The sequence below is a fragment of the Epinephelus fuscoguttatus genome, linkage group LG12, assembly GCF_011397635.1.
Source record: "Epinephelus fuscoguttatus linkage group LG12, E.fuscoguttatus.final_Chr_v1".
NCBI classification, from domain to species: domain Eukaryota; kingdom Metazoa; phylum Chordata; class Actinopteri; order Perciformes; family Serranidae; genus Epinephelus; species Epinephelus fuscoguttatus.
In genome coordinates, this window is record NC_064763.1 from 21,552,525 (window position 1) to 22,657,686 (window position 1,105,162).

The following is a 1,105,162-nucleotide window of genomic DNA, read 5'->3' on the forward strand; positions in this document are numbered from 1 at the left end:
TGGAGATATCAGCCGTAGAGATGTCTGCCTTCTCCCTAATATAATCGAACTAGGTGCCAGAAAATACATTTCAAAAGCTCACTGTCTGACACCAGCACATCGTGAGAATGGAAACAAAGGGCTCGGTGGGGGACGGAGTACCTGCCGCAGGGAACACACCGCCTGCGGCCATTCTGACTTTCAGCAGACATCACTACAAGCCAACTGGCTGTTAAAACAGGTGCTTTACGTTCTTAAACCAGCCACCGAAGATTTGACCAGTTGAGTTGCAGGTGACACCATCAGCCAGCTTGAGTCAAGCTCAGACTTCTAGTTCACACCGTTGCGACTTTTCTCTGCAACGTTCTGAAGCGGTTTCGTCTCGTCACCAATCATTGGTCTGAACTGGGCTTTACAAGCACAGGACACTTGTTGTGCACGCTTCCTTTTGATAAGGTTGGCAGGTAGAAAGAAAAACGTTCCTACATGAAATCAGAGGGTGAACGTGGACTACTGCATGCAATGTTATTGTAAGTTATTAATAACTTACAGTAATCGTAGCGCTGCTTTGTCACTTTTTGACCCACTCACTCACACCAATATCTCCAATACTGTATGGAACAGAGGAGAGATGGACATAACATGCCTCTCTGATTCAGCAGTGCGTGCTTTCTGTGGTGGTGACGTAACTTCCGGCCCAAATTCGAGGGGAAGAGAAAGAGGGGCTGAGCATTAACTGCATGGCATGAGCAGAAAGACAGACACAATCTAACCACAAAATTCATTTTATTATTCCAAGCAATTATGTATATGATGTCATGAATCACTTGAGAAAGGATCCAAATGCAGAGCTGTAGGCAGGTGGATTCTGAACAAAAGTCGAACTTAATGAAGCTGATAAAAAAAAAAACCATCCAAAACAGGCAGGTAACTCAAAGTCCAAAAGAAGGGAGAAACAAACCAGGGAAGCACGACGAACAGAAGGATGAATTCAGGGAAGAAATCCAAAACGGAAGACAAGAGACCAGGCAGGAAATGGAGCAGGGAATGACACCATGAACACAGTTATGAACAGAGATGAACTGACAAGGAGCAACAGGAAACACACAGGTTTATATACACAGAAAATGAATCACAAGAACAAGACGGCGCTGGAGTAGCTGGACACAGGCAAAAGGAGGGAAATGGGGATTGGTTTACAACAAGGGTGTGGAGGGGAACACTAGGGTGGAGCAAACAAGACTGATATAGAACAGGTGTGAAGGGACGACTCTAGGAACAGGGACGGACTAACGAGACTGAAGGAAGACAGGTGTGATAGAAAACAACACACAAAGAAAGGAACTAAAACCATGCATGACACAAAAGGTCAGAATCTACAAAATACAAAACAGGAAACAGATTAAACATGAATTAATAACATGAAACAATCTAGAACACAAACTGAAAACCCCAAAACAAAGTCCACAAGATCAGAGAATATAAACAACAACCCAGGATCATGACATTATACTGTGCTTGATGGTTTAATGGGGCTTATTGTAGTTGTGCTTCATCTTAATTTTAAATAGTTCATCATTATGATTATGATTGATGATTACTGTGCAAGGCCCAGTGCTGTCTATGGCTGATATCTCCAACACTCGGCAACTCACACTTGACCTTTATTTGTCCTGACGTGCAGTCAAGCTGATAACACTCAGCAGCCAGATACAGCTGTTAATTAATGGATATAAGCTTCAATGAGGCTTTTGATGCACACGCTGATTTGTCAAAACAGCAGCATGAGACATGACAGTAGCTTACTGCAACATCCGCTCAGGGGCAAAATAAAGAGGAAAAAACAGAATAGCAGTAAAAGAATCCAGTTTTATTTGGACTTTCTAAACTAAAGGTACATTTTCACAAAAAACTTGGACAATTTATGTCCTGAGAAAGAATAGCCCTTTTCTGGGGCAGTTGCTCAAAAAAGAGAACAATCCTTGGAAAACCAGAATGTGTGGCCATCCAAGGTGTTTATCACCTTCCTTTAGCATGTTAGCATGCAACATTTGCTAATTAGCACTGAACAGAAAGTATAGCACAGCCTGACAAAAACATTTCAGTCAGGAACACTTTAGTCAAAGAAATTAAATTATGAAATGAATTTTTTTCTATTTGCACTTTTATATTTTGTGGTATGGCTCTGTTCTGGGGCCTCTCTGCGTTTCTTACACAGCCTACACAGAAATGTTTATGCAATACATTCTCACTCCAACCTCATCACATATTGACGTTTGGTCATGGACTTTCCACGTCCACATATGACGTGCAAGGTACCCTCGGTGTGTTGGTTGTTGACGTTCTGGGACGCCATATCAAGTTCAGCCTGTTACATGCATTATCTTCTTTCAAAAGTGACTTCTGTTTTCACAGAAATGTAATGTTTACATCCAGTTTCTTTCAAAATAAACGCACTATGTCGGTGCAACACCCCAAATTGACTTTTTTTCCCCTTCAACAACAAATACACGCAGTTGGGTTTAGGAAAAAAGAACACGATTTGGCTATAGAATCTTATGGAACACGAACACCGCTCTTTTGGGTGAAAGTTGGTGTTTGTTGGACCTATCCACCACCCCTCCTGCCTGCCCCAGTCAGACATATCATGCTGTGTTAATGGATGCCTTTTTTTCATTGGTTTCTGAAGCCGCAAGTCACTGCGCAAGTGCCGGATTTCAATGACTCTGGAGTGAGACTGGGCTCAACTACGTGGAAAGCCTAAGGCAAAGAGAGCACACCTCTCTGCCCTTCCACGTGTGTACACGGAAAACCTTAAGGCAGGGAGAGCAGCAGCAAAGACCCCCTGGGAACAGAACAGAGCAGCATCAATGACAAACAGAAAGGATATTGATAAGGCAGACATAGCATGAAAAGGAGGAGCTGGGGTGGAGGCAGGTTGCAAAGCGGCTTGCAGAGGAAGCAGCAACAGTAGGCAGGCCAGAGCAGTTTAAATAGGGCGCCCTGAATGAGATTCACCAATTGGTTGCATAGAAAGGAATCATGTGACCTATGAGCTGACTCCCTTCCATCAATCAGCTGCTCCATCAGTTGATTGGCTGTTTGAGATCATCTGATGTAGCTGGGTTGTGAGCTGAACTTGACATTGTGTCATGTCTGAACTAACGCTATGCTCAGTTAGTTTCTTTGGTCATTAACAAATTTTAAAAAAAGTGATGATGCCACAGGATTCATCCTCTGGGGACCATGAATGTCTGGCCTGGTGTTTCTGCCCTTGAAACACTGTTGAGCAGCAGTTTGAGCCCAGTTCAGTACATCCCTCACCACAATGGCTACTTATTAGTGAAGGTTAAGAACAGAGGTGCATCCCACTGATCCATGGTTATTACATTGATAGTTTGTGTCCCTTCCTATATGGGACATAGTGGAGAAAACATGGTGTTGCTGGCTATGATCTGTGAACTCTCAGTTTTGCTGTAATGTCCAGCAGCTGTCTGAGAGTCAGCAAGCCATCTGTGACTGGTCTCACCCAGTGGCTCTGGTAGGCCCAGTTTAACTGTGCTTAAATTACATTTGAGTATTCAGTGTCAAAGCACAAACACCAAGCTGAAACTCCATTTATTTGTTTACTCACTGTACGTCCACCAGTCGACGCTCCCTCATGGGAAGTGTCGAGAGAAAAGGATGGTATAGTCAAAACCAGGGGGATACAGTTGTTTTTAGCACAGTTGATGACAATGATTTGAACAGTGTAATGGATGTGTTCAGTCACAGCGGCGGGAGATGAACCATTAAAGTGATGTGTCAGTACCACCTACCTCTGAGGTGTTTGATCAGAATGGCTTTGTAGACAATATCAGAGCGCAGCTCAGTCTCAAATGATTAAAAGTGAACACTCCACTGGATCTGTCGCGAAGAGAAAATAACTCTTGATATAAAGATGAGTAGTCACTGTGAATTTGTCATAACAATTTCTCTGACTCATGGCCTGGTAACAGTTTACCCACTGAGATTTTTCAAAGACAAAGCTGTTGAAAGACGGACCTACCTGAGTAGAAAAAGTGGGCCAGTGGCTGAAGAGTTGTTATAAATTAGCAAATTGCAGAAAGTGTTTCCCTCTTCTGGATACCCAGTAGGGTCAGTGTCAGTCATGAGAGATGCTGTTTTCTCTGTGACCAGATGTGAAAAGCTTAAAACGAGCACAACACAGTTTGCTCTTCATCTTACGAGGCTATTATGTTGCCGTACCAACATTTTCCAGCAGCCATTCCTTTCACTGTGAAGTTTAAATTGGCCTGGTTTGGTAGTTTTTTGCATAAATGAGACAATTTGATATTTAGTGTGTGAAAAGGTGTACGAGAAGGGGGTATTTATAATTGAGTGTATAATGAGGTGATGGGAGTTAGAATGTTACCAACAGCTGGGCTGCTGTGTTTATATCTATCAGAGGGACAACAGCAATGGAAATCAATGGTTGCTCTACATGCATTCACGGCACGACCAGAATGTTCTTTTCGGGAATTCGTCAATGCAAAGACAAAAGCAACAGAAGACACTCTCAAAGGCACAACACATTCATTGCATCCTGAGAGAACATAAGAAAGTGACAATAAAGCCATACCTACAAAACAACAGTTCACTAAATTTAGCGTAGTTAGTGTTTAATAATAAACTGAATAAAATGTCAACCAACAAGACTTCGGGTGCTTTTAGACCTACAGTTGTCTTGCTTTGGTCCAAAGCAGGGACTAATTTTAGCTCCTTTTACACTGCCAGATTTTCGGCGAATGTTGGGCCATTTTGCCGGCAAGCTGTGAGCGTTTAGACACACAGAGCCGGATTGGTGAGTTGATCCAAGGTGCCCGATTTTCCACTGCGTAAGGCTAAACATATTGTTGGAAGCTTTTTGGTTTAAAAAGAATGAGGTGCCCTTCCGCCACGGGAGGGGCTGTTGATGACTTGTGGGAGGAGCTGTTGATGACTTCGCACGTGCGACCCACTGGCAGTGGATAAACAGGAAACAGCTGATAGCAGGAATGAGCAGCTAGTAGCAAGAGGGAAACACAAACCTGACAGACACTGTAAAGATGAGCAACTGAGGAGACAAGGAATTGTGCGCCCTCCTTGCCCTCGCAAACGAAGAGGCCATTAAACGTCAAATGAAGGGGATGGTGAAGAACGGGCCAACTTATGAGAGAATCGCCGAAGGACTGACCAGCCGCGGCTTCCCTCAGAGTACGTCACTGTTTACGTCACACACTGAGCTATACGTTTCATTACTTGCTCACACCCCCTGAAAAAGGCGCATGCTGTATAAATAAAAGTAGGCAGGCAGCATTTCGCTGCACTCCCCGATTTTGTTTTTATACTGCCAGTGCTGAAAAAAGACTGATTGGGCTTTCCTGCAAATTTGCACAATTCCTATTTTAAAAAGGCTTAAGTTACAAAGCTACATAATTGCCTAGAGTTGGTTCGTGTTCTCACGGCAGCATTTACAAGTGGACCAGATAAAATGCCTTGCGCGAGAAAGCTGCTCTTGATTGGTCAGAATTTCCACGCGGAAAAAATCCAGAAAGTAAACAAAACGTTGAAGAAGAGTACACTTGCAAGATAAATGTGACACTTTCTAATGTCACAATGGAGGGACAACCACGCAGGCTGATTTTAGCGCTGCTCATCGTGGACTATATTGCTGTCATTGTTCATTTTAGTCAAACCATACAGTTTGAAAACGAGGCGCGGCTCCAACTAGAAAACAATGTTTTGATGCATTGGATGTGCTGAATGTGCATATTCAGGCAGTACATGAGGAGGTGCACACTAATAATCCTCCAGGACTGTAACATGCTCATGTTTAACCCAAACAATGTGTCATGTGACTGCAGTTGGTTCAGATCCAGTTCGGAACACGTTCTCACCACAAACAAACTGTACCAGAGTTCATTTGTAACCGGACTGTGACCTTCTTGAAGAGGTGAGAAAAAAACACACACACAAACAAAACAAAAACAGCTTTAACCAGTGACTGAAAATAAACATCTGTAAGAAGATGGTTCTGAAAGAAACTTAAATATTTTGAAGAGTCATTCATACGTGTTAAATTCCATCAGTGCAAATCCTACTGAATTAAAAGTAAGATTTCAGCTTCCACTGTTTCGTCCCACAGCTCATGTTTAATCACATGGCAATAAGACACCCGTTCTAAAAAAAAAAAAAATTGTTTTCCCCTTCAGTGTGATCATTCAGAGGCAGTCATTTGCAAAAACAAAGGAAATCTGATTAGACAAAAAATCATTCTCCCCTGGCACTCAAGTAAACGAGCCTCGTTTTGAGTCTGAAGGAAAACAGAACACACAGTTTGAAAACCCTTATCTGGCTAAAAACCGAAATTACAATCAGATGCCGGTTTGGCAAATGGAAGATGTGATGACAACACTGACGAGCTGAATGTTCCTAGAAATCTCAACAGAATATTAAGAAACCGATTCCAGCAGCGTGGTTTGTTTGTGGTCTCTATTTTTTTTCCAGACAAAGTTTGAGCAAAGACGGACACACAAAGACACACACACACACTACTACCATCTGCTAACTGCTGGTTCAATCCCTGTGAACATAACAGCAGGTGTTTTGTGCAGAACAACTGAGAGCTTCAAGTTGCACAAGGCCTGCCAGCATGCACACATAGGCTTTTTTTAACGGCATTAGTTTTATTAAGTAACTCCTGCAGAGTCTATTTACTATCTGAGCCCATCCAGAACAACTGCATCAGTAATATCCCCTCTGATCTAATTGTAAAACAGCTAGCCTAAATTGGTTTACAAAATGTAATTTTATTCTAGTCTGGAGCACTACCTCAGTAATTTGAGCCACATCACGGTGATTACAGCCTCTTCAGAATAAATAGCACACTTCATACAGATGTCAGGTTACCTACAGTAGATTTGTGCTGCAACAAATTTGTCTTTGGTAATACTTCAATCCACTTTCTCACACCTACACATAAACATTCAGTCTCCATTTCTCTCCTACATTAACTAATCAAAAAAAGAATGCAAGCGTCAGAGTAGAAAATCAAGAAAACAGTACAGCATCTCTGCATTTCTGAGAACCTTTGCCACATACTGACTCTGAGACCTTGAAACAGACAAGAAAAATAGGAGTGGGCTGGTGTAGTATTACTGCAAGTTCACTGTGCAGAAATAAAATGTCTGAAGGCAAGAAATCCTGGCTGATGAATGCTGGTTACAGGCTGAAATAAAAAAATACATACTTTAGGTCCCTTCCATCTGGGCAGCTATCACATTTAATCATCAAAGCTCGGATGAAGCAAAGACAGGTTCAAGAGCATATATACAGTGATTCCAATACACAGCATTGAAGTCCACTTCATTCCAAGGTCTCACCAGTGAGCTCCAGCTAACAAGCTCAGCCTCATCTCTTGGGGACAGGGATTATGTCTGGCTCCCGATCTGCAGTTGTCTATTTGTTTGCACATCCGAAGGCCGTTAGTGCACACTCAGTGTCAAGAGTAAAATGGCAGTGCAAGAAGTATCATTTCAGGCTTTGCATTGTCATGGCAGCTCTATCCTCCTGTGAAACAACACAGTCCAGCTCCATCAAATCAATTTCCTCCTGATGCAGAGAGAACTGAATCTGCCTCATCTTTGTATTTCTATCTCTCATATATCTGTGCAATCACCTACCTACTCAGATATGACTATGAGGCAAAGATGGTATTTTTGAGACCTTGGACAGATTTCCCTATTTATACTGCAGGGCTCTGAGTTCTTAGATTAGATTTTGTGAAGATGAAAGAGAAAGAAAAGGTCTTTACCTGATCTTTAGTAGGCTAACGATTTGCAAATATTACTTTGAGGTCCAGTATTGCTCTATTATGGCTGCTCAGAAAGACGAACTTAAAGGGATTGCTCAGATTTTTTGAAGTGGGGTTGAATGAGGTACTTATACATAGTCAGTGTATTACCTTCAGTAGATGGCAGCTAGCATGCACCCAGTTTGGAAAGGCAGGCAGGAGGACCACCACAGAAGCTAAACAATGTTCTGCTTTGGACAGGGGCAACAGCAGAACATATTTAGCCACCTAAAAAAGTCAGTCTCGGTTCAAGTGTACGTTATATTCCACATATTTTCATCGCTTTACCTTGCCTTGTCAGACAGCCCTTTCCAACACGGAGCTGAAGACATTACAACATCTCATCAAAGCCACGAGTCCTTTGACAAGGTTACAACCCAGCTTTTACGCTGGGTGCACAACCTATTTTTCCTGTTTTAACGGAGCATTCCCCCAACGTATTCCCCACCCCCAGAACAACGCCACGAGGTTCTGTCGTTGACGGACCTGGCCAGATGCATCATTTCAAGATGGACGAAAGCCTCATTCTTGCTGTGTCCGCTTATCCATTGCTATATGATGTGACTGCAGACGAGTTGAGTAGTGTACTATTGAAAGAGCTGATATATAGGCGTGAAATGGGCTATGGAAATGAGCGCAAAATTCGAAAATATAGATTAATTATCAACCGCATAGAAATCAACCTATGGTCAACAATCACTTTTAATAGTGGAAAAAAAAAGCTTATGCTTATTTTTCTTTTGCATAAATAAATGAGATATTGTTTGTTTACAACTGTGATTGCAATTTATTTCCTACTTCCAGCACCATAACGCTCCGTTTCTCCCATCTTGTCAACGCCTGAGTAGAAAAAATCTGATGCCTCCACGGTCCGATGGTCAACGGAACCGCTGCCGTGCTGCGTGCTAGTTCATTTTCACCTCCATTGGAATGAATGACTTCCGGTCAGCGTCAATCTGTCAGTGCGTTAGGTTGTCCCCCTAGGGTCAGGCTGCAACAATGACGGGAGACGAGTTGAGTATACAAATAGTTAAAAGCTTATTTGTTTACAAAATAACAATAAATAACCAAATAAACTTGAGAGTCAGTGTTACGCTGTTATGCTAAACCTAGCTCATAAAACTTCATCAACTAAGGCTAGCAAGCCGGTAACTTAGTGCCTCTTAGTGAGCCATGTGCCTGGACTTCCATGGGTGAGTGCAACCTTCCCTATATGGGGGAGTTATGTGTGGTTGACTCACCTCGAGGCCACTGCTCTTGCACCTCACAACCAGCTCCCTCCGGCCGGATGACTACGCAGGATACCCCTTGGGTGCCGTTCCGTCGCACCAGTCAGCCAACCAGCTCGCTCTTCCTCATAGTTGTCCAGTGAAACTGTATTTACATGGATAATTTGTGGTGGAGTGTCAAACGCGTTCTCAGTCTCTTTTGTCTTCAGAATGTCTTGCCTCCAGCCACTCCCTTGTGGCGTTCCCGCTCAGATCAATGGCCTCTTCAGCTTTTGCTCCAGGTGCGGCTGATAGCAGCTGATGAGTCATTACCACCAACCCCCAAGTGTGACTTCAGTGCTGGCCCCGCCTACTACTAGCTGCCTATACCACACCCAACATCCACACGACATTTCTCTGCTAGGTTATTTTACCTAGCAGAGAAAATGCTGGTCGACCACTGCCTTGATCCATAATTTGTTATTGTGTGACTTTGGTGAATCTGAACTAACCCTTTAAAACACCAAAGTCACACAATAACACACACTGACTAACCAATCAAGGCAGCAGTAGACCAGCAGCACCTGTGTTCTGTGAGGTAAAATTACTGTTTTTGCTGTGGGTGTGTGGCTTTGAAGAGAGCATAGATATATGGCTTGAGTTCCCCATTCAGAAAGGGCTGTCCGACTGGAAGGTAAAGCAATTAAAATATCCGAAATATAGTGTACACTTCAAGTGTTACTGATATTTTTAGGTGTCTAAATCATATTTTGTTGCCCCCGTCCACAGCAGTACATGGCTTAGCTTCCATGGTGGAACTCCTGCCTGCTTCTCAAACTGGAAGCACGCCGTCTGCAATCTACTGTTGGTAAAACACTGACCAAGTGCCTCATACAACCCCAATACAAAAAATCCAAACTATCCCTTTAATACTGAGTTTGGGATGATTTTGTTTCATACTCTGCAGGGAGCCACCAATTCAGTTTGTCTCTCTGCTTTTAGCAATTGTGTTTTCAGTGTAGCCAGCGCAGTCCCCTCAGGATCATCAGGGCTCAGACAAGGCGTTATTTCCAAAATCCATGCAGTCTTATATTACACTTATCCAAGATGATCACACTGCCAGCTTATCAACCCTTAACTGTTGAAATCTTGGAGAAACATTATTAAACCATCTGTGTAAGAAACCAAGAAAGCCCATCTGCTGTGAGACTCCTCAACAACTCCCATCGCCAACATCGCCACGATCTCTTCCTCTGCAATATCCCCCCTTTTGGCCTCATTTCCAATATCGTATTTCTCATATTGCATTCCCCTCGCCCTTTTCCGTGCTGCACAATGAGATTTACAGGAGACGGTCTTAAATCGTCCAGAAGTGAGGCAAGAAATAGGTCACTGCCCAACCCTCAGGTCACAGTTATTTGAGTTGTGACACGGCTGACCATGACAATAGGATACTCTTTTATCTCTGAGAGCACAAAGGGGGCTTGAGAGGGGGAGTGCACTGTCCAAGACCAGCAGAGACATATGCACTGCTGGCATAAAGCCTTCCGAGATGACCATCAGAGGGCTTTTTCTTTAGTCAAAGACAGCAATGAGCAAAGGTTGATCTGTCTTAACCATCTCTGTTGATGCAATCCCAGATTACATACTGTGCTCTCCGCACTGATCGTTGGCTGCAATGCAACTGATTTCTGATAGAAGTATCTTCATCTCCAAGGTGACGTTGCTCTTCGTAAACCTGTTCTCATTTTTTCCCTCAATAAATTGGTAAAACGATGATTACCCTTCAGGTTTCTGTGACTTAAAAGTAATAGCAGATTCAGCATTGCATTCCTCTAACACTGCGGGATCAAACAGGATCAAAATCAATACAACAGAGATATTGTCTCTTTTGTTCCATGCACTTTTCCTTTATCTCAAAAACTAGGTGCCAACATTACCCACAATTCAAGTGGACCGCCAACTGTTTAGTTAGAGATTCAGGTGTGTTGTGCTACTAGCAGCTAATATAGCCTTGAGCTGCTGGCTTCGAGCAGAGATGAGCAGCGGGCTTTAGAGGTCCGGTCAGCTCATTTCTCTCTAACTCCACACCCCCAGATATTTTTAATTTTCAAACCTGAAGTCTTAATCCCCGACTGACGCAACACACTCGCCAGAATAAATGTTGGCATTGTATGTTTCTGCAAACCACAGATGTAATTTCTAGTAATTTCTATTGCCTGACGCAGACTCAAGTGATGACACTTGCAGTTATTTATCAGACTTCATGCAGCTCCATGAAAAGCTTCAAAGGCTACAGCTTTTTTTTTTTTTTTTAACCTACGCAGTAGTGCTGCATAAGACCTGCTAACACACTTTAATGTGTAAAATCAGTGAAGTTCACCTTTAAAACCAGACCTACCTGGTCATACAGGAAGTAAGATATGTTGATTGTAAATGATTTCATGTTCCTTTTTTATTTAAGCCAATAGACGTGCTGTAGAATTAGTAAAGATGTGATCAAGGTGCTTGAAGATGTCTTTCCCTCTCGAGTGTTCATTCAGAGTCTGAGAGGTACTGTATGTATAAACTTTACATATTTCTATCACCCTTGAAATTAATTAACTTGTGTTGGACTGACTCACAGCTCCGGCATGCTGAGGAGGGGATAATCCAATCATCTTCTGTTGCTCTGCATGGGGAATTCAGCTGCTGCTACAAACTGTTCACAATGCCGTACAACAGCAGTTACATTGTTGATCCGTGGTGATACTTATTAAATCTCTTACAGACCTACCGCATTCCCATGGGCACAGACAGTAGAAAAATAGCAGCGCATTGCAGTTATATGGCACTCAAATGTGTGTCGGCAAAAAATTCAAGTTGTATTGGAGGAATGAAACAAAATAAAACAATGGCAGTTTCAACATTTCATACCTCAAGTTCACAGTTGGTGGTTCTCTTCAGTCCAACACCCGGTAATCCAAACACAACATGACTGTGGGTACACAAAAGCTGCCAATGGATTCTGAGTTTTTACTCAAGCAATGTTCACTGTGTATGAGAAAAGGAGTTAAATGTGAGGCGTTGTTTCTCTGTCTACAGCTTGTAATAATGTAATTGACAAATGTTTTCCTATTTGTAATGCAAAATAGAGGAGAATAAATTGGAAAAGTACCACTTTCACTGGATAGGTGAATCCATAATTTTAGATGCATTTCTCATTCCATTTTACATGAGAGACTGAAATAAGACACAGACAAACATGAGGTTTTGTATTTTGGTTTGTTTAAAGAGTAACTCAACATCCTATAAAACTCCTGTTTTTGCTGACCGGTGGTTTAGTGGTGCATTCAGTTCAAACTGGGAAGTCTGAATTTCCAAGTTCGCAGTCACAAATTTCAACTGGAATGCCCCCTGACGTTGGATTCCTGACTCAGGAAGTCAAAAGTAACCTCGTCAACCCAGACCTCAGAATCCAAAATGGCTGCTCAGAGCATCAACAGTGAAAGTTGTCATAATATACTGTTTATTAATACCCCTTTCTTATTGGTGTCTCATTAAATCAGCACACACAGTACTGTCCAACTTTTATCAGGTGTATGGCATACTGCATTGCTTTCAACTGCTATTGTTAAGTGTAGCTCTCTTTATACAGACGTCCCACAATGCTGCTGTGATGAAGAGCCTTCATTATCCTACCTTTGCTTTTTTATTAAGAACCAAACAAAGATGGCATAGATAGCATGCTGACATTTCGGAAGCCAAAGAGGTGGGATGTGTAACAGCGTTGGCGTCTAGTGTGCCATATAACATATGGCTGGAGCAGCGTTTTCTAAACAACAATGATGGTTTAACATTGCAATAAAAATGATTCACCGTCCCTGTTATATGGTGGCTGATCTCGTCCTCTACTCGGAGGGTAAGGAGCTCCTGGTGCAGACATTTTCAGTTGCTGTTCTTATCTTGAGTTCACTGCTAACTGCTATTTGCTGCTTTTTATGTTGTCACACTCGTCCTGTGGGCTAACGCTTTTTACACAGATGTTGATTCAGCGCTGTACTATACCTCCGCAGCCCACTGCCAACTGTTGCATTGCTTCACTTTGTCAGTGTCTCGGCCAAAAAGCTGCACATGTACACACCGCAAAGACTACAGCCAATGGCCAACTAGCATGTACGTCCTGTGCCTGCGTGAGAGGAAATAACTCTCCATACCAGCTTGTGGCCATAGTCTGTAATCATCATTAACGAAAGGAAACCAGAAGACCGAAAGGATGGATTCAAGATGCAAGTTAGCACATTAACAACACAACCAGATGCTGAAAGAACAAATGATAATTACCATGCACCAGCGAACAATTAAGAACCGTTTCTGCTAATGAGCTCAGTGGCTAAAAAAACATACCTAATATAACGCGTTTATTCGATCTCCCGCCATCTTGACTTAATTAATTTGTTTGCTTTTCTCACTTTCATTTCTTTTCTCGAACACTGGACTGAACTGCCAATAAGAGTAATTTTAATCACTGAAGGGCTCTGCTGCCTCTGACGCTGATTCAAAAATGCTAACACGAGCCGACAAGGACTCGCTAGTGCCAACGGTCAGATTTACCTTTTATACAGTACAGCAAGGCAGAAAAACAGCGCTGCATTCCTGCCTTGAACAGACTGTCTTAAAGGGGCCAATGGTTGACTGTGGCTAACCTAGCTACAGCAAATCTTAGTTTTGCGACTTGTTGCTTTAGAATGTGATTACCTTGGGTGTGAGGTCATTCCCAGCTCCAACTATTGACTTCCGGGGTAAATGGAACGCAGTATGACGTCTTAGATGGACTCCATGGTATGTCAGTATACTGTGATGTCATTGATGAGTGTGATTAAAGCTGAAACAGAGCACACCTCTGACTAAACCAAGTCACTCTTAAATGCTGGCATTGTTCAGTTTTTAACTGATTTGCACTCATCTGTATTGTAAATGAAACAACTTTGTTTTCTTTGACTGAAGTGGCTGTGTAGGTGGATGAAATTCAGAGGTAACATAAAAGGTATCAAGCTGATGCACAGGCACAGTCCTTCAGGTGAACTGAAATTTCAACCCAGTAGAGGCTGATTACCCAAGTTTTCATCTGTTTTGATGAAGCTGTTCATTTGGAGTTGGGCCTTGTTGCATGTAAAGGTGAAGTTGAGGGCGGCAGCCTGTTGACTCTTCTCAGCTCCATCTTATAATCTCAGCTGGTTCGAAGTGTCTGGCCGCAGGCTGTAGCTGGCACTGTTTTATCCCGGAGCTATTCTGAGCCCTCATCAAATAGAAACAATATGCAGGTCTAATTTCTGCACAAAAGCCTGCTTCTTGGGATAAAATTTTATCCCCTACCAATACCTCTGTGAGTTATAAAGATATTCCGTTTCCTCAGGCATGAGGCGAAATGACAGGTTGCAGTAATAACAAGATTATAAAACTTTTTATTGATCCCCTCTGAAGATGAATTTATAAAGCAAATTCCACACATATCTCAGGTTCACATAATTTTTTTACGCAAAGTTATGGCACCATTACTTTCTATAATTTCACCAGAAAAAATATTTATGTGGCTGTGGCCATGGTTTTATTTATACAAATGATGAGGAAGTACGTGTCTTGAATAGACCCACTGTAAAATAGCAATTACACTATATCAACATTCCCCAAAACAGAATTAGCTGGGCCGGTATGATGTTTAAGCCAGTGATTTTGGGTGCAAGATAAAATATACATTCCACTGACGTATTGTCTGACACCAGTGTAAAACTCCGACGGGCAGAACAGTCAAGGAAGCACAATTGGTTTCCCCTTTGGAAGCAACACAGTGGTAAACAACTGATGGACAATATTAAACCCAAGGGGAGAAGCTGAGTATGACAAACAGATTTATGCATGGGTGAACTCCACCGCGCCAGAGCCATCAATTCTCCAACTTACTCAGTGCCTGGAGATGTTTCTTTAGCCTCCGTCTCACGGTGCCTGTCATTACATTTATCCCTGTTCTCTGCTAAGTGCTAATACATTTACATTTTTAGTGCTGCTCAGTAATAAAAGAGGTGGAATGAGTGGAGGCCTTTTAGCACTGCTAAAACAAACATCAATGAACTCATCTCACTGAGGAGTCTCCCCACCTCCAAACTCCCCTGACAGTCAATCCACCCACCCACAGCTTGGCCACTGCTCCACAGTGCAGGTCAACAGTGTTGCGGTTTGAGTCTCCTCAGTTTCACTCACAGTTCTCGCCCTCATTTCGAGGTTCACTCACAAGAGTCTGCCTCACATTGCAGGCTCCACATTAGTAATTTGTCCAGGCTGGATTCTCTGTGAACGCCACTTTAAAATGTGGAGGAAACATTTTGTAACCAACTGAAGTCACAGGTTAAGCACACAGGCACAGAATGGGAAAAGAGGGGTTGAGGTTGGTCTCTACCGTCTCAGTGGGCTGACATGCTAGTCTTTGCGTGGGGTCTAATTTTCAGATTACATAATATAAACAGTCTCACTCAAGAACTCACTCTGCTGCATTTAAGAAAACATGAGCCTGTAGACAGCCGTCGGGATATTTTCTTCACTTGTCGTATTTTGTTCAGATGAAACAAATCCACTGTCTTCATCAAAGTTGGGTTTCATCAGTAATGACAAACATGAGGGCAAAAATTATAAAAAGCAACTTTAGCAGAGACAAAAACCATCACATAAGGGACAAAATAAATAAATAAAGAGAGCTGTGCAGGATTTGATTACTAAACAAACCACGGATAAAAATAGCAAAGCATTTTTCAAACACAGCCCAGTCGGTATCTAAGTATTATCTACACGCTTGTGCCACATCTCATCTGATGCAACACTACAATACTGATCTTAGGTGAATGATCTCGAGAGGTATAACCAAGGCCGACCAGCCCTGATAAGATCCTCACCCTGCCAACTACTGAATAAGGTAATAACAAGCCTACTTTAAGACAAGTGGTTATTGGGTCGTTTGAAATAGAACAATTCACAGCTTTACAAAGCCCTTTCCTTGGATAGCTGGTAGGGCACATCAATATAGTTGAGGCATTTGGAACAATGACTTGATAAGACTACATACTGTGTATGACCGGTGAGCAGGAAAAGAGTACCAAAAATGTCATTTCATCATTTCTTAATCCATTTTGAATTGACTGCTGTGGCTCCTGTGCGTGAAAGAGGAACTCTACCTGCACCTATGCAAAGTCTGACCTTTCCACAGTGTATACATTCTTTGCTTGCATGTCACACGGAAAGAGCAGAAAGAAAAAAACAACATACACAGGCCATTACTAAGATGGTGAAGAAACAGTCAGCTGTGCATTTACACCTGGGGCACTGGCTGCTGCTTCCTGCAGTCAACTGTTCCGACACAGTTTCAGTTCCAGTTAGTCACATACAGTTCTTTCAGTGCAGTGAACAGCAGGTATTTTGGAATGGGAGACCAGAAGAAGAAGGCACAGAGGGGTGCTTCAGAAGTGTCCATGCGAAGGGAAATTGTGCATCTATACAGTTTACCAATAACACTGTGAACAGGATCTGGTACAGTACATCATGTGTAACAGTAGTCTATATCTGGGATTCCTCCTTCTCTATAGCCACGGTTGGTGCCATGTCCTGCATTAGCGACATGGTTGTCACCTTTGTACAGGCCAGTGCCATTGGAGGGGAATATGGTATGAATGATGTAATCCTCTCGTAGTGGTTTGGGCTGCATTGGCTGGCAAGCCGCCATAGGCGTCATCTGGAACCCCGGACTGCGGATCTCCAAGATGGTATTGTCCTTCTTGGTGCCTGACTCAATGTAATCATCATAGTTTTTGTTTTTTCGGGAGCTGCTGCGTGTGTAATGGTCACGGGAGCACAAATGCCCAGTCCTATGTCCATACCAACAGAAGATGCCAAAAATAAGAGCCAAAGATACAATGGCGGTTGCCCCACCAATAATCCCTGCCAGGGGCAGCACTGTCATCTGATGGGAGTCTTCATCCTCCTCCTCCTCCAGAGGGGTGAGGTCAGATGTTTCAGCTTTTGCACACACCAGAGCTTCATCAGAGTCAGCATCTCCAGAAATTCCTCCTTTACTTTCTGAACTGGCAGGGAGGGGCACCATGCAGATGATGTAGCTGGAGCGTGGTTGGAGGGAGGTAAGCAGGTACTCTCGACGGTCACCCCGCACAAGAGTTTCTGTGATTGAGCCCATGGCGTTCCCAGTACCCAGTCGGAGCCAGCTCAGCCTGAAGGAGGAGCTGGGCTGGGCCACGCTCCAGGTAACACGGACGCTGTTGTGAGAGAGCGGCTTCACGTTGAGGGCCAGACTCTTCCCCACACCGCTGCTGCTAAGAGTGTAGTCTAAGCCAGAGTCAGGAAGCCCCAGGCCTGGTCGCTTTGAGCGGAGGGTGAAGAGAGAGCCCTGTGGAGGAGTGTGAGTGGTAGAGCTATCGACTCCACCCCCACCCACTCTGTCTCTGGTCCCTGCTGTCCTCACCACCTCACACTCCTCCATCTCACTGGTCAGGTCTATCAAGGCCATGTCTCGCACCCTGTCAGGTCCATGGCAGGTGAGACCTCTGACAGTGATGGAGTTACCACGGGCATGCAGCCAGTCATACAGCCAGCGCAGGTTGCAACCACAGTGCCAAGGATTGCCTCGCACCAGCAGTTGTCCCAGGCTGTCCAGGTCTTTGAACAGTCCCCTCGGCAGGGTGGTCAGGTTATTTCCTGACAGGTCCAGCCTCAGCAGCCTGCGCATGCCATCCAAGGAACCACGTGGCATATGAGTCAGGGCGTTTTCCTGCAGAGACAGGCGCTGCAGATGGGCACTGGGCAGGTTGACAGGAGGGGTCTGGAGGGAGTTACGGACTAGGGACAACTCGGTTAAGTTGGAAAGGCGGGAGAATGTGTCATCAGCAATGCGCTGGTTTGCCAAAAGGTTCCCATCCAGGACAAGACATCTAAGTGAGGCGAGGCCTCGAAAGGCATGGGTTGGGATAGTGGAGATTCGGTTGTCATCCAGACGGAGTTCTTCCAGAGAGGCAGGCAGTCCTGAGGGGATACTGGACAGGTGGTTGCGTGAAAGGAAAAGTAGGCGCAACCGTGGGTTGTCAGCAAAGGCCTGGTCCTCAATGCTGACAGTGGAAATAGAATTGTCATCCAAGTGGAGCTTCTCTAGCAAAGGCATCCGAGCCAGTGCACTACGAGGAATAGTGCGTATGTTGTTGTCCTGCAAATGCAGTTCACGGACAGATGGTGGCAAGTGCATGGGGAATTCATCCAGTTCATTATCATAGAGGTAGACCACACGGACGGCAAGCTGGCGCTCCAAGGAGGTGGGCAAACCCGGGTTGTTTATCTGGTTGTTCTGAAGGTAAAGGACGGACGCCGAAGGGGGCAGTGAGGGGATGGAGCTCAGGCCACGATCATTACAGTAGATAAAGTCCTCATCGCACCTGCACACAGACGGGCATATCATGTCCCTGTCTCCAATGTACCCTTGTATCGTAGCTGTAGCAAACTGAAGCATGCCAGCACGTAGTGTCAAGCAAAGAAACAGCAGGAAGAGCCGAGCCCGCAGCTTAGCCACGCCTACGGGTGCCATTATGGTGAACATAAGCACTGTTTCTCTTTTCCAGGTCTGTTGTTAATCCTCAAATTGCTGCAGTGAGCTGGAATCCTGTGACCTCCACCCTGAGAGAGAAAGAGAAATATAGTCAGCACTGATGCACAAATGAATTCATTAATGTTCACAGGTGACAAGACAACTGAAGCCCTTTCCCCACTAAACGAAAAAAAACAAACACCCATTAACATCTGGCTTTTGTATTTAATGGAAAAGGTTCACTCCCCGGGGACAATTGACTCTGCAGTTGTCACGAGTATTTACTGACTCCACCTCTGATCAGCTTTGATTGGCAGTGATGGGAATACGACACCTGGGTGGACACGCTATTTTTAGCCTCTTTGCTGGCATGATGCAGTGATGGGCTGCCACATAACGCTGTCAGTCTCCATCCAAGCAGTGCTCAAATATCATTCGAAATTAGTCAGCACTGGGTTTGAGAGAGCGACTAAAATAAGAGATATATAAAGAGAAGTAACCACTGTAACATTTTCACTGGCCCCCATGCTGCTTTCAACTGTTTATTAACCTGTTTTTCGGCCAATCCGTGATGATGACCATGACACATATGACCAAAAGGCATACTTGTCTACTGCAGAGCTCACTGGTCTACTGGCAATGGGAAAAGCAGCCCATCGCCTATTTTTATCAGGTCATCCCATGTTTAAAAAAAATCCCGTACATGCATTAATTTTGGTGGGAAAGGAGTATAAGGTGATTTCGGTTAAAATTTTTCTGTTCAGCTTTACACTATACTTTCCTTTTCTTGTGTCTAAACAATACTTCATTTATGATATCTAAACAAAGACAGCTTGCACTCAATGACAAGATTGTTTTTTTCCACAATTAATACTCATATCATCAAGGAGATGTGCACACATGGCTGGATCTGTGAAGATTCCTCTCAGCCTCTCACAACATTCTGCCATCGATTCAAAGCCAGAAAAACTGAAAGATAACCGCACAGCCAACCATCATTATGTTGAATTAGCAACAGTAATCCAAGATTACAGACGAGACCAGACTTACTTTGTCCTGCACTGAATGTTCGAAGCAGAGTGAATATTTAGTATTAGGAAAAGCAACTCTGGAATTGACAAATCCAATCCTACAGTTAGAATTAAGCCTCACACATAAATATGAAGTCTTGAGAATATTCTCCACGTCTGAATTATTTAAGAGATCTTGAAAGGCTCTATAATTCCATTAGGAGTTGCCAGCAGATGGCTGCATTAGCCACTCAGAGCCTAAGATACTTTTCATTATCAAGACAGAACAACATGTTTTAGCTCAGAGCCATCGTCTTCAAGAGCTAAACTCTCCTCAGGCAGTCAAGATGGCACTGGGCACTACAAAACTTCATTAAAACTTCTACACACATCTTAATTCAGCTGTGAAGAAACAAAACAGTGGAACAAAAATATCAAGGGAAAGGTTTAATCTGCAGCAGGATGCTGATGATGTGACAACTAATTAACTATTTGCGATCAGTACCATTGTGCTGTGGGAGTCTGCATGAGCTGTACTCAGGACTTGATTGGCACCACGAGTTGCTGTTGTTATTGATTAAGCGCGAGATGTCATAACAGTAAGTACATTATTGACTACAGAGATTTGGAAACTGGTAAATTGCAACAGAGTGACAACTTGAGCCCATCGCAGTCTTCAATAACCAGAGCCATTAGTCAAGCCGTTAAGGCCCACACAGCAGCAAACATAGTCAGGCTGTAGTATTGATTTCCTCACAAATCCGAGGTGATCTGCCAGAGCCAGTCGGCTCTCATGCATATTACAGGATTCCCAGGAGTGTAAGTCAGACAGCATGATAATTAACCAAATGAATGACAACTCTGCTGGGAGTTGACTTTGCTGAATATATATTTGCAAACATTAATCTGTGCGTATTCATTGCCAAAATATTGAAAATGATGAGAGCAAACTTTGTTGACACGGCACTCATTTTCAAGTGTAATGAATCACCGTTTGAAAAAATAAACAACGCCAAACCCTCCAACAGTTGTTCAGCCGTGGCTGGTCGGGAATCATTTAATGGAAAAGTAATTACTGTCTGTCCTTTGTCAGTTCAAATGTTGTGTAAATTCTTCTTGCAAATGGAGGGTTGCATTTATCCTTCACTGAGAATTGATGTGAGCAGGATTTTATGACCATCTTATTCACCATTATGTTAGATTTGATTTGGACTTCAGGGTTCAACTATCAAACCTATCTGGAGACTTTTAAGTTGGCAGTATGCTTCTTTAGCAGTACTTGTCAGATGGATAAACAGCTTTGGAAACCCCTTAAATTCACATCTCTCTGACACAGGAATTTGGGGGGGCTGTCCGAAAAATTTCTGTAACTTTCTAAAACTCAGGGTGCTTTAACACTTGCCCTGTTTGGTTCAGTTCAATCGAATTCAACTTCCTCTTGCCCCTTAGGTGCGGATCGTTTGGGCAGGTGTGAACACAGCAATCACACTCGGGTGCGCACCAAAACAACCTGATCGAGACCTTCTTGAAGAGGTGGTCCCCGCCAGATTACAAATGAACTCGGTGCGGTTCATTCCGAACCAACTACAGTAACATTACACAGTAGCCTCTTCTACACTGCCAGATTTTCTGCGAATGTTGGGCTGTTTTGCCGGCAAGCTGCAAGCGTTTATTGGATTGGTGAGTTGATCCGAGGTGCCCAATTTTCCACCTCGTAGGGTAGTCATATTGACGGAACCCTTTTTAGTTTAAACAGACCGAGGCGGCCTTCAGCAATGGGAAGGGCTGTTGAAGACTTGTGGGAGGAGCTGTTGATGACGCCACACGTGCGACCCACTGGTGGTGGACTAACAGGAAACAGCTGCAGGAATGAGCAGCTAGTAGCAAGAGGGAAACACAAACCTGACAGACACAGTAAAGATGAGCAACTGGGGAGACAAGGAATTGCACGCCCTCCTTGTCCTCGCAAACGAAGAGGCCATTAACCGTCAAATGACGGGAACGGTGAAGGACGGGAATCGCCGAAGGACTGGCCAGCCACGGCTTCCCTCCCACGTCACTGGTTACGCCACACGCTGAGCTACACGCTTTGTTACTTGCTCACGCCCCCCATTGCCCCTAAAAAGGCGCATTCTGTATAACAAAAGTAGGTAGGCAGCATTTTGCCGTACTCCCCGATTTTGCTTTTAAACTGCCAATGCTGAAAAAAGACTGACTGGGCTTTCCTGCAAATTTGCACAATTCCCATCTAAAAAGGGCTATTGTTTGGGTTAAACATGCATGTTACAGTCCTGGAGGGTTATTAATGTGCACCTCCTCCTGTACTGCCTTAATATGCATATTTAGCACATCCAGTGCATCAAGACATTGTTTTCTAGTTGAAGTCTCGCCTTGTTTTCAAACTGTGTGCACACTCAGTCTCAGATTCACACCCACTTTGCTGCTGATTGAAAAGCTATGTGAAGGTGAGAAAGGAGCCAGGGTTTGAACTTCTCTCTTTCTTTGTTCATTCTTGGCACAACTGTTTCTGTCCCTTTTGATGTAAACAACCAAGTCAGACACTATGAACGCCTTCCAGGAGTGACTATCTATGTTATCATATCTCCATCCCCTCTGTGACAGCCTGCTTTTCAATCACCCTTTAACACTTGTCTCCTCACAGGACAGTGCATAGAGCCAAGCCTGCCAATAGAATTCTCCTGCTATTTCACTATCTGCGTGTTACTGTTTCCAAATCTCCATCACTACATGAAACTAGTTTCAAATAGCTAGACCCATCTCCACTTCGCTTTATCACTATGCATGAAACAACTACAACCTCCAAATAAGCAACCTAAACACTAAACATCTTTTTAGTGTTTTATGTGGTGTTTACTTTTGTAGAGATTTAGGGCTCACCTTTCCACCTGCAAATGTTCCATCAAAACAAGTTCACACTGTTTTGCAAGGGCACACTCGCTGAATCCTGAACTTAGTTCCACCCAAGGCATTTTTTCCCCTAAGTGCAGGATTTTGAAGGGTTCAGCTTTGCCCCTAAGAACTCTGCTCAGCCTTGCAGCCAATGTTCTCTAGAGGCCACTCATGGTATTGCAGTGAAAACATCAGAGACTTTAGACTTCACCCGGAAGCTAGAAACTTTTTTTAGCATGTGCATCAGGTGAGTATCTCCACTGGAATGAAAAGGTGCCATCCTGGCATGCAGTAGCTAAGTAAATTTAAAAATCTGTGGTTAAATTCAGGGATGACAGTTTCTTTAATTTTGCTTTTGATCAGCCAACCAGGGGTTGCGTTAACCAGATATTCTTGGTCATTGACCGTTTTTTTACAACAATGACCGGAAAATCTGAAGGCCGTCGGTCATTTGACCGGTTGCAATTACCACCCCTGCCCACTTGGCGGCAGAGTGCACAGTCAATGGTTTAAGTGACTGCCGTTTTCACACTGCAGTGAAAAAGTCATTCATCTGCTTCGTGTAGCGTTGTTAACATGATGGCCTGGACACACCAGATGCATTAGTGCCGTGGATGTCCTGTACTTGTTTTTTCACTTCAACAGGTCATTTTAAACATGGGTAAGGCCATATTTTAATAGTTTTTTTATAACGTAATAAGTTAATTACAATTTGTCATTGCATGTCCATGTATTGAGTGTGTTGGATTAACACTGAATGAATAGGGCATATTGTTCTGACCATTTTATTCATGTAGTCATGTCTGTAGGCTCGGTGACACAAAATTAAAATTGTAATGAAGTTATCAGGGTATTGAAAAATGTGTTCGATTATGCACTGTTGTGTTATTTTAAATTATAAACATGGTATTCCATCAGTGCATGCTGTTGTTATTTTATTTTGAAAATTGGCCAGATTCTCTCGTCTTTTCTGTGTCCGACTTCCTGTTTGGTACGATCCGCTCTATCCAGCTTGACAGAAGCGCTCGCGGCTCGCATTTAGATCAGACGCCGAACTGAAGCGCTGCGGTGTGTGGATGTCTGTTCATCTTTTCGTTCATGTCCTTATTAATGCACACTTTATAACTTGCTTGTTGGATTTATTAAAAACGAACGAATGAAAACTAAATGTCTTTGAATATCTTTATTATCATTTAAAAACGAAAATTAAAATGACCGGTAAAAATAGATTATGACCAGCTTTTTACGACCCTATTGGTCAAAATGACCGGCGATGAAAAAGTCTAGCGCAACCTCTGCGGCCAACACACATCTAGGCTACAGATCCCTTTTAGTGTTGTTAAAATTAAGCAGCTTGGTCACTAACTAGCTCCCACTACCGGGTGGTGCACAGTGCAGTAAACTGAAGAGCAGCAGAATTTACCCATAGACCAACATGTAACTGGTCAAAAACATCTCAGCAGTCAACCAAATTAAGTTTAACATTGACATCCCCAGCTCAGCAAGCATGGAGACATATCTGGCTATACAAAACTACTTGTCTCCTAACGTGGTCGGACAACATGTTCTACAAATTAACATGAAAACTAAAAGTTCTTCTCTAGCACAACCCGTCCCCTGCGCCTTGTAGTCATGACCATGAGATACTATTGCTAAGAAGTGTGTGAAGCCAAAACCAATCTCTTAATAAGGCCACTAAAAATATAAAAAAAATCTCATCATAAAACTGACAAGCATGGGAAGTGACAAATTCAGAAAACAATATCTGTAATGCAAGATGGCATTATACATAAGGAAATGGATGTCTTAGATTGAGGCTGGATAAATGCAATTTATGTTTTGGCAGCAGCAGAATGTGTCGCTTGATTGAACATCATTGTGTGTACCCTGCTTTACTCAGTCCTGCACAACAACACAGAGCGAACAGCCATTTTTAAAGCAGTGTGACATTTAAAAAAAAAAAAAAAAAAAAAAAAAAATCACATTTATGCCAAACTTTCTTTTAGTTCAGTTGTTCTCATCAGTGTAGTAAAAAAAAATAACACATTTGTGATTATAATTGCTCTTATATTCCTACATTTATAACCCTGACAGGGCAGATTATTATAGAAATCTAGCTGTAAACTTCTATCAATCCTGCCAACAATCTGCTCTCCCAGATGTTGTATTATTAATATATTTCTTCATTAGAAAGCAGACTTGGGACTTCAGAATAATAGCTTTGACAGAAAATAAATGCACAATAGCTCCATTATGAACAATGTCACAGCACAGTTACAACAATTTCAAAACACCTCTTGCCTCTACCACTTAGCCCTCCATTTTGTGTGTTCACATCTACTGGTGGGGGGGCTCGGTTATTGTTGGGACAGAGAGGTGGGGTGAAGTGTTGAGGCTACATGGCGCTTTAAGCGGAGGTTTTTAAGAGGCACACTCCAGTCCAAGTGTTATGAGTCATCATCCTCAAGATGGCTGGACAAGTAAGAAACTGTTGCTATGGACTTTTTCTGAACAAACATAACAAGAAAGATTGCTAGCAGTGTGCTAATGTCTAAGTAGCCAACTAGCTAGCTAGCTAACGTTATATTGTTATTGCTGGTTTGTGCTTTACAGTTCCACATTTCGACATACTTCCATGTCACATCCCACCTCTTTGATGGTATGTGACACCTGAAATTTAACTTAAGGCTAGCAGTGCTACCACTCCTCTAATATCAGTGCAGACGGGTTGCTATGTGAGCCTACAGTGCCCCACCTGGTAATAAAGCAGTATTGTTTTTTATTTGCTGACTAATGATTGATAGGGTTACGCTTCAGTTGTGAACAAATTGTGAGCATACATGCTTTTCTATCTCCACAAGATGAATGACAAATGTCTTTATCACCATTATTGTCATAGTTCAGTCTGTTTATGTAAATGCCGTAGAGTGCTCCAGGGATAATGCTTAGGCTGACACGGAAGTTAGCAGGTTCCCTTGTCAAAAAGCCAATGGGATTTTTCAGTTTGGACTTGGGTTATGGCAGATAACAAGCTCTTGTGCAAAGACATGAGCTCCTATGATACTTGCACGTTTTGTTCAGCAAGATAATCTTTACAAATGGCCTAAATGCGATCACCATAAGTAAGAAACTGATGTTAGGCTACAAACAAAGTACACCACGGTCACATGACTTAACATCCCTGCTACAACGAGGCTGTAAAGCCATGTTCGGCGTGATAACGTTCTGTAGTCTCATTTAGCTACTTGTTGGCAAAGACACATAAAAGCTTCAAAATTCACACGTGTGGTATCTACTGACATATTTTGTGTCATAGAACAAAAACTGAAAGTCTCTTAAGCTTGTGTTAACAAGGCTTATGTCAGGCATCATACCAAAAACCACTGACTTCGAGACAAGGGAAACGGAAGTGCTAAAATGCTAATTCATTTCCAGGTTTTAGGACTCATTCCCAGAGCACCCTATTGACGACTACTAATGACATATCAGAGTCTTGAAAGGTTGTCCCATTTCAGTAAAATTGCACTGGAAAATGAGGAGTAGGGGTAAAGATAAGGAATGGTATTGGGCCCAAATAGTACTTTATATTTCTTGTTTGACTTATGTCTGTCACAATCAGTTCAAGCATCAGAGCTTTTGTGTCTATTTCTACTTTAGTCCTCTTGATTGAAGTGAAGTGGTGTCAGTGAACCTGAAGAGAATCATTTCTGAAATTTAAAAAGCTGGTACTGTTCGTAAACTTGCAGTTTGATATAAGCTGATTTTATGACTAAGAAAGCTGTACACCGTACTGTGCTGTGGATGTTCATGAGGTCTCGGTGTGTGAATGTGTGTGTGGCAGAAAAGTGCTAAAGAATGGATGACTTTTCAATCCCAGGAGCTTCAGCGGCGAGTCTCTCGAACACTGGAGTATTTGGGTCAGCCCTTTAAAAACAACATAGATGTGGTGTGAGATTGAAGTGGTGCAGAGCGCCGGAGGGATTAATAGAGCATATTGAGCTGTGATTCTCTGGATTAAGCAGGTGCTACAAAGGACGGCAGACAGTCATTTGAGGATGTTTTGCCCTATGGTTGCTCATTTTTCTTCCTCTATTAGAAAACGATGTAAAAGCACAAAGAGCACCTGAAGGCTCTTTGTGTTTGTGTGTATGTTTCTGCTTCGGACGTGCTGTGTGTTTGTCTATCCATGCACGATCAAATTGCAAACATTAACCCATATGGGGACAATCTATATGGTTGCAGTCTACATTTCAGTTATCTGTAGAGGGGAGTAAAGTGGGGATGTGGGGTAATGTGTTAGCCAGACAGTCAGCCGCCTCAGGCAGTGTACAGCACACACAACAACCCCCAATCTAATGCTGGAACCCAAGACTGGATCGATTTACATAAAAAAACAGGCAGGGAGAGAGAGTGACAGAAAGCGGCTTTGAGCAAGACCTTTGAATCCCATCTCCCCATTAAGACCCCCACAGAGGGGATAGGAGTGGGAAATCTGGAAAACCAGATTTTGGATGACCGAAGGGGCTGCTGATGCATCAGGAAATCCACTTTACTGATGGCAGGGAAAAGATAATAGTGGCCCACAGCTTATCTTACATGCCATGTCCATGGATCGTATTTTAGATTTACAGATTGGAAAAGATGACGCAAAATATAATGATTACGGTGATGACAGCAATAACTCGAGGGATCCAAGATAGAAAAAAAAATGAGATAGGCCAGAAAAGCATGGCCTATTCATTTTAGTACATTGGAGAGGTTGTTGTGTTTTATTTGTGTGTGCATTTCTTGTAATACTCTATCTAAGAGGCCATGTCTTTGCAATAATGTACTGTAATCGTCAAGCTATTAAAACACGGAGATTAAAAAATGGACTTTAATCCTTAAAAGAAACAAACAAGGCACAAATACAAACCGCAGCATTAAAAAAATATTTTCCACTTCACAGATTGCTTCTTTTACATATGCAAAATCGTGATCTTTGACTAAGCACGCTAATATTCCACTATCATTCTGAATATTTAGAATTTGATAGGTAAACAGCATATTCTGTTCGGATATTCTGAATCAGGTCTTTTTCCAAATGTAGCATTTTCCAATTAAAACGTGGAATATGCCAGTATTATTCAGATTTTAGGAGCATTCTTTAGACGTGTAAACAGCCATGGATGGATTACTGAACATGCCTACAAGGCACAGGCTCAGGGGCCCAAAGTGTCCAGCAGGCCCCCCTGGCATTCACCTGCAAAATATCACTCAAAGAAACACACACCAACAGGACTAGACTAAAAAGTACCACAAAAAGATGCAAAGGAACTGCAAAGATACTGTACACTAAACAACAAAGAAATGCAAAACAACAAAGAAAAACCTGATTTATTGTATTATTCCGACTAAAACCAGACTTTTATAATACATGTAAATACATTAGCCTGACTGAAATCATACTAAACTTAATTTCTCAAAGTCAGACTAACACACCCAGTTAATGCAATTGGGAGTCAAATTACTGCTGCATGTATACATACAATTGGACCTAGGTGCTCTGTGAATGCTCCACAGTTTCCTCCCCGGGCTTTGACCTGGAAGTTGAATAGCATTAAATGCGTAACAGAAGAAGAGGCCACAAACAACATGGCAAAATCTGCATCCAGAGCCATGCAATTTGGAAGACGAAATGTACAGAGAAAAACATAATTGTTTGGCTAAATAATTACAGCTGTTACTGATGTGGCACCACAGTGGTGCAGTGGTTAGCATTGTCACCTCACAGCAAGAGTGGGGGGTTTTGATCCCCCCATTCCTTTTGTGCGGAGTTTGCATGTTCTCTCCGTGTCTGCGTGGGTTTTCTCCGGGTACTCCGGCTTCCTCCCACAATCCAAAGACATACAGGTTAATTGGTGACTCCGTAGGTGTCCGTAGATGTGAATGTGAGTGTGAATGGTTGTCTGTCTCTATGGCCTTGTTCAGACTGCCAGCCAAAATCTGATTTTTAGCCAATCTAGATTGGAACCAGATGGCTCTTGTGAAGTCTGAACAGTCATAAATGACATGAAATCCGATTTTTGCAAACCAGATCAAAACCATCTTTGGGAGGTAGTTTCAAATTGCATTTGGACAGTTGTGTCTGAGTCTGAACAGCTCCTTATATGACATCACACAATACACGCTAGATGACATCTCCACTCCGATGTTGTAGCCACTTGCTAAAAACAGTGTGGACAGTCAGCCCTAAAAGTCGGATTTGAGAAGGAATCAGATTTGAATCAGGTCTGAACGCAGCCTATGTGTCAGCCCTATGATAGTCTGGCGACCTATCCAGGGTGTACCCAGCCTCTCGCCCGATGTCAGCTGGGATAGGCTCCAGCCCGCCCACGACCCCTAACAGGATAAGCGGTTATAGATGTAAATGAATGAATGTTACTAATTAACTGAGCATCATATACGTCCAATTACATACCTCACTAGGATAGCATGCTACACACACGCACACAAACTTGTTGTGTTTATTTGAATTATTAAAAGACCTCGATTTACTTTTGGTTTTACACCAGACATGAACAGCAGACTCCCGGGTGAAAGGCCGGTGTTTGTTTGACCGACCTTCACTCCTACCCGCACTAGGCAGACTTTTCCACTCTTTACACTGCTGTAATTAGCCGGAGTGTAAAAAATAGTGTATGATGCCAAAGGCCACTGACCACACATCGGTATTTGATGAGTTAGAGAATGAGACCAGGTTAACATTTCTGGTCGAAAGGAGAAATAAATCTACTTTAAAGGGAAATTTCGGTTTATTTCAACCTGTCTCCTATCGTCCTAAATTTGTTTCAAGTGACTAGTGACATAAAAATAATAGTTAGCATGTTAGCCGTTAGCCTAGATACAGCTGGGGCGCATAGTAGCGTCAGACCTGTTAAAACGTAAGTGAACGGGCATACTTCAAGTGCAAAGTTAATCCACTAAACAAGCTTTTTTCCACAAAGACCGCCTCATATTGTTAAGATAGATGTCAGAGAACATATTGAAAACGACATGTAAACGTGTTGTCTTACCTTACCGGTGTGGTGCCATGTTTGTTTACCATTTAGCTCTGCGGGTTGAAATAACCGAAATTTCCCTTTAAAGGATGTGAAAGACTTGGATATCAACAGGATTTTGGCTATGCACAAATATCACAACACTGTCCCTAAAAGAACGGGGTTGAAGGAATGAAAGAGGGAGGCTGTGTTCGTACGGTCCAACAAGGCCGACACTCATGAAAAACTTTGAAAAAAGGCTGCTCTGAAGTAAAGAAGCAAAAGACACATTTATGAGTCACACAGTTCTGCTTTTCCAGGTTTTGACATGATGAACGACATGTTCAGTCACACTACTCCCAGTCTGCATGCAAACAGGAATATTAGTGAAACACTCATTTGTATTAACCAAGTAAACAACTTAGTAGGAACGTTGCCTTTTTCTGAATAAGCCCAAAAAACACAATATTCTCTGCATATAAACGTCGTCATTGTCACTTTTATGTAAAATAAACAGACACCACTGTCATCATCCCAAATGATGTTCAAGTGTTTTGAATAAAGCCATCTGTATTCATCGCCTCACATATCACATTCAAACCAAATGAGTCCCTGCGTTTGTGGCTCATAATAAATTAGAATCATGAATTATTTGATGTGCCCAATGCATTAAAATCCTTTTTAAATCTCTTATCATCTCCTCCTCTTTGAAAACATGCCATGTGAATATGCTATAGAGGCAGATTGAATAACATGTTAAAGGCTGAATAAGTAATGGATTTCTTCGCCCCCGTACTAACTCAGTTTTTTTTCTTGGTTTATGCACCAATTTCCTGGCATGAAGGAGTGATTGGATTTGTACTCAGCAGTTTCTCATCTGAACTGCTGACACAAAGACCCAGAGTATGTGACACATATAAAGATTTGTGTTTCCGGATGAAATAAGTTGTCTTATTTTTGTCACATAGTCTATATTACCACTCGAGTGGGAAAGACCTGAATTTTCTGTGGTGTTAAAATGGATTAAGTATTAAAGAAAAAACTCCACCAAGAGATTAAATTCTTCAATTACATGTACAAACAAACCACAGATTAAATTCCGTTTCTAATAAATTATATGTTGCACATGTAAAATTGGATCTGGATCCAAGACTAAAACCAGGCCATTGCACATATTTAACTGTGCGATTACAAGAGACTCTTCATGTTTGCATCCAATATCCATAGAGATATGAAAGAATAACAATACAAATCAATATTGGCCTGACAAATTGACAGTTCATATTGTGTACTTTACTCAGTATTGCTTTGAAAATAATGCTGTAGCAGAGTAATAGAGATAGTGCTGCAGCAGTGGAGTGCTTCACATAATTCACAGCAGGGGATGAACCTTCATCTTGGGGGTTTTTGTTTGCTGGTGGGTGTGCGGCTCACAGGGCCTTGGCGTGACTTGATATATAGCGCTAAAGCACTTTAAAATGTTTTATCTTTACAGCGCTATAATATGTTCCGTCGTGGCACCAGTCTAATTCCCTGTCCTCTCCACTGCAGCTGCTGCTGAATTCTCTTGGCCTGATGTTTTTTCCTCCAGACAGCCAGATTACAGGTAAATCCTTTCAGCATTAACAAAAGGGCCGCAGCTCCTAGCAACAATATGCTCCCGTATTGTGTGCAAAGGTAGGGATAAATCTTACATGATGCTGACAGGGTTTTGGGTGGGGGGGTGGGGGGGGCGGGTATTGTTAAAATGTAATAACAGAATCAGTCACTGAACTAACCTTAGTAGTTTTATTACAAAATTGTTTTTCTTAATAATCGTCACAGGGTGGGCATGTGGCTGATATCTTCTATCAAGGTATATGTAATTTTACATCACAGTAACTGCATATATCATGATACTTAAATTAAGAAATTAAAATAGCCATACGACACTTCTTTTATTTTCTTCTTTTATTTGGAACCTCCATACAAACAAAAAAACTAACACAGTATAACTAAAATTATTTTAACAACAATCAAGTGTTACAGGTGTCTATATTTACCACTTTTCCACTTCTCTTCCTGAATGCCTGCCCAAATCACATTACTGTATGGATATATAAAGAGAACTGGATACAGCGTTGGAGGTGGAGCCCCGTATTTTCCTAAAATAGGTGCTCAGCGCCGCATGCAAACTAACTTCCAGTTTAGCTCTCCGCTAACTTGAATTGGGCTTAATTTATTTGACTGTGCAACTCTTATAGACTTTCAAAATGTTATCAGCCCGAATAAAACACTGTGATGCTCAGAAAAATGTAGCAACTGATTTACAGACGTCCCTTTCACAATAAACTCACAAGAAGAAGTTCTCTTGGGCTCCATGGCATTAAGTGATTGACCTGGAAGTTGTAATTCCACAGTCTGGCCACTAGGAAAATTGACTTGAAAGCCCGGCAGGCTTCCTGGGGGTCATAAGTTATCGTGTGAGGTAAACGGCGTAATTACATCCATCACATGATGCCATGTTGCCTGAAAAGATTTTTTTCCCATATACTTACATGGCTGTAAATCAGTGGATACAATTTTTTGAGTGTCACCACCTCATATCAATATCAGAATTTGATCCATTCAGTCAGATGGCATTTGGAAAGTCTATAAGAGTGGCATGATTTAACCATGTTATCCCCATCCAAATTAGCGGGCTAAGCAGCAGCAGTAGCTAGTTTGGCTGCTCTATGGGCCGTACAGTGCAGAAGCAGCACCAGTCATGCAGGCAATTTTATACACGGCAGTTTAAATTTTTTGGCTTCTTTTTTGACGACTTTCTGCACAGGGTCTCACCTTGATCGCTGTATCCAGTTCTTTTTATACATACATGGCCTGCCCCAAATAGCTCCTACGTTAGAGACGGTATTGACAAATCCCTATAGGTGGACGCATTTCTAACGACACAAGGTATGTATCACCCACACTTAGCTCTATGGATGGCAATGTTGATCGTCAGGTGGTTAGTCCACCACTTTGCACCAGACTTAATTATCTCAATAATTGCCAGGTCCAATATGTTAATCAGTGACCAAAAACTAATAGAATTCCAATTAGCCTCTGCTGTACTTTGTGTTTAATGCTAATTAGCAAATGTTAGCATGCTAACACACTGACTTAAGATGGTGTACATGGTAAACATGACATCAGCATGGTAATATAAAAAAATATCTAAAAAACACTATTTTTTTATTTCTTCCTTTGGTGCAACTTTTATTGACTAATTGTTTTATTCTATTCTAATTTCAGTATTTTAATTTTGTGTTTTACTGTGCAAAGTTACTATGTACTTTTAGATTTTACAAAATGCTTTATTTAAAAACAGAAGCTGAACTTCAACCTTCAAATTGCCTTTCTGATTATCAAACTACTATAATGTTCTCCAGATGTTATTTCCCTGCTTTTCTTTGCTAATTAGATTTTTTTTAAATGACCTACATGCTTTTTGAGTTCATCTATGAAGCAATTCAAAATAAAGGTTTTGATATTTAATGGGAGATTTGCTGCTCTGCCACACTGGTGGATGGTACAGTTCAATAGCACGAACTTGGCAGACCAGCTGGTAAATAAACTTTAGATGTGTCAGTCTGTGTCAGTGGTCATAACACAGTCTTTGATCAATGCCTCGCCAGCTCCTCGTATCATTTGCCCTGCTTTTAATGTTGCTGGTTTTTCCAGTAATGTTGGTGCTGCATAAAATAGAGGAAACAGTTTATTCTGGTGAAGAGTCTGGCTTCTCTGTTTTGAGAAAACGTACTTGATCATTATAAATGGGACTTATAAAGGCAAATTTATCTTCCGCCTTAAAGTCAAGGAGTCAGGCTGTGGTTGTCACGCTTCAGCTAGGAGTCTGATTGGATTTTTTTATTTGTGAGAAAAGGAGAGAGGGAGGTCTGTTAGCTTAATTGGTTAAATTTGAATTCAACCCTGACAAGTAGCAATATAAATACAAGGCTGTGGGAGGCCGTGGCAGCCGAGTCACATGACAAGGCTGTGCTCTCAGGGTGAAAATTAACCCACATCTGACCAAAAAAAAAAAAAAAAAGGGAAAAAGAAAAAGATAACATCAATGAAACCTTCTCTGTTTCTGCACCTTTACAGGGCTATCAGGTTATGCCTGCCAGCCATACTGGAGGCCCAAGAGCTACTGAAAATGCCTGCAAACCACCTCATCACTGCTAAAATGATATGACCGTGTATTTGAGTGTAAACTGATCACTTGATGCTGCTAACCGTCTCCGTCATGTAGCAGCTGCTAGTTGAAGCACCTTTTAAAGATCAAGCGCAAAACTCGTCTTTCATCTTTTTTTGTTTTTAACGTAATTTATTCATGTATTTTATATTCTTGAATTTCTGGCTGTCTTTTATTTATCAGTGTTCAATGAGAAGATGCAGTCGCCCTTTTACTTATTTATTCAAGAATAAAGTTAACAATCATTTTCCCCGACAGGAACTCAAATTGTGCTTTTTCACATCAGGTCTGTGTTTTTGTTTTCTGTGTCTGCATGAAAATGATGGACATGTTCACATTAAAAGGTAAGTTAACATTCTATGCACTTTTTCTATCAGAAAAGCCAGACAGTGTTATTTTGTTTGCATTTATGTCTTGACTTCGGTTTCTGGCAGGCGGCTGTCACAGAGTGGTTGTTGTAATCACAATGACCACTGAAGAAATTTGTTTTTTTGTTTGTTTTTTTCCCTAGGAAAATGAAAATGTAATTGTATATGGCATTTCATACAGAGGTTTTTATAGTAAAGCTTGATTTATTGTTTGTATATAGAGGTAGACTGATACATTGGCCCATATTAGCTTATTGCAGATATATCAGCACTGGTGTATATGTCGGCGAAAGGTAACAAGAAATGGCAGCGCAGAAATGCTAAAATAAGTTTGAGGTTACTTAGAAACTATGTCACCATTACAGGGACTGCTCATTGTTCTGATGGCCCACAATTCTAAAGCTTTACTAGCTCAAGGAATGTCCCATTGGACTGGAAGCTCATTTTTCCAAAAGTCTGTTATCCAAAAAACAATGCTCCTTGCTTTTAAGCCCTGTTATTCCAAAAATTTACTCTCCGTACACTTAGACACCCTGATCACCACAAAAAAATTTCGACTTGTATATCTCTGTAAATATGTTCCATTTTTCAACAACACTGTGGTGAATGTGTAGTTTGGTTTTGGAACAAAAAACGCTTCATTATGATTAGGAAAGGAACATATTTTAGCTTAGAACACCCACATTTGATGGCACAAAAGTCGCTGTAAAAGCAGGGATGGGTTGGTGAAAAACACCTGGGTTCAGTGGCTCAAACCCCGCTGGGAAACACTGTGAGGGACTGATTAACATACAGGATCGGAGGCTCAAATGCTACTGAGAAACACCATTGAGAAACGCCAAAAAAGGTTGGCAAAAACACCAAGGACTGGTGGTTCAAACACCGCTGGAAATGCAGTGATGGATCAGTAAAAACACCTGGGATCGGTGCTTCAAGCGTCGATAGAAATGCCCTAAGAGTCAGTAAAAACACTCGGGATCAGTGGTTCAAACGTCAGTTGGAACGCTGTTAAGGGTCAGCAAAAACACCCGGGAAAGGTGGTTCAAAGGTTGCTGGAAACAGCGCTAGAAGTGAGTAAAAACACCTAGGACTGGAGGTTGAAATGTCGCTGAGAAACTGCGCAAAGAGCCAGTAAAAACTCCTGGGATCAGTGGTTCAAACGTCAGTAAAAATGACACGAAGGGTCAGTAAAAACACCCAAGATTGGTGGTTCAAATGTCGCTGGAAATGCTGTGAAGGGTCAATAAAAATACCTGGGATCTGTGGTTCATATTTCGCTTGAAACATCATGAAGAGTTCAGAAAAATGCCCAGGATCTGTGGCTCAAATGTTGCTGGAATTACTGTGAAGGGTCAGTAAGATCTGTGGTTCAAACATCGCTGGAAATGCCACAAAGAGTGAGTAAAAACAAATCTACTGTTCAAACGTTGCTGGAAATGCTGCGAAGGGTCAGTTAAAAACACCCAGAACCAGTGGCTCAAACACTGCTAGAAATGCCGTGATTGGTCAGTAAAAACACCCAGGATCAGTGATTCAAACGTCACTGGAAATGCTGCAAAGGGTCAGTAAAAACGCCTAGGATCAGTGTCTCAAACACCGCTGGGAAACTGAAACCAACAGCAGGGAGTATGTATTTTCGGAGAAATGTAACTTCGAAGAAATGGGCGTTTTTTGGGAGGGATAACAGGCTCTTGGAGAAATGGAGTTTTAATTCAATGGGACTTTTTGCGGAGTAGCAGGGCTTCGGAATTTTGGGCCGTTGGACCAATGACATGGTGGCACCTTTACCTACTTTGTCATTGCTCAGAATGCACTGGCAAGCTGAACCGTAAATGTCCTGGGATCTCATTTATAAACCAGCATGCATGATCCATGCTAAAAGTGTACATGATAGCATTATAACAAAAAGGCAACACAAAAAAAAATCTGATTTATAAAACTGTGTGTATGCCTGCAAGTTCTTCTTACAAATCCCAAATCAACTTGGAGTTGTCCGCACGTGGCTCAGCCTCATATCCCGCCCTCTACATACCCATATTCAACCATAAATGGTCAATGCAAAGTATCTGATGACTGTAGATGCATACAAATGTGTCTGATGATAAATGGTTCTTTACAGTGAATCACGGCAACAACCGAGTGTCACTGCAGTATTTATATGTTTATAGCAATCAGCCTGATTGCTTCACACCTTGCCAAAATGATCGGGACAATCAGTGGTGTACCCGACCCTGAGATATCATTTGAAAATGTAAGTTTAATGGGTAAACACAATTTATTTATTTAAGTATTGTTACGGTGAACTCAGCCTGCATTTTGATGAGGACTCATAATGAGGATATGGAGTGTAATGACTGTGCGAGAGGCTAGAGCTGTCACTGGCTTTATTTCCAGACAATTTACACAATCCGCATGTGCAGGTGGTGAAGATGTACGTAAGGTGACTGGAGTATGCAGAGTGTGTGGCTGTGTCTCCAGTGACAGCACAGTTGTGGTCACTGCAGCCATTTTACACACAATAACTCGAGTCATATTTGGTGATATATGGACAGTACTGGAACTTATTACTGCACACTGTTGACGCTCTGTTCTTGGATTATTGAATGCTATTTGTGTGCATTTCAACAGCTGCGGTGTCCCACACATATGACCATGATTGTCAACAGCATGCAGTCAGGCCATCTCCTCTGCGCTCTGAGGGGAACGTGATGATGACACAGCACTGATGCTGGACAGAATTACATTTGATATTTGAGAGTTGGCTTGTATCTTTCACAATTTAAAGGTGCTTTTGGAATAGTTATGGCTCACTAGCAAAAAAACTCTGCTGGTTTGATTGTTTATGACGAAGAGGATCTATACATTACATGTCATCTGGCCTCAATTCACCATCTCACCATCTGCATTGCGAATTTGCCAACAACAAGCCCTACTGTCTGCTGCAGGACACATTTTGACCTTTGTAGAGGTTCAAAAACTGACATCCGTAGAAAAGTTTGGCCTCATTTTGATCCGGAGCATCTGCAGATTAATTCCACACCCAATATGTTAAAAAAATTTGACAAGACCGATGTATAAATCCACGTTTTTGTTATCTTTGATGACTGTAAGGGAGCCAGAAGGGACAACTGAGTGAGATTAATTCCACTACTGTCATGCATACGCAGTGGACACAAAGCCTGCCCTGCACTCCCTGCTCCCCACCAACATGCTCCCAGACAGACCTGGTGGAGATCCGCACTCTACTGTGTGCACTTTTCTAGTTATGTTAAGTTCATTTATTCATTCATCTTCCATAACCGCTAATCCTGTTAGGGGTCGCGGGGGAGCTGGAGTCTATCCCAGCTGACATTGGGCAAGAGGCAGGGTACACCCTGGACAGGTCACCAGACTATCACAGGGCTGACACACAGAGACAGACAACCATTCACACTCACATTCACACCTACGGACAATTTAGAGTCACCAGTTAACCTGCATGTCTTTGGACTGTGGGAGGAAGCCGGAGTACTCGGAGAAAACCCCACACTGCCACGGAGAGAACATGCAAACTCTGCACAGAAGGGCTCCCCCACCCTGGGTGCGAACTAGGAACCCTTGAGGCGACAATGCTGACCACTGTACCACCATGCCACCATGTGTTTATGTAAAAAAAATCATGTACTATTGGCCTATATATCATTATTAGATTTTTAAAACGTCTAAATACTGATCTTTGCCTGATATCACAAAGAACTGTCAACTCGCTAGACTGAAGGAACTAGGGATGCATGATAATGTACATCATCAGTATCAGCTGATATTGGCTTTAAAATGAATCAACCAACATGCTTTTTCTTATTTTGCACAATGAATGAATATAACATACATTGAAAAGTATTGCATTTCATGTCTGTATCCGCTGTTGGGCCGTCATGATAAGAGCATGCATGTGTAATATGATGTTAACTCTACGACAGGAGAGACTTTATGATCACTAAAAGTAGGTGGGGAAAAAAGGGGATATATCAATATCGGTATTGGTCATTGGAAAAATGAGTTGTCCTATATCGGTATATCGGATATCGGCAAAAAATCCAATATCGTGCATCCCTATAAGGAACTGTGACTAGCTGCCTGTGATTCCTCCTCTAAGTGTCTGATGCAGGTAAGTTAAAAAAAGGCTCAGTAATCTGTTGCTTTTCAGTGACACAGATGTAGCAAGACCATTTCCACTGCAAATTGTGTCAAGTACGATTTTGGCTTAACTTCTCAGTTATACTGTGCATATTCTTCCAGCCTAATATATTTTTGACTTTGTGACTATTCATGGAAACAATTCAATTCGACTTGTCCTTGGCCACAAGAACATTTCAATCCAAATTCACCAAAATAGAAAGTACAAGCAGATCATAGGCCAGTTTCCATCACATGTTGTGGTGCCGTGATCTCAGCCTGCTGCTCCCAATCTACTGTATTACTCACCTCCCTGCCGGCTACTTGGATCCTCACATTCTCATCTGCACCCTCCACATCACAATTTACACATCAAATCCCACACTGTACTTCCCAAAATCAAAACATGTTTGTGCACGTCTTCGTACACACTGCCTGGACAACTCAATTTCAGTCTGCATCGATTGAACAAAAGCAGTTCTGTTTTTTTTTTTATAGTTAGAAGAAACAGGTTTTTCTGCTCGCTCTCCCTGCCATAATTCCTCCCCTCCAGTGTACGCGGCTTGTAGGACGATGAGGCAGCAGACTGAGACCCAGTTTTCTTCTGCTTCATCATCACACCTTTCTTTACAATCACATCTTCCTTTCACTTTTGTCTGGTCTGTCACCTGTTCGTGTTGCATTCACAAATGTCTAAAAAACAAATCATCTGTATTGATTAAATTTAATGTTTCTGTCTTTCCATTTGCGATTTTGTTCTTTTTCTGCATATTCTGTTCCATAGCATTCAATCTGTAGCAGCGTCTCTCTCTTTACCTCCTCCTTATAACACTCTCTTCATGCAACATTTGCTTAATCCCATTTTAAACAGTTTAAACTTTATATTGTTCCAATAGAAATCTAAAGAAAATACACACTGTCTTTTGACTGATTGAAATAACAAATACCATCCTGTTCAAATCTCAGCCCAGTCACCAGAAAAAAAAAACATTCACATTGTAGCCTACGTATCAGCAAACCACAGATACATTACATTTGTATGTTTCAAATACCATACATGCATCATATCAACATTTATAACGTGATGTAGTGGGAACACCTAGGCAAGACATCAAGTCAAGCTGCAGACCACTGTATGAGACCAACAATCAACAAACCAATTGTTTTTTAGCAAGGCGTTACTGCATTTCCACAGGCGTTTAAGCCAACAGGATCGTGTCACAAAAAGTATGTGTTTTTGTTCTGAGCCATCGCTGTGTTTCCAGCGGATCTTCAGCCAACACATTTGGGTGTTTTTTAGTGCTATTAACAGGGATGGTGCCACAAAAAGCAAATTTTTTTATACCAAGTCATCACTGCACTTTCTACTAGGATAGTACCATGAAAAGCAGTTGTATTTTAGTGAGTCATCACTGCGTTTCCAGCGGCTTTGTAGCCAACAAACTTGGGTGTTTTTTGCATTTCCACCGAACATAGTGCCACACAAAGTGGCAGCTTTTTTTTTTTTTTACCAAGCTATCGCTGCATTTTCTGCAAAGATAGTGCCGAGAAAAAGTGGTTGTATTTTTTACCAAGCTATTACTGCCTTTTTTGCCATGATAGTGTCACAAAAAGTATGTGTTTTTGTTCTGAGCCATCACTGTGTTTCCAGCGGATCTTCAGCCAACACATTTGGGTGTTTTTTAGTGCTATTAACAGGGATGGTGCCACAAAAAGCAATTACTTTTTACCAAATCATCACTGCAGTTTCTGCCAGGATAGTGCCATGAAAAGTGGTTCTATTTTAGAGAGTCATCCCTGCGTTTCCAGCAGCTTTGTAGCCAACAGCTGTGGGTGTTTTTAACATTATCAACGGGGATAGTGCCACAAAAATGAGCATATTTTTTTTATCAAGCTATCACTGCATGTTCTGCAAAGATAGTGCCGCGAAAAGTGGTTGTTTTTCACAGACACATTGCTGTGTTTCCACTGAGGATAGTACCAAGCCATTGCTGCCTTTTTTGATAGTGTCACAAAAAGTACATGTTTTTGTTCTGAGACATCACTTTGTTTCCGGCACCTCTTTGGCCAGCAACTGTGGGTGTTTTATAGCATTATCGACAGGGATAGTGCCATAAAAAGCAGTTGTATTTAAATGAGTAATCTCTGCGTTTCAAGCGGCTTTGTAGCCTGCAAACGTGGGTGTTTTTTTGTGTTTCCACCGAGCATAGTGGCAGGTTTTTTTTACCAAGCTATCACTGCATGTTCTACAAAGATAGTGCCATAAAAAGTGGTTGTTTTTCATGAATCTATTGCTGTGTTTCATGCCGGGATAGCGCCACTAAAGCTGTTGTTTTTACTGAGCCATCCCTGCGATTTCTGCAGGGATAGTGCTATGAAAAGAGGCTGTGTTTTTATTGAGACATTGCTGTGTTTCCAGCAAAGATCATGCCACCCAAAGTTTTGCACCATACATGATCTCATCCCAACCACAACCAAGTGGTTTTTGTTCCTAAACCTAACATCACGTTAACCACAGTGTTGTTGAAACATAAAGAAATATACGGGCTACATAATAACATACAAATGTCATGTATCTGTGGTTTGCAGAAACGTACAATGCCAGCATTTATTCTGGTTGTAAAATCTACTTTTATCTAATGAAATCTTGTTTGAAATCCGCAGCAATGCAGCTTTGCAACAAATAATTATGGAGCTGTTGAATAAATGTACTTAAATTAAACATGAGGAAATGTTTCCTTGTGAGATGTACCTGTAGCTGTGGTTTTAAAGCACTAGTGCATTTATGCAGGCTTTTGTTTGTGTGTTCAGAGCTGCATACGTTTGTCTTTCACCATATGAGAAATCTCAGTGGATAAATAGATACAGGCCGCCTCCGGGGCTCAGAAAAGATCCTTGACTTTGAGTTCTTAGTGCGTGTGTGTGTGTGGGATTCTCCTGCATGAAACATCAGCTGTGGGAGTGTTCAGATCTCAAGCAAAAGTTGCTTTGAATCCCAGGACGTTTCACACAGTCGTCCAGAGCTCTTCACTCTCTCATGACTCCACATGATCTCACTTTCACCCCTGAAATCTGGTCAGACTGGCTTCAAAACACTGAACAGATAATATTTTTGCTGACTGAGAAGCTGTGGAAATTATTATTATTAAATGTAATGTCACCTTCCTCTCAGAATCTCAGCTTATATTTGGAAACCAGTACAAAATCTTGCCCTCTGGACAGAAATCTGTTGGCTTTGGAACCGAAAAACAAATTGAGGCAGTCATGGAGTTAGTATCTTTCATTAATGGGTGCTGGCTTTTAGTGCAACCTTTACTGATTGCTTACTTTGGCCTCCTGCCCAAAAGGAGAAAATGAGGGGGATAATCGAGCTTTATTGCCCACTGTTAACCGTTGATAAGTGTTAGTTTGTTTAATGGCTTCATTTATCTCTTATGTAATTACTGCCACCATTTGAGAAGGTGGTACAGTCAAGGTGCTCCGCAAGCTTGGTTTCTGTTTGCTACAGTTTTAAGGTCCTGTAACTTTCAGCTTTTCCAGATGAATGAGAGTCTTTTTTTATATAAAAATATACAGAGACAGTTTCAGTAACTGTATTGCATTTGGTGCATTTTATAAAAGTGATTCTGTTGTAGGCTAATTGAAATTTTGATCCCATTTCAAAGGTTAGATAGGGTTAAAATAGTCAAGTTCATTCATTTGAGAAGCAGCGCTAAGCTTCCGTTTCTCTGAAAAATAATTACTCGTCCGTCTTTGAAAAACTAAGATGATCTTGAAAAAACACTCAAAGTCTGAAGGTATTTACAGAATCCTAGAATCTCCTCTAATCATCTGAATGAAATTACATTTGCTGTACAAAATCCACGTGTCCTCGCTCCTCTTGTAAAACACAAGCAAAAATATTAACAAATTATTTTTTCCGAAAATCTAAAACATTGGAAAGAACTGTCAATATATTGGTAATTTTTTTTTTTGTTTAGGATTTGCTGTTTTGTAACCAAGCAACAGAGCCACAAACATGCTCTTATAGGACACAAAGTAGTGCGTTAAGCAGAGCAGTCGACACCAACCACAGAATGGAAAGTTTTCTTTTTTTTCTTGTTAATTGTTGTCAAAATTTGTACATTAATATAACCTGTACTTAAACTGAAGTGTGTTGTATTGCATGATCCTCAACCTGTAATTTATAATGTTCTTCTCCCTATTATTTTCATTTATTTATTTACCCTCCTCTCTCATTTATTAATTTAATTCTTTTTTATTCATTCTATCTTATTTATTCATTTATCTTGAAATTCATACTTTTGGGGTCGGGGATGGATTACATGTGTGTGTTAAATACTCTGTGGTTGTACCAAGATTTTGTTCTGGTGTTTTCTTTTGCTTGTTTGTGTATATGTGGATGTGTGTATGTCTTTGTTTATTGTTGTTGAAAATCAATAAAGTTACTGTTAGGAAAAAAAAAACAAGTTGGCAATTTCTGCTGGCCAGGTCTTCAAAGAAGGCACAGCCTCAGGTTTCCAAAGAGTTAAAATATTTATTTTGCAACAACCATGCCATTTTGTTTTGTCTTTAGTTGTAAGTGGGACAGAGTTAGGAGGTGGAGGGTTACGCCCAGATGGCAGCGCATGGATCTGGTGTTATACTGGTTATATACTTATATACTAGAAAAGCACTTATGCCCTGTGATAGTCTGGCAACCTGTCCAGGGTGTACCCTGCCTCTCACCCAGTGTCAGCTGGGATAGGCTCCAGCCTCCCCGGGACCCTCAAGAGGATAAGCGGTTATGAAAATGGATGGATGGATGGATCTTTGTTTGGATTGGAGGAAAAGAGGTACAACTTAGGAAAGCGTGCAGAGGACAGACTATTTTTCATCCAGTTGGACATAAGAGTCTTAGGAGACTTGCGAAATATCTTCAGAACACTGTTATGCCAGCCTTACACCAAATGACTTTGTCAAGAGATTCCACTGTCACAGACAAATTTCCAATGTCAGAATATATTCATGAGAGTTTTGCTAGAGTTGTGACTCGCTCCCATGAACCCAATCGCTTGGTTTAAGTGTTTGGTTTGTCTGTTCTGGGCTACTGTAGCAGAACATGGCACCCTCTATGGTAAAGGAACCGCTCCATATGTGGATATAAACGGCTCATTCCTATGTAACAAAAACACACGATTCTTATTTTCAGGTGATTATAAACTAATGAAAACATACCTGTGAACATTATAAACCATTCTGCCAGTAGACGCCCCTAAATCCAATCTTTTTCTCATCCTGGCATTCCGATAAAATCGAACATATTCAATATTATTGCACGTTTGTAGTCTTGGCTCATGCAAATGGCGAAGTTCAGTGGCTTGAACATTGTCAACAATCAATAGCTGTGCTCTCCCCGGCAGTAAGCTGGGTAGACAGTAAACACGGAGAGGACTCCAGGGGAGGCGCAATTAGTGAACAAGTCTCATTTCTCTTGTTCTGGGGAAAAGGAGGAGAAACTGGTGTAGTTGTGGTGAGAAGAAGAGTCTGTGTTTAATTTAGTCTTATCCACCAATCAGCTCTTATTTAAGTGAGAAATCTTAGTTTTTGAAACTATCTTTTGAAGCAATCAGGGCCCCGAAGCTCTGGAATGACCTGCCTGAGGATATCAGGCTGTCTGAGTCACTGGCTTCATTTAAGTCTCTCCTAAAATCGTACATCTATCAGAAAGCATATCCTGAGTTTATTTGAGCTGTCTGTCTATTTTATTGCTATCTTATTGATTTATTTCCCATTTATCATCTTGATTTTAGTTTTGGCCTTCCTTATTTTATCTTTTACTTTGGTGACATTTTATGACGTGTTATTTGTTATATTCTCCTTGTGTTTCAAATGTGTTTGGTTTTATTTTACACCACGTTGTAACTGTGTTTTGAAAGGTGCCATATAAATAAAGATTATTATTAGCATTATTATTATTATGTAAATAATTGCTAATATGTCATATTTCTTAAAGGGAGTTTGGCATGATATTTTCCACCAGCACAACATAATTTTTCATTGCAAAATCTTGTAGCGTGTGACTAAAAACTCACCTTGTTTTTAGATGTGAGAGTGTATCAGATTTTAGTCTTTTAAGTCTTTTCAAAGTATCTAGTGTATGGTAAACATCATGTGTCATAAATGGACTGTCTGGGTTTTTCAAAGGTCCACAGACATCCATTTTTCTGAGAAAAGGAACGCTGTAAGGCTATAAGCTTAAAATAGCATAAAGAGATAATACAAGTGAGCATCAGTTAGTCATACATTTAAATACAAAAGAAAATACTTTGCTATAGTTTGATCACATATGAAAAGGTTGAAACTGCTCAGATATCTTAAATGCACTGACAAAATCAAGAATAAGTGAAGCAATGCTTACTTTTTGAAGTGGGGCTGCCAGGGAAGGAGGTGCTGCAGCACCATTTGCACTATTCTTCCCAACACGACTCCTTCAAAGCCTGCAAACTGTTTCTTCTCTGGCTTTTGTCGACACGTAGTCCATAAACTCGTATGGGTGTGTTCTCTCTTTCTTCCAAAACAACTCTTCCTCCAGTGTTTTATGTTCAGCTTTGATGTTGGCTCTCTGTGGAGAAACAGAGTGACAGAGAAATCACAAGGGAACACAGCTGACCATCAACGCCAATCAATGTCAAGATGGTACACTTTCTGATGAAACTATAATGGCATTACAGATCTCTCTGCACGACTGTCATGTGTGTTTCTGCTGTTTGTCCGTTTCTGTCTTTATTACTTTTCTTAATCTACTCTTGGTTGGAGGATTAAATGATTTATTCTTCATTTACTAAACATTCATTACATTTATTTCAAATAAATCAGACGTGCATTTGCAATAATGGTGACTCAATTTAATCATAAACCCTCTAAAAAAAGAAAAGAAGTGACTGAATTTGCTGTTTAAGTGGTTTTAATGCCAATTATAAAAGTATAAAGTCAGCAAACTTTAAAAACCCATTTCTTTTCCTTTGATTTTTCCATCAAATTTAATGCTGTGCTCTTTTACGCTAAGCTGATGATTGCATCGCCTTGATAGTCATAAGGTTGTTAAATAAACTAAAAAGAGCATTAGAGTGTTAAAAGAATGATATAAATCTCACTAAAATATGTTGACGTGAAACATCCACCAAAGCAACCTCACAAAACTACAGTCTTCATCTCTCCTCGAGCTCCCTCACACCTCCGCTTTGAGGATTTTGTCACATACATGGAAAAGAAAATGGCTAATGACATCTGAGGCTCTCGACTACCAACCACCACCAACCATCTCTCTCGTTTTCCCAGACGAGGCCTTGAAACTCTGCCAGCAGCCCCCTCCGCCCTGATCTCACTGTCTTCCCTTCACATCGATGCTGATCGGGTCTCTTTCTCACAGCAAGCATCGACTGCTTTGTGACATGAGACAGCACGCCATCTTCCTTCGAGTCAGTTCAACTTACTCCTTTTGTCGTGAAACCAAATCTCATCTGATCAGACATCTAAAAGTGAAATTCTTGAACATGCTGCCATCAATGAGGTCTGTAAAAATCTTTTTGTCAGAACAAACAAACTTACAAGGACACCTGTAGGATCATTTCAACAAGGTATCTGCAAAAGGTATTCTTGTAGATCTGGTTTTCAAAGTCTGGGGCCCCCCTAACTCTGCATTACACAGTTACATGTGCACGCTTCATACTTATCATATCAGCATTACTAAAATGACATAGTACATGAGCTGACTTTGGAGGTTTAGGGGATGGTGGATGGGGTGTCACCTAGGTAAGACTGCAGCGGTCTGCGGACGACACCTGTTTAAGACCAACAAACAACAAAACTAACTGTTATTTCGTGGGTCATTGCTTTGTTTCCAGTGGCCTCTTAGGCACCAAACTTGGGTGCTTCAGAGTGACTCGTTCCTGTTTTTCTAGCAGAGATAGTGCCATGAAGAGTGGTTTTTGTGCCTAAACCTAACCACACATTAATCACAGCACTGTTGAAACATGAAGAATGTATCAGCTACATAACACAGTACAAATATCACGTATCTGTGGTTTGCAGAAATGTGTAATACCAACATTTTGGCATGCATCTCCACCGAATTTGGCACCACTAAAAGTATGCAGAATGAGCTATTACCCGTTCCTGTTTGCAGTGTTCCCATGGAGGAACAGACAATTATCAAGAAAACTGAAAAACATGATGAGTCTCAGGTAAGTTCTGAAGTTATAAGGAGCATCTTTTTACCTCGGATTTCTATGCAAATTATTTATGATGAGTGGAGATTAGGAATGTTTGCTTGGTTAACCGCTGAGAATAATTTTGACCAGCTATGCATGTCTGTTTATCGGATAATTCTGCTACTCTTCAGTTAATTGCACTGTGCACCACCCAGATCTGGTGGGAGACAGACAGCCAGTTAGTAGCATAAACATGCAGGAACATAGTGCCCACATGGTCTCCAATGGTCAGTCTTGGCCGCTCTGCACTGCACCCCAGCCGGGTCAGGTGGAAGCTAGGTAGCGGCGCCACAAATTCAGCAGACACCATCCTGCCCCATGTGTTGCTGTTGAAACATTGGTGGCCAGCCTCCAGCATCCCCCCAGGTAGCCCAGTGAGTAAGCAGCTCAGCTGCAACCCCCCTCCCCCCCTTCAGCATCACTTTAGTTCTGTTAGCACTGTTAGCCGTGTCAGCACCACTGGTGGTGCTAACACCAGTTAACAATGCTGAAGGGGTTTTGCAGCTCAAAATGAAGCTGCTTGCTTACTGGAGTGACCTGATGGTAGACCAGAGGGTGGCCACCATGTTTCCACAGCACAGTGACCATCTTAAGTGAGCAGAGCCACTAGCTAACTCAGCTCCAACCCGACCTGGGGAGTGCAGAGTGTAGAGCGGCCAGGGCTGATGTTAGCTAACCAGTGGAGACAGGAGGGTGGGCAGTGAGCGCTGTGTTTACGCAGCTAGCTGCTAGCTTTACATCACAAAACATTAAAATTTCACTACCTCTAACTGGGTAGCACTTTGAAATGCAGCGCTAAAGCTCTCTGAGTCAGTGGGGCACCGGACTGAAAGAAAAGGTCTCTTGTAGCCCTATTCACATCATTTTGGGGTTTAGGGAGGGTTTTTTCCTTAAAAATGAACCTGTGGGTTACTGGTTAGAGGGTGCCGAGCTATCAAAAACAATATTGACCGAAATTGATATCCCTAGTTAAGATAATGATATTTTCCATAAGTGAAAGTCACACTGAATCTAGAAATGTGTGTAGTGTGTGTTCAAATGTGACAGAGTTACAGCTCAGAGAACAAGTGCAATTTCTTATGCTAATTGCGACAGCCGTGCACTAACAGTTTTGAAGTTTAGTAATTGCCTCCTCTGACTGTTTGTCACAACCACTGCTGCTGCTTCAACTGTTGATTGTGTTGGTGATTGGACCAAACCAGTAGGCCAAAAATAACTAACTTCCCACTGTTTTTAGACACCTGCAGCTACACCTGTCCCTTTCACCTCAGTCAGCATCTTCTCCTCATGTCTCTCACGCTCCCCCCTGGGGAGACGTGCCTCACAGTTTGAAAACTCCCGATGTAGATAAATACTTTACAAGATGTGGATGAGAATCTGTACTTGGAGTCAGAAATGTAATCTTGCTACTAAACTGGAACTGAAACAACTGCAACGGCTGCCAGATATCTACGTGCTGGGCAGACAGTGCACCTCGCCTATGATTTAATTCCACATCAGTTATGCGGCTGGGTTGTGATTAAACAATCCTCTATGCCAGGTGTCAGTGCAGTATACTGAGTCCAATCAAAGTGGCACACAGGAGTAATACCAAGCAGCAACCTCCGTGGCTGAAAACTGAAACCTACGTGGAAGTGCCAAAAGCTGCAGTTCCTTAAATGGCCACTTGGGGCTGGCTCCAGAAGCGAGTCAATCCCCAGAGACCCCCCATGTTAAAATGCCCAACTTATAGCAGAAATAACCATGTTTGCAGCCTGGTACATAAAAACGTTTTGGTCTCTATCCTCCTGAGACCCAAGCTTTTGTTTGCACGCATTTTCAATTACTCGTAGCTATTTGGGATTAGTAGGATCTAATAAGTATTAAACACTAAGCATTGTCTTTGAACAGTAAGTAGTTTGGGGAAAACACAAGGGGACAATGGGTTTATTTTTCATAGTCATGAGTCCTAAACATGACTGTGCCAAAGCAAAATTGAAAATAATGCAACAAATCTAAGAGCCTCGAGACTTATTCAATTATATGAATTTTCCTTGCTTTATATTTCGAGCCAGGAATGTCCTTATTGTCAGGAGGAATAGTCTGTAACACCTAAATGGCCTGTGTGAAATGACACGATAATACAATAACAAAGGCCTGATGGCTTAAAAGGAGACGATAATAAAGTCTCAATGTCCTTAAACGAGTAAGGACATCTTAGCTTCTTACTTTTGCTAAAATTTGTCAAATTTGTATTCCATATGAAACTACAAACATTAGGTAAGTGTAAATAAACAACGTCTTAACCATAAAATTTGACTTGGCAGAGATGGCTGCCATCTCATTCCCACATGGATTAGTGTATTGTGCCTTTGCTACCACTAGATGACACACAAAAATGTCCACAAATAAGGACAACAGGTCTAAGTTAAGTAAAATTAAGTATAAGGTGTGGCAAACCCAAAATGTATTGTTGTAATATGTGGATGCAGGGTCGCAGAAGGCTATTAACTAATTTACCAGTTCATTGAAACTGTCGGGGGGTAGATTTTACATAGCTAACATGTTTACATTTAATTAAGGCTTAAAGTTATGTATAATTAAGGGCTTGGCCACTTTCAGTAACAGGGGGTGTCGCTACCACTGCAACAATGATGGTTAGGTAACATAACTGTGGCGTAACCCCAGATTCACAGTGTAGGGTATAGGCATAGCCGTAAGCTAGCTGTCAACTGTACCATTTTGGTCACCTACAAAAAGTCTTGCCTAGTGTTTGGTTGTACTTAAAGACTCTGTAAGGAATTGGATGTTCAGGTTTCTGTTAAGTACATTTAGTTTTAATGGTTTTAAGCCTGTTTTTACTAGCAAAATTAGCACTAGCATATCACAGTTAACCATAAACTGTAAATAAACCATGCTAATTAAGCTAGCAGCTGACATTAGGGTTAGCTCCACCCTCTAATCCAAATATGGTCACTTCTGGCTCCAATAAAGCAAAATGTTGGTGGCCAAAATGGATGTCACTAGTGTGGCTGCATTGCTTATTCTGTACAGCCTATGGATAATGGAACCTCATGGTTAGCATGGTACTTATGTTACACTTATATCAGAGAAAAGAGCAACTTAAAACACCTGTGACAGAAACAAACACATCTGAGAACAGCAGCAGTTTTATTATCACTATGGCCATAAGATGAGCCCCTCTAGTTTCCTGCTGCTAAGTAAACACAGCACCATATTGTAGGAAGAGACAGCAGACGAAGAGATTGTGGTATCAGACAAGGGTCTGCAACTTCCTCTCCAAGGAGGCCCACCAGGGCCAAACTCTCTTTTTTTGTGACACTAAACCCATTGGCTCTGTCACCACATCCCATAATTCCTCCTATCATTGCCATGACACTTAACTGACCTTTTGATTCCCAGCTCTGACACACAGGTTGGGTTGCATATCTCCAATTTTCAAGCTGAAATCTCCAATTGGATTCCTGCCAAACACCTCCCGATTGACCTTGACAAGCCTGAGCCGCTGTTCGCCTCTCAGGAATCCTGCCCTTAACAAGAGCCGTCAATCACAGTGACACCCACACAGTCGCTCCTTCCCAGACTGACGTTTAGTTTGATCTTAGACAACCAACTGCTACGGCTGCTATTGCAGATTTGCTGTGTGTAAAATCTGCTGACTCAGTTGCTTGTACAAACACTCTTTGTCTCCCATCTGGACTGCTGCAGCTCCGATCTGGCTGAGCAACCTGGAAATAACTGCAAGGAGACAGTTGTCAAACTGAACTTCAGAATGTACTCGGGCTTGTTCCTATTACTGTAACAGAAAGCGGTGATAAAGTGTATGCAGAGATAGTTTGAATTGTTGATGTACAGACTTTACGTCAACATATTTACACAACATTACCCAACTCCAACTTCGAAGTTTTGGATTAAAACTTCTCAAATGAGGAATCAAACAGCACATTTGCTAAAATGCAATTAAAGGGCATCTGTGTAAATTTGCGGGTATTTGCTGCCAGTTTATCCTCCATTTTGTTCTTTAACTGGATACTGGATAATTGGGGGGAAAAGACATAAAAGAATAGTTCAACATTTGGGAAATATGTTTATTTGCTTTCTCTCCAAGAGCTGCATGACAAGATTAATACTGGTCCCGTGTGTTAAAGAGCAACTCGCAGGCTGAATTTCTAACTAAATCTACATTTTGCATGCCATAGACTTTATAATTTGAAAACTTATGTATGATTTTATGTGTTTTACAAGATATAAGGGCAGAAATTCAGAGTAAATAGTGACACTTTTTTATCAGCAAAGGCCTTTTTTTTTCACACTGATGACGTAAAGATGAGCCTGCTACAGCGTAATGTACAACACTCTGTAGAATGAACCTTTTCCACCAAAATTAGCATGTGTGCAAGGGTTTTTAAACACGGGTAAACATGCTAAAAATAGGCTATTTCCATTGCCAGTAGACCAGAGCTTTGTACACCACCTGCAGCAGATAAGTCAGAAAACAGGTTAGTAAACAGTACAAAGCAGCGTATGGAGGCTGAAAAGCTTTGCAGTGGTTACTTCTTTTTATTTATCTCCTATGTGACTACTGCAGAGTTATTTGACCTTGGTGCTAACATCAATAGTAACCTTTCCTATTACATTAAAAGGTCAGATGTTAGTGGGTGTTAGCTGTTTTTTTGTACAGTGGAAAATGGGCTTAAGTGTCTTTTTTGACATATTTTACTTTGCATTTCACCATTTAACAACATGATGAATTATTGTGTTTGTGCAGGTTGCATCAAGCTCTATATATAAAGAGTCTGATAACCTTTCGTTAAGCTGCAGGAAAAGTCTATTCCCTAAAATAATGAATTGTCCTTTTTACATTTCTCTTCATAAACAGTTCAAACAAACAAGATATTATATTGTAAAAATTACATTTTTAGAGGTACTGGAAAATGTCAGCCCAGTCACCAAAAGAAAATGTCGGCAATGTATGTTTCTACAAACTAAGGTTGCATTACATTTGTATGTTTCATACATATCATATCAACATTTCTTAAGTAACATAGTGGGCTGTCCTTGTAAAAGAAGGTGGAAGGGATGGTGGATGGTGTGTGATACCTGCCAAACTGCAGAACACTGAGACCAACAAACAACAAAACCGGTTGTGTTGTATAGAGTCAATGCTGCATTTTCACCACGGATGGTGCCGCCAAGAACAGTTGTTTTTTACCGAAACATCCCTATTTCCTGCAGGGATAGTGCTCCAAAAATGGTTGTCATTTATACCAAGACATTGTTGCGTTACCGGCAGGAATAATGCCACAAAAAGTGGTTGTTGTTCACTAAGAAATTTCTGCATTTGCTGCCAGATACTGCCATGAAAAACAGTTGTCTTTTTTACCAAGACATTGCTGCATTTCTGGCAGGGATACGGGTATTTAAGCCAAAATGTAATCTCTTCCTAACCATAACCAAGTGGTTTTCATGCCTAACCTGACCACACATTAACCACAATACTGTTGAAATGTAAAAATAAAAAAAATCTAAGTTTCAACATATCTGCTACATAACAACATACAGATGTAACATATCTGTGGTTTGCAGACACGTTAAATGCTAACATTTATGTTTGCGATTGAGCTGCAGCTGTAGATCTAACTCATGACAGAGCCAAGCTAGCTCTTTCCCCTTGCTTCCAGTCTTTATGTTGAGCTAAACGCATCCTTGCTCGAGATCCGTAGGGTATACTGTGCAGGATTTTCCTCAGTGCAATGTATAGACTCTTATAAAAGTAATCCCTCTCAATCATCACTTATGACCAACCATAAGTGTGTCCCGAGTATTTATCTGCAGAGACTCTGCCCTCTGCCTTTATATTCATATTTTCTTCCTATTTTGTTGTGTTCAGGATGCTCCTGGCCACAGCACGCAGGTGAGGCTGGGACTTTGTAAAAAGGTAGCAACCGGAACAGCGCACATCCAAGAGGAAGCTACAAAATCGTGGACACAGTGCTGAAAAATACAAAAACAGCGAGCAGGAATGCTAAATGGACAAAGCTGGGGTTGGCTTCTACTTCTCACACATGAGAGTGGTATCAATATTATATACAATGTATTTACCAAAATGTTTAACTAATAAGCACAGATTTCGTGCTGAGAGTTGGAGGAGAAGATTGATACCTCCCCCAAACATCGAATCTCTATCAATCCTCTCAGCTTAGTTACAGACAGAAAGTATATAAAGTATATCCCCCAACTGATCTGTACATCATGCTTCGGGAACATCTGAATCATATAGTGATCAATTTTGTCTACAAAATATCAGGTGTCCTTGCTGAGCTGCAGCCTTTGTTACATTTCTCTGTTGCTATAGTGAACTCTTTAGTTACTGTTTCTATGCAGGTACAAAGAAAAGATTATAATGAAAAAAATGTGTGTGTGTGTGTGTATGTTTTCAGTTTATACCTCAGTGTGATTTAATAATGATAGACAGCAAAGGTGCAGAACCTGAAACTGAAATGACTTCACACACACACACACACACACACACACACACACACACACACACACACACACCCACACTCCTCTCACACACAGATACCCTGCGATGTGATCAGACTTTCAACGCAGCTGCACACAATGTCTATTCACAGACAGGGAGGTGGCGGAGGGCAGCGCAGACCGGGATGACAAAGATGACAGATGATTGAGACAAAGCCTCGCTATAAGTGAGACGATTTCACATGCACATTCAGATGGACCTTTCTTTATCATTGTCCCGCAGTTGTACTCGCTCTTTCCTATTCAGTGCTTTGCTGTTTCACTTCTTCCCTCCGAGGCCCATCTCAATGACAACTGAAAGAGCATTCTCTCTTCCCTCGTTAACTGAGGAGTGCATCAGTCCTAATAAGAAAGCTTTTACACGGTTAATTAAGAGACACTGTAATGCAGTAAGTAATGCTCAATTTACTCATCTCATTCTCCCTCTCGTCTTCTTTAATTTCATTCAGAATTAATCTGTCGGACTCTCTTTTTTTCCCCTATTATGTGGGATCTTCTACATCTACACTGCGTGCTCGTGTCCAATTTGCTCGTGCCGGCTCCATTTTGAGCCTCTCCAATAGTCTTGCTCTCTCTGATCATCTATTTCTTTAAATTCTCAGCCTTGATGTTGCAGGGCAGAGGAGAAGGGGAGGAGAAAAAAACAGACATGGGAAAATAAATGAGCTGGTTAGGGAAGATATTAAGATGGTAAAATGCTGGAAATAGGGGGCAGCATTCACCACAACACAAACATTGGCAGGGACTGAGCCGCAAGGACTTGCCAGTGAAACTAATGTAAACATGGAGGGAATATAGAGTGGAGAGAAAAAGAGGAGCCGTGAAAATAGGGAGCAGGATAGTGCTGAAGTAAAAGCGGATGAGTAAATAGAGCGACCACACTTCCAGGAAAAAGACGAAGAGGTGCGGATGTTGGGAGAAGGAAACAAACAGAGCGGACACCAGAGCGGGGGAGCGAGCTGAGGTTGCCGTTTTTAAAGGTCCACACGTTTGAACATTAATTAAAAGTTATCCACTGATGAATTGCCCTGTGATGAATTGTTTCCCTTACCATAAAAACTGTGTATGCAGCCCAGAGGGATAGAGGCAGGCCACTAAATCTGTCATCCATGTTTTTCATGCTCTCTGCTTTTGACAGTAATGAGCCAGGCCAGTATGATTGGCTGTTCAGCGGCTGATTAAAAGTAGTTTCCTCTAATACATGGATTTACTTTGACATTTCTTACGAAGGATACTAATGGCTTCATAACAGTGGTGAAAGCAATAATTATTTTCATTAGCAATTCATCTCTCGGTTGTTGTTTTGATTAATAAATGAGCCGTTTCATCTTTTAAATGTTACAGAATGGTGGAAAACGTCCATCAAAGAGCCCAAGGTGACACATTAAAGTGGCTATAGTCGATATTTTTATAATAACAATGACAACCAATGTACAAACAATGTGACGAAGTGAAAGTGTAGGCTCATGATGATGAATATACAAAGAATTATCGCCTGAATCTGCAGCTTCTCTCGGCTTTACGGAGCTTTATAGCTTGTTGTTTATTTGTCTGGCCCTCAAGTTTACTGTTTGGGTTCACTCTCACTGCTCTCATAGTGTTGGCATTTGCAAAAAAAAACACTATCTGTTCAGCACAAATCATTAGACAGACAAAGCAGAGGACTTCTTGGGGCTACCTGAACCCTAGGACCCGGGACCCCAGCCCAATCGCCTGAGAAAATGTTAGCATTGAACGTTTCTGCAAACCACAAATATGTCATACTGTCTTTGCACATTCTGTATTTATTACATCAATATTTTTTAACTGACATAGTATACAGGCTGACTTCATCAGAAGTTGGAGGAGGTGGTGTTTGGAAAGACACTAAGACGCCTGCAAAGGTGCAGACCACTGTCTGAGACTAATAACCAACAAAACCAGTTGTGCTTTAGCAGGTCATTGCTGTGTTTCCATCGACTTTTTCAGCATCATATCTAAGTGTTCTATAATGACCCATCACTGTTTTTCTACCAGCGATAGTGACATGCAAAAAAAAAAGCTGTTTTTTTCTGAGACATTGCTGTTTCCAACAGACATAGTGCTCCCAAAACCAGGAATTTAAAGCCAAAACAAGATCTTTTCCTCATTATAGCTAATGTTTTTTGCGTCTAACATAACCAACGTATCTTCTGCAATCCGTTTGGAACAAATCATGGTGAAGCAGCGTAAACCTGAAACAACCGCCCAGATGTTAGACAAGCCCTGACTCTGACCACTTGTAAGTCAAAGCTAAACATGTAACAACTGCCTACTGCACCCTGTAATGATTGCAAACTTATTTTCAAACTCAATTTTCAATCATCTTTGCACCTTTTGTCTGAACTCTTGCATTTAGTCATTTAGTAATACATTTTATCTTTTAGATCTTTTTTCCTCTGTACTCTTTTATTGCAAATTTGTATCCTTATTATGTTTGTCCCTATTATTATGTTTTATATTTTACTGCTTCGTAAAGCACTTTGCCCTCGTGTGCTAAACAAATAAAGCTGCCTTGCCTAAATCATAATCTTTAAATGTAATGTGTCCATGGTTTGCAGGAACGTACAATGCCCACACTTGTTGCCTCCACATGTTATTATGCTCATTCAGGTCGGTCTCATTCTATTACCACAGTTCCCAATTCTGTTTATCATCATATGTAATACCTGAGTGGATCTGAGAAGTCCAATGATCAACACTATTCACAAGAGAAACACATAAGTGCTGTGTGTGCCTGGTGTGATGATGAGCCTGATTTAGGATCTGGTTACAAGAGCAAAAGTAAGATGGAAAAAAAAAATTAAGCAGAAGTACCAGCATGTTGGTGGCGGAGCGAAGGAAAGATGGACGCTATAATATTTGTATTAATGTAAGTATTTCGGCTATTTGTTTGTTTTTTATCAACAACAACAAAATAAGTGACAATAGAATAAAAAAGATGAAATATTATTAAACATTATACACAGTGAGATGCATGAGATCAGTACGTTACATCCGACATGATAAGTGTTTTTAGCAGTGGAACAACATTTTTGTAAGTTTTAATAACTGGGCTTGTTGGGTCCATGAAATATACTTGAGACCCATCTCTGCACTCAGACATGCACTGGGTTGGGTCTGTAACATCCCAGGCAAAAACCGGTCAGCTATATATTCTTAGAAATTACCAGATCTCGAAACAATTTTCTCGGGTCCATTAGGGCTCAGGCTGGTCAGTTGGGACTCAGAAAACCTCTAAGACAAAGTGACCGGCTAGCTGATGAACATAGTGGAGCATTTAGCAGCTACAAAAACAGATGTTTCCTTCTGGAGTTGGTGGAGCCCAAAAACAGAGCTAAAAGACACAGATTATTGGACTTACATTCATCGGGTGGCCAGAAACATGACTTCAAATATTTACTAATTTTTCAACTTTGGCTTTTTTACTTGGTAAATTACTTAAAATGATTAACTGTCTATTAAAAATCATTTGAGACGAATCTTCTGTCAAGTGACTAGAGCTGCAGCAACTGGTTCATTAATCGCTAAGACAATTGACAGCAATTATTCTGATTACTGAATGATCATTTTAGTGTTTTTATTTAATATTTTATTTATTTAATTTGGGGGGGTTTTAAGTCAAAAATGGAAATCAGTTCCTGGTTACAGCTTCTCAAATTTCAACTTGTGATACTTATCTTAGGCATATCTTAGACACCAGTAAACTGAATGTCTTTGGGTTTTGGACTGTTGGTTGATAATACAAAATATTCGATCAAGGTGACACCTGTGACAAATTGTAACAGACATTTTCACTATTTTTATAGACAAGACAATTAATCAAGACAATAATTGGCACATTAATCACTAATAAAAATAATCTTTAGTTGCGACCTGGCAAACTGACTAATCAATTAATTGTCAATTCTTGGAGACACAGATCTCCTGAGAAGTCTTTTTTCCTCTAACATGCATTTTAAGTAAAGTCACAGAACACCTGATGTAAGCATAAATCAAAGTGTATCGACAGTGGTTCTGTACGTATCTCCCTCCTGTCGCACTTTACCATTCATGAATTCAATTATTCCTCGCTATAGGAAGACACTCAGAAATGCACGAGGCAGGACAAACATGCATGATGCAAACCCGCACAGGCAAGCCGCATTCAGGCTGTTACATGACGCGAATTGAGAGACAAATTGCAGAGTTGCAGAACGAAACGGTTCACGGCCTCGGCTGAGTCTGATAAATTCTGCCCGCTGAGCTCCACTAATCACTGCAGCCTGTCACAGACACGCCCCTCTTCCCCAGAGAGCCGACGATCACGCTCCTGATCTCAGGGCAGCCACTGGCCGAACCCATATAACACACACTTAACACACACACCCATGCAGCCCCCTTCCACACACTCAGACGTGTGCTCTCTATGCATGAATTCTCTGATTGTCACACGGACCACAATCAAAATACGGCTCGAGTTTCCTCTGCTTCTCTCTCTGCTAACAGAACAAAAAAAAATCCTTTTTTCTGCCCCCTGCGTGCTTTTCTGTGACTCTCATGAAGCCAGAAACTGCATAGAACAGCACAAAAATTTCCATATCTATCATTCTTAATTGTTTCTCTATTCCACCCCCATCTCACACATACACACAAACACACTCAGCGCGCTCGTTTGTAAGCTGTATCAGTGTAATTGATGCAATGACTGGAAATAAACAGGCAATTTAAGTGCTGGACACCTCACTGCTCCCCCTCTCTCCACTGCTTTCTCTCCCACCTCTAGGTTTCCTCTTTGTCCCCTCAAACACACACACACACACACACACACACACACATTGTGGACTATCTCGCAATCGAACTAGCTGGAATAAGGGACAAGGTCAACATGCTGGGGGGGGAATAAACGTGTGAGACGGAGAGGAAATTAGGCAGGATAAGAATAGAGAGGGACAGAGGGCATGCAGAAAACAAAGAGTAATCTCACAGATGACTCATGTCTGGATGGCCTGTTTAATGACAAATCCAAAGCCCCATGATAAAGAAAGACCGCCAGACCATGTTATCACTGACTAGTTTTCAACTGTTTCCTGTTTTTACTGCTTTGACCATGACGCTTGTTCACTCATGTCTTCCACAGTCCTGCAGGAAGTGCAGCCCAGTGAGTGCTTTCTTTCACCTTCCCAAAAAATGTTCCCTCTAAAAAGTCTTCCCTGCTTGCGTGATGGGTCGCCCTCACTCGACCACTCAGTCGAGCGGACAGTGTTCCGACCTCTCCTGCCTGCAGCGAGCTCGGACCAAAAAAGACAGAAATAGCCCAAGCTGATCCAACCGGCCATGTCAATCTGACCAGGCTGCAGCACGGAACAGACTCTCTTTTGACTGTGTAAAAGATCCCTTATGTTGCGCGCTGTGAGCATGCATGTGTGCCTCTATGTCCCAGCCTGTAACAGGACTAATTACTGTAAATGTCCACGTCAAAATGTGCACTTGCTTGTCTTATTCTGCACGTCCATGTGACTGCATTAAAGTGACCCCACTCTGTCCTGTTAGCATCAGTTGGGAACAGTCACGCTGCATGAATATTAATAGGTTGCAGCCGGTTGTGTATGCTACAGAGTTCATAATAAACAAGGTCTAATAATTTAATGCGTCTGCATGTTGACACATCCCATGGGCTGCCATACTGTCTCTGCATGAGGTAATAGGAAAAGAGAGTCAAGCATGAAATGATGGAGCAGGACTTGACAAATGGAGAGAGGCAGAAACCAAGAACACAGGAAAAAGAACAGGAGGTTTGGTTTCCTTTCACCTCCTCCATTCTTGATGGAAAAAGCCTCCAGAGTATCCTCAGATCACCCCAGGAACCCCGATCACCAAGAGCCTCGAAAAACAGTTTTATGGAGGCCCACCCATGCAGGCAAAATCTAAATTGAATTGAAAATAAACATGATATTTGGAAAATAAAACGTGGTCAGTGTACGTGCTCAATCTATACAGTCAACCAGGGTTTTATCTCAATCACTAAAACCTGTTGGCCTCCGTATAACCATCATTAGGTTTGTGGAGAAAAGAAAAAGCTCTGTGTGGACAGTGTCTCTCAGGACCTCTGACCATAGCACTGCTGCACAGCCATATTTTCAGGACTGATGACATTTGCTTTCCTGTTGAGGAAAATATAGTTGTCATCTTTCAAACAGCATGCCCTTGACTCAAGCAAGCAACTCAACCTTGACTTGTGTCCTGACATCACACTGACAGCATTTTACAGAACTAAATAAACATTCAATTCCTTCACAAGATTAATCGATTCAGCACAGCACGGCCATGTTCCCATTTTTAAAGTTACAATGATGTCAAATATGGGAAAACAGTTTGTACTGTGGGCTCCTCTGGACATGTCTTTTTTGGACTCTGGGTTTCTACAGCATATGGCAAGTTAGATTTAAGATTTTCAACATATTTTAAATACTACTCAGAATTAAAGTTCAAGAAAACCACAACTTTTTAAATTAACCACGACTGAAAAAGGTCAATTCTCCCCCCCCCCCCCCCAAAAAAAATAGATGTTACCAATTATTTTGAAATTTTTACAGTGCCATATTAGGTAAAAAAAACATAAAATACTACTTACCATGTCTTAGCATTTTTGAGACTTCTGAGAAATTGATTTACGACATTTTAATACCCCTTAAGGCCTTATAATATAAACGTAATTTTACTTCTAGGTGTTTCTGTTTTACCTGATTCACGTGTTCTACATTTTTAACTATTTTTATTCATCATTGCTGCTTTTTCTTTTTTACATATTCAATTGTGGTTTTATTGCTTTTATGTAAGTTTCTCTTTTATTTTTTTTCTGTGTCTACGTGCTTTTACTTTATATTGTTTTACTCGGCTACATTGTAAATAAGGTCTTTACCTCCAAATTAAAATAAAGTAAAAACTAATCGGCTTCCTGGGATTGTGGAGGTGTGTTTGTGGGTAGGGGCGGAGCCAGACATTATACAGACTCAGTAATAGTGTTTTGTTACTATCAACGGAAATGTTGAGATGACTGCAAAAAGCTAGCTGGTAGGCTGTCTCGCATTAACGCAGGTAGCGTAATGACTCGCCTTCTCTGAAGAGAGTGAACCCCTTGTGACGATCAAAGTAGTATGTAACAAAATAGCACAAAATATTCACTTTCCATCAATAGTGCTTGAATTCTACACCGTTTACAGAACAGTATCTCTAATCTGTGTGGATGCTCACATGATTATCGTTATAGTTCTTGGTGTGGACGGCCCTTTAGTCTTGTATTTGCTGCTTATATTTTACATGAATGACAAGTGAACAATGGTATGGTTTAAAAAATGTGAACTACTGTAGATTAATTTGAATCTGATTAATTTCTGAAACATGCAGTAACATTTTTTGGCCACTTGGGTGCCACGGAAACAAGCTGTGAACACAACACCGACATATTACCTTTTTGAGTTTCTTATTGACACATCCACCATTTTTGGAGCAACATTAGCTTTCTTTTTGGGGTCCAGTATTCGCTCTCCTTTTAGCTCTGTTTTTGTCTCCACCAACTGGGAAATATTTTAAATATTGCTAAGTGCTCCTCTATGTTCACCAGGTAGTCTCTAATTGTCTGCAGTTTGGTGATGGGCTGTAGTGTACAGAGGGTTTTAGAGCTTTCTCACTGAAAACATCTGCCTGATGCAGCTGAAAACGATGCTGTGAGTGGTGAGACTGAGCCGAACAGCTGTGTACTGAAAAACTCAAACACTGAGCCAAAAGAAGCCAAAAAGCTCCATCGAGTTGAGGAGAACTACAGACTCGGCTGTGAACCTCTGTGGATTCAGACATACAAGCATGTGATCCATTGTGAATGAAAAAATACAGATTATAGCTGCTTCAGGTCTGCATTTATTTTATCTGATTGCTGTGAGGCGACACAGCATGTCACAGTGCAGCAGAAAAGGTAACAGGGACATGACCCACATGCGGATGAAGGCAGGCTTATGTACTGAAAGAATATAGGCTTACTGGCAGGTACGGGTTACAGAAGCTCCACAGCAAAAAACACAGGGCACCAAAGCACTCTGCTTTCAAACACTCCGAGCCAGGTATTTCCTGAGGAGCATCTTGTGTTTTCAGCTGGGAAAGAACACTTTGGTGGACACTGACCCTGAAGGCAAGTCTCATGAATCTGCTAACTGACTTTTAGCCATGCTAGCAGCCTGGCTCTAAGGACAGCAACCTCGCGCTGTGCCAGCACTGGAGAAAGGTCCGGCTAAACTCAATATAATTCCACACTAGGGTGAAAAAACTCTCTGGGTTGTTCGTATTTCTTTAAACCAGTCACAATCATCCTGAGTGGTGCTAAGCCCAAAACGTAGCATCGGTGCTCTTGGAAAAAACTGTCTTAGTGGAACACTTGCACATGGGGAGGCAAGCCCTCGATTTTTAATGACTAACTCCCTGCTAACTATAATGCCACATAAAACATTAAAAGACATTTTGGTGTGTAGGTTGCTACCTCAGAGGTTGTTGCTGTTGTTTCATGCACATCACTAAAATTAGGTGCGGAGATAGGTCTGGCTATGTGAGACTAGTTTCATGTAGTGACAAGGCAACATCCTGTGAGCCAGACTACTTTGGTCCAGACTAAAATATCTCAAGAACTATTGGATAAATTGAGATGAAATTTGGTTTAGACATTCATGTCCCCTTCAGGAGATTGAGAATGATTCAAGGCATCCACCTGGCCTCCGAATACCCCAGATCCTAATCTGATTGGGCATCCGTGGGGCACATTGGAAACCCAGAGGTCCAGTGGGCCTCTGACATCTATGACTGTGGATGGACACAGATCCTTTGAGTCCTGTGGGTTGTGAGGTGGGGCACACATACGTCCTACAGATGTTTGACTGGATTGAAATCTAGGGAATTTGGAGGCCAGGTTGATGCCTTGATCTCTTCATCAAATCCCTTAGGCCATTCCTGAGCAGTTCTTTTGCAGCACCACTGCCATCAGGGAGTGCCGTCGCAATGAGGGGTTTACTTGGTCTGTAACAGTGTTTGGGTGAATGGTGCATGTCAAGGAGCATCCGCATGAATACTAGAACCCAAGGTTGAAATTCCACTGTGACAAGATAATCAATGTTATTCACTTCATCTGTCAGTGGATTTGATGTTTTGGCTGACCAGTGTGCTGATGAGCAATTTCTTCGTATGCTTCTATCAAAATCCACTCATGTTTTCGTCTTGTAAAGCAAACTAAACATGAAGCAGGCTTTCGTAGACTTATACCAACTAGTTCCAACCAATAATATCATGACATCCACCCATCAATCCATCTGCAACTTTTGGCCACAGAGCAAAGACAAAGTTGGCTTCCCGGCAAGAGCACAGTAAATCAGTGTCTTTATTTCCCCAAAATACCGTGGTTACTTGCAGTGGTGTAATGATAGTTGATGAGGTTGATAGGTAATTCATGAGTTGATAGGTGCCAAAAAAAGAGGTGGTTATACCCCATATATATACCTGAATATACCCTCCAGTATACCAGTGGTTACAGGCCTGCTGGCTAGAATTTATTCAGTTTGAGAAAAGTGGTGGGCGGCACGGTGGTGTGGTGGTTAGCACTGTCGCCTCACAGCAAGAGGGTTGCCAGTTCAATCCCGGGTGTGGGAGCCCTTCTGTGTGGAGTTTGCATGTTCTCCCCGTGTCAGCGTGGGTTCTCTCCGGGCACTCCGGCTTCTTCCCACAGTCCAAAGACATGCAGATTGGGGACTAGGTTAATTGGTAACTCTAAATTGTCCGTAGGTGTGAATGTGAGTGTGAATAGTTGTCTGTCTCTATGTGCGCCAGACTATCATCCCTGTGATCTGTCCAGGGTGTACCCTGCCTCTCGCCCGATATCAGCTGGGATAGGCTCCAGCCCCCCCCCCCCCGCGACCCTCAAGAGGATGAAGCGGTTAGAAGATGAATGAATGAATGAGAAAAGTGGTATCTGTGACAGCTCCAGATTATGCGCAAGACATTTTACAGTGGACTGCTTCAGCAGCAAACATTACATGGAGCATACAACGGGTTTTGTCTCCCTCTCCTTGAGGGATACAACCATCCTGTTGGACTACACCAAATCAAATTGTTGCACTGTATGGAAATTAATGGAAAAACCAATAGCTGCCTATAAAGTAGAAAACAAAACATTCAATTATGTTAAATTCACAGTGTACATCACATTATTTGTAGTTTTGAGTTTGGAAAGAGCAAAAACACTGATATGGTCCTACGGACTGGAAGATAGAAATTCTTGTCCTACCATACAGTTTGTATTGCTTTTTCTTGCTCCGATTCTGTTCCTTGTTTTGCTCTTAAACGTCCTTATATGTCCTTCCTATTGCACTAAAATCAACACCTCTCTCTCCGTCTCTCCCTGACGTACATGCTCATTCTCCCTTGAAAGACTTCACTTCTTGATGGCAGCATTATCACCGCAGCCCTCTGACAAACAAACCCCCACTCATACAACAAAGCACACTGACGCACACACACATACTGTACACACACACACACACACACACACACACACACACACACACACACTGCGTGGGCTCTCTGCAGTGCCTCTACCTCATTGACCACAGTATAATACTTCATTAGCTATATAGCAGATTTTACCGTTCTCAGTGAGATTAGCTTCCTTTGTCTCCTTTTAGCCTCTGAAAAGCTCGCTGCCATAAACCTTCTCTGCAGTCACAAAGCCAATAACCTCAAAGTCAAGAAATTTTATGTTTTCCTGGCATTTTTTTTTTTTACTTGCTATTCATTCCTTTATTCCCAGAGAGTGTGTGTGCTGGAAGACATCCATGGCAATATGACTGATTGTGACTGTGACACTGAAAACTGTGACACTGTAAAAATACAAATGAAGGACTCCCCGAGGGGTCAAACGCTCCCGTTTTATTAGTTAAAAAAATAAAAGGAACCAGATACTGGCATAAAAAATGGGTATGATGTAATTTTCTAAAAAGCTCATAAATCATAAAATGCACTGTAACGTGTTTATATATTTAACAACTCTCTACTGTAATATTAAACACCTACAGTATTAACAATCAAACTGCTTAAGGCGGTTCCATAAAGGGCAGCCATTTGTCTTTCTGCACAGAGGAAACTTAAAAAATTCAGGAGGCAGACCGGGGCCCACAAAACTCCATTTTAAACCTTCTGAGAAATTTTCAGCGCAATTGATCATCACACTTCATTTCACAAAGCACAAAGCCTGAAGCGCAGGGAGGAGGACTGCTCAGTGGCAGGAGGAGGGAAGGAAATCAGAAACAGTAAACCTGTCCATCTGGGCCCCGTCTGTGTGGGCTGCTGGTTATTGCACCCTGACAGGGCTTCCACACTGCGAGCGGCTGATGTGTCGCTGTAATCTGACCCAGTGTGGGCGGTGCAACAAGCTTCGATTGCTTCAATGTTCTGGTCTTGTGCAGCTACAAAGTTTAGAACAGACAAGTTATTAGTGTTTTTGCCACTCTCACCATATAGCAATTACCATAGCTGAACGCACGCGAGCACTAAACGGGAAGCATCAGTCTGAAACAATGAAGTGAAAATGTCACAGGAAAAGTAAAGCTGTGAGCAGAAATATTCACTTTATCATAAACAGGAGAGGGTTTTATGTTGAAGCGTACGGGTCCTACAGGCAAAGTTTTCAATGTGGCAATTTAAATAATGTGTGCCGTCTCTATACTTGTATTATAGTGTAGGCTATGTAGCATGTTAATTACTCAAGCAGCATGGCAATTATGAAAGTCAGACTTACAGACTTTATTACAGCAACTCCAATTACCACAATTGTACTTTACAAACTCTACAAACTAGTGATGCACACCAGAGATACACTACAAATTTACATTAATGCAGCACAATGTACTCTTATTATTTAGTTTTGTAATTTATACACTTCCTCAGTCTCATTTTCATCTAAGTAATTTTCTTCTTCTTCTTCTGTTCTAACTTTCCTTTTTCTCTACTACATTAATATTCATTTGGACTGTCTTTTTATTAAGAGTAAAAAAAGTAACGAATCTGCCTCAGCGGGACTGTGGAGGTTTGTCGGCAGGGGCGGAGCCAGACACTGAAAACATTCAGGACTCAGCCCAAAACTTCTGGGGGAGTTCTGGGAAGGTGCGTATCATTTTTTTTTCCATCCCACTTTAGATGAGACTGCAGCCATTTCCATATGACGAAAGCGTGCTGCCAGACATCAAGGCCCGATAACCGGCTGCCAGCCTACTGCTGCAAATGGTGCTCGCTGCAACACGCTCAGCACCCTGTGAAACGGTGCAGCTTGAGTTCATTGGTGGCTTTAAACACACCTTTTCTTGTTCTCTCTTGACTAAATGAGTAAAAAGCGTCTTTCGGACTTTCTTTTTATTAAGACTAAAAAACTAATCAGCTTCCTGGGATTGTGGAGGTGTGTTTGTGGGTAGGGGTGGAGCCAGACATTATAAAGGTTCAGGACTCAGCCTAAAGCTTCGATGGGAGGTCTGGGGAGCCCTGTCTCACTCCAAAGTCACTGAAACCTGGCGGTTGGGCAGTGGCTTGCGGCATCAGAAACCAACGAAAAAAGGCATCCTTTAACATCGGCATGATACGCATGATACGCAGGGCCCGGCGGCATCAGGTGGAGACACGGCAGGACAAGGATGAAAGTTAAAGCAGTGGAAGTCAGAGTGGGGCGGGCAGGATGGGTCAACCAACCACCAACTTTCATCCAAGAGACCGGTGTTCACATCCCGTAAGATTCTAAAGCCAAACCCTGTTGTTTTTTCCTAAACCTAACCAAGTACTTTTGTTGCCTAAACCCAACCATGTGTGCTCGTTGTTCAACTCAAACCATTGTGTTGCCCCGCCCAAAATATATCATCTAATAATTAAATCAATATCCTAAACATGCAGGCGACAAGTCGACTAATGGCCCTAAATGACGACTACTGGTTGACTAGGAAAATTCTTTGCCAGGGGCAGCCCTAGATTTTATGTTACCTAGTCTTTAAAAACCTTACAAATTCAGGGCTTTTGAGAATACATTCGGGGCCCTCAGCTCTGCCTCTGTTTGTGGGTGTCAGATTTAGTAATTGACCAAATAACTAATTAATACTTAAAGCAGATTCTGGTTTAAATTTTGCCAAATGCTGATTGGTGCCAAGACATATGTGACATCATCTTTTTCTAACTGGGTCACATCCACTTCAAACCAGTGAGAGGACCATGACGAGCACACAGAGAAAAAAACTGTCCTCACTTTTCCAGGAAATGTGTCATGTAGGATCCTTTCACTTATAGGAAAAAACTGATTGAGCCTTTAATATTTATATGGAGGACAGCCTGTTCTCTATGCATATGACAGCAAAGCTTTGAAACCTTGCCTTTATTTTAATAACGGACAGAGAGGCGACAACAATATTCAGATCAGTTTGGCTGTTGACCAGCTGCTTCCAGCTTTTCACTGTGGCAGATTCCTGGTAACATGTTGATCACGTTGCTCGAGGAGCGTCTGAACACGGCACAGTGATACACAAATGTTCCCTTTCCTTTTATACATTTTGACCTTATCCACTTTTACTTTGGACGGATTCCATTCAGGTCTCCTTGCAGAATAAGGGCAGCGCCCTGCTTGTGAGCCATTTCACAGAGCTTTCTGTCATGGTGGTCTGTGAATTATTCATTTAAACATGATTGACCGCGGGATTGAATTACGGGATTGATTGATCAGTGGGCTCGTAAAAAGGAATTCCAATGACCACTGAAACCTAAGTGTGACTTAAATGACTAAAGGGTGGAGCATGCTCAAGCAGTGCGGGCTGAAAATGCATCACAGTATCCCTCATTCTTTTTGCTTTCTCTGTTAACAAAAAAAAGTGGAGAATGGTGGGTGTTTGCTAGGGGGCTAAGGAAATAAAAGAAATAAGAAGAGATGAAGGAAAACTATGATGAAAATATGTACACTGTGAATGCCCCCAATGCACTGTATGAAAATACTAAATGAAAACACTTCATGAGCAGGCTAAACGTAAGGGCTGCACCTGGCAATTATTTTCATAACTGTTTCTTAATTACTTTCTTGTTTAAAAAGATGAATTTATTGAGCTATAAAGTATCATGAAATTAAGAAAAATGCACTTCCCAAAACCCCAAAATATTCAGTTTACTATCAAAGAAACCAGAAGATATTAACATGTGAGAGGCTGGACCCTGTTTATTTAGATATTCTTGCTTACAAAAATGGCAATATGTTTTCCATATTTTCAGTCATGTACATCATTTTAAAATGTCAGATGATATTACATGTGGCCGAGGTTTCAGATTATTGAGTTAATTGTATGTAAAAGTAAGCAAATACTGTTTCTAACGTGTTTTTCTACTTTTCTACACAATCATGTCAGATTGTTGGTTTCTTTATATGGTCATCTGCTTCAGGCACGCTACTGCAAGTGTTTACATTACATACACTGCTACATGTAGCTACATGTAGCTACGTGCTAACTTCAGGAAAACATGGCGTTGGTTGAAAAATGAAGCCAACGCAAAGCACCAAAAACTGCAGCCCCTTGACGCTGGTTCCAAAAGTGAATCATTCCCCATTGACTCCCATGTTAAAATGTCCACATTTGCAGCAGAAATAAACATGTTTACAGCCTGGTACAAAAAAAAACAACTGTTTTGGTCTCCATAGATAATTCCCCCATTCATGACAACTGTAAGTGGGGTACATTTTGGGGCAGAAAATTTCATGAGTTAATTGTAATGTTTGGTTACCTACAAAAAGTCTTGTTCAGTGTTTGGTTGTACTAAAAGACCCTCTAAGGAGCTGGATGTTCAGTTTTCCAGTAAGCACATTTTATTATAGTGGTTTTAAGCCTGGTTTTTTTTTGTTTTTTGTTTTTTGCTAGCGAAAATTAGCATTAGCATCATCACACTTAATCATAGCTGTAAATGCACAATGCTAACCAAGCTAGCAGCTAGCGTTAGGGTACTTTCCACCCTCCCATCCAAATAAAGTCACTTCTGGCTCCTTAAATCCAAGATGGCGACGGCCAAAATGCCAAACTCAAGGCTTCAAACGGGAGTCCACAAACCAACAAGTGATGTCACGGTGGCTACATCTATCATTTTATACATGGGACTAATAGCTAATGTTGCTAATTTCTCCCTGATTATGGAGCATAACGCTGCTGGAACTTGTCCAGTTGTGTTTAGAAGCTTTTTTTGGTGATTTTTCACGGTAAAGAGTGCCACCATATACTCCATTATGTTGCGTTCGCATCGGGCGCAAACTACAAGTGAATTACATGTCAATGTAAAGACGTAATTAGACACTGATTTTCAGCGTGCAGCACAATGGACGCAGCATGAATGATGCGAAATAAGAAAATTAAGCAACGAGAAGGAAGCGAGAAGCGAGATTTCTTGTCATACGCTTGTTTGCGAGAGTTGAAAAATCTGAACTTTAGCGTACTATTCACGCTGCATTAGCCAATAGGCATCAAGATTCTCTGGTGACATAGGACGCTGAGGACCTACCAGTGGAAGTTCATTCAGCGATTCAGCAACACAAGGGAAAAATTCACATTGCATTTGGTGTGAACGCAACATTACATGCATTCCCTGGCTGTGTAGAAAGGGCAGATACAGTAGACCCGGAAACACTGACCAATCAGAGCAGACTGGGCTATTTTGGGAACGGGTCTTGAAGAGACAGGTGCTTAAACAGAGTGTTTCTGACAAAGGTGTTCCAGCACAGACAGTATGAGAGAAAATTAAGTGTTTCTTGAACACTAAAGCATATAAACATATTCTAATAGAAACCCCAAATATAAGTGTGAACCTGAAAATGAGCATAATAGGCCCATAGAAATAGAATGAAAGTAGAAATGGCATTCCCATTTATATCATATTTATGTGACTTTATAAGGAAATAGGCCAAAACAGAGATATCAGACTAATAAGTGTGACACACTTTACGGCCCCACTGATGTGTTATCACTAAAAAAACCTAACACATTTTCTTTCGTACTGGTCAAATAACCACAGCAAGTAGTTTAATGTCCTTTCTATCCAATCTATTTCTACAATAGGCCCCCTTTAAACTTTTGATCTACAATCACAAAAAGATGCCAGTTAATTTCCTGACAATAGACTGATTAATTACTTGACTAATCGCTGCAGCTCTAATGAAGATGTCGAAGGTTATTTTTGTGCCAATACAGTAACAACCCTCTGCTCCTGTCCTGTGCCACATACCACCACCAATCTCCCTTTGCTTGCCATAAAGCAATTTTTTATCTGATTTCTAATGAAATGCAGAGACACACACACAGGCTTTGTGGTGGCTGCCCTGTTTGTTTTGGTAATCTAACAAATGTGTCAGCTGTTATTATAGTAATCGTAATAATCAGTGTTAGAACGCTGGATGTTAACACCTTTAACTGGTGCTAAGAGCAACACTCACACAGATATCAGGTTTCATAGAAATGTCTCATGTTTCCAGGATTATTGTTGCTGGTGTTTCTGTCTCAGACTCTGATTCTCCCTCTGTCTTTCTCCTCCATCAAAGCAAAACAACAAATCCCCGTATCCCTGATTTTTCATTACCGCCTGTCTTGCTTTATCCCTTAAGGTTCAGGTCTGAGCCTTGTGTTTTGTCCATTTCTTTTTTCTTTTTTGTGCATTTCTGCATTGCATGAAGTGCTGGACATGCCCTCCTTCTGCACTACAATAATCCCAGATTACACATAGATAGTGTGTGTGTGTGTGTGTGTGTGTGTGTGTGTGTGTATAAGCATACAGTTATTCGGCGCACATCTTGTTTTCTTTTATATATGCTTTATGTAATCTCGTGTCTTGTAATTCCCTCTTTGCAACCGCTGACCTCTGCACCCCCATAAATTGTTGTAAAATTCTGCAATCCTGCCTCCACTACACACTAATCAGATTGTGGATTTCAAGAGCTGCTGTTCAGTCGACATCAACCAAAGAAACTCACCCAAATGTCACCTCCCATTTAGACTGAAGGAATGAAAAAAAAAAAAGACTGGCAGATGTCTGTCACTGGGGAATTCTTGAAAATGAGAAAATAGTAGAAATTATAAAAGACTACTGCTCCTTTTCCTTGTCTGCTCCTCCTGTTTTCAACACCACTTATCAGTCAGAATGTCACATATTCAAGGCTGAGCTCGGTATCAGCTGCTGTCTGTAGTGTGAAGCTGAATTTTTTATATATATGAGTGTTTTCGCACAAGGGGAGCGGGACGGCACACGCTGTTTGTATAATAAAAGGTGCTGTTTGCATATTGCAGAGTCATTACAGGAGATGTCTTCCTTTTGCTGTGTGCTATGAAGCTCCTGAATTTAAAGGCAACGCACCGGCCTCTTTCTTTTCTTTTTAAGGAGAAAGAAAGCAGGGAGGAAAAAAGCCACATGAGCAACAAAGCGGAGCTTAATTATTGCTCCAGTCACAACAGAAAAGAATAGTCGTCTTGCGGAAGCAATGAACACAAACATCTTCATCATAATATGTTAACATATAGAGAATGGTTTTTCGGATGTTAATCTATCTTCCTCTTTATATTCATGTAAAAAAAAAATAATTTAAATTCAAAAAACAGGTCACATGTAATTGTTTTTTTATAATCAATTCCTCTCCTTGCTCTGCTGCTTTCGATGGGTGATTTTATGGCAGCTGCCTGCGTGGCCTCTGCCTCGACTCCGTCCCACTGGATTCATTTACAGGCCTTTTGTGAACGTACTGTTGCCGGTTTTAATGGCCACAAAGCTCTGTGGGCAGCAGGGAGTGTAATGTGTGCTGCATGTGTTTGAGCTCTCCAGACAAGAGCAGCAATAGGAGATCCAGAGCTACAGCATGCACGCATGAGTCAGTCACGTTCAAATGTGTATTTTCTCAAGTCAGTTGGCAAATATCTGCACTTGGGTTGGCATGCCCACTGTACCCTACTGGCTGCCAGCTGTCACTCAGGAAGACAGAAAAGATGGAGGATAGAGAACGAGAGCGAGGGAAGGGGGGGGGGATAAAGGGAGTGGTGATGATGTGAGGACATGAGCCCCGAGGCTTTCTTTCTCTCTTGTTTCTCATTTGTCTCTCTGATGATAACAAAAAACATGGCAGCCTGATAGAAGAGAGGTCGACATCAGAGAGAAAAGGGAGAAAACAATGCTGAGGGAAAAATGGGGAGGGAGAGGAGCGTGATATGGAAAGGAAATATGACTGACCATTTTTCATGTTTATGGCAAAATTACCACAAAATAGTGATTCTGAATGCATTAGTCCCAGTGGGTACCCTCGGGTTTATCATGACACTACCCATATACAACAATGTGGTATTCTATGCATACTTTCATTTTATGCATACATTTATGCATACTGTGCATACTATACTGTGTGTGAAATATGTGATGTGAAAGGCTTCGTCTTGATGCCACATTTGGCATCGCATTCCAGCAAAGAACAAAGGCTGCGTGCTGGTTTAGTAAATCATTCACATTGTTAGAAGCGTGCTGCCTGTCCCCATTACAATCCAACCTCGCGTTAACTACAATTACAAGTAAACAGAAGAAGGGATACTTCACCCCCCCAAATGACCATATTTAGCAGTTACTCATCCTGTGTTATATTGAACTCAAGAAGATTTTTCTTGTATGCCTCCAGTGAACTAAGAATCCAAAAACAGAGAAAATTCTGGATGAGTAGGAAAGTAGGATTCCACGTTTAACGACAGCAAACCTATATCAAAACTTTCATTCATTCATTATCTGTATCCACTCATCCTTTCCAGGTTTGCAGGGGGCCTGGAGCCTATCCCATTTCTGGTGAAAGGCGGGGTTAACCCTAGACAGCTTGCCAGACTATCACAGGGCTGACACAAACACACAACCAACCATTCATGCTCACACTCACACATATGGGTAATTTAGAGTATCCAGTTACCCCAATCTGCATGTGTTTGGACTGTGAGAGAAAGCCAGAGAAGAGAAAACCCCACACTGACACAGGGAGAACATGCAAACTCCACAAAGAATGGCTCGAGTCGACCAGCAGGTTTGACCCCGCAATCGTCTAGCTGTGAGGGAACAGCGCTAACGGCTGCACAACCATGCTGTTTTTATCAATGGAGTCTGGCTCTAGTGGCTAGCTTTAGTCTGCATTGTGTTCCTCTTCGTCTTTATTCACTTCCATAAATAACCACCTCTTAATGACGACAGGAGACTGCTTAAGGGCTCATTTATGCTCCCTTTACATACGAAAATGTATACGTCCGTTTCAAACGATGTTACCATCACTGCCCACATACTTCCATGTGCCCTTTACGTTGGCATGGATGTTAACCAATATATCCACCAGGAGGCAGCCCAGCATCAAAAGTTTATGACAACAACAAACTCAAAAACAAACATGGCGACTGTGGAGGAGATATTGATAATGTACCTCTTGCATAAAAGACAAAAACAGAGGCAGCGTTGTAGGAGGCGGTGGTCGGTGAGGCCGTTAAATACATTGTGACTGGAGGATGGAGAATTCTTTTCTCTAGTACTGCTGATGAAAGAAATTGAATTGTTATTTCTTCTTCGTGTCTCACTAGAGCTACGTATCGGGTAGTGACAGCAACACTGCCCCCACGGTTCCCGGTGGTACTGCTCCATTTGGCCCATATCCGTAAGTTTTATGGAAACGTGCAGAAATACGGACGAAATGAACGCAGAGCACGGACAGAAGGCTCCGTCCATATCCAGATCCGTATTTAACGTTGAGCATAAATGAGCCCTTACGCGCTGAGTCGGCTCGGTAGCGAAGCCAACGAACTAGTGGTAAAACAACCGTGTTGCTTCGCCGTTGGAAATATGTATGGTGCCAGCACAGACTAATATAAAGATTTGCAGAGGTCAAAATATACAGGAACAAAATAACCTCACATATTTAACAACCTTGCACTGAAAGACATTTATCTCTTCTATCTCTTCTATTCTAGCAAGTCATACCATCTAACAATAAAACAAACTTATCACTGATAAATGGCGCTTACACTGGCTTTCAAGAGCACATAGATGAGTTTCTCTTTGGGTTCAGTTCCCCTTCAGAAAGGACTGTCTGTTTCGGAAGAAACATATATATATATATATATATATATATACATGATGATGTTTTGATATAGTTGTTAAACGAGTGCTTTTATTTCAATTTTCAAAAATGTCTGCACATTTGGATTCTTTCATCACTGGAGGCAGAAAAACAAAGTAAGAAATTTCTCCCGTGTGCCAAGCATGTAGAAGAACTACAGTGGCTGATGCATAAAAACAAATGGCCCTATTTTGAGCCAGTTTTTGGTTTGTCCATTCTGGGCTACTGTAGAACAATATGGCAGACTCTATGAAAGAGGACCCTCTCCATATCTGCCCTGTCTGGTTCGGTTCAATCGAACTCAAGTTCATTTGCCCCCTAAGTGTGGTTCATGTGGGTAGTTGTGAACACTGCAGTCGCACTCTGGTGCACACCAAAACAACCAGACTGAGACCTTCTTGAAGAGGTGGTCTCAGTCTGATTACAAATGAACTCTGGTGCGGTTCGTTTGCAGTGAGAACGTGTTCCTCCTCGATCCCCCGACCTCGATCCGAACCAACTGCAGTCACATGACACATTGTTTGGATTAAACATGAGCATGTTACAGTCCTGGAGGATTATTAATGTGCACCTCCTCCTGTACTGCCTTAATATGCACATTCAGCACATCCAATGCATCAAAACATTGTTTTCTAGTTGGAGCCGCGCCTCGTTTTCAAACTGTATGGTTTGACTAAAACGAACAATGACAGCAATATAGTCCACGATGAGCAGCGCTAAAATCAACCTGCGTAGTTGTCCCTCCATTGTGTCATTAGAAAGTGTCACATTTATCTTGCAAGTGTACTCTTCTTCAATGTTTTGTTTACTTCCTGGAATTTTCCCGCATGGAAATTCTGACCAATCAAGAGCAGCTTTCTCACACAAGGCATTTGATCTGATTGGCTTGTAAATGCTGCCGTGAGAGCATGAACCAACTCTAGGCATTTATACAACTTAGTAACAAAATTATTCCCTGATTCAAACCAAAGTAAGACAACTCTAGGTCTGAAAGCAGCCCTATTTTCAGGTAATTATACACCAAAGAAATCATACTTATACATACATTCATATTATATTCCACTTCTGTATTATATCCCCCTAAATCTGACACACCAGACCTTTAATGGTCTGCTCTGAAGAATGAGTGAATGCCGCTGTTCAGCGAGCAGCTGGCACAGTGCTACAACAAAGTGTGGAGATAGGTCTGGCTATGCGAGACAATAGAGTGTCAGACTCTTGATCAGTGAGCTAAACCTGTAGCATAAACACAGCGAGGAAAAACAGCGTGTAGAGCCAGCATATTTTCTCATCTAACCGAATTAAATGTTCATTTTCACCAAACCAGAGTTGGCGATTGTCAGAAAAATAGACAGACGAACCAAGAGGGTTTGGGTGTGTTTTACAATGAATTAAAAATGAGCTAGTCTGAATTTGGTGAAAGCAAGAAACTTGAATTCAGAAGGTGTACGGTTGTATTTTTCTGTTTATTGCTGAAAATATGTGAAAGAATATTCCCTTTCTTGATATTTTGCAAGTATATTTTGTTTATTTATGAAACGAAAACAGCTAAGAGACCTTGTGGAACACATATTGCCCAACCCCACACTGCACCAAACAACACTGTAAAAAAAAACGTTGTCCTGAGTTCTCTCTTTGACTTTGGGACCATCAATCAACCTCCAGTCACAGCGCTGCACGGAGAGAATTTCAGCTTAGTTACTCTTAAAAAAAAGTGTCAGCAGCATGTGTGGGTTGAAAATACTCTATATCAGCACAAACTGTACACTGGATTTGACATAAAGTTACGTAATATTCTTTGCTCTGCTGCAGCAGATTAATAGATTTCTCCAAGCCTTTCATGTTGCACTACCAGCCATGACACATGCAGATACAACTTCCTCATATTCCACCTCATGGGAAACATTAACATTTAATACACTTGACCCATACAATGGCTTTACAACTGAGCAGCACTCTGCAGCTGCAGTAATTCAGATAATTTTTGAATTTGCATCTATATTTTGTCAACACATGTCAAGACACAGAAACTGAATGTGAATGCTCAGGCTTTTCATAAGAGACTGATTTCTGTGATTTACAGAGTACACGGGGGTTTAACAGATCACTAAATCACTAGAAGACACATTCTGCTGGATTTAAACGCTTTAGTGTCTGCAAATGTCAATACAACTGGGCCTCAGAGAGCTTCCGCCATGTCTCATTTAAAGCCACCATTAACTGCTGTTGTTTTGCATTTTAGATTTAAAATGTCCTCCCTTTCTAAATGTCTGTTTTTCAGTTGAATTATATGTGTGATTTTCCAAATCTCACATGCAAAAATAATAATCAGGCTGTGCACCTTTCTTTAGGCCTCAGACTCCAACAGTCTCTCCTGTGTTACAAAATGAGAGTTATTAGATTAACATGACACGAACAATATTTCACCAATCCACCCAGCATGCACTAGTGTAAATGAAAGAAATCTCCAAGGCTGCATGAGCCGGCACTGTCAAAAAATATTGCTGTTATACTCAGAAAAAGCCTGTTTTTACATTCGGTAGGTGTGTTCCGTGTTGTACTGTTATGACCTAAACATGATTTAAAGGAGCAGATTTAGGGGGATTTAGTGGCATCAATCGGTGAGGACTGCAGATTGCAACCAGCTGAAACTTCTCCTGGTTTGAATTCCTTCAGTGTTAGTTGTTCAGGGTTTTTTTACTGGGAGCTGAAATATCCAGAGAGGTCTCTTCCTCTCCAAAACAAACGAACGAGGGGATTTAAACCAGTAAAAACACTTAATAAAGCTGTTTCACTTTAGAAATCAGTGTTTTTCTGATGCTGTTCGGCTTGTTGGAGACAGGCCGCTAGCCCAGCACCTGCTAATGTGCCCCACCTGTTTTCTCTGGTAACTTAGGGTGCTTTCACACAATGTGCACCTCCTCCTGTACTGCCTTAATATGCACATTCAGCACATCCAATGCATCAAAACATTGTTTTCTAGTTGGAGCTGCACCTCGTTTTCAAACTGTATGGTTTGACTAAAATGAACAATGACAGCAATATAGTCCACGATGAGCAGCGCTAAAATCAACCTGCATAGTTGTCCCTCCATTGTGACATTAGAAAGTGTCACATTTATCTTGCAAGTGTACTCTTCTTCAACGTTTTGTTTACTTTCTGGATTTTTCCCGCATCAAAATTCTGACCAATCAAGAGCAGCTTTCTTGGGCAGTCAGAAACATGGCAGCGCAACAAGCAGCAATCCTCTGAGCTGAAAAATGAAGCCATCACGGAATGGCCAAAAACTGCAGTTCTTGAATGGCCACTTGAGGCTGGCTTCAGATGCCAGTTTTGGTCTCTATGGCTAATTTCAACATTCATGACAACTGTACAGGTATGAATTTTTATATAACTCACCCATTTACATTTTAATAAGGCTTAAAATTACACATAATTAAGGACGTGGCCGCTTTAAGTGACAGGCTCTCTACTGATAGTGTCCTCGGGTTCTCAGACAGATCCACCCTTCGCTCCTCCACAGCTCCTGCCTCTCACCCAAATATGGTCGCTTCTGGCTCCAAAACACCAAGATGGCGACAGCCAAAATGCCAAACTTGAGGTTTCAAAACAGGAGGCCACAAACCAATGGGTGATGTCACAGTGGCCATTTTTCTAAGGGGGCAACATGATGATCTCCATAGACAAGAACCTGCTTCCTATATAAATATAAATGGCTCGTTCTAACGAAACCCAATGATTTCTATTTTCCGGTGATTATATACTAAGGAATTATACTCAGAAAAAAAGAAACATTTTTTTGCATACAGTAGAAGTGTTCTATGTTGTATTGAAAAGGTTATGAGCTACATATTTTTAAAGCATGAGGGCTCAACTTTTTGTAAGTATGAATGCGTAGGATAGAGCAAATTAAGTTCACATGCCAGAAGAATATATTTCCGATGGGAGAACCGAATACCAACAAGCAGGCAGAAGGTCTGATTTACCGCGTCGAATATGATCAACGTTACATCTCCTGCATCAACATACCCAGAGCCTGCTCCTAAAATGAAGGACAAATGAAAATTGAGTGAAGATGTAGTTTGCTTCTTTTTTTTGTTTTTTTTTTTTATCGAAATAGCAATGTAATGTATGAAGGAGGAAAATAATATTGCCTGTGGTAGAGCAACACAGGCTCTTTTGAGACAGAAGAATTGTGATTTTATTCCAGCTCAGTACGCTCTCACAAGCCGCTTCAAGCTATTGATGTCTGTTCCCACAACTATTGTTATTGCACATTCAACTCACGGACTCTAGCATGCCACTTTTAAATATAAAGCCACATACTGGACAACGTCAATGTAGTGACAACCCCGCATCCTCATACAGCTTTCATCTGCACAGAGCTTTCATCTACAGATGAACCGGTCACTCTGCATGCACAGCCAAAGTATAGTTAAATTAGTTACTCACAGCATTAAACCGACTGTTCTGAAAAGACTGAGACATCAAGAGTTTTTTTTTTGTTCTGTAAAAAATGGCAGACATTCAAAATACTCAAAAAGACAAAATGAATGCAGGAAGCTGCGTTTCTTTAGCCTCAAACCACAGTAAATGGTTATATCAGCACCACAGCTGATGTAATCAGGGAAAGATATGCACTGCACACACAGCAAGACTGAAGCATAGCAGGGGAGAGAGAGCAGTTCCTGTCTGGTCTTTTTACTGATATCATGAAATTGTCAATCTTCCATCTTTGCACCTGCACTGGCTTAGATTCAGTATTAGAATGTGAGCTTGAACTTAACAAAGTCTTTTGCATATTTACCAAAGCCTGTGATCTCATAGATACGATCTATGAGAGAGTCTGTAGGGCTGTTAAAGTGACAGGAGGTACAACCAGATAAACTCAAATACCCTTTAACCACCTCATGACTGTCATTTAATACTATTTATTACTTTTTGCTATCTATTACAACCATTTATCATTTAATTTCTGCTATCTAATCATTAATTACTTCGAGGTCTGGTGTATGAGTACCTCTGGTGTAGGAGTACCTTTGGTGTATGAGTACCTCTGGTGTATAAGTAAGTTCCTTTGGTGTATGAGTACCTCTGGTGTGAGTACCTCTGGTGTATAAGTAAGTTCCTTTGATGTATGAGTACCTCTGGTGTATAAGTAAGTACCTCTGGTGTATGAGTACCTTTAGAGTATGAGTATCTCTGGTGTACGACTACCACTGGTGTATGAGTATCTCTGGTGTATGAGTATCTCTGGTGTACAACTACCACTGGTGTATGAGTATCTCTGGTGTATAAGTAAGTTCCTTTGGTGTATGAGTATCTCTGGTGTAGGAGTACCTTTAGTGTTTGAGTATCTCTGGTGTACAACTACCACTGGTGTATGAGTATCTCTGGTGTATAAGTAAGTTCCTTTGGTGTATGAGTATCTCTGGTGTACGACTACCACTGGTGTATGAGTATCTCTGGTGTAGGAGTACCTTTAGTGTTTGAGTATCTCTGGTGTACGACTACCACTGGTGTATGAGTATCTCTGGTGTATAAGTAAGTTCCTTTGGTGTATGAGTATCTCTGGTGTACGAGTATCTCTGGTGTATGAGTACCTGTGGTGTATGAGTACCTTTGGTGTATGAGTACCTCTGGTGTATGAGTACCTTTGGTGTATGAGTACCTCTGGTGTATGAGTACCTTTGGTGTATGAGTACCTGTGGTGTATGAGTATCTCTGGTGTGAGTATCTCTGGTGTATAAGTAAGTACCTCTGATGTATGAATACCTCTGATACATGGGTACCTCTGGTGTATGAGTACATCAGACATTTTGTCACACTGAATATTATATATAGTAATAGTAATAGTATATTCAGTATTTGTATATTGCTAAATAATGGTATCTCAAGTATCTCTGGTGTACGAGTACCTCTGGTGTATGAGTACCTCTGGTGTATGAGTACCTTTGGTGTACGAGTATCTCTGGTGTATGAGTACCTTTGGTGTATGAGTACCTTTGGTGTACGAGTATCTCTGGTGTATGAGTACCTCTGGTGTATGAGTACCTTTGGTGTACGAGTATCTCTGGTGTATGAGTACCTCTGGTGTATGAGTATCTCTGCTGTATGAATACCTCTGGTGTAGGAGTACCTTTGGTGTATGAGTACCACTGGTGTATAAGTAAGTTCCTTTGGTGTATGAGTACCTTTGGTGTACAAGTATCTCTGGTGTATGAGTACCTTTGGTGTATGAGTATCTCTGGTGTACGAGTACCTCTGGTGTATGAGTACCTTTGGTGTATGAGTATCTCTGGTGTACGAGTACCTCTGGTGTACGAGTACCTCTGGTGTACGAGTACCTCTGGTGTATGAGTATGTCATACATTTTGTTAGGTTAAAGGCTGCAATGCCTCCATGGAAGCTGAATGTTAGCTACGCTCCTCTAACGTCATCATCAATATCTACAAGAAGCTGAAGTATCAGCTGACCCTTCTGGCTTCAAACAACCTGACCAGTTCTGTAAAAAAGGTACAAAACAAGGTGCAAAACAGGTATAAACATGTGGCACTGACTCAATATTCAAAGATATGGTCTCTCCCTCGTTGTGTGGCTGGCTGAATTTATGAATTTGGAGCCATGTCATGTTTTGGGTGGGGGGGTTTACTATCTTGACAAGCTTTGGTATTTACTGCCTTCACAGTGACATCTTAATGAACTGAATCTCTGTTTATGAACATCCATTTCAGTCTGTTCAAATATAGATGGACTGTGTTTTTCTCTCAGTCGTGCGTGTAAAATATGTGACTATCGATTCAAAGGCTCAGATATAAAGTGTCTCTTTTCATGTCAAAACAGACTGTGTGAGTGTGACATTAGCACTAATGAACCCCATGCATTGTGTAATAGGTGTAATACGTGTGGTCATTATGGTCTATTTGAATGCTTTCAGTGCTTGACTTCATTACATTCTGATTCTTGGGAACGACATGTAAAATGACATGTTTGAATGTCCATTTCATGCATCAGAGCACCTGAAAAGACTTATTTTGTCTTAGGTGGCTGTTGAATTACATGCAAGGCTGCAGAAATAAAGCCAGTATAGAGAACGGGTGGCTTTCATTGCTGTGCATGATTGGGAGTATTTTTATTTTTTTACCAAAGCTGTTTTCTTGCGAATAGCCTTGCACAACAATGCAATGAAGACCACAAAAGTATTTAGACGTTTCTGGTGATTATTACTGATTCATTAGTATATCATATTTCCAGCTAATTTGCAATCAGCATTACAACAATCAACAGCAATTAGGGAACAATTGGAAATGTATTCATGTCCATTTGTATTTTATTTGCCTTGGAAGGATTTTGAGTGCATGTGCTGATATCGCCATTCCCGCTCTGCCAAATAAATAGCACTCGTAAAACTCAGGCGTCTGCTGCACAGGATGGCAGGAAGTTTACAATAAATGTCTGGATAAATCCACAAAAGACAGCGTTGCCAACTCTTCTCCAATGAAATACGCTAATGGCTGCTCAAAAAGTCACACAAAAGATGATGGTACAGCTTCATTTACATGTAAATTAAATTAATAGGTATTTATCATCAGAAAGAAAGAACATGAGAAAGGAAAAGATGGTGGTTGCGAGAGGAGAGTGAGCTGAGAATGGGCTATGGAGATGCTTCATTAGCTAGAGGTACAGACACACATCCTGTCACAAGCTGCTCCTTTCTTGTCTCCCGGCCAGCTGACTAACACCGATCCAATGAAGCTCAGTTTTGTCAGCAGTGGTTCAACGTGCTGTTTACCCTGCAAATGTACAACTAATTAATTTGTGGTCATGGCCAAAGATAGAAGCTGTCCAGCTCAGTGCAGGCCTGTGGCAAGGGTACCAACACCAAAGGCCCCACTGGTTCCAGAAAGCCCTCCCTTTCCTTTCTCCCTCTAATGCTTTCACTGGAGAAGACGATGACTGTGTTTCTGTTCCTGCTGCCGCAAATGGCAAGTGGCTCATGAGCGGCTTTCATTAAAACAACACAAACAGTTGGATGCAAAATGCAGTTAAAATATGACAAATTCCATAAAAGCTGGTGTGTGCCCACAGGCATTTTGCAGAAATAAGATCTCCAAAAATACAGTTTTCTTTTGCAGCATAAACAGTGTTAGGGCGTAACGTAACAATATTACTAACAAAATTTCAGTAATACTGTTTCCCCCAAAAACAAATATGTCGCTACAACTAGGAATACAACGATGTAACAGCCAAACATCAGTATCAGTCAACATTCGCGTTGTCGACTGCCATTGGCCTATCGGCAAATAAGATGGCATTCACCATTGGCGGTGGGCGATGTTTCTCTGTTGTGTCACATCAATTTTGCGCAGGCTAAAAAGTAACACACGAAACTAACAACGTCCTGTCATCTGGGATCGATAGAAAATGTGTCTGGGATCGACAGAAATCTTCCCCAGGATGCTGATAGTGCTACACTGTGATCAACAAGGAGGGTTAGTTAATGTTAGCTTATAGCCGTCAGCATTTAACTAGTGACAGTTTATGGAGGTTGCATTGGGTTACATTATGATGCATTCAAGATCTATTTAGTAAAAATGAGCATTGGGCGAAGTTCAATTATAATGTTGTCATGATGTGTTTGAATTGAATCTTGTGAAATTACAAAGTTTTTGGTAAGAAACTTGAATAAATACAGTTGAAGTAGAAATTTATTGTTTTCACAGCATTATGAAGTAGATATTTGAGAGGGAATTACAGTATGTATAGTAAAAATGTTTTTCGTGTGAAAGAAGGTTATATTAAAGGTTGTTTCATAAATGTATATGATTTAATTTGCGCTATTCAAAGGTAGTGTAATACAGGCTGAATGACTTTACCACAGTTATTTTTTTATAGTGGAGATTTCTTTGTATCAGTATCGGCTATCGGTCAAATTGTTATTTTAAACACTGGTACTGGTATCAGCCCAGAATTTCACAATCAATGCATCCCTTGTAATGATATTACAGTTACCCCAAAAACTTTACATTTGTTGTCACCCTCTACTGATTTGAAACCCCACAATCAGTCACATCCTGGATTGATTTTCGTAAATGCATGCACAGCACAGCAGCAAGTTGGTTTGGAAGATGGAAACGCTTACGCTCATTACTTTGATTTTGTCGGGGGAACGATGGCAAGAACATGTTGTTCCAGGTAGTGGCACTATGACACTTTCCACTGCGAAAAAACGTGACCTCAAACCTCCTGAAACTCAGACAATGACCAACAGCCTGAAGCTCATGGAATTACACCCCACCAAAGGTGAATCCTTCTTGGCCGTGTAGGATGGCTGTAGCCCCTCACTGGCTAAACAACCAAAACTGGATTTTAATCGAGGACAGCTGCAGGCTATCAGCGTCAAAGAATGAAGCTTGTGGGTGGATGAAATGTTGCCTGTAACCACGATTGACTCTACGTCTTTCAAACAAATCCTTGGGAAAATAATGATCATAGGCAACAGAAGATCCCCAAGTAAAAAAAACTCATTTGCAAGCTATCTAGCCTTAGCCGCACTTACTGAAGATTACCCTGACATTCAGACAGAGGCATCTGAGAGGTGTGACTTATGAGGAGAAAAGACGCAATGACCAATTGTGTGAGGTGTAACAGAAAAGTAATAGAACGATTAATGTAACCAATTAGTGTTGGCAAGGAGTAATAAGTATAGTGATATTACTCATCAGAATGTAAGGAGCAATGGGTAATAAATTAGATTTGTTTATAACGAGCCCAACACTGAGCATAAAACTTTTATTTTTCATACATAATTTCAGATTTCTCCAATTTTCCCTGCTACTGAAGAGCACTTATGTGTTCACTGTGCTCTACTTCAAGACAAACAGTCCCTTTTTATACCTATCATATGAATACATGCTCATAAATTTTCCATTTTGTTACTGAGCAGTGCTAATTAGCACTCATGCATCTCCGTAATCAGCGTTGTTTTACCACTATGGCATTGAAAATAACACTCTTGGAATGACTTACCTTGCAATTAAGCGTGTGAGTGAATAGCGAGTATAGGTGCTTTCCGTCAAAATCAGTCTGAACTTATTTCCATGAGTCTGCTTTAATTCTGTTCCTCAGTCCACCTCCAGTGTGTTCTGACAGGTTTCCACCTACTGCCCAGCACAGACACTGCAAACCATCAATTTTTCAGCTGTAATGGCAACAATGGGGAGCGGGAAGGCTGTCATTCCTGTAATGACTGTGCTGTCATGAATATAATGGCTATGCTGTTATGTTTTATAGACAGGAAGTTCACATATTCCCATTGTGAGCAAAAAGAAGTACTGTAGCTGGGGGCAGCTAGCTTGACTGGGCTGAAACTGCATCATTTCTACTCGATTTTGAATGGGTGTTTTGTGGCGAGGCTGTGATGGTGTGAAGATGGAAAGCGACACGAGACACAGCCAGCTGATCCTGCACCGCACTCTCGTCTGTTTTGAATGATTTCTGCATAACAGAGCCGTGTTGGTGTTCTGTGACGTACTGAGACTAATCTGTGAGAGATCAGGATAAAATGATGTGGACATCAAACGTCAATAACCCGAATAAGTCAAATGTCAGTAAGTAATGTTACCTTGCATTCACAGCCAATTGAAACGAGCACTAATGATTCCAGACTGGCTTATCACTGGCAGCAACAACAAGAGTCTCTGATCTGCTACAGGTTGCCAAGTAAGGCACACTTACAGCGAGGTGGTCATTATCGAAAGTAAGCCCCAAGGCGAAGCACAATAATGAATGGCTCCCTATACATTATCCTGCTTATTACATAGCTGCTTACCAAAGACATTAATCATCTGACACAACATACTGATTTTAAATGTTCTTTTTCTTTAATGCAATGAAGTACTCAACATGGCAGCTGTGTGCTGCTGCAGCCATACAAACGTTTACCATCTGTAGCCACACAGCAAAAGAACTGGAAATCAGCAACATTAACAAATCCAGCAGGACTGCCGTACAGTCGCTGACAGACAATAAAGGTATTGTGCTCTCCAAATTAACCATAACCCTGTGCTCTAATGTGGTCGCACAGTAACTACGAATAACTCAAAATCAACAAATAACACACTGAAAAGCCACACAAAGACCCTCACACTACAAATAGCTTGTACTGTAATGCACCTGCTCTGCAAACGAATGAATCTGAAAGCCACACTATTCAACAATCATGATAATGACCCATCATCTAATAGCACAGGAAGAGGCTGCATTGTGCTTGAGCTGGTCACCCAATTGCAAATCTCAATTGCTTGCACATTAATTGATGTATGATGAATCCATGTAAATCAATTCAGCAACACTCCGCAGCAGCAACACAGTTAGAGTGTAACTACAGAGATTTTTTTTTGGAGGGATTTTTTTTTTTTTAAAGGTGTGGGTAAGCCATAAAAGTGAGCGATGTAATCAGCGAGGCCATTCACCATGACTGCCATCATCATTACTGCCAGACGCAGGCCTCGGTGCCAGCGAGTCAGAGGGTAGTCCACCCAAGAATATCTCTTCCAACTTTTCACAAGATGAATTCCTTTGGAGATGCCATCTGTTTGTCTATCACCGGTGTGCCATGTGCACAGGTTAGATCAAGTTATTGCAGCAGGCATGTCTCAAGCCTCTGCAGCTCCTTATTTGTAAGTGTCCCTCATTTGTTTTGCCTCTGTGAAGTGCCCCTCTGGGGGCTTCTGCCAGAGGCTTCTCACGCCAAAACTACCTTCATCCTGATATTCAGCATATGGGATTATTTAATGAATTGCATTGGAAATGTTGTGGGAATATACAGTACTACATGTACTTGGATGGGTCCAACCCAATCACCAGAACTGTTGGAACTGTACATTTCTGCAAACTATGGATATATTACATTTGTACACACGTTACAATTCTTCACATTTCACCAATGCTGCAGTTAACATGTGGTTATATTTAGGACACAAATACCATTTGGTTATGGTTAGAAAAAGAGCGTGTTTTGGCTTAAAATAACCAGCTTTTTTTGGCTCTACCCCAGCAGGAAACACTGTAATGTCTTTGTAAAAAATGACCGCTCTTTGTGTCACTATCTCGGAAGGAAATGCAGCAAATGTCTTGGTAAAAAACAAACTTTTGTGGCACTCTCACGGCAGAAAACATGCCGATGTCTTGGTAAAAAGCAATCGCTTAAACACTGTGAGGTCTCTGTAGAAAATGACTACTTTTCATGGCACTATCCCGGCAGAAAACGCACCATGTCTCAGTGAAAAGCAGTCACTTTACGTGGCACTATCATGGCAGAATACACGGCAATGTCTTGGTAAAAAGCAACCGCTTTTTGTGGCACTATTACAGCAGGAAAGACAGCAACGTCTCAGTGAAAAATACCTGCTTTTCATGACACTATCCCGTCAGAAAACTAAACTACTTAATGGCACTATCCCAGTGGGAAATGCAGCAATGTCTTACTAAAAAACAACCACTTTACATGGCACTATCACGGCAGAATACACAGCGATGTCTAGGTAAAAAGCTACCACTTTCTGTGGCACTATTTGAGCAGGAAACGCAGCCATGTCTCGCTAAAAAACAACTACTTTTCTTGACACTATTTCCAGTGGCAACACAGTGACAGGTGACTAAAAACACCCAAATTTGCTCGTATACCATGCTGCTTTAGAAGCATACATATGAAATGTACAGATGTAATTTATGTGTGGCTCCCAGAAACGTTCAATGCCAACATCTTCCTTTGTTGATTGGGCTGGTTATTCAACATCATTTCCCAAAATTCTCTCATAATCAGACACTAATGTTTTAAATTTGGTTTCCTCAGAAGTCTTCAAAGAGCTATTGTTGATCCTGACAGAACATTTACATGAAAGAGGCTTAATTTTGCACAGATGACACACAGCAAGATGCTGCACAACTATTATAAATGTGACTTCTTCTCCATTTTTATTCTAAATCAGCCCCAACGAGTGCATGAAGCAAGCCGTGCACCTCCACACGAGCACTTCCCCTGACTGATCCACCTCCCAACCACAATATTTCCATTCTGCATGTTTAGATTTACAGCACGTTGTGTTGATTTCAGCTCGCGGTGTTATTACATCCGACTGTTTTACCAACTTAATGACAATTTAATGGGCATCCATGGTGGGAGGCACTGCTGCAGGAGTAATAGGCCTATATGCAGTCATTCTGTCCACAAGTCAGATAAGTCAATGGAAACCCAGCAGTGGGTGTGTGTGTGTGTGTGTGTGTGTGTGTGTGTGTGTGTGTGTGTGCATTCAGGTTATCCAGAACTCACCAACTTTACAATCATCCTTCAGCCCTGAACCAGAATAGAGGGCTACATATGATTTATATACAGTCACACTAATTCTCAAATGCATTATTTTGATTGCTCTAATTGTTGCAGGCTGAATTTAATGCACATTATAACTGCAAAGACATATCCCAGTTATAAACTTACATTTTGTGGCTTCATTATTTCCCCTCCTGCATGCCCATCACTGCCTAATCCCCGTAGCTTTTACACTGTGTCTTCTCCTTTGTTTGGATTTATATCCAGACCGGGCCTTCGAACCACGATCCTCATAAATGTGTCTGCCAGCTATTCACTGAAACACGTCTCCTCAATCAAGTGGTTTGGCATTTGCAAAGAGGCAAAGAGGCGGTTGTGCTGCTGCACAGACAGACCTGATTATGCCTTGAACCGAGCCTCAAACACAAGATAAATATGTGTCAAATACTTGTTGGGGGCTATAACGCGCAATAAAACACTGATGGGGTGTTTTCTTTATTTATTTATTTTTATTTATTTTTTGGCCGGATCGGATGATGAACAGCATATTGGCAGTCCGTGCACATCAATCAAGGCTCACCTACCGGATGGCGCTTCGGATGCCACGCTTTCCCTCTGTTTGATGCAAAGTCCCCTCGGATTTTGACCGCCCTTTTTTGCTCTTCTTTCCACGCACGGGTCCTCCGGTGTCCTCCAGAAAGCAGGTGTGACCACAATCTCGCCTTGTTGTATTCCCATATGTTGTCGCCAGCGCAATTATGAATGCTCCAGTTGATCAGTGACTGGATAGCCTTGTGTGATCATGTGTTGCCAGCTCCTTTCTCTCCTCCTCTTTCTCTCCCTCTCTGTAACTGCTCCCTCCGCCCGATTATCTCCCCGCTGCGGCACTGGCTACATGGTAATACGGAGGAATAAAACGTGCCTGAGTCGCTGGCGAACTTGTGCGCCTTATTATGGCAATTAGTCACCGGACCGGTCCGTGCTCGCTCATCCGTGCACCTTTGCAGAAAATGCGCTTGCTCTCAGCTGTATCCGCTATTTGCGCTGAAAAAAATTGCCCCGGAGAGGCTGTTTTGTTTTCTGAAAGAGAGAGGAGAAAGAGAGAAAAAACCTCTTCAATCTGCCGGCTGAGGCTGGAGAAGAGGAGCAGAGGAGAGAAAGACTGAGGCGTAAAGGATGGAGAGGATTAAAGGAGAGGGAGGAGGAGGCTGGAACACATTTGTGAAAGCCTTCCCTCTATATATGTCCTTTGAATAACAGTGAGACACGGTGCATATTTCCCATTCTGTCTCTCTTTCACTCAGCTGTTCCCTGTGCATTAACTGTACTGGGAACTTGACAACCATTGACAGTGCTGCATATCTATCTATCTATCTATCCATCCATCTATCTATCTATCTATCTATCTATCTATCCAAACATACTTGCATTGTTCTAGTCTACAATCAGTCCCTCTGAATGGATAATATTACCAGGAGTCTCTGTGCAGTTGCATTTTGTAAAAACAACACTTCCCCTCAGATTTTGCTCTGGCCAGCTCTCAGTCTCTCTCCCTCTTTGTCACACTGATGGATGCTTTTTGTTTTTAATTAGAGCTCCACTCTGATCCATGCAGCATGTTGGGCAGGTTATGATTCTGTCCAATCATGGCACCGTTACTCCGAGCCTTGACAGGCGAGCGTTTTCAAAGTGGTCCTCAAATTGGTTGGACATCTGCTCCGGTCCCCAGAGTGACGTGGACCACGGCTCTCCGTGGGAGGAACCGAGCAGAGTGTTCTGAATCCCACCGGTGTGGCTGAGCCCAGACCAGCTGCTTACTTTTCAGCTGTGCATCAAAAACCAATACGTGAAAGCTTTCCATGAATCAGCTGGTGTGATTAGGTGTGGCACAGCTTTAGACTCTCTTCCCCTTATCATATATCTTCACATGGAAAATGTGCTGTCTCCACGGTTTTGTTTTATGTCCCTCGATCATGTTAGATGAAAAGCCAGGCGTGATTTGTCTAAAAAAAGCGGAATTTTTAATACATGAAAGGCAAACCTGTAAGCAAAGATCAGTGGCTCCTGTAATTACAATGCAGAGCATCAGCGTACAACATTAATGATTCAGTAGGACCTTGAAAAATGAAAAATGCAGCTACCCAAATTTTCTTCTGCCATCGTGCACTCTTGTGCTCACGGTGCATTTGATGTAATTTTGTGTGCATCAGAAATGATGTCAGTGTTTCTCTGGGAAACAATTACTGTAATATCTGAGTGTTACAGAGGCGCAAAGTGATAACTTCAGCCCTCGGAACAGAGAGCAGAAGGGACTCCACGAGTGTGAGAGATGAAGCTCGACTGGAAGGCGAGGCAGTCTGTGACCTCAACTAAACCTGTTGGAAACAATAGGCCCCTGGGCACAGATATGCAAAGGGCCCCACCATCTCTCCTATGAACTCAACTCTCAACTCAAATTTATTTAGAAAGCACATTTAAAAACAACTCATGATGACCAAAGCGCTGTACAAAAGGAGCAAGAAGCAGGACACACAAACTTTGCGTTGGCTTTGTCTCTTTTTTGTTGTTGTGCGTCTCTTTGTAGTTTTGTGTCTTTTTCATCCCACGTCATCACATATCGCCGCTTTGTCAATTGACATTAACGCCTACTGTACATGTTACATGCTAGGTACCCTCTTGCATCTGCTGCTGACGTTCCCGGACGTCGCAACAAACGCCGGGACGTCAACAAAAGCACATGGCTAGGGTTAAAAAAAACAACAAAAAAACCCACCATGGTTTGGTTCTACAATCATACAGAGGGAAAACACCAGGCTCCTGGGTGAAAATCAAGTTTGTTGGACCCATCCACCACCCTCCTGCCCACCCTCGAGACTTTCCAGCATCTTATGTTGCGTCATTACCGTCAATGTTTCAAACTGATGCTGTCATGTGGCATATCCTACAACCGCCATTCAGCCAACAGGCACCATATCATAACACCTCGAAAGGTACCATCCGACCTCATTACAAAATGACACCTCCCGGCCCCAGCGGCGTATCCTATCACCAGAAAAGGCAGCTTTTGGCGCCAGTGACTGACACCAAAATCACTGACAAAGTAGAGGTATTTGACAACCTCAGAATGAGAACAGGCTGGTCATTTTGAGTCTCTTCCTCGTTGTTAAGTGTTAATTTGAGTGACATTTTGCAGGTGAAGGTCATGGGGGCCCCTGACACTTTGGGCGCCTGCGCCTGTGCCCAGTAGGCCATTCAGTAATCCATCCATGTTTGAAAGGTGCTGCTTTTCAGCCCTATGACAGGCCTTGTCTCTTCCCTTGACATGTGGTATGCACAGGGATGTGCAGCCTTACAATCCTAATCTGAATGATAGGAACTTTTTCATCAAGATGCCACTGTTTCATGAAAATGTTGTGACAGATGGTTTTTATTTATCGGTTGCTGGGTAAGCAGGCTTGTTTGTAGTTGTCACAGTAGCTTATCAAAGGTGCATGCCCGTGGCAAACTGTGTGACACCAGTGTGGAGCTGAATATGCACACTGCTTAGATGTGTGCCACTGGAAATACAAACCGTCAGAGGAGCCATGTGTCATTCTGTGCATGTAAGTCATTGACAGGCCCAGTCACTGCTGCAGCCATGCTGGCAGCTCCACACATTTCACTGGCTCTGCAGGCCGACTGACTTTTTACAGCTGCTATACAACCATATAGTAAGGTGAGCTCAGCTTTATGGACTCTGTCCTTCATTTATTTGCCTGCCTGGGCTGCATGTTGAAGTACTGAGTGGATCACTATGTCAGTTGTGTTGTACTGGCTAATGTCAACAGACCTGTTTGAGTGCATGGCTCGTCAGCAGTCGATGTGGGTGTACAGAAGCGTGCGCGCTTCCAAATGTGTTAATTAAATTTACCTGGTCCTCATAACACAGGCTAACTCTGTGGTCTGCTGTACGCTCAGCCTGATGACGCTGCTGTCCTCGTAGGCCGCGTGTATCTGGCTCTTGTTTATAGCCAGCGGTTAAGATCATGCTGTTGATAAAGTGGCTTTTAGTCCATCCAATGAGCTATTGTGCTGCTAAATGTGATCTGCCATTAACATGGCCATATTGTAATTAGACTGCAGATTGAGGGGGCTTGACTGCTGCACGATGTTCAACATAGTTGTTTTTCAGGAGAAAATACACCAGATCCAACGTGTCCCATAAATAAATCTTTAACAAAGACAGGCTGCAGTTAACTCCAGAGGATGATTGCAATAGTTTACAGTGATATTTTTAAGTAGTTTGTCTTTTTCTTTAAAGCAACAACAAAGAACTTTCATTTTGTGTTCATTTTGGCGGCCCCTGTGGACAAAAGCGGTAGTGTTTCAATGAGTTCTTGTGACATAGCCTAGTCACCTGAGGAAGATGTTCACACTTCACGTCGTACATTACTGCACACCAGGAATACTTTACATTTCCATGTTTCATCAACGTTTCTTAAGTCATGCAATATATCATCTGACTTTGTCATTGGGAGGTGAAGGTGATGGTGGATAGCGTGTCACCTAGATGCCTGCCAGACCACTGTTCAGGACATGTTCGAGACCAGCAAACAACAAAACTGTTTACGTGTGATTATTTTTATGTTTTTTTTGCTTTTATTTGGCGGGACAATTTAAGCGTGAAAGGTGTAGAGAGAGTGGATGACATGTAACAAAGTGCCGCGGGCTGAAATCAAATCTGTGGCCGCTGCAGCAAAGACATAGCCTTTGTACATCAGACGCCCACTCTACCCAGCGAGCTACAGGGCGCCTAAAAATCTTTGCGTTCTTAGTGGCACATCCTGGGGTTTCCCAAGGGCATTTGAGCCACTGAACCTGGGTGTCTTTCGCCGATGCATGGCGGTGTTTCCCAGCAGCATTTGAGCCACCAAATCTGAGTGATTTTAACCGACACATTGCACCATTTCCTTGCTGCATTTCAGCCACGGAACCTGGGTGTATTTCAGCAACCTGCACCAGCATTCCTGCCTTTCCGGAGGCTTTTATGCCACCAAATGTGGGTCTTTTCCAATAACCTAATCACACCTTCACCAAAGCAATGTTGAGAAATGCAAAATTTCAACATATCTGCTACAAAATAATGTACAAATGTAACGTATCCATGTTGTGCAGAAACGTACAATGCAAATATTTTTTTGCCAACTGTAAAGATCTAGGCCATGTGCTAAGAATGGACCAGGGCCGGATCACGAGAGTTGCCTTAAGATGGACACCACCAGACAAATAAAACCCAGAAGGCCCAAAACCACCTGGCACAGAACTGTGACACTGGAGTTGGAAAAGATGAACCTGTCATGGGGAGAGGTGCAACATGCAGCCAAGGATCAAATGCAATGGAAAGAGTTCATTGAAGCCTTATGTCCCGTAGGGGATGAAGGGGAGTAAGTAGAGATCTTTATCTGGTTAGCGCATGCATTTGTTTGAGAAGCGACTGAAAGAAAGATGCAACTTATTTTTAAAACTGTAGTTCTTTTTTAAACACAGCTGTTTGCAGCATGGCTAGTGATGAGGTGATGTATATGTTTGTGCCAACATCAGATGAATTACTATAATATGATGGTGGTGACACAGTAAACTTTGTTGTAGCCACCAACATAAATTCATATACTTATGTAAAACCGCGTCTAGCAATTTATTTTATAAATCATAACTACAAAATATAACATCAAAAATAACATTTTCTGAAGAAACATCTCCTGTTTTCTTTTAACTGCCACACTTTGCCTGGGAAACGTCTGATTTTGCGGGGTATCAGAGTCAGGGACAAACATTAAAGATAACTATATATAGACAGCCAGTCGTCTTGCTGCAGGACATGTTTGCTTCTGTAGGTCATATAGAGACATCAGCGTTAAACAGAGACTGTTTCATAACCTGTTAAATCCTCCATGTAGCTGCTTTAAGATGTGATGACTAACATGGTGATTGAGATCATGATGTTCAAAGTCACCTTTCCCCCCTAATCTGTAGGAGTGCCCACCCAGCGTCCAGGACTCAGCGAAAGGAGTGAATCTAATATCTGACCCCCGTTGTGACACTTTGTTCATCTTCACTCTCTCCCACTGCCACGGCTCTCCATCTATGCTGCATTTCTTTCCTTATCCTCCCTCTCCATGGCGTCTCAGTGGGAGTGGGAGTGTAATTACGCAGTCAGACGGTGTTTACAGACGCAAAAGCGCCTTAATTTATTCCAACAGTTAGCAGTAATTCCCCACTTTAATTTATAGCTCCTCCACCCAGTGGGAAAACGAGAGAAGCAGATAGTGAGATGGAGGGGGAGAGGGAAGGAGCATATGGACGTTATATTACAGAATACAGTTGACAACAACTTCTACAAGGCTTAGGCACACGTTAAAGCCAGCAGCATGGGTTTTTCTGCACATTAAGCTGTGTTTTTTTCCAATCTATGTTGGGTGTTTAGCTTAGTCTGTTTTGGAAGAAATGCAAACAAAAAAGATGTTCATGGCTGTGTTATCTGTAGCGAAAGAAGGTTTGCAGTGTTCAGTAATTATTATCATCCTAAGGAGCCTCAGCAGACAGCTGACAATGATATTTATGTCAGGTCAGGCTGTAAACCATGCAAAGCAGAGGAGTGAAGGGTAGTTTAGTTTGTCTTTACTGCCATTTAATCAACACTGTGACTGGGTAATAATTCACCGTCACCAACGTGTTACACTTCCCTTCTTGTAAAGCCTGTTTTCGGTGTGATTTACCGCAAACAGCCAGGGAGTCTTTTCAGGCCAAAAGTGCATTTACTCCTGTGTTTTAACTTGTAAGACGCTCTAAAGCTGTGAACACTGCCGAGAAAACTGCCATTGATTACATTCATAGTGCCGCCTCACAACAGCTACAATGGTTCTTATTGACTTTTTGGAAACCATGTGAGGCAAGGTACAAAACCTTAATGACCGCACCGAAAGACTTATGTCAAGATACCCAGAAAAACAGGCTGCTGAACTGTAGCAGCTGGCGCGGAAACACACCTCTCCATCCCCAGCATGAAAGTGTAGTATTGATGCAGCTGTTGATGGCAATTTGAAGCAGGAACAAGTCGGAATGGAAAAGAAAGCAAGGACCAAATCTTTTGGGCTGTCATTGAAATCTTAAAGCTATATTAAAGAAAGCAGCTGAGGCTTAGCCAACACGTACATAAGTATTTTAACGCTGAGTTATATGTTGACTGAAAACTCACTGTCAAGGGCATAAAATAGTGCTGGTTCTTACATGTGTTACATGTTTGCACATAAAGTTACTCTCTCACTATATTGTCAGGTGGAGAGTAATATAGCTACAGAAGTCAACAAGGGTCCAACTGGGTCTCGTCCAAAATGGGCGACGTTGGTCTGTGCCATGGGAGTGTTGGCTTATGTAGCAGTGACCTCACATGCGGCATTTCTTTTACTGCCTGGAAACACGAGGTCAGGCACTGGGTGCTACTCTTGTGACTTTTCTGTGCCAGCTTTCAAGAGCGCAGCAGCAGGTTGCATCCGGGGTGGCTAAACAATTAAAGTAACCACCAGGCATTGTTCATGTGTCAGCCTATTGTCCATGGGACAGATAAAAAGCTCTGGCAGCTCTGTTCTAAACTTCTCCATATTGATCACAGACTGATATTTACGGATGAAGGGAAAGATATCGGTCAGCTGTGATTGGTTTGTCCCTGTCAGATGACGTGTTGTGCTCTGATGCGTTCCAAAATTTAAACTGTGTTTATCTCAGAAAAAAAAGGGTGCTCCAGAACAGGTGCTCCTGCCGCGTGTCTACATTGAAAACAATGAATTTTACGGCGCAAAAAACGTGGTATGTGTACGGCCCCTTACACATTTTTGATGCCTCTGTTCCTCAATACAGTGGAAGAGTAAGGCTCCAATCACACAGAAAGCTTTTTAGCAGCTGGAGGCGGCTTTTTCTAATTGTTTTTAATGAGAATAAAGCTTTTTGCTTGCTGTTTTTTTCCTGCGCTCTAGGCACCTGGCATTTTTGTCGGAGTGCTCTGAACTCCTCAAGTTGAAAAAACTTAAACTCAGAGCGGAAAATGCCCCACGTCATCTTTTTCTTGGTCAACTTTTTTTCCCATTGTCCAATTGGATGATTTGACTGGTGGGCCTTCTGTGGTGGTCATGACAACAAGTTTACAGTTGGTAAACAATGTAGGAGAAACTGGTGGTAGCAGTTGCTGGATACCCAGAGTTACACGGTCTGACGATAGACGACAGGTTGTCAAACTGCCCCTGAGCATCCTGAAATATGCCTGGAAACGGCCATCATGGGTCTCACGTACCCACACAGATCTCCGTTTCCCTGTGTCCAACGACCTATTTGCTGACAGCCTCTCACCCTCAACCAGAGCTACAGCAGGTACCCCCTGCCTCAACATTTTAGGAGCTAGATACTAATTACTGTGAAATAAAGAAAATTAATAAACAAGCGGCAGATTGATTACACAGAAAGGTTAGAATAAGGAGCTTAGTCCGTGGTTGCCTGGCAACAATAAAAAGACGCAGCAAGCTTTTTTTTTTTTCCTTTTTTCCACAAGTGGCATTCAATTTTAAAAAATGCAGCGCAGCAAGCCTTACTGTACATTCATGTGTAATCAAAAGCACATGCCCCGTGCACTGCACTGTCAGTCCTTATTACTGCAGGTGATGGCAGGAAGCATCCGATTGATAGTAAATAAGTAGATGCACACAAGAGGGTTGAATTGCTTCAGGCTGAAATGTTACAAACACGTTGTTTGTTCAAATGAAGACTAAATTAAAAAAAGAAGCAATTCAGCCCTCTTGTGTGCGATGCATCTACTGATGTAAAAGTCCTGTTGGCCAGGCAGAGCCAACACTATTTCGACTAAGTCCACCATTGCAAGAGAGTCACCTCATGTGTGACGCCTCACCACGCAGATAACGGTGCACACTCTGACATCACAAGCCAGAAACTATGGATACATTACATTTGCACTTTTTTTTTTTGGCTTAAAAAATGGTTTTGGGGGTCACAATATCATGCCTTGGTAAAAGAAAACCATTTTTCATGGCACTATACCCGCTGGAAAAACAGTGACAGGTCGCTACAAAACAGCCATGTTTGGGGGCCTGAGTTGCTGCTGAAAACAGCCATGGGTTGCTACAAAACACCCATGCTTGGTGCCTAAAATGCCACAAGACAGCCCATTTGGCGCCTTGAAAGCTGCTGGAAAACAGTGACTGGTTACTACAAAACACCGAGGTTTAGTGATTAAAAGCCCCTGGAAACACAGCAACAACTCCTTAAAAAAATACCAGTTTTTTGGGGGAAAACATTGTGATTTCCAAAAACCTACAACATCAACATTTTCTTCTGGTGACTGGGCAGCGTCGACACAGAAAACTGAGTTTCTAAAACTCTACTCTGGATTGAGTTTTACAAAGGGTCTGTTTTCAGCTATGAAAACACAGTTTGCATGTGGATGAAAGGCCAAAAAAAACTCCTTTTAAAAATACCTGTGTACCTGTAGATTAGGTCTAAAGTACTAAATGCAGTGTGTCTTCCTGAACTGTATCCTCTCCTCCATTCACCCATTTGCCATAGTCATGCAGAAAACAAACACTAAAGGCATTTCCAAAGTGGAAAATCTTAATTAACATTTCCTCATTTAGCTCAAGTTCTCATACAGGAAATAAAAAAAAACATTAGTGCAATGCTAAAATAAGTTTAATTTCTAGGATAGCCAACATTAGAGCCAAGCATTAATAAGACCATTAGTAGGAGTGCAAGAGTCAAAGCCACAGGGGCCTGGCAATGAACGTAACAAATCTGTGTGGCCAGAATGATCATTTATAATAGAGAACACTAATTAAAGAAACAAAGAATTTTGAGTGCAAGACGGAGAACGATGTATTATGTTCAGAGGAGCAGAGAGTGGCTTCAGAGGCGAGAGGACTGTAGTGGAGAAGGGGACATGAGGATATTAGATACTGAGTAAAAAGAGAGACTGTGGTTGTTGTGTTGACTGGGAGCATGGCACTGACTCCACCAATGATGACCCATGAATACGTAGCTGAAGATGAGACGTTGGGTGTAGCCCCAGTTCTGTCGCCACGGGGAAAAGAGAGCCAACCGAGGAGCAGATGCACAAACACAAGCACATCAAAATGATCATGTGCACTGCAGTAAATAAGCTGCATCTGCCACTGGTCACACATGTCACAGTGAAAAGCACGCAAAATTGGCAAAGAGTTGGCTCATCTGGCAAGTCTCCTCAGTAATTACGGCAGACTAAATGATATCACTGGGTCACCCTGATGAGCCAGTGGTCAACACACACCATGACGCTGTGACCTGGTTTGAGTCTGGCCGAAACTTGAAGAATGTCATCCTCCTTTTAAAGAGACTAGGACACATTAGATGGGTGTGAGTGCAGACATGTTGCAGTTAAATACCTTGAATTTATTATTTGGAACTGAATGGAAATTATTGGTGTGTTCAGGGGGAGCTGAGTGTGATTTCACAAAAACAACATCTGTCCCAAATATCCTAAAATAACACAACAATGTTCTCTTGTTAAAGAGGCAAAGTATAAAGAATACAAGATATTACTCTCCACTTTAAAACTCAAACTTTAAAACTTAAAAGAGTTCTTTATTGCACTCCCATGTCATAGACTTTCACAGTTAAGTTAAAGCTGGGGTGTTATGGCATCATGGGCAAAAACCCCATAATAATCTTTGAGCAAGTGGACTGAAAGAAAACCAGACTCAAGCACCTCCTGTTGGCTGTTTTCAGGCTTTGGAAGATCTAGCTTGTGACAGGAGACTTTGACCAATCACAGGTCGCTTCAGAGAGAGGGCGTTCCTATTGGCTGTTCTATAAATGCAGATGCGCATTTGTAGAGCAGAGCAACGACTAAAAAAGAAAGACAGACTTATCGAAAAAGGTCTAGAGTCTAAAAAAGAGTCTGACAATAAACAAAATAAAACACATGTCAGTATCAGGGAAGTGTTTCAGAGATGGAGAGAAAATGTTGCTAATTGTTTAGCCTTCTGCTAACTGGAATCACAGCTGCAGCTTCAAGTTCATGTTTATGTAGCTAACGTTAGCTAAAGCCTTGAATCACAGTGTGTCGCCTCGCCAGGAGGAGAGCAGGCAGCAGCTCTAGAGACAGACCCCCAGTCAGCGGCTGCAACAACCCGAATCCAGCCAAGACCAAGGGACCAGGCAGCCCTGCCTCCCAGGTGGATCAGTAAACTTTCTGTTGCTGCCATTACACAAGTTAGACCTGGCACTGCTGCTGGCCACCAGCCCGCTGTGGCACCGGGCGCTGGGCAGTTTACACTTGCTCATTTCAACAGAGGAGCGGAGGGAGGAGTTGGAGGGATTGTGGGGTGGCTAGCTTGCTAATTCTTGTCTCATTTGTAGTCTGATAAACAGAGAGAGAGAGTGGGGCAAGAAGGGGCTAATGCTCTTCAGGAAAATCTACAATGAAATAAGATTAAATAAATCATGTATGGGAAACAGCGGATTACTGTATTAAGTGCTTACATATGCCCAGGCTTGTCTGGTGATATTATAACATCGTGATATTCGCGATATTTCGGCTTGTTGACATATTGACGTCATACTGTTACCCACAGCAACAACAAGCATGGCTGAAAGCAAAATTATTACAGACTCCATGTGTGGCTTCAAAAGGAGGAGCAGCTTCAGTAGTGTGGAATAAACTGCGGCGCCCTGAATGTTTTATGAACAGCCCCGGACTTCCCAGACTCTTTTAGCGAGTTACCGCTCAGAGGGAACTCATTCAGCGGCTCCTCTGGCAGCAGCACAGAGTCTCTCCCTCTCCTCTCTCGTTGTGTCGGCGGTGTTGTCAAGTGATTTTGTCATAAACCTTTGGTAATGTAAACCTATGTGATTCTCACGGCTCGACAAAAAACTCCATATATGTGACTGTGTGATAGTTGTGGTATCATAACAGCCTGTCACAGGTTACAGCGTGATGATTAGAGGAGAAATGGCAGAGCATAAAAGTCCAGGTGGAAAACAAATCAACAGAAGGAAATCACCCGTTGATTTATATATATATAGATCCCAGGATACATTTTTTTGTATTTGGGAGCTGTTTAAATGTGTAAGTTGTGGTTGATCTATTAATATTGTATACAGAATCTGAATCTCACTCTGAGTTACTGTTGTTCAAAGCTAAAGAAAAGAGAGATCATTTTAGTTTAGTTTTACTGACTATATTGAAGCAAACTGTAAAACTAGATCACTTACAATAGTAACATATTAATAATAATATTATGTTAATAACCTAAATTAATAATAAAATAAATTTTTGGATCATTTGTCATATCATCAAGAATATCGTTATCGGAAAAATACCCTCAAATATCGCATAATTATTTTAGGAAAATATCGCCCACCACTACTTTCTACCATAAAGAAATCATCAATAACAGCTTGTAAACACAACCATACGTATTCCAGCTGGAATATGATCCAAAATCAAAGAGAAATAAACAACATCACCAACCACCATCAAGACTACATGTCAAGCTGATGTCAGCTTGTAGCATAGAGTATTCAGAATGGTCTGAAACCTGAGGTTTTTGCTCACAGTGATTACTTTAACATACATTTACCTCATTATCTGAAACTTTGGCCATGTTTAATATGAACATCTGACACTGTAATATTATGTATATGACAGAAAATAAATCAATCAATCAATTTTATTTATAAAGCCCAATATCACAAATCACAATTTGCCTCACAGGGCTTTACAGCATACGACATCCCTCTGTCCTTAAGACCCTCACAGCGGATAAGGAAAAACTCCCCAAAAAAACCCTTTAACGGGGAAAAAAAAACGGTAGAAACCTCAGGAAGAGCAACTGAGGAGGGATCCCTCTTCCAGGACGGACAGACGTGCAATAGATGTCGTACAGAACAGATCAGCATAATAAATTAACAGTAATCCATATGACACAATGAGAGAGAGAGAGAGAGAGATGCAGGTAATGACAGTAGCTTACAACAACATTAATGAAAGTAATAATATTATAGTTATAGTTCTGGCTACTGCGGTACAATATGTTGAAAGTATGTATTAATACCTGGCAGTACACATGTGTGACAATAATCATATGTGTATAATAACAGAAGAAGTATGACTAATGACTAATGATGGCAGCAGCAGCAGCAGCAGGAGGCATCTGGCGGGACCACGGCAGCAGCACAACCACACACGTCACGCTGTCCAGGCACCGCTGTGATATGAGTTAATCTGAGAGACAGTGGAGCACAAAGGCTCCGGAGAAGAAGCCGAGTTAGTGACATCCAGAATGGCGGGTTAGCTAGATGCAGTAATAGGATCTGAGAGAGAGAGAGAGAGAGAGAGAGGGGCCCGGTGTATTATAGGGGTCCTCCGGCAGACTAGGCCTAAGTCAGCCTAACTAAGGGCTGGTGGTACAGGTGCCTGTTTGTGCCCTAACTATAAGCTTTATCAAAGAGGAAAGTCTTAAGTCTAGTCTTAAAGGTGGAGAGGGTGTCTGCCTCCCGGACCGTAACAGGAAGATGATTCCACAGGAGAGGAGCCTGATAGCTGAAGGCTCTGGCTCCTGATCTACTTTTTGAGACTTTAGGGACCACGAGTAACCCTGCGTTCTCAGAGCGCAGTGTTCTGGTGGGATAATAAGGCACTATGAGCTCTCTAAGATATGACGGAGCTTGACCATTTAGAGCTTTATAAGTTAACAGTAGGATTTTAAATTCAATTCTGGATTTTACAGGGAGCCAGTGCAGAGAAGCTAAAACAGGAGAGATATGATCGCGCTTTCTTAGTTCCTGTTAGTACACGTGCTGCTGCATTCTGAATTAGCTGGAGAGTTTTTAAGGACTTACTAGAGCTACCTGATAATAGAGAGTTACAGTAATCCAGCCTTGAGGTAACAAAAGCGTGGACCAATTTTTCTGCATCTTTCGGTCAGGATAGGCCTAATTTTCGCAATATTACGCAGATGAAAAAATGCAGTCCATGAGGTTTGCTTTAAATGAGAATTAAAAGACAAATCTTGATCAAATATTACTCCGAGGTTTCTTACGGTAGTGGCAGAGGCCAGAGCAATGCCATCTAGAGAAACTATGTCATCAGATAAAGAGTCTCTGAGTTGTTTGGGGCCAAGAACAATAACTTCAGTTTTGTCTGAATTTAACATCAGGAAATTGGTGCTCATCCAAGTTTTTATGTCTTTAAGGCAATTATGGAGTTTAGTTAATTGATTGCTTTCTTCTGGCTTCATTGATAAATACAACTGAGTATCATCCGCATAACAATGGAAATTTATAGAGTGATTTCTAATGATGTTACCTAAAGGAAGCATATATAGAGTAAACAGGATTGGTCCGAGCACAGAACTCATGGAACTCCAAAACAAACTTTAGTACGTAAGGATGGTTCATTGCGAACGTCAACAAATTGAAAATGATCAGATAAATAAGATTTAAACCAGCTTAGTGCAGAACCTTTTAAGCCAATTAAGTGATCCAGTCTCTGCAGTAGAATTTGATGGTCAATTGTGTCAAACGCCGCACTAAGATCTAATAAAACAAGTACAGAGACGAGTCCTTTGTCTGAAGCAATCAGAAGGTCATTTGTAATTTTAACTAGAGCTGTCTCAGTGCTATGATGCACTCTAAATCCTGACTGAAATTCCTCAAATAAATTATTATCCTGGAGAAAATCACACAGCTGGTCTGCGACTACTTTCTCAAGGATCTTTGACATAAAGGGAAGATTAGATATTGGTCTATAGTTGGCTAACACCTCTGGATCCAGGGTGGGCTTTTTTAGGAGAGGTTTAATTACAGCTACCTTAAAAGACTGTGGTACATAGCCTGTTAATAAGGATATATTGATCATATCTAATATATGAGTGTTAACTAAAGGAAAGACCTCCTTAAGTAGCCTAGTTGGGATGGGGTCTAAGAGACACGTTGATGATTTGGATGAAGAAATCACTGCAGTCAATTCTTGAAGAGAAATTGGGGAGAAGCAATCTAAATATATATTAGATTTTACAGCTGTGTTTGAGGTTAGATAGGTACTATCTGAGGGCAGGAGGTCATGAATTTTGCCTCTAATAGTTAGAATTTTGTCATTAAAAAAGCTCATAAAATCATTACTGCTAAGGGCTAAGGGAATACAAGGCTCAATAGAGCTTTGACTCTCAGTCAGCCTGGCTACAGTGCTGAAAAGAAACCTGGGGTTGTTCTTATTGTCTTCTATTAGAGCTGAGTAATAGTTTGCTCTGGCATTGGAGGCCCCTCTTATAAGTTTTGAGACTGTCTGTCCAGATTAAACGAGATTCTTCCAGTTTGGTTAATCGCCAACTCCTTTCAAATTTTCGCGATATTTGTTTTAACTTACGGGTTTGACAGTTATACCAAGGAGCGAACTTTCTTTGCTTTTTTAACTTCTTTTTAAGAGGAGCTACAGAGTCGAGCGTTGTTAGCGAGCCTACGGTGCTATCAACAAAATGATCAATTCGGGAGAGGTTAAAGTCGGTACGGGAAACCTCTGTTACTGAAGGACTTAGTATTGAATTTAACGACAGAGTAATCATTTCCTTAAATTTTGCGACAGCACTATCTGATAAACATCTAGTATAGTAACTGTTGCTGAGTGGTAATCGAGTAAAAAGAAATCAAAAGTAATCAGATAATGATCCGATAGCAAGGGATTCTGTGGAAAGACTTTTAGGTTATCAATTTCAATTCCATACGTCAGAACTAGATCGAGGGTATGGTTAAAACAATGAGTAGGTTCATGTACACCCTGACTGAAGCCAATGGAGTCTAATAATGAGATAAACGCGTAGCCAGGAGTCATTATCAACTCCGACATGAATGTTAAAATCGCCTACACAATAATAACTTTATCTGATTTAAGAACTAAACTGGATAAAAACTCTGAGAATTCAGATAAAAATTCAGAATACGGGCCAGGAGCACGGTACACTATAACAAATAAAAGTGGCTGCAGGTTTTCCAGGTCGGATGTAAAAGACTAAGAACGAGGCTTTCAAATGAATTATAATCTAGTTTAGGTTTAGGACTGATTAACAGACTAGAGTTAAAAATGGCTGCAACTCCCTCGGCCGCTGCCTCGAGGAATGTGGGTATTATTATGACTGGGAGGAGTGGACTCATTTAGACTGACATATTCATCTTGACACAGCCAGGTTTCAGTGAGACTGAGTAAATCAATATGATTATCTGATATTAATTCGTTTACTAACACTGCTTTAGACGATAGAGACCTGATATTCAACAGTCCGCATTTAATTCTCCTGTTTTGTCTTTCTGTCACAGAAGAGGTTTTAATTTTTATGAGGTTGTTATGCACAACTCCTCTTTGTTTAATTTTAGATTTGGATAATTTAGGCGGTCGGGGACAGACACCGCTTTGTATAAAACTATTAAAACTATGGCTGGGTAACTGAACTAGAAGCTCAGAGAGGCGTTTAGGACTGCGCCTCCGAGTCCTGGTCTCAACTCTGGGTTGTCAGGGATTTAAATTACTAATAAAGTTTGCCAGGTTCCTAGAAATGAGAGCAGCTCCATCCAAAGTGGGATGAATGCCGTCTCTCCTAATAAGACCAGGTTTTCCCCAGAAAGTTTGCCAATTATTAACAAAACCCACATCGTTTGCTGGACACCACCTGGACAGCCAGCGGTTAAATGATGACGTGCGGCTAAACATGTCATCACTGGTCAGATTTGGGAGGGGTCCAGAGAAAACTACGGAGTCCGACATCGTTTTTGCATATTCACACACCGAAGCAATATTAATTTTAGTGACCTCCGATTGGCGTAACTGGGTGTCATTGCCGCCGACGTGAATAACAATCTTACTGAATCTACGTTTAGCTTTAGCCAGCAGCTTTAAATTAGATTCAATGTCGCCCGCTCTGGCCCCAGGGATACATTTGACTATGGCCGCTGGTGTTGCTAACTTCACGTTCCTCAGAATAGAGCTGCCAATAACCAGAGTTTTATCCTCAGCTGGTGGTGAGCCGTGGGCTTCGGCTTGGAGCTGTGCTTCTGGCGGACCGTGACCCAACCTCCCGGCTGAACGGGAGTTACCGGAGGACAGTTAGCAGAGGCTAAGGCTATGCTATGTGGCTCCGCACCGGCTACAGGGGGCTGGCTAACTACCGCAGCTGCTGAATGGTTTTCCATGGTGCGGAGCCGCGCTTCTAATTCACTAAGCCTCGCCTCCAACGCAGCAAATAAGCTACACTTATTACAATTACCACTGTCGCTAAAGGAGGCAGAGGCATAACTGAACATTTGACACACCGGGCAAGAAAGAGCAGGAGAAGGAGAAGCCATGGCTAAGTTAATGTAGCTAACAAGGCTAAGAGCGTGCAAACAACAGCTAAGAGATTAGCGAGAAAGTCGTAGAAAGGAGGAGAGCTATAGGTGCTTAAACAGAACCAGTGTGGGTTATGACTTGAAGTAGACGTAAAAGCAGCGTTAAAGCAACTGAGGTGAGAAAGCAGGCAAGTGGAATTCACCAGAGCAGTACAGAGACGCTGTCACAGAAACACCGGAAATGACACAACTCGCTTACCGCAATACGTCAGCACGTCAGCAGGAGCATCAGGCGGGAAACAGAGCAGGGAAAAGCTTGATTGGTCACCTCTAAGTAGGATAACCAAAAGTGTTCAGACTGGTGTGCAAGTAAAAGATGATTCAGAAAATAGGTTTTTAGGGCCTTTGAAGTCTTTAAAACTTTCAGAGAAACTATATAAATCTACAGATACAAAGACAAAAACTTCTGCATGACATTTGACATTTTGCACAACAAGACTGAAACAGTGAATATGGCCATTTAAGATACTATTTGTCACGTAAATTAGAAATATAAATCTACTTGGACAAACACACTGCAGCCATTTCTTGTGGACTCTTGCATTCAAAAACTGATTTAGGAATAATGTGACTGAAGTGAGTTGCTTCTTGAGTGTAATATCTGAATTGAATGGGATCATTAGATATGACAGAAGCTCATAAATACCATAGAGATGGAGACAGATCAAGTTTTTGGAAGGTGCGTTTCTTGATATTTTTACACCCTTTTAGGTAAACCCACATATTGAATAAAGAGGTATAAATCATTGCAGTAAATTTCCGCAAAAAAAAACCCTCAAGCCCGAATACAAGTACCTCATAAAACACAATCACAGAATAATTTGTGGATAATAAATTTAGCGCACAGTGTGTGAAGCCTGCAACAGTTTCACAGCCACTTTTACTATAAATGGCTCAAAGCTTTCTTCATCTTAAACACATTTACATATTCCGAATTGCTACAGCGTTAAGATTAAAGAACTGAAGTTGAAATTTTCCTACCTGTCACATCACCCAATTTTAAACAAGCGAGATAAAACTGAGGGGGGAGAAGCGTTCAAAGGGCTGCTTATAAACGCGGGAAATTTCACAGTCATGTGGAAGTAAATGGGTTTTGTGAGAACCATAACAATGTCAGCTTTCCAACCATATCACCTTTCAATGGGGCCTCAAACTGTAACGTTCCCTCTCTGTCATTTCCATCGACATTTTAGCGTTCATTCTCCCGTCAAACCGTTCATCCATCAGCATTTTCTATACATTACAGACACATAAAATGCGAGATAAAGGGGTAAACTATGTCAATCAGCATTTAAACGGGAGGAGAAAGAAGTACGTTGCTGGAAAAACAGGTGATAAACAGGCATCAAGGTAAAGATTTAAACGTTTATTTTATACTTTAATATCCCTTTTTCCTATTCATGCCATCAACAAAGCATCTAACCGCACAGCAAAGGGTAGTGATCCATTACAGCATGATAACAGTCATTTTGACTAGATGAAACAAGTCAGGCCACTCAATTAAACTCAAGCAGCTGTCAAATTCAACTTAAATGACATGACCTGCTAACTAATAAATCCTAACTGCTCGGTGTATTTTGTTTGTCCTTGCGGGTAATTTAATCATATTTATAAAAGCAATGCTGGTCTCATTTATTACAACTGTCCTTGTTTCAACTCCACTAAATATTCCTGCGATCCTCAACGCCGGCAGGAAGAGGACTTACTGTCAGGCTGGACTCCTTCAGACTGCAGCAGGGGGTTTAGAAAGTCGAGCCTGTACAGAGTGACTTCCCCCCCCCATGGGACTCACCAAGGCACAACCAAATATTTACAGAGGCGCACATTCTTAAATCCACATCGCAGCCATCATTTGTACCCTGCAGAGGCAGATGTGAAGCATTCTTGGCACAGAGAGCAGGCTGGCACAGCAGGACGAGCGGGGCAGAGAGGAAGCGAAAGGGAAGGTGAGAGAAAGTCGGGGTTAAAGAGGGACAGCATCACCACATGTTGGAGGGTCAGCAGTGGTAATGAGACTGGAGATGTTTTGTGTTTTTCTTATTTTCAGTAAATCCCATGAAACGCCAAAACCATACAATGTATTGACAACAAGCGCTGTATATCTTGTTCCTCTGTGGCCCAGAGCTCCACTGATATTGGAAAAACTATTAAAAAACTAGAAAAGTGCACCCAGTAGAGTGCACATCTCCACCAGGCATTCCTGTAATTCCAGAAGATGTGGTGCAGCACATCCTAGAAGCATCCCAAAAATACATGCCTCATGTCGCATGGAGTAGATCTCCTGCTAACAGGTACTGTATGTGAATATAGATGCAATATAATTACGAGGATGAATGTACAGATGTAACCGGTGGACTCTAGTGATGCCTGCGTTGTGTTGATATAAAGAGGCCCAGACTGTAAATATCTTGGAGGCGATCTCCGTTTATTCCTGACAGCAAGTGGCAAAAACAAAATCCTCCGTCAAATACAACCATCCAAACTCGAGCCCCTCTCCAGTGGAGCACAACAGCAAAAGGGCAGCCATGTTACATTCATTTAAGTCCAATAAAACACAGTGAACATACCTGACAGGAAGTGGCAAAAACGAAATCTTCCGTCAAATACAACCATACAAACGCCAGCCCCTACAAAAAATTAAACATCACAAGATCATGTTAGCACAAAATTAACTTATAAACACAGCTTAACAGCGCTAAAACACAGAAATTACAATGACAGCAATGTCGCTTACCTCTCCCACAGAGCACAACAGCTAACCTGGAAATCCAGATGCCCCACCCCTAGCAAATTCAAATTTGCTCTGCACGGGAATCTGGCCCTGACGAGCAGAATCAGACCAATCAGATCAGTCTATCTGACAGAGGCGGGCTCTGGGCGGGCTTAACATGATGATGACAGCACGGTAGGAGTCTAAAAGTAAATAGCCAAGATGGCAGCTAGCGAAAGGACCGCGTCCATTCAATTTAGCTTTGGAAGAAATGCTAAGCCAACTACACTTAATCTTTTTCCTTGAGAGAGGAACAGAAGACTGCCCTAGAAGCCTTCATTTCCAGGAAGGACGTTTTTGCCATTTTGCCGACGGGATACAGCAAAAGCATAATATATCAGTTAGCCCCACTGTTCGGCAAACAAATGGGGCTTAGTGCAAAGAATACGTCACCTTGTTTTTTGCTCTGATTGGCCATCGTGTTATCCAATTGCGTGCGGCGGCATTTAATATGCCTCAGTTAGTGCCGCCCCTTGGGTAGGAAGGGTGTATCAGTGAGGGCCACACTCAAAATCTTTCCAGATTTGAGTCTGGATTTCCAGGCTACACACCAGCAAAAGGGGAGAGGTAAGGCGGGAGTCACCCCTTTATAGGTAGGGTACCCCCAGAGGTGAACGTAGGGGTACATGAACTGAGTATCAAATGCTCCACATATTGACTATGGAGACCTAAGCATGTCAAGTAATAACAACTGAAACAAATTTTGTGTAACTGACCCTGTTACACAGACCAAATCACCGTGACGTCACGCAAACAACAACAATCACTTCCGGGTAGCAAACTTACAGTTGATTACAATTATGGAGATATGTAAAACTGGCAAACCTGCTGATTTTCTGTTTTCATTTTCGGCTGTAACTGTAACGTTTTAAGATAAATAGTTAAACACAGTGGTCCAACCCATCTGTCGTTTCTGCTGTGCTTATTTTATGTGCTTTGTTGCTTTGTCGTCACCTTTGATAAAGCAAATCTAGCACAGAAGCTAAACGATGTACTGCTGTGGACGGGGCTGCAGCAAAACATATTTCAGCCACCTAAAAAAAACCCACTATCTATAGTGGTATATTTGCTCCACTCTACCTTACGGCTTCAATCCCCTGTCACAGCCTTTTCTGACAAGGGATTAGTGGTGAAAATATTCTAAATATAGAGTACACTTAAACTGATACAGATTTTATTTTGGTGGGTGTTTTTAGGTGGCTAACAACAAACTAACTGAGGCAGTGTCCGCTCACTGCCCTTTGATTTAATTTATGTTTGACACGCGCTAAAAACTACAGTGCCCAGCTGATTTAGAAGATTACTATGACCTTTCTTTTAAATAAAAGTATATATATTAGTGAGGCTTTCTTTTTAAAGCATAAGATCTTCAGTAGGAATGAATGAGTTTGAGGTGGAGAGCAGTACTGACTGAGGCATTGATGATTTGAGTCTTTTCATCGGATTTGTTTACAATAACAGAAATATAGAATATCCCCAGTCTTATCCCTTTAATAGACTCTGGAGGGTGAGTTATTCTCAGCGTAAAGCTCATCCCCCACAGCCGCTGAAGACTCGCCAAATTACTTATCAAAGATTCATTGTTGATGATTCCCAATTAATGATCTAATTTTCTACACCACTGAGCTGACGTACTCCGTCCTACAACATAAGGGACAGAAATACTGGAGGCAGGGAAGGGAGACAAGATCACCACAGATGCATATTGTTGGGGGCTGTGAGTGAGTGTTAGATCAGCAGTGTTGTAAATTCAGGCAGTCACACAATCGCACACAGAAGTCTCTTCACTGATGGCTATAAAATAAAACGGAATTATTAGTTTTAAAAAGGACGAGAGTGTTTATTTGGTCGTTTGCTCCCTGCAGGCGTGTTTGTTCGTTAAGTCACAATTACTGTTAGAGCTCTTTCCAGTTCTGAAATAAAAGCCAGTGTTTCCAGTTTCCATTAAGTGGGCTGCGGCACCCTGGGGTGCCTTAAGGACAGGCCAAGGGTGCTGCAAGATATCATTGTTCATTTATTGTGCATTCTTAATAACACTCCACAGTGGCACTTACATGAACTATGTTTTATGTTCTCAAACATATCAAAGCTAGAAAAAAAAACATAAATATAAAATCACCATACAACTGTTTAATACAGCTAATGCCATGACGACCCAAGGTTGCTGGTTTTCATGGTAACACAACACGCTTTCCAGCTCGTTTTCCAGTTCCTCAGGGAGCTCAGCAGTCAGAGGAAAAGTGACCGTCAGAGAAAGCGTTGGAAAAATATGACACAGTAAACAAAGCTCAAGAAATGCTGATACATCTCAGCCCTCAGCGCCGTCTGACAGGCTGAATCTGAGCTTGCAAACATAACAACAATCAGACCCAACAACACTCAAAACGAGACAAGGAGCAGGCTGTCAGTAGAGTCAGACCTGCAGGTCGTTCAATCTCCCCACAGCAACAGCAGGCAAGCTTCACTGGTTTAGGTTGTTTGTCCTTGTGGACCTTAAATATATTTTAGTTTGTAAAAAAATGAAAGAAATACATGTAACATATTGTGGAATTTCATTGTAGTCACCGTTTTATTTTAAGTTAAATATTCACCTGAAAATCTGCAGAGAATCTGTCGGCTTTTATTAAAGGAATACTATTAGATAATGTCATCATCGTATCATTTTACTTAATAATTTTAATATCACTTACCACACCTTGAATTCGTTAAAGAAACTTTGTTTTTCTTGTATGCCTTCATGGTGAACGAAGAATCCAAAAAAGGCAAACATTCTTCTTTAATTGAAGTAATCAGGGTCCTCATATAACAACAGCGAAACTATTTCACGAAAACTTTACAATATAAAACACCTCTGCCTGTGAGTAGCGAGCCCGGAGCATGCCTGGGCATGCACCAGTGTTTTAGCTCTGCTTAAGCAAAGTTCAAAAGCATACATTTGCCGAGGCATGGTACTCGTCCATCCATGAGATTGTTTGAACTGACGTGATTTTAAGGTTGTAAGGTTTTAATTCAATTGCATGTTTGGGTACTGACCATACAACTGGATGAATGAGACTTGGATTATTCTAGACAAGTTGTGCGAGAGTTCGAAAACAGGCGTTTTGATATAGTTTTGCTGTTGGTAAACGCAGTTAACTTCAATTAATTTGCCTTTTTTTTTTGCCATGGAGGCACATGAGAAAAAAAAAGTTTTCTTCATGAATTCAAGGTAACTCGCTGTGAGGCCGGTACAGTTAACTCTTAATTTAGCTCAGTCGTACTATTTATCTTGCGTGGGTTCCGACTTTTGAATTCACTCACTCCACCGAGTTCAAATTCACCGATTCGTCCATCATCGTGACATGAAACGGAGGTTTCTCAGTTACAATAGAACCAATGAGGAGTAATAACAACAATAGCGAGCCCTGTAGACAAGACGGACGCTGATATCGAGGCTGTTCTAAGTCGATATGTCTTCTCAATATTGCTTGACACCGATTGTTTTACCTTGCTCCGCTACACTCTTAAAACCCCGACAAAACAGGTATGTTGGCATGACTATGCATCAGTTTGGACTTAAAATGACATTAGATTCCAGTGGAAATGTTGGCCCTTAGTGACTGGTTAGGGAAAATCTCATTTCCCTCCCTCGATCGATTAGAGTAAGATGGCGTTGACAGTTCTGTCTGATATCGTAAGCCTGTTCATCAACTACAGTGTGCTGCACCTACTCTTTGGCCTTTGGACTTATATAATAATAAGCAGAGCACTATCCAGGGTGTTTGTACATGAATTCAGATCTGATATTTGGCCTGAGTGAAGCAGCCCCAGGCTTTGGTAAAGTGGTTAGCAATAACTGAACAGCAGATAATAAATGTGTATTTAATGAGTTAACCTGACAGAAATGAGAGGGTACATGCATAGCCGGCTCTTTGCTGTAATTTACCAGTGAAAGTGGTTCTTGGGTTGTCAGAGATTGAAACGTTAGGCACCTCTCAAACTGTGTTATTTAAGGGAACAGCTTCAGTGACAGCACTCACTCTCCCAGCAGGAGCCACTGTGGAGAGAAACTGAGGGCGGCAATCGATCCAGTGATCTGCTCTGCATGTGGGCAGTGAGTCACAAGTGCAATACAGTCCTTTATTTCCAACTAACCTACGTGAAATGGCTTTATGACAGAAGGAGGCTGAAAAGCTTCAGAGTTTGCGAGGAGGTCAGAGCTGCGTCCAGCTCCCTGGTGCAGTAAATGGCTTCATGCCAATCTGTGGGAACAGCTCTGGATGCTGCTGTCACTGATTTCTGTCACACCTTCCTCATCTGTCCGGCCCAGGGCAACATCTGCTGGAACCTCATCAGGATCATAAAAGGTCACAAGGGACAGATGTTCCCTCTTTTATACCTCAATGTTTACAGTAAATGACCTTTTGCTGAAATTGAGCTCAATGTTGGCTTTGCTAACTGGACTCTCTAAATTAAATTAAAGCACCCCTCTGCTCTAAAATGTGTTTTTCTTATGTTTATGTCCTCTGAAATGTCTAACCTTGAATATACTGACGTGTATCCGAGCAACTAGAGTGTTTTCACAACTGTCTACTGAGGGCGGCAATGTCTGTGCACTTTCCTAAAATCTGAGATTCAAATGAACACCTAGATCTGGTACAAAGGTGCATCTCGAATAAGTAAGCCAATAACTGTCTAATACAGGAAACATACAGTACAGGCCAAAAGTTTGGACACACCTTCTCATTCAATGCGTTTTCTTTATTTTCATGACTATTTACATTGTAGATTCTCACCGAAGGCATCAAAACTATGAATGAACACATGCAGAGTTATGTACTTAACAAAAAAAGGTCAAATAACTGAAAACATGTTTTATATTCTAGTTTCTTCAAAATAGCCACCCTTTGCTCTGATTACTGCTTTCCACACTCTTGGCATTCTCTCCATGAGCTTCAAGAGGTAGTCACCTGAAATGGTTTTCCAACAGTCTTGAAGGAGTTCCCAGAGGTGTTTAGCACTTGTTGGCCCCTTTGCCTTCACTCTGCGGTCCAGCTCACCCCAAACCATCTCGATTGGGTTCAGGTCCGGTGACTGTGGAGGCCAGGTCATCTGTCGCAGCACTCCATCACTCTCCTTCTTGGTCAAATAGCCCTTACACAGCCTGGAGGTGTGTTTGGGGTCATTGTCCTGTTGAAAAATAAATGATCGTCCAACTAAACGCAAACCGGATGGGATGGCATGTCGCTGCAGGATGCTGTGGTAGCCATGCTGGTTCAGTGTGCCTTCAATTTTGAATAAATCCCCAACAGTGTCACCAGCAAAACACCCCCACACCATCACACCTCCTCCTCCATGCTTCACAGTGGGAACCAGGCATGTGGAATCCATCCGCTCACCTTTTCTGCGTCTCACAAAGACACGGCGGTTGGAACCAAAGATCTCAAATTTGGACTCATCAGACCAAAGCACAGATTTCCACTGGTCTAATGTCCATTCCTTGTGTTTCTTGGCCCAAACAAATCTCTTCTGCTTGTTGCCTCTCCTTAGCAGTGGTTTCCTAGCAGCTATTTGACCATGAAGGCCTGATTCGCAGTCTCCTCTTAACAGTTGTTCTAGAGATGGGTCTGCTGCTAGAACTCTGTGTGGCATTCATCTGGTCTCTGATCTGAGCTGCTGTTAACTTGCGATTTCTGAGGCTGGTGACTCGGATGAACTTATCCTCAGAAGCAGAGGTGACTCTTGGTCTTCCTTTCCTGGTCGGTCCTCATGTGTGCCAGTTTAGTTGTAGCGCTTGATGGTTTTGCGACTCCACTTGGGGACACATTTAAAGTTTTTGCAATTTTCCGGACTGACTGACCTTCATTTCTTAAAGTAATGATGGCCACTCGTTTTTCTTTAGTTAGCTGATTGGTTCTTGCCATAATATGAATTTTAACAGTTGTCCAATAGGGCTGTCGGCTGTGTATTAACCTGACTTCTGCACAACACAACTGATGGTCCCAACCCCATTGATAGAGCAAGAAATTCCACTAATTAACCCTGATAAGGCACACCTGTGAAGTGGAAACCATTTCAGGTGACTACCTCTTGAAGCTCATGGAGAGAATGCCAAGAGTGTGCAAAGCAGTAATCAGAGCAAAGGGTGGCTATTTTGAAGAAACTAGAATATAAAACATGTTTTCAGTTATTTCACCTTTTTTTGTTAAGTACATAACTCCACATGTGTTCATTCATAGTTTTGATGCCTTCAGTGAGAATCTACAATGTAAATAGTCATGAAAATAAAGAAAACACATTGAATGAGAAGGTGTGTCCAAACTTTTGGCCTGTACTGTATATCGACGGGGGGAACAGACTTCAACACAACACCGTCAAAGAAACCTAAAACCGACTGTCTGAACAAAGAGCAGAGCTAGCATTAGCGCTGTGAAAGTTTTGATGGCAAATATGGTCGAGTGTTTCGTTTTTGGATGTGAACTGGACGCAAATGTGCAAATCATGATAGCATAGGAGTGACCCGCCCTTCCCTCCCTATGATTGGCTATTGCTCATTGCCTTCATTTGTTGGGTTGGTTAGGTTTAGGCAAGAGAAATGGGACTGGTTAGTGTTAGGGTAAGAATGTCAGGGTTAGCCAATCACAGACATAGTAAGGCAGGTCATTCCTTCGCAATACTAAGAAACACAAATTCGTGAACCAAGCCACCGCCTACAAGCTAACTACATAAACAAATAAAAGATGCCAACTACACCTCACATTCCGATACGTCTACTAGTCGCCATTTTTGGTGCACAACAGACTCAACAAGCTCAAACACGTACGGCTGAGTCTCTCCGATGTCTTGATGCTTCTACTCTTTGACTGGTCAACTGACAGTGTTGGGGAAACTACATCAAAACTGTAGTTTCCCAAACTACTAGCCACTTCACAATGAAGGAAGTTTAACTATATCCAAACTACATCATGAGAAATGTTCACACACCGAGTCTGGAGTCTCTTGTTACATGGAGCTACGACTGAACTGACAATGAGTAAAGTGTAGGTGTGTTTGATTTAGGGACCAGGGCAGGCCAATCTTCCCCCCGGCAGTTCGGAGGAATCAAGAAAATGCTGAACTTCTTAGGAAATTCATAGTATTTGATCACAGACATCTTGTTGCAAACCAGAGGGGATTTTAGTCCAATACCAGATGGTTGTTATTAAATGGCAACTGTGGCCAATGAGCTGAAAAACATTTAGCATGACTTGTGCTTTTTCTCCACCGAAATTAGCGTGTGTATGCAGGGTTTTTTTCAATGTAGGAAAACCCATTAAAAACTGGTGATAGACTGTTTTCCCATTGCATGTAAAGCTGTGTACATGGCTATGCAGTAGATGAGCATGCCTTTCTGGGTTTTTTGTTTTGTTGTGATTTGTTGTTTTCTGGTGTGTCATGTTCCACATCACAGACGGGCCAGAAAACTGATTAGTAAACAGCAGAAAGCAGCATGGAGGACAGTGAAAATGTTACGGTGGTTACTTCTTTTTAATACCTCGTACTTATTAAATCTGTCTTTCAAACTCGGTGCTGAATTTATTTTTTTTTTAAATATATTTCTGGGGGGGGAATGACATGCCGCAGGGGGCTGTGGGGGCTGTGGGATGGAGTTGTGCTGGCAGCGGCTGTAGCAACGACATAGCCTTTGTACATGGAGCGCCTGCTTTACCAAGAGAGCTAGTGGGCGCCCCAGGTGCTGAGTAGTTTGAGCACTGCTTGGACGGAGACAGACAATTAAGTTGGCCATTATTCCTACAGTGTTCAGAGATAAGGCCACTGTATCAATATGTTTAATATATTTAAAGAAAACACGTCATATATATATATATGTAACTTCCTAAAACTAAAAGCTGTGCGCTACAGTTTTTAGCAGACATCACTGAGACTCTTACCTGCTTAATGTGTTGGTGAATATTTTCAGCTGCAGATTAATACACATTTATTGTCCCAAAAATAGTTGAATATTTCCAGCAGGAGGACGAGTTATGTGTGTTTCACTCAAAATAATACACAGTGCCCGTGTTAATCGTAATGAACAAATTGCATTTCTAAATTAGTTTTTATTTTTCCAATCATGAACGCACTATTTTGTACAAAAGTGCTGGAGTGTGCAGGTAGATTGTTCTTTGCCAACTTTGCCAAGCGAAGAGGCCACTGAGCATACTGAATACTAAACACACATCTTCATCCTCAATTTGGGAAGTTCGGCCACACATGAGCAGCGTGTATCTGTTTGTACTATCTATGCAAGTGAGGAAACAATGCATGAAAATAACTGTGAGGTAACGCATGAGGAGGAACTAAATTAATAATGAAGATACCACAACACAGATTTCTTCTTTCAACGCGCATTATCACCGCCCCCTCTCCCAGCCACAGACATACACACACACATACACACACACACACACACACACACTACAACTCCAACTCCCCTTGCATCCCGCATATGAGGCCTCTCTGTGGTAATTATTATGCTTTGCTGTTTGTGCACAAGGGCAGGAATGCATTTCACGTGTCCTTCAGCAGCTTGTGCCAGTTTTGGCACATATGTGGCCCATGCATGTATTACTGCTGTGAGACTTGAATAATAGCTGCAGGCGCTCTGATAGCCGCTGCACAAATACCCATCAGCTAAGAGCGAATTAATGACTGTAAATAAGAGCAGTGCAGAGTTCACAATAGAGTTGATTGTATTTCCTCTGAAACGAGGGTCCTGTGTGCTGCATGTCGGCCTTGTGCGTGCCTGTAAATGCACTCATGCATTACAGGGGCTTGACCCAGATCACAGATAGATGTAATAATGCATGACAGGTTGTCCTTTTGAAAGCCCTCTGTCCTAAAAGGCAGACTGGCCATTCACAGCCTCCACGTCTGATACCCTCATGAATACGAACAGTCTGCTACAAATGCCTGAGATTCACAGTGTGTTTATCCAAATCAATAAAACACGTCCACACTACATGAGATTATCACACATATTAAGTAACATTTCCCTGCAGCTATGTGATGCTTTCCATGAGTGAAATATTTAAGACCTAAGACTTAAGACACCGTGTTTTTATGGCTGCGCTGTTGCATCAATTCAATATTTGGTATCGCTGGAAACTTAAGGATGCCTACTATAATTTAAAGTAAACTTATATACATTTGAACTAAGCTAATCTGCTCACCATGAGTTTTTACAGCAGAGTTCAAGAGGTCATGTGTGAAAATGTCTTCAATGAGCAGCACATTAATAAGTGAGATTTGTAAGGGTGGGGATCTCCAGAGGCCACACAATATTGTCACGATACTTAAAGCATGATACAATATCATTGGTATTTTAAACATATTGCGATATCTTGAGTAGGGCTGCCCTCCAGTAGTCGACCAAATGTTAGAAAGGTCATTAGTCAGCAAGATTTCACTGGACGCTTAGTCACGGGAAAAACAAACAAACAAAAAAAACACGTGAAACTCTATTAGGAGCCGCACCTTGTCAAAATAATTATGTATGACTGGACCATGTGGGAATTTAATTTGAAAGGACAGATACAGGAAGTGGCCACACTTAGCAATTAATTTCCAGAGCTGCTACCTGCGGTTATTCCACAGGCTAGTTAATAACATGTCGGGCAGGAAATCCAAAGTGTGGGATCATTTTGAGAAGGTGAAGGACGAACCCAAGGTGATATGTAAACTCATCTTCATTGGTCGACTACAAACATGACGTATCATCTGAAACATGGAAGTAGCTACATGCCCATTAGCCCACAGCGTCATTAACAGGCGGCTCGCTCAGTGTGTGACGTGCACTTGTAGATAAAATATAGGCCTATATTAATGAAGGTTCATTAGTACGGTTTTGTATTTCTCTGTAATGTAGCACAGTGTTAACAGTGTTACTGACACTATTCTTTCTCACACCTTGATTCTGGACATGTAAACAAAAAGTCCACCCCAGATCTTACTCCAGTTACAAGATGATCTAGAACTACTCAGATACCAGGATATCAGCTTAAGCACAGTTTCCTTTGCATCTGTGAGCGTATCCAGATTATATTTATTCATTATACATGGGGACGTGTGAGCATGACATTAAAGATGCATACGAACAGCTTATCCCAAAGACTTTAAAGGCGCTCCTCGCCAAACAAACAAAGACACTGTATTATTCAAACAACCGCATGTCGTGAAACTGAGTTATTCAGAGTTAATGAGGCTGAATTTATCCACTGAGTGGTGTCATCTGAAGGGCACATACATAGGAAGGGAAGTGACTGTTCATTCTGGCATTTTGGCCATCCTCATCTTGGTTTTTTGGAGTCAGAAGTGACCATATTTGGACAAGAGGGTGGAGCTGTGGAAGAGCGAGGGGTGGATCTGACCGGAGACCGCGGTCACCACCATGGTAGCAACTTGTCAATCACAGAGGAGCCATTCCCCAAAGCATACCTTGCTTTCTCATCTATTTTACTCTAAATGGAACCACAAGTAAACTGAAAATCATGTTGTACTGACAAAGACTTGAAACTAGGGATTGAGACAATAAACTCATTAGGAAAATGTTTACTGAGGTAATAAATCAAGTAGGAAGTAGGGTAATTTTCTCGCCCCTTGATGGCCATTATAAAGAATGCAGGTTTAAGGCACTTCTGCATTGGTTTCAGTTTTCAGACCAGCCAACATTTGTATGTGGGCCCATGTGGGTCATAAATGGACGTGAAAATGGGCCCTATGTGGGATTGTCCACAGGTTCCACATTGGCCCCATGCCAGTTGCACACATGAGTGGGTTCACCCAATTTTGGGCCCATACCAACTTGGTACCCAGGTAGCCCTAGCATAACCTATGTGGGGCCCACTTGATTAAACCCAACCATGTGGGCAACTGGAATGGGGCCATTATGGAACCCATGGACAATCCCATATAGGGTCCATTTTGTTCGCCAACATGGGCCCCACATACAAATGTTGGCTGGGTACTTGTTGGTAACCCAAAAGTCTGCCTGCTTTGATAATCCTTAGTTACAGGACTGTCACTTCTATCTCTTTTATCTATATCTTCTTCGATATCCAACATGTGAATGAAACCATTCAGTTGTGTAAAATACCACCAGATGCCACAGGCGTGTATTGTAGCCATACTTTCAAACAAATAATACAGATTTTTCCTGGATCTGGGTACAAAAAGGACTGAATGCAGGTATGGTTGACCAGATAAGTTTCTATACTACTTGTTACTGGGTTACCCTAAAACTTCAATTAAACGCCCAGTCCTTTTTACTAGCCCTGAGTGGCCACACATTTTGACAAATAGATGCCTGTCTCAATTAGACGCCTGGTCTGGTTGCTAGGCAACCAAGTTGTTTATATATACATATATATATATATATATATATATATATATACACATATATATATAAGTTCTTCGGATGTATAAAACCGGGTTGTTGGCTACCTCAGATCACGTGTCCATACAAGGTCCATCTACCATTTCGTCCGTGAGGATCGTCAGATCAAACAGGTTTTCCATTAAAATGAATACAAATTGTGAGCATTGTTTTAACAGGATGAAGTGGTGTTGTGTCTGTGTGCTAAGTGCCAAAACTTTCTCTGATGCATCGTTTTTCACAGCGAGCGCAAATGAGTGATCCATAAATGATATACTATCTGAAGCCTAATTTGTATACAAGTAATATTCTTACTGGTATAAATAAACAATCAGATTGTATTTCTCATCTTTGCTGAGCAACACTTTTGTGTGAGAGAAATTAAAGGCCTGTCCCAAATATAGGCCTGGTGATTTCAGTGATATAAGCAAATAATAGCCCAGGCTATTAATTGAAGTTTTACAGTATTTCCATTGATACCTTAAAGGTAGCAAGTACGACACTCAGCCCTAATTGCAATACTAAAGTGTATCTATATTTTTCTTACACAGGACGTACTTTGAGGTCCTCAGGCAGAGGTCTTTTGGGGGACAGGGCTTTTGCTGTCAGGCACCAAGGCTCCGGAAGAGTCTGCCGAGTCAGTGATCTCTTTTAAGTCCCTCCTTAAAACAGACTTCTATCTGAGAGCCTTTCCTGATTTTACTTGAGTTTTAAGTTTATCTAAAATGTCTTTTATTTCCCGTTTCTATACACTTAAGTGTTTTTTTAAGTTGTTGTTTTCATGTCTTGTCTGTTTTAATTGACATGTAAAGCACTTTGTAACTCTGTTTTGAAAAGCCCTTTATAAAGATTATAAGAATGCTGAAGCTCACCATGCTGCAACTTAGGAAAACACATGGAAATGAGGACAAAAGAAATTTGACAACACAGACTTTTAGGAAAACATACTGTAAAGTAATAAACCAGACATGAAACACGTTGTCAAGGAAGAAAACAAAGTTCTGCAGTGTGTTCAGGTTTCATGGCTGCAGGATAAAGTGTCCATGAGCTTTTGTGTCTGATCAACGCAATACATAAAACATTATGAGGAATCGATAAGATGAAGGCTACAGTATGCAGTATTATTTCGCTTTTCATGTAAACACACTCACTGAATTTATTCATGACAGTGTCTAATGTTCCAGCTGAATCCATGCGCTGGTTAGTATTCATCTCTCTCCATAATCTAGTCTGTTAACGTTTCTCGCTGTCTCCTCAAGCGTTTAACCTTGTCAGAGATAGGCTGGGATCCATTAAGATTTCCTGAAAGGGTTGAGCATTACGGGCTCATTTAGAATGACTTCCATTTTTAATAAACTCCTCACAGCCCTGCAGATCAGATACCGAGGAGGTGCACTTAACAATGCCGGAGAGAGAGATATGCCTCATAATTTATATTACACAAAAGCTTAGGAAATCATACCAGTGTACCCTCCATGATTTTTCTCCCCCTCTCATTTTGTTCCGCTCCTTCCTCCTCTTTGTGAGTGCTCTTTTGACGCCACATGCTCTCAGTTTGACATATTCAACATGTGTAAAAGCTGCCTCGTCATCTTTTCAGGTTTGCCCCGCTGAAGCTCTGCTGTGATTTTTTTTTATATGCTGCAATAATGTTTACCTTGTTTTAACAGACTTGGATTATTTGTTTGCAGACGGCATCACCGCTGCCAACTGAATCTATAACAGTCAGAGCAGGCTTGTTAAAGTGTTTGTTACTGTCTTGTGGATATTACCACCGGTGATTTTACATTTTTTACAGCACACTTTACACTGGTGTTTGTGTCAGTGCACAATCACAGGTAAAAATGGACGTGCGAGGAAAGGTAATGATCATATCTCTGCTGAAGCTGCAATGATGGGATGAGGATGAAGCGGACAGGGTTAACAGACAGTGAGAGGGGGTGATGGGTGCCAGAGGGTAGGGTGAGGTTAATGGAACCGGTGGAGTAAAAAGTGCAGGGAAGGCTGTTTAAATGGTATGTGAATTGAAAATGCCTTTTAGCTGCTGAATCAATACACAGTTTCTCTGTTCTGAGAACCTGTCGGTTAGCGAAGAGGTTGAAGAGAAACTCAAAGTAAAGACCTTTCTACCTACTACATGCCTACACTCATAACAGAAATTGTGTCGACATATTTATAAGGCAAGTTCACTCTTTTTTTATTCCTCAGCTCCGTTGCTATCCTCCCAGTCAATATAGCAAAGAATATGCAGCTGGAGAAATATATACGTACTTATCCTCTCCGTATCTCTTGGGTTGACCTGCATGATTAAGTGAACGCAGCTCCACGCGCACTGCATGAGTCAGTTTTCTGACATCTATTCACAGATGTTAGCTACTGCAAAATTAAAGTTGCTTGTGTAAATGCCACTGAGTCAGAGGAGGACAAAGCTAAGAGGGAGGAAGTAGACGTACACGACAAAGGATCATTCTTACTCGTCCTCCAACACGAGGTTCATAAAGCGCTCCCATAATAACGCACACACCCACATTCCACACAGAAAGGAAAGATGATTCACTCATTAACTGAAAAGTATGAATTTACATACTGCCATTAATTTACAAACTGTCACAGCCAGGTGAAAACCTCTCAACTGGTTGTTTTTAATTTCTAACCTCAATTAAAGGACGGTGTAAGCTATGAAAATGTGTTGGCCCTCAGGTTAATGAAGCCTCTTCAACGCAATGACATATACTCAAACAAAAAATGCACGGTCATCCAGTTCCTGACATTTTGGAGATCAACTGACAACAGTAATTTAGCCTGCATTGTGACACGTGCTTGTGCTTTTTTTGCTCAGGCATTTTAGCAACAACTTGTCAGAAAACATTTAAAGGTCCCGTCCTGAGCAGAGAATGAAATCACACTCCCTCGGTGTGTGTTGTAATCCAAGGTTTTAGTTTTTGTTGTGCTAGCTGGGCGGTCCAAGCGTGTATGTTAAGGCCCAGACACACCAAACCTACATCACATCTTGGCCAAAAACTTGCACTTGAACACACCACAAAGACTACAGCCAACTAGCACATCGATAACTCTCTCCATAGCAGCAGGCAGCAGTAGTCTGTAATTGTGATTCAAAAAGGGAAACCAGAAGACCGATAGGACGACCTCAAGATGCTAGTTAGCCAGTTAGCACATCAATAACACAACCCAGTGTTGAAAGATCAAAAGGACATGTACCGTGAGATAGAGAACAATGACTAAATTACAAACTGTTTGTGCTAAAGAAATGGCAAAAAATATACATAGCTAATATTACATGTTTCTTTCTATCCTCTTGACTTTAGTCGTTTGTCTGGTTTCGTCACTTCCGTTTCTCTGCTTATGCACTGAGCTGAACTGCCAATCAGTCATTTCTTTCACCAATGGGCCACCAATGCTGAACAGGCTGAAAAGTAGCCAACAAGGGCCGGGACATACCGCAAAAACTATGGCAACAGATGTTCACTGACAGCCCGACATTGGTCAAGGGCCAACCGTTGGTTTGGTGCATCAGTCCTCCTGACCCATGGTGTGAGGACGTGATCGTTGTGGGAGCATAGCACCCACCCTCCAGATCCACACCAAGTTAACACCTTTAGCTCTGTCTGCACTCCTGCTGATGTTCACACTGTAGGCAGTGCTAGCCACCACCATTTCAGCTCAGCCACCTCCATGTTTGCTTCAGATGAGAGCCGTGTGCAGACTCTGAATGTCATATATGGTCGGGGTGGGGATCACCAGATGCTCACCGATATGATATTATCATGATACAATATTATTGCAATATTAAATGTATTGCGATATACTAAGTATTGTGACTATTCATTCATTTTCTGTAACTGCTTATGCTGTTAGGGGTCGCGGGGGGGCTGGAGCCTATCCCAGCTGACATTGGGCGAGAGGAGGGGTACACTCTGGGCAGGTCGCCAGACTATCACAGGGCTGACACATAGAGACAGACAACCATTCACACTCACATTCACACCTACGGACAATTTAGAGTCACCAATTAACCTGCATGTCTCTGGACTGTGGGAGGAAGCCGGAGTACCCGGAGAAAACCCACGCTGACACAGAGAGAACATACAAACTCCAGGAACCCTCTTGCTGTTAGGCGACAGTGCTAACCACTGCACCACTGTATCACCATATTGTGATTAGCACATTTAAGGATGAGTTTGTGTTAATAGGGTTATTCCAGCAATTTGATAACGCACATTCACAAAGTTGGGGGATGTCTGTGAGAAAGAGAGAAAAAAGAAGGTCAATGTTGGTAGCATCCAAGGGTCTAGAGGTTGTTTCAAAATCGGGGGGAAGGGTTGATAAGAAAGGGAGAGTTTGGAAATTCTCCCCCAGAAACCTTTTGAGCATCAAACCCTTAATATCCTGCATTCTGGTGAATTTTCATGCAGTAATTTGTGCTTTTCCTGCATGAGTTAATGATGGGAACGTCGTTAATGCTGTCGACACAAAAGTCCTCAACTACTTTTATACTCTTATCCATCTTTTCTCCAGTATAACATCCTGTACAGTTTCCATCATATGACACAAGTATATTGATGCCCTTTGCGTCACGATGGAGTCCGTATACAACTCAAACACATTTGGTGACTACTGACCTCTTTGAAAGGGGAATCTCAGACCGCAACTGTGATCCACTCTGAAAACTCATCAATAAATGAATTCCTACAGCTTGATGGTGCTACTGGCAAATGTTTCCCTCTTTTGTGTGTGTGTGTGTGTGTGTGTGTGTGTGTGTGTGTGTGTGTGTGTGTGTGTGTGTGTGTGTACGCTGCTGACTGAAAGAAGTGCACTCAGTTCTTGGGTCACTTCCAAGCCATACGGACTGTAATTGATGATTTTGAGCAAGTGTTCCATCCAGATCCGTCTTTGTCATGCTCGATATATTACATTTATTCTGTGCAAATCATCTACCCGGGGATTGATTTGATTAATGACTCAATGACACATTATATTCATGTTATCCATCGCTTCCCCATTGCTCACTGTGGCGCTGGCGCTGGCGGTGCCAAGCACCCTACTGACCCCCGGTGGTGTGGAATTTATGGTGCAGCGCTCAGGACCACGGACAGCGTCAGAGTTCATGAAACTTATCAGTGAACTAATAGAGCAGCGAGGGTCCTTGACGGGCAACATGCATATATTATCACAAACCACATACTTTAATAGCCTGTTAAATATTTCATTAAGCTCTCTCATCAGTCAGTGGGCCATTTTTAGCATAAAGTTTACACTGGACAGATACAGAGCAGAACCGCAGGACTGTTGTCATCGTTTCAATAGAGCTGCAGGGTCTCACACAACGAGGAAATGCAACACAATACAAAATATTGTTTTCCACAAGTGGGAATGGATCGCATCCCAAAGGACGTTTATTTTTTGGTACACTGCAGAACAGCTTTTATGGCACTTTCATGGCCGTCTGCAGAACTGTTAATAAGCTTAAGATGACACTTTAATTCTACCTTCTGATTAATATTTAATTCCTCACAAATTTAAACCTAGTTTCAATTCACCATTCCAACAGGGCGGCCCCCCCCCCCCCCCCCCCAAACAGTTTGTTGGCTTTAACTCTTGTTGTGTATGAAAGTGTGAGTTTTATGAGTAAACATTCGCTTCCTCCTGCAGAGACAAAAGTCTTGCCCTTCAGAAAGTGCAGCTGTTTGTAAGCGATGCGGTGCCAATAACAGCGGCCTCTGCTGCAGCACACAGTCTGTAGAATATGTGAAGCGAAGAGTTTGATTAGCCCAGGGGCTCAGCTGGGAATTCATCCGCTGCCAGCGATCAATGAGCGGGCTGCAAAGCATGCCAATCAGTTTTATTGGTTTCTCCTTGCTTTTGTGTTATCACATGCATCATCACCGCCAATATAATATCACCTTTTGTGACTCTGTGGCCCCGTGGGCCTGTTGGTTCACACTCAACAACTGCTTCACGGACTGTACTGGAATCTGGTGTTCATGGTTCCCAGAGGATGAACCTTAATGAGTGGTGTTGCCCTGACTTTTCATCCCAGCTTAGTTGTCAGAGGAAAATGTTGGCATTGTAAGTTTCTGCAAACCACAGATATGTTACATTTGCACTTTTCATGTATAGAAAATCTTTTTTTTTTTTTTTTAAGTGAGGAAGTAAAGGACCTGACTTTGTCATCAGGAGGTGGAGAGGATGGCGGATGGTGTGTCATCTAAACCACGAGTAAGTGTCATGAGTTAGTTTACTGTCTCTGTCTAGTAGCTGTCTGTTAGTCACTCACTCTACAGCAGGAAACCGCACATCAAAATAAAAGCTCTGTGCCAGAAATTCACTGTATTTCAAAATGAGAAGTGTTTTTCAGAAACTTGACACATTTGCAAGTCACTTGCGGCCCATTCAGGATGGACCTGCGACCCACCTTTGGACCCCGACCCACTGGTTGGGAACCACTGACTAGACTGTGTTTCCAGCAGCTTTGTGTTAGTGCTTTGAAAATTGGTTGTTTTATTGCTAAGACATCACTTCCTCTGCTGTCAGGATAGTACCACAATGAGCGGACTCTGTCATCAGAAATTGGACGGGACGGTGGACGGTGTGTCATGAGCTGCCTGCCAAGCTGCAGAATACTGTTCGAGACCAACAAACAACACGAAACCAGTTGTTTTTTAAGTGACTCACCCCTTGTTTCCAGCGGCTTTTCAGCCCCCAGACATCGGTGTTTTTAGGGACCCCTGGCTCTTTATCCAACTGTTGTGGGTGTGTTTTAGAACACAAATGAAATGAACGCTGTTTGAGACCACCAAACAAAACAAAACTCATTGATTTTAGTGAGTCATAGCAGGGTTTTGAGCAGCTTTTTAGTCACCAAATGTGCATGTTTTTTTCGTGACCCATTGCTGTTTTTCCACCAAGGTACCACACGAAAAATGGTTGTTTTTTTACAGAGATGTTAGCTGCGATTTCTGCTGGGAGAGTGCCAAGAAAGGTGATTATTTTTTACCTAGATTTTGCTGCATTTCCTGCCTTGATAATGGCAACAGAAGCTGTTGTGTTTTTTACTGAGACATCACATTTCCTGTCGAGATAGTGGCAAGAACAGGGGTTGTTTTTTCCGAGATGTCACTGCGTTTCCAGTCAGGATTGTGCCATAAACAGGGTATTTTAAGCCAAAACATGATCTTTTCCTAACCATAACCAAGTAGTTATTGTGCCTAAACATAACCACACATTAACCACAATGCCTGCTACATATTAATGTGCAAATGTAACGTATACATGGTTTGCAGAGACATACAATGCCAACATGTTTTCTTGCAAATGGGCGGTTTATCCAGCACACATTTATGACCAAATACCAACTAACATGGTGAATAAACCTGCTCAAATTTAGCATGTTTGCATTATGGCTGTTGCTAGCATTTAGCTCAAAGCACCACTGTGCCTCAGAAAAAAAGACCTACACCCAACACAAAGGCCACAGAGGCGTTTCACTCGGCTGGGCATATTCTTCGCTCGGTGCTTCTCTTTAGAGCCGCAAACCCTTTACAATGTCTTTTACAGGCTCCTGGCTCGGTGGTACATGAGGAAAGGTGTAATTTAGTGAGAAGGTGTAATTTAGTGTCTTGTCCTGTGTAATGAAGGTCTTGTATCATTAGGTGGGCAACTGCGTCCTTTTCTGTCCTGCTCTGTGTCGGCTGTGTCCTGTTCTCCGTGTCCTGTGCTGTTAATTACCGTCCTGTCCTCCTGAACAACATTCATGTGACCTAATGGGGAAATGTAACCTGTCTAACCCTGTGCCACTGACCGTCATGCATGACATCATATGAGAAATAGAACAATCAAGTAATTCAATGTTAGACATTTTAAAAGTATCCTAAAATTGTTTTTTTCTGAGCACAGTGACATATTTATATCTTTCACTGAAGTAACTAAATGAGAGGGGAACACCGGACACGGGATGAGATGAAGGGACAGATAAAACAGGACACAAAGGACACAGCAGCCACCTAATGGTACAGTAAACTCATTACACACGATGGGATATTAGAGCTCCCTGCTGGTAATAAAGACACTAAGAAACACAACTGAAGGCTCTTTGGTTTAATACCACGCACGATGAAAAACAACTGTACAAAGTTGTGCCGTAGTTTAGTGCAGCATATGACAATCACATGCAGTGATCATCTGACGTTGTTAAGAAGCTGCAGGCTGTGTGGAAACAGAAATAACAGCAGCACAGAGGGATTGTTTGACTGAACAGAAATCTTTCCAGTTATAGATTTTAACAGTCACGACGCTCTGGAATTTCAAGGTCAAGTTGAAGAACAGAAATAAATAAGCAAGGAATACAGCTCGGAGGTGGGAGGAGTACTAGAAGATTGTACTCGAGTAAAAATACTTTAAAGAAATTTTGGTCAGGCACACACACATTACATGTCATAGTCTGTAGAGCAGATTTTACAGGGGACAATTATTATTACTACATTTTTATTCCTTTTTTTCTAATTAACAAGTTTGGCTATACACACTTTGGAGTGGATGTTTATGCTGTTATCCTTTTATGCTTATGTCTTGAATATGATGTGTACAACTGCTATATGCAGCTAAAAATGGAAAGGAAACCTATACATTGTGTTGTTGATGAAAACTAAATAAAGATTAAGCTTAAAAAAAGGACATTTCTTGTCTATGGAGCAGCTCCAGACTGGCCAATCATAGCATAGCATCAGGCCGGCTCAGACCAGGGTCCGACAACAACACAGCTGTGCTCCATTGACTCTAATGCAATCATTTCAGATTTCCTTCATTTTCAGGCTGGTTTTGTGGATTTGGAGCTAAATGTTGTGCCTGGGGCACGTCATGTATTAATGATACTCGTTACCTGGAGAGGTTGGAGAAAGATATACGTTTCTTCCATGTTCCAAAACCAAAATCAAACCCTGAAAAGTGTAGGGTTAGCTAGCTAGCTACTGAAGATATAGCCTACTGAATGTATACACATGCTGCTTTTGCTTTTTAATGATTATAACAGTGAAACAAAGAGCGACCCTGCTGTACAGGAACCAGTGAAGGGAAGCAGGGAAACTTTGCTGATATTCAACCAGCTCTGTGTCATCACATTGTGCACAGATGAACGTTGTTTGACTTTCCCCAGAGATCCCTGCCCGTCCTGCGGCAGAGGTCCAGGTGCTGGCAGCAGCATGGGGGCGAAACCAAACACCGTTCATCTGCACACACTGTGATGCCACACAGCTGGTTCAATATCAGCAAAGTTTCCCTTTATATTCATTGTCTTGTGTGGCGATCAGCAGTGATGTGGTGGTTCACTTCTACACTGTGATCTGTAGTCTATAGTTGGGCTTTAGCTTCTAACTATCTTTGTCTTTTTAACCTGTTGTTGCTGCTGAGTCAGTTTGACATCCTGGATATATCCTTCAAACACAGACTGTAGACCCCTCTGTCTGCTTCTCTCTGGAATCACTCTTTCATTTTTCCAAAAATATGATAATATTTCTTCAGGGAGTGCAGTTAGTTACAGTGTGGGCTCCATGTTTACTGTGACAGCTTGTCGGACCATCACAAAGGGGCGGGGCTTAGTGAAAGGTCAATTCTGTGGTTTCTGAATTTCAGAGAGGGTAGCTCATTTTCACAAAGATTGACTGAACTTTCCTGGACCATGGAAACAACATACTGGAATTCCTGATTTAAGAGGTGAAATACAGATACAATATGACCACAATATTACCAAAGAACCACAAAACGCATTGTTGTTGAGTTCAGTGAGTGTGTTGTTGTGCTCATCTGAGAGCTTGTGGGTCTCGTCCTCCTCAGTCGTCAGCACCTGCTTTAGGTTCAGCTCCTCAGTCCCATTTAGTGTCTCTGCCCCAGTATAACCAGTCCACGGTCCCTCTGTGCTCCCCATATTCAAAAGGCTCTGCAGTCATCCGGGACTGCACAGCAGAAAGGCCTCTCACACCTCACTGTGCGCAAAAGTTCCTCAGCAGGATCCAGCCTGAGCATTTTTAGCATTTAACCAGAGTCACACGACATCGTGGGTGTGTTTGATTTGAGTCACTGAGAGTAGGCTACCTGCCGGGTGGTGCACGAAATCACTCATTCATTCAGGTAACCTTTTTTTTGCAGGTGTGACCAGCTGATTGCTGACTGTCTCCTCTCTGCAGCTCTGCACACAAACCTGCAGCTCCTCTTGCTGCAGCTGCTGATTGATCACCTGTCACACAGTTTAGGGACTGTTCATTATTTATGAGGAGGAGGAGGGTGCTGCAAAAAGGAGGAGACATGTTAAATAATTTTTAAGCACCGGTGTTTCCTCTCTCAGCGACCGCTTACCAGCTCCAGATTGTAGTTGGGAACACCCTGGCTTGTAGACCCTTTTACTGTTAGAGAACAGTATGATGATTTTTGGCGGGTGGAGCTTAGCTAGAGGTAAAACTGTTCTCCAAAGACATGCGAGGAATTTCTGTTAGCTTGTTTTAGACAATGGACAAGGATGATACAAGCAATGCATTAAAAAAAATGAGTTAATTTGCATTATTTTTTCAGACCCAGAAACTAAAAAGAAAGAAAGAAAGAAATTATTGTTGGATTTTAAAATTTCTGACGCTCCTCGGACACATCATGTGCGACAAACACTTCTGTTTGGAAAAATAAACCTAATCTGAGCTTATAATAGTGATATTTCATCAAAATCACTTTATTCAACGTGTCTCATTTAAAATTTGGCCAGAATAAACTGTTTGCGCTAACTAACAGAACAAAATTGAACAATTCAACTACTAGGTTTTGTCCCCAACTTTAAAACATCAGAGGGGAAGTTTTAAAATTCTAAGAACTAATTCATGGTGGAGGGAGGGTCGTTTTCCATCAGTCACACAGGGAGGCTTAAGGAAAAATATCTGTAGCCTTAGGGAAGGTAAAATGTGAACACAAAAAAACAAAGTCACACCCCAGCCACCCCTCTCCTCTGATAAAGAACAGTTCCTTATCAGGACTTTTTCATGTGACTTTTGTTTTCACTCTGAAACAAAAAAAGAGTAAATACTTTGATACCAAAACCAAACCTTTATTTATTGATTACTTACAAAGCCCAGAGAGGCCTTGCTTCAAGTTAAATAACAGATCTTTTATTGCCTTATGTTCCTTCTCGCACCCCAAGATCCTCAGATGCATCTTTTCCAGTTGTCCTGAGGTCTAGATTTTGCACGTAATTTATGGAAATACTGTGAGTATTGTGTGCTTAGAGAATCACTGTGTGAGTGAGTGACGTGTACTGTTCTGCATTTTGTACATGTGGATTATTTTTTTCAATGTTTTATGGAACATAGAAAGCATATACATAATTACTCTACTCCAAAGTATATTGTAACTTTTTTATTTTTTTTTTGCTGCCCTGTCACATACCAATTACAAGCTACCCCAAAATACTTAAAATGAAAAGTAATTCTTCTAATTTATGGCTCACAATGAAAAAGTATGGGTATAATATGCATTTCCTGAATCCTTAGAGTCCTGTGAGTATTCCAGTTTCTGAGTTTTGTGTCCCTGATGTTCCTGGATGTCACAGTGCTCAAAGAAAAGAATATAATTTTGGCAAAAATTATGTAAAAATGTGTGTCATTGACTGTTTGAAGGGCTACGGTTACCTCAATATTTGTCAGAAAGTTGTTGGGCAGTCAGTTGGGCTTGAATGAAAACCAAGAAGGTCCCCTTTTAAATGACAAATAAATGAAAAATGTCCTGACCATGAGCCTAAACCAGGATATGCACCAGTGTCTAAAAAGCAAAATAGTTAAGGGGGTGGTTCACTACATGAGCTGGTTACTGTGACACAGCTGCCACTCAGGAATGTTTATCATACCAAAATATCATCTACAGACATGGACATTTTCATAAATTATTTATAAGTTTTGCCACCTTGAGTGGTACCAACAAATGAAACGCTGACTGAAAACTACTCGTGTTGCTTTAAAGAGAGCTTTTCCCTCTCTCCGTTATTAAATAGGTACGTTTTTTAAATGGCTTTTGTCGAATAAAGCGGTTATCAAACTTCCTGTATAATTTATTTTGTTTGCACTTACTGATAATGGATCTGTGTCGTTGCTGCTGACATCGCTCAACCTGAGCGCTCTCATTGCAAGCATTTACACAACAAATACAACACTCAAAAGACAAAACACACAACCGTCTATTTAAAAGTTTATTTTGCACCAACCAAAAAAATCTTGATGCAAAAGATAAATTCCCAGTTACAACATCAGTGACAGTGCATCTCAGTAAAATAGTAATGCTCAAAAAAAAAAAGAAAGAGAAAAGGAAAACATATCATTTACTACAACAAAATAATATCAACACCAATAAAAGCACAGTTCCTTAAGTAAAAATTTCAATGTTCAAACACGAACAACCAGTTACCTTTAAAACAGACAAAGGCGGCAAACAACAACGAGGAAATAATACAGTAACTTGCAATAATGCTTCATCTGGTACAGAAATTTCTGGTACAGCCAACCTCCCAGCACCATTCACCCTCTCACACAGCCACACACACATGCACACACACACACACACACACACACACACACACACACACACACACACACACACTCATGGCGCTGGTACACAAGCCGATTTAATCATCAATCCCATTACCACAGCATTAAAATCAATTACATGTAATAAATATCAGTGAAAGCACCTTTAAAGCTGAAATGTGTTTAATTGATCAACTGACTGTGCAACATGTAAAAAAAAAAGTCCAATAAAAATACATCAGGAGACTAAAATACCATTTAAACATTTTTCAAATTTTAAATCATTACATACATCTTTTTTGTTTTCTTTAAATCAAGGATGAGTATATACAGATCTCGCAGGATGGTCTCATCAGAAAAACCATTTTAAAGTCATAATTAAGTGTCTGTAACATTATTTCAAATTCAAAGCCCTACGATGTTTTAAAACCATCTGTAAAAAGACATTTTGGTGGCCCTTACAGCCCAGGTGACAACAAGCTGAGCATAATATCAAAGACTATATCAGATTGTGTTTGTGATAGCCGCATATGGCGCTGGTCTGAAAAGGCAAAAAAAAAGAGAGAAATACCCTTTAAAAATTCACAAGCTCAAGGCGATGTACACGCAAAATCACCAAAATGGATTTTGCTACGTGCAAACACTCGAGCTGCACTTGGTAGCATTGAAACATTCTGCGTGACATTAGTGAGATACCAAGATACCAAAATATAGAAAAAGTTCTTACAGTTCATCATCACGACAGATTAGCATGCTGGAAATCTTCAGAGCGGCACAATAACGCGAGTAATAATATCAACACCAGCAAGTATGACGAGAAAATCGCGCTTGATTTCATGACTGTTTCTGTGTCTTCATCTCTGCTACCGTTGGACACTTGGTTAGTACTGCGACCACTTCAAGTCAAACTATGATTGTTTGCCAAAAATACTTCATCATCAGAGCAATCGATGAAGACATGCGACCAGCGTTGTGTTCAAAGGGATATGTAGAGTTGGTAGTGTACTGTAGGTGCAACAGTCAGTGCCCTTCAGACTGACACAGTTAGAACTGCATCCAATAGAGAACTACAGCATCCTCTGCTCTCAAAGGTTTTACATATCCTAAGCATTTCCCTCTGCGCTCAGTCCTTCCAGCAATTTGCCTTTTTTTTAAATCATTTACATTCTCTGCAAAAAGTGCAACAGCAAAAAATTCTAAGTTCATACAAAACTACTATCTGACTACATGTGGCACCTGTGGCCAAAGTTTTGCAGATTTTTGCCAAAAATTACACATGGCAAAGTTCAAAATTAGGGAGCACCTAAAGTCCAAAAAGGTGATATTTTCTATCTTGTGCACACAAGTTATCTTGCGGGAACTAATTATTACCTGTTGCACCAGCTTGTTACCTTGTGGGAACAATGTGTTATTTTGTGCAGATAAGTTATCTTGTGAGAACAAATTATCTTGTGGGAATAAGTTCTTATCTTATGTAGGCAAATTATCTTGTGGGAACTTTCTTGTGGGAACAAACTGTTATCTCAAGGGAACAAGGTCTTATTTTGTGTAAACAAATTATCTTGTGAGAACAATCTTGTGGGAGTAAGTTCTTACCTTATGTAGGCAAATTATCTTGTGGGAAGAAATTCTTATCTCAAGGGAACAAGGTACTATCTTGTGGGAACAAATTATTGTCTTGAGGGAACAAGATATTATCTTGTGGGAGCAACTTCTTATCTTGTATAAACAAATTATCTTGTATGCTATCTTGTGGAAACAAATTATCTAGAGGGAACAAGCTATTATCTTGTGTGAACCAGTTATCTTGTGGGAACAAATTATTATCTTGTGGAAACAGATTAGAATTTTCTGAGAACCATCTTGTGGGAACAAATTATTATGTTGTGGGAACAAGTGATTATCTTGTGCATACAAGATAATCATTTGTTCCCAAAAGATAATAACTTATTTCTACAATAGTTTGAGCACACAAGATAATAGGCAAAGTTGTGGGAACAAGTTCTTACCTTATGGGAACCTTATCTTGTGGGAACAAATAATTATCTTGAAGGAACAAGTTATTATTTGCAAAAACAAGCTATTATCTTGTGGGAACAAGTTCTAATCTTGTGGGAACAAATTATCTTTTGGGAACTATCTTGTGGGAACAAGTTATTATCTTGTGAACACAAGATAAAAACAGACAAGTTGTGCTCATGAATAATGGCTTGTTCCCACAAGATAAAAAGTTGTGTGAACAAAATTAATAACTTGTTCCCACAAAATGATAAATTCTGTACACAAGATAATAAATTGTTCCCAAAAGATGGGAACACAAGGTAATGGGCTAACTTGGGTAAACAAGATAACTGACTTGTTTCCAGATGATAACAGGCTAATTTGTGCAAATAAAATAATAACATGTTCCCACAGGATAATAACTTGTAAACACAAGATAAAAAGTAATACCTTTCAGGACTTTAGGGGCTCCATACAAAATAACTATATGCAATCTACAAAGATACAAAGAACTGAGTCTGCAAATTCCTGGAAGGACTTTTCATTTGCTATGTGCAACTTTGAGTGTATTCACAACGGCTCAATTGATATATTCACTGCTTTGCTGTATATATGTATATGTATATGGCTTCTGCTCATTTATGGCTCCTTTTTCCCTTTATCCCTATATAGCCAGGCACTGTTTCTTACCCACAGTGAAAACAGGTAAATGTCTCATTTTTAACTTTTAGTGTGTGATGTCACCATGTTATGGTGAGTGAATACTGAGTAATAATATTTTTCTCAAGGCCACAGATTTCTGTACATCTTAAAGATGCCAAACTAGATTTCTATCATCTTCTATTCCATTAGCTCAAGGAAAATACAGTTTGGTTTGGGGAGAATGTGGCATGATGAACGAAGGTGCTTTGCTGTAAAAAGGTGGAATTCAATCGAAATTGAAAGCAAAATACTAACCTAAACCAGTTTTTTGGTTTGTCAGGTTGGTTTTTTTTGGAACGGAGTGACCCTATCACCACTGGAGGACATCTTGTCTCCAGTTTAAGCTCATACCTCTTCGTTTCGTTCTGTTCTCTCCCCGGCTGTTTAGGCTAGCTCTGCTTTGGGGTCACAGTTTGCTTTGGCTGTGTTTTAGATGCTGTTGCAGATGCAGAGGCAGAGGAGGATGTGGAAGAAGAGGAGGAGGAAGAAGATGAACTCCATCTGGTCTCTACACCTGTACTTGTCATCTTCAGCTTTCTGCGTTTTGCGAGGGGAGCATTATCGACACTCTTTAGAAAGAAGCCCTCTCTCTTACCACGGTTGAAAGCCTGGTGAGAGACAGATGGGACAATGAACAGTATGATCAAACACATCAAGTTCATGAACTAATCTATTTTGAGAACAAATTTTGTACACCATTACCTTGTAGGTGGCGTTGACATAGGTGCGGACAGTAGGCCCACTAGACTCCAGCACATCCGGAGTGCACAAAGGAGTGGTGGACATGGATGCTCCGCCCTGCAGCCAGCTGTTCTCTTTCAGATCAGAGAGTTTGAGACGCATCTCTGGGTCCACTGTCAGTAGGCCTTAAAACATAGAGGACATTGTCAAAGAGCGAAGAAACATGAGGTGCGTCGCAACACAAAAACCACAAGCAAAAAGCTTCATTCTCCCTAAAAACAATTACAAAAAGGTGCCTCCAGCTGCTAAAATGCTTTCTGTGTGATCAGGGTCTAACACGCGTCAAAATACATATCACATGACCATTTACATACACTGGGCATGCACGTGCCAGTGTAAAAAGGAAGCAGATTGTCTACTCTGCAGTTGGTTGGTTAGTTACAGAAAATATTAGAAATATTATAAATATAATATACATTTTGAATCTGAAGCCGACGAGGGTGGCACAAAATGGACCACAGTCACTAACACCACACACCCATTTTTTTTTTTTTTTTACCTGTCACCCACTTTGAAAGAGGAATGGCTGATTCATGAAGGTAAAATGAGGTGTTCTCTACACATTTCGTCCTCATTACACTAAATAAGGTGGCAGTTGTCTGAAAGGGAGGTCACCACAGAGCTGAAGGGTAAATGGCTATTGCTAATAACAACCTTCAGTATACTGCTCCAATCCGGTGTTTGGCTTAATATCAAACTGCATTGAATTTTATTTACACCTGCCTAACACTACTGTGTCCTATGTTGGTTATGTCATGTGCCCCTAATTCCTAAAGCCAGCTGCAAATATGTCACTTCAAACGTACTACATCAAATACCTTTAACGAGCTCTTTGGCATCCTCCGATACGCCCTTCCAGGCCTCCCCATCCAATGAGAAATCACCCTCCTTAATCTTTTGCATGATGTCAGCAGCATATGATGAGGTCATCCCCCGCTGCTCGCTCTGAAATGGCACCTGGCCTGACAGCATGGTGTACTGATGAAAACACACGCAGAGACTCATTAGTACTTCAGTTTGCCTTACCGACTGATGCGACCAAATCAGCGGTTTTAGATTAAATTACCAGGATGACCCCGAGACTCCAGAGGTCGCAGGCTTTGTCGTATCCTGCACTCTCAAAAAGTTCAGGTGCAGCATACTGCAGCGTGAAGCAGGGAGTCTGCAGGGGGGCGCTGCCTGCGGGGCACAGGCGGGCAAATCCAAAATCTATTACTTTGAGCACGGAGTCCTCCCCCTCGTTTGCGAAGAGCACATTCTGTAAGTGAAACAAATAAGATCAATCATTGTCCTCTCTTATTTTTCACAACTTTTTACACCCAGGGCTCCAAATTTTCTGACAACACAGGGTACTAAACACTAAATACTAGAACCACTGCTGAAAACTGCAAGTATGTGATCCTGAGCTCAATGAATGCATTGCCTGTGTGTATGACATTTTTGTGCCCATCGCAGCACATGTGGTGCAAAGGTAGGAGTAGAGGGCAAACAGATGGGAGTTTTATTTAAATGAGGCAAAATTAGTTGTTGATATTGTGGTGAAAATGAGATTAGATGCCGTAGGACAACAGCTATTTCCACAACACTCATCTGACCATGATTCATCATTTGATGATTCTGTCAACAAGCGCAAACTCAATGCTTTAGCAGAATGTGCAGGAATTATGGAATAATGTAGATAAACCATTTTAATTAAAAATGCTCCCACCAGTAAAAGCATTTAGATTGGCATCAAAAATAAAAGTTTATGCGATTACGACAGGCGTCTCTGCGCAGAACTGAAAGTTAATGGGTGATTCTTACCACTATCTGTCATTCACAGCTGCTTTATACTATATGAAAGCCCTCTCCTTCAGTTAATTAAATCCCACAGCCATCTGAAGACGGCAGGATATGTGTGTGATAAATCTGCAGCCTTCATTTTGATAAGTGTTGCACCGCAGTGGAGACATTATGCACTGTTGTCCACTGCGTTTACCTCGATTAAATCATGTGCGGTAATGCTGCAAAGTACCCACACTAACGTCCCCACACATCAAAGTGGTCACTTATGACTCCATATTCAGCCAGTGTGGACCAGATTTCCTGAGGGTACACAGGACACATGCAGCTCACAGTGGAATAATACTGAGACAATTAAAACTTCAGTCTATTCTCGTTCCCACTAATTCTCTCTCTCACCATATTACTTGGGCCAGTAATTCCACATGCCATGGCTTCCTTTCTAACATCTAACTTATCTGGAAAAAGTTTCATTTTTTTAATTACTGAAATGTATTTTTAATTTCAATAGAATGTCAAACGGTAGAATTATGGATGTAATGAGTTTGGACTGATGTTTTAATATGAGCAGAATTAAACATGCATGTGCACCAGAGTTATTATAGTTTTGTATTTTTAATTAGTTTTTATTTTTATTTCATTTGAATTTTTGTTTTTTAATTCAGTTTGGTTTTAGTTTTTCTATTATAATAGGTGGGATATTTTTCACAGGCAAGTTTTAACAGGACAGTCCACCCCAAAAGCAAAAATACATCATTTTCCTCTTACCTGTAGTGCTATTAATCAGTCTAGATTGTTTTGGTGGGAATTGCTGTGCTGGAAATAGCCACAGTAGAGATGTCTGCCTTCGCTCAAATATAATGGAACTAGATGGCACTCGGCTCATGGTGCTTCAAGTCTAGAAAAAATACATTTGAAAAACTCAATAGCAATGTCTCTTTCCAGAAATCATGACCCGGTTACTCAAGATAATCCACAGACCTTGTTGTCAGTAGTTTCATGTAGAAACTATTTTCTTTCTACCAAACTACACCCACAAACCATATCACCACGCAGAAGGAAGCATGCATCTCCTGCTAGCTCACCTAGCACCAACACCACCACAGCCATGCTGTCAGGAGCACGAGCCTCTCATCTATGAGTAGATGCACACTTCCTTCTGTGCGGTGGTACTGTTGGAGAGTGCAGTTCAAAGAAAGAAAATAGTTCCTACATGAAACCGCTCACACAAAGTTTTGTGGATTATCTTGAGTAACCAGGTCATGACTTCTGGAAACAGACATTGCTGTTGAGTTTTTCAAATGTATTTGTTGGCACTTTGAGCACCACAAGCCGAGTGCCATCCAGTTCCATTATACTGGAGAGAAGGCAGACATCTCTACGGCTGATATCTCCAACACTCGGCATCTCACACCAGAACAATCTAGCTTTAATAGAAAGCACTATAGGTAAGCAGGAAAACGTGTGGTTGTTATTTTGGGTCTTTTTTTTTTTTCAATGAGAGACTGTGTATATTATATGGCATTCACGTCTACCAAAAATGTTTTGTGCTGGTCAGGGGGTATTGGCTGAAAAACAATTTAAAACTGGAAAAAGATTAAGAACAGCTGTTCTGAGGAATGAATCAAACCATTAAAGCCCAGCTCACCTCTGGTTTGAGGTCTCTATGCACGACTCCCGCCTCGTGCATGAAGCTGACGGCTGACACCAGGCTCTGTAACAGCTGACTGGCCTCCGCCTCTCCAAAGAGTTTCTTCCTCTTGATTCTTTCCAGCAACTCGCCACCTCGCAGAAGCTCCATCACTAAATATGTGTGGTACTGAGAGAGAAAAGTTTATGAGATTCTTTTGTTGTCCCACAATGCTGAAGTTTCCATCCTTGAAAGAACATACAGCATCTTCATGATTTAATCTGTTAATGTTATGCAACTGTACATGTCACCCTATGTGGGTTTCCTCCACTGTACCTGATCAGTATAGACTTCATAGAGCTTGACGATATTTGGGTGACTCTCACATTGCCTCAAAGCAGCGATCTCCCTCTGGCTGTTTGCCTCCATTCTAACACAGTCAGCACAGTCAGTTAACAACAAGACTTATACAATCAGATGGTTCAGTGAGCACACAAACTCAAACCTCTTCCTATCACAGTGTAGCAGCATCTGAACTCACCTGCGGCTGACGATCTTGACAGCATACTCGTGGCCGGTCTGCTTGTGTCGGCACTTCCTGCACACCGAGAAACTACCCTCGCCGAGGGGCGGCCCGTGAAGATACAGCTCATAGTGCTGAAAAAACTGGGATTCCTGAACAAAGAAGGGATGATGGCATGAGTCACACTGAGCTGTTATTTAAGCGAGACGTGCTGAGTTTGTTTGTCTTTTCCTTATGCAATAGGACATAGCTTCCAGCAGTGTAAGAAGGATTTTGATGTGCACCGACCAAAATGAGATACAACCCGAAAGTCAATATTTATGCACTGAGAAAGGTCTGCTTCAGAGAACCATGTTTAGATTTATATAAAGATACATTTACACTCATATGAAACCCTGCTTGTCATCAACATCTATCCTTGCATACTGTAGGATTGAAACAGATGCTACAATAATCTAAATGCTATCAAACAGTCTCCCCATAGTTGTGATATTTCTTTAACATTACCTAGCCTTCGACAAAATGCGACAAAACATGCTGCGCAATAAGGTCAGACAACCTTGGTTAATTCTGCTCGACTAGGCTAAATGAACTAGTTTCTCTTCCTCTCTTCCTTCCTGTCTGCCCTTATTAACAAACACTGCTGAGTATTTTTAAATGCTGTTTTACTTTTACCTAGATTACTGCCTCTCTACCATAAAGCAACAACTAATACCCACTTGAAGCCAAAAATGGCTTTATGAGTCAAGCTGGTTCAAGAGCCGTACCTCTAACATTGCACTGCGCTGGACAGAGGCTGAAGCAGGACGCTCAGCACCAATCTGGGATTGCACAAAGTCTCCCATGACCGCGTTCTTGTTGAACAGGATGGAGGGAGCGATAAAGGAGTAACCCTGAAAGAACAGAGAGGTAATGTTAGGCGTAGTAGACTTTGAATAGTCTGCTATAAGAAGGAGAGAGAAAACAGAGTGCCTAAAACCACACACGCAGCTGACAGGCTTTTAACTACAGCTAGCCATCATTCTCACAGTACCCCTGTTCTTGCATCCCTCCACTGGCTTACACTGCATGACCTTGCCCCCAGTTACATTTCTGATCTCTTCGTTCCTTATTCTAATTCTCAACCACTCTGATCCTTTTTTGTCCATCCCCAACTCAAACTGCTTAACAAAGTTATGGCGCCTTTGCTGTTTTAGCCCCAACCCTCTTCAACTATCTTCCCCAGGTGATCTCATTTGCTGAATCTTTGGACTGTTTCAGCAGCTTCTGTAATTTAATTTTACTTTATTTGTTCATTTATGTTTTTGTGTTTGTGAAGCACTTTCTAACTATGTATTTTACTTACTTAATGGATTATTTTCAGATGGTGGCTAAAGGTAATTTATTTTGAAAATCCCAATTATGAGGGTCAAGGTTGAGAAAGTAAGGACCAACCTGGAACAGGCGGTCAGTGCTTGGCGGCGTGCTCGCCGGAGAGTAGACGGGATCCATCCCGGTGAACTCCTCAGCAAAGTTCCCCACGTCGAGTTCGCTCTTCAGCTCTGGCTTGAACGGACTTTGCACCTTCTTCTGTGCTAGGTCGGCCCAGTTCAGTCCCTGTTATGAAACAAAAAAGCAGAAGGGAAGAGTTATGGATGAATGCGAAGAGGTGACAGGCAGGGAAAGAGAGAATGTGAATAACTGGCAGTTGAGGTAGAAAGGACCTTGAAAAAGGGATGTGCTTTGATGTCTTCAGACCCACGCGGTCCAGAGCCCAGCCTCTTGTGGGGATCTTTCACCAACAGCTTCCTCAGCAGGTCCTGAGCAGTGGATCCAATCATAGAGGGGAACGGTGGATCACAGCGCAAAATACGTCTGACAGAAGACAGGTGGGGGAGATGGTAAGTGAAATAAAATAATTTTGTTAACATAGTACCCTCATAGAGCAGCTTTAAGAACTGCACTGTGTAAAGGATAACCACATGTATAATTACAATTTGTGTTGGATTGATTAATGAGAGAGGGTATAATGCCTGAGATAATTGTTACGACCTGAGAATAAGGAAGGCTGATCATTTGAATACATGTTCAAAGAAGATGGAGTCAACTGCACTCACTTTGACACCTCACTCTGGGAGTTCCTCTCCCCCTCCAAGGTAAACGGAGACGCTCCCGTCAGAAGCTCAAACATCAGGATCCCAAGGCTCCACCAATCTACAGACTGAAGAAGAAGACAGGTAAACAAAAAAACATTACATAAAAGAAAGAGCACAAAACAAAAGCAGATAAGAAACCCATTGTGTATTTATTCAGTGGAACCTGTGTTGTCTGTTATGATACTGGTTGCCTTCAATAACCAAAGATGTCAATCTTATCTTTGATCTAATGTATGAGTCTTAGCTCAGACCGTATTCAAAGTTGATGTTATTTATAGACTTTTACATGCCATGGGTAGGCACCACAGTTACCAAAGTCATTACGCTTACAGCATTAAAGTGTGTGGATGGGTTGCAGGTGGGTGAAATAATATGTAATTAATAAGGAAAATCTTAATGACATTCTTTAAAATGTGAACATAGCAGAGAGCAGAGCAGAGAGCAGAGCTGCTGTCCGACTGCACATAAAGATACATGCTGTGCACATTTATGCATGAGGAGCAGAGTAACTTCACTGACTGTTTCAGAAGCTAAAAGTTAAGTTCTGTTTCTTCCATCAAGTTTATAACTAGTTTTTAGTTTTGCTGCCATATTGGCTGCAGTGCATTACTGCTCTCACTGCATTACTCTCCCATTTTCCAAATCTCCTAACTTAGTCCTAGCTTAGGAGTGACTTAGAAAGGTTTTCATAGCAACTCTGAGCAAGAAAGGGATAGAAACTTTTACCTTAGTGAGGAGGTGTGGTTGACCCCGTTTTTAGGTAAGACACATTCTTTTAACAGACGTGATTGGTTGTCACAGACACGTCCTTTTGTGAGCCTACAAGGTGTGGACACCCAGTGGAGATGAAATGAACTGCTGACTATGAAAGTGTTGTCATTGTTAGTGTGATCACTCTGCTGATGGAAGGTTGAGACAGACCAAAGTCATCACTGCTGCACTTTTCCAGTTTTCCAAATATTTTAGTATTGTGATCATTTTATTTCTGGTGGTATAGTGTTAGGTGGGAAATATGTGTGTATCCCGAATGACATCAACCACACGTTATCCTCGCACGATCTAATCTGTCTTATTTCATTTGCTCACTGTCATCCAGCGTTTGGAGAATATTTCTCATACCTCTTTGTGTTTTGTCTTTAGTCTTTACTTCCACCATTTTCTCTTCTGCTTAAGAAACTCTTAAGCCTCTTCAAAGTCCTCCTTCACTCTTGAATTCAAGTTACGCCCCAAAACACACCTATGATTAATTAAGAGACCACATACAACCCCTTTGCCCTGCGGGCCTTTGTTTACGCCCAGATTATGCACCATTTAACTAGCAAAAGTGGTTGGACACGCCCTAAATGTACTTGCACACAACACTTCAGACCATGAGCTATAGATTATTTAAATAAGGCCCTAAGTCTTTGACTGCAATTTACCAGCTCCTCACCTGTCACCACTTAAAATCTTGAACATTACCAAAATATATGAGCACTGAACAACAGCGCTTACTGTCTCACCAAAATATATTTACCTTGCCATGCCCAGATTTCCCCCTGATGATTTCAGGTGCCATGTACTCAATGGTACCACAGAAAGAGTACGTCCTTTCCTTCTGTAAAGGGGAGACAGGGAAGATAAAGTATTATGATAAAAACAAATCCTATATGAACAAAAAGTTGTCATGATCTTCATCCATAGGTATGGATTTTTTGCATTGTGCTGACATACCTCTTCTTCCAGAAACTCCTTGCTGAGCCCAAAATCTGTCAATACCACATGGCCGTCACTGTCAAGAAGAATGTTTTCCAATTTGATGTCTCGGTAGACGATGCCAAGCTGAACAATACAAAACAAAAGTGAAAACTTTCTAGTTACATTCCTGGTAAGCGCAGGATTGTGTGAGCAGAGATGGTACGCAGTATCAATCTGACCCAACTCTATTCAGTAGTTCTTATCTTGTCAAAGCAAACAACTGTCCAAACAGCGACACAATCTAAAGTGCAACCCTTAACTGCAACATTACCTCAGGAAATGAGAATACTAATCACCAAGGGTGCTGTTGCATAGATGGTGTTATTTGATACTATTCAAAGGAACAAGGCATCACAGTCAACGTTATGTTGTTTGGGTGAAGAAGAAGAAGAAGAAGAAGAAGAAGAAGAAGAAGAGACTTTGTCTATGTGTATTTATCTGCTATTAAAGGGGCAGGTTAAAACACATCATATCACATCCAGATAAAAACACATTTACATAAAAACACAATACACAATAGAGGTGACATTAAAAGGAGCACCAGGTACTCGACACTGAGGACTGAATCGAGGTTAAATAAACAGATATAAAATGCTTTGTGCTGAGATAACAAGCTGGCTTCAAAGGGTGGCATTCTTCATTGATTAGGATGTTTTATGCCAACAGGGATAAACAGCTGTTTTGAGCCAATTTAGACAGTCTGAGTGAATGATGATTTTTACACAACCTGCAAGAATCTTCTATTTTGAAAGTTTTATAATGTCAAGAGATGCAGTGTGAATCTAGTTTGTCTTCTTTGTCAACTTCCATGCTGTGGTTTCTGCACATCAATTTAAAAAAAAAAACCATGCCTATCTTTCAATGCCAAAGTTGCTGACTTGGATTTAGAGCAACATTTACAACCACAGTCGTTTTTTAACATTAACCACTGTGTAACCACTTTAGTGAGCGTGAGATTTCAGGTCGTTAAGAGCCCAAAGGGGACTTCCTGCCCAGCACCAAATGACAGACAAAGTCAGCGAGTACCTGCTGAAGACAGTCAAACATTTTGCAGTTAAAGGTTCAATTATTTAAAGATATACTAAGCAGGATTTTCCTAAAAAAAAAAAAAAAAAAACAATGTATAGACTGACACACAACAAATCCCTCTCAACCACTTATAACTCAATGTAAGAGTATGATGCTGTATGTTTCTGCAGAGACTACGCTGTCTGTATTCAGAACGATTATGGGCATGCATCCCCACAACGCTCAGGTGATGCCGGGGTTTTACAAAAAGGAACCAGCAACCAGGTGCCACATCAAAAGCAGTAGGCTTCCAATAGACGCAACGCCAAAAACATGCAAATATAGTGAAGCGAAACACCAAACGAGAGTAAAGCCGGGGTTGGCTTTTACTTTCACTCTCACTGGCTGGTGTGTTTACAAACAGTAACTGACAATCCTGCACAGTGTACCTTTGACCAAGGAGTTGGTGGTGACCACTAAAAATAACACCTGTGTTTGTCAGGACTCCAACTGGGTGACAATGTTGCTCTGTGTCTGCTATATGTGTGTGTAACTATGCAACTGCTTTCCAACAAACCAGCCATAACAATATATAAGGTGATAGGTTGGTGCAGTGTCTCTGTAAGTTTGCATTGTCTTCCTTCTGCTCCCTGGTTTCCACAAATGGATAAATGTAGCTTTAAGTTACAGAGCTGGAAGAAGGGACACGCACCTTGTGCAGGTGCTCCAGAGCCAGGATGATTTCCCCGATATAAATCCGCACCGCCTCCTCAGGAAAGTGATCCCGCTGGTACAAATGAGTGAACATCTCCCCACCGCTCACGTAGTCTGTACTCACACACACAGGCAAATACACAGGGAGCTTGAATAGACATGGTACAAAAATTACACACAACACACATTATGCACAAAATACCAACAGACAAACGGTAACAGACAGAACATAAAGAGAACATCTATTCAGCACTGCGAGACTGAGAAAACAGAAAGTTCTCCATATGAGGCTGTATTGTGCCATCACTCACCCAGGATGAGATGTAGTTTGCTCTGCGTCTGAAAGGCGTAGTGGAGCGTGACCAGGAAAGGAGACTGGCGGATGTGCTCCAGCACCTGCCTCTCAGTGCGAGTGTGTTCTGTTGTCTTTGCCTTTTGAACAATGGCTGCTTTTTTTAACACCTGGGGTAGTCATCAAAATGAAGTTACTGTAAATAACCTTCCCATCAGCATATTAAGTCAACACCAGGAAAATCGAGACACCCTTGATAGAACAATGTGTCTATCAATACAGCAGCTAAGAAAGACATCATGCACATAATATTATCTGCCTGTGAGACAACTCTGCTTCAGACACATCAATATAATTTTCTCTGTGCAAGTACACAAATATATTTTGAATAAAAGCCAAATCAGTAAATCTTTTACATGAAAAAGACTGTACAAGATTTCCCGCCTTGAATTGTTTTCTTTTATCTAAATCAGAGACCCTGTTTACACTTGGTTTGAAAATGTGTCTTGGCTATCGGATCACAAGTGTACAGCACTAAATACAAGTTTAAACAACCACCGAAGTGTCTGGGACGCATCTGACTACTTATCTTTGGTAGTGTAAAGTACCAGACAGGATTAGTTTTACATAGGGATGTGGACTAATGTCAATTTACCACAGGATGTCTGTAATATAAATATCCGATTCACACGGGACAAGAAATCTCCGTAATTCTACCAGAGATGGGAGTGGTAACTCGGTTTGCTCCCTGGCGTCACCTCCCTGTCGGCATGTGCGTGCTACGTTGCTTCCTGTAAGCATCAGCTGAAGGATAATAATAATTAATGATTAGCCCAATATGAAATATTGCCCATGATCAGGATTGTGCGTACACAATGATTGGCAATATGGATTTATATTAGGCCTACCTAACACAACCAGAAGTCTGGTGGCTCTGAAAAGTGCTTTCTTCTCGACCTTATGATTGGTCTCCCACATAGGGCTATGTGATCATTAGAAGAATGTCCACTATCACGACTGCCGACAACACCGAACGCTTCTTCAAGCGCCTCCATCATCGAAAAAACATGGAAAGCTAGTTGTAAAGGCGGAAAAATGACTGTAAATAGGATGTGACTCCGGACCATTTTACAGAAGGTAAAAGCCGCCGTAATGTTTACTGATATTATCCATAATGATTACAGACATGGCACGTTCGGACGGGACTAAAATCCCTGGTAAAAATTACTTTACCCCACGTCTCCACATTAAACTAATCCCGTCCGAATAGTGCTTAAGAGCTAATGCGTCCTGATGTGTCCCTGCCAAGGACGTCACAGCAGAATACGTCATCAGTGCAGGACGTGGTGGTTGTTTTGGTGACATAACTTGCCTGTTTTACAATGATTTGGACAAAGACTTGCTTGACCATCTATTGTTGTGCCCCATGGAGGGGTATGTGTGGATTCTGCTGACAATAATATCTCCAGCTGCACTGACACAACTGCTAACACGACATGAAAGGCTGTAGACATAATAACAGCCCTTTGACCTTCGAGTGCAAGTGACATAGGCAGTGACGATATGCGAACAGAAGTGGTCAACTGGAGACGCATTATAGACGCAGGCGTGAATGGCTATGGGTTTCAGCTGTCCACTCATGTTCAGATCACCAAAATGCATTTCTTAAAAAAATGTAAACAGGGTCTACCCAACCTGTCTGTGATCACATTTAGTTTAATATCTTAGATGAATGGTCTCACCTTCATAGCGTACAGCTGGCCCACATCGTGACCGGTGTTCTTCCTGACCAAAAACACTTTTCCATAAGCTAGACAAAGACAAACAAACATTTCATCCAATCGTTCATGACTTGACTTTCTAGCACAAAAGTGAAAGTGAAGTGGAATATATGCAAACTGCACACCACAGCTTCTCAGATCTTTCATAGGTATTCATTGTGGATGAGATCTAATAACAGAGACATCGACAGCCTGTCTTCTAAACATTCAGATACTACTGCCTTGATCATTTGCAACTCCCAAATTCATGATATGAATGTAAAAAATGTTTTACCACAGCATTTAAGTCATCAGGGACATTTTCTCCTCACAGTCTACACATACCAATTACAAACACTTTGTTGCCTTTGAGTTATTTAACCATGGCAGGGAAATTAATCCTGTCTGATAATTGGAATATCTCATACTGACATCTTACTCAAGTTTTTCCATCAGGTTTGACTACAACTACAGTTATATTTCATATATTTCATGTTGACGTGGAAACTTACCTCCAGTGCCCAAGACTTTGAGCAACTCAAAGTTCTCCATGCCGACCCTCTCGGTGTGACCTGTGAGGTTAGCTAGTGGCAAAACAAAAATATCACAATCAAAACATGCAGTATATGCTTCAATTGAGAGCCCTGCAAACACAGACACTTTTGTTTTAAAAGACCAGGCAGACACATTTCACAATTTGCACTGGCATCTCTTATTCTGAAACAGCTGTGAAACTTTAAGAGGTGGCATAATTTAGTTGTGAGTCAATTTAACCGAATGGATTCAACGCGTGTTTGACTTTCTGCATTCTTCAGAAAGAGAAACACTTAACGGCACAGTTTAAAAAAAAAAAAAAAAATTAATACAAACGTGTACTTGATTGTTCCGATGACTCACTGTGTTACAGCTTAGAAGAATGTTGTCAGCTGCACTGCTCTCTATAGATTCAGAGGTTGTTGCACTTCAGTCACTGTCTACACCCCTATCAATTAAGTATGGTAATACATTGCTCCTTTGACAGCTGATGACAGCACTGATTGCGGTTTATCTGCAACACCAGAAGTTTTCAGCAACTGAGGAAGTACACTACAGCAGCAGTTCTCTGCCTTATGCCATTCAGTACAGGCTGTCTTTAAAGATTTACACCGTGCATTCTATTTAAGGGTACATATAATGTCCATAAACAAACTATAAGACAACAACAGGTGGGGTTTTTTTCGGTCTAGTGTTCAGACCAATTGAACCTAGTTCATTAAAAGGCAGTGCACCCATCCACAAGCTCCTCTGGTGTGACACACAGATGCTCAGGAAGCTTAGCACATGGGTGGGTAAGATCATGTGAAATGAATTACTTGGGTGTAAACTGAAGATAAAAAATCCATTATCTACATCAGTGTTTTTTTCTTTTCTTTCGTTGGTAGGTCATCTTTGCTGGTGCTTTACTGTAATTTGCTCCATACAATAAAGCGATTAAGTGTCCCACTCACGGCTTTCTCCTTTTACATGTTATCATCTCTCACACTGGCTGCCAATCAGGGCTTTTAATGTGTCACATATTTATAATTTCCACGAGTGAGTGGCGACAAATAAATAAATCACAGCTCGGCGGCACTGTTGTGCAGTGGTTAGCACTGCTGCCTCACAGCAAGAGGGTTCCTGGTTCCTTCTGTGCCGAGTTTGCATGTTCTCCCCGTGTCAGCGTGGGTTTTCTCTGGGTACTCCCACAATCCAAAGACGTGCATGTTAGGTGAATTGGTAACTCTGAATTGCCCGTAGGTGTGAATGTGAGTGTGAATGGTTGTCTAAAATCAAAATTTCATTCATAAGTTTTTGTAAAGGTCCAGTTGCATGTGCGGTGATCACAAATTCCCACGGAATACCTGGATTAGCATCACGGCACATCATTTGAGAACCACATACAATGGGTGACTAAAACACGCAACACAATACAGTAGTAAAAAAAAAAAAAAACCTAGCATGAAGTATTTGTATTGAGAATCCAATTTTGTGTGTGATTTGGATTAAATGGGGTTGTGTTGGTCTGCATCATATTTTTAATTGTTTCTAATTGTTTGTATTTATATGTGGAGAAGCAAACATAGACCATAACCTCCAGTCTCAGACATGACTACATGTGGTCATTTCTAACTCTGACAGAGCCTCAGCTATTAAACAATTATACATTTTAATAGATTGAGTGAACTGCAGTGTGCAGGGGGGTTTATATTCGTAGTTATAAACAGTATAATTGACTTACCATTGGTGATTTGATGCTTGACAGTGCAGGCCTTTTCATTTGTTTTGGTATCGGAGTCATCGCTACTATCTGATGCGTCCCCAGGCATAACTTAAAGAAAAGTAGACTCTAGCCTATACAGTCTGTTTACGGTGAACTACGTAGCCAAATGTGTTGGCAGATACAAGACGTTAAACTAAACTCTCAGCAATTACAAACATCTACTGAAGCCGCATGATGAGGAAAACAAGGATTACCGAAATGACCGGGCAGCTGTGTTTTCTACACAATACTGTTGCCTTAACGTTAATCCCCATGCATTTGACATCCTGGTGTTTAGCATTATTTATCTCATGTGATTGGGTGAATCAATAAGAAAACATAGACGCGTAGCTTTTCGGGTTACAGCTGTTCACTAGCTGCTGTTCGCCTAATTTCACTATTAGCTGGGAGAAAGATAATCAGCACTAACACTGCGTAATTGTGTGTTAGTTACAGTGAAGTTTAAACAGCTAACGTTAGCATTAGCCGCTCAACAGCAGTCATTATTGATCAGTTAGCGGACGTTACTTAGTAATAACGCTAGTTTTAAATGACTGATAAAAAAAAACGCGTTATTACTCAGTACACACACGAGATGCTAGATAGTTAGCATACCTGCTACAATAACAAGATGTTACCTGGCTAGCCGGAATGGTTGTAGTCAATCAAACTAGCAGCTAGCTAGTGAATTGTTGCTGCTGCCCGTCAAACTTTGAACGTTAGCTAGCGCTAATAGTTAGCTACGTTAACTGGCCTCTTCGCATGCCAGCTATCAAACCATGTTGGAAGGTGGGGTGTGGGTAGGTCCTTGTCTTCCTTTCCTCCGCTAGAGCTGCGTTAATAGTTCGCGCATTGTAAAAATATTCATGCCTTAGTTTGTGTTTTTGTCAGCGGGTAGCTAACTGCTAACACCAGGATGCTTTCGACACAACCTGGGCGACGGTCGGTCACGTGAACACTCGGTGTGGGCGGAGCGACGTTGACCTCAGGAGACCCTGGTCAGATTAGATATTGTTTTGATAACGGTAATAGGTGATTTATTTTTTCCCCACACATTTATAATGAATCAAAGATAAATGATGGACATTTTTTCAGCATATAAGACTAAATAATTTAACATGAATGTCCAAATGGCTTTAAACACTGGCTCATAAGAGTGTTTGGGGGCCCTCAGAATTTAGTTACTGTTAAAGACCTACAGTTGACATGTATGCAAATACTTAGGGACTGTTTGTTATTTATGAGGGTGCAAGGGTGGTGCAAAAAAAGGGGGAGGCATGTCAACTATTTTTTAAGCACTTGCAGGGACTTGTGTTGTTTATTTTGGCTCAGGGGAGGGGCATACAAATTTAAGTGGTTTTAGTTTGTAAATATTTACTGCAGTTGTTCTTTTGCATGTTTTCTCTCAAAATCCCGCCCCTAGGCACAGACTGGCCAATCATAACGTAGCATCAGGCCGGCTCAGACCAGGGTCCGACATCAACTCAGCTGTGCTCCGTTGACTCTAATGCAATCATTTCAGATTTCCTTCATTTTCAGGCTGGTTTTGTGGATTTGGAGCTGATTAGAACAGTGAAACAAAGACCGACCCTGCTGTACAGGAACCAGCAACCAGCTGTGTGTCATCGCATTGTGTGCAGATGGAAGTTATTTGACTTCCCCCAGAGATCCCTGCCGGCGGCAGAGGTCCAGATGCTGGCAGCAGCAGGGGGTGAAGCCAAACACAGTTCATCTGCACACACTGTGATGCCACACAGCTGGTTCAATATCAGCAAAGTTTCCCTTTATATTCATTGTCTTGTGTGGCGATCAGCAGTGATGTGGTGGTTCACTTCTACACTGTGATGTGTAGCCTATAGTTGGGCTTTAGCTTCTAACTATCTTTGTCTTTTTAACCTGTTGTTGCTGCTGAGTCAGTTTGACATCCTGGATATATCCTTCAAACACAGACTGTAGACCCCTCTGTCTGCTTCTCTCTGGAATCACTCTTTCATTTTTCCAAGTGTGGGCTAAATGCTTACTCTGACAGCTTGTCGGATCATCACAAAGGGACGTGGCTTAGCGAAAGATCAATTACACCATTTATCATCGCCACAAAAAAAATTTGCTTGAACAGCTTGTCTTGCACACTTACTATAACATAGCGTAAAATGTAGACATAAATAGTTGATTAATTAATGACAATAAAAAATATGCCATGGACTCAAGAGGCTCAAGGAAAATATCTGTAGATTCAGGAAGGTTACAGCTGACATGCATGCTAATGTTTATGGATTTTATCTCAGCCTTTAATACCTCCTCACATCCTGTTAAACAAGCTGAAACAGATGGAAGTGAATCATGCATTCCCCAAAGGAAGACAACACCCGGTGTAAGTGACTTTCTGTGGCATACAGGTACACGTCCTCCGTGAAGCTACATGAGCTCTCCCTGTCTATGCATACTAAATACAACTGATGGTAGAGACCAGTACACCAACAACAATGCCAATTCGAGAAAAGTTGGGACAGTGCTTAGCAATATTAAAAAGTAATCAAAAAAATAGAAGCAAGCTTGTATTATTTTTTGCACACTTTATTCTTTTTTGCATTGATCTCAGTCTGTGAACCTTTTTTTGTGGCTGTCCAGCCCAGTTGTATTGGTGTGTGGGTATCTCCTCTGCTGTCCTTTCTTGGTTACTCATAATACCAACGCACCCATGACAGACTTTTTTGTTGCCCTAAGAAGGCGCAGTTTCACAGCAGCCCTAAGACTTAATACTTGGAGGAGCCTTTGTTATCAATGCCAGCTTCTAGATGCTTTCTGTATGAAGAAATAAATGTCTGTGTTCAGATGGGATTTTTTTTGGCCCATTCTTCCCCCCTTTAAATCTGAAAGATCTGGGGGGCCCACTAATGGATCTTGAGAAAGAAATTTTGCTTTCACAACTTCAACAATTAAGGTCCTCGATTCCCAAACGCTTACTGAGTGCTACTTTTTTGAACGTGCTGCAGATATCAAAATCAGGATGAGTGTATATTTACACAAAACAATAACGTTTATCAGTTTGAACATTAAATTCATTAATTCATTCATTTTCCATAACCACTTATCCTGTTCGGGGTTGCAGGGAGGCTGGACACTGGCACTGGGTGAGAGGTAGGGTACACCCTGGACAGGTTACCAGACTATCACAGGGCTGACACATAGACACAGAACCATTCATGCTCACATTCACACCTACAGACAATTTAGAGTCACCAATTAACCTGCATGACCTTACCACATCTTTGATTGCTCCTAGTGGAACATAATTGTGAGGTCAGCTTTGAGATCTTATATACGTGTGAAATTTAGGATTATACGATATAAGATTGTGTGCAGAGAATATTTTACTCTATTTACTCTCTATTTACTTTTAGGTTATCCAAGATGGATGACGAACATCTAGATTTATGCTGGCATAATTGTGGCAACTGAGGTTCTGTTGGTGACCACAGCCCAGTTGTCATCGACAGGGAGAGAGTTGAGCAGGTACAAGTACCTCACTTTGATTCTCAGTTACAATGGGCTCATCAAGTGGAGTATGTCCAGCCAGCGTCTGCATTTTCTGCAAAGGCTCAGGGTCCAAGGAATAGATAAAAGCATTGTGTTATGGTTGTGCAGGGCAGCTATTGGATCTGTTATTCGTTATGGCATCACAGCATGGTTTGGTAACCTGTCCATAGATTTAACTGAATTTGAGAAATTAAAATACTGTACACAGATTTGCATCAAGTCCATCATGATATTGCAGTATAGTCACATGACTTATTTCTATTGTCCTGACATCTAGGCTAGGACAGGCAGGAATAGGGAATGACATGTATATGCTACTAATATCCAGTGTTTTCACTAATACACCTAATAAAAAGACATAAAAACATACATGTTATACAGTCATAATAAAAGACAAGATAAAACACTCAAATTCACAAACCAGACCAGAAACTGGAGACTGAAACTGTCATGGAAAGGATGTTTCACGACACCAGCTTACTCAACATCCATTTTTCATCCAAGTATTCAGAAAATGGGCAGGACAGTGGTTCCCAACTGGTGGGTCGTGTCCAAAAGTGGGTCATGGGTCCATTCTGAATGGGCTGCAAGTGACACACAAACATGCCAAGTTGGAAAAAAAAAAAAAAACACTTTATTTTCAAGTATAGTGAATTCCCATTTTTATTCTTAAGTGCCTTTCCCTGCTGTAAAGAGCATGGAGAGCTACCTCACAGAGACAGCAAACTAGCTTAACGACACAGCCAAACAAGTATGATGCTGAATGAAATAAACTGTGTGGACCTTTAACTAATGACTGAGGAGAAATCTGGACTCCGTGTCTGGATCAGTTGTGAACCACTGATTTAGGAATTTATTCCACAGGTATGAACTTTGCTTAGCTCCACCATCAAACTACTGAACATGTGCGTGATCTGTGCATTCCTGAATGATAACTGGAGTTTGATTGCACCTGTATACATATATATCCAGTGTGTATGGGGAGGCTGTGTGCTGATACGTCACCTGTGTTATATCAAATTTCCAGGACAAATTTCTCCCATGGGAGACGATAAAGGCTGATCTTATCAAACTGAATGTGCCTGTTTATATACACCTATCACAGTTTGTCTTACACTAGCAAAACATTTTATTTTTGTTATAGACCTTTATGCCACAAGCCATTCATTCAGTGTTCTGCCTTCTCCTGTGCTTAATGGAACTAGATGGCACTCAGCTTGTGGTTCTCAAAGTGCCAAAAAACACATTTGAAAAACTCAACAGCAACGTGTCTTTGCAGAATTTATGACATGGTTACTCTAGAAAATCCACAGATCTTGTTGTGAGCAGTTTCATGTAGGAACTATGTTCTTTCTAGAGCTACACCCACCAACTGTATCGCTGTGCAGAAGGAAGTGTGCATGTTACAGCACGAGATGTAGTTGTTTATAGGGTCCTCCTTGGCTGACCTGTACGGTTAGGTAGCTCAGTGGTGCTTTGGTGAGCTGGCAGTAGATGCATGCTTGCTTCTGCACAGTGATACAACTGGTTCGGTACAAAGGAAGTAGTTCCTACATTAAACTTCTCACAATAAGGTCTGTGGATTATTTTGAGTAACCATGTCATGATTTCTGGAAAGAGACATTGCTGTTGAGTTTTTCAAATGTCTTTTTTCGGCACTTTGAGCACCACAAGCCGAGTGCCATCTAGATAGTGGAGAGAGGGAAGACATCTCTACAGCCGATAGCTCCAACACTCAGCAACTAACACCAAAACAAGCTAGGTCAGGAGTGTCAGATCTGTTTTAGTTCACGGGCCACATGCAGTTCGATTCGGCTACAGGTGGGCTGGACCAGTAAAACCACTGCATTATGTCCTATGAATAACAAACACCTCCAAATTTTTCCTCTTTTTTGTTTAAAGAAGTCAGTTTTGAAAATGCTAATCCATTTACAAAACAGATGACAAACAGCCTGTGATGTCTTCAGAGGAATTAATGCAATTCCGACAATATCTCTCAATTGTTCCACATTCGACTAGTCACTGTCATTACATACAGAAAAGAACTGTATTTTGGTCGGGATGGAAAAGCCTCCGATGCAGCCTCTTAACTTGCTCCTGAAACCTGGCACCTCTCAGCCTTCACAAGTGCATCACTATTAGATGTGCAAGGTCATCCACTGGGCCGGATCTGGCCCCCGGGCCGTATGTTTGACACCCCTGATCCAGATTGAAGCACGGCACTACAGGTAAGAGGAAAATTTTTGATTTGGGGCTGAACTGTCCCTTTCTGAGTATAAACAATGACAAGCATAATGACTTACACAAGTGTTTGTATGAAGAATCTCTCATTGTACTTTTTATTGGTGTGTCCTCTGTTTTTAAAACCACACTACGACCTTATGATCGGTCTACTACTGCATTGGGTAACTGTCAACAATGTTGGTCTTATCAGACAAAAAAAAAAGCCGCCACTGAGCTTTAAAATACATTCAGATACTGTATATTTGACTGTACAACTGATTTCCATTGGTACATTACACTTCTTGGGACAGTTTCTTTCACATTGTGTGAACTCCACGTGGAGGCTTATGATTACAACGGGACTCTGAAAAATGCCCACGTCCATATCTGCTGTGTTGAGTTATAGAGAAATCCAGCTGTGGTAATGTGAAAACAAAAAGGTGTCACAGTTAATTTTTTTTTTTTTTATCATATGTGAGTCCCTCTTGGAAACCATAGCACAGAGGCACACAGGCTTCGGTACTCTTAAGACAAGACGACAAACATTAAAGATGCATTATGAAGTGTGATAGTTGTGACCCCCGTTACTCAACCAATAGTTAGTTTAGAAAGGTAAATCCACCCTTTTACTATCACTTTATTCCCATCATCTTGAGATATTCAAGCCACATTTTCAGGCTTGGAAAATGAATATTCGAGGCCATTCAAAAGTATCTACTTAGACTATCGGCACATCTTCCAAGTTTACTCTCGAGCGCCAAATCATGACACTGTGGGAAGACTGTCAGCTGCATATTTTCACATAGAAGTGCAATGCTGCCTCCAAACTTTTAATTTTTGACTAACATAATACACAAAAACACTGCTGCCTTATTTGCTGTATGAACTTGTTTAATAACTGATTAATTTTCCATCTTAAATCACTAATCATGGCAAAATAGCCCTACACTCTCAACAGCATCAAGTAGTATTCTTCCAGTCCCAGTTACAATTAGTCTGGATCCATCCCCTCGACACCAGAATCAAGGAAACCCTTGACACTTTCCTGAGTTCAGCTGTATAGTACATAAATAGGAGCATCCATCAAGGCTCAAAAACAGCAGAAAGGAAATTCAGCTTTCCACCTGAGGTGTGGTAGACGACCAAAAGAGAGGAAAACAAACTCCAGCTTTAAAGCACCATGTTAAGTAAAGCCTAAAAGAGGAAGAGAAGAGTTAAGAACAATGACCAATGTTGACAGTTTCAATTTGTGATCTACGTTACAATCTTTATTTTGAGTGTAGAAATTCTTAAACCATGAACCAATAGGAATATGTGATCGCTTCAGGGTGGATTTCCCCTTTAAACACTGCACGATGGTTCACTTAACTGTGCTGTTTATTTTTTGGATGTATGTGAGCATCTGTACACATGAATCCATTTATTTTTCTCCAGATGTTTTCGAGTGTCCTTAAGTTCTTCTGATGACATACAAGATGCTTTCTGAAATACAATGTAAAAGTTGTGAAACTGATTTTAAAAAAAACGTAACACACACAAAGTCTCAGGGAGACTAAGAACAATATAATTTTGAATTTTGAAGGCAAGAAAGGAGGATGTAATATTTTGGAGGGATTTGCACGTTGTTCCACTGATGTCTCGGAGTCTCTTGGTTCTCGTCAACGAATGGCTATCAGTCCGACATCGATGAGTTTCTGAATCTTCTGAGCGATGACTGGATTCTTTAAGTGGCTGAGGATCAAACGGGAAAAAAGAAAACATTAACTTCTTCATGCTGAGAGACAGAAAGTGAGACAATTAATTTGGTAAATGTACTCGCTTAAGTAGAAGCACAACTGGACAGAAAATGTGAAAAATGGACTCTATACTTTTTGTTTCGTTAGAGCTTATTATTTTTCAATTAGTTAATAATTTATTATTTTAATTCTGTTGTAACTGACATGTTAATGTCACAAAAATGGTTTAAGTGGTTTAACAAAAGATTTAAGTTAAAACAAAAGATTTAAGTGAAAAAATAAATAAACAAACTTACTCGCTGAGCGCCTGAGGGTCCTTCTGCATTTGCTCGAGGATCATGCGCATGGCTGGGTCACTCATTATCTGCTGCACCTCGGGATCAGCCATGGCCCTTTTCTTCACTTCCTCTGGACTGTCGTTCCTCATGGTCTGACTGATCATACAGCGCTGCATGCCCTCTGTGGCTTCCTGAATGTGGAGAAGGCAAATTATTAAAAAAAATAAAAACTGAAATGCTTTGAAATCCAGAATGTGAAAAATAAGGCAGCAAATATCAATATTTTTGAACTCTTTTAAATTACTCTGTTGAGTTGTGGGTTCCATTGCTTGATATTTACTTCCTTTTTGTTTTCTGACTCTGTGTATTTCTTTGTGTTTTATTTATGCTGCTGCCTGTCCTAACAGGGTCTCCCATGAAAGAGATTCTGAATCTCAAAGGGGCTCTCCTGGTTAAATAAAGGATAAATAGAAATTGAAAAACAAACAAATAAACAGGCCTTAACGAGGATTTGGATATGAGTGGTATCCTGTAATTCAAGATATTTCATTTCAAACATAGAATTTGGGCTCTGTGTCATGATGGCCTCGCTTGATACCCCTCATCAGCTCTTGGTTCTATTTTTGTTTTTAGATGCTTCTTATTGTTATAGATCAGAGGACTAATTTTGTTACAAAGTTGTATAATTGCCTAGAGTTGGTTCATGTTCTCATGGCAGCATTTACAAGCGGACCAGATAAAATGCCTTGCGCGAGAAAGCTGCTCTTGATTGGTCAGATTTTCCACATGGGAAAAATCCAGGGAGTAAACAAAACATTGAAGAAGAGTACACTTGCAAGATAAATGTGACACTTTCTAATGTCACAATGGAGGGACAACTACGCAGGTTGATTTTAGCGCTGCCTATATTGCTGTCATTGTTCATTTTAGTCAAACCATACAGTTTGAAAACGAGGCGCAGCTCCAACTAGAAAACAATGTTTTGATGCATTGGATGTGCTGAATGTGCATATTAAGGCAGTACAGGAGGAGGTGCACATTAATAATCCTCCAGGACTGTAACATGCTCATGTTTAACTTAAACAATGTGTCATGTGAGTGCAGTTGGTTCAGATCCAGGTCGGAACACATTCTCACCACAAATGAACCGCACCATAGTTCATTTGTAACCGGACCAAGACCACCTCTTCAAGGTCTTGGTCTGGTTGTTTTGGTGTGCACATGAGTGTGATTGCTGTGTTCACACCTGCCCATACAAACCGCACTTAGGGGGCAAGGAACTTGAGTTCGATTGAACCGAACCAAACAGGGCAGGTGTGAAAGCACCCTAACAAATATGGCTTTGATTTGTATGCCTCACAGCGCTCCATTTATTGCTCAAAAACTACAATACCCAAGAGGTGGAGCTTCTACCAGCAGGGTGTGCACAGGTGTGTTCCATACTGCCAATGTTTAGCATGATATTGTTTTTGTTTGTTTTTTGTTTTGTTTGTTTTTTTTTTAACCTACCTGTCCACTGTTGAATGATGTATGGTCTAATGAAGGTCTGTGAAGCAGGATTAAGTGTGCAGAAATCTCCTCTATCACTCTAAACTGTGTAGTGACCTATGAAATACCTTTGAGGAAGAGTCGAGCTCCAGAGCCTTCTGATATGCATCCATAGCTTTTGAATAGTCTTTCATGGCCTCCAAGGCAGCTCCTTTACGCGTGTAGCCTTTTACTGTGGACAGATGTATTTCCGATGTTTAATCAGATGGACTTAATCTACACCTTAACAGTTACAAGTGCAAAACACTCTTTCATTAAAGTTCTTGAAGCAAAATGTGAATTAAATGGTAATAAATACAAAGTTTCCCACTTACTGAAGGAGGGCTCAAGTGTGATGCACTCTTCACAATCCTGAGAAAAAACATTATTACAAGGTCATATTAACGAGCAAAAAAAATTGGAGGCAGGTTAGAATCTCTAACTAATTGACAAACATGATTGGTAAGGAATCACTGTACCTTCAGAGCAAGCTGAAACTCCAACAGCTTTGTGTAGCAGGCAGCTCTGTTACTGAAGAGTTTGGCATCATTGGGGTTTCTCTTGATGGCCTCAGAGTAGTGTTTCATGGCTAAGGGGTAGTCTCCTGTGATGCAGAGAAGACAAGTTTATCTTTAGACAAGTTCTTACAAGAATCAAATAACAACCAACAAGCACCACAACTATTACACACCTTTCTGGAAGGCGTCGTTGCCCTTGTTCTTCTCTTCCAGGGCTAAGTCAGGGTTGATGTAGGCTAGCTTCTCCTGCTCCTTCAATATTTTCTCTGCCTGCAGAGCCAATTACAGTTTCAAGTTATAAGTGAAAACCCCGCCTATGTTTTCATGTCGGTCTAGCACCACTTTTTTTTAAAAAATTTTTTTTCTTCGAAAAAGTCAACTGAAAACATATAAATTCTGGATTTACTGTCTGAGGAAGAATCATAAAGCTCCGCTCAGTGGGAAATCAGTATGCACCGCACCTGTTGACACTTCTTCAAGACATCAGGAGTACGATGCTCTGTCAAGCTCTTGTTGAAATACTGAATTGCTTCTTTGTATTTTTCCTGCTTGAAGTATGAGTTCCCGATCCTAGCCAAGGCCCTGTACAAAGAGAAGGAGGACACAGAAGAAGATAAACATGTTATTACGTCCAAATTCAGCCATCTGACATTCCTGTTCAAAAGCCAACGAGTGAGGACTGGGGAGTTCTTTAGTTAAGGAGAGGACAGTTCAGTAATACGAATTCAACAAAAAACAAACATCAAGAGCAACAGTCACACAGCAAACTTTGTGCTCTTCAACAAAATACTCCAGTAAACAGACACATAATTTGCGTCCTAATTCAACAGCACTGTCTCTTCTTTGGCCAGCTGTAGTGGCAAGTAATACAGCAACAGTGCCACCTAATGGTTGTTGTATAACAGTTTTTCTGGTCTCATACTGGTTAGCTGCATGTCGATGTCCCATCCAGACTACGAAGTAAATAAATAAATGAGTAAATATATTCCAGCAAGACCCACAAAATACCAGTCCTGCCCTCTAGGTTGAGGGGCAGTGTGGGTAGATTAAAAAAAAAAAAAAAGACAAATACTTTTCAGACTTCTTCCAGAACTCACTTTGCAATTTGTCTGTAGTCTTCCCGGTTCTCTCTGCCAACATCAATGGCCTTCTCACAGAGCTCTCGGCACTTGTCATAATCTCCCTTCTCAAAGTACACAGCTGTAGAAATAACAAAAAGGAGAACATGTTTTACTTTCAAAGTCCAACACAGCTTTTTTTTTTTTTAACAGATGTTTCGCCTGTTTGTATCGGATGCGAGTCTATTATCAGTAATTTAAAGCCCTGTTTCCACCGAGCAGTACGGTACAGTTCAGTACGCTTTTTTCGTTTCCACTGTGAAAAATTGTGGATGGTACCGATGGAACTGTTCCGTCCCCATTTTTGGTCTCCCTTGTGTTGGGGTACCTAGCACACAGATCTGGTACCAAAAGGTGGAGCTGTGAACACTGCAGGCAATAGCGAATCGTCATTCTTGCTAAGGGCCGAGTTGTGGCTGGTTTAAGGCTCATGTAACCACTGTTCATACTGTGGAGAGTTTTACATATATAAGTAGACTGTAACTATAAATTGAAATAATTTTTTGCTACCTCTTGCAGCAGCTGTAATAATAATTTAATTCACTGGGCTGGCTGCCAGCAACTTTTACAATGGAATTTTAACTCGTAATGTTACTCAATGCATGAGGTGACAACGTGACGATGAGAACTTTGACCGTTCCATTAATTTTTATTGTCTCTGTTGGATGACAGACAATTTTAGTAATGGGTAGATCTTTTATGTATATTAATTTCGACTGGGTTATGTGAACTGCATATATTCTAATCCTCACTTGGAGAAAAGAAAGTGTTGCAGACCACTGTTCCTGTGGGCAACGGCAACACTAAACCCATGAACTTGCCTGAGTAGGACTAAATGCACAAACCTGCTATTTTCAAATATCCCATGGAGAGAGACTCTCACTGCAGCCTGTTCTACTTTGTTCTGAAAATGTCAGTTTGCAGCCTTGTTCTGTGGACTATGAACGAGGTGCAGACTTCCCTCTGTGTCACCAGTAATGAGGAAACACAGTGAGTGCTGGACAGAGCAGTGAGTGACAACAACGCTGCCCACATTTAAGGGTACTGTTTGTGGTGGAAACACTAGGGTCTAGGTACCATGTCTGAAGGGTTACTTTTGGCTTCAAAGGTACCATACTGAAAGTGTTTTTCATTTTAAACCCGCTATTGACGCTACTACATTTGACAACCCATTTGCCGATCGCTTTCTGCAAAACCCCCTAAGCTTTAGATCTAAATGTGTTGCTGGCAATTACATTTTTTTCCTCCAAGCTGAGGACTTGTGATGGTCAGCCAAGTGGCAGAACACCAACCAATCACAAAGTCTGATTTAGGAGATTTTTTCCAGCCCAGAACTTCTCTCAGTGGACAGCCCAGATTAATTCTATACATGAGAACTTCTATATCATCTGTCTATGTGTCAATCTGCTCAAATGAGTGAGGCTGGCATTTGTTTTCCAGCATGTAAGAATATGTACCTGCTTGATTAGATAAATAAGTCATGTTGGTAGGGTCGTGTTTGATTGCTTCGTTATAATGTTTCAGCGCCGTGTCAAAGTCCTTATTTTTGTACGCAGCATTCCCGAGTTCCTTTTCCTTCAAGGCCTGAGAAAAGGAAAAAAATGAAATCAGAGGATTAAAAGTAGCTCAGAATAAGGCTTCATCAGAAAATGGCTTAAAACTCATTAAAAGTAAAAAGTATGATGAATGAGTCAATCATATTTGTTTTTTTTTTTACCTTCCTCTTGTTCTCTGGAAGGTCTTCCTCTTTGGGAGGTGGTGGCTGAGTCTCTTTGGGTTTGGGGGGAGGAGGTGGGGTGGGCTCCTCGTCTTCTTCCATCTCAGAGAGGTTCAGTCCCAGCAGCACAGAGAGGGTGGTCATCACTCTGGGGTCCTGCAGCTTCCTGCAAAACAATCAGGCAAAGAAATGCATCTCTAATACCACAAGATTCAGGGATACTGCATGTTTCCAGATTAACTTCCGTTTCATTACAGATCCAATAGTTAAGATTTTGGTCACTTTTCAGTATTACACATTCTAATGACTATGAATCATAGTATCAGGAGAATGCAGAATGACAGTGGGCCGAGAAATACTGTGTAATCTTTTACTGCAATTCTACCCAAAAAAATCATCTTTTTGTTTTTGGAGTCCTGCCTCAAGACATAATTCGTTTGCCTTAAATCAGAGAATGTTGGCACATAGGAGAAGTTTGTCTTCAGGGCCTTTCTCTATTCTAATCAATTTGTTTTAACCCAAACCACCATGTTTTTCCAGACTTTAACCAAGAAATCCCTTTCTGACAGAAAGCCCTGAAGGCAAACGTCTCCCTACAGCAGAATGTTGTTAAAACTGACACATTTTTGAAAGTGTACATACGTGCCAAGCTCTGATGGCTTGTTCCTGAGCTGCTCCAGCAGTTCTCTGTAGCTGGGATCTGACAGTAGCTCACGGGTCCGAGGGTCACTCTCCAGCTTCTGATACAAGTTGGGCATGGCAAAGGGGTTCATCATTGTTTTTTCTGTTGAAGCAAAAATTGGTGATTATTAATGTGATATAAACGGTCACACAGAAGCACTCAGGATACCAACTAGAGGTGAAACAGTGACTCCAGAAACTTGATTCACTTGATACTAAAAATGGCTAACAAAATTATTTGCACTGAAGCTTTGTTTAATCCTCAGAACTGCATACAGTGCACTATTTCTTCACACGGATAATTATTACTGTGACACAATGCACTTACACTGTGGACATGAGACTTGAGCGGGCACTTAAAATTATAAACCCATGCTCAAAACAGAAGATGCGATTTTAGAGTGCAGATTGCAAAATGATAGAAAAGAGAAAACATCAGCTGGGCACTATGCAAAAAATTCATATCTCAATATTTACAGGCTGACTGGTGATACACGATATATATGTCAGTATTTTCTATGAAATGGGCTGCGTGTTTTCAGCTGCAAATCAAAGCCACTTTTGAGATGTCACAAGCACTTTTATAAAAACAGACTGAAATGAAAATAACATGCAAAGACAGGGATTTTTTCCCTGTTTGAAAATATGCAGCTGCACAACATGTAAATGACACATGATATAAAATAAAAATCAGGGCTGTAGGTTAACCTTTTGCACGCAGCACTGGAGCTACAGAGGTTTAAAGGTTTGCAGCAAAGGCCACAAAACTATAACACAACTATTAAAGTATCAAGTCGGCCTAAATCCGTCTGATCTGAAATAATCATCAATATCTGTGACAGGAGTTACAAAGTCGTTAACCATCCGTTGGCCTTTCAAATGAATATAGTGCTGGAAAATGATTTAATTGTTTTTATTTATTTAGGCTATTAATCCTTTTTATGCACACAGCATCAATAGAGAAGCCAAGGGAGGGAAGGCGCGAGAGACACTATGTCCATGTTATATACATCTGGCGCTGTCTCCATGTCACACAAGACAACAACTACCAAGAAGAATGGCGACCTGCCATGATCCACCTCACACACACACTAGCAGCGCTGCGCTGTACTGCACATGTGCTACTGCAGTAATTTCATTCATCTCACAGACTGATTTAGCTTAACAGGTGCAACATTTAGCCCGATATCATGCTGTGGACTAATTAACAGACAGATTAAACAGAGTAGCAGCTCTGTGTCTCTTTGAGTGTAGATGGAGAACTTGTGAGCGAGTGAGTGGGGCAAAGCTCTGTGGAGAGTGTGAGAGTGGAGAAATGCACACTGATGTGTTATGTAATGCAACTTGACCCTACATCAACATAAGCGGTGTTGTCAAAATGTATATCTTGCATGAAATTATACTGATATATCGCACAGTCGTTTGTCACCCAGCCCTACATCAACGTTACCCTGCTCGTCTGGGACCCCCACCAGAGAGAGGATGAGTGGGGAGCCCCAAGCAGCACGTAGTTTCCCTTAAACAAATGTTATTTTCTGTGGCAAAACTTATTGTTGGCTAACTTGAAAACATTACCACAGAAAAAACAGAGCCACAGTCAATTTGTGAAAGCCTGAGCTTCACTCATGTTATTATCAAGAGTCACATATACCTACAGTACACTGCTCACAGCAATGCTTAAAATACCCCCAAAATCAAAACACCAGGTGGTGTAAGTAGCAACTGCAACCCAATCATTGTTTGCAATTTAAGTAATAAAAATGTTGATTTTTCTCAAAAAGGAGATCAATTAGTTGTTCATTCAAAACTTGTCTTGTATTCTTTGTATTTACTGCTGCTCTTTGATAAAGCAAAATTATTTCTTATCTGATAACCTGATTAACTGATGGATTATTCTGTAGAATACTCCGTCAATAAATAATCGAGAGCTGCATTCCTAATGCCAACACATCTTACACTGGTCTAGGATTAAATTTAGCAGAGCTTTCTCTCATCTGTAACCCCTACTACTTGTTTGTTGTCTGAATGAATCACAACACTCAAAACCAAGTGGATTGCCCACTCTCCTTTTGAAAACTTGAACACTCACAATGTGATTTTACTTCAGTGATCCTGTCGGCAGTATTCTCTCAATCTTCCACCCACGTAGGATGGAAAAGTGAGTCATTCGGTTTTTACATCATAATGCCACCTTTTCTGTAGGATAAAGTACATCACCACTTCAACAGTTTTTACCTGCAAGCCGAGCCTCGATGTTCTGTAAACCCTCCTTTAGCTGCTGATTACTTGGCTCTCGCCGGAGTCCCTCTTGGTAGGTTCCTTTGGCATCCTCCAATCGGCCAAGAAATTCCAATGCTGCAGCTTTGCGGGAGTAGCCCTGGTTGATTGAGAAAGTGAGAGAGTTTAGATTGTCTTTGCAATTTTAATCCCTGCACAATTTATAAACTGAAAAATGACAGAACATTCTCACCTTGCCCCAGTCAGGCTTTATCTTGATGGTCTGACAGGCATCCTGGAGAGCATTCTCATAGTTGCCTTTCTTGGCGTAGGCAGCTGAGCGGTTACTGAACAGGACATGGTTTGAAGGGTCAAGGGCCAAAGCTTCGGTGTAGCAACGTACAGCCTCATCAATGTTCCCTGCACTCAGTGCCTTGTTGCCCTGGTCTTTCAGCGCTGAAACCTACAGGTCAGGAGGATATAACCAAACAAAACATTATAGGACGAATTCACAATACTACAGCTCTCCTGCTCCACGTTCTCTATCACTCAATCCAACTACAGAGAAGACAGCTGTTGCAGCTGCTACTGGCAGAGCTGAAAAAAGAAACACTCAGCTGTTCATGTCAGACAGGTGCTACAGTGGTGCTGACAGATAATGTATTTTTCGTGAATGTACATTCAGGATCCTCCAGGTGCAAACTACTCTAAATATAAAGACGCATTCACACTGGTGCTATTTGGTCCACTTGAAACCCATGTCTGTTCCCACGGATAGTTTGGTTCGTTTGGAGTGGTGTGAATGCTTGTTCGAACTCTGGTGCGGACCAAATGACGAACTCTGGTCCGCTTGAAAACTGGAGGTCTCGGTTCACTTGCAAGTGAAAACTGGTGCGGTTTGCTTAAAGTGGGAAATGCAAACAGACTATCCGGCAAACCAAAGAGAGGAAGTGATGTAAAGCGCAGTGCATTTTGGGGAGAAAAAAACAAAGTCAATAGCGCGAACTGGGAGAAACAGAGGTTAAAAAAAAAAAAAAAGTTGAAAAATGTCTCGTGGGCAGACGTAGAATAGTGAGGAGATGCAAGCGCTTACCCCAAGACTGCATAACTTTGGTCGTGCTCCATTGTTTTTGTGGTGACCAAGCCGACCGAAGGGGATGGATTTCAGTTTTCAGTCATTGCCAATTGATGAGCCGGGTTTTCTCCTTCCTGGTCAGTGGTCGTTTTGGGCAATACCGCCCCCAAACGAGCAGCTCTTGTAACTGTGTGACATTGTCCAGGCGGTTTGGTCCGCTTTAAAAAGTGCAGTGTGAAAGTGAACCGAAGGTGTGAAATTTTTCGGCATTCCCCGCCCAATTGAACCGAGTCCCTGGACTATCCCAGTGTGAATGCGCCCACAGATTACCCAGGGATTAGCTTGTTTCCTCAGAGCAGGAAGGTTTAAATCCACCAAAGACGACCCCACTTTTTAAAATGTCAGTTTCAGAAAATAAGCACTGTCTCTGCTCAGACCATCACAGTAAATTAGTTGCTTAGGGTAATTTAAACTGAGAGACAGTCTGTCTAGAAACGTTCATTTATTGTTACTGCTGATGCGCTTAAACAGAAATAGACATATAGTTAAAAACAACAAAGCTGAACAGGCGACAATGCAATGGTGCATCAAAGGGTGCTGGAATTAATATGGAATTATTAATGTAACTGTTAAACAGGTTGCTTTACATATATGAGGTAGCTGGAACTGTCAGTATATACAGCATGCTTATTTTCATATTGACAGTGATAAAATATAAATATAATTTACAGGTACAGTGATGTACAGTGGTTGTTGGTGTTACAGGGTAATTGATTGATTGTCTCTTGGATGCGTGCATCTTATGGTCTGGCATTTGTCGCTCCCTTTTTATAAAACCCTGACAATACTAGTGCACATGAGGGCAGAGTCACCACACACTGAGAATGGGTCACAAATGATGATTGAGAGGGATTACTTAAGCATTAGTCAAAACATTGTGTTTTAGGAAGTTCCTGCATAGTATATCTTTAGGAGCTTTTCAGGGTGTTTTGGCTAACAGTGTTATGGAAGATCTCGGAGCGTTTTGGTTTCCTGTAGTCAAGGTGTCTACAGATATGAGACAGATGTGATGTTTTTAAGGCCTTTAGGATATTTTTTATCTGTATGTAATAGTCGTTTTTTGGGGAAAATGATCTTTTTCTTATTAAAGCATTGCTAGCAAGTATAAGAACAAGTAGTACGCTGTATATGGCGTCCCGTCCAGAGTAGGTATTATGTACGAATAAGGTTATTATAGTGAGTTGGGTTAATCTACATTCATGGAACAGGTAAGCTCAATTCAATTCTATTTTCTGTTTTTCCTCATAAAGCCCAATATCACAAATCACAATCTGACTGGGGGCTTTACATCATACGACATCCCTCTGTCATTAGACCCTCACAGCAGCTAAAGAAAAACTCTCCCAAAAAACCTTTAACAGGGAAAAAATTGTAAAAACCTCAGGAAGAGCAACTGAGGAGGGATCCCTCTTCCAGGACAGACAGACTTGCAATAGATGTCGTGTGTACAGAACAGATCAATGTAATACATTTACAGTGATCCATGACAAAATGATACCTAAGGAGAGACAGCAACAGAGAGAGATATGAAATATAGAAATATGTAATAATAGAATAATAATAGTATTATGGTAGCATATATGTTGTAAGTAAATATTATTTTATCCTCCTGAGACCCTGCATCCTCACATCAGGACATTTCATTTTGGGTTTCCTGCCCATTATACTTAATTCTGCTTAACTTAAACCCATTATCCTCGTTTGCGGACACTTTTCTGCTCAGTCCCGACACAAAAGTGGACAAGCTACAAAACCTGATCAAATTTTATGTCTGTAGTTTGATATGGCATACAAATGATCAATTATAGTAATAGTAACAAGCTAAAATGCTGCTAATTAGGAAGTACCCGTTTGAGGACACTGGGACGTTATTATTGTATTGTATTGTATTTCACACAGGCCAATTATGTGTGACAGACTGTCCCTACAGACAAAAAGGACATTTGTAGACCGAAGTATGAAGCTGGGAAAATTTACAGTTACAAACAACAAACAAATCACAAGACTTTTAGATATGTTGCACCTGAACAGTGACCTCTAACCCATGCAGTTACAACACATTAAATAGTTGGTGCATAGCTTGTAATTTGTTTCTTTGCACAACAATGTTTAGGTATTGGAATTAATCCGTTTTTACATCTGGAACCTCCCATCTACAACAGGCTTGAGACACGTCCTCCTTAAGGAATATGATCCTCGTTTGATTTGGCGGTGGGAACCTCTTGCGACCGCATGCCATTGCTGACGTCGACCCCAGCAGGATTCGAACCCCGGACCTTCCGCATGGAAGACGAGTGCTCTAAGCACTACAAATGTTTAGGTATTGGAATAAACAGTTTAATAACTTATTACTAGGGATAGACCGATGTGGATTTTTTTAGGGCCGATACCGATGCCGATTTTTTTCCATCACCCTTAGCCGATGACCGATTATGGACTGCCGATTTTCTTGAGCCGATATTTGGGGCCAATACTGCTTTTGCTCCCTCAATTTACATAAAAAAAAAAAATGACACAATGATAACAAATATTACAGGTCTCAAGTTTAAAATAAGAAACATTTATTGAACAGTAAAAAATACTAAAATAAGATGGAAAGTTGAGGTAGAACAGGTAGAATATTATTATTGTTATTATTATTGTACATTCAAATAAAAAAAGAGTTCAGTGCTCTTAAATCTTCCAGTGATGTCTTTATAAAATAAACAAATATTTAAGCTGAAGCATAAATAAAACAAAACTTATCACGTCCTACATTCCCATATAATTTGGAGAAATGGAAAATGCATACCAAACAACAGCTGGGGTCTCAGGAGAATATGATAGCATATGTATGTGACAATAATAGTCATATGTGTATAATAATAGTGGAAGTATGACTAGTAATAATAGCAGTGGTAGTGGGCATCAGTCAGGACCATGACATTAAGTTAAAGTATAAAGTAAAAAGACAGGATTAGGCACAGTGGTAGGTTGATTTGTACTTTGTACTTTATTTAATATAATGTTTGTTGCAATTTAGACCTCACGAATTAATTTAATAGTATTCAATGACTTTTAAGGCCTCACATTTATAAAAATTCAATTTAATTGGCTTTTTAAGGACTAGCAGACGTCCTGGTGATGTTTAGAGGTGTTACCAGACAAGTTATGATGCCTTATAAGCTCGTGCATGTACCTGTGATTACTTTTACACAGTGGTATTGTCTCAAGATGAAGGAATATACAATACTTTAAATGCCCGGTTGCAGAAGTGTGCAAGAGGACGGCAGTTGACGACAAAATGCGGCTGTAGCCATGACAGCGGCGCCGTGTGCATCTAGAATGATCTTCCGGTGTGAGTGCATGGTACTTAGGACAACGTTGAAGCCTTTCCAAAAATACTCCCGCAGCATGTGCTACTGACAGACTGCCGCAGTTCAGCTGTCGGTCTCCTGACACAACATTTTAACGCAGGGATTCACTTAGTGTCTTAATTGTGGCTTTCATTTGCCTGTCACCCCCCCAGTAATGATAGCGCTCACATTGTGTACCCATGTTAGCTGTGACACAGTGATTTGCTAACTTGCCGGTCATTTGCTAGCAGTTAGCAAACTGTTTTGTCATACTGAGGCATGGACAGGGGCTACAGAAACAGCCAAACCACACTGAGATACATTTAGTGATGAAGCAGTAGTGACAAATGTAAAGTCATAGCCGTTAGCTTAACTATTAGCTAACCTTGCCGTGTGCTATCATAAATTAGCCACAGCCGCACAATAAGTTTGCACTATTTTGATACAGTTTAGCTACGTAGTATAGCAGCGCTGTTAAAATATCTTGTGTTGGCTGTAACAATCTCAAGCCCAATCAGACAACATCAGCCAAACAGCTACAGCACATTACTACCGGATTGACGCTAAGCTAACAAGCTAGCTAGCTGTCTGATATTAGCAAATAGTAAAGTCCCAGTGTTAAGAGCGTGCTAACTTCGCTGACCTCCAGATTATCCTCGAAAAGAGACTCAAAATTAACTAACTCATCGGTAGTTTTAAATAGGTAGGTTTAATATTAATAATAATAATAATTATTTTAATGATGAAAATGGTTGCAGAACACTCACTTTCTCCATGGTGCAAGCATGAGGTTCCTTCCAGAAACTACTGCGGACTAGCGCCTCCCCCTGAATAACATGCAGGTTGCCAGTTTGGGTTGTCGGAAAGCCGTACTCAACGTTCAGGTTATCGTTTTACCCGGCCTGGAGGGACAATAAATAGCCCGGTGACTGAAACTTCCAGAACATGACGGAAAATATACATTACACAAGATTGTGTTACATGCTCTCCAAACTATACAGAGCTGACTATGAGACAGATGAGGTAGTTCAAGATCAAGATTCAGTATGCAGGGTATAGTCTACAAATACACAGTGATGGAATGTAACTAACTACATTTCAAATCGAATCAAATCAAATCACCTTTATTTATATGGCACTTTTCATACAACAGTAACACAAAGTGCCTCACAGAGGTTAAAAACAACAAAGATCCAAACAGAAAACAAAAAGAAAAGAGAAAACCCAACCCTCCCACCCAACAAAAAGCTATTTAGCTCATAAAATTGAGTTAGTAGCTAGGTAAGAATGCTCTAAAACAGAGACATAAAATGCATCAAAACTAAAACCTATAGGCTAACTAAAATAACAAAAGATAAAGGTTAAATGAGATAAGAACGTAAAAAGAGGAAGGGTAAGAATATAAAAAATAAATAAAAAATAGATAATAGATGGATAAATCGGTTATAAGAGGAATTTAAAATAGATCAGTTAAAAAGCCTGATTAAAAAGATGAGTCTTGAGCCTCTTTTTAAAAACATCAACAGTCTCTGCAGCTCTGAGGCTCTCCGGCAGGCTGTTCCACAATCGGGGGCCATAATAATTAAATGCCGCCTCCCCGTGTGTTTTAGTCCTAACTTGTGGTATGGTTAAAAGGCCGGTGCCGGAAGACCTCAGGGTCCGCGAGGGTTGATATGGTAAAAGCAGGTCAGATAAATAAGAAGGCCCAAGACCATTAAGACATTTAAAAACTAATAAAAGAACCTTAAAATCGATCCTGAAGCGCACGGGGAGCCAATGCAGCAATTTTAAAACTGGTGTACTGTGCTCCCGCCCTCTGGTCTTCGTCAGCACTCATGCAGCTGAATTTTGTAATAATTGTAGATTTGAGATTTGGGAAGACCAGAGAGCAGGGCATTACAATAATCTAACCTACAGGAGATAAAAGCATGCATCAGCACCTCCGTGCTGGCCCGAGAGAGAAACGGGCGGACTCTGGCTATATTCTTAAGGTGGTAGAAACCTGCCTTTGTTATGTTTTTAATATGTGGAATAAAACAGAGCTCAGAGTCAAAAATCACACCCAGATTTTTTTACAGATTGTGTTGGTTTAAAATCCTGTAGTTTTGGTAAAAGTTTCTCTCTCTGGCCTTCAGGACCAATGACTAAAACCTCTGTTTTGTCCTGGTTGAGCTGCAGGAAATTTGCTGCCATCCGTGACTTTATATCTAAAATGCAGTTAAAAAGGGCATCAATTGGCCCTGTGTCATCAGGAGACACGGCGATGTACAGTTGCATATCATCAGCATAACTATGAAAGCTGGTGCCGTGCCTCCTGATGACGTCCCCCAGAGGAAGCATGTAGAGATTAAAAAGAGTTGGACCTAAAATTGACCCCTGGGGGACCCCAAACTTTATCTCATGGGTTCCTGAGGAACATGTATCCATACTTACAAAGAAGTGTCGATCAGTAAGGTAAGAGATAAACCAGTTAAAAACAGTACCAGAGAGGCCGACCAGGTGCCTCAGTCTAATAAAATGTGATGGTCTACTGTATCGAAGGCGGCGGTTAGATCCAGTAGTACCAAGACTGTGAGTTTATGGTTATCTAAATTGCACCTGATGTCGTTTAAAATCTTTAAAAGGGCTGTCTCGGTATTGTGGTTCATCCTAAAACCAGACTGATACTTCTCTAAAGTGTTATTTGTATTTAAAAAATCATTTACTTGGTTAAAAACCAGTTTTTCTAAAATTTTGCTTAAAAATGGTAAGTTGGATACAGGTCGATAATTATTAAGAATGTTGGGGTCTAAATTGCTCTTCTTCAGAAGGGGCCTCACCACCGCCGTTTTCAAGGAGGCCGGGAAGACACCTGTCTGAAGAGAGCAATTCACCATGTACAGTAGCTGTTCCTCAAAGAATCCATAAAATGTTTTAAAAAATGGTGTGGGAATTGGGTCTAAAAGGCAGGTTGTGGGCTTTACTTGGGAGAAAACTCGACCAAGTGTCCTCGCATCAACCAGGGCAAAACTCTCCAGTGTTTCCTCAGGTAAAAGCAATGATCCAGGTGTGTCGACAGTTAAAATCTGTTGCGATAAGAGACTGGATCTGATGTTATTGATTTTACTTCTGAAGTAAATTATTATTTATTTGAGTACTGTATTTACAATTTGAGGTACTTGTAGTTTACTTTTGTATTTCCATTTTCTGCTGCTTTACAGTCCCCACTATCTCAGAGGGAACTATTGTACTTTTTACTCCACTACATTTATTTGATAACTTTAGTCATCAGCTACTTTACATATTCAAAAATACAAAACATAAATCAACAAATGAATGGGAATCAGAATCAGCTTTATTCGTCAAGTACGTATGTACATACAAGGGATTTGACTCCGGTGGACTTGCTTTCAATGTATCAGAATTGACATAAGTACTCAAAATTTAGTCAAGAGGTGGAATATACAGAAATATACAATATACAAAAAATATAATAAAAAATATATACAATATACAAGGATACAAGTGTTGTTTGTCCTGCCACTCTGTGACTGTTAGGAGTTCATGTTTTAGATTAAACCACCCAGCAGCATATAAACAATTTAAATGAGCTCCAGCTTTATCAGCTGTAGCTTTAAAATGATGAGCACATTAAATGCAATAATTATAATCCTTTAAAATAATAAACATTATCTTGATAGCACGATAAGTACTATTACATGTGGTGCTTTAAGTAGCCTGTATTTTAATTCTAAAACTCTACTTTTGTTATTTAAGTAAGATTTTGAATGCAGGACTTTAACTTGTAAAATTATATATATGTATATATATATATACTTTATTAATCCCAAAGGGGGAAATTCAGTCTTTTCACTCTGTTGTCATATTCATACACAGGCCCGAAATACACACACACACATGCACAAACAGGACCTTTTTACATGCATTAAATGGAGAGATGTCAGAGTGAAGGGGCTGCCCATGGACAGGCACGGTTAGGGGGCTTGGTGCCTTGCTCAAGGGCACATCGGCAGTGCCCAGAAGGTGAACTGGCACCTCTCCAGCTACTAGTCCACGCTCCATATTTTGGTCCAGGCAGGGACTTGAACCAGCGACCCTCCAGTTCCCAAGCCAAGTCCCTATGGACTGAGTTACTTTCACTTATTGTAGAATATCTGGGTGCTTTGTCCACTGCTGCAAGTAGAGCAATATCAAAAGAGCCAGGGGTGCAGTATCACGCGAAACAAAAAAATATAAAAGATACACTTACTGAGTGTCTTGATTTACTTAATGTTAGTCTAATTAGAAAATTGTTTCCCATATTGCTCAACATCCTTTAAGAAACCAATAAAATATATATTTTTTTATTGCTAAATTTACATTCATGGATAAAACATGTTGCCAACATCATTATCAAATCTGTTATGACAAATATTTGTCTTATTTTCTTTGGTTTTTGATGGAATCAAACACCATAACTTCCCATAATAATGTTAAGTATTTAAAGACATGATCAATGACAGATCTGCAAAGGTTCATATTTCTGTCTTTTTTTAATTCTGCATGTAGTAATTAGCAGGGTAATATGGCACAGGCCTATGGAAAAGAAACAGCATCTCTTTGAAACAGTACATGTGGCTCTCATTGTTGGAAATAAGAGGGCAAATATCAACAACTTAGCATCAAAACGATCATATTCAGGTAATCATTAAGTCTTTCATGCTTTATCTGAGAGTTGGTAGGGTGTAAACACAGATACTCTCTGAGTAAAACCATGTATGGGCTTTTATAGAAACGTATTTGGTTATATGATGTCATCATCATTAATAGATTATTTGCAATCATTATATAACATTGTATGATATTTCATTTTCATCATATGATGTACAGGTACAGGTGACCAGTGAGGATTACAACCAGTTGTCCCCTTTTTTTTCTTAAACAATATGTTTGTTCTTTATGGGTGTGTACATAGCCTACATATGTAACAAGAAACAAATGGTGCCTGGTCGACTAAAGCACACACCGTGGCACAAACAAACACAAAGAAACAACCTCTCAGACATAAAACCTTATTTTGTACATACATATGTCCTAAAAGTCTATTTGAATTTAAATTCTATCATTATCTTCACAAAAACTGCGCTCAAGTTATCCATACTGCAAGGATTCTATTACGGAATACTGATTCTTCCTCTTCAACATCATTTGACATACACAGTAAATTGTCCCTAAAGCCTTTCAAACATACCCTCTGTGCATTCCAGTACCCATACTACCATACTATATAGTATGCCAGAAAAAGATTTAGTATGTCCCAATACATGCTATGTCAAATGCAGTGTGCCAGAAATACCAGGATGTTCTACTATATCAGGTAGGAATATTAATTGTTTAATTTTAGTAAATAATAACAAATATAACCAACAGCAAAGGCCATAAGTACTAAAAAACAATGAAAGAGAAAGGCATAGCCTCTGAAAATTTGCTATTGTTAATATAATATGTTAGAATCTACAGTGTATGCAGTCATAACTTATGGCGCGCTCGATGAACAGCATTTTGTTTTATCTCCATGGTAACAGATATATCAGTAAGTGGGTCAAAGTTCAGGGCGTATTGTTATGAGGAAGTAGTATGTGCTGATTGGGTAAGGGTAGCTGCAGTACCTACTAAAAGTAAAAGGAAAAAGTATGCAATTCGTAATGCACCTCCTGTTTCCCTCTTCATATGTGCATTACTTTTTCTTAAAAAAAAAAAAGTTATTTGCATTTATCTAATCCAATTTGTCTGTTAGTCTTCTTCCAAAACATTGCAATCTGTTTTTTTGGAGTGCAGAAGACAAAGCTATCATTATTGGCTTTAGCATACTTAATGTCTTTTGGGTATAGCCCTAAAATAAAATAAATATCCAGGTTTGAACTGGGAATGCTTGTGCTGTGAGGGATCAATGCTAACCACTGCACCACCGTGCTGCCATGGACATATACAGTACTGGAAAATTAATAACTGGGTTTCATTTACTGAAGGTCGTAGGATTTGCGGTTCAGGGGACCAAATGTAGGTTTCTGTTACCCTGACTTCACCAGCGCCGACTCACAGTGTGCTACACATCTGTACAGTTTCTTTGTACAGTAATAGCATGGTCTACTTTTAAAAGACACTGCACAAACAAACCCCGTAAAGATGCCATATTTTTATTACATCAGAACATAAGTGGTGTTGCAGCAATCATGACTCAGTAACTGAATAATTTGTTTTGGACTCCAGAGCAGAAATGAAAGAGATTCAGAGGATTCAGGCAGCAGCTGTTTTGTTTCTCACCTGGAATAAAGTCTAATCACTTATACAAAATGTTTGGTGAAGCATAGCTTCTCAGAGGCAAACGGTTTAGTGGAGACCACCCTGAATAGACCATTCATACTGCTGTTGCCATGGATTCACCGACAGAGGAAACACAAGACAGAGACTCCATGTGTGTTAAGATCAAAGACTGGTCTACGGACTCTCGGAGAGGATGTCACACAGACGTGCTGAGGCTGAGATTTAGCCTCGGGCTCTGTGCAGAACGAAGGGCAGAGCTGGTAGGTGTGTTGCCTTTGCCCTTGTCTCTCCTTATTGACTCTCCAACAAGATGTCTCCATCTCTCTCTGTTTACTTTCATTCATCTCCTGAAACACCATGAGAAGTCAAGTGAGGGCTAAGTGTGAGCAGAGCATTGCAGCCATACCACAGCTGTAACAAATGAGAAGAACATGTGAATGTCTCCTTTACAGGGTTCCAGTTGTGTGATAAGGATTTAGGTGCAGATTGTGTTTTCCTGTGGCGAGAGGGATCCTATAAGGGATGAGAAAGAAAGGCTGACACTTGTGTCAAGAGCTGAAATTGGAAGTCTCAGACGCCCTACTGTCTGCCAGTGGTGTATGGTAGTTAGGATGGGTCCCAGTGCACGTTGTTATGATGGGCCCTAGTGCAAGATTCTGCATCTAAACTAGCTACGACTTGACATTGGACAACATCAACATATACAGTACCCAGCAACCATCAGCACAAATCTGTAAATGAAAAAAAATAAATAAATAAATAAAAGTACTCATACAATTAAATATTTTTTGTAGTTGATTTGGTTTTATAGTTTATGTAAAGCAAACACATAATTTCATTGTGGAATAGAGTGCTACTGACCCCACCTTTCTAAATCTAACCTGAGTTCTTCTTTGAACATGAGTGTATTTCAGAATGAGTTACAAGCGCCTATTCTCTGGCCAACATGCTGTTGGAGGGGCTGCTCTCTGTATGGCCACCCTCATCCCATGGGCCCCAGTGTAACTGCTTTGCCTGCACTCATGATATTTACATCCCTGTCTGCTCTCTATCTATCTCATTCTGCCTACTTCACTTGGTTATATAAGGTAATTCATATGGCTCTTTCATTATCATATATGGATGGTAAGGCTTCAAGTATTGTGATCTTGATAAAAATTTTCTATGTGCAAAGTGAAACTTAGCGTCCTCGGACAAATTACCGTATTTTCCTTAGATTTTCACGAACATTCTTCAAAGACACGCTGAATAATTTAACCTTATTATTGACAGTTCCGGTAAAACAACTAGTTGGCTGTGTGTGGTTAGTTATTTTTTGCTCCTTGCGAGCAAGAGAAGGAATGGTTAATCACTATTTACACATAACAGTCTAAAGAGTGACCAGTTAAGTTAAATAACGTTGATCTGAGACCTGGCCAGCCGACTGCTCAGTTAAAGTCTAACCTTACTGTAATGAAAGCAGCAACATTAAGGTCCTATATCAATAAAACTATTCTTATTTACTAAAGAATATGTTTTTGCATTATTAGGATGTTTATAACTTTGAGTGCTGGCCAAATACTTCCTGCTTACGTCAGGGGACCTCAACGTTTTTCAGGCCAAAGACCCCTTAGCTGAAACAGAGACGGAGCAGGGACCCCCTACTAAATATATAGTATAAAACTGCATTGCATATTAAACCTGGCAGATGACGGTTATCAGGCAGAAAGCCATACGAACCTTGGGCTGCAGTCTTGACCTCTATGGAAATAGATTTGTCTCAGTATTATTTGTGTGAACAGATCAACAACCGGTGTGTTAATGTGTAATCTGTAAATATGAAAAAACACCTTCCACAACTACAAGCACACAAAAAAAGCTGTTTGGCATTGGCAGAGAAGATTTGGCTAATTTTCCATGGGTGCAACCCACTCAGCTCAGCTCTGCTGCTCATCCCACAAATGCATGTTCCTTACAAATGTGGCACAATTTAAAAGGGAAATAAACAGGCTTTCCAACAGTATAAGATTTATTGCCAAGAAGCAATGTTACAACAAAGAAGTAATCTACCAAACACAAATTTCCTTATTTTTTGTGCTTAGTTTATATTAATTATTGAAAAGGGGGGGAAAATGATCAAACAATAAACTGAGACTTCCTTGGGGTCTAGGACCCCCTATTGAGGACCCAGTGATTACATTATATGCATATGATAATTGCTAACCTGATTTTTGGTCTTTCTCAGTCATCCCTAACAGAGTGGTATAAAGGTTGGGAGGGTGTGAAAACTAACATTGAAGTTATGTCATCAAATGATGGAGGTGATGCACACAATGAATATGCTTAATATGAGGCATCAGTAACATGTGCCTAAAATATTTTTCCATCACTCTAAAAAGGCACCACAGACAAAGGCTGTCATTTACCAAAAAAAAACCAACAACAAAAAAAACATTATTTCGACCAAAAGTATTTGAATGCAATCCGACTCTCGTTATGATCTCCGAGGTTGCTGTGGGGAACATGAAGGCAACATACGTCACCATTAACTTTTGGCGCCTGTCGCTTTCCAAGGTGCTGAACCGTTAGCTAAAGGACGTTTCGTTTTCCCCCAACAACAACAAAAAAACCCCAGAGTAAGTTATAAATTAATTTATAATGCTCATAAAAAAAATGCTGGACTAGTAAATGAAAAAATAGTTACAACTTTTAGCTATACATTATAGCTGTAATGGTTGCTAGATAGCCTGTAGCTAGCTTGATAAGCTGTCTAAAATGTAACACCAGCTTTTTAGCTAACGTTAGCCAACTACTTTAGCTTAATGTTACAGTTGTTGCTAAACTAGCAAAACACCAAAACATGAGCTGGTTTAACCTACCACTTTCCCCCATATTTTAGAACCATTTAGTTGACCAGCACTTACCAGAACATCACTGTTAAGGTATTTTCCTTTTTTGTCATTTCATTTGGTTTATGTCTTTCTGTAAGTTAGCTAATACCACCCGCTAATGTTACTTGGATGAGCTGATCGTAATGAAGAGACAGGAAACCCAGCCAGCCAGGCCAACAGCAGGTTTGTTTTCACTTCATGATACTCATACCTGCATATTTATTCAACTCATATTAATAGTTTGCCAGGTTCAGTGATCAGTGTATTGTGATTTAGATTAAAAAAATAAAATAAAATGGGGCTCTGCTTGCTCTACAGTGTATTTTTAGAATAGGATATATCTTTATTGTACACCAGGGATGGAAAATTGTTCATTGTTCAATTGTTGACTCACCAGACACAAGTGACAACAAAGTAAAAAGCAGACAGATAGTCAGTAAAATAAACATACAAGGTCATTACAAAACACTTAACACATTAAATCAGCTTTAAAACTTACCAGTCACTTTGTTGAGTTAAGGATATTGATGGCGCTTGGGATGAAGGACTTCTTAAATACATTTTTAGTTGCCATATAATATTTAAATATCCTAAAATAGTGGTTCTAGTTTGCTTTTTGTGGTGCGGTACTATACCCAAAGAAAGAATCTATAGTAGCTACTTATAGTATTATGTCGGTAACAGTGCTGGAGAGTAACTAAGTACATTTACCCATGCATTTTACTGAAGTTCAATTTTGAGGTACCTGTGCTTTAGTTGAGCGTTTCCATTTTGTGCCACTTTATATGAACACCACAGTACATCTTTTTGACTCCACTACATTTATTTGATAACTTTAGTTACGTTGCAGATTACTATTATTTATACAAAATATTATCACCTACAATAAACATGATGGACTATTGTAGGTGAAGCTACCTAGCACTAAATAAAGTAATTAAAATGAGCTCCACCCTCACAAGCTGCAACATTAAAGTGATGAACACATCGGCACTTATGAATTATATAATATATTTTATGCTGTAGTGGGCTTATTCTGCATAATGAATACTTTTTCTTATGATACTTTAAGTCTATTTTGACACTACTACTTTTATACTATACTATACTATATACTTTCTAGTAACAAAGTATTTAACAGTGTGGTATTACTACTTTTACTTACTAAGTAAAGTATCTGAGTACTTCTACCACCTCTGGTTGGTAAATTTGTAGTATTGTTAAAGAGAATTTTTTTGTATGGGCTAATCGACTGAGCATTTGAATATTTTCAGATATATTTCCTCTGCTGTCTCCCATCAGGCTGCCTGTCTGTGCCGCTCTTTAACCAGAAGAAAAGAAACAGAATTCCTTTGACATCTGCTCCCTCTGAGAATGAATTCTTCTCCCACAGTGAATACACGGCAAGCACCAGCTCAGCTGCATCTCTCAGCACATCAGGTGAAGCAGCCAGTTAGGCTCCTGAAGCTTCTACTGTAGTGCATTGTAGTCACTGGGTGGCAGCACACCCTAAGCAAAATATAAAGGCACTTTAAGTAGACAGTGATCTTAATTCTTCTATCTGACCCTCAACACTTTCACTCTTACAGGGCATCTAACTACATTTTTTAAAATGCTCAAAATATCCATCTCCTGCTAAATCACACAATTGAGACCTTTTAACATAAAACAGGACAACACTGTAAAATGTCATCCCATTGATTAAGAAACAAAGCTACAGAAAGTGGAGGCCGCCATAAGATTTTCCTACCTTTCTTCAGGTACCTATAGATGTTACCAGGCCTCTGGTCCTCCACAAAGCCACCAGTGGAACAGGCAGGGTATCTCACAGTCTACTCCGCCTCAGCAGTATGGCAGCAACAGACCTGCTCCTGGGCCTGCCCCTGCAATGAGAACCTATACATCTGTACCACATCCGTACAAAGCTGGAGGCACAAGGTACGTTTCATTGACTTTGTGACCATGAGTGTGACAGTCAGTGGTGTGACCCGTTTGTCACAGTACATTAAAAGTATACTGAGCAGGAATTGTCGGTTACTGTCTGTGAACAGTATCACCAGCGAAAGTGAAAGCCAACCCCTGACGACTTTTTGCCTCGCTGTATTTGTATTTTTCCGGCGCTGTGTCTTTGATTTTGTAGCTTCCTCTTGGATGCATGCTGCGTACGGTCTGGCACCTGGACACTACCTTTTTACAAAGTCCTAACTTCACCTGCATGCTGTGCCCAGGAAAGTTCCTAACAGCTAAAATTAAATTATAATAGAGGGGGATTACTTTGGCATGTATTATCGTGTGGTATAGAGAGAACTGGACCCAAAAGTGTTACTCAGACAGCTGTTCAGTTTAAAGTGGATTTATTTTCAATAAAGCAAGAAGGGGTGTCTTAGGTTGATCCAGGGCACTCGGGAGAAACAGGACAGGTAGGCTGAGCTGGGCCGGAAACAAGTTGGCAGACTGGAGTAGCTAGCAAACGGGTGACCAGTGAGTGTGGATCTGAGGCACAGAGAAACAAGGTTCAGGCAAAACAAATCAAAGAGAAAAGCTGACACATACATAGTATACCTTTAACAGCGAAAAATGCTGAAAAATCACAAATCACCCACAAGCCTTTTGTGTGTGTGTGTGTGTGTGTGTGTGTGTGTGCGTGTGTTTTGTTTTCGCATGTTTATGTACTCAAATAATGAACTGTAACATAATGAAAGTTTACCATCCAGACACAATTGGAAAGGATTACAGAAATATGGACATCACAATTTTGTGTCTTGCTGCAGCAGCGAGCAAACAAGTTGCCATGATTTTACTGTAACTTAATTTGCTCATGACCAAAGAGAGAGCACCTGGCTAGCACAGACAACGCATAAAAACATAGACCAAAGATAATAAAATGTTTAAATATCAAAGGTTTAAAAAGTCAGTGTGACATGTGACAGGTGTTTTAATTTTAGATCACAGCATGTGAAAATATATATATATATTTATTTTCAGCTCTAAGATGGGACAGCCCAGCAGCTCAGTGAGACAACAGGATTTCAGACCTGGTGTTAACTCCAGACAGAGCAACTATCAAGCCCAACACATCAGGGAGAGTGCACAAAACAAGGCAACACCACATACTGGATTCTCTCAGATGGGACAGCAGTCATCTTACAGGCCCCCCAATCCCACACAGTATTCCCAGCAGCCGAGACCTGCGCCCGCTCCTGTCTCACCACCCAGCAGGCCCTCTGCTCGTGCAACACAGCCACAAAGCAACTCCTGGAACTTTACTAACAGCTTTGGGCCGCAGAGATCCCCATTTCAAGGAAACAGGAGCACAAATCAATCTCAGACTGTGCGACAAACTCAGGTGGAAAAATAAGTGGAAAATATATAATAATGTACAAAGATTTCAAAATGTGCCATTAATGTTTCATGATATAGTTGTGATCACTGCATTATTTGTATTTGTGCTTAGCAGGGCACACTTCCAGAAAAGCCAGCCATGGAAAACTCACTAAGGATCCTGACCGCAGTTATTGATGGCATGAGACACTGGAGTCAGTTTAAGGACAAAGTCCCATACTTATTTGAGATATTTGGTCAGTGGATTAGAACTTGCTGTTGTCTCTGATGGTCACTGTATTTTTAAACACCATCAAAGTGACAGGCTGTGCTCTTCCCTCAGCTACTCTCGACTCTGCGGTCACTCTGGGTCGTCACGGAGCCAAGAACTTCCTCATGAGAGATGGGAGAGAGGTTGTTCAGTGCGTCTTCTATGAAAATGTGAGTTGCAATATAAGTAACCAGGCTACTTCAACAACCCCTTCAAACATACAAAATGTAATTTTCTGCCGCCAGGAGTCTCTCAATCAAACCAGTAACAAAAGATGGAACAATGCCATCATTGCAGTCAGTTTCTCCTGGTTAGATTTCCTTCAGTGTTCATTGTTCAGGAGGTTTTTACTGGGAGCTCAAGTATCTGCAGAGGTCTCTTCATCTCCAAAACAAACAGATGATGAGAACAGGTGATTTAAACTGGTACAAACACTGAATAAACAGTTTCACATTTTAAAAAATCAGTATTATTCCATTGCTGTCAGGCTTATCGCAGAGAGGCTGCTCGCCCAGCTCCAGCCAATGTGTGCTCACCTTTTTTCTCTGAACATTTACGATCCAGACGTTCAGGAGGTTTTTACTGGGAACTGAATTATCCACAGAGGTCTCTCCCTCTCTAAAACAAACAGATCCAGGGATTTAAACTGGTAAAAACACTGAATAAAGCAGTTTCATGTTAAAAACCAGTGTTCCTGTGATGCTGTTTGGCACAACAGGGGCTGGAGCCCAGTTGCCACTAAAGTTTGCTCAGCTTGTTTTTCTAATAACTTCAGATCCAGATGTCTGATAACTAAAATCATCCATTTGGTTAAAACATACAGTTAAAATGACCAAGATCTAAAACGTTTATCCTAAACATGTGGCTTCAAACTGGATAAATAGTCAATTCATGACAGCTTCTGGCAGACAACAACCTTGACGCATGCACAAAAGGGATATAACACCACTGACAGGCGATGGCGACCAAATGACACGGACCATGCCCTTGATTAAAATTACAGATTTCTCTGGTTTTGAATGTTGTTGGAAATGTTTGGGATAACGTAAGTACACAGCTTACTAAAATAGAGAACATATGTTTTGTTGTTTTTAAACGCTTTAATGAAGAAAAGTTTCATATTGTACCTGTAAAGTTTTCTGGTACCAGGAAACATAACTTGCCCCTGACACCCTGACAATCTGACTGGACTTAATCTTCATTTCTGCCTCTTGTCTCACAGGAGCAGGAGCTGCCCCGTCTCATCCGTGGTCAAGTTCACCGCTGTGTGGGAAACTATGACCGCAGCAGAGATGTCCTGATGTGTGTATCTGTCAGACCTGGCCTGCCGTCAGAGCTGAGGAACGCACAGGAGGCTGTCAAAGCCTGCGATGCAGAAATGAGGGCGCTGGTCAAATCACTCAGTGAAGTCTGACCATGAGGTATCTTCAGATGAATCAGACAAAAAGTATACCAGTATTTGATGTGGGTACATGGAAACCAAGCTTAGTGCTATATAGTGATAGATAACTCTTGTTATGGGTAGAAGTTTAAGTAGTTTTAATAAGTATGTTTAAGGTATAAGCTACTGGCAGTGTTGCCATTAGTTTGTTACGTGCAGTAGCACTGAAATTTAACAGTTAAATTCACATGCATGTTCTGGTGTAGCTGTGTTTGTATTTATTTGTGAAACACATATATAAAGAGTCATTTCATTTCATTTAACCAAAACTTTGAGGGAAAGTACAGCCTCTCTTTTTTGTATGTTCTGAAATATTTTTTTATTACAAAGAAAATTCACAGAACAGCAAACATTGTTTCGAGGTTAATTCAGGTAAAGCAAACACGATGAGGTAATATCTCAAAATATATCTTTGAAAAACGGGGCAGTTAATAATAACATGTGATATCAAGTACAGTTAGTTTATTTACAGTCAAACATCACAATGGAAAAAACAAGAATTCTACTCTACCAAAACACTTTCACCAGTGCTGAGACTTTACACACAATGGTTCAACAAATAGGGGAATAAGTCCAGTGCAGTCACGCCAGTCATTCCCACAGTCAAGCACAGTATGAGGTCCAATACAATACCAACGTTTTTCTCTCCTGACTTTCTTTCAAATATGGCAACATAATCACAGTAACTTTTTTAAAGGGATAGTTCAGATTTTTTGAAGTGCGGTTATATGAGGTACGTATCCATAGTCAGTGTCTTACCTTCAGTAGGTGGCGGTCTGCACGCTCCAATTTTGGAGAAGCAGACAGAAGTACCGCCTAGGGGTGTGCCATTTCATCTCTGTCACGATAATACTGGTATAACTTTTAATAGCATATGAAAAATTCAGATCGTAATACTCGCGATATTCTGACTTGTTGACATGTTGACGTCATACTGTTACCGGCAACAACAAGCATGGCTGAAAGCGAAATTATTAACAACTCTGCGATGGTTCCCCGGGCCATTTCGCTCACCCCTATTACCGCCATGGAAGCTAAGCAATGTACTGCTGTGGATGAGGGCAGCAGCAATGCCTATTTTAGCTGCCTTAAAAAATCAATATCAGCATGTACACTATATTTATAATATTTTCACTGCTTTGCTTTCAGACAGCACTTTCTGATGGGAAACTGCTAACTGTGATCTCTTCATCGTCACCAGACTTCACTGACAAATAAACAGTAATTTTACCTCGCAGAACACTGGAGTTGCTGCTCTACTGCTGCCTTGATCGGTTAGTTTCTTTGCGTTACTGTGTGACTTTGGCGAATCCAAACTAACCCTTTAAAGCACCAAAGTCACAATAACACAAGCTAACCGATTCAAGGAGGCAGTAGACCAGCAACTCCAGTGTTCTGCGAGGTAAAATCACTTTTTTCGTCAAAGGAGTCTGGTGGCTTTCAAGAGAGCGATATAACAACTTAAGTTCTCCATATTAAACAGCTGTCTGACAACATGGTAAAGCTTTGAAAATATTCTAAATAAAGCACGCACTTTAACTGATTCGGTTTTTTTTCGGTGGCCTTTTGGGTGAAAGAGAGAAACTTTGATAGCCTGTGTTGGGTTGTATTTTTCTGTTTGATCAGGAAAATATATGTAAAAATTGAGTTCTCAAAGTAGTGGCTGTGACATATACGGCCCAACTTACGTGTACGTAACAACCAACAACAATTCCCATTTTCTTTTGCACCAGTCAAACGTTCATGGCAGACAGTTCGATGTCTACTGTATGTCATACACTGACTATGGATAAGAACCTCATACAACCTCACTTCAGAAAATCCAGGCTATCCCTTTAACGTCAGGAAATGTCATTATGGGAACCCAAATTTGGGAAATATTTAAAAAAAAAAATCCAACCCATTATTCAACACTAATACGCACATAAACACCCACTAGAAAATGGAGTCTAGCTTGATGAAATTGGCAGTGTACAGGGAGAGTAAGTGGAGACATTTTGTCCTTGGAACATGACAGGAATGGTGCCAGCACTTAAAAAGGAGAAGTGGATTGACGCAAACACAGCAACACATTAGCTTACTTGAGGAGCTAATTATTTTAAGCCACGTCTTACACATAACGTGAATAATGTTTCAGCTCAGCACAGATAACCAAAGGCGAAGTTCAATTTATACAGCTCCCTCCTCTGCCATTCAATTTCTAAATCACGCAAGACACGGATGCCAGGAATTAATCTGTTAGCTGCATGTCACAACCTTTTAATATCGCAATTCAAGTGATTTACCTCTTCTAGATAATTGGCAAAAATGTCTCAGGGCATAATTGAACACAAGTACACCGCTTTCCTTTTTTTTCCCTTCTCGTCGTGTCTCTGCTGTTACCTCCAAGGATTAGAAGACATCATCTTTTTTTTAAATCCTCCAGAACATTTTCTCAAGTTAATGAGATCATACTGCATCAAGTACAGGAGAAAGACTTCTGAGAGGAAGAAATATAACAGGGGAAATAAAAACACATCACACAACAGGAGCCACAGTTTTTCAGCAGAAAAAAGATGATAACCTGATATTAAACACTTGTCTTGGTTATGTTAAAAGGCACAAGTTGGTCAGATCACATTTAAAATCTAGATCAATTGTTCTACCATTAACAAAGCCCATCTTATCATGCATTTTTTGACAAAATTCCCACATCTCCCTGCCTTTTGCAATCATTTTTTTTCCTGAATTAGAGTGTTTAGTAGTGTGTGTTGTAGACAGAAAACATTTGCCCATGTTTAACAAGCAGGTTACGTTACACAAACAATTCTGGGGGAAAAGGTTAACAAAAGGATGCAGTATTCCAACATTTTTGACAACTCTACTCTGAAACCACTACGTATTAGTACGATTCACTTCCTTGTTACTGTCCTCTCGGCAGGTCTGAAGCTGTGTAAGTCCTTTCTTCGTCACTAAATGCACTGTCTTTGAAAGCTCAAACATCTTCCTGACTCCCACTGGTTCACTGCCTGGTCACAAGGCTGGAAGGCAGATAAAGTTTGCAGAGCAACAATCCTTCAAAGCATCAAATTTCTCTTTTTAACGTGGTATTTTTCAGCTCTGTTAAATCCAGACCATATGTACAGTCGCTTCAGCACAGTACATCGTCAGTAGATGCAGCTCCTTCCATTAATATTCTCAGTCTTTGTCAGTTCAAAGTGACTCTCTCATTGAGTCAAAAGTTCTTCAAAACCTCTTCCTCAAAAATTTGATTGGACGAATCAAACTGCCGCATAATCTCATGCTTCCACTCTCTTTACAGGGCCAGTCTGTTTTGGAATGTTACGCACGTCGACTTGTTACCCATGAAAGAAAGAAAGGGATAAAGACACTTTTTTTTTTTTTTTTTTAATGCAAGTACTTGTTATGTTTGTGGTCATTTTCTTAAATCATGTGAGGCGAGGTCCTTGCATCTTCTGACTGCATCATCTCCAGAACTGACGTGAAGAAAACATAATAACTGCAGAAATTACTGTAACATAAAACATTCCATCTAAATTAACTGAGTTAGTTACACGACAGATGCAGGAAGACAGCGTTTGTTGTTGAGTCCCAAACAGCATCGCCTCTATAAACGGGATGCGGGTGTCTCTCCATGACATCTAGCCCAGGTTAGAGAGTGGTCAGGAGGGGAGAAGAAAAAAAACCCAAGACATCGTATCACTGCACTATAACAGCGTGGGTAGAGGGGTGGGGGACAGCTGCTCCTTCGGCGCATATTTGGCGAAAAAGGGCAAGAAGACGGTGAGCATGACTCCGACAATAGCCAGCATGTAACCCCAGCCAATCTGGCACTCGCCGGCATAGTAGATGTCAGAGTCCCCGCAGAAGGACCTGACCAGCGAGGAGTTCAGGCCGAAGGGGTAGACCAGCAGTCCGGCAGCCATGATGAACACTGCAGAGAAGAAAGAGGCAGAGTAGGTTAGACAGCGATCAGGATATTCATGTAGGTCGACTGTTGGAGGAAACATTAAACACAAAACATCAGCTGAAAAATGTGTTAATTCTGAAGTTTAGTCTTTCATAGATAAAATATTACTGTTTTATTAGGGGACATTTTGCAGAATTGGTGCCATTTGCATGTTGTTACTTTACGATTTTTTTCCAGCTCTGTATCTAATAACACATGTTGGTAACACTTTACTTGAAGGTATCTACATAAGAGTGACATGACACTGTCATAACTATGACATGACACGGTCAAGAACCTGTCATGAACATTACGCACATGTCATAAATGTTTATGACTGCTGTCATTAAGTGTCATTTGGTTTTTGTAATGACAAGTTGACATTGTTTGGGTTGTTTTGATTATGACAACTTGACATTAATCAAAGTGACATTACCACAAGTTGTCTTTGTCATGACAAGTTGACATTAATTTGTTTGGGATGTCCTTATAATGACAACTTGACTTAACCAGGTTGTCATAACAACTTGACATTAACAAGAAATGCACCTCTTTTTGTGTTTATGACAAGGTGACATAATGATTGATACAAAGATGATACATCTTCTGGTAATGTCATCCTGGTTAATATCAAGTTGTCATAATAAGGACATCCCAAACAAATTTAATGTCAACTTGTCATTACAAAGACAACTTGTGGTAATGTCACTTTAATTAATGTCAAGTTGTCATAATCAAGACAACCCAAACAATGTCAACTTGTCATAAAAAACCTGAATGATACTTAATGACAGCAGTCATAAACGTTTATGACATGTACATAATGTTTATGACAGTGTCATGTCACCCTTATGTAGATACCTTCAAGTAAAGTGTTACCACATGTTTAACTATTCAAAAAGTGTAATGGTCTTTTGGTCTGAGATGAACCAAATACTGGAAGGCATTTCCAACATAAAATACCTTTCAACCTGGACGCTTTAATGAATACGTATTTGGTGTTTTGATATCCGCCGGTAAGAAAACTATTACAAGGCATTAGAAGCCTAGCCTAGCATTAGAAAATACATGAAAAGTAGCCGCATCAATGTAGGTGCAGATTTTGGGGAGGGGTGACGCAGGGGAACCCCCCCCCCCAAATATTAAGAACATGCATGTGTCACCCCTAATTAAAACATGAAAGCAGCATAGGACTTTTATTTTGATGATATCCTTCATAAATTGACGCAAGAAAGGCACAAACAGGTTCAGAAAATTTCACCGAAGGCAGAAGTGTTGGACACTCAAAATTTCCTAAAGGGAAGACCCCCAAGCCACCTGTGTCAGAAATAATTTAGGTAACAGGACTGTACATTGAGATGAACATTCTCAGAATTTACTTTTGGCCTTCAGGAGACTCAATTGATGCAACTTCCTGTTGGTCATGTGATTTATGTAATGTCCTTAATTTTTAGGGGGGTGGGTTATCAAGGTAAAAAGAGTCAGCGTGCATTTCAAGTAAAATGAAACACCCATAAACTTCACAAACACATAAAGTAAGAAAAAATAAAACACAGGCAAAGTGCAGATAAATAAACATCCACACACCTCTAGTAGGCCTAAGTGATGATTACAGGGGATTATTTCTTTATGAGTCTGTACAAAGTTTTTATAAACACATTTTTATGCATATTTATATATGTTATGTCCTGGGGATGGATGAGGCACTGATATTCAGGGGAATGGCACAAAATCTACATAACTATTTTAAAGGGTTGGTTCACCCAAATAAAACATACATGTTCTTGATTTGTACACTGCCATATCAACCGACAGCCATTTGGTGGCAGTAGAGGTTTTGCCGAAAAGGCTCACAGTCTGACTGCCAGTTCATTGTGTAATTTAGACACTTCAGTGCAGCTGAAGTTCCTCCATTTGCTCCTAGACGTGATGATTTACTGCTTTGTGTTACATATATAATAATAAGTCATGACGAAGATAGTTTTATACGTCTAACTGTGGCCGAACAGAGCTTTTAATGTATTGAACAACAAAAGCGCTGATGACCTGTAATTGACAGAAACTTCAAATTGATCCAAGTTTGCACTCCTCATTTTAAAACTCTGTAAAAGGACGCCCCCCCCTCCTGCACTTCTGCTGCGATCAGCTTTCTCAGACACTGTCCTCATGCGACCAGAGAGTGGCTCACTTTTACAAATTGAGTCAAGTCTCCCAGCCTGTGCTGCCAAGCAGTTATTGACTGTGCTACAGGCTATCATTGCTGCTCTTAGTCATTCCGAGTGCCGGCTGGATTTCCATTACAATGCCAGGTGTCATAGTTGTTTTAGCTCTGGAGAGCTGGGGTTACTGGAGAAGCTTGAACTTGTGATAGTGAGCAGCTCTCTAAATAAAACACACAACAAACACATCTTTTATGATGCTCTATTGATTTCAGGAGATGTCTGTTTTCCTACTTTGAAGGGCAGCGGCTTCATGGTCAGTGGGAAACAGTGCTCATGTGAGAGCTCCACTGCACTAGCTGTATGAGTATCAAATCGATGGTTTGTGTGGGCAGAGAGGGATTGTGATGGTAGAAGAGGAATGAGGAGGTAGGAAGCTTTCACTGATGTTCTAGTTGCACACTGGGGGCTTTGGGATCGACTGTTAGGAGGAGAAAAGGGATGATAGAGGAGAGGCACAAAGAAAAGGTCTGAATGGTGGAAGGAGAGGTGTCTCTTGAGTCTGGTTTGTCTGGCCTGCCGTAGAATCTCTGTGTGGAGTTCACTGAGCCTCTCACCCTGTGCCCAGCCCTCCCAGCTCTCAGAGTGGCCCCATGTTTTATCTGCAGGGCCACGGCGCCTCAAAGCTCACTGCCTAATGACACTTTAATGACCTTCTTTATCAAACTATCGTTGGCTTTTGTGGAGGAAACACAAAGGCACAGGCGTGCGCTCGCAAGCCAAGGCCACTTCCCTGCTACTCTGAAACTTGCACACAAAACTGGGATCGGTAAACGATGAACAACACAGTGTAACCTCCAAATAATCAATACAGGAACAAAATCCAGGCTGCAGCAAGTGTCAGGTAGAAGCAGGGTGAGGGCTGGGTTTTATCAATCAGACCAGGAGTATGCACGTCGGGTGTCTGGATCAGATAAACTGCAGCTCAGGCTGACTGGAGCTCTGCGAGCCTTTAATGAGGAGAGAACCGTTGAAAAACTGTAAAAATCAACTTCATATCAGAGGATAACTCCAAACGGATCAATTTCTGATCTGAGAGGGATGAAACCAAACAAATGTGAATTTACACGTCTTAAAGGGGAACTCGATTTTACACATCAAAGTCTGTTTACAGGTCTTGGGGTGTACCACTGTTGTTTAAAGGCTTTCGTGGCTCCAGAGGGAGCTGTGTGTAGTCTGATAAACTGCCTCAAGTGATCTCACTTGAGTCAGCGTCGGATGGGGCTGGAGACAAGTTTGAAAATGGAGAAATCTGGGTGTGTGGAGTTAGAAAGAAGTAGAGTAGGAAAGAGTTAACCAGACCTCTGTAGCCTGTTGCTCATCTCCGCTGCAGGCTAAAGGCTCAAGGCTATATTCGTTGTTACTAGCGTAACACACCTGAGTCTCCAAATGAGCATGTGGCAGTCAAGGTTTTGACAAGGAACAAGAATGTGTGGAATAAAAACTGTCCTTCCATAATGTTATAGGAGAGAAATGCCAGACTGCATTACATACTGTACAGGATGCACAGAAAACAACAAGGTCTGTGTTATATTTTTCACAAACCTTCAAACCTTAGAGAAAATGTGAAACTGGATTCCACTGCAGGGTGGATAGAAATTAATTTCACCAGGGTCTTACATGGCCCGCTAATCTAATCCTGTGAGAAATGGGTTAGTGTGATGAAAGAGGATGACATGACACCAAGATGCCATGTGGGGAGACTGAAACCTGTAAGTGTTCATTACTTGTGCAGCCAGGAGAGCAGTGTGCATGTGGACTCCCACTTAGCATGGCAAACTAAATGCCTCTGTGTTGACATCCAGCGCAGTCGCCAAAATAAAATGTTGGTGTTACTGCAAACCTCGGATATATTACTTAAGAATCATATCAACATTTCTAATGTGATGTAGTTCAGATAACGTGTTGTATGTGAGCTAAGTTTCTCATCTGGAGGAGGAGGGGAGGGTGGACGTCGGGACATTTCCAGCCATGCTTGTTGCAACAAAACCAGGTATTTTTAACAACATGTCAGGACAATTCTAGCTGTGTTTGTTGTAACAAAACCAGGTATTTTTTAAACAACACATCAGGACTTTTTCAGCCATGTTTGTTTTTAGAACAACATGGGACATTTATAGTTGTATGTGTTGCAACAAAATATTTTTTTATTTTGTCGGGACATTTCCAGTTGTATTTGTTGCAATAAAACTGGGTATTTCTTAGCAAAACATCAGGACATTCCTAGCCGTGCTTGTTGCAACAAAACTGGGTATTTTTTAACAACACTTCGGGACATTTCTAGCTGTGTTTGTTGTAACAAAACCAGGTATTTTTAATGACAAGGCAGGGCATTTTCTGTTCTGTTTGTTGCAACAAAGACAGGTGATTTCTAACAACACCTCTGGACATTTCTAGCTGTGTTTGTTGCAACAAAGCTGGGTATTTTTAAATGACACATTGGGACAACAAAGCCTTTTTTTTGTTTTTAAGAAAACTACACAGGACATTTCCATCCATACTTTTTAATGACATGTCGCAACATTCCCAGCAATGTTTGTGGCAGCCAAACCGTGTAATCTAAGCCAAAACATGGTCTTTTCCTAGCACTAAGCAAGTGTTTTTTGTGGTTAAACCTAACCACACATTAACCATAGCACTGTCACGTCATATTATTGAAAACTGAAACATTAAGTTTCAACATGTATCCTATATATGAAATGTACTGTGTGTCGCCCAGGGCGCCATTTAGGCTAGAACTGCAACTGGTGGAAACAACTTTATAACTTTCACCCCCAGTTCAAATGGTTTGTTGGTTTGTTTATGCTGCCGTCGCTTCCCTTTTTCCTTTGCGCGTAGCAACTACCAACAGCACAGGACAGACTGCAGTGAGTTACTTTGGTTCCAACTTTGCCATTTCTGCAACTGGGGATAGTAACAGCAAAGAACAAGATATTCTTTAGTAATTGGGTGTAGCTACCGATAGCTACCAGGGAATACAAAAGTGCTATTCTCTTCCTGTTTTGGTTGCGCACGTCCTTTGTGTCATAAATGGAGCCTTCATTTTCCCTGGAGATTGTACTCGGTGAAAAGTAAAAGCGAAGCCAGTAGAGAGCCTATCTAAATGTTGATGGTGTTATGACATACTGCAATCTACATTGACTTTATAATGATAAGTTAAAGCAAAAAACTTGTCTATTTCCGCTATATATATGTCTTAATATTGTGTGGGAAAGTGTTGCTTTTTACAAAAGGAAATATAAGATTGAACTGCCTAATACCTTTTCTGCAGTCACTTACAGAGGTTTTAAAGAGCTGCAGCCACCAGGCAGTAAAAAGCTACAAGTACTTCCATCAATTACCCCCTAATAGACCCAAGTAGCCGACAGTTTACAAACCTTCCTACTCCCAATTAACGGCCGGCATTTGTAAGAACGCAAGACAGGAAGGAAAGTCCAGTCCCTTCTCCACTGAGAGGAATAAATGTTAAGATGAGTGTGTCGGCCCAGATCAGATGAGCGCCGCTGGGTACACGAGGCTATCATAATGGCTCAGAGATGATGAGACAGTGAATAATGGAGAGACCTGAAGTTAGCTGGGCACTAATGTGTCCCAGTTTCATTGCAAACTTTACACACTGTGCCAAAGATGGGGGGTTGGGTTTAAATTCACTCCCGGTTATTGTTTTTTTAATCTGTCTGAAGTAATATTTCAACCTAAAAAGAATTTAGGTTTGTCCTCATAAGCAGAAATGGCAGTTCTGTCCAACAGTATTACATTATTTTGAGTTTCTTAAATTACATTTTCATTTACAACGTTGTCATTCAGGAGAGTTATAGTCTGTTCATCTTGAAAAAATGTCCTTGGCTTACTTGTTTGTTTGAATGCACACTTCAGCAGCTTTGAAGTGTGCACAGGCTTCAGACTGAGGAAGTAAAATATGGATTTGGAAAGTCAAAACAGCCCGAAGCATCCAAGAGAACTACATTTCATTGTTCATCAGCTTCAGTCTGTTTTCGTAGGTAGCTGCAAGGCTGCGGAGGCCTTTGTGTACGTTAATGAATAGCGAGACATACCTTTCTGTGCCTGCCTCTCTGTTTTTGTGTAAAGGTTTTTTGTGTGCATGTTCACAGCAAGGGCAGCAGCGGAGAGACTCAAAAATTAAATAAAACAGAGGGGAAGAAAACATTGTGCTACCATACAAAGACTCAGCTTTAACAAACTAAATGAGCTAAATTAACCTTGAGTTTCTGTCTCTAAGTGGTGCAACCGAGAAACAGAGCTTCCAGAGACAGTAAAACGGGTTCACAGTGGTGAGAGTGAGAAAAAGAAGGAGAATGGGTTTGTGGGGTTAGAAAGGTGTGTGATAACCTGGCATCCAAGCGTGACACTGAATCAATTTCATCAGAGACCTCTTACACAGAACTCACTGGCTTAGATTATTACACAAACCTAGAAACACGTGTCATATTTCAATGTCAATGTGAGTTCAATTGTAGCAATCTGGTATCTACTCTTGTCAGAAAATGTCAGAAATCCAATATACTGCAGTCCCAGACATCCATACACCTTGTATCTAATGTATAATTCTTCAGTTTCTTACAAGATATTACTGAAAAAGAAATTCAATTCTTTGAGCTCCAAGGCTCCTTTCATTACGAAGCCAAAACCTCTGCTTTGGATCAGACTCTATTTCCACCATGTTCTGACTGTCATAACTCTGTTAGTGAAGAATTAAAGGAATACTTCAGCCCCAAAATGAAAATTTTTATATCAGTTACCCACCCTGCGTTACGCTGAATTCATGAAGAAAGCGTTTTCTCACACGCCTTCAGGGTGAACAAAGAATCCAAAATCGGAGAAAAAATGCCTGATGAATTAAAGTAAATGGGGTCCACGTTTAACAACAGCAAAACTCCATCAAAGCATCTGTTTACAAAGTCTCACACAAGTCTCATTCATCCAGCCATATGCTCATTACGGCCCTTTCTGATGGGGAACTCAACGGAAAGTGAAACCTATCCATGCTCTCTTCAAAGCCAGACTCCACTGACAAAACATGGGAGTTGCTGGTCTACCACTGACTTTGTTTGTTTGTGTTGTGACGCGCATTTGGTGTTTTAAAGGGTTAGTTCAGATTCACCAAAGTCAAACAATAATACAAACTAACTAACTGATAGAAGCAGTGGTAGACCAGCAGCAGCCAGTGGTCAGTAGTAACGCATTGAGCTAGGGCTGCCCCCTAATAGTCAACAACATATTAGTTGACTAGAAAGGTCATTAGAGGGCAAGATTTGCTACTTCTTGCTTCGTTACAACTAGTCTGCTCTAAATGTGGGGATTACGTGTAGGGAACAAAGAACACCAGAGGAGCACCTTTACTGTGGATGCCAAGTTGCCAGCAGCCTGGCAGAAGTCTGTTGACCACGAGTAAATGATGACAGAGCAACATCCAAAACAAGAGGCAGCTTTCAGTGACAATCCATAACCACATCTGGCCACACCTTTTATACAACAGCTACATGGTGAAACACTTCCTGTGCCTCCCAAAAAACACTGAGGTCTCTGCTTTTAGAAACTTAAAATTAGTTGCACATACTGCAGGTGAAAATGTAGTGAGTTCGCCGATGATTGGAAGTGAAATTATTACAGACTTTGAGTGTAGATTTTCAGTGCTTTTTCTGCTGCTGCTAGCAGCTCCTGTGTTCAGCGACATAAAATTACTGTTTTTGTCAATGGAGTCTGGCTTTGAATTGAGCATAAATACGTTTCACTTGTAGTTGAGTTTCCCATTGAAAAGGGTTGCCTGTTTGGGGTAATTATTAGTAGTATAGTACTGAGCATACGACTGGATAAATCAGGCTTGGATTATTCTGCATGAGTGGTTTGAGTTTTTGATAAACCCAGACCCCTACGACTTCAATTAATTATGAATTTTCTCAGTTTTTCTCTGTTTACCTGAGGCATGCGAGAAAAACAGTTTATTCCAGTTTCTTTCACAAATTCAATTGAATAGGGTTGATTAATTGATATACAAATGGTCATGTGGGGGATGACATATTCCTTTAAACTCAATAGGAAATAGGTGGCTCCCTTACTGTAGATGCAGCACTCTTTAATTTCTGTTTTTTCATGATGTCATCCGTCTGTTTGCTCCTCCTGGCAATCACCTGCATTAAATATTTTACGTGCACTGATTATTGTCACCCCAGCCCAGACAGAGAGACGCCTGTTGAGACGACTACCACACAATAAAGCCTAGTGTACTGAAGAGGAGTGACTCACTGTCTTAACAATATAGTATTGTTAAACCTTTCTCAGGATCAGAGGGGAGATTTACATCTGAACAGTAGCTTAGTTCACTAACAGTCTACTAACCAAATATCTTTGTGCACTCTTCTATAGAGAACAGTCACTTTAAAGTGTTTTATAATGAGAAGTCCGGAAGAGAAGGACTTACACTGAAAAATAAGACAGGACAGGTTATACAATTCAAGCCTTGCAGCCAGAAACAGAGCTAGAATATATTAGAACGGACTAATGCGCTGCTTATCTTCTCAGACCCTACAAGCCAGACAGACAGTCGAGTGGAGACCACCAGCTCTTCTGGGACAAGAGCAGTCAGACGTGTAAATACAAAGACATTAAAAGTAGCAGCACAGAACGACAGTGGACCTTTGGGTGTTATGTCCTCCGAGTCACCACCTCCCGCTGCTTATTCTCACTCTTGAAAGAAACTTCTCATCTGGCTGCTGTCCAAACAGGGACATTATCTGCTATTCACTTCAAAGACACATGAAAGAGCCCACACATTACACTGTGGCCTTACATTACCACAAACTTGTTTGATGTCACATTACCTTGCATAGCAAAGACATCAACACACAATCCAGGTTGGTGAAAAAAACACATTTCTCTCCTCTGCCAAGGATAATGGCTGCTTTCTTCCAGGTAAAGTTGGAGGCGAATGCAAAAAAACAACAAAATGCATCTAATAAATCTTGATTTGCCAACACAACGCTCATTTGTCTGTGTTGCCGGCCATGTTTGTCGTTGATGAAACACAGTGACAGGTAACATATGCTGGAGAGAGCTGAGAAATGTTGCTTAATTACAGATGCAGGCCCAGAGCGATACATCAGAACCACTGTTCTTCTTAGGGTGTTTTCCTCCACCATGTTCTTCATCATCTTGTCTCTCTTTTTTTCCCACAAGCAAGCATTTTCCATGAATAGAACAGGTGAGCTGATCTCTGTTTGGTCCCATGTAGACAATAATAACCCAGATGTGATCAGGCAAGCTGATGTAAATGAGGTGCTGATTTACAGTAACAGCCCGGGGCAGTAAACACAGAGTGTGACCCACATACACTCACTGTTATATTGTATAGACATGTGCAATCATGCGTAAGTGTTTCAATCATGAATGGATTACTGAACAGGCCTACCAGGCCTGGGCCCTGGCCCCCAAGGTGGCATTGGCCCCCATGGCCTTCACCTATAGAATTTTACCCGAATGAACATGTACCCATCAGGAAGAGGCTCAAAAGGACCTAAAAAGAGAAACAAAAGACCACAGAAAGATGCAAAGAGACACAAAATTAACTAAAAGTGACCCAAACAGCTACAAAAAGACATAAAACCACACAGAGATACAAAACGACTACAAAGAGACATAAAATTACCTCAGTAAGACACAAAATTACCTTGAAGAGAATTCAAAAACACACAAAATTACAAAGAGACACAAACCAACTACAAAGAGACACAAAGCAACATAAAGAAAAGAGTTACCTCAAAGAGACATAAATGTACCCCAGAAACACACAAAACAACCAGAAGGATTACTTGAAAAAGAGCCAAAATAACAAAGAAACACAAACCGAGAAACAAAGCATCAAAAAGACACACAATTACTTCAGAGACATAAAAGCACCTCAGAAAGACACAAAACAGCCACAAGGAGACACAACATGACCACAAAGAGACACAAAATTACCTCAAAAAGACACAAACCACAAAAAGACACAAAATGACTGGAGACAGAAAATTACCACAAAGAGACACAAAACTATCTCAAAAGACACAAAACCACAGAGACACAAAAGAACTACAAAGAGACACAAAGCAACCACAAAGCGACACAAAATGGCCACAAAGAGACATATAATGTTACCCTAGAAAGACACAGAACAACCATGAGACACAAAATGGCCACAAAGAGATACAAAGCAACCTAAAAGACAAAAAATTACCTCAAAGAGACACACGATAACCTCAAAAAGACACAAAACTACTACAAAGAGACACAAAAAACACAAAGAGGCACAGAAGAACTACAAAGAGACAAAAAGCAACCACAAGGATACACAAAACCACAAAAAGATGGAAAATGACTACAAGGAGATACAAAGCAACCACAAAGTCCTGTCCTATGTACCAGAGGTGGTGGGGGCCTTTGCATATCTGTGCCCAGGGGCCCGTTGTCTCATAATCCGCCCATGGTTTGAATATACAACAATTGAGGGTCAACAGCAGCTTCACAAGTAAATCCAAGAGATTAGGGTCTAAACTGCATAATTTAATCACTGTGTGTATGAGGTGGAAACACACACAGTGTGTGTGTGTGTGTGTGTGTGTCCAGTAATGAAAGCATAACAAAGGGCAGCACATAAAGGTAGTGTTTCTCTAGGAAATTGCCTTTTCACTGGCCGCACATGACGCAGAATTTCCATTTCCCCTTTCTATATACGGACGAATGAAGATGTGGATGGATAATTTTGTTTCTCTCTCACGCAGTGAACACACTTTTTCCTAGACCTCCAGACAGGCAGCAGGGAGAAGGAAGCAGAGGGAAGTCCAAAACACGGCTGTGACAGCGCATTAAGCAGCTACCACAGATAAAGATAGTGGCAGAGGAATGTGTGTGACGACCACACACAACAGCAAAAACCAGTCATCTTTAAAAGGAGATGAGTTGAAATAACATACAGCTATAGTATCCGGTGTTATGTATCTAAATGTGCATCGAGTTTGCTCCATAATTTCGACCCCTGTGCACGCTCAAGGTGAGGATTGGTAGCGTGCAAGATGAAAGTTTTGGAGTTGCTGGGAGTTGAACTGTGCCAGCAATGAATCTGCAGGTAGTCAGCTGGGACCTGGCGAAGCGTGGGCACAAACAGCAGGGACTCCATCCTAATGTGATGAGCTGTGCTCTAGTCTGCACACAGCCATGTTGATAATTAAGCTCAGTGCGCCTCTGGGAAATTATGCTAATGACGCTCCTCCGACTACCTCCATTTCTCGAAATGTTCAGCTTAAGGTGATCACGTACACAGCAGCAACTAAAACACAACTCCCTAATAAATGTTTCTGAAAAACGATTAAGGGGGAGAGGAAAAAGGCACAACGGGGAGGGAGAAGTTTTCAAAGATTCACTTTCGGTAGATAGACCTGTAATTGCTAATATGCTTGGGTGCTGGTCCAAGTGGAGAGAACATTTCCAAAAGGACCTCAGTTGTACTGACAGAACAAAAATTAAAAGCTTCAAGAAACACTGACGGAGTTAAAAGCAGGCACCTGCACAGATACACCCCAGGTGCTGCTCAACTACCTGTCCTTTGGCCTCTGATTAGATAAGTGCTCTTTTTGCAAGACTTTTTTAAAATTTCCTTTAATAATTTGACATTTTAGTTTTTTAATTTGGCCCATGGCATCAGTTCTCAATTAAAAATGTGTTGTATCTACAACATCTCCATTTGAGTCGAGCTTCTTCAACTTCCCTTTTCACAGCCACCAACTGACCCTTCGCTAAGTCCCGCCCCCAGACGCAGACAGGCCAATCATAACATAGCATTGGGCCGGCTCAGACCAGGGTCCAAATGTTGTGCCTGGGGCACGTCAAGAGTAACTAAACCCTAAAACCATTTTTTTCAGCTGTTAATCATTGTTTCTGGTTGTATAGTAGTGTTACTGACTGATCCTGCTCAAAATCTGGACAGTTTAGTGCAAACTGTTGAAAATCTACATTTTATTTTAAAAATGTGCTATGGAGTGCCCTCTACAGCTTGAAACCTGGTTAATACATTTGAATTTACATTACATTACACTGGAGGCGAATGACTCTTTTTCGGGGCAAATGACGTCACTAACCGTCCACTCTAAAGCCTGCCCTCCTCCCTTTACTCCTCCTCCCCTTACTATAAAACCATTCTGTCCGCAGTTATCAAACTGATAGCGAGTAGGATGGATCAGAGCAGAGAGAGTAGTAGAGCAGAGAGAATAGCTAGTAATTTGTCAAATTGTATTGTTAGCATAGTGTATTTTAGTGTAGGTTTACAGTTAGTAGTGTGTTTATAGTATTTAGGTTAGTTGGTCAAGGAGAGGCACCGAGGCTCAGGAGTATATGTGCAGGGCGGCGAGGGAGGGGTGTGGAGGGCTGCTGTGTGGTGAGAGAGAGCCGGGCCTTGGGGGTATATGTGTGGAGCCGCGAGGGAGGGACGGGTGGATGGATGGATGGATGCGGTGGGCTGCTGCATGGTTAGGGAGAGCCCAGGCTCCCAGAGAGGGAGAAATAGAACCAAGTAGGATAAAATAAGTCAAAGTGTGGAGAAGGGGACCAGCTGAGCTCCGGCCGCCTTCCCTTCTGGCTGTGTGACACAGTTAGAGGCGGTTTTCCAAGCCACCATCGGCACAATGAAAATAAGTCTAAGTGTGGAGGAGAGGGACCGGGTAAAGAAGCCGACCTCCGGGAAGCCCTCTCCCCGCAGCGAGGGACCGTTCTCCAAGGTACCAGTGCTGGGCTGGGTGAAAATAAGCCAAAGTGTGGAGGAGAGGGGCTGGGTAAAGAGGCCTGACCTCCGTGGAAGCCCTCTCTCCTCTCCCCGCAGCGAGGGACAATCTTCACTCCGCCCCCTTCCTCAGCCACTCGCCTGGTGGAATTGTGGAAGAGGCGCCTTTTTTCACTTGAGCACCTGCCTTGCAAAATGTTGTGCACAGCACTGGTTAAAAGTGAAAGTGACAGTTTCAGGTGCGTAAATGAGGAGATTTGACAATCACTCGCCTGTGACGAACAATAGCTGCTACTTCTCACTAAAATGATTAATAACACAAGTGGGGGGAAAATCAATTTGTTGGGTCCAGCTTGCTTTTCAGTGACAATCAAGAGGTGAGACAAACCGGGAGTATGTGCTCAGAAAGCTGGTTTGAAACCATGGGGGAATTGCTTGCCAGAGTCTGAGAGAAAAGTGAAGCTCAAACCATTTTCTGTGGAGATGGTCCACTGCTGTCAATGAAGGCAAAAACCTGGTGACCTTGAGCGCTGTACGAAAAGAGATAAAAGAGTGAGAGGGGAGAGAAAGAGAAAGCCGATGAGGAAATAAAATACAGGGAGTTGAGGGAGATTAGCAGGGAAATAAAATACCTTCTGCTATCTTTAGAGTGAGCGGGCCTGCCTGTGGACTGGTCAATCAGCGCTCAGTAATAGGTCTGTTTATCACTGACTCATTCAGACTGCTCTATAAGCTCAAAGAGAAGACTGCATAGGTGGTTAAAGCCACTGGTCCAGAGTGCATTTGAGCATGTAACTGTTTTCTTTAGTCTCAGAGACTCTTGACTTCTACAAGCTTTTTTTTCATCTTTTTGGAGATTAGATCAGATGATTAACTGCAGCTTTAATGATTCCCTGTGTGGCACTGCAGCTACAAAGATACAGATAAGAACACAACTGATACAGAGCACTGAAGATAAGACAATAAGCAGTTACAATATGAGAGCCTATTGTGAATACCCTCAATGGATTAAGAAATAAAGGCAGTGATGTAAAGGGATTACACATGAATTTAAAGGAATCATTTGACATTTTTGAAAAGCATTTTTATTATTATTATTATTCACTTATTCACTTTCTTGCCAAGAGTTTGATGAGAACATTGAGACATTGAGAGCACTCCCATATCTCTCAAGGGTGCTTTCACAGCTGCCCTGTTTGGTTCGGTTCAATCGAACTCAAGTTTGTTGCCCGCTAAGTGTGGTTCGTTTGGGCAGGTGTGAACACAGCAATCGCACTCTGGTGCACACCAAAACAACTGGATCGAGACCTTCCTGAAGAGGTGGTCTCAGTCCGGTTACAAATGAACTCTGGTGCGGTTCGTTTGTGGTGAGAACGTGTTCCGACCTCAATCCGAACCAACTGCAGTCACATGACACATTATTTGGGTTAAACATGAGCATGTTACAGTCCTGGAGGATTATTAATGTGCACCTCCTCCTGTACTGCCTTAATATGCACATTCAGCACATCCAATGCATCAAAACATTGTTTTCTAGTTGGAGCCGCGCCTCGTTTTCAAACTGTATGGTTTGACTAAAATGAACAATGACAGCAATATAGTCCACGATGAGCAGCGCTAAAATCAACCTGCGTAGTTGTCCCTCCATTGTGACATTAGAAAGTGTCACATTTATCTTGCAAGTGTACTCTTCTTCAATGTTTTGTTTACTTCCTGGATTTTTCCCACATGGAAATTCTGACCAATCAAGAGCAGCTTTCATGTGTAAGGCATTTTAACTGGTCCACTTGTAAATGCTGCTGTGAGAACATGAACCAACTCTAGGCAATTATGCAACTTAGTAACAAAATTAGTCCCTGACTCAGACCAAAGCAAGACAACTCTAGGTCTGAAAGCACCCTGAATATAGAGCTGGATGGTTAGCTTAGCATTTAAAAGATGTCAACTTGTTATTTTTGCACTTCTGTTTTTGCACTTTCACCTTTGGACAGAGGCAGGCTAGCTGTTTTCCAGTTAAGTCTTTATGCAACCTCCTCTCACAGAAATGTGTGAAATGACCAAGGCCTCTAAACAGCGCATTATGTAGCAGTGGCACCCAGTGCTGGCACCACAGAAACAATGCTTAAGAAAAGTCAATTAAGATCCTTTCTTATGGTGGACACACAAATTCCTTGGTTTAACAACATCACACAGTGGGCGGTGGTTAATCTTACAACTCCACAGGTAGTATAAAATGTGAGAGAGTCCAAGTACTGGTGATGGCCAGGTTAAGGTTTTTTAAAACCCAACTCACCTGCCAGTTATAAGAGCCAATCAGCCCTGCCTGATCCTCAAACATGCATTAATCAATTAACCAAACTCAAACCACAGACCTGCAAACTGGAGCTGATAGTTTGTAGTAATGACCATCGCTAATAACAACCACCTTGCTGTTGGCTATATTGGATGTAATTTGCAGTAAATATCAGAATATAAAATGTGTTCAGTTTAAAAAGTACAAACATGGGAACACAGCAAGTACTCATCTATCTTAAAAGTGGTCACGTCTAAAGTATGATCTCAAGTGTGCAGCTGGTATCCTACATGGATGATTTACATGAGAGCCCAACTGACAGGTACAGGACATTATGACAGGAGAGATTTAAAAATGTCAGACTTTGACAGATTTTCCTGGTCAAAAACCAGATGACAGAAACCCTGAGTGCAGCAGTGCTGACCATAAAGCTGCTTGATCCGTGAGAGATTAAGAGATTCAGAGAAAGGTAAAGAAGTGGTGGAAGGTGGACTATTGCACAATGGCTACGGTTACATGATAGCTTCTCATTCGGAATGAAATAAATCTGAATGAAATCATTCGGAATTAAAGTCTTTCCAGGTAGTTTACATGGGAAATATTCATTCGGAATGAGGGTTTACATGGGAGATCAGTTCAATTGCCTTTATTCAGGTCTGCGCAAGGTTTGGGTCAGGGAAGGTTTCTGATTGGATAGGGGGTGGGCAGATGTTACGTGTTTACGTTTACCGGAAGAAAACACTGTAGTCCTCGCTCCGGATAACAAGATGCTTGACGATGCCGTTCTTAGTGCATTTTTCGGGCGTGTTTTGCTTATATTCTTGAAGCAGCAGTACGACAACAACCTTGTTCTGCTAATGCTTCGTCTGTTGAGGAGGAGAAGGGAGGTAGAAGGTCGAAGAAGGGAGATAGAAGACCGTGCTGTGGCGAATGGAAACCGGTGAGTGCAACAAGTCCGACTGCTCTATCTCAGCCTGTTGCTATGCGCGCTATATATGTCATCGCGCCAGAAGGGCAAGGAAACGAGCATGCGCAGAAAGACCAGAATGAATTTAAAGAGGAATGAGTGTATACATGCGCACAAAATTCTTTCATTCGGAATGACAAACGGATTAAACCACCCCCTTTAATCGGATTTTCAACCGTTTTTCAATCAGAATGACCGTTTACATGACCACTTTTAATCGGAATGGCCTTTCATTCCAATTAAAAGTGGAATTAAACTGTGCATGTAAACGTACTGAATGTTTCTGTAAGTTAATTAATAGCTTACTCAGAATGCTGCTTTGTCGGTTTATGACCTGCCTGCCTTATTTAGCAAACTTACAAAAACCACCCAATACCGTGCAGGAACCACAGTTTGTAGGTTAACCCGCACATCGCTGCCATGTATGGAGAAGGTCTGGGAGATGAATGGATCAAACAAACACCAGACTTTTGCCCAGCAGACTGCTGTTTGTGTTCCGTGTGAAACGTAAAGTAAATGTTAACTTCTTTAAACTTAACGATCTTTTACGTAATTACTTCCTGTGACATGACAACATCCCATATGTAATAATAAATGTAGCTATTTTTTAACCGAAACCACAATCCTTTTTAGAACTTTTGATGTCCAAACCCACATAATTTATCACTTTATCTGCCACCACCATGTCATGTGATGTTAAACTGTCATTTCACGTATTTCTGTGAGATCATGTTGATTTATGCTAAGCTAACCCTGCCAGCAGCTGCCGTGAAAAGGTGTGAGAGTGATACTGATCAGCTCATCTAACTCCCCCCTCCAAAAAAAAAATGTTTATTTCCCAAACTGTAGAACTGTTAGAGGTGTTGGTTTATTCATCCAGATCACAACTAATCATATTTTCTCATGAGTAACAGAGACAAAGAGACACTGCTGAGATACTGCTGCTGAATTTTCAGTAACAGAAAGGTGTAAAAGGAAGGAAATGAACACAAAGCAAATTAAAGACACAATAATAGAGTCACAGACATACGAGTCGCACAGCATAGCACGCAGTTAGACACCATTTTCGCAGCTTCCAAACAAGGACCACTTTAGTGTCTGTGAGCTCCCAGCGCATGCTGAGCCATCTGAACTCATGCTTATGACTGTGAATCTCCATCCTGGGAGCACTGTAGCGATGACACATGAATCTCACACGCTGCATCCAATCTATCATCTTAATTACTTTCATTTCCATATCACCATCTATTTTTTTAATGTTGCAAATTAATTTACACCTCAGACAAATTGCTTGTCCTTGACTTCCTTATCCCTTATGAGGCAACCCACAGCGAACATGAGGTTGTGTCGATATACAACCTAACCAAACCTAATCTCTCCCTCAATCCATCCATCCCACCTTGCAGATTGAATTAGCACGGGAGACAAAGTACCTCACATGCATGGATGGGAAAATAAATAAAAATATTACAAGAGAGAAAACGGCAAATAGATTGAAGACATCAATCAACTATGAAAAGTTGCGCTCACCGTGACGATGGGGTGTTGTGTCAGGAAACAGCTAATAAGGAAACAATGGTTTATCTGATGGAACCTGAAGGTCTGTCCCTGTGCTGCATGTGGACGTCTGCTAAAGGTGATGTCAGTGTGTGTGTGTGTGTGTGTGTGTGTGTGTACAGCTGTGTCTGACATTAACCCTCTGATTGTGTTGACAGCCTATGGCCCTGAGGCTAAGCCCTTAAGCTAGACGTCTCCTGGGTTCAGTAGCTGCTGCAGGTCCAACAGGGAATGTCAGCTGTGAAAGTCAGAACAACCTGGTGACACTAGTAGGCGCACTGTATACCCAGCTGTGCTGTGGCATCACAGTTCACATCTGTGAGCCATAGAGTCAGTCAGGAGAACATGTCGCAATAAATATGAGACAAACCTTGATTTTATGTCTCATGCAAAGCAGCTGAAAGCTACTAAATGAGAAACTGTTTCAACTTTATTTGTCCCCACAAGGTTATTTTCATGAAAAGCACATTTCTAAATTGGTGCCTTAAATTGGTGCAAAACAATAACAAAGAAATACAAAACAACCACAAAAGAATGCAAAACAACAGAAAGATAAAATTAACCACAAGACACAAACCAACAATAAAACAATGAAAATAAATCACAAAAAGACACAAAACAACATAGACACAAGATAACCACAAAGAGATGAAAAACAACTGCAAAGAGATACACAACAACCAAAAAGAGGCACAGTACAATCACAACAAAACACAGAACACAGAAAACAACAACAAAGAGTTGTAAAATAACCACTATGAGATGCAAAATGACAGCAAAGAACCGCAAAACAACAACAAAGAGATGCTAAACAACAAAAGAAGATTTAAATAAAACAAAATGCAAAAAAACAAAACGAAGAGATGCAAAACAACAACAAAGAGACATAAAGGAACAAAGATTCACAAAACAATTCGAGATACAAAATGCAGCCATGTTTGTAATCAGGGACTATTTGGAGGTAGCAGCGATTTATTGATATTATTTCATTTTAGGATATTTAAAGTTGTTTATTTGTCATTAAATAAACAATATTGCTATGAATAATGTACAAATTATAATTGCCAAGAACCCAGGCTCTAAGTGTGGGTCTTTATTTCACTGCCCCCCCCAATTCAAAGGTCTCTAAACCCAGCCCTTATAAACACATGCATCAACATAGCACAGAAGATGTAGTGGCTCTCACTGAATAAATATACATTTTTATACATAAATGCAGTAACCACACCAGCTATATGATAAAATGCACTGTAGAACTCATAACCGCTCGCAGCACACCACAGGTATAATGAAAAGTGCAAAATGCATGAATTCATGAGGTGGGCTAAGAACAGGGTACTTATTTTCCAATTGACTGCCACACATTTTTCAAATTGCAGAATGTATTTTGAATGGGTTTCCGACGTCACGGGGTTACTGAGCTCACTCAGCACATGCACGACCCCATAAGTCAAGTGGGGAAATGTGAAAAGCTCCGTTATAGGAATCTACCTTTGTTTGTAGGTGAAATTAATTTTGCATCCACAGACAGGGTTGTTTATGAAGCAGTGGAGGAGAGAAAGTGGATCAGTATGAATGTGATGTGCACAAGGCTGCTGTAGACAAAAGAGGATCAGGAGCTCTGCACCTGGGCATGGTAACTATATATGAGCTCCCATTAATCAGTTTGTGTGTATGTGTGTTGCAAATGTGCCTCTTTGTCTTGCTTGCACTTAAAATAATAAATGAATGTCCCTGTGTATAAATCTTGATCTCTATCTGTGTGTGTGTGTGTGTGTGTGTGTGTGTGTGTGTGTGTGTGTGTGTGTTACTTTTGTGTGTATTTCACTGCTGGTAGTGTTTTATTGGGGAAGAGTGGGTAGACGGTACACTCACAAAAAAGATGGATATTCTGTTATCTGTTCCATATTTGTTGATACGCACTATTCAGGCAAAGAAACATTTGATTTGCTGAAAATAAGAAAATTTGAAAAATACGTTGATAACATTAAGGGACTTTTAGGAGGCTGAAAAAGGCTCTTTGCACATCTAAGCAGCAGAGTGATGGAAAAAACCCTTTTTGCTTTGCCTGTGAGAGTTCAAGTGGTATACTTGCAATGGAAATGACTTGTGGCTGTTTCTATAGTGAAACCCGATTTTGGCTCTGGAATCAACAATGTGCACTTTTCTGGGTCCAGACATTTGAATACGGCCACTTTACCAAGATCGAGTCAACTGATTTGCCTGGCATGGTGACATAAAACCAGTGTTAATTTCGCTGATGAAAACTATGATGAAATTTTTTTGTCAACACGCTTTTTTCCCATGACAAAAACAAGTGTTTTTTGTGCCTAAACCTAACCAGACCTTAACCACAGGGCATCATGATGATTTCGGAACGGACTTCGGAACAATGAGTTTAATATGGTCGGAACAATGGGCTGTCGAACCAATGGGCTGTCGAACCAATGGGCAGTTCCCGCTGTAGCCTGACGCCAGCCTCAGTGGAAACAAAGCTTTTATTTACTTCAGTTTCACAGATAAGAAACAATAAATTGTGAAGACAATAAAACCTCCACAAAATAGCATTTTAAGTCTTGTGTGTGATTTATCCTGGCTTCATATGAGCAGAGGAAATCAATTCTCATCACTAAGCTAATTTATACAATGTAAAATGCCATAGGCCTGTGCTAATAACGTTAGCATGTTGTATTTTTTTGGAAAATATGTTTAGTATAAGACAGTTGTTTGTCGGTGAACCTTGTGAGTTGTAAAGGAGCTAAATTTTGTAACGTTACCTTTGTTTATGATGCTGTTGTCCCTGGCTTTATACGAGTGGAGGAAAAGTCTGCTAGCTGCTAGGCTAATTTACACAAAGTAAAATACCATAGGCTTGTGCTAATAACATTAGCATGTTGTATTTGTTTAAAGTGTTTGTCTGTGAATACTGCGAGTTATAGTGTAGCCAATTTTTGTACTGAAACTGTCACTATTAAGCCATGTTTAATGTGTGTTTAATGTGTGTTTTGAATCTACTAAAGTTTACAGCACTTCACAGAAACCCCACCGCAGACCAGTGTTTTGGAGATGTAACTAGAGTGACACAGACACACCACTGCACAAGTATGAACGCTCACAACCTTGTAGGCCACGTGCATAGGCTACGGCGTAGACTCTGCATTGAGCTGACGCACAAGTATAAATCTCAACTATCCCTGACATTCAGACAGAGGCGCACATGACATCTGAATTCAAGGAGAAAGGACACAATTACAAAATTTTATGGGGTGTGACTGAAAAGTAATATAACTAGTAGTTTAACCACTATCTGTTGGCAAGGAGTTATAAGTTAAGTCATAATATTTCTTTTGAAAGGAGTAAAAAGTTAATAAATAACATAGTTTGAGTAACAAGCCCCCAAACATGCCTCATGTGGGGCAGTTTGATTTTTTTCAAAGCCAATATCATACAGTATCGGCTAGTTAAACACAGCAACAACCACAGTTTCCTCCACACATACTCCTTTGCTATTGGTTGAAGCTACGGCTTCACCGGTAAAAGTTCACCAAAGTTAAACTCCATATGATGCAAAGATGCAAATTTGCTTTGCCAACAGAAGCAAATGTTTTATTCACCCCTTTGCTCGCTATGAATGGAAGTGAACAGGAGGTGAATATTAATGATGTGTTAATTTCGCTCATGTGTGACCGTACTTGTGGACGTAATGTCAGAGAGAAGGAGGAAACGGAGTGTGACGAGCTGATATTCTGTTTAATATCAGGCAAAATGTGCACAGATATGCTGACTGAAATTTCAGGCATGGCAATTTGCAATTGCATTTTTTTTTTTTTTTTCTTTTTGAGAAAAGTGAGATATGGCAAATGCAGCGTGTCCTCATGGAGACAAAAGTGTGCAGAAATGTAGCGGAGGCAGTGTGGATGTTGCAGCCTCACGGCACCTCGGAGTCCTGCTATGGTACAAACCTAGAGGATCATTATCTGACAATGTATAGAATTCTTTATGAAGAGTGCGGGATGTAGCTGGGTTGTGTATATGTGTGGGTATGTGTGTTGGGTGGGAGGGGGGGGCAGCGACATAATGAATCCCCACAGGAGACACGGGGCCCTGCTGGGCTGCTGTAATGAAGCTCTGCCCTGCCATCGCTCCCTGACCCACTGGCATTAAGGAAAAATGGAAACCATTACCTTCAGCCTTCACCTCCACCTACCAAGTAGGGGACCTGGAACCGAGTTATGTGTGTGTGTGTGTGTGTGTGTTTGTGTGTGTGTGTGTGTGTGTGTGTTAGGAATGGAAACGGGAACAAGGGTGAGGTAGAGACGGGTCACAGCAGGGGATCCAGACCAGACAGGATTCCTATATGATGAATATTTCTGTCACAACATTGGCAGGCTGTAGTCTACAGCAGGTATGTGTGCCATGTAAAGTACATGCCCAAGACAAGAATGCACCCTACAACTCTCTAAATAGCTTACACCCAGACATACTTTATTTCAGACACACACACACGCACACACAGCCACGATCGACAGCCTCAGAAGACGGGGTTTTAAAGAAGATTGGATGTTCCCTCTCAGTCAGATTCCAGCAGAAGTCTCGAAAAGTGCCCAGAGATCTTAACAGCTTTGCCTGTATGTGTGTGTGTGTGTGCGTGTGTGTGTGTGTGTAGGCGCTCCCCAGCTAATCTCATCCTTGGTTGAATGCATCTTATTAGGACTAGAGTGTCTTTGTTTGTTGTGGATTTCTAACAAAGTAAGCAGACCATGCGTTTCAGATATATGTATGTGTCTGTGTGTGTATATGTGTGTGTGTCTCCACTAGAGTCCATTTTATCACACTTCTTGGTTGCCATTGTTCAGAAGTGTGGAAATCTGCGGCACCCCGAGGCGACGAGAACAAAAGGGAGGCTTTTTGTCTTAATTCCCTACAAATGATATTTCGCGGAGCTGCCTCGTGTCAGTTGTAGCAGCCCGCGTCGTCCTCTGCTGGTCTCTTAAATTGGAGTGCCCCCGGCTGGAGATCATTTGATCAGCAGATCTCTGGGATCAAGTTCATTACAAGAGATGGAGCACCACGGCAGAGTGCCACAGATGAACCCCTCAGATAATATGGGCTTCTTTTCTTTTGGCTCAGCTTTTCCTTTCTTTATCTTTTCATTAGTCTTTCCTTTCCTCCTCTCTTCCTTCTGTTAATGTTTTAAAGGTTGAATGAAGGAATTGGGGAATGACTTTTGGGTTAAAAGGTGACGAGCAATATCCACATTGCTAGTAATGTTATTTTGGACTATCACAGTTGCACCCAGCTCAAGATTTAAGGGGATTTACTTGCATCTAGCAGCGAGGATTGTAACCAGCTGCAACTTCATTCAGTGATCATTGTTGGGGAGGTTTTTACAGGGAGCAAGCAGTCTCTTCCTCTTTAAAACAAATGGACCTGGTGAATGAAACCGTTACAAATCAGTTTTTCTGTAACGCATCTCGGGCCCCTAGCCCAGCACCTGCTCACTGTGCTCACCTTTTTTCTGATCCAGACACTAAAACTCAACGTTAAATACGGATCCGGATACGGACGGAGATTTCTGTTCATGCTCTGCGTTCATTTCGTCCGTATTTCTGCACGTTTCCATAAAGCTTACGGATACAGGCCAAATGGAGCAGTACCACCGGGAACTGTGGGGACAGTGTTGCTGTTACTACCCGATATGTAGCTCTAGTGAGACACGAAGAAGAAATAACAATTCAATTTCTCTCATCGGCAGTACTAGAGAAAAGAATTCTCCATTCTCCGGCGATGTATTTAACGGCCTCACTGACCACCGCCTCCTACAACGCTGCCTCTGTTTTTGTCTTTTATGCAAGAGGTACATTATCAATATCTCCTCCACAGTTGCCATGTTTGTTTTTGAGTTTGTTGTTGTCATAAACTTTTGACTCTGGGCTGCCCCCTGGTGGATATATTGGTTAACATCCATGCCAACGTAAAGGGCGCATGGAAGTATGTGGGCAGTGATGGTAACATCGTTTGAAACGGACGTATACATTTTCGTACGTAAAGGGATCATAAATGAGCCCTAACAAGGTTTTTTTTTAAAGATATTTTTTGGGCATTTTTAGCCTTTAATGGATAGGACAGATAAGTGTGAAAGGGGGAGAGAGGGAGTGACATGCAGCAAAGGGCCACAGGCTGGAGTCGAACCCGAGTCGCTGCAGCAACAGCCTTGTACATGGGGCGCCTGTTCTAGCACTAAGCCATCGACGCCCCACTAAGAAGGTTTTTACCATGAACCAAACTATCCACAGGGGCTGGAGCCTATCCCAGCTGACACTGGGTGAGAGGTTGGGTACACCCTGGACAGGTCACCACACTATAGCAGTTCTGACACATAGAGACAGACAACCATTCACACTCACATTCACACCTATGGACAATTTAAAGTCACCAATTAACCTGCATGTCTTTGGACTGTGGGAGGAAGCCAGAGTACACATGAAGAACATGCCAACTCCACACAGAAGGGCTCCCCCGCCCCAAGGTTCAAACCCCCCACACCAACGATGCTAACTACTGTATAAAGCAGTTTGGCTTGAATGGCCCTGTCTAGAGCCAGTGTTTACTTTGTCCGGTCTGGGCCACTTGAGAAACATGTGGGTGCAACATGGCGGAGTCAATGGACAAGGCTTCCTATGTAGATATAAACAACTCATTCTAAAGTAATAAAAGCACAATGATTCTTATTTTCAGGTGATTAATCGCTACAGAAAACATACTATTACATTACATTTCTGCCAATATATCCCTCTAAATCCTACACACTGGACCTTAAACCCTAAACCACTATTAGCAATTAGCATCTAGTGATCTGGTCAGAGTAGTGGATTATAACAAGGTAGTGGATGTTTGTGCATTGGCAAGAAAGAGTCACCCGTTTTAAACTAACACAGCTCACACACAGCCTGCACATTGCAAGTAGCTGCCTGTATTAACTCATCTCGTTGTGAATCTTTGGTCTGAACTGGGCATAAATGGTAAACTGCAGGATTTTCATACATGGTTAGCTGCAGCTGCAGCATAGCATGCGTCCGTGGGGACTTGGCTTAGGAAATGGAGGGTGGCTGGTTCAATTTCCAGCACGAACCAGTCAATACAGAGTGTGGACTGGTAGCTGAAGAGGTGCCAGTTCACCTCCTGAGCTCTCCTGAGGTGGCCTGTGAGGAAGACGCCGAACTGCTAACTGCTCAGGGCACCTGGCAATGTGGCAACCCCAAACACATCTCTCTACAACAGCTGCATGTCTACTGGTAGGCAGACATGCCTCTTAGCTGTAGCCCTATTTATCAGGCTAGACACTTCCTTCTGTGTGGTGATACAGTTGGTGGGTGTTTATTGGTAGAAAGAAAATAGTTCCTTCATGAAACTGCTCACAGCAAGGTCTGTAGATTATCTTGAGTAACCAGGTCATGATTTCTGGAAAGAGACATCGCTGTTGAGTTTTTAATTTTTTTTTTTTTGTTGTTGTTGTTGTTGTTTTGAGCACCACAAGCTGAGTGCCATCTAGTTCCATAATATATCTCTATCATCTATTCTTTTCAAACTATTCGCTCTTGCATCTCCTCCATTTTTAATAAGCTTCTTCCTTCCTCCCCCTGCCAACCATCAGTGTGACACACAGGTGCACACATACACACACATCTTAATGACATCTCCTAAAGTGCTGCCCATGCTAATGGAGTAATAACGGACTTCAGCAGCTGCCCCTCAACCTCACCCTATGTCATCTCATTGGACTTCTGCTCAAAGCAAGAGGACTCGTCCCGCTCTTTAATCACTCACATCTTTTTCTTTAATCTGAGGAGCCAATCAGAAAGCTACCTTCAGCCTTTCCGTGCCGATAAATGGCCTCAATCTCTCCTTCAAATCGATCACATGCTTTCAGATCTGTAAATGAAGGCTTGGGTAACAAGAACGGCCAGAGAGGTAATCAAGACGACCACGGAGACACAAGGGAGGCGAGCGCTAATGTGGTGAAAGCATTTCCTTGGTTACAGCAGAGCAGTGGTGGTTGAACTCCTCACACACACACACACACACACACACACACACACACACACACACACACACACGGCCTATGTGTGGCTGCGTGACATTTGGCCCGTCTTGGGAACAGAGTCCTGGTGGCAACAGTGTGCCTGGCTCTCTTTTATTTAATGCTTCGTCCTCTCTCTGTCACACACACATGCAGGGTGTCAGCGGTCAGGGTCAGAGGGTGACCTCTGTGCGTTCAGGCGTGACTCTGGAGCTTAATCACACATACTTATTGTTTCGTCCTCTGAGCATCCATCATGGCAAAAGTGACAGCCTCAAAGACATGAGTGAAAATATTTAGCAACAATGGCAACTTAGGGAAAAGCTCATTCACAAGCAAAGATGAAAACAAATGATTGTGTATTATTATCACTTATATGCTGCATAGTTATTATGAAACACCTTTTACAGATTCTGTATCCTGATCTGCTGTTTTGCTGACAGCTTACTTATTCTTCTCAAGTGTTTCACAGAACTTAATGGCATCATGAATCATTTATTGAACTGTACGTCAACACACACAAACTCACACACACAATTGTGTTTGCGCCCAGTATAACTGCAAACACCACAGTTTTGTGATCGGTTGCACCCCTCTGCTTTGCCCCGCATGGTTTTAGAGCTCCATTTCAACACCACCTCCCCTACAAACACACACAGACATGTTGACTGTCCTTCAATAGCTGTGTAATCGTGACAACAAGGTGTCCTCAAAAAATTAAGAGTACAATCATAAAAAGAGGGTAATATGTTTTTAGTAGGTGTTAGAGATCTGCAAATTCCAGTGTGTGCATGGCTCAGTTTATCCTAACACTGTTCACAATGTGTTAAGGTGGAGGTCACAGGGTGTTACATCAAAGATCAAACACATCAGCCCAGCTGCAGAATATCATGTTTATCCCCCCACCTCTAACACTCAACATGTCATACCTAAATCCTACTCATCTTCCAAGTCTGGGTTTTGTTTCAATTGGACAAAACTGTCCTACACTTGGTCTGTATTTTTGTGGCTGAGTGCAGATGTCCACCGGTTGCTGCCTGTGTCCGCCACTCAACTGACGTGGCGAGGTGCTCGCACACTAGCGAGCAACTATTAAGTGTTATCATGAGAGAATGGCGAGGCAAGCAGGGCAGCGTAAATAGAGCTGTTATCTCCTGCTGAAGCTGGTACAGTATGTGTCTGTATGAGTGTACACACTCTGCACAAGGCCACTTGATTTTCTGCAAGCTGCATAGAGACACTCATGGGTACTCTCTCTGGTAGAAATTTCAAAATGTGGTCGTTAAGTATCATGTTCAAGTTATGATATAAATTATCTCAAAAATACATGTATCCAGGCAACCCAACTTCCAGAATAAATGTTGGCATTGTACATTTCTGCAATCCACAGATACATTGATACATTACATTTGTACATTATTATGTAGCAGATATGTTAAAACTTTACACTTCTTTATGTTTCAACAATGTTTTTCTTGGCACTATCCTGGCAAGAAAACCATCAAAGTCTCTGTGAAAAAGCAACTGTTTTTTTGTGGCACTATCTCAGCAGGAACAGCAGTGATGTAAACACAATCACTTTTTGTGGCATTATTCCAGCAGGAAGCAAAGCAATGACTTAATGAAACAATCCCTTTAATTCTAATTATTCCAGTTGGAAACACAGCAATGTTCTGTTAAAAACAACCGCTTTACGTAACACTATCCCAGCTGGAAACACAGTATGTCTCAATAAAACAACCCCTTTTTTTGGCACTAACCCCGCAGAAAATACAGGTATGTCTCAGTAAAAAAACAAACACCTTTCGTGACACTGTTCCGGCAGGAAACACAGCAACGTCTCAGTAAAACAACCCCTTTTTTTAATTAACCCAACTGGAAACGCAGCGATGTCCTGTTAAAAACAACAGCCTCTTATAACACTGTCCCTGTTGGAAATGCAGTGATGTCCTGACAAAAACCAACCGCTTTTCATGACATTTGCCTGACAAGAAACACAGCAAGGTCTCAATAAAAAACAACCCCTTTTTTGGCACTATCCATGCAGGAAATGCAGCAATGTCCTATTAAAAAGAACTGCTTTTCATAACACTATCCTGGCAAGAAACACATACATGTGTCAATAAATAACCCCATTTTTGGCACTAACCTGCACTAAATGCACGTATGTTTCTGTAGAAAAAAAGGTTTTTTTTTAGCACTATCCTGGCTACTCCAGCAAGAAATGCGGCAATGTATTAGTAAAGAACAGCTGCTTTTCATGGAAAAACTGCAACTGGTTGTTAAGAAACACCCATGTTTGATGACTAAAAATCTGCTGGACAAACAGCAACATATCACTTAAACACAACCAGTTGGGTTGTTTGTTGGTGTGTAACAGTGGTCTGCAGCTTTGCAGGTGTCTCGCTCAGGTGTCACAATCTTGTAATCTCAAGCAAGCAAACACATCTTTAACTCCACACAAACAATCTCTTGAACCTCTTGGCACTTAAAGCACAATGGATGAAAAAAATAGAACAGTCTAAGTTAGTCATCAGAAGCCTTTTAAACATTCTGCTTTATTTTGCAGATACACTGAACCAAAGAGAGGAGCAGAGCCACTTGGTTGTCATGTCGTCTGTGGGAGGATGACTAAGCAGAAGAAAAAGCCAGGTGCACAACTGACTGGTCTTGCTTTAATGACAAGGCGTAGTCCTTGTTATTAAGACTAAATCTGCACTTATGTCCTTTCTAGGTACAAACACTCCCTCATCCCTAAAGCATCTCATGAATGTCTGGAAAACCCCTCTAGTAGAGGATGGTTACAGTTTGCAAGGAAGATGCAGGTTTTGTATTATTACAGGCCCCCATGACCCTCTACTGACACACACACACACACACACACACACACACACACACACACACACACACACACACACAATGATCTCCCAATTCACATAAACACTGTGCTGGATTCCCTTGTGTCAAATTATCATGATAACTGGGGCGTTCATCAGGCAACACAAAGACTGGTTAACATCTTCAGTGGCTACTCTATTAACAGCTTTATCACTAAGCAACAGCAGAAAAACCTTGACGCCTCCCAATCTCTCTCTTACACACCCACCCACACACACACACACACACACACACACACACACTGTCCCTTTAAATGTAATGGTTCAGCGTCTAATTTGGAGGGTGTTTGACAGACAGCATTTTAATGACCCAGAGCCGGGGTGAGGACTTAAGCTGACAGAAGCATCTATAGGGCCTCTATCATGTCAGGGAGAAAGACTTTGAACAGTCAAATAAACATCCATGCAGAGTGAGATGGGGCTGTTGCTATTATCATACCATTAATCCAACTGCTATGAATAACCAGTGTGAATACAGTTATGGAAACCACACACGAGAGGACCTTGGAAATACATTTAAAAGACTTAAGTCTGGCACCATCTAAAATCTAAAGACAAAGGCAGTTTTAGTTACACACTCACATTTTGAAAAGACTGGGGATCTTGCAGGGTCACTATTTGCAAGACTACAACTAGAGTCCTGTTGAGATTACTTCCCATCCTGCTCCTAGTGGAAAATATCACGCCAAACTCCCTTTAAGGAAAATGGCATATTAACAATTCCTTGCATGTCTGCAAAAACACATAACTGTAGAAATACGAATAAAACGCGTCATATGTCAACAGTATTCTTGTTAACTGGACATCAATATAATCCATTAAGATGCACTGTATTTCGGGCTGTGGCTTTGGGGCGGTTGTTGCTCAGAGGTAGAATTAAGATTAAAATCAAGATTTCTCACTAAAATAAGGGCTGGTTGGTGAATCAGATACACGCCGAATTGAACACTGACTCTGGTTCATACCAAAACTCCACCAGTTTCTCCTCCTGTCTCACAGTCCAAGTGAACCTAGAGTGCTAGAGAGAGCGCACCTATTGGTTGTTGACAATGTTCACATCATTAAACTTCAGTATTTGCATGAGCCAAGACTAAAAACTTACAATACTATTAAACTTGTTTGATTTCACTAGTGTCAAGACGAGAAAAGACTGATTTAAGACAGTACCGACTGAGTTTTATAACCACCAAATGATCAAGATCATGGGAATCTCATGTTTTTATTCTGAAAATAGCAATTTGTCTGTGATGGTGATAACGCTTGAAAAGTCCAAGTGTAAAGGCCTTTGTGCACTAAGTCATTTTGTTGCACATCTGAAAAGAAGTACGACCTCAAATTGTATCCAAACTCCAAACTGTCCGTCATTTAAGTTTTTGGAACAGATTTGTTTTTTCCTATTTTTCTTTTCTTTTCTTTTTCACATTCACAAAAGCCTTTAGAGAGTTGTTTGACCGAGAAGCAGTGAAGAAAATGTGGCGGCAGAATGCATCTGCAACAGGTCACAGTAGTGGTGTAAGGTAGTTACAATGGGCCCCAGTGCACGCTACCGTGCACACGTCGTCTCGTCACATGATCAGAGACTTGACTTTGGGTAACATCACCTTACATATTACCCAGCAATCATCACTGCATATCTGTACATGACAAAAAATAATGAACACAGGCATATTTTCAGAGTGGCAATCATTCATAAGGGCCCATTCTCCACCCAACACATTGTCGGAGGGACCACTCTCTCTATGGGCCCCCCACCTCATGGACCCCAGTGCAACCGCACTGCCTGCGCTATTTATATTTACGCCCCTGGGTCACAGAGTATCATTTCATAACTCAGATAGCCTACTTTCAAAAGGTCAGATAGTAATATTCAGGTGGATGAGGATGACGAGGAGGAGGGTGTGGGCTGCATACTGACAGAGAGAAAAAGTGTGGAGACAGATAAGGAGGACAGCTAGGCCCCTTTCTGTAAACGCGTCTTGCCAAATGCAAGACACAAGGAGAGAGTCACGACAGCCTGATAGGTACCTCCAGTGGAGAGAAGCAAGGGAGCAAAAGTGTTCATCAATTTTGTCTTGTGTTGCAAATTTTCACAGTGATTAAAACAATAAAATGTATCAGACACAGTGCGCAAGGTTTCTCTTTTTTCAAATGACAGATTAAAAAAAACGCACAAAGAAAAAAAAAGGTCTCAGTGTGCAAACGCTTTACGGCTGGCCTTAGATGCTAAATATAAAAAATAAAAATACCCTACTGTGAGACACTGAAACCAAGTCAGGCCTTCTCCCCGTCCTCAGCATAATGCTGTGGCACTCTGGGAGTACTGAGTAGCATGTAATGAGAATAACCATGCAGCTTTAGTCATGAAATGCCTAATTAGCCATTAGCATGCACTAAAAAGCAGCTATGAGACCATCACTGTCTCTCCTCCACAATCCCCCACTGAGATGATACAATACAGCACAGACTCAGTGGATCCTCGCTGTGGGGAGAACACTCAGCCTATCAGATGTCTCCTTCCACAGTTCAGGTCCCAGCAATGAGACCACGATGAAATTCCTCTTTCACAGCGCTGGTCCAGAACGCCCACACAAACTGTGGCCTCCTGTTCCTCTCATTTTGTGGGTTAATTAGAGTGAAGCTGTCTGCTGTTTACAAGAATGCAGCCATATGTAGACCAGATTATGCTCATCATCACTTTGTGTTCAGAAGAATGGGCTTCAGCTGAACACACACACACACACACATATATACGTGCACAAAATCACGCACACACGCTTGTGCGCATGCTCTGTTTTAATGTGGATTATGTTCCCTGTCATTAACAATTTTCTTCTCTCTCTGTTTTGGGCTAATTAAGCCGCACAATTTGGAGCGCATCTTGGCTAATGAGAGGTGATGTGCTGAGACTGTGTGTGTGCAGAAAAGAATCTGTGTAATTAGAAAAGACAACACGAATCCACTATTGAGTCAAAATAATACTGTTACAGCAAAAGAGAAGATCTCTTTGTTTTCTTGCCACATCCACAGGAAGTCAGAGATTCAGGCTGAGCTGCAGGGAAACACCACAGGGCACCAACGACACATCAGCAACTTGAAGGGCATTTGGAGAGTACAGACCCAGTCCAGTCTTCAGTGATGTGTAAATCTGCAAAAGCAACCACTTTATATGGTAGGGCTACCCCAGAGGATAACTGCTACCAGTGTATGTAGAGTGCAGGGTTGAGCAGAATACTCATATTAAACCAGCGTCCGGTACAGATAATGTACTTCTTACAGATACGAGTTCTGTTCCCCAGCAATGCTTCCCAGCTCCTCCTGGACGACCCCAAGGTGTTCCCAGGCCAGATGAGATATGTAATCCCTCCAGAGTGTTCTGGGTCTGTCCCTGGGCCTCCTACCAGTGGGACGTGCCCGGGACACCTCCAGCAGGAGGGGCCCAGGAGGATCCTGATCAGATGCCTGAACCACCTCAACTGACCCCTTTCGACACAAAGGAGCAGCGGCTCTACTCTGAGCTCCCACCAGATGTCCGAGCTCCTTACCCTATCTCTAAGGCTGAGCCCAGCCACCCCATGGAGGAAACTCATTTCTGCCGCATGTATCTGTGATCTCATTCTTTTGGTCACTACCCAGAGCTCATGACCATAGGTGGGGGTTGGGACGTAGATGGACCAGTAAATCTAAAGCTTCGACTTCAGGCTCAGCTCCCTCTTCACCACAACGAACCGGTGCAGTGCCTGCACCACTGCAGAAAGTGCACCAAACCACCGGTCAATCTCACGCTCCATTCTACCCTCACTTGTGAACAATAGCCCGAGACACTTGAACTCCCTCGCTTGAGGGCTGTTTAAAAGGTTCAAACACAGAGGGAGCGCAGCAGAGGTAGTTACAGAGCTGGAGCAACATCTGTGTAGAAGTGTGAGCCAGTAGGATGGGAAGGGTGTGACGTTTTGATATGTCGTATGTGTGACCCACTGCCGGGGGTTTGAAAAGAAGCTAGCAGCAGTTAGCAGCTAACTCAAAGAAGAGGTACAGCAAGTGAAACGGTCCGCAAACTGGGGACGCAATGTTGTCCAGGAGCTCTTTACCCTCTGAGCAGAGGACAAAATCAATCGCCACATAATAGTGACAGTAAATGATTGTTATTACCATGTTATGCCTTTATTATTGTTTAGAAAGCACTACCAGATGTCACAGGCTAATGCTGTTGCCACATGCCACTTTTTTTTTTAGATTATTTTCAGGGCTTTTTAATACCTTTATTGGACAGGACAGATTAAGCGTTAAAAGGTGTAGAGAGAGGGGATGACATGCAGCAAAAGGCTGTAGGCTGGAATCAAACCTGCAGCCACTGTGGCAAGGACACTGCCTTTGAACATGGCACGCCAGCTCTACCCACTGAGCTACTGGGTGCCCCAACAGGCCACTTTTTAGGCAGGCATGCTGTCTAAAATAATATACTAGGGCGGCATTATGCCAGTGTTGTGTGGTTTTGTATAAAAAAGCAAAGCCGACGTAATAAAGGGTCCACATGGCGACAGTATTGTGGGATCTCTGTGTAAAAAGAGTTATAACCTCTGGAGGTAATAAGGATGATTGTGAAAGTGAATCTGAGCCATCTGGTTGAGGCACAGTCCATCTCTCTGCTCTCTGTTGCACCTTTCCGCCCTCCAACGGTTCAACTGGTGTGTGTAGGTTTACACTGCATACATTTACATTCATTAGCACTGACATTTGCGATTGTGGCGCATTGACGTGCAGTTTGGCTTGTACTGGGTGTGTGATTAGTTTATTGATGTCTGAGTTTGGAAACCACTGAGTGCGTGTTTAGTCGGTAATGACGGTGTAATTTCGCAGGAGCAGAACCAGACAGAGGTGCTGCAGGACCGATGCATCAGGGGTGAAAGACCCTGTCAGATTGAACTGGAAAGACAAACTGAATATGCAGAACTGCACTCAGAGATCCAGACAGCAGAGCATGATTAATGTGTGAACTAAATATCACCATAAAATCATCAGTAAAGCCGGTCACTGTGGATGACCGGCCAATAATTGTCTGGATGGATTCTCCTGTGTCCACCAAACCAACTGAGCTCAGTCATACCTGACAGTGTAGTATATACAGAGCAACGTTGAATTTTCCCTCATTTTCAAGATTCTCTTGAGTCAGTTGCTTTGAAGATATCATCATTACTCAACTTGACTGAAAGTCAGTGGAATGGACCCACAGGTCGGGAACAACAAACATGTTTCCTGCTGAGGTAAGGTGTGTTTACTACTTGTTTTACTCAGTGGCCAACAAGGGCAATTAGCTACAACAACCCAAATCATTTCCATCGGGAGAAATGTGCTGCAGCTGCAGAAACTATACTGACTCAAAAACACATATGAAAATTCAAAGACGGAAGCAAATATTCTGCAAATACAACAACAATGCAAAGTCAGAAATCCCTGAAAACAAATGTAAGAGAAAAACACTGCGTAGCCACATATCCAGTCAACACAATGAAAGTTCTCCAGGCCTTTAGGGGGAGCACTAAAGGGAACAGCTTGATTTTCAAGCTGAGGAAGAGAAATCAGATAAGAGAAAGTGTTTTTGAAGCAGGAAGAAAAGTGGAGCAAAGAGGCGACATAAAAAAGTACATAATCTTTCCAAAAGAGGGACAGATTTACATAGCATTAGCATGATGCTCGGCTTCCCTCTAGAAGCCTGGAGAACTTCCACTGTGTGAAGTGGATATGCAGTGGTTTTCTGTTGCATTTGTTTTACAGTTTATGTGTTTTTGACTTTGCATCTTTTCGGTATTTGCAGTGTGTTTGCTGGTAATGTATTTATATTGGGTTTCTGCAGCACGGTTTTCATTTGCATCATGTTTCGGTTAGCATGTGAAGCGGTCAGGATGAGAGTCAGCAATTCCAAGTCTGAGGCCATGGTTCTCTGCCGGAAGAAGGTGGATTGCCCACTCCAGGTTGGGAAAGAGTTACTGCCCCAAGTGAGGGAGGACAAGTATCTCGAGGTCTTGGTCACGAGTGAGGGTAGAAAGAGTGCGTGAGATGGATTGGTGGTTTGGTACGGCATCTGCAGTGATGTGGGCGCTGTGCTAGACTGTCGTGGTGAAAAGAGAGCTGAGCCAGAAGGCAAAGCTTTCAATTTACTGGTCGATCTACGTCCAAACACTCACATTTGGTCATGAGCTCTGGGTAATGACTGCAAGAATGAGGTCGCAGATACAAGCAGCCGAGTTTCCTCAGAAGGGTGGCTGGGCTCAGCCTTAAAGACGGGGTAAGGAGCTGGGACATCCGAAGCAAGCTCGGAGTAGAGCAGCTGCTCCTTCGCGTCGAAAGGGGTTAGTTACGGTGGTACAGGCATCTGATCAGGATGCCGCCTGGGTGCCTCCTGTTAGAGGTGTTTGGGGCATGTCCAACTGGTAGGAGGCCCCGGGGCAGACCCAGAACATGCTGGAAGGATTACATATTTTGTCTGGCCTGGGAATGCCCTGGGGTCCCCCTGAAGGAGCTTGCTAAGTGGTTGAAAATGGATAGATGGATCCATGTTTTGGATATGCCCAAAAAGTCAGAAGTTAGTACAAAGAGACGTTGGTATAAAGAGACAATACACCATCTGGTCTAGTTACATTGGTGTAACTGGTAGCTGGCAGGTTTTTTCAGAACACTGTAGAGTGGCACATTGCAAGTAGTTGCAAGTTTCAACTTGTTTCAGCCCAAATCTTTGGTCTGACCTGGGCTTTACATATCCATGGTTTGCGGAAACGTACAATTCCACCATTTATTCTGGCAATCGGGTTGCTATGACACATTACAGAGGGATTAAAGGACAAAGTATTATTATGCCAAATGCAAATTTTATATTGTGTACCAATACTGTGTACCAGGTTTACACAGAAAGTCTCTGAACACTCCCAATTCCCAAAGCCTCCCCGAGTCCAGTCCTACAAATGCCCCCAAAATGCACAACCATGAATCCTACATTACACTCCCTCACTAAGTAAATATGACCAGTGTGCCCAGTGCAAGCCAAAGCATGTCTGTGTGCTTCCATCAGCCACATCACTGCCCATGCACATCCCATGCCCAGCCTGTACCCACCCAATGTACCATCTGCTTTGGCAGTCAGCTGCACCAGACCAGGCCAGACCATTGCTCCAAAGTGGGGTGGGCACCGGTGATGGGAGGCTGCTCCAGATGCTCCTCAATCCAGCTGCAGCCTGTTGGCAATGTCACGGCATGCCCCTGGATTAATGAGCCCCCCCTCTGCTTGTTCCTTGGGCTGCTGTCCCACTATCTGTATGGTGCCTGCCAAGCCCATTATCCATGCACGGTTTAAGTCAAAATGCCACACGCTCACTAACTGATCGATGGGGTCTTAAACAGTGGGGAGCCATTTAAACAAGGAGTGGGGGTGTGTGTGACACTTTCCTTGCTGCCATCTCATCCTTCCCCACCGTCTGTATGGATTTAGGTGGCTGGCCTGTGGGCCAGGCTCCATCGATTACAAGCAGCCAACCAATCATGCTGACAGACAGCTCGGTTGAGAGTGCACCTTGGCTTTTTAATAGTGCTGTCCGCGGTGCCCATGTTGGAGCAGAAAGCTGAGAACAGATAGTAAAACACAGCAACAAACACGGACTGACACCCAGCAGGCAGCCACTGTAACCTTGTGTATCTGCATAATGAGACAGACAAAGACACAGACACAGACAACCTCAGGCAGTCGCGACACACACATACAAACACACACGCACACACACTAACAGACCAAAACAATGCTGTTTTTATTTAAGCCTAAGCTTTTTTGTGCTTTTCCCTTGTCCTGTGTGTGTCTCTGCTCGACTAGCAGGCTGAGTCACAGCTTAAAAAAATACTCAGAGAGGAAATGCAAATGACCTTGTCTCATCTCAAAGCAAACACTGGGAAATTAAATTAAGGCTCCCTGTGACTTGGGAAGTGCTGTTTCCTTAGTCTTGTTGGTTAGATGTGTGTTTTCAGTGTGTGTGTGTAGGTAGTCAGGTTGTGAAGAGAGGATGCTTTTCTTTAAATCTTGTTAAGCCCTCTCTCACTTGTGTAATGCTTTAAAGGTCCAGTGTGAAGGATTTCGGGGGGTGTATTGGCAGAGACGGAGTATAATATAACAAGTATGTTTTCTTTAGTGTATAATCACCTGAAAATAAGAATCATGTTTTCGTTATCTTATCTTAGGCGTTTATATCTTCACAGGGAGCGGGTCTTCATCCATGGAGAACACCACCATGTTTCTACATCTAAGATTTAAAGCTTTTACTCAGGACTTTTTCAAAATATCTGCCAATGGAATGGATGCAGAGTCTGAGTATCATTGTAAAATGAAAGGGGGAAAACAGTTTGAACTGGGAAATACTGCTCTGAATTGATTTTCTAATGAAACAATTAGCTTATAATGCATCCTATTGATTATGTACACAGAGTTTTCATCTCAGGAGGTTTTCAACATACTGTTTTCTGGAGATACTTTAGAAATTGAGGATATTTGGAGTGGTAACAACAAACACAATACTATATACAATGTGTTTTAAAGCATCACTTTATTCACTGAAATTAGTTAACAATTCATGAAAAATAAACTCATGTTTTTTGTTGAAAAAAGGTCTGTTAAGACCTTTTATAGTTTTTTCTATTAGGTGGTTCTGTCTGTTGGAATGGACAGAAAAACATAACACATAGTAAAGTATCTTTATAATTAAAAAAAAGGGTTCCCACACATTTTCATGGACAAAATTTCAAAACTTTTCGATGACTTTTTAAGGACCACTTTGCTGTACTTGACATTGCAAGACCTTCAATGCGACTATCGCACATCTCACTGTCAATGCAGCACTAAGCTCATGCATTTAGAGCTACGTTATGTCAACAGCTATGCAAGGTTTTCCCAGGAAGATTACTTTTACAGTTAACTTCATTGTACACATACAAAATTCCATGACTTTTCTATGCCTGGAAAACGAGATTGTGAAATTCCATGAAATCCTATGGGGTTTGGAACATAATTTGGTTCTGAATGGGCTATCAGACAAAAACGGGTGAGCACACATTAGCAGGTCCTGGGCTAGCGGGCCGTCTCCAACATGTCAAACAGCTTTGGAGAAACACTGTTCTGTAATGTGAAACTACTTTATTCAGTGTTTTTACCGGTTTTAATCACCTGATCTGTTTGTTTTGGAGAGGAAGAGACCGCTGCGTATGATTCAGCTCTCTGTAAAAACCTCTTGAGCAATGAACAATGGAGGAGTTCTAACCAGGAGAAGTTTCAGCTGGTTGCAATCTGCAGAAATCCCCCTAAATCTTAAACACTGTTCCCTTAAACTTGTGTGAGTAATAATCCCGTTTGGCTGAACCAAATCCAATTTCCAAAAACGTGTTGGAGTTTGTTTGTCTCTGCGGCCAGTTTTGTGTGATTATGAGACAGAGAGTTCAGTAACATGTCGCTTCTTCTTTGTTATCTGTCTTGTGTGTGTGGGTGCTGTCTGTGAATACAGCTCTTTGTCTGGCTTGCTCCATTGTCACACAGACACTAATAGGAATTCACAGCCGTTTAATAATTCACACTGAGGTAGGCGGCCACAGTAAACTGTCAACAACACAGGCTCCTACTGAAATCCCATTAACCGCCAATGAATTATTCCCATATTACATCTGTCCCAGGTTTTGTGTACACAGGCACACACACACTGAAAACACATATGCACATGTATCACTCTTCCTCACAATATTCCTAATGGCCCAACACTAAGCAGGATAAACCTGGAGGTCTAGCGGGGCTCTGAGGCACTTTCCATTATTAGAGCAGAGAAATGGAGACCCCACTGGCCTTTGGGACAGGGTGCTAAGCCCAGGGACATTATGATAATGGAAGTTCTATGGCGAGTAGATGTCATACACCCTGATGGGATACAATAACAGCAGCCTGGCTACAGGTTAGGCTCGCTCCCTCTAGATCTAAACATTTCTTCCACTCTTATCAGATTTAATGTCCTCCGCTGCATATTTGCTTCACATGGTTTTCCCACTGGTTTGTTATTGGAAGGGAGGCGACAGAGGGCAGGTAAGTGAGGATGGAGAAAAAAAGAGATCCGTGTCAGATTGTATTTGCGTTTCATATATTGGACTTTGCGTTGCACACAGGGAATTGTTGATTTAGGTTAAATGAAATGTTGAATAAATCAATAAAATTCAAATTTAATTTATTTGACTATGGAAATTGAACACCGTTATCATGCAATGTAATATTCATAAATCACTTTTCTTGTTAAAAATTTTCTCCTGGTGTCCTGTTGTCACTGTGAGGTTGCCAGGCAACCAGTGGAGACTGCAGGAAGTCGCTGCTCCCAGCCAAGAAAGAGTCCGACACATAAACCCTAGTGGGCCACAAATTGTTGTGATTAAACAATCAAGATACAACATGCTAATTAATGATAATGATTGCTGTTAATTACTGTTTTCAGTCTTTATGCTAAGCTAGGCTAACCACCTCCAGGCCCTGGCTTCATATTGAACAGACAGATATATCTTCATAAAACCCTCATCAAGAAGAAGAATAAGCGTGCACCAAAAAGATGCAAGGAAGAAAGTGTCACATTTATCTTGCAAGTGTACTCTTCTTCAATGTTTTGTTTACTTTCTGGATTTTTCCTGCATGGAAATTCTGACCAATCAAGAGCAGCTTTCTCACGCAGGCATTTTATCTGGTCTGCTTGTAAATGCTGCTGTGAGAACATGAACCAACTCTAGGCAGTTATACAACTTTGTTAGTCCCTGATTTAGACCAAAGTAAGACAACTCTCGGTTTGAAAGCACCCTTCGTCACCGTTGGACAAAGCCGGGCTAGCTGTTCCCACCATTCAGTCTTTATGCTAAGCTAAGCTAACCACCTCTATGCTCCAGCTTCATACTGAACAGACAGATATGAGTGTGGTATTGTCTCATCTAACCGTCATCAAGACGATTTTTATGTTAGAAAATCAACGAACACCACTGACCACTTGGTGAGTTTCATGGCTTTGAAAACCAACATTTAGGGTGGTTTTAGGACAGGTTCACACATGGCCATAGGCAGCAGTGTTAAGCCAGGCAGGGAAAAGCCAAATTCTCCGAAAAGGGGCAATCGTCACAATTTTGGTCTTAACCACTCTATTTCATCATAAACAACAAAAAAAAGGGGGCTCAAAGTGCAAAATACCGCACTTCTCCTTTAAATTTAAATTTCCAAATGATATCTTACTCATACTCAAATCAGTGGTTTAATGGGCTGCATGGACTGCACTTGTATAGTGCTTTTCTAGTCTTCCGATGACTCAAAGCGCTTTTACACTACATGTCACATTCACCCATTCACACACATTCTTGTACAAAAGTACAAATGCATGGTCAAATTATCTTAATACATATGACAGAGTAAGGGAAAGTGATGTATGAATGTGATATTAAACAAAGACATGCTGCTGGTCTGACTCTGTGACAGGAGAAATGAATAACTGGTAGACCTTTAGATGTTCATGCACTGTATGTAACAATATACAGTGTGTTTAGGTATGAAAAATCCCTAGTTCTCCGGTTGATGTTCTTCCAACTGGGTGCTACAGTAATAAGAAGTCAAACAGAAACATTCATTATCAGTTGTCCTGGGAGAAATTTGTCCATGTTAATTTAGACTAGAAAATTGCGTATCAGTTCCTGATATTAAAAAATAACTCCCACGATAGAAGATAAACAATAATGTCATATATTACTCTACATCCCCTGTGCTGTGTGGAATATTATTTCATTTCCCTCAGTGTTTCAACATGAAGTGCATCTACACACAGCACTTCAACAACCAGTAGGGAGTGGCTCTTTGTCTGTCTGCCTGCACTCGGCTCGCTGTGTTACACATGCACACACAGTCACACATGCACACACTGAAATGCTCCTCGAGCAGACAGGAGACAGTCCCTATTTGTCAGCGGCTGAGATTATACCTTTCATCAGCGGCAGCGCAAAGCTCATGTGAAAGCTATATGGATTTCTGTTATCTAACATGTAACAGTCCGGATGCCCCTGGTTACCCATGTGGAAAACTGGAAATGTTTGGGATCCCTTCAGTCCCCTTTTGATCTCTTTAAGGTAGATTAAGACACTGTGAAATCCCAAACTGGCAGTACAGAACACTTTGGCAAAAACCTTTTTTCATTTTCAGTAATTGCTAACAGTGAGCGAGCTATTAAGATGCTGCAGCTCAACGTCTGAAATTGAATGCTTTTTTATAACGTAAGCACCTGCTTCAGGAGCCAAGAAGTGTCACTTTAATACTGTCCATTTACTGTAACTAACTGCTTCAATTGAGATAATGGAGCTGAGGTGGAGGGGCAAGTAAACGGCTACCATCACAATCCATAGTCTCCCTGCGAAGACACCAAACTTGTTTTCCTAAGCTGATGCCAAACATTTTGAGTCAAACTGGCTTCTATTTTGTGTATGGTAACTCCTCAAAGACATTTACAAAGTTCCCTTAATAATTTTATATTATAGCCAGTGACGAAATCTTAAGGAGTAAGTTTGATATTTTTCAACCTGGACTTTATGAGTAATAGGAACTGCTCCAGTATTGAGTGATACCCATGCAGTTGGCAGCAGCGAAACAGGCTGCAATTTAACCACTCGAGGCATGTTCAAACTGTCAAATTACGTCCAATTAAAGTGCTTATTTTTGCCACTGACAGGCTCAGATTGTTATTATGAGTGTCGACAACAGTATGTAAAGGATCCATACAGAGGTAGACTTCTTTGTTAAAAAGTAAGATCCTTTTTGTTTAAGTGGAAACAGCCCAAAAATCACCATTGCATACTCCACTAGACCCCATCCTACTCCTATCTTTGGAGAGTGCTTTGTGTGTTTCCCACCATTCCTGCAGTCCACTTTGCTCCAATCCCCTTCTACCTTATCCCAATAACGGTTCAGGGGTCGGTAGAACAAACTATTCAGGGGTCTGAATAGTTTGTTCTCTTTGGTTTTTTTATCATTTCAATTCATTTATTTTTTCATTCATTCATTTTCCATAACCATTTATCCTGTTAAGGACTGCGGGGGAGCTGGAGCCTATCCCAGTCGACACTGGGTGAGAGACGGGGTACACCCTGAACAGGTCACCAGACTATCGTCAGGCTAACACATACAGACAGACAACCATTCACATTCACACCTACGGCCATTTTAGAGTCACCAGTTAACCTGCATGTCTTTGGACTGCGGGAGGAAGCCGGAGTACCTGGAGAAAACCCACACTGACACAGGGAGAACATGCAAACTCCACACAGAAGGGCTCCCCCACCCTGAGGTTCGAACCAGGAATCCTCTTGCTGTGAGGCGACAATGCTAACCACTGCACGAACGTGCCGCCTATTTTTTTTAAATTTTTAATGTTAAATAAATGCAGAAGTTTTACTTTCGAAATTCATTTAACATTGGCACCATTTCTAAAAAGAAGTGCAAATCCCTGTTGGCAAGTCATGATGTAGCCATAAAGCAAGAGATTGGTGCACAGTAGCGAATCTCCAGAGAAGTCGTGCAAGAATTCTGAACGTATGGTGCTTATAAAGTACCTAGCTAGCTAGCTGTCATTATCAGTTTTGTGCAGGTGACTAAAAATTTGTAATTTGTTACAGTTACTAGTTTAAATAAACAGATTATGTTTTTAGCCAAAGAGCTCCTAAGAAAAAAACGCTTGTATTGTTTGCTAGCGTATGGTAAATGTCATTAGTTGTTGTTAATGTGCTAACTGGCTAAATAGCATGTTGAATCCACCCTGTCCGTCCTCCTGTTTCCCTTTTCGAATGGCAAATACAGACTACCTGCTGGTATGGAGAGTTATTTCCTCTCATGCAGGGCCATTAGCTGTAGTCTTTGCGGTGTGTTCAAGTGCAACTTTTTGGTGAAGACACAGGCAATGTGAAGTGATGCAACAGACAGCCTTCTTCGCCACTAGTTATTGGATGTCAGTTTGGTGTATCTGGGCCTTTACTCTTTAATTTAGCTTGCAGAGTAACGCCGGATTTCCACTGGATGCGTGTCCGCTGCGGAACGGCAGCGCTGGTTATCCACTGCGTGCTCCGCCGTCCGTCAATACCCACCGGCTGCGTTTGCTGTGCAGTGCGGTGCAGCTCCGCCAGAAGACATCTGTGCACTGCCATGATTAATATCTCCTCATCCATGGTGTTCACGGGGTGAAATGACGTCTGAAAACCTCTGACCTGTTGATTTCAGGCCTGCCTCTGCCCATTATGTAGTTTTTAAGGTGTAGTGCAGGGAAACATGATTCGCCGTGAACACTGTATTTTATTTTGAAAATTAACCGAATGTTTTATTGTGTTTCTGTGCACGATTTCCTGCCCCGCACGATCTGCTCTGTGCTGAATTGCTGCGTTGTGCTCCGGCGTCCGGCAAAAATAGAAGTCCTGCGTATCTGTTGCGGAGGGCTCCGGAGTGCCGGAGCTGAGACGGAGCCGGAACGCAGCACAGCTGCAGCTGGTGGAAACACACACATTGACTAGAATGGAATCCTATTGGCGTCTCCGCTGCCGTGCCGGAGCGGAGACGCAACCAACACACATCTGGTGGAAATTGGCCTTTAGACTTGTTTGGAAAATGACATTACAGCCTCTGTCATAAGAAAGAATCCGGAGCCACATAATACATGCACGTGTAAAACATGCTTTACACATGCACACAAGCTCTAAAAGCAGCATTAGGGTTTAAAGTACTTGTCTGTCCTTAGAAAACGAATCCACTCTGGTTATATGATGCTTGAAATGTGGTTATCCTGCCAACCAAAGCTGCTGAGGTTGTAAAGAAGCCACAGTTAAACTAACACTGGACCTGCTGGGTTGCTGGAGGGTTTTGGTGACCCGGTCAGAGCGTAACCTTTCCCTCTCTGCTACAGTTCACAAATCTTCCTGCGCTCCGCCCGAGGCTGTTAGGCATTCGTCACCAACGCCAAAACCTCGCTTTAGAGCAAACATCTAAGGCGTGAGCTGCAGCCCTGTCAGCAAGCTCCACCCTCGGGTGGCTGCAGCACAACATTAGCAACCATCTTTATTAGTGCTATTAGGATGCGAGGCGTGTTTTTCATATCCAGTCTGTGTTAATGTGAGGTTAGATTGATGATGATGATGATGCTCGGCGTGGAGATCTTGCATCTGATTTGCTGAGGGTGACAATGAGGGCTTCATTTCCATAATGAATCCTCAGCGCCTCTTTGATGAGCTGTTGACAGAGGAGAAAACAACAAGTGTCTTGTCTTCCGCAGATAAATAATGGAAGAGTGGAAAATGAGCCGGTCCAGTAAATGACTCCATCAGCACTTGAGGTTTTCTTTTTTCTTTTCTCAGGTTTCTAGTTTAACAAATCTAACAGAAGTTTTAAGGCCACCGCTTACAGCCACAACTATCTAGCCTAAAGCTTTCTGTCAAAGAAGACAAAGCCTCGTCTTTCTTCCACACATATTCTTACACCGCCCTCCCCAGCTCTGAACCTTCTAGCTTTATTGCCAGAGAGCGACTCTGGCTAGATGAGATCCCCACACAGCTTAACATCTGGGCGCTTTGCCGCTGATGCCCTCATAAATAAAAGATAACTCCTGCCTACCGCGCACAGTCGCACTGGTATAAATCATGTATATGGATTTTCACTTGGCTTTCACTCTCTCTTTCTCTTACAGTCCCTCAACCCCCTTCCTTCATTCTGCTCCCTTTTTCATAATTCCTCCTCTCTTCCCTCTCCTCCTCTCTGGCTTTACAACCAGCATGAAGTCCGCCAGACAAAGGAAGATGGCAGGTAATTAGAAGCTTCATGATGGTGGGAAAGAGAAGCCACCTTGTCCTTGTCCTCCTCTAATTTAAAATCATTACAGCTCACTCTGTGGCCAGGATGCCCGAGGACTGCTATTTGCACTTCAGGTAGTTTGCTGTCTGAATATTTACTGAACTGTACTCCGGAAACAAAGTTTGAATATGAAAATAAATGTGGACAGATGGTGTGACATATGAATCCATCAGCCATAAGTGTATTCACCTTGGGGATTCATCGAAGTGGCAACAATGGCAGATCTAACACTCAATAACGAGTTTGATGGCAATAAAAAGGCAAATATAAGACTTTTAACAGGGCTGAATGGATTCTTATAAACATTTAATATATATGTTAACAGAGCAGCCTGTCATAAAAATATCTTTAAAGCAGTCTGACAGTCAAATGGTGTTACGGGTCCTTGAAAATTTAATTTCCAAATTCACTGCAACAGTCAAACAATCAAAAACAGTCCCCTTTAAGACACCAATCAGACAGAGTGGATTTTTTTTTTAATTGTTGCAAGGAAACTTAACCAAAGTTTTGCTGTGAAGTAAAATCACAGATTTGTAATTTAAAGGCCGCCTACAAAATGGACTGGCAGAGGGCACTTGCTCCAGGTCTGAATGAGGGTGAGAGGCTGATCCTAAATAGTATGTTGGATGCAAGGAAACAGAGACCTGTGTGCGTATACGAGACTCTCAGAAAGAGGAGGGGAGTTTCCACCAGCTAGTTTAGGAGCTTGACTTGGATAATGGTGTCGGTTCAAGGCTTATTTGAGGATGAGTTGGGAACAGGGACAATCTACTGTTAATCGTTGGGCTTAATTCTGCTTAGTAAAGTGTCAGAAAGTAGTTGAGACTACTATTTGTTTAGACATGTCTTACAGCTTGCTTAAGGTGACGTTGGAAGTGAGCTAACATTATCTTTTTTTTTTTTAAGATTATATTTATTGAGACGAGGATCATGACAATACGGGCATGGCAGATATACGTCTCGTCGGTGTTTAAGAGATAGTAGCATATTGAGCACATAAACCTACACGGAGGAGCTAATGTTAGCTTAACACAAACCATGTTAGCCACCACTTGTTGTCATTGCCACCACAGAGAGCCCACCTTTCAATTCACCTGACTGGACAAAGGGAAAAACACCGATGACATCAAGTGCTTTGTTTGCTACGAGTTGAAGTTTTTTCAACTCAAAGTGCTCTGGGTGTACCAGCAAAAATGCAAGGTGCATAGAGTAGAAAAATGCAAGGCACTAACAAATACACACACGTTGAGTTACTTTGTCATGTTAGCTGATATGTTACGTCACGTGAGTTGACGAACGTTGACTACGATCTTTTCCTAACCCTAACCAAGTACTTTTGTTGCCTAAACATAACTGCCGACCCCCTGCGTCAAGGTACAATGCCTCTGCCCAAGCGTCAAAGTATAATGCGAAGGGACGAGATCATGTTGCAATAGAGCACCCTGTCATAAAAATACCTTCAAAGCAGTCATTCATTCATTTTCCGTAACTGCTTATCCTGTTAGGGGTCACGGGAGGCTGGAGCCTATCCCAGGCGACATAGGGCAAGAGGCAGGGTACACCCTGGACAGGTCACCAGACCATCACAGGGCTGACACATAGAGACAGACAACCATTCACACTCACACCTACGCACAATTTAGTGTCACCAATGTGGGAGGAAGCCAGAAAAAAACCCATGCTGACAAGGGAAGAACATGCAAACTTCGCACAGAAGGGCTCCATCACCCTGGGTTCAAACCAGGAACCCTCTTGCTGTGAGGTGACAATGCTAACCACTGCACCACCATGCCGTCCCCTTCAAAGCAGTCTTACAGTCAAACGTTATAAGTCCATGAAAATTCTATGTCCACATTTATTGTAAGTGTACAGTCAGAAACAGTCCCTTTAAGGGTGCATTCCACCAATTTTACCCATGAAGGTCAGCCTACTCAGCATAATTGTGATGATGTTATCAGTTTATCATATTATGGCTTGAGAATTTTTTAAGTAAAGCCTTATTTTCATGGGACTGGTATTACCTGGGGAACTCTGGTGATTTGTAGAAATTATGGAGGTCATGTGTGATCTTAATCCCGTGTGAATCTGCCATGTTTGTAATTTGTCATGTTAAAGTTCCACTGCAAATTACCTACAATATTTCTCCAAACACAGAGGTCATGTGGTAATATTAGTCCTGTGAGAATCAGCATCTGTTCAACTTACAAGGTGCTAATATATCGCTGTTAACGACTTGATTCTAGTACTAAAGTATCCAAAAATGAGTTATACTGTGGCAATAATAATATGAGCATAACAACATCTAACAAATTTCTGGATCAACATATCAACAGTGCAAACAAAGCATAATAAAAAGTGGTTGACTTGTTTTAAAAAAAACAAAATGACTGCACTTAATACATTGTAATGCTTAATATTTTTGTATGACTGTATTTTCAGATTGTTCAATGAGCAATATAAACTGTAAAATGAGATCTCTACCATCTGAAAAATTAAACTCAGTGCTGAAGCTTCAAGTTATCTTGAACCATTTTTAAAAACCATTTCCATTCATTGTAAAAATGAGTTTTTAAAGTAGGATGTAATATTTCCAGGGTTTAGGGCTCAGAGTTTGAGAGCAACAGACATCGGGACATATTACATGTCCGTTTCAAAATGGATATGTTATATTCAATTACAAATATGAGCCGTTGTGAAAATGAGGTCTGAGTGATGTGGCCTTGCCAACAATAACACAGCTTTATTAATGTTCAGTGGGAGACTTTATTGATGCCTGAGGGTAAATTCTTTTTCCTTGCCACCCCAAAACTCCCACATCATATTATTGGAGGCATGGAGGCATTGTATGTCAGGTCATGGAGACATAACACAACACAGACAGACAGCAGAGTTCAGAAGAGATAAATAAGATGAACATATAGAGATAAATTGCAGGAGCGGAGGTGCAACGCAGATCATCATGGCTGATCAATAGGCGGGCTGGAGGATGGAGCCATGGGCAACGTTCTGTCTCACGTAAGAAGACGAGTGACTGTACGGCGACTATACAATCAAATGATTGGCGGATATATTTAATCCCCAAGGACAGGAAGTCCAAATCAGCTTCAAACAAAAAAAAACTAATTATGTCAAGTCTCCTTTGGCTGATGATAAAGGATAATTACTTTTTTATTCCCCTCGCTAAGGCCGAATACGTTCCCTCAGATGTGGCGACGTAACCTTTAACGAAGACCGCGTGATTGATGAGGTGCCTCATTTCCCCCTTCCAAATGATTACCAATCACTGTTTCCCCCTCCTTCAACACACACATATACATGCAAATAATCTATCCACCCTCGCAACCGACGACAAACAAGTGTGTGGGTGACACTTGAAAAAGAAAAGCGTCTCATTTCAGGACTTTCATTACTCATATCATCTGATACTTACATCTGCGGAGCACGGAGACAGAATACAATTACAGAGGAAAGAGAGAAAGGGCTCTGCTTTATCTGTCCCGGGAATGAGACGCATTCACATCCACAATGACCGTTTCTGACAACAGTGTCAGCCACAGACAATACTCTGCCATATCTATCTGTCTCCGGTGGAGAGATACTCGGACAGTGGGAGCCGGTGATAAATGAGACATCGCCCCTCATGTCTGATACATATTTCTCATTTCCAGAACAAACAATACAGACATCTGAAATGAATATCACCGGCTGAAGGAGCACAGGCAGCACAACTCACTTGGCAGGCAGAAGGATATGTATGACTTGTGCATATGGAAACACCTGTGCTTATTCCTTAAAGGTCATTGAGTCAAAAGTACTGATGCAATACTGGGTAAACTTTACCCAGTACCCATGGGTAGCAAACCCAGCTCAGTCGCTAGAGGAGAAAATTGGCATTGTAAGTTTCTGCAAACCACAAATGTGTTACATTTGTATGTTTCATATGTATCATGTCAACCTTTTTACAGTGTCGTGGTGTAGGAGCTGATACTGTCATTGAGAAATGGAGGGGATGGTGGATGCTGCAGACCACTTTTCAAGACCAACAAACAACAGAACCACTGGATGGAACTTCTTCTTGCGGCTGTATTTCCTTTAGGTTTCACCACAGCGAATCATCTGCCTCCATCTAACCCTATCCTCTGTATCCTCTTCTCTCACACCAACTGACTCCATGTCCTCTTTCACTACATCCATAAATCTCCTCTCTGGTCATCCTCTAGGCCTCTTGCCTGGCAGTTCCAACCTCAGCATCCTCCTACCGATACACTCACCATCCTTCCACTGAACATGTCCGAACCATCTCAGCCTGGCCTTTCTGACTTTATCTCCAAAACATCTACCATGAGCTGTCCCTTTGATGTACTCATTCCTGATCCAATCCATCCTCGTCACTCTCAAAGAGAACCTCAATATCTTCATCTCTGCTACCTCCAGCTCTGCCTCCTGTCTCTTCCTCAGTGCCGCTGTCTGCAAACCAAACAACATCGCTGGTCTCACCACCGTCTTGTAGACCTTTCCTTTTAATCTTGCTGGCACTCTTCTATCACACATCACACCTGACCCCTCTCTCCACCCGTTCCAAACTGCTTGCACACGTTTCTTTACCTTTTTCCACACTCACTGTTGCTCTGGATTGTTGACACTAAGTACTTAAAATCCTCCACCTTCTTTATTTCTACTCCCTGTAACCTCAACGTTCCACTTGGGTCCTTCTCATTCACACACATGTATTCTGTCTTGCTACGACTAACCTTCATTCCTCTCCTTTCCAGGGCATACCTCCACCTCTCTAGATTTTCCTCCACCTGCTCCCACTACAGATCACACAACCACCATGAACACTACCATTTAAACAAACAAACTAACTAACAAAAACAAGACAACATAAATAGATAAATGATAATGATCAAAAAATGATAGTAATCAAAGGAAAGAACCGTAAGGTCAAAGTGCAGCAAGTCACCAGGGGTAGTTCCTGTAGTGCTAGGCGGTATGATTGAACAACTGCATCACGGCACCTCTTGGAGTATCTAGTTTGGGCGTTTTACATTGAATTGCCCACTGAATGCATCACCTCTAGGGGCTCACAGCATGACAGTACACATAAAGATCACATCGTTATTTTATATGTATGTGCCTTGCACCAAAACACCAAAGCAAATTTGTTGTAAGAGAAAGAAAATACTTGGCAATAAACCAGATTCTGATTCTGAACTTGCAGCAGCACACACTCTGAGAGGCTATCTTCCTGACCCTCTTACACACAGAATCTTCATTTCGGCTTAAGGAAGCCTATTAACTCGTGCGTCTGGCTTGACAGTAAATGAAATGAGACAGCTTCCCCTCCTCATCCTAACAGCTTGTGTGAATTCCTCTGAGAGTACAGAGCAAGTGTACAGCACATGTCCATATCTGGTGCCTGCGCTTCAACCCTGACACTTGACAAATGTGGTGTTCCCCTCTTAACCTGGTTACCAGCAGGTTGTCCAATGACAGCAGCTATTCGCTGTTTAATGCCACCAAAATCCGATTATGTCTTTCAGGGGGTTGCATTCGCTGTCCGACAGAGATGGATGGAGATTATAAACTAAGGCAGTGGCCCAGTAGAACATTTTTTAAAAGGTTAGGAAAGACATAAAAATAGCAAGGCTCAGGGATAGCTGTGGTTAAATATCCCAGCACTCAAGGTCAGCAGAGTCAAGGTGAAAGAGATGATACAGGGAGCAGGGGAAGGTTATTGGTGCTTCATCCTGTAACAGCAGCAACCTGTCCAGGGGACACAGACTGTTATATGATGGATGTAAATCTTCCTTTTTTCAGTATTGTCAGGGTCATTGTAAGTTATGACCCCGAAGAAAAAGAAAGGCAAAGAGAAAAGGATGAAACGGAGATATAATTGATATAGAGCTCTGATTGGCCCCAAAAAATCAGGCCCGAACCAAGCCTGAACCACAGCAGCTGTTTAAGGCCCAAGCCCAGTAAAAAATCCAAAATTCTACAGTAATTTTTTTTAAAGATATCAAAACAGTTATCACAGGCTGACGTGTTTCCTGGCACAACTTCTCCTGTTATTTTAATGGTCTGTCCTCAGCTCTGTATCTCACTGACAGGTTCGGCAGAACGGGCTGAGCCCCTTGATGCGTCTCCATCTTCCAGTGCGCAAGACGGTCAGTGGCGGTGTGCAGATGATGATCACCGCGCTCCACTGCATGTTAAGCACATCTCTCCAACTGCTGAGGAGGAAGAAGCAAACACTGCCAACCAAGTCACCTCGCAACCTGTCTCTGTCTCTTTCTCTTGTTTTCCATCACTCTCTTTTGCCTGCTCTCTCTTCTCCAGTTTTCCACTGTATTGCTCTGTTGTTCCCTCTTTCTCTATCACAGTCTCTCCTCTGTCTCTCTCTTTCCCTCTTGATTCAGTCAAATGCAATTCCTGCCATTTACGCATGAAAACTGCCAATCTATCCTCACGGTTGTATGCCTCCGCGAACCAGTCACGTTCCACTTTACATCCGTGTCTGTCCAGTCTCATATGTAGCCATTACAGTTGACAATACTTTAACTGTGGATGTTGCTGCAAACAAGCTATGTATTCTAAAACATGGATGCCTCACACATTTTTAACCCAGCAGCACAGAAGATCTACACAGTCAGCCAAGTTTCAAGGTGGAAACACAAAATTAGTGTTACCAGTTCATTCATTTTCTGTAACTGCTTTTCCTCTTAGGGGTCGCGGGAGGGCTGGAGCCTATCCCAGCTGACACTGGGCCAAAGGTGGGGTACACCCTGGAAAGGTCGCCAGACTATCATAGGGCTGACACATAGAGACAGACAACCATTCACACTCACATTCACACCTATGGACAATTTAGAGTGACCAGTTAACCTGCATGTGTTTGGACTATAGGAGGAATCCGGAGTACCTGGGAACCCTCTTGCTGTGAGGCGACAATGCTAACCACTGCAATTATGACATTAAGTAATGGCCAAAAAAAGTTAAAATTATGATGTTAGACTGAGGTTGGCCTTTGACCCTTTGGATATAAAGTATCATCACTTCATCATTTTATTCTCTTAGACATTTGTGGGTGACCTTTGACTACCAAAATCTAATAAGTTCACCTAAGAGTCCAAGTGGACATTTGTGCCGCATTTGAAAAAAGTGCTTTAGGGCGTTCTTGAGATATACCGTTCATGAAAATGAGACAGGCATAAGGTCACAGTGACCTTTGACAACCAAAATCTAATCAGTTTCTTTTTAAGTCAAGTGGATGTTTGTGCCAAATTTGAAGACATTTCGTTAAGGTGTTCTTGAAATATCAACTTTACAAGACTGGGACGGACAACCACAAAACATAATGCTTTCAGCCATGGTTATCGCTGGTGTGGAGGCATAAAAATACCTGTAAATTTGCAAGAACCTGACCTGACTCAAACCCAGGGGAATATTGAGAAATTACAGCTCAGCCAGAAGCCTGCACGTTGGGTCAGGCCAAATCAGGCTCGGGCAAAGAATCAAAGCTCTAGACTGATAGCAAGAGGAATGTTTGTTTTTAAGGAGAAAGATACCATCCCATTTCTAGTAGTTGTATATAAGGAAGTAATTCGGTCCACGAAGAGTAAATGACAAGGCCATTGACCAAAGTCCCTTTTGGTAAGTCAGGCTCCAGGTGTTAAAGTAAGCTATGAGTAGTAAACACAAGATTCCTATCAGGGATCAATACAAGGTAATCAAAAGCTAACCGCCACCACGGCAGGGAACTGTTACCACAGAGGAGTTTTGAACAGTTTCATTCTTCTGCCAGTTGTTTAGTGTGAATCTTGCACCACCACACATTCAGCCAAGACAGTATCAGTTTCCAAAAAGCACCAGTGAACTCTTTCAACTGAATGTTTGCCAACACAGTGTACTCTCTGGGAAATCCAATAATCACATTCCTCCTCTCGTTTTGTCTTTCAGCCATTCTCAGTTTCTGGAAGGCTCCATTCAGAGTGCGGGGACCATTCTACCTTATCCTGAAAGGCTTCAAACCCGCGCCTCCATTCCTCAATGGCTGAGAACAGGCCGGCCCGGGCTTTCTCTGGGTAACACAATTAGCCATGGAGCGTCCGGGGCCCGGCCTCCCTCACATTCAGCCTCTGTTTGATGGCCAGCCAGCCCCATGATTTCATCCATGCACACTATCAGCCTATTGCCATGCAAAGCAGCAGCTTCTTCTGCAACCCCGCACCATCTCACATCGCAACCTAAAAGAGATCCCCCTCTTTAGCCCTGCTTTGTCCCACAGCTACTAATGCGTGTAATTTTTGTGCGAATGAGAAACGGAGACTGTGAGCAAACACACCTCTTTCAGCCGAAGCCATTATAGGATTTGGCCCATATGGTGGGAGGAAGATTTGTAATTGTGGCCCACTGGGAAAACAGTGGGAAAGACAAGGTTGAGGAGAGCAGCATGGGAGGGCTGAGGAGTTTGTGGCATTCAGTTTAAAATAGAAACCCAAAGAACAACAAGAATTCATTGTACACAACTCAAGAAAGAGCCGCTAGACTTTGTTTTTGTGAAAATGTGTCCCATAATACCCATAGTCCATTACTCCAAACTCCAGAGTGGAGTGGTAGGTTCCAACATTGTGCAATAAATGAGAAAGCTCAGAAAGGAATGCTTCAGTCTGCAACATCCTTCTGAATATACCGTGTGGAGTTTTAGGCAGGCCTGTCAGGATAACTACTTTGGTTAGGTATTTTGTCCCAGTAATAATTGCAAGAAATGATATTGTTGTCATTTTGAGACCATTTTATGCCACTGATGTAGTGATAATATAATACATAGCATAATGTAAGTACACCTTATCAAAGAGCAATGACCTTTTCATTTTCAAGAATCTTCATCAGAATATGAAGAAAAATTCAAATATTTTTAAAAAGTAACTAACATGTTAAAATATACAAGAAAGTATATTTGGAATTATAGTACCTTTATTGGAGCAGCTGAAAAGTACTCAGTTTAGCCGTTTTCTCATATGAAATCTGTATAATCAGGTCTGGACATTGTCCAGTGTCTCTTTCACACATGTAGCACACAACAGGAGATTGTCTGTGTCCAAAGCGTCTCATCTACTGGAAACACTCCGTTTGGTTAACATGCAGGGGGCAGGACATTACACGAATTACACCACGGTTCCGTAGCTGGTTTGTAATTTGGTCATAAACAACTGAGTCTCTTGCTGTTCCTTTAATCTGTCTGATGATTTCAGCTTTGGCCCTTAAGATTTCACGCAAGCCTCATGATAAAAACCCTAATTAACATGTGAATCCTGCGGACAATTACCTGCTCTATTCACACATGGGCTCATTGGAACTACTTACCAGAGAGCAGGCACGAGTAGCAGTCTGTTTAATGTCCAATTCAACTGATTCGGACATTTGCAGTTTTGAAATACAGCTAAATACAAAATGCAGGTAATGTTTTTAGGTTTGGAATGCATGTGTGAAAGGGGCTGCAAAATTTGGCCTACAAAAACAAAGGAATGCCTTTTGCCACTAATAAACCAGCATAGCAAAACTTTAGATGAGTAGGCACTGTTCATTAGTTTATGTGACATGAATATGACAACAGCGATAGTTGAATATTTCCATGGCAACGAGTAAAACCATCTTGAGGGCTGTTTTTCAGCCGCTTGCAGTCTCTGCCCTCACAGACTTTACGTGATGAGGGTAAAAACGTCACACTACGTACAACTGAAGTCCACAAGGGCTCAATCTGAAAGTCGACTCTCAGGGACGGATGGCCTGGATGCTTGGGGGTTTGCTGGTGGATTTATGGAGTAGAGGATGAAGTTGTTGGAGGGTAAAACTACAAACGATGGACTTATTGGCTCATTGCCAGGGGTTGGCAAGCTAACGACTATCAGCACTGTGCCTCTTCCACCCCAAAAGTGCAGTTGCAGGCCACTGGGAAGCTAAGCTACGTCATCTTTGAAGTGTTATTTTATTTCTCTTGCATAAGAAGGCAGCGATGAAGAGAAAAAAAAGGAGAATCACAGACCCGAAGTTTTAAAATGGTCGAGAAATCCCTGCTGTTTATTCTGGCATCATGTTGGCTAAAATGTTGGTGACATAACGGGCAATATCGAGGTTAGCAAGATGATCAACTTCATGTCATAAATCGTACGACAAGTTACGATAACGTAATCATTGTGGCAGGCTTAGTTTTAGGTTTAAATCTTCAAGCAGCTTCCACATTACAAAGTATTTCCAACTATCCTTTGTTCTCATAAAACTTCCACGCATGATTCAAGACGCTATTTCAGGAGTGGCATATAAAGCCAGCATGCCTTTAGTGAGGGGCCGAGACAGCTTTATATGATTAAAATTGACTGGCACATGGTGGAGGCCTCCACACACACCCATAACAGATATTGAAGACCCCCCTGAGAGGACGAGCAGCCAGAGGCCTCCCTCAATGAATGAGACAGGTTTGTAAAAAAAGCACGAGGCTGCCGCCACAATCAATTCCCTTCCATTCAGCCCAAGCATGCGTCTGTGTGTGTGTGTGTGTGTGTGTGTGTGCTCTGTCCTTGTACCCGGGTACCAGTCACCAATTCCAATTCCGTTAGCTCCTTAAAAACCACTCAAGCCCTGCTCGCCATACCTCCCACCCCCTCCTAGAGTGGCGTGGAAATAAATATTTATCACATCAGAGAAAAGAGAGGAAGGCGGACAGAGAGGCAGGCAGAGCAAAACAGCGACACAGAGAGAGAGGGAGAGAGCCAGAGACACTTGTGGTTACGATGACAACAGCTTCCCACTTGGCAGCGGACAGAAACTGATGGAAGTGGAGCAGACTAAAAAACAATTAGGAACAAGCAAAGAGTTGTGAGAGTGGGAGAGAATGAAAATAGCAGCTAAAGCCTCAAAATGAACCCAAGGTGGTGAGAACCCATCTGGTCGATATGCCACTCTGGTCAACTCCCCTCACTGAATTCTGGGAAAAGCAGAGTGTTTTTCAGTGTTTTGCTCCCTGAAAAATTTCACAATGTTGTGTGCAATTTCATAACTTACATTCCACTCACCTCCTCCTTCAAGTCTAAAAGAGAAATTCAAATAGTCCCTTCCAAGGAGGTTATCATAAGACTAACTGTGCTGTGTTTAACAGTGTCTTGTAAGGAGGGAGAGTGATATGAATATAGGAATAGTCTGCACACCACAGTAATACTCAGGGTTATTGTCAGTGCTGAGGGTTTATGGGTGAGAAATCCATTTAGGATTCAATCAGAGAGGATACAGACACACTTTCCTGGATGGAGCACCAGAATCAGACGTTAGACTGTCCTCTGTCCTATCAGGAGGAGCACACGTTGCATTGACTGGCCAACAATCATGACCTTTAACCCCAGAGAGGCTGAGGGTCATGTGGGTGTGGCCGGCTCATGGGAAGAGGGTGTCACAAACTAGAGTTGTGGGGTTTGAAAGAAGCATGCATTTAGGAGGCAGGTGGAGTCTAATGACAGATGGTATCGAGTTGCACTATGGGAAATGCATGACCCAGCACTTTTGGAGCTTTTGGAGCTGTAATGATGCTTTAGCGAAAGTTCAGTCAGGAAGACAACTGTTTTCATGCTCAGGCTGTAAGTTTTCTTCTTACTCCTTCTGCTCACTCACTATCTCTCGGTGTCATCGTCTGGGTAGGTCAATTGAGTCATCAGCTGATTCGCAATCAACCAATGGCACAGCGACACACCTTCTCTGTCAGCCATTATCTTAATGCTCCATATTTAAACATGGTTCTTTCTCTGCTATAGTTCTTCCTTGCTGCAGTCGTGTGCACCCTTGTCTTTCCCATCACCACCTAGTCCTTAGCGTTTCATCAGCCTCATACGCCTCAGCAGTCAGCAGCCTCAGAGTCATCAGCCACCACCAGTGTCTGGACTCCATGGAGGGATTCATCCTGATGCCGCTCAGATGTCCATTGATCACAAAATATCTCCCTCTGGTGTCCAATCTTAATCAGCACAAATCATCTGTTAATCTGTACACTCATATTCTGTATTAAATATTATCTTTACTTCATTCTTCTGTCTCTCCTGATTGAACTAGGTACTAGAAGTCAGGATATTTTGGCCTCTGTTACTTTAAATTAAAGTGTTCCTTTTGCAATCTGTCTCTCCTGATTCCGCTAACTTTATGGGCATGCAGTGTCAGACCTCTGGGTTACCACTCTAAAGGTCCAGTGTGTAAGATTTAGGGGTATAATGGCTTATAGCAGTGAAGTTTGCAGATTGCAACTGGCTGAAACTTTTCCAGGATCAAATTCCTTCGGTTTTCATTGTTCAGGAGGTTTTTAAGAGGTTGGGTTTTTTTTGTTTTGTTTTGTTTTTTCCAGGAAGTTTTCGCCAGCTAAGGTCCCTGTACCAACCAAGTATAGAGTGTGAAGTGGTAGTTAGAGAAGTGCCAGTTCGCCTCCTGGGCACTGTTGAGGTGGCTCTTAAGCAAAAACATTGAATTTCCTGTCAGGGATTACTAAAGTACTTCTTATTCTTCTGCTACTACTACTGCTACCACCACCAACATCGCCACCACCACTACTACTACTACTAACCAGAGTCAAATCATCTGCAGTGGTCTCTTCCTCTCCAAAACAAACACACCAGGCCATTTAAGACGTTAAAAACACTCAATAAAGCAGTTTCACGTTACAAATCTGTGCTTCTCTGATGCTGTTTGGCACACTGCAGACAGGCCGCTAGCCCAGCACCTGCCTGTATGTGATTACCTTTTTTCTCTGATAACTTAAGATCCAGACGTTCGGTAAGTTTTTTTAGCGGGAGACAAATTATGTGCAGAGGTCTCTTCCTCTCCAAAACAAACGGACCTTGTGATTTAAACTGGTAAAAACACAGAATAAAGCAGTTCACATAAAAAAAAATGGTGTTAATACGTCTAAAAAGACATATTAACTTTACCAAAACAAACCAAACCTAAAAATAAAACCTCAATAGCTTGTTGAATAGAATGAATAAATGTTATATCAGTAGCCCTGCAACTAGTCCATCTGAATAAATGGTTTATCTACAGTATAATAATACAATTAACAAAAACACTGTTAATACAATAATTAACGTCCATCCAGTTGAAACAATAATGGGAGGCAAGTTGGCAAGCTACAAGTGACAGCTGCCCAACTGTCAAGCTGGCCAGGCTTCTGTAGCATCTTGGTCCAAAAATTGCACCCTCTGGACTGGAGAGCTGGAGCGGGTGCCGCTCCAATCAGGATCCCCGGCTTGTCAGACAGGACGCAGGAAAGGGGGATGAGCCACGCCTCAGCAGGTGGACCCAATCAGGTGCAGAAGACCACACATCCCACTCAGCAAACACATATCACAAACTAGGGGATTAAGCCCATGGAGTGGGCGTCAGCTGTGGTCATAACAGTCGTCAACTCAAGACAAGCATGTTATCAGTTAAAGACACACCTTAAAGTGGGTAGCCGTGTTGTATTGAGATGCAAATGCAGAGTCAAAGTGAGTGTATGGAAAAGGGCTATAGCTGGTTAATCTATTAATCAAAGAGCTATAGGATAATCAATAAGTGATATAACCCTTAGTTGCAGCCCTGATTTATTTAACTCACACTCACTAATTCATGCAAACAGATACAAAGCCCTCATGCATCAACTCAACAATAAATGTCTGAAATCAGCATTTGGTTTGATGAATTTCTATCATTGTGTTTGCCTCTGCCTTCAGGCTCTAAATCCACTTTTATGTTAATAGACACTCTTCCTTCTCTGTCTTTAATAGGGGCTTTAATAATGCAAGAGTATTCCATACAATTCTGTTCAATTTAATTGTGCAAATCATGGCCTGGGGCTTTTCACACTTCTTCTCAGTCCACGTAGCCAACCTGGAAAGGGCTATGGCAGTTGCATCCATAATTCTGAGTTGGCCACAGATAAAACCATTATCTCCCACATTTGATCCACCTCAATCCTCTCTCAATATTATATTTCCTAATTAAGGAAGGTGTGGGGGAGTGCAGAGCCGTCCCTCGAGTCTTTTGCCTCACTTGATTTCTCCTCTTTGCCATCATTTTAGCTCCATCCTCTGCCTCGCTGCCTCTCTGTTTCATTCACATCAGTCTCACTTTCCTCTCTGCTTTGATTCTCTATTTGTCTGTTTCCTGTTCTTTATCACTCCGCCCAACAGCCATCCATCTTTTTTTGTCTCCGTCTGCATCTCTTCTCTTTCACTCCCACTTCCTCTCTGTCTGCCTCACTGTTTCTTTCAGGGGCAGCAGGCTCCAACAAAAAAGTAGAAGATGATTTTCCGAGAAGACGTAAATCCCAGAGAAAGCAGCAGCGGAGGAGGTGACACGGGCAGTGGGGAAGATAGAATGATTTGGTGAGAGGAAAAAGCAGAGCGAGAGAGAAAACCCTAAAGTTCAATTTGCAGTAATTCTGTTATCTGAGGCAGGCAGGGCCGGGTCACAGCTTCAGATACAATGGGTCCCCTTAGTCCTGTATTCCCCATGTCCAACACTCAACCTCAGTCTTATGGCTCACTGCTGTTTGTCTGTGTGTGTGTGTGTGTGTGTGTGTGTGTGTGTGTGTGTGTGTGTGTGTGTGTGTTGTATCTGTGTATGAGGATTCCCCTGGCCAGGGCATAAATTCTTCAGAGTTAAGATTCTGTCAACATAAAGGACGCAATGTCACAGAAGTGGCGGCCAATTGCAATGATGAGGCCGTATAGTTGGAGAAGGAGGAGCGCAGCAACTCTACCCAGCAATATTAGATTTTAAAACGAATGGTCATGGATGCATCAGAGGCAAAGATGTCCTGACTTTTATTTCTTTTAATGGGTCTAGCTCCAGAAATGCTGGTTCCTACAAGTCCCATAGTGCAACTCACGGGACGTGAACAAAGCTGTCTCGGGTGAAGGTCGATGTTTGTGGACCCATCCACCATCTCTCCCACCCGCCACCCGACTTTCGCTGCTGGACAGGGTGGAAATAAGTCCTGCAGAGTTACAGAGGACCTGGAGAATGTTTTAGGATAGTAATAACATTATATAAGATAATCATATTACAAAGATAATATAAGATAATAACGTTAAAGACAAAATTAAATTGCAAATTGGATGATGTCTCCCACCCCACCCCCCCACCCCCCCCTCACTGGACAGCTTTTTTCGTTGGTTTCTGACGCTGCAAGTCACTGCCCAAGCGCCAGATTTCGACGAGTGAGACCGGGCTCGCTTTGGGCTAAATGCTGACACATCTTAGTTTAGCATGTTAGCATGCTACAATTTGCTAACTAGCTATAAAAACAAAGTCCAGGACATGTAGAGCTGCAACCACCAGGACACATCCCAAACGGTGCCCACCACCAGTACAAGATAAACCCACTAACGCAACGGTTATTTGAACTCAACTACAACACAATGTTGTTGGCCTGCTGAATAACTATGCGGCCAAACAAAGCAATAATACACTTTACTAATTTACTACATATTCACTACATATGAAGATGTGATTCACCTCATAAGAAATGAGATGTAACCCTTGCCCTCACCCTAATATACTTTTTTAACCTAACACTTCCTAGCTAGCCAAATGCTAACTTAGCATTTTCTTCAGGGCCTTAGCTTCAGGACCAAGGAGCAAAAGGGACTGATCAAAGAGCTGCTCCTGCTGCACCTATACCTAGGCCTACTCACAAAGTCAGGCTGAGGCTAATGAGAATGTCATTGCAGGTATTTAGACATTTCACCTGATGGTATCACAAGAGGAAAAGTCACACGATCATGAATATGACAGGGTTTTATCCTTTTTGCCACCATAAATGTCCGACAAAAAAATATGTAACAATCTATCCAATAATTGTTGAGATATTTCAGTCTGGATCAAAGACTGTATCAAAAGATGGACACCATGAGAGCTCCTCAAAAAAGGGAAGCCAAAATATCTGGATCATCCCCTGGTGGCTGGTTGCAGCATAGGTCATAAACCCTGCCCTCTCCATGTTAGCAGACTGGACAGGGGCCAAACTAAAAAACAATGGTTTTTTTGGTCATTTTAGGTAGTTCTTATCACACTGCTGTGTGTTCAAGTGATCATTTTTCTGCTAAGTTTGGTTTAAATTAGTTATTCGATGGTATAAAAAGGAGGTCTGACATAATGATTGATGGCCGTGTGTGCCAATAGGTGTGCTAGCAATCAGTGGCACTGGTCTTGATTGGTCAGATGGGTGGGAACTCAATACTGAGGCTCCACTTCCCGATCGCTACTGTACAGATGCTGCTACAAATGACATCACCAACTCAAGATGGCAGTGCCTGCACCCAGAATATTTTGGCGTCATTTTCGCACAGTGGAATGAAGTAGAGACGTGTTGTCCATCTTTATTTACAGTCATTGGTCTTGACCAAAGTGGTGGACCATCTGACTGACTTTCCATCCACAGACCAAGGATAATCTCTTGGGATCTTCGAACCCATGTTGAGAAAACTCCTGATGACGGTCATTTTCTCAGATTTGACAAAGCTCCTCAAGTGCAACAGAAGATATCACGCAACAGTTTTTACAGGCGGAGTCATAATCTGCATGAATCATAAACTGTTAGTGATGTGTAAAATCGGCAGAGTGCCTCTTTAAAATCAGCACCACAGGACCTTTTGTCCTTACACAGCCATGAAAATGAATGAAAGCAATGGTGGAGAACAGATGCGAGTTCCATAATACACAGACGTGCACTGTCTATATTGTCTACAAGATACTCACAGACTGCAATAACAACAGCAATCCCTGGTGTAGCGGCTGAAAATGTGTGTTTTCACCGCTTCTGAATTGCACTCCTCCTGAAGACTATTTCAGCCTTCATTAAGCCAGGCAGCCAACACAAAGGTGTGACCTTCAATTACACCCCTCCACATTCAAATTAACTGTCTTTAGCAGGAGAGATAGAGGGTGTGACAGAGAGAGAGAGAGACACGCACAGAACAAATAGGTAATGAGATATGCAAAAGAACAAAATCGCACACAAATCAGTTTAATGTCTTAATACTTACCGCAGGCTTTAATGAGCCTGGGATAAAACCACTTATATATTAACCAGCAGGTCATAATTACAAGAGACGCTGTTAAGTAAACAAATTAATAATTAATGTGCATGCAGTACAAATGTGTTTATCTTTATTTTATTTATTTTTATGTGTGTATCTGAATATTAAGATACATTGCAGGGGTTTGCAGCAACTAGCTACCCACAAAACATCCACACTTTGTTTTTAAAGAGGTGGGGGAGGGGGTGTTGTGGGCTTAGGGGGTGCCTGGGGGTAAAGAACAGATATCGTCCATCGGGCTTGACTGGCCTGGGCAATGTGTCGGAAAAACAGCCCACTGTGGAGCAGGGATTATTGAAATCTTCTCAGGCAGGGCTGTTTTAAATGGGAAAGGGAGTAGTGGTGCTGATGCTGTGTGTGTGTTTGTGTGTGTGTGTGTGTCCCTGTGCACACAAGTCCCAGACAAGCATGAGCGCTGCTGTTGATGACATCTCCATGAATGAGTAAATCTGCTGCTTTGCCCTCCTCACACCACTGCTACTATAGTTTTACCAGGAAGTGGAGGGCGAACAGCTGCTGCACTTCTCTCTCAAACACGGACTTAGGCACACGCGTGCAGACACAAGCATCGGCGAGGGGGGTGGGGCTGGAAACGAGGGTGTGCAAGCTGTGACGGTGAACATTAACGGGGACAGCAGCTGTGGAATTAATGTGGCACATCTGGGAGGACGGAGCAGAGAGGAGACAGCAGCTCTGAGAGGGAGTGATGAGGAAGAGATAGAAGTAGACAGACAGAGAGGAGCAGGAGGAAGGGATGGAGGAGGTATGTTTGACTTGACTTTCAATAAGCCTCCCCCATTAGTCTTTCTGGGTGTCGTCTCTTGTATCCCAGTGTCTGTCTGAAGCAATAGATTTTTAAGGCCTCCTTGTCCTTGTCTCACTTGTTAAAACTTCATCATATTTGACTTTTATTCATCTAAGAAAAGTTAACTTTTGCCTCGCATTCATTTAGACACAATCCCATTATTACCTGGACACCTCTCTGACCTCTCATCTACATAGCACACTTGAGGCATTTAATTAATGCATTTACCCGCTGCAACCTACAATAAGAGGGCACTATAATAAGCTATAAATTTAATCGCACCACAAGAAGTGCAAAAGCCTTGACAATATTTCTATGACCATGGAGAGATCTTGCAGCAAGGTGCGATACAGCAAGAAACAGAGCAAGAGCAAAAATGTTCACAGAGCAATCAGACTGATAGGAGAGGGGGAATCTTTCCATGGAGAAAAGTTCTTCTTAAAAACAACCACTGGGTTGCCACTGTGGGGACTACAAATAAAGAAGGGAAGGTTTACATGGAATTAAAAAGGTGCAACAGATTCATAACCAATTCCTCCCCCTTCTCTACAAAAGCACAGCACCAAGGCAAAGCCTGCCTCTATCCCCTCTATTCAAGCCAGAGGGCAACCTTAAAAGTCTCCTCAGCCTCCCACCTCTTGTCTCCGCTGCTGCTCGTCTGTCCGTCTCTCGGGCTTTACACCTTCACTGAGGGCCCTCAAACGGAGGAGCGAGCAATCTCCGCCTGCCTGGAGTAGACATCTCTGCAGGATTTTACTGGAGTTTAAAGACACAGACAGGCCGCACTAGGTAGGAAAAACGAGAGAGCTACTTGGACGTCCGTGTATCTATGAGAGCCCACCACCATCCCTATCAGCCAGCTAAGACACAGGAATTGGAAGAGCTCCGTAATGAGCCTTCACAGCATTGGAGATCCACTTCACCTTTACACCAAGCAGCTCAGAATACTAGCGATAGGAGAGGGAGAAAGAGCCAGAGAGAGGGAGACAGGGGGAGTTTGTGGATTGTGGTGAGGAGAGAAAAACCATAAAATAAACTGCCGACACTCTCTGGATACCCTTCAAAACAAAACATATGGGCCGATGCCGTTCATCCGCACCATGATGAATGAAGGAGCCTCTTTATTGGATGCTCTCAAATGCTCAGTATTCACCTCAGCACCCTGTGCGCTCATTATGTTTTCACTCTGAGACTGAACTTGGTGGATCAGAAAAGCTCACACCAGACTGTGGCGTCTTCATAAACATACAGTGAGCGTGTGTTTTCACACAAAAACAAGTGCTTGAACCAGCATCTGCTTTATGGATGACTTCTTTTTTATGATTAGTTTTAAGGGCTTTTATTGGCTTTGTAATAGACAGCTAGACGGTGACAGGAAGGGGGAGAGAAAGAGAAAGCAGCATAGGGCTGTGGGTCTGACTCGAACCCAGACCGCTACCAAGGACTCAATGGGGCGCACATTCTACAAGGTGAGCTTGATATCACCCTTAAGGATGATTTCTACAGCCTTTGTCTGCAGTGCATCTTACTATTTTAGCACAAAGGAAGAACACAGCCACACTCTTAGAAACAAAGGTTCCAAAAGGGTTCATCCCGAATGGCCGAGGTTCTACCAAGAACCCTTTGCTTCTGAAGACGGATACAATTACGGATCCCCTTTTTCTTCAGAAAAGGGTTCTTTGTAAGACTAACACTGCCTTCAAATGGAACTTACAAGCTTGTGGTTATGACCTGGAAAACTGTGTACATGATGTGCTTTCAAGTGGTTATGTCGTAAGAACACCACTGCAAGGCTATGAAAACATGGACACTACTTTTGGAGTCTAGAGGGCACGGAGGCTAACAATTGACAGATAAAAAAGATGAGGCCGTTGGAAATATCAACATTTTCCTCAGACATAATATAAAATTACAAAGAAAAACTATACGACTAAAGTTACAATATATTATGTTACCGATCCCTGAAAAATAAACTTCCATTGCCTCGGCCAGTTCCAAAAAAGTCAGCAAACACATCACAACTTATGAACTCAGAGCTTTAAGAAAACTTTTTACATCATAAAAGGATTCTTTGTGAAACCTCTCATATCCCTTTCCCACCAGCATGGATCAGATTCCGTTTCAGTCCCCACACCTAACTTTGAACCAATCCGAGCATTTCGATCTAAAATAAACTGGTTAGGAATCTGAAAAGTAGGTTCCCATGTGGAACCAAAAAACAGCAGGTTTTCCTTGACCTGACAGACGAACCATGACAACATCAGTGGGCGTGTCGCATTCTTCAGGTTGGAAGCAGAAGATTTAAGACGTATTGCATGTCATAATCTTCTAAGTCTTTTTACTATACTTGTTTTTGGGATAAAAACAAATATCTGTCATAACAGAACAAGAGCTTGCTGGTGATCAACTCATCCTGCCACCTCTAGTTTTAACTTCCACTGTGCTCTGTGCAACACCCTCCATTGAAGACACATCCTTGATTACAGTGGTTTCACTCAAAACGCAGGCTGGTTTGCTAGATAGCACCAAGGTTCCAGGAATCCTGGAGGGAACTACTTCAACAACCAGAGCGAATCTGGAGGAAATGGGTAAGCACGGGAGTTCTAGGTGGAAACTTTCATAGGTGGTTCTAGGTATAGCCCTCAGAAACAGTTCTAGGTGGAACCGTTTTAAAAGGTTCTACCAGGAATCAAAAAGGGATCTTCTATAGGGACAAGCCAAAGAACCCTCTATGTTTCTAGTTGGCATCTTTATTTCTATGAGTGTATTTTTTTCATAATCTCAAGAGCAGCATAGCACTAGATAATTTAACACTAAGATGTGAAGAGGCTACCAATGTTCTCGCTGCGCAACATTAAGTTTGATCAAAGGGCTGACTTCCCGAAACCTCAGGGTATGTCTTTAATATGGAGAAGAGTGCAGAGGAAATGGAAGAGCTGAGTGTCCCCTCAGATTAAGACTTTGATTCTCTGACGCTTCCTCGTTTCCTATTAGAGAGAAATATTAACACTAACTATGAAGTAAGTTGTGACCCATCTGCAAGACACAATTAAAACTGAGATGTAGGCCAAAGAACTTTGCTAATATTCTCACAGTTTTTCTTTAATTGGCTGATTAATTGTCTGTCACACGTGACCTGACGAGGGGTTAGCATGAAGAGGAGGGGAGACATTAGCTGTAAAACAAGCTGCTTCGCACACAGCTGAGGACAGAAATGGACAATCTCTTTCTCTCTCCTCTCCGGCTCTCTTTTCCTCAGATATATTGTGCCATCAATCCCCCCCAGCGGAAGCCACACTAGGAAGATGAATAAATTAATCTAGAATAAATGGCCTCCTGCTTGACACATAATCACAGATTAGGCTGGGTCAGATGCGAGTGATGGATTGAGCCAAGATGGTGAGCTGTGTGGGTGGAGGGGGTGGAGGGCTGAGGAGGGAGGGAGGGAGTCACCCACATTAACCCCAGTGCAAGAAGCTCAGCCTTAGCCGGAGACAGAGTGAAGATGGGAAACGGAGCTATGAGGTGATTTAAGCAGATCTGCTGGCTCATCCCTGAGGTGTGATTTAAACCGTGGGAGGCGGCAGCTAATGATGTCACTAATGAGAGGTTCATTACCAGGTCAGCCCTTTGGACCCGGCCACATTAACTCTTCATTCAGCCACGGTGCTTGAAAGGCACCGATGAAGCTCTGATCTTACGCCATGCTGGTATATTTCTTAAACTCTTGACAAACATCATGCACTCAATCATCACCTTCCCAAATGACCGAAAGCATCCACAGCACCCAGCAGCGGCCCTGTCTGATTTTCTGCTGAGCAAAACACAATTAAGGTGAGCGGAGGGATTCGTCATGTTGATTTATCCCACACCTCTTCTAATGAAATTTCCGCACATTCCCTTTTGAGCAAGTGGCTGAAGGGGTGAAAAAGAAATGAGAAACTGAAGACGGGGCGACCCTCCGCACCCCGCGTTCCTCTATTTAGACAAATGAATCGCGCCACTGTCCCTTTCATTTTTCTCAATTAAGTGTTTGCCATTTGGAATGCTTCCCAGCTTCATGATCATTAAAACCTTTGCATGTCAGAGGAGGCTGAGGAGGAGGAGGAGAGGGGGCTGAGAGGCACGCTTAATTCAATTTCACAGCCGTCAGAGCTACCTGCCCTCATCGACAGACAGCTGGAGAATGCGAGGGAGGGACGGTTAGAAGAGAGAGATAAATAATGACAATAAACACACTATTTATCAGAGAGCTGCCAACATGAGAAATGCTTATCGACTTTACAAATCAGTGCTACTTTGTTTGACGATGAGTCTGGAAATCTTGTTTTTTTCTTAAGATGAGTGAAAGAAAATCAAAAGTTCAAAAACATTTTCAAAAATTAGATGTCTCTTGGAGTGATTTCAGAGAAATAACTTCACCTCAGACTCAACAAGTAGATATGGTGTAAAGGGACAATTCACCCAAAAATCAAAAACACATATTTTTCCTCTTGCTATTAATCAGTCCATATTGTTTTAGTGAGAGTTGCAGAGTGTTGGAGATATCAGCCATAGAGATGTCTGCCTTCTCTCCAATATAATGGAACTAGATGGCAAGATAAAGTTTGCAAATTCATTGTTACACAGGGTGAGTAACTGATATACAAATGATCACTTTGTTGGTGAAGTATTCCTTTAAGATTCTCTACAACACTGAAGGAGTTTTAGCTTAAAACAAATTGGATTTTCCAAAGAGAGAGAGAGAGAAACGTAAAAGAGCCGTGAGCCAAACACTCCTCCTCTTTGAATCAGAATGGAGTCTGCACAGTTTCTTTATCTTCCTCCTGATGCTGCATTGACCAGTGCATAAACCCTGAACTCGGCACACTACAGCAGTTAACGTGATATATTCATGTGTCGATAGCGGGAATGCAGGGGAGAAAATCAATGCTGATATAATACACTCACATTAACGTGGGACAGAACAGCAAGGCCACAGCATGCAGGCAGCAGGAGACAGACACAGAGTGGAGGTCAAACCCTTGAGAACACCTCAGTTCCTTTTCTGTTTGTTCCATACAGACCTTTAACATTTAACATCCTGTGCACTAAAGTATTTTACAAGGAAGGGGTGGGGAAAAAACCCTGCAGGTTAAATCATTATCATAGCAAACAGAAAGTAGCTCATGTAAGAATGAATATTTAAACTGTTTTGTTTAAATAGATAACTAACCTGAATAGGGTTTTTGTTTTTTCACAAATGGCTGCGAGTGAGACAGGCCACTGGAACGGTGGCTTGTAAATCCCTAAAGGTTTCATTTAGAGGGGAATGCTAATTCATATCGACCCTCCAGTCAAGTCTGGAAATAAGTGATGGTGGTCCGGTGCTGCTGCCTTCCCAATACCATCACAGTCACAGTCACAAGAGGGGGAGGAGAGGAGAGAAACACCTCTGGCTTAATCACATTCATGGTTCCTCCACCTCAGTGATTTGCAAACTTGGGTCTTGTGCACCCAGGGGTCCACAATTAGTAAGTAACAACAATTTGAATTCATTTTAAATTTAATTTAGTGTTCAGCAAGGGAAAGAGTCTACAGCCATCACAGCTTCTCTGTGTGGTTGTGCTAACAAACTGATGATTGCTAGATAATGTTTACACAGTAATAATGATTTAATAAACGATAATTGATTAAATAATGACAATGACTACAATTCATTCTGTGGGGGACATGAATGTGGGCACCATCCAGGCAAACCATCCAGCAGTTAGGGGATTATCAAAGTCATCTGGATCCATCATCTTGGGAACACGACTGTCTGTGCAACATTTTGCATCAGTCCTTCTAGATATTGTTGAGATATTTCACGGGATAAGGTAAACTGTTACCTGCTGGTGGCGCTAGACGAAATGTAACTGGATCACAAATGAATTAGGTTTCATCCTCTGGAAACCATGAATGTATGCACAAAATTTCATGACAATCCTTCTAAGACCTCTTGTAACATTTAACTGAAAAACAAAACAAAAATATCAATCTAACTGTGGCGCTAGAGGAAAAATCAAGGCATCGTCAAAGTCAGTAGGCTTTAAATCTGAAGCAGATTCCAGTAAGAGTAGAACTGCACGGGGCCGTTACACCTGGTGGCACAACCAGGTACTGAAGTGTCTAGCGGCTACATTGGAGAGCCTCCTCTGTTGGAAAGTTCGTCAATGAAGGCGCAAGGCAACCCATTGCCTGCACTTCAAAACCAGAGGCTGGGCAGCTGGAAGCAATTCAGGATGGGAAGTAACTGGCAGACATGGAACAGAGGTTCTGCTTCCCAACTGAGATCACCACAAGCAACCTCAGACTGGACCCCGTGCTTTGGTCCACCTCACTTTGCACCATCTACATTCCTAGAGGTTGCAGTGCCCTGGGATGATTCTGTGGGTGAGGCCTATGAAGCCAAGAGGCTTAAGTACACTGAACTGGTAGCCGACGCTTAACAACATAGCTGAAAATATATGGTTTGCCTACTGGAAGTTGGCTGCGGAGGCTACGTACGAGTCAACAAGTCTGTTTGAGGACGAGACACCAATGCCAGGCCCAACGTCAAACCATCAAAGCCCTCTCTATCACTGCCAAAAGGGCAAGCCAATAGTGCTGGATTAAGAGGAGAGACAACATTTGGGCTCCAAAATAACATCAAGAACGAGACAACACCAAGGGGGTGAGCCTATGACACCAAGCCCCAACACTGAATCCTCTGGAGGCTCATTAGTGAAATGCTCACTAATAGTTCCTACCACCTCTGACCATCCTCTGGGGATCATGAATGTCAACCCATAATTCCATAATATGCATCCAGTATCCAGCAACACATTTTATGTACTCCATCCCTTGGGGCAGTATCGCACTCCCAGCCCAGAAGAGGTAATCACCATTCCCCGGCAGAGAACCACAGCCTCAGACTTGGAGGTGCTGACTTCCAATCACTTCACACTCAACTGCAAACCACCCCAGTGCATGCTAGAGGTCACGATGAGAAGAAGCCAACAGAGCCACATTATTTGCAAAGAGCAGAAATGCAATTCTGAGTTCCCCAAACTGTACCCTCTCCTCCCTCAAGCTGCGCCTTGAAAGGGAGCTGAGCCAGAAGGCAAAGCTCTTAATTTACCTTCAACTTACATTCTGAGCTTTGGGTAGTGACCAAAAGAATGAGATGGTGGATACAAGCATGAGTTTCCTCTGTAGGGTGGCTGGGCTCAGCTTCAGAGAGACAGGGTGAGGAGCTTACACATCTGAAGGTAGCTCAGAGTAGGGGCGCTGCTCCTTTGCATCGATAGGGGTCAGTTGAGGTAGTTCGGGCATCTGATCAGGATGCCTCCTGAGTGCTTGCCGATAGAGGTTTTCCAGGCACGTTTAACTGGCAGGAAGCCGGAGGTAGATCCCAGAACATCCTGGAGGGATTATATATCTAATATGGCCTGGGAACACCTCAGAGCCCCCCAGGAGGAGCTGGGGGACTGGGTAAGCGAATGAAAATGGACTGATGGATATTTTTACGTTATCAGTATAAGTCCATGTAACCAAGGTACATCTACTGTATGACCATCAGTCTCCCAGCAGCCATCTTAAGACCAATCCTGGGTTGACTTGTGTTCATGAGGGGCCTGACAGAAGCAGTTGTGCTTGTGTTATCAACTCGCCTCCGATGGGACTAAAAGAGTTTCAGGAGGCGACAACATAATATGTGTGTGCTGCTCTTCTCGCTGTGACCAGCTCCGGTATCGAGCGCAGTCACCCTGCCGACGTGCACCCATTGATTTATACGTTCTCCTCCTCTCTTCTCTCCATCCCTCCACCCTCCCTGGATGACTATATGTCGGCACTGGGTTGTCCAGGACGTGGATCGACTCTTAATATATGTCACACACACACACACACTTACAAACACGCACACCCACACACACACTCAACAGTCTCCCCACCAGGTTTGATTAATTTGGCTCGTAACGCGTGCGAGCAGAGCTATCACCGGCATCCAGATGTTCCACAGCCCTTTTGTCTGCGCCCCCCACAACATACACACACACACACACACTCTCACACATACACCTGCTTTCATCCCCTCCCCTTGCCTCCAGTAGTCGAGGATGTGATGCAGCGTGTAGCGTGCTGTTGTTTTGATTATTTCTCAAGGAGCACGGCGAGGACGCCTGAATCCAATTTCCCAGCTCTCTTCCCCTCGGTGTGGCCCGATACAAACAGTAGGCCACAGTGAGCGCTGACAGGGATCCTAAGTCTGCTCTGCACCTCTGAACCTGCTCTTGTCACAAGGCTAACCTACCTCCTCTGATACAACCTCCCAGCTTTTGCCTCCTCCTAAACTGAGGGAGAGTCTCGACAGGGGAGCAAGGAAGAAACAGATTAAGAAATGGGGTTTAGGAGAAGGTGAGCAGGAGAAATACAGAGGACAGAGAGGGAGTGATAGATTGCAGTCATTGGGAATGCAGATCAAAGAGATGATAGCAACCTTATGGATGGAGGGTAGTGCTAAAGTTATGCAGCAGAAGATCCTTTTTGTTATTAAAACAGTTTTGTGATTTGACAACTTCCTCTTCACTTCCTGTTTACTTGGGAGATGTTTTTCTGAGTAGAACAGAAAATGCAACACAATCTCACTCCCAACATGTCACCTAACTAGTGTTGTCCAAATCTTCAGTTTTTTGATACATGTCAGTTCTGAATATTTGAAACAGTTTCAATACTCATTTTCTTCAGTACTGATACACTGGTGCCAGGTGCACTTTTTTGCTCTCTACGAGTCATTCTGCTGCTCAGTGCTACTGACCAAGAAAAGAAAAATTGTCGTTGTCATGTTATTGCCTTGTTCTATTTATCTTTAAACTAAAAATTTAATTATATGACCTCAATGACAATTTTCCCCCATGGTATCAAACATGGTATTGGATATCAATATTTTTCCAGGTATTGTACTGAAGTTAGAAATTCCAGTATTGTAACAACACTAATCAGTACATAACAGGCCTGTTTTTTCCTTCTGGGTCCACTTATTTCTGAGGAACTGTGACCCGACCTGGGACCAAAGTCAGACAGGTCCAAATTACGTTCAAATTTCTGGCTTTTTGTTAACTTTTATCCAGATTTAGAAAACTTGAACGGGTGGCTTGCAGCCTGTTTGCAAAGTCAAGGTAGGACTCTAATAAACACTAATACATGTAATGACACATGCAGGCATAATTCTGATATAGAAACACACACACACACACACACATGCAGAGACCAACAGATGCTCGTACACTCTCACACATTAACACACCCTCAGGGTATTTGTACTTCTGAAGCATATGCGTCCCTGTTTTTACCAGTTGGAGTTAATACGGCTCCGTATCTCAATAAGCAGCTTCAGTCTGTTCTCTGATGATCTGAGGAAAACACACATGATTAACATGCCATTCTGTGTGTGTGTGCGTGTATACATGTTGGTGTGTGTGGGAGTACTTTCCTTAAATACAGATAAACACCATGGCACAGACCCTCCCAGTCTCTCTGATTCAGCCCGACACAGAGGGAGACAGGGTTAATCAGTGGGATTGTGGGAAAGCAATGATATGAAGCCGATGTCTTGACAGTGACATTTTGCTGCTTTAAAAGCTTTATTGCTTTGTGTGCTATTTGCATACTGATGACGCTGTAGCTTCCAAAGACTCTGCAGTATTTAGATCCATGACAGCAATCATTAAACACGCACTTTGTTTATGTGTGGGCTGGTTTAGAGACGAACTTGAGAACATACATCACGACGAGGCGAGCGAAGGCAGGCGCACACATTTTCTCACATACGCAAACAAACACTAAAGCCAGGCATGGCGTGTGAAGAGCAGCTCTGCTAAACCGGAGCCATGCTACCATCTGTCCTCCAGTTGGTGTTGGTCGTGTTGTCAGAGCAGATCCCGGTCTTGGTAATCTAACGATTTTGAGTCAGTAGCATTGTGAAATAAAAGTGGATTTGAGACTTTGTTTGTGTGATGCTCAATTGAATCTCCAGAAGAAGAAAAATCTGACTGAAAGACCAAAACAGAACAGAGGCTTTCTGCTGTTTAAAGCTTTTGGATACCAACGCACAGTGCTCCATACTCAGTCAGCATGTACTGTATACTGCCTACTGAATTAACGAAAAAGTATGTCATTACAAGCAGACTGTTCACACAGAAGTGATATGTCTTCTCTGCATCACATGGCTGTATTGATCACAATGTTACCGGTCACAAGTACCACTGAATAAAAATTTGAAAAGTTGAATTCCACTCAACTCAATATCTTAACAGTATAATTTGAAGGCATTATTACATATTTTGGTGTTAAATATTTTTCCTACATTACATTATATATGTGAGCTCCTGTTTTTCACATTTGTAGATGCTCTGTTGCTGGTTGCTGCCAGAACCATGTGCATTGCAGTCCACCATTAGACAACCTGAGGAGACGCAATGCACTGTGGGACTGTTGAATATGTCCAGTAAGCTTACGTCACACACTCAGAAATTCTTGCAAATTTGGTATATATCAGGGCATTTCTCACGTACACAAAATCCACATCTGCACAGAGACTTGCAATACCACACCCGCACCACCACCTGCACATATGACCAACTAGCTCCACCCAACCATCAATCTAACCCGACCCAAGGTTGCAAGATCTGCAGCCTGACCAGAAACCGCAAACCCAATAAAAACCATATGCTGTTGGAATAATTCAGTTAGACAGCACATGCAAAGGGATAATTTTGGGACATTTCATACATGTCAAACTTTTTAAAACGAAGTTGATTAAGACAGTACAATTCAGCTGAATATTTTTAACTTATTCTCTTAACATTGAGCAGCACATCTCTACAGTTAACGTGCCTGTTAGAAACACATCTGTTTGAAGCGTCTCTCATATTCCAGGTGGTGCAGAAGCTCGAGCTGACTCACAGTCAGCAGCCACAGGGTTTAAAATGTTAAAAAACTAAATTAAATTATTATTATCTTCACCATATTATAATATATTTATCATTCAACATCTGCAGTTTGACCCACATGTTCTTTTTTTCTTTTTTTTTACAAAGAGTCACAGGAGTTACCAACAGAAGCAACAAGCTGTTACAGCACTGCACCAGAAAAGGGATTAAAATAAGTGTGTCCAGCTGGGTGTCATGGTTCTTTCTGATTAAGCTGGAGACGATAAATACTGTGACTACTGCAGAATCATTTGTCTCAGGAATAAATGCTGATTGTAACCTTTCCCACAAAAGAAAAAAGCCAGATGTTAGCGTTTTGTTTTGTTTTTTTTTTTACCAGTTTTGGGCATGGACAGTGTTTAGAGGAGCAGCATTTCAGATGCTTCCAGGTTCAGATAGAAAATAAAGTTGAACTGGAAGACCTCACAAGGCGCAATTTTTTAAAAAGGCATCCATCTGAGAAAATCTTAAATACGAAAAATTTAAGTTTGGGCATTAACTGTTGGTAAAATACTTCCAAAACCAGCAGCTCCTCCAATTTCTCATCTCTGTACCAGCGAAGGTGCTACGCTGTCAGCAGCTTCCACATGTGAAGGAGAGGGAATATTCTAGAGTATAGCTGCACTATGAAAAACAAAAAAGAAAAAAAAGTATCCTCACTATATTTTGGTTAAAAAAATGAAGGCAACTGTGACAATTTTGTTCTCCAACGACACAAAATGAAGCCTCCTTTCAAAAAAAATCTTTTTCTTTGTAAGTCTTTTTCCTCGTCTTGTTAGTGCAAACAAATCCGCCTGTGTTGTCTGTGTGTGTTTGTTCATCTGTGTGTGTGTGTGTGTGTGTGTGTGTGTGTGCGGTGAGATCTGTAATTGGTGCGTGGTAAATGGAATGTTCCTGAAGCCAAGTGTGGGCCATGCTGAGTTGAGGGGAAAATAGGGCCATCATTGCACAGATGATAACTGAACGTAGACAATAAACGTGTATGTGTGTGTGTGTGTGTGTGTGTGTGTGTGTGTGTGGCTTTATACCGACAGACCGTGTGTTTTTTGCTGGATGGATTGTGTGCAGCCAACGCTAGGGGCCAAACAAAGGAGAGTTGTTTATCCATCTTTGCTTTATAGACACTCTACTGCTGCACAATGAGCCCACAATGGAAACTCACATTCAAACACACACACACACACACACACACACACACACACACAGAGTTGTTACGTGGTTCATAGCCTTGGCACTATTTGACAAGGAGTGTGTGTGACTGGCTTTGATTGTACATGACAGACAGAATTGGCGTCACTTCGGTCATAGGACACATTTGTGTGTGTGTATGTGTGTATGCATGTGTGTACATGAACAGCGACAGGTTTTACATGAAGTCGATGTGACACGTAGCCATGGGTGAACGAATCATGTGTGTGTGAGGCTATAGAGAGCTGAGCACAGGTGACAGTGTTTACTTTTGTGTTCATACAAATGGAGGCGTAGATACGTACAGTACATTCTCAGATAGCAGTCTCAGCATTCATATCACTCTCCCCCCATTTTATAGGTTTATTTGGTCATGTGTCAGTAAGACCTGCGCCTAAAATCTTACTTGCCAATATTTGGGGTTTTCTGTTGATTCTGTTTGTTGTTAATTTAACCCAATCACCAGAATAACTGTCAGCACTGTACGTTTCCGCAAACCATGGACACGTTACATGTGCACATTGCTGTGTGGTGGATGTGTTGAAAATGTATGTTTAAACAAAACTGTGGTGACAGTGTGGTTATGTTTAGGCACCAAAACCACTTGGTTAGAATGGTTAGAAAAAGATCATGTTTTGACTTAAAATATCAAAGTCTTGTGTAAAAAAAAAAAAAAAAAAAAAAAAAAAAAAGCAACCTCTTTTTTTGTGCCACCATCCTGGCAGGAAACACAGTGATGTCTGGTTAAGAAACAACCACCTTTAATGCCAATATCTCAGCAGAAAATGCAGCAATGTCTCGGTAAAAAACAACCACTTTTAATGCCACTAACCTGGCAGAAAATGCAGCAATGTCCCAGGTAAAACATCTACCGCTTTTCATGGAACTATCCCAGCAAGAAACACAGTGGTGTCTGGGTAAGAAACAACTTTGTTTCCTGCCACTATCCCAGCAGGAAACAAAGCAATATCTCAGGTGAATATCACTTTTAATACCACTATCCTGGCAGAAAATGCAGCGATGTCTCGGTAAATGCAACCACTTTCATGGAACTATTCCAGCAGTAAAATCCGCCATGTCTCAATATCCATCTAGGCAAGACAGCTTGACAGTCATCTTGCCTAGATGCCACACCATATACCATCCACGCTACTTCCTGATGTCATAGTTAGCTTATATATTACCTCACTTTAGTAACATTGATGTGATACAGGCATATGTTACATATGTATGTTTCATATGTAACATATGCCTGGTTTTCAGAAACATACCTGTTGTCACACAAAATTCAGGATAATGTAGATTTCCAACACATTATTTATAACAGATTTTTAGGTTTACCACTCAGAGTTTTCTTCTTAACAAAAATGCCATTTCCATATTCTACCTAATTCCAGCAAGTTTATCAGTTCAGTTCATGTCGGTTGTCCGAGGACAAAATGTATACATGGTTGCCCTTTAGTTCTGGTCTGGTTTGTGCTCACACCATTTCATACAGTCTACGGTTCACACTGGCGTTTTACAAACAAACCACAAGGTGTCCACATGAAGTTATACAGACTGACAGGTACCTCATTTATTGGACAGTTTTCATCAGTGCTACATGGAGCCACGAGAGGAAATCAAATTCAGGTGACTGACAGCAGGTCATGCTGCACTTTCCTGCGCTGTATGTGTTCATTTATCCTGTATGGTGAGTTCACGGAGACATAAATGACTGTAAGCATTAACTGTATGGGCTGAAACTGGACTTCTTTTATGGTATCATTTGAGAATACAGTGTGTGTGTGTGTGTGTGTGTGTGTGTGTGTGTGTGTGTGTGTGTGTGTGTGTGTGTTTGTATGTCTCAGGTAAGACTGAGGACAACACACATACTCACACAAACTGATGAAATCTTCCCACCTCATTACCCCTTTTAGGATGAATTTGACACAAACCGCAACTACACACACAAACGCACACGCACACCTTCTCTCTCTCTGTAGAACCCACAAACCACACATCAGGTCCTATTATTTACACCAAACCACAAGCTGACGCTTAATGGAGGCCTCACAAGCAGAAAAGACACTCAGAGAAAAATCCCAGCTGACTGAGACCAATGTGCACGTTGTGCGTGCATGTGTGTGAGAAAACAAATAAAATGAGGCTGAGTGAAGCTCCAAAGTAGAATAAACAAGAATAAAGCTTTTTGATCAATAACTGCGGGCAGAGCTGGACACAGGGAGCGAGCTGACAGGCAGTGAGAGAGTGTAAGTTGATTATCAGTGAGCTCAGGGATTATCCCTCGCCATTCATCCTCTGCAGTGAACCCTCGTCACCTGGATAGAGAAATAACTGAGAGCAGAGAAGCAGGAGGAGAGAGCTGATCTGAATACACTCCTATCTAGGAATCAAATCTAGCAGGTGAAGCACCACCCCTAATTCTTTGTCTCTGTGTCCTCTCCTCCCTGTCTCAATTTCTTTGTTGCTTTTTATTTTGTTTCTACCCATCTATCCCTCCCTCCTCTGGCTGCTGTGGGCAGCACGGGAGGTTCAGATTTCAGATTGCTGGCATGACGGTGACATCAAGGCTGTGCCAAGCCGACTGTGCCTCGGATCATCAGAGAGAGAGAGGAAGGATACTGGCAGTGGCACACAGAACGGCCATGCACAAACACTAACACAAAAACAAACACGAATGCAAACAGAGGGACTAAGACTATTTGAACTGGCGGTGTGCGCGTGTGTGTGTCTGTGTTTGAGTGTGTGTGATGCATGGCTCGGCAAGGGAGTGTGTTTGCCAGTCATATCACAGGGAGCACAGCAGTCCCAAACCTGCCAGCGGTGCCTGACATCTTTATCCAGGCAGCCTGCCCGCCTCACCCAAAACCCACCGCTCGTCCAAGTCACCTTGATCAGGAGGAAGATCACATATCAGGGCTCCATCGCAGTGTGCATGGATACTGTACACACACACACACACACACACACACACACACACACACACACAGATCCAAAATAATCCCTGAGGATTCAAACTGTGACTCATCTATTTAAATCATTTAGAAAACTGAAACAAAAATCCTATTGAGAAATAACAGTTTACCAACAGTTGAATTTGTCTTCTGGCAGAAATGTAACTAAAATGCGAATTCATTATCCGCTAATCATGTAAGATAACAACCACGCAATCCTCAGATTTAAAGGGACAGTTTTACCCAAAAACAAATATACATATTTTTCCTCTTGTATGTAGTGCTTTTTATCAGTCTTGATTTTTTTGGTGTGAGTTGCCGAGTGTTGCAGATATCAGCTGCAGATATGTCTGCTTTCTTCCCACTATAATAGAACTAGATGGCACTCGGCCTTTGGTGCTCAAAGCGCCACAAAATCACATTTGAAAACGACAACAGCAATGTCTCTTTCCAGAAATCATGACCCGGTTACTCAAGATAATCCACAGACCTTGTTGTGAGCAGTTTCATGTAGGAACTATTACCTTGCTACCAAATTAAACCTGCCTACCATATCACTACACAGAAGGAAGTGTGCATCTACTAAAGTTGCCACCAGACACAGGAAGAGGCCATGCTCAGCAGTCAGTCAGGAGTCACGTTACAAACCAATCACGTGACAGATATCTTTCCCTTCTTCTGTAAACATTCAGTCTGATAAATACAGAAAAGTTAAAAAAACATCAGAAAAGTTGTACCTCGCCTCTCGCCCAATGTCAGCTGGGATAGGCTCCAGCCCACCTGCGACCCCCAACAGGATAAGTGGTTACAGAAAATAAATGAATGAATGAGCAAAGTCAGTAAGATTCATCCTCTGGAAACCATGAACATCCATGCATCCAGCCAATAGTTGAGATATTTCAGTCTAAATCAACACGGCTAAAACTCAGAGTTGGTCAGTGGCAGTGTTCTTCCATCTGGCTCTTGAAGCCGCACAGCAAAATGGACGCTGATCTACTTCACTGCTTTTTGATCTGCTATCTCTGGCAACCCAACTGAGCATAGGCACACAAATAACCAGAGAGGTGGCTGTGCAAGGCACTGATTAAAAAGCTGCAGGTGGGGACAGACGGGAGTATCATTATTATTTATCAGCTCCTTATGGCTTGTCTAACACACCTGGGTACACGTGCAACATAGCTGCCGGCATACACACACAGAGAGCACAGAAACAAAGAGCAAACACATTCCTACACACACACACACACACACACACACACAAGGGCCTGACACATACAGAGCTGCTGTCGTGTTAGGATTGTGATATGCAATTATGGGAGCAGAAGTCGACATTTAGAAATTCAAATCAGCAAAATCTTTCACTTAGAGTCACTTCACCAATCAGAGGCCAGTTGAGCGGATCATCCCTTCAAACAGCTAAAAACAAGTCAGGCCTATGGAGCAGTGAAGTTGGATTTCTTCTCTGGAGAAGATGTTAATTACACCGGATCCCTCTAATAGAGTCACGCTGCACCAATTAAAGACAACAGAGACAGAGCGTGGACGTACAGAGCTCATTACTCACGCAAACAACACAGTTCTCGCAGGACAAGGAGATTAATGGCACTCCTCTTATAGCACATACATTGTGTTTGTATGATGCAAACGCATGCAGGGGCGACAGGGAAAACACGGCGCTTGCACGAGGATAAGAAACTGTGCGACAAAAGTAAATACGCTCCACTGTAAGAGAGTTGGTATCATCAGTCAACGCGGGTGTGTAGAAGACAATAAAAAAGACGAGAATCACACTTATTTTCATCCTTGTTGCAGGGCAGGACACCAGACTCATTTTAATTTCAGAGAATTTCAAAGATTCCCGAGGGCAATGTGCAGGAGGAGGAGGAGGTTGGAGGGAAGATGAAGAGGCGATGGGGGGGTGGTGCAGTCAGAGGAGGCGGGAACAAAAGGAAGAGTTGAAAGGAAGAGCTAAAGAACAGAGGGTGAGAGGGGAATGTATTCTTGAGAAATATTGCACGCGTGTATCATTTTCTTGTTACATCTCTCTTTGAGGCACGAGTGTAAGGCATTGTGGTGATAATTGCATCCACGCTCTTGCTGTCAGGAGTGCTTCTGATCTCTTCTGATGCATGCTGGAGCATCTCCCTGCTGCCATTTCTCTTTCTCGCCTTGTCCTTCTGAAATAGCGGCCGACATGCGGTCATTGAGTGGAGGCCCGCTGTCGTGAAGGACGGGCAGAAATCAGGATCAGGTCCTCTGACAGAGAAAACATCCCTCTGCTTTTTGCTGAAGGCCTTTCAGTCGGCTGAGGCTGTTTGCTGCTCTCAGAGCTTCTGACAGGCTGTAATTCTGCTTCGAGACAGAAAAACCTGCACGGTGTTCAGCAGCAGGCGGAAATCTTTTCTCTTATTTTAGTATTTCTCTCAGGATTAGATGAATTCCTCGGTCATACAAAGTGCTGATTGTCCTTGTGACCTCTCATAGGGGTCGTTGACTTCCTCTGGCCTCTGCGTGCCCAGACTGTGTTAAACAGCCTGGCTATAAAAGGCAAAGCAGAGATGATGGAGGGATTAGGACCTCAGTGTCACTTCTGTTTCCCATTAAAAGTCTTATCTCCACCACAGAGGCCCCTGTGTTTCCACACTGACTGGTCATATATAATTCTTACATCAAATATGTAAATCTTTCAGAAACCATCAAGGCGCCACTTTTATTTTAGGCAATAGAGCTATATTTCATGACTACAGTGTCAATGCCCTAGTTTTAATCCATTTTATTTTGCATTATATCCTTTATTACTGTTTTATTCATGCGCTTTATTAATAAAACACCAACTTGCATGACTGTTTCTGCGTTTCAGGGATCACTGAAGATTGTGTTTTACAAAGCCGTCAAGATACAGAACTGCTGTGAACATGAGTGTTGTGTTTCATGGTTTTTTGTTTTTTTTTCAGTTTCAAAACTTTACCAATAAAGAAAATATGAATAAAATCTTAAAGGTATGAAAATGACATACAAAACATTACAACATACATTTGATTTGTGTACAACCCAACTGTCGCTAAAAATGGCCTTGCACGTTTCTATGGACCACGGATACGTTACATTTGTGCGAAGGCTGTCAAAAGAACATGTTAATTTACTAATTAATAATCCCAGAAAAACTAACGTATTAAAAAAAATCATGTTAATTAATTGAGTTCCGTGGTGCCCTTTGACCCGCTGTGTCGCTGAAGGCCACAGTGGCTTTGTCACATGATTGCGGCAGACGAGACAAAGCTGCCTGGCCCTGTGAATGCAACATTTACATTTAAAAAACACCCAGATGGAAGTGTTGATAGGAGCACTGTTCTCCACTTTCTCTGCAGCAAGGAATTTTTGTACCATGGAGTACTAAAAGCCTGAAATGTCACCTCAGTGCAAACCGTTTAGCAGTGAACCTGAAAGACCGAGCTAGCAGAGCCTCTGATGCTAACGCTAGCAGTCAGCCTCATCCAGCCACACTAGACGAGGTGTTCAAACATTCAAACAGCTGACATCTTTTGAGAAACTTAACTACAGATCCACCATCTTGTCCATATATGGTCGCTTCGGGCCACAAAAAAACAAGTTGGCGACGACCAAAATGCCAAACTCAAGGCAAACCAATGGGTGATGTCACGGTGGTTACCTCCATTATTTCTTCACAGTCGATGGTTATTATTGTTTTAATAGAGCTGGAGGACATATTAAGGGATCATCACAATTAGAAATACAATTACAGCCTGAGGGAGTAAGAATATCTGTACCAAACTGTATGAAAATCCATCCAATGGTAAAAAGTAATAGTAAACCACAAATGTCAGCCTCATGGTGGCGCTAGAGGAAAAGTCAGGTATCACCAAAGTCATTAAGAGCCATTGTCTGGGCAGCATGCATGCATGTACCAAATTTCATGGCAGTCCATCCCATAATAGCCAAGACATTTATTTCACTGTTCCTTTCCTATGGTGTGTTCGAGGTGGACACTGAGTCCATGCAGATGTGTGTTAGCTCTGCTTTGTGTGTGTGCGTGTACTCTCCCCTCTGTGTGTGAATGTGTGTTGACAGATTGAGGGTGCTGGGAGACTCTGGGGACCGATGACACCTCTGCTCCTGTTGCTGCTGCTGAACGTGAACGGCGCTCTCAGATACGACCCTCTCTGCCCCCGGCAACAAGAGCAAGGGGATGGCACTGTTTTTCAAAATGTTACACTCGCCCTCTTTTCTCTCTTTCAGTCTGGTTTAGTTTCCCTCGTTTGTCTCTCTCATTTGTCTCTTCACCAGAGACAACTTGTACCACAAAGACGTCTCCTGCCTGAGAAGCTTCGCTCCCCAGCATTAAATTGCTTCTGTGTGACAGAGAGAAAGACGAGCAATTTGCAGCCAGTTTCCACACCTCATATCTCATCACAAGAGGCACTAAAAAGGTATAAGACTTCATTTTTACCTGAATCAGCAATCATTCTGAACACTGAACACCAGTAACTCATCCTCTGATTTTGCATCCTGAAGCATCAGCAGATTAAGATTCACACAACCCTGCAAACTCAAAGGTTCAAATCCAGATCGTAAGTTTTGTTTTTACTCCATCTAACCAAGCAGAAACTCCACAGAAGAGATCTTTAAAGGCTCAGAAGATGAGCGCTGTTCTACTGCATTAGAGTGACGAGAAGAGAATGACAGCCTGCGTTTCTCAAACTCTGCCAAATATATATAGTCTCTCTCCGCACTTCCCCTCTCTCTGACATGCTTTGGTTAGAAGTTGAGAACCAGGGGAATTCCAGCCATGATGAAAGAGTGCAGCTAACTCCAGAGTAAACAGGGCTCGGCCGAACCGGGAGACCCGAGAGACAAGTGAAATCATTAATGCATCAAAGGCTGTCAAAAGAATACAGTCTGAGAGTCTGAAAGTGTAAACACAGCAGATGGCGGGCATCTCATCCTTGGACGGGCGATCCAGCCCCGCTGACACAGTATTAGCTCCTGCTGAGGTTGTTTGTATCGGCCTGTCAGCGAGAAGGGATAATGGGGAAAATAGCTGGACGGATTATGAGATTAGGCTGTGCAGTTTTGACAACAAGAACTGTGATGTCACCTCATCATGAGAAATATTAATCATTATCATTTGTATTATACTCTCAAAGTTCTGCTTTAGTACAACTTGGATCTTATTATTGTGGTTCATCATGTCTACCAATTTTGAGAACACTGTACTCACTAAAGTCCTCACTGAATCTGGGAACATGCCAACACTACTTCAAAGTATGGCGGGCTGAGGAACATGAATTACTAGCATGTGGGCAGGAACATATCTTCAGCAGGGGGAGATGCCCAGCATATGTGCACGCACAAACAAATGTTTAGGACATAAAATAATAGAAGACTGAGAGATGCATAATCTCATTTTCTGAGATGTAAAGGGACAGTTCACTGTAAGATCAAAAATACCTTTTACCTGTAGTGCTGTTTATCAGTTTAGACTGTTTTGGTGCAAGTTGCCAAGTGTTAGAGATATCAGCTGTAGAGATGTCTGCCTTCTCTCCAGTATAATCAAACAACAGCAATGTCTCTTTCCAGAAATCATGACCTGGTTACTCCGTATAGGAACTATTTTCTTTCTACCCAACCACACCTGCCAACAGTATTAGAAGGAACCGTGCATCCACTGCTAGCTCACCTAGCACCACTGAACTAACTTGCGTTATTCTTTTTTTTTTAATGCAGACCCTATAGTCCGTGTACTGTCATGAATATCTGTATGTGCTGTGTTGTCATCAACCCATCATAGGTAATGGAAATGTTGACATTAAGGTTTTAATTAACAAAACATTAGAATTAGGGTGTCATTTGCTCACAAAAGCCAGGTTTCCACCAAACACTTTCAGTATGGTACCTTTGGAACCAACAGTAACCCTTCAGACATGGTACCTAGACCCTAGTGTTTCCACTGCAAACAGTATCCTTAAATGTGGGCGGGGTTGTTGTCACTCACTGCTCCGTCCAGCACTCACTGTGTTTCCTCATTACCGGTGACACAGAGGGAAGTCTGCACCTCGTTTATCATCCACAGAACGAGGCTGCACGCCGACATTTTCTTAATTTGTGTAAGTCTGAAATGGTAACATCCAATCACAACACTACTCAGGTTAAATGGAACATATGGCTTCTGAATCATCTCAGAACAAAATAGCACAGGCTGCAGTGAGAGTCTCTCTCTCCGTGGGATATTCAAAATAGCGGGTTTGTGCATTTCGTCCTCCTAAGGCAAGCTCGGGGGTTTAACGTTGCTGGAGCCCACAGGAACTATGCTCCACAACGCTTTTTTTTTCCAAGTGAGGATTAAAATATATGCAGTTCACATAAACTGGCTGAAATGAATATTTAGCAACGCTTAAAAAGGTCTACTTATTACTGTGTTTGTCATGGAACGGTCATAGTTGTCACAGTGAAATTTAAGGTATGCTGATGTATTCACGTCGTCAACTCATACACTTTGTAACATTCAAGTTAACGGTCCACCTTAAAAGTCGCCCGCTGTGAGAGGCAGCAAAACATCCTTTCATTTTACAGTTACAGTTTACTAATAAAACTCTCCATGGTACAAACAGTGGTTACATGAGCATCAAAACCAGCCATAACTCTGAGCAGACCATTAAACAGACTGCAGTGTTCACAGCTCCACCTTTTAGTACCAGTTCTGTGTTCTAGGTACCCCAACAGAAGGGGGACTAAAAATGGGGACGGTACAGAACGGTTCCATTGGTACCATCCACAACTTTTCACAGTGGAAATAAAGCGTAGCGAACTGCACTGTACCGTACTGTACTGCTTGGTGGAAACAGGGCTTTACTGTATACTGACTCCAGTGCTCTGCCCAGGAGACGCATGAAACTGGCAGTTTTTCTGCATAAATGACAAGAGTTGCATGGAACTGGAGTGAAATCGAGAGAAAAAGAGAAAGAGGGGAGGAGCTGCAAGGCAACTTGGTTGGCAGTGTTTGCCTCTGTTTCCCCAGCAGTGGGAGAGATGTGTGTAACAGGCACACAGAGCAGTGATTATCAACTGCGCACCGCATCGCCATGGAACGCTATGCGCACTGGAAGACAGAGACACACCAAGGGGAACAGCCCGCTCTGCCAAACCTGTCATACACGAGATGCAGCTGACGACAGACGCTTGTAGTTACAGAAAGAAGAGAAGAAGAAGTGGTGCAAGGAAACATGTCAGCACTGAGCTTGTTATAAATGTTTTAATATTGAATGTATTTCTTTTCTTTTACAGTGGAAATTCAGGTTTGAAACAGATTCTGGCCAAAAAACTGCTGCTGTGGTTCAGGTGCGGGTCGCCTGTTAAGTATGTGTTTTTGATTTTGGGGTGAACTGTCCCTTTAATAATAATCAACATGTGATTGTTTTCCACATGAGGTTCAGACACTTTACATGTTCATCCCGACTCTGTCATTTGTCTGCCCTCAGAGCCACTGCTTTCACTGCACAAGAGCGTTATCTCTGAGTCTGAGCCATAATTGGGTTAGCGGCTGCTCGGAGCTCACATGAGGACACCGAGATTCACCGGCAGCACACAGACCAGTGTAAAATCAGGATAAATGCATCTGGGGCTGTACAGATGACTAGCATCCTCACTCTCACTATTAAACGTGTCCTTTTTTCATGGATATTTTGGTTGTTATTGGATTATTTAAAGTGAAGAAATATACTTTGTTTCTGTGTTATTACTTCCCTATGGCCTATTGTGTTTGTTGCTGTCTCACCAACCCTTGATCAGTTGCCCTCGAGGACAGATGTCCATGCATCTAGGAACCTATTAGCAGCTGTATGACACACACCAAGCAGCAGCATTTGTTTAATGCTCTGAGCAAAGCTGTTATATTAAAAATAAGAAAGTCCACATCGGGCAGGAGGGACAGGATGAGGATGGGTCACACAAACTCTGGACTTTCACCTGGGAGACCACTGTTTGTGTCCAGCGTGAACCCAAAAGTCCATCCATCTATTTTCAATCACTTATCTGAAGTTGGGTCGTGGGGGCAGCAGGCTGAGCAAAGTATCCCAGACGTCCCTCTCCCCAGCAAAGCCCTCCAGCTCCTTCTGGGGGATCTTGAGGCATTCCCAGGCCAGACAAGATACGTAATCCCTCTGACGTGTTCTGGGTCTGCCCCGGGGCCTCCTACCAGTTGGCCGTGCCAGGAATACCTCTATGGGCTCATTTATGCTCAACGTTAAATAGGGATCCAGATACGGACGGAGCCTTCTGTCTGTGCTCCGCGTTCATTTAGTCCGTATTTCTGGGCGTTTCCATAAAACTTACGGATACAGGCCAAATGGAGCAGTACCACCGGGAACCGTGGGGGCAGTGTCACTACCCGATACGTAGCTCTAGTGAGACACGAAGAAGAAATAACAATTCAATTTCTCTCATCGGCACTACTAGAGAAAAGAATTCTCCGTCCTCCAGTCGCGATGTATTTAACGGCCTCACCGACCACCGCCTCCTACAACACTGCCTCTGTTTTTGTCTTTTATGCAAGAGGTACATTATCAATATCTCCTCCACAGTCGCCATGTTTGTTTTTGAGTTTGTTGTTGTCATAAACTTCTGACACTGGGCTGCCTCCTGGTGGATTGGTTAACATCCATGCCAACGTAAAGGGCGCATGGAAGTATGCGGGCAATGACGGTAACATTGTTTGAAATGGACGTATACATTTTCGTACGTAAAGGGAGCATAAATGAGCCCTAACAGGAGGCGCCCAGATCCTGATCAGATGCCCGAACCATCTCAACTGACCCCTTTCAATGTGAAGGAACAGTGGCTCAACTCTGAGCTCGCTCTGGATATCCGAACTCCTTACCCTATCTTTAAGGCTGAGCCCAGCCACCCTTTAGAGGGAACTCATTTCAGCCACTTGTATCCACGATGTCATTCTTTCTGTCATTACCCATACATTATAACAACTTATACAACTTTCTAAAAGATTAGATTTATCCTTGCAGATTCAATCAGTATGGGTTGTCGTTGCAGCAGTTTGACCTCAGGATGTTGAGGAGAGTTTTATTAAGCACATAATATCCACAAACATGACTGAAGACAGACTGGCGGTGTGTTGTCATTTAGTAAACATCCCTCAAGTTTCCCAGTGACAACTGAGCCAGCGTCCGGTGCAAATCTAGATAATTAAACAGACAATAACGGGTGCGGTTGAGCATTGTGCCTGTCAGGGAGATCCCACTTTATTCAGGCTTCACTTCCTGCACGACAGCCTCATCTTGACCTCGCAGTCACATGGTGAAAGAAGTGAAATGAACAAGTGAGGCCGGTGGAGGAGACGGGGCCTTAATCTGTTTGGTCCCAGACTGGCTGCTCAGCCCATCCGTCTTCCTTTGCTGTCTGTCTGCTCCTGTGAGGTGCCCTCTTTAAACTGTAATCAGAGAGAGGCGAGAGAGGTGAGGGATGTGTTGGGACAGAGGATCCCTCTCCCTCTCTCCCATCGTCTCTGTCTTCAGTGTGTACGCTTCTTTGCTGTAACGGATTAGATCACAAGCTGACAGCATCCATCCCATCAGCAGATCAATCAGTGTGAGCAGCCAAACACACACAGGACATATCAGTTAGGAACTGTGTGTGTGTGTGTGTGTGTGTGTGTGTGTGTGTGTGTGTGTGTGTGTGTGTGTGTAAAGCGTGTGTTTTACATGGTTGCACAAACCTGATTAAGTTTAATAACAAGCTGCTATCATGGAAAGCAATGTGCATTTTCCTTATCGTACATGAACTAAAAATTTAGGAGGTCATCTGCAGGGGGGCGTGGACAAATTAATACAAACACCACAAAAAGTGTTACTGCCTCGTGGTTCTATACCACCACAAACCAATCACCCTGTGCTTATAGTTTACATCCATGTTTGTGAAAACGGGGATGCTTCACACACATCTTTCCCCCGACAGCACAGAAGATCTTTACAGTCAGCACAGTTTCAAGGTGGCCACCCAAGATGATGGGTAACATTGACATTTGATCCTTTTGATATAAACTGCACTAAATTTCTTAATTTTATCCTATCAAACATTTGTGTGAAATTCTGTCATAATTAGCACATGAATTCTTGCATTATGGCCAAAAACATGCTTTGTGAGGTCACAGTGACCTTGACCTTTGAGCACCAAATTCTAATCAGTTCATTCTTGAGCCCAAGTGGACGTTTGTGCCAAATTTCTGAGAATTCCCTAGAGGCCTTCTTGAGATATCGTGTTCACGAGAACGAGACAGACGCAAGGTCGCAGTCTTTACCTTTGACCACCAAAATGTTGATTCCAAGTGGACATTTGTGCCAAATTCCCTCAAGAATGGTACTGATGAACAGACGGACAACCCAAAAACATATTGCCTTCAGCCACGGCTATCACTGGCAAGGAGGCATAAAAAACTGCGAAAAACACCCATCACAAGTTCCCAGAGCCCAAGGTGACAGATCCACACACTGCTGTTTTTTATCCACCTGGAGCTACAACTAACCATTATTTTCATTATCAGCTGATCTGCTGATTATTTCATAATTAATCGATTAATTATCTAGTCTAGAAAATGTCAAACCAACAGTCCAAAACCCAGAGACTTGTCATTTCCCATCATAAACGACTAAAGAAGTCAGCAGATTTTCAAATTTAAGAAGCTGGAAACAGCAATTGTTTGACATTTTTTGCTAAAGAAATGACTAAAATGTTTAATCAATTGAGAAGATCCATCTTCTTTTGATTGACTATTGAATTACTGGTTGCATCTCAACCCTACTGCCAGAATAGTTGGCATTGTAGGTTTCTGCAAACTAAGGATACGCTACATTTGTACATTATTATGTCACAGATACGTTGAAACTTTATGTTTCAACATTGCTGTGGTTAATGTGTGGTTATGTGTAGGCACAAAAACCACTATGTTATGGTTAGAAGATCATGTTTTGGCTCAGAATACTCAGTTTTCAGGGCACAGTCCCAGCTGGAAACACAGCGATGTTTCTGTGAAAAACAACGGCTTTTTGTGCCACTATCACAGGTGGAAAATCAGCAACGGATCGCTACAAAACACCCACATTTGGTGGCTAATAAGCCACTGGAAACGCAGCAATGACTCACTCAAACACAACCAGCTTTGTTGTTTGTTGGTCTGGCGCAGTGGTTTGCAGCTTGGCAGGTGTCTCGCCAAGGTGTCACGCCATCCACCATCCCCTCCACCTCCAGATAACAAAGTCAGCTCATATACTATTTCCCATGTTCTTTAGAAAAGTTGATATGGTACATGTGAAACATACAAATGGAAAATATTTGTGGTTTGTAGAAATGTACAAAACTATAATGCCAAGCAGCTCTGGTCCAAACGACAGTCCAGTACCCAAACACGTTCAATTACAATAGTAAAAACTGAGAAAATCGCCCCATCTGAGAATCTAGAAATGGCAAATATTTGGTATCTTTCCTTGATAAATGACTTAATCATCCGAACTCAGCTAACTTACTCATCTACTACTGTTTCAGCACTACTTAAAAGTGCTAAACAAATGTAGCTGCCAGCAAGAAATTAAGGCTATTCTCCATCGACTTACGCATTTCGGATATTCTCAATATAGCAGACATTAGGTATGATCTGATCTAATCCACACTGCAGGCCACATGTCAGTTTCATAAAGGTAAAACATCTTCACACACACAGCGCTCCAGATCAATGGCATGGGACAAGTGGATCACTGACTGACAACACGAGGACAGATTTCATTACAAAAATGATCGATGAAATCAATAGATGTGTGTGTGTGTGTGTGTGTGTGTGTGTGTGTGTGTGTGTGTGTGGTCTATAATAATATGCAAGTCTGGTCCTGCTGTAGGGAGAAAGAACTGTCCACAACTGACTGCTTTTACGACACCTATGTGTGTGTGCGTATGTGTGTGTGCGTGTGGTCTCTCCCAGAATACTGATCTGAGCTCTGCCTTCATGGTGAGATGTGATAGCTGCTTACGAATAAGCTCGGAGGGCGATGCACAGATCATATCCTCCACAAAGCCAAAGATACACATCTTCAGGACTGACAACAAAGGTGTGTGTTCATGTATGTGTGCATGTGTGATATATAACCCAGACAGAGAGCCAACATTTCACGTGTATGTGTGTGAGCTCACCCATATGTCTACCTGCCTTTCTGTGTGAGCAAGAGGGCAGTGAAGGAGTGTGTGTTTGATTTAAGGAGGCACCGTGCCAACTGTATGTGGGGCCCGAGGGGGTCGAGACAGGAATGTGAATCCTCTCTCTCTACCTTTAGGTGTTCGTGTGTGTGTGTGTGTGTGTGTGTGTGTGTGTGTGTGTGTGTGTGTGTGTGTGTCACAGGGGGAAGCATGCACCTGTGGCAACCATCTCCCTGTCAAAGATGGAGTGGTATGTTAGGACCTGACTCATGGCTCAAAGGAGCAGCTCGTTGACACACACACACACACACACACACACACACACACACACACACACACACACACACACACACACACACACACACTCCCTATGTCACTTAGCTTCTGTAATCTCAATAAGTGCCAGCCATCTTTCATTGCCGTAATATATTGCAGTCTGAGCAGACAGACACTTTGACTAACACGAGTGCGACTTCAGTGCCCTGCCTGTAACGCTTTTCTTCATAAACCCTGAATGTCTTGTAATCATGTAAATTCTGCGATATATTGATCAATAACATTTCAAGTTCAGAAGGATTTGTGGGATCAAACAGTACAGATGCATGGATAAACATAAGTGGTGCATAAATAAAACATATATTGCGTCTGAGATCCATTATGTTGCTGCAAATACATCCAGTGTAGCAGCTGGAGCAGATGGATCAGGACTGAAACAGTTGTTGTACAGTGAGAGTATTGGCACAGCAACATCAGCAATAAACTAATTGCAATCAACTAATTGCCATTAAAACCTTTAAGTGGAAAATCATTTTTTAAGAGACCAAAGTGATTAATTTCTATCCCCAGAGAACTGACTTTGTGCTTGAGACAAAAGATTTCCTGTCAGTCCTGTCGTTGTCTTCTTGCTCTTAAAAAACAGATACACTCTATGCATAGTATAGTAGAGTACAGTATATGTTATGTGTGCTATAGAATGTGGAATATATAGCTTGCACATATATTTCCATACATCTTGCTTCAATTCAAAGATTTGCATATCCACCACTCACCCTGTTATGTTGAAAAAGTGAAGCAAACGTTTTCTTTGAGACCCTGTGTCCTCATATGACAACATCACATTTTGGGTTTACTAGACCTTATTTTCATTCTACTGGCAACTCAGACCTGTTGTCCTCCTTCGTGGACACTTTTTTGTGCCAGAGCACAATGCACTAATCCATGTAAAAACAAGATGGCAGCCATCTCTGTCAAGTCAGTCTGTAGTCGACACAAAAGTGGACAAGGTCCAAAACCTGATCATGTGTTATGGTTGAAACTTGTTTATTTATGATTAATAATGTTTGTAGTTTGATATGGCAACAAAATTGACCAATTTTAGCAATAGACACTATAGATTAGGAAGTACTCGTTTGAGGACATTGGGACTTAATATTAATCGCTAACTGTAGCATCACATGGCTAGCTGTTAATTCGATAATTTATCAGCCGACATATATTGTGCATCCCTAATAAATAACAACAACAAAATAAACATCAATACAAAAACATTTGTATTAGTGTCTGCCCAGAATTTTAAAATCACTAGATTCAGTACTTGTTTCCTGCAGTATTGATACACTGGTACCAGCTGCTACTCACCAAGAAAATAAAAGTTATCATTGTCATGTTATAGCCTTCTTATAATTATCTGCTAATGAAAATTTTCCATTTCATCCCCTCAGGGTTAAATCTTGTTTTTCCCCCCTTAGTTTGGATAAAGGTATCAAATATCAACATTTTCCAAGGTACTGAAGTTGGAAATTCCAGTAAAGTGCCAATAGTATCCTAAGCTCTGCGTTTCATATGTGTCCTCCCTAGTGTTAAAACAAAACCAACACCCTACATCCTTTCGTAGGTGAGGTATTACTTTAACTTTCTGACTGAAATCAAAATAAACTTGACCTGCGTTTGCTGCTGATCTGTCACTGATCACTCTGCACACCTCTTCAACACCGCTCTTCAAAATCCTCACTGACTCTCCCTGATACGTGCTCTCATCCAGCTGACTGTGAATGTACAGTCGGTCCCCAGCCACCCTGCTGTGGCTGCTGCTGCTGCTACTGATGTCCTTGTGAGAAAACATTCCCTCTACTGCTCTCTCTCTGCCTCTGCTGCAGGCACTTGAAAGCTCAAACATGTCCTGCATCACTGCTGTTCCTCGCTTTTCATTTGCGCAGACCAGCCACTGTACATACTGCCAAAACACTTCAAAACTTATTCTGGGTTCATTTTATCAGCTTTACACACAGAACTACTGGAATTTGCTGTATTTAAGTTGTGATTGATTATTTGAAGAGAAGACAAAAAACGTCATGCTGTCAAAGGGTCTATATTCCCCAAAATACATCTTTAACATGGAGAACAGGTTTTGACTTTGTTTTCTCATCACTTCACTGTAAAGGTGATCAAAGGGCAAACTCTGCTAAAACCATACGAGCTTCTTAACAACACTTACACAGCTGGAAACGTTAATGCTGTAAAACAGGCTGGTCTGTGAGCTGAAATCATCCTCTACAGGCACAGGAATTCACAATGGGTCGCTCACCTACCTACAATCCTCATATGCAGCATTTTTAATTCACTTAGCAGGGCTAACACATTCATTTACCCCATGCAAATGAGAAACTCATAAACACAAGAAAAGTAATAGCAATTGAGCTGCATTGCCTAATCAATCATGGTGTGTGTGTGACAGGCGCCGGTGCTCTCAACCCTTCATATTGCCTACAAAAAATTAATTCCCAACAACACAGATGGCACAAACAAAAACAACAACAACGCGGCACAAGCTCTCACTCATCACGGCGCACTCAAGAGAAGCCTCTGAGCAGAGGATCAATCAGCGCATGAGAGGGAAGAAGATAAAACGACATAAGAGAAATGAAACTGAAAGGGAAGCATGTATAAACACGCACACACATTCATCCAAGTGTGTGCATGTATGTGTGTGTGTGTGTGTGTGTTTGTGTGTGTGTGTGTGTGTGTGTGTGTTTACGGCTGAGGGCCCAGTGTGGAGGAATAAAGCAGCTGCAATCCAGCAGCCACAGACACAACAATGACTCATCCTGGCTGTTGTTCATATCAAACAGGCACTAGTGGGAATTCCTGGGAGACATACACACACATATGCACGCAAACACACACACACTCACACACACACATGGGTTGTGTTACTGTGACCATCAGTGAGCCAGTGTGGGAGCGTGACTGTAACCAGCGACCTTCCAGATGTACTTGGATTCAGTAAAAACGCCTCAAACATCCAGAACTCACACTTGAGTGTTAGCAAATGTGCTTCATGTTCCTCGTTGCAGAAACGGGAGTTAGCATGACACACACCAAACAATTATGTCCCCTTTTGCCATCAGACAATTAAGTGCAGACATGAGAGTGTTTCCACTTTGGTGGATCCAAGTAAACTTCAGATATTGTTTTGTAAAACTTATTTAAGGCACAAAGAAGGAAGAGCTTTCCACCAACATGTGTGAGTGGGCTGAAGGCAATTGTTTGGCAAAAACAGCACACCCAACCCTGTCTCCTAGTTCTTTTCATAACTGTGTTGCGGCTTTCAGATTATGAAACACTACTTTTATGCACCTGTAGGCTTCGCAAGGAGGTGGCTGGGGTGGATGACAGGGGTTCAAAGTATAGGACCTTGACACCAGAATCCCGGATTTGTCTCAAGGTAACGTAACGTAAATGCACTTTGGTTAATGCTAGGAAAGATTGGGATTTCGGTGAAATGTTAATAAAAAAAGGTTCTAAAGAAATAATGTTGTAGATAATCGAAGTGAACACTGTATAGCAAGATTGCCTGTTTTGACAAAAAACAACTGAAATACTATTTCAGTGAACATTTTGCTGATAAGTTCAGTATCAACATTTTTGCAACTTGCCAGCTACGTTAATTGGCTACATTTCCTTATTATGTAAATCACAAACATAATTTGCTTGACATTACATTTCCCTCAAAACATATTTGCTGTTTTAATCACTCATTAATTTATTAATTATCTGCAACAGCTTATCCTGGTGCAGGGTTGCGGAGAAGGTTGGAGCCTCTAGCAGCTGACAATGGGTAAGAGGCGGGGTACACCTTTGACAGATCGCCAGACTATCACTGGGCTGACATATACAGACAGACAGCCATTCATGCTACAGTCAATTTAGAGCCACCAATTAACCTTGTCATGTATCAACAAATTTTTTTTCACCGGCATCTAATCATTTATGAAGGACATAGTTGCACTCTCATTGTGTTTATCATGACACTACTGCTGCAGGAGTGTGAGCTCTGCACCTTAGACACTGAGAGTCCGCCTGCACCACGCACACACAGTGACCGGGCTAAGTGTTAGCATCACAAGGCTAACGCTACCTAACAGGTTTAACAACAGAGTCAAGCTGTTCCGGCATTGGTGCGAGTTTGTTGGGACTTTTAATTGGCTCAGCTTCAGATGTTAGCCGCTGCTGCTGTGTTAGCTTGTGCTAACCATAGGTCTCATATACAGGGGTTAAAGCAAGAAAAACATTTGTGCCTGAAATGTAGAGCACGGAAGATTTGTGTGCCTGAAATCTGAAATCTTTTCCGGAGCAGGGGGCTTGGTGTCGTGGTCACAAAATGAAGAAATAGAAATGTATGTATTGCAAAGGAACATGTTTATTATCAAAACGAACAAAAAGATTATAGCTTTAGTAGTTACTTTTCAGATTAAACTTTTATAGCTTAATAAGTTTATAAATAAAGATTAAACTTTCAGTGGTTACCAGACTTTTTGACTTATAGCTCCTACATCTCTTTTTTCTACCTCTCTTTTATTTTTAGAAGCTAAATCATTTAGGCTGATTGCAAAATTGTATCGCGCTTGATGTGAATTAAACAGGCAGTTACATCAAAATTTCGCCTCTGGGCAAGCATGTCATCATTGAAATGGATCATATAATGTGGTGGTGACTTTAAAACTTCAGCATAGAGGATTTTTATTGCAACTTTCGTTTCTGTCTGGTTTCTGTTACCTTACCTTCAAAATTACCACTGTCTTACCGGAGCCTCTCCTGCGCTGTCTGAGCTCTGTGTCTCAATGTGACATGATGTGAAGGCATGCACAGGCATCAGTGTTGATTGGCTATCACTTGTGCCGTGTAACCAATCAGAGGGGGCTGTAGGCTGTAAGCCCAGTGCAGTGGGGACTGCAGGCAGGGAGCGAGACGGCTGTATCAGAGCCAAAGGAGCAAGTTTTAAAATATATTTATTGGTTATCGATGAAAAAACATCTGATGCCGATTATGATAAACAGTAGGTTGTGTTTACTCGCACACTGTGCGCCTAAATCATTTTCCCGGTTGGCAATATATTTTTAGGGGCCAATGCGAGTGAAATGGTCGCACTGCAGAGCACTTCTGCCCGTGCCGGACAGAAACTTCGCCACGCCGGAAATCCGGCGCTATGCCGGAGAACTTTAACCCCTGCACATAGGTGTCAGTCTCTGCCTCTGGGTTACTATGTTGCTGAGAGGTGCTGTAGTTGTCTCCCAGGAACAACATCATGGCATTGCCTTGGCAGCACTGTATGACTCCAGTCCTGGCAGCAGCCGACTCTGCTGCTCTGCCCTGTATTATTGACATCCCTATATTTGCGATTTGAAAACTCCAGGATGGAGTTCTGAGCAGATCAGTGGACACTGAGCTCTTAGCATACCTAAAGCCAAAGAAAAATTTGCAAGATGGTCTTTAGAACCATTAAAGAAGTCAGGGTTTTGCTGACAACTGTGATGTGAGGGGAACCAAAAGCTTCATTCTCTGGTAGTGCGTACCTGGCATAAAGCCAAGGAGGAAGACATGCAGAGCAAACTAAAGTAAGTGGAGATTAAAAGTCTTATTGCAGAGAAACACCAGAACATCAATAGACAATGGATTTCCTTAATTTCCCGGTCTCAATGGTTTACAATCGTTGTACAAAGATATTACCGAATTACATATTGATGTTTTAAACTGCACCGACTTAAAGTCAAAAGGATTCCCATAAACAGCAGTTCCTGCAGTAAACTAAGAAAACAGCCCTTAAGTGCAGGTTCTGGCTTCCACCTCATCATCTCTGCTGTAAGTTGCGAAATGAAAAAAAGCAAAGAGGCCTTCAGAGGTGGAGAGCTCATGTAATATGCATAGCCACTGGTTCTTTTGAGTGTGTTTGTGTGTGAGTGTGTTTGCCGGGGCTTTCATGCCAGGATGACGGAGGAGCGGGAAAAGAAAGGGGACAAGAGAGGAATAAGAAACAGCAGAACATGTTTTTGGACCCTGCGACGGTTCTTCTCCGTCTGACAGAAGTGAAAGGACTGAGTCCGTCCACCAGAACAAATACGGAAGAGTAGAAAAAAATAAAATAAAGTGCTGCAATTCCCCCACCTCTGCTTTCAAACTGCCTCCGTTCATCTTCCTCCTCTCCTCTGTCAACATGTCATTTGTTGCTTGCTACCGTGACACAACTCGTAAGGCGTAACCGCATGCCAGGATAGTTTCAGTGTGTGTGTGTGTGTGTGTGTGTGTGTGTGTGTGTGTGTGTGTGTGTGAGTGCAGAAGCAGAGATAATCAAAGGGTTTCCAGCACATACAGAAGATAAGGAAACTAAATTAATATGTAATATCGGAGGAAGAATTTCTTAAACATACTGGTATTCTTGTCTCTTCACAATTGATGAGGAAGAAAATATCAAAGCACAGGCAGCCTTTGAAAAGGCAGCATTAAAGATAGATTACAAAAACTGTTGATCTCAGACGGCTGCCTCCACACAAAGTCTATAATAGAGCTCTCCAGTAAGTGAAAAGAAAAGAGATGAATTGGACAGGATGAAAGTTCAGTCTTAATTACAGTCCGACTATAATTGACTGCTGGACCAATTACTGTGAGATTTTTTTGGGGGGGAGGGGTGATGTATCAGTGAACGAACAGAGCCGAGCCCAGCCGTGCTCGTAATTACTGTAGACATCAGATTTGACCAATGAGCGCGCTTCAGCATACATAAATACACAAGCACACACAGGCTTTGATTCATAAGTAGACATTAGGCCTTGTTTATCCATTTGCAATGATGAGAAATGCTGTAATACAGCAGCAAAACGTATTAATGAATGAATCAAACATGTCGCATGTTTGTAAACGCTTTCCCAAGTTTGCAGATGAAGTGGCCGTGTAGTGTTTCTCCAGTAAATATTAATGATTTCTGTGTAAATCTGCTCCTGCTCTGTTTAATTAATGAGATTTGTCAAGCTGGAGTACAAACCCAAGGAAAATGTTCAGATTGCTGCCTGTACATGTGTGTGTGTGTGTGTGTGTGTGTGTGTGTGTGTGTGTGTGTGTGTGTGTGTGAGATGTGACCAATCACATTACTGTCAACATCGAGCGCAAAATGCAGCTGTGATTATAGAAAATGTGACACATGCATACACACACAAACACTCTGACACGACTGACAAGACGCGCATCTATGATTAATGCCTATTGTTGGCGCGCTGTGAGTCACAGGTGACGAGGTTACAATGTCAGCATCTAAAGTGGGTCACACTCTGTCAGCACACACAAACAAAGACAGACGTGCAGAGCCCAGTCACCAGAAGAAAATGTTGGCACTGTGTATTTCTGCAAACCACAAATACGCTACATTTGCACGTTTCACACGTATTATATCAAGCGTTTCTAAACTGATGTAGTATAGGAGCCGACTTTGTCACCAGGAGGTGGAAGGGATGGTGGATGGCGTGTCTTCTGGGTGAGACTCTGCCAAGCTGCAGACCAAGAAACAACAAAGCCAGTTGCGTTTTAGCAACTCATCGCTGTTTTTAGAGTTGTTCAAGTACCAGTACCTGGAACCCTCCAGTACTGCCTAAAGTGCTGGGTTAGGTAACGGCGAATATGCAAGACTATACACCGATCCAATGCCAGGTACTTTATTAATAAAAATTTAACCTGCCAAGGTCATAGATATTGTATACAACCAAGCAATGACTTCAGGGGTCAAAAAATGAAACCAACACAGAAGTGCCAACATCTGCAGGTCGTTGAACGGACTCTTGAGGCTGTCTCCAGAAGCCAATCAATCCCCACAGACCCCCATGTTAAAATGCCCAACTTTAAAAAGTAAACATGTTTACAGCCCAGCTTCTCAGTCAGATACACCCCTCGCCTCTCCTCAGCACCAGCCTATCGCCCAAATATGGTTACTTCTGGCCCCAAAAGGCCAAGATGCTGACGGCCAAAAAGACAAACTGGAAGCTTCAAAAAGAGGAGTCCACACACCAGGTTGTGACGTCAATTTATACTATTTTTAGAATACTTTCGCAGCCCTGTGCTCTAAAAATTTTAAGTAGCCTCGGCTTCCACGCTGTTGTAGCTTTCCAACTAGCGCTACGGTTCGTATCTCTTGAAACTTTGTAATCCAACACTAGCTGTCTTATGTGATTACTTATCCATTTATCCATGTTGAAAGGAGTTTCTGTTAGTTATGACCTAAATTACACTGAGAGCGAGATGTATCCCATGACGCAATGGGTCAAGTCTGTCGACAGATCAGAGCATGCGTTGCTGCGTGGGCAACAGCACTGATCCCAGAGGCCATGAGCAATAAAATAACATGAAATTCACTCCACCGTAGTGTCAGTAGATCTGCGCTGTTTAGAGAGCAACTTAAATAATAGACAGTAGAATATTGTGAGTATAAAAAATAATGTATAGGTCATCCTGTGCACTTGGATAGTAAGGTGCCCCCAGGACATAGGCTACTGAGCAATCCATGGATATCTGAACAATATCTGTTATGTAAAAGATGTAGGCTAATAGTTGCTTCATTTTTACACATTTGATTTGGCTTCTTGACATGGAAATGGGTTAATACGATTTAAGTTTTATTTATTTATTTCAACGCAACGGCATCAAAACAAAAGTGCTGGGATAGTGCCACAAAAACTGGATATTTTAAGCCAAGACATGATCTTTTCCCAACCATAACCCACCATTTTTTTGCCTACACCTAACCCCACCTTATGTCAAAGATTAAAGAAATGTAAAACATATCTGAGGCCAACATTTTTTCCATTGATTGAGTTGGACACACAGCACAGAGCAGCACTTTATGTGAGGGAGCTAAATCAACTTTTCAGTCTCATTTCTTTGGTAGATTGGTGAGATTCTGTGGTGAACGAGTTTTCCCTGCAAAAAATGTACTTTCGAGGCGTGTGAAAGGCCCGGAGCCCGCCGACTCATGATGAAACAGAATGAAATATCAGTGATCGACAGAAAACAAGCAAAAAGAGTTTCGGGGTTGTGATTGTGATAAAGACGTGCTTATAGGGAATACTCTCTGCCAGTTAAGAGAAAAGGATGAAAGCAAAAATTGGATGGAAGATGGAGGAGTGACAGGTCAGATAAAGGAGCATGGATTTACTCTGCGCTCGTGCTCCCTCAGACACACGGCATATTAAATGAGAGGGAAGCAGCCTGGAGGGCGGAGCAGACAGCTTCTGACCAGAAATGAAAGACTCCAAAAACATCGGCCGGCGAGGAATCCTTAAGCTATGGTGCCTGACCTGAAGTTGCTCCCATCACACAGAAATGTGGAAAACTGGACAGGAACGGCTACATTTTGTGCCTGGAGGCAGCTGGAAGGAGTTCAAAGATGGCAGAGATAATCAAACAATGCTTCAGTGATGTTTGCTCTCTAAGAAAAAGTTCTCTTGCTCAGTCTGAGACTTTCTGCAGGAGAGCACTTCGGAATACTAATGGTGACATGAATGATGGTCCAATCATCTCTCCTCACGCATGATGAAAAGAAAAACTCACTAAGTGTGGTCTAATTGTTGGAGGGACACATTTTGCTAATAGAGTCTGCCGCTCTAATCCAGCCTGATATGGAAAATGCATTCATCTGTATCAGAGAGGTGATTGACAGCTGGCACAGGTACCATATGGGCTCCGGCAGCAACAGCAGCACTGAAATAACACAGCAGGTGCTTTGATCAAAGCAACTTCCTATTTTCATCACCATACTTCGGAGGACATCTGCATAGCAGCTTTGCCCAAGGGAACGCTGACACAGCAGGCCGGGCTTCCTCAGCATCAGCACAATGGAACTGGATGTAAGAGTGTGTGTGAGGGAACGCACCGGAGTTACACACTGCCTTTCCTTTCCCAGGCAGCCAGGGTCGAGGTAAAAAAAAAAAAAAAAAAAATTAAAAAAAGAGAAACACCGAAGGACTCTCTGTGATGGAGATGCAGATAAGAAGGCCCAGTTTCAGAGGGCTGCACAGAGGGAAGCTTCAAAGGGAAATGTTCACCGGGCGCAGCCGGGGTTGGATGGAGTTTAGCTGTAAATTAGAAACCCTTTTCAGCTAAAAGTTGGTCCACTGAGCGAATGATAATATTCCTCCACAGAGTTGTTCCCATTCATTTCGCTGAGACAGCACAATTCGTTCATTCATTGCCAAGAGCAGCAGAAATGTCACGGTTTTGATTTAAATACCGTCCAGTGAATGAAACTGTGATATCTGCAGATATCAGAGGAATAATCTAGTTGTTATTGTACAACAAGAGGCTGGTCTCCCAAGTGCCCATGAGCAATTCCACCTGCCTCTCCGCACACTCAAAACTTAGCAAATACTGATCTAAATCAATGCATGCCAACATGGGAGTCGGAACTCCCAAAATAAATTTGAAGGGTCACATGATAATTAATGAGATGGTAAAAAGGGAGGGGGGGAATATTTAAGGGTTTGAAAATATCTCTTGACCTCTGCTAAGACTTAAAGCCCTCGCACGCCATGTCTGTATTTTTCGTATGCCTTTTCTCTTTTTACTCCGTCACCTGATTATTATGCACAGTAACCTTACTCACTCGGTCTGATGCATTTCACTGGTCTATGTGTTGCAAACATTTGCAATACAAGACAAAATGTAAAGACACATTTGCTCTCTTCACCACAGGAGGTACCTCCCTGACCACTGCCGCTTTCTGCCAGCGTCTTGCATTTGGCACCGGGGTTACCTTGGTTATGCAGTGATACCGCGCAACTATTAAATTTCTTTGTGCTGTAAGCAACCTCATTGCTCTTGTGAATTTCAGCATCTTGTCATGAAAGATTTCCAAAGGAATGTTGATTTCATATACTTCCACTTCTGTCCGTGCTGGCCCTCCGTCCACTCCTGCCCTTCTCCTCTCTCTTGTCAAGGATGTATGTCTCTTGCAGGTTACGCCACATTTCCTCCACTGCCTCTTGGTCAAATAACTCTCTAAAGGCTTTTGAGGGTTGTGAAAAAGGCAGAAATTCAAACATAGCTACATAAAACTGAAAGTGGTACATTCAGCTCATCTTACTAATGCTATACTGGCAAAGTTATACTCGAATGTTACGCCAGTATGCCCTCGATGTAGAGGCCAGCCAATGCATGTGTTTCAGTTATGTCCAAACCTCTCCATCTTTTGGAGAACTATTTCTAAAGTTTTAAGTGAGATGTCTGAAACCCAACTGAACCCCAACCCAGTCTGCACACTTTCTGGTCCAACTTTGAAGGATTCCCGTGTTATCTTACCAAATAAAGCCCACAAGGTTATAGCTTTCATTACTCTTCTGGCAAGAAGTTTGATCCTTCTGAATTGGAATCAATGCGCTCCCCCATCCTTTTCTCATTGGGTCAGAGATTTATGTCTTAAAGTTAGAAAAAATCAAATACACACTCAAAGTTTCCTCTCAAAACTTTATTAAGATATGGAGTCCTTTTTTGGACTTTTTTGATTCAGTACAGGAATCCCTTGATAAGGAATAAGGTGGCAGCTATAAATGTTGTGCGGCAGCAGAGATCAACCATCAATGGTTATCTGAATGTTGGGTGGGTAAGGTGGTAGGGCTGGAATCAGGGATTCTGGTTTCAAGTTGTCAATATATGATGAACAGTGTTTCTTAATAGTCACGGTAGGAATGGTTGAATTTATGTTAAATAAACATGTTTTGTATCTTTTTTGTGGGATAAAATCATTGAAAATCAATAAAACACATTTACACAAAAAAGGCAGAAATTCAAACCTAAAAACTAATAAAATACTAATAACTAATGAAATTTCCTTTTAAATGTGTGTCAATTCCAGACAAAAGTATAGAGTTAGTGTGTAAAGGCCTCAGGGGTCTACAGCCATGCCAGGGGCTCTGTGAGGCTGTACTGTGCTTGAGCTAAATGCTAACACATGCACAATCACAATGCCAAAATGCTGATGTCACGCAGGTATAATGTTAACTATGTTCACCATCTTATTCTACTCCAAGTATGCTTACATTTACACCCTTAGGGAGACATGAATGCACAATCTATGCACCAATTTTCATTGCAACCCATCCAATAGTTCAGTGTGAGCCAAAGACTCAAGACTGACATTGCCATCCTTAGAGCCACACTGCACTGCTAATAATTATTTACATTAAACGCTCTTTTCTTTTCTAACAGAAATACCTTCAATGAGTTTGCTTCACTTCAGAGGCTCCCAAGCAAAGAAAAAGCCTGTAAATGATTTCAAATACGAAAACCAGTGGCATCAATTGATGTTAGCTAAAAATATATGTTGACATCTACATCTATTCAAAGGTCAAATATATACCAGGCTTTGTACATCAACAAGGCAAACTAAAGTTAGCTATTACCTCAGGACTTCACCTCTATGAGGTGAAACCACAGAAATATGTCTTCAGTTAACATGTTTGCTTTCAGCTTGGGAAACGATTGATTTCTTTACTCGATGCATGATGTCTTGAGGTGAAGGACTTCAATAGGATCTTGATATTTTGGGAAATTTTTGATGCAGCTGCACATGAAATATTTCTTAAATTTAAGGGTCCCTTGTTATCACCCTTGAGACAAATTGAGTTTACGTGCTTGTCATTTTTTGAAAAACCGTCACCAAACAGTGACGACAAATTCAGCAGTCAAAGTAAAGCCAGATTTCACATGTGCAGCTGAGTGCCACTTCTCTCCTGTTATCTCTCCATGCAAGGATGAGAAACCACAGCAACACAAAAATATCCGACTGTACAGGTAAGAAAAAACCCTGTGGTTCATATTTCTTTCAAGAGCAGAAAAACACAGCTTCTGGCGTATCGCTTTCAACTCCTCAACCCAAGTAACTCCCAAAGAGCCACTTTCACACAAAAACATTTCTTTTTTGAACTGGAATCGACTCACTTGCAGTCACATCAACAACAAAAAGAGAAAACAACAGCCAATCATTGCAGCACATAACATCTCCTGCACATTTTTATGTAAGCACATCATGTACATTATCTCCATATGTTAATATGGCTATAACCCTGCAGGAAAACAGCTGAGATTAAGCTTGTGTGTACAGCGAGTGCTTGTACACTCAGCCGAGTGTGACATGTCTTCAGCCCTGAGCAGATAACTGCTCTGGGAGAATCTGCCTGAGCATTGTACCACGACGAAACCCCAACGTGGCGTTCAGGTGCTCCTGTCAGCGGAGGAATCTGAATAAAATGAAATAACCGAGGAGATGAGTGAGAGTGAAGGGTGAAGTCACTGTCACTGCGACTCAGAATAATAAAATGTTAACTTCATGTGTCATTAAGGAACATTAAACCAGTTATATCTGCATTTATTTCTTTACCCTGTAAAGTGAGTTACTCCGTATGTGTCCCTGTCCGTTCACTCTCCCCACACACACGTACCACACTGTGCCCGACCAAAGAGCCGTCCAATCCAATGGATCCTAACCACTAAGAAGAACAGGCTGATGAAATATGCATGACAGGAGGAGAAAAAGCTCCCCGCCTCAGCACACAGAAATGTTCAGCCTCCCTCTCTCTCTGAGCATAAAACATTGATGGTGGCAAAGCTCGCCGGCGCAGCAGCTCAGCCACTGGATGGAGTGCTGAGCTGAACCAGTGGAGGGTTAGCAAGTTCACATCTAATTCTGGACTTCACCCACAGGACCACAGGGCTGAGAAAGGAAAGAGCCAGGCAGCTTTACCTCGAAAAAAGGTTTTTCCTAGTTCAAACCAGTCCTCGGCTGTGTGTGTGTGTGTGTGTGTGTGTGTGTGTGTGTGTGCGAGTGTAAGTGCGCCGTCAGACATGACAGAATTGTAGATATGTAAGGTCATGTGCTTCTATACTTCTGAGAGAACGTACAATCACTCCTGGGCTGTGCCTCCTACGTTCTCGCTGTGTAATAGTAGCAGTGATGCAGCAGATGTTGGTGTAAATGAAAACAGCAGCATCGGTTTTGGAGGTGGGCTGTATGTGACCACAGTTACAGGGGAATGATTCAGCCTCTAGTTGATGCTGTCTCACACAATCCTTGTTTGAATTATGTGCATGTATTGTTAGAACAGGGTCTGCAGATGTGAGGGACGTCGACGAAAAAGTACTTGAAACCACCACATTTGGAGAAGGTGGCGTCACCTGCACCCTGAATTAAGGCTAAATTAGGGCTGTTGCAATGACCACAGTTTTGCAATACTGCACAGTTGACCACAGGAGATGGTAACCTGCTGCCACAACTGCTATGTTCATGTTTTTGTGTCACTTTTGCTCAGCTGTCCAATTACAGTGGAAGGAGGGCGAGACAAATACCACAAAGACCAACCGTCACATTGCTGGACATCAACAACGGAGGAGAAATTATGCTGAATTCAAGTGGAACTCATGAGCTCCATGGGCAGCCGTGAACATGAACTTGTGAACCTAATCTGTGCAGTTTTAAGAATTTTTAACCACTCAATTGAACTTTTTGTGGAAAAAAAGTGTTGCAGTTGTATCCTACCAAATATAATGTAGCACATGCTTATCTACTGTCTAATGCCACATAGTGCAACAGATTTAAGATGTGAAATTTGAACTCCTATGGTTAATCAAATGTAAAAAAAAAAATCTTCATTCCTTTTTATCTTTTTACAACAAGGTTTCCTACACGTTCAGTTTTTTTTTGGCAGCCTGCCTTGAATAAAACTTCTGCTGCCAAGTTTTGATTTTAAAGTTTTTGAACTGGACCATTAATTAGGAGCGCCGTTGGTACTGTTCAGTTATTCATTTACCCACACTCTCGCGGAGCAGAGCACACTCTGGTCACAGATGGAGCAGCAAAACACCAGGCACAGTGAAAGGGAAACTTAACCGTTCATTGTGCTGGGTCTAAGGTTTGCTTTCAATCAGAAACAGTTGCTCCTGTCATCCATCAGTTTTCCATCCAGTAAGTTGAAACTCAATGAACTGCCGAGGAGAAAATAAAGGACACATGTAGAGTTCTGCCTGCGCTGCATTTAGGGACATGCAAAAACCTTCAAATTTTGAGAGGGAGCACAGACTGATACACAAAAAACCCCCAAAACAACAAGTTAGCAACCCCCCCAGTCAGATTCAAACTCTGTTAGAAACACTGCCGATATACAGATGACAGAAGTGCAGATTTGTTTTGCATTTATATCTGAAAATTTCGCTTTCTTCAATCCTTCCAGCTTACAAATGCATATAAACTTACTATCCCCAAAAAATGAACAAACAACAAAAAAACAAAAGAAACCAAACACTCTACGCATCAAATAAACTCCGCCCCTCCCTTCCTATCTGATATTTCACTGGTTAACACTTTTAATTTACTGCAAATGAAACAAGATCCTCTCACAACACAGCTTCAAAGTGTCTTGATCATAACCTTTACTCTTTATATATCAAACATATGCCAAACCACGAAAGAAGTTATGATCAGTAAACTGTCCTCACTTTGTGCTTTGTATTTTTTGTCTTCATAATGATTTTCAGGCATCATAAGTGGGGTAACACATCATCTCTCTCTCACTCACACACACACACACACACACACACACATACACACATGCACACACACAAACTGACATCTCCTTTGCCTGTCAAAGACACTGTAGAAAACATGGGGATCAAAACAGGCGTCTATCTGCAAAGGGAAAGTTGACAATCGTCTCGTCAGCAGTTCATTTCTCCCAATCTGCTCAAAAACACACACCTTCAAACACAACGCTGATAATATGCACACCACAAAGAAAACCATTGTTCTTAATCTACTTGTTTCAGTTTATCAGCCCTCTTTGGTAACACTCACAAACACGCACACACTTGCAGTGCTGGGAAAACAAACAGTCTTCTGATCTGCCCTCCTCGGGGCTTTGTGGTTCTCTCTGTGAAACCTCCGTCTATCTAGACAAGAGTCGACCTGGAAACGGAACAAAGGCCCGGTTCCTTGCGTCGCATTGTTGTTTAGCAAAGTCTGTTGCTATGAAAGACACACACACAGCTCTATTCCACACAACGGGATTACACACAGAGATACGCACACACATCCACAAGAGGCTCTTGCTTTGCCACAGACTCCTTCTCATCCTCCCAAAGCAGCATTGATCTGATGCTGGAGTCAGACACAGAAGTATTAGAGCCTGGCTGTAAGCAATAAGCTCCACTTTAAACACACCATTAACCATGCCCTGTGAAAGTTCCAGTTCTGTCAGTAAACATTTAACCTGCTGAAATGAATTCAGCCTCTAATTACAGTTAGTTAAATGGCACATGCAGGGATTTAAATTAACTACTCAATATTCTAAAGGATAGAGGCTATGTGATTGCTGCTAAAGCTAAACAAATGAGAGAGGGGAAAAATAAGGTTTGTAGATCAGCAAACGTGAAGAACAGACTTCAGAGTTAGTCAACAGAAGTGCTTGAAGAGCGAAAGAAAAGGCAGAAAATGGCAGGAATGTAGAGAAAGAGACGAGGTTGAGACCTACGATGAAGCTGGACCATGTTTGGTCAAATTGAGGCCAAATTGTTACATCTGCAATTTTCTGTAGTGATCCTATTCGTGCGCTCCACCACCACTCTCCTTCCTGCAGCCTCCACTCCTCTGATGCCAACCTCCTGACACCACCACTCAGGACCAAGCACCAGAGCTGGGGCGACAGACTCTTCACCATAGCTGCCCCCTCCCTCTGGAACTCTCTCCCCAAACACATTCGAGACTGCACTGACCTCTCCCGATCCTGAAGTGTCTAAGTACCGTGAAAGGACTCTATAAATAAAATGTATTATAAATATTATTATTATTATTATCATCATCATTGTACCTATGGGCCCTGACACATCAAGCCGACAGTCAGCTGTTGGTTAACATCGGACCATTTCTCGCCCTAGTTTTTGCTGCGTGTCCCGTACGATTGGCACTTGGTTCCCCTTGTCGGTCCTCGTCAGCCCTTGATGGCTGTTTTTTGTCCGATTCAACATGCTGAATCAGTGGCGGAGCCCCTTGGTGAGTAAAATCAGTCCGATGGGTACTTCAGCTCAGTGCATTTGAAGAGAAACAGAAGTGAGGAAAGTAAACAACTGGAAAGTCAGGAGGGTACATGCCGTTGAGCTCTTTAGCAGAAGCTGTTCGTAATGGTTGGTGTTATATTCCGCTAGTGCACGATAAATATCTTTTGTTCTTTCAACATCTGGTTGTGTAGCTAATGTGATAACTTGATAACTAATGTCTTGAGTCCTTAATGTTCGTCTTCCGATTTTCCCTTTCTGAATGACGAATACAGACTACCGCCACCTGCTGGTATGGAGAGTTATTTCTTCTCAAGCAGGTGCAGAATGTATGCGCTAGTTTGCTGTTGGTTGTAGTCTTTGTGGTGTGTTCACTTGCAATTTTTTGGCCAAGGCACAGGCGACATGAGGCGATGCAACAGTCGGCTTCTGTTGCCACTAGTTCTTTGATGTTGGTTTGATGTGTCTGGGCCTTAAAGTACACTGAGGTAGCCTTTCACATGACCTGGTTAAGCTATGTTTGAGACTGAGAATACGACCAAAATACAGTACACTGAATATCTTTTTAAACAATTAGATTTTGCTGGCAAAATAGTGCTTACACAAATATAAATATATAAATATAAACTTGCTTTTTTTAATTTGCTTTTACCAGTATTTGTGGCAGCCATGTCTCAGATGAATTGTAATAAATTAATCTTATGTTCTACAGATGTCTGTTTGAACTTTTGTGTTTGATAAAGTGGTGAAAAAGAATTACACACACTGTCTTTTTTCTGGGGCTGATGAGTGAGCCATCTGGCTTCCTTTTCATCCCTTTTGAAAGTTGCACAAACCGGTTGGGCAATCGCAAGAAAATGGCAGCAGATAAAAACAAAGTTTATGTGCTGAAGAGCAAGCGAGCATTTAAGGCCCAGAAATATTTGACGCTTATGGTCAACTTAGAAGCAAAATATGTTTACTACAATTGAGTAACCTTGAATGGAACAGAGTGACTTGAACAAAGTGACAAGAACAGAGTGATTTAAAAACAAGCATTGTGTGACACTGTGGCAGGAATAAGTTGGCAAGAGAAGAAAATAAATAAAACTTTAACATTGAACCCTGGAAATTAAATAATAATAGGGTTTTTTTTTATGTCATCTCCTCTCACGCACTTTTACAAGACACTTTTATAAGACAGCCTATCCTGTTTTTATAAATTTTTCTCAATATTTTACTTCTATTTTAGAGTTATTTTACTTCTCCTAATTCTAAACTAACATAAACTAATATGTTCTAAAGATGTCTCAACTTTTGTATTCGATAAAGCGGGAAAAAGTTGATCAACTATGAAACAACAACAGGGGAAAAGAGACTTATAATAACCTCACTGGCTTTCCATGTTACATACGATCGATCGCGGAACATGCAGTTTTCTTTAGAGATTTCTTTTTTGCTGTGGTGCCAAAGACATTCCCAGCAGAAACACTGTGGAGCCTGTTCATTTTGAAGGCACAATGGCTGATGGGGAAACACCAACACTCTGCTGGCCAGTGGTGTAACTTAATCACTCGTTCAGCAACTCAGTGACACAGTGACAGACTTTTGCATTCATAAAGCTGGGGTGTCATTTCTAAACATTGTGTACGTACAAAACGAGGCCTGAAAGAGGTGCACGCCACTTCCCAAGCAAAAGTTGGGATTGATAAAAACAGAGTTGATGCTGACAAACATTTTGGAGACAGGAAACTGGTGACACAGATGGTGAGGTGGAAGCCTGGTTGTTGAATTTGTTGAATATTTTTTTGGCACACACCATTTTTGGCTTTTGTCCGTACGTACATTTTTAGTATGCATCCTACACATTGTTTTATAAATGAGACCCCTGCTCTCGCATTGCTGCTGTCCAGCCAAAAACACATCTAGTTTCAGTGCAACACGTCTAAGAAAATATGTTGCTGTAAGTAAAGCACACAGGAGCACATCCTCACGTATAACAACAGCAAAACATTTGTACCAACTGCCATTTAAATGGCCCGATGCACAAGGCAAGAGTGTGAAGGCCGGCACTGAGCAGTGACATGAGCCGTGCTGCATTATGGGATTTTAAAGCCCAAGCGCTGACAAGACGTCGCTTTGTTTACGAGACTACTTCTCTGTTTGAGTGAAAGTGGCAGCCTGATAAGTCACATGTAACCCTGAACCAATGACCTGTGTTAAGGAGGCATAATTGTCTTTTTACAGCAGGCTCTAAATCTATCCTCGCCTTCCCTTTCGCTGCTTTCACCCCTACGAGTGCTATGCAGACTCTGGTTGCCTAGCAGCAGCTGTCCTCGGGTTGCTTCTTTTGTTGTTGTTTTTTTGTTTGTTTTGTTTTGTTTTATTGATTGATCGGCAACAAAGTCAGATGCTTTTTTTGTACAACTCTAGTAATAGACAGCGCTATCAGTGCTTGTTGCAGAGTGGCTCTAATGGTAAAGGATGCAGGATGTCTTTCACTTGAAAGGCACAGGGAGCGTACAAGATACGGAAATTATGAATTTAACACAGACACAGGACTTTGCAAGTTCAAAAAATTGAATGTTTTTTAGCTATTTGCAAGAAGGATGCCCTCTTTCTTTGTATCTAGTGTGAGTATGTGTGTGCATCTGTACCGACCTGCAGCCATCTGCATGTATCCAGCCAAGGTGCAGATCCTCCTCTCACATCCTCCGCTGGGCAGGAAGATGGTGATGATGGCCAACAGGGAGCTGACAGCCAGCAGAGCACAGCCTCCCGAACACAGCACCGCACTGGTCTGAGGAACACAAACACGAAACAGTTCCATTTTAGCTCCATTTTATTGACAGAAAGTAGACCCAACACCACACTTGGAGATTTTCACAGCGGGGAGCAAACTCCTCTTCTGTGGAAAGTTGCTTGTTCCGTCACGTAACCACAAACAAACATGTTTACCTTCCTGTCAAACAGTTATGATTCATTGTATACATTTGAAAACACCTCCCAAAGCCAAAAAGTCCGTGTTTTGGTCAGGTCACGTTGTGCAATCTCACAGTCAATCCTCCAAACAGGTTAATGGCTCTCTCAGCTGGAAAACAGCACTACAGCCAAACAACAAGCCACTGTCCCTATTCATTACATCTTTGCTTAATCACACAGACATGATGTGAGCAAGAGGAGCAAAACACAGGCAGGAACCACTGCTACACACACAAAAACCTCGGCGTAGCCTGCAAGTCTGAAAAGTGAAGCCAATGCAGAAGTGTCTTAAACCTGCATTCTTTAAACGGCCAGCAGGGGGCGACTCCACTAGTTGCAAAAATAAGTAACATTGTATAAAAGTCTATGAGAAAATGACCCTACTTCTCACTTGATTTATTACCTCATTTTCCTAATGAGTTTATGGTCTCAGTTGCCACTTTCAAGTCTTCTTCAATACAGCCTGATGTTTTGTAAATTATGATCCATTTAGAGTAAAATATACCGTAAGGCAGAGTAAGCTTTGGAGCATGAAGTCCCTACCACTGCAACCTGTCAATCAGGGCAGAGACATAGCAATGTGTATTTATGCCACTGTGAACTTGCTTTTGTCTTAAGGCACAGACACACCAAACCCACATCAATGAACTAGTGGCGACAAAGGCCGACTGTTGCACTAGGCCCGTTTCCACTGAAGAAGTTCCTGGTACTATTTGAGGGGCAGGAACTACAACAGGAATGTCCTCTCGCTCGGCCCCCTCAACCGCCATGTCTCCACTGAGAGAGCAGAGTAGGAGGAAGATTCCTGTAAAGTTACTGGGCTCTTTATGTGACGTAATCGTTGCGCGACCATTATGACCGGGGTGTAGGGACGCCGTTAGCCGTTAGCGGTGTCTGTAATAACTCCGGTCACGGTCCGTGAAAAAAATATTTTTTCCAGCGAATGTCTTAGTTACAACATGATTGAGCTAACTGGAGTAGTTTCATGTCGTATCCGACAGCGGGAGGCTTTTAAGAGATGACGTCCTGATGTTAGCTTTGCTGCTGCTGTTAGCTGTCCCTGTCAGCTGATGCTTTCTAGACATCGTGATTTCCCAAAACTGAATAAATACCACACATAGCAACACAAAACTGCTTTGCTAGCTCAATCATGTTGTAACTAAGATATCCACTGGAACAAATATTTTTTTCACGGACCATTTATTGAGTTATTACAGACACCGCTAACAGCTAACGGGTAGCCCAGCTACTCTACGATAACCATGTTATTAATTACAAAACGTCACATCCCGCCTTGAGTATATCCAATCAGCACCAAGTAATCCCCAAGCCCCAGCCAGGAGTTTCTCGGGGCCGTTCTGAGTACCTACCCCGAGGCAGGGACTTGTTTAGCTCCTGTAAAAGTTCTGGAACTCTGTCCTTCGGGGGTGGTTCCAGCGGTGGAGACATGCACCAACGGCCCTGGCCCCGTAAAATTACCCCGAAGTTCCTGCGGTGGAAACGGGCCTATTGCCTCACATTGTCTGTGTCTTGGCCAAAAAGTTGCGCTTGAACACACCGCAAAGACTACAGCCAATGGCCAACTAACACATCAATCTGCACCTTCATGAGAGGAAATAACTCTCCATACCAGCAGGTGGCAGTAGTCTGTATTTGTCATTCAAAAAGGGAAACCAAAAGACCAACAGGATAGATATAAGACGCTAGTTAGCCAATTAGCATCAGATCCCAATTCAACATGCTGAATCAACCAAGAAACAGCAAACAAGGGCCAACTGGTGCCAAGAGTGCAGGGCACACCACAAAAAGTACAGCAACAGATGCTCACTGATGGCGCGATATTGACCTCTCAAGGCCTTTGCACACAGAGTCTGAAATTGCCGCACATCTAAAAATAAAAACGACTTCATGTTGTGTCATTGACGTTTGCACACTGAGTCCAAAACTTTCGTCTGTCATTAAAATTTTCAGAACAGGTTTGACTTACTACGTTTTCCGCATCCGTCAGAAGCTTTTAGAGACGAACAATCGGCACATCGGAATCAGTGTGCAGGGTTTCTGTGCTGTTTGAATAACGGATTTAAAAAACGCAGCTGAAAAAAACTCATAGCGCAAAGACCTTCAGTCAGACACACCCTCTCATTGAAATATGGTCACTTCTGGCTCCACATAACCCAAGATGGCAACGACCAAAATTCCAAACTTAAGACCTCAAAATGTTAGTCCACAAACCGATGGGTTACATCAGCTTCTTTTACAGTCTGTGATTCATTCACAACTTTTCTGATGAGCTAAATTCCTATAAGTAGCCATTGATTTTATCCTCCATTGGTGTAGAACTTGTTTGTACAATATCCTGTTAGTGTTTCACCAGCTTTTCACTCTGATCAATGTGCTAGCTGTCTTCCTTACAAAGAGACTCCTGTGCATTCCTGGACTAGTGGCAGCTAACTTTAAAGCCCTCCAGCATCTTAGCCCTGAGGGAGTGTGTGCATGTGTGAGTGCAGTGCTGCATTTCCCACAGCCTGTGTGTCTCTGTGGTGCTGTTTGATCTGCATAACCTCTTAAGCTGACTCTCCAGCTTCAATGAAGCTGCCACACACCATCCTTCTTGACACATTTTAAAACGTCTCTGTCTTGGACAAGTGCAACACGCTAACGCAGCTGGAAAACAGCACCACATTAATGATTAGCATGCAGACAGGGGCGAGAAACGTCTAACATGCAGGAGGGAATTACAGCCCTAAAACACGTGTCATTATGCATGTCCCTGATGTGACTGACGTGAATGGAGGAAGGATGAAAGCAGAGTGATTTCCATGCCTGACAGAAGATTTAATTAGCTTGTTCTGGGTGTTTGGCAGAAAGGCAGAGTGGGGAGCAGAGAAATACTGAAGTGTTATGATGTTGGTGGCAATGAGGATGATTGTTCTTTTGACCTTTATCTGTCAATGTGTTTTTGAACGTGTGTGTTCTTCTTCAAGAGCGCCCCACATGCACAAACAGTGCCTTTACACACAGTCACATCTGGGTTACAGATCAGGCGGAGGGCACCTTGACCGTAGCGATTAAGCAAAGGAAGAGCATGTGCAGAATAAGAACAAACTCCTTTGGTAAAGTGACTTCATTGCAAATCATTTTGGGAAAGATTAGAGGTTTAATTTGATTAAATTTATGATTCAAATATCATCATTATTCAGCACAGAGATCATTTCTCAGTCCTCTAGCAGCTACAGCGTGTAATGACAATTTTTGCCTTTGAGATGGTGCTATCACAAAGGAAGCTTCAATATCAGCTAGCAGACAGCAAAGCAGATATTCATGGTCCCCACGGGATAAATCCTGCTGATTTTGGTGATCAGATCAAAACTTTTATTATACTTTTTGACCAAAAACATGCAAAACTAATAACAAATCCTTCAGACTCAGCTGCACTTTGTGTTTTATACTAAATAGCAAATGTTGGCTAAACTGAGCATACGGTACAGTTCAGTTCAGTACACTTTTTGTGTAAAGTTGTGGATGGTACCAGTGGAACCGTTCCGTACCGTCCCCATTTTTGGTCACCCCTCTGTTGGGGTACCTAGCACACAGATCTGGTACTAAAAGTTGGAGCCAAAATCACTGCAGTCTATTGATTGGTCAGTAGAGGACAGTCACTCTGCTCAGGGCTGAGCTGTGTCTGGTTTTGGCTTTAACTATAAAATAAAGGATGTTTTGCTGCCTCTTGCCCCAGCCGGGGACGGAGAAAAAATTACTTCCCCCCACAATCCACTGGCCCGACTGCCGCCGACTTTTAAGATGGAACATTAACTTGCAGTGTTACTCAGTGCATGACATGAAGATGTGAATCCATCAGAACACCTTAAATATTCCATATGACAACTTTGACCATTACTTTAGGTTTTATATGACATACACTTTTAGTAATGAGTGGATCTTCAAGTGTTTATATATATTAATTTCGACCTGATATGTGAACTGTATATATTCTAATTCTCTGGAGCATTGTTCCTGTTCCAACATTAAACCCCTGAGCTTGCCTGAGAAGGACTAAATGCACAAACCTGCTATTCTTATATATCCCATGGAGAGAGACTCTCACTGCAGCCTGTTCTATTTCGTTCTGAAAATGACGGCGTGCAGCCTCGTTCTGTGGATGACAGACGAGGTGCAGACTCATAAAGGAGGAATACAGTGAGTGACAACAACCCCGCCCACATTTACGGGCACTGTTTGTGGTGGAAACGCTAGGGTCTAGGTACCATGTCTGAAGAGTTACTTTTGGTTCCAAAGGTACCATACCAAAAGTGTTTGGTGGAAACGGGGCTTTAGATGCTACATGATAAACTTTCATAGTGAGTACAGGAATTAAAATCTGCAAACTTGGGTTTCCCGTATCCATATTCCTTATAGACGGTTTGCACTCTATTTACCCAAATTTGTCATTCTGTTTGTAAGGCCCTCTGAAGTGTTTGATTCCGAGCTGTAGGAAACAAAATCCATTAGAGTTGAAATGAAGGGAAGGGAAGGAGAAAAAGAAGCAGCTCATGAAGTGAAAATGATAAATATACAGATAAAGTTGATGTTGATGAGAATTATCAAGTATCAGCACACAGAATAAAAGTATGACTGGTGCGGTGATATCAGTTTCTCCACCTAACGTGAAAAATGCGGTTTTCAGTCAGACCCACTGACACAGCTGAATGTGCATGAAAGTTCAGTCCCTGTTGATATTCCACAGTGGCGTACGGTAGTCAGTGCCAGATTTTGCGTCAAAACAGCTTTTTGGACTTTTTGGGCTTCAGAATTATGAGCTGTCTGAACAATGGCATTGCACACGAGTAGCTTAGCTCGCTAGCTAACTGGCGAATAGTAGCAACCACATTGGTTTGGAACAGTCAAGCACAATTAAATATCTCCGCCCATTAGAGCTGCAACAATTAATTGATTCATTGTTAAATATTTAATCAAACTACTCTGCTTCCATTCCAGCTTCTTAAATATGAATATTTTCTGTTTTTTTTTTCTTCCTCTGTGACAGTAAATGGAATATCCTTGGATTGTGGACAAAACAAGACAATTAAGGACGTCATCTTGTATTCTGGGAAACGCTAATCAATATTTTTCACCATTTGCAAACATTTTTTGGACCAAAACGAATCGATTAATTGAAAAAATAATCAGGAGATTAATCAACTGGAATGCGACCGCAGTTGCTTTACATCTGTGTTTGATGTAGTCTCTATGCCTGACTACCTGATGACCTGGCCAACTGGATCACAATCCGACCTCAGTACTGTGTTATTTACACCTGTGCTTTCATTTGATCAAGCACCATCTGATTGCAAAATGCATTTCAGTGCAAGGTGTAAAGGCGGTTTATTGTTAATACAGCCGCCTGCTTTCATATATCATAGCAGGGGACATAATAAGTAAAGGAGAAAGCAAGTTGCCGGTAAGAGCTCTTATCTCTGGTACTCCTGCCACAGCTACTTGTTTTTCTTCTTTTGAACCTGGCAACTACAAGAGGACAGAGGAGACACAGCGACACACTACAGAAAAGTCATTAACTTCAGTGGTCTTTGTTCTTCTCAGTCTCTTGCTGAAATGATATTCATGTATGCAGAGGAATGCCTCCTTCCTCTCAGCTGCTTGATCTTGGCGTGCCTTGTGGGCTCCCGGTGTGCAGCCTACCTCCCACCCTGCTGTTCATAATTCACTACGACACATTAAAGGTGCATCATGTCTCATATAGGGGAGTGGAGCTTTAGAAGAGGGGAGGGCAGGCATGTTCAGGTATATAAGGTTCACTCACAGAACAATAAAATATGCGTTATGATGTTGTAGTCAGCCGAATTAAGTCAGACAATGATGATTAGCATAAAAATGCATGAATGTTTGGGAGGAAAATGAAAACTGCATTGCTGTAAATGGTTGTAAATCAAAATATTTCCATATGTGAGCAGTAAATCCGGACGCTTTTTGTGTATTCTGTCCATTTTTTAGTCACTCAATTATCTGCAAGCACTAATAGATTTATACACGACATTTACTGTGTGCCATTTAAACACAGCCCGAGAGGCTAACAAAGACTATCAGAGTGCTAGACCGCTATTTTTACAGAAAACAACCAACATTTCAATTAATGGTGTCCCAATTAATCAACTCCCGACACTGCATCTGCTCTGATGAAACAAACCCATAATCATTACCACTTTTACTCACAGACAATACAGAAAAATTTTGCAAGCCTTTTTTATGACTGTGCTCGCGCTGCTCTGAGCACAAGTTAATTTAGTAGAAAATGAGCTGCTAACAGCACTGGTCCTCTCAATGATGCTTCCTAAATAGATTGTAATTGTGTGTTAATAACTGGTCGAGCCACTGCAACAGCTGGAGCCAGAGAGGAAAGACGAGGGCTGAAAGAGTGGAGAAATTGTGGAGGGAAGAAATTGAAGTTTTTGGCATGAGACAGAATGAGACGGGCAGACTTGTTTTAATCTTGTTTTGCTGCAGTCTGAAAACTTGATTTGGAAGATAATCATTCCCAGATATTGTGACAGGTCCAGTGTGTAAGATTTAAGGAGATTTAGTGGCGTTTAGCTGGGAGGATTGAAGACTGCAACCAGCTGAAACTTCTCCTGGTTAGAATTCCTTCAGTGTTCATTGATCAGGAGCTCTTAACTAGGAGTCAAATTAGCTGCAGAGTTCTCCCCCTCTCTGAAACTAACAGACCAGGTGGTTAAAAACACTAAATAAAGCAGTTTCACGTTACAAATCAGTGTTTCTTTTACGCAGTTCAGCATGCTGGACACGGGCAGCTAAGATTCAGACGTTCAAGAGGTGTTTTACCAGGAGCCAAACTGTCAACAGAGGTTTCTTCCTCTCCAAAACAAATGCACCCAGTGATTTAAACCTGTAAAAGCAATTTCAAGGGGGAAAAAAATCAATGTTTTTCCAAAGCTGCTCATAGCAGAGGGCCTTTCAGCTACGGTGGCTTACACGAAAACACAAATGGCCCTGTCTAGAGCCAGTGTTTGGTTTGTCCATTCTGAGTTGCTGTGGGAGCACGGCAGTGCAACAAGCCGATCTGTGTAGACAAGGACCCACTCCTTATGTAGATATAAACGGCTCATTCTAAAGCCCAGTTCAGACCAGTGATTGGAGACGAGACAAAACCATTTTAGAACTTTGCAGAGAAACGCTACAGCAGTGTGAACTGGCCGTTTGAGTTAAACTCAAGCCAGCTGATGGTGTTACCTGCAATTTGGCGGCTGATTTTAGAACAAAAAGCACATCAGCTCTTTCAATAACCAATCAGCTTGCAGTGAAGACAGCTGGTCAAGTCAAAATGACCGCAGACGGTGTGTTCACTTGATGCGGCAGGTGCTCCGTCCCCGCCAAGCCCTCTGTTTCCATTCTCATGGTGTGCCGGTGTCGGACGGTGGGTCGCTACTGCTGCTCACTGTATGTGAATTGGAGCTGCTTACTTATATTATTGTGGCGTATTTATTATGAATACAGTCTATGTGATGCTCGTTTTTCGCTGTTTCATCACTACTACAAATGCAGCTGTAGCCAGTATCTCACCATCACTATCCTCATTCATATTTTAAGAAGCTACAGATTATATTCAGCCACAAAATAAGCCTGAAAAGCTGGAAATCAGAACAGAGGTACAGAGAGTTGTTGCATAGAGATGATACACCATCTCATCTAGTTACACTGGTGTGAGCCGACAGGTTTATAGAACATTACAGAAGGGCACATTGCAAATAGTTGCCTGTTTCAACTTGTCTTGTCGTGAACCTTTGGTCTGAACTGGGCACACACAAAAAGAACAATTCTCATTTTCAGGCAATTATACCCTAGAGAAAACATACTTATTATATTATATCATATTCCATTCCTGCCAATATGTCCTCCTAAATCCTACACACTGGACCTTTAAGGTAAGCTGCCGCACAAAAACACAACTTTTACTTCGCGTCCACAATCAATGCAGACAATAGCTGCCGGATTTGACCCACGAGCACCCATTAATCCCACCATACTGGTGAGCAGCCTGGAGCATACAAGTGTTACAGTGCTGATAAAACTCAGGGATACAGGCACTGATACACATGTAAGACTACCTGGCTCCATCATAAAGATACTTTATTGGTTTCCCACAATAAATGAGCCACATCCCGAGCCTGTTGGAGACCAATAACTGTACTATACAAAAAAAACCTCCATCCAGCTGCTTTGAGTAATAAAGGGACAGTCTGAAGGGGACTCTTTGATTTCCAATTACATTAAGAAAGTCGTGGATTACACAGTACGGGCCAATGAAATTTCATTGTCTCCTCAATTGGGAGTTACAAGATGGAGATGGCAAGGCATGTCTCATTAAACGCACTTTGCCTTTCCAAGCCTGGGCTGAATGGCTAAATGTTCCAGAGCAGAGCTGTGGAAAATGGAGGGTTTCTGCTCTTCACAAGTGCCGAGGAGAGGACACAGTTAATGCTCAGAGTCAGCCCTTGACAGAAATAACCCCACCACTTTACAATCGAATGTCTCGCCTTTATGGAGGACAAGGGGTGAAGCGAGAGCACTGCAGATCCACCGATAAGCAGACGTGACGAGTTTGTCATATTGCTCGACAGCTCTTTCTGTGCGTGTGTGCTTTAGGCCTAGTCCACACCAACCCGCTCCCATTCCCAGAGCATCATAAAGCAGCTCGATCAGTGGGTGGCGTCTAATTCCAATGCACAAAGCACTTTCTAATGTCTATATGAGAAGCCTGAGTGGGGTTGGAGAGGGTGGTGGATGGGTCAAACAAACAGGGGACTTTCACCCAGGAGACCAGTGTTTGTCTCCTTTTTCGTTCCTGTATTTTTTAACAACGCTATGGAATTAATGTCTTTAATGTAAATCTAAAGTAGTTAGTTTATCTTTAAAAGACACTGCACATGTAACCGGTGGACATCAACACGCCTTCCATGAGTGTCCAAAACTGATGCTAGAGGATGACCTAGACGGTCACAGTTTGAAGCCTAGTGCCACTAGCCAAAATTTGACTAGTTGACAGTGAGAACATGTTGTCCACACATGCACAGGTATTTTTGAAAACAGGTTTTTTACGCCTATGTTCAAAGAAAAAAAAATCCCATCCACACAATCAATGTTTTAAAAATGTCCAGAGGAGAAGAAGAACACAATTAAATGTGCTGTCGGGAACATGCCAAACCAACAGGTGGCGTTATAACCCTAAGGCCATGGTGGCCAATTAGAAGCCTAGAGAAAAGCTATTAGCAATTGCTATGGCAAATTTCTGATGCCTCTGTTTCTGAATATAGTGGAAGAGTCACTGCAGATTTATGTGTTAACGTGAAAAGTTCTGTTAGCAAGGTTAAAAGGACTGTAACTTAAATGTATTTTTATTGTCGATTAATCTGTCAATTTTCTTGATTTATCGTTTAAATTAGATTAGATTAGATTGAATTAGATTGAACGTTAAAACAAACCACATGTGCACACGGCACTTGCTGCCCTCTTACATCATGCCAGAGTAAATCCAGCCAGTGGTTACTTCCCATGTGAGTGTGGCATAGGCCTTTATGTTAATATGCACAGGTATGCCATCCTCTGAGCTTGCCGCAACCCTCCCATCACCAATCAGCATTCAGCAGCGTTAGAGCCCAGCGGTCGCACTACAGCATCAGCCTAGATATGCTCTGCGTCTAGAAGCCCATTAGCACCGTAACACAGCCTTCCAGAACATCTCTGAGCCACCAGAGGTGATTCGGCTCCATCCACCTCCCACAAGGCATCAGCTGAGATTTGGCCTGTCCAGTCCACTTTCCTTAAACTGTTTCCTTCCCCTGTACTTTCTCTCTCTTTACCCGCCCTGCAACTTCATCATCTTTCAGAGAAATCCTGATAATCCTGCCAGAGCGCTAATACAAAAAAGCACCCTCCTCCACCTCTAAATTAATGTGCTGAATAATACATCCGTCTTCCCCATTGATCTTTGCTGGGCGGAGACTGGGAGCGGGAGTGCAGTTCGGATAAGTGCGTGTATGTGACGGTCCTCTGAATGGCTGACGAAGCTGTGTGTGTACAGAGTGAATACGAGATGGAGAGGAGATGAGGGAGAGAGGGGAGCGGAGATTAATCACCTGACAAGTGGATGGAGTGTCCATTTGTGCCTGGGGGACAGGCTGCAGATAGGATGTGACATTCAGGAGCACTTAGGAGGACATGGAAGCGCTTGCTGTTACCTCTCCAACACACACACACACACACACACACACAAAGGGACACACAAACATAGTCTCCCAGTGTTGGTGTATAAACACATGCATGTTCAGAGGGGAAATCCTATTACTGTAGAGCGTAGGGGTATAAATGACAAATTATAAAAATCCAAAAAAAGTATGAGTATGATGCCTGGATGTATTATGAGGCACAGAGAAAAACACTTGTTAGTTAATGTGTGACAGCTAGAGTAGTTTTAGATACTTGTAAGGTGGATTCATGTTATGGACAGCACAGATCACATGGGGTACTCAGATCCCAGTAATTGACCGAGTGATGGAAATGATGGCCAAAAAATCAGTTCCAGGTTGTAATAAGACTAAAGGATCTATTTTCATTAACCTAATGCAAATTGCAGTTAATTGTGTCCTGCCCTGTGTGCCAAGGACATGCACTTTTGGTAATTTCATGGCCAGGTTTGCCTGCACCTGTGGTGCACTTGGACATGAGGTGGGACCAGAAAAAAACACAATATCATATGTTACAGGAAGGCACTTTGAAACTGCAATAATTATAATCCAGTCCCAATACACCTCTCCACCATGGTAATAAAGCAGGTTCCTTTATTATTTGATGACTTGTTTGATCGGTTGATAGTGCGAAATCCTGACAATTGTAGGCCAAGCAAGAGACATCACCACAGCAGAAGACGCCACATTCACAATGTTCGTGCGCATCTGTTTAGGCATTCGCCAGCATGTTGATGATGTATCAGGGTCTTGAAGAGTTGTCCCATTCTATAGGGAAAGTATTTCACCACTGCTTCTTGCAACTCTGTTTCCAGGGGCAAGGTGACACTCAAAAACCAGGGGAAGGGATAAAAATATGAAATGGGATTGGGCCTAATTGTTGTTTGGGGCCTGCAGAGCTTCAAATATGAATACATACAAATATCCATCACTCTCTTTAATAAGAAAGTTTCTGGACATGCTAAAGATCATCAAGTGTTTTTTTCAGTGCATAAAAATGTGATTTTACTTGTCATCACACCATCTGCCATTTAAGACCCCTTCACTAAAAAACAAGTTTTTAACCTGTCTGTCTGCTAATTTTGCTCATGATATGTCCTGTAGCATTTAACAGTCAACGCTATGGCTGAGCATTTTAGCCTAGGAACTGCCGAGTACCAATGACTTAAAAACACGGATTCAGACAGAAAGAGTTTAGTACATCACAAACCTACTTGTGAATCAGCGGGTATCAGAAGAGAAGTCAGGTATGTATCAGTATTTTGTGGGCTAAGTTTCACCTTCACTTTAACTTTTCAGAGAAACAGACTATTACTTTGGGACTTCTGATATGAAGCCTCAAGTTTGGCCGTTGCCATCTTGTGTCTTTTGGGACCAGAAGTGACCATATTTGGATGAGTGGGTGGAGATAACACTAGCTGCTAGCTTGGTTAGCTGGTTGGGGCGTAGCCTGGACCTCTGTTGGGGGGTCCTCCCCTTGGTCTTTGTTTGATAAACAAGCTCTGTTTTGATGCTTTTTTTCTGCACCCTGGCACCTAATTTACATTTCAAGTACAAAAACAATTCCCACTGTGAATCATTTTCATCGTGAATTAGAAAAAGATCAGCGGGCCACCCAGCACTCTATGGTGGACCAGATTTGGCCTGTGGGCCGCCAGTTGGGTATCAGTGCCTTTGAGGGTCTGTTAATACAACCAAATGCTGAGTCAGAGCTTTTTTAAGTGATTAGATATTACACTAACTTCTATGAACTGAAAACACACTGAAATAGCGACAGCTTCACCTATACTCTATGAATCTGGGGTTATGCCATGGTTACGTTACCTAACCAGTGTCACAGTGGTAGTGACTTGTCAACGGATAGCACCCACCTGTCACTCAAAACAGCAATGCTCTTAATTATAGATAACTTTAAGCAATGCCAACAATGAGTGAATGGGAAATCAGCTACAGATATCAAAACTGTTTATTTGAGCTGAGCTGTAAACATGTTTTTGTTCTGTAAAGTTTGGTTTGAAAATGGGGATCTATGGGGATCAACTCATTATTGTGTCCACACTATGCAACACCATGGAAAGACTCTTAAAACTATGGTGGTCCTTGCCTCAGTGTCTTGTGTGGAGATTTTGGGAGAGGACTGGCAGAAACAGACAGTCCTGATGGAGTTATTAGCGAAGTGAGAAGTTTTAAGTGATCTTTAATTGTCATGGAAATGTACAAGATCATTTCTAAACTACTTTAAATGTGTCCTCCAACAAATGTGTCCTATTGATTGGCAGTAGAAATTGTTGTTAGTGATTCATTACAAGACAACTTTGATGTGCACATGTGCACAGGGGTGGTTATTAAGCAGCAGTCTGGCGCTTGTTACACAAAATTAAGCCAGTGGATCTGTCGTACGTAATTGTGGCTTGACAGTGTGCAACATCACTTTGGTTAGAGACTGCAGATGGAACAGATAGCTGCTGCCTTCAGATGGCTGTCACCAGAGTAAAGGCCGTCAGTGTAGGCGACTAACAGAATCATGCAATAATTGTTATTCTGTCTTGTTGGCATCACATGTCAGCTGGTTGAAAAATAATGAATAATTGAATGCAGAATGAAAGTGGAAAGAGACATAAATAAGGGGTTTATATAATTTTATATGAGTGTGCCTTCAGCGAATAAAGTGACCTGCTCTGGTTATTCTTTGAGATATAGTTCCAAGACACAATCTTATATCATTTTCTGCCTGAGGCCTGCCTCTGTAATTTGTTCTTCGGGGAACAGAGGAGAATCCATTCTCACAGAGAAAAGACATTTTGGAGTCTATACTGTGTATCCTGGTAGTGGTTCAATAGAAAGACACTCATCACACATACTTTGACTGTCTTCACAACGTTTCATCGGCCGTCTAACACCTGCAGTAACACATCTTTACTAATGTGTTGTCTCAATATTTGGAACAGAAAATCCCACTGATGATTTCAGCTCCATGTCCTCCGCCTTTTTATCAATTTCTCACTGCATTGTGGTGTCAAGCATGCACATGAAACCCATAAAAAAATTATGGCATGGTGTCGCTACTGTACATGATAACCACCCTCTGGTCTCCCCGCAGGTCACTCCAGTGAGAAAGCAGCTTCATTTTGAGCCACCAACCCCCTTTAGCATTAGAATAGAAACCTTTATTGTCATTGTATGCTTGATACAACGAAATTGGAGAAGCAACTCCGTATGGTGCAAAAACATATGCAACAGTCAAACCTCCATCCACTCTCATCGCTCATACAACATAAACACAGAAGGCTACCAAAGACAACATAAGCAGCAATCAATCCTCCATCCACTCCCCTCACTCATTCAAAATAAAACACGAAGGCTACCAGAAGACATTAAAAGCCACAGCAACACTGTTGGGTCAGGACAGCACTGCGAGCAGTAATCGCCAAATGGGCAGTTCCAGCTATCGTTGGCTCCTACTAGACCTGTGTCATACGCAGTGCAGTTAACTGAAGAGTAGAAAAATGAACCTATAGACTGACATGCACAACCAGTCAAAAACATTCCAGGCAGTTAAACATCGACATCCCTAGTTTCTATGTTTCTACTACAGCTTTGACTGTACGTTACCGGTAGCTCCTTCACTCAAAAGTCCAGTCACTAGAAGAAAATGTTGCCATTATACTTTTTTGCAAACCAGCAATACATTACATTTGGATGCTTCGGTGTAGTATATGAGCTGACTTTGTAATCGGAAGGTGGAGGGGATGGTGAATGGCCTGATACCTAGGTGAGACACCTGCTGAGCTGCAGACCACTGTTCAAGACCAACAAGCAACAAATCCTGTTGTGATTTAGCGAGTCATTGCTGCGTGTTTGGCAGTGACTCGTCACTGTTTATCCAGCAGGGATTGTGCCACCAAAAGCAGGCATTTTAAGCCAAAACACAATCTTTTCCTAACCATAACCAATAGGGGTGTAACGATATATTGATCCACATCGATACATCAATTCATTGATTAACGATCCGATTACATCGATGCAAAATGAAAACATCGATCCATATCGTCATCTTAAAGATACACATTTATTTTGAAATTCACATAGCACATCTGTGTCACCATTTCTGGGCAAGCACACCTCCGCTCAAACAACAACAACAAACAGAGCTCAGAAATAAAATGGTCAAATCATATTCTAGTTGTTTTTGTGAGTTGATGTAAATGATTGTGTTAGATGGGCATATGATATTGCGTCAGATCGATTCATATCGCAGGCTCCTGAATTGAATCGAATCAAAATCGTATCGTGACAGACTTTGTGATATCGGCAAACACCGTATCGCCATCCAAACAAATCGATATAACATTGTATCGTGATGAAGCTGGTGATTTACACCCCTAATAACCAAGTGGCTTTGTGTCTATACCTATCCACACATTGACCCCAGCGTTGTTGAAATGTTTACACATAATAACATGCAGATTTAACGTAGCCGTGCTTGCAAACCGCAGTTCATGTTTTCCAGAATCTCCTTATCTCTGCTGCAGCTTCACAAAACTTTAGGTCAGACAGGAAAACTCCAGCTGTGACTTTCTTAATTAGGTCCATAAGGTCAATTGCCAGCTCTAATGTCATTATGTAGAGGGAGATGTGAAGAATTTTTATCAAAGTAATGACACTAAAATGAATAATTTAAAAATGTAGTACCTAAATAATTTAAAGCCTGTGCTCTAAGGGACGGAGTTTTGCATTTCAGCACTTTTTTTTAAAAGCCCACTTTTTGTATTAATCTCATGATATGGGCTGATTTACTGGAGCTGTTCAGCCTTCATGTTACTTTAAGTCTACACATCCTGCTACCTGGAATAGTTTAAAAAGAAATGGTGATGTCTCCATGATACTTCCAACACAAGTTTCCATTCATTATGGGCCTTGAATTGTGATATTTATAATGTCTGGTACCAATACTCCTTTATAGTATCAGTGTAAATATCTCTAATCTGCCCAATAAGAGCCAAGAAACACAGTAACTCTAGAAAGAAGCCACACACAGGACGCTCCCTGCTGCAAAGCAATGCTTTAATGTGGTGTCTTTGGTGTCATGTTAAATGAAAACACAGTGGGAATCTCTTGTACAGTCAGAGTCACTTTCTCACACACACACACACACACACACACACACACACACACACACACAGGAATGTATACTGTACATTTACACTGCACTTTGTGAGGCTTGTGTTGTACGTCCACAGCAGGGATGTTTGATTTGGATCACAGTTCAGGACAGGAAGTTGGTTCAGAGTCACCCGCGGCTGCAGAAACCTCAACCTGTCATTTCTGTTCTTACTCCAACTTCTGTCTAGTGGACTTATTCACCAACCAACAGTACCAACAGTACCGCTCTACTCAACTCAACTCTTGTTTGGTTTTACACGAGCAAAGGTTGTCGATAGTACCTGGTACTTTTTTGGTACCACCTCGGTTGAGGTTCCAAGTGAACTGAGTCGATACTCAAAGGTGGAGTTAAAATACTGCAGACCACTGACTGGTCAGAGAGAGCTGCCACTAGTGAGACCCCAGTAGGGCTGGCATCATTGAAGAAATTACAACACTAATACCAAAACCAGAACCCTTTAAGTGATATCAATACCACTAGAGTACTTCACTTGATACCTTTTGTTTTCTACTTCAACATCACCACATGACAGACTGTATGGGGTGGAGCTGCTATGATAGTTGGCAAATCACACGTCGCATTTAATTAAAACACACTTGCAGTGACCGGCTGCAAGCAAAACTATACATATACACTTCAGTCAAGACCACCTTAGTCAAAGAAAACTTTATTTCCATTGCAATTTGATATTTGGTGATATGGCTCTGTTCTTGGACTTCTCTACCCCTCAACAAGCCTACGTGGAAAGCTGAAGGCAGAGAGAGCGAACCTCTCCGCACTCCCTGTGCCTGTGTGGAAAGCTTAAGGCGGAGAGAGCACTCCTCTTTGCCCTCCGTGCACATGCGAGGAAAGCCTGAGGCAGAGAGAACAAACCTCCCTGCCCTTCCATGTGCCTACATGGAAAGCCTAAGGCGGGGAGAGCAGCAGCAAGGACCCAGCCCCCCACATTTTTATATAACTCACCCATTAACATTTTATTAAGGCTTAAAGTTACGCATAATTAGGAGCGGGGCTCCTTGAGTGACCGGCTGGCTACAAGGCGTCGCTACAGTCTGTGATTCAGATCTACCCCTCGTTCCTCCACAGCGCTAACCTCTCGTTCAAATATGGTCACTTCTGGCTCCAAAGCAGTTCACAAACCAATGCACCATGGCACCTTTGCTGCATCCATTATTTTATACAGTCTGTGGTTAAAAAATATCCAGAGATGACAAATATGTTCTCTTCACCGACAATACAGAGGAATGTTTGTTGCCTATCGTCCGCAGAACAGGGTTGTGCCAACATTCTCATAACAAAAAAGAACAGGAGGGAGTGTTAGTAGTCTCTGTTTGGGCCTGTAGTTTGTGCGAGTCCTGAGTTCTTATCAAGCAAGAGTGACAGTTCTGTAGTGACCAATCAATGAACTGAGTGTATCTAGCACCACCTTTTAGTATCAGATCAGTGTTCTAGGTACCTCAGCAGAGGGTTAACGAAAAAACTGGATGGAATGGAGCAGTTCTGTTGGTACCATCCAAGTCTAATGACAATAGGAACACAAAAATAAACATCTTAATGTGTAAGAGACTGACCTGAACTGAACCAGACTGCTTGGCGGAAACAGGGCTTTAGTTTTTGAGCTCTCTTTGTTAGGAACAGTTCATGCCATTTAGGAGGATTCCTAGAGTTAAGATAAGATCCTTTGTATATACAGCCTCTGCTCTTGTACAGGGGCTCTGTGCCAAAAACTAGCTTAAAGAAATATATTATTTAAGAATATACTGCGCTCTCATGGTCCATATAGTCCTCATTAGAGTAGCCTTTCATCAAAGCAACTGACATGCAGAAACCCCAGGCCAGGTACTTTTATTCCAGACCAGAAGTACTGGTTAGTTTTGGGTGTTTGGGGAGACAATTAAACAAGCAGGTATACAGTATGGGAGTCAGCGGGGGCTCAACACCATTTCCACCAGCACTCCACTGTAGCTGGCCTAGTTCCAGTTTGTCCACAGCTGCACTGGCTGCCACCTGCTGCACCACCTGCAGACCAAAGGGACTTCACTTCTGGGCTCTGAGGTGATGAATGAACCCAAATTATTGTTGATCAATGAGCCGAAGCTGCACCATGACCTCATGTCATTATTATTTACTAACTGTGCATTGTTTCCTATATAGATGTTAATATTCCAGTTACATGTGAGTCTCAATGATGACTGCATACGTCAACTTAATCCGGACTTGATGTGCAGATTGTGTAAATATCTTTATAACTGAAGTCTGCTTTCAATCTGTTGCTATATCCATCTCCAGTAAGTCTTTATTTGTGATTTTGCAACACTGCAATTTCCCCATGAGATTCATTGAAGTTTCTACCTTTTTAGCTTTTAACTAGATGAACTGTGCAGCCAATCATAAGAACCCAGTGGTAGCAAGGACATGCTGAAATATTATATTATATCATATTATATTTTGTCATGAGTCCCTTATCAGTGATGTTCAAAGAAGAAAATTAAAGCCAAAATGTTTCCAAAACCAACAAACGTAAAAATGAGACCAGAAATTACACCAGAGAGAAATTACTAGAGCTTTTTGCACAGTAAAGCTGATATGTTCTATTGTGTTCGCCGTTTCAAAAAAAAAAAAAAAAAAAAACGTTTAGAAAAAGATTTATTTCTGTCTGTGAATAGAAGCTGTATGAATATAAACTGCCTCAGGTACCTGCCAGCCTGCCAAAAAAACTTCAGTGAGCCTGTGGTCCCAGAACTGCTGGAGAAAGACATAAACCGCAGCTCTAGTTTCACACCAGCTGCGGCGCAGGAAGAGGAAATAGATGCACGCTGGTATCATCCCAAAGGAGAATCATCTTTATGAAACCCTCAGGTAGAGCCGCGCAGACAATGACTCATATGTAAGAGACTGTTATGATGGAGGGCTATAGGACGCGGATAAAAGCTTCTATTTTAGGCGCATTGCTCTGAGAGAAATACCTTTCAAAATGAAACAGTGCAGCCCCGCAGTGCCATTGATTAATATCAAAAGAAACATTGTGAAAATTAAAAGAGTAACAAGTAAATTCCCTCCTTGATTCACTTATAATGATGAGGGCTCTTATGATGGGTTCACTTTATGGGGTTAATCAAGAACTGTATGACAAGTGATCAAGTGTCCATCTGGCAGTGCTGAGCACCACCTGCCCACACACACATACACACACACGCACAGTGCAGAGATCAGAGCAGCAGGTTTATACACAGCTCACATAGCTGCACCTTGCTGACCAAAGCCAAGCGCTTGCAGGGATTCTGTACATATGCGCTCCAGGGACATTGGAACTATTTTCCAGGAGGAGGTGGTGTAGATATGCTCCACCCTGGACAGGGCTGTCTCACACAGCAGTGCTGTTTATCCTGAGCTATTAATGAGCCTGACCCAAGGCTTTAATTTAAAATCATTTCAGATGTATACTGCTATTAAAGGGTAACGTCTGTATTTTTTTTAACCCTATTCTTGTGTTTAAGTGACTAATGGGAACAACAATTTTTTTAATTTGTTCAGTTTTGAACGAGGGCGCTGCAGCCAACAGCCGCAAAACAGGCTGCAATGTAACCGCCAGGGCAATCGTGCGCTTTACATCACTGAAAGTGCTTGTTTTGCTACTGACAGGCTCAGAATATCATTCGACATGTCACACATACAAAGACCCTACAAAGACAGACCTTTTTGTAAAAGAGTAAGATCCTTTTTGTTTAACTAGAAACAGCCCGGAAATCGATCTCACCAAACCCACCAGACTCCATTTAAATTACGCAGGATGAAAGCTGAAGTGTTTGGGGCACCATTATCTGCTCAGATTCAACCAAATGCTTCAAAACTCATTGGATGATGCTTCACAGTGCAGGTGGACAATGACCTGAAGCATACTGCAAAAGCAACCAAAGACATTTTTAAGGCAAAGAAGTGGAATGCTCTGCAATGGCCAAGTCATATCATCTGACCTGAATCCAATTGAGCATGCGTTTCTCTTGCTGAAGCCAAAACTGAAGGCAAAACACCCAAAACACAAGCAGGAAGTGCAGACGGCTGCAGTAAAGGGCTGGCAGAGCATGACCAGGGAAGAAACCCAGCATCTGATGATGCCTATGTGTCCAAAACTTCAGGCAGTCATTGACTGTAAAGGATTTGCAACCAAGTATTAAAACTGACTGTTTAATTGATGATTATGTTAGTTTGTCCAAATACTTATGAGCCCTTAAAGTTGGGGGACTGTGTGAAGAAATGGTTGTAATACTACATTTTTGAAAAAAGCCTTAAATGAAAGCTGAGAGTCTGCACTTTAAGCAGGTATTCATTGTTTCATTTAAAACCCATTGTGGTGGTGTACAGAGCCAAAATGATGACAACTGTATCATTGTCCAAATAATTATGGACCTGACTGTATGTGGTTAAACTAAGGGTTTATTTCAACCAGAGCTGGTGATTACTGAACAGTGGAAAGACGAACCAAGATGGTTTTTGAGACTTTTATTTTGTTTCTGTCGACTCTGAATGACATGCATTTTACAGTGATAAAATTACAGTTTATTTAAATAAACTCTGGTGGGTCTGACAATTGCCATTTCCAGGCTGTTTCTGATTAAACAAAAAGGGTCTCGCTCTCTGACAAAAAGGTCCGTCTCATTAGGGATCCTTTCCATAATATTGTCAGACACTTAAAATAACTTGAGCCTGTCAGTGACAAAAACAAGTATTTTTAGTGGATGTAAATGGATGGTGCCAAATGCCCCGAGTGGTTACACTGTAGCCAGTTTTACAGCTGCCAGCTGCAGTTTTCTCATTCAGTACCGTACAAATTTCAACAATTGTTGTTCCAAATGTGCAAATATTTGTTGCCTCCTTGAATGAGTGAGCACTTCTGAGTGAAGGCTGGCTATTCCACATAATCAAATATCCAAAAAATGAAATTGCGGGAAACATGACGCCAAACAAAGACAGATGAAAATAGAAAAATAAGTACCTGCAGTTAGAACATTGCACATTTATCCACTTTTCAGAACCATACTTTTACTTTTTATTTGAGTATCTTTTACTTCGCAAAATTTGCAATTTATACCTTTGTTACAAATAGTGTATTACCTTCTATGCATTTTTCCTGCATGACAACAATGAGCAGTCATGTGTGAATGTGGTTTATGTAACTAAAATCCAGTACTGCACAGACATGATGTCTCCTCTGCTACTACTCTATATGCCTCCAAACGACAGCATCACATCAGAGTCACAGTGTACCTGTGGGGTGTATGATGACTTTTTTTCCCTGCTTCTCTTGTCTTTATCTCTCTCTGCTCTCAATTAAATGGAAGTTGATGTCCTGGAGAAGAGGCGCAGGGATGAAGGGGGGCGTACAGGTTAAGGTGCAGGCATAGGTAAAAAAACTGCAAATAACTAGAAACTTCTTAATACCGCCTCTTCCCCCTCCTCTCTATCGCACTCTCGTTCATAATAGATCACAAAGGCGGATCAGATCAGATAGGGGGGATCAAATAGCGGGTTTGAAATGTATGGGATCCCTCACAGTCTGGTTTAATGATGACATCCTCAGAGCCGGGCCAGAGGTTTTTATTCAGCTCTTATAATAGGCTGCTGGTGGTGGGGGCTGATGGATAGTCAAAAGAGGAGAGGAACCCCAGGCAAAGTTTCTCCTTTCTCGTCTCTCTCAATAGATGCTGTAATTGAATTATAGCGCAACTGATACTTCTGAGTCCGTCCTCGCCTCCTCCCCCCTCTGTTCCTTCCCCCCCGGAGTCTCTTCAAAAGACACCAGCCGTGGAATTTGTCTTGTTTTGTCTCTTGGCTTTGAAAGCAGATGCTAATAAGAAATGGATGAAAAGCATTCTGTTAAAATTTGGAATGAAGTGAATAAATTCAGCGGAGAAAAAGACAGAGATAACTGTTAATCAGCATGTTTGCTCATTAGAACAAACGTATGTTTGGCATCCCAACAAACGGCAGAGCGTAACTGGTGCACAAAGAGGCCCAATCCAGAAATTATAGTTGATCTTTTTACATCAAAACACAGCGCTGCAGGAGAGAAAGAGAGAGCTGAGGGGGGAGGATGAGATGATGGGGGAGTGTGAGAGATATGTGGAGAAGATGTGGGGGAGAGGAAGGGAGGAGCACTTTGCCTTTTCAAAGTGAAAAAGAAATACTGTACTTTCTCACATTGGTATAAAAACACTACAGCCCACATACAGTGAGGATCCATCTGTAGACCTTGTCCTCCCAGCAGCTGAAGCTGACTTTGTCCTGTAGGTAAACAAAATGTATGCCTCTAATAAAAAGCATCACACCACGTACTCAAACTATAATAATTATGCATTTTATTCGTATGGCATTTAAAAGGTACTCAGAGGCACTTTACGTGGTAATAAAAACAATAAAATGAACTGCCACAGCTGAGGTGAAAAGTAAAATGTCTCACTTTGAAAGCACATGGAAACTGTCATTTACATTCTGAACTGTAAATCTAGTGTTTGTACAGAATTGGGACTTATATCAAAGTACTGCTTGTAACCCTGTTCATTATACACAGAGATATTTAGATAAGTTTTTAAGGGTGATGATTTTTTGACATGAATCTTTTTGAAGGGGCTCTTTGAAGCTGTCACATTACCAATCAGTGTTTTCCCAAAGCGGTTTGTTGCAGATGGGCTTCTAACGGTGGCCAACGCGAAAACACTAGAGCCAGTGTTGGTTTGTCCATTTTGGGCTACTGTAGAATCATGGCGGAGCAACACAAACAAGGACCCGCTCCCTATGTAGATATAAACAGCTCCATTTTTGCCAGTATATGCCCCCATATCCTTCACACTGGGCCTTGAATAGTATGAATGTGTAGGCGATAAAACTTTGCATTGAGCTAAAATTCTTAAATATAAGTATTTCACAGCATACAGGAGAATCGTTAGTTACAGCAGGCTTATGATTATCACTTCAAAGTCTCTTGTACCCTTCATCAATTGTGCACCCAACTTCACTCACAGTACCACACTCGCTTTGACTTCTCCGACTCTCTGCTCGTGCTGCCTTTTATTTCAAAGTAAGAGTTATTCAAGATAACTTCATCAAAGGTTTACAAATCAATTCTCTGACTGCGTTCAGAGAACCAAATTAGCCGGACGAGAATTACAGTTTTTCTGTATTGCTACTGTATAAGACACGCTTAATGAAACTGTGATCTTCATCATCACCTCCTTAGCACAGCAGAAGGCGTCTCTTGCAAATGTGTTCACATTTTTTCACTGGTTTCACACATTTTTCACACCCTTTTTTGAAAACAGTTTCCACAAATCTCATACAAAGACCCAAAACTCTATTAAATTAACTGTGTTTGGCAAAAGGAAAACATGTATTCACAGCTGATGGAAATTACTTGCATAATTATGGATCTCTAATGCACCTGTGTCAAACTCCTTTGCACAACCAGCAATCGGTACTTATCTATAAAAGATGCCACCTCTGTGTTGTTATTTGCACACATGGATCAAAGAGGCCAAAGGCACTTAAAAATGAATAATGAAAGTAATAAAACGAATACAGAAAATTGTTGGGTTTTTTTACAGTATTTTGCGTGCCATCTTTCAAAACTGTAATAAATCCCAGTGCAGCACAATTTCTTTTGTCTTGTAAAATCATCTTCTGAGAAAACAATACAACACATGCTGTGATGTGCTTGCTTGTCTTTTTTGGCACCTTCATTTATGTAAAGTATCAACAAACAGCACAGGCACATAGCCCAAATTACTGCCAGGTTGAACTGGTTCATACTGATATCTGTATTTGAAAGACTATATTAATTTGACCACAAGTTGTGTTGTTTGATGAGTTCAGGATTTTCCAACCTGAACCAAATTTCCCATGTTTTTGTCTCTAAGTGACTAATGGGAGCAACATTATTTCATATTGGTCCAGTATTGAGCCAAAGAGCTGCAACCAGCACCAGCGAGACAGGCTGCTATATAAACACCCCGGGCATTTTGTGTCATCGATTTACGTCACTAAGTGCTTGATTTTTGCCATTGATTGGCTCAGATTGTTTCTAAGTGTGTCTGACAGCATTATGGAAAGGATCCCTGCATAGATATACCTTTTTTTTTTTTTTTTTTTACAGAGGAAGATCCTTTTTGTTTAACCAGAAATAGCCCCAAAATCACTATCGCCAAACCCGCCAGACTCCATTTAAATAAACGGTAATTTTAGCATGTATAGAGTCAGCATATTTTCACATCTAACTGGCTGAATTAAAGGTTTATTTCAATCAAACCAGAGCTGGTGAGTGCTGGAACAGTGTAAAGACAAGAAAGATGGTTTTTGTGAGTTTATTTTGTTTCTGTCGACTTTCAATGAAGTGTGTTTTCCAAGGATAAAATTCCTCTTTATTTAAATGGAGTCTGGTGGGTTTGGCAACAGCGATATCAGAACTGTCTCTGGTTTAACAAAAAGTATCTTACTCTTTAACAAAAAGGTCTGTCTCTGTAGGGATCCCTTCAATAATGTTGTCAGACACTTTGAATAATAATCTGAGCCTGTCAGTGACAAAAACAAACACTATTAGTGGATGTAAATGGTGCAAACATGCCCTGAATGATTACACTGCAGCTAGTTTTGCCAATGCTAGCTGTAGCTGTCTCTCAAGACTGGACCAATTTCATATATAGAGTGTGCCAGTAATCCCGGATCTCCGTTAGCGCTTTTAGCACTTCCAGTTCTCTCGTCTAAAAGTCAATACGTTTTTTGAATGGGATTTTGGTAAAATGCCTCAAGTAAGGTCTGTGGTTAACAAAAGCTTAAGCGAGTTTCAGGTTTTGTTCTACGACATAAAACACGTCAGTAAATACCCTACTTGTGAATTTTGAAGCTTTTACGTGTCGTAAAAAAGGCGGTTGCTAACAAGTTGCTCAATACGACTACAAACCCTGTCAGGGACATTAAACGTCATCACCCCCGAACAGGCGAGAGTGCTGGCAGTCCGCCATTACAGCTTCTTATTTAGCTTAAACAGTCTGATTTCCCCATTATACAATGTTTTTAAAATAAAGCGGCTGAAATCAGTTGAAAGCTTAGTGGCGGTGACGTCAAGAGTCATGCGACCGTGGAGTAGTCATGTAGTCCGTTAAAAACTAACGTTAGCTTTTTACTTCTGGCGATCACATTTAAGCTTCAAATGCGGTATGAAAGGTGTTCATATGTGAAGATTATCTCACTGAACAAAACCTGTAAGTATCATAAACTTGTGTTAGCCACAGAGCTTATTTTCTGACATAATCCAAAACGCAATGCAAAAATCACATTCACTTTCTCTTCCGGGAACCAGCGCAATGCTAAAACTTCCGGGTTTTGACGTCAGCCCTGGCACACTATTGCTGTTCCCATTAGTCACTTAAACATTGGAAAATAGGGTCCAGGTTGAAAAATACTGAGCTTAACCTTTAACTTTCAGTTTAATGTAACTGTAATTACATTTGACTGTAAATGTAACTTATGCATGGGCAAATGTCTATGAGCAATTTAAGGGAAAAACTGTAAAAGCACGTTAGTCTGGATTAATTAGGACATATTTGAAAGGCGGGGCTGTCAGACATCCTGTATCTACACGGGTTTATCTATTGTATCATGGTAATGTTGGGATTAATAAACTGTATTATCACATGTGATTTAAAAGACACAAGCTTGAAGCGTCTTGAAATTAATTAGTCTGAAAGTGTGTGATTTAACCAGTGATTTGTAAAGAAGAGCATCTTCTAAAAGAGAGAGCTACTTTCAACAATCCAGTTGGAACCGGATGACTATTCCCAGATGACTTGTGAGTTTGCAGAAGAACGAGGTAATTGACTCGAGGTTTTTTTCCAGAATTCAGATGTAATATTAATAGCTCCTGCAGATTGGCTTTTGATTACAAGTACAAACCTCCTGCCACTTTAAAAATCTGTTTGTATGTGGCTATATTTCACCAGGTAGAGGAGTCGAATAGAGTCTACAGCCTCCTCCACCTGTAATGGAGAAGTTTAAAAGAGCGTGTGGGCTCCAGCGGAGGCCGTCCTTCAGCTCTCACACCCTCAAAAAACTCACACAGCCCAGCTTGCTCTTGCATTTATGCATGATCTGCACTACCGCTAGTCCCAAGTGCACATTTCATAATTCATGCATACTGTACTGTAGCGACTGGAAATGCTACTATATCTGCCTCCACCACTCTGCCTCACATCATCAGCAAGTCAGACTGCTCCATATTACTCTCACATTACGGTAAACTTCCTAACCCCCACAAATGAACATGTAGGGCAATATTTAGAAATGTTTTAAATAACCTGATTAATATATTTAGTTTGAGAGTCGAACCTCACCTCGGCTTTATCTCAGGATGAAGCAGAGTGCTCTTCTTGCTGTTGAATAAGTCAAGAATCTTCTTTTTCACACAAATCAAAATGAGTAGATCTCCTCAGGGCTAATAAATAAAGTGTGTTACCAGGTCTGGATCGCGGTTGCATCAGTCTCTAAAGTATCAGAAAGAGCATCTGTTGCATGTTAAGAAGCCCAGAGTCTGGCCTATGGAGGCTCGAGCTGAATGATGAATGAATGATGTAACTGGACAACAAGCACGCTGCTGAGCTGCTTCATCTAACATGATGACAGTTTATCATTACGCAGTAGGTCACTAATTAAGCTCAGTTTGGTGATACACTGTCTCGATGCCTTACTGGGCGAACACTGATAAATGACAAGAGAGTTTAGTTCATGTTCAGCCATTAATTGTGCTTGCCTTCATGAGAATTCAACTATATGTATCTGAGACTGTTTACACTTGGTTTTAAATGTGTTTGGGTGATCTGAACACAAGTGGACAGCTGAGACACATTGCTGTTCACAGCTGTCACCATCATGCGTCTCCACTACTGACCAAGGTGTGTTTAGGAGTGAGTTCAGCCCCAACAAAACGCAGCAAAATGTTTCTGTAAACAGAAACAGTGGTGCTTTAAATAGCCTGAGTGTTATGGAAGCGTTGCAACTATAACTTATTCTGGTAAAAAACTTGGAAATATATGACGAACATGTTTTCTATTGTCTTCACTTGTTGCACACACAAAGCTGCTGTGGACACGAATAAAGGACTTTAGTTTAAGACCACATGTTGTATATACACATCAATACTGACTGGGTAACCCATTTGACACCTAGATGGATGGCATGACACCTAGACAGGACACCTGCCACGCTGAATACCACTGTTCAAGACCAACAAACAACAAAAGCAGTTGGTTTTTTAGCAAACTGTGTGTGTTTCAGTGGCTTTTTAGCAGCCTTCTGCTGTATTTCCACTGGAGTAGTGCCACAAAAGCAGTTCACTCAGGTCACTCAGGTACACTTTAGTCAAAGAAAGCTTAATTTCCATTTGCAGTATTATATTTGGAGGTTTGGCTCTGTTCTGGGGCCTCTCTGCCTTTCCTTGGGCCTACACAGAAAGCTTCTTCCATGCACCTACATGGAAAGCCTGAGGCTGAGAGAGCACACCTCTCTGCCCTTCCATGCGCCTACATGGAAAGCCTGAGGCAGAGAGAGCAAACCTCCCTGCCTTTCCATGTGCCTACATGGAGAGCCTAAGGCAGGGAGAGCAGCAGCAAAGACCCCCCCGGAACAGAACAGAGCAGCATCAATGACAGACAAGATATTAATAAGTAACTGTGCGTTCACACTGGACGCGAATTCGCAAATTCGCGCGTCAAGATTACATACAAAGTCAATGCAAAGACACGATTAGACGCGAATTCGCGCCGGGCGGCACGATGGACGCGTTTAGTGCAACGCGATTGACGCGATAGACGCGATGGACGCGGCGCAATAGACGCGAAATTCGTGTCCAACGCCTCATCGCTCGAGTTGAAAATATTGAACTTTCGAGGCGAATTCGCGTGACTCTGTACCGCGAAAGCCAATCAGCATCGAGATTCTCCCGACGTCACTGGCGTGTGTCAACAACAATAAACTGCTACTCACCGGAGACAGATGGACAGGCGCTCCGCAGCTGAAATGAGCGGCTGTAATTGGTGTCCTGCCCGGAGATCCTGGCGCCAACCCTCGCCAACAGGTCCTCAAACTGGGCCCCAGTCAGCCTGAAGTACCGCTGAAAGCGGCTATCATCCAGACGGAGTTCCTGGAGGAGGTGGTGAAACTCGCCGAGCTGGATGCGCTTCTGCAGGATAGGGTGAACCCAAAAACGACGGCGTTTGGCCCTCCGACGCTTCTGGGACTTCCAGAGGAGGTAAACAACAAAGCAGCGATGGTGGTTATCTTGCCATGGTCGTCAGTGACGTCTTGGCGCCTCGACGTCCCGTTGTTGATGCCGAGATGAAGGAGAAACTTATCATTGCGGTGTGCGGCTACCAGGAGCTATATGATACTACATGTCTACTCTACAGAGACCGCAACAACAAGGAGCAGGCTTGGGTGAAAGTTGCCGAGGAGACTGGTCGACTTGGTAAGTTCTGTAAATATGTGTGTTTAATTAGTTTGCAGAATGGTCGTACTATGAACGTTAGCACTAGCTTAGCTCCGGTTAGCTTAGCTCCGTCATTCCCGCTACTCGCGCGAATGACGCGATGACGCAAATGAACAAAATGGTCAGGCGTCGAAACTCGGGCGTTACGGGCGGCGTGTTACTCGCGTCACGCGCGTGCAATTCGCTTCACTCGCGTCCGGTGTGAACGCACAGTAAGACACAACATGAAAAAGAGGAGCTGGGTAGAGGCGGGTTGCAAAGTGGTTTGCAGAGGAAGCAGCAACAGTAGGCAGGCCAGAGCAGTTTAAATAGGGCGCCCTGAATGAGATTTGCCAATTGGTTGCATAGAAAGGAATCGTGTGATCTATCAGCTGACTCCCCTCTATCAATCAGCTGCACCACCAGTTAATTAGGCTGTTTGAGGTCAGCTGATGTAGCTGTGAGCTGCCTGAACTAACATTATGCTCAATTTGTTTTTCACCAAAACATTGCTGCTTTTCCAGCGAAGATTGTGTCACCAAAAGCATTTTTTTAAATCCAAAACATGATCTTTTCCAAACTATAACCAAGTGGATTTTGTGCCTAATCCTAATACTAAACACATGCTAACCACAGCACTTTTGGACGGCAAAATTTCAATATATCCACTTCATAATAACATACAAATGTAACACATTTGTGGTTTGGAGACACATAAAATGGCCACATTTATTTTGACGACTGGGTTGCGTTACTGCCTGCATCATTTACACTAAAAAGGCCAAAGGGCCCTATGTACAGTTATTACGTCCACACTCCTGCCATTTATGTTAGTGGTTGTGTCGGTGCACCTGGCGATATCGCTGTCAGCAGAATCCAACAGGTCTCCTTCAACAGAGCAAAACAATGGACAGTTACGTAACACTTTGTCCAACTTGTTACAGAGCAAGTTATGAGCACTGGTCTGCTATCACCAAAAAACCACCACACTCTATACTGATAACATATTTCCCTGTTATCTGCTTGTTAGGGACACATTGGGATCATTTCAGCAAGAGGTCAGACCACAATGCCTTTTGGTGGTCGTTTACACTTACACACCAGGTGTAAACAGGGTCTTAAAGTATGATTCAATTCACAAAGTACCTTTGTTGTTTCTGTTTTAGAACATAAAGGAGTTTTACAGGAATAATGGCTAGCTATGTAGGAGCTGCTGGTTTTATTAAAGTCATCACTTACCAGGTCACTAATGGGACTAAAAACAAAATGCAGGAATCTTATTCCTCTGGCCTTGGAGTGGAGTTACATTTATAAGCACAAACAATTTTATAATGGAAAATGTAGTTTGTTACACTGATGTACAAATTGACTTGCATCCAAATCACTTTATTATGCGTCTGCTTTTACCCATGTCCTACTGGGTGCGCCTGTATTCATCTTTTTCTTTCATTCAGCTCTCTCTATGGAGCTGCCCATTAGGACGGCAGCAAACTCTTCACTGTTGCAGAGCAGGAAATTAACTTTTTATTGAGGAATATATTAGTGAGCAAGAAGGGGCGCTGGCATCGAACCAAACCAACAGCATTAGATGATGATGTTGTCCACTTATACAACAAAAAAGTGTGGAATATTATTCTGTGAGCATAACCATGAAAGTTTCTGTATGTAACTTTCAGAAAATCCTTGTTTTTAGTAGCAACTCTCTCTGAGGTCGATAAGTGAACTCCAGTTGGCACCCTCCATAGCCGCGAGCACCACAGTGACTAACAAGAGACTGACCCTGATTGCACGGCACTGTGTTGATAGAGTGCTGCAAAGTAAATTACAATCATATTTAGAGTAACGTTACTGTCTGCCATATTCGTATATTTCATTTGGATCATTATCGCTACGATACTAACTAGCTTACCGTTTGCAAATTACTTTATCAATTGACATTAAAGCAACCGACAACAGATCCATGCAGCTTAGCTTTACAGCTAGCTGGCTAACCTTAGCTTAGGTTACAGTAAGCTTGTTGGCCTGTAGCTGTAACTTAGTGGATCTGGCATTGGTTGATTCATAGCTGATAAAGTAGTTTACGAACCAGCGCCAGGAGTCTGGATGAATTAGCCAACATTATCCACTCAGTACAGTATTTTGCTATGTTTGCTAGCCAGCAATTCATCTGAATTAGAAAGCAAGTCAACGTTAGCTAAGATTAGCCAGCTAAAACAACAATATCACAAGGAGGAGGCCGGACAGCAGCTCCAGAGACGGACCTTTAGTCAGCAGCTGTAACAGCTTAAATTCATGCTTCCAACAGTATTTTAGCTATTTATATATTTTGTGCGGGGCAACACAATGGTTTGAGTTGAAGGTGTGAGAAAGAATAGTATCAGTAACATTGTTGACACTGTGCTACATTACAGAGAAATACAAAACCGTACTAATGAACCTTCATTAATATAGGCCTATATTTTATCTACAAGTGCACGTCACACACTGAGCGAGCCGCCTGTTAATGACGCTGTGGGCTAATGGGCATGTAGCTACCTCCATGTTTCAGATGATACGTCATGTTTGTAGTCAACCAATGAAGATGAGTTTACATATCACCTTGGGTTCGTCCTTCACCTTCTCAAAATGATCCCACACTTTGGATTTCCTGTCTGACATGTTATTAACTAGCCTGTGGAATAGCTGCAGGTACCAGCCCTGGAAATTAGGGGCCGTATACATGCCAACCAATGAAATCTTGCCAACTAATGATCTTTCTGGTCAATTAATGTTTGGTCGACTATTAGGGGCAGCTCTAGTCTCAGTTTTTAAGCTGCGTTCCAACCTGTTCATTCACTGGCAATTAAAAAAACCTATCAATACATGTAAAAAGTTACATACAGTACCTTTAATACATAACATTGACAAAGTGAGTTACAGTAAATGAAGGCTGCTCCTATCTGTGTAGTTTCAGTAAGAGAGGAAGAGAGTCTCTACTAGCAGACAGAGAGCTCCCCACAGAAAGATCAGAAAATCTGATCAGATGCTGCAATTCCCTTCTGACCCCAAAACTAAATGTCTGAGGGGAACACTGGCACACAGTGTCCCAACCAACGGCTAATTTTTTTAATGTCTGACATGTCTAAACTGTCTAAGAGTTATTTAAAAGCAGACATTCTGTGACATTTCCCTTTATATAAAGCTGAATAAGTCTACACACATGGGACTTGTGGATTTTCTGCTCTGAAGCTGAGCGACTCGCTGCGGGATTCACCGTAGAAGCTATGTTTGGGAGCTTGATGGGATCCCAGGAGCTTTATGTTTTGATGTTGCAGGATTTGTGAGAAGCGGGAAAGTGGAGCAGTAAAAACTATATCCAGACGCAGTGAAATATCACAAAAACACAGTTGATTCCATCAAACTAGTATCTTCTCCTCTCAGCAGCATCTTTTCCTGTACAGAATGTCGGCTTTAAGGTGTGAAGCCGGGGTAGATTTACCGTATTAAAGTGTTTCTCCTGTTACCCCGAGCTCTTTTACCTGCAACCCCTGTGCTTTGACTACTGATGGAGGCCAACTCGCACGGCTCCAGTGCATCGAGCCAAGTGAGCCATCATTTATGTTAAAAAATGGAGAAAGGCTCCCTGTTAAATCAATACATAAACTACCCGCAGGATCCACAGTGAAGGTAGTGGAAGTGACAGGCCGCTTAACAAATGGACAGCGGCCTCCAGGAGCCCGCTGACTCAGCCGTTCCCCGCTGGAGGAAACAGCGCTCGGTTATGCCGCCCCACGTCTCCCCCTCTCCTATCAGTCAGACAGCTCGCTGTGTCTACCTGGGAACTGCTGATCAGAGGCTCTTAAATATCACCAAAGCAAAGAGTATAATTCATAAGAGAGATAAACGCTCACACGTTTTGCTGCCGCTGGGAATCCAGCCAATATTTGAATAAACCTTTGCTGCTGGAGTATATCATATTTTTGACCATCGGTGGCTTTCAACACAGCAAGTGTTTTTGCTGCTGCCAGAGTGTCAGATATCAGATATAAAAAGGCAGCGGAAAATGATCACACACTGCAGGTACCGTCCATCCATCAAGGCTGATGAGATCATAAATCCTTCTCCCTCTCGGCCAGACTGATTTCCTCTCTACTTCTCCTAGATGGGTATAAAATGCAGATCAACATGGTCGCCTCAGTCTCCTCTTCCTCCTCCTCCTCCTCATCTCTCCCCAAGCCACCTGTTCTATCCATCATCCGGACAGCTGTTCCCGTGCACTTTCAATTCCTCTCCCGTGTGCTGCACTGACCTCTTGACCTGCTCCGCCTGTCGACACACTCCCCCAAAATCTTACAATCAGGAATTTGTGACAAAATCTGCAGACACGAGATTGGAGGGACACACCCTATTGTATCTCAAGACGGAGCAGACAGAGCCCCTAAAACACAGACATTAACATGTTTACCCAGAATTCTATTTTCTAAATCATGTGTAAAAACCTCTGAAGCATTTAGTAGAAGGCTGTAGCTCAGCTTGAACAGCAGCTCAGCCATTATTGAAGGGTTGGTGGGTCAGTCTCTGCCTTCACGTCAAAATGTCCTTGAGCAATACGACCCCCATAATGCTCCTGATATGCGTGTCTGTAGCTTCGAACAAATCATTGCACTGAGTTATTTCAAAACCACGAGACAACTGCTCTCAACTGAAACTCAAAAATATCCCCGTCAATAGCAACAATCAGACATGCATAACATGATCATGATTTTGCATGTTTCCCGTTACAATGTACAGTCAGGTCCATAATTATTTGGACAATGATACAGTTGTCGTCATTTTGGCTCTGTACACCACCACAGTGGGTTTTAAATGAAACAATGAATACCTGCTTAAAGTGCAGACTCTCAGCTTTCATTTAAGGCTTTTTTCAAAAATGTAGTATGAACCGTGTAGGAATGACAACCATTTCTTCACACAGTCCCCCAACTTTAAGGGCTCATAAGTATTTGGACAAACTAACATAATCATCAATTAAACAGTCAGTTTTAATACCTGGTTGCAAATCCTTTACAGTCAATGACTGCCTGAAGTGTTGGACACATAGGCATCATCAGATGCTGGGTTTCTTCCCTGGTGATGCTCTGCCAGCCCTTTACTGCAGCCGTCTGCACTTCCTGCTTGTGTTTTGGGTGTTTTGCCTTCAGTTTTGGCTTCAGCAAGAGAAACGCATGCTCAGTTGGATTCAGGTCAGATGATATGACTTGGCCATTGCAGAACATTCCACTTCTTTGCCTTAAAAATGTCTTTAGTTGCTTTTGCAATATGCTTCAGGTCAATGTCCATCTGCACTCTGAAGCATCGTACAATGAGTTTTGAAGCATTTAGTTGAATCTGAGCAGATAACGGTGCCCCAAACACTTCAGCTTTCATCCTGCTGCTCTTGTAAGCAAGACAAGACTTCACTAGAATAAATACAGAGGGTTTATCACAAGATGCAAACCATTGGTTAGCCTTAAAAATGGAAGGCCAGATTAGAGTTTGTCAAAAACCATCTAAAAAGCCTGTACAGTTGTGAAACAGCATACTATGGACAGATAAAACAAAGATCAACTACCAGAATGATGGGAAGAGAAGAGAAGGAAGAAGAGAAGGAACTGCTCATGATCCAAAGCACACCACCTTATCAGTGAAGCATGGTGGAGGTATGTTGTTATGTCATGGCCATGTATGGAGCTGGTTCTCTTGTATTTATTGATGATGTGACTGCTGACAAGAGCAGCAGGATGAAAGCTGAAGTGTTTGGGGCACCATTATCTGCTCAGATTCAACCAAATGCTTCAAAACTCATTGGACGATGCTTCACAGTGCAGATGGACATTGACCTGAAGCATACTGCAAAAGCAACCAAAGACATTTTTAAGGCAAAGAAGTGGAATGTTCTGCAATGGCCAAGTCATATCATCTGACCTGAATCCAATTGAGCATGCGTTTCTCTTGCTGAAGCCAAAACTGAGGGTAAAACACCCAAAACACAAGCAGGAAGTGCAGACGGCTGCAGTAAAGGACTGGCAGAGCATCACCAGGGAAGAAACCCAGCATCTGATGATGCCTATGTGTCCAACACTTCAGGCAGTCATTGACTGTAAAGGATTTGCAACCAAGTATTAAAACTGACTGTTTAATTGATGATTATGTTAGTTTGTCCAAATACTTATGAGCCCTTAAAGTTGGGGGACTGTGTGAAGAAATGGTTGTCATTCCTACACGGTTCATACTACATTTTTGGAAAAAAAGCCTTAAATGAAAGCTGAGAATCTGCACTTTAAACAGGTATTCATTGTTTCATTTAAAACCCATTGTGGTGGTGTACAGAGCCAAAATGATGACAACTGTATCATTGTCCAAATAATTATGGACCTGACTGTATAACTCATGTGTCTGTGCAGTAATGATGATGGAAACTCGCTCATACAAACTGTTCCAATACCAACTTTCAAGTCTCTTAAAGTCAACGGAATTGAATGAGCTACAAATCCAGTCTTTTTAATATCACTGCCAACCATTTTCTAAAGCCCTTTAAATTGATTTCCCACCTTCCAGACAGCTGTTGCTTTATGTTCTTCAAAACTGAATGAAAACCCACTTGCAGAGAGTTGAAACTTTTCTAAGACAGACAAGTAAAATACCTCTTAGGATGTTCAAGGACACTCTAACACACAGGATTCAAGAGTAAGACTACTCAAAGAACTGCAGTGTGGATTAGGTACTGTATGTCACAAGAACCAATACTGTGGTACCAAGTCAATGCCAAAATCCTGAAAATTTAACAGTACTTGTTTTTCTCCAGTCCCGTAGGTGCCAGGGATGCAGCTCTTTTAGACCTGACAGACCAGACCGGACAGCACATACGCCTACAAGTGTTCTGGTCTGCCGTTAAATTATAAAGGAAGAACAAGAATGCCAACCAGCATGGAAGAACAACAACACATGGAAGACGGTGACAAGTGCAGCTGCAACGACAGCTTTACACTCTGCTACAAATGGCAGCAGTGTGACGAGACGATAAACATCTATTCTACACTGAGCACAGCACATTTGGCGTTTTGTTTTGGTCACTAAGAGCTGAAAAATGTTAATTCTTTGATAAAATGCTCACTTTTTACCCAGCCATCCAATTACAGCAGGAGATGGGCAGAACAAACAGCCTACCACAGAGACCACCAGTCACTTCATAGATTGTACAAGTACTGAACCACAACAACAACAACTCAGGAGAAATATGTTAATATACTGTAGGATATGTATTAAGCAGGGATGAAACAATACAGGTATTTGTATTGAACTGTTCAGTACGAGGCTTTAATTGCGTGAAATATGATATTCTTTGTGCCACCATTACCAAACCAGAAATAGAAGATCCTGCAGTAACCTACAGATCTGATGTTTGGAGCTACTGTGTTTTCGGTGGGTGATGGCAAGAGAGTATTCTGCTGTATTTCCACTGGGGTAGTGCCACAAAAAGCAGTTCAGTCAGGAACACTTTAGTCAAATTAAACTTTATTTCCATTTTCAGTGTTATGTTTGGCGGTATGGCTCTGTTCTGGGGCCTCCCTGCCTTTCCTAGGACTACACTCAAAGCCTCTTCCATGTGCCTACTTGGAAAGCCTAAGTCGGCAAGAGCATGCCTCTCTGCCCTTCCATGTGCAAAGAAGGAAAGCCTGAGGCAGAGAGAGCAAACCTCTCTGCCCTTCCATGTGCATACATTGAAAGCCTAAGGCAGGGAGGGCAGCAAAGGACCCCCCCCCGGGAACAGAAACATGAAAAGGAGGAGCTGGGGTGGAGGCGGGTTGCAAAGTAGCTTGCAGAGGAAGCAGCAACAGTAGGCAGCCCAGAGCAGTTTAAATAGGGCGCCCTGAATGAGATTCACCAATTGGTTGCACAGAATGGAATCATGTGATCTATCACCTGACTCCCTGCTATCAATCAGCTGCTCCAACAGTTGATTAGGCTGTTTGAGATCAGCTGATGTAGCTGGGATGTGAGCTGAGCTTGACATCATGTCCTGCCTGAACTAACGCTATGTTCAATTTTCTGTAATAATAAATTTGAAATTAAACTAAACTTAAAATGTGTTTTAAAAAAGGGGTGTATGCTTATGCACATGTACATTTTTGTCATTTTTATCAGTCGCATTGATATCGACTATTACATTTGTGGTCTCATGAGATGCCTGATGTGGTTTTTATAAAAAGCCAACTCTAAACTCGGATGTCTAAGCATCCTTCAAGGCACTAGCATGTTGTTGAAACCAGCAGCTGCATTGCATGGTAGAAAATCAATGTGAAAACTCATGTGCTTTCAAAAAAGGTGAGCAGTTACACAACCATTTGTAGTTAATGGCATAACAAGCACAGAGCCACTAGTACAGTCCTTTAAGTGCCTTCTGTAGACAACCAGCAGAGTATTGACAAATTCCACACACTGCTTATATCAGAGGCCAACAACACAACACATAAATACCAGCCTGACATATCAGCAGGCCATCATACACGTCCAACAGTTATTGTCGTCAAATTGCACACTGGAGCTTTAGAACGGTCTTTAGTTCAAACAAGAGAAAATGCAAAGCAAAGTGTGGGCTTGTGAGGGAGTAAACACGAGAATCAGGACGCCATCCAAATGGCCCATTCATCCCCAAATCTATCATTGTAAAATGCTCCTCTGTATACACACTGCCTACCATTAATTTTGTCACCAGTCAGATGGGTGGCCTTGAAGTAAACATGCGCAGTATGATAATAAGTCAGCACACCACATTTCACGCAAGACTTCCTGTCAAAGGACCAAACATCTATCTCTCGTTCTAGTGGCGGTGCCTTCTCCTGCTCTGCACTGAACTTTCTGCAATGAGTCTATTTATGTACCTGGCATAGGTCGAGGTGAACAGACAACCAAATACAAAAACTAATTTATAATATTTCGAGCCAGCAGCCGAGGGTATGTTTGTCTCATAAAGCACCAGCGAAAAGGTGATGTGTTGCTCTGCTCTGAACCAGCCACCTGAAAAACAGCTCGACAGAAGAAGATGGTAGTAAAACGCAACTCTTGACCTCCCCCGTTCTCTCCTCTCACACATGCTGTGCACACATGAGAGGTAAGTGGTGCACGGACAACAAGAGGCTGGGGTAAAGGTCAGGGGAGAGCAGAGTGGGAAATGGACTGGAGCTGGTAGCCAAAACATTACAGCTTGAGTTCCTTTTATGATATCAGCTGAAAGGAAACGGTTTATTACGAAGTGTGAATATGGATGATGGCTGCTTTTTGCTGTGGATGGGGGCGGTCCGCTGGGTCTGAGTGGCTCGTTTTTGCATTGATGATCTGGGGTTTTTGGGAATGTAACAAAGGAAGGAGTTTTATTGAAATAACTCACTTCTTTCACTTCCCTTCTAATGTCCCTTGACGTGCCCTCCCTGAACCCCTAATTACTGCATCAGTGCTGACATGGACAGCCACTGTACATCACATCAACGTCTCTTTTGATCACACTCTGAAGGGTGAGAGACTTTTTTTTTTTGCATCACTCAGCCTCTTTTCATCTCACTGTGTAAAAGTGATACATGTGTGGGTACATCACATCACTCTGTTGTATCTAATCATACTCGTGTGTGTGTGTAGCGAGCGTGCCTCTGCGGAGAGCACTGTACATGACGCTCTAAACAGAATGAGGTCGGCTGCAGAAAGCAACCAGATGAGTCCGCCTTTTGTCTCTCGTGCAAACTGGGCAGTGGACTCCCCACGGGGGTGAGGCTGGAATACAACATGTGCATTAGACCTCATAACATCATTTATAACAGGCAGACACACTTCCACACAAATGGCTTTCACCACAGAGGTTCCCCATTAGCATTAGAGGAGAGAGGCTGTAAGAGGTAGAGAGGGGAGAGAGGAGCTTTACTGCTACAGTAAATCTAAGGAGCAACTCCAGCCCGCATCAAGGACAAAATGACGGCTTTCTGTTCAGTGGAGATTTCACAGCCTTCTGTTGGTCTGTTGAGCCGGTGTATTTGTCAGCAAGTGGCAAGGAATACATTGACTCCCTTGGGAATGTGTGTGTGTGTGTGTGTGTGTGTGTGTGTGTGTGTGTGTGTGTGTCATTGGACCTTGTGGCCCCTGCAGCCAGCTCAGAGCAAAGACCCTTCAGCTCTCTCTCATGTTGTTCAGAGAGATAAAGGCCAGACCTTGTCCATCATTCTGTTATTAGGCGGCACTCTGGTGAGTCTCTGCCTGAACTGGCTGTCCACCAAGTGCATACCATCATGTTCTGCTTGGGAGGGCACATGTCATAATATGTGGTCAAAGAGAAATATTCAACAACAGTGCATCCACTCTGTCCAGCATTTCCACAACAGCTTATATGAGCGCTGTCAAAACATTTAATAAAAGTGTCCAGGGCTGCAGCAAAGTTATTATTTTCTTTATCGATTGATCTGTCAGATCTCAATTAATCACTTGGACTATAAAATATTGAGTTCCCAAAGCAAGATGTAACACCACTCCAAATGTCTTGTTTTGTCCAACCAACAGCCCAAAACCCCAAAATATTTATTTTGCTCACTGAAGAATAATTAGGAATGCACTGATTTATCGGCTGAACAACGGTATCAGCCAGTATTCCCCTTACTGACTGTCATCAGCCTGTCAGCAAGTAAGATGATATTCACCGATTGCAGTGTTTTTCTGTTGTGTCCCAACAAGACAATACAAAATGTGTTTGAAGTGAACAGAGATCGTCCCTGGGATGCCGTCAGGGTGAAAGGACGCAGTAAAAACTCACTATTGAGCATATATTTTATACAAAAATGGGCAACATGACAGCTCCCCAAATGGGAGGCCAAAATATCTCAATCGCCCCCTGGTGGCTGGCTGCAGTATAGGTCATAAACTACACCATCAATGTTAGCGGACGGGACATAGGCCGAACTAAAAGCTCCAAGTGCATGTCAAATAAATTGTTCCCAAAGATGGTTTCTGTCACTTAAGGTAGTTCTTATCACGCAGATGTATGTTCAAGTGTTTGATTTTCCAATAAGTTTGGTTATAACTAGTAATTAGATGTTTAAAAAGGGGGAAATTGATAGCTGTGTGTGCCAATCAGTGTGCTGACTATCGGCGATGCTGGTCGGGAATGGTCGAACAGGCGTATGTGTGGAACATTGATACCTGCTGAGAATGCTACTGTGACTCTGGCTCCAAATGACATGACTGGCACAAGATGGAAGCAGCTATATCCTAAATATTTTGGCTTCATTGTATAAGTATATGCACAAGTACAGTTAGGGCAGGAGGAGACACGTTGTCCATCTCTACATACAGTCTATGGTATTGACACATCAGGGGATGCCTATTGTTTCCCTGATAATGCTACATTGCGAACAACAAGTCCGTGTTAACATCAGCAGGAGGCATGCTAGTTAATGTTAGCTGTTAGTTGTTAGCAGGAACTAGCTGCTAACAGAGGTTGAATTGAGTTACAATATGATGTGTTCAAGCTCTGTTCAGTAAAAATGACTACAGGGCAAAAGTTAGTTACAACGTTCTCATGATGTATTCAAATGTAATCTTGTAAAAAATTTTTTTTTTTTTTATATTCCCCTCTAGGGCCGTAACGGTACATGTATTTGTGTCGAACCGTTCGGTACGCGACTTTCAGTTCAGCACGACCCTGTACCAAATTATTGGGCGCAGGATATTATTTTATTTTATTTTGTTTTATTTTAATTCCGTTTTTGCAAGCCGAACCATTTAAAATATCTAGTTCCCCGACGGACATAATTGAGTGAAGGACCGAGTCCCGTAAATCTCCTCTTTCACTTTGTGCAGCACATTCTCGCATTTTGACAACATGGCAAGTGAGCCTAACGAACCTGAAGACCCACCCGCAAACCTTAAGTCCTCCGTTTGGGAACACTTTGGTTTCAGGGTAAAATATGAAGATGGAAATAAACAAGTGGACAAGACAAAAGCAGTGTGCCGACACTGCAGAACAGCGGTCGGGTATGTACTTGGAAACACCTCTAACATGCTAATGCATCTAAAGCGACACCACCCAAGTTTGAACGTTAACCGGCTTTAAAGCTGACCAGCTGCACTATACTTTTTATTTTAATTGAGTAAAACTGTTTAAGCAGAAATTTATATTTATATTTTTCATTCAAAAAATGTGTTAAAAAAACAGCAGGATTTTATTTTTCACTTTTATATTTCTATTTTCATTCAAACAATGTGAAAAAGCAGGATTTTATATGTATTTGTTTCATTCAAAAATTGTGTAAAAAGAGTTAACTGCTGTGGTGGTATGTTTTAATAAGGTTACCAATAAGTAAAAGATATTTAATAGAGGTACTACCAAACCAAGATTTTTGTGTACCGTTACACCCCTATTCCCGTCTCGTCGTTTTAAGCCTGTGGTGTTTGTATGAGCCAAAAGTCTATATCCAAGCTGACCATGATAGCACATGGTAGAAGCAGCCTTAAGGGATATTTGCCAGAAAGTCACGTGACGTATTTTGAAGAGCGACAAAGTCCAGATAGATTGAAAGTAGTGGTGGATGAATGGATAAAGCAAAGGGCTTTCACCCAGGAGACCGAAGCTGGAGTGCCATAGGGGTCAAAATTAGTTCATTATTTGGTCATGTTAACATCATATCTCAACATCGCTAGGACACTCAGGAAGAACACGCATGCTTATATATATATATATATATATATATATATATATATATATATATATACACATATAAGCATATATATATATAAGCATAATTACAGGGCTACGAAAACCAAACGAATTCTATTTTATAGCGATTATACACTTATATAAACATATTAATGGGTAGAATATTCAGATTCAGATTCAGATTTGACAATAAACCATGCCAAATATTACACACTGGCCCTTTAAAGAACTGTATGATGAGGAGGTGAGGAGCGTTCTACAAAGGTCCGCTAAGCTCAATGCAGTGTAACTCCACACAAATCAGATCTTTTTTGCACATTCAAACACACAGTCTTCATCCCCAACCAACGTCGGTTTGGGGATGATATTGAGGCACTTTATCAGATTTGATGCAACTCTCTCTGGAGCCACAAAAGCCTTTATACAACTGTTTTCACACACAAAGTAGAACTCCCCAAGACCTGTAAACACACTTTGATGTGTAGAATCAGTGGTGTTCCCCTTTAAGGGACTGCAAAAAAATTATCGGGGTGGTGAGGGGGGGGCTGAACCTTATGTTTTACTTTATAAAAAATACAAGGGTCTCCCCTGGGTTATTAATGTTTTCTTTGAACACTTCTCTTGGCTTGAAAAAAACACCCTTCCCACAACATATCAAAATAATGCATCAGTATCAAACTGGTACAGCATGTTCAGGGCTAGAGACACCACAGGTATATGCACGTTGGTGCACGTAAAATTTGACCTGTGCATGTAATTCTCAGTTCTACATACATCTATTTCTTACCCAGTGAAAAACAAATTTATCAGTGATAACGCTACAATGAAAAAAGAGGACAATGAGAACACACAGACAAGACAGAGGAACAGCAGCAACATGTAAAACCCAGTCAAGCCAGCCGCAGCTTGGATTTTGATGCACATCTTTTCATGCTATTACGGTACTGGTACTCAGAGCAGCCAAACAGGACAAAAAGGACTTACATTACAAAAATAATTACACATCATATATTTATTAATAAGTCTTTCTGTGAAGATGCCTGCCAAGCTGTAGACCACTGTTGGGAGACCAACAAACAACAAAACCGGTTGTGATTTAGTGAGACATCGCTGTGTTTCCAGCGGCTTTTTATGCACCAGACACAGGTGTTTTTCCTACAGCTTTCCAGCCCCTAAGCATGTGTTTTTAGCGACCTGTGGCTCTTTTCCAGCACTTTTTTAGCCCATAAACATGACTGTTTCTTTAACAAGCCATTGCTGCTTTTCCAGTGGGGACTGTGCCACCAAAACGTGTATTTCAAGACAAAAATGGTCTCCTCCTAAACATAACCAAGTGATTTTGGTGCCAAAACAAAAGCATACATCAACCACAGCATTGTTGAAATGTGAAGTTTCCATTCCTCCATTCCTTAGCATATTTATTACCCTGTATTTCTACTTTTAGCAATCTTTTATTACTACTGTTGTCTGTTGTTTTGTATGATTTCATTTGTGTTTTAATTGACATACATGATGGTTCTTTGTTTAATGTCTATGTTCACATTCGGCATCTCCATCAATTGATTTCCCGAGTCATAAATAAAGGTTTGAATGAATGAATAGTCATTCACTGTGAGCGGCTCCAGTTTCTGAAACTCTTCTGACTCTTTAAGATGTAATTTCACATCTTGTATTAAACTTCAGTAAAATCCATGACGCCAGACTTTGCACAAGTCGAGGAGAGCACAAAAATCTACCAAATTAATGTGACTTACAATAGTAACTTTTAAACACAAACACGTGCTGAATTTCTCCGTGTTGACTTGATGTATTTGGAACCTATTTCCATTTCCTATTTAGTTTATGTTGCTGATAAATTATTCTGCTGTGGTTCATTACCTGCACTTCACTGTACACAGTACAACATAAGCAGTGAATATGCTTCCACAGTAGACAACAGTTTTATTGCACTACTTGTATAATATTTCTCTTGATAAAGCTGTAACATGTACAATACAGATTACATCCTGACATTTACAGTTCTTTAAAATCATTTTGCTGTCTGCAACAATTTGAAATACATTACGTAAAATAACATTCTCACACATAACACTGAAAATAAAGCAGCAACATCCTTTTTCCTGTTTTTTCCCTGTGAAACTTCTCCAGATATTAATGAGGGAGAGCAAAGACAAGAGCTGAGCAGTAGCCAGACAAAAGAATCCTAAGTGAATTCCATTAAATGAGTTATCTATCTACTTAAAACTAGTTCTGGCTCACTGAGTGGTGAAATGACATTCGAAGCATCTAGCAGGGGTTTATGCACCAGTAAGTGTTCTTCATAGGTAGCTGGCAATTAGGCATGGTAAAACATCTCCAGTAACGTCTATAATTCATCTTCTTGGCATGTGGGGAAGACAACATGGGCCGATTGTTTTGTCTCATGTGTCAGAGGCTTTCAATGGAAGCCAATCACATCCCCTTTTTTATATTCCCACAGTCTTGTCATGCTGCCATTTTCTGCACAGACCGACAAAAGATGAGGACAAACTCAGACATTTTCCAATCAGTGTCGCTGGAGCTCGGCCACGACTCATTTAGGCTACAAGACGACCTTGACATTCAGTGGGCATGGACTGTGTGAGGAGGACGAACGCACGTGCCACCACAGAGCCAGGAATCACGTACAGTAAAGAGAAGCCCAGACACACACCACACACACACACACACACACACACACACACACACACACACACACACACAAACACTCGTGTCTGAGCTGTTGGCTGGTTACCACAGAGGCCGAGCTAATCCAGCTCCAGTGTTTAGTGCTGTGAAGCAGCTGGAAGCACATAAGCTGTTAACATGTTAAGGTGAAAATGTTTTCTGGCAGGCGACCTCCTCCTCCTCCTCCTCCTTCACACTTTACCTAGCAGCAGCTCACAGTACACCTCTTCCACTGACACGTTCAACCTGGCAGCCGCACACACACGCTTTCACACTTCCTCTGACTTCTACACACGCATGTATACGCTCCTGTGTGCATGTACACAAACAACGCTCACACACTACCACCACTCTACATCTGCTCTGATGGAAAAATCACACAACCGAGCAGAAACAAGCAGAAGTAATACAAGGAATAATTTATGTGGAAAACCACGATGCAGAAGAGTTTTCAATAGCTTTTCCTGTTGCAAGACGCTTAATGTGCGCTGCTGCGCTGCGCTGATCGACTGCAAAACACTTTTATGGATCATGGATTATGTCGAGTCACAGTAAAGACCATTTTCTAGCTTGCAAATTGCATTCATGTTAACACCCCAGTCATGATTACGACTGAATATATCTGAGAGTTGGAAGCAGACACGTCTCTTTGCTTCAACTTATCATGAAGAAGGCTAATGTTGATTGCACAGTGTAATGGCTATAGAATAATGACACCATCAGTGTTTAGACTGGTTCCTTACAAATCTCACTTTCACATTGAAATTCTGTCTGCAAGCAGGTAAGATCTCCCAGGGAAAATGAAGGCTCTTGTTAGGGCACAAAGAAAGTGCATAAACCAAAACAGGAAGAGGACAGCACCATTGTTTTCCCCTGTAGATACCAGTAGATATCTCCAGCTGGGATGCACCTATTGCAAAGTTCTGGGATGATACCAATGATTTCTGTTGTTGTTTATTTATCATGCAGTGCGCCTCCTCTTCCGAATATTACTAATATCAAAATGAAAACCAGTACCTTATAGCCTATGTCTTAGTAAGATGCACATTTTCTTAACAAAGATGAGCATCTCTGCCTTGTTGAAGTTCAGTCTATTTCTTTTCATCCAAACGCAAAGCTGAACAGCTGCTCACTAATAGCAAAGGTGAAAACAAACCACGTGTGCGCACGGCTCCTGTTGCAGAGTTGGTCCAGCCAGTGGCTTCTTCTTTTAGTCAGCAGCTGAGTATGCTAGCCACTGTTGTCCGAGTCCAACCGCACATACCCAACACAAAATTTAGCCTGTGAAAACTTGATCTGACACAACAGATAAACATCGTCAGCTGCCATCAGTGAATGCCAACTTAGTTGCTGATAGGCCAGTGGCAGTCAGCAAGACAGATATGGGCCTTATTTACCAATGTTTAGCTGATAAAGCAGTTTCTTCACAAACTTCATTTACCAAAGAGTATCAATTAGGCTTGGGCGCCATCATGGTACAACGGTATGGCCGGATATTTAGAAGTCCCAATGGTATAATTTTCAATACCGTCAAAAACACAGATGCTTATCTTTCTACTAAACTTACACTGAGATGCTGTATGTAGTGCACATCATGCACCACCAGAGGTCAGTCTCTACTTGTGGAACATGCGACAGCAACAGTAGAGAGAAATCAGGGGTGAAGAAAGGTTTATTTGAGCCCGGTCTCACTCCAAAGTCATCGAAATCCGGCACTTGGGTAGCGATTTGCCGTGTCAGACACTGACGAAAAAGGGCCGTCCTTCAACGACACGCGACCGGTCACCGTTCGGCGGCGTCAATGGGAAACACAGCGGAACAAGAACGAAAGTTAAGGCGGCTAAAGTCCAAGTGGGTGGGAGAGGTGTTGGATGGGTCCAACAAACACGGACTTTGACCCTGGAGAGCGGTGTTCGCGTCTCGTAAGAGTATAAGCCAAACCCTGTTCTTTTTTCCTAAACCTAACCACATGCTTTTGTTGCCTAAACCCAACAACATGAGTTAATTGTTGGAGGGGGAAAAAAAACTCAATTTGCGTTGTTGTACTGACGTAGTGCCTTTATTTTGAAAGAGACTTTATGTAAATGGTAAATTTCCTGTGAAAACATAAGTGTATTTTGAAAAAAGAAAATGCATGTAAAAACAGAACACAACGTCCCAGGATACCTTTCAGGTCGTATGTGGACATGAGAGATCCATGACCAAACGTCAATATGTGATGAGGTCAGAGTGAGAATGTGTTGTTTATTTTGACCAAACCAGAGTTGGTGATTGTTAGAACAGTGGACTAACTAACTAGACGTCTAACTAAGATGGTTTTGGTGAGTTTTATATTGTTTCGGTCACGTTTGAATGAAGTGTGTTTTCCTACGAGTCAACAAGGCAATTAAGTCTTAGTTCAGTTAAAGAGAGAATCTTGAATTAATTTGACGTATATGGCTGTATTTTAAATAGACCGCCCAAGCCTAATTTCAATGGTTTCAAAATTCTTCGCAATTAGTATCTCCAATTGAAACTGAAGTAACTGTGAAAAGTTGTCTGTTTCCGCTGTAATAATACAGGAGTGCCTGAAAAGTTCAACACCTCTAACCCGCCTGGTAGAGTGGGCATCCCATAAAGGTTGAGTCCTCTGCGGCGACATGGGTTCAATTCCAGTCTGTAGGCCTTGGCTGCGTGAAGGAAAAAACTGCCAAAAAAATACTCTTAAAAACAAAAAAAAAAGTTTTAAAAAATATGTATGCCAAACATTTTGTTCACCCCACGCCTCAAAAGTTAAACAAAATAAATGAATAAAGCAGTAACCAAGTATGTCAGATGACATACGTTCTCGCATGCTGCAAACCTGGGAATCTATCCCATCTCGACCATCCTTCCCACATGAAACTAACCACATAAGCCTGTGTTTGTTTGCCGCCGTCTTTTACATCTCATTTCAGGGGCTTGTCTGTGTGTGAGTGGCTAAATGGATGCAGCCACCCTGCCAGCCTGGCGATGGCCCACCACCACAGCACTGGGCTCCTGAGTGCCAGCAGCACTGGACAGCAGCGCGGTCCAAGCAAAAGCTTTTGACAACATGAAGCGACAACAGAAAAACCCACAGAAACTACAGCACAAGTAGGCCAGCCTCTCAGGGAGCCTCCTCCTCCTCCTCCTCCTCCTCCTCCCCTGTCCTGTCCTCCCCTTGGTTCACTTGCACAGCATCCGCAGGGCTCAGCTTGTCTTTTCAGAGTGAGCCAAGAGTACACTCTTCCACTCTGATGGAGACCGCAGAGCTCAATATACAGTGATAGGTGTCTTCTTCTACTAACACAAACACAGAGTGGGACTAATGGCTGCTGAGGCGTGTGTGTGTGTTTGTGTGTATGTGTGTGTACTGTAGCACAGACATCTCTAACATTGTTGCCTATGTGCTGTGGAGGTTTGTCTTTGCAAGTTGTTGACAAGTTGTTGAAAATGGAGGGCATCAGCAAAACGATGTGCACATCAGTGAGGAGTGGCGGAGTAATAAAGTGGCTCTGATGAAAACTTAATGGCCCCTTCACCTTTATTAATGGCTGTGGGAGCAGGATCGTGCGCTCGAGTTCACCGCTGTAATAACACATGTAGCTCGGCTCCATCAGTCTCACGCTCACTAACAAACTGGAGGAGAAGCTCATAACTGGACCCCCTAATTGACTCGCTGGCATCTGGCTAACCAGCAAAAAGACGACTGATTTTAGCCCCAAACACGGTTTCTCACACGGCTTATTCAGTAAATGACATGTCGTCGTTAATGTCTGAATATAAACAAGATGACACAGAGATCCCAATCTGTTCTGTGTTTGCTCACTGCTCTCTATCTGCCTCTGCAGTTTCAACACCTGTACTTCCCTCTGAAAAGAATCTCAGGCGCTGCATTCTTCCCCTCCTTGTAGATACTTGCGCTACAATCACACGAGCAGCCACTTATTAATATCTCCCTTTCAAATGCTAATTCCTCTTCATGCATAAATCATAACTCCAGAGGTGGCTGCCGGTAGAGTGGAGCAGTAGCAGGAGGGTGCAAGGCTGGGGAGGTCCAAACATCTTGCCTGTATGAAATTATACCACAACTTGCATGAACAGTGAGCATCCCAGTTACAAGTCTGCTAATAAGGCCAATTGTTTTTTGCTCTAACAAGCTAACAAACTCCCCCACAGCCTCAGCAATGTCTCCAAACTTCAGTCAAAGACCCCACAAACAGATCCGCAGTGGTCCACCAATGCGATCTCCCTCAAACAATCCAATTTGTGAAGGTGTTTGTCGCTGGATATAATTGCACAACTGTGCACACCACAGGTGGGGAGAGTGGTCCGAATCAGCCACTGGCACATTTCGCTAACCGGGTTCAATTTGACAAAGAGAGACGAAAATTGAAATTCCTGCTGGTGGGGAGCCCCGATCGGTGTGCAGCCTGCCAACCCAGAGCCACTCTCGCAGCTTTGATGTGTGTCTGGCGTGCTGTGCTGCAGATGCTGCTCTCTGTATGATACACAACCAGATCAATGAATCATTTCTTCTGACTGCATCATCGCCAAACGTGTTTTTCGTGAAAAGTTGACTCAGGAGGAGCATCAGAGCCACTGTAATCATTACATCTCGTGTGTGTGTGCAGCATGCCCGGAGTTTCATCAGGAGGTGCCATTGAACCCTGATGGCAGAGTCACTGCAGATGCCCCAAAAAATCTGAAGAATCAAATGAACCTCTGTGGATACATGCTGATAAAAGGGATCTTTACAAGTCATTTAAACTATCTTAAGTTTAAATTTAAAAGATAGATGACTTGTTATACATGCACAATCAATTAAATGTCTCAAATTATGTCATTTTCCTATGATCAGGTGTCATTTTCTTGATTCAGGGCAGTAATTAGACTTGCTATCCACTCTTTCCTGGATCCAATACCTTCCCACTTGGTGCCTCACATGCTCTCCTCCATCCACATGTGATGGATGGAAGTGATGGGTGTGTATGGTTACCCACCTGCCAGGAGCTGGAGGGGATCTCTGCGAATTTGCCCAGTCCCCCGAAGGTGTAGCATCGGTACATGTGATCCAGAGACTCCGAGCAGTGCCACAGCAAACCGAAGCTCACAGAGTCCTTGTTGGTGTGGTGGTGATGGTGATGGTGGTGATTGTTCCTCAGCTGGTCCTTAACAATCCAGGCAGGGGATATGAAGCTGAAACTGCAGACGGCGACCAGAGCGGAGGAGAGGAGCACCCAGAAGCAGCCCACACAGCTGAACATGGTGGCAGCGTGGGGCAGAAAGCCCGGAGACAGACCCAGATCGATCCCAAACCCGGCTTCTTCTTCTTTCTTCTCCCGGCCCAGGAGCGAATGCATTTGGAGCTCACACCTTCAAGAGCGAGACTTCCAACTTCAGCCCCTCGTGCAGCTCTACATCAGCAGATGAATCAGTGGACATCCGCAGCGGCAGCCACGCGTGTGTGTGTGTGTCCAGAACATCTGGTCTGGACAGACAAACCGCTGAGAACACGTCCAAAACACATCAGAAGGAGGAGTGATGGTGATGCTGCTACAATAAAGTCAAGTCATCCGCGCCTCCACTCAGCCTGGATAATGCCCGAACCTGGCACACACACACACGCGCGCGCGCGAAATGTTTGTCACACCCAAAACTGCACGCGCAGTTGTCATACCAGGTGCAGGTGCAGCAGGAGCAGTTTAATTCAGAGCCGCAAACACAGACATGTCCCGGACCCCCCCTGCCTCCTGTCCTCTGCTCCTCTCAGTGGACTCAACACGGACAGCAGCGCACTTTGCGTCTCAGGCGGAGTGCTCCTGGACAGCGTCAAGCTCGCGAGGGTTGAAACGATGAGTACTTCCGGGTGTGATTTTCAAAGTGAAATCCTGAGCGAAGCGGTGAAAACTGAATGTAAAATAACCGTTTTCAGTAGTATATAATCACCTGAAAATAATAATTGTGTTTCGTTAACTGAGAATGAGCCGTTTCTACCTACAAAAGGAGCAGGAGGGTCCTTTCCCACGAAGTCAGCCATTTTGTTTCTACAGTAGCTCAGAATGGACAATAAAACACTGGCTTTAGAAAGGGCCGTTTGCGTTTTCACTTTTTTAAAAAAATTAATAATAATTTTACTAGATATAACATAAATAAAAACATAAAGGTACAGTGGGGGCTACTAGTCACATCACAGGGTTTCTAGTAGGCTACTTATCAGACAAAGTTTGACATTCAGGCATTTTGTCCAGTTCTCAATAAAAATTTCCTTCTGGGCTCTCAAACTGAAAGTCAATCTCTCCATTACATAGCTCTCCATTACATAGATATTATGAACTAAGTCAATCCATTCATCAACACTAGGCATTTCTTTTTTCAGCCATTTCTTGGTCAAGGATTTCTTACATGCCACCAATAGTATTCTCATTTATCCTTTTTTCTCCATTCGAGTTCCTCCAGATTAATCAGGTACATCAGCTCAAAATTAAAGGTTATTTTGGTCAAGAAAACTATTTCAAGAATGCACTGAATTTTAGTCCATGAATGACGTTTTTCTGTAAGCCGACGCATAAGATGGCATCACACTGGTCCCCTCATCCAGAAGCCTACTGGATTTTCCCATTGGATTTTGGATTATTGTCAAAAATCACAAATGAACATGACTTTTGTGATTATAAAAGCCGAAATCACCACAAGTAAAAAAGCTAATGTTAGGCTATAATAAACTACACTACAGTCGTATGACCCAGTGTCACCACCACAACAAGACTGTAAAGCCGTGTTCGGCATGGTGTGGCGTGGTGACATTCTGCAGTTTCACTTAGCCACTTGTTAGCATCTACCTTTTTTAAGACACATAGAAGTTCATGAGTGGGGTTTTTACTGGCATATTTTATGTCACAGAATACAACGTGAAGTCTCTTGAGCTTGTGTTGACGATAGACCTTAGTTCAGGCATCTAACCAAAAATGCTAACTAATTTCCAGGGCACTTTATAGCCAGGTACCCAGGAAGTGCACCAGGCTTTGAAGCCAATTTCTGTGGTGGCCACACAGTGGTACTGCAGTTTCCGAGGCTTGTCTGTGATGTCATTGGGCCCCAAAAGACTTTGTCCCATGGACTTACATTGGGGAAGAGATGTCTATAAATCCAAGGATACATTTTTTTGAGTGTCACAACCCCTGAGAAATGCTTTTGTTTATTAGTACTTCTCCTTTATTTGTGTTTCGCTAAAACAGTCATACACACGGTCTTGTCTGACTTCTCTCTGTTGCTATGGTGTTTGTATGCAGCATTAGCTCAGCCTATTTGGAATCAGCTTGAGAACCTGTTCAAATCCCTGTATGGACCAAGCATGGAGCATGGACTTGTAGCTGGAGAGGTGCCAGTTCAACCTCCTGGGTACTGCCGAGGTGCTTCTGAGCAAGGCCCAGAACTCCCAGCTGCCTGGGGCACCTGTCCAAGGCACTTGGCCCGGACATCTCTCCATTTAATGCATGTGTAGATCCTATTTGTGTATGTGCGTACATGACAACAGAGTGAAAAAAACAATTTGCCCTCTGGGATTAATAAAGTACATCTTCTTCTTCTTCTTCTTCTTCTTCTTCTTCTTCTTCTTCTTCTTCTTCTTAATCCAGGTTGACCTGGTATTGCTAACAACATCTTGGTTTTTCCAATTTCTTGTAATGAAAAGTTCTTTTGCATCTCTTTGGGGTCATTTTGAGTCTCTTCCTTTTCAGTACGGTGATATCTTGCAAGTGAAAGCTGGGGGGGGGGCCCTGACACTATGGGCTCCTGGACTTGTGCCCGGTAGACAGTAATCCATTCATGACTAAATCCTACACAGTGGCCCTTTAAATAATTAAAACTAAAGGGACACTACACTAATTTTACACATAATGTCAGTTCACATGTTATGATGGGTACTACAGTTATATATTGTCTTCTATTCCTCTGGAGGAGCTTTATATTTATTTATTTATTTATTTATTTATTTTGACAAAATAATGATACAGTATAAAAACATTCAGGTTTCTTTAGTGCTACTTTTTACATTTACCCTACTGTACTTAAATAAAAAATTCAGGTACTTGTACTGAGTATTTTAATGTCAAACCATTTCCTGCTGCACTTAAGAGATTAATATTGTACTTTTTAATTGCACTACAATTATTTGATTCCTTTATTGTAACCTACAAATTAGGATTTTTGGACAAAAAAAAAAAACATGCCACTGAAATGATTATTAGATTGACTGGTTGACAGAAAATTAATTGGTTATTGGCTGGTAATTTTAAAGTCATTTTTCATGCAACATGTTGATAGGTTCAGTCTGGGAGATAATGTTCATTGGTAGAAAAGTGTTTCTAGTGGAGGCCTATGGCAGGAAATGTGTTGAGAGCCATTGTTGAAAAAAAAAATTATTCTGAAGGCTTAAACTCACACTTCCGGTGTTGTTCACCTCTCTCCTGTAACTTCACTAATGGGGCGCCTGGCTGCAGGTACTTGTCTAAATGCACCTTGCACTTTGTTAATGCAGTGTTACATGAATTGCTCCCATAAAGACACCCAGACACATCACTGTAATAAAAACACTATATGAAAACATTCATTAAATATTTTTTAATCTCAATTAATTATTATTCTCTGCAAAGCAAATACTTCTCAGCATCGACATGTACAGTCAAAGTGATTGTTGTTGTGTGCATTGTTGCAGTGATACAGGTCTGTGTCAGCCAGTGATTGTAACAGCGTCTCAGCCAATCAGAGCTCAGGACAGGGACCGTCCGTTTGTACTCAGGTGGGCGTTGCCTCTGCACGTGCAGGTAGCCTCAGTGTGGAAACCTCAATCAGCTGGAGGAGCAATGCGCTTTAAAACAGCATGTTGCTACACAGCCAATTAGTGTGTGGAATATTCATCATACTAATTAGCTTTAGCAGCAGGCTCATTTTATTTTAATATAAACACAGTTGTATCAAATTAAATTGTAATATTATTTTTATTATTCTTAATTATCTACTATCATTAATAGGCCCTGCTTCACACAGGGAGAGGTGACTACAGCAGTGAGACCTCTGACAATGAGAACACTTTAAATGCTGTATACAGTATTGAAGGTGACTTCTGTGCCCTTTGGGTTCAACTGTACATTACAATTTGTGGATGCTTCCAGGCTTTCTGGGTGTAAGAGAAGCCAGGGAAGCCTTACTGAAAAAGCAGACATACTTATTATGTCAGAAATAATGCTCTCTGTCATCAATGTTCCTTTTTGTTCAGTTTTACCCTGACACAGCAATACAGCCAACACTGCCCCCACCTGGTCAGAGGAGATAATACTAAGCTGTTTGCAGTAGGCTTGTCACTTTTCCCACATGATAACAATTTGCCTGTAAACATAAGACTGTGTGAAAGTAACCCCAGGCGGCACCTGCTACCATCACTAAAATATATCAAAGAAAAAATAAAAGAGAACAGACAAACATTTCATAATATATGTATTTAAATCAAACACAATTTAAATATATTATAGATTAAGTACACATACATGTCAGAAAACATTAGTGGTACATAGTACCAAGAGTCTTTTCTGGTTCTTTTCCACATCTTGGTAAGGCTCTAAAGAAATAAAAAAAAAGGGGGAGTTTAATTCACTGAGCACACTTTCCAGTTGAACAGTCCTGTCACCACTGACGTTTCAGCGATGCATAAAAAAAAAAAAAAAACAGCGATCACCATAAAAAAGGACTAACATTAATATATGGGGTAAACCAGAAATCTACATATATATATTTATATATATATAGAACATTTAGGACATGGAGTTTGGAGTTTTCCAACACAAATGGAGCACTTAAGTTCAATAAGGGAGTATTTCTTCTTCTACGCTCTGTAAAGGTGCCAGGAGGTTCGTATAGTAGGTCAGCCAGGATCCTCGGCTTTTCTTCTGTTTCATTGTCATTTCAGTTCCAAAACGCTCTACAGTACGTAAAACAGCAGACAACACTACTCCGGGCAGGCTGAGGGAAGCGTATGCAAAAAAAACTGTACAACGCTAATGCTCATCTGCTTAACGTGGCTGACCTTTGAGGAAGAGTTTAACCTAAAAACAAGGAATGGTTATAAAAGGTGTGGGGAGGCGTGTCATGAGGGAGTGCGGGTAATTCAGTCTTTGTAACATCCTCCATAGGTCCCACATAACACAGACGTTTTTCAGATATGGCTACAGCAACGCAGCGACGGCCCCAACTGACATGCTGCTTCTTCTTCGTGCCGGCTTTCTTCAAGTTGTACATTTCCATTTCATCGGGAGTGACATCCTCCAGTATGATGTAAGCACTTGGATGTGCTTTACCTTTGGCGACGACTACACGTGTACCTTTATAGTGTTATGATGGAGTTGGAAGATTGGAACAATGATGTATCTTCAACTTTTCCATTAGCCCATGCGTGGACAATCACAGCCCCACACACACACACACACACACACACACACACACACACACACACAGACACATGGGGAGGTGATAAAATGCCTTGTTCGTTCTCATTGTAGGGCGAACCCTGTGTACAATATGTCACTGGCTTGACCAGCGTCTGCAGGGAGTGACAGTCCTTTGGTTCCTCAGTGGGGTCATAACTGCAGACAGACAACAGAAAACACTTAGAGAAGAACTGCGGTCATTCAGCACATCACCGCACAGGAAGGAGACAACCGAGAGAGGCTCCGTACCTTGGTGGACTTGCCGGGGCTGTCGTGGTTTGACTGGTGGACGACGTCATTGACAATCATCTTGGCGATCTGCCATGCCATCTCCTCCTGGGCCTTGATGGCAAGAGTTAGAACAAGAACAAATAACTTCAACCACAGGCTTTTAAGGACATTCTCAGAAGCAGACACAAGGGGTTTTAAGTTGTTGTGAAACTGTCTCTTTTTAAAACTGATTCCTCTACATTGGTACGTCGCAATCCAAGAGTGGGTGACAGGTGAATGGATTGCAGGTGACTTAGAAATGTGTCAAGTTTGTAAAAAAAACGCACTTTATTTTGAAGTACAGTGACTTTCTGGCACAGAGCTTTTACTTTAAAGTGCCATTTCCTGCTGTAGAGTGAGTGACTAACCGATGCTACGCTATGATTGGCCAGTCTGGATTCAAGGGCGGGTCTTAGCGACAGGTCAACTGGCCCCTTCCTCCTAGACAGGTATGTAAATATGTCTATTTTATTTATCAATGATTGTGAGCATGATGCATGCATGAAGGATACGATACGATATGATACAATGTGATACGAAATGATGCAGTATGATACGATGCGATACGATAACGATACGATGTGATACGACACGATACGGTACGATACGATGGGCAGGCTTTTCTCGAACGTTACAAGACTTGGGCGCAGTGCCTAAGCCTTTTTTCACAGCGCCTGAGCCAAATGAAATGATGTTTTTTTCACATTCCTATTCCATTGTCTGTATATGATTAAGAATTAAAATGTCATTACTCTTTGAAATTGTGTAACTGCATTATTACACTATTGCATAATTATTATATTAGTGGAATAAAATGGTCTTAAAATGACAACAATACAGCTTATCGCCAAATATTTCTGGGGAAATATATCGTCCACCAAGTAGTGATCATGACAGGCTACTTGTAGTTGCTTTAATAAATCATACATCACGGGCCGACGTCACACAGAGAATGTTCATACATGCCACTGAGAGCCTTGCTATGTGCCCCAGATCACTGAATATTTTACCATCTTGTGGCCTCACCTCATCGGAGTTGCCCTGGACCCATTTCTTCATGGCTTGAGAAAACATGGAACCTAAGTGAGAGGAGAGGGAAGTCTGAGTGAGACGAAGACACTGCATTAAAGTAAAAAGCACATTCACTGCAGTATCTTAATCTGAACTCAAACTGCTGTGCACTGCGGGCTAATTAGATTTCCTCAAGGTGAGTTAATCCTGACACTTTAGGTTTGCACTGCTTTATTAGACTGCTTTATATTTGGATTATTCTGCAGCCTCATTGTGTGGCCCTCAAGGTTAAGCACTCTTCAACATAATATATAAACATTTTGCATGTTGTTGGATGTTAAGAGTAGTGGCTGTTTTGCTTTTCAAGGGGAATGTTCTTAAATATTTCAACAGGCTATGAGCTGTAAGGAGAATGGGAGCAGCCACTAGATGAGGTTTATATTCATGGGTGCAGAGTAGATGTTATTCATTGCAAGGGGGAGTGAGATAAACTATGACAGAGTGAGGGCAAAGACTCAAAGAATATAACGAGGCAAAGAGAGGCGAACAGGTAGAAGGGAGTGAGAATCATGCCTTTGGATTTCTTCACGTCCGGCTCCGGCTCTGCCTCCCTGATAAACTGGCCCATCTCGTTCACCTTCCCGAACGTCATCCTTCTGAGCGGACGGAGCAGAGGAGACGGATGAAGACAGCACACAGAGCAAATGGAACAAAACTGAGCCTCAGGCACACACATTCAAACACCACTGTGTGTTTGTATCCACTCAATAGCTGCAATTTCAATGTGTGTGGGGGAAAACTAATCTGACAGACTAGAGCTTTGTCTTTCAATAAGATCATTCTCTCGAGTTAAGTTTGTACAGGATTTTACAAAGCAGGCTCATAAAACACTTGAAGAGGGAGCCAATAAAAACAGTTAGAACCATTAAAGCCAAACAGCCGTGTGGGCAATCAAAGGAGCATAAAAGAAAAGAAACATAAAACACAGCACAGGAAATTCCCATAAGACAAATAATAGCAAATAATTAAAAAGGACATTTAAAGAAATGATTTTAAATACAGAATTAGCCAGATTAATTAATTATCTGATACACCTGACATGCATAACTCACCCAGCGTATGGCCGCTGGTACAAGGACTCAGGGTCCAGGCTGGCCACGTCCACCGTGATCGCCTCGTCAAAGTTTTTCAGGATCTTGATCACTGCCCTCTTGGCACCTTGCTGTAGTGTGAAGATGACATGATTTTCTTTTTAGAACAAAGCAACAATTGATTCCTTTTCCAGAAATCTTTGAATATATTCTAAAATATTTTACTGCTACTATTAATTAACTTAAAGGGTCATTCATCCCTAGTCAGAAATACATATTTTTACTCTTACTTATGATGCTGTTCATCAGTCTAGCTTGTTTTGGTGTGAGTTGTTGCGTGTTGGAGATAACAGCTGGAGATGTCTGCCTTCTCTCCAGTATAATTAAACTACATGGCACTCAGCTTGTGGTGCTCAAAGCGCCAAAAAAAAATACATTTGAAAAACTCAACGGCAATGTCTCTTCCCAGAAATCATGATCAGTTCGTCAAGATAATCCACAGACCTCGTTGTGAGCAGTTTCGTGTAGGAACTATTTTCTTTCCACTGAACAACACCCACCAACCATATTACCTCATAGAAGGAAGTGTGCATCTACTCATGGACGAGAGGCTCCTGCTCGTGACAGTGCAAGATAAAAAAATTAATGGCGTCCTCCTCAGCTGATTTGTAACATTAGCTAGCTTAAGCCTAGTTCCCATTACACAATTTTCACCCTGATTTTGCGTCGCGGAGACTATCGTAATCTTTTGAGTGTTCATACCTGCCGATGTGTGCTTCTGTCACTGGGAGTCTCGCCAACTGCGTTATGACCTGTGTGTGCACACTACAAGATTTCTTCACCGAGCCTCGCCGACAGAGCCCCAGATAACACGGTGACGTTACCTAACTTGGAGATGACACATCGTAAAGGCATAGATATTCTTCCCAGTGTTGAATCAGGCCTGGGTCCAAACACAACGCGCTCCCCGTGATCCTGTGGATGCCGCCATTGTTGTTGTTGCTTGCCGGCTTGTCAGTGTTGCCAGATCTTGGGAGAGAAACAAGCAACCAGGGCTATGGAAACAAGCCCAAAAGAAGCGATTATCATGCATTTAAATAACTTATGAGACGGATATATATAGGGAGAGGTGGTGTTTAGAGAGCAAGCTCAAATAAGCAACTCCACTTTAGAAACAAGCCCAAACATCGTGGCTAATAAGGAGACCTGGCAAGTGGCAACCCTGCGGATTGTCCTCTTCACATTTCTTCCGTCCTCCTGCATGCTGACGTGGGACGTATCCCACCTCTCCCTGGCTGATGGTCTTTGTCAGTCCACCCTTCTCCAGTTTTCTAGCATGCCAGATATCCAGTCCCAGTCACAGACAAGGGGGTGACTTGCTCGTAGGCCTGTTCACACATGAGGACTCGTCGTGGCAGGCTATCTGCCAACTCACCTCTGACCCAAGGTGGCTCTCAAGATCCTCTGCGACGTCAAAATCTCAGTGAAAATCGTGTAATATGAACTGGGCTTCAGTGATGCTCCTACATGAAACTGCTCAGAACAATGTCTGTGGATTATCTTGACTAACCAGGTCATGATTCTTGAAAGAGAGATTTCTGGGAAGAGACATTGCCGTTGAGTTTTTCAAATCTATTTTTTTTTTTGGTGCTTTGAGCACCACAAGCTGAGTGCCATGTAGTTTAATTATACCGGAGAGAAGGCAGACATCTCCACAGCTGTTATCTCCAACACGCAACAACTCACACCAAAACAAGCTAGACTGATAAACAGCTACAGGTAAGAGGAATAAATGTGTATTTGGGGTGAACTGTCCCTTTGATGTGTTAAACACTGAACAATCATTATGTAGACTCTGTAATAGGGAAGAAGACCAGTTGCATTTGTGGACGAATATCAAAAAATGGCAAAGGCCGCTCAACATTTAAACTAACACCTTTAAACATGAAGTTATGGCTTTTGGGATGACAACTGTCCCCAGATAATAAATACATTTATTCTGTTAGGAAATCAAGACCTAATCTAAATCTAAGTTTTATTTATTTTATTCTTTGTTTTATCTATTTAAAACTTTAAAAATGCTTTACCTGACATATGTATATTTCAGTTTCTAAAGGTATTGGTATTGTCAATCTTATTATTTTATTTTATGAAGAGATCTATGCGTTGTATGTACTGTTTTTTGCCGCAAGATTCAAGATCATGATTAACTTTATTGTCCCACAGAGTGAGAAACTGGTCTTGGGCCCTACACCCATACTGCAGCCACAGAAATACAAATTGTAACAGAGTACATAGCAAAATCAACATTATACCCAATGTAGCAATAACATAAGAACAAAAAGACAAATAAATAACATCATACGTTAAAAATAACTCTAACGAGGAGCTTAAAATCTCCAGTTGTTGAGTGTGTTCTGTGTATTATATCCCTGTATTAAATGAAATTCAGGAAACTTTTTTTTGTCTGTAAAGACGACTAAACAACAGGAATGACCGCAACCTTTTGGCATTAACAAAAATATCTTCCTTATTCATGTAATGAGGCGGAATAGGTCTAAATGTCAGCAGACAGAGGAACATCCCCACAGGGGAAGAAGATGCAGGTTAAAGTTGGGGGGTCACCTGAGTCTGAGAACCCTCGCTGGCATTTGAACTTGAACGGTCGTTGTCCGCCGGCCCGCCATGACCTGGAGCGCTGACATTCACAAACTCGTCTGCCCGCACCGAGTTGATGAGGTCACTCAGGTATTTGTAGTAAAGGTTGCTAGACAGGAAGCCTGGCATGTAGACCTGAACAAATGCAACACAACACTGACTCTGTTAGAGAGTAATGAGCTCCGTGATATATTTCTGGGCACAAGTCACAGAGGTTTGTTACTGACCTTTATGTGCTAACAACAGTGTTCAGCTTTCATTTCATTAACTTACGGCAGGTGCATTCGTCAGTGGCATAATAGGGCAATTTGTCAGTGACTTCCAACACAAAACCTTTCGGAGGATCCCATTAAATTCAAGAAAACAGTTCAAGCAGATGATAATAGAAAATATCTAATTAAATGTTTTAAAGGGCACTGTAAATTAACTAAAGGCTTTGTCTTACATAACAGAACATTCCCTATTTCCCTACACAGTAAAACAACACAAGAGAAGAGCTGTATTAAAATGCTGAGGCCTTGGTGTGTGGTTATTGGAGAATCAGACCTTCTCCATGGTGGTCCAGGCCTGTCTGAGCGGAGTGGTGAAACAGTCAGGGAGCGGCCCCCCCTCTCGGCAGATATTCGACTCTATCTCCATCCGCACAGAGTCGCCAAAGCCCAGAGGGTTGGTCGCCTGGAGTGAGAAATACCTGGCGAGAAAATAGAGCAATGAATGAATGAGTTCAGATGACGGCAAGATTTCAATCAATACCCAAAATGCAACACAATTCAGGGAAAATCTCAGAACTTCAAACAGAAAATGTTTTCTTTAAATAAGGGTGTGAGTGGTGCCGCCCCCTGGTAAGCAGGACTAGATGCAAATGCAATGCAACATTAGTGTACTGCAAAAGTCAGCAGCAAAACATAACCACCTAAAAAAATCAATCTCAATTTAAGTGTGCACTATATTTAGAATATTTTTACTGCTTGACCTTGCCATCAGACAGCCCTCTCTGACGGGGAGCTGTTATCTATGCTCTTTTCACAGCCACCAGACTCCACTGACAAAAACATTTTAGCCTAGAGAACATGGTGGTCCACCACTGCCTCAATCAATCTGTTTGTGTTATTGTGTGACTTTGGTGTTTTGGAGCACTGATTCCCTACCTGGGGGTCCCAACCCCCACTAGGTGTCAATAAAGCTTCACAAGGAGTTGCGAGGTGTTCTTGTTTTTAAGCTTTGAAAGAAGACTCTTTTTAAAAATATACAATAGGCATGTATCAGCATTTCACTAATTTCTGTGACAGAAATTGTCATTTTAAAAAACTCATTTAAGATATAATCTCATAGGATAAGGGAAAAGTTAAAACAACCAAAGAGTTAATAGAACAATGGCCAAGCGTCAGGGAGAAGAAAACACTGAATTTGTTAGAGAGGGGAAAAAAAAGCCTTTTAAGTATGTATAATTGTTAGAAATAAAAGAAAACAATAGACAATTGTCCAAAAAGTCCCTAAAAATATCTGAAAAAAACAAAATTCATCCAAATTGCTCGTTTTACACAAACTTCCTGCAGTTACCGCATTCACTGATTGGGTTAATTGTACAGCTTATCAGTTGTCGTGTACTATTATTGCTATACACTGAATGTAATATTAAAGGGCCAGTTCAGACTCAACAAAGTCACACATTAACACAAACAAACTCACCAATCAAGGCAGCTGTAGTCCAGCAACTTTCCTGTTGTGCAAGCTAAAATTACTGTTTCTGTCAAAGGAGTCTGGTGGTTTTAAATAGAGCATAGATGATGGCTTCAGGTCCGTGTCAGAAAGGGCTGTCTGACAGCAAGGCAAAGCGATGAAAATATTTTAAATATAGCCTAGACTCCGCCTTTCGCTCTCACATTCTGTGGCTGAGACCCGGATCCATGCCTTCATCACATCCTGGCTGGATTATTGCAATGGAGTCCCGTTCAGGGTCCCCAGTAAAGCCCTCGACAGGCTCCAGTATGTGCAAAGCTCAGTTGCCAGGGTGCTTACCCGCACTAAGCCTTGGCGGCACATCACCCCCACCCTCATTCACCTGCACTGGCTTCCGGTTAAGCTCCGCATAACCTACAAACTTCTTCTGCTTGCCTACAAATCGCTCCAAAACCTCGTACCTATCGGACCTTCTCCTCCACCAGCATACCCCATCTCGGAACCTGGGGTCCTCTCTGACTCAGGTCTCCTCTCCATCCCCAGCAGCAATAGGCGGACCTCTGGGGATAGAGCCTTCAGTGTGGCGGCCCCCACCCTCTGGAACACTCTCCCTACGGAGATTTGCCATGCTCCATCTCTGGACACTTTCAAGTCTGCGCTAAAAAGACACTTATTCACATAGGCCTTTGGCAGCTAGCCTGTTTATCTTGCTCTGTCTTGTTTTGTTTGTTTGTTTGTTTGTTTGTTTGTTGAGTGTCCTTGGGTCTCCTGGAAGGCGCTATATAAATAAAAGCTATTATTATCATTATTACTTAAACTGATATGAATTTTTTCAGGTGGCTAAAATACAGTATGTTTTGTCACTGCTCCCGCCCACGGCAGTACAGTGTTTAACTTCCATGGTTGTACTCTGGCCTGCTTCTCCACACTGGGTGCATGCCGACCACCATCTACTTTAGGGTAACACACTGACTATGGATAACTACCTCGTATAACCCCACTTCAAAAAAATCTGAATCCTGTGCCTTTAATGGATTAGCTTAAACACTGAAATTAATTACTAAGTACACAAAAGAACACTGGTAATGTTAGGAAACAGGGCCAGTGGAAATAGTAAGGAGCAACCTTTTCACAGAGGAAAAATAACACAAAACCTTATTACCTTAAGTAACTCAAAGAAAATGGTGTCTGATACACATAACGTCGTCTCACTTATTTATTCTGACACCACACAGAATTACAAGATTTTAACATAATGGCAACTTCCGAGTATCAAGTAAAACCCATTCTTTAAAAATAAATAACCAGAGCGCAACAGGACTGCAGAGAAGCTGAGGGAGGACCTACTTGTCATAGAGGATCATGGCATCATTTTGAGCCTCCTGCCCATCATACTGGCCCTTTTTAGCTGCGAGCTGGTTCTGGAAGTTGTCTGCCGCCAGCCAGAACTGCAGTACATTCATCGCCTCCTCCTTTTCCATGTACTGCAGGGAAGAAGTGTGTAACAATTCAAGCACAGGTCACTGTGGGTTTTTACAATACCCTTGTTTCAGGATTTACTGTATGTCCCGCATATTTGCTGACATAAAATATAAATGTTTATAACCTTTGACTTTGTGTTTTGGGGTTCTGGTGCGAATTGTCAGTTGCATCAAACCAATAGTTGGGGAGACTGCACAGGGAGCATCCAAAGGGCTTTTTCTGTGTAGTTATGTTTACTGTGTCCTCAGTTTATTGCTGCTGTGACAGTAGAAATTCCCTCTAGAATACGTCAGTAAACAAACTAACAGAAGGGGTTTTGTGGTCGTGGCAAAACAGGACAGGGGTATAATGAGGAGTAAAGAAGAGGCACAGTTTGCGAATGGAGGACATAAGCTGCCAAAATTAAAATAAATGACTCGATAAATATCACATCATCTATTTGATCTGATCATTCGTGTTTTGAGAGAGGGGCATGGAAAATGTATTAAGAGTTGTTTTAATTGTGACTTTGATGGCTGTGCATGAACATGAGTGGAACAAAAAAAACAAACAAACAATAATAATATGCCATTAAATGTATCTAAGAAGTTTTAAAAAATAAATATAGGCATTATTTAATTGATTATATTAACATAAATTGATATTTCTGTTTAAATTTGCTGCTTTATTAATTTACTTTTGTATTAATTCCCCTAGTTATTTATTTTTAAATTAATTTTTACATTTATTTATTTTTAAATCAATTTTTACATTTATTTATTTTTGTATTTAATTTTTAATATCTTAATATTATTTATTTATTAAAAATAAGTGGTTACAAAAAAAAGAATAATGAATTTTTAAAGGTATTTACTTACGTTATTTATTTATTTGTTATTTTTCCTTTGCATTTTTTATTTTTGCATTTATTTTTTATTTTTAAGTTTAATAATTTATTTTTAAATAAATGTATTTAATTGGTATTCATTTGTTATTTTTCCTTTGTCTTTATATTAATTTATGTATTTTTTTTATATACATAATCTCCATTTGTGTGTATGGTGTCAACTGTCAACTGCCAATTGGTTGATCGACATCAGAGGTCTCTGATCGACTACAAATGCCTCACCAGCGGTGTGGGAGTCATTGACAATGGAGTAAAATGTGTTTGTAATGAGACACCACAAATAAATTATGCTTTGGACACTCTGGCCCACTCACCTCAGAGAAGTAGAAGAGAGCTGACTCGCAGAATAAGATGTCAGCCAGGAACACGGAGCCACTCGTCAACACTTCGATCTGGTATTTACAGAAATGATGGCTCCGCAGGAATTCGCTAAAGTGCCTGGAAATGAAAGAGCGAGTGGGAGATGAATACAGGCGCTACTGTGGATGTCAAAGTGGTAAAATGAGAGAGGAATCGGCTGCACTTTAATCTTAATGTCAAAACATGGCAACGGGGGGAACATCGCTGTGTGAGTACTAACTCCTCCAGAAAATGAATAGAGTGAGACTCACTGTTGCTCCAAGATGGTGAAGACTACCGACTGTGCAATGACAAAGCAGTTTGGATCCACCATGCCATCCTCGCCACATATCTTGGCTGCACAGATAAAAGATAGAAATATTATTCCACATGGGTGACTTACAGTGCAGAGCACATAAAATATGGTGTCTTATTTTAAAAACATATCTTTATCTTACCAACTATATCGTTTCTGATCTGCTCTGTGATGGGGATGGGCCTCACAGCGTCTGGAGAGATGTACTTAGTGAAGATGGTGACTGCATCTTTCTCTATACCTGGAAAACACAGACACAAACAGCTGATCATCCAGTGATGCTACAACACACACAGCAGTGTTTCCCACAGGATTACAATTTATGTGTGATGGTAGCTGATGACAAAACTACCCTGTTTTATCATTCTGTGTCACCTCTATAAATTCTGGTTTTTGCGGGTCCGCGAACACAGTGCAGGCCCAAGTTCTGAATCAGTCATTCCAATCAGAGCTGATCAGTTCAGATCAATGGGTGAGAGGAGCAGCTGCTGCGAGTGAATGCAATCTTCTACACACGTATGGTTAAGTTTCACTTTTACTGCACCTGCTGTTCTGTCACGCCATCAGCACCCGCAGTACGCTCTGCACTCACATAGTGTGGAACAATGAATAACTGAAGAATATAAATATTTTTATAGCGCTCCTAATGAACAGTCCAGCTTAAAAAATAGAAAATTAATCCGTGGCAACAGATGTTGTTATTGTGGCAGGCTGCCACATATACATGAATGTGTAGGGAAACCCTGCATTGGAGTGATGTTTTGTGTAGCTATGACTGCCAATGGATGCACAGAGAGGGAATTTCATACTGAAAAAGACAATATGAACCTGATTTGTCGAACTTTAAACAAAAAAAGTGGACTCTGGATTTTGTCTCCCATCATTTACATTGAACTCCCCCAATGAAGGGACCTCTCTGAGGCCATTATGGACACCAGGAATAATTACAGCAACTGACAACCTCATTTAATGTACATATGGGCATGTCAGTACTGTTTTAAGATAAACTTGAAAAATATGAAGCTATCCTTTAAAGCTGCAAAAGACAGGTCTGAATCACAAAGTCGGGCTGCAGCAGAAAAACAGAGGCATCCTACACTGGTGAGAAATATATCGAATATTGAGGGAGAAATTATTATAATAATAATTGACAAGGTTCATTTACACAACAGGTTTTCATCCACTATTTTTATGAGGAATTTAAAAGTCTGGTGCATCAAGACAAAGAGTTGCTGGTGCTAATTCTCCACTCCGACGCCTTTGTAAAAAAATGAGGTTGCCACAAGATGGTGGTCAAGAGTGCCAGTCAAACCTCAAACGGTGGAAAGCAGCACAACAGAAATATGGAATTTATGTTTGTTTTATGTATTAATTTGAATAAGGTTTAAGTCTTCTTGTCACTCCACACAGGTCAGATGTGGACATCTCTTCAGTGGATGCCTGAGTGATGTTTAAGTCACATGCTTCATGTACATCACGATTAGTTGTGTTTCCATGTGCCAGCTCAATGAGGGGACACAGAATGGATTGAAGTTGCTGACAGCATCATGAATTGGACATCACTTGCAACTATTTCCCCATCCCAAGGTCTGATTCACAAAAGATACTGCGCTGATATTACAGATATTACAGCACAAACTCTGCCATAAAGTCTTACAACTAAAACAGTAGTTTTGTGTCTGATTGCAATTATCCATGTGGCAAAGTGTAAATGTTGCCTTTGTGCCAAGAACACAGGCAGAACATTGGCATGGAGTAGAAGAAAAGTTAAATCTTTAGACCTGAGCTACAGGTCCTCACCAAAGAAGTGCAGAAGCATTAATCAAAACTTCAGACAAGGAACTGAAACATGACAGAGAGAAGCTGTTTTTGGGTCAGTGCTGGGTGTGACATCCCTGACAACTGTGCTTCAGTTAACACCAACTCTCTGAAGATGCTAAAAATTTTACAGTAACTGCATGTGGCTATTAGCGCTGATCTCTGTAATTTGGATTTGGCAATTTGTATAGAAAGGGGTACACTATCTGTTTGGCAGCACAGAAAGAGTTTTGTGTCACCTTTTGAAGATTCTTTGAGACTTGCACGGTTTCTTTTTGTCTTATTTGTACAAAGCTAGTGGCTGCAAAAGCAGCACAATCTTTGAATTCACCTGAGTATGTAAAAAAAAAAAAACACAAAGAGAGAGGGTTGCTTCAAGGTGACTTACTTTTCATGAGCTTGTCAGAAAGGTCTCGCAGGGTGCTGTTCGACTGTCCCTTGTAGGGAGTCCCTGTCCTCGAGGGTGCCTGCCTGCTGGGTGTTTCTGCTCGAGGGGTGCCGGGTCTCAGGCCTGCATCTGTGCTGGATGAGTCCCGCTGCTCTGAGTGCACTGTCTGGCGCTCGCTGCTACTGTCCCGGGAGAGAGCATTGGGTGTGTGTTGGGCGAACTCCGGAAGCTCGGAGCCATCTGCGGAGGCTGGGACGGGCTCGGCCAAAGAGCTGTGTTTGACAGAGTTTAGGCTGTGCGCTCGGACCCGCGACCAGCTGGTGGAGCGGAAACTCTCGGCCTCCAACCAGAAGCGGACCAGGTGGTCGGCGCCCTGTAGTTCCATGAAATGCATGTAGTGGGGTATCGCCACATTGTCTCGGAGGACTTGCTCGACTGTCTTGGAAAGCCGAGAGCGGGTCTCTTGAGGCTGATAGTTCACACTGGAATGACCTGGAACATGGCAGAATACAGAGACTCAATCAAAGGGAAGCATCTGGATGCATTTACGTATCCAAGTCTCACTGAGCAAACACATTTTCTCTGATTTGTCTGACTCTTTCATGATTAAGCCACTATAATAAAGGCTTTGTAATGTTTCCTTTTCTCATTGTTATATTTTTGGAGCGCCTGTGTATCTTAGTTGGGATTTATGTTTGCAAAGCTGAGCCCATACAAGCTTTATGGAAAAATTTCTGCATTCATATGACAATAAGATTTATCTTGCCTTTAAGCGCACATTAAGTTTTCCACTTTAAAAACAAACTGAGCGGCACACTTTCTTATTATTTACAGGTTTCAACTTTTCATAACAGAAGGAAGACAAAATGTGCAGTATACTGAGGGGAGATGCAACATGAAGCAAAGCATAAAAAGTAGATTGTCTGTGTTCAACTCTCCTATTTCAACTGAAAATGTGGTCCAGACTGAAGGCCGACGTGAGCTGAATTTAAACTCCTGGATATCTGTTTTTGAAGTCTTGTGAATTCTGGCTCTCTGCCTGTCTGAAGGTGGCCTTAGACTATGCAATTTCACACACGATTTAACCCAGACAAACTTTTCAGAAATCACACGACAACAGCATCTGTGTCCATCCTGTCTTGTGGTCCAAGTGGTCAGCAGAAAAACTGTGGCACCCACAGCAACCTTTGATAGACTCCAAACTCCTGTAGGGAAGCCACATCATCTGACTTCACTGTGTCTCAAATAGAGACTGTCTGTTTGAATAACATCCACCATCGTGGGGGAATGAGAGCACAAACACACTCCCAGAAAACAAAATAAATAAGGGAGCGTGTTCATTGAATACAAACCCGACACTTGCTGCTAGATTATGAATCACAGCACATCAGCTGTAGTTAGACTGACGCGTGGGCTCGGGTTTGGTGGTGTTATGTTTGTACTTTGAAAAATGAAATAATGCTTCAAGAGGTGCCTCTTGAGATTCCTTAAGATCACACAGTCGAGCCCACGTTATCACTGAAAGCTGTTGGAATCACAACAATCGGTGCGGCGTCTGTGTCTGCGTCAGATCATCAAAAAGCACCTGCCTCATTTGAATATCTTTTGAGAGTCAGTCAATGGTTGTTACTATGGTGCCAAATCTGCTCTGTACTCCTTCAACAAGAGAGCGAGGAAATCATATGATCAACTCCTGATAACTCCTCCTACATCCACTATTGTTTTCTATTTTAGCTCTAAGTTGACCTGCAATGGCTGCCCACAGGCTGTCATCCACATTAACCCATCTTGCCTCCTTGAATGCTCCACCCCCACTTCCTTCCTTTCTCCTCCTTGTGTTACACCCACAGCCCAGGAGTCAATGGCACCCGGCGTGTTTTACTCTGATTTTGTTGTCCGGGCTGCAGCGCAGGTTCCTCCACCTCCGTCTGACTCACCCCAGCTATTCTCTGGCTAACTTGCTCGTACAGTTCCTGATACTGTTGTCGTTCATTATGTCAGCTACACTACCTGTCACCGCCTCGTACCATGGCATGTCGCGGGTCTAATTTTAGAGCACTTGTGATAAAAGGGAGGAGGTGTTTCTTTACCATGTGACCACAGGAGAAGGCCAGCGTTATGCTGACGGGCTCTGGAATGTCTGGGTGCTTGTCAGAGCCGACGCAGGCAGTGTTGTGAGTGCATCACACAGGAATAGTGAAGGAGTGTCTGACAGTGTGATGCAACAGTCCCATTCAAGCATATTATAACTGCAGCACAAGTTAAACATGAAGCAAACTTTGCAGTGTTTATGATTCCTTATATCATGTTAGTTTTGACTGTCTTCATATTAAAGATAGACAATGCAGGACTATCAGTTACTGTTTGTAACCAGGCTCACCAGAGAAAGTGAAAGTAAAAGCAGACCCCAGACTCTCCCATTTGGCGCGTCACCTCTCTACATTTGCATTTTTCTCTGCACTCTGTCTCTTGGATGCCTGCTGCTAATGGTATAGCACCTGGTGGCCACCTTTTTATAGTCCCAGCATCACCTAAGTGCTGTGGGGGTACATGCTCATGAAGGTCGTAAGCACAGAAAAGGTCTCTACATTCAGAGGGTGGAGTCTCTGCAGATAAATACTCCGCCACACACTTATAGTGGATCATAAGTGGTGTTTGAGAAGGATTACTTCAGTATGAGTCCATGCATCCTGCATTGTATATCTTTTATCAATTGTTTTTTAAAGTCTATATGTTGTGCTTTTATATTTGACCGACCCCGCAAACATTCTGCAATTAACATATAAACATTCTGTGCTCTGTCTTCTTCCCTTTTTCCTGTTGAAATATTTGTTTTCAGTGAATCTGACATGACTCAAGATTTCAGTGGATCATCAAAAATGAATCACCAACTATTCTGATGATTAATCACTGCAGTCACATTTCAAGCAAAACAAAAAAAAAACATTCTCTAGTTTCAGCATCTCTTGCTGCTTGATGTTGTCATGTATATTAGTTATACAAATATCTTTGGGTTTTGGAATTGAAAGACGTCAGCTTGGACTCACCCTGAGAATTGTATGGGGTTTTTTCACTATTTTCTTAAGTATTAAGTGAGAAAATAATTAGTAGATTAATCAATACAGATTTTTTTTTGCAATTTTCCTCCCTCCACTGATGTTTTTGTCTTTTTCTCTGTATTTTTTCATGCATCTCTTTGTTTTTATTGGATTTTTGACAACTGATTGGTTATTTTTTCTGCTCATTTTGTGTGCTTCTTGTTGTGATTTATTTTTGACATATTTTTCTATATAATGCTAACTTAGTTTTTTCTTTTGTATAAGCCCATGGCCTCTTGACTTCACTTTAAACATTTTTTATTTGTCATTATCTGGATTTTATGCAGTCTTAAGTGCGTGCAAATAAAATAAAATTACATAAAACCAACCAAATTCAATGAAACACAACTGTATCTATCACTCCCAGCTTGGTTGACAGCTAACAGACTAACATCAGACAGTAATATGTAAATGTGACCACTGAGGTGTAACAGACCTATATATTGAATTACAATCAGTTCAGAAACCAAAACGCTGATTTTACATCTTAACAATGGTGAAGTAGTAGCACATTACATTTACTCCAATGCATGTACTTAAAGACGTTTTATATTGTACATGTAATAGTAGCTGTTTTATATAACACCCTTTTTTGTAAGTACTTATAGGTCTACTTGAGTCAATATAATTATAAAGTAACAATACTTTTACTTGAGTCCTGTTTTTGTGTACCCACCACTGCATCTAAAACACTAACTCTTTCATTTTGTTTCAGCATATATCTCAGATGTATGTGTTCGAATGTGTGGTTAGTCTTGTGTTTTCATGAAAAGCAAAAACACAAGCCCATGAATGCAGGCTCTGTACCCAGATCTCCAAAGTGCGCAGCCTCCATGTGACTCGGCTGTTTCTTGAGGATCGCCGTGCGACCGCGGGCGAAGGAGTCCATGTTGGCAGAGATGGCGTTGATGGCCACATGGCTGGGCCCAGCAGCTTCCTGGATGGCATGGTGGTTCCTCAGTCCTAGTGATGGAGAGTGAGGGCTGGGTGGAGCTGCGAGCGGAGGATGGAGGACAAGTCAGTGTGACTTGTATGAAAAGGTCTTTTTAGTGAAGGTTTTTCAAAGAGCTCACAGTTAGTACACAGACGCCTCGGGGTGTGAGATGAGAGATATTTGAGAAGACAAACTGCTCAGTGTTTGTTTGCCTGAGAGATGTATGTGTTTCACTTAGTAGCTTGAGGTCAAAATGTCGGTCTTTGTGACAATATGGCCAGCAAAGATTACATATAGTAAACCAGCTACAGCACAGAGCCATTTAAATCACTTCGTTAAAGAGGCTTATCTCAGTTCTAAGAGAACACACATGTAACACCAGCCCTGTCTCCTAGAAATTTTGTCTGCAACTACATTCATAATAACATCATGGGTGCAACGTAATCACTGTCTGGATTATGATCAGAGACATTTCTTTGAGTTAATGACCCGTTACATTTATGTATATAAAAGGAAATGTGGCACCAGGTTCACATCCAGACTCCTGTCTTCGTGTGAGGCGACAAAAGCCCTTTGGTTAAAGGGATACTTACACGATTTTCAACCAACTCATTTGCCAATGAAAATCTGCCAGGTGATGCAAAACTATACACAACATCTGGCAGATTTTTGCTGGAGGGCTTGAACTACAGATTGTACTTCCTCATTTTTGTATGCCTGCCACCATGGACACAAAGACTGTAAAAGCAGATCAAAAGAAAACCTCTCTCTCTCAAACTCAGATCAAACTGTAAAACTAGACAATGCTGATCAACTATGAACTAAGCTTCTGTTACTGTTGCCTAAAATGTTTTCATAGACATATTTCAATGCACTATTTGGCTGCAATACGAGACTATGTGAACAGGAAGTGGGTGCCATACTGTTTCCTGTATTGTTTAAACGGTTGCTGAAAAGAACAGAGATCATGCAATAACTAACTCTAACCCACAATCGCAAGTATGCACAACAAAAATCGACCAGTTAAAGTCCACCTGTAGTAAAGTTAGGTACGATTTCCTCCTGTTAATCTCTTCTCTAGGGGGAGAGTTCAGTCCGCACAGACATCTCTCCTTGGCTCTACCTTCCCTATGCTCCTTCTTACTTTTCTTTCTACCTTTGCTGTGTCCTACTTCTCTGTCCATCTAACCCTCTGGCTCCCACTCGGACCCCCAGATGGCACTATTACCCCCACTCACAGTCTCAAGTATGTGTATCAGCGATTGGAGCATCTCGTCTCAAACTGAACTGAACTTTAAGGTTGGGGAAAGACTGTGATTTCAGTTTAACGCTAATGAAATAATGCATTCATACAAAAAAATAATTCTGTAGTCACTATGAGTGGATAGCGTACCATAAGTATGTATTTTTGTGTCTTGCCAGGTCGTTAAATAGGAACATTTCCTCATAATGTTAATGGAACATTTGCTCCGCATTATATTTCCCACAAAAAATGTATTCACTGTTTTCAATTAGATGCATTTAAATGTCATTTCTAGGAGACAGGGCTGACAGTACACCTGAAAGTGTCAACAAACGCATCACAAATAACAACACACCATTCCATTTAAAACAGGCATTATCAATTCAACACTTTCATAACCTCACAGAGTTGATGATGAACTCACCTCTATTGACTTTAGCATCCGTCACTCTCTCAGGTTCTTTGCTTTTGGCTGTGGGGAGAAAGACGAGACCAGGTTTGTAATTGGAGAAGCATTTGATTCACAATACAGGGCGAGACCTGCACACAGTTCGTACATGAGATTCACTGACAGGTGAGGTAAAGGGGTGGTGTGGCGTCACCGGAAAGACTGGAACTCACTGTCTAGTTATATAATGACATAATGAGGAAACTGATATACTAGAAAAGCAAACATGAATAGGTGCTGAGCTGCTTCCCTGCTGCTGCGGACAGATGAGGAGATAAATAGGGAAGCTGTTCTGATATGTGAAAGCTCTCTCAGTCCTGCTCAATATATAGTTATCAAGGACTGAGAGGGCTTTCATACTGTACGTCAGCATTCAGAGTGCTTCCTAAGATTAGTGACCTTGGTCTCTCAGTTTCAGTGGGTCCCAGCAGTTTAAAGTCGAGGAGGAGTTGATCGTCTGACAGCGTATACCTGAAGCCCTATAAAAGCTGCTGATTGTCACCGTAAATCACGCTGGTCATCTGATGCAAACCGTTTAATACTGCAAATATTTGATGCCACTCCAAAGCACTATGGCCAGCTGTCGAATAAAGAAATGAAATATGCTGCCTGCAGTGGATTGAGTGCACGGTGGCAGACATGGTGGCAGCCACTCATCAGAGTGACTCACCATTCATATCTTCAGATTAGGCACTTGCTGCAAAGGGCGGTCAGGATAAGTATCAATTTCAAGCACTGACATTACAAAATGGACTGGGACACTTGGGCGAAACGGTACGGAAGACGCTCTTTCAGCAAGACACTTTGGGACAGAGCTGTTTGTGAACATGTGTGTCAGCTAAAAGTGGGCTGGCACTGATGGGCATCTGTCACAGCAGAGAGCCGTGACTTTTAAAAAGTCTTAACTCCAGCAACCTACTGCTGAGCTGAACAGACACTGGGTCAAACTAACAGCAGATGTCTTTGTGTTAAAGGTCCAGTGTGTAGGATTTAGGAGAATATATTGGCAACAATGGAATATCATATAATAAGTATGTTTTCTTCAGTTTGTAATCACCTGAAAATAAGAATCACTGAATTTTCATTAGCGTAGAATGAGCCGTTTATAACTACACACAGAGCAGGTACTCAACCACAAAGATCCCCATGTTGTACAGCCATGTTTCTACAGTAGCCTAGAATGGACAAACCAAACACTGGCTCTAAACAAGGCCATTTGTTTTTGATTCAGCAACCCTAGCTTGGAGCTGCAACGTGCCAAATAAAGTCAGAGAAACACTGATTTGTAACGTGAAACTGCTTCATTCAGTGTTTTTACCGGTTTCAATCACCAGGTCCCTTTGTTTTGGAGAAAGGGAGACCTCTGTGGATAATTCTTCTCCCAGTAAAACCCTTCTGAGCAACCAACACTGAAGGAAATCTAACCAGGAGAAGTTTCAGCTGGCTGCAATCTGCAGTCTTCACCATTAGATGCTGCTAAATCTTCTTCAATCTTACACACTGGGCCTTTAAGTAAACATTCATAGGACCATAATGAGTTGCTGCATTAGATTCTGCAGTTTAAAAAAACACAAACAGTATGTCAGATGTATCATCAGCAAAATGGAAATACAGCATTGACGGGCATAGATTATAAACCAGCTCAAACAGAGAGCTTTATGCACCACTGACAAACATGAGCACAACCAGGACTCTCTTCAGACTGTCTCTAAAGGTGCTCTATTGTCAGCACAGTAGTCACAGTGAATGGATACACTTCTGCTCGAGCTATTGAAAATGCTACAAGGTCAGATGGCAAGACATGCTGAGTGGGACAAACTCACTGAAGGAATGAAGTCGATAAAACGTATAAAAGTCAACAATGATGCCTGAATGCACAAAGTACAACAACCTAACAAAAGATACTGATGAGAGCACTGTATTAAAATCAGTTTGATTAATATATTGTATCACGTGGCTAATTCATATCCAACATTAGTGCTACAATTTCTTTGTGAAACCTTTACAAAAAAAACTTCAGCCATGCCTAAACTGGAAGGAAACACACTTACTTCCTGTCAGCCCAGTGTGTCATCCTGGTTCAGAGCTTTCAAAGTGCACTCTCTGTAATATTTCCTCATTTTGGAGCCCTGCTGCTGTGTCAGCTGCTTTGAGCTCCACAGCCAATGAGGCAAATCACCATTCTCACTCTTTAGGATGAACAACTGCTGGTCAGTTAAGACACTGAAGCTACTGTGCTATGGATTTCACAACAAAAACACAAGCAGTCTTATAATAACTGCCTTACCACTCTGTCCTATCACCTTTGTGTAGTTTCTATCAAAGCAATGAGATAATTAAGAAAATGTTAAAGTTGCTAAAGTGATGTGGTCTAATACAACGATCAGGTAATAAAACCCACCTTGATGAACAACACTGTGGGGGCTGTAAGTTGTGGTGTTGTTCAACTGTTTTGCGCTAGAGGTGTTTCTGATAGTTGCCCTACCCTAGTTGACATAAATCGTGTGCACAAAATAAAAGATGCACCTGTCAGTATAATTACAGCTTTTAAAATGAAATTGAATCAATGTCTCTAAAACAGTTTCAACAATTGTTCCCTTCATGAAGGTGTAAGTTGTTATAGGGCTGATACATTAGACTGCATTAGTTTTAGCTAAGTGTGTAGAGTGTAACAGTGGGACAGCACAAATTACCCATTATGTGTTTTGCATCACGACCAGCCTGCATTTTAGGAGCTCAGGACAGATCACACACGGACATACAAGATACTATCTAGGTAACAATTTCCTATCTCTAAGACACAATATTTATGGCGTGCAAATACCATTCTTTTACCTGTTTATAACCAGCAGGTCCAATTCAATCAGCTACTTCTACTTAATGTTGGATGAAGCTGACCAGTCTTCACGCCAAGATCTTATTACATCAAAACTAGGGATGTACGATATTGGATTTTTTTGCTGATATCTGATAACCAATGTATGACAAAACATTTGTCCAGTAACCGATACCGACCTTCACATACTTTTTCCCCCAAACTAATTCTAGTGATCATCAAGTCACTTCTGTCGTGGAATTAACATCATATTACGCATGCATACTCTTATCGTGACGGCCACCTGCAGATGCAGATGTAAAATACAATACTTTTTAATGTATGTCATATTCATCGATTGTGCAAATTAAGAATAAGCAGCATGTTGGCCAATTCTGATGACGTGCCAATATTATCGTGCATCCGTAATCAAAACATCCTCTACTCCCATTATACATCGTAATTCTAGTTTTTAATGCATCCGTTTTTCAATGTGCATATCATCTGACACTGCCAATATAATTCTACAAGCCACATATACAGACAGAATATAGACATGTATATATGTTTACATACTGTACATAATCATCCAGATGATGAGAAAATCATCTTACAATATTTGACCAAATACTTCAATATTAATATTGTGACAATATTGGCTTTCAAATTATTCAGACAAAGAGATTTTTGATAAGGATAATCAGTAATGTGGATAAAGGCTAATATGTAAGTGGGAAAGTAACAGAAAATTCTGGTCCATCGCACAATAACCTATAAGTACCATCAGGTCTTTATAATTTCCATTTTTTGTTTGTATAGAATGACAAATACATTCTGTTGACGTTTATCCTTTAACAAAACAGCAATATCTTAAGAAAAATAAGTGCAATTTCAATGGTATGTCTCAGTTTTCCTTCAGTCAGTCAGTCTACTTCTCACTGTCATTACACGTGCATTTAATAACACATTCTCTGATACAGATTCTTTTGAACTGAAGGTGCCGATTGACAATATTTTGCACAATGTTCAGGGTGAACGAGCCTCTGAAGCAGAATTTTACCTGAAGTCGGCAAATAGTTTAACTTGCTCCTGAAACCTGGCACCTCTTAGTCTAGTCACCTAGTGGGCCGGATTGGATCCTTTGGCGGGCCAGTTCTGGCCCACAGGCTGTATGTTTGACACCCCTGATCTGAGACAATATCCATGATACAGATATTACATCGATATAGTGTTGATAGATTGCCCAGCCCTGGTAAATTGGTGTTTTATTTTATTCAACAATTGATCACTGGTGCTTTTTATATATCTATCTATTTAATAAATAAATAAATACACACCTGTTTTGTTTTGTTTTTTTATCACATATTAATACACATATTAGTCCTGTCTATTCTTTACCTTTATGTCAAGCTGTGTTACAGTATATTCAAAGTAATGCAAAAAAACATAATCAGATTCCATTTATGTGTACACATACTTGGCCGATAAAGGTGATTCTGATTCAGAAGAATGCAAACTAACGCTGCACACATTTTCTAAGACAATCACAGCTCTGATTCAGGCACAAAGGGCTATCATTAAACTTTACTTCTCATATTTCCTGCTGGTTAAAGCTGTATGACAATGTCCTGATGAAGCTAGCTTAGCTGCCCTAGCTCAGCTCGACACTTGTCTGAAGTGATGGCTGTCAGTGCTAATGGCGCTCGTTGGTAGTTTTAAACATTTAAAAGCACTGTATTATGAATATATAATCATAACTATGTGTGTAAGTGGTGTGTCGTAGTGCTAACAGGTCTCTGCGGTGGATTAATATGAGGCTAAGTAAGGCAGGGAGGATAGAGAGGCCACCGCTAAGCTAACCGTGTCACTGCAGTGGGCAGCGGCAGCAGGGAAAAACTCCTCCCCACAAACACCACGGTGTCCCCGGCTAATTTGCTCGCGGTCGCAGTCTCGACCACGATAGTTACATCTTATCGGGGGCCAACTCTCCCCTCAGCCCGGGCTCTGAGTGCGGCTAGCAGCCGTTGACGTTGCAGGAGCTTCCTCACCTTTTCTCTTGAAAAACGACATGACGGGTTTGACTCTCTGAAGGTTTCCTCAGCTCACTGACACCATCCCGTGAGTTGGCGGGTCCCTTCATTCAAATGCATCGGTCCCGCACACGCCCGAGGTGGAAACGGATGAGTATCGCAGCCCCGGTGAGCGCTGTCAAATTACAATTTTCCCCAAATCCAGACCCAGCACAGCGGCCATATTGTCAATAAACGTCCGACTTCCGGGCTGGTGCGGCAGCAGCATTGTGGGAAATGATGTGTTACCTGCTGTGGTCAGAAGAGGGCGATGTTTCACCACTAGAGAACTACAATATTTTATTCAACTGATTTTGTTATGTAATATGGTCTCTACTAAAATAAATATATTTAACGTACTTAAGTAATTATTAAATTGGCAATTACATTAATACATAATTAAAAACACTGTATTTTATTCAACACTTTCATTCAGCACTTTGCCATTTTAGTCACTTTATGCATCTTGATGTAGCAATTTTATGTTATTTTATCTTTTTATTTATTTACTATTATTTTATTTATTTTATTTATTTTATCTTATTGTATTTAATGTCTTTTTGTTTTGTCATGTCCTGCTGTGATATTTGAATTTCCCCTCTGGGGGATCAATAAAGTATATCTTATCTTATCTTAATTTACCAGACTCAGATTTGAAAAAAGACAAATTAAAACCATTTATTATTCACTTAATGAAACCAAACAGTACACTGATATGGTCAGGATCAGAATCCGGTTCATTGTAAAATATTTTTCACATATAAGAAATTTTATTTGGAGTACTGGTGCATGATACAAACATATTAAATTATATTTTTTAAAAAATAGATTAAAAAGAAAAAATAAAAGAAAACAAAATTCAGAAATAAAGCAAGTCACCTTTTATAAAAATCCAGAGACATAAATATAGAATACATGAAAATTACAATAAAATATTTCTTAAAAATCTATAAAAAATATATATATATATCACATGTATCATATATATATATCAATAGGCAGCACGGTGGTGTAGTGGTTAGCACTGTTGCCTCACAGCAAGAGGGTTCCTGGTTTAATCCCAGGAGGAGCCCTTCTGTGCAGAGTTTGCATATTCTCCCTTTGTCAGCGTGGGGACTCTGAACTGATTGGATTTTGGTAGTCAAAGGTCACCCACAAATGTCTAATAGAATAAAATGATGAAGTGATGGTATTTTATATCTAAAGGGTCAAAGGTCAACTTCAGTCTGACATCATAATTTTAACTTTTTTTTGCCATTACTCAGTGTCATAACTGCCGTTGTTAGCATTGTCGCCTCACAGCAAGAGGGTTCGAACCCGGGGTGGGGGAGCCCTTCTGTGTGGAGATTGCATGTTCTCCTGTGTCAGCGTGGGTTTTCTCCAGGTACTCCAGCTTCCTCCCACAGTCCAAAGACATGCAGGTTAATTGGTGACTCTACATTGCCTGTAGGTGTGAATGTGAGTGTGAATGGTTGTCTGTCTCTATGTGTCAGCCCTGTGATAGTCTGGTGACCTGTCCAGGGTGTACCCTGCCTCTCACCCAGTGTCAGCTGGGATAGGCTCCAGCATGAATAAGGACTAAGGCAGCAGAGTGAACCTGAAACTCATTTTGGGAGGAACAAAATACCAGATGGGGTTTGTAAATGAGCCTTTGTTATAGAGTAGATGTGGTCAAACTTAATTTGTCATGTCATGTCCAGTGTTGACAATCCGCATGTGGCCTCTCAAAACAGTGTGAAACACAGAAGCTGATTTTAGCTTTAAACCCAGTATAAAGGTGATACTTTACAGTCATGCAAATGTAGCCTCTGTTGTGACATCTAGTTTTTCACCTGATGGCTTTTCAAGTGTTTTCACCTCCAATCAGTTAGAAATACAACTGTGAGAGATATTAGAGATCAACTGAGCATACTTTGCGCACATCCCCATCGTCTTGAAAAGAGGCCTAATTAACCAAATAAGTGAAAACACCTGTGTGTGGTGTGCATAGGTGGTGTGTAGGGCCTTTAAAATGATTGTCCTTATTTTCACCCCGTGCAAACAGGGCACAGATATTACTGCAACTGCCTGCTTTCAACTGTCTTGCACAATTTTTTTATCATGATGGAGTTGGCAGGCAACTCTGTAGTTCAAGGTCCCAGATTAAGTATTCTTTTAGAGGTAGCGAGTTGCACATTACTACAGCATTCAGTGAACAACCAAGCAAGAGGATCCAGATTCAACACTGTTTATTACATACGAAATGTATAAGGCTTTTTTAGATTTGTGATAGAGGAAAGATTTACAGTTATGACGCATTTTCATTTAAAAATTCTAAGTTTCTGTGTATTTTAGAATACAAAAACCTCACATGAATCATACACTGCTTGAATCATCTAGATCATTAAGAGATGCTGTGCTGCAAATATCATTCGTTCATTTATGCGTCCTTCAATCTCGTCCGACTCCATGGGTGTCTTTGGGCCTGTCGATGCGGTAGACATACTCTGCAGGCACGAAGTAGCCCAGGTACTCCACAGTGTCCGGTGTGGTGTCTATGTAGTAGTGGCCACCCTCTCCGTGGTGGCTGAAGCAGTGGGTGTGCTCCACCCGCAGGTCCAAACCCTGGATACACAGCAAACACATGAATCATTACAAGGCAGCTGATTTTGCAAATGAGGAGCGTATCGAATATATTCTCACCTCAAAACTCTCTTAAAGGTCTAGTTTGTAGGATTTAGGGAGACATATTGGATATTGAAATCATCCACCTACTAAACCTCCCTCCTCAAATTGGTGTGCCAGAGAGTTTTCTTGACTATAGACATTTATCTCGTTGAGATGAGTGCGTTTGCTTGACTTACAGGGTCTCTGGATACCAGCACCGACTGGCAGATGAGCGGGGCTCTGACCTCGAAGTGCTTAAGCCAGTTGTTGACGTCATCGTTGGTGTTGAGCGGGCAGACTGAGAACTCTCTCGGCTATCGACGATCAGACACACAGAGATAAATCAATTCATGCAACTGTCAGAGATCACACCTTCTGTGTCATGTCCAATATTTACCATGATGTGGATTTTAGCCTTCCCTTTCTGGATGATGAAGGTGCCTCCCAGAGCCAGGCTTTTATCCGGGTAGTGACCTTCCAGAGTCGTCCTCATGGCGGTCACAAGACTGTCACCTCCCGTCCTCTTCTTGGCCCTCACCTCTATGACCTGCGGAGGTGCACAGGTGAAGAGGGCACCACAGCTCAGCTTGTGCAGTCACTACCCTTTTATTAAGGTTTACCCGTTTAAATGTTGGGAGCACACATGTGACGGGGCTGAAGGTCACACACAACAACTTCAGGGAGGTTACTCATTTATCTTTAAGTTCATATACAACCAGAGATGTTCATTATTTGCCAAAAGCAGAGGCAATAATGACATCACATTTTTGGAGGAACCTCAATGCAGTCATCTTCTCAAAGACAAAAAGCTGCAGATCTTGTTTGATCAGAGGAGACACATTACCTTTCCAGACTTGCCTTCACAAGCGTACAGATTGCCCAGCAGTCCAAAGTTGCAGTCAGAGAATTTGTCACTGTACTTTTCTTGCAGACACTGGCCATCGACTGGATTGATGGAGGAGAAGTAGCTGCTGTTGACTGCAGGCCTCCCCTCCGCTTCGGTCAGAACCAGAGGCATCAGCTGTGGACGAGAACATTTAGTCCATCAGCTTCTGCGTACTCCAACTCTTTACATTCTATTTCTCCATTATTTAACATAGCCTGCACTGAGAAACTTGTTTGCAGCTTTCAGTTAGATACAGGGGGTAAAAAATGATTAACCTCTGCGTTCATTCCAACAATTCTGGAGGGAGCAGCTCCTGCACCGAGGATGAAGGCTCCTGGCAGCTCCACCTCCTTTGATACAGTGTTCATGTTGTATTCCTGAGAGGAAGAGGAGGAGAGACAACAATATATTAATCCCTTTCGCTACGGGCCATTGATCATTATCTCAAAGCAATATTCTCATTAAGACTACCTTGTCCTTATGAACCAACGGAACCAGGTACGGCACACCACCAACATCAGTGATGCGAGGCTTTCCACACAAGCCTACAGCATGAGGTGACATGAAAAACAACATGACACATATCAGGTAGGCCTTCAACTACATGTAAAACCCTCAGTCTCAGTGGAATGCTGGTATCCTACCCAATGTTTAAGCAACGCTTGCAAACAAATTACCTGGTCTATCCCACTCTTAATGAACTTATCAGTAACCCTGGTCTATCATGCTTATTTGTAACCCCTCTTTGTGCGTCATTATGGCAATCCACCTGTTTTATGAGCTTCAAAATTAGGCTGTGTCCCATTCTACTTGGGACTGTGTCGAGCCACCTCAAAATTAGGATGTATTATTATAGATACTCCAGCAGTATAACCTCCTGAGACCCTGTGTCCTCATATGTGGGCATCACATTTTGGGTTTACGTGACCTTACACTTCATTCTACTTAACTCAGACCTGTTGTCCTTGTTCGTGGACACTTTTTTGTGCCATCTAGTGGTAGTAAGAGCACAATACACTAATCCAGGGAAAAACAAGATGGCAGCCATCTCTGCCAAGTCAGTCTGCAGCCGATCCCGACACAAAAGTGGACGAGGTCCAAAACCTGATCACATGTTATGGTTGAAACTTGTTTATTTATGATTAATAATGTTTGTAGTTTGACATGGCAACAGATTTGACCAAGGAAGTACTCTTTAGAGGACATTAGGACATTGTTAAGGTCTCGTTAGAGGACATTGGGACCTTATTATCATTGACAGTGTTTAGTTTTTGCATACTTATCTGGTCCTACTGATCCAAAATAGCAAGGAGAAATGAATAATGCATACCAAACAAAAGTTCAGGTCTAAGGAGGATATATAAAATACAAAAAAATAGCCCCACCTGCAGCTGCAACATCAGTGATGCTCACACATTAATGCATCAATAATTATAATCGAGTGATATATATAATTCTGAATTGACCCATTCTGGGAGGACAGCTTTTACTTTAGGCACTTTAAGCCTATGTTGATGCTTGTGCTTAAGTCATTTTTTTTTTACTGTGGTATTGCTACCTTTCCTTGGGGCAAAGTTCTGAGTACTTTTGTGCTGACTAGCTGGATTGCTGTTCTATAACTAGCTATCATAATTGACAACTTCACGATTCTAAAGCAATGCATTTTATAAAAAGTGGGTGAATATAAATTCTGCATGGACATATAGCCTAATCAAACACAGATATTTAATGCAACCTGCAAATAAATCTTCACTTTCAGATAGTCCTGGTAATTCTGAAGCAGCAGCCATGTGTTAAGATAAAGACAGACTGATGGACGTATTAGAAACATGCAGTTTTTGGTTTGGGAGTGTGAGGGTTAACAAAGTGTCAACCTGTGAATGAATGAACTAAATACACATGTATGTAGGGCATGCATGAGACATTTGAGTACTTGATCTGTTACCTTTGACAGGGAAGTAGAAAGGCTCCTCTGTGAGATCAGGGCACTCCACAACCCTCACCTGAACTTCAGCAAAGTTGTCTTCCAGTCCTGTTTGTAGCACTGCAACCAGGAAAAAGTATTTACTACGCTCTCTTTATCAACATGCCTGTGCAACTTTGTCTGCGCATCAAAGCTGAAGCCCTTACCACCACGGAGTTCCTCCAAGTCTGGAGCGTGCAGCTGAACCTTTTCGGTTTTGCTAATATCTGCCATTATGACTGTGCTTGAAGGCTGATACTGAATGTACCAGCTCACAGGAACAGTGGAGGAAAAATCGACTGTACAAACCACGGGACTGATCTACTGTAGAAGTTCAGCCAAAGAGTAAATACTTACAAGAGAGTTCCTGTCACAGATGATGTTTCCTCGCCCATGCAGCCAGTTTATCTGTGTGAAATAAATGCAATCATAGTCAGTTTAATTCAGTTCAGTCCATGTCACTTCAACTTTGTTTATCCTGATGGGAATTCTTATATCAGAGAGCGCTTCAAATTACAGCAACATTAAGCACAGTAACCACAATCTAACATTCAACAACTAGTAACAACGAAAACAACCACTGAGTTCAAGAGAAAGAGCGAAAACATGACTCAGGGATGCAACAATGACTTAAATACATAAAGTAGCGGGTGGCAGTATGCAACCTCAAAGGCAATGTTTGCATCCATCCATGCAGCCCCTGGGACATGCCCAGAATACCTCTAACAGGAGGCGCCCAGGAGGATCCTGATCAGATGCCCGAACCACCTCAAGTGACCCCTTTCGACATGAAGGAGCAGCGGCTCTACTCCGAGCTCCCTCCAGATGTCCGAGCTCCTTACCCTATCTGTAAGGCTGAGTCCAGCCACCCCACGGAGGAAACTCATTTCAGCCGCTTGTATCCGTGATGTCATTCTTTCGGTCACTCCCCAGAGCTCATGACCGTAGGTGAGGGTTGGGACATAGATGGACCAGTATATCGAAAGCTTTGCCTTCCAGCTCAGCTCTGCATCACTGCAGTGGCCGCACCAAAACACTGATCCATCTCATTCTCCATTCTACCCTCACACATGAACAAGACCCCAAGATGCAATTGCAATGTTAGCAATCTATAAAACAGACAGAAGATAAAGCGACTATGCATGACTGAAGCAGGAAGTACCATGGCACGTCTACTAAACTGATGCAGAAAGGGTACAAGGATGCAAAAACTTCACCAGATTGCAGGAAATGAAGTGTTCAGTAGAGCTCAAAATGTCTTGGCTTCGGACCCCCAGACCCCTGCCTGATACTGAAACAAAACCTTTGTCCTTGAGTAGAATTTGGATACTGTATTTTGTTCATGGGTAACATTGTAATAAATCAGTTTCAGGAAGTAAAGTAGGCATACTTATAAACCTAAAATAATTCAATTTTGGGTTGATATTTGAACTCTGGCATATGAAAATAATTTTTCCTATAGTAATATCACATAAAAAGACTGATATAAACAACTTGTGTTCATCTAATGAGCTATAGTTGTATTCATTTGTACAATGACATTATAACATCATCTCATGGACTTCATCAGCAAATGGAGTTTGAATCCAGTGGTGCTCATTAAATACATGTCACATTTACTTATTTATGTGGAGAAAAATTAATAAAAACAACTCAAAGCTATTGTGGGAGCCGACGCAGTCGAAAACGGAAGTACAAACAGTGAAGCCTCTTGTTTTTTTGAGTGCTTTCTTCCTCCTCTTTGGTGATTGGTCAGATGATTATACGTCACATCGATGACACTAAAACACTTCCTGGTCGACGCAGAACCACATGTGTAGTGTCTACTCTTTTTGTTTTTTACTTTGTTTTGGTGCAGGTACATGTTGTTATATGATATCAGTGAACTGTTTGGTTAATAATTAATATTGTGCGTCTAAAGCGGAACTTTAAAACTAAAACATTTTCGTCGGAAACATCAAACGGATCTAATTTCTCACTATTTCCTGCCAATGAAGACCTCCGCTACTTTGGCGGTGTCTTCAGCTAAACTACGCAATGACCGGAGTGCGTAACTCTCTTGCTTTCACTCAGTCTGATGCTTTAGCTGATGTAGTATCGGGCCAGTCATGCCACATTGTGCTGGAAACATCCCCTCCAGACTACGTGGAGAAAATATCGCGGTATCTTGAGTCTAACGAGGGACACAGCAGACAGAATGAAGTAACGTTATTTGAGGAAGCTGCTGATGCAGACAGGTAAGGATGCTCCTCACAGGTCACAACGATGATGATGATTATGATGGTCCATTCCTGTAATGCAGCAACACTTCTGTTCCCGTGAATCAATCTTAACTGAGTTTGTTTGTTTGTTTGTTTGTGTACATGTGCTCATATTATCATGTCCCCAGTGCGGAATAATCAACTTTTACAAGAACTACCCATATAAAACTACCATAAACAGTTAAACGTGTCACTATTCTTATATAATGCAAAACATGAAAAATCCACCTTTTCTTTTTTTTGAAGTTGTGAATGTTGCTGCGTATCAGGAACGACCCTGATGCAGCCCCTCCTATTACAGCAGCCTGAAAATGCTCCAGTTTGACTTCTGTTGTTGTGTCTCTGCAGCGATTCAGGAGACAGCCTGTTCATAACTCAGAAGGCAGTACCTGAGCCTGTGAGGTCAGGGAGACGACGAGGTCACCACAGCTTGAGGTCAAACCTCACATCTCCTGGAGATCATAAAGAAAGCGACGAGAACAACTCATCGTCCGCTTCCCCCGAAGAATCCAAAACAGGCAAAGAAAGGAGAAGAAAGAAATACACCCTGCCAAAATACAGGTTCCCTTTCTTCCCAGAGAAGTCCAGACGCAATCTGCTACCTGCCCAGAACGGAAGCCTTCATGTAAGGATAACTAATACTCAAATACACGATCTGTAAGAGCAGATTATGTTAATTGTTTGTGTGTTATGGTCTAACTGTGATTGGCGGGTTAGCCTATATAGCCTAGGAACCTTTGTGGCTCGTCAGGTGTTTCCAGCCGGAACAGGAAAAACAGTTTTTGACCACTGTACAGCAACACGTTATGCTCCGAGCTGATGTGTTGTGTGAGAATGTGTGATTTAAAGAATGAGATGTGAAATAAATGGACTTGTGTGCATCGTAACTGAAAAGCAAGTGGACTCTCATTCATCCGTCATGGTAAAGTAAAAGCGCATCAATGAGGTTTCCTGTTGAAATGCCTCAGTGGCTTGAAGCATTGGCTTAGCCTCTACACGATCATTTAACAAAGGCTTTGCAAACGTTATTTAGAGCTAAATACTTTTTTATTTTTACAGAATTATGTGATGGGAGGCTTCTTTAAATGTGTCAGAGAGCTGTGGCAGAGCTACCAAAGAGCAGAGGATCTGGAGTCATCTTTACCAACTGTTGACATCGATGGGGAGGACATATCTCCACTGTCAGAGTGAGTTTATGTCAAGGAATATTCATGCTTTACTTGAAGTTACATGTGTTCTTTTTAAATATTAGCCTTTGTCCACCAACACCCAGTAGCTGACTAATATCTCATGTTACCTTTTTAAGTATAATTTTAGGAAAAAGGTGTCCATATTCACATAATTAAATATTTTCCTTAAATAAAACAATAATTTAGCAATGTGTCAGTCTGGTTTTCGAGCTTATTGTACAAAGACGGCCCTAGTAACATAGTTGATTGGATTAAGATACATTTAGATGCCAGTGAAATTTTGGTTTTGATGCTACCTGACCTGATAAGTTGGTCCGGAGCAGCTGGAGCAGAGGTGTCTGTTGCTTATAATTTACAATAAAATAATTTATGGGGTTCCCCAAAGATCAGTTTTAGGGCCACTACTTTTTAAGATAAAATAAGATACACCTTTATTGATCCCACAATTGGAAAAATTCCACTGTCACAACAGTCAAGGGAAAAGAGTGAGATTAAAGATTTCAAAATTTAAAAACTTAAAAAACTAGGCATGCAAAAAAAGTACAAGAAATACAAGAAACAGCAATAAATAATAATAATAATAATAATAATAATAATAATAATAATAATGAGCAGTGGATAAAAAGTGAGCATATTTAGTGCAAAGTAAAAATTGTATGTGCAAAAAAAAAACATTGACACCAAAGGAAATTGTCTTGATTTCTTCTAAAAACATGGGAAGAAGGCAGTGAGCAACAAAAGATGAAATGACCCGAAAAAATTTGCAGGAGAGAAAATCAAAATGAAAAAAATTAGTAGAATAAAAAAGAAAGAAAGAAGGAAAGTTAAAACAAACTAACAGAGAAATGATTTGGAAAGAGTGCTTAAAAATTACAATAATTCCGTAACATTATTTTAAAATGTAATAATAATAATAATAATAATAATAATAATATAGTTTTTCCCTAGATTTTATTTCTTTGTTTTGTTTTTTTTTAATATTCTTAAATCTTTCTCTTTATTTGTTGGACATTTCTTATCAAGTTGCTCATTGCCTTTTTCCCCATGTTTTTAGAAGAAATCAAGCCAATTTAAGGTTTAGGTTTAAAAAGTAGTGGCCCTAAAATTGATCCTTGGGGAGCCCCATAAATTATTTTATTGAAAGAAATCACACCAACTTGTTCAGGGTTCAAAGGTTTGAATACTTGCAAGAGGCATCTGAAAGCAGCACAAGAAACGTGATGTTGTTCCACGTTTCAAAGGGTTAATCTATACATGTTAGCCCTTGGTGCTGTCATCAGGAGACAAAGTGTTTATACCTCTAAACGTAAACTTTAAATCTACCCGTTTAGCCTGTCTTTTCTTTGGAACACTTTATGGACATTATTTAAGTTATCATCATTTTTTCATTTATTTAAATATATTCATGTTTTAAGATGTTTAAATTCCGCTAACCAAGTAGTTCCCAAACCTTTTTTGCAGGGCCCACCTTATGTAGTTAAACAATATTTTCAAGCCCCCCAGCCCAGTCTTAAAATACAAAGATATAAAAATACTCACTTTTACTTATAGACCTGTAATCCTACACCTTCAGTGTGTGGCTTTTTACACTGAGCAGCACTGCAGGGTACTTCGTAGGAGACAGTTAAGGTATCAACAGGCTCCTCTTTGTGTTAGGGATGTGAAGTCTCCAAGTGCCATCTTAACTTTTTTGGCTTCGTACCATCAGTAGCTAATACTTTGAGTCAGATATGCTTCGTCTCATTGTCTTGTTCAGTAGGTGTGACGTTTGATGGAGATTCATCGTTTGCTTTACATTTACCTGGCAGTTCTTTTCACAAACTTTTATAACTCCAGGCTCCCCTTAGTGGGCCTGCCCCTCAGTTTGTTTGATTGATTGATTGATTGGTAATAAAACACACATGTTCTGTTACAGAGAGGACGAAGGTAAAGCAGAAGATGAAGACATCAAAGTGGTGGTAAGCAGGCTGTTCAGATCTTGCATTTTATGCTGCATTTCCACTGTATGTTAAAGCTCTCTGCATCTCAGCTCACTGTTTTGGTTTTCCATTGGCAAATGTTGTTGATTGTACTTGAAACCTGGTACATTTTTGGCACCATTGCAGTTGAAGTTCCAAGAGAGCTGAGCCGATACTAGAAGATGGAGTTGAGACACTGCAGACCACTGATTGGTCAGAGAGAATCGTGACTAGCCCAACATGGGACATCTTAGACTTACACAAACCAACCATTTATAAATAGCCAAGCTACCATCAATAGTGACCGCAATTTTGTTATTCATTCGACCCAGATTTTTTGAAAATGTAGCTCTACAAAACTACGCCGTACAATTGAGAGGTACAGACATGGTTGCTTATAAAAGGATTTAATGAATGTCCCGTTGAGGGCGGTTTCATTCACAGTTGTTATGGCAATCAACTGAGAACCCCACAGACACTGAGGGGATACTATCCACAGTGGAGAGAACTGAGTAAAGATAAGAGGACCTGATACTAAAAGTGGGTCAGGTCAAGCTGAACCATGCAGTGGCAATGTGGCATTATTGCAATTTTTGTTTTGGAACTTTGTTTTAATCTGTGTGTCATCTTACAGGAGAGGAAACGTTTCATGGCACTATCAAAAGCAAAGCAAATCTGGGGCAGCCAGTCAAATCAGCAGAGGAGGAGGAAAGCTGGTAATGCCGGAAAAGAAACCGTGCGAGGAGGACAAACTAAAACGTTAAGCAAAAAAACAGTGAAGGCGGCCTTATTGAAAGATGTACCAATACTTTCAGATACAGACTGCTCTGATAAAGGAGAGCCCACTCATAGAGGTTTGGTCCAGAAGGTGAGGATCAATGAACACACAACAACTGACAGAAGCTCTCTGGCCCAAAGTGAAATACTGAAGGCAAAGAAACGCCTCACGTTTCAGCGAAAAGCAACAGAGGAAGAGCTGTGCGACGACAGCGATGCTACAGTTTGTGAGCCATGTGAGCTTCCGAGAAGTCCAAGACCAACCACACAAAAGGGGGGAGAAGCATCCACACCTGTAGCAGAGCCTCAAACTGATGTTCTCCACACAGATGACACGTTTGCGACAGGACAGGCAGGGGACGGACCTGAAAGAGAACATCTTCCAAAGAAGAGGAAAAAGAAGAAGACAGACAAAGGAGATAATGAAGGTGTAGAAGAAGGAAAGGGCCAGAGTCCGGAAGAGCCGGAGGGTCTGCACGCTGCAACGTGTGTGAACTCGTCGCACAATGATAACACCCCGAGACAGGACGAGGGAGACACTCCCGATCCAAAACATAAGAAAAAGAAGAGAAAAAAGAATAAGCCTGCAGCAGAAAATGTCGAACAGGAAGAGGATGGAAACTTGGAATCTGATGTGAGAGCGGAGGAAGGCGGCAAGAAGAAGAGTAAAAGAAGTGGTGAGGACATTGAGCAGCTACAGTCCAGCACAGTCGCTGAACCTCTAAATGATGAGGTAAAGAAGAAGAAAAAGAAGAAAAGGAAAAAAGAAGAGGAGGCTGCAATTACAGAGGAACATGAAGAGGAGGAGGCGTTGAATAGGACTTCAAATCTGCAGCCCATATTGACAGAACAGTTGGAGGAACCTGGAAATTGTTTAGAAAGTGCTGCAGCTTCTTCCCAAGAAACATTCAGCCATGTCAAAAAGAAGAAGCACAAAAAGAAGCGGCAGTCGTCGTCTCATGATGCAACTCAGCATGGAGAAGAGGATGCAGATGTGAACTTTAGCATTGATAATTCTGTAACTTCGGCTAAAGGTTCGGGGATGTCACTGAAAGTGAAGAAAGCTATCTTTGAGAATATCTTTGACTCTCCTGAACAAAAAGAAAAGGTTGAGAATATAGGTGATACCCAGAAAACAGAGGAAGGCATTGAGGACCAAAATACTGAACTGGTGTCGAAAAAGAAAAAGAGTGAAATATGTAGTAGGGGTATCTCCGAAGACGGTGTGGCACAAAGCGATGATTCAGTGTCTGTGCAGGAAAAGGAAGAGAGGAGGACCTCATCCTTCCTTGTTGCTGATGCAAAGGAAAATGACGCTCAGACACATGGGGAGCAAAACTCTCCACCGCAGTCTCGTGTCTCGGGTACAGAAAAACCCGGTGTCAGCGCTGGTTGTTCGGAGGAACTTAATGGCATCGTGAAAAAGAAAAGGAAGAGGAAGGAGTCGGTAGCACAGGACAGCGTGGAAAAGCCGCATTTTGAGGAAGCAAACGAAAAATGTCAGAACTTTACACCCGAAACCACTGACACGGGGGTGAAAAGGAAAAAGAAACATGCAGGAAATGAAAGTGAGGCAGTGACAACTGTGAAAAGATATGAAAGTGCAGCTGATACAGGACTTTCTCCTCCTGATGAGGCTGTGGTGTTGAAGAGGAAGAAGAAGTTTAAAGATCATTTAATACAACAGGATCCACCAGCTGCCACTGACGATGCTGAACCAGTCACATCTTCGCTGAATAAGACAAAAGGCAAACATAGTCCGAGTGCTGAAATGTCTCTTGACAGCACTACGACTGAGAATCTGGCTTTAAATGATGTGACGCACAAGAAAAAGAAGAAGAAAAAGAAACCCACTGATGATGTTTTGCGTGAGGGGAAATTGTTGACCGAGCCCGCTGAGCTGGAGCCCAGAGAAAAGAAAAAGAAGGAGCGTAATAAGCCATCAGCTGTTCCCAGCAGCCCCGTGTCATCAGAGGCTTCTCTCTCTAAAGCTGAAATGTTGTCACCCGACAATAACACAAAAAATAAGCACAGAAAGGTCAAGCGGAGACTTTATGATCCAAGTGAGGACTTGTGCGCAGACTGTTGAGTATGAGTATGAATATGTATGAATTCACTGATTGGATGAGTTGTAGATTGGCAGACAGAGAGATCATTTTTTGGACAATCAATCATCTGAAAACACAATGATAATTATGACAGTGTTAAGGGGAAAACATTTTTTAATGGATTTTGTTTTGTATCAAAGCGTTTTTTTACCGACACAGTTTTCAACCTTTTTGGTGTTGAAATGCACTTTTTTTTAAAAAAAATAAAATAAAATAAAAGCTGAATATGAACATTACAATATTTGGAGGAAGAATTGATTATAATTAATATCTTTGTGATCACTTTTGAATATAAAGCCAAAATCTCAAGAACTTACTTGAATCTGGTTTTTATGTTTTTTATTTTTGTGTTTTTAATTGATCAATTTGAACACCCACCCACCACAATGGACATTCTCTATCTTGACAGCAGGAAGAAGTTTCATCTTTTATTTCACCCTGCTGCACCTTTAGTAGAAATAATAAACCTCTTTATATGATGAGTTGAAATAATTCATGGTTCAGTAAAAGTCTAAAAGTTTATGAGTGGTCGCACAGCTGTACAAATAAAGCCCTGAACCAGTGCTTGTTTCGTTAATGGTGTCACAGATTCAAATAATTTATGATCAGAACCTGAATCTGAAACTGTTTTATTGCAGAATAGGTTTGTAAATGAGCTGATATAGTCTGAGTGACTCGGTTTGTTTTAGCTGCAACAAAGTGCACTGTGGGTATTCATAGGGTTGAAATGGAAAGTTTTGATATTCAATCAGATACAGAAGAGATCAACTGGACTCAATATTGATCTTAGTGAAAATAATATTTATTCTCCTTTGGGAAAAAATACACGCCTAGTATCTTTAAGTTACACAAACTTAAAAGATATCTGGAAGAATTGCATGTGTATGGTGTTAGTACAAAAGTATAAAAGCATATTAAAAGTTATTAATTGATATCATGGTATGAAAATCATCCTATCAGTTAAATGGACTGCACAGCACTTCTATAGCGCCTTTCTAGTCTTCTGATCACTCAAAGCGCTCACCCATTCACACATGATCTCACACACCGATGGAACAGCCATCAGAAGCAACATTTAACATTTAGATTTAGATTTAAGATTAAACCTTTAGTTTTAACTTTTAACATTTAGATTCAACATTTAACATTAGGTTTAATATTTACCATTTAAATTTAACATTTAGTTTTAACATTTAACATTTAGATTTAATATTTAACTTTTGGATTGAACATTTAACATTTAGACTCAACATTTAACATTTAGATTTAAGATTAAACCTTCAGTTTTAACTTTTAACTGTTAGATTTAACATTTATACTCAACATTTAGATTTAAGATTAAATCTTTAGTTTTAACTTTTAACATTTAGATTCAACATTTCACATTAGTTTTAATATTTACCTTTAAAGTTAACATTTAGTTTTAACATTTAGATTTAATATTTAACTTTTGGATTGAACATTTAACATTTAGACTCAACATTTAACATTTAGATTTAAGATTAAACCTTTAGTTTTAACTTTTAACCATTAGATTCAACATTTCACCTTAGTTTTAATATTTACCTTTAAATTTAATATTTAGTTTTAACATTTAACATTCAGATTTAATATTTAACTTTTGGATTCAACATTTAGACTCAACATTTAACATTTAGATTCAAGATTAAAACTTTAGTTGTAACTTTTAACATTTAGATTCAACATTTCACATTAGTTTTAATATTTACCTTTAAATTTAACATTACGTTTTAACATTTAATATTTAGATCTAACATATAACGATTAGATTTAATAGTTAACATTTAAATCGTTTTTCTTCTTTCACATAAACATATTAACATATAAGCCTATAACATATATGCACAAGATGCAGCACAACATGCATATTCAAAATACAACAGCTAGAAATTTCTAACCTAATTTTTTCATTCTGCCCAAAATGTGTCTGTACCAGATTTTTAAGACTTTAGACCAATCAGACAAATATGGCATTTACTTGTCATAGACTACTAAATATATTTTGGAGGCACAGGTGGGTAAACAAGTCAAATGGTTTTATTTTGAAGGCCACGACCGGAAGTACTATATCTTGACGAGTCTAGCTTTAAAGACTACCTGTTAATGCCGCTTAAATCCCGAAACGTTGTTTTGATTACGCTTTATTTTGGAAGAACATCACCGGAAACGAATAGTTAATCTTTCCCGTGAGTTTCACAGTGATGTGTGAACAAAGGGAGGAACCTTGCTCACTGGAGTTTCGCCTGCAAGTGGAGATGTCGTGCTCAACTCAGCGCATTTTACGCACGGTGACTGATCACAACAAGCCAGCGGGCACGTTACGTAAGCGCGCAGCCACAGCAGGCATTTAAACACTGAGCCTGTGAAGCTCCAGCTGGAAACTTTTTACCTCTGTGAGTCCGGCGTGTCTTCATCCAGACTCTCCACACTTTTATCCGTATCCAGACATGTCGTCCTCTTCCTACAACAGCAGCGCGTGTTTTAAAGAGGCCAGGAGGGTGGCGATATTCGGAGGGACGCACGGGAACGAGATGTCAGGCATGACGCTGGTGAACCTGTGGGTGAAGAACAGCGCCGAGATCCAGAGGAAAGGGGTCGAGACCAAACCTTACATTACCAACCCGAGGGCTGTGGAGAAGTGCACCAGATATGTGGACACGGATCTGAACCGAGCCTTCACCCCGGAAAACCTCAGGTAGGTGAACACACACCTCGGAGCAGCGGCTGTCATGGTATGTTCAGAGTCGCTGCTGGGTCTGGATGTTGTTGTTGTTATTCCTGTCTGCTGACATACATGTTGAATGGAAACTTTTCATGGCACGGATCCACAAAACAGCTCCACAATCACAATGGACCCTGGTGTGATTTTACGCACTATGTTTTGCGCTCAATCTGATTATACAAACAAAGACATGACACGTGCGTATGTATAGTTGGTGGAAGTATGTTGGAAAATGTAATGACTATTATGCAACATTATTGATTGACACGTGCGCTCTGCCTGACAGATCAGGGACACATCACTATGCTCAGGATAATAAACACATGACAGTGACAAACAGTGCAGTGTAGCAAAGATTCACAGATTTCTCTTCATCCCTGCACAAAAACAGTCACCTTGACCCTTGCATCAAACTGTCATTGTCTCAGGTAGTGTGTATGTATATGTGTGTGTTTACCACCAGCCATGTCTCCCCCCACCACCTCCCAATAACAGCAGAGCAGCGTGTCCCCTCCTCCTGACTTGTCAGCCAGCAAGAAAAACGTGAGCGAAACGTGACCGAGCTGCAAATGAACTAAGACGACTTTTTTTTCTTTCATAAATGTCTTCCCCTCCTTGTGCATTACAGCGGAAGATATGGTGTTACGCAAACGCTGGCTCATATAGTCAGCGTGCATGGACCGTGCATGAACTGGACATGAAGCACACAGCAGCCTAATGTGGTTGGATAAGAGCATTGTATCCCAGTATTCATAAATAAGGAATCCCATTATAACATTCCCAAGGTTATTGTAGTGTGTGTGTGTGTGTGTGTGTGTGTGTGTGTGTGTGGTGCATACTGGAGTCTTATCACCATTATGTTTCTATATGGGGTTAATGATGGTCTTTTATTGTGATTAGTATGAGTGTCAATACTCAACTTTATTTACTAATATAACACATTTCCTGTGGCACAAACAGTCTAAAATTTAAAAAAATAAATTAAATTACATAAAACAGAACAAAATACAATTAACAGGAATATTTTTTTTGTATCTAATTTAGCTGTGGAGATATAGGGTGGGGTGGGAGTGTTTAAAAATGTCTAAAAAATGTCCTAAAAAATTCTGTTAACATTCATATAAAGTCAATCAATCAATTAGTTTTATTTATAAAGCCCAATATCACAAATCACAATTTGCCTCACAGGGCTTTACAGCATACGACATCCCTCTGTCCTTAGGACCCTCACAGCGGATAAGGAAAAGTCAAAATGGTGAACACAAACATCAGTTAAAAATAATTACAATGAAATTAAATAAACAACAGTATCTGTATAATCAATGTAGCCATGGAGATAGGTTGGGAGACCAGCGAAGTGTTTATAACATCAAAATGACCAGAAAAAAGTCTTATAACCTTCATGTTAAGTGAAAATGTTGGACACAAACAGAAAGTAAAAATAAATAAATAAATAAATAAATAAATAAATAAATAAATAGATAAAATTTGCGAGACTAAAATAATAACAATAAAACAAAATATGTTTTAATGAATTGAAAATTTAAAAAAATAAAAATAATAAATATAAGTCAGTAGAATAAAGTTAAATAACATAAACACCAGGGAGAAAAAAAAATTAAAAAGATTTCTCTATTTAAAAAAAAACAGATTGAAAAAATTACAACAGTAAAAAACAATGTTGGGTTATTCAATGTAAAATGTAAAATATATATATGTGTGTGTGTGTGTGTGTGTTTATATATATATATATATATATATATATATATATATATAAAGTGAAATGGTGAAATAACAAAGAGCAGGGATAAAACAATGTAAAAAAAAAAGATTAAAATTTAAAAACATTTCTCCATGATAAAATCAAAAAAAGTCATTGTTGTTTTATTCAATGTAAAATGTAAAAAATAAAAGAAAATGTTTTAAAAATCAGTTAATAAATGTCAATAGAATGTAAAAGTACAAAACATAAAAAACAAAGAACAAAATAGTAATTAAAACATTTCTCCACAAATTAAAAAGATGGGTCTGTAATTTATTGACAAACACAGCACATATGCTTAAAAGTATTATTAATACAGGATTTCCTATTATGTATACCTTTTTTACCTTTAGTTTCTTTATGATATTTTCAACTTCTGTTGTTGTGTTTACTTTTAAATTATTTGCTGCAGATTACTGAAATAATGTTAAAAGCTCAGATCATCCTGTCTGGGTTACTTTGCGTCATCCTGCAAGTTTTTGTAATGATATTCAAAGATCTTCTTACTGTTTGGCCTCTCTGAAGGCAACATATAAGAAGATTAACTGCTCGGAGGCTCTTTCTAAAAACAGCTCACAGCGTCATTTTCTTCAACTTAAATAGACTGACTGCTTTCCCTCATATTTACTGTCCTCTCAGCTGAGACCACTTTATCAGCTGCAGCTCACACTGTGCTTGTGTACTGACGTCGTGCCAGTCCAGACAATACCAGATATTTGCTGAAAGTGGGGTCTAAAGAGCAGATGTGAGGGAGGCGAGACAATAATGCACAGCAGAGGTGCTGCTCTACAGTAGTTTGGAGAATGTCCTAGACCAGTGGTTATTCTGAAATGCTTTAAAAGAGCTAAGAGAAAAAAAGGGAGGCGGTCACTCTGTGCTCAGAGCGTGTAGCGTGTCTGTCTGGTGGTGGGGGGGTGGGGGTGGGGGGGCAAGTCCAGCCTGGGGACAAAACAAATCTCTCAAGGATCTTTAAGAGCAGACATGCAAGGCTTGGAGACAGTGGATTAAATTTTGTCTTCACGCTCACAAAAAGGGGCCAAACTGTCCTGTTGAATCCAGCTTTTGTATTCCAGCGTAGACTTAATGGCTGCCATGACTTCCTACATTAACAGATTAAGTGGAATTATGGTCATTACCAAGACATCATTTGCAGTTATTAATGTCTTCCTGTTTGTGACGCACATGTGAAGACGTGCAGTACAGGAAATTCTTGTTTTTCTGGCCCAGTTAAAGTTACTGGGCTGACCTATTAATCACAGAGATTTTCCACTATGGCTAACAGTTTGGTGAAAGTGTTACAGGCCATGTAGGACAAGAAGATAACCTTGTGTGAATCATTAACACGTGTCATAGCTCATTGTTCCTTCAGCAGAATTGTCTGATAAGCTGTGAATGTGTTGACGTGTGTGTGTGTGTGTGTGTGTGTCCCGCAGTGCCCCAGGAGGAGACGACCTTCCCTACGAGGTGCAGAGAGCTCAGGAGATCAACAGGATATTTGGACCCAAAGGAAGCCCCGATGCCTACGATGTCATCTTTGACCTCCACAACACGACATCCAACATGGGCTGCACTCTGATCCTGGAGAGCTCCAAAGACCACTTCAACCTGCAGATGATGAACTACATCAAGGTGACTGCCTTTATTGATTGATTGATTTTTATTTGTGTCGTGCACACTTGCATGTGCCCAAACCCCCCGGATTTACAAGACACAATTATAATGACATTGCAGTATCAATCAAAAGGGCGTGTTATTTAACAACTCAGTCCAGAAACAGAATGCTCTGCCTTCTATCCCAGGCCTGGAAAAGAAATTCAGCCACAAAAAATGTTCCCTTACTGAAACAAAACTTAAATTTAGCTCTTCTTTATGAGATAAGAAGTTCGGAGGCCAAGTAAAGCACCCCAGACATCCCTCTCCCCAGCAACACTTGCCAGCTCCTCCTGGGGGACCCCAAGGCGTTCCCAGGCCAGATGAGATATGTAATCCCTCCAGCGTGTTCTGGGTCTGCCCCAGGGCCTCCTACAAGTGGGACGTGCCCGGAACACCTCTAACGGGAGGCACCCAGGAGGCATCCTGATCAGATGCCCGAACCACCTCAACTGACCCCTTTCGACATAAAGGAGCAGCAGCTCTACTCCGAGCTACCTCCGGATGTCTGAGCTCTCTTAGGCTGAGCCCAGCCACCCCACAGAGGAAACTCATTTCAGCCACTTGTATCCGCAATGACATTCTTTCAGTCACTACCCAGAGCTCATGACCACAGGTGAGGGTTGGGACATAGATGGACCAGTAAACCAAAGGCTGAGCCCGGCCAAGAATCCCAATATTTTCTCTAAACATGCGAAACATATTACTCCTAATCTCCTGAACATCACAAAGTAACCTGTTCTGAAAAATAAATGACAAATTGTTCAAATAAAATAATGATGCTAACTCCTTGAAGAGCCTTGAAGAGCACATTCGAATTTTTAAACTTTTCGGCACAAGCATGCTACTAGGTATTCAGGAGCGTTCAATCTGTGGACCTCCTTTCACAAAGTCTAAATCGGTGGTAAAATTCTACACCAGACCCCGGAGACATTGTCCCTAAGTATGTTTGCTTGTTTCCTTCAATCTTCCACATCCTCATGTGTGCTTAGAAGTCAGTGTTTTACTAAGAGGTCTCTTGGAGAGGTTCAGTTAACCTATGTAGGTAATCTATTAATCAGTTTACCTTTACACGTTAAACAAACTCATTTAAAGGATCAACCATCCAAATACACGCTGGTTTTCTTTGGTCGTTATCTGCCCTAATGTTTCAGAGAACACTCCTTCTTCTTTCGCTTTATACATAACTATAAAAGATTGAACAAATAGTGTTTCAACCACAGTAAATTAACAATATGCACGGCAGAATAATTACCATAAACAACAACAAATTCACAGCAGTTTTCAAGTTGCTTTATGGCAAAAAGAAACCAAAGGTTCTTGCAAGCAATGCACCCATCTTGGCCTTTGGTCACCATCAGTGGCAACCAATTTTTAACACATAGGAAACAGGGACAGCAAGCAGAAAAATGCGTACCACAAAATAAATCATTTTTTTAAAAATACTTGTTGCATTAGTGATATTTAAATGTTGCTGTTACAGTTAGAAAAGGAACCGGACAACACGACACAGGACAACTCTGCATGTGTGTGTTTATTCGCGTGTGCCCAGGCATCTGTTTTAGAGACAATGGCAGTTCAAATGAAGTTGTTTGACTGTGGGGTGAAAAGTTTGATTAACCCGTCAACATCTTTTAACAAATGTCCAAATTGATTCAACTGACAAAGAACTAGATGAACCTAAATACACAGTATTTGAACTGGGCCTGTTTGCGTCTCTGGTTCTTCCTCTGTAACAGAAAACAAAGGCACGCAGAGCAACAGCAGGGAGGAAAAGAGCAGCCAAAAGCAACATACTCTTTGTGACTGTAAGCAAAAGAGGTTATGAGAAATACTCTTTAACTTTAAGGAACAGAAGAAATCACAGACAGGGCAACTCAGTTCCTTCACTTACCCAGAAACTTGAGTCAAAACAAGTAAGAACAAACAATCTGTTATTATTTACACCATCAACAGCTTAAACTCAGGAGATCTTTTATTTTTCCAGTTGTTTAATGATGAAGGCCTACATTGTTAATCGAGAATCACAAGGCTGTTTGTGCTGAGCAAAGATTTTGTGCCTTTACTTTACCAAGACAGACTACCAACTTAAACATGCACGTGGTTATTGTTTATTGAGCACGTGAGCCACCACAGCAATGTCAAATAAAGCAGTTGATTGGTATATTTTGATACACTGGTCAAATCTGTTCAGTCCCCCATAAGGCATAGCTCTGGTGATTAGTTACCTTCGTACCCAACCACTTCCCAGTGTGATCCAGCCCAACACCTTTTAATGTGTGCTCGCCTTTTTTTTTTGTGATAACTCAGGATCCGTGTGACCTGTGGACTCTAGTGATGCCTGCGTTGTTTCGATATGAAGAGGCCCAAACTGTCGATATATTTGGAGGCAATCTCCATTTATTCCTGACAGCTAACAACAAGACGTGAAAACAAAATCCTCCGTCAAATACAACCATATAAACTCGAGCCCCTCTGCCACAGAGCATAACAGTGAAAGGGCGGCTCCCTCAGTAGATATAAACAGCTCATTCTAAGGGTACGAAAACACAATGATTGTTATTTTCAGGTTATTAAAAACTAAAGAAAATACACTTATTATATTACATTTCTGACAATATATCCCCCTAAATCCTACACACTGAAGCTTTAAGACAGTTGGCTGATGTGGAGTGTGAAACTGTGCCAAGGTGTGATTTTTATCTGCAGCTGAGATCTTGTCCTTGATGTCTTTGCGTTTCAGAAAGCCATGGCTCCAGCCAGCTGTCTCGTTCTGCTTAATGAACATCCTCTTTTGAAATATTCCACCTCCCGCTCTGTTGCCAAGCACCCTGTTGGTGAGTCCAGCCAAACTGTTGTAGGGACAATGGACAATATGTAAGATGTCCCCCAAATCAATCATCCACTCAGTCAGTAAAGAAAAGTTTTAAATTTGCAAATGTGTCCTCTGATTGTTTCATTTCAGGTCTGGAAGTTGGTCCTCAGCCTCAAGGTGTTTTGAGGAGCAACATCTTTGAAGCTATGAGGGAAATAATGAAACATGCGCTGGACTTCATCGAGCTGTTTAATGAAGGTAGGACAGGCTTACCGCTGCATTTTAAAATTTTAATCTGTAACACATCACATTTATATGATACGTAAAGGATTATGCCAAAGCAGCTGAGTTTGAAGCAGACATGATTCTTAAAGTTTGCAGGCGAGTATTTAAGTGTCTCTCCAGAATTTTGACCTTGGGACGACTAATATTATGATTCATAAGTGTTATGTAATTGAAAAATAAGTTGTTTACAGCAGGCTTCCTGTCTGTCAGCATCATCTTGATGAGCAACATTTTGTGACAAAATGCCCATGGGTGCCGGGTCTGATTCATCCAGATGTACCTACATCCAGATCTCTAAATTTATCTGCATCTGGCTCATCACGCCTCCTCTCTGCCCCTTCTCTTCGTGAAGGCACGGAGCAGTGTTTGCAGTGCTTTAGGTGCAAGGCAGCCTTATCCTTCCTCTTTTACGTAAACAAGCAGTCCGTGCCAAGTGCGAGTTGCAGTCTGTTGGTTTCCCCTGCCTAGCCTGCTGTTGAATGGCCCGCTTGTTTTCAGAGTCTGGCTGCCAATGATGTGGTAATCTTCTGTCGTGGGGCCACACTGGTGCTGATGAATGCTCGGGCACGGTGATGAATCGGTGTTCCTGCTCTTTGAAGCTGAAGAAACAGCATGAAGAAACAACTCATTTAGCTGTAAGAGATGGATATGGAAGCCTGAAGAGGCAAGAGATAGAGAAAAAAAAAAAGTTAGATCAAATTTTTTTTTATGTTTATGACTTAACAACAGGTGAAGAAAGATGTTTCCAGAATCATTTTTACTTTTTATCATTTGTGAAAACGAGTGAAAAAAAGTTTTGGCGAGTTCATTTTTTGTTATTGTTGTCAAGTGTTTGTTGTTGTAATACCAATTCTGGCCACAAGAGGCCGAAGTGCACCACTAGCTAATGTTTTAAGTTAGAGTTAAATATTCATGTTTCTTCCTAGTGAATTTCGAGCCAAAAGAAATACTTGACAGCAATGCTACATAACTTGCTAGCTCAAATTATGTAACATGAGTTCAGGGTTGGGGGTAACGTGTTACAAAAGTAACTTAGTGGTAATATTACTACAGTAGTATATTACTTTTACTTTTCAGCAGTAACAAAGTAATGAAACATGATTTCAGGTCATTATTACATTTATTATGTCATGTAAAGGGTAATTACCCTAAATTAAGCATTTTTTGTTTGAATTTTTAACATTCATCCACACCACACCACTTCTGTCATGTTATTACAGACTATATCACAAAGGGGTGCCAGTGATCGGCACATCGGGGTGATACTGTACTGTGCATTAGCATGTTCAGTGTGTTAACATTTATATACCTGTAATGTCGACAATGTATCTCCTTCTGCTTTTGCGTCTAAATGCTGCGTGAAAGCAGCGGGGATAAGGAGTCAGCCTCCAGTGAGTTTTTTGCTCATCCCTGTGATCAGCACACCTGCTTTCGAATGTGCGTTAGCATGTTGGGTGTTTTTCTATTCACATCCCCTAAAATGGCGAAGTGAGGCTGGCACAGCAGCCCCTTCTCATGCACAGGGCTCTCCCCAGACATCATCATTGACAACTTTCCTGTACCCTTCTCCGGCCATGTCAAGAGTCTTGGTGTCATTCTGGACAGCACTCTTTCATTCGAACCACACATAAATAACATTACCCGGACAGTTTTCTGCCACCTCCATAACATTTTCAGACTCCGCCCGTCATTGTCCCAGTCCAGCACTGAGGTCTTGGTCCATGCATTTGTTATATCCAGTATTGACTACTGTAATGCAGTTCTCTCTGGCCTTCCCACCAAACTCATTAACAGGCTTCAAATCATTCAAAACTCAGCTTCCTGGATCATTACACGCACCAAATGATCCAACCACATCACCCCCATTCTCATCCAACTACACTGGCTCCCTGTTCAATACTGAATTGACTACAAAAACCTTCTGCTCACTTTCAAAGCCCTCTACAGCGTAGCCCCCACCTATCTCTCTGATCTCCTCCAGGAGTACACCCCCTCCTGCTCCCTGCGCTCTTCCTCTGCTTGTCTCCTGACCATCCCCACCTCACGCCTTGGCACCATGGCTGCCAGGGCTTTCAGCTACACTGCCCCCGGGCTCTTGAGATCCCTGCCCCTACACATCAAACAGTCTGACAGCATAACATCCTTCAAATCCCATCTCAAAACCCACCTGTTCAAGCTGGCTCATGCACTTTAACACTGACTGTCCCCTCTGCCCTTTGCCCTCTGTTTTCACAAATGAAAAAAGGAACTTAGATTGTCCTGGCAAAACCTTTTTTTTATACCCATTCTTAAGACAAACACAGGAGAGGAAACAATTAAGATCAGACTTAGAAAATGGATCACCAGAATTTTTGTTTTTCTCACTTGCCTTTAGGGCTTCCATAGATTTAAATGTGACAGTTAAAAATGACTGTTTAGAATGACTTACATACTGTGAGGAGAATGTTGGGACATTTGTCCTCTTATGCGCTGTGCTGCCACTTGCATATCAATCCAGCTCAGTGGTCTTACGTTTGGTGGTAAAACAGTTCATTTGAGCATTTACTTACTTAATTTCCCATCTCTGCCAAAAACCACTGCACATCCTGTTTGGTTCCGGAGACTGAATAAGGCCACTCTGGCACTGTGTGTGGCACCTTCCAGCTTCTTGTTCAACAGACTTCACTAACAGACTGTATAAAAGAAGTTGACGTAGCCTCCGGTTCTGTAAAGGGAAGCCAATGCAGAAATGCCTTGCACCTGCATTTTTCCTAATGGCCAGCAGGGGGTGATGCCAGTGGTTGTAAAAAGAAGTGAGATTGTATACAAGTTTCACTTGATTTCTTACCTCAGGTAACATTTTACTGATGAGTTTTTGGCCTCAATAGCTAGTTTTAAGTCTTTATCAATACAGCATGATGTTCAGTTTGCAAATGATGTCCCATTTGGGTCAAATAGACCAGAAAGCAGGGTATGCTTTCAGGTGTGGCTACCTTTTGATTGACAAATCACTGCCGTGACCACCTGTCAATCATGATAGAGATGTAGCAATGAGTAACCTCCCCAGCTCCACCCTCTCGTCCAAATATGGTCACTTCTGGCTCCAAAAACTAGATGGCGACTGCCAAAATCCCAAACTCGATCCTGGATCGTTGAGTAAAAGTGGGAGTGTTTTGAATTACTTTTTCTTTTTACTTTTAGTATGTACTGCAGCTGTCCTTAAAATGTATGTACTGTTCCATGCAGTATGCACACAGTCGGGACATACTACTTCCTCATAACGTTACACCCTGAACTTTGACCCTCCTACTCATATATCCGTCACCATGGAGATAAAACAAAACGCTGTACACCAAGCTCACCAGAGACAGAGGTCAACCTGCAAAGCTCTGATGTTTTTATTTTGCAGTAAGTAATAACTGCATACATTGTAAATACTAACAATATTATATTCACAATAGTAAAATTACAGAGGCTACACATTTCTCTGTCGTTGTTATTTAATACTAGTGCCCTTTAGTTGTCGGTTATATTCATGATTATTTTGTTTACTTAAACAATAAATATTCCTATATTACTAAATCAAGTGCTCATCAGTCCCTTGAATGCTCTGTCATCCGTCATTGCAACTTCTGACAGCCGTCAATAAGCTGTCAATGAGCTGTCAAGCTGTTATCTGTTTGCGGCTCAGTCGATGTGACGCTGTGCAGAGGACTGTGGGTCAGAATGGCCAGAAAAGCATGCTGACTTGCATACTGCAAAATCCAACCAGGTGTAATAGGACATCCTGGTATTTCTGGCACGCTGCATTTAACATACTATGTATTGGGACATACTAAATCTTTCTCTGGCTTACTATATAGTATGGTAGTATGGGTATTGGAACGCACAGATTATGATTTCAGGTTGTCCATCAGGAATGCCTTGAGGGAATTTCTTCAACTCTGGCACAAATATTCACTTGGACTTAACAATAATGATCAGATTTTGGTGGACAAAGGTCACTGTGACCTCACGAAACATGTTTTTGTTAGAATTCAAATGGCAATTATGACAAAAAATTCACACACATGACTCAAAGCATGAAGTGATGACATTTTATATCCAAAAGGTCAGAGGTGAGCTTCACTGTGACATCATAATGCTCTGCAAAAACACTTGCCTGTCCATTATTCAACATCATATTTCAGGAACAGAGGGGGAGACAGTTGGTCAGACACTGAATTGGTGACACTCATTTTGAAACTGTGTTGATTGTATAGATCTTCTGTGCTGCTGGGTTGAAGATGTGTGTGAAGCCTCCACATTTTGCCAAAAAATACATTTCAGTCAGGAGCACTGTTATTAGAGAAAACTTTATTTCTATTTGCAGTATTTTATTTGGCGGTATGGCTCTGTTCTGGGGCCTCTCTGCCTTTCCTAGGCCTACGCAGAAAGCCTCTTCGTGGAAAGCCTAAGGCAGAGAGAGCACACCTCTCTGCCCTTCCATGCGCCTACATTGAAAGAGTAAGGCAGGGAAAGCAGCAGCAAAGACCTCCCTGGGAACAGAACAGAGCAGCATCAATGACAAACAGAAATGACATTGATAAGTAGCAGGAATTGTTATAGTTTTTTTTTTCCATCTCTTTTATTTCCTCTCCTGTTGTCAGAAAATAATTCTGTTTTTATACATAAAGTTGAATTTTCCATCAGTGACGAAATAGTAATAGAAGTAGTTTTAATGGAACGGAGGTTTTTCCAGGATGCTAACAATGTTGGGGATGCTGTTTTTTGTGTGTTGTTCAGGCATGGAGTTCCCTCCCTGTACAGTGGAAGTTTTCCGGGTCTCGGAGAGGGTTGACTACCCCAGAGACACCAATGGAAACATCATTGCCATGGTGCACCCCAATCTGCAGGTAAAAGTCTGAATGATGCCTGCCTTCACTACACACATATCTAACCTACTGAACCTGTAAATATGAATTAATATGAAAGAGGAAATGAGACATCTTTGGTTGATGTGGGAGTATATTATTTTAGTTTGGGTATCATACTCAAGTTTCTTTTCCTGTGGTTATTGCTTGTTGTTTCAGGACTGTGACTGGGAACCGCTGAACCCGGGTGACCCTATGTTCCAAACATTTGACGGGAAGACCATCCACTACCAAGGCTCAGGGACTGTGTATCCCACTTTTATTAATGAGGCCGCCTATTATGAAAAACAACAGGCATTTGTAACCACCCGGCGGGAAACCTTGGTAGCGAGCGCCATCAGAAAAGCATGAAAACGAGATGGTGGGGCTAACAGCAATCGTGTGTTAGCCACAGAAACAATCTGTGTATAGAATTTGCACTTTGTTCTGTTAGCTAATGACAGACTTTCCTCACATAATGACTAGATGCCATCTTTTACACACTGATTTTAGTTTTCTATGCATTTACTATCAGAGAATCTATTAACTATGCAAAGAATATTTGTGAAGGCTCTGCTCAGAGTCACTGTGAAAGTCTTTGATCTGAAGACTGGTAAATTGCTGTGGTAAGTATTTATGATACTGTTGTTATTTAAAAGATATATTTACATTAAATCAACTAAGTTTTAATAATATGAAAGGCCAAGCCTAACCATTGATGGCTTACGAATCATCACACAACACTCACTACTGCTCAGGACGGCCATTTTGGATCATAACCTCCAACTCTTGACCCAAAACTGTAGTTGTTTGTCTTCTTGAAATATATTTGTAACATCTTTGGGAGGGTGTTTGTGGCCTTTGATACTACCTACCTACCTGTAACTCCAGTGGTTGCATCTGTGGTGCTGTCCTATTGTTGCCTTAATAGATATTTCAGAAAAAAATTGCACAACAAATTTGGAGTGAAACTATATGTGATATTATTTTGATAAGAAATGGTATACGTTCTCAAAACAAATGGGATGCAGTTTGAAACATGTTTTATAATGATATATTTGTGTCTATTTTGATATACTTGTACTGTATCTTTGGTTTTAAGTGATGTATGAGATCGTTGAATCGTGGAAAGCATACGTACTGTCTAATATTTTCACGTCTTTGTTGTGTCTAAGTGTATCACTGTGGTCTTACAGTAATTCATTTTTCAGTTAGCAATATTTTTGGTAGCACCATTTATATGATTAGCAATGTTTACTGTCTTTTAAAGTCCTGTGGAAATTTTCCGATCAATAAATATAGTACTATGCCAGACTGTGGTTTTGTGCTGTTTGTAGCTGAACCCAAAGCCCAGTCACTAGAAGGAAAGGTTGTAGGGGAGACCGGGATTGGTTGTCACATGACTTTGTTGTCACAGTGCTTATTACAGCCACACTAGAGGGCGCTGTGACATTATGTTGATATCAAACATAATTATTCATGTTGCTGTTTTTTTTTTTATTAAAAGCTTGTAGGTAATTAGTCATTTAAAAATCAAACACTTATTAAAAAGTTGAAGGTTATAGCTTTGATTTGGGTCAACTTTTAGCTAGCAAGCTAAAGCCATGTGGTAGCTAGCTTAAAATGTTTGTGAAGAGGTCAGCTGGGTAAGGTTGTCACATGTTACAGTTCAGAAAGACAGTCAGCATAGCAAACATGTTATCAACCATATTTTCTCAGGTGTTTTCTGCTCTGAAACCCCATTGATAACCACAAGGACAAGTTGTCACGATGTGTCGTTGATGGGTAATAACCTCTTGTTACAATAAGTTGTAAAAATAAAAGGGATATGCATTTCAAGCCTGGACCTTAAGCTTTCATTTAATGTAGGAATGACTATTGAAAGATGTTTGATGATGAGAAATTCGCAAAAGAGTAAAAAGTGTGACAACCAACCCCGGTCTCCCCCACGTTTCTGCAAACCATGACAACGTTATATTTGCACATTTAATACATATCAGGGGATGGTGGACTGCGTAATACTGCAGACAACTGTTCCAGACCAACACACAGCAAAACCTGTTGTGATTTTGCTGTGAGCGGCTGTTTTTTATCCAGGTGTCTCTGTGTCTCCAGAGGGGATTGTGCCACCCAGACTGGATGTCTTCCTAACCATAACCAGGTGGTTTTTGGGCCTAAACCTAACCATGGATTGACCTCAGCATTGTTGAAACACAGAGTATGAACGTATCAGCAACAGAACATCGAATCCTAATGTAGAACCCTCAGTGGTTTGCAGAAATGAACAGTGCCAACACTTTTTCTGGCACTTGGGTTGGCACCCTTCATACTCTGTTGCTTTGACTTGTCATGTTTGTTTTGTAGCACCTTTGAGCCACAAGAGGGCAGCACACACCCACTGACTGCAGTCCTCTCCATGGTGCACTCTGCTGCAGCATAGATTTTATAGTTGCAGATTGTCAGAGCTAGATCTTTGGCTCAATACATTAAAGCCAGCATGAAGTCATTGAAGGTATGACTACTTAAACACTACTTATACACATGCACATTCATCATGAACTATGTAAGGGACATAAGAAAGTTGTTAGGGGTCTAGGGCACCATACTCCTAACAACTTAGCGCAAGCAGAAAAATGTGAACCCTCAGATATATCAGGGATCTTTCCAATGTTTTATTTCCAACACTTCTAGTTGCATGTATACCAGAAATTTTTTCTTAGCCATAAAGTTACTGGAGCCTTAAACATCAACATGAATCACCAGAAATAACGTTTGCCTCGTGCGTTTCTGCAAACCATGGATATATTACATTTGTTATTGTAGTGGATATGTTGAAACTCTACTTTTCAGCAACACTGTGGCCAACCTGTGGTTAGGTTTAGGGACAAAAATCACTTGGGTAGGATTAAAAAAAAGATTGTGTTACCAGTTAGGGTGAGTTCTTTGCAGAGGCCAGGGTTCAGTCCTGACTGATTCTGACCTGCAGCCCTTTACTGTATGTCATTGCCCCCTCTTTCCCACCTTTTCTGTCAATCTACAGCTGTTTAATCAAAAAAGGCAAACACACACACACACACACACACACACACACACACACACACACACACACACACACATAAAGCTTAAGAAAAACGCTTTTTGTGCCACCATCCTGGCAGGACACACAACGTCTCTGTGAAAGACAACCTTTCATCGTAGCACTATCTCGGCAGGAAATGCAGCAATGTCTTAATAAAAGACAACCATTTTTTATGGCACTATTGCAACAGGAAACACGTGATGTCCTGGTAAAAAACAGTCACTTCTTGTAGCACTATCCTCGCTGGGTCACTAAATAACACCCAGGTTTTGAAGCCACTGGAAACACAGCAGTGACTCACTATAAACCAACCCGTTTTGTTTGTTGGTCTTGAATAGTGGTCTGCAGCTTGCCAGACATCTTGCCATCTACCTCCTGATGACAAAATCAGCTTATATTAGAAACGTTGGTATGACCATATGAAACTTACAAATGTAACATATTCGTGGTTTGCAGAAATGTACAATGCAAACATTTTTGTCTGGCAACTGGGCTGCAACACAGCCAAGGAATAGTTGCCACATCACTGTAAGCTTATCAGCTGACCACCTAATAGTACACCTTATCTTATGCAACTTAGTAAATTACAACATATCTCAAATACTTTGTGCAAATATTGGAGGATTACAATCTTTCCATCTAATCAGAATTGACATTTTTAAAAATTTCTAAAGAGGCCACACACCATTAAACTAATGGAAGAGAGTTTCATTGTGTCAGAGCCACAATCACCTTTTGTTTTGAATCCGGAGCGGAGGACAGCCAGTAGGTCCTGTTCAGAAGACCTAAGGGACCTACTGCCGATATATGGATGGAGAAGGTCACTGATGTATTCAGGTGCTTGACCGTGGATGGATCCATACGTGAGAATAAGTATCATCAAAGTGAATCCTGAACCTGATGGGAAGCCAGTGTAAAGAAACTAGAATGGGTGTGATGTGGGTTGACCTGTTGGACTTGGTTAATACACATTTAGCAGAATACTGTGTGTTGTGTTGGGCAGAATTATATAAACACATTTTCATTATTACAACATTTTTCTTTTTAAATTCTCCTTAATGAGAATCCAAGACTAATCTGTAAAGATCTCCTGTACTTCCCTGTCCCTCTCCTCCCCACTACATGCCAGCTTCAACTCCACTTTCATCCACACCTATATTCAAACACACACACACCTGCTCATACACATCTTCATCCACCCCCTCATCCACTGCCCTCCACCCCTTCATCAACTGGCCGCAGTTATCCATGGGCCAGAACCATCCAGAAAGCTTATACAACTATTGGTTACCCAATAAAAATAGAAACAAATCAACAACAAAGCAAATAAACCAGCATAGGCTACCTAAAAGCCAACGAAAAATACATACACACCAGAAACACTATAAAAACCATCGCCCCGACTTTGGCGGACTCCAATAATTTCAGGATAGTTTGCCTCCAGAAGAGAAATGTTGACAGCGTGTTTACTTATTGTACAACACTTTTCAGGACAAGATCTGGTGTTGCTGAGTGGCAGTCTCTTCTGAGTACATTTTCTTAAACATGTAGGTTGAACATCATTGAACAAAACTGAACTGACACTGTGTCTCAAATCACATACTTCTGTTAGTGCACTTCCATGTAGTATACTATGTGCACTATGTACTTATTGGCGTAGTGCATGAATTTCAAAAGGGTAGTGTTGTCTCAAACCAAACACGGCCGTTGTGCACTCACCTGAAATGATGACCGCAAATTAGCTAGTTAGCAAACTAGCATTAGCATTCGCGTTATCGTTTGTGGTACCAAACCATTAAATCAAGTATAGTGGTGCTTAGTGCAAAAAACACGTATAACTTACATTTGTACAATGCAGCGACGTCACAGTTGCACATTCCTTAGCCGCCATTTCCAGTTTGAAAAGTGGTCCCTCGCTTTCCGCTACGTAGCCAAGATGGCGACCATTGAGGGCGAGAAGTGTCCATAGTTCCACTCAACTTCTTGACCGTTTTGAGTGCACCCTCCCGGTACTCATAGTGCACTGCATTTTTCCATACTTCTCAGTGTGAACGCACTCATGCACTCAAAATATTAAGTGTAAGTACAGAAGTACGGGATTTGAGACACAGCATGAGTCTTACACAAAGTCTGGTATTTGGGGTTTAATAAAGTGAAGCCACCTTGACGTTATAGTGGTGAATTTCTCTTGTTGTATTTTCTCCATTGTATATATTTGATGGACTATGTCTATCCAATCTTCAGTTGAGGGAGCCCGGGGCTTCAATTACCTACAAGTTATGGCCTTCTTACATGCAGCCAATAGAGCTGTCCTTGGAGTGTGTTGCTGCATTCTCACGTATTTCATGTCCAGATCAAAACAGTGAGTTTGTTGTCTGATGAATTAAAGGACGTTGGGAATGAGATGTAAAGAATGCTGTCTGCTAACTCCACTCTTTGTGAGTAGCGCTACCACCCTCCCCAGTCATGCCATTATCTCTGGACTGAGCTGAGACAGACACTTCTGTATTCCTGACTCTATAGAGCTCTAGATTAACCAGAAAAGTGCATTTCCTTTTATATCATGCCAGGCTTCTGATTATTAGTATTTCAGTTTCGTGACTACAGGCTGGTCATAGCCTTTTCCCATCTATTCATTACAGTAACCCAATCAGGGCTCTCAGGCCTGCAGCGAGTGCTGATCAATGATTCCTCCTGGCTACTGGAAGCTTTTAGCAGAATGATCTTTCAGTTCTGGGCAGGGATCCAAATGGGCACTCAAAAATACCAAGCGTCCATCTCTGCCTCCACCCTCCCCTATAGTTCTCTGTCCTTAGTGGTAACTTTCTTCCCTGTTGTATAGCATTACACCCGTGTTTTACTGGAAGTCTCATGCTTGGCTGCTAACCAAGCTTTTTTATCTGGATGCAGCTGCATGAATCCTGCAGAGATGAAGGTGACTGGGTTTTATGTTTCAACCTTTGAGTAATCGTCAATCATGAAAATCGCTATGATCAAAAGTTTTCAAGGTAAGACATTTTTCCATTGCTGTATTAAAAAATGTTTTATTATTGGATGTAAAGTATCTGTCTGTGTGCTACAAATCAAGAGGGCGGAAGAGGCGGAGAGAAGGTCATGTTTCTCACTAAAGATTATTCTGCAGTGATAAAATAGCATCAAAAACAAAGCGAGAGAATGAGGATGTGTTTATCTGCTGTGAGTTATGACTCGTGCCTGTATCTGATAAGCGTGTAAAAAGCACTGATGTGTGTGTGTGTGTGTGTGTGTGTGTGTGGGTTTGCGGTGTCAGTAAAGTGTTTCCTCTGAGGCCTGAGAGCGAGTAGCCTGTTAAACACGAGCACATTCAGAACTCTTCCCTTCCCTTGTGTCAAACCACCAGCTGGAGGCAAGGAGACCAGTCTCAGACAAGTTCTAGTCACAGTGCAGTCCTCTCACAGCACAGTCCTGTTTTGCAACAATGCAAGTTGGCAAATGAGTACTGGTATCTATGGGAAATGCCTGTCCATGCTGTTAAGACTTGAAGTCAAAGAGGACGCCTACAAATGGACCTGTGTAAACCCAAAACAGGAGGCTCTATAAGCCAGGCCTTCTTTGCAACCAAAGCATGTGTTGCAGCTTCCCTTGGATATCATGATAGTCATATCAAATCTGTCGTGATGGGACAAAAATTTGTCATGGTGCAACTTTGTCACTAGTGCAGCTTGACTAGAAAACAATGACCAATACATTCATAACATTTTATTTGCTCTGTACTTTGAAGGCCCATTGTGTAGGATTTAGGGAAATACATTAGCAGGAACGGAACATAAACTACAATCGCTGTGCTTTCATTACCTTAGAACGAGCCATTTAGTCCACCATGTTGTTTCCACAGTGGCCCAGAACAGACAAACCAACAGTGGCTCTACATTGGGCAATAGCATTTCTGCATCAGCCACCATTGTTCTCCTACAGCTTGGCTGCTGGGAAAAGTTTCAGTTGGTTGCAATCTGCAATCTCACCACTAGATGCCACTAAATCCTACACAACAAACCTTCAAATTGCATCTTTTAAAGGTCTGGTGTGTACAATTTAGGGAGGTTAAGGGTCTGTTTATACAGTTCCGTATATTTCTGAAAACAGGTTTTTATCTTTGCATTTGCACCTTACATTTACACGTAACCAGCGTTTTTCTTGACGGCTTCCAAAGTGAAAGTTTTTAAAAATATCCGTTTCTACGGAGACTTGTAAAACAGGATAGACAGAGATTTTTTTTGTTGTGCAACCCACTTTGCGCATGCCCATTAGATGCCCGGGAACCAGAACAACAATGGCAGATATATGCCGGGTTGTTTACGTTTTGTTAGCACTTTTGGGACTACTTACAAGCTTAAAATGAACTTAGCACTGCTGCATCAACATCACCACTACACTGGCGAACAAAGATGTCTGCTGTGCCCAATATTACTAAGTGCATAGCAGCTAACTGTGCTACATAAGGTTAAAATGTAGTTTATCATTGTTTTTATCACTAGCACCAAGAGGAAAACAAATCACTGTGCATGCGCAGAATGTTCTTCTATGGTGTATTGAAACTTACTGGCCTGGCATGCTAATTGCAGCAAAAAGCTGCTGTTTTTGTGTTTTTTTTGTGTTAACAGGGATATTGTTTTCACAACTGATCGTGTAAACCCGGAATGTTTTTAATACGGGATAAATAAAAATCCGTTTTTATTTGTATTGGTATCCGTGTAAACAAAGCCTTAGTGGTAAAGGTTGCAGACTGCAACCAGCTAAATGTTCTCGCTGTTAAAACTCCTTCAGTGTTCATTGATCAGTAAGTTTTTCCCAAGAGCTGACTTATCCGCAGAGGTCACTTCCTCTCCAGAACAAATGGACCTGGTGATTTGAAACAGTAAAAACAAATCATTGTTTTTTCAACACTGCTCATAGCAGACTGCTAACTACGGAGGCTGACACAAATAGGCAAATGGCAAATGGCAAATGGCTCAGTCAAGAATGTGTTTGGTTTATCCATTCTGGGCTACTGTAGAAATATGGTGGTGCAACAGAGCAGATTCTGTGGACGAGGACCCACAACTATTCTTATTTTCAGGTAAAGAAAACTGAAGACAACACACTTACATTGTATTAGATTCCACTTCTGCCAATATATATAAATCTTGCACACTGTACCTTTAAGATCTGGATTTACCTAAGTCAGGTATCAGTGGAGATACACACTATCCAATAAGTTCGGACTATTCACCTTTTCTTTTTGAGCCTATATATATAGGATTTAAATAACAACCCAGCATGTCATGTGTCTTGTAAAAATATAAATAAACACCACTTAACAAACAAACAAACAAACACTGAACCCAAATGTACAGTCTGGTGGTTGATTGATTGTGATTAGAGTGATGAACTCTCACCCATCAACTGCCACTTTAGTTGTACCTGTCGCATTCAAGTGCTGTCGGAATTGTCTAACTATTGCGCATGACAGGAAATACTCTGTGGTAATGTGGTATTATCTGCAAATATAAGATGGAAATGTTTGATGATTGATGATTTGTTGCTTTCCTCGGTCTTAACATTGCAGTTAATTTTTTTGCAACTCTTTTTTTCTACTCCAAATCACAATACATTTTTTCACTTACATCTTGGCATAATTTCACACTTGTCTTAGTTGCATTTAAACACAATCCATTTCTCCCAATATTTTGTAAATTTTTATTGCTCAAGTCCTAAAATAAAAGTCTTTCTATACAGTATATTTCGTTTATAATCCCCAGCCATGTTGGAGCAAATGCTGGAGGATCAACTTGCAACCATTTGTCAGTTATGGCTTTCACATTATAGTAAATTTAACATTTTTGGACTTGATTGGATAAAACAAGACATATGATTAAGTCATTTTAGGCTCTGGGATATTGTAACAGGCTTTTCACACTGTTTCATTTGTGTTCAATCAGTTATTAATTTTACTTTTTGCTGGTGACTTATTTATTGTATCTTGCTTGTGCTTCTTGTAATTGCACTATCCTCGTGGGACTAATATAAGATTATCTTGTCTTTCTAATGTTTTGTAATCAAACAATTGATTGACTAATAAAGAAAATAATATATAGATTAAAAGGTAATCCAAATACACCTGCTTTAAAATCTGGCATAAAGGTGTGCTCGATTTACAGACAACACACTTGTTCGAGCAGCACCTGAAGGCAGCACGTCTCAATACAGGAAGTCTCGAAACTTTTCAGCGTAGTGGCAGAAAACTTCTCCGCATCAGTGTGCACACGTAGACCTGCTGTTTGTTTGTGTGGGAGGTTGAAGATGGTCAGAAAGCGGTCAACTTAATATCGACAGACATTTTTTTCCCCCAGAAGCAGAGGAAGGTGGATATATGCGACAGACACGCCGCTAACTCTCGGTGAAGAAGACACAGCTCCAGCATTTTCTCTCTGACTGATACGAGACTGCGGCTGGCGAAAAGCCCGCTTTGAACATCGATAATGTGGGAACAGGAGGAATTTGAGAAACACTGGAGGAATGAATTTCCCGACGGAAAAGTCCCACAAATGGCGTTGAACTCCGTGGAGGACATCGAGTCGGAGCTGGAGGCGAGTAAAGCCAACCTGAAGAGGCTCCAGAAGGCTCTGGCGGAGGAGAAATTCAAGGTGATCTACCTGCAGACCACCATGGCTCGGCAGAAGAGAAGCGACCCGGAAAGGTTTGAAGGCAAAGATGAGAACTGTAACGCTGACACGTTTGGCTTCTCAAAGCCCGGGGATGTTCGGAAACCGCAGCGGCGGGACTGTGAGGTCGACGGGGCGAGGACCAAGGTGTCCGACCCTGGAGGCGTGAAGCTCCACGCGGCGGCAGGTAACACAGCAGGCGTCATGAGCTCCTTCGGGCGGGAGCGGGGCAGGTTCAGCGGCAAGACAGGTAAGCCCGTCCCCATCCCTGTTGTCCCGGTGCGGAAACCCAGCTTTCAGAGAGTGGACCCGGCCCCAGCTGTTGTCTCCCAGCCGAATGACAACGACATGGGCAGCGACCGAGAATACGAGGATGCGGAGCTGAATGAGAATTTCGTCAGGAATAACTTGTTGGCACCAAAGACCGGCGGCAGGGACAACCAGAGGACGTCCAGCGCCTACCGGGACAACCGGGACAACCGACGGCCTTTCCGCCACAGCAGGGACTTTGACTCCGGTGATGACGGCAGGCTGTCCCCGTCCTTCCCGCAGATTCACCGCAGAGCCTCCCGAGGCTCCAGGTGCAGCACCCCTGACAGGAGGAGTGATGGGTACCTGAGCTCCGACCATGACGACTCCTCATCTGCAGGTAATACTTTAAATGCAACCACTGTTCCTGTTAATGGCGATAAAACAAAAAATATAAACATTAATATTGCAACAGATTAAATAAAATGACATAAAATGACAGCAGAACTGTGCAATCAGTGACAGTGGTTCAAGTCTTGATTCATGATTCCTCGGGTGAGGATGTGGCTCAAGTAGAGCTAATTCATTTTAAGTGTGTGGCAAGAGGCCTGCCAGAAGGTAACTCAAGACCTCTTGAGTGTAGCAAAGGGCAAAACACAAGGGAAGTAAAACATCTCCACAGACAGCAGTAACAAATTAATTTAACACGGCACAAGACAAAATGATTTATCAACCAATGCAAGCTTTGCATTTGGCTTTCATCACCTCAGTCTGCATGGACTGACCAGCTGGTCAATATTTTAGCACATCCTAATTCACCGTCCTGCAATCCACCGCCACTTACAATCGATCGGCAATGTTATGTGATTTATTTATTTCTGACCAGCCAGCTCCTCCTTTTGGAGTGGACATTATGAAACAAAAGAGACCCTGCGTAAGTTTGGCTCAGGACCAGCCTCAAAGAAAACTAAATGCTCTCAGTGATCAGATATGGGATCTGACACCTCCTACCACAATCTGTTGCAGCATCACATGTTTCAGGTAGGGGCAAAACAGGAAAACATAAACAACCACAGTACTGATGAATAAATGATTTCCTGTGTAAACATTTGCGCTGGCATCACATTAGGTTTTAAATCATGTAGATTGGTGGATTACCTCAGATTGGGCCCAAGTTATTCTCTGTGTGCGCCTGACCCTTTGGGAGCATTTGTCTTTTGCTGCTACCAGCAGCTCTATAGCTTGCCCTGCTGGTTGGTAGGTTGATCGAAGAGTCGGTCCCAAAAATTTCCCCAAAGTTTGGCAGCCACAGTTTTTACCCTAGGAGGCTGATATTTGGCGTGCAGGTGGCAGTGGGAGTGGTCTATTGCCAAAAGGTTCAAAAGGGCCCTCACACACCAAACCAACCTTCAGCTGTCAGTCAATGTCAGGCGATGGCTAAGCATCTGTTACCCTAGTTTTAGCCGTTTGTCCTGCACCGCTGTCACTAGTCGGCCCTTGTTGGCTGTTTTTTTGGCTAATTCAGCATGTTGACGGTGAGAGAAATCACTCTCATTGGCAGTTCAGCTCAATGCACAAGAAGAGAAAGGAAGAGGAGAGAGGAAAGCAAACAAATGACGAAAGTCAAGAGGGAGTGAGATCGAAACAACTTGCTATATTAGGTGATAGGAATGCAGGATAATATCACCACGTCATCGGCTAATATTGGTTTTAAAATTAAATATCAGAATCGGCCAACATGCATTTTCTTATTTTGCACAATGAATGAATATTACACATATTGAAAAGTATTGTATTTCATGTCTCCATCTGCTGGTGGGCCATCACGATAATGAGTATAGTATGATGTTAATTCCACGACAGAAGAGACTTGATAATCACTAAAATTAGGAAGTGAAAAAAGTAGATATGTTGATTGATATCGGTATCGGTTATTGGTCAAATGAGTTGTTACATAGTCAAAGTCCCGGTAGCGTACATCTCTATTAGGTGCGATTAGTTTTTTTTTTAGCAATTGAGCTCCTCAGCCAAACTCTCCTCAGTGAGAGTTAGATGAGAAGATTAAAACTGCTCTCATGTTTGTGCTTTAAATATGAAGCTAGTGCTAACAGCCAGTTAGCTTAGCTTAGCACAAAGACTGGAAGCAGAGGGAAACAGCTAGCCTGGCTCTTGCTAATGGTAACAAAATCCACCTTCCAGCATCTTTAAAGCTGTTATCATGTTTAGTATTGCTTCCTCAGGTCTTGTCATGATTGTGAGATTGCCAGGCAACCAGCAAGACGCTAGGAAGTTACTGCCTCCGGCCAAGAAAAAGTCCAACACACCTTGTAACACCACATGTTTTGTTTCTTCACTTCAGTGTTTGTATGGATAAAACCAACAGGCAGATTTTGTTACCTTCAGATTCTCAACTAAATTCTTGGCTATTTTTAAGGTGTCAGCTCATTGGGAATACTCATATTGATATGAAACAAAAATTTAAAGCACTTGTTATTGATTGTCAGATGTAGAGTGTGGTGCACACATAAATCTATTTACCTCACAGCCCCGTGGAAGACGGCATCTATGAGTTAATAATGTAAAGGCTAATCCAGGAAACAGGATTCACACAAATGGCATTACTTTGAGACTTCTTAAGAAAGTGTGGCAATATTGATGGAAATTGTCAGTCATGAGTCAAGAGTCAGTGACGAAGTTGAACATAAGAATAGATTAAGGAAGGCTTTTGAAAGCAGACAAAACATTTTTGAAACATCCTTGTGCCTTGTTATGTTCTGCTGTTTAATGTTTAAGGATTACGGGTGGATTTGTACTAATTGTTGACTCAGGGTTTCATTTTTGTTGGTAGTGTAGATGACACCTAATGATAGCTAAAGGGATTTATTCAGTGTTAACTGGTCTGAAATTTGTCAAAGGATTTTGGGAAATGACTCTCTTTAGTATCTGAAGCAAGAATCCCAAAATATGAAGTATTAGCCAGAGCAGAGTGAGGTCTTCAGGTCCAGCATTTCCTCTCTGTAACAACTACACTCTTAGACATAAAGGTGCTAATTAGAACCATACAGGGTTCTTCAGCTTGTCCCCACTGGAGAACCTTTTTTGATTCCTGGTAGGAAGTTCAGAAAGGATCTACCTGGAACCCTTTTTTGAGCATTCTATCCAGATGTAGGGGTGGGGAAAAAATGATACAGCATAGTATCGTGTAGCATTGTGTAGCAATATTGTATCGATACATGGGAGCCAAGATTTATTCATCCATTCATTCATTTCCGTAACCACTTATCCTGTTGGGGTTGCGGGGGGCTGGAGTCTATCCCAGCTGACATTGGACGAGAGGTGGAGTACACCCTGGACAGGTCACCAGACTATCACCGGGGCTGACACACAGTGACAGACATCCATTCACACTCACATTCTTTAGGGACATAACTTACAGTTGAAAAAAAGGTAATGTAATATCTGTTATCGCAATATTCAGCATATGGTAAAACTTATAAAATCCCAATATTTATCGTGATAATATTGTATTGTGGGGCTTTAGGTGATTCCTACCCCTACCTAGAACCCAACATAAAGGGTTTTATGCCAGGTACACACTACACAATATCAGCCTGATTATAGCCCAACGCAGCGTCGTATGGTGTCGGCTTGGATCTTGAATGTCAACGACTCCTGTACGCAATAATCCATCGTTTCATTTTGTGTAGTGTGTCATAGTAGACGACAACTGATGCCACATCTGGGACGCCTCATGACTCCCGACAGAAAGTCTTGCATGTTTGATTTTCATACTACAATAACATTTCGGCTGGGACATGAACAGCCACAGTGACTGCAATAATAGTAATAGTAATAAAGATAGGACAAGAATAACCTGATGACATCACACACGTTAGGGATGAATGGTGTGGACCATTGTGTCGTCTGTCATGTCTGTCGGCCAAGTAACGTCACAATTTTATGACTCCACAATCGCCTAATCTGACAAAGTGACCATTGTAACAGACAGAAATGTTGTGTAGTGTGAATCTGGCATTACTTAAAACCATCTGTAAAATGTTCGAATCAGAATCCCCATGAGAGGTCGTTGTAATGGTTCAACCCAGAACCCTTTCTTGGGGTTCTGTACAGAACTTTTCCACCCTCTTAGGGTGCTAACCCACACAGGGGGCTCTATGGGGAACCTTTTTATGTTCCAAGGGTTTCTTCCAGAATCCACCAAGGGGGGCTGTAAAAACAGTAATTGACTACATTACCCATAGATCTCTTTCCTAATAGTCATGGTTTTAGTTTAACAGGTTAGCCTCGGGTCAGGTGCAGTTTGGTAGTCTTATGGTTCACTATCATGTTTTTAGGAGGTGAGGATTTTAATGAAATCTCCACGACTACAGCCTTAACTATTTCAATGATGCATCAGGGTTGGGAAGTGAAACTCCAAATCAGAACTAAAAAGCCCACAAAATGCTGAGTACCGGGTATCCATTAAAATCACTGTAAAGATATAAACTATAGCAGAACACAAATAAAATTAACTGATTATTCCAGATACATCTGCATTTAAAAATACCATTTGAAACATGGGTAAACATTTGAATACATGAGGGTGAGGATCTGTTAACACCCATGTTTTCAACAATCTCTGACAAATGCCTTCTTCCAGAAAGGGTTCTTTGGATGAAGAGGGTTCTTCATCTTACAACTCAGCCCTTCAGTAAGAGCTCTTTTTGAACCCTCATTTCTAAGAGTGTAGACACCAGTGGCGTGAATACTGATGCTTTTCTTCATGTCACATTGACTTGAGAAAGGCGCTCAGTCTCTGTTTGACTAGATGTTGAAATTATTTCATGCAAAAGTGGAATTTCATATATACGTCATATTTGTGGGGGCTGTCATTTAAGGAAGCACCTTCTGATTAAATGTTTTTTTTTTTATCAAGGAGACATGAATGTGTGGAAAACATCTCTAAAAGACAGCTGTTGGACATGACTCAGTGGGAGAGTGTCTTATGAGTTGCTCTCATATCGCGAATACAAAATTAGAGGCACTGAGAAAATCGAATGAAAACACATGTGTTGTTTTTTAATCATGACACTCTGTTTCTCTTCCAATGTAGTTAGGGGGACGTATTTTCCCATAAAGCTGTGGGTCAGTCAGGATAAGCATTTACCGTCAATCTCTTGATCCATTATGTCTTTGTTGTCCAGCAGGATAATGATGTTTAGCTTGGACAAATGCGCTAATCAGTGGAAAGACTTCATTGTGGCTATAAACAATGTAGGGTGTTAAGAGCTGTGGGAGGAACCTGGAACATTTTCGGGGCCTCTGCCGCTACACTGCTGTGTTACTCCCACACGCTCATAGCTACACATTGTCAGTGGGCTCATGCCAGGGGTCTTGCTCATGCTGATGCCTTTGTGTGATGTGTGTTTCTTTGGAATAGGTCATCCATCAGGTCATGTGTGTCTGAGTCCATATAGGCCGGGGCTCCCTGTGTGCATGATTCACCTCTGATTCACAGCACTGTGTTGCTGGTCAAAACCTGGAGTAATCAGCTGTTATTTTAAGGCTGTCAGCGTCTTTGTTGAATCTGATTATATTGTTGATTCAGAAATCTCACTGAGCAAGTTAGAATAGTTTTCACTGGTGTGGATGAAGTGGTCACCAGTTTCACGATGTAAACCAAGCTGGTTGTGGATGGTTTATGATGTGCCAGTTTCCTTTGGCATATCTGGCACTTAACTTTTTGGGGTCTTCTTTGTGAATTTACAAATGAATTTTCCATCCTCATGTCGAGCTGCAACATCAAATGGCCGCATAGATCACCACTGGTTAGAGATACAATATTACAACCTCCTCCACAGTCTTCTTGTTTGTTGTTGTGTGGAACTTTTGGCTCTGTCCTTTAGTGTTGGCTATGTCTGTGCTAACATAAAGGTCGCTTGAAAGTATGATGCCTTGTTTCCTCTTATGTATGCGTACAAACATGAGTCAACCAGAAGTCCATTCATTCCTATGGGAATGGTTTTCATATTTGATGTGCCTGTGAAACTCCTCCCCTCTGTCTGGAATTTACCTTGAGTACGTTAAAAATTTGAACTTTCATGTTAAAAATTTAACTTAGCTAGCAGGCTGCTAACTAGCTAACAGGCTATTTTCTTCTATTCAGTTGCATGTGTTGATTGTCAAGTGAGTTTGTATGATTTAAAAGAAGTTGGTTATCAAATTTTAATACAGTGTAAATCTGCGTAATGTTATTCTGCTGAAATATGGTTATATGTTATGTACAGTCAGATTGTCATTATGACTCATTCAGCCGTTCATACATCTTTATATTGAAATATTTCACAAAACATGCTACGTATCTGGGCAGCATGGTGGTGCAGTAGTTAGCATTGTTGCCTCACAGCAAGAGGGTTCCTGCTTTGAACACCGGGTCGGGGAGCCCTTCTGTGCAGAGTTTGCATGTTCTCCCCGTGTCAGCGTGCGTTCTCTCAAGGTACTCCGGCTTCCTCCCACAGTCCAAAGACATGACATGCTGGCTAGGTTAATTAGTGACTCTGAATTGGCCGTAGGTGTGAATGTGAGTGTGAATGGTTGTGTGTCTCCATGTATCAGTCCTGTGAGAGTCTGAGTGTTATGGAAGATGAATGAATTAATGCAATATTGGTCCTGTTTTTGTCCCTGTAATTTTCCAAGCACATATTCCAAACTACTGAATGTCAAAAAATGGACAAAATAAGCCTTTCCCCCATGGCTACAGGTAGTTTCTATCAGGTTTCTATCCATCTGTAAAGAATTACACTTCTTTTGTTGGACACTAGAGGCATCATCTGTATATTTACAGATCTACGGACACCAGTCACATATATAAGTGGAGCAAGGTGTATGGGCAGTGACGTTTACAGTGTTTGAAACTGACATATATTTCATACATAAAGGGAGTATAGATGAGCCTCAAGAGTGATCAATTGTGATATGAAATCTCGGTGCTGGTGTTTCTTTTGCATTAGTCCTGCCCAGTCCTGCCAGCAGTCAGCAGACAGCTATCAGCAGTTATGGACAGACTCAGCTATCCTGACTTTCTCAAGCATTTATATGGAAAAACATCTGTTTTTTGTTGAGTACAGACACAAGTGAAAAAGCTGTTTATTTTTAGCACACAGCAACTTTGATCTGCATAGAGACATATGGTTTTATTTCTGCATGCCTCTCTGTAAACTTTAATGACTCACTGTTTAATTTTGGGTGATAAAGTTTCAGTTGGCAAAGTATCTGATACTTTACGTAAAGTTCATGGGGTCAGTTAGTTTGGAGCTGACAACAACATGATGGCCCAGCTAACAGCATGGTTTCCTCTTTCTCTCACCTATAACACACTTCTCTGTCAGCTGGTTGCTCAGAAAATAGCCAAGTGAGAAAAGCCTTTGGCACAGAGTTCAACACAGTTCTCGAACTTTTGTATGACTGAAACATTCAAGACGTGATATTGTAATTATTTTCAAAACATGGGCAACATGTTGAGATGAGTCATTGCATAAATAGTAATACTAGTAAGAGATGTTCTGTGGTAACAAGTGTTTCTGTTCTGGACTGTGGACGTATCATTTTGGAATTAAAGTCTTTGGAGTGAAGGTCCTGTCAAAACATACAATTAGGCAACAACATGTTTAATGTTGGCTCTGCAGTGTTTATGCCACTGCAGTATTTGAGTCGTCCTGTTAGACCCACATGCACAGATTATTGGTTGTCTTGCATGGTGAGAAAATTATCAACATGACAGTGTCAACACTGAAAATGCCAAACGATTACATTCATGATTTTCCAGTTGCTTTCAAATTAGATCACCATATTCTTTTCACAGGAATTATTTCATAAGATTTAGGATTTTTTTCTCCCTCCCAAATTTGACAGGTTCTTACAGTTGCGCCTCTTTGGCATGATTCACTTAGTAAATAAAACTGTATCACCAGGAAGGCCTGGCAGCACATGCTGCGTCATCCTGCTAATAGGTTCAGTTTTCATCTCTTTGTGATCTGTAATGAGAAAAGAACATGATACTGATTTTTTTTTTTTTTGATTCTGCTGTTGTTGATCACTGGATGTGTTTTAAAAAAAAAAATGAAACTGCAGAACAAACCTGTTCTTGTCATTCTACTAGAGTGATCCTTGCGTATGACACACAGATTCTCCTTTCTCCCTCTGGTTGGCTCTTTCTACCCTCAGATAAGAAGGGCTTGTCCAGGCCCGTCCTGAATAGCATGTGCAACAGGGCCTGTCATATTGTTTTTATCTTAACACTCTGTGGTGTGAATGGAGCTCAGACTATTTGATTTGTTTGTGCTTTTCTCATAAACCCTGTGAATTACAGTTTACAGGCTTCCAGGCTTCACTGTATATTCTGTGTACGCACCTCTGGTTTGTATGTGTTATTACCGGACAGTTTGACAGCTCAAGTTACGACGCTGTCTTACTGCGAAGTGAAGGCTTCACACTGTGGCAGATGAGTTTCTTTAGAATGTAGGGTAAATCTCTCCCAAAACTCTCCCTCATCTGGGATATTTCCCAGGAAACACTGCTGTAGAGCTGGATCAACTAATCATAAACACATTTTCCCCTAAACTATACACCCACTGAAACCAGGCAGAAATATGTGGATTTTTTAAGATTCTTTTTTCAGCTTTTTGCAGACTGCAGACAGGATTGATCTGGAGTGAAAGAGAGAGAGGGGTGATGACAGCAAAAGGCCCCGGGTTGGGATCGAATCTGCAGCTGCTGCTGCCATGACAAGGACTTTGTAAATGGTGTGTCCACTCTACTAGGTACACTTGTGGGCGCCCCAGTATACAGACTTTCAACTGGAAAAAAAAGCTAATAGTAAAATTTAGATAGACAAGTATGGTATTGTTTAGAGCCAAAATGATTAGTAAGTTGATCTTTGAGTTGACTGACAGAATACTAATCTGCAACTGTTTTGATCATTTATCCATCGGTCAGTCACTTTTCAAGCAAAATGCTAAAAATAGCAAAAATAAAGAATAGTAATATAAATAAATATAAAAACAATAAGATTAAAAGTAAGAAAAAATGGATTTTAAGTTAAATTGAAAGATTGGAATAGTGATACAAAAAATACAAGTATATTGTTAAATAAATATTAATTAAAATATTAATTAAAAAGAAAAAAAATCAAATAAAAATACAAAAAATACGATTTACAGTAATAAAAAAATAAGATAAATCATACAAAAAAAGGGAAAAGTTATAGCTGTTAAATGTATACCCAGAGTTAAGTTTAAATAAAGCAACAACAAAAACACAATATAAAAATTAAAAATATCTAAATGTGAGGATTTTCTGAAAATAAATTAAGATAAGCAGTAGTTGGTGCTAATTTATACCACTGCAGAAGTAGGAGGGAAACAAAGGAAATACTCAACTTATTTCTCATGTTTTCTTCTTTGATAAAGCTCACTAACAATTATAAGAAAAGGCTGATTCATGGCCACTGCCCAGTTACAGTACAGTAACCAGACCTGTGATGTCATCAAGTACAAGACTCACATTTATTGTCTTTAACCAACATGTTAGTGAGAAACTGACAAGAACATTGATTTAATCAATATACAGATTGCCTGAGTGTTTTTTCTTGAGAAAAGAATTGTATTTCTCCGAAACTTTGAATGGTTTACTTCCCATTATCACACACTACATGCCTGGGAGTTTCCAGTATAATCAAAACCTTTGTATTAATCGCCTTTGACACACTTAGCATTGAAAGGATTAAATATCTTTAAGTTGGAAAACAACGAGCGATTTCAAGATATCATCTGGGGCTCTTTTATTGGCTGTGTTTTAACAATTCATAGACTAAAGATTAATTTAGGAAAAAAATAAATATTGATTGGTTGAACTCTTGGAAATTATTGCCCTTTTGGGAAGCTTTAGTTGTGTGTTGACCCAAATAACAATTTTTACTGCATATTCTCCCTGAATAGAAATATACTTCCTTTTATGTTCAAGTAACGGCAGACTTTTTTTTTTTTTTGAATATGGGCGCCATACTGGTTTACTGGTCACCCAGTGAGTTATAGGAACAGTGGGAAACTTTTTCACATCCTTCAAATCTAAAATCTCTTCAAAGTGAAGGCAGTCAAAGAATTTATGGCTTTTAAATCCTCCAAACTAAAGTCCTATTTATGGTCTGACTTGTCCCTGTGTTACCTTGGTGATGAATGTGTCGTGGTGCTGGTTGTGCAGGCAGGCAGACAGGATGTCTCTGTGATAGAGGAGGAGGTGTGGGTTTTGCAGCATCATCGCTTGTTTGTAAGATGGATGCAGGAGTTGACCTTCGCTCTTCATCAGAGGTGTGAAATGCAAGGGTAGGGAACTGCAAATAAGAAAGCTTTGATACAGCCTGGTGCTCTCATATCTATAAATAAGCTGCATCTAGCACAGCATGCACAAAGCCACATGCATGCTTGCTATGTCCTCCGAGTGTTATATTGTGACAGCAATCTAAAGTAAACCTTAACCTGGTGACTTTAAGACAAGTGCCTTACTTCCTTCAAAATGGGCTTTTTTCATCATAGCAGGATTTCCCTCAGGTTCACATGGTACCCAATGTAATCACTGTCACCCCACATAAAATCCTTATCTGATAATTAGATAGTTAGATAGTGACAGTCTAAAGAGGGACATATAGTGCATGTCTGGTGTCATTGGTTAACTGACAGTTTCACTTTTGTGTCTAATGTGGCCTGACGAGGAAAAAGTCGTTTTAAGAAAACTGTTTTGGCCCCCAACATATAAAGGGAAAAAAAAATCATCTCAAGTCGTCACATATTGCCGCTTCGTCAGTGGACTTTCAAGACTCCATATTACACACTCTGTTACATCATTCTGCTTCTGCTGTTTGACATTCCAGGATGCTGCAACCAATGTTGGGATGTCAACACAAGCACATGGTTAGGTTTAGAAAAACACAATGGTTTTGCTCTACATTGGAAGCGAACACCCGACTCCCAGGTGAAAGTCTGGCTGCAGAATGTCTGGGGTTTGTTGGACCCATTCACCACCTCTCCTTCCCGCCCTATAGGGACTTTTCAGCTCCTTATATAAGATTGTTAACGGCAGCATTTCAAACTGAAGCTGTCCAGTGGCGCATCATACCCTGTGACTGGTGCCTTTGGCCATGTTGCAAACTGATGCCACTCCGTGTATCATCCTGCTGACCGGCGGCTTATCGCAACACAGCAAGAGGTCCCATCCAGCAGCGTATCATACTGCCTGGAAAGGTAGCTTTTGGCGTCGGTGTCTGACACTGGAATCACTGACAAAGCGGTGGTATTTGACGACTTTGTAATGAGAACAGGCTTGTTGCATTAATATATTTTTGCACCAGTATACTGTACTATTTCTTTAAGTGACATCACTAAGAGGAAATTACATCATTTAAGAGTTTGAAGAAGACAAATTCAAATGCTGGTGAGTTTTAGATTTTCTTTTAGAATAGTTGTGATACGTAACATATCCACCCCATCGCACAAAAATAGGGGGAAAACAATTTTTAATTAAATTTTCAAAATGTGTTTGCATAAAACATTTTCTTTTCATTCAGCTGCATGTGAAGTTTGGTGTTAGACTGATTTTCACCATATTACCTGTAATCTTAACACCTGTCACATTCCACCTGTCAAAGGCCGATATCTGGATACAGCCCAATTGGTAAAAAAAAGTGCCTTAATGCAGGTCTAACATATTCTTCATGCTATGAAATACAAAATTCTACATTTGGTTGTGATTTAAAATCTTGAATTTCAAGGTCCAATCTGGACCATGGAATGACCTGAAAATGGATCAAACCACTGCTTAAGACACTGCATTGACTACCTGTATCTTTTTAGAATTGATTTTAAAGTTATTGTATTGTTTATAAAGCTTTAAATGACCTTGCTTCCTGCTTCTATCAGAGATTTTCTTTTATTTAATGTTCCAGCAGGATCACTGTGGTTCTCCACCACTTTTCTTCCATAAAAGTCCCATAAAAGTACTGGTGCTTTTTTGTTTTTATACCCCTAAACTGTGAAACTCACTGTCTCTAGATATTAGAATGGCAAGCTCTCTCTGTATTTGTAAATGGAAATTAAAGACCTATTTTTTTTTATTAATTTGGCGTTTAATTTTAATAATATCATAGCCTTAGTTTTTGTTTTTTACATCACTTATACCCCGTTTTATTTAATTTTATTTTTTATTTTACTTACTGATTTTAATATTTTACTGTTTTAGTATAATTTTTAGTCAAAATGTTATTTATTGTTTATTTTTATTTATTTATTTTGTCTGTGTTGTATTTTGCTATGTGCTATGAGCTATATAAATAAACACAGGGAAAATATTGATAGATATTGATATTATTGTCAAAATGTGTTGGCTTCATAACAGTACAGCCAGCCAGTAGAGCTTTGTGAACCTGGTTTCACACCAGCTTCCTGTTTAAGGGACATTGGCACACTGCCTTTTCATCATGTGTTCTTTCCTAGAATCAACAAAGGTGTGGACCCTCCAGAGGTTTTTGATTCAGGATAGAGTTATCCTAGAAAGGTTTTCACATTAAGAGCAGCCTGGAGATGACAGTCATCTAGACACAAAGCTGTGCCCTCCATCCGCCAACAAAAGCCCCTGCTGCTGTTCTCATCTCCCCTGAGACAGGGCTGAGCTGTCTCACTCACCCTCCTCTTCCTTGAGTCAACCCATTTCATAAACAAAAATGGGACAAATAAACTCTCTCTCTCACTGTGTTTCCTTCAGATTATGCCTCGGAGCTAGGATTTCACACAGGGGAAATACTGGAAAGTACAGGAAGCGCAAACTCATTCTTCATGTGAAATCCTCTCAGTTTAAATCAAGTTGAGATGAGAGCTGCTGCAGATAACGGGGCGTCTGAGAGTGGTGGTTTTCCTGTCAGTTAACTGATTCATACAGCTCTGCTGCAGCACCGCTAAATGAGCAAACCACCGGTGTGTCCTGCGTGAAAGTGACGTCAATGCGTTTATCTCACTGTCGTTGATTTGTCAATTGACAGAAATAAAGGAAAAGCACACTGGCTGCAAGGCAAACGTGGAGAGTTAAACACAGGTTAAAATAACTCCCACCACATGACACTACTGTCCGCTAGTCTCCCACCTATGAGTCGAAGAAGAGACTCATGTCATCCCGTTCTCTCTGAGAGGTTTCCAGTTTCTGTTTTCCCCTCAGGTCTCACTCCATGAGGGTAACTCTGATTCATATTTGGCAGATATAAGATTTGTTGATATTTCTTAGTCACTGTTTGTTGTGCTGTGTGAAGTTCAATTCATTTATGCTTTTCTTTGTGTCATTTATTAATAATATTTAAACACAGCTTGAATGCAGACAGTCACAAACTCCTTCTTTATAATTGACATTTAGACTTAAACTTCCTCTGTGTGAAGTCAGAGAAAATACCAGGCCCCCTCTGATTGGCTGACTGCTCCGGCTGCCATGGAGATCCCAGTGTGGTTTGTGTGGAAAGAAGCGGGTGTGTGTGTGTGTCTGTTCAGTGCTAATGGGCCCACAGAGCCCTGCATTCTTCTCTTGACAGTCTGCCAGTGGGTGTGCATGGCCACATACATCAGTTCACTGCTCCCTAATGATGCTGCAGCTACTCACACTTTGACTGGAGGGGGGGACAGTCAGCATACAACCAGTTGATTGTGCAGCCCCCCTGAAACTACTGAGTTGCAGTTCTTAAAGATACTAAAAGAAACTAAATAATGTACATAGATCAAATAACTTATGGGGTATTGAGAAAGATTTTGTACATGTTTGTGTATTTAGAAATCTTTTGGATCAGTATGTTTTGTGTGTTTATTTTGTAAAAGTTGATGAAAAAAAAACATGTCCCGTTATATAGCCTTTTAGCTTAGGTCGTACTGATTTTAGGGATATGAAGCATTTGAAGAAAAAATGAGATTACAATAAGTAAAACTGTCAGTGTAGGCACTGGTGGACCATTTCTAATCAAGAGTTCAAAACGGGTTCTATAACATGTGGCTGAAAGCACTTTTTAAATAAATTTCTCTCTATTTATTTAGAAAACGGAGCACAACTTCACTGCTGACTGTCCAAATCCAAATTGAGACAGTGTACTAATTGAAACAATTCATGCACCAACCATGTGGCATCAGGCGTCTGTTTTGAAAGTATGAGTCTAAAACCTAATTTCACTCATTAGCCAGGTTTGTGTAATGAAATGATAATAAATGCAACCAGTAACAGAATTACAGTGAACTTGTCATAGCTTGTCCTACAGCAGAGAGAGAAGGAAAAGTGTCATTGGGAAACATGTTGCGCATGGTCTGTTTCCTGCCTTATACACAACTGAAGTTCTGTCAGTAGTATGTGAGTTTTAACTTAAGGACTTGTTGCAGAAGGAAGTTGAGTGTTAGTTGGCCGGTGGCGAGCCAGTGGTTTGCTGACTCTGACTGTTCGGAAAACACGATCTGAACTGTTCCTTGTTTTGCTGTTTCATATTGGCTCATGGGTATACGGAGACTGATGTTGACATTTGATGACCAACACACAGAAAGTTCATTAGAGGCCAGCTGAAGTAAATTACAAATGGCTATTAAACCCTGCCCAAATCTCAGACTATGTAGGCAGACAGTGTATAGTAGGGCTGGACAATATGGCAGAATATTTAGGCTATATTGCGATACATGTTATGTATCTTGATCTCACTATATAATGACTCTAAAACTCTGTCTGTGTGTGGGTGTGTCTGTTCCACATTTTCTCCTCACTGACTTAGTCAATCCATATGAAATTTGGCACAGTGGTAGAGGGTCATGGGAGGATGTGAATGAAGCAATATTACATCAGTTGGCCAAAGGGGGGTGCTATAGCAACCGGCTGAAATTGCAAACTTTGAATGGGCATATCTCATGCCCCGTATGTCGGAGAGACATGAAACTTTGCACAGAGATGCCTCTCCTCATGAGGAACACATTTGCCTCAAGAACCCATAACTTCCGGTTATATAGATTTTCCGCCATTTTGAATTATATGAAAAACACTTAAAATCGATCTCTTCCTAGGAAGTTTGACCGATCTGCATGAAACTCGGTGAACATAATCTAGTGACCAATATCTAACATTCCCTCCTGGCAAAAGTTGGAAAACTTACAAAAACTGAGCTTCTATAAGGCAGTGAATATTGTGGAGGGCGTGGCTCATCACATAAAGGTGTATAACATCTCAAGGGTTTCATCGAGCAACTTTGTAGGCATATGACCACACATAATCTGAGGGGACCCCTCCATTATTGACCCCATCAAACAAAATGGGGGCGCTAGAGAGCTAATTTCTTATCTAGGCATAACCGCCATATTGATTTTTACTAAACTTGGTAGATATGTAGAACAGGACACCTCAAGGTGACTGGAGAAATTTGACTCTAATTGGCAACTGGGTGGTGCTATAACAACAGAAAAATGCTTAGAAATGGCTAAAATGCAACCGATCGCTGTGGCTCCCCCTGTGGCCGAATGTTTTTTTTTTGTTCTTCTAATTTTTGGTATGACTAAGTCATGGTATGGTATGCTGTACTCAATGGGTATGGACTAGTATATGATCATTCTAGTCGTCCATCCTGCAGCATATATCTGCATTAAACCATTCTTGTTTGTAATAATAGGTGTTTTTTATTGGAATTATTTTAACCTGCATGCAAAAAAGCTATTAAATAAAAACCTCCCACATGTGAACAGGACTTAATTTTTTATAAAATGGGTGAAAATTAAATTAAGGGTAATGCCCAGTGCACTGCGTTTTGCTTCGCTCAGTGCCTCCTTGCCACCCTTTCACTCTGTCCTGCTGTTATCATTGCGTGGCTAACCTTACCTAACGGTTATTACGGGTTTAACTACAGAGTCGGGCCATTTTAGTGTTGGTTTGATTTTAAAGGGACCGTTAAACGGCTCAGTGTCAGATTGTAGCTGCTGCTGTGTCAGCTCATGCCAACCAGGCAGATGTTGAACTGACCGGAAGGAGAGTGGCTTGGAGACAGTCCTTCAGTTGTGCTTCTAACCTATGTAACAGCAGCAACAGAAAGTTTGCTGATTTTTCTTATTTTGACTTTGACTTGATGGTATATTGGGCTAATTGAAGCCTGGATGTTCAGTAAATGAATTTTACATTGCACTTGTTTTACGTTGTTGGCCAATTTACATTCCCATTCTTAAATTTGATTATTTTTTTTTTGCGCACTTGAGTACTCTGTTATAATTAAATGCAAGTTCTCGAATGTGGAAGTTACTTAAAATGCCCATCCCTACTACATACTGCAGCTCAAGCTTGACAAGCTCTTCCATTACTGTGTCATAACTCAACACGTATAAACTAGCTGTTGCGCTTCACTTCTTTCATGCTGTCCAGGCTCCTTCCCTGCTCCCTGTTTCCATCCAGATACAAAAAAACACATCTCATATATAACACACACTCTGTGACGTATTTGTAGTCTGTTATAGTTATTTACTACATCCCACATGGAACAAGCAGCAGGACATGAGTATATTTGATATATCGCCCACCCCTGGTGTATAGATAGTGTAGTCTTGGTCTTGCTCTGTTCCTGAAAATTGAGCTTGTGTTCTCCCTGCTGGTGTGTGAAGTTCTTGTGGTGACAGTGTTACCGTGTCAGATGGCAGCCATGGAGAAAAATGTTTTCTTCAAATGTCGTGGACCATCACCTCTATTAAGTAGACATGTCTCAGACTTTTGGCTTTCAGAGCTGTCACAGCAGGACATGTTCTCGTGACTCCTGGCTTTGTCCTGAACACTAAGTTCTTCTTTCTTACAGCGCTACAAGACGCCATTTCTCGTGAGCCTTTGTCACTCCTTCCTGTCTGTGGAGGCTATTTTTGTTGTCAGCTGCACGCCAGGGAATTAATGAAACACTGGCCTTCACTGAAGCATGACGCTTTTATAACACCTGTAGCTGAAACATGAAGGCATTCTCAGTTCTCTGTCCCAGTGTGCACTGGGTAATGTCTTGAGGACTTCCTTTGTTGCGCTCATCACTTTCACTTCCTCGAGGTGGAAATAGGAACAGATGGACAAATAAACAGAGAGGTGGATTAAAAGTTTTAACAACTTTCTGCTCAAGTTAAGATGCAACATAATGATATACTATGAGACAGTCAAGCTGGGAAAACTCGCTCATTGGCCAACTGACTATGTTAGTGTCAGAGAAAGGAAAGAGTTTCAGATCACAGGAGCTCCCAGTGTGGGTGTTGAGTGTCATTGTGTGTGTGATCCCATGTGGAAACACTAGCTACACTGAGCCTGCAGGTCTAGGATTAAAAGTATAGGCATGGCATTGCACCTGTAAGAAGATAGTAGAAAGTTCTGTCTTCACTGTGTTTAAGCTGTTTGCACAGTGTTGAGGAGCTTCCTGCACGACCAGACACTGTTTGTTTGTTGGTTTGTATCTTTCTGGGCATGCACAGTCTTGGCAAATGAGCTGAGAACAATGCAACACAGTGCTGGTTGCTCTCAGGATTAGATTTATAGGCCACACTAATTCTGCAACTTTCCCAAACACTGCCTTTGTTTGATAAGATATTGTGCATTTGTATGTGTTTTTTCCTCCGTTTTTAGAGGGTTTCATGGATCATTTTTGATTCCAATGACTTCTGCCTTGTCAAGATACATGTTTGTTTGTTTGCTTCTTGGTGTCAGAGCCTCGACACACTCACATGCAGTCACCTGTTTACTGTGGTCAACAAGTGCAAGCCCAAAATTGTTAATTAGGATAAACATGCTGCAACTTTAGAAAGGATGCCAATTCAGAAACACATCTGAAAACTTATAACAAATAACAACAACGGAAATGTGCCAGGAAATGAAAATAAAGTGCCACAGAATGCCAAAACAAATACATTAACAACAAACACGCTGCAAATACGGAAAGTCAGAACAATGCTTCACAATCAGTCAACAGTCTGGAAGTTCTGCAGGCCTCTAGGGGGAGCTACATAAATCTGTTGCTCAGCTTCTGCTGTTTTTGCTCTTAATGTATTTGTTTTGGCTTCCTGCAGCACGCTTTTTTAAATTTGCACTATATATCTGTTGTATTTTTATTTATTTATTAATATTTTTTAGGGCATTTTTTGCCTTTAATCGACAAGACAGTGAAGTGTGAAGGGGGAGAGAGAGAGGGAGAGACATGCAGCAAAGGGCCACAGGCTGGACTCGAACCCAGGCCGCTGCGGTAACAGCCTTATATATGTGGCGTCTGCTCTACCACGTATCTGTTGTATTTGTCGCTATTTTAGATGTGCTTTTGAATTGACATCGCTTCTGAAGCCGCAGCATGTTTCACCCAGTTTAAATGTTCTGGGGGCATTGTGGTGCGTTGGCCACAATATGTGTTGGTTTGTTCTGCCACTCTCAGCTGTGATGAGTTGAGGTCAAAAAGAAACATAAATGCACATCCTCTGTTAGGCCAGAAACAAGAGCATGACGTGTTTTTAACACACTTTATCATGTTCATGCTGACTGATGACTGAGGTGGTATTTAACAGAGCTCTCTGGAGGAAATAGTTGTTCCAGTCTCACAGTGAACCCATACATTTGTTAACAAACTGAAAACAGGCCGATGTGGATGAATGAAGAGATCTGTTGCTCATGCTTGTACAGTGCAGCTTTCACTCTCTGTTTTGCAGTGGGTGCCCCTCTCATGTGTCAGCGAGTGTTTGTGCTGTACTCCGTCTTGATGACACAGTTAACCTGACTCGGGACATGCGCCAGCTGCCCAACCAATCCCTCTGCGGCTTCAGCATCAAGCTCACTCACCTGTACCACATTGTGTTACTCACATGAAGCTCTGATGTCTTGAATTTCTTTTTTGACTCTGAGCCTTTGAACGTTACCTCTTGAGAGAGTGCTGCTGTTAGACGAAAGGTAAACAGGTGAATGGGCCTGCATGCTCACTTGTGTGACATAATGCTAGTGAGAGCACACCCTAACTGGCTGGGATCTAATGGGATCATTGGGTGTTGGCAAATTGGACACAGCACCCTCATGTGGACATCTGTTGCAATGACAGTTATGTTGTGGTGTGTTTGTTTTCATTCTGTAGTGTTGTACCTCTCTTCTTATTTCACGGTGAGTATGTCCTTGATTCCCTTCCTTGGCTCCTCTTCTTGCATCGTAGTCCCTCCCACTTGAGATGCAAGTGGAGGAGGCAAGGAGGAGACACGAGGAGAGAGAAATGAGGCAACAGGCATTTAACAAAATGACACATCTGTGCTCCGCAGCCGTCATTTTAAAGCAACACCCATTAAGTATAAGGTGTGTATCAAGCCTCTTTTTTACGTCATGGGTTCTGCAAAGACTTCTATGAAAGATACATCTGTGCCTCCTCGCTCATGGCTCATCCAGCAAGCCACCTCTCTCCTTGCTTCTCTAAACTTGTGATGCACTGTAGGAATTGAAACATCCCTCAAGATGGCGCACTGAGCTCAACTTCCGGGTCACAAGCAGGGGTGGAGGAGAGAGGAGACGAGGAGGTACAAAAAAGAGAAAGCCCTTAAAGTTTGTATGTTTGTTGTTCAAATTGTCAGATAGGGCAGTGGTTCCCAACTGGTGGGTCATGGTCCAAAAGTTCTCAGTGAACCGCAAGTGACAAGTACAGTGAATTTTCAGCACAGAGCTTTTACTTTGGAGTACCGTTTCCTGCCGGAGAGTGAGGGACTGACGGACAGCTACTTGACAGAGACAGCAAACTAGCTTGAAGACATGGCCAAACCCAGTTATGGCACTGAATATATTAAACCATGTGGACCTTGAACTAATGACTGAGGAGAAATCTAGACCCCTTGGCTGGACCGGTTGGGAACCTTTGAGTTAGGGGGAATGCAGTAATGATATTAGTACTTGCGATAACATAATTTTGTGGAGTGAGGTGAAATTATTCCCAGTATTCATTTCCGTTACATTTGTGAGTAGTATTGCACCATGTCTATACAGAAAGTGAGCAACAGCGTCTTCAGTGCTCTATGTGCATGAACACAGGATGTGTTTAACCCCAGTATTGAGTAATAGGTCACTTTCTTTAAGGCAGACCAAGAAGAAAGTAGAAGAAGAATTAAATAGACTGCATATAGTGTGTGTAAAACTTGCAAATTCTTATTATCCTATCTTATTCTTACTCCTCATCAGTTCCTCTCCTTGCTTCATAACCAGTGTCAGAAATCACTGGGGGCAAAGGACAAAATTTTCCGCAAATTCACGATAGTTGCCCCATGTAAATGCCTCCAGATTTTAATTATCAGGGGCAAAAATTGCACCAAATTGCCCTGTTCAAAAAACTGTTCATTTTCTGGCATGTTTATAACATTAATGTCTGTAAACATACACACACTGAAGATGTTTTCCTAAGCTCCTGAACTTGTGTTGACAGAAACGAAACACTAGAGAGCAGTAGTTCTTTATTCAGACGTCCTTGCTGTCCCCCTTATTAATGGTGTGTGTTTGTGTGTTTGATCCGTCAGATCTGAAATCAATTTTTTGAGTGGATGTGTGCCTTTGTGCACATGCAACTGTGCAAAGACAGACAGACTGTTTTCTCAGTGTTCTCATCTCCTCTCTGGGCTGGTGTTTAAAATGCCAGACAAGCTCTCCAACTGTGCAAGTGTGTCTGTGAAAACGAAGCTCGTCTGTGCAGCAAACAAACACTGATTATGAGCAAACAGCATAAATAACACATGAGATGTTTTACAGTGTGTGTGCACATTTGAGTCAATGTGTGTGTGGAGGGGCAGTTCTCCTTATCTGGTGTCTGTCCAATCGCAGCATGATTCAGATGATTTCCACATTGACCTCAATAGATCAAAGTGAATTCAGCTGGCATCAGATGAATACTCTCCCTCTCTCATTCATACGCACCATACTCCATCTCTTTGTCCCTTCTCACGTCTCTTTCCTTGACATGAACAGGCACGGGATTGTATTTAAGGAAGCTCTACTTTATCATAAATCAGAGGTTGGTTTAATATAGAGCAGACACTCACAGACGTGTCACAGTGGTCGGCCAGACAGGTCCGTTCCACATAATTGGATGGCGAAGGAGTTCGGGAGGGGTTTACAGGGCAAATGAGGTGAGAGGGGATCTCGCCTGCCAGAGCTCACACTGTGATGCCTGTGCGTGCACATACAGACACACATGCACACACATACATGAGGTCTAGATAGAATAGCTTTACGGTGAGAGGTCAGTTGTCAGTTGTGTTTACAGTAGAGCTGCAACCATTAATCAATTAATCACCCATTCTATCGGCATAAAATTATTTGACAACTGTTTTGATAATCATAAGTCATTTTTCAAGCAAAACTTTGATATTTCCAGGTTCTCAAATATGAGGATTCGCTGCTTTCGTTGATCTTACATTATAGATACAGTCGTATTTGTGGGAACGCCCACAATATGTCACATCCTTTCACGTCGAGGGGGAAACCAAAGCATTCACTGCTGTGTGGCTTTCTGCACGTCAAATAAACCTAGAAATCCAGAGTAAAGGGACATTTTTTAAAAACAAGGGCCCGATTTTTCTATGTTTTTGTGTTTGGAAATGACGTGCTGCAATGTAACCATACAGGGCACGTGTGAACCATCAATGTACGACCACTAAAACTGCTTGTTTTTGCCACTGACAGGCTCAGATTGTTCTTCTGTTTGCATGACGAGATTCAAATGATCCTTACAGAGATATGCTTTTATATTTAAGAGTAAGATGTTTTTTTAAAACCAGAAACAGCCCCAGAATTGCCTTCATCAGACTCACCAGACTCCATTTAAATAAATGCTAATTTTATCATTATAAAACAGACTTCATTCCGAGTTGACAGAAACAAAATAAAACTCACAGACACCATCTTGGTTTGCCTTTCCACTGTTTTAACAATCAACAACTCTGGTTTAGTTGATAGAAAACCCCTTAATTCTCCCAGCTAGATGTGAAAATATGCTGCCTCTATACACGCTAAAATTACTCTTTATTTAAATGGAGTCTGGTGGATATGGTGATGGTAATGTCATGGCTGTTTCTTTTTAAACAAAAGGATCAAATGCTTTATCTATTGATTGTTTAGCCGCTGGTAAAAACATTTTGAGCCTCCAAGGACCTGTAGTTCTTGAGGTGGCAAATCTCTGTGTGATAACGTTATAGCACATTGTCAAAAGACAGGCTAATGGCTTTGAGCAACATTAGCGCTGCTATACTGTCTCATTAGTGCATGGAATTCACTGAAACATGCTAGTCTATTACATCATAGCATTAATGGCTGTAGGGTTCTGATATTATATGTTAAGTTTACTTAATAATATCTTAAGTCAGTGTTCCTTATATGAGTGTAAAAACTGTGCTTTCCCAGCATTTCCAGGCATGGGGGAAAGGACTGTTTTCTGCCTCGCTGACCAGGTTCCATAACTATGACTAGACATCGACTGTTTCAATAGTGAATATGATATTTTTGGGTTTTGAAATCTTGTTTGGGCAAAATAAGACATTTAATGATGCCACTTTAGGCTCAAAGGACATTGTAATAGGCTTGATGGAGGAAAAATATAGTGACTATGACAAACGCAGAGGCCAGACAAAACTTATTTGTGCAGTTGAGATGAAAACGAAACCCATGGGGCTTATCACACCATTTAACTTAAGAAGAAACCAGCAGAGAATAACGAACAATGAAAAAAATGAAACAAAAAAAGCACCCCAGATGATTTCAGGCATTCCCATTTAACAAGCAGACGTTCATCACTAGTGCACTCCGGGCTTTTTAATAATGCATAGTCATTGCTCGTCTCTGCTGCCGTCTCCCCCAACCCCCAAAACAAAGGGATGTGTCTGAAAAACGTATAGCTGGAGAATATCGTCATCCATCTCCAAGGAGAGTTTCCACACTTCAGGGACACGGGGCTGAGTGCAGGTGACCATACAGATACTACATCGTTAAAATAAAAAATCTCTGTGTTGATGGCCATGGGGCCCAGAAAGACTTTTTCCCATTGACTTACAAAGTGAAAGAGACATCTGTAAATCAGTGGATACCTTTGTTTAAAGTTACAGCCTCGCAAAATAACTCGTTACACCATCAGGATTTGATCCAACTGGTCTGATAACATTTTTAAAGTCTAGAAGGGCTGCAGGATTAAATTGATATATACCCATTTGAGTTAGCAGAGGGCTGAACCAGAAGTTAACTGCTCGGCCAGCATAAGTCTGTAGTTTGCTTGCTCTATAGGCCCCATGATGCGTAAGATCCGGGTAATTTTATACCTGAGAAATCTAACTTTTTTGGCATACACCACTTCGCAACTTTCATAGGAATGAACTGGGCCCTGGCTTCAACGCTGTATCCAGTTTTCCTTATTTATCCATTGTCTAAATACACCCTCATAGAACCACTGACGTGAATGTAGTTAATTTAATATACATATATATCTCCATTTAGAATATTGACTGTCTAGTGCTGCTGACTTACTTTCACCCTCTCTATTTGCCAAGACCAATTTCATTTAGCCTAAATTATTTGTATATCTGTAAATTCTGTTTCGCTCCAGCGCTTCATTAGGCTTTTCTGGAACCACTCATGTGGAAACACTTCCTGTATGTGCCGCAGCCACACTCTCTGTCACTCTCACATACATACACTCACAAACCAGTAGCACTGGAAAACATTTTGAAGTGTGTGGGTAGATCAGGCCAAATCAACCCCCAGGCTTGTTAGGGTCGAAATGTTGGGGAAGAGTAAGGGTTAGATGTGGGTTGGGTTGGTGAAGTGGGGTGGGTCAGGTGTATCTGGGTAGAACAGAGAGGATGGAGGGGTGGGAGAGTGGTGGGTGACAGTTTCATTGGCTGGTGGGCCTCTGTGCCGCCTAATTATACACAGACCCATACACACACTGGTCTGGCAATGACCACCATTTCCCCCCAGACTATATGACAGGAAATCTTTACCTATTGAAATTTCAAATTAAGAGCCTGCAACAATTTTGCTTAAAGCTGGGGTAGGCAGAAATATGAAAAATACACCCTCCTCCTGTAGCTCTCCCACCAGACGACCATGGGCACATGCATGTGCTTCTTTCAGGAACCTTGTGTTTCTCATACACTGATTTATTTAATTGTATTTCATTGTAGAGTTGCATATAGCACATTAACTCAGCCCCTTCTTGCCCCGCTCTTTCTCTGTTTATCAACCACAAATGAGACAATGCCAGCCACCCACCTACCTCTTCGCCTTGCTCCTACCGCTGTGGACTGTTTGCGTGGGAAGAGAGTGGGCAGCAGTTTGGGCTCAAATTTGGGCAGTGCAAACCCCCTGTGCACCAGGTGTCACAGCGGGCTGGTGGCTAGCAGCAGCCCCTGGTTTAACCTGTGTAACGGCAGCAACAGAAAGTTTGCCAATCCGGTGGGGTGCTGAGGTTGTCCGGTCCCACAAAGCTGGAGGTTGCGCTTGCTGATTTGGGGTTGATGCAGACGCTTACTCGGGGTCCATCTCCAGAGCTGCTGCCCGCTCTCCTCGTGGCGAGGTGGTCTGTGGCGGCGGGGAGTAGGGATGTTCCTGGTGACAAATTTCCCTGTCGACTAAATGAAAATTTTAATTAAGACCAGTCCAAAAAAAAAAAAGGAAAACATGCATTTTATGGTGAATATGCTCCAGCTTGGAGGTCATCATTTTGCGTCCTGGCACAGTGTATTCAGGGTCAACATATTCCTTTAACTTCCTGAAGCCTTTACCTTCAAAGAAGTGAAGTGGAAGCATATCTTGCAAGGTCATTGTCGTGATGAGCTGCGTTATCTTCTCAGAGCAGGCGGGATCACAGCGTCTCCATGTGAACGATGCCAAATTGGTCCGAGTGTGGCTAGCACTGCTAGCAGCAGCAGCCGTTGTTCCTCGCAGGTTAACATCCAAATGCTTCACTCCATTTTATTTGAGCATTACAGCTGGGAGTGGGACTGCTGTCTGACGGCTCTGTAGCCCCCACTAGTGGTGGGCGGCTGCATGACAGTTAAGAGGCCTTGTACATGAATAAAACACTAATTGGTGTAACCGATTAATATTTCTAGTGCCAACTAGCGAGGGGGTGGGTGTTTAATCGTTTAGACGACTAATAGTGCACATCCCTAGCAAAGAGTTCGGTGGACGACACACTGTGATTCAAGGCTCTAGCTAATGTTAGCTACATAAACAAGCAACATTTTCTCTCCAGAAAGTCGCCAGTACTGACTTTTTAAAATTTTTTATTTGTATATATGATGTATATATGTGTTTGTATATATGTCAGACTCTCATTTAGACTCTCTTACACACTGTCTTTTTGATTAGTCTGTCTTCCTTTTTTGGGATGCTCTGCAGTGTAGGCAGTTGTTGCCAATGCTGGAATAGCAACTTTCTCTGCAGGATTTTCTGCCATCTGAAGGACAGTGTGATTGGCTTAAGTCTCACGTCATGAGCTAGATTTTCCAAAGCTTAAAAACAGAGCTGAGAGGAGTTGCAGTGTCTAGTTTTCTCTCAGTCCATACAATATGCTCGAAGTTTATTATAGGATTGTTTCCCAGAGATGCCAAAATAAAACTGCCTACCCCAGCTTTAAATAACAGTCTATTTTTGTCTCTTATTGATTGATATAACACAGTATTTGGATCAGCCTACAGTCTGTTCAGCATATTGAAACAACATAAGTGATAAGTGATAGCCATTATGGTTATAATGGTGCTGTTGGTGGTCTGTTAGGATTAACCAAGAGCTGTAATTCCCCAAATCAGGCTTTGTTTTATTAGCAATGTGAAATCAGTGTGGGTGTCAGATGATGAAAAACACAGATAAAAAAATCAGATTGGGCTTCATTATGAATATAATTGTGTTTATTTTAACCATTTCATCCATATCTGATTAATATTCTGTTGCTTATTCAGCCCCTCCATGATGTTGCAGTGTTGGGATCCCAACTACTAATGCAAATCCAACTATCCCCTGTGAATTCTGTGCGACCTTGCTGTTTTTTTCCTCAGTCACCACAACTTTTCTTTATATTTGTCCAACCATGAACTCACTTCCTTTTGTCTGGTTATGAAGATGCAGTCCTGCATTAGTTTCACTTCCTCAAGTAGAAGCTCTTCTTTAAATGCATGGAGTAAGGCTGATTAAGGTGGCTCATTAAACAGTTTTTCAGCAGAAACATTGGTGTTAATATTCAGATTTCCTGCGGGAGTAGTTTCTACAGAAGACCTCTAACTCACATTTGACTTTGGTAAGCCTAAATATGCCTTTGAGCATCATGCAGTACAGTTGCTCACAGTGGGATTACACGCATGATCAAAGGGAAGTATGGATTTTAGTGTTTTGTGTGTGTGTTGTACTCTATGTTTGTGACATGATGTATTGTCTTTTGGATTTCTGTTTGCGTTACACCCTCAGTAGTTAAACACACCTGCGCGATTCTTTGCAAACGTCCACAAACGGAGATTGTGCGAACTGATTTTAGACTCCACCTGACCTGGTGTGATCCGACACAAAGCACCCCCTTTCCTGGGGAAAAACCAATTTCGAAATGGAGACATTTACAATTATGATAGCCTGAAGTCTCGATCTTATCCGCCCATTCAATCCACCTGCTCGGCCTTTCTGCCAACACACACACACACACACACGGAGTGGGGGACTGTTGCTGAATGTTGACCTTTATGGAGAATGAACCATTGCTGATGTGTTAAGCTTTGTTGTTGTGCTACAAAGAGCCAGACCGTGCCTCTCCCCCGCCCCCTAACATCTGCAACTCGACAGATACTTCAGCTGCTCTCACCTGAACCAACTGTGCAAGCTGGTTGGCTGTGCATGTTGTTTTCCTCTGTGTGTCAATGGGATGTAGAGACAGTAAGTAATGGCCCTTTTTACTACACAGCTTGACTGCCTATTAATATTTGATAAATGTACGTTCGTGACGCTCCAGGAAAACTAACATGCAGCGTGGTGTGTTTGCATATATGGTGTGTGTGTGCGTGTTTCGGCATGGCACGTGTGTGTGTGTGTGTTTTCTTTGTTTGGCTCTGCCCCCTTGAATGATGAGACATTTTGGAGGGGGGGGGGCAGCCCAAAACCCTTGAAGACAGGTACATGCACACATTAGTAGAGCACTAGCTGTGTGTGTGTTTGTGTGGGAGATTGAGAGGCCCTATTGTCCCAGATTTAAGACAAAGGATGTGTAAGGCTGTACAGTAGATGAATCTATTTTTGATGATGTGCCACTCACAGACCATGTGTTCTTCTCCGCACTGCGTGGCTTTCTCTTTGAATGAACTACTACGTGTGCGCGCACAGACTCAAACTATGAGTTTGTGCATGCTTTTGTAACACCAGTGTGATTTTCCTCCTTCATAATGCCACATTTATATTCATTAATAACCCTGACACATGCAGGCTTACACTAAATGCCTTGACACACAAACACATATATGACCTCTGGCTAGACGAGCTCTGGGGGTACCCTGTCGTTGAATGTATGTGTGCGTGTTTTCTCCAGCTGGCACATGAGAGCTGTGGAGCCAGACAAAGAGCGGTGCTCGGGGCCCGGTGCTCTGCCTGCTGAGGATGGATGGGGAGGGGGGGTACCTCCTGTCAGCCTTTGTGTCCTAATTGAAGTTTTTCTGCCTCTCAACCCTCCTCGTCTTTCCTCCCCCATGCTGCTTAGAGGAGGATGAAGGGGGGGAGGAGTGGACCTGACAGGGTTTTGAGGGGAGGGTTTCATATCAGGCTTTGTTGCCGCTGGCACGATGGTGCTTGTCTCTAATTTCTTTCTGTAGCACATGCGTTCATAAACGTAGAGTTAGCTGGGTTGAAAAGGAAGGGTGCTGTGTGGTGGTGCTGTCAGCTCTGTCTGTGGGAACAGAACGCAACAGGAGTGCTAATGTGCCCATTAAAACCTGACAGAAAGATCATTTAAAAATCAATAAAGAAGACTATAAAATTCTTAATTGTGTAATGACAAAATGATATGTTTGCTTTCCTAGTTTGTTGGAGGTTGTACTGTAACCTTAATTCTTTGTATGCTCATGTCGTCGTTTGTACCAAGCGGTACTGATTACACTTGGTTTTAAAATGGGTCTTGGGTGACTGGATCACAAGTGGACAGCACTATTACAAGTATAAATGACCTCCAAAAGGTATCCTGAACCAATCATTGAAACCACTTGCTGAGGTGGTCTGTGGCACGTTTGACCACACGTTTGTTCTAGTGTAAATGCTAATGTGTCCTCAAGCATTCCTGACAAGAATGGAACAGGAGAATACGTCATTTGTGGAGGACGTGGTGGTCGTTTTGGTGACAGTGGGCCAGTTCTCCATAGAGTGTTGTGTGACCATTCATCGTTTTACCCTATGGAAGGAGACATGCTGGATTCTATCTATATCATCATTTGTGACCACCAGGGATGTCACAAGAACCAATTCTTCAGCACCAAGTCGGTGCCAAAATTCTGAAACCATGACCTTTCTCCAGTACCATAGTTACTGGGGATGCAGTTCTTCCAGATCTGATGTGGCAGCCGTCACTGTCACCCAGCTGTCCAATCACAGTGGAGGAGGGGCGAGACAAATAGCCTACCACAAAGACCAACTGTCTGAACAGCAACGGTGGAGAATTTTGTTCATTTTACTCCATTATTGGTATCGACTACTATATTTCTAGTATCGTGACAGACCTAGTACCTTTAACATGACAGACAAGAGTGTGGACGTAATGACTGTAGGTGGAGCCCTTTGACTTTCTACCACTTGTGTTTTACCAAACCTGTACAAGTGGTCAGCTAGAGTAGCATGATAGACACAGCCATGTGTCTTGGCTCTACACTTGTGTTCGGATCACCGAAATGCACTTTAAAACAAAGTGTAAACGGGTCGCCATTGTCTTTCCCATTTTACCTGTACATTTGTTACTGTGCCAGCTGAAACATCAGTATTCATCTCTGTCCAACCACCTTTCCACAGGTGCTACACACACAAGCTCATGTTTGTGCATCTCTTTCATGTTCTTCCAACATGTGTGTAAATGAGGGGGGGCTACACAAGTGGCCACAGGAACAGAGGAAGACAGGAGTATCTTAAAACACGACATCTGAACCAGTCACTTTGTAACTGACTGACTTTCACACACGGCAGCTCATTGTTGTGTGTGGTAATCCAGCTCAGTGAAGATGTTGTGTGTTACCCTCCGTCATGCATCAGAAGCCCTCAAAAAAAGCACGCAAACACATAAAACCATCCTCAGGAGAACGTAATCACATCTCACTGTGGACTAGTTACTCCTTACCTGTGTACATATAGAAAATGTTACAGAAATCTTATTAAATATGGCCTGCAGTTTCCCTTTCATGATGCTTTACAGATGTTGAGTTTCTGTGTTAGGACAGAACTAGACCAAAAAAGTATGCTGCCCTGTCCACCTGGAACAATGCACAAAAGGATTAGAATATAAAACAATCACTGTCTTTACTTAATATCCATGGTATAGGTTGGCAGTCTGAAAAGCATCCAAGGCACTCTCATTGTAAATAAAAATATTTTATTGATGCATGGATTAATAAAGGATTTTTATTTACAGTCAGAGTGCCTCAGATGCTTTTCAGACTGCCAACCTATACCATGGACGTCTACATTAAGTAAGGTGAACAGTCTGTTTTTCTATTTGACTACTTGCCCTTTCCTTGAAGTGCACCTGATTTTTTTTTTTAATATCACCAGCGCCTAGTTTTTTGACCCAGTGCAGCACTCCCTATTTTTCTACTAGTGCACAAAAGGATTAGAAATGAAAGAATCAGCGAAATGGTGCTTTAGGTGCAAGCTGTTCTCATGTACTGTTTATAATTATGAGCCAGTAATTTGTACTTAACCCAAGTAATGGGAAAGGCTGGGATCATGTCACCAATGTGCTGACAGCAGTAAAGAAGGAAGCAATATAAAGAGTGAAAGCATGCCTAAGGAGGTAGGCTAGAGTGGTAGACGGATCCAACAGACACAGGACTTTACCCCGTTGTTCGTGTCCCATGTGAAACCAAGTGTACTCTGAGTTATTTTGGGGTTCGTTATTAGCATGTTTCTTGTCCTAAACCTAACCTACATAACTTTACTTTAAGCATGTAACTTAACCTTAAGTACGCAAGTTAAGGTTAAGTACATAACATGACGACGCATAACTGTGTTTGTCTTCAAAACCTACATGTAATCTATGTAACTATATTTTTCTAAACCTAACCTATGTAACTTGCCACAAGAGTTTCACCAAACAGCGAAAAAGTATTAAATCAGAATCTGCAGAAGAGAATGACACATAGACTGACAGGTCCGTCACTCAGTGTCAGTACATGTTATCCCTGTCTTTACCTGTCTGACTTCATTCTCAACCTACAGTAGAAAATAAACTCAGCAACAAACCTTGAAATATGTATTTAATCATTAGGGCTGAGAATGTGTTACTGAAGTCTGCTGCTAAATTCAGCTTCATGTTTCAGTCAGAATAGTTTTTAATAGATCAGAAGCTAAAAAAACTTGTAAACTGTGTCGTTAACGCAGACGAGCGGAGGATTAGCTGGGAAACATCACATTGGAGCTACAGTTAATACTGAAATATGTTAAATGTTTGCTGAATGTGTTAGTATCTCTTAATGAGTCATCAGAAATCATAAACCATCTTTAGAAGGACCAGATGTTTACCTTAAGCTAGCTCGGGCCATGATAATGTTAACAATATTTTAATGGAGAAAGGCAAGCTAATTGCTAGCGTGCTCGGTTAAAAAATAAAAAAATAAAAAAAATATGTCGAGATGGCTGTCAGAGATGGCAGAGGTATGATCACATAATCCTGTTTGAGCTATAACAGGTGGTGTGTTCCAGGTTTTATTTCCCTATTGCTCTTGTAAAGAAGAACAGAGTACTATAAACAAACTGTTACCATTGGAAATTGCTGGTTTCGGTTCAACGCCGGAAGTTGCACCTGTGAGTCACGCAAGGTATCATGGGGGTTAGGAATAAGGTGGATACACAACTACACATATACGCATAGTTTGCGTGTATGTACATAGTTTGACAATAAAAGGACTATATGTGAAAACACCCTAAAAGACAGAAGAGCAGAGAGACGGTTATTTCACCTTTGACACAAGCCTCATTGATACAGTCATCATGCATCGCTCCTGAGTTCCTGCCTCTGCTCCAAGACACAGAGAGAGAAAAAGAGACTGATGAGCGATTCGCGCAGAATCAAGAGAGAGAGAGGAGGGGTGGATGGGAGTGAGCGAGCAAGCCAAAGAGGGAGAGGGAGTGCTTCTCCCTTCCCCTAGCAACGGTCCGCGGTGGTCGTCTCCAGCCTGTTGTTTTCCCTCTCTCTGTCACACACACACACACACACACACCACTCATCCATACACTCCTTCTTCGGCTCTCTCGCTCGTCTGCCTGTTGGACCCCGGGGTGTCTTTTGACATTTTTTCCAAATGATTCTTTTTGCTTCCTCCTGCGAGATGAAGGCTCAAGGATAAGGGAAAGAAAAGAGGCAACGCGAAAAGCAGCAACGTTAAAACGGACGGGAAGAAATAAGAAAGACAGCAGAGTGACTGAGACAGGGAGAGAAAAGCAGGATGGAGCCCCTCAGTGCTCGTGGCCTGCCCCGGCTCTCTTGGATCGACACCCTCTACAGCAGTATGTATCCCTCCATCTATCTATTTACTCCTTTCCACACATCGCTTCCCATTTGCGCTCGTCTTTACCTCTAGCCATTTTACCCAGCTCCCCCTCCTTCTCCATCTCATGGGCTGCCTGTTCGTGTTACATGCACACAGAGAACACTTTGCATTTTCTCCGGACTTCCAATTAGCGTGCATCACTGTGGCTGTCCATAACAACACGGTCATCTCCCCCCTCTGCTCCTTCTTTTGCCTCCGTTGCCCCGCAGTAGTAACAACTCTGCTGTTGTGGGGCTCTTTGCTGGCACTAGAAGCCGGGGAAAGCCTGAAGAAATCTAGTGTGGGAGAGTGTGAGTCATGCTTACAACCCGGAGGTAGAACTTTATGTTCCATCTTATTGAGGATGCGAGCTGTCTGATGCTGAATTTTTAATCCCCTCTTTATTGTGGTCCTCATACTGTGCTGTAGACACAGTCTGACATGTCATACTGTGTCTACAGCTGGGTCACTTTGTCGCTGTTTTCAAACCAGGTGTTGGCGCTTACAGGTTATGGATCGAGGCTGAGACACAACAAAACGATTCCCTCTGCTTTCCAAGATTTTTTTTACTGTGTATAAATACAACTTTGTTCTACAGAAGGAATATTTTAATGTGGGTGGTTTAGACCAGGGTATGAACAATAATTCATGCTTCGATTCAGAGTAGTGAGTGTACACCTTTGCAGCGATTACACACATCCCATCAGGCGCAGCTGTGATTCCCTGTTGGTGTGTGCTGTTGAGATACTGTTTGTGTGTGTTGGCAGTTTTGGGCACATGACACAGCCTTTTGGGATTTGCTCTGCTGTGTCACCATTGTTACCATGCCTTAATCTGCAGAGAGGGAGTGAATAGGAGAGGATGAGGGAGACGGGGTGGTGGTGGTGGTGGTGGTGGTGGTGGTGGTGTTTGGGGTTTAAGTGATACAGAAACAGAAAGAAAGAAATCCAAAATACAAGCGTGTTGTCCGAAGTGTATGTGGTGGGCAGCTGCTACTCTTGTTCTTCAGAGTGGTCTAGAATCTGTCACAAATACACTGAAGCAGCTACACGGGAGTGATAATGCTATTATCACACTGTACAGTTAATTTACAACAAAAGTGTGTGATTCTGTACATTACTGTATCTGTAACATTGCATCTTTTTCCTGAATGAGGTGTGAAAATGAATAAATGCAAGATAAACATCTGTGTCATTGAAGTGTGATAACTGAGCCACACATATATTGTATAGTTGCAATTAGCTGTTTCAGTTTTAGACGGAGTAAAAAACAGAATATCAGTTGGGGAAATGTGTATTTGTTTTCTTGCTGAGAGTTGGATGAGGAGATTGATACCGCTCTCATGTCTGTCTCAAGTATGCGTAGCTCACCTTAGCTTAGCATAAAGATGGAAAATAGAAAAAACAGCTTGCCTGGCTTTATCTTTAAGGTTAAAAAAGTCATCTGCCTGCCAGCACATTTTTAAAGTTTAGGTAGGTAACCCAGTGGCCCAAATAAATGTTGGTATGTTTCTGCAAACCAGGGTTACGTTACATTTGTATGTTATTATGTCACGAATACCCCTACCACCAGCACTATATCCCTGTCGACTAAACGAAAATTTTAATTAAGACTAGTCGACTAGTCTAAAAAAGTAAAACACTCATTTTATGGTGAATGTGCTCCAGCTTGGAGGTTATCATTTTGCGTCCCGGCACAGTGTATTCAGGCTCAACGTATTCCATTAACTTCCTGAAGCCTTTACCTTCAACAAAGTTAAGTGGAAGAGTAACTTATGAGGTCATTGTCGTGATGAGCTGCGTTATCTTCTCAGACCGGGAGGGATCACAGCGTCTCTGGATGAACAATGTCACATTGGTCTGAGTGTGGCTAGCGGTTCCGTTCAGGTTAACATTCAAATGCTTGAGTTGAATGTGGTTGAGCATTGCTCCAGTCAAATGATTATACGCCAGTTTTTTCTGACACAGCCTACATGCTAGCTTGTTTTCATTTTCTAGAACAAAGTACTGCCAAACCGTGCTGGTTTTGTGAGAGGACATCTCTCCAATTGCCCACCGTGCTGTTTTAAAACTCCATTTTACTCAAGCATTTCTGCGGAGAGGGGGAGTGCTGTCTGACGGCTCTGTAGCCCCCACTAGTGGCAGGTGACTGCATGACAGTTAAGCAGCCTTGTACAGGACACTAACTGGTTTAACCCACTAATATTTCTGGTGCTGACTAGCAAAGGGGAGCACATTTAATCATTTAGACGACTAATTGCGTGCATGAGGAGAAGATCATGTTTTGGCTTGAATACCTGTGTTTTGGGGCACGATCTTGGCTGCAAGAAAAGCGGTGTCTCGGTAAAAAAAACAACTGCTTTTCGCGGCACTATCCCCACTGGAAACTCAGTAAGAAACACCCATGTTTTGTGGATAAAAAGACGCTGGAAACACAGTGACAGGTCACGGTGGCTAAAAAGCTGTGGAAAATGAAACTGTGCTGCTGGCTCGACTTCCGTCATTGGTCGTGCGAATCAGCATACAATTTCCGAAGATGTTGAACTATTCCTTTAAAGTATCAAGGTCCATTTTCTTTGTTGGATGGTGTGGTGATGTTTTCTAATACTGTATTTCATCAAAGACTAAGGCTACAACTGATTATTTTCATCAGTGATTCATTTTCATTTCATTTATTTGACTCAAAACCTTATTGCATGAGATGAAGCATAAACATTACTTACGGTTATAACAGAATAATGACACACGGCGTGGCTACAGAACAACAAACATTACTTAAACAAAGGGAGGACATTCTTCAAAAAGGCACATGGTTTACAGATAACTTTTGGCTTATCTGATTGTAATAGCAAAATTAATTTAAATGTATAGATGGGCGATTTAAATAATACTTTGGCAAATACCTTTCTCTGTAAGTCATTAAGCTTACATTCTGACATTCAGACAAATTATGGTACTTATGATCTCCCACACGATTATCATCATAGAGGTTACGGATCCTTTGGTTTCCATCCAACCTTTCTTCTCCAGTTTAAGCTCTTGTTTAATTTCGACATTTATATCACATGATGTTGTATATGTCAAGTAGTTGTATATTATTCCACTGAGTTTCTTTACCTTCAATCAGCCTTAACCAGTAGTCAATATTTCTCTTTTTAACTGCAGCACAGAGTGGATTTCTTCCTAACTCATCTCCACATCGTTGTCTTGTTTTTGTCAATTAAAATGTCAGAAAACAGTGAAACATAACCTGTGTAATATTTTAGATTCCAAGGTGATGTCTTCAAATGATTTTATCCGACCAGCAGTCCAAAAATCCAGAAATACTTCGTTTATTATCATGTCAAGAAAATAATAACATTTATAGCCGCCTTTCAAAGCTCTCAAGGACACCTTACGAGACACAGTTTAAAAAAAAAAACAAGCAGTATCCATAGATTATAAAATCAAACAATTCCATAATATACAATAAAAGCTAATAAAATGATCAGACAAAAAAAAATCGTAATTATAAGTATTAGGTATAATTACATCATTATAAAATCAGCATCAGTGCAAATCTCAATATGTGTGTCACCATTAAGTCAGAACAAGTATGCCAGCATGAACAGGTGTGTTTTCAGACGGGATTTGAAAGTGCAAAGGGAGTCAATATTGCAGATGTCGTGGGGGAGAGAGTTCGAGACGTGGGGGGCAGAACGGCTGAAGGCTTAAGAAGCTCTAGTTGGACTGCAGAAGAGGATCTAAGAGTATGTGAAGGAGTGTAGATATGAAGGAGTTCAGACAGGTAGGAAGGGGTGTGTTTATGAAGGGCCTTAAAGGTGAAAAGTGTCAGATTCTCTCATTTAAGAAGCATGAAACCAGCAAACGTTTGGCTCTTTTGCTTTAAAATGATTATTCAGGTATGTTAATAGTTGCCAGTCAACCATTTGTCGATCAGCTTATTGATTAATTGACTAAACATTCAGTAAGACAGAAAATAAGACCATCATTTCCCAGTAACTGTGAATGCATCATAGCAGTGAATTATGTCAGCGCTGAATTCTCAGTGCATGCACTAGTCCACTTTCCAGAAATGGATCAGGTCAGTGTGACTGTATGGTAATGAATTCCTATCACCAGGGACTGTATACTTAGCCTGTGTACTATTTTAATATTGCTATTTTGGTTCCCGGCATTGCTGTGACCAGAAACAGAACACATCGCAACTTAACACTTAATGTGCTTCAACACATTTCAAATTCAGCGAGAGGCTGGATGTGTACAATAGGAGACAGACTATTAACATTACAACAGGCTTTATATGAGCTCTTCTGAGGGAAGGGGGCACAGTCCTTTCATGCACCTGTCATTTCATCATCCTTTCCCTTTCCCACCATCCGCTATCCTTTACTGTGTGTGTGTTGGGTAAGTAAATCGGTATGTAAAGGGCTGGCTCCACTTGGGAATAAAAACACACCACCACTTTTATGCGTTTTTTTGAGGACTACTTTTAACGGTAGCACACTCCCTCAGTACCACTACACTGACCCTGAAACAGCCCATTCACCAGATCACAGGCTGTAACCCATCCGCACACAACAGAGCCGGTCCCACCCCTCCCGTAGTGTAGTCGAGTAGTAGATTACTAAACATGAGGCTGTAATTGCATCCTTTCTCTTCAGCCACTGGAACTGTGTTAATGGCTCAGTTTTAAAGCGGTGACCACACATCCTCCACTCGCTGAGTAAAGTGGGAGTGGACCCTCGAAGCCACAGCTGTCTTGTTCCCCCCCCAAGACTGAAGTCTCTCTGTTCATCTTTACTGTTCAGGACTGCATTCCCTCTGTGTTTGTTACACAGATGCTAGTTTTGAAGGTAGGTGCATACAGAGTGCAGAAATAAAAAAGAGGAAGATGCACAAGCTTAAGTTAAGGTGCAGTGCTGCATGCACTCACATCAGTGTAAGTACACAAACACACTCCCAACCAAAATCACTGGCCCAGACCTCTCATCAGTCATCCTCTGCCCCATTTGTCCAGTCAGCAGCATAAGTGGTCGGCTCCCAGGCGGCTATTAGTGTTTTTGTGTGTCTATGTGTGTGTGTCAGTTCTTCAAAACCCTCTTGTTTTCCCTCTCATCCTCTGCTTCTCCACATTTTTTTGTCTTTTCCTGTCCTGATCTCATCGTTTTTTTGCGTGTTTCTCACACATACAAATACGGTTTATCAGCTTTATTATGTTCTGCAGCAGGCTAAAAGCTTTTTTTTTTTTACCCATGATCTGATTTTAGAAGCATTTTGATGGTGCCTTTGTCTCACTTTCAGTCTCTAACCAGTTCATTGGTTGGCCCTATTTTTTATTTTTTTTTGTTTGTTGCTGACTGGTTTGCGTGTACACTGGATATTGTCTCGAACAGCTGCTTTGTACATTTGTGTCTTCCACTGATGATAAACTGTTAATTTGTCTTGCATTATCGCATCAAATCTTGATATAATGTGTATAATGCGCTGGTCAAGTATTTTGGAATATCAGATCATGAAAAAGACTGTTATCAAGCTCCAGTGTATGATTAGGTGAGAAAATCTACCAGCCACTTGTGTATTTTACTAGCATTTGGCTAGTTTTATGGCCCCACAGTTTTGTCAAGCTGTACTCTGGTAACAACTGACCTGAGTTTGTTACACAACTTTTTCAGGGAAGTGGGCTGTCTTGATGGTTGTGGATAAAAGAGGAAAACACATCAGTGGCAGGAAGGAAGGAAGGAAGGAAGGAAGGAAGGAAGGAAGGCAGTAATAAATGGCACAGTGGTCAGTGTTCAACATGAGTTTCAAATATAACTACAAGCAGGAACCTAATGCTAGGCCAGATCACTTCACAAAGCGTTATTATTTACTAATATTTACATCAGATGGCTAAATTACAGTGTATTTGGGTTGCTGATGCTAACATAGGTGTAAGCAGCCTTAATTAGGGCTGCTTGACTGCGGCAGAAATTGTAATCCTGATTATTTTGGTCAATATGAGTGCTGAGTAACTGAGTAGCATGTGTGGGAATGAATTACAGTTAGGGATCAACCGGTATGTTTATGTCAGGGCTGATTACAATACCAATTATTTGTAATCAAGGAGACTGATAACTGATATTTGGAACCGATAAACATTTGCAGCAAAAATAGAAATCTCTGTGTCAAATTTAAATGCTTTCAAACATCCTATCTTAAATTAAATGACTCAAAAGAGATTACTTTAACATCTTTAAGTACCTGGTGGTCAGAACACTGGTTGGTGGTGGGTTTACTATGCCACTGTGTTAGGTTTCTGTGAAGTGCAGTTAAGTCTGATTTATTCAGCTAACTTACCTAAAATAGATAAATATATCTCGCTTTTTCCCTGAAGATCTGAATAAGTTGCAAAGTTTGTCACTGGTCACTTTTTTTTAGAAATAAAGTCAGTGAGAGGGTCTGAAAAGTTGCTCAATCTAGCGAGAAAGTTGCCACGTTGGAAACACTGAGTGCACTGCTGTAAAGGAAGGGGTTGCGCTGGATTTATGACACAAGACAAAATGAAAGCATCATTGAAAAATGGAATAGGGCACAATAATTGTTTTATTTTCATTATCTTGTTTTCATAATCGCTGGCAGCCAAAATCATAATTGAAATTAAACTCGATTAATTAATTTTAATTGTATCTCTCTCTTTTTTAGTGACACATTTGTTCCAGTAAAGCAAGGCAACACTTTCTTTTCTCATTTTGTTTATGCTGACAATTACATTGGATGGTGAATTATTTTGGTACTTCTTTAAAAAAATATATATGTATTTAAATATATATTTATTTAGGAATAATATAGTAATTTTCAAATTTAAAGATGTTGAATATGGGCGCAGCGTATTGGCAGCTTCAGTTGAAAACAAAAGTGTCTGTATTGCTTGTTAAAACCACATGAATTTAGCACATGTTACCCTTATCTGCACTCAGAGAAATCACTGAATCACCCACAGGAGCTTTTCAGTTCCCCATATTTTCAATGACTCATGCCATCCATGAACTTCCAAGGGCATGTTTGCCTCCAAGCCCATATTCTCTGTGCCTAAACTGCACTGTGTTGCCATCTCCACGCGACCAGAATGGCAGACTGACTCTGACTTCTGACTCTGCCAGTCTGCGCTATAACCTTCAGAGAATTAGCCAGACTCCTCTCCAGCTTGCTTCAGTGCCACGTGACGCTAAAGCAACATCAAAGGAGAGCTAGATTATGTAAGAGCCAGAATATGGGCATTTTTGGCATGGCAGAGCTGCGGTGGCACGCGCACATGCAGAGACACACGCATGCATGTATGTCAAAACGATTTTCCCTAATCCGAGTCACAGTGAGACAGGCTTGAATATATGTGCAGCTCTGAGGGAGGGTTTCTGTACATCCTGTCAGTGTGTTGAGCTGTATTGGAGTTCAGCCCAGCAAGCCATGCTAAAATCCCACTGTGTGAGTCAGGGCGGGCCTTTTACCAGTTTGTAAAGGGTTAAAGGCTGAATAATCCCTTCTTGCTTCTGCCAGGACTGCAGATAATAATATGGAATAACATGTTTCCGGTGAGAAGTAATCTGCTGTCTGTTCTGATGCCATACAACTACGCTTTAATCATAAACTGTAGAGAATTATGGATGTAGTGGTGACTCATAGGTCTCAGTAAATCCAAATTTCGGGCAACAGATTAGATCCTGTTTGGAGATATTGTGGGGCAAACAAGCCCTAACCACCAAGACTCAATGCTGAGGTGTAAGGTAGTTCAAGGCAAGTGTGCTTCTTAATAAATCACCATCAAGATACAGAAGAAAATTTTAGAGTCAATTTGATCACTTAGTGATGAGCAACCCAGTCACCAGAAAAAAATGTTGGCGGCTGAGGGTTTTGGCATACTATGGATATGTTACATTTGTACATCACTTTAAAGCAGATATGTTGAAACTTTGTTCCTCAGCAATGATGGGTGATGGCGTGGTCAGGTTTAGGCACAAAAAATACCACTTGGTTATGGTTAAGAAAAGATCATGGCTTAAAACACGGGACGGGTCTATAAAAAAATGCCTAGGTTCAGTGACTCAAAGGCAGCTGGGAACGGCGCAATGTGCAAGTTTGATTGCTCAAAACTCTGCTGCGATATGCTGTGATGTATTGGTAAAAAAACACCCAAGTTCGGAGGCTCAAATGCTGTTAGGAAATGCCACCATGTATTGTTAAAAAACACCTAAGTTTGGTGGCGTAAAAGACATGACGTGTCGGGGAACAACAGCCAGGTGTGCTGTGTCAAACACTGCTGGAAAAGGCTGCAATATGTTGGTGAAAAAACATTCAGTTTTGGTGGCCTAATTGCTTCTGGGAAATGCTGCAGTGTACTGATTAAAAAAAACACCCAGGTTTGGTACCACAGCAAGCAAAGGGTTGCCAAAATCAGCTGTCAGTTCTGTTGTTCGTTGGTCTCATACAGTCGTCTGCAACTTGGCAGCTGTCTCGCCCAGTTGTCCCGCCGTCCACTATCCCCTTCGTCTACTACATCACTTTAGAAATATTGATATAATATGAATGAAACTTACAAATGTATCCATGGTTTGCAGAAACATGCAATTTAAACAGTACAGGAGTAACAGGAGTTTTTGCTATGTTAGAAGTTGTTTTAATGTGACAGGTAGGACTTAGACTCTTGATAAAAAGATTACGTGGCACTTGTATTCAGAGCAAATTGCATCAATGGAAATGAACCAGATGCTAACTGTTTTTTCCGGGTTACGCCTCCACATTTCACCACACAGTGGTGGATTTCCCTGGCTGTCAGCTGCTCTGGCTTCCCTCTGCAGCTGTGATGGATGGAGCCAACTTCACTGCTGGCTGGCTGCTCTCAGCTGAATCCAGTCCAGTCCCAGTTCTGTCTTTAAGTGTTTAATGTTAGTTATTTGGCTGTCACATGGCCTGCTTCAGCAAACAAGGGCACAGCAGAGTGATTCTGGATGGCCTCCCAGCAGACTGGCGTAGGGGAGTTTAATACAACAAGGGCTGGGTCTCATTTATCTCGCCCCACAAAATCTGTTTTGACCAAACCACCTACCTCTCTCTCTCCCAGTCTCTCTCTGTTTGACCAGCCGGTGGCTCCATCCTGAGCTCCAGCAGAAACAAGTCCAGATCAATGGGGTCTAAAAGTGTTTCCAAACATGTCATTTGTGGCTTAACAACAGAGACGAACACAACACAGGCCAAAAGGTCCACCTGAACCTCTGGTTCACTGTGAAGATGCCATATTTTAATTGTTGGTACCAGGTTAGAATGTTAGTCAGTTTATTTTACTGAAGGAGATTAGGAAAAATAGCTGAAATATAAGGATGAGGGAGTCATCGTGCAGCAACTCTTGCTTGCCTTTTTGTGTTTGATGGGAAACGTGACAAAACTAGCTGTTACCTGGAGTCAGACCCTGGTTGTCTTCAGTTGGGAGATTGTAAATGCTTCATCACAGCATTATTAATCAGTCAATTGCTGTCTCCAGCAAATGGAGCAACAGCAAAGCCCAGGCTTAATTGAGCATATATGTGCTGGGGGAAATGCAGTGTGATTTTGATTCCTCAAAGCTGGCTTATGTCAATTCGGCGTACCTATTGGCAGGGCGGATGCAAACCGAAAAAACCTTGACCTTATGTAGCTCTTGAATCATTGTCTTCCCGCTGTAAAAGCTCCTCCATTATGCTGATCAATAGATGAAGCTGTTCCTTTCGTTCTCTGTACTGTAGCTATAGAAACAGACATTTAAATCTGTTCTCACACACACATACACACTGAGCGGGAGAAAGAATCTGAGTCAGCCCAAAGCAGTTTTGTTATGCAATACCGTCATCTCTCCTGCCTCTTCCATGCCATGCTTCTCTGCTTTGTTTTCAAGCATCTTTCTCCCATTGGGCCCGGTAAGGGGTTCGTGCTTATGTAATCGGCTTCATGTTCACTTCTCCAAAACAGCCAGGAAACAGTTGTGTGATGCTGCTGAGGGAGAACCAAATGCTCAGTGCTTTGAGCTTCTAACACACAGTGAGAGAGAAACAGAGAGTGGAGGTACTGATGGCAAAGTAAACAAGTCAACTGTTACTCCTATCCAGCAATAAAACAGATACTGCTGTATTAAAGACAATATTTACTGCTGTGGCGTATTAAGGAGCATGTCAGGATTCAGCGGATAGTACACTTAATGAAAAACACACCTGTTACATATTGTGGCTCCAACAGAGCAGAGCATCCCATTATCACTAGGGCTGGGCATTATATCGACAATATATCGACACGTGATTTGAGACCAGATCGTCTTAGATTTTGGGTATTGCAATACTGTCAGTGTTGTCTTCTTCTGGCTTTAAAGGCTGCATTACAGTAAAGTGTTATACGTTTTTATGATTTGATGATTAGTTCTAAAAATCTCATTCTATAAATATTGTGTGAAAGCACCAATTGCCAGCCCAGCAGTATGGTTGCAATATTGCAGCTGTTGCACATTATTTGCCTGGGTAAAATTCTGGTGTATGGTCCAAAAGGAAGTGATGAACCGCCAAAAAGTGCCAAGTAAGCTAATACTGTATACACTACTCAAATCATTTGACAGAAGAGAAGTCTGTATATTGTGTAGTGCAGCCAATAGTGCAGTATATGGAGCTTTCCATTTACCATACGGCAGTCATACATAATTTCTTGACCATGCATACATAACTACAGATGGCTTCTGCCTGAAATGAAATATTTAAATTCTTCCAATATATGATTGGTCTACAGGTCTGAAAACAAAGACCCTGTTTCCTCCTGGTATTACCATGCGTCTTAGGTCATCCAAACACAGATGGACAGCTCTAAGTCTGTCTGTTCACACCTGGTATTAAAATGTGTCTCCACATGCGTCTCTGGTGACCTCCTATGACCAGATCTCACTTCACAGCTCTGTACGCATATAAAAACTTTAAACATTATTTCTGTTTGCAAAGACCAAATACTAGCGAAGAAGGAGAAGAAGAAGAGGAGGTAAACTTCCTGTGAAAAGAAATAGGAGTTTCGAAAGACGATGGCAGGCTTGGTGTGTTCCAGGTACACCCAACCACCCAAGATGTTTGACACACTTGTAATACATCTCTATGGGCTTTTCACTGTTGGTGCACATATGAGTATGGCCTGCACAGAAGAGGTCAGTTAAGTAGGTGGTCCTTCAATGTGGCCCAGTACACATTAGCATACACACTGCTGAAAGAATGTGGCCATATGTGGTCCAGACCACCACTGAATGTGATCTGAGTGATCAGATCCCAAGACACATCTAGGAAGCATTGGGTGCACTCACCTGTACTTAGCTGTCTGTTTGTGCTTGGATCATCCGAGACGCATGTCAATACCAGGTGTAAACATATACACAATTATAGTACCTGTGCAGTTGTATTTAATCGTGGATATGGTTAACTTCTCATCATTCCAAGTGAGTGATTCCAGCAGAGAGAAGTGAAGGCGAGATTTGGCACCAAGTAATAACATCAGCTTAGCTTCCTCGCCCACACCCCTGCTGGGCTTGTGCTTCTCTGCGCCACGGCTGCCTGGGTTCATTCAATGACAACCTTGTGAATAATAGATGAAGCTTTTGGCTCAGTTGAGTATGTTGTTGTGGCTCTTTCACACACCGCAGAGAAGTTAGAGCAAAGACCTCATCATGTATCACGGGGGCTGAAGGATTAGGGGAGAATATCCAAATGATACCGGACCAGTATTACTCTTCTGTTTTGATCTGAAAGGAAGCAATTTTCTATGAAGCATATTCCAGGCTACCTGACTGATGTCTGTGTTACTGACAGTCTGTAAATGATAACACTGACAGTTTTGTACTTAAGCTTCTCGGGCTAATGTTAGCCTCTAACTCTCGCTTAAAGGAATTTTTTGCCTCGTCATGATGAAGAAAATATTGACAGCACAATGTAATTGCTATAAAATAATAACACCATCACCATTAGATTGGTTACCTTGAAGTGTCGCTTCCACTATGTAGTTCTGTCTGCCAAATTATTATCATTATATTGGCCTTTAAAAATCTAATATTGGTCGACCTCCAAGTGGAAATGTGGAACCATTCATGTTAGCTCGTAAACAAGATAACGTTGGTAATTAGGGATCCGAAATGTGCAACATTTTCATATCAAACAAAGACAGAGACTGTGTCGTTTTAAGTTGCTATGAGCTGTAAATTCACCTCTTCCAAGCAGAATAGAGAGGATAAAGTTATCTCAGAGCCTTACAGCACAAAGTTTCTCCTCCTTTGTGCTGCTGCATCCTGTCTGCAGGCGACTGTACTAGAGTACCAGTGTGAAAGTCAAGAGTGCTCACACCATCCAGAAGTACACTGCACAGCACACTGACTAGCAGAAAGAAAAAACTACTCTTCTTGAAGCAATCTCAGGTGACTGACTCTCTGATGATTAGAAACTCCAATTTTCAAAGGGGCAGCCCCATTCAGTATACTGCTAAAATATAGCAAATTGCTTGTTGAGTTTAAAAAAATGAAGAGAAAATATTTCCAACATTCATTTATTGAACCAATTGAACATTAAACTGAACACAAAAGGTTCCAATTTTATCGCTGACGACAAAAAAGATATATTTTGCAGCCCTACACTACATTGCGAAACCAAAACAGGAAGAGGATAGTGCTTTTGTTCTCCCCGGTAGCTACCGCTGCTCGTTAAAAGTTGTCTGTTTCCACTTTAAAATCAGAGCCTATGTTATAAATCACAGTGTCTTTCCATAATAATTTGATAAGAGACAATCTGGGTGAGTTAATGCTCACAAAAACTGCACTCAGCGTTAATATTCTTCTTATATTTCTGAAGAAAAACAACCCAGCTCGCTGATAGCTAAGTGAAAATTATCCAATTGCAATGAGCTTAAACTGTAATGTAGCTAGAACACATCAAATAGCAGCATTAGCTAGATTGTGCTTTCGATGCCATCTTAGCGTGGGTGAAGCTCTGAAAATCCTTTGTTGTGCTTGATGTTAGAGGGTGTGTCATGTGTCTGAGTGTGTTTGTGTTCTGTGAATCTGTGGGGACCTTTACCATGTCCTGAGGGGCTGGAGCTGTGTGTGTGTATGTGGTATGTTACTATGGACAGCAATCATCCTGTAGGGCTATGGTAACCACCAACCCCTTCTTCTTCTGCCACCCGTGCCCCCTTCGCCTCAGCCAATCCGCACAGAGTAACACCACCGTTCCCGGCCAATGGTGTGGCTGGCGTGTTTACGTGCTCCCGGAAGGCAGAGGCCACGATTAAGCATTCAGGGTAGTCGAGCGGAAGAGAGGGGAGGAGAGGGGGAGACCGGAAAATGAGACGAGGCCATTATGAGTTGAGAGGGCTGACTGATGCACTCCAGCAACGACCAGTCACCCAGACAGACTCAGGTGTACAAACACATATGGGTCATAAATCAGGTTTTCTTAAATGGACTCATATTCCTAAATCATGGATATAAAGCTGAAATTAATGTTTGGTCACGTGTTCACAGCCTGTGTTAGAAGCTGTCAAACCAGGAATTCATTAACCTGCGGGTAGTCATCGCTTTCTCTCAGTTTCTGTGTGTGTATATGTGTACATGTGTGGGTATCGTTAAAGATTAATGGCCCCAGTAAGAGTTGGCCTTCTGGTCTCAGTAGGTCATCTTTCTGCTGGGATCTAAGTGGATGTTCACATTCAGCCTGGCTGTCTTTGACATTATAGAGACTCTCAGCAAGAGAGGGGAGAAAAAGAACAGAAGAAACACCCAGGCAGGTTGATGGGTTAATACATACACACACAATACATAAAAGATTTGGTATAGTGTGGCAGTGTTCTTTTGGCAGCTATTTTAGATTTAGTTTGAGTCTTTTATTCATTTTTGTCCTCCATAGGCTCCAGCTAATAGGTGGAGCTAGCTGCTAACTGCCACTGCTGTAACAGAAACACTCCACAAATCCATTCAACAGCTTGACCATCCACAGTCAGACAAACGTGGTTGCTTATTTACTGCAGAATTACATCCCAAAGCAAGTGATAACGGGTGACGCTGCTACGATGTGAGTGTTTTGCAGTCTAGTGAAACATCCTGGCACCGACTTTACTGGAGTTTACCAGCCCATCATTGCTCCGATCTCATACCATTCATACGGCATTAGAGAATAATTAAAAGCACGGCCCTTCTTGGCTTCCCAGTTTAAAACATTTTTCTAATATGTTTCATAAAATAATTTATCATTTTGTCCACCACTGACTTTTTCGTTCAGTCTCGTGAACAAAAACAAAACATACATTTCGTCATAGTTTTTATTAGGGCTCTACCCAAATATTCGGATATTCGAATATTCGTTTCTATGGGTAGGTATTCGTTATGAAAATTTGGTATTCGATATTCATTTTTTTATTTACTTTTTTTTTAACATATTTTTTTGGTGCTAAATGTCTTTTTGTTGTTGGTAAATGTAGGTTATCAATAAAAATCAAAACTTTTAAATTGCATTGTTAAAAATGTGAAAATATAGTATCGCCTACCAATGGAGCTTGTGCGCACGGCACGCTTGAGTGCATCCGTCTGAGGCTGTGGATCAATGCCAAGTTTTATCACTTTATCACTGTTCCCTCTCACTTGTAGCTGTTTTTTCGTTATCTCTTGAATTTAATATGAATTATGGAGCCGTTTTTCTCAACGTCTGTTTTCCCCGTTTTGTACAATAAATTATTGTTTAAAGTTTCAACAAGTTTCTTTTGGAGTGCGTGACACAAGTGTGTTTAGAAAACGACCACGGACTGTCACCTGCTCAACGCATAAGTACGTTCGGATGCCATGACAGTAATAGCCAATAATGTCAAAATATCATTTACAAACCGATTTAAAAGACAATCACTGCTGCCCGACCCGCAGGTCCATTTGCGTGTCCCGCGGGTTATGGGTCGACCCGTGCATCACTACTCAGCTCAGTCTATAAGGCTGTACACAACAGTAAGGCTATGGAGATTATATTCTATTCAGGCCGGCAGAACCAGCAGCGCATCGGCTCTACAGTGCACGGCACTGCTGATTATCCATTTTATTGCAGCACAGAGTGTCTGCCAGCAACCAATTACTTGCAGAGGTTTCCTACAACTTGTTTCAACGGTTCCGATTTAATCAGAAGACAAATTAAACAGGATGACTAGCCAATGTGAAAATCAAAAGAAAGCATAGAATAATGTACTGAAGGAGACTGTTGTGCCATCACATTTTTTTGTGGTTTGAGAGCAAAGATCCGGTCGCCACTATGCAAAACTCCGCAATACAGTTAGGTCCGAAAACCCTCTGGAGTCACTCATAGTTACCACGTTTACATACACATAATATTCTGTTTTTTGGCCTTATCCCGAAAAAGCCAACATTCCCACTAAGTTGTTTACGTGGCTAATAGAAATTAGTATTCCACTAATATTCTTGTTTACATGCAGCTGTGCACACTCCAGTTTAGGTCTGCTGTATTAATCAAATTATTATCAAAGTCACAATATGGCCGAGTGCAATATCCACATTGCAGGAGCTGCAATTTTTTGATAAGGGTAAAATGCATCATAATGTACCTTTTTATAAATAAAGCATTGTGTTGCTACAGACATGTCCCAGCCTACAAATCATATTCCACACATAAGGGAACATGCTTGTTTGGTACAGACCCTGGCAAAAAACAGATGATTCTCATACTAAAATTGCCACTCATATTTCCGTTGGAATATCTGTCCACATAATCATAACATTATTTTTTTGTCATAAAGTGAAAATATGGAAAAGTGGAATGGCTGCAGCTGCGTGTACAATTTTGCTTTTTGAGTGAACACTGGTGGCGGGCTTATTAAACCGTGCCTCCCTCTTCCATCTTTCGATCACCTTCTTGCAAAGGTCAGCGTTGGGATATTTGTGCATATCTAAAAACCTGTTGATATTCAAGTCTTTCATAATGTTTAAAATAGGGCTGGGGATCACCAAAATGTCTATTGTTTCTTATTTTGCTCTATCGTTTATATTGTTGTGATACTTAGCACTGTGTGACGATACAATATTGACACACAAAAATATCGTGATACTGTGCTGTATCGATTTGTTTTCCCTCACCCCTAGTTTAAAAGTATGAGTTTTGTCTTCACTAGGGTTGGGTCGGTATGAGGAAAAAAAAAAACGGTCTGGTTTTTGTAAAATACCGCATCAAGTCGGTAATACCGGATTTTCGCCACTTGGGGGCGCAATTGACTCATTTAAAATAAAAAACGACCTTAGGACAACAGAGTGACAGTAACAAGTTCTTTCTTTTATTCCTTACAAATAAATTTTGCAGCTTACTCAATCAGTGCAAACAAGGGTTGCCTCCTTCGTCTGGCTCATGCGCATTCACACCTCCTAGCTCAGTCCCCGCCCCACCCCCACCCCCCCCTCTCTCCTGCTTGCTGTGGGCTTGGTGAAGAGGCAGACACAGGTGCTCACAGACTCGGGTGTACTATAAGCGGAGCGGACTACGTGTAAAAATGTCTGTGAAAAATCCCTGCGATGTGAAAAATGCATGCCCAACAGTCTTTTGTGTGACACTGGTGTGTGGAGCAGAGTACGCGCGGTCGTGCTTTGCGCGCATAGGGCTTGCGGACGTCCACTTTCAAGGTCCAAACATACTCGGGCGGAACGTACGCGGAACGGACTCCGCGAGGAATGTCCGCAGCCATTCGGGCTTCCATAGTCGAGCGCACTTCCACGTTGTAGTTTCCTGGAAAAATGTCCATGAAAAATCCCCGTGATGTGAAAAATACATGCCGAGCAGTCGCTGGTGCGCGGAGCGGAGTCCGCGCGGTCGTAAAATCTGAGCTTTGCGCGCACAGGGCTTGCGGACGTCCACTTTGAGTCTGCGCGGACCTCCGCGGAGTCCGTTCCACGTACGTTCCGCCCGAGTATGTTCGGGCCTTTACCGGGAGGACCTCCGCGGCATCCGCTCCGCGTACATTCTGCCCAAGTATGCGGTCCGGTTGGTCTCAAAAAATAAAACACAGTCCAAGATGGAGTACCGGACCGAATTGGTATTACCGAGAACCGACCCAACCCGAGTCTTCACTCTAGCCTTGCAAACTGTTTGCTGGATTTTGTACAACCTATTCATGAAAATGCATGGAGCTGACTGTAAACTGCGATAAAACCCCAAATGAGACGCATATTCCGAATGCCCTGTATACATGTCCAAATGCTCCTATAACCCAAATAATATTGGCACATCCCACATCTTATTTTGGAAATGTTACATTCAGAATATATGGAATATGGTGTTTACTTGACCTGTATCATATTCAGAATAATAGTAGAATATTAGTGTGCATCTGAGGTATGCGGTAGCAGAAGGATGCATGCTTTTGTCTTTTCCTGTGGGACACCTAATATTTGTGAAGTTTATTTATTCATGTGTGCCCATCATCTCTCCGTTGTGTTCTGTGTTATATTCTCCCTCTCTAAATATAAATAGGATGCTGGCACCTGTACAGATAGCAAGGCCGCTCTTTTAAATCACTGTCCGCTTTTTATTCACCACTTAACTGTGACCTTTTGTAGATGGATTCAACTCAAAATCAATTGAGTGATATCCAAAAGGTCTCTCGCCAGTGTGTGTGTGTGTGTGTGTGTGTAATGTGCTGACACGCTCATGCCAGATGGGTTTGTGTCTCCGAGCGCTCCCTGTTTATCAGGCATCGTGCAGCATCCCTTCTTACTCTCTTATCTCTTCTGTCACTCTTTCCAACGAGTCGCTCAATAGAAATCTCTTAAAATAAACTTCCAAGACAAACGCGGCTGAGGCCAGCCTCATTATCTGTAAAGGCTGTGCATTAGTTTGCGTTCGTGCGTAAACAACAACAGGATAGTCGGTGACATGTGAGACACCTTGTGGGTTTTACTGCTCGGCAAATACACAGCAGTAACAGTTGGCTAATGGGTGGTGAGTATGAGAGAACAGCAAGCATCGCTGCATGACCCTGTTAGAGTCAGAGAAATCTGCAGAGAGGCCTGTTAACTGCAGGTGTTTCTCTTTATACCTGCACTCCTGCCATCAATGCTCCAGAGACAAAGGAGCTGCCACGGCGTGGGATTGTTTCCAGCTCTTTTTTTCTGAATAGTGTTTGTTTTTTTGTCAACTTCTGATCTAGTCTCATTGAAATCCAAGTACCATTCATTAAAACTGTGTCGGTATGCCAATTTTGTATTCAAAAAGGTTTCATTTGACAACTAATGCCTGCCTTACGCCAAATTACAAATTTACAATGTTGGGATAAAATCATGAGAGTTTTGGTGGGTTTGTGGCATGTGGCTTTCGTGATCTCGATCTTGTCTTGACGTTCCAATAAAATCAAACATGTATGATATTATCGAAAGCTTTTACTCTTGGCTCATTTAAATGCCGAATTCAATGACATGAACACTGTCAACAATCAATCGCTGCACTCTCTTCAACACCAAACAGGAAGTAGCAAACCAGATAGGCAGTAAGCATGGAGGAGACTGTGAGGAGGTGCAAGTAAGGAGGAGAAACTGGAGAAACTGGAGTTCTGGAGAGTAGAAGGGTCCGTGTTCAATTCGCTGTGTATCTGATCCACCAACCAGCACTTATCATAGTGAGTAGAGTGATCTTAATTAACCTCTCCTTCCCACGGTCTCCTCCCACTGAAATAGCGTATTTAACCAGCAGCTTAACAAGAATACCGTCTTCATATGACACCTTTTAACTTGTGTTTCTAGAGTTATGTGTTTTTGCCGACACATAAAGAGTTATTAATATGTCGTATTTCTTAAAGGGAGTTTGGCGTAATATTTTCCACCAGGAGCAGGATGGGACATAATCTCAAAAGGAATTTAGTTGCAGTCTTGCAAATAGAGACCCTGCGAGATCCCTAGTCTTTGCAAAATCTTATAGACTGTGACTAAAAACACATACTGTCTTTAGATGTGAGAGGGTGTCGGAATTTTAGTCTTTTAAAAGTATTTTCAAAGTCTTTGGTGTACCGTAGGCATAACATGTTTTAAACAGTGGTCTCTAGTTTTCGAGGCAGTATGTGTTTGGCCCCAGAGGTTTTTAAAGCTTGAAAGTAAAAAGAAGTACATAAATGTCTGGCTTGGCGTGATGCAATCATGTGCAATAGTTCTCGCATTGGTAAGGTTGGTATGCTCGCGCTGATGTGGCAGACTGATAGCAGTTTTCTATTTTAACATATTTAAGTGATCACTGTGGTAGAATTCAACAAGATGTTGACTGGTTTTAAAGATGACTATCTTAGCAGCTCTTTTCCAAAACATTTTGGGACTTTTGCTCTCTATTAGCCAGTAAATATCTCTGAAAATTACCTTCAGAATCCTTCTCGGCTGCTCATGTGAATCATAAAACGGCCTTGTAAGTAGTTAGATCCAGTAGAAAGTTTGATGTATTCTCACTTGGAGTGTACACCCACACACTGCCAGTTAGTTTTTATCTCTGTGTCTCTTTTTGGCCTAATTAGTTTTGAGATGAATTTCTTCTTTGTCGCAAACTTCTCCATCGATTTCTGTCCTCGCCTTGACTCCCGTAGGAGAGGGTCTCTCTTTTCAATAATCACTCTCCTTGGCCTTCCATTTCTAATAACTTTAATGGCGTTATTGTGCTGTGAAAGATTAACCTGACCATGCAGCACACCACTGCTCAGGGTGCCCTCTTCTATCTGATACACCTAGAGTGTATCAGACTCATTGCCTCTAATCTGCATCATATTCTCCTAATTGGGCTGGGGAGTGCAATAAATAGACACTACAATCACTGCCAGGGTTGCCCTGAGGGCTATCACCAGCAGCTTGCATTTTAATAGCTTCACTCATTGTAGCTCTTTTGTTTCACTGCACGGTTTGATACACTTTCCATTAGCACATGCCCACGAACGAATGCAGAGGGTAGTGCTACACGCTGAGGTGTAGATGCCCACACAGTACAGCTGCTGTACAGTGCTTTGCTGTGCTGAATGTGGGTGTGTGTTGGCTGTGATAGCGCCACAGTACATGTGAAGGATTGATTTCCTCGTACCTGCTTATAAACACAGGGAGGGTTGTGCGGTGGGATATAAAATGTTGTGTCAGTGAGGGTTTGTGTCTTATTATGTGTGTGCAGAGGTGTGTCTGCACTTGAATGTGACCTCTTGTGTTTGTGTGTGCAGACAGACACGGCTTCGGGCCCCGTGCACAGTGGTTGTCCTAATCTATGGAGGCAGTGGGTTGTGTCCAACCAGACCCAGCCTTGGGGATTTAGGCCAGCTAATTACAATGTATAGTGGCTGGCTGCCATGGTAACATTGGTTGGTTTGGTTTGAGGGTAACAGCAATTCATGCATGTGGCTCTGCAGTGGAGGGGGCCCTTATCTCTCGCTGCCTACGGGCACATGGCACGTGAAGATATGCAGCTGTAGTAGGATTGTCATTCATTTGAGGTATAAAGGGATGATTCTGCCTCTTATCGGACGCCTCTCTGGCAGGGAAGTGCTTTGGATGTTTGCACACAGGTTGTGGAGTGGATAAAAGCCACACATGGTCATTAGCATCATCTCAGTACATTTGTATTGGGATGCATTAGTCCAGTCCTAAGAGGAAAATGTCAGCATTTCTGCAAACCACGAATATGTTACATGTGTGTTTGATTTGTATCATTGTAATGTTTCTAAATTGGCGTAGTTTTGATTACATGTATGAGCTGACTATGTTATTAGGAGGTTGAGGAGATAGTGGATGGTGTGACATTTAGGCAAGATGGCTGCCAAGCTGCAGACCACTGTTTGGGACTAACGAACTACAAAACGATTTGTTTTTAGCAAGACATCTGCGGCATTTCCAGCCATTATTGTGCCACCAAAACTGGATGTTTTTAGCAAGACATCTGTGGCATTTCCAGCCATTATTGTGCCACCAAAATCGGGTGTTTTATTAAGACATCAGTGGCATTTTCAGTGATGATTGAACCACTAAAACTGTATTTTAAGCCCAAATCATGATCTTTTCTCAACCATAACCAAGTGTTTTTTGTGCTAAACATAACCATGCATTAACCACGGATTTGTAGCAACTTAAAACTTCAACATATCCACTACATAATACCATATCCCTGGTTTGCAGAAATGTACAACACCAACAGTTATTCTAGGGACTGGGTTGGATGTATCCACAGCGTCTAACAGCCCGTGTTAGATGTTACATGCTGTTAAGGTTTTGATTTTGGATTGGCAACTCTCCCGTCATCTTCCATTAAACCACAAGTCATTGGAGCTTTTCCCTTTCTGTCTGCGCTTTCTTTCGTCTTTCTCTCACTCTCCAGTAACTGATGTGTAGGAGTCCTGCAGCTTATTGACCTTTAAAGTGTGCTCTGCCTGTTTCCTGAGCACAGTGGTTCGCTCTATTCAAGGAGCATACCCATTATCATCTTGATCAGGCTGGATGAGGGAAAGGGGGGAACAAAGACCCCGGCTTAACTGGATGACTCAGACTGCAGCTCCTCACTGCTCTTGACCCCTGTGTAGTTAACATCATTTAGCATTAATGTAACATTAAGCCAGGGGAAAATAGTGGGGGAAGTCCTAATTGTTGAAACAGAATGTGCACACACTGAATTCAAACTGTAATTTTAGGGCTGAATCATTCGAAAGGCCGCTGTTCTCTCTTTCTCTCAGGTATAATCCGTGGATTGTATCTGTCCAAAAATTAGATTAAGATCAATAGCAATAAATGAATACCTTTGGAAGTAAATAAATATTAGTAAGAGTTCTCTTGAGAGATTGGCTTGCACTTTGAGTCACTGTACACGTAATTTCTTTCACTCACAGTCCCATCACCCTTGATGTTCTGCTAGTTGTCACCATGTATTGAAGGTGACCATGACACATTCACACTTCTCCATGCTGCAGCGTCCAGGCATGCACTCAGTACCCTGTATTTATTGCCGTTCCTACCTGCCACATCCTGCATTCATGTGAAATTCATGTCTGTGGCAGTAGTTATTTTTAGAGCATTAAGCTCTGAAAGTTCTTAGCTTGTATTCAGCATTGCTGACATCATATATGTATATATACTGTATATATTGACTGTTTGATCATGCAGCCTGCAGTGGATGAACAGGTCCTCATTAATCAGTTAAAGTAAGTTATTTATAGACACTTAGAGAAGGGGAAATGAGAGTAACTCCTGCAATGGATTCAAGGCTGATACGGTATTTTGTTTGGATGGTTTTATAGGACCATGAGGTTGTGTGTTTTTGGGAAAGTTTGCCTGCTGCTTTTATTCTTTTTCACTTTTCATGGTTAAGAACCTCATCTGAAATGCCATTTTATTGCTAGTTAACATATGCAAGGTACGTCACATACTTGACTTACATCTCATATAACGTAGACTCATGTAGACCCCACACAGAATGCACAGTCATGCTGCCCTAAGAAAGCGACCAAGAAGTCGCCTACTTAAATGTACAAATGTACAATGTGTAAAGATTTTCCAACAACTTCACCTGTTTTTCCTGCAAATCCCCAATAAAACTTGACTCCATTTAGCTGCAGAGAACCATGCAAAGTTCCTTTCAAGCTGCTATTTTATTAAAATACACTTTGCTTAGCTCATCAGATGTGTTTCCAGTGTACTAAGTGGTAAGAGACTGCCTTAGACATCATCTTGAATTCATCCCTAGACTATTCCTTGTATAAGACTGTGTTGTTGTCGACTATTGTGCAACAAACATCTGTTAACAAAATGCTTCAACAACACCACAGACAGCCTCCTTGTCAAATAAAAATTCCAATTTAAGGCTCAAATAACAGGCGAGATTGGAATCTGTCATTGTGCAGCGAGACTTCTCTCTGAACATCTGCTATCTGTGTGCACATGTGGCTGCATGTTCACTCACGTGTGTCTAGAGTTGTTTGAGGATCTGCGTGTGTGTATGCGCATAAGGAAGAAGGTGGGTGTGTCTGCATATTGATCACTACCTAAGCTGGATTGATCACAGTTGCGGTGGCTCCCTGGGGGACACAGCGTGCAGTAAGGAACACAATCTGTCGCTCCACACCTGCCCCTCTGGCTGGTGGCTGTTTGTTGTCCGCCGACAGGTTTACCTTTGGTTTGTGGATGGTTTTTGAACAGAGGCTGTGTGAAGAGAAAGACCCCTGACTCTTTGGTCTGGTTCACAGATAAAAAGAATCAATTAAAAACCGGGATGCCACTAATGATTATTTTCTTTCAAGATGAAAATGCCCATTATTTTCTCAATTATTAATTAATTATTTTGTCAATAAAATGTTTGACAATAGTGAAACATGCCCAGTGTAATTTCCCAGAGCCCAAACGGACGTCTTCAATTGCTATGTTTTATTTGAGAGTCCAAAATTCCAAAGGTTGTCACTTTATTATTATGAAAGACATAGACTCACAAGTCAGTCTTTAGACGCTTTGCTTAACTAAAGACTGATGACTTTCTCCCTGATTTTGTGTTTAGATGGGCGGATACAATTTCAGAGTTTAAAAAAAACTAGAAACACATGTAGCGGTACAAAATGGCTCAGCTGTGCTTGCAGAAAATGCTGTCAGAGTTAGTGGATGTTTGTCGCTTTTGCGGCGACACATTCTCGCCAACTAAAAGAAACAAAAATAATCTTTTACAAGGCCGTGACTCATCTGTCCGGCCGGACTATAACGTTAGAGGGAATTGCCTTGTTGTTTACAAATACCAGCAGAGCTTTTAGCTATATATATAGCCTGTATATCACATTTTTCACATCACTGTATCACCGTTTGGACTAATCCGATGTTTGTAAAGTCTATAAATACAATGATTGAACAAACATTACTATTTCTGTGTGCACGTTTAGCTGGGCTAACCGTTAGCTGTTAGCGCTGTTAGCCGTTAGCAGTGTCTGTAATAGGTAATAACTCATTAAACGGTCCGTGAAAAAAATATCTTTTCCAGCGGATATCTTAGTTACAATATGATTGAGCTAGCAAAGCAGTTTTGTGTTGCTATGTGTGGTATTTATTCAGTTTTGGGAAATCACGATGTCTAGAAAGCATCAGTGGCTGCAGCTGACAGGGACAGCTAACACTAGCAGCAAAGCTAACATCAGGACGTCATCTGTTAAAAGCCTCCCGTTGTCGGATACGACATGAAACTGCTCCGGTTAGCTCAATAATGTTGTAACTAAGACATCCGCTGGAAAAATATTTTCTTCACGGATGAGCACACGTTTGATAAAACGGAGTTCTCTCGGCATCCATTTTCAAGCTCTCGGTGTGTTTGTTTCCTTGCGGACGAGAAAAGGGGGAGCGCACATTTCCGAGAAGGCGTGTCCTTTTCAAAAATGCAAGAGGCGTTGCTTTGTTGCCGGCCGTTTTCGCCGGTGTGTTAAACACACTTTAGAAAGGAGTGTCCCCAGACTATCAGAAGGCTGAGATATCTGATTGTCTGGTGGCGAGACTATGAAAGACAAAGCAAAGCATCAAATTTTCACATTTAAGAAGAAAACAAGCAAACTTAACTGAGGGCTTGTCCCAATACCCACACTTCCCCTAGAAATACCCATTTGCACTTGGTTGTGCGCGTTCACTTTTAGGCTAGTGGTGTCCCAAAACAGAATTGAGGTAGTGGAAGTGTTTCCAACACTTAAAACCCTCCCTAGATTCCAAGGGAGCCCCGACCCATACTTTCAATGAAGTGGAAGATGAAATTTCCCAGAACACCTTGCGAAGTCAGCAACTTTGGCAAGTTTTGGAAAACAATTTGTTACTGTACGATCGGAATGTAGGCTATACAAACAACAGATGGTTGGACTAGTGTAAACTCATCAGCCACTCGGTTGAACACAGCATCAAAATATTAAAACAAATCGACTTACCCAATCAGAACTAGAAGAAGTCGTAGGCGCCTCCTGTTTTCAGCATTTCTTCTCCGTTGATTCATCAGACGGAGAAGAATAAACATAGCGCACACCATGACACAAGCGCTGGAGCCGACATTTTCAAACCCGAATGACTACTGGTATCTTGCGTCGCTACTATGCGTGACGTACGCCTGCACGTTGGACACGCCGATTTGCATGAAGTGGTGTCTCATTTCTTAGGGAAAGATCTCTACCCTAATATTTCTCACTTTCCTCATCAAGGGTTATCTCGCAAACAAGGGCACTCAATACTAAGTGGAAGATTTAAGGGGTAGAAATGGGATTGGGCATTAGTGCAGTTGCCGTCTACCGGTATGCTACGCTATGTTGTCTCTGCAGTGTTCTTTTACTTTTCTTTGGGCAAAGTGGAGAGGAACAAAAAGGGAGAATCACTACACCCAAGTAATGGTTGGGAAACTCACACCAGAACAATCGCTGAGCTGTCCCTCAGTGACTAAAATGATTATGCCATAATCTAAATAGTTGCCAATACATTTTCTGTCAGTTGACTAATCTATTAATTGACTGATTGTTGAAGCTGTAATTGAAAGCTAATGAAGCTCAAATTCTTGCTCAGTAATTTTATTCGTTTGTTTCCTCAGAGCTTGAGAACATTTTTAACTGCAGCTGCTCCAGCTAGCTAGTTCTCAGCAACTTATATAAAATGTAACCACTGTATTTTCACATTCTCACCAGAGCTCCCATCTTTTTTATAGCTTTTCATTTGCATATGTTTGAATTAAATTGGTTTCTAGTGAGGCTATATAGCTACCTGTTCGTCCTCAGAGTCTCGTGTCATGTTGCTGCTGTTGAAATACTTTATGTTGATGAGTGGAGCAACGGGCCGGCGCTGTAAAGAAAGACCTTCATAAAGGCTTTTAATTTCCCCAGTGTCGCCTCCTGATTGATGACCGCAGGACAGGGAGGTGTAAAAGCCTACACGTACTCTGTCAACGCACACACAATGACCACACATCTGTCATGCCACTGATGTACTGTCACGCTGTCATGGCTCCACAGGGCCTGGAGGACTAGTTGCTGAACAGGAGACTCGAGGACGCAGTGCTGTGTCTTTCTGTTTTCCTTTTCCTCTCTCCGTCTTTTATCTGGTCTTGGGAGGATTTGATCTGTTACGGTTGAGCTCACTTACATCTTTTGAGAGCGGCATTGAAGACGCAGAGGAATATCTTGTCAACAACCCAGAACACACACACACATAAACACACATGCGGCATATACAGCAAAGGTAGCTAAAAAATAAACTTGTACAGACTTGTTGACTCTTAACACACACTTTTTCTCTTAATGGCCTCCCAAAAGAATCTTGAAGGTGCACAACAGCCCTTTGCTCGTAAACTCACATCTCTACTGTAAAATTGAGGGTGTGTATGTGTATATGTGTGTGTGTGTGTGTGTGTGTGTGCGCGCTCAGTGACTGCAGCCATTCACCCTATACAGAGGCAGTTTGCAGGGCTGCTTCTCGGTGCCCACACAGTGTTAGCTGGCTGCAGGGCATGATGTAATCCCTCTGCTGCTTATAGAGGAAAAAATGCTGAGCAAGGCAGCACAACTCCCTGATTGAATTCTCTCACTGCAGCAGCAACTTTTTCTTCCCCTGACTTTATTAGTTTGCAGCTTTGTACAGCTGGTGCAAGCTCCTATAGACGGACAAGGGGGAGAGAGGATGGCAGTATACAGGAGGACCCTATGGGGGCTGCAGTGCATACACACTTTCTATTGTGAGTCCACTGCAGTACATAAAGGGTTAAGTGTGGACAGCGTTACAGTAGTTGCTGAGAAAGGGGAAAACAATTTGCATGTGGTTTCATCTCTCACTGTTATCAGTGTTAGAAGCCTGTGACATTTTGGTTAGAATGCAACATCCCTGCTACACTGAGCTCACTGATGCTGCTCATTGTGTTTCTTTGCTCGTGAATATGACTTGATATTTCTATTATTATATTGAAAATGTTGTTTTTAGTGCATGTATCACTCAAGGTGGCAAAATGTGGTAGTAATATATGAAAATATCCATGTCTGTAGATGATATTTTGGTATGATAGACATTCCCGGGTGGCAGCTGTGGCACAGTAACCAGTAAGGATAGACCGATACATCGGCTGGCCGATATATCGGGCCGATATTTGAGTTTTTGTTACTTGTATCGGCATTGGCCGATACGCGCGTGGGTTCGCAGATTTATTTTTCCCTGGCACTTTTTTTCATTTGAAAGTATGTGGTTAAGTTGAACAAAGCTGTTGAATCCTACTGTGTACAGTAGTTGTTGTTTTATTTATGCTTCAGCTTAAATATTTGTTTATTTTATAAAGACATTACTGGAAGATTTAAGAGCACTGAACTCTTTTTTATTTGAATGTATAATAATAATAATAATAATAATAATATTCTACCTGTTCTACCTCAACTTTCCATCTTGTTTTAGTATTTTTTACTGTTCAATAAATGTTTCTTATTTTAAACTTGAGACCTGTAATATTTGTTATCATTGTGTCATTTTTTTGATGTAAATTGAGGGAGCAAAAGCAGTATCGGCCCCAGATATCGGCTCAAGAAAATCGTCAGTCCATAATTGGTCATCGGCTAAGGGTGATGGAAAAAAATCGGTATCGGCATCGGCCCTAAAAAATCCATATCGGTCTATCCCTAGTAATCAGCTCATGAAGTATACCACCCCTAAACTATTTTGGATTTCCAACGCTGGTGCATATCCTGGTTGGTTTTCAGTGTTTTACAATATGGTCTTTGGTGTCATTTTAAAGGGGACCTTTTTGGCTTTCATTCAAGCCCAACTGTGAATCTTTCTTACAAATACTGAGGTAACTGTAGCCCTTCAAACAGTCGATGACACACATTTTCCTGCAATTTTTGCATAAATTATATTTTTTCTTTGAGCCCTGTGGCATCTAGGAACATAAGGGACACAACACTCAGAAACTGGAATACTCTCAGGACTCTAAGGATTTGGGAAATATTTTGTATTTTGATATTTTTAAAAAAAATTTATAAAGAAATTGACAAATTTATTGTTAAAATCTTTTTTAAAAATCCATTTCTATATGGAGGTGTAGAAGGCTACTCTTGTAACAATTCCATAGCTGCAAAAATTGGTCTATTTATAAATTAGTCATCCGAAGGAAAATATATTTACAATTTGGATAATCGATCAGTTGTTTAAGTCATTTTTTAAAAAACAAATATGGCAAACCTTCTCAGTTTCCAGCTTCTTGAAACAAGTCATTTGGAGATATCATAGAAAAATGTTTCCACAGTTTTATAAAGCAAGTGAATTGATTATAAAATAATTAGAGATTAATCATGCAGTAGTATTTTTTATACTTTAATTTCAGTTCCTGTTAATGCTTGTTAATAATAATGTTTGTTGCAGCATTCAGAAGGCTTACACTTGAATTGTATTTCCTGTTAATTTTATTGATTTTTTTTTTATTAAGTTGCTGGTGCACAATTTATTATTTTAATAATAAATAACAATTCTATGTTCATAAATGTATTTATCTGGCACATTTTGTTTTTACAGTGTTGGGAATGCAGTGTCTAAAACCAGCCTGATGTTGTAATTAACATCAGCAATAAGTGTAAAATGAGTATTTAGAATCGATATGTATTTATAAATCAATATTTTGACAACGCTACCTTACACATAAAAAAATATCCCTGTCACTTCAGTGAGGCATATAGCTTATTAATTCAACACTCATATCAGATCAGTACTCGGTATTGGCCCAGGTGTTGAAATCGGTTTTGAAACTGGTGCGTCCCTAATTAAAACAATCTTTAGAAGCATCCCATACATTTTCCTCCATTAGTAAAATCAAAAAACAAATCGCTCCAACAGAGGACACAGATGTTTACCTTTGTGCTGTCTCGCCTGTCATTAGGTCAGCACATAGTATTGTTGTACCATATACACACAAATACTGCTGTCGCTGCCACCACATTATATGTGTTGGAGTAAATGCAGAGGTACACAGAGAGCTATCTCAACATGCAGGTACAGTAGCTATTCAGAGGACAGCTACATTTGCATACCAACCCATCCCTGGTGTTTTTGATGTTTCCATGCAGCAGGATGTTTGGCAGTTGACGTAAATTGCTGCATGTTATTTTTTCCTCACAGACATGTTTGTATTCTACGTGTCTTTGCTTTTGTCCACCAATCATGTGCACACACTGGTGTGTCCCTGCTGCTGTGCGCGTCTTTGTGTGTTTGTGTGATGGATAGCTCTGTCAGTCCCAGTATAGCCCAGTGGACATGTTGGCTGTTTGATGTATGCCTTAGCAGGTTTTTGTAGTCCCCACTCAGCTATCACGTCTATGCTTGTACCACTTAAACACACATGCGCTCGCCTGCTCCTAAATCAGATAACAGATAAAAGAGTCCCTTTAATGTCTGAACGGAAAGGTGAGATTACAGAAGCAGCCATTTTTGTCCACTCTGGCTCAGTGTAGTTAAACAGCTGGAGACTGGCCCGCCTGCCATGGCAGCTCTGAGCAGGGGTCCCTCTGTGTGATGTTGCCTGGCAGTGGAGCTGTCACTCAGCTGCCCACTGTGGGTGTGAGGAGGCAATGCAGCACAGGAGAGGTCACTATTGGTTACCTCTTCAATCCCATCATTTTTGTTTGTGTGTGTGTGTGTTTGTGTGTGTATTGTTGCGTGAGTGACCAACAGGAGTGTGTTAGGAAATGATTATATGTTACAAATATCAGTGCAAAAACGGCAAATCAAGTACACTTTGCACCACCACCTTAAGATCCATTCAGGAGGTTTCAATTCTCCGCAGACGTCTCTGCCTCTCCAAAACAAACACACCCGGTGATTTAAACCAGTGAAAACGCTGAGTAAAGCAGCTTCATGTTAAAACTCAGTGTTCCCACATGCTGTTTGCAGTTGCCAGTAAACCCCTTCATCCGATTGAAATGTGTAGATGAAAAACAAGCAAGATCTGAAAAGTGTATCGTAAGAATGTGGCTTAAAAGTCAACTGATAACAGCTTCTGTCAGACAACCACAACCCTTACGTACACAAGAAGGGGGATATGATGCCACTGATGGGCAACAGCGATCAAATAACTCGGACAGCATCCTTTGTTAAATTTACAGATTTCTTTTGGTTTGGAACATGTAAGTACACAACTCAACGAAATATATGACACTGATCTAGCTGTTTTTAGACATTTTAATGTGGAAAAGTTACATGTTATAGCTTTAAAATCAATCCTAAAACAAACAGAGGCAATGTAAAGATGCTAAAATTGGTGTGATGTCATCCCTCTGTTATGTTTACTGTGTTATGAGCAGCAGTAACAAGCATGCAGGCGCTGTGGTCACATGACGAATTAACAAAAGATAAAGGAAAGCTGAGATGTGAGCCATAATGTACATATAGATCTGTTCTCCTTTTTTTGTGCCAGCTTCGGAGTCGGTGTTTGCTCAGCTGGAGGAGAGCGATCCATATTCTCCCTGCAGAGGTTTATTGTGGACAGTTTTCTCTCTCTGTGGAGCCCTCAGCTAGTTTATGACTCATGCTGTCCAGTTCTAAAAGTTTCTCTTGTCTTCTGGTATAAATCGTGCAGTTCTTCCCTCCCGACGTGAGCAAACAGCTTGTTGGCAAGCAGGAAGCATTTGCATCAACGTGGCCAGTTGTCATGGCAGCCTTTGTCCTTGCCATGGAAACGAGGGCCGGTTATCGAGAGTGACAGGTGGATTTAGAGCTGTCGGTCAGGAGAGGTTAGCAGTTAAGAGTGATGTGAGCTGACATTGGGCGGAGGTCGTTGGGTGGTTGAGTGGGTGGCGGGGTAGCAGGGATGGAGACTGCAGATTTAACTGGATGGTTATGCAACTATATCTGGGCTTTATTACACAGCAAGCAGAGTGGACCACTGCTACACACACACACACACACACACACACACACACACACACACCAGAGCAGTGATTCTTAGGAGAACCACTGGACTCTCTCCATCACTGGGATCCATTGTTGCTGTGCCAGCTGTCATTGGTGAAAATCACATCAGAGTGTGTATAGATGAAATGCTCTTTATTGTGGATTCTTTGATCAAATTATGGCATCCAGCCCTTCACCTCTGACCTCTTTAAAGGGTAATTTTGGTAACATGGACTCTATTTTCTCTTGTTTTTGTGTCTAATGGGAACAACAATTTTTAAAATTGGTCCAGTATTTAGCGACAGAGCTGCAGCTGCAAAACAGTCTGCAGTGTAATGTTAATAGGGTGTTGTGCACCATCAAAGTACATTCATTGGCAGGCTCAGATTGTTATCATAAGTGTCTGACAACATTATGGAAAGGATCCCTACAGAGACAGACCTTTTTTTAACACTTCATTTTTATTGTCATTACAGAATGTTATACAACGGTAGAGACAAAAGGAATACAGAACAAAACACAAAAAATAAAAATATGTATTGCCCTGTCTCTCAAAAACAAATTAATTCCTATGACACAGTCAGTGACTCAGTCTCTTATCTTGTCGTTGACATTCAAATACAGATGCACCGATATCGATTTTTTCAACCGATACTGATAACCGATTACTACCTGCTTCTCATGGCCGATAACTGATACAATAACCGATAATTTCATGTTTTTGTATTTTGAAAAGAAGTGTATAACCGGTAGTTTATGTACAACTGAGGGTAAGAAAGGCTAAGATGTAGTGAGAAAATATGGATGATTCAATATTGCATAGCCTTAGCAGTTCTGACTCTGCCATACCTGCCAATAGGCTGTGAAAAAGACAAATGGCCTACCCACAACACATCTCACACATTAATACTCAAACATGCGGCTGTGTCTCTCACACACACAGCCAGAGAGGTAATGTTACAAATAATGGCGAACTGTAGTATCACATGGCTAGTGGTTATTGCCACGTTTAACAATAGGGTGGAGCCTTTTGAAAGCTTGGTGTTGGATGTCAGCCGCTGCTGCGAATTAGCTCGTGCTAACTCTCTGGAGACAGTCCATCAGCGCTTTGTCTAACCTGTTCGACGGTTGAGATCAGACCTCTGGCGCAGTCCTGTTGTCTTCCTCTGGAACTGTGAAAGACGTCCGCACCGCGACATGTTTTGCCCTCGAGACAGAGTGCTGCAGTTGTTGTCGTTCTTCTTGTTGCAAACCAAGTTTAAAGATACATGTGTCGGGACCCACTGTGTCGGTTGTGTAGCTGCTGCCCTTGTTAAGTCAACGAAAGCAGTCTGGATTTGTGTCAGTGGTATTTATTGGCTATAATTGTAATTATCGGAATAATGCATTATTTTTTATAAATCTTTTTATCGACCTGATATATATCATGTATCAAAGTCTAATTTTTTTAATAATAGAAACAGACCTTTTTGTGCAAGAGGAAGATCCTTTTTGTGTAACCAGAAACAGTTCTGAAATTGCCATCGCCAAACCCACCAGACTCCATTTAGTAAAGTGTAATTTTACCATCACAAAACACACTTTGTTGAAAATCAGCACAAACAAAATATAACTCACATAAACCTTTCTGGTTTGTCTCTCCACTGTTTCAGCAATCACCAACTCTGGTTTGGTTGAATTAAATCCTTAATTCACCTAGTCAGATACTCTATAAAAGCTAAAGTGTCTGTTTATTCAAAACGGCTGTTTCAGGTTAAACAAAAAGGAAAAGTGTTGCACTCACATGCTAGGTTGTCTTAAAATCCAACCTGGAGGACAGACCATAACCAAACCATGACATTATAAAGGGATCATGTAAATGTGGTTTATTTGCATTTCCATGAAAGAGACTATTCTTCAGTAGCTCACACTCAAATGTCACATTTCAGCGCATCCTTGAATGCACCACGGCAGGATTCTTTTAGGTGTCATATGGAAATGATAAATGGTGTCAGAGATTGATGAGCGCTATTTTTTATTTATTGAAAAAGCAGTCTTTCTTTAATGCCCAGACATTTATATTATTGCGCTGCACTATGAGGAGAACATTTTGGCATTTTAATCATTTTTCTGGTTTGATTCATTGAATCCACTTTGATCCTTCTGTAATAAATTTTCTTCCACCACATGTGGAACTTGCTATGAAACTGCTGAGGTAGTTTTCTACTCATGAAGCAGATTTAAACACTTTACACTCTGTCACTTAGACTTATGCTGTCGCTGAACAATCCTGCAATTTGCAGACCTGTGTGTGTGTTTTCTGGTGCAAGCCATTCCTGATTAGCTGGAGCCTCATTGATCTAACCCCATCAACACACGCCAGAGCCTACGAGTAATTGTGTAGAGCACGTTTGTGTGATGTGAGTGACACAGCGAAGGTGTCTGTGTTTCCTCACGGGCTGCACTGATTTCCCTAAGCGTCATGTGGAGCGCAAAGGAGGTCCAGGGAGACAGTGAGAACATAATCAAATATAAGAGGGTGTGTTTGGTATTAAGATAGGCAGGAAAAAATAAGCCTTGAAACACATGTAATCTCTGTGGTGTATTTCTAATTTCTGGGTCTATTTTGTTGTATTTTATTTTTAAATTCCGTGAGCTGCTGGACATATGGAGATGATGTCATGTCGCAAGTTTCATAACGTGGCCTTTAGTAGTACAGTGTTATAAAACAACAGTGGAAATGTCAGGTTTTTTAGTCAATCCCTCAGAATAAAAAAAAAGAGGAGCTCTGTTCCGTCTGTATTTACTTTGACAAATCCACAGTCTCAATAGACCAGAATGCAATGCAGTGTGGTAACAATCAAACACATGGACATGCCACAGATGCCCCCCCAAAAGTAAATTAAATAAAAGTATATTTTTTCAGTCTTAATTTTGTCAATTAATTCTGCTGTTTGTATTAAAAACGAAAATATTTCTACTAAAATGACTGGAGTTAGTGTCCGTTACCGTCCCTGTTCTAAGGTCACAGCAGGTCATGGTAAAACAAATGGTACAGCTTTCATTAGGGAGCGGTAGCACTCATGCAGTGTGGTATATCTGCAGCTGCTTTGACCCATCCTCAACATTAAATATTTAACAGCTTTAGTTGTTTTACAGATTCAGACAATGAAAACAAAATATAATCAAACAATTATTAATATCATTACACATTTAAACTAAATTAAATTTAATTAGTGATGATGTGTTATTGCAGGTTTAACTACCCAGCAGTATATAAAGTCATTAAAATGAGTTCCTTGCTTACCAGTTGCAGCATTAAAGTGATGAACACATTAATAGATTAATAATTATAATCTAATAATAGGGCATATAAGATTCTAAAATGGTGAGTGCAGAGCTGATCTTCCTTCGTTTGTAAGTGTTTAGGTATATTGTCCGTGGGTCAGATGTAAAGCTCTGGGTAGCCCCGCACCAAAATGACCCACTTTGCCATATTTATCACAGACTGATATTTACAGAAGACAGGAAAGATATCTGTCAGCTGTGACTGGTTGGTCCTCGTCACATGACATGCGGTGCGTGCTGCTGCGTTCCAAAAGTTGAACTTGGTTTATCTCGGGGCACAGCCATTGCACCCTGAACATAGGCGCCTGGGAAGGTGTGTGCCCCATGACGGTGTCGCTGTGACATTTGAGCACGCCTGCCGTGCATCTACATTGAAAACAATGAATTTGAGGGTGCAAAAAAACGTAGCATGTGTAGGGCCCCTTACACCATAGGAATAACATCTGAATTTTGAAAATGGGCGTAGTTTCCCTTTTAAGTATATTTTGATGCTATTACTTCTGTATTTTAACTTAAGTCATATTTTAAAATGAGTATTTTTACACAGTAGTATTATTACTTTTACTTTTGCAAAATAAATGAGAACTTCTTCCATCTCGTGTCCTCCAGATGACGGACAGAAACGGTGTAAATGTGGTTTTCTCTTCCTCTAAGCTCTGTGGTATCTACTGGTAGCCTCAAGGCTCAGCTAATGATACATTACAGTAATGGCTATATGCTTTAGCGCAACCTTTTAGTGGCACTGACGGAACATTTTCTCATGTGCCAGTCTGTCCAGTGACTGTTAGGCCGGCCATTGGGCCCATGAAGGTCAACTTTGACTTCAGTTGTCAGTAGGGCTGTGTATTGAGCCGTATCGACCCCAATTACCCAGTACCAAATAGTATTGAAACCTCTCCAGTCATGATATCTGCATTTGATTCTTTTTGTACTCTGATCTAGAAAAAAAATCACTTGAAGCGTGCCTGCTATCAGAGCAGCTTTAACCCATACAGTCTGTGGTGTGGTGAAGTTGAACGTGGTGTATTTGACAGAGTTGGAAGTTCAGCGTGCTGAGATGCCACCAAAACATTCCAAAGTATGGCTATACGACATACTTGTGGTGTCTGGTGGTGTTTTATGCATCTTAATGCTTCCATTCAAATGATGGTGTCAACTGAAGTAGAAAAAAGGTATCAGATGAAGTATTCTATTGGTATTAGTATCACGTTAAGAGTATTGGTATTGGTACTGGTATTGTAATTTTGTAAACCATACCCAACCCTATTTTTTACTTGTGGAACCTGTGTTTATTCACCCAGTATAACCTTTTAATTTCTTGCAAGGAAAACCTTTAAAAAATCTATCTGCAAGTTCTGTTAACATTTGCGTTGACAGAGTTGTTTGGGTGCCTGGAATAAGCTGAACTACGTATTCAAATAGTCCTATAAATAGTTAATCGCAGATCAGTGTGCTCGCTGGATTCATAGACTCTTGCTGTGTTAGCTTGCAACAGCATGATTTGAATAATTTCCAAATATGAAAATTGCACTAATCCACAGCCTGCTGCACTGCAGCAGTTTGTTGTTGGGTTTCAGTATGGGGTTTGGACAGTTGACTCTCCATTATAGTGTCGAATGATCTGAACCAGAAAGCCAGTTTCTGTTTGTTCCTCATAATACAGTACATGGAGTTTACCTAAACTTTATGCACACACACCCACACTATTGATTTGTACGTCTATGTGACCAGTAAACCATAACAGGACAGTGTGTATTGGCCTGCTGGGAATTGACGTGACAGAGAAACTGATGTACTCGAAGCATTTTATGTACAGTAACTGGTCTTTCTGTATGTGCACGAGTTTGTTGCTTCCTCCTCGTCTGCGTGTGTTTTTGAATACAGCATTGTTGCCCTAATTTGAATAAGTGCTATCTGAAAGGTTTACAACAATGGAAGTATTCAGCGGTGAGCAGCTCTCTTTATTACACATCACTCCTGTGGCAGTACAGTTGACTCAGCTTCTCACTCCCTGATGTTGAATTTGAGTCAAAGAAATGGGACCAGTGGGATTTAAGCTGTGACATAATGTTTGCCCGACTGCCTTGGTGACATGGATGACTGCCGGTGAAGGTGTTTAGGTCAGACAACACTCACGCACACGTCAGCGCACTCATGGCTTTCTTCTTTGAGGCTGCGTGTCTCATTCGTTCTCTCCTCTCCAGTAATGGTAAGCATGGTCGCCCTGTGTTTGACTCTGTAGTTTTTCTGGTCTGTGGTTTTTCTGGTCTGTGGATGACAGCCTCATGTAGGTCCACTTCCAGCTCAATTGCCAGAAGAAAAAGTGGCTTTGTATGTGTCTTCAAACCACGGATATGTTACATTTGCATGTTATTATGTAGCAGGTACCTTGACTTTTCACATTTTGATGTGTGGTTAGGTTTAGGCACAAAAAACACTTAGTTATGGTTAGGAAAAGATCACGTTTTTGCTTAAAGTACCTGGTTTTGGGGGCACAATCCCTGCTGGAAAAGCAGCAATGTCTCTTTACAAAAGACCGCTTCTGGTGGCACTCTCCCCACTGGGAAAAGACAGACAGGTTGCTACAAAACACCCACACTTGGTGCTTAAATAGCCGCTGGAAAAAGATGGACAGGTCATTTCAAGACACCTATATTTGGTGCCTGATGAGTGGCTGGTACACGACAGACTGGTTGCAACAAATACCTACATTTGGTGCCTTACAAGGTACTGGAAAAAGACAGATGGGTTGCTACTAAACACCTACATTTGGTGCCTGATGAGCAGCTGGAAAAAGACAGACTGGTTGCTACAAATTACCTGCATTTGGTTCCTTAAACTTTGCTGGAAAAAGACAGATGAGTCGCTACAAAACGCCTACATTTGGTGCCTTAAAAGCTACTGGAAAAACACAGACAGGTTGCTACTAAACACCTACATTTGGTGCCTGATGAGCTGCTGGAAAAAGACAGACTAGTTGCTACAAAAGACTTGCGTTCCTTGCCCAAAAAGCTGCTGGAAAAAGACAGATTTGTTGCCACAAAACGTCAACTTTTGGTCCTAAAAAGCAGCTGAAAACACAGCAATGACTCACTAAATGACAATTCGTTTTGTTGGTCTTGTTGGTTTGTTTGTTGTGCCTAGATGGCACACCATCCACCATCCCTTCCACCTCTAGATGACAAAGTCAGCATATATGTCACTTGGAAATGTTGATATGATCCTTATGAAACCTGCAAATGTGATGTATTTATAGTTTAAAACATACAATGCCAACATTTTCCTCTGCTGACTGGGCTGCCACTTCTCTGTAGTGATGTTCCAGACTGAAGCTGTATTGATTTCTCAATAGGATCTTCCTCCTCTGCAAGTTAGTCAATCCTTTTACCTGACGTTATCTACCGTTTGATCACATGTCATGTTAAGGTTGTCCCCATTTTAACCCTGTAAAATGTGTATGTTTGGGGGCCGCTCTATTGAACAGTAATAACACGTTAAGGCTGATGAGTCCCCTCCATGGACTGACAACTCAGCATTGATTTTTCTGTTTGTCACGCATGGGGATTGTCAGGGTGCATTAGCTGAACTGAGGCAGCCGACATTTCAGCTTGTCACAGTGTGTACAGATAAACATGTGCACGTGTGGGCTTGTGTGCATGTGAGCACTGTGACTGTGGCAGGGTTTCAACAATACAACAGCAATGCAGGAGCGTGATGTGTAAAGGAATACTTAAGCGATTTTCATCTAGCTTAGTATCATAACAGTATGGGTAGTATGTGTAAATGAACTGTGGTAAACCACCCTCTATCTTGCTAGCACCCAGATCTCCCTGCTCATTTGCCAGTGAACATTTTTGAGCTGGCTCTTGGGCTGTCGCTAGAACTACAGATTGTGCTTCCTCATTTTTGTACGCCTGCCATGACAGACACAAAGAGTATTGAAGGGAGATGGAGAGAGCTGCCCCGCTTTCTCTCAAACTCAGACCAAAATCAGATCAAATTAAAACTAGGCAGTGCTGCCTTGCCTCAAACGTTTTAAGAAACATGTTTTAGCTTACTGTTTAGCTGTATCATGAGAGTTTGGGAACAGGAAGTGAGTGCCATACTGTTTCCTTTATTGTAAAAACGGAGGCTCATAAAAGATAAAGAAAAAAAACTAGGCAGGCCGTAAATGTTTTCAGAAACATATTTTAGGTTACTGTTTAACTGTGACAGTATTTGCATCTTTCTACTGCATAGACAACCCAGTTATGTGAAAAGTAATCTTTCCAGCACTGAAATACTTCTGTAATGATATTGTGAAATCTGACCTTCTGCGTCGTAGCTGTTAAAAAAGACGTGTAGAACGACGGCGGTGTGACAGACATATGCAGATAACTCCCATTTAGATGATAACGTATTCTTTATACCAGCCTCCCTAAGGAGTCACTTCTCAAGAGTCCCAAAATGATTGACAGGATAGGAAACCACAAAACACATATTTATGTATAAGAAAATCATTTATTTTAAGACGCTTTTGTCATCTTGTCATCTTTAAGATAAGATCGAATAAGAAAAGACTTAATGAATCCCTCACAACACCAGGGAAATTCCCTTTACTTTATGTCTTCTAAACTGAAATACTTCTAAGACTAGTCTTAGACATATAGTATACGCAAAATGGTCACAGGGTTTCTCACACTCTTAGGTTTTGGTTGTAAAGCTTAGTGTCTACAACCTTAATAATAATAATAATAATAATAATAAATTTTATTTTTAAGGCACTTTTCATCCTTGGATCTCAGAGTGCTACAGGTTAACCTTTAAAAACAGATGTTGTTCCTGTGTGTAGAATGGATATGAGATCAACATAAAATGCAGGAAAGATTTGTGATCATGATTCAAGTGCTTCCTGTTACTTATTTGTAATTTGGTCCTCAGATACCTCAGACCAGATACCATCGCTGGTTATTATTTAATTACACTAATGTGATGCAGAGCAGATTCGGTGAAGGAGTGAGCTGTAATGTGAAGTTCGACACTCATTGTCAACATGTAAGCATGATCCTTGTTAGCATGTTGTTAGCATTTCGATAAAATCATCACTGACTCTTAGTCCATGGTGAATAGGTCCATAATTATGACGTTGACATTTGTTATTTTGGTGCTGTAATTGGTGAGGTCTTTGCTATTACAGTTTCCTGTTTATGTATCTGATGATTGCAGTCAAGATGAATTTCCGAAAGGAGTAAATATCTTTCCATCTTGTTGAGTACTAGCCACAAATATCATGTAACCTCCGTTCCTCTCATGTATTGGAAGGAACCACATCTTTTGTGCCATTAAACAGCCTTGATTTCTGATGGATTGCTAGCTTTTCAGGCCTTTTCAGAACAATACATTTTTTAAAATACCCATGTATGTGTGGACCAGAGCTTAAATTCCCACTCCTTGGGTGCCCTTCATCACCCTCTGGTCTGTAAACAACAAGCTTGTTGACCAACCTTATAGCATTTCCTCCTTCTCTATGTACCCCTCTTCCTCTTTGTTATATAGTGGCTTGTATATTGTAAACCCAATCAAAGCTACAGGAGTGTACTGATGTTAAATTCTCTACTAGCAACACATTAGTAAAGAGAATTTCCCTTGAATTGTGAGCCCTGTCCTTTATCAGTGAGTAATACTTTTATCAGTAGTCAGGCTTAGAGAACTGACTTGATTGTGACGATACTGTGTCAATAAAGAAGTGGACGTCAATGACGCAAATGAGTGGACGTTTTACTGATATGAAGGCAAATAAGTCATGACAGTCTTTTAGTTCAAAACCGATGTCTTTTTATGTCTTATACTCAAGTTGAACTTCTCAAAGGTAAATTACCATTAACACAATATTATTTACATCAAAGTAATTCATGTAAAAATGCTTGATTTATCAATGAATGCTCATTGTACCTGATACTGGCAATTAGGGCTGCAACTCACAATGATGTTTGTAACAGATTAATCTGTTCCTTGATTAACCATTTGGTCCCAAACATTAGAGAACAATGAGAAAAGCATGTTACAGTGCCCTAAAGTGACTTCATTAAATGTCTTTTTTGTTCAAGAAACATTTCCAAACTCAGAAGTATCAAATTCACTATGTTGTAAGACCAGGAAAAGCAGCAAATCCTCACATTTGAGAACCTAGAAATACCAAATTTAGGCATTTTTTTTTTCTTGAAAATTAACTGAAACGTTTAATTGATCATGTGCAGTATAACTGATGGTTCCTGAGACTGATTTATTGATTGATCACTGAGTCTGTCTGTCTGTCTGTCTGTCTGTCTGTCTGTCTGTCTCCTTGCTCCCCTCTGCTCTGCGAGTGTTTTAGATCTTGTCTGATTGGCTGAGCAACAGCATAAGCAGCAGCCAGGCAAAAAGGCATTTTCATGTTCGCCCTTTACTTTCGTCTCTGCTTTTCTCTCTGTATCTCTCTCTGTCTTGCATTATTTTATGGCTATTAAGACATAATGAGTAAAAATAATGACCTCTCACACACTAAATTGCATGCAGAGAGATTCATTCAAACACAAAATGAACCTACTGTATCGACTCACATTAACAGTTCAACACATAATGCATACTAAGCTGACATTAAATGCATGAGAGTTCAGGCAACTGTAAGTAAACTGGAGCTCGTGCATGTGTGTGTGTGATCTGTGGATAGGCCAGAGAGCCGAGTATTTGCTCTGCTTTGTCTTCGCTGCTCTGACTTTGTTCTCCACGATGGACTGGCTCTCTGCTCAGCACAGCAGGGGCTGTATTTCTGAATGATTTCTGCTGCTTATTGATGTTTCTGCGAAGGAATCATGGCCTACATCTTTGTAAAAGAGGGAACAGACCTTGATGCGTGTCTAGACGAGAGTGCTTTGTTGAGTGCATCATTTAAGGCTTTCCATAGGGTCATCCTAATGGTCCCTGGATCCTATATTCCTCAGGGCCAAGTCTAGCCTTGTGTTGAGTTTTATGGCATTTGTCTCTTCATAGGAAGCAACATTGCAAGAGATCGGTAAGAGTTAGCGTCACAGTTCAAATTGCAAAAAAGCAAAGGTATATGGACGTTTCAAATGAAGTTTGAATGGTAACATCAGTAGGCTATAAACTGTAGATGGTTGATTTTAACATATTGACACTGGGAAACATACACTGATCATTTGACAATGGGTAAACACGTTTCTGAGAACCTGACATCCTTTTAAAGGTCTCCTTAATGGGTCATATTCAGAGGATATTGAGCTGGGGAACCAACCCAGTCTCGCTCCTAACTCGTAAAATACAGACACTTGGTTAGTGGCCCTCGGTGTGACATATCTGCACCGAGGCACCCTTTAATGGTACTATGAGACACACCAGGTGGTGGCATTTTTGATGCTCCGAGCAACTGCAGTAGTATAAAGAGCAAGAAAGTCCACAGAGTGTGGGCAGGAGTGGAGGTGGATAGGTAAACCAAACTCTGGACTTTCACCCAGGAGGCCACTGTTTGTTCACCATGTGGAGCCAAAAGTCAGCCAAGTTATTTGAATAATAAATCATACAGTAATGCAGTGTGCAAATGTGTGTAGCATACTATGCCAGTGACATTACATTATGTTAGTAAAAGCTGTACTTATTTTAAGCCAAGCCATGATATAGTTTTTCCAAACTTAACCACGTGTTTTTCAGTTCAGTTCATTTAAATTTTATTGCAAAGCCCAATATCGCAAATCAGTTTGCCTCAGGGGGCTTTACAACATACAATATTCCGGTTTTGGCCCTGATTTTCATGCTCTCAGTGTAGTCGCTGGGATGCCATCTTTTCAGATGATGGAAAAGGTTTATTGTGTTTCCTTCCTGGTTTGCACCAACTGACGACATGTTTTGCAGACTGTCTTTGTCCGTGCGTCGTCACCTTTCGAGTAGACGATCCACTGCCATATTATTGACGCTGGGTAACCTTTTTCATCCACAATTTCATCTTTTTTTAAGGGATAATGCAAGCTCTTCCTTAGCTTCACCACCGCTTTGCTCCTCACTTCCACTCATGGGCGTACACAATGACTAAACTCAACTCAACTTTATTTATACAGCACTTTACACACAACACCGTTGATCCAAAGTGCTCAACATCATACACAGAGGAAAACAAAAAGCAAAAGAAGAGAACAAACAAGAGAAAAAAAATAGTACGATCAAAGATAATAGTACACTTACAAAAAATCCTGATAAGGATAATAGTAGTAATAAAAGCACAATAAAGGCACAGACTGCAGGTTAAAAAATTGGGCTAGTTGGCTTAGGCACAATCAAAGGTGGCTGAATACAGGTACGTTTTTAAATGACTTTAAACATCTCAACGGTGGGGGAGAACCGAATAGGAGGAGGAAGAGAATTCCAGCGATAGAGAAACTCCTGTCCCATAACACTTAGTCCTAGATCTCGGGACTGATAAAAACCTTTGATCGGAGGATCTTAGCTCTCTAGCTGTGTGATAAGGGGACAGGAGTTCTTCTGCTTCTGCTGCATGACACGCTGTTTGGCTTTATCTAGGTCTATCCATATCGAGTAAAATGACTATAGGGCATCGTTGTGATCGACATACATTGCGATCCTGTTTCAAGATCGTTTTATCGCCTAGCCCTTGTCAGGCAAAAACCTAACTACATACTTTTGTTGCCTAAACCTAAGGAGGTAAACCTAAAAACAACCTAAAAAGTGTTTTACCTACATTCTTAGTTTATTTATAAAAGACACAGTATCCATTTAGAGGTACCAAGAGTGTCATAGTTTTATGTGTGGGGCCATTGTCCAAGTGTTGGTATTTGACGAGTTGCCAGTGAGAGTGTGTTAGGGGAACACAGATACGCTACCCCATTCATCCATTCAGCTCACAGTTGAGTTTCAAGACCTCAACTGTGAGTTGGGTGGAAATCAGAGGATTTGGGGGCTCTGTCGGGTGCTATAACATCAGTTGAATATCTAATTTAACAAGAACAGTTCTCTGTTTTTCTCTCATGCTCACATACATGCAGACAACTTCAACAGATTGGGACAAAGTAGCCTGTCAGGAGGCCAGAAGGTGTACAGAAGAGTCAGAGAGGGAACAGATGGACGAGAGGGAGAAAGAGAGAAAACAAACACATGCTTGAATATTGGAAGAGCAGATCTTTTTTTTATGTCACGATCACAGCACAGTTGGAGTTGGACATATGACCCTACCTCAGAATTTTAACCCCCTCCTCAGATTTATGTCTCATGTTGTACTCGTGTCATCTCGCAGCGCTTCGGCACACTGTCACTGTTTTCTGTGCAGTCAGCTGAAGTGCTGCATTTGTCTGCTATTTGCCCAACAGCTACAAATAAACCATATGGTAGCTGTGACCACATACTTACTTGCGTGCAACGGACAGATGGAGGGAATTATTTGATTGGCAGGTGGGCGGTCCAGCGACTACGGGTTACGGTGCGTGTCAGAAGGTGACAGACGGCGGTGTGTTGGCCACTCTAGGCACCCATCAGCATTAGCTTGATGGCATGTGTCGTCCCAGTGGGGATTGACCCCTGCTTTTATTTTCCAATTAGTTCATATTTGTGGCTCGTTAGAGTTGTCCGGTATTCACACACAAACACACACGCCCTCTGGAGCACATGTGTGTCTGCACAATGTTGGATTCACACACATTTGTACTTTAGAGTGGTGGCTGAGCTCAGGGTAGGTTACATGCATTCAGATAGGCTCACCTACACACCTCCCACATCATTTTCCAAACATTGTGTTCAGCTTTTACACCAGCCCACTGCTTGTGGCTTTTTGTAATAGTTACACAAGCTTTGGTGCATGCACTTATGAAGGAATACAGTGTACTGTATCACATAAACAAACAGGATTAGTGTCCCATTAGGGTAAAAACAAACATTCTGAACTTTGTACTTACTTAAAGGAGCAGTGTGTGAGATTTGTGGGGATTTAGTGGCATCTTGCAGTGAGGATTCAGGATTGTAACCAGTTGAAACTTCTTCTGGTTAGGATCCCTTCAGTGTTTTATCGGGAGCAGAATCATCTTTCCAAAACAAACACACCAGGGGTCTCATTTATAAACATTGTGCACGCACAAAACGAGGCCTGAAAGAGGGGTATGCTACTTCCCAGGCAAAATTTGTGATCTTTATACAGGCTTGATGGGAGACGTGGTGGGAGAAACCCATGTTTACGAACGTTTGGGAGACAGGAAAGTTTCTACACAGATGGCGAGTTTGAAGCCTGATTTCATGAATTGTTGAATATTTTTGGCGCACGCCATTTTTGGCTTTAGACCATACGTACATTTTCAGTAAGGATCCTATGCATTCTTTCATGAATGAGACCCCTGGTGATTTGAACCAGTAAAAACGTGGAATAAAGCAGTTTCACTTTACAGATCTGTGTTTCTCTGGTGCTGTTCGGCTCGTCGGAGAACATTCGTTAGCCCAGCACCTGCTAAAGTGTGCTCACCTTTTTTCTCTCATAACTTAAGATCCAGATGTTAAGAGGGTCTCTCCAATCTAGAGCCAGTGTTTGGTTTATCCAGTCTGAGCTTCTGTAGAAATATAGTGGTGCAACATGGCAATCTCCATGGTCAAGGACCTGCTCCCTATGTAGATATAAACAACTCATTTTAAGGTAACGGAAATACATCAGTGGTTATTTTCAGGTGATTACACTAATGAAAACGTAGTTATAAATATTATAATCCATTTCGGCTGATATATCCCCCTAAATCTGAAACACTGGACCCTTCTCATGAAAGTGTGTGTCATAATTTCAGCCTTGATATCACCATTCTCTCTTATAAAGACATCAGATATAAATGGTGTCAACCAAATATCTTTTATGTCTCACACTGGCTTTTTATATCTCCCCATGCCTTTTTGTTATTCCACTGTTTCCTTCACCGGTGTTCTTTTTAAGGCAGGGCAGCAGGAGTCGTTTCAGAGTCAGCACTGTTCCCTTCCACTGGAACTGTCACTGTTACTCAGGCCAAAACACCAGCGTTGTCAGTGGACATGAATAGCGACCTCAATACTGACACTAAGCCGAATATGTAAAACCCATAGATACATGGAAACAAATTTAAAATTGAATGAAGAAAGTCACGTGGAGTCCTCAGCACAGGGGCAGATTAGATACCTGTCTTTAACAGTTATATGTAGTTCAGCACTGAAACCAGCTCAGCCACGCTAGACTGTTTCATGCTGTTGTGGACGTGTTTTCTGCTTCTTACCAGCTTCAACAGTCCACTGTTCCACCACTGTTGTTTTACCTGTTAAAGGGACAGTTCACCCCCAAATCAAAACTACAAATTTCCCCTCTTACCTGTAGAGCTATTTATAAGTCATGATTGTTCTGTTGTGAGTTGCTGAGTGTTAGAGATATCGGCCGTAGAGATGTCTGCCTTCTTTCCAATGTCACGGAGCTAGATGGCACTCAGTTTTCCTGAAATCATGACCTGGTTTCTCAAAATAATCCACAGACTTTGTTGTGAGCAGTCTCATGTAGGAACTATTTTCTCTCACACCCGCCAACTGTATCACCGAGCAGAAGGACGTGTGCATCTACTCATGGACAAGAGGCTCATGCTTGTGACAGTACGAGATGTAAACATAAGTGGCACACTCCTTGGCTGAGCTGTTACATTGGCTAGCTCAGTACTGCTAGGTGAGGTAGCAGTAGATGAACACTTCCTGTCACTCAACACTTTTCAAATGTATTTTTTTGGCGCTTTGAGCAACACAAGCCGAGGGCCACTTAGTGCCATTATATTGGAGAGAAGGCATCTCTACAGCTGATATCTCCAACACTCAGCAACTCACATTAAAACAATTTAAGAAGAAAAATATGTATTTTTGGTTTTTAGGTGAACTATCTCTTTAAATATCCACATGCTCTCTGTATGTATAAACTGTCTCCCTAAATGTCAGCCTTTATTTCATCCATTCTTCTTTTGTCATATATGGAGTACCAGAATAAGTAGAGGGTAACGGGAGAATTTACAGCTTGAAATTGAGGAAGTACTAGACTGTTCTCACTCAGTCGTGGTTGTGAGTCACTGGAGCCCAGCGATGGCCTTGTTCTCTGTGCTGAAATGCTAATCAGCATCCATCTCTCTCTGTTTTTCTCTTCATCTCCTCTCTCCCTATCTCCGTGTCCTCCAGACTTTAACTACAACACAGATGGCTACGAGGGGGACGGAGCGGAGGACGGCAAGTCTCAGGATGGCTCCGAGACGCTGCCCTATATAGATGAATCGCCCACCATGTCGCCCCAGCTGTGCGCGCCCCAAGGGCCTGACGGAGAAACGGTCTCCCCCACACCCCCAGAGGGGCTGCTGCCAGGGGTAAGAGCGCACACACATACAGACACAGCTACACATCAGTAGCAGTCATCCACACTTGAACTTCTACACACAGCTTCGTATGGTTAGACAATGGAATAATGTGACAGATGGAGACAGAGGGCCGTGCAACATAAATCACAGGCTGGATGTTTCAGGTTGTGATTACACACAGGGTGACTGATTGGGTGCAGTTCTCCTCTAGGTGAGTTTCTTAAGGCCGCTACAAGGAGTTCGTAACCGGTTCACAATCTTAGTTCAATACCGATGTCTCTTTATAACTTGCAAAAGCAAATGAGACCATTTGCAAGAAGATAGGCTATTACTATACCCTTCATGCCTGTCTCTGCTTCCGATACCCTGCTAAATCAGATGAAACAATTTACAACACGCATTCCCGAAGAGCCTGTGTTTACATTTTCCCAGGCAAAGTTTGGCATCAAGTTGTACCTTAGCCAGTTAAAAGGAATCAGGAGGAGATCTTCTAAACAGTTAAAAGTTGAAGTGAAATCACTCTTACAGCCACTGAAATGTTCTTTGAAAGTATAATATTGTACATTATGAACCATCCTGACATTATTCACATGCTGTCAGGAGGATAATACAGCTAAAGCCGACATATACGTCATCAGCCAAGTGTTTCTCATGCAATTAGCAGTAGGAGGTTTCTTCCTGAAGTTAGCCGCCGGAACCAGACCCTGTGTAATTGTTAGCGATTAGTCACAATAGCTGGACTGCCTGCAGCACACTGCAGGGGGCGCATTCATGGCAGCAGGAAGTGACCGCTGACCCAGATGGGGTTTGGTGCCATCGGCACCAATTTGCCAGTTATTCAGTCCTTCATTCCAGGACTGTATTTTCACAATGCTGTTTTTAAAAGTAGTCATTGAAGTGATCATTTGTCAGTCAATCAGTGTTCAGTGATGTCAGTTTATTCCTGTGCACCTAAAGTGCATAATTTAGGTTTTAGTTGCTGTAGGTGGCACTGTTTTCTTTGCTTATTCGATCACTGAGGCTGTCAGGGCACATGGGGAGAAGAAATGCAATACTGCCTGTGTTTACTTCAAGTAAACTGTTGCTGCAGGAAATATGAAACACACTGTTGTCTGTAGAATCTCCCAGTTAAGTCCCACCAGACTCCAGGCATTTAGAGAAGCTGATGCAAAATCTTTCATAAAATGGAAATACATTCGTTGTCGTATAAAAACGCTGACTTTCCTGAATGGTTTTATCTGCATATATCAGCATCTGTGGCGCTGATATTTACTCCGTCACGTCAGTGGGTCAGGGTTAAGCACTGCTCTTTTCATGCCCTGCAGCTATGTGTGTCCTGTGTGACCAGTTGTGTGTCATGCTGTGTGAGTGGGTGCTCACCACCCAGTCCGGGAGGCTCAGCGGGAGTCATGTCGACCCTGACCTGAACTGATCCTCCCACACGCACACAATAAGAGGCTACATCACAGCAGCAGCTTTAACATGCAGACGGAACTGGCTCCGACTTTTGTTTTGTGGTTTACACTTTCAAAGCTTGTTTCTTTATTATACATTATAACAGAAGTAGGGAATTTTCCTGGAAATACCCTTTGACACCTTTTATAGACATGTCTCATGGTCACCTTTTCCACCCTGACTCTCACAGCTCCCACTTTGCTCTATTTGCTCTTTAATTCCGCCTGCTCTCTCCATTTGACTCTTTTTACTTCTCCTTCAAGCAGCTTTATTGTCATCGCATTATCGCAGCAGTGCAAACACACCGTGGCCTTGATCATTGACCTTCTTGTTATAGCAGTGATGTATGAATTATTCATTTTATTGTTCTGTTGAATTCACAGTGAATCACCCTGTACTGAGGTCGGCTCGTTTAAATGAAAATGTGTCTCCATCTAGTGGCACCATGTGGTAACAGACAGGACATTTTCACATTTGTTTTCTGTTTGCTTCAGCACCATCTATGAAACTAGAGTAAAGGCTATTTTTTGCAAAACTTAAATTTAAACCAAACCAGTGAAACATTAAACATCTTCTGCAAAAGCAAACAATTCTTAAAAAACTCTTCAAACTGTTTAAAAACTCTGTTTTTGTGTCAGTTCAGTACACACATTAACATTTGAATTAGCACACAAGGCACCAGCTACACACTGATACTATAAATTAGACGTGAAAAACTTCTTCCCTTGGAGGGCCAAAACTGAAACGTAATGTTGGGCCATGGGCCTAAAGCAAACACCTATTGTATTGTATTGTTAAGATGCAAAATGGTAGTAGGATTGCATTTCCCTTAATTGAAATCCCTTTTGTCCATGTGCCAACGTCTCTACAATCGTTTCTTACTGCACCTGAGCCAAACTGACTTTCTGCACCAAGTGTTACTCTGCCCACTGTGCTTAGATTATGAAAAATCACTAACACTTATCAGGGATCCTATATATTTAAAGAGCATTTTAACCCCACAAAAAAATAAAACAGCAATGTATATTAATTTCACATTTTTAGGGGGTTAGAAACATATGACGGGCAAAATTGAGCCTTGTGTCTGGCTTACTTCAGTTCCCAGACAGCGGCTTGTGGCACTTGTGCCTTTTGCTTTTTCTGTGTGCAGATCACAGCAGTTTGCAATACCTTTTTATCATACATGTTGTAAACACACATACACACAGGTATCCAAATGTGTAAATTATCCATGTTTATTCTGAAAACTATTACTATTGTTCCTCAAACACTCCTCAAACAACAAACGCAAAGAAGAAATGGAAAAGATTTGTCTAAGAAAACAAAGAACAGAAAAAAAAAAATCTGCTTCATCTCGCCTTCTCTGTGGGGCCGGCAGTAAGACTTCATTTACACCTTTCTGTCCAACATTGCCCTCCATTGTTGTTTAAATCAAATGTTCACCTGTGGTTTATTTATAGTGCTCAAGCTTTGATTTGTAAGTGAGCTCATTACCTAAAAATGTTTTCACATATGTCACAGTCGAGATGTGTAGAGACCAATGTTTCCAGTTTTGCGAGAAGTGCATTATTAAATTACAAACAGAGTGTAAAGCAAAGAATGTGCATCCTGTTTGGGAAATGCACTGCTTCAAGAATCACTCTGAGTGTTAAGGCATTCAGCAAAACTGCAATAATGTGAAAGGACTAGTCCAATGACCTGTTGCTAGAGGCTCGCTCTCAGGAATTTAGTTTCCTCAGTGAGAGTTAATTATATTTTCATTAGCACAAACCACTTGAAAGAAATGCAGTTGAAGTGCCCATTCACTTTTAAATGCAGTGAATCCTGGGAGCCTCAGGTCGCTGTTAATGATGAAATAAAGTGGTCACAAGAAAAATATTCTTCAGGCACTTTCAGGAACATTTTATATGATAAACACTTGAATCCCTCCACCTTTAAGTAGCCGTCATTGCAGGCATAATGTTAGGCAAACAGCTCTGGATAATCTCAATATGTAGTTCTGATGCTTTATTTTGGAGCAGTTTATAGTTTGGTAGGCTGGTTTGATGCTGCCACAGATTAAATGTGGAGGATTCACATCAGACGCTGCAGCCTCTAAAGTCTTTCCACTGCAGTCGTCCTCTCTTCACCGCCTTGTTAAGTTGGCCTTTCTTTCCGCTGAGTTTGCCTTTCGTCTGCTGATGTGAGAGATCCAACGCTGGCACCTCCACGCAAAGTTGCATACGTTCTGCATGAGGAGCGTGTTTGTAAATGTGCGCGCATGAGAGTTAAATGGACATGAATATGTTTTAGTTTGTATTTTGGGTTGGTTTAAAACCATGGCGTCTGTATATCTGTGTATACCACCCTCTATTGTTGCTCTGTCTGTGTTTTTTTCCCCACCTTCAAAGGATTTTTAAATGGTGGGTCTAAAGATAGTGGGTGTTATAAAAGGGAAAATTGGTGATTTAATGCTGAATAAATTAAATTTACTTGACAAGTTATTTGGAGCACAAAAGCTGCCAAAATGTAAAATAAACAAATGTATTTAAAAATGAATAAATAAAAAATAAATGTAAAATGAATGTATGAATTAATAAAAAAAAATACATACATTTAAAAATGACTAAAAAAAAAAATAAAAATAATTCAAATAAGTAAATAGATAAATAAGTAAAAAAAAATAAAAGGGAAAATTTAACAGGAAAGTAAATAGAGGAAATAGTACAAAGATGGAGAAATAAAGCCATTTATTAATTATTTTGGTAGCTTCAGTTTTATTCTTTATTTTCTTCATTTTATTTGATCCTCCTTGTTTCTGCCTTTTGTTATTTTACTTTCTATCCTTTGTCCTCTTTTTTGTATGCTCCTTTATCCACCCATATTAATGGCTTGCAACTGAGATGACCTAGAAATACAAGCCACAAGCATAAATTTACTCTTTTTTTGTTTTCCCAACGCTCTTCCAAGGCTGCAGCTTGTAAAATAAAACTCACCTACATAATAAAGGCGAGGATAATGATACTCAACTTGCGACCTGCAGGCCAAATCTGGCCCCTGATAGGTGCCAGGTGGGAGCTGACCATTTTCTAACTCACAATCAAAATAAATTGATTCACGCTGGGATTTTTTTTTTTTTCACTCTGAATCTAAATAAGGAGCAAGAATACATTGAAAATAATTACCAAAATAGAGCTTGTTTATATTAAAAATGGTAGGGGAGGATCCTCCATACCTCCTGGCCGTCCTCATATCCTAGAGACGCCCCTTTTTACACCTGAACTAAGCAGGACTGGTCATCTGGATTTATCTCTTGGCAAAGAGGAGTGGTGACAGCACACATTGAAGGCTGAAAACAGGCAATTAAATGAAAAATGAACACATGAATTTGCCTTTACCTGTGCTTATTTTTTTAAAAGTTTATTCATTTTATTTGATAAATATTGTAGATGTTTGATTACCAACTGGCCCCTGGCCTCCTGTCATGTTGCAAAAGTAGCCCCTGGGCAAAACAAGTCAAGTATCCCCAGGCTAGGAGGTAAGCAACCTGAAGAACTAGCCTTGAATTTGCGAGGTAAGCTTGCAGAAATTGCCTTAAGACTTAAGACTCTGAAGAACCAGCCGGAGAAATGGGGGGAGGAAAATCCAGAGGGAGGCTGACTTCCTGTAAAATGGCTCCTAGGGTTCAGGAGCAGGGTGAGAGGTCGTGGCAAGTGAACTGTTTTCACTCACAGACTCACAGCTGAGTCATCACATCTCAAATGGGACAAGTCGTTTTGACTGTAATCTTCTTTCCAGTATCCAGAGTTATTGATTTTCCAAACAGACCTTCTTGGTGCACATGTCTGCTTTAACATTTTTATATTTGAACCTGGTGTTCTGCCTGCTTTAAACTGCTGTTACCCAGTGAACTATGTGACCTGTAATTAGAATCAGCCGCACCAGCGGCACATTAGCTGGTCTCAGCTCCACATCCAAGGCTCTCAGCAGATCAATACAGAGACAATGGCCAGAGAGAAGGAGACAGAACTCTGCAACACTCAGTGATGTGAGAAAGAGAGAAGCTGTGTGTTTGAGGAAGTGGCTTTTGCCTGAAGATACGGAAGAAAGAAATGAAGAGAAAGAAGCAGCACTGTCCCAGTGAAGCTCAGACAAACAGTCTATGTAGTCATCAAGGAAGTGGCTGGATAGCATTTTGTTGTGAGGGGAGGGGCGGGTGTAGAGGGAGGGCAGACCTCATCGACCGAGGTGGAACAGTGGTACACACACACACACACACACACACACACACACACACACACACACACACACACACTCACTCACTCACACCAGGAAGCCCGGCAGAGGAAGGGGGGTGGGGTTGTGTAGGCGGGGTCCTCTCTCTTTCTCTCTCGGTGTCCAGACGACTTGCTCTGAAGGGAAAACACTGATGTGTCCGGACAGGCCTTGAAGAAGGGAATCAGAGGCAGAAAGAGGAGAGGAGGAGGAGGAGAAAGAAAGAAAAAGAAAGAGAGAATCATGGAGGAAGAAGAGGAGGAGGTGCTGTGCTACTTGGACAGTGTGCTGGAGGAGGAGGAGGTGTTTGAATATGGAGATGGGGAGCTGGATCCCATCACTCCGACACATAGACAGTTCAAGGTGAGACAGCTGGATGCAGGGGAATACACACACTCATACACACATATGGACACACTTACGCAAGTGTGACCTGCTGACTGGGCTTGAAAGCTTGACTATATATAGCAAAGTGTGTAGTCTTGCTGATGTTTTGGCGTGATGTGGCGTCACTTTGTGCCGCTACGTGTGCCTATGAGCCATCTGGGCTGCAAGACTGTGTGTATGTGTGTGTGTGTGTGTGTGTGTGTGTGACAGCCATTGATGTGTCAGCGTGGCCTGATGAGACAGCGACTCCAGAGCACATGTCTCCTTACTCTGCTGCTTTTTAAAGACGGCTGGTCTGTTTCTAATAGTAACTTCTGTCTGTGAAGCAGTGTGTGTTTGTGAGTGTGTGAGTGTGTGTACTCCTCCCAGATGAATTGACAAATAGCAGAGCTGTCTGCGTCGTTCCCAGTCACTCTTGATATCAGCTCCTTTATCACACACAATGAGAGCAGAGGGCACAACAGAAAGCATATAGTTTTTCTTCTTCTCCATATTAAAAACGTAAGTGAGACACACAGGAGCAGGTTGCCATGGAAAAATCCTTTCACCGCTCATGTATTTCTCATCTTGCCCTCTCCCGCCACACAGTAGCTCTTTGTACAGCTGAGGGAAAATATTCCCACTGTCGGAAAAAATAGTTTTCCTGTTTCTTTTTTCACCCTAATGTGACATGTTTGTCACGGAGGTAGTAAGACTTACAAGTCATCAACATATACTCGTTTACTTTTACTACAAAATGCATGCGTTTAGTTGTGGGTCAGTGTGACGACACAGAACTGGCATCATACCTCAGACCTCAAAGAAGCTAAGAAATCTTGTAAGAAATAGCTTAGGGGTGTAATTTCGATAGAAGTACAATGACACTGGAGATGTGGACATGTGGTTTGTGGTGCTTAAAATAAATGGTGAGCTGCAGCCGTACTTGCATATCAAAGAGTCTCAAGAGTGTGACTCATTTCTGGTGCCGCTTTTGTTTTGTGTTTGAGTTAGAGGGAACGTTTTCTCTCAGTTTCTTTCAAGGAATGCCAGCATTAAAGCAGACTCAAACTCTGCTGAATACATGGGCTGTCGAAATCCTTCATTAACTTGCCGAGGTGTTGATGTGAATGCAGCCTGATAGATTTTGAAAGACGTCCCTCATTGAAATCTCTCCACAGTTGGATTGAAAGAGATTAGTTGTCACTTCTGGCTCTTTTTATGATTCACTTTAGATTTTTACTCACTATTCCGTCGGACATACACCAAATTACTTATACAGACAGATTTCCAATGTTGGAATAATATCAGAGAGAGAGTTTTGATAGAATTGTTGCGTGCTCCCGTGATCTTGATCGTTTGGTTTAAGTTGGTCTTTTTCTCGTCTTGATGTCTTGATGTGAGGTTCAGTGAACACTGTCAACAACCAGTAGCTTCGCTCTCTCCAGCACCAAACAGGAAGCAGCATGCCTGGTGGACAGTAAACATGGAGGGCCCTCCACTGAGGTGCAAGAACATGAACAAGTCTTGGTTCTCTTGTACTATGGAAAAGGAGGAGAAACTGGCTGGAGGTGTGGAGTTAACGAGAGTCAATGTTTAACCATAGACTGTATAAATTAATGAATGTAGCTACTGTGATGTCGCCCTTTGGTTTATGGACGAGTCTGGCATTTTGGCTGTTTTGGAACCAGAAGTGACCATATTTGGGCAAAAGGCTGGCTCTATGGAGGAACTTAGAAGCTGAGGACACTATCTGCAGATAGTTTGTCCCCCAAAGCAGACCATAAGTAATTTTGCGTAACTTTACAGCCCAGTTTTTACATAACTCACCCGTTAAGATTTTAAGACTTAAACACGTTTATTTCTGCTGTAAAGTTATTAATAACTTTTCATTTTTAATAGCAATTACAGCAACAAACAAGATGACAACAACCAAAATCATATGACAAACGGACAGACAAACAACTGAACAAATGAACTAACAAAAAAGGAGGTGGGGGAGTACAGAGTATGACAGAGATTCAATTATACAGTCTGTTTAAGTTTTCTCAAAACACGATCTAATAAAGTTCCAGGGACTGTCAAATTCATCAGGCATAGCATCATCTTGAAGAGTTAGAGCAGCCTTGTTGCCTTGTTGTCAAAGATAGCAGAACACAACAGCTTATACATTGTTGAGACTGTACCTCTCTTGCCAGCAGCCCTCATTACTTGGTCTTCCAAGTCTCTCTTGTTCCCTATGTCCATACCCTTAGAAAGCAATGACTTCAAAACAGATTTAATTTGCAGGTAAGATAAAAATTCTGAATCTCTCAGCCCAAACTTTTTTAACCAACCATTTTTAAACACCTGCCCCACCTGTTTTATGTTATGTTGCTGTCATATACTATTTTTTAGGACTTTACCTCCTAAGTAAAGTTGGGCAATGAGGGTCTATGGGGATTGACTCACCCCTGGTTCCAGCCTTAAGTGGCCATTAGAGGAGCTGCAGTTTTTGCAACTATGTGTTGGCTTCATTTTTCAGCCTCAGAGGTCGCTCCTTGTGTTAAATTCCGTGTGTATCTGATCCACCAACCAGCACTTACTTTAGTGAGAAATCTTATTTTTGAAACGGTTCATCTTTCACTCCCACTATCTCCTTTCACTAAAATAACACAGCCAACCGCTTGCTGGTAGTGAGTTGAGACAACAAGTTTGTAGGCAAGTACTGTGTATCTTTTTTGCAGACACATGAGGAATTGTCATATTTCTGAAAGGGATTTTAGCGTAATATTTTTCACCAGGAGCAGGACTGACAATAATCTCAAAAGGAATCTGGTTCTAGTCTTGCAAATAGTGACCCTGCATGATCCTCAGTCTTTGCAAAATCTTTCAGTGTGAGACTTAAAACTCACACTGTCTGTAGATGTGAGAAGGTGCCAGACTTTAGTCTTTTAAAAGTCTTCCTCTGTATGGTTGGCGCTACTTGACAGAAACAATCACAGGGAGATTAAGCATCAATGCTGCAATCATCATACGTGTGGAAATGTATGTTGATAAACAGGTGTACATGTAACATTTAAGTTATCACAGGTGGCAAAAAAAATTAGGCAGCACATACATATTTCTCATTTCTCTCGCTCGTTTCTGCTAAATCTCTGTCTCCAGTGAACGGATGCTTACTAAACCTGTAATTAAGACATGTAAAGTGTTTATTGGCACACAGTGTATACGCTGTACATGGTTATACAGCACACCTCCAGTCTCGAGGGATAACATCAGTGTCAGAAGGTGGATGTTGTCGTGATTGGGTTAAAACAATGAGGCCATGGCTCCTTCCTTGTCTTATCAGGCAGGGCTGGTGTGCTGATATCATTGTAAGGATCTGCTCTTGTTAATAATTAATCTTCCTCTCTGCCCTCATGCCCGTTCTTTGGCCTCCCTCAAAGTACATATGACACTTCAACACTGCTTTCACCACAGTTCTCCGCTGTGTTGCCTTTTTTGTGTGCGTGGACGTGTGTGTGAATGACAGCCTGAGCAGGTGTTTTGTTTGGGAAAGCTGCTGATTTACTGTTAATCTATATGCTGTTTTATTATGGAGGAATATTTAAATGAGGATTGTTCGTGTTGATTTCACGCATTTTGAATGTTTTGGTCAACACATTGTTTGATATGATTTATAAATAAAGTGGCTTGACCTTACTTGTTAAGATTACATTAACACCACTGTGGGTTTTTACCATTTACACTACAGTGTGAATAATATACTCTGTATATGAAGAATGAAGCATCTTTATCATTCTCACACCATCACATAGTGTGAACTATATAAACTCAACAGCTTGCTGACTGAATTAGATGGTGCAAGTGATGAGAGTGAGTCTGTGTGTTGATCTGCAAAGCACACAGTTTGTATTAGGGTTGTCTCAAGTGTTGACTCCAAAACAGAGTAAATCCCCACAGACCTCCATGTTGAAATGTCCAGCGTCACAGCAGAGATAAACATGTTCACAGCCTGGTACAAAAAAAACAAAAAAAAACCAAAACGGTTTTGGTCTTTATAGCTAAGCCCCAAAGTTACGCATATTTAAGAGTGTGGCCGCTTTGAGTTCGTGTCCTCCGCTTCTCGGTTACATCCGACCCTTGCTGCTCTACAGTGCCAACATCTCATCCAAATATGGTCACCTCTGGCTCCAAAAACAAAGATGGTGACAGCCAAAATGCTTAACGTGAGGCTTTAAAACGGGAGTCCACAAACCAATGGGTGCTTGGGATTTGACTTTTTTGTCCACCTGCCACTGTGGCTAGTGAGCTCCAAAACATTCATTCTAATCTGTAACAACTTTATCCAAGTCCACGATTGAAAAGAGCAGGGAGAAGAAAAATCTTTGTCTCTACCTGTCTGTGCGTTCTCTATTTAAACAACATAAATACCTTTTAAAGCACTTGTACACACAAAGGTAAACATCGCTCATTGAAGGTGGAGTCAGAGTTTCTGGACAAAGATGGATGATATTTGCACCCAGCACAAACAAATGCGCCCCTCCCGTCAGTGCTCCTTCAGAAGCTCCTTGTTAACATCCCTCTGTTCCCACTCTCCTTTTTCTTCATACAACCGTGGCCTTTCCCATGTCCTGTGTACAAGCACATCACAATTGTGTTGTGTGGCTCAGTCCGAGCCACTTTGTTTGTTTCTCATTTACAACCCAGGACTGTGTGTGAACACCAGGTTTTTTTCTTCAGTGCTCACACAGAACAAACCGCTTGGCGCAGTGGTTAGCACGAGCATGCCATGTACAAAGGCAGCGTCACAGAACAAACAAGTAGAGGTCTGAAAGGAGATATTAACTGAACTTGACAAAAGCATATTGAATCAGGATTGTTGACTTCACGTTTAAAGTCATGCTGTCCAGTCATTTTGTCTCTTTACATTTTCTTAAATTGAATAAGCGTCGATAACACGTGAAATTACTTACTTACTTACAAGGAATTTCACAGTTTGACAGGGGCGGCTGTGTCAGGAGGTGGAGCGGGTCGTCCACTAATTGGAGAGCAGGAGGTTTGATCCCCGGTTCCTTGCCAAAGTATCCTTGGGCAAGATACCGAACCCCAAATTGCTCCCGATGGCTGTTACATCAGTGTGTGAGTGGTCACTGAGTAGCAGGTGGCACCTTGAATGGTAGCGTCAGCCACCAGTGTGTGAATGTATGTGTGAATGGGTGAATGTGACATGTAGTGTGAAAGCACTTTGACACCTTTGATTTTATATAAATCATGTGAGATTTATAGTTATATCCAAAGTACAGTAGATGAATAACAGGCATGTCGGACAGATGAATTGAATGCCTAAAGGTGTTTACTGAAGTGAGTCTGACTGTCACATCCTCCAGTATCCCGTATTTCACTGCCTTCTGCCCAGTGCATGCTGGGATGACGGGATAATGCAGAATACCAACAGCAAGACTGTGAAGAACCTCACCTCAGTCTAACCTCTGTCGCTCACTGCTTGCAGCTGTATTTCTCACCTTTTCTTCTTTGAAGTATTCTCACTCAGACTAGTGTTTTCCTCAGGACAGGGATAAAAGTATTAGTGCGTCTTGTTTTGCTCTCACTCGGTGTTCCCCAGACATGGCTAGGGAGGTGACTTCCCTGATATTGAATCAAAATGCAGCGGCTGCCTCGAAGTACTGTATGAGGAGTAAGTGTTTCCCACAGAGGAAGTAAGCCATTTACATGTTTTTAGATCTGCCTAGATTCCCAATAAACAGATGCCGCTCATTCCTACAAACTCTGGATGTGTGTGTATTAGTCTCATGTTTACCTAATGTGGTAACTGCAGTGGCATCATGCAGGAAACGAGCGTGAGTCACCGTTCTGTGATGTGGTGTTGGTTAGAAATGTGAAATGTATAACTACATGTGTGTTTTATCCTGCAGGGGGACATAGAGAAAGGACTGGAGATGAAGAAACTGGTGCTGTCCGGTTTCTTGGCCAGTGAGGAGATCTACATTAACCAGCTGGAGGCCCTGCTATTGGTGAGATGCACACACACACACACACACACGCACACACACACAGTGCACAAAACACATCACAAAACACACAACACCACATGTTAACATAATACAGCTGGTGTGAAGAAAATGTCTCTCTCTGACACTGACTGACAGATTCACTTCTTTTGGTGGCAACCCCCAGTGTGTTAAAGGGACAGTTCACCAAAAAATCTAAATTGCGCATTTTTGCTCTTACCACTAGTGCTATTTATCACTAGTTTTTTTTTTTTTTGGTGTGATTTGCCCGGGTGTTGGAGATATTGGCTGTAAAGACGTCTGCCTTCTCTTGAGTATAATGGAGCTAGATGGCACTCAGCTTGTGGTGCTCAAAGAGCCAAAAAAATACATTTGCAAAACTCAACAGCAATGTCTCTGTCCAGAAATCATGACCCAGTTACTCAAGATAATCCAGAGACCTTGTTGTGAGCAGTTTCATGTAGGAACTATTTTCTTTCTGCTCGGGATGCACTGATTTATCGGCTGGACGTCTGTATGTGATGACATTCACCTTGTTGACTGCCATTGGCCTTCCTGCAAATAATATGACTTTCACTGATGGCGGTGGATGATGTTTTTCTGTTGTGTCACAGCAATTTTGTGCAGGCTAAAAAGCAGGGCTCGAGGCTAACAGCGTCCTGTCATCCTGGGGACAATAGAAAACATTTTGGGAATGGACAGAGATCTCGCCTGGGATGCTGTCGGGACTAAATGTAATAAACTCACCACTGATGTATCAGGGGGCGCCCCCTATTGTTTCCCTGATAATGTGACATTGTTAACAACAAATCTGTGTTAAAGGGAAATTTCAGTTTATTTCAACCCGTCTCCTAGAGTCCTAAATTTGTTTCAAGTGACTAGTGACATAGAAATAATAGTTAAGGTTAGTCCACTAAACAAGCTTTTTTTCCACCAAGACCGCCTCATATCGTTAGGATACATGTCAGAGAAAATATAGAAAACGACATGTAAACGTGTTGTCTTACCTTACCGGTGTGGTGCCATGTTTGTTGTTTACCATTTAGCTAAGGCTGCAACCGGTCCCATTCCTTGCAACAGAGGTATTCCTCTTCTGTGGGCACTGGGGTACAGCATTCACAGGTAACGTTACACCACCAATCTCCAGAGCTAAATCCTTCCAGCAGCCATTCCTCCTCTCTTGTCCTCTACCTGTTGTGCCCCTCTCTCTCCTCCTCCGTTCTTCAATTTCACGAAGCTCTTCGTCAGTGTATTCTGGCTCAAATAAATAAGGGCGGCCATCGACTCGATGTGGAAAGCCTATATACTAACATTCCACATTTAGGTGGGATTCAGAGTTGTTGTCTTACCTTACGGTGTGTTTACCACTTACCTCTGCTTTCCAAAGCATGGCTGAAATATCGCGAGAACAAGCAGTGATCTCATACCGTGCCTAAAATCTCACGATAACAAGCAGCAACAGCTGGAAGGCAGAACTGGACGGTTGCCTGAAAAGTTCATTCATTTATTTTATGAAAGATTTATAGAATAATGGCTGACTTTTTGCCAGACTTTGACTTTGTGGAGGAGGAATTTGATTTTGCAGAGTTTTATGGCCGCCCTTATTTATTTGAGCCAGAATACACTGACGAAGAGCTTTGTGAAAGTGAAGAACGGAGGAGGAGAGAGAGAGAGGCACAACAGGTAGAGGACGACAGAGGAGGAATGGCTGCTGCAAGACTGCGTAGCTCTGGAGATTGGTGGTGTACCTGTGAATGCTGTACCCCAGTGCCCACAGAAGAGGAATGCCTCTGTTGCAAGGAATGGGACCAGTTGCAGCCTTAGCTAAATGGTAAACAACAAACATGGCACCACACCGGTAAGGTAAGACAACACGTTTACATGTCGTTTTCTATATGTTCTCTGACATTTATCCTAACGATATGAGGCGGTCTTTGTGGAGAAAAAGCTTGTTTAGTGGACTAACTTTGCACTTGAAAGGATGCCCGTTCAATTACGTTTTAACAGGTCTGACACTACAGCTGTATCTAGGCTAACGGCTAACATGCTAACTATTATTTCTATGTCACTAGTCACTTGAAACAAATTTAGAACTCTAGGAGACGGGTTGAAATAAACCGAAATTTCCCTTTAATATCAGCAGGAGGAGAGCTAGTTAACGTTAGCTGTTAGCTGTTAGCAATCGGTAGCAGGAACTGGTTGAACTGAATTAAATTTTGACATGTTCAAACTCTCTTCAGTAAAAAATAAGTATTGGGTGAAGGTAAATTATCATGTTCTTATGAGGTGTTCAAATGTAATTAAAATGAGTTTTCGGCGAGATACTATAATAAATACAGTTGTTGAATGGACGACTTTGTTGATGTTTTCACTGCAATGTAAAATTTATTTTGAATGGCTTAAACGTTTTTCATATGAAATAAGGTTTTTTTTTAGAGGTTTGATTGAAAGGTATTGTAATGAAGGACTTTCTTTTTTTCCCTGGCACAAAAAGGGGGGATAAATAACATCAAAAACATTATAAGCAACAGCCAAACATTAGTATCAGCTATTGACCAAATTGTTATTTTAAACATTGGTATCAGTGTTGGTCCAGAATTTCACAATCTGTGCATCCCTACTTCCTGCTCAACCACATCTGCCAATTGTATCACAGTGCAGATGGAAGCGTACATCTACTGCTAGGTCAGCTAGCACCACTGAGCTAGCTAAGGTTACAGCTCAGCCGAGGAGGACGCCATTAATGTTTACGGTTTGCGGTTGTGGTTCAGTCGAAAGAAAGTAGTTTGCATGTGGAACTGCTCATAACAAGGCCCGTGGATTACCTTGAGTAACTGGGTCATGATTTCAGGAAAGAGACATTGCTGTTGAGTTTTTCAATTTTTTTCTTTATGCTTTGAGCTCCACAAACTGAGTGCCACCTAGTTCCGTTATATTGGAGAGAAGGCAGACATCTCTTCGGCCGATATCTCCAACACTAGGCTGATCTATGTAGATTGATATATGATACGACAGCTAAGAGGAAAAATATGTATTTATGATTTTGGGGTGAAATGTCCCTTTAAGACTCCGGCAGCAGCATACATGTTGCAGTGCTGCTGCCGTGTGAGCTGGTGCAGGCCTGTGTGAACTGTCAGAACTCTATTGGTGGTTAATGGTCACACTGACCACAGTCACAGCAGCTTCCTGCAACACTTACTGAACATGCTTCCCCATGCTAAGCCATTACATCATATCCTGCCGCTCTCGGCCACATGCTTCACTTTGACCAACACGTTGTCAGTTAAACAACAAACTGTAGAATTGAACATGGACAGTCACACAACAGTTATAGTAAAACAAAGAAAAAAAAGACATCGTCAGAAGTGTGGTAAACAAACGATTGCAGCAATACTTGCAGAAATCTGGTCTGTCTCTCAGTTCCTTCTCTTTGAGCCCTCAGTGACGACACAACAAGTCATTGTACAACTCGCACAATGACGCGTTAGTTCCTGTCCACCTCCACTTCCTCTGTCATTGAGAGAAACACAGTGTATTTACACTTTAGTTTTTGCTTTGTTGCATTTTTTATGTTCGGTAGGTTATGAAATTAAAGGCAGACCAGGACTGTAAACAAAAGTAGGTCATGTGTTTGATTGTGTTTTGGTATCCCTCTGTGTCAGCTCTCGGTGTTACAGATTATGGTGGTGAATTTGACAAAATCTAGGGAGAATGTTGACTCTATCTGACACCAGCAGTTGCTTATACTTGGATCTATTGGTATAGCAGCAGGTGTTAACACCTGAAAAAGGCAATGGACAAGTCCATTGTATTCAGCTTGTTGGTTCAGACAAAAAAACTCCTGACAAACCGCCTCACTGTGCTTCAAAGAGACAGGGGAGAAATTGAATTCCTCTCACCTGCCAAACACCCCAAATTAAAGGGGTAATTGTAGATGTAGCAGGTCATTCACGAGACGCAGACACTGACTAAGCTAGACTATACTAAACTCAACAACACTAGAAAAGTTTCTTTCTGGGAACAAAACTTTTAAGGTGAGATATCAGCAAAAACTTTACAGGCTACAGAAAGGCCCTCTCCTCTTATTTCCTGTCCTCCTGGCTCATAATGTATTGACACAACTAATCGTGTGTGAAACTTGTCTGGTCAGCTACTACATCAGCGTATTGATGCCACGCCAGCAAAGAAAACTGATCGTTATCGGGTAACATGAAAAGTGTCTTGTTATGACAAGGTGTTTTTCACATTTTTACACGATACTTAACATATTGTCATCATGTGAAACTTATTTTTGGATGAAGAAACAGTGCTGGAGAACGGCTATGGCCCATCTGTACGACGTGATTAAGTACTGCTTCATGCTCTGGTTGAGACATGGCAAAATTTTGCTGTTATTGAGCACGGTGGATGATACTGTGATATGTATGCACACTGTAGACCCACACTAAGAGGGATTTTTACAATTTTCTGTCAGAATCAGCAGGGAGAGGCGCATCCAGAAACTTTAACAAAGCTTTAACAGAGAATCGTTCAGAAGATCAGTTCGGTGAATAAATGCATACAGAAATATCCACAATATCCCCAAAATATCAGTAGTCACACTGTGCTGTGTATTGAGTGATCCATGGCGCTGTCTGGCTATCTGTGGTGATGAAGCAGAGAAGAAAAGTTTCTTTTTGTAACTTGAACACATCTTGTTATGACAATATTTTGAAAAAACATGAAAAACAGGATTTTTTTTTTTCATGTTATTACCTGATACTGAGCTTTTTCATCAATACGCTGCTGTGAACAATAGATCAGATGACAGTGATATGACTATGGGCTACAAGGTTTGAAGACATGCTGAGTATCAGTTTGTTCAGGTGCTCCTGCTTTCACTTACAGTATCAATATACAGTTTCTTTCCCTGGGCCAAAACTCCACTTAACTCCAGAAAGTATTGAATGACCCCTTACACACATTGTGATGTCTGTCTTTTGAGAGCAGACCTAATGGTTCATGTGCAACAATTACATTCATTATGGTGCAATAATTGCATTTAATTTAGTGCAATACATACTTCTATTCTAGTGCAGACTTACTGTATAGTCATGTATTTTTACCTGTCGTCTGTGGATGTTTGTTTGCTGAAGTTGATTTTGTGTTTGCAGTGTCTTCCTGTGTCTTTTTTTGCACTGACCAGGAGCAGCACTTCTAATTTCATTGTATACCACACAGTGACAATAAAAGCTTTCTATTTTGTTCTCCATCAATGATACCACACACAAAATACTCTATAAATGTGTGACTAGTTGTATTTGTACAGCCTCCATAATCACATGACACTGTTCTGTAATGTAGATGGAGATCTGTCGTAACACTCTTGTCAGACCTGGTGAGGGCTTTTGAGCTTTGTGTTCTGCCTCCATACAACCACTGTTATCAGCGCAGGACTGAGTCATCATCAGCCTGAGAGAATTTTGGCTTCCATGACGTGAGAGCGTTTTTGTTTTCACTGTAATTCAGGGTCTCCCCCCTGCCATGTCCTCTCTCCGCACATATCTATGATTAGCTGAGTAGGCGTACAATCTGAGTGGTCAGAGACTGCACTGCAGGGAAGAGAGTCACCCAATTGCAGAGCAGAGAGGCTTAGATTACACGCTTATCACTGGGTGACGCAGAGCAAGATCAGAAACTGATTTTATTTTCAGGCAGTGGCCCAATTAGGCCGCTGATTAAGTGCCAACTAACTGCCTCAAAATTATACTTGCTGTCAAAGCCTGCTTTTAAAATAGACACAACTTCAACCCATTTTTTCAGAACTTTAAGCCACAGTTGAAACAAACATAATATGTATATTGAAAAACAATTATACCAACTGTCATAAAGCTTATGATATTAACAAGAAGAAACATTAACTGAGTTTAGGTGTGATGTCTCGGTTTCCACTTCTTCATATATGTACTGGTCCTTGGTTGTGTTCACTGACTCTGTCCGTTCTCTCTGTCTCTGATCATCCAGCCCATGCGTCCCCTAAAAGCCACGGCCACAACCTCGCAGCCCGTCCTGACCATCCAGCAGGTAGAGACCATCTTTTACAAAATCCAGGACATTTTTGAGATCCACAAGGAGTTCTACGACGCCCTCTTACCCAACATCCAGCAGTGGGACGAGAAGGTCACCGTGGGACATTTGTTCCAGAAGCTGGTGAGTGTGGCGTGGGCTCAGGAACTAAAGTGTGTGGGCCTTTCTTTTATCCCGCTCCATCATTTGCATGGCACATGTAAACGGGTGTCAGCGGGAAAATTGTCAAACACTATTTGTACTCAGTGAATCACTCATCTGAATTACACTGTGCGTGCGTAAGCGTGTGTGTGTGCGCCCCCGTGTCTGAGGTCTGAGTGCATTAGCAGAAATGTTGCAGCCTCCGATCTATAACAGCGTCATGTTTGCACTGGGTTATGTTGCTTAAACAGGCGCTCTCAGTACATAATGTAACAACATCATCATGTTATGTGTGTAGATGTGTCTGTGTGTGGAATTAGCAAGGCTCCAGCTTTGGCTCGTCTCAAAGTCAGCCCCTCTGTGTTACATCATTGCATTGTCAGATTTGCAGTGGATAATGTAATTTGAATGCTTCTCTGCACATAACATACTGTAACAGCGTGTGTGTGTGTCTCTTTTAGATACTCATTACATGTGATTGGCGTACTGTAGATGGGCTGATGCAACATACTGTAATAGAGACTTTTAGCTGAGATGTAAGAAATTGGACTTCTTTTAGGAAAAGTAAATCCTCATCGAAATTTAATTTACAGTGTAATGCTTCCATTCAGTGTGTAAAAGCCCGAGGCAGCCATCAGTAGAAACTCTTAACTCTTTTTGAATGTCATTTGGTACTGAGAGCCGTAGTGTAGCTGGTATGATTGGAGTCAATAAACCCTGGCACACTGTGTCCTGTTAGTTCACCCCGTTTACCCACTGTGGGCGGGCAGTAACAGAATATTGTGGTTTATAATTTTCCAGGACTGGAACGAGACAGACTAACAAACTGTCTATTCAGAGAAGTGGCAGTGAACCACTGTAAGCCCTTTTACCTGACAGTAACAACAGGGTTTGCCTCTACGGTCGGGAGCCTCAGAATACCTCAGAGAACAAATAATGATTTAAGTCACTTTTATTATGCTCATAATTTTCATAGTGTTGAGGTTGTTATTATTATTTTTGCCATCCTGCTGTTCAAATTATTACTCTGACTTTACAGCCTAATCTTGTGATAGGATTTTTAAAGATAATGGACAATAAAATCATCATTACTTTGCCTAGCACCATTCCAGGGCAATACATATCGAGTGCCATGGATTTAATGTTAAAATATGAATTAACTAGTTGGTTGAAAAACATAACTGTTATTATAATTTACACAGAAACTCCTTAAGGGAATAGTTCAGATTTTTTCTGGGGTGATATGATATATTAATAGGGATGCACCGATATGGATTCTTTCAACCGATGCAATATCCGATAATTTCACATTGATTTACCTCACACATTAACACTCAACTCAGACAAACAAGCAGCTGTATCTCACATACACACAGCCAGAGAGAGGGACATGCTCCAGACTGGATTGCCAGGTAACGATACAAACCATCATTATCTCTAGCATCACTTGGCCAGCGCTTATTAATAAGTTTAACAACAGAGCTTTTAAAAGCCTTGTGTTGGATGTTAGCCGCTGCTGCTAATCGGCTCATGCTAACACTCTGGAGAGGGTTCTTCAGTGCTGTGTCTAACCTGTTTGACAGCTGCAATCAAAGATCAGACCCTCGGCGCAATCCTGTTGTCTTCCTCTAGAACTGTGAACAATGTCCACACCACAGCTTGTATTGCCCTCGTATGCTGCAGTTGTTGTTCTTCTTCTTGTGTGTTTATTGGCCACTCACAAACCAAGTTCAAAGGTACATGTACCACCACCCACTCTGTCGGGTGTGTAGATGCTGCCCATGTTAAGTCAGTGAAGCAGTCTGGCTTTGTGTTGTTGGAATATTTATCGGCTATAATTTTAATTATCGGAATAATGCATAATAATAAAAATAAAAATGTCCCATTATCACCCTATAATTTATCGGCCTGATAATGAATTGTGAATTTATGACCACTGTAGCAGGGCCCATGCTCACAGGTGCTGATTGGCACCTGATTGTCAGCACCTGCAGGTACCAGAAGCTTAAAACAACAGCAAAAAAAAAAAAAAAAAAAGAAGAAAAGCTGTATGGTATTGGCAGAGAAGATTTGGCAAATATTACATGCGCAACCCACACACTCATCTCTGCTGCTCATCTCATAAATGCATGTTCACAAAGGCAGTAATGTGGCACAAATGTGGCACCATTTAAAAGGGAAGTAAACAGGCTTTCCAACAGTATAAGATTTATTGCCAAGAAGCATTGTTACAACAAAGAAATAATCTACCAAACACAAATTTCCTTAGTTTTTGTGTTTAGTTTATATCGTACATCTGTGGTACTTATCCATAGTCTGTGTATTAACTACAGTAGATGGCTTTCAGCACGCCCTCAGTTTGGAGTATGATATCAATTTAATTGTACGCCAGATTGAGAATATTTTTACCACTTCACCTTGCTGTCAGACAGCCCCTTTCCTTTGACATTATATTTATTCAACCGGATAGCTGTGCACTGTATACCGCAGATCAGCTGTTAGGGTCAGACTTTCAGCAGTTTGCAAAGGAGATAGTAATAAGTTCTACGGCTGAGAGAATGTAGTGCCAACGAAAAGGGCTGTCCGACAAGGTAAAGCAATAAAAGCATTCTCAATATAAAATCAACTTAAACTGATATTCAGATATTCCACTTCCTGTCTCTAAACTGGGGGTGTGCTGATCACCAGCAGTATGTAATACACTGGCTGTGGATAAGCACCTCATACAACCACACTTCAAAAATCCAAACTACCCCTTTAAGTTTCCTCTGTTTTAAAAGAAATGGTACAGCTAATATCAAACCATTGTATTGTCAAAGGACAGAAGTATAGAAATAGGCAACTTGCTTTACACTCATAGGGTTGTCAGAATTATTTACGCAGCTTTACAAATCTTTAAATTGTGTGACAATGAACAGATAAATGTGATTAACTGATGCTGGATCAGTGATTAATTATGTCCCTTGTTCAGCTTGCACCACGTTTTTCGGTCTGGGGAGACGTAATTTATTCTCGCTAATGAGCTGTGAGTTAATCAGATGTCCCATTATGAGAGATCCTGGGACATTTTGCCAAGTCATGAGCACACTGTTGTTTTGACTAGAGCACACCAATGAGTGTCATGCCAGCTCAGGCAGAAAAACTCGTCAGAACCAGGATTTCTATTTTAGTCTTTTAAAAAAGAGAAGTTAGTGTATGAAGTTGTTAAATATTTCTGGCTCTACTGGCCTGGGATTTATTGTGTGTTTCTGTGAGATAGCATCTGTAATTTTCACAAATTTGAACAGAGAGTTCATGTCTGTGCAGTAGACAAGATGTCAGCACACAGTAGACTGCAAGTCTGATCTTTTTATGAGCTTACAGTATCTGATCATATATATTTCTGGACTGAATCAAGGTTTTCTTTTCTTTTTTTATCATAAGGTTGAATGTTAAGCGACATTTAGATGTATCTGTTCTGCTCACTCACCCCCCAACTCAGCCACAGACTCTCAGTGGCCTGTTTCAGTTCGACAGATGTATAAATATCACAGCTCAGCTTGAATAACTCAGTAAATTTCGTGCCGGCGTTATGAGGAACCTGATGAGGATGTCTGTCTCATTCTGATATGAAACGGCGCTCTCAACCATGTTGACATCTTTCGCTTTCGGTTTTCAACATCTCACAGAGGGTTTCAGGTGCACTTTGTCGTCTTATAAAATCATGCTAGCCAGGGTTATGATTAGCAGTAACCCACTGTGACTAAAAGTTTGCAACTTCCAGTTTGTACATTGGGTATTTAAGACAATAGATTAAATAGTCTGAAGGTGAAGGTGGACAAGTTCTGAGCGAGAAACTGATGGAAAGGACTTCCTGTAGCCATGTTTCTCACTTAAGGACTCAATGGAATCTGGTTCAAGACAAGCCAAGTGACTGAATCTGTAACTTCTAGCTATAATACAACCCCAAGCTTCCATAAGTGGGTCAAAATCACTACTGCAGATTAGGGTTGCAACTGATGACTATTTTCACTGTTGATTAATTTGTCAATTGTTTTCTTGATTAATCCATCAGTTGTTTGGTCTATGGAATGGTAAAAAATGGAAAATGGTCAATCACCTTTTCCCAAAGGCCAAGATCCATCCATCCATCCATCCATCCATCCATTTTCAATTGCTTATCTGAAGCCAGGTCGCGGGCTTTCCAGCTCCTCCTTGGGGATCCCAAGGCGTTCCCAGGCCAGATGAGATATGTAATCCCTCTAGCATGTTCTGGGTCGGCCCCGGGCCTTCTACCAGTGGGACGATAACGTCCTCAAATGTCTTGTTTTGTCCACAACCCAAAGATGTTCAGTTTACTGTCATAGATGAGTGAAGAAACCAGAAAAATTTAAGAAGCTGGAACCAGAAATGTTTTTCCCTAAAAAATTACTTAGACTGATTTATCGACTATAAATTAGTTGGCTATTTAATGTTTAAAAGAACAAACAGCTATCCAGAGCAGGCTGTCAAACTTTTATGCTTCTTTTTTGGAATCTTGTGAAATGTCTCTTTGGCACGATTGATGCGTACGGAAAGTTAGCATTGAAGGTCTAGTCAGATTCTTAGTGTTGTCACTTATTCTTTGTGGTAATATTTCCTTTTTTAAATAATAATTTTATTAGTTCAGGACTGTGTTTTGCACAGGGCTGCACAAAGAGCCTGGCTGTTAGGCATCATCTGATTGGGCAGAATCTGCACACGAGTGAGGTTTATTGGACTAGTGCTGTCGTACTGCAGGAGAAGAGTGTGACAAGATCAGTGTAGACAAAAGTACAGATGCCAGAGAGTAACTGGTGCCTAAAAACATAATAGCATGTCTGCTGTCTGGCATTATTTTTGATACAAGAGAGATGACATGGCACAAGAGTCAAGAACTGGGTACACTTTATGTTTATTTATTATTCAACGAGGTTAATGAATATTTTCCTCGTATCATGCAGCCCTTGTTCTGTATAAATAAAATTCTTTGGTTTTGTACATTTCTTACATGTGTTGGCAGCTTGGGAAGATTGATTGGCATTGCTACATGAGCTTATATTTAGTAGCAGAGAAACTGAGCAGATCTCTTATGTAGAAATTTAATCCTTTTTAGTAGTTTAAGTACTTCCTCTCATCCCCCTCCCCTCCTCTCTGTGGACCCCAGGAGTCACACCACCAAGTGACACCTATTAGTGTAGTCATCAGCGCCCATCTGTGCTGCGTATATGTGCGTACATGAGCATGTCATGTGGCAGCTAAACATTTAGTCAGAGTGGCAGTGTGAGAGTACAGATGGCACTGTAATTAGCTGGTCTACTCCCTACTGCTCCTTGTCGGCAGCACGGAGGCCACTGAAGCAACACAGAGGGACAGAGTTACAGAAAACAGGCAGACGGGGAATAAAAGCCAGCCACCATTCCAACTTTTCTCACCTTTTCCAGACAAGAAGGGGGCTCAGCTGCAGCCCGTGGCTGCCAGGATTGCATTTGACCGACCACATTATCAAAGTCCCTGGAGGCATTCCAGTTGACTTTGATAATTTGTTAAGTGGGAAGGGTTTAATCTCGCTACAGTCATGGTTTTGAAGAGATTTTAGGCTAATAAGAACAGATTTTACACACATTTCTGAAGACATACATTCATTTTCTGGCACCAACTATAACTGTAATCCGTGTATTATGTTACACTGGTAAACAGATTACTGCATCCCCATTATAACCTACAATTGGCACGGGCTCTATGGAGGGCAATGTGGCCACCACTTTGTTCCAGACTGAAATATCTCAGCATCTACTGGACTGATTGCTATGAAATTATATTCAGAAATGTATTGTCACAAGGAAATGAAGCTGACTGATTTTGGTGATCCCCTGACCATTGTCAAGTTTCTCAGTAGGTTGATATGGTTGGCATTTAGTGAAATATCTCAACAAATATTGAATAAATTGCCATGACATTTGGTGCAGGCTTTCATGGTCCCCTCGGGATGAATAATAATAACTTTGGTAATCCCACAGGTTCAGGTTACTTTATATGTACACGTAGGTAGATTTTGTCTGCAGTAGATGCAGCAGGCAACACAGACAATGCACAGACATGGTAAAAGAACAAGGATCCATGAATCACTAAAATAAAATAGTTGTTAATCTGAGTGATGGCTGCTGGAACAAGGTTTTTGTTTTTCGTACCACTTTTTTCTTGGGACTATAAACTGTGCAAAGGGTGGGTACCCTCATTTAAAATTGAGCTAGTTATCTGCTGTAACTGCCTGGTGTACAGGGATGCTGGGTTAGGCTATGACCTACCAATCAGCCTACCAGACCATATGACAATTTGACTCAGAGAGTTTCAGTTATTTAAAGGTAGGCTTTCAAAGGAAAAGATAAAAATTGATCCAGTTAAAGTATGATAGAAAAAAAGTCATCATGGTTTCGTCAATGCAGTACCAGGACTGTTTCCTCAAACAAAACAGCTTGCTTCAAAGTTCAGTTTTGAGTCAATAATTATATTTAGAAGACACATTGCGCTGTCTGACTATTAAGGGATATGATGTCATGTGTGGGCATGTCTTCAAAAATAAATTATCATGTCTTTGGTTTGAAATATGTTATGTTTTAATTGAAGACTTAACCTTTCATGAAAATTTTAATTTGTCATACTCTGGTCCATTACCTAAACAACATTCCCATCATCCTCAACTGTGCTTTGTCTCTAGCAAATGTTAGGATGCTAACATGCCAAACTAAGATGTTGAAAGTGGTTAACATATCTGCTTCACATTTGCATTTTAGCATTGTTATTGTAAGCATACTAAAATGCTTACGTTAGCTTTTAGCTCAAATCATTGCTGTGCCTAAAAATAGCCTTACAGAGATGCTAACATGGCTGTACACTCTTAGTGTAGTTCAGTTTTTGTCCTCAGGATTCAAACGTCTGCTGTTTAGTCTATTTATTGGGACGTCAGAATGTTGCATGGTATTTACTTCAGCCCATTTTGTTGTAAGGTTGGTGATAGAGGGTGACATGGGAGTGGATTTTTACTCATGTCCCATCCCACGACCACAAAAAAACTCCTGTCCCATCCCAATTTCATGTTTGTCAGCAGGATCACAGAAAAACTGCTGGCCCAATTTCCATGAAACTTGGTGTAATGGTGTAGCATGGGCTAAGAAAGAACCTATTAAATTTTGGAGGGGATCCGAATCACGGGGTGTATACATACAATATTTTTCACTTTCATCAACATTGTGAAATGAGGCATTTAGCCTTGGCGGAGGTCTGTGCTCTCAGATTGCTCTCCTAGTTACACTTTGATTTAAAGTTTGGATTTATCTATGAATTATGCCCAGTCGCTGGCCTCATTTGTGAGTGAGAATTGTGGTAGAATCTCCCTGGTTTGATCGTTCTTCACAGGTGTTAATCACATGACATGAGCACAGCTGACTGAAGTTTGAGTGTTTAAGATAAAGGGGGAACAATGTATTAACGTAACAGGAGGAACTTTGGCAAACAGTGTGCTGCACATACAGTTCTAATTCTAAAATACACTTTCGGTGCAACTTAGACACATCATCAGTGTTGTATCCTGGGTTCACTGGGTGTTTCGGGTCTCACAACAGACACCCTCGCCCAGGCAACCCAGCCGGGGTGATCAGTCCCGGCTTGTGTTTAAGTAGCTTTAGTTGTCCACGGATCTCCCCGCTTGATCCACAGCCATCTGGACGCCTTCTCTGCCGCGTCAGTGATGTTTTTGATGGCTCTTCTGTTGTGTTGTCCCTTCACTCCCAAAATCCTGAGTGCTCTGATGAGAGACTGGCCTACGAATCCTCTGCACCCGACCTCGATGGGGTTGCATCGGGTCCTCCATCCTCTGCTTCGGCATTCGCCTGCCAGATCCTCATACTTGGCTCTCTTCCTCTCAAAGGCCTCCTCCATCTGGTCTTCCCAGGGAACAGTCAACTCCAGCAGGACCACTTGTCTAGTTGTTTCTGACACCAGGACCATGTCTGGCCTGAGTGTGGTCACTGCGATGTTCTCCAGGAATTTGAGCTGTCTCCCTAGGTCGACTTTCAGCTGCCAGTCTCGAGCTGTTGCCAGCAGCCTCCCTGCTTGACTCTGGCACTGCTGTGGCTTCTCCCCAGCCCTAACAAAGGCGATGGACTGCCCTGTTGGTTGTTGGTGTTTACTGGTGGAGATCCCTGTGCTGATGACCTCTGCGATGACCCGCAACACTTGGTCATGGCACCAGCGGTAGCGCCCGTCCCCCAGCGCCCTTGGGCAGCAGCTCAGGATGTGCTCCAGCGATCCAGCACTCTGGCAGAGAGGGCACAGTGGATTCTCAGCCAGGCCCCAGCGGAAGAGGTTGGACGGGCTTGGGAGGACATCGTACACCGACTGGATGAGGAACTTGATCCGGTGTGGCTCAGATCGCCATAGCTCTGTCCACGATATCTTCCGGTCAGCTGCCTCCTCCCATCGGGTCCACGCCCCCTGCTGCTGCATCCCTACTGTCCTAGTGCAGCGGGCTTCCTCCACCCCTGCTCAGACCTCCTCCTGGATCAGCTGACGCCTTTACTTTCCCTGGGCCTTGTTGAAGTGAGGTCTTGGGTTGCTCCCGAGCCCTGACCGTCCGGACGCCACTGTTCCCACCAGCTCACTGTGTCGCAAGCGGAACTCAGCCTGGTTGACTGCCTCGTGAGCCTTCCACTTCCTGCCGGTTCTTACTTCTATGCCAGCCGAGGAGACTTTGGCGTCACTGGAGTCCCTATACAGCAGCACCTCTCTTGCTCGGGTGACCATAAACTCCTCTGTCAGACTACTGAAGGGCAGTTTCAGCTTGTTGTTCCTCCCGTACAAGGCGATGCTGCTGAGGCTTCGTGGTAAGCCCAACCTCTTCCGCAGGAAACAGCTGACCTTCCTCTCAAAGCACTCCACGGTACAATATTTGACTGTGAAATTGATTGTATACTGGGATTAGTTAGTGAAGTCAAGCATGTCCAGAATACAGATATTGCTAAATTGCTAATTGCTGATGCCTAATAATGAGTGTCTAAACAGAGTTAGGCATTTTCTGCAACAATACATAAATGATCAAAACAGAGCTCAGCCTGTTGTGTGTCATGTTCAGAGCTTAAGATATTGTTAGATACATGGTTTGGCCTGCAGCGTTCTGCCATCTAACATGTCAAGGAGTACATAAGCCATCTATCAGCATTTTCATCTGCTTGAAAGTGTCTATTTCTAGTCAAGACTCTCTTTCTGTCTCCTACCCTCCTTTTTTTCAATCCCTCTTCATCTCCTCCTTCCCACCTCCACTTTCAGACACAAGCTGTTGTTTTCCCATCCGCCACTTTGACCTGTGATCGTGTTGTTTGAAGTGTAGGCGCTATGTTCAGAGCATCGCTCAAAGCCCTGCATCGCAATGACGGACAGAGTTGGAGAGGTTTCATACCGGTCACACGCCGTGTCCAAGCAACATGATAAACTGGTCAAAATAACTTGATCACGTCATTGTGCTTGATTTGTTCTTTCCAGCCAAGCTGCCAAGTCAAAAATGTCTATCTTTGGAAATGTGATCACACATGGTGGTTTCTCCCTTCCATCCAAGGTTTTGGTTTGAAGTCTCCAATTATGATGAGATGATAAACAGACCGTGACACTTGTTTGGCTGAGTTCTTGTCTGTGCAAGTCTTTATGTGACTAAATGTTTGTCAGGATCAAATCACAAAATGCACATCAAAATAACTTGGCTATGTTTTATTTTCTCCATCATCCGTTTCCTATGAAGAATATATTGATTTACAGTTTGTATCATATGAGGCTGGATGCTTCTTCCATGTCTCCTCTCTTGTGCCCGACTCTCCACTTCATGCTCTGAGGGGAAGTGGAAGGAGAGGAAATGAAAATAGGAGTTGGGGGGGTGTTAAGGACAAAAGTAACAAGTCTTACTCATTCAATCTATTCAGCCGAATCCAATCTCATTGCTTTAATAGGGTGCAGTCAGCTCTTCAGCCCAGCCATTCAAGCATAGCTGTAGCAGGATGCATATTCATGCACTGCTGGTCTGCAGCTTGTGTTACAATGCACATACAGTGCAGCAGAGAGCTGCTGTTAATGAAAGGGATGGCGAAAGGGAAAGTGAATCTGCACAGAGCCACCAGTGGAGTGGCATGATGGGAATGTGATTAGTCTGTGTGCATGGCTACACTGTATGTGTGTACCTGTGTGTGTGTGTGTGTGTGTGTGTGTGTGGGGATAATTTCATGTATGCTGATAGAGCAGAAGTGGGACTGCAGCAGTCTTTTCAACCCTCCACTTCAGGCTAAATTCTGATGGGAATAGAAATTAATTCATTTGCCAGAGCTCTATATGAATTTTAATCTCATTGTGCGACAGTACGTATGTAAGGAAGTATGGAAGTAATATTTCAAGGTGAATGCAAGTTGTGCTCTCTTCACTGGTTTACCGCCATGACAGACTTGTGTTGAAATACTAAATCAAATAGACAGTAAACCAGCCAGCTAGCTATAACTAAAATACGTTGCATGGATCTGGCGTTGGTTGCTTTGTAATGTTAGTTGATAAAGTGATTTAAGACCAGCCCCTGGAGTCTGGATAAATTTGCTGACGTTATTCACTTAAGACAGTATTTTGCTACATTAACTACCACGCAGTTTGTCCAAGTTAGCCAAGCCGCCAGGAACAGTGCCCGACTCTTTGACAAAGCCAACTGGACATGGCCGTCAAACATGGAATTTCAAGCTCTTTTTAGATAGGAATTGTGCAAATTTGCAGGAAAGCCCAATCAGTCTTCTTTCAGCATTGGCAGTATAAAAACAAAATCAGCGAGTGCAGCAAAATGCTGCCTACCTAATTGTGTTTATACAGAATGCAGCTTTTTCGGGGCAATGGGGGGTGTGAGCAAGTAACAAAACGTGTAGCTCAGCGTGTGACGTAAACAGTGACATAGGAGGAAAGCCGCGGCTAGTCAGTCCTTCGGCGATTCTCTCATAAGTCAGCCCGTTCTTCACTGTCCCGCCATCTGACGGTTAATGGCCTCTTCGTTTGCGAGGGCAAGGAGGGCGCGCAATTCCTTGTCTCCCCAGTTGCTCATCTTTACAGTGTCTGTCAGGTTTGCATTTCCCTCTTGCTACTAGCTGCTTGCTAATTCCTGCTATCAGCTATTTCCTGTCTTCAACAGCCCCTCCCGTTGCAGAAGGCCACCTTGGTCTTTTTAAACTAAAAGGGTTCCGCCAATATGTCTCCCCTAAGAGGCGGAAAATTGGGCACCTCGGATCAACTCTCCAATCCGGCAGTGTAAAAGGGGCTACAGCTTCCAGGTCTGTCACATGAAGACATGGGGTCCAAAAAGACTTTTTCCCATAAGTTTACAATGTGCAAGAGATGTCTGTAGAAACGTGGATACATTTTTTAAATGAGCACCACAACCCACATGAAATTACTTGTTTCCCTATATGGATTTTATTTATTTGGTCCAATAACATTTCTGAAGTCTAAATGAGCTGCATGATTAAATCACGCTATCTCCATACAAATTAGCAGAAGGCTAAAGAAGAAGTTATCTGCACGGCCACTGTAAGTCTCTATTCCGCCTGCTCCATGGGCACCAAGACACAGAAGGTCTGAGTAATTTCATAACACAGAAATCATGTATCTGGCTTAATGTGCCACTGAGCAATGTTAATGGGAATGAATGAAGTCCCAGTTCCCTACGCTGTATCTAGTTCTCTTTATACATCATGATGTTAGCAAGCAACCTGACATTAGCTAACATTTGCCAGCTAAAATCACAATAACACAAAATATTTCACATCTGTGTTTCCTCTAGTAGTTTTTTCAGCACAGGGGAAACTGAATCTGTGATATGGGGCACTGAATTAGATGAATTTACTGTTTATCAGACCACAAATGAGTTAAGCTAGCACATCACAGTCCCTCCACCTCACTCCCTACCACTTGGACATGGACACTTTTTTTGTCCACAGGAGAGAGCGGATGGCAGCTCCAGAGACCTTCAGATAGCGCCTGTAACAACTTATATTCAGCCAGTGCAAACTCCAGTGCTGGGGGTCACACCTGGCTGGTGGCCAGTAGCAGGGAGAGGTCTAACCTGTGTAATGGCAGCAACAGAAAGTTTGGATATCCACCCCCTTGTCACTGGGTCTTGCACTGGCTGAATTAAATTAACTACAGCTTTAACTGAAGGTCCATCTCCAGGCTGCCGTAGCAAAACCTTTATAGCAGAAAACACAGCATGTGTGGACTTTGTATTGGTGGGGGGTGCTGGTCGTTTGTTGGCGTTAGCGGACTGCATTTCTAACATAACGTCAACTAGGTGTTGCACACTGATGGCACTGAAGTGGAGCTGAAGAGAGGCAAGGTACTTGAGAGCACACATAACCTCACATCCTGAGTCCTGTACATAGAAATCAGTCCCAAGGTTGTTACAGGCAACCAAGTTTCAATAGAAGAGAGATTCACTCATACCACTATCATTTTCTCACACCACCATTTTTCTCCTGTACCTTAATGTCTCCAATTCGTTCTATTTTCACAGGCCAGCCAGTTGGGAGTGTACAAGGCTTTTGTGGACAACTACAAAGTGGCGCTAGAGACGGCAGTGAAATGCAGCCAGGCCAACGGCCAGTTCCAGAAGATATCTGAGGTGAGTTTATCTTCCAATGATGATCACAGACTCAAAAAACGGTTGGCGTTATGTAAGCAAGACATGTCTGAATAGCACATATGCAGCATTTATTAGATTCTGGGCTTTTGTTTCTTTCTGTAATATGAGGATTTGGTGTAATCTTGTCCCATAATCAGAGTCGCTGTGTGTGTATAGACGGCAGCATAATTACCATAAACACACAAAAAAAGACAAATTCTTGCTGCTTCAGTACAGAACACATTTTCCTTTCGTCCTGCACCAGTGAAGTTTATGGAGGAAAAAGCTGTAACTATATATTTAGATTTATTACCACAGCAAACTTGTCTTAATAGTAAGTGAATTAAACAATCTATTTGGTCTCAGGTGTCTTAAACCGTCACATTAATCCTCTTCAGTAAAGTGAAGGAGAGAACAAATGCACATGGAGCACAGAGGGGAAGCAAGATGAATCAAAACATCCTCTTTTCGACAGGAAGCAACAGTGTTTATGGGAAATGTGGTTTTACTTTGAGGAACACCAGCTTGAAATACAATTAACACATATAGAGCTTATGTAGAGGAGGGTGGTGATCTGGGGTGCTAAAATCCTCCTGATTGCTTTAAAGGTGTTACAGATGTTAATTAACAAACCTCTGTGACTGAAGTGATAACCCTGATAAAGCCTCACTTCCTTGTTTCCATGCTAGATTTGTACATGGCTGTACACTTTAAATTTGCATAAGGGATACTTACATTCAATCTGTTATGTTAATTGTAGCGTACCTTGAACAAAAATACGGGGTCAAGATCTTACATTTGGTATTTTTCAACCTGGATGTTCCCATATTTTTGAGTCTAAGTGACTAATGGGAAATACAGTTTTTGAAGTTGGTTCAATATTGAGCAAGACCACTGTAGCCTGCAGCAGCAAAACAGGCTGCAGTGTAACCTCAAGGAGCATTGTCACACCATCAATTTATGTCCAGTAAAAGTGCTTGTTTTTGCCACTGACAGGCTCATACTGTTATTTAAAAGGAAATTTCGGTTTATTTCAACCTGTCTCCTATCGTCCTAAATTTGTTTCAAGTGACTAGTGACATAAAAATAATAGTTAGCATGTTAGCCGTTAGCCTAGATACAGCCGGGGCGCACACCTCCACCTGGAGTAGTATCCAGCTGGGCTTTATCTAGAGCTCGCGAGATATATTTCGGCCGTGCAAAGTTAGTCCACTAAACAAGCTTTTTTTCCCCCAAAGACCGCCTTATATCGTTAGGATAAATGTCAGAGAATATATAGAAAATGACATGTAAACGTGTTGTCTTAACTTACCGGTGTGGTGCCGTGTTTGTTTATCCCTCTAGCTCTGCTTTCTAAAGCGCGGCCGAAATATATCTCGCCAGCTCTAGATAAAGCCCAGCTGGATACTAACGTTACTCCAGGCGGAGGTGTCTCGTCCTCGGTCATATTCAGACCTTGAAAATAAGGCTGCAACCGGTCCCATTCCTTGCAACAGAGGCATTCCTCACAGGTACACCACCAATCTCCAGAGCTACGCAGCCTTGCAGCAGCCATTCGTCCTCTACCTGTTGCGCCTCTCTCTCTCTCCTCCTCCGTTCTTCAATTTCACGAAGCTCTTCGTCAGTGTATCCTTCCAGCTGTTGCTGCTTGTTCAGGCACGCTATGAGATCGCTGCTTGTTCTTGCGATATTTCGGCCGCGCTTTGGAAAGCAGAGCTAGATGATAAACAAACACCAGTAAGGTAAGACAACACGTTTACATGTCGTTTTCTGTATGTTCTCTGACATTTATCCTAACGATATGGGGTGCTCTTTGTGGAAAAAAAGCTCGTTTAGTGGACTAACTTTGCACTTGAAGGTATGCCCGTTCAATTACGTTTTAACAGGTCTGACGCTACTAATGCGCCACGGCTGTATCTAGGCTAAGGGCTAACATGCTAACTATTATTTTTATGTCACTAGTCACTTGAAACAAATTTAGGACGATACAGGTTGAAATAAACCGAAATTTCCCTTTAACAAAAAGGTCTATCTCTGTGGGGATCATTTCTATAATGTGGCCAGACACTTAGAATAACAATCTGAGCCTGTCAGTGGCAAAAATCAAATATATTTATTGACTTTTGTTCTTTTTACAAACAACATCCAGAGGTATGGAGTCCATATTTCCATGAATCGTCTCTTTGTATACTAGAAGAAAACACTCCATGATTATATTGTGCCAGTTTGCCTTAGAAGGTGGTTTGTCACTTATCCATGAATCCATGAAAAGATGTTCTAAAAACAAGCACTTTTAGTGGACATAAGTTGACAATATGAACATGCCCTGGGTGGTTACATTGCATCCTCTATTGCGGCGGTTCTAAAATTGTTGTTCCCATTAGTCACTTAGACACAAAAACATGGGGAAACAGAGTCCAGGTTAAAAATTACCAACCGTACCCTTTGCAACCGTCAAGTTTAGATGCTGTGGAGGTAGTCACCTTAAATTTATAAATATAAAACCCTCAATTTCCTGTCATGTTTTTGACCTTTTACTACCCACTAGCATTGTAGAACCTTCACAGCCTGCTTGCATTTAAGTTACATACACACATACTTGTAATACATATCTATTAGTGGATTGTACTCCTGTCTTTTGCTGTAATTGTGATTTCCAATACAGCGCCCCATCGCAACACTAATCCAAATGCAATGTACGGCAAAGCAATCAAAACCTTAATGAATATAATAGCACAGTCACGCTGTAGAGGTGTGTTGGTGGCTGTAAATATAATTTACTGTGACGTAAAACTTGTATCGTCCAGACTCCTTCAGCTGTCTCAGTCTGCTGCAGTGACCCTATACTTCTTCATTAGTTCTATTAGCCTCAGCCAAGCAGAAGAGAGCTGTGTGTGTGTGTGTGTGTGTGTGTGTGTGTGTGGGAGCGAGAGCGTGGTTGTGTGTGTATAATTAATTAAATTGATCATTCCGCTCCTTTCTTTCAGAACCTCAAAGTAAAAGGTCCTAAAGACTCCAAAGATTGTACCACGACTGTCTCGATGGAGGGTAAGTGTTAGTGTGTGTATGTGTGTGCGTTCTTGTCCGTGTGTGTCAGTGTGTGTCTGGTGCGTTCTTGTATTTGTGTGTCTATTTGTGAGCGTGCGTGCGCGTCTGTCTCAGCTTGCTCGCTGCTTTAAGACTCCGGTCCTGCCCCTTCTACTTGTGTATGCAGTGGCGGGCTTTGGGAGGCAAACGGGCACATGTGTGAGCACTTTCTCTCTCTCTCTCTCTCTCTCTCTCTCTCTCTCACACGTGCGCACACACACACACACACACACACACACACACACACTTGCTCTCTCTCTTTAACTCCCCCTCTCTCTCTCTCTCTCTCTCTCTCTGTCTGTCTCTGCCTGAGAAAGGAGGCAGTGAGCAGAAGAACAGAGTGAGGAGAGGACATGAGGGATATGGAGGTGCTTCTGGTCCTCAGACTGTGTTGTAACTGCACATACGGTAACGACTGCATGATATGAGCTGCCGCCGCTCAATGTAGGCGACTTGGTGCTGTTTTTCCTTTTTCTTGCCATTTTTCTAGAATGACATCGTCGCTGATTCTACGGTAGATTGGTAGTGCACTGTGTTTGCTGATGTGAAGTTGGGACAAGGGTTGATTCGGGATACCAGCATAACTGATGGGTATTTGGACCTTTGTGAAGTGATGCTCGTGCTGCACAAATAGTAACTGTCTGCTAATGATGTTGCATGTACATGTAGCTCACGTAATGAAGTGATAAAATTAGTTTCTTTTGAAGCGTTCTTTTGTGTGTCTGCTGAGTGATGATCCGTATATGTATGTAGCTCACCAGACTGCAATTGTTTATGTCTTTTAATTAAAATACAGGATATACAGCTTTTTTTTTGAGTGTGTGTGTGTTTAAAAGCAGAGCACGTTTGGTCTGTATAAGAACTGCTGCCCCCAGACTGCTCCTCGTAGGGAATACTTATCACCAGAGGATCGGAACAAGTCTGATCAGTGTGTGAGGGAGTTTATGTATCAGGTAGCTGGTTGTGCTCTGGCAGTGTCTTGCCAACTTAAGCTGTTTTGGGGGAATTGGCACAACTGAACCAGGGAATAGACCTCCAGAGGAAAGAATGAAATGTGCCCTATCCAAACATGAAGAGCAAATGATGGGGCTTTGTTTGGCTGAGAGAGGGTGGGTGAGTGTTCACATGTGTGTACCTGTGAAGTGTTAATTAATGCACCGTAAATGAGGGGGGAAAAACAAACATGCTGGTTGTTATAATCACACCAGTTTCTCATTTTCACTGCTGAGACTGTGCTATATCACACTACTATATGACTGGTCTGCTGTATCATAGGTTACCACGGTAGATAAGTAGCATGAAGCTGGTGTCATAGTCCCTCAACAATCAGTGTTTGTCAGCACCCAGGGCAGTTGCTTTGATTACTGTTTGTATTGCAGTTCCTTAATTACCTGGCGCGGTAGGCGAGGGGTTTCTCTGGCTCAGCTCAGCTATTGTTTCCTCTTTCTTTTCCCTTCATATGTCTTTTATCATGCTTTCCTCCCTGTGCTCATCCACCCATCCTCCTCGCCTTTAACATGATCTAACTGGACCTCAGCCACATGAACTGACTTGTGCTTTTGTGTGTTTTCTTCAGTCGAATAAGTCAATTTGTCAGGCTTGTTTACATACTGGTTTATCTGCCAGCCACTTTCTAATGAATAGATGCATACAGAAACACAAGTACTAAATCAAACATCTGACATCCTGTTTTACTTGTAAATGGGGACTCCTGCTCCATACCCTGACAGTTTTCTCTCCATTTTCTTAATCCATACATACTCTCTCCCTATCTGTCATTCTGCCATCTTCATTTTCCCGCTCTGCCCTCCTCGTCCTCGACACGGTTCATGTCTAACACTGGTGTCGGCTGAATGTCTTGCCAAATAAAGTTGGCAGTCCCCGTGTCCTAGCTGTAGACCGGTGCAGTATGTGTCAAAGACTTTGGTCTACCCCCTTCATAGAAAAGACAAACTGTCTGTCTGTCAGCCAACTCGTCCAGGCGACCTTGAGAACAGGACCAATCAGAGGCATCCCACTGTGACAGGTCATCGACTTCCAATAATCTGCTTCTCTGTCTGATTCTCCCTCACTATCTTCTCATCCTCTCGTCCTGACTTTTGACTGGACTTTGAACTTCGCTGTAGAAGGTGTTATTGATCTTTCTGTAGCCATTGAGTGACCTCGTCCAGGCTGAAATATCTCAACAACTGTTTGATACGCTGTAATCTCTCAATGGGCTTCGGTTTCATGCAGGTAAACAGTCCGTGTGGGGAGTCAAAGAGGTTAAACACAATGGCCGAAATGCAATCTCGGAACCCATCGACCATCATCTGATGACGATTCAGCTTCTCATTAGCTTTTTAACTGAGTGTAAACTAGCTACTTGTGAAACAACCCGGTCATAGATGTCATCTCTCGATTCCCACTCCGTAGAGAATGTGAAGGTGACTTCACAAGGTGTTAAATCTTTGCGAAGGGGCGCCATCTTGTATGGATCACACCGTGTTATTGCGCCTGCTACATGGTGAAGCAACGATATTTGGACAAACTATTTAAGATAAACAACATGGATCATATGACTTGGCAGCCCAAGGCTGGATTATATACCCCAATGCACTAACGCCACTCACATAATTCATAAACTATCTCATTTTTGGACTGAGTGCATACACTTTGGTTATAGGGAGAACAGAGCATGTACTTCAAAAGATGGCAGGCGCGTCCTTTACAGTGTTACGTACCTTCAAGTTTTCTGCTCTTGCATCTTAAGTTGCTAATCGGACTGTAAACAATGAACTTTGCACAGAAAACGAAACCTTGGCACACTATACAAATGTAGTCTATTTTCCATTTACTATATCCATTATCAAGAAATCCGCTGGCCACACTGGAACCCCCGAAATATTGTCTGTTGCTCCAGGGGCTAAACTGTCATCAGACTGACAGTACATTGGTTCCAAAAATTGTGAGGATTACAAGGAGATTTTGTACAAACATTCATGATCCTCTGAAGATGAATAATACTGACTTTGACGATCCCATAACTTTCCATCTATCCCCATCTCCAGGTCAAAATTTGTCCAATACTTAATGACCAAATACCTGCAAACTAATGACATTCCTATAAGCCCCATCAGTACTTTGTGTTTAATGCCAAATAGCAAGCGTTACGTTCTAAACCAGTGAACATTATTATTGTTAAATCTCCTTAGAGCTAGAGTGCGGGATTTAAGTATATAAATGAACGACCGTTACATCCAAGCCCTCGCAAAACCTGCCTAGGATAGCTCTCTGTATTTCACTGTATTCCAATTTGTGGTGTCTGGTGTCGCTGGCGACTTCTCCTGAGCTGCTGCACCAGAAATAATTAGTTTTACATCAACCTGCCAGAGCCAGAGGGAACAGGGGACACCAGTGCAACAGAGTGGCAGCTAGGAGTCTGGCAGAAGCTAGCTAAGAAGCGTCCAAGAAAAGTATGGATGCTCCAGATAAAAAAACAAACTTGGTGTTCAGAGGAAGGATTTTTTTTTTCTATAGTTTGTTTGCTTGTGGGTCTATAGTTTGTTTTGTTTTTTTGTGCCAAGTGTTTCTTGTTTTTTTTGCTCATTTTGTTTAATTTGAATGAGAAGTGTCCATTTTTTAGTTGATGAAATAGGGGAGGAGGACTCAAATAAATAAACTAAATTAAACTTGAGACTAAAAACAACTTGAAAAGAATGCTCCCAGGGACGGGGAGATGTGGCGAGTTCGCCTGCAGGCATACGTCATAAGCATGCGTTGATAGTGTTTGTGTACTTACTCTCGCTGCCAGAGGGGGGAGACAGATGTCTTGCACTGCTGCTTTAACTTTCCATCTAGAACCATCATCAGGTCAAAATTTCCCCAATATTTTACTTTCTGATCAAATACCTGCAAATAAAAATGACATTCACATCAGCCACAGCTGAACTGTGTGATTAGTGCTAATTAGCAACTGTTAGCATGTTAACATGCTGAACTTAGGAACATGGGAATTGTTACCAGCTTAACATTGACGTTGTCACTGTGAGTATGCCGCCTGACTGCATACAGACTCTTGTTTTCAAATAGATCCCAGTTGCAGTAGAATTTCAGACACGCAGCACAAAGCGGGACATAAATAATCAATACATGATGTACTGACTTGTACAACCAGCTAGCGTACTCCCAACTGATGTCCTCAAATGTACTGCACTAACAAAACTGGAAGTAAAATTGTACCCATGGTAACCTAAAGTCACCTAAAGTAGCTGTACTTGAGGTGAATATAAACCTGCACTCACACATAATTAGAGGAGTTTGCAGCCCTTGCAGACAGAGCAGGTCATGTAGTAAATCCTCCAGGAGGTAACGTATTGGTTCAGTGAACCAGGACCGTAGATGGAGGCCGCATTATTAATGACCATAGGGTGGAGAAACTTCAAAGAGCATCAGCAAGACCCTCTAGAAGATTCTCTTTGGTCTTATACAGTAGCTGGGTGTGTGAGTGTGTGTCCGTGTGTATTTGAGCATATGAGGGTGTGTAAAGTTTAATATGACAAGCCCTATCAGTAGATCCGAACATGTTCCCTGTAGGTTTCTGCTCGCGCCCTTTCATTTCTCTTAGTTGAAGGAGGAGGCGAGAAGAAAGGAGGACGAACACTTAAAAGTAAGCGTACAGAGGCGTAGAAGAAATGAGAGACAGCACGTCCGTACTACTGTACAGCTGATGGGAGCGATGTTCAGTGGTTTAAACAGATGAGTGTAGCACTGTTCCTGTGTCTCTGTGGGAGCGGAGCACTGTCTGTCTGAGACAACCTGCCCTGCATACAGAAGGCACAGCACTTCTCTCTGTTTCACCTGGCTAGCTTTTCTTCCCTTGGTTTTAAAATCAGTCGCTTTAAGTCTGCACTGTAATGAATGGAGATTAGCTTGATCATTGAGTGGAACACTGTCAGCTGGTTTCCAGATTCTTGTGCTCTTGCTGATGTGGTTTGCTTTTATTGCATAGCCTTTTTTGATTTCTGAGCGCATGTGCGGAAAAACATTATTATACTTTTTTCTTTTTTTTTTTTTTACAATGCTTCGTGACACCAGTGGCATTATTATTTTGAGACCTTGAGACGTTTTTGGCATTTCATTAGATGACTGCTGCAATCCAGGTCTGACTGAGGAGAGAATAAAAGTCATCTCCTTCAACCTCCCTCTGTCTTCTCTTCTTTTACATCTATATGTGTGCTTGCTTCTTATTCGTGTCTCCCCAGGGGTTCTCACATCTGCCACCCTGCCTGCCGCCCACCCCCATTTTTTCCATTTTCTTTCCATCTTTCCCCTCTGTCCTGTCTGTGGGAGTTTCTCACCCAGAGCTGTCATGTGTGTCAGACCTGCCGCTGTTCGCATCAACCCCGCAGCAAAGCCGGAAACCAGCCAAGTGTGGTGGTGCAGGCTTAAACTTTGATTTGGAGATAGGAGCGGTGCTGTTTGGGCACTTGTCTGTGGTTATTGCACTTTCTATATAAACATGCTTTCATTTGTGCTGTTTTTGTGTGCCTCAGTGTTATTCAGAGGGACTCTTAAAGTCCGTCGTCCAGGCTGTAGTTTACCTAGTAGCAGCCTAAATATGCAGTTGAAGCAAACTCTTTGAGAACCAATAGGAGACTGCAGCATCGACCACGGAGGTGGACTGCATGTTAAGCAGCCTGGCTCTGGACTTGTGTGTGTGTGTGTGTGTGTGTGTGTGTCCATTCCTTTGTTGTGCAGAACAAACTGAACAGTCCCCCACCTTCAACCTTTCAACTTATAACAACACACGTACAATCAGATTTCTTTTTTTAAAATAACAATAATATGATCTTCTGTTGTTCGCACATGGACCTCAAAGGTCAGGGTCAGCTGCGTGTATCGCTAAAAGGCGCTTCAGCAGTGTGGATGCTTGTTGTCATTTAATCCTTGTCCAAACATACATGAGTATTTTCTAAAACATAGCTTTTTCTAAGCATTTTGGCTTTAGGTCCAAACACAAACTGCATTTTCGGTCACTGAAGACAGACCTTTGTAAAATTCCAGAGTCCAGAAGAAGATTTTCAGAAGCTCAGTTTTTAGTGCTGACAGGGGAAAACTGAGTTCTTGGCTTGTAACATCATAGTGTGTGCTATTATCTTCTTTGTGAGGGGTCAGAAATGAAGCAAAATAGTGCTGGCTCTAACCTTGCTAACAGGAATTTTTACATGTGTACACCTAATAGAAGTTGTAAGAATGCGCTACAGAGTCACTGCTCCAGATAGCCTTTCAGTAATAGCTGTTTTTCAGGCTACTGATTGGCTTTTTTGATAACAAAGAGGGGGAAAGTCACGAGAATGAATAACACAAAGGATAAAAAATACTACGAAAACCAAAGAGGCCCATTTTTGCCGTCTTTTTAGCAGGGGTACAGGGGACCTTTAGGGGGAGATAACAGGTCAACATTAGATGCCACACATAAGTGGTTTACATCATATGAAAGGAGGGAACCTGAAGATTAATTTGAGAAGCATCTCATCATACATCTGTTACTGATTGATCATTATGATGAATAAGTGTACGATTGCTATCCCCATGCTCAATTATGTACCTCAGGTTGTTAGCATGTGTTGGGGTTGATAGCATTTGTTACCGAGATCGAGAATTTGTAAAAACAAACAAAAAAGGGGTCAAAATCCCTCCAAAATGCCACATCAAGACACCAAGACTTTGTCCTTTTGTATTGCTCTGTGTCCCTTCTCACATTTTTGCGGGTCTGTGGGAGTCGCAGGGTGGATAATTGATCTGTTGACATGTTCAGAGCTGATCAGATCAAATGGATGGAGAGAAGCAGCTGCTGCAGAGGCTAGTTAGACCCAGTTTAGACACAGTAGAATGAACGGTTAAGTCTCTCCATCAACGTGCCTGACGTTCTGCTGCTTCACCTGTGCCAAGAGTGCACTCTGTGCTCAATAGTGTGGTGCTATAAATAACCAAACTTACAGATATATTTTAACAGCACTTCTAATGAACGGTTCAGCTCCAAAAATAGAAAATCTTTTTGTGGTGGCAGATGTTTTGATTGTGGCGGGTTGCTTTGTACTGAATGAGAAAGCTGTGTGTTTTTTGTCCAAATCTGCATGGGCCTAGCATACAGTAGGCACGTCCATAAAGGGGAGAACAATAGAACTCATTTACATTCAGATATCTTGAGGTGAGAGGTCAAGGGACCCCTGTGTTTTCCCATTTCCCAATGTAATGACTTTAAAATAGGAGATGTATGTGCTCGTTGTCTGGTCCTCATCAGTGCTCGGGCTGCTGTGTTCTGAACAAGTTGTAGGCGGCCGAAATCATATCACCTGTCAGACTACAGGTGCCATGAGTCGGAGTATTTGTCCTTGTTGGAGCAGTGGAACTGTGACCTTGTGTGTGTGTTTGTTTGTTTGTTTATTTATGTGTGTTTGTTGTTCGTTTGTGTGTGTGTGTGTGTGTGTGTGTGTGTGTGTGTGTGTAAGCAACACTGACTCAGAGCCTTCCTCTTCTTTTGTCTTCCCACAGCTCTCCTTTACAAGCCCATTGACCGTGTTACCAGAAGCACCCTGGTCCTTCATGTGAGTATGCTGCTCGCACTTACTGTACATGACTTTAAAGGATCATTTCATCCAAATGACAGAAAAGACAGGAGAGAAACTCCATTCACTTCCACCATATCGGTGTGTGGACACAGATAACTCAACACACTGGCACATATAACCAGTGGTGGAAATGAACTAAGTACATTTACTCGAGTACTGTATTTAAATTTAAGTACAATTTTGAGTAACTCACAGTTTACTTTCATATTTCATTTCAATGCTACTTTTTACTTATGCTATTTACTACTATACTAATATGCTACAATATTAGTTACTTCTTAGATTTAGAACTTGCATAGAAAATACTATAAACTTATAAAATACACAACAACCAAACCAATCTGGTTGGAGCTCTTTGTAATGTTTCAAATGCCAATGAGTTGTTAGTTCTTCCGATATTTCACAAAAGGCCAAGATTAGAGAACGACTTTTACTTTTTGTTTTTCCTTCCCCTCACATTAATCATCTCAGGACCCCTCAGATTTATCTTGTGACCCTTTGAAAGGGGGCCGACCCCCAGATTGAGAAGCACTGGACCAGCTTCAGCAATAAAATGCAGCTTACTTGTTGATGCATCAATATTAACAATAACAATAATATATCACATCATATGTCACAGGGGACATTTTACTGCCGAACCAGGGGTCAGTTGCACAAAGCACCTTAAGTTTGCTCCTTAAGTATGCCACTTAAAGCTCACATGAAATACCTCGCCAATAACTGACTGGAAAGATCCTGTTACATAAATCCACAGAGCCATCATTAATTGTGAAGGGACTGGAAGAGCGCAGCTTTGGAGCGTTGAGTTATCCAACCCTAGACGGTCACAGTCATTAATGGACTTCTGGTAAAATTCAAAATAACCTGCTCATCATTAAGTGTGTCCAACAGGTTCCTCCAGTCATGGAACACTCTTCTCAGGATGCCTTAATTTCTCTCATTTATCTCCATAAGCTCAACCATGTTGCGGTTAAGATGGAGTCAAGGGTAATTTAAGTTTTTGTCTTTACTTTGGTTACTAAGGTTCTTTTGTGCAATGGTTTAACAAACTTTAAGCATAAGTATAAGACCAAGATAAGGGGAAAACCTTAAATCCTTAAGGACTAAAGGATGTTTTGTGCAATTGATTTTTTTATTCTTCAAGAAAACCTTATCTCGGACATTAAGGAAAATCTTAACTCAAGGTTCTTAGTGCAACCAGCCCCGTACTTTTACTTTTGATACTTGGAGTACTTTTAGTTGAAAGTACTTTACTTTTCTTAAGTAGGATTTTAAATGCAGGATTATTATTTGAAATGGAGTTTTCTGGTATAAGGTATGTGAAGGTACCTCATGCCATATTGCATGCGAGTGCCATTTTGTGAGGTATGTGCTCTGTTGATTGGCCTGCTACGGTAGTTACCTCCTTATCGTATGTATTTTGCTTGGTGTTATATCCTAACAAGGCCAAAGAGCGGAGAGCCATCTTTCCTTTGCAAGTATCACTGTGCTCACACAAAATTGTTCTCGAGCTTCTGGACATTTGTAACTTTAAAACTTATCCATAGGTAATGCAGTTAGTTCAGGAAATAGGTCTGTTGTGATTACTTTTTGAAATATTGGCATTGCAATTCAATTTCTCTGTATAGAGTCACTTTTATTTCTCTTTTTCTTTCTACATCAGATTTGGTAACTTTTTAATAAACAAAATGAAAGGTTATCGGGTAACCATTGTAGCAGAGCATATTCCTCACAAGATCTGTCCCAAAATTTAAAACGCATGACGTCAACTTCACAGTCCCTATTCTGATGCGTAAATTATCTTTTCCACCACTGAATAAAGTAAAACAATAAAAACTACATGGCCAGATAGCACAAGAGGCAAGTGAGAAAATATGTGTTGTTGTGTCACTCCTTTGTTTTGCATGTTGATGAACTGATCACACACACACACACACACACACACACACACACACACACACACACACACACAAAGCAGAATAAACAGTTTCTACCAGAAAGATTTCTGATGATAGACTCGACATTCCTCTCAGCAAATCCACTCTCGAGAATAAAATGTTGTCTTTCACACATCTTAATTCTCCGTTAGCGGCTCCACACAGCAGCCCAAGTGCTAAAAAAATCAAAGCCTGCTTTTTGTTGTTTATCACAGTGTCCTCGCAGCCTAAATAAACCGACCTCTTTGGATGAGTAATAGTAATTAAGTGGGAACTGCCAATCAAGTCAGCGGAGATGCCTGGATGTGTCGAGTTATGTTACGGGAGTTTATTGCACGACTACTTTTGCATAAAGCTGTCAGAACAACAACATGCCCAGCGCATCTAACGCTAGTGTGAGGGATTCTGCGAAGGTCATGTTCCTGTCTTTTTATGCAAAGTAAGAGGAGGTGAAAATTTGTTTGTTTTGGAACGAAGACGGCATCTCAAGTCTCTGTTGTCAGCTGTCCTGTTCACCCCGCTGCTATGCAGATGAGAGCACCTTCAATAAAAACAAGGAAATGGGATTTTCAGAGATTACTTAAGTATTCACTGTGTTCGCACAGTGCAATTATGTTTTGAATAATAACACAAAATTCAATCAGGGCTTGTGCATACGTGGATTTTTTAGGAGGTAGAAATGAATTTCTGACAGTTTACAGAAAAAGACATTTTATTGCACCAACAAAGTTTTAAACCAAGCCATGATTGTGTGCGTCTATGTCACCATTGCATTTGTGCATGTGTTGCAGGACTTGCTGAAACACACTCCTAAGGACCACCCGGACTTCCCCCTCCTGCAGGACGCTCTGCGGATATCTCAGAACTTTCTCTCCTCCATCAACGAGGAGATCGACCCTCGCAGGACTGCCGTCACCACACCCAAGGGAGAGGTGTGTGTGGTTATCTGTGTCATTATGTGTAAATTAATACCCTCATCTCTTAGTATGAACGAGATAACAATGTAGATACCTGCCAATAACTAGATAGAGTCCACAGACTGTATTTAAAATAAATAGAATAGCAGTGTTCAGTATGCTATTGTTGTTTTTGCCCAGTACTTTCCCTATTTAGGTTGATACAGCAAAAACAAAAGCCAGTTGTCTGGATAATTGACTTTGAAGTTAATTGTTGTGTCATGGTGCAAGGAGAGAGTGACCCTGGATGGAGGAAAATACTCTGCATGTAGGAAGGCAGCCAGGGATAATACTTAAATTGCCTCCTTTGACTGAGGTGTTTTCAGGACAGCTCATATCTTCCTGTCTGCCTTGTGTCCTGTCATTTCTTTCCTTTGCAGGTTTTGACTCAACATGAAACCCTAAAAATAAATTCAGGCGTATTGATCGAACACATTCCATAAAGTTATAAGTGCTCTACAAACATGATTTGATAACCTCTAGAGGTAAAAGACGAGTACAGTTGAGATAGAGTTCATTAGAAGGTTTGGAAGTTAGGTGTATTTGGTGCCTTGTTGAATTTTCTTGTTAACAAATGAAAGTTTACATTGATGGGAGAATTCACAAAAGGATTGTGTGGCTTTTGTAGCTGCTAAACCTGTACAAATAAGACAAGCAGAAACTGTAATTCTCAAAATTACCTGCAAAGGGTGAATTACAGCCTAACTGCACTGCCAAGCAAACAGCGCCTCGGTGCTCCTGTGCTCTTTGCACATTTTTAAATGAGGTAATATGCATAGATTTGGCGCAAAGTTTGCCCCTTTCTATGCAAATGATCAGCCCTAATAGCCATGCGCAGTTACAGTGAAAGTATTGCATCTTTAAAGAGTTGGTTGAAACTCAACCTAGGTTATTAAATACCAAACACTCAGCTGATTCATTCATTTTCCATAACCGCTTTTCCTGTGTGGGGGTCACGGAGGGTTTGGGTTTGACTTTGGGTGAGAAGCGGGGTACACCCTTGACAGGTCCCCAAACTATTGCTAACCTGCATGTCTTTGGACTGTGGGAGGAAGCCAGAGTACCCAGAGAAAACCCCACACTGCCACGGCAGAACATGCAAGCTCTGCACAGAAGGGCTCCCTGTTTCGGGCCCCCTACCCTGGGCTCGAACCAGGAACCCTCTTACTGTGAGGCGACAATGCTAACCACTGCAGCACCGTGCCGCCTCGACTCAAATTTATTTATAAAGGACACTTAAAAACATCTCACCTTGACCAAAGTGCTGTACAAAAGGAATACAATGCTGAAAACACATACATGAGAATTAAACATAACTGTCAGATACACAGCTTCACACATGAGGGAAATCCACTTCAGGGGGACTCAGACACTATGAATAAAAGTAGGTTTTGAGCCTGGACTTAAACAAGTCAGTGGAGGAAGCAGATCTGATTGGGAAAGGGATGCTGTTCCACAGTTGGGGGGCAGACACAGTAAAGGCATGATCACCCTTGAGCTTAAATCTGGAGCATGGGACAGCCAGGATGAAGACCTGACCATTAAGAGCTTTGTACACAAACAGGAGAACCTCAAAGTCAGTCGGTTTCTCTCTGTCACATTTAAATTCCTCACCTGAAGTTCTGAATAATGTCTCTACACCTCATTGGTCAGCACCGGTAACTCACGGTGCTGACAAAAAAGGGCAAATAGCACTGAGTTGCAAAACTTAATGGGTGTGTTTGCACTGTAATATCATTAGCGCAATATCCTATGTGAATTGGACTTTGAGACAGGGTGGATAGCAGTCTCAGGTAATGCACAATTTATGGTGCTATCAGTGGCTGCAATCAGTTCTGTGTGAATGTGCCCCTCAGTGCGTTGTTTGTCTCGTTGAGAGTAGTCCGATTTACTGATTTAGCACCTCACTCCTATAACATTGTCGCACCCACAATAGACAGTGTAAAATAAACTAAAAAAGAGATGAATATTAATGCAACAGATCACATTTCACACATTCTCCTTCACTGTCAAAACCTGGCGCCTACATCGCTCACAATGCAACTCAACCGCCAGCTGTTGGTTCAGAGATGAACAGCAGGTTGAAGTATAGACTTCTTTCTGATTCCACTCCCCCACATTTTTTCATCCTAACTTGTTGTCTCGTAGGCAATTCATTAGACTTCCCACAGCTCCCTCTGGAGCCACAAACGGCTTTATACATCTCCCCAAGACCTGTAAACACTCTGACTTTGATGTGCAAAATCAGTAGAGTTTCCCTTTGAGATCTAACACACATCAAATGCAACTGTGAGGCTTTCGAATAACATTTAACTAAGATGTAGATTTGCAAAGCGACTGTAAAGCAGATTTGGAGCCAATGTAGTGATTTTAGAGTTGTTGTATTTCGATCATTTTCCCCCGAGCTTGTTGAAACCCAAGCGGGGAAGGAACCAGTTAAAATCCTTGAATCGATCTCCTTGAAAACAAGGCAGCCCTTCACTCGCTTCTCTTGACATTGTTTGACCTGTGTTGTGTTGTGTTCTGGTAGGCTCGTCAGCTGGTGAAGGATGGCTTCCTGGTGGAGGTGTCAGAAAGCTCCAGGAAGCTTCGGCACGTCTTCCTCTTCACCGATTTGCTGCTCTGTGCCAAGATGAAGAAGACGGCTGTTGGGTGAGTCCACTTCACCTTTTCCTCTCCATCCAGAATATTATAACAGTGTATTCACTACAGAACCATAAATGTATGCCTTTAAATATCCACCATATCTTAGGATGACCCTCTCTAGGTTTCTATCTGTATTGTTCATTCCACATCAGCACGTCCGTCCCAGACAGTGAAACAGAAAAGGATGAAACCGGCACTTTACCGAGGATTCTGTCTCTTTCTGTTCCTGGCTTTGCAAAGCAGAGGGTGCAGAGGTTTTGAAGCCTTGCTAACAAAGAGAAAGGATAGCAGGCATTTTCCCTCTGGTATTTTGGAGAGTAGCTGATATACATGGTGAACAGAGAGCGAGGATGAAGGTGCTATTCAAGAAAATGTGTACGCACAAGCAGAGGGTTGTGTGTTTAGGGAATCTCTTCGAGCTGGAGGCAAAGGAAAGAGAGGTAAAACAAGCGCAGGGATTTTGTTTGAGTGTGTGTGATGCTGCATCTCAAGGCTTGACACATGTCCACAGATTAAGTGTCACATTTACAGGATTGCGTGTCGCTCGCCTCGTCAGCACGGCAGCAGCTGTTAGCCTGATTGGATCTTATTTTGGTTGACATTCATCGTTTGACTGTGTCATTTGCTGCCACCCCCTCACTTGGAGGAACACATAGCGTTGCCATAACTACCAGGCCTGTAAATTAGACTATTATAGTCTGGAGTGTTATCTCAGCATGCCGCCTACAGGCTACACACACAGGAATAGCAGCACACACATCCAGAAACTCAGTCACATGGGGTTAAGTCACAGAGGATCCTCAATCCCACTGTATCCAGCGATTATCTCACTTCTGTTATTTGTGAATCAGTCACATTTTCATTGATTCAACATGTTGACCAATAGCCGTCATTTAGGGCCATTAGTCAACTAGTCGCCCGCATGTTTATGATACTAATTTAATTATTAAATGATATATTTTGTGCGGGGCAACACAATGGTTTGAGTTGAAGGTGTGAGAAAGAATAGTATCAGTAACATTTTTAACACTGTGCTACATTACAGAGAAATACAAAACCGTACTAATGAACCTTCATTAATATAGGCCTATATTTTATCTACAAGTGCACGTCACACACTGAGCGAGCCGCCTGTTAATGACGCTGTGGGCTAATGGGCATGTAGCTACTTCCATGTTTCAGATGATACGTCATGTTTGTAGTCGACCAATGAAGATGAGTTTACATATCACCTTGGGTTCGTCGTTCACCTTCTCAGAATGATCCCACACTTTGGATTTCCTGCCCGACACGTTATTAACCAGCCCTGGAAATTAACCTGACTCCTGTCTGACTGTTGAGCGTGGCCACTTCCTGTGTCTGTCTTTTCAAATTCCCACACAGTCCAGTCATATAGGTTTTGATCTATTTTGACAATAGTTCCTAATAGAGTTTCATGTTTGTATGTTTTTTGTTTTCTGCAACTAAGCGACCAGTGAAATCTTGCTGACTAATGATCTTTCTGGTTGATGAACATTTGGTCGACTATCAGCGGGCAGCTCTGAACTCAGTATTTTTCCCTTCCTGTATTAAAGCAACCCCCAAAACAATTAGGACAAATAGTTTTATTAGGAATAACTTGCCCAACCCGCAGGTACAAAAGACCTTATAAAACCTTTTGACAGCTTATATTAAAGGTAGTAATATTACTAATATTATAATGGTAATATTACCAGAAAAGCTTCTGTGATATTAAAAACATCAGATATAAAAGTAAAACACTGACTTTTACTGAAATAAGTAAGGTTTTAAACAACTTTTACTTGAAGTGGAGTATTTTCACAGTGTAGTGTTGTACTTATACTAGTAAAATATCTGAAAACATCTTCAATCAGTGGATTTTAGTTGTAGCAAATGAGAATTTTGTTTCCAGTGTGGTTTCTCACTATCAAACTTCTTAAATTGGCCCTCTGATGAAGGCGTCGCACCGATAATGAGTTGACTGTGCTGCACCCAGGAACACTAATGAAAGTCTCATTAGTGACAATGCAAATCAATCCTCTCTACACTCTGCTGAGCGTGCATCATTTTCATTAATTTAGGCATTGTGACTACGTGAAAAGGCTGAACATTGCTCCTTAGTTTGGCGTGTTTGGATCGAACTAGTCTCAAGGTCAGATGAGTATACTTCTGAATAGAAAAGCAGCACATTTGTGAGTAGGGCCTTAAACTGCAGTTCTCATTTGTAAGGCTCACAGGATGTTGTGTGTTTTACTAAAAATAGAAACGAAATGAAACTGTTGAACTTTTTTTATTTTAACGATGTGAAGTCAGTAATTACAGTAAAATGAATCATGTCATTAATCATCTCTTACTAGGAATGATTTTTCTGATAAGAGATGAGAATTTCCGCACATTGTCCTGTTACTTGCAGTGAACTTTATTTAAATACACAGTGTCTCAGCTAGACCTTCATCAACAAAAAACATTTCAAAACACATATCGACAACACCTGGATGGTGACAACAAATGGTTTGGTGACTCTAAAAAAAAGAGGAAGGATTTATTGTACCATTATCTGACTAACTGTGTTGCATATTCTCCTTCTGAATCCCCTGTCTGCAGTCGCCATCAGCAGTATGAGTGCAAGTGGTACATTCCTCTGGCAGACTTGACCTTCCAGACCCTGGACGACTCTGACTCCTGCCCCAGTATCCAGGTCCTGCCCGAGCACGAGATCGAGGAGATGAAGATCAAGATCTCAGTCTTAAAGAGTGAGATACAGAAAGAGAAGGTAATCCTGCTGGCTGTTACTGGCGTGTGAAACTTTTTTTAATTTTCTGGGGTTGGTGATCTCTGAGCGGGACCTTTAGTGGTTCCTTAAAATGAGTCATTAGCTGCTTCCCTATTGTGTGAGAAACACAAACACATACAAATGACTCAGGGGGGACTTTTTGACTGATGTGTCCTGCTTGAAGATATTTATCGTGGCATGCACAGACATTCGTGGAAGACTCCCTCGTATCAGTAATTCTATGCTGGAAACACGGCTCCTTCCTTTTTACCTTAGTACTTGTCATCCACACCTTTGTTTGTCTTAGACAGGATCAGGTTTAATGCGTCATGTAGGGAAACTCTGTGAGGGCGATAAAGAGACATCCAAAAAACTGATCCAGAAACTGGGAAAAAAATGTGAAACTTGAAGGTATAGTTTGATGTAGGGTTGTATGAGGTACTTATCCAACAACTAATACTGTTTTATTTTGTACTATTTCAATGGTCACTGGTCTACCACGGCCTACATCAGTTTGTTTGTGTTATTGTGTGGCTTTTGTGAATCTGAGCTAACACCAAAGTCACACAACAACACAATCAAACCGATTGAGGCAGCGGAAGACCAGCAGCTCCTGTGTTCTGCAAGGTAAAATTACTGTTTTTGTCAAAGGTGTCTGGCGGCTTTGAAGAGTACATAGATAACAGCTTCAGCTCCCTGTCAGAGAGGGCTGTCTGATGGCGAGGTAAAGCGGTAAAAGTAGGGCTGTCAAGCGATTAAAAACATGAATTGTTTACATGCTCTGTGATTAATTAATCTAAATTAATCACATATATGAACTTTTGTTGAAAGTATTTAAAAAACTTTTGGGGCACAGTTGTCCCCTGTCCTCGAAGGGAGTTAGTCAGTCGGTCACAGGTAGACATGCTCAGTTTGCATCTGATTGCGTGGTCGAGTGTGGCTTGACGAGGCTAGCTGCTACTGCTAGCATCAGAGGCTGTGCTAGCTCAGACCTCCAGGTTCACTGCAAAATGCTTTGCGCTGAGGTGATGTTTCAGGCTTGAAGTACTCCGATGGTACGGAAATCCTTAGCGCAGACATTGCAGAGTACGGTGCTCCTATCAACAGTTCTATCTGGGCGTTTTTTAATTGTAAATGTTCCATTCACATGGCTGAGCAGCGTCATCTCATCTGCCTCCATCATGTGACAAAGCCACTGTGGCCTTCATATCGCAGTAGGTCAAAGGGCACCACAGAACATGATTAATCAGCGTAATATTTTTTTGAACTTGTTATTTTTTCTGTGATTAATTAATCAAAATGAATGCGCTATTTTGACAGCCCTAATTCTAAGTATAGAGTACACTTTGCAGTACATTGCTTAGCTTCCTTGGCAGTACTCCAGTCTGCTTCTCCGAACTGGGAGTGTGCCTCGACTGTGGGTAATATACTGACTATGGAAAGGTACCTCATACAACCTAAATTCAAATAAATAAATAAATTGAACTATCCCTTTAAATCAAAAACTTATGAAGTTCCTCCTAATCTCCAAATTGTTTCTGCGATTTGCACCAGAGATCAGATTGCTGCGTCACACTTGTGCTTGCAAAGTCAAGATTCAACATTCAAGAACTTTTATCCTCAGTGGTGCTTGCTAGTAAAAAGAAAAGAAACCTTCACACGTTTTACACAAGAATTACGACATGAATGTAAGTGATTACAAATGTATATTGTATTGTATATTTGCCATTGCATCAGCCCTTCTTGTTAATTCCTACCAGTGCTAAAACATTCAGTGAGTGACAGAGGTTAAAAAAAAACGCTGCTACAAGTCTGTGCAGTAATCGCCCCCGCGCCCCGGGCTGAGACACATTGAAGGCTTCAGGAGCAGACAGTTCCTGTTATTCCCCTCTCGCAGTGGTAAACCCACCCAGGGCACAGCAAGTGACCACGGCTGGTATTTCGAGTCAGAGGAGGCCAGATTGGGCTGATTGTATCTAGGCTGTGACTCACGGCTTCCTGGTGAGGGCTGGGAGGATGTGTGTATTTGTTTTCCTTCAATTCTGAGGAGAAGCTGAGATCCTTGAATTATACATAAAGACTTTACAGCGCTGTGCTCGCTTTCAGGGGCTTATCCATAGTCTTTGCTGGTCTAGTTGCCATAGATATTGGTAGATTGAAGTATGTGTCTCAGTGTGAGTCACGCTGAAACTAAAAATATATAAAAATATATATGTGCATCATGTCTGTGTGTTAAAATCTAAGTTATGACTCTGGTAAGGAGTCGGACTCTGGTTTCAGCACTGAATGAGATTCTGTGCATCATTTTGGTTGTTTATGTGTTTAGAAAGCACCGAAGGGTCAGAGTCGTGTGGAGCGTCTGAGGAAGAAGATGAATGAGCAGGAGTCGTGGCTGCTCCTGCACTCTCCCACCATCCCCTTCCGCATCCACAACAAACATGGAAAGGTAAATGTGTTCGTCCCGACACTCTCTGCATCCATGTAGCTGCAACACTCAACTCTTGCCACTAGAGGGAGGCATGTACCTTTTAAAAGAGTCCTTTATGATGGATCAGATTTAGGTTTCCAAAATAAAAATCTTGTGGCAGCATGAGATATTTTCACATCATAGTATTTTAAAGGTGCATCTAGGTTATGTATAAAATCTGCAATAATTTCTTGAGTGGGATTTTTTCACGTTTTCCATTAATGATTTGCAGAGGAGACAGTGTTTCCTGCAAGATTTGGTGAAACAGTTAATGTAATCATAAACACATTGATTATGTAGATATGAGTGATGATGACTCAGCATAAAGTCACACCCACAAAGCATGGACTGGGTTTAAAGCAGTTCACAAATGGTCAAAATACAGAATCAGCTAAAGCGTACATTTGTGCCACGAAAGACATGAAGCAAAAGTGAATTCCTGTGTTGACCTGGTTAATAAAAAATACACTGCATGAGGCACATTGTTATTTCCCTATTCCACTTTGAAGTTAAAAAAAGAAGGCTTTTAACCAAACATAGACCTGTTTTAAGGGCCCAACCCAAACTGTAGCACTTGATGGGTATTCTCAGGACATCGTTAAAGGGTTTTAAAAGTCTAGGTTTCATGCATGGGGTCATTCATTTCTTATAGGTGGAGGACACAGTATTGATTAACTTTCCCTTATCCCTGCTGGCAAACTTTGCATCCTTAATTTGGATATTTACTTTCCATAGATTTTGAAAGAAAAAAAAAACAGTTCAAATGCCCTTTTTGTACTTAAACTTTGCAGTGTAAGCAGTGAAAGCAAACAAATCTGTCCATGCACTGTGACGTTTTCTGTTTTCCTGTGAGACTTTTTTTCTTTTTTGGACTTGGAATCAGTAGCTAGCCTCACTAAGGAGACTCAAGGTTAGCCAACGCCATTGAGATCTGGCAAATTTTAGGAAAAGGCGCCAGGCTGTAGATGTGTGACACATAGTTGATGAGACATTAAAACATTTTTAGTCAGCATGTAGGCTACACATTTATTCAATTAGAAAATGTAAGAATCACTTTAAGGTTACAATAATGATAAATGAAAATTAGATAAGAAATTACTTTTAGTCATTTCCATATAATTAACAATGAACAGGGGGAATTCTAACCAGGAGAAGTTTTGGCCGGTTACAATCTGCATTCCTCACTGCTAGATATCACTAAATCCCCCTAAATCGTACACACTGCTCCTTTAATGAGAAACACTGTCAGAGATTTAACAGTATTTTTTTCCTGTGTATTCAGAGCTACCTGTTCCTCCTCTCCTCCGACTACGAGAGGTCAGAATGGAGGGAAAGCATCCAGAAACTCCAGAAGAAAGGTAACGCTTGCCGTGAATAAATTCTGTCCTCAGAAAACATTCTCTGCTTTGTCAAGTGGTTTCAAACCACTTTGTACAAACTGACTGTACCACAGGAAAGTGAAAGTTTGACCGTGGCTGTGTGGTTACTGTGTGTTCTTTCCAGATCTCCAGTCCTGTGTATTAAGTTCAGTGGAGCTCCAGGTCCTGACCAGCTCCTGTTTCAAACTCCGAACTGTCCACAACATTCCTGTCACCAGTAACAAAGACGGTAAGAAACACTCTCACACAGTATCTTCTTTATTCAGGTCCTCTTATGTGTGGGTGCTTTGTATATTTCTCTTGCTTTCTCCTTTTTTTTTGCCCAGCAATCACAAACACACACAGTGCTCCTTCCTCTCCTCGCTCTGCTTTGAGTTTAAATTCACACAAAAGTGCCTATTACACTCTCAGCACAAAAAAGCCACATAATGAGAGAGGGGGGCCTTGCAGGAGAGAATCTAGGTTACAATATGTTTCTCATCTAGCTCGTAGCAGTCAATGCCACGCAGTGTGCCGGCGGTGGTCTGCGCTGAGTTCCCAGCTCCTATATGTTTGTTTTTGCTCCAGATCTCTGTGTTGCAACACTTTCAGAGGCTGGTGGTGACATTAAAGCCATCTGGCCGACCTACTCTGATCTCCCTAAATGCCACCAGGGTCTCTGCTTTCACGTGCACACACAATGCACATGTATAGCCACAGAGCTGACAGAAAGGCACACTGTCTTAATCTTTTGCATCATGGAGAAAAATGTTTCTTCTCTTGTACAATGGTAAGTCTGTACAAGTAGGCCTTTATTTTGACCTCCAGCAGCTTTAAAGTGGTGATGATAGGGATTCTTGGTTTGTATTTTTGTTTCTGCATTCTGGTGAACTTCACTGGAAACTGGAGCTTTTTCAGATGTTGGTGGCCGGCTCAACCCTGAAGTGTAGTACTGTGACTTATTTTCTTTAGTACACATGCTAATGACTTAGTTCCTTCTTTAATTATTATCTCTGCCAGGTGTAAACCTGCAGGAGATCAAGCATTAAGACTATGTGTTTTATCACATATTTGCTTCTTTATGAGAACATTTCAGAAACAGAGGCAGCTCAAGGTTCTTCAATGAAGTCTGGTATGAGATAAAAAATAGAAAGTTTAAACCAAAACCATAATAATGATAAGAAAAAAGAGACATAGATAAAAAGGGAAAATAAAAATGCAGTTTCAGTTAAAAGGAAATCATGAACACAGTAGCGTTTAGCCTGTTATAATATTTCTGTTGGTACGAATGTTAGCTCCTCTGGCAGTTTGTTCCAACAGATGGCATAATAACTAAAAAACAGCTTCACAACTATATCATACAATACTTTAATTTTTGCAAGGACAGGTGATCATAGATGTGACACTTTTGCAGAACGTAAAAAGACACCTTTTATTTCAGTAGTTTGCCCTCTTTGTGAGTGTTGAAATGTTGAAGGTGTTCTACATTTATAGTTCCCGTCCTGTAGCAGAGATAAAAGAGTCTGTGAGGAGGCAGATATCAGATTTAACCAACAAATCCCTCACATTGATATTTCACTCGGAAGTCATGATGGGAGGTTATTCAAATGCACTTTTATAGCTCTTCTCCAAAAGTTGCCGGTGACGCCTTAAAATCTGTTCAAAGCATTTTGAGCTTTGGGCTGTAAAAATATGTGCAATGTCTTTTTATCCACCGATTTGCTTGATATATATATATATATATATATATATATATATAATATTTGTTTCACTCACAAAGTAGTCTGGTTAATGATGTTAACTGCTTTGTCAGGCTCCAGGATTTTTTTTACTTACATGGTAACTTGTCTGCTGACTTGATCTGCTGTGTAAGGAGTTCGTCATTTTGCTTAAGTTTGTGGATAGTTTTCTTTTTGTCCCGGGGAGGTGATATCCCTGTGTGTTAAAACACAGCTCAGACCCCACATCTTGTCCTGGACTTTAAAACGCTCCTCATTATAAAGCAAACATAAACACACACCTCAGTGACATGTGAAGCAGGGAGCACAGTAGGAGTTTAAATGGAGACCAGCTGGGGAAGGAATGTCTCATAATAACTAAGAGGATGGATAAGATGGCAGAGAATTAAAAACTCACACTTTGATTTGACGCCTCAATTATCACATACTAGTTAAATGAAGTCGACAGTTTATTGTTCAAGTGAGATTATCATTAAAAGATCTTGATTCTCACTCTAAAAGCAGGACACGCTGTAGGCCACCTCGAAGCTGAACCTTTGAACCTTCTTCCTGTGAAACTCCCATCACTTACATACAACACACACACACACACACAACACACACAAACACACACGTTAACTGACTGCTCTCCTCACTGCCGCCTACAGTGGAGCTCCAACAGTCCTGTGGCCCTCCATCATAGTTTATTTACCAAGATACGGCCAGGCCTTAGCCAAAACAAGAGTGTATCCCCTTCATGTCATGTCGGCGGGGAGGCGGGGGGTATATCAGGTCACCCAACGAACATCCACCCACGAATCTCCACTTGTTATGACAGAAGACTGTGCTTGTTGATGTGAGGTCTGATACTGATCTGAGGAAAGTTTGTGATCACAGTTAATTATCACTTCAAGTTTGATGTGTCTCTTCTTCGGGTGAGAGCATTTATTATTTAAATAATGATCTGTATATAATGAAGATATAATGACTTTAGATAAACCAAGTTGTTAAAAATCACTCATTTCAGCCTGATGAATCCCTCTTGTTCATGAGGAGTTTGTTAGATTGGATTATTCCGTTGTCACTCTTGGCCACGCCAAGTAAAGCCATGCCGCGTCGATTTGTGTTTCCATTGTCAGTTTAGACACGCCGTGCCACGCCAAGCCGCGTCAGAGATAGACTTTCCCTGGAGTAGGTCCAAAAGCCGGACCACTTGCTCTCATGCAAGTAGCAGTGACGTCTCCCCGACCACAGCTAACTCCGGACGACCCCCATTCTCCCCCTGAAACAAGCGTGTGTTTTGCGACACTCCACCTATGTCTGCAGGTGACCAGAGAAAAATGCGTTTTAAAAGCTGTTCACTGTTTCATACTCGCTATCAGCCGCATTTGAAGTTGTGTGAAGTTACTGCTCGAAAACTCAACATTTCCTTATTTTGCAGCTTCACGATAAAAGTTTTCACATAACAAAATAATGGGGGACTTTTATTGTGAAGAATCTATCGGAAATTAAATGTGTTATCACTGAATTAGCGGAACTTTGTTGGCAGCTTTTCTTCAATGAAAGCAAGTCTGATAATATGGCAGGGAGGAAAGTGAAAGCAGAAACAGCTACAGTGAGATGTTGATGAAGAGCTGCAGACAACAGGCTCTTACTGTACCTCTGCAAACAGCTCACCTCCAACAGGTAAACTTCTTTTACCTGTCCCCACATGCAGCAGAAATAACAGGGAACTTCAGCCTTGGATCAGCACTCTGCTTTCAAACATCATCACTCAAGACAAGCCATCATCAGTTTACCTTCAAGAAAGTAGCCCTGCTGTAATGGGAATGCAAATCCCTGCTGTGCTGGGCTGACGGCCCAAACCAAGCCAAGCCAAACCAGCCCAACTGTTGAAAAGGGGTAATACAGTACACCCTAAAATTGCCATTTAAAGCTGCCTTTTCTGCTGCATTTCTGGCCAGGTTCCTAAGAGTGAAGAAAGACTTTTTTTGGTATAAGAGGACCTGAAACAAAAGAAAGAATTAATAGCACAGCTGTCAATGACATGTCTGATTGACACTGTGAGAGAAATAAAGAGGGAGTGCTTTGATACGGAGAAAACGTTTCTCTAAAGCAAAACGGTCCATGACTAATGTGAGAGGCAGTCATGATGGGATGTGACAGTCATGGAGATATGACACAAGAGAATATTACAGCCTGCAGCAGGTGATGTTACACTGCCAAGGCAATAGAGGATGATACAGGAGAGTGTCTGTTTTCTAACTGTGCGAGTATTTCTTGGGTGTTTGAGATTGAAACGAGACAGTAGTGCTCCATGGGCTTTTTTCCTCTCTGTTTCTGTGTGTTTATCTTTGCACTGTTCTATGTACACAAACTCCCTTTCTTAATGACTTTTAAATGCCGTACGTCATCATATTTACACGAGGAACACGACTTGACTGCTCTGTGTGTTCTTGTTTTCCAGATGAGGAGACTCCTGGCCTGTACGGCTTTCTGCATGTGATCGTCCACTCTGCCAAAGGATTCAAGGAGTCAGCCAGTAAGTCGGCCAGAAACAGCTTTTTTTTTTTGTGTGTGTGTGTGTGTGTGTGTGTGTGTGTGTGTGTGTGTGGCTAAGCGTCCCCCTCACACATAGCTGCTGTGCAGATACATGTCTGCCAGCGAAACACATGATCCAGTCAATCACAGCAGTCGGCACATGCAGTTTCCATCATGCTATAGCCCAACGCAGAGACGGCCAGATGGATGGATGGGGAATGAGAGCGAAGATGATAGAAGAGGGAGAAAAAGAGAAGTTGAAGCCACTGTGGAATTCCTGTGGTTGTTTTCATTTAGCACACATCACAAAAACACTCGAGGCACATTAAAAGGAAAGAGAGACCAATTGTTTTGAAACTGAACTGCTGGCAAACATAACGGCAGTTGTCTCTGATATCGCATACTTTACACAAATGCTCCTTTGTATAACAACGTGTGCGGATGCAGCTCCAAGTGTGTTTATTGTCAGCCGAGTGCGATGTTGGCAGGAACGTGCAGACGTGTCAGTAGTGGACAGCTGGTGCTTCGGTACACTTTGTGCCCTGTTGCAGCAGTTCAAATATCAAATATCTGGAAAAGAGAGTGAGATGAAGAAATGTGATTTCCTCTGTTACCATGACAGCCTTTAGAATATGAAAGCCGGCCCGCTAGAATTTCCCGGGTAATGGATTGGAAAGCTCTCTCCTCTGAAAGCCTGTTTGATCCTCGATGGAGCGCGGAGAGCTGAAGGGTTTAAAAATGAAGAAAAAAAGAGTATGCGTGTGTGTGTGTGTGTGTGTGAGTGTGTTGAGGGAAGTTTGGTGGTTTTACTGATACAGTTTGATGTCAGTGTGTCCAGTGAAGCGTGTAAAACCAGGGTGGGGCATGCAAGCCGTGAAGGTAGTGCGAGGTAGCGGATGTGTTGTTGTTATGGGTCACTTTGGTGGTGGTGGTGATATTGGGCATTACAGAAGTGTTTTGTGTCAAAGTAGAATAAAAAGTCCCTCTATATGGGGGTCAGACATAAACAAAACGTAGCCTAATCATCAGGATTCTGGTAAGGCGTGAATGTGTGTACTGTAAATGCTGTTTACCCAAATCTCACAATCTCAAATGGCATTTAAGTAAATCCCCTTTGGGGTTTATGCAGAGTTTAAACATGTTGAAAACCTTTCTTGTACTTTTTCTTTTGTAAGTCCTGGGATCACTCACACCACCCACTTGTGCCAGGTGAGGGAAAACAAACCTCCTCTTCACTGTATCCAGCAAATAAAGTAACTGATGTTGGTTTCCTGCAGCAGAAAGACAAGAGTCAGAGAGCACAGACTTCCCACAGTTACTAAAATATGCTGCATGATATTATTAGATTACAGACCATAAGTGTGATTATCAGCCCATATGTGCAGCTTCAGCTTTAAATAGGACTGAATCCTTCAAAGCTTCGAACCTTCAGGATAATGACATCATAAAATATGATGACAAACATTTTGAGCTTTATTTGAACACCCCAATAGAAGCTTCGAATGTAAAAAATGACCTTAGGTACAACCCTACATTTGAGAGACGGAAAAGACAATATTAATAGTTCATGATTAATTCTAAAGTATGCTTCAGTTCAGTTTACACAACACACTCCTACATCACTGAGTTCTTGAATTCAGCTGTGTTCAAAGCATTGCTCTGTCATAAAGTCACATGCTGCTGCACCTGTGTTTTTAGGTTAGGAATTTGCTGTGTGGATGACTGTGTTTTATATGTGTGTGTTTGAGTGTGGGTGTGTATGTGCATGTGTGGGTAGTTAAGCGTTTATATGTGGGAGTATACTGGCTGTGCCCAGGATGCTGAGATGAGCAACTTTTTATTCACCACTACAGCTGTTCAGCATCAGTTAAACTTTAATATAAAACTGTATTGGCACTATTATCATGCAGTTAATTCTTTTAATGAACATAAACTTTTTACTTTTGCCCACATGCTGCATTTCAATTTTTCCAGTAAACTATTAAATTGTCTTGTGTTGCATTATTAGTCACTTCAAGCCTTCTATCATCTGGTTTAAAGTCGTGATACATTCTTTTAAAGTTGGTTTACTTTTGGCAGATCGAGATCAAACATCATATTTTGAGTTTTGGTTTTCATCTTCAAGTTCTAGTGCTGATGGCCTTGATGGAATTTCTTCAAATTTGACGCAAACGTCCTTTTGGACTCAAAAATATACTGATTAGATTTTGGTGTTCATAGGTCAAAGAACAAGGTCACTATGCCCTCTTCTGTCTCATCTTCATGAACGCAGTATCTCAAGGAAATTTCTTTAAATTTGGCACAAATGTTCACTTGGACTTTAGAATGAACTGATTAGATTTTGTTAGTCAAAGGCCACACTGACCTTACAAAATATGTTTTTGACATTTAATATCCAAAAGGTCAACTTCACTGCGACATCATAATGTTTTGCAATAACACTTTTCCGACCATTACTCACCATCATAACTCAGAAACAGACATTTGGTCAGATAATAAATTGGTGACACTAATCTTTGGTGCTCACCTTGAAACTGTGCTGACTGTATAGATCTTCTGTGCTGTTGTGGGGAAGATGTGTGTGAACTAGCCATGTTTTCACAGACATGGACGGCAGTTTCAACCGCACAGAGAAAATTCTAGTTGCAACTGCTGCAGCAGTTTCCCCCAGGATAAATAAAATCTTATCTTGAGAGGTATCTCGTCCTCAGTGTCCGATAAACATTGAAATAGCTAAATTCTAATTGCATTGAAGGTTAGAGTTGGGAGACAGTCGTAGCAACAGTGTGTTGTTTTTACTCCTTTCAGAGATAGATGGATGTTTGTAATATTTGTTAATAACACTGTAGAGTCCTCGTTATGAAACCTGTCCAGCACTGGCAGAATTTCCCATTTCTCTCATTTCTGTTTTGAAAACAGCCCTATATGAAACCACAAATCGCTGAAATTACACAGTTTCCTCCAGATGTAGCTTAATGATGGGATCAAATGTTACTTGTTATGTACAGTAGATGTTGTGTAGTTGAGCCTGTGTGTGTTAGAGGTTCACTGTGGTTTCTCTTGCAATGTCAATGTCTCCTTCACTGTCTCTACTTAAAGCGTACCATGCGTTCTTTACAAGAGTTTTGGAGCAATTTGCTGCTCTTTTGCATAATAGTGTGCGTACAGTGTGTGCTCTTGTTGTTCCATATGGTAATTATTATCATATCAGAATTTCAAAGTGTAATGAGTGGAATTAGCTATCATTATTCAGTGGTTCAGATTGTTAAGTAGACGTGTAATCATCAACAATAGCCTCTAATTGTTCCTGATTTGATTGAAAACTCACAGAAGCATGTACCAGAATATTTTATTGGAGCTGTGTTATTTGTGTCACAGCGATCCCCCCCAGTGGGAAAGGGCTTTAAATTCAGCCCAGGGCAAAGTAGTCAAACTGGGTCACAGAGGAGGGAGCTGGGAGTCGAGCATCTCCCCAAAACTCTGTTAGAATAAAAAATGAGTGGAAAACATGACCTAGTAGAGAGGTGCAAAACATGTTCACTTTGTTCTTGGGTTTATTTTTGAGTTTGTGTGAGTGTCAACAAGTGACACTGTGCATTGTTCCCTCAATATGTATTCAACAGCTGCTGCAACAAACTGAAGTTGTCTGTGCTAGAAAGAGTGTGCACAGATCTAGATTGAGCTGCTACACTTATATATTTCACAGTTGTGTTTTTTAGGTCATACATGAATCAGTAGTAGTTCAGTGTTCAGTGTCAGTGTTTTATTGCCCAGACAAGTAGGTGTATATATACTGCAGGTAAATACCTCTATACCTCTTTATCTCTAGATAGAGATATTAATAACATAATGTGGCATGTATATATACATATATATATATATATATATATATTTATATATATATATATATATATATATATATATATATATATATATGTACAGTACAGGCCAAAAGTTTGGACACACCTTCTCATTCAATGCGTTTTCTTTATTTTCATGACTATTTACATTGTAGATTCTCACTGAAGGCATCAAAACTATGAATGAACACATGTGGAGTTATGTACTTAACAAAAAAGGTGAAATAACTGAAAACATGTTTTATATTCTAGTTTCTTCAAAATAGCCGCCCTTTGCTCTGATTACTGCTTTGCACACTCTTGGCATTCTCTCCATGAGCTTCAAGAGGTAGTCACCTGAAATGGTTTTCCAACAGTCTTGAAGGAGTTCCCAGAGGTGTTTAGCACTTGTTGGCCCCTTTGCCTTCACTCTGCGGTCCAGCTCACCCCAAACCATCTCCATTGGGTTCAGGTCCGGTGACTGTGGAGGCCAGGTCATCTGCCGCAGCACTCCATCACTCTCCTTCTTGATCAAATAGCCCTTACACAGCCTGGAGGTGTGTTTGGGGTCATTGTCCTGTTGAAAAATAAATGATCATCCAACTAAACGCAAACCGGATGGGATGGCATGTCGCTGCAGGATGCTGTGGTAGCCATGCTGGTTCAGTGTGCCTTCAATTTTGAATAAATCCCCAACAGTGTCACCAGCAAAACACCCCCACACCATCACACCTCCTCCTCCATGCTTCACAGTGGGAACCAGGCATGTGGAATCCATCCGTTCAACTTTTCTGCGTCTCACAAAGACACGGCGGTTGGAACCAAAGATCTCAAATTTGGACTCATCAGACCAAAGCACAGATTTCCACTGGTCTAATGTCCATTCCTTGTGTTTCTTGGCCCAAACAAATCTCTTCTGCTTGTTGCCTCTCCTTAGCAGTGGTTTCCTAGCAGCTATTTGACCATGAAGGCCTGATTCGCGCAGTCTCCTCTTAACAGTTGTTCTAGAGATGGGTCTGCTGCTACAACTCTGTGTGGCATTCATCTGGTCTCTGATCTGAGCTGCTGTTAACTTGGGATTTCTGAGGCTGGTGACTCGGATGAACTTATCCTCAGAAGCAGAGGTGACTCTTGGTCTTCTTTTCCTGGGTCGGTCCTCATGTGTGCCAGTTTCGTTGTAGCGCTTGATGGTTTTTGCGACTCCACTTGGGGACACATTTAAAGTTTTTGCAATTTTCCGGACTGACTGACCTTCATTTCTTAAAGTAATGATGGCCACTCGTTTTCTTTAGTTAGCTGATTGGTTCTTGCCATAATATGAATTTTAACAGTTGTCCAATAGGGCTGTCGGCTGTGTATTAACCTGACTTCTGCACAACACAACTGATGGTCCCAACCCCATTGATAAAGCAAGAAATTCCACTAATTAACCCTGATAAGGCACACCTGTGAAGTGGAAACCATTTCAGGTGGCTACCTCTTGAAGCTCATGGAGAGAATGCCAAGAGTGTGCAAAGCAGTAATCAGAGCAAAGGGTGGCTATTTTGAAGAAACTAGAATATAAAACATGTTTTCAGTTATTTCACCTTTTTTGTTAAGTACATAACTCCACATGTGTTCATTCATAGTTTTGATGCCTTCAGTGAGAATCTACAATGTAAATAGTCATGAAAATAAAGAAAACGTATTGAATGAGAAGGTGTGTCCAAACTTTTGGCCTGTACTGTGTGTGTGTGTGTATATATATATATATATATATATATATATATATATATATATATATATATATATATATATATATATATATATGTGTATGTGTATATATATATATATATGTGTATATGTATATATATATATATATATATATATATATATATATGGTGCTGGAGCCTATCCCAGCTGACATTTGGGCGAGAGGAGGGGTACACCCTGGACAGGTCACCAGACTATCACAGGGCTGACACATAGAGACAGACAACCATTCACACCTACGGGCAATTTAGAGTCACCAATTAACCTGCATGTTTTTGGAGCCTGAGTACCCAGAGAACCCTCCACCCTGGGTTCGAACCAGGAACCCTCTTGCTGTGAGGCCACAATGCTAACCACTGCATCACCGTGCTGCCCCAGGTGTTCCATGACGGAGCCCGCCACCGGGTCGGTGGTTCTCCCCTGAACCTCCCCGCCCACGCAGGTGGTGGAAGCTCCGGCAAACATGACGTTTCTTGAACCCTTGCAGCTGCGTCGAGAGGGGCCCGGCTGCCGGCGTGGGGCCGCCCTATGCTCAGAGTCGCCTCGGCCCAGCCCGTCCGCTCGGGTGGGCCCCAAGCGCAAACACCCCTGACCCCCAGACGGGCGCCCGCGCTGAACTTAATTCACATGTGATGTACTGTATATAACTAATAATGGAATAATAGTGCAGTTGCTACCGGACAAAAGAAAGATATATTTCTTTATTTTTAGTCTTACGGTACTTTTTTACTCATAAATCAGGACCAAATCTTTCATCAGTCGCCACTGTTCCCATAAAAATTACAGACGAAACAGTGCTGTTAGTGTTCACATGCTCTCATGACTGCATGTAATCTAATCCAGCCATGGCTGCATGCATTCCCATTCATTATCTGCCATGCTTTTATTAGTTTTCTCCTTCTGGATTCTATGAAAACAATTAAGTTATGCCTGTTCTCTCCTCATTTTGTTCTCTCAGAAGACTACTTTCTCCTGAAGCCTTCAAACAAAACATACAAACAGATTTCTTGTCCTGGTGACTGCCACTTGCAGCTGTAGAGACACCGTTTAGTTTAACTGATTATCACTTGTCTCCCATTTCTGTGAACCCACAGTTTGACCCAGCACTCAACACAGCCCCAGGCAAAGATTAGCCTCCTGTATAAAAACACACACACACCACAAGCGCTGCAGTGCTCAGTTAATTGAGATGGAAGAGGATGGTATTCATTAACCCCTGCATTTAGGGTCAGAGCCCCCATGCTGACCAATTTATCCCCCTCATACCCTGCGCCTGGTGGTGACCTGCCAGGAAAATAAAAACATATGGAGTTCCAGGCCTCTTTTAGTCTGTCCTACTTCTCAGAGCCCTCCTGGATCCACTGCGAGGACACAAAAAGACTCTAAATATGCTCTCCCTGGCCTTGTTTGAATTTTAGGTTGAAACCCATTTCACATGGAGAGGAAATAAGCTTCCAGAGAAAAGTGGGAGCTGCTCAGGACTATGAATACACTCTCTTCTTCTCTGCGGCTAGATGAAAAGAGCAGTTTGAATCACTGTAGTGTCTCAAACAAATGCCCTGACTACTGGTACTTTTTCTTTCTAAATTGAACACAACCAACAGCTGTTTTGTCTTCACAAAACAGTGCTCAACTGATTTGCATCCCTGTGTAAACTAGCTGAATCAGTTTTGATTAGGGGTGTAACGGTACACAGAAGTACGGTTGAAACTGAAAATACAAAACAAATACAAACATAGCGACATGTGGTGAGTCAGTTGTTTAAGCCAACACGGACTGTTAGAAGTCGAAAGCTGCGATGGATCAAGACCCTTTAAAGTTCCCTTTTCTTCACCATAATCTTTATTAGAACAATTTTTGTGACATTGACAACAGCATAATAAAAAAATTAAATAATTGAAAAATAATAAGTGCTGACAAAACAAAAACTGCTTCAGTAAACACACATTTTACAGCCTTAAGGATTAGTGTATCTATTGAATATTATTCCAGTCCAGTGTCGTCATTTTGAGTCTTGTATAGCGTCCATTTCTCACATTTTCTTTCTAGCTGTGCTTCTTGTAGTCTCAGTATGTCCAAGATTACCTTTTGAAGTAAATATCACCAAGTTTAGTGACGTTTGGACGAACTGTCATTGATTTATGGCTAAGTTTTGTGCCAGGCTAGTGGACCTGTTTGGAACTTGTGGCGCCCCCCTTTGAGCAATCTTAAAATGGCGGAAAATCTAGTCAGACACGTTCTTGAGCCGTCTTTGTAGAATACATTAAGCTGTACGTGTGTGTTGAATTTCATGCCAGTCGGACTTGTGGAGTGAGGGATGTGCGCCCCCTAATAGGCCGATTCTGATCGTATTTTATGGGCAGTATTTGGTCACAACATCCAATCATTAATGAAGATTTCATGTCTCTACAATGTGCCATCACACAAGAATTTGCACAAATGTTAAGGGGAAAAAAACAACACAAACACAATAGTTTTTCAGCCCTTCTAGCTTAAACTAGTACAGTAAGAGGACTGTTACAAGTAGTTCCACCTTGACTGTTTGTCAGTGATATGCCAAATGCTTCAGTGTTGTTCTGCTTTTGTGTCTAAAGGCTGCTTTAAAGCAGTAGGGATAAGGAGTTGGTCTCTAGTTTGTTTATTCCTTGTCCCACTGATCGGCACATCAGGTGATGCTGTTCAATGTGCATTAGCATTTTGGATGTGTTTCCATTGACGACTCTCTCCCCCTGTTGCTGTTGTAGCAGACTGGGAACCTGCAGACATATCTTCTTGCTCTGGCATTTCATTTGTGCTCACTAAAGTGTGACCTACTAACGCTCAGCAGCTTGTAGTGCTCATGGATGTGTAAAGTGAACTGGATACAGCTTTGGTGTAGGGGCCATGTTCATCCTTCGGCCCATAGAGTAGGCGCGCTAGAGACTCCGCCAGCAGAGCAGCAAACTTTGGGATTAGCCCTTCGGTATCTTGAATGGGGATTAGATCATGTAATTGTGCAGCTCTTCTAGACTTTTAAAATGTTATCAGACCAAATGGATCAAATCCCAATAGTGAAAGAAGTCATTTTGTAGGGGTTGTGATGCTCAAAAACATCTCCACTAATTTACAGATGTCTTTTTCATAATATAAATCTATGGGCAAATATCTCTCTGGACCACATGGCATCACGTGATGGACCCAGAAGTTTTAGTTACACAGTTTGGCCACTATGTCATATTGGCTTTGAAGCCCAGTGCTGTTCCTGGAGGCTTTGTTGTGCTAACGTCATATGTTGCTGATAGCATAGTGGAACTCGCACTTGTGACCATTGGTTCCACATTATTTTCATAGGCCTACATACTGTGTATTCTGCATGTGGTTGGATACACCAAACCTCTGTGCCGTGACAGTTTGGCACAACTGTTACAACCCTAGTTTTGATATGTCAAAAACATCACCCCAAACCTTCCCCCATCTGTCAGGTAGTTTGTGTTTTTGGGATGCCAGACATCAAAGCAGAGGTGGTAGCCTTCCAGCTTTTATGCTTCGGTATGTAGCGGAAGCGTACCATAACTGCCTCATTTTTATGAATATCCCCCAGATGGTCACACTGAATTCCTCTCCGCCGGACTTCCCGCGTACCAGCAGCACTAATCTCTTCCTCATTGGGAGTAATTATGTCAGGGCCTTTCAGGATGCTGAGAAAACAAACAAAGCAGGAATGAAACCAGATGGAATGAGACTCCATTTTACTGTACAGTCCTGTTAGTGATTGTTATATGGCCACATATGTGTCCTGGCTCACCCAGGTGGAATGCTTTGTATCTCTCCATGGTGTTAACCAAGGCTCCGGTCAGGCTGTTGTTTCTGATGTTGCAGTGTAAATATATTCTCTGTCATTCTGCAATATGCATATGAGATTCAACCAGCTCCCCCGCCGCTATCTCTGGCTCCCTCACCTAATCGTGGTGACTCTCCTGGTGAAAGGTCGAGCAGTGCATCCATCCATCATGCTGTCAGATGGAGGTTAACCCCAGGGACCAGGTCCAGGCTGCGGGACGTACTATTGACACTTTACAGACAGCCGGCAGCGAGGTCTGCAGGAACCGCCACAGGCAGCAGCATTTAAAGAAACACATTAACAGCCTTACTGGCTCCGTGGAAGAACTGAGTGTGAGCTGATCCCACCGGAGCGGCGGCTGTGGTATGAGGGTCTGCTGGTGCTAAATGATGTGTACACAGGCACCAGATTGATGTGCATCAAACTACAACTTATCGACAATTTAAAGAGCTTGTTCACTTTGATGGAACGTAACCTTTTTAACTTTTAAGTGCACATTCATTACAAATCTGATACCACAATCAGACACTCACTCACTGTAATTGTGAAAACCTTTAGAAATTCAACTTTCAAGCATTTCCTCTTGAGAATGAGGAACGATTAATTCAAAAATGTATTACATGGCTCAACAGTAATGGTTGCCAGGTTGCAAATAGCAAAACGTGCACCCCAAACTCAGATTCACTCAGTTTTTTATTTAAATGTCACTGTTACAGTCAGGACCATAACCAGACAATGTTGCACTTGCATTGGTGCATGTACTTGCGTAAATGGATCTGTGTTGGGTATCAGATCTGACCCAATTTTCTTCTTTTTTATTGAAGAAAACAAAGCTACAATTTTTTTTTACTGGGTATCGTAATTAAGCCTTTAAACATTCAGTCACATTTTCAATATTAAGCTGATATATGACTGCACAGTATCCTAATTACTCAAAGGAACTTTTAAAGCAAAAATGTCTTTTGAACTGTTGGTTTGACAAAACATTTTGGGCATTGGAAATTTTTGGGCCATTTTCGCTGAACGATTAATTGATTAACCAAGAAAATAATTAGTAGTTTAAAGGATGAATAAACGCACTGATGTGTGTGCAGCAATTTCTGGTTCTGATTCTGACTGTAACAACAACAGCTAATGAAATTAATGTTGAAAATTAATTCATTTTATAATAATAATAATATAATAATTTTACATGTATAGCACTCATCTGAAAAAGGTTAGAAAGTGCTTCACAAACACATGAAAATAACACAATGATAACAATACAGTATTTAAGAAGAGCTGAATAAATAGTGTGTTTTGAGGCAACAATAGAACAAAACAAGGGAGAGAATTCAGGCAGAGAATTCCCGAGCCTCAGCGCCTTGATGGCAAAGGCTCGGCCACCTTTAGTCACCAACCTCAATCAGGGGACGACTAGCGAGGGTAGGCTTGAGGATCTCAGGTCACGACTTGGAGCATAAGTAGTCAGAAGCTTAGTTTTATAACTGGGGACTAAACCATGTCTGAAGTTAACTGGCAACCAGTGGAGGGAGGCGAGCTATATGATAGGTGACCTACCATCTGTCCCAGTTAAATGTAGTGCACGTTTTGCTGTCCCTATTTTTTATATGTTAAAAAGTGGTAGCCAGTGATGGCAACCAAAGGCTGCCAATTTCTCAACATTATTGCCAATGGCAACCTAAACTAATCAACTTATTGTTTCAGCTCTAAACTTATGTGTCTTACAAATACACTAATCTAGTGTAGGGTTGCAGGAAAATACCGGTTTGAAGGTATACCATGATAAAAAAGTCAACAGTTATCATATTGTGTACATTTGCTTACCTACGATATTGGGGGAAAAAAATGCAACTGGACAGAGAATCTCTGTTTTCAAAGGGGGGGCTTTTTATTTTCAATTATTGTAATAAAACATTTGTTCAATCAACAAAAAACCTTTTGTTTTCATCCCTTTAAGGGGATAAAAATATAAATTCTGTAATAGAGTGATAATGTGAAACCACAATATTTTCTGAGACTGTTCTCATACGGTTATCTCATACCGTTGCAGCCCTGATCTAAAGAGTGGTGCAGCCAACTGAATGAAAGTACTTCTGTGCTGCATTTGCCAAAGCTGGATCAATATTTGTCTGTTTTTGCTTTAAGTGTCAAGAAACTTTAATTAACAAGACATACAAGTGACCTATAATTATGTTTGACTTTAATGAAAAGACATTATCTCCAAACGATGACATCATTACCCACTAAAAGTCTGTTATAATGGCTGGACTTTTACTACAAGATGATAAAACTGTGATTGACAGATGTGTATCGTTTCACTCCGGTTTCACAAAGTATATGTTTCAGAAACACAGTTATTATTTCTCATAAAATTACACGCATGTCACAAGCCTAAATGTTTTTTAGTGGTCAGTTTTCTTGATGGATCTGTCTACCTTCTGTGTCTCCTCCTAGATCTATACTGCACCCTTGAAGTGGACTCCTTTGGATACTTTGTCAGCAAGGCCAAGACCCGTGTCTTCAGAGACACCACAGAGCCTCAGTGGAACGAAGTCTGTCACACAGACCTTTTACTCTACATTGGTGCTGTCACTACTGCAATAAAAATGTTCTGATCTCCTCATCTCTCTCTGTGTCGTTGTGTAGGAGTTTGAGATTGAGCTGGAGGGCTCCCAGTACCTGCGGATCCTGTGCTATGAGAAGTGTTATGACAAAAGCATGCTGAATAAGGATGACAACGAGATTGTGGACAAGATCATGGGAAAAGGACAAGTCCAGGTAAGAGAGCGGCTGCTGACATGCCATCACACAAACAAGCCATACACAAAGAGAGACGTCTGTGTCCTCTCGGGGATATTTCCCAACATGTGACTCATTTAATTAGCTGTCTAGCCCCTATGCACAATGGAGTGGTTTTGTCGTGGTGGCTTCTAATGACGCTGGTTGGATTAATAGTCTGAAAGGGAGTTTATTTAAGGGGGGGTTCCCCTGTCTTGTGAGAAATGTTCCTGTAAAACTCCCTCTCAGTCTTGTTAACTAGATCCTGCCTGCACAGTCGGATCTGTGGTTTCTTGGGATTTAGGCAAAATGCCGCTCACCGCTCTGCATCCTTGTTTAGGTTTTGCATAAGCAGAGGAGTCATATTTCCATTTTTCCAGAACTTCTTAGGAAAATCTGTTTGGTCAAGTGAAGCTTGACTCCTGTCATTTTCCCTGTAATTCAGTCCAAGTGCTGCTGTTGCAGTTTCCTCCTCTGCAATCGACAGAGCTTCGCCTTGTGAGCTTGGGTCAGATCTGAGGGTGTAGTCACTCTTATCGTCAGTTAATGTCCTCATGTTTCTCTCAAGTGACGCAGGTGTCAGTGCCAGAGGTGAGCCTGTAGCAGTTTATTTTCGAACCTGCTTCTGATACTTTAACTCCCCAAACTTGAAGGGAAAGTGTGGTCATTTTCAACTTGGACCCTGTTTTTCCAAGTTTCTGTGTCTAATGGGAGCAGCAGTTTTTAAATTGGACCAGAATTGAGGAAGAGTGCTGCACCTGGGAAGGCAAAACAGACGGCCATGTAACCACACCATCGCTGTACGCAGGGTTCTCCACACATTCATTAGTTCTGGCGGCCTCCCGCAACATCAACAGTCTCTGCTGCATATTGACATTCTACATTTGGTGCTGGACTGTTTATTGGACTGTTTGAGTATGTATACTGTTCAGTAATTCCACATGCTTGGAGCGCAAAAAGGCAGCACACTCACATACGTTAGATACCGCTGCGTTCTCAAGGAAAAAGCTCATCCCATGGTCCAGTGCTTGGTCTAAAAGGTTGCTTTCACTCGCCTCTGTAGCAGGTGCTCCTCTAATCCACGGATCTGATCTTATCAGCTCTGATCCAGCTGACCACAAACTGGTCGACTGATCAGTTCTCCACCCTTAGAGACCCTTGTACAGAACGTTTACATCAATTAAATCTTTCCAAAATGTGTTTCTTGCTGCTGCACATAGAACAACATTTGTAGTTGCAGGTAAAAGCAGTATCAGTGACAAGTTGCACTGGGGAAACAGATCTCCTGTCTAACATAGAGAGAAAGTGGGGCAGAGGATGTATCTCAAAAATATCTTCTAAATCTGATGTTCTTTGGTGGGTATGTTGTTTCTCTTCTTTTCTCTTCTTTCAAACTGTCTTTGAATGAAAAAAAAGAAAAACACCCACCACAAATTTGTGTTGTAGCATTTCCTGTTTGTCACCACCATCTTCCTCACTCAGTTTGATGATTTGTGTCCTTGAATGTTGCCTTTGATTTCCTCTGGAGAGCAAATGGGAAGGAGAGTGAGTGTGCACCACACAGGCCTGCTTTTCCACATGCATCCTAATGTGGCATTGGATTTGTTCGTATACTGTGACCTTGGATGTTTCTAAAATAATGAATCTACTGTATGGAGATGATTTCTATCTGTGGATAGTTATCAGTCCGTCTTTACTTCTGAGTGCAGTGTGGTAGAAAATAATGCCTAGGCTGTTTGATTAGGTTATTTGGGTCAGGAGTCGACTCTTCATGAAAGATTGTCTGACCTATCAGATGATTTTAAAAAAGTAATTGTGCACATGCATCTATGTGTGCACCATTGTGGCTATGTTTTTTTTTAAAGATATTTTTTGGGCATTTTTAGCCTTTATTTGATAGGACAGACAAGTGTGAAAGGGGGAGAGAGAGAGGGAGTGACATGCAGCAAAGGGCCACAGGCTGGATTCGAACCCGGGCCGCTGCGGCAACAGCCTTGTACATGGGGAGCCTGCTCTACCACTAAGCCACCGATGCCCCCATTGTGGCTATGTTTGTTGACAGATTGTTACTGTAGGGCAGGAGAACCAAGGACTTATTCACAATAAAAAGAATAGTTAGTTGGTTACTTTGCCTTTTATTTAAGACAGAATTTTTGAAGACTGTTTAACAGGGCTGTACAGAATGTCATTTTTAGCTGTGACCAGCAGCTCTAATAGCTCACTCTTTTGATTGATTGATTGATTGATTGATTGATTGATTGATTGATTGATTGGTCGGTCAGTCCACATAAAGTTCCCCACCCTTTGGCAGCCACACTTTTTGCCTTAAGAGGCTGAAATTTGTTGTGGAGATAGATTGGTCGTGAGCCAAAGGACAGCTGATTGGCTGTTTACGCCAGTTAGCAAAAAGGGCCACCACATTGATGTGTGCCTGTACATGGTCGCAGCTATTGCAAATTCACGCTTGTTTAATATTTGAAGCTTCTCTTTAGGTTTTTTGAATGAAACTTCAAATGTTTGTTGTCATATTTTATGACGCCATCACCAAGCAAATCCTCAAATTGAATAAAGAGATTCATTGGATTAGATGAGTTAGTCTTTTTTTAATTGAATCCACATCTTCAGTGAATGAATATAAGTTATGGGGCTGTAAGATTGTTGTTGGTCCGCCCCGTCAATACACGTACGTGCCTCCCTTTGTACGCGGCAGTCTGGAGAGCAAACAAAAGCAAGATCAAAAATTCTGTTTTTTAGACAAAGTATCTCTTCTTATGTTTTTATATTTTCTTATACTTTCTCTATATTTTTATATTTATATGTATGCATTGTGTTGCATTGAAGCATGAGGCACATTTTTTCTTGCACACTACTTTCATTTTCTATATCTAAATAGTTAAAAGCAACCGTAATGTCTCCCAATTTCCACTGGGGGATCTGTAAAGTATTCTGAATCTGAGCCCAAAAGCAAACAAATATGGATTGAAGCAGAATATTTAGTTCAATGATTTTTCATGGACAGCACTCTGGAGTTATGGGAAGTGTTTGGATCACACGAGTTGGAAACAATCCCACGCAGCCACCACTGGAACCTCATTCAACAAATAGTATAATACTGTAATAGTAATATTAGTGTAGCCTAATCTTGATCTGCAACTGTGCAGAACTAACAGGTTTAAACAGGAGGAATCAACATGCAAGGAAAAAAAACAAACTACGCAGCATTCAAATGTTGATTTAGAATTTGAATGTCAGTGCTGTGAATGAAGCTTCAAACTATTCAGTACAGCCCTACTATTTAATTCCCTCTTCTCTGTTAAAGGGGTCTATCCCATATCTCCACATTCAATACACTGGTTCATCAATCGTTCATCACTGTGTCTTATATGACAGTAAAACCCACCCATTCTGGTATGGCTGCCAGTCAGAGAGACAAACGCTGCTGCTGCTGGGAACATCCACCTCAAGCCAACAACAGCCAAAAAAAACAAATAAATACACCACATGTTCTGTGGCTCACTGCGAGCAGGGGGAAACAGAGAGGGGGGGATAGAAATAGAGAGGGAGAGAGAGAATGGCATGTTCTATCCCAGAGTCTGAGAGGGTGGGAATGTACTGTAGAGGGGGATGTGTACAGTAGCTGGTGGAGAAAGGATTTTGATTTTGAGAATAGAGAAACCGTCTCCACTCATTGTATCAACTGTGCAGAGCTGCAGCGATTAGTCGATTTAATAAATTACGTCAATCAATTGGCAACTTTTATGAAAATCAAATAATCAGTTTTGTAAATTGTGAAGCAAAAATACAAGCGTCTATGTGAACGTCACCTTGGGATGTGGGAAGTTATAATTGGCATTTTCCACTATTTTCTGACATTTAATAGATAAAACAATTAGTGTAAATATTGAGAAAATGATCAACAGATTAATCAATAATGAAAATAATCATTAGCCACAGCCCTACAACTGTGCATGAGGTGAAGCTGATTCATTATTGGTGATGTCAAAAGGCATTGATTCCAGATTTTTGGTGGTAAAACTGAGAAATACACTTTTTCAAAGAGACTTTTACTATGGATATCGTCACCATCAGTCAACATACAGCCAGCCTGTTGATGTGTATCTTCACTATAAATGAATGCTGATGTCATTTGTTGCCCTCTTTTACTGGCTCTGTGCGCAAGGACAAAAAATCCATGAGCCATAAAATGATTTTCTGTGTTTAGTTTATTGTCACTAAAATATGATGAAATCCTCAGTATTGGTTTGGAAACATTGTGGGGCTGATGTTTGATCACATAAGGCAGATAGTACCTAAGTATTGTTCCAGTTTTGCAAAGCGTTAGCCAGAGGGACATGAGTCGGCTCTACAGTCCAGAGTGCATACCTAAAGAGACTTTCACTTGGACCCAAACTGTTTGCTTTCCTGGTGAAGCTGAGTTTAGAAGGAGCCTCCAATGTTTTGCTTTCCTCTCTGGAGACCCTCTGATTTATTTAACAAGCTCGTGGAACACTGACTGACCGTAAATGGGCATATTGGGTTGGAAGTTTGCTTTCTTTTTTTTTTTTTTGCCCACTGCTGTTACTTCACTTTGTTACTGATGAGAAAGTTGATCACTTGTGTCACCAGAAGATGTTATGAATCAGGCCAGAGGTTTTATTTTGATAGTGAAAAGGAAACCTGAGGGGTTTTATTATTTAAATGATTTTTTTTTGCACACACATAAGACTACATAAAATCCAAATAATAAAATACAAGATATATGTCAGGAAATGTCAAGAAGCCGCAAGTTGATACAATGGACCTGCACTCAAATAAAAATAAAATAAAAACAAGAAAGCAAAAAACAAAAAAACAAAAAAACTTGGCTAACATAAATAAAAAATGAAACAGAAAGTAATGATAAAATAAATAACATGTAGAATTTTATTTTATTTTTATAAATATTTCTATTTTATTTTTATTTTGTAAATATATTTATTTTATTCTTTATTTTATTTTTATAAATACTTCTATTCTATTTATTTATTTATTTTTATTTTATTTCGTTTTATTTTGATAAATATTTTTATTTTATTTTATTTTTTTTATTATATTTGCACTCATAAGATTGCAGTAAATCCAGATAATGAAAAACATGGAATGTGTCAGGAGAGGTCAAGAAGCCACAAGCTTATACAACAGGCCTCATCTTAACATAAAGAGAAAAACAAACAATAACAAAAGCTAAGCTAACATAATTTAGAAAAAATACAACAAAAATATAATGAAAATCAAAAAACTGTACCTTAGTGCAGTATTTTCTGTAAATGCTGTGCCTTTATGTGCAGGAGATTCAGTATCCTGTCCACCAGTGAGCACATGCACACACCCACAAACACAGTAAAGATAAAGCATCAGAGAAAGCCAACAGCAGCACACTCATGTTAACTTGATTGAGTTGCTCGTCCACGGGGGAAAATACCACCATTTATATCCAGCCCTTCACCCAACAGACATCCCCGGAGCAGATAACCTCTGATCTCTGAGGTCACGTTGCTAATCCTCCATTAAATGGCAACAGTGTCGGGGGTTTTCTCCCCGTCTCTCAAACTGGCAACACAAATGGAATCTTAAATGTCTCTGATTATGCGATTTGGAAAATTGATCAATATCAGCTCCGTAAGTTGCCAGTTAAAGAAAAGTGCTGCCTCCAGTGTGTTGTTTCTTTGACATGCTGTTGGGATATTTTTGCTCTGTAAGCATTGATTGTCCACTGGCTAAACAAACTTTCTGTACACATGGTGTGACCCCACTTACAATCACAGATTATTTTTGCTGTTGACGTTGACATGAGGTCTGAAAGCTCCAGTGAAGAGATGAATGTTCTTTTAATTACAAACTATTCATGATCACACTTTGTCCATTGCCTGTGTGATCCTTCATAAAAGTCTGGTTGTCAGGAGTGGAAAGAGCAAACCATCTCCTGGTCTGCCTCATACACTGTGCAAGTTCTCCCAAGTGACCCTTATGTGTGAGCTGTAGCTTGCGGTACTTGTCTTCAGAGAACCAGTTATGTAACTGTTTAGGTTAACAGCCCTGGTGCTTTATAGAGCAGGAACGCATCATATCACCCAGCGTCAGCTATGCTTTCATCTGGTAATCTGGTTCTTGTGTACCCCTTCCCAGCCTCCCCTGGGCACACCTCTTAGGGCTTTTATTTCTTGTCTTATCAGAGGAAGACTGTGTTGTCTTTCATACACCCACCAGCACTCTCAGTCGTTTAGTCTGTCGCATTGTTGAGGAAGACGGAGAAAAGAATTCCACTGTAAGTAGCTCTAGTAAGCTCTAGATTTATGGAAATCATTGAAAAAAGACACTCCTTTTAACTCCAGATCTTGCCTGAGAGTCGTCATGTCCAATTTTCTTAAGCATCAAAGTAATCCAGTGATAGCTGTCTGTACATCAATGGATACACTGCGAGCAGGAGCTGCTAATAGATAATTCAGCATACTTTTGGCCAAAGGCTTAAAAGATGGGGGCTCAAGTTGTAGCTCACAGCTAACTAATTGACTCCATAGCAACATCACTCTTCCTATTTACATCCCCCAAAGCTCCCGAATTATGGGAACGAGTTCCAAAACTGAGGATGCAGGGTTTCCCTCACAACTCCACAAACTTCTGCTGAGGGAAAAAATGAAGAGATCCACCTGTGTTATAGATCAGGGACGCCAAACCAGACATAGAGAAGGGACCCAGAATAATACACAAGCACACACAGGCAAAGGAAAAGAAAAGAAAAGGACAGTTAGCGACCCCACCACATAGATTGTAGTTCTGTAGGAAACACTGGAATGATTATCCGCCTAACCAAATAAGACAAAGAATATTGAGGAATGTTTTGGGGGAGCACAGTTGTCTTATTTTTGTCTGACTGGGGCCCCACAGTGTCTGATTTGGAAAACCTCTTTCATAAAGGCAATCAGCACATCCCTGTAGTCACATTGTTGAGGGTCTGTCAATTAAAGCTGGGGTAGGCAGTTTCAATTTGGCATCACTGGGCAAAAATCCCACCATAAACTGAGCATATTGTAATCCAAGTGGTCTGATATAACACTAGTCTTCTTCACCTCCTTTCTGCTCTGTTTTCAGGCTTTAGAAAAATTTAGCCCATGATGGGAAACTTTGGCCAGTCACAGGTCATTTAGGAAAGAGGGCATCCATTTGGCTGTTCCATAAATGGGGATGTTTGTGCACCTGCCTTCGGTGAAAGCCTGATTCAGTAGTGGAGTAAGTTGCTATTCCAGCATTGGCAACAACTGCCAACTCTGCAAAGCAACCCATAAAAAGAACATGGACTTCAAATCAAAAAGAGAGCCTGACAATAAATGAAATAAAATGTGTCAATTTGCTGGATCAGCAAATTTTCTGTTGCTGCTGTAACACAGGTGAGAACTGGTACTGCCGCTGGCCACCAGCCAGCTGTGACATCTGCTGAATTCGAGCAGCTACAGCCACCAAGCAAACGTCTGTCTCTTCTGCCCATTCTCCTACGGGGCAATCAGTCTACAACGATGGAGAGCAAGGCGGAGAGACAGTTGGGTTGCTAGTGTTAGCTAATTTTGTCACATTTGTCTGATAAATAAGAGACAAGGCAAAGAGGGGCTGAGCAAATAAGCTGCTTACAACTCTACAGTGAAATAAGATTAAATAAATCAATGTATGGGAGACACTGAGTTGAAGCACGTGCATATGCTCATGGTCATCTGGTGGGAGGGGCTTAGGACAGAGAGGGGGGAGCTGCAGGTGGAGAGTGTATTTTCAAATTCTACCTTTTTTAAAATTCCTATTTTCCCTTTCCAGATTTCTACCTACCCCAGCTCTAAGAGATGATGGCTGACATGGTGCTGTACAGAATGTCCTCCTCACAGTGTTGTGTATCAAAACTGTGTGTCTATAGAGGAACTACACGTTCCCCGCCGTGTCCTTCTGCAGGTCATTGCTGCAGCCGCATCGGATCATTCTGTTATTCGTCATTAGTAACATCTTCATTGATGTCCCCAGAAAAGAGACACCACCTCAACCTCCCAACCTCCTCCTTCCCCTTCTCCCCCATCATCCCTAACACTCATTCACCCCCTTCTGCGTGACGCTGGGGGTTGATTCTGTTGTTTTCTCTATTCTGTGGTGAGCGCACGTCAGTCCTCACCACAGCAGTGTTACCAGGCCTCAATGAGGAGTAACCTGATCATTTTGAACCTCTTCCCGGAGATGATGGGAGCCAGAGAAGTTGGGCATTAGGAGCGAAAAGAGAAAAGGGGGCAATGAAGCTGTTTGTTCCTGGCAGCTTTTACAGTAGCTCCTTCACCGAAGCCAAGGAGCTGGACAGGGGGTGCACGCATTAGCTGGGAGTTACTGTAAAACTACGGGTGCAGAGGGGTTGTAAAGTTTGAGGGCGAGCATCTATCTGCACTCTCATTCCCACTTAAGAGTCAAAGCGCTTCCCTCCATACGAAGCATTAGATGGAGAGTTTGACATTTACATGCAACAGCATGTGAAGGGTTTATTGGTGAAAGTGCCGTTGTTTGGAGCTAATAGCAGGCCGGCCGTCTTGAGAATTAGTGGTGAAGCTTGTGGACCTGTGGCACTCAGCCAGTACAGAAAGTGCTGGCCTCAAACTCTGATCTAATCTCCCAGCGCTCGATCAAACATCATGCCAACATCAGGCTGTCATGACAATGAAATACAGCCTGCGGAGTGCATTTAGTAATGTGTACAGTATGTATAAACACTAAGGGAAATGCCATTAGAAAGATGGTAACACTATGTGTAAGCAGAATGAGAAGGCGGCAGTTAAAAATTAAGATATTTCTGATTCTTTATATTTTATAGTGTATGTATCTATGAGTGACAGATCAATTTTACTGCTTCTTCTGGAGAATTATATCCTGATTTTGTCTGTCGTATTATTTGATATAAATGTCACCGAGCATACCAGCATTGAGGATTAGTGTGATATTTAAAAAAGTTAAATATTGACATCATGTTAATAATACACATATGATCGTGTAAATAATCCAGGGCGTCTTCAGTAATTTCAGTTTCTTAACGTTCTTGCTTAACCACCTTCCCCAAAGGCCCCTACCCCACCTAGACGTGACACATGCACAGTAACTAGCTAGCTGGCTACTACCACAGTGTGTGGCTACCACCGCCATGCAAAATCATGTAGAAGGAGATGATTGATGAGAACGAGACACTCTAACTGAACCCAGAAAAATGATCTCACAAGTGTGGAACTTTTTAAATTCCACATCAAAAGCAAGGTGTTGATAGACACCCCAGTCCACAGGAAGTGCCGATCAACAATAACCACAAACAAATGCCGCACCACCAACTTGTTCTTCCACCTTGGCCTTCACTATACTCCAGATTTAGCCACTGAAGCCTAGTTTACATTACATGATTTTCACCCTGATTTTGCGTCGCAGAGACTATCGTGATTTTTTGAGTGTTCATACCTGGTGACATGTGTTTCTGTCATTGGGAGTCTCGCCAACTGCGTTACAACCTGTGTGTGCACACCACAAGATTTCTCCACCAAGCCCTTGCCAACAGAGCCCAAACTACCTTTCTTAAGTTGGAGACGACACATCGTAAAGGCATTGTTGTTGTTGCTTGTTGGCTTGTCAGTGTTGCCAGATCTTGGGAGAGAAACAAGCAACCAGGGCTATGGAAACAAGCCCAAAAGAAGTGACTATCATGCATTTAAATAACTTATTAGACAGATATAATAGAGGAAGGTTACGTTTAGAGAACAAGCTCAAGTAAGCAACTCCACTTTAGAAACAAGCCCAAAGTTGCGGCTAATAAGCAGACCTGGCAAGTGGCAACCCTGCGGATTGTCCTCTTCACATTTCTTCTGTCATCCTGCATGCTGACGTGGGATGTATCCCGCCTCTCATTGGCTGATGCTCTTTGTCAGTCGTGTCACAGTTTTCTAGCATGCCAGATATCCAGTCCCAGTCACAGACGAGGGGGCGACTTGCTCGTAGGCTTGTTCACACGAGGACTCGTCGTGGCAGACTATCTGCCGACTCACCTCCGACCCAAGGTAGCTCTCAAGATCCTCTGCGATGTCAAAATCGTGTGAACTAGGCTTAACTCATCGCTTTATCCTGTATGCTCAGGTTGGCTGGCTCTCTTTACAGTTTCGTAGACCTTTTCATTGGCATTCTCTTGTTGACAAAGCTTTTCTTGGCCTTCTTCCGGCATATTTATGTGTGTACGTTAAAATTGAAAATGGCTATGCTCTCCATTCACAGAACATGTTTTTATTGTCTGTACCAAGGGTACGTACAGAGTTTGACAAGCGAGCGATTTTGTACACAGCTCCTTATATGTGGAGTCTGCTACAGAAGGACTTAAAGTCGCACTCGTTGGTTCCTCTCGGCTGTTTCAAAGCACTGTTGCAGGATTTTTCTACACAATCTTCTGTATGCCGATGTCACGGTGTGTCTTAGCTGGTTTTTGTAATGATGTGTAGTTGCCGTGTTTTCCGTTTTTATGGTTCATTTCTAGTATATATTAACATACTTTTTGGCTTTTCTTTGTAGGCTCATTTTGTGTTTTATTTTGCCTGTTTTAGAGCTGCATATTTTTATTCTGTATTTTTGTTCTATGTTGTCTGTCTATAACTTCTGTTGTTGCCTGTCTCGGCCAGGACGCTCTTGAAAGAGAGACTTTTAATCTCAAGAGTTTTTTTTTTGGTTAAATAAAATTTTTTTAAAAAAAATAGAAACGATAGAATAAGTTGCAGTCTCTTTGCTAGCCCTGAAACAGAAAATGTTACATTGAGGTTTTAGTTGTGTGCCGTTAAAGCCAAGTTCTCATGGCATTGGAAACGAGATAAAACATCTCAAGGGATTATTGCTAATAAACAATTTCCAACTTTCGTCATCTAAATGAAATTTTAGCAGTGTAGCACAGAATAAAGTCTGGTGGGAACAAAATTATATTTTTCATCCATTTGCTTTTCATAGAAACAGAGCCCAGGACTCCCAACTGATTTTTTCCTCTATATTTTATGGTGGAAATGTCTTGCCTCTGAGGCATGCAGGGTGCTGGTATTTCATGTAGTATTCGTTTCGCCCATGGAGCTCAGTTGGTTTTAATGAGTCTGTGTATGACCGTGTGTGTGTGTTCATGCCTCAGTGTGTAGGTATTAATATAAATTACTGTCTAATAGATGGTGTCATTTATTTTGTTTCTGCACCCCCTGTCATTTAGGGCTGTGATCTGTCATGTTTCCACCCTGCACACCCCCTGCGGCCACACAGACACGCACACAGACACACATGTACATAGCTGTCAACAATATTAACAGATGGGGCATTGCTGTGTGTGTTCAGCCCCCCTGGGGACAAACCAGACATACATACACACACAAATGGGTGATGGGCTAATACATTGTAAATGATATCAATAACTTCTGCCTGCTACATTATCTGCTGTTTATTAGTTTACGTCTCCTTTGTCTGGCAAGTGTGTGTGTGTGTGTGTGTGTGTGTGTGTGTGTGTGTGTGTGTGTGTTGGGGTGGGGGTTGTAGATTAACAGTCAGTACCAAAGATCGTCCTCATTGCTCTTTTCCTCATAAACCCACTTATATTATTCTTTATGTTCCCTGTTTTTTTTTTTTTTCCGGCTATATTTTTTAATGAGGCTCATCCCTCATAGTCTGTCTGGGTTTGAGCATATGGTGCTTTTTTTTATTGATGAGTCCCAATTAAGCCGACTTCCTTCATCAAACGATCCTTGATCATTGGAGCTGATAGCGGTGTTTTGATGGATTTTTAGTCTTTCCCTGTCATCTCCCCACAAAGGATCTCCTCCGTCACAACCCTCACTTAGACAGCCTTTGTTCCCACTTGAAACATCCACTTCCTGCCACTGGGGATATGCATGCCCTAAATAACTACATGCACTCCTGTATGCGTTCTTAGATCACGCAAACGTGCAGATACCCACTGTTTTCCTCTGTGAGAGTAGAATAGGAAAAGCCCCTGACCTGCCAAATCTAGTTTATGTGAGTGTGAAAACAAAACAGACACATTTGATCAGCATTTGTCATCCAGCTTGATGCTTTTGTTGGGTTTTTCTTAGAATCACATGTTCTACGCTGCAGAGAAAAGGCAAGGATGAGGAATTCTAATGTTACTGTTTTAATGCCATCTTCTTATGGAAAATGATTTAAGGAGGACAGCAGTAAAACACAATGTTCTTATGTGGGACTGTCCGGACCTTACAGTCTGATGAAGGCTGACATGTGCTTAAACATCAGTAGACTGACGTTAATCATGTTGAGCAAGTAGCCTAAATACATTTGTATTGTGAGCCAGAGTTGGTTACACTTTGACCTGCACTTCTGCTTTCAGTCTGTGTAGTCCACACCATCATAAATCACTGAGTAATAACTGAGATCCATTCCAGTCTAAACAGAAAAACTTGGGTTAGTAAAACTTGAAAATGGATGTCTTAAATCAGTGGTTCCCAACTGGACCAGCTTTCCACATTTCTCCTTAGTCATTAGTTCGAGGCCCCACAGTTTAAAACATTCAGCGTTGTACTTGCGTTTGCCATGTAGTCAAGATGTCGGTTTGTCACTCACTCTACAGCAGAAAACGCTACTTCAGAATAAAAGCTCTGTGCTGGAAATGTACTGTTCTTAAAAATAAAGTAAAATAAAGTGTATGTTTTTTTACAAACTGACATGTAAGCGAGTCTCTTGTGGTCCATTCAGGATAGACCTGTGACCCAAATTTGGACTGCGACTAACTAGTTGGGAACAACTGTCTTAAATCATTCAAATATAAATAAGAATTCTATATTTGAGATTACTTTAAGGCAGGATATCTACTGGAATACAATAACATTGACTGACTGTCCAACATAGATATCATACACATTATACAAAGGCACTACACATAAAGTACAGAACCCCTCCATTGAAATTCAAGTTTTTAACTTTGTTATCATTTCCATATGGTGTTTTTTTTATATGCTACAAGACATATCATGAGTGAAATAAGCAGTCAACGCCATAGCTGAGCATTTATGCCTTCTTAAAACTTGAATTCAGACAGCCGGGGTTTCATACGTCACAAACCTTAGAAGCAGAACTAGCCCAAAATGATAATCTTGATTATTTTGATTCATATTGAGATCAGAAATATTTATCCTGATGACTTATTGATTTTACTGACAAAATATTTTTATTGCACTTTCACATTTAAATCAATAGAAGACTGCTTTCACTCCCATGTTGTGCTACATTCCTGCTAATGTACAAATCTTTGCATTAGAACAAGACTTAAAATAAGGTTCCTCTTCGCCTGAATTCAATGGATCTGCCTAGAAACAAAACATAAATAAAATTATATTACCGCTATGGATGTCTGAGTTGACACTGGACAAGGACGGGGATCCAGTGAGGTAGCGTTAGTGACGTTATTCCTCTCGCCTTCATGCATTCATCTTGCTGCAGATTGTGGTGTTTTCTCAAGTGGTTTAACAAGTTAGTGTTGCGTCTTTGAGGTGCAGACACAAGTTTCATACTGTTACAAACTCAGCTCGTTACGGGAAAAGGGAAGTAACACACACACACAACCCGATGGAAGGATTGCAAATTAAAGTGTATTTATTTATAAAGACAAATGGAAATTAATAATGAAGTCAACAGAAAAGGGCCGCCAGGTGCTGTCAAATCAACAAATAAATATAACCAAAAGAGGACTCCTTAAAATAAAATGGAGCTATCTGTCTAATGTTTAACATAAATCGGGAATAACAACAAATCAGGCAATCTTAAAACAAAACCTAACTAACTGCTCTAGTGAAATGATGAAAACAAAAATACAAATGACCAGCACCCCTAAACCTAGTGTTACTAAACAATGTGACAAAAACCTAACCGTGGGTGCAGGTGATCGAAATCAGTGGTGAACTTACCCCTGGCCCAAATCTGGGTAATACACAAATCAAGAGCTAACGCTCACAGCACACAAATCAAGAGCTAACGCTCACACTATACAGAAAGCTGAACCACACAAATAGAGCTTCTAAGGTGTCTGCCAGCGGCTGCAGGGCACACCAGCCTTTTATATCCTTTCCCCGCGCCGTCGCCCTCTGATTGGCGGAGCCCCGCACCAACCCGCCGCACCAATCAGTCGCCGGGGAATCCATCCAGGTGCTGGAAGGACACGCCCGCTGGAGACACGCTGCTGCAACACAGCGGGATAGAACACACACGCAGAGTGGAGAAACAATGTCAACAGCTCAAGGCCGTACCCCCTTAAAATGCAGGCTACTGCATATCAAAAAACAGGTTCAAATTCACAAACATCAACAATACATTACTTTTTGTTTTTTCAACCTTCTTTGCATATGATTGGTTTTCTCCCAAATCCGAAATACTTCCAAAGAACAGATGATGACGGTTGATGAGCAGATGATTTTTGTTTGCCCATCTGCTGCCACAACATTGTGGAAAGTTTTTCACAGGCTGCTGCTACAGGATGTGTGCTTAACAGCATGACAGCTCTTTAAAAGTGGAGGCTGGCTTTTAGTTTAGGAAGAGCTTGAGCTGATATGCAGTGGAGTTTTCTATGAGGGGATCATACATTTTAAGCTTGAATGTTTCAGTTGATCGTGTCCATTTAATTGTGGGAGGCGCAAATAGTGATTGTGATTAATATTCGAATAACTGTGCTGCCCTATCCAATAGCTTGGACCAAAGTGATGGACCGACAGACCCACATTGCCATTCCTAAAGTCACACTGCAAGCACGGCTATGAAACATTATAGATTTCAGCTCTTTTCAGTGATGAACAAACTCTTACTAAATTGTGAATGTAACCAGTTATGAGTAAAAGGATGCCAGAACTGGTTAAAGTCTCAGCTGCTGCTGGACCCTGTACAAGTCGGAGGCGTTGGACAGACTTTTGATTCAGCCGAGGATAAAGAGTGAACTGTGAACCGTGTAGGAAGAGCAAAGCAGGAAAGCTTTGCTGTAGCTGTTGGATGACTAAGGACCTCGTGAAAGAATAAAGTCACAATTTAAAGGCCAAAGGAGCTCTGTGTGATGTCTCTTCCTCCCTCACCATCCCATTTATCCCTCTGTCGTGCCCCCCCCTCTCCCCCACCCCCCACCCCCCCCGGTAGAAAATACAAACACATTGCTCTCCAAAGCACCTCAGAGATGTCGAGAGCACGCCGACTGTGTAATTGGTCCTCATTATAATGTTACATAATGTTTCAGGGAAGTGTAAAGGATTGACAACAGATGTATGATTTCCTACCATGAACATACATATGGAGTGCACGTGGAGAGCGCGGCTCGCGAGAAACACAGAGGAGAAAGAGATGGAGGAGGAGAATAGGAATGAGAGCCCCAGATGGTGGCCAATTATGTGATGCTGAGAGTTAAAGTGAGAACAAAGGAGCTCATCACAGCCTGGGAAATGAAATGCTCTCCAGAGAGGCACCGTGAATCTCTCCACACACTTACTACCACCCTTTTGTCTTGTGGAAGAGTCAGGGTTCAGAAATAATTGGAAACAGTCTGAAGGAGGAGGGGGGAGGGGGTCAGCTAATAAAAAGAGTGTCATATTTGAACACAGGGGCCGTCAATGTCTATGCTCAGATAAAACCATGTGAGGAGTGATGAGAGCCTCTCAGTCCAGCCACAAGAGCTTGAGTTCTCTGTTTCCACCGATCAGGATCAGTTAACTTGGCTGTTTCTAAAATTTTCTCCCTTATTGTTTCAGCTGCTTGGTAGCTTTGGAACCTGAGAGTTGTAGAGAATAATGTGTTAACTCTCTATGGTATGAACTTAGACACAAATGCATAAGGAAATAGGGTCCAGGGTAAAAAATGCTAAAGTTACCTTGTAACTTCCTAACCTCTCGCTGTCTTTGTAGCCCTGCTGTGTTTAAAACAACCAGCTCTTCTCCAGTTTTTATGGAAGAAGACAACTGTTACCAGACCAAGTAATGTTGTCAAAATATGTTCTCTTCAATATCAATCAAAGAAATTTCATGTCATTAAACCCTGCGGTTCCCCTTTGGGGTTCTCTCTGTAACAACAGTTTTTCTTTCTTTGTATCCCAGGACATTCCAGGTTTAATTTAGGTTTTTTATTCCCCCGTTGATGTACAGCAGTCATTTTTTCTTCTAATTCACATATAAACTTCACATTCCCTGGCTGCACTCACGCTGTGGATTTATAGACAACAGATGACATTGGGGAAGGAGATTCACCTCATCCTTCTCATCGCGGGCCCAGTCTGACTCTCTGAGGGGCAAAGCTCATTTCATGCTTGGCTCTGCCAGCCAGCGCACTGAGAGGCTCAACCCATGGATTGTCTAGGGTCTGTGAAATCCCTGCGTGGTCACTGGATGAGTGTCCTGTGTATTAAAGTCTGCCCAGTGATGCTTCCTTTGCTTCTGCTCTGTCCTCTTTTATCTATTAGCAGGGTTTACCTATTGTTAGGGTGGTATTGAAATCTTTGTGATATGAAATTGAGTAGATCTAAAGTAGTATAGGATCATGTAAATTGCAATGACAACCTGGGTGTATGTGGGTATAAATAATTTAAAATAGCAAATTTTTAAAATGTTATTTCTTTTTTTCCTCATGTCATGTTGTTTGCAGAGATTTGCCTCCCCCAAAAAAAGACTGCACCCATCGTTTTAGCAAATGCCCCCAAAAATATGTTCAAATCACAAAGCCCTCCGTCAGCCAAAGTAATTGAGACACTTTCCCATCAAGAGCTAAAGAGGAAGTTGGGTGGCTTTATTAAAGATTTACAAAGTCCGCAACCGTTTTGATTTCTTTGCTCTAAATATGAATGACTTTTCAAATGTAGGCCTTTAAAAGAAGTGTACAGATCGCTCCTCCGCATCACCACCCTCTCAGTCAAATATGGTCACCTCTGGCTCCAAAAAACACAAGATGGCAAAGGCCAGAACGCCAAACTCAAGGCTTCAAAATGTCAACAACAACTGTGACTGCTCCGCTTGGTAGCATTGCATTTCATCCTACCTATTTCCAGCTTCTCCTTTGTCATAAACATGGTCCAAATTGAGTAAAGATTTGATAAAGAAGTAGTAAATATGTACGACTCTTCTTCACCACATTATAAAGACTGATGGCAGTGAATTTATGGAAAGAGAGTTCCACAAATATTGGTGTGGAAGAAGATGGCAATTTAATTGCAGAGCGTCGCAGACACACCATCGCACAAGTATTAATGCTCTCGGGGGCGTAGGCGACATGTGAAGGCTCTGCTTACAGTCTGTGTTCAACTATAAATCAGCCCTCAGGTGTCAGGCTATTTCTTGGCCGGGCATACTGATTCTCTGTAGTCCTTCTGCTGAGCTAAGCTAACCAGCTGCTGGCTACAGCCTTATATCTAACAGACTATGAGAGTGGAATCGATTTTTTCATTTGTATCTCTGCAAGGAAGTGAATAAGCGTATGTCCCATAAATGTCAAACTGTTCCTCCCCTCGCTCCTCCACACTGTCCTCCTCCATCCATGGTTGACGGGTAAAACAGCTCCACAGAGACGCCCCTCAGTGTCTCTCTGCCTTCTTTGCTCTCTTAATCAGATTTCACATCACTGCCAGAACCAAGATGTGACTCTGTCTTTTTTTATTCCCCCAACCCCAGTGAGACCAGAATACTTTCTCCCTCTCTGCATCCCTTTTCCTCTTGTTGTTGTTGGCAGCCTTCTGGCCCATATTAAAGTAAATGGGCCTCAGCAACACACTGTGTCCCTGCATGGAGAGCCCGTTCTGGCTTTCAAGTGGTCAGTCAGGGGACCAGAGCTGTTCCTACAGCATTAAGATGTGATGGATATCCGTCTGTAGCTGAGGTTTGCTTTGGGCTGCTTTTGTTTTGAACCCCACGCTACCCTCAGGGGAAGCTAGTGATGGGGTTGGACAGATATAAAGCTGGAGCAGTTACTCGAATGCCACTTTGTTAAAATGCTCTCCTCGGCTGTTTGTTTAGACGTGATGATTATGCAGGAACTACGATGTTTTCCACATGGCCAGAGCTGGGGTCTGAGATTGAGCAAGTATTTGCCCGCTGTGGTTCTGCACCTCATTATGCAGGATGGTTGATCTGCAGTGGGGCCTGTTTGAGGCTTGGTTCTCTTGTAGGAATTGGAGATATTGTGGGGGAGACATCAGGGCAGTGGTCACTAGGAATAAATGGAATTACAATTGGCAGTGTGCTTTCTTGCTTCAGACCGAATTGTTTCTTAATCCACAGTGCGTTGTAGTATCTCAAGTAAACCCAAATAAGCATGGTTGATCATTTTCTGAGGAAGAAAATGTTGGCATGGTATGGTTCTGCAAATTGCGAATGTTACACTTGTACATTTCATACGTATCATATCAGTGTTTCTGAAGTGATGTAGAATATGAGCTGACTTTGTCCCTGGGAGGGGATGGTGAATGGCGTGACAGCTAGATGCCTGCCAAGCTGCAGAAAAAGCACAACAAGTGCTTGTTTTTTACTGAGACATCCCTGTGTTTCTTGTCAGGATAATGCCACGAAAAGTGCTTGTTTTTTACTGAGAAATCGCTGCATTTCCTTCTGAGATAGTGCCACAAAAAGTGGTTGTTATTTATCATGATATGACCATATTTTCTTCTGGGATAATGCCATGAAAAGCACTTGTTTATTACTGAGACACTGCTGTGTTTCTTGTCAGGATAGTGCCACAAAAAGCAGGTGTTTTTCTGTAGACATTGCTGTGTTTCCTTCTTGGATAGTGCCACAAAAAGTAGTTGTTTTTTACCTAGACATCGCTGTGTTTCCTTTGTGGAAAATGCCATGAAAAACAATTGTTTTTTACTGAGACATTGCTGTGTTTCTTGTCAGGATAGTGCCACAAAAAGCAGTTGTTTTTTTCCATATACATCACCGTGTTTCCAGCCAGAATTGCGCCACGAAGAGCGGTTGCTCTTGTACAGACACATTGATGGCCTGTCCAGCTGTGATTGTGCAGCTAATACTATTTTTTAAAGCCCAAACATGATCTTTTTCTAACCTTAACCAAGTGGTTTTGGTGCTTAAACATAACCCCACATTAACCACAGCATTGTTGTTACAGCTTATCAGCAACCTGATAACGTATAAATACAACATCAGTTGCTTGCAGAAACATTCAATGCCAACATTTTTTCTGGCGATCAGGTTGTCAAAGGTCAGGTCACCTATTATGCAGTCTCTGTAAAGCTTGTAGGAATTCAGTGTCTTGGTTAAACACTTGGCAAATGGGTACTTGTATTGCAGGGCCATCTCCCAGTTCACCACACTTCCCCATTTCATCCTGTCTACTGTGTAGCGTTTTGCTCTAAACGTTTTCCCCAGAAGCGTCCACAAGAATCCAGTAGTATAGTGTGTCAGAGGGATTACTGACATTCTGGTTTTCCATTCTACAACCTCAGGAGAAGCTTTGCAAAACACCCATGATCCAATGACAACATTTTGTATCAGGGGAAGTGGTTCAGGTCTAATGATGTTTGGACCTTTCCCAACAGGATGGGAGAAACACCAGGAAAACAACAAATGGTTTGACCATTCACGGTGATAAGAGATTTTGCTATTGACTGTTTGTATTTTCCAGTCACGTTTCATTTTATTGTTCATCGACATCCCTGTTGAAAATTCCAATGATTTTTGAAAGAGGAGCCTCATGCGTGCTGTCTGCCAAGAGCTGTGGATGTGTGTGTGAGTGTCTGTGTACTCGTTTCTAGGATGCTCCTTGTCCTTGAGCCGCCACACAGTCTTGATTTTTTGTTGAAGTACCTATAGAACTGTGTGTTTATGCCTCAGTAAGCTGTCAGCTCTGTCTTTACACGCTCCGTCTGATCCCTGAAGCCCCAACACTTGTGAAGGTCTGCAGTTTTTCTTCTGTGTGCAAATTAGTAAAGGAAGAGTACGTTTTTAATGAGATATTTTGATGAAGATGAGAAGTTATTAAGCGAGTCAGTTTCACAAACCTTGGGTTGATATCTAGTGTTTAGCTTGTGTTTCCTCCACACCATATGCAGATGAAACAGCAGCTGACTCTTAATCAGTAGCTGGAGGTACTGCAGCTGTTATTTTTGGGTTTCGGCATGCAGTTTTTGCATGTTAGAGTGTTGCAGAGGCATCTGCTCGCCTCCTGTAGTGATCTAAGCGTGTTCACGGGTGAGTCAAGAGAGAAAGCCCCCAGCCACAAACACACATACTGAATTTACCCGCTAGACAGAGAGCAACATGAGTGGGCATGAAAACTGCTGGCTGAGGGAAATACACTTATTAATAGTGTTCTTCCCAGGCTCGTCGGAAGATTTAAAGTGAATGCAAGGTCCCTAAAATAGTGCTTTAAGCCCATGGCCTTATATTGGCTGTGACCTTTAACCTGATGTACAGTTGCTGAGATGTGGTTTATGACATACAAATTTAGATCTGAATATAGCGGTACAGTGGGTCAGAAGCAAGTAGGCCACAACATCCATTTATATGAGATTTGTATGGTTTTAGTTTATTAATTCATGGATTTGTTTTGGCTTAAAGCAATAAGTTTTGAATGATTATTGGTTAAATACTTAACTTTTCTAGTTTAAAAAGACTTTACATATTAATAGTTTAAGGATTTAGTACTGCTATATGGATTTTTTTGCTGTTTCACTGTGTCTTTTCTTGTAGCGTGTTTGGCTCACTAGTTTCAGGTCATGGCTCAAACCTGCGTGCTCTCGTGTTCGTTTTCCCTCTCTTCACATTTCAGCAAGTCCTGATGACCTTTCCATATTCCTTCCACTCCACTTACCAGAGTGGTACAAGGCCCTCTTCATGTTTAATGTAAATGCAGCCAGGTAGTATAACACTGAGAGGACCTCTGACTGATTTTTAGCTTCATGTACAAAATCGACACTCTGCAAAGCCCCATCTACCTCCAGTAGGTCAGGTTTTCATAACTTCAGCTATTGCAAAGGCTTTGGGTCGTTCTCGAGTCCATGACTTCCCATGACATTATGCTATTCATATGGCAGGACCGTGAGCAGTGCCAGGCGTTTGATCCTACTTTATGACTTCTTGTCCCAGGGCGAGGGAGGGAGACTGCCCATTTCCTGTCCGGACTGTGCAGACTGTATGAACTCTGAGCTGAGGTACTTACAGCACAGACCCTTATCTAATTTGTTTTTATTTTTTATCAGTAAATATCGGAAAATTCCTCCCACTCTCGAAAGTCCAAAACTGAGGCTTTATTGGTATTAATGCTAATGTTGTTATCCAGGTCTGCTTTACAAATGTGCAGCCAGACAGCTGGCCACCCTGACAGGTGTTTACTTTCACTCATGAAACAAAACATTCCTCACGTGGCAGATACACACATGCTGTAATGAGTTAAAAGAATGTAAACACATGTCGATAATGGTCATAAGGTGGGTTATATGTATTGCTTAACTCTTTCACAGCCGCAATAACAAAGCCCTGATTATTGGCTGCTTCAATTTCTGTCCAGGGACCTCAGTATTTTGCCACCACAAATGAGGCTAATGATGATGTAATTGTTTTCATGTGGAGGAAGTGTTTCTAAAAGTCTCTGCAGACTCCCTGCTGTGAGGATGTTTTGAACTTGTCAGCTGTGTAAAAGATGAGGTCATTGCCATTGCGGTTAGCTCGTGTTTATGATCTCGCCAAATCCAGTGCTGGTGCTGCGGAGCAGACTGATGCCACATGTAACATGTCGGGGATCAAAGCAACTTTCAGCTTGATCTTCTGCCTTTTTAGCACATTAAGGAATGTTAAAACTCTCTAATGGAGAGGAACAGTTCAAGTGTGTAGCTCTGACAAATACACAACCTCAAGTGACACGTACTGATCCAAATGTTTGTTCTAACGTTAGCAGTCACAAAACTTTAGTGAGGCACACTTTGCAGTCAGCCTTTTTTACTCCGCTGTGAGTTGACCACTGAATAGGACTAGTTTAAAAGGGATATGTTATGCTCAATGTCAGGTTCATACTTGTATTTTGGGTTTCTACTAGAACATGTACATATGCTGTAATGGTCAAAACCACTTTGTTTTCCTCATACTGTCTGTGCTGGAACACCTGTGTCTGAAACGCTCCATTTTCAAACCAGTCACCAGAATATATGTTGGCATCATATGTTTCTGTTTTGCATGTTATTATGTAGTGCACAGGTTCAAACTTTACATTTCAACAACATCGTGGTTAATGTGGTTAGGTGTAGGCACAAAAACCACTTGGTTATGGTTAGGGAAAGATTGTGTTTGCCCTCAGAAAAAAATGTTTTTGGTGGCACAATCACAGCAGGAAATGTGGCGATAGCTTGGTAAAAAGCTACCACTTTCTGTGGCACTATCCCAGTGGAAAAACAGTGACAAGTTGCTTAAAAAACATTGGTTGTTGGTCTTGAACAGTGGTCTGCAGCTTGGCCAGCATCTTGCCTAATTGTCACACCATATAACAAAGTCTGCTTTTACACTACATAACTTTAGAAACGTTGATATGATAAGTATGAAACGCACAAATGCAAGGTACATTAGTGGTTTGCTGAATCTTACAAAACCAATATTTTCTTTTTGGGGAGTGGGCTGTTGTTTTATCACTTGTCTCTTAAAGCTTTCTTCCCCAAAAAGTCTGCACCATCATTGCACCTTTTAAAGTTAAGTTTCTAAACACAAGCGGATATATTCCAGCAGGAGTATGATCTGAAAGTGGGCAGAAATTAATCGGCAACCATGATTACATGCTTACCTGACATTAACATGTAGCAGTGTATGTAATGTAAACACCTGCAGTAGCATGCCTGGAGCAGGTGACCGTGTAAAGACGTCACAAGCTGACGCCAGCTTATCTCAAAAGTAGAAAAACCATTGGAAACAGTATTCAGAACAGTCTGAGGCTTGATGTTTTTTGCTCACAGGATTACTTTTACATATGTTTACTTCATTATTTGAAACTTTGGCCACGTGTAATAAGAACATCTGGCATTGTAACCATTATGTATTTGACAGAAAATATGAAAAAGCATTACAGGTCCCCTTTAAGTAACCTTGCAGAACAGTGTTCTCTCCAGCTCTGAGTATTTCTCAGATGACGCGTGCTCTCTGTGCATTGCTTCGCTTGAAGCCGCCTGTTGCATAACCAGCGTGTTGTGCTGAATTCATCCGAGCAATGTTATTTTTTAAATGTCCTTGGCGGAATCATAAAATGTGTTGATCCGGCGGGGGTGCCAGCTCAAGTGTTGTACTGTACCTGTTCCCTGTGCTGGTCCTTTCAAAGAGCTGAGTGGGTGTTTATGAGGGAGGGCACCTTAAAAGTCTGATTCACAGAGTCGCAAACTGTATGAATTATGTAATGTGTGTTGTGTAATAGCCGGGAGAGGGATGTGTACTGGATGTGTGTGTTCCAGGAGTTGCAGAGGAGTTGTTTGGGTTGATTGCATCTCTGCCTACTTGTATCTTCTCTCCCCAGCCAGCATGAGGGAGGCAGGTCAGCTCCGGTTAGATAGAAACCACTGTGAACCAGTCTCAATAATCCAGCCACTGGCTGCTTGGTATTGACCATTAGTGGAAAAACACTATTGTTTCACCTCTAAGCTGTCTTCTTTATCTGTGAATTGGAAGGAGAAAGATAGAGGATTAAAGTAAAAGAAAAAACAGAAGAGACTTGGCTTCAGAGAGAAAACGTTTAACCATAGCTCCTCCTTATAAGCCTGAGGTGGTCTGCTGTAACACTGTTACAGAGACCGGTCACCATAACAATCCAATCATCAGGGTACTTGTCAGGAGCCGCAGCAAGTATAGTCTCCATTGATTCACTAATTGATTTTCCACCTTCAAGTTGATAGCCTCATCACCTGCTAATGAGGTTTTGACCCTACACTGATTTTTTTTTTACTCGCTATTGGTGAAAGAAGAAGGTGTTGCAGATGCTGCTGTGAATTAGTTAACAGAATAGCTGATGCAGTTTTGATGGAAAAGAAAATGCCAGAGGTAACAAATCCGATTTTTCAATAATATTATAATATCCTCTAAGCATAATGTAAATCAAGTGGTCTGAGACAAACAATAGGTTTCTGCACCTCACCATGGCTCTGTGTTCAGCCTCTGAAGAATCAGTATCGTGCCGATGTGCATCAACCAATCAAAGGTCAGCTCAGACCACTGCGTTCCTATTGGCTGTTCTACTGCATATGCGCGTTCCTGTGCCACCGGCAGAAGGGGAGAGCAAGCGGCAATGGCGAACAGTGCACCAGGTAAAATAGCTATTCCAGCATTGGCTACAACTGCCTACATGGCTAAACATCCCAAAAAAAGGAAGACAGAACTCGGTTCCCCGGAGCCCCAGAGAGAGGGGAAGGGTGAGGTGGGGCCGGGCCCGGCCAGAGGGCGCGAGGGTGGGGACGAACATCTGAAATGGTCAAACTGTTTTTTGTACCAGGCTGTAAACATGTTTATTTCTGCTGTAAAGTTGGGCATTTTAACATGGAGGTCTAAGGGGATGGACTGGCTTCTGGAGTCAGCCTCAAGTGGCCGTTCAAAGAACTGCAGTTTGTGGCACTTCCATGTTGGCTTTATCTTTCAACCCTGGAGGCTTGGTCATGGCAAAGTGGAGACTACATGAGCTGGTCTCTCTGCTTCCTGTTAAGTATCAAACTCACCTCCACTTCACTAGAATCATCGAAAAAATGTCTGCATCATGAACACACTTCTCAAAAACTATAGAAAGCACTGAGCAGGTTTTAACTGAGAAGACTGTTGCAGTTTAAATTGGATGTTCTCGTGTAAAACAGTCTCATCCGCCTCCTCCTCTAACACTTAGACCGTCATGCTCAAAAATGTTTTTCCTCACTGCTTTTTACTGTAACCTCTGGTTGCATAATACGCTCTCATCTCACCTCATGTCACTCGGGATCATCCTGTCACCTCCTCCTCTCTCTTCCTTCTCCCTGCTCATGTAATATTCCAGGTGACTGCGTCCAGTCAGCCGCGGGTTTACACTTTTAGAGTGAATTATTCAAGCAGGTCAGCAGCAGTGTTGTCCTCCTGTGAGGCTGCGCTCAGTTCATCACTGGAACTGGGTCACACTGTTCAGATGTAACACAGCCTTGTCCTCGTCAAGCAGAGGGCACAACACAAAGATCACGGCTTCATATAATGGGTTCACATGCATATCGCCCTAAAGGGCAGGATGGTTTGTATGAAGAGGTCACACCCTACTCCAGTCTACATCACATGCAACTGTTGCTCAAACAGATAAGAATGTGTCATCCCCTCTGAGACTTACTTCTTAGCTTTGCCCTATTTACACACATTAAACTGATGCCAGGTATGACTGCAACTGAAAATCTTGCCTGTGCTCACAAAATAACAAATTTTAAGCAAAATGCAGCAAGTGAGCGCTTGAGCCAGAAAAACCTGGACACAGCAATGATGGCTAAACCTGCTGCGGAAAGATTTCTTATCACAATCTCCTGCTTGCAGCTAAGGAAAATGGAAACCCAGACACTCAGGATTATGTGGTGCTTTATGAGTAATGATGTCTGAACTTTTTGAAAAATTCCAAAAAGTTATTTTGCACCACCACTTGGGGTTTCAAAAATGCAAATTTGCCTCACGCAGCTTTAACTTCATGTTGAGCCACGGGTGTTTATTTAAAGCAAACTCAAGTTTCAGCTTGGCTCAAATTGTATGCTGTAATGTTTGCCAGGGATGGGCGGATTAGTTGTAATTAAAGAAAGTTCACTGTGTTGTTTAGCTGTAATTACGTCCACTAAGGAGGTGCTGTTGTTTGTCTGTGTGACTGGAAAGATTTCTGTTGTTTGGTGAACAAATACAGTGCGCTGAGGAACGACGCATTTTAATCTTGTTGGCACACACACAGAGCATCAGCTGTGTTGGCTCCCTCTAACTACTTTCCCCCCACATCAGCTCTCGTTCTTGAATCAGCTCTGTTCAGGATTCTTGGAACGTTGGTGCGGTCTAGCGAACCTGCTTGCTTTTGCACCGTATACCTACATAAAACTTACCTCTGCATGGGACTAAATATACACCGCTTACCTTCACACTTACCTGCAATGCTTCAATGAGAAACAGATCATCTTAAATTTGTCTTTAAAGTGTTCTCGAAAAGATCATAAAAAGCATCAAAGTTATATCTGATATGTGGACATCCTGATTACCTGCTAGATTTTGTTTTGTTATTATAGATATTGGTTTTATCCTAAAGTCAAGCATAGGCTGACTATTATTGCTCACAAGATGTAGCAGACTATAACATGCAATGTTACATCCTCTCTTTAGAAGCTGTATCGTATGACACAGGTGCAGTCATGGTTCGCAGGTCAAGAAAAACCTGTCCTTTTTTTTTTTTTTTTTTTTTTTTGGTTCCAGTTTGAAACCAACTTTTTTGGTCCCTAACCCGTTTATTTTTGGTCAAAATGCTCCAAACTCCAAAGTCTGAGAAATGTGAAAGTCTTAGTGGATGAGACCTTATCGTGATGTCATCTATTCCAGGAGGGTGGTAAAGACGTAGTAAATTAGGGAACTCGCCTGTAGAGTCTAGACACTGGTGGTGATAGTGTTGATGAGATGAGATTAAGAGGGAGCTGAGGATTTGGATGTGAAAAGGCGTGGGCTTTTGATATGCTTGTCCTGGGCTTTTGATATGCTTGTCCTGGGCTCTTGATAAGATGACTGGAGGTGAATGGGGTGGAGGACGGCACGACAAGTCTGCCTAAAAGACAGCTGACAGGAGCAGAGAAGAGAATTTAAGTTCGGCAGCAGCAACATGAACGGCTGAAGGAGATCGTGGCAAAGCTTGATTGGCTAACCCACAGAGGGAACACCCAGAGTCAGTAGATAGGTGGAAGTGGTGGGGGTGGGATGGAGAAAGAACTGTGAATGGATGTAGCATAAAGAAAGTCTTCCTGATTTAACTTGCGCTGAGCTTCATGTGTGGGAACTTGAACGGAACCTGTTCCAAGTTAGTAACACTTCCTAGTGACTTAAAAGGGCTCCATGTTTAAGGAGTGTCGACATCGAGGGGGCTTAGCCAGCGGCTAGCATCTAATGGTGCAAACTCAATAAACAGCACTAAACAATGGCAGCGCTGCTGACAGAACTAACATTGTTAACCAAGATGGAACCAAAGGGTGGGGGCGACACTTTTGCGATGACACTGTCCAGGTTTAAGCAGTAAGAACTGTATGACTACTGTACAAAGTAGCGATGATGAGTTAGCACGTAGGATGGCATGACTTCATTCTCTGCTCAGGACACCATTACTCCACCTTATCTTTACATAGCAAGTAGTGGTTTGCTGTTATATTAATGCTCTGTATGTCGCATACAGAACCTTTGATGAATAATCACATCTTAATGATGAATTATGACAATGAAATAAATTAAGATGGGTACAGATAAACATAATTAGCAATAACAATCAATCAGGTGAAAGTACATGAATAGCAGTGTGAGGATCAGTGTGTATACAGAGTGTGACCTCGCTGTTTGAAAGGAGGTTTGTCATGCAGAACCAGCAGCGTTACAGCTTCACCATTTGCTCTTGCATCACTCTGCTCCTCCACCTCTGTTAGTGCTTTGTTTCCTCTTGCTCAGTTTATCTTTACAGTTCTCTCTTTGTCCTCACCTGCATCCAAATTTACTGACCAGACTCAAAATACTCCTCAGTGAAGTTACGCAGATCTACCACTGAGTAAATTTTGAGGCTTTCAGTAGCTGGGTCTATTTATATATTTTCATATCCTGAAAGCTTTGTTTTTCCACCCACTCTCTGGCTCTGGGAGAACACACACACACACACACACACACACACACACACTCCTCTTCTCATGCCGGCCACACCCAACAACACACAACAGACATGAGCTACATGCTAATGAAACCTTCTCTTACAGTAGCTCCTCTCTTTTCTCCCCTCCTCGCTCTCCATCGCTACTTTTGTTCCAAAGTGCTTAATAAGTGATGGAGCGGTTAATCTGAGGAAGATGCCCCCCAACGGCTCAGATGAAAGAGAAGCAGGAATAATCTGTAGAGCACCCTAAGGCTGTGATTTCCCACCCTGCCAAACCCCCCTCCCGCCTCTGCACACCCATTTTAGCACTCACACTGTACCCTGAAGGACCCTCCCTCGAAAGCCCCCTCACACACACACACACATACACACACACGCACATGCACACACCTCCTTTTTTAACCCTATTTCCCCTCCCCTTCCCTAAGCTCCAGCGAAGGCAGCAGGAAAGATCAAAGAGGTGGAGTGGGTCATCCAGTAAACATTCTTACAGAGACCGTTCGAATTAAATCAGATTGAATTATCCGCTCACAACGCCGCTTGCAGCTATCAATGTCACCCAGCCCCTCATGTCAGCCAATCACAGGCCTCAGAGACACACATAATGAAAACGAAGCACTTCGTCATTTTTCATGAGTAAGTCAAATAAGCCCGAGGCTGCTCCCCGTTTCTTTTTGATTTCATCATTTTCTGATGCCTAGGTCCCAAATGATCACCTTTGTTCCTCCGTTAGCTGCTTCACAGGTCTTTTCTGTAGTGACATTATGAATGAACACACACACACTTTCAAAGTTAGATCGTGTAGCATGAATGGGGCCACAGTTCAAAGCCCACATGAACAGAAGGTTACTATGACTCCTATTCCTATAACCCTGTGTGTTCACTATGACAGTGAAAATCCAGAGCAACCATTAGCAGGAACTGTATTTTGGTGGGAACCATACTCTTTTTTTCAGAGTGAGTTGTGAAGATTGATACCACTTTAATCTCTGAGTGATAAATGTGGAGCTACAGCCAGAGGTCAGTTAGCTTAGCTTAGCATAAAGACTGGTAAGGTCTTGTCGGTAAGGTCTAAGGTCTCCGCTGGTCTAGCTTTGACCAAAATCTGTCTAACAGCATGTCTAAAACTTATTTATTAACACATTTTATCCGTATACAAAATAAGTTGTACATTTGTGATGCAGAGTAATGGTGATTATTGGGATTATATGAGCTCTACCATAAAAAGCACAATTTCCAAAATGTCAAAATATTTCTTAGTGCTGACACCTTCTGGTCAGGTTGGGCGTTGCTCTAGTTTGACCAAATTCTCATTGGTTGCTGGTATCACTATCATAATAGGCCATGTGTCCACCAAAGTGTTATTTTGCACTTGCACTTGAGGGTGCTTTGGAGACGCAGCAGTTATTCAGTTGAGACGCTTTGGTTGCCTCTGGTTGCTACGATATGGAATATCTGCAGAAATAAAAATGTCGGCACAAGGTAGAGTACTTGCTCTGGATAAAGGGAAGGCTGAAGCACCTAGAGAGAGAGGAGAGACCCACTGGTCGATGTGGCCAGCACTATTAAATTCTACTCTATTGTTGTTGTTGTTCAGGAATATGACAGTTGGTCTTTGTGGCACTTGTTATGACCCTATCTCCGACCCTTTACCCAAAGTTGAACATTGTTCAGCTCTCTGCAACCAGAAAAAACAGCAAATGTGCATCAGAATAAGAAGCTCACGCTGCTGGCATTTGAAGCGTAGTCTAACTTCCTAGCGCTCCCATTGCAAAGAATTCAAAAGATAAACTGGCCTCAGAAAAAAACACTTTGATGGACACACATTGCTACCAGGTTGACTGTGGCTGATGTAGTGAATCTAGTGATAACGTGTAGATTTGTTTTACCCCGTCGACCTGTCAATTGGTCAAAGAGTAAGCAGAATTTCAGTCAGTGTTTGACTACAGCCCTAATATTCCCTCAACAATCTAATACACCAACCATCCGTACGTTTTTTATAGATTAGGCAGGACAGAATATACAAACACAAATAGAGCCCAGCTAGGAGCTGGATTCAAGCCCAGGACCTTCTTGCTGTGAGGAGAGTCACTGAAAATCTGGAGTTGTAGTTCACAAGATCTTGTAAATGTCAAATATTACAACTTTGACTCAGGACGGTATTTGTGACTGAATTGCATAGGACGTGAACAAAAAAACATCGTGGACTGCTTAGCGTCACACTCAAGTAGCGGCTTTGTTTCATACAAAGGGAGAAAACAGTAAAGGTCAACTGCAAAACATTTACAGGCAGATGTTTTCAGCAGCTGTACAGTGTTCCCAGGATGTCCACCATACACTCTCTGGGGTCTGTTACAGTACATGAAAAACACCCTAAAACACCAGACGGACTGCAGTTACTGGACCATCCCTGCACATTAGCCAGGCATGGATTCAGAGCTGCTCCATATTCATGTCGGAGCACCGTAGCCGTTAGATTGATCATTAATTTATCTCTGGCTCTCGAAGGTCTCTATGATTGGCAGAGCAGTGCAGAAACCTGCAGGAATGGAGGCCGGAGAATCGCAGAATCAACAGAATCACAGGGCTTGTCAGGGAGCGGCCGCAGTCCCAGATGGAGTTTGGAGTGTAAACCAGGCCCTAGTTCAACACTCCCTCCCCCCCCTCCTGTCTGGTCATATGGAGCAGCTTTACGAGAGGCTGTGCCACCCAGCACATCTATAATTAAGAGCCAGGACTGGTCCTGATGTCAGAGCCCAGGCACTCAGGGCTGGACCATCTGCTCTTTCACCTTTTTAATGTTGTAATCAGATGGTTTTACCTTAAGTTTAAATCAGCTACATTTTTAAAAGTATATTATTATGACTTATTGTGGTAAAGCAACAGTGATTAAATTCCTTGAAACATTTTACAGTTACCCTTTAAAAGATCTGGTGTGGTTGTCCTGAGGCACAGATTTCCAGCAATAAAACCGTCTCTTAAAATAGAAAAAGATTTTGAGAAGAGCTGGATATAACACACAATGCCAAAGAACAGAAAAGAAATAGTATCAAACTGAACAAATTCAACATAATCAGCAGTAAATGAAAAACAAGCAAACAGTCAAGTTGTCAGGTGATCTCTGGAAGCCATACTAACACCACAGTGTTCAGCCCAGTCTACACGTACACAGGTATTTTGGAAGACGAGATTGGGCATTCTGAGGGTGGTATGGCCATAAGTAGTATTTTGGAAGACATAGATTTTTCTACGGCCTATCATCCACAAAGGAATTGCCATTTGTAGAACTCCCTCTAGGGGGAAGATTTTCAGAAAGTCATCAAAGTTTATTTGCGTGCAATGGCTGACATGGCCAAAATAGTACAGGCTCTAACCTTGCCCACAGGACTCTTTACATGTTTACACACACGTACATTTGCCCTTCCTCTAGACTGAAAAACAGAAGTGTTAGAATGGGTTACAGAGTTTATTGCTCCAAGGAGCTTTTTGGTATTACCTTGTTTGTCAGGTTTCTGATTGATCAACATCCTCTTCTTTTCATGATTGGGTTATATTGCTGCCTCTAGGTTTGGTGTGCTCTGGTTCGCCTTTTTGCGTTTTCAGTTGGTCAGAGATTTCTTTTATAACAGTGCTTGTAGACATGTCGATACCAAAGTTCTAAAAACATCGTACTTGTTTTTCTCTAGTACCTCAGATACTGGGAATGCAATTCTTCTGGACCTGACGGGGCAGCATGTACGCCTACAAAGTACAAGTACTCTGCCGTTACATGCCAAAGGTAGAAGAACAATGCCTGCCAGCACAGTTGAACAACAACAACACGGCATCAAGTTCTGTTGTCTCATCAAAAAGAAGAGCGTTTTCTTTCTGCGGCCACATATTTTGTTAATTCTTTACAATGGCAGCGCTGCGTCTTTACACTCCACTACAACGAGGTGATGAGGTGCTGAGCATTTATTCTGTGTTGCATGTTTGCCGTCTTTTTCTGGTTGCAGAGATTTGAAAAATGTTCAGCTTTGATTAAAACGCTGCGCTCGTCACTGTCACTTTTTACCCAGCCGTCCAATCACAGTGGAGGAAGGGCGAGACAAATAACCTACGATAAAGACCATCCATCACATCTTACATGTACAAGTGCTGATCAGCAACGACAATGGAGGAGGAACTAGTTAATATATTGTACCCGGAAAATCTCATGAACCCACATAGACTGGTACTTTGCGTTCAAGGCGGATCATCAGGGATTGTTAATAACATTTGAATTCATTTAAATTGGTTATCGAGAATCGTGGAATTTCAGTGGTATTGCTATCGACTACTGAATTCCTGGTATCGTCACACACCTAAGTGCTTGTGTGGATGGCTTTTTTTATTTTTTAAATAAAGGAGGGAAAGCCCCCCTACCTGTGTTTGTGTGGACTAGGCCTTAGTGTTCAGCACCAAACCTTGCACCACAAAAACATCTCAAGGATTACCACTTTTACTAATTACTCTTTTTCTTTCCTTTCATGTAGTCTCCCATTCCCACAAGAGCTCTTAATCTTATCTCCCTGTTGGACTCGCTCCTCCTCCCCTACTTGCGTCTTTCCTTTCCTTCTTTTTTATCATTCCCATGTCTCCCGAGCTCAAAGCCCCACGCAGTTCATCTTTTCATATGGGTAATTTAGCTCTACGGTACATTTTTATCTGCAAGGGCATTTCAGTAAAAAAGGGGCCCATTACTCGGCTCTTCTTACGCACAACAAAACCAATCCAACCAACTGAACCAGAGAGCTGAAATGGTTCACTTCCACAAGATTCAGACCAGGAACAACACTATCCTGTTATTATTTTCCATTCAGTTTTCACGTATGGAATAAATTTGGGGGTTTGGTGAGCTGTGGCAGGCTGTGCAGAACTGCTTGGACTGTTTTAATGTGTGTGGAGTTAGAGTGAACCCACAGTCGTCTGGGTTAACATGTCTGCATGTGCAGTATGTATGTTTTAATGCCATAAATAGTGCATGAGCTAACATTAGACAGAGAGGGGCACTGGATATATGAATGCACTGTATGTCGTTGTGGTCTCGCGCCTGGTGGAGTGCATACGTGCATGTGTATTCACTCCATGACTTTTCTGATGTGATGTGCTGTGAAGTGATGGACTCCATTTGACCCCGGTTGTATAGATGCTCCAGCGCTGCTATTCTCAAGAGTAACTGTGCTCTGTGTGCGACTGTGGCTGTTTGCAAGTAGAGATAGATAGAATAGATCTTAACCTGGTTGACCAAAATGATCAGTGTCGTCAGCATGGATATAAATATACAGAAGAAAAGTCATAAAAGAAAATGAATGAGGAAAGATGGTAACATGGTACACTTTGGGAATGGAAGACAAGAGGGTTCACTGATGACCTTTTGTCGGGGGCTCGTACTGCTGTCAGTTTTTTTTTTAACATTTATTCTTTCTTGACAGTTAAAAGGAAGCCAACAGCCAAAAAATGTGCATCCATGTGCAGAGCAAAGTTAAAATACTCATACTTGGAAATATAAATAATTTGACTATTATTTTTTTGTTTATTGTAAGTCCCCGAACTTTATCTAAGTTCAATACCAAATTGAAGGAGTTTCCATGTAAGGCAGTGAAGCTTTCACATGTCAGTAGCAAATACAAGATAGATAGATAGATAGACAGAGATATTTTAAACAAAAAAAGATTTACTTTCAATTTTGTATCTCTATTTTATTTCATTTCTGTTTACTTATTTACTTTATGGTCTTTATTATTTATATTATTTTGTCACTGTATAATAATAATAATTATTATTATTATTTTGAATTATATTTCAGTTAATATTTTTTTGTCAATTTTTTATTACTGATTTTTTTTATTACCATTAATAGAACCTCTTTCTTTCTTACTTTCTTTTTATGGCTGTTTATTTATAATATTTATTGGTAATATATTATCTATTATCATCCATCGTAGTATTGTATTTTTTTTGTAATTTGATTTTTATCATTAATGTTACTATCTCTCTACTACTACAATAATAATAATTATTTTTTTCATTTATTTATTTTATTGTTTTTTATTAAATTTAAGTAATTTCTTTTTTATCAACCCCCCCCTTTTTTTTACTGATTTTTTTATTGCCATTTATAGAATCTTTATATTTAGATAATTTCTTTTTTTCTTTCTTTCTTTCTTTCTTTCTTTCTTTCTTTCTTTCTTTCTTTTTATGGCTGATTATTTATTATATTTATTGGTAATATAATTTATTATTATTCATCCTAGTATTATATTTTTTTAGATTACATTTTTATCATTAATGTTACTATCTCTCTTCTACTACTACTATTATTATTATTATTATTATTATTATTATTATTTATTTATTTATTTATTTCATTTATTTATTTTATTTTATTTTTTAATTAAATTTAAGTATTTAAGTACTTCTTTTCTTTCTTTCTTTCTTTCTTTCTTTCTTTCTTTCTTTCTTTCTTTCTTTCTTTTATGGCTGTTTATTTATTTATTATATTTATTGGTTTTATATTTTATTATTATTCATCATTTTATTATAATGTTTTATTTGTTTTTGTTTTTGTTTTTGTTTTTTTTTTAATTCAATTTTTCAATTTTCTTAGGTATATTTACTTCCAGAAATGGGCAATGAAACTTAGACATTGAACTAATGATTTATGTATGCCCTCAAAATTACAATAAACACAACCTGGGAATCAGAAAACACATATTATGGTTAACATGTACAAAGTTAAAATATACCAGTCTATATAAGTGCTCCCCTTCTCTCTCATCTTTCCCAAAAATATCTCCTCTCTCCCCCGTGGGTTTTCTTCTTTCTCCCATTTCCAAAACATGCTTTTCCCAGACATTCCTTCCAAGTTGTGACGCATGGAGTGTGTATGTCTCATAGTTACAAACCCTGGGAGTTAAAAATACTTTGTGGCCAGGGGTTGGCTGAGGTCTCTCCCATACTAAACCTCCCTCCTCCTCCTCCTCATCCTCCTACGTTGTCGGTCACAAAGTCAGACATACAGGCTGTCCTGCTCACCCTTCCTATCTGCTCTCTTTTTATATCTCAACCACAGGACACACACTAAGCCACATGTTGTTACACCATGGTATCATACTGTCTAGTGCCGTGTGTGGCACCTCGTGATGACATGATGACTCTGTTTGGTTTGTGAAGGTGTGTTCAGGGCCTACATGGACTTAAAACAAGCCACTGAATATATTCTTACCCTTGTTCTGCTTGTAGCTGCTATTTTAGAGTAAATATAGGACAGACAAATTATTAAATGCTCATCTAGATTATCAGTAATCAATAACTCAGTAGTTAAAGGGCAACACATTTAGCAGAGAAAGAAATTTATTTGGATCACATATTTATGCATCTCACTTGACGTCCTAGTAAACACAGCTGCGTCCCACCGTTTCAGTAGATCAAGGAAGTTGTGTAACGTACTTGTTGTTTCTTATCTGAATCTCTTCATGAATAACTGTACAATCAGCCCACATCAGTCTACCTACCAGTAGACGCCGACTCTCAATCACAGCTACCATTCAGCCTAGCAGACAGTCTGTCGTACTGGTGCTGAGGTTTTAAAATGCAGCCTTGCGTCTGTAACCTTTCCTCAGCAGAATATTTTTCCCCCTCTAATTCAAATAGGATGGGACACGGGCGGCGGATGGAGATGGAGTTTGACAGGCATACACAGAGTCCCCTTCCCCTATCGATCCATTATACAGAGGAATACGCCTTTTAAGAGCAGCCAGCTCCGGCTGTCCTGTTGAATAAAGATGGTGATTCGCTCGGCGTGTCTCCCAGGATGTGCGAGTGAGCGTGCGCGTGGAAATCAGAGAACTGTAAGAGCGTGGTGAGGAGAAGTCATCGGCACAGAAAGGCGCGGTAACAAGCACTCAGACTGAGAGGAAGAAGAAGAGGAGGAGGAGGAGGAGGAATGGGGTGGAAAGTGGAAGAAAAGAATTCTCTGACATTTGACAATGCTGAAGCTTTTAAAGTCTGCTGAAATTTTTACTGAGGTGATGTTTCCTAATGTTTTTTAGATGTTTTATTCACTAATATTTAGCATTCATTACCTGAACTTTTTAAAGGTCCAGTGTGTAAGATTTAGGGGATTCAGTGGCATCTAGCGGTAAGGATTGCAGATTGCAACCAGTTAACCTTCTCCGAGTTATAATTCTTTTGGTGTCCATTGTTCAGTAGGGTTTATACTGGGAGCTGAGGTATTCACAGAGGTCTCTTCTTCTCAAAAACAAACAGACCTGCCGATTAAAACAAGTAAAAACCCCGAATAAAGTAGTTTAATGTTACAAATCAGGGGTTCTCGCTAGCTCAACACCCGCTAATGTGTGCTCACCTTTTATCTCTGATAAGTTATGATCCAGACGTTAGTGTTTTTCTGTATGCCCTCATCATGGAGGGGCTGCTAACTATGGTGGCCGACGCAAAAACATCAATGGCCCTGTCTAGAGCCAGTGTTTGGTTTGTACTTTCTGAACTACGGTAGAAACATGGTGGAGCAACATGGCTATCACCATAGACGAGGACCTGCTCCCTATATAGATATGTGACTTATTCTAAGACAACAAAAACACAACAATTCTTCAGCCCCTTTTCCACCAAACACTTTCAGTATGGTGTCCTTTGAACCAAAAGTAACCCTTCAGACATGGTATCTATACCCTAGCGTTTCCACTGTAAACAGTGGTTACATGAGCCTCAAAAACAGCCACAACTTAGCACCGAGCAAGGGCGACCGTCCACTATTGACCAATCAATGGACTGCAGTGTTCACAGCTCCACCTTTTAGTACCAGATCTGTGTGCTAGGTACCCCAACAGAGAGGGGACCTAAATTGGTGATGGTATGGAACGGTTCCATTGGTACCATCCACAACTTTTCACAGTGGAAACGGAAAAAAAGCAGGCCGAACTGAACTGTACCGCACCGTCCTGCTCAGTGGAAACGGGGCTTTATTTTTAGGTGATTATAGAAAACATACTTTTTATTTTACATTCCATTTCTGTAAATTCATCCCCCTAAATCCGACACACTGTACCCTTAAGGTTTCACACCTTTTCTACCTCTTTCTCTTCATCACATTCCTCTCTTTGCTCACTTCCTGAGTGTGATGACCAGCTCTGGGAAAGGTTGACAAGGGGTCAAAATATGGAGCAAAACACAGTTCAGCATTTTGCCATCCCTCCCTCTTTCTCTCTTTCACTCTCCCCCTCTCTCATTTCTCATTGACTGTTTATTGCTCCCTCCTCCCCTCTCTGGAGGTGTGTCCATCAACATCTGGAGAAGCAGGGCTGCTCAGTGACAACGGGAGCTCATTCACTCCCCCGATCTCCCTCCCTCCGCTCTCTCTTTCTCTCTCTCTCTTTCTGCCTCGCTCCAGCGCTCTGTATCTGTGATTGCCGTTGTGGAAGTCAGATTGCACTGCGAAGAGATGTTGGCAGCTGACTGTGGATTGAGCTCACAGAGGAATTATTATCAGGCTTATCAAGGAGACCATGGCAGCATCTTGTTCTCCTCCCTGTCATCACTTTTCCCTTTATTGAAGTGAGAATCAGCTGCGGGAGATTTTTTTTTCGCCGGTGAATTCCTGGAGCGGTTCTCCAGCACCTGGTCCGGTGATCGGTGAGAGGCTACGTGGGGATCCATCTTCCCCCACCTCCTTGTACACTCCGCACTTCCTCCACCTGTGCTTTGGTGGAAGAGGCATTCAAAGGCTTTTGGGATGACGGAGATTCTAGTGTCGGATGTAAACTTGAACTCGGTGTGTGAGCGTCTGGAGCAGCACTGCTGTGTGGACCAGAACCAGCAAAATCTGTCCAGCCAGCCTCAGACCCCTGTGCTTAAGAGGCACACCAACACCGGGGCCAAGCTATGGGGCCGTGTTCGCAGCAAGCTGCTCAGACAAAAGGTCTTTGAATGACATATGCACACACATACACACACACACACACACAAGCTGTTTCCTCTCTTTTATCATTTGTTCTCTTTTATTTATCACTGTCACTTCCATCTGTTTGCTCTGCCTCTCCTTTATGCTCAGTGTATGCCTCTCCATGTGCATGCGCTCTCTCCCCGGGTGTCTGTCTTTCAGTGGAGAGTTGACTATTGTTCTTATCTGATGGCTCTATTGACTGCGCTAGAGGCAGTGATATAGTGCTAAATTAAAAAGATAGCTAAACAGTGGCCTGCTGTGACACCAGCCACAGAAAACACAAACGTAACATTTGTTAGAAAAGCCTTCATTTTTGCTTTTTCCCATCCTGAAATGAGATTATTGTTGTATATTAGATGCTACTTACTGTAATGAATATTATAAATGTGTCTCTAAGCCTTTTGTCAGCTTGGAAAAGAGGTTAGAGTACCATAAGCAAATGTTTCCTGATGTTAATGTTCTGATAAACAGCACAGATACTAGCAGGGCTTATCACCTGGACTGTACAGTGTCTTTTTCCCAGGTGTTGAAAATCATCATCACTTTAAAAACCACTGATGTGTCGGATAAAACAATGTCAGTTTAACTTGAAATCACAATTTCCTCCCTATTGTCTCATTCCTGCCCTTTCTCTGCTATACCTCTCTTAAAGCTGCTGTTGATGAGTACATGGTATTTGCATCTTCTGAGATGTTTCAGTATCAGTGTAGCTCCCCCTGCTGTGCATTTTAAATACTGTCCTCCAGTGGCTGAGCTGATCTGATGCCCCTTTGGCATTTCAAGCTCAGTTTCCACTGATTAACTGTCACATTATGCCAAATAAGATCTGAAACATACGTGTGGCATATTTTTTATCAGTTTTTTCTTCAGTACAGCTACATTACAAGGGTAGAGCTTTATCACTTTGGCATTTTCTAGTTGAGATGGGCATGAGTATTTGAGTACTTGAGTACCTGATTTGGATGTCAGTATTCTGTTAACATCTATAGTAATCACTACATAAACATATGACCCTATTCTACATTAAACATTTACATTTTCTGGACAAATCTAGATCTAGATCAGATCTAAGGTTACTGGCAGAGTGGAGTGACCAGGCATTAGAGAGATGTTTGGAAGTATTTTGACAAAGTAAACATAATGAATGTGCAGTGCAGGCTATGTACTAGGGCTGAAAAGTCACAATATTTTTAGGCTCTATCTCGATACATGATATATATCATGATATTTTTAAATCTCCTCAAAAGCACTCCATCAATGCTAGGACAGGGAAAAATGGAGAATAACAATATTTCTGACCAAATACCTTCTCTGATGCGACAAATTTAGAGGGTTGACTGTCGTTTTTTTTTTTTTTTCTCCTCATCAATAACGTGGGTATAACAACTAAGTGGGGTAGTGCAAAGTGTTAAAACAAACAGAAAAGTCTGGTTAGTTGACACATTTGTTGTAATGCAGCCTTTAAAATGAGGGGAAAAATACCATTTATGCCATTTCGCGATACAATGACATCCAAAATCTAAGACGATATATAGTTTCATGCCTGGATAACGTTAGCTAACCCTAACACCTACATGCATGTTTGCCTGGATGTTATGTTTTTTACCTTCCTCTTATGACTCTCTCTCTTTTTCTTTTTCTTTTCTTTTTTTTTTTTTTTTTTTTGCGAATACTTTCATACTCTCCCAATTCACTCGAGTTTTAGAGTAAATTTAGATGGCCAATGTAGTAATGGCAGGGTGTGCAGTTATGAGATTGAGGTTCATTCAGACAGGGCAGTTGATGTCATTAGTGAAGCTTGTGTTGAGGGATCTGTTACACAAAGATGGCTGCAACTAATGATTATTTTCATAGTTGATGAGTCTGACGATTATTTTCCTTAATGAAACAATTAGTTGTTTGGTCTATAAAATGTAGATAAGTGTTTCCCAAAGGCCAAGATGATGTCCTCAAATGTCTTGTTTTGTTCACAACCCAAAGATATTTAGTTTTCTGTCATGGAAGAGTAAAGAAATCAGAAAATATTCACAATTAAGAAGCTTGAATCAGAGACTTCTGACTGATGATCAAATAAGTTGGTGATTAAATTTAATAGTTGACAGCTAGTCAATTATTATTGCAGCTGTAGTGCGCACATTAACCGGTCTGGTATGGCATAGTTTCAGTGCAGGTTCGGGATTGTGATCCGTGCGTGGGAGCAGGAAACAGGCTCCTGTTTGTTTTTTTGTGTTTTTTTTTTGTTTTTGTTTTTTTTTTTTTTTTTGGGCTCCAGATGCTTTTGTATGTGAACGATAGAGAAGACGCACATGAGCCTGTCCTGGTTCTATGCATAGCTCTGCACACGCAGCTAAAACTCTGACTCATTTTTTTAATTCACTGTGTTTGCACATGTTTATTCAGCAGTCCTCCCCATCTTCATCATGAGTGCATCGCCAGCATTTTGAGCTGTAATTTTTGTGCATAATGATAAGGCGGTTCAGGACAAAGAAGTTGAGAGTTGACCTTTGTTTCGGTGCTTTCCATTATTCAACAGAGGCCTGAGGAAGGCTGACCACTGGTTACACTGAGCAGGGATGAAACTGGGATTACATACTAAGCCCAGACATCGACTCGCGGGTCCTGTATTGATTCATTCTTTGCACAGGCGTCTCCATGTCTTTATGCCAAATAATGAGATTAAGGAGGTTTCTGCATTTCATTGCTGTCCAGATTTGTCAACTTCACAGTTAGTTGCATGTGATCCTGCCCCCCAGCTCTCACCCAGCCTGTGCAGGAATCTCCCTTCATCAAACTGCTCTGTGAAGTCCCATTCATCCTTTCATTCATTTTCAGTGAGGCTTTGATCGGCAGGGTTTATGAGTAAACTTGTGTTGCAGTTTTTCTGTGCTCGCTTGCCTTTTGATCCTATCAGCTCCTCTACAATTCTCCCTTTCTTCTCCCTCCATCCTGCAGTTCTGCCTCTGCATGGTGGTGAACTCTGTTTGATGGAGGGTGAGAGGTGACAGAGTTAAATCATCAGCTGAAACAGTAACATGACAGTCTGCCTGCAGGTCTTCAAAGGGATAGTTTGGATTTTTTTTTTTTTTTTTTTTTTAGTGGGGCTGTATGAGGTACTTATTCATAGTCAGTGTATTACCTACAGTAGATGGCAGCTGGCACGCCCCGAGTTTGGAGAAGCAGGCAGGAGTATCAGCATAGAAGCTGAGCAATGTACTGCTGTGGACAGGGACAGCAGCAGTACATTGATTTCACTGCTTTACCTTGCTGTCAGACAGCCCCTTTCCACTACATTTCTTCAGCTGTAGAACGTTATGGCTGCCTCCTCAAAAGTTCCTCTGTATACTCTGGTTCACAAATGTATGTATGTTCACAAAGTCATTTTGTGGTTGCTGTCCTAATCAATGTGCGCCACAGTTGTGCTTATGTGAAGGAACACAGAAGTTCTACAGTTGAGAAAATGTAATGCCAGTGGAAATGGGCTGTCTGGCAGCAGGGTAAAGCAGTGAAAATATTCTCAATATAGTGTACCCTTAAACTGATATTGATTTTTAAGGTGGCTAAATATGTTTTGTTGCTGCCCCTGTCCATAGCAGTACATTGCTTAGCTTCGGTGTCGGTACTCCTGCCTGTTTCTCCAAACGGCTGCCCACCATATTACCACCAGTATTACCTACTGTAGGTAATACACCGTGCACCCTTCATACCTTCCTAAAATTTTACCGGGATATACAATCTATGACAGTATGAATGTGTGGCGCTATGGAAAATCACACCACTGGGATTGCTAAATACCCTGGTGATACCACCCAAGCCTAAACCCCACTTAAAAAAATCTGAACTATCCCTTTAAAACAATCTGAAAATATCCCACTCTGAAGTAAAAACAGTTGGTCATTATTTCCTTGTAATACTTTTCCCCTGTTTGCATATTACAATCTTAATAGTATAGCCAGCTGTGTTCAAGTTGAAGTAAATTGTTTTGCTGGCTTTACTTCTTAAAATCTACTTTGAGATTTGTCTTTAAATAGTCTTAAGAGCGACTTCCAGTGTTTTCAAATAATTATTAAAGGGGGCCAGGGAAAGCGAACTCCAGGGCACATTGGTGCGCATCTGTGGCATGCATAATATGTTACTTACAGGGTGTAGAGAGGAATGTGGATGTTGGAGGATGCGTGAGGGTATGTCAGTACACTGGGGGATTGTCCTTACCGCTTCAGCCTAAAGCGGCACCTAATTAAGACACGGTGTGATGCGATGGGAGTCTGGCTGGGAACACTAATTAGACCAGAACCAGACATACTGTATCATTTGTGTCCCAGCAAAGGAACAAACGATGATTAAGCGCTTCTCAGCTGTGGTCTGTTTTTTTTTTTTGTTTTTGTTTTTGTCTGTGTGTTTAACATCATGTTCTTTTGGCTGATGACCTGTTTGCCAGGCAGGTTCTGGTTTTATTTTCTTTGTGGAGTTACAGCCAGCTTAGTGGGGAGAACAATGGAGCTGTCGTTCCGGCTTAGCCGTGGCAGAGAATCAGATCCAACCATTATCATCCGCCCTCCACCTCACTCATCCCACCTCTCGCCCCCGCTGCATTTTAGCCCACATATGAAATTATGCACTTCCATCTGAGTATGTTGATTAGTGCAGATAAGATATTAGGGTTTCATCCCTCCTGTGTGCCTAAAATGCCAGCTCGTCCCCTAATGGTCTTTTATATAGGCCACATAAATCTCCGTCTGTCCCCACCGGAGGGCATAGCCCTTTATTGGCCCCAATCCATCCCCGCGTGCGCAGGATCTGCGCCTGGTTAATGAGCTCCAGGAGGGAAACGGCAGGTCAGTAAAGCATTCTCAGGTTGATACCCACATTGACCCCCTCTTGGATGAGTCCAGCCTTATGGCTTCTGGTCGTACAGCAGGCCGTGTGTAGGGTGGCTTTAATCTCAGCAGGGTGGCGACAAGGCATTAATCATGTAATTAGGTGGTGAGAGTTTAAAGATGTGGTATGTTCATCACATGCTTTAACAGGGGTCTGGACTTAGGTAATGACAGGAAAGTTGTTAGGGCAAACAGTTCTTCATAAAGACGATGACTCTGGGTTACCACATGAATTCAGGGAATTTGATGCATTTATCTGAAATCGTCAAAGACAATCAGTTTAGGGCTTATTTTGCTGGTTTGGTTCTCAGGGTCCCATGTTCCACAGCTCAATACTGTCTTAATATGACACCATAAGGTTTTTTGTTCTTAGCAATGCTTTTTTTTCACCATGTCACCATGTTAAAATCACCCACCTACAACCAGTGATGGGTAGAGAGCCAAAAATCTGTACTCATGTAACAGTGAATATTAATTTTGAGAAACCTACTCAAGTGAAAGTAAAAAATTACCTGGTTAATAAATAACAAAGTACAAGTTACTTTCCATTCTAATATTTTTAGGGTGTGTGCCAGCCAGTGCAAAACAAAGGAAAAGAAAAACCCTAACCCTTTTTAATGAGGTTTAATAAATTAAAAAGCCAAAACACCTCTAGCTACCATTACATTAATGTCCTTATTAGAAGATCAAAGAATGAAAGTTACACATGAAAAATTAACATAGTGGTACCTAACGTTAGCTTGCTAACTACATGTTCACCTGCAGTATGTGCAACTTACCTCAATACGCTTGCAGAGGTTAAAAGAGGAGTTATTAAAAGCAGAGATCACAGTGTTTTTCAGGAGGCACAGCAAACGCTACTTCATATAATTGTTGTCTTTTTTAGATCTTGGTATAAAAAGTTTGGCTAGATGTGGTCAGAGATTGTCGCTGGAAGCTGCCTGTTGTTCTGGGTTTTGCAGCATCATCATCACATTGTTGCTGAAAGACAAGGGGTGCTTCTTTTTAACGTTAGAAATGCTCCTCATGTGCTTTCCCCCCTGCTCTTAATTCCCACATTTAGAGCAGATTAGTTATAATGAAGGTATAAATGGCAAAAAGGAACATGAAAAGTAATTGTTCCTTCAAAATACTACTTTCTTACTCAAGTCCTTAATGTATGTGTTACTACCCACCCCTGCCTACAGCTTATAGCCTACTGGTGTCACACTGCTTGAAATCTATGCCCTGAGATCTGTGGGCAAGATAGCTTTCTTCATTTTAGACATTGAAATCTCCACAGCAGTGTGATGGATTGTTGCCATTCAACCTGCATATAAAATGTACATCTCCCTTCGTTCTTTTGCAATTTGAACTGTGAAGCTGGCCCTTACCATCTCCTATGATTTTGGTGTATATCAAGAGACATATATAAATATTTGTACATGTCTTTAATCATTAGGAAGATGGTTGTGAAGTGTGTCTTGCATGTTAAATAAAGGGGGCACAGAGCTTGGGAACATAGAGATGATCTTGTTAGTTTTCTGAAAGTTTTCTTTTCAGCTAAAATTACACAATAAAAACAGGAAGAAGTTGCCTTTTTTAGCTCATGGTAGCGCTCCAATTATTAGTCAAAACTCTCCATAAAAGTTGGCTGATGTGAGACACTTGTGATCATCGCACTGGCACCTGCATCAAGACTAACACATCGTACGTCTTCAGTTGTCGACACCATAGAGAATGTGTAGGTAATCATCTAATGGCTTCCAAGTGGTACATGCTGTTAGTGGAAGAGATCACAAATAGCCTGGATAGTCAGGTATTGCCTACGACTACGCAAAGAACGACGAGTGAAAAAGATCACTGTAAATCTGTCCAAGATAAACATGAGGGTTCAGCGGAGGACAGAAATAGGACTTAGATCTCAGTCTCTTGAGAGCATATGTGAGTTTTGTCACTGCTGCACTGGATTATATCAAAAATTTGGTGGTTAGTTTGTACGACAATGAAACAAAGCAGTGTTTGCATCTGTGACTTCAGCATGTGGGTTTTATATAACAGCTGAAGGCCTAGAATGGGGTTTTTTTAGTTAGTATTGATCCAGGGATGTTCCTGAATCATGGTTCATGGGTTTTTTTAAGTGAAGCAACCGTTTTAGGTTGATTTGAATATTTACTGAGTAAATTCAGACTGAAAATGACACAAAATAGCAACAACGTGATGAGGAAAGTGTAGGAGAACTCAAATTCAGAGCATTAAAGGGATATTTCACTCTTTCTCTCCTCGTAAGTGTAGGATAACTCACAGTTCTGTGTGCAGGCTGCAGGCAGAGTGGTGTTGCATAACTGTACAGTAGTATGCGTGTGTGTTTCTGTTTACAAGCCCTATAAGAGAATCACATACTGCCTGCAGAGATTCAAGACTACTCTGCAAATCACAACCCTCTGCCGGCTGAAAACTGCCACCGATTGGCTCCAACGAGGAAGTGAGGGACGAAGGCAACATGGCAACCGAGTCAAAGGCCTGACATGGCCATGGTGACATCAGCAGCTGTTGAGTAAAGACGCTAGCTGTCACTGATGCATATACAAACATTATGCATATGTGGCTCATTTGTCTAAAAATAGGTAGGCTGCTTGTGTTCTATGAGGCAAATACATACTAGAGCGTGGGGATGAAAGGCTCCATCGCTGCACAAACACTTCCTGTAATCCTGCTAAAAAACCAAGGAGCCGTGCAGTGTGAGCTACGTTCTAATTAAAGGACTAATAAAAAGCTTTCTGCAGCTGAATGAATATTTAATCAGCCAGAGAGCAGCAGTGAGAAAACTGTAATGAAACACAAAGGACAAATTAAACAGAAATTCATTAATTTAGCATATCAAAAGATCAAGTTGTGTTTTGAACATTGTCACCAGCATACATTAAGTCTCCAGTGCAGCAACAATGGGCTAATTAAGTGTGTAGGGATTGTGTTATTAAAGGCTTTAAACAGCATTTCACTAACCAACTGTTTGGCACAGTGGCTATTTCAGAACACGCTTTCTTAGATAGTTCTTTTTCTTGGATCTACAGAATAAGCACTATTTTTTTTTTTAAGAAATATCTATTCATGCTAAGGGTGTTCACAATATATCAAAACACTGCGATATTGTACTCAGGGATTTTTTTGAGTTATTTGAAAGATCAATCAGTAGAAGTTGCACTATTATTTTCATTAGTGCCTTTTGTGTGCAGTTCAGTTTGTTCAATAAAAGACTGTTGGCACTAATTTTCTTTCATTCAGTTAATTCATGAAGCAATTTGTTGTAGTTTAGCAGAATACTGAAAGAAATATCTGTTTATTTATTGCATCGTTACGATATTAAACAGCATATTTTCCTCATATCACACAGCCCTAATTCATATGTGTTCAGGACAAACCACACACTTAAGTCCAACCCAGATTATATCTAATTAATGATATTTAGGGCCCTACCTTACACCCGGCGCACAGCGCAAGCACAACTGCCATTGCTAATTTCAGAGCAATGCAGTCGCCATTCTCACTCTCTTTGTAAGCGGCAAATGTACTGGCACCCATCAGTGCGCCCATGGCTATGTTGCTCTTAGAATAAGATTCTCAGTCATCCTGGTCGTGGTAGTCTGAAGTTCTGTACCGTAGGCAACTGGACTTGCTTGAGTTTCTTGAAGACGTTTTGCCTCTCATTCAAGAGGCTTCTTCATTTTTAACTGACTGGTGCAGAGTCGCAGGCTTTAAACCCTGTGTGAGTGTGAACCTTTACAGAGTCACTGAGGGCACATGTGAGCTCTGAGTTTCAGAGTCGTTAAGGTCAGTTTCAACTTAAAATAAGGTGTGGCCAGGTGCATTGTTAGCATATTGCTATTTCTAGGCAGAGATTGACAAACAAAAACCTGGTCTACAGTCAGAATGCCGCAGTATTTACCCGCCATTTAAATGGCACATTACTCAGATAGTAAGATGGGCCCACATCACAACATGTGTACTCTCTGCTTATTACACGTGTGTGGATGGGTTCAAGATGGGTGAAATAATACATCATTAATCACATTCTGTAAAATGTGAACATAGCAGAGAGCAGAGCAGAGCTGTTGTCCGACTTCCCATTAGGAGAGTTCTGTTTCTTCTAAATTTTTTTTTTTTTTTTGCTGCTTAAATGCTTCATAATATTTGCTGCAGTGTCATTACTGCTCTGACTGCTTTACTCTCAGCGGGAAACTGCTCGTTTCTTCAATTTGCACGCGCACCTGGCTTTTAATGGGAATCATAGATGATACTCTATGTGGTTGAATTCATGTTGTGCCTAAAACACACCTATGGTTAGTTAAGGGACTAAAGACAACCCCTTTGCCACTTGCGCCTTACTTGTGTCCAGATGATGTGCTGTTTAACTAGAATAACAGGAGTTGGACACACCCTACTGTAAATGCACCTGCGCCATGCATTTTAGACCATGAGCTGTGGATTGTTTAATAGGGTCCTAACTGTTCAAATTACTCACTAGTGTTAAATCAAGGTAAAAGTTGAATGAAGACATTAACATGCAGGATTTATTCTCTAATAGGAAATATATAGTCTAGTACATCATTCCTAGTTGTGACACAGAAATCCCAGAAGAATCAAGCACACATTCACATTAGCTGCAACCTCCATTTTAAATTTCAGCCTCCAAGGGCAAAAATTAATGCAGCCAAATGGTGGGGAAATTTTTGTGGACTAAGCAACGGAGCAACTAAAAATGCACCAAAACACTTTTTGTTAACAAACTGCAGGTGTGCATTTTTTACTTGCTTGTCAGTAAAGAATGCTTTGGCTCTTGTATTCTAATGGATGGATCATACCACTGAGGGGCCCCTGGGCCGAACATGTTCATATACTGCAGGACTGTGTGCATGCTTCTTGCATGGTCACTTGGCAATACTTGTGCTCTTTTTCAATCAAGAAAAGACCCCAGAAATATATTATTTTCCTGCTGTAGCGCTGCATGTGCAGAATGGCATCCTGGGTGTTTTGTCAGAGATGTAAACAGCACCAGAGGGGTGCAGCCCTCTGACTGTCCCCCTGCGTCAGTCTGTTGCTGCTGTTGCTCCCATACAGGCTGCAGGAGTGTGGCTCACATGTCACATGCCAGTGAAGGAGTGCAGGATTATGTTCTCAGAGAGGGGAAAGCAGGGCAGCCAGTTCCCGTAGTGTAGTGGTTATCACGTTCGCCTAACACGCGAAAGGTCCTCAGTTCGAAACTGGGCGGGAACAGCAGTTTTTAGCCCAAAGACGGCAGGTGGTGTGTTTGTTGTTGAGCCTAATGAATTGCGGAAGCTGCAGCTGTTGGTTATGTGTCAACAGTGCTGTTCTTTGTTGCATGCAGTTTTTTATGGTTAATAAAAAGCCTAAACTGGCCACCAATAACCACATATGTGACCAGTTTTTGCTTTTATTAGAATAAGCAAAACATTAAGCCTTTAGTGCCACTTTTTGGTCATAATTTCTTTTTATAAATACTTTGCAACAATTGACACTACCAAGAATCATTATAAAGAGAACTGAACTGACTTCCTGTTCCCCTGCAGTGTCTATCAGAAAGACAGACCATGTGGCAGCTGAACAGCATGCCTTATCTTATCTGCTTTGTACTGTCCCTGCAGATCAGTCAGGGCAGAGTACTGGCTGTATGTACATCCTGGCTCACGGCTGTCTGCTTCTTCTTTTGAAGTTAAGACTCATAGTTATGATGTATTCTGTTCTGCCTGACTGATAGAAAGTCCAACCAGAGGCAGGAGAAGATACTGAAATCAACCATCAATTTTCTTTAGGGCCTTCAAGTTGGCCATACCACATGGCAGCCACATGCCTCCTGTTGGATTCGGATATTCGAACACACCAAAGGCTGATTAGATGAGGTGTGTGTGTGAGCATACATGAGTCAGGTTTGGTAGGCCATACAGAGCATGGTAACCAGCTGAGCCTCAAACCTGCTACACACTCATAGACATATAGCTCACAGAACAATGAGTTCCCATATATGCTGGTTGAATTACTCTATCCTCCAAACACACTCTCATATATTTATTGCATTCTATATAAGGACAAAGCTTTGAGTGTGTTCCCCAACTGGAATGCGTACAAATCAGTAGATTGGAAGTATTTCTGTGCTTTGCTGCGGGCTGCAGTCCACCTTGAGTCATATATCTTCCATAGTTTTTATGGTCCTACAAAGACAGCTGCATCCTAGTCAAAGCCACATTCGCCCGAGGATGTCTCTAAAAAAAACACCAGACACTTTCTGACTTTTATCATTTCCTTGACATGTGCATGAATGCACACACATACTGTATAGTAGATGCTCATGTGCTAGAAATCCCCTTCAAACATTCCTCGGAACGGAAATCAGTCATTGGACTTTTCATCTGTTTGGAGTGAGATGAAAGGGGGACATGCTGGTTTGCTTTCTATAGGTGCTTAAAAAGGTCTAAAATGTGTTAACATACAGCCAATAAGCAAAAAGGGAGGCTTTAAAATATATTCTCTATAGTCTTGTAGGATATTATTTGTCTTAAATACTTCATCCCCCAAATGACCATTTGCATATGTATTTTTCACCCTTTGTTACATTGACTTCTTGAAGAAAACTATGTTCTTTACACATGCCTCAATGGTAAATGAAGAATCCAAAAAGCTTAGAAAACGAATGAATGAATTGAAGTCATAGTAGTCCACGTTTAACAACAGCAAAACTATATCAAAACATCTGTTAACAAGCTGTCACACAACTCCTGCACTATAATCCAAGTCTCATTTATCCACTCATATGATCAGAAATAGACAGCCTTTTCCGATGGGGAACTGAAAGGAAAGTGAAACATATCTATGCTCTCTTCACAGCCAGACTCCATTGACAAAAACAGTAATTTTACCTCACTGAACACAGGAGCTGCTGGTCTACCTCTGCCTCCATCAGTTAGTTTTTTTGTGTCATTTTGTGACTTTGGTGTTTTAAAGAGTTAGTTTGGATACACCAAAGTCATACATTAATACAAACAAACTAAGTAACTGAGGCAGTGGTAAACCAGCAGCAGTGTTTTTGTCAATGGAATATGGCTTTAAAGAGAGCATATACAAGCTTCACTTTTAGGTCATAAAGGGCCATCTGTTTGGAAAGCACAGAGCCTACGACTGGATCAGTGAGTCTTAAATTATACTGCATGAGTTGTGTGACAGTTTGTAAAAGGATGTTTTGATATAGTTTTGTTGTTGTTACACGTGGACCCCTATGACTTCAATTCATCAAGGATTTTCTCTGTTTTTGGATTCATCGTTCACCATGGAGGCATGCAAGTAAAACAAAATTTTCTTCATGAATTCAACATAACATGGGATGAGTAACTGATATACAAGTGTCCATTTAGGGGGTGAAGTATTCCTTTAATTTTTTAGTGTATTCTCCTACTACATGTATACATTGTCCACCTACAGATCTCCGCTACATTCAGTGAGATTAAGATTAGCTTTATATGGCCACATCTACACCGCATTAGCTTTCTCCAGTCCCTGCCTGCTCTGTTACCTGCTGCCCTCCTCCTGTCAGTCCCCTGGCTGAGCTGTCACTCAGGATAAAACCTTAAATCCTCTCGCCGCTTTGTTTAAACCAGCTGACTGCACACATCCCCTGATGTAAGTCACAATTCATTTCCAAGAAAGCTGTGTCTTCTCATGCAACCCTTCTCCTGACATTGTGTTTCTAATTCTGAGTGTAATATCTAGTATGAACCAAGTCAGTCTGAATTCTGTTGAGGCCTCTCCAGCCAAACAGTCTGCAGTCATCACTTTAAACAAACTAATTTTCCAGGAAAGGAAAAGGGTGAAACAAGTTCCTCTCCAAGTATTTTTAATTAAAAAAAAAAAAAGAGCCCAGCTGAGGATATGATTTCAAGAGAGGTCAGTGAGTGTAACCGCCGCCTATAAAATACCCGCTTTGTTTTTACAACCCCATTGCAGTGCATTCATATTTAATCAGGTTTTTTTAGAAATCAGCAGAGGCTAATAGGAAGGAAATCGGTGGGAGGAACAGTTTTAGTCTAATTCGTGGGGTTGCAGGAGGCGTCAGCAGCCAGTCGTGGACCTTTGCCCAGTTCCCTTCTTGGCAGTAGCTGTGTAAAGACCCAGTTGCAGTGATTACCTGTCCCTCGTCTCAAACCCTGCTGGGAAAACAGGCTTTAACGATGATAGGAATGCGTGAAACTGATGCCAAATGGCCTTTTTACGAGGTAATGAAATACTCTCACTGAGAACTTTTAATGGCCACAGCCTAATGCCTGACAATAAGAAAAGTGTGCTGCCCTTGTGCTCACCCGACAGTCATTATTTTCCTCTGCATTGAGCACATCACCACGCAGCGTTGTAATGACATAACTGTGCAGTGCAAGCAGCCCATAAAAAAGGCATTAGCTGTTGTGGCCTCACACGGTGGGCACACACTCCAGGAGACTTAAAACAACAACAGGCTGCCATCTATCATGTCTCGCAGGACATCATGGGACGTGCGACCCGGACTTTGAGAATGTGTGCGGTGAAGTTGGCCAAGTGTCTGAGCCAATCTGGAGCCCTTGTTGGACCCCAAGAGACTGCAGAGGGTATATGTGGGGAACATAAGTGGCATCTTTCTTTCCTGAAGGAGACTCACTGACTGTGTTGTGGCACAGGCTGCAATGACAGCCTGACTTTCATCTGGTTAGAAAAATGGAGCAGTTACAAAGTGAACTCTGGACTCAGTGAATATTAATCACAGTTTCAAAGAGTCCCCCCTCACCTTCTGCTCACCTCTGCAGCTTTGCCTTTCTTGTTCAAACATTTGCACGGTGGTTATCGACATTTCCTCAGCGGGGGTTTCTCAATGCATGCCTGAAGATTGTGTTTGTCCGTATTTTTTTTTTGAGGAGGGGGGAGCAGGTGTCAGCCAGTTCCTGTAGTGTAGTGGTTATCACGTTCGCCTAACACGCGAAAGGTCCTCAGTTCGAAACTGGGCAGGAACAGCACTGTTTTTCTCTGCCAGAAAACAGGTGGCGTATTTCGTCTACAGAGCAGCAACTGTTCATTTCAAGAAGCTCAAATGACAAGCCCATCTTGTAATACACACCAAAAAGTAAAAGCTGGCTTCCTAATTTGTTTTAGTAGAGGAAATAATCTCCTCTCTTTAAGCGGGGAACGTGAGGGTCGTCCCTGTGTTCTCAAGGGCCTAGTCGAGGCGTGTGTTGGGTGTTGAGCATATGTGTCTCTCGATATAAACTAACAGTGTAGGAGATTGGTAAGGGCTGTCTTCGCAGTTCAAATTGCAGAAGAACAAAGAGAGATGGATGTTTCGAATGCAGCTTGAATGGTAAAAATCAGTTCAGCCACTGTTAAGATATCAGCGTCTAAAATCTCACACATTTAAGGGCATCAGTAGGCTGTAAGCTACAGGTGATTTCAATATTACAACAGGGAAACAAACACTGAATATTTGACTTTAAGAAAAAACATTTCTGAGACAATAAACCCCCTCAAAGGTCTCCTTAATGAGTCACCTGAAGAGGATATCGAGCTGGGGAACATAGATACACTGCTAAAAATTGTTTTAGTTGCTCCACTCTGGTGAGATACCCAAAGTTAAACCCTTGCCTTTCACTCTCCGCCAGAGAAAAGCCTGTCATGCATGTGTTGCCATTACACAAAACTGTTTCCTCTGTGGTGAATGTATTTGTAGTGACTTGTTATTGTTGTTTCATAATGCTGTCAGGCAGAAATGTGACTTTTCCACAGTTTTTATCTGATGATTTGATTAAGCCGCCTCCTCTTTTGGGAAAATCCCGTACAAATGAAGTCATGTGCCCTTATTTGGTCAAAAATCTTATCAAGCATCATGTCTTTGTCTCTGTTGTGTCTTCCAGCTGGATCCTCAGACAGTGCAGTCCAAGAACTGGCACATGGACGTCATAGAGATGAATGGGGTAAGACACAAGCAGTTTCAACTCTGATAGGACGTATCTCTTAGATTATGATGTACTATGTGTAATGTAGTCTTGTGATGAGATGTTATGTTTGGCAGAGATGATAAGGCTGGCCAGTTTTTCTGACTGCATAGTGTTTTTATTCACTGAATCCTCTTATATCCCTGCTGATGTGAGAAATGTTTTCCCCACAAGTACAAAAGTTTGTGTACGCACAGGTCTTTGAAAAGGAGAATTGAGTTGATAATATAAATAGGGCTGTCCCCGAATGGAAACAGATTTACCTGTATAATACGAGCGTCCAACTTTTTGTTCCGTCTCCTGCACCTTCAGTAATATTCACAGGCCTCATATCTAGTAGGAGTGGGGGAAAAAATTGATACAGCATAGTGTTGCACTATTTTTGTTTGGCAATACTGTATCGTCACACAGGGCCAAGTACCCATTTTTTTTATTATACAAATTATTAATATTACAAATTAAACTTTAGGTAGCCTACTAGAATAATATAATCAGCTGCGTTGTCAGTCCAACAGACACATTTTGCCACTGCAAAAAAAAAAAAAAGATGACCGAAGTGAGATGAATAGACTGAAAACTTTATCTTATTAGATAAAAGAGATGTTGACAAAGTTTTCCTTTGGGAACATAATTTACAGTTAAAAAAAAGGTAATAAACTGCAGTATATTTTAGGGCAATACTTACCACATCTTTACGTATTTAAAATCGTAATAATATTGTATAGTGACTTAAGTATCATGATAATGTTGTATCATGTATCATATCTAGCGCAATGAAATCTGTGATGCTGTTTGTAAAAGACGAGCTATGATCATCGTCACTACTGTATGTGGGATGGCCCTAGCAGAGGTATAAAGTACATAACGTGTCATAGCCTTAAACAGACTTATTGCCTGCATTTCATGTGTGGTAAATCAGCCCAGATAATTGCTATACAGCTTACCTGTCTCAAGTGGTCGGCCATGTTCAATGATGTTGAACGATAGGTGAATTTTGCTGACATCTTACTTTGTTAGTTTTGTCCTTCAGAAGTTAAAAATGCTGCCAAATTACAGACGTCTTCTGAGACCTCTCCGCCTCAGGTTTTGTCATCAAACCTGTTCATCCTGTTAGAATATAAAAATATAATATAATGCACACTGAAAAATAATGACAGTGCAACTTGAAGATTTCCCTGTCAACTGAGGGGGTCACCGAGGCGACTCATCAACTTTCAGGGAGCAGCCCTAAATATCAGGAAATCTCAAAAAAGAAATCTGTTTGGCTGTAATCTTTACAATAAAATCCACATGTTAAAAATGTTGAGCTTGAATATGTCAGGTATTAAATTTCAATGTCAAAACCGCTAAATCTCAATGCAAAGAAAAACATAGAAGTTGTCGGGGTCCCAAAGTTCGGTTCTTCTTTGAGTAACGCAGTTTCCTTTCTCTTCAGATCAAAGTGGAATTCTCCATGAAGTTTACGAGTCGGGACCTCAGCTTGAAGAGAACGCCATCCAAAAAACAGAGTGGGGTGTTTGGAGTCAAAATCAACGTGGTGACAAAGTGAGCATGTTTCCGTTAATGAAACCAGAATGTGCTGTTACCTTCAAAATAAAATAAAGTCTTTGCAGCTTTATGCACATTTATTGTTATATATTTGAGCTAGCAAACAGATAAATCTGTAAATGTACCTACATTATCAGAAAAGATAACATGCTGTTCATGTCCACAGGCGCGAGCGCTCCAAGGTGCCTTACATCGTCCGTCAGTGCATTGAGGAAGTGGAGAAGAGGGGAATTGACGAAGTGGGAATCTACAGGATCTCAGGGGTGGCCACGGATATCCAGGCCCTCAAAACTGCATTTGACACCAGTAAGACTCCACTGACTGTCCATCCCATCATCTTGACTTGAGAACTAACAACAGTTTCAACAACACAACAGATTGTATTATATGTAACAGCAAAATCCCATCAGTGAATCATTGGAATTTCCCTTTTAAGCTGATAGTTTGGTGACCTACATCTAATCATTTATCCCGTCAGTTTATATAACACCACAGCAGTCATCAAGCATGTAGCTGTTACAGATTTAGTGCATGCATAAACACTGGAAGTTTAGTATATATATTATTAAACTTAGGAATAAATTATGGGGGTATAAAGCAATGTTTGCAATCTGCCATAAAACGACAAGACGATCAAGCAACTATGCACGGTTGAAGCAGGGAGTACCATGATATTGATGCAGAAAAGGCATAAATTGGTGCATAAATTAACCAGAATGCAGGAAATGAAGTGTTTGACACTCAGATTTTAACATCCCTGCAGCCCAGAGGTTTAAGTAATCGAGACCTTCGATCTAGCACCTAGTAGACGTGAGAATTGGGGGGCCAGGACAGATGAGAAGCAACAGCTGTCAAGCGTTCAAGTTTTATGTTGTGTAAGAGTCTCTCAGCGTCGGTCCCAAGCGGAGCACAGTATCACCTTACATTTCTGTGTGTAGTATCATTAAGCACGTCTGCATCTGTCTCCGTCTGGATGTGAGGTTATTGAGAGATTACATCATTCTCGGAGACGGAGAGAGCAGCTGTGTTATTGTTCGGCTGTAATAATGCAGTGCGTTCACTTTCCAATCGCTCTTTGTTTGTGTCTGACTATGGAGGATGGAAAGTAAAATAAGTATCACTAAATAAATAAATAAATAAATATGGAAATAAATGCAGAGGTTAGGACCTCCTCCCTCATTAATGTACAGACACAGAAATGAATAAATGTAGTTATCCAAAAATGTAGAAATAAATTTAAGATATTTGTCCAGTTTAATTAACTTTTACTTATTTATTTATGTGTTTATCTAATTTTTTTTTTACATTTATTCATTAATTTATTTATGTATTTGTTTCAGCATTTATTCATTTTTTACTTATTTATTGCTGTATTTATTTATTTATGTCCTGTTTAACTATCAACTTTTATTTATTTATGCATTTTTTTCATTTATTTCAGTATTTATTTATGCATTTTCTTTTGTTTAAATATTTATTCCTGTATTTATTTATACATGCTCAAGTTATTGTTTATCCTCCATATCTGACCTGTAGATACCAAAGACATCCTGGTGATGCTGAGTGACATGGACATCAACGCCATCGCAGGAACACTGAAGCTGTACTTCAGGGAGCTGCCGGAGCCTCTGCTCACCGACCGCCTCTACCCCGCCTTCATGGAGGGCATAGGTGCGACCTCTTAGTCCTGGAAGTGTGTGTTTGTCATCAGTGGGGAGTTAAATTTGCCCAGCTGGAAGAGATAAGGGCAAGTTAGGAAGCTGTCGTCCCATAATTGAATCTGACATCTTTTTTTCCTCTCCCTCGCAGCGCTCTCAGACCCGGCAGCCAAGGAGAACTGCATGATGCACCTCCTACGCTCCCTGCCCGACCCCAACCTCATGACCTTCCTCACTCTGCTGGAGCACCTCAAACGGTACACACATGCACGCAGTAACCCACAGACATAGACAGGGACTCACACTGATCACAGTTAGGCCACCTGTCTGTAAAAAAGAAACCATGTCTGTTGGTATAATCAGAAAAGTGACTCACAAATGTTTCAGGTTTGTAAAAAACACACATTATTTTGAAGTGCAGTAGATATTTTCTGCCCATGCTCAGGTTTATTCTTGTGTTTTGGGTTTCTACTAGAACATGTTTGCATGCTTTAACATTCACTTTATTTTTCTCATACTGTCTGCCATAATATACCTGTATTCCAGTGCGTTTTATTTCCTATCTCTTTAAGCCCTTCTCCCGAAAAAGCTGTCTGCTCCAATTAGTCAGGTTTTCCACACCGTCATCGCACCGGAGGAATGACTATAAAATAGTGACACTCTCTACCCTGAAAAATCACAAATAAAAGCTTTTAAACTCAAATCATGTTTAGCTGATGTTAGCATCTAGCTACATGTAGCAGTGTATGTAATCTAAACAAGGTCCCAACTGATGGGTTGAGGTCCAAAAATGGGTAGCGGGTCCATTCTGAACGGACCATAAGTGACTTGTGAATGCGTCAAGTTTGTAAAAAACACACTTTATTTTGAAGCAAAGTGAATTTCTGGCACAGAGCTTTTATTCTGATGTGGCGTTTCCTGCTGTAGAGTTAGTGACTAACTGACATCTACTTAACAGAAACAGCAAACTAGCTCGACGACATGGCCAAATGCAAGTATGACGCTGAATATATTAAACTGTGTGGACCTTGAGCTAATGACTGAGGAGAAATCTGGACCAGTTGGGAACTGCTGTTTTAGACCATCTCATGTCTTATTTTCAGATTAACTCACAGATAAATTCAACCAAACAGTCATTTAATTGTGATCCTCCCAAACATCTCACAGGCAGAGGTCTATTTTCAGTCAGACGGAGAGGTCCTAACATATGAAACTCAGAGTTTGAACTGTTAGCCTCAGATCATCATTTTAAAGTGCTTATAATTAGGACCAAGCCATAAAATGCTGCCATTTACATGTTGAATGGTAGATAGTGTTAACCTTTGCACTGATTGCTCACATTGTTTACTTGTATTTTTGACCTGGGTGCTGTGGAACATCCTTCTGAACCACTCAGTAAACTATGTCCTGTTGTTGTTCATCAGTATCAGTGTGTTTTGTACGAAGCCTGGCTGCAGACCAGTTCCCCTGCAAGGAACAGTGAAAATACTTTGAACTCTGGATAGTTGCTAAAGAAGATTTGTTTTCTATTATTTAAAGAGAGGTAGTCAGCAGTAGTAGTTTAACAGTGTTCATTTAAACCTTCAGATCAACACCATCTTTTGACCTTCACGGTACAGCCACAGTTCTGTGTTCAGTTTCTGCCTACGTTTGTAATGGCTGCCTTCAACATGGCACCCCTGACTGTCTCTCCAATGTTTTAACCCCGCCCTCTTTGACTGACAGGCTTCCTGGTGTTTGTCTTTGTTTTTTTTTGTTTTGTTTTTTTTACAGGGTGGCTGAAAAGGAGCCCATCAACAAGATGTCCCTCCATAACCTGGCCACTGTGTTTGGCCCCACTCTGCTCAGGCCCTCAGAGTCAGAGAGCACGAAGGGACAGCACATCACCTCCGCCTCTGACATCTGGTCACATGACGTGATGGCACAGGTACCTACACACAGACGCATTTTGGTGCTGACCAGGGTTGGAAATTAACTTTTTAGTCCATCTGCCTCTGTGGCCGGTGGATTCCAAAATCTAGCAGCAACTCATTTGTTTGCCGTTGTTTTGGGTTTTTTTCGGCTGGTGAGTGACGCAAAACTAGCAGCCACTTGCATATTTTATTAGCATTTGGCTAATGGCTGGTGCTAATTTCCAGCCCTGATGCTGCCTTAAAACTAATAATTGTGTGGATATGTTTACCTTTCACACAGTTGTAGCAATGTTTAGACAAAGTTTTAGTTTTCGGACCTATGAATCTACAAAAACTCAGTATGCATCCCCTCTGTGACTGTACATCGTAGATGGTAGACTGGTGCGTACATGCAGATTTCCTCGGTCGGCGCACATGTTTTCCGGATGAATTTCACTCCCACGTCGCTCAGTGACCCCTGTCACTGCGGTCTACTCTCCCAGCTGTATTTAGGCTGCAGGCCATCCATTCATCTCTACTGAGAGATGAGTTTCCTGTGCACAAATGTTTTTTTTTGCCTTGGCAGAATAAACAACATCCAGAGTAAATCATCATAAATGGGGCAGCGTGCACATGCAGGAGGTCCCGTCAGTCCACTACAGTGAAGCTGAGTGTTTGTATTGGGGCTTCTTTAAATTCTAAATGTTTATAGCGCAAGTATACAAAATGTCACACACCAAAGAAAGATGCTTCCGCTGCCATATCCTCAACATAATCTCATATGATGGATTCTCCTTTATTTTAATAAAAGAACCATGTAGCAGCAATAAAGACTTTGCTGGACATGTTTTAGAGACACAGACTCACAAATGCACCTTCTCAGGTGAGTAAAATACATATTGTAAATTAAATTACCGACAAGAACCTGTGTTTCCTGGTAAACTGCTAGCAACGTTAAACAAAGAGTGAATCAAATTAAGTTTTCCAGACATATGCCCGTCTGATGAGACCCATGAAAGGAGGGATTCAGGGACATTTGTGGAACATTAGACTGTTTTAATAAAGCAGATTTTCCAGACGTGTTCATTTGTGACTTAACTGACTGTCAGAATTCATCAAAATCATAAAAAAGGTTTTCTTTAAACTTTATTTTAGTAGTCACAGGTCAGGGTGGTGTGTTTTTTCACGGGAGCTGTTGCTAAGCAGCAGACTGAGTTAAACACAGACTGCAGACAAACTTCAAGAAGCAATTAACAAAGGCAGAATCCAGCTTCAGGCAGATAACAGAGCAAAGAACAACTTTCCAAATAAGTGCTGAATTAAGCAGCAGTCCAACTTCAAAGCAGCCAGACATCCTTAAATATTAACTAACAATTAAATAGTTCGTAGCAGTCAAACACAAGAGTCATAATTATCATTTAAAACTCTAAAAGAGAGCAAAGTTGTTCTGTAATAATTTTTACTTAGAGACATTCAAGCATAGGAAGACACAGTCTGCTTCACATCAGGTGGTTCATTTGTGGAAGAAAAAATGATGAGGAAGTAGATCCAAGTGACCTTATAGATAAAACTATGTACTGCACCCATTCATAAAAGGTGAATGGCAGCCAGTGTTAGATCACAGTCAGATTGATAACTTGTGCTGTAGATGTACAACTGTAGTGAAATTGTTGCTTTAGATGACGAAAAGCGTAGTTCGAACAAAACAATATAAACATCCTTTATGTTGTAGTTTTTAAATATTTTTTGATTTTATGGGCTCAGCCTTAGAGATAGGGTAAGGAGCTCGGACATCCAGAGGGAGCTCGGAGTAGAGCCACTGCTCTTCTCGTCGAAAAGGGTCAGTTGAGGTGGTTCGGGCATCTGATCAGGATGCCTCCTGGATGCCTCCTGTTGCACCTCCCACTGGTAGGAGGCCCCGGGGCAGACCCAGAACACACTGGAGGGATTACATATCTCATCTGGCCTGGGAATGCCTCAGGGTCCCCCAGGAGGAGCTGGAAAGTGCTGCTGGGGAGAGGAACGTCTGGGGTGCTTTGCTTGGCCTGCTGCCCCTTTGACCCGGCCCCTGATAAGCGGATGAAAATGGATGGATGGAAAAATATTAAAGCATTGAGTACAAGCTAAGGGCTGGCGTGGACGTGAACCCTTGCCCCACTTCTCCTTCTCTTCCTTTTGTTATTTCAGTAGTCTCTCATGTGCGCTCTGTCTCTCCTCTGATTCTGTGTCATCACTTTGCAGCGCCTCCCCTCCCCAGCTATCCCCACTTACCAAAAGTATCAGTGTAAGTTCTTTGCTGTGACTATATCCAGTAGCAGAAATGCTGGATGATGACACAGCTGAGTTAATTGTGGAAAACATAAAGCAGTGTGTCCTGTTTGTTGGTGGTTGCTAGGCTCAGAGGACAATGGAAAGTGTTCTTGTTGTCTCTGCAACAACGGCAGCGACAGTAATATCTCTTGGAAAAGTTGACAAGTTGTCTGTCTCCACTTTAATTTGGAAAGAATTAAAACAAATTTTTAACCAAACAAACTTGTTTTCTTTCTTAACAGGTCCAGGTGCTGCTCTATTACCTGCAGCATCCTCCTATCTCCTTTGCCGAACTGAAGCGCAACACGCTCTACTTTTCCACTGACGTTTAGTCCCCACCCGCCTCCCTCAGGGCGCCATCTGGAGAGGAGAGCGTGAGAGACTCCATACAAACCTTGGTCCTCGCCACTCGGTCCTCCTGCCTCACCTCTCCGTCCAGCAGGCAGCTCATCTTGACTGTACAGCCCCCAAAACACGCATCCCTCCTGTCTGCCCCCCCCCCCCCCCCCCCCAATTCCTAAAAAGAGATGGAGCCGAGCACGTAGGGAGGTCGTGAAGGAGATTTCCTGGTCGTCTAGTAGTCACATGTCCTGTTTGTAATGTGAGGAGAGCAGAGCCGCCCCTCCCACCGACAAGACAACAAGGCATTCTGGGACCACTGTGGAAAAGATCGATGGGGGTCCGAGCCCACAGCCTGGCGCGGTGGCACAGGATCATACCGGTGTGTGTCATAAGCGAGCCCTGTCCAGACGCTGGTTTGATGAGTCGACTCAGCTTCTTTTTCCTGATCAGAGGCATTCCAGAAAAAAATGGCATTTACATGTTTAATAATTATGTTCAGCAGCTGTTTTGTTTCCTTTTTTCTGTCTTTCTGGCTTTGTGCATGTGGTGGAGGAGGCCGGGGTGTGTGAGTGACGATATGGATGTACTTGAGTGAGTGTGTGCGTGCACATGTGTGTGTGTGTCTGTGTGTTTAAGGGACTATGAGAACTTGTGAGGTGTAGAAGTGGCTGGGAGCCACCCTAATAAACGGCTGGTGACGTGTCTCTCTGTGCTGACAAACAAGAGAGAGCTGCCCTCCCCAGTGAGTCTTGGCCAAATTAGCCCTATTTATTTTAAATATATATAATATGTGTGCCTGTACAGTTCTGTGCAACTAGAGAAATGCTCTAAGGAGTCTGTTTTTTGAAGTTTATTCAGGTAGTGACGTTATTTTTAGTCTGATTTTCTCATTCACCATGTCCATGGTTGGTAAGCTGTACTGAAAAAAAAAAAAGTCTGCCAATTAATTTCAGATCACTTTGTAGAGGAGAGAGGGCACTCTGTGACATGAGGGTTGTAGGGAAAAAACACAGTGAATGGAACATTTAGCTTTTTTTTCTTGTTGTTTCATTGCAAGCCTGTTCCAAGTGTCTTACTGCACCGGTATAATCTATAGAGTTGATTTGTGTAGTTGCCCTCATTGCATGTTCAGCTTGTCAATCAGACCAGGCCAGGTAACACAAAGGTAGGTTGTCTCTGCAAGGCCCTCGCTAAGACCGGCAAACGCCCATCTCTGCTATGTACAAAGCCAACCTTTCTGCTATCAAGCCTGCGACATATCTTAAGATACTGTAAGCACTGCTAGATGAGTACTATTTGATATTTTTAATATAAGATTAAAATGGAATAAAAAATGTTGTATTTTACTTCCTTTGAGAAGAATTTCAATATACTGTAATATTGAGACTAAATGTCAATGTGAACTTTTCTCCCCCTTTTTTTTTAGTAAAATAAAAGTTACCAAAACACTCTCACTTTGTGTCCGTCTGTGTCAATGATTGAGTCTCTCTGGAAACATGTCAGCCAAAACATTCAAACCACTGACAGGTGAAGTGAATAACTTTGATTATTTTGTTCCAATGCATTGTTCTGCTGGGAAACCTTTGGTTCTGGTATTTATGTGGATACCACCTGACATGTTCCACCCACTCAAACACCGTTGCAGACCAAGTACCCCCCCCCTCATGGCAACAGTACTCCCCAATGGCAGTGGCCCCCCAGCAGGATAATGCACCATGCCACACTACAAAAACTGTTCATAAATGGCCTGTGGAGTGTGAGAAAAAGCTCAAGGTGTCGACCTGGCTTCTAAATTTCCCAGGTCCCAATCTGCTAAAGGATTCTTGTGATGTGCCAGTACCCCAGATGTTCCCCTAATCCAAGGTGGGGCCTCCTTGGATTGGACTTGGCTCTGACCCATTGAGGCATGGACACAGGATCTCTGGGAGTGTCCTGCGGTGTCTGGCGCCAGTGCGTTGGTGGCAGATCCATTTAGTCCAGTGGGTTGTGAGGTGGAGTCACGACACATGCCACAGATGTTCATTCAGATTGGGATCTGGGGAATTTGGAGGCCAGGTTGACACTTTGAGGTCTTTGTCACATTCCTTGGGTCATTCTTGAGTGATGTTTGCAGTGTGGCATGGTGCATGATCCTGCTTGGCCCAATAATAATTCACAGAAAACTTGGTCCATGTGGCATCTACGGTTTAGGAGAACATATCAAAAATGTGTTTTTCAAAAATTTCAAAATGGTGGAAATGTAGTGAGGCAGCCATTAATGGTTGATGAAACTGTACTAAGTTCAGTGTAAGTAGGACTTGAAGCACAGGAGTTATATTCTTTCAAAGTTGACCATTAAGTCTAGCGCCCCCATCAAGCCGGTAAGGGTCATATTTGTTTAACAGCACTTGGTCAGAGCTTCAAGTTTTTGGTGACAATTTCATTTGTCCATGATGTACCATTTCACGTGAATAAGGTTTAACTGTTAATAACGACGAAGATTCTACATCATAACATTTTCATGTCCACATATTGTAAGATAATGCTGATTAAATGGAGCATGTGACAACAATAATCAGCACCTGTGTGTCATTTTGAGTTTTGGTAAACAGTGCTTGCAGGAAATGTCAGAATAGTGACTTTCATCTATTTATGTTTTTCCCACCTGATGCACTGAAATCATTCATACATCATCTTAAACTTGCGCAGTAACAGCAGTTTTTCTCCCCCTGAAAGACTACAGCACATTCAATAATTTAAGGTTCAGATCTTTGCATATTGTGCCCCCTGGTGGTCAATTCAGAGATGACCTGTGAATGTTCACCATCTTAGATTTTACTACCCTGATCTACACCTTTAAAATCACCTGGATCAAAAAGAATTCTCTGTGACCCAGAATCAATTTGGAACTTTATTCCAAATTGCATATTTTCCACAATAGGTGGTCTTTGTCTCCTTTTCTTGCTCAGGTCTAACTCCAGTACTGAAATGTTACCATTAGAAAATGCTTTTGGCTTTGGCCCTTATTTACAAGCACTGTAACTTTCTCTTCTGAAATAACTATGACACAATATTAAAAAACAAATATACATTATTCTTTTCACAGATTGGGTTATCTCTCTCTCTGCTTTGAGTTACTTGTATTTTACTGTTTTTCCATTGTGCAGCTTTAAACTTCTACTTTGGTTGTACTTTTTACTCCGTTACATTTGTCTGACAGCTTTAGTTACGTTTCAGATTGGAATTGTTTTTAGAAAATTTGTTTGTTTAGAAAATGTTTCGACTTCCTAGATAAACACATTATTTAATAGTAAGACACTGACATGTGCTAACAGTCTGGACACGTTCCATATTAAATGTTAAGATCATGCAGCATGGAGGCTCCTTTTTCAGTATAGTACAGTACAAAAATCATAAATAGCCTGAGCTAAATGACCCCCCCCCCCCACAAAAAAAAAAAGTAACATGATACCTATAATGTCGCTATTTGCTTCAAACAATTCCCATGACTCTCCCAATGATTTTGATTTTGGCAACTTTGTACTCGTAATTGATTAAAACACCTGCCCCAAATTTATATTTAGCTCTGTAAATGCTCTGTTGGTACGCAAGGCCTGGGACAGCGATCATGGCGGAAACCCCAAAAACAATCTCTGTCAACTCCAACTCTCTCGCATCAAGACTATTATTGTTAAAAGGCAGATTAAGGTTTCGTGGACATGGACACTGGTAAACCTCAAGAAGAAAAGTTTTGAACAAGTTAACAAAAACATCTTTATTCATATAAATAATTCTGATGTAGATTAGTTGAGTAGACACATTATTCTAATAATGAATAACAGCGTTTATCTGAGTCCCATTTGAGTTGGTCGTGGCTCAGAATGGAGGTGAACTGGGTTCAACATTTTCATCTCATCCTTAAAACCTTCGACACAGAAGCAGATCCACTCTGCTCAGTTTCTCCACATGAAGCTACTTTGCTGTGCTCAAATTGTCCATATAGTAAAAGTAACACAGTTCTTTTACCAACAAAAATCCTGCCCCTTCCACCGAATACATCAGTTCTTCTTATGCAGCAATCCTCCGTGTGCAGGTAAATATTCACAAGCTGGATTTCCCACATGTGAATCCATTGAGTCCACAGAGCCACTCTTTGGTGGTTCACCGTAAATAATATTCGATGGCAGCAGAGAATGCAGCGAAGCCTCCACATCCCAGCACCCCAGCCTTCAGACCAGCTGCAAGACAGACAAACAATACACGTCAGGACAAGAGAAATATACCACTTTAAATTTAAAACATCAAAGTGAAGACACCAGGTCACATACCACGAAATCCGATGGCTCCTCCAGTAACACAGCCGCTGTACACGGCGTTCTTCCAGTCAGATTTACCTCTGTGCTGCAGGTGAAAAACACACAGGAGAGAAGTTACAATGGATTATTTTGCACATCATCACTTGGAGGATCAAATACAGCAGTTTAGCACCAGAGGGCACCATCACACCATTCTGAGGAGACTTAATAAAAGCAGAACACAAACATGAGGTTCCCAAAACACATTCTACATGTGATATTAAATGGCATTACAGTAACAATATGACAAGCAGGATTTCATTAAGAAGCAGTGTGACCTACTGATTCTATGATGCACTCTGTGCAGGAGAACATGGCGCCCACGATGGCAAAGTTCTTGGCGTAGGACATCCCCCTCTGGCCCATGTCTTTGAGTACTTCTCGTGCTGTCGGAGTTCTCAGAGGGTCTTTGGGATCAATACCAACATTGGTATCGATGCCGGCTGTGAAAACACCAAAAGCTCCTCCGAGGACAAAACCTGCGGAGAACAAAGACACCAGCATGAGTGTCCACACAATGAAGCACAACAATATTTACAGACTCGAAGAATAAAATATGATGATTTCCTTACAGTAATTAATCACATGTGTGTAAAGTACAGGAAATGTCACAGCAATCATTTCATATTATCAGTGAATCTTTGGTCTGTAAAATATTTAATTAGCATCACAGATTCCCAAAGCGTCGTTTTCAGACAGCTTGTTTTAATAATCTAGTGTAACATAAAATAGTATAGTGCAGTGCAACACAATATCAAATATAATATGATACAGTATGATACAATTTTGTGTAATGGACAATTTATCTTAATTTAATGTCTATTTGCTCATTTACTTTTATTTTAACGTATTTTATTTAATTTTTATTATGAGCTGCTGGATAGCTGAATTTCCTTTTGGGGATTAATAAAGTTCTTTCTATTTCTATTTTCTAATAATAACAAATATAATAATAATCTAGTGTAACATAATATAGTATAGTGCAAGAGTAAAACACAATATCAAATATAATATAATTTAGTATGATACAATTTAGTAAAGTAAAAGTCTGGTATGTATGTAACACAATAATATGGTATAATACATAATAACATCAATAATAATATAGCTTAAAATAAAATAATACAGTCATTCAAATAAATAATAATAACAATAATAATAATAATAATAATAATAATAATAATGATAATAATATGTTATTTACATGGCACTTTTCAAAACAAAGTTAAGGCACTTTAAAATACAAAAATAAATAAATAAAATTATTAGAGAACAATGATAAAAACTGTTCATAAACTATACAACATTGAGCAACAGGAACTACATACGAGGAACACAATTAAACCACACAAAATAAGTGTTATAAAAATAAAGATGTAAGATGCAAGAAAACGTTGCCTTCTGTCAGTCAGTCAATGATCTGAGCTCTGTATCAGTATGCCTCATAACACCGGCGTCTCTTCCAGTCCTCTTCCTCCACATGTGCAGCTGATTTCGGAGCTCTGACACCAGTTTACAGCACAGTCAAATCTCATATTAAAACATTTAGTTTAGCGCTAAAGCTAAACCCACACAGACATCAAACAGCTGTGATGTGTACCTGTAATGTCAGGCTGATATCTTACCTCCCACACAGGCCAGCACAGACTTGAAGGCGCAGCTCTCCATGCCCCTCTCGATCATCTTCTGCTCGTCGGTTTTCACGGGCACCGGCAGCCCCCCCATGACACCGGGACTCAGCTCCTTTATGGGCCTCTTGTCCCCGATCAGGTGCTCCAGGATCAGACTGTACTGAAGCGGTGGACTGTCCATGCTCGGACCCGCCGGAGAGGGATCTTGTAAATCGGAGGCAGCAACGTTCGTAGCTCCCGTGGAGGCGGCCATGTTTCTCAATGACACACGCTGTAGGTAAATGTAGTCCAAGACGCGCGCGGGCAGATTCGTCACATTTGTATTGTTTGTAATATTGTTTTAACACTTACATTTATAACAATTCATAAATTAGTAAACCGAAGCAAATAAGATCACATATATTTGAAAGGTATTTTTGAAAATGTATTTTATTCCCTGATAAGATTTATTTAAATTCCTGTCAGCACATTCAACACACAGGAACAACCTGCCTGACGTCAGCAAGTGCTGCTGTAAATTCTACCTTCAGGGTTACACAATGCTTTGCTTGTGTCTTTTTAAATTGTACTGTACATGCACAATGTTTGTTATAGGCCTATTTTTTCCATCTTACCTAAATCATTATGGGTAGACTACTAGCAGTAACATTATGGAGTAGGTTTTATTTTTTAAGATACATAATCATATCAATACACAACTATATGTATATCGATATGATTATGTATCTTTTAATATAAACTGCATTATCAAATAAATAAATAAAGTTAAAAATACGTTCAGATTTAATATTTGAATAATTAAATATTCATATAAATACTTAAAAATGTATTTCCTGCAGCTTCTAGTTACCACTGTTCTACTTCATTTCACCACACAGTCAACATAAAGCAAATATTATGGTTTTTATATAATGTTTTAAAACTTTTATTAAAAAAGACATCTCATCCTTACAATAAATCATACATTTTTGGAGGTTTTATGTATATATTTTTGTTGCAGCTGTTTCAGACGGGTGTTGAATTCCCCTATTTAAATCAAGAGAATGACGGAATATTATTTAAACACATATATTCCAATACAACACCAGCCAAGAGCCTGCCATTAGGTTCTCTCAGTAACTTGCACCAAGTCAATAAACACTACTTCATAAAGTTAGCAAAGGAAGCTCTAAGATATTTTTGTTGGACTGTCGTATCTATTTGCCTTAGATTGTACAAGGTTTACTGTGTATTTTAGATTAGTATACAGTTTTATACAAAATATACAAAATGCTATCTTGGTTTCTTTAAATGTCCAGCATTCAAGCACAATCCCAACCAGGTTCTCATAAAGAAATACAACAATAAAGAAAAAAAATTGATAACCATCAAGCAGTACTAATATTTACCCCCATAAAAACATGCCTGTATGTGTTTTAAACTTACTTGTTGTGTTGTTTTTATTGTATTGTCTGTGTTTTTGTATGTATTTTATATGGATTTGAGTCTGGAATAAAGTTTATCATTATCATTATGCTAAATTAGCCTAAATCTTAACTACATATTGACAATATTTAGGCATTGTAAATGTGTCCCCCCTGTGGTGTTTTTTTTTTTTTTTTTAATATCTATAATATCTACAACAACAACGGCAATAATAATGATAATTGTAATTCTGATAATAATCATAATAATATTAATGATTGTTATTATTATTATTATTATTAGTAGTAGTAGTAGTAGTAGTAGTATTGGTAGTAGTAGTAGTATTTGGCTATTTTAACATTGTTTGTTCTATGTACATATCATGTACTGTATATGTTTATTTAGCTATAGGCATAATACTTAATATTTGTAAGTATGAAAAATTATAATAATAATAATGATAATAATAATAATAATAATCATAATTATAATAATATAAATGATAATGATAATTATTATTATATAGTTTTGAATATACTTTTTAAAAAGACATACACTTCATAATAATAATAATAATAATAATAATAATAATCATTATTATTATTGTTATTTGTATTATTATTATTATTATTATTATTATTATTATGGAGTGACTAGAGTGACTGTGTTTTTAAAAAGTCTTTTTTTTTAACCCCAACAGTATGTTTGGATAAAAAAAATATTAATAAATGAAATAAAATAAAAACAATAATAGAGTTATTGTTATTATTATTAGTTTTATTATTATTGCTGTTGTTGTTATAATTATTTTTTTATTCTATTTTTAAATTGTTGGAGACTCCACTGGTGCCTTCCAGCCATTGATAGATAGAAAGACTACATTTCCCAGAAGTCTCCTCGAGCACTGCGCCAAAACTCTCTCCACGCGCTCCACCTACCGGCTCCAGCAGGCCGGTGGTAACACTTTAATGACTCGCGTGCGTGAGGCGGCGGCGGCAGCAGCATCCTGATCAAACAACAGCAGCAGCAGCGACACTGAACAGGTGAGATGAAGCTTTTCTCTCTGACAGTGTGTCGCAGCCTTTCTTCTTCTTCTTTTTAATAATGTGTTGAGTTAAAATGTGTAAACTTTACCGTTAACGGTGTTTGTCGGCGGACGTTAACGAAGCTGTCACAGAGAGTCGCGCGGTGTCAGTTGGTTTGAGAGCGACGCCAAACTGACTTTGATGACAGCCTGTTTGTTAGCAGCGTTAACAATATAGCAACATCCGCTCCTTTAATTTAATGAGTCACTGTGAAGCAGACGTGTCTTTCCTGATATGACTACGTCTGTCATATAAATAGCCAGAGGACAGGTTGTTTACATGCTAAGTGAACGTGTCACTGTGCGAGTGTCTCATTTGGGGAACAAGTGGAATAAACACGGTTGGAAACAGGACGTTATTTTACGTTTTTACGTGGCTTCACATCTTGAATTTCACTGTGTACTTGGAAACGTTGCAGCCTCCGGAGTTCAACAGGATCCGTGCTGGATCAATACTCCCCATCTGCCTCTTTCTGTCTCAGTGTTTAGTCCAACACGACTGGAAAGAAGTATTAATACATGCAGTGATGGTGTTGTCTTTGGTAGAGTAATGTTTTACCTGACAACTCTGTGGGTTTTCTCCTGTGTGAAGGGACATGTCAGTTACATTATCTAACAAGACAGTGAAGATACTGCAGCTTACACATACACACACCCCAAGAAAATCCAGAAACTAAAATGAAAGTCTGTTAATATTTTTAATTATTTGGATATTTCGTGTGTTATTTGAGCTTGACAGACTTTTCTTGATTTATTTTCTTTAACAAACAAATCTAAATTCTGCTTCAAAGCCTTACACTGCCAGGAATACATAGCCTATCTACACGAGGTATGTCGTGGCTTTTTTGTAGTGGCTGTTTTGTTGGGAAAAAAAAAGTTGTTAAATTGAAATCTAAACCTAGTCTAAAAAATATTGGAATGGGCTTCAAGAACACCCACTGTGTGTACGTTTTTAATGGGAAAATTGTTTAAGATTCAGGGGGATTTAGTGGCATCTAGCAGTGAGCTGAAACGTCTCCCGGTTAGGATTCCTTTAGTGTTCTTTCTTCAGGAGGTTTTCACCAGCCGAATTATTCACAGAGGTCTCTTCCTCTCTAAAACAAACAGACCAGGTGATTAAAACGGGTAAAAATGCTGAATAAAGCAATTTCACGTTACAAATCAGGTTTTCTCCTATGATGTTTGGCACATCACAAAAGAGCTGCTAGCCCAGCACCTGCTTGTTTCTGCGCACCGATTGTCTCTGGTAACTTGACGTGTGCTCACTTTTTTTTTTTGTACAGACATTCAGGAGGTTTTTAGCGTGAGCTGAATTATCCACAGAGGTCTCCTTCGCTCTAAAACAAATTGACCCGGTGAATTAAATTGGTAAAAAAACTGAATAAAGTAGTTTAGCGTACAAATCAGTGTTTCTCCTATGCTGTGTGGCTCATCAGAGACAGGCAGCTAGCCCAGCACCTGCTAATGTGTGCACAAATTTTTTTGTCTGACAACTTGAGATGTGACGTTCAGGAGATTTTTACCGGGAGCCAAATTATCCGCAGAGGTCTCCTTCTCTCCAAAACAAATGGACCAGGGGCCTCATTTATAAAACAATGCGTAGGATCTCTACTGAAATTGTACATACGAACAAAGACAAAAATGGTGTGTGCCAGAAAATATTTGACAGTTTCTACAATCAGACTTCCATGTCACTGTCTGTCACAAATTTCCTGTCTCCCAAACGTTTCTCCCATCAAGTCTGTTTTTATAGAGCTCAACTTTTGCGTGTGAAGTGGCGTACTCCTTTTTCATGCCTCGTTTTGTGCATACGCAGTGTTTATAAATAAGACCCCTGGGGATTTAAACAGGTAAAACACAGATTAAAGCAGTTTCAAGTTAAAAATCAGTGTTTCTTTGACGCTGTTTGGCATGTCAGAGACGGGCCGCTCACCCAGCACCTGCTAATGTGTGCTTACCTTTTTTCTCTGATAGTTTAAGATCCAGATGTTCAGGAGATTTTTTTAGTCTCTTCCTCTTCAAACAAACGGACCCCATGATTTAAACTGGCAAAAACACTGAATAAATCGAGTCTAAAATATTGGTGTTATGGTATAGAGTAGAATCCCCCCATGTTTAGGCCAAGTTTTTCATGTTAAAGTCCTCCTAGGTTGCAAAAATCCCCAAAGTTTCCTCAGAAATACAGAGGATATGACCTCAGTACCATCAGTGGTAGATAAAGCCCTTAACTCAAGATCTATACACAATACAAAGATTTACTTTTATCAGATTTGAATCAGTGAAGGTAGCTAGGTGCTGTTTAGCACCAGCCTGAAGGGTTATTAATGTTTTCTCTCCAAAATAAACCTGCAATTGTACAAATTAATTTACTAATTCAGCTGCACTGCTTATTTTTTTCATGTGTTTTTATGTAAATTTCACATTTGCCACTAATGGCACGTTGCCCTTTGGTACCACTTCAATGCACTGCAAGCAGTTTTACTTCACATGATGAGCGAGCCATTTGTTCCTCATTAGATCAGTGCCATGTGAAGCAGTCAAACAGGGCCTTGTTGTGTTTAGTGTGCCTTTATGTGGAAGCTTGTTGTTTATGTCTTTAATAGGACCTTAAATGCTTCATTACAGCAAACTCTCCTGACTAAGCTCCTGTCTGCGATTCTACTCCTGCCACGTAACATTTACTTGTAACCTACATTACCGAAGTGCTCCAGAAACATCAGATCACTGCCTGAAATAGAGATGCTTTAATAATAAACCTTTTCTATTTTGGTCATGGCTTACTGTGCAGCATAACTGGACTTTTCAATAACGACAAAAGGGAAAGAAAAGTTGTAAAATATCCTAATTGCAGAGCTTATGTTGTAGTCTTGTGTTTATAGGAGAGGCCAGCCTTGTAAGGAAACGCTCATGGATCCTTTGGGAGAGACCAAATGGGCAACAAATAACAGCTTTCACTTTCTTCTGTTCCTTTTGATTACGCCGGCAGAAAGAAGAGTTCAAATATGAGCAGTGCACCAGTCATTTATGAGGCAGTCAATGTGAATGTTGTTTGTAGGTAATTACACCCTGTGTTTTTCTCATGGTTAACCATCCAAGAAGGGGAAATAGTCTCCGGCTTCTGGGCTGTGTTCGGGACGGGCTGGGCTAGACACATGAAAGCACCGAGGGAGGCTGGTCTTATGTCGATGTAATGATGCAGGCTAAAGCACTGTATACAGTTTTTTAATCATTGATGTTTACCGATAGGCTCCTGTCTTTTTTGTGTCTAGTGTTTGTAGCCAGGAAGATTGCATCTGTCAACAAATTTGCAATCTGTCTGTTTGAATTTGTTATTGATTCCATGACTTTGTGTTTCTCATTGATGGAGGCAGTAGTGTCCCTTACCAGGACTAATCCTCAGCATGTCCTTGTAGAGCCTGGAGCAGAGAATCCCCCTCTCTTTTTTTCTATAGCTGCTTTCATCCTCTGTTCAACTCATTATCCAGGCAGTTCCTGTCATTGGCTTGCTATTTATAGCCAGAGGTTATGTGGGGAGCACCCATGTCCAGTTGTACAGCGGTGGTATGGCTTGTTTTGTCAAACAGAAAATGATACCTGGCAATCACCTTGACCATTCTGCTCAGTGGGAATGTGTGACACTCTAAAGGGGATTCATGGTCTCCTGTCATTGCTGTGCCACACACTCAGGATCATCTACAGTGCTGGTGTCCTGGATTTACTTATGTTTGATGCACGCTAAGGGACTGTTAGTAGAAAATTAGCAGCAGAGTCAAAGTGGAGTCTGTCATCCACGTGCTGTAACTGACATATGAAATTAGTTAGGGTGGGGGTGGGGTAACAACATTTAGAGTGACCTTGTCCAGCTGTGGAAAGAAAGGTGAAAAGCAGATACTGCAGTGATGTTGTCCTCTATATTGTACATCAGATGCTCACCTCAGATGCGGAATTCCAGTTGCTTTCTATGGAAGGAGACGCCACCATAATAATGACTTGTAGGCTCAATATAATTAAGATAAAACACAGACATCAGTGTGGATGTTGCAATCTAGAATCAGGGAATTGCACACTTTTCAAACCTCCAGTGCCCCAATATAACCACAAAGAAATGTACTTACAGTATGGCTCGTCTAAAAGCTGGGTAGAGATACAGTCTGCAATTTGCATGTCCAAACGTGGACATACCTCTGTCTTGTTTACTCAGTCAAAAAAGTACTGATTAGGCATTTAAGATGAAATTAAGACTGAGGTTTATGCAAATCTTTACATGCAAAGAGTGTGCACATCCTTGATAACAGCTAAGCAGTAGGGCTGTACAGTGTAGGTATATATTTTTTTTATGCTATCGCAGTGTCAACTTGTGTGAAACACCTTGTGAAAGACTGTGTTATTGCACTAGGGATTTTTATGCCTCCGCACCAGAGAAAGCCGTGGGCAGAGGCATTATGTTTTCAGGCTGTCCGTCCATCTCAGTCTCATGAATGTTTATCTCAGACATATCTTGAGGGACTATCTTCAAATTTGTACAAATGTTCACCTGGGTTTTAGGATGAACTGATTAGATCTTGGTGGTCAAAAAGGTTAAGGATCACCAAGACCTCACAAAACACGTTTTTGGCGATAACTCAAGAATTCTCACGCTAATTCTGACAACATTTCATACAAATATCAAATAGAAAAAATAGTAAAGTCTGTTTTATATCTGAGAGGTCAAAGATCAGCTTCACTGTGACATCATCATGTTTTCTGGCTGTTATTCAATGCCGTAACTGAGAAATAAAAGAGGAGACATTTGGTCAGATACTGAATTGATGACACTTATCTTGAAACTGTGCTGGTTGTATTGGTTGTCTGTGCTGCCGGGTTGAAGATGTGCATAAAGCATCCATGAATTTATAGCTTCTTTGCAGCAACATCCATATTTGAAGCTTTGTCAGCTGTCATGACTTCATATGAGTCTGGGCAGTCATAGACGTAGGGATGCACGATAATATCGACACGTCAACCGTATCAGCCGATATTGACCTTAAAATGATAAAATCAGAAATCAGAATCGGCTAACATGCTTTTTCTTATTTTGCACAATGAATGAATATTACGGACATTGAAAAGCATTATATTTCTTGTCTCCATCCACTGGTGGGCCATCATGATGGACGGAGCAGTGAGTGACAACAACCCTGCCGACACGTAAGGATACCGTTTGCAACGGAAACGCTCGGGTCTAGGTAGCATGTCTGAAGGGTTCCTTTTGGCTCCAAAGGTACCATACCGAAAGTGTTTGGTGGAAACGGGGCTTTTGTTTTCAGTTCATTGTTGATTTAGTTCAATAAAAGTATGTTGGAAAAAATTTCCATTTTGATTCAACAAGCAGTTTGTCATATTTTAGCAGTATACTGAAAGTAGCAGAACGGCAGACCTAAGTACACTTTAATATCTGTTTATCGCAAGTAATATTTAACGTCATCACATATCATATATTTTCCTCATAACGAGCAGCCCTCATGTGAAACTTTAGCCACAAGGACTCATAGATGAGATACCCATCACCCAGCTCCCCACAGTGATGAAGATCAAGGAGGCTACTGAGCTGTACCAATCTGAGTTCATCAAGTCTATTAATTGCTGTGTGGTGTTAACCTACAGTGACCTGTCATCAATCAATATAGAGGGACAAATCTGTGTTTTAAGTTTTGCCAGAGGCACAACTAAAATCATACAGATGTCCAAAATATCCCACAGGTCTCTTGACATTGGAAAAGGCCTCATTTATAAAACGATTTGTTCAGATTTTCATCTTTAGTAATGTCAACCAGACGTCTTTATTGCAGAAAAGTAGTTTGAGGTTAATCTCTAAACAAACTCAAAACTTGATAGTGAATTTCCTGTTGGCTGCATCAGAGCAGAACAGTTTTTGGAAGCCTGTGCAGGTCAGCGAGTGCACCCACTGTTTCCTGGTTCATAAAGGGATCAACATTGCAACAATTTCTCTGGCATAGATTATCATCAGGTAAAGCCATCAGAAATTAATGCTAAAATGCAAAGATGCAGGTTGTCTTCTTAAAATTAGCTTCTGTTTATATATTCTTAAGAAGTGAATGTAAATGAGGTCTCAGATCTTGTGTTTTGATTCAAAGCGAGAGTGGTGAATAGATAACATGCAAATGTGCTCTGGCCTGGTTGGCTGTAGATGAGGTACCAGAGAGAGGCGCTGACTGGGTGTAGTTCATGAATCCTGAGCAGCATTACTGTCAAGCCAGACAACAGAGTGACCTGACATCACAAGGTGCTTCATGCATATACAGTAGCTGCAATAATAATGTGCTTTGAGATTAGTTTACCAGAGCATTTTTGTTTGCCTCCCTTTATTCAGCTTACATTGCTGTGCGTGTTGATCCTCGTGTTTGCAACAGGATTAGTTCTCACCCTCTTCAGCATGAGGATCTTAGGAAAATATTAATATGGTCAGACACAGTTTTCATTCCCACTCTGTTACGCACACACATTCAGGGAAAAGCACTCACTGATTTGGGAAGAAAGAGTTGTTATCTGTCCTCAAGAGGCGAGGTCTGGGCTGCATACAGTTGGAGTGGCACGTCCTTAACTGCAGTAGAGGAGGCTTTAATTGAGGAGATAAGAGGAGATGGACTGATTGGAGCTGGAATGATGTGGTGTTCAGTCCGTTGAATAAATAAAAGTCCCCCTGTTTCTGACAGAATGTGAGGCTGTTCAGCATGCTGTCAGCAGGTTGCAGCTATTTTGCAAAGTATTTTAACTCTTGCTTTGCAGAGGCACAGATGGCTCCCAGCCTCCTCAGCATTGCCAGGCTACCTCCCTTCTCCTCTAAAACGTCATCTGCACTGGCACAGCAGTGTTTTCTGTCTGAGAGGTGTAGCTGTGAAGGGAGGCATTGCCAAGCATCTTTTTCCTCTGGCTCTTTTTTTTTTTTTAGTTCAAGAACGTCCAGGAAACAGACTGCATACTTGACAAGTATCACAGTCTAACTCACTGGCTCCAAGGAATGCTAGTGTTGCTGTAAATGGGTCAACTGGGCCACGTCTGAGGTAAAGCAGAGATATGAACTCTTAACATGAATGTCTCAGGCTTTTGCTTGTCACGGTAACTACTTTTGTTGGATGATATATTTCCCAGAAATACTTGCGATAAATGTCATTTTAATATGCAATAGAATGATAATACAAGTACACCTTTTCAAAGGGCAATGAAGTTATAATTCTTAAGAATATTCAGACATTGGAATTGGAATATATAAACTATTTAACATATCCATTAAAAAGTAATCAAAAACCTGTTAATATATTGAAAAATTAAAAATGCTTTTTTTAGGAGTAGCCCAAAATTACTTAATTAATAATACTTAATAATTTGAGAGTTGATACAAATTTGGCAAGTAGAACCTTGTGACTTAAAGACAAGCTTACCAAGCTCTGGGAATACCACAGTTATGGGCCTTTACACCGCTGTGCAGTAACTCGCTGCCTCCAGTCATTTTAATGAGGGGAAGATGATAGAAGGGAGGTGGTTTGAAACAGCGATTGAAGTATTAAGCGGTTGCTGCCCACGTGAACACGCACAGATTTTGCTCTGCTGCATAGAGTTCACGTGTTAAACATCTGGAGGTTGCCGCCTGGCTTTGGCCGATCAAAAAGTGGGTATCCCAGAAGCAGGAAGAAGACAAGATGGAGGAGCTGATAATGTTAGTGTCTGAATACCCGGAGTTACATCACCAGTAACTTATATGGACAACCAGAAGATAGAGTGGGCCTGGGGTAACGTTTACAGCAAACTTTCATTCATTCATTCATTCATTTCCATAACCGCTTATCCAGTTAGGAGTCGTGGGTGGGCTGGAGCCTATCCCAGCTAACACTGGGCGAGAGACAGGTACAGCCTGGACAGGTCACCAGATGATCATAGGGCTGATACATATACGCTCACATTCACACCTATGGACAATTTAGAGTCACCAGTTAATCTGCATGTCTTTGGACTTTGGGAGGAAGCTGGAGTACGTGGAGAAAACCCACGCTGACACGGGGAGAACATGCAAACTCCACACAGAATGGCTCCCCTACCCCCGGGCTTGAAACCGAAACCACTGCACCACCATTCCACCAAACTTCAGATTACTAATTTCAGTGATTTCTGTTGTCTTGCGGCTACAAGCTAGCTTGCACTTTTGCCAGTGTTCAGGGAAGCACCTACCTGTCAGCACCGTTGTGGACTGTAGTGGCAGCAGCTGCTTTCAAAAACATTTTGCTTTTGGGTAGGCTCTTGCAGGTAAGTAGTTGTTAGTGCGGTTACTGCACCGGCAGTGTAAAAGAAGCGTTACCTCTGTTATCTTGCCAGTGTGCTGCAGTTGGTTCCCAGGGAAGTACGGCCTGGGAGCCGCACAGTTTGCTGTTGGATTTACAGAGTGGATGTTGAAGTTGTTGGAGGGTAAAACAACAAACGCAGACTTTTTGGCTCATTGCCAGACGATGGCAAGCAAACAACTATCGGGACTGTGTCGCTTCCACTCCAAAAATGCAGCTGCAGGCTACTGGCAAGCTACGCTGTGTCGTCTCTGAGGTGTTATTTCATTTTTCTTCTGAGAGAAAAAAGGGGAAAACCCTGCGGTTTATTCTGGCATGTTGACTAAAATGTTGGTGACATTCTTATGTAAAGACAACAGACAATATTGTGGTGAGCAAAATGACTGAAGTCATGTCTATATTGTAGTCAATAAGCTAATCATGGTATAAGGCTTTTTTTGCTTCCACGATAGCCTGAAGGCAAGAACATTGTGGTGAAGAAGTGTCATGAGCAAGTCAAGATGTAGACAGATGATTTGATATTGAGTTATCTCACCCGGGTAAACAGGACAAGCAAGTGTATAAGTGTGACGTTTACACATGCATAGGGAGTGTCTTTGGAATGATTGCTCGGTGGCTGAGGTCTGACCCATTGTTATCTCTTTGTGGACTCTCGTCATCATACAGGCTGCACAGAACACACCCACTACTGTATGAACATCAAATAGCTCTCATGCCACAAATCTGTGCGCTGTTGCGAACTCAAAGGACGTAGAACGCGGATTGCTCCTTTTAGGTTGGACAGTAATTCTACTCAGTGGCATTCATACTATGATGTTCCATTGTGGAAAATCACTGAGCTCTGTTAAGTGGTGGTCTTTTTATTCCCTGGCGGTTCTCATGCATGCTATGCTAGAGTTTCTATGGAATCCGCCCACTCTCTGTACATGCAGCCAGCCAGCCAGGCAGACAGGAAAGCGGCTGAAGTTTCTGCCATGTGGCTCTGACTGACTGTTTATCAGACAAGAACTTTGACACCATCTGAGCAGGAAGTTTGGCCCTCGAGGGAGCCCGGGCTCTGAGAACGATGAAACAGAGGATGAAGCACATGAAATATGCAAGAAGACTGTATCTTTATCCGCTCCTACTTCTTTATTCCTGGTGAATCCAGGACAGAGCAGTTTCTTGGGAGAGAATGGGTGGCTGTGACTGCTGCCAGGGCGCACAGTTCAATACATCATTAACGTCTTGTTTGGCTTGGGCCAAAGTGTGCATGCTTACGTCCAACTTTTATATAGGGATTAGTTTTCTTTGTGTTCATCGTGTTAATGAATTCCACATGATTAGGCAGTATCATTAACAGCAAAATGAACGTATGAATGTGAAGATTTTGATCTCTCCTTTTTGCATACATGACAAATAGACGAAAGAAGACATTTTAAGACAAAGGATGTATGAAATTATAAACAACATTTCTCACTATTTTCTGATATTTTATCGACAAAATTGCTAACAAAAATAGTGCAGGGTTTCCCACACATTCATTTATTTGTAGAGCACTGCCATAATATCAGCATTCGCTGATACAATATTGATTCTTTGGACAACCATATGATATTTGGTGATAACACAAAGTCTGTGTATCTACTCAAGGGCTTGCAATCAATATTGTTTTTATCAATAAATATCCTCATTATCTTCTCCTTGACTGCTTACCATTATCTTCCTGTCACTAGGTTGCTAGCACTATGTGAACGTTTAGGAAAGAGGTGCGCTTGGACAAAAATAGTGACAAAGACGTGGCGTGAGAATTCAAAAATAAAGGCATGTCCTTAAGATGAAGCTATGTATCAATGTTTTCACTTTGCATCGTTGATATTGATCATTGATTTATCATTCCTGACAGATGTATCGTTACTCATTATCATTACTCCCTTACTGTGACACAACTTATAATATATTTGTTAGTGTTTTAGAAACCAGACTGTTTCATTTTGGAGGTCGACCAATGATGGATTTTTAAAGGCAGATATAGTAATGATAGTTTGGAACAGGAAAAAGCCAATTAATCGGCCGATATCAGGCCCACCCCACCCCCCAAAATTTGACAGTGTTGGAAACGAACTGAACATCTAAGTCAAAGTAATTTATAATTAACTCTGGAACTGAACATCATCAAACCATTAAAAATCTAGGTGGGAGTGATTTTTATTTTTATTATTTTTCAACCTGAGATTCTCAGGTACACAGTGACATTACCTTGACTTTGTGTATGGAGCCTCCATGCAAATGTTGCGCTACAGTGCTCGACCAGTTGTTTGCTAAAATGAAGAACAGTACACTGAGACACAGTCACACAGCAGAAGGGGCCTGCTGCTCTGGAGCTGTACCCACTGTTCATTGAACACAACCCTCCCCTATTCAGCTCTGGTCGATGATGTACATCCCTCGTGACTGGTGGAGGCTGCACAACCATCTGCCACTATTGGAGCCAAGGTCCACTGATAACAGCCTGTTGGCGCCAATTGTATGGCCAAACTAATTAATTGGTTAACCTTTAGTTCATTTTTATTTAAGTTAGTAATGAGACATAAAGTTTTAAAAGTAAAATTAAAGTTTATGATGTGAAGAAAATTGCATATGCAGATTAAATGGTACTTATAAAAAGTTTTGAAGTGTGAATATTGTATCAGATATTTAAATGGGGGATTGAACTTCCCAGCCTCTGCTCTCGGATATGAACTGTCACAATTAATGAGCCATGGTCTCATATTAAGCAGTTTTTTGTTGTTGTTGTTGTTGTTGTTTTTTTTTTTTGAAAGTTTGAGAACCCCTGCTGCAGAGGCCTAAAAGCCAGGCAAACAAGCTATTGATCTATGTCCAGATCAAAGGAAATCATCCACTCAGCACTTTCCTCACAAGCTCTGCTTTCCTCTCATCTTGAACATAAAGATGCTGATTTAAGCAGCAGCTCTCATTTTTAGGCCATTTCATATTCAGATGCCGAGAGGTAGTTTTTCTATGTTTTGGTTGAGGAATTATATCATACTAGGAGGTTTTACTATTTTGAGCACATCAAAGTCTCCACACAAAGGCAGCGGGCTTAATAGTCAATAGACAAACACAATACATACGTGAACTATTGCTTCCCAGCTCTAGGTTCACGGTTCTCCTTTCCCAGGAGTGTAATTCAAACCATTTAAAGTCTGTTAATATTTGTACAGCTGGAGGCATTCTAGTGTGTTTTGGCATCTTGCTTTGCTCACATTCAGCTCTCACAAATTGCTACTGACTGCAGAAAATGTCACACATTTTGCTGTATTGTTTTGTGTGAAACCAGGCTGCAGGTTCCCCAGTGCTGCTTCTGCGTCCTGTTGCGTACTAGTTTCAGATCCCTGCAGACTAAAGGGGAAACCCAGAGGGAGAGCAGAGACTGTCTCACAGCATGGGACACAGACTAATCCCACACTCTTCCCGTTTCACTTTTAGCTGAGATAATAACTTTGCACACACAACGCTTCCTTAGACCCAGGTGCTGTACAGATGCTGCAGAGCTGCCGACATGGTCAGGCACAATTAATACATTAATACATGCATCTAAGCGCCACACATTTTTGCACATATTACTGTCTGATATTAAGTGAAATGTTTCTTGATTAACAGTATGCTAGGGCTGCAACTAGATAATTTACTAAGTTATTCTTTCAGTCTATAAAATGTCAGAAAATACCAGTGAAAAATGTCCATCCCAGTTACCCTTAAGTCTAGGTGACGCCTTTTTTTTTTCCAAAATCCAAAATTATTTAGTTTAATACCATATAAAACAGAAAAAAGCAGTAAATCTCCACATCTGAGAGCCTGAAAACAGCATTTCTGCCATTTGTACAAAAAATTAGACTTTTTTTCTGTTGACTGACTAATCATTGTAGCTTTACAGTACACTACACGTTTATATAGCAACTGTAATTTGTTCTGGATTCACTAGCTGGAGTGCAGATGTTGGTCACATGTTCAGCTGCTGTTATGATAATGTGATATCAGAAGCAGCAGTAGCAATGCATCAATATCACACCGACAGAAGCAACAGAAAATATCTACTTGTGGTTGTAAGACCTTTGTTGTCAGTGACACATTATGATAGGTATCCAGCTGTTTTATACTTCATCATATGTGGTTGTCGTAGACTAAAATAACTAAATAAATTACATTTTCTCGTATCAATCCATCTTTACATTGTCTTGTTGCTGAGCTTCAAGATGGCAGGAAACACTCACCCTAAAAAATAAAAAAAAAATAAAAAAAATAAATAAATTGACTGCATGAAATCTTGTTTGGCTTGTGGCCCAGCCAGTTCATATTAAAAATTTATAATATGATGTAAAACAGTTTGCCATTCAGTACATAAAAAACCCCAACTACAACTCCCAGGAGGTGGAGCTCCCACCACCAGGGTTGTGCACATGCATGCTGCCAGTGATTAGACTGAGGTTTGTTATTTTTACCAGTCTGTCAACTCCAGGGTGGGGGGAGCCCCTCTGTGCGGGGTCTGCATGTTCTCTCCACATCAGCGTGGGCTTTCTCGGTGTACTCAGGCTTCCTCCCACAGTCCAAATACATGCAGGTTAGGTTAATTGGTGACTCTATTTTGACCGTAGGTATGAATGTGAGCGCTAATTGTAATTGTGATGAAATAGGACCCCATCTTATGGTGAATTTGCTTTCACTTGTATAGCACCTTTCTCGTCTTCCTTCCCTTTAAAGCCCTTTAACACTACATGTCACATTCATTCATTGACACAGACATTGTACACTGGTGGCCAGGGCTACCATCCAAGGTGCCACTTGCTACTTGTTGCAAACTGTGCAATACATACTGTAATGCCACCTAACTAAACTCCTGTTTCCAGGAGAATTAAAATGCTCCTTCTGCACTTCAGCTCATAATCTTTGTCTTTACCCACCATTTTGTTGCGAGTGCCAGATCGGTACTGCACACGTGCAACTCTCAATAAAGATGAGAAGGAAGCAAGATGGCCCACTCCTTAGCTACATCCATCATCAGCTCGAAAATGATGAGTTTAATTTTTTATTACTACTCCTGCACAATCGGGCACGTGAGTTGAGCTCGGCTTGGCGTGTTACTGGCCCTGGGCAATCAGGCAATTTTTATTGTCAACCCTGCTGTTAAATCTCCCACTGAAGTTATCTAGTGTTGCATGTTCAGTGCACAACTTAATCCTCTTACAGACATCTTTGAAATGAAATGGCAACACTGACAGTTATTCCATGCAGTGGAGGGGAGTTTAACAACAAAAAGAGACAGCTGTGACTGTAAACGAAATACAACTTTACTGAATCTTTCTTTATTTTGACCAATAGTTTTTGGCGCATTGAAAACTGGGAACCATCCATCGCCAGATGGCTTCGTTTTTTAAATAGATGAAGCTACACAGCATGGACCAGTAATGTAGCATCAAGAGCAAATAGTATAGAGTGGAGCCAAAATATCAATATTCTGTCCAAATACCGCTGAATCCTCAAAAATGTTTGAAGCTGACTTCATGTTCCAGTCAATATTTCATTCTGCACAAACATGCAGCTTGACAGTTTTAATCCTACAGTATCTTTACACTTTGAGCTAATTTTGTGGACAGTTTTGGTCGGTATCATAAGAGTAGCTTCTACTTTTAATGGTGATGGAAATAACTGTAGGCTATTCTAAGCCACACACTCATCATCATCGCACAATTTACATTTGTTTTCACGTCCTGTGCGATGATGTTGTGTCTGTGGAGACTCTGACTCAGTGTTCTTTCCTGTGCACAGACTGAGGGAGGAAAAAGGAAGACAATAAGAACCAGGCGATGCTTAGGAGCTTCAGAATGCCTGCTGCCACCTCCAGCCCCACGTCTTTATGTTCCGTCATTATTTATTGATGTTTGGCCTGTTTCATACTCCAGACGTGAGCTGTTTCCTTTTTCCTCAGTCACCCTTTCTGTAAGTGTTTAGTTTCAATTTATTCAAAGGATCTTGGCAGTATAGAAACTTATTCCAGTTGGAAATTCTTAGAAATGTCCTCATAAATTAAGTTGGCTGTTTTTATGGCTGAGAAATAATCATTATACTGGTAATTACTGGTCTGCTTTTCCCAAGTCTCTGTTCCATATTGGGACACTTTAAATCGTTTTATTGTTCGTGTAAGTGTTGTGTTTTCACTGTGATCCTACAGGTTGATTGGGACCTGTATGCAACATGCTTCTGGTAAAACTCCTCTGTAGGATGATAAGATAAAGAAAGATTAAAAAAAAAAACAGCAGTTGGTGACATCATGTGTATGGGAGGAAGCACAAGGCTGTATACTATTCCCAAAAGTGATATTTTTTTCCTCAGACGATAGGCTTTAGCCATGCTAGCGACATGGTCCTATGGAGGGCAATGTCGGTTTGTCGGTTGCTTTGGTCCACCGATGTGATCCAGACTGGAAATATCAATAACTGTTGGAAAGTTTGCCATGAAATTTTTGTGCATACATTCACGACCAAGTCTGACTGACTTTGGTGACATTTTGTACAGATGTATGTGGCACCCACTGGATGATTCCTAATGAATTACAGGTAATCCCCTGATTGGTGGTGCTTGTATTCACTTATCCAGTGATGTGTCTATACATCTACTAAATGGGTTGGCACAAAACTTTGTACATTGGGCATTCTTGTTTCACAGATGATGAATCCTAATACCTTTGAATGTTAATGATATTTTCTTCTAGCACTGCCACAGTGTGGGATTTTAGATAGCATGCTGGTGTCTCTGAAGCAAAAGAGGCGTGATGTGCAACACAATGTGAGGTAAAGCATTCATCTTGGACAGAGCTTTCAAACAATACCAACAGAATAACATGGCAATAACAATCCGTTACTGTCCCTGTTATATGGTAGTTGATCTCATCCTCTTCCCAGAGCACAAGGAGCTCCCGGACCTTGGTGTCTTTCCAGTTTGTGGACATTTGCTGTTCTTCTTCATTGAGTTAGCTGCTAACTACTTCTAGCTGCTTTTTAAATCTCACAGTGGCAAATTTGTTCTTCCTATGGTGATAAAGGCATGACCCGTCCTACTGCACTTACTACTGTGCCTAGGTTTAGGCATGAGCAGTGAGATTAATTTGGGTAAGGGTAAGACAGGGCGGCTGTGCCTCAGAGGTAGAGCGGGTTGTCCACCTGTCGGAAGATCAGCCGTTCCATCCCCGGCTCCTCTAGTCTGCATGTCGAAGTATCCTTGAGCAAGATACTGAACCCCAAATTGCTCCCAATTGCCTCCTGTGAGAGTGTGTTAAAACTGAGTAGCAGGTGGCACCTTGTATGGTAGCCACCAGTGTATGAATGTGTGTGTGAATGGGTGAATGTGACTCGTAGTGTAAAAGCACTTTGAGTGGTGGGATGACTAGAAAGGCGCTATACAAATGCAGGTCAGAGGCAGAGTAGGGTACATCATGCCATTGCCATCCTAGGAAAAACAAATTCGCCCTCCGGTGGGTACCGTATTTTGTAACGATACCAAGTATAAATCCCGCTTAAAGTGATGCACGTCACGCTGTGGCGTAGGGTACGGTACAGGCTCAGCCCTGTCAATGCAGAACCTGCAACGTAGGTGTGGCGTCGATTAGACACAGAAGTTTAAATCCTGCTTAACACGTCATCAAAAGATCACACATGTCCTGTTCTGCCACTTCACACTTACTTCACGTGTTTTTACCTTTTATACAGAGTGGTGAGGTGAAATAAGCCCTGAATAGGCCGTGTAAAAGGGGCTTTTGAGTGTAAATCTGCTATGTCTCGTCACCTCAAAAATACATGCATTTTTTCCTAAACAAACACAACATGTGCCATGCACATTTTCCTCCCTCCCAACTCTACTAAAATTTGGTCTCCCTCATGTTCCTGGCCTCAGCTTGGCACTAAATTGCACATGGCCTGTCAGGTATAAGTGGCTCTGTTAGTCCAGTCATAAACAAACAATATTGTTTTAATCATATTGTTGTATTTCTTATTAATAATGCAATACAGGTAGGATTTAACACTGCGACACCTTTGACACAGGTTGCTGATGTAGGCTACTTTTTAATTTACCAGAATGTGTCATAATGACAAATGCCAGATCAGCTGGTCTTAAATGAAATCTAACTAAGCTGGTACACCAGACTGCACAGGCAAAACCAGATATAGACCCAGCAGGAATTTTAGTTGAGGACTTCAGCCATCCATGAAGGGTAGAGCAGAATAGAAAACCAAGTCAAATTTGTCTACTGCAGATAAGAAAAAAAAAATTGGTTAACCTCATTACTAGAACTGTGTTTTAAGTGTCAGGATACATAATTTCAACAGAGACCCTCTAAACATAAGAGATAAGCATTTCCTGTGGTCATGATGTAATTCACAGTTGTCACTAAGACTGGCTGTGAACAGTCACAACGTTTAGACAGCAGTTGACAAAACTGCAATAAGATACTGTTTGCTTGTGGCAACATTATAGAATCGGTGTTCTCGAAAGCATGCAGCATCAAATCACACCCAAAATCAGTATCTGCAGCAGAGTGTGAAACAGCATGTGGTGCCTAAAAAAGCTTTCTGAACTGTTTCTCAACCCATAGCAGAAAGCTGTTTTTGTGGTGGTGTAGGGGTGTGGTCGGACCAAGTTCCTCAGTTTACCACTTGCCACAGACTGAAGCCTGTTTCATCCCGGACCAGCGTGCAGTACACTTTCTACCCACACGCTCTACGGCCTTGGCATGCCGCACGTTGTGGGATCCAAATTAGACCAGAATGGTGGAGCATAAAATGCAGACCCCTCCACAAATGATCCACCCTCACATTAAGAAGTGTTTCTCAGACAAAGACCAACTTTGTAGCTGCTGTTTATGCCCCAACAGCCCACAGATCACTTTCAAAATAAAGAACTCATAACAATGTCATAAATCAGTCTTTATTTTTCAGACTTCCACCAGTCAGACATGAGTTGGACATAGTGCACAAAAAAATTAACAAAGCAGCACAATTTTTTGTTTTACATGGTTGTGGTTTTTAATATAGAGGAATACAATGGCACAGTTGTGTCTCGCCCACAAACCACAAACACACATGGGCTCAGGTTAAGTCAAACTGCAAGCTACTGTCCTGGGAACAAAGTGCAGACACCTGCATTTCTAACGGCAGTGGTTTTGGCTGTGTGATTATAATAAAAATGATTACCCTCATTTCGACAGTGCATGGCCCAGTAGTCTCAAAGCCATATGTTCCTCCTCCTCCTGCTCCTTTCTCCTGCTTTTACTGCGTGTTCTTCAAGAGTTCGAAGAAGAGTGGAAAAACTGTGAGAGGAGAAAAACATGCTCATGGCTGAGTATCTGTCCTTCTCTTCCTTTTTGTATGAGAGAGAGTGAAAGAGGCAGCAGCACATACAGCACAGCGGTTGGCAGTCTGCAGTACTTCCTCATCCTGGCTGTTGTGTTGAGACAGACAGCCGCTGCTCCTGACCCTTTTCACCCTCAGACTCTTCATACAGCTCAGCAAAGGACCGATATTTTGGTCTGTTGTGCTTCAGGGCACTCAGGCAGAGGGCAGTCTCTAGGACAGCGTCCAGTGACAAACACGTGAGTGAATTGCACCACTGTTGTTTTTTTTACTGTAGCATTTTTTCTGACACCAATCTGTCATCACCCTCTGTCTCATTACTCATTTAAGCTCTCGAATATGTTGTTTATTTTCAGTCACTGCTTTGCAGCCATAGAGTTTGTTTTGAATTCAAGATGTGATTGGTGATTGGAGTAGGAAAGTTTGAAATAGGAAAATGTGAAGTCAAGTTTATATATTGAGTTAGGAAGAAAGTGACTAAGAACATCTGCTGCCGGTATTTCTGCCAGGTTTCTCACATTTCTGTAGACCGCTGGAAATAAAATTCAGAAAGGGAAATGTGCCTGGGCCAAACTTTGCAACCTGTGAAATATTCTGTGCAGGCATAGTATTTATCCAAGGTTTTACAACCATGGCTGACCAGAGGTTTGCTGTTTTTAGGTTTATGTTATGCTTACAGTATGTTATATTAAAGCTTATGCTAGCCTTTTAAAAGCTAACCAACAAGCCAGGCAGGAAAAAACACAAGAGGATGTGATGATGACACACAGTGACTTTCAACCTATATCCTTTTTTTAAAAAATGCAGTCAGGATCATAAAAGATGCTTACTGCTTTTAGTGGTCTGGTGTAGGTTTGCATGAATATGTGATAAAGCAGACATTTTCATGCCCATGTCGTGTTGGTAAAGAAAAGCTTAGCTGTAAATCCTAGTTTGGTTTTGCTTTGATGTGTGTTGCAATGCTTGACTATTTCTGATTTTATTCTCTGGACAGAAGCAGTGCAGTCACACCTGAATGCACTTTGCTTAATTAAATGGGGGGCCAGTAATTACTTTATTTTAGGGTCTTTTTTTATACCAATGTGTTGCTCTCCAGAAGGCTTCCAGCGGCAGTCTGTGTTTCTGGTGTTAAAAGGTGTACATTGCTTACATTACCTGCTGGCTATGGTTCGATTTTTTTAATCAGTACAATTTTAAACTTAATGTCTGCTCCGTTCAGCAGCAGCAGAGATGCGTCACAGAGTAGCAGGGGTCAGATTTAAATTATAAGGAGAGTTGACCAACAGGGTAAACGATTTGTTTTCAAGGTGAAATGCAAAATCGTCTATTTGGCAATATTACAGATTTAGACCCGATGCTAATAGTGAACCTGAAGTTAATGAGGGAAAAGGAGTTGGTTAAATCGCTAAGAAGTTGGAGGTGTAGGTGCAGCCTGTCACCTGCAGCTCCTCAGCTAGCGGCTCACTGTGGCTCCTGACTGTTTTATTGCTCACTGCAATATGTAAAATGATCCACTGTCCTTGCTGTAGCGGCTGCAGGTTTGATTCCAACCCTGGCCCTTTGCTCCATATCATTCCCTCTCTCCTTCCCTCATGGTAGTACTGTCCTATCTAGTAAAGGCAAAAATACCCCCCAAAAAAAACAAACAAACAAAAAAAAACACTTTAAATGATTGCTTTTGATGAATGATAGCAGTAGTTCTAATCTCACTGACAAAACACTTTGCACTTCCTGGCACTCCTTCATTATAAAAGTCAACTCGTGTTTCGGAAGTTAAATGCTTTTTATTTTAAGCTGCAGCAGTAGGAAATGTTTGGTTTGCATCATCAGTAAAGAGTGTCATCAACGAATACCTTTTCCTGTAAAACGTGGTGTAATTGATAACACCGGTGTTGTTACATGTTTGTTATCGGGTGGAAATATTTCCTCACCATGGCATCCCCACTTTGCAGTACTGTTACTTATGTTTTTAAACTTTCAAATTTTTGTCGTGTATGTTTTATCATCAAAATACTATTTTCTCATGTCCTTCTAAAAACATTTTCCTATGTCCCCTAACATAAGTTTCTGCCTGATGGTGTTCTTGGATTTTGGCCCTAGTAGACCCTCTTTCGCACTCCTGATTTCCTTTCGGCTTTCATCAGGAGTGGCCGTCCTGCCACCATTTCGGTGGCTGGGGTCTACTAAGTGCCTGATGTCAATAGTTTTGCTCAGTGTGCTGACTTTAGTGTGGCTCCTCTCCTGAGACCAATCCGGTAAGGTTGAACCTACCAAACCACCATGAAAGCTAAGCAACATACTCTTGTGGTTGCCATGTTAGTTTGGATCAGAAAGACACAACACAAACAAACTAACCAATAGAGGTAGTGGTAGACCAAAAACTCCTGTGTTCTGCAAAGTAAGATTACAGTTTTTGTCAAAGGAGTCTGATGGCTTTGACGAGAGCGATATAACGGCTTCAGTTACCCGTCGGAAAGGGCTAACACTGACTATGGATAATAACCTCATACAACCCCATTTCAAAAATACCAAATAACCCTTTCACTTATTATTATTATTGTTATTATCTATGCTCACTGCTCTAACCCACGTCACTGCTTCTTGCTAATGTGTTATGACCCAGCTTGTGGAGGAAACGTAAAACCACCAAAAAATGTGACGCAGACTTCAAAGGGAAAGGGCCTGCAGGTTCAACACAAAGAGATAAAGGACTCTTAAAATGAGAGCTACTAACTTCCTAAAAGAAATGAATACATAGAATTAAAAACCTCACAGTAGTGCCTTACTGGATGGAGAATAGGGATGGGAATTGATAGGATTTTATTGATATCAATGCCATTATCGATTCTGCTCATTGATCCAATTTTTTATTGATTCCCTTATCGATTCCTCCTGTGAATTAATGATATCACCTTCTGTTGTTTGTAACCCAATACATCTGCTTTCAGAACGTTTTATTATGAACCTTAAAGCCATGGTCTAGTTTAGAAAGATGATGAGAAAGATTTGAAAAAAAGCATCCCCAGCCTGAGTGTGTCAACACCATGCAGCTAGTGCAGCTATCTCAGGTGAGGCAGCTAACGCAGCTAGCCCAGCATATTATAACAACAAATAGCGTGCAAATCTACTCAACTGCCCTCATCTTACCATCCTCGGTGTTCCCATGAAATCCGACAACAGGAGTGGGGATGCGCCAAAGCTCCACAGTGGGCTACCAGCTCCAGGGAAGCTAACAACAACAGTGCCCCGCCCGCCGTCCACCTGGAGCGGGGATGCGTCGAAGCTCCACAGTCGGCTAGCAGCTCCAGGGAGGCTAACAACAACAGCGCCCCACCCGCCGTCCACCTGGAGCGGGGATGCGCCGAAGCTCCAAACTGGGCTAGCAGCTCCAGGGAGATTCAGCGTAATGAAAAGAATAGATAAGGGAATCATTAAGCATAAAGGCTAATGATGTTGATGAATTGGACCAGTTGGAACCGGTTCTTAACAGGAACTGGTTCTTGATTCCCATCCCTAATGGAGAACCAAAAACAGATAATACAAAGGATTATCTACAAATGTGGTGTAATCAGTTTTTACGTCCATGTCTGAATGAATGAATTAATTCATTAATGAATGCCTTTATTGTCATTGCATTTGAAATACAACGATGTCTGGCCAAGCCCCTAGATACATTTTCGAGTACCCTAATACTAGCCCCACATAGTATATGACCGTTAACTTCTACCAGCTAGAAACAACAACGAGAGGCACACTGGCAAGCAAGTGGGTATTTCCATTTGAAAAAAAACAGAAACAAGTGTAGTTGGAGTCGACCTCTCAGTGCCACCACAAGAAGGAAGCAGGTTTTGCAGCCACTTCTTTGCAGGACTGCAGGTTCCCCCTCTGATGACAGATTTTTTTCTTTTAAATCTCTGTGTAAATGACAGGATGTTCACGTTATACACAGTTCCTGGTGATAGGAGGAAGCATTGCACTCCCATCTGCTTCGTATTCTACACAAACACACACTGAATAATTAAAGTGCAGTGTACATGGCCTGCCCCACACTGTACCAGGGCAACCTGCATTTAATGTCAGAGAGTGGTCAGGATTGGTTAGCTTGGATTTCCCTCTGTTATCTGAGGCGATTTGTGGTTGTGGCAAGCCGAGTCAGCCAAGAAACATATTCGTGCAATGGATGTGTACATGCAAGAAGGTATTTCCTCTGTAACTGTTACATAGTAGTGGGTTTGCACTGAGTAATTACTGGTTTTATCTCAACATCTGTCCTATTTTTGCTGAACAGCAGTTTTACCTTAAAATAATTATATATATGTGGATCTGTTACAGTAAAGAATATAAATAACACTTTTTCAAAATACTGGATCTATATTTATCTGTACTCTCAGAGGTAAATTGATATTAATTATCTGTTAAACATAGGTCTCATCATACTTCATGTGAACACTTCAACAGTTTGGTTTGAAAGGACATACTGGTTGTTTTTTAACGTGTATTTCTAAAGATTACTCCCACTTTTCGCTTTACTGCCTGGTATTTTTCACTGTTAGTAGTTATAAGACAAAATATACATATATATATATATATATATATATATATATATATATATATATATATATATATATATATATATATATATTATCTTTCAATATAGTTGCTTTTGACTGACAGTTGCCACAGGCACAAATACAGTTTCTGAAAAGATAAATAAACCAGCTAATTTTATTAATGTAATCTTGAAAAATGGGAGATTGAACTTAGAAACAGCATGTTGTAATGCAACATACTCATACAGCGGTTTGTATGATATCCTACAAGTCAGCACCCCACAAATGACGTTACCTACTTAACATAAAGTTACAACCTTGTTACCAAGGTTAGGTTTAGGCAAGTAAATTACGTAGGTTAGATGAGGCAAAGAAACATGATAATGACCTACCTTAAAATGACTCACAATGACTCACATTTACACGGTTCCAAACATTGGTCTCCTGGGTAAAAGACCTGTGTTTTGTGCTCAGAAATAGAATATACTGTATCGTCATATCACCGTTTGTATGATATTCTACAAATAAGCACCCCATGAATAACATAACATATTTAACGTAAAGTTACAAAGGCTAGGTTTAGGCAAGTAAAATTATTGTGATAAGGTTTCGGAAAAGAAACATGGTTGGGCATCCTTACGTTCAGGCAAGTTAAGTTATGTAGGTTAGAAAACATGGTGATGACGAACCTTGAAATGACTCAAAGTTAACTCAAAGTTCACACCGTTCTGAACACATGGGGTATTTCCTGTGTGCTTTGACCCATCCACCACCCCAACCTGCCTCCTTATGGGGATTGCTTCCTCCTTTATTCCCATCAGTGCATTGGTTATGTGATCGCAACCTTCCAAAATGCATGGGTTATACACAAATTACTGGCTCATGATTACATGGGGTATGTTATTTTGGTGCATTACTCTATCATAGGAAAACATATGAACACTGCATGAGAACAGCCTGCTTAAAAAAAATAGTGCACCCAAAAATGAAAATTCAGTCATTATCTACTCACCCTCATGCTGAGAGAAGTTTCAGAGTCCTCACAACACTTGCGGAGATCCGAGGGGGGAGTGGGTAGCAGCACAACAGCACACCTAATGGCTGACGGCAACCCAGATTAAAATGTCCAAGAACACGTAATTGAAACCACAAAATATCTCCATACTGCTTGTCCATAGTTATCCAACTGTCCTGAAGCCCCGACATAAAATGTTGTTTGGAAAAACGTCATTTAAACTGTTTTTAGCCTCATTGTAGCCTGTAGCTCTAACTGCCTCTCTGTACACTGCGCTGACGTGTGTGCGCTTGCGCAAGACCGTGAGACATGGGCACCGCCTTCATGTGTGTTCACATGCTTTTGCTGGTCTCACGCGCAAGCGTGCACACGTGAATGCGGTCCATGTTTTAATCTGGGGCGCCGTCAGCCATTACATGTGCAGTTGTGCTGATACCTACTCCCCCTCAGATCTCCACAAGTGTTGTGAGGACTCTAAAACTTCACCAGAGCCTCCCTCAGCATGAGGGTGAGTAGATCATGGCTGAATTTTCATTTTTGGGTGCACTATCCTTTTAATGTCTCAACTTTCTTGATACGATCTGATTTGGTGAGCTATTTACATTATGTATGAGTATTGATCTTCCATGTGTGATAAGAGCACATTTTCCTCTCCCTCAGGTTTGTATCAGATCAGATGTGTGTGAGAGATTGTTTCATCCAGGACGAAACTGACAACACTTGGTCATGACTGCCACTGCTCTCTCTTTATCTCATTTCAGCAGTCCAGTCTAGCAGCAACTGTCAGAAACAACTTGAGAAATTCCTCCACCGCACTGTCCCATTTTCAGCCTTTACATTCATCTTCCTGGTTTTGAAAGCAATATAATTAAGGCAGATGACAACCCATTACTTATGACTGTGGTGGCTACAAATTATATTTGCGTTTCCAACTTGACTTTTTCTTTTTTTTTAAAGCAAATTCCATGTTTAGCTTTTGACCAGCTTTGTTTAAGCCATGATGTCATCATCCTACATATTTGTTTTGTCACACCATGCAAGCTGTAGTCATCTTTGTCAGTCGAGTTGTTTTTACAGAAGGATGCCCAACTCACACCATGTGTCCTAAGTCTTTGCTAGTTCAAGTTTAAAATACAACCCGCAGTCTGTCTCTCAAAGACTTTTGGGTTCCTAACTAGGCCATTGCAAAGTAAGTGGGACAGAGTTCTGGCTCCTGAGGATCATATCTCTGCAGAGGGATATGGAGAGGTCATATTTGCAGAACTGAGTCCTGCACTGGTCCAAAGAAGGTGAACATAAAGTAGATTAGACTTAACTGGCTTTTGATTTAGAGCATTTTTCAAAAGGGTAACTTTGCTATTTTTCAACCTAGAGCCTATTTTCCCATGTTTTTGTGTCTAAGGGACACAAAAACTTAGCCACAAAATGGGCGGCAATGTAACCACTCAGGGTAATTAAGATTTTTTAAAACTGGTTGTGGCACAGGCCTCTGTAGATGGTGCATGAGTTACAAGCATGCACAGGTGCATTTCTGCTCAACTTGTGGGTTGCAAAATGCTCTGCCAGGTGGTGTACAAACAAAAAAGTCTATAGATAAGCAAGAAGTTAACAAGGAAGAACGTTACTGGAAAATTAAGCTGCCTGGCAAGAGTAGTAAGCGCCAGTGTATCGAGTAGCCACTCTTCACTGTGTGTGGTCTCTTACTAAAGAGTCGTAGAGACATCTTTACAGGCGAAATTTTCTCAGCCAGCCTTCCCTGTTTAAGTTCTTGGTTGAACTGAAAAACCCAGCATGCGCAATGGGTGCCTAATTTTTGGAGCCCTTGTGCTCGACACACAAGGGGTGATTGTGTCATTTTCTGGTGCTTGTACCTTGTGCTGGGAACACTATTGCAAGCATACACCATGCCTTATGCGCTGTCAGTTTACAGCTACTAAAATTGCTTGGTTTTGCCACTGACAGGCTCAAACTGCCTTACAGAATTATGGAAAGGATCCCTACAGAGATAGACCATTTTGTTAAAGAGTATGATCTTTTTGTTTAACTAGAAACAGCCCAAAAATTTCCATCACCAAACCTGCGAGAATTTTAGTGTGTATAAAGCCAGCATATTCTTACACCTAACTGGGTAAATTAAAGGTTTATTTCAACCAAACCATAGTGGATTGATTGTTGAAACAGTGGAAAGACAAATCAAGACGGCTTTTGTGTGTTTTATTGTGGTTCTTTTGACTTTGAATGAAGTGTGTGTTATGATATTTAAATGGACTTTGTTGGGTTTGGTGATGGGGATTTCAAGGCTGTTTCTGGTTAAATAAAAAGGATCTTACTCAAGGAAAAGTCAGTCTCTGGAGGGGTCCTTTCCATAATGTTGTCAGACATTTAGATTAATAATCTGAGCCTGTCAGTAGCAAAAACGAGAACTTAAAGTGGACATTTGATTATGCATAATTGCCCCTAGTGTTTCGTTTTGCTCAGTACTGGACAAGTTTCAAAAATTGTTGTTCCCATTAGTAACTACATTAGTCCAAGTTGAAAAACACCAAAGTTACCCTTGAAGGCATTTGTTTTCAAACATTACATCATTGTTTCACAGTTGCCTGATCAAATTGATTCTACAAAATGTTTGGTTGTTGCTTAGTTCCCTCTTATTACAGGAAAAGAAATGATTATAACCTCGAGGTGGACATCCTCATTTTTTGCCTCACTTCCTAATTTAGCTTACACCGAGGTTATAGTAGGTTGAGAAGTCAAATGTGTGCTTGGCAATGAGTGGTGTCAATGTTTTTGAAACTGATCTGAGCCAGGGAGGTGAGCCATCCCAGCTGAGGTGTTTGACTACCACGCCAGGCAGGAGTTAGTCATAGGATCTTGCCTAGAGTGGTCTTAGTATCATATGATGGGCCAGCAGGGAGACACACGCTCTCATATTGACAAAAAAACACAAAGCAAAGGCAGTGTGTTCTTAAGCAGATACTCCCTAAGCACCCACAAACATTAAAATGGCAGTTTAAAATGAACCAAAGTGGATGTCCTCTGCTGGGAACACTTTACTGATGTGGATCCCCTGTATTGTTACTGTCTTTAGTGGTTAGTACCCACACTGCTCCCATTACCCATCATAACATTATTTGTGCTGCCAGCTATTGCTTACTGCAGGTTTTTCTTGCAGTATCACTCTTCCTGCTCTGAAGTATAGTGCTACACATGAATTATTTCAGTCACTGCAGTGTACCACTATCGAGCAGATGGGTTCAGGGTTACCTCTTTCCTGTGCTTGCACAGACAGAGGCTATCCCCATTAACAGCACTGTGCCTCCCAGAGGCAGAAGATCAGGTTACCCCATCGCTGATCAATGACTCAGCCAGTCACCTGGGAGCTGCAGAGCTCTTTACCAGTACTCATTCTCCTTGGTTAAGTGCACTCCTTCCTCCTTTCATTTCCTACAGCTACCCAGATGAGTGCATTTCCTTCTGGACAACAGATGCACACCTTTAACACTCCCTGTGACCACATCCTGCTGGAGCTGGGAAAAGGAAGCCATTATTGTACTGCTTTTTAACCATATTCCTTACAGTGAATGGGCTGTATCCTGCTGCAAACCTCCTACTAGACATGTGGAGATAGTGCTGTTTGTTATTCAGTGCTGCTGGTTTGAATAAATCAAGGGATGACAGATTTTGTTCTCTCTCTTAACTCCAGCAGGAAGTAGTTCAATGGTGTTGCTATTGCATATCCTTAGCTGCCCCCAGAGGTAACTCTTGGCCTGTTTATTTTGGAACAGCCACTAGTAGGCAGTGCTAATGTGTTGGAGACTTCCTAGTCACATGAAGGAAAGGCACTGCCTATTATTCTGTGCTTCCTGCTCAAATTTATGAAGTTGTGGAGCTTAAAGGAGCAGTTCTTATTTTACTGACACTGGGTGAAAGGCAGGGTATGCCCTGGACAGGTCACCAGCCTATCACAGGGCAGACAACCATTCACACTCACATTCACACCTACGTGCAATTTAGAGTCACCAGTTAACTTGCATGTCTTTGGACTGTGGGAGGAAGCTGGAGCACCCAGAGAAAACCCATGCTGACATGGGGAGAACATGCAAACTCCGCACAGAAGGGCTCCCCCACCTTGAAGCTGTGAGGCGACAATGCTAACCACTGCATCACCGTGCCACCCAGGATAATATACCTTTAATATATTTGTATTTTATATGTTCTTCTGCAGTATTGGTCAAATGTCTGGAAGATTTAGATACTGCCACATAGAGGAAGAAGGCAGAAACTTCAGCTGTGGTCAAAACTGATTATTTGCAATTGCTTTGTGGCTAGTTACACCTGGGTGCATATTCCTGGGTGTCCTAGCAATGTCAAAATATGACATTTACAGGAACAGATCTATTCAGCTTTTCTGCTAACATTTATGTATCCAGTGTGCATTCAGCAGCTTTTTACACCCTGAAAACTGAAGCCAATAAGTAAACTAAATCTAAAAATGAGAAGCCAAAGTTGACTCACATAGTACTGGAACCCCACTCTCCTCAGTGAATCTCCTGTGCTTGATCCATTCACCCATCACGTACTTCTGCATAGGTAGCCTGTGTCATTCTTTACACTTCCTCCTAACTGGATGTGATGCAAACAAGCAAGTGAACATCAGATTGCTTCAGCGTTACCTAACGAAGATATCCCAAACTGCTCTGTGTATCAGTGAGCATGATCGCTTGTTTGAACAACTGCTAGCTCTGGCTCTGTTTTGGTAAAGCTTTGCGCAAATTCAAACCGATTTTCAGAGCAACAGCAGGCTGTTGCTGCATTGTGACTGTTCTCACCAGAGTGCAAACACACACTAAAAATGAATGGATAGATTGTTGTCAGTAAGTTGCATGTGGATGAGGCTAAAAATAAAGTTATCAGCAAAGCGTATTTACAAAGATTGTTAGTTTGTCATGGTCATAAGGAGTAGTTTTACCAGTGAAAAGCCAGTTTCTCACAGTGTCACTCGTCTTGTTCTCAGAGACTTGTTTGTTGTTCAAAGTGCTTTTCTAGTTATTGGAAGATCATGTGTTCATATTTCAGCAGTGCTTACTGGTGCCTCTGAGGCATAGACATTGTGGCGTAGTGGTTAAAGAAAGCAACCTTCAATGAGACTGAGCATCTGTTCTGGAAGAATAACTCCAGGGGAGCTGTTCTGCTGTACTGCAGTGAACACACAGGCACATATATGCCTTTTTTTTCTAGAGGATAACCGTTCAGAAGTTTGTTACTCAACAATTTCCTCTCTTCTCTGGACTTCTCTTAGGTGTAGTTAGCTGACGCGCAGCCATGATGAAATCGGGCGCCACCAAGGTGGGGCTGCCCAAGCCGGGACTCCAGAAGCAGGTCTCCTTGGCCACCTCTTCCTCCACCGCCTCCTCCACAGCCATGAAGACATCCAGATCATCCAACACACTGGCCTCAGACCAGCGCCTTAGCAGGGTGAGTCACAAGGACACTAACATGGTGACACCTTTACCTGAGGGTGAATCAGTTCAGATGATTCATATAACATTACAGACACATACACGGCTAAATGGCTACAAAAGGTAGATGCACAACAAATGCGCTCAAGCAAAAAAGAAAGATTTTGATTAGATTTTTTTCCGCTCTGACTCCTCAGCCATGTGTCACTCCAGGTAACTAAACTATTCGCAGTATTTTGCTCTTGGGCGTGACTATATCTGGCATGTAGATGCTTATGACAAGATAAAACCACATGGAATGCATGTAACAGCTGCACACACACGCAGCAACCTGCATGTCATAGATGTAAAAAGTTGAATGAATTTATAATGAAATGATTTTATTTTATTTTTTCAAACTTTTGATGTCACTCATATGTTTGTGTTTTCTGCAACCCAATCGCCAGAAAAAATATTGGCGTGTACGTTTCTGCAAACCATGGATACCTTATGATTGCATATTGTTATGTAGGGGATACATTGAAAGTTACATTTCAAAAACCCTGTGGTTAATGTGTGTTAGGTTTGGGCACTAAAACCACTTGGTTATGGTTAGGAAAAGATCATGTTTGGGCTTAACAAACCTGATTTTGGGGACATGGTCTCCGCTGGAAAAGCAGCAATGTCTTGGTAAAAAAGAACTGCTTTTCGTGTCATTATTTCCTGCTGAGAAACAGATGGGTCCCTAAAAACACCTGCATTTGGGGGCTCTGAAGCCACTGGAAAAGAGCCAGGGGACACTAACAACCACCCACATTGGTGGGCTAAAAAGCTGCTGGAAATGCAACAATGACTCGCTAAAATTCAAGTAGTTTTGTTGTTTGCTGGTCTTGAAGAGTGGTCTGCAGCTTGGCAGGCGTTCCACCAAGGTGTCATCATCCCCTCCACCTCCTGATTACAGTCAGCTCATATACTAAGTCACTTTAGAAACATAAATATGATAAGTGTGAATGCAGATGAAACATATTCATGGCTTGCAGAAACATAATGCCAGCATTTTCTTCTGGTGACTGGGCTGGTTTTCTGGGATTTTGGCTGTCTCTAATGTGTGAAGGGATAAATATAGAAACAGCAAGATAAAGTATAACAGCAATTAGAATTATATAATAATACCCAGCAATACTCCAAAACTGAAAACCATCCCCCTCTGGACTTTGAATTATCTTCCCATGCATAAAGAAAATGTGGCTCCTGTTTCTAGGCATTATTAATTTAAGTCTGCACTTAAATATGCATATCTATCTATCTATATATATATATATATATTTTTTTTTTTTTTTTTACAAATGTCACCAGGTGAACTCTGTCCTATATTGCTGGTACTTACTGTAGATGTGTTTCTAGCTGAAAAGAGCCAGCAGTGACGATGCCTTGACAAAGCCTGCACTGGGAGCTGCTACCTCTGGCTCCCGGATGAAAAAGACTGTGACCACTGGAGCCATCTCAGATCTTGCAGAGGGCCGTCCTCGCAGCCTGTCTGGTAGGGGACTGCCTCTCTTATCAGATTATCTTAAAATGACTTACAGAGACTTTGATCACAGTGATCACAGTGCAACTAACCACTTTTGACCACTAGAGGGCCACAGTACACCACTAAAGCTGACTGTCACAGCTCCCAGTTGCTGCTGGTTACCAGTAGCTTAAGAGATGCTTCTCTTTCCCCTTTCCTCATTTTTTTCTTGTGTCTCTTTATTCTTGTTTGCCTGGCATTGATGAGATGCAGGTGGCTGAGGACTGAGTTTCTCAGGGTTTTGGTCCAAAACTGAGAGACTGGATGCATTCATAGTCGGCTCCTCACACATCTGCTCAGCCGTATCAACAGCAGGCTATGTTTTGGTTGACAAATGAAGAAAAATGAACTTTTCTTCTATCCAAGGATAAGAGACAGAAAAATTATGATGTGTGGTGTTCTAGGCTTGTCTTCTGATGTTATTTTGCTTCAGTGTGTGCTTGTGTTTGTGTACAGTAAGTGTTGATGTGTGTTTAAGCAAGTTATAAAATTTTAAACACAGAGAAACACAGAGCTCTAAACAAAAAACTCATGTGACTATATTTCTGTCATGACATTATGTAAATACTCTAAGATGTGATGGTGGGCATTAAATGTCCTTCCCACATATTTAATTGTGCGCATGGCTAAAACAAATACTCTGAATACTTTAAATACAAAACCAACCAGGCAGGATAAGTTGAGTGTGAAGAGAAGAAGTTATCACAGATATTTTTATATTATTAGAGTAAAAATTAAATACATACATACATGCATTACATATATATTAATGTATTTTATTTTTTATCTTTTTCTGTCTCTACGTATGTTAAATAATCCTCAAAAATGCAAAAACAAAAATTAAGATATCATGTTGGGTATAAACATTGTCACCATAATAAATAGAAAAATCATTATTATTATTATTATTATTATTATTATTATTACTATTATTATCAATTATTTTATTTGGTTAAAAATTAATTATTTAAAATTTTCCCCCGTTCATTTATTTATTTTTCACTTATTTATTAATTTTTAAGGGTGCTTTTTCTGTCTGTTGACATCATGTGTGTTTAAAAGAAGCACAACAAATAATGATTCACAATAAAACATATGAGTCATAAATAGGAAAAACATTGTGTTGATCACAGTCAACATGATTTAATATTTACATATGGCTAAATATCAATGCAGAATCAATCTCAGTTGTCTCGATCACACCTGCATTAAAAGTTTGATTTAAAACTTTACCATGCAGGTTGCTAAAACTGTGCAGATTTGATCATGGGATATATTTTACAAACCTATTCCTCTTTTTTTTTTTTTTTTAGTGCGATATGTATCCACATTTGAAAAGCAGCATTAAAATACAGTTAAAATTTGAAGATTTGTGCTCTGTCGCCCTCTAGCCCCCTTTCTACAAACCATGTGTGGGATATATTTTTCAAAATCCAAACAAAAATCCACCCTAAATACTATTTATACATGGCATGTTTAACAAGCTCTTATGTATAGTCTTTAAAATTTGTTTATGTCAGGGACCATGTACAAAAATATATTATTTAAAAAAGATGAGATGCTTTGTACCAGATTTAGCGACCAGCTAATTGCCGCGTGTGGTTCCTGGGCAGGTGAAAGGAAACGATAAAACTCAAGAGGAAAGACGATCATCTCCACTACATTAGGACCCAGTATAGTTTAGATGTGGTTAAAGTATGATCACAACTGAAAATAATTTAATACAGTGATTCACTGTGCAGTCTTGTTGGCAATGTCTTGTCATTACTTCGTGATCACTCTCATTGTTGTCTTTACCCTGACAGTGAAAATCCCCACTGTGAAACGCTTTTCTAATTGCTGTATGATGGAGCTCCATCACCAGTGTTCAGCTTGTATCAAGAGATGTGTGGAATTCCACTATTATACAACATCTCAAGTTAATTGAAGGTTACCATGACATGGTACATTGATAACCTGTGGTAGTTTTTTACATTTGTAACTGATATTTTATTTATTCATGTATTTATTTTCCTTTTTTCCCCCTGGACTTTATATACCGGTCTATATCTTCGTCTTTTTCTTTTTTGTTTTGGGTTCTTAACTCGTGTGCCATTCAGAGTGTGGGAAGGGTGGAGGGAGAATTTTAAATACTGGATGGATAAATAAGAGCCCTTTGTCAGGCAGCTGATGAATGTAAACATATGTGGATTAACAAGAATACCATGTTTGTGTACTGATGATAAAACCATCAACTTCCAGTATCACAGGTGCATGTAGAGGCTGCTGATTTGCTGCTATATTCAATGTAATTTCCAATATTGAAAAGTGGAAATTTAATCACAAAAAAAGTTGCATGAAGGAATGACAATCATTTATGGCTAGAAGAAAGATGGAGATACTGGATAGCTGTTTCATAATGTACCGCAGATTATGGCTGTTAGACACACATGGGACAAATACTGTCGCCTCCTGTAACTACACATTGCTGTTCTTGGGGATTTGTGGTCCATGCCGTCTATGCTCATTTCCTGTAAATGAGATTAGAAACTTTTTATGAACTTTCCTAGTCACCCAAAATTCTGTACACCATCAACAAGTCATGATAAACACTTCTCTTAGGTATTTGTATTATCTATTAACTTGTGTGTTTGTATGATCTAGGTGTGCCGCTGGATAAACAGAGCAACTTCAAATAGACCTGACAGCACAACATGCATTACATATAGGACAAATATGGCGGCAGATAATGACAGGGATTAGTTTGCCGTAATGAATGTTGTTTCTTGGAAAATCCTGTGTGAGGCAGATAGCTGTGTTTGTTTATGGTGTCCCATCCACACAGTGTGGAGATGCTGCGCTCTGGTGAAATTCTCCTTCAAAGGGTTGTTGTGCTGAAGCAGAGATAATTGAATTCTACTTGACAAAAGACTCCAGAGGAGCTGAGAACCGAGGCCAAGCAAGGCTCTCGGTTCTTTCAAACACAATTAGACCATGATCAGCTTTCATTGGATCAGGCTCTAATTAACCAAAGCTTGGTGTTTTCACGCCCAAGGACAAGAACAGATTCACACTTTGTTCTTTTCATGATAAATTCATTAGTCTTCTTCACATACTTCTGTGCTAGTTTTGCAAGCCAACTCCTGGTTGCAGACCAAAGTTAAGGAGAGGTATATTGTCAAATAGTCATGAAGGAAACCAACTTTAGAATAGGGCAGAGTTTTGGTGCTGTTATGTAGCTGCAGTCAGGGAAGTAATGCTGCTGGACCGCACTGAAACAACACTATTTTGTTTCATTTAAATTCATTTAAGCCACACTTTTAAGCGCTTGACAACAAATGGAATGGTCAAAGTTTTCATATTGGCATTTGAGGTGTTTTGATTGATTCACAACTCATGCATTGAGTAACACGCCACCCTAAAAGTTGCCACTAGCTGCCATGCTAAGGTGTAACAAGTGACTGTGTTTACTGTTGTTAACAATCAGCTGAATTTGTTGTGTTTACTCATAGTGACGCCAGCTGTTGAAAACTGGAACAGAACATGCAGGCGTTCTTGTAAATGACTTCAATTTTACTGTAATCAGTTTTAAATGCATACTAATCTGTGTTTATTATCTACGCCAACTCTTTACCTAAGTTACGATGAGCAACCACGGATGCATTCTACTAATAGTCACCTGTTAACCTTGTCAGTCCTTAAACCAAAACACAGTAACTTTGAGCAGCACAGTGAACTTTTGTTTTTAATTCTCAGTCTAAAACTAGCAAACTGTTTGCTGCCTTTTAAACAAGTAAATATGAAAAGGCAGCAAATCATCCTTTCATTTTATAGCTATATGTCTAATGTATATAAAGCTGCCGCCGTGGGAACAGTGGTTACATAACCTAACGAGCCACAACTTAACCATGAGCGTGCGTCATACTGTAGGTGGACTCCAGTACATAAACAAATAGAACTACACCCCTGGCTGCAGTTTGCATCAGGCAGAGTGGTATCCCAATGTAAAATGATCTGGGATTTTTGCCATCACTGCAGAGGCAAAAACATAGTCATAGTCACAGTCATATAGGGTATTGTTATTCAGTAAAAACAAGTTGACCAACTTCAGTTCCTTTTTATGTGCTCAGATACACAAAACAAAAATATAATATAATATAAAAATAAATAATATAAAAATATAACCACAACACTTTTTGCTCCCAACAGATATGATACTTTTCTTTGCACCCAGTTTCTTTAAAACTTTGTTCACACATTTGTTTAAATCCATGTTAGTGAGCACGTTGCCAACGTAATCCATAATCCATCCACCTGTCTTAAGTTTTTGGGGAGTGTGCCATTGACATACTGACTGCAGGAATGTCCAGAGCTGTTGCCCGTAAATTAAATGTTCATTTCACTACCATAAACCATCTCCAATGTTGTTTCCATGAATTTGACAGTACATCCGACCGCTCTACTGAGTCAGCCCAGGACCTTCACATACAGCTTTTTCTTTGATTGTGCAAACTCATTGTTTATACTTTATTCATTCTTCTAACCGCTTCATCCTCTTGAGGGTCGCGGGGGGGCTGGAGCCTATCCCAGCTACATCAGGCGAGAGGCAGGGTACACCCTGGACAGGTCGCCAGACTATCGCAGGGCTGACACATAGAGACAAACAACCATTCACGCTCACATTCACACCTACGGACAATTTAGAGTCATCAATTAACCTAGTCCCCAATCTGCATGTCTTTGGACTGTGGGAGGAAGCCGGAGTGCCCGGAGAGAACCCACACTGACACGGGGAGAACATGCAAACTCCACACAGAAGGGCTCCCACGCCCGGGATCGAACCGGCAACCCTCTTGCTGTGAGGCGAGAGTGCTAACCACCACACCACCGTGCCGCCCGTTTATACTTTATATTTTGCTCAATTAAAACTCAAAAAAGCCAAGAAAAAATGAATGTTGAAATACAGTGCAGAGAGAGGCAAATAATCCAGAGGGCTTATCTGAAGCCTCCACCCAATAACATTTTCGCAAAGTTATTAAGAACTCAAAAGTACAAAGAACAATGTGTGAAATAATACAAGTGATAACAAACTACTAGTAGCAAAACATGTTTGATTGAGACAACAAAAAAACAGCAATAATAGTATCCATTTCAAAGCAGAAAATGTGTGAATGTGATGTGGAAGTCAATGTTAGCATAATTAGCCGTCTGGGTGGCTGGACTCAGATGATCTTGCAAGTGAAGACGCTGGATGTGGAAGCCCCAAGCTGGTGTAGTTGCACATGGTGTGTGGTTGTGAGGACGGTTGGATGTACTGCCAAATTCTTGGAAGCAATATTTGAGATGGCTTATGGTATTAGAATGAATATTTAATTCATGGGCTGCAGCTCTGGTGGACATTGTTGCAGTCATCATGCCTATGCCACACTCCTGTACAACTTGCGATATCTGTTGCGTAGTGTTGTGTGATCAAACTGTACATTTAAGAGTGTTTTCTTATTGCACATCTGTGTAGTGATGATGCTGTTTCATCAGCATCTCAATATGCTGCACCTGTCAGGTGGATGGATTATCTCAGTAACACAGATTATAACAATTTTTGAGATCAAAATATGAGAGAACTAAGTCTTAGAAGTCTTAGATCTTTCATTTCAATATGTGAAAAATGGCAAAAACAAAAGCTTTTATATTTATGTTCAGTGTAAAAACATTTTGAGTACTTGATCTCATCAAGCATGTTTTACCTAAATGATGTTCCAATAAGGCAAGCTGTATTGTTCTGCACCTGGGCTGGGACTACACCGGTACATGTCAAGACATATAACAGCAGACAATGAAAGGATATGTCAAACAGGTCTCAAAAATCAGGCTAATCAGCAAGTGGAAAATCAAATCTGACACCTGAAAGAGCAGCGGTGGTAAACCATGCGTGCGAGCAGTGACAATCATCATTTAGCCTCCTGCTGTCAGCTCTAAGTCACTGAGCCTGACCTGAGAGCTCTGCTGAAATATCCACACTGGGGAAATGCCATGATTTGAATATAGATTGGGGTGGTGATCTGTGGTATTTTGAACTCACTGATGTTAAGATGCTCTGAAATGCCTTGAGTGTTTGCATTTATTGATGTAGAAGGGAGGTCTCTGAAGTAAAACCAGCTGTTTCTAGGAGAAGAGAAGATTAACAAATTCAGAATTTGGAAGAAACACATTTACTCGGATACTGGCATGAGTCTTTTGCTTGTCTTAGTGATATTGACACCCATTGGTTTTGTCAGATTGGTCATAAACAGCTGAGCTTCTCCCTAGTTGGTATGTGACATCACACAGACAAGAAGCAATCAGGACTTACTGGGCTCTGAGGCACACTGCAGCAGAACTGTCATCACACTCATCAGGCAATAATTGAGTTTTTTCTCAGAGGCTGTCCAAGTACATTTTGTGACTAGACTGTGGACACATGACAGAATCCTCACAGTAGTGAAAACATTCTTTTACTTAAGTTGCAGGGACTCAGAAATATTGTTCTTTCAAAAGTTTGTATTGTGAAGCATCATTTTTCAAAGATAACAAAACACAATATTGGCATACTTCTCTTCCATATAAACATACTTAATGTTTAGAGACATAGGAGGAACACACTAAAAAAGGAATTTATAGACTCATACAGAAGTAATCCCTCTCAGTCATCACCTCCTACCCACTCTCGGTGTGTGGTGGTGTATTTTTCTGCAGAGACTCGGCCCTCTGCCTGTGTTTTCTTACTTTCTTCTTTTTCCATTCTGTGTTTGGGATGTTTAAGGACATGCACGCCCACAGTGCTCAGTTGAGGTCAAGGCTTTATAAAAAGGTGGTGCCAGGTGTCAGACTGTCAGCAGCACACAGCCAAGAAACACAGTGCCAGAAAAATGCAAATATAGCAGGGTGAAATGCCAAATGAGAGTGAATTTGGAGATGGCTTTTGAAATGGTACATGGACTTGCACTAGTAAAGCACTTTTCTAGTCGACCACTCAAAGCACTTTCACACTACTTGTCACATTCACCCTTTCCCACACACATCCACACACTGGTGGCCGAGGCTACCACACAAGGTGCCACCTGCTGCTTAGTTTTTGAACATTCAAACTCAATCACACATGGACGGAACAGACTCGGGAGAAATTTGGGGTTCAATATCTTGCCCAAGGATACTTCGACATGCAGACTGGAGGAGCCGGGGATCAAACTGCTGACCTTCCGATTAGTGGACGACCCACTCTACCTCTGAGCCACAGTCGCCCACTTTCACATTTACTTTCACTTTCTCTGGCACACATATTTAGCAATCCTGCATGGTGTACCTTTAAGTAAATCAATACATAAGTGAAATCAAATTGAACGATAACAATGGTATCATGATACAGCGATTCTGTGATTCTTGATAAATTGTGAGGACAATCCTTTACAATACATAAAAATATGTGTGTAAGTAAAGAAGGAAAAATACCCCTATAAAAGCGAGTTATGTATTTATTCACTGCATTGTGATGTTAGTTTTCTTTAGTTAATTGATCCCTTTACAGCTCTGTGTGTCTGCATCAGGCCTGTGCCTCCATGCCAGCAGCAGTCTGAGGGAGACATCCATGTTCAGTATTTACAATACAAGAGATGTGCGTGACTCAGAGCCAAACACCACATTTCCTCAAGCCAAAAATGTATACATTTTTTAAATCTCTGTGGTAAAACTGTAGTTGCACTTCAGTAAATCTCACCACAGGGTTCATTTAGTAGCTATTCTGGAGCTTTCAGCCATATCATGTGAGCTTCCTCAGCAGATGTTTGCTTGTTGTGGTATTGTAAAATTTCCATTTTTTTCTTTCAACTCTTCTCATTCACGTCGGCTTAAAATTTGAGGTTAGACATGAAACAAAAAAGTGTATTAAGTTCTGGTTAGCTTAGTCCAATTTCTTCTTCACCACAAGTTAGTTAACTTCACTTCTCTTTACCCTCATTCATTTAATAAGCGCCACCACGAGCAGTCATGGAGTAGTGACTGTGGTAAGACAGATTGGCCGGGGAGTTCGTTTGAAGTGCCTGCATGTTTTATTGAAAATACTGAAGTGTATTGCAAGAATTTGTAATTTGATTTATTCCTGTATATTTTAGCCCACTGCTAACCCTCATGTCATTTAGCAGATCGTTGGTAATTAACTGTAGGAATGAGGACTGCAGTGGTGAGATGCATCATTAATTTTCTCAAGCTTTATCATAACTGGGTCAAATGTGCCTGAGATTCTGTGCATGCAGGGGAAAACAAAGAAACAACAGAAAGAGACAACATAGCATCCCTGTGCTAATGAGTGTAATTTTGAAAACATTTCAGCACCGTGAGGACACACTGATATACCACATTTTATCAAATTTCGATGTGTGCGTCATTCATTACATTAATCTGTGATATGTTCCTTCCATGGATGCAGTCAATAAAGATTGCCATGTTTGTTATGATCTCTGAAAATGTGTTGATGGTACCATCTCATCTCCAGTTCCAACTAGACATCAGATACACAGTCATGGGCTTTGTACTGTAATACAAATGAAAGATCTCACTGTAGGCATTATTCCTATGTGATGAAAGGCTTTTTGTCTTTCTGAGAGACTTTTAAAACAAGCACAAAAAGCAAGATTCAAGCACAGCAAAAATACTTTGATTAAGTGCTGCAGTCACAGCAGGCTTGGAAGCTATAAAGCAGCAGGGTCCCTTTGACAAAGCATCATGGTATACAAGTTCATGGGACACACACACACACACACACACACACACACACACACACACACACACACACTGGGTACTGGCTAAAAAGGTCAGTCGATGTACAGTCCGACCCCGCCCTCGCCTGCCCTCACAGCATGGCGTGCTAATGAGTCAAAACTGTTATTTTTGCTAATGGACTCTTGTCCCTGTCCCACTTGGCACTTAACCCACTCTACCGTGCTGTCAGACAATGGGTTAAAACCCAGCCTTATCCTGATGACTTATTTAAGAGAGCTCATCAATAATTCAGTAAAGCTTTCACTTGGAGACGAGTCCCTGTGGAGTGTGCAAGGAGAAGAGACAGAAGGAGATAAGACTGTCCTGCTCTATAAATAACAAGCTCGGTGAGGGTGACTGCAGGGCATAACTTTACAAATGGGCACTTCATTGACAGGCACTTTCCTCTGTGTTCAGTCAGTGCTTTCACATTGATCGTTAATGTTTGGTTGAGTCGAGTTGAGCTTAGCGTTTATGTCTTCTGGGGGGTCTTTTTCTTGTCTGATTCACTAAAGTACTTTTATTTTCTTCTCACACTTTCAGAGGCAAATTTGATAATTACATTGTGCTGCTTTAGCATATACCCAGCCCTCCTGCTACTTTACCCTCTGTAGCATTTTGCAACCACATTTGCAAGTCACAGACAGGTATGGGAATAGATAAGACTTTATTAATAGTTTGTTGGAAATTCTCAGACATCCAGGTCATGGTAATCCTAATTGCTTTATGGTAGGCAACTGGACTTGCTTGAGTTTCTTGACGTTTTACCTCTTATCCAAGAGAACTGAAGAAGAGAGGAGGAAACACTCATCCAAGAGGGTTCGAGAAACTCAAGCAAGTCCAGTTGCCTACCATATAGCACTTGGGACTCATACCAATTCCATTATCAATTATCTGTCAATTTTCTATATGTAAAAAAGTAGGCCCACACAACACAACTGTTTATTATCTTGGAGTCTGAATACAGGTGAAAGGAGACAATATTTAAACAGCATTTTTAATTCAGTTTTTATTAGTTGAAAAAAGATGTGCTTAGCCTGCCTATAATGTTATTATAACCGCATATTTACCCTCATGCTGCTCAGTTGGGAAGCAGTGACACTCAAGTGTCAAATGCGTGGCATTCGTGGAATTTAAACCCATGTCTGCATCAAAAGATGTTTCGGCATTTTGCTGGTGTTTCCACCCTTACAGACATGACAAGCATCACTGATGTAATCTTTTTTTTGTGAAATGAAATCACACTTTGGACAGTTTTTTCCTCTCTGCCATGACTCCATTTTGTTGCAAGTGTCCAGTAGACGCATAAGTTTGACATCATTGTTTACAATGTGCAATTATAAGAAAAACATTGATAAAAGGAACTGATAAGCTCGGAGCCATGTGATTCTGATGGATCAGAGGATTTGGAACCAGTTCTCAACTGTAACTGGTTCTCCATTTACATCCCTAGTTACAGAGAGTTAAGCGAGTACTGTCCAGATCCAGCCTTGTTTTCGTGAAGCATCGTCAAACTCACAGTGGTGGCCTGACACGGTAGTGGCTAATGCCCCAGCCGATGCTGACTAAAATTACATCAGTTAAAAAAAAGTACAGACTTGGTGCTGCTCCCTCTGGAGCTACAAAAGGCTTTATGCAACTTTTTTCACATATCATCATTGAAAACACACCAAGCAGCATCATATAAATACATATAATTACATTTTCTGCTGCCAGAAGGCGTGCTCATGTGTTTCAGGTAGAAAGAAAGTCTTTGTAACAAAGTCAACATGTCACAGCAGTCACAGGTCTCTATTTACCGCTTGGCTGCAGGTATTCTCTGGCCGCAAGTTGCCGCTAAAAGTTAAACTGTCCCCAACTTTTAGTTTGGTCGCACTTTGCTGCAGAATGAAACTGCCGCAGCTCAACCACCGCATCTTTCCAGAGACATTGCATGGCAGCTCACGGCAGGCTACACTTTCCCACTGCTAAGTGTGTTTTCAAGTCCTCCTGTAAGGCCCAAATTCATGTGAGGTTTACTGTTACCTGTTTCAGTAGTCGTATTTCAAATGATAGACGTAGGATTTAGGATTAAAGTACACTGTGGAAATCCTGTGTGATCCATTTTGGGCTCCATCATTGAAAATATAAACCAAATTACAATAAAGTTCAAAAGAATATCATACTGAACTACTTCAACAAGGACCTTTAAAGGTTTGGAACTCAGCTCTCTGTATTTTTCTGATGGAGCCATAAAGAAATCTGATTTGCGCTGTTGCCCTATTTCCTAATTTTTTCCTAGGTAAAAGTTGAGTGAGTTGAGACATGTTTGACAGGGGTTTGCAGATTAAAAAAAACATGCAGCTGTCAGTTTTAGTGTGTTTCTGCTGCATGCTGTTTTTGCCCTGAGTGACGTGTGTCAGCGTAATGCTGTCACCTCATAAATCTCCCTCAGTAGGAAGATGACAGTGAATGATCAGGATCAACTTAGCCTTACCAAGAAGCATCAAGCTCTCTCACGCTACAGCATTCACTTTTCTGTGAGGGATACTCTACTCAATTGTAGACATGCAACAGACATAATGTTTCATCAGTGCTCCCTACTAATGGTATTGTTTTCATTATTACAACCAGACCAGGACAGTTGTTGCATGACGTTTACTAAAAGTCTGAACAAAATGCATCGTCTCGCTCTGATTGAATGCAAAATACTGTATGCTTTAGATTTACAGATGACAAAACATTTTTGCTGTATCATTCCCCACATAGCCATCAGTCAGACAAAGGACATTCTTTCCGTTAACCTCCAGCCTCTGCTGTATGAAAGATCAGCTGTCAGTGAGTGATGGAGATGAAGTTTCCCTCAGACTGTTCTCTGTATGTGAGGTTTTCCAGCCACACCAGATGGACTATGACTTTCTGTTCCCCATAAATCAGCTTGTATCGTTTCGTCATGGCACCAGTTCAGAGGGAAGATGGATGACTGATACAAGTGTCAGTTGACCTTAGTTAATAGTCACAGTGAAGGATAAGCAGAACGGAGAAGTGCACTAGAACTGTTATGGACCCAGAGTGTGCGTGAGCGTTGCAGTGCCTTCATGTGCCGTCTCAACCCAATTGTCAGAATAAATGTGTGCATTACACGTTCCTGCAAACCATGAATATGTTATATTTCCACATTATTAGGTAACAGATACGTTGAAACTTTAAATTTAAACCAAGCTGTGGTTGATATGTGATTAGGTACAGGCACAAAACCCACTTGGTTGGGAAAATGTTGGTTTAAAATACCTCATTTTGGGGGCACAATCCCAGCAGGAAAAGCAGCAGTGCCTCAGTAAAACCAAGCACTGTCTGTGCCATTATCCTGGTAGAAAACGCAGCAATGTCTCGGTAAAAAACAACTGCTTTTCGTAGCACTATCCCAGTCTGAAAAGTGGCAATGGGTTGCTAAAAACACCCACATTTGGGTTCTACAGAGCTGCAGGAAACACAGCCATGACTCACGAAATCACAACCAGTTTCGTTGTCTTTTGGTCGGAAACAATGGGCTGCAACATCTTTGCATTGTCCATATTGTTTCCCTGTTACGACCAAAAATCTCATCAACACACCAAATTTGGAAGAACAACATCCAACCTTGGGAACTAGACCCATCCGAGGAGCACATGTACGCATTATTACTGTGCACAACTCAGACCCCAGACTCAGCCATAGCATGCGGTCCCAGCGGAGCCTTGTCTGTCTGTGTGTCAGTGTTTGAGAGGCAGGAGGGGAGAGAGGTACGGTCCTTGAGCTCCTCATATCTGTCAGATAAATTAGTCAAACATGCCTCAGTCCACTGGGACGCCTCAGCCTGCATAAGCACTCAGCCGTGACAGACATACACTGACTGAAGTAAAGAAACATACATGCATGTAAATTTAGGTGTGTAAATCACTATTGTAGTTTATATATCCTTGATGTTCTTTATTTGTTGCTTGCCATTGTCTGGCTGGCGCTTTTTTGTGGTGACACCTATGTGCCATGGGAATTTCAAAATAAAGGTCTATCTTAAAGATGATGATATGCATTGATGTTTATACATTGTGTCGATGATATTGGATTGTTGATCACTGAATTTATACACCAATTAGACTAATGGATCTTTACACCCTTATAGGGCTGCCCCTGACTAAGAATTATCCTAGTCGACCAATAGTCGTCATTTAGGGCCATTAGTCGACTAGTCGCCTGTATGTTTCCAACAGTATTTTAGCTATTATAGTATATATTTTGGGTGCGACAATACGATGGTTTGAGTTCAAGGTGTGAGAAAGAATAGTGTCAGTAACATTGTTAACATTGTGCTACATTACAGAGAAAGACAAATGATCAACTTTCCCATATTTATCAAACTGAATATTTACAGAAGAAAGGAAAGATATCTGTCGGCTGTGATTGGTTTATAACGTGACTCCTGTCTGACTGCTGAGCGTGGCCACTTCCTGTGTCTGTCCTTTCAAATTAAATTCCCACAGATCCAGTTATATCAGTTTTGATTTATGTTGACAAGATGCAGCTCCTCATAGAGTTTCACTTTTTTTTTTCTTTTTTTTTTTCTGAGACTAAGCGACCAATGAAATCTTGCCGACTAATGACCTTTCTGGTCGACAAACCTTTGGTCGAGTACTGGGGGCAGCCTTACACCCACATGTGCAGATGGACACACACAAATACGCATGCAAAGTTACCCACACCTTTACCTTTTATGTCCCCCATAAGGCCCCATGTAAGTCTTACTATGCACTACAGTATATATATGTACTCCTCCATTTATTATGCATAGAGTGTGAAAAGGATTATGGCAAGTGGGAATAGCTTTACTCCCACTCACTACACTGCATCTGAAGTGTTTGCTTCAAAGGCCTGAATTAACACTGTATCTACGCATCTGGCATCAACTCAAACATAAACACACCTGCCATCCTTTAGGCTTGTTGACCAGAGTTTTGACACTGAGTTTGAAATTCCTTGCTTGAGAAGCTTATGACCTCAGAAAGTCCCCTAAAGATGTAAGACAGAGAGAAATGGTCTTGCCAGATCTTGAAAGGGGCCTGTTTGGGCCCACAGAGATGGACGTCCTGCGGTGAGGAGAACATTCTTAGCTGGATTAGAGGCATGTTTGTTTACTGTGGTAGATGTGCTGCTCCATAACGAAGAAGGAGAGGAGAGTATTAAGAAAGGATGAGGAAACTGTACCAACAGTTTATGCAACATTCATAAGCTATAAAAAAAAATGGCTTGGAAGCGGCGGTGTACAGTATTGTATCAAAGGGCTGAATATTCAACCTGACGTGGGCAGAATCCTGCAGCAAACAAGACTATGGGGGAATTTTTAAAAATGCTTTTCTGACTGGAGCTTAGAGTATCTTGTGCATCAAAAACATATTGAGCAAAAAAAAGCTGCTGCAACTTTAAATGTCCGCCGCCTTTATTATTCTGCTTTGCATTTTTATTTCCATGGCTCTTCTCAGCAGTGAACATGAAGGAAATAAAGCTGGTAGCTCTGAGCTTACGCAACAGAGAGATGCTCATCCTGCTAAAAATATCAGTGCTTATCTGTGTCAAGTATGGCTTTAAAAATTGATGATGCAGTTGGAATAAATTTTGATTTCTGATAAATAGTACTCCATATAGAGTAGTGCTCTTGGCTAACAGAGCTTTCTGTTTGGACCATCACAGCACAGCATACTGTGTCTTAAACACTCAGACAGTGCTGTCTTATTGTATTATTGTTAACAGAGGTCAGATGAAACACGATGTCTCTCTCTTCAGAAAGCTATGAATAGAAAATCTTTTGTTTGCTGCAGTTGCTGCTCTTTTGTGTTTGTGCAAAAAGGCTGCAACTAACAGTTCTTTCCATTATCAATTTATCTGCCGGTTATTTTCATGACTAATTGTTTAATCTATAAAATGACAAAAGATTGTGAAAAATTCTCATCTCAACTTCCCAGGGCCCAAAGTGACTTCTTCAAATTGCTTTTGTCAGACCAACAGTCTAAAACCCATTAAAGGGTTATCATGAACGACAAAGAAAGCAGCAGCTTATCACATTTATAAGTTGGCACCAACAAACGTCAGATATTTTTGCTTAAAAAAAAACGACATTGATATTAAAATAGTTAAGGATTCATTTTCTTTCAGTCAACTAACTGGTTAATCGACTAGTATTTGCAGCTTTATTGTGCGGTTTTAGTCTTTGTCATTTCTTGTGGGTGGGTATTTCTGTGGTATAGATGTATTTTTGGCCGCTGATAAATTATTATTATCTTTAATCTTAATTAACTGTTAACAGCAATATGCCTGTATTGTAGGGGAGTATTTCTGGACTTCCTTGTGTTTTGGCCATGGACTGCAGAAAAATAATGGACATAGTCCCCATGTCGTCTCCCATTGGCTTGTCAGCTCCAGTTTTGAAGCTTTGAGCTTTTGAGCCATTGCCATTTTTGATTTGTGGAACAAGAAATGACCATCTTTTATGCTGCCTGTTCTGCCTCAACGTTCTGTATAAAAGGTATGATCACAGGGTGGGGGACAGAGTTGTCTTGCCTTTGAGCCAGCAGCCGAGGTAGTAACAGCACTGAATGGATGTCTGTGTGACAGGGACAGCCGACAGAACAGAACTGTAGATGGAATGGGTGTAATGTTGACGATGTGTTATGTGTGTGACTCACAGCTGGACCTTTGAACAGAGCTAGAAGCAGTTAGGAGCTAACTCGAAGAAGAACAGCAACCAAAACATGTCCATGAACTGGGGAGCTCCTTGCCCTCTGCACAGAAGTCTAAATTAGCCATCATATAACAGACAGTAAATGATTGTATTGCCATGTTATGCCTTTGTAGTTGTTTATATATTGTTATATGTCACACTAGAGGCCGACACTGTTGTGTTACATGTCATGCTCGTCACACCTCTTTTGCTCTTGGGATGTCAGCTTGCTATAGAAAATCACACACTGAGGCAGCAATATGCCGCTGTTGTTTGGGTCTGTGTAGAAAAGCATAGGCAGCATAAAGAAGCAACTTCTTACCAGTCCTATATCATGATCTGTGAGTAAAAGGGCTCATATTTGGACAAGAGGGTGGAGCTGTGGCAAGAGGTGGATTTTACTGAGAGCTCACAGACAGCCTGTTACTCAAAGTGGCCACGCCCTTAATTATGCATTATTTTAAGTCTTAAGTACAGTTGTCATGAACAGGGAAACTAGACCAAAACTGTATTTTCACCAGGCTGTAAACATGTTGTAAAGTTGGGCATTGGAACATGGAGGTCTATAGAGATTTACTCTGTTTCGGAGCCAGCCTCAAGTGGCCTTTAGAGGAACTGCAGATTATTGAGCCTCAGAGATTGCCAGATTTCCAAGAGGAGTTCATCATGATTTTCCTGACAGGTGCACACATAAAAACACAACACTGAAGATTGAGTGCCCCCTAAGAAAAACAGATCAGTACAACTGAAAATGACAAGTCATTCTCCACTCCTCGGCTCCTCCATCATAAATATTTAACACATACATACATTGTAAATGAGGGGAAAAAAACAAGCCCTCTTCTCACTGGCTCTGCACAACCCCTCCAAAACTAGCACACCACCCCCATCTTTTATGCACTTGTAGGCACACTCACATACACACACATGCTATCGTTCCCTGCTGAGTGCACTCGCTGTTGAGAGAAATGTTGCTGCAAGCCTGGGGTGACCAGCATCTCCTTTCCCTCTTTATGAAGACTTTTGTTGGGAAATTGCAGTTGTGATTTTGTTAGGGGGGAGTGGGCACGGGAGACTTTGTGTGAGGTCCCAGGCTGCAAGTTTCCTGAGCAAGAAAAGACAAGAGTTGCACGGTCACCCTCTGCCAAAAATACAAACAGTGCCTCCTTTTCTCCTGCTCCTCTTCCTTCTTTCTTTCTTTCCTCCACCCTCTCCCTCTCTCTCTACTCGCTTGTCTTTTCAGTACCAGTGAGAGGGACGGTTTATCTCACCATTGTTCAGCTGGTATTGGTGAGAGTAAACTGGCTGGCAGCAGTGGGAGGAGGTGTGTTGGTGTGTGTGGCCAGGGAAGCCACTCCCCCTCTGAGCTGATTCCAGTCATCACAGCGATAATGAAGTGCACACGACGCTGCCTGCCCGCCCGCCTGCCAGTGTGACATACTGTCACCGTTCTGGAGGACACGCACACATATTCACACACACTCGCAGTCACTCACTGACAGGACACACAGCCTGCCTCCTCACACATGCACACACACGGTCACTCACTCACTCACACAGTCCCGGAGAGGAGTAAAAGAAAAGAAGAGCAGTAGAAGGGAGGAATAAGAAGAATTTTATGTTTTTATCTCTGTGTGACTGACCGGCGCTGGTTTTTCAGTGCTGAGCAGAGACCCAGACACTCAAACACACACTCACCTCTCCCCCGCAGCCACGGATTCTTGGATTAGTCCGCCCCGGTGTGGAGAGTGGGAGTCGCGGAGCGGACCAACATGGGGAACCAGGCGGGGAGACAGGAGGAAACAGAGTCAGGTCTGCTTCTGTTGTATGGCGGTTTGCCTCAGCATCTCTCTTTGTCTGTGTCTGTTGATGTAAAAGGGCAAAGACATACATTTGGTAAATACAATAGGTGTGAGTCATGTCAAGTCTGAGTGCATCTCTTGACACGACAAGTCCTGACTAATGAGTACTGACTATGATGCGCACCAACAGAGCGCTGACTGATGAGTACTGATTAATATATCCTGGAGTTATAGACGTTGTTTAAACAGGTTTCAAGTTCTGCTCTGTTCTTGTGCCATTATTTAACGTGAGCGTATTCTCACTTTCCGTGCGTGTAATTACTGATCTCTTGTGTTGTGTTTCTGTATTGAGTCAGTACAGGTTTGTGTGTGTAAATGCGTTTGCACCTGCGTGTAGATATCGGGAGTCGGGCGGGGGGGAACGTGCTGAGTGAGATTTGCTTGACAGTAAGCATGAGGGGAGCTGCCAGATGAGATGGTATCATCAGTCTCACGCTCACATCCCTCCGCTGCCCCGAGCTCACTGCGCCTCAGTAAGATTTCCATTTCAAAGTCCCTCTGAACTGCACTCAGCAGCAACTCCAGGCTCATCCAAAGACAACGAAGCTCTGCCACGTCTGTAACCTCTCTGAATTACTTCAACAAAACCACCATTTGCATGGTGTGAGGCAGATAAGCAATATTGTCCATGAATATCACGATAACGATATTACTTGTAATAAATAAACAGATATTGGAGTGTACTCAGTTCTGCCTCATACTGCTGAAATACAACAACATATTTCCAACATTCTTTTACAGTTAAAACGCCTTATAGTGATCAATCCTTGGATAAAAAGCTTTGGACAGAATCAATCTTATACAAATTCTAGGAATGTAACGATACTAAAAACTCAGAGTACAACATTATCATAATGAAAAGTCCACAATAAACAATAATTATCTCACTATTTAAAAAGATGACTCAAAAAGAATAAATGATAAATCTGATGTGCTACTATCATTGTGCCCCCTGCAGTTCAGAGATACAATCAGGGCATGACAATCAGCTTTAAAAAATATGAATGAATAATTACAAAAGACATTTAGTGTAGCTGTAATTGACTTATTTTACAAAGTCTCGAAAAAGACACTGAAGTTCAAAGCTGGATTACAAAACTTCTGAAAGGAATAGGATCACATAAAAGGCCTCTTTGAAACAACATGATGGCTAACGTTAACTTCTAGGCGAAAACAAACCCCAGTAAGTTTCTCACATGCAACGTTCCATAGATATTTAATGTTAGTAATATTATGTCATACACCACATCGTCGACCCCAAAGTTAGCCTTTGTAGTGTCCAGAATGTTCGATTTTTCTCATCAGTCCTGTTTAATGCTTAGCAATGAGACAGACGTACATAGCATCCCAGTCCCATGATGATTTTTATCACCATATCGCAAAATATGATATACTGTTACAAATACTGTTTAAATATTTGCCTATAGTAATCTACATGACAACATGAGAAAAAAAAAGTACTTTATTTTTGCTTTGTCTTGCGATAACAAGCTAGCTACCCGAGGCTGCGGCTGCTCCATGCACACTGAAATAACGATGGGAGGGAAAAAAGTTATGTTTTTCTCAATGAAAAACGTACTGTCTTCGAAGCATATGACAAACTGCCAAAAACAAGCCAATGAGATGCAGCAGTGAAACTTGGTGTTACTCAGGCTACCTTGTGTAGCACTCAAAATGCAAGGAACAGTCATGGCTGCTGGTGATGTAGACAGGAAAGGAATGTGCACATATAAAGCACCTGTAGTTGAAGCTCGTGAAATAGACTGATGGGCGGCTGTGGCTCAGAGGTAGAGTGGGTCGGCGAAGATCAGCGGTTCAATCCCTGGCTCCTACAGCCTACATGTCAAAGTATCCTTGAGCAAGATACTGAACCCCTGATGCTCCTGATGGCTCCATTGGTGTGTGAGTGTGTTAAAAGGTGGCACCTTGTATGGTAGCTTCAGCCTCCAGTGTATGAATGTGTGTGAATGGGTGAATGTGACTCGTAGTGTAAACGCTTTGAGTGGTCAGATGACTAGAAAGGTGCTGTACAAGTGCAAGTCCATTTATATAATAGTGGCTTTCACTGTATCGACCAAATTAAACTTTGAACTGAACACAAAAAAGGCACCAATAAAGAAAAAGTATGATAGTTAGATTTTAAAGTGCAGTTTTCCACTAATACTCTCTTTTAACTAACTCAAAAAATTACAACATCGCAGTCTTTCAAAATGTGTTTATCACGCTAACTGACTTTGCGATGACGATACAAAGGCAAGATATCGTGAAGTTGTGTTGTCACGATACTGGAATTTCTAACTTTGATATGATTCTTTCAATATCACAGGGAAAATTTACATTGAGGGCGAACAATTAAAATTTTTAGCACAAGATAAAGATAACAAGGCTATAACGCAATGACGTCAATGACGATTATTTTTAGTAAGTAGCAGAGACCAGCAGAATGACTGTAGAGAGCATTAACAATAAGAGAGATTGTCAACACACAGCTGTTACCAGTGTATCGGTACTGTTGAAAATGAGTATTAAAACTGGGTCAAATATTTGGAATTGAAATATTTTTGACAACACTATTGTGCAGCCATAATTTGCATCTTAATATGTGTACTTGTGTATGTGTGTGGAGCCTCCTCATATTTGTACACATATCTACATTCACACATACACACACACAGCTTCATCATATTTTATGCTGCTATGTGATTTATGTTTGCATGTTTTCATCCCAACAGAAATAGACACTGAATAGACCAGAGCCAGGTGGCTTGCTAGGGCAACAGGCACGGACACACACACACACACACACACACACACAGTACAGAGAAGTATTTTGTCAGAGGTGGGTGTTGTTAAGCTGCATCACTTCATAGCAGTAGCGAGTGTTGCTTGAAGATAGAGCACAGTAGGCTCAGATTGTAAGGCAGTGGTAGCAAGCTGCTGCATGCTTGAAAAGATTAGCTCCCTGTTTCTTCTCCATGCACACACACACACATGCAGTATACAGTGCACAGTTAATACATGATACGCAAAACAAAAGATTGTTGAGTGTTTAGTCAAAAAGTTGGAACAAAGAACACCAATATTGCCTCTTAATTCTTTTGCCTTGTCTTAAATCTCACAAATTGTCAGTTACTCAGCAAAACTGGGCTACTTGTTGATGAATGTTATTCTCAGTACAAAGTAATTTTGAGAATGTAATCAGAGGTGGGGAACTTGAATCAAGACTTGACTTCGGTCTGACTCGAGTCACAAATTTGATGACTCAAGATTTGTTTGAATAACTATGATAAAAGACTTGACTTGGTGTTCATGCCTTAAGTCCTGAGTTAGACTTGAAAGGGTTAGTTTCACTTCATCACTTGACTTTTGTCATTAAATATTTGCATTTTCTTGTTATTGAGAGGTTTGATTTTTGAAACATTATTGGGTGATTTCTTGCAAACCTGGCAACCTACTGGGATGCTGCAGACCAGCAGAGGCCAATACATGGGAGAGCTGCCATAGAGGGGGCTAGTCCAAAAATAATATTATTTGGATTCAAAGATTAGCCAACGTTGTCGATGATGGTAGTGAGAAGAGCTCACAAACTGGTGACACAACCGCCACAGTATCCAACTTCACATGTCACTAAAACTGACTTACACCAGCATTACACCAAATGACTTTTCAAGCACTTTCAGGGTCACAGACAAATTTACAGTGAAACCACTTTTGCTTCTGGAATCTCTTGTCTATGCCAGGCTTGAGATGCTCTCTCGTAGGGGACTTGGCTCAGATTAATCTGGTCCCATTTGATTAGACCTTCCGCATGGAAGACTTGTGCTCTATCACAAGTTTTCCATCAGTTGTGGCACATGCACATGATCCTTATCATTTGGGCTGTCTTAAGTCAGTTGATTTCTTGTCGTAGCATTCTAACAAAATCAGACATGTTTAATATTATTGGAAATTTTTAGTCTTGGCTCATGCAGATAATGGAGTTCAATGACGTGAACATTATCACCAACCAATAGGCGCACTCTCTGCAGCTCCAAACAAGAAGTACCAAACCAGGTAGATAGAAAACATGCAGGGGACTCCATGTAGGGGCAAGAACGTGAACAAGTTTCTGTTCTCTTGGACTGTGGAAAAGGAGGAGAAACTGGTGGAGTTATGGAGTGAACAGAAGTCTGTGTTTAATTTGGCATCTCTCTGATCCCCCAGCTGGCACTTATTTTAGTGAGAAATCCTAATTTTTGAAATGGTTAGCATCTCATTCCCACAATCTCCTCCCAATAAAACAGCTCAGGTAATCAGCAGGGGCTGGTTGCAAGTTAAGGCGACAAAATCCAAAAAGTTTTTGGAGCAAGAAGAGAAGGCGACAAAATCCAAAAAGTTTCTGGAGCAAGATTGGAAATGATCTCCTAAGGATTTTAGGTGTAGTTTTTTAAATGCCGACCCTGCAAAATCCCCAGCCTTTGCAGGGAGAGGGTGTCAGACTCTTTTAAAAGTCTCTTCAAAGTCCTCTAGTGTAGGGTAGGCATTAGTCTTAACTCTGATTGTTATGGCAGTATGTGTAAGTATGTGGGGTTGCAAATTAAATGAGTCAGAGTAAAATGTTTGCTCAGCCAGTGAAAGAGTACGCCATCACAGTCATACTCTGTGTAATCAATCACGCTCTGCAGGCTATGAGAAGTATTTAAACTCAGTACAGCACTCTGTAATCCTCGGCCCATCTTCCCACATGAACCTCCATTATGAAATGAAGCACTCAGCAATATTATTAATTGACTGGTGTATTATTATTATGAATTAGCACTCTCCATTTTCTCAAATGAGCCTCTAAAGTAAATGAGAATTGATCATCAAATGGCTTGATTTTTCATTCTGCCTGCTCATGACAGGAAGTTATAGATCCTAGAGAGCTAAGACCAAGGACGCACAGAAGCCCTTGATTTTATTTTTCACAAAAATAATAATAAGCATACAGACTTCTAAACCTTTAATTCAATTAGGGTTCATTATCTCTTATCTCTATACAACTCTTTACATAAGCTTTGCTTGCACCCAGACGGTGAAACTGCCAGCTGAGGCTCGTCAGACTGTGAGTTTGGAAGGTAGAATAACAGTTCTGGTGCTGGAAGTAGGGAAAGAAATGTGGGAGCAGGAGGAACTTGTTCAGATTTGATTGATGGTGTTATCTCAGAAGTGGCAGGCTAAGGAGTGAGCTGTCTGCTGCAGTGATAAGGAGGTCGTTATCAGAACCAAATTACACTGAAGGCTACTACACCAAGCCTTCCTGTCTCCTTACTGGCTCAGCAGGAGAGGAGCCAAGACCATCGCCTGCAGTCAGCATGTTGTTGATGAATTGTCAGTAATATATTGTCCAATAACAGTGGGTCTATTTTCAGGGCTGCAGCTCAGTCATTTGTACCCATTTGGGCACAGGATCAAAGAAAACATGTTTGTGTAGTGAGGTAAAATGGGTTGTCGTGACGTTCTCATGGTCAAAAATGGGAAATTTCTCCCACTTGTGCTTCCTCCAGAAGTTTGACTGGGATGCTTGAAGGTAGCTGTAATGTTTGAAGATGCTGCCAAAAGCACAGTGTTTTTTTTTAAAAAGTGGGGGATGTTATCGAAGAAGCAGTTAGTATGTTGTCATTGGAATAATAATGATGTTTCTGTCCACACTGCGGCAAAGCAACATTGCGTTTTTATTTTTTATTGGTGCTGGTTCAGAAAGCCAGCAAAGCTCAGACATCTAGCATAAACATGTCTTACGTTTTAATACATAATTGTGTGATTAAATGTTGACTTTTTGTTACCTTTTTATAACTATTTTAAGTCTGGAAAAAAAATTATGAATAGGGTTTTTCCATTGGCAATTTTGTCTGCACGAGTCAAACCATGCAGCGTTGATTTGTTCTTCCATTATCAGTGTAAATGTGCTGAGGTGTGCCTGAGATGGACCGTCTCCAGAGGTGGGGTGAAGGTGTGCCTGAGCCCACTAAGCAGGTAGCAGCAACATCTTGCCCACCGCAGCCAACCCCCTACAATACCCTTCTCTGCCTCAAACAAGCTTGTGTGTGTTGAGACTCATGTCTGTGCAGGAGACCAGAGAGAAAGACATTTTTAAAAGTCTCTTTGTGTTCAGCTCTCAGTGTTTTGGTTGCATCTAACTGAATACCTTTGCTTTGGAGTTCAGCTTTCAGCTTTGTCCAAGTTGTATTAAGTTACTGCTGATGAAAACTCAACATTTCCTTATTTTGCTGCCTCACAATTCAATTCAATTCCAACCCACAGCCATTTACTGCATGTCATCCCCACTCTCTCTTTCCAGCAAAATAATGTGTGTGGTTTTTTTTAGCTGCTTTCAAATGTCATTGACTAAAGACAAATCAGTTAAAGACACACCTCCAAGCACACAGCACTTTTGTAATGAAGATGCAAATCCCTGTCGTGCTGGGCTGACACACCTATTCAAACCAAGTCAAGCAAAGCCAGCACACCTGTATGGAAAAGCCCTTTAATAATTTACTTCCACTGAATAAGTTTGTGGTTTAGATGTTTTTTAAAGCCCTTACCCAGTCATGGCAAACACACACAGGTGTTTTTTTACTCCGTTATTGAGCTCCCCTCAGAACCTTCTGTATGTGTGACTTGATTGACATCTCCCAGACTTTCCTGTCAGCTTTGTTGTCAGGACGGGAGAACTAATGCCTCTGTCACTCTAATTAGAGCATGGAGTTTGGTGACTTCACAGAATTCCCTTCATAGCTCTGGCTGACAACAACGTATTCAGAGGTCTAATCAAGTAGAATAACTGAAAACTCGTGTCTGCACGTGCATAGTCTTCAAAGGTGATCTATTTTATCTTGATTTTATTGACCTGCTGACTAGCCCAGATGAGTGCCACTTCAGGGGCCACTAGGCAACAACCTCAGCCAGTTGAGACAGGAAACTGTCGGCATTGGAAGCTTTGTGACATAGTGAGATTTTGCGGGATTTATGACACAGCTACGTAAAATGTTTGCTAACTAAAAACACGTGTGCTTTGAAGGCAGTTTTTTTTTTATCGATATCTGCTTGCTCACCCAGAGAGAGGGCCACTTCAGTGCCACTTGCACTGCGTGAACTTGCACAACACTGATGGAGAACAAGTCACCAACCGCACTGCTTGAGATTTCTCCTAAGAATGTTGCCACAGACACCCATCTCATACTGCAAATGCAAGAGCTTTCACCAGTGGGCCACAGGCTCAGTCACCACCGTGATACGCCATGTGGTGATAGATAGTGACCTAAAATAAATAATATCTTCAAGGTCATTACTTTAAGGCAGTTTTCATCCTTACACACATAAACAGTGCTCAGCTTGGCCTCCTCTCAGATAAGCAGTAACATATCTCAGTTTTTGCTTACTGCTGCCATTAGACAATTATATCACAGCATTGAAAATAACCCTGAGTAGCCCCCCCCCATACTGATGTTAGAGTACAGCTGAGATGTTCCTATAAGACACTTCTCATACTGATACTAAATGCTTATCTGTCTGCTGTAACGTCTGGTGAGGCACTGATACACTGTGGCTGCCTGATGGGTATCGCTCCCATGCAGAGCAGACTCCAAAATCACCACAAGCAACAGGACAGGTTATTGTGCTATCTCAACACAATATCAGAGCGAATTGACGTAGACCAGGGATTCAACATGAGGAAGCAAGTTTGTCCAACCTCTGATAGCTGGGGCATCATGAGGAAGTTACACCGGTCATACTTTCCATGGCAGTTAGCAGTTGGTACAGTAAACACAGGGCTTTGTGTTTGCAGAGGGAGGTGTGTGCTGTTTAAATGTCCTGTTTAACTGGAGACTATAACCTGGACATCAAAGTTGGTACATTATTGCCTTCAGGCCTGGGCTTATAAAGATCAAAATATGTAGCAGAGCCTCTCTGAATGCGTGTATAAAATTGTCATCCTAAAAACACTTGGATTGGATCTGACATGTTAACCACTAAGCCCGTGATTGTGTGTTCAATCATGCATACCAAATCAACCTGATATGGTTTGTCAATCTGTCAGCAGCTGGCTCTGGGAACAGTAATCCTGTGGATGCAGGTTCTGCTGTCTGCTATAGAGCACTGTTTGTGTCTTGAGAACAGCAACACAAAGAAACATCAGATCACTCTCACTTTCTGAGAGTGAAGTTGGGAACACTGGGTGTCATCTTGTTGATTATGTGTCTTTGTACAGTCAGTCCAGAAAGTGGCACAGTGGAATTCATTAGCACGTCCTCGCAAAAAAGTGGCGTTGGAAGCTCAGTGATGTTGTGACTTCTTGCAGGTTGTATGACACAGCTAATGTGATAACTTTGTTGATCCTCTTCAATATACGGATCGTCAAGATGGCGGGAATTTCCATGTTAAAATTCCCCACCACATTTTTTGCCCTAGAGGGCTGAAATTAAGCATGGAGGTTGGAGCTATTGCAAATTCATGCTTGTTCTCAAAGTGTCAGTGTCAGCCATGCCATGTTTGCAAAGACAGAAAGTTGCTTCATTTTGGTTGCCGGTTGTGTCCTGTACACAACCGGCAAACAAAAACAATCCCAAATAGGTCATTTTGTATTCTTTTCTACAACAAAATGGCTGAAAATGGCATGCTGGGATCGTTCGGCTGACGGTGGGCAGATGAAATATTTTAACAGATAGCCCGGGGTTAGGTACCAAACTTGGACCGAATTACATTGGTACTGTAAGTTACTGATTCATGTTAAATATATCTGTGCCAAATGTCAGTGCCTTATGCTGGATTTCCACTGGATGTGTGTCCGTTGCGGAACAGCAGCATTGGTTATCCGCTGCGTGCTCCGCCGTCCGTCAATACCCACCGCCGGCTGCGTTTACTGTGCGGAGTGGTGCAGCTCTGCCGGAAGACATCTCAATGCACTGCCATGATTAATATCTCCTCGTCCATGGTGTCAACGGGGTGAAATGACGTCTAAAAACCTCTGAACTGTTGACTTCAGGCCTGCCTCTGCCCATTATGTAGTTTTCAAGGTGTAGTGCAGGGAAATATGATTCGCTGTGAACACTGTGTATTTTATTTTGAAAATTAACTGGATGTTTTATTTTGTTTCTGTGCACGACTTCCTGCCCCGCACGATCTGCTCTGTGCTGAATTGCTGCGTAGCGCTCCGGCGTCCGGCAAAAATAGAAGTCCTGCGTATCTGTTGCGGAGGGCTCCGGAGTGCTGGAGCTGAGACGGAGCCGGAACGCAGCACAGCCGCAGCCGGTGGAAACACACACATTGACTAGAATTGAATCCTATCGGCTCCGTTGCCATGCTGGAGCGGAGACGCAACCAACATGCATCTGGTGGAAATAGGCTGTTAGAGTGCATCTGGGTGAAAACTACAGGCTTAGACAAGAGGCAGAAGTGCCGAAAAGTGTTCCGAAGCCTAGAAGCTGGCCATGAAGCTCTGAGGCCAGCAACGGAGCTTCATTGAGCTGCCAGATTCAACTTCAGACAGAGGGCGGCATGGTCCCACAGCCGGGAGGCTGGCCGCAGAGCTCCATGGCTGCTATACATCGGCTGCTACATTGGCTGCTTTGTCAGCTTCCCACGGAGCCAAAAGTATAAGCGCAGTGCAAATCAGCCATGATGTTTTTGCTGTCTACTCTATCTTCTTTTCTATATTATTCTAGTAATAGCCTACTATCACTGCTAGATGGGCAGACAGACACACATAGACACAGAGACAGAAGAGTAGCTTTATGTGTGATTAGAAAAGAGCAGAGGAGAATAATTGCTCCTTACTTTACTACATCACCCCTCCAGCTTGTTCAAAAACTACATTTTTTGTTATTAAAAGTTAAGAACAGAATAAAGGTACCATTGGGTACTGATTTCCAAGCACTGGTATCAGTAAAGGTTCAAATGTGAATGGGGCTCAATCCTGGCTTTGAAGCAATGCATGAATTCACTTTGCCTTTTCTAAAATGTTGCTTTTCTAAACGCTGGTGAGACTGAGCCCTTCTGTAATATCGGTTGCTTCTCTGTTGTTTATGTTTTAAGCTGTGGTCAGTGAAAAGGGAGCCACAGTACCTAAATGTTGCTTGAGATTAGAGGCTGATGTTGTCTGTTCTTTCGCAAAAACCCCTATTTGCAGCTTAATCTTTCCATAGAATAGGTTTCTTAAAATCCTTTTTGTGGTCAATCCAGGAAAGTAGATCACAGCTTAATACATCTTAAGTCTTGTAACATTTATTCCAAAGGTAAAGGGCCTAAAATGGAAATCATCAGAAGTTTAAAACTAAGTTTAGCAATACAACCTGTTACCCATCACACACGCTGATCCTGTAAACCTACAATCATGTAAAATGGCATATTATTATTCCTTCAGTGAGTCCTGTGTTAAACTGTTTTCCATTTGGAGCATGAAGAAATTCTCCCTCCCAGTTGGCCGGCTCACGGTCCACGCTATTGGATGTCTCTGTAGGGTATTGGCTCCATAAGTAGTGTAAAGCGGAGTGGATCAGCATAAGGATGCTGTGTTAAAAGTCATCCCATGAAGGCCAGTTAAAATGATTCAATCAAAATGATTAAAGGAGCCAAAGAACCCGGGCCAAGTGGCCCTCTGTGGCTTGCCAGCTCTCATGCTGCACTTTCATGCCGTGCTGCAGAGGAAACACAGAGCTGTTCACTTTTCAGGCTGATACAAGCATCTCAGCTTAAACACACAGTTCTTCACAGTCCTGCATGCTGACTGTTTTTGAAAAGGCAGGGTGCAAGGTTTGCCTGGTCAGTTGTAGGTACGATTGATTAGCATGCCGCCTGCTGACAAGAGAGGCACAGCAAAGACCTTAAATATAATTGTGTGTTTCTGCACATCAGTCAGTCTGCATTAATCTGTCAGTCTTCAGTCTTTTACTCATTTTTTTCCAAACATTTTCTATGATTTGATAAATTTTTATTATTTTCTTCTGGTGGTCGAGTAATCCCAAAAGAAGAAATATCACCTTAGCCACTGGGGCTGGGACGATATGCTTATTAAATACTATCAACATACTTGGATGCTAATTTGATATGTATTGTGATTTTCAAGTATCGCTACTCAATATTACAATTTATTGCAATATTTGTTTATTTTTTTAACACAAGACCATGTGGAAAAGTTGAGTCATACACTTCCAGAGACTGTATGTCATGAGACATATTTCGAAAAATACACGTCTGGCAGTCCTTCTTTTGTTTTTTTGATGTTTTACAATTTTTTCACTCTTTCTGTCAATTACACACAGGTCCGAACACACACATGCACAAACAGGACCTATACATGTACTAAGTGGAGAGATGTCAGAGTGAGGGGGCTGCCTTGGTCAGGCGCCCCGAGTGGTTGGGGGTGTTCGGTGCCTTGCTTAAGGGCACCTCGGCAGTGCCCAGGAGGTGAACTGACACCTTTCCAGCCACCAGTCCACGCTCCATATTTGGTCCGGACAGGCGACCCTCCGGTTTCCAACCCAAGTCCCTATGGACTGAGCTACTGCCGCCCCCTCAGCAGTATTTGGTACTTCTGCTTAGAAACGTTGCAAGGAAAATGTACATGTACATTTGAATATTTAAGAAATATATATTTTTAAGTTAACTTAGCTACTCCTGCTCATCAAGCTAGTGTCATAAAAAATAATAAATAAGAAAATAGAATTAAAAAATAATTAATAATAAACATGAATCTCGGACCGTTCGCTATTTTCTGCTTTCTCACTTCCACGCTGTTTTTCTTAAAACGGAAATGGTGTCATGTTACTAATAGATTACAGCAACAAAAGTGGTTCTTTCTACCTCTGCATCAACTGAAATGAATGAACACTTAAATGAATGGATTTTTTCCAACCCATACTGAGCATATTTCCCGGTCTCCGGTTGTGTATCCTGCATACCAGCTGCTGAAACAGCAAACCATCTCCTGACTCCCATTATTTATTTTGTTCTTTTGAACATAAACTTGTTTTCTTTATGCAGCGAAGGTTTTGCAGTGATATGTTTACATATAGAATAGTTTGAATAGAGCTCACCGTGTTATCAAATGATATCAGACAGTAGCACCTCCATTTAGCTGATGGCAGAAAGAAAGATCTGTTGCAGTAAGAAAAAGCTGGACACAAAGGTATACAACCAGCTCAGACCTGTTTCATGTTATTGGTTAAAAAAATTGCCAAAAACTGTGATAAAATATATTCAGTTTTATGGGTGTGAAAGTCACGGCATGTTGACTTATTTTCTTCTAATGAGTCTCAAATATTTAACCAAAGGTTTGTTTTATTTTGGAATTTGTCTTACCCCAAGTGCAAACAGCCAATCAGAGACAGGTGTTAGACTGTTGTCTGCAGCTTTATGATGTAGTTAAGTATATCAGGTGTACACAGCTTTGTGTTTGGCATTGCTGTAGGGAGCTTCTGCAGTTTTGTGTTATCTATTTGCTTGTTTATTTATCACCTTTCTTATGATGTCAGGTCCTAGACCGGAAGCCGAGTCAGAGAATCCAGCTGCTTTTTGGAAATATCGTGTAGGATGTTTCCATGCTGGATACACAAAGCATGTTCTACATGTGTAGCTTGGTTTGCAGTCGTTTATAGAACCTTAGTGCAATGAACAAACACTTTAATCCTCAACAAGTGTCATGGTTTTCAGCAGCACATTTGTGATGCAGCTTACCATCCAGGCTAATCTCTGCTCAGTCACTGTGGCAGTCATGGAGCCTCGCTTCTGTCTATCCTCCACTCCAGTAAGAGGAAAGGAATGCCTGTGAGTCTGACTGATGGGCGCCTGTTGACCTATTTCATGCCCTGACAGTTGGACAACAGGAAGGCCAGACACACAGGCCGTGTTCTGTGTCTCTCCTCTTCACTTCCACCTAACTAAAAAACTGCACACCACATTTCCTGGAACACAGAGGGGAAGACAGAGGAGTGGCAGGGAGAGATTCCCATCCGAAGCTTTGTTTGTGATGATGACGAAGCCAGTGCGTCATTTCAGGTGCCAACTCTCTGACACTTGACCACCTGCACTCATTAATTCATCATGACTCCTCACCCGGGACCCCTCCTGTTCTGTAAATTGAAGACTGTGTGCACTTTGCTCACAGTGCACTCTGTCACCTCTTGGCTGGCAGTCAGGCTGGCCGCAGTTAACTGGCTGGTGCTGGACGGCATCCAGCCACACGGCTCCTGCTGTGATTTGAAAGCTTATCTTCATTAGAGAGAAAGAAGCCAGCACTGTGCATTACTGTGATCAGGGAGCTGACTTCCCATGGAATAACTGCATGCCTTTGGATTACTGGAAGTCAGTCTGCGTAATTCATTTGGATAATTAGTTAATGTAAACAACACAGTCATTTAATACGCTCAGTCTCCTCAGACGGGTCTATTGAAGTTGGCAGCAAGTCTGTTTTTAGCTACTGTCTAAACACAAAGGCTGGGTATCAGTACTTGATAACTTCAAGGTATTCACTAAAAATAATCCAGTTTCAACTTCTGCAGTCAAACGATACCTGCATTCAATCCTTGTGGTTGCCAGATCTAGAAATGAAGCATTCTTTGATTTAATGCGGCACGTGATTGGCCTATTGCCACAGCAGCTATAATTCCAATCTCGGAACCCATCGGCTTTAGGTTCGACAACAGTAAGCCTTTGAGGGCGAGGACCAATATTTCTGGCTGATCCGGTATAGCCAGCGAATATCCAAGCCAAGACTTGGTATGTTTTTTGATAAAGCTAATATAAAGCTAAATCATCATTACACGAGGGCTGATGGGTTCCCAGATTAAATTTTGGCAAATGCGCTCCACTCCATACAGACTGTTAACCTGCTGTTCAAACATGATTGGTCAGTACCACTCAGATGACGAAAGAAGTAGAAATGGAAACCAAAACACTATAGATACCAAAATCTTGTTTCATCACCCACAGATTCTGCAGTCTGTGGTGTGGAAGTTGAGCATGGTGTATTTGAGGGAATTGGCAGACCAGTGTGGCGAGATGTCACCAAATTGTACCTGTAGCAGAAAAAAAGGAGTGTCTATCTGCAGCTTTTTGGCTATTTACACCCATCCCTCAACACGTTATTATGGATCCCATTGTGTACTGCGATTGGTTAGTACTCGTCATGTTGACATTCCAGGGTCAGGAATGGTTAGGATTAGGGCACAGGCATCACGGTTAAAGCTAGTACTAGCCAAAAAGTGAAAAATTTCTAAGATAAACTCAGGAACATACTGCCAAAAAGCCAGGTGACATAGTTTAAAGAGCGACGCAGTCCATGGAGGGAGGAAGATGTGATGGATGAATGGGTCGAGCACAGGACTTTTACACAGGAGACTGGGGTTTGTGTTCCGAGTCATTCATTCATTCATTCATTCATCTTCTAACCGCTTCATCCTCTTGAGGGTCGCGGGGGGGCTTGAGCCTATCCCAGCTGACATCGGGCGAGAGGCAGGGTACACCCTGGACAGGTCGCCAGACTATCGCAGGGCTGACACATAGAGACAAACAACCATTCACGCTCACATTCACACCTACGGACAATTTAGAGTTATCAATTTACGTAGTCCCCAAATCTGCATGTCTTTGGACTGTGGGAGGAAGCCGGAGTGCCCGGAGAGAACCCACGCTGACACGGGGAGAACATGCAAACTCCACACAAAAGGGCTCCCACGCCCGGGATCGAACCGGCAACCCTCTTGCTGTGAGGCGAGAGTGCTAACCACCACACCACCGTGCCGCCCTGTCCCGAGTCAGTATTCGCTTATTATTTTTAGACTTAATTGACCTTTTGTCTTCAGTTTTTAGGATGTATAAATACACACTGTGTGCATTAACTTTTGCAGAATATTTGAATAGACCTGTTCGTGATAACCTCATATTTCAACATTGCTCAATGCACAGGAATATATACCCAGATGTGAATAGCCACATTGGATATTTATACACCAGGTGCTAATTGCATTGTTGGCTATGAACATCTGGATTTAGGAAGTATCTGCCAAAATAAAAGGTATTGAATGAAGTACTCCATTGGTATTGTTATCACATGAAGAGTACTAGCATTGTCATATTTTTAAACGATACCCAGTCCTACTAGACACTGTCATTGTTCATGAGAAAATTCCTCATCTAGAACAATTGACTACGCCTATAGTGTAAGCAATGAAGGAAGAAGAAGTACAAAACACATCATCTGACAATGTTCTCTCTCACTGGGGATTTTTTTTCACTTTCTTCAGAAGTGATGTTTGGCAGTATTTGCACTTTGCTATCAATAAGAGCTAGACTCCTTCGACTGCATGAGGATTTATTCCCCGCTAGAGGAGGAAAGCTTCTCGGTGAGCCAGTTAACTGTCCATTGCACTTCTTTTCACAGATTTAGTGTTTCTTAGAGGAAGCTATAAATGGTCCTGGACCTGAGCCATAAGGAAATGTAGTTCCTGTGCCCTCTTGGACACACACACACAAAATTCTCTTAATAAAACCAAAGCAATTTTAAGATGTTTGCATCCCAATTACTACCAAACAGTTGTTTAAAAAAAAATCCATCCTTTCATCCTTCATGGCTTTAACGATACCAAAAAGTCACAGTTCGGTGCAGCAAAAAAACAACAACAACAAATGCATAAAGGCATACTTCTTGTGATTTATTTTGAACAGACAGTAGTGCAAGTGTAAAAGACGGACACAATCTTCCTGCTGGGGACCAAGGTAACATTTTTCCTACTAGAAGCATCTGTAGACTATTGTCATTATAAAAATGAGAAACATTTGAACCCCAAAAGACAGCAGGTCACAACAGGCTATACAACTAAGAAACATCTCTTATGATATAAAACTAAAAATACCAAAATATATCTGTTATTGATAAAATAAAACTTTGGCATGAAGAGTTTCACTTAGTTCTAGCTTGGCTATATTCAGAGCACCCAAACATTGATCATTCTGGTGAATGTGCATTGGGATATCGAATGTATTTCCATTCACAGACTCTACAAAGATGAGCAATGTCAACACACCACTCTTGTCTTTTGACTGGGAACCCGCAGACGGGTCCTTCAGCTCCATTGTTTAATTTGCACTCGGCATAGTGTGACTGACTCACACTGCAGTCTCCTTATTGTGCTGACCTTAGCACCTGCTGCTAACAGCTTATGGCTCAAAGTTTCTGGGGCTGAACCTGAGCTTGTGAACTTTGGTTCCACATGCATCAATCTATACTGTGTATTCTGTATGCACCAGACTGTGAGTCGCCTTGCCATCCATCTATCATCCCCTTACCTGGGGCAGGGTCGCAGGGGCAGCAGGCTTAACAAGGTATCCCAGATGTCCCTCTCCCCAGCTACGTTTTCCAGCTCCCTTCTGGGTGACCTTGAGATGTTCCCAAGCCAGATGAGATATATAATCCCTCCAGCATGTTCTGGTTCTGCCCCGGGGCTTCCTGCCAGTTGGACGTGCCCAGAAAACCTCCAATGGCAGGCGACCAGGAGGCATCTTGATTAGATGCCTGAACCACCTCAGCTGGCCCCATTCGATGAGAAGGCTCTAATCCGAGTTCCCTCTGGATGTCCGAGCTCCTATCTATCTCTCAGGCTTATCCCAGTCACCCTACAGAGGAAAGTCATTTAGGCTTTTCATATCTGCAATCTCATTCTTTTGGTCACCATCCAAAACTCATGACCTAAAGGGGAAGGGGGGCAGAATGTAGATTGACTGGTAAATGTACAAAATTTCCACACCCATAACTTTGATGTAGTGTGTGAACAACTTTGATGTAGTGTGTGATAACAGCTTAAAGGCCCAAATCGACTGAAAGCGATAACTGGTGTGCCTCACTTGACACGCATCATTTGAGGCTCCTATGGCGCACTGCAGGCATCAGATTTGAAATGCAGACAACACCAAAGAACCTCAGCGATTTTGTAAGGGTTCATATCCACACAGGGTATAAAGCCTGCAACTCCCCACCAGTCGGTTAGAACTGAAGAAGCCTCTTAGACGAGATGTGTAACATCTTTAAGAAACTCCATGACCTGGATGACTGAGAATCTTCACCAATGTGGTGGCTATTTATATGTAGGCTGGCAAAACTTCAATAAAATTTTGTCCTCTGTGGATAAAATCCTTACTTTTTTATTCCGTTAGCTCTCTCCGAACAGGTACTGCAGCTGCAGGATAAAAAAAGCTTTACTCGATGAGTCCTCATTGACGATCCAAAATCGTAACAAGTTCGAAGTAGGGGCGTCGAAGCAGTTTGTCCTGCCTCTTAATGCTTTTGATTCGTGTTTGGCAATTTAATACAATAGGTGCCCTTTAACAGGTGCGGGTCAGATGCTTTTGGTGCGTTTTGGCCTTGAAAATTCGTCCAAAATACTCTATGGCTGTGTTATTAACTGGTCGTTTCTTTGCTCTTTTGTCTTAATTGTGTTTGGCTTAGTTGTATGGTGAAGAAATTGTTGGAAAACATTAGGCAGGCAATGTAATTTACAGCAGTGCTACACGCTAATGCACTTATCCACATTCTGTCCTGGGAGTCTTTTGAAGGTGGCCACTGAACAGCTTGACTTGAGCAGTTGGAGGTTAATTGCCTCTTTCAGGGACATCTCAGCTATAGTGTCTGAGGAAGGGAAGCACTTCTGTTAGTCTCCCTTTCTCCGCTCTTCAATACAACGTCATCATTTATCCTAGATTGTTCAAAAAGCTCGTCAAATACATTTAATAGGCTGTTTCTGGTATCTTTATTAGTACTCTGGGCTGATCCAGTGTCATGTTCAACTTTAGGTGTCTTCCCCTGCCCTCTGTGTGTAGGTTTAAATAGAGTCTAAGTCTCTGTCTCCAGTGTCTGGCACGTGATGATGTGAAAATTGATATAATAAACGTTCTGCAGCTGCTCTGTTGGTCTTGGAAACAGGTTGTTTCACTGGGGTGGTATTTTTTATCTACCAGAGATGCACTGATACACTGTCAGTGGTGGCTAATGTCAGCTTTATATAACAATATTGTTTTTGGTCTAAGATAATATTTGGCCAACTTAGGCAACCTCTTTATAAGCTTTCTTTCTAGAAAGAAGGCTTATAAAAATGTCAGTTCAACTATCTGACACTGTACTCTTGTGGCTGTTTCTTCCTCTTTAGGATCCGGCTGTCTGTGCGGACTCCTGGCATCTAGACTGGTGTCATGTCTCTGTGCACGTTAAGCAGCTGCGATGATGTCATGGTTAAAGAGGTGGGCGATCTAAAGATGAGTGAGTTCATGTGCTCCATCTGGGTTTTATTCACTCAGAGGAAAACAGAATATGATGGAACAGCAAATGAAAGTCCCGCTCTTGGCATCACTCATCCTCGTGGGACCGGACTGATCTTAATCACATCGGACTGTCCTGTCTGTCTCTAACAAGGACCTATTGTCCCCGTCTTTATTGCCACCTATTATGAGAATATGACAAGTGGTTGTGGAATATGCGCGAGCTGTGAGGTGTTTCATTCTTTCTCTGGCCGTGTCTGGGTGATGCTTCCTGTAGTGCATAGTAAACAGTCATTTAGAGCACACAGTGCTGATTTAGTGTTAACATCTTCCATGTGACAGTACATAATTTAGGAGTGCATGCTGCCCTCATTCTGCCAGTCATGGCTTCATCCTCTGTGAAGTGCACAGAAAAGTGACTGTTGACGCTGGATCTTTGTCAAGTGCAGCTCTGTCCAGTCACAAATTCATCTAACTGATTAGGATGAAGTGTGGCATTTGTTAATGTGAATTTAAATGGCAGCGTCCTGTCAGTCCAAACACGTTGCAGTTCTTTTTAAACAGTGGCTTTTAGCTAAATCTCACTGACATTCAGAAGTGAAAGAGCTGAGTGTCACTCTGCAACTCTTCATTTTTACAGCTCCTAGTTTCCTTTAACCCTTTTTTTTTAGGTGGTGCAGGGGGTCTTTAGATTGAGATAGCAGGTCAACAGTTTATGCAACATACAAGTGGCTTTCATCATCTAAAAGCTGGGAACCTGAGGATTAATTTGGCATGCAGCTCAGCACTGCATCAAGTTTTGTAATAGATGGGTTTTGGTTCGGTGCCTTCTCAACCTTTGAAATTTTACAACGTACAGACTGACTCAATGTAACAGGAAACACTTCCGGGCAAACAACTGCAAGTTTTTTGTTTTTTTTTCTTTTATTTTCTGGGGCTTTTTGCCTTTAATGTACTGGACAGTGTGAAGTGGGGAGACAGAAAGAGTGGGGGATGACATGCAGCAAAGGGTTGCAAGCCGGAGTTGAACTCGCGACCACTGCAGCGAGGCATCACCTCTATACATGAGGTGCTGGCTCTATCCACTAAGCTACCGACGCCCCAGACAAGTGGAAGTTGATTTGAACTTGTTCATTTCCGTTGTCATTTTTAGTCAAAACTGTAACATTTAAAGATCTATAGTTAAACATGGTGGTCTGACCTATTTGACATCTGTGTTTTGCTTATTTTATGTACAGTATTGCTCTGTTAGCATCTTTGATAAACCAAATCTACCAGCATGGAAGCTAAGCAATGTGTTGCTGTGGACAGGGGGGACTGCAAACAAATTTTAGCCACTAAAAAACATTAAATTCAGTTCATGCTATATCTGCAATATGTTAAGCGCTTTACCTTACACACTATAGCCAACTGAGGTAGCTATAGAGCAGCAAGTTCCTCATTCTGCAAAGAGAAATTAGTAGTGGCTTTGAGATAACGGCCTCAGTTCCCGATTGGAAAAGGCTGTCTGATTGCAAGATAAAGCCTTGAAAATATTCAAAATATAGCATACATTTGAACTAACAGAGATTATTTTTATGTGGCTAAAATCTAACTAACTAAGGCACAGTTGTCTCAGCTCTGTTTAATTTCTTGTATGTGATGCATAGGTTGTCTAACTAGACGTTATTGGAAGCAGACATTGTCTTCCATCCTGTAGGGGCTTAGAAGATTGTGATGGTAGTATATGATGGCCTTTCCATGCTAAATTTTTGACAACTTGAGAATTGATAAAAAAAAAAAAAAGGTCAAAATTTACAGGAAAAAACCCTTGAAAATAGCACATTAAGACACCAAAATCTTAAGGAACATCACGGAAAAATCCATGCTGTAATTTGCTATCAAATTTTTTTTTTTTTTTTTTTTAAAGATTATTTTTTGGGCTCTTGTTGCCTTTATTACTGTGTAGCCAGAAAGTGACAGGAAAGGGGAAGAGAGAAAGAGGATGACATGCAGCAAAGGGCCACAGGCTGGGATTAAACCCAGGCCACTGCAAAAGACTCAGCCTACGTGGGGTGGACACTGTACTGGCTGAGCTAGAGGCCGCCCTCGTATCAAAAACTTTTGACAGATTTCTGTTAAAGAATTGCATTTTTTTGCAACTGGAAGGCAAGTACGTCTTTTCTGGAAACAGCTGAGACACCCCCGTATTGATAATATATCCATGAAATTAGGGCTGCCACGATTAGATTATTAAAATAATCGGTGACTATTTTAGTAGTCGACTAATCGGTTTGAGTCATTTTTCATAGAAAAGTACTATAAAAGTACCCCAAAATACTCTTACTGCAGCTTCTTAAGTTCAGATATTGGCAGCTTTACACACTCTCCCGTGACAGTGAACTAAAACCCTTCGGCGTGAGTATGAAACAAGACATTAGATGACGTAATTTTGGGGTTTGGGCGAGACAGACCGTCATTTTTCAACATTTTAACACATTTTTCGATAAAATGATTAGTCGACTAATCGAAGAAATAATCGACAGATTAGTCGACAATGAAAAAAATCGTTAGTGGCAGCCCTACATGAAATCCATACATCCTCTGCATAAGAGAATACAGTGAGGTAAAGTTTTATTGAAAATGGCCTTACTACAATGAAACAGCCTCTGTAGGGGCTAACATCATCACATATGAATACAGGTGGGCTCACTGAATTCACAAGAGTCTCAGAGTCATACCCAATTTATGCAGTCCCCAGTATGCAGGTATATTATGTTTTTTTGTTTTTTTGTTGTTGTTGGGTTTTTTTTGCCCAAAACCGCATAGGACTGGCATGAAGTCTGTATGTCTGTTAAGGGGAGGCTTGTGGGGACCCTTAGAACCCATTTTCATTGACATATCTTCAGGTGAGAGGTCAAGGGACCCCTGGGACAATGCTAGTTGTTCCCTCATCAAACTTTATCCTAACTGTTGAGTGTTAAAACTCGGCCTGCTACAGCCTCTGAAAGACAGTAATGTCAGCTGAGGACGCCAGCATCCTAGCAGAGTGGAAGAAGTAAAAGAGAGTCTTTTAACTGAGAACCTAATCTCACTGACGTTCAGAACCGACAGAGCCAGGTGTCATTCTGCCACTCTTCATTTTTCTTTAAGCCCCTGGTGTTCTTTAAAAATCTGAACCTCGAGTGTTTACTCAATGATTTTAGGTTATAATTAGCAAGCCCACCTCACTTTTTCAACCACAGCTGCACACTCTGGGAATGTTAAACGGCTTTGTACCCCAGAAATTGTGCCAGTGTTGGCAGCTCCTGCCACAGTTGCTAGTTTATTCAATAAGGGGATAGTCTGTGCAAAGTGCCTATCAGTGGCAGAGTACTTAAAGAACCCACAGGAGTATAGGATTTCCATTCCAAACGAGGCCATTTGTTTGTGGAGTTTTGTGTGTGTGTATGTGTGCTGTAAATGTGTGCACGTGCTGCTCAGGGTGATGTGCTGTCTATCTCAGCACACAGGCTGTCTGTCTAGTCTCTGCTCTGTGGGTTTGATGATGATGTGTGCATGTGAGAGACACAGGGCTGTCTTTGTCTGTGCACTGCTTAAGCTGCTTTGTGCCTGAATGCTCCACGTGCACAGGGACCTTTGTCATCCTTTGAAACAAGCAACCCCCTTGTGTCTGCTATCGCTGTTTGCTGAATGATCGGAAAATAAACAATAAAACGTTTTCAGGCGGCACCCTGCTCACGCCAGGCATCAGTAAATACTCTTCATATTTGAGAGAGGTCTGGAAAAGGCTGGCGCGTGCCAGCGACCCACACTGATGCCTTTTGAAATGCCACAGTTAAGCTCCGCTGCAGCGATGAATGACCACAGACAGTAACAGACAGACAGTGCCAGGCAGATGCTCTGTTGTCCAAACAGAGAACAATATGTGAATAGGGTACAGTGACCAGCGACATCAAACTGCTGAATAATACAAGTGTCTGAATGTGACACACTGTCTATTCAATTAGTGTCATTACATGATGTTAACAAATCCATGGTCCCAGCATGTCTGTACACTGATTCCATTAACCTCCCCTTTTCAATGTCAAGCCTGCTATATGGTTATTTTACTGAGTAAAGTTTTATCTCTGAAACATAACAATTCCCTGACTGTAAACTGGAATCTGTGTTGTATCACCGCTGGCACCACATTTGCAGTCCAAGTGGATCTTTGTGTCAATTTGATTAAACTAAATCATCATTTTTTATTACCGTAAAATTATGTGTGTTTCTCATGTGATATTTCACATTGACTTTGCTAAACACAATTAACAGATTTTTCCTTTATGAATATTCTGTTAAACCTGGACCCTATTTCCCTGTGTTTTTGTGTCTAAGGGTGCTTTCACACCTGCCCCATTTAGTTTGGTTCAATTGAACTCAAGTTTGTTTGCCCCCTCAGTGCAGTTCATTTGGGCAGGTATGAACACAGCAGTCGCACTCTGGTGCACACCAAAACAACCTTCAAGACCTTCTAGAAGAGGTGGTCTTAGTCCGGTTTAAAACAAACTCTGGTGCGGTTTGTTTGTGGTGAGAACGTGTTCCGACCTGGATCTGAACCAACTGCACTCACATGACACATTGTTTGGGTTAAACATGAGCATGTTACAGTCCTGGAGGATTATTAATGTGCACCTCCTCCTGTACTGCCTTAATATGCACATTCAGCACATCCAATGCATCAAAACATTGTTTTCTAGTTGGAGCCACGCCTCGTTTTCAAACTGTATGGTTTGACTAAAATGAACAATGACAGCAATATAGTCCACAATGAGCAGCGCTAAAATCAACCTGCGTAGTTGTCCCTCCATTGTGACATTAGAAAGTGTCACATTTATCTTGCAAGTGTACTCTTCCTCCAGGTTTTGTTTACTTCCTGGATTTTTCCCACATGGAAATTCTGACCAATCAAGAGCAGCTTTCATGTGTAAGGCATTTTAACTGGTCCGCTTGTAAATGCTGCTGTGAGAACATGAACCAACTCTAGGCAATTATGCAACTTTGTAACAAAATTAGATGATTTGGACCAAAGCAAGACAACTCTCAGTCTGAAAGCAGCCCAAGTGACAGATTCAGACAACAATTTTTGAAATTGGTCCAGTATTGAGAGAGACAGCTGCAGACGCGGCAGCGAAACAGGCTGCAGTGTAATCCCTATGGGCAATTGTGTACCATCAATTTATGTCCACTTAAAAGTGTTAATTTTTACCACTGGCAGGCTCAGGTTGTTATTTTAAGTGTCTGACAACATTAAGGAAAAGAACCTACAGAGAAATGTTTTTCTTTACCTTTCGCTGGTCTAAAATCTTTCAGATGACACTAAGCTAGGCTTTCTGTACTCTTCACACTTCTCTCTACAACTCTCACGAACATTTCCACTGTTGTTTTCCTGCAACAAGTTACTCTCGCAAGATTTCAGAATGAGACTTCTCCTTGAGCGAAACTTGGTCACAATAACAAAAACACCAGCAAAAGATATGCAGAAATGCTTCATTTCTCTGTTAGATACTTAAAGTTTACATTGCAAAAATCACCTACAGAGACTACATTGCAGCCCTGTTTTTTTTTGGCTTCAGGCTGTAGCACTCTTTCTCAATACTTGACCAGTTTAAAAAAAAATTGTTGCACCCATTAGTCACTTGGATACAAAACATAGGGTCCCATGGTCAAAAATATTGAAGTTTACCTTTAATGATTGTATTGTTTTTGTAAACTTTCCAGATTACCTTTTTACTTTAGCCTAACCAGAGATTAATGATGTAGTGTTTTCCTACCTTTCTACTGCTCAGTAGTGAATGTAGGTCATGGTTTTTATTTATACTTATCAACAAGGTTTCAAAATTTTTAGATCAAAGGGATATTTTGATAGTTTCATACTTTATGAAGCCTTTATGACTCATAATTTGGAGTCAGCCCGCTGAAGTGTCTATGTAGCTGAAATAGAGAAATGAACAAAAGACAATTAAAGCACTCTCGGCCAATGTGATTGCTCCTTAATTTTTTTCTGAAGTCGTTGTTAGAAAATTGCACATTTATGTATTTTTTTTTTATTATATTTTAGGTGGATGCCGTACATGCTCATTTGTTGTGTGTGACAGTTGTACTTGTTTGCTTGTGTTTATTATTGTGACGATGTTTATGCTGCCATCTTGGTCAGGTCATTCTTGAAAAAGAGATTTGTAGTCTCAGTGAGACTTTTGAAGGATATATACATGTGTTTATATAACTATCACATAATTTTTACAGTTTTTACAGTTTTTACAGTCAACTGTTTTGTGGATTGACTACATTAAATTTCTGATTTGATTACTTAGGTACTTAAACACTGTTTCATTTGTACTTCATCGTTGCAGGTGCACAAGCGGCCAAGAAGTCTGGTATTCCAGCTCCTAGAGAAATCCCTTCCACTATAACACGAGACCGCATCTCTCTGAGGGACCAGCTTAGGAGCTCCACCACTAAGAGGATGGTTTCCAGTGCCAGCACTTCCAGCCTCTCCACCCTGGCAAAGCAAACACGTAGTTCAACCAAGTCCCGTGGAGATGCAGAGAGCCAGGAAAAGGGCCTTCTGGAGTGCCAGGTGAAAGAGCTGCTGGCTGAGGCCAAGGCCAAAGACTTAGAGATCAGCAATCTCAGGATGGAGTTGCAGCGCTGCAAAGGTAAAGCCTCCACTGCTCCCTCCTCACCGTCAGCCAACTCTGTCGCATGGCAAGAGCCGGCTGCAGATCGGGAGCAGGAGCAAGTGGCGGAGGCCCTTGTACTGGTTGGGGAGCTGAGGGAAAAGAACGGGAAGTTTCAGAGAGAGCTGGCAGGGCTTAGGGAGGAGAACCAGGCACTGAAGGAAAAATTGCTTTCCTTGGAGGCCTCTCCTCTCTCCAGTACAAACACAAGCAGCCCTTCCAAGCCTTTGGTGAATGGACTGCCCTCAGACTCCAACTCCTCAACTCAGCAACAGGACAGTCTTCCTTCCACTGCCAGCCCTCTCAAAACCTCTGTCTCCTCTGGTTCTGACATCACCAAGGACTCACCATCACCCGACTCCTCAGAGTTTGAGAAGATCCCGTCGCGTTCAGAGTCAGTGAGTAGCGGTGTTAGTGCGGAAGCTGTTACAGCGGGGGCAGTGACCAGTGCAGGAGGGCAGGATGTGTCAGTGCAGAGCCTGACCGAAAGGATTCACAAGATGGAGGAGAGCCACCACAGCACAGCCGAGGAGCTGCAGGCAACTGTGCAGGAGCTGGCTGACCAGCAGCAAGTGGTGCAGGAGCTGACGGCTGAGAATGAGCGTCTGGCCGAGGAGAAACGCCTCCTGCAGACCTCGCTTCAACAGCAGAGAGAGCGCCTGGAGGTGCTGGCCCAGAAGAATGAAGCACTCACTGGCCGACTTCAGGAGCAAGCACAAGCTCAGGCCAAGAGGGAGGAGGAGCTGGGTAGCCAAGGGCCTCGGCTGGCCGAGCTGGAGCAGAGGTATGCCGAGCTGGTCGAGAGCTCGCGCTTCGAACGGGAGAAGCTAGTGGACATCCAGCAGCAGCTGACAGGCAGCCTGCGGGCTCTGGAGGAGGAGCACCAAGAGGCGCAGGGCCAGGTGCGCTGCATCAAAGAGGAGATGGACAGACTGCAGGCCCAGCTGGACAGGGAGGTGGAAGCTGGAGGTCAGGCAGCACAGGTCGCAGAGGAGCAGAGGGCAACAGCAGACTGTCTCAGACTGGAAAACAGTAGGCTGAAAGCGCAGGTGGACATTGAGAGGCAAAAGGTGGGTGAGCTGAAGGCCATGCAGAGCGCTGGTGACAGCAGTGAAGTGCAGAACTTGCTGAAAACAGCCCACGCTGAGAGAGACAGGCTGGAGGTGGAGCTGACAGAGCTGAGGCAGGAGCTGCTACAAGCCCAGGCCGAGACTGAGCACGTGCAAGCCACAATGTCCAAGGTAGGAAGAGTACTAGGTTACAACTCATTTTTTTGTGATATATTGTATTTACGATTTAAAGGAGACCTGTTATGCTTTACCTTATTTTCTTCACTGTTTTTACCAATTTTAATCGCTAAGTCTATTTGTTTTGGAGAGAAGGAGATCTCTGCAGGTAATTTGGCTCTTGGTAAGCACTTGAGGGATTTCTAAGTGTTCTTTCACTAAGTCCCGCCTCCAGACGCAGACTGGCCAATTATAACGTAGCATTGGGCCGGCTCAGACCAGGGTCCGACAACAACACAGCTGCGCTCCATTGACTCTAAGGCAGTCGTTTCGGATTTCCTTCATTTTCAGGCTGGTTTTGTGGATTTGGAGCTAAATGTTGTGCCTGGGGCACGTCGTGTATTAATGATACTCGTTACCTGGAGAGGCTGGAAAAAAATATACGTTTCTTCCCTGTTCCAAAACCAACATCAGACCCTGAAAAGTGCAGGGTTAGCTAGCTAGCTACTGAAGATATAGCCTACTGAATGTATCTACATGCTGCTTTTGCTTTTTAATGATTATAACAGTGAAACAAAGAGCGACCCTGCTGTACAGGAACCAGTGAAGGGAAGCAGGGAAACCTTGCTGATATTCAACCAGCTGTGTGTCATCGCAGTGTGCGCAGATGAACGTGACTTCCCCTGGAGATCCCTTTCTGTCCCGCGGCGGAGGTCCAGATGCTGGCAGCAGCACGGGGGTGAAGCCAAACACAGTTCATCTGCACACACTGTGATGCCACACAGCTGGTTCAATATCAGCAAAGTTTCCCTTTATAGTCATTGTCTTGTGTGGCGATCAGCAGTGATGTGGTGGTTCACTTCTACACTGTGATCTGTAGCCTATAGTTGGGCTTTAGCTTCTAACTATCTTTGTCTTTTTAACCTGTTGTTGCTGCTGAGTCAGTTTGACATCCTGGATATATCCTTCAAACACAGACTGTAGACCGCTCTGTCTGCTTGTCTCTGGAATCACTTTCATTTTTCCAAAAATATGATTATATTTCTTCAGGGAGTGCAGTTAGTTACAGTGTGGGCTCCATGTTTACTGCGACAGCTTGTCGGACCATCACAAAAGAGCAGGACTTAGTGAAAGGTCAACTGGGAGTTCATGCTTGGCACAAGGGAGAAGTTTCAGCTGGCTGCTTCCACCAGTCCTTGCTGCCACTAAATGCTACACACTGTTCCTTTAAACGTAACCTGTATATACACTTTAGGTAATACTAAATGTTAGAGATATTTCCTGTATAAGATGATGACTAAAGGAATTAGTATTTATCACAAAATATAAGATTTTTGCTTGGAGATGATATCTGGAGACAAATGTTGTCGTCAGAGATTCCAATGAGCCTATTTAAAACTGGACAACTCTCTGCTGGTTAGAGAATGTCTGCACTGTTCAAACTTTTTCCAGCTGGTTGCTTCCATTGTGTTGTGCTAAGTGGTGTGTGTACAATCCAGTATTTGAATTATATGTGACTCACTGTTCCAACAAACTTTCTGTTATGTTAGTGAGGGCAGCACTTGTGTCTGACAAAACTTTCAGGAATTCCCCAAAGAAAAATTTGCTTTTACTGTAAAATATGAAAAAGCAAAACCAACAGTTCACTTGTTAAAAAGCAGCTCATTGATTTATGTTCAGATTCTGTGCTTGCAGTGCCGTCATCTTCAGGAATAGATTAGAAAGAGACCAAATCACAACAGTTATGTGTTTAGTAATAGCCGTATCATCAGTCTAGAGATTGCTAATGACTAAAAAATGAGAGTCAAATGGGCCGCCATAACATTTTTAATCATTCTTGGCCCAGTCACTTATTGAATGTGAACATTAGGGCACAGAGTTTCCAAAATGGCCCAAACATGACCATTAAACAGGGTTTACAGCTGGTACTGAATTCTTTTCTTCACCACCACAGCACATGAACTCTTGTTCACTCAAATAGTTTTCATATGATACTCACAAGTCGCTTTGGTTTTCCCCTTCAATACCACAAACACCAGAAAGGCTGTGGCTGTGTGGGTTTGGGGTCATGTAGGTGGTTGTTGACTCCAAATTGAGGCGTGTCACCATCAGCTCAGTGATGTCGTCATTTTTGGACGGTGACTGTAGTGCCAACAGTAGGGTGGTCCTCCAGTGTGTGACCCTCTGAGTCACGCTCCTGTTTTCTGCCACATGGGTGTGAGGGTGAGGCCACGCCATAACTTCAGTCACGAACATCCTAATCTATTAGAGCCATATGGTGTCAGCAGGAGACGGTCCTGCATAACTACATCACTCACTTGTTTTAGTATGCTCACAGAGAGCTGCTTCGCGGTGCCATTTCTCAGGATGCCAGCAACTATCATGGTACACTGACTTCAACTTGAGTGTAGTTCAATACTTGGAGCAATGGACACATTGATGCAGTCAGATCGAATCCTGACTGAACTCTTATTTCCATGAGTCACTGTCACCTTGCATGTCACGACAATGTTGTCATTGTCAGACATAGTTAAGCTCTTGTCTAAACAGCATTACATGGACTCTGCATTACTGCCATTTATAACTATTCACAACCCACTTAAATGTTACTTACATTAACCCTTATTTCTAAGTGACTTTTATCATACTTGAAAACCAGCCTTAATTAATGGGGTAGTTCAAATGTTTTGAAGTGGGGTTATATGAGGTATTTATCCATAGTCAGTGTATTACCCACAGTAGATGGCGGTCAACATGGCCCTAGTTTGGAGAAGCCGGCAGGAGTACTGCCACAGAAGCTAAGCAATGTTCTGCTGTGGATAGGGACAGCAGCACAACATATTTTAGCCACCTAAAAAAAATCAGTATCAGAATATTTTCCCTGCTTTACCTTGCTGTCTGACAGAGAGATGAAACTGGTATCTATGCTCTCTAAAAAGCTGCCAGACTCCATTGACAAAAACAGTAATTTTACCTTCCAGAACATGGGAGTTGCTGGTCTGCCGCTGCCTTGATCAGTTCATTTGTTTATGTTATTGTGTGATTTTGCTTAATCTGAACGAACCCCTTAAAACAGTCACACAATAACACAAACTTACTAACTGACTGAGGCAACAGTGGACCAGCAGCTCCTGTGTTCTGCAAAGTAAAATTACTGCTTTTGTCAAAGCATCTGGTGGCATTGAAGAGAGTGATGTAACAGCTTCAGTTGCCCGTCAGAAAGGTTGTCTGCAGCAAGGTAGAGCGATGAAAATATTCTCAATATAGCGTACGCTTAATCTGACATTGATTTTTTTTAGGTGGCAAAAAACTAACCAACAAAGACAGTGTTTGCTTAGCACCATTTCATTTTTTGTTAGGTTTATGTTTTTAAGGTACATTATGCTGATGCTCCCGTCCACAGCAGTACATTGCTTAGCTTCCATGGCAGTACTCCTACCTACTTCTCAAAACTGGGGCCTTGTTGACCGCCATCTACTGTAAGTAATACACTGACTATGAATAAGTACCTCATACAACCTTACTTAAAAAAATCCAAACTATCCCTTTAAGTGAAAGATGTGGAAGTTATGGTTGAAATGTGTTCTGTGCACTTATGAGCAGTAGTCATTAAAAAAGATGAACGAATGAAGGCTAATTAGACTCGCTATGTTAACTTTTTCTTTTTGCTGCTTGATAGTAAATAGAGTTTGTTTTCATCAGACCAAACAGCACCGTATCATAACTTATTTAAGTCTGGTTTAGACTCAAAAATATTGTCTTGATACAGCTTTATTTTGTGGAGAGTATCATTCATCTAATCTTTTGAAAGACAGTGGTGTGAAAAGTATGCCATTTAAGTCAATATTGATAAATGAATTAAATAAATAAATACACCTATGAAATAAACCTGGAATAATTAACTGAGGCAATAAATATATAAATAAACATACATATAAAAAATATAGCTTAATAAATAAATAAAAGGTTTCACCCTATTCAGTCGAAGTGTCTCCCTTTAAAAAAATATTTTTCAAAGGACTACTTTTATTTATTTTGGGGGACTTTTATTTCTTTTCTATTTCTTTTTATTTTAGGTTCACATTTATTTCACAGCTGTTTTTATTTCTGTTTCTTCTTTGGACAAATCTTTATATATTTATTGTCTAATTTATTTATTTAACAATTTAATTCATGGCAACATTTATTTATTTCATTGGCACATGTATTGATGTATGTATTCATTCAATAATGACTTATATGGCATTCCATAGAAAACACCATCAAGATTATGTGGAGCACCTCAACACTTTTTTGTTTTAGCCTATGACTGTATTAAACACATTGTAATGTCACAAATTCATCCATATATACAGACGGAGGCCAAATGCCAGCAGGTTCAGGAGCGGGCCGAGAGGAGGGAGCAGGAGCTCAGCAGCCGGGTGACTTCACTGGAGGAGGCCGCGATTCACGCTGAGAACCAGGTGAAGGAGCTGAAGGAGACCATCTTCGAACTGGAGGACCAGGTGGAGCAGCAGAGGGCCGTCAACTGCCACACCAACCAAGCCGTCCTGGACATGGAGAGTATGTTCTTCTTTTTGCTGGCTGTTCAGCCCTCTGTGGAGTCTTTCACCTGCAGTCATTGGTGTCTAATATTTAATGTGTCCTCATCTATAAAATTGAGGCAGACAGAAACACCTCCAAAATGACAGTAACGCAAAACCTATACCTCTTTAAACAGTTCCAACAATAACTGAATATTATAACATTTCATGACGGTGGGATTTAAGGTGGATCGGAGGGTTAGGAGGTGGAAACTTTTGAAGCTTACAAACTGGGCGTATTGTAACACATCTGTCTCTGACTTACTATTAGTGCCATTGGCAACTGTTAAACAGTATATGGCTGGATACACTATGTTTCCATAGGCTCTAATGAAACATGGCAGATGAGATAGCTCTGATACTAATATTTCTGCAGTGATGATAAATATTTCTAGAAAGATCTAATAATGTCCAGAAGTCCAGTTGCTGTTGTATCCTCCTCAAGAAAAACAAGCACATGTCTCTATCACTACATTCTTTTTACGATGCCCTTAAATTAATCAATGGATATAAGAGTTTCTAATTTTAGGTATTTTTGGAGAATGCTTCATGCCCACAGTGCAGAGTAGGAAAATACAGATTTCCCCAGATCTGTTAAAACCCGGGGTACATTAAAAAGCAACCACCTGGAGGAGTGTACACACAGCAGGGTGCAGAGGTTGGCTAGAAGTCTACCCAATATTGCTTTATAGATAAAATATACCAGTGCTGTTGTCTGCAAATGGTCATTGCCGTCCAACCCACCAAATCACAAAGAATGCAGTGATGAGTGAGGGGCTTTGTGTTTGTAATAAAATGTAGAGATGCATGGTACACTGAGTCAAGGCTATGTAAAATAGAGGAGGTTGCATGCATATACAATATGTCACTGTAATCAGTCACAGACAGAAAAGTAGCTTCCACAAGTGAAAGTAAATCAAGAGTAATTTCTTATATAAAAGCCAATCTTCACTGTAAGCTTCCCAACTAGAGCAGCAATACGTACATTAAATGAAAGCTTGTCATCTATCCATAAACCCAGGATTATATGAGGACACTCTTTCAGTGAATTTACCATCAGAGGTGAAGATGCTAAAATCATCAAGCAACTGTGAGCGAGCTTTTGAGAAGACCATAAACTTGTTTTCTGAGCGTTTAAAATCAATTTTAAACTCAGCAGAGCGGTTTGTAATGACTGAAATGCAGTCTGAAGCTTTTGTACTGCAGTTGCAGACTTACTTGTTTTAGTCTCTGCAGCCCCCGAGTTGTGGCTGGTGGTTTTGCATCCTGTTAATGCTGTTTAATTAATGTGATTCTTCCCGAGCCTACAGTTAGACCTGAAGTTCTCTAAAACTTTAATTTTGTCATTGCAGATCTTGTCAAAAAACTGGAGGAGCAGAAAGCTGATGCAGACCGACAGCTGAAGGTCATGAGTAGACAAATGAAGGTAAGAAAGCGTCAATATGCAGACACTTAAAGCTCCTTTTGTAACGTCTGTGGTGCTGTGGTTTGTTTTTTAAAAGAAGGATCTGAAATAAAAGTAACTAGGAAGTCGCAGGTTCAAGTATGGAAATTGACAGTGGCTGTGCTTGCAATGTTTGGGGGACATGGTCATTATCCTAAAGGTTCATGTAGTTCTTCCCATCCAGAAATAAATACACATGAAAGTAAAATTGTTTGTGCATCATTTGTTTTATCAGATTTAGCTATTGTTAGACATCCAGTTAAATCCAAAGGGTTCACAAACAGTTGATGTCAGTTGATGATTTCTGTCTGTATCTATATACCTTTATGTGCATCTATAGAGTATATCCATATGTTTGTGTCTATAGGATGAAAAAGAGGAGTGGCGTCGGTTCCAGGCGGACCTCCAGACTGCAGTGGTGGTTGCCAATGACATCAAGGTGGAGGCTCAGCAGGAGCTCCGTACACTCAGGAGGCAGCTGCAGGAGGAACAGGACCGCAATGCAAAGCTTTCATCAGACCTTGAGGCCCTGCAGGGAGTCAGGTACCACCTACACCATACTCCCTACTTTTTTCAGTTCCCTCCCTCTCCACAAATCCCCCCTGGCTCCCCCTGTTTAGCATCGGGCTGCAGTTCCTTTCTCTCTCAACACGATGTGGTTATGAGATACCTGCCAGAGTCTTGCCATTTCCCCATCCTCTGTTTTACATAAGTGGTACTTATATTGTAAATTTAACTCCCAATAATCTCTTGCTTAAGAGGTTTCCAAAATTCTGAATACCGTGGAAGCCCATTTCTGACGATGTGATGAAACAAAAGATCCTGTAAGTCATTAGAATGAGCAAGTTTCTTGAGGTAATGATATAGTATTTCAAAATAATGATTTAATATTTAAATTTTAAGTTTGACTTAATATTTCAAAATTGCGACTAAGTATCCCAAAAATAATTACTTAGTATCTCCCAAAAAATGACCTAATATTTCTAAATAATGACTCAATATCTCAAAATAATGACATTAAATAATGTCTTAGTATCTTGAAATATTGTCTTAGTATTGCAATACTGAGAAATGCTCTCTAAAAAATGACACAGTATTCCAAAATATTAAGAAACTTTAAATAACAGTAATAATATCTTTAAATAACAAGAATCTGTCTCAAAATATGACGGTCAGGAGTCAGCCCCTCCAAATCTGAGGCCATGGTTCTTTGCCGGAAACCGGTGCATTACCCTCTCCGGATTGGGGGAGAGTTACTGCCTCAAGCTAGGGAATTGAAGTATCTCAGGGTCTTGTTCATTAGTGAGGGTAGAATGCAGCGTGAGATTGATTGGCAGTTTGGTGCGGCTTCTGCAGCAGTGCAGGCACTGCGCCGGTCCATCGTGGTGAAGACGGAGATGAGCTGGAAGGCGAAGCTTTTGATTTACTGGTCCATCTACGTCCCAACCCTCGCCTTTGGTCATGAGCTCTGGGTAGTGACTGAAAGAATGAGGTTGCAGATACAAGCAGCTGAAATGAGTTTCCTCTGTGGGGCGGCAGGACTCAGCCTTAGAGATAGGGTAAGGAGCTCGGACATCTGGAGGGAGCTCAGAGTAGAGCCGCTGCTCCTTTGCGTCGAAAGGGGTCAGTTGAGGTGGTTCAGGCATCTGATCAGCATGCCTCAGGCTGGAGGTGTTTCAGGCACGTCCCACTGGTACGAGGCCCCGGGGCAGACCCAGAACACGCTGGAGGGATTACATATCTCATCTGACCTGGGAACGCCTCGAGGTCCCCCAGGAGGAGCTGGGAAGTGTTGCTGGGGAGAGGGATGTCTGGGGTGCTTTGCTTGGCCTGCTGCCCCCCAAAACCTGGCCCCGGATAAGCGGATGTAAATTGATAGATCAATGTGTCAAAATAATGACTTAGTATCTTAAAATAAAGACTCATATCTAAATAATGATTTAATATTTTAAAATAATGATTTTGTATTGCAAAATATTAAAGGAGCTATATGTAAGAAATCTAAAGCAAATAGTCGTAAAATCCTCCTAATATGTCACAGAGACTAAGGATTAATGTTCATATAACATACTGATCTCACCGACAACAATAGTACAGCCAGAATATTCGCATTTAAAAAAAAATTTACGGTCCGCAAATCATGTTTATGTATTGAATTTGTGTTTTGGCCTGTTGCGCCACCCACCGCCGTCTACCAGTCACACAGTCAGTAGAGTCTCAGCATCAGTTACAGTTAGGACTGAGCTACAATGGCTGATGGTGCGACTAAACCCAAACGACCTCGTTATGATACCCAAAAACGCCAAGACAAAACTTGAGGCAAAGCGAGGGTCTATATAGGAGATGCTTTTGAACGGTGGAGGCAGTTGAAAGCGGAGAGGAATTTGAAATCGGATGTCGAAGTGGCTACTCTTCTCCTCGCCAGGTAAGCTTTAGTCAAAGTTGGCTAACTAGCATCATAGCTAGACGGGGATAGACATTTCAAATACTTTCAATGGTTATTAATTTTCGATCATACATTGTAGCCCATGTGCAGGTGGGTCATCGACCCGACTGATTTTTTTGAGTAACAAACATTAGCAGCACAGCAAGCAGCATTAGCAGTGTCCCGGTACTAGCATTAGCAGCCGGCTCCTCCTCCGCTGTATGCCGGCAGCAGCATTACCAGCAGAGAAGCCGGACTTGCTTGAACGGTCTGCTGGAAAACCGATGATCAAGGATGCGGCTCTGCGGCTCTGCAACGGCAGCCGCCCTGGGCAAACAAATCAGTCTCCAGCGTGCTGCTGTCCAGCAACCTCGAATCTGTAGGGGAGGGGGGGCAGACACGACTCGCAGCAGTATTTTGAATTTGAGTGCAGTGACCGTTTTGGCCACATTCTTACATAGAGCGCCTTTAAGAAACTCTCAAAATAATGACCTAGTATTTCAAAATAATGACTTAATATCTGAAAATAATGTCTTAGTATGTTAATATAATGTCTTAGTATTGCAATACTAAGAAGCTTTCTCAGAAAATGGCTAAGTATCTTGAAATAATAAGAAACTGTTTCAAAATAATGAGAACATTTCTTTTCACATTCAATTTGTTATTATATTGAAATAATGACTTAGTATCTCAAAATGACAAACCTTTTTTGAAAATAATGATTTAGTATCACAAAATAATGACTCAGTATTTCAAAAATATTAAGAAACTTCTAAAATAATGACTGAAAATCTTGAAATAATGAGAAACCATTTCAAAATAATGAGAATATTTAATAAATAATGGCCTAATTCTCAAAATAATGACTTAGCATTGAAAAAAAGATTTAGTATCTCCAAATGACTTGGAGATACTAAATCATTATCATAATGACTTACAGATGTTTATCATAATGACAGAAATGGGCTTCCATAATAAATGTAATTAAAGCAGGATAAAATGTTTGCTATGGTGTATTTATTTTAGCCATAATTTAGCCATTATCTGAGAAGATTAAATCCTTGGAGTCTCAGAGTTTAGGTTCCTGGGATTTGGCAGACTCTGTTAGTAAATTAGCAGTCTCCTGCCGTATTTCCCTCTGTGTATTCTACTCTTTTAAGCTGCTGCCCTCTCTATCTCCCTCCTCCACACTGACCATTGCCCTATAGTAACATTCAAACCTTACAGAATTAACCTCGGTATATTCATTAGGGACAATGATTATTATATGAGAAGACGGATGTGGTGGCAGATCTGCTCTAGGCACAGATGCTGCTTTGAAGTGTTTTATAATGCAGCACAGGAGCCAGTGTAAAATATTTCACGCCAATGTATCATGTTGCACTGTGGCCATGCCGTAATGTGAGTGATGTACTCATAGAGATTGTTGCATTGGTTTGTGTGTGAGTATACTGTATATATAAGTGTTTTTGAGCGTGCAAATGCCATGGTGTTTTTGACAGTGTTGTCCTCTTTCATTATCATGCCAGGTCGAATACTTCCTGTGGCAAAGTCTGCTTAGATTTGCTACTGTACAGCGCTCTGTTTATCTGTGTGGCTCGTCATGGTATAATCCTGCAAGTGGAAGCGCACAACATTTCAAATTCTCCTCCCCTATTGTTTCCTAGTGGTATTATTGTTGGCGCCTCTGTCGCATAGACAGGCAGATTGCTTTCCGTTTTCATCAGAGCCAAGCAGGATGGCTACTGTCCAAAGCAAGGAACAGCCCTAAGAATCCTGATTTAAACTTGAAACCCTAATTTCAGTGCTATGATAAAGGCAGTGTAGGATTAATACGTAGGCAACGTAGTGAAATAGCCAGCTGAATGTCAGTTTGGAGCACTCTCTTCACGAAGTTCACCCTTTTTTTTACTTTGGTCCTCTCTCCCTCTTTGCTTCTTTTTCTTTGTCAGGTTTCCATAGTTACTCCGGTTGTTACATTGTCTGCTATTTTGTTGAGGAGTTACCTCTTAGCAAAATGCTCAGAGTGAATTTAAGTTCCCTCTGGTTAGCAGTGAGGCAGCGTTTATGTAAAAGGCTTTCATTGGAGGCCTGGCCCAATCAAGATTTATTGGCCCAGATCCCGATACGGAGTCCCAATCCGATACTTCAATTTTCCTCTAATAATACAGCTGCAACAGTTATTGTTTTTGTTTTGTGTTTACAAAATAATAAAGTAGGCTATAAAATAACAAATCCCTTTATCCCTACTCTGTCCCTTTAAGAGAGTATTCTCCAGTGTTGGTTGCTTTGATGCAGCCTTTTCCTGTGTTACCTGAATGAACTGCGTTCTGTATTCTGGATGTGCGAATTACATTAATAATTTACTCTTATTGGCCGTTTGCTCAAGGAGCCTTTGTTACACTTGCAGTAGAGTCCTGAGTGTCCGTGGTGAAGCATGCACCATATAGCCCACGGCAGAAAACGCAAACCGCAAGACTCTCTCTCACACTGAGCGGAAATGAAAGGAGTGCAGATGAATTAGGTGAATTACATATATTAACAATATCTTACTGTGTTTTGTTGTCGCTTATGACATGTGGTGTTTTGCCATAGGCAGGGCTCGGCCCTTGCTCTTAAAGAGACACAGAGGTCAGCGGAGTGGAGGAGAGATAGACAGCGGAGAGTTGCAGCATTGATGACGGCTGCATTTGTTATGTCACTGTGCATGAAAGCTTCTCGAGTAAAAAACACCTGTGTAACGGCAGACGTAAAACAAAGGATCGGATCAGGCTATATATAGCTCAGTATTGCCTATCCTCATCAGTTAAAAATGCCTCGATCTGCCTAGATACTGATCTTTGAGATCGGATTGGGACGTCCCTATTTTATTTTGAAAGGTAACAGAGGGAGTGAAGCTGTAGTGCTTGCTGTTGACAGTGTGGGAGGTAATCAAGAGTTTGTCATTTTGGTTCAGACTACAGAGCCTCTGTTTTACTTTTTATTACCTTTTTATTATGCATTTCCTTTGTGCTGTAAATTGAGGGTTCATTTTCCTGGGAGATCTTACCCCGTGGCAGACAGAATTGCTTTGTGAAGGTAAGGTTTAGGGCCCCTTACATACCAAGCAGACGATCTGCCATTGATCAGTGTTGGGATGTTGGTGAGCATCTATTGCACTAGTTTCTGCACTGTGTCACATACTGTTGGTACTTGTTTTTCTGTCGATTCAGCACGTTGAGGTGGCATTGGAGGCAGCAGGGCCTGTCGGTGACTAAAATCTCTGATAGGATGTTCAGCTGAGTGCACGAGAAGAGAAACAGAAGTGAGGAAAGCAAACGCACAACTTAAGTCAAGAGGGCGTGAGATAAAAGAAAACTTGTTATTTTAGGTAAGATTATTTTTTGCTAGCCACTGAGCTCTTTTGCAGAAATGCTTCATAATTGTCTTTGTCATTGTTCAGGAGTGCACGGTGTATATAATTTGTTCTTTCAACATCTTGTTATGTTGTTAATGTGCTAACTGGCTAACTCTGGTCCTCCGGTTTCTCTTTCTGAATGCGGATACAGACGACTGTCCCCTGTTGGCATGGAGAGTTATTTCCTCTCATGCAGGTGCAGAACATACATGTTAATTGGCCTTTGGCTGTAGTTTCTGCAGTGTGTTCATGTGCATGTGTGCAACTTTTTGGCCGAGACATAGGGGATGTGAGGTGGTGCAACAGTTGGCTTTCGTCGCCAGTAGTTCTTTGATGTTGGTTTGGTGTGTCTGGGATAGGAAACTAACCTAAATGTCAGTGATGTCATTATTCTTTAGCCATTACAGTGTGTGACAAACATTTACTTCATAATTAGAAGTTATAGCAAAAACTTGTCTATTGCCACTTTAAGCAAACAAACAACCTCTAAATGATTCTACTTGAAACGTACTTTAACACATCACTTATGAGAGCACTTATAGTTTAAGAAATAGTCATATTTGGTTGAAAGCCTTATCATGTCTTGTTCAAATTTCATGCAGCCTTCGTGAATCTAGTACATTACTGGTTTTAGACCATGACTAAGTCAGCATACTCTCCCCAAGATTAGCTGTTACGCTGCGTCCACTCCCCACCTCCAGCAGCTCCCTGTGATGACCCTGTCAAAGATGTCCCTCTGACAAGCCTCCCTGTGTAAAGTCCAGGTGAGTTCCCTGCCCTGCCAGCCCTTTCTCAGCCAGCCTGCCTCTCCCTGCCCTGTGTGCTGCTGCTGCTGCTGCTCACTGACCTTCCTATCTGTGTTTGGCTTCGTGTTGCTGCTCTAGCCTGTCTGACTCTGTCTGTCTTTCTGTGTGCTGGCTGACTTCACCTTCAGGGACTATCTTACCTCTTTGGTTTGCTTTGTCTTTGGTTCTTTAAACCAAGTAGATGTATCTGGTGCCACCTGCTGTTCTCTGAATGAATAACCCTCCCACTTTTTTTGGTGACATAGCAGGATGGGTCTGCACGGCATGACTGGAATAAACTCATGCTATGCATCACGTGCTTCAGATACATTTGCATAGCGTCTTCATCACCGGGTGATTTAGTCATACTAGACAGTATGAGTGACCTTATTAATCCTATAAGGTATGCATGGAACAGAGTTTAAAAAAAATCCAGAAGAACCCAGAGGTCTGCTTCTCATAATAACAATGTTAAGAAGAAATGTAAGATCTCAAATTTTGCTGCACATGAACATGTTTAAAATAGTATCTATAAAGTATCTGTAAACACTTGTTTATCTTTCTTCCTCTTCTTCTTTTCAGGATAAGCACCGGAGCCACTTTTGATACCAAGACGGCAGTAGAGGGGCACTAGAGAAGAGCCCTCCACCTCGTGAAGACAGTGTTATTGTTGCACTTATTATTTTTCAGTGTCATTTAAAATGTAACTTGGTAAACCAGACTCATTGTAAGCCACAGTGACCAGTGTAGATGCAGTACACAAAGAGGTTTGTGATGCAGAGTCTGGCTTCCATTTCTTTACATGTCTTTTGGTAAGGAAGCAGAGAATGGCAGTGCTTTAATGCTATTATCTTGAGGCAACAATAATTTTTCTGTTATCATGTGTAAACAAGAAGTTGTTACCTCTTGTAATATTAATCACAGATCAGGAGCACCATGGCAGCATGCATAGATGGCGTCATGACAACTGATTAAGGCTGACATTGTCAGATCAAGGAGTACTGATTACTGATCAACACATCAGACTGTACCAGACTGTACTTCAGGCAGGTATCGCATTGTGCCTTTTTTTTTTTTTTTAAAGATATCATCAAGATCATTCCTCCTCATTTATGATTCCCCCCAACAACAGGGTTGGGTACTGAACTTCGTACTTTTATGGATACTAACTAAATAATATCAGTACTATTGAGTACCAATTCACATTAAATCAATCTGTGCCAAATTTTGATACCTGAGAGTGCATCTGCTTGAGAACGCCAAGCTCAGACAGTAAGCAGAAGTGACCCTAACCATTACCGGCTCCACTGCCTGCAATGCAGTTATGTGAAACAGCCAGGTTTAACTTTAGATGGAAGGTAGAAGCTTAAAAGAAGCCGGTAGAAATGCTCCATGGTCGGCTTCTCTGTGCTTTGTGCCTGGCAATCATGCTCCATGGAGCAGCTAGGTTTAGGGGATGGAAATGCTCAGATGTCATAAAGCTGCAGGCACCAGCAGAGCTCCATCAGCTTCCCAGCGAGCTGAAACTATCGCTGCAGCACCGATCTGCAGTGATAGTTTCAGCATTTGGTCTACTTTCTTTTGTATTTTATTTTAGAAATTACCAAGTGTCACCGCTGTTTGTGATTATGAATGATTATGTGCCTATTCCACATATTTGTCAGATGTGTCTAAACAGAGAGTGAGAGAAACGAGCAGACACACAGAAAGACAGACATAGGATTAGCTCTAAGTGTGATTAGCAAAGGTTGTCTGCTACATCAGGAGTACCAAAGATAGTTACTGTTGGGTAGCGGCACTGAAGTCCAGATACAAGAACCGGTATCTATTCAAATGTGAATGGTACCCAGCCCCACTCAGCAATCCAGAATCATGACAGTGATCTTTAAGGCAGAAATCAGATGTGATCAAATGAGCCAGACACTATTTTTACTCCATAATCATCCTGAGATCTCCAGACAACAAAAGTTACTTTCTTGTGATAAATGATTTCATTATCTCAAGACATTAGCCTTTTGTTTACTCAAGAATCAACATGAAGTAACCCATTATCATGAGAACACGAGCTCAAGATAACAAAATAATTTACTCATGATCTCGAGATAACAGCATTAGAGAGATAACGGCAAGCACGGCTGTTCTCTGCTTCTGTGTTTTGGAACCTTTTAAATGATAATTCTGTATTTTTCTTTCTCATTGAATGTATTGTTTGTTTGTACATTTCTTGACCTGTGTTGAAGAAATGCAATATGTTTGAAAGACTCTCCTCTTCATACTGTGCGACGCTGATTTGTGCCTTTTTTTTAGAGAGTTGAGATGGTACAGTAGAGGGTGATGACCTGCTTAAAAAGCAGGATGAAGCAGAAAAAAGACTTGATGAATATTTAGTCGGTGGCAAAGCTGAAACAGTTAAGATTCACAGCATTCTGCCAGAATGAAGAAAATCTGAAAATCCTCATTTCAAGGCAAAAGCAATGCAGCAGAGTCCACTTGATATTGTTTTAAAAAAAGAGGTGGCTCATGGTTTTTGTGCTGGACCTCACATTTGCTTTTATTTCTGTGTCAGTGAAATTACTCTCACTTTCACCTCCGTCTGCTTATTTTTCAACGTCATTTCAGTTTAATGTTTAAGTTTATGGTCCTGTAATGAAACTGAATGCAGTGTTGTATTTAGCCATTAGATGGCACCATGGAACACACAACTGCCATCCATACTGTAGGAGACATCAATGTGGACATACTGGTATCATCTGCTCTGTTACTGTCTTCTGTGTACCTTTTGATTATTGCTATGTTACTCTTAAATCTACAGAGTATTAACTCTTTCTGCCAGATTAAATAACCAGGTCCAGAACACTGCCAAAATTAGATTTTACGACTGCCACAAACACAAACTGCTGTACCTCAGAGTCATTTTCACTCCTACAACATACCAAAAGGTTGATGGTCCATTTTAACACAAAGACTATAATGACAGGTTCCTCTCAAAGCGCCACTGTCGGATGAAAAGTCGAACTTCTTTTTCTCAGCAACGTTACTGACAAGTTAATATAGAAACCCTTTTTATCTGAACCTCAGAGGTCACTGATACCTGCTGATCAATCTTGAATCACTATGTTTAACATATTTAGAGTTTTTCCTCAGCACCCTTTGTATTAATGTACCAGATCCTCAGATTTTGTGATGTCACTCACTTTGACAGAAATATCACATGGTTGATTTATTTCATCTTTGAGCCAAACCCTTACATACGATGTTCTCTGTTGTCATACAGCATAATGGCGTATTGCAGCAGGATCTCAGGTTCTCCTCAAAAGTCCATCAGAGATGTTCAATTTGTGCATTTTCTGTTTTTTTAATTAAAAGCCATATTGTTCCGCCAGGTGAAAAGGTACTGGTGCTCAAAATGTAAACATTTGGATATGCTCAAACAGAAAAGATGAGATGTGTAATTGGTCATTTTCTTACTATAGTGAAGCCATTTAAAGGTCCAGTGTGTAAGATTTAGGGGGTTTAAGTTGTTTCAACCAGCTGAAAATTCATCTGGTTAGAATTCCTATAGTGTTAATTGTTCTGTGTTTTTTTAATGGGAGCTGAATTATCCACAGAGGTCTCTTCCTCTCAAAAACAAATGGACCCGGTGATTTAAACCGGCAGTAACACTGAATATAGCAGTTTCATGTTACAAATCAGGGCTGCTTCGATACTGTTTGGCACATTGCAGACGGCCCACTAGCCCAGCACCTACTAGTCTGTGCTCACTGTAAGTCAGATCCAGACATTTAAAGCAGTCTTTACTGTGAGTTGAATTATCCGTAGAGGTCTCTTCTCCAAAACAAACAAACCCAGTGAGTCAAACCAGTAGAAACACTGATAAAAGCAGTTTGACAGTAAAAAGAAATCTGTGTTTTTTGTGAAGGGGCACTGACTAAGGTGGCTGATGCAAAAATACAAATGGCCCTATTTAGAGCCAGTGTTTGCTTCATCCATTCTGGGCTACTGTAGAAACATGGTGATCTCCATAGTTGAGGACCTGCTCCCTACGTAGATAGAAACGGCTCATTCTAAGGTAACGGAAACACCACAAGTCTTATTTTGAGGTGATTATACACTAACTCAGTGGTTCCCAACTGGGTCCAGATTTCTCTTGACTCTTTAGTTCAAGGTCCATACTTGTATTTGGCCATGTCTTAAGCCAGTTTGCTGTCTCTGTTAAGTAGCTGTTTGTTATTCACTCACTCTACAGCAGGAAACAGCACTTCAAAGTAAAAGCTCAGTGCTGGATATCCACTGCACTTAAAAATAAAGTGTGTTTTTTGCAAAATTGACATGTTAGCAGGTCACTTGTTGTCCATTCAGAATGGACCTGCGACCTACCAGTAGGGAACCACTTAAAAGAAAAAATACTTACCATATTATACTCCATTTCTGCCAATAAACCCCCCTAAATCCTTCACACTGGAGCTTTAATGAACAATACAGTGAATGTGCTGTTAATTTATTCTGCAAAGAAAGACTTGGAACGACTGGTTTTATGCCTGTGAAGGAATACATACGTGTATTGTTTGTCAGATGTTCATTAGGCAAATGAATAAATGAAGTTACACCAGTCCAACTGTGTTTGTGTGTTTCTATCAGTCTTTGGAGGTGAGTGCAACGTTTAAGACACTAATTCTTGTCTGGTCATTCATCACTGATAAAGACAGTGTAAATCCCTCGCCATAAAGATTGGAGTCCAATGTTCACCAGGGGTCCATGGGTAGAAAGTGTTTTGAGTATTGGACTGCTCAGATTTTGTGTTCCAAATTTATCTGGTTGTTGACAGTTCATTAGTTCAAACTTCAAACTATGACCACACGTCAATATACTGAGCAAACAACTTATTTCATAACATTTAACTGTACTAATCAGTAGGTGATCTTATAAGATAAATAGTAATGTGAGTGTTAAATCTCCAGTTCATCAGATTCTCCTCTCCACAAGTGTATATATTGTACATGTGTCTACACAGCAACCTTGTTCATTGTGTCTGTCAGGTCCCAAGGTGACGAGGTGAGGGTGTCCGACTCCGATATCAACCGTCATTGGTGCGGCATCTCTATGATCCCGACCACACCCATAGACGTCGCCGGGGATGCCAACGACTCAGAGCCCGGAGCTACTGTCAAATCCCTCATTAAGTCCTTTGATACTGTTGGACAGAGTGAGCACCGTAACACACACACTCACACAGGGAATCCCAACATGTTTGTGTAACTCTAGAGAACAACAGCTGGTAGATTTCTGTCATTTCTCTGCAGCAAAGTCATGCTCAGTTAAGCAGGGCTGTGTGTGGACTTAGCTGACCTCTATGACAGCGTCAACAAAAACTGACACTTGAAGGCACCATTAAAGTAGACTTTAAAAAAGATAGGTAGATAGATTTAAAAGCCAGAACAGTAATTAGTAAAGAAAAAACCCTGTTAAATAAAAGCCAGACTAAAAGCTGGAATAAACAGATTTAAAAAGACAAGACTAGAATAAAAATGATGATAAAATAAAATGGATTCAAAAGCCACATATTTTTAGTATTCATAAAAATAAGATAGTTTAACAAATTTTGACTAAAAGTTGGATAAAATAGATTAAAAAGATGATGCAAAAAATACAATGAAATGTATTTAAAAGCTATAATATCAACAAAAATAGGGCCAATAATAATAATAATATTAATGATAATAATAATTATCATTATTATTATTATTATTTTATAGTTAAATAAAAAGATAAAATAGATTATAAAGACTGATAAAAAATAATTGATTTTAAAACTATAATAATAAAGTTAAATAAAAGTCAGACTAATATTCAATAAAACAGATGAAAATAAAAAATAAAAATGATGACAATAAAATATAAAATTGATTTAGTTATATAATAATAATTAATTAATATAATTATCATAGTAATAATAAGAAGAATAAAACCATTAAATAAAAAATATTTAAAAAGTAAAATTAATGAGAGATAAATTTTCATCATAATATTAATACGAATAAAATAACTGATAAAATATGTACTCAATAAAATTGGAATTACATTTTACAACATTATTACAATAAAGTAAGTGATTAAAATTCAGACACTAAGTGTATATGCAAAGAATAAGTAATCAAGACTAAGAATCTGACCAGAAGATAAATGGCAACTATGGGAAGACATGTTGTGTATCATTTTCTGTCACTTCTCCTTTGGCACAATAATTAACGGGTGTATTATCTGGTCTTTCAGATGGACCAGGACACACAGTTCAGATGCATTCCTCCTCGAGAAGCCCGCTGAGTGGGATCCCTGTACGCACCGCACCTGCTGCTGCTGTCTCCCCTATCCAGGTATACACTCTGAGATTTTCCTTGTGAAACGTATAATAAGTACCTCTGATAAGTGACAGACTGCTTCAGACTCTGATGTGCTGAGATCTGTCCTCTGTTTTATGTCCTTTTAGAGACACACGTACATAAAGCCACTGTCAAAAACTTTGGAGAAAAGAATCAATCACGGAGAATTCTCTCATCATCATGGTATGTAATGTATGCATGTACGGTATGTATGCATGGTCTGGCGACTTGTACAGGGTGTACCCTGCCTCTCAACCAGTGTCAGGTGGTATAGAATCCCTGCAACCCCCAAAAGGATACACGGTTACGGAAAATGAATGAATGAATGAGGATTTTTGAACTGTATGGAAAAGAAGCATGGCACTATTATGTCTTGTTATCTTTGAAAATGATGCTGCACAATAGAAACATTGAAACATCACAGGTATGGTTTTAGCTGAACGTCATGGTGTTTAGTTTACCTTTATGTACATACTTCATTTTGCAGTCATAAAGAACAAGCAATGGGCTTCACACGCTGCTTTTAGGTCAAAGGACAGCCGGACTATTATCTCTGAAAATGAGGCTCAAGAAATGATTAAGGCTGAAATGTCTACATACAGACAATGAAATGATAAGATGGATAAAGAGATGCAATCATCCAACGTGGGACATTTTATGATTTTATTCTTAGAAAGCAAATACTGTAAATGTGGTGACTGAGCTCTGAAAATGTCGCCGGCCGTCTACAGTCAACAGGTGCTCCAGCTTCGATGAGTGCACTGAGAAACACACAGTAACTTGAGCGTCAAAGCAGCACAACCAGTCCTAAAGTTACAAATATTAATTTGCTTTCCATTTCTATTTCTTCCATTTTTTCCATGACCTTATTTTTGTTGCAGTCCAGCCTTACAATTCTGAAATACATTTTACAATGTGTTTTACAAGGTTTATTATGACTTCCTCCTCACATTCATTCTCCTGCCTCCTTCACTCCCGCAGATAAGATGTCAGGCTGTGGGGAAGACCTGAAACCTAACAGCCTGATGAGGAAGAGCCCTTCTTTAGAGTCTGTAATCAAAGCCCCCGCCTCCCTCAGTGGCCGCACATCATCCTTCAGCTACAACCGAGGCAACAGCAAGCTCAGGTGAACCGACCATGACTGTCTCCAATGATTCACTCTGACATAATTCTATTTGTTAAGCTGTGCAGGTTTCCTTGGTGACTAGTTCTAAAGCTGGGGCAGGAAGAAATCTGGAAAAGACAAGCAAACAAGCAAACAAAAAAATGGCAGTATTTGAAAATACACCTCACTGTCATAAGCCCCTCCCACCAGACAAAAAACAGGCATTTTATTGTAGAGTTGCACACAGCTCATTCACTTGCGCCACGTTCTATTTTTCTGTTCATCAGACCACAAATGAGACAAGAATTAGCTGCTAGCCACCCCACGGTCCCTCCGTGTCACTCTCCGCCGCTGTGGACTGCTTCCCTGAGAAGAAAGCAGGCAGCACTTCAGGAGAAGGAGCTTTGGTCTGAGACTGGAAAGGCTCAAATTCAGCCAGCACAAACCTCCAAGTGCTGGATGTCACAGCAGGCTGGTGGCGGCAGTGCCGGGTCTAACCTGTGTGCCCCCCCCACCGGAGTTGTACGAGTTTTATAGCCGACAGTGTTGACACAGATGGCTTTAACACAGTAAATGAGTGTCCACTTATCAGAAAGGGAAGAGAGACATGTTAAACAAACATACTTTCATCTTCTGGCCTCTGGCATCACAGGGTATCATATCCGTGTACAGACCGCTCCTTTTTGTGTACACTCAAAAATGACCGATTGTGGCACTCCATTTAGTTCAGCTACCACTGCAACAGGCTGCATTTGAGGCAGAGATGACTCAGTGTTTGAGTTTATGTTTACATGTTGTCACAGTGAGACAGTAGAGTTAGTTGAAGGAGCCAAGTACTTGGTCATCATCACACTGGACAACACCCTAAGCCTCAACCAACATCATGTACTGTTGACATTAATAATCACTATAGTCAGTATTATAGAGTGTGCCAGGGCTGACGTCAAAACCCGGAAGTTTAGCATCGCGCTGGTTCCCGGAAGAGAAAGTGAATGTGATTTTTGCACTGCGTTTTGGATTATGTCAGAAAATAAGCTCTGTGGCTAACACAAGTTTATGAAACTTACAGGTTTTGTTCAGTGAGATAATCTTCACATACGAACACCTTTCATACCGCATTTGAAGCTTAAATGCGATCGCCAGAAGTAAAAAGCTAACGTTAGGCTTTAACGGACTACATGACTACTCCACGGTCGCATGACTCTTGACGTCACCGCCACTAAGCTTTCAACTGATTTCAGCCGCTTTATTTTAAAAACATTGTATAATGGGGAAATCGGACTGTTTAAGCTAAATAAGAAGCTGTAATAGCGGACTGCCAGCACTCTAGCCTGTTCGGGGGTGATGACGTTTAATGTCCCTGACAGGGTTTTTAGTCGTATTGAGCAACTTGTTAGCAACCGCCTTTTTTACGACACGTAAAAGCTTCAAAATTCACAAGTAGGGTATTTACTGACATGTTTTATGTCGTAGAACATAACCTGAAACTCGCTTAAGCTTTTGTTAACCACAGACCTTACTTGAGGCATTTTACCAAAATCCCATTCAAAAAAACGTACTGACTTTTAGACGAGAGAACCGGAAGTGCTAAAAGCGCTAACGGAGTTCCGGGATTACTGGCACACTCTATTGGCGCCATCTGTCTGTCTGTTTGGAGTTTTTAAAGTGAGGTTGTATGAGGTGCTTATCCACAGTCGGTGTATCAACTACGATCGATGGCGGTCAGCACACTGCTGAAAAGCAGACAGGATTAACGCCATGAAAGCTAAGCAATGTTCTGCTGTGGTAAAATGTATTGTAACCACCTAAAAAAATGTAACATCAGAATGTTCTCACTGCTTTACTGTGCTGTCAGACAGCCTTTTTCCAACGGGTAACTGAGGCCATTATCTATGCTCTCTTCAAAGCCACTAGACTCCTTCGACAAGAACACTAATTTTACCTCACAGAACACTGGAGTTGCTGGTGTCGCCGCTTCCATCAGTTCGTTTGTTTGTGTTATTGTGTGACTTTGATGAATCTGAACTAACCCTTTAAAACACCAAAATCACACAATAACACAAACAAACTTACCGACTGAGGCAGCGGTAGACCAGCAGCTCCCTAGTCAACATTAGTATTTGGGCCCCATGTGGTTAGTAAATGAGCTTAAAAAATGAGCCCTGTATGAGATTGTCCATGGGTCCCATAATGGCCCCATGCCAGTAGCCCACATAGGTGGGTTTACCCAAGCGGGCCCCATATGGGTTATGCTACAGCTACCTAGGTACCAAGTGGGTATGGGGCAAAAATGAGCATCTTATCTTGGGCCCACTTGAGAGAAACCACCCATGTGGACAACTGGCATGACACCATTATGGAACCCTTGGACAATCCCATATAGGGCCCATTTTTCATCTCATTTACTACTTACATGGCTCCCACATACAAATGTTGGATGGGTCCTGTGTTCTGCAAGGTAAAATTATTGTTTTTGTCAAAGCAGTCTGGTGGCATTGACGACAGTGATATAACAGCTTCAGTCCCCTGTCAGAAAGGGCTGTCTGACGGCAAAGTAAAGCAGTGAAAACATTTTAAAAATAGCATACACATGATAGTTTGTAGGTGGCTAAAATATGTTCTGCTGCTGCCCCCGTCCTCGGCAGTACATTGCTTAACTTCCACTACAGTGCTCCTGTCTGCTTCTCCAAACGGGGGGTGTGCCCACTGCCATCCATCCCTTAAACATATATTTTTAATGTAAATGTGTGTGACTGTATTGCAGACCTTTGCACAGACCATCTCTCTCAAACAGCAGATCAGCAGCAGTACATGACCGTGTTTGGTGTGGTCTCGGGGTTATGTTATGGCGGCTGTACCACCACTGATGAGCACTCTCACTCTCTGCCCCTGCCCTATGTTTGTCTGGACAGGGTCTTCCTGTTTCTGGCCTTGCGGTGCCTCAGACAGAGAAATAATGAATTCAACAGCAGAGCTGCTGTGACGTGTGAAATGTTTACCATGTTCAGAGCAACGACCGTGTCTCGTAGACTTCCCATGGCCCCAGCTCCAGCAGAAACCCCAGGGAGCGGACCCTTTGAATGACACTGCAGATAGGCATTTAACCAATCTGTTGTACTTCTCATAATTTCTGTTTTCTTTCTCCTGTGTGACTTACAGACGTGCAGCCAGTGTTAAAGTCTGTATATGAATATTTGAGCATGAGGGCATGGAGGTAGAAGAGGAAAAGTAGGAAGGAGGCCAAAAAAACCTATGCTGAATCTTTACATCCCACACTTAGAGCCACTCTGAGCTGTATACAGTTGGCTGCACTCCAGAGTAATCTTGAGCAACGTCTGCACTCTAACACAACAACACTTAACTGCAAATACGCTTTGATCTCATTGTAATAATGAAAGAGCAAATAATAAAGTTCCCTTCACTATGGAACTCCCATTAGAGGATTCATTCATGCGTAGTATTAATTAATACTACAAAGTACTGTCATATTCTCCATCATGCAGACAACATTCTTTGCAAATCATTGTAAGATATCATCCTTTCATTATTCCTCTATGTCTACTAGGGCTGCAACTAACAATTATTTTAATTGTCAATTAATTCTTAATGAATTTAGTCATAGAGGGTCAGTGTTTAACATCAACAAAACTTTATCAAAACAAATGGTAACAAACTCTCAAAATAACTTGTGCAGTATAAGCCGAGTCTCATTTATGCAGTCATATGTTCAGTACTTCTTCCCAAACACATGCAGCTTCACTAAAACATTAGGAGTTTAATCACACATGCTTGCTCAGGCGCGCTACTCGTCCATGCATGAGACTGTTTATGCAGAAGAATTTCTTTAATAAGTTGACTTAACGGTTTCATTATCATAATAGCTTCTGTGCATATGATGTCATATGTCGGTGTGCTGTCCAGTTAGAGGGCAGGCAACTGGAAGCAAAGACCACCAAAACTGCACAAATTAACTAACTGAATGAAATTTGACTTGACTAATCTGTACCGCACTTTGGGTTGCCTTTGGGTAGGAAATGTGCTATATAAATAAATTCGCCTGGCCTTGCCATGGCAAGTACGTACGATTTGTGCTGTTTACAGCTGTTCCAATCGATCAAAACAGGGGAAAAAAACAAGGGTCACTTTAATTCCTGAAAGTAAAAGGATGTAAAAGGGGGAGTAGTAAAAAGAAAATAAATAGAAACAATTGCAGATGTGGATCAGGAACCTCCGTCTTAAGCTAATTTCAGTCATAAACAATAAAGCATTGGGTTAAATATGCCTCGAGATGGATGCATTTTCAATGTACTGGGACAATTTCTCCAAGTTTTTAGCCGCAACCGAGATTTTTAACAGTGTTAAGGGATAAGTTGAGCTAGAGGGTTGAAAGTAGTGGCTGAAGGGTGCCCTTTAGTTCACCGGGTCGAGCGTGCGCCCAGTATAGGCTGAAGCCTTTGCAGCGGCCCAGGTTTGAGCCCAACTTGCAGCCCTTTGCTGCGTGTCTCCCCCATTCTCTCTTCCCCTGTTCTATAATAAAGGTGGTGGACCTCAGAAAGCAGCTGGTCTTCCCAATAGAGATCATAACAACTACTCTCAGGCCAGATATTGTCATGTGGTCTGCAGGGGAAAAGAGGGTCCTCATTGAGCTTTCCATCCCCTTGGGAAGAGGACATGACAGCAGCCCACGAAAGGAAGCCACTCAAGTACTCCGAGCTGGCAGCGGAGTGCAAAGAGGCTGGCTGGAAACCCAGGGTTTACCCCATGGAGGTTAGATGCCGGGGCTTTGTTGGCAGTAGTCCGATTACTCCACGGTGCTGAAATGGCAGGGTCAAAACTGTGGAAGGCCAGGAAGGAGCTAGGAGAGGAGGCCGAGAAAGCTGAGAAAGCCGAGAAAGCTTCTGGCTGTGGGTCCGGAGAAAGGACAATGGTTGGGGGACAACACCTCAATAAAGGCAGCTGCAGGGGGTGGCAAGGAGACATCCCCTATCTGCAACTGCCCCCCTGCCAGGAGATGAACTGCAATGGGGGTGAAACCTCAGTGAATGGCAGCCTCCAGCTGACGACCCTGCAGCTGACTTTGTGGCACCAGTGGAGGTGCGACAGGGCAAATGCCGAAGCAGGAAACAACACGTCACCTGTACAAAGAACAGGCAAAAAGCCCTAAAAAATAATATAAACAAAAGATAATAGCAGCTGAAGTTAGCTAATGTTGCCAGTAACATTAGCATGACAGCGGTGCATCAATGTACAGAGTTGAAATATTATATATAAAAATTTACTCACCCTGCTAGACACAAGACAGCCGTCGTTTCAGTCATGGTTGTGGGGAAAAAAAATCTCTTTTCTTCATATTGCATGGATCACATCCAACATGAGTTTTAATTTTCTGACCATACCTGCTGCCTGCAGGTTTTATTACACTCCTCTTTTCCAATTCACGCTGTATATGGATCGATCACGTCCTGCCCTCCATCTGAATTCAAGAAGACTGATTATATTTATAAAATGTTAAGTAGTACATTTCTAGGTTCCTGAAACACCTCTGTCGGAAATCTGGAATGAATCATATGTTTTTACATCAGGGCCACTTATGAGCTCGTTTCAGACATGGCGGTCAAATTATTTCCTGCAATGGATTTCCATCTGGAAACATGCTTATTTAATTGAACACATTCTTTTGCTATGAGACTTAGAGAGCTTGCATAATTATGGTTTTTATGAAGCTTCCTTCATGTCCATGCGCACTGAAGTTTGCGAATGTATGTAAAGATAATAATAGTTTTATTGGGTAATCATCATACTCCAAATGACATACTGTAACCATCCCTCTCTATCTCTCTGTGTGTGTGTGTGTGTGTGTGTGTGTGTGTGTGTGTGTGTGTGTGTGTGTGTGTGTGTGTGTGTGTGTGTGTGTGTGTGATTGCGGTTTGTTTCCCTGGTGACAGTGTGGAAAGAAAGGACCCCTTGGCTGCACTGGCCCGGGAGTATGGAGGATCTAAGAGGAACGCTTTACTGAAGTGGTGCCAGAAGAAAACAGAGGGCTATCCGGTAGGGATCACAGGCCAGAGACCTCTCTCAAATACAATTCAGGCTCCATTCACTTTAACACCCTGCTTTTTTCTGTCCGAGGGTTTTATTTTAGTCTCACACTCTTCAAATATTCATTTAAAATTGAGATGACAGCTCCCACTCTCTCCCTCTATATTGCATCAGTGCAGCATTGCTCAGTCCATGCCCTTGGGTTTGGTGGTTATTTCTTATATTTTTTTCAGCCATCAGTTAGGTGTTAGACTGTAGTGGCACATTACTGTGTTTGCAGACACACTATTCACCCGCCTGTCATCTCACTGGGGATGTGAAGTCACCATGGCACCGCGGTAATGGAAACTATGATGCGAAGCACTCAGTGTTACGGACACGCTGGATTTATACATGTGTGTATTTGTATTGCTTTGCTTGTATTTATGCATGTGCATGTGTTTATGCATTGTTATTGTGTCCCCATCTGTGTTCCCTGTGTCCAAGTGCTGACAATCACCTGGCATTAGCAGCTCCCCTAATATCCAGTTTAAGGAGCCCATTAAGCCCAGTGGGATTAGAGATTTGCCTATGTAATCATCGTGTTTGGGTGCCAGCATGCCAGCTAGCTAATGCTAAAACTCTTGCCAGCAGGCAGACTGGTCCCAACCTGCAACCTCCACTTTAGGAGGAAAAGGAGTCATTTGAGCTCTCTCAGCACTGTAATAGAAGATTAATTACAGTTATAGACATAAAAGGCTCTGCTTCTGTCCTGTTTGTGGTTGTCTTTCAGTCTAAAAGCACGGAGCTCCGGCTTGACCAAGTTTGAAAAAGCATGTGTGATGATAAGCGCTATAAATAGACCCAGTCTTCCCAATGATAAATGGTCTGAATGATGGGATGAGGTGTTAGATCAATAGTCCCTATTTCTCAAGCGCAGTACTGCTCAGTGAACTTTGAGTCACCCTCCTATCATTTGAGGCAAGCTGTTTGATGGTCACACGCGGTGTGTGTTGGTGAAACACACGCAGCAGATCCTCTGTGATGGAAATATGTGACCAGATGAGATAAAACTGCTGCTGACCAGGAGACAGTCTGAAGATATGCATGATAAAATAGACTGCCATGGCTCACATTGTTTAGATTCTCACTCGCACTTTGTTTGACATGAATCTTTGGGCCACACTGGTTTGTAATGCAAGGTCACTGGTTCAGTACCCATTTTCACCAGTGCTCCAGAGGAAATGGAAACTGAGACCGCCCCTAACGAGAAACTCCTATTAGTCAGCACTGTAACGTGCAGTAATGCAGCTCATTCAAAACAAAGACGGTTTCTAAAAACACGTTTTTAAAAGGGATTAAAAAGGCTAAAAAAAAAAGTCAAGTTGTCTGATGTCTTCAGGCTGTTAATCCTCATAGGACGTCCTCTACACCTCTCTGCTGCCTAATACTTACACCCTGCCACCAGAAGACTTTGAAAAGACTTTTAAAAGACCAAAGTGTGACACCCTCTCACATCTAAAGACAGTGTGAGTGTTTAGTCACACACTATAAGATTTTGCAAAGACTGGGGATCTTGCAGCATCACAATTATCAAGTTAGTCTCGCCACCAGACAATCAGAGATCTCCGCCTTCTGATAATCTGGGGACACTCCTTTCTAAAAGGACACGCCCTCCCAGAAATGTGCGCTCCCCCTTTTCTCGTCCGCAAGGAAACAAACACATAGAGAGCTTGAAAATGGATGCCAAGAGATTTAACTCCATTTTATCAAATGTGTACTCACTCCACAAGACTGTGGAAATGAAGGACTTTGAAGGACTTTGTTTAAAACGCAGTCGGACTACAGTACAGGCCAAAAGTTTGGACACACCTTCTCATTCAATGCGTTTTCTTTATTTTCATGACTATTTACATTGTAGATTCTCACTGAAGGCATCAAAACTATGAATGAACACATGTGGAGTTATGTACTTAACAAAAAAAGGTGAAATAACTGAAAACATGTTTTATATTCTAGTTTCTTCAAAATAGCCACCCTTTGCTCTGATTACTGCTTTGCACACTCTTGGCATTCTCTCGATGAACTTCAAGAGGTAGTCACCTGAAATGGTTTCCACTTCACAGGTGTGCCTTATCAGGGTTAATTAGTGGAATTTCTTGCTTTATCAATGGGGTTGGGACCATCAGTTGTGTTGTGCAGAAGTCAGGTTAATACACAGCCGACAGCCCTATTGGACAACTGTTAAAATTCATATTATGGCAAGAACCAATCAGCTAACTAAAGAAAAATGAGTGGCCATCATTACTTTAAGAAATGAAGGTCAGTCAGTCCGGAAAATTGCAAAAACTTTAAATGTGTCCCCAAGTGGAGTCGCAAAAACCATCAAGCGCTACAACGAAACTGGCACACATGAGGACCGACCCAGGAAAGGAAGACCAAGAGTCACCTCTGCTTCTGAGGATAAGTTCATCCGAGTCACCAGCCTCAGAAATCGCAAGTTAACAGCAGCTCAGATCAGAGACCAGATGAATGCCACACAGAGTTCTAGCAGCAGACCCATCTCTAGAACAACTGTTAAGAGGAGACTGCGCGAATCAGGCCTTCATGGTCAAATAGCTGCTAGGAAACCACTGCTAAGGAGAGGCAACAAGCAGAAGAGATTTGTTTGGGCCAAGAAACACAAGGAATGGACATTAGACCAGTGGAAATCTGTGCTTTGGTCTGATGAGTCCAAATTTGAGATCTTTGGTTCCAACCGCCGTGTCTTTGTGAGACGCAGAAAAGGTGAACGGATGGATTCCACATGCCTGGTTCCCACTGTGAAGCATGGAGGAGGAGGTGTGATGGTGTGGGGGTGTTTTGCTGGTGACACTGTTGGGGATTTATTCAAAATTGAAGGCACACTGAACCAGCATGGCTACCACAGCATCCTGCAGCGACATGCCATCCCATCCGGTTTGCGTTTAGTTGGACGATCATTTATTTTCCAACAGGACAATGACCCCAAACACACCTCCAGGCTGTGTAAGGGCTATTTGACCAAGAAGGAGAGTGATGGAGTGCTGCGGCAGATGACCTGGCCTCCACAGTCACCGGACCTGAACCCAATGGAGATGGTTTGGGGTGAGCTGGACCGCAGAGTGAAGGCAAAGGGGCCAACAAGTGCTAAACACCTCTGGGAACTCCTTCAAGACTGTTGGAAAACCATTTCAGGTGACTACCTCTTGAAGCTCATGGAGAGAATGCCAAGAGTGTGCAAAGCAGTAATCAGAGCAAAGGGTGGCTATTTTGAAGAAACTAGAATATAAAACATGTTTTCAGTTATTTCACCTTTTTTTGTTAAGTACATAACTCCACATGTGTTCATTCATAGTTTTGATGCCTTCAGTGAGAATCTACAATGTAAATAGTCATGAATATAAAGAAAACGCATTGAATGAGAAGGTGTGTCCAAACTTTTGGCCTGTACTGTATGTTTATGAGCACACGAGTTCAGCGAGCCACCGAAGGACCGCCCTGCAGATTTACTATTGGTTCTGCAACGTAGGGAGTTTTTTTTAAACTCTGAAATTGTATCTGCCCATCTAAACACAAAATCAGGGAGAAAGACATAAGTCTTTAGTTAAGCAAAGCGTCTAAAGACTGACTTGTGAGTCTATTATCAAGTCTACCCATCCTGCTCCTGGTGGGAAATATTGCTCCTAACTCCCTTTAAGAAATACGACATATTAACAATTCCTTACAAAAAGACATAACTAAAAAAACACAAGATATGTCGACGGTATTCTTGTCAATTTAGGGGCCAGGGGCCGTATTCGCAAACATTCTCAGAGAGCTCCTAAATTAGCGTGAACATTTTTAGTAAGGAGTCTTAGCCTAGGAGTGATTTAGGAAAGTTCAGCAACTCTGAGCAAGGAAGGGACAGAAAGTTTTATCTTAGTGAGGATGTATGGTTGACCCCATTGCTAGGGGTGATGCTTTCTTTTAAAAGATGTGATTGGTTGTCATGGACACACCCTTTTGTGAGTCTACAAGGTGTGGACACCCAGTGGAAATGAAATGAACTGCTGACTGTGAAAGTGTTGTCAGTGTCAGTGTGATAACTGCTGATGGAAGGTTGAGACAGCCTCAAGTCATCACTGCTGCACTGTTGCATTTTATTTCTGGCCTTCTGCATTAGGTGGGAAATGTGTACGTATCCCTGATGACATCAACCGCACATATTATTCCGGCATGATCTAATCTGTTGCATTTTATTTACTCACTGTCTTTCAGCATTTGGAGAATATTTCTCTGACCTCTTTGTGTTTCCACCATTTTCTCGTCTGATTAAGAAACTCTTACGCCTCTTAAAAGTCCTCCTCCCTGCTCCTAATAGTTATTCACATTAGGGGTTATTTTAAGGTTAATAATGAATAACTTTTATCTTTACAAGGACCTAGTCTTAACTTTAAGGGGAAATTCTAACAAAACGTCACAATTCTAAGAAGTCAGTACAAGGAAGCTTTGTGAATACGGCCCCAGATTATTAACTTAAGTTAATGTATTACTGCTACATTGTGAAAATACTCAACTAAACAACTAAAAGTCCTGCATTTGAAATTATAAAAAGTAGTAAAAGTACAGAACTACAATCTGAAAAATGTATCAGAAGTAAAAGTATTTATGATGCAGAATCACCCCTCCCTGTTACGTTGTTATATACTGTATTACAGGGCTCACATTTAAGCAGCTGTAACCAGAGAAGTTTTGCTTGCTCAAGAGTTAAATGATTGTTGAGTATAGTTTAAAGGGAAAAATTGCCACCTTTTATGTTGGTGATAACATTTAAAAGGAGAAAGCTGTGAGTAGGACAATGAATTGCTTTATTGTACGGAGCAAATTACAACAAAGCACCAGCTAAGACGGCCTACCACCGAAAGAAAAATTGTCACTATACAGTATCACGAAAAGTACCTGTCCTATTTTTTCTCATTTTTATTGTCTTATCTCATGATAAGAGAAGATATTGTGCACAGATAAATACAGGTGTACCTTGAAATTTTGGCTTGACCTTTGAAAACCACTGATCTAGAGCACGCCCCCTGACTACCCAGAGGCAGAGACTAGAAATCCAAGATGACCTGTAGTTCTTCGTTGCCTCCAGCTACATCACTGTCATGTCAAACAACAGCGCTGGATGCAGGAAGAGTGACAGCCTATTTGCTTATAATATGTGTTTCTACACAGATTTTTTTTTTTTTTTGCCAAGAACTTGTAATTATAGCTGCCAAATAATTGCAGTTGATTAGAAATGTAAAGTAGCACAAAATGAAAATACCCAAGTTAAGTACTTAAAGTGTTCCATATTGTACTAAAATGTAGTACTTGAGTAAATATCCTGGTTAAATTTACATGGACTCTTGTTAATTAGTAAGCCAGATAGAAATGCAAATCTCAGTTCAGTTCAGGACAAATGGGTCCCAGCGACATGAAACCCTTAATGGAGCCTCATTCCCATTTAACTATGGAACCTATGATCTCCTCTCACAAAGGGCTTAGCAATACAGTGTGATTATTTGCAAGTATCAGGAATGCAGTAAGAAGATTTGGCTACTAGGAGAGTTTCAGTCTGTGGCATAATCGGTCCCCTCCTGAAGTTCCTGTTCTTGATTCGAGCTGTGATCCTTCATGTTTATGCATTTCCTCCATGTGCACCATGTGCCTGACCTGTAAGTCATTAACAAACTATTAGGCAGTTAACCTTAAAAACATCTATTTTCAGGACAAGTGTTACTGCCCTAAACTGTATTGTCTTGAAGGATAACTTTAGCTGTTTTAAACCTGAACCTTTTTTTCCCATGTTTGTGTCTAAGTGACTAATGAGAACAACTATTTTGAAACTGTTCCAGTACTGAGTGAGAGCACTGCAGCTGGCAGCTGCGAAACAGGCTACAATTGAACCACTTGGGGCGTGTTCGCATTGTCAGTGTATGTCCACTTAATGTGCTTGTCCTTGCCCAGGTTGTTATTCTATGAGTCAGACAACATTATGGAAGGAGACAGAACTTTCTGTTACAGAGTAAGATCCTTTTTGTTCCACCAGAAACAGCCTCAAAAATTGTCATCACCCAACCCACCAGACTCCATTTAAATTATTAGTAATATACAGTGTGTATAGAGGCAGCATTATTTCTGATCTAAATGTGTGAATCAAGGGTTTATTTGAACCAAACCAGAGGTGGTGATTGTTGAAATAGTGGAAAGATAAACCAAGATGGCTTTTGTGAGTTTTATTTTGTTTCTGTCGAGTTTGAATGAAGTGTGTTTTACACTGATAAAACTACTGTTTACTTAAATGGAGTCTGGTGGGTTTGACGATAGCAAATTCTAGGTTGTTTCTGGTTAAACAAAAAGGTCTATCTCTGTAGGGATTCTTTCCATAATGCTGTCAGACACTTAGAATAACAATGTCAGTGGCAAAAACAAGCACTTTTAGTGGACGTACTGTGATGTTGTCTTTTGCCTCAAGTGATTTTACTGCAGCTTGTGTTGCAGGCTGTACATCTTCTCACTTTCCGACAGTGGAAAGACGAACCAAGACACTTTTTCACTTTGCACGAAGTGTGTTTTAAAATTGATAATTATTTTAATGGAGTCTGGTGGGATTGGCAGTGACGATTTCGGGGCTCTTTCTGGGTAAACAACAAGGATCTAACTCTTTAACAAAAAGGTTTACCTCTGCAGGGATTTTTTTATATAACGTTGTCAGACACTTAAAATAGCAATCTGAGCCTGTCCGGTGCAAAAGCAATCACTTTTAGTGACTGTAAATTGACGGTGTGCAATTGCCTGTTAGGGTTACATTGCGGCCGGTTTCACAGCTGCAGCCCTGTTGGTTGGCATTGGCCCAGTTACAAAAATGTTTGTTCCGATTAGTCACTCAGGGTGCTTTCACATCTGCCCTGTTTGGTTCAGTTCAATCACACTCAAGTTCATTTGCCCCTGAAGTGCGGTTTGTTTGGGCAGGTGTGAACACAGCAATCACACTCGGGTGCGCACCAAAACAACCGGGCTGAGACCTTCTTGAAACTGTGGTGAGAACGTGTTCCGACCTGGATCTGAACCAACTGCAATCACATGACACATTGTTTGGGTTAAACATGAGCATGTTACAGTCCTGGAGGATTATTAGTGTGCACCTCCTCCTGTACTGCCTTAATATGCACATTCAGCACATCCAATGCATCAAAACATTGTTTTCTAGTTGGAGCCGCACCTCGTTTTCAAACTGTATGGTTTGACTAAAATGAACAATGACAGCAATATAGTCCACGAAGAGCAGCGCTAAAATCAACCTGCGTAGTTGTCCCTCCATTGTGACATTAGAAAGTGTCACATTTATCTTGCAAGTGTACTCTTCTTCAATGTTTTGTTTACTCCCTGGATTTTTCCCACATGGAAATTCTGACCAATCAAGAGCAGCTTTTTCGCCCAAGGCATTTTATCTGATCTGCTTGTTAATGCTGCTGTGAGAACATGAACCAACTCTAGGCAATTATGCAACTTTGTAACAAAATTAGTCTGTTTTTCCACAAACATATTGTAATACACTAAATATACTGTAAAGAATGTGAGTTACAGTACTCTATATGAATACTTGTCAGCATCAAGCACAAAGGGGTAGATCAAGGGGTTAAATATGATATAGTTTGAACAAAAGGCCCTGCAAGTCAGATTCAAAACGATTTCCCAAATATTTTGTACTTTTGGCGTTCAGTTTCTCAGCAGAGCTATGTGTGAGCGGCTGTTGTTAACCTCTTGGGATTTTGGGGTTTTTTTTCTGTTGAATTCCACTAATTTCCACAGGGATTGTGTTTTATGGGATGTGTGGATGCATCAGTTAAAGCAAGTGGAGCCCAGTGGAGTGCTCTGTAGCAGAACATATATGACCAACAGTTGAGTGTGATGACGAGCAGAGGGAAAAGGTTATTGTCAGAGGATGTGTTGTGCTTCTTATGTCTGGAGAAAGGTCAGGCTGTTACAGTATTATGAGACTTCTGACCACATGGAAGCCACTAATTATAGGTCTAATGCTCAGAGACCGACTCATCTGTCACATAGTGGTAGCTCCGCGAAGGAGACTACGACAAATACCCTGATATAAAACTACAGCCAGGTTGTCTTTCTCTCTCTCTGCCATGCTCATCTTCTGCTCTGGGAAAGGTTAGTGAGGTTCAGTTTTTTCAATACATCCAACTGCATTTCGCTCCCCTCTCTTCTCTGCTGTGGACTAAGGTCAAAGAGGTAATAACTCAACACTAACTGGCTCTTTAGTATGGAGTCACCCAGTTGTATTTTATGCTTGGCCTCTTCAGGCTACATAATTAATGATCACTTTGAAGAGGCAGCTCTGACAATCGCTGCTGTTCACTTTCATAACAAGCTCTTATATCATGCTCATCTGCCAGTGAGGAGCCAGAAAAGCCGCTGTGCACGACGAGGACAAAGCCCATGGGAGGGTCAGCCATGTGCCAGTTATTATTACAGTCCCATTGATGGCGGACCTTTTTGTCAAACAGCAGCCTAATTAAAGTGAAAGAGAAAACGGGAGCTATTGTAAGCATGCTGGGAGGTCATTTGACATTAAGGCAAAAAAAGCTGTCACAGGGCACAGTAAATCTTTGTGATTATAGCTGCACACAAAGCCTGATGTCACACTTAGCTAGTTCACTGTGATTGATAAAGGGATGAGTGTTTCTAAGTGCTATATCATTGGCATCTGGACTTGCTTAAAGATGTTTCACATCTCATCCAAGAGGCTCCTCCAGTCCTGACTAGTGCAGAGTTGCAAGCTTTAACCCATGTGTGGGTGAGAACCTTTATAGAGTTGCTGAGGTCACATGTGAGCTCAGAGTTTCAGAGTTGTTAAGGTCACAATGTGAGTCCTTGACCCACCTGTCCATCATGTGTGTTGTTAGGGTTAGATAGGTCCAGGTGTGAATGGGTGTTAGGCTGTCTGGGGATGTATCTCAGGACTGCATTGTAACTGTAGCCTACACACGTTGCCTACACTGTTGTGAGTTACACCTCCAAAACACTGGTCGGCTGCGTCGTTTCTGTGAAGTGCTGTAAAGTGTAGTTAATTCAAAACACTCCCAAAACACATTAAACACACATTAAATATAATTAAACTAGCCTAGCAACTAGCAGAGATTTCCTCTGCTCATATGAAGCCAGGATAAATCACACACAAGACTTAAAATGCTATTTTGTGGAGGTTTTACTGTCTTCACAATTTATTGTTTCTTATCTGTGAAATTAAAGTAAATCAAAGCTTCGTTTCCACTGAGGGAAATGGTTTCAGCTTACAAAACTAGACAGGAGGTCTGCGTCACTGCGATGTGTAGTTACATTTCTAGGGAGATGCACGTCAGGCTACAGAGCAGGCTCTATGTCAACGCAGAGCCTATGCCGTAGGTATGGCGTTGATTTGATGTAGAGGTATAGTCTGGCTTTAGAATGACCTTGACCTGGATGACTGAGAATCTTCACCAACAAAGGGATGAGTGCTTATAATCATCATGAGGAGAAGATTAGATTAGAACACAGTGTAGGTTTGATGTGCTGAAATTAAGCTTCATCTCACCTTATATGGCAACTTAGGTATTTTTCAACCTGAACCCTGTTGTCTCATGTCTTTGTGTCTGTTGCCCTGGTTTTTACGGTGTGTCCGCACCGTTGGAAGTTGTTAGCTCATGTCTTTGTTTTTCAACCAATCTAGCATGTTGAAAATCCCTCTGAAATCACTCAGTGCGCATAGAGAGAATCAGGTTGACCCCCAGGGTGGGGGAGCCCTTCTGTGCGGAGTTAGCATGTTCTCCCTGTGTCAGCGTGGGTTTTCTTTGGGTACTCCTGCTTCCTCTCACAGTCCAAAGACATGCAGGTTAATTGGTGACTCTAAATTGTCCGTAGGTGTGAAAGTGAGTGTGAATGGTTGTTTGTCTCTATGTGTCAGCCCTGTGATAGTCCGGTGACCTGCCCAGGGTGTACACCGCCTCGCGCCTAATGTCAGGACCCTTCCCCCCCATGACCCCTAACAGGATAAGCGCTTACAGAAAATGAATGAATGAATGAATGAATATTCTAATAGGTGACTTTAACTTCTATTAACGTCATTTTCTGGTGAGATATCTGTATTTTTATTGAAGTATAGCTTTCAGGTACTTCATCCACCACTGACTACTGCTGCCTGCTGTTATAGAGAGTTATTTCCCCTCATGTGGGCACTGCACATACATGCTAGTTAGCTGTTTGCAGTGTGTTCAAGTGCAACTTTTTGTTCAAGATGCAGGCAACATGAGGTGATGCAACAGCAGACTTTTATCGCCACTAGTTCTTTAATGTCAGTGTGGTGTGTCTGGGTTTTGAGTGACTAACGGGAAAAACAAAATTGTATTTGGTTCAGTATTGAGCAAGAGTACTGCAGCCAGTAGCAGTAAAACTGGCTGGAATATAACCACTCGGGGCAACTTCACACTGTTAATTTATATCCACTAAAAGTGGTCAGATTATTGTCATAAGTGCTTGATAACATTATGAAAATGATCTGTACTGAGAAGACCATTTTGTTAAAGACTAAGATCCTTTTTGTGCAACCAGAAACAGACTAGAAATTGCCATCGCATATCCCACCGGACTCCATCTAGATAAACAGTCATTTTAGCGTTTATAGATCCACCACATTTTCACATCTAACCGGGTGAATTAAGTGTTTATTTCAGACCGGAGCTGGTGATTGTTGGGACAGTGGTATAAAGAACCAAGACGACTTTTGTGAGTTTTGTTTCTCTCAACTTTGAATGAAGTGTGTTTTACAGTGAAAACATTACTGTTTATTTAAATGGCTTTCGCTCAATACTGGACCACAAATCTTGCTCCCATTAGTTACCGAGTATCGAGTTACCCCTTAACTATTGTTTTATATCAGGTTACGTTTGGCTCTGTAAATGCATGCTTTTCTGCTTTTTAATGAATGCAGGTGACAAGGAAAAAAGCATGATGTAAGCAGTAACCATGGCCTACGTGCCTTACATCATGCATCCAGCAGTCATGTGTGTGTCTATGTATGTATGTGTTGGTGTGAATGATGTGTGCCATATGAATCTTGTCCCTGGAGGGGTCTGTGGCCGCTAACACGGTTAGTGAAAGAAAAGGGAAAACATGCTAAATGCATATAAACACACAAAGTGGGTAGGATGCTATCACCATGGAAAAGAGCCCCCGAGCCCTTGAGGATTAGGAGCTGTGAGTCCAGATAGGCTCTGTCACACCTCAAATGTCAGATTCTGGGAAGCTCAGATCGATCAGTGATTACCTTAAGCTTACGCTGATTAACTCTGCCCTGTGGGAGACACTGAAGGGGCCTCTCACAGGAAATTGGTATTCACAAGGGCTCCTCTGCACGTCAGAGCTGGACTGGACACAGGCTTAAAAAACAAGACCGCTTTCACACAACTTCTGTTACACTGGTTTTCAAGGCAGTTAGTGAGATTTAACTCTAATGAACGTGTTGCTGCGCGGCCTGGAACTGGAGGCTTTGTGACTTCTTTGCAGAGGTGGAAGTATTCAGATCCTCTTCTTTAGTTAAACTCCCATGACCACACTGTGAAAATACTCCATTACAAGTTAAAGTCCTGCATTCAAAATCTTGCTTATGTAAATGTACCCATTGTGGAGTAAAACGTTCCCTGTCTCTTTTTTTTTTAATTTTATAATTTGCAGGATGTATGGGGAGTTGTTTGAGATTGTCCTGACTGTCACGTTTTAAGAACATGAAAACAAAAATCCCCACATAGACATTCCCCAAATAAACAGGCCTTCATGTTGCAGGTCATGCTTTTGCATTGTCACTCATAGTGTGAACACAGCACAGGTCATTAGTGACTGGTGTAAAGTTGTTTTTTCCCCAGAATAAAAACAATATTATATTTTATTTATTGCTTAAATTTTGTCTATTGTCTCAATTTGTTGTAAATATGCAAAGTAACTGAAGCTGTCATACAAATGTAGTGGAGTAAACCATGCAGTATTTACTTCTGAGATGTGGTGTAGTAGAAGTATTAAGTTGCATAAAATGGAAATTCAGTCAGGAACACTTTAGTCAAAGAAAAATGTATTTCCATTTGCAGTATTATATTTGGTGGTATGGCTCTGTTCTGGGGCCCCTCTGCCTTTCCTCGGGCCTACACAGAAAGCCTCTTCCAAGCACCCATGTGGCAAGTCTAAAGGCCCTGACACACCAAGCTGATGGTTGGCTGTCGACCAAAGTCGGGCCGTCGGTGAGCGTCTGTTGGCCTAGTTTTTGCGGTGTGTCCCGCGCTGTCGGCCCTTTGCCGTTGGCGGCTTTTTGGCCGATTGAGCATGTTGAATCAGCGGCGGAGCTAGTTGGTGAGAGAGATCACTCTGATTGGCTGTTCAGGTTTTATTTCCTCGACGTGAGGTGATGTAGACAACACAACAGTTGGCTTTTGTCACCGCTAGTTCTTTGATGTCGGTTTGGTGTGTCCGCACCTTAAGGCGGATAGAGCACACCTCCCTGCCCTTCCATGTGCATACATTGAAAGCCTAAGGCAGGGAGAGCAGAAGCAAAGATCCCAGGAACAGAACAGAGCAGCATCAATGGCAAACATGATATTAATAAGCAAGACACAGGCAAGGCAAGGCAAGGCAAGTTTATTTGTATAGCACAATTCAACACAGGGTAGTTCAAAGTGCTTTACAGAGACATTAAAAGCAACAAGACACAATTTAAAACAATAAAAACAGTCGATTAAAAAGGGAAATAGAAATTGAGAATGATCGTGATAATAATAAAATACAGTAACATAAAATAAAAACAGGCTCAATACATTGAACAGTCAGGATAAGAAAAGAAGTGGAATAATAAAAGGCATAAATCAGCAGTGTGCAGTTAAAAAGTACGGGCAGTAGAATACAGCAGGTAAGTATTTAATCTAAGAGTACGCTTCAGTAAACAATAGTGTTTTTAGCCCTGATTTAAAGGAGCTGACAGTTTGAGAAGACCTCAGATCTACAGGAAGTTTGTGCCACAGGTGAGGAGCATAATAACTGAATGCTGCCTCACCTTGCTTGGGTCTTGTTCTTGGAACACACAACAAACCTGTTCCAGATGACCTAAGGGGTCTGGATGCTTCGTAGGGAACCAGTAGATCAAGCATGTATTTTGGTCCGAGACCATTTAGGGCTTTGTAGACCAGCAGTAAGATTTTAAAATCTATTCTTTGACTCACAGGAAGCCAGTGTAGCAATTTAATGACCGGTGTAATATGGTCCAGTTTCCTGGTGTTTGTAAGGACTCTGGCGGCAGCGTTCTGAATCAGCTGCAGCTGTCTGATTGATTTTTTTGTTAAGGCCTGTAAATAAGCCATTGCAATAATCCAACCTACTAAAAATGAATGCATGAATAAGTTTTTCCATGTCTTGTTTAGACAGAAACCCCTTAATTCTAGCTATATAAGTTCAGGTCTGAGTCAATAATAACACCAAGATTTCTGGCTTGATTTGTAGCTGTCAATGACATAGAGCCAAGGTGGGCGCTGATCTTTGCCCTTTCATTTCTAGGGCCAAAAATGAATACCTCTGTCTTTTCTGGATTTAGCTGGAGAAAATTCTGGCACATCCAGTCATTGATTTGATGAATACAGTTACTCAATGAGAATAAGGGACTGTAGTTGTGTGATGACACTGAGATATAGAGTTGTGTGTCGTCGGCATACGTATGATAGGAGATGTTGTGATGTTCCATAATCTGGGGGTAGCATATAGATGTTGAATAGAAGTGGACCGAGACCCTTGAGGAACCCCACATGTGATCGTAGTTCGCTCAGATTTATGGTTACCAATTGACACAAAAAAGTCCCTATCTTGTAAGTAAGATTTGAGCCATTGTAGCCCAGTGCTGGTGAGTCCCACCCACTTTTCCAATCTGCTAAGTAGTATATTATGTTCAACTGTATCAAATGCAGCACTGAGATCTAGTAATACCAGGACCGAGGATTTGCATGCATCATTATTCTGATGAATATCATTTAAGACTTTGATAAGTACAGTCTCAGGGAGGGGGACACAGCATGAAAAGGAGGAGCTGGGGTGGAGGCGGGTTGCAAAGCGACAGTTTAGATAGGGCGCCCCAAATGAGATTTGTCAATTGACTCCCTTCTATCAATCAGCTGCTCCATCAGTTGACTGTAAAGTACAAGTACCTTGAATTTGTACTCCACCGCTGCTTCTCTGTTTTCCACCCCTTTTCCAACAGATTAGCTCTGGTTCTTGAACTGATTGTATTCATGACTGCTCACGTTTCCACCGCTTTTGAGTGGAACCATTGTAATCTAGGGTGTAATCAACAGAGGGCGTTGCCCAGTGCACAGTGGAAGTAAAAATCGAAGCAAACTAGCGGATTACAACAATTACCTGTGAACTTTTACTCTGTTAGTACAGATAGTTGATTTTACAAAAAAAAAAAAACATGCGTGAACCAACTACTAATGAGACCACTGCACACTGACAATTTTTCACTTGCCTTCTCCATCGTCTCTTTCCAACTTGTAGAATATGATGTGTCCACTGATGTCGTCACAGTTTGCACTTCAGGTCAAGGAAAACCTGTTAAGTTTTTGGCTCCAGATGAAAACCAACTTTTTGGGTTGTGCACCAATTTATTTTTGATCAAAATGCTCTGAACGGCTCAAAATTAGGTTCAGGAATTGTGGTGGAACCAGTTCTATGTTGGTGGAAAGGGGATATGAGTGTATAACTTTTTCCTGCTTTCCACAAAGTCTTTGCGTTGTTTGAATAGACATTGTTGTGGATAGCAGCCAAATTACAGGGCATTATGATCAAAAGTCAAGATGGATTATCGTCATGTCTAATTTTGACATTTTCAGCATCAAAATCTTATATTTTTGCATCTAAACTTTTGAATCCATCCACCACAATTGCAAAGTTTCCACACATTTCTGAAGCTGTATTTAGAAACAAAATGTCGTCTTGTTGTGATTCCAGTTTTACAACAGTAGCCATTTTTGGCCACGTTCACTAAGCAGAGGCTTTCTTTAACGTCTGGTCTGTTGTTAAATCCTCCTGCTGTATATTTATCAGGCTCTTTGATGTCTTAATTTAGGACAGCTCCGGACACTTTTTAAACTCTTTTTTTTCCCTCAATTAACCATAGAAGCCAAACAAAAATAAATAAGCTGTTTGTTCAAGATGGGAACAATGAGCAAAGGCTCTGAACATGAGGCTCAGCTGGGCCTGACAGAGCACGGCTCATCCGGCCACGTCTGGGAAACTCACACACACGCACACACAAAGCCATTGAAGGGACAGGAATGGACCCCCAGGCGAGTGTGGAATGGAGGTCAGACATGGAGGAGGGGGAGGGGATCGGAGTTCAAAGAGTAACCGTAACTGCGAGATCTAATAATGTAGGATTAACTGTAATAGCACTGTGAGTGAGATCATTGGCATTGAATACGATTACAGTAGGTCATAGTAGAGGGCTCACTGCAGGGGGAAATGACTGGAGTATCTTAATTAAATGTGCGGCATCATTCTATTATTCCTTGAATCATCAATACTCATGATTATTAAAGAATATCTGGAGGAACTTTAAATACAAATGTGCTTGAGACTGAAAGGCCTCAAGGCTGTCTGGACTCATGTCAAAACAAAAAACATATTAAGGAACTCTCGGCATCTGACAAGTGGTCAGTTTTTGGGTTTTTTTCCAGTTTTTACTCAGTTACAAATTAGAGATACTTACTTGAGGTACTGTGCTTGAGTATTTATATTTGTTTTGCAATTTGTTTTGCAACTTTTCCTCCATTGCATTTATCTGGCAGCTTCAGTTACTTTGCAGATTTAAGACAAATTAACAGGACAAAATGTAACCAATAAATAAATTATAATATCATTGTATAAGTGAGTATTAATTGGTCCCCAGGGGTGGATTTTACAAGCTACCCAGCAGTATGCGAAATGATATTTAAAATATATAAATTAAATGTAGCTCCATTTTTACCAGCTGCAACATTAAACTGATGAACACATTAATATATCGATAACTATAATCCAGTAATATATATTATTCTGAAATGAGTCATCCTGACAAACGAGTACTTTTATTTAAGTAACATTTTCAATGCAGGACTTTTACATGGAGTTTTTATACATTGTCGTATCACTACTTTTAATCAAGTTTATTTCTGGTATCTGGTTATTTCTGATTTGAATACTTCGAGTCAGATGAGAAGATTTATAGCCAGTACAGAAAAATGTCTGGGATGTGTTTGGTCTAGCTCAGTGAAGAACATGGCATGGAGGTCACCTTTGAACACAGCACAGTGTTCATCAGAAATACATGGTGGTAAAATCAGAAGGACATTTTGGGCCTCAGTCGCAAACTGTTTTCTTACCTGAATTTTTTCATACTCCTCCAACAAATTTAGAACTGAGTATGACCAAATGATGTCCTCTGGCACACACCTTTAGCTAAATGCGTAGGATATTACAGCTGCATTCATTAAATAAGGCTTTTGTTGATTATAATTAAAAACCAGACATTTTGTATTGCATTGGCCAAATGTATTAAATAACTATGAAATCGGTGTCCTTTTATTCTCATCAATAATGATTAAAATATTCAACCATAAAAACTAAGTGTCCCAGTCGTAGGGCACAATGGAGTGCATGAGAACGTCCCTATTTAACGAAAACAGTTTGGTTTTCATTGTTTTTATTGACCTGGCCTATATTGATCAACCACTCCCACCAATTTCGAGTGAAATTTCACATATATAGCCAATGTTAATTAGTAGCCTCTCTCGGATCTGTATAAAAGATTCTGATTTACCTCCAAGCGTTAAGTGTTAAGATGGCATAAGTAGCTTCTCCTGGAAGATATACAGCCCGTGCCTTCAGGAGAGGCGCTTTAGAGGCCGATATGTTCTAACATGTTTGAATAGAGTGGGAGGAAGAGGTGTTTCTAACTGCCAAGATATTCATAAACCTTTACCGTTGACCTGACACTGGTGTGTTGTAGAAACAGCTTCACCACTTACTCCATGACACACCTCGAGGCTAACCTATTTCCTTATGTAGAGAAAAGGGGCGTGGCAGTATGCTGGCTGTAAATAGCACGCACACACCTGTCAGTTTAGAACGATTCTGATTCACTAATATATACACGGCAGTAAGAACAAAATTTGGAGGAGTGCACAAGTCATGTATCCGACAGTAGTTTTGCATGAGCACTTATTTTGTGCGCAGAGTAAGAAACTGATTGCACAACTGTAGTTACATTTAAAAAATAAAAATAAAAAAAAATAAATGAATATATGCCGAAATAAATCCTGAAATAAATAAATAATTGAGGGAATATATATATATATATATAAAAAAATGTAAATAAATATATAAATCAGCAAATATGTTTTGATAAATAAAAAAAAAGTTTTTCAAAGGACTACTTTTTTATTTCCTTTATTTTCTTTAAATCATATTTACATTTTTTTTAATATTTGTTGCCTCATGTATTTATTTCAGCATCTGTTTTATAGCTGTATTTATTTATTTATATTTGATTGTGTAATATTGACTTAACTGGTATTCCATATGGTTCCGGTTGGCTCAGAAATCTCTTTTATATAATCTTAATATGATTACCAGTTATTTCTTATGGTATTGTGAGACAGGTTGATATTTTCAATCAAAGGCAGATCTATCTATAAGCAGAAGTACAGTTGACCTTTGTGCCCTCTCTGACCCATGTCGCCCTCTCCACTCGTTATCCTGCCCTGTGTGCAGAATGAGTCCATTAAACCGTACGTAGCAACAGGATGACTTTGTGAAGAGCAGCTTCAGCAGCTCTGTGACCTTCCGTGTTGCCCTGTCTTTATCTCCACCGCCCCGCCTGCCTCGGCTTTCAGCCTGTCATTGCTCATGACTATGATTCATTGCATGGTACATTAGGGCATTCTCCCTCTCTCTGTCTTCCTTGTCCCTCCATTTCAAACTTCCTTATCTCATTTTTGTTGGATTCTCCTCCTCTGTCCTTGTTTGCTCTCTTTATTTTATTTTCTGTTTCTTTCTCACATCTCATTCTTGGTCGTATGTCTTGTTCACTCAGTCGAGGGGAGGTAGAGAGATTCTGTGACAGGAAATATACTGAGAGCAGCTCATCAGTCAGATGACTCTCTCAGGCTTGATGTCTCCTGCTTTCAGCCTTTAGACTGATGAACTGGCTTTTTAACAAACTGTGTGTATGTGTGTTATCCTCCATCCCTCCCTGCCCACCCGCTTGCTGCTATTCACATTCCTGATATGTGAGTGAGAGCTCAATATTGCAGTAATGGCACGTTGACATCTGGGTGTCAAGTATCATAAAAGCATGACAGCAGTGGGGCTTTACTCCGTGTTCCTGGATGTGACACCGGTCCAAGTAGCATTTACATATGGCAGCAGAGCGCACACACTCAGCCTTTGTTGTTTCACACAGCGTTAAACTGCTGTCTAGTTTAGTGCCTGGATTATATCCAGCTCATCTGTGAATTCCATTTCTAAATGGTTTATGGCAGATATGCTGTCCTTGGCCTTTAATGTCCTCTGCAGCTATAGCCACACGTGTGTCTGGAATGGTTACTTCATTATTTAATTATTTATTTATTAAGGAAAAATGCTTAACTCTCAGTGTGTTCAGCTTCTCCACTGTGAGGATTAGCTGCTTTTCCCTGTTTCATACAATTGTACACTGATTTTTTGGGGCTAAAATATTTGAAGGTAATGGGTTGGGCTCTTGGACCAACTCAGTCGCTGGAAAAATGTTGGCATTGAACCTTTTTGCAAACCACAGATATGTTAAATTTGCATGTTATTATGCAGGAAATTTGTTTAAACTTTACATTTCATCAATACAGGGAATAAGGTGGTTAGGTTGGGCACAAAAACCACTTGGTTATGATAAATGCTATATTGTAGATTCTCAGTCATCCAGGTCATGGTAAACATAAGTGCTATTTCATAGCCAACTGGACCATCTTGCATCTCTTGAAGACGCTTCGCATCTCATCCAAGAAGCTTCTCCAGTTCTAAATGACTGGTACGGAGTTGCAGGCTTTAAACTCTGTGTGGGTGGGAACCCTTACAGTGTCATTAGGGTCACAGGTAAGCTCTTAGTTCCAGAGTCGTTAAAGTCACAATGTGAGTCGATGACCCACCTGGCCATCATGTCAGTCATTAGGGTCAGGTGGGATCAGGTGTGAATGGGTGTGGAGTTGTCTGGGGAGGGATCGGAAGACTGCATTGTAGGTTTGTTTTTGTTTTGTTTTTTAAATTTTTAATTTTATATACTTTATTAATCCCCCTGAGGGGAAATTCATTTTTTTTCACTCTGTTTGTCAGTTACACACAGGTCTGAAAGACACACACATGCACAAAGTGGAGAGATGTCAGAGTGAGGGGGCTGCCTTGGTCAGGCGCCCCGAGTGGTTGGGGGGTTCAGTGGCTTGCTCAAAGGCACCTTGGCAGTGCCCAGGAGGTGAACGGGCACCTCTACAGCCACCAGTCCATGCTCCATATTTGGTCCGGACGGGGACTTAAGCAGGCGACCCTCCAGTTCCCAACCCAAGTCCCTATGGACTGAGCTACTGCCGCCGGTGGGTGATAAGTTGTGTCATAGGCCACCTCCTCTGTTTAACGATGGTCGTTCCAGTTTGATGTAGATGGCTTCTTTCTACATCAAACTGGAATGACCATCATTAGGCCTCAGGTGGGTCATCGACTCACATTGTGACCTCAACGACTCTGGAACAAAGAGCTCACATATGACCTTAACGACTCTGCAAGGGTCCACACCCACACAGAGTTTAAACCCTGCATCTCCTTGCCAGTCATTTAGAACTGAAAAAGCTTCTTGGATGAGAGGCGAAATGTCTTCAAGAGACGCAAGAGGGTCCAGTTGGCCAAGAAATTGCATTTATGATTACATGACCTGGATGACTGAGAATCTTCACCGACACTTGGTTATGGTTTGGAAGGGAGTATGATTTGTCCTAAAATGCACAGTTCTCATCCCACTATCCCAGCAGGAAATGCAGGAATGTCTTGGTAAAAAAAAAACCCTGCTTTTCCTACCACCGTTCTAGCAGGAAAAGCAGTGAAGTCTCCGCAACAAACAACCAGTTTTTGTGCCACTGTCCCAGCAGGAAATGTAACAATGTGTCAGTAAAAAACAACCCCTTTTCGTGCCACTGTTTTGACATGAAAAGCAGTGATGTCTCTGCAACAAACAACCAGTTGTCGTGCCTAAAAAGCCACAAGAAATCCAGTGATGGGTCCCTACACAACACACACAACTGGTAGCTATAAAGCTGCTGGAAATGCAGCAACAACTCCCTAAACCACAACCGCTTTTGTTGTCTGTTGGCCTTGAACAGTGTTCTGCAGTTTGGCAGACGTCTTATCTAGGTGCCACACCATTCACCATCCCCTTCACCTCCCAGTGACAAAGTCGGTTCATACACTACATTATCTTAGAAATGTTTATATGATGCGTATTAAACATGCAAATGCAACACATTTATGATTTGCAGAAAACAACAATGGCAGCATTTTCCTCAGATGACTGAGCTGCTGGGAAATCAATAATCATTAGTTGCAGAACTCATCACCTTTAGGATATCTTTCTAATACGTATTTTGTTAAAGTGCCATTAAAAGGAGGACCGTTGCTGTAGCGTGACGCCGTTCTGGTCTTGATAAGAACAGCTCTGTGTGTGAAATGTCCCTGTCTGCATTTTATTAGCTGATGAAAGTTTCTAGGCTCATTTTCTCTTGTAATTTAACCACTGATGCTATCATAGATCTTATCTGCTTCCCACTTGGAGGCAGACCAAAGCAAATATACACAGATCAACTTCTCTTTTTTTTCCACCTCTGGTCAGTCCTCTCCCTCTGACTGTACAGGCCCCTGCTTCTCTCTCATACTCTCTTTTTCTCTGAGCCCTAAAAAGCGACAGCTCTGCCTTTTGTGTGCCGAGCGAGACACTTCCTGTCGCTTGATGCTGTGTTTGCTTTTCTGAGCCGGCTCCCAGAGAGCTGTTGTTGTCCACTGCTGTTTTAGCATTCATGCCTCTCCCTCTCTTTTTACCCTGAACGAATCCCAACCCCCCGCCACCAACACCCAGCTGCTTTCCTCTCCCACTCCCACCCTGAACTCGAACATACCTGCCTGCTCTGGCCTGGATTAGGACACAGATTCTACAGATTCACTCACACACACACACACCCACACACACACACACACACACACACACACAGACACACACACGCTACAAGCTGCACCCTGGAACCTTTCGTGTCAACTTATTTGTCATTGTCTATCTTGTGTTTGGAGTCTCAGGAGTCTGATTAGCCTCCCATCACTCCCTTGTGTGTGTGTGTGTGTGTGTGTGTGTGTGTGTGTGTGTGTGTGTGTGTGTGTTAGTCTGCACATACACCACACACAGACACACAAATAGTAGCTCTGCTGAGCCAGCTGAGAGGGAGAAGGGGGGAGTTATGAGAGGAATGAGGGCTGACATGACTGCACAGGTCTGCCCCCCAGACATAATAGATAGGCGGTGACTGATGGAGAGAAGACTCACACATCCAAAGACTCTCCTTCTCAGCCTGTGTTGTATCATCAAAGCATTTGATCACCGAAATGTTATTTGCAGATTAGAGATCACTTTAGGTGAAATGCTGCTGTTAATGCATGGTACATGCTTAGTATGAAAGGAGTTTTCAAAGTTTATGATGACAGGAGTTTTTTGAAAATATGTTTGCTGATTGTTTCCATCATGATGATGACAAGTTAATGTTACTGATTGGGTGATTCTTGATCGTGCACACATTGACTGTATTTCATGGCCTGAGCCCAGGACTGAGCATCCTGTTTGGCTTCATTCAGAAGCAGCTGCTCCCTCAGATCCCATTGTGATCACACAAACGCTCTCTGGCTTGCCCCAGTGGCTCATGTCAGACAACGATAATTGACTCATATGTTATTTTGCATTTTAGCAAATCAGAACATAACAAATCAGTAGAAAGCGATTGTGGGACTGACCAACAAACACCTAGTCTAAAGTCAGAATGGCACAGTATTCTCTTGCTATGTAAAGGGTACGTTTCCACCAAACACTTTCAGTTTGGTGCCTTTGGAACCAAAGGTAACCCTTCAGTCATGGTACCTAGACCCTAGTGTTTCCACCACAAACGGTACCCTCAAATGTGGGCGGGGTTGTTGTCACTCACTGCTCCGTCCAGCACTTGCTGTATTTCCTCATTACTGGTGACACAGAGGGAAGTCTGCACCTCGTTTATCGTCTACAGAATGACATATGACAAAATAGAACCGGCTGCAGTGAGAGTCTCTCTCCATGGGATATTTAAAAATAGCGGGTTTGTGCGTATAGTCCTTCTCAGGCAAGCTCAGGGGTTTAGTGTTGCCGTAGCCTGATGCTTTTCTTTTCTCTGAGTGAGTATTAGAATATATGCCGTTCACATAATCCAGCCGAAATTCATTCATTCATTCATCTTCTAACCGCTTCATCCTCTTGAGGGTCGCGGGGGGGCTGGAGCCTATCCCAGCTGACATCGGGCGAGAGGCAGGGTACACCCTGGACAGGTCGCCAGACTATCGCAGGGCTGACACATAGAGACAAACAACCATTCACGCTCACATTCACACCTACAGACAATTTAGAGTTACCAATTAACCTAGTCCCCAATCTGCATGTCTTTGGACTGTGGGAGGAAGCTGGAGTGCCCGGAGAGAACCCACGCTGACACGGGGAGAACATGCAAACTCTGCACAGAAGGGCTCCCACACCCGAGATCGAACCAGCAACCCTCTTGCTGTGAGGCGAGAGTGCTAACCACCACACCACCGTGCCGCCCCCAGCCGAAATTAATATATATAAACACTTGAACATCCACTCATCACTAACACTGTATGTCATATAAAAACTAAAGTAATGGTCAAAGTTGTCATATGGAAAATTTAAGGTGTCGGTTGATTCACGGCATCACCTCATACATTGAGTAACATTACAAGGAAACGTTCAGCCTTAAAAATCGCCAGCAGTCGGCCCAGTGAATGAAGTTATTTTTTCTCAGACTCCAGCTGCTGCAAGAGGCAGCAAAACATCTTTTCATTTTATAGTTACAGTTTACTAATAAAACTCTCCACAGTATGAACAGTGGTTACATGAGACTCAAACCCAGCCTCAACTCAGCCCTGAGTAGAGTGACTGTCTGCTACTGACCATTAAACAGACTGCAGTGTTCAGAGCTCCACCTTTTAGTACCAGATCTGTGTGCTAGGTACCCCAACAGAGGGGGGACCGAAAATAAGGACAGTACGAAAATGTTCCATTGGTACCATCCACAACTTTTCGCAGTGGAAACGGAAAAAAAGTGAACTTAACTGAACTGTGCTGCTCAATGGAAATGGGGCTTAAGATGTGCCTACAGAGGCGGGTTCACAGTGTGCGTACTCTTTGCTTGTTACACACTTGTTACACTCCTTGGCAGCTGCAACTCTGCCGCTATTTCTTTCCATGCTTTGTCCTTCTTTAAGCGATCATGGTAAGAGCTGGAGGACACATCATACAGGTGAAGCTTCTGCTGCCTCAACTCAACAAGGTTTTCGTCTTTGCTGGAATCTCACATATTTCTTTGAGCGCATTTTGTCTCCATGGCGAGATGCTGTCCATCTGTTTGTTTGGGTTTAGCACCACTGGGTCATTTCATGCCACATTTCTATCGGTTGGTTAGATGGAGGTTATAACAGCAGTCATACTGAGATGGTCATCCAAAATTTCTTACACTGTCAGAATCTTATCCCAGGCTGTCTTTGATCACAAGACTGTGACAACGGCCATCCTTGAACCTCTCTCACTGTGTGATGTAGGGCCACTGTTTCAGAGCCACAACCAAAGATATGACCATGTTCCTTTCACGATGGTCATCTTTCATCTGGGACAGCCCAAAATCGCACAGTGTATACTGGGCTTTAGACCATGCACTATTATCATTAAGATAACACCGTAAGGGTCTACGGCCATGGTAGCAGTTGTGGCTAAGCTAACATGATCATGTTTAGCATGCTAACATTTGCTAGTTAGCACCAAACTGTGTACAGCTTAGTCTGATGGGAGTATCATAAAGGGAAAACTAGAAATTTTCACCTGTTACTACAGTATTGTGGGGAACTATAATGTACCAAAATGTAATGGCAATCCATCCACTAGTTTTTAATGCCTTTGTTCCCAGGGTCCTATGTCTATTGATATAAACTAACATTGTAAGAGCTTCACAGCTCAAATTGCAAAAGAACAAAATACGATGAATGTTTCAAAGCAGTTTGAATGGTAAAGATCATTTTAGCCACTGTGGAGATATCAGTGTCTAAACTCAAGAAAGCTGTCTTGCCCACAACTTTGAGGACTCAGGTTTCAGAGAGTGCAACATCCCTAGTTCAAGAGCTGTAGGTGGTTCAGTTAAACATATTGACCGAAGGAAACGCACACTGAACATTTGACCCTGGGGGAAAATTACTGAGAACATGGTCTTGCATGGCCAGACTTATCTCCACACTTTGTTTTAGTGCCTGGGGGAAGGTCTACCTGAACCCATCATTATCCTCCACTAAGGAAGAAAACACTCTGGGTTGTTTGTGTTACTTTAAACAGAATCATAGTTGTCTTGGCCCGCAGTATGTCCAAGATTCAGTGACAGTGCCCTTGCGAAAGTGTCCAGAGGGAACTTGTTTTGGTGGAATATTTGCACATGGAGAAGCGAGGCCTCGCATTTAAATGACTAAATCCCTGAAAAAGAAAACACCACATAAAACATAAAAAGACGATTGTTGACTATGTTTTTATATATATTTATTTATTTATTTATTTATTTAACCTTTATTTAACCAGAAAAACCTCTTGGGATTTAAAATCTCTTTTTCAAGAGTGCCCTGGCCAAGACAGGCAGCAACATAAGTTATAGACAGACAACATATAACAAAAGTTCAGAATACAAATGTAAATCTCTAAAACATCCAAAAAGTACGTTAATATTCTATAAGCAATGTTGTAGTACTCAAGATAAGTCTTGGTCTCAAGACAACTTTTGGAAGCTCTTGGTCTTATCGTATCTCATTTTTTTCTCAATCAAGTCGCAGTTTTAGACAAAGATATCACTAAAGTGCCTGTGCAAAAAATAGGATTGTTGAGTAAAGATGGTTTAGTTGATTTCATCTCCTTAGTGTGTGTTTGTATTCATTCGCTTAGAGAAAAATAAAGTAAAAATCCCAAACATAAAATTCACCTCTGCAATAAGTTTTGATTATTTTATTGAGTCATTTCTCATGATACACGTACACACACACACACACACACACACACACACACACACACACACACATATGGCACTGACAGGAGTCCTCATTTGTTTTCTGTGGGTGTTTTTACCAGGATGTGAATTTTTCACATCAATATGAGGAGTGTCTATGGTTTGCATGTTCCACATTTTATCATAAGTGTGTCATTTAGTTTGGGACTCACACTGATCTGGTGTAGGTCATGACTTGTTTTGGTTTAGGTGGTCTTGACTACAACACCGCCTATGAGTCAGATTACTGGGAACATAAAACCCTTCGAAAGGTCTCGTTAATGAGTCATAATAACAGGTTATTGAGCTGAGGAACAGAGATACACTCCCGTTGTTGAGATAGTTGACTCAAAACCAATGTTGAGGGCTGGTGATGTTAGAAGAAAATTCACGGGGTCACCAAAGTCAGTAGGGTTCATCCTAGGACAACCATAAATGTCTGTACATAATTTCAACAATCGATTTAATATTTATAGAGATATTTGAGTCTGGACTAAAATGGTGGACTGACTGACATCCATAGAACTGCACTGTTACATGGCTAAAAAGTCTTTAAAAATAAGTGAGGGATCATTTTAACTAAAGGCACATTTTCATGGTGACCAGAAGGGACCATAGTGATCACTAAGTTAGTGTTTAAACTCCACAACAACCAACCAAAATGCATTTTTTTTCCTCTCACTATGAAACTACAGCTAGTTATAAGCTGACATAACACTGGCATCCATAACACCAAAGCAGATGAGTGAAGGCAATCAGGAATGACAAATCTATCAACGGTTCTTAGGAGCTCTGGGGATATTCATGACTGCAGCGTTTTAGAGCTGTCCTCAGGACTCAGAGTCCTGCTGTTTTACTATTCTGTGAGGTAGTTAATTACATTCTCTGGGCGTCACATGTATGGATCAGTCACTGGTTGGATTAGCTCTGGTCCTCAGGGTCAGGACTGAAGACCACCGGCTTAGAGCAAGAGAAAACAAGCACAGGACTGCATGTCCGATCTTTAGCATCTCCCTAGAGCTAATGCTTTGTGTACAGACACACGGATGTACCCAAAGATATTTAATCCAATGCTCTATCCCAAACAATTAGAAAAACAAGTCTGCGTAAACAGGTGCACATTTAGCTTTGTCGTTTTATGTCTTTCTCCTTTCTGCAGTATGTGAAGAAAACGGCAGGGCTTTTTCTCCTATCTGGAAAGATAAAACTCCCAGATGGTCTTACAATACACATCTACAGCAAATGCTGTATCCCTAAAATACCCAAAACTCAGGAACACTAATGGAGACACGATTTTTATTTTCCTATGAGATCAAAATAGATGTTTATGCTTTACTTGATCACATGTCTAGTGCTGATCGTCACCTCCGTGGCAGTATCTGGTCCAGCAATGACAAGAAAGTCATTTTGTTATGTAGGTATTCTTTATGGAATTTTATAGTTTGTTTTCCTGGTAAATGATGAATAAAAAAATGTTGATGACTCATCATCCAATGACACAACTTAATTGTGTGGCTCAGCCTGCATCTCTCCTTCACCTGCTGCACTGCTGGCTTTTTGTGAGCTGTAAGAGCACTTTGGATCAACCCTGTTTGTGTTTAAAGTGCTATACAAATGAAGTTGGCTTGACTTGATTGGACTCCGGATCTCGGCTCGAACATGTGTGGCCTCACTCCAAAGATATCATGGGTGTCTTCTTCCTCCATTTCATCCCTGTCCAATGTGTCCACAGGCTTGAGTGATAATGGTGGCGCTAAGTCCTCAACAACAGAGAGAAGGCTGGTTTCTATGTTTGACTAGTAGCTACTGTCAATCTGAAATCTGCCTGGGCAGGGGGGGCATAACACACATTAAGCACTATTGACTAATGTAAACACCAATCAATATGTGAGACAAGTCCTTCCCTAGGTTAAGGTCTTTACAGGAAACACATGAATATGCAGAATCAAATAGCACCCTGCTAGTCGTTTCATGGGAGCTTTAAGCAAACGGGGAATTTCAGCCTGTGCCTACAGACCAGGCTGGCTCTTCACTCTGCCAAGTGTGGCTGTTATGATCAGGTCCACTGAGCATAACCCAACATTACCTAGCGCCAGTGACGGACTCAAGATGTTTGCAGGGGCGAAAAGGAAAAAAGGGCACCTACTGCATGGCATGGGCAGCCAAAAGGGCACATCCGCTCGTTTTCATCCAATAGGGCACATCGTCTTGTTTTGATCACTTAAGAGGGCAGCCAAAAGGGGCCATCCTCTTGTTTTCACCACTCAAGAGAGCAGCCAAAAGGGCACATCCTCTCATTTTTGCCACTCAAGAGGGCACTTTAGCGCAACAACTATTGGATGAATTACTATGAAATCATGGACAGACATTCATGATCCACTGAGGATGAATTGTTATCACTGGACCGTGTCATTTTTAGATGCTCAGACCAACTGACAAACTAAAAAAGCAAGAAAGTCCATGTAAGCTGGTGGTTGAACACAGGACTTTCACCCAGGAGACTGTTTTGTTTGTGTCCCATGTGAAAACAAAAGTCAACGTCATTTTAACTCAACCTTGATCTTTCCCTTAGCCTAACCATGTAGTTTTGTCTCCAAACATAACCAAGTAAATCTAAAAAGTAAATAAACCTACTCTTGAAGTTTTTTTGGAAAGACACTATGCATGTTACCTGCAGAACTTGACACGCTGTCCCCTGACTTGCTGACACATCCAAAACAAATGCTAGAGGGGTACCTGGACATGTAGGGCTGCTGAACAGGAATCAATATTTGACAAGTTAGAAGTGAGAATGTGTTGCAAAATTTTACATTTCCTGTGAATATAATCCGATTCATTGTATTTCCACATGTATTTTGTATCCAGTCTGTGTTAAGGCCATATATTTTGGCAAGCAGAGGTAGTTATGTTTGTCCTGGGCTAAAAAAAAGGGCCCTCCAATGGATGATTAGAGAAAAGTCAACTCAGACATTGAGTGAAGAAATTACTGCATGATATTAAACCATAAAATCAAATCATGAGTTAACGTATCAGTCTAATTTTTGTCTTCATTTATTCATTCAATCTTGGGGCTACTTTCTTACAACTAATCATTTATCAGTTAAATAGTGTGCTGAACTGAAGTAGTGTGTTTTCCAGTCATACCCAATGTATGCATGAATGAATGAATGAAATTTTATTTTCGTGTCTGGCTGCCTAAGGCAGCCCATCCCTCATGGGATTATTCAGACACATTTTAAACAAAACATTTTCCAGTGCCATCACACCAACATAAAATAGTAAACATGACATATACGCAAGCTGCAAGTAAAGATCAATAAAAATAAGTAAAACAAAATAAAATAAAAAGGACAATCTTTAGAGCCATGATCTATCTGTGTGCATAAGTTGCTTGCTTTCTTCTATTCCACGCTTTATCGATATAATTGGATATTGCAAATATATGATTATCAAATAACCATTTAATTATTTGGTTATCCTGGGACAGACCTACATGTGTTGATACTTTGTCAAAGAGTGTTTCTCTTAAGTCATTGTAAAATGGACAGTACAGCAGAAAGTGGTTCATTCTCTACTTCACCGAGCTCACATATAACATAATCTTTGATCTTCCTCAGTTCTAGTGTAGCGTCCTGTCTCAATATGTAGCGGTAATATCCCAAAGCGAAACTGAGCACACAGAGATCTTTGGCTCTTAGATAAATCACACATAACATATCTTTCACAATCATACATTTCTTTAAACAAACAAAATGTGCGTAATTTTGGTTTATGGTTAATTTCATCCAACCAATTACTTTTATATTTTGTCATAGCAAATTCTTTAAACACCCCCACATCCACTCTCTGTCTATGGCTATAGAGATGTTGAAGCCCATGCTCCTGAAGCAGATCATACATCTCTGACGCCCATTCTCTGCAATTCCAAAACTGTTAAGGAACCCCAGTATGCAGAAATACATAAATACACCAATGTTCCTTTTTTCCCTCGCCAAAATGTAGCATAATTTTGCAGCGTTATTTGGCCCCCTTCCCAACAAGATAGCATAACATGGCTGGTACCATTGGATACACATATAGTGTGTATTTTATATGATATCAGTGTCTTCACTATAGCTTTAAAACTGAGCCTGATACAGCAGGTTTTATTCACTAACATTAGTCTGCCTCACTTTTCACCATCAGCTCTGCCTGTCATACCTGCTGCTTCTTCACCTTTTTTTTTTTTGTCAGATATTTGTCAACTGCAGTGGCGATTGCTCTAAGACTGCAAGTGAAGCTCAGCTTACCCTAAAATGTCAGAAAATAAGTAGTCAAATACAGTACAGGCCAAAAGTTTGGACACACCTTCTCATTCAATGTGTTTTCTTTATTTTCATGACTATTTACATTGTAGATTCTCACTGAAGGCATCAAAACTATGAATGAACACATGTGGAGTTATGTACTTAACAAAAAAAGGTGAAATAACTGAAAACATGTTTTATATTCTAGTTTCTTCAAAATAGCCACCCTTTGCTCTGATTACTGCTTTGCACACTCTTGGCATTCTCTCCATGAGCTTCAAGAGGTAGTCACCTGAAATGGTTTCCACTTCACAGGTGTGCCTTATCAGGGTTAATTAGTGGAATTTCTTGCTTTATCAATGGGGTTGGGACCATCAGTTGTGTTGTGCAGAAGTCAGGTTAATACACAGCCGACAGCCCTATTGGACAACTGTTAAAATTCATATTATGGCAAGAACCAATCAGCTAACTAAAGAAAAACAAGTGGCCATCATTACTTTAAGAAATGAAGGTCAGTCAGTCCGGAAAATTGCAAAAACTTTAAATGTGTCCCCAAGTGGAATCGCAAAAACCATCAAGCGCTACAACGAAACTGGCACACATGAGGACCGACCCAGGAAAGGAAGACCAAGAGTCACCTCTGCTTCTGAGGATAAGTTCATCCGAGTCACCAGCCTCAGAAATCGCAAGTTAACAGCAGCTCAGATCAGAGACCAGATGAATGCCACACAGAGTTCTAGCAGCAGACCCATCTCTAGAACAACTGTTAAGAGGAGACTGCGCGAATCAGGCCTTCATGGTCAGACAGCTGCTAGGAAACCACTGCTAAGGAGAGGCAACAAGCAGAAGAGATTTGTTTGGGCCAAGAAACACAAGGAATGGACATTAGACCAGTGGAAATCTGTGCTTTGGTCTGATGAGTCCAAATTTGAGATCTTTGGTTCCAACCGCCGTGTCTTTGTGAGACGCAGAAAAGGTGAACGGATGGATTCCACATGCCTGGTTCCCACTGTGAAGCATGGAGGAGGAGGTGTGATGGTGTGGGGGTGTTTTGCTGGTGACACTGTTGGGGATTTATTCAAAATTGAAGGCACACTGAACCAGCATGGCTACCACAGCATCCTGCAGCGACATGCCATCCCATCCGGTTTGTGTTTAGTTGGACGATCATTTATTTTTCAACAGGACAATGACCCCAAACACACCTCCAGGCTGTGTAAGGGCTATTTGACCAAGAAGGAGAGTGATGGAGTGCTGCGGCAGATGACCTGGCCTCCACAGTCACCGGACCTGAACCCAATGGAGATGGTTTGGGGTGAGCTGGACCGCAGAGTGAAGGCAAAGGGGCCAACAAGTGCTAAACACCTCTGGGAACTCCTTCAAGACTGTTGGAAAACCATTTCAGGTGACTACCTCTTGAAGCTCATGGAGAGAATGCCAAGAGTGTGCAAAGCAGTAATCAGAGCAAAGGGTGGCTATTTTGAAGAAACTAGAATATAAAACATGTTTTCAGTTATTTCACCTTTTTTTGTTAAGTACATAACTCCACATGTGTTCATTCATAGTTTTGATGCCTTCAGTGAGAATCTACAATGTAAATAGTCATGAAAATAAAGAAAACACATTGAATGAGAAGGTGTGTCCAAACTTTTGGCCTGTACTGTATGTACTGTTGTGTTTACATTTCATTGACTAAATATGCGCTAGAACGCGTTCAACTTTTGTTCAGAATCAGCTACTTATCACAGGCCACTGACGCGACTTTCTTCTCATTTATTCCCGTAGCGTCACAGTGCATTAAACAGTGTCAAAGCTCAGGGTCCAAAGACTTCAATGGGGAAGCACAGAGTGGGTTGTTCCACTGCAGCAAAACTAGACAGTCATTGGATTAATGCTCGGTTTTGTCCCGCCCATCGGATGCTCAGTGTCTCTGGGGGTCTATGGGGCAGTGGGCTGGCCTCGGCTGGCCTGGACGCTGGGCTTCTGCATGATGATTGGATGATCTGTCTGAGGCTGAATCCCTTTTTGATTGACAGCGAAATGAGCGAATCAGCAATCTTGAAATATAAACCACCACCAGAGCATTTTTCAAGTTTCATTCCGTTGTTCCGAGTTGATCTGGAGACTTTTCCAATCCTCTTAGTGACTTTTTCTTTGTTAAAAACAATTAGCGACAAATCTAGCATCTTTTTCTGGTGTTATTGGAGACTGTACTCGTGTTTGGAAACTCTGACTTCTGTCGCTCTGCAGTTACTGTCCCCAACGAGCAGCGGGTGCTGCTGTGAGCCCCTCCACCATCCCAAAGCACTCACAGGCGGTCACACTAGCCTCGTGCAGCAGCCCCAGAGGGTAGAATTTACATATAAATAAACGGACACATTTTATGATGTAGGACGAAAATGAGCTTCCCCTCCTTGAAAGACCAGCAGCCGCCACTGGTCCACTGCCTTTCTGCTCCTTTCATTGCCTTGTTCTGTCTGTTCCCCGGGCCAGGGTCATCTGTACCCTTCGACTCCCCTGACGACATTTTTCCAACACTAAGTATCAAACAAAAGCCAGAGACTGTGTCTTATAAAGTGTAAAGACGGAGGGTAATGTTATCTCAGAGCCTTACCGTGCAAAGTTTCTCCTCCTCTGTGCCACTGCATCACTGTCTGTACCAAAGAGTAGCGTATATGTCAAGTGCTCTCACTTTGCAGCAAAATCTGGGGACCAAAATGTCCTCAGAAGATCACTGCACAGCACACTGACTAGCAGTAACAATGACTGCCCTACTTCAAGCAATCTCTGAGGGTTCTCCAACTGATGATTCAAATCTTTGACTTCCGAGGGGTGGCCCTATTGCATGCATGTCCGCTTTTAGGATTCTTTGAATATTTCCACCTGCACTTGCTGGACCTGGATCAGAATACTGTTCCTTCCTCAGGTTGTGTGTGTGAATGCATAGAGGTATGTGGAGGCCTCTGAAGCCACACAGACACAAACCCATGACTCAGGAAAGTCTCCCTGGCGGTTAGCCCCGTTCCCAAAGTTCATGAGAGGGATAAAAGAGGAAGACACCGGAAATAGCTTATCTATCCAACAGGGAGTCAAACAATGGCCCGGAGGAAGTCTGTCCTACGGAATCTCTCTTCTCATCAGACTCTGAAAATGTTGTACACAGTGTATGCGGTGACGATTCTCTGTGAATCGTGTACACACACAAAAACACAACAGACTGGACGTGCCGCTATGCACGTTCTTCACCCAGAGGAGAGATCAGAGAGAGTATCAGAGACTTAAATGGGATCTAAGAAGAAGATCTTAGGAAGGAAACATGACCAGGCATTAATGGACTCTGAAAGACCCGGGACAGTGTGTAACAGCATTAAATGTTCATTTTCATGTTGTTTCCTGTGGTTCTGTGACTTAATGGCTTTTTTCATGGCCTGTTCATGTTGTCAAGAGGCTATTAGCTCTCTTGCACAAATTGTGGGCACTTAAGCTCATTATGATTTGTGATATGGACTTGAGTCATTTGTAACGTCTGTCCTTTTTTGTCGTTGCCCAATTTTCTGTCCACAGAACATCGATGTGACCAACTTCAGCAGCAGTTGGAGTGATGGCCTGGCTTTCTGTGCCCTCTTGCACACGTATCTGCCCGCCCACATCCCATACCAGGAACTCATCAGTCAAGATAAGGTAGAAAACTACAGGAAAACTGTGTACACACTGAAGTGCTAATTTAACACCAGTCTTAATAGCCAGTCGGTCGGTGCCTTACCAGCAGGTAATAAGAGAAGCACATTAAACTAAGCGGAAATTAGTGTATTTATAGAAGAGACACACACACCGGCTCTTTAGTCACAGACATACCTCTGCAATGCCTGTATCCAAATCTCATTTTACTTGCATACCTGGATTATTGGTTATCACTGGGTCATGACTCACACGTACAGTACAGGCCAAAAGTTTGGACACACCTTCTCATTCAATGCATTTTCTTTATTTTCATGGCTATTTACATTGTAGATTCTCACTGAAGGCATCAAAACTATGAATGAACACATGTGGAGTTATGTACTTAACACAAAAAGGTGAAATAACTGAAAACATGTTTTATATTCTAGTTTCTTCAAAATAGCCACCCTTTGCTCTGATTACTGCTTTGCACACTCTTGGCATTCTCTCCATGAGCTTCAAGAGGTAGTCACCTGAAATGGTTTCCACTTCACAGGTGTGCCTTATCAGGGTTAATTAGTGGAATTTCTTGCTTTATCAATGGGGTTGGGACCATCAGTTGTGTTGTGCAGAAGTCAGGTTAATACACAGCCGACAGCCCTATTGGACAACTGTTAAAGTTCATATTATGGCAAGAACCAATCAGCTAACTAAAGAAAAACGAGTGGCCATCATTACTTTAAGAAATGAAGGTCAGTCAGTCCGGAAAATTGCAAAAACTTTAAATGTGTCCCCAAGTGGAGTCGCAAAAACCATCAAGCGCTACAACGAAACTGGCACACATGAGGACCGACCAGGAAAGGAAGACCAAGAGTCACCTCTGCTTCTGAGGATAAGTTCATCCGAGTCACCAGCCTCAGAAATCCCAAGTTAACAGCAGCTCAGATCAGAGACCAGATGAATGCCACACAGAGTTCTAGCAGCAGACCCATCTCTAGAACAACTGTTAAGAGGAGACTGCGCGAATCAGGCCTTCATGGTCAAATAGCTGCTAGGAAACCACTGCTAAGGAGAGGCAACAAACAGAAGAGATTTGTTTGGGCCAAGAAACACAAGGAATGGACATTAGACCAGTGGAAATCTGTGCTTTGGTCTGATGAGTCCAAATTTGAGATCTTTGGTTCCAACTGCCGTGTCTTTGTGAGAGAAAAGGTGAACGGATGGATTCCACATGCCTGGTTCCCACTGTGAAGCATGGAGGAGGAGGTGTGATGGTGTGGGGGTGTTTTGCTGGTGACACTGTTGGGGATTTATTCAAAATTGAAGGCACACTGAACCAGCATGGCTACCACAGCATCCTGCAGCGACATGCCATCCCATCCGGTTTGCGTTTAGTTGGACGATCATTTATTTTTCAACAGGACAATGACCCCAAACACACCTCCAGGCTGTGTAAGGGCTATTTGACCAAGAAGGAGAGTGATGGAGTGCTGCAGCAGATGACCTGGCCTCCACAGTCACCGGACCTGAACCCAATCGAGATGGTTTGGGGTGAGCTGGACCGCAGAGTGGAGGCAAAGGGGCCAACAAGTGCTAAACACCTCTGGGAACTCCTTCAAGACTGTTGGAAAACCATTTCAGGTGACTACCTCTTGAAGCTCATGGAGAGAATGCCAAGAGTGTGCAAAGCAGTAATCAGAGCAAAGGGTGGCTATTTTGAAGAAACTAGAATATAAAACATGTTTTCAGTTATTTCAGCTTTTTTTGTTAAGTACATAACTCCACATGTGTTCATTCATAGTTTTGATGCCTTCAGTGAGAATCTACAATGTAAATAGTCATGAAAATAAAGAAAACGCATTGAATGAGAAGGTGTGTCCAAACTTTTGGCCTGTACTGTACTTATACATCCATATGTGAGCAATTATGTGGCTTTGCACCAGAACAGTGAAATCGAAGTTTAGACACCACGTGTTAACATCCAAAGCATAGTTGCCTATAATGTTGTGCATTTGTCATGCATTTCTTACCCAAATATGGCATAAAAAGCATGATTTATATTTTGAATACTCCAAAACTTTCACCTCCTAATCTCACATTTAATACACTACACGTCTACTGTGCCAAACTGCAACCCCATAACAAGTATCTGTCCTGGTAGGAATCACAACTTAGGCCCCAATCAGACAGAGCGTCTGTTTCTAATAGTTTTCAGTGGGAGTGAGGCGTTTTGCTAGCTGCTTTTGTGTTGCTGAGCATCTTGTGTTTATCCACCTTATGCTTTTTGTGTTTTCGCCGGAGCGCTTTGAACACATCAGATGAATCAGATGAATGAAAGCCGGGCCTTCTGTGGTGTGATAACAAAACGTTTGCTGAGCACCATATGCGGTTTGTGTTAAGCTAAGATTTGGTCATTTTCAACTTAGTCTGAGGCAAGCTGCAAACATATCTGAACAAACTGTCGTCTCAACTACTAAAGTTTTACCAACAGTAATTAAGCCCAGTGACTGACACCAGATTGTCAAACTATCTGAGACCCATCCTAAGGCTGCTTTGAGACCTAGAGTTGTCTTGCTTTGGTCTGAATCAGGGACTAATTTGGTTACAAAGTTGTATAATTGTCTAGAGTTAGTTCGTGTTCTCACGGCAGCATTTACAAGTGGACCAGTTAAAATGACTTGCACAAGAAAGCTGCTCTTGATTGGTCAGAATTTCCATGAGAGAAAAATCCAGGAAGTAAACAAAACATTGAAGAAGAGTACACTTGCAAGATAAATGTGACACTTTCTAATGTCACAATGGAGGGACAACTACGCAGGTTGATTTTAGCGCTGCTCATCGTGGACTATATTGCTGTCATTGTTCATTTTAGTCAAACCATACAGTTTGAAAACGAGGCGCGGCTCCAACTAGAAAACAATGTTTTGATGCATTGGATGTGCTGAATGTGCATATTAAGGCAGTACAGGAGGAGGTGCACATTAATAATCCTCCAGGACTGTAACATGCTCATGTTTAACCCAAACAATGTGTCATGTGACTGCAGTTGGTTCAGATCGAGTTCGGAACACGTTCTCACCACAAACAAACCGCACCATAGTGGTTAAGGTGAGGACATACGATTCGGTGGTTTTAAAATAAATGCAGCAGGCTGTGAAAGGGCTCTGTCTGATCGAGGCAGGCGACAAAAGACAGTGTAGTGCTCCCAGTGTTTTGCAGGTTGCAAAAGGTGTTTGATCAAGGCCTTAAAAAGCTACTGTTTGGTTGGTGGCATCTTGCAAGTATTATGGGAGTTGCATTCAGTCATCAATGCTTGTGCTGTTGGCTAAAGTTAGTTGTTAGCTTAAGTTAGTTGCAGTGGACAACTCAGCAGTTTAGTGTGGAATTGAGGTTGAAAAACCACCATGAAAAAATGTTGTATGTTTGAAGAGAAAAGGAGGTTTCAAGAAAAATGGATGAGCTTGGGGCGAATACAATGATCTGCCTTGTTTGCAAACAGTAGAATTTGGTGCTCAAGGAATTAAATGACCAAGTTCATGGGAGAAGAACTCAAACGTAAGGTTTAAGAGTTTCAAGGAGACTGTCCAACAGTCAGTCTTCACCAATCTTGTCAAAAGTGCTGAAAGGACAGCAGTGGCTCAGTCCATAGGGACTTTAGTTGGGAACCGGATGATCGCTGGCTCAAGTCCCAGTCCAGAACAGATATGGAGTGTGGACTGGTAGGTTGAGAGGTGCCAATTTGCCTCCAGGGCACTGCCGAGGTACTTTTGAGCAAGGCACTGAACCCCTAACTACTCGGAGCGCCTGTCCATGGGCAGTCCCCTCACCCTGACATCTCTCCATTTAATGCATGTAAAGGTCTTGTTTGTGCATGTGTGTATTTCGGGCCTGCGTGTATATGACAGCCGTGTAAAAAAGTTGAATTATTAAAGTATACTCTTAACATTGACTTTGTTCCACCTGAATTGGAAGCAGGGTTGAAAGAATGTGAAGGAAAATGTTTAATTATGTTGGGTCAGTTATATAAGGAGGAGAACTGATGTCCCATGGGCAGCTTCAGCATAAACACAACCTCTCAGCCTATGGCTTATTTAGATAAGATATGACAAGAAGAACCGATGGATAACAGTTTGGATATCAAGGAAAAATGGGAATTGGAGATGATCATCGTAATTTCAGATAAAAACACTGAATTATCAAGCAGGGAGGGATATAAAATAACAAGTAGCCTCATTTGAAAGGAATTCGAATGGAAAGTTGAGATGAGATTTTTCAGGTCTCTTCGTGTTCAGCAAGCGGGGTGTGCCACTGTTCATCCCCTTTACTTAAGAAAAGGAACTATATATGGACATTGAGGAGATGCTGAAATCCGGCCCTCTAAGACATTTCTGCCTGCGTTGCGTCTCTGAACAGATGACTGCGCTGCACAATTGCTTGTGATTAAATGAACTAAGAAGAAGTTTAAAAAAAGAGCAGTGAGGTCACTCGCATGTACTTTACAGGGCATTGTGTACATGACACAGGGCCCCTAGAAGGTTACCGCAACAATGACTGGATGCTTTGCTGAAAAAATCCTTTCCTGTGTACAGCGTTGAGTTGACATGAGAAGGCAGTTGCATGTGGTTAGTGAGGTGAACTCTTCACAGCAGCTTGACAGCTCTGTTTGCCTCAAAGAAACTATAGCTCTTAACTTACTTGAAGCTGCAGTAAAATCCTCTCTGATAAGTGAGCGGAGCACTCAAACTGCAAGTTCAGCCTGGGGTCATCTGTATGTTCCCAGGGTCCTGTATCTCATGATATAAACTAATATTGTCAGAGATTGGAAAGGGCTAGCTTTATAGTTCAAACTGCAAAAGAACAAAGGGATATGGATGTTTCTGGGTCAGTCTGAATGGTAAAAATCTGTTGGGCCACTGTGGAAATATCAATATCTAAAGGACAATATCCTGGACAATTTTGAGGGCGTAGGTTTCAAGGAATATATCATCAGTCATCCCAGCCATCAAACCTTGAAAAAGTTACGACAGCATGGCGATGCAGTGGTTAGTATTGTCGCCTCACAGCAAGAGGGTTCCTGGTTCCTGTGTCAAGGGAGTCCTTCTGTATGGAGTTTGCATGTTCTCCCTGTGTCAGCGTGAGTTTTCTCCAGGTACTCCAGCTTCCTCCCACAGTCCAAAGACATGCAGGTTAATTGGTGACTCTAAATTGTCCGTAGGTGTGAATGTGAGTGTGAATGGTTGTCTGTCTCTATGTGTCAGCCCTGTGATAGTCTAGTGACCTGTCCAGGGTGTACCCGCCTCTCTCCCAGTGTCAGCTGGGATAGGCTCCAAAGTCTAGAGTATGTGACGTAGTGCATGAGCTGACTGTCATCTGGAGGTGAAGGGGATGGAGGATGGCGTGACATCCAAGTGAGACGCCTGCCAAGCTGCAGACAATTGTCCAAGACCGACAAACAACAAAACCAGATGTGATTTAGGGAGTCATTGCTGTGTTTCCTGCAACTTTTTAGGCACCAAACATGGGTGTCTTGCAGCAATCCATCGTTGTGTTTACAGTATGGATAGTGACACAAAAGGCAGATGTTTTTTTACAGAGACATTGCTTTTTTCTAGCAGGGATTGTGCTATGAAAACTGGGTATTGTAAGCAAAAACATTATCTTTTCTTCACCATAACCAAGTGTTTTTTCTGCATAAATATAACCACGTTAACCACCGCCTTATTGAAACATAAAGTTACAACATATTGTAATGTGTCTGTGGTTTCCAGGCACATACAATACCAACATTTTTTCTGGTGATTTGGTTGCATCAGTAGGCTCTAAGCCTGTGGGTGATTTTAACATTGTGAAATTGTGAACATTTTACTGAGGGAAAAACAAAAAATAATACCTTTTTAAACTCTCCTTAATGAGTCATACTAAGAGGATAATGAGCTGGGGTACACAGGACCCAGCAGATATGCTCCCATTCAGTACCCCCCCCCCCCCGAGTCAAACCTGCAGAATTGTGTCTCCAGAAAATACCGCACATAAAACCACAATAAGTTGTTTGTGGAAAATGTGAACCTGTGAACTGTGAAAAAAAACTGCTTATACAGCAAAGGTCTGAAAGATGCATGTTTTGCCAAAAGGCAAATAAACTTTCTGTAATGCTTTGAAACAATTTTGCCTGGAGTCGTTTTTTCCACCATTAAGCTGCACATTCCAGACCTCCTTTATGGAGCTGAAGACACTTTATAGGTGCGCCACATTGTCCACACAGCATTAAGAGACAGCCTGAAGATGAATTATGAATGTAGCATTTGTTCAGTCGCGCTGTACGTGATTCTGAGCACAGGCCAGCAGCTACTGTATAGCAAGGCGTCGACAGCTCTGTAATGTGGACATGCAGGTGGTATATCACTAACTGTACAAACAATATGGTTCCTCTCTGGGGACTGCAGGTCTTTCAGTCTGCTACGACAGTAAAACAATAGACAAACACCTCTGACCAGGCCTGACACATCCTATGTTATGTAGGTGTGTGTGCACAGTTGGTCGGTGTGAATGTGTAACATAGAGCTAATGACCAAGGCATCCCGCTGAATAATTCATCAGACGTGTGTTGGCTTTCATAACTCTTGCTGAGTGACTTTCCTTAAGGCTCAAACACCCAGTCTCCTCCCAGTATAATCTGTCCTTCCAATAATCCCAGTACTGCCTTCCTTCACCCTTTATCACATCATGTTTTTAAGAAAATAAGCTTAAAATTGGACTTATGTTTTAGGTGAAAGAGGGGAAATGTGGTCTTTCAAGTAGGCAGTCTACAACTGCAGAACTAATTATTAAGAATTCATAATTAATTAATTCATCATCCCAGCTGTGCTGATGTCTAGAGGCAGTTAAGATGACATTTTGAGTGCTTGTGAGAGTCACGATTTGCAACTCAAGGACGTGCACTCTTGGTTCAGAAGGCAGAAATATTAAACATCAGGTCGAGAGAGACTGAAACTTTCTATTAGCAGTCCTCACGTACTTACAGTTCGCCAGTATTCCAGAAAATTGACATCAAGGACATCATCTGCCAGTTTGATATGTCTGTTATATTGTTTCTCTTGTCTTCTCTTGTATGAGTGGGCTATGTACGTAAATATGAATTCGTACATTGTCTTGTTGAGTTTCGTTGTCGTTGTTTTTGGAAATGTTACAGCTGGGGTTGGCAGAAATCTGGAAAAGGAAAAGATAAGTCTGAAAATACATTCTCCTCCTGCAGCTCTCTCTGTCCTAAGCCCCTCTTACCAGACGACCATGGGCTTATGTACACGCTTCACGCAGTAACCCAGTGTTTCCCATACAGTAATTTAATGAATCTTATTTTATTGTAACATTGCATGCAGCTTCTTCGCTCAGCCCCTCTTTGTCCCGCTCTCTAACTGGTTATCAGACCACAAATGAGACAAGACTTAGCGAGCTATCCAGCCCCAGGTGTCTCTGTGGGCTGATGGCCAGTAGCATCGCTGCGTCTAATCTCTGTAGCTGCATAACAGAATCTGGATGCTGATCCAGCTCGGTATCAGGGCTGTCCAGACCCCCGGAGCTAGGGTTAAGGCTGGCTGGATTTGGGTTGCTGTGGCTGCTGACTGGGGTTCTGTCTTTGGAGCTGCTGCCTGTTCTCCTTCCGCTGAGGTGGTCTATAGCAACGGGGATTGAGCCGGAGGACACACCCTGTTTTGAGGCCCTCACTAATGTTAGATACATAAACTTGACCATGAAGCCGCAGCCATGAGCCTTTACCAACATTTTCTCTCCATCTCTGAAATGGCTTCCTGATATTGGCATGTGTTTCTTTGCTATTTTAGACTCTCTTTTCGATAAGTCTGCCTTCCTTTTTTGGGATGCTTTGCAGTGTAGGCAGTTATTGCCGATGCTGGAACTTTCTCTGTAGGATCTCCCTCCATTGAATCAGGGTTCACTGAAGGGACTTGCATGCATTTGCATTTGTAGAACAGCCAATAGGAACACCCTCTCTTTGAAATGACCTGTGATTGTGCAAAGTCTCCCATCGCAGCCTAGATTTTCTAAAAACCTGAAAACAGAACCAAGAGAAGGTGCAAAAGTCTGGTTTTCTCTCAGTCCACTTGAATTACAATATGTTCAAAGCTTATAGTGGGATTTTTGCCCAGTGAAGCTAAACTTAAACTGCCAACCCCAACTTTAACTCAGGGTATGCATTCAACAACTATACCTCTCTCTCTAGAAAAAGTATGGTATTGTTAATTTTCTGTCTTTTTTAATGTGACTTGTACTTTTATTTTATTTTTTATTGACTGATTGATTTTATTTTATTTTATTTTATTTTATTTTATTTTATTTATTTATTTATTTAAAGATTGTTTTTTTGGGCTTTTGCACCTTTAATGGACAGAACAGAGTGAAGAGTGTGAAGTGGGGAGAGAGACAGAGTGGGGGGACGACATGCAGCAAAGGGTTGCAAGCCGGAGTCGCACTTGCGACCGCTGCAGCGAGGCATCACCTCTATACATGGGGCGCCAGCACTATCCACTAAGCTACCGACGCCCCATTGATTTTATTTTTTTAATTTGATTCTTTTGTATCACTTTCATCATCTCTCTCTCTCTTATTTCAAATGTATCTTTATTTATTTTTATTTCTACTTTGTATTTTTTTTATGTCTATGACTTATTCATTCATTTATTTATGTAGCTTACTTTTTTTTTATTAATTTTTATTATCAGTATTACTACCTCTCTATCTCTCTATGATGTATTGGTATTTACCTTATTTACCTTTATGTATATTTACAAGACATGGGCATTGTAACGTTGACACTGAACAACTGATTCATTTATGCCTTGAAATTTTCAAAAAGCAAAATTGGGGGGAAGAAAAAAAACAAACGGAATATACAAGGTTATTTTTTATACCATTTTTGAGTTTTGATTAATTAATTTGAGTAATTCAGTACACAGTATAGCTTTACACATGTTAAATAAACAGGAGATAATATACTTTAAGATGCTCATGCAGACAAGCTAAGCCTCACATGCTGTCTGTTTTAGACTTTCTCTTGGGTGCTTGTAGGGTTTATAAATATATTTGTGAGCTTCTTGTTACCGTTTGAACCTCCATGTGTGATGCTGCAGGATGATGGGTGCAGGGAGTTTCACAGTGGTTTCACAATGGTTTGTTTTTCTTCAGGTCCGGAATCTGACCTTAGCTTTCCAGGCTGCTGAGAGCATTGGGATCAAACCCTCCCTGGTGAGTCGAGTTGCCTCAGACCTCACATACTCACACACACACTTAGATAACACAGAGGGAACCTTTGATTAGACGAACTGGACACAGTACACTTTGTCTGACGATTTTTCCTCCTGACTGTCTTGAGCTTAACTGTGTCATATCAGTTATCGTTCACTTTCTGCCTGGATTGCCTCAAGCCGGCACTCCAGCACTGCACTCTGGAAATGTACGACACTTTGCATCAAGAGAAAAACTAATCTTATGCATAATTCAGATAGAATTTGACTTAGTTGCTTTGTGAAAACATTAGCAGCTCTCGTCAGCAATGCCTGAGTAACAACCAGCTGCTCCAGTGAAATATTTAGAATGAGCACTACGTGTTTTGTCATGAAGTAAACAGAGTCACTTCCATATTTATATCTAGTGAAGCACTGCAGTGTGCTTATGGTAGCAAATGTGGAGTAAATGCTTCATCTCTTTCAGGAATAGTTTCAACATTTTGGCACATGGTCTTCTGATTTCTAATCATTATAAAACGTTTATAGATTCTGACTCATTTGTCTTGTTTAAATCACTGCTCACTTCACTGCCGTCACAGAGCTGTTGTTCATACAGAGACATCCTCATTACACAGACACTAAAAGCCTTTGTTTTATACTGTCATGCTTTTTTCCCCCTTCTCATTCAAACACATATTACTGGCTGTAAGATTGTTGACACTGTAAACAGTTTAATGCCGACCAGCTCAAGTGAAATCCTCACGCCCACAACTTCCAGAGCAATTTGACTTTAGAAGAATAATCTGCTGCAGCCAGTGGAAATTAGGTTTTTTTCCCCAGACACATGGATGGATTACTGAATGCATCTACCAACATTTTCAGAACAAAACAGAACAGGCTGCAGTGAGAGTCTCTCACCATGGGATATTTAAAAATAGCGGGTTTGTGCATTTAGTCCTTCTCAGTCCAGTGCAGCCAGCCATAGCCCACAAGAATGACCCTCTGCAATGCTTTTTTTCCTCCAAGTGAGGATTATAATATATGCAGTTCACGTAATCAAGAGAGACGAACAAACAACAACCAGTCAAACAAACGGACAAATTTAAGGTGTGCTGATGGATTCACGTCGTCAACTCATGCATTGAGTAACATTACAAGTTAATGTTCCACCTTAAAAGTCACCAGCAGTTGGCCCAGTGAATTGAGTTTTTTTCCCAAACTACAGCTGCTGTAAGAGGCAGCAAAACATCCTTTATTTTTATAGTTATAGCTTAGAAATGTGAAACTCGCTCCGGTATGAACAGTGGTTACATGAGCCTGAAAACCAGCCACAACTCAGCCCTGAGCAGAATGACTGTCCTCTATTGACCAATCAGACTGCAGTGTTCACAGCTCCACCTTTTAGTACCAGATCTGTGTGCTAGGTACCCCAACAGAGGGGGACCAAAAATCAGGAGTGTGCAGAACGGTTCCATTGGTACCATCCACAACTTTTGGCAGTGGAAATGGAAAAAATGCGTACCGTACTGAACCGCACCGCACCGTACCGCTTGGTGGAAATAGGGCCAACATGACCACAAAGAGATGCAAAGAGACACAAAAAAGGCAAAACCACCAAAAAGTCTGTGTGTTTTGCTCTTATGTAGGAGAGGTGGTGGGCCTTTTGGCACATCTGTGCCCAGGGGCCCATTGTCTCATAATCAGCCTATGCTCACACCAGTGGCGGCTGCTGGTCTTTCAAACAGGGGAAGCTCACTTTAAGTTTACATCATGAAATATGTCGTATTGTAGCGAGGCAGTAACTTATAAAAGGAACATTTAATTGAAGCCATTTTTCAACCACACTCATGCCACAGAACCACAGCAAAACAAACCTCAAAGATTTTCGGAACTCCGGACGGCACTCTGTCAGAAGATTCCACTCGCAAATATCCGCATGGGAGCTCGAAATGCAATGATGCCGATATGTATTTTAAAAGAGCTGTCAATCACAAAGGGGTTCAACCTTTAGACAGTTCCTCCAATCATCATGCATACACCAAGCCTCCTCTCCCGCCTACCGCACCATTAGGTCCCGGGGAAGCTGAGCCTCCCTGGAAGTGACGATTTTGTCGCATTTATCCAATGACCGTCTCGGTTTGCTGCATGAAAAAAACCTGCTCAGCGCTGTCTCATAGGAATGCTTGGAGGCTCCGCGTCCACCGTGCTGACACAAGAATGTATGACAGGGAGGTCACGTTTGAAATCTGGTGATAAACAGCTGACGTTTGAACATCATAGTCATGATGTGAAATGCATCCTAGCGCACGTTTAATGCAATGTAAAGTCTTACTTTAATGTAAATTCAATAGTGCATATTTGATCATTTCTTCTATATGAAATTTTAGGGGAAGTTCAGCCTCCCTTGTTGTCTCAGAGCAATCGCCCCTGGCTCACACCTATGTTTTCTAGGTGCTGAACATACTGTTCTGTTAACACTTTTACTTTCTTCTAAATATATTAGAAGTGATTGCAGAGTATCTGAGACGGTTAAACTAATGTGGCCTCTGTCCAGCCCTGCTTTACATCTGTGCATGACTTCTTGCTATGTTCTGCTTTCCTGATGACAGCACCATGTTTTGAGGAGCGTGATAAATCAGATGAATATTTGTTGGATATCTGTTCTTTCTGAAGTCCAGCCAAAATAAGTGCTCTGAGAAAACACAAATCAGTCAAATAGCTCCTTCGCTTTATATGTGGAAGAGCCAGCTGGACGTCAGCGAGGAAGTAAAATAGGCCCAAATGTTTCACTGAGACCAAAGTCCATTTTACTTTGTCTTATTAAATGTCCATTACGTGCCTGTGGATACGGGAATTATGTTCCCATGCTGGTGACTTCCAACTTTTCAACTGTTACTTTCTCTGTTATATAAACACAACAATCAGATGGTCAGCCCAGAGAAAGCAGCTGATCACCCTCCCGTAAGGGGGTTGAGACATCCTGGAAGTTACTGTTATTGCAGTGAAGCTTCTGTATAAGTCTGAGCTCAGGGAAACTGTTGTGACGCAACTCGACGGTGTCATGTGAAAGCCTGGTTCAACGTCTGACTCATCACTCTGGGCTCCGATTTGTGTCCAAGCAGCTGACTATATCCTATATTGAGAAACAGATACTGAGTGTCATAATAATGCAATAATGTAGATTACAGTATCATAAAAGAATACTTCAACCCCAAGTGACCATTTGTTCATCTCAACCCCTGTTACGAAAACTTTTTCTTACATGCCTCCACAGAGAAGGAAGAATCCAAAAAATCTTGATGAACCGTAGTGAACGGTGGTCATGTTTAATAACAGCAAAACTACATCAAACATATGTTTATAAATTTTCATATTCAATTCAGTTTTATTTATAAAGCAAATCACAGTCTGCCTCAGAGGGTTTTACAGCATACGTCATCCCTCTGACCTCGGACCCTCACAGCGGATAAAGAAAAACTCCCCAAAAAATCCCTTTAACAGGGAAAAAATGGTAGGAACCTTGGGAATAGCAACTTGGGAGGGGGACACCTAAATTAATAAGTCCAATTATTTCCATGACCTAGAAAAGATCAATCAAGATTTGTGAACATGAGCCACTCACTCTCAAAGCCAGAAACCAGAGAGGTAAGTCTCAAACTTGTGATGTCATAGAGTATAAAGTCTGGAGCTGCTCCATAGACAAGGAATGGGAGATGGAGTTTTTGGACCCACAGAATGTTTGTTTGATTTGTGTTCTGTTGTGGTGTTCTGAAATGTCCCCATAGACTCAGACCACTCCTCTGGGTGCTCAGTGTCGTCTAGAACTGTGGCTCCCCACTGGTCCACCCACAGGGTCCAGATTTCTCCCCAGTCATGAGTCCAAGGTCCACACAGCTTAATATGTTCGGTGTCATACTTGGTTTGGCCATGTCGCTAGTTTACTGTCTCTCTGAAGTATCTGTCCGTTAGTCATTCACTCCACAGCAGGAAACAGCACTTCAAAATAAAAGCTCTGTGTTGGAAATTCACTGTACTTAAAAATAAATTGTGTTTTTTACAGACTTGATGTTTGTGCATCACTCGTGGTCCAGTTGGGAACCACTGATCTGGAACATCTTTCCCAATTCATTGTCTATGGAGCAGCTCCAGACATTATACCCTATGACATCACATATTTGAGTTTGAGCACTCTAGTTTTTGGATTTGGGAGAGAGTTGTTCATGTTTATTGATATTTTTGGACTGTTACACCATAGGAATAACATGTATGAATGTAGAAAATGTGCACAGTTCCCCTTTAATCACGCTCTCTTCAAAGCCAGACACCATTGACAAAGACAATAATGTTAGATTGATCAGCACAGGAGCTGCTGGTCTGCAACCGCCTTGATCTGTTAGTGCATGGGTAGGCAACGTGCGACTCACATGAGCCTCTCTCCTGTGGCTCCCTGGGGCTCTAAAAAAATCATATGGAACTGAATTTTTATTTATAATTGCTGTAAGCCTAAAGTAATTCTTACATTCTCTATTGTAAAAATGTGTAGCCTAGACACAGAATTACAAACAACATTTAATATTTTGTCAAGAAAATCTACAGCCTTTTCCTCTAAATGTTTCTCCTGTCTTGTCTAAATGAACCTCCGTAGTGGTGACTAGTCTTGAATCTCCCTAGCGAGGCTAGCTATGGACTGTGGAGTCTGGGAGGAAAATAGATAATAATGTGTGGACAGATTAATTTGCTTTCACCACCACCTCTTACCAAATGTTCACAAATAGCGTCCTGCCAACGAGCCACCTTGTGCTAAAACATATTAATGAATGAATGCTCGTTTAGACCTATTAGTAATGTTGAAAGGCTTTTTTATACGCAATAGTCTGAGTTACCTTCATAATAAGACTCAAATTTTTGTTAGAAAATGGGTCTTTTGATAGTAGAGGTTGCTGACCCCTGGGTAAGTTAGTTTGTGTTACCGAGTGACCTTGGTGGTTTGAAGGATTAGTTCAGATTCACCAAAGTCCCACAATAGCATAAACTAACTAACAAGTTACCTGAGGCATTGTTAGACCAGCAGCTCCTTGTTCAGCAAAGTTAACTCACACTCTCACAAAAATATTAGTATCAGAATATACTTACAGTACCCAAATTAAAAGTACTCATAATGCAGAACGGTCCGTTTCAGAATAATATATACTTTATCACTGGAATATAATTATTAATGCATTAATTTGTTCATCACTTTAGTGTTGCAGCTGGTAAAGGTAAAGCTCATTGTAATTATTTTATATGGTGAATGAATGAATGGACTTTATTTATATAGCATCGTTCATGCACAGAATGCAGCATAAAGTGCTTTACAAATCAGCAGCAGAGACAGACAGTAAACAGATAAAACCTTACAATTATACACTACTCAATCAAGGAGAAATGAGAAGAATAAATAAATTAATCAATCAATAATCAAATCAAATAATAAAAAATACATATTATGAATATTAACACAGGAAGCTGCTAGTCATAGGTTATATTAAAAAGATATGTTTTCGGTCATTGTTTAAAACTTTCCACTGAGCCAGCAAGTCTAATATTTAAAGGCAGGGTGTTCTGTATTTTTTGGGCGTAGCAGCTAACAGAAGCATCCCCAAAGGTTTTTGTAGTGACATTAGGAACAGTTAAAGAACAGCTGTGGCGGATCTCAGGGTTCGTCAAGGGATATAAGGTGATGGGGAATCTGTTAAATATGAGGGGACGGAGCCTTTAAGAGCCTCAAAAACCAGAAAAAGGATTTTAAAATCAATTTTAAAAGATACTGGGAGCCAGTTTAGGTTATGTAGAACAGGAGTTATATGGTCTTTTTTTTTGTTTTTTGTTAAAATCCTGGCAGCAGTTTTCGGTAGGCCAGTGTGAAGAGCGTGACAATAGTGAAGACAACTGGAAACAAAAGCACAGATAAGCTTCTCAGCATCTCACTAGCTCAGTAGCAGTCGTACCTTGGCTTTATTGTGTAAAGTTGTTGTCAGTGATTTAAAATGAGCTTTAAAATTGAGATCAGAATCTAAAATGTCCCTGGGGTTTCCTACTTGAGGTAACACATCATAATAATTTACTTGTTTATTTATATTTTGTATTCATGATCTCAAACTATGGAGTAGAAGTCTACAGTAGCATGAAATGGAAGTATTAAAGTAAAGTACAAGAACCTCAAAACTGTACTTAAATGTTCTTAGTTAAATTTTACCACTCAATGTGACAGTAATGTAAAACACACATGGACATAAAATAGAAAGTATTTAAATAAGAAACCCATCAAGAAATAAAAATGTTATTTTCACACTGAAGTGTCGTATCTTGGCATCGTTGCATGTTAGTTCTGATTGTGCTAATGGGGATGCTGTTGTTCTGGCATTTAGCAGACGCTCCTGTGAAGAGTGACTTCATAATAATGCTGCTCACCGTTAATGGTTGCCCTTTTACGACCACACGTGGAGTCCTTGCAGAATACATAAATATTAAGGAAGCTGGGTTTTATCTCCACACCACTCTGACTGGCCTGACAGTGGTGCTGTTTGTAAAGCTCAGAATTATTACAATCAAAACACCATAACTCTAAACACTCCTTGTTGTTTTTGTTCCAAACAGGACATGGAGGAGGTGATGAAGACAGACAGGCCGGACTGGCAGAGCGTCATGCAGTACGTCTCTCAGATCTACAAGTACTTTGAGACCTAACCAGCTTGAGAGAGATGAATCGGAGGCACTGCAGCACTTTTTCTGTCAGCACTACATTCACCTTCCAGACAGACGTAACGCTGCCAGCGTAACCTTCCTCCTGCTCACTGTTGGACACTTAACACACAACTGAGGAAGTCTCCATTCTTGGGAGATTTGAAACAATCACAGAGTTGCTGTTTTCTCATTTTTTAACGGGACGCTACAGTGAGCACTGAGGCTCAAATTTACAAAGACTGTACTGCAAGAAACAATAACTTGTTCAATTTTACCAGCTTAAAACATCATCTGAGCATCGGATTCACAGGCAGGGGACAGCTGAGCTGGTTTGATTATTTTTTAACTCCCTCTATACTGACTTTGAAAGAACTGACAAAAATACATACTGTAATAGATTCTGGGTAACACTTTACTTGAAGGTATCTACATAAGGGTGACATATGTCATAACTATGACATGACACTGTCATGAACTTGTCATAAACATTATGTACATGTCATAAACGTTTATGACTGCTGTCATTAAGTGTCATTTGGTTTTTGTAATGACAAGTTGACATTGTTTGGGTTGTTTTGATTATGACAACTTGACATTAATCAAAGTGACATTACCAGAAGTTGTCTTTGTCATGACAAGTTGACATTAATTTGTTTAGGATGTCCTTATAATGACAACTTGACATTAACAAGAAATGCACCTCTTTTTGTGTTTATGACAAGGTGACATAATGATTGATACAAAGATGATACATCTTCTGGTAATGTCATCCTGGTTAATGTCAAGTTGTCATGTCAAGGACATCCCAAACAAATTTAATGTCAACTTGTCATGACAAAGACAACTTCTGGTAATGTCACTTTAATTAATGTCAAGTTGTCATAATCAAGACAACCCAAACAATGTCATTACAAAAACCGAATGACACTTTTATGACATATATATAATGTTCATGACAAGTTCATGACAGTGTCATGTCATAGTTATGTAGATAACTTCAAGTAAAGTGTTACCAGATTTTGTCACAAACTGGCTGTCAGTACAGAAGATATTTTTCCATTATATGCTAATTATCAGTGTTGTTTGTGAATCCAGTGCTCTGGTTCTTATGGAAGCCCATATCTGCCAATGTGATGGATAAAAAAAACAGATCCTGTGAGTCACTACAGTGAGAACATTTCTTGAAATAATGACTTTGTATCTCAAAATACTGAGTTGTTATAAGAAAAACGACAAGTTAGTATCTCAGTTAGGGCTGCCCACGACTATGAATTTTCCCAGTCGACCAATAGTCATCATTTAGGGCAATTAGTTGACTACTTGTATCGCACTGCTTGGTGGAAACAGGGCTTTAGCAACCACTCAAAGTGCTTTACAACACATGCACCATTCACCCACACATCCATACACCATACATACAGTTTTCTAATAATAACTTACAGTATCTTTTTTTATTTTTAATCACATTGGCAGTAATGGGCTCCCGTTGGTTCTGGTCATTTTCAAATGTGCCAAATCTTCCAAGACACAGCATATACCAGACTATCTATGCATGGTCAAAGTGTAACCCTCTGTCTGAGCTCGCAGCGTGACGTCTTTTTTCACTGAACATTTTGTTTCGTTTGCTGAAATGTTGCTTTAAAGAATCTGTCACTTCTCACACCGAGTGCTTATCGTGAACGAGCTGGAGTTGTACTTTGCAGAGCAGAGAGTGTTTTGAACTGACAGCTTTGAGTTGAACTGAAGCCTTTTATATTTTCCACTTAAGAATAGAGATGAGACAAACCCTACGCTGCCATCTGTGATGCGACACTAAAACATGATTTAACACTACGAGAGTTGCTGAATAGTTTTGTAGAAATATTTTTATGAAGACAGATTGATCTCTATGTTTGCGTTGTTTACAGCACTAAGGACCGGCTGAATCAAACCATTGTGCACTGTTTTTCACGTTTTTCCATCGAGACTCTCTCAACAACTATGGTACTGCAGCTGCTTTGCAAAATCTACATATTCCGCATGCCATGTTTAAATAATGACGGAGAGGATGACCTTTACGTGTAAGAGGTTTAGGCACAACACTTTCTCTGTGGTATGATTTAGACAAGCCTCCATTTGCAGATGCCCTTATGTTTTGGAAGATAAAAGTGTTATTTATTGATTTACAAGACGTGTATCCTGAAAAGTGAGAATGGACAGAAGTGTGTGCAGTTTTCTATATACTGATGTCAGATCTGGAAGCCTGTTGGATGGATATTGCCCAATAAAGGATTGTCAAGTTTTATATTCAATCATTCACTTTTTAAAAATGATTCTTCAAGTTATGTGACTCCAAGGTGACGCAGTCTTTGTCCGTGAAAGCACCAGCTCCGTGTGTTGCTCTACTTAAAATGCTTTTCCTCTGTGCCCAGCTCTGTGCCAGGGTTGTGAAACATTTGGGCATTGTGGGAACACTGAATGGAAAAGAGTAGCCTGCTTGTCACATCACACCTTTGCTGCTTAAGCACATTTGAGTAGCAGCAGGTACACATGAGGCAACACTTAGGGAATGAATGAAAATATCTAAACACAGTAAGAAAGGTCAGATGAGAATATAAAAAAGGCAAGCTTGGTCTTGGTTTCATGTGCTCTCTCAAAACTGATTTCCATATGTAAGTATAGTAGTTCTTCCTACTTTGACCTCTTAGCATGAATTTGCGTCAGCCAGAAGCGGAAGGTAAACAGTATTCAGCAGTTTAAATGTGAGTAAATCGTTCTTCTTTTGCCTCCACTGAGCTCCTGGCCTGCGGGGTAAACTCCGCGATTTCGGACTGATTGAAACCAGATGCAGCCGCGTGTCTATGAGCAGTGCAGGCGCGAGTGCGTACAGTATAAACATGACGGCATTTACATTAAACGGAATGCACGTGGAAGCGTAGTTGGACGAGGTTTAATTGATGCGTAATTACGCGCGGCGGAACGGTTACGCTCGTTTGGGATTCCACCCTTATCGCACTTCTTGCAAGCGTGTGTGTGTGTGTGTGTGTGTGTGTGTGTGTGTGTGTTGGGCGTGGCTTCTCTGTGAAATTGAGGGTTTTTTTCCTCTTCGTTTTTTTCTTCTTGCGTTTCCCCCTTCCACTTCAAAACCGCTGCGTGGGGGGAAGTTGTGTGACACACTGCCTGCGCTTCACAGCTACAGATGCGCTCCACAGATAGCTCGCTGTTAATGTAAAAACATCCAGAGACGATGTGCAGGTTCATGAAGGTGAGTCACAACTATGTCCAGTGACTTTCCCTCAGCTTGGTCTGGTCACTAATGCAGCAGACGCGGAGGATTGATGCGTTTTTTGTTCTCCAGCTTTTGTCAACTTTGTGATGCAAACTTTTTCTTAATCTGAATATAAAGCAAACCCCCTTTCCTTCCAACAGATGGCTGGTACCGCAGCTCACACTTGTGGAAGATTCCTGGATTACAGCAGAAAGACTTCTTTACTCCTCTGGGACTAGAGGTAGCGTTGCGGGTGACCGTGTCTCCTGTTATGTTCAGCCTGCAGGTTTTAGTCCTTTAACACACTTTGCTGAGATGAGTCCGTTCTACATCGTGATTGAAGTAGTAATCGCTGTTCTTTCCATATCCGGCAACATACTGGTGTGCTGGGCTGTGTCGATCAACACCACTCTGAAGAACGCCACCAACTATTTTCTGGTGTCTCTGGCCGTGGCGGATATTCTGGTCGGTTGCCTCGCCATCCCTTTTGCCATCACCATAAGCGTTGGCATCCGTCTGGACTTCTACGGATGCCTCTTCCTGGCCTGTTTTCTCTTGGTACTGACACAGAGCTCCATCTTCAGCCTTCTGGCTATTGCAATTGACAGATACCTGGCGGTGAAGATTCCTCTGAGGTGAGAATGAGTTTGTATCACTGATGTGGAATTCATTTAAACATTCTTCTTATTAATCTGACAGGATGCTGGTGAGGACAGAGACACAGTGAGACCTCAGTCTGGTTTTCAATCGAAGTGAACTCAAAGCTCTCTGGCTGTTAAATCACAGTCAGTGTGTGAAATAAGGAAGAAAATACTGACCTCCTGTCATTTTATCTTCAAACAGCCCTGAATATTGACATGTGTCCCCTGTAGGTAATAATTGAATTTAAGATTATGGGCGGATAATGAAATGACTGGCCCCTTGGCACAGATTTGCAAAGGGCCCCACCACCTATGCTACGCAGGAAAAAGACACACAGATGTTGTGGTGGTTTTGCGTGTCTTTGTAGTTTTTACACATTTTTTGTTGTTATGTGTCTGTTTGTAGTCACTTTGTGTCTCCAGTGGTTCTTTCTGCGGTCATTTTTGTCTGTTTGAGGTCAGTTTGTGTCTTATCGGTTGTTTTGTATCCCTCTGTGGTCATTTTGTGTCTCTTTGTGGCTGTTTTGTGTCTTCTTGTCATTGTTTTGTCTCTACGTGGTTGTTTTGTGTCCCCTCTTCATTGTTATGTGTCTCTTTGTGGTTGTTTTATGTCTTGTCGTGGTTGTTTTGTGTCTCTTTGCCGTTGCTTTGTGTCTCTTCATGGTTGTTTTGTGTCTCTTTTTGTCATTATCTGTCTTTTTGGAGTCATTTTGTGTCTCCAGTCGATTTTTTGTGTCTTTTCTGTGGTCATTTTGTGTCTTATTGGGTTGATTTTTGCGTCTCTTAGAGGTAATTTGTGTCATATTTGTTGTTGTGCATCCCATTGTTGTTGTGTTGTACCTGTCTGTAGTCATTCTGTGTCTTCTTGTTTTATGTATTTTGTAGTTGTTTTGTGTCTCTTTGCAGTTCCTTTGCTCCTTCTCCTTGTGGTCATTTTGGTCTGTTTGAGGCCGTTTTCTGTCTTATTGAGGTAAAAAAAAAAAAAAAAAAGTATCTTTTTGATGTAATATAGTGTCTTATGCGTTGTTTTGTATCCCCTTGTTGTCGTTTTGCCCAATTTACTAGTTACTTTGTGTCTCTTTTTTGTCATTATGTGTCTCTTTGTAATCATTTTGTGTCTCCAGTGGTTGTTTTGTGTCTCTCTGTAGTCATTTTGTGTCTTCTTGTGGTTGTTTGCCCAATTTCGTAGTTACTTTGTGTCTCTGTGCAGTTTGTTTTCATCTCCTTGTGGTCATTTAACGTCCGTTCCTGGTCGTTACATGTTAATTCAACATTTATCATTTTACATGTGAGGGCCAGGGGGGCCCCTGACACTTTGGTTCCCGTTGGCCTGTGCCCAGTTAACCCGTTCAGTAATCCATCCATGTCCATGATGTAAAAGATCAACATCAGCTCTGTGATCTCATGAATCAGTTTCATGTGGAGCTTAATGCCTTGCATAAAAATAGCTCAGTTAATATGTAAACGCGGAATGATAATCAGATAATACCTCTTTAATCACGAGTTGGAGACAGACTCAGCAAACACTTTATAGTGGCTGCTGATTGAATAATCTGTAGGCTTTAGGTAAAGCTGCCTTTACATACAGTGTGGTGAAGCTCAAGGAATCTGTTTTTTTTATTGGAGCCTCCTGCAGCTTGTAGAACAGATGCAAAGATCTGTCATCCAGCTGTTTGATGTGACGGGAGAAGACACTGGATCAATATCTGGGGCCTCACTGTCACTTCCATTGATCCTGATGGCAAAGGCCAGTGAGTGCCGCTGTGCAGCCTCTGAGCGAGTCCGCCTGAGGGAACAGAGGCAGCACAGTGCTGCTCACAACAAATTGAAGAATACATGCTTTATTATCAGATGGGACTCGTCTGTTTTTAGGTGGTGTTGCTTTTGCGCGTCAGAGATGTTTTTTTAAAGGGCAACACTCACTGCAGTGAATGCTGTGGGTAGTGGATGGCTGTGGGTGCTGTTTGTGCCGTAGGGTTGTGATGTGCTGTCATTTCCATTAGTCTCAAACGCTGGCAAGAAAGGACACTTTGACACTAGTGTAGGATAAAAGTCATCCAACCAAGTTGCTTGTAAAAATCCCCACTTGTGCTTCTATTTTTGACCCACGGACGGAAACCAAACCTCATTCTGCCTCCTCACACAGAAAACTTTAAACTGCCATTAAACTGGCGACACACTCATGACGTTCTCTGTAAAAAGTTTTCAACATGAAATTTTATAGTTTCCTCTGAAAGCCCAGCCTCACAACGCATACATGTGATAATGAGACCAGTGTGTATGTTCGGCTCATGTTACATGTCCACAGTGATGGCTGGTGTGTGTGTGTGTGAGTTTGGCCAGTCTGCGGCCTTTGGGGCTCTCACATGAAAGTGTTTTCACAGATGGTTTTAGTGGAAGTAAAAGGCCAAAGCCAGATGTTTTAAACCCCACGAGATGACAGAGCTGCACACCCACTCAATGCTCACTTCAAGCCCCTGTTTGCCATTCTCAGAAAAAGACCCTTTAGCTATTTTGTCCCTCTGTGCTGTTTGGACTTTGAGATGACCTTTAGCACATCAGAGACCTCAAACGATTACCCCCACCCACACCAGCAGCACCGCCTCAGTCAGTGTGGTTAGGAAAGTGGGCATTTTAAGCTCCCTGTCTTTGTTTCAGCGCATGTAGTGGTGTAGTGGGTGTGGTGCAGTGTCATCCACCATGTAAATCCTGCTTTAGTGTTTCACAAATAATGAAACATGTCTAAAAGTTAAGGTGGAGTTAAAGAACCAGGCGAGGCTCTGTTGACCACATTTATCATCTCACTAAAAATGCTGCAGGTGGGAATTTGATTTCAGATGTAGACAGACACACAGTGAGGGATGCATCACCCTCACACTTTCTGTGAGACATACATTATCCACAACAGCAGAGTCCTGAAATGACCTGGGATCAGCTGTGCAGACAAGGGGACAATGACATGCAATGTGATCTTAAAATGAAGTCTGATACAGGAGGTGACATTGGTTAGAAATATGTGTAGGTGGTTAGGTTGATTAAGGTGTGGGATTTGCAGCTTGTTTTAGAAAACAAGATCAGTATTGTCGCAGACAATTATCAGAACACCATCTCCTGAAGTAGATGAGAGGATTGATATCACTCTACCAATTAAACAGGGGCGGGGTTGCATTTTCAATGGGGCCTACACTTTCTGCCAGCCAACACTCCAGGGGGGTTTTGGAAGGAATTCCCCCCGGAGAGATTTTTAGAAACTTGACAGCTAAACCAACTAATTTAAGCATTTTGAAAGCAAAAGCTTAGATCAGGGGCTCTCAGATTTTGTTTGCCTGATTACCATTTTAGGGAGCGAGCGTATGATTGAGGACTGCAGAGGGAAAGTCCACACACTGTGACCTTTATAATGATGTTTTTTTTTATCACATACTATACTACACTTTTATAACATTTTTAATGACATAATGTTATTTCATGTTTATGAAAATGTTTATGATATATTATACTATGGAGTTTTAATGATTATCTTTGACATACTATACTATGAATTTTATTATAACATACCTATACTATGATTTTTCTTTTTTTGACACAGTAAAATATGACTTTTTGATTTTTTTTAACATAATTGAATATACAGTATATATTTTTTACAATCCATACTATGAATTTTGTGATTATTCTTTACGACCTACTTCATTATGACTTTATTATTAATAGTTTTATGACATACTATTCTATGACTGTTTTTATTTTTTAATAACATGCTATACCATGATTTTTTTAAGTAATTTTTAGGGGAAAAAAAGTACTGTAACTTTTTAAAATTACACTTTAAATTAAATTTTATGATATGTTATACTATTGCTTTTTTATGATTTTTTTATGACATAATATGCTATGACATTTTCAACGACATGATTTTTCTTTTACATACTATACTATGACTTTATTATGATTTTTGGACAAACTATACATTTAATTTTTTTAAACATTTTTATGCATTTTTTTTTTTTACATACCCTACTATAAGAGTTAAAACAGTGTGAGAATTTCACGGTACAATAACGGTCTCAGAAAACATTGCGGTATTACAGGATTATTATTATTATTATATGTCAGAATGACCTTGAAAGGAAGTACAGCAGAAGGGTTATTTTTGGTTAAACAAATGTTTTATTACTAAACTTAAAACATTTTTTTAAATGCAAGTCTGTGTAAAAAATCTCCCTTTGAAAAGAATTAAAATAAAATTAGATAAATAGATAGTTACTTTAATAATCCCGGGGGAAATGGAGGATTAGTTGAGATTATCTATCCAGTTACATTTTTGCAATATCTTAGACAGGAGAATGTACACAGTATGATAACCGGCAATTTAAATATGCCAGTATACCTTGAAACCGGTATACCGTTGCAACCCTACATTCTATAAATTCTTTGTAATGATTTTACTCTCTATTAATATGACTTTTTATGACATACTATACTATGACTTTTTTATTTATATTTTAACACTTTTTTAATGATTTTTTAAAATGCATTTTTATGATAAACAGTCTCTTGTTATTAATTTATTTATGACACACTATACTATGACTTTTTAAAAATATTTTTAATGACACTGTGACTTTTTCATACTAGATAAAACATGATGAAGTGCCCTCTAGAGTGACCTTAAAATTGCAAAAACATGATGCGGTGTTATATAGGCTGTCCTACATATGGGGAAACTTTCGGCACACTGGTGTCCACAGAATGCAGTTGATGCCCTATTTTATCTCATGTTATTGCCCCTGCTCCTCAGACCCTCAGAGTCCACGGACTCACTGAGCAGTAAAAGAAAGTGAAAGGCTTACAGTTTCATGTGGTTAGTCTGGGAGCATCTTCATATTTGTTATGTTTCTACACTCATTCACTGAGGGTTGTCTTCATGTGTCACCTGTCTATAGCCTATGTCTGTTAGAGCCACCTTAGAACTTGTGTTTGGACGTTTTACTCTGAGAGCTGTTGAAATGCAAAGTAGTTGAAGTTAAATGTTACACCTCTGCTGATTACTGACAGAAAGTTGTCACTGTTTGTACTACCGTAGTGAAACAAGCTGACCACAGCCTTGATTTCCTGAGAGGAAAAAAACTATCTTTCAAGTCTGCATGGGCGGAGTATTTCAGGGCTCCAAAATTAGTTTTTGAGGTATATCACTTCAGTAATGAGATTATATCTATATTTACCTTTCCCTCTTCTGTCAAAACAATTCTTACATGAACACCTTTCAATCGGGGCGAGAAACTCCCATCTGTGTTAACATGGTTTTATTAATGTGCCTTTACCCTGTTGTACAACTTGTTTTCAGACATCACACAAATCCTCGTCACAATGCAAATAACGCACACATCAGTTTGAACACACACTGAGAGGGGAAGGAAAAAATTCTCATGTGTCGTCAGTGTGAACGGCCACCTGTTAGTCTGTGTTTGAAGCAGGACTGTGGACACTGCCGGACATTGAAGTAGATGTTGTGAGCGTTTAGAGAGTGTGTGTGGCCTGGCAGAGGTCTGTGTGAGGCCAGGCGGAAGCACAGTGACAGAGAGAAGAGAAGGGGATGTATGGAGAATGGAGCAGGGGAAGAAAGCAAAACAAAGATAGATGCCAGCGTGCTGTCGTCATGCCAGAGCTAATCCATTCAGCCGCTCGCCCGCTCCCTGCCTCCGAACAGAAAGAGAGGGTGGGAGGCGACGTGCAGGAGATGGACCCTCTGGGAAATGGACCCTGTGCTGGCTGCTGTACTTGTGACTGACAGAATGAGGGAGTAGACGATGGAGAGGAAGAGGGAGAAAGTGTGAGAATGCGAGGTCATCGTGAGCTCTGAAGCTTCCTTTCCTTCCTTCTGTGGGCAGAGTGCTGTATTATTCACGACCCTCTGCAGCAGGTCGCAGGACAAGGGCAGAGCTGCCCCACCACTGATGAATAATTGACTGTTGGGAATATTATAATTATTATTATACAGGGTTGATTTTCCCTACTCAGATGTAGACTGGGCTAATGATTAAGAAGCCGCATCCCTCTGATAGCACGATTTTACTAGCAAATTGTGTGCATATGAAACCAGACTGCGATGGCACACACTTCCTCTCTGTGTTGTCGAGGTGGGAGACATTGGCGGCCAGAAGAACCCACTTCCTCACAGCCTGGCTTTACGCTCATCTATCACATCTTCTTTTCAACAATGAATTGTTGATAGTGTATGTACATCCATGCCATATAACTGTCTAAAAACACAGAAAAGTGCAGTGTTGTTGCACTGGGTGATATTTTCCGTCTTTACAATGAACGTCCTCAACAACACTCTCTGCACCTACCTAAGAAGAACGCCACCCACATGTTTATGGGATGTGGTGAGGATTGTATCTATAACACATGCACTTGTCCAAACCCGAACCCTCTTGACAGTTAGAGCTACGTTACTGACACACTGTTTGCCAACTGTAAGGAAAAAATCAGTAATGGTCAAGTGAGGAATTTCTACTGTAACTTTTAAGTATTTATAAATGTATTACTAAAGATTTACATTTTTGCTTTACAAATGATTTACAAATATTGCTGATAGTCTTTGTGCATTATATTTTGCAGAATGTTGAAAGCGTGACTCTGTCCTCAAATTCTCTCTCTGGTTACTTATTGCTTGTTGATAGTCTGTTAGTGTCTGTGTCAGAACCCTGCTTTCTGTGTTACTTCATTTGATTGTTGATAGTGAAGTGGCAGACAGGAAACATGCTTAAAATCGATTTGTGGATGTTGTGGGTATGTGGCATGCGCTGTAATTATATAACAGCCAGGGTGCCTGCTCTCTGCTTGTATTGCTTATGTCTGATAGTTCTGTCCTTCAATCCTTTGTTAAAGGATGTTAGCGCTCACAGCACTAATAATGTGCAAATGAAGTGGGCATGTACCCCTGCACACGTAAATTCAAAAAGCATCAAATATCACACAATGATATCTGATGATCATTCCATGTTGGTTGCCAAGCAGTTCTTCTTCTTCTTTTTTTTTTTAGAAAAAGTTGTGTAAAAGCTGGTTGTTGGCATCCTCAAATTATGTGTCTGTTCCTCGATTACCCTTTAAGTTATTCATAGTCCTTTAGTTTGTATGGGTCCTCAGATCAAAAGAATCAAAAGGGTTTTTCAAAATAATTAATCCAAGTTGTGAGTATTGTTTTAACAGGATTGTGTCAGTATGCTGTAACTCTCTCTTTCTCTAATGCGCTGTCTCTCTGTGCTAGATGAAATGAATGATTGATAATTGACATATTATCTGCAGCCCCTAATATTCATACTGGTTTAAATAAACAATTTGATTTATTTCCTGATCTTTGCTTGTGTGAAAGGAATTAAAGGCCTGTCCGATATAGACACTTGTCCCAGATATAAGCCTGTTTATTTCAGTGATTTAAATTGATTATGGCCCAGGCTATTAATTGAAGTTTTACGGCATGTCATGAAGTGCATAAAAATAAAGGCATAGTATAGTAAGTCTTAAAAATTGAAAAAAAAGTCATAATATATATTGTCACAGAAAGTTTAAAAAAAAAAATCATAGTATGGTATATCATTAAAATGTGGGGGGAAAGTCATACTATAGTATGCCATGACAAAGTAAAAATAGTCACAGTATAACATAAAAAACAGTTGAATAATACAAGTCTTAGTGTTGTGTCACAACAATGTGCCAGAAATAGTCATACCATAGTATCTCACAAAAATGTGCCAAAAAAGGCACAGAATACTATGACATAAAAATGTGATTAAAACAAAATCATGTAATGTCCCAAAAATGTGCTAAAAAAGTCAGAGGGTAGAATGTTGTTTAAAAATGTGACAGAAAAGGTCATAATATAGTATGTCACAAAAATGTGCAAACAATGTACAAAAGCTCATAAAATAGTATGTCCAAAAAAACCTGTGAAAATGTCAAACAAAAATATGTCCAAAAAAAAGTCACAGACATAATATAGTATGTTACCAAAAACCATGAAAATAAGTCATAGTACACTATGTCATAGAACAGTGTCATCAAAAATCATGAAAAAATCATAGTATAGTATGTCGTCCAAAACCATGAAAAAAAAATCATAACATAGTATGTCATCCAAAATCAACAAAAAATGTCATACTATAATATGCTGTCCAAAATCATGAAAAAATGTCATAGTATAGTATGTCATCCAAAATCAACAAAAAATGTCATACTATAATATGCTGTCCAAAATCATGAAAAAATGTCATAGTATAGTATGTCATCCAAAACCATGAAAAATGTCATAGTATAGTATGTCGTCCAATACCATGAAAAAAAAATCATAGTATAGTATTTCATCCAAAACCATGAAAAAAAAGTCATAGTATAGTATGTTGCCCAAAACCATGAAAAATGTCATACTATAGTATGCCGTCCAAAACCATGAAAAAAAGTCATAGTATAGTATGTCGTCCAAAACCATGAAAAAAATTTCATAGTACAGTATGTCGTCCAAAACCATGAAAAAAAGTCATAGTATAGTATGTCGTCCAAAACCATGACAAAAGTCATAGAATAGTATGCTATAAAAATGTTACAATAAAAATCTGTGTTCTGTCTTCAAAATGTAAATAAGTCTTAGGATACCATGTCATAATATACATTTTATAGAGTCATAGTATAGCCTGAGGTATTGGGCTTACCTGTCTTATTCTCCTTGTCGATGTTTTCGCTCTTTCGTTATGACGCCAGCCATCAAAATTCTTTCCATTTTCGTGGAAATCGAACCCACAGTTTCTGACTCTATAGTCTTCTATCAGCGTCAGCCATTAGATCACACTGTTCTCTTTGTCTAAGTACATGTAACTATTTCCCATGGAAACGGGCCTTGAAATTTCACTTACCATTCACTGAGCGTTCAATCGAGAAGCCTCATCATTGTCCAAAAATAGTTCCTTTGGAGTTTGCTAATGTCTGGGACGTTTCCTGGCGATCAGCTGTACGTCTTTCCTGGGCGTCCTCACAGCATCGAAATATTATGTTAACACCAACGGGACTATTTAGCTATTATTAAAAAGTTTATGTACACAGTGTGCATTCAGCAGCTTTAAACATCCTAAAAACAAAATAATAAGTCAGCTAAGTCTGAAAATAATTTGCAAATGACTCACAGGGGACACAAACCCCAAGGTGAAAGTCCTGTGCTTGACCCATTCATTCACAGTATCTTCCTCCCTGCATGGACCTTTCCACGTCTCCTGACTTACTGTTTCTCTTAAATTCACCACTTTAATCACTTACTGATGGCTTGTAAATGACAGGACAGATTTATATTCAAGTAATGATTTATCATTTAGTAAATTCATCATTTACTAATGATTTAATAATCAATTACAACTAATCATTACAACTACAAAAGTTTACAAGAACGGCAGAAGTCACATAAGTGCTGATATAGTGTGATCATGTCCTGTGCAGCTGTAGAGATCAGATTATTTGCAGCACCTCCAGCTCAGACTGCCTTGTGTGTGCGTGAGTCATTACCATGCGGTCGCCCGTCTGAATCACTTTGAGGAAACAGCTCATTTTGCTTCGAGCGCTGTTCATATAATGGCAACAGTCAGGACGACACTTGTGTGAGTAAGCCCTGCATCTCCATACACAGCCTCTGAGCACCTGCTGTTCATAATTCCATATCATATTTCAATGAGGCGATGGCTTTATGAGAAACTTGCTGAATCATTTATCCGTCTAACACTCAACATCCATCCTTTTATAGTGAAAAACACAAGATGGATCTAGTCCAAAAATTCAGGCGTCAAACTACATAAAAGTACAAAGCCAGGATGTTAAAGAAGGGAAGACAAAGTTCATCAGGGCTGTTTTATTTCTTTCACTTTCTTTCACTGCACGCTTCATCAGTGTGGCCTGCTTACAGTATCTAAACATTTGCACAAACATGTTAAATGGCTTCAAACCTCAAGTGAGGCGTGTGTAATTTTAGCGATATGTTTGTTGTAGAAATTCAAGCGAAGCAGGATGTGAGATACTACCTGAGATAGCAGCTACTTTGCTGATAGTATGCCGATATATGCTCAGGGGAAACATTAAAATAGTGTGATTTTATTAACATTCATGCTCGCAGTTAATAACGCAGATGCAGAATTTACATTAATGAAATTAGAAATATATCTATACATGACTTTACATCAGAAAAATATAAAAACACATACACAGTATCTACATACAGTACAACTATGCAATCATATACAACCAGGATACATTTTAAAATGCCATAACTTAACAAATAGTTACAACACAAATACACTTATAACTTATCACTTAAAAAAAGAAAACAAACAGAGCGAATCCCCATCAGTCAGTCTGACTGATGAAGGCAGGGTTGCTGCTTTCAGCTTAAAAATAAAGAGTGTTTTTAACAAACTTGACATGACCCACTTTTGGACTGCGGCCTACCAGTTGGGAATCAGTGGTTTAAATGATATAAATAAGCCCATCTGTTATTGCTGCAGTTGGACTGTATTTCCTTTTGAAATGGAAATTACATGAAAACCAAAGTGGCATACAACTCCCTTTATCTGTTTAGTCCTGCTTTACTTTGTTAATTAAAATGGAGGTGTCATTTCCACTGGCTCCAGAGTATATCCTCCCCAGGACGCTCTGTGATGATACAAGTTCAGCTAAACATATCTAAGGTTCATAGATTAGGATTTTGTGTGCTTAAACCAATGGTACCGAGCACTGTGCACTCAGGGGGGGAGGGCAACTGAAACGGACCTCAGTCGGGAGCGGTATTCACTCGAATTCAGCCAGAGCAAATTCCCCAGCGTCAGGTGTCACTGCTGGCTGGTGGACAGCAGCAGGGCCACGTCCAACCTTTATAACGATAGAAAAAGAAAGTTTGTTGATCTGGCAGGGAGTCCAGGCTGTACGATCCCTCAGAGCTGGCTGGTTTCAGGTTGCTGCAGCCGCTGACTAGGGATCTGAGAGCTACCATCTCTCCTCCTGGCAAGGTGGTCTGTAGCTGCAGGGAGTGAAGCAAAGGACACACTAGCCTCTTTTACACTGCATGTTCAAGATGGGAATATAGCGCTCTTAATGCCGCCTCACTGTGCTGTACATATGGTACAAGTGCGTAATTAGGGGACTGAGTGGTGCCTTTAAACCGCCTCAGGAGGTTATAACAGGGCGGAATTGGTGCCTGTATAAATAAGACTACAGGCAGGACGGATGTGACATTTTGATGACATGTTATGTGTGTGACCCACTATGGGAAATTCAAAAAGCAGCTGGTTGCAGTCAGCACCTAATTCAAAATAAACGAACGGCAGCCATACATGTTTGCATATTGGCAAAACAATGAGATTTGGGAGCTCCTCACCCTTTGAGCAGAGGACAAGATCAGCCGCCATATATGACAGTGACAGTTTTTTACAGTGCTCTGTGAATCAGGCTCTCACAGAAGGGGCATGCACATGCATCTGCATTTGTAGAAGAACCAATAGGAACGTCCTCTCTCTGAAATGACCCTTGACTGGCCGAAGTGTCCCATCACAAGCTAGATTTCTGCATGAAAACAGAGCCAAGACGAGGTGCAGAGGTCTAGTTTTCTCTCACACCACTTTAATTACAATATGCTCAAAGGTTAATGTGAGATTTTTGCCCTATAACACCAAAATAAACTGCCTACCCCAGCTTTAAAATTAATTTGGTAGCTCTGCCAAGACTTTGAAGCTGATCTGTCTGTTTTTTTATGAATTAGCTTAACTGAGGTTTTTGTGTTTTGTCGCTTGCAATGCTAGCAGAGTGGCTCTATAGATGCCAATGTCAGTTGAGCCACCACTGACTGAAATGTCTCAACTATTACATTCCCATCAGTGTCAGCTGAGCATTTTGTTCTTTAAGTTTTGTTAGAGCCAAGTGTTGGCGTTCCTGCTGCGCCCCCAGACCGGCTCCGTCCAAATGAATAAGAAGGCTGCATTGTTTCATGCAGGACTGAAGTCAGTCTGAACTCTGCGTTAATCTTCTTCATAGTGGGCGACTGGATGCCTGCTGTATTTGTGTTGTTGTATTTTGTTGTCTGGTCTGAAAAAACAAAAAAGTAAAAAGACTGTGAAGGAGATATTCCCTGCAACACTTGAATGCACCAAGTCACAGCAATTCACCATCACATTTGATCATTCATATTGTCTGCCTGATGCCTAGCCATTATTAGGCCGATGTGCCTCCCGGTGCTCAGAAGGAGCCAAATAAGAATAATCAGATTTGTCAGTGGGGCCACACCAACAAACAAACAAAACAAAGGCCAACATCAGCTCACTTTCTATGAGCCAAAGAGAAGACAACATTCTCAGTGGGCCCTTCTCCAGGGCAGAATTTGAAATAAAAAAATGTCGTGAATGTTAGCTCAAATCCTTTTCATGACTGTCAAACACCTTCTTGATCAATACATTTAAGCATTCTTAAAGTTAAAAGTTATAGAAAGGTAAGTCAAAGAAAGACAAGTCTGTTACCTTTGAGCTTTGTTTGGATTTGTATAATTCAAGAAAATGAATCAAATATGCAGATATGGAACAATCATTAGAAGAACTCAGGTAAATATTCACATCATAGAATTATTACATCACAGAAAAAGCACCCAAAAATGTTTTGCTCATATACTGTAATTTGATTCATGTTTGCATTTTTATGGGCTCTGCTACAACAAGCCGGAGGTTGGCTGTTGGTCAATGTTGTGCTGTTCGTAATTGCCTGTTGCTCTAGTTTTGGTGTTGTGTCCCACGCCATTGGCACACTTACGCAGGCAGAGTACATATGTACTTGTTGACCGTTGACTATATTCTTTGTGTTGTGTCCAAGTGCAACTTTTTGGCATAGACACAGGCAACATGAGGCGACGCAGCAGTCAACCTTAGTCGCCACTAGTTCTTTGATGTCGCTAGGTGTTTCTGTGCCTTAAGGTTGTCACAAGAACCAATACTTAGGTACCACGTTGATGCCAAAATTCTGAAAATGTGATGATACTTGTTTTTTCTACAATAACACAGGTACTGGGGGTGCAATTCTTCCAGACCTGAAGGGGCAGCATAGACGCCTTTCAGTGTTCTAGTATGCCGTTAAATGGCCAAGAAATAGGAAGAATGCCTACGAGCACATGGAAGATGAAAAAGATTGTAACAATGTAGCTGCAGCGACAGCTCCGCTTTGACTGGTAGAAAAGAAAATCAGGTTTTCCCGAGGCCTGCTGAATTTGTTAATTCTTTACAATGAAAGCCATTAACACTCGAAAGCCATTAACACTCGATGTCAAAACATCAGCAGCGTGACAAGGCACACATGTTTGCTATGTTGTATTTGTTTCTGTTATAGCTGGGCTGTCCTTGATCTTTGGAGTCTATTTGGATTGTGACCATTGTCCAAAACGTTAACATTATTAAAATGGTAACCTCTGTTGTGTTTTCTTCAGGTACAAGGAGTTGATGACGGGAAAGGCTGCCAGAGAGATCATCGCAATTTTATGGATCCTCTCCTTTGTCATTGGTCTTATCCCCTTCTTTGGCTGGAACTATAAGTACTCGAGCTGCAGGAGCAACAGCTCTGCAGCGGATAACACTACGAACGCTGACCTTGTGGAGGGGCTAACAGGCGGAGGAAACTTACTACAAAGCTGCAGGCTCAGGTGTTTCTTTGAGAGTGTGGTGGACATGCACTACATGGTCTACTTTAATTTCTTTGTCTGCGTGCTGCTGCCACTGCTCATCATGCTGGGCATCTACCTGAAGATCTTCACAGTGGCCAGGAAGCAGCTGAGACAGATCGAGCTTAAATGTGTGGGCAACGGGGACAGCCATCACCACGGGTTGCTGCAGAAGGAGATCCGGGCCGCCAAGTCCCTCTCCATCATTGTGGGACTGTTCGCCATCTGCTGGCTGCCTGTCCACATCCTCAACTGCCTCACGCTGTTTTATAAGGAGCTGTATAAACCACCACTTGTCATGTATGTTGCCATCATTCTGAGTCATGCCAACTCCGCGGTCAACCCCATCATCTATGCTTACCGCATCCAGGACTTCAGAAACACCTTCCGCAAGATCCTGGCCCAACACTTCCTGTGCCACAGAGAGGAGCTGTACCTCAGCTCCAACGGCAGCAGACACAACAGAGACCAGATCCACATGACCATCGACCCTCTGCTATAGAGAGAGTCGTGACTGGGGCGGAGTATTATCTGTCAACTCTGTTGTTTCAGTCTTGAATTTCATGTTCACTGAGGTTTATAATGTTTACAGAACAAGGGTATGATATGTGAAGATGAATCGATGTCAAAAGCGCCTTGAATGTGGACATTTATTTATAAATCAGGGGTCAAGCAGTGAAATGTTGAATGGCGAGTCTTATGTAACTATTGTATTGTGAAGGATTTCTGATTTAAAAAACATGTTGAAGCTAACTGGATTTGTAGGACTGTGAACACGATCCAAACTACATTCTATCATGCTATTTATCATTCTGAATCCACCTTGTTTCAACTCCAAACACTCCTTTTTTTGCCCTGCTATTTTATATTGTCAGCATTAAGTGCCAGTGTTTATTAATTTATTTATTACAAGAACGTATCTTTTGAGAATGTAAAGATCAAAAAACTTGGTGTGGCTAGATCTGTACTTGTGGACCTAGAGAGGTACATTAGCAGTAGTCTGCATCTGTGGTTATTTTTGGCTCGGTGGCCCTTTAATATGAATTCATACTCGTGACCATCACAGACTCAATGTACAGACATAAGTAAAGATTTTCTTTATCAGTATAACAACATTGTATAGCAGAAATCTTCTTGAGCTGTTGCTATAACTAAGTGCCAGTACTGTCCTGTTGCTGCACCAGTGACTCCTCTACAAAAAATGTGGTCAGGCAGACAGACACGGGAGTCTACAGAGGGGGGAAAAAGACGGGACTCTTCTACATACATGGAGAATGCCAACAACTAAATTAGAATAAAATAAACAAGAAAGAAAAGAAATGCTTTGCCTATTGCATGAATAATCCCCGATAGTCACAGGAGTCTCAAGATCAGTTTATGACTAAGAGCCAGAGAAAAGCATGATTTGATTCAGTCACACAGACTTATAGGGATAGTTCATCTCAAAACCAAAAACACATGTTTCTCCTCTTACCTGTAGTGCTATTTATCAGTCTAGATTGTTCTGGTGTGAGTTGCCGAGTTGGAGGTATCAGCTGTAGAGATGTCTGCCTTCTCTCCAGCATAATGGAACTAGATGGCACTCAGCTTGTGGTGCTTAAAATGCCAAAAAAACCAACATGTTTTTCTGCATCACCGTGCAGAAGGAAGAGTGCATCTGCTCTTGGACGAGAGGCTTGTGCTTGTGAAAGCATGAGATGTACATATTAATGGCGTTCTCCTCAGCTGATTTGTTACATTTGCTGGCTCAGTGGCGCTAGGTGAGTTAGCAGTAGATGCACACTTCCTTCTGTGTGGTGATACAGTTGGTGGGTGTAGTTGGTGGAAATAAAACAGTTCCTACATGAAACTGCTCACAACAAGGTCAGCGGATTGTCTTGAATAACCAGGTCGTGATTTCTGGAAAGAGACATTGCTGTTGAGTTTTTCACATGTTTTTTTCAGCACTTCAAACACCACAACCAGAGAGCCATCTAGTTCTATTATATTGGAGAGAAGGCAGACATCTCTACAGCTGATATCTCAAACACTCTTCATCTCACACTAAACTGATTGATAAAAAAAACACCTCAGTAAGAAAAGATATGTGTTTTTGATTTGGGGATGAAGTATCTCTTGAAGAAGTAGTTTAGCAAAACTGTAGTGCTGCTCCATATAATTGCCATGTTAACATTTCTTAAGACAGAACTCAGGAAGTGGGAAACTTATAATATCCTTTAAAGAAAAATGGTGTCTGCACAGGGCATTTTCAGCTGCTTTGTTACGAGCCAAGAGATGACACACTATAACGTAGACAAGCAAATGTCATATCTGATACTTAAAATCAATTTACATTATTCCTCATCACCAATGTCCTGGTACACACGTATGCTTGCATCACGTAAAACACCACTGCTTTGATTCAGTTGGGTGTATATGAATGTCACTTGCCTCCGGAGTCCAGCTGACAACATCCCCTCCGCCCTCAGACAGTGTGTCAGCTGGGATCCTGAGGCTCCCATCTGCCCTTTTAGTGCAGTCATTCCCCCCACAAGCTGCTGAAATCACTGACTGAACTGAGATGAGCTGTTTCATTTGAGAAAACAGTTTTGACGGTGAAACACTAAAATATGTTGCACTGAGGATTCGGTTTAATCAAAATCCTAATGAGCCAACACTTATCCATCTTAGCTCTAATCTCTAATCTTATCGGACAGACAACTAACTCCAGTAAAACCCCCCAAAATTATCTAATTTTCAAGAGTGACAAAGGTAACACAAATGGAATTTTCTCTGAGAGGCAAACTCAACAGTGCACATATTCATCAGCATGCTAGGTTTATGCCCGCTGTAGTGACCCAGGTAGGGGGCGTGAGCAAAAAAGGGGGCGCGAGCAAAAAAATATGATATTTGGTATTTTGTGTAAAGCCCAAAGGCTCCGCAAGTTGTTGTGCCGCTTTGTTGTATAACCCTGAATTTCTGTAACTAGGTGCTTGCAGGGCTTTTCAGACATGACTGTCACAAATATTGATAAAAGCAAATACATTGAGAAGTAAATAATAATTTAATTTTATTGTTAATTAGGGCTGGGCATTGTTTAAAAATTTGCAATACAAGTGCCAGTACCAGTTCCGTTAAAGTGATACCGATGCCAGTAAAGTGCTTAATTCGATACCTACAATGTTTATAAAGTGGTGTGACATTATATCCATACTTTTGAATGTTTTGGTTGCATCTCGGCACAGTAAACTGCCAACTCCATCAGATATATTGTGCTCGACTTCACCACAGACTTTATGGGTTGTAGCTGCTGCTGCGGGAGTGAGCTCTGCGCCAGGGACAGTTAGTGAGAGTCCAACAGTGCACACAGTGATAGGGCTAACTGTTAGCATTATATGGCTAACATTACCCAACGGTTATTAAATGGTTCAACGACAGAGCTGAACCAGATCGGTGTCTGTATGAGTTTGCTGGAACTAGGTTAATGGTGCAGTGTTTGACATTAGTGCTGCTGCTGTGTTAGCTCATGCTAGCCAGGCAGACAAACTCAGCACCAGAAGCACCAGAAAGTCTGCTGATCCGGTGAGGAGTTGAGAACCTGTTTCAGAGTCAGTGTGAGTTTCCTAGGATTGTTTAACGGCTCAGTGTTGGATATTAGCTGCTACTACTGTGTTAGCTTGTGCTAACTGGGCACGTTGAACTTGACCGTTCGAACTGTCCTGACGATCTGAGATCAGACCCCCGGCACAAAAAGTTTGAATGCAGGTATCGTTTGACTGAAGACGTTTCAATACTACTTGGTACTGGGTTACTTCAGTTGATTCCTTGAAGGTATTGAGTTGCGATACCCAGCCTTCCTATTATTATGTCTCAGGATTTTCGAAAGATTTTAAAAATCTAAATTTCGGTAAATATTTTGCCAGCTGATACTCAACCTTTCAACCTCAGTTTCGTATTAATACATTTGTTGTTCCAAATATTTAACTCCTAAGGGGTACTGAACTCATTAATTCCTCCTCAGCATTGAAAGGCTGCATGTTTGGTCAATGGCGTCTTGCCAATAACACTTGTCGACTTCTTGCCTCTTCACGGCATATTTTGTTTGCCGTTTCGGATCGCCTGATATAAGACAGAATTGTCAACTCGTTACCCTCAGTTTTCACCCTCAATGTGACATCAAATCTATTCAAACTGATTTTCATCGGGGAGGGCAATTCAATTTTCATTCATACACTTGAGACCCCGGTATCCGCCTGAATCTAACATCATTTTAAGTCCACACTGATGCGCCAGTTTTTGTCCTGGGTTTTAAAAGTGGAGCAAGATGAAGTAAAACAAACTACAATGTTGGTCGATATTGAGAAGACAAGTTAATTTAGAACAGCCTCGATGACAGTGTGTATCTTGTCTATAGCGCTCATCACTGTTATTATTACTGCTCATTGGTTCTAGGCCATCGCTTGACAACAGCATTACCTTGCCCCTGGCTAACTGAGACCCCCCGCTGCATTCACTGGTTGTTTTTTATTTTAACCAAGAAACAGCTGTTCATGTCAAGATGCCAGATCAATCAGTCAACTTTAACTCGGTGGAGTGGGCACATTTCGGAGAATACTGCAACAAGCAATGCGCTGAGCACAAACACCTTTGTGCTTGCTCGTAGCGCCATCTTTGGAGGTCTGCGCCACGGTGTCTCACGTGAGTATATATAAGTCGTCATAGTTTGAGGGAACACAGCTGCAGCACTGCTTTCCACTGAGTCAAATCTTAAAGCACCTGATGCTTTGCCTCTTCTCTGCAGGGCTACAAGGCTTTTTGCAGAAAACAAAAACAGGTCTTGATGAATTCAATCAGAGCAGGGTAAAGTTTTGTTTGGAGTATCGTAATTTATGTGAGGGGGGGAAAAAAAAAACGGTGAATTTGGTTACCTGAGAGCCATCACTACACAAATGAAAACACATTGCACTGACATTTTCAATTATTTCCCGTTTTGTGTGCTTCATTGGTGGTGTTGAACCATGTTGTGTTGGTGTTAAACAAGTGTTCTTCTTAAGTTGCCTCCACTGCTTTACTCTCTCCCCTCATGTGTGTCCAGTGTACCAACTCTGACTAACTTCAAGGGCTAAAATACAGGAGTGTGCCAAAGTTTTAGTACATTCCAATGGAGACATCTATACTGTAACTGCACTGTAACGTTGTATTATTGTGTTTGTTGACTGATGTGTAAAAATATAAGTACTGTAGGTGTCCGCCTCTCTACAATCTATTGATTGATGTCAAACTATTGCCTTCTTTTGTGATTTTGAAGTTAAGACAGACAATAACAAGTTGATCTAGTTCAACATTCCTGCCTTTCATTCCGAAGTATCTGTCAATGTGGTGTAGTGTTGTTACTAATCAGGAGAAACATCCACTGTGGTCAAACTGATGTTCAACTTTTCCAGAGGCCGTTCTCTCTTTCATTCAACAAGACTTCAACTGATACTGCTATTTAACATGATGCAATCTGTATGTACGGTGAAATATTTTGTTAATAAAGGCAATGTTTATATTGTTGTTTATATTGGTCAGTCTTTATTCCTACATTTTCAATTTTATGTTATATGACAATGTATAATTACATTGTTCATGTTTTTCTAAAGTTGGTTCAGCATGCAGACGCTCACTGCTCGCATATGGAGGAGGGAAAGTGCCAAAATTGAAAAAATTAAACAATTTTTGATAAATAAATTAATTAATATTCAATTATTGCACCAAAAATAATATAAAAAATAAATGTAGCCATTAATTAATTAATAAATACGACATATGTTTATTTTTTTGTTTAAAGTTACCTTTGTATTTATTTATTTTGGCATTTATTTTTTATTTTTAAGTTTACTTATTTTTTTCTGTATTATTGCATTTTTCCCAAACTTATTTACTTCTGTATTATTTTTTTATATTATTTATTTCTTTATATGTATAAGTAAATTTAAAAAAGGGAAAATTAATTAGGAAAGAAAATAAATGGGGGGAATTAATAACGGGGTAAAGAAATAAAGATGCCATCTAAAACAGAAATATCAATTTATGTCACATTTTTTTCATACAATTGATGCCTAAATTTATTTTTTCACAGCTTGTATGTAGAGGATGAAAGTTGTCAAAATCAAAAATGAATAAATAAATGACTCAATTAAATAAATAAAATTTAAAAAAATTAAAAAGTGTTAATTCATAGATAAAATGTGACATAAATTAATCTGCTTCTTTATTTGTTTTCCTTTGTATTTGTTCATGACAGTGTATTTATTTATTTATTTTTGCATTTATTATTTTTCAATTTTAAATTTGTCTTTAAATGTATTTTTATTTTATTATTTTATCAATATATTTATTATATCTTAAAAATTACTTTAACTGAATAAAATAGGAATTTAAATAGGTAAATAAGAAAATAGGAAAGTATATAAATATGTGAATTACTGCAAAGGTAAATAAATAAAGAAGCAAATCAAAACAGAAATATCAATTCATGGCACATATTATGGAATAATTAATGCCTGCATTTATTTTAAATACTATTTTTGGTACATTTAATGTCGTATTAACTCATCAAGTCTTTATTTATTTTTTATTTTGGCAGCCTCAGTCCTCCATACTTGCAGCTTCAGATAAAAGAACCTAAAAATAAAGCTGCACATACTTAATGAACAGATGTTTCCCTGGAAACAGATTAAGAACTCCAAAAGAAAAAAAAAATAAAGCAACATCTGGTGTCTTTCAGAGAGACAAATGAAAGAGCAGTGAGAAGTGTTCCCGTGCTCTAGTCCTCTCTGCAGTGACTCAAATGTCTGTCTAAAACCTCGGCTCTCATCCAAGTAGGGTCTGCGAGGGGGTGCTGGTCTACGGGCTTTGCTGAACGTACCTGGGTGTCATGGGGCTGCTGTCCCGCTGAGCAGCATGGACATCTGTTGATCAGACACGCTCTCCTGCTGAGTCACAGCCATGGCCTGACACAGGTAGACAGCCAGGATGTGTTTGCACTGGGAGAAAAGAGCACAGACATTGATTCATTACACGGACATGGGTGCTGACGTGAATAATGACACAGATATGAAGCTCTAATGACCCTTCAGTAATTTAATTTTAACTACAGAGGAGCTGCTTGGTTCTGACGTGCTGCAAATTTCCCACTAAGTAAACTTCAGCCCAAGAATAATAATCACAAAGCAAATGTCAGAACAATTTCTAATATTCATATCAAATTATAAGCATCCCTATAAATGAAAGTGGAGTGATTAAAGGGGTCATGGGTATGCATTATTTTCTGAATGGTATGTTTGTGCAAGGAATAACCCGTGTGGCTAAATAACAAAAAGCCTTGCAGTTCTGCATTTGTGTGCATGTGTCGGTGAACACACTCCTCTCATTACAATCAACATTAACATGTTAATCATTGACTTGTTTTCCCCCCTCAGCCCATTCCATGCATTATAAATAAGATTTCCTCCACAACAACACGCCTGTGGATCAATGTTCTACATCAACAATGAGACAAAGTGTGGTGAAAAGGACAAAGGTAGAGAAGTTTGTTTACTAGCTTCCTGTCGACTCTGTTCGTTAGCACATAGCTCCTTTATCTTTCCTCTGACCTACTTGTCAGAGCAGTATGGACCTTGTTTGGCCTTATCCAGTCATGTTGGTATCTACAGAGCCCCTGAATGAACACAGTCTTGAGCGGGGGAGGACGGCAGACTGCACTGTCAAACACTCAGTCTCCTGAGTGTAGTGTTGTTTTGACTGTGGGACTGGAGAGTTTTGTTATAGGCCAAGTCCACTGTGTTGGTGTTTACAAGAATTCTTTGACTTCCCCTTTTAGTGTTCCGTCTGCACTCAAATCCAAACATTCAAATTTGGTTGAAGCAGGGTTTGTAAGGTCATTGAAAACCTGGAAAAGAAAAATGGAATTCGGAAATAGCAATTTTCAGGCCTGGGGAAGTTTTGGAAAAAATAAATAAACCCAAAACATTCTGGAAAGGCATGGAAATTTGCTTCACAGATATCTGAATAGAACAGTACATATTAATGTTTAGTCAGATCAGTCACATCACTCAGCTGCAGCTTGTTCTTTGACAAGACGTACATTTGTGTATGCCATGAAAACGCTGATTTATTAATGTCTGGCTTCACTTAGACGAGTATATGGCATGGCTTGAGAAAGACCAGGACTCAGGAAGCGCAAAATGTGGACTGTGTAGTTAAACGTTTGACATTTCAAACATGGGAGAAGCAGCATTGGACATTCATGCTGAAGACGCTAACATTAAGCTGCTGCTGCTGCTGCTGCTGCTGCAAAGTAACTACTGACATTGGTGTTTTTACCCCAGTGACCAATGTGACACCCGCTGCCAGCTGCAGTGCTTCCCTCTCATCCTCCATCAAACAAGGGACAACTTTGGGTGCTGTGTCCACAAACAAAGCACAAATGGCAGAAGAACTTTGGACACTAAATTCTCACTATTCTTAGAAGCCACGACTGGACTAGCTCCTTATTTACAGATACTGGTGGGTATATTTTGACATGGATTTTTATTCTTATTTTTCATGTGCACACAGACATTTCAGAGAATGTATGGTCATGAAAACTCATGCCTCAAAGGCATGGCCTAGTCATGGAAAATGTATGGAAATTTGTTGGTAAAAATATGCACGTATGTATAAGCGACAACAAACAGTCAAGAATGAGCTGAGTGCAGAGAGTGAGCCCTGAACACAGGAGATATCAGATACGTATACTCTCTGACAACAACTGAGGTCAGGGATCTTTAACTAGCATCATCAGAGGGGTGACAAAGCACTTTGGGCAAACTTATCTCGTCATGTCCTTGGACATCACGTAAAGCACTCACAGCTTGTTACACACTGACAAAGAGTAAACATCATGTAAGGCACTTGTGCTTGTGACATCCTGACAAGATAAAATGAAGGATTACTTCACATACTTTCTGCTTAGTGGCACATAGCACAGGGACCTTAAAGTTTCCATTACTAAGTGTTAAGCGTTGCAAAGATTTTACATAATTACATAATTTTATAATGATTTCCATTACACTAAGCAACATACGGCTGTCAATGCCACATTAGTGTCAATTCAAATGTCACAAAATAACACAAACAAACAAATCGACGCAGCGGTATATCAGCACCTTCTGTGTTCTGCAAGGTGAAATTACTGTGTTTGCCAAAGGAGTCTGGTGGCTTTGAAGAGAGCGATATAATGGCCTCAGTTCCCTGTCAGAAAGGGCTGTCTGATGGCGAGATAAAGTGGGGAAAATATACGACAACTATGGATAGGTACCTCATATAACCCCACTTCAAAAAATCAAACAAACCCTTTCAGCTATTATTATCATCGCTCTGCGCTTGCCACTCTAACCTACATCACTGCTTTTTGCTAACAGCTAAGTGGGTGTTTGAAAAACCCAGGAAAGAATGCAGATGGAGCCGCTGTTTTACAATCTGATCCACCATGAGATACAAAACTGACTTCCTCTGCCAAGCTATAGAAGTCGCACGAGATTTTGATGAGGCAGTGACTAGTTTTATTTTTCTGTCTTTAGTGTGTTTTCATGGGGAATGATACAAGTGGTGCTGATACACTCATGGGGAGTCTCCACGGTCTGCTGCAGGCAACTCTGTTTCTCACACTGATTTTAGCAGCATCCTCCAGGGAGATAAGTTTTCCTGCTACTCGGAGCAGGAGAAGAAGCCGTTTGCTTGCAGTTACTTACAGCAAGAACAGCCAGTCAGAGTGGAGACACCCCTCAGTGACCAGACAAGAATATGACCTGACCACAATACATCTGTCACACACATGTCAACGTGTGCTTTGTCTCAGTTATGACTTGGCGGCGCGTTTCTTCTCCAGGATACACGCCTGACTGATGAGACACAATGGCTGTAAATATGCTGCTGTATGCAGTGTGTAAATTATACAGTATGAGAAATTCCTGTTCCTGAGCTGATGTTCAAACAGAGTTCAACCCTAGCAAGACACTGTGTATGTATATCTATGGGTTTGTCTTCTTCTGTGTGGTGTCGGGACATGACCCCCTCTCTTTTCCAAATCTATATTTGTAGGGTTATTCAAGGTTCCTTGATTTCGTCTCTCAGGGTACATAAAAGCTACCCTGCTGTCCAGGCCCCCCAGGAAAGCAGCTCAGCCTTGCTTCCAATTTTTCCCAGTGGCCACTTATAGTATTGCTGCGTAAAAAATCCCCTGCAGCCCAAAAAAGCATTTTCCCCACAGACAATCACTGTAATAGAGATGTCAGAAAAACTGTTGAGCCAAGAAAAGCAATTTAAAAATCTGCGACAACATTACAGTGTAAAGTCTACCAGCCCAGCGGGAACTTGCCGGCGGGGCCAGCAGGAGAAATACTACTGTACATATTCAGTGGGCTGCATACCGCGAAAGCAAAACTGCAAGCCAGAAAATTTTTCGGTGCATGTGCCAGGTAGGCAATTCCATCGGAATCAATGGGCGCCATCTTGGGGTCCAGTATATAGTTATTATCGTACATCTATGTTAGTACATAGACTGTATATAAAGATGGACAACTTGTTAGCTTCCCCAAAGAGAAGCCAAAACATCTCAATTGCCCCCTGTGGCTGGCTGCAGTATAGGTCATAAAGCCCACCCTCTCCCTGTTAGTGGATGGGACTAAAAATGCGAAGTACACATCAAATAATTTTTCCCCACAGATGGTTTCTGTCATTTAAGGTAGTTTTTATCACGCTGATGTGTGCTCAAATGTTCTTTTTTTCTTTGGAAAAGAAACGTTTGAATTTACTTAGTTATTCAATGTAATAAAACTGGGATTTTACAATATGATTGACAACTGTGTGAGACTATCTGTGGGCTTGCATTCAGTGGCACAGTTAGCGATTGGTTGGACAGGTGTATGAGCAGGAAACTTGACACTGCAATGAAGGCTACTGTGCAGACTATAGCTCCGAATGACGTCACCAGAGCAAGATGGAAGAGGCTGTATCCGGGATATTTTAGCTTCGCTTCTGTACAGTGGGGGTAAGAGGAGTCTATATGTGAGAAATGGAGGTTGTGCCTGCAGGCACTACTCAGGACTAAAAAAAATGTTAAACTCTTCTGCATAGTTGTCTGTATTCAGTTCAGTTCTCCTAAAAAGATGCTACAGTTGAGCATAAATCAAATATCAAATATTAGATATGGCAATAAAGGACTGTTTTTCTTAGTGAAGATGCACAGTATTATCTAAAGTATCAACAAAAACCTAATGTGATTTTAGATAGGGTTATTACTTTGGCCATCAAGGGCAAACAGACGGCCACAAAACAATTCCATGAGGAGAAATGTGCTGCGGCTTCAGAAATGGTGCCAGTTCAAAAATAGACACAAAAATCCAAAACAAATACAACAGAAATGTGCTGCAAATAAAAAAACAAGCTGCAGTGGACAAAAGCAAAAACATTAACAGCAAACACGCTGCAGATATTGAAACAATGCAAAGTCAAAAATGCACAAACAAACAAATAAAAGCAAATGTAACAGAAAAATACTGCATATCCAGGCAAAACAACAGAAGCTCTCCAGGCCTCTAGGGAAAGCGTTAAGAGGAAGAGCTTGATTTTCGACATGAGAGAGACCGGACGGAAGAGTGTGTTTGTTTTTGAAGCAGCAAAATAGTGGTGTAAAGAGGTGACACAAAAAAGTTACAGATTTCTTTTTGCATTAGGCCTCAGTCTTTCACAGAATTAAAAAAGAGCAACAGATTCATGTAGCTCCCCCTGGAAGCCTGAAGAACTTCGTGTTGACTGCCAGACCTATCTTGACAGTACTGTGTCAGTGTATGTACTGGAATAGGGGGCAAAACCTCAGTTAACGGCAGCCTCCAGCTGACAAACCTGCAGCTGACCTTAAGGCACTGGTGGAGGTATGACGGGGAAATGCCGAAGCAGTAAAAAAAACCCCACCTGTACAAAGAACTACTGTATTAAAAATGCTCTGGCTTGTTTTCATTTCTTTAAACCAATCACAATCATGTTGGGCAGTGCTAGGCCAAGGATGCAGCAACAGTATCAGGAGTGAACTTGTTTTGGTGGAACATTTGCATATGGGGAGGCAAGCACCGTCATTAAAATGACTCCACAAAAGAAAATGCCACAAATGACATTGACAGTTTTATGTCACTGTGTGATTCACCTCTTAGGGATGAAAAGACAAACATGATCTGATAATCGGTGCCCTAGAAGTGCAGCATGACTGTACTTTAACTCTGGAGGAGCTCACTGGACCCATTAAAACCACAGACAATTTTAGTGCAAAGCGTTCTGACAGATATATATTTGGTATTTTGATAATCTCACAAGTTGTTTTATTTGTCGTAGATCTTTACAACAATTCACCAAAACATGAAAGCTGGCATGTCTTACTACACAACCCAAATCATCAAAATTTGTTTTCAAGATTCACATGTTTTTGACTTTGCATTGTTTTTTGTATCTGCAGCATGTTTGCTGTTAATGTATCTGTTCTGACTTTCTGCAGCATGCTTATTTATTTCGCTGAACCTTTGCTTTTTTGTACTTGTTTTGGATTTTCATATGTTTTTGAACATGTTTCTGAGGCTGGGGCACATTTGTCCAGACTGAAATGTTTTGGGCGGTCGTAACACTTTTGCCCTTCTCGGCCACAGTAATTAGTGTATTGGAAATATGGCAGTTCACACAGCACTTCTACTTTTTTATATAAAATATTTTAAATGCCGGAAATAGCACTGACACTTTGTTTGAAGAGCCTTGACTTTTTCTGCCCTCCCTATTTCTGAAACCAAACTTAGCCCTTGCAAGAATTACTGATCAGTTATCTAATGACACTTTGTATGATACCTTACTTAAATAAGATAAACATGTTTTTCTACAAAAGAAACAAATCTAAAGTAGCTAAATTGTTTACATCAAAGACTGATTAAAGTATATGTAGAGAATAATACAATCTGAATAAGCATTCAGTGCCAGGCTTTGGCACTTGAGGGTACTGAGGTTTGATATGCAGCCCAAGCTGTGCTAACAGTTGAGACTCACCAGCAGACCCTCGTTTCTGCGGAGCACGGTGTAGGCAAAGGCCGGGCACGGGCAGTAGTGACAGGACACAAAGCAAGTGTACAAACGCCCTGAGCCTCCGACTACCTGCAACAGATCAATGCAAAGTACATTTAAATAAGTGACAAAGCTTGACTTCATTTGAAAGATCATACACAGAGACAAGCTGTTTCATTATGAGGAAGCAGGTTCACCAATCAAGAATGATCACAATGCTGTCTGTATTGGCTGCCAGCTGAGGTGCATTGGAGATTGTAAAGGCATGAAGACAAACAAGCTCGTTTCTAGATCCTAAAGTTCCCTCAACTCGTCTGGACATGACTGAGCTCAGCAGAGAGGTGAAGACATTAAAATGTTTCCAAGTACATCTCTTGTTTATCCATCTCCTCCATTTCTCTCCACAATCCTAAACGTTTATAGTCACACTGACTAAATGAAGTGTTTACCCACATTGGATTTTGGAGTTTTATGTTCTGAGTGTTTGTTTTGGCTCCCCCACTACCTTCATGCCTTTACCATGCAGAAAACTCTTTGTGTTCTTAGACATTTTTTATCGTTTTTGTTCCAAATGACTGTACAGAAATCTGAAAAGGTGCATTTTTGCATATTCTACACCTTCAGCATGTAATATGTTTCAGAATGACTTGAAACTCAACGAAATAATGTTGTTAAAATGCTTTTAAAGCCAAAAATGAAAAAAATAGTGGCAGATTATTTAAGATGTAAATATTTTATTTAACCTGGTCATGAAACTGACTCAGGAGGTTGGCATCAGCAGACCTTAGACTGCGGGAGGTAGTGTGCAGGTGGAGGAGCTCTGACAGGTGGGGGGAGCCAGGTTGTGAAGGGCTTTATAGGTGATGAGGAGTCTGGAGCAGATATGCTGGGGGATGGGGAGCCAGTGGAGGTTATAAGGGACAGGGATGATGTGGTCACGGGTCCCAGAGTGTGTGAGAAGACGAACAGCTGAATTCTGGGTATATTATAGCTTCTCGAGAGTTTTGGATGATTAATCGTTGTTTTGGTGATGTGTTTGATATGTTGGTCAAAGGAGACGGTTTGATCAAAGATGACAACAAGGTTATGGACATGGGGGAGGTAAGGACAATGTAGCCATCGATGGAGAGGAAGCAGTTATGGGTGGATTTGAAAAGAGATTTGGGACTGATGATGATGACTTCTGATTTGTCAAAGTTAAGTTTGAAAAAGTTGGTTTGAAGCCAGGGTTTTATTTCCATGAAGCAGATGGCGAGGGCAAAGTGAGTACCAGGAGGCATGAAGAAGAGATTCTTCATGAGAACTCTCCTGGTTCAATAAATGTTAAATTAAAATAAAAAAACAACATTATGCTAGTTAGAGATGAGCCAGGCCTGCTAATAATCAATTACCATCAATCGCAGCACAATACATGCCAGTTGGATTTGTGTCCGACTGGCTCTGACATCACACATACATGGGCAAAGATAACTTCATGAGACTGAGGCAGCTGCAGTTTTTAGAGATAAGCGCTGCAGAGCTGCAGCTCTCCACCGCCTGCAAGACCCAGAGCATGATGGACAAAGTCTGGCTGTCAAATCAAAGAGCTGATTAGCTCTTAGTTTCAACCACAAACACCACATTTGGAAGAGATACAAATTTTCTGTGTAGTTGTGTTATCTAATACAAGACTGTGGGCCACTGGTCTTATGTTAAGCATCAAAGGTTCAATCTGTTCATGAACATATCTTGTGTGGATGATAATGATGACAGTACCTGGAAAACTGTCGGAAACTGTCTAACTTGATTAATACTAATCACACCTTGTCCTTAAGTTACACAGCAGGGAGAAGAGACTGATGATGTCATCTAGAGACAAGTCCTGCAGCTGCTTCGTGTGTGAAATCAAACTGTTCACACATTACGACAGCAGTCATGGTGATTTACTGGGATATAGTCATACCTTGTAATTCACAGCTGTAAGACATTGCTTCAAATAAACCGATTTGGGTGGAACATCTCAAAGACAACAAAGTTGGTTCCTGTTTCAGTGTCAGTACACCAGCTAATGTCTCCTGAAGACAACTTGCAAGGTCCTTTAAAACAAATAATTCACCCCAAAATCAAAAATACAGATTTTCTCTCTTACCTGTAGTGCTATTCATCAGTCTAAATTGTTTGGGTGTGAGTTGGCGAATGTTTGGTGGAAAGAAAATAGTTCTAACATGAAACTGCTCACAACAAGGTCTGTGGATTGTCGTGAGTAACCGGGTCATGATTTCTGGAAAGAGACATTGCTGTTACTGTGGGGCTTTTTGGCTCTTTGAGCACCACAAGCAGAGAGACATGACATCTAGTTACATTATACTGGAGAGAAGGCAGACATCTCTATGGTCAATATCTCCAACACTCAGCAACTCACACCAAAACAATCTAGATTGATAAAAAGCATTACGTATATGTACATTTGATTTGGGGTGAACTGTCCCTTTAAGAAACTGACTTCACAGTCCAAAATCACTGGACTTTAACTAACCATAATTCTTTATTTTTAAATGTTTCATGGAAGTGACAGAATCGCGGTTGGGTTGAAGGTGTGGTTCCATCATCAGCATCATCATTTCACATTAGATATTTGAAGGAGACGAAGTAGGAACGATGCATTTTTAAACAACTAGTATGAGGTGTCTATTGTCTAATGGCCTCAACTGACAAAATCTCCAATCCACGATGCCGGTGCTCACTCCCAGCTACAGGCAGTGATTTAAGGCTCATCGTCATGCACATGACACAAGGACATTAAGTTGGTGGATTAGCTTGACACCTCACAATAACTAATGCCTCCCAAGATGGCAGAGCAGGCTCCATTATTCTCCGGAGCTTCGATAAATTACCTTTCCCTGTGACCTACAGATGCAAAAACCTCCCATTTCTTCAGTGTGACACTTCATTATAAATGAGGCACAAAAGAGACAATTACATGGACTTAAAGCACCTCAGTAAAGTTGAATAAAGCACCATGCACAGCAGGATCGGCATAGAAACAGTACAACTGTGGAGACCGAGCCAAGAGTCTCTACAGTTCCCAAAGAGCCAAGTTTATTGAAAACCAGCTCACACTTGGGCATTTTCTGTTGCTTGCTGTCATTATTATGTGTCTCTGCTGCAGCTCACACCGCAAAGCTGGCAGCTAACAACATCATCAACACACACCACAAACTGCAGGCCTCCACTAACCTGGGAGGGATCCAAGTTTTCCTCAAATGGCAGTTTATGCATTAAGATCTGTAAGATTCCGTCTCTGCACAAGGAACAGTCAGAGTTAAAGCCTCAACAAAGCTCTGGCTCCATCTCTGCCTGAAATGTTGGCTCTCACGGGAATACTTCTCGGGAAGCCATCATGAGCCAGAGGGCCGGAACTTTGGACGGCCTTCTGTCCACTGGTTCCACACCACAAATAAGGCTTCAGGGAAATGTAAAGCTCTGAGAAGTCACTGAGGTATACAATCCCCTGTATCTGTACTCCAGCATATTGTATGAAGTCTTTGGCCAACTCTGCACGTACACGGGTATTTGTGAAAACCGTGTTTTTCCCTCCTTAATTCTCAAAAAAAAAAAAAAAAAAACCCTGTCCACACAAGTATGGTCATATATATACATATATATATAAATCTCTGTCAGCATGCCAAACCAACAGGTGGTGATATAAACCTAATCCTAAAGCCACACAAATAAGAAGAAGATGTTGAAGAAGAATCCAATCAGAAGCCTGAAAACAAGCCCATTACCGGAAGGCTATTATGTGGCAGTGACCTCCATAGCTTAATCTGATACCACTGTTCTTTAATATGGTGGAAGAGTAACTGTACATGTATGTGTAAACATAGAAATGCTGCCTTTTAGCAAGGTTAAGGCCCTGGCACACTAGGCTGAAGGTTGGCCATCAGCCAATGTTGGGCCATCAGTCAGCGTCTTGGCCCTAGTTTATGTGGTGTGTCCACACAGTTGGCACTAGGCAGCCCTTGGCAGTGTTTTTTCAGCTGATTAAGCGTGATGAATTAGTGGCAGAGCCCATTATCGTGACAAATCACTCTGATTGGCTGTTCAGCTTAAGCGAATCAGTGCACTATCAGTGCACAACATAAGCAAACGACTTAAGTCAAGAGGTCAAAGACAGAGGGCTCTTCTAGTTTATTCATCTTCATATCATCTGATCAATCCAACACAAATATTTTCACAACGCCACTGGGAAAAAAAGCAACTGAAGACCAACAAGTGGTGAGCAAAAGTGATGTGAAAATGGTAGGCAAATGTTGCTTTGTTTCATGTATATATCATAACAACGGTTAGTATATGCGCAGTCCAAAAGTCCTCTGGTTTGCCCTTTTTAGATGACAAATACAGACTACTGACACCTGCTGGTATGGAGAGTTATTTCGTCTTACGCGGGCACAGAACCAAGACCCCAGGAACACTGCCGGGAATTACAACGTCCGGGTTTGTCACATGATGCTACGAGGCCCAAAAAGACTTTGATGGCGCAGGAGCTGACGTGTCAAACCAATCAGTTTTCCCAGTCTACACGTCAACACTGAAAAGTTGACTGAGTTTCTCAACATCTTCACTGTGGATGAAGTTTAACTAAGGGTCTGTTTTCAGTGACCTAAAATGCAGTTTGCTTTGGGCAAGAGGCCAAAACGCAAAAACTTAAGTTCCTAAAAAGTAACCATGCATATTGTTAGAATTATTCAGGAATCTATATTGGGGGCTTATTTTCCAATATCTTGGAGGCATGACCTTTGGTTTGGTTAGACCTTTGGGGAAGTTTCCTGTATTGGGGAATCTGTTTTATGGGGGGCAATCACCTTTACGAAGGCAGCTGTTAGGTGCAAACTGGGGTCAGAGCTTCAGTATAAAGGTCTGTACATTTTGAGGGTTGGCAGAGAACACCTGGGTCACGTCACTTATTCGGAGAGGAGAATTTCCCTCACAACATATGGACCTTGGACTGTATATAAAGATGAAAGATGTCAGGCGCACACTCTAAAACTCGATGCAAAAATATTTTCTTTTATTCAAGTACCAATGTTTCGACTAGACTGTCTTCATCAGGGTTTGATGTACAGTACAGGCCAAAAGTTTGGACACACCTTCTCATTCAGTGCGTTTTCTTTATTTTCATGACTATTTACATTGTAGATTCTCACTGAAGGCATCAAAACTATGAATGAACACATGTGGAGTTATGTACTTAACAAAAAAAGGTGAAATAACTGAAAACATGTTTTATATTCTAGTTTCTTCAAAATAGCCACCCTTTGCTCTGATTACTGCTTTGCACACTCTTGGCATTCTCTCCATGAGCTTCAAGAGGTAGTCACCTGAAATGGTTTTCCAACAGTCTTGAAGGAGTTCCCAGAGGTGTTTAGCACTTGTTGGCCCCTTTGCCTTCACTCTGCGGTCCAGCTCACCCCAAACCATCTCGATTGGGTTCAGGTCCGGTGACTGTGGAGGCCAGGTCATCTGCCGCAGCACTCCATCACTCTCCTTCTGGTCAAATAGCCCTTACACAGCCTGGAGGTGTGTTTGGGGTCATTGTCCTGTTGAAAAATAAATGATCGTCCAACTAAACGCAAACCGGATGGGATGGCATGTCGCTGCAGGATGCTGTGGTAGCCATGCTGGTTCAGTGTGCCTTCAATTTTGAATAAATCCCCAACAGTGTCACCAGCAAAACACCCCCACACCATCACACCTCCTCCTCCATGCTTCACAGTAGGAACCAGGCATGTGGAATCCATCCGTTCACCTTTTCTGCGTCTCACAAAGACACGGCGGTTGGAACCAAAGATCTCAAATTTGGACTCATCAGACCAAAGCACAGATTTCCACTGGTCTAATGTCCATTCCTTGTGTTTCTTGGCCCAAACAAATCTCTTCTGCTTGTTGCCTCTCCTTAGCAGTGGTTTCCTAGCAGCTATTTGACCATGAAGGCCTGATTCACGCAGTTTCCTCTTAACAGTTGTTCTAGAGATGGGTCTGCTGCTAGAACTCTGTGTGGCATTCATCTGGTCTCTGATCTGAGCTGCTGTTAACTTGCGATTTCTGAGGCTGGTGACTCGGATGAACTTATCCTCAGAAGCAGAGGTGACTCTTGGTCTTCCTTTCCTGGGTCGGTCCTCATGTGTGCCAGTTTAGTTGTAGAGCTTTATGGCTTTTTCGACTCCACTTGGGGACACATTTAAAGTTTTTGCAATTTTCCGGACTGACTGACCTTCATTTCTTAAAGTAATGATGGCCACTCGTTTTTCTTTAGTTAGCAGATTGGTTCTTGCCATAATATGAATTTTAACAGTTGTCCAATAGGGCTGTCGGCTGTGTATTAACCTGACTTCTGCACAACACAACTGATGGTCCCAACCCCATTGATAAAGCAAGAAATTCCACTAATTAACCCTGATAAGGCACACCTGTGAAGTGGAAACCATTTCAGGTGACTACCTCTTGAAGCTCATGGAGAGAATGCCAAGAGTGTGCAAAGCAGTAATCAGAGCAAAGGGTGGCTATTTTGAAGAAACTAGAATATAAAACATGTTTTCAGTTATTTCGCCTTTTTTTGTTAAGTACATAACTCCACATGTGTTCATTCATAGTTTTGATGCCTTCAGTGAGAATCTACAATGTAAATAGTCATGAAAATAAAGAAAACGCATTGAATGAGAAGGTGTGTCCAAACTTTTGGCCTGTACTGTATGTGAATCTGTATGTTTTTGTCAATGGTCAGCACCTCTCTAGTCTGAGTGGGCGGAAGTTCGCTGCATAGATCAGCCTCTCATTGGGTGGAATGAGCCACCCGCTGAAGTCCCGCCCTACCACCTCCGGTTGTGTAGCAGTTTTCAACCATTTTCAACACGTCCTTTACTAACTTTTGCGGTGTTTGATCTTGCAGGGATGTAGCCATTTTTCTGCCATGGTTCTCGTCCTGTAGGCGATATTTTTGTGGGCGTGTTACACCAAAACCTGTTTCCCCCAGGCAATATTTTTGCAAGCGCACCATTGCTGTGGCACCGCTCAGAACAATTGTGATTGGTTGAAAGAAATACAAGCAGCCGGGGCGTTTTTTTTCTCCAATCTTAAAGTGAGAGTCGGCCCAGCCAGACCTTTCTTTTCTTGAGAAAGGTCTGGTGAGCGAGACTAGCGCCTCTCCAGCCCTGGTGTGCACTCCTCTCTCTTCACCTGTATATAAACATGGACACTGCTTCCCACTGTACAAGAAATATGCCAAAATATCCTGGATATGCACAGCATATCTTGCTCTGGTAATGCCATTTGGAGCACAGAAGCAATCAGGAAGTGGAGCTGCAGTAATGGGTTCCTGCCCATACACCTGTCCGACCATATCGCGAGTAGCGGCATTGATCATGAGCACACCAATTGACACACGCAGCTGTCAGTAGTGTCATTAAACACCCTTTTTATGGCATCAAATAACTAATAAAACCAAACTTATTGGAAAACTGACCACTTAAGCATAAATCAACATGATAAAACACTACAGAAAAAAATAACAGAGACCATCTTTGGGAAAAATCCAGGTGATGTGTACTGTGTTTTTAGTTTGTTCCATGTCCCATTCGCTAACATCGAGGGGGGCAGGGTTTATGACCTATACTGCAGCCAGCCACTAGAGGGAGATTGAGATGTTTTGGATTAACTTTAGGAGAGCTTTCATGTCATCTATATCATACAGTCATTGGTGTGAACTAGACCTTATACAGTACCAAAGGGCTTTGAAAACTGCCTGTCTTGGGACGACCTCTAGCTCACATGGTAGAGTATGTGCCGCATGTAGGCACAGTCCTTTGCAGCAGCTCAGGTTCAGTTCCAACCTGCAGCCAATTGTTGTGTGTCATTCCCCATCTCTCTCCCCACTTTCCTGTCACTCTCCAACTGCACTATTATAAAATTTAAAAAAAGAGAACTGCCTGTCTCTTACATGTGTCCTAATGAACTATGTCAAGTACCAAAAAGCCGTCTCCATTGCCGCATAAAGCTTATTTTACATTCCCATCAGAAGAAACGTTTGGCAAACCGATGCCACTGGAGATAAGATTAAAAAAAAACATTTCAGAGCCCCTTGCAGCTGCCGCTCTTCACAAACAGGCACATTAAGAAAGCATCATAAAAACTTCCCCTTTCACCACCTCATGCAGCCATTCTTGTTCTGTTGGCCTGAATCTGAAGTTATTTTAGTCTATATAATGTCAAACATCTTCGCATTACTTGTTTTGTTCAAACATCAGTCCAAAACCCAGAGAAAATCAATTTACAGTTACACAAAACAGGGCAAATCCTCACATTTGATGAAGCTGGAGCCTCCAAATGTGTGGCATTTTTGGCAGAATCTAATGAATAATTAATCAATTATCAAAACAGTTCTATCATGCCAATCAACCACTTCATCAACTGTTTCATTCCTACTTTGCTGAACATCAACCTCAACTTTTTAATGCGTAGAAGACAAAACACCGCCATCCATAGTGTTGTGTCTACTCGCTACTTATGTTTCCCAACAGGCCGTGGTACACCCTCGCCAAGGAAAAGGTCACTGAACGTTAACAATGAGACAAGGTGAAAAATCCCAGCAGCGAAATGTCATGCTCTCATGAGTTATTCATTCCCTACAACATGAGAAACTTGATTGTGTCCCACGGAAACAGCATATTAACAGGAAATGACCAAGATTGGGCATTTTGTTAATTTATCAACTATTTCGACATCTCTCTGATTCAGTGGCCAGATGAGCAAGTCACAGTACGTCCAGTAAACTCTACGCTTAATATTGTCTAAGAATATAGTTTCAATCCAAATATTGTCTGATGATTTTCTGGAGACCACTTAGGAAAGTTTTGCTTTGTTAAGATCACTATTTATCATCTGATGACAGAAATCTGCTTTCTCACCCTCTCCTCCTCACACAGGAAATTTTTAAGGACTTTGATGAGTAGATGACTAATTGCAGAAGGGCTTCTTTTTTTTTTAAGTGAGCCACTGTTCCTCAAAATGTTGTAGTTAAGTTTCAGTATTTCAGAAAGGTTTAGTTTTTGAAAAATTGATTTAGCTTTAGTCGGTAGGTTTAGGTTGTTTTTGTATGGGCCACGTATAATGCTTCAGTAGTATGTAATTATGTAGCTTAATACACAAAATACATGGTTGGAGAAGTATGGAGGAGTGGCCATAATGTTTAATTGGAAATCAACGTGAGTACTCTTTCACTACCATACTCACAGGAAGACATGATCCCAGTTGTTTAACATTAGATGTCTATTTGTTTTGAGACTTCGAATTTGGCATTTTTGGTCGTCAACATCTTAGATTTTTGGAGCCCGCAGTGACCATATTTGGTTGAGATGGTGTTGCTACAGCTAGCTGCCAGTTTGGTTAGCACAATGAATTTACAACTATGGTTAACTGTGGTAATGCTACTGCTAACTTTTGCTGCGGGAAAACAGGGTTAAAACCATTAAAAATAATTGTACATACTGGAAAAATAGTAATAGTATTAGTATCTGACTAGTTAGAGTAGTTAGTAAAAACAATTGCCGAACAAGGCTTTTTTAACCACGTTAAAATAACTCTTATGAACTGAAAACACACTGAAATAGCGACAGCTACGTCTCTACTCTGTGAATCTGGTTACGCCATAGTTACGTTACCAATCCAACGTCGACGCTGTGGTGGCAACTTGTTAACGGACTGAACCTACCTGTCACTCAAAGTGTCCCTTTCCTTATGCATAACTTAAAATCTTAATAACATTAAGATGAATGAGCTATGTAAAAATCACCCCCCACACAGTGGTCATGAATTTTGAAATTAGCTATAGAGACTAAATCCAATTTTTTGTACCAGGCTGTAAACATGTTTATTTATGCAGTAAAGTTGGGCATTTTAACATGGGGTCTATGGGGACTGACTCACTCTTTGAGCCAGCCTCAAGTGGCCATTAAAAGAACTGCAGTTTTTGGCACTACCACACTTTTGTTCAATTTCTGTGGTTCGATGTCGCAAAAGCTGAAGGAAATTCATGCGGTCTCCTTCCTGAAATCAATTTACATTTTATTTATTTTTTCTTAGTTTTTTAACCAGACAATATTGTTTCAGTTTAGTTTTTGGTACTTATTATTATTATTATTATCATATTATTACTGAAATCTATCTTATTGTATTTTATTGTCATTTCCATTCTTGTTTTGTCATTTTAATATATTTTACCCAGTTTTCGTCCAGCTTTTATTTAACCTTATTATAATCATTATTATCATTATTATTATTATTATTATTATTAACAGTAGTAGTAGTAGTTTTTCTTGTTGTGCCTTTTTAATCCATTCTATCTAGTTTCTGGTTTTTATTTTTTTCTGGTTTGCCACTATTACTTTTATCATAGTTTTTTAAATCTATTCTCTAATATTTTAATCAATATTTTTTTCCAGTCTACAGTGTTTCCTCTAGGATTTTTTTCAGCAGTGGGGGTAGCCCCCCCATTTGGATGTGAAATACAAAAGTGTTTTATTCTGATAAACCGCATGTTTGAATGTTGTTTCTGTGTCGGACTGTCTCTGTCTCTCTTTTTCTCTTTCCGTCTCTCTCTCTCTGAAACATTGATATTGATATTATAAATTATCTTCAGCTAATAAAATCTTCCTTTTTTTTTCTCTGGTTTGCTGCTCTATTCTTCAAGACGACAGATTCTGACCTGGTGCTCCAGTGATGATGTCACTTTCAAGATCCCGCGAGTAACATTAATTCCAATAGGAGTAGGGATGCACTGAAATGAAAATTTGTGGCCGAAGCTGAATAATATTAAACGCTTGGCCGAATACCGAGTATCGAATGCCATTTTTTAGTTTTTCATTAGTTTTTGCAGATGAACCCCCTCCAGATTAGTGTTGTCACAGTACCAAAATTGGGACCCACTGTACGATACCAGTAAAAGTATTACGGTTCTGAGTAGTATCAGGATACCACAGCAAAAATGAGGCAGATGTGCCTTTTGTCATTTATAAAAAGATAAATCACTTTTCTATAATACATCAATGATATTTCAATGGAATAAATTACTTATTGACTTATTCATACTTCAAAAACAGCATCAATAAGTGATTAACATGGGGGGGTCAAAATAAAATAAATAAATATAAAAAAAAATAAATATAAATAATAAATAAATAAATGAAATAAAAATTAACCAGCCACCCTCCTCCTCTCTCAAGTCCCTTCATAAGTAAAGAACAGTCCCTAAAGTGCGGTGAGGTTTGTGGACCATTACCTGCCACAAAGAGAGTAATGTGAACGGCTCGTTTCTCCTCTGACGCGCCACATATTGTGTGCCGCCATGGCTCGGCTGTTCAGGTACTTTTGGGCAGTCATGACAACAAGTTATTCACCTTGAGCCGGACTTCTCCGTCGCCGGTAAGCCGTTATAATGCGCCGCTGTATTTGACAGGAATACGTATTCCTGTCCATGTCTGTGACCCCTGTTCAACCCACAACCGGTGGGATTCGCCGTTTTGTTTCTGCTGCTGGTTGAAATCTGTACTCACACAGCGTGCTGAATGATTTATTTTGCTCGCTCAAAACTATTTTTAGTCGCAAATGCGAGTGCGGTGACGGACGGAGTAAAATATCGCCACACTGCCGACATTTTACTCCGTCCGTCACCGCACGCTGTTTGATTGCGTTATCAAAACACGCCGCTATTATTCGGCCTTGCTTTTAACTTATTCCACCGAATACTGAATGTGTGTTTTTTTGCAATATTCGGCCGAATATATTCGGTGCATCCCTAAATAGGAGCCTTCCCCCACTCCCCCCTCCCCTCACCGCTGCTCTCCTCACTACACTGGCTGCTGCGCTGTGCAAGTGCACAGATGTCTCAGAGCAGCGGTGGTGCATTTGCAAAATAAATGTTTTGAAGGAGCAGCAGCGGCAGCAAATGAATGTAGCGGAAACACTCAGTCTACACTTCGTCTTACTATCAGCCACTCAATAATCTGTGAAACACTCTGAACTGCACTGACTTGTATGAAATGTGCTATACAAATAATATTGATACATAGATCAATACAATATATTATGTGAAAACTAACTCACAGTGCTGTAATATGCTGCCCAAATATGGACTACTCTGAAGGGAAGTATTCAGCCTTCCAACCTCAAAGGTCACGGCTGTCATGACTCGACCTCTGATCCTCATCCTTCTGCTCCTTTCCTCCTTTTATTTCTTAGAGACCTGCTGTAATTACATTTAGCCCAGAACATTAAATATATCTTAATGCCATGTCAGCCATGTTCTGGTTCCAGATATTTCAACAGCTGCTTGCTGAAGCTGTCACTGCCAAGTTTAAATTGAGAGAGTCATGGAGCAGGCTAAGATAAATATTTGTGGCATGGCTTTGAGGCAGCGTTTGAATAGACACTGTGTAAACTCAAGTCTCACTCAATCCACCACTAACAGTTAAAACATAAAACAGACCTGCCAACACCACAGGAGCAACACTAACTGCTGCTAATGCCACATAATGAACTGCTTCCAGGATTTATGACAAAGAGAAAGAAGAATGTCGTTATGTGATTATTAACATATTGTTTATGTTGTAAAACTTCCGCATGAAGTCACGAGGTAATGCTACTATTCCCAGAAGAGAAGCCTGTACCTGAAGGCTGCTGGGAAAGCATCAGGGATGTTTAACTTGCTTGACAGGTAAAAATCAACAGCCTGATTACTCAAAGCTATCCATAACATACTTGCATATTTAATCAAATGCACAAGCTCATGATTCACACTCTCATTACAGTCAACAATGCTTGGTCCTGTTAGTCTGGAACAATAACGGGGACATATTTTGCAGGTTATACTTGTATTTTAGGTTTCTACTAGAACATGTTTAGATCCTTTAATGTTCAATTAACACTTTACTTTCCTTATACTGTATAAAAATCTGTGTAAATCTGTAAAACATATTTGAGGCTTTTAATGAAGGTAAAACAGCCTATTAAGCCTAAATCAGCCGACACTAATAGTCTAAATTCAGGTGGCCACTCTGCAGGGCACTATTTATGATTACCAAACTCTCTATTTTATTTTGAGACTTTTACTTTTTTGGATTTGGCATTCATAGCTAACCAGCTAGGAAGACTCAAGACTAGCCACTGTTATCAAGGTTCGGCAAAATTTCAAGGAAAAGGTGCAGCAGATGTATTATGCACACGTTAGTTGTTGAAATGTAAAAACATTATTTTATTTGGTATAGCGGCTTCACATTTTTACAATTGGAGACTATAAGAATTTCTTTAGGCATGTGTCTCAGGCGCTGCAGGTTGCTTACCCCTGACCTACCACATCAGTACACGATCACCCCCCTTCGTCCCTTGGTCCAGACGCAGAAGTCCCAATGAAAATGCTAAGTTAGCATTTAGCTAGCTATGAGGCGTTACGTTAAAAAAGAAGCTGTCAAAGGTAGGGTACGGGTTACATCTCGTTTAGGTGACTCACATCTTCATGTATAATGAATTATAAAGAAGATTATTGCTATGTTTGGCTTTTACAACGTCGCATTGTAGAAGGGTTCAAATAATTGTCGCGCTGCTGGATTCATCTCATACTGGTGGGCAAGGTTTGGAGGGGTGTGTCATGTAAGCTCGAAACAGAATGTGGCTACAGCTGTACATGTCTCCATCTCCGCAGCTGCAGAATGACTGTAACAGAATAGCAGCACTTTCAATGTAAAAAAAATCACCAATAAGAGCATCTTAACACAACTGAAAATGTTTCAGTAGGAATATGATTTGAAACTGGGGAGAAATTAACAACATCAGCAACCACGACTATGTTTCCCTGATGTTAGCATGTAGCTACATGTAGCGGTGTATGTAATATTAACACTTGCAGCAGTATGCCTTGAGCAGATGATCATATACAGAAATACTTCATGAGCTGACAGCTTGTAGCCAAAGCACAAACTGTTAGAAACAGAGCATTCAGAACAGTCTGGCGCTTGAGGTTTTTTGCTCACAGGGACTACTTTTACATACGTTTACCACATGATTTGAAACTTTGGCCACTTTTGATATGAACATCCAACATTTTATATATAAAAAACCCTTAAAATTATAACTTATCAACACACTCATTGCATATTTGGGGTAAAAGATTAACTTTGAAACTTGCCCTGTGCCAGAAAACACCCATGTCCCAGATGAAAAAAATTGTTAAAAGCCTTCAAAATCTAAAACTAACAGCACGTAACAGCAGTTTTTTTGCGATATGTTGGCCCTTTAAAGATGAGTCCCAGACTTTTATCAACTCTGTCAGATTTCTACAAAAAATTATTAAATCAGGCATTAAAAAAACGAATTGGCTACATCACAAGGACTCCTGTCTCAATTCCTGTTTTCCTGGCTTTAATCTATTTCTTTTAGATAAGAATAAAATCAATACCACTCTGATGTCTGAACACCTTATATATTGTTTGTGTAATCTGTATCAAATCCCAAAGTGTACAAATGACAAATTAACAGGGAAGTTGCTGAGAAATAGTTCATCACAAAACCACAATTTGTTGTTTTCACACTTTGATTTTGTATGGATTAAACAAAAAAAGCCCTAACGTACTAACGAGTGAGCTGTGTGAGTGCTGCTAGGCTGATTCCTTCACCGTCAGACAGACCCAGGCTAGCTATTTATATGTGTGAGTGACAGCCTGCTTCCACTAAAATGTTTCAGAGCAGTAAGTAAACAGCGGAGCAACAAAATCAAGCAGAGGGGGAAATGTGTGACCTTCCCACAGGCTTAGACTCATGCAAACATTGACAAGCAGGACGTGTCACTTCCACTAAACATAAGAGTCTGCGAGACATTGTATCCAGCAAATTAGTGCTGCTACTAACAATTATGTTCATCGTTGATTAATCTGTAGATTATTTTCTCAATTCATCATTTAAATCCTGTCACAATATCTCAGAGGCTAAAATGACTTTATCCAACTGACATTTCCAACGGATTAGGGTTGTCACATCCTGGTCCGTTGGTCAACTGATTCGTCAATATGCTCTTATCCGACCGAATTCTCATTGATAGGACAGTCGCTGTTGTTATTTTAATAAGGTTGCGTGTCTACCAAAGTGTTTCTTTTCCCAACTGAAAACTGCAGATGTCCAGCATGATGGTTGGTCTTTGTCCCGCCCCTCCACTGTGACTGGATGGCTGGGGACATTGATGAGCACGTTTTATCCAGTTTAACACTTTTCAACCCCCATTTTTAGTTGGAAAACAAATTTAATCCCAGAAGACATTCAGTGTCAGATTTATTTCTCAAAAAAAAAAAAAAAAAAAAGGCAGTTCAAGGCTGTGATATTTAACATTAGTAAGTTAATGTTGTACACGAAATTGTCAACCCCGAAGTTAACTTCTAGTGTCCAGTAAGTCCGATTTTTATAATCAGTCCCGCTCAATGCTTGGTGGTGAGACAGACTCGTGCATGCAGCTCAGCTGTTGGCTCCCAGCCAAACAGTGCGCTGTTTTATTTTCAGATAATATTACATTGGAGATCACATCTATTTTTCATTCAAGGCATTCCACTTGCTTGAACACAGTTAACTTGCCCTGGGAAAGTGTTAATGTCAAGCTCTGTGACAGGAAATTTTAAGCCCTAAAAAACATTATATTTACTATACCATCAGACCAAAGAACGCACTCACTTCAACGATTAACAATCAATACAGTGGCAGATTAATTTGCAGATTTGGCTGCAGTAGCTCAGCTCATAGGGACTTGGGTTTGGGAACCAGAGGGTTGCCGACTCAAGTCCCCGTCCCGAACAAATATGGAGTGTGGACTGGTAGCTGGAGAGGTGCCAGTTCGCTTCCTGGGCACTGCCAAGTTGCCTTTAAGCAAGGCACTGAACCCCCAACTGCTCAGGGCACCTTCCAAAGGCAGACTCCTCACTCTGCTCTCTCTATATTTAAAGCACATATAGGTCCTGTTTGTGCATCAGTGTGTGTATTTCCAGCCTGTGTGTATATGACAACAGAGTGAAAACAATGAATCTCCCCTGAGGGATTAATAAAGTATATTTTCTTCTTTGTAATTTTCTGCAGATCAAATGTCAATTAAATGACAACTTGTTGCTGCTTCAGTCACTTCCACTGAACATTAGAGTCTGCAAGATATTGTATCTAGCAAATTATCATTATTTGTTCTCAGCTTAGAAAATAACGCTGTGACATATTGCAAGAATTAAATGACATTGGTCTGGACAGCAACTAACAATTACAGGGTACAAAATAACACCACCCCCTTGCCAAACAATGGTAAAATATGCAAATTCACCAGCCACCAAAACATAAAGTTTGCACCCTGGAATTATGTTCATCGTTGATTAATCGACAAATAATTTTCTCAATTAATCCATTAATCGTTAAATCTATGATACGTAAAAGACAAGAGTAGTGAAAAATGCCAGTCACAACTTTTTAATACTATATATGAAGAGGATAAGAAGCAAATCCTCACACTGCTAAAATTAGATTAGTTTTCTTTTGACCTTCTAATCAATTAATTGACTCATCATTTCTGCTCTGTAACAGATTTAATATAAAATCTAATAATAAAACAGTTAATACAAACACTATGTTTTTGGAATTACAGAGCTCAATGTTCAAAATCTAACTTTGAAAAATATCTCAAAGTGCTAAACATGGTTGGGAAATCTGACAAATGTCTGAAATATAAGTTAAACATATAAAGATTTGTACAGTGACAGTTTCTTTTCCAGTGAAAAAAGTTAAATTTCTCAGAGTTAAGCTTCTTAAATGTGAATATTTTCTGGTTTTACATATTTTTGGGTTTTAGACAGAACAGGACATTAGAGGACGTCATCTTGGGCTTTGGGATACACTGATCAAGAAAAACCACAGATGAAGATAGATAAGAAGGTTTTTTGGGTGTTGGGGGGGTGGGGATTTTCCAGAGAACAAGAGAATAAAAATAGATATTACATTAATAATTTCCCATACATGCTGCTGGACCACAAATGTCACACAGCCTTGAGGGACATTAAATGAAACGGTTAAAGACACCAACAATTGAGCTGCCAGTGTCCCAACAGAGCAGAATGGATGTCTTTATTTAGCTGCATTGTGCTTTACAGTTCCTTTCATAAAACTGTTTTTGCAGGAACCTGAAGGAGTTTACAGGAAATTTGGGTCACAATGACCACAACCTCAGTGGACCGCCTTGCATGTCCCGTCACAGGTCACTCTGCATCCTGCTGAGATTCACTTTGAGGACAGGCCATCAGGGAGTACCGTTGCTGGGGGGGGGGGGGGGGGGTTACATAGCCTACAACGGTGTTTGGGTGGGTGGAGGGCGTCAAGTAGCATCCGCATGAACGCCATGACCAAACGTCTCCCAGCAGAACATTGCATTGTAACAAAATGATCAATGTTACTCACTTCACCCACCACTGGTTTGAATGTTTAGGCTGATCGGTGTATGTTGTGTTAAGTTGTGTACTTGCATTATCCCGAACATTTCCAACAACGTTCAAACTCAGAGAAATCTGTAATTTTAATCAGGGACATGGCTCATGCCATTTGGTCTCCATCGCCTGTCAGTGGCATTGTATCCCCTCTGTGCATGCGTCAGGGTTGTGGCTGTCTGCCAGAAGCTGTCATAAATTGACACTTTATCCAGTTTTAAGTCAGTTTTCTATGATAAAATAAATATATGTTTTTATCAGATGAAGGATTTTAGTGATCAAATGTCTTGATTTTCACTTTTCGCCATACCGCATCAGAGAAACACTGATTTTTAACGTGAAACTGCTTTATTCAGTGTTTGCTCCATGTTTTTAAGAGGAAGAGACCTTTGCGGTTAATTTGGCTCCCGCTAAAAATCTCCTGAACATCTGGATCTTAAGCTATCAGAGAAAAAAGGTGAGCCTACATAAGCAGGAGTCAGGCTGGCAGCAACTCGATGAGCTGAACGGCATCAAAGAAGCGTAAACCCGCTTAAGTCAATGTTGTCACTGGTTTAAATGATCTCGTCTGTTTGATTTGGAGAGAAAGACACCTCTGCAGATAATTCGGCTCCTGCTAAAAACCTCCTGAACGATGAACACTGAAGGAACTATAACCAAGAGAAACTGACTGCATGAAGACATTGCTCCATCTTTTGTTATTGCATAGAGTCCCCTCGCGGTAGAAAAGTACATAGTGTACACTGAACCCCAAACCCCTTTTTTAGGTTGTTATCCAAAAGAACAAAACATAAGGAGCAAATCTTTTTAGATCTGTGTCTGTTAAGGGCAAAACAGATGAAAGCACTGTAATGGAAAAATGTAAATAGACCAAGTACTGGTAAATAACTAAAAAGCCTGTCTGCAAAAAAAACAAGAAGTATTTTGAAAAAGTATGTCGGCCTTGTATCATTATCTTGAACATACAGACTTGGAAAGTATACTGGGTGTGAGTATTAGGAGCATTAGGAGCATCGCTTTATGTTGACTCTGTGGTGGGATGAAATTGGACGTTGGCAGGTGCTAGCTGCAGGAGCAACATTTTTTTTTATCTTTTTAATTTTCTATTATTAAATTTTTACTCTCTATTAAAATTATTATGCATTTTTATCTTAATTTTTATGTCTTGTGAATGTCCATATGCTGACATAGTTATGTATCATTTGTATGTTTCTCTAAAATCTAATGAAGAAAGTGAAATACACTGAACAAAAATATAAACGCAACACTTTTGATTTTGCTCCCATTTTTCATGAGCTGAACTCAAAGATCTAAAACATTTTCTATACACACAAAAGACCATTCCCTACAAATATTGTTCACAAATCTGTCTAAATCTGTGTTAGTGAGCACTTCTCCTTTGCCGAGATAATCCATCCCACCTCAGAGGTGTGGCATATCAAGATGCTGATTAGACAGCATGAATAGGTGTGCCTCAGGCTGACCACAATAAAAGGCCACTCTGAAATGTTCAGTTTTATCACACAGCACAATGCCACAGATGTCGCAAGTTTTGAGGGAGCGTGCAATTGGCATGCTGATTGCAGGAATGTCCACCAGAGCTGTTGCCCGTGAATTGAATGTTCATTTCTCTACCATAAGCCGTCTCCAAAGGCGTCTCAGGCAATTTGGCAGTACATCCAACTGGCCTCACAACCGCAGACCACATGTAACCACACCAGCCCAGGATCTCCACATCCAGCATGTTCACCTCTGTCTGAGACCAGCCGGCCGGACAGCTGCTGCAACAATCGGTTTGCATAACCAAAGAATTTCTGCACAAACTGTCAGAAACCGTCTCAGGGAAGCTCATCTGCATGCTCGTCGTCCTCATCGGGGTCTCGACCTGACTGCAGTTCGTCGTCGTAACCGACTTGAGTGGGCAAATGCTCACATTCGATGGCGTCTGGCACGTTGGAGAGGTGTTCTCTTCACGGATGAATCCCGGTTTTCACTGTTCAGGGCAGATGGCAGACAGCGTGTGTGGCGTCGTGTGGGTGAGCGGTTTGCTGATGTCAACGTTGTGAATCGAGTGGCCCATGGTGGCGGTGGGGTTATGGTATGGTCAGGCATATGTTATGGACAACGAACACAGGTGCATTTTATTGATGGCATTTTGAATGCACAGAGATACCGTGACGAGATCCTGAGGCCCATTGTTGTGCCATTCATCCACGACCATCACCTCATGTTGCAGCATGATAATGCACGGCCCCATGTTTCAAGGATCTGTACACAATTCCTGGAAGCTGAAAACATCCCAGTTCTTGCATGGCCAGCATACTCACCGGACATGTCACCCATTGAGCATGTTTGGGATGCTCTGGATCGGCGTATACGACAGCGTGTTCCAGTTCCTGCCAATATCCAGCAACTTCGCACAGCCGTTGAAGAGGAGTGGACCAACATTCCACAGGCCACAATCAACAACCTGATCAACTCTATGTGAAGGAGGTGTGTTGCACTGCGTGAGGCAAATGGTGGTCACACCAGATACTGACTGGTTTTCCGGCCCCCCTCCACACCCCCCCAATAAAGCAAAACTGCACATTTCAGAGTGGCCTTTTATTGTGGCCAGCCTAAGGCACACCTGTGCAATAATCATGCTGTCTAATCAGCATCCTGATATGCCACACCTCTTAGGTGGGATGGATTATCTCTGCAAAGGAGAAGTGCTCACTAACACAGATTTAGACAGATCTGTGAACAATATTTGTGAGAAATGGTCTTTTGTGTGTATAGAAAATGTTTTAGACCTTTGAGTTCAGCTCATGAAAAATGGGAGCAAAAACAAAAGTATTGCATTTATATTTTTGTTCAGTGTAAAAGAGCCTTCTCTATTATGTGACAAATACTGAGTCAGTTCTTATTTCTTAAGGTTTGTAGTGACATGTTTGTTATAAGGTATTATGATATAACCCACAAAGTTAGGTCACACATTTTATTGTGATCATACTGTAATTATCCACCTCTCAGTGCCTACATTATACAATTATAAAATGTCAAACATCAGCATTTAATTAGCACACAATAGTGCAGTGCGTAATTGTGTGCCAGGACATGACTAATGGATGCGCCACAGGATGAAAAGCATTTATCAAATTAAGATCTAACAACCTGCTGAGGTGATTTGTTTTCACCTTCTTTATTAAAACACCCCGAAACAGAAACTGCGAGCTACAAACACTGGATCCAAGATGTGTCAGAGTCTCTTTTTCCCCCAGTTTTCTTTATGGAAATTTAAACAAAGTACAAGGAAGAAAACCACTAAACGCATCTTAAGTCCTGCACTTGTTTTGGTAAAAAAAAAAAAAAAAAAAGCCCTAATATCGACTGTTCTGATTATCTTGGTGATCGAGATGTGAAATATACATGTCCAAGTTGCAAACTGTTTTGCTTTGGCAGAATGTAAATGTTGTTGTAAAGATTCAATGTTAAGATGCCACCCATTAATGTGTAGTATATAAACTCTGTATGTAGAACCACTGTTTGAGTGTAGACTGATGGGGACAGACCTGAAATGCTTTGCGTCCACTGGGAGAGGACACACAGGTGACTGAGTGCTGGTCAACAAGGTCCAGAGCCTGCAGCGCACAGGGCCCGAAGACAAACTTCAGCCTGAAAGACATGAAAAGAAAATGTAGAAGGCAAGTTAGAGATGTAAAGACATCCACCACGTTTTATACCTTGGCATTCAAAAACCCTGAAAGTTATCAATAACTCATTAACAAATATCATTGTCTCTAACATCACAAATCATATTTCAATTGCAATATCAGTCAAATTAATCACAATTAGATATTTTTCTGAAATCATTCAGTGCTATCACAAACAAAAAAATCAACACATCTGATTCTAAATGTTTTTCACTGAGTGGGAAGGGGATGAAAATCTGTTATCTGAAAAGTACCTTAAGCTGTCAGACGGTGCAGTAAAAAGTGCAATATTTACATCTGAGATGTAGCGGAGGAGGAGAAAGTTGGCTAACACTTTACTTGACATTAAATTTGTTTGGGATGTCCTTATAATGACAACTTGACATTAACCAGGATGACATTACCAGAAGATGTCTTTATGTTAATGTCAAGTTGTCATTATAAGGACATCCCAAGACATCCCAAACAAATTTAATGTCAACTTGTCATGACAAAGACAGCTTCTGGTAATGTCACTTTAATTAATGTCAAGTTGTCATAATCAAGACAACCCAAACAATGTCAACTTGTCATTACAAAAATCAAATGATACCTAATGACAGCAGTCATAAACGTTTATGACATGTACATAATGTTCATGACAGGTTCATGACAGTGTCATGTCACCCTTATGTAGATAACTTCAAGTAAAGTGTAACCGAAAGTTGTATAACATGGAGATACTCGAGCAAAGTACGAGAACTTCAAATTTGTACCCTAGTGCATGATTTGAAACTGGTTTGCACAAATAAGTGAGTTATTTATATAATTACATTTTGTGATATACACACAGAAACTGCTGAGTAGAACTTTGAAGAAATTATCAAATTAGACCAATTTTTTATGATCACTCCAGGGTGTGTGAGCTTCTCATTAAGATAGCATGAGTTACTGTGCCCCTGCAGGCTGTGGACTTTTGGGGCTACTGTTGGTAGAAGAACCAGAATATCTGCGTCCTCTACAGTCACTTCTTTCGTTTATGAATGTATGTTTTCACCTTGTGAGTCTGTGTGTGTGTCATCACAGCAAAATGTGGTCCTGGTGACACCTATTGTAGTGAGAGCTACCACAGAAGCAGCTCTGAGTATTTTATCAGGTGTTAGTGTCTGTGTGTGGAGTGCGGACAGATTGTGTGAATGCAAGAAAGAAAGATGCAGTCACGAAATGAAGGCAGAATTCGGAGATGGGTGTGGACCAAGCAAGGGGCCGGACGTAGAAGAGTAGGAAGTATGAAAGTTGCCATTTGCCCCCAAACTTTACGCCCCTAGCCAACATTCGCTTTAACCTGGGATTCATGTGGTGACAGAACAATCGGAAAAAGATTCCCATCTGGAAAAATTCATGTGAATGCCCCCTCAAATCAGAACAACAACTAGGAGTTGCTGAGTTGACATCACATATTCAGTAACATGGCGGATGAAATTAAATGTTCAGCTGATGGTAATTATTTATTAATTGACAAACTGCGTGTCAATTTTTTCTCATGTGTTATTTGTAATAATGTATAAGGTTGTAACTTTTGGTTACTGTCCACATAGAGTGACCTAGATTATTTAGAAAAAGTTATTCATTACCGTTAGCTAGGTAAAGTAATAGTTTAGTACTTTTAGGGGGTGTAAAATCACTTTGTAATATAAAGCTTCAAACTGTTATCAATGTGTTGTTTAAATGCTTTGAGCAATAAAATACAACACATCTTTATAGCGTCCATGTTGAATCCACATTACGACTCAAAGCTCATGAACATGTAAGGTGGAATAATGACTTCCCAACTTGGGACATGGGATCATCCAAGGAGCACATGAATGCAGCATAATTTGCAGATTAGTGTATCACAGTTGGGCCGATCCTGTCATAAGATGGTCTCTAGTTCAGTCTGTAGCTGAGCTTGAAATATCTACATGTGAAAATCATGTATCTACTGGAAAGTACCAGGGCTGCAACCAACAATGTATTTTTATTATCAATGAATCTGCCTATTAATGTCTCAATAAATCGTTTCGTCCCAGATGACGTCTTCAAATGATACATTTTATCTGACCAACAGTCTAAAAATCCTCAACTATTCCATTTATTATCATGACTGACAAAGAAAAGCATCAAATTCTCACATTTAAGAAGCATGAAACTCACAAATGTTTGACTTCCTTGCTTAGGAAATTACTAAAATCACAATAACAATGAATATTCTGTCAATCGACAAATTATTGCAGTTCTAAAAAAAAAAAATAAATAAAAAAAAAATCACACTATCAAACAGAAAGAGGAGTAAAAATGAGGGATGTTTCTAATTAATTTGCCTGACATTTTTAAACAGACGTTTAAACTTCGACGGGTTGACCAGTCTAAAAGTAAGAAAACGATCGAAGAACTGTCAAAGTTGAGCACAATTTAAGTTAAGTTTAAGACTTACTTTGTGTACAAAGCCCTTAACGGTCTGACCCCATCCTACATCACAGACCTCCTAACCCCCTATTCTACCCCCAGGTCCCTCAGGTCAGCTGACCTGGGGCTCCTGGCTGTCCCACCCTCCAGATTTAAGTTCAGGAGTGACCCTTCCTCTGTTGTGTCTGCACCCAAACTGTGGAACAGCATCCCCCTCCCAACCACCTCCTCCACTGACTCATTTTAGTCCAGGCTCAAAACCCCTGATGTGCTTTTCCCTGACACGTGTCTGTGTGTGTTGTGTCTCTAAATGTGTGAGCTGTGTAACTGACAGTTATGTTGCCTCTCATGCAGGAGTTCTTAGCATCTTATTCTTAGTCTTTTATGCTTCACTAAAATTCTACCAGTGTAGACGATAATATGACTAGTTTGAAATCAAAACATATACTAACTTAAATAATATTACTGTCTATATATTACAATAAGGCAAAAGGATGCAAAATATCACATAAGACAATCATATTAATGTTCAATGCAAGAAACTGACTCCACACTACATGTTACCTGCAATCATTAATGTGGACATCAGAATTTTTCCCACACAGGAGAGGTGAGACAAATATAAAAATAGAGTGAAAAACAGAGCATGATGAAGAGATTCCTGACAAACAGACAGGATGTGGCTGAGCTGACCCAGACAGTGAGCACCCCTTCACTCTCAGTAATTCAAACCACTGTGCCAGGAAATGTCAGGACACACAGCAGCATCACGACACTGTGTGTCAGTGCTACGTCATTTAGGCAAATCCAGACCTCCTCAGTGCGGTTCCTGCACCTCACACCCACTCAGTCAACCATGTGCAGAGATCTTTATTGAGATCACGACAGACAGGGGAGGATAACTATGGATAGCCTTAAAATCAAAAAAAGTTTAGTTACAGCAACACAAAGTCACTGGTGGTGGTGATAAACAGCAGTGGAAGGATTCAGATCTTAAGTAGTAATACTGTGTACAAATTACAAGTAAAAGTCCTGCATTTAAAATATTACTTCAGTACAGAGGTAACGTCAGCAAAATATTCTTTGAGTATCAAAAGTAACTGTGCTCATTAAGCAGAATGGCTCTTTTCGCTGTATTATAATATTTTACATTTCTAACAACATTAATGTCACATTGTGTGGACATTATTGTTATGTTTGTCAGACACTGGGTTTCGTTTTCCATAGCTTATGACTAGATGTTGTTATTCTACATCAAGATGACATTGGCATGAGATGTTTGGAAGATACTGGAATTTGGTTACTTAACGGCACAACTTAAAACCCAACAAAATATCAACTTCATCTGTAATCAGTTTTGTACGTTAAATTGACGTTGACATTAGACATTATCCTGACATTGTATTTCGGCCACCCTCTCTATTCAACCTGTGGCCGTGGCTCAGAGGTAGAGCGACTCCTCCACCAATTGGAAGATCAGCAGTTTGATCCCCGGCTCCTCCAGTCTGCATGTCGAAGTATCCTTGAGCAAGATATTGAACAATGATGCCCATCAGTGTATGTTAAAAACTGAGTAGCAGGTGGCACCTTGTATGGTAACCTCGGCCACCTGTGTATGAATGTGTGTGTGAATGGGTGAATGTGACTCGTAGTGTAAAAAGCACTTTGAGTGGTCGATAGTGTGTAGATTGGTGGTAGTTGATAGTAGTGTAGTACAGCATTTATCATATGAGCATGTCGTGTGTGTTTTGTTTTTAATTTATTTCCATAATCTTGTTAGGGGGGTCGCAAGGGTGCAGGAGCCTATCCCAGCTGACACTGGGCAAGAGACGGGTCGCCAGACTATAGAGACAGACAACCATTCACACTCACAGCCGATTTAACCAGTTAACCTAACCTGTATGTCTGTGGACTGTGGGAGGAGAAAGCCTACGCTGACCCGAGGAGAACATGCAAGCACAGAAGGGCTCCCCCACCACCAGGAACCCTCTTGCTGTGAGCCAACAATGCTAACCACTTCTCCACCATGCCACCATAAAAAAGTAAATAGTACTCATCAGACAAATGCAGTAAGAGGTACATTTACTTATGAGATGTGATGGAGCAAAAGTATAAAGTTGCATAAAATGGAAATACTCAAATAAATTACAAATACTGCAAATCCGTATTTAGGTACAGTACTTGGTAAATGTACTTAGTTACATTCCACCACTAGGAAAAAATACCTGTGATGAAAGTGAAAGGGTAATGGGAAGAAGACTGATACTTACGCAATAAGCAGGTCATCAGGAACTGCAAAAAAAAGATAGAGAAATAACTTCTTTAAACTTGTGTTTATGTATTGTTTTTAAACCAAAACATAAGTTCCACAGATGTAATCGTGATGACACTTGATCACTTTCTAATTAGTATTTGGAATCTGCTTAAAGGGTGTAAACCAATGGTCCAATACATTGTTCTGCTGGGAAACCTTTGGTTCTGGCATTTATGTGGATACCATGAATGACATGTTCCAGCCACTCAAACACTGTTGCAGACCAAGAGTGTCACGCTCCACAGGCCATTTGTAAACAGTTTTTGTAGTGTGGCATGGTGCATTATCCTGCTGGGGGGCCACTGCCATTGGGGAGCACTGTTGCCATGAGGGGGGGGGGGGGGGGGGGGGTAACTTGGTCTGCAACGGTGTTTGAGTGGGTGGAACATGTCAGGTGGTATCCACATGAATGCCAGAACCAAAGGTTTCCCAGCAGACCAATGCATTGGAACAAACTAAATAAATAAATAAAGTCAGCTGTTGAGATGGCGTTGGGTTCGTCACTGCCTTGGGGTGTCAACTATTGAAAGTTCCTGGGCATGACTCCAGCATACAAATTAAACCAGCTCTGTCTGAATAAAGCGTCTGTGTTCTGTGGCTAAAAAAAAGCTTGTATAGGAAAACCACAGTGATTGACTGATAGTAATAAAAGTCCACTGAGGTGTATCGAGCAATATTGGGATGTAGGGCTTGGCAGGTGGTAATCCTTTATGGACAATACACACGAAACCTTGTTGTGGGATTTTTGTGGCATGTCATTCCAAAGTTTTATGTCCTGTCGGATAGCAACTGATCAAAGACAACTTTGTTAGATGACGTGTTGATGTAAGCAGCTGGTTATGACGATGGGTTACTGATACATGAATTGTCTCATCAGGTCGGACGTTGTCTACAATACTAATAGTAGCTTTTTTTCGTGGCAACTATAAATGTTGGCTCAGTTTGAGCATCCCTGTGAGCCAACATGCATGATGCAGAGCGGTTCTCTCAGCACAGGTGTGAATAATAAAATCTCTGATGGATGAATTCCATTTAGCTGCTTCTGTTTTGGAGCCATAGCCGACTGGGACGCACAAACAGAACCACTGTTGAAATTATTAGTACCACGTGACGTGAACTTTTCAAACTGACAAAATATCTGCTATGACAAAAAGGTATTTCTTTTCAGGTGTGTAAACCTACAATGGTCACATATAGTAATAGAAATGTGCTGCTGTCCAGAGAGAAGACTATGAACTTGAGGTAGAAGGGTCAATCCTGTTATGCAGCAACATTTTGGCCTCATAATGTTTGAGGAAAGAAAGATGGATTGTTCATGTTATTGCAATATATAAAAATGGTGACATATTTAACTGGCAGGAAAACATATTGTCCAATCTCAAACAATAGGGTGGACTGGTTTATAGTGTATGGTGATTATATACAGTGATTCTTATACACATAAACTGAACTTTTATAACTACAGTACAGGCCAAAAGTTTGGACACACCTTCTCATTCAATGCGTTTTCTTTATTTTCACGACTATTCACATTGTAGATTCTCACTGAAGGCATCAAAACTATGAATGAACACATGTGGAGTTATGTACTTAACAAAAAAAGGTGAAATAACTGAAAACATGTTTTATATTCTAGTTTCTTCAAAATAGCCACCCTTTGCTCTGATTACTGCTTTGCACACTCTTGGCATTCTCTCAATGAGCTTCAAGAGGTAGTCACCTGAAATGGTTTTCCAACAGTCTTGAAGGAGTTCCCAGAGGTGTTTAGCACTTGTTGGCCCCTTTGCCTTCACTCTGCGGTCCAGCTCACCCCAAACCATCTCGATTGGGTTCAGGTCCGGTGACTGTGGAGGCCAGGTCATCTGCCGCAGCACTCCATCACTCTCCTTCTTGGTCAAATAGCCCTTACACAGCCTGGAGGTGTGTTTGGGGTCATTGTCCTGTTGAAAAATAAATGATCGTCCAACTAAACGCAAACTGGATGGGATGGCATGTCGCTGCAGGATGCTGTGGTAGCCATGCTGGTTCAGTGTGCCTTCAATTTTGAATAAATCCCCAACAGTGTCACCAGCAAAACACCCCCACCATCACACCTCCTCCTCCATGCTTCACAGTGGGAACCAGGCATGTGGAATCCATCCGTTCACCTTTTCTGCGTCTCACAAAGACACGGCGGTTGGAACCAAAGATCTCAAATTTGGACTCATCAGACCAAAGCACAGATTTCCACTGGTCTAATGTCCATTCCTTGTGTTTCTTGGCCCAAACAAAGCAAGAAATTCCACTAATTAACCCTGATAAGGCACACCTGTGAAGTGGAAACCATTTCAGGTGACTACCTCTTGAAGCTCATGGAGAGAATGCCAAGAGTGTGCAAAGCAGTAATCAGAGCAAAGGGTGGCTATTTTGAAGAAACTAGAATATAAAACATGTTTTCAGTTATTTCACCTTTTTTTGTTAAGTACATAACTCCACGTGTTCATTCATAGTTTTGATGCCTTCAGTGAGAATCTACAATGTAAATAGTCATGAAAATAAAGAAAACGCATTGAATGAGAAGGTGTGTCCAAACTTTTGGCCTGTACTGTATGTATATATATATATATATATATACATACATACACATACATACACACACACACACACACACACACACACATATATATATATAATTAATTAAATTAAAAAAAATTAAAAATTAAAACAAATTAACACAGTTCTTACTTATATAGAGAGTTTAACATGGCCTATAAAATAATTGACCTACATTTTGAGTAATGTCCAATAAAGTATTTTAAATGCGCATTATTCGTTTTTTTGTGTTATAAAAATAGACCTTGGTTCGTAATTCAAGCCATTTGACATAAATATTAATAAACACGAATACACATTTCAAAGAAAATATAAAGAAGTAATTCATGGGTAGAGAAATGTTGCTGCGTTTAACAGGAGTGACCCGGAAATGTGTTACAACGGCGCCACCTACAGTCCAAACATTAAACTACGTCGTCGTTAAAAGCTTTAACAAAACTTAACAAATGTGACATTAACGTAACAGTACAGCAAAGTAATGTTAGCTACGTTTTACGATGGAATATAAACTATTCCGTCATAACAATCAGCGAGTTAACGTCAAGTATGCTCAGAACAAACACTGTGCTACATTAGCTAGTCAATGCTAACGCTACTTTCATATCAAAACTGTTCATGGGTCGATAATCCTGTTTATCCCCTTCCCCTTCTTCTTACTTTGGGAAGTCTCCTGATAGGTTTTTTGTATGTCTCGGAAAAGTTGTTCAGCTACTGCAGGTAAAAAAGACCGCATTTTTCGACCGTTTTGTTTCAGGAAGTAATTGACTCCGATAGCCAATGAGATGCAAGCACAATACTACGACTTCCGGCTCTAACGTTTGCTTCCCCTTCAAAGTAAAAGGCCTGGCATAACTCGTTACTGATTCCACAGAGGCACTTTACTCATCTTCTTCTTCTTCTTCTTCTTCTTCTTCTTCTTCTTCTTCTTCTTCTTCTTCTTCTTTTTAAGTGTTTTGGTGTATCTAGAAGAAACACAAATATAGAATGAAATTAAAATACAATATATATTTTCTAATTGTTAAAAATATGTACCATGTAACTGCTTAAAATGAAATATTAAAGCAGGGATGTGCAAATACCTATTCTAGGGGATGTGCAAAGATTCACAGTGTAAAGATTAAAAAGCTTTTGTACAGAGAATGGTCCAGAAAGATGTGTGGTAATGTAATGTTCATGGACATATGTAAAGAATGTAATGTGCCTTTATGTTTGGTGCATACAATAAAAAGATTAAGACAAAATAAAAACAAAGGCAAAGTACTAAAAAAGTCAAGAGGATACATACAGTTACGATAGAAATATATATATATATATATATATTTTTATATATATATATATATATATATATATATATATATATATATATATATATATATATATATATATAAATATATATATATATATATAGATATACTGTATGTATCCTCTCTTGACTTTTTAGTACATATATATATATACTGTATATATATATATATATATATATATATATATATTTATTTATTTTCAATATATATATATATATATATATATATATAAAAATACTGTACAAAATACTGTAACAAAAACATGCAATATAACTGTTTTTAGACTGAGATAGCTGAATAGTTTTGTGCAGGAAATGCACAAACACTGATCAGGGGATATGTTGGACCACAGCTTCCTGCCAGAGGAGAATGTTTCACATCCCCCCAGGACTTCACCTACAAAATGTCAACCACATTAACACGTACTGACCAGGAAAAGACTCAAAATTACCACAGAGACATAAATAGACCACAAAGAGATGCAAAGGACCTGCAGAGACACACACGTGTAAAAAAGCCACAAAGTCCTTCCTTACTACCAGGAATCAATCACCTTCTCTGCAGAATGAATGACTTGCTGCAGTCTGCCCTTGTCCTCGCCAGTGGCAGCAGCGAATCAGATGGTGTTGGAGAGGATGAGGATGTAGTGTGCTACCTATACCATAGCTTTCAGGGGACCTCACTTTCTTTTTGTCTTTTCTGTGCTTTTCTCAAAGAGAGGACTGACTCTTGCTGCAAAGAAATATTCATAGCTGCAATCACATCTGATGTATTATAAGCAGTTAATGACCATATTAAGAAAAATAGAAATGCCCAGAAGTAATAGCACACTGTCAATATTTTGGAGACCCACCAAATTTTCAAAAAACATGTTTTCAGGGGAGCTCATGACTTATCAAGAGGAACCAAGCTCCCCCTGGCTCACCTTGTTTGCACCCTGTGAGGATGGACTCAATGATGGTGGTTCAGAGGTGCACCATCAGTGTCTTTGGCAGTTAAAGCCTCTTCAGGTGCTGCAGGAAGTACGTCCTCTGCTGTGCTTTCTTAATGAGAACATTGAGAATATAGCCTGTTTTTATCCCTAAAATAGTCTCCTTTGGTATGTCTGTGTAAAAGACAAGTCCCAGACGGATATATATTCATGCCAACTTACTGCTCCATCTACTTGGTTTAAATCTAAAACTAATTTAATTCACTGATAATATATGTTATTCATCCCCTGGGAAAAATCAGCTTTTCCTTGTGTTATTTTTCTGGATGTACACACACAGGCTCATGCATCAAATGTAGGAGGATGTCAGAATGATGGGTCGCTGCAGTACAGCCAAATGAGCAGTAAGGGGTTTGCTGCCTTGCGAGGTTCCCAAGCCAAGTTCCTACAGACTGAGCCACTGCTGCCCTAAATGTTGCCCTGTAAGGCACCAGTTTGGGGACTTTCCAATGAGGTTATTATTCATTGAAGGTGATGACGTTAAAGCTAAAGGTGTCAGGGGACGAGAGGCAGAGGGGCATACAGTGGATCGTTTTCACAACAGACATTTTGACACATCATAGAGGCAAAAATGTGATCAGGTTTTGGACATTGAACACTTTTGTGTTGGGATCGGCTGCAGACTGACTTGGTAGAGATGGCCGCCATCTTGTTTTTACATGGATTAGTGTATTGTGGTCTTACAACCACTAGATGGCACAAAAAATGTCCATGAACAAGGACAACAGGTTTCAGTTAAGTAGAATAAAGTATAAGGTCAAGTAAACCCAAAACGTGATGTCCTCATATGAGGACACAGGGTCTCAGGAGGATATTGTGTGGGAAACTACCTGAAAGCCAACTTTAAAAAAGTGTACGTCCAATCAGCAAAGTCAGTAACAACTATGAGATGTCAAAATGTCTGCTGTGAAACAGACCGATACAAGAGGCCTGGCACTGGCTCACCTAAATGGAAAGCACCCGGATGTCTGCTGTGAGAGAGTCCTATTGTTGTGCATCAACTTTCACTATGACTATGAGTCAGTCGTTTCCAGACAAAAAGGCTTCTGACATTATGACTACATCATTGACTTCACTGCAGGAAGCTTCTTTAGCCCCTCAGGAACAGAATGAGCGAAGACAATAATCACCATCATCATAATTTGGCACACAGAATGTGCAGCGACAGACTGATTTTAAGTTTACTGATCCTGCACACTGCGAATGTTCGCAACACTAACGTTTCAGCTCTCCTGGATCCTCGTCAAGAGTGTTCAAAGCCATTATTCCCAACACTGAGCTTAAATTGAAACTGTTTCACCATTTATGAAAGCTGCAAGGCAATGTGTTCATTCATAAGATCAACATTTTTTGTAAATAATCTTGTAAATAGCCTTTATTGTGTGAGGAGCTTGAGTTTTCTTGTTTTTTTTCCCCGCATGTTTTTCTTGTTCACTTGGTCTAGGCTGTTGTCAGTTATTGAGAAACACCCTTACACCTGTGCACACTGGTGAAATGGTGTGTGTGTTTGACTGATGATTTTACAACAGGGGTGATGTATCACATGTGCTTGTAATATACATTTAGTATAATTGACGGCTATTTAGCTGAAGGCCTTTATGTGTACATGTTTATATGTATGGTCTTTTCCTTTATGTACCTTTTCTATATATAGCCTTGATATGCTATTGGGAGTATGTACTTCTTATATTATGTATTTTCTTACTACTATTTGATGTTGACTGTTTGTAACAGGTGTGGTATGTCATGTGTGCTTGTATATCTATCGTTGGTATTTAATATTGCTCAATCCTAATCCCCACAGTCACAGACTTAAACGCACATTCTTGCAAAGTGTGTGAGGACTTAGGGCTGTCTTGCTGTCAGATCATCAAGTGCACGACGGTTCGCCCACAGACGTTTGGAGCCCTTTGTACACACTTTCCATCAAACTGCATTTCGGCAGACTTTGTCTGAGGGAATTACCCACAATTCAAAGTGTTGTGAAAATGAAACACATGGGTGCTCAGGGTATATTACCTTTCAGCCACTTTGTGAGGCAAGAGCCTGTAAGACAAAGCTCAGGGGCTGACCCCTGGAGTGCCTTGGCTGTGAAGAAGGTAAATTAGAATTTAAAAATCCTGTCCCATTCCTATTTACACAATTTTTTGCCCTTGCAGTTTCTTGCACTCAAACATTTGCCGGATGACGTCAGCGAAGTCCCTAAGGGTTCAGGGCCTTAGACTTTCAGGAGGGACATTGTGATCTGGGCCTCAGAGCTCATCGCACTGGGATGTGTGTGTGTGTCTTTTTTGTTGTTTCTATCTGGGTTAAAAGGTTAACCTGAGCACAGTAGAAATGAGGATGCAGCAAAACCAATTTAACCGCTCCTTTTTATATATAATTTGTTTTCTATACACCACAAGTTGCAATTGCTTAAACCATAAATTTGAAAATTTCTATTGCATCTTCACAAATAAAAATGAGCCTGAAGAGCTTCTGTAAAACTTAGCAGAGGACAATTATGACCATCACACACCTACCAAAAATAAAACCACAGTAGTCAATAAATCGACGGCACACCTGTTAAGAAGCGACACATTTTCAATTGTGGAGAACTGATCCACTTTATTTGATTGGTCTGAACTCTTGTAATAGCCTACTAAGAGACATTGTGCGATACAAACATTGCATTTCAACATCATAGGATACACGGGTTTTCAAGTCAAAAATAAAGTCACCACTGTGTGTGTGTGTGTGTGTGTGTGTGTGTGTGTGTGTGTGTGTTTGATAGAGAGCTGAAAAGATGCTCCAATTCTTTTTCGGCTTCATGTCGGATTTCTTTAAGATTCAAGTTTGTAAACTTTTTTTTTTCTTTTTCTTTTTTTTTTTGTCATTGCATTTGTAAACACATAACATCCCGTCCAAGACAGGATGAATAACGAAGATGTTGAAAATGACAGAAAATAAAAATGTGCTATGACAAAATGATTCAAAATCAAAAACGAAAGGAGGAAAGTTTAGAGCAGATGGATTTTGTTAACTGAGCAGAGTGAAAGCCAGAATATGTTTGTTTTTTTCACATACTTGCAAAGGAACGTTACTGCCATTTATGAAGTTGACCTATAATAATTCATATTCAAAGCCTGTTGATTGACACAATGAAAGCAGAGATTAAGTGGTCATGGTTTTGAATCACCATGACAGCAAACTCCTAAAACATTTAACTGTACCAAACACTTAAAACTGTAACTGTGATGCAAAGAGTCACACTACAAAAAAAAAAAAAAAAAAAAAAAAAAAGATGTACCAGCTACAAGAAAAGACAGGAAGTCAAAACATCCAGATTTCTGTGAGTGGTGGGAAAAAGTTAAAGCACATCTTAGTATACTCCTGTGCTGGAGGTTGAATAAGTTACACAGCAGGTAGTATGCTTTTTTTTGTCAAAAGCTACAAAGCAAAAAAAGTGCAACAATGGTGCAGACCATTCTTTATGTTTGGTTAGTTTTGTCTTTTGAGTAATGGAAAGACAATTTACAGAGTTCAGATTTTTGTCAGGACAGTATCAAAAAAAAAAAAAAAAAAAAAAAAAAAAAAATGAAAAAAAGAAGAGGGACTAAAGAAACAAATACAAACATCAAACACCAACGTATATCTCTGAGAAAATTAGTTAAAGCTGCCTTTCTTTCTCAAGTCACAAGGCATGGCAAAACCTGACATACTATATATATTTTTTTTTACCATGACAACATTGCAGAGCAGATCATTCTGGACAGGTTGGAAACTGCAGAGAGACACAGCTACATGTGACACACCATGGTCAGCTCTATTGAAAAAAAAAACAAAAAAAAAATAAAACATTGGCTCACTTTCATAATTCCGACGGGGTCCAGGAGTAGTCATAAGGATATCTTTTTCTGGCAAGCTTATATCAGACTTTCTGCTATGACACCAGTGTTCTCAACTTGTTTTGAAGACATTTCTTCGTCTTGAACGGGGTGAGAAGTTACCTCTACCGACTGATAGTTACAATCCATGCATCACCTCCACTGTGTGGCGAAGACAGGCATCAAATATCACTGCTGTTTGAAATGTTTCATCCTCGAATGTCCACAATGTTCAGGCTCTGGTGGTGCTTGGTGGATGGCGCACAGGTGGGTGGAACGATCTCTGTGCTCCACTCACCTGGTCAAGTACAAACCAAAAAGGTCCAGTCTCTCTCAGCGTCGCTGTGGTAAAAATATTTGAGTGGGTGTCAGGTCACGTGTGGGAGTCAGGTGGGGTGATCTGGGAGAGACCAACTGCGATACTAAAGATTACACCCCGACTCTTCCCGTTTAAAGTGGATCAATTTAAAAGCGACATTAAAATAAGAAATAATCAAGTTAAGAAAAACACTGCAAAAGGTTACTCTATTTACATACAATGATTTTCTTAAAGACAAGGTATATCTTTACAGAAATCCAAAAAAAAAAAAAAAAAAAAAAAAATCAGAAATAGTCTCTTATGTCGTTTCTTTTTACATATGAAGTTCTTCATCTTTACTATAGCTCATGTCGTCCCCTCCGTCGAGTTTTATTTCCCCAACAGGCTGGGTGAGTGCTTCCAGACCAAAGTCAGTCTCGTTCTGGAGAGCCCTGCCTGTCACAGGCTGCTGCTTGTACTCTCAGCTCACAGCCAGGGGGCGCTATAGCACCGAGAAAACAAAAAGAAAAAAAGGACACCACCCCAATCTACTCGACGCACTCGCCAGTGAGCGAGGATAGTTCTGGGAGAGGGGGGTGGAAAGACTCAGCGCAGGCCTCTCTTCTGGTGATGTAGCGCGCAGGGCTCAGTCGTCGCTGTCAGACAGGGTCTCGTATTGCTCTGACAGTAGGGACTGCCACACGCGCTGCGGGGCTCCAGCTGGAGGCTGCTGCTGTTGCTGCTGCTGTTGCTGCTGGCTCTGTATGGAGGGGGAAGCTATGGAGGTGGGTGGCGTGTTGCTCAGTATGCGCATGGTCAGAGGGTTGTAAGGGAACTGCATGGATCCTGGACAGAGAAGGAGAAGAAAAAGTGAAAATATTAGTTTTCTTCAGGTACTTCTATCTTTGACTTTACCAAGTGACAGTTTTTGGAGACACCAGGGGTGTAACGGTACACAAAGGCACGGTTCAATGCGAGTTCAACACAGCAGAGTGAAAAGAAAAGCACAGCAGAAAAGATATCAAGATAGCCAAGACCATCCTGACGATGTGACCTCAACATTTTGTTTTGCTCCCTGTATCAGTTTGGTCTCGGTGCCGCCCCAAACACTTTCAAGAAACTAAAATCAAGACCAGTAAGGGATTCACATCGTAGTTGACAACGTAAGCAGCCAATTAGGGACTGCATTTAGATTGATGACATACAATGCAGGCCGCAGCTTGCAGAGCGGTATTAGCAGCTTTTGAAGCAACAAACACTAACTCTAACATCAGTACAGCAATAAATGAAGTTATTGTATAAATAGCCGCTTGAGTGCAGGCGGCTTGGCTTTTGGACCTACTCCGGGGAAGGAGTCGGTGCGCAGCTCGGCCTGACAGCGTGCATCTAAACTGATAACTGAAACACAAATCGGCACAGCATGGCTAGACTGTACGCGGCTAGAAGTTGCAGAGGAAAAGGCCCACAGTATGGTACATGTGCTGCTGCGGTAACTTTATTCATCACACAGACTGAGTTAGCGTAGCTTGTGCAACATATAGACCGATGTCACACTGTAGACTAATGAGTGGACAGATTAAATGATTAAACAGAGGAGAAGCTCTGTGTCTCTCTGCGTTTTGATGGAGAAACTGTGAGTGAGTGAGGGGTTGGAGCTGTGCAGAGAGTGTGACAGAGGAGAGATGAACACTGGTATGCGTTATGTGGCGCAGCTTGACCCTATGTCGATACAAACGGTGTTGTCTAAATCTATATCTTGCCTGAAAATATACCGATATTGAAAAAAATCGATACACCACCCAGCCCTACTTGGCTATATCCTATCATTCAAAGGCCCCAAACACTGATCATCCTGGTGCCGTTAAATGTGTGTTAGCGCATGTTAGATGTGTTTCCATTCACATCCCCTACAAAGGTGGAGCAGAGTTGACAAATCGTCCCCGTCTTATACACAACTCTCTTTCTGTTGCTGCTGTAGCTAACCTGGAACGCACAGGCAGGTCCTCGAGCTCTGTGGTTTCATTTGCACTCACCATAATGTGACTGACTCGCATGGCAATCCACTTGTTTTTCTAAGCTCAGCATATGTTGATAACAGCGTACAGAACGGCGAGACAAACACTTCTAACGCCGTTAGAAACAAACCCCCACATACTGTCTTACAATCTACACATCATGTATTCTGTGTGCGCTGGACTGACCCCTATGAATACACAGCCCATTACAGTCCTTATAGACCCTGACAGTAGAGGCTGGACAGCTCACCTGTGGATGAAGGTCGGTCTTCCCAGCTCCACTGGGGTTGGGCTTGAGCCTGTCTGTGATAATCTCCCTCGGAGTGGACGGAGGACACTGAAGAGGGACGCTCCCCTCCAGCGTAGGCCTGACCTAGGTTAGGCGACTTGGATTTCCGGCTGTTGGCTTTGCCCTGCTTCTGCTTCCCTGCAGATTCAAACAGGACAGAGTGTGTAAATCAGCAACAATGTTAAACATAACATCCCTTCTGGACATTTTGGGAATGTAATCTGCACCTACCCATACTGGGTGACGGGTTGGCCTCCTGGCGGGCATCGCTGCCTGAGCCGGGTGTGTTGTTGATGGCACACTGTGCCCCGAGTCCTCCCTGGTGTTCGTCCTGTCTCTCCTCCAAGTTGCCCATCAAGGCTTTGCGGATGATGTCCTCCAGGCCCAGGTTACTAGCTGGATCACTAAATGAGTGATTCCTGGGGTTGATGCTGCCTAAAAATCACAACAAAACACAGTGAGAAAAAAAAAAAACTTCAACTAGACTGAACTGTGAAGTGTCTGAGTGAGTTTAGCTGCTACTTACTGGAGCTGGTAACAGCAGGCAAGTTGAAGATCTCTGTGCCTGGTTGTGCGTTTCCTGAAAAACAATTTTTAGCTGTTGAAAAAACTAAATGTGTGACATGACGAGTTAAACATGACACAGTAAGTAAGGTTGCTCCAACGTTATCACACGGCTAATGAGAGTGAAACATCAGAAGGAATAAATGAATTACACACAAATGTCTCGCATGCACACACATGTAACAACAGTTAGCTCCATCACCTGACGCGTGCATGTTAGTATGAAGGGAGAGGACAAGAGAAGACCCACTTACCAACATCAGAATCACCGACACCAGAGGTGGAGTTCAACTTACGAAAGATCTCCTGCTTCTTGGATTGCACCATCGGCGAGGTGTTCTCCAGCTTGGTGAAGAAGGACGGCAGGTAGCTGACGCTCCCTGGGGACCGCGAGTCACTCCTTGAACCAGACAAAAGGGTAAAGAGTCAAACAGCGAAGGGGAAACCCAGGGAACAAGCTCTTGGCACTTTGAATTCCACCAGGATATCAAATAACTGCTGACAGGGAGGAAGGTTCGGCCGGCTGGCATCCAAACAAGAAACTAATTTACAGTGTAATACAGTCAGACATCAAATGTCAGAGTGCTAAGAGAGAACTGAGTTTGAGTGATATCGCTGTTTGCTAAATGCACTGTGCAATGCACTTTAGATCATGTGCTACGGATCGTTTAATAGAGTCAGTTTAACACAGCATCGCTATGGCGATCAGATGGGAATCCCGCCTATGCTAACGGGGTACTATCTGCAGTAGAGTGTGAAATAGAGCCAAGGACCTTGTACCAAAAGTGAGCTGAGTTTATCAAAACCATGCAGTGGAAATGCGGCACATTATGTATCCAAACTGTGAAGATCTCATACCTGATCTCGGAGTTGTCAGCCTCTCGCCTCTGGGGTGGGGGTCCGCCAGCATCCTGTTTGTCCATGCCTTGGTAGCTCTGTGGTGGAGAGATGGGCTCATAGTTCTCCATCTGCCTGCCGCCTCTCTCTGGAGATTTACCAGGCCTAACACAGCGAGCAGAGAAACAAATGTTAGACACATGACAAGTCATAAATTAGACTCACTCTTATTATTTCAGGGTTAGGCCACGCACCTGGCTCTGGGTTTGTCAGGGGCATTTTCTGGGGAAACTCTGCTGGAGGGTCTCTGGTGGTGTGGGGCCTGGACCTGATTCTCAGGACTGTAGCGGCTGGGCACCTTGGCTCGCCCTGATGAGGACACGGGTGGCCCCACACTCTGGAATGTGGCCGAAGCTGAGGAGGAGACAGGTGGGTCCTGATTGCGTGCGAAGTCCTGCGTTATGATGTGCTGCAAGGTGGGGAGAGACCGCAAGGACAGGTTAGTTAGCGATGATGGGTTCATGTACATGGTAATTCTAATATATGTATGTCCTAGTATTACTTTTTTAAAATTATTTTGGCATTTCTTTTCCCTTTTCCCTCCTTTGTTTGACATTTTCAGGACATACATGAATTAGTAGTTTAGTGTCTAGTAGTGTCTTTAGTGTTAGTTAAGTTTCAATGCCAATTTCCAGACAAATAAATAGACACAAGTGAGAAACGCTATACATGGAGAGATATAGTGCTAAAAAAAAAAAAAAAAGTAAAAAAGACTTAATAATAATAATAATAATAATGAAAATAAATACATATATAAAATAAAAATGAAATTAAAAAAGAGATAGTAATAGGGAAATAAATAATATAAGTAGAAGTCAATTAAAATATATATATATATATATATATATATATATTAAAAATGTATAATGATGGATAAGATATTGAGACAGATAGTAATAAAAATAATGAAAAAATATACATATTAAATAATTATATATTATGAAATAATAATAAATATATAAATAAATAGAAATAAAATAGTAATAGTAAAAAGATAATTAACAAAAAATAAAACAAAAATGAAAAAGAAAACAAACAAATAATTATTAAGTAAAAAAATACATGAATAAACATAAAAAATAATTAAATAGAGACGCACCAGTGACACAAAAAACACAAGTGATAAATAATTTAAAAAATGAATAAAATTACAATTTACAGTAAAAAAATTAATAACAAAAAAAACAAACAAACAAACAAACAAAAAAAAAAACAGATTCTCTAGCATGTCCTACCGAAATGTGGTCTGCCAGGGTCATGACTCGGTGAGTCTTGGGGACCTGGGAGTAGCTGTCAGACTGGGACGAGGGGGGCTGCTGGGGACTGGGCTGTGGTGGCTCCCCTGATGGCCGGTAACGACTCATGTCATAGGCCCGCATGCCAGCTGGTGAAGGTTGACAAGGAACAGAGCGTTGTTTTGGAGAGAGCGACAGGACAGGGAGGAGCAAATACACCGAATCCCAACAGCACATGCTCTACATTTGTTTGCAGATGACAGAAATAACATCAAGTGGAGTCTCGTGACCAGACTGGTGCAGAGGAATGGTGTCTGACAGTCTCAAATTACGAGGTCAGTGGGTGAAGTCATGTAAGTTATGGTATGTTTACTCCACTTGCCAAGAAGCTAAATTTAGCCTTCACAGCCAAATCTGTTACATGTCATATTTGAAACAATCTTTGAATAAGCTAAAACATTATAACAGTTTACTCCAAAATATTATATGCTCAAACTGAGTTGGTGCGTTCATACCTGCTGCCTGTTGTTGCCCTTCCTCGGGTTTGTCCTGTTGGGGTTGGACTGGGGAACTAGCAGGACTAATCACCTCAATGGCTCCTCCACCGGTGTTGTCGTATCGACTGGATGACACTGAACAAGTATAAATAAGAGTTACCATCTATGCTCAGAAAAAGGACACAATCTTAAGGTTTGGTCACGATCTACTCTGTGTCAAAATTATATTTAAGGTTTAACTCATATGTGTATGGTGGATGACAAATGACTGTCAATACGTATCAATAAATAAATGTATGAATAAATATAGGAATAAATAGATAAATAAATAAATGAACAAATATACAAAAAAAATAGAGGAATAAATAGGGAAATAAATAAACGTATCATTAACACAGAAATAAAAGAATAGGGATGTATGAATAAACGTAGGACTTTATAATATATATAAATACATAAAAGCCCAAATAAATACAGAAATAAAAAACCTAATATGAAAATTAGTAAGTAAATAAATAAAAATACAAATAAATACAGGAATAATTGAAGAAGAATATAATGAAATAAATGTATGAATAAAATAAGGAAATAAATAAATGTATAAATAAATAAATAAATAAATAAATAAATAAGGACATAAATTAATAAGAGAATTTAAAAAAGCCCTAATAAACAGAGAAAATAAAAAATGCATAAATAAAAAACAATAAATAAATAAATAAATAGCCGTTGAAATATATATGAATGCATAAATAAATAACACTTCATAAATAAAAGGGTGATAAAAATTTGTTGTTTTTTTAATAAAAAAATGTATTTCTGTATTTTTTGTATTTTTATTTTAGCATTTATTTATTCTTTTATCCATTTATTCCTGTATTTACACAATTTATTATTGATGTCATTTTTCATCCTCCATATATGTGTGTTTGACCTCTCAGCTAACTGATGAGGTCACTGTGTTGCAGTACACTTATGTGCTGCCCGCACACTCACAGCTGCTTGACGAGTCAGAGCTCTGAGACCCTCGCTCTCGTGAGTCTTTGTCAGAAGCTATCTGCCGCGTGATGATGACATCGATGAAGTTAGCAGCCGTGATGGTTGTCTTTCCACGAGTCCGAAGCTCCTCTTCAATGCGGGACTTCGAGGTTTGAGGACCCTTATCCTTAACTCCGGGGCCCTCAGAGTACACTGGATGGGGTTTACCCCCTGGCAGAGACATAGCACCATATGGTGACTGCATGGATCGCCTCTCTGCCTCCTGCTGCTGCTGCTGTTCGGAGAGGCTGGCTGCTCGTCGAGCCGCCGCCATTTCCTCGTCCCGTTCATGTTTTCCCTCCTTCACCTTGGCCACATCCATTTGCGGCGCAGAGGCTGCAGCGTCCACCAGAGCAGCCAGAGCATCAGCTGCAGTGCTGTAGCGAGAGCTACTCTGTGCTGCTGCTGTCGCTGCTGCTGAATGAGGCCTGAAGAGGAAATAAAGAAATGAAGGCATCAACCACGTTTCCTGAAGGATGGAAACGGTTAAAAGACATCTGGTTTGTACGACTAATGCTCAGACTGTTAATATAGAGATAACTGACACACGCACACACACTGCTGCCCAAAACCTAAACATGCATATAAACTGAGGGACAACCTCAATGCACATATGAACAGACATGTATGTGTTTTCATAAGCGCATCTTTGGCGTCTAGACTCCGGCCTCATCGCTCTCCGCAGATATGTTTACATGAGATATTGGGAAGTGATGATTAAATATTGTCCCCCTTAGCCAGAGCCTGCAGGTGGAGCTGAAAGAGTGAGCAGCAGTACTGATGCAGGACAGCAGCTGCATAGACAACGCAAAGAGAGAGCTGGGGAGATTTTGTAGCTTAAATAGACCGCCAAATTGGGAGGGTGTGATTTGTAGGTGAGATATGGGGAGTGACGTATGACGTGTGTGTATGAATCAGTGCAGCTTGAGTTGACCACCTGAACTAGCTCGCAGGTGTTGCTATGTCTTATTTGCATTTTGAAGTATTGCAACGGAAAGGCTTTAAGGAAGGCAAGATTTGAAAGTTCTGACACTCGCTCCAGGTGGCTTTTCCTTTTGTCAAAAAAGCTGATATAGAAAATCCTTTGCAGAATAAGTTCTGATGTAGTGACAATTTAACTAACATGACTAATCAGCTGTTTCCGCTGGCATGTCTTCCCGAATATTCCCATAACGACATGATTTGTCTTTGCCTCTGGACAGCACGAAACAAAAACTTGCCAACTGAAACAAAGTCCTAAAGACCTCTTTCTGTGTTTCTCTTGTAGAAAGCCAGATGGCCAAGGTGACTTGTTTTGTTTCTGGTTTGAAACCTCTACCTCTTCCTCTCTGTTCACTGGCATTGACAGCCATGAGTAATGCGCAGCCTATACCGCCAACTTGTGACTTTTTAAAAATGAGCTTAAAATTCTCTTCACAATTGAAAGGGAACATGTCCAGTGAACTGATGTATGTGCAGTGTTAGACCAGGTTCAAACTTACATTAGAGACGTGATGACACTCTTGCCCTGGAAGATGCTCGGTCGCTGCTGAACCACTACATCCTGCGTCCTGAGCGAGGGAGAAGGAGGGTGCAGATAACCTCGACTCCCTGGTCGGCCTGGCTGCTCTTGGACACCTGATACACAAAACATTGTCACAGTGGATTTCAAAACAAAGTGTCCAAGAGCATGTGCTAACACTCACGACAGCAGACAGCTTTAACACAACTTTTTAAACAACGTAAGACCTCACCTCCACGGATGTATTCATTAGTTCTCTCCCGCTCTCGTTCTCGCATTTCCCGCTCTCGTTCCCGTTCCCTCTCCCTCTCTCGCTGCTCCCTTTCCCTCTCCTTTTCTCTCTCCTTCTCCTGCTGCTCCCGGTGGTCACGCTCCCTCTCCCGTTCCCTCTCTGCACTGGCAGCAGCTGCAGCAGCAAGGTGGGCTGGGTGGCCTGAGGACAACAACGACAGACATCACACACACACACACAGGATTTATACAAACACACGACTCAAAGGGTCTCAGCTGGATGAATCAGGCTTCCTTTGGAGATCTGAACCATGTGGCCTTGCCTGCGACTTACAGATTTATCATAGCACAGTCATGGTAAGATTATATGGAGGATGGAAGCCTGCAAAATCAAAAATAAATAAATGACTTGATAAATAAATACGTTTAAAAAATAAAATTTACAACTGATCACCAATAAATAAATACATTCAAAAAAATTATATAATAAATAAAATTAGATAGAAAAGGTAATAAATAGGGGAATATCAATAAAGTATTTCTGATTCTGATTCTGAATGAACACAAAGGTAAATACATGAAGAAGCAAATTCAAACTGTAATATCAATTTATGTCACATTTTATCAATTCATTAATAACTACATATATTTTTAATATTATTCTATGTATCTCAATTTATTCATTAAGCCATTTATTTACCAATAATAACACCATATTTACCATTTCAGACAAACCATGAGTGCAACAGACCACCCAGGGTTCATTACAGTGCTGCTGCTTTAGATCCATATAAACTTAAAATATTCATAATACCTTTAAACTGCGTCAAAGTATTTTTAAGGCAATCTTGATCTTAATTGAATATTGCATTTCAGTATGGAAATGAAAACGATAGATCTATCAAATGTCATCAAAAGTGTTTTAGGACAATAATTTCTGTGTTACAAGAGTTTTGAATTTAGATAATAAGACAAAAAATCTAATATTGCAATTACTTTGACAGCGATATGAGTCGCAATTTTAGTGAATATCATCATTTTTGCAATCCATTTTCACTGAAAAAAGTAAAATAAATAATAATAATGACGATGTGATTTCTGCAACCAGTGTGTTACCTTGTGTCTGGAATATGATTTGTAGGCTGTGGCATCTCCATAGCACCACAATGCTTTATTCATAATTGTATGTTGTGACACATTTTACCTTAAAAACAAAACAAAACAAAAAAAAAACACTGCAGCTCCTGTGATGTGAATATTGCACTCGGCCATATTGCAATTTTGATGTTATTTCAAGTAATTGTGGCGGCCAGTACGAGGCATTTCAGATATTCAGCTGCAAACATGAACCTAACCATTCAAAGATGAGCGGGGTCAAAACAATCTATTTCACATTTTTGTGCCCCTGAAATGATCTCCTGAGGAACACAATTTCTTTGGGTGAAAAAGAAAATCACTCTATTAAAGGGATAATTTGGAATTTTTTTTCAAGTGGGGTTGTATGAGGTATTTATCCATTGTCAGTGTATTACCTACAGTGGATAGCAGTCGGCACGCCTCCAGTTTAGAGAAGCAGGTAGAAGTAACACCTCTAAGCTAAGCAGCACACTGCTTTAGAAGGGGGGCAGCAGTAAATCAGTATCAGAATACTTTCACTGCTTTACCTTGGAGTCAGACAGCCCCTTCCAACAGGTACCTGAAGCTATTATATCGCTCTCTTCAAAGCCACTAGACTCCTTTGATGAAACCAGCAATTTTACCTCGCAAAACACTGGAGTTGCTGGTTAGTTTGTTTCTTTGGTGTTTTTAAGGGTTAGTTGACAATAACAAAAACAAACAAACCCATCGAGGCAGAGATAGACCAGCAGCTCCTGTGTTCTGCAAGTTGAAATTACTGTTTTAGTGAAAAGGAGTCTGGTGGCTTTGAAAAAGGCTTCAGTTCCCCACTGAAAAGGGCTGTGTGATGGTCAGGTGAAGCAATGAAAATATTACACTGACTATGGATAAGTACCTCATACAACCCCAATTCAAAAAAAAAAAAAACAACACCAACCATCACTTCAACATGCAACATTTCGACAGTGTTGTGAGAAATCCCTCCCAGTGTGATTGCAGAAACTTGATCCATCACTGGACAGGCAGAACTGACCTTTGACACCTCAGGCCAGGTCAGGGCTGCACTCTGACAGAGGTGTGAGGGAACATGGAGATCGTGGCAGCAGGGAAGATAAGGGAACACGTGTAGGGATGGGGAAGGGAGGGGTCCTCACCTGGCGATATGGAGGTTGGGTTGAAAGCCCTAGGAGGGAAAGGGGGCTGAGCTCCGGGGAGGTAGGCGATGCGTTCCAAAGTGGGAGTACCTGTTCCCCCAGGGTGAGGCAACAGGATAGTTGGAGGCATCTGGGCTAGATCAATAATCCCTTTTACAGACAGAAGCAAAGGGCCAACGGTGAGCAACAAGAACCGATCCATCAATTTCTGAATGTATGAACACCTTAGCTGTAACCCATCACCTTCATCTGTTAGTGCTCCCAAATACAGATTGATAAGTTAGCAACAGGGCTGCAAACGGAGTGGAATAGTGGTCAACTTGTAAGAGGCAACCACTCAGCAAATGGAGATTTAGATGACTGTACCCAATCGATGAATTGAGCAGTAGCCGAATCATTTGCAGCCCCAATATAAAGAGCAGCTAAATTTGACCAGGTCATTTGCTTCTGGGCGTCTGGAAAAGGTAGCCACTACTTCACACAAGCACACAGTCTGCATACTACAGCCTCTCCCCCGCCTGTTGTGGCAGGTGAGCTGGCAGAGGTCCATACCTCGAGCTCCAGCTGCATAAGGGATAGCAACGGGCTGTTCCCGTGGTGACAACCCTCGTGTCATGTCAGGTCGAATGACTTGCATCTGCTGGGAAGTGATATAGTCGTTGAGGATTGTCTGCCGTGTGTTCTCCATGGTGTACAGCTGGTAGGTGTTGTGGTAGCCTGTCGGGGACGGCTGCCTGGGGAACATGAACGCTGCTGTAGACAGCAGGAGAGAGAAAACAAAACAAAACTTGAACAGACGGCTCGCAGATAATGATCGCAACTGCTGACGTCAACAGCTGAAAAAGATCCCGGACATGTCATGCTTATGAATTAGAGGGCCCGAGTTGTTTTCGTCAGTATCAAGTCTGTTTGTAGTTATGGTGGTAACAAAGGAGAGGATTTAAACACCGTACCAGGATCCAGCACTCTGTGGAAGAGGCTGGGGTCGAGATGCGGAGGCAGGTGGGGTCGGTACACCTCCCCAGGTACAACAGGCCGGTGATGGGGGTCGAAGGGGCTGTGCGAGGCTACAGGGTCACCACCCGACACTGGGGACTTGGCTGGGACGCTGTCCCTCTGTGTCGGGGTCATGGCACTCTTTCGTTCATGTGCAGCAGATTTTGCAGAGCTCATTACACCTTTGGAAAGAGGAAAGAGGAAAGAGGAATGGAATTTTTATTGATACCAATGCCATTATCACTTATGCTCATCGATCTGGTCCTTTATCAGTTCCTTTAATGATTCCTGATCAAGTCTCTACTTGGAAAAAAGTAGGATAGCACACATTTTTTAGCATCAACCAAAACATTTTATTATTTCTGAGCCTGAACACAGTGTAGTTGGGTGGCACTAGTGTTATTATATCAGGATATTTAACCAATTAATTAACAGACACGCTTCTATAAATGGAATCAGTTTTCTTTATAGGCTCCCTGTAAAAACCTCATTAACAATGAAACTGCGGACTCTGGGGTTTTTCCGGACCTAACTGTATTGCGGAGTTTTGCACAGCGGCGACCAGATCTTTGCTCTCAAACCACAAAAAAAATGTGATGGCACAACAGTCTATCCTTCAGTACATTATTCTGTGCTTTCTTTTGATTTTCACATTGGCTAGTCATCCTGTTTAATTTGTCTTCTGATTAAATTGGAACCATTGAAACAAGTTGTAGGAAGCCTCTGCAAGTAATTGGTTGCTGGCAGACATTCTGTGCTGCAATAAAATGGTTAATCAGCAGTGTCGTGCACTGTAGAGCCGATGCGCTGCTGGTTCTGCCAGCCTGAATAGAATATAATGTCTACTGTTGTGTACAGCCTTATAGACTGAGCTGAGGAGTGATGCGCAGGTCAACCCGTAACCTGCGGAACCTGCAAATGGACCTGCGGGTCGGGCAGCAGTGATCGTCTGTTAAATCGGTCTGTAAATGATATTTTGACATTATTATTATAATCTATAATCTATTACTGTCATGACATCTGAAGGTACTGATGCGTTGAGCAGGTGACAGTCTGTGGCCGTTTTCAAAACACACTTGTGTCACGCACTCCAAAAAAAAAAAAACAAAACAAAAAAAAAAACGTGTTGAAACTTTAAACAATAATTTATTGTACAAAGCTGGGGAAACAAACGTTGACAACAACGGCTCCATAATTCATATTAAATTCAAAAGATAACAAAAAACCGCTACAAGTGAGAGGGAATAGTGATAAAGTGGTAAAACTTGGCATTGATCCACAGCCTCAGACGGATGCGCTCAAGCGCGCCGTGCGCACAAGCTCCGTTGGTAGGCGATACTATATTTTCACATTTTTAACAATGCAATTTAAAAGTTTTGATTTTTATTGATAACCTACATTTACCAACAACAAAGACTACATTTAGTACCAAAAAATATGTAAAAAGTAAATAAAAAAGCAAATATCGAATACCAAATTTTCATAAGGAATACCTACCCATAGAAACGAATATTCGAATATCCGAATATTTGGGTACAGCCCTAAAACTTCCTTTATCTTCCTTAGCCTAATCTACACCATCTCTGTTTAATAGTCAGCATGCAGATATGTCACAAGGAAACTTCCTAAATAAACAGTGATGTTTGTCTTTTAAACCCCTGTGGAGGTTTTATGTGGTCATTAACTGATTATTGTACATTAGAAGTGCTGACGTAAAGCAAGAAGACTTACGTGCTTGCAGCTATGAGTGTTTCTTTGCAACAAAAGTCACAGCCAGTCCTATATAATTGTTGTAATTATAGCACTGGAAATGTAATGAATGGCTGAGAACATGATGTTCCACAGTTTGTGAATAAAATGATAAATATACCCTCTGGTGCACGTCCCAGCATGGGTGATCCTCTGGACGCAGGATTGGTGCTGTAGTTGACAGGGGTCCTACGAGCATTGGCGTCCTCGTACATGCTCGGGCTAAGCTGGGATTTGCCGGCCTCCTGATGTGTGGAGCGCAGGACAGAGCCAGTGGAGTTGACCACAGTGTGGCGTACCGACTTGCTGTCCTCGTATTTGGCTCGTTCCATGGCTTCGAGCTGGGGCATGCTGTGAGGGAGCTTACTGGGACTGGTGATTAGGGACTTGACATTGTGCTTGATTGCGGACTGGTTGAGAGGGTGAATCTAGAGGGTGAAATGAAAGCAACAACAGGTCGATCATCATCGACACACTGAACTGTCAACTCTGTCTAATTCTTAGTGCTCGACTTCACCACAACACAGACTGCATGGGTTGTAGCAGAGATGTTTAGGTACATAGGATTTATAGTAAACCACGGCATTAAATCGGGTACTTAGAATTGTGCAATTTCACTGGTATTGGTATCGACTACTGAAGTTCTGGCATGGTGGTAGTAAGTGCAAAAAGTTCGGGTCTGTCCTTGAAAATGGTCTTACCTGAGACATGGAGCCCTCCATCACCCTCCTGTCCGACATGTCAGGTGTCTTGCAGATGTCTTGGCCAGACTGATCTTGTCTGGGGATTTCGTGAATGGAGCGTCCCATCTCTTTGATAGTATTGACCTCGTAGGGCTTGCCCTTGCCGATACCCCCTTCGAAGGAGCGGATTGGCGGGCTCTCCCGCTTTATCTGTTTTCCATATTTCATGGCATCTTCATAACTCCCTGCAGCAGTTCTAGGTGTCCCTGGAAAGATTTTAAGTGTTTTACATTATTCGATGCCAATAGTAACAGTGAGTGATTTCTGTCAATGTGGCACGATTAGCTACCTTGCATGATGGATCCTGTGATCAGTGGTCTTTCCTTAGAGTCTCCATGTAGACCTTCTCTGGGCAAGGCTCTGCTAATCAACCCTGAGGAACAAACAACCCAAACTATCATTCTCCTGATACAGAGCAAATAATCCAGGGCGCATAGTGCTCATTAACACACAAACAATACCTTCAAATGGAGCTCCTTCCCTGCCAGGGTGTCCCCTGCCCATGGGTCCCTCCATCATGTCGTAAGTGCGTTTCAGCTCATGGCCTGTTCTGGGGCTGCGGGTGTTTTCTCTGGGGTTCTTTATAGCTTTCGGACATGAAAAATACCAATCACGTTTGTGTGCTTGGTAAAGGAATACTCATTAATCATTTGGTTTATCAATGATCACAGCACTTACCATCATAGGAGAGGATGTGACCACTCTTGCCTTCATAGATGACGTGACCTTTAGACAGCTGCTCTCCCCTCGCCTTGTCTGGGCTGCTCAGATCCTCTGTGGCCAACTTTGTGATTGTGCCCTTCAGGAGGTCGGCAGCAATGCTGGACTGGGGCAGGGCAGGGGTGCCCTATGGATTTTCCAGAAAAGAGCAAAGATATAAGCAAAAACACATACCCCTCAGATATGTGACCAATTAAAGGCTGTCATTTATCTATTTAGGTTTCGATCATAACTACCCTAAAAAGAAATATCATTTCATTATTACCTGAGTGATTGATCCACTCATAGCCAGACCCTCGCCCATCTTCGCTGGGTTGCCTCTGCCATCCTGCATGGAAGGAACTGCAGCTCCTGGAGAGATAAGAAAGAGAGTTGAGTCATGAGTGGTTGGTGTCATCTTGTCGTGATGAAGGTGGTCAATAATGTACTTGGCATGCTGCTTTGTCACAAGCGGAAACTGATCAGTGATGGTGGCAAATCTTCAAGATGGCAGCGACAAATTTAGACAATTAACTATGGTACCAGTACATCCAAAAAGCAGCCTACATTTCTTCTGGTAGATAAATCAGTGTGGACAGACCAAGAAATGGATGGGAGGAGCTGGGGCTCTTACATCAAAATCAAAATGTTGGGCTCAATGGCCGATGACTGGCATGGTACATCGACCCTGCATGGTTCGACTTGACTCACTCACTGGGGCTAAGTCATTTTCTCCATTTTGTTTTCCCCTGCAGACAACACCCAGTCATTATAGGCGGGATTCTTAGCTGATTGTCACAGGGATGCCACAAGAAACTGATGTGACATCATCATCAAAGTAACACTTGTTGAATCCTTTCATTGGCAACCACAAACAGAATGTCTGCACATACTTGTACGGGGCAATTTAAGAGGCTGCCATTTTTTAAAATCTGGGTCAAGTTAATAAAAATATTGCGGTCAATACTGACGGTAGTTAGGCTATTTAAAAATGATGGGTTTGTGCTGGAGGTCCTGTGTCATGGTGGTAACGATTCTCTCTGACCAATCAGTTTAACTCCACCTTCTAGTATCGACTCAGCTCGCTTGGAACCTTGACTGAAGTGGTAACAAAGACAGAGTACCAGGTACTATACACACTACGTTTACTAAAAGGAAAACCCAAACAGAGCGAGTCTAGAAGTAGAACCATGCCCTACCATGAAGTGTAAATGCATAATTAAAATTCAATACAATGATTACAGCTTCAAGACTAGAGCAGTAACAGCAGCAGTTCAGGTTCAAGGACAGTGAGCCCTTCCCAAAACGCGAACACAACCCAGGCTGACAGTATTCATGTGATCTTAAATTAAAGAAACTACAAGCGACTTTGGATTTGTGTTGATTTTGGCGGCCCCTGTGGACAAAAGTGGTAGTGTTTCCATGAGTACCACCTCTTCATGTCTCAAAGATCTTGACCTGGTTGTCACATGTGTTTTGGAAGCAAGTGAAAGAAAGACACAACTTATTTTTAATACTACTTTCACTGCCAAACTTTGCCTGGGAAAATGTAAACATAAACTCTTCCTGTCTGCTTGCCGTAAATAGTTAAGTCTAATTTGGTGGGGAATCAGACCCGGGCACAGGCATTAAGAATAAGTATGTATAAATAATTATAATATCTTATATCAGTATCTTCTCACTGATGGACTTGTTTGCTTATGTAGGTCAAGTATAGGCATCAATTTGAGACTGTTTCATAAACAGTTAAAAACTCTGTAGCTTTTTTAAAATGTTATTCAAATTGCTGTGTTCTGTCTGTCTTTATGGATGGATAGATGAATTCTGACAACTTCACTTTTATGTCATCACAACAATGGGCAAAAAACATGCAGGATATTTTAAGTGTGCCATTACTGATCCATCTATTTCAATATGTTTGAACACTGACGTGCAAAAATCCATTATATAATAAAAGCTCGCTTCAGTAAATGTCATGGTGTAGCGAAGTGAAACCTTATGGCCTTCACAACACAGTTATCCCTCAGAGGTGTCGTTAAACTAGGTGGGGTTGGGACTTAATGTCTAAAGCTGCAGAGGAGCCTACTCCTAGTGATGTGATGGTGTGCTTTCCTACCAGGTTTGTTAGGATCCTGGTGCCGAGGCAGACCCAGAGAGATGGAGCCCACGGTGCTCTTAGTCCCCTCTGGCCCATAGACAGCGTGGGACGGCAGGTATGTGCCAGGAGTTCCCTGGAAAAACAGGAACAAAGATCAAGGTCAGGTCACTGTGTTCACAAAAACAAAACAGTAGCGTCAAAGGATGTTGATAGTCTTTTATATGTTTCAGTTATTCAGTCATAAACTTTGGTATATAATAAGATAACAGCAGATAACAGCGAAGGAAAGTCTCAATTTCCCCTGACAAAAACACCTTTTACAACGGCCTAGTTGCTTGTAAGCGCGACGACACACATGACACGGGTTTGTTAGGGAAAATATTTTCTTGAGTGACTTTAGTGATTTTAATATTCTCACAAACAATCTGTACATGGGTAATCTGGAATTAATGCTCTAAAACTGTTATGTTTTTCCTAATTATTAAAGGTAAGGTAAAAGATATAGACTGACCCTTATAGGCTGAACTAGGAAACTGAGACTCCTTCCGAAACATTTTCACACTTAATAAACTTAACAAACTTAAATATTGTATGGCATTTTTTAACAAGCTAATTTGACAGGGTATATGTTTATATATTAATTCTGATATAACTGAACCCTTTCACTGATACAAGATCCCAATAGAGCTGCAACAATTAGTCATTTATTTGTTGGCACCGTTCAACATAAACTTTTTTTTCCAGTTGCCTGTTCGGGCAAGTGGGTCATACAGTAAATCTACTTCCTGAAATCAATTTTCACTTTCCCCTACACATATTTTTATATTTATTAGAGGTTATCAATTAACAACAAAGATGAACTTTATTGTCATTTGGTACTACACGTGCATATCTTAACAGAGATGATGCTGATATGGCATTTTATTCCGTACTGTTGAGCCCTGGATTAGTTGATCGAAAGAAAATTCACATGCAGTTATCTCAGTAATAGGTGAGCCGTTTTAGTTTGAGAAAAAACAGCAAACATTTGATGGTAGCAAGTTTTTAAATGTAAGACCAAATGATTAGTCGAGAAAATAGTCAACAGATTTGTTGATAATGAAAGAAGTTGTTAGTTGCAGCCTTGGATCACAGCACCTCTGAGAGCTGGTTCAGCCCTTCAAAAATACTTGAGATAATTTGTCAAGCAGTACCAGTTGAGCTGGTTCCATTTCTGCAGGGCTGAGCTATTGAAAAAAAAAAGTTGCTCATGTAATGAGAGTCAGCAAGCTGTATATTTGAATTTGAAAAAAGTGCATCTAAAGAATCGTTTTTCTTTGCAAGATTAAAATAGATGAGAAATTGTTTACAGTTATTTGAAGATTCTCTTCACTGTTGACAGACTGAAAAAAATAAATATATAAAAAATTATACTCAAAAGAAGACCTGCATCCATTACTGTGGAGGCATAATGCATTCACTTGCTTTGTTTTTGGATTAACCAGATTTTTTTTATGAAAATAAAAACTGCTCATTTTTCAGAAGTAAAAACCTTATTATCTTAAAATTTGGAAAAAGTATTAATGGAAAAACAATCTGCTCTTTTTTCTTTGCTTTTCTGAACTCTGAAAAATCAGATAAATGCAACTTATTAAATGAGAACTTTACTAGATTATCTTGTTTATTCTGAGACACAAGGACAGACATTTTTTTCATGATAACTTTTCTCAGAATCCTAAGATAATAATCTCTAATAAATTGTGCCTCTTTGTTAGTTATGCTCTCTAATAAGCACTCAGCAGTGGAAAAAAACATGACTCTTAAAGATACCATACTGTACTTTGTTGGGTCTAACCCTTTGGTAACTCAAACACTGTGTCAAAAAGCGATACAGTTAATATTCTCAAAGTTAAACTGACTGAATCAACCCAACAAAATGTTATTAATAAGGTTCAGGGCTGACGTCCGCTGTTGCTAATAATGTTACTACAACTCCTTGGGTCATTTATTTGTGACAGAATAATTTACAAGAAGATGCATCTCATCAGGATGCTATAATTTGACACACTGGAGAAAACACTTTAATATATTGGTAAATAAAAGGTAGGTAAGTGATTTATAGAAGATTGTTTGGTGTGTCAGATTGTCTGTTGTGAAAAACATCTCATCATCAAACCCAGATGTGTTCTTTCTGAGTGACGGATGAAACTGATGACTAAATGGAGCTCTCTGGAATTTTCCTGTAAACAAACAAAAGTTGTTTGTATTCGTTGTTACTCACCAAAACAAACTGTGTGAATCCTTCAGCTCTAACAAATGTGTTGACTGCATTTTCTTTCTCGTAAAACATTTTCAGAGCTGATTCTTCATGTATTTTAAATCCAATTATTGTTGCCAATTTTTATGAGATTTTACTTTCCTCATCATAGCATTTTTGTTGCAAATGTTTTAATCCTATTATTTTTAGATAAATAAATTCAACACCTTCTAAGACTTTTTAGGGATCTATGGGAACTCTACTTTATGGTTTGTCCTTGCTGGTGTAAGTAAGAAGAGGGTTGCTCCGCTGCCATTATCCCCTTTGGCGTCTTACCTGGGAGATGGAGCCTCCTTGGATGAAGGAGGGCTTGTCCGTGGGCTTGGTGGTTGGAATGAGTGGAGGAGGAGAGGGAATGTTGGGAGGTCGACTGGGTCTGCTGAATGTCACGCGGACTCCATCTGGCATACTCTGGACCAGCTGGTTGGGGGCAGGATGGAGGACTGGTGGGGAGTATGAGAAAATAATCAGAGATGTTGCTTACTGGCCAAAATTCGGACATTAGACCCCTAAACAGCAAAGTATTAAGAACTCACAAAACAACTAACATCAGCTCACACAGTAACCTACAAATGTTTCGCCTGCCAGACGCCACAGCTTCAACCCACCCAACATCAGGGTTCCATTAAGCTCCATTTCCCATCAAAGGCTGGGTGATAAAATATTCAGCTTTATTCAGACAGACTCCAGTGAGTGGTGAGGTAAGCACTGAGGACCTCAGTTAATAGCCTGTCCTCAACTTGAGGTAACCTTGGCCCACGCCTGCTGTCTGCATTACCGTCTCCTGGGAAAGCTGAGTAGACGAAATGGATCGCAACACACAAGCAGAAGACCGGGGGTAACCTCCACGCAGGCAGCGTGCCTCATGCGCTGCACTCTACAAAATCAAAAATGCAAATGGATGTGTGAGAGCTCCTCCGGCGCGCACGGACGTCATCATCCTGCTGGCTCACACAGGGACAGACACGAAAACAAGCAGCTCCATGACGGATTTATAAATCCTCTACGCAGGGGGACTGTGCGTCAAACATTAAAATTCATGCTGCGGTTCATCTTCGGGGACAAAAACCTCATTTGTCAGGGCACGAGAAATAGGTCTGCCCCAAATGACAAACAACAACAGTCAATCTTTAAGAGAAAATCCATTTCCACATCGACAACAGCAACAGACATTTTCACAGGGAATTTCCGTGCACCCTGGTTTGGTGGACTACACCCTTTTGCCTTAGCTGAAGCAAGAACTTGTTGCTCTCCTTGAACCATAATTCTGGATCAAACTTGTTCATAATGTTGACCCCACTCCTGTTCCCCCTCATACATCTCTTTACTCTAGTATCAATATAGAATTCTATAAACATCTGTGCTAGAATTTCCACCTTGTGGTTGTTTGCCTCCGTTAACCGGTCAGTTGTTTACATCCATGTCTGACTCACATAATACCGTGTATGTAGTGAAGACTTTGAGTGAATTCAAAGGTATTAAGTGTATTTTTTCTTGGCAAAATGGTAGTGATCACTATACTGACATGCAGGGTATGCCACGATTAAAATATCTGCAGCCACATTTTGATTTTCTAATTTTGGAGCTGGACCAGGTGCTCTGTTGGAATGTATCGTTCGGTTATTCACTGCTCCACACTTTCAACTTAATAAACTTCAATAATAATGAACTTTATTTGTATAGCACTTTTCAAAACACAGTTACAAAGTGCTTTATGGAGACAAAAAGTAACAGGAACAGCAATAAAAACATTGAACATAGGCTAAGACCAGATAAATCAAGAGTGAGTGATAAAAATGAACAAATAATAAAATTGATAAAAGGAGGTCAGAAACTAGACACACGACAGAATTACTGTCACAAAGCATTCGAGAAGGCCACACCGTTCATTGCACTGGGTCTGCATGCAGCACCTGTGCCTTTCATCCATCCATCTAATCTTGACAGCTCTTACTGGATGGTCTCATCCAACCCGCGACTCAAAACTCCACAAGCAGCTGCTGAGGAAAAGAACATGCTGCGTTCACAAACCGGCAAAAACCTCTGTGGGCGACACTGGACATGTATAATTCCAGAGAATAATTTCCAGTGATAAGCATGCTGTCTTTGCTTTGAGCTTATTTTTACTGAGGGACACAGGGATGTGACAGAGAGCTTCGTCACATGGTGCGACAACAATAACCTGAAGCTCAATCAGCAGAACCAATGAGCTTGTGGTGGAGTACCACAGGAACAGGACAGAACAGAAGGTTGTAGCCATGACAGTAGATATTGGTTCAAATATGGATGTTGCTGCAAAGAAGCAACATTTATTATTCGAAAAATTGTCAAATAGTTGCCACGATTTTCAAATAGTGTTTTTGCTTGTGTTGCCCATCCCTACTTCACACTCATCTTCAACCTAACAGCACAGAAGATCTTTACAGCCATCACAGTGTCAAGGTGGACATCTAAGATTAGCGTCACCATCAGTATCTGACCAAATGTCTACCGTTCAGTTTCTGAGATATGGCGTTGAGTAAGGACCAGAAAAGTGTTTTGCAGAACATTATGATGTCACAATGAAGCTGACCTTGGACCTTTTTGGATAAAACTGTCATCACCTCATAATTTTATTCTATTAGACATTTGTGTGGAATTTTGTCATAATTAACATATTCTTGAGTTATGGCCAAAAAAGTGTTTTGTAAGCTCACAATGACCTCTGACCAACAAAATCTAGTCAAGTCCAAGTGAACGTTTGTGCCAAAGTCTCCAGAAGTGTTCCTGAGATAATGCTTTTATGGGAATGGGAGAGACGGATGGACAACATGAAAATATAATATCTCTGGCCACCATCTGCCGCTTGCCCGGAATCATAAAAATATAACTGGCGATGATGGCTACTATTGACTGGCAGTGATTCACACACCATCTCGGCCTCTTTCTGAGACAAGAATGTAGGACAACGGACAAGATTAGGAAAAGAAGCGTGCTCATGTTTTCTCTGTGCCCTGGTGGACGGACCAAAAATAATCAGACTCATCGTCGACATATTCGCTGCAGTTACAAAATCACCATTCTACTGTCTCCAGCGTGTGATTACACCAAGAAGAGCTGGCTCATGAGATACAGGCTCAAAGCACAGATCCATGATACCACAAACCAAAAGCCAACTATGCAGAAAGCAGAACACTTTCAGAATAAAATCACTAGAAAAACATTTATAATGTCACAGTTTTTAGTGATTTAATATTTCTTGACAGAAATTTGGGTTTCAAAATGTATTGCTCATGTCAGCTGACTCATGCTACAACTCTAGTGTGTGTACGTATACCTTTGGACAAGAGGAAATTCAACCTGACCTCTACCAAAACCCGACTTATGACAGGATTAGAAAATCCCACAACAGCGCTCGTCTGCTACAACTTTAACTTCAAATAAAGACAGGGGAGCAACTGTATAAAACAGGCTATCATGAGAGCCTGTAAGAGTATAAAATGTACATATCAATACAGTGGCTCAAACATAAAGTATACTTTACTGCCTCCACTTTCAAACACAAGAGACTCCATGGGAGTCTGGCAGGGCAAGTTTGTATCAGCAGGAAGGGAGGAAGCAAAAAGGGAAGGAAGGAGGAGGTGAACATGTGTGCTTTTACCTGGTGGCACACTGTAGCGGGAGGCATTGGGGGCGTTGGGGTCAGGCTGGGGTGAGGCCCTGCTCAGCTCCCTGGGGGAGAGTCTGTAGGGAGAGCCTGGCCGACCAGAGTGGACCTCCTGGTCCAGAGCCAGCTTCATGTCATAAGGCAAGTACGGTAAGGGCTTACCTGCAGTACACAGGCATAAGGACAAAGGGAAGACTATTAAAACAAGAACTCAATGCTGTTGAGCACTGAGCTGACCTAGATTACAACTAGCACCACCAACTGCGCACACATCCGCTGAAACCTATGTGATAATTATGTTGGCGTCAGAGCTCAGCAGCTTAGTGACAGACGCTCTGCTCCTCACAGCACTCTGACTAAAAGGTGCTAAAAGCTTTGCAAAAATCATGCCGTAATGTAGTCTGCCAAGTGACTTTACCACTCAACCTTCTGAAGCTAAGAGGCTGAACTACACCCGATTGCCCAGAGGCAGCAAGTGTCCTACTCTGACACGCTCAAGTCATACAACCTCAAAAAACACCACAGTCCCCTTCTTCAACCAGAGAGAAGCATTGACGCAGACCGCAGCTTTGAGTTTGCATCTAATTTGAAACAGGGACAGTCCAGATCACCCTCAAACGTTTCCTCTTTCAAAAGGGAACAAAAATGAATGGGGCCTATAAAATGCATTAACTATAAATAGTCTACCACTAGCAGCGACAGGCTGACTGAGCGATGACCGGGAAGAAGGGGAGAGGAGGACAGAATGAGGATAGTTTCTGTTCTCTTACCATCTCTGTCTATTACAGTGGGGCTGCGGGTGTTGAAGGGTGGTCGGCGCTCCAGGTCTCCCTGATCCTGCCTCTGCTTCTCCTCTTGGTGTGCCGACTCGTGCGCTGCTTTGATTTGGTGTTGCAACATGGCAAAACCACTGATGGGCATGCCGCCGGGGCCAAAAGGACCAGGCACCTAGATAAGTCAAGGAGGGAAAAGGTCAAGATGAGTTGGAATTTCAGATATGAACTTAAGCCAAATTTGCATGGACTAGAATCCCCTGGTGACCTTTAGTCATCTGTAATAACTAAGGAGGTCGTCTGTGATCTTAATCCTGTGCGAATCTGCCATTTCTGTAATTTGTCAAATAAAAACAGGAACACAAATTGACTCCAGTATTTCGCAAAACAGAGGTCGTGGGATAATAACCTTCCAGTGTGAGTCATCATCTCTGTGAATTTTTTATATTTTTTTGCAATGTGTATTTATTCCTCCATGCTTTTTTTTTTATGCCTCTTGAGAATTATGGAGGCTGCGCTGGCAGTTGTAAATTAAAGTTTTGACAGTATTTTTTGGGAGCAAATTCAGAGGGCTCATCTTACTACTATGGTTCTTGCTCTGACATCATATCTGGGGAATAATGTCATTAAATTCGAGTATAGTACAGACATACAGCACGCCCGTGCAAATAGAGCTTAAATGAGGTATTGAATTTATCTGAACACTACAGAGAGCACTGACCACACCTCAAATTAAAATGTATTCCCTAAATATCTTCATTCAAAGACCTTAAAAGACTCTATAGATCTTACACTTTAAGTGAAAACAAACAGTTACTGGGGAAATTAACTGCAAAGAAGTTGAATTGATACTCTTTGGTTAGTAGATATAGCTACTGGGGACAACAAAAGCACTGTTTCCACTTTAAAACAAGACTTTGGTAGATAAATGATCCATATCCATGTCCACATTGTCAGCAAAGCACACCATGGAACTGTTGAGTACATCCAGCATAGAAATTAAGGCCCTGTCTAAACGTACAGATATTTAACCCTGACCTTTAAAACAATAATTCTGTCCACACAGCCAAACAAGGTAGCAAAGTGTGCAGACTATGTTAACTTTTTCAAAACACCTACAGGAGATCTCATCACCATTGATTTCCCTTCGAAGTCAGGATGGGAACTCACTCAAAGATACGACTGATGCTCTAGACATGAGAAAGTTTAACTTCTATTCCTCATCAACAACCCACTTATAAAACTGTCCCGTTATCTTCTCACCTAATCCAAAATTAACGATTCTGGTGGACTTTAAACTGCTGACACTGAGGTGGACCAAATAACACTGGGCACAGCAGATGCCTCCATTCGTCCATGAGGTGGTGAAGCAATACTAGGTTAAGATATAATTTAGTCATCAGACCAAGCAGTGCTAACAAAATGTAAACAAACGCAGCTGTTGTTGTTATTGTTTCTGGTGCATGCTCATTACCTAAAGAAACAATGCACATGCAGGTTTTGATAAGATGTCATCATCATTTTCCACATGCTCAATTTTACATGTCCACATGGCTACAAAGTATTTCGAGTTTTGAAAAATCTGCGCCATGGAAAGCGTTTTCAACTCACTTGTGTGTGGACGAAAAATGAAAATATCCTCATATCATATATTTATCTGAATGTCTGTATATGTGTAGACAGAGTCTAGAAGGCAAAAACCTTCTGGTCTTATCACATTGCTCATAATGACTGATGTGGGCAATGTGGGTATGCTTTCAACCTGCCGCCTGCCTCCGTGCCAGTCTAAACCTGAAACTGTGACTTACCATAGGAGGGATGGCGGCTGCCCGCTGATGCAGCTGCTGGATGTTGAGCTGGGTTTGCTTGGGTGAGGACACCAGCACCGAGCCTGGAGGGTTGAGCAACGTGGGCTTGTCCATGGAGAACATTCTGCAGAGGCAGAGAGCAAAATGTAAAATGTCACACTCGAAAGCATGAGCGAGTCCTGTGATTGTAAACCACAACACAACATGAGAACATGAAAACACACCTCTGTCTGTCAGGCTCCGCTTCTACGTCCTCGTCAGCACTGCAGGTGGCACTGGAGTCATTATCTGAATGGAGCTCCCTGTGCCTTTCACCATGCTCTCCCTTTTCTCCTCTCTCCTTGATCTCAGGCTCCATCTTGACCTGAACCTCTCCAGTCTTCATGTCCACATCCTGAGGTTCAGGTTTGGGATGCACCGAGCCTGCATAGGAAGCCATCCTGGCCTTTTCCTCCTGAGATCCAGTCTCACTCTCTGGGCTCTTCTCTTCCTTGACACAGAGTCCTCCGTAGGAGGGCTCCATGGCCTTTCCATTACTGGCCTGACCTTTGTCCTGGTCAGAGCAATGAGCATCTCCTGCAGCACTGTCTGCCCTCTTGGAGTCCCCAGACTGAGACGGGGAGGGGGCACTCTCTGTATCGGAGCTGTTGTCACCGCCTAAGGAAAAGCACGAGAGGATAAATAAGTACACGTCAAACAAAACATGAAACGCACAAGACATTGAAGCCAATTTGAATGGCTTTTAGGAACAAAGGACAACCCAAATAACATAAGGAAGACCAAGTGTATTATGACAGTGAAACAAGTGAATGAATCAATGAGTAACCCAAGAGGCCGCAATAACTAGAAACATGCACCCCCATCATGCAGGCTCCATGTCATAATTAGGGATATAACGGTACGTGTATTTCCCCCGAACTGTTCAGTAACAGACCTTCAGTTTGGTACGCCCTGTGACCCAAATCTGTCAAAACAGTCTATTTATGTCTACCACTGGCACGCACAGAACAGAAGTTCTGGAGCATGAGTTTTACCAGGAAAGTTTTGGCAGTGCACCAGTTGTCTATCAGCTGAAGCCCCTCAGTAGTCGGCTAGGCCTGGTTAACTGGGATAGTCAAGCTCAATGGACAAAGATTTGTGTCTAAATGCATGCCGATATTTTTAAACTAGGGGGTTTGGGGTCCTACGTCAGAGAATTTTGCATATCAGATGGCAAGTTGAATGTATTCTGGTGATTTTTTCTTTCCATCCATTAGTTGTGGAAATGTCTTTAGTTTGTCAAAATAAAAGTCCTCCGTTAGTTGTTGGGTTTTTTTGGAGTAGGTGGGTGGAAGGGCAAAATGTACACGTCCAAAATTTTGAGGGGATGGCGTCCCCTGTGACCCCCTAATAACTCGTGCTATAGAGAGTTTATCACTGCATCTATGTTGCCATACTTGGTCATAGAGTATACACATGTAAGCATATGGTTAAAGTGCTTTAGGCTTGCAGAATGTGCCGTCACGTGTCACATGTCAATCCATTGTGACTGCCCTGTATTAAGGGCAAATGCAGGCTGCAGTTTAGCAGTGAACAGGTCACTCTCATGATGGAGCATTACTGACATTTACGTTATTTTTTTCCTCTCACTGAAAATATGCCAATATTTGAGTGCCTTAACAATTACAGTCACTACTGCATGTTTACATTTTTGTTTATTGCTGCCCTCTGAAAGTCGAAGATTCAGGTCATCAGTTGGAGACTCCTCAGTCATATGAGATTCTTCAAGTCGAACAGTCATTTTGGCCCCCAGTTATAGCTGCAGTCTGACCACTCCTCACTTTTATGCTGCTCTGGTACAAGCTCTGGCTTTTGTAATACCATACAGGCTCCGGCTTTTGTTCGATATCCAGTGTCGGCAAAAAATGCACATTGCACAATCTGTTGATAGCACAGTTAGCACTTATCAGCTAGGAGGGCTAACTGGGATTGTTTACTATATTATGTGAACATCAATGTCACCCTCAACTGCCAGCCAAACCTCATTCAAACTCCCATTCTCTATATAGAAAAAAGGAATGAACAGTCGAATATTCGTATTGAACAGCCAAATCTGATTTGGGTGATAACTCTGGTTAGGTTGTGCAATATTTATTAAATATGAAAATGAAACCAAATGTAGATCTGTTGCGACATAAATCTACCTACTGGGGTGATTTCTTATGTTTAAAAGCTTTGAGATGTATTAAAAGCCACGTAACAATCCAAAAAGGTACCTCATACATTTAATGCCTCATACATTTCTTTCCTACCCATCTGTGCTTCCTCCATTGTCACGTTTTGTTTCGGCACACGTCATTGCCAGTTCGTACTGTACCTTATCTATGACCACTTTTTGTTTATGTATGGTTCTTGCTTTGTAACGTTAAAGGTTGCTTATGCTAAATCCAAGGCTTCAAAGATACAAGACTTTCAAAATACTCTAATACTCTGATGATAATAAATCTAATCATATGTTCCTTAAGAATCTTAAACTGCGTGGACACACAGTGAGTCAAAAAACACTGAATAAACTGAACTTTTTTAAATAATAAAAACATGAAGCCATATCTGGAAATCACATTCTTAAAGTTACAATGTGTAATTTACGTGGTTGTTTATTAGCAAATATCAACTATTGCTTTCATAAATAATTATTTACTAAAGTGTAATGCAATTCACATACAAATGGAAGCTTTCTCACAGGCTTAGAATGATTTCTCTATATATACACAGGCAGGCACAGGCACAGTCGCAGTCTGCTGGAGGCTGCCCTCTTGCGTCGCCATATTTGAATACAGTGCCCGAAAGCGATATACGCGCTTCTCCTTTCGCGTTTACCTAGAACTTGCCGTCACTGGAGACAGAGAAGGTGAAGCTCAATCTGGGGCGCTTCTGCGTGAACCTGCTTTGTACTTTCATGACTCTGTCGCACTTTAAATGGAGGACCACACACATGTTTTGCCCCGTAAGAGGGAAACCACGCCACCAAATAAAAGAAAAAGATCAGATAAGCGAGGACGGGACAAAACGCGAGTGAATATCGGTGTTGCTTATTCCAGGTGGAAAGAATTCCTGTGAAAGAACACTCTGGAAACGCATATATTATAATCGTACCAACTTATATTTGCCGCACTGTGCCGTGACTATCACATAAAACGTGTTATTTTAGCATTACTGTGCTAATGTTTGCTCGTGTTACCAAAACAATTAGAGATAAAACACTCCTAACATAACGTTATATCTCACAGATAACCTATATCTCACTGGTAAGCTATAACATATTGTAGCGTCCGCCAGGACGTGTGGAAAGGATGACACAGTTATTCGGCAAACCACCGTTTATTACTGAACAGTACAAGTTACTGTTGGCCGTAACTACGCCAAAACAACCAACAAACAAGAACTTAGCTGTAACTCCACCTGTGCACTGCTGCTCTCTCCTCCAGCTCACTCATACACACACCAGCATGCGCACTCACACAGCTCTCATTCCCATCACACTCACACCCTGCCCCCCTACCTATACTCATTCAATCCCAAACATGCCATTAACACACAGAACATTGACATTATAACAGAACATTTACTGCAGGGTCGCTACAATATTGTAACATGGTTTAGATTCCTAAATAAATATTCACCTCATCGTTAGATAGGCCTACTCCTGAAAAACCTAAAAAACTTGTAGATGGATCTCTGCTGTCTGCGCAAGGCTTTTTGTCCTACGAGGCCACCGTCACTTACCCGACGAGAGGGGTGAGCGAGTGAGTGCGAGTGAGCCCTGCAATCTAGAATTTGACCGCTGATGTCACTGTTACTCACCATTTTTACACACTGAGGCTTTAAGATAGAAACTGCATATTTAAAAAATCTGCCTGCCTCTGTTGGTTTACATATTTTCTACTGCTGCAGTTGTTGCCATGGTGATGGTTGTCCAGGTGGTATGTCTATGCAAAAACAGTTTGCAGATGCATAGCATGTATCAAACCCAAATCAGAGTATTACTTAACAGCCAAATAACAAACATTTAAATGTCAGTGAGTGCTCATTAACAGAGCTGTGCTGATGCCTCCTCCGGCTTAATGTGCTCTACTGTCTGATAGATATAATGTGAGACCCACAGGCTACAGATCACCAAGGCCTCTAAAGCGCAGTTTGGGTTTCCATGGGACAAAGAGAAAGTCAAATAAACATGACAGAGAACCTTGTGACCTCCTGCTGTCGTCGCTGCTATCTTCTGAACTGGAGGCTGTTTAAATTACATATAAGTCTGCTGAGCAGCTCCAACAAAACGGACATATCGAATCACTTTGCTGTTAAAAACAGATTCTACAAACCAGCACTTTTCAGTATCATTAAGGCAACATTCATATTAATATATTTCTGTGTGGAGCATGCTATCTTTTTTTATGGTGGGCTGCCTTCACCAGCAAAGATAAGGACCTCTGGAGAGGAGAGGGGGGCGGGTAGACAGGCAGGCTTGCCGGATCAAACAAGTGGACCGGCACTTTGTGTTCAAAGAGCAGGCTTTGTTGAGTCTTCAAAGCCAAGAATGTTATGCAACAGGCGCCCATGTACTCAGAATTAGTTCATATCTTTTATCTCCACCTCTCCCCCCCTTGCTTTTTTTCACTTGATCCTTTTTTCTCTCTCATTAAAACTACAGTCAGCAGAGAGCAAGCACATCGCCATCAGCTCAGATAAAATCCTTACATGACAATTCAGAGGGCATTCTGGTTCAGGCTTCCCAGCTTTGCACTATTCTTGTCACTGCATTTTTTCCATCCCTACCCTCCTCACTTAAAGGGTGGGTCCATTATTTTTTGTTTTATTGAGATTTTAAATCACTCTGTAGCTGACCAGTAATAATCCTTATGTATTCCAAATCCAATCATTCAAATTTTGGTCGAAGTACGTTTTCTTCTACCTTCTTAAAATTTCGTCTTGTGAGACTTGACGCAGGTTTCTGCATGATGACGATGCCCACCTAATGTGCCCCTCCGACACTGAGCCAAGCTGTCTTTAAGAATTGTATTATCGATCTTCCATAACCCCATAACGCCCAGGCCACACTGCCTGCATGAGCAGCACACATTCGTCGCCGATGTTAGCAGGTTAGAGTAGCTACACTGCCTGTGTGAGCAGTGCTGCTCAGGCACGGTTTGCCTGCCTCTCAGCAGCTGCTCTTCTAGATATTCCAAGCATGGCCCATTTTTTCATGTGACATGGCAGCAAAAATAGACAGTGAAAATTACGTGTTGATTATCATAGACATTATACCAGCAACATTACACCTTCACTACAGTTTCAATGTCTGTATCTGCAGAATATCTCAAAGACATGACACAAAGCGTAAATGTTCATTTTTAACTCAACACTTCTTATTTCTGTTTCAAATTAAAAGCACTCTTGCGTTTCTGTGGACAGGATCCCTTCATTGTTTTAAGACAGGGATCTTATTGTGGCTTTTACGTGAGGAAAACTCAATGAGGAAAAATAGGTCTGCAGCAGCAGTGCTGTCCGTGTAAAAACTGCATGCGTGCTAGCTGCAACAGTTCAGCGAGGTAGCTGTCACGCAGTGCACACACAGGCAGTGTGGCCCTGGTGTAAGTGGCACAAACATTAAGCAATGTACTACTGTGGTCGTCACGTTAGTTCGGATCCAAAAGTCACACAATAACACAACAAATGAAACGATCGAGGCAGCAGTAGATGAGCAGTTCCTCATGTTTGGTGAGGCAAAATTACTGTTTTGTCACAGGAGTCTGGTAGCTTTGAAGAGGGCATAGATAACGGCTTCATTTCCCCGTCTAAAACGGATGTGTGACGGCAAGGCAAAGCAGTAGTAGTAGTTTCTAAATACAGCGTACACTTAAACTGATATTGATTATTGTAGGTAGCTAAAATACATTTCGCTTAGCTTCTGTGGCAGTGTTCCTGCACCTCAAACAACCCCACTATCTATCCCTTTAACACCTCCACAACTCAGAGACAAGGCCAAAAAATTCAAACAGGAAGAAAAGTCCAAAACAATCGTGTCTTGTTACGTGTGTGTCTGTGTGTTTAATGATGAGCATGCACTTCCTATCATCCATCTCACTGACCTTCACTGTCATCTGCGTTGTCATCATCGTCATCATCAGGTGACGCGGTGGCTAGACCTTCACCTTGAGATCTATCAGCACGAGCCCGCCGTGTATCCTGGGAAACACAAAGAATAACGTTTTGCATTCATACATTACAGCTCTGTGACAGACTGTGAGAAAAGGCTGAGAGTGCTCAGTAGCTTACCTGCTTATGCTGCTGGAGCAGGTTGTCCAGATTGTGACGTCTCTTGTAATTGAAATAGAAGTTCTTGCACTGTGCCTCGCTTTTGGTGCCCACCATTTTGGCAATGGCTGTCCAGTTTCGCCCGTGCTCAACAAGCCCTGTTGCAGGAGAGACAACTGAGCGTTACAGACGTGCAGCATTTGAACACTTGATAGAACACAACTTAATCAGAAAAAAATCACTCGTTATGTAACATAATGTAGGCAAATACGTTATTGGAGGAATTATGGTGATGTCATATACTGTGTATAAATAGGATTCAAGTGAAAGGATCTAAAAGGACCAGCAGAGTGGTATGGCAAAGACATTAAAGCCTGATTTGACGTGGACATACCCTGACATGCTATACTTCACATATTTCCAATTATTGCTTCATGCTTTTTGAGCACCATCACCATGATTCAAGCAGATGATCTCAATGAATCTTCTCTTTAGAGTTAAAAGCTGCTGCAGTTGTTACTATTGAGGGAGAACTTTCGGTACTGCTGCAAAATGACACTCCACTGTTGCTATGGTTTGCTGTTGCTCTTCCATCCCAATTAACACCGAGCTGAGTGCACAATCAGCTCTGACACCCTCACTAAACGCTCTAACGACTCAGCCAAGCTGCAGTGAACTGGAAAACTGCCATTTACCTTTGACATTAGGGCTTCTCGTCTCTAAATCCCCTAACCCCGTGACCTCCCCTCCCTCCTAGCCCGACTGAAGAGGAGAGATACTGGCAGCTTGACAAATCACCACAGAGCTCAACACAAAGCCCCATTACTGCTCCAGTTAAATGAGGAAATGGGGGCAACGGGACTGTTCAGAGTGACTCATCTTATTTAGAGTCACTTAGACTTGCAGACAGCCCAGAGATGTTGGACAGCTTGAGTATTCTGTAAGATACTGGGGAATCCTAATGACTGCACAGAACAAAACACATCATCCTTTGTGCTGACCACTACGGCAACTTCATCTAACAGCCATAAAAATATGCATAAAACTCTCTCACCGTCAGCAAGACCCTCCAAACAGATAATCTACACAGTTTAAAAGCTGAGCACTGCAGTGCACGCAACGTGTTCAACAACAGATATTTATCACAAGTGCAGCACCCGGACCTTCACTTACATGCCTTTAGCTAAATGTACATTTGCTCAACCATCCTGACAGCTACATTTGTCACATGACAAATGATAGTGAGTGGACTGAGAGAGAAATAATCAAATGAAGCGATCACACATTTTTTAAAGCTGCAGGATCTGACAAGATTGCTGTTTTTCCCCCCCATTCTTGAAGCTTTACAGAAATAAATATACATAATACATGAAGGGCTCAATAATAACTTTTAAAAGTGATTAAGCGGCTGGCAGCTTTTTGTAGCCACAACTGAAAATATGATCACCATTTTTTAACACCTTATATTTTGAGTAATTTTGATGCTATGCAGTTATACGTCAGCTTAATAATGACAACGTGTGGGATATAGGAGGACATATCGGCATATTGGAATATAATAAGTATGTTTTCTTAAGCGTATAATCACCTTTAAAATAAGACTTGTCTTTTTGTTAACTTGGAGTTGCTTCTATCTACATAGGTAGCGGGTCCTTAGCACAGAGTCTGCCATGTTGCATCACCAGGTTTCTACAGTATCCCAGAATGGACAAAATAAACAGTGGTCCTAGAGCCATTCGCGTTTTTTGACAGCTGCTTCAAAAAACAGATTTTTTTAAGGGGGAAATGCTTTATTCAGTGTTTTTACTGGTTTAAAGCATCTGGTCTTTTTGTTTGGAAAAGAAGACCTCAGCAGATAATTTAGCTCTCGGTAAAAATCTCCTGGACAAAGAACACTGAAGGAATGCTAAGCGGGAGATCAGTTGGCACAGGTGAAGTTTCAGCTGGTAGCAATCTGCAATCCTCACCGCTAGATGTCACTAAATCTTAAGAATCCTACACACTGCTCCTGTTAGTGTTATGAGTTAAAGTGTCTATCACTATTTTCTGGTATACAAAATACCAGTATATGCCTGTGAATTGGTGCATGAGTAAATGCAGCAACACATGTGCAAAGTCGTCATTTGCACCTATCCATGTACAGCATCGTCTGGTTCTGGTCCTGACTGTCATGACGTTTAACAAATATCACTAGTGCAACAAATATAACAAATGTGTATTTTGGGGTGCATGTTTTGCTGTCTGCTGTCTGTGCCATTTACATGTTAAAAAGCAGTTGCCACTGATGTCAACCAGGGGCTAAGAATTAGTTGCCAATTTCTGAAATTGGTTGCCAGTAGCAACCTGGCAACTGTCGAGCCCTGACATGCTACTGCAGTATAACCAAGGCGACATCTGCCCACTCATATTGCATAAACATCCTTGAAGGAAACCCTTGAGCGAGCTAAGAAGATGTTATCGTGTTCATTTTAAATCGTTGGTTTGGTAGATATACTGACAAATATCATCATGTGAATGTTATAAAGAACCTTCGTGAAGCTTAGTCAATTTTTGATAAAGTTGTCATTTTTGAGGAAACTGCCGCGCCGTTGTATTACATAAATGAAAGTGTGAGGTGTTCTAGCTGCTTAAATAATGCACTTGCAGCAAGCGTCTTATTATCTGCGACTTCACTAACTACCAGTATCAGACCTCAATATTGGAGCTCGATGGGACAAGATCGTGTCTGATTACATATCTGCTTGCAAGTAGTGTTCTTTTTGTCAGCTATTTTTTTAATTAAGTCTTAGTTTGTGTCAAATGTTCTTGTCAGCTGTTATCCTGTTTAGTCAACCTTATCCTGTTTTGATTAAGTCAAGTTTTAATTGACTAAAAGTCAGGACATTTTAGTCTCATCTTAGTTAAAGAAAACTGTAAATATAAATTATATTTAGTCAATGACAACTACATTTTAAATTTCTTTTAGTTTAATTTTAGTCTTTTTTAGTCATATGATTATATTGTACATTTTAGTCAAGGCCAAAACCAACAATTTTGTCATTTTACTCTTATTTCACAAAGGATTTTATCTTACAATTACCTGATGAAGAACACAGGTTTAAAAATTAAGAGTGAAAGTTTGCAGAATGTGTGGGCCCAAATATGACCTTGTATCTTTCTTCCAAGCCGTGTTTGCATAGCTTTTGATAACAAAATTAACACAACTTGTAGGAAGAGATGGATGTCGATTTATTTTATATCTGACTTCCTTAATTTGTCAGGGGCCAAATTAATAAAAACCTACTCGTTCATAAGTGTTCAGTTAGCTTAGAGTTGAGCTTCTTTTTCCTCCATGAAAACTTCTGATTTGGCTGCCGGGCCTGAGATGTGTCAGCCTGGTATTAACACCGAGGCTTATGTAGATCAACAGGTTACAGCAATGGCTGCCAGGGGAACTGTGTTTAATGCTTGCATGGCCAGCCATATGTGGCGGCACAGCCTAACGTGATTTCTGAATGTGACTTTGTCATATGACCAGAGGAGCTTGTGCAGGTCTCTTTTCTGTACACTAATCCACAGACATATCTAACATACAAGTCTGAATGCCTGAGGAGATCATAGCAGCAGTGTATTTTTGTTAAGAGCGAGGTAAATCTCCAAGAGAGTCTTAATTAATCCACATTAATCCCTTTATTTACTCCCTCCGTCTGTGGGTCTTGGCACTCAGGGAATCAGACCTAAGAGTCTATACCAACAAAGCCAAGCAAAAACGGGGAGAGGGGGCACACTAGAATGGCATATGACCTGACTAATAACTGCAGCGGCGCAGTCTGAGACCAGGCACAGTGTGCATGCAATAAACATTTTGAGGAATTCACAACAGCAAAGTCAAATGTTCTGGAGGACCTGACAAAGTTTTTGAACGTGAATAATAGATAGTGATCTTTGGAGGAAGCTGCAACGGTCACGCTCTGTTGCTTCATGGATGGCCTTAATAGATCACTTCAGAGAAGCCAGCAGAACAGCATAGCTGAAAGAAGTAAAACAAAAAAAAATCTCTCGCATGGGTCTCTGTCAGCTCCCAGTAAAGCACCAGCACAAGCTTCTTTTTATGTGAACGCATGTGCACGCACGTTCCTGTGTGCATGTAAGAAACAGGCAGGGCGAGGCAATATCAGATAATCAGAAGAGGAAAGAAGAAAGACAGGGGAGGAGGGAGGGGGGAAACAAGGAAAGATCATAAAAAGCAGAGCAACACGGAGAAAGGACGGAGAAAGATAAAGCAAGAGGGAAATAAACTGAAACACTACCTTTTTTGGCAACCTCCATCTCCTCCTCGGTCCAGCGAGAAGTTTCTCCAGTTTCACCAGCACCAGCTAAATCACAAAGAAAAAAGACACAGCCCCATCAGCACTGAGAGAAAGAGAGCGAGGGAGAGAGTGAGACGAAGGGAGGGAGACGGACAGAGAGAGAGTGACGGTCCTCCCTTCAGCCGTCTCCTGCTCATGGCCACTAATCTAATAATCTGTTTACATTCAGGGGCTGCCGAGACCTGCTCCCTCACTTACACTCTCTTTCTCTCTTCCCTATCTCTCTTTCTCTCCCCTTCCCCACAGCCCAGAGCGAGCCCTCCTCCTCTCTAATCCACGAGGGGAGGGCCTTGGTCAGCTGATGTAGCGCCAGACAGCGGCAGAGTTGAGAGCTCTGCCTCCCTCTTTGGGAAATGGCCTTGGATGGAGACAAATAGACAGATAGAACAGCCAGCCCAAAACCCTCCCACCCCTTCTACTGTGACACTGCGCATCACACACACATGAGCACACATACACACACACACTCCTCCTTCTTGCCTCGGCTTGGCTACACAGCTCCACACCCCCAACAAAATTCACAGAAGTGCATGGTTAGTGTGGAGGGGGGCTGAGTGAACTCTAGCCCACTCTCCTCCATGGCACCCACTGAGTCTGTGTAAACATTTGGACTAATATAGCAGCAGATGTACCCTTGACATTAACAGGAGGCTTGCCTCCCCCCCCCCCCCCCCTCCTTATCCACCCACCAACTTCGAAGATGAGGAGATCAATTCTCACTGTTTAGACGGCTCCTACCAAAGGTCCCCCGGCCACACAGTCTGTTACACTTCAGTCAAACAAATGTCAGTTGCACCAGACTTCCTTTTCCCGTGGCAAAACTCGCATGTTCTCCCCGTGACAGTCTGGACCCCTCGGGGGTGGTCATTCATCTCAGTGCTATGAAAACACACAGGGTGTCTGCCTACAGCATACCATCTCCTACCATCACCTAATGACACACACTCAGACACATACGGCATCCCCCACAGCTTCTAACGAGATCAAACCCCCACCCACTGAATCAGCAGCTTCCTGAACTCACCTGGCACCATTTCAACTGGGCAAGACTGACAGATAGCTAACCTTTAGCACCACTTACTTCTAAGAAGCGCCATAGCGGCAGGGGTTACAAGAGTGCAAGCAAACAGATACCAGGGCTGGTAATATCTGGGCACGTCACACGATTCGATTTAAACGGCTACAATGCCATTATAAAACAATTATCGATTTATGCTGACTCATCAAAAATTTTTATTCTATACATGCTTAATTTTTTTCTCTCACTGTGACTTCTTGCTACTTTTAAAACATGGCACAGCTGTAAAGATCTTTAATTAAAGAAAACAAGATTTAGGGCGCATTCACACCAGGATAGTCCTGGGGACTCGGTTCGAATGGGCGGGGAATGCTGAAAAATTTCACACCTTCATTTGGTTCAGTTCACTTTCACACTGCACTTTTTAAAACGGACCAAACCGCCTGGACAACATCACAAAGTTAAAACGGCTGTTCGTTTGGGGGGCGGTATTGCCCAAAACGACCACTGACCAGGAGGAAAAAAGCACGAGGAAGAAAAAAACCTGGCTCATCTATTGGCCAGGACCAGAAATGGAAATCCATCCCCTTCGGCCAGCGTGGTCACCACAAAAACAATGGAGCAACACCAAAGTTATGCAGTCTTGGGTTAAGCGTGTGCTTCTCCTCACTACTCCACGTCTGCCCACAAGATATTTTACAACTTTTTATTTTTTTACCTCTGCTTTTCCTAGTTCGCGCTGTTGGCTTTGTTTTGTTTTTCTACCCAAAATGCACTGCGCTCTCTGTCACTTCCTCTTTTTGGTTCACTTCCTCTCTTTGGTTCGCTGGATAGTCCGTTTGTATTTCCCACCATAAGCGAACCACTTGCAAATGAACTGAGACCCCCAGTTTACAAGCGGACCAGGGTTCGCTTGTTTTGTCCGCACCAGAGTTCAAATGAGCGTTCACACCACTCCAAACGAACCAAACGACCTGTGGAAGCGGACCAGGGTTCGTTTAAAGTGGACCAAATAGCACCAGTGTGAATGCGTCCTTAACTTCCATTCAGGGTTTGATGTTTTACCGATTAAACTTAAGTATCACTGCTTGTTCCATATGCAGATGGACAACATGACTAAACTGATGTTAACATTGAGAATAAATTGTCACGTTATTTTATTTAAGCCATCTGCATGAAAGTTTCTTGCTCTCTCTCTCCCTCTCACTACACAAAGAAAAAAAAAAAAAAAACCTCACAAGCTTGAAACATCACACACATCCAGTGAGCTGGTAAGGCTCGTGTTTTTGTATCTGCAGGGCTCCAGACCACAACCACCTAGTCGTGATTTGCCACCATGGAGCACCAGTGCGACTTGCAAATGTTATTGCTATATGAACTGGAAGAGAGAACTGTTTGTTTCCTGAACACTTCCTGCCCCAGACGAGCCGTTTGGCTTCAGAATAAAAGCACAAGTTGGTCCGCTTTGATTTATTTCATTATAACAATATTTTTATTAAGTAAATTTATTATAAAATAGTTCAACCTTTCTTATAATAGTTATTTTTATTAACTTTATAACAGTATTCTATTTACCTTTATTGTAATAGTACTTCACTTAAAGGGCCAGTGTGTAATATTTGGCATGGTTTATTGTCAAATCTGAATCTGAATCTGAATATTCTACCCATTAATATGTTTATTTAAGTGTATAATTGCTATAAAATAAAATTTGTTTGGTTTTCGAAGCCTTATAATTATGCGTTTCGCGTGTATAATTAAACCAACGAAGACAACAGCAGAAGGAAGGAAGAAGGAGGAGGAAACAGCAGAGAGTGTTAGTCGTTCGTCGATAGAGAGTAGTGAAAAGTTTTTTTAGTTATAAAGTTTGCGAATGGACCACACTTAACACGCAACAGGAGAGAATGAACCCGAGCCGTCATCTGCAAGGAAAAGAAGACGCAAAGAGGGCAAAGCAAACAGGACAAGCGGCGGCAGAGAATAAACATCGGTGATGTTTTACAGCGACGGAGGGGGTTCATGAAGGACAATAACCTATATCGTAATATGGTTTATATCTTCACCTCATTGCTCGTTGCTTCGGATATGTTACCGGCAGAGACACTGCTCTCTGTCACAGATGACGCCATTTTTCCAAAGTGTTGTGGTCCTTGGAGGCCACCGTAACTTTGCCGACGGGAGGGGTGAGCAGAGGCGAGCGAGTGAGCGCTGCAATCTAGAATCTAAACGCTACATGTCGGGTTTTCAACCCATTTTACACACTGGCCCTTTAAGTAAATTTATTATAAAATAGTTCAACCTTTCTTATAATAGTTATTTTTTTAAACTTTATAACAGTATTCTATTTACCTTTATTGCAATAGTACTTCACTTAACTTTATTATAACAATATTTAATTTACTTTATTATATCTGAACTTTATTTACCTTTCTATAACAGCACTTTATTTAACTTCATTATAATAGTACTTTAATCAACTTAATTATAATGGTACTGAATTTAACTTTATAACGATACATTAACTTTATTGTAGTAACTCTTTATCTAACTTTATAAGTATTTCAGTAGTCTACAGTAGTTTAGAGGAGATTTCAAAATATTGAGATATATATATTGTGTATCTCCATATCACCTAAAAAGGTTGTGATAATATTTACAGGACATATCGACCAGTGCTACACTCCATTATCTTTTATCAATAGTAGTAATAGATAGAAGAGACTTCATAGAAGCCAAAATACATCGAGACATAATCTTTCAAGAGATGCATCTATGACTCTATTTTTATCTTCCACCCCTTAGATACACAAAATCCACGACGCAGAGATTACAGTTGACTCAGTCCTATGTAAAGCATGATACGCCCAGAACGAGGCCAGAAAGGTCAGAGGGTTGAGAGGATGGAAGGACACAGTGCAGACGGTTAGTTAATCACATTATAGGGCAGACCTTGCATAACTCAGACTGTTGAGAGAGGTAGAGCTCAGCAGACAGCAGAGGGACGGAGCAGGTGGCAGAGAAGCAACTTACAAAACAGTGAATTAATGATACAGCTTAACACCACAACAGGCTTAGCACACGGGGACTTCTTGGATACCTGAAAACCTGAGCTAGCATTGTCAGAGTGACAGACTCCAAAAGGGTGGAAGAGCACCAAGTGCGTGACTGAGTACCATGAGCAGAGCAGCACATTGCCATGGTGATGGACAGACTGCATTCAGCTTCCTGAGTGGACTGCAGCGCAGGACAGAGTCTGTCTGACACTTGGCACTGAGTGCCTGAAACCAACTGTCCACTCTCAGTCTATAAACAGCTGATGAATCTGCACATTTTGAGAAGGAGGAAGCCAGCAGAGCTATATTCTGACATGTCTAACACTTGTTTGCATGTGTGGCTATTCAATTGTCCCAGCTCGTAACACGAAAAGCTAACACTATGAACAGTATCTTTAGCTGACTGTGACAATTTAGAAGCTAAATGTGATGCCAGAGAATGGAGGCTGTGGTCACTTCCATAAATTGCTGCAAGGTTTTTGGCATGTTTCAACCTGAACCATGTTTTTGTGTCTAAGCGATTAATGGAAACAACAGCTTTTCAAATTGGTCCTTAATTGAATGAGACCTCTGCAGGCGGCAGCATTGAATAGGCTGCGATGTAAACATGTGGGGCATGTTTATGCTGTAAATGTATGTCCACTTAAAGTTCTGGTTTTTCGGCAGACAGGCTCAGATTGTTATTCTAAGTGTCTGACAACTTATGGAGAGGATCCCTACAGAGATAGACCTCTGTTGAAGAGTGAGATCCTTTTTTAAAGCCAGAAACAGCTCTAAAATTGCTATCATCAAACCCACCAGACTCCATCTAAATAAACAGTATTTTTATTACTCTAAGTCAACAGAAACAAAATAATTCACAAAAACTGTCTTGATGCATCTTTCCACTGTTCCTACAATCAACAAATCTGGTTTGGCTAAAATAAACCCTTAATTCTCCCAGTTAGATGTGAAAATATGCTGACTCCATATATACTAAAATTACTGTTTATTTAAATGGGGTCTGGAGGCTGTGGTGATCTCTGTATGGATCCTCTATTTAAGTTGTCAGAAGTTGTCGGACACTCATAATAATAATCTGAGCCTGTCAGTGGCTACAATGAGTACTTATAGTGGACATAAATTGGTGGTGTGAACACGCCTTACATTGCAGCCTGTTTTGCCGCTGCCAGCTGCAGCTTAGACACAAAAACATGGGAAAATAGGGTCCAGGTTAGAAAATACAGAACTCACCCTTTGATGCAATTAAAGGGTTAATGTTACCATCAAAAGACCATCCCATCTAAACAATTCCTGTGTCTAATCTTTGCAGGTTATATGCAAGGTATATAAACTGAGTGCAAACTGTGTATAAAACTGAGTGGGTATCCCCTTCAAATAAATTCAACAAGTGGCACAGCCATCGAAAAAATGTTCTGTAACGTTCAGTGCCTTGCCAAAAAATATAATAACAGCATTACTGCTTCAACTTGAAAAACTAATCTAGTGCAAACATTCTTTTCTTCCTGTGAAATACTGTTCTTAATGTGAGCTCCCTTTCCCTCAATTTTGTGTCAGCAAGTGTGGAGCTGTGTTGTAAAAAGACTTGCAGAGAGCATCCCCAAGAGGATTCACCTTTATTAGCATCCATGGAAGCTACTGGAGTCTGGGGTTTTGCAGGCTCCTTCATGGACTTCTGCATCGGATCTGGCTTAGGGAGCTGCGGAGGATCTGGCAAGGCAGGCTCAGGGGCAGGGGGAGGTGCCTCCTCAGCCGCCACAGATGCAGCCTCATTGGCCATGGAGCGTGTGGTGATCCTTCCCTTACGGCGGCCCTGGCTGTTGGCAGTCTTCCTGCCACGCGGCGTGTTTTGCTCCTTTCCGTCCTCGTCCTCCCCACCGTCACACTTGTCTTTGTCCTTGCCAATGTCCCTGTGGTTTTTGGAAGAGGGGGAAAACACAGCTTTAGAGACTGTTGGTACAGCAAATATCTATTCCCTTTTGACTCAGCAATAACAGGCTCTTTTTGTGATCTGGTATTTTCCTTCATGACTAAACACACAAGAAAGTCAGGGTATACATTTAAAAACTATACCTTTCCTTTTGGAAAAAGTATAGTAATTTTTTTTTGGACTATATATTGCATTTTATATATATTTTTTTAAATTAATTTTTATTTTTTTGCATTGCCATTACCATCTCTCTATTTATTTTTATTCATTTATTTGTTTTCTACTATGCATTTTTATCTTCATCCCCCCCCCCCGATTTTTTTCTTTATTTTTTTTTATGAAGTCTTTTTAACTTAATTTGAATTAACACTGTTACTATTTCTCCATATATAGAGAGGTATTTATCTATGTACATACTTGCCCAGAAATGGGCACAGAAACTTAAGACACTGACCTACTGATTCATGTATGCCCTGAAACGTTCAATAAATAAAAATGTGAAAAATAATATAATTATGATTTGTTAATACCAGAGCCAGATACACTTGTTAACAAGCTAGCAGGTTGTCTTGTCTGTTAGCCACATGCTAAAACTGACACTGCTATCCCCCTCCAAGTCTCCTCTCAGCCATACATCACTCTACCAAGAGCCTGGCGAAGTGAAATCCTCCTGCAACTGCACTGTTTCTGGTAATCATTGATTTATCATCACATGATCATAACGAGCAGTTTAATACTTGAATCTTACAATATGATATGTGTCACCTCCTGCACCATTGAAGCTGAATGTGAAGCCATATTTGTGAATTCTTCACTGCTGTGTTCATTGCTTCACAAACAGAATAAGCTACACTCGTGTCTTGTTTATAGGTTTGGCAACTATTATTGATATACACATTTGTAACTGCCCAGGGTCTTTGGACTAGCAAGGGTGAAATGTTTACAATCTGGCTGTCAAATACCAGCATGTATTTTACATAAGAGCATTAAAAGAAATCAAGCTGCCAATGTACGGCGACACTTAACTGAAAGCACTGAAACATCATGTAGCGCTGCCAGGATGCTGCAATTGCAACAATTAACACAAATGCAACCAATCCCATGAAGATGCAGACATGCGTGACACAAATGTATCACATTCACCAACAAATATTACCACTAAAGCCATGCAAGGCAGGGAGGTAAACTGTCTTGCAACGCATGCAACATTACGGTGGAACGCTAACAGTATCAACTGTCACAATTTTCTACTGCAACATACACCTGGAGAATGGCTGAAACGCGCTGACAACAGGCCAATCACCGTGTCCGAGGTCGCTTCATCAGGGTCTAGGTGATCAAGGTGTGCTACGTTAACTACGCAGGTTAACAGTAGTCTTGTATAAGTTACAAACTCAGAACAGTGCGGTTTTGTTCTCACTGGAGCAAAATGCCTTCTTTAAAAAAATTATAGGAAAAAAACAGACTTTTTAGGCTATGAATACCCCAGAAATGTCTGCAAAATCCTGGAGGAACTTAATACAATTCATTTACCTAACACACCTTTATCAGAATTTTCACCGAGTATGGACCAAAGCTTTACCTGCAGAGCCACACCAGGACAAACAGCCATTCAAAACTCACCTAGGATCCTCCTTTTCATCTTTCTCTTCCTCGTCCTTCTTTTCCTCGTCCTCTTTTTTCTCGGATTTCTCAGATTTATCCTCTTCGTTTTTGTCGTCCGACTTATCTTCTTGCGAGGGACGTGTTATTTGCTGGAGACAGAACACAGGGAAAACAGTTCAGTGACAGTGATTTAGGTTGAAGTCGATACAATGCAGGGAATACTTTTGTCTTCTAGAAGCTTTATACCTGCCTAATAACCTTTACTACACCCCTCCTGACATGTTTATAAACTTCCTGGTCCACTTTTCCTGCATCCTATCAAGCAACAGATATCTTGCAATGGTACAGCAGAGGCTGAATTAGCCCTGTGAGCCCAGAGGACCATCTAAAATCGTAGGCCTAAATAGTCTCTCTTAAACAAATATTCAAGAGCAAAGGTAAAACTAAAGTTACAAGATGAAAGGCCTAGTCGTACATTCTGTGCAGATAGGTTGAAGGCTGTGTCATATTTTGATGATCTTCACTTAGTCCAACATCTGCCGAAACATAAGCAACACAAACAAACCGCTGCCTTGTTACAAAATTAAGAAATCTGGAGTGTGGCCAGTTCTCATGCTCCTTTGTCTCTGTAAATTCCTCACTGAGAAAATGAATGATGAACTTTATACATAACATGCAACAACTAAAAGCGACATCTATGTAGAGACAAGGATCATCTTGATGCTTTAAATTGAAAAGGGTCGAGGTTTAGCTCATCAGAAGCATAATGCATTCACTTGGACTGTCTCTGAATTAATGAGATTATAATATCAGAATTATGAGGTAGGTCGTCACGGGAAAAACATTTCTGCTCTTCGTCCTATTATCTTGTTAGTTCAGGAAAAAAAAAAAAGATTTTTTTCCCATGAAAACTTTTCTAGGAATTCTGAGATGATAATCTTGTTATTTCGGAAAAACAAGGCAAATATTTTTATTCTCGAGTGAAAGCACAACTTTGTTGAAGAGTTCAGATGAATACAGCCTACGAGAGGACAAGTTAAAGCATCATTCAAAAGGGAATTTTAAAAACAGGTCCGACAGAGTGATTGAGGACAGAGCAACATTCTTTATCATCACTGCTGGCGCAGTAACCACAGAAAGCTTCCTCCTGCCTGTTCCATGAAAGTGCTGTGCTGGAACAAGTCTGGCTATGCCAAGCCAAACATCCCATGCTGGTACCAGATGGGGCCAAGGAATGTGCTCCACTCAATGGTAAAGGCAAAAGATATGGACTGAGTCAAAGACAGTGGTGCAACTTTTTAAAAAAAAAAAAAAAAAAAAAACAGGGCTGTGGCCGTCTGTCTGTTTCACAACAACGTCGTTCAGCACACGAGGAGTCTGTCTGCGATATCACACACTGAAGTCTGATTACTTAACAACTTCACAAAAAGAGGGAGAGCGACTGTCGCAGCTGTTTGAATTAATGCCTGCTCTATCCAGCTCTAACCAAAGACCGCTAATAATCGGAGGGATTTTGCCTTCTAGGAGTGAAACTACATGACCAGCAAAATCAGATCTACAGTACTGGAATGAAAACAGCATGTGATGCTATCTGAGGTTTAACCCACATACACTGTTCAGTTCACTGTCCTCCCTTCATGTCCTTTAAATTAACTGCAAAAAAACAAAACTGGAAAATTTAATTCACGGTTGATTCATCGCTGACAGCGCTGTATTTGTCAAGACTGTTGCTTACTATGGAAAACAAGAAATGGGTAAATTATCAATAACTAAATAAATACATGTAGGAATAAATTAAATAAATGTAGGAATAAATAATAAAATGTAGAAATGGATACAGGAATGAATTAATATGAAAATATTAATGTATGAGTAAATACAGGAATAAATAAATAATTCTGGAAATAAATAAATAAATGGTAAAATAAATAGATAAATGTATAAATAAACAAATAATATAATAAATAAGTAAATGCTGAAATAAAGAAAGAAATGCATGAAAAATTAATGAATGAAAGTTGATGATTAGATAAGACAAAAATAAGTATCTTAAAATTTATTTCTGCATTTTTGTTCAACATTTATTTATTTTTGTATTTCTATGTCATTAAGTAGAAGGTCCTGAACTCTGCATTAATTTCTCTCTCTCTTTCTCTTTCTTTCTTTCTTTCAGGTTTTATTTATTTATTTCTGTATTTATTTCCAAGCTTATTTATTTATTTTTGTATTTATTTTCAAGCTTATTTATTTATTTTTGTATTGATTTCAGCATTTATATATTCTTTCATATATTTATTCATTTATTTATTTATTTTTGTATTTACTTATGCATTTATTTATCTATAAGCAACTTCTGTATTTATTTTTTGAAGCAGATCAGATCTCTCGCCAGAATTTTTGGACATGATGGTGCTATTTACAATATTGCGTGTGTTAACCCTATTTTAGAACCACTGCATGCTACACTAGCATGGGAGTATTCATAGTGACACGTGGTATGACGGCTCTACAATACAGTGTGATGACGCAGCTGTGGTGTTAAATTGTTTAAGGAAAGCCCTGCAGATTGAGAGCTCAGATTGCAGTCTGATTTATGCAGAGAAGAACATGTCAAACTTGGATTGGCTCATTGGCTCACTGACTCATTTCCTGCCCGCAGTTGTCTGCAAAGCATGTTTTTGGCACTCGCTGGTGTCCAAGACCTTTTTGCAGAGCAGACCAGTCTGTTTTAGATCTGTTATTCGCCCATACATGTCCTTCAGTGAGGTGCTGTTCTGGTTGGGTCAGGGAGCGCTAGTGTTTGACTTGGAGGTGGCCCGAGAGCCGAGGAATTCCTGCCTCTTCTCCCACACTGCGTAAAGAGCCTCCACACAGATGTTCTCCAAAAGTCAATGAGGCCCTGTGGTTCTGTGGTTCCTCAGTGTTTTTAAATGAAGCTCTTTCCTGACCTGGCTCGAATATTTTGAGAGTTTTAATTTCTCCCCTCTTTTGCTGATTCACAAGTGCTGTTTGATTTAGGAAATGACAGAGCCACAAGTCAATCTCCCCTTTCCTACCACAGAACTTAGGCCACCAGAGGAATCTCTCGCTCTATATTTGAGCAATTTCACTGCAGGAAAAGGAAATGAAAAATATACTTAATTATTGCTATGCATTACCTCTATCATTGCAATTCATTACAGATATTGCCACCATCATCTGATACAAATGCTCGGAATTTACTTCTCTGGAAACATTCCTGTAATGGAATTATATAAGACGGAGGTAAAAAAAAAAAAGTAGACAAATAGACGTAACAGCAGCACTTCACCCGATGGTGTATCTATAGCCTGAATTCATTTAGTATAAAATCAATTATCCAGCTGATGGTGACAACCACTGATCAATCATGGTGGAAAAATTGACTGTCAAAATGAAAGGTGTTGTGTCTCTCCAGGTGCTGCCCTCCACTTCCTGACCTGGAGTAGTGGGTGATTGAGCACATCGGTGCCCACTTACTCACTGGTGGTGTGGCGTTTTTGTTTTTGTTTTTTTGATGAGTCTGGAGATTGGAGCAGACGGTGCCAGCGGGTTATTTGGCGGTGTTTAGGCTGCACGTTGGTTGCAAACCTGTTGAAACTCCAGTTATAGTGTACTGAGGTCGGATTTGTCAGTGCTGTGTTATAGTCTTTGCTTATATGTTATATTCTTTGTTCTTTTTTATTTTAATAAAGTAGTTTTCAGTTTATTTATTCAAGTCTTTTGTGAATTTTATACTTTGGTTGTTAATAAATTCCTTATGTTTGCTTATCCTTGTGTTGCTTTTGATTCTTTTCCCCCTGGTTGAATTTCATTGTTACTGCCCTCATCCCCTGGGCTCAATCAGGGAGCATGAAAAAAGGTAAAAACTATCAAGCATTAGCCACAGTTACCCTGGTTACTGGGAGTTCTGGAAGGGAGAAACTGCTCATCATTGGTGCTTCAAACCCATGAAAACTACCTACCTCTAATCAACTCCTTGATAAAGTTTGCTGCCAAGCAACAGAGTGCTGCAGGAATGAGTCCTAAAAATTAGATATGAGCATTGTAAGCATGTTAGCACTTCTAGTCTCGCCACCAGACAATCAGAGATCTCCGCCTTCTGATAATCTGGGGACACTCCTTTCTAAAGTGTGTTTAACACACCGGCGAAAATGGCCGGCAACAAAGCAACGCCTCTTGCATTTTTGAAAAGGACACGCGCTCCCGGAAATGTGCGCTCCCCTTTTCTCGTCCGCAAGGAAAACAAACACACAGAGAGCTTGAAAATGGATGCCGAGAGATTTAACTCCGATTTATCAAACGTGTGCTCAGTCCATAAGATTGTGGAAATGGACTTACGGCAACTTGAGCCATTTTGTACCGCTACACGTGTTGCTAGTCGGACTATGCTTATGAGTACAAGAGTTCAGCGAGCCACCGAAGGACCGCCCTGTGGATTTACTATTGTTCCGCAATGTAGGGAGTTTTTTTAAACTCTGAAATTGTATCCACCCATCTAAACACAAAATCAGGGAGAAAGTCATCAGTCTTTAGTTAAGCAAAGCGTCTAAAGACTGACTTGTGAGTCTATAGCACTTCTGGTTCCCTCTTCTTGAAATCAATGGATTTTTGCTTGGATGCCTGAAATGAGTCCTGTGGTTCACACAAACTTTAGAGACTTTCACGTTTTGTTCTGCAACATAAAATGTGTCAGTAAATCTACATCTTTAAGCTTTTAAGCGTCTAAGAGTGCTTTCACACCTGTCCTGTTTGGTTCAGTTCAATCGAACTCAAGTTCTTTTTCCCCCTAAGTGTGCTTCATTTGGGCAGGTGTGAACACAGCAATTGCACTCTGGTGCACACCAAAACAACCGGACCGAGACCTTCTTTAAGATGTGGTCTCGATCCGGTTACAAACGAACACTGGTGCGGTTCGTTTGTGGCAAACTGGATCTGAACCAACTGCAGTCACATGACACATTGTTTGGGTTAAACATGAGCATGTTACAGTCCTGGAGGATTATTAATGTGCACCTCCTCTTGCACTCCCTTAATATGCACATTCAGCACATCCAATGCATCAAAACATTGTTTTCTAGTTGGAGCCGCGCCTCGTTTTCAAACTGTATGGTTTGACTAAAATGAACAATGACAGCAATATAGTCCACGATGAGCAGCGCTAAAATCAACCTGCGTAGTTGTCCCTCCATTGTGACATTAGAAAGTGTCATATTTATCTTGCAAGTGTACTCTTCTTCAATGTTTTGTTTACTTCCTGGATTTTTCCCACATGGAAATTCTGACCAAGAGCAGCTTTCTCACATAAGGCATTTTACCTGGTCCTCTTGTAAATGCTGCCGTGAGAACACAAACCAACTCTAGGCAATTATACAGCTTTGAAACAATGATTCGGACCAAAGCAGGCGAACTCTAGCTCTGAGAGCACCTTTAAAAAGGGCGGTTGCTAACAAGTGGCTAAATGAGACTCTAGAACATGATCACACTGAACATAGTCTTACAGCCTCATTGTGGTGGTGGTGTTAAAGTCATGCAACGTGGTGCAGTTTGTTTATAGCCTAACGTTAGCATTTTACTATCGGTCTTTGCTATTCTGTGAGCTTAACTTTGCCTACCAGAACAGCAATATTATTTCAGTGACATTTCACCACTTAAAATTTTCAAAACAGTTCCAGCAAAATTGAGCTCAGTGTCATATTTTTCATCTTTCAGCTTATAAAATGTTGCACTGACAACTGCACATTACTCGAGTACTAGAGTGTGCTGTGTTTGCAAGTTAGATAAAAACTGTGGCCTTTTTGGTACAGCAGATCATATTTAAGGGATCTGTGTAGTAAAACTGGATTTTTGCAGCACTGCAGTGCAAGCTGTAATTCCTGCTCTGGCCCCCTCCACAGTACAAACTCTTTGTTTTTACACTTGTTTTTGTTTCTACTGATATACATTTGGGTTTTTTTTTATTTATTTATTGGTTTATATGATATCTGTTTTAGTCAAAACCCAGCAATTTCTCTAATTTAGAAAGCATTTGTAAGCACTGATAATACTGAAAACAGATCACATCTTTAAAATGTGATTAAAGTGCATCAAGAGCTCCGAGACAACTTGGGTTGCAACTTACAATTATTTTCATTATCTATTAATCTGCCCATTATTTTTCAGTTTGTCAATAAAATGTCAGAAACCGTATAACATGCCCTGTGTAATTTCCCAGAGGACAAAGGGACATCTTTAAATGGCACGTTTTATCTGACCAACAGTCCGTAAATCCAAAGTAATTTAGTTTATTATTGTGTATGACAAAGAAAAGGATCAAGTTCTCACATTTAAGAAGCATGAAACCAGCAAATTCTTATTTGATTATCAAAACAGTTGCTGCCCGTATGATAACTACCACATAACTGCAACTTCTTGCTGTGTGAACTGCACAACAAACTGAAATAAGCCATTTTTTTTACATAGTGAAGCTCAGGGAGGTCACTGAAATAAAAGTTGCACAATCACTGAGCAACTGCACTTCCTCCAGTTCTGATGTAGATCAATATTCCACCACAATAAATATTCGATATCAATTACACATGATCGTAAAACGCCACACTGAACTGCAGCTTGTCCTGCGCTGACCTGCATATAAACAATCTCGTACAAACACGAGCAAAGCTGCAGGAAAAAACACAAACAAACGGATAATTGCTGAAAATGTTCCTTCACTGTGAACACCTCACTATATTGATGCTGTTTTTGTCAGAGCAGAGCAATATAAGAGAGAAGAAGTCAAAATCTACTTTTGAAAATAACCAATGAAGTGGTGGCAGACACAGAGGGGGGTGTAACCTGTGAAGGGTTTCACAAGAGTGTGTGTTTACTGTTGTGTTTTTGTGCATTCACAAGCCAAGCCAGGATGTTAATTTAGATCAGAGGTGCAGTTATTAGGATTCAGCTGACATGGGGGGACATAAACTTCCAAATTTGAAGCACATTTGCTCAAGGAATGTTATAAAGCCGCCAGTGTGTCTGCTGCCTAACACACTCTGCACTATGAAATATGACATTAAAAAACTTATTCCGCCATTTTCTCCTCTCAAAAGTCCGTTCCTCATTGCATAAATACACACGTACTCCACATAGTCTCGGCTTGACTGTTAAATCAAAAACCATGTCCGCACATGTCCTAGAAAAAATATCCTAAAATAGCTGAGTTAGCCTGCCTACAAGCCTCAAGTAACGGCCCAAGCAACAGAGCAATAGAAAATATGACAGACAAAAATGAGAAGATACAACGCAAGAGAAATAAACTGAGTGACAACTAAAAAGCAAACACTGTGGTTTCAAAGCTGGTGACATACCTGCAAGCTCATTTGCTGGTCATAAACCCCCCTTTGCTCTGCTGTGAGCCACAGCTTACTGGTGTTGCAAATGTGAGTTTACCCTCCAGTGCTTCCATAGCGGTGGTAACGGTAGCAGTAGAGGGGCAGGACAGCACCATAGCAGAGCTCCTTAGAAGGGCTGCCGGGCCACGGCACCGCCGCACATATTCCGGGAAAGCGTGTCATCAGGCCGCTTAAGCCGCCCAAAGAATTGTCCATCTCACATGCACGCACTAATCTATGCAGGGTCACTCAAGGTAATCCCTGCCGAGCACTCCTCTTTGATTGGCACTCACAGCAGCACAGTGAGTTTTTGGGCCTGTCAGATGGCTGGGCTGTACCAACTCAGCTTGTTCACAGAGGGGGAACTCTCTCTATCTCTCTCCCTCTCTCGCTGAGCGCAACAGAAGAAAGAGGAAATGAAAAAAAAAAACAACAGCACACACTCAGCGGATAAGCTGCCAGCGCTGACTCTGTCTCGCTCAGGGTTTTTTCACCCAGTTTCACTCACTCGCCCTACATTCCACTGCTCTTGCTTTTGCTCACTCTGTCCTCTTCCTTCCCTCTCTAATGACTCACTCTACTCACTCGGACTGCGTTTGTTAAGGCACACCAGTAGCTTGGAAATCCACTTCATCCCGCTGTGCATTAAAGCAAAGAGGAAAAAACAACAGTACTCACAACATTCTCAACGACCACGAGATGGTTTAAGAGAAGGGAGGAAAAAAAAAAAAAAAAAAAAGCACTGGAGCCAATTACGCAACTGACCTGAATGTCAAGACGATGATAGAGACCATCTTACATCTGCTTTTAGTGATAATCCATTGAAATTATGTTTATATGTGTTCCAATGCTACAAAGTTTGTGTAAAAACAATACTGCAGGAAACACATTAAATGACTACGAAATATTGGGCGTTTTTGGGCAGGAGGAACTTTTTCACAATTTTACAAAACCTCTTTTACATTAGGCATTTTCTGATTAAACAGTTCAGGGATTCCCTGAGAGGAACTGCCCACTGGGGAGCTCCTTCAAGCACTACCTATAGGGTTCGGCAATTAATCGAAACCGACATTCAGAGGCTATAACTGATGTAATCTTGCCCATGTCGGTATTTTCTAAAATTCTGTTAATACTCTCCCCACTGTGTGTGTTAATGCACTGTCCAGCCTGCGACCTGGAGGCAACATGGAGGAGAACTCAAACACTGAGTCAACTGAGTTGCTTGTACCAGAGTCAAAATACCGTGTCCATCGTTTAGACACATTTTGATTTTCGTGAAGACGACACCGAACACAAAGAAATCAAATGTAAACACTGCAGGAAAAAAAAGTTTCAGCGACCAAAGGTAATACCGGCAATCTGTTTCAGCACTTGGAGCACAATTACGTTACTAAATATGAACAGTGCCCGGCTCGAGAAAAAGAAAGAGACTGACAAGCACCAGCAACAAGTGCCTCCGCAAAGCAGCTCTCGATAACACAAGCATTTACAAAGGCTGCATGATATGAAAAAGATTCAAGAAACTAGTTCATCTGTGTGTTTCCTTAAATTATGTTAAAACCATAAAGATAAGATATGCACGCTTTCATTAGAAAAAATATCCCAGCTTTAATAGTTGAGCATATTTACAGTACGAACCTCGTCAGTGAAATATGAGGGCAAAATAACAAAAACAAAATCATCAGTCATTAATCATAACTGAGGTATGATGTTCAATTAATCGTGATATTGATTTGAGGTCATATTGCCCAGCCTTAACCACATACCTTCCAATGGCATTTTTCTGTTCAGATTCGCACCACCAGCAGCAACACTGAAGTTACATATTGCAAGCTGGCTGACAGTTAATACAGCAATGTCAAGTTCGCGTCGATGAATCAAAACCGCATTGTATTTCCCCCGTTGCTCAGTAAAGCCTGGACTCCACTGTCACACAATGTGTTCTCTTCCTTTGTTCTTCATTATGAGCCAGTGTTTGTGTTTTGTTTAGTCTGTTGTTTACAAGGGTACCAGGTTTTTAAAAATAGCAGTTGCCGGTGCTGCTTTGGCTTATGTGTTCGTCCGATCAACGTACACCTTCATCATTTATGCTTCCTCTTGTGCAGGAGGAGTACATACTCTGGAATAGGAGCTCAAAAACGACCTCAAAATGGCGTTCTAAGAAGCAGTCATGGATAGTTCTTACAGTGCGGACACAACGAAAAAGGGGGGATTCTAAAGCTAGGGATGTGCAAGATTAGTCAACTAGGCGATTACACTTTATTACCCTCTCTAGTCGGTACCAGAAATACTTGTTGGTGAAACTTTAAGGTAAATGGGAGGAGTCTGAATCAACATACGACTCTGAACATCAACAGCTCTCCTGCTCTCCCTGTTTCACACACAAACACTCATGTTCACCCTCAGATTCAATGGATGGAACCATGTGCACTCAACCGGTACAAGTCGGCAGCTGTCAACGGACGTTCAACGAGGAAAGTATGTCAGAGCGTCACACACACTCACTTCAATTGGATGTCTTCTTGCTGGGCAGAGCGAGACAGGTGTTTAGAGGCGCACTTGAGATCCCGACAAGACTGGACTTATGTGTGAGTGTGTGTCACTTTGTGCCGTCACCTATGCATGAAAGAGTTAGCCTACCACATGAGCTCTTACAATATACACAGTAATTTTTCAGACAATGTTCAACTCATGCTCATTTTTGACTGTTTTCTAAATGTTTTCTTTCTCTTAGACTAGTTGATTGGTCTAAGTTCGGACTTCTGATTGAGCATATTGGAGATTAGTCATTAGAAACATCCCTACTTAGAATTATAAAAAGGTTCAATTGTGTCCGCCAAGCAAGAACTAGGAAAGATTGTAGTTCTTAGATCTCCTATCTCAGAGCAGGTACACTTCAGCACAAGAGGGACCATGAGTGATGTAAATTTATGGTGAGTGACTGAACACAAAACACAAACAACAGCTTGTAACAAAAAACACAATGAAGAAAACAGACCAATGGACCAACAGTGAAGTCCAGGCTTTACTGAGCAGAAATGCAACGCGAGAAATACAACACGATTTTATAAATATATTTTATAGCCAGCTTACGTTATCAGCGCTCCTATTAGTGGTGCAAATGCGAACAGGAAAAAAGCCCTGGAAGGTATGTACATCTTGGCGCAGTTCCTCACAGGGAGTCCTCAGAACAGTTTGGTCCGAACACACCTCATAAAACAATGACTGAGACATCCAGTGCAAGACAGATGCTGGACTGAACATTGACAACCTCATATATATCAGTGTTCAACAGTCTGATATGAAACGAGTGTTAGACCATCCCTTTTTCTGATTATCTCCCGCAGATTTAGTGCCCCATAACTTCCAAGAAAGGAAATGTATATACCCCGCCCACCCCTATCACTCAAACAAAGCCCACTTGTCGAACTCTTCATGAATGGACGATAACAAAGTCAATGTGTTAATGATATCCCGAGTGTGTATGTATGTTGTAACACTATTAGCACAAAAAGCAAAGAAAGATTCACCGTACGAAGCAACAGCGCGCTCCAAGTACACAGAGAGTGTTTTCTTCAGTCAGCTCTCATGAGCTCACGAGCCAACACACAAAGACAATTTTCCACACTTACTTATGCCACAGAAAGATTACGTCCTCGCTCAAGTGCTGCTGGATCCATATACAATGAATGGAGCAAAATTAAAAGGCTTAATGTGGCCGAGGTGAATCACCCATGAAGAAACTGTACCAGTCACTTAGTAAAGTAACCATCATTGTGTTCAAAATGTAAATCATGAACTCTCGCACCCTCCACCTCCTCCCATGTAAAGACAGTCCACAACCAATCCACTGTGTAACACAGCAGATGTACTCAACACAGAGACAGAATGTCCTGTACAAGGACTGTGGACACATCTGTGAGGCAGGGAAAAGCCCAGTGAGGAGAAAATAGCCATCAGAATGAGTGAAACCAATATTTAATGTCAGCCAACACGGTGCTGTGAGACGGCGCATCTTTTTCTTCTGGGTTTTGGTGCAACAAAGAGCAATCTGTGTACATCAACATCTCCGTAGCCAATCTTTTTGGCATGTACTGTCAAACCTCTCAAACCAAAAACTGTCAAACCAAATCACTAGGAGGTCACCCCAGTTTGTTTCTTTACTTGATCCCGTGACAAATACTTTATCATGGAGCAACATGTAGCAGAACATTAGGATCAAGAAGATGCTAATTTCTTAAAATTCTCACAGTTTCTTCTACATATTAAAGAAATGTGAATTCCTAATTTGTCCCAAGTTGCCCTATGTTCTGAATATTACCCTTGCCCTGGCCTGAACTTTTGTCTCTGTGACACTGTGTGTTTGGAATAAATGCTGAAACTGTGTCTTTCAGAGCTAAGAACAGTATATAAGTTATTCTATGTATGTGTTTTTTAATGGATTTGAAGCAGGGCCCCAGCTAACAATTATTTTCATTAATGATTAATCTGCTAATTATTTTTTGGATGGAGAGTAAAGACATGACCGTGTGTTTGAGCCTATTATCTCTGCTGTATGTGGCTCTATAAATCAAGATTTATTTGTCATAGTATCAAGCTGCGGCGAGACAATTAATCAAATATTAATCCTGATCACAATTTTGGCTTCATCCAATTTAAATGAACATGATCATCTGCAATATTTACATTTTAAAACTTCCTCTGCTCAAAGAAAACTACACTGCTTATCAAAGCAAGCGCTTCCTGAACCAACAGCCAACCTCCACTTTTGAAGAGCTGTCTGCTGCACCTGCACCCTGCAGCTTGGGGAAAAAGTTCCTGACTGATGCGACCGCAGACGAGAAAAACGAAAATCTGTCATCAACCAGTATTGCCTGTTGTTGAAGGTATTTCTGATTTAGAACGGAACAAATCATATGCAAAGAGTGCATGAGACTTGTGTCTGCGCCGCAAACACAAATAACTTGTTAAAGCACTTTAAAAAAAACTCTCTACAATCTGCAGAGCGATGAAAGCATGAAGGCCAAGAAGAATAATGTACAAATGGAATGACACTCATTCTACAGTCGCTAACACAACCTCACAAAATCCCTGTCCTTGTCCAGTGAAAAGATAGTGTCTATGACGATAATATACTGGGAGCAACAGCTTCCTGGACACATTTTTCAGTATGTGCTAACCCCTACAATATTCATACAATTAAAGGCTCTAATTAATCTCCATTTGACTGTATGTGGTGAAGATATTGTATCTTCTACAGGTAATGCTGATGTATCTTGAGGAGAACTGACAAACAAGCCTATCAAACTGTAGCCATATTACAATAATCCAAGGGTGGTGTACTTTTAATTAAAGAGAGGTGGTTAGTACCAACTCTGCTTCCTGTTTCACTCGATAGGGTTTCTCACACATTCACTTCACAAAGGCCTGCCACAGTGGCAAGTGTTCTGACATACACTGATTCCATTACTTCCCAACCACACTCACTGCTGTTCTTTTCAATTTATTACCATTACTTAGCCAGACAAGAGACGCTATAAGCTGAAAAGTGTCTGCTCCATACAGCAGCAGCAGAGTCAGAGTCGGAGCCTGAAGTAGAAGGAGTCGGATGGAGTCATCGCGTTACGAGAGTAAGAAGAGTTGACAGACAAGACCATAGCGGATGCTTTTATGTCAAAGTGAAAACCAAAAGCAGCTGTTTGGCAATATTTCAGATTTAAACCCAATGCTAATGGGGAACCTGATAATGTTAATGAGGTAAAAGGAGTTGGTTACGCCGTGAAGCAGCCTGTCGCCTGCAGCTCGTCTAACAGCTACTCTCACCGACAAACACATCGCATTCCCTGTGACTACTTTATAATGAGGTCAACTCACACTCAACACTGTTCTGGCAGTTAAAGACTTTTGATGTGAAGCTGTAGCAGTAGGAAAAGTATGGTACGGTATTTGGAGTAAAATCAGTAACATTGGTAAAACTGGTGTTACAACTTTATTAAAAGATGGAAAAAGTGGGCGTCACCAGTGACCCGACACAGTATCGACATTTGCCGCCACATATTGATTGTCTATTTTTGGAGCTGCACACCCTGCTCTAGGAGCGAGATGAATCTGGGAAGGACACATTATGAGTGATAAGAACCAATCAGGAAGCAAACGTGGGTGTCACACTAAATGTGCTGTCAGTCTGCGGAGGAGACATGATTCATGAAACAGGTGTGGCAAACGTCAGACAAACTCAGTGCTGCAATTCAGAATGTGAAACAACCATGCCCACATCCTTCTGACTGAGCTGTCTCCATTTCAAACTCTGGTATGGTAAATACTTCTGTTTCTCTATAAAGCCTAGTAATCACACAGCTGAAGAACTGCTCTTCTTGATTTAAACTTTCGTCCTCATCTTTACTGCTCTGAAAACAAAGAGGAAGTGGACAGCATCTTGACAACCACAGAGGGAACAAACTGTAAACAAACAATTAATTAAGTTTCAGGTTTACCTGGTTCCTTCCTCTCCGTCTTCCGTAGTTTCGCCTCACCAGCGTTTTGTAGTTGTGGTTCTTCTTGGTCAAGTAGTAGTAGAGGACACAGTCAGCAACACACTGAAACAAGTAATGGCACATTGTTAGAAGATAAGAGATAAGATATGAAGGAACTTTTTTTATGCCCTGGGAGATTGCTGTGCAGCAGAAAGAAGTCGCTGGTAGAGTACAATATACAAAAAGACTTCAACATAACATAACATAACATAACATAACATAACAGTAAAGATCGAATACGATGTAATAATATGACACTGAAAATTCAAATCTTTAATTGTTTTCTTTTATGTCTGAAAAAGTTTGTCACCACTAAAGGGGCTTTCACACCACCGTGTGAGGATGGCATCAGAGGGGAAGCATTTTTGAACATGTTGTTAGAGGTATGAAGTGGTTGACAGCCATGCGAATGTGCGGAGTTCACCGTGTTGAACTTGACAGAGTTTGCTTGGCTTTGGCAGATCAAATAGCTGGCGTCACAGAAGCAAAAAGAAGATAAGATGGAGAGGCTGATAACGCTGATGACAGGTGCTTTGAAACTTGTAAGGACAACCAGAAGAAAAACGGGTCCTGGCATACTTCAGATGACGGGTAAATTGTCCAAATATGTAAAAATCTGTTGTAATTTACTACGATGACTTCCGTTGTCTTGCTACAGTATGCAGCTACAAGCTAGCTTGTAATTTGTCAGTGTTCACTGAAGCACCTGCCTGTCACTGCAGCCGTGGACCGTAGCGGCAGTAGACGCCTTTAAAAACGCTTTGCTATTGTGGGGAATGCACTTGCAAGAAGGCAGTTGTCAGGGCAGTTGGGATTAGCTTGGCCTACAGAGTGCAGAATTTTTAGTACTTCTCTTCAGTTTAAGAAAAAAAACTTTTATTATCTTGTACACAACAGACCAGAATGAGCAGTTCTAAAGGTTCTTAAAATAAATGCTTTAAGACCCACTGCTAAAGGTTTGATCACAGCCTGAAGAACTTATTTACATCACTGAAAATTGACTTTGAGAATTTGTCTTTAATGGACCCCCTGAAAATATGAATGACACGAAATCCTGCTATATATTAAATAAATGGGTACTCGTGAAAATGCAAGCAGCAGTTTACCTTTCTTTCCAAATAGGAGGCAATCAGGCCAAAGTTCTTGGGGTGTTGGACAAACCTGCAAAGAGACGCCAGTTGTTATTCATGTGCCAAAGCTGGAAATATATCAGCGCAAGTCCAAGGTGCCGTTATGGTCTATAAACCAAATCTGCACAAAAGACTTACAAGGACAAGCTGTGACTGTCAACGAAACAAAAACAACTCACTTCTCCTTAAAGATCTCCTTTTCATGTTCAGTCCAAACATTCATGAACTGCCGGGCTTTGTACACCTTCATTGGGTCGTCCATGAGGCCGTTCATGTTGATGAACTTCACTCGCCTTTGTTCGGAGTCGTACATCATGGGAGGGATGACCGACAGCTGTCTCATCTGCTTCTCGTTGTTCTGTGGAACGTGGAGAGATGGTGGTCACAGTTACTACATCACAGAACAGTTGGTAAAACCATTGTTTTGCCCAGCGCAGTGTGTTCAACCAAAATACCAAAGTAAGAAACCAAGACCTTGAGGAGCACCTTAAAATGTCCATGCTATGACGTGGTATAAAAACCTACATTTAGCCTAATTTTGGAGCATGACTTAACCCCTTCCCGACAAGCAAGAGTGGCATGGTTGGTGCTAATAAATTCCTTAGGTCTTCTAGTTTTTTTGATCACTATAGCTTTCAAATTTCGCCTAATACAGACTCTGAGAGGCAGTAATGTCGGCCGAGGACAATGGCATCCTAGCTGAGTCAAACAGGTTAAATGGATTCAAGGTGATGTAGTAAGCTACAGAGATGTCTTCCTCATAAAAACACAAACTGTGACAACTTTATTTGCGCTGTTGTCAGCTAGGTATGTAGTTTCACATCTGCACTGTAGTATATTAGATAGGCTGTCCAGTCAGTACTCACCTCCTGCTCAGAAAGGCCATCTATGATTTCAGAAATCTCGTGCTCGCTTCTTGCAATTGTTGCAGAAAGGCCTGTTCCTCGTTGTCCAACCCTGCGGAAAACACATACACAAAGTGTTACAGTTTTATTTTACATGTCACACTGAATTTATGTGCTGTGCAAAGACACTAACAGTTGCATTCTTTGTAGAGGAAATAACATTTCCAAGCCCCCATGACTTATTCACAGTTGTCTCTTTTCCAACTAAAACCAGAGTCAAATTGTTAGTATGAGCGACGGGAAACGAGTTTTGGAGCTCTGTTAATGAACAGAATGATTGAAGTGACCATTATTAACAAATAAAAGAGTCTTTCTGAGCAGTTACTAGTTATTGCTTCCTCCGTCACGGTCTGGCGGTCTGCATAAACAGCGCTGACATGCAAAGTCTTACTTGGAGGTTTCAATGAAAGCACAAAGCGTCACCAGCGCCAGGAACAACCAGACGCTGGACCCTGACCCCGTCTCCCACCCACACAAACAGCGTCTCTGCCTGAAGTAGGCCACCGCACATCACCTACTGTCCTCTATTTAGGTGATCGCTGAACAGACATCTTAAAAATGAAGGCGACGATTTGAATATCTGGGTGTGGCAACAGGTCTTGTCAGCATTATTACTGACTGCTTTTATAAGCACAGTAATATTCCACCATTATTAAATATGACGATATTCTGGATTTCATACGGGCCATGTGAACAGCATCTTCTGTTTCGATATTCTGAACTAGGCAATTTCCAAGTTACATATGTGTGATATAGCGATACTATTCAGGCTTTAAGAGCATTCTTTGGGACATGTTCACAGTGCATTCAGAATAAGTGTTTCAGTTGTACACCGCCTCTTGCCTGTTTACAGTCAGCTCTGTGAGTTATCATGGATACGTTGCACACAAACCAACTCACCAATAATTTGTGAAGCTGGGCTAGAGATGCATGCCCATAAGAAAAGCTGCCATTTCCAGTCAGAAAGAGAAGCAGACCGACTTTTAAACATCATGAAAGACTCAGACATCAAGAGGCAATTAAAATATTAAAAAGGGCGCAGCTGTAGGATGCCAAAGGGGCATTTTCAATTGTTTGGAGTATGCACAGCTGCGTGTAGAGATGAATAATAGAGGAATATTAAATTTCTTTAGCCATGTAAACAGCTTACTAGGAATATCCTCTTTCTTGGAATAAGGACAAGAACTGGAGTGTTTTGTGCAATCATAATCACTTTGCTAAAGTGACTATGATTTCAAAATGGCGGCGCAACTGATGTTCACATTGACCTCTCCTTGTAGTGGCACTGCTGTGGGCTAAAAGGAATGGCATTTTGGTTTTTTTGCGTATGAAGGCAGGGTTTCCCACACAATTAAAATCTATATGTGGCGTTGTCAGCTTGTTGTTATCTGTGTAGTCAACCCTGTTAACGTAGCTGTGCATTAGCTACCACACTAACGTTAATGTCAAGATATTGTTGTCAATGAAACACAACCCATGCGCAGCACATTATCAAAAGATAATCTGCATAAGAAAAATGCCATGGGGAGACATCCCTTAAACAAGCGACACGTCTTCAAAGAGAAAAACTGAAACAATCTGAAGTTCTCATTGCGTCCTGTTAAAAGGCGTGTAGGAAACGTGTGTGCTTCTGAACCGACCCCAGCAAAACGTACACTGTACCATAACAACTGTCTAACGTCACAATGTTAGCCACTAACAGGTAAAGACTTTTACCTCTGGAAGCGCTCCTGCTGCTCTCTCTGCTTGCGGATCTCGGGGAACTGCCTTTCGTAGTACTCCCGCGTTCTGCTCTCCTTGGCTTTGCGTCTGGGGTTGTTCTCCATTCGCTCCACCTTCTTCTCCCACGCTTCCATCAGCTGGTCGTAGCGCTGGCAGATCTTCTGTTCCTGTGTGCACAAATTGGAAAACGTCAGGAGATTCTAAAAAGGAATATACTGAATATTGGATATGATGAGAGAGTCTGTAAACCAGTGACTGTAATATGGATTAAAAGGGTTTTTGAGTTCTTCTATTGCTATGTTTCTCCAACATTGGTTACTTAAAATACAATAGATTGTGGCCAGCACACCCCTAGTTTGAAGAAGCAGGCAGGAATACCGCCACAGAAGCTAAACGGTGCACTGCTGTGGGCAGGGGCATCAACAACTTGTATTTTAGCCACCTAAGATAATTAATATCAGTTTAAGTGCGCGCTATATTTACAAGATTTTCACAGCTTTACCTTTGCCGTCAGACAGCCCTTTCCAACAGGGAACTAAATCCAATATACGGCTCTCTTTAAAGCCACCAGACTCTATTGACAAAGACTTTTTTTTTTTTTTTTACCTTGCAGAACACAGGAGTTGATGGTCTACCATTGCCTCCAACGGTCAATTTGTCAGTGTTATTGTGTGCCTTTCAGACCTGAATTGCCTTGGTGAATCCAAACAGATCGAGGCAGCAGCAGGGCAGCAACTCCACTGAGCTAAAATAACTGTTTTTGGTAAAGGAGTCTCGTGGATTTGAAAAGAGTAGAGATGGATATAAGGGCTTTAGACTAAAATTTGTTTCATTGCTGTCTCTGTCCACAGCAGTACATTGCTTAGCTTCTGTGGTGGTACTCCTGTCTGCTTCTCCAAACTGGGGCCATGCTGACTGACATCCACTGACTATGGTCAAGTGCCTCATACAACCAAACTTCAAAAGACCCAAACTATCCCTCAAAGATGCAACTTGCACAACGGTGAAGAACTCAGGTTTCCAATGGAGCAATAGATAGAGCTCAGGTTGTTGGAGGTACAGAAAAGGCAACACACTGTTCGGTCACTGAGCAGAAGAGGCAAAAGAGAATAATGGAAACACACCTATTAAAATCTCCCCATTGGGCTACCTAGCAACCGCGATGTCTTAATGATCTATAGGTGAAAGTATATCAGTGAATGTTTTATCTTTTAAAAACCCCTATCAGTAAAATCAGTGCTACAGTTCACCCTTTGAAGATAACATGGAAACAAACATGAATGCATCTACAAACGGGCTGCAGTAACCTGAAGTGGGAGCAGGGGAGTAGAGAGAGTGTGTGCTGTTCAGTTTGTTCTGGGTCTCTTTCACACTGACTAACTCAATGTCCCGACCCTTTACAAAAGCTTATTGCAATTTTGTTACAGAAGCTTACTTTTCAACTCATACATGTACTGTGAATGTAGATTCACTTACAAACGGTCTGGTAAACTGTAACTCTACAGGAGAAAGGGCAGAAATGGTTTGTTTTTTTAACAGCTAAAATTAGCACTTTAACTGCATCAAAAACTAAAAATCAAAGGAGTCAAAATGTTTAGTGAAGACATGGAAAGATTCCTGTATTGGGAGGACAATACAGCCCCGTTTCCACTCTCTGCAGTAAGGGACAAACAATCCACCTTCCTCTTGGCACGAGGCTATGTGCACTCTGCCATTGTTCAGAGTCCAAACGGTCTGTCTGACCCTGACAGAGAACAGGCAGGGAAAGGTGGGACTCGCTGAACCATTGCAATACAAAAAAGACATGGGGTGATTCAGAAATACTTAAATCACTGGTTACTGATAAGAAAGACAGAGAGACAGTTGTTTTGCCAGCGGATTTCTCAGATCTTTTCTTCAGTGTGACAGAATTTATTATCACACTGCGTATAAAAGTGCTTCTTGGGCTGTACAATACCTTCCAACAAACAGGGGAAACTAAGGCATTTCCTGTGCTGTAAATACATCAATACACTATTTCTATTAGACCACGACTGACTGGAGTAAACATTATACCTGCTTAACGACAGCACTGTCACTGTGAGCATGTTAGCATGATGACGTTAGCACTTAGCTCAGCCTCACAGAGCTACTGGCATGGCTGCAGGCTTTTATTTAGGGGTTTATTTTACACCTCACAGAGACCTGGTAATTATATATTTTTTATTTTAAAAATTATTTAAAATTAGTGTTAAATGTTCAGTGAGCTGTCTAACAACATATACATTCAACTACAGACTTGCTTTTGGAACTGAGCTTCAAGATGACAAAAGGATTCAATTAAATTGCACATATATTAGAAAAAATACATTACTGTTAATTTTCTCTCTTAACCTTTATTGTAATTTTTTACTGTAAATTGTATTTTGTTACTTTATTTTCTTTTTACTTATATTTGTTGTGTCACTATTTTAATCTCTCTATTTTTTATGTGTATTCTATTGTTATTTTACTTTTAATTTATTCATTTTTTTAATAATTACATTTTAATTCGATTTTGGTGTCACTGTTAGCTCTTTATTTTATTTCATCTTCATGTTTTTATTTCTATATTGTAAATTTTTTTCCACTGTATATTGTATTTCTATTTTACTTTTTACATTTAAGTAATTAATTATTTACTTTGGTTTTTGGTATCACCATTAACACCTTATTTAGTTTTTATGAATTTATTTATGCATTTATTTTTATTATTATTATTATTATTATTATTATTATAATAATCATTCTCATCATCATATTTACAAATTATTATTATTATTAATTGATTTATTAATTATTAATTAATTATTAATTAAATTTTATTATCACTATTACTTCTTTATTTTATTTATTCTCTGTGTATATTAGTATTTAGTCATGTATATTTACTGAAAATGACACTGCACTACTGATTCATGTATGCCCGTAAAATTTCCCTCCACAAAGTCGTGGGGAAAAAAAAGCACAAATGTTTTATTTCATACTGTGTCCTCTCTGAATGTGTGAGTTTAACACAAAAATGCAAATGTTAAAACCAGAAAAACTGCACTTGAATTTCTGCAAAGTGCCCAGAGAGTATGTAAACATCCTGTAGCTTTAAGTAAACACGGAAGATACCTCGTATCAAAAGCTTTTATGATCATAATATTTGTTTTCTACTTAATTTGTACCGGTCAGCTGAGGTCCTCATGAGGTGCAAACAGTCTGGTATGATGTGACCACTACACTGACCATGGGAACGAGTGGCTCCTCTAATGTTGTGTCCAGAGCACTCACACAAATAAGTGGAACTTCCAAAATGCTTTCCCGACAGCAGGGACACTTACCCTTTGTTTCCGAGCATGGTTCCTCCTCTTAAAAAACAAAATCAGCTTCTTCCTCATGACTTGGTTGCTGAAAGAGAACAACATTTAAATCAGTCAATTGACAGTATCACAATGTTTGTTAGCAAATACATGGTGGTATTTACCAGAAGGCATACAAAGCAGAAAAGATCCAGGCAGCACAAAGGTAAGAAATGAGCAGTGCCTTCAGGTAGCAAACGTCTACGGAAGCAGAGAATGGCCGTGCCTGCAATTATTTTTTAATGCAGTTAGAATGTGAGGAAGTTTTATGAAAAGTCAAAAATAGTGATTTGATTATATTTTAAATTTGGACCTCCCTTTTTTAATAATAAAACAGTATGGTAGAAAAACTTTTTGTTTTTTGTTTTTTTTGGTAATTGGATTCTATTAAATGTGCAACATAATGTGGTTTATACTTGGTATATCAAATGTGAAATTTCATTGCAAAAATATGGGTGTTTCTTTGCCCCTTTTGGCCACTCCAAGAAGTCGTACTGTAAAACCAAGAATAGACGAGCATCAAAATCCAAGCATCGCCTGGCTTTACTGGGTTTTGCAAAGAACGGTTCACTTGACTTCAGTATAGTTATCCCATGCCGAGTCTGTGTTAGACTTTCTAGATGTCCGTCATTTTTATGGACAGGGTTCTTAAAATTCTGTCATAATCCAAATTACCCGTCATCTTAATTTTACCATAACGTTTTCGTGTAAACACGGCATTATATAAAAAATGTTGGGTTAATTTATCACAAGAAAACAGAAGGTATTTTCTTGTGATAAATTAACTAGAGAAATCAGCCTTGTGTTTTCAAGAACCATCATAAATTTACCCGTTATCATGAGAAAACAATCTTTGTTATCTTGAGACAACTGAATTATTGTTTTGTGATCTCAAGATGACAACATTAAAATAAATTACTGCAAGCACAGCAGTCCTCGGCTTCAGTAAACTGTTCCTTTGTAAATCATAGACCATGATTTATTTCCCAACACTCCTACCAAAAAAACACCATGGTCATCATTGTTTATTTGCACTGTTGCAGGTACAGAATACTGTGAACCCTTGTGTTTACACATGATGGTGGATGTGGGGAGAGCATAGTGAGGGATCTGACCCTGAGAGTGAGACTTGCACAGCAGATTCACACAGAGGTGGTCTCTGTCCTGATAAAAGACCGAGCCAGATGGGCCGCTCTCATGGTACACACTGATAAGGGTTTTTATCCCAGACGGTCTGGCCTTCAACCCCCAACACAACCCGAATTTAAAACACACCTAATGCAGACGTCCTTTCACTTCGTTTCTCAATCACTCTCCTTGCTGTCAGTAGGGCAACTTAACTAGGTGACTCGGCAATCAGATTAGACAGATTTATCAGCTGGGTTTATCTTGCTGATGTCAGCGTTACCTCCAACACTTTCCTCAGGTGAGATCCTGTTAGTGTGGTGAGCACCATGTCTGCTGTGATGTTCTTGCACTTTTCAAATGACTCAACAGAACAAATGTAGATACTCACGTCTTGATGTTATCATGGTACACCTTTGTGTCTGATGGCTGATTGTAGAGAGGCTATGAAGGGAAAAAGCACACCAGACAGGTAGTGGATTAATCATTAACTATTAGGCAAGCAGTAATATCTAACTCGCTGCGGAGCTAAGCATGCCCTGTTCCTAAAAGCTAATGCAAGGACAAAACACATTATTATTAACCATTAAATCACGTACCAGCTCAACCTTAGGACCAAGACCTTCCAGTATTTTGTGGGCCTCTTCAGCTTTTTTCTACAAAGAACAGAGATTACATCTTAATTACAAGGTCTACAGAAAATAAAGTTCAAGTAAAAACAAAAGAAGTCACTTGGAAAAAATTGTTTTTGATAAAACATTTGTACAGCAACTAAAATTGTCCAATTTAGTTGTTGATCAAGAGTGTGATCTGTGACATATAAATAACTAAAAAGTCTACCACTAAATAAATACGGATTAAAATAATATTGTGTGATATTGTTTGATCCTTTCCTGGTGCATTTATTTGGCCCTTGAAATGTAATTTTCTGCAATTAATACATTTACATGAGCAGCTGCACCTCCCCGAAAGAAGTGACATGATATAAGAAAAAAACAAATAAAATGAAAAACATAACATGTCCCGTGACAAAATGTCTCATCTGACTATCAATATTATATGTGGGTCATACTCATATTAATATAATCTTTTCAAGACATTTTTTGTGGATACTGCATAAATTATTATTATTATTGATAATAATAATAATAATAATAATAATAATAATAATAATAATAATAATAACAACAACAACAACAACAACAATCAGGAAAATGTAACTAAAGACAGACTTAAATAATAATCAGAGTAGAGTCTTGAGTCCTGTGTAGAGAAAAAAAGATGCTTGTTTGATTATCTATAGATGCATCTAATTTGTTCTTGTAGTTCTGCAATTAATAGACTTAAATGTGAGCAGCTGCATCTGCCTGAAAGGAGCAATACATGATACAAGAAAAACAATAAGATGATAAAAGATGGAATGAAGAAAAAAACAAATAAAAAGAAAGAATGTTCTGCTGCAGCATGATAAATAGGGTTGGCTATGATAGTTTTCCTGGATTCATGAAGATTGTCAGCTTATTCAAGATCATCCAAATGATACTGAATAACTCTTGATTTTCCTTTTCGTAAGCTCAAATCTACAAACTGAGACAAACAACTGCGGCTGCCAGACTGACTGCTGTGCAGTGCTGGAGCAGCTTTACGGCCTAAAGGGTTAATGGCTGACTGAGAAGGAAGGCGTGTCTCCGCACTCTCCTACCACAACACTGTCTGACAGGCATGAACTCCGGTGACCTCTGTACACACACACTTACTCATTTCCCTATTGTTCAGCTGAAAGACAGATAATGAGGCCTGCCTCTGCGCTTGACTTTAAGTCCACTGTATTCTTAGTTATTTTTTAAAAATTCAAAAACAAACTTGGAAATATCTGACAAAACTGCACTGCTGTTAAACATAGTTACTCTCTCTAACAGAACTGCAAAACATCAAAAATGCATAAACCACAAAACATTCCTGAATATTAAATATTATTTCTGAAAATTAAAACATTCCTTTGCCAAATACTGTATTTCCACTGGGTGGGGATTCTCATGCAGAGCTGAGCCGTGAGCACCAAACATTCAAGCCACATCTCCTCATGTACACCACTTGTTATTACAAAACAGCTCCACTACAAGGGCGTTCCGCAAAACTTTTGCTTTTCCTGTACCTGCTCCACAATAAAAGCCTTAAATGGTGGGACAACTTAAATGTAAATCAGAGACAAGAGGAAATGTTCAGTTTGCATCAATAACAGCAAAACAGGAGATTCACCTGGTGGCAACTTCAAAGTTTTTCTTACTGAAAAACAGCTGATGTTAGAGCTGTGTTTGAATGGGACAGAAATTTTGTTTGATTTCTGACAAATGTTTGTTCAAAAGCTACGAATGATTCTAGCCTTTATTGAAAATGTCAGAGGACCAAGTGTAGCATCCTGAGGTGCTCCGGCAGTGGGCAGATTTGGTAAGGATGGGAAACTGAGCAGAAATTAAACCATAAAAGACTTTTCTGTCTGAGCCAGATGATTTTAGAGTTTTCATGCTTCATGAAGATCCAAACACTGTCACAACTTTGACCAGAAACAATTACATTTAATGCGTTTGTTTAATTTAATAAAACGACTGAATGAAGTTCCTTAAGTCACTACTGTAGCTTAAATTTAACAAAAAATAAATGAAAAAGGTCTGTGAATATTTTATAAAGCATGTCAAACAGATGCTCTCTGCTCTGAAATATCTTTCAGATTAAAAAAAAGATAGAAACTGTTAAGTAAGGCTAGTCTGAGTGGGCAGAAGTTCGCTACATAGATCAGCCTCTCATTGGGTGGAACGAGCCATCCGCTGAAGTCCCGCCCTACCACCTCCGGTTGTGTAGCAGTTTTCAACCGTTTTCAACACGTCCTTTACTAAATTTTGCAGTGTTTGATCTTGTGGGGATGTAGCCATTTTTCTGCCATGGTTTGCGTCCTGTAGGCGATATTTTTGTGGGTGTGTTACACCAAAACCTGTTTCCCCCCAGCAATATTTTTGCAAGTGCACCGTTGCTGTGGCACCGCCCAGAACGATTGTGATTGGTTGAAAGAAATACAAGCAGCCGGGGCATTTTTTTCTCCAATCTCAAAGTGAGAGTCAGCCCAGCCAGACCTTTCTTTTCTTGAGAAAGCTCTGGTGAGCGAGACTAAGTAAGGCTGATACTTGAAAGTACGAAGAGCCACATAAGAGTGAAACTAAACTCCAAACCACAAAGATTCAGTTAGAAGCAACAAAAGTACCGAAAGCTGAACACAGACAGAGTTAAAGACTCATGTTCAGCCATCAGGTCAGCGCAGTAAGGCATGGTTTGAGGTAGGACACTGGTACTGGTTGGCTGTGGCTGCTGTGTGGTCACCCCTTCAGTGAGGACCCAGCGGATACCCATGTGTTTTCAGCTTGGTGTGGCTCTGCACAATTTAAGCTGGTTGATAAAGAAAAGTTACCTCTTGCAGCTTTATGGACGCACAAAGATAAGAGATAAAAGAATCATTTGGAACAGAAACAAAATGACGAAATAGAACTAAGGCCTGTTGTCGGTGTGTCTTGATGTTTGCAGCAGATGACTAACCCTGTTCTCATCGTAGATGATCTGGACTATGCTGCGATGCTTGTGCTCCACTGGGGGAGGGGTCACTGGCTTTTCTGGCTCCACTGGCTTTGCTGCTTCCTCCTCCAGTTGTTGCTAAGAGACAACACCAACACAAAGCATTTTGACCAATAGCACACAAGACAAAACACACGGGAAAATACAAGGTGCCTCCTTTCTTCTATACCCAATAAAACCTTTTTTTCATGGTTTTTATCTGTATTTGTTTTCATATGGGAAAAATGGTGGAGACGAATCTACAATGTGCTGATCTGATCTGAGGGCCTATGCAGGCATTATCAGATTATTCTGTGCAGGCTTGTTCATGTACAACATTTTTGTTTTTCTACAGAACTGACAGTCTGAACTGGTGAGTGTTTGGTCGGTCAATGTTTACAAGTTAAAGGTTATGCAAACTACCAGGTTACAGAGACGAGATTAGGAGTTCCTGAAATACCTCAAACAAATAAACCCCTAAAAAAAATCCTAAAAAAAAAAAAAAATGCAGACCAAAAAGCTGAAACATACTCTCTCCCAGCAAAGCTCATCTTACATTCCTGTCTAATGAGACAGAATTCCTAAAAAAAAAAAGACAGCAGGAGAAAACTAGATTTAAAAAAACACAGGAAAATTGTCTGATGAAAAAAATAAGAAACTCGGCAGATCTGTAGAAGTATCTTATGGCCCAGGTGAATTACTTTCAAATACATCTGGTGCCAAAAAAGTGAAACCTGAAGCTCTGTGTGCTGATTGAAACTCCTCACTCGGGAAAATGAACTAGCCTGCAGGACTTTGTAGGTATGGAGGATGGAGGCTGCCAAAATCTAAATTTAATAAATGACTTAATAAATAAATTAACATACCATTAAATGTATAAAGAAATCATATTAAAATAAGTATAGGCATTAATTAATTGATGAAATGTGACGTACACTGATATTCCTGTTATTAACTTCTTCATTTATTTACCTTTGTATTAATTAACCAATTTATTTATTTTCCTGTCTTATTTTCCTTTTTAATCTATATATTGATATTTATTTTCAAATATATTTATTCTTGATTTTTTTTAAATTATTCATTTTTAAGTTTTAAATTTTTTTTTTTATTTACTGACATATTTTTTCTACTTTTTATTTCCCTAAACTTATTTAATTATGTATTATTTTCTTTATACATTTCCTAAATAATAAATAAATATATAAGTATATTTTAGATTAAATAAAACTCCAATTCGACAAATAAATAAATAAATAAATAAATAGGGGAATGAATACGAGGGCAGATAAATAAGGAAGCAAATTTAAACAGACATATCAAATTATGTCAGATTTTATCAATTAATTAATGACTACATTTATTTTTGGTACATTTAATGATATATTCATATAGTTAGAATATTCTAGCAAATGGAATTTTTGATTTTGGCAGCGTCAGTGGGAGCGTCCTCATCAACACTGAGTAGAGTCTGTTAACATTAACAGAGAAATCCTTTTAAAAGTACATTCACTGTCAATCCTGCTTTTAGTCATATTCATTATAACACTAAACATAAATTAACTACCACACATTTACAACTTCTTCTTGGTGGTTAATAATTACACATCCTTTGTTGCAGCAACAAGCCATATTTGTTTGAGTGAGCAACATCGCCACTGGTGCCAAGTTTTTTTTATAACATCCATTGTGTTTGACGCATGTTCCGAGACAAAGGTTTCACTAAGTAGATAACCAACCTGCTTTTTCTTCAGCTTGAAAATCTGCTGCTCCACTTTAGCGATCTCTCGGTCCACACGGTCCATACTCTGGATCAGCTCCTCCTTGGACAGTTTGGAAGGAGAAGTGTCCTGCTCGTCACCCATATGAAGTGTAGGTCCTCCCGGGGACGGGGACTCTTTGACAGTGAACTGAGACTCCTGGCAAAAACAAAGGTTCAGTGAGCTTGTGAAGAACTACAGTTCAGGATGTGTATAAAACCGAATGATTCTATCCGGTCCCTGCAGGCATATTCGCAAAACGGAACCAGTGAAGCAGTGTCTGAAAAGATCCTACGTTTTGGTGGGGACTGTGTCTACGTCTTAAAGTAGCATACACAAACACAGTGACATTTTAAACCACAGACAGAAGTCAGAAATGTATCACTTGAGTGGGGACAAAAACACAACAGATACCAAATGTGACTTCTTAGTTTTGCAGAGGAAGAGGAGCAGGGCCCACCTTTTTGACATCCACACTGGCTCGTAGACTGTCCTGTACTGTGTGGGTCATAGGCAGGACGATACCCCCAGCAGTGGGAGGTGTGCGGGTGATGTGGGCCTCTTGCACAGTCTCCATGCGAGGGCGTTTAGCCTCCAAGGCATCATGCTCAGACTGGGATGTGATGGAGTGAAACTGCTGTTCGTAACCATGGCGTCTCTCTGGAGGCCTGAGGAACAGAAGTCAACAAGAAATTTACAGACCTGCCAGAGGCTACATCTGGTTGTCTGGATGTATGACTCCAAAGCTGTAATCAGGGGACGTTCATGGCATCCCTAAGGAACGCAAAAGGAAAAAATACACCACAGTTCCTTTCACACATGCACTGCAACCCTGAATTTATCTTGATATTACCCAGAGAAGCTGTGTGTGAGAACTCAAATGTCTGAATCAACTGGACCGGACGTTAACAGATTTTATCCTACCAGTTCTCCAGTACTAAGTCTGTGTAATGTCCAAATGAGCCCATGAATACAGCAGATCATTATCTGGAGAATTCACAGCGAGCAACCGGGGGGGGGGTTGATGAAATTTCTATCATGCGGCTAGTGCAAAACTGGAAGAATATCCGTGGGTGAAGAGGAAGGTCATTTACACTAAGACGCCAACAAATGTCTGACTGAAAAGATGACGAGATTTAAGAACTTCTGTCAGTAAGGGACGCAGCCAAAACATTAAGATAAATTAAAGTAACATCAAGAGACTCAGGTGTTCCACAGCGTACTTTCTGCGTCATATCCTGTAGCACCTCGCCTAAACCCAGCAGAGTAGTTCCACTAGGTGAGAACGCCTCTGAGCCTGTGTACACTCGTTGTTAACATGCGTCTTGGGCGATTAAATCACAAGTGGACAGCTCCAAGTCTATCAGATCGCACCTGACACTTGAATGCATCTCAAGTGACCACTTATGATAGGATCTCACTTTCCCACCTGATGTCCACATAAACACGTACATTATTTCCGTTTGCAAAGGCCAAAGAAATTGTTATTGTTAACTGGTGGAATAGTGGGAGTCCGCCCACATACATACAGTGACAGCGCTAATTGTTAGCATCACACAGCTGTTACCAAAGGGGCCGTACACATGCCGCATCTTTAACTGGCAGGAAAATGCAATGTCAGGTGCTGGGCGCTACCCTTGTTCTTTTTTTGAGCCAGCTTTCAAGAGCGCAGCAGTAGGTTGCGTCTGAAGTTGCTAGTTTGTGGGACAGATCAAAAGCTCTGGCACCAAAATGACCAACTTTTCCATATCTTAAACAGACTGATATTTACGGAAGAAGGGAAAGATATCTGTCAGCTGAGATTGGTTGGTCGTCGTCACGTGACACGGGGTGTGCGCTGCCGTGTTCCAAATGTTGAACTCTGTTTATCTTAGGGCACAGCCGGTGCACCCTGAAAAAAGCGCTCAGGAACGCGTGTGCGCCACAACGGCATAGCTCTGGCTTTTGAGCGGTCATACCACTCGTCTACATTGAAAACAATGCATTTGAGGGCGCAAATAAGGGGTCATGTGTAACAGCTGTTAACAGGGTTTTTGACAGAGTTGACCTGTTTCGGCAGTGAATTTGACGGGACCGTTTAAAAGCTGCAGCTACATTAGCTCGTGCTAACTGAGTAGACTTTGAGCTGACTGTTTGCCGGGAAGAGGCAGCTCCAGAGATGATCCTTCAGTGCAACATCTACTGGTGGGGAGTTGATAAGCAAGGACATCATCTGATCAGGCGAACCTTCATTGTGGCCCAGGATGCATGAGCGTAAAGAATGTGGCCATGTGCGGACCAGACCACCTCTTTATGTGGTCTGAGCAACCAGATCTCAAGACGCATATCAATACTGGGTGCAAACAAGGCCAAAGACACTGACAATCTCCTGTTGTATGCTACACGTGTAAAGGGGGCAATGAGAACCCTGCTTACAATACAGACCCTCATATCACAGAGTTTAAAGTAAAGCCTTACCTTTCAGCTCCAGGGTGGAATTCAGAGAGTAAAGATGGTCTTCTCCGACCCTGTGGATCTTGCATGTGAGTCCGATAGTCTGGGACGGTGAAATCCTGAAGGCAAGAGGTACAATAAAAACAACTTTATATTAAGCAATCTGATCAAGGTCACAACAGCATGAAGGGAGGGGGGGGGGGTGATTTTGGGTGTAAAGCAATGTACAGATCTACTGACCAGAGATGAAAAGACAAGTTATGAGTTCCCGCAAAGCCACAACAAAGCACTTCACAGATGCAGCAACCAAACCATATTTACAGAGAGGCAAAGTCCTGTCTACACTGGGAGACACATCCAGCTTATGCAACAGATGCACTTTAGTTTTAATCGATACAGCCGTATACACTGGCTGCTTCATTCAGGATTTACACACGTAACTGTGACCTGGAGCATCATTTTTGCACTTTTCCTTTCCAACTTGCACAAGTAACTCCACTGTGTACTAGGCTCAGAGCGCTGTTATAAGCTGTCTGAGTGGCGTCCTGGTGGCCTCAGAAATTAAGGCACTCTCTCATCATTTAATTGCAACGTCCCCAGTTCAAGTCTGGACAGGGACCTTTGTTGCATGTCACCCCCATCTCACCCTCCTCATTTCCTGTAGGCCCTCTGCTGTACTCAATCTAATAAAGGCAAAGTTCCTAAATGAACTCTATGGGCATTTTTACCACTCAACCAGTGCTGCTCTGAGTATACAACACAGACACGATGTCAGCATTCGGAGGTCTCTAGAAAGATATTAAAAACAAATTAACAGTGCTGATCCCCCCTCTTTTAAAATAACAAGGTTCACACATTTATCAGTAGAGAAGGAGATGTCTATGTTACTCAGAATAAGAACAGAATACCACAATATCACATCTGAGCTCACAAGAAAGATGAAATAAATAAAACATATGTAACAGTGCACTGCAGGACTAGACTTCGCCCCTCTTCACACATCTCATCAGTCAGTGCACAAAGATATAACTGAAACCAGCAGCACTACTTCTATGTGGCAAACTTAAATTAATTTTATTGATGTGAAGAAAATATATTTCTAATTCTCCAAAGCTTTTATCAAAAAGTTATTAGGTAAAGAACGCGTGAATGTTATCAGCACAGTGTGACCGAACACACCTGGACAAGCAAATGCAGTTACAGGAAACATTTCATAACTCCAGTTTTGTCCCAGATTTAAGCAAACAATCCAAATGCCCAGAAATGTACCTTTGACAGATTTCTGTGAAAGGAAGCTTCTGAGAAGTGTGTCATCCAAAATGGCTGACAAACATTCAATACAGTCTAAGGAACACATAACTGGAAAGTGAGCCGCAGTTAAACACTATACATGCCCCACAATTGTGACAGTCTAAACAGTTAAATAGTTTGGATACCCTAGCTTCTCAAATCAAACCCAGCAATCAACAGCAAAAAAATCAAATAATTCAGATTTCAGAATCTATAAAGCTGTTTGTCTCTTACTCATAGAGGTGGATTTACATCTAGTGCCTCAGAATAAAGTCAACATGTGGGACCTTACAATGTTGAGAGTGTGTGCTCAATTATGATAAAGACAAACACAGCTGTTAGCTCAATTACAACAATGCAGAGGGAAGGTTTTACCTGTTGGTGGCGTGAGCCGGTGAAGGTGTACTGGACAGAATGGGGTGGGTACCGACTCTGCTCGCTGCTGTAGCTCCCCTGGCTGGGGGGGTAGCCCGAGCTACTGGACATCCTGGCTCAGTGCTAGCCGGCTGCTGCTGCTGCTGCTGCTTCAGAGGTTTTAGCTAGACCATGTTTGGAGACACAAACCACCTGCACCAGGACAGAAACATAAAGTTTAGTTTCTGAAAGCCACACTGAAGCCTATTAAATATTTTTCTGCATGAGAGACCTGGTACTGCTGCAGCATCAGACAGAGAGCGTAGAACAGGAAATGAGTTATAATGTGAGGTCTACTGAGCACTGAGTGTACTGTCAAGTTATGCAAGCCTGACACCAAACAACTTTTTCAAGCAATTCCGCTGTCACAAACAAATTTCCAATGTTGGAATAAAATCACAAGTGTTTTGCTAGCTCTCATGGCCTCGATTGTTTGGTGTATGGTGGTCACAAAACTCAGTCTCTTTCTCGTCTCAACGTTGCAATATAATTGAACATGTTCAATATAATCGTACGTTTTTGGTCTTGGCTTATGCAAATACTAATGTAAAGACTGTCAACAACCAATGGCTGCATTATCTGCAGCACCAAACAGGAAGCCGCAAAAACGGATAGACAGTAAACATGGTGGAGACTCCAGGGAGGTGAAAGAATGTGAACAAGTCTCGGTTCTCACAGACCGTGAAAAAGGAGGAGAAACTGGTGGAGTTATGAAGTGTGCCAGAGTCTTTGTTTAATTCATAAAGTATCTGACCCAGCAACTAGCACTTATTAAGTGAGAAATCTTAATTTTTGAGACGATTCGCCTCTCATTCCCAATAAAACAGCGCAGCTAACCAACAAAGGCTGGCAGCAAGTAGAGGCAATGAAATCCAAAAAGTAAAGTTTGTACACAAATACAGTTTATCTCTATGGATTGTTTTAATGCCAAATTGACAAGATGCAACGCCTTTTATCATGTGTTTCTAGATATTTGTGTTTTTTCAGGCACATAAGAAATTGTTAATGTCATATTTCTTAAAGGGAGTGGTTGTAGTCTTCTAAGTACTGACCCTGCAAGATGCCAAGTCTTTACAAAATCTTACAATGTGTGACTAAAACCTTACATTGTCTCTAGATGTGAGAGGATGTTAGACCTAAGTCTTTTCAAAGTCTTCAGGTGTACTGTAGGCATTAGTCTGCACCAAAAATACTAAGCACAACAGAAGAGAGCACCACAAGTCATAGTGATCGTATGTTGGTTTAAACACTGATCTTATTTGACCAAAAAAGTCAAACCAGTCCCACATCACATTTCTCAATTATTTCTATTTCAATGCAGGTGAGTTTAGGCCTACAGCCCTGCTGAAAATATCACATCACTCTTCACTCTCACCGTACCCTGAAAGGGCGCTAACCTCAGTCAAGGCTTTTAAACCAAAAGTGCAAGGATGATCTTGGAACAACTGGTACTTAAAAAAAACTTTGGGTTGTGCAGCTGCAGCTCTGGAAAACACCAAAACAGTACTCCTGTGGGTGGAAAGAACAGCAGCCTGTTCTTAAATTTGTTATCAGCCTGGATTTTTTGTTCTTTACAGCTGTCTGAATATCATGTGGAGCGGCTGTGATATTATAATAAGCTTCAACTAGCAAAATTGCAGACGTATTCAGAGTTGGCCACACTATCAGAGACAAAACTTTTAAAATTCCCTCCATCAATTGAACATTCACAACCTAATCGTGTCTTAATCATGCTATGACTGCCAGAAGTGGGTGCTGTTGGAAAAACCTGTTGACAACGAACATTTTGCAGATACAATCAGTATAAACATATCAGCAAAAACATTGCCAGTAAGCATTTTCCAGATGTACTGAAATAATCACCATATGTTAAGAGACATTTAGCTGAATTTCAACCAGCTCTGTATCACAACAATGTGCGCAAAATGAGTAAATGAACTGTGGTTAACTTCCCGCCTAGATCTCCCTGCTCATTTGCCAGCATTTCCTGTCATCTGGCCGATTTTCGCTGGCTCTACAGCTGTTACTCACGCTACAGATTGTGCTTCCTCATTTTTTGGTTGCCCGTCGCCACTACGGACACAAAGAGTTGAGAAGAAGATCGAGAGAGAGCCAAACTACGCAGTGCTGATCAAATATACACTAGGATTCTTTTACTGCATTGCATATTTCTCAACTAAAATGCTTCTGGAAACATATTTTAGTGCACTGTTTGGCTGTAATACGAGAGCTTATGAACAGGAAGTGGTAAGCTCGAGTGGTATGACTAAGCAGTGACTGCATTGTTTATAGAGTGATGCAGCAATGATTCCTAAAACCTGGACATGAGTTTGGATTTTTGCACTCCCGTTTCACTTGTCTCAAAGTCACTGGGATTTTTAAATACAATTTTGGTTAGATGCCAGAAACGAGTTTAGAAGTTAACACAAGATTAAGATACTTTCACGTTTTCTTCTACGTGATAAAATACATTAATAAATACCCCACTTGAGAATTTTGAAGCTCTTATTCGTCTTAAAAATGGTGTTTGATAACAAATAGCTAAATGAGACTTAAGCGTGTCATCACGCTGAGGACGGCTTTACAGCCTTGATACGGCAGCAACCTTAAGTCATGTGACTGTCATGTAGTTTGTTTGTAGTCTAACGCTAGCTTTTTAGTTCTGCCGATTGCATTTAGGCTTCTATAATCATGAAAGTCATGTTCATTTGTAAAGATTATCTTGTTGCACAAAGCATACAACATAAATGTTTGTTTGTCAGTGACTTTATTTTCTGCAATAATCCAAAATCCAATGGAAAACCCTCCAGGCTTTTTGACAAGGAAACCAGGGCAACGGCAACGTTCATGTCAGCCTACAGAAGAACGTCATCCCTGCTCTACCTTTTGAGCAAAAGCAAATGCCACAGCCCTCTTTCTCTGTTTTCTCTGGTCATGTAGCACCAATTTCGAACTGCACAGACGGGCCTGTTTTATAAAACCACCATCTTTCCAGCAGTGACATACTTCTTAGTAACAAACCATTTAGGCAACACTTACTCAAAAACATTTGTAAATAAATGTAATTCTTATGAGGAAAAAAAAGCCTTACAAAAAGAAAATTGTATTGTAGGCTGTGAAAGAATCATCTACCATTTGTATTTGAAATTACAGATTTAGTTAAATACTGAATACAATTTATTTTCATAATTAGGAGTAAAATGTCTACATATGATCTGAAAATACAATAAAATAAAATTAATGGAAACAATAAACAAACAACCTGTCCAAATGTTTACACATGAATCTATGCTCAAATCTAAAAGTAGTTTAGCCTGAGCCAGCTCTGTTCTTTATTTTTAAGTTGCTGCGGTGTGACAAGCAACAAATATTTTTTCTTGAGCCTTCCTGAGTGACTTGGGGAAAATGCATGACCCTCCCTCCACCATTTAATTTTTTAAAATTAACATAAATTAAAAAATTAAAAAAATGTCATCATTGTGTAAATGACAAATAATTCAATCTTACTGTAAATTTGAACACATTTTACATATGAAGCGTGACAGCAAATTAGCAGCCAGACTGACTTTTATTATAACTAATTGGCCACACAATTTCATCTCTTGTACAAATAATCTGTTGTTTATTAAAGGGATTAGCAGGGTGTGTCATGTCATAGTTAACATATTTTTTAGATGAGAAAACTCCTCAGATTTTAATTAAGTTCTGCTGTACAGCTGTGGTAAAAAGGTGCAGTCTCAAACCTTATACGTCATGCCATCCAGTCAGATGAACAGTGATCATGGTTTCAGCTTTCCACTCATGTTGCCATTACTTCTGAACAACATCCCATTGTTATCTGATATAATTTTATCCAAGATAAACCCATCAATCCTCCACTTGCATTTAAGCAAATTAGCTGGATGGAAATGATCAAGTTTATTTTTAGCTGCTTAAAGTCACGTTGGCCTGGATCAGTTCAGCAATATCTGAAGAATAAGACACAGCAAGGAAGCACTGTCACCCAGTACATTTCAGTTGAACAAACGCATAGATTTTGTATTTGGTCTGATTATTTTTTGGGCAACGTGCTACCAAACACACACAGGACAAGTTTCTGCGTCACTGGATTTTTTTTTTTTTCCTCACAGGGATCCAACGTATGAATCTGTGTTCTGCTGGCTCCAGCATTTTTATTCTAGGTCTGCAAGATTTATAGCATGGCCACCATGCCAAAACATTATGATGCTAACTTCAGGGATGGAAAAGCTACAACCATTGCCACCATAAGCAGGGTGGGAAGCTGTTATTTTATTACAATCCACAGGCCACACAGTTTGGTGGATCCCATAATTCGAAATCCACTTTCAGTTTTAGAAATGATACTAAAAATATCATCAGCGTCTTGACGCAGTGACTTGTAAAAAAAAAAAGCCGCATTGAATGCAGCTGGTGGATGGTTTGTTTTTATACAATAAACTGTAGAGCGCTATTTTCCCCATTAAAATGACATAACTTTGTATTATATAGTAGCATAGGTTGTAGCATGTCCTATGCTTTCTGCACAAAGCTAACACCAAACAGGACAGGAATCCAGTTCTTAAATGTATGTGAGATGAAGTTTCATTGCCAGCAGCACCGTTTGGCTTTAGTCCAAGACAGAGCAAATCCTCTCAAAGCAAATTGTCAAATAAGAGACAGACATACTGTACATGTCAATATGTGAGGAGCAATTAAACAACAAAAGAGAAACTCTGAAAGAGAGCACCCAGCAGCACTGCAGCTGCCTCAAAATATTACAGCCCTGTTTTATGCTTCACTTTTACTGTTCTGTTTTTCTAAACTTGATTAAATTCACTCACCTCATTTTCTCTGGCCTGAGAATACCAAAAAAAGGCAAATGCCACTGAAAACACTATTGATAACATTACTTAAATGAGATAAGATCCCTGTTTAAAAAACTAGGAACTTGTGTTGTACCCTGAGGTGATGACCAAATATTTACCAGTATGGCGGACAATCAGTGAAACAGGAAACAACAATTGTTGCACTGATGCTGCGCAGGAGGATTTTGTCAAACGTCAACTTCAGTCTGGCTCCTTTACAAACACATTATATGAAGAAAAAGAAGAGGAAGCCACCTCCGTGTCCCATCCAGTCACTGAATCTTTTAAGTATACAGAGCAACCGAACAAGAAGGATAGCATTAAGATGCTTCCCATCAGAATCAGCTGTTGCAGTCCTGGTCAGTGATCTGACTGTTCATAACCTGTTTCTTAGTTTTTATTACTGCTTTTGTAATAATGCTCACAGAAATCTATGATGGGAATCATGTAATGGGCCTTTTCAAAATACAGATACAGATGGATCCCTGTCTCGCCTCTTTTGGCGTGTATATCATAGAAATTGTGGCTACAGTACATTTACTAATCTGTCATTTTAATTTCAACAACTGGAGTGGTTTAAGTCCATGATTCCCAACAAGGGGGTCATTTTTTTCTAATTGCCAGGGGATACTTTAAAAATTAAGTAGCTAATTTGCAACTAATTGTGGTAGAAAAAAAATAGAGACTGGGTGAATTAAAACAAATATGATTTTAAACACTGCAGTGATGCTGCTATAGTACTTACTTTTTCACACAACAATAAACTACAATAGGATCTCCAACCTGAGTAGGCTGCAACTCCTGAAATCCACATGCTAAGATTAAGTGTATAAAAACTAGTCAAAAAGTAAGCAATAAGTCCAAATAGAGCTGAAGTGTTGGGGAAATTGTCAGCTTCTGCCATTTTAAGTGGTAGTAGTGCAAATGTAAACTTGACCAACACTGAAAACAAAAACAAACACAAGCAAATCCTGAGTTAATGAAAAGAAATGGTATTTAAAACCCCTTTTAAATGGACACATTTAGGACATGACAAGTGGTGCTGATGAGGGATCACTGCTCATCTAATGAGCTGTGGGGGTGAGACAGGCACCAAAAAAGGTCGGGAAACACCAGGTTAAGTCATCTGTGGAGTAGATGCATGTAGTTTTGGGTTATAAAAACTGCCTAGCCGTTAGCTTCCGTTGTTTCACAGTGAAGTTCTAGGTACAGTTAATTTTAGAAAGCATTTGCCATGGTCTCTGATGATTTCCATGCAAACCAAGCAGCCTCGATAACCCCTACTGCCTCATACATTACCCAGCAGTGAGAAATGTTGCTGCTGTGTGTTGTTATTGTTGTCTTTTAACATCATACTGTCATATAAACGCAATTGGATTTGTATCTTATCTTGGGGGATGGGTCTATTTCCACAACAGAGCGCTCTTTCCCGGAAATGCACCAAAAAAACCCCACAATAATACACTTGTGCTCAAAAGTAAACGCTACTTTAGCGCTTCAGTGCAGAAACACAACGTTTAAGATGTTGTTGTTGTCGCTAGCTAGCCTGTATTTCACCTTTGAATCCTCAACCACGTCGCCATCTTGCAAGGCAGATTTTCAGCGTAGACCGGGGGCGCTTAAATTGCGTGCTAATTAGACATGTTGCTCTGCTGCGTGTTAGCGATTTGTACTCACCTCATGTTTAGAAAATATACCGATGGCAGAGAAACGTATCCCTGGGCAGAAATATGTGTCAATTGTTGATTGTAAATCCGCGGGTTGTGGGCTGTGGACAACTGGGCAGACTGAAGGCTGCGCCGCATTTGTCGGTCGATGTCCTGACAGGGTAAAGGAAATTGTCCCCGCTCAGTTGAATCCTCGTGGTACTACTGGCATACCGCAACACATTTATATGAACATTAAAACTATAATATACAGATATAAAAATTGAGTGGACTTTTGTGTCTCCCCTTTTGATAAACAATTAACATGTCTGTTTTTATACTTTTATATACCTGTAAGGATAATGCAGTGCCACAGCTAAATCGTTCCCCTTGAACACAGTAACGTTCCTGGTGTTTTACATTTTCACTTTTCAAAAACACAAATTCAGCTTAATTTACATAACTTTCTTCAACGTTTTCCAACTCCTCTTTAGTTAAACACGCCGTAAAATTATTCAGTATCACATGCATGTCTTCGTTCTCGTAAGAACTTGATTTAAACGCATTTCAGTGAGAAAACATGACAGTGTCTCCAAGTGAGTGAAACATAGTATTGTATGGCTAAAAGCGGGAGGTTTTTGCGTTGTTAGACTTAGTTGTGATACTTGTTGCAACCTTTAAAGACGAGGTAACGTTTGGTGTATCAGACAGACTTCATGTTTTTTAAACGTGGAACCATTTGCATGTTAGACTTTTGTCTTTACACGGATTGTTTACGGTAACGGTCAATAATAATGAGTGTTTACCTGCTTGTCTCGTTAGTTTTATGCTATCTCGTTTTGATAAAATGCATTTTCTATCGACATCGGCGTACCTTGGAGAAGTCGTTGAAACATCTAACGAGCTTTTCGTCGAGCAGAGAAACAAACGGCGCTGACGTCAGAGCTCTGATTGTCACCGCGCATCCGGATGATGAATGTATGTTCTTCGCGCCGACGATTGTTCGCCTCGTTGAGTCAAACGCCACCGTTCATTTGCTGTGTTTATCTGAAGGTACGGTGGCAGCACACTATTGTTTGTAAAGATAATGTTAATAAAGCACTGTAGAGTTATAGAGACTTCGTAATTAATCTTGCAGATAGCTGCTAGCCAACGTTAGCTGGGTTTAGTTACATGTTTTAGAATCAGGTTCATTGAAAAGTCACTTAGGGACTGTTCGTTATTAATGGGGGGTGCAGGAAAGGGGAAGCATGTCAAATATTTTTTAAGCACTGAGGAGAGAATTGTGTTTATTATTTTGGCTTAGAAGAGGCACATTCAACTATAAATGGCTTTATTTTACAGCTAGATGCTAAATTTTTGCCTTCCAAATGCATGTGTTCTGTAAAAAATGACCAAAATTACACAATTATCATAGCCAGAAACTGCAGTCACAGAAATTATCATTGGAATTTCACATTTCCGATGGTCCTTGAACACAATATGTATGCCTAAAGCTTCTAACAGGAAAAAAAGCAGAACCAAGTATGAGTTTATAGTGATATTTCACCGAACTAGCTTTATTCTAGTTTGTCTTAATTAAAATGTAGTCAAAGATAAACTGTTGGCACTGGCTAATCAGCATGCACGACAACAGTGACAACCCAAAGCTTTTTTCAACTCCAGGATTTCATCTTCAACTTTTTAACTTTCAATCACTAAAAGGATTTTTTTTAATCAAAAAATAAATAAATTACATTAAAATAAATAAATAAATAAATAAATAATGGTGGTGATAGGATCATCCTTTTCCCCAAGTCAGTCAGGGAGGCTCAAGAAAAAAAATATTTGTAGCCCTGGGGAGGGTAAAAAAAACAAACAAACAAACAAAAAAAACAGTCACACCCAAGCCACTTTGTGCTGCTTATAACTAAAGAACAGTTCCTTGCAAGGAATCTGCCGTGGCATTTGGTGTAATGAACATATACACATATACAATAAACATATTCAGAGGAGAGCAGAAGTACATCAGAAATCAAGAATATAAATCCAAATGTACAATACAATATGAAAAACATACTAAAACAAATATGTATAATGTTTTAGAATGAGAGATCTGGACCGTTTATACAGGATGTGCAAAAATATTGATTTGAGGATGTGCAAAAGTTCACATGATAGAGAATATTTGCAATTCATAGCGATAACAGTCCAAGATGTGCATTAATATATGGCATAGAGACAGATGTCTGTGAGGGGTCAGTGGGGTTACCGGGCCTTGTCGATGAGGCCAAACTATTTTTGTGGCGTGAGGTTTTGGTCCCGGTGGACTGCAGCTTCCTGCCAAAGGGGAGTGACTCAAAAAGTTTGTGTCCAGGGTGGGAGGGGTTGGCCACAATCCTCGCTGCCTGCCTCGGGCCTGGAGGCATACATGTACTGAAGGGACGGCAGATTACAGCCGGTGATATTCCCTGCAGAGCAAATGATATGCTACAGTATACCCTTGTCCTTGGCAGTGGTAGCCGCACATTAGATGGTGATGGAGAAGGTGAGGATAGACTCAGTGATGGCAGTGTAGAAGTGCACCATCGTTGTCTTTGGCATGTTGAACTGCAGCTGCCACAGGAAGCACATCCTCTGCTGGCCTGTTTTGATGAGGGAGCTGATGTTCAGCAGACCAAGACTTGTTGAATTTTGGGTGAAATATGAAAATCAAAGTAAGGAGGGCAAAGCTGCACTATCTAAATCTGAAAATTGCACAAATTTTGGTTACAGGGATTTCAGCAACAACTAGCTTTTCAAGGAAATGCTCAGACATGTTGGTGTCCATCATCTAAAAAACTACATGAATAAGGAGGACCATTGTGACACAGCAAAAGAACATATGATATTTTAAAATCATTTAAAATGTTTGAGATTGCAACTAGACAGAATTTAGACTTGTTTCTACATGTATCCTTTCATCGCAGTGTCTTTAGCCTAATTTGTCCTGTAATTATTGTACAGGAAACTACTACAATCAAGGAGCTCAACGTAAACAGGAACTTCTCAGCAGCTGTGCCGTGCTGGGGATACCAGACTCCAGAGTCACCATAGTAGACCATAAGTAAGCTGCCATCTGCACCAAACACACAACATACAAATTACAACACTCCAGTTGTGTGCCTTTAATGGCTTCTTAGAATTTACAGATTTTTACAGATATACTATTTTTTACCCCATAGTTTTGGTTATTGAAATTTCTAGGACATACATGAAGCAGTAGTTCAGTGTCTTAAGTTTTGATGCCCATCTCTAGACAAATAAAAATACATATGTAAACATGTGCGTACATGGAGAAACAGAGAGATAGTAATAGTGATATAAAAACTAAGTAAAAAAGAGTTAATTTAAAATGAATATATAAAAAATACATTATTGATAAAAAATGAAATTAATTATAATGAAAATTAAGTAAAAAAGAGTTAGTTAAAAATGAATTAATAAAAATTACATTATTAATAAAGATACAATTAATTCTAATAAAATTAAAGTAAAAATGGGAATAAACAATATTAAATACATAAAAAAATAGATATATAATAAGAAAGAGGGATTGTTATAGTGATACAAAAAATCAAAATATTTCAAAATAATTAAAAAAATTAAAATACAGTAAAAAAACAAATAGACTTATAGAAATAAAAACTGAGGCTATATGTTGGCTAAAAAAATCATTTTGCAAAGTATATTTGTGCTGCCTTGAGTTCAGGAGTCAAGTGTCAGCATGTCTGCCTGTTGGAGCCCATCAGGCCCCTCCTCATCACCCAGTGTCTATCAGAACAATAGCGAGTCGACCACAAATCACACCCATCCATTCTCACCACAACAGTGCCGATCAAGTCTGGCCTGATGTATTACTACCTCTGTGTCACAGAGGAAATAAATGAGGCAGTGATTGGTCTTCCCAGTGGGACATGGAGCCCCCTAAAAACCTTTCAATTACAAACTAACATCAATCTATGTATCTATCTAGAGTATATATCTATTTTATATCCATCCCTGAAAAGTATGGCTGAGCAAGTTTTAAATTATAATCAGACAAGTTTATTTATATAGCATATTCCAACAATAAGGCAATTGAAACTGCGTTACATACAAAGTGCAAAAGAAGCACATTATAAAGAGCATGAAAATAAAATAAAAGCTAAAATAGAATAAGATAGGTATAAAATACAGGAATAAAACTTACAGTGCATTAAAAGAGATGATAATTATTTGATTTAATAAAAGGCAGTGGCAAACAGAAAAGTCTCCAGCTCTGATTTGAAAGTACTGACAGTTTTTTCAGGAGTTTGTTCCAGATATATGGTGCATAAAAACTGAACGCTGCTTCCCCATGTTTAGTTTTGCCTCTGTTGACACAGAGCAGACCTGAACCAGACGACCTGAGAGGGCTGGATAGTTCATAATGTAGCAGAAGACCAGAAATATATTTTGGCTCCAAACCATTCAGTGCTTTTTTTAACCTTCAGTAGTATTTTGAGATCAATTCTCCAACAGGCAGGAAGCCAGTGATAAGACATCGTTTCATTCAGTTTAATCAAACTTAAACTTTTTGTTTAACTAGCTAATATAACAGGTTAGTTAAAAATGTCCTTAGTGGAACTCTGACTTCTGAATTTGTCTGTAACATTTGCACAACTGAGCTGTTTGTTTGCTCTGAGCTGTCTGTCAAGCTGTTTGACGAGTCACCATGGATTATTGAATGTCAGTGAGCCCTACAGGGACATTGGGTAGATTTGAATGACTAGAGGGCTGATTAACATTACTGTCACAGGATGTAATTGCCTATTAATTAAATGACATTGTGAACTTCTTTACTACTTAATTAAATATTCTAGTGCCACCCAAATACAGCCCCCCCCCCCCATTCATTTGCAGCCACTGAGTCAGGTAGTTAAGATTCACTGAAAAGAAGCCTCAGACTTCTATGGTGACTTTTTTTTTCAGTCAATTATGGGTTACATACCAAAGTATCTCTGGTATTGGAAAACTTTTAAGCATCACCACTTCTCAGATGTAGAGGATGAAATGAAGGGCGTCAGTGGTTCCCCAGAGGTTCTTTAGTGGTAAGAAAATTGGTGCAGATTCCAGCTTTGCTGCAGGAACATGACGGTTCAAAGAAAGATTCTGACATTCGTTTGCTTGCTCTCGTTAATGTCAGAGTGCTTCAGACTAAGATGCACAATAGCAAATTATAACGTATCATTGTGCTCAACTTCGAACAGTGTTTTTGGGGTACTCTCGCTCTTCTTGTGTTTTCTTCTATGCAGGGTTGACCCAATACTTTGACCGTTGCCATGGTAATTGATGTCCAGATCGGAGTTCAAATGGTTAGTTAGTTATTCTCAGAAAAGCACATTTAAAATTAGGGCCTTGACACTATATCAGCATCAAAGAACTAGTGGTGACAAAGGCCGACTGTTGAGTCATCTTTTGTCGCCTATGTCTTCGCCAAAAAGTTGCACCTGAACACACCACAGAGCCTACATCCAAAGGCCATGTAGCATTTGGTTTTGAGCCTGTGTGAGTGGAAATAACTCTCCATACCAGCAGGTGGCAGTAGTCTGTATTCATCATTCAAAGAGAGAAACCAGAGGACCGACAGGACGGATCCCAGCAAGCAATAGTCGTGATTTAAACGTATTGGCTATATTTAGCTCCGATTTAGTCTAGCTACATGTAACCCAAATCTAGCCGATTTAATTTTGAAATTGATTAAATGTAATTTTCGCCATTGCAGATGGCATGCGGTATGATATTCAATCACGTATAGAGAGTCAACAGTAATTAAAATATGTTTATCTCCATTTTTTGGACATGGTCTCTACATAGCCGTATAATTGGTGATGTCTACACTTTGGCTATGGTTAGACGTCTACCAAATTTTACTGACAGCCCAAATTCAGCCGTGATTTAGCCTAGACGTCAGGTCTTCATGTAGACTGCTATTAGATGTTTTTTAAACCAAAAAATGCTTGCTGGGATTCAAGACACTAGTTAGCCAGTTCGCACATTAACAACACAACTTGTTGAAAGAACAAATGATATTTGCCTTGTGCTAGCAAACAACATAAACAGTTATGAACCATTTCTGCTCTGAGCTCATTGCTGCAAAGTGTTTTGATCTCACGCCCTCTTGACCCAAGTTGTTTGTTTACTTTACTCACTTTGATTTCTTATCTTGTGCGCTGAACTGAACTGAACTGGAGTTAGCATGTTCTCCCCGTGTCAACGTGGGTTTTCTCCGGGTACTCCAGCTTCCTCCCACAGTCCAAAGACATGCAGGTTAATTGGTGACTCTAAATTGTCCGTAGGTGTGAATGTGAGTGTGAATGGTTGTGTGTCTCCATGTGTCAGCCCTGTGATAGTCTGGTGACCTGTCCAGGGTGTACTCTGCTTCTCGCCCAATGTCAGCTGGGATAGGCTCCAGCGCCCTGGCAACCCCCAACAGGATAAGTAGTTACGGGAAATGAATGAATGAATGAACTGAACTGCTAATTGGAGTGATTTAATTTACCGGGCTCTGCTTTCTCCAACACCTACTCAACGGGCTGAATCAGCCAAAAAACAGCCAACAAGGGCCGAGTAGTGCCAATGATGCTGGGCACACTGCAAAAACTAGGGCAGCAGACAGTCATCGACGACTAACTATTAGCTTGGTATGTTAGGACCTTTACAGTTCCACTGGCAAGAGTTTAAGAAGTGAAGTGTGTGGAATAGATTTAAAATGACCTATTACAAAAAGTCGATTACATGCCCAAGAAAAGCGGCAATCACAAATCAACTAATTTTTTTCAGCTAATTTGATAATGACTTTGGCATGTCATTATCAAATTAGCCATCTTGCAAAGTGTCCTTTTTTCCTAGCTATTATCGCTCATGTAACTGTGACATTCATGCTAACGAAGTAGCTAATAGAGTGCTGCAGGGATGATGTTTATTTGTAGGCCAACATGAAAGTAGCGTCGCCCTGGTTCCCTCGCCATTGGGATTGGGATTTTCCTTTGGATTTTGGATTATTGCACAGAATAAACTCTGTGGCAAACAAATGTTTATGATACATGTTTTGTTCAGCAAGATAATCTTCACAAATGAACATCACTTTTATGATTGTTGAAGTGTAAATGCAATCGCAGGAAGTAAAAAGCTAATGTTAGGCTGTAAACGAATACACCACATGACGCATGACTTCAGTGTGACCAGCACCAGCACCTTATTTCAGGCATCCAACAAAAAAAATCACTGACTTCGAGACGAGGGGACCAGGAGTGCTAAAATGCTAACTCATTTCCGGGTTTTAGGACTCATTTCTGCAGCACTCTGCCGCATACCACTGTTGTCCCATTTTTAAGGTGCATCGAGTGAAAACTGATGTTTCTTCCACCCCCCTCGAAGCTTTGTTTAATGGCGGCTATTTCTCACTGAAGCTTTGATATCCAAACACTGATATTTGGGACAGCCCCACTTCTGTGTTTTGCTGTTGATGCAGCTGTAAGACTTTCAGTCTCCCGGCTCTGGCTATTGGCAAGGTCAAGTTACAGAGAAAGTCATGGTAAAAGGTGATGTTGAAAAAAAGGGGGGAACTTTTTTTCTTCCTCTGGATCAACCCTGCAGCTTTCCTTGAAAATGTTTTGAGTTTCTAAGAATCTCAGGGCGGCCTACATGTGAGTCTCTACATGTTGGCTCACCAGGAGAGCTGCATGAACTCTGGCACTAACCTGGAACTCACAGTAATAAGCTGGCGGCCTGCCCAGGTTGTCTGCCCTACAGAACACTGTGTGTGTGTGTGCGCGTGTGTGTGCGCGTGTGTGTGTGTGTGTGTGTGTGTGTGTTTTTACTTCACAGTTTTATCATCTTGTGCACACAGAATACAGCTGAACTTTGATCTTGGTGCTGTTTGCACTTCTGCTGAACTGGAGTGTAGCCCATTTTCCCTTTCTGTGTATTCTGTTGTTTGCCCAAAACACACACCTAATCAGCACTTTGAGAGCCCGGCTCACTCACAACCAGCTTTCCCCCTCTGTTCCACCCCTCCTCCTCTTCCTCCTCCTCCTCCTCCTCTTGTCCATGTCTGCCGAAGCCAACTGCCAAGGACTGTGGGATACATTTTGGCAATGCTCTGAGCGCTGCTAATGTAGGTCATTCCAAACTGTTTTTCTCTCTGTGTGTCTGTACATGGCTAGCCACACTTTGGCTTCGCTCTTAACCTCCTCTGCCCAAGTATGTGCAGATGAACATCCTTGACTTGACCTCTCCCTGTTTTTCTTGTTGGTCATTTTATGTGTGCAAAGACAGAAAAAGATGCTGTGCAGAGGTTGGTGGTCAGTCCATTTTTCATGTTTAAGAGCTAGAGAAAAAAATAGAAACAGAAGCCTTGTGCATCTTATTAATTTTGATTTGAGTTGGATGACGATGGCTGGAGGCAGTGTAGCTGCGGTACTGATCTCCAGGCTTTCTGGGAAGTCATCAAACATAACATTAAGCCTAAAACAAGCACAGTAACTATGACAATGAGCACCTGAGGCTCAAAACTGAGATTTTTATGTGATGCTATCAATGGACAAAACCTGGAGCAGATCATCAGCGTTTGTGGGCTCTAAATATTTGTCTTGAGTTTATGCCAAGCTGGGTACTATTTCTTTGTAATGTGAACACAAACCAGGAAGAGTTTTTGACCTCTAGAGCTGTTTTTTCTATGAATGGGTCCCTGTTTTGGTTATCTTGTGCACAAGGGCACACATGACGCGATAAACATTCCTGCCAATGATCCACAGGTGGCAGCGACATGGCAAGATTCGCAGCAATGTGCCAGCAAGGGCAATGTAGAATAAGACTGTAAGCAACAGATGTAAACGATGCCAGATTTAAAACACTAAAACACACAAGTGGAATGACATATTGTTAAAACCCAGTAAAACTATTGATTTTTTGCCAATATACCAATATTTTCCAACTCATTTATGCTGATACATGCACATATTTTTCCCACTTAATTGCGGAGAACATCGAGTCTCTCCTGTGGTGGAATTAACATATTATTATGCCTGTTCTTATTGTGATGACCTGCTGGCAGATGCAGACATAAAATATAACGCTTTTCAAAATTTACACATTCACCAGGCAAAATAACAAAACTACTTTGGCTTAGGTAAGAGTCAGAATACATAATTGATCCTAGGGGGGTAATTGGGGCACGTTACTGTTCTTAAACTTCATAAAGGCAAACAGAAATGACAGGAAAATAGAAATTAAAATAAGATGTGTACATAAGAAAAATGTGTGAACTATGTTGCAATATATAGCCTAATATATACATATAAATATACAAATATGAAAAAGAAATATAAGATATATGTAGAAATGTGTGTGTCATAATACAAGCATGCTAAATATAAATGCAAGAACAGAATAAGTAGGTTAAGAATTAAATAAGAAGGAGTGATTGTACAGTTGAAGTATTGCAAAGCATAAAGCACAGTTGCGTTAGTATTGCACAAATGGTATCAGTTAAGTCAGTATTGTATTTTGTACAGTTAAGTTGGCTAAAGTAATTGCACAGTTGGAAATATAAATAATAAATAAATCATGGACAGTTATGGACTCAGAGTGTCTGACTCTGTGAGGGAGGAGTTGAAAAGTTTCATGGCCACAGGGAGGAATGACTTCCTGTGGCACTCTGTGTAAAACATGCTGAATTTATTTTCATGTATCATTTTCAAACAAAAATGGAAAATGCATCCTACATTTACAGGCTTGGATGATGCTCTCCCTGAGACAATCTTGAAAATAGCCACGACAAGGGCAAACTTGACCTATTTTAACAAATTAAAGTCGCAAAATTAAAGCTTCATATAACTGGCCTGTCATAGCAGCAGAAATATACATTTAGAGCTGATTTTGGTATTCCATTTTAAAGCCTTTTATCTGGTGATACCAAGTGGCAACCGCCAGGGCTGGAAAATGAAGCCAAAAAGAAGTGCCAAAAACTGCAGTTCCTCTGATGGCCACTTGAGGCTGGCTCCACTCCCCATAGTTCCCTATGTTAAAACGCCCAACTTTACAGCACAAATAAACATGGCAATCTCTGTAGAAGAGGATCTGCTTCCTATGTAGATAAAAACAGCTCAATCTAACGTAACATAACAAACATCGATTCTTAATTTCAGGTGATTATAAACTAAGGAAGACATACTTATTATGTTATATTTCATGTTGGCCGATATAGCCGCCTAAATCCTGCACACACAAAATTAGAATTAGCATTATCACAGTTTACCATAGCTGTAAATACACTGTTCCAACCAAGGTAGCACCTAGCATTAGGGTTAGCTCCAACATATTTGCTGTGTCTCCACAGCCTTCGCGGTCAACGTCGGCCACGTCCTTTAAAGACAGTATCAGCCAAACCGAATGGTCTCGGAAATTGGGCGTCCCCCACCAGAGGTCTAGGGGATGGGGGGAGTAACACAATAAAATAGAGGGAACTTTAAAAAGGGGGCGGGCCCAAAACACACAGGCATGTACTGTAACAAAAGGTCTGGTCTGCAGAGGGTTTCCTGGTTGCATCACCTGTTGTTCTCCCCGCAACCGTAACAGCCATTCCTGTTAGCTAGGCCCAGCGGCACTTGACAAAAGTGAGTTAGCCCTAAATCATAGACCCGGATATTATAATTATGTATATTTTTTATTAAAATCTTGAGGAGATGATTCGCCGCAGGAAACACCTCCGTCTGATACATTTCAGGCTGATGGGGGACTGTTAACTTATTAAATTAAGATTGTTTAAGCTGTGTGCTTTTAGTTTATAGTAAGGTTAGCAACAGTTAACATTTAGCTAGTTAACAACTGTTAGTTAACTTAACTTGATTTTTAATCGTCAACAGCGCGCAATGCATCTTGGGATAGGCTGGGCCACAAAGAATTCATCCACTGCATCCTCCAAATTCTGGGAAAGAAGGCTGCATTTCTCGACCGCAACTGAAGGAGAATTTTAAATGGGACGGCCTTGGTCACACTTATGTGATGCAATTGAAGGATGCAGCCCCTGAACTGAGACACAGCTATTGTCCAAATATGGTCACCTCTGGCTCCAAAAATCGATATCGCTATCATGCTGAAATCATTGTGCATCCTTAAAAACTGTAATTAGCAAAAAACACAGAAGCTAGACTAGAATGTTAACATCTATTCTTTTGTAGAATGGGCTGTGTCTCATCCATCAGGGGAGTGTGATGGGTCCACTGCACTTCAGTTTTCAAGCTAAAGCCTGGACTTCACACCAAAAGTCCAGCAGGCACAGTGAGGGTTACTTTGAGTCGATGACAGGTCTGTGTGAGACTTGCTCCCTCAGAACTGTAGCCTATGGAATAACAGGAATAACACGTGAATTCTGCTTTAAAATAGGATTTTCCCTTTAATGCTCACTGAATAGGACAGCTGTGTTGACAGTATCTGGGGCCCCGGTGCATGTTGGGGCCTTTGTGATCAAGCTCGATCTGAGCACGCTCTGCTGCCTCTCCACTTGCACTGGCTTGACCTCTGTCTGCTCCCTGGACTCCATTATAGCTGCTCACTGCACAAATCCAACCATTCCACTTCTTCATTACATGATCCATCAGACTGAGCTGCAGCAGCTCTTTCTAACTTTTGATTTGACTCTACATATAGATGTACTTCAGGGAGAAAAATCTTTACTCGGGGTAAATCACAAACTGAAAGCTGTTGCGTCTGACTAGATTAGTTTAATTCTCTGTCTGGATGTAAACAAAGAGCTCAGCACTACTTTCTGGACAGGACAGTCGCTGCAGGAACACCGTATCCCCACACAAGGTTTAAATATACATTGATCAGTGGTAAAAATAGCCCGAGCTAATTTATAAGCACATGACAGGGCGCAGTAAATAGCGGTGAGATGTTCCAGCCTCGCCGCTGACCTCTGGCTGTGCTTTTATTCCTGATACATTTGTCACCGGCACACACTGGCCTCTGCATAGTCAAACAGTTGCTTTCCCCATCTACTGAATCCTGCAGCCAGCAGTCATTTAGTCACATCAGATTATTCTCTCCGCACAACTTACTTTCAAAACAACACTAACTGCATTATTTCGGTGGTTGTTTTCATGGTGGTTTATTACCTCAACATGAGTGAATATTGAAAAAACCTGCAACCGCAAATGTGTCTAAATTACGGTGGAACAACGTGTGTGTGTGTGTGTGTGTGTGTGTGTGTGTGTGTGTGTTGTTACTGTAGTTGTAGCTGCCTTATTACAGTGTGATATTGTGGGCGTACTGGCAGCTTGTAGTGGCATCTCAACCGTTCCCAGCAGGACATATAATCTGACTGTGTGGACAGAAGTCTGGCAGTTTCACAGGCCTGTGGTCCATGTGACCAGACTAAACAAGCCCTCTCTGACACACACACACACACACACACACACACTGAATCCCCTTACTGGGCCAAAGTTCAACAACTGCATACAGATGCCTGCAAGCAATTAGACATCCACATGCAAAGCTGCGGAGGGGGAGCCCGGGAGGTTACTTTAGGACATTTTGCACGGTTGCCATGGTGAAGCTGACACTCAGCCTGCATCCTGCTTGAGAAAGGTCAGGTGTCTTGTATCTTTTGTTCATTTTTCTTTTTTTTCCCTCCCCCTCCTGTGTGCTAGTGCTTAGCTGCGGTTGTTAGGCTGTAAGGCAGAAATGTCTAAAATAATAAATGAATAAATGCAGCAGTGAGCAACACACACTTTTAAACACAAAGAAAGTAGTAAAGCTGTGAACTCTGAATGATATTTCAATATTTAATATTCACACACTGTGGCCAAATGTTCATGTTTTTTCAGCCTTCAGTCTAAAACAGATGTTAGGTTTGTTTTTTATTAATTTAGGCAGCATTTCATGTTGTCAGTGGTGTTATTAAAGGACATTTACTCAAGTATTGTACTTAAGTACAAATCTGATCTACTTATACATTACTTGAACGTGTTCTTTTTTGCTACTTTATAATCCACTACATATTTTAAAGCTGTGCAAATTGAGACTTTTTACATACAAAATATTTAGAGAGCTGTTAAAATATGATTTGTCATAGATTATTACTGTACCCAACAATATATACAGGTAGAGCTTACACAGTTTGTATCAGCTGTTAGCAGCAGTAGTAGTAGTAGTTTGTGTAGTGTAGTTTCTGCACAATTAATTGAAGTATTGTTGAAATTGCAATATGGCCGAATGCAATATCCAAATGGCAGGAGCTGCTTTTCTTTTTAATAAAGGTAGAATGTTGTACAGCATAAGATTTAGATGAAGCATTGTGGTGCTACAGAAATGAATTGGAGAAAAATCACATTATTATCATCATTTTTTATATTTTTCCCAGTAAAGATGAACATTACCACAGAAATTACGACTTATACTGCGCTATTTGTCAAAATAAAGGCAATATGACTTAAAAAAAATAGTTTTTGCATATCTTTCAGCCCTAATCGTTTCATTTAACATGTCAGTTTTATCAGTGTTTTACCAGGAGTTGCTGCTTGCACCCTATTTCAGTAATTGTGTTTTATCCTTACCTTTTCCTGTTTTGTTCTTGTACTTTAAGGGAATCTATTGTAATATCTGGCCAAGGACTACAGATTATAACTAACCTTTTCTGCTAATTCTTGCATATTTACAGCAATCTGTATTAATATGCACCATCCCTGTCAAAAAAACTCCTTAAAATGTGCTTTTCATCATAATTATTATTATTATTTTATTTATTTATTTATTTATTTATTTTGAATTTTAAACAAAATAAACATTTTGAAAGTGTCACTATTTTCTGCAATTTTTATGAAGCAAACAACCAATCAAATCGCTAACATGAGAATTGAGTGGCAGCAGTCTAAGATTAACACAGCACGATATATGGTATTATACAATTATTATTAATATTATTATCAGCTATAATGACTCTTCAATGTATGAAAAACAAAAGGGTACTAGAAACCATTTTTTTTTTTAAACATGGGGGTGTGTAAAACGTCTGTGAGGCAGTCGAGGAACGAAGGTGATATGCACGTGTAGGTTGAATTCTTTGTCAAGTTGCAATTTGCAACATCATAGACAAGCAAATGTACACAGTAAGATACCGTCAGTTTTCATTCCATCGTACACAGTTTTACGGTACACAACTGCAACCCTACGCAGGAAATGAATCCTTAAGGAAAATAATTAGTTACAGTCCTGCATGATTACTTAAAAATCAGCTCTGCCTCAACCAACTAGAACAGTAAAATTTTACTTTGACATTAATGCATGAGTCATAATAATCTTATATTTTCAATGCAGGACTTTTTTTCCACAGTATGGTATTAGTAATTTTACTTAAGTAAAGATCTGAGTACTTCCTCCATCACTGAACATTGGTTTAGATAAGAACCATTGTCACTGCACCATCCTACTCTGAAAAACAAAACACACACACACACACACACACACACACAGCTCTTATGATGTGTCACTAGTATCATTCACTTGATGACAGACCGTTTTAAACTACCTCTGAACCCCAACCCTCTGCTCCTCCTCCCTGTGACACAGCCGACCCCCACCCCTCCACCCCTTGCACCAAAGCCTGACCCTCACATCACTGGCAGCCAATAGATTTGTGGCCTAATCCATCACTTCCCTCTACCAGCTCAACTGTCCTGGCTCATTGTTAGCAGCAAAGGGGAGGGGAACAACTGTTGACACACCCCCACTCACCTACCCCCACTTAATGCACTTATATATACCTACATGTTATAGATGAAACAACACAATTATCACAGTATTGTTAAAATGTGCTGAAAATGTTCAAAAACTACTGATACACACACTAAAATCACCAAGTTTTACGGGGAATGAAAAGAACATCTGCACACACGGATATTTGTAATTAGCCAGCTTTGGGTCAGGGACCTTCTTCACTGCTGTCACTGCCTTCTGTGTATGCAACTTTATTGTGGATTAAAAACACATTAAGTTGATTGTGGTGAATTTTCATTGTCAGGTTATCTGTTAATATCTTATCCAGCAGCACCAACAAGAGGCTGCTCAGCTAACAATAAAAGAGACTCTGCAAAGTATAGCTGCATACACACCAACCTCATTCATTCATTTTCCGTAACCACTTATCCTGTCGGGGGTCGCAGGGGTGCTGGAGCCTATCCCAGCTGACATTGGGCGAGAGGCAGGGTACACCCTGGACAGGTCACCAGACTATCACAGGGCTGACACATAGAGACACACAACTATTTACCAATTAACCTGCATGTCTTTGGACTGTGGGAGGAAGCCGGAGTACCCAGAGAAAACCCACGCTGACATCAGGAGAAAATGCAAACTCCACACAGAAGGGCTTCCCCACCCTGGATTCAAACTGGGAACCCTCTTACCCATGAGGCGACAATGCTAACCACTGCACCACCTGCCATACAAACCAATCTCAAAAAACAGAGCGGATCTGGGGGCGCCCAGTAGCTCACCTGGTAGAGCAGCTCCCCACGTATAAAGGCCTTGTCCTTGCTGCAGTGGCTGCGGGCCTGATTCCAACTTACAGCTCTCCACTGCATCAGGGAGAGTGTACCTAACTTTAGTTGTTGCTGGATAGTATTTACCTCAAGTTTTTCAAGGTGCAGTAATCAAACACAGTTTTAATGATAATTAAAATTTGAAATGGTAATGCTAATTGTCAGGACTTTCACTGCAGTTTATTATGAAACTGTTAACTGCTTCATTCTTATTCTCTAATACAGTGGTTCCCAACTGGTCCAGATTTCTCCTTAGTCATTAGTTCAAGGTCCACACAGTTTAATACATTCAGCGTCATACTTGAGTTTGGCCGTGTTGTCAAGCTAGTTTGCTGCCTCTCTCACGTAGCTGTCCGCTATTCACTCATTTTACAGCAGGAAACGGTACTTCGAAATAAAAGCTCTGTGCTGAAAATTCACTGTACTTCAAAATAAAGTGTATTTTTAACAAACCTGACAAGTTTGCAAGTCACTCGTGGTCCATTCAGAATGAGCCTGTGACCCACCAGTTGGAAATCACTGCTCTAATATACATGCGTGCATGCACTGTCACACCCATGTTCTCCTCCAGCCACACACGTCCCCCTCAATATTTGGGACATGTGCATTTGTTTTTCCCCCAATATAAAAAAGAAAGTAGTAGAAGACTTTAACTTTGACATAACTATCTCAAACGGAGGATATAAGCAGGAAGATCAGTTTCAAGCTGTCATGCAGTCCTGTCAGTTCTTGGTTGTCATCTACATAAATCAGAGAAATCAGAACTGGTGAACAAACTGGATCCACTCTGCTTCAGATGCAGCCCTCAGGAGTTTGTGTTTTTATGTGAACTGCGTTGGCCCAACTCATCTTTTTTGCAGCTGATTTTTCTTGAGTTCAAGGGTGCTGCTGAACAACTGTAGAGAGAGAAAAAAAAGTCTGCTGTTATTTGTGCCAGAAAATGAATCTATGCATGTTTAGTAGGCCAAGAGCTCGAGCTGGCCAAGTGCGATGTTTGATGTACACTCCGTGTTGTCTCCAGGCTGCAGTTTTAGATGATGCTAAGGGCCGTCTGACCCTTAACCTCCGGACTTCCCAGCACTCCCCCGTGTTTGCATTCCATAACAGCCCTTTTTCAAACGCTGGGTTAAATCTGCACTGCAGAAATAGGACTGCTCAGCCTAAGAAACACCAGCATGCTTACTTATATTGTGTGGAACTGGCTTTCACTGACAGTGAGATTATAATACAGACACAATGTGCTGCTGTTTCTCAGCAAAACACTGTTGTAGTTTTACTAGGAAGATAACTAGTCTTTTTTTCCCCCTCCAGAAAACTTCCAGACGATCCCAGAGCAGAATGGAGCGTCTCACTGGTCTCGTCTCTGATTGTGAATCACATACGAGCTCACTCCTTCAACATGGTACACCCAGCTCTGCTCTTGCCTGTCAAAGCACTCGTTTTTCTGTCATTTCCTGTTTGATGTTAACACACAATTTCCTTTTGTACAAACCCATGTATTGTTTTGCTCTGTTTTGACCATATGTTTTGGCACCGCAGCTCCCCTCGCTCATTATCCCAGATTCACTGCGGTCTGCGTAATAACCCTGTCAGCCGCCGTCTCTTTACGTCCACCTCAGACCGTATTTTGAACCTCCATGATAATTGAGGGGGAAATGGCCTCTGCTGCAGTAGAAAGTTTGGATTCGACGTCTGTGTTTACACAGAGATGCTTATCAGCTCCGGTGCAGTTCCGCACTATTAGCTAATGGGAATGTGGTTAATTTAGAATCAAAGAATTTTCATCCGGTCTATCTCAACAAGAGTAAAAATAGCTCCGACAAACAGCAAATTTGGCAAACAAAAATAATTAATATATTTTTTTTTTAAAATCAAAGACGACAAACAAACACACCGTCTCCTCCCATCCTGTCAGGCTCAGCAGCCAAATATGCCGCCAGACTAAAAACTAGACAAGAGAATCATGTCCTCTCTTGTGAATATGAAGCAAAAACATACAGAGATAAACATTTAGATGTGAAAGTAGTTCACTTCTCCTGCTCTTGAACTGAAAAACATTGTTTCATTGGTCTGACACTGTGCCATTCCCTTGCTTTTAAAAGTACAAGCCAGCAAGAATTAAGAGAAAGTTCACTAGTTGCTTCCAACATGTGGTGGTCGGGAGCTTAAACGTATGCTTGATTGCAAAGACACAGTCATGGTAGGAAACGCCTGAGCGTAGCAAAATGCCAAGTCTTTAGTCAAGCACTTTTTCGTTCCCTTTGACCTGATTTTTTTCACTTGCTTCCTCTGGTGTGCAAGCATGCACTCAGAAAAAGGCTTTTAAATATCAGTTGTCGGCTGCCAAGCAGCTCCACAGTCAGACAGCGAAACCCGTCCACTAACCCAAGAAAAATCTTTTGCCACCATTTATTTAAATTCAATTTTAGATACCCAGAATCTGGCTTTTCACCCACTCACAATGAGACATTTTGTTGTTTCAGGTGCTGACCTTCGATGGGAGCGGAGTGAGTGGCCATGCCAATCACGTAGCCATCCATAAAGCTGTCAGGTACCGACTGAACTTTAAGGCTCTGCCATCAGAAAAACAGGGGTTTTTTTAATCCCTCAACTTATAGATGCCATGCTCTGGGATATTATGTGGCTTACACACAGAAACCAGCCCACTCCACAGTCATAAAACACTGTCCAGGAAAATGCAGAACATTTCGGCACACATCAACATCCATCTTTCCAAATGTTTCCCCACAAAGACACACACACACACACACACACACATACACAGCATGTTTTTTAGAATCGGCCTGTTACATAGCTGAGAGGTCATCCAAACAGAGTCCTCAGAGGCACTCGGCTCTGCTCCCAGAGAGCAGCAGTAAATCCTGTCCCTGAAGTGGTGAGGTGGGAGGGCAGCTCTGGTTTGGAGAGGCCAACCAAGCGAGTTGCATCAGACTGTTGGTTTTTTTTTTTTGGTTTTTTTTTTTTAAAAAAAGTGTTTTTCACTATGAAGTGTATGCTGCTATCCCCATATTGCAGCGATAATTGTCTGCCGTGTTAGTCATGGTCTTTTCCCTCACTGAGCCTGTATGGCCCTCCGTCAATCTGTGGGCCTCATCTGTTGATAAGATGTGAGCTCTTCAAATCACATCTCATGATTCCCATTGGGCTGGAACCCACAGGGGGTGTGCACTAGTTTCACTGCGCTCTAGATCTCATAGGTTTGACGTTGGGTTGTGGTTTTGTCAACATTTTAAAGGAAAACTTCACCCCCCAAATGACCATTTGTATATCAGTTAAACAAAGTTTTCTTCACAGATTCAATGTAACACTGGGTGAATGTCTTGCATGTCTCTACAGTGAACTAACAATCCCAAAATGGAGAAAATTCTTTATGTTGAACATTGTATATACATTGAATGATATGAGCACTTTTGATTTCCCTCCTTGGTACTGACATTGAAAATATTTTGGTTCAGTTAATGTCCACAACAAAACAAAATTCTCTTGAAAGAAAGATTTCTGTCAAGAAACACTTATCAAAAGCGTCAAGCACCCCACCATAGAGCAGGCTTTAGTTTGTTTATGTTATTGTGTGACTTAAGTGTTTAAAAGAGGTTAGTTCGGATTCACCAAAATCACACAATAACACAAACTAACTGATCGAGGCAGAGGTAGACCAGCAACTTTTGTGTTCAGTGAGGTAAAATTACTGTTTTTGTCAATGGAGTCTGCCTTTGAAGAGAGCATAGATAAGTTTACTTTAAATTCAGTTCCCCATTGGAAAAGGCGGTCTGTTTGGGAAGTTCTGAGCATATGACTGGATGAATGAGACTTGGATTATACTCTGCGACTTGTGTGAGAGTTTGTAAAGGGATGTTTTGATATAGTTTTGCTGTTATTAAACGTGGACCCCTGTGACTTCAAAACATAAGGAATTTTCTGTTTTTGGATTCTTCGTTCACCATGGAGGCATGCAAGTAAAACAGTTTTCATCACAAATTCAACATAACACATGGCCAGTAATCGATACACAAATGGTCATTTTGTGGATGAAGTGCTCCTTTAATTGTTTAATAGCGTTTACAACCAAACAACCACACAATAAAAAATATAAAAGATATACAATAATATGTAGAAATATTACAACACCTACGCACAATGGCAAGAACCAACTGATTTATTCATCCTTGTAGTTATTAGAGCTTTAAAGTCAGGCAGAGAGACCTCATCACATCATCAAGTCAAATACCGAGATATTTGTAACAAGTGACGACCTCTGACTTCTTTCCCTGAGCAGTAATAACACCGAGAGTGTTCACAGGCTTCTTCCCAGCATTTGAGAGATGCATAACCTTAATTTTTATCAGTATTTAAAACCAGCTTTAGTTCGGTAGAAACATCACACCGTGGCCATTTTTTATAGAGGTTGCCATCATAAATACTGTCAGTAAAATGTATCATGTTTGACAACAGTTGCCATGTTCAGTGAGTAACATTGTTCTTGTCTTCACTTTGCTTCCCAGCCATCTTGCATCCACTGGACAAGTACCCAACGGTAGGTGTGATACAACGAAAACGTTGAAGAGGTTTTATATCTTGGAAATTCGGACTAATGTATCACAGGTTGGATTTTGTGACCTTGGTCCGAGTTCTTCAAGTGCAAACAGTTTCAACTAGATATGTGAAGTATGTTGACATTGAGTACATAAGTTGCATTAATTATTAAGCATTACGTAGAATTTTAAATTAAAGATACAAACTGCTTCACAATCAGACCAGACAAGGACAACTTTCTCTCGAGCAGCACCACCTCTCCAGTCTGCATTAGGTGTTGTAAACACTGGCTCACAGTGGGTATTTTGTGAATGTACGGCGCCCTCTTCTGTTCAAGAGGGACTGCATGAGCCTTATGTCTCCTCTATACATTTTGGTCTGCTGGTGGCAGCATGAGGCCAGTTGGATATCACAAACTCTAGTTTGGTCGCAAAACATTAGAAAACAGTGAGAAAAGCCTGTTGCAGTGTCCTACAGCCTAAAGTGACTTCAGCAAATGTCCTGTTTTGTCCGACATTTCCAAATGCAAAGATGCTGAATTTACTATAATGTGAGACCAAGAATAGCAGCAAATCATTCATTTACAAAGCAAATATGCACAAAACATCTTAAGATTTCTCTTTAAGTGTGTAACCTAAGGCTCAATTTCTCCTCAGCTGAGGGACTCACACAGTTGCACAGAATCCCTTAAAAGGTTTCCTTCGTTAAGGGAAAACTTATTTACTGCATTGAAAGAGATTTTATAGTGGTACAAGTATCCACAGAGATTATTTGTCTGCTTGGACTCACAAAGTTGACTTAGAGTTAGATAGTGAAAAAATGGCAAAAGAAAAGAAGACAAGAAAATCATATTGGTCAGAGGACGAGAAGATTATACTTCTGGAGGAATACAATCATAGAAAGCACATCCTACAAAGTAAATCTGATCCTTAAACACCAGAAAACGATTGTAGGAAGAAGCAACAAAAATGAATTAAGTCAAATCGAACGCATATCCATTAGGTTCTCCTGGTCGCAGAAGACTCTTTTCAGAGTGTGTTAGTTTTTTCATTTATCACCATAAACCTTGTCATGTTGCAGTTAAAATATAATCAGAGGTACCTTAACATGGTCTTTTGTGCAACATTTCAGGGATTCCTGAACTATAAGAGCATGACAAGGAGAAAAACATAAATACTTAGGTGAACATTTTAAGGAAACCCTAAGGAGAAGACTTAAGGGTGTTTTGTGCAGCCGGCCCCTGGAAATAATTGTTGATCAATATTTTGTTGATTATATAAGACATGCATACAGAGGAGAACAAACTTGGCAAGTTAGTAGCAGCTTTATGCTTTCAACAGCTTTAACTAAAATTTAAATGATTTTGTTTTGCACTGTGTGTTTTTTCAACACTTTCATGCAGAGAATATCCTGAAAAGTAAGCAGTCACTGTTGTTTCTACGACAAATAATAATCACAATAATAACTTTATTTATATTGCACCTTTATAAACTGAGTTAGCTGACAACACAAAAGCAGAAACGGGATACTCAGAAGGCAACATAGCAACAGAGAGAGAAACAGTCCTACCAGCTAATTCTCTGACCTCTTAGTAACGTACATGCCAGGACATACTTTGAGATCCTCGGGCAGCAGAGGTCTTTTGTCTATTCCAGAGGCTCGGCTGAAAACTAAAGGGGACAGAGCATTCGCTGTCAGGGCCTCGAGGCTCTGGAAGTCTGCCCAAGGAAATCAGGTCGGCTAAGTCAGTGATCTCTTTTAAGTCCCTTCATAAAACAGACTTTATCGGAGAGCCTTTCCTGATTTTACTTGAATTTTAAGTTAATTTAAACTGTCTTTTATTTCCTCTCTTTTTACTCACTAAAGTGTTTTTATCAGTTCTTTTAAAAGTTGTTGTTTTCACGTCTTGTCTGTTTTACTTAGACATGTAAAGCACTTTGTAACTCTGTTTTGAAATGAATTTATAAATGAAGATTATTATTATATTATTACCAAAACATAAGCATGACAAAACTAAGCTAAAGTTCAGATAACATTAAAAGAGGAGGACAAAAAATGCTAAATGCAAGACACAAAATGTCAGTGTAAAGAAATACAAAATCCTGTTTTTTGGCTGCTGTTAGGCCAGCCAGCCATACTCATCGTTGTTAAAGTGTTAATCTCAATAAATAATCATCATTCAGCAATAAAACCCACAGTGACTACAATACAGAGAATTCCATAATCTCTGACAGACATGAAGAGACACTGATCCAGAGTCTAAAACCTTCAGGTTGCCGATTATTTTTCTGTCAATGAAACAATCAACTGACTGCAGTTCTAGTCTGAACTTTTGGTTGCTTCTGGAAAGTTCTTATGATGATGCTGACAGGTAATGTGAAAGGAAAAGTAGGACAGAGCGGGAGCAACATGTTACAACAGGCTCAAAGCCACAGAGCACATTAAAGTTTGAACTGATAAGAAACCAGCATAGCAGTTCTGTGTAGTTAATCATATGTGAGATCTTAACGGTTGCACTGTGCTGTTGAACTCCAGGAAGACATTATCATCTCTCCTGAGGCAAACACACACTTTATCCTAGACGTCAGTTTGCCTTAGCCTGCAGTGAGCAGGAAAGCTGCGTCATTAATCACACTCACTGGTTATTTATTACCACGCATTTATACCTCACCTGTTGGACTGGTCTGATCGCAGCCTCTAGTCGAGACGGCAGGAGAGAATTAGGCCCAACGTGATTGTAATAAGCCTCTTCACCTGGCTGTACAGCAGGACGCCTGCTCATTAGCAGCAGCTTTAAGGCCCCACAAACTCCTGCTGCATGACAAGGATCAGAGGTGAAACCTTCAGCACCATATGACAGTCTGTGCTCTATAATATGATGCCATATTTTTGTTGTGCTTTATCCAGTCTTTCTTTCATTTTACTGACAATACTAATATCTCACACAGACGCTTCAACTCCCATACAGTAGAACAAGTCGTTCTCATGTTCTTAATTCACATAACCTACATCACAAATGCTGCACAGGAGGAACAATCTAAAGTGTGAAAAAGAAACATTATTATATGTTGCTGATGTGTATAGATGACAGAAAATGCCAAGATTATACATAAATAAATAAATGCCTCCATAAATAAATTATTATACAATTAAATGTACAAAAAATAATGTTAAAAATAAATGGAGGCATTAATCGATATAATTTGACATAAGTTGATATTTCTGTTTCAATTTTTTTTTTATTTATTTGCCTTTTTACATGAGTAATTAACATAAATGAATTTTAAAAATTGACTATTGTAAACCAAATAAAAATAAGTCTTTAAAAAAAAACGTTTTAATGTAAATAAGTAAAAGGTAAAATGAAATAATAAAATTAATAAATAGAAGAATTAATACATTAAGCAAATTAAAGCAATTTATTGAATTAACATGCCATTAAATGTATCAAAAATAATATTAAAAATAAATGTATGCATTAACTGATATAATTTGACATAAGCTGATATTTCTGTTTTTATTTGCTTTTTTATTTACCTTGCCCCTATTTATTTACTTTCCTATTTAATTCTCCCTTTTATCTGTTCATTATTTATTTAAATGTATACTGAAAATAATACAAAAAATTAATAATTTGGGGGAAATAAATAGGTAAAAAATGCAAAGGGAAAATAATGTGTTATTAATACATACATGAATAAAGAAGAAATTTGACAATCCTTAAATCAATTTGAAAAAATAATCAAAATAAATATTTTTTTAATCAAAAAATATTATTTTTATCAAATAATAATATAAATAAGAACAATTTAAAATGAAATAGTAAAACAAATAAATAGAGTAATTAATAGAATAATTAAAGCAATTTATTTTATTAAAGTGGTTATTTTTTAAATGTAATTTGTTTATGTACGTTTACTTCTGTCATTCTAAGTGTGGCATGGGGTCAGCCTTTCACCTAATGGTTGACTGACATCGTAGTGCATAGATGAACTATACAACATAAATAAATATTTCTATGGTCTATACTTAGACATGAGGTTGCTTCACATTAAAATATGTGAAACTGAATAACCTGCGACAGTGGCCTAGTTAAAAGTCTACTGCTGCTATAGTGAACGATTAATATATTAACATCTAACTGGGTCTCTGTCTGTCCTCGCAGACTGCTGTTTGCTCTCCCTGGTGACCGTTGGCCTCCTCAGGAAGTACATCTCCTTCTTGGAGCTTCCTGTCAGCTGGCTGCTGCCCTCAGGCCTCCGCTGCATTATAGGCTCACAGGGCTACAGGCGAGCAAAGGTCAGCCTTGAAATGGACAGTTTGTTGGCAATACATGTCACTGTCTGCTATTATAGGGCACTCGTGTTCGGCACATTGTAGTACGGCTATTTACAGTGTAAGTGCTGAGGAAGCAAGAGTGGAGATTAAGTGTGTAAATAAAGAGACGCTACAGCAAAGCGAGGAGTTGAGGACTGAATTTGTCTCATCAGGCTAACGCTATATAAAGAAATACATGTAAACTAAGCACAAAAGTGAGGAGATTTGTGTTTGGTAGATTATCTCTTTGTTGTAACAATGCTTCTTGGCAATAAATCTTAAACTTTCCCTTGTAAATGGTGCCACATTTGTAAAGAACATGCATTTGTGGGATGAGCAGCAGAGTTGAGTATGTAGGTTGCGCCCATGCCAAACAGCTTTTTTTTGCTGTTCACTCTTGTTTGGTGTTGTTTGGTGCATTGGATGATTGAAGTCTGAATAAACAAGACATATTGGCAATTTAACAATTTATTCATTTAACAAACAGGAGCCTCCGTAGCGTGTGGAAGAACCATACTAAGTCACAAACGCCTGGCGCCTCCTCCTCATGCTGGCCACCAGCCTGGTCACACATTGCTGTGGGATGGCATCCCATTCTTTAACCAGCATTTGTGGCAAGTCAGCCAACGAAAAAAAGCTGTTTGGCATTGGCAGAGGAGATTTGGCAAATTTTTCATGGGCGCAACCCACATACTCAGCTCTGCTGCTCATATTCACAAATGCATGTTCCTTACAAATGTGGCACCATTTACAAGGGAAAGTATAAGATTTATTGCCAAGAAGCACTGTTACAACAAAGAAATAATCTACCAAACACAAATTTCCTTACTTTTTGAGCTTATTTTTATTTACACTAGGCAGAGATTTTACTGTTTGCTGTTACCTGTGATCTCACAATAACAGGTTATTGGCTGATAACCTCAAACAACCCTTGTCTTTTTTTCCAGGACGCCATGTTTTGTCACCGCTCTCAACTCCTGTGGTTCCGTTACCTCTACATCACCTTCTCTCGGTACATGTTCATCAACACATTCCAAATTATCCCACAAGGACCAAAGAACCTAAAGATCTATTAAAGGTCCAGAATGTAGGATTTAGGGGGATATGCTGGCAGAGATGGAATAAAATATAATGTTTTCTTTATTGTATGATCATCTTAAAATAATAAGCTTTGCATTTTCGTTGCCTTAGAATGAGCTGTTTATATCGACATAGGGAGCAGGTCCTCATTGTTACTACAGTAGCCCAGAACAGACAAACCAACCACTGGCTCTAGATCGTGGGGTCCACTGGGTCCATTTGTTTTTGAGAGGAAGACACCTCTGCAGATGATTCAGCTTCCAGTAAAAACCTCCTGAGCAATGAACACTGGAGGAATCCTAACCGAGAGAGTTCACGCTTGGCACACGGGAGAAGTTTCAGCTCGTTGCAATCTGCGATCTTCACTGTCAGATGCCACTAAATCCTACACACTGCTCCTTAAGTCTGTGTCACCCAGATGCACTGATTGTTACCCTGTTACGCTTCCTAACTACTCGATTACTGTGGTAGCAGTGAGCTGTTTACAAATGTGAGGAGCTGTTTTTGCTCACTAAACAAAGACTTATTCAGTTCTCTATTGGCTAAAGTAGCCTGACATTTTTTCTAAGCTCTCTCCGTAAATAAAGAGGAGAATAATTTTGAAATTAAAAAGAAACTTGTGTGTTTGCTAGTGAAACATCTTTATTGTCATTACACTGTATAAAAACAACACTATGGTTTGAAACAGTTGAGCTGTTTTTAGTTATATTGTCAAAGATTTGTTGAAAACACTGTACAGTTTCCAGATTAAAAAGATTCTTACATCGCAGTGGTGTTATTTTGTGTCTGTGTTGTAGGTTTAGACATGTCTCTGATGCTCTTGTGAGCTTGCATGCTTTCCTCCCATTTCTCCCCACAAAACTTCTCCTCTGTGACACTGTGGACTGTACCTGGGTCCAGACAGTGTGGCGCAACCCCTGGAGAGAAAACAACAGCAGTGAAGGTCATCTTGATTAGTTACACATGAACAAAACAGACCATTGTGTCCAGCACCGGTGGTGAAACAAGTAATCACATCCTTAAGTAAGGCTACTGTGAGAATACTGCACTACAAGTAAAAGCTGTGCAGTTTAATCTACAGCAAAGCATGATATTCTATAAGATCATCATGTGTTTGCAGTGTGGCTGTCCTGTGAGAGCCATGCATCTAAAAAGATTTCATGGTGTCAGATAAACAGCCCTGTTTTCAGTTTCAGAGTTTTCTCAACACATGAAGGAACACCTCATCCTTCAGTTTATAACTAAATTTCAATATCAACATATCTGGAGCGACTGAATTGCTAGAAAAAATGGCACTGTGCATTTTTTTGCAAACCACAGATTCGTTACATTGGCATGTTATTGTGTAGCAGATATGTTAAAACGTGACGTTAAAACTCAAATTTTCATCAATGTGGTTAATGTGCGGTTATGTTTAGGCACAAAAACCACTTGGTTATGGTTAGGAAATGAACATGTTTTGGGTTACAAACAGTGGTTCCTCCATTCTGAATGGACCGCAAGTGATTTGCTATCAAGTCATTTTTGTAGAAAACACACTTTATTTTTAAGTACAGTAAATTTCCAGCACAGAGCTTTTACTTTGAAGTGCAGTCTCCTGCTGTAAAGTGAGTGAATAACGAACAGTTACCTAGCAGAGACCGCAAACTAGCTTGAGACATGGCCAAACACAAGTATGGCGCTGAATATATTAAGCTCTGTGAACCTTGAGCAAATGACTAAGGAGAAATCTGGCCCCCGTGGCTTTACCAGTTGGGAACCACTGGTTTAAAATACACAGTTGAATCAGCTGGAGAAGCTGATCGATAAAAATAAAAACCCGCTGGAAATACAGCAATGACTCGCTAAAAAACAAAAAGTCTTACACTGTGATCTTGGCAGGCATCTTACTTAAGTCAGTTCATATGTTGATATGTACAAAACATGCAAATGTAACGTATGCGTGGTTTGCAAAAACGTACAATTGCCAATATTTTCTTCTGGTGACTAGGCTGTCTGGAGATACGTGTTTTTCACTGGACATCAAGTGTATGAAAAATTATAATCTGAAACATAACTAAGGCTGTCAGACAAATGTAGTGCAGTAAAAAGTAAAATATTTACCTCTGAGATGTGGTGGAGGAGAAGTATAAAGTTGCATAAAATGGAAAGACTCAAGTAAAGTACAAGTACCTTGAAATTTGTACTTAAGTACTTGCGTAAATATACTTAGTTACATTCCACCACTGTGCAGCACATTTCACTGACGACTTGGCTTTACCGCCTTAATAAAACAAAATGGTGGTGTCCTGATTTTGTTATCTGAATATGCAAATACCATAAACAAAAGCAATAAAGAGCAGACTGGAGCGGTTTGTTTGGAGTAAACACAGCAGAGGTAGCGTGGCATCAACACAGAGGGATGTAAGTTTACAACACATGAGAACACTGTGACTGTCTTGTGTCAGCAGCTAACAGTCATACCATATCCATCAGGGTTGGAGCGTGGAGTGTAGAAACTTTGAACTCCACACGTTTTACAGAAGGTGTGTTTAGCAACGTGAGTGTTGAACGTGTACGTGGTCAGATTATCTGACCCCTGGAGAGAGAGAAAAAAAATCATTCACTTAAAAATACTCTTATGATTATGTAAGTTCAGTTGAATCAAAATGTTTGCTTGAGTTTAATACCTGTAAGAGTGTGAAGTGATGTTTTGGAACAATGAAATGATGGTTTTGTTTCTTTGTGCAGATGCTACAGCTGGAGAAACAGACATGAATCAGTTTATATTAGTTTGCTTCAAAGTGTACAAGTAACAAAATATTGTTCCAAATGCGTTTAAGATCATTTTTGGGGGTCTTTTTGCTTTTTCTTTCATTTAATAGGACAAATATAGCATGAAAGGGAAAGAGAGAGAGGGTGATGACACAGCAAAGGCCCGTGGGTTGGAATGGAAACCACGGATGCTGTGGTAAGCCTTTGCACATTAGACACCTGCTCTACTACAAGATTTTTTTTTAAAGCCAAACTTACTGTAAAGGGTAATTTAAGTATTTTTCAACCTGGACCCTATGTTGCCGGGTCTTTGTGTCTACATGACTAATGGCAACAACATTTTTTGAAACTGGTCCACCATTGAGCAAGAGCGCTGCAGCCAGCAGATGTTAAACTGTCAATGCAACGTAACCACTTGGAAAAATGCGACATCAATGTATGTCCACTAAAGGCGCATATTTTTGCCACTGACAGGCTCAAATTGTTATTATAAGATGACTCAGACAACATTATGGAAAGAATCCGTACAGAGATATATCTTTTTGTTGAAGAGAAGGATCCTTTTATTTAAGAAGAAACAGCCCCAAAATCGCCATCGCCAAACCCACCAGATTCCATTTATAAAAACAGTAACTTTAGCATGTATAAAGTCAGCATATTTTTACATGTAACTGTCTGAATTATGAGTTTATTTCAACCAAACCAGAGTTGGTGATTGTTGGAACAGTGAAAGAATGACCAAGATGGCTTTTGTGAATTTCATTTTGTTTTTGTCAACTTTAAGTAAAGTACTGTTTATTTAAATGGAGTCTGGTGGGTTTGGAGATGGCAATTTCTGGGCTGTTTCTGGTTAAATATTTGATTTAATTCTCTGACCAAAAGATATTTCTCTGTAGATATACTTTCCATAATGTTGTCAGACACTTACAATAGCAATCTGAGCCTGTCAGTGACAAAACCAAGCACTTTTAGTGGACGTTTATTGACAGCGGAAACACACCCTGAGTGGTTACACTGAGGCCTGTTTTGTGGCTGCCTCAATTCAACTCAGGAAAATAGGGTCAAGGTTGAAAAAATACCAAAGTCACCCTTTAAAAATGTTCATAGCTTCAGAGCTTCTGTGCCAGGATTATTTTTATTTTTTGGCAGAGGACTACAAACTTATTTTAAATTTAAAATAACACGTCTTGGACAACCAAATTTGTTATTTACATTTATGACAGACAATATGATAGAATTTAATATCCGTACTTGCAGTGGAAAACATGGAGATCTGGGGAATGTAGGACTTCAAACCTAACAGCCCCACAGTGGCAGCCGCCTGTATGTTTCACCAGATCCATTCTGGCAAGAAAGTAACAAACCATCAGGATGAATACATGTGTCTATATTGAGTTACTGATATGGTAAGAACTTACTTAGTCACTTTGATGTCGACAAGAAAACAATAAGGAATGTATTTACCAGTCAACTGAAGCTCTGCTGAAACCGGTTTAACACACTTGTTGTGAAACCTGCTGACGTGAAACTGAGCGTCCCACCCAAAAACAGGTCCAGTCACCCTGCTGGAAAAAACACAATGACCCCAGTCAAAGTCCTTCACTGATAAGAGTCACATTTACATTAAAAGCCTCTCTGCTTTTGACACATTCACAGCTATTCATGTGCTCACTGAATATGTGATTTAAATTCAAAGGTAGGCACCTCTAAGAAAATCACTTGTTTTTCATGTGGTAATAGTGTCAGCTCCCACAGTACTCAGCTCGGCCTGCGTCCTGTTGGAAGACTGCTTTTCCTGGAACACTTTGAGGCCGTCGATAATTATTCCAAGCAAGGGGCAGGGCAAAGTACTGCAGACTTGCACAAACACATTCCTCAGGGGTTGAACTAGTTCAGCCGGCAGACGCCCAGCTCTGTGTTGGAAAGCACTTGCGTACTGCATCACGGGTTGGGTGTCATATGACAGGGTGCGGGAGGGAATGATGTGACCTAAATACATATATTAAGACTCCCAGCTGAATCATATCTATGACCTTAAAATAGGATCCCAGTGGGCTACAGACCCTCATCAGAGCTTTGGCTCTGTGATTTATTTTACAGTGCTGTGGCTTGTTGAAATAATGGTGGCAGCTAAAAGTGGGGAGGCAAATCACTGGTCAGTATTTGAACCTGTTTTTAATAGCTCTCCACAGTGCTGCGTTGGTTCCCATGGCCAATTTGGGAGACTGCAGACCTAAATCTCAGATGCTTCATGTGTTTAATCACCTTGACAACATGCCAGGCATTGTAAATGACTCACACTCACTGGGAAAAGACGACTCCTTTACCTGTAAATTATACAATAAAATTCTTCTTTACCATTACACTTTGGGATATATTACTCAAAAATATTAACAAGGAGGACAGAAACTAACATAACATTTCATCATATGAACTGGTCTTAGCTTGAGCCATGAAAATAATATACCTACACAGCAAGAAACATTTATTTTGTGTCTAGTCAGAAAACATAATATAAAAGGCCCGCTCAACTTGTGCTTGTGAATGTTTTTTTTAAATTCCTGCCATGCACATTTAAGTACAGTAAATCCTGATAAGCAGGGAAAGGCCGCCCCACTCTACAACAACTTAACTTTTAATTAAAATTACACCTAGACTAAAACGAGCCCAAATGTCACGTGCAGACTTGAAGCAGTATAAATAAGCAACTGTTTATCTTTAGGGCAAACCAAATGTGGCCTCATTAGGTCTCAAACATCACTTGTTTCAGTATTTAGGTCATGACCACACAGCCTGTGGTCATGGCCAGATAACAAGCATCAGCAAAATCAGCTGATCCAATTACATATTGCACTGTGTCTTCTTTATTTAGATGATCTGTGTGATGTGAAATCTGATTGCAAGTGAAAATGAAATGAAACAAGCAGGGTAAAGGAGGTCAGTTTGCAGTGCTGTCGTCTTCTTTACCTCAAAGACCTCACCCTGCTGTCACAGCAGCTGGTGGGACACGTTTACCAAACACGTTTCCATCTGTTAACAGGCACGTTTGATGGAGATCAACAGAATTACTGTCTGCACATGTGCCTCTGGCGTGTCACACAAATGCACAGTCATTTACAGGCTTCGTGACTTCCTGATATGACAGTGGGTATGATATTCTGTATTACAGAAAAGGGGAAGATGGGAAGAGTCCTTGTGTGTGTCATAAGGCTACAGTACAGCCTGGAATTACACAAGACTTTATCTATTTAGGTCTTGATTAGAGCTGTGTTATAATCACATATTCATAAATGTTATCGTAGTCATCAAACATTACTTACTGTGACACGGCAACCAATCGCTGGCCAAACAAACAATCACTCGGTCCAATCAGAAGCTCGGGGACGGTTTCTGTTGCTACCGTGTTCTAGCAAATTCTAGAGCCAGAGCCGTTGGGCAGGGAGATATCACTCCGCCGCCTGGGAAATGTCAAAATATAGTTTTCAAGCATACACATTTTTAATAAAACATTCATAAGTAAACGTTAGTTTATTAAATGAAATAATAGTGTGAGAAAATAAATAACGTACATTGATATACTGCGGTTCGGAGCAGTGGGGACTATTTTCGAGTGCGGATGGATATTAAAAGATGACGTATGCAGAGACCGGTATATATTTCAGTGTTAGGCTGTACTGCAGTATAGTTCCACAGCGGAAGACGAGAAGAAGAAATCGCAGCTTTTCACTTTAATCATTAAACTATAGACTGCAGTTCTCTGAAGTAAGTACACATTTTATCCTCTTCCCAAGATATATCGTTGTTACAATTTGAGCTTGTTCTGTTTTTAAAGTCGGTTGTTTGGTGACGTTGCTTTACAGTTTCGCTCAAGTGAATCGTAGCTAACATTAACAATGACTCGGTCTGCCTTAAATTGACGTTAAATCTTCAAGTAAAGGCGAACGGTTAAGCTTTATTATTTTATAAGTCAATACAGGTTGTTACCGAGTTTCGGCGTCGATCAGTCCGTAGTTGATTTCATGGTTGGCTAATGTTAGCTTTAGCAATGACTCAACATTTCCAGTATCGTCCATTAGCGAGTAACGTTAGCTGAACAAAAGGAAGGTCAATAAGATCTCAAAATGGCGCTCGGGCTGGAATGGCTTCTGGGCTGCCGATAGTTAAGTGCGTCAGATTGATATTCTAATTTTTTTTTAGGATTTTCTAAAAAGGTGTTCGTCATAAGGGATGCCATTCTCATTTGAGCCATTAGCCTATTGTAGAGGTAATACTAGCTCTATGTTTCACGAATTGAACGGGTAATTAGTTCCAGGGGTTCCAGGTTATGTATTTAGTTACCATATTTGAAACTTTAATGTTAAAGCGCAGCAGTTTTATATGAACTGTTTTACCACACTGAATTTATTCTAAATCCTGGTTTTATGTATCTCAATTTTACATAGGTGCCAGCATGCAGATCTTTGTGAAGACCCTCACTGGCAAGACCATCACACTTGAGGTCGAGCCCAGCGACACCATTGAGAATGTCAAAGCCAAAATCCAGGACAAGGAAGGCATTCCCCCCGACCAGCAGAGGTTGATCTTTGCCGGCAAACAGCTGGAGGATGGCCGCACCCTCTCTGACTATAACATCCAGAAAGAATCCACCCTCCATCTTGTCCTGCGTCTGAGGGGAGGCATGCAGATCTTTGTCAAGACCCTGACTGGCAAGACCATCACCCTGGAGGTCGAGCCCAGTGACACCATTGAGAATGTGAAGGCCAAGATTCAGGACAAAGAGGGCATCCCCCCTGACCAGCAGCGTCTGATCTTTGCTGGCAAGCAGCTGGAAGATGGCCGCACCCTCTCCGACTACAACATCCAGAAAGAATCCACGCTTCATCTTGTCCTGCGTCTGAGGGGAGGCATGCAGATCTTTGTCAAGACCCTGACTGGCAAGACCATCACCTTGGAGGTCGAGCCCAGTGACACCATTGAGAACGTGAAGGCCAAGATTCAGGACAAAGAGGGCATCCCCCCTGACCAGCAGAGGTTGATCTTTGCCGGCAAACAGCTGGAAGATGGCCGCACCCTCTCCGACTACAACATCCAGAAGGAGTCCACCCTCCATCTTGTCCTGCGTCTGAGGGGAGGCATGCAGATCTTCGTCAAGACCCTGACTGGCAAAACCATCACCTTGGAAGTTGAGCCCAGTGACACAATTGAAAACGTTAAGGCCAAGATCCAGGACAAAGAGGGCATCCCCCCTGACCAGCAGCGTCTGATCTTTGCTGGCAAGCAGCTGGAAGATGGCCGCACCCTCTCTGACTACAACATCCAGAAGGAGTCCACCCTCCATCTTGTCCTGCGTCTGAGGGGAGGCATGCAGATCTTCGTGAAGACCCTCACTGGCAAGACCATCACCCTTGAGGTTGAGCCCAGCGACACCATTGAGAACGTGAAGGCCAAGATCCAGGACAAAGAGGGCATTCCCCCTGACCAGCAGAGGCTGATCTTTGCTGGAAAGCAGCTGGAAGATGGCCGCACCCTCTCTGACTACAACATCCAGAAGGAGTCCACCCTCCATCTTGTCCTGCGTCTGAGGGGAGGCATGCAGATCTTCGTCAAGACCCTGACTGGCAAGACCATCACCCTTGAGGTCGAGCCCAGCGACACCATTGAGAACGTCAAGGCCAAAATCCAGGACAAAGAAGGCATTCCCCCTGACCAGCAGAGGCTGATCTTTGCTGGAAAGCAGCTGGAAGATGGCCGCACCCTCTCTGACTACAACATCCAGAAGGAGTCCACCCTCCATCTTGTCCTGCGTCTGAGGGGTGGCCAGTAATGTCATTTTATGATTCCGTGTTCTTAACCTTATTTCCCTAAAGTTAACGTGCTGTGTATGACATTCTATACATGCCATGTTATAAAGTTGTTACACATGACAAAGGTGTTAACCGTTACATGACCAAAAGTTAGATATATACATCACTTAATAAATGATTAAACAGAATTTCCTGGTGTTGTTCGTTCATTCATGGTTTAAATCCACTGTTTAGATACACAATATCAGCTAAGTAGAAGCTAACTGGGTAAAACATTTTCATTTCATGCAAACATGGCAATAAGGAGGAAAGGCCATAATAAAACCTTTAGTACACTGTTGAGTCTGTAGTAGGGGAAATAGCAGAGGGTTGAGCTGAAGGTGATGTTTCTCATGATTTCTCAAACATGGTAATGCAGTGACCTTAAATTGCTGTATGACAATGGAAAAGTAAATGTTGAGACACAGCTAGCTAGATGTCTCAAAATATGACCTTGGGGTGTGAGTAACAGCAAGAGATACTCTGTTTAATATAGTTCATTGATAAGAACAAAACCAGACTCAATGTTTCATTCTCGGAAAGCTGACGTGATGGCTGGAACATTGCTATGATAAGCTTCAGTCCAGAAACAGTTTCTGGTTCATTGACATCTCCTCAACATAACTAAAAACTTAAATAACAAAGGTGTTGAAATATTTCCCTCATACTCCATAAACAACAGCTACCACACAATTCTGGATGTAATTTCTACCAATTAAAACATTGCTTTAGTTATATGATGTATGTGAGAAGCATAGTGCGTAGAAAAGTAATCAAACCTGCATTGTCACAAATCACCATTGCTCATAAGGTAGTTTCTATGTCAAGCACAGTATCTCCAAGTAGGTCAAATCCCATAGAATGAGCAAGGAGCTGCCTATAGCTAGCTGATTTTAATATAATGGTCTATATGTATTTATATATGTATCCACTTTGTAGATGTGGAGATGAAAGATGGGTAGATTATAAAAAGGTGTCTACTCAGTGAATGAACTGAAACTCCTGAAGAAGTTAACATAGCTGGAGGTCAGTTCTGAGTCACTGAGAGCCTCAAAAGGAAGAAGAAATTCTTATTAATGAGGATGTGGCGCCATCTACTGTCAAGACTTTGACGCGTTACATAGAGAAAAGGCAAACAAACCAGAAGAAGGTGACTCAAGAACAAACTGGGCAGCATATTCTTATCAGATTTCAGTACAAACATACTGTAGATTGTCTTGTTTTGCCACATGAGATTAGTTTCCACATGCACAGCATAAATACACATTGCATGTTAAACGGTCAGGAAAACATGCAGACATAAGCAGGAGTCTGTGGCAGAAAAATAAATCATACAAGGAGTGCTTGTTTTTCAATGTGCAGCCTAACATGAATGAGTTGAATGTGATGACTCTGTGCATATAGTGAAACTGACACCCCAAGCATTAATAATATTTCAACCCACCTGCAAGGCTAAGGTTAGGGGTGCCACTATAGTCTCCAGTGAAGAAAGTAGTCTGGATTATGGATGGCACAAGATTGTACCATGGTATTTACCTTCTAATCCAAAGATAAACTGGCTCAGCGCTGTTATCTGGATTATCTGGTGTCGGCTGTTTATCCTGCCAAAGATCAGGATCCGCTTTAATGGCCAAGTACTGTACGTGCACTCATCCAGGGAATTTAAGTCAGTTTTTTTGTCTCTTTGTGTATATACACAGATACAACATGGACAAAGGCTGAACAATTCAGATGGTAGGGTCAGAATTTAGTGTAAATAACATGAAAGCATGGATCCATCCTGCCTTGTATCAACAGTTCAGGCTGGTGGTGGTGTAATGGTGTGTGGGATATTTTCTTGGTGCACTTTGGGCCTCTTAGTACCAACTGAGCATGGTTTAAACACCACAGCCTACCTGAGTATTGTTGCTGACCGTGTCCATCCCTTTATGACCACAGTGTACCCATCTTCTGATGGCTACTTCCAGCAGGATAACGCACCATGTCACAAAGCTCAAATCATCTCAAACTGGTTTCTTGAACATGACAATGAGTTCACTGTACTCCAATGGCCTCCACAGTCACCAGATCTCAATCCAACAGAGCACCTTTGAGATGTGGTGGAACGGGAGATTGGCATCATGGATGTGCAGCCGACAAATCTGCAGCAACTGTGTGATGCTATCATGTCAATATGGACAAAATCTCTGAGGAATGTTTCTAACACCTTGTTGAATCTATGCCACCAAGAGTTAAGGCAGTTCTGAAGGCAAATAGGGGTCCAACCCAGTACTAGCAAGGTGTATCTAATAAAATGGCTGGTGAGTGTATGTACAACACAAAATGTAAACAGTATTACAGTAGTGCACTTATGCAGTGTGCAAAGGGGACTAGAATAAATAGGGGATAATAAATGTAACAGGTTCTTTTATATACATATATACATGAGCATGGAAGGATTACAGAATGGGTCTACTGGGTACAGGTCCAGGGGCCCAAAGTCTCAAGGGGGGCCTTGGCTCCAACCTGCAAAATGTCACTCAAATAAATACATAACAACTGTGAAGAGATTCACAATTACCACTAAGAGATGCAAACGAACTGCAAAGAGACACAAAATAATTACAAAATGAGCAAAACAACCATAAAGAGACACAAAATGACAAAAGAGACACAAAATTACCTCAAAAAGAACAACACTACTACAAAGAGACACAAAATGACCAATAAAGACACAGAATTACATCAAGGAGACACAAAATTACCTCAAAGAAACACAAAATGACAAAAGAGACACTAAATTACCCCCAAAGAGACACAAAATGAAAAAGGGACATTAAGTTACCTCAAAAAGAACAACACTGCTACAAAGAGACAAAAAACGAACACAAAAGGAGCAAAACAACCACAAACAGAAAAAAAAAAACGAACAAAAGAGACCAGAGGTGGGTAGTAACTAGTTACATTTACTCAGTTACATTTACTTGAGTAACTTTTTGGAGAAATTGTACTTTTAAGAGTAGTTTTAATGCAAAATACTTTTTACTTTTACTTGAGTAATATTGTTTTAAAGTAACAATACTCTTACTTGAGTATATATATATATATATATATATATATATACACAAACACACACACACACAATTGGACAATAGAACCACAGAGACACAAAATGATTAAAAAAAGACACTTTATAACCTCAAAGAGACACAAAATGACAAAAGAGACTAAATCACCTCAAAGAGACACAAAACAACCAATACATCAAAGAGACACAACACTAAAGAGACACAAAATGACTACAGAGAGACAAAAAAACACAACAACATGCATTCCGACTACAAAGAGATGAAAAAAAAAAACTACAAAGTGTGTGTATGTGTATTGATCCGTCGTAGGAGGTGGGGAGCCTATCTGTGCTTATATGCTTATACTGACAGTAATGATGTTAAAGAACAGTGAGTATTTAAACTGTGAATTCTGTAATTTACTGGTAAAGTGGATGACTATTTGTAGTTTGTTTGTGCACCAACATCAGTATGGATCAGATTGGTTGTGCGACGAAGTATTCATGAAACATGAACATGAAACATGAACATGAACATGAACATGCTTTTTTTGTTTATTTGTCTATATCAATAGTTGTAAATAAGTTTGGGATAGTTATTCACACTTTCCTTTTTTACATGACACATGAATACCTGAATACTGAGAAGGGGGTAGGATTATTTAAGTGAACACTTCTTCCTACTCCTTTTAGAGCAACTAACGTTATAGAGAGAGAGAGAGAGAGAGAGAGAGTATTGGGGACTATTTCCAAGTGCGGATGAATATAACTCGATGACGTAGCTCCAGTATAAATATTCCCGTCCCCCTGGCAACTGTACAGTCAGAGGAGGTGTAACTGGGGGACAGGAGGACGTAACACCGAAATAACTTGTAAGTACAGCCATTTATTTAAAAATATATTATCCGCAATACTTTTTGTAGTTTATCCATCGATTTAGAGCTTCCGTAAATTGTCACAGCTGTCGACTTTGTGCCTTTATAGCAGCTACCGTTAGCTAACCGCTTCGTAAACAATGACTGTAAAGGCTAGCTAAAGGCTAGCTTTCAACGTCAAAATAACGTTTCTGAGATGAGTAATGTACTTTATATGACGTAGCTTGCGTTTAAGACAATGCCCTTTATGTTTATTACTTTCTATATCAATCGTCAAGTTGAACAATAGCGTACAAGACATTAGCTAACGTTAGAAACAATGGTACAACATTTCTAGCTCCATCGTCCATCAGCGGGTAACGTTAGCGGAACAAAACGAAGGCAAACAACAATACGTTATTTTAAAATGGCGCTGGTGCTCGAAACACCGGCTTGCCACTAGTATGTTCTTGTGATACAGTGGGATTCCGCTCACTTATAAATAAAATGGTAAATAGGGACCCGAATAATGGCGGCTGCTTGTTCAAAATACATGAAAAAAGCTGCTTCAAAATTACCGTAACGTTATACCTTCTCAGACAGGTAGAGGCAATGATCTAAACGGCCTTACAATAAAGCGTAGGTGTAAAGATATTGACAATAAGAGGCACCATTTCATAGTAGACTGGTCACAATAAATTGACACTGTTTATCTTTAGATTATACAAGGTAACTTTTGCTGTAGGCCTTTTCACATTAAAGGAAAATAGTAACCTGGAATTTGTATTTTTCACAGGTGCCAGCATGCAGATCTTTGTGAAGACCCTCACTGGCAAGACCATCACCCTGGAGGTCGAGCCCAGCGACACCATTGAGAATGTCAAGGCCAAGATCCAGGACAAAGAGGGCATCCCTCCTGACCAGCAGAGGCTGATCTTTGCTGGAAAGCAGCTGGAAGATGGCCGCACCCTCTCTGACTACAACATCCAGAAGGAGTCCACCCTCCATCTTGTCCTGCGTCTGAGGGGAGGCATGCAGATCTTCGTCAAGACCCTGACTGGCAAGACCATCACCCTGGAGGTCGAGCCTAGCGACACCATTGAGAACGTCAAGGCCAAAATCCAGGACAAAGAGGGCATTCCTCCCGACCAGCAGAGGTTGATCTTCGCTGGCAAACAGCTGGAAGATGGCCGCACCCTCTCTGACTACAACATCCAGAAAGAATCCACCCTCCATCTTGTCCTGCGTCTGAGGGGTGGCATGCAGATTTTTGTGAAGACCCTCACTGGCAAGACCATCACCCTGGAGGTCGAGCCTAGCGACACCATTGAGAATGTCAAGGCCAAGATCCAGGACAAAGAGGGCATCCCCCCTGACCAGCAGAGGCTGATCTTTGCTGGAAAGCAGCTGGAAGATGGCCGCACACTCTCTGACTACAACATCCAGAAGGAGTCAACCCTCCACTTGGTCCTGCGTCTGAGGGGTGGTCAATAAATGATGCCATGTTTTACTTGGTTTACATGACAACATTACTTAATAAAAGATGACAGATTAAATTATGTTTTCTGCCTCTTTTGCACATTTGTTTGGAATGTGAACATTTTAAGAGTTGAGGGGTTTTCAGATTTTCCCCTGCTAAAATCCAGTTACTATTATACATTCAGATCATTAACAATTCTGCTTTATTTCTATGGGTAATGTCCTCGTAAACAAATGTTGGACAGTTGGTGTTTTTTAATATTTCAGTTAAAATTAAGAATCAAAGGTTTCAATTATTATATAACATCGTTTTTCTGACCAACTCCCCTCAGAGACAGTCACATAGTGTTCCCTAAACCAGGTATTTCCTGTCCATAATATTCAGAGCTGGCTGCTCTGATGCTCTTTATTTCCTTTAGAAATGACAAGTAATTCATCAACATTATGTTTGAATGTTTATGAGAAGCCAGTTGATGTGACTGCCTGCATCATACATGACAACTTAGAGTCCGGTATGGGTAAAGGTTAGGTGTGTTTATAATTTGTTCTGAGAAGCAGGTTCATCAAGTTACCCGAGTAAAACCCAGAGCCCTGTCAAATTAGGATAGAGACTAATGCTTCAAACCAAAAAGAAAAAAAAATGGGCATGGTAATGGTGGGCTTTACTCAGATAATTCACTTAACTTAGTCTTAAACAACCTCATAGAAAATAAGTATTAATTTTGACTAGTATAATTTTATAAATAACATCCTTGCAACAGAAAAACCTTGTGGTTCAAAGGTCAATGCCCTCTTGAACATCCAATATTCAATCCCCATAACCCTGGTTGCCTGGACCCTGAATCTGAATTTACAGTAACTCAAAATCTTACTGTATTCATCGGCTATTCAATGAAGTAGTAGACGTCACATGGAACCACTAGAGGTCACCAGCTTACCAGTAGTGCTGACGTTCAGTGAAGTTACAATTGCACATTTCCTTCACCACTTTGCCAATCCGTGGTTTAAAGAGTTTGGTTGGCTGGTTGTTTCAATTTGACAGGATTAGAGGACAGAGATCATGATCCAAAGCAGCTGCTCTGAAGATAACCTGAGCTGTGTTGGTGATTTTTTCTTTGGAGTGCCAAACAAGCGAGTGAAATTGTTGTGATGTACCTTGAATAACCAATCACACATTTTTATCACTGATTATTAGAATTGGATAAAAATGGAAAATATACATACTATAAAAATATAACGAGGACAAAAAATATGTGGTAAAAGACAAACAAGATATGGACGGTGTTACAGATGAAAGAAAATCAGTGTGTCGGTCTCACTTTAAAGGGGAATTCCACCAATTTTGAACATCAAAGTCTGTTCACAGGTCTTGTGGAGGATTACTTTATATGATAAATTAAGCATTGGCTGAGTCTGAAGGCTACAAGCCTGACTCACTGTTGGACTATGTGTCACTTTTTCCCAGTAGCCTGTTGTTTATTGGACAAGTGTAGAAATTTACCACAAAATTTTCTAAAAATGATTTTTGCCTGAAATTACTACCAGTAATAATAATAATAATGATCAGAGAGTATTTACAAAGTTTAACAGTATTTTTATTGTTGGAAGAAAAAATGAACTTCAGGCACTCATTCGTGTAGCAAGAACAGCATTAAAACAGACCAGTTTTGACCCTAAGGCATTCATCAGGGTGCAAAAGGGTGGACAGGGGTCAAGCAAACATTTTATAATTTTAGTAGGGGGTGTCACCCAATCTTGATTGATAAGTGAGCACAGGTGGGTGACAGCAATGGATTACAATGAAAAGCCATTTTGAAAGTGACACGCCATCACGAGTGGGTTTTTTTGTTGTTGTTTTTTTGTTTAAAATATGCATGTAAAAAAGGAAAAAAATACCATAATAAACAAAAAAACACACATAAATAAAAACAAACAAACCCTGTGCTCACTTATTTATCAAGATTGGGTGATATCCCTTACCAAGCTTATAAAATGTTTGCTTGACTCCTGTTCACCCTTTTGCACCCTGACAAACACCTTAGGGTCAAGACCAGTCAATGTTTTAACATAAGCAGCCATGCATTCAAATGCATCTGTTCGTGCTTCACACGAGTGCCTGAAGTTCATTTTTTCTTCCCATGTGCTGACCCTTTTCTTCAAGAGCACCAGCGTTTTTTCTGAGTATCATATGATAAAGACAGTCCTCGAGTACACTATCTCATTTTTCAAAGTATTTTTATTGCATTTCACTCAGCTTCAACTTTGTTGATGCAATTCAATTGCAAAGATTAGAAAACTCTGTCCAAGCAGATGGCCATGGCCTGTGAGGTTCCACAAGGATCCATCTTGGGACCCTATTGTTTAACTTCTATATGCTTCCTTTAGGCCAAATTCTACAAAATAATAAAGCAACTTACCATAATTATACAGATGATATGCAAATCTACATTTCACATACACTTGCTGACTATACACCTGTTGGATGTTTGAATAACTGCATCGAACAAATCAGTGACTGGATGAAACACAATTTTCTCCAGCTAAATAGAGATAAGGCAGAGATAACTGTCGTTGAGCACAGAATGACAGCCAGAACCTCAGCTCTTACCTTGAATCCCTATCTTTTATTACAAAGAGTAAAGCCAGAGATCTTGGTGTTGTCTTGGACTCAGAAAGCCAAAGGCGCATCAAATCTGTTACTTCATCTGCTTACTACCATCTTAAAAATGCTGCAAGACTCAGAGGAATAATGTCCAAGCAAGACCTAACAAAGCTTACCCACAATTTTACCTCCAGTACACTACTGCAATTGTCTGTTCACAGGGCTCTCAAAAAAAGTTCTTTGACAACTGCAACTTATTCAGGGTCTTGACGGTAACTAGGAAGTAAGACCACAAGACATCCATTCTAAAACTCCTTACACTGGCAACCAGTCACTGAGAATTTACTTCAAAATCTTGCTGCTCGTTGACCACTAACATAGCCAAGGGGAAAACAACCCTGTGGGTGTGCACCAGAAAAACTAGGTGTAAATCACTTTGTGGCTCTGGGCCCACATAAATCTCTGATTTGCTTGTGCAGTATGATCCCTCTGATGACCCCAAGGACATTTTGGTCTGGCCCTTCTAGCTGTCCCAAGAGTTAAACCAAAACACGATGAAGCAGCATTTTGTTATCATGCAACACAAACCTGGAACAACCTCCCTGTTTATATTAAACAATCCCGACTCTGACTACTTTTGAGTCAAAACTAAAATCTTTCCTATTTTACACTGCATACTCTATCCATTAATTGTTTATAATTTAATTTACTTGTGTCTCTAAATATAGGAGTATTTGATGTATATTTGTTTTATTTTCACTTTATTTTTCTCTTAAACTGCACAAGCTTGCCCCTATAATTTTGTACCTCTTGTATCACTTGCTTGTACTTTGCACTTTTGAAATTGTGAATCTTTCACCTTTGCTTTATTTTTATTACCCTGTAAAGCATGATGAATTGCCCACGTGTATGAAATGTGCTGTGCAAATAAAATTGCCTTGCCTATGTAGCACCTTTCAAATAAACATGTAGCCCAAAGTGCCTCACATAGTAAAACTGAAACAACAAAAATACTTATAATGAATTAAAAAAAATACTTATAAGATAAAATGAAATAACAATAATAATTTTTACAAGACTTAAATAAATAAAAGTCAACAAAATAAAACAAATAGATTTTTTTAAAGGTAAAACTAAAACTAACTCTGCCCATGGCACCTACCATGAGGAGTTGGAAGTTCAGTGCTTTGCTCAGGGGCCCTGGAGGCGAACTGGCACCTCTGCAGCCACCAGTTCACACTCAATATTTGGTCCTGACAGGGACTTGAACTCATGACTCTCTGGTTCCCAACCCAAGTCCCTATGGACTGAGCTAATGCCACTCGTGTTTCCCAACAAAAACTAATTAGCTAATTAGTTATTTTACAGCAATATTAGCCAAAGCAAAAGTCACTGTAGTCAATCTGGATTAAGCCTAAAGAGTGATATCTGAAGGAGCAGTGTGTAAAATTCAGAGGGATTAAGTTGCATCTTCAAACATCTGAAACATCTGTTTAAAATCCCATTAAAATCTTAAAATCCCTTTGTCTCTTTTACCAGGAACCGAATTATATGCAGAGGTCTCTTCCTCTTCAAAACAACAAGTTGATTAAACCAGTAATCAGTGTCTCTTTTATGCTGCTCAGCATGTGGCCACCTGCCCAGCACCTGTGTACTCACCTTTTTCCCTTGATAACTTAATGTCTACTCACTTTATTCTGGAAATAGACGTTCAAGAGGTTTTAACCCTGAGCCGAATTATCCGCAGAGGTCTCGTTCTCTCTAAACAAACGGACCCGGTGATTTAAACCACTAAAAGCACCGAAAAAAGCAGGTTACCGTTACAAATCAGTGTTTCTCCGACGCTGTTTGGCATGTCGCGGACACCGCTAGCCCAGCACCTGCTAATATGTGCTCACCTCTTTTCCTCCGATAACTTAAATTCCCGACCTTCAAGAGGTCTTTACCGGGAGCCGAATTATCCACAGACGTCTCTTCCTCTCCAAAACAAACGGACATGATGATTTAAACCAGTAAAAACTGTAAATAAAACAGTTTCACGAGTGGTTTTCCAACACAACTTGAGGGGAAGGGGCTTCCAACTACGGCCGACGCGAAAACGCATAGCCTTGTCTAGAGCCAGTGTGTAGTTTGTCCATTCTGGACTCCTGTAGAAACATGTTACTGCAACCAGGTACACTTAAGAAAACCTACTTTTTATAGGTTATTCAATTACTGCCAATACACCCAAAACACATTACTGTTCTTTTTCTTAAATGCAGTAACTTATTTCATGACACTTGTCAATGAGTGTATGGTATCTACATGGAGTGGAGTGGAGGCATTGATTTATGTTTTATTTATTACAGTTTTATTACTATTTATAAACTGTGGCCTCACTGTAATCTCTGAACTGGCTCCATTGTTTGCTATTAGTAACGTCCAGGTACCATGGTTCAGATATGTTAGTGACAGGAGAGTCACAAGATTTATTTTTTGGCTATTTCAGGGTTTTTTTTTTAGGGAGTAGGTTGTGCTTTTCATGCTACATTGAAAAAAATGTTATAAAAAATGTTTATAAAATTAAAAAAAATCATGCACACTGGACCTGTGAGGTCAGAGAAAATTAATTTCATATAAATAAAAGAATGACATCAACATTGGATGACCATGGAAAAACATGAGTCATGAACCTTTTTTTTTTTTGTGGCATACTTTGGTACAACAGCTTTAGTACTTTAGTATTAGTAGATCTGAGCATTAAGATTACACCTGTTTATGTCTGATCACTGCAACTATATTGAAATAGTGTCTTGCCAACTCATGAGAGATGGTCATGGGTTTGTGTGCATGACACATAATAAAAAAAAAAAAAGCGACAGAAATTAATCATTAACATTTCCTCCAGCTGTCTCAGAGCGGTGTCGGTGTCCTGCAGCCCCTCTCTCTGAATGGGTCTGCCCGGTGCATGACATGTGCAGCAGTTGTACATATCAGCTGGAAGCCTGCGAGCTGCTGTCTCACTCGAGTCCACCGTGCGGGAGAAATGGCAGGCTGGGGAGGTTTCTTCGTGTCTCTCCTCAACTACAAGACAGAAAAATATGTCATCGCCGAGAACAGGAAAATCGGGATATTATTCAGACTCTATCAGCTGGCCGTGCTGGGATACATAATTGGGTGAAGTGCAATGCATGCCTCCTCTTTTTTTGTCCAAGCGTGGAATAAAGTAACCTCTATGAAAGTGATTCACAAAGTTAAAAATAGTTGGGCTCGCCTGAAAGCGTTGACTTTGTTGCTGTTGTTAAAGTGGCAGTGCTTACATTTTAAACTTTATTTTATAAAAGAAGGTTGTGTCTCAGACAGAGTTGCTGGTGAATTCATTAATGTGTCAAATTGCTGTAGAGACAGGAAGTCACCAGATCCCACCACCCCTCACTGAGTGGTGTCATGCTGATGTATGTAGGAGACATGATGAAAAGTGAGCAGGTGACAGTATGGTGAGGGTTAATGTGATCTGCTTTGACCTTTGAAACTTAATTGTTATATCTGACTGTGGGATTGTCAGTGTGGTGGCTGCAGGGTGCTTATGAAATCATATTTGGCTCTGTGGCATGTACTGTATGTTAGGGAGGGAGGGTCATGTTCATGTGCAGTGCTTTTATTGCCATGTCATGTCTGAAACTTCTTTTGTGTGTTGTGCTCATTAGATGCTGTAGTCACCCCCAGTTTCACTTGAAAGTGTAGAAATAGTTCAGAGTAGTTTCAGAGGAGATGCATGAAATATTCTGTGATGTCATCAAGGGTACATTTACACGTTAACATGACTCCTTTCATCTGCCACATGCTGGTGTCGGCACTTCGACAGCTATAATTTGTGTGCTGTCAACCCCGGACCACATAGTGTAGTGTGTCAGAGAAATGTGTTCTGTGCCATAAAAATATCATTAAAAAAGTCATGGTACAGTATGTCATAAAAGTGTTGTTTAAAAAGTCATAATTGTAATAAATAGCCTAGTATAGTATGCCATTAAAATTTATGAAGAACAGTTATAATGTAGTGTGCCACAAAAATGTAATTTAAAAAGTTATTGTATAGTATACCGTAAAAAAAATCATGATGAAGTATGTAAAAAAAAACTCTTAAAAAAAGTCATAATAGCACTCAATAAAAATGTAAGGTCATATTAAGCTGTGATATGTCATTCAAACATCCTGAAAATAGTATACTATGCCATAAAGATATCACAAAGAAGTTGTTGTATAGTATGTCATACAAATATTTAACAATGTACAATAGTCATAGTAGGCTATGGCCCTGTAATTAGTCACAGTATATTATGGCAAAAAAGTCATAGTACAATATGACACAAAAATATAATAATAATAATAATAATAATAATAAAAATGTCATTGTACAATATGTTATTAAAATAAAAATAAAAATGCCATAATATGCTATAATATCATTTAAAAAAGTCATAATACAGTAGGTCATGAAAATATTACAAAGAAGTCATAGTATATATAGTATGGCATACAAATATAATAGAAAATTACAATATTTGACATAAAAATTAATGACATAGTATGTCATAAAAAAATGTAATAAAAAGTCATAGTATAGTATTCCATAAAAAAAGAAAAATAGATAAAAAAGTCATTATATATTTATTAATAATAATAAAAAGTCATGGTACAATATGACATAAACATGGAATATCGTAATACAATACATGGTAATATAGTTTGTCATAAAAAATGTCACTGTATAGTATGTCATTCAAATAAAAAGTATAGTTAAAAAAAACATTTAGAATGATAGGATAGTATGTCATGAAAAAGTAATTTTTTTTTCCAAAATGTTTTTTTTTTTTTAAATTACATAGTATGTCAAAAAAATCTTACTAAAAAGTCACATTATAGTATGTCATAAAAATGATTTTAAAAAAATCACAATATAGTACGTCATAGAAATGATAACGTATGTCACCAAAAATGTCATAAATAGTCATAGTATACTAGGACAAAAATAATAATAAAAAGTCATAGTACAATATGACATAAACATGGAATTTAAAAAAAAGTAATATAGTATGTCATAACAAATAGTATGTCATTAAAATTAAAAAAGCCATAGTATAGTAAAATGAAAAAGAAAATCACAATATAGCATGCCATTAAAATTAAGTTTAAAAAAGTCATAATATAGTATGTCATAAAAAATAATGATAAAGTATGTCACCAAAAATGTCATAGCATACCATTCCATAAAAATGTTTTTTAAAAAAAAGTCATGGTATAGCATGTCATTTAATATAAAAAAAAAAATCATAGTGTGTCATTAAAAGTCATTAAAATATGTCATTAAAAATGTCATGACAAAAAGTCATGGTATAACATACCATAAAAATATCCTAAGAAGTCATAGTATAGTATGTCACACAAACAGGATGCTCAACAAGGCATCACAGATTCTATGCACTGATGCACTGTGTCCATGTTGATCATCAAAAGTGTCCACAACCAAATGTAAGAGAACGTTAATGAGTTGTGATGGTGTGATGAATGTGTCAGGTGGGTGTTTGTGGTGAAGAAAGGTTACCAGGAGAGAGAGGAGGCCATCCAGACCTCCGTCATCACCAAGCTTAAAGGTGTTACACTGACCAACAGCTCAGAGACGGGGCTTCACCTGTGGAGTGCTGAGGATTATGTCATACCCCCGAACGTGAGTCTGTCTGTCCGTCTATCTATCTATCTAGTAGTCTATCTCAATTTGCAGAATACCAATATTGATGTCAGAGCGCTCCCCAATTACTCACCTGTCAAGAGAGATTATGAGGCGATTGAGTGTCTGCTGTAGTGGATATCATTAGCCTCAGCATCTGTCGCCACAGATTTAACAATTTTGAACTTCCTGGATGTGTAATTTGTTTAACCTTTTGCTTCTCAGTCTAACTGTCTGGGCCTAATTTTATTTCGCAGGGTGAACAGGTGTTCTTCATAGTAACAAATTACATAGAGACCCCCAACCAGAGGCTGAGGTTCTGTGCTGAGGTGAGCCTACAAAGGGAAGAGGAATGCCATTATTGGCTTTTAATTGTTCCATTTGTTCCATGCTAATGTCTAAAATTACTGTGCCACATTACCATGTCTACAGAATTGTATTTTCATATCTTTCAGAGTAACAAGGTGCCAGATGGACAATGTCAAAGTGATGATGATTGTCCGGAGGGGGAATCTGTAATAGCTGGCCATGGTGAGGATCATTCAAACACTTCAAATATGAAACACCCATAATATGAATATATTTAGCTTCAATTGCAGGTTTACCTTTTCATCGTGTCTGTATGATTGAAAAATAACTTCAGTTTACAAGTATAGTCTTGTTAACACACTGTCTTACTACTACTTTAAAGGGACAGTTCACTTTTTTTCCTCTTACCTGTAGTGTTTTTAATCAGTCTAAATTGTTTTCGTGTTACTTATAGAGTGTTGGAGATTTAGAATGGGTGACTCGGTTTTTTATCCCTTGTCCCGCGCCCCACATAGCCAAAGGATTTACCGCCTTTTGTTTGGCTCTAGTTTTCAAAAGTCAAACCACTGCAGGACAGAAGCTTTTCTATAATCTGGCTTTTATCCAGTGGCTGTAAAGAAAGCAGGGAACACTGTCATCACAGGGCTGAGTTGGTTTTAATCAAACTGCATGGGTCAAGTGCATGTGATCCTGTTGCTGTTGTATACGCCACATCCAATGGGGAAAATTGTCAGTCACAAGCTATGCAGATTTAGGTGGAATATGAAGGAATCTATCAGAAAGAAAAGGAAATGCACACATGTACAAAAATACATTTATTAATGAGTGGATCTTCAAGAATTTATATATATTAATTTCGACCGGGTTATTTGGACTGCATATATTCTAATCCTCACAATGGGAAAAAAAAAAAAAAGTGTTGCAGAGCGCCGTTCCTGTGGGCTCCAGCAACACTTAGCCCCCAAGCTTGTCTGAGAAGGACTAAATGCACAAACACACTATTTTTAAACATCCCATGGAGAGAGACTCTCACTGCAGCCTGTTCTATTTTGTTCTGAAAATGTTGGCGTGCAGCCTCGTTCTGTGGACAATAAACAAGGTGCAGACTTCCCTATGTGTCACCGGTAATGAGGAAACACAGTGAGTGCTGGACGGAGCAGTGAGTGACAACAACGCTGCCCACATTTAAGGATACTGTTTGCAGTGGAAACGCTAGGGTCTAGGTACCATGTCTGAAGGGTTACTTTTGGTTCCAAAGGTACCATACTGAAAGTGTTTGGTGGAAATGAGGCTTTGTTTGTATCTGGTCACCATAGTCGTAGAGATGTCGGCCTTCTCTCCACTATAATGGAACTAGATGGCACTCAGCTTGTGGTGCTCAAAGTGCCAAAAAAATACATTTGAAACACTCAACAGCAATGTCTCATTCCAGAAATCATGATCTGGATACAGTTTCATGTAGGGGCTGTTTTCTTTCCACCAAACTACATCTGCCACCCAAATTAACATGCGTGCATCTACTGCTAGCTCACCTGGCACCACTGAGATAGCTAACGTGACAGCTCAGCTGAGGAGGATGCCAGTAATAGCCCTTTTCATACAGAGATCGCGCGATAGGGTCGCAATGAACGCTGTGAGAACCACAGAGAACCAAACAGCGGCAGCATAATACCGCCACAGCTTGTCATTGCAGATAGCATGCCAACATGTGACAAGACAGCGCAGGCCTCTAGTGTGACATATAACACATGCGTCAGGTAGCACTTTCTGGCGGCTGATCTCGTCCTCTGCTTGGAGGGTGAGGAGCTCCCAGACCTCATTGTGTCCCCAGTTTTCAGACATTTTCAGTTGCTTTTATTCTTCTTTGAGTTAGCTGCTAACTGCTTTTAGCTGTTCTTTAAATCTCCCAGCAGTGGGTCCACATAACACGTTATCAAAATGTTACACCTGTCCCATCCATGGTCCCATCCTGCCAGCTGTCCTTTTTACACAGATGTCGATTCAGTGCAGTTCAGTTTCTACCTCTGCTGTCTGCTTAAGGGTTAGATCACTCTGTCCCCCCATTATGCGATCGTACCTTTTATAGAGAATGGTGAGGCGATAACGGCGCTACATTCCCGCCTTAAATAGGCAGTATAAAAAGGGCTGATGTTTACGTCTCTCGTTGTCACAAAAACGATCCTGTCGCCCATGAATATATTCATGCTTCCGTCTGCACTGTGATACGATAAGCAGGTGTAGTTTAGTAGAAAAAAAATAGTTCCCACATGAAACTGCTCATACCAAGGTCCTAAGAGAAAAAAATATGTATTTTAGATTCTGGGGTGAACTGTCCCTTTAAATTCAATGCTATTGCAAAGATGTTACATTTAAATTACTAATTTATATATATATATATATATATATATGTTTTTGTTTCAACAGTATCCTGTAATACATTAATGGTACACCTTTCTTCACACAACAGTACTAGAGCTGCCACGTTTGAGCGATTAGTTGTCAACTATTAAAATAATTGGCAACTAATCTGATTATTGATAGATTTAAGTAATTTTTAAAGGGGAAAAAAGTCAAAATTCTCTGATTCCAGCTTCTTAAATGTGAATATTTTCTGGTTGTTTTCCTCCCCTATGACAGCAAACTGAATATATTTGGGTTATGTACAAAACAAGACATTTGAGGTCATCATGTTGAGGTCATCACTGATTGACATTTTTCACCATTTTTTAGACCAAAAAACTAATCGATGAATTGAGAAAATGATCAACAGATAAACTGACAATGAAAATAATCATGAGTTGCAGCCCTGGTTCACAAAACTATTCCAGTTTGTCTTATTTTCACATTAACTCTCTTTAAGCTCCACCAAACCAAGAATCTTTGCTATCTCCGTCAGGAATAAAGACCGGCGTGTGTTTAAACAGCACAGGGACCTGTGAGATTCACGCCTGGTGTCCTGTCGAACACAGCAAGAGACCCACGTGAGTCCCCCCCCCCCCCAATAGACCTTTGGAAATGTGCCATTTTGTGCTACTACAGTGACACTCGCTCTGATCCCCTCACGGGGACGGAGTTATTTCACAGGTTCTATTTATTACTAATGCAGCCTGTCAGCTCCACTTGTTTTGTTTTTGTTTAACACAGCTGCCTCTCTCTTTCACTTCCAGAGAGCCCTTACTGAGCGAAGCGGAAAACTTCACCATCTACATCAAGAATTTCATCAGGTTTCCAAAGTTTGAATTCTCCAAGTAAGTGGTGCTGATAGCTGCCGTGTCTGTGGTTTCGAGTCATACATCAGTGAGTGAGCTGAGGGGGATATACGTATCCCAATGGCTGCTTTAAATAGCTTTAGGGTGCAGAGAGCCTCTATTTATACCAGCCTGTGCATTGCACTGAGTGAGACAGTGAAACAGTCATCTGAGACGTCCTTGACAGCAGGCCTTGCCCTGGACAGGTGTCCGATCAGATGGGGGTAGCCCAGCAGGAGCCGAACTGCTGCTGCTGCTGTCCCCTCTGCAAGACAGCAGAGAGATGCAACAAGCTCATTCATCACTCAAGATCTTTTCCTAATTACACAGCAGCTATCTCTCTTTATGTTTCTTTATATGCTGAATGAGGAATGGCCAGTAATACAAATCCCCCTTAATGAGGGATTACTCAAAGTGGCTGACAGCAGTACACATCTTACAGTGTGGCACATCCAGTTGCCTAGAGCCAGAGGGCGTAATGGTGTCTGTGATTGATATACAGTATATGATGCTGCTGCTGCTGCTGGTGTGTGTGTGTGTGTGTGTGTGTGTGTGTGTGTGTGGAGTAAACCTCTAAGACATACATAATGGTATTTTGCTCTAAGTAAGAGATTGTAAAAGACAGTACAAGAGCTTTCTAAGCAGTAATGGTGACTGAGATGAAGATCGAAAGGTCAAATATGCCAATATGAGAAGATGACGGAATTCTGTGACTCTGAATTGGCAGAAGCAGGTGTGTCTTAGTCAGTTTCCATCTCTCCAGTCTAGGCAGTAATTATAATACACCCCCCTCCACCCCCACCAGCAAACCTACCAAGTGCTTTTGTTGACGTCCTGGTGTTGGTTGTGGCATCCCGGAACATCCACAGCAGACGCAGGAGGATACTTACCATTGGACTTTCACCCTGGAATCTGGTGTTCACCTCCCTTATGAATGTTAAGCCAAACCATGGTGTTCTTTTCTAAACCTAACCAAGTGTTTTTGTTGACATCCTGACGTTGGTAGTGGCATCCCGGTGGTCCACAGCAGACACAGGACAGGTACCTAGTGCGTAATGTGAAAATCCACTGACAAAGCAGCAATATGTCACAACTTGGAATAAGACCATGTTGACACAAGCTGGTCTCACTGCGAAGTTGTCAAATAGCCACCTTTCATGGCAGTGTGATACACAGACGGGCAGTGTCATTGCTGCTGGACGCAACCTGTTGCAGCAGTATGATTTCCGATAGGGCAGGTGGGAGGGGAGGTGGATGGATCCAACAACACCGGGCTTTCATCCTGGACAGCTTGCCTACTATACATTTTGTCCAAAGACATGCAGGTTAATTGATAACTCTAAATTGTCCGTAGGTGTGAATGTGAGTGTGAATGGTTGTCTGTCTCTATGTGTTAGCCCTGTGATAGTCTGGTGACCTGTCCAGGGTGTACCCGCCTCTCACCCAATGTCAGCTGGGATAGACTCCCCCCGACCACCCTTGAGAGTGAAAATGGTCACATCCCCAATTTTCCATAAAAATATGATGAATAAAACTTTAACTTCAGAGGAAGGTTTAGGAAAACCAAGCAATGGTTAAACTCAACAATACATGATGTTTAATGAGAAAATTAAACTGGTTTCCAACGTTCCTGATAATCTGACATATGTGTTGACCTCTTAGGTCCAATGTCCTTGAAACCTCTGACGAGAGCTACCTGAAAAAGTGCACCTACGACAAAGAGGAAAACCTGTACTGCCCCATCTTCCGCCTCGGAGATGTGGTCAGCTGGACCAGAAATGACTTCCAGGAGATGGCTGCAAAGGTACAAATGATACAAATGCATCAGTCAGTCAAGTGTGTGTGGGAGTGATCTCACTTCCTGGCTTCCTCGCAGTCATTTGATCATAAACCAAATAGAGTGTCTCGTTGATGAATTATGGAAATCCATTTTAGCTGCTTGTAATTTCAGTAATAACTATCGAAACATATTTGCACCACAAAGCAATTATTAATGCAGTCATGCCTATTATTGATGAGGACCCATGGCAGCCATATTGAAGGGAATCAGGCTTTTTTTTTGGCCATTTTTTATGTTGTTACAACTGAAACTACAAACATATTTGGACCGTTAAAGGACAGAAATATTTATATATATATTTTTTCTTTCCATTGCATCTCTACTGTAATTGAACCCCCTTTGACCAGCCCCGCCCCATTTAACTTTCATCCTGCCGGCTGGGAAGGCATGTGCATTCGTCAGGCAGCCGCCACCACAACACACTTCTGACATTTGTTCAGTGCATGTGCAAAAGTGCGGGTGTTGCTCAGTGTCTGCACAGCAACAGCGTCATCATGTCATGAATAAACCTCCCAAATCTCACCCTGAGGAAGAATCACCATGGTCATACTTCAGCAAGTACACGACACTGACTAGTTTCACCAAGAAAACTATAAATACACTTTAAATACACTCTGAAAAGACATCAGTCACAAATCTAACAACACATATAAAGGTGAATGTGTTAACATTTAGTGAAGGTTTAATAAGTGAGCTACATTGTAATGTTACATACAAGATGGACATTGTGTACAAAACCAAAGCTGACGTTCCTGCACTTTCCCATGACTACTGGGGTATATTTTTTTATGTATGACCTGTGAACAAGTGGGTACTTTTTGCAAGAAGCTAATTTTTTTTTTAATAGGTATTTTTAACTACTTTTTCTAAGTAGCGTTAGCGCAAAGCTATACTTTCAAAGTAGCTTCCCCAACACTGTTTCTTGGGGAGATTTTGGGGGTAGAAAAACTGTTCTAGGCACCGAAAGAGGAAAAACTGTTTTCATCTGCAACATCCTGCAGGCGACATTTACCACCATTCTCTCTTTCTGTCTCTTCACTTCCTGTTGATGTCCAGTGACACACATTTTTTGTTAAACCTAAGCCATTTGATTGGCTTTTTAAGGGGATGGTTTGCTTGCACTGGAAGCTGATATGTTTCTGTGGTTTATAACTATAAGGTGGCATGAAAAAAGAGACAAGTACCTTACATTTGCACAATACTTCACCAAATGTACTCAGTTACATTCCACCACTGGTTATGTCTAACTGGGACACTTGAATAGAGAAGAGCCATTGTTAATGTTATCAGTAACATGTGCTTCTCCTGCTATGACAAGACAAATTGCTGTGAAAAGGCTTTTTTTTTTTTTTTTTTTTAAAAAAGCACATTGTTATTGGTTCATATAGATTGGTGATGTAACGTAATTCCCGTCATAACACCACCAGCCTTCAACCTGATTAAAGGTCTAATCAGCCAGAAATATTGAAATTTAAGTCAATATAATATTGACTTAAATGGCATTCCATGTAAATAAATCCATTTATAAATACATTAATACATGAAAAAAAGAGACCATGATTATATAAATTTAAATATAAATATATTAATGAGTCAATATAGTTCAATAAATTAATAAACAGGTTTTTATTTATTTATTCATTTTTATATCAGGTGACTTTTATTTCATATTTCCCCCCTTTTTTTTTATTTCAGGACATTTTTATTTTCTAATGCCACATTTGTTTCTCTTTTAATGTTAGCTCTTTTAATTTCCATTTCCGGCCAGTGTGTAAAATGGGTTGAAAACAGCGACATCAGTGGTCAAATTCTAGATTGCAGGGCTCACTCGCTCACCCCTCCCGTCGGGTAAATGACGGTGGCCTCGTAGGGATAAAAAGCTTTGCGCACGAGTTTTTCAGGAGTAGGTCTATCTAGTGACGAGTTGTATGTTTATTTAGAAATCTAAGCCATGTTACGATATTGTAATGAATCCCTCATGAGCAGGAGACCAGAGGAGCGTTCGGGAAAAAGGCCAGTTTATTTGAGCACTCCAAAAACTCCGGTAACACTCCAGGGGGTAAAAGACTCCGTCCCAAACTCTGACTCTTCTAGCGTGACAGACACACTTCATAACTTTACATACATACTCGTTTACCATGCCGAGTGGGGACCCCCCCTCCCCTCTCTGCTCAATCTCCAGCCCGCATACTGACTGACAGCGTAGCCTGTAAACAGAGCTCAGCTGTTTATTTAGCCTAGCAATATCTCCGGACTATAGTCGCTGCAATGGATGACTTTGAACGCGATTTTCAAGAGTTTCTTGTAGCAGACACAGACCCAGAGCCATACCTGTTTGAGCCGGAGCATACAGATGAGGAGCTCCATGTGTTTGATGCTGAGCGGGCGAGAAGAGAGGCTGAATGCACAGAATGGGATTCGGTGCTATCGTTGGGGAGATATATCATCAGGAGGAAAAGCGCTGCAGAGAGTGCATCACAAGGAGTGAAGTTACACCTTCTTTTCCTCGCAGATGACGGTTCGGGTTCATTCTCTCCTGTTGCGTGGTAAGTGTGGTCCATTCGCAAACTTTATAACTAAAAAACTTTTCACTACTCTCTATCGACGAACTACTAACACTCTCTGCTGTTTCCTCCTCCTTCTTCCTTCCTTCTGCTGTCTTCGTTGGTTCATTTATACACGCGAAACGCGTTCTCTGGCTGGCTGGATTGTCCGCTGGGGCTGCCTTACATACATGGCAGCGCAAGATGGCGATCTCTCTAAAGCAAGGCCCTTGCTATATATATATATATATATATTTTATAGCAATTATACACTTGTATAAACATATTAATGGGTAGAATATTCAGATTCAGATTCAGATTGACAATAAACCATGCCAAATATTACACACTGGCCCTTTAAATAAATGGGGTGTGGTTATCACACAGATTCAGATCGAAGCAGCAGCACCAGAGCAGCCCTGAGTCATATTAGGAAATAAAAGTTTTTTTTAAAAAGTAGTCCTTTGATAAAATATCCTTTTTTGAATTAATAACCTATGCTTTTATTTATTCACTTATTTATTTATGTTGACTCATTTATATATTTACATTTAGTTCTATATTTATTGGCAGATTTATGTCAGGATTCATTTCATAGACATATTTCTTTAAATAATATTGACCTAAATGGCATTCCATAGACAGAAACACCTGTGTGGGTGCGCAAGGCCTTTAGAGGATGAATGGTAAGAGGCTAGGACTATTTATGTTTATTTGTATATGCATATTCTTTCACCATATTTATTTATTTAATATTGATTTAAATGACATTCCATAGAAGAAACAGCTGTGTGAGGGTGCAAAGCCTTTCAGTTATGAAGAGTAACAACGCATTAATTAAATAATAAGATAAATAATAATAATAAAAAAAGTGTTTCTGTCTGCCAGGGGGGGTCTGTTGGTATTCTCATTGAGTGGAACTGTGACCTGGATAAGGACTCATCACAGTGTAATCCCGAGTACAGCTTCACCCGTTTGGACATGAACTTGAACAACTCGGTCACTTCCGGATACAACTTTAGGTATGTCCCTTCAGGCATTTAACAAGAAATGAGTCAATCATTTTATTGACTCATTTTATTTCCTTATTTCCTTCACTCTGTTTTATTTTCATCTTTTACACCTTTTTTTAAACTGATATTTTCCCCTTACAGATACGCAAGGTATTTCAAGGATGAAAAAGGGGAAACCTTTCGCACTTTGTACAAAGTGTATGGGATTCGCTTTGATATAATGATCAATGGCCAGGTACAGCAGTCATATGATCAGTTTCTTGTCTTCAGGAAGCACATGATTCCGGTAATAGACTTCCACTCAATGCCTGTTATTGTTTTGCAGGCTGGGAAATTCAATATTGTTCCAACAATAATTGCCATCGGTTCGGGTGTTGCCCTGCTGGGTGTAGTAAGTCATTTACTAAAATATTATGTTGATGTGTCAGTGGATAACATGTGACGCCTCGAGTCTGACAAATGTCATATTGCTGTGGTTACTAAGGGTGACAGACAATAACAAATAAATGACTATAAGCAGCTCATGACAATCCAGCTGATATTATTATTTTTTCTTTCAGGGAGCCTTTGCATGTGACATGATACTGCTGTACATGATGAACACGAGCTCCTTCTACCGAGAGAGGAAGTTTGAAATCATCAACTTCAAGTACAACTTACTGTATTTACACAAACTATAAAGGCATGGTTTGGATTTTTTTAAGTGGGGTTGTATGAAGAACTAATCCACAGTCACTGTATTACCTACCCGCCAATCCGCATGCCTAAGTTTGGAGAAGCGGGCAAGAGTACCAACATGGACGCTAAGAAATGTACTGTTATGGTTGGGGCAGCAGCAAAACATTTTAGCTGCCTAAAACAATCCATTTCAGTTTAAGTGTGCGGCACATTTAGAATATTTTCACCACTTTACTTTGCTGTCAGACCCTTCCTCATGGGGAGCTGAAGCTGTTATCTATGCTCTCTTCAAAGCCACCAGACCCCACTGACAAAAACAGTAATTTTACCTTGCAGCACACAGGAGCTGCTGGTCTACAGCTGCCTCGATCGGTTAGTTAGTTTGTGCTATTGGGTGACTTTGGTGTTTTAAAGGATTCACACAATAACACAAACAGTCAAACTGATTGAGGCAGTGGTAGACCAGCAACTCCTGTGTGCTGTGAGGTAAAATTACTGTTGTTGTTACAGGAGTCTGGTGGCTGTGAATAGGTGCCAATATCTCAAATTCAGTACGGGTACCCAATGGTACCTTTTTTTTCTGTGCTTAACTCTTTCTGTAGGCTAATTACAAAAGAGTACCTTTATGAACAAGTTGCAGCTTCAGGGCACTTGCAGCACTTCTACCTCCTTTCTAAATCCGGGGGCTACAGGGAGCTCTGTTGTCTCTGCTGCAAAGTGCCCTGAAGCTGGGAAGCAGGCTACGGAGTTCTGCCGGTGGCTTCTGGCCTTGGGGTGCTTCGTGATTCCACCTCCCGTATGAACCTGGCATTCTCACCCAGGTGCACTCTAAGGCAGTGGTTCCCAACTGGTGGGTTATGGTCCAAAAGTGGGTCGCTGATCCATTCAGTGAATTTCCAGCACAGAGCTTTTATGTTGAAGTGCAGTTCCCTGCTGCAGAGTGATTGGCAATCAGACAGCTACTTAAGTGAGACAGCGAACCAGCTCAACAACATGACCAAATGCAAGTATGACGCTGAATCTGAATAGATTAAACTGTGTGGACCTTGAATCAATGACTAAGAAGAAACCTGGGCCCTGTGGTTGGACCAGTTGGGAACCACTGCCCTAAGGTACCAAAATTCGGCACCAATTGATTTGACGTGAATCAGTTCTTGGTTGTACCGGCATAATTCGTTCAGTACCCTTAAAAGTACCAGGTTTGGCAGCCAACCCTAACTGTGAGGAGAGCATAGATAATGGCTTCAGTTCTCCATCAGAAAGGCCTGTCTGCAGAACTCGTGGCGCAACGGTAGCGCGTCTGACTCCAGAAAAGCCTGTCTGCTTCTTTAAACTTAGGGCATGTTGACCACCATCTAATGTAAATAATACACTGATTATGGATAAGTAGCTCATACAACCCCACTTAAAAAAATCTATTTAAATCAGCCATTTTCCAATCATCCCATTTATTGGCACATCTCTCTCACACTGTGTGCAACAGGAAAGAACGGACCAAATCCAAGGATGGTAAGACAGGACACAGAGAGAGGCGAACCAGGAAACCAGCTGCAGAGAGAGACGCTGCCAACTCCACTAAAAAGCCAGAGGAAACTGAAACTACTGTGGAATCTTTTCCCACCGCAGAGGGCCAGCTGGCTGTGAACAAACGGGGTCCCACTATTCCACGCAACACAGGACAGCGATACTCAGCCCTCATCTCTCCTCAACCTGCAGAGCCGAGGCATCACATCACCTTCTCTTCACACAATTAGCAGGTGGAGTGAGACGAATCACCCGCAGCAGTCTGCGAGAGGGGGAACCAAAAGTCGGACTGACGTCTCATCTACTGGCATGACTGCTGGCATGACACTAGCTACAGTGATACCTGATATGTTGGTCCAGAGAAATGTTAATGTTCAGCACTGTGCACATGGGCCGGGACACTGATGTAGAAATACTCAGAGAGGTGGTTTCAGTGGCTGGGTCAGGGTCCAAAGCTGGGATGTGGGAGATACATAATGATCTACAAAAGTACTGTGGTAACGCTGATTAGCAGTGACATGATATGATTCTTAGACTTGAAAGGGACAGTTCACCCCAGAATCAAAAATATGTATATTTCCTCTTACCTGTAGTGCTATTTATATCAGTCTAGATTGCTTTGGTGTGAGTTGCAGAGTGTTGGAGATACTGGCTGTAGAGATGTCTGCCTTCTCCAAACTAGATCAGGGGTCTTCACTATTTACAGGCTAAGGACCCCTGTAACTGAAAGAGAGACAAAGCGGGGACCCCCTCAAACATAAATTGTATAAAACTGAGTTGATAATTCTCGGGATATTTGGGGTCTTGTCTTGTTTGCACTTGCCTGTAGCTGCTAAATAAGCAACAGTTGTAGCATGGCAAGGTGCGTTAGCCTCCTCTCTGCACTTTCGCCGGTGGTTTCCGAGGTGGATGGTATGTCAGAGTCTCTTGCTTGAAAAGTTACAGAACAATCCACTGTTGCTCACAAGAATGTATGTACACGTGGAATAACAATACAGCTAATTGGCCAGTATGATTCAGTAGTATGTAACTGTCAGCTAAGTAGTTTACCATGCACAGGGATTTAGCGTTAGCAAGCGCACATGATTGTACAGGGACTCATGGGTAACAGTCATCCTATCATAAACGTTTTGTGCTTTAAATTAAATGTCGAAGTGTGTTTGGGGTAGCTGTGGCTCAGAGTAGAGCGGGTCGTCCTCCAGTCGGAAGATTGGCTACTCAATACCCGGCTCCTCCAGCCTGCATGTTGTAGCATCCTTGAGCAAGATTCTGAGCCCCAAATTGCTCTCGATGGCTGTGTGTGAGTGTGTTAAAAACTGAGTAGCAGGTGGCACCTTGTATGGTAGCCTTAGCCACCAGTGTGCAAATGGGTGAATGTGACTCGTAGTGTAAAAAGCACTTTGAGTGGTTGAATATCTAGAAAGGCGCTATACAAGTGCAGGTACATTTACCATTTATTTTCAGTCATATTTATATTGTTGCTGGAAAAAAAATGAAACTTAAATTATCAAACAGTAATTTGGTGACCGTTACCCTAACAGTAACTCTGAGGACCCTTTAGGGGTCATGGACTCCCTGTTAAAGACCCAGGCACTAGATGACATAATAAATAAATAATGAATGAATAAATAAATAAATAGAAATACATTTGAAAAAACTCAATAGCAACGTCTCTTTCCAGAAATTATGATCTGGTTTCTCAAGATAATCAGCAGGCTTTGTTGTGGGCACTTTGACGTAGGACCTATTTCCTTTCCACTAACCAAACCTGCCAAACGTGTCAACGTTCAGAGAGACTCACACAGTTGCATAAGAGATACGACAGGCCACAGTGCATGCTATTGTGCATGTACTGTCTTGACACACATAGATACTTGACACTGGGAAACATCAACATACATATCACCCAGCAATCATCATGGCATATCATACAAAAATATAAAAGACAGTAAGAAATTTATCATTTAATTGAAGAGTTTTTATAGTATATCTGTAGATTTAGATTTAATAGCTTATGTAGAAAAAGCACACCATTTTGTTTTAGAGGGCTACTGACTATTTAAAAAAAAATAATAAAAAGAAAACATTGACGCAGACGGATTTGCCCTTTCGTCAACATGTATAGCAAATGACACTATTTTCTTTATGATATCATTTATCTTTAAACACAGGTATATCTCCAAGGTAGCATTCTGAATCACTTGAGTGGGCCTGCTCTCTCTACGGGCCCCTTCATCCCACGGGCCCCAGAGCAATCACACTGCTTTCACAGTCTATATTTATGCCTCTTAGCACCACTGAGCTAGCTAACGTTACAGCTCAACTGAGGAGGACACCTTTAATGCTTACATCTCGCGCTGTAAGGAGTTTCTCGTCCATGAGCAGATGCACGCTTCCTTCTGCCCAGGGAGATGGTCAGCTGTTTTCAAATGTATTTTTTGGGCGCTTTGAGCACCACAAGCAGTGTCATCTAGTTCCATTATACTTGAGAGAAGGCAGACATCTCTGCAGCTGATATCTCCAACACTCAACAACTCACACCAAAACAGTCTAAATTGATTGATAGCACTACAGGCCAGAGGAAAAATATGCCTTTTTGATTTTGGGGTGAACTGTCTCTTGAAGTGAATTGCCAAACGTTTGCCCATGACTACTTTACAAATGCAAAATTGTGTCTTCATTTCATGTCATAAAATCAATACCTAAAAGCTTTTTTGGCTGTTGATCAGACTAATTAAGCATCATTTCCAGTTAATATAATGATTGGCCGTAGTTTCTTTGTAACTATTGCCCTTTATGGACTAAAAATCACAGTAAAAATACTTGACATGATGGACTCATAAACCTCACTGGATTAAGTAAAACAGACAGAATGATTTATGCTAAACTGGTCAGCAAAGATACCGTCTAAATGATTTCATCAGCATGGAGTCAAAAAATGTTTTAAAAACTGCACTTGGAAGCAATATGTGAAAAAAATGTGTGAACGGTCTTAATTGTTAGTGTTTCAGTCGGATGCATCATGCACCTCTGTTGTGACAGAAATCTACTGTTAAACACTGCTGATGTGTTTCCTGCTGTATGTTGATATCGGCCATGCAATGGCTACAACACAACCTCATTCACGATATATTTCACTTGTGAAGCTGTGGAACGCAGTCGTGATGTGCTACGAGTCTACTGTGAGTGGACACGTTCACTGCTGGCTGATTGTTAATGAATAGTGCAAGACACTGACGTGCATGGACTCCCTCGTTTGTTCTTCCTGTTACTATTTATTGAATGGTCTTTATTGTTGGAAACAAATGTATGTCATGTTTTATTTCAGGATGTCGACAAATGACGCTGCCTGAAAGGAGAACTGATAAATAATATATGGAAACACATTGTAAAGAGGTATTTATTTCAATCAGTAATCAGATTTGTTATAAATTAACCATAGTATTGTACATGAAATGCAAAGTGCTTTCACCTTGTCAGGATGTTAGCAGTTTTGATCTCTGCTGCACTACAACCTACATTATCATAACTGTGGCTCTTCTCCTTGTATGGATGATGGTGAGCACAGATTGGGAGTTACAGGTTAAACAGTTAAACGTGGAGCAGGAAGGATAAGAGAACAGTTTATTCTGCATACTATTACTGATACACCCTCCGTTTAATCATCAGTTCTTAATGGAAGAAGTCTTCTAAAGGCTTATCTACAAACAGCAGGGCAGACATTACTATTGGTTTAGCATTAGATGGGATTAATTCAGGGATATCTGTGGTAGATCTTTTTAGTACACATGCACCATTCCGTACAGGAAAGTCCAGAACAGGACATAAGTGAAAAGACCTCCGACAAGGCCCCCGGTGAAGAGCAGCCGCCGCGATTTGAAGCATTTGTTCCACCGCCGCCCGGCCTTGAGAATGAGCAGCAGAGAAAGGAGGAAAGAGGCTAGGAAATAAAAAATGAAGCCGTACAGTCCAGTCAGCCCGAGGATGCCAGCCGTTGCTCCAGAGAGGGCGGATACAGAGGTGCGGCAGTAGTCCAGCACTGCTGCGTTTCCCCTCACAGCTACTTCACTGATGAACTGTGGTCCCTCACGCTTGGCTACGACTCCTGCCATCTTGGCTCTGGTCAGCTGTCACAGGAAGGTGCTCCTGTTTCAGGAAAGATTTGGGCACAGAGAGAGGAACATTTAATTGAATGACCCAAACCCTGAACACAAGTACAGTTTTAAAAACATCTTTTGTAGCTCCACTACATGTCTTTCACTGATAGGGAAACTAGTTACTTTGCAGCTCAAGACTGTATATACCAAATCTATAAGATAATCAAATGTATAAATAAATAAATGAATAAATAAATAAGGAAATAAATAAATACTAAAATAAATATAAATGCGAAATAAATACCAAAAAATACATAAATGCATAAATAAATAAATGCAGAGGTTAGGACTACCTAACTCATTAACGTACAAACACATAAATACAGAAATAAATAAATGTAGTTGTACAAAAAATAGAAATAATGTTAATTCTCAACCTTTTTTTCAGATTTATTTCAGCATCTATGTATTTTTTTCTTTAATCTATGCATTTATTTCTGTAAATTTTTTTTGCATTTATTTATTCTGTTATTTTCTTTCGAATTTATTTCTGTATTCAAAAATGTATTTGCACATTTATTTATTCCTGTGCTTATTCATACATTTACTTATTTTCCTATTTATTTCCGTATTTATTTCCTTTACACATTTATTTATTAACTTGTTTTTTAACCCAATATTATACATTTATTTATCTTTTTATTTATTCACTTATTGATACTTGTGTCATTTGTCATCCTCCATAACAGACTGAAGTTATTTTATTTCTAATTCTGTGCCATGCCCACCATTTTACAAAAAAAAAAACATCTTATGGCATACATACACAAAAGAAAACAGTTAAAACCAAAGAGCACAAATAACAAAAATAAATCACTATATTATATTCTTTCAAATAACATTTGAAAGAAGTTTCTAATGAACTGTAGACTGAAAAGAAGTGGTACAACCCTGCAGTTTATCCTAACAAAGCTTTTTTTCCTCATTTCCTAGAATTTCTTCAAGTAACCAAATAAATGTTCCATATTTAAACAGCCAATTTGATCTTTGTGCATCATCTGTAATTACAAAATCTGTTTTTATCTTACTCAACAAAGTACTGTGCAGTTCCAAGTAAACAGAACAATAAAAAAAGAGACACTCAATTTCTAAATCAGTCTGTACACTAAACATTGAACAAATAAAGTTGAAACCGACTCTGCCTCAACCAACATAACACTGACAGAAGCCATCCTGCTGCATATTGACTACTTTTGATTTTTAAATTATTTTTTATATATATCTGACAATAACACCTCATTATTATGCTGGCCTTTACCTGGAGTATTTTTACACAACTGTATTGCTTGTATTTGTTTAAAGTGATCTTAATAGTGCTACAACAATAAGTCAATTATTTGATTATTTGATTAAGAGAAATATAATCGGCAACTACTGCTGTAATTAATCAATTGTTAAGGTCACTTTTCAAGCAACAACAATACCAAAAATATGCTATATTCTGGTTGGGTTTGCTTCATTCCTTGATCTCACATTATAGTAAATTTAATATATTTGGATTTGAAAATGTTGGTCAGACAAAATAAGACATTTGATGAAGTCACTGTAAGATACTGCGACAGACTTCTCTTACTGCTTTCTAATGTTTTGTGGACCAAACGATTAATCGATTAGCAACATGTTCCTAAAACCTGTGACCCAGTATCAGTATCAGACACTCTTATAACTCGATTAGTTTTCTAAGTCGTTGGGTCGTTAGGGTTACGGGTTTAGGGGCCGGATCACGGAACCTATCTTACGGGTCACAAAATTCGGTGTAACACCACAAAGCAAGGCCATTTTTTTTTTTTTTTTTTTACATCAGAGAAGCTCTTGTAAAACCTAATGTACAGGCCTTACAGATATCAGTAGGTTGATGTAATGCATTCATTGGACATTTTAACATATTAACCACCATTAAAAAGTATTTAACACGAATCGACATAGGTTTGACTACGTTAAAACCCCCTGGTATGAGTGACAAAGACAAAAAGAAAAGCTGTCAGTCAGCGTTGGTCGATGTTAGCTTAGCTTAGCTTAGCTTAGCTAGCTACTGACCACAATAAATCAAAGTAGCTAATACCGGAATTCAAAGCCCTGTTCTGGTGACATAATCTGGCAGATAAAAAAACAGAAAAGGACAAAACAGATAAGACTGCTCCCAAATTATTACACTAAACCCATCACTGTGCGACCCAACGCAACCTAGCTGAAGTTGCTAAGGGGATAGCATTGTTAGCTCTCCTGGTAACTGATGACAGATTCTCACCGGAAATGATCGCAGGGACTCGTCGGCTCCTCACAGCGCGATTACAAACACATACTCTGTCAGAGTAACTTGTCAGACTAAGATCTCAGATTATTTTTTAAGGAATGTCATCTGATGTGACACGGAAACAGCACATTCATTCTCGTGTGGATAGCACTCCTAGGCAAGAGTCGGCCATGTTCCTTCGCAGTGCATTGTGGTGGTGCGTTCATGCGCATTAAAGAGTGGGAAATTCTACATTTTCTTATAATTGGGGAAAAACGTTCAAGCTTAATCAGTGTGTGTGTTGTTGGGTGAACATATGAGGCATTGTATCAGAATGAGAAAAAATATTTATTATGCAAGGTATGTTTTCAGTCACAAAGACTTTGCCTTTGAGTTTGGTGTATACAATATACATATTCAGAGGAAATAAAAAATAAAGGCCAAACTGCGCCAGCAAAGGACATAATATATAATAGAACATACAGTTAAATACGTATATATACGTATAAGATAATAGAAAAATAGCTACTATGACCCTACTATGACCTACGGAAGCTGAAAAGGTAAAATTACGATTTCCTACTTCAAAGTGAACGCAGCAGAGTAGACTTTACCCTATTGTCAAAGTAGTCTCATCAGTAGCAATGTCTGCATATATTCTGGGTGTAGACGTGGGTACCACTTCGGTAAAAGCCGTTTTATTAGAAACTGGCTCCAGGTCGGTGGCTGCCACTCAGGCTTTGCCGACTACGTCTGATATAATCGACCACAGCGGATTAAAGGTGAGTGCGTTCATGTACCGCACAACTTTACTACAAACCTCAGCAATAACAACACTGCTGTGTGTGTGTATATCCCGCATGTGACTCGTGTGTAACCTGGCTACAAACGTGTTTATACCGAGCAGGCGAAAGAGCAGGACACCGGCCGGATCATCGACACTCTGAACCGGTGCATGGGCCTGCTGCCCAGAGACAAGCTGCAGCATGTGAGGAGCATCGGGGTATCCGGTCAGATGCACGGGGTTTTATTCTGGAAAGCAAAGAGCGGTAAGACTTTTGGTTGCATGCACCCTGTTGCATTTCATAACATGTGGTGAGTTGTGAAGCAACGGCTGGACGAGCAATGATACATGAAGTTTGAGCGGCAAAAACACTTCATTCATTGATTCAAATAAAGAGTGAAAAACATCAGTTAGGGAATGCAGTGGCGTCTCCGGGGGGGGGGGCAGGGGAGGCTACAGCCCACCTGATATAGGGTGCTTTCACACTTGGTCCTTTTTGGCCCTCTAAGCGGAGTCAGAGCAGTGACTCAACATTTCTTGTGCAAACGTGAACACTCCAAGAGAACTCAGACCAGAGAGCTGAAAAGGACCAAGTGCGACAATACCCTAAGTGTTTCACGTCACGCTTCACGTCCGCAGTGCAGTTCACTAAGGGTATTTTTTACATTTAAGGCCCGTTTCCTCTGAAGAAGTTCCTGGTACTATTTGGGGGGCAGGAACTACTACAGGAACGTCCTCTCGCTCGGCCCTCTCAACCGCCGTGTCTCCACTGAGAGAGCTGGGTAGGAGGAAGGTTCCTGTAAAGTTACCGGGCTCTGGATGTGATGTAATCGTTGCGTGACCATTTTGACCGAGGCGACGTAGTGGCGTAGGGACGCTGTTAGCTGTTAGCCAATAGCGGTGTCTGTAATAGCTCACTAAACTCACATAGTAGCCCGTGAAAAAAATATTTTTTCCAGCGGGTGTCTTAGTTACAACATGATTGAGCTAACTGGAGTAGTTTCATGTCGTTTCCGACAACGGGAGGCTTTTAACAGATAACATCCTGATGTTAGCTTTGCTGCTGCTGTTAGCTGTCCCTGTCAGCTGCAGCCACTACTTTTGTTTTCTAGACATCGTGATTTCCCAAAACTGAATAAATACCACACATATCAACACAAAACTGCTTTGCTAGCTCAATCACGTTGTAACTAAGATATCCGCTGGAAAAAAATATTTTTTTCACATACCGTTTATTGAGTTTGTTTACATGGCGATGGAAGCTATGAACGAGCTAACCCTCGTCTGCTGAGTTTTAAAAATGGTGGCTATTTGTTGCTTTCTGTTGACGTCACATCCTGCCTTGAGTATATCCAATCAGCACCCAGTAGTCCCCAAGCCCCAGCCAGGAGTTTTTTGGGGCCGTTCTGAGTACCTACCCCGAGGCAGGGACTTGTTTAGCCCCTGTAAAAGTTCCGGAACTCTGTCCTTTGGGGGTGGTTCCTGTGGTGGGAACGGGCCTTTAGTCCTTCTTAAATGAACCAAACTCAGTCCTCTTTAAGTGGACCAAAAAGTGGACCGACAGAAAGGGGACTCGGTTCTTCTTGCGGATTTGAAGCTAACCGAACTCAGACCACCTCCCGAGGTGGTCCTTTAGGGTGTTTTCACACTTGGTCCTTTTCAGCCTTCTAAGTGGACTCAGAGCGGTGGCTCAGCAATTTTGTGCAAACATGAACACTCCAAGAGAACTCAGACCAGAGGGCTGAAAAGGACAAAGTGCAACAATACCCTAAGTGTTTCACGTCACGCTTCACGTCCACGGTGTGGTGCACTAAGGGTATTTTCACATTTAGTCCTTCTTAAATGAACCAAACTCAGACCACCTCCAGAGGTGGTCCTTTAGGGTGTTTTCACACTTGGTCTTTTCTGCCCTCTAAGTGGACTCAGAGCGGTGGCTCAGCATTTTTTGTGCAAACGTGAACACTCCAAGAGAACTCAGACCCCTCATGTTCGTTGTATTGTGTTCGTTGTATTATGTTGTATTGTAGCCCTCCAGACTTGCTGCCGACAGATCACACACTATTTCAGTGAGACGCATAATAAACACAATGGAACCAGAGAGAACTGCAAATTAACTGACAATGTGAACAAAAAAAGAACTAAGTCCCCTTTCTTTCGTTCTACTTTTTGGTCCACTTTAAGAGGACTGAGTTCGGCTCATTTAAAAAGGACCAAGTGTGAAAACTAAATCGCCTGCCTGCTCTCTTGAGTCGCATATGCACAGGCCCAATCATATGTAAGGCAGTTACCTGCTTAAGCCAGTAGGAGTCGCTGTTGCGCTGTCTATTTCGCAGCAAATGTAGCAGTTCACACTGTTTGTCCCTTGCAGGACGCCATAGCTTTGAGATTTGTTCTGTTTAGGACGCCATGTTCTTCAAAGTTAATTATCTCTTTCCCTGTAAGGTGAGTAATAGCAGAGATATTGGATGAAGCGAGATACCCCACTCAGCTCACTTCCTGATTCAGTTACGTCAGCACCACGCCCCCGTAGGAGACTTGCGGCAGCTCTGAATGTATTGTCGTCAATGAGGAAAATGAACGTGATCACAATTTATGGTCAATTCTTTCGCCCTATAGTCACTAAAATAAATATTGGGTTCGTTTTCCACAAGCCACACATCTTACCAACATTCTGACACTAAAGCTGCATTTTTCATCCGCATAGATCAAGAGAAAATTAACTTTGTTTGAGCCCTAGAGGGAGAACAGGCTCTGATTGGAGGGAGAGCTAACCACGCCCACTTGGGAGACAGGAAGAGTAACCGTTTTCTTAACATTGGAAAAGCCTATGGTGGGGTATCTCCTTTATCCAATATCTCTGGTAATAGCGTCCTGCTTTAAATAACTCATTCTGTTTATTAGGTCACTGTTGGTGTTAATTAACACTCCAGGCTCCATTTGACCATGGGTCTGACTATAAATTAACCATGTTTTTTTTTTTACTGTTTGATGATGTTATTGCAGTGAGGCTATGAGTGTAGCTAGCATGCTGTAAATGAGTAGACAATTGATACTGTGTAAGCTGGCGGGATGGGGCATTAGCTTTTCTGTTAACTGTTAAGTCTACTTGAGAATTTATATTTTATGTTGGTAATTTATTCATTTCAGAGAGCCATATTTAGTTTAACTTGACAGTTATGTTTATTTTAATTTATGTATTATTTTTAATGTCAATTATTGTTTGAGTAAGAGATTTATTTCTTTAAAAAAGTTAATTGTCTCTTGCTCTGTAAGGTAGAGGGATGGGATGCCGGCAGCAGAGAAGATACTGAATGTTACCGAGAAATAAAACCACAGTCAAGGTCTCAGCCACAATCCCGAACCCTGTGTCTGGTGCCTCTTGTCTCTCTCTGCACATCACTCCACTGCAACTTTAAAGAAAAAAAATCACAGCAAAAAATGTTCTTTATAATGGAGATGTACATAAAGTAAGAAAATTCAAAAATGGAGGTGGGGCTTTTACTTACCACAACTGCAGAGGCTACCAGCTCCATTTGAAACAGATTACATTATAAACGGGCTGTTATTTATTGTTCCTTCTGTGGTTTTATATTTTTACTTTTAACCGCTCCGGTTTGCCTTGATAAAGTTCATGCATTGCGCCGCCATTTTAAACTCAACACTTCCTGTATCTGTATAAAATTGAAAGCCCCTTATAACCTCGGCTGATAGAATCCCTTCTTTTGTCTAAAAAGACTTTTATTGTGAAACATTTGCAGGAACTTGTGGAGGATTCGGTGACTTGTATGTTTGCGTACAGTACTTCAAATGTAGCTCCTGACATCTGGTGGTGTTTTTTTACGTTACTACAACAACTTTTCGGCTGGCACATGAACAGACACAGTGACTGAAATAATAATAACGTTGTGAAAGACGACCAGGGATAATTGGTGTGTACCATCGTGTAGTGTATCACGTCTGTCGGCCAAGTCACAGCACGATTTTGTGACTCCACAATCGGCTAATGTGACATAGTGACTGTTGGAATGGGCAGAAATGTCGTGTAGTGTGTACCAGGCATTACACATAGATGTTAATAAGGTGGCACCTATTCATTCCAGTGGCACATATGCACAAAAAGGTTTCTAGTTTCCGGGTTTACTTCAGCAGTATGCAGCCCACTGAAAATGCACTATATGCCCCATTTCCACCAGACACTTTCAGTATGGTTTAGTGTTGCTGTATCCCACAGTAACAACGCTCCACAATGCTTTTTTTCCCCTCTGAGTGAGGATTAGAATATATGCAGTTCACATAAAGCAGTCACAATGAATTAATATATTTTTAAACACTTGAAGATCCCCTCGTTACTAAAGTGTCTGTCATTCAAGAGTGACAAAAACCTAAAGTAATGGTCAAAGTTGTCATTGAAATTTAAGGTGTGTTGACACAGTTTGAGTCCTGAAATCAGGAGGTTTTCAAATTACTCCTCTTTTAATCAGAAACTAGGGTCCATTGTACCTCTCTCATAACTCTGCTACCCTCTGCTGGTTGCTCCTGGGATGTTTCTGTATCCAAACAAAGCCCGCAAGTCAGATCTAACTTATTTAATCTGCTGTATTTTCCCACGTCTCTTTACCCCTGCAGGCTGTGATTGGTCCAAGAGGGATTTCTTCACAGCCAGAGACACCAGTCAGCTCATCACTTGGCAGGATGGCCGCTGCAGCAGTGACTTCCTGTCCTCACTTGCAAAACCAGACTCACACCTTAGTGTAGCCACAGGTTTTGGCTGTGTGACAATTCTCTGGTTCATGAGACACAGGTAAGCAGCATGCACTTTTTCTTAATCCCATGAAGTGCAGCACTTGGTTTTGTGATATGAAAGTGAACCTACTGTATGTGGTTTCAGGCCGGAGTTCCTTGAGGAGTACACAGCTGCAGGAACCATCCAGGACTATGTGGTGTCCATGCTGTGCGGTTTGGACGGGTGCGTGATGACGCCCCAGAATGCAGCCAGCTGGGGTTTCTTCAACACCTCCACCAACCAGTGGAATATAGACATGTATGTAAAGTGCAGAATTTCCTGTTCAGTTCAAATACCAATTTTTACCAAGTTTTCCTAACCTACATAACAAGCAACTATCTGTGTGCATGCTCCAGTCTGAAGGGTGCCGGCTTCCCTTTGCACCTACTTCCTCGGTGTGTGCCGTCTGGTGGCTCGGCAGGACAGACTTGCTCCGACTGGCATGGTATCCCTGCTGGTACGCCAGTGGGTGCCGCCTTGGGAGACTTCCAGTGCTCTGTCTACTCCTGCATGAGTGCACGAACAGATGCAGGTGAAACAGGACGTCCAGTCATTTCTTTTCAGGGCCAGGATCACTTAATGTAGTGACTGACGTACTCTAAGACTGTTTATGGACTTCAAATGAAAGAATCCATTCCAGCAGTACCTTCACTAATGCATCCATTAGATTTCGTCTACTATTACAATACTGATAATGCTTCAGTTTACTGTAGTTAAAAGGAGACTTCTGGTTTTTTTCAACCCAGATTCTGTTTTCCATGTTTTTGTGTCTTAAGTGATTAATGGGAACAACAATTTTTTTTAACTGGTACGGTATTGAGGGAAGGCTACATCCCCACCAAATCCGCTGAGGACGCTAAGGGACATGCTGCTCCACTGACCTCGTCCCACTGGTGATGTATTCTATTGTGGTACGCACCTCATTGGACAATTGCCCTGCTAGTTTGGCAGTCACTGGTTTTCTGCTGGCTGTTGAAACAGGACAGTCTAAACTATCAACCAAAATCTATTTCTGAAAAAATTTGAAGTGAGAAATTTTGACAGGTTTGACAGGTTGGTCCAAGTTTCATGAGCCAGGCGCATCACACAGGACTGACTTATTTGTATAAAGCTGAGTGTCTTTAATGCAAAAACAGACCATGAATGCACCACAAACTCTCTGCAACACTCTCACCATGCACTGCAAGACTGCTTGTCCTGCTCTTTGTGGGAAATAATGTCTTTGTCGGACACTTATAATATCAATCTGAGCCTGTCAGTGCCGAAAACAAGCACAAGCACAACAAACAAACCAGAGCTGGTGATTGTTGAAACAGTGGAAATAACAACCAAGACTGTTTTGTTTTGTTAGGGCTGTCCAATTTAGCATTTTCAGGTCTTCAAAGCTTCGGTTAGGGATATTCCTGGCGACTAATTTCCCTGGCGACTAAACAAAAATTTTAATTAAGACTAGTCGACTAGTCTAAAAAAAATAAAAACACTCATTTTATGGTGAATGTGCTCCAGCTTGGAGGTTATCATTTTGCGTCCTTCAACAAAGCTAAGTGGAAGCATATCTTGTGAGGTCGTAATCATGATGAGTGGCGTTATCTTCTCAGACCGGGCGGGATCACAGCGTCTCCAAGTGAACAATGTCAGATTGGTCTGAGTGTGGCTAGCAGCAGCAGCAGCATTAGCAGCAGCAGCAGCGATTGTTCCACGCAGATTAACATTCAAATGCTTGAATTGAGTTGAATGTAGTTGTGAGCCAGTTTTTTCTGACACAGCCTACATGCTACCTTGTTTTAATTTTCTAGATCAAAGCACTGCCAAACCGCGCTGGTTTTGCGATAGGACATCTCTCCAAATTCTCACTGTGCTGTTTTAAAACTTCAGTCTACTCGAGCATTACCGCGGGGAGGGGGACTGCTGTCTAACTGCTCTGTAGCCCCCACTAGTGGGGGGCAGCTGCATGACAGTTAGGAGGCCTTGTACATGAATAAAATACTAATTGATTTAACCGACTAATATTTCTGGTGCCGACTAGCGAAGGGGAGGACGTTTAATCTTTTAGACAATTAATCGCGCGCATCCCTAGCTTCCGTGAGAATTACCTGCAAATATACGAAGCTTCGCTAGGGGGGTCGGGGCTAGCATCCTAGCATACTTTCCTCAATCTAATGATAGTTATTTATATTCGCTGCTAGTACTGTAATTATCAGTCTAATGAGATACGAGGACAAAAATCGGATCCCAAAGTTTTTCCTTTGTGTTGGAGCAAAAACGGCGACAAAATGTGCAGTAATCGCATCAATTAAATTAAAGCCACATCCTGTAAAAACAAATTTGCTCCTATGTAGACCCATAAACAAATGAATAGATTTAAAAAAAAAAATATGCCACTGTTGATTAGTATTTCTAATTTCATAGGCTATTTGGGACTTTGGGGGTAATTCATATACAATAATTAAAAAACGGAATCAAAACAAAAGAACAACGAAGCATTCGAATACTAATTTGGACGTCGATTACCATGATAATAGTACAAGCTTTGAAGCTCTGAAGCACTCAGGTCAGCTTTAGTTTATGTCGACTTTGAATGAAGTATATTTATGTGGACAAAATTACTGTTCGTTTAAACAGAGTCTGGTTGGTTTGACGATAGTGATTTCAAGCTGTTTCTGTTTTAAGGATTCTACTCTTAAAGAAACAGGTCTTCCGCAACAGGGATCTTTCCCATCATGTTGTCAGACACTTAGAATAACAACCTGAGTCTTTAGTGGAAGTAAACTGACGATGGGAACATGCCCTAAGGGGTTTACATTGCAGTCTGTTCTGCAGCCGCTGGCTGCAGCACTCTCGCTCAATACTGGACCAAATTCAAAGAGTGTTGTTGTCATTAGTCACTTAGACACAAAAACTTTGGAAAACAGGGCCCAGGTTGAAAAGTATTTTTAGCTTCCCTTTAAAAGCAGCAAAGAGAACAATAGCAAAGCATAAGAATGTCTTAACATACTGAATTAAAAACACTAGACTAAGTTAAAAGTAAACAGCAGTAAATACCCTTATCTTAGTTTGCACACATAGAAATCACATTATGTATCAGATGTAATCTTTCCATCAGTGCATGACTTGTTTGGAGATGTTGGTTCACGTGCCTTCAGATGACAATTTCTCCTAATTTCACAGTTCTCAACATGAGCACCTCGGCCCAGCTGACCTTCGCCATGCCGGCTGACTTCAAACCTCCAGACTCTCCTCAGCCTGCCTGCTCCATCTCCTACTTCCCCTACTACGATTCGTACTTGGCAGTGGCGGCTTCGCTGAACGGAGGGAATGTTCTGGCCACTTTTGTGGGGATGCTCACTGCATGGATGAAAGAGCTGGGTATGTACATGGTAGTCGAATATCACAACTGTTGTATGGGTTGCCATAAAGTGTTGTGCTTTTCATGTTTCTCTCAAGATGAATTCTACCTATCTATCTTAGACTTTGTGTTAAGTGCTCGATTAAAGATTCAATATTTCTTGCCACAGCAAGAGCTGACTTGAATTTGTCTTGATTGGTTCAACAACAACAAGGCATATAATCACATCGTACAAACAACAAGGAATGTCCACAAAAACGTACTGTTGCAATTACAATACAGTAATACAATAATCTAAGTATGCAAAAATGCTGATGTTAACATTTGGCTCAAAGCAGTGTTGTGTCTAAGTACAGCCTCAGAGAGCTGCTCGCGTGCCTGTAGACTCCTAGGCTGTGTTCACACCGCAGGCCTCAGTGCTCAAGTCGGATCTATTGTTCAGATCTGTCCACATTATTTCATAAATGTGGCCCCATCAGATTTCAGGCTAGACTGGTCATGGTCCTGAACTGACCTGTATGTACAAAACAGCAATAAGAAAGACGTCACATGGAGCACGCTGTCGTAGAGAAGTAAACATGGATGCCACTCAGCGTTCACAGTTTCATTTCTAAGTTGATGTGCAGTGGAAACCAGCGAATCTGTTAGCAGACACTAAAAAGGACGAGGAGAAAGAGCCAAATTTGTAATTATGGCTTTTTGTGGAGCGAAGACTGCTAAGTGACCCTTTGCTAAGTCCCGCCCCCAGACGCAGACTGGTCAATCATAATGTAACATGGCCAGCTCAGACCAGGGCCCGACAACAACACAGCTGTGCTCCATTGTCTCTAATGCAATCATTTCAGATTTCCTTCATTTTCAGGCTGGTTTTGTGGATTTGGAGCTAAATGTTGTGCCTGGGGCACATCGTGTATTAATGATACTCGTTACCTGGAGAGGTTGGAGAAAGATATACGTTTCTTCCCTGTTCCAAAACCAAAATCAGACCCTGCAAAGTGTAGGGTTAGCTAGCTAGCTACTGAAGATATAGCCTACTGAATGTATACACATGATGCTTTTGCTTTTTAATGATTATAACAGTGAAAAAAAGACCAACCCTGCTGTACAGGAACCAGTGAAGGGAAGCAGGGAAACTTTGCTGATATTCAACCAGCTCTGTGTCATCACATTGTGCACAGATGAACGTTGTTTGACTTTCCCCAGAGATCCCTGCCCGTCCTGCGGCAGAGGTCTGGGTGCTGGCGGTGGAGGGGTTGAAGCCAAACACCAAAAATAAAAGATCAGATTCCATGTGATTTGTGCTGCAGGAAAAAAATCTGATTTGAGCCCCCTTTGCCTGCAGTGTAAACATAGTGTTAGACATGTTGAAGCTTTTGTTTTGGAAATAGCAGCTCAAGAACTGAATCAGTCTGGTTAGATGCGTGTCAGGCTGTAATCTGCATGACCCGTTATTAACCCCAGCTGAAATGAAAGATCAATAAGAGTTCAGAGAAAGCAGTGTTGATTTAAGGAGGGAGAGCACTGTGAGTGAGTTTTATTGCACACTCTGTAACCTAATTGAATACAGTAAACTGATACCAGAATGACTGACTCATAGCTGTGTTTGGTCTCTATGTTAAATAGCTCCTCTCTCCTTCCTTGCAGGAGTGGAGCTGAGTGATTCGTGCCTCTATGAGAAGCTGATTGGTTGCGCCCTGAGGCAGGAGACGACCGACCTGAGGGTGAGTCCCACCATCCTGGGGGAGCGACACGACCCTCTCTCCCTTGCTCAGGTGACCAACATCTCTACTACCAATCTCTCCCTGGGTCATGTGACCAGGGCACTGTGCCGCGGAGTCATCGACAACATCACCTCCATGATGCCTGCTGAGCTTCTGCAGCAGGCGGGGGTCAGCAGGATTGTGGGCAGTGGGAGTGCCATCGCCCGAAATGAGGTGCTGAGGCAGGAGGTGGAGAAAGCGTTTCCTCTGCCGGTCGTGTATGGACAGGACGCGGACTCTGCTGTCGGCGTCGCCATGGTTCTCTGTGACCTAATGAATGAGTCTTAATCCACAGGGGAATCCCTGTGCTGGACGTTTACATGATTAATTCAGAGTTTTGCACATTTTTAATTAACTTAATTAAAGGTATCATTTGTTTAATATATGAGCAATCAGGCAAAGTGTAGCGCTACAACATGTTTTGCTCTGTAGCCTCTTTCACATGTCGTTTCCGGTAAATGACCCGGATCAGCCTTGTAGTCACCGCTAGTGCCGAGGCAGTGCCGGAATAGATGGAGCAAAGGACAGTCCAGCTGATGGTGGTGATGGAAGCAACCTCCATTAAACCTAAACAGAAGAAGACAGGGCTGGATGTACATGGCAGAAAAAGTCTCTTAGGGGGCTTTCCAGGCCCCCATGAAATTAGCTCAGCCTTGCAGCAATTTTTTCCCAGTGGCCACTGGTGGCATTGCAGCAAAAAAATCTCCTGCGGCCCAGAGAGCATTTCCCCCTTAGGCCACCACTGTAAAAGACAAGTCCGTAAAACTGTTGACGCCTTGAACTGCCAACAAGGTCAATTATGAATCTTTCTGTTTTTAATTTTGGGCCATGGTGGTTTTATATTTTTAAAACTTTCCTTACGCCGAGAAAAGCAATTGAAAAATCTGTGATGTGAGCTGAGCAGGAACTCGCAGAAGAAACACTACTGCGAAGCCGAACACCGTTCATCTGCACACACTGTGATGCCACACAGCTGGTTCAATATCAGCAAAGTTTCCCTTTATATTCATTGTCTTCTGTGGTGATCAGCAGTGATGTGGTGGTTCACTTTTACACTGTGATCTGTAGTCTATAGTTGGGCTTTAGCTTCTAACTATCTTTGTCTTTTTTGACCTGTTTTTGCAGCTGAATCATTTTGACGTCGTGGCTATATCCTTAAAATGCATATTGTAGACAAGCTGCAAACTCCAGGACTGAAAAGTAAAGTCAAACCTAAGTGCCAAAAACTGCAGTTCTTTGAACGGCCACTTGAGGCTGCCTCCAGATACCAGTCAATCCCCGTAGACAACCATGTTAAATATCCAACTTTACAGCAGAAATAAACATGTTTACAGCCTGGTGCAACAAATGGTTTGGTCTCTATAGTTATTTTCCCCTGTTATGACTGTACAGGAGGTGAATTTTTATATAACTCACCTGTTGACATTTTATTAGGGCTTTAAGTTATGCATAGTTGAAGGTGTGACAGGTTGTCTGCTGATAGTGTCCTTGGCCCCTCATTCCGATCTACGCCTCGCTCCTCCACAGCTCCAACCTCTTGCCCAAATATGGTCACTTCTGGCTCCAAAAAAATCAAGATGCCAACGGCCAAAATGCAGAACTCGAGTCCACAAACCTTTGGGCGACGTCACAGTAGCTATGTTCGTCATTTTCTGGGCCTAAGTCCATTTGAAAAGGTGGTCTTCAGTACAGTTCATATGTACTCTGGTATGGTACACATCAGGTGTGAACACCAACTGTACCAAAACAAGGAAGTGGAGTGCTATTTAACAGAACTAGGAAGAGTTCTTAACCTGTTATGAAACAGTTTCAAGTTAATACTGATGCCTCTATATCAGATGGCAGGAAAGACTTAGATCCGTCCTTGCTGCCGCCTTCGATCTGCAGTCTGAGCTCGGGTGGCAGTAGGCGGAGAGCTCCATGCTTTACAGCAGTGGCTCCTCCTCTGGCCAGGAGCAGAGCTTTTTCGACAGGGCCCTCACTCCTGGGCTGACCTGAATGCTTTGAAACTGTAAGGCTTCGATCATGTCTATTTTGAAGTGACGTGCGTGCTAACAAAGTGTCTGTCATGTTGTTTTAAGCTGCATTGACTTATGTCCTCATCTCTTATTTACCGGGAAGGTTTGATTAATTGCAGCCCTTCTTCCCCGAATCTTTGGTGCCCGAAAACTGGTATTCAGGACAGCCCGACTCCTCCCTGCTGAATATGGTCTCTTGGCAGCAGTGTCCATGTGTGGCGCCCTTTTTTGCGCTGTTGCCCCCCAAAAATGTCACAATGATGATGCAAGTGTACCCAGGTATGGAGTGCGGTACGTTAACAAGTATGGTAGGAAGCAATCGTAACTAAAATGAAAATTATTTTAGGGAATATTTCACTGATATACCCGGCTTTTTCCGGGTCTGTTTAGTTGTGTTTTAGTCATGTTTTATCAGATAACATGTTGCCACAATAGAGAGTTATAGCATAAAACCTAGAGTTGCCATTTTTCAAAGATGCTCATCATTAATGAGAAAAAAATCTACTGTTAAAGAGCTCATTTCTTCGCTGACAGCGGCCTCATCAGAGCAGTATACAGTGCAACAACAAACTGAGCCGTAAAATAGTGAAAGCCCAACAATCTGCCATTGCCTCACTCTTCAGCTGTGACATAGATGCAGTATTAACGTGACAAGATCATGCTCATTCTATGCATGTAACTAAGACATTACTGTATATATAAAACCCATGAAGTAGATCGAAATCACGGCGCTGCTGGAATGCGTCAAAGATTGAAGATCACAATTTTATGATCCATAACAGGATCTCCATATTTGAGCGTGCACTGCTTCTTTAAATGAAAGCGTAGTTACAGCGTGGTTTATCAGCAGGACCCGCAGTGAGATGAGGCATAGCAACTATTAACATGTTAGCATTGGAGCAGAAAATAGGCTATGAAGGAAATGTCCTCTCCTCAGTTGTTACTGTCATTTTCTTTCACTTCCATCTGTCTTATGGTTTCTATGTCGCTGCGTGTGAGGAGCTTATTTTCTTTCAAATTTCCACTTACCATCTCAGCAAGTCCAAAAAGAAAAGCCACCTCTTTATCCTGAGCTGTGGTGATTCAATATAGATAAGAAGCGTCTATAATCATTGGACTGTGGCAGTGTAGTAAACTGTATTTGTGTTTGTTAGAAGCCTTTTTTAAATACCAGAGTGGATACATATTCCTTTCATCACATCTTTATCACCTGATAGTAAACTCTGTACTTTTTGTCCATCATGAGACCCTGTAGGAATGATGAATTCTGTAGGACTTTTTTCCAGTAAGTTGATTGGATCCGATTCTCTGAAGTTAACTCTTTAAATTAAAACTTTCTGGTGCTATTTTTATGCCTTCACGTTGGCGACAGCTGTGGTGAGAGGTGTTATGTCTTCAGGTCATCCATCTGACCCATTCTCATGAATTCAATATCTCAGGAAGAACTTGAGGGAATTTCTTCAATTTTGGCACAAACGTCCACCTGGGCTCAGCAATGATCTGATTAGAACCACATTTTTGGCGATTACTCAAGAATTCATACAGTAATTACGGAATTTTTTTTCACAGATGTCTAATAGGATGAAACGTTGACGGGATAACTAAAGACTGAATAAAATAATGGACGTAGATCAAAGTTGCTAGTAGGGGTAGTGGTGCAATGGATAATGTGTCTGACTATGGATCAGATGATTCTAGGTTTGACTCCTGTCTAGCTTGTATGAATCTTTTGCAATTTTCCCCCACTGTGGGATAAATAAAGGATTACCTTATTATTAAGCATAACTTAAAGCCACAATAAAATGTAAACGGGTGAGTTACATAAAAAATCCCCCCACCCCCCCGGACCGTTACGATGAAGGGGGAGATTAGCTAAAGCTACCAGAATGTTTATTTTTGCTGTGAAGTTGGACATTTTAACATGTGTTTTGACTCACTCTTGGAGCCAGCCCCAAGTGGCCTGCTAGAGGAAGTGCAGTTTTTGGCACTATCGTGCTAGCTTCGTTTTTCAGCCTCGGAGGTTGCTGCTGGATGGTTCCCAACCTTTCTAGTTAACGGACCCCTTTTTATCATTCAGTGAGGTGACGACCCCTGACTGAGTGGCATATTTAATGGATATTTCAGTCTTGATTTTTTTAAACTGGTGGCATCCTATTAATTAACAAAAAGTTTCTGTTTTGTTTTTGTTTTTTTTATAATTGCTTAGCAAATTGTTGTCAATGAGCTGCTACTGTTTCTGTTATTGTACAGATTTCTTTCTTAGAGTGTGGGCCTGTGTAGTTTTCTGCAATGAGCCATTAGTTAACAGCTGATGAGATGTTCCTGTGGTGCAAATAAATCCGTATTAATAATTAATGTTTGTCTCAAATCTTGAAAATGTTAATGAACGTCACTGAATTTTAATATTTATATTTAATATTCTACTACCTGACTGAGTCACCAGGGCCCAGTTGTTCACGTAATCTGATAGAATCTGATCAAATCTTGAAAATTGGTTGTTCAAAAGGAAAGGGATTCTGAAATCAGATAAGATCATGAATTCAAGTCTTGGTTTTCACCTGGATCGAAACCTTCACTATCTGTTTCGCAGGATCTGGATACCTTTGATCTGAAAAATGAGGATTATTGTGATCCAAGCAGAAGGCTGGATTCGGGGTGCATTTCAGGAGGAAAATGTAATAAAACTTTTTTCTCTCTCTTTAAACATAAAACTGGTGACTTGGTGATACAGTGGTTAGAGTTGTCACCTCAAGAGGATTCGAACCCCAGGGTGGGGGAGCCCCTCTGTGCAGAGCCTGCATGCTCTCCCCTTGTCAGCGTGGGTTTTCTCCAGGTACTCCAGCCTCCTAGGTGTGAATATGAGCGTGAATGGTTGTCTGTCTCTATGTGTCAGCCCTGTGATGGTATGGTGACCTGTCCAGGTTGTACCCCGCCTCTGGCCCAGTGTCAGCTGGGATAGGCTCCAGCTCGCACGACGAAGAGGATGAGTAAGAACTTAAAGAAATTACTTAAAGTTATAATCTCAAATTTCTTTGTTTTGTTCTCTTGGCGACACCTGTGGCGATAAGTGGTAATTGCAGTGTTTGTTGACAGAATGCCAACATAGTTATTTGTCACCCACACGAAACTTGAAAAGTTTGTATCTAGATCAGGATGCTCCAGTCCAATGTTGATCTTCAAAACCGTCACAAAAGGAAGATGAATCGGCTGATCCTGGACGGCAGAACATAGGATTTCCAAATACAAATCAGTCTGATCCAGATTGAAGTTAACAGTGGGGCCCAGATTTATATTCTGGTGCTTTTGAATGCAAAGCACCATCTTTGCACACAAAGCTCATATTGAAAAGTCCAAACAAACACTGGTAATGAAGCGCCAGGCTGCACAATATCTGTCGTTATGTTTGAGTTGGTCTTGTGCGTCTGTGGGGGGATATTTTAAATACCCAAACCTTCCTGTGCGAGCAGTCACCGCTTTGCTGTGAAGGCCTGTGGGCCCTGTTAACTATGAAAAGGGGAAGTTATGTCAAGAAAGGAAATTGTCAGATGATCATATGAACAGCAGATCTGCAGCCCACACTGGCAGGCAGGCTCTCTGAAACCACACACACTCAGTCACAGGATCACTGCAGCGCTGAACACACACACACACACACACACATATACACGCCCATGCATTGTAAATGAAACCACGAAAAGGCACATAAGACACAGGAAGCCCATCAGCAACTGTATGGACTAAAAAAAGGAGACTCGCTTTAGAATCGTCACAAACCTGAGGAAGAAAAGTAGGGTAAGTAACTCATATGTGTTATTTAACAAACATTATTTTATTGTTTAGTGTGCTGCTGTTTTTTTCTTTCTTGATGTGACTCTATATCCAGCAAAGTGCTCCAGTGGATTACCCTTAAACAAGATAATTTACTTCCTTTGTGGTGTTTCTTGCTGTCATGGCATGAGCACACATAGTCAATACAGCATCCTTTTAAGCACTCAGGAATCCTGTAATGTACGCAGATATTCCCCAGGGCGTGTCACATTATCTTCCTCTGGCCTTTTGTCTTTTACCCGCTACACTGAACGAGCATCTTAAAACGCAGTACAATAGGACTCGAACACTCGCATCACTGCCGGACACTGCGGTTTTGTTTTTTAAGTGAAGGTCAGATTTTTAATTGAGAAGATAATCTGGAGGAGAGGAGGAAGGAGGAGTTACTTCTGGTGAGTCTAATGATGCGTTTTGTTTACTTGTTTTAAATCATCAGATTCCTTCTGGTCCTGAAGAGAACTGTCAAACATCTGTAGTATGAATGCTCTGTCACACTGTTGTGATTTGTTATCGTATACTTTCAACATTTGAACATGCAACCATGCAAACGTATGACAGATGCGTCGCACTGATTGGTTTTGTGGTTGTTTTATAAGATTTAATGAGGTCATGGGAGTGAAGTGTATGGGAAGAGGGAATCAGTTTTACCACCGGCACCGACTGTCTCTTAATCTGTCTTAGTCTGTAGCGCAGTGTGTGAGAAAATGCCTCTGCACACACAACTGAACAACAAAGAGGTTTGAAAATACTTCATCTATCTTGGTGAAGGCCTCTGCATGGGTGGACAATGGTCTGTAAATCTCCTTTAAAAATAATCCAAGCCAAACTAAGATTCATTTATTTTATTTTACATGGCATTTTGGGTTTGAAATGAATGGTCATTTTAGGGCGAGGCACCCCAGGTGAAAACATCATGTTTTCATGCACTGGTCAATGTTAAGGTTTCAGACTGTTCTGCTTCCATAACATATTTTCTGTCAGACTAGTGGAAAGAAAATGTCTAAAATCCACGTTTATTCCAGTTCAGGTTTCTATTATTGGAATTCAGAGGTTGAAAGAGTGCTCAGATCTTGCAGTGAAAGTCCGTCATTCAGAAAAATGTATGTTTAAGTATCAAAATTAAATTCAGTCATTGTGCAGAATGGCTTTTTTCACAGTATATGTTTTTATCACTGATGAATACACAGAAGAGTATTTTTATATTGTAGTTCAATGTGGAGGCAGTTTCAGATACATATCGATGTTTGGTTATGGACTTTCCATGTCCAGATATGATGTGCAAGGTACCCTGGGTGCATTGGTTGTTGACGTTCTGTGACGATGTGTCAAGTTCTGCCTTTTACATGCATTGGTTGATTTCAAAATACGCTTTAGTTTTCACAGGACATTTACCATTTACATACAGTCTCTTTCAAAATAAACGCACTACGCCAGAACAACACTGCGAATTGATGTTTTTTTCCTTCAACAATAAACACACATGGTTGGGTTAAGCAACAAAAACACATGGTTAGGTTTCGGGAAAAAAAAACGCCTTAACTTTCCTTCGACACATAGTGACAGACAGCGCTTGGGCAGTGACGTGCCATTAAACTATAACGGCACTGGCCGCGTATCATGCTGACGTTAAAGGACAGCTTTTTCGTTGGTTTCTGACGCTGCAAGTCACTGCCCAAGCGCCAGATTTCAACGACTTTGGAGTGAGACTGTGCTTGAAAATCCTACGAGTCTTTTATAATCTGAACCGTTTCAGTTCTTGACTATCATCAGTGCATTGACCCTTTTTATGCACAGATGACATACATCCAGTAAATAAATTGGTTTTAAATACTATTTTGTCAGTGAAAACAAATGTTTACATCCATGTTAAGATGAGATGAGACTGAAGAATTGTAAAGAATACACTCAGGTTTTGTTGGGAAACCATCTTTTCTAAAAATAAGACATATACTTCTTTGTTTTTTCTTTGTTTGTCGCTGCGCTACATATTCCTTTGGTGATGATCTAGAGTCTTACAGTGTCTGGTGAGTCACTAATTCCCCATTTCGTGACTGAAAAGGGGAACCAGTGAAGATTAGGTCTCCGTTATCCAGAACGTGGTTCCCTTAAGATCAAAATGTCATTTTATAATGATCAGCATTGCAGGAATGTGTATTCACTCACTGATTCTGTTTCTGTTTAACCCATACTGTACTATGATTCAGTCACTTTGCAAAGAAGTGACTACCAGACTTGGTGCTGTGTGTTCGGCTGTCATGGAATTCTCCCTGTAAATACACCCCTTTGTTAGTCACTGCAGGATGAAGCATCACATGTCCTGTCTGTGCCCTCGAAGGCTGTGAAGTGATCCCCTGCTGATACAAACACATAGTAACTGATGTTAAAGCACAAACATTAAACACATTGTCCTGCATTGGTGGCTCTCAAGCGTGTTGACCCGATGACACAGTTGTGAGTTGTGTGCAATTTTCAACTGTTTGAGGCTTGAAGAGATTAGTAGAAAATATTCTGTGTGGCAGAAATGTGTTTTTCTCTTCTCTTGCTAACACTGATACACTCAAAACTCAGCTGACTGTCTGCTCACACACTACCGCACCAGCCTCCCCATTCAGCAAAGAATCTCCTCCTCCGGCCTCTCTGAGCTCCTACTCCAACCTGCAACCTCTGATCCACCGACGCCAAACTCCTCGTCCCTCTCACCCGGTCCAAACGCCAGACCCCGGGGTGGCCACGGCCTCCGAAACTCTCCTCTCTTTTAAAACCCACCCACAGCAACAACCAACAGCCTGACATTGATAAGCCGCTGAGCGTTGGTTTGGTGTGAGTTGCTGAGTGTTGGAGACATCGGCCGTAGAGATGTCTGCCTTCTCTCCAGTATAATGGAGATATACCACTGTAAACAAACTGTTGCCACTGGAAATCACTGGTTTCGGTTCAGCGCCGGAAGTTGCACCCATAATTCACGCCAGGTATCATGGGAGCTAGGACTAATGTGGATAAAGAGTTATTTCCTCTCATGCAGGCGCAGAACGTACGTGCAAGCTGGTCGCTAGCTGTAGCCTTTGGGGTGTGTTCAGGTGCACTTTTAGGCCAAGACACAAGTGACGTGAGGTGATGCAACACTTGACATTCGAGGCCCTAAGAGGCTAAAGTGTTCCTTTAATCTTATCCATCAGCCCCTCTACCTTTTAAGTGCCTTTGAGTGCCTTCTACAGTGCTATACAAATGCAATGTGTTATTATCATTGTGTTTCCATAACTCCTAACTCACAAGTTTGAAACTACTGGTCTACACAAAGTATATTTTCCTACACTTAAGAAGACATGGCTCTTTAATAGTGGAAATCTGTGATAGGGGATTGGTTGATGGAACTTCCTCTGTACCTCTTGCTGTCAAATTAACTGGATCTGTTGTTTGTTGTCTGAATGATGTGCTGTATCTCTCTGCAGACGGCTGGAGCACAAGGTGAAGATGGACAAGTCAGAAATGTTTGGCTTCTCTCTGGAGTCAGACGACAGGACGGAGGAGGAGAAGGCACGGCAGAAAGAGGCAAAGAAGGGCGGCCTGGTTTCTGCCCTGGGAATGGGTCAGGAGTCGCCCAAGGCTCCCATGGACACTGATTACCAGGAGGAAATGGAGGACCCCAAGCCACAGATTAGATTCAATCTTAATTTTGACAAGTGAGCCTCACCATGCGATAGAGTGATCTCATTATACCGTGATGCTGCATAGTATCAAGCCCCACAGTGTTGATTCATGTGGAGTGTGATGCTGCTCAACCTTTGACCCACATGTTCTGTAAAATGTGTTTTGCTGACAGAGGGATTCGAGGCGTGGGGGAGCCCAGCACGAAGAGAGACAGCAAGACGTTCAGCATCGACAGATTGTTTGAAGCAGCAGCCAGCGGAGACGCCCGAAACCTGGACGGCCTTCATCAGTACCTGCACCAGAATATGAAGAAGCTGTCTGACTCTCTGTGTGAGTGTGACACCCATCATGCAACAGCTGCACCAAACAGTGAGCATGTAGTCCTGTGTGTTATCTCCCTGAATGTGTGGTTACATCTGCAGATCAGTCGTATGGTAAAACTGCCCTGATGAAGGCTCTGCTGCACCTCAAGGACGGCAAGAACGAGACAGTGGAACTGCTAATTGACATTTCAGAGAAGATGGGAGACGTTAAAGAGTTTGTGAATGCAGCATACACCAACACCTACTACAAAGGTAAACTCACTATGGAAGATCATAAGTGTCATGTGTAAGGGAAAAATGAGAGGAGGGAGATTTTTTTAATCTTCCTGGCAATAAAGTCTAAATGACGAAAAGTTTAAGTTGAAATGTCTTGAATGAAGTCGAAATATTGAGACAATAAAGTCAAAATATCGAGAATAATATCAAAATGTGGAGAAAAAGTTGAAATGTGAAGAATAAAGATGAAATATTGAGAAAATATGGTCAAATTGTTGAGAATACATTTGAAATGTCAAGAAAATAAAGTGAAAATGGTGACATAAAGTTGAAATGTCCAGAATAAAATTGAAATTTTGAGAGGATAAAGTTGAAATAGAGAAGAGCTGTAGAGAAGATCAAGTTGAAATTTTAAGAATAAAGTTGAAGAAATCAAGAAAATTAAAATATCAAGAATAAGTTAGAAATATTGAGAAAATCAAGTCAAAATGTCAAGAATAAAGTCGAAATGTTGAGAATATAAAGTCAAAATGTCAAGATTAAAATCAAAATGTTCAGAAAATAAAGTCGAAAAGTTAAGACTTTAGGAAAAAGTCAAATGTTAAAAAAATAAAGTCATAATGTCCAGAAATAAATCAGAAATAGTCAAGATGTCAAGAATAAAGTGAAAATGTTTAGAATAAAGTCAAAATATGGAAAAAATAAAACTGAAATGTCGAGAATTAAGACAAAATATGTCGAAAATCAAGTCAAGACGTCAAGAATGAAGTCAAAATGACAAGATTTAAGTCAATGTTGAGAAAATAAAGTCAAAATGTTGAAAGAATTAAGTCTAAATATTGAGAATAAAGTCAAAATATCAACAAAATGATGTCCAAATATGGAGAAAAAAGTTGACATGTTGCCCATTAAGTTGAAATGTTGAGAAAAAAATCAAACTTCCAGTGCTAGTGCCAGGCGTAAGAACAAACAAATCAGCGGCGGAAGATTCTTTTGCATTACGAGATTAAAGTTGAAATGTCAAGAATGAACTTGATATTTCAAGTTTAAAGTCGTGTCAACTGAAATAGCTGGTAAATGGGCAGATGCAAGGGTATCCATGGTTACACATGTGTGCAATACAGAGAAGATATGTTTCATCACAAGATACAATTTGATGGAGCGGAGGAGATGATGACTTTACTCCCACATTCTGACTCTATTCTCAACATGCTGGAATCACTAATAGTGAAAATCAGACTTTACTCTCAACATTTAAACTTTATTTTTGATGCAAAATAAAAATAATCTTCCTCCTCTCATTGTCCCGTCATGTCTGGCCCCAGTGCTCCTCCGTAATATGAAGCAGATTTGCTGTGAGAATAAACTCTTGCAGCATTCTTTGATTCCCTGACTGTGTTGCAGAGATAGGTAGTAACTAGTTACATTTACTCAGTTTCATTTACTTGAGTAACTTTTTGGATAAATTGTACTTTTCAGAGTAGTTTTAATGCAAAATACTTTTTACTTTTACTTGAGTTATATTGTTTTAAAGCAACAATACTCTTACTTAAGTACAATATTTGGCTACTCTACCCACCTCTGAGTACATAATTACACACACATATATAAATATGTATATATATATATTTTTTTTTTTTTTCTTACATATACTGCACACACACACACACACACACACACACACACACACACACACACACACACACACATATATATATGTGTGTGTGTGTGTGTGCAGTATATGTAAGGAAAAAAAAAATATATATATAATAATAATACATTTTATTTGAAAGCGCCTTTCAGGACACCCAAGGTCACTGTACAGAAAATATAAAAACCAAGATAAAAATACAAGATAAAAAGACAACAAACAATAAAAGGGAGGGGGGACCGTGTGAAGCAGTTTAGAGAGAGTAAGCAAGTCTGAACAGATGAGTTTTGAGTTTAGATTTGAAGATGGGCAGGGTGGCAGAGTTACGAAGGTCAGGTGGCAGTGAGTTCCAGAGTTGGGGAGCAGAGCGGCTGAAAGCTCTGCTCCCCATAGAGCTAAGGCGGGCAGCGGGTACAGTGAGATGGAGGGAGGAGGAAGATCTGAGGGCACGGGATGGGGTGACAACGTGCAGGAGGTCAGAGAGGTAAGGAGGGGCGAGGTTATGGATAGACTTGTAGGTGTACAGAAGGATATATATTATATATTATATTTATATTATATATTTATATATATATATTATATATAGGATATATATTTTCTTACATATACTGCACACACACACACACACACACACACACATATATATATATATATATATATATATATATATATGTGTGTGTGTGCAGTATATGTAAGAATATATTTGTTATATTTGTTTCTTGTGCTTTGATTTATGTTATGTTTGTAAAGATTTAATTTATTTTTGTTTTAGTTAAAGGGGTATCGTTTAAAATACATGAATTTGCAGATTATTATTTTTGATTGATTGATTGATTATGTTCATGTTCTTATTTTACAAATAAATCAGACGTTACTCAACAGTTACTCAGTACTTGAGTAGTTTTTTCACCAAATACTTTTTTACTTTTACTCAAGTAATTATTTGGATGACTACTTTTTACTTTTACTTGAGTAATATTGTTCTAAAGTATCAGTACTCTTACTTGAGTACAATATTTGGCTACTCTACCCACCTCTGCTGTGTTGTGACTGACAGGCCAGACCGCTCTCCATATCGCCATTGAGAGGAGGAGTATTTCCTACGTGAAGCTGCTGGTCAGTAAAGGAGCAGACGTCCACGCCAAAGCCTGTGGAACATTCTTCCAGCCACACGATGGCCCCAGCTTCTACTTTGGTGAGTGCATGCTGCTGCAGGGAGGAGCGCCCACACAAAGATCATCTACTGTTAGTTGCTAAACTTTTTGTGTGACACTGATCTTAAAGCAACACATTTTTAGTATTTCTTACTTAAATCTAAAATTGCATTTCATTATTTTCCTTTCAAATTATTACATTTTACTTTGTGTTAATTTAAGACAAAATAAGGGACAGTACAGCGCTGCTTGTGACATTTACAGGATTGGAGCAGAGGTGAGAGATTTTCAAAACAACACTGCCACCAACTGTTGATATGTAATACTGCATCTGTACACAGGCGTTGTCATACAGTACAGGGACCCGTTCCAAGATCAGGGCTCCCACACATTTTCATGGACAGAATTTCCAAACTTTTTCATGACTTTCTGAGGATATAAGGATTATAAGGACTGATTTTTTCCTTGCCCCACTTGCTCGGCATTATTGCAAACATATCAGATTCAAACTCTCTAAAGAGACAAACCCAGGGAGAAAATGAGAAAACATACGTGATGGTAAACAAAACGTTGTCACAAGTTGACACATTAAAGTTACATTAAGTTGACAGTTAGGTTACGTTACATGGAAAGACAAAGAAGAAAATATATTTTATTAATCCCAGAGGGGAAATTAAATTTTTTCACTCTGTTGTCATGCACACACAGGCCCGAAATACACACACATGCACAAACAGGACCTATACATGCATTAAATGGAGAGATGTCAGAGTAAGGTTGGCTGCCAATGGACAGGCACCCTGAGTGGTTTGGTGCTTTGCTCAAGCGCACCTAGTGTCCAGGAGGCACCTCTCCAGCTACCAGTCCATGCTCCATGTTTGGTCCGGACGGGAACTTGAGCTTGCAACCCTCTGGTTCCCAAACCAAGTCCCTATGGACTGAGCTACTGCCGCCCCATAGAAGGTTATCTATAGAAGATTATTGTAACAATATCATTATATAAAACAAAATTCCATGACTTTTTTTCAAAACTGTCAATGAATTTGACTAATTCCATGACTTTTCCAGGCCTGGAAAATGTTTTCCATGACCGTGGGAACCCTGCAAGATGCAAAGTCTCTGAGTTACACTGAAAAATTTGCCAATTAAAAGTTTGATGAGAATTCACGAAAGGATTGTACAGCCTCCCCAAGGAAGAGGAAAAAACTGTAATTCTCCAAACACTCCATATAAAGGGAATTTAAAAAAAAAAAAAATATTGCAAGCATGGCCATTCTCAGCTTCCGTACAGCCTGTCTCTCCACCCTTATACATATAAACTGCATTATTATTGTACAGTAATGTTGTACAGCACATACAATACCTCCACACACATACAAAGTAGAATAACAATAATAATGTTTAGCATAAAATGAGTTTAGAAACAAATAAAATCTGTACATCAGTCTGCACACTGTACATAAAACATCCAAGTGAAGTAACAATGAGCAGAACACATTTTTGAATTGGAGTGTCTGGCGTCAGTCTCAAAGCTCGGCTGTGAAAAGGTCATGTTTGTAGTTTTATGGATTGGATGTAGACATTTCAGACGGAGATGCATTTGAATCAGTTAGACAGAAAGAAAATCAAATGGAGTCTCTCTCTCTTTGTGTCGTCCTCAGGTGAGCTGCCTCTGTCTCTGGCAGCCTGCACCAACCAACCCGACGTGGTGGACTTCCTCATGGAGAACGGGTACCAGTCAGCGGACGCCAAGCTGACAGACTCTCAGGGAAACACGGTGCTGCACGCCCTGGTGGTGGTGGCTGACAACTCTACGCACAACACCGAGTTCATTACCAACATGTATGACCGCATCCTCAAGACCACTGCCCGCCTGCACCCCAAGCTGAAGCTGGAGGACATCGAGAACCACAAGGGGCTGACACCTCTCAAGATGGCTGCTAAGACTGGAAAGATCGGGGTAAAGAGACACAGCAGAGTAGATTTGTGCTGAGGCCCAGGGCCAACAATGTACTATGGCCCATTTGTCTGACAGCCCATTATCCTATAACCCAGGTAGTCCGAATAATGTCCCATTGGACCGATAGCCAGTTGCAATGCTCATAAAATCTCCCTACAGTTAGATAGATCCATGGCCTGCAATCAGCGACATGGAATTATGGAGCAAGTCTTCTAAACTAAATGACAAAATTAGTCGCTTTGATCTAATGCTTCTATCAACATTTGTCTGTGCCTCCCAAAATCAAACCTGTTGTATGATGTGACTTGGTGCTGGTTAAGGTTTAGGCACAGAAACAGCTGGGTTAGGTTTCAGGAAAGGGTTAAAAAATGCACTTGGCAAAAGGGTATGGAGTCTTCCAAACCCACCAGACTCCATGTAAATAAACAGTAATTTTATCATCATCAAACACACGTCATTCAGAGTCGACAGAAACAAAATAAAACTCGCAAAAGACATCTTGGTTTGTCTTTCAACTGTTCCAACAATCACCAACTCTGATTTGGTTGAAATAAACCCTTAATTTACCCAGGGAGATGTGATAATATGCTGACTGACTATGCTGACGCTTAAATTACTGTGGTTTTAAATGGAGTCTGGTGGGTTTGGCGATAATGATTTTGGGGCTGTTTTGGTTAAACAAAAAGAATCTTACTCTTTCACAAAAGGTCTGTCTCAGTAGGGATCGTTTCCATAATGCTGTCAGACACTTAAAATAACAATCTGAGCCTGTCAGTGACAAAAACAAGCACTTTTGGTGGGAACATGCCATGAGTGGTTACACTGCAACCTGTTCTGCTCAATATTGGACCAATTTTAAAAACTGTTGCTCCCATTAGTCACTTAGACACAAAAACATGCAATAATAGGTATGCTCACATAATCCTGTTTGAGCTATAACAGATAGAGTACTGTATTGTATGCCATTTCTTAACATTTTATTCATTTTATGTGAAGAAAGCTTAATCAAAGTGGGTTTTTTTAAGTTAAAATTATTGTTCAAGGTAATACAGACAGAGACTCTTACAAAAAGTTCTCAAAACTATCAGGAAATTAACCTTTGATGCAAAATTTACAGGAAATAATCTGCTAAAAATTAATCCCAATCGCTTGTTATGCATAAACTTCCTGCAGTTATTGCGTTCACTGTTTGAGTTAATCGTAGAGTTTATCAGTTGCTCTTTGCTGTTGTTGTTATTCATTGAATATAATATGAAATATCTATTAAATATGTCACGTAGCCAGGGGTCGTCAGTTTACTCAATGATAGGAAAGGGGTCCCTTAAGAAAGACAGGTTGGGAATCACTGCCCTGAGTCATGATGTTAGTCCTCTAACCTACTCATGGCATACAAATGACCTCCCGGGACTCCACCTTCTCTAACAACCCGAAAAGTTATCTTTTGGGGAGTGCTGTGAGCCCCTGGATTGCTGTCTTCAGTCTTGCTAGCTATGGACACATTTTCAGTGTTGATGTGACTGAACATTCTCTGACTTTTCATTTGTCTGCAGCTTTTTTCACACATCCTGCAACGGGAATTCCAAGAGAGTAACACCAAACATTTGTCCCGTAAATTCACCGAGTGGGTTTACGGGCCCGTCCACAGCTCCCTGTATGACCTGGCCTCCGTGGACTCATATGAGGATAAGTCCGTGATGGAGATTCTGGTGTACGGCAGTGACATCCCTGTGAGTCCCAGCGTTACGAGCCCGGTCAGTCAGAACAGCTGCTGTTGTTACTCTGCACTCAAACATGTGTCTCCTCTCAGAACCGCCACAAGATGCTGCAGACAGAGCCTCTGGGCCAGCTGCTGGAGGAGAAGTGGAGGACGTTTGCAGGCCGAATGTTTTTCCTCAACTTCTTGGTCTACATCCTGTACCTGACCATCTTCACTCTTGTAGCCTACAATAGGAAATTTGGAAAGGTGAGCTCAGCTGCTACAAACTGTGTGACTGATGTGTGTAACCATCTCAGAAAGGCTGGTGTTGGTTATGTTTCTTCTCTGCCCCACAGCCGCCATTTCCTGTCGAAAACAGCTTAATGGGTTACCTGGATCTTTCAGGCCAGCTAGTGATGGTGCTGGCAAACTGCTATTTCTTTCTCGTAGGGGTATGTATGTGCCTGGGTGTTGTTGAATTAAAATTCAATGGCTCGTATCATCACCTTGTCATTCCAGTAATGTGATTTATCAAAAAACAATAGGTCGCAGAGATGAAGAGGAAACGGCCAAAGCTGCAGACGTTGCTGATTGATGGATATTATGAGATACTTTTGTAAGTAGTAGCACTTATCTCCCAGACGTGGTCAAAATTAAAAGTTTTCATGTGATCTGAATTTATATTCAGTGTTTTTCACCAGAACACACTGTCCTTGTGCTGAATGCAACATTTGCAAAGCAGATTTTCTTAAAACGTTTGATTGTGCGTGTATACATTTACGTTTGCTAGCTAGCAGTCTTTTTCTTCACTGTCGTTGACATCTTGCTACGCATGCAGCCTAGGTGCCAGAAGAAAATGTTGGCATAGTCCGTTTCTGATAGGTTACATTTGTACGTATCATATCAACATTTCGAAAGTCACACATTCTGATTACAAGCACTGTGCATGAGATGACTTTGACATAGGGAGGTGGAGGGGATGGTGGATGGTGTTACACCTAATTGAGACAGCTGCCAAGCTGCAGACAACTGTTCAAGACCAACAAACAACAAAACCATTTCTTCTCTGGTGGAGAGAGCAAGTAAAAACATGAGGCAGCTTTTATGGCCTGGACGGCCCAGGTGAGATCAATAGAGGCAGCAAACCTCCCATGTCAAACAACTGCCTGATGAGGTTGGCTGGAACATCCTCAAAGACAATGGGAGGTCTGTCACACTAAGCATAAAGCAGAAATGAAGTGGCACAGTGGCATCTCTGCTTTATGCTTTGCATAAGATGGAGTAACTGCTTTACATTGTAAACAGTAGATCATGGCTCGGGAAAGAGACGCTTATTATAATCATAGATATGGCAATTTGATTTAATTTGCACTTATTTCCCTGTAGGGATGAGTAACATAAAAAAACAACAACACAGTATTAATTGGCCCCAGGGCTACATGATTAAAGACCATATGGTTTTTGAAGGCTCGCTTCACAGCAAGAGGGTTGCCGGTTCGATCCTGGGCGTGGGAGCCCTTCTGTGCGGAGTTTGCATGTTCTCCCCGTGTCAGCGTGGGTTCTCTCCGGGCACTCCGGCTTCCTCCCACAGTCCAAAGACATGCAGATTGGGGACTAGGTTAATTGGTAACTCTAAATTGTTCGTAGGTGTGAATGTGAGCGTGAATGGTTGTTTGTCTCTATGTGTCAGCCCTGCGATAGTCTGGCGACCTGTCTAGGGTGTACCCTGCCTCTCGCCCGATGTCAGCTGGGATAGGCTCCAGCCCCCCCCCGCGACCCTCAAGAGGATGAAGCGGTTAGAAGATGAATGAATGAATGAATGGTTTTTGAAGGTGAAATACTTTATTTTATCCTTTTAAAGGGCCAGTGTGTAATATTTGGAATGGTTTATTGTCAATCTGAATCTGAATCTGAATATTCTACCCATTAATATGTTTATACAAGTGTATAATCGCTATAAAATAAAATTCGTTTGGTTTTCGTAGCCTTATAGTTATGCTTTTATATATATATATAGCAAGGGCCTTGGTTTAGAGAGTGTTAGTAGTTCGTCGATAGAGAGTAGTGAAAAGTTTTTTTAGTTATAAAGTTTGCGAATGGACCACACTTACCACGCAACAGGAGAGAATGAACCTGAACCGTCATCTGCGAGGAAAAGAAGACGCAACTTCACTCCTTGTGATGCACTCTCTGCGGCGCTTTTCCTCCTGGTGATATATCTCCCCAACAATGCTAGCAGTAGCACCGAATCCCATTCTGTGCATTCAGCCTCTCTTCTCGCCCGCTCAGTATCTAAGTTCCTCATCTGTATGCTCCGGCTCAAACAGGTATGGCTCTGGGTCTGTGTCCGCTAGAAGAAACTCTTCAAAATCGCGTTCAAAGTCATCCATTGCAGCTACTATAGTCCAGAAATATCGCTAGGCTAAATAAACAGCTGAGCTCTGTTTACAGGCTACGCTGTCAGTCAGTGTGCGGGCTGGAGATTGAGCAGAGAGGGGAGGGGGGTCCCCACTCAGGATGGTAAACGAGTATGTATGTAAAGTTATGAAGTGTGTCTGTCACGCTAGAAGAGTCAGAGTTTGGGACGGAGCCTTTTACCCCCTGGAGTGTTACCGGAGTTTTTGGAGTGCTCAAATAAACTGGCGTTTTTCCCGAACGCTCCTCTGGTCTCCTGCTCGTGAGGGATTCATTACAATATCGTAACATGGCTTAGATTTCTAAATAAACATACAACTCGTCACTAGATAGACCTACTCCTGAAAAACTCGTGCGCAAGGCTTTTTATCCCTACGAGGCCACCGTCATTTACCCGACGGGAGGGGTGAGCGAGTGAGCCCTGCAATCTAGAATTTGACCACTGATGTCGCTGTTTTCAACCCATTTTACACACTGGCCCTTTAAAGCATAAATTGGTGCCTTTGCCAGAGACCAAATTCATAGCCAGAATGCACCAAATTGCACCATTTAAAAAAAAGAAAGTGAAGTGACCAATTCGTGCAGCGATAGTCAATCAGCATTGAGATCCTCTGTAGACATATGACGCTGATGAAGTACCAGCAGAAGTTCACTCACTGATTCATCAACTCATCAAAAACACAAAACATTCTAGCGTTCAAAATCGCACGAGTAACACAACACAAAAATCTGCATCGCGTTTGATGTGAACACACCTTTACACTGCCCCTCTGGGGTTCCACCTGGGTGTTATCAGAAATGTGCTCTGTTGACCCATGACCACACCTGACAGTGATGTAATGGTGCACTGACACACGCTGGAGTACACGTCCACCAGCAGAGGTCAGCAAAGCAAGATTTTCATGGGGCAGCATATTCAAAAACACAAAATGATCACCAAATAACTGGGATTTACTGAACAGCACAGACTGATGACATGTAACGGCTTCAGATGATCAGGGGATGGATTGTTTTTTAAAAATGTGTCAGTTTGTTTTTGTACTTGCACACATACGATATAGTAAAATATCAAACCTCGTGTTTTACAGCATTGTCATAATTTGAAATCAAAAAGCTGTGCAGAATCTCAGTCGTCTTCTCTGCTCTTGATAGTTTATTGCAGGGCGCCCTCTTCCTGGTCACAGCCGGGCTGTATCTGTTCAGGCGGCAGGAGTACATTGGCTTCCTGGTGCTGTGTCTCGCTCTCAGCTGGGTCAACACACTCTACTTCTCCAGGGGCAGCAGACACATGGGCATCTACAGCATCATGATACAGAAGGTAGTCCACACAGGCTGCACCGCAGTGAACATCCCAGTGAACGATCCATGCTGAAGCCTTTTGTCCTGTTTCTTTCTTTGCAGATGATCCTCAGTGATATCCTGCGCTTTATTGTTGTCTACCTCGTCTTCCTCTTTGGATTCGCAGCAGGTATACCCTCCCAAAATGCTCTGACACTAAAATATAACTCAGAGGGTAATATTATCAAGATTTTCACTTGATAATTTACTCACTTTGCTTTAATGATTTGAAATTTAGCAGATCTATTCCTCTCCTAAACAAATGAAGGATATATTGAGATATAAACTTGTCATAAAAGCGGCCATGAACAGGATCTCGCACACATCGTTGGTACTGGCGGGACGTCGGTTTTTCCGTAAATGTCGGATACCATGCCCATTAGGTAGATGGTATTTCCTGCCTGGAGTGCATATTTTGTACCACTTTCTGTGTCCTCTATGTGGCGTCAGAGAACACACACTAATTACATGTCATGTTGCTGTATATCATGTGTAGACCACACCATGTAAATTTAATGTAAATTAGTGATCTTTGTCACATCTGGCTGACTTCCTGTTGTCTGTAGGTGGTGATATGAGTCAGGATGGGCCTGTAGATGTCTTCAGGCTTAGACTTTTATCCAGCATGTGAAATCTGGGGCAGATTGAATTGTGTGCAGTCAATAGCTTCCTGTGTCGTGTAAAGACATTGAAATTCGTTGTGTTGCCATAGTACCGCTTTTCCATCAAAGCACAAACGCTTTCCAGTTTGGCATCATATAGGTCTTGAGATACTGCTGCCCAGATCTGAGATGGATCTATTGAATCCTCTGGGAGGAGTTTTGTAAAGTTCCATTCCACCTGTCCGTTCCCTTAAAATGGCGTGTTCTCACATGACCTGTGACATCGCCGTTCAAGCTATCAACTGTTCTTTTGCAGTTTAGGGTCTTGTTAGTTGGAGGTTCATAACACCCAAATCTGAAATGAATCCGATCTCAAAGTAGTTTTGAAAAGGTTGTATACAATGAAAACACACAAAATTCAAAATGGCCGACTTCGGGGTGGGCGTAGCTAAAGTAACCCAATTAGAAATATGTCTGAAATGATGAGAGGAATGTACTTACCAAAGTAAGTGAACATCAGGGTAGCTTAACCCATCCACGCATTGGGGGGCGCTATTTAGCCCACAAAACATGCATGCATCCAATCGCTGTATATTCTTGTGCTGTTCACGGGGCTTGATGTGTGCTGGAAATAATTTTGAGTATCCCAGGGGAGTCAAAAATGCGTTCAAAGGCTAAAAGCAATCAGAGGGCTACAGAGATCATGTGTGACACACAAACCCTATTGCACCCTCAAATGAAAATAATTTTTAGTTTGAACAAGCATGCAAAGTTTTGTGAGTGTCTGTGCATCCTAAAGTCCTCAAACACTAATGCTTGTAAAATGAAGATTAATGCACCAGAAATCCAAGATGGCTGACTTCCTCTTGGCAAAACATTTCCCTAAAATTTCTCTTCCCTTGTCCTGTCACAGCATTGATCACTCTGATTATAAAGCCTCCAAAAAACATGACTGCTGTGACTCAGCCGCCACAAAAGGGGCGTCTCTTTGGTCCCGTTGGGTCTGACGAGGAGTGTGTAAAACCCACCTTTGAAAACTTCGCCTTCACCCTGCTGGAGCTCTTCAAGTTCACCATCGGCATGGGCGACGTGGAATTCGTCCAGGAAGGCGAGAACAAGGTGGTTTTCTACATGCTCCTCATTGGCTACATCGTTCTTACGTACATCCTGCTGCTCAACATGCTCATCGCCGTCATGAACCGCACGGTGGAGAGGACCACCAGCGAGAGCGCCAGCATCTGGAAGCTGCAGGTGAGGCATGCTCTGTGGTCGAGGGGAGTGTCTATCCAAGGCAGCTGCGGGTTGTTTATGAAGTGCTGTGACTGTTTTCAGAGGGCCATCACGATCCTGGACATGGAGAGGAGGCTGTCTTGCTGTCTGAGGGAGAGGTATCGCTGTGGGGTGGAGAAGAACCTCGGCACTGCTCTTGGAGACGACCGTCGCTGGTGTTTCAGGTTTGCTTCTTTCAGTTCAGCAACAAAACAATCAGTTAATTACATGATACGAAAGGCTCCATCAATAGCTGAGTGTGAACGTCCACTCTGGGTGCTTTTTTGATTTTGTCAAGTCGAGTTTAAAGTCATCAGATTTGTGACTTGAGTTCAAGTCAACAGTCCACACCTCTTTGTCCTCAAATTTCTACCATTAATTAAATTATGACACCTTACCGAGTCAAGCAGACCTTCACACTTGGGGCAAAACTGAGACACCATCCTGCCCCATGTGTGCTGGAAGAGGATCCCTCTAACACCTCTTCAGCAGCTGCCTCAAAGCCTTGGCTGATGGTTGTTACCATTGGTGCTATGCCCAGCTGCTCAAAGCAGTTACGGAAGCCATTTAGTCCAGTAAACAGCAGCCCAGGAAAAGAGGAAGGACCTCTTTTCTAACCACAGACAAGATGATACCAACTGTCCACAGCCCCAGACTGGCAGCTGAGAGTGGATCCTGGAAAACAACTCAAGCTCCCTGATCATATTGCGCACACAAGACTCCACCCAGACTCGATCATCTCAGATTCCACCAAGCAGGTGATCATGAGGGAGCTGTCTGTGCTCTGGGAGGAAACTCAGATGAAAGTCTGCACCTTGTTTATTGTCCACAGAACGAGGCTGCACGCCGACATTTTCAGAACAAAATAAAACAGGCTGCAGTGAGAGTCTCTCTCCATGGAATGTTTGAAAATAGCAGGTTTGTGTATTTAGTCCTCCTAAGGCAAGCTCGGGGGTTTAGTGTTGCTGGAGTCAACAGGAACGGCGCTGCATGACCCTTGTTTTTTCCTCCGAGTGAGGATTAGAATATATGCCGTTCACATGATTTAGGCGAAATTAATATATATAAACACTTGAAGATCCACTCAATACTAAAAGTGTATGTCATATAAAAACTAAAGTAATTGTCATATCGAAAGTTGTCATATGGAATATTTAAGGTGTGCTGATGGATTCACGTCTTCACCTCATGCACTGAGTAACATTACAAGATAAGTTCCACCTTAAAAGTTGCCGGCAGTCGGCCCAGTGAATTAATTAAATTTTTTCTGACTACAGCTGCTGTGAGAGGCAGCAAAACATCCTTTAATTTTACAGTTACAGTGATGTTACAGTTCACTAATAAAACTTTCCATGGCATAAACAGTGGTTACATGAGCCTCAAAACCAGCCACAACTCAGCCCTGAGCAGAGTGACCGTCCTCTGTTGACCAATCAACAGACTGCAGTGTTTACAGCTCCACCTTTTAGTACCAGATCTGTGTGCTAGGTACCCCAACAGAGGGGGGACCAAAAATGGATACAGAACGGTTCCATTGGTACCATCCACAACTTTTCACAGTGGAAACAAAAAACACATACAGAACTGAACTGTACCGTACTACTTAGCGGAAACGGGGCTTTAGACTCAAATTTGATTACTTGTAAGCAGGCTACTTTGGGAGAATTTGAGTATTTTGACAACTTTTGTGGTGGTTATATTACACAACTAAAACATGCACGTGGTTGGTGTTTTGATGGCAATATAAGTAGACTCTTAATATTATAAATTTGACTACTTTTAGACCAATAAATAAAAATATTAGCTAGAACGTTGGCTGACTCATACTCATACATAGTACTTCTAAAATCCTCCTCCCCTCACATGCAATCTGCCATGTGCACTGCACCTGACAGGTACTTAAAGGCAACAGGATACATGCTCAGTGCCCAGGACTCCCTAACAGATTAATCCAGGGCTGGAGAAAAGAGCATGTTTCCTATGATTAAGATGGTTGAATAATTTCCCAGTTACTAGTTACAAGGAACAAGGAGAGGCATATTTTGTGATTGGCTATAATATTCATGCATGCATGTCCACAATGTGAATCTCAGAGGGTTTGTATAGGTGACTTTAGGAAGGATGCTTTGACAGGTGTAATACTGAAGTTGTTATCTGACCTGATTTTCAGTACCGAGGAGTAAAAATCTCTTCCACCCAAACTCATCTGAGCAGTGACAAAATCAAGGTTTAGCATGTAATAATAATCAGGTATAAACAAAGGAGTTTGGGCTTGAAGATTTAACAAAAGATGCAGCTGTGTGAGCAGCATCGATTGATGCACGGCACAGGGTGCTCTTCACTAATTTGCGCTTTCTCTGACAGCTGATTGATGCATCACACAGCAGACAGTAATTGGAGCATGTGTCCTCTTGTCGTCTCAGAGTGGAGGAAGTCAACTGGAACAAATGGAACAGCAACCTGGGCAAAATCGATGAGGATCCCGGGTGCTGGGATCGAGACCACCAGCCTACCTCACACAGACTATCGAACAGACTAAACAGAGGTGCAGAAATGTGAACGCAGCCTCAGAAGTTTTTATTGCTTTTCAAGCATCTCTCTGTGACAGGAAGGTAATCCACGTCTAGTAACATTCCCTCCTTTATCCACAGGGAGGAGCTGGAGAGACTTTTCCTTGGAAGGCAGTCTGTGGCGGCGGCAGACGCAGCAGTCCACAGAGATGACTCCTCTGAGCAGCACGCATGTCTAAAGAGACAACAGAGAGTTTCCACTGTGGCTGCTCAGCCTGACTGACCTGAGCATCGAGGCATTCAAACCTAAAGACAGTATTCAGTTTCAGTTCCCTCAGAAATGTAACTGTGTGTGAACTGCCTCTCTGACTGACTGATACTCTCACATCAGGTTGATTTTAAATTCAGCATTTGAGGCAATATTTCACTGAGAGGAGCAGTGAGGAGGACTATATTAGTGATATTTGTTCATCCGACTGATATAATGATGTAAAATAGTAGAATTTAGAATACATTTAAGGGACAGTTCAGCCCAAAAATACATATTTCAACTCTCACCTTTGGTACTTTTTACCAATCTAGATTTTTTTTTGGTGTGAGTTGTTGAGTGTTGGAGATACTGGCCGTAGAGATGTCTGCCTTCTCTCCAATATAATGGAACTAGACAGCACTCGGCTTGTTAAAATTCCGAAAAAAATAAATTAAAAAAAAACGCAACAGCAATGTCTCTTTCCAGAAATCGTGACCCAGTTACTCAAAAATAATCCACAGACTTTTGTTGTGTCTCAAATCAGATACGTATATAATTGATATTTTTATAATGATAATAACAATCATTTACAGTCTCTGTTATGTGGTGGTTGATCTGTTCCTCTGTTCGGAGGGTAAGGAGCTCCTGGACCTCGTTGTTTTCCCACGGTGCAGATTTTTTCAGCTGCTGTTGAGCTTCTTATTTGAGCTAGCTGCTAACTGCTAGCAGCTGCTTTTTAAGTTTCCCACTGTAGCTTGTACACGAAACACGTCATCAAAACGTGCTGTGCAACCCATGGTCTCATCCTGCCGGCTGTCCCTTTTATACAGACGGTTGTTTTGGCGCTGTTATGACCTCCAGTGCCGGCTTAAAGGTGTGACAACTCTGTGCACCCATTCCACACTTTTACCTTTTATAGGGAACGGAGAGGCCGACATAACGGCATGAAATTCCCGTCCAGAAGAGGCAGTGTAAAAGAACCTATTAACTCATTAGAACTGCTGGTGAAACAGCCAACAGTGTGAGCCACGGACATTCATAACGTGTCCTGAAAGCACGTTCATTTTTAATATACTATGTGCTTGTGACAGTGCAAGATACAAACATTAATGGTGTCCTCTGTAATGTTAGCTAGCTCATTGGTGTTAGATGTGCTAGCAGTAGATACACGCTTCCCTCTGCATGGTGATGCGGTTGCTGGTAGTAGTTCTGTAGAAAGAAAATAGTTCCAACATGAAACTTGTCACAACAAGGTCTGTGGATTGTCTTGAGTATCCAGGTCATGGTTTTTGGAAAGAGACATTGCTGCTGAGTTTTTCAAATTTATGTTTTGCTGCTTTGAGCACCACAAGCCGAGTGCCATCTAGTTCCATTATACTGGAGAAAAGGCAGACATCTCTACGACCGATTTCTCCAACACTCGACAGCTTACACCAAACAATATAGACTGATAAATAGCTCTACAGTAAGATGAAGAATATTTGATTTGGGGTTGAACTGTCCCTTTAAAAAATATAATCCAAAGGTTTCTACACATGCTGTTTCTGCCACCACCTGAACAGGATGCACATCCTCTCTGCAAAAAGGCCAAAACCTGCCGGCACCTCTGACATCGCTCAGAATCCTTCATGGAGTAATACTGATTACGAAGGTGCTGATCCCGCCCTCCTGCTGTGTGCCCTTTATACGAGTCCCATTTTCATCACAGCCAGACAAGCTAAATCTACTGCAGCCAGATAGTCCTGTGGATTTCACAGCTTGCTTTGTCTACTCTACTTCCTGTTTCCATTTGGCAGAGGCAGGCTCTGATAAATGGCATGAAAGCACAGCAATTGGTGCAACAATCGCTGCCTTCAGCACGAGCTGTCTCAGTTACAAATTATATATGGTTATGGCGGGCCTTTTTAAACCGCTCAGCAACGTCTGAGGCTGATTATGTAAGAATCTGTGAATAGTACGTTACTTGAACTGTCAGACATGATGACAGTAGTTAAGTTGCTGTATCCAGTGTTGCCAGATCAGACTGACAAGTTTCCAGCCCAATCACGACTTCAATCCAATTCAGTGAAAACCAGCCTAAATCATAACTGGGTCAGAAACCAATGTAAAACAATTACATACACAATGTTATGTCAAATGTGTCAATGTTACACAAAGATAAAATGTCTGATAATTAATAGGGCTGGGACGATTTGCTTATCACTTGCCAATTTATATATGTATTGTCATTTTCAAGTACTGCAACACATTCTTTGCAATTTTTGTTTAGTTTTTTAACACTAGACCACGGGGAAAAGTTGAATCGTACAGTTTCAAGAGACGGTATATCATGAGACATATTCCAAAAGTGGTGCAGACTTCCCTCTGTGTCACTGGTAATGAGAAAATACAGTGAGTGCTGGACAGAGCAGTGAGTGACAACAACCCCACCCACATTTAAGAGTACTGTTTGCAGTGGAAACCTTAGGGTCTAGGTACCATGTCTGAAGGATCATTTATCCAAAGGTACCATACTGAAAGTGTTTGGTGAAAACGGGGCTTTTGCCTCACTCTCTGCTACTAGGAGAACATTTGCAGAGATAAAAGCAGGCGGAAGCTCCAGGGATGGACTCAGTAACAGCTGTAGCAGCTTAAGTTCAGTCAACCCTAGCACCAGGGTTCACATTAGGCTGGGTCTAATCTGTGTAACAGCAGCAACAGAAAGTTTCATGATCTGGCGTGGAGTTTGAGCTGGGCTGGCTGAATTTGAGTTGCTATTTGAGAAGCTGAAGGTCAGTGTCCTCCGACCATCCACATTATCACTTCTGCGTTTGAAAATATTGAAAATTACTGAATTATATTATATTGAATTGAGGAATTATACCCCCCAAAATGCATCTCTGGTGTCGTGCTGCAACCACATTAAAGTCAAATACTGCCATGAAGTGAGAACCCCATCCCCATCCCCCCTAAAATCCAACCTATTTAAAAACGGCAGTCCCTCCTCTGCATGTAAGCGGGGAAACTGTACTGTGCCTCTGAAAACTGAAAATTATTTTGAGAAGACACAATGCATGTGAAGAGTGTAAATTGACATGCCATCCCTTAGCATCTTAAACTGATGCTGGAGGGGTACCTGAAGCGTCACTGTTTGGCATGTAGAGCCACTGACAAAGTGTCGATATTTGACGAGTTGGGGGTCAAAAGTGGTTTGACTGGGAGGAAACCAGCCTAATACGGCAACAGTAGAAAAGTTCACGTGTTGGCAGTGTCAGTTAACGTTGCAGATAATCCAAACTGCAGTTCAGACTCGTTTCAAAGCATAAATTAGAACTTTATTTTATTATTACAATATTACAAAAAGAGTAGCACAACTCTCACGCTCTTGCCTCTTATCTGTCGTACAGAATGACACAAAGAAAGGCTCGTGGACCTTCTTCCATTTCACAGCAATAGTACAAGAAACAAAGAAGAAAATAAAATTTAAATAACAAGCAAATCAAGTATTATAAATAGTCACAACTGCAAACTGAAGCTTTGAAACTTGGGGAAAAAATGTTACAGCTCAGTAACTACACATTGCTAAAATATAGTATAATTACAAAATATTACTCCGTTTTCTTGCTTTCCATGATAAAGAATCTCTAAGGAATTGCTCTGTCTATTCAACAAAACTTCAATAAAACAAAAAGACAAGAAAAAAAAAAGAAACCAAAAATTGCTGTTTCTGTGTTTCCTCACCGTTTCTTTCTCCTTATTATTTGGGGTTTTCATTAAAACCATGCTCATTTTCAAGGGAAGTCCAAGGACCGAACACTTAAGGCTTTTTAAGGGCTGTTAGGGAATTAGGTGAACAAAACATGGGCGTCATTGTGTTTATACACACACACACACACACACACACACACTCTCCCTTTTTCCTCACACACACACACACACACACACACACACCCTAACTCTACCCACATCAGCAGGCAACATTCACACACAATCGTTAAACTTTAAAGTTACAGTAGTCTAGTAGGTAAGCCAGTGTACAATAAAATAAACAATGCATTTGCTGTTTCACTTTAAACTTAAAAGTCAGTTTTGTTTACCTCCACGTGATCTTGCAAGTGATCAATTTGGTCTTTTTTCAAGCAGACTTCACATCAGAATCAGTAGCAACTACACACAACTTAATTCACTTAAGTTCCTGCTGTCAGGATCAAAACTCTGGTGAGGCTCGTAGTTTGACTCTACGCGACATTAGATTATTTCTTCTGCTCCAGAGTTTCGTCCTCGTAACTAACCTTCTTCAATAACTGCAAAACAAATAATCTCAACATTCAAGTAATACATTTGTCATGGTTACAAAAACAAATCTGAAAAGGAAACAAACATTAAATGGCACATCTTCATAACAGTGTGTCCTTGTTTACATGACTTTGGCCATTTTTAGGTTAATCTTTCATGACTTTATCTGCACTAAACATTTCACAATCTTGTAGCAAAACCTTCCTGGCACTGACACAAAAGTTATTTTTTTTAATCACCTGAATTCATTGCAGCATTTTCCGCAGGACAGAGCATCACCTTTTCAACAAACCTGCTCCCTGCTGGATCTTGACTATGTACAAACAACCTGATTACATGCTTCCTTAAAAAAGTATGTTCGGTGTTTTTCAACATGGACCCTTTTCCCCCGTGTTTTGTTTCTAAGTGAGTAATGGAGGCGACAGTTTTTAAAATTGGCCTGGTATGGAGCGAGAGCGCTGCAGCTGCTTAACAGGCTGCAATGTGACCGCTTGGGGCATGTTCACGTCAACTTAAGTCCAATAAAAGTTTTTGTTTTTGTTTTTGCCACTGACAGGCTCAGGTTATTATCCTGCATTTATGTGGTGTCGAAATAATCTAAAGAAATAGTTCTCTCCTGGGAAAATTCACATGAACACCTCCTCAGAACAACAACTTGCAAAGTAAGCCTTGCTGAGTTGATGTCATATTATGCAGAAACATGGCAGTCAACATTAAGTGTTAGTTTGATGTTAAGAAACTTTTTATTTATTTGTGTACTGCAGATTAATTTTTGTTCACATTATAATTTGTAACATGGTAGCCTATTAGGTTGTAACTTTGTAGTTGTCTACATACATTGACCTAGAGGTTATTTATTACCATCAGTCAGGTAAAGCAATATATTAGTAGGTTTAGGCGATGTACTGGTGCAGCAACAAGTCTGGATAAAGCAACATGAATCTTCACTGGGACGTTTAACAATCTGAGCAATGAAATTCAACATATCTGTTGTGTTTCTTCCCCATTATGACTTAAACGTCATGAACAGGCCGAAGTTGGAAGAACTACTTCCCAACTCAGGAAATGGGACCATTTGAGGAGCACATGAATACAGCAATATTCTAAGTGTCTGACAACACTATGGAAAGGATCCCTACTGAGACAGATCTTAAAGAGAAAGATCCTTTTAGTTAAACCAGTAACTGCCCCGAAATTGCCATTGTCAAACCCACCAGACTCCATTTAAATAAACACTGAATTTATTGTTGTAAAACTCACCTTATTCAAAGTTGACAGAACCAAAATAAAACTTACAAAAGCTGTCTTGGTTCGTCTTTTCGCCGTTCCAACAATCACCAGGTCTAGATTGGTTGAAATAAACCCTTAATTCACCTTGTTAGATATGAAAATACACTGACTCTATACATGCTTAAATTACTGTTTTTTTAAATGGAGTCTGGTGGGTTTGGTGATGATGATTTCGGGGCTGTTTTGGGTTAATCAAAAACCTCTATCTTTGCAGGGATCCTTTCCATAATGTTGTTAGACACTTAAAATAATAACCTGAGCCTGTCAGTGGCAAAAACAAGCACTTTTAGTGGATGTGCACTGATGGTGCGAACACCCCAAGTGGTTACACTGCAGCCTGTTTTGCGGCTGTCGGCTGCGGCTTTCTTGGTCAATACTGGACCAATTTCAGAAACGACTGTTCTCATTCGTCACTTAGACACAAAAACACAAGAAATCAGGCCCAGACCAAACTTACCCTTTAACTGACAGAGAGGAATCAATCTTGAACAGTCCTATTATACAAATAAATAAGTACATTAAAAAGGATAAAACCAATGTGTACATGTGCATACGGCAAGCTTTTCTAGCTGTACGTTGTAGTCTCCAAAGTCTGGTTCATGTCTGGTTTATTACTCTCTCTTCTGTCCTCAAATGATTGTTTACTCTTGAAGTTACAATGAGATTGGAGCGTTAACACCAAACTAGTCTGAGCCAAAAATTCCTGACATGACCCTGTAAAAAAAAACCATCTGTCAGTAGATGTTGCAGTCTCTCAGTGAGGGATCTATCTGTATTTCTTCTTTCTTACATGCATAAGAAAATGTTATTGGTAGGTCTGAAGTAGTAATAACACAGGATCTGTTAAGATCCAGGCACACAGATAGTACAGTAGAGGAAGGAGGGAATGAAACACACACACACACACACACACACACACACACACACAGAGTACAGATGTGTATACACACGCACATGAAAAAGTTCCCTAAAGTGCCAGGTAAAAGCACTCATCAACAAAAATAAAAGTAGCAATTGATCACTTGCAAGATTTATTAAAAAAAGAACAAAAAAACCCTACTGTTCTTCATTAAATATATTAATTTACCCTCTTTAACATTAGCGGTCATTTGTTTAAGTTATCAATTTAGTTTTATTCATGTGTTTCCTTTCTTAAGACTAAACAAAGGGGTTTTGATAACTGTTGTGGAGACAAGGCCATAGCTTATCTGTACCCTGGGTGCTGGATGAGAGCGGTTCTGCCATCCCCAACCTCTGGACCTCCCCTGCTCAGAGGAGGCCTGTGCATCTTGCCCATCAACCCTAGATTCTGATCGCGGAAGTAGGGCGTCTGGAAGTCCCCACCCAAGTAATCTGCCGTTTGCATCAGATTAGTCTGGGCGGAGGAGGAGGATGAGGTGGAGGAGCTCACTCCTAGCCTGTAATGGGGAGCCCCAGGGGGCCCACAGTCTAGCGTGGTGCACCCCCCTGGGCCCGCACCGTGGAATGGCATGGCTATGTCCTGAGACCCGGAGCTGTCACTGTTGGGTGTGGGGAGGATGCTGCTGTTCCAAATGTGGGACTGGAAGTAGTGACCATTAGTGTAGTGGGCCATGGGGCCGGGCATGCCGTTGTTGACGGGGGGAGAGGGGGTGGGCCTCTCTACGGGAGGTTTGAGTGTGTAAGGCTGACCCACACACACCTCTGCAGGATAGCCCATGCCCTTAAAATGGAAGGCGGGGTCCCTGGAAGGCTGCTTGCAGAGGTTGCTCCCACCGTTCTGAATGTGGGGTACATGAGCCAACTGGTGCTGATTCCAAGAGCGCATCTTCTGCTGCTGTGTGTTATGTTGCAGCTGCTGTTGCTGCTGATTCTGTTGTTGGTGCAGATGCTGCTGCAGGTGGTGCTGCTGCTTGAGATCAGTGTGGTTGGAAGGCAAGTGGTTCATAATAGCCACGCTGTGTGGTGGGTGAGCTCCCACCGGGGCGGTGGCTTTCTCTTGCGGGCCGATGATGCAGTTGGGTGGGGGAAAGCCGGGGGTGGCGGGGTTGCTGTGCATGGACACCCTGGAGCAAGCGCTGATGAGCAGGTTGCGACTGATGGGGCTGGGGTTGGCGATCTGGCCCTCGCACATGGAGGTGGCTCCTGCACCCTGGGCCCGAGCTTGGCAGAACTGGTTGATCTGGTGCACAATGGTGCTCAGGTCAGCTTGGCGGCCCTGGTGCAGCCCAGCGGCCATGGAGAGTGGAATGGTTGAGGTAGAGACGGTAACATTAGGCGGTGCGTCGCCATCTGGCAGCTTCCTGCTCCCCTGCAGGCCAGGTGGTGGCTGCTGCTGAAGGTGCTGCTGCTGAAGCATGATGGCAGGGGGCCCCTGTGGGTGGCCAAGGGCTGGGTGCTGAGACAGAGTCTGGAGTCTGGGTGGGCCCTGAGGGTGCTGGGCCATGGGGGGAGGATGTCTGAGGCTCTGGGTGTGACCCTGCTGCTGAGGAAGGGGCATCTGTAGAGTCTGAGGTGGGTCCTGTGGTTGAAGCGGCAAGCTCTGCTGCAGCCGGGTGAGGTTTGGCAGAGGTGGGTGGTGGTTTAAAGTGCTGGTCGAAGCCACTTGGTACGGTCCGGTGGGGGGGTTCATGATGACTTCAGGGTGCAATCGAGCCCGGCTGCCGTCAAAATCTTTAAGGATGCCTTTGACTGTGGGCACCTTGATGATGGCGAGGAGGCCTGCCTTGGCGCTGGCCTGAGAAGAGGGATAAGGGCTGTAGCGCTGGCCTGACGTATCCAGCCCGTTGACAGTTCGGCGCACGTGGTTTCGCTGGGGGACCTTGACGCTGTTGGGGAAGATCTTGATGGTGAGGGGGTTGTTGGCAACCTTCTTAGCATATGCGTCCAATTCTGCAGGGGTTGGAAACGGAGCGGATCTCATCCTTTGTGTGGTGTCCCCTGAGGTGGAGGACAGGACGGGTCAGAGGTGAGAGAGAGAGAAAGAAGGGGATTGAGGGGACGAGAAAAGAGAGACACAATGAGAGAGACAACTTAATCCAGGGACATCCGACAAAAGAGCATATCAGTTGTAAACCGTCCCGTTCAACTGTTAGCCCATTAAATGGTTGTTATCAGTTCTCATCAGGAAAAGACGTCATGTTAACCGAATATTTTCTGCCAATGACTGAATTATTTTAACAATAATGGACAAATCTGAAGACCATCCACCATTTTGATGGATTGGAACAATAAAAGTGATTTATCGTTACTTAAATTCACACCCCTGTGCAGGTGGTGTCGTGTGCATATCAATTAGCTTTTGTCTAGTCTTGTCTTTCATCTCACATGCATTACCTCATTGTCTAGCTGGCTTTAGCCATTGCATTGGTCAGCTGTATCGCTGCATACCACTGCAAAATGTCAAGGCCGCTGAGTGCAGGGTGTCTACAGGCATCAGATAGTTAAATGTAATGCTTTTTAAGACCTGTTTAAGACACCTTTTAACCAAATTTAGGACAGATTTTTGGACAAATCATGTTTTACTTATTTAAGCATTGCAGGCAAGTAGTATATATGTGGTCTTGTGCAGTGGACTTTTACATTGAAAGGCTTCACTCATTTTCACAAAAAGAAATAAAAAAATGGATGAATGAAATCAGACAAAATATTTGTAGCAGTTAAGACCTCACAAATTCAAATTTAAGACTGTTTAATGACTCAAGGCCTTATTGTTGTGACACTGAATTTAAGACATTTAAGACTTTTTAAGGATCTGTAGACACCCTGTGAGTGTCTTAGCATGATCAGTGCTTCTGTTTACCTTTTTCAGTGCTGCCAGGTGTCCAACAACGACGCTTCGACACTTTTTTAACCTCCAAATTATAAATAGAATATTTGCAGTTTGCATAATCTGGTTAAATATGTGTTGTTTTTTAAAAAATTCATTTCTAGTGCGTAAAGATTTAACCATCACTGAAGCGTATGTCGTGCAAGAGAGCCAATAAAAACAAATTTAAGGGGCAAAGTTATCATATTGAAATTTAAGGTGTGTTGATAGATTCACGTTGTCAACTAATGCACTGAGTAACGTGCAAGTTACATGCATTTATCATTGTTGTAGCCCTAAAGTGATTCTTACATTTCCCAACTGTGTAAATGTGTAGCTTATACACTGAATTAAAAAATGTTTTAACATCTTGTCAACTGTGTCAAATGTGCGTTGTACGTCTACAGCCTGGCACCTTTTCCCAAAATTTGCCAAATCTCAACAGTAACAGCTAGTCTTGAGTGTCCTTAGTGAGGCTAGCTACTGATTCCAAATCCAAAAAAGAAAAAGTCTCAAAGGAAAATAGAGAATTTCATAGTGAGTGGACAGATTTGTTTGCTTTCTCTGCTAATGTGCAAAGTTTAAGTACCAAATAATCATAAACAGCCCACTACAGAGTTGCTACTTTGATGTAAAATGTATTATTGAATGCTCATTTAGAGCTATTAGGAATGTTTAAAGGCTAATTTAGATTAAATAGGCTATTTCGCCGTCACTATAAGGCACAAATATGCATTGCGGCTCTTTTGATAGTGAAGATTGCTGACCCCTGAGTTAGGAGAATAGATTTGCAGTAGTGTGGCCCTTTGCTACCTCATTTACATTTATTGTTTAACGGTGACCTCTAGTGTTCGTAGTAATTATGGCAAGAGCAAAAGAGGAAGTCAGGTGATGTAGTATAAAATACAACAAAGTCTGCATAGGGAGGAGGTCGGGAGAGATGGAGGGGTCAAACAAACACAGGACTTTCACCCAGGAGGCCGGTGTTCTTGTCGTGTGTGAAACAAAAAGACAACACAAATGTTGGTTACGTAAGGTAACCTACGTATGTAACTGGAGTTACGTACTTAATGTACTTATTTCAACCCAAATCAGGATCTTTTCTGAAACCTAACTAAGCAGTTGAGTGCCTAAACCCAACAAAAGTGAAACCTAATGAAAATGTGGCTGTTATATGTTAGATATGCCCCTTTTGGCCTTTTCATGGGTGCAGCCCTGTCTGAAACATTATAATGGGAGTGATACGAACTGATAACGGCCATTTTATGGGCTGATAATATTAGAAATGGGTGTTGAAATCTGAGCAGCTGAGAGGAACCTGCTTTGGACAGCACTCTCATATTCCGTACTCAACTGTTTTTCTCCTAAAACACACAGCTCCCGTCTCATGAGGACAGCGAGAGAAAGATCTCCAATCTCATTCTCAGCTGAGTTATTGTGGCCGACACATTCCCAGTCTAAAATCCAATTTTGTGGTGGCGTCTGTGACTTTGAGGTCAGAAGCTTTTAGTGGCCTTAATTGACGCAGCATCCGGGCAAACAATAAGTATGTATCTGAGGAGGGGGGAGGCGACGGCGGCCATGCGGCTCGCTACTGAATCACAAACTAAACAAAGAGTGAGCCAGGCAGTGGTGATCCCCCGTGGCTGCTTTGGGGAGAAGGAGAGAAAGAGATCGACGCAGAGAGCAGAGCTCCATGACGGCAGACAAGTAATCAGACACAGCAGCAGCAGCAGCAGCGGCGTCTCTGATCTGCGGGAACACCTCGCAGGCCTCAGCTCACAGACATTTGTTACACCTGCTTAGCACTGTGGCTAAATTTAACAATGCCGAGGTGACAAAGTGAACATGATTATGTGTTTGTGCATGTGTGAGTTTCATTCATGAGCCTGTTTAAAAATGTGCGACAGGATCTTGCAGGTGACAGGTAATGTGTAGATAATGGGCATGATTGCGAGTTTCATTTTAAGGCAGTTCTACAATAAAAAAAATCAGTCATAATCGTTTTCCTGTGTCTCATTGTCCCCATCACCTCAGTCCCGCCAGTCTGACCTACTTACACCGCAGCTTTCAGACTGATGGACACGAGTCAAGCTGATTTGTGAGAGGGAATCTGACTGAGCTACATTTAATTTAGTCCTTCATTGTCTTTTAGGAGTTTTGGTAAAATAGATGTCATCATTGCAGCATTACTTCTCTGTGTTGTTGAGTGAGCAGTAATTTGAAATGTCTGAATTGCTGGCAGAGTTCTGTGGTTTCATGCAGCCGTGGCCGTTATGCTCACTCTCACAGCAGGCAGACCGGGCTTGAGGGATGAGGCACAGAGCTGAACTGCGAGCTCCGACACGGCGGCACCAAGAGTTGTGCCAACTGGCTAATTAATTCCCGCTTTATTTGTGAACAGGAAACAATGGGCAGCAATGTGCGGGGCCGGTATGGGGCGGCACACAGGGGGGCTGCTGTGACCGAGTGTTCAGCCTGCTGATGGCAGCCTCATTAATGCAGGGGTCTGGGCCAAGGAGCTGGAGCTCGACACCCGCCATCACTGAGGCCTAATGTCTGTCGCTGAATAAATGCCAGGGTAAGCAAACACAGATAAATTAACACTAGCTCACAGACATGCTGTGGATGGACTTCACCTGTCAAACACATGTTATGATTAATGACCTTGTTGGAAATGATGATTCATATTGAGACAGAAAAACAGACTAAATAACAGGTTACATTTAGTATACATACCATTTTAAAAAGGACCTATTATGTTTTATTTATTTTCTGTCGCACTTATCTAATGTTACAGTGTCGGATGATGGTGAAATAATGATGTAAATGTATCTAAAAGTGAGGAACACCCTCAGGCTTCAGACCGTTTTGAATACTCGTTTTCAACGAGACAACTGAAGTTAGATCATTATGGATTACTTTATGGTCATCTGCTCCAGGGACACTACTGCAAGTATTTACGTTACATACAGTGCTACATGTAGCTACATGCTAGCATCAGGGAAACATGTAATCTGGGTTGCCCATGTTGTTAATTTCTCCCTGATTTTAGCGTCGATGCTAGCATTGCACTGGTTCTCTTGTTAAAAAAGCCTATGGGATTTTTCCATTGGATTTTGGATTATTGCCGAAAATAAGCTCTGTCGCAAACAAAAGTTTATGACACGTTTTGTTCAGCAAGAAAAAATTCACAAATGACCACTTTCATGATTTTTTGAGCCTGACAAATGGGAGAAATTACAGTCAAATATTTTCTGTGTTTATTGAGCTAAAAAACAAGAAAGTACTGTTCCATTATGTAAAAACAAAACCACATACTTATCAGTTGTGTACTCAAGATCATACTGCAGATAACCACAAGATGGTTAGCCATTAGTATTTACCAGAAACTTTAAGCTCCCTGGCGATCTACGTCCAGCCAGCTGCTGCCTTAGTTAGGTTTTTGTTTGGAGGTATCGTGTCGATAACCCTAGCCGTTCCTTGTCAAGAAAGTTGACAGTGACTAAAGTTCAGCAATAAATGGTAATGCTGCGTCGCTCATGGCCAGTTAGGACACAGTGTTTCAGAGGGAATTATTTTCACTGGACATAATGATCGGAGAGATTTAAACATGTCTGACTTCAACTGGGGCGGCACGGTGGTGTGGTGGTTAGCACTCTCGCCTCACAGCAAGAGGGTTGCCGGTTTGATCCCGGGCGTGGGAGCCCTTCTGTGCGGAGTTTGCATGTTCTCCCCGTGTCAGCGTGGGTTCTCTCCGGGCACTCCGGCTTCCTCCCACAGTCCAAAGACATGCAGATTGGGGACTAGGTTAATTGATAACTCTAAATTGTCCGTAGGTGTGAATGTGAGCGTGAATGGTTGTTTGTCTCTATGTGTCAGCCCTGCGATAGTCTGGCGACTATAGTCTGGCGACCCTGCCTCTCGCCCGATGTAGCTGGGATAGGCTCCAGCCCCCCCGCGACCCTCAAGAGGATGAAGCGGTTAGAAGATGAATGAATGAATGAATGACTTCAACTGATTTTCCTGGTTGAAAGCTGGTAATTAACACACAACGGACAATTTCCCTGAAATGCTGACCAATCAGAGCGGACTGGGGTTTTTGGGACGGGAGTTGAAAGAGACAGGTGCTAAAAAGGAGCGTTTTAGATAAAAGGGTGAATACAGGTGTTCCAGCACAGTCAGTATAAGGAAAATGGTGCGTTTTAAAAATTAAAGCATGTAAACTTGTTGTAGTAGAAAACCTAAATACAAGTACAAACCTGAAAATGACTGTGATAGGTCATTCCTTTGATGAATGAAACTTGTTTCTGATCAGTATTCAAGATAAATCTAGAGCTTGTGAGATTCTGGTCTGCAACTGTTGTGAAAACCTGATGTCAGTGAAGCTGTAGAACAGGCTGTTAGTAGATGGGAAAGAGTACCATCAGCTGTTGCAGTGAATAAAACATCTTCATCATTTCAGGGGAAAAAGATCTTTTGGATGAAGCCTGGATTGTAGACAACGTGAATGAATGCTGACGACCACAGTAACTTTAAGTGTAACATCATCTTGAAGGCTTGAAGAGGGGTGCAGAGTGCAGATGAGCTGCATGGGGATATAAGGGTTCACACTGAGCCAACATGGAACGATGAAGTGGGGATAATTAATACAAGCATGTAATACCGGTTGATAAAAACAGTCACACTTAAAGAGCTTCAAGAGAGACAACTTTTGGTTTCTGTATAGGTTTCTAATTGGGGTAAAAAAGTGAAAATTAGTCTTTAAAAGGACAGTTCAGATGTTTTTAAATTGGGGTTGTATGAGGTTCTTATCCATAGTCAGTGTATTACCTACAGTACATGGTGGTTTGCACCATGCTAAGTAATATACTGCTGTGGAGGGGGGCAGCAGCAAAACGTATTTTAGCCACCTAAAAAAATTAATAGTAGTTGAAGTGTATGCTGTATTTATAATATTTTCACTTCATTACCTTGCCAGACAGCCCTTTCCAATGAGGAACTTAAGCAGCTAGCTATGCTCTCTTCAAAGCCACCAGACTCCTTTGACAGAAACAATAATTTTACCTCACAGAACACAGGAGCTGCTGGTGTCGCTGCTTTGATTAGTTTGTTGTGTTATTGTGTGACTTTGGTGAATCTGCGCTAACCCTCTACAACACCAAAAACTTGTGTATTTGTTTATTTTCAGTTACTTTCCAGAGTGTGTTTGCTCATTTTAGTTTAGTTTGTAGTACTTTCAGTACTGTCAGGATGTTGGGGCAAGATTCAAGAAGTTCATATAACATTACAAACACAACACTTTGTGACAGTGGTTGACTCCCACTCCATTAAACAAAACTAACATGAAAACTAAAACTAGGTGTGAAACGTTTGAGTTAAATTAAATAAAAGCTAGACTCAAGGGGAAAAAACTAACTGAAATGATATTGTTTATAACATACAGGGAATGTAGTCTTTGTCAATTTGTTCAAATGTGTCAAAATGACATTTGTGCGTACGTTCACTGAGACTGGGATGTCTACATGACTGTGAATCAACCGCCTTCAGAAAGTGTTGTGTAATGTTATATACAAACCTAGACATACTGACAATAATGAAAGTATTAAAAAAACTAAACTGAAAGGAGCTAACGCACTATGGAAACTCACTGAAATCAAGCTGAATTGAGAACAAATATTAAAAATGATATAAAAATAAAAAACAATGAAAAATACAAAAGTGTTTGGTGTTTTAGAGGTTTAGGTCAGATTCACCAAAGTCACCCAACACAAACAAACTGATGGAGGCAGCGGTAGACCAGCAGCTCCCATGTTCTGCAATGTAAAATTACTGTTTTTGACAAAGGAGTCTGATGGCTTTGAAGAGAGCATAGATAACAGTTTTAGTCCCCTGTAGGAAAAGGCTTGTCTGACAGCAAGGCAAAGCGGTGAAATTATTTTATATATAGCATACACTTCAAGTGCTATTGATTTTTTTAAAGTGGCAAACATTCGTTTAGCTGCTGTCTCTGTCCACAGCAGTACTCCCGTCTGCTTCTCCAAACTGGGGGCGTGCATACTGACATCTACTGTAGGTTCTACACTGACCATGTATTTGTACCTCATACAAACCCCCTTAAAAGAATCCTAACTATCCCTTCAATATTATGGACCAGCAGAAAAATCCACAACTGAGGACTTTCTAAATAATGAGAAGAATGTATTTAATATAATACTGGAAATGTATGATAAATAAATATAAATGTGTGTATAGTTTTATAATAAACAGTGTTGTAACTGTAGATTTTACTTGCTGTCAGACTGAGACATATAGGAAGGAAATCTGCAGCAAGCATGTAACTGTGTACAGTGTTACTTCTTTGCTACGGGCACTTGTGTAATGAGTTTTATACTTAAGTTGTAAGACTCAGGCAAGTAGCAAAGAAAGCAATGTCAATGTCTGGAAACTGACCAATCCATTAAATTGGAAAAGGGATTATACATTGTTAACAAAGCTTAGGCAGGCATTTTGAGATAAAAAAAAAAAGGCAAATCAGAACGAAGGGTTTAACAGAACTGCTGTAAAATAAATGTGCAGTGAAATCTGTAAATTGCTGTTTAGAGTAGTCTCTCCAAACAGTGGATAAAATCGACCTCTCGCTGTTTATAACTGTTTAAGGGTTCTGGCAGCTGTTGATTATGTGTTCCAGCAAGCAAGTGTAGCTTATTAGCATTTCAACCTTAACCTGAAACCTGGATTAGCTGAACAGCTTAAAGTATCAAGGGAGGGTTAATGAGGATATGAGTGAAGTTTGTAGGCGGCTGCTGGTGGCTGCGAGCATATCATCTCTCAGATCTCCAACTAAGCACGTTCCCAAGAAGGAAACGGGGGAGAGAGACCAGTCTGGCCATGCGTTAATTACCCCGCTGCTAGCTAGCTTGCTGGAACACAAGTGCACAGTCAGCAGGCACTAATTAGGGTTTCTTTTATTCAAAGTACTGTTTTTATTGAACAAGGTTTACGCAGCAGGGGGCAGGGGCTCATGCTGATGCAAATTGCAATTTTCACACAAGAGCAGGAAATTAGGTCTGAAGCTTCGGCATCAAATTAGACATGTGAGTTTGGTTTCCCACACGAGGCCACCTCCTTACATTTTTAAAGATATTTGAGCAGAGCCTCCCATGCTGATAGATCAAGACCGCAAGACCTTTGAAAAAATGAAAAATATTATCAGGAGAAGAAGATGGTTGCTTTTGATCTCAGTAGGGATTGAGATGTGAAAATCAGCCAAGTGGCCCAGCTGTACTTGCTGTTTGCTCTGCCTGTAAGAACTGAGGACTGACGACCACTTTGTGGTGCTTGAGTCATCCTGCCTTGAGTATGAGCTGTTTTCTTTTTGACCCTTTAGCCCCTTTTCCACAGCCTGTTCAATTCAGGAATGTTGCGGCATCACTCCGCCTTGACATTCTGTATAAAAGATATGATCACAGAATGGAGGGACAGAGTTGTCACCTTTAGGATGGCAACGGAGGTAGTAACGGCACCATATTGACGTCTGTGTGAGGGCCCTGACACACTGTTGGCTGTATGTCAATGTCAGGCTGTCGGTGAGCGTCTGTTGCTCTAGTTTTTGTGGTGTGGTGTGCATCGTTGGCACTAATCGGCCCTTGTCGGCATTGAACCTGGTGGAGCCCATCGGTGAGAGAAATCTCTCTGACTGGCAGTTCAATTCAGCACACGAGAAGGGAAGCATAAGTAAGGAAAGCAAACAAACAACTAAAGTCAAGAAGAAGTGAGATCGAAACAAACTTGTTATATTAGAGTAAATCATTTTCTAACAATTCAGCTCTTTAGCAGAAACACTTTGCAGTTGTTTGTGTTATTGTTCGCCGGTGAACGGTAAATATCATTTGTTCTTTCAACATTGGGTTGTGTTGCTAATGTGCTAACTGGCTAAATAGCATCTTGAATCTGTCATGTTGTTCTTCTGGTTTTCTTTTTTGAACGATGAATTCAGACTACCACTGCCGGCTTCTATGGAGAGTTATTTCCTCTCATGCAGACGCAGAGCATACGTGCTATCTGGCCGAGTTTTGTGGAGACACAGGCGACATGAGGCAATTCAACAGTCAGCCTTGGTCACCACTAGTTCTTATTGGTTTGGGTTTTCAAAGGGAAAGCCGGCGTAACAGGACTGGCGTGACATTCTGTCGACGTGTTGTATGTGCGACCCACTGCTGGGAGATTTAGAAAGCAGCTTGTAGCAGTTAGCAGCTAACTCAAAGAGGAAGAACAGCAACCGAAAATGTTGGTGGACACATTGAGGCCCGGGAGCTCCTTACCCTCCACGCAGAAGACCAGATCAGCTGCTGTATAGCACGGACAGTGAATGATTGTTATTGCCACGTTATGCCAGTGTTGTTGCTTAGACGTGTCGCGCGATATGTATGTTATATGTCACACTAGAGGCCGACACTGTTGTGTTACACGTGAGGCACGTCACACCTCTTTATTTTCTGGAATGCTGACATGCTATCTAAAATCACGCACTGGAGTGGCATGATGACGGTGTTGCTTAGTTCTATATAAAAAGCAAACCCAGCGTGATGAAAGGTCCTTGTTGCAGCCCTATTACGGGATCTCTGTGTAAAAAACGCCATTGCCTCTTTGCATACCTAACCTTCCCTTCAGACAGCCATCATCTGTTAACAGTCAATCCCTGGTGATAAATAGAGCAGCTGCTCTGGCCTTGCCACCGACAGCAACCTGCAAGCTCATAACTTTAAACGACTCCTCTCCTGTGCACAGATTCACCTGCAGGAGAGGGGGCAGTGCACGGCCAGACCTGGAGCTCATGGTGAAAACAGAGCGTCAGAGTGCACTGAAAAGGATAGTGCTCAAGGAGAGACGAACAGGAACACAATTTGGAGCTAATTATGTAAACTCTCCATCTGAGCCTCTTTTTTTCTGAGGGAACTTGTCAGAATAAAGATTTCAAGTGACAACTAGTCCATGAATTTCACCTAAAAGCAGCCAAGCACACCTCTCATGGAGTTAAGCTGTCAAATTATCCTCCATGCTGGGTAAACGAGGGGGCTCTGCAGAGACACGGAGTCCTGTGGACAGCCAGGGGGGAGACGGCAGAGTGTTAACTTGGGGGTTAAGGCCTGGTTCTGGCTGTGTGAAGCAGCGCACAGGGAACTCGAAACACAACAACAACAATGAGACAAACTGCAGACAAAAAAGTGATCTAGAGGGTCTGAATAATGGGTAGGCTTGACTGTACAGATATTTTTCAGCTCCGTTTCTTCTGTGTCACTTTGATAAAAAATGATTTAGTCTAAAATGAAAAACAGCTCCAGTGCTTTTGATGTAATACCGTGTCTGTTAATGATACTTTGAAGAGCGGATGAAAAGGAAAAGCATTATAAGAGAATGACGAGGAGAGAAAAAAATAGATTGAAATTACACTTCTAGGACCGTTAGTGCTGTGGGAAGCACGCTCCATCACCAAAATGGATTACAGCGTTGGGCAGAAAAACAAATTGAACTCCAGTTTGCGCCTCGTGCTCTGATGTGTCTCAGTGTGTCACATAAAGGAAGAGCAGAGAAACGGTGAAGCTGATGGCTGCACTATGTCACAAGCCTGCCTGAGTGAGGCAACAGACGCTGGCACTTAGCAGACTCCCTCACACTCGCTGATCTCCTGGGGGTTGGCTGATTACTGTGATTCTGAAATTACAGTCTTGATGAGCTGGAGCATTTTACAACCCAAAAAAAAAACTGCAGCAGAAATGGGTCAAGCTAGAGTTGAGTTTTTACTCTGAGAGAAACAGGCAGGAGGAAGAGGAGACTTAATATGATTGCAAAAATAAAGCTGACTGGCTGGATGGGCCATAATCAATATCTGGGAAGTGATTGATCTTTTGGATATATATATATATATATAGATATATATATATATATCTATATATATATATATATATAAAAAGCTCGCTGTAGGAAGGACAAAGAAACACAGTAGGGCTGCTTGACTATCAGATCATACTCATAATTATTTAACAAGATTACTCACTGAATTTAGAGACGTTGTGCATTTGTTGGACTTTAAGAAAAAAAAATATAATCTTATTAACAGTGTGTTTCTTTGAACTTGAGTATAATTCAATTGAAAAGCAAATTCAAAAACATTTATAAAAGAAAAAGAGACAAATAAATAAGTTAATTATAATAGAAAAAAAGCCAAATGAGGGATCAGAGTTAAAAATTAACAATAGCTATAAACTCTTTGCACAGTACATTCATGCTCTGTGTTGGAACTATTGCATCGTACCTATCAAATAAATTCAAATAATATATGAATATATACACGGTGCAAGAAGAGAGGGAAAGACCGCATACTGCTGGCAGATGAGCTGTGATGCAATTACTCTCAGCAGCATGCGTGTGAATGGATTACTATATAATATATTTTAATATATTCCTTGCTTTTTCTCTGATGGTCTAAACAAGTCGTTAAATTTGGTGCTAGACCCTTTTTGGCAATTAAGCCACTAGAAGCTCTGAAAAGTTGCTAAATCTAGTGAGAAATTCAGTTGGCAACACTGAGTGCACCCCTGTGAAGGAAAGGGGTGTACTGGGTTTATGACACAAGACAAAATGAGAGCATCATTGCAAAATGGAACTTCTACATATACCCGTTTTGATAAAATGTGAATGTAGGGTTAAATTAAGCAGTAACCTCCGAGGCTGAGAAATGAAGCCAGCGCTCAACTGCCAGAAACTGCAGTTCTTTGAACGGCCACTTGAGGCCGGCTCCAGAGTCAGTCAGTCCCATAGACCCCCATGTTAAAATGTCCATGTTTTCAGCCCGTTACAGAAAATGTTTTGGTCTCTATAGCTAATTTCCCCTTTCATGACAACTGTACTGGGTTAGAATTTTTATAGAAATCACATAGTTATATGTTGGGACCCAAAGTTACAAATATTTAAGTGTGGCGCTGCTTAAGTGACAGGCTGTCTGTGAGGTGTCACTACAGTCTATGAAAAATGGTCACCTCTGGCTCCAAAAATCCAAGATGGCAACAGCTGAAATGTAGTTTTAAATGTATCTAAAAAGTGATAAATGATCAGTTACACTTTTAACGGGCAAGTTTTGTTGTCCAGGTTTTTCAAGCGGAAACACAGATTTAGCTGTACGCACAAAGTAGGGATGTAGGTTAAAGCGCTGATATGGCGAGGCGTAGTCATGAAGAGGCACCTAAGGTAGGTGCATCAAGTCACAGGGGACCTGTACTTTCACCTAAGTTTGAATAATTGGATTAGAATACATAAAGAAAACTACAGGAAAGCTACAGAATGATGTAAGAAATCAAAAAATAATGGACTGACTCTTAAGTTAAAAGTTAAAAATGTGTTTTTGGTGAAAATCCAATGAAAAACAGAAAGGAAACACTGACTTCTTATTACTGTTTCCATTCATCAGTTTGTCATATATTAATCTCCTCCAGTCTCTCTGGTCGGAGCCAGTTAGTCGCTGCCCCTCACACTGTAAAGAGTCCAAGTTTTTTGGCAGTTGAGTTGTGAAAATCAAACACATTGAATTAAGTGGGCCAGCTCTGACTAGTCTGCCATTAAAAACCGGGGCAGCAGATTGCTTCTTAAATTCACTCTCATTACAAGATCATCAGGGCAAAAACCACTCAGCCGCAATCTGTCTGCCAGTCTGACAGTGACTGACTCTCCCTGATGGTGCAAAGTATCCGAGATGGTCAAATCTAACACATGAATGTGGTGATAAAGCGCACACAGGACCGCACTCTTGTGGCAGACAGATCTTGAGGGCCGATGAAGGAGGGAGGAAGGGGGGCCGGTTTTCTGTTCATCAGAAAATTAATGGTGCAGTTCATCCTAATTTCCCTTGAAGATAGATCTACGATCCTGGAGCACAAATATATTCCTTTTCTGTGGTTTTAACACAGAGCTGCAGAAGAGAACCAGGCCAGGGTTGGCATCTGACGTGGGGCGGGCAGCCGGATTGTAACAGCTTGGTTTGTTGTGTGGGATGGTGGTGGTTGTTAATAGTGTGTGTGTGTGTGTGTGTGTGTGTGTGTGTGTGTCCGTGTCCCGAGATACTTACATTTCTGATGTCCAGTGTTCATCTGCGTGTGGGGGAGAAGCTGGAGGGGGAGGTCACCTGGCCCTGGCAGACAGGCCAGCATTTCACACAGACACTAATGCAACATGGGACACACACTTCTCCTCACACTGCAGAGAGAGAAAGAGAGAGGGAGAGGTCAGCAGTCAGACATAACTGCAAGGCAGCACATGGTGCGTGGTGATACAGAGGCTGGGTCCAGACTAATAGAACTCTGTGGCCGATCCCCGGAGGCACAGGGCTGAGGGAGACATCGTTACCTTTCAATTAGAAACTGATTCACACCTGGAGCATCAGGTAAGGTGACATTTGATGCCAATAACAACTTCAATTAAACATCAAACAGCTGAAGTAAAACGGGCAGACTGGGCCTGAGGGGCTGGCAGCTTTAAATCGACTCCGTCCCTCCTCCTCCTCCTCCTCTTCGCCCTGCATGTTAGTCAGCTAGTTGGACCCTGCTACCTGCGCTTTACCTCTCCGCCTCCACCAGACCATTGCGGAGGAAATTAATGACTCCTGTACACTCGAAAAGAACACACTCGAGAGAGCCTGGCGCTGACAAGTTAGTGAGTCTCTGATCGATACTGAAGTCCTCTACACCTCAAAGAGGCCTTTATTTTGGGGACGTTAAACAATGGGGCTGGCTCGGGATGTGGTGAAAAGAAACGAATAAACAGGGCTACAGCTCCAATAAATGCCTGCCACTTTGTGCAATAACCCTGTGTAACAGAGAGGGAGAAAACGTTAGCCATGCTCCACTTGGCTTAGTGCTGTATTCAAAACACCACAGATGCTTGCTTAATCAGCACTGAAGAACAGTCAGGGAGCAAATTAAGTCTACAGAGTCCGTGCCCTCCTCCCCCTTTTTGCTGCGTGGCATCAGAAGAGGGCGGCAAGTGTGCGCAGACAAACAGCGTCTATGAGAGAGGCAATTACCCACAAAACAACCTTGGCATGCCTGTCTGCCGCAGGGTGATGGCTTAAAAGTGTCTTCCCCCCTGCAGGGAGAAGAGACAAGTGGAGGAAAGAGTGACAAAGCGAGAGAGAAAGGTGGAAAGACGGGTGGCGGGTTTGGGGTGGTGGTGGTGGGGGGGCTGAACTTGCTTTAAAAAGCAGGAGCTCAAAAAGGTCAGGATGACAGCTCATTTAAATCCTCCCAGCGAGAGGAGAAAAAAACAAGCCTTAATGAAGCTGCCAGTTCTACACAGGTACCTGAGAGCGTTGCACCTTGGGGTGCTGCAGGGGCAGGGAGGCAGGGGGGGAGACAGGGAGAAAAGGGTAGAGAGAGGGAGACTGGTGGGTGGCGAGGCTGCAGTCTTGTGACAGATCTGAGGATGTTTTGTGCCGTTGATGCTGCGTCACCCTTTCTGTTGCCCAGCGCCCGCCCTCCCACCCTTTCCCCTGCTTTCTGATTTACAGCCTGGACCGCCATATGGCAGCAATCCCTGCCCTCGATTCAGCGTGTCACCATGCATTAACTTTAATTGGCCTGATATGTTATTCTTTTCCCTCGGCCTTGGAAGGATTTTAGGTACATAGCGCCTTGATGTCAGCAGCAGGCAAGATTTCCAGCTCTCTCTCATTTATCAGGGTGCCAAGATTTCACACAAAGATAACAGCAATCTCTTTGACAACAGACAGGTTCGGGGTGGAGAGAAACTAAATATCAAATGGTGGCAAGAGACTGATATGATGTGTGTGTGGAGGGAGGGGGGACACCAGCATTAACTGTCAGTGCATTTGTTGTAAGAACACACACATCAACGCACTACAGGAAAAAAAACAGCCAACGGGCCGTCAACCCGCCCCCTTCCTGCCTCCCCCACAGCGCCCCTGAATGTCAGAAAGCTGTGCAGTGGGGAGTGCAGCGGCAAAGGTCAGCCTATGGTAATGCCCCAGCTGACAATCTGCTTTACAGAGCAGAGCAGGAAGAGATGAAACCCAACAGACAGAAGCCTGACGTCTACTGACTCGCCTATCAGCACCGCTGCCACTGCGACTTCAAATATACATCACACGCCAAACGCTGGTGCTTTCTACAAAGGCGCCCGCCCCCATAGAGGCTTTTTCCAACACATGGACTATTTGTATCACGAGCAGGATGACTTCACCTGATAGTGTCAAGTCCCAACCCAATCACCAGAAAATATGCTGGCATTGTTATTTTCTGCAAACCACATCACAAAAAGTATGTTACATTTGCACATTATTATATAGCAGATACAGATTAGGTTTAGGCACAAAAACAACTTGATTATAGTTAGAAAAAGATTATGTTTTGGCTTAAAATACCCAGTTTTGAGGGAACAATCCCTGCTGGAAATGCAGCAATGGGTCGTTGAAAGACATCCATGTTTTGTGCCTAAAATGCCATAGGAAAAAGCGTTGGGTCCCTAAAAAACACTTACATTTGTGAGCTGAAGAACTGCTGGACAAAAAAGCCACAAATTGTTAAAATATTCCCACATTTGATGCCTAAAAAGCTGCAGGAAATGCTACAAGTCCCTAAGAAAACATCCATATTTTGGGGTGAAAAAGCTACAGGATAAACAGCGATGGGTCCCTAAAAAAAACCCCACATTTGGGAGCTGAAAAGCAGCAGGAAACAAAGCCATGGGTCCCTAAAAAACACCCACATTTGGGAGCTGAAAAGCAGCAGGAAACACAGCCATGGGTCCCTAAAAAACACCCACATTTGGGAGCTGAAAAGCAGCAGGAAACACAGCCATGGGTCCCTAAAAAACACCCACATTTGATGCCTAAAAAGCTGCTGGAAACAAAGCCATGGGTCCCTACACCCACATTCAGGAGCTGAAAAGCAGCAGGAAACACAGCCATGGGTCCCTAAAAAACACCCACATTTGGGGCTAAAAAAACTGCTGGAAACACAGCGATGACTGATTTTGTTGTTTGTTGGTCTCTAACAGTGGTCTGCAGCTTGTCATCCAGACGTCCCCTCCACCTCCCAATTACAAAATCAACTTAAATATTACGTCACTTCACAAATATTAATACAACGTGTATAAAACATACAAATGTAACGTAGCCGTGGTTTGCAGAAACACACATGGCCAATACTTTCTTTTATCCACTGAGCTGCAAGTCCAAGCATGGACTGAGCTTGCTAAAGTTGCCTCTCTGCAGGACGTAATCAACACGTGACTCGACTCAGCTGGTGGCTTCTGCTGAATCGCCCTTTTGACAACCATTGAAGGTGTTTAGCCTGGTCTGTACTGGGGCTCATCTCTCCAGCCATCCACACATCCAGGCAAATAGGTGTCTACCCCGATGGCTTAGTAGCCTTTGTGACATAGAGACACAGCCCCTCCTGTCCTGAGTGGAAACAGAGTTGCATCTGTGAAGGCCAAGCTGAGCCAGCTGGGCCGGCCTGTGGAGCGGGGATTGGCTTGGTGGAGTTTAGCCAGGCGTCTCACACTATCAGCCCCATGCAGACAGACACCACAGGGTTCTCAGAGTATTAGGGGGGCCCCCGTGACTCGGCAAGTCTCCACCAGCTACTTATAGAACCGTTATGAAAGTGTGCGAATAACTGTGTGGCTTTCATTATAGACAAATAAAGGCGAGCAGACAAAGCAGGACTTGAGCAAGTGATGCGCATGGCTTGTGTCATGTGTCAAATTGCTCCCATAAAAGCTGACCTATATTTTCTTTTCATTCCTCGGTGGGGAAGGAGAAAAAGAAAGCCATCTGAAAGTTAAAAAAAAATGTGAAAAAGAGAGGAAGGAAGAGGATAGACGGAAGCCATTTAGAAAATTAAGACCAGCTGACTGCATTTATAATCTTTATGAATCTTTTGATCAATATCCTCCTCATCAACTATGATCTGCATTTGTTAGAAATTTGGGAATTGCATCAGGCTAATTGCATTGGAAATCATCTATTACAATATCCACCAGCAGCAAGGAACACGAGGATTGTGCACCAAAAATAAGCTCATTAGGATGTGCACAATATTAGTGGAGAAAAACAATACTATAAAAAACAGGTGAGAAAATATGTTTGGTTGCTGGTTGAATATTAACAGCTTTTCTATACCAATTAAAAGCAAAAGCAATTAGGAGAACCAAGTCACCATGTTGTACATTGCTTGTGCTAACGGCTGAAGGAGAGGAGAGTGGAGGAAAGAGCAGGCTGCTGTTATTCTAATTGCATGTTTACCCCCAGGTTATAGGTCTGAAATAGAGCCAAGAAAAAAAATGTTGCAGTAGAAATTCAATGCAACTTCACTGTGTTGATTCTCTCAGGGACAGAGAGAGTGAAATTACTTTTCTTTGCGAGCCGAGTCTCTGAATAGGAGGTAAAGAAAGAGAAGGAGCGGGAAACAGAGAATAGCTTTTTACCCTTGAATACCAAGCCAGAGTGTTCTGTCAAAAGAAAGAGGAAAGAAAGCCTTGGTTCTTGAGAACGTTAGGAAGAAATGACACATCGGAGTGTATGGCCTTCATTAGCCCATCAGGCTTTATAAACAACAGAGGTAGAAAAGGATTTATTTTGCTTGCAGAGGGCCACGGGCATGTTAGGCTACGACAGGCTGGTTTATGGTCTCACACAATGGATCCTGATGACTCCAGCACATCCCGAGGCATTTGGGATGGGACGCTTTTTCAGCCAGCAGAGACCCCTCATCAACGTGGACTGTTATCTCGCACCGAAAGAGAAAGGGTGAGAGACGGTCATGATAGTGAGGGGAAGACAACCATCCCAAACTCGCACACAAATTGAGAGACTGTAAAATAGTGGTTTCCAAGTTGCGGGAGTGTCAGGCATAAAACTGTCAAACAAGGAAACTGCTGCAGTAGTGTGGGAGAGAGGAAGACAGCTACTTGAAACTACTCTTCTTTAGAGGGAGGGGAGGGGTCTGTGAAACAACTGGGAGGCTGTATGAATGCTCAGTAACTAACTGATGAAAAAGTGACAGTTCCCTGAGGTGAGATGGTGGATGTGGAGCGGAGAGAGACAGCATGCCCCTGGAATAATGCACAGTCCACAGCTGGATCGGCAGAATCTTTGCATACGTGTCAGATACGGAGAGTTGGTTTCACGATGGGAACACGGGCTCTTAGAGGAGCTGTGTACCATGAAACTGAGACGCCAAAGCATGAGGCCTCCTCTTATCAGAGTGACCTCATTCCTCCACTCTTGTCTTTACATCAGTGGTTTGGAGCTTGCCGCTTGGGTGATGTCCACTGCTCCCCACTGTGGACAAGATGACAGTAATGGTGGTGAAATGAGAGGATGAGGAGATATGAGTGTCCTGGCCTGGCCTGGCTATCTATGCCGGAGCTATGTCATGGCCATTACCCGTCCACCACGTCAGCGCTGCAGGGACAGCCAGCCAAGGTCCATTCTTCAACTTAGGGTCAGTTTCACTAACAGCCACTTAAGCCCACTTGTCTTTCCAAAGAGCCCTACAAATGTGGAAGGTAGAGCTAAGTGTGCTCAGTCATGTCAAGTCCGGCCAAGGTCAGGCGGGCAGACAGAAAGTGCTGGCAGCACCGCATGCGTGGCGTCATGAATGCCAAAATGCCGCGGCCCCTGGCTGTGCCGTTTGACAGACATGTTTACACCTGATAGAAAATGCAGTGTGGACGGCCTGCCAAAACAGAGGGGATCCAAAGTGAGGGGTGCCAGCCTAGTTATTTATTTATCTGCTGCAAATCCATCCAGAGTGCAGCCAGAAGCTGGGCATGCCTCAGTGAGGAATAAGCCGGCCTGCTCTCAGACATGACAGTCTTAAACCACATGAGGAAAAGGGAAAAAAAAAAAAAAAAAGATGACATATAATAAAAGAAAAGGAAAGCGAACTGATCTCATGAAGCAGCTCCGAGCTTAGATTTGATTTACTCACACTCTTAATACATCTCACACTAATTAATGATTAACACATGAAATGAGTCGAATTAATCAGAGTCTAAAACCATCCATGACGACGTTTAGAGGCTGAACAGCACTTACTTAAAACAATTTGATGGGGTAGCTGGGACTTGGAAGCAAATGTTGACAGAACTGAGAATCTGCAGCCATGCCATAGTGAGGCAGTGGCTCAACTAAATGCTAACATCAGAAAGCTAATATGCTGACAATGTCAATGCTAACATGCCGATCTTTAACAGGTTCACCATGTTCATTACCCTAGTTTGGTAGCATGCTAACATTTGCTAATTGGTGCAACAAAACACAAAGTACAGCTGAGGTTGATGGGAATGTGATTACTTTTGCAGGTTATCTGAACATGAACCAAAGGATCTGGCAAATTAAAATTTTTACAGAATGACAGAGTGAAGGAACTTATGTGCTCATTTTCAGATTCATAACTGTATTTTGGGTTTTTCCTAGAACATATTTACATGCTTTGATCTTCAAAAACCACTTTATTTTCCTCATATTGTCTGTGCTGGAACACCTGTATTTCTCCTCTGTCTGAAATGCTTCATTTTAGCGCCTGTCTCTTTAAAGGTGTGCTATGCAGGATTTTGCTAAAAACAATGTATAGACTCTTACACAAATAAGCCCTCTCAATTATCACTTACGTATTTTTATGCACAGACTCTGCTCTCTGTCTGCATTTCCTTATTTGCTGCGTTTGGGACATTTATGGCCTTGTACTCCCACAGTGCTCAGGTGAGGCTGGAGATTTTTAAAAAGGTTAAGACCCGGTGCCAGACTGTGAATGGCAGGCCTACTAGAGTCACAGCACTGAAAAATGCAAATATAGTGAGGCAAAAACACAAAACATGAGGTTGGGTTGACTTTACTTTTACTTTCACTGGTAATCATTTACAAACAGTAACCAACATTTCTTCGCCCTCCCAAAGAAGTGTTTCTGAGTCTTCTGCACCTGTGCTCTTGGCGTCTCTGTGCTGTCACTGCATTCAAGAAATGACTGTAACGGAGAACAGCAGCAGAATCTACCATTTACCATCACCAACAAAAGCTTATTGACTTAAATCTTCACAACCAGACATGTTCCAGCAGAAATATGATCCGAATCTGTGAGAAATTTACAATATCAGCAGTTTACACTGTTCCCTAACGTTAGCATGTAGCTACATGTAGCAGCGTATGCAATGTAAACACCGAGTTTTTAGAACAATTGGGAATCCTGAGGTTTTTGCTCACAGGGATTACTTCTACATACCTTTACCTCATTATTTAAACTTTGGCCACATTTGAAATAAACATCCTACATTGTAACGTTATTTATTCATGACAGGACATAAGGAAGAGCATAATTGGTCCCCTTTAAGGGATGACCAAAGTTATTTTAAGTTGATTCTGAAGAAGAACGTGAATTTCTGTACCCATGTTCGTGGCAATCCATCCAACTGTTGTAGAGATATTTCACTTTAAACCACAAATTTGAAGCTTGTGATGGCACTAATGGAAAAGTCTGGGAATCATCAAAGTCATTAGGACACATCAGATGGATCCCATCAATCAATATCTGAACAAAATGTTGCTAATCCAGCTTGGTCCATTAATGTACAATTTTTTGGTCAATAGCTGCTGAGATATTTGACCAAAGCGGTGGACTGACTGATGGACCAAAGAAACAAACATTGCCGTTGTTAAAGGCACACTGCACTAGCTTTGTGTATTGGATATGCCTGGTGACAACAGAAACACTGAGAAGTGCAGGAATGCAAGTAAACACCACAGAAGAGACTTTTTTTATCCTCCGGAGAAACTTCAGCCTTCTGGTAACCATCAGATCACACAACTCAGAGACGTCGCTCATACATATGAGAGCAACACACTGCTCCCTTTCATGTCCTCTGTGGTGCCACTGCATCGTTGTGTTATCTTCACATATTCCCATATCACACCAGACGACAATGTGCTGAGTCACATGCTGCAGTGTCAGATGCCAGACTGAGGGGTTTGGTACAGGACTAGGATGGCATGGCTAGAACAACACAGATATACAGATACTAGTTAATCTACTATCTGTTTGTGTGTGTGTGAAAGAAACTGTCAGACTCCAGGCAGCTGGTTTTTCAAGTTGCGCTCAGTTATAAATCGCAGACAGACAGGATGAAGAAACCTAAACAAACAGATGAGCCTTTGTTGAACTGATCCACTGCAGATTTTCAGCTGACAAAGAAATATGTATCTAATATGAAGTAGACAAAAATGAAAAGAGCCTTGTAATCCTGACAGCAATTTTGTGCCTGAACCAGGAATGTCAGTTTTGATTAATTCTGCTTTCAATAGGCAGAAACCCATTAACCAGCAACTAACTGGTTAATTTTTAAGGGAAAAAAGTAAAATGAAGTGAAATACAAGAGGCCTTTCCTTTTAGTGCGGCGCACCATTGACTCGGTGAGCTTCAAGGCTTGGATATACTCTTCGCATTAAACGTCTGCAGACAGCTGCAGTCAAGCAGCCCCATTCATGGTACAGTTAAGGGTCTGCATCAGCCCCCAGCAGTAAACAGGAGGGCTGGGAGGTGAGCTTACCATCCTCCTGCTGCCAACATTGGATGGAGGTGAAACTAAGAAGAAACCTCTGGGTCAGGAGTGCATGTATGTCAGATATCTACCTTAAAACTAACTTCACCGGGGTACAGCGGTTGTAGCTGGCATGACCGCACACTACAGAGTGGAGCAAGAGATTGGAACATGCACAGTTGGCACGCTTGCTATGCACGGTCACAAAACATGGGCTGCACATGGACATCTGCATATGGGACCGTGCGGACCCTCCTGGACGATGACATGGATGATGACATAATAATATCCCTAACCCTTGCAGACACAGAAACTATGAGTTGGCCCTTAGTGCCGCATTTCAACGTGCTGTCCATTTAGAGGTGGTGAATTTTTTTTTCTTTTTTTTTGTGATGTGAAAGTCATGCCTTGTTTTATTTTCTCTTGACTTTGCAGACAGAAATCCAGCTAGCCGTGTTAACATAGTGTCCACTGCCCACTCTCCAGTCTCAACTAGTTGGCTAACATTAGCCTTGGCCACTCTGCACTAGAGCTTAGATTCTCTGCCCGAGCCCGGTCCGACCCGGCTTGGGCCCACGTGCCGGGTCGGGCCGGGACCCCCACCCCTCTGACGGGCCCAGGCCAGGCCCGGTCAGATATGAGAGAGAGAGAGAGTAAACTCGCAGGACTTCCGCGGCACTAACGCGCTCGGTGTGTCCTTAGCGTTAATTATAACAGCCAACTTATTGAAAAATGTCGGGTTTAAATCGGGCTCGGGCCGTTAATTACAGTTAATTGGACGGGCCAGGACGGTCCTGGACATAACGTGCACAGGCTCGGGCCGGGTTGGGCTGAATTTTTTGGGCCCGATATAAGCTCTACTTTGCACTGGGTACCACCCAGGACAGGTGGGCGCTTGCTAGCGGAACTGCTCATTTGCGATTACTGCTGGTGACGCCGTTCCAACCCATGGTGGCAGGACTGCATTGCTGCCAAAACATAGTGGCCACCTTACTGTTTCCCCACATCTAGCAGTTTAATTTTGAGCTGCAAAATCCCTTTAACTAATCAAACTAATTGTTAACTTTTTTGGCACACTGCTAGCAGTGCTAACATAACATTTACAATGCTTAAGGGGGTTTATGGCTCAAAATTGGGCTGCTGGGCGGAAACCAAAAGGTGGGCGAAATGTTTTTGCAGCAAGGCTGTTAGGTCGGGACGCCAGTAGGAGCAGTAATTGCTGAACAACTGGTGCTGCTGACCAATGATAGCTCCCACCAGACCCAGGTGGTGCACAGTGCAGTCATCTGAAGAGTAGCAAAACTAACCTATAGTCCTATATTCTCAACTAGCTTTGCCCTGGGGCACCGTTATAAAACGACAGGAGGCAAGGTGCCAGTTAGTAAACAAACAATCCATAATAATACCAGTATATATAATAAATTATTTGCCTGTTTTCAACCTTTCGAGTGTGTTGTACACAGGGTTTTTTGTTTTGTTTTGTTTTTTTTATTAAGATTTGAGGACACTTGGGGTTCAACCCATACCTCTGTCAGGGTGTTCAGGATATCCTCTGTTGGCTTTTTCTTTTTTTTTAATAATCAAACTCTTTTTTAATGCTTCTTTGTCCACTCTGGCACCTTATTTACATTCAAAGAACAACAAAAATTCCCAGTGCGCAATAATTTGTTTTAATCGTGAATTAGAAAATGGTCGGTGGGCCATCTGGCACCCTTTCCGTGACTTGAGTATCACTGCTATAGACCGACATGAGTAACCAGTCAAAAATATTCGCAGCTGTTAACAGATTAATGTCACCCATCTCGTACAAAATAAATGTTCTGAAAATACACTTTGGCTAAGAGGAAATTATGCAATTAGCCCTCTACATTAAATTCCTCTCAAGTCCGAAATAGAAATGAGCCCAGTTGCCCATCAGAGGTTTAAAAGCAGACTTCTGAGCACGTCCTAACTATTTGACTGTAAGTTGGCCAGACCTTTTCCCTGGTTAGCGGGAAATAACTCAATGTGCTGAGAGCTAAAGCGCTGCAGCATTGTTCCAGCTGGCGGAAAAAAGGGGAAATGAAGATGGAGTGGTTTGATTTCATTTGTTAGCAGGTGCATCCATTTTGTGTTCTTCCCCACACCCACCTCGCCTCTCTCAGTCAAAGCGCTTATCAGAAATTGGACACCCCAGTGACAAATTGAGCCTGCGATTAAAGGGAGAAAGAGGAAAGCTTTGTTAAGTGCTGCTGATTGGGATCCCAGGCTGCCCTCACACATCAGACATGTGTGTGTGTGTGTGTGTGTGTGTGTGTGTGTGTGTGTGTGTGTGTGCGCATGTATGCTTGGTTCAGAGCCAATAGCAGAGCTGACACCACCACCTCCTCTTCTCCCATTTTCCCCTCTCTCCAGGTGTTCCCACGGCTTACATTTCTGCTCCGAGTACTCAGCAAACAAAACCAAATCAATGCAGCTGTTCTCCCATCTCACTTTCTCACACATATATATACAGTACATGCATAGGAAATTACACAGGCAAACCTACATACACACTAGTGATTCTCCCTGCAGGAATAATGACCTCCTCTACTATCTCCAGTGTCTTCTTATTGACATGTACGCTGTGTTTAACAGAGAAAAAAGTTAAGCCTCTGTGTGTTTGTCCCACCCAGACCCATATTATTGACCCAGCATTAACCAGCCCTGGCCTGTTTGCGAGGCTGATTTAAGAGCAGGGTCAGAGCAGCTCTGCTCGGCAGAACCGTGCGAGCGCTGACTCTCACAAATCATCCTAAAAGGGCTTAACGCACAAAAACAGCTTCCAGTGTTACACAGGCCTGCTGTGAGAGATTTATCCACTTTGCCATTATACTAACTGGCCTCTCTCTCCCATACGAGCTGCATATATACCGACTCACACACACATAAAGAAAAAAACCCTTATTAGACTTATGCCTGGTCCAACTCTGCAGAGGGACTCACTCAACCTTTAAATATTCTACATTAAAAACATCATCTTGTTTACCTTAAGTCCTTGGTTTTATTGCTGACACATTGCTCACTTACTGTTGGTTTAAACACCTTAACGTCTTAACTGTGACTTCTGACATAATGAAAGTCTACATCTGTGGAATTGACATCAATTTTTATGCTTTCTGACACTCAGTCACTCATAAACGATGAATTTTAGAAAACCAGAGCTTCGTCTTAAAGGGTAAGTTCAGTATTTTTCAACCTGGACCCTATCTCCCAACGTTTTTGTGTCTAAGTGACTAATAGGAACAACAGTTTTTGAAATTGGTCCATTATTGAGCAAGAAGAAACAGGCTGCATGTTCACAACAGGAATTTAAGTCCACTAAAAGTGTTTGCTTTTGCCGCTGACAGGCTCAGATTGTTGTTCTGAGTGTCTGATAACACATGGACCAGAGATAAACCTTTTTGTTAGAGAGTAAGATCCTTTTTTGAAAACCAGGAACAGCCCTGAAACAAGCATGTTCAGTGGGCAGTCAGTTTAAAGAAACAGTAATTTTATCCTTGTAAAGAAACTCAATTAAAAGTCTCCAGAAACAAAGTAAAACAAAAAACATCTTAATTCATCTTTCCACTGTTCCAGCAATTGCCAACTCTGGTTTGGTTGAAATAAACCTTTAATTCACCCACTTTGGTGTGAAAATATTCTGACCTGTACACTCTAAAATTACTGTTCATTGAAATGAAGTCTGGTGGTTTTGCCAATTGCAATTTCAGGGCTATTTTTGGTTAAACAAAATGGATCCTACTCTCCAACAAAAAGGTTTATCTCTGTAGGGATCCTTTACATAATGCTGTCAGACACTTAGAATAACAATCTGAGCCTGTCAGTGGCAACAAACAAGCATGTTTAGTGGGCATACATTGACAGTACGAACATGCCTGACTTGTACCGTCGCAGCCTGTATCATGGCTGCCACCTGCAGTGCTCTCACTCAATACTGGACCAATTTCAAGAACTGTTCCTCCCTTTAGTCACTCAGATTCAAAAACATGGAAAATAGGAGCCAGGTTGAAAAATTACAAACTTGCCCTTTAACTGTGTTTTATTTTATATAGTTTTATATGATATTGTTAGATTACATATTTTTAAAGCAGGCCAAAGAAAAAGCTTTCTTTATGATCTAATGGAGGCTCATTCAGTAAATCTCAAAGAGTGGATGACTGAGATGCAATCTGGTGTGATGTACAGAACTGAAAATATTCTGCTGCAGCCACACGAGTCAAAAACAAATGCCTACATGCGGACTTTCAAACCCTGCTGTATACGTGTTCGATAAAAGTTGATCTGTCTCCATCCTGTGTCTATGCAAGGTTGGTAAGGTCAGCCGCCTCCGTGGCAGCTCTGACATTCAGTCTGGCCTCTAGCGAGACCAAACGAGTCCCCCTCGCACCTACAGACCAGCCGAGGAATAAAAGAGATCTTTTTTCCACCAGACAGGGTTGTGTGGAGACACACAAGACATTTGTGGTCTCTCCTTCATCTCCTGTGTATATGTGAGAGCCTCACTGCCCCCAGTTCTTCCCCCAGCAGACACTGGCTCGGGGCACTGGGCAGCCAGCTGGTGACTCTGTGGAGAGCCAGGCAAACACAGGCCCAGCATGGCAAACATCTCACCTCTGTGTCTGTATGGGAACATCTGGCCCTCCCAGGCTCGCAGGACCCTCCGTCTGTCTGCCTGTCTGACTGTGAGCCTACACATGCTGCTGGTGTGTACCGGTGTTGTCATGGCACCAGGATTTTTACTCCTACACTGGTTTAGTATACACAAAAACAGTCACTAAAATACCAAAGCAAACAAGGCAAATGTCACGCAACATCCACAGCACTATTTACTATTTTTAAATTACTAATTTAGAATGTATAGGGCCTTTATTACTGTTGAACAGAAGACAACGAAACGAGGAGCGATACTCCTGACTGGTGCAATAAAAGACACAAGAAGATACAACATTGGTTTTACAATAAGTTAAATAAATAGAATGCATTTTTTCACGAGAGTTGGAGTATTTATTGCACTAGATGAAATGTAATTACTTAAGTAGAATAAATGTAATTATCACACTATATTAAATATATTTATTGCACTGGATTAAACGTAATTATTGCACTGGAATAAATATCATTATTGCACTATAATAAACTGAATTATTGAACTAGAATAAATGTAATTATTGCACTAGAACAGATGTGGTTTTTGCACAAGATCCAGTAGATTTTCCCTTAAAAAAAATAGCAGCTTTGTTTGCATCTTTAGCACAGGAATTCTTATAAGTCAGGATGTTAAAGTTTGTTTTTTCAATCAGTTTAGGTGGAGTAAGATTAAATTTGCTACGTATCGAACCCTTAATAGTTTTTGGTGGTACAGACCAAAATGAGTTTATTTAAGTGAGTATCAAAAACTATCAAGTACCGAAAGCTGGCATCGAATGTCTGGTTAGATTTGTAATCTTGGCTACTTATTCTTCGATGAAATCATGATTTGTATCAAAATAAATCTGAACTCAACATATTCAATCTCTTCTTCTGGCCTGTACCAGTGAGATGGAGTCATATGAGTAATAGAGTTAGGCCAGATGATAAAACTCCTTTTCCTATCGCTCACTCTCCCTTGCTTTCTTGCATCACGCCTGCTCATACAGATCTCCTGCGGCCGTCCAATGATTCAAGACTGATGAGGCATGCTCAAAGGTCTATGCCATTGAGCACAGCATTAATGCACCCAGCAGCAAATTTTTTGCCATCGACCCCCGTTCCCTGCAATAAGGACAGAGCCATCAATCAGGCCGAGATAGCAGACACCAGACACGAGCTGATGAAGTAGGGGACTTTGGAGCTAATGACAAATGGATCTCTCAGATATGGTCACAGTATACTATGACAGTCCGCCGAGAACACTTGACCTTTAGCGAAAAACCCTGAGCCACTTTTTGCCAACACTGAGCAATGCAAAAATGGAGAATATATGCAAACTGCTGTTGCTGTTAAGGAAGTGTGGTTATTGTGTGAAAACTCCTGGGTCCAGCTGAGAGTCTCAGCCCCGTCACTCTCAGAAGAGCTGCTCCTGACCGGCCCAGCCCTCCTCAGTTCTCACACCAAAAGCTCTGGGAGTGACCTTCAGGAGGCCTGCTAGTCCTGCTAATTGGGGTCTCTACAGAGCACAGCAATACACTCCCCCCACACACTCCACTGGAGGAGGGATTCAAGGAGAGGGGGGAGAGATAGATAGCAGGGGCCTGTGTTATCTGCTTGCTGCGAAACAGACAAAAAAGTGGAACCTGGGCATAAAAACTGAACTTCCAAATACAGAATTAAACTTGGGCTGCACTGAAACAACACAGATGCAGAATATCAACCCAATCGCCTGAATAAATGTTGGCGTGTACATTTCTGCAAACCACAGATACATTGTATTGGTACGTTATTATGTAGTGCAGCATTTCCCAAACCTCTCCTGGAGCACCACTGGTCCTGCATGTTTAAAGGCCAGTTCAGACCAAAGATTCCAGATGCAACGAAACGGTTTTAGATCATTGCAGAGAAAAGTTGCAGTGGTCTGAATGACTCAGTTGCATATCGGCTCAGGTCGGCTCATGCAGTTGCAAGGGATTCAACCTGTTCAATCAATGCGCAGACCATCTAGAACCTTGTAACCAATCAGCTGTAAGCTCGTATTTTTTTTGTTTTTTTTTTGGTACAGCTGGGTACCCACGTGGGCTGTATGCATGGGTGCACAGTGTGGCTGTTGCACACACACAGTAGTAAACATGGCATAATGCTAAAGCCACGGCAGAATCGCTGTCATTTCGAAGACAGTGCAATACAACGCAAATAAATGGTAACATTAGGGCATCTAACCACAGACGGTGGCGTGCAAGAAGACTTGAGTGCTCTGCTGCTGCATCCCTGTGCCCTCTGGGGTTTGTTGTGCTGTTCAGCTTTACGTTACGTCGTTACATACCAGTTGCTGTAGAAACGACAGCGGCTTCGCAAGAGCCAGTCTCTCGGTATGAACTGTATTGTTGCGAGTCGTTGCAAGGCCATTTAGTTGCAAATGGGTGCACGTAGTTGCAAGTCACTGCAAGTGGAATCTTTGGTCTGAAGGCTGCTTAAGATCTCTCCCTGCTCCAACACAGCTGATTCAAATGAACAACTTGTTATTAAGCAGCTTCAGGAGTTGGTAACGAGTTGATCCTTTGAATCAGCTGTGTGCTATGCAGGACAAGGGGCGGCCCAGAAGAGGTTTGGGAAATGCTGATGCAGTGGATCTTTATGTTTTCAACAACGCTGTTTTAACGTGTGGTTAGGTTTGGCACAAAAACCACTTGGCTACGGTTAGGAAAAGATCGTGTTTTGACGTAAAATACCCTGTTTTGGGGGCACAGTCCCAGCTGGAAATGCACCAATGTCTCTGGTGGCTAAAAGGTAAATGCTAAATAAGACTTACGTGCTTAAAAAAACTATTGTGGCACTATTCCAGAAGTAAATGCAGCAATGTCTCTGTTAAAAAAAATAAACCGCTTAACATGGCAATATCTGTCCTGGAAACACAGCAACGGCTTATGAAAAAACATAAGTGGTGACTAAACTAAAAATGCGCTGCAGTGATGACTTGCAGTTTTGTTTGCTGGTCTCGAACAATTGTCATCCACCATCGCCTCCACTTCCCGATGACAAACTCAGCTCATATACTGCGTCACTTTACAAACATTGATATGATACACATAAAATGTACAAATATAACGTGTCTGTGGTTTGTTTAAATGTACAATGCCAACATTTTCCTTCTGGCAACTGGGCTGTGATAGGGCTGGTCAACAAAAAAGTAATCTAACACTGACCGACAGAAATTCCTCTGATATGAAAATCCATCGCAAATTCTCCTTCTTTATTAATAAGAATAACTAATAACACTTTTTTAGGGTTAATTTTTGGAACAAAATGAAGAAAGTCATTGTTAATCTAGACATAACAAATCACATTGTTAAGAAAACACTGCCATATGATTAAAATGATCGACGTTAGAAGATAAATTAATATATTGACCATAACTCACTTAAGTTACAGCTGACAACAGTAAAAAGATATAAAGTACTTGAATTAATAATCAATTATTAAAATAGTTGCCAGTATTTTTTGTTGATGAACTAATCAAATAATGAACCACCGTGTGGCAGAGATGCTGTGAATGTTCATCCCTGACCGGTGAGACAATGTAGTAAATCATATAGAACAAATAAAAGTAAACTTCATAGTAGCTAAAATAAGATAAGATCCCGGGGGAAACTGCTATGCAGCAGCTGCAAAACAAAGTTGGATGAGTGTGGATACAAAGAGTGCAAATACACAAAAGACTAAAACAACATAACAGTAAGAATAAAAGCTAGACAACAGTAAGGTGCAATCCAAATACAGCTACTATCAGTGAGAATATCAATTGAAAATAATAAATTCCACCTGGGGAAAAAATTATGACGGTATCTGAAGAAGTAAAAAGGCCCACAAAGTGAATCATGGGTTTGTAAAAGGGAGCGTGGGTCAGGCAGGTCAGTGCTCTGTTCTCAGGTAATTTAGAGGCGGCTCGGCCTGCTGCAGCTATGCACTGAGCCAACACATCATCACATCAGGGCCACTTCCTATCAGCGCGATCAGCACTCAGAATAAAAGAGGAAGAAAATGTACAGGAAGTCATCCTGTAAAAACAAGATACTGAGAGTCTTTATCTAGGAAAAGTTGTTAGAGAGCCGGTTTTTAAGAATGCATTTAATCTAGGTGTAGGTCGGTAGAGATAAAATAGTTCCTATATGAAACTGCTCACAACTAGGTCTGTGGATTGTGACTGGGTCATGATTTCTAGAAAGCGACATTGAATTTTTTCACATGTATATGTTTGTCATTTTGAGCAACATAAGCTGAGTTGCATCTAGTTCTATTATACCATAGAGAAGGCAGACATCTCTGTGCCGGATATCTCCAACGCTTGGCAACTCCCTCCAAAACAATCTAGACTAATAAACAGCACTACAGATTAAAAGAAAAATGATTTTAGGGTGAGCTGTCCCTTTAAGAGTAAAAGACACTTTTCTGCAGGAATGAAAGGACATACAGTGAACCTGGTAACCATTTTAAACTGATAGATTCAGTGAATGAGACTTTTAGCAAAGGGTGGCCATGAATAGAAAGGTCTGCATTTAATTTGCTAATCCATCATTCCAATTGTGCTCGGTAACAAAGGGAGAGGAGAGTGGTGGGGCATTCAGAGGCAATGGAGCATGCTGAGGGGTGCGTGTGTGGTTCTCCATGGAGCCAGAGAGGCCGTGGCCCTTGGCCCTAAAAGCCAGGCCAGCGCTGGGGAGAATGGACTCCGATGAGCTCAACGCAGGCAAGACTAATCCCTTCATGTCCAAAGAATTGTTTAACTATGTTTGGCTTGATTAACCCAAACCCCTCGATTGCACTTACAATCTATTTGTTCAATCAAATCTCCTGCACTCATCATGCTGCAGTGTGTGGGTGGTGATGGTGAGGGAGAGAAAGAAAAAGAGAAAGAACGAGAGAGAGAGAGAGAAACAAAGGAGGCTGCAAAACAATCCATTTGGAGGAAGCATACAGAAGTCAAAAGGACAGCTTTTTTGTTCGACTTGCAATTCTCCAAATGCACATGAGTTCCTGCGAACCAGCTGTTGCTAACATTCAAAGGTCAGAGAACTCTTGCCTTGAGAGATTTCAAGTAGAAAGTCAGCTGCGGTGTTTCAGCATACTGCACTGCCATGCTGGGTTTTACCAGCTTCATGGGAAAAAGGGAATTTAAAGGCACTCTCCCCTGCGTGGAAAAGAGGTTGCCAGGAAGATTAACCCAGCTTCCTTTTATAGCCTCTGACAAGAGGTTAAATCACACATTACACTGCCTGAAATGTCTCCTAGTAATTAGATCAAGAATATTACTCTCTCTTCTTCCCCTTGCAGACTGCAGCTGATCAAAGCCTAATGATGGTGTCAGTGCCATTGGCAGTGCTGGCTGGGTAAATCTCCCCATCGGGATGGCAATCTGTCAGGGCCGCGAGCCCTGCTAAACAGCACAGGACATGAGTGCACAATGGTGCTTGACACAAAGTAGACTAAATGAGCCACATCTTTCACCAACAAGCGATCTATCAGCATTAAAATTCACCGTTATGATGAAACATCTTTTTGTTTCGCGATTTTATATGTAGTCGCACAGTCTGGTGGAATCACAGCCTCAGTAAAAAACAACCACTTTTCGTGGCACAATCCTGGCAGGAAATGCAGTAATGTCTCGCTGAGAAATAACAGCTTAATGTGGTACAATGCCGGCAGAATACGTAGTAATGTCTCTATAAAAAAACAACTGCTTTTCGTAGCAGTATCCCAGCAGGAAGCACAGCAATGTCTCTGTAAAAATAACTGCATTTGGTGGCATGATCCTGGCTGCAAACGCAGTAATGTTTTGGTAAAAAAAAACAACAACCGCTTAACGTGGCACAATGCCGGCAGGATACATAGTGATGTCTTTTTAAATAACAACTGCTTAATGTGGCACTATGCCAGCATGAAACACAGCAATGTCTCTACAAAAAACAACTGTTTTGGTGGCACTATCCTGGCTGGAATCGCAGCAATGTTTTGGTTAAAAAAAAAAAAAAAAAAAAAAAAAAATGCTTTTCTCAGTAAAAAACAACCCCTTAAAGTGGCATTAGGCTGGCAGGAAACACAGCAATGTCTCTTTAAAAAACAACTGCTTTCAGCATAATCCTGGCTGCAAATGCCGCAATATTTTGGTAAAAAAACAACCACTTCTCGTGGCACTATCCCAGCAGGATACGGAGTGATGTCTCTGTAAAAAACAACCACTTTTCGTGGGACAACCCTGGCAGGAAATGCACTGGTGTCTTGCTGAAAAATAACCGCTTAACGTGGTACAATGCCAGCAGAATACATAGTAATGTCTCTATAAAAAACAACTGCTTTTTGTGGCACTATCCCAGCAGGATACACAGTGATGTCTCGGTAGAAAAACAACCACTTAACAGCACATCCCCAATACAAATGCAACAACGGGTCGCTTAAAAAAACACCAAAGTTTGGTGGCTAAAAAGTCGTGAAGAAATGCAGCGATGTTTCTGTACAAATCAGTTACTTTTTGTGGCACTATCCGCGGTGGAAACGCAGTGATGTTTGGAAAAAACAACCGCTTAATGTGGCATTATCCAAGCAGGAAACGCAGCAACGTCTGTCAAAAACATAACATTATGCTGAGTCGAAACACAGTGACGAGATGCTTAACAACACCCATGATCGGTGGCTAAGAAGTCATGGGAAACGCAGTGATGTCTCGGTAAAGAACAGTATGTTTTTGTAGCACAATCCCTGATGGAAACACATTGAAGTGCCTTAAGTGCGGCTGGAAATGCAGCCATAATTTGCTGAAGAACAACTGGTTTTGTTGTTTGTTGTTCTCGAACAGCTGCCATCCACCATCCCCTCAGCCTCCCAATGTCAAAGTCAGCTTATATGCCATGTCGCTTTAGAAACATCAATATGATACCTATGAAATGTACAAATATAACGTATCTGTGGTTTGCAGAAACGCACAATGCCAACATTTTCTTTCTCCTCACAGTTGAGAACCACACAGTCAGCTGAGATGCAGAGAGACGTTGGTGACATCTGTGAGTTTTATCCTAATAACAGTGAAACCCACCACCAGTGTATCTGCTGTCTTTCCATGCCAAAGCAGATCTAAGCAGCACCTGGTCCCTTGATGGGGTGAGGGGGCTACTGGCTATTAATTACAGAAAGCCGACACGCAGTGCAGGCAAACCCTCGCAATGAGACCCTGGGACGTCAGATACACAGCAAGACGAATGCGTCTCTGTCACACAGCAACACGACCTGCCTCAGGACTCTTTACACACGAGCACTTTTCAAGTATGCCTTTCAAACTGTGGCCCAGCCTTCTTCCTCTGCCCCCACCCCGTCTCCCTCTCTATCTCAATCACATTCTGCGGATGTTACACTACTTCAGGGGATATTCTCCCACTAATGCAAAAATGGTTGTGCGGTAGTATGATAAAAGTTGACATTTTCCTTTTCTAATTCAATACTTCCTTTGTAAACAACCTTGCCTTTTTTTAAGAAGGCTGCAAACACGTCACACAGAATGGTCAATTTCATTATATGCTCTCCGAGTCAAACAAAAGGGGGAAATGGCGGGAGATATGCCAATCATTTATCGTTGAAGGATGTGTGACAAAAAGAGGCCCTAAAAACCTGACAGCTTTTTCTTTCTCATGTCAGCTCCTGGAAAAAGGGGCCCCAGACAACAGACTCCTGCAAGAGGTCTGACCCCGGTCTTAACCCCATACAGGTGGCAACACAGGAAGCAGGAGTGCTATTCATGCTACACAGGAAGAAAACGTTTTCACCCAAAGACCTGCTCTCAGAGATCATTTAGACCGGCACAAAGACAGCTCAATGCCAGTGAAGTGTATTCTGATGTGGTGAAAAGCAAATCCCCTTCAACACATTAATGGTAAAGACTCTGTAGACTAAAAGCATCTGGATAAGGGGGTTTGAGAGTCACGATGGTAGATAAAACTTTACAACTACGTAGCAACACTATTATTCTGTGAAGGCTGTTAATTTTCAAGTGCTGGCAGAATGGTTCAAAGTTTAAATAACAACTTTTAAAGGGATACTCTGCAGATTTTAAACCAGCTTTGTATCATAACAATGTTGGTGTGTGTAAATGAACTGTGTTAAACTTCCCTCCATCTTACCAGCGCCCAGATCTTTCTGCTCACTTGCCAGCAAGAATCCACCGCATTACACATGTCACTGGCTCTTGCACCATTGCTGTCAAAAGCCATTTTTGCACATAGATCGTGCAATAGGGCTGCTACCAGGTCCCTTTATTATGCTGCCTTTGCTTTTTTTTACACATAACCAAGCAACCCAGCATCATGCCACCCCAGTAGGTGATTTCAGACAGCATGCCCGCGTTCCGGAAACAAAAGAGTTGTGATAGGCCTGACATGTAACACAACAGCATCAGCTTCTATGGTGACGTATAACATACACATTAGGCAGCGCTTTCTAAACCACAACAATGGCATAACATGGCAATAAATGGTAATTTACTGTCCCTGTTATAGGGCAGCTGGTCTCATCCTCTGCTCTGTGGGTGAGGAGCTCCCAAATTTGCGGACATGTTCTGTTGTCCATCTTTGAGTTAACTGCTAACTGCTGCTAGCTGCTTTTTAAATCTCCGGCTGTTGGGTCACACACATATCGTGATCCCCATTGCACAATCATACCATTTATAAAGAACAGTGCGGCAGAATAACAGTGCAAAATTCTCACCTTGAACAGGCAGTGTAAAAGGGGAGGCAAATATAAACCACACTGTTACTATGCTGCAAATTTCTCCCTTAAATGTTTTCAGAAACATATTTTAGCTTTCTGTTTAAATGTTATACGAGATCATTATTACCAGCTAGCCACCATACTCTTTTTTTGGATAAGCAACTCGCATTACGTCACGCACCAGCGGCAGCATTTATTGGTCCAGTGCAGTGCAGAAGAAGACTGCACTGAGATTGAGATCCTGCTGTACTGAACACAAATCTCACAGAGCAGGCAGATTTAACTTTGCTGTGCGTGGGAGTGGGCTGTCAAAAAACAAACCACGTTAGTTAAACTCACGTTACAGATTCAGCCGTAGCCTCTGTTGCTACTGTTGCGGCTGTAAAACGGTGGACAAATCATTTTGAGCATCACAACACCTGCAAGGCGACTTGTTTCACTTTTAGAATTTGAACATTTCGGTCTGATAAAATTCGGATTCTGAAGTTTTTATCCCCATTGAAGTTAGCATAGGGCTAACCTGGAGGTTAGCCTGCTCAGCTAGTGGAAGTCAGCTGGTGCAAATGCTGTGCCCATTCTATGAAAGATGATAAAACAAGGAACACTAACCATTTCTGGAGTGTCGTTTACCTACAAGCATGACACAAATGTGATGAATGAGGGCTGCGGTTGCAGGCAGGAGCAAACATGCAAACTGCATGAATGGGCGGCAATGGTCAGAAATCTGCACAGGGCTCTACAGTGCATTTTGGAAGTTATCGGTTTTCTGCTTCTTGAGAAAAAGTGAATGTCACAACCTCTTTTCTCTATTTTCTCTGTTCATGCAGCACCAATGTCAAAAGTTTTTGCGTCTTTCTGCGGCATAGACAGCCTAGATTTATGAAAAGATCATCTTTCTGACAGTGAAGCACTTTTTTTTTTTTTTTTTTTACAAAGAACAAAAAAGTGCTATTGGTGACCAACAATCTTAACTAATAAAAAATCATGTTATATATATAGTCCCAATGCACAAAAACTGTCATGTCAAGCGTGTGTCCTCTAGTTCAGGAGAATAACGCAACCTCTGTGCGATTGCTGCTCAGCTGAGTCCAACTACAGAGTTGAACTATGAACTGTGATTACAGCCAACATCCCCCCCGCAGGGCGACAACTGCATCTCTGCACATTCCAGGAAATGCAGCCAGCTGAAGACAGCAAATACACCAGAGAGGAGGAGACATAAACAACGTAAGCTAGTTTGAGAGCCACGCTGATGTTTACTGTCTCACTAAGTGCATTTCATCCCCACTGCTTTCACAGCAGCGGCGGTATTTCAGCATGCGGTACAGAGGGGCTGCTGATGCCACAGGTCTGTGTACAGAGGGCTCAGTCACAGGCTGGAGAGACTGTTTGGACAATGTAGGTGTCAGACACACTGCCTGTCTGGAATAAAGATTCAGTTCAGCTGTTACAAAACACCCCCTGGTTCCTTTCTAGTGAAGGTTCGATAAAAAACTAACTCGACTGTTTTTGGAGTGTAACTGTTGAAAGTCTAATAGGAATTTCTGCCTTGTTTGACTTGCTATCAGGGAGAAAGGTCTGCATTTGATTCAAACAGGCACCGAATGACATGCCAGAGATTAGCCTCTGAAGGTCACAGTCTTCGCCTATCCTTTCAGCCGCTTTTCACAACACAACCCCGGGCCCTTTTGAACAACAGGAAGAATGTCATCTGGTTACTTTTCAAGGCACGGAGATACCATTCACTGTGGCCAACAATGGCTGCAAACAGGACCAGAGGGTTAAGAGGTTATGAAGGGCCCCATTCTAAGCGCCGCTCGATCTCCAGTACACCGCACGCACACAGAGAAAACACACCCACACACTGAGGCCTGGAGAAGTGGTACGAGCGATGATAAACTGAGGAAGGGTCATGGCAAAGTGCCGTGCACTGACCGCTCGCCTCAGCCTCGGTCCCTCCCCAGCAAAGCTCTTAACAAACCGAGCCTCCGAGCATGGACTGCTTTGTCTGGGCTGCAGATTCATTCACTGCTTTGTCATTTTGGAGAATATAACTATATGACACCCTTGACTCCATCCTTCAGGTTATCGTGTCTTTTCAAAGGTTACAAAGAGCAAAAAACACTATTTTGTTTATTACACAGCTTCTCTCTTAGCAAGAAAATAAAAAACTGGGATTTTAAATACTTTGAATACATAACTTTAATGGCAAATTCACAAAAGGATTGCACAGCATCTAACTAACCTAACTGTGCTGAAAAGCAAATAGTGTCTTGGTGCTCCTGTGCTATTTGCACTACGGCTGGGCAATATGTTGAAACAATATTAATATCATGATATGAGACGAGATACCATCTTAGATTTTGAATCTCATCATATTGTATTTTCTAGGTGTTATAGGCTACACTACAGTACAGTTATGTAATTTTCTGAATTTACCAGACTGTCCTAGTTGTTCTATTAATTGTATCTATCCACTTAGTCTTTATATTCACATCGCTGATGATTATTAGCAAAAATCTTGTGCAAATAATTGGTGAAAGCATCAATAGTCAACCCTGCAACATGGTCGTGATATCAGTATTAAGGAATTTGGTCAAAAATATTGTTCTATTTGATTTTCTCCATATCGCCAAGCCCTTCCTCAAATATATGACTTTCAGGGGCAAATTCACAAAAGGGTTGCGCAGCTTTCACAGCCTCTAAATCTGCACAAACGAGACAGAAAGAAACTTTAAGTCTCAGTGCACCCACAGATGGTGAAATGCACCCAAAACTCCCCTGCTAAACAAACAGCATCTCTGTGCTCCAGTGCCATTTGCACATATTTAAATTAGGTAACAAGCATAGATTTGGCGCAAAATCAGCCCCTTTCTATGCAAATGAGCCTCATTGCAAAAACAGTCCACAAAGATCAGCGCTAAAAGTAGGGATGACACAAGAGGCGATACTTCTGTACCAAATTGATGTCAAAATTTTGAAACTGCATCACTACTCATTTTTCTTCAGTGCAGTAGATACCAGGGATGCAGTTCTTTCATACCTGACAGGTACAGGTATTGTAGTCTGCTGTAAAGTGCCAAAGAAGAAAAACGCCTACCAGCCAGAAGAACAACACTTGGAAGACGCTGTTGACTGTGGCTGCAATGACAGCTCTACCTTTTTTACCTGAGGCAGACATATTGTGTTAGTTCATTGAAATGAGAGCACAGTGCATTTACATGATGCTACAAACTCTGCGTGGCGAAGCACTGTGCGGTTATTCTGCACTGAGCGCTGCACGTGTGGCTTCTTTTTTTCTGGTTGCCAAAAGTTGCAAAATGATCAACTTTAGTAAAACGCAGCAACCGCTCATCACTGTCATTTTTTAACCCAGCCGTCCGGTCACAGTGGAGGAGGGGCGGGACAAATAGCTTACCACAAAGACCCGTCGCTGTCACATCTTACGCGTACAAGCGCTGAACAACAACAATGGAGGAGAAATATGTTGATATACTGTAGGCTATATATTAATTTGTTTCCTTGCCCACAAAATCTCATGAACCCACATGGACTCGTACTCTGGGTTTGAGGCGGATCAGCAGGGAACAATAATAACATTTAAATCTAATTTTCATGTTTTCATGTTGGTTGGAACAGAAGCGCAGTTTCTCTCTGTTACATTTAAATTCCTGGCCTTAAGTTTTGAGGAAGGTCGGTCAGAACCTGTGGCTCATGGTCTGAAGATTTCTGTTTTCTTTTTCCCTCTGTTGTTCTGCCGTCTGTGTTTTGGCACAAAGGCAACATTTATGCTTTGCTACATAGATAGTTGCAATCAGATGCAAAATAAGGGCAAACTGCATTCAGCTACAAAACTTAATGGCCGTGTTTGCACTGCAGTATCATTGGTGAATCAGCCCTTAAGACGGGAGATAGCAGTTGCATGGTGATGCATGGTGCTATCTGCAGCCGCAATCCATTCTTTGGGAATTCACCTCTGTGTATTCTTGTTGCAGTAGAGAATGTGACATAACTTCTTACGGTTAGCCAAATGCAACCATGTCACGTAACTCAGATTCTGGTGATTGAAAGTAGCATTCCTCTAAAACACACGACACCCTGTGTTCGATGGTAAAAATGATGTGGTATTATTCACGTTGTGAGGCTTGTTCCAAAAAGACTAAGACTACAGCCGGAGCTGAAATCCACCACCAATTTAGTCTCTAATGAACCCTCTGAAATATTAAAAATAAAGCCCAATTAGCCGACAGCATTTTACATCTCCTCCCTCTATAATCCTCTGGTAGCTTAGCCTTATCTAATGTCTGCGCCAACTATGACACTTTGAGCTCACTCTCCCTCTATCCCCTCCACTTGATATCCCCTACAGCTTTGCTGGTGCTTTGTTGTGGCATTCTTTCTGACCCCGCAGACCGGGTCAGACTCTGAGCCTCGCTGGTGGTGGCTAATGATGCCCTGATATGTACAGTTGGCATGGCTGTTGGAAAACTGCAGCAATAACCACGGACATGCTAATGGCATCTATTAGGATTACTTAAGAGTGATATGGGACTCGCTTGGCAACCCTCTTATTACAGAGGGGTTGGTGGAGGGGGGGGTGGAGAATGGCAGTGGAGGGTCAGTGATCCGATTGAAGCGACCTTATCTTGTGCCATAAACAGATAACAGTATCTGCTCTTCTGCTGTTCCTGCGAGATGGAGGTGGATAAACAACCCTGTCGTCTCCAGCGCCGCCTGACAAGCCTGATCAGACAGACGCTGTCCTAAACCAAGCCTTGTTCCTCCTGCTGCTGTTTTTGCAGTGACTGTCACCCAGGGAGACTTAGATTCTTCCTCCGATTGCCCTCCAGCTGAAGACACAACAATTCTCAGAAAGCCCTTTGGTCTTGGTGTTTGTAACGTCAGGTTGCAGCACTCCCTGGCTTGAAGCCTCGGGTTTGCTGATTACGCAAACTACCCAGCAAGAGCAGGGCTTTTTTGACCTAATTGGACCTGCCAGCTAGCATGCAAATCCCTGCAAAAAAATAAAAAGGAACACAAAAATGTAGCAAACAAAGTGGGTCCTCGAATCAAGCCTATTGCTTGTAGTCATTTGGCACGACATAAAACAACCGCTAAATTCCATGTAACAGCTGACCCGCAGCCTGAGCCCTGCAGGTCGGTCCCTTGTTCTCAGAGGTATCCAGAAGTTGCCCGTGATGTCCCAAACACCTGATCTGGATGTATCATGTGGCCACAGTTTTTTACTCCCAGCCTGACCTGCATTTGACCCTCTCACACTGGGTCTCCTGACTTTAACACAGATGCTTCCAAACATTTGTGCTCTGTCTGAAAACAGACCCATACCTTTTCCACCAAAATCAGCGCATGTAGCACAGGAAAACCTGCTAACAAAAAGCAACAGACCCCTTTCCCATTGCCAACAGACTGAGCCATGTACACACATCTGCAGCAGAGGGGTACAAGAGTGTGCCTTTCTGTGTGTTTGTTTCTTTTTCTAGTGTGTCACATTCAACGTCAGGAAAAGAGGGCTACGTTCTGCCTTTACAAAATGCTAATTTTAAGGAAAACAATGGGGCGTAATGGGCATTGCCTTTTAATACGGCATGGCTTAATTCAATTCAATGAATAAAAACAAAAACTGTACGTACAATAAGTAAAGAGCCACCAAAATTCGGTTTATATATATATACACATCACTGCTGATTGGGTCACACGTCTGACAGCCCCAACAAATGATAGAAAACGTACCTCAAAGCCCGTTGCACACCGTTTCAAAGAAATATGTCAAAAACCCCAACACCAAAACAATGCTTACCATTTTTACACTGAACATGCCCCGGGTTAGTAAACAGTAGAAAGCAGCATGGAGGTCAATGAAAACATTACAGTGGTTACATCTTTTTAATATCTGTTACTTATTCCGTCTCTCTTTCAAACTTGGTGCTGACTAATTTGAAGCCATGTTCAGGTGCTGCTTGGGTGGAGTCAGATGGTGTTTTGTGGCTGCCTGTCATTGCATCTTGCCAGTAAATGGGCTAAAATTAGCGTGTCCCCTCGGGTGTTGCATTTCCATCACTGCCGATTGAAGCCGATCGGAGATGGAGCAGATAAATACCCCGGCAGAGTCATTTGACCCCCGTGAATGCAGATTGTAGCCTGTCCCATTACATTAAAAAGCCAGATGTTAGCGGGTGTTAGTGGGTTTTTTGTGCAGTGGAAAGGGGGCTTCATACAGCTGTGAAGACACTGGGTGGCCTCACAGAGAGTCCCTCCAAGTGGTGGGTGGCTGAGTATGGGCTGACAGCTGCCCCGGTCACTGGAGGACTGAAAGGTGGAGCCGGCTGTAAAATCACTGGTACCTGGGAAATCTCTGCCCTGCAGTCTGGGACATGGGGGTCAGCCTCATTTAGCAAATGGATCCACAAATGCTGCTCATCTAAAACTACCGGGGTGAGGAAAATAAAAATATGCCTTGCACATAAAATTCACAGACAACACCTGCAAGAGATTTAACATACACAGGCCCCCGCTGGAATATGAAAGGAACAAATGTATCGCAGCGAGAGGAGCACACTGTTACACATTTCCAATTCAAGTACCGTCTCTAAAACGCTACATCAAATGGCTGGCTTTGAATAAACCAAAACGAGCATCAGCCAAGTGGCTCATTCCAGCACTGAAAATCATTGCATCAAAAAAAAAAGCTGGGTTAGTTGAGCCATTTCACAGTCAACAATCACAGAATCGGGACTGTTACTAATCAATGTATTTTAATGAGCTCCCTGTGAATCCCAACAACAGCTGAAACATAAAATCTGCTCTGTGGTTCACTCTTTGTACCTTGTGATCTGTTATTCATAGTCTTGCTCTGAAGTCTCCAAGAAATAAAGCTTTGATGTTACACTCTTATTAGTGCCGTCTGAGATGAGCCTAATGTTGGGATCGTTTGGCCGTCACATGGACCACAACACGAAACATCCGGGACTGTGTAAGGTGCTCCGGATGATTGATCATCACTCCCTAATATCTGTTCTTACAAGAAGAAAGTTTGATACAGTGAGGTTAGTATCTAGAAAACTGTGGGGGTGTGCATTTTATATTCACACTGAACTCTACTCACTACTCTAAAGCGTCCACCCAACTAAGCTTAAATACGTAGGTGTGTATATTCTCTGCAATATTTTTTTTTCTGCAATAGTTTAACCTCGTCTACAGGCAGCTGCAGACGGAGAGGCTACAGCAGCCAAGATGCTACGCAAGTATTTTAGAGGAAATTACCCTCCTCTGCCCACAATGTAAATCAATAAGTCCCAATATATTTGTCAGTGGTCGGCTGGAAAAAAACAACTTGCTTTCTTGTCAGTTCGCCCTCAGCAAAGACTCTGGGTTTGCAGGGTGACAGGTCAAAGAGTCAGCACATGACTCACGGGCTGAGGAGGAGAGACACTTTGAAAAGCCACGCAGAGATCTAATTAACACATGCATTCAAGTGGTGTTTCAATTTGGCGGAGGGCTGTAATTTTCTACAAAGCTGCTGACCGGCGCGACATGAACAAATGAACCAGGTGCTCCTGACATTCAGCCTTATCTGCTGCCGTTAAAAGTGAGAGCAAACACACAAATCATCCTCAGACTTAAAGGGAAACTTTTGTTTTTGGCATGTAGGCATTTGTTTTTGACTCGCATGGCTACGGCAAATGATTTGTATCAGTTCTGTACATCGCACCAGATCTGCATCTCAGTAATCCTACTGACCCAATGTGTCTTCACTGAATAGTAATAAGAGCTTTTTCTTTGGCCTGTATTAAAAAGAGCTGCATAAAATTTGAAAATAATGCCACAGAAGCATTGTAACCCAACAATACAGAATAAAATTTGTATAAAATAACAAACAGGTAAGGGGTAAGTTTGGTTTTTTGGAACCTGGAACACATTTTATCACGTTTTTGTGTCTACGTGACCAATAAAGACAACAATTTTTAAAACTGGTCCAGTGTAAGGAGAGAGCAGCTGCAGTGGTGAAACAGGCTGCAATGTAACCACTGTGCACCGTCAATGTACGTCCACTAAAGTGCTCATTTTTTGTCACTGACAGGCTCAGATTGTTATTTTAAGTGTCTGATATCATGATGGAAAGGATCCCTGCAGAGATAGATCATTCTGTTAAGGAGTAAGATCCTTTTTGTTTAACCAGAAACAGCCAAAAAATCTCAATCACCAAACCCACCAGACTCCATTTAAACAAACAGTGATATTATCATCGTAATAGACACTTTGTTCGAAGTCGACAGACACAAAATAAAACTCACAAAAACCATCTTGTCTTTCCACAATTCCAACAATCACCAACTTGTTCGCTTTTACCTTTCGCTGGTCCACTTTGTTTGTTCATGTGTATAACCAAGTCTTGTTCAAGGTGAAGTCTTGTTCTGAAATCTGAAACCCTAAGAGATGCTTCTGTACTCCAACACAACAAACTCTTACCCGTACTACTTCGTCAAACTCTCGCCAACGTTTCCACTGTTGTTTTTCCTCCAACAAGTCACCCCGCACAAGATTACAGAACGAGACTTCTCCTTGAACCAGTCTTGGTCACCACAACAAACAAACCACCCAAAAGGTTAATGTTGCCAGACAATCTGAGCCTGTCAGTGGCGCAAGGACATAAATCGACCGTAAAAACATGCTCCAAGTGGTTGCATTGCAGCCTGTTTAGCAGCTGTGGCTGCAGCGGTCTCTCTCAATACTGGACCAGTTTCAAAATTATTGTTCCCATGAGTCACTTAGACATAAAAAATGTGGAATAAGAGGGTCCAGGTTGAAAAATAACAATTTACCCTTTGATTAAAGTGCTACAGATATTTTTAGAAGTTAATACATTCAAAAGTGCACACAGGAATAAAAGTGACAATTCAATTTTAGTGAAACATGTAAACTAGTTTAAAAATCTCTATATTTTTAAGATAGTATATATGTTGATAATGACTGTCTTTCGAGTGCAAACCTACTGGATCATGAGCAATAGTTACATTAATTCAAGTGTAATAAATACTCTTATTCTAGTGCAATTAATACATTTATTCTAGTGCAATAAATACTTTCTTTTTAGTGCAGTTTAGTTAATTTACTTATCATTTTAGAACCTGTGCTGTTGGCTGTGGATATTTGTTGAAGCAGTTTTTGTTCTGTGTGTTTTTATTGCACTGATCCTAATTTCCTCATTTTGTTGTATACTGTACAATGACAATAATGGCTTTCTGTTTCTATGTACTCTTAGCCTTTGCATCACGATATCTCTTAGTATCTTTGCAGCATTTTATTCTCATCCTTCTGCGTAACTGTCAGATTGCTGTCATTAGAGTCGAGCTGCGTTTTGCAGATGGGGAGAGGCCGTACAGTCATTTGTTTTTAAGACCTAATTAATCTTCATTGTGCTGGGAAACATAGCACCCAAATGCAAAAAGGGTTCGCGATAATTGCAGGGAGTCTAGGGGCCCGAGTTTCCCAGACAACAAGGTCTGCTGAAATTTAATTATCTGCTCTTTGGAAAATGTAAGAGGAAGAAAGCTACATTGCAAAACTGCACTTTTGGGGGAGTAATGCCAGGCTGTTGTTTGAGTCAGGATATCACTGAGCACATCCTCCCTGCTGTCATTACAGTCTCACCTCTGTTATGGTAAAGATAACAGATTTATTAAACTTCAGGCTCGTCATGCAAACAGTTTTTATCTCTCGACATTCCAGTTTTATCATCTTACCATCTACAGCAGAGTAAACCCGATCACTTCCATAGTCCAGTCAGTCACAGGAGTGTTGCTTTACTGCGGGTGTTTTATAATCATATCCGTCAAAGCTCCATGACATTATAGACCGACTACAACAATAAAAGCCAGAGCAGCCAAAGACAACACGGACAGGCTGTGGCAACATTAACATTCCGCCGTGTAAAGATCAGACTCGGAGGGGGGAGAAACATCGATAGGATCCCATTAGTTAAGTGTGCCCTTAGGTTACCCGAAATCTGATCAGAGATAAACCTCTTTCCTTCCAGACACGAATCATCATGGCAACATAAAAAAAGCTGCTCTCCTCCTCTGAAACTACTCCTCCTGCACTCCTCCTCCTCAGTGGTCGAGGTTGTGCGGCAGGATCAGGACGAGCCCGGTGACGTCAACCTTTTGTTATCACCTTTAACACTTGCCTTTGCAGGTGGAAACACTTTTCCTCTGCCGGTGCTATTTGCAGACGCGCTGCTGGCGAGGAGGGAGCGTGCACCACATCTGTATCACAGTGTGAAGACTAAATTTGGATATACGCATGCATGTACTAATGAGTATCGGACACAAGCAGTGGGAGACAACTTTATACTTTCAACAGCATGAGATGAGCACACTTCCAACTTCACCCGCTGCTGGTTTCTACCAGTAGAGCAACTTATAATTACAGAAATATCATGCACGATGAAGATATGAGCGTGATGATGGTTTGGCATGCTGCTTAATCCTCACTGGTTGTTGTAATAATGCAAAAACAGCACAACAACACAAGCCCAGGTTTAATCAGCAGCTTTGCGCAAGAATTGGTGCTTAAATAAATATATTTAGACTTAAAAATGACATTTCAGCAGTGCAGATTTCCACTAGATATACAGACAATACAGTGAACCAGTACAGTAGCTCCAAACCTGCATGTTTTCTGCACATTTCTCTCAGATACACACAATATCCGCTGTCAAAATACAAAATAACACACCTGCAGAGCATGCACACACTGCCACCAGCCAACAACCTGCACAAAATCCCCCTTCGCAACGACACACCTGTAGTCATCATCATCATAATAGTGTACAGTGAGTGTGCCAGCTGACTGCCCAGGCTCCTGGCAGGCTAGCTAACCTAGCCATCCAGTCTGAAACATACACAGTCCCATTGTTGCCTCCTCAAGCTTTCCTCATATTTACGCCACATTTCTGAGAGGATGTCACACACGGTATCGGGCAGCGGGCGTTGTTATCAAGACAGAGCTACTTACTCTCCGTTTACCTCTGCGAAAGGCATCGTTTAGTGCGTCGCCATGGTTTAAAACGGACAGATTTTCTCCCGTTGCCCTGCGCTGCCGAATCACTGCTGCTGCTGTCTGCGGCAGCAACTTCCGGCGCATGCGCAGTAAGCGAGGCCGTCCCAGACTGCGCAGGACAGCCGAGTGGTTTAAAGGGACAGTGAGTGGGTATTTAATTGGACGTCTCAATAATTGTCGGACGAATGCCAAATGGAAGGTGGAATAATTGAAATCACATGTCATATTATAGTGTTAGCTGTTCAATATCAAAAATATATAGAGATAAAATACCTAAAAGTGCTGGACTGGATATATATCTCTCCAAACTGTTGGTATATTCTTGTAATATATTATACTATTCAGTATGACACCATATTCTATGTTATATGACTGTACTAAACTATACATTATGATATATCTTACACGACTAGTTTATACAGTGCTGCAAGTACAAGCACATCACGTGCTGTGCTTAGGGCACCATCAGTCATGATCATACATACTGCATTAACCCTCTCAGTTAAGACCCCATCCTCAGTTAAGACCCCATCCTTTGTCGGCCCTATGGGACGAACAAAACTCCACCACTGACCCAAAATAACCACGTAAGACACCTTAAAACACTCAAATCCATTGGAATAGTAAACAAAAACAACAACAAGGAAACAAGACAACAAAAACTCCCAGGCTGACAGGCAGCAGGACCAGTAGTCCCCCCCACCAGAGGCCTCTCTCCTTTGCTGCTGGCACAGGAGCTCTTAAGCACCTCCTCCATGCCAGGTGCAATGCACCTACTGAAGTAATGCAGCACACCTGGGCAGATCTACAATGGAGGGTAAAGGAACAGCAGCACAGAACACATACAGCCATAACACACAAGCTTTGCTGCCTCTGGTCATAGACTGTAAAAATAATGGATGCAGCTACCGCGATGTTGCCCATTGGTTTGTGGCCTGCCATTTTGAAACCTTGAATTTAGCATTTCACCATCTTGTTTTTTTGGAGCCATTAGTGACCACATTTGGGTGAGAGGCTTGAGTTGTGGAGGAGGAGCTTTCAGACCTAGAGTTGTCTTGCTTTGGTCTGAATCAGGGACTAAGTTTGTTACTAAGTTGCATAATTGTCTAGAGTTGGTTCATGTTCTCACAGCAGCATTTACAAGCAGACAAGATAAAATGCCTTGCACAAGGAAGCTGCTTTTGATTGGTCAGAATTTCCATGTGGGAAAAATCCAGGAAGTAAACAAAACATTGAAGAAGAGTACACTTGCAAGATAAATGTGACACTTTCTAATGTCACAATGGAGGGACAACTACGCAGGTTGATTTTAGCGCTGCTCATCGTGGACTATATTGCTGTCATTGTTCATTTTAGTCAAACCATACAGTTTGAAAACGAGGCGCGGCTCCAACGAGAAAATAATGTTTTGATGCATTGGATGTGCTGAATGTGCATATTAAGGCAGTACAGGAGGAGGTGCACATTAATAATCCTCCAGGACTGTAACATGCTCATGTTTAGCCCAAACAATGTGTCATGTGACTGCAGTTGGTTCAGATCGAGGTCGGAACACGTTCTCACCACAAACAACCAAGACCACTTGGTTGTTTTAATGCACACCCAAGTGTGATTGCTGTGTTCACACCTGCCCAAACAAACCGCACTTCAGGGGCAAACAAACTTGAGTTAAATTGAATCAAACCAAACAGGGCAGGTGAAGAAGCCGAGGAAACTCAGAACATTAACATGACATTAGAGAAAATTAATTTATGGTGTTAGTCCGACTAAAACCAGACTTTTAAAATAAATGTTAACATGTTAGTTGCACTTCTCAAAGTACGGAGGAGTTTGCTTGTTCTTCCTGTGTCAGCTTGGGTTTTTAGACAATAGACAGGCAAACAAACACTGACCACAGTTGGGAGACATTTTCCTTGAGGGATCCCTTGGTTAAGCTTAGGAAAAAAGTCATGGTTTGGGTTAAAATGAATGGATTTCTGTCAGAAATGGATCTCTGAAAGAAAGCCTAGACGAAAAATTTCTCCCATGTGCATGTTCACCTAACAGCAGACATATTCTGCTAACTAGCAGACACGGCCACAGCAAAGAAGCGGAACTTCTATAGTGAGGGCCACTGCTTTCAGGAGCGGTTGAAAATTGGATACTCCTTTCACTGAAAGATGAAACAGTTGCGATTGTCTTATTTATATGGGATTTTTTTAATAACCAATATGATGTGTGTGTCCTGCAGTGTCTGGCACCAGTGCGTTGGCGGCAGATCCATTTAGTCCAGTAGGTTGTGAAGTGGGGTACCAGCATGCCCCACAGGTGTTTAATCAGATGGGGATCTGGGGAATTTGGAGGCCAGGTTGATGCCTTGAGCTCTTTGTCATGTTCCTCGGATCATCCCTGAGCGATGTCTGCAGTGTGGCATGGTGCATTATCCTGCTGGGGGGCCACTGCCACTGGGGAGTACTGTTGCCATGAAGGGGGGTACTTGGTCTGCAACGGTGTTTGAGTGGGTGGAACATGTCAGGTGGTATCCACATGAATGCCAGAACCAAAGGTTTCCCAGCAGAACAATGCATTGATCAGTGTTGTTCACTGGGCGGGGTACACCCTGGACAGGTTGCCAGACTATCACAGGGCTGACACATAGAGTCAGACAGCCATTCACACTTGGGGCAATTTAGAGTCACCAATTAACTTGCATGTCTTTGGACTGTGGGAGGAAGCCGGAGTACTTGGAGAAAACCCATGGTGACACAGGGAGAACATGCAAATAGACGGGCTCATCCACCCCGGGTTCTAACCTCTTGCTGTGAGGCGACAATGCTAACCACTGCACCATGTTGCTGCTCATTATAATTTAACATACTTCTTATTTTCCATTTTATGTTTTCTATAATTTCTCCATAGTAAAATAGATGAGCAACTGTAAGGTGTCCCTTTATCTCCCCCCGGGGATCAATAATGTATTCCTGATTCTAACTCTGATCTGGTACACTGGCACAAGATTTGCCTTTAGCTTTTTATTACTGTTGCATTTTGCATCATTGTGCCCTTCACCCATTGTGTTATGAATCTTGTTGTGGAAGATAAAACCCAGTGAGAAGAGTCCACGGTCAATAGTGTCACATGCTCTGTGATTTGATGAAAGGTTCTATTTGTGCAGCCTGATGTGTATAGCTCCCTAATCAAACACTTATATTTCTGTGACAACTAAAATAAATTACTCCATTACAACCACCCACCTGCCCTCTCCACAGTATTGACACCGTTTTATTACCAGAGAGAGACAGATGGACAACACTGAACACTGAACACTGTGGCAAGTTATGGGAGTGCTGGAGAATGTGTGCTCGAGGCCTTGTAACGGCATGTCTGGTTAGAACCTGCACAAAAGTAATCAAATAAGATGATTAGAGAGAGAGAAAATTACACGTGTTCAACCCCACAAACATTTCTGATATGCAGCATTGTGAATGATAACTCTGTGGCCTGGGTTCCTGTACGGACCGGGCTTATTACAATACTCCAGCCAATTTAGGCCTGCAAGCTTCACTTCCTCCATCAGCAAGTGAAAGAGGGGAGAATTTGGTCTGAAAGCCCAATCACACACAGCGCTCTGAGTTCAGCAGGTGGGGAAGTAGCAGCAGCAGGCTCCATCACGCAATAATACAAAGTTAATGATGCAGAATGGTGTCTTTCTCCATACCAAAGAAGACGTCAATACAGGATGTTTAAGGACGCTGTTCCTAATTACGCTTTTTAAATTCACCACTGACGTGATTGATGATTTCAAAGAGAGGCATTATTGATCCACTTCACAGACAAGTCCCATCGATTGCAAGTCTAGAATGAATAAAAAGTTTTTTTCTCCTTTATCTCCCCCACTGAGCAAGAGATTGTACAATCAGAGCATCAGTGTGACCTATATGGGTAGTTTGGGAGCTAAATCACCTCTTTTAAAAAGCAGCCGGAGCAAGGACGTATTCATGGAGCAGTGATTGCTGAATCGAGGGACCTTGGAGGACCTTCGGGGCATCACGTAGTCAGACTTAACAGTTAAATCTCCCTGCTTTCTCATTTATCAAGTGTGGAAATTCATCCGTCCACTCATTAATCTGTGGGATCCTTTACAAATAGCCTATCTGCGTTGGAGTCCTCAGCATGAATAAGTCCACGAGCTGCTGTTTTATAGACAGTCAGCCAGCTGTGCAGCGTCACGCCTCTCACTGCAATCAGCGCTGATGGAGTGATGGATGCTCTGGCGCTCTGACAGATTGTTTTTTTTTCCTACTTCTGCTCCCTGTTAACATGCCCTGTGGCTTATTAGTCTATGAACGTTGTTATTCCTTATGAGCAGCCAGATCTTCCTATTAACACAGAAGCTGCATAGGCGTAGATTTTAGTATACCGCATCTGCATTTGTCCCTGCAAAGAAAACATGATTGCAGCAGAGGAGTTTTATTTTATTTTGATGAACTGCTAGAATGCGACTTGTAGATGTAACTATGCCTCCGGTAATGGTTGCCATATGCAACCTCAAAAGCAACGGTTGCAATCTGCCATAAAAAAGAAAGAAGATGAAGCAACTATGCACGACTGAAGCATGAAGTACCACAACATTTCCAACATAAACTGATGCAGAAAAGGCACAAACTGTTGCATGAAAATTTGAACCCTTTCACCAGAATAAATGTCGGCATTGTATATTTCTGCAAACCCCGGATATGTTATACTTGTACATCATTCTGTTGCAGATACAATGAAACGTCACGTTTCTTTATGTTCCAACAACACTGCACTTAACTTGTGATTAAGCACAAAAAAACTCGGTTATGGTTAGGAAAACATAATGTTCGTGCTTAAGGTACCACTTTTGGTGGCAGTCATGTCTCAGTAACAAAATAAGTGAGCATACTGCTGAGCACAATGTCAAGCTCAGCTCACATCCCAGCTACATCATCTGATCTCAAACAGCCCAATCAACTGATGGCGCAGCTGATTGATGGAAGGGAGTCAGCTGATAGATCACATGAGTCTTTCTATGCAGCCAATTGGTAAATCTCATTCAGGGCGCTCTATTTAAACTGCTCTGGCCTGCCTACTGTTGCTGCTTCCGCTACAAGCCGCTTTGCAACCCGCCTCCACCCAGCTCCTCCTTTTAATGCTGTGTCTGACTTATCAGTGTCATTTCTGTTTGTCATTGATGCTGCTCTGTTCTGTTCCCGAGGGGGGTCATTGCTGCCCTCCCTGCCTTAGGCTTTCCATGTAGGCGCATGGAAGAGCAGAAAGGTATGCTCTCTCTGTCTTAAGGCTTTCCATATAGGCACATGGAAGGGCAGAGAGATGTGCTCTCTCTGCCTTAGGCTTTCCTCATTTGCGCATGGAAGGGCAGAGAAGTGTGGTCTCTGTCTTAAGGCTTTCCATGTAGACGCATTGTAGGGCAGGGAGGTGTGCTCTCTCTGCCTTAGGCTTTCCACGTGGTGCGTGGAAGAGGCTTTCTGTGTAGGCCCGAAGAAAGGCAGAGAGGCCCCAGAACAGAACCAGACCACCAAATGTAATACTGCAAATGGAAATAAAGTTTTCTTAGACTAATCTTGTCTGGAAACGCAGTGATGAGTGGCTTAAAAAGAACCAGTTTTGTGGCTTGTTGGTCTCGAACTGTGGTCTGCAGCTTGGCAGGCATCTCACTCAGGTGTCATGCCATCCAATATACTTTCCACCTCTTCATGCAGAGTCAGCTCATGTACTACGTCACTTTAGAAATGTTGATATGGTATGTATGAAACATACAAATGTAACGCAGCTAATTTCTTGCTTAATGTTTTTCCCCTTAGCCTATATGTTGAAACAAAACCGACATTCCTGAGAAGCTACCAGTTGTTGCATGTCTAATCCAAGCCTTTGTTATTAGCAAATCAACAAGAGAGGCTGCCGGAGTACAGTATGAAACATAGAAATGTAATGCATCCGTGGAAAACAGACATGTACAATTCCAATTCCTGTGGCCAGAGGGCTGAAAACTTCATCCTCATGCAGGAAATAAAGTGTTAGATGCAAAAAAATTCTTGAGCCAGGACCCCCAGATGCCCTGCTTAATATATGTCCCCTCAAATGTTGAAACAAAAGCGACACTCTTGAGAAGCTGCCGGTTATTGCATGTCTAATCCCAGCTGGCGTTATTAGCAAATCAACAAGAGAGGCTGCCAGAGCACAGCCTGATGGGGCAGAAAGTCCAACATAACCTGCAGAAAAATTCTGCATATTCAGGGAGATCTGACCTATTCCCTATCAATGCAAAGTGTTCGGTTAAAATTACAGAAAACAAGATTGATTAGGAATCAACAGCACAGTGAGTTGCAGCAGCAGAGCGAGGTTTTCCATCACACCATGCTGAATCTCATTGGCAAGTGCACTTCAAATGGCAAAGTGGGCTACAGCTTATGATTAAATGGTCTGCAGGCGAAGCCTTTTTGTCTTTTTTTTTTGTAGAGAGAGAGAGAGCTCTTTCTGAAGGCCAAAGTTAATGCAGTCATAGAAAGAACTCTGATACACTCCCACGTGAAATGGCCATGTGAGGAAAGCCCAGAGGGAGAAAAGGCCTTGAATGAATTTGAGAGGGAGAGAGAGAGGCAGAGTGGGAGGGAGGCAGATAGAGAGAAAGTTCAAACATTACTGATCCTCAAATATCCTTTTGGTTTCTGGTTCAATTGGAATTCGGCAGTAAGTGTCTGCTAAAAGCTCCATTTTTGTTGCCCTTCCATTGCTGCTGAGCTTTTAGAGTTAGATGATGACAGATTGTGAGCTACCTGATATCCTTCATCATCCTCCCCAGTGGAGGTGTTTGTTCCGCCCCGAGCAAGTCCTCGAGGACTAACAAACAGCCGGCGTGTTTGATGGACTACGGGGAGACATCTGCTCTGCCCGGCTTCGCCATACAGAATGAAAACAACATGTTACAGTAATCAATCAATATGCAAACTGTGTCCTTTTAGTCTGATGATTAACCTTACAGACTTCATGCTTATCAAGTCATTATATCAGCTTGTCATTGTGAATTAGTACCGAAGAGCTGCAGGCTGTGTGAGTGAGAGCATGCGGTGTTTTCCTCAGGTTGGCATATTGCTTTAATGTTCGATATATCCTCAGCAACATTGTCACAACTGTGCTTGGAGCACCCTCTGGGATAAGCTCTGTTCTGTGTACTCAAGGGACAGAAGGGAAAGAGAAAGTCTGCACAGTGCAATCTGATTTGTGGTTATAGGTGCACCATCCCTCACAAAGTAATCTAGAGAATATCACCCCAGCCAAAAGATCCTTTGAGCGCTGTCATCCATTTTAAACTGCGAGCTGCTCATGTCGGCAGATGTGTTTGTGCATCGTGATGAGCTGATTTGGAATTGCCCTTGGCTGATTTTAGCCTCTGAATATCCTACCTGCTGTAGACAGGTTGTTCCCAAAATGGGGTCTTCTGGGAGTTACAGAGGGTTTGCTGCAAAATTACGCATCACTGTTACTTTGTTGTTTTACATATCAAAGGAGCACTTCACCCCCAAATGATCATATGTATATCAATTACTCACCTCATTGTACATTAAATTCAGGAAGAAACTGTCTTTCTTACATGCCTCCACAACAAAGCATAAGGCAAACATTTTAGATTAATTAAAGTAAACAAGGTCCCCGTTTAACAGCAGCAAGATTATACCAACATCCCTTTACAAACTCTCACACAACTCGGGCAGTATAATCCAAGTCTCATTCATCCAGTTGTATGCTCAGTAACTCTCAAACAGACAGCTCTTTTTGATAGGGGACTGAACTACAAGTGAAATGTATCTATGCTCTCTTCACAGCCAGACTCCATTGACAAAAACAATAATTTTACCTCACTGAAAATGGGGGCTGCTGGTCTACTGCTGCCTCTATCTGTGAGTTTATTTGTCATATTTTGGGACTTTGGTGAATCTAAACTAACCCTTTAAAACACCAAAGTCATACAAAAACACATACTAACTAACTGATCGAGGCAGTGGTAGACTAGCAGCTCTTGTGTTCAGGGAGGTAAAATTACTGTTTTTCTCAGTGGAGTCTCGCTTTGAAGAGAGCATTGATAAGTTTCCCTTTCAGTTCACCTCCCTGTTGGTGAGGTCCGTCTTTTTAGGCAGTGCTGAGCATATGACTGGATAAATGAGACTTTGATTATGCTGCACAAGTTGTGTGAGTGTTTCATAAAAGGATGTTTCAATACAGTTTTGTTGTTGTTAAATGTGGACCCCTATGTGTTCAATTCATCAAGAATTTTTGCATCCTTTGTTTGCAAGAAAAACACAGTTTTCTATCCGAATTCAACGTGACAGGGGTGAGTCATCGATAATCAAATGATCATTTGGGAAGTGAAGTATCCCTTTAACGCAGTGTCCCCATTTGGTCCAGCCGGGGGGCCCAGATTTCTCCTTACTCAATAGTTCATGATCCAAACGGTTTAATATATTCTTGCGTTTGGCCATGCTGTCGGAGCTAGTTTGCTGTCTGTGTCAAGTAGCTGTCTGTTAGTCACTCACTCTACAGCAGGAAACAGCCCTTTAAAATAAAAGCTCTGTAATTTACTGTACTTACAAATAAAGTGCATTTTTACACTCACTTGTGGGCCATTTAGAATAGACCCCCAACCCACCAGTTGGGAATCATTGCTTTAATGCACATGTAAATAAAAAATAACCATGTCAGACCTGTAGCTTTGTCCACCTGAACTACTTCCTCTGTCTACTCAGTTAATCTCCAATAAATTACATGATCTTCTGTCTCATTCCTTAGCCCTTATTTTATGCCTTTCCTCCATATTTTGCTCTTACGTAATCATTTTGTGGCCACTTTGAAAGCTTATGTACTTACATGTGCACTTCATAGTCAAGTTGTGTCAAACAGGAGACGTTTCAGTATGTGCTCCATTTCACAAAACTTGTTTAACCAGGGGTCTGTGGTCAAAGTGGTATTTGCCTTTAAAAGCTTTGAGGACCACCACTTTCAAACTAACATGAATCTTGTGGTGTTTAACAGGAACATGTAAAGGTCATCCTTCAGCTTATCACAAACTTTCATCATCAACAGATCTTTACACTGGTTAGTTTTCATATTGATTTTAAAATTCTTTTACAAGTCTGTAAGGTTCAAAGTTTTAAGGTTTACCAGAGGCACACCAGACTACTTCTCAGAAATGCTATTGGTTTATGAATTAGGAATGTCACTCAGATCCAATGTTCTCCTCTTTTAGCTCTTTCACAAAGCAGAACAAAAAAATTTGACGACACTGCTTGCCGTCATTATGCTCCAAGATGCTGGATCGGCCTTCCAGAGGAGCTCAATCAATTTAATCAATCAATTGTATTTATTAATGTTCTGTAATCTAATGGTTTTATAATGTGTGTATGCCTATGTAATCACCATCTTTAAAATTATTTATTTAAATCTTTTTTTTGTTCTTATCAAAATTTTATTGCTGATTATTGTGATTTATTTAATTCCACTTAATTTTCATTAACATTTTAGTAATTATAACATTCTTTTATCAAAGGCTTGTAAAGCTGGAGTGTAGTGATATCTTTAAAAGGTGCTGTATGAGCAAAGTTTCATTGATTGATCATTTGATTGGAGATTCATGGGGTTTTTTTTGTTTGTTTGTTTGGTTTTTTTACCGGATGGATGAAAAACTGTAATCTTAGAAGTACCTATAGTGGTCAGACAAGTGCAGTAAACAATGTTGGGGAGGAACTATTTACATATAATTGAATTACAAATAAAATGTAATTGTAATCAGTTACAGAAAAAAATCTGTAATTAAAGGAGCTATATGTAAGAAATCTAAAGCAAATAGGTGTAAAATCATCCTAATATGTCACAGAGACTAAGGAATAATGTTCATATAACATACTGATCTCACCGACAACAATAGTGCAGCCAGAATATTCACATTTAATTTTTTTTTTTTTTTACAGTCCGCAAATCATGTTTATGTTTTGAACCAGTACAATCACACAGTCAGTAGAGTCTCAGCATCAGTTACAGTTACGACTGAGCTACAGCAGCACGGCAAGCAGCATTAGCAGTGTCCCAGTACATAGCATTAGCAGCTGGCTCCTCCTCCACCGTATCACGGCAGCAGTGTTAGTAGCAGAGAAGCCGGACTTGCTCGAACGGTCTGCTGGAAAACCAAAGATCAAGGACGCAGCGACGCGGCCCTGCCACGGCAGCCGCCCGTGGGCAAACAAATCAGTCTCCAGCGTGCCGCTGTCCAGCAGCCTCGAATCTTTAGGGGAGGGGGGCGGACACGACTCGTGGCAGTATTTTGAGTTTTAGTGCAGTGACCGTTTTGGCCACATTCTTACATACAGCGCCTTTAACTTACAGTCAGAGATTAAAAAGGCCTTGCTTCCAAATATATTCTTTTGGGTAAGAAGTTTATATGTAAAATATAACATTCATTTTGTTGCTTTGTGTCTTTTCACTGTGCACTGATGTCTTCTTTTGGCGTATTTCCTGACGACGCAGGTCAGCAAAGCCATTGGGACAAATCTGAGTGCAGCAGTTATTCATTTATGTTTTTAGGACTATTCAGCTTTATTGCCCAGTTCAAAACATTTGTTAGAAAAGTATTCAAAAAGTACACATAACTTTGATTAAGTAATTGAAATAGTTACTTATTACATTTTTAATGGGGTAACTAATAGGGGTGGGGAAAAAATCGACACAGCATAGGTCCTGTTTATACGACAACGATTTCAACTGAAAACGAAATAATAAAAGTTCCGTGTTCAGACAACAACGTTCTGATAACAATGGCCGTGCACACGGTTCCGCAAAAATGACCAAAACATTGTAGTATACATGCCAGGCCAGTAGTTGGTGGTGTGACTTTGTAATAAACAACACTCGCCTGCGCACATGCGCTTCCTTCTACAGAGCGGTTATGTATAAACAAACAAAATGGCAACCACACGAACGTTTGTCTGGACAGACGACGAGTTGCTACAGTAAATCTACACTTTGCTGGTGAGCAGCACAAAGAGAGCTCGGGAGCCCGCCATTGTTGTTGTGATGGTTGATTTTCTCACGCACGGCTAGTGACTGGAACTGTAATGCGCATGTGCGAAAAGTCCCCGTTTTCAGAGGAACTGCCTATTGCAAGTTTACATGACAACAGAGACGGAAATTTACACTCTGGAAAGTTGCATTTTCAGGCAACCAAAATGCCACTGTCATGAGAACGATCAGCCAAAACTCAGTTTTCAGCAGATCATTTTCGTGTAAACATGGCCATAGTATCATAGTGTTTTTGTGTGGCAATATGGTATTGTCACACAGTGCCAAATATCAATTCTTTATTATATAGATTATTAGTATTACAAATACAAATTAAACTGAGGTAGTCTACTAGAATAAAATAATCAATTGCTTTTTCAGTCCACTAGATATGTAAGTGATGTGAACAGACTGAAAACTTTATCCTGTTAGATAAAACAAATGACAACGTTTTCCTTTCGGACATAATTTACGGTTGAAATAAGATAATAAATTACAATATATTGCAATATATTTTATTGCAATATTCAGCTTATCACAATATGTTTAAAATCGTAATAATATTGTATTGTAACTTATGTGTTGTATCGTATCGTGGATCCTCTGGTGATTCCCACCCCCTAGTAACTAGTAATCTGTAAAGTATTACATGTCAAAAGTAACCTTCCCAACCCCGGCAGAAAAAGTATATTAACCTCTCAGATGTGGAGCAGAAGTATAACGTTGCATAAGATGGAAATACTCAAGTTACTCGAATTTGTACCTTCTGAGACCCTGTGTCCTCATATGTGGACATCACATTTTGGATTTACTTGACCTTATACATTATTCTACTTAATGCAGACCTGTTGTTGTCATTCATGGACAATGTCCAAAACTTGATCACATTTTATGGTTGAAACTTGTTTATTTATAATCAATAATGTTTGTAGTTTGATATGGCAACAAAATTGACCAATTTTAGCAACAGGAACAAGCTAAGACGCTGTTAATTAGGACGTACTTGTTTGAAGACATTGGGACTTTATGGTCATCTCGTTTGAGGACACAGGGACTTAATTATCATCGACAGTGTTTAGGTTTTTATATCTATCGGATATTAGTGATCCCAAGGACAAATTAAAAATGCTCACCAAACAAAACTTCAGGTCTCAGGAGGTTAAATACAGTATGAGTGGGGATTCACTTCCACCACTGGCCCTTTGGTTGTATTTGTAGTTGACACACCGGTCGCCAGGGGGCGGTGTAGCTTCCAGCAGAACCTTTTCATACCGGAAGTTGGTCTTGTTTGGTAAAAACCAACATGGCTACCACCTTGCAATAACGTGAATGTAAACAAGCGGTTCACCTCTGAAACGTTAAATACCGATATATCATCTGAAATTGATCAGTAACTGTTATTAATGGCGCTCAGAGTGTGTGGTCGGTTCCTCAGAGACTCCGCCGTCCTCTCCAGACAGGTCGTCGTGTCCGCTCGACAGGAAAGTGCGTCATGGCTCCTCACAGCGGGTCAGTCAGCTGCTTCTACTTTATTCTGCCTTATTTTTATTTATTAATAATGGATTATATCAGGCGTCTAAAGCATGGGTTTAATACAAGCTTAGCCCAGCAGTATGTAAAGGGAGCTGGGCGACTGAACAAATCAGGGCATCTCTCTGCTCCTCCGAGGCTCAGATTGTTAGTACGTGATTTAAACTGTATTATGATTCTTTAAATTTCCACCAATAACACCTGTATCATCCGAGACAATGTGTAGGATGGCGGACGGAATAAATGACAACATATGAGGTGAAAAAGCTGGTATTTTCCCATTTTTCTTTATCGACCAAGTAGGTTTACTCATACAAGGAATTTGACTCTGTGTATTCACATAGAAACAGACGTGACAGCTAAAAACAAGAACAACCCTGTGAAAATAAAGGTAAAGAATAGACAAAACTTTCATGTAAACAAGTATGTGAACACAGAAACAGACGTGTACATAAGTAGCATGTGAATAAATTAAAGTACATATAAAGCACCAATAGAAAAAATATAATAAAACTATATCTTTAACATAACATACTTCTGTCAGGCCTTCTTTATTTTATCTTTTACTTTGGTGACATTTATGACATTTTAGTTAGTTTCATTCAACTTGTGTTTTAAATGTGTTTAATTTTATTGTATGGCACCTTGTAACTGTGTTTTGAAAGGTGCTCTATTGATAAGGTTTATTACAAAACTTCAAGTACACTTATACACACACACACACACACACACACACACACATGAACATACATACATATAGACAATACATAGACAGGAGTTACATGATCAAAGTAAACCAAACTAATAGCATGCAGAGATAATTTATAAAAAAGACCACCCTATAGAAATGAGTTATCAGGAGCTGCTGTGAACAAATCAGATCCAGCACATCTAAAGAAATAGGGAAGTTTGGGAGCAACAACTTAATCAGAAACTTTCATACAAACATGCAGTCCAAAGTGCTTCAGCAAAATTGATATTGGGCTTTATAAATAAAATTGAATTGAACTGAAATAAAAACTGACTGGATAGACCTGGTGGGCTGGATGATACTGTGCATATACTGTAAACTGTATAAATACAGCATGTAGGATTTATACTGGCAGTAACAGATGAATGAACATATTAAAAATTGGTGCATTAAAAGCTGTAGAATTAAAGTCTACAATGGGAGTAGTTGATGTTTTAATGTTACAGGGTTATTGTCAGTATATGACGGATTTAAATGTCCATCAAATCACTCATAACCTGTCAATATGTTTACACCTGTGACTTCCTAATATGTGCAAGATACTGCATCAGAATTTAAAGACTTCCCCTTCACTCCAAAATGCGTTTTACTTATTGTTACTTCATTCACTTGGATGTTGTAGCTCCACTGTGCACAGTGAGGTGTGTGCACATTTGGGCTGAAATTAACAGTTAGAGCCTAAAGTGACGTCTTCAAATTGTATGTTTTATCTGCCCAGCAGTCTAAAAATCCAAAGTTATTTAGTTTATTTTCATGTTTTTACAAAGAAAAGCATCAAATTCTCACATTTTAGAAGCATGAAACCAGCAATAAAAATTACTAAATGATTATTTAAGAGACCTTCTCTTTGCAACTAGCAATCGCATCGAGACGACCCTTTCGTTCTCCGGGGAGAACCCCAACACAGCAGCACTCAGCCAGGGGCTTGTGAGTATCCCCACACCCGCCCAAGGCCTCTCACCCTGGGCAACTCTGGAAAAAGCAAAGTCCAGCCCCTCTCCAGGAGTTTGGTTCCAGAACCAGTGCTGTGCGTGGAGGTGAGCCCAGCTATATCTAGCTGGTACTGCTCCACCTCCTGCACCTGCTCCGGCTCCTTCCCCACCAGAGAGGCGACATTCCACGTCCCCAGAGCCAGTCTGTGACGCCGGGGATTAACATGCCAAGGCTCTGTCCCTGCCTGCCGCCCGGCACACAATGCACCCATCCCCGATGCCAATCCCTGCAGGTGATGGGCTCACATGGTGGCCCCATGGCCCAAGGCCCGGCCACCAGACTCTGGTCCCAGAATTTGCAGTGTCATCGATGTCTTTTTGAACCTCTCATAGTCTGGCCACTCCCTGCGACCCGGCCTCGGATAAGCGGAAGAAAATAGATAGATGGATTATTTGACAATCTAAATGGTTGCCAGTAAATTCTAATTGATGAATTGACAAATCATTGTGGCTCTAATACTCATGACAGTACAAAAATACTTTATGACTCTTCAGCCATAAGCAGGCTTTCAGTAAGGCTCGTCATTTTTGTGTAAAGCATTTCCAGTAAAGTTTCCGTGGTCTCCTCAATCTGCACACTCACTCTAACACTTAGTCAGAATGAAAGGGCTTTGTGATTAATTTTATGAATGAGTTTATGACATCCAAGTGAGCATACTTAATCAGTTACCTCGCAGCCCCGCTGGCAGTGCAGTGATGGAGATGTTGATGTCTTTACAGGAAACGCTGCCTGCAGCCGAGGAGGGAGGAACGGATTTATCTTCACTCCTGCGTGTTTTATTACATCAGAGGCATTTCTCAACAGACTGATGAAAGGCAAAGTAGCAGCAGAGGCAGACGGCAGCTTTTATCACCCTCCAGCCTCAGTTCCAACGGACAGTGGTAATCAGACCTCTGCCTCAGAGATTTACATCCCTAAACTTACCTGATCATCATGGCTCAGCGTTTTCCCAAGTCCTGCCGACGTCATTCTGCCACCAGTGATTCATTTTAACTTTGTGTGTTTTCAGGTGAACACTTGTCATTGTTGCTAAGAGATCCAGATCAGCCGGACAACTCAAAGGTTTTGAAAGTGGCCATAATAGGAGCCCCAAATGCGGGGAAGTCCACACTGTCCAATCAGCTCCTCGGCAGAAAGGTCTGTGTCTTTAAGTGTCTGTCTTATTAACGTCCACACACTAGTATCTTGTCTTGCTGAGGAGGAGGAGGAGGAGGAGGAGGAGCTCACTTTGTAAAGCTGATGATTATGTCTTACAGGTGTTTGCTGTGTCCAAGAAAGTGCACACTACACGGTCGCGTGCCCTTGGAGTCCTGACAGAGGATGACACACAGATTGTAAGAGCTCTTTCATGTCTCATCTGTCACTATTGAGTAATGCAAGTCCAAAAACAAACATTAAAATAGATATATATTTGCAGATTTTACTGGACACACCTGGTCTCACCACTGCATCAAAGGTCAAAAGGTGACTTTCCCTTTAAGTTTTTTTTTTTTTGTGTGTATTTTTCAAAGTCTTAATATACTAGGTATTAATATATGTGGTAATATATAATTGGCCCTCTGTTTCCACAGACACCACCTGGAGAAGACTTTACTCGTGGATCCCTGGAACACAGTCAAAGAAGCTGACCTAAGTATGATAAAATTTATTATGAGCCTTTTATTAGTCACACCTGAGCTGCATTTTTGTTTTTGCAGCTTTCGTATAAAAGATTTTAAGAGTAACTTTTGATATTTTTCAACCTGGACCCTGTTTTCCCATGTTTTCATATGAAAGTGACTAATGGGAACAACAACTTTTTCAGTTGGTTCAGGATTGAGCAAGATGGCTGCAGCTGGCAGCGGCGAAACAGGCTGCAGTGTAACCACTTAAGTCGTGCTCCCATCGTTAGTGTACGTCAACTTAGTGTTTGTTTTTGTTTCGTTGCTGCCAGCTGCAGCACCTTCATTCAGTACTGGACCAGTTAAAAAAAATGTTGTTCCCATTAGTCACTTAAAACATGGGGAAATAGGGTCCAGGTTGAAAAATACAGAAGTTATCCTTCCAGAGTGAAATATATAGCTGAGTTGTAAAGGTTGATAATTGTGAACTATGTCCATTCCCAGTGGTCGTCTTGGTGGATGTGGCAGACCGATGGACGTGCAGCAGGCTTGACTTTGAGGTGCTCAAATGCCTCGCCATGCACCCTGACATCCCTGCAGTCCTGGTCCTCAATAAGGTATTCTTCTCTAGAGTGACAGTCAATACGTTTACATGGACAGTTTAATTCCACTTTCATTCGGAATGAAAGGCCCTTCCGATTAAAAGTGGTCGTGTAAACGGTCATTCCGATTGAAAATGAAATCCGATTAAAGGGGGTGGTGTATTACGTTTGTCATTCCAAATGAAAGAATTTTGTGTGCATGTAAACATTCATTCCTCTTTAAGTTCATTTCGGTCTTTCTGCGCATGCTCGTTTCCTTGCCCTTCTGGCGCGATGACGTATATAGCGTGCATAGCAACGGGCTGACATAGAGCAGTCGGACTTGTTGCACTCACCGGTTTCCATTCGCCACAGCACGGTCTTCTATCTCCCTTCTTCGACCTTCTACCTCCCTTCTCCTCCTCAACAGACGAAGCATTAGCAGAACAAGGTTGTTGTCGTACTGCTGCTTCAAGAATATAAGCAAAACACGCCCGAAAAAGGCATGAAGAACGGCGTCGTCAAGCATCTTGTTGTCCAGAGCGAGGACTACAGTGTTTTCTTCTTCTTAAACGTAAACACGTAACATCCGCCCCGTCCCTTATCCAATCAGAAACCTTCCCTGCCCCAAACCTTGCACAAACCCGAATAAAGGTGATTAAATTGATCTCCCGTGTAAACCTTCATTCGGAATGAATATTTCCCATGTAAACCACCTGGAAAAACTTCGAAAAACGAATGATTTCATTCAGATTTAGTTCATTCTGAATGAGAAGCCATCATGTAACCGTAGTGACTGGCCCATTTATTCCGAGACCTTTTAATGCTACTGAGGATGTAAATCTGTATAAAGAGGTCATGGATTTATAGCTTTGTGTTTTTCAGAAGGCTAAATAATTTCCTAAAACAGCCGGGCACTGTAGCTAATAGCAAACTTTACGCTAACAGGATTAAGTTAGATGGGAACTATTTTCGGTGGCGGATTAATCCACATTTGGGGCTTTAGTGAGTATTTACAGCAGCAGGACAGTGTATGTGAAATCATATCAAAATAAACTACTTCTGGTCTTCTCTTGGGATTTGTTCACAGTAAGGAAATCACATGTCTTCACCAGACATTCCTTGAACACTTCCCAAAACATTCAAGGAAAGTCTCACAGATGTCTTCACTGTCTGTTTTTTAGGTGGACCTGGTTAAAGCTAAGGACAGACTGCTGGACATCACAGGACAGTTGACCTGTGGAGTGGTGAATGGACGCAGAATGCGAGTCCGGCCGGTGATCAAGCCTCCATGGGCTGAAAAGATGCCAGAGAGGGATTCAGACTTATCGCTTAACGACGAGGAGGAGAATGCGGGGCTCGAGGGCAGCGCTGAGCAGAACTCTGTGCTGAGCAAAGAGCAGCTGAAGGCGCTCAAGAGCCAGCGGGGCTGGCCTCACTTCAAGGATGTCTTTATGCTCTGCTCTGTGGACAGTGAGGATGTGGAGACGCTGAAGGTACATGTTGGATCATGGTCATACCAGGGCAAATTGAGCAAGATGCACGTTTGTGTCAGAAATACTTAAAATGTGTGCAGCTGTGTTTTTCAGTTACCCCTGCATGTAATAAAAAGTCAGCGCTCAGTACATTTAAAGCAATGACAAGGAACTTTTAGGCTTTTGTGTCTATTTGGCGTCCCTGTGGACAAACATGTCAGTGTTTCCACCGCACCACCGCCTCCTTATATAGGTCATGTAGATACATCAGTATTAAACAAAGACTGTTTCATAATCAGTTAAAACTCCTTGTTGCAGCTTTAAACTATGTTTTTGAGCATTAGTTAGTTTTACAGAACAGCTGTAGTTCAATAATAGTTTCTTATTTTCTTTTTATATTAATTGGTTTTTGTTTAAATTTCATTTGATGATAGTAACCATGCTTTTATCTTGGTGTTAGAGCTACTTTCTGGTTGCGGCGAAGCCAGGATCGTGGCAGTACCACAGTGAGGTCCTGACCGACCAGAGTCCAGAGGACGTCTGCTGCAACATCATCAGAGAGAAGCTTCTGGAGTATCTGCCCCAGGAAGTGCCTTATTCAGTGACACAGGTGAAGCACCAATCTCACAGGGACACGCGGGGTGATAAGCTGACAGCTAACTGACTACACCCATCACATCTCACTGCACTCCCTCTGTGGCTTATTTTAAACCTTTGCTGACATGTGCTTTGGTGCAGCTTGCTGCCTCAGCCTCCACCTGCTTCACTTCTGCTTTCCACATGCACCCTGGAGGGCCATTTTGTATACGCCAGTTCACATTCTGGCATTATTTTCATTGTTGTCTGTGTGTTATTCATCATGTTGGTCTGTGTTTACTGCGACTGTGGAATTCTGCAGGCACAGGTGTAAAATCACACCACAGAGTCAAACTGTGTTTCTGACAAACTAGAAACAAATGAATATTTGTTATATATACTTATATATATCCCAATCAGTCTTTTAACACACAAGAATCCTGGGATATGTAGTAGTGGTCACAGCTCTAAGTCAACATCTCCTGTTCCACATTCACCTACATTTTATTGACTTTTGTAGAAGTGAGTAAATTATTAATATTTAAATGTCTCTGTTTCAGTCGGTTGAACTCTGGCAAGATGGAGAAGATGGTGAGCTGAATATTTCTGTGAAACTTAATGCCAAGAAAGACACTCACATGGTAAGAGCTCTCTACACATTTATGGGCTTTTGAGATGTGTGTCTTGTAAAGCTGTCTATAGGGCCTGAGTGCTAAATATGAGCTGTGACTCATCTGTGAACATAATTTATGTTCAGCTGCTTATCTAAATTAAAGTCTGGGTTGAGTTTAGCATACAGTTTATTTCATTTGGCTTTTTGTTATTACAGTAATATGGGAGCCCATTTCTGCCAATGTGATTTAAAAAAAAAGCTACTGTAAGTCATTAAAATGAAAAACTTAGCTTGAAACAATGACTAATCACAAATTTCGAAATAATAAGAAACTTCGAAAAGAAATGTCTTAGTGTCTCAAAAGTACGAGAGTCATCCTCAAAATAATGACTAACCCATCTCAAAATGAGATTTCTGGAAATCAACATTTTCCAGCTCCTCCTGGGGGACCCCGAAGCGTTCCCAGGCCAGATTAGATATGTAATCCCTCCAGCGTGTTCTGGGTCTGCCCCGGGGCCTCCTACCAGTGGGACGTGCCTGAAAAACACGAAGGAGCAGCAGCTCTACTCCGAGCTCCCTCCAGAGGTCTGAGCTCCTTACCCTATCTCTTAGGCTGAGCCCAGACACCCCACGGAGGAAACTAATTTCGGCTGCTTGTTTCTGCGACCTCAAAATAATGACTTGCGTATCTCAAAATAATGACTTAGTATCTAGAAATCATGAGAAACTTTGTCAAAATAATGCTTTCTTAAATTGATGACTTACTTTTCTCAAAATAATGATGTAGTATTTCAAATTATGAAAAGCTTTCTCAAAGTACAAGAAAGTTTTGAGAGTTTTTTATTAAAGCGACTTACAGGATCTTTTTAAATTCCATCACATCGGCAGCAGTGGGCTTCCATAAGATCAGGAGACTCAAATGAATGTTTTCTCCTGTTCGTCAGTTCGATGTGATATAAATGCAGCACAAACAAACTACCGCAGTGTGATTTAAGATTCTGGGCCCGTGTCAGACACGTGACTGAAAGGAAGTGAAATGTCTCCCTTCACCTGTAGCTCCTCTGATGGCCTCGGATATTTATTTGCCGTGCCTCCATACCTCCACATTCCTTTTGCTTGTGTTTTTAACTGGTAAATATTTGAGCAGCCTTTCTAAACCATGCATATTTGATGCCAAAGAATATTTGAGGCTACATCTGTGGTGCTGAAATGTTTCAAGGCCAGCGACCTCCAGGAAGATTGACTCAGACCTTTCTTTAGCTTTTACATTCAACACAGGAAGAGCTCCAGAAAATGTGGAGAGGGTAAAACTCACAGGAAGGACTGACCGAAGAGATGGAATCTCATCTATGTTATGAGTCGTTCCTGATACAAAGCTATCTTGTCCAATTTTCTTTTAAATAAATCTGAGAAGATAAGATAAGACTTTGTTTATGCTGAGGGAAAATGTTGTGCGGCAGCTGCAGCACAAAGTAGGAAAGACTGCAAATATACAAAAGACTAAAATAACACAACAGAAGTTGCAAAATAAAAAAAAACTTAACAGTGAGGTGCTAATAAGGTCCAATCCAAATATATACAAAGCCAAGACAATTACTTTTGTTGAGTTTTAGAGCTCAGTGCAGCCTTTGAGAGGGAAAATAAGGCTCAGTGGAAGTAGGAGTTTAACAAATGAATTATCCTTATGAGAAAAAGCACAATGGGCTCAACATCTTTATCAGAAATGTTTAATCTTCGCCAAGATATTTTTTAGGTTTTGATTTTGTCTTGATTATCTTGTTGTTGTAATAGTTGGAAACCAAACTCAGAATTGAAAGTAAGATTCGAATAATCGCCCTGTCATAGACGCACACATTTCCTTCTGTACGGTGCAAGAAAATAGTTCCTACATGAAGCTGCTCACAACAAGGTCTGTGGATTATCTTGAGTAACCGGGTCATGATTTCTGGAGAGAGACATTGCCGTGGAGTTTTTAAAACATATTTTTTAGCGCTTTGAGCACCTCATGCCGAGAGCCATCTAGTTCCATTATATTGGAGAGAAGGCAGACATCTCTACGGCCGATAACTCATACACTCAGAAACTCACACCAGAACAATCTAGATTGACAGATAGTGCTGCAGGTAAGAGGAAAAATGTGTATTTTTGATTTTGGGGTGAACGGTCCCTTTAAATTAAGATGCATTTCACCATCTTCAGTTGTATAAAACCTTCTAACATTCTTTGCAGCTTCATCAACAGATATCATGATACTATTTTTAATTCTTGTCTTTTAAACCTGCCTCACTCAGATACACAAAATAAAACCTCTGAGCCTGTCTGTTCACTGGTGCCTGACGTTGCTGTGTGTCTTGTGTCTGCAGAGCATGGTGATCGGCACAGCCGGCCAGATGGTAGCGCGGATCGCCCGAGAGGCGGGTGAGGACCTGAGCAGCATCTTTCTGAGGGAAGTAAAGCTGAAGCTCTCAGTCAAGCTGAGGAAGTGAAGAGGACAGAAGGACTTTAATAGAGATGAAGCAAACAGCGGATCCTGCTGGATGTTAGATGACTCTATTTGTATGTTTCTCTTGCAAAGGACAAGACCCAAAGAGTCAAACAGAGGATAAGATGTCATCATGAGTGAGACGTGCAGCTGTGAGGTGGCACATATCCACAGCTCCCAGTGAGATGGACAGAAAGTGTGCTCTACATGTTGACTTTTGCATCCTTTGGCTTTGTGCATCAGTAGCACCCTCATGCAGATTTTAATATAGAGATGTTACCTGTAAGGTGTTATTATTATAGATGTGAAAACCTGTGACATATCTGAATCAGTAAAGTGGAGAAAATATGTCAATTACACAAGCTGCAAAATAAATTCATTGGCATTTATTGAGCGAAGATATATTTTAGGCAACAAACATGACACAGACTCTCATCAAATGGATGTTTTGACACAAGTTTGACAGTGTGTTCATGGCTGAGCAGGTTTGGCGAGCTGTGAAAAGGCCGATGGTTTATCTTTGGCTCTCAGAGCTTTTTAGTTGGCGGGCATCGCGCGCCTAGCGGGACCTGCACAGTCATGTTCACTCAAATGTCCCTGATGTACCATCCACCCCTGTTCCCTCCACTCCCACATCACTTTAGCCTTCTCCACTGCCTTTGAAGTGTGGCCATCCATCCCTGCGACTATCACTTTTTGTTCCGCTGCTTTCTTCCCTTTTCTCCTCCCTCCCCCCCACTCTCCCTCCCTCTGCTTTTTTGGCTCTCATAAAGCCCAGCTCTGCCCCCGAGGGCTGAATTGTCTCCCTAATGGATGGCAAAATGGAGCACTAACCTGATGCTAAAATGGGTCAGATAATGGTGATTGGATTCATTCCTGCTGCCTGTGAGTTAACTCGGCGGTTACTCTATCCGGGGCATCTTGATGAATAACCAGCTAGTGGCCTGAAGCAAGGGCGACAGGAGGGAGGGAGAGGCCTTGAATGTCTCGCAGAAGCTGTGTCAGCCCCTCGAGCTCTCCCTGCTCTCTGCGACGGCTGCTTCACTGTGATTAGATAAGCCGGCTGCGCAGCAGAGATCACCACTTAGACAAGCCAACTGCTGCTTGAAAATATTATAGCTACAAAATAATCGTTTATACACAAGATATTTAGAATGCCTGTTTTTTTTGTAACCAAAATAATGAGGCACTTATTTGTTTAGGAGCTTTATTTCACATGCACAAGTACATCTCAAAAACATCCTCATGTGCAACACATCAATCAGCTTCCTTCGTCCTCCTGCGCAGATGACATTGAGCAAGGGCCATATAACCCTTACCATTACTGAAACTCAGTAATGGTAACGGTTTGACGGCCCTCCTCTGCAAGCGCGTGCAGCCCACTACAGTCAGTTAGGCGTGAGTGCGTGCTGATAGCGCCGGTGGGGGAATGAAACCCTGGATAGTACATCATCTATACTGTAGTGTCTCTTTAATAAACTTACAGTATAAGATGATATCCTGTCCAGGGCACAAGACTTAACAGCTGCCAGAGCACATTCTGTCCATGTTTGTAATCTGCAAGGCAGAGGTGGAACTAATTAGTGATGCACACAGTGAAGGTCAACCCATGAAAATGTTAATCACATGGTACAGATGCTATTTAAAAAATGTATAATAAAATAAAATCCTGCAGCAACAACGTCTCTGTCACCTGCAGCAGAGCCACGAGGCCTCAGCGACCTCCCCTCTGTGTTAAATACTCACCTTTTTGCATTAGGTTTGGCGTTTGGCGTTGGTCACCGACACTACCCGTCACCTGTTCCTGTTTAATGGCTGCTAGGTGTCCACGTCTGGAGCCCCTGCACGCTGGGCTGTGGCACTTAAAGGCCCCCGGGCTCATTAGCATACTGTGATGACATCTGGGGTGGACCAGACAGCACGGGGTGAACTTTTCTTATCTGGTCCTAACCTGATAGCTTCTGGCCCGATTATGGCCCACACCCTTATTACACCCAGCTGGACTTTGCAGAAAAAAGACACATAAGTTCTTATTTTTACTGCACGTACGCTGTTATTTAAAATAAAAACAGTGGGCAGAAGCAAAAAGTTAATTTATTTACCATTTTCAGCCATTTTGATAACTTGAACAAAATACAGCACCTCCTCAAATTAATTCACTTACACCGTTTGGAAATTTTAGAAATGTGATTTTAAACCTCCTGACCTCTCCTTGTAACTGTTTTAACATTAATCTATTTTATATTACGTTATAGGGGAGGCTGGGGTTGGTTGGCACGCAGCTGTTTTCTGGTTCTATAAAGGTCACAGAAACAAAAATGTATCCTCACAATGTTTGCTTTCTTCACCTGCACTTTGTTAAGACGTATGAAAGTCACTGACGTTTTGGTGAGGATAACATTTCAGTAAATAAAGTATAGATATGTATAAAGTAAAAAGTAAAAACAAATAAATGTATAAAGTAAAAAAGTGTCGGGGGGGGGGGGGGTGTCACATTTAAATTGTAACAGGTGACATTACTAATTAAATAATGTAACTATTCTAATTAACTCATCAAAATAATGTAACTTATTACATTTGATTACTTTTCTTACAAGTGTTTTAAACTGTTTAATAAAATTGAAAAGTAACAGAATAAATGTTTTATTCTACATATAAACCTTTTACCAAAAATAATATAATCAGATGTAACCTCTTTATAATCACCAATATTTTCATCAGTAACTGTAATATTGTTACTTTTTTCCCCACAGAAACTGT

At 41.4% G+C, this 1,105,162-nt stretch overlaps 24 protein-coding genes, 1 long non-coding RNA gene and 2 other non-coding genes across 70 annotated transcripts; 14 read left to right on the forward strand and 13 right to left on the reverse strand.

Moving 5' to 3' along the window:
* Positions 1-14,522: 14,522 nt before the first annotated feature.
* Positions 14,523-87,795, reverse strand: flrt1a (fibronectin leucine rich transmembrane protein 1a). 3 transcript variants are annotated; one of them, XM_049592976.1, is made up of 3 exons: positions 87,258-87,795; positions 44,749-44,952; positions 14,523-18,759 (listed from the first exon to the last, which is right to left on the reverse strand). In XM_049592976.1, exon 3 carries the CDS (start codon positions 18,680-18,682, stop codon positions 16,625-16,627), a length of 2,058 nt encoding a protein of 685 aa, XP_049448933.1. In that variant the 5' UTR covers positions 18,683-18,759; positions 44,749-44,952; positions 87,258-87,795; the 3' UTR covers positions 14,523-16,624. The 3 variants fall into 3 exon arrangements, with proteins under 3 accessions (XP_049448933.1, XP_049448934.1, XP_049448935.1); XM_049592977.1 differs by having other exon boundaries at positions 87,254-87,795; XM_049592978.1 differs by lacking the exons at positions 44,749-44,952; positions 87,258-87,795 and adding an exon at positions 22,579-22,623.
* A 45,164-nt stretch (positions 87,796-132,959) lies between these two features.
* Positions 132,960-149,101, reverse strand: rps6ka4 (ribosomal protein S6 kinase, polypeptide 4). The gene is made up of 18 exons (XM_049592039.1): positions 148,135-149,101; positions 146,390-146,461; positions 145,860-145,927; positions 144,137-144,287; positions 143,824-143,939; positions 142,080-142,187; positions 141,883-141,963; positions 140,328-140,431; positions 139,935-140,085; positions 139,666-139,827; positions 138,999-139,124; positions 138,250-138,383; positions 138,045-138,138; positions 137,727-137,897; positions 135,363-135,554; positions 135,115-135,274; positions 134,258-134,421; positions 132,960-134,163 (listed from the first exon to the last, which is right to left on the reverse strand). Exons 1-18 carry the CDS (start codon positions 148,220-148,222, stop codon positions 133,945-133,947), a joined length of 2,361 nt encoding a protein of 786 aa, XP_049447996.1. The 5' UTR covers positions 148,223-149,101; the 3' UTR covers positions 132,960-133,944.
* A 6,054-nt stretch (positions 149,102-155,155) lies between these two features.
* On the reverse strand, positions 155,156-169,088 carry stip1 (stress-induced phosphoprotein 1). Its single transcript, XM_049592041.1, has 14 exons — positions 168,945-169,088; positions 163,961-164,170; positions 163,726-163,867; positions 161,452-161,593; positions 160,810-160,975; positions 160,550-160,676; positions 159,072-159,174; positions 158,436-158,556; positions 158,148-158,244; positions 157,936-158,060; positions 157,792-157,828; positions 157,546-157,649; positions 155,948-156,120; positions 155,156-155,646 (listed from the first exon to the last, which is right to left on the reverse strand). Exons 1-14 carry the CDS (start codon positions 168,951-168,953, stop codon positions 155,574-155,576), a joined length of 1,629 nt encoding a protein of 542 aa, XP_049447998.1. The 5' UTR covers positions 168,954-169,088; the 3' UTR covers positions 155,156-155,573.
* Positions 169,089-176,979: 7,891 nt separating this feature from the next.
* LOC125898279 (spermatogenesis-associated protein 22) lies at positions 176,980-182,659 on the forward strand. 3 transcript variants are annotated; one of them, XM_049592045.1, is made up of 8 exons: positions 176,980-177,095; positions 177,449-177,533; positions 178,653-178,790; positions 179,111-179,288; positions 180,336-180,696; positions 180,805-180,928; positions 181,015-181,112; positions 182,165-182,659. In XM_049592045.1, the coding sequence occupies exons 2-8, from the start codon at positions 177,494-177,496 to the stop codon at positions 182,354-182,356; spliced, it is 1,131 nt and encodes a 376-aa protein (XP_049448002.1). In that variant the 5' UTR covers positions 176,980-177,095; positions 177,449-177,493; the 3' UTR covers positions 182,357-182,659. The 3 variants fall into 3 exon arrangements, with proteins under 3 accessions (XP_049448002.1, XP_049448001.1, XP_049448003.1); XM_049592044.1 differs by having other exon boundaries at positions 176,987-177,095; positions 177,453-177,533; XM_049592046.1 differs by having other exon boundaries at positions 176,987-177,095; positions 177,453-177,533; positions 180,808-180,928.
* Positions 182,660-182,733: 74 nt separating this feature from the next.
* Positions 182,734-345,776, reverse strand: LOC125898283 (LHFPL tetraspan subfamily member 7 protein). The gene is made up of 3 exons (XM_049592049.1): positions 344,969-345,776; positions 296,281-296,419; positions 182,734-186,317 (listed from the first exon to the last, which is right to left on the reverse strand). Exons 1-3 carry the CDS (start codon positions 345,326-345,328, stop codon positions 186,091-186,093), a joined length of 726 nt encoding a protein of 241 aa, XP_049448006.1. The 5' UTR covers positions 345,329-345,776; the 3' UTR covers positions 182,734-186,090.
* A 3,667-nt stretch (positions 345,777-349,443) lies between these two features.
* Positions 349,444-373,188, reverse strand: akap10 (A kinase (PRKA) anchor protein 10). The gene is made up of 15 exons (XM_049592040.1): positions 372,972-373,188; positions 368,085-368,132; positions 366,291-366,476; positions 362,386-362,877; positions 360,322-360,420; positions 360,136-360,220; positions 359,839-359,962; positions 358,504-358,640; positions 356,023-356,167; positions 355,444-355,611; positions 352,840-352,949; positions 352,301-352,383; positions 351,743-351,795; positions 350,696-350,788; positions 349,444-350,602 (listed from the first exon to the last, which is right to left on the reverse strand). The coding sequence occupies exons 1-15, from the start codon at positions 372,991-372,993 to the stop codon at positions 350,597-350,599; spliced, it is 1,851 nt and encodes a 616-aa protein (XP_049447997.1). The 5' UTR covers positions 372,994-373,188; the 3' UTR covers positions 349,444-350,596.
* Positions 373,189-375,203: 2,015 nt separating this feature from the next.
* On the reverse strand, positions 375,204-378,811 carry lg12h11orf54 (linkage group 12 C11orf54 homolog). Its single transcript, XM_049592047.1, has 8 exons — positions 378,655-378,811; positions 378,470-378,568; positions 376,996-377,069; positions 376,800-376,901; positions 376,483-376,659; positions 376,036-376,185; positions 375,836-375,952; positions 375,204-375,596 (listed from the first exon to the last, which is right to left on the reverse strand). The coding sequence occupies exons 1-8, from the start codon at positions 378,719-378,721 to the stop codon at positions 375,423-375,425; spliced, it is 960 nt and encodes a 319-aa protein (XP_049448004.1). The 5' UTR covers positions 378,722-378,811; the 3' UTR covers positions 375,204-375,422.
* A 1,397-nt stretch (positions 378,812-380,208) lies between these two features.
* Positions 380,209-387,334, forward strand: LOC125898273 (E3 ubiquitin-protein ligase RBBP6-like). Its single transcript, XM_049592038.1, has 5 exons — positions 380,209-380,724; positions 381,097-381,373; positions 381,808-381,935; positions 383,854-383,896; positions 384,531-387,334. Exons 1-5 carry the CDS (start codon positions 380,525-380,527, stop codon positions 386,760-386,762), a joined length of 2,880 nt encoding a protein of 959 aa, XP_049447995.1. The 5' UTR covers positions 380,209-380,524; the 3' UTR covers positions 386,763-387,334.
* Positions 387,335-389,016: 1,682 nt separating this feature from the next.
* Positions 389,017-402,746, forward strand: aspa (aspartoacylase). The gene is made up of 6 exons (XM_049592048.1): positions 389,017-389,497; positions 392,720-392,915; positions 395,680-395,773; positions 395,902-396,009; positions 400,801-400,910; positions 401,088-402,746. Exons 1-6 carry the CDS (start codon positions 389,250-389,252, stop codon positions 401,277-401,279), a joined length of 948 nt encoding a protein of 315 aa, XP_049448005.1. The 5' UTR covers positions 389,017-389,249; the 3' UTR covers positions 401,280-402,746.
* A 7,457-nt stretch (positions 402,747-410,203) lies between these two features.
* On the forward strand, positions 410,204-621,521 carry abr (ABR activator of RhoGEF and GTPase). 5 transcript variants are annotated; one of them, XM_049592030.1, is made up of 23 exons: positions 410,204-411,315; positions 489,137-489,318; positions 501,300-501,398; positions 507,399-507,584; positions 520,180-520,287; positions 523,275-523,335; positions 530,911-530,963; positions 533,716-533,856; positions 536,411-536,532; positions 539,131-539,299; positions 541,626-541,745; positions 543,049-543,124; positions 543,270-543,374; positions 547,310-547,384; positions 559,252-559,349; positions 559,444-559,575; positions 612,237-612,296; positions 613,753-613,862; positions 614,032-614,171; positions 615,402-615,536; positions 615,675-615,780; positions 617,297-617,450; positions 619,968-621,521. In XM_049592030.1, the coding sequence occupies exons 1-23, from the start codon at positions 410,484-410,486 to the stop codon at positions 620,055-620,057; spliced, it is 3,354 nt and encodes a 1,117-aa protein (XP_049447987.1). In that variant the 5' UTR covers positions 410,204-410,483; the 3' UTR covers positions 620,058-621,521. The 5 variants fall into 5 exon arrangements, with proteins under 5 accessions (XP_049447987.1, XP_049447988.1, XP_049447989.1 ...); XM_049592031.1 differs by lacking the exon at positions 410,204-411,315 and adding an exon at positions 442,306-442,694; XM_049592032.1 differs by lacking the exon at positions 410,204-411,315 and adding an exon at positions 478,950-479,156.
* Positions 607,497-607,569, forward strand: trnav-aac (transfer RNA valine (anticodon AAC)). The gene has a single exon. It is a non-coding gene; the product is annotated as a tRNA-Val (tRNA).
* On the forward strand, positions 611,270-611,342 carry trnav-aac (transfer RNA valine (anticodon AAC)). The gene has a single exon. It is a non-coding gene; the product is annotated as a tRNA-Val (tRNA).
* Positions 621,522-623,806: 2,285 nt separating the features above from the next.
* Positions 623,807-626,502, reverse strand: timm22 (translocase of inner mitochondrial membrane 22 homolog (yeast)). Its single transcript, XM_049592050.1, has 4 exons — positions 626,027-626,502; positions 624,684-624,880; positions 624,375-624,447; positions 623,807-624,284 (listed from the first exon to the last, which is right to left on the reverse strand). The coding sequence occupies exons 1-4, from the start codon at positions 626,283-626,285 to the stop codon at positions 624,208-624,210; spliced, it is 606 nt and encodes a 201-aa protein (XP_049448007.1). The 5' UTR covers positions 626,286-626,502; the 3' UTR covers positions 623,807-624,207.
* A 1,865-nt stretch (positions 626,503-628,367) lies between these two features.
* On the forward strand, positions 628,368-780,184 carry specc1 (sperm antigen with calponin homology and coiled-coil domains 1). 3 transcript variants are annotated; one of them, XM_049592035.1, is made up of 15 exons: positions 628,368-628,479; positions 657,101-657,276; positions 658,644-658,779; positions 700,809-702,376; positions 706,717-706,924; positions 708,297-708,370; positions 708,756-708,931; positions 720,032-720,198; positions 721,266-721,366; positions 721,480-721,555; positions 722,354-722,498; positions 728,423-728,525; positions 761,836-761,952; positions 771,130-771,189; positions 777,807-780,184. In XM_049592035.1, exons 2-15 carry the CDS (start codon positions 657,124-657,126, stop codon positions 777,894-777,896), a joined length of 3,174 nt encoding a protein of 1,057 aa, XP_049447992.1. In that variant the 5' UTR covers positions 628,368-628,479; positions 657,101-657,123; the 3' UTR covers positions 777,897-780,184. The 3 variants fall into 3 exon arrangements, with proteins under 3 accessions (XP_049447992.1, XP_049447993.1, XP_049447994.1); XM_049592036.1 differs by lacking the exon at positions 628,368-628,479 and adding an exon at positions 645,884-646,475; XM_049592037.1 differs by lacking the exons at positions 628,368-628,479; positions 657,101-657,276; positions 658,644-658,779 and adding an exon at positions 675,692-676,120.
* A 310-nt stretch (positions 780,185-780,494) lies between these two features.
* Positions 780,495-801,216, forward strand: adora2b (adenosine A2b receptor). 2 transcript variants are annotated; one of them, XM_049592042.1, is made up of 3 exons: positions 780,495-780,544; positions 781,302-781,775; positions 795,277-801,216. In XM_049592042.1, the coding sequence occupies exons 1-3, from the start codon at positions 780,516-780,518 to the stop codon at positions 796,007-796,009; spliced, it is 1,236 nt and encodes a 411-aa protein (XP_049447999.1). In that variant the 5' UTR covers positions 780,495-780,515; the 3' UTR covers positions 796,010-801,216. The 2 variants fall into 2 exon arrangements, with proteins under 2 accessions (XP_049447999.1, XP_049448000.1); XM_049592043.1 differs by lacking the exon at positions 780,495-780,544 and adding an exon at positions 780,560-781,137.
* On the reverse strand, positions 791,893-837,931 carry zswim7 (zinc finger, SWIM-type containing 7). 2 transcript variants are annotated; one of them, XM_049592052.1, is made up of 6 exons: positions 837,813-837,931; positions 834,520-834,541; positions 829,685-829,787; positions 808,594-808,698; positions 802,397-802,514; positions 791,893-792,834 (listed from the first exon to the last, which is right to left on the reverse strand). In XM_049592052.1, the coding sequence occupies exons 1-5, from the start codon at positions 837,886-837,888 to the stop codon at positions 802,404-802,406; spliced, it is 417 nt and encodes a 138-aa protein (XP_049448009.1). In that variant the 5' UTR covers positions 837,889-837,931; the 3' UTR covers positions 791,893-792,834; positions 802,397-802,403. The 2 variants fall into 2 exon arrangements, with proteins under 2 accessions (XP_049448009.1, XP_049448008.1); XM_049592051.1 differs by having other exon boundaries at positions 791,893-793,895.
* Positions 837,932-842,996: 5,065 nt separating this feature from the next.
* On the reverse strand, positions 842,997-925,534 carry ncor1 (nuclear receptor corepressor 1). Of its 4 annotated transcripts, none has more exons than XM_049591440.1 (46): positions 925,413-925,534; positions 918,832-919,023; positions 917,191-917,285; positions 915,194-915,401; positions 914,713-914,892; positions 912,959-913,072; positions 909,973-910,029; positions 909,765-909,817; positions 908,231-908,297; positions 904,878-905,050; positions 903,123-903,213; positions 902,436-902,614; positions 902,233-902,287; positions 901,088-901,189; positions 887,224-887,354; positions 885,285-885,580; positions 879,540-879,605; positions 875,272-875,408; positions 875,085-875,181; positions 869,184-869,616; positions 868,960-869,083; positions 867,149-867,326; positions 866,373-866,540; positions 863,009-863,175; positions 860,455-860,569; positions 858,625-858,710; positions 858,318-858,486; positions 858,101-858,226; positions 857,929-858,012; positions 857,598-857,845; positions 857,018-857,324; positions 855,105-855,329; positions 854,704-854,904; positions 854,152-854,301; positions 851,883-852,083; positions 851,631-851,766; positions 850,108-850,577; positions 849,130-849,246; positions 848,615-848,763; positions 847,574-847,788; positions 847,341-847,484; positions 846,779-846,882; positions 846,445-846,498; positions 846,150-846,353; positions 845,880-846,056; positions 842,997-844,460 (listed from the first exon to the last, which is right to left on the reverse strand). In XM_049591440.1, exons 2-46 carry the CDS (start codon positions 918,940-918,942, stop codon positions 844,261-844,263), a joined length of 7,164 nt encoding a protein of 2,387 aa, XP_049447397.1. In that variant the 5' UTR covers positions 918,943-919,023; positions 925,413-925,534; the 3' UTR covers positions 842,997-844,260. The 4 variants fall into 4 exon arrangements, with proteins under 4 accessions (XP_049447397.1, XP_049447396.1, XP_049447399.1 ...); XM_049591439.1 differs by having other exon boundaries at positions 846,737-846,882; XM_049591442.1 differs by lacking the exon at positions 866,373-866,540 and having other exon boundaries at positions 846,737-846,882.
* Positions 925,535-925,807: 273 nt separating this feature from the next.
* On the forward strand, positions 925,808-951,670 carry pigl (phosphatidylinositol glycan anchor biosynthesis, class L). Of its 3 annotated transcripts, none has more exons than XM_049592869.1 (7): positions 925,808-925,977; positions 928,367-928,466; positions 942,274-942,364; positions 943,446-943,513; positions 945,486-945,517; positions 949,682-949,815; positions 950,781-951,670. In XM_049592869.1, exons 1-7 carry the CDS (start codon positions 925,962-925,964, stop codon positions 950,907-950,909), a joined length of 570 nt encoding a protein of 189 aa, XP_049448826.1. In that variant the 5' UTR covers positions 925,808-925,961; the 3' UTR covers positions 950,910-951,670. The 3 variants fall into 3 exon arrangements, with proteins under 3 accessions (XP_049448826.1, XP_049448824.1, XP_049448825.1); XM_049592867.1 differs by lacking the exon at positions 925,808-925,977 and adding an exon at positions 926,159-926,434; XM_049592868.1 differs by lacking the exons at positions 925,808-925,977; positions 949,682-949,815 and adding an exon at positions 926,159-926,434.
* Positions 941,649-957,190, reverse strand: cenpv (centromere protein V). 2 transcript variants are annotated; one of them, XM_049592872.1, is made up of 8 exons: positions 956,988-957,190; positions 955,372-955,994; positions 955,132-955,232; positions 954,919-955,011; positions 953,583-953,652; positions 953,377-953,491; positions 951,677-951,830; positions 948,021-948,330 (listed from the first exon to the last, which is right to left on the reverse strand). In XM_049592872.1, exons 4-8 carry the CDS (start codon positions 955,008-955,010, stop codon positions 948,267-948,269), a joined length of 495 nt encoding a protein of 164 aa, XP_049448829.1. In that variant the 5' UTR covers position 955,011; positions 955,132-955,232; positions 955,372-955,994; positions 956,988-957,190; the 3' UTR covers positions 948,021-948,266. The 2 variants fall into 2 exon arrangements, with proteins under 2 accessions (XP_049448827.1, XP_049448829.1); XM_049592870.1 differs by lacking the exons at positions 948,021-948,330; positions 955,372-955,994 and adding an exon at positions 941,649-941,858.
* Positions 957,191-957,306: 116 nt separating this feature from the next.
* Positions 957,307-964,969, forward strand: ubb (ubiquitin B). Of its 23 annotated transcripts, none has more exons than XM_049592846.1 (4): positions 957,307-957,429; positions 958,110-958,393; positions 958,622-959,077; positions 964,263-964,969. In XM_049592846.1, the coding sequence occupies exons 2-4, from the start codon at positions 958,118-958,120 to the stop codon at positions 964,902-964,904; spliced, it is 1,374 nt and encodes a 457-aa protein (XP_049448803.1). In that variant the 5' UTR covers positions 957,307-957,429; positions 958,110-958,117; the 3' UTR covers positions 964,905-964,969. The 23 variants fall into 23 exon arrangements, with proteins under 23 accessions (XP_049448803.1, XP_049448808.1, XP_049448816.1 ...); XM_049592851.1 differs by having other exon boundaries at positions 958,622-958,698; positions 964,340-964,969; XM_049592859.1 differs by having other exon boundaries at positions 958,622-958,698; positions 964,568-964,969.
* A 5,409-nt stretch (positions 964,970-970,378) lies between these two features.
* On the forward strand, positions 970,379-987,599 carry p2rx5 (purinergic receptor P2X, ligand-gated ion channel, 5). Its single transcript, XM_049592310.1, has 12 exons — positions 970,379-970,647; positions 973,045-973,195; positions 973,453-973,524; positions 973,651-973,726; positions 976,401-976,485; positions 976,672-976,752; positions 978,415-978,556; positions 982,024-982,157; positions 982,290-982,383; positions 982,474-982,539; positions 982,709-982,797; positions 984,310-987,599. The coding sequence occupies exons 1-12, from the start codon at positions 970,439-970,441 to the stop codon at positions 984,578-984,580; spliced, it is 1,470 nt and encodes a 489-aa protein (XP_049448267.1). The 5' UTR covers positions 970,379-970,438; the 3' UTR covers positions 984,581-987,599.
* A 133-nt stretch (positions 987,600-987,732) lies between these two features.
* On the reverse strand, positions 987,733-990,949 carry emc6 (ER membrane protein complex subunit 6). The gene is made up of 2 exons (XM_049592311.1): positions 990,756-990,949; positions 987,733-988,496 (listed from the first exon to the last, which is right to left on the reverse strand). Exon 2 carries the CDS (start codon positions 988,460-988,462, stop codon positions 988,130-988,132), a length of 333 nt encoding a protein of 110 aa, XP_049448268.1. The 5' UTR covers positions 988,463-988,496; positions 990,756-990,949; the 3' UTR covers positions 987,733-988,129.
* Positions 990,950-991,163: 214 nt separating this feature from the next.
* shpk (sedoheptulokinase) lies at positions 991,164-1,005,793 on the forward strand. Its single transcript, XM_049592405.1, has 7 exons — positions 991,164-991,522; positions 991,648-991,789; positions 996,151-996,325; positions 996,413-996,565; positions 996,664-996,839; positions 999,476-999,673; positions 1,001,298-1,005,793. The coding sequence occupies exons 1-7, from the start codon at positions 991,385-991,387 to the stop codon at positions 1,001,699-1,001,701; spliced, it is 1,386 nt and encodes a 461-aa protein (XP_049448362.1). The 5' UTR covers positions 991,164-991,384; the 3' UTR covers positions 1,001,702-1,005,793.
* Positions 1,001,358-1,029,434, forward strand: trpv1 (transient receptor potential cation channel, subfamily V, member 1). Of its 2 annotated transcripts, none has more exons than XM_049592400.1 (16): positions 1,001,358-1,001,374; positions 1,010,709-1,010,939; positions 1,011,080-1,011,237; positions 1,011,330-1,011,482; positions 1,014,155-1,014,292; positions 1,015,913-1,016,211; positions 1,017,762-1,017,938; positions 1,018,019-1,018,174; positions 1,018,264-1,018,359; positions 1,018,453-1,018,523; positions 1,021,475-1,021,640; positions 1,021,724-1,021,790; positions 1,023,176-1,023,513; positions 1,023,595-1,023,716; positions 1,025,955-1,026,076; positions 1,026,183-1,029,434. In XM_049592400.1, exons 2-16 carry the CDS (start codon positions 1,010,731-1,010,733, stop codon positions 1,026,278-1,026,280), a joined length of 2,370 nt encoding a protein of 789 aa, XP_049448357.1. In that variant the 5' UTR covers positions 1,001,358-1,001,374; positions 1,010,709-1,010,730; the 3' UTR covers positions 1,026,281-1,029,434. The 2 variants fall into 2 exon arrangements, with proteins under 2 accessions (XP_049448357.1, XP_049448356.1); XM_049592399.1 differs by lacking the exon at positions 1,001,358-1,001,374 and adding an exon at positions 1,007,084-1,007,223.
* A 716-nt stretch (positions 1,029,435-1,030,150) lies between these two features.
* fam222ba (family with sequence similarity 222 member Ba) lies at positions 1,030,151-1,080,807 on the reverse strand. 3 transcript variants are annotated; one of them, XM_049592401.1, is made up of 3 exons: positions 1,080,689-1,080,807; positions 1,047,765-1,047,892; positions 1,030,151-1,034,775 (listed from the first exon to the last, which is right to left on the reverse strand). In XM_049592401.1, exons 2-3 carry the CDS (start codon positions 1,047,844-1,047,846, stop codon positions 1,033,061-1,033,063), a joined length of 1,797 nt encoding a protein of 598 aa, XP_049448358.1. In that variant the 5' UTR covers positions 1,047,847-1,047,892; positions 1,080,689-1,080,807; the 3' UTR covers positions 1,030,151-1,033,060. The 3 variants fall into 3 exon arrangements, with proteins under 3 accessions (XP_049448358.1, XP_049448359.1, XP_049448360.1); XM_049592402.1 differs by having other exon boundaries at positions 1,080,700-1,080,800; XM_049592403.1 differs by lacking the exon at positions 1,080,689-1,080,807 and adding an exon at positions 1,079,416-1,079,795.
* Positions 1,080,808-1,093,087: 12,280 nt separating this feature from the next.
* Positions 1,093,088-1,103,599, forward strand: eral1 (Era-like 12S mitochondrial rRNA chaperone 1). Its single transcript, XM_049592406.1, has 11 exons — positions 1,093,088-1,093,309; positions 1,095,794-1,095,955; positions 1,096,084-1,096,211; positions 1,096,331-1,096,408; positions 1,096,492-1,096,538; positions 1,096,646-1,096,707; positions 1,097,180-1,097,292; positions 1,098,441-1,098,752; positions 1,099,192-1,099,341; positions 1,099,868-1,099,948; positions 1,102,284-1,103,599. Exons 1-11 carry the CDS (start codon positions 1,093,204-1,093,206, stop codon positions 1,102,404-1,102,406), a joined length of 1,362 nt encoding a protein of 453 aa, XP_049448363.1. The 5' UTR covers positions 1,093,088-1,093,203; the 3' UTR covers positions 1,102,407-1,103,599.
* On the reverse strand, positions 1,103,593-1,104,372 carry LOC125898572 (uncharacterized). Its single transcript, XR_007450637.1, has 2 exons — positions 1,104,149-1,104,372; positions 1,103,593-1,103,959 (listed from the first exon to the last, which is right to left on the reverse strand). It is a non-coding gene; the product is annotated as an uncharacterized LOC125898572 (long non-coding RNA).
* Between the last annotated feature and the right edge of the window lie 790 nt (positions 1,104,373-1,105,162).

Bases quoted from the DNA above. Each gene is read 5' to 3' on its own strand.
- flrt1a (XM_049592976.1), bottom strand. From the start codon at position 18,682: ATGTTCACCATAATGGCACCCGTAGGCGTGGCTAAGCTGCGGGCTCGG.
- rps6ka4 (XM_049592039.1), bottom strand. From the start codon at position 148,222: ATGCCTGGGGACGCATCAGATAGTAGCGATGACTCCGATACCAAAACA. The intron at 142,188-143,823 runs GTGCGTGTCCCT...TGTATTGTTCAG, and splicing joins CTCTGGAGCACCTGCACAAG to CTTGGCATCGTCTACCGAGA. The intron at 140,432-141,882 runs GTAAATATATTT...CTTCTTCTTCAG, and splicing joins GGAAATCTGGGCATGGCAAG to TCTGTAGATTGGTGGAGCCT.
- stip1 (XM_049592041.1), bottom strand. The intron at 161,594-163,725 runs GTAAAAACTGTT...TTGCTTCAACAG, and splicing joins CATCGAGGCTCGGCTTGCAG to AAAAAACAATGATGAACCCC. The intron at 160,976-161,451 runs GTATGTACACTT...ATTGTTTTGCAG, and splicing joins AAGCCATCAGAGCTTGGCAC to GAAGCTGCAGGACCCCAGAG.
- LOC125898279 (XM_049592045.1), top strand. From the start codon at position 177,494: ATGAAGAGACAGGAAACCCAGCCAGCCAGGCCAACAGCAG. The intron at 178,791-179,110 runs GTGAAGCAGCCA...ACCTTTCTTCAG, and splicing joins TGCATCTCTCAGCACATCAG to GTACCTATAGATGTTACCAG. The intron at 180,929-181,014 runs GTCAGTGGATTA...CTCTTCCCTCAG, and splicing joins ATACTTATTTGAGATATTTG to CTACTCTCGACTCTGCGGTC.
- LOC125898283 (XM_049592049.1), bottom strand. From the start codon at position 345,328: ATGCATTCGCTCCTGGGCCGGGAGAAGAAAGAAGAAGAAGCCGGGTTT. The intron at 296,420-344,968 runs GTGGGTAACCAT...TGTGTTCCTCAG, and splicing joins TCCCCTCCAGCTCCTGGCAG to ACCAGTGCGGTGCTGTGTTC. The intron at 186,318-296,280 runs GTCGGTACAGAT...TCTTCTCTGCAG, and splicing joins ATACATGCAGATGGCTGCAG to TGTTCATCATGGCTGCCGGA.
- akap10 (XM_049592040.1), bottom strand. From the start codon at position 372,993: ATGTCGTTTTTCAAGAGAAAAG. The intron at 366,477-368,084 runs GTGAGTTCATCA...CTCCGCTCGCAG, and splicing joins GGATGCTAAAGTCAATAGAG to CTCCACCCAGCCCTCACTCT. The intron at 360,221-360,321 runs GTAAGATAAAGA...TTATCTGTGCAG, and splicing joins GATCAGAAACGATATAGTTG to CCAAGATATGTGGCGAGGAT.
- lg12h11orf54 (XM_049592047.1), bottom strand. From the start codon at position 378,721: ATGGCAGATATTAGCAAAACCGAAAAGGTTCAGCTGCACGCTCCAGAC. The intron at 376,902-376,995 runs GTAGTCTTAATG...TCTTCCTCTCAG, and splicing joins CGTTGGTTCATAAGGACAAG to GAATACAACATGAACACTGT. The intron at 375,597-375,835 runs GTAAGTCAAGCA...CTGTGTATCCAG, and splicing joins TGCTGGTATCCAGAGACCCT to GGTTTGGACCTGCGGGTGGA.
- LOC125898273 (XM_049592038.1), top strand. From the start codon at position 380,525: ATGACCGGAGTGCGTAACTCTCTTGCTTTCACTCAGTCTGATGCTTTA. The intron at 381,374-381,807 runs GTAAGGATAACT...TTATTTTTACAG, and splicing joins CCCAGAACGGAAGCCTTCAT to AATTATGTGATGGGAGGCTT. The intron at 383,897-384,530 runs GTAAGCAGGCTG...GTCATCTTACAG, and splicing joins ATGAAGACATCAAAGTGGTG to GAGAGGAAACGTTTCATGGC.
- aspa (XM_049592048.1), top strand. From the start codon at position 389,250: ATGTCGTCCTCTTCCTACAACAGCAGCGCGTGTTTTAAAGAGGCCAGG. The intron at 396,010-400,800 runs GTAGGACAGGCT...TGTGTTGTTCAG, and splicing joins CATCGAGCTGTTTAATGAAG to GCATGGAGTTCCCTCCCTGT. The intron at 400,911-401,087 runs GTAAAAGTCTGA...TTGTTGTTTCAG, and splicing joins TGGTGCACCCCAATCTGCAG to GACTGTGACTGGGAACCGCT.
- abr (XM_049592030.1), top strand. From the start codon at position 410,484: ATGTGGGAACAGGAGGAATTTGAGAAACACTGGAGGAATGAATTTCCC. The intron at 520,288-523,274 runs GTGAGTTTATCT...CCTTTCTTTCAG, and splicing joins AGTTCCAGAAGATATCTGAG to AACCTCAAAGTAAAAGGTCC. The intron at 541,746-543,048 runs GTAAATGTGTTC...CTGTGTATTCAG, and splicing joins TCCACAACAAACATGGAAAG to AGCTACCTGTTCCTCCTCTC.
- timm22 (XM_049592050.1), bottom strand. From the start codon at position 626,285: ATGGCCGCCTCCACGGGAGCTACGAACGTTGCTGCCTCCGATTTACAA. The intron at 624,881-626,026 runs GTAAGATATCAG...TGTTCTCCGCAG, and splicing joins TGTGCTGGCCTGTGTGGGAG to GTTTTGTCCTCGGAGGAGCT. The intron at 624,285-624,374 runs GTATGTGACCTG...TCTGTCTTGCAG, and splicing joins AGGAGCCATCGGATTTCGTG to CTGGTCTGAAGGCTGGGGTG.
- specc1 (XM_049592035.1), top strand. From the start codon at position 657,124: ATGATGAAATCGGGCGCCACCAAGGTGGGGCTGCCCAAGCCGGGACTC. The intron at 721,367-721,479 runs GTATACACTCTG...ATGTCCTTTTAG, and splicing joins CTGCTGTCTCCCCTATCCAG to AGACACACGTACATAAAGCC. The intron at 771,190-777,806 runs GTGAGTCGAGTT...TGTTCCAAACAG, and splicing joins TTGGGATCAAACCCTCCCTG to GACATGGAGGAGGTGATGAA.
- adora2b (XM_049592042.1), top strand. From the start codon at position 780,516: ATGTGCTCTCTCAAAACTGATTTCCATAT. The intron at 780,545-781,301 runs GTAAGTATAGTA...TCCTTCCAACAG, and splicing joins CTCAAAACTGATTTCCATAT to ATGGCTGGTACCGCAGCTCA. The intron at 781,776-795,276 runs GTGAGAATGAGT...TGTTTTCTTCAG, and splicing joins GCGGTGAAGATTCCTCTGAG to GTACAAGGAGTTGATGACGG.
- zswim7 (XM_049592052.1), bottom strand. From the start codon at position 837,888: ATGCGGTCTTTTTTACCTGCAGTAGCTGAACAACTTTTCCGAGACATA. The intron at 834,542-837,812 runs GTAAGAAGAAGG...TTTTTTTTGCAG, and splicing joins CTATCAGGAGACTTCCCAAA to TTCCTGATGACCTGCTTATT. The intron at 802,515-808,593 runs GTGAGTCTCAAC...CTTTTCTCCCAG, and splicing joins GCAGAAACGAGGGTCTGCTG to TGCAAACACATCCTGGCTGT.
- ncor1 (XM_049591439.1), bottom strand. From the start codon at position 918,942: ATGTCCAGTAGCTCGGGCTACCCCCCCAGCCAGGGGAGCTACAGCAGC. The intron at 858,487-858,624 runs GTAATAATGAAA...GAAAATCCATAG, and splicing joins TGAGTGGATCAATCACTCAG to GGCACCCCTGCCCTGCCCCA. The intron at 844,461-845,879 runs GTGAGCTGTCCA...TTCTCTGTCCAG, and splicing joins AGACCGACCTTCATCCACAG to GATCCATGCAGTTCCCTTAC.
- pigl (XM_049592867.1), top strand. From the start codon at position 926,176: ATGAGTGTTTACCTGCTTGTCTCGTTAGTTTTATGCTATCTCGTTTTG. The intron at 945,518-949,681 runs GTAGGTGTGATA...CTGTCCTCGCAG, and splicing joins CACTGGACAAGTACCCAACG to ACTGCTGTTTGCTCTCCCTG. The intron at 949,816-950,780 runs GTCAGCCTTGAA...CTTTTTTTCCAG, and splicing joins AGGGCTACAGGCGAGCAAAG to GACGCCATGTTTTGTCACCG.
- cenpv (XM_049592870.1), bottom strand. From the start codon at position 955,010: ATGGATCTGGTGAAACATACAGGCGGCTGCCACTGTGGGGCTGTTAGG. The intron at 953,492-953,582 runs GTATTAAACTCA...CTCTCTCTCCAG, and splicing joins ATCACTTCACACTCTTACAG to GGGTCAGATAATCTGACCAC. The intron at 951,831-953,376 runs GTATGACTGTTA...TTTTCTCTCCAG, and splicing joins CTCCAACCCTGATGGATATG to GGGTTGCGCCACACTGTCTG.
- ubb (XM_049592866.1), top strand. From the start codon at position 958,118: ATGCAGATCTTTGTGAAGACCCTCACTGGCAAGACCATCACACTTGAG. The intron at 959,488-964,213 runs GTAATGTCATTT...CACAGGTGCCAG, and splicing joins CTGCGTCTGAGGGGTGGCCA to CATGCAGATCTTTGTGAAGA.
- p2rx5 (XM_049592310.1), top strand. From the start codon at position 970,439: ATGACATGTGCAGCAGTTGTACATATCAGCTGGAAGCCTGCGAGCTGC. The intron at 970,648-973,044 runs GTGAAGTGCAAT...TGAATGTGTCAG, and splicing joins GTGCTGGGATACATAATTGG to GTGGGTGTTTGTGGTGAAGA. The intron at 982,384-982,473 runs GTACAGCAGTCA...ATTGTTTTGCAG, and splicing joins ATATAATGATCAATGGCCAG to GCTGGGAAATTCAATATTGT.
- emc6 (XM_049592311.1), bottom strand. From the start codon at position 988,462: ATGGCAGGAGTCGTAGCCAAGCGTGAGGGACCACAGTTCATCAGTGAA.
- shpk (XM_049592405.1), top strand. From the start codon at position 991,385: ATGTCTGCATATATTCTGGGTGTAGACGTGGGTACCACTTCGGTAAAA. The intron at 991,790-996,150 runs GTAAGACTTTTG...TTACCCCTGCAG, and splicing joins ATTCTGGAAAGCAAAGAGCG to GCTGTGATTGGTCCAAGAGG. The intron at 999,674-1,001,297 runs GTATGTACATGG...CCTTCCTTGCAG, and splicing joins TGCATGGATGAAAGAGCTGG to GAGTGGAGCTGAGTGATTCG.
- trpv1 (XM_049592400.1), top strand. From the start codon at position 1,010,731: ATGGACAAGTCAGAAATGTTTGGCTTCTCTCTGGAGTCAGACGACAGG. The intron at 1,014,293-1,015,912 runs GTGAGTGCATGC...TGTCGTCCTCAG, and splicing joins TGGCCCCAGCTTCTACTTTG to GTGAGCTGCCTCTGTCTCTG. The intron at 1,021,791-1,023,175 runs GTATACCCTCCC...GTCCTGTCACAG, and splicing joins CCTCTTTGGATTCGCAGCAG to CATTGATCACTCTGATTATA.
- fam222ba (XM_049592401.1), bottom strand. From the start codon at position 1,047,846: ATGCTGGCCTGTCTGCCAGGGCCAGGTGACCTCCCCCTCCAGCTTCTC. The intron at 1,034,776-1,047,764 runs GTAAGTATCTCG...CCTCCACCTCAG, and splicing joins GAACACTGGACATCAGAAAT to GGGACACCACACAAAGGATG.
- eral1 (XM_049592406.1), top strand. From the start codon at position 1,093,204: ATGGCGCTCAGAGTGTGTGGTCGGTTCCTCAGAGACTCCGCCGTCCTC. The intron at 1,093,310-1,095,793 runs GTCAGTCAGCTG...ATGTCTTTACAG, and splicing joins GTCATGGCTCCTCACAGCGG to GAAACGCTGCCTGCAGCCGA. The intron at 1,096,539-1,096,645 runs GTGACTTTCCCT...CTGTTTCCACAG, and splicing joins ACTGCATCAAAGGTCAAAAG to ACACCACCTGGAGAAGACTT.